General features: G+C 38.6%; 4 protein-coding genes and 8 long non-coding RNA genes across 38 annotated transcripts; 3 read left to right on the forward strand and 9 right to left on the reverse strand.

Annotated features, from left to right (window-relative positions):
• Positions 1-14311: 14311 nt before the first annotated feature.
• LOC145553171 (uncharacterized) lies at positions 14312-16380 on the reverse strand. The gene is made up of 2 exons (XR_014089428.1): positions 15862-16380; positions 14312-14679 (listed from the first exon to the last, which is right to left on the reverse strand). It is a non-coding gene; the product is annotated as an uncharacterized LOC145553171 (long non-coding RNA).
• A 16751-nt stretch (positions 16381-33131) lies between these two features.
• Positions 33132-89550, reverse strand: glra4a (glycine receptor, alpha 4a). Its single transcript, XM_008420580.3, has 9 exons — positions 89153-89550; positions 56313-56443; positions 52529-52596; positions 50531-50754; positions 47260-47342; positions 41349-41486; positions 40875-41089; positions 39470-39619; positions 33132-34070 (listed from the first exon to the last, which is right to left on the reverse strand). The coding sequence occupies exons 1-9, from the start codon at positions 89218-89220 to the stop codon at positions 33777-33779; spliced, it is 1371 nt and encodes a 456-aa protein (XP_008418802.1). The 5' UTR covers positions 89221-89550; the 3' UTR covers positions 33132-33776.
• LOC145553098 (uncharacterized) lies at positions 48940-49531 on the forward strand. The gene is made up of 2 exons (XR_014089298.1): positions 48940-49174; positions 49294-49531. It is a non-coding gene; the product is annotated as an uncharacterized LOC145553098 (long non-coding RNA).
• Positions 89551-101764: 12214 nt separating the features above from the next.
• On the reverse strand, positions 101765-118411 carry LOC145553173 (uncharacterized). 2 transcript variants are annotated; one of them, XM_081611875.1, is made up of 2 exons: positions 114682-118411; positions 101765-105557 (listed from the first exon to the last, which is right to left on the reverse strand). In XM_081611875.1, exon 1 carries the CDS (start codon positions 116537-116539, stop codon positions 115025-115027), a length of 1515 nt encoding a protein of 504 aa, XP_081468001.1. In that variant the 5' UTR covers positions 116540-118411; the 3' UTR covers positions 101765-105557; positions 114682-115024. The 2 variants fall into 2 exon arrangements, with proteins under 2 accessions (XP_081468001.1, XP_081468000.1); XM_081611874.1 differs by having other exon boundaries at positions 114678-118411.
• Positions 118412-128226: 9815 nt separating this feature from the next.
• Positions 128227-171395, forward strand: LOC145553153 (uncharacterized). The gene is made up of 3 exons (XR_014089399.1): positions 128227-128978; positions 130724-130895; positions 170805-171395. It is a non-coding gene; the product is annotated as an uncharacterized LOC145553153 (long non-coding RNA).
• Positions 171396-182999: 11604 nt separating this feature from the next.
• Positions 183000-639528, forward strand: diaph2 (diaphanous-related formin 2). Of its 8 annotated transcripts, none has more exons than XM_081611700.1 (32): positions 183001-183431; positions 183876-184381; positions 201632-201664; positions 203492-203668; positions 215952-216056; positions 222873-222893; positions 299657-299796; positions 311912-311986; positions 312080-312149; positions 313218-313354; positions 319179-319287; positions 323795-323905; positions 325581-325693; positions 329372-329488; positions 335047-335165; positions 338492-338556; positions 340293-340397; positions 345498-345560; positions 348447-348806; positions 356898-357012; positions 430190-430291; positions 433707-433801; positions 456382-456483; positions 459073-459312; positions 465893-466022; positions 500912-501035; positions 544210-544375; positions 552730-552865; positions 574059-574151; positions 575735-575800; positions 630326-630347; positions 634507-639528. In XM_081611700.1, the coding sequence occupies exons 2-32, from the start codon at positions 184298-184300 to the stop codon at positions 634622-634624; spliced, it is 3513 nt and encodes a 1170-aa protein (XP_081467826.1). In that variant the 5' UTR covers positions 183001-183431; positions 183876-184297; the 3' UTR covers positions 634625-639528. The 8 variants fall into 8 exon arrangements, with proteins under 8 accessions (XP_081467828.1, XP_081467826.1, XP_081467827.1 ...); XM_081611701.1 differs by having other exon boundaries at positions 183999-184381; XM_081611702.1 differs by lacking the exon at positions 222873-222893 and having other exon boundaries at positions 183000-183431.
• LOC103471531 (uncharacterized) lies at positions 271518-272850 on the reverse strand. The gene is made up of 3 exons (XR_534661.2): positions 272808-272850; positions 272581-272681; positions 271518-272347 (listed from the first exon to the last, which is right to left on the reverse strand). It is a non-coding gene; the product is annotated as an uncharacterized LOC103471531 (long non-coding RNA).
• Positions 639529-703122: 63594 nt separating the features above from the next.
• Positions 703123-789135, reverse strand: LOC145553170 (uncharacterized). Its single transcript, XR_014089427.1, has 3 exons — positions 787576-789135; positions 758979-759099; positions 703123-704993 (listed from the first exon to the last, which is right to left on the reverse strand). It is a non-coding gene; the product is annotated as an uncharacterized LOC145553170 (long non-coding RNA).
• A 532-nt stretch (positions 789136-789667) lies between these two features.
• On the reverse strand, positions 789668-795093 carry LOC145553172 (uncharacterized). Of its 2 annotated transcripts, none has more exons than XR_014089429.1 (3): positions 793793-795093; positions 793167-793277; positions 789668-789982 (listed from the first exon to the last, which is right to left on the reverse strand). It is a non-coding gene; the product is annotated as an uncharacterized LOC145553172 (long non-coding RNA). The 2 variants fall into 2 exon arrangements; XR_014089430.1 differs by lacking the exon at positions 789668-789982 and adding an exon at positions 792903-792988.
• Positions 795094-819809: 24716 nt separating this feature from the next.
• pcdh19 (protocadherin 19) lies at positions 819810-902727 on the reverse strand. 7 transcript variants are annotated; one of them, XM_081611710.1, is made up of 5 exons: positions 899469-902727; positions 893881-894013; positions 859670-859729; positions 854188-854371; positions 819810-822460 (listed from the first exon to the last, which is right to left on the reverse strand). In XM_081611710.1, exons 1-5 carry the CDS (start codon positions 901598-901600, stop codon positions 821901-821903), a joined length of 3069 nt encoding a protein of 1022 aa, XP_081467836.1. In that variant the 5' UTR covers positions 901601-902727; the 3' UTR covers positions 819810-821900. The 7 variants fall into 7 exon arrangements, with proteins under 7 accessions (XP_081467836.1, XP_008418817.2, XP_008418816.2 ...); XM_008420595.3 differs by having other exon boundaries at positions 854188-854360; positions 859671-859729; positions 893881-893995; positions 899469-902725; XM_008420594.3 differs by having other exon boundaries at positions 854188-854360; positions 859671-859729; positions 899469-902725.
• A 20751-nt stretch (positions 902728-923478) lies between these two features.
• LOC103471534 (uncharacterized) lies at positions 923479-1023123 on the reverse strand. Of its 12 annotated transcripts, XR_014089307.1 has the most exons (8): positions 1022725-1023123; positions 1021601-1021649; positions 1015157-1015257; positions 993534-993596; positions 988007-988167; positions 964809-964919; positions 962819-962881; positions 962483-962714 (listed from the first exon to the last, which is right to left on the reverse strand). It is a non-coding gene; the product is annotated as an uncharacterized LOC103471534 (long non-coding RNA). The 12 variants fall into 12 exon arrangements; XR_014089308.1 differs by lacking the exon at positions 964809-964919 and having other exon boundaries at positions 1022725-1023120; XR_014089306.1 differs by lacking the exon at positions 988007-988167 and having other exon boundaries at positions 1022725-1023118.
• A 53629-nt stretch (positions 1023124-1076752) lies between these two features.
• On the reverse strand, positions 1076753-1083034 carry LOC103471536 (uncharacterized). The gene is made up of 3 exons (XR_534671.3): positions 1082830-1083034; positions 1078030-1078161; positions 1076753-1077587 (listed from the first exon to the last, which is right to left on the reverse strand). It is a non-coding gene; the product is annotated as an uncharacterized LOC103471536 (long non-coding RNA).
• Positions 1083035-1115029: the final 31995 nt, after the last annotated feature.

The raw sequence follows: 1115029 nt of genomic DNA on the forward strand, positions 1-1115029 counted from the left end.
AAGTAAAATAATGGTCTGACTCTGAGTGCTTTATGCTTTATTTTAATTGAAAATTTCTTTGATCTTGCAAAGGTTCTTTACAAATATTTGCAATGTTAAAACCAAAACCCTCCACACTGTTATTTACCTCCAGCTTTGTCCATTTAGAAACTTAGATGTTTACCCAATTTTCTTTGCTAAATAGCTCAAATTCTTTCAGTCTGAATGAAGAGCATCTGTGAATAGAAGTTTTCAACTTTCGCCATTTATTCCCAAACTGAATTCAAATCTGGACCTTCAATAAATTGTTCTGTTGTAGCTCTGGCTTTATGTTTAGTTATTATCTGCCAAACTCTCAAGTCTTTTGTAGATTTTAACATTCACGTTGACAAGCATCCCTATAGCACGATGCTGCCACCAACATGTTTCCATCTGTTGTGTTCAGAATCGAGGTTTTTACTTTTCTACTTTTCCCACTCTTCCTTAAAGGCCAAATTTCATTTAATCTTCAGTGTTTGGGGTCAGTCTGGTGATCCAGTGTTGTTGAAAACTCTATTTTAGTTTGGTTTTTAGTTGGTTTCACAGTGTTTTTCATGTAAGCAGTCAGCCATCACATTGCACCCAGACAAAATGACTTTTTCCTACGATCCACAAGTGTAAAAGAAGAATTTGAGTTGACACCCTGGGGGTTTATTTGTGTTTGTCTTACAGCAGGCAGCAGGACTGACCAATTTATCCCGCTGGTCCCCGAGGAGCCCGGCTAATAAAACTGCCACACACACTGTTTGTAATAACATACTGTACATATTGAAGCTGCTTCGGTCTGTTTAATAGCTGGCAATGCAAGGCAATAATTTTTCCTGCACTGATGTTAAAAGAATTATAGATCTGTTTCTTAATTCAGCAGTAAAATGGACACCCTGCTACTGAATGAAATTAATCCTGGACGTTTCCATTTGTGAAGTTGTCACAGATCTTCTCACGCAGGGAGAGTGATGAGCTTTGTAGTTATTGCTCTACCTTGCTCTATTTACGAGGAAAGCTGCTGACATTTTATTTGCAGATCAACTTTTTGGGGTTTGGCACGTTCACAAACTAGCTGAAGCAAAAACGTAGCAATGTTTTAATCAATCCTCGGATCAGCTTGACAGCGTATCATTGCTAAGAATGACTCACTGGTTGCTAAATGTAAAAATTACAGCAAAACATTTGTTCTAGTTATTCTGTTGTGTTATTAGCAGCACAATATTGGCAGGTATTGTTGTTAGGAATTTACTGTGAAATGTAAGCCATTCAAAATAAAATGGTTTTACTGGTTTTTTAACATAGATTTTAATAAGGTTTGCCATATTTCTGTTGGTTTATAAGTTATACAGGTCCTTCTAAAATAATTAGCATATTGTGATAAAGTTCATTATTTTCCATAATGTAATGATAAAAATTAAACTGTCATATATTTTAGATTAATTGCACAGCTGAAATATTTCAGGTCTTTTATTGTTTTAATACTGGTGATTTTGGCAAACAGCTCATGAAAACCCAAAATCCCTGTCTCAAAAAATTAGCATATCATGAAAAGGTTCTCTGAACGAGCAGTTAACCTCATCATCTGAATCAACAAAGTAACTCTAAACACCTGCAAAAGATTCCTGAGGCTAAAAACTCCCAGCCTGGTTCATTACTCAAAACCGCAATCATGGGTAAGACTGCTGACCTGACTGCTGTCCAGAAGGCCATCATTGACACCCTCAAGCAAGAGGGTGAGACACAGAAAGACATTTCTGAATTAATAGGCTGTTCCCAGAGTGCTGCATCAAGGCACCTCAGTGGGAAGGAAAAAGTGTGGCAGAAAACGCTGCACAACGAGAAGAGGTGACCGGACCCTGAGGAAGATTGTGGAGAAGGACCGATTCCAGACCTTGGGGTACCTGCGAAAGCAGTGGACTGAGTCTGGAGTAGGAACATTCAGAGCCACCGTGCACAGGCGTGTGCAGGAAATGGGCTACAGGTGCTGCATTCCCCAGGTCAAGCCACTTTTGAACCAGAAACAGCAGCAGAAGTGTCTGACCTGGGCTACAGAGAAGCAGCACTGGACTGTTGCTCAGTGGTCCAAAGTACTTTTTTCAAATGAAAGCAAATTTTGCATGTCATTCAGAAATTAAGGTGCCAGAGTCTGGAGGAAGACTGGGGAGAAGGAAATGCCAAAAGGCCAGAAGTCCAGTGTCAAGTACCCACAGTCAGTGATGGTCTGGGAGCCATGTTAGCTGTTGGTGTTGGTACACTGTGTTTTATCAAGGGCAGGATCAATGCAGCAGCTATCAGGAGATTTTGGAGTACTTCATGCTTACATCTGCTGAAAAGCTTTATGGAGATGAAGATTTCATTTTTCAACACAACCTGGCACCTGCTCACAGTGCCAAAACCACTGGTATTACTGACCATGGTATTACTGTGCTCAATTGGCCTGCCAACTCTCCTGACTTGAACCCCATGAGCCTTAAACTCTGGATGAGCTTAAGGCCGCTAGTATCGAAGCATCCTGGGCCTCCATAACACCTCAGCAGAGCCACAGGCTGATGGCCTCCATGCCACACTGAAGGCTGCAAAAGGATTCCTGACCAAGTATTGAGTGCATAACTGAACATAATTATTTGAAGATTGACTTTTTTAGTATTAAAACACTTTTCTTTTATTGGTCAGATGAAATATGCTAATTTTTTGAGACAGGGATTTTGGGTTTTCATGAGCTGTATGTAGAAATCATTAGTAATAAAATAATAAAAGACCTGAAATATTTCAGCTGGTGTGCAATGAATCTAAAATATATGACAGTTTAATTTTTATCATTACATTATGGGAAATAATGAACTTTATCACAATATGCTAATTTTGTGATACCATCAAATTACCATAAAAAGACTATATTATACCTTTTTATTTTACAGCAAAAAACTACAGAAAGTGTTATATTTTACAGGAAGCTACAGTATAAGTAACTTAGTTACCATAAATATTTTTACTAATCTTTATTATTAAAAATTTATTATTTTTAATAAGTTATGAAAAATTATTTAAAAAAATATTATTATTTAATAATAAAGCATTTTGTTTGTACAATAATTTTCAGTGACAAAATATGTTTTCTACAGTACAATTTAAGGCTACCAAACCAATATACTGTTCTGAAATGCATATTTATTTGGTTTTTTATGGTACATTCCTGACAACCTCATCTGCTGATTATTTATCATAGTTTCAACATTTACAGTTCGCCTCTTCCAGTAAAAAAAAAAAAAGCCATTTTATTTAATTTGCTTTGGTAATTTGTCATTTTTCCACACCGAGAATAAATGATGAAACATAAAACAAAACTAACTAAAAACGTGGAAGTTGAAGCAATGCTTTCCCCCTTAATTACTAGAAAAATCAAACAATGAAGTAAACAAGCTGAAAATTTACACCTTGCCTTTTGAATGTTTACAAGGTTTGCATGTTTTTTTGAAAAAAATAAAAATTAAAAAGTAGGTGTTAATTAAACTGATGCAAGATCATGACAGCACTTCTCAATCCCCACAGCTGGATGTATGTAAAAGAGGCCAGTAATGAACACAAAACATGACCTTTCCTCAAAATGTCAAGGGTGCCCATTTCATCTCTAAACACTATCAGAGGCTTCACCTAGGGACAAGCCTGATACAAACAATTTGTCACATGCTGCAGTTCACATCAGAGCCGGTGAGAGAAGCCTTTCAGGCTCTAAATGTCAGATTTCAATTTGACTCTGCCCCCCTTCGCTGATGGATGGGCCAATGCGGCTCATCTAAATACACTGTTTTCTTCGTGTAAAAATAAAATGCTGCCCGCTGTTGAGATAGACACCCTTGTTCTCGTTACATAAAAGAGCCGGGTGCCTGTATCTTTACAGCGGTTAATTGAGATTGTTGACAGATGGGCTGCCCCGGCGCGCCGTCTTGCTTATACGGCTCCCTGGGGATTTGACACCAATCCATCATGCTTCTTTCTTCTCCACTGTCACATAATTGAAGAGATTGTCATGGCTGACTTATGTGGGCATCTCTGTTATGAAGTGTAGTTGGGTGAAGTAAAAGGGAGAGCGTTGTTGTTGTGTGTTTTTCTTGCCAAGAAGTTTCATTATTGTATTGATCAGTAGAGACAGGTAGCAGTGCGAGTAAATGTCATCAAAAAGTTATGCCTCCGTGAATTTAATCCCCACTTCATGGCTCACGTAATCTCAGTGGGAAAATCATTTATTGTCATGCAATTAGCTGCTTAAATTGTTTATTTGAGCATCTCAGGGGAGGGAACCCACATTTACTGACGCTGCCACTTTAATTAGGCCGCTGTTGGCTTGACAAATCTTTAGAGGCAATTTGAGTTGTAGAGTCCTCATTGCTCACAATAGTTTTCTACTCTAATTTTTGGTTGTGTTTTAATATTAAATATAGACATTGTTTTGTCCGTTTTACTTGCAATTGTTTATTTTCAGGCTGGGGCTTACATGGACATCTCCAGACTTGGGAATAGAGCTTCCTAAAGGATGTGACATCTGCTTACCCAGCAGTAACTTCAGAAAAAAAACCCTGACATTTTACTAGGTGGATATGCTATCAAACATATTTTAGCTATAAAACCGTTTAGAAATAAAATAGATTACTTGCTGTTCCTTTTAGAGCAAGTAGCTTTTTTGCTGAAAGAAAACAGTACGTTTTGTAAAGTGTGATTTCTAGTTTTCAGCGTCGGCGTTGTTTATACTGGCAATTTACAACCGCCAAATTAAAAGCTTGTTTGCAAACTCTTACACATCTGGCGTGCATTTTAATGCTTCTCTATTTCTCACTCTGCTTAGTTTTGACAGGTGGCAACCATTTCGGGAAATAATTATTACAGTGTGTATGTTCATTAGATGATGTTGCTGAGGATATTGCTTTCTTGTTGCCAATTATCAGCTACCATAATGAAAGTTTCTCCTGCAGTGAGTCATGCAGGTAAAATTTCCCCTGGTTACTCTACTCTTTCAGCACTGTTTACTTTTCTTCCTAGTTAGGGTATTTTAAAAAAATAGATACATATAAATTAATAAATGTTTAAATCTAACGTAGTTAGAATTTTATTTTATTTTTAATCACACCCTATCTTTTGCCATATAGGCAATTTTACTGCTATGGTATGTAGCAACTTCACCTGCTAGTTATTTCTTTAACTGGGTCTGAATACATACAGCATGCTTATAAATAGATTACAGTAGACACCTTTATAGTATTGTTTGTAAAAATGCATGTACAAAAAGCTGGCCTCCTTTGAAGGTTGCGTGTGATTGAGTATTTAGCACATTGCCAGAGTTCATACTACTTTAAACCAATCATTCAAAACAGCAGCATTTTGTAAAAAGTTTAAACGTATTTATAAGAATTACAAGTCTTTTCATTCTGTTAATGTAGATACTCTGCACAATCTCCACCATGATTTCATTTTCAAATATGTACACTATGATTATATTACACATTTTTGAGACCTTTTTAAAACATTATTTGAAAAGAGTTGAATTCTAAAGTTGGGTAAATATTACCCAAATTTTCATCATATAATATGTAGCTACAATTTTTATTCAAGATTCAGTGGCTTTTTTAATGAAAGAGGTCCCCTAATTATATTGTGATTAGAAGGAAAGACTCAGTGCTTTATATGAGTCTTCAAACTGTGCAGTAGATATTTTAATTAGCTTGGTGGTGCGTTATTCTTCTAGGAGAAAGTGTAATTAAAACTCATACAGTAGATGTAACATCTTAAAAACACATTCACAGTAAAACACAAACACAACCTCCTTTAATTCTCGAGTTTTATTGTTAATAAAAAAGAAATCTATTCATCATTGCAAACCATTAGTAATCTGTCCTTTCACATACCTTTTACTCTTATAGGGTTTTGCAGAAGTTCTTCGCTATGACAGATTGAGCCAAAATGCAATTTTTCTTTTTGTGTTTCAAATATGCATTGTCAAAATATGCAATGTTTATGACTAAGAAACTGTACATTTAAATGCAGGAGAGTTACATAACATATTGCAACTAAAAGTCAGCAAATTTATTCTTCTAGTTTTGAGCTCGGCAAGCATTTGAAATTAACCTATTTTAATGTTCTTAAAAGAATTTGAGGTATTTCTTTTATTGTAGGTGCTTCTTTTATTACATTTTTTTATGTTTCATTGATTGCACTTTGCTAAACACAGCAAGCACTGTCCAATAATTTTGTTGCCCAACGTTATAATAATAATAATAATAATAATAATAATAATAATAATAATAATAATAATAATAATAATAATAAAGGAGGAAAATTAGGTCAGTGCTTTGGAAAAATATTTACCTGTCATTTATTTCAGCAACCGTGCCATATTTGTTTACATTTTTATCAGCAATGATTTAGTCATTTTGTAAAAAAATAAATAAATAAAATATTTTATTACTTTATTATTTTTAAAATATTGCATATTTATTGAAGAGATATAAAACAAATGTTTTAAGAAATACACTTTTCCAGTTTTAATTGAGAAAAAAGATTGTGGCCCTCAAGTGCTCTCAGCTTGACAATTTTGAGACTCCCTCGGCTTAGAGAAATTAAAAATAAAATCTAGAGCTGAGATTCAGACTCTTTTGACCTCAGATAGCAAGTCCACTGTTAAGACAGGAGAAAGCCAAATTATACAGCTGTGTATTGTTTGTAAGAGTTTTAAAGTTGCTTCTGAAGAAACAACAATACCTCTGGAATAATGTGCTGTGACAAAACGAGACAAAAAGTAGAGATGTTTGGCCAAAATGCAAAACGCCAAGTTTTGAGGAGAGATGATTATTTGGGCTTGTTCTGCAGCCACAGGAGCTGGACTCCATGCAGTCAGTGTGTCGACTCTGAGCTCTGCTGTACACCAAACCCTTAAATGTGACGCCATCTGTCCGATTGAAGCTGAGGCCAGACCAAAACTGGGTCATAGGCACAACAATCCAAAGCACAGGAGTAAATCTATAAGAGAAAGGCTGCAAAGCAAAAGGACCAGCAGTGGACCATTCAAAGTCCAAGCATCAACAGAACTGAAATCCTTTGGCAGAGCCTTCACAGGGCCGCACCAGGACAAATGTCAGTAAAGCCCCCCTAAAAACCCCATAAAAATGAAGAAGGGAAAAAACAAAATACAGACAAAAAAATAGTAAATATTCGCCTGAACTGATGCAACAAAAAGCTTCTCATTTATTAAACAACTATGTTGGAGGACAAACCCAGTGCTGGTGAAAATGGAGTTAATTTGTTAAAGAAGAGTGAAATTGCAATGCCGCCTCAAAGTCCAGAGAATCTTTGGCTACATTCTCACAGCAGGTCTTGATCAATTACAATTTTTTGTTGATATTCGATTTTTTTTGTGTGTGTGTGGTCATTTATACTGCTCATTAAATGTGACCCCAGTCAGACTTTTGTGTCAACCGTTAACGAAAGCAAAGTGACCGCCGTGCACAGGAGAACATGTCACACACTGGTTACAGAAGTAACAGTGGATGCAGCCGTCTGTGGATCAATTTTAAAGTTATTCAACAATGGGAGCTGACAGTGTTGTCACAAGATCATAATAAGACAAAACAAATCAAGAAAAAAGAAAGCAAAAACTAATAGATTGGTCTTTTGTGGACCAGCAACTTCAGTAGGAAAGTCCAAACCTGTGATGTGATGCGCTTCAATGACACAGACGTCTTTCATAAGTTTGTAATTTTCATAATTATAATTTTTAGTCATCCTGATTTAGTGCATTTGGTTTCTTTGGTGCAGAATTATGATGCATGTGTCAAGTTAATGACACAAAAATCAGATAAAATGTGACACGACCGTTTACACTGCAAATGTTTTGAAAACTATTAGGTACGTATCCAATTTAGTCCCACATGTAGATGTGGTACAGATCCTATTTTCAGTGGATGAAAAGATTGGAATTGGGTCGTTCAGACCGCCGTGAAAAACTCGGCTGCATTTGCCTGCTGCCTGAACATAATGATTGAGATGAGCTGGAGAAGGATTTGTTCTGACTCTCCCATCCTCTCCACAACTAAGTGGAAACTTTCTTAGCACCACCTCAAAATCCGATATCTACAGTTTTCCTTATCTCCACTCATGAGGGTACAGCCAATTAGTGGAATAGAAAATAAACACCTAGTATTGCGCCTATGTATTTCAGCTTCCCAAGCTGCATTTCCTTTTGAATATTTTAGATATGCTCCATAAAAGAAATCTGCGAGTAGGCAGATTTTCGTCGAGTCGATTGCCGTTGTGGTGCTGCTATAGTCACCTGGCCACTGCGATCTTGTAAGCTGTAAACGTGCAGAAAAAAAGGACAGATGGATGGATTCATGCATGTGAGTAGACTTAATCTTTTGCTTGTTATTTGTTCATTAAAGATCTCTACATGTCTGTGTAAGATTAAAATATGCTTAGTCAATGAATGCAAATGTTTGACTTTTTTCACTTATTGATTGATAACCTGTAGTTGATTATTTAGGTTCTTAGTATTTATACATGCTGTAATAAAATGATAATGTTATTCAGTTATTTTTAAGCATTACAGTGGGAAGCGTGATCATTATTTCTGTATATTTCCTTCAGTTCCCCTGCAGAGATTTAGACACAGTTCTGGGGGCAAGTTTTTCTTATCATTAGACCTTTGTAATAAATTATTTACCAAATACATTATTTACTACCTCATAGCTGAAGGGTTTTATCAGAAGAAGCTCCTTTTTTTGCTGCTCAAATATATTGAGATTTTCTTTCTTTGGGGTTTTTGTTTTTTCAGAAAACCTCAAATATCTCCTGTCAGTGTCAGAACATAACTAACAATTGTCTGATTACTCTTTTGCAAATGAATGCAAAAAGGTGCATAACAATAATCTCGTTGTGATTACATCTTAAATGTTATTTACAATGATGTTAGAGGCAGGCACAGCAGCCGACTCAGCGCAGGCTGCTACAGAACATTTTGAGAAAATCCATTTTAATACCAAAATCAATAACTGATTCAGTCTGAAGTCCTTAAAAACTTCAAGAGTACACAATCACTGACCTTTAAGCTGTCTGGTTTGGCCGGAGCACCGAGGATCTGCCAGGACTAATCCAGGCCTTAAGGAGCCTCAATGATGCTCGTTTTTACAGTAATTAGATGAAGCTGTCTGTTGTGTTATGAAGCTGGCAAACAAAGGGCTCTAAAAAATCCATAACTGGCAAAGAGACTATGTGTGTTTCTATCAAAATCACCGATTTGTTGAGGCTTAACCTGTATAGATCTGTGACATTCATCCTGTTTGTGTATGAAGGACTCTGGCAGAATCAGTAAAAGGTGTCTGAGCTGGACATAGTTCTCCATGTTTGGATTAGGGGATTTAATTTCATTTAATTTAATTTGGTTGATTAATACAAAATAGGTGATTATACATTTTCTCTATCGGCGTAGCTGTTTTTTTTTTACTGTCTCTGAGATCCAACAGATAAATATCTGAGACCATAAAGAAGGTCTCAGATGTTGATCATTTCCAATGATTTAGAGAATATTTCCCTTATCCAGAAGAGGAGAAGTGATGTAAATATTTTAGCCAGTATTGTAAGTAATGCTATTTTTAAGGAGTGCATTAAATTTCGCATGCAAAATATTCTTAAACTGATGCTCTTTATTTAAAGCAACAAAAAACTAATGATGTAAAACAACAACTAACATTTGAACTTAGTCCTTTTATCTTGGACTCGTCTTTATCATAAATCTGGGTGCTTGGCTTTTCAGCCTAAACCCAAAACTAGCCTATCAGCTGAAAGCTCTGCTGTCAGTTTTATATTTGAAAGAACTGTAAACAAAAATAAAACATAAAGTCTCTGGTGAAGCGCTCCTGTTTGACACATTGTTGGGCTTTCTGACTGACTACATGTATCAGGAGCAACTTTAACCACTTACTGTCTGTATTTCTGTGCAATTATTTAAGAAATATAAATTATTTGTACTTTTGCTGTAAATAAGACACTAAGTTCTAAAACCAGAGATTACTTCTGAAAAAATAAAAACTGCCCTATAGAGTCTCATATTTGCTATCAGGCTGCTTTTATATATTTATGTAAATGGATACATGTAAAACAAAGCATCCAGAATGTGACATCAGTAATAGATTAAAGGTCTCAAGGTGCAAACGTTTCCCACTCCGTCTGGATTCGTGCTTCAAGGATGCTTAATGTGAGGTAAAGACGGACTCATTTATGTGAACATGACCCGTTAAGCAAAATCAATTCAGTGAGATCAATAAAAAGCTCTGACAGAAATCATCTAACATCTAATAACCTGAAATAAATGAGCATTTCTTTAGTTCTCATACGTCATTGTTTTGTATTTCATTGTAGGTTTCCTTTGTGTCGATGTCTTCATGTATTTAATTAAAGTAGAACTGGATGGGAGGAGATATGCAGTTATTTCAACTGAGCTGCCAAGAAAAAATGTTTTCATTTTCAGTGAGCTCTACTTGGAGGATAAATCTGACTTGGATGATAAATCTTTTGGTACTCTTATAATGACTCAGTTGTTTTACTTTTGGTGTAATATGTGCAGCGTGTTTTTTTTTTTTAGATTTGATTGAAGACCTCAGAGGGATTTGGTGTAGATCAATCATCTTCCTGCACAGCAACAGCCAAAAGACATTTTTCAGACCTCCATCTGTGCCACTCGTTGTGCTTTTTTTCCAGGCAGAGTGACCTTTTGTTTGAGTGTTTTTTTGTTTATGAAAAAAAAACATCTGCAGGATATTTAAGATTGAAAGGGAGAGCAAAACAACAGTAGTCTGAAAACACAAAAACCTTTTTGTGGATGAAATGTGAATGAAACAACCTTTTTTATCAGTTCAAGCTCATTTTTGGTGCATTACATGTAACATCTTTGCAAGGCAGGAAGTACTGGTATTATCTTATTATTTAATATAAATCAGAGTAGCACCCTCAGCCTGAGAAAAGCCAGTATATAACAGAGTGTATAAAGCAACCATTCATACCTTCACATTCACAGATTCTTAAAATGTGGTTTTACTTTCTTTGAGCTGAAATTTCTCCTAAATTTTTCATTTGTTAAAAAATTTAGCCTGTGTCTTCTTGGTGAGACAGCTTTTGTTTTACCTGAGAAATTATTCTGCAGCTGCTGGAGTTCAAAAAGTCTCAGGTTACCATGAACCTGCAAATTGATTTCTCTGGGTCAGTTTGGAGCCCCAGAGCACATTTTGTATTCTCTTTGCTTCAGAAAGAAAAATAAATATTGTCACGCACATCATTCCGTACCAAAGGAAGAGCTTAACAATTGGGTTTTATTCAACCCTGGTCATCAAGAAAGTAATCAAATTAATGAGAAGGAATTAAAACAGAAACAGCTGATGTCTTCTTGTTATCTCTAAAGCACCACAGGACATTTATAAATACTGTGGAAAAGTAATAAATAGATTCATAAACATAATCGCGACGGATATTACATCAATAATTTCAGTATGTCTTTGCTAGTTTTAGAAAAGTGCAATATAGCTCCAGACAGTTATAGTTCCTCCCCATTAATTAATGTTTTTATTTGTTTCAGTTAATGAAAATGTTTGCTTAATTTCGTGTTTTGTTATTTCGTTAGTATTAGTTAACTGTAACTGGTGACAGATACATCTGAAGTGGTCTGAAGGGAAACAGGCTCCAGCTTCAGTGACCGTTTTCCGTTTGTAGTACTTGACCAGTATCCATGTAATGTTGGGTAATGTTGCGTTTATGGATGATTAAAAACGGCTGTTTGAAAAATTGCTGGGGACGTTTTGATAGGCTTCCTATGTTCCCTCATTACACTTGACTGTAAAACTCTGCAACACTTGAATCAAATGGCAAAGGCATAATTGGGTTTAAATGAATTTTTAACCTGTTGGAATGGATTTCTGTGTATTGAAAGGTGCTAAAATTTTAATAGGCCTGTTAATATACTAAGCGTTAATGAGGAATTAGTGTTTTGCTGCAAAGCCTTTTCACAGCACCTTAATTATCTGACATTGAGATTAAAGGTTGCAGCTTATTTTAGTTGTGTTTGCATTTCTAGGTTTCTGAACCTTCTTTAAAGGTTTTCTGTTAAACATTTGGTTGATTGAAGACTACAATTCATCTGAAGTAATAAAACAAAACAGATATGCTGAGCTGGAATCACTCCAGCAACAAAACTTAGATTTTAATAATACTTCTTTAGACACTCTAATAATTCAGTTTTATTCATTTAGTTAGTCACAAGGTCTTTAAATAAAAAGCTTACAGTTTTCTTTTATTACTTGAATTATTCAAGTTGAGACAAGGTTTTTGGATCAAGACAGAATAAATTATTGTTGGTAAAAAGGAAATGAGAAGAACAATTGTTTTTAATAAGCATGTCACTTCAAATACATATAAATATAATTTATAAATAAGTTCAAGCATAGGCGTGGGAAGCGGGGGGGACGAGAGGGACATGTCCCCCCCGATATTGAAGAGAGTCACATTCGTCCCCCCCAATAATTTCACCTCAGTTGCGAAGAATTTTAAAATCTTCCACTCGCATGCTTTTATTTTGAAGGCCCACAACAGCGCATTAGCAGAGCGCTTCCTCTCCTCTCTGAACGGCTCAGAGTAAAGGCAGCAGCAGACGAGTCAGAGAAACTCCATTTGAATGAGGTAAACGATCTGTCAGGAATGTTGCCATGAATATCGCTCGTTTATAACATCTTGTTGTCAGTTTATTTTCATATATAGAACTAAATCTTTTTGGTTAAGCTGTTTTAATTCTGGAATAGTCACATGTCCAAAATTTTACCAACTTTGTTTAAAAGTTAGCTAGTCTAGTCACAATGATTTAGAATGAGACTGAAAAAGCAGCGAAATTAGCCTTTTTATTATTTAAAGTGAGCAACACCTGATCATACTCGACCGCTTAACGTGTATTTATATATTATATTATATTATATTATATTATATTATATTATATTATATTATATTATATCATATCATATTATATTATATTATATTATATTATATTATATTATATTATATTATATTATATTATATAGATATTTAGGAGAACAGCAGTGCTAAACAGGCCCTAAACACCAGAGCAATAGAGGCTCAGATCTACCACACCAGACAAGACCCAAGGTGTAGGTTGTTCAAGGAGGCCCCTGAGACAGTCCAGCACATAACAGCAGGGTGCAAGATGCTGGCAGGGAAAGCGTACATGGAACGACATATCCAAGGAGCAGGCATAGTGTACAGAAACATCTGCATAATATGGACTGGAAGATCAAAGTGGGGATCACCCCCAAAGGTGGTGGAGAATAACCGAGCTAAGATCCTGTGGGACTTCCAGATCCAGACTGACAAAATGGTAATGACGAACCAACCGGACATTGTGGTGGTGGATAAACAACAGAGGAAAGCCGTTGTGGTGGATGTAGCAATACCAAGTGACTACAACATCAGGATAAAGGAGCACGAGAAACTGGAGGAATACCAGGGCCTCAGAGAGGAACTGGAAAAGGCCTGGAAGGTGAAGACCACAGTACCTACCATCCCTTACCAACTTTATTTATGAAGCACTTTATACACCAATAAATTGATTAAAAACAGAAGAAAACTGACCAGCAGTAGAAGGGTTAAGAACACGATAGAACCGAGCTGCAGCGCATGCTTTAGCTTTAGCACAGGACAGCGTTATCTCAAATAAAACAGGCATATGGTCTGAAAATAACGAGTCACCAATCACTAAATTACAAACTGGTAGACCATAAGATAAAACCAGACAAGACTGTGACTATGCTCATGGGTAGCACCCAGACTGCACAAAATTAAAAGAATCGGTAACATTAAGAAATGACTGAGCCATAGGTGAAGTAGGACGACAGACATGAATATTAAAATCACCAACAATGAGAACTTGGTCATATCTTGGCATAATATCAGCCAGGAAATCAGAAAAGTAATTTATAAAGTTTTTGTTGTACTTTGGTGGCCGATAGACCGCCGCACACAGCACAGTGTGAGAGCTGCCGAGTTCAAATAGGCTGATCTCAAAGCTACTAAACGAGGCCAGAGGCAACTGTTTACAAGTAAAACTGCTTTTAAAAACAGTCACTATACTTCCACCGGACCCCAACATCCTTGGAGCATTAAAATAGCCGCAGTTCCGCAGTACAAGTTCATTAAAAATGCTGAAGTCACCAAACCACTTGTCCATGATTCTGTTAATAAAACATCCAATCAATAAGTGGAAAAGAAATCCCTAATGACGAAAGTTTTATTTGTCAGCGACCTGGCATTTACCAAACTGATCCTGCCAGAAATCGGCGGGTTTACACCATCAGGTGGCGTCCGGTGCTCCCGGCAAAGAGGCCGCAGGTTGCTAGGATTCACCCTGCATCTACAGGGCCGAGGTGCGCAGGGACCTGTGGTACTGCCTTTGGTCATCGGGGCCCTCGGGGCAGTCACCCCCAAACTGGAGCAGTAGCTAAAACAGATCCCAGGAACAGCATCAGACATCTCAGTCCGGAAATGTCAGGTTCTAGGCACAGCCAAGATACTGCGCAGAACCCTCAAGCTCCCAGGCCTCTGGAAGAGGACCCGAGCTCAGAGGATGAAAGAGTCCACCTGCGGAAGGGTGAGAAGGGAATTTATATAAATATGAATAAATAAATATACACATTGTCTGAGTATCTCCAAGTAGGTTTGATTTTAACTAGCGTTTCACCTAGCAGTAAACTACATTATTTTTTTCTTATGTGCACAACTATCAAACGTTTCCCAAATACAATGTGACCCCAACACTGAAACTGTGAGTTTCTGTAACAGTATATGTTGAGCAACTGAGGGAAATAACATAAACATACAATATTTAGGGCTCTCTAACAAGCACCATGATGTGCTCACATCCCATAACTATTTCTAGCATTTGCAATGCTGCAGACACAAATTCCAAGATATTTTACAACAAAGATGATTACTTCAGATCAACACAAAGTGCTGCATAACTGTAAAGTGTAAGGAAAATAATTTGCAAACTTTCTACCTTTCTGATAACATTTTAAAACTTAAAAAATCTGACTCGTTATCAAATTTCTGGGCCTTGTCAGAGAACATGGGAACAGGAAATTTAACAAGGCAAGTGATATCAGATCCGAACCTGTCCGAACAATATCAGATGATACATAGGGTGCTCACAGAAAATAACATTTTAAGTCTGCTTTTAAAGCAGGTGTTTCTGTTTTTTAATAGAATTCCTTTAACTCAAGAATTAAAGCCAGTTCTAGGAGTTTAAGATAAATGGTGGGGTTTTTTTCTCATTTCTGCCTTTGCAATGATTCTGCTTAAACATCTCTTTCTGTAAATATTTCTGTCTTTGTTCTGTAGCCTATACTTGGTATCACAAAACATTAGGCAATATCAATATCGAATAATGGTAATATTAGCCTAAATGCAGCCAGTGGCATGTGGGCTATAACTAGCATGTTGTCTTACATTGACTTCCTCCATTCAGTGTGCTAAACATGATTAATAAATAAATAAAATAGCTAAAAAGCTTATTTTAGGAAAAATCTGAAGTTCACTTCGTGGCACTTGGTAAGAATTGTGCAGTTGGTGAATTTTGCAGAATAGTTTTTTTGTTGTTGTTGTAATTTTTCATAAATGTATTTAACACATTCAACACAAAAGTAAAAATCTCGATTTATACTTCGTGGCAGTTCGTTACCAGAAAAACCCCCGCTTATCTCTTAAAACCAAATTAATAACAAGTAGTTTATAAAACAAAAGCTCTTTCGAAATAATGCTTACCTGATTAGATACAAGACATTTACCGTTGGCACATTTCGCAAAAGTAAGAATCTGAAGTTCACTTCGTGGCACTTGGTTACCAGTAAACACACTCATCTCTTAGCAACAGATAAGCAACAAAAATGGTTATTGTTCAAAAAACATAGGATTTCTTCTGATCTCTCTCAGACGTTTACTTTATGGAACTTTGTGGACCTTGGTTACCAGAAAACGCGATCATCTCTAAGCAACAGATTAAAAGCGTAGCAACAAAAATTCTTATTGATTAAAAAAATATAATGTTTCTCCCGCTCTTTTGAAATACCACTTATTTTACACTAACAAGAATTGTGCAATTGGTGAATTTTGCAGAATAGTTTTTTTTGTGTGTAATTGCTCATAAATGTATTTAACACATTCAACTCAAAAGTAAAAATGTCGATTTATACTTCGTGGCAGTTCGTTACCAGAAAAAACCCCGCTTATCTCTTAAAACCAAATTAATAACAAGTAGTTTATAAAACAAAAGCTCTTTCGAAATAACGCTTACCTGATTAGATTTACCGTTGGCAAATTTCGCAAAAGTAAGAATCTGAAGTTCACTTCGTGGCTCTTGGTTACCAGTAAACACACTCATCTCTTAGCAACAGATTTGCAACAAAAATGGTTATTGTTCAAAAAACATAAAAACTTTGTGGCACTTGGTTACCAGTAAACATACTCATCTCTTAGCAACAAAAATGGTAATTGTTCAAAAAACATAAAATTTGCTCTGCTCTTTTTGAAATGGAGTGGAGCGGCAAAGTGAGAAGGAAGGAATAAAAAGAGCAAGGAAAAACCAAAAACTGGACACATTTTGTTCGTCGTCTTGGAGATGAAGCGGAGTTTTTGTTGTCAGCGATTCAGACCCTCCAAAACTGCCAGCCCAGCCAGGGAGCCAGGATAGTTGCAGGTAGCAACTCTAATGTTAATCACAATGTGAGTTAACTGATTATAAACTGTACCAGCCCAAAGGTTTATAGTTAAGGTTTACATTGGAGCCGCCTGGGAGAGCGGCGCGCGTGATCCGCACTGCGTGTCCGCTTCAACGCGCACAATGAACCGAGCTCCGCGCTCATGATAAATTAAAACAAATTCAATAATTTCCATTGGCATGATTTATCACTTCTCTTTTTATTCATCTTTCTTTCTACAATAAACTGTATGATAAAAGCTTTCAGGTTGGTGCTTTGGTCTCAGCTAAACCTTTTTTTGAAGGACAATTTTATTTACAAAGACTTCAAAATTCATTTTATTTGTCGTTTTTGTTTATTTATCTTGGATATTTGAAATGCCTTCCAGTTGCAGTGTTAAATGTTCATTATAATTTTAAGTTTACTGATCTTTCAGATTGTGTTCTTGCGTTATAATTTTCCCATTAACATTTATTACTTAAAAATGGTCTAAAAACAACAATAATATTGTTGATCAAAAATCAAAATTTGTTATTGTAACAGGTCTACACACATATATAGTGTAGCTAGTTTATTGCCATGGATGGCATAGTTACTTTGAAAGAGTAATTTGATGACTCAATGAAAAATTCATCCATCAGGTATAAAATGTGCATCCCTTTTCCCTCCATCGTTTACGTTTGTGTCGCTGGTGTTACATATGAAACGGATCTCCCCAAGGAAAAAGAAGAAAGCAACAACATGTGTTTTCTAAAAATAATCACAAATACTTAACTTGGGTAATTTTAATCTGATTATTGGATTGTAAATAGTAACACGTTAGATTACTCGTTACAAGGGGTCAGATTTGATGACACCATTGTTTGACATTTTTGCTCAAGCTATTTACGCATCTTTCAAGTTTCCGATATGTGTCCCCCCCAATGATAAACTTGTTCCTACGCCCTTGAGTTCAAGTATTCGTAAACAATTCGCAATTAATTGTGAATAGCAGTCAAAGCACTCTAAAATAGGAGAAAGGACCTGACTGCATGATTACTTTCAGTTTGAAATGGTTTTCAGGAACCAAAGGTGTAATCAGAGTAAGAAATGAGGTAGATTTAATGGTTGGAAGGTTTGCATTCATGTAAGTTCATGTCCTGTTTATTTGTTATATTAATCGGCACAAATAAATTGTCAAAGAAGTTCCACATTATAAAGCACCTTTCTCTCCAAGCCATTCTGCTGCTAATATACAACCCAATATTTGTGATTTTCTGTACAATGAGCTTAAAATGATTACACTGAGTACATTTTCTTTAATTACAGATAAAAATATTGCAATTCCTGAACATAATGGCTTTCAAAAACATATAGTCACTGATTCATGTCCATCAAACAAACCTTGCAAACATCAGTAATAAAAATAGAGCAGTATACAAAAATATCGCAGGTATTTTAAAATTAATTTTATTTTTATTATTAAAACCTCCCAAAATCTCTCTGATGGATGGAGAGCTGAAGTGTAAATGTGTAGTAAATGTGTAACTGTTGGGTTTCAGCAAAGCCTTTTTTCAATAATCCGACTGTGAGATTAAAAGTTGTTACTGCTTTTGCTTTATGAAAAGTATGTTTCCTTTAATAGCGCCTATGTGTGTTTGCATGTGCTTTCTTGCTTGACATTATTAATATATGTACTGTTGTTTTCATGGCCACCTGGTGATCATAACTGTATTACTGTTTTTAGATCTGCTTTAGGTCTTGCTCCTCAAAATAATAAAAAACAGCCTCATTTGCTGCAGCTGAAAGCACTGCAGGTGAACTAAAACAGACAAGTTACTATCCTACATCTGCTCTGTAGTTATTCTCATTTAGTTAAAAATCACAGTTAGTTTTTGTTTGTATTTTTGGAAGTGATTGTGTCTTCCTTCTCCCGTTTAAGCTGACGACTTCCTTCGGTTTTTAAACAGGTCTCAAAATGCTTGAACACCTAAAAAATGTCTTAGAAGAGGATTTTTTTTAATGAGATTTAGCAACTCATTTATTATCTACGACTTCTATCATAGACCATCGCAGTTGCAAAAAAAGTGGAATATACACAGCATTTTTTAAGGTTATCCAGTGATACACTGGATTTAGTGTGTCTGTGTGGGGCTGAAGGTTTCTGGCTGCTGCAGACCATTACTCAACAGAAATAGGACAGTAAATAAAAGGGATGTTGAAGAACCTGCTGAATGTTCTCCCCTGAGTATCACCGAGTTTCATTTTAGAGTAGGATGTGCTGCGATGCAAAGCTTCACACTGGGGTGATACAGAGTGATGGCTGGGTTTATTTTTGACACTCCAACAGTGAGTGCCTGCAGCAGTCATGTTAACAGGAAACAAAACTTTAGGGTTAGAAATACAGACTCAGATCGTAGATCAGGAAATATGCTGCATTTGTCATATTTCAATCTCCAACAGTGTATTTTACTGCGATTTTGTGTGATAGACAAACACAAAGTGACACATAATTGCAAAGAGGAATGGAAATTCACTGCAAATAAAATCTGAAAGTTGTTTCATTAATGATGCACAATAACTTTTAAAAAAACAGATACTGATAGTTTTCTCATTCCGAAAGCCGATAACTGATAATAATCGATAAATGATGACACACCTGTAAATAAGAGAGGTAACAAAGCGGTGTAGATGAACATATTTATTCATAAAAGTGGTCCAGTCAAAGTCCAGATCTAAACTCAGTTAATTAGCCTTGACCAGAGGTGCTCTTCGTCCACTCTGAGTTTGAGCTATTTTGCAAAGACAAATGTATAAAACTTTGATTGTGTATTTGCACAAAGCTGGAAGAGACAGACCCCAAAAGATTACAAAAAAATAAAAAATATCCACATTTTTTTGAGAACCATCATTTTACCATAACTAATTTTTACTCTGGGTTTCTTTGAACATTTATCGACTACTTTGATTTGGGATGTCAAAGACAATTCCTACAGAAAACAAAATGTTGCAAACTTGCCATATAGAACAATTCTTGGCTGCAAAGTGGTGCTTTTCTTTAAGGCAACATGGTGTTTTATTCTTAAGTTGAAAAAAAGTAGCGCTACGCAACACAAATCTTAAAGTTAAAAACCATCTTATGTATCGATACCAAAGTGCTCCAAGTAGAATATCGTCACTGCCTAAGATCCAGCTTTCCGTCTGTTGCGCTTTATTTCTTGAAACAGCCCTGCATCGTTTTGTTTACAGAGGGGCAAACTGTCCTTGATTAATCAAAAATGACAACAAACTAAACTTAAATCACTAAACTTAAATTAAATTAATCTTGGGTCACAGCAGTGATTTCAGATTTCTCATGTGGGAACTGATGAAATACCTGTAAATCATCTCATTATAAAAAAAATTATTAAAAGTTTATTTGTTTTTTGAGGCATTCTTCCTTTGTATTGACTACATTATTAAAGCTTTAAATAAAGTCTAGACTCTTTTGAGTCTTTTGAAGCATTCATTCTCAGTCTGGGGAAAAAAATAACACTGAACTCACTAACCTGTAATTAAACATTGTGGGCAATTTTACGAAAAAGAAATGCTTTAGATTTTAACCTCTTGAGACATTGTAGTTATTTTCTGAGTAGGTGGACAAGAAAAGTGCATTATCTCCCAGTAATAAGGATAAAATCTTCTTTACTGCTTCACGTAGTCAATCCATGTATTGATCATGCTTAACACAGCACTGTTATGGGTAAAAAGCCCTCTCTATGCACATTATTTGCTGCTGTGCACCTTTCAAGCACATGGCAGTAATGAGTACTGGGACCAAAGCAACTCTTCTCCATAAAAAGCCCTGATTAATGTGACTCATCTAAATGAGAAGACAGGGTAGGGAAAAAATGACACATCATTCCTCCATTTTCTGAGAACCTGGCTATTTTATTACTGATAATGGTGGACTCAGCTTGAGTCTTTTCTGCAAAGCATTGCTCACTCTGTCAGGAACTCTGTTACAGACTCAGAATTGTTCCTCGGCTGTCCAGTGTGAGGGGAAACTTCCAGAGCTTTACTTTCCACGACTCTGTCAACTACGATGTCAAATGAGGATGGTTCGCCCCCTGATGCTGTCCTCTGCATCCCTCATGTGGATTTCAGGTGGCACCTTGTTGTAAGTGGCTGACTCCCACCAACACATCCTGTCTGCTTACCCCTGACGTCTGGTGTTACAACACCGGAGACGAGAAGCTGAGGTGTGGATTCAATCCAAGAAAAAAAATAAATCCAATCCAAAAAAAACAAAAAACTTACCAAACATGTCACAGACCTGAAGGTGTTTACTGCCACCTGGAATTGTTTTGTTCATCATTTATGAGCACAACTCAAAACTGAGTTTCACTTGCCGATCTGTTCACTTTTATGTAATACACACATAATAATAGAAGTTTTTCTAACTTGATCATGACTTACTGTGTAAGACCAGTAAAGCCTATTTTGTAGCATAGTTCTAGTAGTGAATTTATTATAAACAGCAAATAATCATATGCAAATACTACTCCACAATGCACAGTATTAAGAGGAAGCTAAAGCACTAACTTTAATTCAAATTTATCTGCCTTTGAAAGACTACAGGGGCAGCAGTTTAATGTTGACATTATAATTTGCATGTTACATAATGCCGTTGAATGCATATATCTTGTTCTCTACTGCTTTATTTTGTTCTTAATTTTGGGGAAAGAAAAGGAGAGAATGTGAGAGGAAACGGAAGTCGTGCATAAACAGTTTTCATCAACTTCAAAATAAAAGCATGAATATAAACGTCTAACTTTTTGTTGAATTCTTGACCTCATCAAACTTTACTCCTCGACTGAAAGTTTATTAAACAGCCAAGTAAGTTAGTGTGTTAGAAATAAATCTAGGAGAAGCTAACTGTTTTAAAAGTTAGCAAAAGCACTAAACAACAACAAAAAAATGCTGTTAGCATACTATTTTATTAGAAAAAAATGTTTTAAAAGTTAGCAAAAGCACTAAACAACAACAAAAAAAATGCTGTTAGCATACTATTTTATTAGAAAAAAATGTTTTAATAGTTAGCAAAAGCACTAACCAACAACAACAACAAAAAATGCTGTTAGTATACTATTTTATTAGAAAATTAAAAACAAATATAAGATTGAAGAGTAACATGAATTCAGCCACATTCCACCCTTTCTCTGAATTTAATATAATTAATTCAAAAAATGTATCATCCTTGTTCTTGTATGCATGAGTCAGCAGAAATGTTTCTCTGATTAGCTTTTTTATGTAATTCGTCTTTTTTTTTAATGCTGTGAACAGATTTCCTGAGCTTGCAGATTCAGGCCTGAAAACATCAGAGGATATGGAGTGTTTTGCTTCAGTGTTATTTTCACATATTTAGTCCTTGAATAACGCACATTATTAAATATATGCAATATTAAGTTATCCAGTTCTCTGTTCTGCTTTTTATAGATATTTTTAGGATGTTGATTAACTCAAAAATAAAACTCACTGTCAGTTTTTTATTTATTTATTTTACAAAAACCCATTCTTTGAAGACAGGGAGAAAAAGAAGTCCACAGTGATCATAAATACCATGACCTTTATGCAGGACAGTGCTTCTCTGCTTTTCCAGCCAAAGGTAAATGAAAACGATCTCCCCTCTTTCTCATCTGGGTTGAATCCCATTGAGAACATGAACTTTTCTCAACAGTACAGACAATGCACTGCCTTGCAAAAAAGGTTTATACTTCACATTGTGTCACATTACAACCACAAACCTTTAATGTGATATGAGTGTAGGTCATACATGGCAGACTAACACAAAATGGTGCAAGAAAAAAAAAAGCATGATTCTCAGTTTTTTGCTATTAAAAATCTGAAAAGTGTGGTGTGCATTTTTATTCAAGCCCTTTCTGAGTAATTTTGATATAGTCTTTAGGACTGATGTTTTGCCCATTTGACTTTGAAAAATAGCTCAAGATCAACCAAATTATATCTATAAACAACAATTTTTGAATTATGCTACATAATATTCACGTCTGAATTTGATCCAAACCATTCTGTTTGCTATTTTGTGTCCCTGTCATGACATACAGAGTTCTGAATGGCTAATAGACATTAGGGAATTTCTGAAGAAAACTGGTTTGATTGGTGCTGCTGGATTTTGCATATTGGTGTGAATGGGGGTTAATACATAAGTATGCCACAGATCATAGACAACAAAATGGTTTCTCTTCTCAGAGGATCCATGTTTAATAATTTGGATTATCTGAGAGTCACATCTTTCCTTTCTTTTATCCCCAAACCTTAGGTTCAAAACAAGTGAGAATTAGAAACAAAATATTGTCTGCTTGGTGAGCATTTCAGTGTCCAGTTTCCTCTGAAGGGTTTGGCTCAGTCTGCAGTCCAGTAAGCCAGCTGTGTGTTTCTAGTACAGTCGGCCAGGCCGTGCCAAACCTGTAATCGCTCTGCTGCGCCCTAAACTGCTTCTGATGTCTGAGTAAATACACCACATGATGAGTTGAATCCAGGTGCACACATCTTAACTTTAGCACATGCTGCTTACGCACTTTTATTTCAAACACACAAAAGATAACTCCCATTACAGTGGAAGGCCTATTTTAACCTGGATGCAGCAGTTTTCATAAACACTGTGTCCAAGTCGAGTTTGAGAAAGTGAGTAGCAGCTGAAGGGCTTTTTTTTTTTTTTTCCTACAAAGAAACCGCAGGGTGCTGTATTTTCAGAGCACATGAATAAAAACTGGGTTGTGTTTTTGTTTTTGCGATTGCATCTATTGCCTGCAACGCTTTTTTTTTCAGGTATTAACTCCCTAGGCATACAAAGCATAAGTCAAGGGTCTATCACTTGGATTCGGCAGACAGAGAAGGATGGTGCTGATCTTGGTTTTTTTCTATCAGCATCTGAATCCCCACCTCAGCACTAAGGAGACATGCTAACAGTGACGAATTAGACATTAGAGCAACAGGCCAACCCTTGAGGGACATTCACTCAATAATCTCATGACTGCAGGGGTTCAGACTTCTAAAATGTTTCAAGTGTTTCTGTCACCTTAGTGCGGATCAGCCACAGATGGAATAAAAGCATTGCCGGAGGGGTTTTTTTCAGCATGGATAGCAGTGTTTAATGTGGTGAGAGAGTTTATTTCTTTGTGCCTTTTAGATTGGGAGGAGTTGGAAAGTTTTTTAGGTCTAGCATAATGGGAAAATGTAGGTCAAAATAATAGAGGCTTAGCTGTGTTGTTGTATTATTCTGAAAGCTCAATCGAACAACAAATGCATCTCCCTTATGATCTGGAGCATTAATGTGTTTCCGTTGTGTATACTTGGACGTGTCTACAGGCCGACAACGTCCTGAAGGCTCAGTACTGGTTGGGCCCGGCTCTGAAAGCGAGTTCGGTTAAAACGGAAAGGGCAACCTGAAGGAACATCACAAACATTCATTATCATTCTCCATAGCATTCCCCGGTGATATTTAACAATGGGACTTTTATTTGCCAGCCTCTAATGAGCCTAGAAAAAAATAACCTTTCTGAATTGTCAGGGCCAATGTCACCTTTCAGAGGAAATGGGAGCAGATTTATTTTTGGATATGCTTTATGCATTTATACCTATAGCTGTTTGATTAGGGCTTTGGATCTTAGAATCAAATCTACTGAAGTACTGACAATACTTTGCTTCATTTTACTGCTTTAAAAAAGACATGTATTCAGTCAAGATTGAAAAATATAACTTTTTGAAGAAAATATCCATACAGCCTTAGCTTGACTTCTTGTTTCCCAGGTATCTTTAGACAGTGATATTATAGCCACAGTTTGAGATTATTTCAAACCACAAAGTGGAAGGGAAGTCAACATTGAAAGGAAGTGTGGCTTACATTATGCTTATTATTTGGGAACCAAAATCATAAACTTATTCTAATGTTACTATGCCTCTAAATGGCTGCTACACACATAAAAAATATTGAGAGTTAATGAAACATTATCTCATTAAAATAGCCACACATACAGTACATATCCATATATTCAGAAACATTGTTTTGTGAAGAAATTGGGTGCATTGTTGTTCCTCGTGTTGCTAGTAGCAATTAGCTGCATTACAATAAACAAATAAGCTAGTTGTTGTCAAACTTGCAGCGTGAACTGCGTGCAAATGTAAACGTACCTTAACTACGATATTAATGTCATGCATGGTATAGTGCAAAACTAAAGCTTTTTCAAGCCTCCTGTGTACCAGGGGTCTGCAATAACACTCAGAATTTACAATATAAAGTATACAAACTCTATCAACATAGCTTTTAACATGTAATTCCTCCATTTTATTTTTGCCAACAACAGAAAATACAGATACACGTTTTAGCGACATTCACGTTACAAAACTAATCTGAGAATCTCTTTCACAGAACAAATAAGGCACCACTTTAAAACCAAAACCAAAGAGATAACCATGAAACCTCTACGCTGGTTATTTTTGCTGTCTGCAACTGTAAGTCACTATACTGCAGTCCAGGGCTAAAAGAACAGCTCAGCAAAATTATGAAATAATCTGGAGCAAAATTGAAAGCCCTGCCAAGAATATAAATTATTGTAACTGGTGTTAAGTGCACTGCAAAAAGATGCAAAAGACATCTGTATTAAAGATATGCAAATTTGCCCTGATGATTTTGCAGAGAAAACAGCTTTTCTCTCCAGTTTATAATGAGCATTTCCAGGCTGGACAATGACATTTAAATCTGATGAGTCTGAATTGTGAGGACAGCAGTACAAGAGACTCAGCTAAAAAGGCAGAGAAGTACTTAAACAGCAACAACAGACAATATCTATTTAAACAATATAGCTGCAACATCCAAGTAGGAGATAATTAAAAGTAACCCCAATCATAAAATCCTGATCTCAGTCCTGCTGGTCTGTAGTTTCTTCATAAAGTCGTCCAATGCAAAAAACATAGTAAGGCTCTGCAATAGAAAATAAGCCAACTACTCTAACATTTTTATATATTCTCTGGTAATGACACATGATCAATATTAAACACCCAGATTGCTTAAACATGAAATGCCTTGGCATTATTATTCTGCATGATCACACGCTGAACAGCCAAAACATTGACATCACAGACAGATTAAGTGGGAAACACAGATCATCTCATTACAATGGCTGTCGGGAGGTTTTGTGAAGGTTAGTGCTGAAACCGGATCAACACAGGAGAAGCTCAGGAGGCTTTAGATGTTTCTCACAACAGCCCCTAATGCTGAAACTTGGCTGAAGAAAACAGAGCAAAAACAGAAAGGATCATCAGGAATGCGAAAGTGGAATGGAAAATTTGTTTTGCTGCAGATCAGTCTCAGTAAGACGTTTATGCGCACATTTCTCCCTCTTTAAAAGCACTAAGTGTCAAATCAAACATAGGTTTTTAAAAATTTCTCTAACTTACAAGATCATGTTGAATAGATTCAGAGAGAACAGAAATCTCCTAAAAAAGAGGAAAGAATGGTGGGTTACTTACTGTAGTCTCCAAGAGGTGAAACAACCCAAAAGCCATTCTGAACTCATTTAAGAGTTATTGCAACACATATTGCTGATTCTGACTCACACCTACTGGCCTAATTTGTATCTCCTTTCCCTTTCAGAAAGTCTTTTATTCTTTGTGGCATACATTTGACAAGTTGTGTCCATACTAAATGGTGCAAATGAGCTGTTTCTAAAACCTCCCAATTTTATGTCACAATCAGCTGGCACTGGGCCGTTACCAAGCAACCCCAGCCGAGCTCAGCCAGTCACCTAGCAACCCAAGCAGAGCGACACATTTAGTCAGTTGGTTTTACTGCTGTATGCGCTGTGAAATGGCTGCAACAGAAGGCAACTGTTTTGTTATTGACTTACCACTGAGAAAAGACATGTTCAGTTTCCAAAATTGGTCGTATAATTGTGCATCTGTTTTTGTAGCCATTTTCACATGCAGTGTAAATGTTGAGTTGGGGGGTGTGATCAGCAGCAGCTTATTTGAAGCCGTTTCATGGACAAGAGACCATGAAACAACTCATTATGAAAGGATATCAAAATAGGCAGAACTGCCCAGACTAAAATCTCATTATCTAAGACTGACGTTGTTAATTTGTTCAAAGAGGCATCATAGGCCACCTATAAGCAATGTCTGGCCATTTTATGGCCAAAAGTGTGGAACAAATATTAGCTTTAATGTCTGTGACAAATCCTGTCCCTCCAATCTCAGCGTAAAATACTCAGAGGGCAAGAACTCATTCTTAAAATCTGATTTGCCAATTTTGATGAATTGTAAGATGTGTTTATTGTTCATAACTAACTAGAGTGGCATCTGGAGTTGTTCTGTGCTCATTTATCCCATCTGCTTCAACGTTGGACTTATTCTGCATTCATACCTTGGTTGTACTAAGTCACTGTAGGAGCTACTGCTACCTTTTTGTAATCTCAGTCTCCTTTTCCTCACTGGAGATTTTCTCTTTTTCAAGCAAGTCTGTGTGAAGCAACGTCAAACCGTTTCTCCCCTTGAAAAGCCATCAGTGAAGACCTGTGTCAGAAGTGGACGACAGAGCAACGGACATAGATGGTGTATTAAACTGATAAAACAAAACAAACAAACAAAAAATGCTTTCTTCTGCATGGCTGTTTGTACTGATACAGAAGAAGGGTTTGTGAAAAACTCTGCCCAGACAACAGATCTTCAGAAAGGATAAAAAGATTTTAAAGCTGCATTCTGAAAGAAAAAGAACAAAGACAGACATATTGGTGGGTGATGTGTGTAGTAGTGCTTCAGACACTTGAAAAGATGTTCTCCAAACATCACATCCTGCTGCACTTCAAATCCAACAACTGTCTCAGACAGAAAAGTTACTCACTCCAAGGATAAAAGACCCAAACATATGTTGAATAAAGTGGCTCATGCAGTTCAGCTCAGTCAGAAGTGCTCAGATCTTTTTATGGGAGAAACTAAACTCCAGACAAAGATCAGCTGTCCACTTAACTTGTGAAATATTAGGGTGTTTTTTTAAAGGACGGGAACACATATCTTGGGTAGAGTAAATATCTAAAAGGCAAAGATAAAAAAAACAACAAAAAAACAGCAATTTGTGTCTGGTTTCATGAATCAAACTCAGTGTTCCTATTTAGTAGTGGAGGCCATTGAAGATGTTTTGTTCAATTCAATTCAGTTGATTTATACAACAGTCACAACCCGTCATTTCTGGGCACTTTCCTAAAGAAAATCAATTCAGTTCAATCACACATACATTCCAACTGATCATAGTTATAAAGACAGTGCATTAAGCTCAGTTTGTGCAAAGTCTTCTATTTAAAAGTAACCTTTAGAATAGTCATCTGACTGCAAAGTTCTCATGCTTTCAGAATTTTGCTTGCGCTGAAAGAATTTCTGACGCGGCATGATCCGAGGGAAGAAGTCCCAGCTGTTTGTCAGAGTTCAGTTGTTTCCTGGAGTTAGTTTAATAAAATGATCTGAGAGACCTCAAGGTTAAATTGTATGCTTGTTTTCCTGGAAAAAAAAAAGTTATTTCAAAGAAATTTCACCAAAACATTTGAAAGGCTAGCAGAAAACTGATCTCAGCAAAGCAGTTCTGCAGGAATATCCTAGACTTCTTCTGCTTCACGCAAAAAGAATGAATTAGAAATGTTACCCAGCAGAATCAAGTATAAAAGAAAACTGAGATGCTGTCAGCAGAGTTTACACACCATGTTTTTTTTTTATCTTCCCCTTGAGCAAAGAAATTTACATGTCTTTGCATAAAAGAGAAAACTCTCTAGCGCTTGGACATGTATGCATTGTCTTCTTGGAAAATATCTCTTCCTGTGGTCAACCTGCAACATTAAAACAGCCAATAAAATAAAGTTACGACTTGTCTACGGGGTAATTGTGATAATGACGTCTGTGTCTGATGGATGGGCCTGAAAAAGGTAGAGAAAATCCTCAGTTTACTGAAACTGCAGAAAGAGAGGGAAAGTGGAGGCAGTGACACTCTGTCTCCTATTTATATGTCAGTGTGCAGGTGGGATGTGACTGACTGAGAGCTTTTAATGCATTTTATCTGAGCCAAAGTGGAAAATGAGATCGAGTGGACAGGATGCTTGAAAAATACTTAAAAAAAAAAAAAATTAAAGACCCGTAGTGAGGCCTGATTTTACAATTAAGCTTAACCAGGAGAGTCAGAAAAAGAAAACGTTTTTGAGTTTCTTAGAAAATACAACTTTCTTTCTACTTCTTGCATAATAATAAATGTTTAAGCATTTAATTTTCATCTCAGCTGGTCAGACCATTTTCTTCCACATATTTGCTGTTTTGTGGCAAACTAGAAAAGGAATCCCTTTAATACTGTTTTTTCTTTTCTTTACATCTTGTCCATAGTAGAAGGATTTGTGTGGTGCACTACTAGCTGCGGACCTGTCAACAAATTGTCCTTCTGTATGCTCGGCTACTGTCAAAGTATAACAAACTTGTAATATTTCACACAACTTTGTCCAAAAAACGGAGATAAAATCATATTTGTGACTCTAATTGAAATGAGTTCTGATTTATTCGTCTTACAGAAACCTTTTACTAAAAACTCAGTGAGAACCGCGCACAGCAGCATGTGTTTTACTCCATTATGGAATCAGATTTAGCTCTGGAAGGACAGGATGTTGAATCAAACCCCTGCACCACCCACACAGATGAACCATCTTTAGAAACCAGCGGGTAAAAGGAGCACATTCTGTATACAGCTATGCTTTTCAGTGTTCTGGGTGACATTCAAAAGGTGCATAAACCACTCGGGGCAAGTAATTTCCTGTGTTTACACTTACATTTAAAGGTGACATGTGCTGCATTGTCCCTCAATAAATCACTGTCAAGAGAAGCCAATATTTTCTTCCAAAGCTTTTTTTTTTTTCACCTCTACTCATAACGTTTGTCTAGCAGCTTGACATTTACAGTAACAGGACAGGTTTTTCCACTCAGGAACTTCTGGTACAATGCTTATATTTCTGTACCTGTCAAATTGAAGTTAAAGTTACTGTAGAGAAGTCCAAATAACAGTCAAAGAAGCATCTCTTGCAAAGCAAACAAAAATGTGGAATCATTGGGATTCAGCAGAAGCTGGAGAAAATGACGGTTATTCCTGAGTCAGACAGGAAGGAAATGTCTTGGGATATAATGGTTAGTTGTTCAATGAAAGCTCCCTATGGCTCATTGAAGGAGGTTTTTTTTTACCCAATTGTTTGTCTTAAAAATACATCTGAGTCATCATCATCGTTGTGCGTTCCTTTGAGGTTCAAACAAGCAGCTACAAACAAAGGAACACTGGCGGCATCTGAGACCGGCTTGAACAATGAATATTTCATGTCTTCATTTTGCCCAGTGCTTCTGCAGGGACCAGTTTATAAATCACTGATAGCTCTGTTTTCATTTTGATGTCCTCCGTTACAAGTCTTAACTCATAATGGTGGTCAATATATGTCTGTTCAACTTACTTCCCTCTTGGGATTTGTGTCAGGTATTTTCATGCATGCATCTGCACGCAAAGATTTGTAGCATGCTTTGTGAGTCCAGTTTTACTGATGTTTACACAGAATCTGCTTATGAATTTGACAACAAGAAGTAAAAACAAAATAAAACCTCAGAGAGATCTTTTTTTTTTTTTTTTACAAATTGATTTGGAGAGGGGCTACACAGTGGCGCAGTTGGTAGAGCTGTTGCCTTGCAGCAAGAATGTTCTGGGTTCGACTCCCGGCCCCGGTCTTTCTGCATGGAGTTTGCATGTTCTCCCTGTGCATGCGTGGGTTTTCTCCGGGTTCTCCGGTTTCCTCCCACAGTCCAAAAACATGACTGTCAGGTTAATTGGTGTGTGTGTGTGTGCATGGCTGTTTGTCCTGTGTGTCTCTGTGTTGCCCTGCGACAGACTGGCGACCTGTCCAGGGTGACCCCGCCTCTCCTCCGGAACGTTAGCTGGAGATAGGCACCAGCAACCCTCCTGACCCCACTAAGGGACAAGGGTGTACAGAAAATGGATGATTTGGAGAGTTTTGTTGGTGCAAAAGGGGAGAAAACATTTCAAGCTGAGCACCAGATGTAATACTGATGTAATTTAAATGTAATGACAATGTACATGTTTGTTAGAAACATTTCATTTAACCATTTAACTAGTTTGCTATTTCTGACACTACAAAATCCAGAGGAAATCTACTTTTGACTTGGCTCCACTTTGACCAAAATTCAGCTCAGCTCCCTGGTAGGAATCAAAGGTTTTTCCAAACAGTTACAGAGTTTTTAGTTATGTATATGTTTCATTGTTGTTTGGCATAAATAAGTTAGATGGAAAGTGTAAATTAATGAGCATCGGAGGTGATAGAAGGCAGTTTTCAAAACAGCCAAGATGATAACACTGCTGTGGCTCTCTGGTACCTAGAAGGTAAGAAATTAAGCCTTTTCTCCTAACTTTGATCTACTGCCTCAAGTTGGGGATTAAAATGTGGGGGAACCAGTGCCAGTGATGTGCTGCAGTCAATATTTTAGGCATTTTCATCCCTTCACACACATTTTGTTTGAGAAATCTACTTAAGCTGTAAAGGATGAATATCAGGGATATTCATAAAGCTACTGTATCATAGGTGATAAGATAGATCCTTCTATCTCGAATGCGACATATTTTACTCTGAGTTTGTGAAAGAAACAAAGTATGATATAATCGTGAAGTGGATGAACAAGGCTCCACAACTTTAAATATTTGTCAACAAACAGAAATCTAAATGACCTTTCAGATATGTCTATACCTTAAAAGGTCTTTGTACATCGATAAAAATATATTCATTTTTGGAAAGTAGCACACACTAAGATAGATTAGATGAAGAGCATCAATTCCTAAGTCTTGTCAGACAGAGTCCATTTTCAGATTGTCGATTGAGCTATTCTCCGTGAATTGTTTGTTATGCTCCTTGTATAGGTTAGGACAGGTTTTCGAGTTAAAACATGTCGATTACATTTTTTCTTTTTTTTACACAAAATTACTCTTCGATAATGAGATTTTAGTTTGTTCATTTCAGTATGAGCTGTTATAGGGCCTCTTGTTACTTTCAATCCAAAATAGCCCCCATACTCAACTGTTGCAGTAGCAATTATACAACTGTACATTTTTGAAAAACAGAGGTAGAGCCTCCTGCACAACCAACAAAAATGCGGCAAGCGGTTTCTGAGTGGTAGCACTTGTCTTTTCCAGTAGCCATTGTAAAGCTGACCAGGTTAACTGGAAATCAGCTGGGCTTGCTAGGTAACCATGCAGTGCCCATTGAATGTGACTCAATAAAATCAAGAGGTTTTTGAAATGGCTCATTTTCCAGACACCAAAAGATAAATAAAAAAAGATGGGTTGTTTTTAGAAGCAGTAGAAACTCAAATGCCCCTTTAAAGCTCATTTCTGACCGGTCTAGTGTATTGCTTAAACTTCATGATCCTTTCTGTACACTAATGATCTCTAAAAGTCCTCTGAGGCCTTCACAGACCTTTTTGTTTATAAAATCCACATGTAGTTTTCATTAAGCTTCCAAATGGTCTGATTTGTTTTGACCCATCACATAAAATCCCAAATTAATTATGAGAGAGAGAGAGAGAGAGTTCACAGTTGCACTAGCAGAATCAGGGATTTTAGTAGAATGTAAAAATAAAGTATGAGCTCGCTCACACACACGTACACACGCACACACACTAAACACACACACACTAAACATATACATGTGGAGTGACAGATTTAAACAGCCTCTCTCTCATTGACAGGGGAACCAAACAATACAGAGGAGTTGATTAGAGCTGCAGAGAAAAGGACAGGCGGCTCCAGCTGCCTCTCTCAATTCATTGTCATTAGCAGTGGAACACCAAGCCCTTTTCAAACTCATTAGTTGATAAAACAACCCTCTGATTTCCCATTAAAAAACCCATTGGTCCTCCCTCCCTGCCCTCCACACCTCACCCTTGCATTCCCACACCTTTAAATCCTTCCCTGACACTGGAAAATAAACGAGCAGCTCCCATCCATCCCATGTAACAAGAAGCTCCGTCGCATATAAACTGTACACACAAATTTCTGAGCTGCAGATTTGAGTGGACTACCTGTTTCTGTAACATTTGCATTTCAGGATTTAGTTTCTACTTTTACTTTAAGCTATGTGCCCTCTTGGGAATTTTGAGCTGATGGGAGCTATTAGTGGGCTGAAATAGGAAAGTAATTGTGCGTCACACAGTCGGGATGTGACTGAGTTTCTAATGCACTCTTCTTTTTTTTAAGTAATCGCCTGAATATTTTGATTAAAGAGAAGCGGAATCTTATCTTGTTTCCTGGCAGAATAACAATTTATTTAAATTTTGACAAAAGGAAATACATATTTGTGCTTTGAGCAATTGAACAGCTTTGTTTATATACATTTTAATACACTGTTTACATACATACATACATAATCTACTGATCACATACTTAAAATCGAATTATCATCACGTACTGAATATTCATAAATATCAAAGTTCCCATCACCCATATACCAATGTGATAATCTAAAGTTGTAAAAAATGTTCCTTTAACTTTTTATTTGTCAAAAACATTCATTTAAAGCTGCGTAGTGTCAAAATTCAAGTCAGCATGTCCATTCAGCCAGGATCAACTTTTCTAAATTCTTGAACCATCATCTGAAATAAAACCCATAGCTGTTAGCGCCATTCTGATTGATCCAAGCGACTCGAGCAAACACACGTACGAGAAGGTGACCAGTAACACCAGCGAGAAGCTACTCCTTCCTTTTCACGTCTGAGATCCTGAAGACGCACCTGAGCACAAAGTTTTTGTCATTTCTAGTTCTGGCTTTGAGAAGCGTGGATGCTTCTTCATACTTCTTTTTTTTTTAACTCACTGTAATGGGTCAAACAGGCAGTTTTGGTTCTGAGAAAAACATTAACATAATGTCAGCAGAAAGCGTTTTACAAGTTTGCATGGATGTCCTCGTGTCGCAGCACTTTGTAGGTGATCCAGTAGAAGATGTTGAATATGAGAAAGCTCAAGGGAAAGACGGCTCTGGATATGGTGTCGATCCGTTTGGCCCGGTCAACGAAACGCTTGTGAAGGACTTCACCGTCGTACATAGTGACCGGGGGCAGAGGGGAGAACACCGTGGTGGGCCCTTCCACGGCGGCCCCGTCTTTGGCTTGCAGGCAGTGACCGAGTCCATAACCACGGAAGTAAAATCCTCGGCTTTCCCGCATGAGTTCCTCCTCCTGTTGGGAGCAAACACAGGAGAAAAAGCATTTTTAGTGGTTTTTCTCTCCATATTTTTAGCTCGGGGGGGATTACCAGATGTATCTGGAGACAAGTTGCTCAAAACTGTAGCAGTAAAAATTGGTGTGAAAGCATTTTATGAAAATAACAATAAAAAACAAAAACAAACTCTGAAAGGTGACAAATGTAAACAGTTTATCAACTCGAATGCGCAAAAGAAAAACGCAGCAATTTTAAAGTTGTTGACGGAGAGTAGACACTATTGTTGCAAAGGAAGCTAAGAAAAAAATAAAATTTGCTTTCTTCAACCACTGTTTACATTTGAACTGACCATGTCTGGCTTCTTCCTGTGCAGAATTATGGTGGGTTCACACCAAACGAGATTTACGTGACGTATATGTGGATGTACGTCACGGTGTATTTCTTGCATCCAGCGAGGTGCGATTTTAAAGTGTTTGGAGTATTTTGACCGTTTGATGCATAAAGGACGTCCGACAAATCGGCAGGCAATAGAAACAGCGGCTGGAGCGATTTTAACGCATCTTAAGTGCCCTCGACGCGCCTCAATATAGACTTTGGATGTAAATCAGGTGCGCGAAACACTAGGTGTCGAGCAAAATCTCAAGCAAACTTGAAGCATTGGACGCATGAAACGCATCTGGTGTGAATGCACCATTACGACGGATGTCTAACATCAATGATGTAAAAGTCAAATAAAATGTGACATGACCGTTCTGACTGCAAATACTTGGAAAGCTATCGAATGCCACTTATGGGAGTGGCACAGGTCGGATATTTCTTGGAGGTGAAAGGATCAGAATTGGGCCGTTGAGATTGCCATAAAAAAGTCGGATATGGATCGCATTTGCCTGCTGTGTGAACAGAGCCTTAGATCAGTCAAAGTTTACTTTAAATGACAGAGTGGTCTTTGCAGTGGTAATCTCCCATTTCTACTACAAAAGGTCACTTGATAAGCCTGGGTCCATTTAGTCAAACTATTTATTTTTTAATTTGAATTCAGTTTGACCAGCTAATCTGTGGCATCTTCTTATTTCAACACATCTATTTTATTGGATTTGTTTGGTTATGTAATTAAGTGTATTAATTGATAGCTTGTTTTTATATATGCCAGAGGAAAAAAACTGACAACAAAAACATTTCCAAATGAGTTTGAGATCTGAAACTTTAATTAGAAATGCAATATTCAAAGCTCATCTTCCTTAATATCCCGTGCAGATGTTTACAAAGTCTTCTAATCACTGATCTTATAAATGTTTTAGAAAGCACAAAGCAATGATTCCACTTTTGTCCTCATGCTTTTTTAAAAATAAAGGCAACTATTTTTACAGTGAATGAGACATTGTTTCTGCCCTTTGAAGTGAATATTTATAGACACGCAGCTTAACTCTGACAGCCTCTCTGAATCTCTGTGGAGATTCAGTTTAACCGGAGGAAGTGAAGATGTGTGATCTAAATTGGATGATTAGCAGTCAGTGTGAAGACCTCTGAAAGCTCTGATCCGACCGTTTCAACTCTTTCTTTCTCTCTCACCAACACTGACAGCTGCCAAATTCTGGACGTACTCGGAACAGGGACACAGAAAGCTCCCGTCAGATATTATGCTACTAATGTGTACAAGAACTGACTCTACTCTACTTAAAGAGATACATTTGTCTTTTAGTCAATTTCCCTATAACTGGACCGCTCCGATCTTTAGAGTTTAGACAAATCTGCTAATTTAGCTTCCTATAAAGTTGATTCTATCGCAGCAGCCTGGTTGTGAATTACTCTATGGTTACTGTATGATGTCCAAAAGACAAATTGCACCACGCAGCCAAGCTATAGGGAGTCATTGCTCCTCTAGCACAGCTTAATTATTCCTCCTACTCTTTCGTAAATGATACAGTATGCCATGTGCTAGGATCTAAGAGTACGGTCCTCCAAAGATAATTATTGCTCGTAATCTGAGCTCCGTTCTCACAGCAGCAACAACACCAAAATATTTTCCTCTCTGGGAACCAGATGCTATTTCTTTCCTTAACATAATATTGCACATAACTATTGGAAAAGTGGAGGTGGCATCTTTAGGCTCCTGAAAATTACACTGAAGGATGAAACAGACTTCTGGAGGTCCACAACTTTCCCCCCAATATCCTGGCTGATTTCTTTTGCAGTTTTTGTTATGTCACACATGAAAGAAGCGTTTTTAGGGCTGACATGGATTAATTGATGATTGAAATAATTTAGTGATCAATTAATCATTACCTGGAGTTTACAGACTTAGCAAATGACCATTTGCTAAAAGAACAACTCAGAGCAGTAATTAAACTTAAACTGTGCACAAATTACATACATTTTGCATTTAAAATGAAAAACCTTTATTTGTAAATATGTTCAACTCAGGACTCTTCAAGTGGCATTTTTAGCTTCACCTGGTTCAGATTCTGTAATAAAATAAAAACAAAAACTCCTCTCTACCATCCATTTATTAATTAAAAAAATAAAATAATCAACCGATTAGTAGACAGTGATGCATCATTGGCAACAAATGATCAAACGCACACAAATCAGTTTAAATCAATCATGTTTAAGGTATTGTCATAAAATGAATCCATGGATTAGCCTCTATTTAAGTCAGATGTTGTGAATTAACCTATTATGAACATCTAAAACCATGACATCATCATCTTGGCTTTCCCAAAATAAAGTATCTTATGCTACTGTAATATATTGTAGTGTTATAATTACTTTCCATAAAGCATATGAAATACAATATTAATTTAATCTTTCTATGTTTTCAGTATAGAGATAAAACAAAAGCAGCAAACAAGCAAGAGAAACAGCCATTTCAATTCTTTGAAAGCTTTAGGAAAAATAGGAAAGAGAGCAAGAAGAAGTCTAACCTATTTAACAAGAAGCAACAGGGACAATAAAGGGCAGAAATTTGAGGTTGGTGAAATACTGGTATGCAGGATCAGAAGGCGAGCAGCAAAGGGTTCACGGAAACGGACGTGGGTTTGGCTGTGAGAAATACGGCAGGATAAATTCACGTTTGAGGTAAAACTTTCACAACACAATCAATTTGGGTGGCTGGAGGCACGGACAGAAATTGGGTTGGAAGGTCAGGGTTGACACGGGCTTCATTCGGTTTTTTTACCCTTGCACAGGCGCTGCAATGCTGACTCAGATTTCTGTAGGCTGAGCTGTTACCAGGAATGTCATTGGGTTTCCGCAAAGACTCAACGCTTGCAGCCCGACTGCCAGTCGCCTCCATCGAAAAGGAAAATAAAAACATAAGAGGGGGGAAACAACGTTACTGCTTTGACTTGAACTTTCATTTAGTTATTCAGTTTAAGTGGCTTCTGATTTAAAAATTTCAAATCAAAACAGCAAATAAAAAAGAGGCAATGATCCAGTCTAATACCTGAGGCCTTGTACACACCTAACCAGGTATTTATAAAAACTAATATTTCCGCCACATTGTTAAAAAATATATTAAATTTTCATCCACATGAACCTGCACAAATTTGGGTTCTGAGTGTTGTTTTAAACATGCCAAACCCATAGGGGGCAGTGTAGCGCAATGCTAAAACCCATGTCAGCCAATCAGATTGCTTAAAAAAAAAAAACTGGATTTCCTGTTAGGAATTAAACATGGCGCCAGGAAGTAAATTTTATGTTGATACACATATGGGTTGACCTACTTTTAAATAGCGTATTAGTATATAGAATTAATAAAACCCAAGCCTATGTTGACTGGGAATGGTGTCAAAGTAACTATGTGGAAATACTGATGCATTATTTGTCGCAAGACCCCAAATAAATTTTTCATAAATCTAAACTTTGGTCGGAGTTTTTATAAATAATTGTTTTTAATAGTATTAAATGCAATTTTGATGTGGATGAAGGGCAAAACCCATGAAAATGTATTTGTTTTCCCAGATATTTGGCTACGTGTGAGCTATGCCTGAGATTAAGAAAAAAGATTCTAAGGAGAAATGAATACTCTTCATGCGGTAAATGCAAACCGTTTTAAGAAAGACTATAAATGGAAGTAATGATTAAATATTTGATTTATTTCTAAAGAACAAGGCAAGACAGAATCTTTAGTTAATGTTTGTCTGGGATTTGTACTCTCCACTTAATTCACAACTTCCCTCCAGTAAAACTAATCGGGTCACGTGTCAATACCTCTCGGATGGATAGTTTGTGACCTCAAACATCCCTGGGGGAGTAATTGTGCTACTGATGTGGACATCAGACATCTTTTTTCCCTGAAAGACCATTACTTTCTCTCCTCTGTATTGATGGTGGATGGCAGACTGCCCGGTAAACTCTTCTACATTTACAGAGAACACGTCTGAGGCTGCCCACTCTCTAAGGCATTTAATGGGATTGTCAAGATGTCGTGTCTATGGAAAAATAAGTGTTTCTTACTTATCTGTCTTTAAGCTGGATCCACTATGGTAGGCGTATTGTTGTGTGAAAAATGAGGCCTTAATCAAAACTAAGCAAACATTTAATGAAAATGCTACAACAAAACACCTAATGTGTTTCACCAACATTTAAAGCATAAACTAAGAGCATGAAGAAACTAATCTAATTAAAAAGCTAAACAAATAAAACGGGACGAAAGCAACACAGCAACAACAATACAAATGTAAGAAACAAAGATGATGAAAACATACTCAAATCTTAAGTTGCACCAAATGTATTAAGTGGCTACAGACGCACCAATTGGAGGTTTATGGCTGAGTTATGCTTTTTTTACATTGAACCACCAATCGATTTAAAACCACTCTAAAAGCTGTTTTTCAATCTTTTGTGGCCATTAAGTTACGAATGTTACAAATAAGTGTAAACCTTTAAAACAGGGTTTTTCTACCCTGTTTTAACGTCATGTTTGTGCTTCTTGATACAAAAAGAGTCACAAAAGTTTGACATTAAATAGGCAAATAAGATATTAACTGCTTATGAACGTTTAACATTTAAATGTATAAAGCTGTGTAGCGGAACCACTGCATCCCAGTTTCTAGAGTCACAGAAAGGTTGTTTCTCTGGATCAAATGGCGTGACAGAAATAAAGATTCTCGAAGCTCCTCACAGGTCAGTGCTCAACATGAAAATGAGCCTCGCTGAGATGAGCAGATCTTCCTCATGTAATACGACAGCCAGCTGTAGCGTGTTGATGTTGTCAGGTCCAGGATACATAGCACGCCACAATAACAAGAGGCATAAGTCAACATTATAGGAGCTGACAAGGTGTTGTGCTGCTGAATGCGTGCGGTTTATCTTGTGCCTACTTTTTAGGAATCAGCTGCATCTTGTGATGGCTTGAATGTTTTATTTCCTGGAGATATCCTTCAGCTGCCTGTGTTTCTGCACAATTTACACTTACTATTCTCTGCTGCCGTTGCTTTTTCCTCAGCCTGATGAACTCCTTGTGTTGCCTCGAGACAAAGTTGACGGCTGCATACTCCAGCAAGGCGGCGAACACAAACAGAAGGCACACTGCCATCCATATGTCAATGGCCTTCACATAGGACACCTGAGAACAGCAAACACCACAGGGTAATCAAGAGCCAATCAATAAGGCTGCAGGAAAATTTGTGGGTGGTTCACAGTCCACCCGTTTTTCAGCTGTGGGTTGCTCCGACCCTCGTGTCTGGGATGACCTAGAATTGAAATGAGTCGGTGAGTTGTGTGCAGCTGAAACGTAGCGATCGGACAGGTCACGGCCAAGACTCGTGGAGTGCCCCAGCTGTGTCATTCATAAAAAACGACGTGCCAAAGCACATCAGCAGTACTGGAGCAATGCATAGAGGCTTCACTTAATTAGGCAGCAATTTACTGGCTGTTAAAGAAGCAAGCACTGGAACAAAGAAGAAGGAAATTCTGCATCCATTATGATTTTCTGTCATCATCTCCTAACAGGATCTAAATCTTGCAAAATTATGTCTAAATCCTTCAAAGTTTGTCATGCCAAAGTAAATCTTTCTCTGAATGATTTAAGAAACAACAAACTTTTGTTCCATAAATCAAAAGTACAGCTACTTTTACATGTATGGAGCTGAGATTAAGTTTTTGCTGCCTTCTTTCTGAGCCATTTCTGGTAAAATCAGAAAATAATAGAACCAAATAAACCAAACGCTACGCAAAATAGATTAACTTGCTTTAAGATATAGTCACAAGCAGTTCATCCACTAATAGTGGAGCTAATTTTTCGTTTAGTGCTTCTGCAAACTTTTTAGCCACCCCTACTTTAATTTTTACAGATAAAATCTGAAGCACAAATTTACTTGCATGTTTTGTAAACATTCAGTTGAAAGAAGATCAACCAAAACTTCAACACAGAGGATTTTATGGAGGATTTTATCAAGTATTCATGCCCTTATTTTGAAGTACTGGCAGAAGTGCTATTTCCTCTCCTCATATTCTCTCTCCTTTTTTTTCTCCCCCCAAAAAACTTTATTTCAAACCAGAAACAAAATAACACATGAATAGTAGCAAAGAAGACAAAGGGCATTATGTAATATGTAAATTTTAGTGTCATAATTACATTGGTGCTCCATGGTTGTTCAAGGCAAGATATAATTTTAATTGAAGTTAGTGCCACCATTTTCCCCTCAGCTCAAAAACATTTCACAGATTTCTGTGGATAGAATTTTAAACTACTGCAACAGAGATGTGCTGCTTTTGTCTGCATTACTGTGATTCCATCCATGTTTGTCTTGATATCTCATGCTACTTTCATGTGTTTTAACCAGAAACCAGTAGAAATATAGCCAGTCTTGCAGGCTTACCTTCGGCAGAGAAGCTCTAGAACCAGAGCTCTGCGTGGTCATCGTCAGCACTGTGGTGATACCCAGACCAACTCTGGCCGGCGCAGCGTCCATGTTTATCCAAAAGGACACCCAGGACAGGATAACGATGAGGAGCGAAGGGATGTACATCTGGATCAAGTAGTAACCCATCTGCCGTTCCAGGTGGAACTTCACCTCAATGCAGGTGAATTTACCTGAGGGAACAGCATGAAATATTAAACTCAGGCTTATGGCTCTTCTTTGTGTTCATTTTTCTTTTATTTTTTTACACAAAATACATTGAAGTTATTGGTTGCAACATCAAAAAAAGCTAAAAATGGTAAGCAAAATTAAATCTCCTTCAGTCAGTGTAACCATATCAGTGCAGAATGTATTAAAGGAGATGCACACTCTGTACCAGCTTTGACTGGGTCGTTGCTTTTTTAAGACTTTAAGTGGAATTCATTCATTCACCTGTGTTGTAGTGCTTAGTGCAGTAACCCAAGTCCTTTTCTTCTTTCAGCACAAACTGTGGGAGCGTGAGATCATCAGCCACTTGAACAGGGTTGTCAGACAGCCACTCAAAGATCAGGTCATTCATGGTGTAACCGACTGTGAAAGAGGAAGATAGGACATAAAGCAGACACAGACGACATTCAGTCAAGAGAGAACTGTTTTTCTCTTTATGAGGAAATAAATATATCCATGTTTTTTAAGTAAGTGCACCTACTAAAATAGCACAGCTCACCATTATCCATCCTTCTTCTGACGGTACTGGTTATCTGACCGGACACAACTCAGCAAACAGAGAATACAGACAAGAGAAGTGATGCTGTCTTGCAGACTGTATTGCCCCATGATTTTTCATTATCACCGGATTTTCCGAGGTCTGGAGTGGCAACAGGAAACCCTCTGACATTGAAAGTTTAAGGTCTCTCACCAGGTTTTACCTTTAAGTCTGATACCATTGCTAAAAGAAGAGATTGCTGCAATAGCTACCTCTTTATCTGCATTTCTGACAGTTTATATCTCTTTTAATTAGCTGCAGAAATCCTCCCCAACCACCGTTAATTACCCTGTTGCTACATGGGTTGCATAGCTGCAGAGGTCCACTAATGAACCGTCATTTGATTCAGGTGTGTTGAGCACCACTGTTCTGACTACAAAATAGATTAAAGTGATCTACAAGAAGAACTGCACTGATTTACAAAGAAATGTACATATAAGAAAACTAGTAGACTTAATATAAAAGTGGTTCCTATGAAATATTATTGAAATTGAGCTGTTAGCATGTCATGACCTTAAGACTGGCACACAGTAACAAACTTCAGCCAGAAGCCTCTTCAGATTTCCTTTAAAACTAAATGCTAAGTAAATTAGTGCTTCAGAATTTATCTGGAAGCATTAATTTAGGAGAGGCTAAATGTGTTAAACATTTTCAAACTTAGCTAAAGTGCTAAATAAAAAATTAGCTAAGCTACCAGCACATTAAAAATCTTAATATTACTTCCAATAACAATAAACTTGTTGATAAAACAAACTACTTCAAACCAAAATTTGCCAGAAGTATGAATACCATAAAAAGATTAATTTTGAGGTTCTTATGCAGAACACTGGCAAAAAATAATATCCTGCATTTTGCTAACAAACCGCAAAACGCAAGGATATACGGTACTTGTTGATATGCATTTATTTAAGGTTTTATGTGTTTTCAGAACCGTGTAGTTTTTGTTGTAGCAAAAATACATGCAGCATGAAACACCGCAGACTTCCTTGAGCATCTGAACAATACTTACATCTACTGGGAACCTTCTGGGTCTGAGCTGCAAAGACATCAATTATTCAAGATGCTACACCCAACGCTATACCTCACGTCTGAGAAACACTTCCACAAAAACACACTTATTTTGTTCTTGAGAAGAACTGTCATTCACACATCCTCCCACAACAACCGAGGAGAATGCCAATGCCTTCCTAAAACAATACAACGGTCAGCTTTGCTTCTGTCAAATATAACCGTAAGGTTTGGCAGACATGACCGACTCACGTAGCAGACTAAAAGAAATTTCTGAGCCAGAATGTCTGGGATAGCGAAGCGAGGTCCATTCGTCGCATGTCATCCACTTTCGTATGTTTAAAAGCCATTCGTCTAGTGAAATGCTTCACAGCCACCGTCTCAGTCTCTCTTCCATCCTTTTCATCGATCGTTGAAGATAGAAAGTAGGTTTAAGGTTACTGAATGCTAACGACTCAAGGCAGGAGAACGTCTTATTAGCTGCGTATTTGGAGCTTTGATGTGTCAGAATAGAAAAAAATCCCATGCTTGGAGCTTTTTATGCATCTCTATAAGCCAGATGCGTCAAAAGGCCAGGCAGAAGATTGGCCTTGGCTTCCTAAAATCTGGACGATTACAACTGTTTTCTCCCCTCTAACAGATGGTGTAGGCACATTTTCAGTAGTGACAGTAAAACCTATAATGTCCTCTCAATGTTATGCTCCAGCCAAGGTGATTACACCCTTGGGTGGTATACTAACACTTGTCAACACAAGGCCAAGTATTCTCACTGGGCCTTTAATCAGAAATGATTACCTCTCCTCTAATGGCAGCAGAAAGTGATACAGTAACTCAAACCAAAACACACTCACACACCTTTAAAGTCCACAATGCTCCCTTTAGTTTATACACTTGGAGGATAAAATATTTCACTTTTTTTGTTTATTTACATTATTAAGCTACATTTTCATCAATCTATTTAAATCTGTTTCAAGCGTAAAAACATTCTCGCTCTAAAACTAAAACAACCACGAGGAGATATTGGTATATTCAACAAAATTCAGATTTTAGTTGAGATCAGCTTTAACTACCATAAAAATCAAGAACTTGGAGTCATTTATATTGGGTCTCAAATACCAGTTAATCAGTATATTTTCACTACTGATTAACTAAAACCAAAGGAACAAAATTACCGTATTTTCCGCACTATAAGGCGCACCTAAAAACCTTAAATTTCCTCAAAAGCCGACAGTGCGCCTTATAACCCGGTGCGCCTTATTTATGGACCAACATTGAGCCACAACAGGTCTAGCAACTACGGTAAGCAGCTGCCGACTTCATTTTCCCCCGTAGAAGAAGAAGTGTGCGGTGCATGCTGGGATAGTTGTCAGAACGCTGGTTTGTTAATAAAGTTTGATAATACATTTAAAGCCAGGGGGGCGGAGGGGCGGGGGAAGAGAGACAGAGACTGCGGCGGCAGCGTGTCGATTGGTGTGTGTTACCCAGAAAGCATTTGGGCACAATATCGCAACACCAACACCGTGAGTGAAACAACGACTGGGGCAGCCTACTATATAAAGTACTGGGGACCATCCATCCATCCATCCATTTTCTTCCGCTTATCCGGGGTCGGGTCGCGGGGGCAGCAGCTTCAGAAGGGAGGCCCAGACTTCCCTCTCCCCAGCCACCTCCTCCAGCTCCTCTGGGGGAACCCCAAGGCGTTCCCAGGCCAGCCGAGAGACGTAATCCCTCCAGCGTGTCCTGGGTCTTCCCCGAGGACTCCTCCCGGTGGGACGTGCCCGGAACACTGGGGACCATTTCTTTACAAATGTGGATGTGTAATAACACAGTACAAACTGAGGAGTCTATTCTATGCGCCTTATAATGCGGTGCACCTTATATATGAAAAGTTTTAAAAGAGGCCGTTCATTGAAGTTGCGCCTTATAGTGCGGAAAATACGGTAAGATAAGCAACTAAAGTAAAACAATAACTGATTATAATTTACAAAGTATTGTTTAAAGACAAACAACTGATCATTAGGAAATCAACACTAAATACTCACACTGTTGTAAATAAATACAAGGGAGTAAAAGTGCAACTATGAGCTTATCTGGATTTTATAGAATTTTAAAATTTTACTTAAATATAAAAAGGCTAAGAAGTGAAACTCTCCTTTAAGATGCTGATCGATCAATTGTTTCCCTCATTATACTCAAATATTACCCTTAAAATAAAATAATGTTGTATAAATAGAGATCCAGCAGAAAAATTATGATTATTAAAGAACAAGAATAAAACGTACTTTAAAAATACAATATTTTTTTTATCATGTCCTGCTAATGCTATATTAATGGAAATATACTTATAAAATAGCAAGCTTCATTAAATTAATACTTTCAAACAAATAATACTGTAGTATACAAATTTTCTATAGTTGGTACATTATTATGGTAAAACACAAGAATACATAAATTAGACATCACAGTTTTTCAAATTTTTCTGAACTGTACATTCAAATGCTAATATTTGTAAAATATTTGAAACGAATAGATTAGGAGCTCTTGATTTTTAATAGAGCCATTAAAACGTCTCCGTTTTCCAGAACTAGAACAACACAACCCTACAAAGTCAAGCTGAGAAATGGATGAAATGGGAGTCAGACCAGAAAATTAGAGGCCTCTTATAAAAGAGTTTAATTTGACCAAGTCATAATGACAGCTATACAGGGTAAAGTTCACATCTGTTGTGCTATTTTTGTTTCAAATTGTTTGTCCTTGTGTTAATTACAGAAATAAATCATGTTGCTTATTGGAGACTGTGGAGGACAATTCCACAAACACCGAAACAAATTGTTATTGGATCAGATAAAGATATAAGAAACACCACCAGCTCTCCTTATTTGTGGAACATCCTTCTGCAGAGATTACTTTATGACACAGGTTCTTTGTCCGTTTCACCCTTTGCTAAGCTTAAATTCCCTGTGATAAAGAACTAAATCACCTCTAGGCATTGCGGTGAGTCACATAATAATAAAAGGGACACTGAAATAAAGTTTTATTATTTATATCCTGGAAATTGGTTTCATAAGGGCAGATCTTATCTCTGCTAAAGGTAAGGAGAGACTGAAAAGAGAGAATATCATTTATTCAATTTTATTCAGTGCAGTAACCTTATAAAATGTTTCAAATGTATAAATTATCCCAGCATTTAAGCATTCGAGTTGTATGTAAAATAGTAAGAAAACATCATTAATCATTCATTTTTCCCTTGTCTAACCATGTTTGTAACAGTTCCAACTGTTTAAAACTTTTAATTAACAAAAACATAAATAACTTTAATATATTAGCTAATTTCCTGCTGCCATTTGCTAAGTTATCAACATGTATCTGTCTTATTTGAATGGTGCATTTTCTGATGTTTTCCATTTTGAAGAATGACTGAAAGAAATGGGTTTGCGTGTCCCGCCATGTTTTTAATCCAGAACTCATCTTCAGTTTCTTTGATTTTATAGGAACTGTAAAGAGTGTCAGATCGAAGTAAGAGACTAATATGTCTTTCTTTTGTAACATCTTTACCAGGCCTGCTAAAAATAATATATATGCTTCTCAATCTCCTTCTTCATCTTATGGGATTTTAAATGTGAAAAACCAGGCCAAATCACAGAGGATTTTAGTAACTACATACACTTAATTGAGTAACTTAAAAAAAAAACTTTTAGTAATTTTTATAGGACCTTACTTTTTACTTCTAATTGAATATAAAACTTAATATAACCTTGAAGTAACTCGACTCTTACATTTATAACAAGTTGACTGGTTCTTCTCACCCGTCATTGCATTGTTGATTTGAGTTAACCTTCATAGTTAACTCAAGTTTATTACATGTTTTTTCCTGTAAAAAACATATTACAAGGAAGGAAGGAAGGCAGGAAAGACAAAAGTAAGAAATTACAGAATAAAAGAAGGAAGGAAAGAAACAAAAAGGGAAGGACATAAGGAATTACAAAAGGAAGGAGGGATGCAAGATGGGAAGAAGAAAGAACAAAAGGTAAACGAAGAAAGTACACAAAGTGAAAAATTACAATGTAGAAAGAAAATGTAACAAAAACGGAAGTACATCAGGACAAAAGAATACAGAGAAGCTATGGAGGAAAGAAGGACACAAGGAAGGAAAAGAAAGGAAGGTGGCAGAGAAAGAAGAAATTGTATAGAGGAAGGAGGGAGGACAAACATTTAGACAATGGGACTAGTATTAAAGTCTGGACACAAATATTTTTCCAGACTGCATGGGACTCATGTAGCTAAACACTCCGCTACTCTCCTTCTTTTGGACAGATTTGTTATGTGTATCATTCTTTAATAAACAGTGAACCCCTTTAGACATTCTTTCCAAGAATATGTGTAAATATTACCATGAGCTTTTATTTTTGTAATCGAATTTATACTATTGTAACTTGTGAAACGATGTATACTGGAATAAACTTAAAAGGTCATACAGAGTTAGTATTCCTTGGATTACAGCCATGTAAAGCAAGGCAAAGGCTGGAACGCCAAAGAGATAAAAAAAAGAGATGTAAGAGAATAAAGGAAGAGGAAGAAATGAAAACTCACAGCTTTCAAGCTGCATGGTGCAGGTCTGAATGTCCATTGGGAAATTCTTCAAGTCCATAGGGCAGGACAGGGTTAGAGTCAACCTGAGACAGAAACAGATTGGAAAAAAGAACAGGAGCCATAGGGAATATCAGAAGGCCTTAAAGAGCTCAGGGAAATGTTTCCAGACATAAGGAGACATAGTAAGATTACAGATTGAAATAACAGTCAATTTTATAAGCACAAATGTACTTTGGTTACCACTTTACGGAATGCAAATATCTATAAAGTCTTAATAAAGAAAGGGGACAAGAGGTAAACATCCCTCAATGACTGAAGATTGGAAAACATCTTGAGTCACCATTTGTTCAGTCATTGCACCACAAGTAAATGAGAAGTAATTGTTGTAGGCATCCTGACTTCATTTGTTGTGCAGTTGAAGCTTTATGGCTTCAAGGATTCTCAGAGAGGAAAGACAGAGAAAGCTATTTAGGAGTCTGACTGAAGGAAAGCTGTGTAATTACCCGCCGTAATGTATTGCCCAGAGGCGAGACAAGAGCCTCCAGCAATAAACACACTCGCATCCATCTGATAATGTGCTATGATGATACAATATCACTTCCTACAGAAGAAGAGCAAACTACAAATGCCCTACTGATTGAATTCTCACACACGGCTTAAATAGTGTCATGTATTTCAGGTTGATTTGATTCATAATTACCAAACGCAGCTAGGAAGCAAATCAGATACGTGACGGCTCAGTCGCTCAGTGGATTGGAGACGTTGATCTGAGTGACGCTGACACAAATATTTCGTCTCTCTTCAGCCTTCGAATCAGTGCATTTGTGAGTGTCATTATTTCTAAACCCTGGATTATGCTTAAACCTGGTATATATAAATTGAGAATGGCTCATTTTGGTGACGTTAAGTGGTCTTTTATCCAGGAATAACCAGCTGCTTTAAACTGAAAGACCTATTTACAGTGGGGAAGATATTTTTTGAGTTTCTTCCTTAAAAAGAGTGGAAACCTCTGTGATTTTTGTCCACAAATGTGAAAGAAAAAAATCTAAATCAAATTGTTTGATTTTTAAATAATTAATAAGCATTTTATTGTACAAGATAAGTCTTTGTTCACCTACCAACCAGCAAAAATCCTGGCTCTCACAGACCTGTTTGTTCATTTTTAAGAAGGTCTTCCATCCTCCACTAAGTACATGTATTAAGTGAAACTGTTAGAATTTGTTACCTGTGTAAAAAAATCACCTGTCCACATACTTAATCAGACTCCAATCTCTCCAATTGTCTAAAGACATCAGGGACAAACTGTAGAGCTGAACAAGACTGGGATAAGCAAACAAGTTGGTGAGAGAGCAACAGCTGTTGGAAGAAACTCAAGATGACTCAATTCCTCTCTGATAATCGTATAGAAATAATAAAATAAAATAATATTCCTAAATATCAGACCAGTAGAAATCAGTTTTCTCTCTGGTAACTTTGGAATTACTTTCTGCACTTGGTAAAAGCAGGTCTAGAGTTTATACATTATTTAAAACTGTACTTAATAAAAAAAAAAACTTTATTGTTACATAACTATTTAAATTACCATTCATACTTTGTAGATGTGTTTTTATTTTTTCTACATGCTGCTCAGCCAATCAAATCTCTTGACAAATCTGGCTGGGACTGACTGTGGAAGAATCTGTTTAAGCCACTCCCATTTAGAAGGGGCTAAAGGTTACCATAGCAACACACTACACTGTCATGGCAACACATGTCCAGGCCCTTCTGAAGTTCCCCAGTGACTACCTGGATGATCCAGGGGAGGCATTAAAGCAGGTCATGTCAGATGAGTCCGGAATTTAACTTTTGGTACAAACTCTCCATGTTTGAAGTGAGGAAGAAGAATGACAACAATCCCAAGCTGTAAAACATTGGGGTAAGCATCATAGTGCTTTTCTCCATATTGAAGAGAGAATAGATGGAGCAATGGTATTGAGAGATTTCTTTCTTCCCCCAGTAAGTGAATTGAATATGGGTCAATGTTGGGTCTTCCAGCAGGACAATGAGGCAAAACAAACACCCCAGGCATCTAAGGAGTATGAGAAGCATTTGAAGGTCCTGATGTAGCCAAGCCAGTTAGGAGGAAGCTGAAACTCTTGTTTCCTAGCAACAGCCCTGAAACCTGAAAAATCTGGAGAGGTCTAAAACGCCTGATGCAGTGTGTGAAAACCTGGTCAAGTACTACAGGAAGTATCTGGTCTCCTTGATTGTGAACAAGTTTCTCTAACAACCATGAAGTTTTATTGTTTTTTGCCTAATGGTAATAGTATTCTCAGCTAACTTCACCTATTTTTCATTTGTAGTACTGCCGCAACGTTAGTAGGTGAAAAATTAGAAGAATAGTGGTAAAATTCGCAATGAATTTACATATTTATTGTACACTTCACATTTCGTCTTGTACTTAAATGTTTGGCTTTGTCCCTTGGAAATTGTCATATTTAGCCAATAATCTTTACCTTTTGAAAACAAGGAAGGCATAATGTTTTAAATCTGAAATGTGATACTGGTGATTTGTCAGGAGTGTGCATTGCTTTTTTGCCCAGTAAGAACCAGAACGATATCCATCTGCCACTCAACATTAAACAGAACAAAATGGTTACGGAAAATAGATAAAAAGATTTAACTGTGACATCCATGTCATGACTAGAAATAAGATCCTCTTCTCTGGTGCTACGCTTAAATCGGTAAGATTTCCTCTCCCCAGTGCAGAGTGTCATTTAAAAACTTCCATCAAAGCCCGTCACACGCTTTCTGTTTGGCATTTTCATTAAATCTTTTTCACCATGCTCCCTCCATCCCTTTTGATGAGTGGACAGATGCAGAGGGTGCTTGTCTTTGGAAATTTGGCAATCCACAGAAGTCGAGATGTTCTGCATGATGGGATTTCTTTGCTGCCTGCCTGCTTTGGACCGCAGTGAGTGGCATTTTTGATGTGAGCTGTTTTTCACGTGACACTGCATATATAAATAAGTAACCAAAATCAACTCAGTTGAGTAACCAAACTCAACCGGTCAACTGACCAGTTGATTTTGGTCAGTTGACCAAAATCAAAAGTTAATTTTCGTGAAGGGAAAGGATACGACTAAGGCAGTCCAACTGGAATGCGAAATCAAAAAAGGACAAATAAAGAACCTACATTAGATTTTTAGACAACTAAAAGTTAATTTGGTCTCCAATTACAAACCCACATCCAGTGGTTTGGTTTTGCTGTCTATGTTTTGACTTCACTTACCTGATGCTGTACAGAACGCTGCCATCTTGGAAAATCCGCAGCAGCTTGTTATCCGTCGTGACCTCGTGGAAATTGGCTCCCTTCTCATTTGCGAAGAACAGATCAGGTTTCCAGATCGAGTCCAGCATGGAAGGATCCAGGTCCAGGGAGTCGTCTGGGTATTCGCTGTACGCCAGCCGAGGGTCGTTCCACTTTTGCCGTAGAAACACATTGAGTCTGTAGTCCTGTGGAAGAACTCGGCGTAGTTTATGGAAAACATGCGACAAGCAGAGATGGATTTTTCTGCTAATTTTAAAGATGTAAGGATGACAAATACTATGTTAATTGTTATAAGCACATTAGACGTAATAACTATTAATTAAAATTATTTAAAAAATGTAAAATATGTCTGGCATTATCAACAAAAACTTGAAATAATTTAAAACACTATTTTACAAATAATACTGTACGAACACTGAACCCAATGAACAAATTGCAGCAGTGGCAAACGTCACTTGTATCAAAGGGTTTCTGACTTTCATGTAATTCTACAATGTAGGAACATTATAAACTGAACTGGTATCATGTGAAAATGTGGTAGAGCTAAATTAAAAATATATAAATTTATAAGTTATTCCCCTTTTTAATCCAAAAAAAATCAGGTCGCTGCACAGTCAAGTCCAAAATTGTTCATACTCTTGGGAGATTTAGAACTGGCAGTAATATCAATAATTTGTACCCTGTAGTATTAGGGAATATTGTTTTGTTTCGTTCATGCGGCTCATCCTGTTTAAACCCCACAGCAAATGGTAATGCTGCAGACGGCCATTGTCTTTGATTCCTCAGGTGGTCAGCCTAATCTCTTTGATGTTAGAAAATCAATAGACTGTGACTCTCCAAGGTGAATTTTCTGACATACAGCTGTTTGCGATTTGCTACTAGATTGTAAACCAATCTTCCATTTGAGAAATGTTTGTGTCATTATTTATATATGCAGTAATTCCTGTAAATGGATGTGAAGTTTTGCATTTTGCAGACACTCTGATGTGTGATTTTCCTCCTCTGCAGATTATCTTTTACAAAATAGTGAAGGACTGTAAAGCACCTAATGTTGGATTAGCAATCTGGATTTGGAACCAGAGGTTATGGGTAATTGGCTTGGATTAGACAGGAAATAACTTATTTATTATTTGACTATTATATGACTTGAATTTGACAGAAAATCTGTGAAAGGAGCTAAAAAAAATGAGGGTGATTGCCAATAGGTCTTCCAACCTCAAAGCATAGGAGCCATTCATCAAACAGAAATGATCAAAACATATGCAAAAGCAGATCATCAATTACAAGAAGGGTTGCAATAGTTATTTTTTCTATTGATAAATGAGGAGGGTATAAATTAATAAAATGGATGGAATATTTTCAACGTATTGTATGTGTTGCAGTACGTAATATTAAGAACACTGCATCCATGGCTCATTAGAATATTAAAATATGAAGAACTGCTCAAAGGTTTTGATAAAACCTCTATTTTATATTTTCAAATATTTCAAACTAGTCTTCATTGTTATTTCTTTAAGCTTTCTGCAGATTTTTACTGACTTTGTTTCAGCGGCACATTGTAATCAGGAGAGCTGTCGTCCTGGTTGTAACCGGGGAGGACTGCTCCTCTGGAGCTCCCTCAGATCCCCTTAAACAGTTCACGACTGTATTGCGCTGACCCAGCAGCAATAACACTATCAATGCAGACCTCTTCACTACCCTCTCTCTTTCGTTTCAGTTTTTCAATTTTTCATTTTAATTGCTGAGTGGACAGTTCATTATCAGCATGTCAGTGACCCGTTGGTCTCTGAAGGTTGCGCTGCTGTGCTCCAGGAAACAGAAATGAGAGGCTTCAGCAGTATGGGGATTAATAACGAAGATGATTGAGCGATGGTTAATACCGATATGTTTTAACAACTAATATATTGGAATGTATTTCAACAAAGTTTTATTCTTAGAAGGTAAAAGTTGTTGACTTACCATGGTAGTTTCTGTAATAGACCCAAAGCTGTTGATGAAAATATTGCAGGTGACATTCACAGGAGGGCCTGGGGGAAGAAACAACAGACTGAATGTACACATCGCTCCCTTAAGTCGGGATTTATGAGATTAAACCGGTGCCCACGTTAAAGCCACCCATTATACTGTACCTCTCCTGAGGCTTCTGAAAAATGTCAGCAGTTTCTTCATTACTTTTCATCTTCGTGCATTGATTGCAGCTGAGAATGTTACAGGAAATTTACCTTTGATTTGGAGGAAACTGGAACTTTAAATCTGACCACCACTATGTCCGAATGCAAAAATAAGCAGAATATTGAATTAGAAATCCACTAATAGAAATGTTGGGACCGTTAGAACAACTGAAGTGCAAATGAATCGGCCGTGACTGAAATTGCTAAACTGGAAATTTATATGTATATATATATATATATATATATATATATATATATATAAAAAAAAAAAATCCCTTCTCACCCTCCGCGGGTGGTCTGTTTCATCCTCTGAGCTCGGGTCCTCTACCAGAGGCCTGGGAGCTTGAGGGTTCTGCGCAGTATCTTGGCTGTGCCTAGAACTGCACATTTCTGGACTGAGATGTCTGATGTTGTTCCTGGGATCTGTTTGAGCCACTGCTCCAGTTTGGGGGTGACTGCCCCGAGGGCCCCGATGACTACAGGCACCACTGTGGTCTTCACCTTCCAGGTCTTTTCCAGTTCCTCCCTGAGGCCCTGGTATTTCTCCAATTTCTCATGCTCCTTTTTCCTGATGTTGTAGTCACTTGGTATTGCTACATCCACCACAACGGCTTTCCTCTGTTCTTTATCCACCACCACAATGTCCGGTTGGTTCGCCATTACCATCTTGTCTGTCTGGATCTGGAAGTCCCACAGGATCTTAGCTCGGTCATTCTCCACCACTTTTGGGGGTGTTCCCCACTTTGATCTTGGGGCTTCCAGTCCATATTCTGCACAGATGTTCCTGTACACTATGCCCGCCACTTGGTTATGTCGTTCCATGTATGCTTTCCCTGCCAGCATCTTGCACCCTGCTATTATGTGCTGGACTGTCTCAGGGGCCTCCTTGCACAACCTACACCTTGGGTCTTGTCTGGTGTGGTAGATCTGAGCCTCTATTGCTCTGGTGTTTAGGGCCTGTTCCTGGGCGGCCAGGATGAGAGCCTCTGTGCTGTCCTTGAGTCCAGCTTTCTCCAGCCATTGGTAGGTTTTCCTGACATCAGCCACTTCAGTTATTTGTCGGTGGTACATCCCATGTAGGGGCTTGTCCTCCCATGATGGTACTTCCAGCACCTTGTCTTCTGTTCCCCATTGCCTGAGACATTCGCTGAGCACATCGTCTGTTGAGGCTTTGTCCTTGATGTATTTATGGATCTTGGATGTTTCATCCTGGACAGTGGCTCTCACACTCACTAGTCCTCTGCCTCCTTCCTTACGGCTCGTGTACAGTCTCAGGGTGCTGGATTTGGGGTGGAACCCTCCATGCATGGTTAGTAGCTTCCTAGTCTTAACATCCGTGGCCTTCATCTCTTCCATTGGCCAGCTAATTATTCCGGCAGGGTATCTGATTACTGGTAAGGCATAGCTGTTTATTGCACGGATCTTGTTCTTGCCATTGAGCTGGCTTCTCAGGACTTGCCTTATTCGTTGGAGGTATTTGGCTGTGGCTCCTTTCCTTGTGACCTCATCGAGGTTGCCATTTGCTTGTGGTATTCCCAGGTACTTGTAGCTGTGCTCTATGTCTGCTATTGTTCCTTCTGGGAGTGAGACCCCTTCTGTGTGGGCGACCTTCCCTCTCTTTGTAACCATCCGACCACACTTCTCTAGTCCGAATGACATCCCAATGTCAGTGCTGTAGATATATATGGATATATATATATATATATATATATATATATATATATATATATATATATATATATATATATATATTTCAGTGACATGCGGTGAGGTTCATAGCTGGTGAGGCACCGATTTAGTTCTAATTGGATTTACAAATCTAGACCCCCTGCATGTTATTGTTTACGTAAGGAAATTTTGCGCATGCGTACAATGCTGGAGGGCAAAACGACTATTCTTTAACATGTGATGCTTAGCCGCGCTGCCTCCGCAGAATAATTCCGTTATCTTAATCAAACTTAGACATGTAGATATTATTAATTTTTTTTGCTGTGCTTAACAACAAAGGGAGAAACCGTTAAAGTACAACTCAAAACCACGTCTTTCTCGCTGTCTGTGTCAGCGCAGCTACTGTATGGCTAGCTCGCTGTTACTGTCTCTTACTCTGCAGTTGTGGGGTCACAATATCTGGGATCATTAGCGCCCCCAACGATGAGGCACGAGAACTGCCTGCCTCACCTCGAAAATGTTCTCTGCCGTTTCTGATCGCTCCTTAACACACGAAACACGTTACACACACAGTTGGTGACAATAAAAACACAGTACATTAAATACATAAGCTAAATTATGGAAAATCAGTTTCCATAATGGTTTTTAACCATTTTATTGGCGACGTACAGACAGAAGGAGCATGTTCTCATAGAACGGCAACCGGTGCAGTTAGCGAGAGGTTGTGAGGCTCAGCTCGCTGCTGCCTCACCTGCTTCGCTTCTAACCATTTGAATGGGAAAATGCGAAAATTCAGCGATTTTGAAGAAAAAAAACATCAGATTTGGTTAAATTAAATGAAAAATAAGTACTTTATAGTACAAACCACAGGGTGAAAATATCTTTATAAATTATTTTATTATTATATATTATTTTTTCATCCGGGGTCGGGTCGCGGGGGCACCCGACCTGAAGCTGCTGCCCCCGCGACCCGACCCCGGATAAGCGGAAGAAAATGGATGGATGGATGGATGGATTATTTTTTCATGATGACAGGTGAGGCTCTGCCTCACCTGCCTCCCCTGACCGCACGTCAGTGATATATATAAGCTGCACCGGGCTATAAACTGCTGGTAACTCCGCCGCTCTCGGTTTTCCACAAGGATGCCCCAACGCCAAACCATAGATTCGTTCACGCCGAGTTGTGCAGCGGCTATCGATCGATCTGTACTGCCAAATTGGTAGCCCTCAACTTAAAAGCGGCATCATATGAACTTCTTTGTGTTGTTTCTATGATGAGGCAGGGGTATGACCACATTTTCTGTGGTAGGAGTTTAGAGACTTTGATGAATGAATAGCAATGCTTTCTGTTGAATTCAAAACTCTTGCCTCTATGAAAAAAAAAACTGTAATACATTTGTTTTATGGTCTACGTTTGTCACCTTTAATTTTTCAATTAAAATAAACTTCACACACTTGAGATGGAGCATCTCAGTGCTTAAAATGAAAATCAGAAACACAAATTATTTTGTCAGATTAGTGCATTTCTACTTAAAACAATGAGCTTGTATGGAGGCAGATGTATAGTTACCACTATTTTTCACCTTTCAAAATAGATATTGGTACATAAAAGTGAGCAAATTAATTTTACTCCATGCCAAACAAAAAAACAGCAAGCCTAAGAGGAGTAGCATAGAGGCAGACTTGATTAAAGCCAAATAGCTTTCAGAACATTGAAAGAAAGTTGCTCCATAACTGCATCATCATGAACCAGATATTTATGATCACTGTTGATGGAAAATATTGTGAAACAAAAGATGTACTTTCACTGCAGAGTGTTTGGAAGTGTTTATCTTGTTTTCATGTGTCTGTTTTTGGATTTTATTGATGGCTGCTGTGATAGTATGCCGGATCATACGCCGCACCTTTGAAGTTGGGTCTGATGCGTGCATCGTATCCTGATGTTCTCCCCATGAGCTTGTCCAGGAAGTCAGAAGGTGAAAGCTGTGGTCCGACCCGGCCGGGGGCCTTTGTCTCCTCCTTACAGGAGCTCAATCTGAAAGACAAAAAGACAAGGAACAAGCAAAGAGTGAGTGATTTAAAATTTGTACAGAGTAAGTGTTTTAAGTGTGTTGTAAAAGTATTTACACTCTTTGAACTTCTGTTTTTATTGTCAGGGTTCTGGCACAAGCTTCTAAACTTTGACTAGGTCACTATGTTGTCACTGTCAGGCAAAAGCCTATTTTTGGTCATTATCTTTTTTTTTGTGATGCGTTTTTACTTTCACATCTGTCTGTGGTTTTACTTTGATTTTGACCAAACGACATGAGTTTACATTAGAAGACACTTTTTTTTTTTTACTGTAAAGTCACTTTTTTTAGGTAAAAAGTTTCTGTTTGACAGCGACAACATTCTTTTATATATTATAACAAATTATTTCAAATGCGTCTCAACTGCTTCAACACACTTGAATCAGATTAAGTCATTCGCAGAAGGGCTCTGAATTTTACTGAATAAGCAGAACCTCAAAAAGTGCTCGTTGCATCCCACACCGGACTCTGCTTAGTTCAAAAATAGCTCCGCCATCTTTGTTTCTGTATCAATGGCTCTGCTTAAGGATGCAGCAGCGCCCTCTTCTGGATGGAAGCCATTCTACAACAATTTATAAGCAGAGGTTATTAGTTAATCGATTGGAACTCATTTTAATGTAATTAACCATTAATCAACAATTAATCAAAGATCAATTACGTTTCCACCCCTAGTTCTGATGTAGCAGTAAGTGGAGGGAAAATATGAGAATCCAAAAAAATTACAATCAGCAAATCTGCTAATAAAATAATCCAGCTGCCGAGAAAGGAGGATGAAAATTAGATCAAATAAGTTGGTAAAGAACAATTTAACTCTGTTGCATGATGTCTTGTGTCTTATTGCACTTGTTAGGCTACAAATACAGAGAAGGAACAGAGAAGCTGAGGTAAATGTGTCCCTTTCCTGTGATTCCCTCTGCTGCTGCCTTAGCAGGGGTAAGTCTGACAGAATGATGGCTCAATTGTAATGCTATGAACGTCACACAGGGGAGAGGAACGAGTTGATTGGAGCTCCAGAGAGGCTTAGACAACCACTGACAGGAATTACCAACAGGCAGGAGTCAAAATGAGAAGAGGAAGGAAGTGGAAGAAAAATGTTTAAAGGTAAAGGTAAAGGTAAAGATAAAGAACGAAACCCTGGATCATAATGGATTAGATTTCAGTTTGGCCCCTGCTATAGCTCAGCATGTTGCACCGCGTGATTTTGATACAACTGTAAATAGTGCACGATCCGTCTTGATCTGAAGCTCCGTAGTGGAGATGGCAGGTTCAATCCCAAGGCAGCTTTGCTGATGTACCGTATTCCTGGGAGTGTGTGTGTGGAGCCAGTTTCTGATCCATCAATCTTAGGACCTCTTAGCTCTATCTACAGTCACATGAACTGCACAGTCAGGGACTACAGGCTGGAGGTCTTCATGGAGAATATTTCAGGTCACAAAGATGCTGGATTGACATCATGATATATTTGTGCCTTGGAGTTTAGGCTGAAAATAGAAATTCAAACTCAGGACGTGTCTCATTACCTCATCATTCCTAACAGGCTTGTTTATATCGCTTCACACATTATTGGTGAGGATTTACTGTCAGTCACTATGCAGGAAACATAAAAAAAATGCCAATTCCACTGCAAGTGAAGCCGTCAGTATTTTAATTTGGAAAAAAAAAAGACAATGCAGATATTTGTGTAAAAATAGCAAACAGTTTTACAACAAAAACACTGCAATTAACAGAGTCAAAGAACACGTCTTAGACGTTGCAGACAGCAAAACAACTCATTATCCCCCCATTTTCTTTAAATTGGGATAATTATACAAGCTCAATTTCAAGAACACTAGAGATGTTTTCAGATATGCTGGAAAAAAAGCAGCATTCAATGTATTTTTAATTACTTTCAGATAGGTTTTTGTTTTTCAACAAACCAACTTTACTGCCTCTTGCAAAAATGTTAATATCCCTGAAACTCTTTCACATTTCCTGACATTACAACCACAAACTTCAGTTAATTTTATTTATATTTTATGCTATACAAGAAAAAGTGCAATAGTTTCTTGCTTTGTCATAATGAAAGTTGCTAAGAATCCAAATACAGCGAAAATGAATGCGGGGTGATGATGACACGGATAATTTATTGACTCAGAACAGAACAAGGAAATTGGCATGGTGTGTTGCCAACTACAATCAAGACATCTTATGATTTCCTGTTTGAGGCTCTTTCATACAGGTTAGATGGGTACAAAACTAAAGGTAGTCCTAGAGATTCTCCCACTTGAGTTGTGGATCTCTGCAGCTCCTCCAGAGTTACCAGAGGCTTCTTGTTTGTTACTTTGATTAATGCTCTTCCTGCCCTTGCTGCCAGTTTAGCTGAAGACTTCAGTCTTGGTAGGTTTGCATTCGCTTTATACTCTTTCAATTTTTATACAAAGTATTGATTGCTTTCTGAGATGAATAAAGCTTGGAAAATTGATCAAACCAGACAAAACTTCTCAGCTTTTAGTGAACATTTTTGAATACTCAGTTTTTCTGATGTTTTATGGTCATATGCTCTCCTTTGTTGTTCTGTTGCATAAAAGGCAATAAAATTCACTGAATTTGTAATCAGTGAAATGTGAAATTGTTTAAAGAGTTTTAAGCTATTTGCAAGGTGCTGTAAATTAATATTACAAACTTCATCACTAGCCCATATTTTGATTCCAATAACCTGCTTATCGATTGTACAGTGGCACGATTTCAGGCATCCAAGCTGCCATCTTCTTCTCCTTTCAAACAGCCTAAAATTTCCAAAAAGGACATATCAGATTTGCACACAGGTCATTCAAGCACACCCTAAGCAAGAGATTCAATTCTGGATACACTTTATCATCTCTGACACGGGACCAGATAGTATTTTACAAGCTGAGACATGGAGAGAACAGATCATTCATTTTTCATTCAGGTTTATTTTATTTCTCTATCTGAAGTAGTACCACGACTGCAGAAATCCATTGAATTTTGATTGTAATTCTTCATCGTTGAATAAAGTTGCAAATGTTGCAGTTGGACAAAGTTCAGTGATATCTGATGTGAATTCATGAAAATTGCAAATTCATGAAAATTGCATCAGTACTGATGATATTTTGTCTCTGGTGTCTTTTTTGTTACACTAATCAGCTCTTTTGTTCTGTTTGTAGACTCATTGTTGTGTTTTGTACCTTTGGGGACCTAATGCTGGTCATGGCTCATTATTTTACCTTCTTCCTGACACGAGGAGGCAATTTATCACATTTGACAGCTAGTTACTACCTTTCGTAAATGAAGTTTTCTATTGACCAGTCATTTTGCATTCTTTATCCAGTCATGTTTTACAAATCCACAGTTGGTTACAAAACACTTTCCAGTCTCTCACACCAGTTTTTATTGTCAGTATTTAGCATGCGTACCAAGTGATTAAAGGAAATTTCTTGATCTTTGAGGAAAAACTGCTTCAGTTTTGTGCATGGAAAACATCTACAAGCAAATTTAAAAAGGCTTATGGTAAAGAAAATTGAATTTTTCAGTTTTAGGGTTTTACTAAACATGATAAAAATGTTCTGTCCCCTTCATTCACTGAAAGCTGAAAACAGCTCCTCTAAAATTGCTGATGTTTTTTAGTCTTTTTGTGTTAACACAGCCGTGTATATATCACAGCAACAAAATGACAAAACTCTGGATTTTATGGAGCTACTCACCTTAATCACTGTCAGTTAATCAATACATTTTATTAACAGGAACTGCCTACTACTTTTTTTATTATCCCCTGATGCAAAATCCCTTTAACTGAAAGGTGTCTTATTGTATGTATACTATTAAGTTATGTTTGTAAATTAAAACACTAAAAGACATTGTAAATATCAGACTATCTGCTACCAACTTTAATCTGCTATGTCTCCAATTTGTAGTTAAACTGATACTGAACGCACAGCCGTTTATTTATGCTTCCATTTCTCACATGCTTTAGTACAAACAATGCTGCACAGGGAAATGGAGTGATATGGAAACGTTCAGTGGCACTATGCCATTTATTAAACTCTTCTGGACTGAAAAATAGTGAATCTTAAAGCATTTTGTTGGCTCTCCACTTCTCCAAAAATACCCTTCTGATCTTTTGTTAATGGAGAGACTGCCAGCCTGTATTAACAAGTTAGAAATGTGTGAGCTGCAGTGTAAAAGCAGACTTCTGTGAACATCAGCTTGAAACGTGACTGTCAAATAGCAGAGAAAATGTGTTGGAAAATGTAACAGAAATCGGTGACCATGGACGTCATAATGGATTTGTAAAAATGCCACTCTAGGCTGCATGGTGGAGGCGTGGGTGGCACAAGAAAGTTTGGCTTGGAAACCTGGCCTGTTTCTTTCTGCATGGAGTTTGCTTGTTGAACGTATGAGTTGTCTCAGGGTTACTCCGGCAGTCCAAAAACACAACCCCACATGCACCTTAAATATCAGTGTGCATGTGCCTGGTTGTTTGTCCTGTGTCTCTTTGTGCTGCTCTGTGATCGACTGTCCAGTTAGTGCAGGAGATAGGCAAGACAGTGAATGATTTCTACCTTTAAGAAGAAATAAAGACTTTTTTTCTCAAAACTATTCAGGGATTAATGATGCCAAACTCTTCCTGTTGAGTTCAACAGCTGAACTTCTCACCCCTCAGCAGGAATAAGATTTCCTTTTTTCTTTGCTTTCTCACTAGGACCGCTTCGACTCTCCAAACAGCATCTTGCATTTCTAATAGAACTGTTTTAATGTTGGTTACATGGTAAGAATTTCTTCTGTCTAGTCTTTCTTCTCTGTAGCAAAACTCCAGTTCATTCCAAGACATGTTATGGTCCCTGGAGTTTCCTCATAGTGGTACATGCCTGGAAAATCTCTGACAAGAAGCGACCCAATCCAACCAACAGTGGCCGTAGCGCAAGTTCCCTCTGAATCAAATCCCTCACTGTCTCTCTACGGCTGAATGTAGCATCTAATATCCAGGATCTCATTCTTTCAGTCAAGATAAATATCTCATGACCACAGAAAAGGGTATAAATGTAGTTGAAGTGGTAAATGGAGAGCGTGGCTTCTTCACCGCAATGTACTGGAGCAGCACAATCTAGAGGCCTATCAACTACGACTGCCTAATAATGTCCTGTCGTCTCTGCTAGTGAGCCTTCAGCAACCTTAGAGACTTACCTTCTGCTGAGTCCTCAGACCCTTAAAGTTCACCTTTTTACCTCTTGATGATATCCTCAGTCTGTGTCAGAAACCATCCTAAGCCCCACAAAAAGTATACACAACCTGAGGTGGTTTCTGCCTTCCCTCTGAGTTGTTGACTATTTTTTTCTAAACTTCCTTGAGCAAACTAGATAGTTTAGGAGAACTTCCTGGAAGGACGTTGCCTTCCTTTTAGTCAAAAGCAGATTTCTCTGCTGCTTAAGGAGTCCTCAAAAACAACCAAGCCTTAAAAACTTCTTTAACCCAATTGCTGCTTCCTTAACAGCTGGAGAGTTTAGGCCTCAGCTCCTTTATAGAAAGCAGCGACTGGATCCAACTCAGTAGCAGATTATATTCAGCGGATAAGGTGACCTGATATAAGGTACACTTATGAAACGCAGTGATTCCAAATGTTTAGCTACAAAGTTATCTGCAATAGGATTTTCAATTCCCTCCATAAGTACGTTTATTGGTCCTTTGTTTGAAGGATTCATTTAGTAAGATGTTCTCTGCTGACATTTAATTAGCCTGACCTTTTGCTTCCCCTGCATTGCTTTTTATTTGAGCGTCGGCACCAGACTGCCGGCTAGAATGTGCAACTAATTTCTTTCCATCCATTTTATGGCAAGTTTAAAACTGTCACAGCCTCGTTAGCGAGCGACTTTACCGGGTTACAAAAGCAAAGCTGGATCAAAGGTGAAATACAACTGCATACGGATGCAAGAAAATTTCTGCTTTCAACACAGCAACACGGTACTATGGTTGACTGTTTCAATATGAGCCTGGAAAAATATCTTGTTCTTTAAAAACACCATGGTTAGAGTGCTCAAACTTTTTTCGTTGTGGGGAAACTTGATTCTTTTCTTCTTGAAGACTTAAAATTACTTTTTGTGACTGATGTGATGCCTACACACACACACGCACACACACACACACCTTCAGAGACCCTCTGCCCCACAATGCCATTAAATTACATTTAAATAATACAGTTTAGAGGTGCTCAAACTTTTATGATTTTCTACAGTTCTAAAGTTGTGAAAGGTTAGTACTTTTAAACAGAATCAGACGCAATACGACATCTGTTTCATGCCATGTTTACCATTTATAGACCCAATCACACACAAACTAAAAGAAAACAAGGCAAAATTATTTTGTAATACTTATAGTGGTAATCAAGCATGAACTGAATAGAGTAAAAAGGATTAGAGAGTTGAAATCAAACACTTGGTTTTATCTGCAAGGTCATGTATGTCTGTTAAGCCATACTTTGAGTGAATAAAGAAAACCAATAATTTACTAGATGAGTAATTTGGGATTTTGTTTAAACTTATTAGCTTTTGATTAAAATGCAATTAATTAATTACAGCCCCTGGAATTAATTGATTAAAACTCCTAATCAAGTCCCACCACTATTATTTGACAGACACAGACCTTTCTTCTAATGTATCTTGCCAAGTTGTGATTCATGGTTTTAAAATGATGTCATTTTTGTCTTTAATGACCTGTGTAACCCTTGTCTTCACACTTCTCTATGCAGTGCCCTACGGCTGCTAATAGCCTCTTTTGATCAATGGGCTGGTAGGTGAATGAGATTCGGAGCACGCTGCAATTTAACATAAGCCTTCACCTTCGATGACATGACCACTGCCACTGTGACACCCTATACTAACTTAATGCAGACAGGCATCTGACTTAATCTGGGTTTACATATGTGAAGCACATGAGGGTAAACGTAGCAAAGAAGATATTATGACAACAGAAACAAATCGGAACAGATTTAGAATCAGCTTAGTGATAAAACAAGAACTAATGTAATCTCTTCATGGCTGCAAAAGCCAAAATTCAATCAAATTAAAGTGAGATGCAAAACTATGATGACAAGCCTTTCATACTCATGCAAGGTGGTTTATATGAAACCAGGTTCAATTCACAATGTCACACATAAATCCCAGGTATGCAGCAGTACAAAAAAATCATTCCGTATAGTATGTGTAAAATCATAATATATTTTTAAGTAAAAGACCATTTTAAATACTTGGCTCAGTAACACTATAACCTATGATAGTGTTTTGGTCTCTGTTTTCTGTGGCCTGTTGAGACACGGACTCAACCTACACATTTAAAGTTTTGCTGCATCTGCCACCAAGATGTCAGCAGTAGATTCTTTAAGACCTGCGAGCTGCTAGGTGGGGATTTCATTCTTCTTATGACTTATTTTTCCAGCACATCCTACAGATGCCTGACTGGACTAAATTTTTTTTAAGATCTGGAGATAATGCCTCAAACTAGGTGTGCACCATTCCTGAACCATTTTTTGCTTCCCTTCACCTCCTTTATTCAACCAAAAGAGGCCACCTGGAGGACATGACCTTAATGTTTCTCAGCAGAAATCATCATTCCTCTTGCAGCCCTCTAAGTGATGTAAAAGAAAAGTGATTCGTAAGACTGTACTACCTTCTTTCATTGCTTTGTAATTAAGTTCTGATGCTCATATTCCCACTGCTGGAGGTGTAGATCAAATTGCTAAAAAATACATCAGAATTGATGCTGGTTCTGACTGAAAGAAGTGGTGGGTCCTGCTTACTAAAGAGTTATTTGTGCTAACCTTTAAAGCGTCCCCCTCCACTCTACGTGGAGGGATCCGTCATTTATTGTGTTTTGTCCCGAGGCGGAGCGGAAAGGGCGGGACCAGGAATTGCCAGGGCCTGCGCGTCCTCGCTATATAAGCAGCCTGCTCCAGTGCGTGACGAGAGGGGAGAGGAGTTGAAGCTGGCTTGGAGCTGAGTCGGCTTCTCCACCCAGCTCTGCTCTACAGAGGTGTCTCTTCCCTGACCTGCCTGCCCACCCCGTCTTTGTTTGGGTTTTGTTTTGTTTGACCTTTTTCTTTTGCAGGACTTCCCCACTCACCACCAGCTTCAGAGATGCCATCGGCCACAGGGGGCCACCCGCTTGTTCCTGTTTGGTTATGTTTGTTGTATGTGTTGCTCAATAAAGAGCGCATTTCTTGTTGAAGGCCGTGTCTCCCTGGTTTTTGTTACGGCTCAACGAGCCGGGTCATAACATAAACATTAGTTTTGCTACCGCTATAGCACTACACCAACGCGTATTTAGCCAAAGCTAATGCTAAAGCGCTGACTTCAGTTCAAATTATATCTCCACTTGAAAGACTACAACCCTCAAGCCCCAATTTAATTTTGACATTACAATTTACATGTTCTATATGCCCCCAGATCAGTGGTTCTTAACCTGGGTTCGATCGAACCCCAGGGGTTTGGTGAGTCGGTCTCAGGGGTTCGGCGGAGCCTCTGCCACGGAGGTAAAGTCACACTTGTGTAAAGTCGTGATGACGCCCCACTTTGCCATCACTTGCTGCAGAGGATCAGTTACATTGCTTAGCCAATCAGTGCTATAGGAGGAGCCCTGATTGAAGGAGCTACACTCTCAGCATGGATTTGAACGTGTGTCTTTAATTCATTCAGCAAAGCTCACAGTTTTTACCAAATTCTGTAGCTTTCGGTGTACTTCTAAATCTGCTCCTTAGTCGCATCTTTTCGGGGTTGCTACTGCCTCTAGTGGTGTGAAGTTGGTAACACAACTAATATAATTACGTTACTAAATCAGAATATCACAAAGTCTTTATTATTTATTATTAATTTTTCATTCTCTTAAGAATGTCATAAAAAATCACATTTTATTCATCACTACAGAAGGGTTCAGTGAATGCGAATATGAAACTGGTGGGTTCGGTACCTCAAAAAAGGTTAAGAACCACTGATCCAGATATTGCATCTATACCTTGTTCTGTACTGTCCATGTATGTTCGAGTTATTTGGTTTTCTTAATGTGTTAACATTAACAACAAATATGGCATCAATATCAGATATCTTTGAACTTTAAGAAAGCCAGCATAAGCTACTTCCAAACATGTACGAGTGAAAAATAATTAAGGACTAATCAAGATTGTACATAGAGAAAAAAGACAAACCCACAACGAAAAGTAAACTAGTAACTAAAATAGTCAAAAAAGAAAAAAAGAAACAAGCAAACAAAAACTAGGGGTTTTTCCAACAGTTTCAGTGAGTTTATCACATCTTGTAGTTTGCCCTTGAATTTCACAGATACAAAAAAGTGGGGAAAGATAGCTTACTTTTCAATTTTAATACTTGTCCTTAGCGATTATGCAATTCAATAGCCTTACAAGTTATTTTTCTTTTTTCAGGGTCAAATTATGTGCAAAGATTGATTTACTTCTAACTTTTATATAAAGGCAGAGCCACAAGGGAGTATTGTGTGGACTGTGGTTGTGCTTGTTGATTAATCTCCATATGAAAGAAGGAAAGTTTTACAGGCAATTTTTCATCACATTTATGAAGGAAGTTGACTTGACCCAAATTTGAAAATATTTTATTTGGAATATTATATTTTTTTTATTAAAATGACCAAAGCAAATAAATTGTATATGGTTCAAGATATTAAATTCAATAGCTTGTAGCAAAAAAAAGCTAGAATCTAAACAGCCACTTCAAAATAAAAGCATATGTATAAACATCCAAGTACTTGATGAAGTCGATAACCAAAACATCAACAGAGATGTTGAATTATATTAAACTGAAAGTTTACAAAACAATCAAGTAAATAAGAATTTATCTGGAAAAATTAATTTAGAGGAAGTTAAGTCCATTAAAAGTAAAAGTTAGCAAAACAAAAAATGAGCTCAGCTCACATTAGTGAGGTGTCATGCTGACCTGCGTCCACTGCTGAAAAAACTAATAATGAACATCAGAACTGGAACATGAAACACAGAGGCTTAACCTCAGCAGCAGAACCATTTTCCCTGTTCCCATTATGTTTAATATTCTTTGCACTAAATAATAATTACTCCACCCATGAACTTTCGCTGACCTCGTAGCACAACTCTTATCAAAACGCTCCATTTTGAACACTCGAGTGTCACGATTTGTATTAATCCAGTGTAAATAACAACTCTATGCCATCGCTCATGTGAACTAATATGCACTGCAATCTTTAATCTTGTGACTGAGCTTTGACATCTGCAGAGAACTTAACAAACGGATGTTTCCAGGCTTGTGCCACGGTGATAACCGGGGCACAGCGCGCTGTGGCTTGATGACAGAATTATGCTCATGTTTCTGTGACTCTGAACTCCAACTATCACCCCAGGCTGTTCCAAGGCAGCCTTAACTAATCTTTAACACTCTCATCAATTCTGGTCTAGTGAGCTAAAATCCATATTTGTGTGAAATATAATATCCTTCTGTTTATGATTTAATTCATTTATCTGTCCGCATCCCGCTGTGTTAATTCTGAAGAAAGTGGATCAGCAGTTTCTCCAACCTTTCGTCGCTGTCACAATGTCACAGCAGAATAAAATCTTCCACCCACACACTTTACAAAGTTTCCTGCGTTGAGTTCATCTCAGAAAAAAAGTTCTTGCTTTTGATTTGAGAAACTGAATCTCCTCTACGGACGAGTATAAATGTCAAGCAGTCTTGATGACACTAAATCATACATTTTCAGATGTACTCTGATCTGGTAAAGCAACAAACTAATAACTCCACTAACTATCTCTTAAAAAGTAAGCAAGGTGATGAAGGTGCACGTCAGGCTAGATGCAGGTTTTTCTCTTTAGTCAATAAAAGTGATCAATAGCTGATATTTTAAGGCAATGTTATCTACCACAATTCTTGTGATGCAACATCTTTTTAATAATTCTCTTTTGTGCAGTAGTTTCTTCTTTCTTGTTGCTCATGGAGACATTTAAAGAGGGCGCCATTCTTGTTTGTTCTTTAACTTTTTCAGTTCCCATTCTCAAAAATATACTGTCAGTCAAAGCAAAGAAGAAATCTTATTCTTCAAAGTACCTTTATAACTAATTTGGTGTTTTTCCAGAATATATATATATATATATATATATATATATATATATATATATATATATATATATATATATATATATATATATAATATATATATATAAATATATATATTTTTTTCTTCATGTACAGTGAATTTCCCATAACGTACCTCTGACAAAGTTTGACAGATATATAATTGGCTTCCCAAGGAATTAACCACTATTTTTAAAATTTAAAGTATTGCATTTTATCTTGTAGTATACATTTTGCCCATTTTTCAGCAACTATATCTTTGAGCAGTGTGAACATCAGCACTACCAGTTCAAATGTTAGGATTCTTTATTTTTCATAGCTAATTGTTTTTATGTAGCTAAACATAAGATACTATTTTGGAGGAACTGAAAATTGCTTAAAACAATTTCTGACTGAGTTTAAGTAAACTTTCATGCTCCAACACAATACATTTTATGCATCATAAGTTGTATTTGCCACCATTACTGATTATGACTTAAATTAAAGGCTTCTTTGTCAATTTGCAAGAGAAAATAACTTGTAAATTTAATTGTGCATGCCTTAAAATATGCTAAAGTGAAATAAATGTTATGAGAAAAAGACCGTAAACACATTAAGTCCTTAACAATCCTTCAATTTGTGTGTGTAAAGTGGAGGGAAATAAGTGCTTTTCATTCATTCTTATAACTTTATTTTGCAGCAGTTTAAGTTTCTAAACCCTGAAAGGTAGATAGATATTTCCTTCCACTGTTACTCAAAGACTGACTAGCATTGAAATTTAACATAATTGTATAGAAAACCTGTTTTCTACTTGCTCTCTGGAAAGCGATGGATCACTAACTGAAGCTTTCCGACAGAGGAAGCTGCAGCGGTAGTCTGTGATCACCCCGAGGGACTGACCTTTACCCCCCCATGGGAGATGAATCTAACAGAGCCTCCTCTGACCTAGCCATCCTCACAGACTTCACTTGAAGCCGCTCTGTATTCAGGCCATCGTTTTCACTTCTAAGATCTGGTATCAGCGCTGACTGCCGCCTGTCAGTCTCTGTGAAACAGAGCCAGCAGGCTTTCTGATAGAGGAGAGAAGATACTGACAGCAAAAGATTGCTTTAATGTGGCTGCTTGAACTGGATTGCAGCTTTATTCTCAAACAAAGGCAACTGAAAACTTTTACAAATATAACAGAAGTACAGTATTTGCTTCACAGCTGTACTTGTAGTTGGTACAAGTATTCATTCAAAAAGCAGCAGCTTTTCAGTGCATTAGGGTTGTTTTGGTGTAGCCCAGAGAAGTGTGTGCACATTTTTTGTGTGACAAGCGTTTCGTCAGCTCGTTGTGGCACCACATGGGTCTCTCAGCATTGCCTCACACCCCACCGATCTTCCTCCAGATACAAAAGGCCACAGGGAAATCTCTGCATCTGGCTTCTTACCGAGTTAGACTACTGTCCAACACTATACTCTGAAAATGTAATTAGAAGGTTAGGGGAGATGATGATTTATGTTTTCAATTTTCTACAAGCACTTAAAGGGAATGTTTGCTCCTTTTACTCACCATATAAATCAAGTAATCCATCTGATGTACAGTGCCGTTAAAAAGCATTTGGCCCCTTACATCAGATAACCTCAATAAATACGAAAAATACTTTTATTCACAAAAAAATAAAATAAAATCTCAGAGGTTGTTTATACACCTGTTGGGTTCAGTCCTTTTAAAGGGGACTTACTGTGCAAAATTTACATTTTGCAAATTTTCATACTTTTTGGGGGTCTTAACTGCTTCTAAAGACAGCCCAAGCACTTAAAAAAACCCATCCAGCTGTTTTTTGGCAGTTTTTTTAGTGTCTGGAAATGAGCCATTTCAAAAATGTTGACTTGGCAAGTCACATTTAATGGGCAAAGCATCGTTGCCCAGCAACCCCAGGTGAGCCCAGCCCGTCACCCAACAACCCATGCAGAGCTCCGACACATTTGGTCAGCTGGTGTTACTGCTGTGTACAATGGCTGCTGGAAAAGACAAGTGTTTTGTTGTGGACTCCCTATCCAGAAACCACTTGCTGCTTTCTTGTTGGTTGTGCAGGAGTCTCTACTAATGCTTTTTAAAGATATGCGGTTGTATAGATGCACATTTGTTTGCATCTTGTGTGAACGTTGAGTTAGGGGGCATTTTTTGCAGCATGATTTTGTGCAAAAGATGTAATAAATATATTTTGTACCTATCCTAACCTGTTCAAGGAAGCATGATAGATCACCTTTAAAGAAAAAAATCCATTTACATGTCTCCCTTAGAGTTGAATAAATGGCTCCAAATGTCTCTAACAAAAACTGACAGAGAATGTCCAAGGTTATAGCACTTAAATGGGAGACACAGCCATTTTGTATAATTTGTAATTGATCATATTTCCTACGACTATGTTTTAAAAAGCTGCAATAGACAACTGTCCCTTTTGCATCCTTTTAAAAAGTAATACTGCTTTGCTATTTTTCATCCTCTGCTTTAAAGAGTGAAGTTTGAAGTACTTGGCCAAGTGCCTCCTCAGCAATGTGGGAAGATCTACTTGAACCTGACTTATGCAAAATGCTTCAAAACGCTCACAGCGTTGGCAGCTTTGCTTGCGTTTCACACAGTTTTTAGTGATGTTTTTATTTTAGAACATTAAAAAAATACTGAGAACTCTAAGTACAATCTAAACCTTCACAGTGAAGAAAAGAAAATAAAAAATGTCCTGGCTCAGAGCTTTTGTAGAAGTTAAAGAGTCAATCTTATTTTGACATCTGCACTATAGTTTTGGGGGAGCTGAAGGATTTTCTTTTTGTAAGGATTAAGTTTGAATTCATAAAGAAAAAACTGTGTTTTAGTTGAAGTGGATTGCGTTCAGTTATATTATTAAAATTATTGAGAAGCTCATTTATTTAAATAACTATTTACTAATTGAAACAATATACAGATGTGTAAAAAACTTGACGACTAATGTTTTCAAGTTTAGTTCTGTTAATTTTGATGATATTCCACTTAGTTAGCCAAAACCTTTAAGATTATAATATATCAGATTAATAAAACATCTTAATACAAAACGATGGCTTAGTGAAAAGTGTGTCTAATTCCTGCTTGTACATTGCAACAAATAAATCAAATTTATTGGATATTACTGTATTTTACCCAATTTGGATAGTTTTGGAAGCCTGTGTTAAGCAGCTGAGATTATACAAATACACAAGGCCATTTAAAGTTAATAAAGCTTTCACATATTCAAGGCTCTTATTGTTCAGGTTTGCCCTATTGACACTAAAAAGCAAAGAAAAACAAACCTTGGATTATTATTCAAGCGGTTTTGATAATGAAGTTAGTCCAATAAGTCTGACAAGCTGTTATTAAGCTAAACAAACAGACCAGACAGTTCTGAAGAGGGCAAACAGTCCAGTTCAATGTTTACTTACTTAGCATTTCCATTCTTCAGCGTGCAGTATTTTTGTTTTTTATTGTGTGTGTACATGTCTGCAGCTCTTACAATAAAATTGAGAGTTTATTGCCATTAAGCCTAAAAAATAATCAGTAAACTGTCATCCTCCATTCGGAGGAGAATGCCACAAGCCATTTCAGCCCTGCAACATCAAAGTTAATTGATGAAGCTGAAGAAAGAGAAAGAAAATGAAGCCGATGTGTCTGAGCGAGGGCGTAGAACTGTAATACATAGACAATGCAGCAATCTCGCTGCTTTGGCAGTTTGTGCATGAATTTTCCCTCCTTTAGCTTAAATTAACTTTAATATAAATTCAATAGTAGTTTCAATTTCTAATAGCCAATTCAACATTTTTTCTAAAAAGAAAGAAAAACATCGATTGACGTAATTTCTGTTATTTTATTTTTCACATAACTTCTCTTGGGCTGGTATAGAGTGCAGTTCGATACAATCTTGGACAGAATGCGAATAATTGATTGTGATAACACAAGTCTTGGTGTATCAAAGCACAGCTCAAACACCCACACCCCTACATGGAGTATCTGCACTCTACATGACCTATATTTTGGACATGGTACAAAGAGGAAGGAGGTTGCAGGCATAACCACTGGCCTGTTTCGCTCAATCAAGCTGCTGGCACCAACCAGCAGCATCATCACAGAGCCACCATGGAGTCGGTTCTTCCAGGGGGTTTCTGAGACCGACCCGTTAAAGAGACACCCTGCCACTGCTTTCACAAAGACTTTCTTTGGCACTTTTTTCTGCTACATTTGCTTTTGAGAAAAGGTGGCTAAAATTGAAATGTTAATTTCTGGGGTTTTTTTTATTTCTTTTCACTTCTGCAAGCATACCTTTGACATTAAATCAGACTAAACTTTGGTCATTTGCAGATGTTTATTTTTTATTTTATATATATATTTGATTAATATTAGAACTGACAAATAGGAAGAGAGAACTTTTTATTTTATTAAAACTGCCTTTTAAACTGTATGACTTGGATAAAATGTCCTCTAGTTTTTAACAACAGTTCCCTTAAATTTCAGCCCATTCCTGCTGATTATATTCGACATTCTCCTCAAGCATCCAGACGTTGTACCTAAAGATTAACCACATTTGTGGAGATCTTCAATTCTCTGCTATAGTCTGGTTTTCTATTACTTTCTTGATCATATTACACAAGAAAGTAATGTGTTTGTGGTGTTGCCATGAAATATACCAATATTTGTGCTTCCATTTAACTCAGATATTGTGAGTTGCCCAATCAGAAGTGGCCAAAGTAATGGCGTCATCCTCTAGGTTCACAAATTGCAGAGTAATTTTAGAGGATGTGAAGAAAGTGAAGGGATGAAAATTGTCAGGAAAGCAGGAAAAAGGAACCAGACTACCAAAATAAAAGATGAACTAATGTCCAAGACTGAAAAACTAAATACTAAACCTCTAAATCAAACCTAAAATACAAAACTTGAAGTAATTGAAAAAGTCTTGCAAAATAAAAACGTTATATAGAAGGACTCGTTTCTCCAGTCTGATTTGACACATTTTCAGTTGTTTTGAGTATTTAATTGCTACTTATTGTGAAGACAAAAAGCAGCTGTATTTACATGCCTTGAACATGCCTTTCAAATAATCTTGAAAGGCATGTTTTTTGTCTCTCATTTTGAAGAGTGACTGGAAATTACCTTCCATGTAAAATTCATAATTATACTTCAGGGAAACAGGAAATGATGGATTGCACATTAAAAGCTTCTAGTTATACTAATCGAATTAAAAGGTAAAATGAAGATTGTACCTTAATTTTATATCATCTGTTAAAAGTGACAGTATTTGTGGCATCTGGATTTGTAAAAAAAATAATAATAATAAATTCATGACTCAATATCTGTATTAAAATTAAAGAGTGGCTGCTCTACTGTGAGATTTTTCCACCTGCAACAAAAGGTTTTTTCACACTTTAATAGGTGTGGAGTTCACTGCCCGTTAGCACCGTTATTCACGAAACATTAAAATGAACAAACATAACCACCTGCAATGAGATCCATATCATTGCCAGAGTCCTATTAGAGAAACCTGTGCAGATTCAATTGAGATTATCCAAAATTATAATCGACTCAATTAGCAATTGAGTTTCATTAAAGGACTGAAAAAGCTTCATATAGGATCATGTCATTCCCTTTTAAAAGCACAAAGAAAACTAAGCCCTTAAAATAATAACCCAATTTAAACTTAATTCAGGGCTTAGAATTTTTTTTTCAATTTATTTAAGATAAGTTTCTTTAAATCGTTATAGCAGCAAACCCCAAAAAGCTGAGAATGAATAATTAAAAAGTTTTGAAAGCGGCAGACTGCAGGGAGATTTAAAGTTTACTATTTATAGTGGAAAAAAACAGGAGTCAAGAAAGTAATCTCAAGGTTCATTACTTTGTGAATCTGAGAATTTCATGTAATATAAACTTTCATTAAGCCTGAAAAGTCTGTGCCACTCACTAGTTAAAAATCAATAAAAACGGCCTGAGATTGTATATATTTTTGAACGTAAAACATTTAATGTGCGTCAGTGAAAAGACTCCAAGTTTGTTTATAGTGAGACTCATGCAGTGCTGACGCCTTTCAGTGCATCCCGAGCTGACAACAGTTTGGATAGCGTCAACCCCCAAATCACAGATTATGTCCCAGTAAACAAGTCTGTGACAGCACAAAGCTGATGGCAGGTAAAAAATGGCCTGATGTTTTCATCCTCGGAGATGTGGGAAACCCGCAGGCGAGACAGACTGGCTGGCTGAGATTTCCTACGAGGCCTGAGCCCAGGAGACAACTCAGGCACTGCTCCATTTGCTTTGTGCACTTTTTTTTTTTCCAGGGTGATGTCTTATTCACAGGAGCCTCTTGGGGTGCTGGACACGCATTGCATGTCTTGCAGTTTTTCCAAAGAACAAAGGCAGACGGCTATGGTAATTCTTTAGCCTGTTAGGGGAAAAAACAAGTGCAGGAGGACTACAAACTAATCCTGTTTGACATACACTCTTGTCCTTTTTTTTCCCATTTTTTCTCAACAACTATGGAGAGAAAAGCAAATCCCCCCACCCAAAAAATTATTTATATTCTGAATCATACACACTCCAATCTTAAAAATATAATAAAAACTGCATTTTTTTTTAAGTGTCACGCTGGTAATGCTTCAACATTGTTCATTTCATTTGTAACATTTTTTGAGTTTACGTCCATTAAAAAAAAAGATATTTCATGAATCAATGCCTGTGCTCACAAATTGACAGCTTAGCACAATAAAAAAGGCTTTTCCAGCCGTCATCCTGATCTTGAGATGAGGCTGTTACCTGGGAGAACATAGCAGAAAGAGATGGTCATGCATCACTAGTAAAGTGTACATGAAGTCATGCTTTCAAAACCAAGCCAACCTTGAAAGTTATGCCCCCTGGAAGAAGCCATATATCACCAAAATATCTTTTCCTCAACTGTGACAAACCCCCACATCTCAATATGCCCTCTCAATGTGACGTCATGAAAGCTTCACATTATTGACTGTCTGACCTTGAAATCACCACTGAGCAAAGCACATAATTAAATTTTACTGCCGTCTCAAGGTGATTCTGTTTGCGACCACTAAGGCTTGTTGTGCTTGTGAAGTTTCCTTTGTTATTTGACATTGTAGATGTCCAAAATTGGTCGTAACATGATGCATCCCAAATGGATTGAGTTAAAGGCTTAATTTCACATTGGATACGTCTTTTAAAATGTACTGTTTTAATACAAAGACCCACATCCTCCTGACAACATAGCATCATCATAAGGAAATAAATCAAATGGATGTGTACAGGCTGACTGGCAATGCAGAAAAAGTCTAATAGCAAGTGCTTTTGCTACAAAGAGAAACAATTTCTATTCCTCACCCACCAGAAACAGTCTCTATTGCCCCAGAATGATGAAACAAAGGAATTTTGATTTAATGGAGGGAATAACACAAAAGTGAAGTGAGAGGACAAATTAAAGGTAGCTTGAGAATGTTGTTTTTTGTTCTATATATTTCCCCAGGTAAGAGAATACTTTTTTCCAATTGTATTTCATTTTTATGAGTCAATGCAAAACATCAATTGATGCCTGTGACTCACCTTATTAAATAAAAGATGACCCATTTTCTGCAAATCTTCCTGCAAAGTTAATTAGCGACACTGATAACCTTTTGCTTTCCAGGTGTTTTAGAGCCAAATTAAGCGGAGAAAACATTACTGGAGCTCCCATCTGAGAATCTTAACTTTCCTTTTATCCACAACATGGGTACAATTAGATTTAAGTGACTACTTGGAGACAAAATTACATTTTGGGGGAAAATGAAGATGAAATTCACAGTTTGAGTAGCGTGACAGTGACTTTGGTGTAACATTTTGAGCAGGTCCTGGTACTCAAATACAATTTTTTGCATCGTTGTTCATATTACTAATAAAGTCCAACTGCAATCAGACATCTGTTTGAATTGTTTACACCCCCTAAAAATAAATAATGGCTATCTATGGACAGATTTTAAAGTTGAGCAATGGAAACAGAGTATTGTCGAAAGATCACAAGACGAAGGAAGCTAATAAAATAAAAAAACACCCACATTTATTTAGTGTATTCAAATAAAAATGAGTAAAACACAGATAATGTTGAAAATAGCAGGAGTTTCACTACCATATTATGAAGCAGATTTTGCTGGGGACGACGCAGTTAGAGAAGTGGAAGTGCTGATATCTATCAACATTAGGTTAACATGTGAAGAAGGGCAGAGAGAGAGGGGAAATGTATGCATTAAATGTCCTGGGGTCGGGAATCGAAGCCTGGATAGCTTCATCGGAGACAATACCCTCCTCTTCATATGGTGCCCCAGAGTTTTATCTATAAACCTCTGGGGTTTATAAATGTATCATTTCTGGTTGCAACACGATCAACTATGAAAAAGTTCAAAGGTTGTAAGAAATAATTTAATAAGACACTGTGTGCATTAAGGGTATGCTGCAATAAGTAATACTCAGCCAACGTTGCGTTCCGATATTCTTTGAGAGCAGATCCCATTTTTCTTGCTCAAATGATGAGCAGTGTGCTGGAAATGAGAGAGAATATCAAATGCCTTAACATTTCACCAAAATTACTCCACAAAACTTCTGCGGGAATTATTTTAAGAAACCACACTCGGTGAAAGCTGGGTTATTTAAGAAAAAAAGAAAAAAAAATCCTTCACTTCAACTTAGAGCATCCTTAGGGATTAGCAACAGCATTTCTCCAAGTTCACACTGATGTGTTCTCCTTCAGCAAACTTTTTTTAAACTTAAGCATATTATAGTTTGATACTGCTTCACCAGTCAAGGACAACAAGTCATCCTGCTAATGTGGGGAGAAAAGAGTGTGCCAGTGATGCAGAGGTCAGAGTGGGGATTTGTGGAAATACATGATCTGCAGTGTTTTACCCTTGAAGCAGCTTGGCACTCTATAGAAAGAGTCACATATCCACCACTTATACAAAAGAGTCTCAGACAACGTCCAACTAGCAATCAGCAGAGCACTCATGAAGCGTCTCAAAGCTTTATGCTTTCTTTCTATGCACTTCTGTGAAGATTTAAGGTGAATGTAAAATGTAATTCTTTATGTAGAGACGACTTACACATTTCGACCGCCCTCCTTTGACGCCACCGAAGGAGGAGAAACCCTCTCGACCAACATGTTATCGGACAAACACAGCTATAATCCCCCTTCAACACCGCTCCCAGCCCCCTTTTACCACCCGATGGATTCTGCTCCGCTGCTCATGCGTGACTTCGGCTGAGGTAAAATACAGGATGTGGAACAATTTGTTGTTTAGGATTTTATTTTCTGACAGGAGCAAGTCCTCTGTTTCCTCTGTGCGAGTGAGCAGAATGCTGAAAAGTGGCATGTTTGAGCGGATCACGGTTTTTACATGAGCCACAGAGGCTTTTTTTTGTTATAGCTCTCACTGGGTTTACTAGACTGCAATTTCTGTCATAATTTAATATCAATAGCACAAGCAGATACAACATAAAACTTTTTTTTTACCAAAGAGCCAAGACGTTTTTACAAATATATAATTTGGATTTATAACAAAACCATAAAAGTAAACTAAACCTAACTTGAGCTCGTCTGATAATATATTTTCCTGACATTCAAAGCTTCTAATGCTGATGTTAATCACCTCTTTCTCTTTAGCTCTTACCGCACAGTATTTGATCCACAAAGAAAAATTGCTAACACTTTATTTACCATGCCAGCATAAGACTGACGTGACACTGTCATAAACATGACATACCATCTGTCATCAACATGAAGGAGTCTTTATAAATGTTTACAACTGTTGTCATGAAGTGTCATTTGGTAAATAATGACACTTTTAGTGCAAATGTTAATAGAACTTTGCATTAAAAGGGTCTTTATCGACCAAATAATGCAAAGTTTACACTAATAATGGACATTTAATGCAAATAAAGTGTTATAGGAAAAAAAAGAGCTTTATATTACGTTATTCCCTCATCAAAAACAAACTTGGAGTGATATTTAAGATGACTATTATGTATTATGTATATATTACATATGTATAAGATTTAGAGGCATCAGATAAAACTATAATCAAAGTCAAATTTATTTTAAGATAGCAGGTACACATTGATTAATATTAGCTTTAATCTTTATCTTTTAGTAAAGTAATAGATTTTACTTGGTGTTTGATAAGCAGCTGGAATAGTTGAGCTTTAAAGTAATTTAAACGTGTTACATAAGTTCAAAATTAAGGAGGAAACCTCTACTTTTCTGTCAGCTCTTGCCTCCAACACTTGGCAAATAAACCACAGAGATAGAAAACTACTTACTGATTATTGAACAGTCATTCATTGGCTCAGTTGATGGTGTTTTTTATCCAGTTAGAGCAGACCTCCTGTTGACTAAATGTCATATTTCTACTCATCCAACTGTGTATTGGCTTTCAGAGAGAACATTTTTTCTGCCTGCTGGAAGTGAAGTTTCATCAACATGGGCCCTTTGGGGAGAAATAATGACATGATGGAGAGTTTCATAATGGTTCCCCACTTCTGCCCTCTAATTGTAGGTTGTGAACCTCAGAGCTAAAGTGCTGCTCTAGTCAATAAGTGGCCATTTTAATCTGCAAACGCCAGAGAACAGGAGTGGAGAGGTCAACTTAATTGCATTACCTTTCCACTGTGTCACATACTGTGTATCCTGGATACCGAGGAGGCTTACCAAGTGATACATTTTTTTTTTTTTACACAAAGTCATACTTCTGCATAATCATCACAAGAACTGCCTACCCCTGGCTTTCTATATATATTTTTTTCCTTTTAATATTTTTTTGGGTTTGCACAACTTGCACAAAAATTAATCATGAGAAATGTAGTCTGCACAGTTTAATTAAAATACTCCACATCACAGCACTGGGATCACAAATAGAATAGAAATATGCTTTATTGTCTCTTAGTGGGAAAATTCAGGTGTGCCAACAGCAAAATGAAAAGCAAATGGAAGAATGCAGATTTACACAAGGTAAAACATTCAAATAGAAAATTAGAAGGAAAGTGTCAGGAGTGGGTTTGAGGTGGTGAGGAGAGACGAAGGTAGACCCAGGATGTAGAAGAAAAATGGTGATGAATTTAATGAAGATGCTCAAAACAGTCCAGATCAGGCGGCACGGCAGAGACAATGGCACACAGCTAAAAACCGGTAGCAACTAACAAAAGACTGTTCACGGAGCAAGGTAGCCTCAGGACTATCCAGGTCAACTGAGAACTAGCGATGACAAATGACACTCAACGTTAGACAAGGACCCGACAAGAGACAAAGACAAGACGTTAGACCCGACAAGAGACAAAGACAACAGGTGGGTTTAAATACACAGGGAGGGTAATCAGCTAACTAGACACACCTGGGAAGCAATCAACAAGGAAGACGCAGAGACAACAGAGACTCACAGGACAGAAACTGAACACAGAAAACCCTTAAAAATAAATACACAAACACAGATCGTGACAGAAAATGTACAAGATAATAAAAAACACTGCACATATTAAAAAATAGCATATTCAGATTCAAAGAAATGTGTTTGAGGAGAATGATTTTTAAAATGTACAAAATGTACTTAGAAACTCTAAGTCAAGTGCTCTGAACATTTAAGCCATGCACACAGCTGTTCCTCCTTCATTCATTGAAACATTCCTACATTCTGAGCAGTAGTAAAAAGTTCAATTACACTCAAAAACAAGCAGAAACAATAAATGGCTTGTACTTCTACGGCGTTTAATCCAGAGGACTCCAAAGTGCTTTACACTACTTTCAATCATTAACCCATTCAAGCACACAGTAACCCGGTGACGGTAGTGAGCTACTATATTGTAGCCACAGCTGCCCTGACCACCATAAATCCAGGTAGCAAAGTTATCTTTTATGCTTTTAATACCTTCTATCAAGAAAGATCAATGGTATTGGCTTCATTTTAAGGTAAATAGATTATTCTCTATAACTTATCACCTACCAGATTGTTATACTATTTGTAAATAATGGTAAGCAATTCTGGCTAATGTTGCTTATGTTGGTACTTGGCCTTTATTTCAACTTTTCCTGACAAAAACTGAATGAGTTGTTGCAAAAAGGTCTGAACACAATGCTACCATCAAAGACGCAGAGGCAGCGCAAAGAGGAAACTATTTTACAACATGTTCTAAAACAACTTTATCCAACATGAAAGACAAATTTCCTTCTTGTAGCTTTATTTACTCTGTGACTGGAAAAAGCTGAGCTTCATGAGAGAAAGAGACCAACATCCATGACCAAAAATAATGCAAAATGGGCCAAATAAAGTGAGATGAGGCCAATTTAAAGTGTTAAGGCAGCTTTTGTCTGCTGGATACATAGAAATTAAATGTATGCAGTTCCTTGTTTCTTTTTATCTCTTTATCTTATCACGAGAGAAGGCATCCTAATCCTTCTTGTCATACTAACCATCTTGGTCTAATTTCCCATTAGCGCTGGGGAGGTAGCAGATCTAATGTGGGTTTTATCAGAGCTCTTTAACTCTAATTGAGATCTGAGATTAAACCAAAACAATGAAGTTTAATCCTCCCAAAGGAGAACTGTAAAATTCAGTGATCTTCTTAAACAGATTCAAGCAACAAGAAATTCTTTTCAACATTAGAGTTTAATATTTTAGTCATTTTAACTTGGGTTTTTGTCAGTATCTTTGCACTAATTTTCCGTTTTGTGTTCATTACTTTGTTTTAATATGCGTCAATGTGATTTCCAAGCAAATGCACGTCATGCACAATGCTGTATGATGAAACTGTTATTCAGCGGGTCAGAGCTTTCAGTTATGATGGCAGCAGCTCGTTTTTATTAAAGTAACACTGTGGAAAGAACAAATATAGACTATAAAATGTATCTTTCAAAACTAAGGATAATAACTAATATTTAGAAAATCAAAGGGTGAGAAACAATTCCCTTCAGTTGACTGAATCAGAAACTATGGACTGACAAACAGTATTAAGGAAACCAGAAAGTATTTCTATAGAAGATAATCACTGATCAGGTGCAGTGATTACAGCAACTTGGGAACAGGTGTGTAGGAGGTTGCAGAGAGCAGAATGAAGAGAAGAAAAAGAAAAAAAATTACATAAAAGCAGAACATGAAATCAAGTTGAAAGATAAGTAAGAAAAAACCCTGAAATTAAAGCACACAGACCATAATGTGAAGGCAGTTATAAAAGACTCGATATCCAGCTTGATGTTTAACACATCCTACAAGATCGCCTCAAGTTGTGATTGTGGTTTCATTTAAACGTGACAATATTGCTCGAATCTGTTTTGCACAGTGTTACCTTTCAGTAGAACTTTCTTTGGCTACATTGAAGAAGTTTAACACATTGTCAGTCATCTGTAGGTACTTGGTAGAAGCAGTAAATGGCAAAAAGCAGGATAAGAATGTTACATATGTACTATGAAGCTGCTGTTACGCTATTTGTTGTTTTCCAGTGAACATAGTGTATAGACAAAAAGGGAATTTTGTGAAACATCTCCTGACATGTCTTGGAAGCAAGTGTGATTGAAGCTTGTCTGATTAGTGTGTGTGTTGTAGGATTAGTGGTGTGAAGTTCACAGTGTTCTGCTGCATCAGGATTGGTAACATCACTTTTGCAAATGTTGCAGGGAGACAATATTGGAGAATCATTTTTCCTATGATGTAAAATTTTTTTGTTCATTGAAGGAAAAAAGAAAGTGTGATAGAAGTACCAGAAAATGTTGCCACACAAAATAGCAGAACTGGGAGACGGATTAGGTGCTCAGTGACTATTTTACCTTTTTCAAGGAATATGGGTCTAAAATACCTGAAAGGAACAACCTGAGCTGGATTATTTTACATTGAATTGAGAGAAATCACAGTTTGAGATGTTCAAATTGCTTTTCGTGGATTTGTTCCACCCTTTAATGGGGCCCAACTTGAAACAGCAATATTTAGAGAAATCAAATCTTTACTAAAATATTGCACACTGCGTACAGCTTATTTAAAATGCAGTTTGTGATTTGTAAAACTGCTCCGTCTATTTGTGAAGAAAAATGGGATTCTTAGTTTTCTGTAAAATATTTGTAATATTTTGTCTTGTCAAATCATGAGCTGGTACATTATTTCACCCTTGGATATGAGTAAATAAAGTCAATTTGCTGGTATTTGACACTTGAGAAGATAATTTATTTCAATGTTCTTTGTGTTTTTGAATACTAACATGATCTAAGTCAGCTGCTGTGTGTTAAGATCAGCTGTAGGTCCACAAAAATGTCTGTTCATGTACGAAAAACAAAGGAAAATCATACTTGGCAGAAAGCAATCACTCACGGTTCTTAGCCATCAGCAACCTGTCATCTTCTCTATAAATCCAGTCACTAATATAATGGGCCGATCTGTGCCAGGCGCTTTGATCATTAAGATTATTCTTAGAATAAATATGTGTGGTTACAGCTTTTAACTAAATCCTATTTGCTACGAAACCAAGAATGGAGGTTAGTTTAAATGAAAGATGCAATGACTTATTTTGAGCACTACAAACTTTTACAATGCAAAATTAAAGGACTTTTGATGAATATAAAAAGACTTTCGTAAAGGAATGAGCAGACGGGAGATAAGGTTAACTGTTTTTTTAAGAAAGTGGAGATAATTAGATCTTGCACGCATCCTCAGTGGATTTTAAAGCTAAGAAGCAGAAACAAACCGAGTTGTTCTTTATCTTTTGATGAATCTTCTTCGTGTCTCTCATCGTCATAGTTCATTGATAAGTACACCAGGGCTGCTCAGAGCTGTGCTGGCTGTGGAGAGCAAACCGTCTGTTCGACTCCCCTCGTCCTACTTGGCTCATTTTTTAGTCATTAACTCACGTAAACATCCCATCTGCTCCTCTTTTGCACTTTTCCTTGTTCACGCAGTCCTTGCTGCGTATCAACAGAGTGTGTTGGGAGTTTCCTGCATTTTAGCAAAAAAATGTCTGAGTGCAACTCAAGGAGAAATCACTGAGTGGTATTCCTGTTTTCTCTGACAAAAACAACAAAATAAGTCATTGTGTTTAAAGCTTTAGTTGTTTTAGATATGCAAAAGTTTGCATGTTGAAATGAAATGCATTTAAAAAAATACAAGCCAGTGGCCATGTTTTTTTTTTGTTTTTTTAGATGAGTAGCTCAAAACGAATATTCTGCAAAGCGGCTCCTTTTCATGTTTATTTGCCTCCAGATATCAAGTTAGAGAGCAGATGCTACTACACCAGCTGGGACAACCATCTAAATTTAATTAAACCCATTCCAAAAAGATTGTGTCTCGTAACTGGATGTTTATACATTGGCTGAATTGTGTTTACTTCCTTCCAGTATGTTTGCTGTGAGAAACTGTTTTTTTCTCTGCGGCTTTACAGGTGTTTCAGAGGCTCTTCACGGGAATGTACAGCTATGGGCTACGCTGTGTATAGATTTAACATTTCAGGCACATACTCCATTTTTAATTTACGAACAGCCTTATTTTGATGTGCCGAGTCCAGAAGGAATTGAAGTTTCAGCAACCAAACAATATTTCGCTCATTAAAACTGGATAAAACAAAAATGTTTTTCTCTCACAACACAAAAGCTTCATTATAGATGGAGGGAGGAAGAAATCTTCTTCAATCTTTAAGTGAAAGCCGCTGGCAAAATGATTTATTTTCTGGTTCTTTCACAAGAAGAGCCACAGATGCACTGATTTCTGATCTCCAGTTTTTGTGAAGCTTTGAGCTGCTCGTATTGTCAATATTGTAGCCGATTCAGATTTTTCTTTGATATCTTTAATGTATGATATGGGATGAAAAAAAAAAGTACTATTATGAGTGAAGTAGGGTTGGAATATATCGCATATCGTCAAAATATGAGCACTACTAAAATCAAGCTTATTTCAGCTGCTTTAAATCAAGACGGTTTAAAAGTTTTTATCTGTAATGTGATATTTTATTATTTTTCTATTGTGGACAAAGCTATTAACAAATTGAATTTCTTTGAATAAATGTTGAAATAGCAGAGGTACCATCTTTCAAACCTGAAGGCTATTATTCTAGCAGGCGAGGAAGCAGCACAGAAAAACGTCTCTGCAGTCCAAAAAATGAGAAACGTTATGTGTCTGAAATTCAGTTAAACTCTAAAAAGAACAAGTCCTTTGCTTGTTTCGCCCATTTGTGTTACTGATTATCTCTAAAGATCTCTGCAATATAACTGAAGCAATTCTGTCCGAGGCCGTATTTCATGAAAATATGATGACGTTGGGTTTATAATCAGTGGAGAAGCATTTAAAACATTTACAGTTAAGAAGAAAAGCCTCCCCCAGGACAAGGTTTCTCTGAAGGAAGCTTCAGGCTCCGGAGTTCCCAGCTCAATGGGATGATAAACCCATTTCAGATGTGAATCGTGATCTCTCTCTGGCTAGAGGCAAGGACAGCCTGCCTGTTGAGATTATCTGTCTCTCGTTCCAAGGCAAACTACTGCTTCACTCTGCAATTCACCAATGAACAGATACATATCTGATAACCGGGAAGCGTGGAAGCATTTCCATAATTTATCCTTCATCTGTTGTGAAGTTCAAATACTTATGAAATGAGTAAAAAAGAAAGTTTTAGACTGGTACTACTTTTTATGAAGCATCCCACACTGCAGCAAGATGTGCATGTGTTTTATGTTAAGGTGCAAAGTTTCAAACAAAACCAAATGTAGCCCATTCAACTGCTGGCAGCCATTTATTAGTGCTGGGCTAAAGTTAGCTGTGCTAACCCTAAAATACTAATCATAAATATTTTAGCTATTGCTAAATCACTAAATTATATCTGCCCTCAAAAGACTAGAAACCTCAAGAACCAGTTTCATTTTGACAATTTACAGGATTTATGACGTCCCTATATTTATGCTTATATCTTCTTTACTGCTGTCCATGTTTTGCTTTCTTCCAGGTTGTTTCTTGTTTGAAATAAAGTAATTGAGGGCAGGAGTAAAAAAAAGAGACATGAGGAAACAGAGCATTAGCATAAACAGTCTTCACCCTCGATAATCAAAAGTTCAACTTTATTTATTTAAACAACCAAGTAAAATCCATCTAAGAAGTCCATCTTTAGCTTCAGCATTCAAACAGAAAACTGAAGGGTTAAGGCCGAAACTGATAGATATTTTTAACCATATTTTTAAAAAAGGGAAAACTAACTCTTAAGAACAATGGGCAACCAGTTTCTGCCACATCTTTTAAATAATTTTGAAGAAACGCCCAAGCTCTGTAATGGTCACATTTTTGTCATTTATTGATAACTGTCACCTTGAGGCATTGTTTTTATACGTCATGTCAAAACACACTATTGGTACAATCATATTTTCGTGGCTGAAAGCCACTTTATTTAATGTTGAGTGAGGAAAAAGTGACTATACCAGGAAATTACAGATAATTTAACATATTAACACTGTTCTGCTCTAAAATAATTCAAAAATATTCTTAAAAGTGCCTTAATTTTTTTTAAATTCAAGCTTAGACTCTCCTCCAGCAAATCAACCGGGTGGCTGAAAAAACTAAGGAAGTCAGACAGATTCAGGTTTTCCCTTTCAGCTGGCACTGAATTTAAACTGACATGAAGTGCAAGGTGCAACACTGTCTCTTTGTACACACACACACACACACACACACACACACACACACACACACACACACACACACACACACACACACACACGCACACACGCACACACCCACACACACCCCCCCCCCCTCCACACACACACACACACAGATTGATGCATGCAGTCTGCATTCGCAACCCTCTCAGACTGCATACTTTAACTTTGATGCAACCTGTAATATTCATTTCATTCTTTGTCCCCGTTTCCTCCTGTTGACAGGCAACCAACACTTCTACGTCCTTCCAGTCTGCGAGCTCTGCTTTGTACATTCAAAAACGGCAGAGAGCTTCTTATTTCGGATCTCTTCTTCCGCCTCCAGTTGCTCACATTGTCTCCGTTTCCCAGCCTGTGCCACATTTCTCCGTCTCCAAACCCCATTCTAGCTGCTGCCTGCAGCTAAACATGCCAAACCCTCAGCTTCGTCTTCGCATACATCTCAGTACGGTTCTTTCTCAACGTTTTCACGTTCCCCACCTCCGTCTGATTCTGCCTGTCTTTTACACCTGCCCTCGTTCCTTAATCTTTCCCCTTTTCCTTCTTGCCTCCCTGTGGCTCCCTCCCCCCATCATGTAGTGAGCAGGAAGGCCAGCAGGAGAGCATATAATTTCTCAGAGGAGGTGCTGTCAGTTGACTGCCTCTCCAGGCTGAGAGTTGCTCTCCTCGCCCCTGGGTTCACAGAGTCACGGCTCTGTTCCGCTCCGGGATTATGCAGATCTTAATTCCCTTCCGTTCACACCTGAGGGTGGCAGGGCATGAAATAAGGAAAGTGTTCAGTGTGAACAAAAAAGTTTTTTGGCACCGAGTGGGGAAAAGAAAGAAGCTAAGGAAGTTTGGAAAGCAGGAAAGGAGAATAGGCTAAGACAAGTGGGAATTAATGATGAACAGAAAAATCAAGATGTGTTTCTGCTTCTGGAACCAGAAATGCTGAACACACCTTGACTGATGCGTTCCCTTATTGCCTCCAGAAGCAAAGCCACAATGACCCCAAGCAGTAAGCAAGGCTGGCAGCTGTGTAACAAAATTAAATTCAAATACAACAGGTTGATAAATGCACCAGTTGCACACTTATAGAGAAAACCTAAATGGCCAAAGTTCAACTCTTATCTGCAGGATTTTCTGACAAAAAGAAGTACTGCTAATCATATTAGTTTGTCCGAAAGAAAGTAAAGCACTTTGCTGCAATGAGACAGTCGCCTGACAAACAAAACCTCTTTGACTAGTTTAGCTAGAAGAAGATATTGATCTTAAGCCATTTTTGAAGCCTGGTCTCTAGCTGTTTCCTTGTAAATCTCTTCACAATCTTCCAATGCCGCAGTCATCACTGTTTGTCCACCTTTTAAACCATACACTTTTTCCTTCCACTAAGCCTTCCATTACTATACTTGGACGCAGCTCTCTTTGACTAGCAGATTTTTGTGCTAAAACCTCCTAGTCCACTGTATTATTACCGATCCGCAATAAACACAGAACCACAAAGGCCCCATCATTGGTCTGTTTGCAAATGTATTTTTACAAATCTATCCACAGATCCTGTGTAGAAGAATGTTTTGCAACATCCTCTCTGTATTATTTGCATAACATTCTGCTGATCAATGTCTTATTTAGTTTATTTAGTGCTTTTCCATCAGATAGTGAAGCTGTGGAAATATCCAAAGATACAGCAAGTTACTGTAAAGCTTTACTCTCAAATCAGACGTGCAGTACCCCCTCAGCTCTCTACAGCTGATCTCAAAGTCCCATTCATCAAAGCTCTAACAATCATCACCAGAATCATTACTGTCAGGCATGCCACTGCCCTCTTCAGAAGCTGTAACTATACAAGCAGCTGTAATTTATTGTATCCATAAAACTATCCCATCTACCACGCTTAAAGCACAATGTACAGAAGTTACTGCAATGCCCACTAAAGAGATTCAAATCTGAGACACGAGAAAATTCTGCTCAGTGATTCAGAAATGTCCTGCCTGAGACACCCCCACGTCTCCCAGTTTGGCAAGCGTAGCTAAATTGTTTTAGCCAATAAGTTTTTGCAAACATTGGTACATCCAACTTCTATGCACCACAGATCTGGAACAAACTTCCAGAAAACTGCAAAACAGCTGAAACACAGAGTTCCTTTAAATCAAGGCTAAAACCCCACTTGTTGCTTTCGAGCCATAATCACTAGAATATCGATTTGATGCGTATTGATGATTTTGATGATGACATCGACAAAATGTAATGTTTGTTTCTTAATTGATTGTAAGATGTTTTTATGACTTATTTTTATGTTTTTGTGATGTAAAGCACTTTTAACTAGCTTGTTGCTGAAATGTGCTGAGAAATTAAACTTGATTGATTGATAAATGGTATGGGCTTCAATTTTAAAATTGAATTCATTAAATAAATTGTCTTTTTTATTTAAATTATTGAGCCGCAATTATCGAGACAAGTTCAATTTAAATTTGGGTTTGAAGTTGATTAATTTTCTGATCTTGTACCCCAGTATGACTGTGTCTTGCAATGCTCTTTATGTATCCTAATATTTTGGGTCTGTGCATGTTTTGGTAATTGGATGTTCTCATGAGAAACAAAAAGAAAGTGGTAATGTGATTTCTGTTTTAAAAAGTGAAAATATTAAATTGAAATACAAGACGTCTTTACTTTTTTTAAAAGCCAAAGGCAGGTAAGAATGAAAGAAACATGAAAAGGCTGAATTTCTTTTCCTGTTTCAAATCGATAAAGTATAAAACAACAGGCATAGAGAAAAAAATATTTTTATATTTCTAAGCAGGCACCTGATTCTGCAACCATTATATATTGAGACTGTAGGAGGCACTGTTTCTTCTGGGCACCCTAAAGGTGTCAGACCACTTTTTTTTAACCACAAAAAAGTGCATATAGGCAAAATTATCCACCCATTGTTTATACCACCTTATTCTCACCCTACGTCCATCATATGGAACATAATCATGCACTCCTAATGGCAATATTGGACAGAGTTACTGCACAGAGTTACTGTGCAAGGAAGCCAGAGTACCCGAAGAGAACCCACGCATGCACAGGGAGAAAATCTATGCAGAAAGACTACATGCAGACTCGGATTCAAACCCAGGACTTTCTTGCTGCAAAGCAGCAGCAGCAGCAGCAGCAGCACAGTGCAGCCCTGAATAAGAGCATAGTGAAAGCTATATAAAACTAAATAAATATTTTTGAAGAGTTGGATAAAAAAAGCCTCTTTTTAATTCAAGGGATGTAAAATACTTACCGCCACTCATAAATGGGCAGTGACATCACCAGTTATTGAAGGATACACTTTTGCTAGTAGACTGATGTTTAATTTCTGTTTATTTTTCTCTCTTTTTTTGATAAAAGAAAATCTAATTATATTTAAGTTTGTATTTATCCGTTTTTTACTGTACACCAAAAAAAAATCATGTTTGCATTTTTAAACAAAAACAGCACTTTTTAATTTTATTTTATTCTAGTTTCTGAAGAGAAAATCCAATTACCAAGACAAGGATTTGCGGCTTAGTAGGGAAGTAATTGTTTTGCCAATGAGCATATTGCTCAACCACAATAAGTAATATATCTAAAGTTTTAAGCGACTACGCTTCCTTAAGTCACTGAAGAGGTGTATTTTCGGAGTTGTGTGATTTCTGTGTGCGTAAAAACCTGGAAGAAAAAAAAAACACGCTCAACATGGTTCCAGGTTATCAAAAATATTAAACATAAGTTCAGTTTTCCCTCTTGGTATCTTATTGAATCCATATATGATTTCTGAGAGAGATTAAATGGACTGTTTATAAGTAATTCAGATTATTACAGCGCACAGTTAATGTCCAATTTCGAAAAAAGTTTGTGCCAATCAAATTCCAAAAACAGGAAGAAAACTCGCATCGCTTAAATTTTTTTTTTTTAAATCTTACCTGATGAAGCCTCCTTGGAAGACGCAAAAAGACAAGACATACAAAATCCGAATGACTTGTGGGAGCATCCTCTGGCTCAGAATCTCTCCCTGTCCCCGCTGAATAACTTGGAAAAATAAAAAATAATAATAATTTTTAAAAAATCAGCAAATCCACAGAGCCACCTGTGAGACCCGTCTAAAGGAAGAAGGCATCGTCTCTCAGCTGGATCCAGACTCGTCTTTGGGGAAACTTCTCCCCCTTCCACCCAGAGCAGGGGGGTCTTCCACGCATCCACGCAGCGGGAGCTGTGCTACTGGCGGCTGGTCAGTCTGCTAGCGTGTTGCTGCTGATGTCGGCTCGCCACTGTCTGTATGAATGTGTTTTAACATTGCTTGGTTTCCCTTGTCTCCGTATTTCCCTCCCTCGCTCCAAAAAAATTAAAAGTGGGGAAGATTTAAAGGAACAGACTCATATTTTTACCCCCCCCCCCTTTTTTTTTGTGAAGCCTGACTCGTTTTTAATAACGGTTAATACTAAGGAATAGTTGGGGTGAGATCATTTGCTGTACTTAATTTGAATCTAAGATAATAATAATTTAAAAAAAGCATAAAAAATATTGTTGGAAGTTGTGAATGGAGATTCTGTTAAATTTTGTGTTTGTGAGTCAAGACTTGCTTGAACTGCTTAAGTAGATAATGACTTTTGAAGATAATGACTTTTCTTGTTAAAAAAAGAATCTACATCCACTGGCCACTTTATTTGATGCCTGACTGTTTCTACTATTCCTGCAGTTTAAGCGTTACTTAAACTGCAGGCCACTGGCCCATCCATTAGTTCTTAGGTGATTCTGCATTAAGTGTATAGACAATGGATGGATGTAATTATTTTGAGAAGATGCTAGCCCACTTTTGTCTTGGCTATAGCCTTTCTGTCTGGCTAATCTGAATTCATGCAAACATACAGATGCAAAGGCAGTTCACTGTTTGTAACCTTTTAAATGAATCTCACTGTAAAAGATTTACTGATTCTTTTTTGTGTCAAATTTTGTTTCAGCATTCAGGTGAAATGAAAAAGTAACCTTAAAATTACGTCCATCTCAACCAAAGCTGCTGCTGAAATCACCTCATTTTTGTCAGGAGCTCTCGTTCTGGTGTGATTAAAATTATACATGGGAAGCATTTTCCAGCCTGACGACCGACCCAGACCGAGGGCATTTGTAACCAACAAATGTCAGGTCTAAAGTGGACAGTTTGTGTTTCTAATATGTACCGGATGTTGCAAACATTTAACGCTTAAACTGCAGGAATAGTAGAAACAGTCAGGCATCAAATTAAAAAAAAATACAATGCACAGTATTATCGAAGTCCAAAGATTCATAAAAATGCTGCAATTTTCAAATCAAGAAAAAGTCACTTATTAAATTAACAAATAGAGTTCTATGTCCTCAGTTAGGTTTTCAAACACCTTTCAGCTATGCTCTGACCTTCCCCAGCTTACAGCTAAGCTTTATAGATTTTTATTTGCAATAAAATATTGAAAAACGACAGATTATAAGGAGGACATCTTAGTAAAAGTTCAGAAGTCGACATTTCTTCAACCAAAGCTATTGCTCCCTCATTCATCGCCATGAATGAGGGAGCTCTTTTAAGAATTTTTAATGTAATTCCTCCTTAGATATAATTTCTTTGACTACTTTGTTTTTTTTTTCTATTTTCAGCTTCTTTTAAGTGATACCAGAAATAGGAAAATGAATTGTGTCAGCAATATGTGACAAGAAGCAAGATTTTAATCTAGAGCACATCAGTCAAACTTAAGGCCCACGGGCCAAATCTGGCCGCCATAAGTTTTCATGTGGCCTTTAGACTAATGGGAGGCTATAGTAACCAGAACCTTCAAGCTAACAGTTGAGTGCTTACATGTGATTTTATCAATCAAATCAAAGGAGATTTTATTTGCATAGGGCCAAATTGCATCAATGTGAAAATATGTTCAATATTATGTAATTTCAAGGAGTACTCATTGAAAGGAGAGAGATATTTATTAACCTTAACAGTTTGTTAATATCAATACGTTCTGCCATAACCAGTTCTTTAAGGACATTCATAATGTTGATGTGAAAGAAAATTAAATGCAAAACAAAAACAAAAAAATGAGAGGTTTATCTACTGTTCTTTTTCTTTTCAACAGAGGGAATTTAGGCTGCATATATGAAATATGGTATATGTGGAGCCAGAAAGTATGTTGCTTACAGCAGGTCACTGTCACCCACAAGGTTTTCTTGAAGGACAGCAGCGCTGACAATGTGGAAATGACTATTAAACCCCATTCAAACTTGTCTTCCTTTTCATTACTCTGAGGGTGCCCAAGCGTTTCTGCTTCATGTCTCCAGTCACCATTTCTGTAAAGTTGCAAGTGCAATCATATTTTTTATCTTGTAATATTTAGGTTTTAGCTTGCACATGTCTGAACTGCATGTACTCACACCAGCTGTTTAAAGAAACTACTTTTAGTGACAACCAGCAAATGGCCTACACTGAGCTATGATTTTATTTTTGTAGCACTTTCCCAGCAATGATTCATTTAAAAATGCTTAACAAGTTAAAGAGAAATAAAATAGTAAAAAAAAATGCCCTCTGATCCCAAGGTTTTAAAATGATGAACACAAACTGAAGCAAGCAGTGTGTGATAAATGACTAAAAGCCACATCAGTGATCTGGTTTGTCTTTTGTCACCACTATGTATGGAGGTTAAGAGAGATGGATGGTCTAGTTCTTGCCTTCAACAAAAAGCAAGACAATTTGTTAATTTATCAGAACCGTACATTGTAGCACATGCTTTCCAGCGTTGATTTTGTGCTGACAAGCTGTAGGTTTACATCTTTCTCACCCCATCACCCACCGCCGCATAACTTTTCCCGTCCTTTTCTCAAGCAAGGAGCACTCAAGTTGCTTCAGGTTTCTGTGATTACAGTGAACGCTCAGATTGTCCCGGAGCTGATCAGCTGAGTCAACCAAGAGCTTTTTCTGCTTCTTCAAACAACAGTTCCTCCTTTTTTTTAGTCTCCGTCTCACACATCTATTGTTCTGGCTATAAAAACCTACTGAAAAAAAATCACTCAGTTGTGCAATTTTTGGTTGATTGTTTATGAGGAGAAGTGTGATTCAGAGCAGCTAAATAGTAAATAGATGTCAGAGAAGCAAATGTGCGCTTCTACGTAACTCCTCCATGGAAATTCTTTCCAGATCTTTCAAACTGGAACTGCTGTCTGCGGCAAGTGGTCTGCTGCCTGTCATCCAGGGAACTGACACTTAGATGGTGAACTAGTATAATATAAATACCTGAGTATCCACCTGAACAACAAACTGGACTGGAGTTACAGCAGTGATGCTATTTACTGCAGGGTTAAGAGGAGACGCTCCCTGCTAAGGCTGAGAGCTTTTGGAGTGCATCTCATGCATTCTTGTTCATTCTATTTACCTCATTTTGAAGTTGCTAATTAAAACTATTTGTGGATTTCATGTAATTACAGTCATTAGAGAAACAAGTTTTGATACAGTTACTGCTTCCATAGGATTTTAGATGGAAATTAGCTGCCAGGCTGAAGTAATCAATTCGGCCTCATTATTTCATCTTTAGCAAGACTCTGCATTCCAAAACAATTTTTTTAATGCATTTCTTAGCATTTTTGTCTATGTTCAAGGGCAAATGTCTTAGTGCACTTGAAATAAGACAAAACAATCTTTTAAGTAAATTTTCAGAAATATATAGTAGCTTGACTTAGGTCAATAATTTCTGAACATTGATCTTTCTTTTTATAAAAACAAAGAACTAGTTCCACTGCCACAGTTTTCTACTTATACAATGGGAAAAAAATTTTTCAAAAGTGAAACATTCTGCCAGTAGAACTAGTAATTCCTTTTAAAATCAATATTAAGGAATTATTGACTTAAAACAAGCTCCTATATATTGCTGAAAAGTTAGTTTCCAGCTAGTTTTGCTTATTTCAAGATACCACAGAAACTAGATGATAAAAATACTTGGTAAGATTTTGTGTTTTTGCAGAGTAAAAGCTGCTCTTCTGGCATTTTGCTTCGCTAAAACATAGAAGAATATGTGCCACAATGACAAAAAGAAAAGACATCAGTAGGTAGAGAAGCAGTTGCCAAAAAAGGCCAAAAATAATTTATTTTAACAGATACTGAGAATGAACAGGTATTGCTAGTTTGGCAGTGCTGCCAGGAAAAAGATAATCCTTCAACCTATATTTAACTAGGATAAAACTATTTGAAATCAAAGATGTCTTTTGCCAGTGTTCTGACACGCTTGTAAAAGCATAACAAAGTTGCATCAAAATGAACCACAATACCTGTGGAACAATATCCATCAGACCGATGAGACCGAAGTGAAGCTTATCAGCACCTTTTACCAACAGTAACACGACTGAGGTAAGTTGTTTTTCAACCACAGCACCAGGACACATTGCAGTAACAGATTCACCCAGAAACTCCTCTGTATACCAAAGTGTGACTCAAACTGAGTCATCCACAGGACAATGGATGCCAAACACAGCAACAGATATGCCACAGGATGGCTGAAAAAGAAAAAAAATCAAGGTTTCAGTGGCAGGTAGGACAATGATGAAACCCTGAGAAAGCTGAGGATAAATGAAGCAGAACTTTGAAAGACCAAGGAGCGAATAAACTATTACAAAATTAATATTCTATGAATCCTTTTTGTATATCAAGCTGCCAATATTTCCAGCCATTGTTTGCGAACAAGCACAACAATGTAGGCTGCACCTCCAAGGGTTTTTACACCCTTAGCCCCTGAAAAATGGCTGCTTAGCCCAGCACAAAATCTCTAATTCTCTCCCTTAGGGACAGACCTGTGGTTAGAGTACACAGTTTCTGGCCCTAACCTCGTCTTTATCCCCAGCTGCTCAGTAAAGACACATCCTGCACAGCTGTTGGTTTAGAGGGAATACAAAAAGCTATGTGCAGTGGTCCATGCTGTTAATAGCCTAAAGAGGTGATTATACTAAAAATGTTCTGAGCAACTTACATTGAGACGAGAGTTAAGGTGCTGCTGTCTGAATTTTAAATCTTTTCCTCTTTTGTTCCCAGCAGTCATGTGTCCTATTTATTTGTGAAATTCAGTTCACAGCAGTGTGTGTAAAGATGAATTATTTTTGTCTTTATATTCACAAGGTCAAGGTTTCTGTCTTCTGGGTAAAGGGGTTCATAAAAAGTAAAGAACGATACTTTGTTTTTACCCAGTAGTTGAACATGTTCAGTTGACACACACACGATGGGCTTGAATGTCATTTTAATTTTGGGCTTTTGATAATGTTGAAAATATATATACATATATATGTATATTTTTAGTAAAAAAAATATGCATTCAAATTATCCATCCATCCCAACTAACATTTAATTAAAGATACTTTACCAAGTTGTTGTGCTACTTAATTTGTGGGAATCAACAAACTTTTGGCATAATGGTGGCCGGTTTTTAACATGTGCTAAAAATCTGTTGCTCTGTTTTCAATACAAATCTATGCAAAGCTTTTTCAATATTCTGCCAGTATCGAAAAAACAAAATTTTGAAGTTGTGTTGTTTTTATTAAATAAGAAATGCAATTAAAATCACATGTTAGAAAGTGTATTCGTGCAATAAGTCATTAAAAATCATAGCAGCTATGGATGTAAACACTTACATGCAAGTGTTTCCATTTTGAAATTTGAAGATGTTTCCGTCATCACTTAACTCTCAAATAAAAAAATGGTTAAAATGCATTTTTACAGGCCCCTGTTTTATACAACATTCATGTGAATGCATTTAAGCATCTTAGGAATTGTAAATAACTTGTGGTATTATTAAGTTGTTTTTATTCACAGGAGTATCATTGTATGAAGGATAAATGAATAAATTGAGGTATTTTTGATTTGGATTTATCAGGTTTCAGAATGAACCTTTTCAAGAACTATCCACCATTAAATGAGGAGCGTGCTTGTTCATATCTTACCCCTTCTCATACATAAATATCTCCCTAAACCCATTTAAACCTAATCCTTTTGGCCTTCACTGTTTACTAAGCAGACTTTTTGCTCTAAAAACTTGATTTAAAACTTTAAGAGCAAAGTGCTATTTGAGTCGTATTTTTTAAATGCAAATGCGGGACAAAAGAAATCATTTTCTCCAAGTATGTAGAGACACACACGATTTAAAAAGTTTAAAAAGTGGAGGAAAAATCCTGACAGACATGACTGTCTGTCTGTACGAGTGAAGCGTTGATTCAGTTCAAACCACCACCAAGAACCAGACAGTCAAACCAGAAGGAAGAGAGCTGATTGACTACGGCAGACAGACACGGCCACCACAGCATAAATGACAAGGCAATACTGAGTCAGTGAGAATCAGTCAGGCAAATTATTGGAAGATTATGATGTCAAACCAAGTTTAACACAATATGGACTCTTCATTTTATTCATAGAAGTTGCAGTCAAAGGTTCTTTTATGAATCACATATTTCTCTTCAGCCGACTGTTTAAACGTAGTCTACCTTAAAAGACAGTTTAAATTTAAATAATATGCCATTTGATGTTTCATATAAGAAGATTATATGTGCTGTGCTTCCCTTAAAAGGTTAGGATAGGCCTATACAAAACATGTTCAGCTCCTTTTTTTGCAGAAAATCATTTTTATATAATGAGATTTTAGTCAGTTCTGCAATTTTGAATAAGCTTTTTTATAGCCTCTTGTCACTTTAAATCCAAATAAGCTCCTCCCTCCCCAACTTAATGTTTACACTCACATGTGAAAAGAGCTGCAAACAAATGATTATACAAACTTACATCTTTGAAAAGCAGAAGTAGAACCTCCTGTACAAATAGCAAGAATGCAGCAAATGGTTTCTCAATGGTAAGTCGACAGCAAAAAACTTTCTGTTCCAGCAGCCATTGTACAGGCATACAGCAGTAAAACCAGCTGAAATGTGCTGGAATTCTGCTTGGGTTGCTAGGCGACGGGATGGACTAAGCTGGGGTTGCTAGGTAACGACACTGTGAGACTCAACAGCTTATTTTCAAGATACCAAAAACATTGTCAAAAAATGGCTGGGTGGTTTTTGGAAGTAGTTGAGATTCAAATGGATGTATAAAGACATGCAAAATGTAAATTTTGCATAATAGGTCCCCTTTAAGATTTACCCTTGGCAAACCGTTTGCTTTCCACTCTCTTATTTGAGCCTGCAATATTATAGGCCAGAAACACTGTCTTAGGGCCACAAAGCCTACAAATCTGAAAAGTTTGAAGCATAAATAAACCATCATCAGCCTTTCCTTTTTGCTGCCATATTTGGATGAGTGTGTGTTTGTTCAGAACCTCGCCATCTGGAAATCTTACAGTAATCACAGGACAGAATGTACTTTTGGATAAAAATAAACAACAACAAAAAACAATGTTTAAGCTACTATCCTAAATTGATGTGTAGTTGATTATCGTCAACCCACAATTTAATACAGAAAATGTATTAATACCAGTAGATTAGACAGACACCAACCAAAATCAGTCTTTTTACTGGGCTGATCATAAAATTTGGGATTTTAGGGAAGAAGCAACCAAAGGTTGAGAGAAGAGAACACAATATAGTTTAAGTAGACAGTCAACAACATAAAGCTTATATATGACAGCTAACAAAGGGCCCAAATGTCCTGATTTTGGTGAGCCAAGGCCCAGAGCTAAACAGAGGCTGGATAAAGCCTGGGTGGCGTCTGGCTTGTGAAGAAAAGGTAAGATTGTGATGTGAATCTGATGGATGTCCTGCCAGCTTGATTGAAAAGATTATACATCACCTATCTGTGCTGTTCGTTTTCCAGGCCATGTAACGCTGCAGCACCTTGATTCAAGCAGACACTGATACTGTAGTTTTACACTCAGTAGTGGAGTAAAGATAAGAGCTTCAGCCCTGAGCAGACGCTCCGCTGTCGACTCAGACACAGCTGTGCTCTTACTTCCACAGTGAAGAGTCTGTCTTAGCCTCAGATAACACAACCAGAGCTGAATTACAATACTGGACACCGTGTACTTTCTTTAAAATGGCAAATTCTGTTAACCTCATCTTGCATCCTTTTTGGAAAGAGTAATGTAACCTGAAAATGGGTCTGGGTTGAGTCTATTCTAAAAAGAATAAATTGTTTCAAAATATCCTTGGTGACATGTTATTCAAAACAATATCATTTTGTAAATGTAATTTTTCTTTATACCAAAATGGACCCTTACTTTTAGTGTTTGATAATTCCACAATATCCAGGTTTGTTTAATTTTTAAAGCAAGAACTGATATAAGATGTCATATTTTGTGAGATTGTATTGAGCATTTAACTGCAAGAACTGGGAAATAAATACAAGACCTGTGTAGATATTTAATTTCTTGTTGATATGAGATATAAAAATCTGTCAGATTTTTCTTTTAAAAGCGAGTGAGCACAGCAACACTGCTTTCCTACGTTTTCCTTTTCAAACATTGCTGTGAATATTGGTAAGTTCAGTGACGGGTGTCAAGCAAATTCTTTTTTGGGGCAGAAAACAGAAACTACCAGCTGCACTCAGTCACGATTATTTACTTTGTCAAGTTCAAAGACATTATTGAATTAATAGAGTTATTAAAAGATTTAGGTGGGTTTTTGTTTCTATGAATCATTGAATTTGTGTGTTGATTGTTCCACCATGGAAAATATTATGAAAATATTTGTAGATGTCTGACCAAAGCTGTAGATTTCCTCCGAATTTGCAAAAACAAACAAAGTACTGAGTCTTTCAGCTGATGCTCACACTTCTGTTTATTGTTGTTACACAAACTCAGAGACTCATCCCGACTCTCCAGAGATCAATTGTACTGATTTGTTTACTGACTAGATTAGAATCGGTACGCTTTGAGTCGTGTCACAGCTACATCGCGCTGGGTTTTAATTGCTGTATCCTCATGATATAAGCCAAAGTATCAAGGAATTGTAATGATGAAATGTAAGTCTGGCTGTGCTGATTTGAATGCGCAGCTGCATGGCGTCTTTATGTCTCAGGAGCGTGCGGCGCCCATAAATAAGGTGCTTCTATGTTGTATTTGCTTCCTATAACTCACGCAGTGGAAAACTGTTTTTAATTGGCCAAGAATTATGCTTGCATCTCATGTTTTTGTTTAATAAAAGAGATGCTTGAGGAGAGCAGCCTTTTCTGTGACTCATTGCAGATTGAGAGAAATTTGAAGGAGCGTTCAACCGCTGTCCTATTTTCCACGTAGCGCCTGGGACATGCAGTGGTGGAAACGGTGAGAGATGCCCCGTGGCCTCTTTTATGTTGCTGTTGTGAGTTTTGTGGTGGGAATGAAAGGAATACTGAGCAATGTGGTAAAGCATAAAATTTTAATTAGCCAACAGAAGCAGCAGGGGATCTTCTGGACTTTAGTACATTCATTTTCTGCAAACATCTCGAAGATTTGTGTTTTTAAAGCTGCTTACTTGATTTGTTTATAATTAATGGTGGATGCACTAAATATATATTTAGTTTCTGAAGTGTAATTATGACCGTGGCCTTACAGAAGCTTTCCCACTAGTTTGTAAAATCTGTCTTCAATAACCAATTTTAGACACAAGAATGTTGAAATTGTAGTGCAAGTTGTTCATGTTTATATATATATATATATATATATATATATATATATATATATATATATATATACCTTTAACAATCCACTTAATATTTGTCATCAAATATTTAGAGGGGATTTTTGTACATTTTTAAGCCTTAATTTTTTTTACAATCAATGAAATAATAGTTTTAATGTAGGTCAAATGTTATTTTATTCTTAATCCAACACAAAACTACAGATAATACACACATTTGAGTCTACAAACAACTACACAAAAAGAAAAGTAGAAAACTGAATGTTAAAATATTGTAATCTAACTAAATATTCAAAATATATCAATTTTTAATTAGTCTCTTAGGAGTCTAAGAAAACAGTCTGTGGTCTGGCTTTGACTAGGAATGTCTACTCTAATTCCAGGAGGGATTAGAAGGACAAATTCAAAGAGTTTCAGTACCAGAACCGCCACTGAAGAAGGAACTGAGTGCTTCAGTCAGAGTTAACTTGGACTTTAGCTGTAAGGTAAGACTGACAGCTGTCAATTCTGACTCAGGCCATTGGAGGCAGTTCTTCAGGCTGGATTAAGAACCATCTTGAATAGGAAGGAAAACACTACTGTACTTAAAAGACGTTATGAGTTGATAACATCCTGCATGCTGAAGAGAAATAAAAAATAACCTCACTGGAACTTTACACTACAAATTAAGTCAGAAGCTTATGGTGCAATAAACATATTTGTTGCAATCAAATCTGGGTAGTGAAAAGTCCAACTGGTTAAATCTTAAAGCCTGTTTCCATTATGGGTTCCTAAACTTTTCCATCCATCCATTTTCTTGACACCCTTGTCCCTCGGTGGGGTCAGGAGGGTTGCCAGTGCCTATCTCCAGCTAATGTTCCAGGCGAGAGGCTGGGTTCACCCTGGACAGGTCGCCAGTCTGTCGCAGGGCAACACAGAGACACACAGGACACACAACCATGCACACACACACACACACACACCTAGGTGCAATTTATACAGACCAATTAACCTGACAGTCATGTTTTTGGACTGTGGAAGGAAACCGGAGTACCTGGAGAAAACCCACGCATGCACAGGGAGAACATGCAAACTCCATGCAGAAAGACTGGGGCCGGGAATTGAACCCAGAACCTTCTTGCTGCAAGGCAACAGCTCTACCAACTGCGCCACTGTGCAGCCCTTCCTAAACTTTTATTTTCCAAAATTTAACTTCCCCATTCCCTTTCAGCTATCTTGGCTGTTTTTGTTTGTTTCCACAGATTACTCTCACTGACCTCCTCTGACTGAGCGCCTCCTCTTTCTGCAGGAGAGCTGCCTCAATCTGGGGACACACATCTCCCCTTAAAGTCTGACTTTAGACCAAAGCCTTAATCTCAGATTGTTTCTTAGCATTCATAGTTTGTAATGGTTTATATAAAATAAAATAAAACACTCCGAACTGTGTGCCACTATAGTAGGATACTATACAATTTTTTAAAATAGTTTTGACTCAGAATAAGTGCAATAATTCACTGCTCTTTAATTATTAAGGCCTGTGAGATGCATGGACAGTAACCACAAACATACAAGAACCTTCTGCTGCTGCAACGTGTCTTCTCTATTCATCCTTCAAATCAGTGAATCATCATCATAAATGCTTGAAAATATCTGACCTTTACCAATCAAACCCTTTTATAAAAGACTTCACATTCAACCCCTCTCATTCTACTAAGGACACAGACTCACATTCAGAGTTTCTGACTTTAAGTAACATTTAAAGTTATGACTAATTATATAATTAACAACAATAAGGTCAGTGATATTTGAAGGACTTTAACATCATGTTGACAAGTTTTCTTTTGAACACAAACTTGTTGAGATCATAAACCTATTTATATTTTGGAGATTCTGGGAGGCCACCTGCAGAACACATGCATTTCACTTGGCTAGGAGGTGCATTATGTGTTTGTGTGTCTGTATTAATAAAGAGAATAATCTGGCACGGTCTGATTGAGAGGCGGCCTCGGATGGGGAGTGGACTGTGTTGTTTGGAGATGAATAATGGTTCTGTTTGGCCATGCAGACCTGCACCGATGCTGCAGTAAGCACCACCAGACCAAATGCACCTGAAATTGGTTTAGCTCTATCCTCTCGCTTCAGACTTGTGAGCAAAATAAATGTATTAAATCTGGCTCATTGCTTCCTTTTCCAGTCACCAGAGCACAATAAAACAACAGGGTTGTTTGAAATTATCATGTCTTATTTATTTGTGAATTATTCATTGTAATTAATTGTGAGTGCACGCTTACTATAAACAATTTCATAACTGATCACTGATTTTTTTTTTTTTGTAATACATATCAGGATGAAACCCGTTCAGGTTGAAAATAGAATAAGTTAGGATGCAGTTGACTGAAGGCTTGCTGGTCAGTAACTGTGAATCAGAAACAGATGATTTGTCTTTCCCTCAGTTCTTACTGGTGCAGCTCCAGCTCTGGAGAGAAAAATAAGAGGTTGCAGCAATTTTCCCAGAAATCAGGTGCCCTACGGGTATGACAGCCATTTTCTGTCAAATTGCAGCACAACTAAGTGATCATCTGAACCAAACCTTATTTACTGAGGAAAAGCACAGGAGGTCCAGCTTGATGCAAATGCAGTGCTAGTATAACCGGGAAAGGAAGAGGAATCAAAATGATTCCTACTCAAGAGTTGAAAACTTTTGCACAAGCATAAGAAGGGTTTAAAAGAGAACTGAAAAGTGCTGTTCAGATGAAAAGAAATCAGAAAATATTGTAAAATTTTAAAAGACAGATTCTTAATTCTGAATGAGGCGACCACAATCAAGACTGTGGCGGCAGATTCTTTTATAATTGCATACTTATTATTTTTACGCATGGCTTACGTGTTTGGCTTCTTCTGGTACAGAATTATTATGCATCTCTCTTGTCAATGACGTAAAAGTCAGATGAAATGTGACATGATCGTTGGAAAAACGAGAAAAAAATCCTGCTTCCTTCATGCTCTGACAATGTTTCTTCGTTCTGGGGATAGTACTTTCCCTGCAGCAGAACGATACCTGATGCCGAACAGCTAGGTCAGTCCAGCTGTCGCTGAAACATCATCAGATCAATACCTCGTCATGGGCAGGCCGATATGAGCCCACTGAAAACATCTGGAGTGTGAGAAGATGGAAGATTGTTGCCATCAAACATAGCAGAAGCTCCAAGTTTCTTTACTGAGGGAGAGCATGCCAAGACGCATAAGCTGTCATTAAAAGTTTAAGTTTACTCCAAAGAAAGAAAAAAAAGTTCCTTCTAGAGCTGCAGGAGGTTTTGCAGATGGTGTAGGACCTTCAGGGTTCAACAAGAGATTTGTCAGACATACATTCTGATGCAATCAGGAGCAAGTGCATCTTATCTTTTTTATTTATTTTCTATGTTTTATGCAGTGGAAAAGTTTGACATTGTTGTCTCACAAGCATACTGTAGAGATTTAGTTTTCTAAAAAAAAAAAAATCCTGTCGTTGTGGTGTCTGCCTACATCTACTTCTTTGCTGCTAAATACTCTCGTAAACGAGGTCACTACTTCCAATTGTGTGCATAGACAGAGAGGAAACGGAGGATAGTGAATCAGAAGAGAGTGATTTGTGATGCAGCACCAAGAATCTGCTTACGCTTGGCGTTACGGGAGCCACCAGACCCTCATTGAAGGTTGCTGAAATACTGAAAGTGTGATTTATATGTATGCGCGCGCTAAGATGATTAATCATGTTTCACTTGGGTGTCCGTGGGGTCAGTCCGGCACGCCGTTGCGTAAACATTGGAAGTTTTAATCATTTCTTTATCCCAAACTTCAGATATCTGCAGATCAAACTGCTCAGTCAACACACCAGATGCACTTTCTTGTTATGGAGTTTACTTTTCTTACTGTGATAAAGTTTGAAGTTAAACAATACACAATCCCAAATTGGATCTTTCTTCAAAGATAAGAAATCTGTGGAGTAAAAAGCGAAAACAAAACCTTAGTTTATTGTCTTGGACTTGTGGACAAGATAAGGTTTTTTTTTTTTTTTTTTTTTACGTGAGCAATACCAAGCACTTCTCAGTGATATATTGCCCCCATGTTTAGCACATAGAGAGGACTAAAGAAGCAAATTCTTTTGTATGATTCATACTTGGATGGTTAAGTTTTGTTGTGTCTATAATTTATTATTCTCCTGAGCAAATTATAGTTTGTCAAGTATGATTCACAGTTTTGTTGAATCATAAATAGAATACTAAAAATCTTTCTAATTTACAGTTTTAAAAAAAGTGATTCTTTGCACTGCATTCTTGACTTGCATTTGTTATTCTCCGTTTTTGCATCTTCTGACATGGAAATGAACAAAACTATGGTGAGTGTGAGGATTTAGTTTTCTGTGTTGTTTTTGGTTAATTTAGGCCCGTGTCTGTGTGTCTTGATTGTTTCCTGCTGTCCCTCATTTGCCCTGATTGCGCTCTGTGTATTTTACCTCACCTGTGTCACCTGTTTGCTGTCTGATCCTAGTCGTTTGTTGTATGTCTGTCTGTGTTTCCTTGCCTCTTCACTCACCTATTCTGCCTGGATTTGTTTAGTCTCCATTAAACCATCATTTTCATTACTACCTGAGTCTGACCGCGTCTAAATCTTCACCAACAATCTACCCACTTTGTGACAGTGAGCTATCAGCCTGAACGCAACAGAAAAAAAAGTTATGTGTTAAAAGTTGTTAAAATTTTAATTTTTGCAAAGTAAATCCTTCCTGTTCACAACACAATGTTTTCTTACAAACCCAAACTCTTAAGATTAATTGAAGATGATCTGGAGAAACTCTACTTTCTTGAGCTAGGAACTCCATTCACTCTTAAATCTGTCATAGATTAAAATGGACTCAATTTTATTCGATATGTCATAAATAAGTACATTTTTCCTGATATCAAAAATTCCAGCATTTATTAAAGATTGGGTTTTTCCATCCAGGTATAGCTGCAACTGATTCTGAAAGATTGAAAGTTTTCTGCAACCAGTTTCAAGGCTGCCAGCAGAAGTTTATTAAAAATCCCTTTCATATCAACAGTTAGGGCATTAATTTCTTCCCTATCGAGAAGCTGAACCCCAGGCTAATTTGGACTAATTTGTCTCTTTTTATTTCTTTTGAGTTGATTAGGTCTAACTGAGAGCCTGTACAAATGCTTTGAGGCCTTACTGCTCAGCCCTAACGACATATTTTATTTAGCAAACAGAGCTATGGTTAATATTTCTGAGTTTTCTGCCCTTGTACTGCACACTTTGTGATTCTGGTTTATTTTTTTAAGAGTGTGTGATTCTTCGCTCTCCTCTTCAATGTTTTTTTTTTTCCCCCTCTGGTTAATATTTAAAACCGGTTCAGATCAGCACCCGGGAGCAAACTGCAAAGCGAAAGAGAGCAAGCGAACGGACGTGAAAACAAAGGTTAGGAGAACCAAGGACGAATTGGATTTAAAGGAAGTGACACATTTGGGTGGTAATATTTGGGTCAATGGCCACATTCTTTTGTTGGCATTGGGCAACAGGAGGCAGATATGACATGTTCTCGAGAGGATGTAAACTAGTTCAATAGGTCACCCAGATGCAGAAACTCGACACACTGCTGACCAGCTGCTCCCAAACATGCTTTTAGAGTCTTTCGCTTCAAACAGCCCTACAATATAATCTAATAGATCTTTTATTTTAATGCAAATGTTCAGGTATTGCTAATGAGTAAATCTGCGCCAGAACAATAAAATACCTTGTTTGTTTTTTTATTGTAAAATTGTTATTGGGAAACAAGTTTATTTGTAGAGACACTCTTCTTTAGAGAGGTTGAAAACGTCCGAATTGTTGCATTTATTTGTTCAACCCCTCGTTGTTTGATCGTGTAAGTGTTGTATTTGTTTGTGCACTTCAATCATTTGTTTGTTCTTGCCATTTATTCAATAATAAAGTTAATAAAGTTTCTTTAAAAAAAAGACACCATGACGAGAGGAGACAAAACTGCTGCATAAACTGTCTTCATTATTTCAAAAATAAGAGTATGGATATAACTATTATTAACAGTTAAGAAACAAAACTTCAACATAGATGTTGAACTTTATTCAGCTTAAAGTTAGAATTTATCCAGGAAGGAATATTTAGGAGAAATTAAGTGCACTAAATGTTTTCAAAGTTAGCAAAAATGCTAAATGAAAAATTAAAGCGCTAAACGTCGGTACATGGTACAGCTCTTCATGGAGACTGTATTCCCTGACTGTGCCACTCTGCTGAACTGCCAAAGATGATGAATAATGCTCTGAGGATAACTGGCCTCTACACTCTCCATGTCTTAACTCAGTCATCAGTAGGCTGGGCTAAAAAGCATTTCATGGACACTCAAATGATATTATGGAAAATTTCAGCTGGAAATGTAATGAATGTTGGAAACTAATTATCCAGCAGGAAAACCACAAAATCCTGGTTCTTAGCTCCAGCCAGTAGACTGTGATTGACCTCGACAGCTGGAACAATGATAACCAGCTATTTGTTACACTGTGAGCTGATAAACCCCCCCATCACCTCCATCTTTGCACTGCAGCAGTTTTGACTACAGCATCTTTGGCATAATGTAGGCAGAAGCTCCTATTTCTTCTCCCACTTGGTGCCGAGGAGCTGCAGGGCTGTGGATGGTAATTGGTTGGATTGGAGGTTCAGTCATCTGGAGGAAGAGGGTTTACCGGTAGTAATAACTCCATCGCTCCCTTGCAACTCAGCCTGCATACATCACAGAGTCAAATTTAAATAATTCATCAGTATGTTGTGGGTTTATTTTGTCAAAGCATCCGAAGACAGGATGAAGGGAAGGGTTTGAGAGTGAAGGGGAAAAAAAAGCAATAAACTCTTGGGGAAAGATCAACTAATAGTAGTTGTCAGAAACTTGTCCAACATCCATCACGGGTAATTAGGTTTATGACACACAGACGGCACAACATGGTGTTGTGGAAATTAATAGGAAGAGAATCTAAATATAGAGCAATGTCTGGAAATGACATGTTTTTTGGGGGGTTTTTTGTGAATCTCCAAATCAACACATTCTTATTTTCATTTCAAACTTCTGTGGCTGCTCTACCCTGTTGTGCAAGATGCATTTCAAACATGAAGGATCTTTTTCTTTTGGTATTTACTTACAAAAGAGATGCTCAGTATGAATCCTTTTAATCACTGACTCTGTACGTGAACATTTAGGTCAGCCCCTCTTTAGTTAGGACGCCTTCAATGCCCTGCAGTCACCATCTCTATTGAAAGACGCACCACCCACTCGAGAGGGACAACAAAAAATGGGAACATTTTTGCTTCACTCTTCTTTTTTTACAGTTTATTTGAATTCAAAAGCATTCTCACTTGTACTTTTGCATTCTAGCATTTTTTTTACATTAATGACAATCAAACCCTCCTAGAAGCTATACTTGTATCTTCTTTACAGTGATCTCTGTCCTACTTTAAGTATCTTATTATAAAGCTTCTCGCATCCAAACCTGCTTTGTGTTTTTTTTTATTTATGACAGCCACCCTCTGGGATTTGTCTCATACTCTTCATCAAATTTGCAAAGACCCAAGAAGTCTTTGTCTCAGCTGGAGACAGAAATTCATTGAGCTTAGAGTGATTTATTAAAAAATAACAACTCTAATTTTAACTTCATACTCACAAAAACCCAACATCATCTTTCTAGGCCGCAAACATGCATGGTGTTCCTATCCAGATATGGTTTTCTGCTGCTTCGTGCTTCAATGTCTTAGAGGCCTTCTTTTAACAGAATCCTGCTGAGACAGCCACTGGATCGTCTTTTTCAGAGAAGCTGACATTCAGTCGTGTCTCTCAGGCTCATGGCTACCTCTCCAGGGAGGCTGAGAGAAACAAAAGCCCAGTGCAGTATGGATCCTGAAAAAACTGCCTCCACGGATTGGTTCTGGCCTCCCTGCTGCGATACGCTGGCATGCCTATGGAGCTGACTGACAGCCTCCTCTTCCTTACCAGTAATATGATGAAAGGATCCTATCCTTATGGAGCAGGTAATATATAATGGATTTACCAATCTATCGTAACATATCTTAAAAACAAATTGTGAAAAACTTTGAAATCCAAAATGGTAAAGATTCGTTATAAATAGAATCATTTAAAGGCTTTCTTTCTTGTAATTTTTATGACAATTGTATCCCTTACATAATAAACTAATACAAACTCGCATCTAAACATTTTTGAGAAAGGCTAGCGGTTCTCAACGTGGGCGGTACCGCCCCCCAGGGGGCGTTCAGAGGACGGCAGGGGGCGCTGGAGGACATTTTTACAAAGGGGGGCGCTGGGATGCCTTTGGGGGGCGTTTGGTCGAAGGTAAACTTTACACCTTAAATGCACAATAATGCCAGGTTATACTTTGAGCAACTTGGTAAAACTGTATTGTGTAACATTAAACCATGCTTGGCTGCAACTGTATCGATGGCAGCTCTTCTTCTATTCAGTGTTTGTTAGCTTCTGTTAGCTTCTTGGCGCAGCTCCGTTCTCCTGCTACTGGTAGCTAAAATCACGATACCCTCACTGTGTATCCCTCTGAAAAATGAACCCATTTAAATAAAGAAATCAAGAAATCCCTCCATGGGTGATACCACGATAGAGAGCGTTCATTGTATAGCGTTAACACCGGTGCTGTAAGTGGTCCGGTATGAAACGGGGGTGATGGAACAACACAGCCCTTTTAAATTTCAATAATCAGAATGCAGAAATTGTTTCCGTTGTTTTAAAAGGTTTATGTCAGTCTGCCTTTTCCCCATCGATACGCTTCCCAACCGCCCGGCACCTTAGGGGCTTAAAAAACAAAAGATGCGCACATTGCGCAAAACTCTGAATGTCGCGGGAGAAGCGGGACATAAAACGGAGCGACGAACTAGATGTGAATTATGGCATAAAAACAGAGAATCCGACGCTGAACATTGAAACAATCAACACATGATGTGAAACACATTGTGACGATTAGGCGGCGCTGCAGGTGATGAGTGAAAATTACTGATGGTGAGCGTCAATAAATGATAACATAAATCTAGAAACAGGAAAGAAACTAAAGTGGACATAGCAATAAACCAAGAGAGGATAATACTAATCAAAGGAAACTAAATGGAAATGAATGAAGAACAAAATGCACGAATAAACTAAGAAACTAAAGTAAATACAGAAGAATAAACTTGTATGGCAAGACCTTTTGAGCAATAATTAATACAGAGACTGTATGGCAAGAATAAACAGACACTATTTCCAGATAAAAGGTAAAATAATATTGTTGAAATGTCATGGGTTTGTTGAAACCACATCTAATACTGAGAATAAATATATCTTGGACCATAACAGTGAAGAACTGATCACTTATTTATATTTTTAATTAGATTTGATATATTTATTTCTTCAATATTATTTTTCATGTCAGTGTTAATGTCATGAGGCTGATGACTCCATGACACTTTCAATTTGACTCATTAGGATTTGATTAAGAACCAGATTTGTTTTTGTAATTTTTGTCCAGTAAAACTAATAATCTATAAATCAATAGACTGGTCTCTATAAAGATATAATCCATGTTTCTGTCTCATATTTCTATGGCATTTAAAGGACCTGGAACTTTAGTTTTTCCACTGAAAGCTCTGGTTTGCACAATAAATGCCATGTGGGTGAAGTTTTATGGATGATACTCTGTTGTCCCATTCTCCTGAAGGCAGCACAGAGCTGCACCACCAGAAACTGACAGAAACACTGAAGAGAAGAAGAGCTATGATTAATGTAGTTACAGTTCTATCCATGTTTTAATGTTGCAGAGCTCAGTCGTTTTGCAAATAGTTCAAAGTTTAAACTGGCATGTTGTTCATCTTTTATCTGGTCATTTTGTGCAAGATTTAACAACTAGAAAATGGCACAAAATAAGAATATTTTTTCCACTCTGATTGGCTGCTGTTAGACCTACCAATTTTAACTTGAATGTTCGTTGCATTTTTCATAGAGGCCTGTGAAAATAATTTCTATTCCCATGACTGTTTTGTTCTCTGGGAAATTATTTTTGATGATAAATACAGAAACAAGCATAAAAATCAAAACATCTACAATAGTGATAGTTATATTAATGATAAAATATTGGTCAGTGCAAAGTAGCCTGCAAATTCTTTGGTGGGGGGCGGTGAGGGACCTGGATAAAGGCTGGGGGGGCGCTGGGCCAAAACAGGTTGAGCAACACTGAGATAGGCAAAGGTTAGCATTAGCATTGACTTCATGCAATACATCGTCATAAATAAGCTGTGAGTTTACCAAAGAATATCTTGACGAAATGACAGCAAAGAATCTCATAAAACAGCCAAACTGCATTTTTTTCTTTTTAGATTATCTTTGTTCATTTAGTTCGTAGTTCTGCAGTAAAGAATGCTTTTCCTACTTTAATTCACATAAACATGTACATGAACATAGAAGTGATTCTTAGGATTCATAACGCTGTCTAAATCTAAAAACATAACTCGTAAGTGACAAATTAAGTTTTCTATTACATGAACAAAAACCCATGTTGCTGTTGGACGTTTTGCAAATGGCGTGTTAGATTTAACCGTATTTTATTTTGCTATGCAAACAGAATTGGCACAAATTTCCAGAATAACCTGCATCATAACGACTAAAAAGCATCCGGCAACCTTCAGACGCAAAGAAATCAATAATCAAGAATAATACAACTGTTTCTGCAAACTGTATGAACAATGTCTTAGTGTCTGAAAGAGGAACAGTCAATATCATTTAGACTGTAATGCGCATAATACATCCGATCAATAGTCCGACTGAGGTACTTGTAGTCTGAATGGGATTGCTTTGCACTGACTCTCTGTTTGACCTGTGATGAATACAAACCCTTAAGTAAAATTAAATAAAACAAACACAAAAGTCAATGAGAGGAAACAAATGAGGCTTTCCTCAACTGTATTAAATTCCTTCCTTAGACCTGCATGTTCAATATGTGTGTAAGAGATTGCTGTTTAGAGAGGTTTTTAATTGACTTTGACAAACGTGTTTGCTGGTTTATTGTTTCTAAATTAAAAAAAAAACTAGCTGGTTATCAAAAGCAGTCAGTTTGTACTTTGTACAGCATGGTCTGTTGCATTTGGATTCTGTTATTTGTGGCCTGTAGGGAAAACATTTGTATTTCTTTTTTTAATTATTACGCTTTATAAGTTTCCCATAAATGCTCTGAAGTTCTGAATCTTTTTACCTAATCACTGCACCCTCCAGACCTTCAAGGTGTTGAGAGGAAAAGTTACATAATGAGTTTCATGTTTGCTTGTTGCAATACAATGAGAGCTTGAGACACTAATGGAATGATGGCAAATGACACCGGGGGATTGCAATACTGCTCCTCCCGTGACACCAGTGAGGAATTGCACCAATAAAATATGGTTAATGGGCGACACAGGCTGGAGCTGTGTGCACACACAACACAGAGCTGTGTGTCCATCCATAAAACAGAGGAATTGGTGAAAGGTGTTGGCTCTCACTAGGACGTGACTCCAAGGATGTTTGAACAAGCAGACAACAACGGAGGGAGCAATAACTGCACAAACACAAGTGATGTTTCCCCCAGCGCTCATTTTTAACTCCTCCTGGTCTCTATGGCAACCACGGGTTTCACAACAAACGTAGCGCAGACAAAAAATACTAAGTGGAAACACAAATGCATCGACTAGAGCTGTTTTGTATATAAGTTTTAGTTTTTCATTTTTTCATGGAGAAAAAAAAAACCCAATACAGCAATGTTTACATCTACAATAGAGTAATTTGCCTTAAAGTTCACACAAAATATCCGGAACAATCCAAGTAATCATGACACCAAACAGATTTGTTTTATAAATAAAACATATTAAAGTAAAATACAGGTATCAAACGAGATTACATAATCTCATTCAATAGTTGGAAGAAAGAGCATAAGAACATTGTTTCCTCTATTTTCATGTATATATGGTGAAAGTAGGCGGGTACGGCAGGGTACTGCGTTCCCCTGAAAGATTAAGCGGGGGTACGCAGTACCTGCAGGAGAGGGGAGCGGCTGTCTGCTGTAAGAAATCAACGGTTCACTAATCAGCCGTGACTGATTAGTTTTTCAAGAACAATCTAAAACACGACTTAATCAGTTAATAAGTAGCTTTTCCCCCTGTGGTGTATTTACCCCCCACGGTTTACCTGAGTTGGTACAGTCCTGTACGGTGAGCCGTGCAAGCTCTCACTCTGTGGTTACTTCGGTTAGCACTACTATAAAGAGATACGGAAAATGGTCCGAACCTCCTCTGTTCTTTAAGACATTACATCCCCATTTCATATCGTTTCTGAACTGTTCGTGCTTTGCTAGAGCAGCGGTGCAACATGTCGATCGCGGGAGGTTTTGAGTCGATCGCGGCATTAAGTGACAAAACTGAACGTCGTCAGGACGCTGAGACCAGCACGTCCTCCTCTGATTGGTTTATCAAAATGTTCGTAACTTTATTAAAGAACAAGAAAAAATAATCCACAAAACGTGTTCAAATTAATGAGCCGACAACAATAATAATCTCAGTAATTATTGTTTCAACAAGGTGTTTCGCAATTCTGTGCATTTCGGTTCCATGACCAAAATAAGGAGCAGAGCAGGAGTTTAAAATGAACTAATCAACCACCGCTCTGTTCAGGGAGCTTATTAATGATCGCAAAATAAATATCAAACCTGAAAGCCTGATATCGTAACAGACCGAATGTTATGTTTTATACGTAACCTGTGCTCACTGGTGGTTGCCATGGCAACGGGTGTGCTTTAAATGACGAAGATTTAGAGTTGATCACCTGTTCGGGTTGTTTTACCTTTGTATACCTTTGCTGTGGCGCATCACAGCCGCTGTAGTTTCTCAACATTCAATAAACGACAAACGTGGACTAATTATCTCGTTTTTTGTGAGTATGCGTCATTTACAACAAACATCAATATTTAACAAACAAATGGCTCCTCCTGCGATAATTATGTGAAATTAAATTAATTGCCTAGTATTTAAAAAAAAATAGTTTGGGCATCTCGCTTTAAGCTCAGTCTGAGAGATTTTTGATCTACCAAACAATTGATTTTCTCCAAAATGGTAACCTTTTTCTATCCTTGTAGCTCCATCCATTCATCCAACCAAGGGCGGATCTAGCGGGGTGGCAGGGGTGGCAGTTGCCACCCCAAAGGAGAGCCTCGCCACCCCAGCTGGCGACGATGAATTCAATAAATAGTTATGGCAAATCGGACATTAAGCGCATGAAACTCTTTTTTCCCCGACAACATTGAATGCAACACAAGTCACCTGACACCCACTGCTAAGTAGCGGGAAGTGCGAGAGAAGGACAGAGCGCGAGGCAGCAGCATTGATAGATGTATACGTTACTGGACTGGACATTGTGTGATTTATCGTAAGTCACACATGCGCCATTGCTGTCCATTGAGTCAGAAATATCGGTGGTCAGGAAACTACTACAATCACGCAAAGAATCAGAACAACGGATGCAATGTTTAGCAGTTAATTCAACCATAGATAATGGTAATAAGGGCTTCAGATTTCACAGGTGAGGAAAACGTTTTAATTTAAAGAAAAGATTGAACAAGTGAGCAGTGGGTCAGTTATACTAGCCTAACTGTTATTAGTCTGCTACTGACTTTGATAACGTTAGCATGTGCTGCGCAGTTCGGTGTGTTTTGGTTCCGTTAGCACTAAAACAGGTCAACCCGCCCACCACGTCATCAGTAGAGCAGCTGTTTATTAAATCATCTGATCAACCGCCGCTGTGCTCAGGCTAAAACTTATTAATAATCACAATATAGACATTAAACCTGACAGCATAATGTAACAGACTGGATGTTCTGTTTTAGTGTTTTTGCTACTTTTTTGTGTGGGGAAATGTTTGTTTTTTGGTGTTGATTCCCCTGATCGGTAATCTCTGCTCCATGTGCTCGTTGAGCTGTTGTCTGTCGGTTGCCATGGCAACGGGTCCGCGTAAAGCGACACACAGTGCGAGGAAAGGCAGAATAAAAGTTGCTGGAGCTATTTTTTTCTTTATTTCTTTATCCATTTGAATTTTGTTACTTTATTCTTAAATTTCTATTTTTTGTATTATTTACAGAGTTTATTTGTAGGTTGATAATTGTTGATTTTATTTTTTTGTTTTATTATTTTCTTATTTATTTTCTAAATTTAGACAGGAAGTAATGTGGGTCAGTCCACATAGATAAGTGCAGGGGCCTGGAGAAGGACCAGCAGGCATTTGGGTTTGGGGCCGATGGTTTTTACCAGAGCAAGAGTGGTAGCATGAGAACAAATGAAAGTTTGATCTCTGTAATTATTTGGTGAAAGAGGAAAATAAATCACCAAGAACAATCAATAAGTTTGGACATTGAACCTTGTTTTGCCTGTGTCGAGAAACCTGACCCCAGTGCCTCAGTAGTGGCTTGGTGGAACTTTTATTGGATGTTTGGCTTTGCGAACAGTCAGAAGTGGTTCTGTTTGGTTCTTCACCTGTTTATCAGCTTTATTCTACCTTTATTGCGGCGCACTGCAGCCGCTGCAATTCCTAAAACAAGAGACAAAAACTGAGCTAATCCCCTGTGTTCTAAAAACATTGTGATATTTATAACAGTTGTCAAACTACGGCTCCCACAGCATATTTAAAATAAAACGATTGACCAATATAAGTAGATATTCGTCCTTTCTTGTATCTTGACAGAACTAACAGAAACTAAACTGTTTATAGATTTGTATCTTGGAGAATTTATCAAACATCAGTTTTCTAATCTTTATTTTAAGTCGTATTTAATAGATATATCGAATAACAAATGATGGCGCTATATTTTTGTGACAGATTTCTCCTTGTCCTGTATTGGGATAACATGCTTTTCTGGACACAATGCATGTCATTTAGCAGGAGTATGAAAGATGTGAAAATAATTAACTATACTACATTAAGAAATTGTATTTAAGCCTCTGTGCTACATGAAGCTCATTTTGAAACAATGCAAGTTAAAAACCAATATTATATATATATAATATATATTTGCTTGCTGTATTTCTGCTTGTTTTTCATTTGCTGTTTTTCTGCTGCATCGTTATGTTAATGAGAAGCTGCCTTTTATGGTTATTATTGTCCAAATCAAAATATCTATTTTTCTTGACAAAAATGCATGTTTAGGTCAAATAATAAAGAAAATATATACATTACTTGACGAAAACTCGTGTTTGGAAAAGGAAAAATTAAATATACAGTATATTTATGCTTTTATTTCTTATCAAGTGTTGCCCTGCGACAGACTGGCGACCTGTCCAGGGTGTACCCCGCCTCTCGCTCGAAACGTTAGCTGGAGATAGGCACCTGCAGCCCTCCTGACCCCACTAAGGGACAAGGGTGCAAGAAAATGAATGGATGGATGGATTTCTTACCAAAATATATATTTATTCCTTTATTTATTTATATATTTATTTTTATTTCTTATATTGAATATATATATATTATTCTATTTATATATTTGTTCTTTTTTATATATGTTGGATATATATTTATTCCTTTGTTTACATATTGATTTTGTATTTCTTATGTCAGTTTTGGTCCTCCACATTGTCTAGTTGTAGACTGACTGACTACCTACCTACCGACCTACCTACCTACCTACCTACCTACCTACCTACCTACACACACACACACACACACACACGCACACGCACACACACACATATATAAACACACACATATATATATATGGGAAAAGGTATTTCTGACACATAAATACCTAGGGGTGCCCTAAATCTTATATATATATATATATATATACACACATACATGCAGAGTCTGCCGCTGCTCCTCCGCCGCCTCCCGCTGCTCCTCCGCCGTCTCCAGTCTGCCGCTGCTCCTCCGCCTCCCTGTGCTCTGTCCGAGGCTCTGCTTCCCTGTGCTAACCCCAGTGCTCCCACCAGTAGGAGACTGGGCACAAAAGGCCCAGTCTCCTACTGGGAGACTTTGCCCCCTGCACCGGCGCTGCCCACCGGACTCTCTTCCATGGGTCCACCTCTGCCTACTGGATCATTTCAGTGGAGATTTCAGACTGTGGCAGGAAGCCGGAGCGCCCCGGAGAGAAACCTGCAAACCTGTCAAATCTTTTTACCTTTTGTCCTCTGGTGTCTGATCATGTCTTCTCGTAAATGTAAATCAAACCGTTGTTGGACATGTCTTCACTGCAGTCGCTGTCTGCAGTGAAGACATGCTCGTTGTCTGCCTTAACGGTTCGTTCTCCATTCATTAAATAACAGTAGAAGTCTCTCAGCTTTGGATCCGCACAGATGATGGAGGACAGGTGGTACGTCTCCATCCCACATTCTGCAGGCACATCGATGGTCTGAGTGGCCTTCGTTTGGTACTTCCTGGTCAACCTATGCAGAAAAAATACCAGGACCTTGTTATCGGTCAGGCAGTGTTTTTTCTGCCAAGGTGACCCGCAGCCTGAACAACGGCGTTTGCACGCCAAATCCAACCAGTATTCAAGCAGTATAGATATACTGGTTGAAAATAATACCGGTGGAAGGGCAATCATGGCGCCGTTGTTCAGGAGCCTGAGGGAAGTGGCTCCACAGTTAGAGCAGGAGTCATTGTCATACAACTCTCTATCTGTGTCGCCGCCAAACGAATCCAGCCAGACCAGCACAGACTCCAGCAAACTTTTGATGTCATAGTCCTTTCCCACGCCTGATGGCAGCTTCTTCTCCCTCAGCTCCATCAGAACTGGGGAAAGGTCTTTCTGACAAAAATGCTTGCCGGGCTGATGGACAGCTGAGAGGATGAGACTCCCACAGCAGGGGATGGACGATGCCTCCAGAAAAACCCTTTCCTTAGCGAGACACCGCTTGGTGACGCTCAGGTTTAGGATGCTCTGGAAGGCAGCGTTCACCCAGCTGTTCTGGAGCTCATCTGAGAACTTGAAGTTCTCCTCCGCTTGTCCTGGTCCTGCAGATGTCTTCCCTACATCTAGCAGATCTGAGCCAACGCTATCTTCTGAGTTAACTCCAGGAGAACAGGAAACCTCGACAGCAACGGAAATCTTGACATTCAGAGATGGTTTTTCAGACAAATGAGCAACACTGTTTTCATCTAAATTACAACGTTCCCCATCCGGGGAACGTTGTAATTCAAAGGACCCTGTGAAAGTCCCCATCAGAGGACTCTCCTGCAAGGATGGGACCAGCGAAACCAAAGCTTTGGCTGTCACTTCAGCCACAGCTTTGGCTGCGAGATCAGCCGCAGACAAATCTTCCCCAGCCGGGTTGGATTTTTCTGCGACTGTATTCTCACCCTCACGGTGTACCGTCGTCTCTGAACAAACCTCCCCAGCCGGGTCGGTTTGTCCAGAAACGGTACTGTCATCCTCTGTACTGTCTCGTACAGAGGACGAGATGGAGTCCGAGGTCCCAACATCCAACGCCTTTTCAGAACAAACCTCCCCAGCCGGGTCGGTTTGTTCTTTGGAAGTGGATGGAAATCCTTTCCAAAACAGATCGTCCTCTTCATCCTGATCGTCTTCTTGATTGCAATCCTTCCCTGGAAAAAAACGATCACATACTTTCTTCATCCCGGTGGTCACGGCATATCCGATGCCCCAACCAACCGGGAATATCAGGGGAACAAGCGCCGTTGCAAAACTAAACATTGTTGCTCTACACAAATCTTAATCTCCAAGAACTTTCTAGATCTTGACTGATGCTTAGAGATTCCAGCATTAAAGCATTAGAACTTCTTTGATCTACTATGATGTACATGATGTCATCTATGACCTCATCAGTGAGCTCACTGGACTTCTGGCCAACGCCTTGCTTCTGATCGTTACTATGGAAATGATCAGCTCAGCTCTGCATGACTCAAGCTGACATAAATACTTAAATAAAACGTTATACTTTTTATTTATTTAACATGAAGAGATTAATAGATTTGTATATGATTTAATTTTTGCTTTTGTGGTTTTCCATACCTGCTGTGGTATCCTTTTATCCACTATTATTTTTAATTACTATTAATTCATTAGGATTAGTCCTGTATTAACCATTGCACAGTGCTAGGAATAGTCTGTGACTTATTATATTTATTTTTATTAGTTTTTGCAGATAATTTAACGCTGTGACTATTTTATCAAACATAAGAAAGCTTTTCTGCAATTAACTTTTTACTCTTCATTAACATAGAAAGTAATCCTACATCAGTTTGTCTATTCCTTTTGTTTTTCCGTGTATCTGCTCTGTCTTCTTAAACACCCAGTCGGTCCTGGCCTGAGCCAGGTTCTGGTTCTGCTGTTAAAAGAAAGTTTTTCCTCTCTACTGTTGCTACATACATATTGGGTATGAGGGGTTGCAGTACAGTCAACAACACAAGTGATTGTCTACTGTTGCTACATGTTTATCCAGGAGGAGCAAATGCTGCAAGTCAATAACTCGATGCAATCTGCTGGTTTTCTTGCAATGTTTGACAACTTGGATCAATTGGATGCATGTATAATTGAATTTAAATAACTTTTTTTGTAAAGTACATTAAGAAGACGATTGCTGTGAATTAGCATTATAAAAATGAACTGCATTGAACTGAAAGAAAACTTGTTTGAAGCTGTCTTACTTTATTTTAGCCTAATACAAAAACACAGATTATACTAAGTTTGAGTTGTAGTTTGTCTTTCTTTTTTAATTCCCATTGAAGAGAATAAAAGGTTGGCAAAGTTTTCAATAACTACATTATCTTTACATGATATCCCTAAACATTTGAGTCACTAGTTTAACAATTTGTCATTTTACTATCAGTACAGTTACTTGCTCAGTACATAAAGGATATAAACACAATATAGTTATGATGCACGTTCTCAAAGGTGCCAGTCATCAACATGACGGGTGTTTCTGTAACGCTCTGTGCCATTTTTCACAGTCGGAGCCCACCACGAAAACTCTGCTGAAGACAAACACAACAGATGGTAATAAAACAGTACCGAAATGACAAATAATTTTATTAGCTTTGCAGGAAGCCTTGAGGCATCAGAGTGATATATATGTGCTGTCATGATTTTTTTTTTTTTATACACTATGAGTTCTGGATTGATTTTTTTTCTCTTTGGCATGGAAACATAACTGTCAGTTGTGTGTTTATCTGCTATGCAAAAGCAAAAACAAGGCATTTGATTTTGCAAGGCTTGTTTTGCTTTTGAGCAAAAGTATGTTTTTTAAAAGTTTAGCATTTGAAAAAACGTAACCACTTTTGGTATTAAACATAGATGGAAAAAAGAGCAAAGTTGTTGTCTTCTCAAGTGGGAAAAATAATCAAGTGAGACGAGAATGTTCATTTATGTGCAGGTTTTGCCAAGCAGCCTTGGAACAAACAACCCATGGCTTCCAGCATCATCAGTATTTGCACTAGAAAACTTTTTTTTTTAATTCACTGTGTCCTTAAGTCTTGTCACGAGTTGGGAGCCAAAACTTCTGAGATTTGGTAACAGCCCCAGGAACATTATCACAACACAAGAATTAATATATTTTTTTAAAAAAAAAATTCTTTCGAACATATATTTGCTCTGAAATGCAAAAGCTTACATTTTTTCTTTGCTTTCAGCTAAAAACTCGGTTTAGTGCAAGTTTGTGTTCTCAGACCACATTAATTATTACACTATAAGCTGCATATTAAGGGGCTGCACAGTGGCGTAGTTGGCAGTTGTTAACCTGCAACGGAGTTCGAACCCTGGCTTGCCATCTTTCTGCATGGAGCCTGCAAGGTTGAGCAAGTTAATAGAATGGATGGATTGATGGTTGGTTGCATGTTAAGTTAGTTTGCCTAAAAAGATTACATTGCCATTACTGATTATTGAATCAGGAACACAGATTGGAGAAAAAAAAGGAATGAAAATGCAGTAATCAGAAAATCACATAAGCTCATTTCTTTTCAATTCAAACAATAACTCCCCCACTTATTTCTTTCAGTGACTGAGCAATTCTCCAATAGACTTCATTCTGCTCTTTCTCAGAAGACAGAGGAACATAAAGGCGTGTGTTTACTGCAGACATGACGCTGTGATTGCAGAACTCATTAAACGTTGCTACGCTGACAGCTGTTCGGGGTCATTCATCAAATGATCGAGTGAGAGCGAAAGTTGGAAAGATGAGGCGAACAGGAGGGGATGTAAATCTGCTGATGAAGGGAGCGAACGACTTGATGAACATTCCTTGGACGATTACCTCCAGGTTCAGACGATCCGTTTATTTTTTTTTTCCAGCAGAACTCAGATGTTTCCCACTTTTTCCTTACTCAGAAATTACAGTAGGTTGTGTTTCGGTTTGGATGAGAACTCCACCATTTGTGACATTTTTTAACATGACACAACTAATGTAACTTTTCCCCTTTATAGAGAACACGTCTACAGTTCAGGAAGCAATGAATGAATTTTTTAAAGTGATGCATCAAAAAGAACAGACCTTTTTATTTTTTTAAATAATCAGTTCTGTAGTTGCTTGGATGTATTTTAGGTACATTTCAAACACACAGTTATTTAATGTGACGTCATAAAAAACAAATCGGGCAAAATGTAAGGAAGGTAATTGCACACCTCCATGAGTCCAGTTTAATTTCAAATACTTTAAGTTGGCATGCTCATCTGTCAAAACAAATGGGAATGCCGTTATGCATGATGACATAATTCATGTACCAACATTTGCTTAAGAACCTTGGGAAGAATCTATTTTTCCAAAAGCAACATAAAAGATTTCCAAGACTCAATCAAAGGGTTCAGTCTCTAATTTTGTGTACAAAAAAAAACACAGAATAAAAGTCAACATTTATACATTTCTTTTGTTTAAAATACAGATGTAGTATTATGACACTGAGTCTTAAAGGGTTAAACACAAAAACATGTAACATTATCAGATGCATTTCAGGTCTGCTGCTGTGAGGATCAGAACTGGTCAACCAGTGGAGATCTGTGCTGCACATCACACTATACAAACACACCCCGACTCCCACTGGCTCACACAACTGCCCCTGTGTCTCCATGACAAAGACTGTGGGGGGGGGGAATCATCTCAAGCTGTTTGCTCTTTATTCCCCACTCAAGGACATGGAGCTTTATCGGGGCTGACCAGTGCCATCTATCCCACCTCCAATAGGCCTTTGAGTTATGGAGCCCCAGCTGATTTCTGTTAAAGGCCAGCCGGATGAAGGCGGTGGGAGAGATGCACCGTATGCTTAACACTAAGCCCACGGCTCCAGACACTCCCCCATCCATCACTGTCAGGCCCTGAACGACCTCTTTTTGCCTGCCAGTCTGCCGCTGAATCGCAGGCCATCCCTGCAGTACTTACATTTAGTTGAATTATGTTGACCAGACGTCAAAAAGTGCAGCCGCTCAGAGGATTTCTGGTTAAAAGCAGGGAAATATTTCAAAGGTGGAAACGGTTTCAGCTACGAACGTAAAAGAGTTATGAGCGAAAGCATCTCTGTTGCTTTAGGCACGAGCATCGAATGCCTGGGAGGGCAGTAAAGACAAAAAAAAAGATGTATCCTTTTTGAATAATATTAAACCCCTTTCATGGTATAAACCCTTTGTTTTCTCATGTGTGGGCCTTCTACAACAAAAAGCCTTTCATCTAAAAATATAAGGAAGCTTTCTTATTGTGTTCTTTTGTTGCTTTTAAGAAACTGGCCCACTGCTCTAGATTTAGCGTGTAATTACATAACCAAGCTAAAAATGCTAGTCCTATTTCGTTTTTCCTTTAAAGACAGCTTTACAATTAAAAAAGCAGCAGACTTTTAGGAGATAGGCACAGAGGCGAAAAATTTTGAGGTCACACTTGGTGATGATGCAAATTTCTATTCACTTAATGGCTGTTAGGGAGAACTGGGTCGTTTCAATCTCAGTGGTTTACGTTTCATGGTGACTGGATACGGGCTAAGAAGATTATGAGCCAGTCTAACGGCAGGCTTGTTGTCAATCTTCCCGTTTTCTGCGACTTTGACTTTTCTGATGTTCCCAGTGAGGCTGCTGAACTTTGTTGGGAGCTCCTTGGAATCACTATGATTCAAAATAAGATGGAATTAGCAAAGTTACTCAATTAGTGGATATTTATTCACAGCTGCACGCTGCCCAGTGAGGCGGTTAAGCCATTTAAAGCCAGAGCATGAGTCACGGAGGCCCAAAAGATCCAACTAATTGCCATTAATGAATGACAAGTCGTGCATGTGTCTTACAAATAGGAGATCTTTTGACTCCCTGCGATGAATAAGTTGTGGCTGGTAATTAAAGTTCAAGGATTTTGTGTTTTTAGCTGTTCATTTTTATTGATTAGTTCATGTGTGAGTCGCATCTCATCAGTGGATCGTCAACATCCTTTTCTCTCTGCTTTTTTTGTTCAATAGCATTTTGTGAGGCTGTATAGCTGCTCCTCATTTTGCAGTCTACAGTATCTATGTGTTTTTTCAGGTGATAATTAAAGTGACATTAAGTGGATCGCTCACTGCTTGCTCGTCCGTGAGAGTAAAGTGCTGAGTTAATGGGCGGCAGGAAATGGGAAACTTTGCTTTGGCAAAGTGATGTTAGCTGTTTGTTTTAGGTTTATGTTAATTGGGATGCAGCACACATGTAACTGCTTTCACGTTTAATCCCTTTTGTCACCAGTGTCGCTTTTAATAGTATTTGGCATAAAAGCCTCGTCTTCCAGAGCAAGGGTCGCCAGCTGCAGTCTTCGATGTCCTGCAGCGTTTATTTGCATTCCTGCTCCAACACACTTGAATCAAATGGTTGAATTAACTGCTCAGCATGGCTTCTAGTTCTACAGAGACCAGGTAATGGACCATTCATTTGATTGGTTAATTTGTGTGCTGGAGCAACGATTTATCAGAAAGTTGCACAGGAGAAGGATCTCTGCAGTCATTCCAGTGTTGGAAGCGAACACCTGTGAGGTGCTTCCTTTCCTTATTTTTTACTCTCCTTTTCCATCCCACATTAGAGTCCATTCATACACAGTCTTGTTTGGTCTGCTTCAATCAAACCCTAGTTTGTTGCGAGGAAAGTACCACTCCAAAAGCAGTAAACGGACTACAGCACAAGGCATTCTTGGTAAATACAACCATGACAAACACACAAGTCTTGCAATAGAAGGAGAATGGGTCAAAGTTTTTTGCCAAAGACAGAAGCAAAATCCTACAACCACTAGAATCTGATGCCACTCCATTCTTGCTTGCATTTTGTGAAGAGGATTTTGTATTGTTTCCTTCAGTGCAGCACCACCACAGGCAAGGAGGTGAACATGTTTTTCAAAGTTTTTTTTTTTTTGTTTGACAGTGTGAAAGTGAACCACATCAGTTGCTAAAGTAACAAATGTTGCTATTTTTGGCCACAATCAAACCGAATCAACTGGACTGTTAGATGTAAAACAACATTCTTAAGGCTCCTTATCCATTTATGGGAATGGTAACCCGTATAGTGCTCTTTGCTAAAATGCAACTTCAAGAGGAAGTTATATTTTTCCTGCCAAATGGTTATTGTCTCATCCTGAAGCTTGGCACACACTGGTTTGATTAAGAAACCACCCTGTGCATTCTCAACATGACAGTAACTCCTGTCACACTGGATTAGGGAGGATACCTAAATGGACAACTTGTTACTGCGAGAGAGTTGTATCAAAAACACAATTTAACATGCTGATCTTTGTTATTTTACAGCTTTTCCATTTTTCTTTAAATAGCAAATGGGAGTAGAAGATTTAGAAGCTAGATGTGCTTAACAGAGTATAAGAAAACTGATAGTAGAAAAATGTGCAACACCATAGCAAGTATTATGAAACATGAAAATACAGGGAAAATTGTTTTCCACATTATCATCTACACTTTTCGATTTATCCCCATACCCCGTCCCTTTAGAGCAGTGTGGTTACTAAACTACACATGCATGCACGTATATCATATTTAGAGCCCAACCAGCCCAGATGAAAGAGATGAAGATGTGGATATTTGCATCCGGAAGCCAGTCTCATCACACATCCTCTCTGAAATGTATTAGTAGCTCATATAGTGACAAACTGCAGGTCTCCGTGGGAGTTCACACATTTTCATTTCCACCAAGGCAGAAGGTTTGGTGAACATCCTTGTAGTTAGTTTTCATTATTCTCGTTTCCCACACACCTCTCTCTCTAATTCTTCAGAATATTTGATGTGGACTTAACATTCTTCTACATTTAAATTCTGAATTGATTTACACAAGATACCCTAGTCTAAAATTTAGTCTTATATTTGCTAATATAATTAAATTTTTTTTTTAAAGTTTAGAATTACTTGAAAGTTATTATTTGGATAAAATATTAGACAAGATACATTTGAGTTTAGTTGAAGATGCTAGTCTGCGTATCAAGAAAGGACAATTACAGTTGTGTAAAAAAAAAACAAACACACGTGTATATGTATAAATATACTCTACTTTGTTGTGAATTTGTTAACAATATTGCAATAAATGCCTTGAAGTCTGTGGTTACCGTGTGAGGTAATATGAAAAGGTTCAAGGGGTATGAATAGCTTGCAATGATAGAGCACAACACAGATCATTTTAGAGGATAAATTGCCCATTCTTTAAACCTTATCTTGGTTTTACAACATGTTTCTTATCTCACCCACTAAATATGTCTTTTATCAAACATGTGCATCCTATACAAGCTCACACAGTGACGAGCACATTGGGATCAGTGTTTACAAAATCACAAAATCATTTCTCCCATCAGCCTCATTGATCATATTTTGTCCTCGGTGCCAAAAGTCTTCTGGGTCCGGGTGTTTTCACGCAGTGCAGTCCAAACCCCACATTAAGAATACATCACCTGAGATCAAGCAGAAAATAGACTGTATGTTGAGCAAGTACTTTCCTCACTTCACTGAGCATCGACAACATCAGGTTAAGCGTATGTGGTCAAGCAATCGTGTGAAATGTCTTCGGTGTGTGATCTCCTGGGGTTTGGGCAGAATACACAGATCCACATACTCTGGTCAGCTGGTCAATGAGCCGCGGGTCAGTCGATGCGATTCCGCACAGTTTGATGAATTGAACAGTGAAATCTGTCTGAGAATGTACTGCCGTCCCGCAGTGAGCGTCTCATTGCTCAGTGGAGGTGGATAGTAGGGGGGTGAGCAGCAGGAACTGCTCCATCTGAGGCTAACAGCGAGGGCACATCTGGGCAGCTGGCTGTCCTCTGTCTGCTGGTACGAGAACCATGGTCAGCTGGAAGTCCAGCTGTCATGATGGCTGCTGTAAAGCCTTGTTGCTCATCATCAATATCAATCTTTTGGATTCTATGTTCCAAATATTCAAATTTGGTCTCTCAGTTCAAGTATTTTGATACGGAGACACACCTGGATAGCTATTTTAATCAAAAGCTTCTCTAAGTTCACTCTGTTTATTTCTGAGATTTCTACAGTTTGAACTTTAAATGCACTGAAAAATATCATTTATTTCAGATTGAAGTGAACTTCTCCATGTAAAGACTGCAAAGTTAAAATAAAACATTTGTTTCTATTTTGTAAGCATTACATGTACTTCAAGAGTTTTGCTGTCATAATAGAAATGTACATGTCAATGAAACAATCAAAATTGTTTAAACTGTGTTGTAGTGGGCCAATCAAGCAAGTCATGAAGATACTTGTACTTTCAAATAAAGACGACTTGATTAGATCCCAAAGTTTCTAAAACCATACAAGAATCAAATGTTACAGAGCCCCAAAACGAGGTCAAATGAGTCAAACAAAGAACCACAAACTAACCGATTAACAGCACAAACTAACTTAAACCACAGTTAGATACTGAGGGGAACAAAATAATCAGAAATTTCAAAATAAAACAAATTAAACTTAAACCTTGCTCACAATCTATTAAAGTTACTCATAAGCAGACATGACTTCACATAAAACAATAAGTTGTACATCTGCGTAAGTGGTCATTCTGTCATTCTGTTGATATTTTCTAACCATAATTCCTACATGTAGGAACACTGAATGCCAAAGAGCAACTATACATTTCACACTAATCACCCTTTAAAGTCCATAGGAACCCCCTCAGCAGCAGCAACATAAGGAAAAGCATTTCACAAAATAGAACAGAAACAAGAGAACTGCAAATACAACTAATGTGTATCAACAGAGTCAAATAAACATTTAACATGCCAGCAAAGCTTGTTATGTTTGGGTATGTGAACAAAAATAACACATCTTTACCTTTTTCCTGCCTCTTTATGGATCTCTCCCCCCTTTGGACTCTCAAATGTATTCTCTTTGAAAATTACTACCAGTCTTTTACTTTCTCTTTAATCTTCTGCACCAATTTTGTGTTCGGATAAAACAGTTTTATCAAAATGTTTTATCCATCTTGATAAAACATTTAATTTCTGCATTGCACATTTGTATCAGATTTCCTGTGCATAACCAGACCAGTGTTGCATCAAGTCTGATATCTCTTTCCGTCCTTTCACTTTATGAAATCCTTCCCTTTCTTCATTTCTTTCTTATTTTTTGTCTTTTCTTGTCTTATATGTTTGACATTCAGACAACTGGGTTTTGACTGTTTGCCCATCATCTGTCTGCTTTCTGTCTCCTTGAATTGAGCTTTCATTTCCTCTGACAGCTTTGTAGCCTGACCTTAAACACAGTATTTAGCTTTTAGGCATTCATAAAATAAACAGTGCAAACTGTTTTTTTAAGAGTCAGACAAGAATAAACAGTCTAGAAAACCACTGCAAAAGTAAGGAGTTTTTAACCAAATGGGAGATGATTGTATCAAGCACCAATCAAAGATATAGATTTAAGACTTTGATCGGCTCAGAAACATGCCTGATCCACTGAGAATGAGCTCCAAATGATCTTGCCCCTAATCCTGGATGTAATAAACTCTCAGCAAGCCTCACATGTCCATGCAGACATCATGGAAAGCCAATAAAAAAATCAAATTTGTCTGTTATTTTTATTGCTCCGTACTTGAACTAATACCCTAAGAAAACTACAACCAAACTGAACTGAAATTGCTCGTATTTAATTACCTGCCAATATTTAAAGTTAATTTGTCTCGTGTGGATGTGGTTTCCTCAGCAACACCTCCCTCTTTTCTCTCTCTGAATGGTTGGAATGAACACACCACAGATAATTAAATGTAATTGTCTCAGAATGTTGTGAAGTGTTTGTATTGCTGCTTACTCTTGAGGGTTGAAAATGAATTGCTCTGCGCGTGAAAAGATATTTCCAAATGCTGTGGCGTTTGGAGAAAATTAATTCTTGGAAAAGCTTCTCCGCATTGAAGTGATGCCTTCATTTTGACCAAAGAAACAAGAGTGTGATTACTCAACCGGGTAAATTTACTATCTCATCAGCTGCCAGTATTCACTCTATTTTTACATATTATCGTTTAATGATGCTCTTAAAGGGTTTTCAATCACGTTCACTTGCTTTATTCCAGGAAAAATTATCTAGGATGAATGGTTTGTCTAGACGTCTAGACAGAATATTGTTTGTAATTACTAGTTTTGATGTAACTTTCTCAAGATGATGATTCACTTTCAATTTTGTTGTTTTAGTATAACATTGCTAGTTTAATCTAAAACATATATATCTTTTGCAGTTTTGTAAAAATGAGGTCATTTTGTTGTTTCTTTTCTTGACTCACTATGAGACGTATTTACTTTTTGTGGTTGTTTATGGATGTGAAATGGAGCCAGAACATGCGGAGAAACATCTAAGTGAAACAAAAAAGAGAAAAAAAACTGAAGAAATGTGTACAAACGCAAAAAGTTTTTTACTTACAGGTTTCTGAAAAGGCATGTGTCACGGTAAAAGAGGCCTGACTCTGTTGTGATGCTATAAAATAATACTACAGTATTAAACTTTATCTGCTGAGTTTGGAATTATTAAATGTGATATTTAATGGTGGGACATTTAAACCGCTCATTATCTTGAGTTCATAATTCATTTATCACTCCCTCCTGTCATTTAACAACTCAAATGTTCACTGTTTAGGGAGCAGTTTCCTCTTTTGCATTAGAGATGAATACTCACACAGTTGTAAGCCTGAACTCGCATACAGCCGTTGCCCCAATGAGTATGTTAATGAGTCGGTTAATTAGCAAGACTGTAGTGAGTTTAGTTTCTCATGGCCACGGGCTAGAAGAGAAGAAGACAGGTGTCGAGCTCAGGGAATGGAGAGAATCAATATCTCGCCGTTTCTGGTCTCTTTGGGCTTTTTTTAGTAACTTGATGCTCAGGTGTTAATCACAGAGTCAAATTGTTTCATTAATCAAGTGAGGAGTCCCAGAACATCAGAGACAGGTATCTCTGCCCTCCCTGCGCTCTCTGCTGTGTCCTCCTCCTGACAAGCAGATAACCATCAGTAAAAAGAGAGAGGAGAAAGAGGTGACCGTGCTGCAGTGGAGCCAAGTCTCACTGGGAGGCTGTCAGACAGCGCTCCAACACCCCAAACGTCTCCTGTCCCCATCATCTTGTTTCCTCAGCTGGCAGTTTGGGGCTGATGAGTCCAGTTATCTTCTGACAGTTTCTGTCAGTCTCGGTCTGCTCAGATCGCAGGAAACAGAGGGAATGAGCAGATAAAATTTGCACGCTACTCTGCAGCTTATCTTTTGTTTATGTCGATTGGACATATTGAGCAGAAATCTAACCAGCATATCTGTCTGCTGCATCTATCAGACCTATTTGATTGCTAATCCCTAACTCTGCACAAGCTGAAAAGCAAAAAGTTAATTCTTTTACAATCCTAAATACAAGGTGATGTTAAAAATGCAAGTGTACTAAGATAGCTTAAAATATAAAGAAGTCTTTATGTTTAACATTTTTTGAAAATATTCATTTATTCACTCTATCAAGCTCCCTACTGAGGAATCAGAAGAAGATGGAGGCCGACATGTTTTTGCATTTTAAACGCCACTTAAAGGCAGCACTACTTCATCATTTTGAGGTTAATATTAGCAATTACTCTTGCATAAGCAAACAAAAATGCATGTCCAAATCCAAGATTGAGAATAACATAATAGAAAAATAAATCCTTGATACAAAACTGTCTAGTACAAATTTTTTTCTTTCGTGTTTCTTTTTTCTTTTTTTTTTTTGCTTTAACGTTTTCATCATAAAAGAGTGATACAATAGCATGTTAGGGCCACTGTAGATTAAAAAATAAAAAATAAGTCTGCCAAAAAACTCAAAGTTTTAGATTAATTTCAGAAATGTACTAGATGAAACAAGGGCATTTCTACGTTTAAAATTTTGACAATTTGCTAGAAAAATTTCTGAGGATAACCTCAGAGATTATCTTGAAAAACTTTTGAATTTCCAAGTTTTTTTTCCCCAGAAAATGTCAGAGTTTTTTTTCAGTCAAATTTGCTTTGGGACAGTGATTTGTGATTAGGGAACTCAATTGGCTAGCACCAGACCTCGCCAATTATTACAATTTTAATAAGGGACAGCAACTTTTCTCAGAGTTGTAATATTAAGTCTGAAAATTTTTTTTATTTGAACTTAATAACTAGATAAGGTGTTGTGTTAACTTACAGTGATTTCCTCCAACATATTTGCTGCTTGGTTTTAAATACGGTTCAACTGCAAATGTTTTTTTTATCCAGGACCACACAGAGACACAGGACAAATAACCTTGTAGATGTTTTTATTTCTCAAATTCTGTTGGTCATGGTGAAGAGGGATGAGGTGTTGAACATGTGAGACACTGAAAGAGTTTTGGTCTTTAAGTATTCCCAACCATCTCTTCTGAAAGAGTAGATTAATATCTGCAAATATATCGTTGTGTTCTTTAATTTCCTCTTTGAGTTGTTTTCACAGAGATTAACTGTTAGTTTTCTACCGTGCTGAAGATTTCTTTTGTTTTTTGGGGGGTTTTTTTCACTTTTTTCCAACTGACTGCAATATAGCATACCTGAACACACCTGAACCAAATGGCTCAATTACTTCCTCAGCTTGTCATGAAGTTCAGCAATGAGCTTTTCATTTAATCCAGATGTGTTCGAGCAAGGATGCACCTAAAAGTCACAGGAGTGGCTCTTAAGAACAGGAGTTGGAAACCCTTGATTTATGTGCAGCAGGTGAGAGAGCGATTACTGAAAACAACCAGAACAGAGAAGAGAGCAGGTGTAACAATCGCTAATCGGGACCAGCTGTGACAGAACAACCAACAGAAATAAACTAAAGAAACGAGAGGTGCTGGAGGTAGTTTTGCACGTTTAAAAACAATGCCTAAGTGGTAACAGAGCCTACTGGAGATAAGCAAAGCTAATTTAAACTAACAAAAAAAAGTGTAATATTAGGGAGTGTTGTTGGATTCACAGAGCTCTGGCTGCTTTCACCCCCATTAAAATAACAAAGCCACAGATGCCAATTATCTTCAGTTCCACAGGTAGTCAGCCTAATCTCTTCTAACGCTGTTAAACATGAGTGTTTGTGATTTGTTTTTTTGGATTGTAAATGGATCCCCCATTTAGGATAGGAAGGAACAAATGTTTGTGCCAATACATATGCTGTAACTCTTCTATTGCATGCTCCCTCTGCAGATATCTTTTATATAACATTCAAATTGGGATTAGAAATCTGGTTTTGAAACTAAAGGTTATTGGTAATCGATGGCTTGGGGCTGATAGTATCTGGTCTAGGACCGGCTTCTTTATTATTTTTTTAATATTGCAAAATCCAAATATACATTATAGACTAATAAAGGACTGGAAAAATGTCAACAGAAAGATATTAAATAAATTGTGAAATGGGACAAAGCACTATAAAACAGATGCTGCCGGGTTATCTACTATCAAGAAGAATGATAGTGTTTTGATAGTACTGTAAAGTTTGCCACAGCAAAGTTAGAGGAGAGTTTTACCAGAGTTTTAGGTGAAGGAGAACTAATATCAACGCTTTAGCTGGTGCGTTGTTCATCATTTCTGACTGTAGATACTAAATAACCCTTCAAATACACGGTTCCAGAGTAGCTGGTGCTGAAGAGGGAAGATGAATCATGGAAGAAGTAAAAAAAAAAATCCCTTTTAAATTAGAAACAAAGACTTAGTGCTCGACTTTCTGGTGAGCTGCACTTCTCAGTCACCTTCGTTCTCAGCGGTCTCGTATCCCGTCTCATGGTGAGCTGAAGCTGATGTGGCAGCACAGCATTAACCGCGATCTGCCATCAGTCTTACATGATTATTCCCATTTGAAACACCATTAAAAATTGAGCTACATCATTCCTCTGTCTGAAATGAGCTCTCCTGTCTAATATGGGCTACTTTTTCATTTGCATGTATGCCTGATAGGAACGTTACATTTGTCAACTTTCAGATCCTACATTTGTGAAGAATATTGGGTATAATGCAGTGAGTATAGGTTGCTTGTGTGGGCTTTGTGGTCATTGTACCAAAACAGGAGTGTTGTCCAGCTGAGTGAAGTTACCCGCCATCCTCCAACAGCCTCGCACTTCTAACAAAGTTGGAGTCAGAAGTGGGTGCTATGTTTGTGCTAGTTTGTGCAGCAACACTTTTTGCTTGTGACTATTATTTTAAAGATACTAATAAATGTTTCCAGAGATCATCAAAAGTAAGTCAGTGCCCTCCCGCCCCCATATTTACAAAGGCAAGTGAAATTTGATGTGTCGCAATTATTTTCGAAATTAAAAAAGAAAACACTTCCAGAGGTCACCGAAGTTCAACCTGCCCTGCCGCCCCCCCACAAGTAATTATTTATGTTTCTTTAACTTAATAACTTCATTGGATTATTTGTGATTAAATAAATAATCCAATGAATTAAATAATCCATTTAATTTGGATAACCTATTCTCGTTTTTTTCCAGTGTCGTTTTACATGCAGAGGGGGCAAAAAGTTTGTGACAAGAAGAGGTGGACAACAAAATGAGGTGATTTTCATCACGCGAGCCGATTTCAACACGGCGGTCCGACCATGCAGGGATCAATCTGCAGCAATTGCATCACGCCACCATGACAATACAAGTCAAGATCCCTGAGGTACGTTTTCCACACCTTGTTGAATCTACACCATAAGGTAGATCTAAAGCAGTCAGGAGTACTTAATAAAGTGGCCAGTAAGTATATGTATATAGTAGGAAGCTTTGCCTGTGCATCATATTCAGTGGATCAGTAAAATCCCCCCCTCAAAATTATTTGTGTCTAAATGTATTTATTTCCAAATGAAATGGGCTTATTGTGTCTTTAGGATACTTGTTTTAGTTTCTGGAACATAATGAATGTGTTTGCAAGAAAAGCAGGTCTTTATGTGAATCTTAACAGCGGCAGCAAGCAGAGTAATCCTTTTTTACACTTCAAAGCTTATTATCTCTCGGAGGCCTTAGAAGAAAGAGGCATGGGTCATGGTTTCAGTGTGAGAACAACAGACTGTAGCTCAGAATAGAGTACACACGCTGCAATGAAAATTAGAAGTGCTAACATCCTAAGTTCTTCCATATTACCAAGATTTTTGTTTTTGTCTCAACAGAATGCGAATGCCACTTTAAGTCCTAAGGTTTGAGGGATAACCATGACCTCTAGAGATCGATCTGCTCATAAATCAAAGTCCTCTTTGACCCGACACTCAATGCAGTTTAAATGCAAAGATAAAAACCATCATGAGAAAGTATGTAAAATGAGCCTGAAAAGCTCATCTCAACATTTCATGTTGAGATGAAAACTGGAGCACTGATACTGTATTTTAAAGTCTCTGGCATATTCTGCCCTTGATGATTTTGATCAACCAAAAGTAGAGTTCAAAAAATCCTCCAGCAAAGGCACGCAGCTATTAACGGCGTCAATTGGACCCCGAGATAAGAGATGAGAAAGCCAGAGTAGGAGTGGGAGACAAATAAAGGTGAGATGCGAGATTTCTCCTCGCTCCGATAATCTGGTGAACAGATGAGCTCGGCTCGGACCCGTCGCCGCAGCTCACCAGCAAAACAAAGCTGACAAATGCAACGAGAGCGAGATGAGTGGGGAGATTATGAGCGTGGCGGAGGGAAAAGGCCTTGGTGTGGCGAAAACTCTTAATGTTCTTGGAGGGAGACGGGAACTCTGTGGATGTGTGTCCGCGCAAAAATAAGAAGCTCAGCTGAGTGTCGCCTCGGCCTGATCGCCCTGCCACTCATCCCTGGAGGCATGCAAACATGTTTAAGTATTTATAAGTATATGCACGTGTTTGCGCATGTTTATTGTTTTTGCCGACACCGTGCGGAACAACCCATTCACCTCTCTATGAAAGATGCTGGGGAGAAATAAAAAAAAACATGAGGTGTGAGTTGCTTTTGAATTAAACAGGGAAGGAGAGCTCTGGTTGTTTGCTTTCCAGTTTAATTTCTGCGAGAAGACGTTGCCCCGTTAAGGCTGCACTACTGTAGTCCTGACAGCTTGAATTCCTCGGAGGGTAATGTTTGGGAAAGCAGGTTGAAGCAAATACGAAAAGACTTTGAAGAGGCTCTCTAGTTTGGAATAGAACAAACATGGGCTGGGTTTCATTTCCCGGTGACTTTGTGCTAAATACGAGTTTTGCTCTAATGACTTCTGAGCCTGCAACGGCGCCAAGATTGTCACATTGAGTTTCTGTGCTTCCTGCATAGAGGTCGACTCTGGGTGAAAATAAGGGGTTAGAACAGGAGCGAGAGGACGAATGAGAGCAGCAGATAAAGGGTGCTTAATGCTGGCAGAATACTTGTCACATGCTGGGTAAAGAAATCCTCCTCCAAGGTTCTCATTCCTAATCCTATTTTTATTCACAGCATACAGTGTTTTTTTAAAGTGTTCCTAACCATTGTGCTTCTCCATACTTTGTCACATTACAGCAGTGGTGGAGAAAGTACTCAAAAAATTTACTTAATAAAAGTACAAATACACAGACAAAAATGAACTCAAGTAAAAGTAAAACTACCACATTAACAGTAAAAAAGTACTGACTTTTAAAAATACTTAAGTATTAAAAGTAAACATACTTGCTGAATAATACCTAATCCCTAATACAATATCATTAAGTGAACCGATCGTATTTAATTTTAATACATTAGAAATGTGCCATTTTAATGAACAATGCCACAGATAAAGCATGTTTTTATTATGTTTACTCTCTGTAACATAGTTTAGACTTGGATATGTGATTCTATGCATCATAATTTCAGGGATGGAAACATCTCATCTCCTGTCCTAACATAGCATGAACTTCACTTTTTTTGCCACTGGTGGCTTTTATTTTGAAAGAAATCCAACAGGAAGGGGATGGAAAGAAGGCGAGTGGGGGAGGACATGCAACCAAGGAGCCACGTAGCAGAGTTGTAGTCAAGACCAAGTCAAGACTAAGACCAGCACCCCGCGCTACGTGACACAAAAAATTTTGATTCACCTATCAAAATTGCTTCTCAAATTGATCTGAAAGATCCACATTCCCATAAAACACCTAGATATTAAATATTTAGAGCTGAAATAAATTTAATCAGTAAAGATCCGTCCAGAAGAATCGGATCGTTCCTGAATGTCATATCAATGCAGACTTTGGTCACAGCGTTGTCCCATATACAGTATAAGACACCTCAGTCAACACCTTCGCACAATAATTCAGCGCATGAGTGACAACTTTTTTTCATCGCAGATGCAACATGTGTCTCTGTACAGCTAGCTTTGCTAGCATCACGTCCACAGATCTTACCTTTCTTTAAGCTTTCCTTCGAAGTGACGCTAAAGGTTGGACAAAGTCCCCACCGTCTGTGAAAGCGAAGCGGAATTGCGCAATAACGGCTGCAAGTGTTTCCCGCTTTGAGGTAAAGTGTTGCTGTTTTTGGTGCAAAATAACTCAGGAGTGGTCAGATTTAACAACGAGCACCACATTCCTCTGTGAATACCTGAATCCACAAATACTTGAGACCTCCTCTAAAAAGGCTACTACTGCGACACTCGTATTTGGCTTATAAATTGACTCCGAAAGGCAGCCAATGTCAGCAAGTTTTATTTGCGGGTACCACAGTAATCGGGGAAACAAATGCAAGTCTTGCTTTTCTTTAAAAAAAATGGCAATCATTTGTCATTTTTCCAACCAATCTAATTTTGTAAACTTTAACCTTACAAATTCAAATCAAAACATATCCAAAAGCGGAAAATCTATAAAGAAGCATTTTTGAGGCCCATTTTGCTATTTACCTTATTTAGTTGAATAAAGAGCTGCTTTTCACACTGACTTTATTTAATTACTGGAATTAAATTTTAAAGTCTTACATTCAAATGTAATGTTAATTTAGGACAAAAAAAATCCAAAATAATCAACCAGGATAAAATCACAGATGGTGCTGTATATCGCCAAAAGCTGTGAGACTGTTTGGTGATTATATCAGTTAGGATGAATTAATCAACTTGTTTGCCTGCAGCTTTTTAGTCATGGTCTCCGTGTCCCTTTTCACTCAGAGATGGATTAATAACAAGAAATGCTCCAATGTCCCTGCACTCTTCTGTCTTTTCTGCAGAACTGGCAGAATGTAAAATCCCTCTTTCATTAGGAGAACAAATGGTACCTTTGACAGCCGGTGTCAAAAACATGCAAAGGGTATATTAATAAGCGATTGGAGAAGCACACTGGAGGGATAACCTCAGCAAGGCCTCAACCTTAATGGTCATCTTTGTCATGAATTTTTCAACTCCTCATTAAGGGTTTTAGCCATTAAATGTGCATTTGTTTGAGCTTTACTTAGTTAAAAGGCTGACAAATATGCAAATGGTAATGAAACTGCTGAACATCCACAGAGCACATTTGCAAAAAGAGCTAGTGGCCAGCAGGCAATTTCATAAATGCAGCCTCTGGCAAAACCGGGAGATATTTGTTGTTGCCTGAAGCCATAGTAAGTAGAAATCAGTAGTGTTGTAAACTCCCTTGAGATGCTGAATGAAATCCTGATTTTTACGTTTTTTTCGCTGTAAAGATAAGGAATAAACAGGTGTAAGCACAGCAAGCAAATTGTGTTTTATGCTCAAGCTTCCTTCCCTTAAGAAACAAGAAAAAAAAAATCTCTCAGGGTTTGAATTAGGTGACCTTATTTTCTCCTCTTCTTTCTCCAGTTTAAGCGTTATCTCCTGAAGTTTTTTATATGTAAATGATGTGCAAATTTGGTTAACGGTGCTTTGCAGTAGAGGAAAGGTAAATATTTGCATTATGCTTTCAGGATGCAGTGCTCGCCACATTACATGACTTTATTAGCTTCCCTCTTCATGCACAACAACATCGTATTAGCGGGGATAGCTTTGTTTGCACTTTGCATTGCAAATTGTTCTGCATTTAGCCTTGTTTGTGCGCTTGTCAAATTACTAGCCGTAATCTAGTCTTTGTGAAAGAATTTTAAAAAGAAAAAACTGATGTTTAGATGCATCAACATGCGATAGCTTGCTTTGTTGTAAACATCAACCAGAATGAATTTCAAAGTTAGTCCTATATTGCTTGTTATCTTGTCGTGTAGCTTGGTGTATAAAAATGTTTGTTTTCCTTTGGTCTGGTGAAATTAAGGAAGTTTTAACTAACATTCTCACTAAAAAGTTAATTACACTAATCCCAAAGCACTAATTATAAACTTTAATTCCACAAAGCTAAAGCACTACATCGACAGGGTAGTTAGCAGATGCTAATGCTAAAGCACTAATTTCAATTCAAATTATAAATGTCATTAAGAGACTACAACCCTCTAGTGCCAATTTAATTTGTACATAATTTACATGATCTGTGATGCCCTTAGATATTGTATTTATATTTTAATTTCATTCTCTACTGATCATGTTTTATTTTGTTCATATGTTGTTTGAAAGAACATGAGAGGAAGCAGAACTGCTGCGTCTTCCTCTTCAAAATAACAGTCAATAATCAGAACTTCAACACAGAAATCAAACTTTATCTGAAGGTTTACAAATCATCAACGTAAATTAGAGCTTGAAAATGTATCTGGAAAACTTTAAATTAGGGGAAACTGTGTACTAATCATTTCCAAAGTTCGCAAAACTGCCAAAATGCTGAATGCAAACTTGGCTCCACTTTTTAGCAGAAGTGTGCCTACCACTTCCTGTCATATATTGTAAATACGCAGATGTATTTTCTTTGAACCCAGAAGGTTGTTTCTGATAGGAAATGTGACAGGCAGTTGGCTTTGTTAATAATTTTAAATCTCTGCCAGGGGTATGAAAAAGCTAATAAAGTATTAATACTTCTTTTTTTAATCGTCTCAATGGATCATTAGAGATTGCACCCAATCATACTTAAATGTATGATTGGTTAACTTTCAACCTAATTACTTATACAGAAACAATTGCTAAAAAGAACTGCTCCAGATCTCATATTTCATTATAAATTCATGGTGTTCTACCATAAATTTGACTTCAATGAATGAATAAATACTTGGATCCATGTGTTGTTGAAACTCCGCATTCTGCAGCAATGTTACCTTTTTTATCTTGAGGTTACATTTCCTGGTCCTGGAAGATTTTATGAGGGTGCTTTTACTCAGCTAACAGAATACAGATCAGCCTGCCAAATTCATATTTTATGCAAGTTTGATTTCCAGTTTCTGTTTTTCTTTTGGCAGGTCAGAAGCATCTAAAGCATCACTTCTTTGGTTCCTGTTTCTGTACTCTAGAGGCTGTGAAAAATAAAATAAATGCTACAGTGTTAGTACAAATACAGTTCCATCGCTAAACTTTTAACCTTTTGGGAATCTCCTCTTTATTTTTCTCACTGAGTTCTTTGCAAACTCCTATCTGGTGGTGTGCCAACATTTGCATGCTAGTGTAACTTAATTTCTCACTCCGCTTCCCAAAAAAAATTCAAAACCCATCTTAGGACGTTAGTGCTGCAAAGAAGGGGGAATTGCTTGTGTAAAGAACATTTTAACAGAACCTGAACCGGAGGCCATCCTATGAAGAGGAGCAGCAGGGAGGGCTGGGTTGTGTTTGGCAAATTCGTGGCAGCTGAAGTGGTAGCTTCGCCTTATCTCACAGTGTGAGTATGAAGCCGTTTTCTGGAACTGCTGTCGTCTGAATTGAAGCCAAAACCTCCCGCCTGCTACCAAGGTGCAACAAGGCTGCAGCTGCACAGCTCTGTGGAGAGAACATTTAAATGCCTGCCGCTAAATTAGGCCCTGTGGTATGATGTCTGTTTGTTTAAATCATGGGTGCTGGTGTCCTTGTCAATAGATCTTACAGTGCATAGAGTCAGCAAGCTTGTTGCATGAAACCCTGCAACTCTCTGATGTGACTTCCCCTTGCCGGTAGCCAAATGTCATTGTGAAAGATATATGACACTAAACTCACTCCCTGTCCTTCTCAAATGGTTTGACTGGAGGCCTCAGTTAACTCAAAAAGACCACAGTAGGTTATCGTAATGTTTAGGAAGTACAGTGCCTTCCAGACATATTAATAATCTTTAAACTTTCAGGTATGGCACAAGGGTAAGTCCACCAAGACTTGATTCTAATAGATGCTGCAATCGACCTTAGAAGCTTTAGGTTGATTGCAGCCAGAATGGAGGAAAAAAGACTTGCAGTTCTAGGAAATCTGCTTATTCGCAGTCATCAGTGGCCATGCTTAACTAGTTTGAGCATTCATAGCATGCTATGTCATGGTGAACCAGGTGTGGCATAGCAGAGAGAAAGTGGGAAGGTGTGAGTAGAGTATACACAAGCATGATCGACAGCACCAAGACCCTCTTCCTGGCTCTATTTGTTTCTGAAAGAGTATTGAATTTCTGAAGGTGAAGGCAGAGGATCTCTGTTTTTTCTCACAGCTTCTGTCTCATATTATACTGTCACCAAAGTTACATACTGCACCTTCAAGGAGTTTTAAGAATCCTCTACCTAAAGATTGCTGTTGTTTGAGAGTCTCATGACTATCATAACACCAGGCAGGAGGAGAGACAATATTTCACAGTAGTTTGTCTGGATAACACCATCAGTTTCTGGCAAGCACTGCTAATCTGCCTCATTTGCTTTTGCCGCTCCTCCCTAAATCTGTGTCTGGAAAATCAACAAACACAACAGAGCTACTGCAATATGCTGCCACCATCAGTGGCACAATTCAAGTAGGAAAAAAACCCACTAAATGTACAACCAGAGTTATAATGGAATGGCCCACATCTAGGAATATTCTTGTGTTAAAATGGTCAAGTCAAAGTCCAGTGCTGTGGCAATACTTGCAGATGCTCTCTGTCCAATCTGATTGAGCCTGAGCTTGTTTGTACAGAACAATTATTCTTCATCACAATTATTCACCACCTTCTTTTGATCTGTCTTATAATATCTGAATAAAATACATTAAGGTTTAAAATGTGTAATGTGACAAAATGTAAAGATTCACAGGTGTGAAACTTTTGCAAGCCCCTGAAGTAGATAACAGGTTGATAGCCTAGACAGAGGGATTATGTTGTTAAAGCTGTTATTTTCCCAAAACAGGAAGTGCTGAAATGACCCAATCTGTAGCAAAACTCTCACTTTGTTAAAGCTCATAAACTCAGCTGGAGTCTCGCTTACAGCAGAATAGGATGCACTGAAAACCCTTTAACTGGAGGATCATTTTCTGTTTAAGAATCTGCACCCACTAAGATTTTTTTCTTTTTTTTTTTACTTTTAGAGATGTCATTTAAATTGGCTGGGAAAAGTACACCCTGTTCTTGCCAGTATTACATGGGATTTTTTCCATGTTATGGCTGAAGTCTGCCAATAATGAGCTGTTCTAACACATATCTTGTTGTCCACTTTAAATATATACCAAAACATTAACAGGGTCCATCATTTAGAGCTCCAGAATGCAACTCACAGCTAGTGGCGACACTGAATAATTAATGACAAACAAATTACTATTGCTGTAGCCTGGCCTTATTACATCGTTGTTAGACTCTCCTCATTAATGCAGTGGGCAAATTTGTAAGAAGGTTGGTTAAGCTTTCCTCAATCCCCTCCAGAGCAACATGCCTCCTTTATTCAAAAGAAAATGTGCAGAATGGGGAAACAAACTTAGAGTTTGGTAATCTTTAACTGCACCTGTTCTAGGTCAAAGTGAGGAAGAACAAGTCCTACTTCTATTTCCTAAATGTACAAGTAGCGTAAGTGAAATATTGAGGAAAATCATGTTCTTATTCTATTTGTAGAGGTCTGAACCTCCACAGGTTTCTTCACCCAAACTGCAAAAAGCAACATTAAAACAGCTGTGAGGTCGGTGCTCTTTCACCAATCTAATCTGGAAATAACAGCGGATCTAAACACACCACCGTTTTCTGAGGTGTTAAGTAAAACGGAGAGTCTCAGAACTGACTCAAACACACAACAAACACACTAAGTCTAAAACCATCTACCATCCAGTGCAGGCAATGTGGAGGACCTGATAAGAATCCCCTATAGGACATGTGTCTGAAACACCTTGGTGTTGTTATCCCTGGGTGTCCAAAGCCGTTGCCCTAAATCCATGACTGTGGAAGCCACATCTGCTAACTCGACCTGCCACCACAGATTTTATGCTTGGCATACACGTACTTTATACACAAGAGAAATATAAAAACAAAGCATCTGTAAACTGGACTGGCCACTGTCCAGTTAAACAAAAGAGGTCTCTGAAAACCTCTACAAGAATGCATAGACTCACGATGCAGATTGCAAAACATAAGGTCCATGCAGTTTAAATCAGAATGCTAAACTTTCAAATAACAATGAAAGTGTACAGTGGAGATATCAAAAATACTTGATTGTATTACTTACCTGACATAAAATGTCAATGCTGGGCACTGATGCATTGAAACAAATAATATTTTTGGTGGAAGAAATCCAAGCAACTGACCTTCTTTAAAAAGATTCAACCAAAAACCCTTAAGACTCTGCAGAAAAACAGTGTTTGATTCCCCCTATCTGTAACCCAGCAACTACATAATTCATAAAATCATGTATTTTCCACAGGAGGAGCTCAGTAGTTGAATCTACCTCGGGGAGTACAAGCTATCGGACATTAAAGACACTTTCTGTTAGGAAGGTCGTGACTCAGAGTCTTGGGCTGGTAAACTACATGTGAACTTTAACATATCTTTGTTTTAAAGGGGGCGTCATATATTTTCTGTAGCCAAAAAGCCTCGAGCTATTTCGCTTTTATCAGTTCAAGATACTTATTCTCTAAACATTTCCTGAGTCGGTTCCTGGTTCTGAAATATTAACCTGGACTCACTTAATGCTGGCTTTTTGAACAGGTTATCGCTGAAAAATTACTCATCATAGCAGATCAATTTTCCAAAAGTGGTTAAAAATTGACACGTGGATCGTGTCGCCTATGAAACGACCAAATCTGACAGTAAGCCTCTCCGATAAACTAATACAAAAGCACACAAAAACATATTCAAAATTACTGTGAAGGATCTCAGGTAAAAATTTCTGAGTGACATTGTATTTTATTCTGCCATACAACATTCCCTGTTGTGTGCTTAAATATATTCTGCCAGAATGAACCAACCCTCCAATGAGGAGCTGAACAATGCAAATCAAGAGGGACAGAAACGTTTTAGCTCCTAAATGCCTCTTTATTTATCAAATTGGCAGGTAAGAAGCTGTAGGTCCATATAGGCTGGAAAGCAGGCCAGTAGTGCTGGGAACATGGATTGTGAGGATTTAATAGTGCTGCTTTCATACATATTCAGAAAATATGAAGAATCATCCTGACAATGAAGAGGTGCAGGCTTCTGAGTCCCTACTATTAATCTAAATGAATTCTGTATGCTTTTTATTTTCACTCTCCATTCTTTACGTCCTCCGACACTGAAAATGTCTCTAAGCTAGAAGAAAATAATAAAATACAGTTGAAAAAGCTTCCTGTTATGTAAATATCTTCAGACTTTTTCCAAAAGGGTTTATGTGGCTGCTTTTTGTGAGCATATAGCAAGGACTGCACTTTCTTTGGAGTGGTATAAAATATAAAATATCGCCCGTCTACCTGAAAGAGGCTGGTTGCTCTGCATGGCTGCACCTTGAATGTCTGTAAGTGAAAGGATGTGTACCATCAGGGGAGGGCAACTTTAACTCTGCTTATCAACACGAAAGGCAAGAAGAGCGGAGGAGGCAGTCGTAATGTTGTTTGAACCTTTAGTACTGTCAAATTAAACTGTAGAGAAGTGGAGATGTAGCCGCTTCAGGGGACTGATGCTGTGCAGTTGTGCCAAATGGTGCCAGACAAAGTCTGTGCATACATTAGCCAACATGCACGAAGACCCAAAGCTTGGCTATGGTACAGTAACTTGTAAAAGCATTAAAAAAAAACTTAAACCATTATTCATATTGTCGTGTCACAACAAACTTAAAAGTATTTTACTGAGATTTTAGGTGACCAACAGAAACTTTGAAGATGATTCATTGTACCTTAGCAAAGTAAAGTTGCCAAAGTCTTTAAATCTAAATTTAAATGTTAAACAACTTCTAATATTTTAATTTGTCTATGCTAAAACTGTTAAATATATTTTAATAGCATTCTGAATAAACAAAAGTTAAAATTCTAGATCTGTGACCTGTGTTAACATACAAAGGGAGCTGAAGGCTTCGGGGCCACAAGCAGCTGCTTAGTTTGCTTATGTCTTTGGCTGGCTCTGCCACCAAATCAGATTTTGATCTATGTGCAAAAGACTAAGCAGTGTTCTGTCAAGTCAAATTTATTTGTATAACATATTTCAACAACAAGGCAGTTCAGAGTGCTTTCCATCATAAAACCTTTGTCATCAAATGATAAACATTACGTTTTGTCAAATTCCAGCATCAAAATCAATAAAATACACAGTAAGCATGATGGTGGCAGCATCATGCTGTGTGCATGTTTTACTTTGTCAGTAACAGGAAAAGAAAGATGGATGAAGGTTAATTAAAGGCAAACCTGTTGTGTGAGGCTTGGATCTGGGGCAGATGTTAAAACCTATTCATGGGTTAAAATGGTCCAATCAAAGTACAGACTTGAATCCAACCTAGAATCCATAGGAAGACTTGAAAATCAATGCCGACCGACATTCTGAGCTTGAGCTAATTTGCAAAGATGTACAATTTTTTTCTTCTCTGAAAGTGCAAAGCTTCCACCCAGAAATAATCCAGCACAGACAAGCCAGACCATTAGATCATTTTACTTATTAACAACCAGTGTGATCCATGCTACTGATTTTTTTTAAAATCCCATTTAAGCCAGAATTTCAAACCTAAAGATCAAAGAAACAAAAAAGTACACTAAAAACATCCTAAAACGATCAAAAAGCTGTTTTTTTTCTGTTTATACGTTAAACAACAGTGCATAAAAATACTGGAGGCAAATACATAAAACCTAAAGCATTGTTACTGTAACTACAAGTGCATTGAAACAGCATCAGGCTGTTGTGTGTAATTACTGAGCGTGATTTCTCCTCCTCCAGCCAAAAGGCTCAGCTGGGTTTTGTGCTGGAAAATGAACGGCTGGACTCTGCCAAAAAGCCCTCAAAGTCATTTCTCCAGACGGCAGTGTTGGGGATTCTTGTTAATCCACCGTACCCATCGTCTTTAAATAAGTGGCACAGTTTGTGGAGAGAGCAGTTTAGAAGAAGCGTTCCGAAGCCCGACACTTACAGGGTCTATCGTTCTTAATTTCCACTCCACTGCACAAAGCAAATTGGACGCCAGCAGGAAAAGGTAAAGCGAGTCGGTGATGTTAGAAGGACTTTTCTTTAGCCGTTTCTTATTTTAAATACAAAGCAAATACACCCTAAAGAAGAGGGTAAGTAAATAAACTGCAATGTGAGCATGCAATTTGAGATAAACCTTTTCTTATTTCTTAAAACTTCCACCATCTGCTCTGCCCGTAGCTTTGAATAATTCTGATTTATTTAGAAACAAAACTTTAAGTGGACCAGTTTTAACTTGGAAGATGCCAGGAGCTGTTTCATTCCCCAGTCGAAGTCTGCACTGAGCAATAATGCAGCAGAGCCACGAGGGCCAATCAGTTGTTTGTTTCACGTCACTGCTTTGCCTGATATTTGTTTTATAAATCGCCAAGGGGTAAGGCGATTATACAACCTAATTCTCCATGTGGCATTAATTGCCAAGCCGTTAATTAAAAGCACTGTGATTGGAGTATACTCCGTCCCCCAGGATGTAATAAAGCCGGTATCCCAAACACTTGATGGCGACACCGATATTATAATAATGAAACCACTCATCTGCTGGGAGTAATCAGGTCTTTAAGTTTTACTTCCTGGCCTCTTTTTGTTGCTCAGAGTTGTTTCTGGAAGCAGCTTCCATTTCCTGTTACTTTCAACACATTAAACTGCTAAACTCTGTAGAGCAGGAGGGATAGACCATGTTAGGCAGTGAAAATCTGGTTATTAGCTTTCTGCTACAGCAGGAAGTGGAGTTAAATATGCGGGATTAGCAGACCGATGTAAAATATTAGTAGACCACATTGAAATAGAAGAGCAAACTTAAACACTGGCTGCAGCCTGTGTGCATGGATTAAGACTGGATTCTAATAAAATCTCATTATCTTACTAAATACCTTTTAGATGCTTTGTTAAATATTTACAAATTAAAATAAGTTTTCATTGAATTTGGTTACCAAAAAATCTTAATCTGATATATTTTTTTTTCTTTTTTGCCCATATGTGAAACAAATCTGACTTTTTCATGGCAGATGACAGTTTGGATCTTGTCATCTCCCTAAAACATCCAATTTGTGCGAATGGTCATGTTGCATTTCAACCAACATGTACGTCATTGACATGAGACATCCATCGTGATTCTGCAGCAGTTGAAGCCAGATTCTGTAAATCTAGAAGTAAATAAAGTATGAAAATCATGGTTATGACATTATGAAAGAAATTTGTGAAACTGAGGCTCGTCACATCATAATCCCACCACTCCTGCTTCTTACTACACATCCAAACAGACTTCTTTAAAGAAGTTGCAGTCAAGGCTCCACAAAACATTTTCAAAGTTAGCATTGATGCACTAAACGAAAAGTTAGCTCCAGCTAGCTTTAAATACTGAAGACCTCCCACTGTATAAAGACATTTGTACAGTAGAGCTCCCCTCTGGTGTCTTTCAGACTCATTGTGCGTTCAGCCTCGTATATCAGCAACGACTTCATGGTCACTCGTGCAAACTGCTTTAATGACCCTCTAACCGCTCATGTGGCTCTCCGTCCTTCTCCGCCTCCTCAGGGGTTTCACACTCTGCTGGGGAGGGATTTTCCCTTCACATATAAATCTGTTGGTCCGTTCTTCCTCTGTTTCACTGTTTTCTGCTTCATCAGCGCATCCACTGCAGACGTTCGCCTGTAAACATCTAAGTATCGCCAAACACATTAGGTGAGGTTTGAAATTGCACTTCTCCATTTAAATGTAGGCTACAGCATCGGCGTAGATGAAGATGTGTATTTGTCTTCTTGCTCATTGTGACAGACGGTGTTTGTTTCTTGGTTTCCATTCCGTTTTCTGACTACAACGTCAATAGTCATGCACTTGGGGTGAAATAGCCCGTGAATGCTGTCGATACACATCCGTGACTTTACATCAGGCCTGGAAATTGATTACATGCATAACTGTTTAAAATATTTATGTAAATAATAAATAATAACAGTTGCAGTCAGCGGCATGCAATGTTCTCTCTATTGCATAACCGAACTCATTCATTGTATTTATGTCTTTCTTATGACCACATCTGCAAATAAGTTTGCACATTACACAGTCCTGAGAGTGAATTACCAGAGATGAGATTGAACAAAATGGATATTTCCTAGCTCATTAATGTTGGACATGCAATTTTTCACACAAACAAAACTCTATGCACTCTTGAAATTAAGCAATTTCTGCTTGTGTTTAAAGATGCCCAGCACAGATAAACATCGATTGTGGGTGATAATCACAGTTCATATGCTGCGTTCTGTTTCCCCCTCCTCCTCTCATCATAAAACTTCCCTCCATTCTGTTGATGACAGTCTAGTTTATTCCAGAGTGTCATGTTTAATGAAGACAGTTTTTCCATTATAGCCAGGGCTCTGCAGAATAGTTGTCACATGAAGACAGACAATAAAAATAAGTAGCTGTTTGTAAAGGACCACAATGGGGTTAAATATGCATAAAGAGAAAAATCACTTGCAGCTGCAGTGGCTGTATTTACTTCCAGATTTTGTCTCCTCTGCAATGTTAAGATGAGTATTTTTAAAAAACGATGGCAATTTGCAAGCTTGTTTCTTCTTTTATGTCCTGTAAAAACCCCTATCCATTATTAGTTTGATTTACTGATTCGTTGCATAATTGTTTTTTTATTTAACACAAATAAGTCAGAAAATCATCAGTCAAAACTAATCTTTTAAAGATTGTGAGTGAAACCTGCACTAGTTTTCTCAGTTGTCCAGCCACCACTGAACGAGAAATAAGACATAGTTTCCTGTTTATGTTGCCTTATGTAATTCAAAAGATAATATATTATAAAAATTAAAAGCTGTAAAATGTTATAAGTTTGGGTGAGACTGACTAGATTAAAAATAGTTTTCAGCAGAATGTTGAAAGGGTCACCCACAGTGTAATCACCTTTCTTTGCTGGAACAGGTGGAGGCTTGTGGCGATTTTATACATTTCCTTTTGAGCCTTTCTCACAAACTGGAGAGGGTTTGTTGTTTTTCATGCCAAAAACAACATGCCAAATCACTTCGTTACCCTGTTTCCTGGAACCACAGCAAATAGTCCTAAAATGTTAAAATCTAAAGTTAATTTAATCCCCACTAGGGGCATCTCTTATCTGGAAGGGATTTGAGGAAAACTATACTATACACTATTTTTTTTTTCTTGTTTCATTTTACTTTTTGAACTTCTGTAAAATCACCAATTTGATTGCAAAAAAGAGTGATATTTTGTTCCTCATTGAACTGAAGTGAGTCAGACAGACTCCTGGTCAAAACTAATTTTGACTCCATTTAGTCAAACTTGTTTTCTCATTGGTCCAAACAAATTTCAGTGTTTGTTTATAATGAAGTCTCCACACTGTGTAAGAAACCGAAAAGGCATAGCTTACTGTTTATCTAAATGTGTTGTTCTACGTTTTTCAGAACAGAAAATATCACTTTTTCTCTTCTACTTTGTGAACTGAAAGTTGAAAACGGCACTCACACATTCCATATATGGACAGTGACGTCAGGAGGGAACGCCCCATTAAAATAGTATCGCAGTTATCCTGTTTTGTGGGCATATTTATTTTCTCAGAGTAGAGCCGCTGCTCCTCCACGTCGAGAGGAGCCAGTTGAGGTGGCTCGGGCACCTGGTCAGGATGCCTCCTGGTCGCCTCCCTGGTGAGGTGTTCCGGGCACGTCCCACCGGGAGGAGGCCTCGGGGAAGACCCAGGACACGCTGGAGGGACTATGTCTCTCGGCTGGCCTGGGAACGCCTTGGGATTCCCCCGGAGGATCTGGAAGAAGTGGCTGGGGAGAGGGAAGTCTGGGCCTCCCTTCTGAAGCTGCTGCCCCCGCGACCCGACCCCGGATAAGCGGAAGAAAATGGATGGATGGATGGATGGATGGATGGATGGATGGATGGATGGATGGATGGATGGATGGATGGATGGATGGATGGATGGATGGATATTTTCTCTTTTTCTTTATAATTCTCTTTGGTCCCTTTAAGACTGAAAATGTATTGAACTAGTATCTAACAGAGAACGTATTGCCTGCTCCATTTAGTGACTGACATGCTACTAATCAACGCGAATTGTTATCTTCTTGTGGATCGCAGTCATTTGTTGTGCTTGCATTTAAATACCACTCCAGGATGCTGGTGAGTAAGTCAAAACAGGGCAATAAAGATAAAAATACATATGCAGTACATGAGATAAGGACTCAACAGGATAGCGAAAAGCTTATATCAGCTTCTTCAAAATGTGACTCTTTAATGATCAAATTTTATTTATTGACCCAGTGGGGATTTGTTGCCCTTTGGTTGTTCTGTACAAGCCATATTTTGTGAGGACAACAGCAATACTTTCAAGGTAAAGGTGTATATCCCTGAGTTCAAAATAAGCCAAGTCAACAATCCCCTTGGAATGCATTAGAAACCCGTCAACGTTACCCCGCCTTAAAAGCATCAGCTCAGCTTTTTTCTCAACCCATCCCTTGTGGCAAACACATACTCATTAAATGCCTCCCAAAACAGGGAGCCAACCACAGAACAGGTCAGGTCGAAATTTTAGAAGCCTCAAGGTATTCACGGAATGCCAGATAGAGGTCCTAAACTCTTAAGCAGCAAGGTTGAAATGCTATTTCGGAGAGTAGGTTTAGTATTTCAGTTCTAAATGTTGAAAAATGCAGAAAATCTTCCAAAAACAGGATTCAAGATCAGCGTAGCTGCTATTCAGTCCAATAAAAATGCTCACACCTGTTAAACCCTGAGACATAAATAAGGAAACTTTTCAAATTACTAAAGGAAGAACCTTCCAATCCACTTTTTATTTTCCATTTTTTATCATTTGCCACTTTTTTCCCCTAATTCTTTTGTGTGTCCACTTCCAGCTGTGTTGACCTCTGAAAGCAGGATGTTTAGTCAGAAAGACTGCATGCATATTTTCATGAAGATACAGGTATACAGTTGGCATCTGTCCTTATTATGCAACAATTCCTTGGAACAGAGGGCATGGAGATGGAGATAAGTCACCTGCACTTCACAAACCCCATTGGAGTGCAGCGCTGAGTGGAAATTTTCCAGCAGCAAGATGTAGAAGTACAGTATGTAGCTACTTTTCAGGATTAAACATTGCGTTCTCAGGGGCTTGTTGACTCTCATGTCTCTGAGCCTCTTTTTTTTTTTTTTTGCCAAAAAGGGATCTCAGACTGTTCTTGGCAAGCGCAGATGCTGACACCTTGTGATATGAGACTGTCTAAATATAACTTTCACCTTGCGGTTCATATTTTGGGGTTGTTTCAGTCAAAGGTACCATGTGGGAATGTAAAGTTTTTCCAACTGATTTTGTTTCATATTTGTTGTTCTAGAAAATCCACCGTAACTCTGCTTGGGTAATCCTGTTTAGGGTGTCCAGTTCCTGTCTTCAGAGGTCAGAAGTTGGAAGCAGGACGGGTCACAAATCCATCACAGGTCAACTCAAAATGACAAATTACAGCCATGTATGGACACTCAGACTTGGATACAATTTAAAATTTCAATTTACTCTAGCAACTACACTTTTGCAATTTGGGAGCAAAAATATTAATAAATGCACAGGGAGGGCATGCAAACTATATACAGAACAGTTGTGGCTATTTGAACCCAGAACCTTCTTTGTGCAGGGAGGGCATAACTAACCCGGTACAAAAAAACCCCACATCTGGTTAATTCAGTTATTCAAGCAACTGAGTGCATGATTTGCACTTTCCTTGAGGGATTTTCCAGATCCCTTCAAGTTAGAAAATAGGTGCAACAAAGTGAAAAGCTTACCTCCCCATAAAGTGTCTTGGTATTAAACTGAAAGGAAACCTCAGTGGTCTCTGTCTCTGGTTTTCTCCCTGTGTGGTGACTAAAGGACAGAACAATGTTTTGAGCAAATGGCAACAAACATCAGATCTGATTTTGAATTTTTTATTTTATTCACAAGGAGACATGACAATATATTTTGGATTTTTTTACTGTTATAAAAAAGAGCAAATGAAAATAGGTATCCACTTGCTGTGGCTAGCAAAAACACTGCTTGTTGAAACAGGACATTAGAAAAGGATCAATTTAACCCTTTTAGACATTGCCTCAAATGTAAAACAATGACTCCCAGGATTGTTTTGCATGTATGTATTACTTAGAGGAAGAAAACAAAAATAGCATCTGAATCCAAATTTTTATTTGTAGACCCTGTACAAATATACATTTACACACCTGGCTGATAAAGGGTTGGGGTTATTCTGATCTGATGCTTCAAAAGTTGTGGGAATTTTGCTTTATGCTCACAGATTTTTAACACATGACAACTATGTGGCCAGATAATTAACACAGCTGTAACATTCTTTAAAAAAACAGGCACAAGGGGAGGAGCACAGCAGAATACATGTGTAGTGCTGTATTGTAAGTTAAGTCAAGTTAGCTCTACTTTCTGCTTCCAAAAATGTGTAACTATCACTACATGTAAAAAGAAAATGCATAAGAAGTGAGTATCCTATTATATATCAAGTCTTCTCAAAGTTTTCCATCATATTACAACACATTTCTTAGCCAGCAAGAAATACATATCGATGGATAGACTAAAACAAATGTGGACCCTGGCACATTAAAAAAGAGTTCATCTAATTAAATAGTCTTCTCAGAGTCACACATGTCTTGTAAATGTAGTTCAAAGAATTTCCAAGACCACTTTATATTTATATCATTTTGCTTTTGAGAATACAAAGCTCCGTCACTTTTTAATGACTGGGGAATGGTCTGTTGTTTGTATTAATTACACCTTAATAAGAGGAGACAAACTGAGTGTGAAAACATGTTTTAACACTTGTACGGATTAAAAACTGAATTTAACACTTTGATGTCAACACTTTTAAGGTCAACATGGATATTAATGGCAAGTTGGGGATTTTTTTTATTTGTTTCTTCACAACACAGCTGCAGCACTGGAGCAGAGTGTAAATGTGCTGCTCATGTCTTATACCTGCAGACAATGATCATCTGCTATAAAAGTCCAATTCCCACTGGGAACACGGAGTACTCCTCCATATCGGTAGGTTTGAAACAGCTTCTATAGGCAGAAGATGTTAAACAAGCATATGACTTTAAAATTACACAAATGTTTTTGCTGGATTGTCTTCTGTTGGTTGCCGATATGAACCAGATAATCGCATGTGGAAATTAATTTGCAACATAATCTGACCACTATTTCATCTGAAGCGCTCTGAGCAGGAATTATGGCTTTATCTTCACCTAATGCAGCATGACTCCCATCTGACTTCCTGTTGTAATAATGTCTACTTTCTTGTTGTTCCAGGACTGAATTTCTAGGTCAGTGATACAATGTTTTTTTATTTTGCTGCTGTTGTTGTTTTACTCTGATGTTCCCTCCCCAAAGCCTCCATTATACAACGGTGAAAATGGGACAATGGTAATTAAAAGTAAAGGCAGCCTTATGAAAATTCCTTCACCTTGTGGAGAAGCACCCATATGGAGCTCTTCGTGTGAGAACTACAGAGAGAAAAAGAGATTTCAGGCAGAAACTGGTCTCAGAACGAGTAAAGAGCTAACTTGTCTTTAGGTTTTAAAACATCCATCCTCCAAATAGGCTCGATTCTACACGTTTAATTCTGACTTACAGGATGTTAACTGATTCTCAAAACCACAACTCCTCCTCTCCTTTTATTTGAAAAAGTGTTTTTTTACATCTTTGTTAAAACTATCATTTTGCCAGGATGGTATAGCATGAGGTAGATAATCTCTGTCTTCTCCCAGTGCTCCCAGTGTTATTTACAGGAACAGAAGCTTGGTCAGAAACAACCAATCACAGCGAGGAGGAGGGTCTTAGTGTCGTCAATCAGGCTCATGTTCACGTTGCTTAAACTCTCCCCCTTGTGCTTTGCTACTCTACATCTTTTTCCTGACAGCAGAACCTGTGTGAATGCTCAGGCTAGTTAGCACTACGACCGTGGATAAACATTTTTCCTGTAATTGTAAGTTGTTTCTCCGCCATAAGTACAGTAACAGCAGTAAGATCTTCCTCCTGGCTCTGACTGGTTGTTGTTGGTGCAATTCAAACAGCAATAGTCACTCAGGGAAGATCTTTTATTTTTTCCACAGATTATCAGTCTTGCATTACGCTGTTACAACATAATGACAGTTGTAACAAACATATAAAAACTGATTTAAAAAAAAAGTTACATGCTGCAGCTTTAAACTTGTTACAAAGGGATTCTTAGGACACTTCTTTTCTTGAAGATCCCCAACTAAGATTTCTTATCAGACCCTTAACAGTTCGGCTCCAATTTCTTTTTATCAGGGTGACCCATGATGAAGATACTGCAGTTCTGCAGAAGCAGATAAATCATGGAGGCATTTCAAAGAGTGTCTCTCTGTCCATATGAAAGACACATGTTCACTTTAAGTAGAGGTGCCCTAAAACACCCTAATAGCCTCCTGTGTTCCAGCTTTGTGTTATCCTTGTGCATAGAAGGTTATATCAGCCATGAGACCTGTCGTTCCGACTGTAATCTTACAGGCTTCCCTTATGTGATCATCTGTATGCCTTTATTTTATTGTTTTTTTATGTGTATCATGAAGGGATTGCTGACACGTCTTTCATCAGAGGTCACCTTTATCACTTTGGTGAATCTACTTTAAAGTGTATCATCGCAGGTGTTTTACAAACCCTGATATATTTATATTTTTACCAGTTAGAAAGGTGCAAGAGAAGCATTTCACATTTAGATAGACCCAGATACAATAGAAGCCCTGCCAGCTAGAATCAACATATAGGAAAGACATTATTTTAGCTCAATTTTTTCTTCCTTTTGAACAAATAACATTCATTACAGGCTCATATTCACTTAGTTGACTGTGGCTTATTCTTTGAAAAGTAAATTTCAGCATTACAAGGCTTACAGTTTAAAGGAAAGCATTGCAACACTGTCAAATGGCAGTAGTATGTATTTCCTACACATATACTTACATTTTTTGGAGTTCTACAGTTTCAATAGAGAAACATAGCATCATTTCTACTGCAGCATTTTAATTTCTGGTTGTAACTGATGTATTCCTCCCTGCAAAACAGTTTTCTTTTGTGGTTTCTTATTATCCAACAAAATCCTGAAATAATTCTGATATATTTGATTTCTAATTGTGCTCATTTGCTTTCATAGAAAGTCCTTAAGTTATCACCGTGTGCTCTGTGAACCCAAATTCAAGTTTTATAGTTTCATCCTTCTTGCAAAGTTGAGGAAAGATATTCGAAGCCTTAGTCTGCCACCTGCTGGTGAGCAAAATTAATGCATTTTCCCCAAAAACTAAAGCAGGCATTTCGCTGTCGTATTTTTCTACAACCACAAGTCCAACATGATTCTGCATCTATTAAAAATTATCAATAAAAATAGCGAGACATTTTTCTGACATAAACATAAACAGAAACTGGAATATATATAATGATGAAAGTTACATTATTTGCCTAACTTTAATCATTAAAAGGTATTTAAGTTGATATTCATTCTTTCAAAAAATGTATGAGTTTAAAGAATAAATTATATTGCATGTGATCATCATTCCGGTTATAATACCTGCGTTTCCATTACAAATATGCGCAAAACTGTCAATATTCCGCTGACGTCGAAAAAAAACGTGAGTAGGTTTGTTCACGCGATAAATCAGTAAAAAAAAAACATGCCGCGCCATGATTCCCCAACTACTTCCTGTCATCTTCTTCGTGGTTTGTGCCAATGGCGACATACTGTTGTGAATCATGTGACTCGTGTGATGCAAAAAAGAAAAAGAAGATAAGTTTCCATGCAGTTTTAGCAATTTTGATACACCAAAAAACGTTAATTTATATATATATATATATATATATATATATATATATATATATATATATATAATTTTTGTTTCTTTTAAATATGCATACCTCCATATCTCTGTTAGGCATCACAGAAACAGCAAAAATGGTCAAACATGAGAGTCTGTTTCTGACAGCAGCCTAATTGTGGAAATCAAACATCAGCTTGATGTTTCATAGGGCTGACAAGCCCAGAATGAATGTCTACCACCTAAAGTTGCAGCAGTGAGCATGTGAAATGGACCCAGGAGCAGCTGAGAAAGGCCTCCGGTCTAATTAGTGGAGATTTCTTTTACATCGTTTAGACAGGCGAGTGCACCTGGGGAGCAGATAACACAGCTTCTTAAAAAGTATTCAGATCACTGGAGGAAGTGATGCTCTTGTCAATGCTCAGCAGGGAAATTATGGCATTTACATGGGAATGAATATGACTTTAAACGGGTCAAATGAAACTGTTTCACGGCAACAAGATTCCCCAATGGCAGTGCCCTATTTCAGATGTGTATCCTGGAATTTCTTAATTTGGAAAATATACGCAAAAAAGAATATTTGTCCTCCCTACATCAGAAGAAGATCACGCCTCTGTGGGATTTGTTGGAAAACAATTCCCATCAGAGGAGGCACCATTTTGACATTGAAATTCCTCTTTTTTAAGCTTTTTATTTCAGGTATTTATTTCAATCATTTTGTAAAGCAACCTATTTATCAAGCATAAGCTCAGAGGAACTGAAAAGGTTAAAATTTAAACAGCACCTGTTTCTTTTCTTGGCTCTCTTAACATGCCATGCATGTTGCTTCTAATATGTTTCAAAGGAAAATAATTGTAGGAGAAGTTCGTGCAAAGATCTACTGCAAGAGGTGACTTCCAGGCTGTGAATATTAATTATCTGAATTTAAAAATAATCTTACAAAACAACCTCCAGCTGTTCTCTTCTTAACATTTTTCCTTGACCCTCTGGGAAAGAGACGTAATGTCAGGGCAAGGGTCGCCAGTCTTTACCCATCATAGAGCCAGCAGTGGGAATAGATAAATTTTTCAAACTTTAGTGACTTCTTTTTCACTAATTATTCATGATGTTTTTTTTTGTGTGGTTCATTTCTGAGATTAGTGTGACTTTACCATGACCTAGCAGGAGGTGGAGAGATTTGCTGTGTTCTTATTGGTGTCCTTCCCTTGGAGCTGTGGAGCTCCAGGGTCATGGGTCAGTTCATTGGGTTAATTAGTCATATTTGTCACTCTGTCAGAGCCCTAAGGACGGTGCACCAACTGCATCTGTTTATGTTCCGATAATTTTCCAGTCCATTAATCACAAGCTCCAATCTCTTTTTTATATTCCATCATTGTTGAAACACATTGTTTCTTGTAAAAGCATTTTCAACCTTCGTCTGATTGTTGCAATAACTGTCTGACTTTGACTAGGACATTCTTACACATGAATATGTTCTGCTGAACCTGAAGTTAGGATATGACCTATAACCTCTGAAAACGCTGTTTAAAGAGCCGCGTCGTAATTTGAAAGCTTTGAATCAGATGCTAACTTCAGTGCCATGTTTTCCCCTGAAATGGTCCTGTGACTTTTCTTTGCTCTAACTTGGTTTCTTTTTGTTGTAGCTGTGATGTTTGAGACATATCATCTTCCTATTTTATTTTGATAACAGTTTTTTATTTGTAGTTTCTGTTCCTGTTTCAGTCCAGCATCTGGTTTCTATTTGTAATCTCCCTGTTGCAGCTGACCTCAATGTGTTTACATACAGCTCATGTTTTTTTTTCTTTCTTTTGTTAAATTCTCCAACAGTTTATTTTCTCTTTTTAATATTCAAAAATAAAAAGAAATATGCTACAGAATAAATTGTTAGACCATGCTTTTTAATATTTCAGTAGTCTATGTATTTTTGTTTATGCTTTTTAGATTAAGTAAATACAACAGGTCAGCTCTATTTGTATGTTTAAAGTTTTGTTTTCTTGCAGTTTGAAATCTACATTGAGGGATAATTATAAGTGTTATTTGCACCCTGCCTGCAACCTATGATTAGGTTGTAGCACAATGCTGTTGCCTATTAAAGTGTTTTAAAACCTGATCAGCAGGATGTTAGAGCACCTTTAAAAATCTGAGCTTTAACAGATATTTGGAGAAAACCTGAGGAAATACATCAGCAGTGATTTTAGGCTGCCAGTCTGTTTAGAGAGGCTGAAAGGCTGTTCTGATTCTACATCGAGCAACAGCACCCCCTGGAGGCCACATGTCCCCAGAGAGTACACTGCAAAGCTCTTCTCATGAACCCACCTATCCTGAGTACAGTCTGTTCACTACGGAAGAGGATTAGGGCCACTGGAAAAAAAAAAATAAAACAGTTCTGACTTTAATCTCAGAATTCTGAGATTAAAGTCAGAACAGTTTTTTTTTTCCAGTGGCCCTAATCCTCTTCCGTAGTTCACACTCATGCCCTCAGCTGAGGATAAAACCCCAAAACTGAGAAAAAGTTTCTTTCCTGATTAAAAAAAATAAGTCTGACTCTTTTATTCAGGAAATATGAACAAAAAAGTTATTTGGAGGAGTAAAAAAGTCTGACTATTTTATTCCTCCAAAGGACCAGTAACAGTCTGCCACTCTGACATCCTTTGTCACAATCTCATAATCTCAGTTGTAAAGAATTGAATATTTGCAGTTGTGCGCATATTTAAATGTATCTGTCTGCAACAGACACAATGGATATTCTTGTAGACTTTTTTTATGCTGCACTGGTATGTCTTGTTCTACTGTTTTTTGTTTTTTTCTACTACAGCTGCAATTTCTTTCTTTTTATTTTGCATCAAATGATGAAAACGGAATGCCATTTTTTTTTTTGGCATATGCTTCTCAGTCCTTTAAGATAATTACATTTTAACTTTAGCAAATAAGTTTCCAATTTTATCGAGGCCAAGAGCTTTTACTGAAAATTACATGAAAGCAACAGAGCAATTTATGTTTTTACTTAAACATTTAACTACACTGGATGTTGCAAGACAAAGAAGGGCAGACAGATAAATTAGGTGTGCTTTGCAGAAAACATTAAATAAGTAGGTATTCATGCATATGTCAAAATCTAGACTTTGAAAGTAAGTAAGCAACAGAAGACAACCAAAGTTGACTGAAAAACTGAACATTAATTCTGGTGGGAGTTTTTTCTTCCAAATTCTAATCACAGTTTTATAAAAATCCACCCAAGATCCTCTGACAATAAACCCAAACATGGATAATTAATGTACTTTTAACTAGAATGCAATTTAGCTATAAATTTCTTTTAAGCTTTTATCTGGCACTATTGAAGTTTATATTCAGTACATCTGACAGAAAATAAATGGGCAGAGAGAGAAGTGGGGAAGACATGTAGAGAGGATCCCAGGATTGGCTGCATCATGCAAGCTGCCACCTTTTAAGCTATTTTTCTTTTTCCTAAGTTTGATGTTCTTGTCTCCGTCTCCAGTGGATTAATATTAAAAGGGCAGTGTCAGAGAAACAGGTCTGTGTGGGAAGAAACATCTTCTTCCTCCACTGTTGAGCGAGGCAACCTTCATAATTGAAGAAATTTATGGTGTCTTTTATGCCACCATGCAGCTTTTCGTCACAGTTTAGTTTGGAGACATTCAGCGTTGATATCAAAAGGAAGTCCTGCTTTTAAATAGAGAAAAAATACCTTGTTAGAGTGAGTGAACCAGGAAGCAGATCTACCACTGGATGGCATTGTGATCCAAGAAATGAGCTCTGCCTCTGTTCCCTCTCTAAAGTGCCAATTCCTTGACCTTCACAGACTGACTCCACAACAGAATATCGCTTTTTCAGACTCCGTTTGTGTCAAATTGGTTAAATGAGGTTATTAAATGGAAAATAAATAAATAAATAAAGATAAATCGTTTAGCAAAAATGTGAGAATGCCAAATATTTGGTGTAGCTTCTTTAATCCTTGCAAAAAAAATTAACAACATTTCTCCTTTTGTAGTTGTGTGTGTCACCCTAACTAATGCAACCTTTTGTAACAATCCTTTCAGAGGATCAAATGTTAACAATGCCACACATAACTCTGGGATTTCAAGGGTAGAAATCATTTAACAGCATAAAGGCTTCAAAGAGAAAACTTATTAAATCTGGTAACAAACCAAATAGTCACATACAGATTGTGAAAAGACCCATTTTTTCTTGGCTGTCAAAAATTAAATCAAGCTAAACTTTTCATGTTTTAGGTCATTTAGGATCAACAACATTATTTCCATTTAATAAATCCCAGAAAACTTATGGACATCCAGTCTGGTTCCTCCTTGGCTACCATTACTAGACTCCTGAAATTATCATGTTCATCTATTCCAACAACTACATATAAGGATAAACAACATGGAATAGTCAATTGACACTGAATGTTCATAGTTCAGTTTTCTAATTGTCATGAATGTGAATCATTCTAGAGGGTTTGTCAGCAACTCACCAATCTGCGGTCGCTATTTATCCTGAAGAACTTAACGTCAAACAACGTTACTGGGGTCCAGTGTTGGTAATGCGCCGCTGCGGTCATAGAGAACTAAAGGAAAATAGGAAATCGATACGTATTACAAATTATTACTTGTTAAATTTTGATCTTTTGTAAATGTTACCAAACTGTAGATAATCATCATGTCTGTGTTTTTTTTTTCAGTTCAGTTTACGATCATCTTAAGGTATTTTATACAACAAACATATCAGACCTGTACATATAAATATATAGTCAAATGATTCCAATAACAACTACATCTTTTCAGATGCTGGGCTTTTGTAGAGCCACTGGAGTAATACCGAGTGATTGATTATTCCAGAAAAGCAGGAAATTAGAAGTCACACTGGTATGATCATTTTTAATTTATATCTCAGGGCTATTTTTCATCACTGTTCCATGTCTTACTGTCATACCTCACGTGAACAATCTTTTTTTTTTCTTAATGACTAGCAAACAGCTCTTTCACTCTTTATTGCAGTCAGTTTAAAACTAATAACAGATTTTTTTTCAATTATAAAATCAGTAAACTAATCCAAGGTTGAAAAGCTGTCTGTGAAAAATTAAGTGCACCCTTGCAGTTTCAGTAGGGATCAAGAGGAAAAGTAGCATTTAGCTACAGATAATCAAATGAATTTTATTGCATGATGCTTATCAGACGTGACCACCTTTATAAAAACAACAGTGCAGGCAGTGTGTTGCTTTATAACCAATAGGTGTGTGTTAACATAATGCCAAAATTACGGAGGCCGACGGGTCCAAACGCCCTCCAAACAGCTAAACTTGCTGTGATACCTGAATGATGCAAACTCCAAAACAAACACAGGCAAAAAAAAAAACAGATTCAACAGAAAAATGTTGCCAACAAAAAATACTGCAACCACAGGACATGGAAGCAAATTGGAAAAATGGCACAAATACAAAAACAGGAGCAAGTATAAAGTACTGAAAGCTTGATCCATGTAAAAGTCAAACTAACTTTCCTTTTGTTATGAGATGCAAAACCTTAAAACTAACAGGGTGCACTTTTTTTTTTTGTTGTTGTTGCAATTGCTGTATTTAGCCGTAGCAATGTTTACTTCAAATATTTAATGGATACTCGCGTAATTCGGAATTCATACCTATAAAATTATTTCAGGGATTTTTCAGAGACAGTTTATTTCCAGGTTATTAGATGTAAGACTTTGATCACCTCTTTTCCACTTGTTTCCAGTCATAAACAATAAAACCAATCAGCTCCCAGATTGAACCCAAATGTAGCAAAGTGATAGATTTCACGACGACATAATTGCTCGGGTTTTTGTCTCACAGAAAATGTAATCTTTTTCGTAAATGGATTAGTGGGTAAAACAATCAAGAGTGAAGTGAAGGGCAGACAGGAGAGTTTAATGGATTCTGTCCCCAAAATGAATGTATTATTCTCCTACAACATATTCACTCACTCCCCCGCTGCACCGAGCGTGTGTACATGTGTGTGTTTCCACCACTTTCCCTCCAGTGTTCTTAAGAGAATTGAATGAGGCAGAATAAATCATAGTGCGATCAAGATGTCATCTTCATGATAATGAAAACATGATGCCTCATAATAAGTTTCCAGATCAAAGGGAGCCGCTGGGGCTTGGTAACTCAGAGCCAAGTGGCCAAAAAGTGCTCAGAGTAGAGATGGATTTAGCAGACAGTGAGGATGATTTAATAATGTTTTCCTTCTGAAGTTTATGTTTCACTTTATGCTTTGTTCTATAGAAACATGATCCGTGTTGTCCAGTCAGATTACTTTGAGTGTGTTTGGAATGTTGCTACCAAAGGAGCGATTAAGTTTTCTGCACCAGGCTGGTCCAAGTGTTTTATCAGGCCCCAAGCAGGATTTACCTCACTTTCAGTTTAGCTCATAAACCAACAAATCCGTGCTTCTCCAAACTGTTTGTAATCAGGACCAAATCAAAGTGCTGAGACGGGGAGTGGCTGATGCGCAGTTCTCAAACCGCATGCGGATTTCTTCCCTCTCCTGTGCAGCTCGCAACAACTTGACTGGTCTGTCAAGATTCTCACTTTAACTGCAGTTTACAGAGTATTTTATTGTGAAAAATATCAGCTTTCACCCCAGATTGACTCTGTTCTGCTGGTCAGTCTATTGCACTTAATTCAACTGACCCACCAGCACTGGTTAACCTGAAAATCACCTCGAGGCAAACTAAACATTGTAAGATGTCAATAGGACTGGTTTCAAGTTTTGTCACTTTCTCCAGTTTTATTTAAAAAATACTAATTTTTACAGATCTACATCGGTAAAAAAAAAAAAGAACCTGCTTGAGATTTGTAACAGTCTTTTAAAAAACTGAGTTTGATTTTGCTTCATTTTCTTCCAGAATGTGCATTACCAACATTTTCTTGAGATTTGTTATATTTTCTCTGGAGTTCAGAAAAACTTACCAAAAGTCAGAAAGTGTGATAACTGTAACAAAATGATATTTTATTACTGGAAATCCAAACTTTTTATTTTTGAAACTGGAACTAATCTTTCTGCTTTGCCCACTCCAGTCACTTTTACCACAAAGTTTCAAGTAACTTTAATTAGCTTTGGAACCATTATCTGTAGAAAATAAATTAGAAAATATCGAACTGATTTTATTACTTGTAATTTTAATTTGCAGATATCTGTCCCCAGATCTACAAGAAGAAATCAAAAGTGAAGTATCCTCACTGCAACTAATGATTATTTTAAGAATTGATCATTCTATTGATTTTTCTGGTAATTATTTGACTAATCGGATAAAAAAAAAAATTCGCATTCTGCAGATTTTTCACTTAACCACTTAAGTCTATTTTTTTTACCCAATATTAGTAATACATTAAAAATGGAAATAAGCAAAAAAAATGTATTCCTTTTTTATAAAAAATAAAAATAAAAATGGCCTAAAATGATCATTTGTAGCAAAAACATCTTTCTACTAATCTATTTTATTTATTTATTTATTTATTTATTTATTTATTTATTTATTTTAATATAGGATTTTTTTTGTGTGTTATAAAGTTTGAACCAGATGACACTAAAAATGCCACTTGAGGAGTTCTGGGTAGAGCATATTTACAGATAAATACGGTTTTATCTTAATTACAAAATGTGTATGTGTTTTTTGTACAGTTTTGACTTAATTGCTGCTCTGACTGCGTTGCTCTTTTAGCAAATGACCCTTTTCACATCTGCATACTACAGTTAATCAACAGACAATTATTTTTAAAAAATCAATTAATCTCAACTAATTTGAATAATCATTCCAGCCCTATTGGAAACCTACACAACTTAGCAGCATGGGGTGAAGTAGAGGCTTGTGAAATACTCCAGGTTGCATACTCCAAACGGCCTTTTCGTTTGCTTATGCCTTGGGAACGCTCCGCTTCCCGTAACAGCCTCAGCCTTGACATTTGTTTGCAACAGTAAAAATCTAACAGCTCAACAAAATGCCAGTAGGGTTGTATAGGTTATTGATGAAAAGTTACCAGAGAAAGCAGCGGTTGCTCTTGAAACTCTACCGCAACAATAGGTCAGCAAAGGGGAAATCAAGGGGAGAAAACCAAGCAGCATTCAGCTTATAGGAAATAATTTTAGACATTCCAAGAGAGTACTAAAACCCAGATTTACAGACGGTTGTGTCTGTAAATCCGTGTTTACAACCTCAGCCCCCTCATCAATTTTTCAACAAAGTTGCTCTCATATTTCAGCTGCAGTCTTTTATTATATTTTACGTTTCTCCAAGTAAAAATGAAAAGTAAGATTCGTTGATGATCTGCAGCTTCTACCCTTCCAGTATGCGTGATGTGTATCCGTCTAGATAGGAGATGAAGTTCATCATTTCAGGATGATCCATTTGTTCACTTTATGTTCATGAGACAGCAAGACCTACTGCAGGAGGGGGGAAAGAATTCAGCAGATCATTTTGTTTTCCTGTAATCTAGACAGACGTTGGAAACTTTGTGTTTTATTTAGATAAAGACAGTGTTTGGCTAATAACAGCTGTGTTCTGCAAAATGTATCTTTAAATGGAGGTCAAGGTTGTTTTTTCTTCTCTAATAGCTGAAAACTAAGAAATCTGAATAAAGCTGGGGAAAGTTGTAAAAGTTGACTTTAGTACAAATGTTTTTTTTATTATTATTATCATTATTATTTGAGTAGATTTGTGTCAAGCAAAGTGGATAATAAGCCAGAATTATCTTGTTTTTTATTTAATTGCTTCCATGGTTGCAGACCGCTGTGAGTTTTGGAAACGTAATGATCGTTCAGTTGGTCCATTTGTCTTCACCATTACTTTACCTGAACTAAAAAGCTCCCCAGATGTGCTGGGCTGTATTGATGCCTCTCAATTGAGGCCTTAATGAAAGCTCTGTCCCACCGCTGTGATGCTGTTCCTTGACAACACTTCACATCCGCCTCTCCAGGAAAAGAACCAAACAAGATGCTCCGGTCTCCTTCGCTCCGAAATGAGCTCCCCTTCTGTGATGAAAAATGCCGCCTGTCTCTTTGCTTATTGCTGTGGCATTTAGTTGGCTCAGTGTGGTGATTTGAAGAGCCTGTGGAGTCAAAGCTATTTCTCCTGCTTGCAGCTTAATGCTCTGACTCAACAAACCTGACCATTGTCATTTTCCTCCATCGGCTTCATGGCGGCCGTGAAGAAAAGCCAAGAAGTGCCGGTAATAACCTTGAAGGAGAAGGGGTGTGATTGCACCTCCATTTCACACCGAGGACCTCTCTCTTGCTTCCCCCAGTGGAGCAGTAAAATGCTATATAGGATGAGGAGTGAGAATGGCAGCGAAGTAGACACAGTGTTTTGTTAGTGGCAGGAGATAAAAGAGGAACTTGTGAGTTGGGGGAGGCATAGATGGGCACGGCAGGACCCAGTGTGCGTCTCAGAAAACAAGGTATCACACTTCAGGGCCTGCTTCTCCACTTTCTTTAGGAATGTATTTTCGTCCACAGTCTAATCCTAATGGGTTGCTGGGGGCAGTGTGTGCTTCTTGAACTGTGCCACTCTGTCTGCTAGAATTACTCTCGACCAGCATAATTTACCAATCTCACTCAGCCTAAATCTCCACAAAAGGGATAACATGTTGAGTACTTGTCCTCTGGGCAAAGAGATTATAGGTCAGGCTTACAGTAGAGAAAACCCACTTCTATACTTTAAGAAGCGGCTGAAGCTATTTAAAGGGTTTCCGTTTTATTTTGCTATGTACAGGGAACTAAATACATTTACAGAATAGAATAGAATATACTTTATTTAAAAAGGACCCAAGGTTGTAAACTGCGTAGAAGCAGCTGCCCAAACAGACAGTAAATACACATGCAGTGCATATAAACATCTAGAAACGTAGACTAATACACAAAAGTAAAAACAAACAAAAAAAGAAAGAAAAAACAGAACAGCAAGGTTGTTGCTCAACTTTCAGGCCTCTATGTATTATCGATTTAAAATCCTGATTCAAAATTTTCATGGAGGTGGGTACAAAAGAGTATTATTTATGAAGGGTAATAGTATTAAATTTTAAGGGTTTGTGTCTATTTTTCTCTTTTAAATGTACCTGCAGGGCTTTGCAGGATTCCTTGAACCACAAATATTCTAAATGTTCTTTCTTGTCATTGTATGATTGAATGACACAAAGTCTTACAAAATTGTAAGTGGAATAAAAATTATAAAATGATTAAATGGTGTAAATTGATCTTTTGGTACTGTTATATATATATTTTTTTTGTCAAAGTAAAGTCACTCATCAAAAAGTAAGTATGTGTAATTATTGTGAGCTGTGAATATGGAGAATTTACTGCAGCTAACTATGTATTATTCAGTGAGATATTATTTGTGACAGCTGCCGAACTCAAAATGACCATGAAGCACAGTTTGTTTATATTTTCATGCCATGTGGCATACGTCTAATTTAGTAATTTCACCCTCATTTTTTCCGCCCGGGGGAATATTTCTTCCTCTATTTAACAATTGACAACAGCAACTGACCATTATGTGGTATAGATAACGATCACTTACCATTATATTAGTGCAATTCACTGCTGCTTTCGTGCAATTACACAATGGCTTTGGCAATTTGCTTTCCCAAAGCTCCCCACAACAGAGCTGTTGACCTTGCAGTGCAAATGTTCCGTGATGGTAAATGGTTGTCATTTGGGCTGCCATGCCTCATGAAGCCATCTACGCTGTTATGTCTTGCCTTCGAGCTCCTGCTGATCACCAAATTACAGTGGTGCATGACTAATTGGGCAGCTATTGCCTGAAGCTGAATAAATTTTGCGGGATTGGTCTATGTTGCAGAGTTTGCAGCTTGGTATACAGGCGAATATATATATATATTTTTTTTAAACAAGCTTTCTGGATTTCTGCTGTGTTGCACTGTTAGTTGAGCTTTTTATTTTATTCCACAATGTATTACTTTGATGAATGAAATGGACTCCGTTCGATTGAACCTCTAGATGTCACTGTTGTTTAACCGCTGCTCTGAAATGATCCACCAGTCAATTTAAACTGATGAGGCAACTTGTATAACATCAGACGGTCCTAATCCTCATCTCTGGTTTTTTTTTCTTTTTTTATTATTTCTCATAAAACATCCCCCTTTAGAAAAATAAGTATCGCGAATGACAGTTCATGCTGGCTCAATGCAATTATTCCTAATTACGGGAAATAAGATGTAAGAACCTGGTTGCCAGTCAGAACCCGCCATTAAGCTAAAACAGTTGGGATGTGTGGTGTTATGTTTCTGCCCTTGAGAGTGACATAACAACAAACAGCCAGAAGTGCCCATTTCCCCTCACCTGTGTTTCTTCCAAAACCTCTTCATGTAGTAACATAGATTATTTTCTCTTCATCTTCTGGCAAGACAATTAGGCTTTAACCGAGGAAAGCACTTCAGCATAATGGCGTATCCCATGTCATCCCATAAACCAGAGAGCTCGGTTTTCAGTTTTTGATCAGAACTTCTTAGAAACAACACACAGCAAGGATCTGTGGGGGTGCATACTGTAACACAACAATGTGCTGTCACAGCTCTGAGATATTGTATCCGTTTTTATCTTACTGAAAAATGCAGACAGGGAATCTAAATTCTGGGCTTTTTCTTTTTTTTTTTTCTTTAGCTTTATAAACTGTGCTGTAAAAAGTATTTTCCTCTTCACTGATTTCTTTTTTGTGTATTTTCTCCTCTGCTAAATGTTATAGATTATAAAACAATTTTAACATCAAACAAAGATAATCTAAGTAAATTTTCAACTCAACATTTCAGTTATTAACAGGACAGAGCTAATCTGGACCTAAATGTTAAAGTAACTGAACTCTAATCCTAATTACTGGATGTGAGCAGATCTGCCATCAAGAGTTTTAGCAAGTCCACTTTTTGATCTGCTTAAGGATATGTCATATAATCTCAATCATATTGAAGTCTAGACTTTGACTAAGCTACCACACAACCTTTTGTTGTATTTTTTTTAATTATTATTTTTAGCTATTTAGAGGTGGGCTTGCTGATTTGCTTTGGATCATTTTCCTGCTGCACTCTTGAGTTTAAGGTTACAATCTGATAGCTAGCTGCAGTTCTTCACAACTTTCTGGTAAAGGACAGAATTCATTGTTCCATCATCAGGTATGACAAGTTGTCCAGGTACTGAATAAGTAAATCCAGACAGTCTAACTATATCATCACCATGTTTGACTGTTTATATGTCCTTTTTATTCAAAATTAGCTTTTTTGTTGTATTGTAAATAGCAATTGTTTTCACTTTTCAAAGACCATTTTTGTAAACATACAACAATATGTTGTGATTTAATCACTATCACCACTACAAAAAAAAAGTTTCATGCTCAGTATTTTCTGTACTTGTGGTCAGTGTAGCTAGAGAAGTATTGGGAATGGACTTACAGGAAGGTTTTAATCTGGAGAGGTTCAGACGTATACCCAAAACATGGAGACGAAAACACAGAAATGCCATGTCTGCCTGGAATGAATAATGATATTTGAGAATCACAAATTACTAACAATAAGGGTGATTTTTTTTTTTTGGGAAAGAATTGCAAAGCATGACCCTTGTAACTGAGAGAAGACTAAATGCACACGTTAATGGAAAACATAGAAAGAGCACTGTAAAGAAAGCATGTTCTTCAGATACCAGCTTAGAGAAACAGAATATCTTCTTTTATTCGTATGGACCCCCTAATAAACCTTTGTCTACACTCTGACCACTTCTAGTATAAAAGTCTTGTTCCGCCATTGATTAACACAGACTGTAACTGAGGTAAATGAAGCGTACTATGTTTTAGATGTTGTCCTGGGTTAGTTTTCTCATTTGGTGGATAATGGCTCTAATTGTGGTTTATTTGAGAGAGAAAACCTTTATAACCCACTCCAGTGTGATAATGTTGTTTTTCATCTGTTTTAGATCAGTTTATGATGTGTTGGTTTATGACCTATTTTAGCCTTGTAAAGATTTTTTTTAACAAGGCATGGGTGTGCCTGTGAAACTGAATGATTGTTTCTAAATACAGTTAATTGTAGTTAATTCAAAATTTAACAAGGGAAGCTTAGATAGATTATTTTCAATTTTTTTTTTTTTTTGGGGGGGGGGGGGGTTCCTTAATAAATAAAATGACAAAAATAAAAACATGCAATGTTTACTTTGTCTGTGATATAATTTTTTTTATTACCAGAAACTCAGAGTTTGGGGTTTGTGTTTGAGTGGCACTGTAGGTTTTCTCTGGAGGTGGGTGGGGTGGGGGGCTCTTCCTGGCATCTGCCAATCATCAAGCTGCTGGATAAGAAGAGCTGAATGTTGGTCCTTCAATGCCTGAGTGTTGTCCTCTGCGATATCTCTGGCACTCTGTTGTTTCTCCTTGTGCCTTCATGTTAAGTGTCTCCTTATGATCTCCTCTCCAGAGGTACCTCTTCATTTGCTCTTAGATTCTTACCTATAAGCGTCTTTCTGTCGTCCACCGTCTACATCTCCAGCTCTGTAAACAGAGCTTATGGATCTCTACTGGCATCATATTAGCACAACCAGCAACCTCAATAATAGTTATAAGAGTTGTACTATTAATTTCGTTGTACTGCTTATTGTACAATGACAATAAATCTAATCTAATCTAATCTAATCTAATTGTCAGGTTAGTACTGGACAACATGGCTGAAAAACCTATCACAGTAAAAGTGTTTCATATCAGTCATTACTGATAATAATAGATTTTTTGTTGTTTGTTTTAAATATCTGAAATGCTGTCAGACTGGTGGCATGATCTTTCTTTTTCTATCCACAATTTTTAGTCCATGTTCTTGTTTTATTATTATTATTATTATTATTATTATTATTATTATTATTATTGGCCAAATCTCAAACTAATGCTGTGTAAGTTACTTAACAGACTGTTGCTAAGTAACCACATGTTACTCAACAGGTTGTTGCTAGGTAACCAAAGACTGAGTGAGTGAGTCGATGTCACCCACCTTGTTTAGCCGACCATAAGAGATTGAGAAGCCAAAGTCTTTCCTCTGCCTACATCCCCGACAATCCTGTGTGCTTCTGAATTGGAGTTCAGTAAAATTACTGAATATTATCTAATGATATGTGTCTATTATTACATATTGTTATTGATTTATTGTCTATACTTCCGGCTTCCCTTACCACAAATCATTCACTTCAACCTGTTTGCCCTCCAACATCTCCACGTTTCCTCAACTCCTCCAAACTGCAACAACTGCAGCTCCAGCTCCAAGACATGATCACCACCCAAACCAACACCCCAAGCTCTGCTCATTCCTCCACATCTCCAACATCAGCAACTGCACTTTCTCCATCGCAAAGCCTTATTCTTCACCTCGCCACCAATAAACCCCTCCCCGAATCAAATTGTGGACTGTTTGCACATTTGGTCGTCGTAATAAACCTTTAAAGCCTTTTCATTGACTCCTGGGAGTATCTTGCATGTGGGTCAGAAGCCTAAAAATAACGACAGAAACATTTATGGCCGACGAAAAAACAGATCCAACCTGAAAGGGATAGAAATATTTTTTCTCACAACACTGCATATGTTGAACGTGTTAGGAAAGTGCTCTTTACTTAATGACATCATATTATGTATGAATGTATATGAGTGAGTCATAGTTTCTTCCTTATGAGGTTCAGCCCATCGAGAGTCACATTCAGAGTCACATACTCTGTAGCCGTGTTTTATTTGCTCATATGGAGCCCCTGGGACCTCAATATGTTAGCAAAGCCAATCAGCACTGTATAATTGAAAAGGAGCACTAAATGACTGCAGACACAAGATTAGATAGTCACGGCAATGATGTGTGTTGAAAATCGAGTCTTGTACTACACACATGCGTCCCACTGGAAGATGCAGATAAGCTTGTATGAAAGTGTGCTGTGTGCACACAGGAAATGTGGTAAAATAGGGTGGAAACGGGCAATGATGATATGATGGAAAATGGCGAGGAGAGCTGGACATTAGGGGGTTTTTCTGGTGCGTTTGCCATTGTTGGTTGTTGACTGGTTTATGACTTTCTTGTTCTTGTACTGGTTAGCAAAAAAAAAGTTTAAAATGTAGAGCATTTTATTATTCAGTCTGTACTTTTTGTGTGCAAAATACAAACACTTTAAATGTATTTTATTAAACTTGTCTGTGCGATAATACTTTAACAATCTCCACTTACTGACCATCTAAAAATTAAGATTATAAGGTTTTCCTTTAAGTTTAATTTCTGTTCATCATCAAAATTTGCCAAGACATTTTGTTTTTATGGGTCTTTGTTCTTATTTTCAGTCATTAGTGTGAGAAGTGGGGAATTCCCAGAGCTTCATTTCCTCTTGATAACTAGAAGGATTGCAATTCATGCAAAAAGAAGCAGCTCCTGGGTGAATAGAAATGAACATGCTTTCCAGAAGCCTGACATTTCTGTTTAATGGATAGATTTTATTGATATCATATAATTTTCTAATTTTGTGATACATTAAATTTGGTGTTTTTTATTATCTGTGAGCCATAATTATCACAATAACAAGAAGTAAGGTTTGAAATATTTCATGTGTAATGGAACATTATGAATTTCACTCAGAAATGAGTGGAAAAAAATATTGAACTTGTTCACAATATTCAAATTATTTGAGAAGTACCTATAAATCGACATTGGCAGTATTTTTTAAGCTGGAATTGTGAATCTGAAATGTGTCCAAAGGGTTTATAATAAGTGAAATTGACTAAATATTTTGGAGAATTATTTTTACAGATAAAATTCTGTTTTTCGTGTCTCTCGTATGATGCAATAAATGGGTTTTTTCGGTCCTCAAATTAAACAATACAAAGCCAGGCATAACCCACGAGAATTCACATTTCAGGTAGTTTGAAGTAAATGCACATGGATGCTGGTTAAAGTAATGAGATTATTACCCGTCAACTGCAGGGAGTTGTGTTGTGTTGTGTTGTGTTGTGTTGTGTTGTGTTGTGTTGTGTTGTGTTGTGTTGTGTTGTGTTGTGTTGTGTTGTGTTGTGTTGTGTTTGCGGACTGCATTCTGTTTTCCACTGTAAATCCATGACAGACTAATAGGGTTTCCCACAAGGGAAATCTGCTTGCATTTCCTGTCCCAGAGCTGCCCTCTTCCTTCCTTGCTGAAAACCCACTGGCTGTGCTTTTTTCCTCTGCACCAGAGGAGCAGAGGTGGAGTCCAGCAGGGCTCTGTTAGAACATCCAAAAATAGGCCACAGTATCCTACCTAATCTGTTGAATTTGACACCGCATGGGTAGAAAGTGGTTTTCCTCGATTCCTTTTTACACAAACAGACAAAAAATATCACCAGAATGTGGGTAAATTTAACAGATATATTGTCAGAAAGGGAAAGTAAAAGTTTGGAAGTAGTTTAAGAGGGCTTAGATAAAGTACTACAAGATAAACTGGGAAATGTTCTTGCTTTTCTTCTTGTCAATCCTAATTGACCTCTGACTTTTCTGACCCTGTGAATTCCAGTTATGACTTGACCAGGGGAAAAAAAATCACATTGTTTGCTGGTAGCCGGGAGTCTTATGACCAAAACCCACAGCTTTGTTCCTCTATCTGAAAGGCCTGGAGTCCCTGGTGAAAGCTACAGCTGTTCTTTGATAACTGAACACAAAACAGAATAATTTTGGACTTAAGCTGGAAAAATTACCTTGTCATAATCTTTGCATTCCTACAGCTGGGTGTAACTTTTAAGGAGCAATGGTTGATTATTGAGACCTTTCTTAAAGCCATCATTGGTCCTTTAAAAAAAAAAAAAAGCTGCAAAACAAATGCAGCACAAAAAAGTGTCATTTCAGTTGTTTTATACTCAGTGATTTCAAGTATGAAGTGGTGCAATGAAATTTTGCTTTGCCATATGGTTTAATGTAATTTTACATTTTCTGCTGAACATGTTTTTCAAGAGTAATATAACTCTTGAAAAACTGTTTGCTTTAGAAATTGTGGATTGATCTGATATCAGGATTTCTTGCTTATCTGCAGACAACAAGACTATATTTGGATCAGAATCAATATTAATGGGAATATAGTTCAATAAGAGAAATTAAAATCAGATTTTTAATTACAATTTATAAAAGATACTCAACCAGTTTCTTGTTTACCCTGTAAAAACATTTTTACAGTGTAAATACTTGTTTTGACACACAATTTATTTTAATGTACAAAATAAAAATGATTGCACGTTATTTAAGGAGTTGTGTTAGTCTGTGTTAAATAGTTCAACGGGTTCAGCTTCTCGCTGTATTTGTTCCAAAATAATCTACTTACCCTGAGATTTTCTACTTTTTAATCCCCTTTTCTCTAATTCATATTTTCTGTAGGACTAAATAATTTAGCATTTTGTGGGTTAAAATGAGCAGTAAATAACATTTCATCCATGCGGTTTTCTTTATACATTTTAGTGTGGAAAATCTATTTTTATATCCACTTTACAAAATAAAAGATCATTTGTGGGATGTATGAACTGTTGCCCACAAACAAACTGAAAACTATGCAAATTATCATCGGGACGTGCAGAACACAAAGTTACTTGGTCCAGACGAATAACTGACAAATGTTATTATTTTTGGCATTTTTTCATTAAGGTGATTAGGCTACTGAAAGGTTGTAGATCGTACAGTTTTGACATAGTTTAACACACTGAAAACAAGATTTAGTCTATGGGAAGAATTCTGTTTTTATTAGCTCATAGATTTTATATTCATGTCTCGCCTCTGAATCCACAACACTGTCTTGCACCTTTGGCCTGTTGAGCATTGCAGGCTAAAGGCCTCAGTCAAGGTCACACAGCCGCTGACTTTCTGTGGGCAGAGTGCCGTCGTGCAACATTATACAGGCCACAGCTAGGAAACAAATTGAGAAGAATCAATATTAATGCTTGCAGTAGGTTACATATGAGTAGGTATCACAAGCTGTTTGACATGTTACGCTACATGCGTGCTTGTTGACTTTCTGGATATTTCTGGATTTCTGCTGTTTCTATACTGTTTTGCAGCTTTATTCACAGTCATTTAAAAATATACAAATATCAAAATATCAATCCTGTGCCAGAATCAAACATATTTTTCAATAAGTCCACATTTCTGTCTGACGTTATATCCTATTTTTAGATCAAATGTTTTCATTAGCTGTCAGAGACTGCCATATGAGCTCATGGCTGATTTCGCCTTTTATGCACAAAGAGTGAGCAGAAGTGATGTACTGTTCACAGAGTCACAGCTGTCAGAAATCTGGGATTGCAGGAAGCTATCAAGATGTTTTCGGGCTCCTCTACTTATAGAGAGAAAAATGAACACATGCCTTTCATCTGGACGGAGAGACACTCTTTGAAATGTGTCTTTCCTTTATGTCTTTCCACAGAGCTGCAGCATCTTCATCATTGGTCACCCTGATAAAAAGAAATAGGAGCTGAACTCTTAAAAGCAACATAAGAAATCTCAGTTGGGCAGCTTGAAGAAAAGAAGTGTCCTATGAATCTTTCAACAACAAGTTCAATGTCTAATTTTAAACCAATGTATGAAAATGTTTAATAATAATTATAATAATAATAATTATCATACAAACTTTTGCTGAAGCACCTCAGTGCAATTTTATTTTACACACTATTGGCTGATGTTTGCAAAGCAGCCAATCAAGGTGCACCATCTATTTTTTATTTTTTTTGGCACTAAGTGGCTGTACCTTCAAGAGCGGAAATAAGAAAGACTGTAGCTTCTGCTGTAGTTCTAAGATGGTTTCCACTGTGTATCTTAACGCATTTAGATGTTTATTTGGTGTTTGAACTATTGAAATAGGTAGCTATTAATATTTTTAGGGGAGGTCTCAAGTATTGATGGATGTTAGCTATTCATTGGCGACTATGGTTCCAAACCCCCGCAAATACCAGAGCTCTACTGTATGTGTAATGATGAAAATCGTGATTTAAAGAACATTTTTGAAAATAACCTTTAAAATAAACCTAAATTCAATTAAAACTTTTTTTATCCTAATGTTTTCTAATCTAAATTCTTATCTTGTGTTTTGATTGTCTGTAAGTGTAATATCATCATAACTAACAGAAATAAAGGCTTGAAAACATGAGTCTGTGTTCTTCATACCATGTTTTACTTAGTGACTTGAATTGTTAACTTCAGTAATATGATAATTTATTTAATATGACTGGATACATTTATTTAGTATTTCACACCTTAATAATTCCAATAAAACTTAGGTTCTCACCATATTTATTTGTCTCATCTTCTTGGTGATTTAAATGTTTAAAAATGTTTAATCCTGATTTAATTGATCCCCTAAATTAATTATCTAAATACTTGACGTAATCAGTATTTATTTTGTGCTTTTACAGCTTTTAAAAGCTGTAAAAATGGAGAAACGTCAACATGAGAAGTAGAAAGCATTTTTTTGGACCCTGATTCATATTTGTCATTGCTCTCTAGCCTATTTACTTGTCCACTTTGAAAACCTTCTTTGAGCCCCTCTTTGTTTTAGAGGTTCTTCCTGTTTTTCTTCCTTGCTGCTGTTTTGGTGGTGGTCAGCTCTGTCGCCTCTGAGCAACAAGACTCCATGCTGGAAGCAGCAGAAGCGCTGAATGTGTGGGGTTTGCATAAACAGTGGGTTAGATCTGTTTGTGATCCTAAATTTACATTGAGCATCTTGTGTCTTGATCCTATGATGTCAATCAATCGACAGGAAGACTTGGGAGGGTATCTTGTGTCATTTGCTGCCAGCCCTGAACAATAGGCCTGTCTGGGGGTGAAACGTGTCCTAGATGAAAAGTCAAGATGTTTACTCATAGTTTGCTCACACTGATTTCCGCCCACTTATGCTTGTGTATTCTGAGAGCAAAAGTGTATAAACAGAAGCATGAAGTTTGGTTTCAGTCTTTCAGAGGTGCAGGCGCATGTTTTGCAAACCACAGCAGCAAATTTGGTATTGCTATCATCGTAGCTACACATATATTTGTGTTTAGCGTGCTTTGCAAAAGTATTCATAGCTCTTGAGCCTTTCCCCATGTTGTCACATAACAAGTACAAAGGTCAGTACACTGGATAATTATGAAGTAGAATGAAAAGATGAATGCATTTTATTTCTTTTACTGATAAAAATTAATAAAATATGGCTAGTTTGCCATACTTTATTCAACAGCTCCCACTCTGTTACCAGTACTATGGTAACAGAGTGGGAGCTACAGAGATCCATAGCTCAGGTGGGAGAATTTGTAGGGGATATAACTATTAATCATGCATCCCGTTTCAATCCCTCCTTAAACAGAGCACAAGATGAAGAAAACTATTGTTGAAAGAAAGTCATAAGAAGTCTCGATAGATGCACTGGTCAGAGGAACAAACTGAACTTTTTGGTTTATATGCAAGATGTGGAGAAAAACTAACACTGCACAATCCCACAGTAATTCAGGTGGGATATTGGTCCAAAATTTGAAAGGGTGTAAATAGGTTGGTTTTCAGGAACTGGTTTTAGAGTGCAGGTCTGGTGCATTTCAAAACTTAATATTAGATGTTTTTATTCATTTGAAAACCAGGTTTAACATGTGATTAAGATGATTTTCAGATAGTTGTTTCAGAATCTTGTTAATAGCTACGAAAAGCATCCTGTTGAGCTAAAAGGGAGCATTTAAACAAATATTAGTACAGGTTTATGTACTTACTTGAGCCTGGCCGTGGAGTTTCCACACTTTACACAAAGGTTTATTGTAAAAAACATAAATAAAATAAAGCAATTCTAATCTGGAAAAATTCAATTCAAATTCATAATTGTTTTGCCCAAACTTGATGCCATATCACTGCCCATTTTGAGGTCTAAACTTCTCACCAAAACTTTATATGTGTGGTTAAATCCAGGATAAAGGCAGAGTTTCGCAATGTCAATGGTGGTTAAAACCGTGGCACCTGTGAAAAGAGCACCACAAGTCAGCCCTGGTGGCCTCACGAGCCTGAGCAACTTTAAACACACACCTCCAAAGCGTTAAAGAATTAGTTTGTCTGTTTAACTGAAGGCAGTATTACTTAAAATTGCTCACAAATTTTTTCTAATTGGTCAAATTTTAAAACAGAACAAAATTTCTAAAGCTAACATTTAAATAAAAATTTACGTTTTCTCAGGTAAGTGTTCAAAAAATTATCCATCCATCCATCCATGCATCCATTTTCTTTACACCCTTGTCCCTTAATGGGGTCGGGAGGGTTGCTGGTGTCCATCTCCAGCTAACGTTTCGGGCGAGAGGCGGGGTCACCCTGGACAGGTCGCCAGTCAGTTGCAGGTTCAAAAAACTATTTAAGGCTTAATGCGTTATGACCGAGGCTTGTGTATTATTTGTCTATTACCTCAGCATTTTATTCTCATCATAATATGATGAATATCAGAGAACTTGGTGTCATTAATAGGTTTAAGTGAATTGAAACACAGCTCAAATAGGGTGCTGCCGTTTCAGCTGCTTTGCCACAAACCACATGAATGATGTGAAAGTACACCCTGTGTTGTTTTAGTGTTTTAGTGCCCCTGCATAGCTGGTGACTGTTCTCCGTTAAATATCTTTGTTCTTGATTCTTAAGTCGTCACCTGAGCTTCTAGGTTCCCTTCAAACAGCTCAGTCATGCATCCTTGAGATCACTTGAGAGATCTTTAAAGCAAACCTCACAGCATAAGCCAAATGCAAAAAAAGTGCAAGGGTTGAAAGCCTGTTTATTTGAAATGTTGTCTGAAAGTCAGTTAGAATGATCTTGCATGGTTTCTTTGCTGTGTTTCGGCCCTGAATGATCTGAAATAAAATTTGTAAGACAACTTTCAGAATCACTCACAACCACGACTGGTTTCTTTCACTTCCTTTCACAAAATTTCTCCCATGTTTTTTTTTTTTACCTTAGAAAGAAGTCACACACGTGGCTTTCGCCTAATGGTTTAAGTCCTTTAGCTTTCATTTGCAAATTTCAATCGGTGTTTTGATCCAGTAGATGGCCAGCCTACTGGACTGGATGAGTGACTCTTGGGATAGCATTGGCCCCAATACAGAGCATCTGATTATAATTAAATACAGAGCTGCAGATGAAAGCCTGTGATGGCCCATAAGAGTTATATTAAATGTAGGAATGATGGCAACAATCTAGAATAAACTTACTTTAGTGAAAAAGCATCTTTTTTTCAAGATTTGGTGGCCCACTTCAGAATCCCGAAACACTCCTTGTTTCACTATTGGAGAAGCAATTTTAAAATTACACCCAACTGAAGAGTTAATACAAAACTTGCATAAAAAAATTGTCTCTTTTTTCTATTTGAATTTGGTAGGCCATTAAAAAATGGCAAAAAGACATGGTTGAACAAGGAAGCTTGTTTGAGTTGGTTAGAAGATAGAAGGACATACATTTAGGGTAATCTTTTTAAAGTAATTTACCAACTATCTTTTTACTGATTTAAGTAAATATGAATGTACAATAGTTAATGCCATGTTAATTAGATAAGAGACTATTGAGAAATCACTCCAGATTTTTTTGTTGTTAAAGGAAAAACAACAGATATAGTGCTTGAAAACAACACAAGGGACTGTTTCTTTACAGGAGTACCAAATAGCTTCTCACAGAACCAGAGTTGTTGCAGAAGGGATTTCTGTTCTCGCTCGCTCTTTAAATGAGTGTCCACTTTCTGTCTTTGGTTACGTAACAGAACCAAGCTAGTTTCACATTGTAATGCTGATTGGTTTGCCAACGACTCTCCCCACCATACAACACATCTGTTTTGTATGGAAATCACACTAGAGACACTGTTTGTCATGTTAAAGAGGAGCCCTGATCTTTGAGGCTCTCTCTCCCACCACATGTTTGGCTCCCGTATCCTTATCCACAATAGGGCAGTGGGCCAAGAAGAGATAAAGTGGCTAATTTAAAGTTGGCTGACTGCACATGGTGTACAAATCCCACAAAATCTCATCTGAACAAGTGTGAGAAGAGTCGTCTATTGACCAAAAATTGCACCACTGATGTCGTGGTCATGTTGGGCTTGGATCAACACTGTGTTTGTTTTAAGTGTAATTTGTTCAGAAGTGGGATAGAAATGTGTGACTGTAACCAGTACTCTTAGTCACTAAGTGTTAGGATACAGTGTTTAACTGATTCAGTGTTCACAAAAACTTTCAGCTGCGTGGACATTTTTGAGACAAATTTGACAATTGCTGGCATGGTACAAACTTGTATTTGTTTAATTACGGAGGATAAAATTGCATGAACATCTTGAAAATGCTTTTCATAATCCTACTCAGTTGTACATTTCTTTTAATCTGAGTATGCCGTTTTCAATAACTGTACAGTATTATTTTTCTGAAGTTGCAAATTTGCCCATACTGTTAAGCAGAGTTCTCATTCTTGCGGATGTCGTGGCCTCCACCGTGATATGAAAGTATCATAGACATCATATACGTATAAGTGTTCATGTCTATGGAAAGTATAATATTAATACGGCCCACATGTTGAGCAGACCTCTGAAGGAAGGCCCGCCCGCCGTTCCTCGTCATGGCTTACATTCGGTTTTAGGCTAAGCTACACTGACTTCATGCACACTACGCTTGTAACAATAGTGTGGCGGATGATGGACTGTCCGGTACCAGTTGCCTTTCCCTGCAGTCGCCATTCTGGTACTTTTTCCCATTAACAATTAACAATTCCCATTAATTTTTCTCCATAAGTTGCTAGATGGCTAAAGACTTCTATAAAACGTAGAACAAGAGTGATGCCAAGTGGAATAAACTTGGAGGCTGTTCATACTGCAGCCTAAAGTGACCCAATTCTGATTTTTTTTTTGACGTAATGCGACCTGTATCTGATCTTTTCATGACAGTCTGAACAGCACAGTTCGGATTCTTTTCGAATGCGACTCATCCGATACGTATCCGATTCAAATGCGACCTAATGTCCAGGCCGCTTTCATCCGAACTGAACGTCACTGATACTCAATAAATTCTGCTTCCTGATACGCGCAAGTGAGAAGAAAACAACCATGACGGATTAAATTGTTAATATGTTGCTCCGGTGGTTGGACAACAACTTCAAATACGTAAGCTAAGCTCCACCGTTAGCCTTCATGTTTACTTCCGCAAACACTGAGCACTACTTCTTCATTTTATGGCGGTTGGCAGAACACTGAGAACGCTGACGCTATTGCGCCCTCTACTGCGCATGCGGGACACTTTCAGGTCGTTTGCCCCATAGACATAATATAAAGTAGACGCCTCATGGACCGCTCTCGCCTATTGTAGCTGACGAGATTTAGGGCGGCCATCTTGGAGCGGTACTCCACTCCACTCAGTGTTATGTGTTTAGCAGGCACAATGACGTATCAGCGCATTTAATCGATCATAACATGCTTTTTTGTTACTGGAAATCATATTCAAACATCTATCAAAGCTACATTTATAAACAATTGTATTTTTAAGTATGTTTTTAATACATAGTTCAGCATATTTAAATATGCTTAGTGGCAATAACAATAGAATAGGAATGGAATATTCTGATATTGATGTATGATGAGCATATTACAAAGCCCACAGCCGTTCATAATTTATTTAATAATTGATTTAGTAAGATCAATACATATTTATATGACTATACAAACACAAATAAATAATGATCAATAATGACAAATAAATAATGATTAATACTGAATAATTTATATTGGATACATGTTTATATGTATGGATGTAAATACATCCATACATATATAGATATATATCTATGTTTTCCAGCCGACGAGTTCTAGCTTCAGAGTGATTTCGCACCTGAGATTGAGTCCAAAATCCGATCCGAGATTCATCCGTGCTGCAGTGAATCCCTCTCTCTTTATAGATATCTCCCTCTACTTCCTCATATCCTGTCTTTATAAAACCTTCAAAACAAAAACGGAAGATTCGGGATGTATCTTACTTTTGACAGAGTGAGATTATTACATATAAATAATAGTCTTTACCACCTGTGTAAACTTTGCTGGTGAACACATAATATAAGTTTTATAATATATGTTACATTGTTTCATTTCTAATATAGGCTCTTGTGACAGATAATCTAAGTCAACGTTAGAGAATAATTAAATTTTTTTAATTTACAGAATCTCAGTTAACCTTCATAGCGGGGCTGAACCCCGTATTACATCAAGCACAGTAGCTAATATTAGCTGGTATCTCGCCGGTGGACATAAATACAGTAAAGTAATATTCTAATCACAAAATATACACAATAATATGTCCATCTTAATTGTGAAATAGTGTCTGTGGAGCCCTCACATCAATAGTCCATCAATCAGAACAACAATATCCCTCAGTGCTGAGGCATCTTCTGCTGTTTGATTGAGCAAAGTAGGAGGGACGACCGCTCCAAGATGGCCGCCGTATTTCCTGCGCCGGAGCAGCCAATGCGGGGTCTACTCTTCTTATTATGTCTATGGGTTGCCCGTTCAGACTGCAGAACGCATACAGGTCGCATATGTGTGGCAGTGTGAACGGCCCGGCAAAAACAAAAAAATCCGATTTGACAAAAAATCGGAATTGGGTCGCTTCAGGTTGCAGTGTGTAAATTTTGTCACACCCTCATCATGTCTTTGTTAAGCCAAAGCCTGCAGTTTATGTATTGAAGAAAAAATTACAAGTTGATGACATTAGAGGATATTTTAAAAATATTTTTTTGTGGAATCCTTTATGTGGCCCAGCAGCACCTAGACTCTGCGTCCAGCGGCCCCATTGAATTTGAGACCCCTGCAGTACAGCTTATTATTATTATTTTTTAAATTTTATTTTATTCCTATTCTCTTAAGCCAGTATTTGAGGAACAACAATAACATTCTGATTAAAGTTTGTAATTTATCTGATTAAATTAAAATTTGGGTTCTTAATAAGCATGAAGACTTTTACATTTTGATTTGCCTTCCCAAAATAGATGATGAGCATGAAGAGGAAAGAAGATTATTTAAAAATTCTAACACAATGTCTCAAGACATCAGCCAGGAACTTGAATCTTAGGCAAAAGTAGGACTTCCAAATTGACACCGTCTGCAAGTAGACAGCCAAATTAGTGACAAAGCAGTTTAAGAATAACAAAGTCAACATTTTGTTGTGGCCATCATAAAAAGTCATTATCTCAGTCCCATAAAAAGTTTCTTGTTCAGAGCTGAAAACGTGTGTCAAAGCCAATAGGCCAAAGAGCCTGACTGTAGCCAAAGCTAATGGAATGATATCCAAAACAATTTAATCAAGTCATGAAGTTTAAAGGGTAATTTTGCTAAATAGCAAAGAAATATATGTAAACTCTTGAAATGAAAGCAATTAAAATTTATCTCATTATTTTGGCAGATAGAACATATTTTTGGCAATCCCAGTGGGCCCAAAAAAGAAAAAGCTTTGTCAAATGTTTTCAGTAGTTTTCTGACCCACATGCACATTTAGTCTATGGGAAAAGAACAAAGAGGTAAGTACGATTTATTTCATACAATATGTGAAATGTGTGACTGAGGAGGTTTCTTCAGGTTCACCAAGAAGTGGCTTCTTGAAGAGAAGAGCATGAGAATCTTACTTGGGAGGAGGCAGAAAGTTGGTAGCTTATGGCTTGGAAAATGGAGTGGGCAGCTGAGAGTAGGCAGGCAGGTGGAAATCAGGAGGACGCTGGAGGTTCAGAGAACAATCGTGGAGAGAGTAGGCCCTGGAAGAGGTCTTGACGCTGGAGGCTTGCAGATGGAAGCTTCGAACAAGAAAGTTGAGTGTAGATGAGTTGACACGAGATAATTTCACTAGAGTCTGTACAGGAGTAACAGAGTGGTTAAATCTACTCAACAAGGTTAATCATCAGGTGAAGAGACATTGTCATGCAGCTTCTTAAATCCTAATGAGGTAAGTGATGCCACTGCTCAGGATGGGGCGCCCACCTCTGGAAAAGGTTGACACAGTCTCACAGAAGAAACACAAACACCCCAGAATCATGCAAAATTTTGTCTGATTCAATGTCAGACAGACAGGAAATAAAAGTCTTTTTATACGATACAAGCAAATATCTGGTTTCCGCTAAGACATTATCATGAATGAGCTTTTGGTTATAGGTAGCGCTGGTTCAGGTGATTGATCAGATATCTTGCACAATTAATACCATATAGCTTTGGAAAGTGTTTAAGTCAAACCGACATTAAATTATCTTGCAGGAGGTGTGGGTCTTTATATGCTCCTTTCAGCATTGATAGCAACACAACACCCAGGTTCACACGATAACTCTCAATGAGGGTATTGTGCTCTGAGCAGAGTGTGGGAAGAAGATTCACTTTCTCCCTAAACAAACAGGTGATTCACTAGGTTTTATTCTCTCTATCTTTTTTGCAAGTTAAGCTGATATGTTTTAGTATTACCACTAAATATTTCTCAGTAGAAATTATGATCTAAATTAGTTTTATATTCTTTTTTGAGTTATATTTGATAAAAACTTTTTTTTTTATTTCATACTTGTTGAACCTTATCACTGTTTTCATATGAGCCAAATTCTTGGTCTTAATTCAATTGAAATAATTAAAAATACAATTATGAATGTAGCCAGTTAGTGATAAAATATTTTTTGCCTCAAATGCTTCTAGGAATGTTGTAATAATCTTACAAGTAATTTTATATTAAAATTCAATTCAAAAATATTTACTGATCCCAAAGTGAATTTTAATGTTGTTGTAACTCATTCGACTAAAGATTTTTATGCATGTTTTTAAACTTTAGTTTTGTTGATTAAAGCTCAATTTGTTTTTATGGAGAGTTTCCTCTTGTTTTTGATTTATGCCATTTCTGTTAATCATGTTACAAAATGATAAAAAAATCTACACTCTGATTTTTTAGTTAGTTAATTTTGTGCCTACTTTTGCTGGTCCGTATTCTCAGAAGAAATGTGGACATCTTTAACTTTGGTGTGAGCAATGTAATGAAAGGTTGCTATGTGGAAGGTAAGATGACCTTTTATAAGCCAGTGCTGGTTAATTTTACAGCATGTTAGAACAGATTCCAAACTTCCGTATTTTCTGAATGTCTGGAAGAACATCAGTGGGAAGGAGAGCCTCTATGTTCAGACAGGCTTCCTGAAAAGATGAAACACAATGAACATGTTAGCCAAAAGTATTTGTGTCATAGAAGAAGAATGTCAAGAAATGTAAATGAAAGACAACAAAAGGCTGCACATTTCTAAACCAGAAATGTTCTATGGACTTTGGGGACACAACCTTTCCTTAACTTGCAGAATAAATCGTGGACTGCTGATTGTAAGATTAGGAACAAATTTGTATTTTCCTCTAGCTGAGTTTGTGGTTTCTTTCTTTGTCAACAGAAACCTCAACAATAGGGTGCAGCAGCGAAGAGAAACTGTGTGTTTTTTTCAGAATTAAGTACAAACAAAATGTTCTAATCAACCATCTTGAGCAAACCACACAAATACCATTAAATACTAGTATGTTCTTAAGTAAAGTCTAGTGCTGTTCATTTCAATATACACCTAAACTTAACTACCAGAGCCAGTGGGAGGGGTTGGCTTAGAGCCAATTAAGGATGCTCAAAAGCAGAATTAGCCACTAACAACTAGCATTGAACATAAAACACAGTTACATAAGGTATGTTTTTTTTTTTTTTTTGTTAGAGTACCCACACATAGGAGCTAGGCACATTGTACTGCAGAGGACTTTAATGAATAACCCGAGAAAAAAACAGATAAACTAACCAGCAAAACATGAGGTGGGTTATAGATTCAGACAAATGAACAAGTCAGATCAGAGTGATTAGTGGAACATTAAATAGGTGAACCTGATTAACTGAAGAGAAAGTGCTGTAAAAGGACATAAACTGAAGAACTGAGCATATTCCTTATAAAATTACCTGGTGGATCACCTTGAAATAAGTGATGGGGGACTTTGTCCCACATTTTCTCTAATTATTGATGACTAACTTCAATGTGCCATGATGTATAAATAATGGTATAGGAACTTTTTATGTCCTTTTCCTTCTTTGCACCTTTATATAATGAGATTGTTCTGATCATGTGGAACCTCTCCGCGGACAACGACTTTAACTAAAGGATGAAAATGTAGAAAAGTTTGGACAATCCAACTAGGACAGAAAGACTTTGTTTTATCTTAAGCTCTATCAATATCATTTATGATGGAATGCTGAAAATGAATTTTAAAAAATTTCTATTTCTTCTCACATTTCAGAAATTTGCCACATCAACAGAATGTTAGAGAGAGATGATTAGAACTGTTGCCAGTCTTATGCAGAATATCAGTTCTTGTAGGCTACAGAGAGGCTCAGTTTACAGTTATTTGCATCAATATGTCTATTTCAGTCATGAAAAGTTTGTGGTATTTCTACTGGATAGTATACAAAGAGGAACATTGGAGCTATATATCATAGATAGTGCCTGTTTGATGACATGAACCAGGTTGAAAAGTCTTGAAAACCAATCATATCATGAAGTTCACGAACAGTCATTGACATTGATCAGTGTTGAAAGGCTTAGCAAGATATTTCTATGGCCTTGGGACTCCTGCACAGTTCACAATGAGAGCTCTTATCACAAATGGATCAAATGTGGAACAAAGGTGAACCTTCTTAGGAGTGCCAAGATTCAAGAGGTCACAAAAGAGCTCTGTACAGGTTATAAAGCACTACAGATCTCACTTAACTTAATTAAGGTCAGCTTTCACAATTTGACAGTAACAAAAAGGCTGGTTAAACTGCTTAAAAAAAAAAAATCAAAAGATCATAAGAGGGCTGCAGTTAACAACTATTTTAGTTGTTGATGTTCTGTTGTTTATTCTGACAATAAAGCAAAAAATAAAAAATAAAAAAATAAAATGCATTCCTGCAGATTTTTCATTTAGCTACTAAAGCTCATTTTATGTTATGTTAGAAATACATCAGAAAATCTACATGGAAAACTATTTCAATTCCTTTTTGAATTGTGAAAATACAGATGTTATTGCCTGTAATGCAGTATTATATGTTTCGCTTAATGTACACTTCATCGCTTGTAAAGGATGCACCTGCAGCTAAAAAATACTCAGCTCTTTCTGCTTGACTTAACATCAATACAGTGTAAGGTTCATCTGCTTATTTGTTATTTTTTTTGAACAAGTGATGAATAATTGAATGGAAAAAGGTGCTTAGCAAATTCTTTTCTACAGAACTTGAACCTGGTGAAGCTAAAACTATGCATCTTAAAGCACCATGTATAGAACATATTTACAGACATGTTTTTAAATCTTAATTGCCAAATGTAAATAGTCTTTGTTCAGTTTTGACTTAATTATTGCACTGCATTACTTTTTTAATGCTTTTTTTCAGTCTGTATAATTCAGTTAATGCTTATTTGACTACTTAATTAGTTGATGATTATTTCAATAGTTGACTAATTAAAAAAAATACAAAAGGGACAAGAACCTTTCAAAAAAAGAAAATCTAAATAAAAAATACATCTAGAAGGGAATAAATTATTATTGCCAAACCTGATTTTAGATAAAATGGTCTCTTTTTTCCAGCTGTATATGTTGAGACATTTCTCAACATATACAACACAGAGGGTGTAATTTGGCACCAGATAATCAAAACTATTATAAATATATTGAAGAGCTAATTTCTTCTGTAAATGATGTGGACCCAGTTTGTAATAGTTCTACTGATGTCGCTTCCACAGAAGCGATTTACATGTGTATTATTATAACACAGGTGAACAGTAAGCCATACAAGCCTTTTCCCTCGTCCCTGATCTATTCTTACAACTGATTCCCATCCTCCTGCTGTGTGAAATCACACACTGACCTCTCTTCCATCACAGTCTCCGCCCATTCGACGCCACGCCGACCTTACAACTGTCAGCACATCTGGCCAATGAGAATTCAGTTTTCCATTTAAGGCATACCTCATTGCCCAATCACGTGTCGTAATAGGCGGGCGCGTTGTGGGCCTGGTTTTCAGGTTTGGTTGCTGAGGTAAGCTCCCGTTTGAAATTTCTGACTTTTCTTTCACAATATTTTTATTCCCCATTGTGTGTTTGTGTAGACTATCGTTATAAGCGGCTGGGTGATGTTGTTTCAGTTAAAATAAAGTGTGTTTGCCGGGTAACAGTCGCTCAGAGCTTGGTCGGTGAAGCGCTTGCAAAGTATCTCAAGCATAGAGAACAACGGTGATTTTTCAACTATGACAACCGTTTATTGATTCTGATCAATGGCTGCATCGCATCTAAAAATGTTGAAACGCATAAAAGCAGCTGTGTCTGGATTATCACCTATATAAACAAGTTCACTCATTCTAAGTTTATATTAGAAATAGACATCTGCTTTGTTGGTCAGTGTATTACAACAAGCCGCTTTTATTTTTCTATTGTTTAGATTGATATAGCTAACTCTGACAGGTTTGTTTACATATGTTTTTAGCCCGTTGTTGGTGGCTCTCTGCATGCTGACAAGGAAGAAAACACGTGTGAGCAGAAACTTAACGTCCAGCACGGTCTGGGAGAGTAATTATCTGTTGTTTGCACAATGTTGTGCTACTTTCAGAGTGCCAATACACCCTGCTGTTTGAGGTGACTTGACTGCCGATCAGAGGAGACCACACACAACCACACCTCTTGTACAAGCAGACTTCTCTACCGGATGGTTTTGGATACTATGTGGAAGCGGAGAACTTTTTACTTTTTTCATTTTTAAACGGGATGGATTTTGAGAACACATAACTTGGATATACGTTTTGTGTTTTTGCTGTTGGGATTTTTTATTTTTATTTTTTTTACCCTTAAGTGGAGTCAATCAAGTTTTGAAGCTTGCTTCTGGAAGGGAACTGACTTACAAGAGCTAAAATGGACCAAGCCAGCGGTGGGGAGGATCCCAACAAGCCCTCTAAAAAGAAGTCCAGTGAGGATGAGGGTAAAAACAAAAAGCTGGTGGGTATTCTAAGCAGATGACATTTGTTGCATGAAATTAAAATTTAAAAGAGCCAGTTGCAGAAAGTTAAAGCATCTGTAGAGGTACAGAACACTCTGTCAACACACAACATTAGGCTAAAGGTATCGATGTGTTATTATTATTATTATTTAATGCAGCCCCTACAGAGTGGCTGTAATAGCAGTCAGAGTTTAGCAAATCAGATACTGTTATGCTGAGTGCTTCAATTTTCAAGGCATTAAGTGGATCATGTGATCATCTTATCAATGCTTTTCCTGAAAGTTTTTTTTTTTTTTTTTTTTTTTTTTTCTGAAGAGTGCTCTTGTTGTGACAGCTGGACCTGTATGCGTCACGTGTTCATACAGACCTTGTTACTGGATTACTTATTGCACAGTGCAACGCACGTGGTTATTGTGGGGCTTTTATTAACCCTGTGAGTGTGTGTGATTGATAAAGGGTGACCTTAGTCAGCTTGAGGGCAGTGTCTGTCAGATAACTGTAAACTTCGGTTGGCAATGGTTCATTTCTGGCTTCCACATCTGCTCGGCCTAGTAAAGTGATCTAGATATAGAGAAAAGTGTGCATATTTGAAAAGGAGTCCAACCTGAGTCTCGCGTTAGTGGTTCACTGGTGTTATCAAGCAGTTCCTTTCTGTCAGTAGATGTGGTTACAGTTGAGGGTTTTGTTATCGGTACTTTGCAAAGTTTGTATTTTCCAATATGATAACTAAGCAGGACATTAACAACGAAAGTAGAAGTGGAATACATTCCACTTACATGTCACTTTACAACCAAAAATGTCAATTGATTTTATTCTTGTACTGGTTAAAAGACTAATGCAAAGTAGTGAATTATTGTGAGGTAGGAAGGCTGGTGTCCAGCAACGATTACAGGTGTCTCTACTTCAACACGGCCAAGTCAAATTGTTAGGTTATTAGTACAAATCTGGAGAACTTGACTGCAAACTGAGGAGATGATTTGGCCATTTCAGCCAGGGACGCATCTAAAAGTTGTATTACACTGGTGGAGAAAAGCAATTCTGAACATAAGATTTGAAAAACTTGCCACATGTTTTTAATTTGTCTGGAGTTTGACTGGGCCATTCTAACCCATAAAATTCCCACACCATAATACTGCCACGTCAAAACGTTTCACTGTGTGGAATGTTATTTTTGGGGTGCTGTGCACCATTAGCTTTCCACCAAACATCCATAGTGGCCAATAGATTTTAATTTTTGTTTTCTCAACTGATTAAATCAACTTCTTCCACATGTTTTCAAACTTCTCCACAGCAAAATCTTTGGGTTGACTTGGTCTTCTTGATGCTGTTAATGTGGAAAAAGTTCAAGGCGTATGGATACTTTTGCAAGGCAATGTAATTGGAGTTAGTTGGTGTCAGGATGATCTTAAACCAACAGTTACCACATTAAAGACGGCGCTAAGCACACTGTTCAGCTGTGCTCTTTGTAGATGTCGAAACTACTGTTGGTGAGTAATTGCACGATTAAAGACAAAAAGCTTCCCATAGTGCTGTGCTTTTCTCACTAGGAGTTGGAGCGTGAAGTTATTGAGGAAAATCTGACTGCAGCTGAGTGACATCGGTTCTTAGCTGCCAATGGCACAGCAGAAGCATGTGCTAAAATAACGTTTTCTGTTTCAGTACATCTTAAAATAGATTTGCTTATGCATGAGTTTTTATTTCCCTGAGTATTTTCCTGTGTTCAGTAACTTTTGTTTTCTAAATAGCGAACAAACTGCATAGCTTTCTGTCAGTTCTGAGAAGCACCACCTCTTGATGTGATCTGCTACAATTTCATCGACAATTTTACATTCAGACCATCGGATAGGAATCCTCTGTCAACGTTGAAGTAATCTGTTTGTTTAGCTAGCAATAATTATTGCTTATGACTGCGTTGAGCCTTTATTTATGTGGGAAAGTTCTTTTGCATCAACTCCACGTCAGACGCTGATCCCAATGCATTTCACTGTCTGCTGAAAGCACACTGTGGACTGGACTGGATTGCAGTGTGTGGACTGATGCTAAAGTCTCCACTGTGGAAGCAGAGCATTGATTCAACTTCTATAGCAAAATTATAATCATCTCAGAAGTCGACTGAAGGAGTCAATTAAGCAAAATCTAATGGCACTTGCTTATGCTGCAGTCTCCTTTGCTCCTTTGATTTATCTGATCATGCACAAACATCCAGTCTGGATCCACGCCTACACTGAGTTCATTTGAGGATGCAGTGGGTCAGCTGAGGTCTTTTTCAGTGTTTTGACATGGATTTCTTTTAAATTTGATAGTTCATAAGTACATCAGAGCATAAAGGCCATTATAGATTCAAGACAAAAATAACGTGGTCTTGGAGGAGTAAATTTCTGTCAAAACAAATCAATTTCTGGATTAATTTCACATATTTGCAAGAAAATGTATATTTTCTAATATTATGTATACAGCTGTGAAATTTATTTTGTAATTATTCAAAGAGGGGCTAGTTTGTTCAAGAGTTTTCTTCTCCTTGTTCCCTTTTTAAGTCAAAAGTATGTGTTTGTGACTCGGTGACACTTGTTAAATCAGGTGAATAAATTTGTGAAATGTTGTAGATATGCAAGAAAAAAATTTGCATTAAGCCAAAGATCTGTGATGGGAAAAAACACTTCAATTTATTAGACAAAAATTCTGAATTTATCAAAAATCTGTGGTAAAAATGTTAAGTCTAAGCATTAAGTAGTAAATCTAGGAGATTTGCTTAATTCCATATATATTTCTGATTTTAATATGTCAGAAAATCTGAGTCCGAAGACTACTCACTTATAACAGCTTGTTTTCATAGGTCAAACACCAAATATACCTTAACATGCAGTAATGTATACACTGTGAAAACCATCTTTGTAGTACCACGGAAGCTAACACCCACAGTCTTCCTTATTTCCTCTCTTAGGACGCAGCCAATCAGCATGAAGGAAAAAGAATGATGCTCCTGGATTGGCTGTGTCAAATAGCAATGCCCCATCTGCAAATAGATGATAATTCCACAGAAATAACCCATGAATACTGAACCACAAATAGGGGGAGTTTTCTGTACCTAGTGTTCCCAAGATGCTCTTTGTTGGAGTTGTCTTAACAGTGAGATTGTCCTGCTGCTATAAAAGTCCTTGTTTGACTCCTTCACAATGAAAAAAAACAAACAAACCAGAAAACAATGTATTTTCCAGGATTATATTAATCTGAGGATTACAGGGCGGTGCTTGTTTTATTCTTGGAGTTGACTGCACCCGATATAGTCACTCTATTGTAATTGTTCCTTGATAATCCTTTACAATCAGTCACAAAATTGTTTTGTTCCTCTTCTTTAAGTGTTGTGGTCTAAGTAACTCCAAAAAGAACAACTACAGTGAATAGATGAATCTCACTCTTAGTGGCTTGCTGTATTTGTGATTTTTAAAGACCTTTCTACATATTTTATTATTGCATATACAATAGCTGGATCTGGTCATTCAGGTCTGACCAGTCGTGCTTAAATCTGTCTACTTGTACTAGAATCAGCCAGGATTCATGTCAATGCAAGGTCTGAACAGGCCTACAGAGCGACTAACTGATTAAAAGTGGCCAGGATTCTTGTGGAGATGCCTTTACGCACCATGTGTGAAAACGCTCAGAGTACCCATTTGTAAACGGACCACCCCATATGTGTGATAAGACCACAGTAAAAAGGACAGCGCTACCACATGACTCAGTCTGGGAATTTATGAACATCTTGACTGTTAACTTCTACTCCTCTAATGTGGTGTTTTCAGCTTGCAGTAAATGGTTTGCAGGCGCAAAGTCGAGACAAAGTTTGGCGATAAGATGTGCCAGACAGGAAATCCCAGACTGGGCTGAAGTTGCATATTCTCCCAGAGCTAGGGTGGTGTTCCAAGAAAGTGTGATGACTTCACCACCTATACCACTTCGGAGGAGCTTGTGTAAGACGAGCAGTTTTGGTTTCTGAAGCCAGTCTCATGGCCAGGCATGTTCCCTGTTGCTCAATCTTCCTCCAGTCTAAAGTATAGCTGTTTGCAGAAACCTCAGCAGAGCTCTGAATTGAAGGAGGAAGTGATCATTCATCCCTGGGAGGAGCCTTGATTTGTTCTCCTCTGTTTACTCCCACTACAAGTCGCCTGTTTTTTGCACCATAGTTTGGTTGTAAACATGTAAAACTCATGAAGCAAAACATTTCAATGTAACAGATTTTGATGATTTCACATGTCGTAACACAGATGAGTAGTTTAGTCTGATAAAATAACTCAAGATGTTACCAAAAGATTTGGGGTTAAATAATTAAAATGCCATGCAGATTCAAGAATAGGCTAATGTCCATCATCACACACTCATTTCTGCCTAAAGCAAAGTTAAAGTCGGGCTTCCAGGGAGCAGCTCTGAGAACTGAGTGTTTATTCAACAGGTTTCTGTGCAGGATTACATCATTTGGATTACGAGGCCCCATGTTTCTGAGACTCAGCCAAGGACGATACCATTACTCTTCAGTGTTTTGAGAGAAACTCGCCTCAAAACCTGCCAGTTTTCTGGAGCCGTTTGTTTCCATACTGTTATTGCAGCGATAACATGGCGCCGTGCCATTCATTGGAGCAGGAAGATGGAATAAGATCTTTAAAAGGAATTTAGTTGTGCTTGTTTGGCAAGAAGGGAGAAATATGTCCTCTGTGCATACCAGAGTAAAAGATGACCTCAGAGTGCAAATTGAGAAAGGGATGCCTCCCACTCTCTTAAAAAAAACAACAAAAAAACAATTGGGCTGTATATTTTTCACTGTGTCGGATCATGCGTACTTTTAACCTACATCAGTGAAGAAAACAGGCATTGGATCCATTCTTATTAGTTTTAGATAAAACAATGATGATGACTTTTTACAGCTTGTCAAATCTGGTCTCAAATCTCACAACTTCTGTCTCTGCTTAGGCATGAACAAATTTTCTGTGTTGTTATAAAGAGTATTAGTATATTCAGAAATGCTCTCTTATAAAAATGCATTTATCTGCAAACAAATTATTTATTAATTAAACTGATAAATATATTTTACGTGAATGCACTTTAAAACGTTTATTAAATCTCAATTTTTACATAAATAAAATTAACCTGTTTTGCATGCGGCTGTGTATTTTGGATTGTACATGGTAAAAGTCCCTTAACCCTTCCCATATTTTGTAACAATAAAACTAACTTCAATTGGAATCTTATGTGATCGATCAACTTTGATGCTCAGTGCAACTAGCTTCAGAAGTCATCTGGATTGTAAAATGGTTCTTTTCAACTCCAGACTTTAAATTTCATATGTAGTTGTTCTCCATCCAATCTTACCAAACTCCAGCTATTTTACATAGAAGACTTGAGGAATTTTCAGTCTGTAGGTGTGTCAGGGATTTGCACAGACCAGGCAGAGGGAAGAAACACTGAAAACTTTCAAAAATAATTCCTAATTTATTTGCAAAAAATGTAAAAAAATAAAATAAATATTAGTTGGGCCCAAAAGGGAGTAACATAACAGACTTAAACTTGTGTTGTAACACAGAAAACTCGAGCATAAACTGAACTGATGAACAAAATATGAGGGAAACTAACAGTGGTGACACACAACGGTTAGTAAACTAACATACAAACTTAACCGATAAACAGATACAATGTGACAAAACATGGAAAAGCTTAGGTTATGACTATTTTTGCAAGCCACTGCAGGTTTCGACATAAGAAATGCAGAATTGCACTTTAAAGCAATGTTTTTGATATGCAAATTGGCCATGTGATCAGTTTGCTCATGATGAATCATGTGGAGCTTTCCATCTGGCAGAGCATGCTGACTAGTGAAAGGTGCAAACACAACTGAGAAATTCCTGACATACTCTATCATGTTACAAACCTTGCGGTAAAACTGGTAGCTGTGTCTGTCTGTGGATAGTTTGTGGCAGCCATCTGTGACAAGTACGTATTTCAACAGTTTGTATCCCATCAACACTGATTAGTCAATCTTTTCTACTGAAGGACTTTTGAATAAAGTTTAAATATGTTGAGAATTAATGGGATAGTTGGCCAGTGGTGCTTTTTGGAGTCATGCTTATGAAAATTGAACAACCTGTTGATGTAAGATCCAAAAACTAAAAGATAAAATTACTTTGCATTGAAAGTTAATGACACGTGCACATTTTCATTCTTTCTTTTTTTTTTCACCATAGGAAAAGGACTATGGGAACTAAAAACTACTTACAAAAATTCTGAGACGAAGCCAGAATTCTGAGGTTTTTTCCCCAGAATTTGGAGAGTTTGAGTTCTAACTCAACTTCAATCTGAGAATTCGGACTTTTTTTCTTCAGAATTTCTTAGAATTTGGAATTTATAATCAGAATTTTCACTTTTTTTGTCAGTTCTGACTTTTTTTCCCTCAGAATTTTCTTTTGACATTCATGCAGATTGGCACGAAGGAGCAGCCAAGTTTTTTTGACAGCGATGCGAGTTGAGCAGGAGGTGAACTAACTTTCTGAGGAACTTGTTGGATTTAAGTGATCTATTTTTGTATGTGGTTTATTTTTGGTTCAGTGGCCATAATCCTCTTCCATAAATTATCTTCTTGTAATATTGAGAGTATTAAAGGAATGTTCAAATGAGAATCCTAAAGTTTTATCCGATTGGTTTAAAAATGTCTGTAGTTCTCTGTTGCTGAACCTACACATATTCCAAACTTTACTTAAAGTCAGGTCATGCTTGTTTCCAACTTTGGACTCAATTTAACATTCTAAATGTGAAAAAGTAAGACAACCTTGCTGCTAGCAAGCAAACTGATGGCTAATCAAGCTACATCTAGAACTCCAGAAAAGCATATTGGTTTCTGCTTGAATGCCTTCAAATGACTGGAAAAACGTGCTGGGCGGAAATTTAACTTTGGAAAATAAGATCCATAAAAGAAGAGCAAAAACACGTCTCACTATTTGAGGGACAAAAAGGCAAATAGATTTGTTACAGAAATGCAAGCTGTATTGACAAAGCTGTGCCATCAGGAGCGGTGATATAACAGTTCTGTGTTTTTATTAGAGATAAGTTGTGAACAAAAGTGCTTCAGTAAACTCGAAGCTTGTGTTTTTTTAACCCCTGTGCCCTGGACCCCTCTGCCCTGCTTGATTCAGATGTGTCTGCTCCAACGCAGCTGACTTCAGTGATTGAATCAGCTCCTCAGCATGTCATCAAGTTCAGCAGTAAGCTGCTAATTAGCCATCAGCTAATATCAGGTGTGATGAAGCAGGTCGGCATTAAAACATGCAGGGCAGTGGGCTCTGAGGAGCAGCTACAGAATGCTGGAACAGAAAGTTTCAGTAGGCGTCTGAGAGAAGAAAGTTACTACACAGAACATGGAAGATTTGTTTTTGGTATTTCAAATCCTTTGAACTCCTGCATTAGTATTATATGTAGAATTATAGTCTAATAGAACATACACGCCAAGGGGCACATTATTAGTCCAATCAAACGTACACCGATTTATAAAAAAAGCTGAATTGTTCCCCTTGTACGAATGCATGTCTTCTTTGAACAGACGTGTAGATTTGATCACATTTACCAAAATGAAATAAAACGGAGAAGTAAAGTTCAGGTTTTATTGAGCAATTAAGTTGATGCATTCTGATTTTCACATAAATTGGGCAAGAAATTCAAGCAGAGTAATAACAAAACGACAAAAAAACTTTGCATCGATCAGATGGGACAGGCGGGAATTGGTACAGCAAATCTTTTCTTTTGTCATGGCAGTGATAAACAATTGGTGTTAAATGATTGATATCCTTAATACTGAGGATTTTCTTTACTTTTTGCTTCTTTACAGTAGTAAAACTATTTTTCAGTCCATATGGATGATAAGCCGTGTAAAGAAATTACCTTGACAATTGCATATTAGGATTTTCTTAATTGAAACTGAATGTATGCTGTAATATAGAAATGCAGGATATGATTATTTCTTGGTTGCAGTTCATAGAAACTATGCTCTTAAGTTATAACTTTCTTTTCTGCAGAAATACTCCCTTCTCTTTGCCTCTCTGAAACAAAGGACAGTCTGATGTTTTAGTCACTTTGTGCTGCTTTAAAGGGCATAAATATTATTTTCCTCCTCAGTTACATTCAGACTTGGAGCTCACCACAGTTATTAGTTTCCATGTCTGAACTTGAGAGAAATATGTAGAAAGAGGAAAAAAATAAGTTTAGTTCTGTTGCTTGGAGACCTAACAAACTGGCACCAGTTATAGGAAGCACATGATTTTGTAATTCTTACTACTTTTTCACCAAGCTTAATGCTGGACGTTATGGTTGGGAGGGAGGTAAAAATACTCAAAACATCTATAGCTAGACATCAAGAGAAAATGCTAAAGCTTTCTGTGTAACAGAAGCGTGATCTGTTATGTTTTCTTTCCTCAGTTTTGGGTTGAATCTTCCCTTAAAAATGAACGTTTATACCATATAATCTGAGTTGAGTAAAGTGTTTCTGATGGAAAGACCAATAAGCAACCACATCAAATAATAATAATAAAAAATATCCCCCTACAGCCACAGAATGATAATCTTCAGGGAGCGCTTTTATGAATTCTCCTTTTTTTTTAATTTTTTTTTATTTTTTAAGTGACCGTGACTCGGTAGTCTTTGTTATGATCTGTTCTTTGTTTGTTTATTTTGTTAAAACCCATTGAAGATGGAAAGATTATTGCATTTCACATTTCATTCTTTCAATGAAAAACCTTTTCTGGTTCAATTGTATAAAAATATACAGTATGCTCTTTAAAAAACACATTTTGTAAAACAAAAGAAATCTCTGTAAACGACACCAAAATAAACATGTCTTGTAGCGCAAAAGCTCAACATAGGTCTTTGTCATTGCTCTACGGGGGAACTGGAAATCCATGTGAGCCACAGAGAACCTTTAAATTCTTAAGCTATTAATGATATGATTGGCACGTTTTGGAATAGTTCAGTTTTGTGCAGCAATTCAAGTTAAACACATTTAACTCTGGGAATATTCTGTTCAGTTCAGCAGCTTTATCTGATTTATCAAATATTTAGAAATCATAGTTCCAGTTTTGAAGAACAGAAAGTTAAATGGATTACTCTTTTAAGACATACCCAAACATGTTTCACCAAGCAAAGATTGCAGTTGAGATCAAAACTATGAAACTGCCATTTTTAAGTTGGAATAAAGTGAACAAGGCAGGGAGTCATCTTAAAGCTTGGGACAGTTTTGACAGTATCACATTGTGAATCATGTTCATGTGGCATTTGAAGATTTTTAGCATTTTGATTTATGACTTTGAGAGAAGCCTATGGGAATTATTTTAAGTTTTGCTAGCATGCGGGTAGCACAAGTTGTCAGCTTGTTGAAGATTTCATGCTGCTCTTTCTTGCCTCTTTTCTGTTTGGTCAATCTTGTGATGCAGTTAAGATGAAGCTTTCCGCGTAGTAGTTTTGTGTTTTATTTTGTGCTGGTCGGTAAACACAAAGTGCTAGACCGACGTGTGAAAACCAGCAGGAAGTTGACCACATTTCAGTGCTGTAATGGCATTCAGGAAGTGGGAGACAGGAAGTGGCTCAGAATGCTTCAGTAGCACAGCGGAGGAAACCCTCAAATTCACTGGTTGGGTGTAACTCTGGAATAAGCCTATAGTTTGTATAGATCACTGGGTGGGACATAAGACAGGTCACTTAATAATCTGTTGAAGATAATGGGTGTACATCAGAACAGAAATGTCTGTTTTTATGTCACAGGAAATGAATCATACTTTCATAGTTCCACTCAGCGGTTTGATGATTAATGACTGAAGGATGTTTTGACTGTGTTGCTGTAGTCAGATGCACACCAGGATGAACGTGTTTTCCCTTCTGTCACTTATATCGAGTGCTGCAGGGGACATTTTTCCACTCCTAAAATAATTGTTTTTTAATAGTCATAAGCTTTACTTAAACATCTATGGTCAAAAACAGCTTTCTTGTGATTCTGTTTTTCCCCCCTGAGTTTTGAAATTGCAGATCTGAGTCACACAGTGTGACATGCTTATAGACTAATACAGCTGCTTCTCAGTAAATTACAACATAATCAAGAAGCAACTTCTTTTCAGTTATTCAATTTGAACACACGGCACAATATATTTAAAGCATTTATTTCCGTTTATCCTAATGATTACGACAGATTATAACGACTCAAATACAGTCTCTCAGAGCAATAAAAATGATTTTTTTATTACAGAGAAATTATGCTATGGGCCTATTAATCAAGGGGAAGACTTCTGGCTTTACAGTTGTGTGCTGGTCAGTCAAGAAGGGTAAACAACAAAATATATAGCCATGAAAGTCTCAGAGAAACTGCAGCTGGAGTCTGTGTCCTCACACAGATGTATCCAGCACAAGGGGTGCAGCTGTCACATTCCTCATGTTAGGCTTCTGCTAAACCAGAGACGGCATCAGAAGTGTCTTAGCTACAAGAAAAAGAAAAAGGAGTGGACTGTTGCTTTGTGGTCCAAAGTCCTCTTTTTAGATTTTAGATGAAAGCAATGTTTGCATTTCATTTGAGTATCAAGATCACAGAGTCTCTAGACTCTTTAGGAAGAGTGAAGTGGCACAGAAGTAAAGCTTTATGAAGCCCGATGTGAGGCTTCCACAACCAGTGATGTTTTGGAGAGCCATGGCATTGCTGACTAAGGGAAGGCAGACACTCAATAGAGTAATGAGGGTTTTGTTATCATTGAATCTGAATCTTTGAATTGAATTCCTGAAATCAACTTTTTGATATTCTTATTTTATTTTTTATTTTTCTTGATATAATGAAAACTATAAAAAAAATTAAACATGATTATTTTATTTATTTACCCAGGAAGAAATACTCATTGAGATTAAAAATCCCCTTTACAAGAGTGCCCTGGGTTATACAGCAACAATACGGGACATTTTCCACCTTTAGACATTTTAAACACGACATTTGATTCTAGTTAAACAAATATCATAAAACCTCTCTGGCTCTTGATCTTCAAGAGCCCTTTAAAACCAACGCCTCAGTCTTTAAAAAGTTGCTGAACTCCATGCCTGATCCATGCCGAAGGAAAACTTGTCACAGGCCTTTTAATAAGTAACCATGTTTTAAAATCTTGTAATGGTGATGAACTTTACTTGAATGTTAACTTTCATTGGTAATGTCACATGTATCTCAAATACCTGGGATTATCTTTAGAACCGCCTTGACTGAAACCGTTGTAATGTAGGTATATCACAGGAACCGCTCAGTCAGTTTGCAGAGTTTTACTTGTCAGTGATTTGTAAAAGTTAATCGGCAATACATTAGTTTCATCAGTCTGTAAAGTGCAAATCACTCTGTGTTTAATGATGACCAGTTTAGAAAGACTTTTAGAAACCTCTGCTGCATTTAACGGCTCCATATCGGTTCTACTGAGAGTAACGCACCATTAGGACGTTTCTTTCATCAGAAACGGAGATGACCCGAAGGCAGTTCTGTGCTTTCTCGTTTCTCATGCAGTCACATGGTTGGGTCATCCAGTGTGAAGTCATTCAGATTTTAGCTGCTCTGGCTTCTATATCCTTCCTCTTTTCAGAAGATGCCATTTTAAGAAGCTGTAAACAATGTCTGTGCCTTTTCTGAACAACAAGACTCAGCGACCCGTAACTTTTTAAAGTATTAGCTAGTAATAAAAACTGTAGGGCATTTTTTGTTGGTAATTGGCTGATGACTACAAAGTTTTAGACGATATTATCTGATTTTGTGATGTTTTGGTTCTAATGGCAAAATCCTTAGGTCTCTGCTTTTTTGAATCTGCTGCTTGTTATTGTGCTCCAGTATATGTATAGCCTTTCTTTACTCTTCATGCTATTCAGATCTATTTCCTGTAGATCGAACTGCTGGCATTTGTGAAGGACGGGGACCAAAGCTGCCCCAGAAGAGCTCAAATCTATGCATATTTTGAAACGCTAATATACAATATCCACTAGACGGTCGCTTTTTTTTTTTGGTTAGATTAATTTTTTCAGAATTGGCTGATCCAAATGAGGATCACATCGAAAGTAAAATGCAGCAAATTGTAATGCACAGCTGTCAGATTAAATGCAATTTCATTAAAAGGGACATTTTGGCATTTTTATAACCATTTACCTCTAATCCATGACAATACAATACAAATTGACAAAGGAGCAAACAAAATCATGCTTTGTGTCCATGAACTTAACCTTTTTCATATTCAATTATTTCTTTAAATCGTTCATTGTTTAGATGAATTAGGAGATAAACACAATCACACAAATGTGAAGATATGATGTTTAATTTAATGTTGTTGTTTTCCAGAGACTTTTGTATACAACGGCAAAAGAAAACAGGTGAAGCTGGTAGATATGTATTGGACTTACTGTATCACATTTCCTGCCTGTAGACTGAGTAAATTCTTTTTCATTAGGTATCGGAGATAAAAAGCTGATCTCCAAGTTAATCTGTCACATCTTTCTTCAGTTCTTTTGAAGACCTAAATACACCAAATGATAAGAAACTGTGTTTGACGTGTTCATTTAGAGTCTCAAGACTAACTCCTTTCTAATTTGCTTTTCCAAGCAGCTAATAAGAGTGAATGTTTAAAGGATGGCTCTAATTCCAATTCAACAGGTTAAATTGGGGTCTGACAGTGTAAAAAGTGCAATTCAAACCAGAAAGACTCTCTTTGGCACTTACAGTTGTCTGTATTCACGCCCAAAATGTCTGATGATGTTTGTTCACATGTGGAGCACATTTGGAGGATGTAACTACATGTTGACAACATTCATTAGACACTTAAATGAGTTTATTCTGATCTGATTTGGTTACACAGGGGGAACTCTGTGCAGCTTGATGCCACTCCCTCAAATTGCTCATATTAGAAGGATTCCTGTTAATTTTATTTGATTACACAAAGATAATTTGGGTAATTGGAAAATGAAGCCCTCTAATTCCTGAACTAGATTGACTTTTGGTGTATTTAGTTAAATGAAAGCTTCATGTTTCCTCTACACTTAATGGAATCAATATGGTAACTTTGCATAAATATAGTAAATAAATTTATGCAAATTAAGCCTGAGACCCCTTAAATAGTAATTTACGAACTTCTCGTTTATGGTTTACAATGTTGAGATGTACTCCATTTGTGTTGCTGAGGTGAAATTAGCAGATTCTCAGGAAATGTGTTGTGAAATTATAATGTTCAGTCTGTGAATAAAGTTGTTTTAACTGTGTAGTGTCTGGCAAAACCTGACAGCTGTGGTTGCATCAGACTCCTCTCTGTCAACACTTGTTACAGTGCTGTGAAATATACCACCCACTGCAGTTTTCTGTAGTTTCTTTTGTCACACTCAAACATTTCAGAACATTAAACAGACTTTAACACTGGACAAGACAACCGGAGTTGGTAGAAAAAAAAAAAGTCTTTCATGTGATGATTTTGCTTTAGTGCCAAAAAGTTAGCTAGACCAACCAGGTCCTATGTGTAAAAGAAATTGTTTCATTACAAAATGACTATGATCGACTGCATTTTTAAAAGTTCTTCTCATTTCCACTGACCACATCCAGACCTGATTTCTGCCAGACCAACAAAGTGAGAGTTGTTATCCACAAGTTGGAATAAAAGAAGAATAAAGAGAAAAGAATGCATGCCTATGAAGTGGCCTAGTCAAAGTCCAGGTTGATATGCTGTGTTATGACTGTTCCTGCTAAAAAAACCACACACTATGTGTGAATCGTGACTATTGAAAGGATTTTCTCCCCTCTGATGTTGGATTTATTGCTGCAAAGGGTGGCTTGGGTAGTGTTTTTTTCTCTTTTAATATGTATATGCATTTTGCATTTACTCTGGCTATCTTCTAATATAAAACTTTGTTTGATCTGGAATATTTAACGGTGACAATAAAAAATAAAAATGTGATAAATCCGTAATGGAGCGAATTCCATTTCCAGACAAACCCTTCATATGGCTGTAGCTAATTAAAGTAAGACCTAATTTCCTTCAAGTTGTTTTACAAAGGCATCGTGGTCTCTGATTTTTATGGTGATAGTTCCAGTGAGTGAGTTAAATACACCATACAGATGCTCAAGTTAAATTAGCTGAGTGCAGGCAGCTCTGCTTTTGAAAATCGGTGGAGTTATAGTCACTCTGAAGCAACATTTATCTTCTCTCCGTCTCAGAAGTCAGATTATTACATTCGCCACCTGGTATGAGTTTCCAATAAAACGGAGCGATTCAACAATATGTTTCGCATTCAACCGCAGTTTGCTATGGCAATATTAGAAGTTGTTTTGTGAAATATGCATACTGGTACAGTTTCGTTTGCCCCAAATTGCCTTTCAAGTTGTGGGATATTGCTTTGTGTTTTCATTTTTGAGGATCTGCACGGACCCATGATCAGATTTGATTAAGGAGGGACCCAGAGCTAATTTGATTAGATTATTTAGTGGAAATATGTGTTTGGTGATAAACATTTATTACGATGAAAAAGTTTACTTTAATAAGCACGCAAAGCCCAGAGGACATGGAAGCTTAATTGTTAGGTGTTTAATTGCAATGTTGCGATGCTGCCAAGATAATGGGCAAGGAAAGGCCCTCAAGTCAAGGCAATTAACCAAACAGTGGTTTGATTGTTGTTAAATTGATTAGAAAATGTTTAAGTACTCTATCTGTAAATTAGCTATTGTTTCACGCAGTTTGCGACTGCCAGAGAATGCTGGGCTTAATGACACATACGCTCTGAGTTGGTAATGGGAAAAGTTGTCGCTCAGGTCAGGTTGCTGTTGTGAGTAGTGATGCAGCTTTATGAAATGCATCTAATTGTGCCTTGGTGGAACTGATGTTTGTCTGGATTAGTGATGCCCAGGTGGTTACCTGGCTCCCACAGGGAAGAAGGAATCATCTGGATATGATGCATGGGGAAGACGACATGTCTGATACCTGGAAGAGGAATAAAACTTCAGGGAACGTCTAAAACCTGCGCAAGATTGACACGTTTTGTTGTGTTTAATAGCTCCATCTTCCAACTGTTGATCAGCTGTTGCAGACGAAGCCGGTGACAGATATGGCACTTTGTGTGTCTGCACGGAGTTGCCCAGAGCGACAGCTGATGGAGACTCGCAGAGGGAGGTGCAGGTTAAAGCCAATTTGTTTCCTCGCCCCAGTATCTGTATTTTCCTGATTAGAATAGTGGAGAAATCCACGGCTGGAGGCAGGCTTTATGACCATCACAGCCCCACATCTCCCGACTCATTAGTACTTTACAGCCCAGCACCACAACATATGGCAGAGTTGTTACCGATTCCCATTTGAGGTGTGTTTCAAACGGCCGTCCCTTGCTGAGCCACAACCCTGTGGCAGCGCGCTTTCTTATTGTGTTTGAGGAGAAAATAAACATCTGTTCCAGCTGAAGTTTTGGTGTAAATCTTTTCTGTCCCTGTCACCACAAAAGATGCTCTTCAGAACCATTGCGAAGAAATTCATCTTTATGCCTCGGCAGTGTGTGCTGCTTTTTTTTTTTTTTTTTTTAAGTATTTGTTTCACACACATCTACGTTTAAGCAAAACTAACTTGCATGTTTCAAGTGGAAAAACCAATGTGGGTGTTGGGTGTCAGGTGGTTTTTCTTTTATTCATTTATATTTGTATGTAGGCATGGGCCATTATGACATTTTGATGATGGAAATACCAGAATTTAACAACATTAAATAAGAATTTATTCAAAACATGATAAAGCTACTTTTCTTTGAATAAGGCTCTGGTCCACGTAGCCAGAAAAAAACCATCATTATCTGGTGCGTCATGTTAAAAGCATTGGTTTGCTTTGATAACTGGCCCATGTCTGCATGTGGGTCTTATGTCTCAATTGTGTATCCCTGGGGGTCATACACATTTCTTTTTAATTCACTTTATTATTTAGGATTATTAAGAATCTGTGAATCATTCATTCTTTTGTTTTTCAATTGACAACCAAACATCAAAAAAAAGTTTTTAAATCGGATGCAAGAATCACCCCAAAAAACAAAAAAGATCTCGTTTTTCATCTTTTAAATGTTAGTTTTGTCTTAAAAAATCTAAAATGAAAAACGGGTTGCAGGAACAAATTTTATTTCAATAAGTCAATGCTTGTTTTCCCAAAACTTGGAAATTGCACTTTGTGAAAAAGTGTGTTATCAACATCAGGTGTTATGTTACATATTTGACATGAAATAGAGCAAATACTAAATATTTAGACTCCCAAAACATTGAAATAGAAGTTAAAGGTATACCATATCCTCCACAAAAATATAGTAAGTCAAAAGTGCTTCGAATGTACAATTTTAAGCATAATGCAGGTGAATAAATAAAAAGCAGCTTAAATTATCTCTAATTGTAGAAATCTGCAACCAAAACATTTGACAAAATTCCACATTTAACAAATGTCTTTTTCAAGATATTTCACCCAGAACTTACAATCTTCTGATGCTAATATCCAAACATGGTAGGATGTTCATCTGCTGTAGTGTTCAGGAAATTTCTGAATTTATTTGATTTTTTTTTTTCTCTCTTTCTCCAAATGACAATATTTGGTAACACTTTATTTGAAGGGGTGTGCATAAGACTGACATGACACTTTCATAAACATGACATAACATCTGTCATGAACATATAGAAGTCTTTATGAATGTTTGACTGTTGTCATGAAGTCTCATTCGGTAAATAATGACACTTTTAATGCAAAGTTGCTCTAAAAGTTGCATTGAAAGTCCATTAAAAATGCCAACTTTGCATTAAATTATCATAATTTACAAAATCTTGCAAAGTTGGCATTCATAAATACTTATGTTCATGACAGATGTCATGTTTATGACAGTTTCATGTCAGTCTTATGCACACCCCTTCAAATAAAGTGTTACCCAATTTTTTTTTATTTTGGTTGTCAGTTAAAAATGGAAAGCAGAAATAATGTACATAGATTAGGTGTCTAATTCACATGTACAGTACTCAGTATTTGGTCACATGTCTAAAACATAAAAGGAGGCACTTCTTCTTGCTGCGAGTCTAAAACATTTAGCATTTGTTCTTCAAGGGACAAATTCTGAAAAAACAAACAAAACAAAAAAAAACACATGTGAAGACACCTAAGGTGGGATACATTCTGTGGGTTTGGCGGTGTTTTTATTTTCTGTTAGATATTGTTTTTCATACTGTGCCCTCCCTCCAACAGAACATACACATAAAAACACTGGCTGATGATATGGTAAGGTGCTTGGTTTCATTTTGCTGTGACCATCTTTGTTTCACACATTTCTCACTTATTTTTCCGTGATTGCATGAAACTTTTAATATACATCTGTGGATGGATCAAATGTGCCCAACTCCAACTAAAATAGTAAAGGCCTTTTACTATTAAACAGCTACTAGTTTATTTCCTTGTAGCTGTATTATTTTCATAGTACATTACCAAGATCATTTTAAGGACTAAGTTAACAAAGCAAACTGCAGTGTTGTTAAAATACTCTTAATTATCGACATCTGTGGAAAAAAAAATGTGTAAAAAGGCTTAAAATTAATTTCAATTGTTGCAGTAGTATAATCTCACACACAAAATAGTAGAAAAATTATAACTTTGATTTGAATACTTTATTCAGTAGGGATCAAATATTAACTTTATAAAGAATAATATCTCTTCCAAGTTTTTGTCAACCTACAGTATAATATTTTTGGGCTATAAATAGGACTTGACTTGAGGGCTGTTTTATTTTCTTCAACATGGAAAAGAAACTGTAAGGAAACATGCCGTTCAAGTGAGTTTAGTTTGCTTAAACTATCGTAAACTATACTGATTAGTCTAATTGTATCCATTATTAGACTGATGAAGGATTTCTTTATATTTCTCAATATCAACAACATTTGTAAATACTATTATTTTGAGAATATTTTGAGTCAAACTAGGATCAGTTTACTAATGATTTGATAAAATAAAAAAGAACCTAAAGAAACAAAAATTAAATTGCTAATTATATCCTGTAAACTACTGCAATGGGAAAAAAATGTTTATGGCTTTAAAACTGAACGTGCAAATCTAACTTCGATCAAGCATTTACCGCTCACTCAGGAGTTTGAAAAAAGGGGGTTGCACACTTGTATTTTGAATTGTCATTACCACAATTAATAAATAAAATATTTAATATAATTGGAGCTTGAAAAATAAAGTTAATCTCCCACCATGCTCCGTGCAGAGGAGGTGAAAATAAAAGCTCACTGGAAAAAACCTGTAGCAACAAGACAAAACTTGGCAGCCTCAATGTGTGACGCACATTGAGGCTCACGTTCAAATGTTTACCAGGGGTGAGGAAACTGACCGTGGTCAAAAACTCCTTGATTTCTTACAGTGATGTCGCTAGAATTTAACTGATTTATTATCCTTCTCTGTTTTTTAACAAATACTATCAACATGCTGTACATTTGATCCATTGAGTCATACTTTATTCTCATCTCATTTGCATGACAGCCCCTTCCCCTACTTACCTGTTACTAAGTAAACCTAACGATCATCCTCCCTGCATGTGTCCCATGTATGTTTTCTATTCGGAGCTAAACTTTCCCAGATTTATTAATTTAATTAACCGATGAATTCAAATAAAGAATGTTTTTAATCGCACACAAATTGTATTTGATATTTTGTCCTTGACTTATTAAAATGGCATCAGTACAAAACAGGTAATTATAACAAATCTGATGGTAAGTAAAGTCCTAAGACATTTAATGGAGTCTTATTACATTTGATGGTATTTGAAACTTGTTTTGCATTTCTTTTCAATGTTGAGAATTACAAATTTAGGTCAGGTTTCAATGTTTTTGATTTTCCCTTCACTTTGCAGCTGCACCTTTTAACTGTCCTGACAATAAGGGTGTTTTATGTTTGCAGTAAATTGTGCACAACCAGGTCCTGCGAGCAGGACATTTTCCAACTTGCTAAAGCACATGAAGTTTTTATTCCAGGTGGCCTCGGCCATTTTTTTTTCTCCTGTTACACAGACTGTTGTTGCAATATTTTCATTTCTCAAATGTGGTTTTCTTTCAGCGTGATCGTATAACAAGTTTCAGGAAAACTGGGACAAAGAAGGAGAAGCCTCTTATTCAGCACCCGACTGATCCCATCTCTATCCAAGCCGAACTCCCTCAGCCGCAGCCTTTCTTTGACGAGAGATCCATGAACCTCTCGGAAAAAGAAATAGTTGACCTCTTTGAGAAGATGATGGTAAGCTTTGTTTTCTTTCTTCTCCTTCATTTCGTCTTGATATTACAGCTCCTAAGTTCACTCAATAATAGAATCCAATTTAGAATGCTTCATACAAACAATATGTAGAAGTTCATTTTGAAAAGATGTATTAATGTCTTGGTATTCATGGTTCCTTGTTTTACTGCAGAGGACATGTGGTGTGTAAAGCAGTTTTAATATGAACATGATTGACCTTTTTGAGTTGGCATAGTTTTTTTCCAACTGGTTAGAGGCAAAAGTGAAAACATGGCCTAGAGGTCTCCCTAATGATCAATCAAGGTCAGATTAAACTGATGCTGAAAAGTATCATTGTGTATTTCTGAAAATAGTAGATTTACATAGTCGACCCTAATCCATTTAATGTAAGATCAATATTACAGAGGATCAGAAAACTTTCAGATCTCGTTTATAATCCATGACCTTAAAGCAGCTGCCCAAACTTGTTGCCACGAAGGCCAAAATTGTCTTGTTAAAAGCTCATGTAAACCACAAAAATATGTATATATTTTTTATTCAAAATAGAAAACATATATATTTTTTATTTTTTTTATTTTTATTTTTTATTTGCTCAATAACAAAATAACTATGCAAGACTTGGGTCAGCATAGCTGCCTAATTTTCGTGATTTCTTATTATGTGTGTGAGTAAAAGTTGTTGATGTTTGTGCTTTCTATTTACTATCAAACTAAGATGAATGCAGTAGCCTGGTTAATAGATGAGTAATAATTTATGTCGTACCTAACCAGCAGATAATACCACTGCAGACCCCAAATATCCAAAAACCAGCTGCCACAGAGACAGTTTCTTCCCTCAGGCTGTTAATCCAATTGACACAATGAACACCATACAGCCAGAGTAGTTAGCTGCTGTGTGTAAAACAAGATATGCATATTTGCGCTATATTTTGGCATAGAAATTAGCAGTGCATATATAATTATATATACATAGTGTTATATTTTATGCTCCTCAGAGTTTGTATATTTATATGAGATGTTTATTTCAAGTCAAATTCCTTATTTATGCACATAAACTTGGCAAAGTAAGCATATTTTGATAACATTTTACATATATTAAGACTTTATTTTTCTGTAAAAATGTTGGCCTTAAAAAAAACAAAACAAAAAATGTCAGACTACTAAATTTGCTTTCAGGTTAAATTTACCATAAAGTTTAAGAGTAGATATATGATCAGATGATTGAAAAGTTCATAAAAAAATCAAAATCAAAGTGTGATGCAAGTTGAGATGAATGTGGTTAAACACGTGAACACAGATTAACTAACTAATTCAATTTTTCATGTGTGGTTTCCAGTTTTGGGGAATTAGTCAGTGTGAGTTTCCAGGCATGCTAGGATGCTATTTAGTGGGCAGGAGACATCGTCAGTGATGGAGAGAGAAGTTTTGAAAATATCCTTCACTGCATACAGATGGTTCGCCTCCACCCAGGTCTGAGCCGGCTTAATCAATTTCTGGAGTCCATTGGTGTTGTACGCCCTCAGGCTGTTTTCCCAGTAGTCCTCGGTGTGGTAAATGGCACAGGCCAAGACAGATTCATGCAATGCCGGCAGTCCGTGTTGTGCTTTTTTCAACCCCTTCACCCAAACATCAAAAGGCAGGAGATTCCTCAGGAGGCAGGACAGAGCAGTAACTCTGTTCTTTTTTTTTTTCAGAAAGCTGTATTGTATTTTCCATTCTTTTTTGCTGTCCAAAACAAAGATTGATGCATGTCATCGAGGAGTTGAATGACTTTTAATTTGTGACTAGAGGAAGTCTGGAGCTGAACCCACAACTTAACCCTGGATTGAGTGGAAGATAGTGGATGGATTGATGTCAAATCAGGCAAGATAGTCACATGGGCTGAAATGATCTTTTTCCCCTGAGAAACTCTTTTAGTGAACATTTTCCCCTAAATAGTGAAATCAAGCCCTTACTTTCCTCTGTTTTTGAGAGCCTCTGACAAGTGTATTTGTATTTTGCACATTCCCTAGAACACTGAAATGACTTTCCCCTTCTCTGCCATCTTATATCATTTTCATTCTTTTAAAGCAAATTGTCCATAGTTGATATTTATTAGAAATTATTGTTGTTATATGTAAGAGATCGACAATTAATCAGTGACTGAACTCTGATCCAGAAATGCACAGTATTGTGGGGGATGTAGGCAGATTTAAGTCTTTAGCCACTCAACCCCTCACAGCCAGCTAAGCAAGGTGGGTGGCATCAACTAACCCACACTTTGGTTACCTAGCAACTCACTCACTCTAAGGTTACCAAGCAACAATCTGCTGAGTAACTTGTTCAGTAGCAGGTTGAGGTTTCGCCAGTGGGTCACATAACGGCTTAAAAATAAACGACGTGGAGTGAACCTTGTGGATAAAACAGGAAAAGTCACGCCTCCAGTTTGGCAATTACTCAGATATTTAAAACAACAACAAAAAAAAAACAAGTCAATTATTGATACTGAGAAATACTAATTTCAAAAGTTCATGTAATATTTGTTTCTCTAAAGTTTTATTTAGCTAGACCGGGGTCAAGAAATGTCTGGTTTAGGCTTTTTATTCTCTCCACAGAAGTAATTTGTTGCTTTAGAGGCAGTATAATACCTTAAAGCTACCACAAAACTCATCAAAACAAACTAAGAAAATATGCTACATTTATCTGAATTGGTTATGTGGAGCCTTTATACTTTTTTACTTCTTGATCTTATCAGTCAGCAATCCTTGCTGGGACCCCTTGACCCGTTTTCTCATTATTCAAAATTACTTTAAAAAATTCCTCAAATAAAACATGTGCACCTAAGCAGTGTCTACATTTACACCAAACCAACCTAATGCTGTTTAACAACACATAACCTCTGAGCACTTCATAAAATAGATATCTTTTCTTTTTTTTTTTTTAGTACAGCTACAAATTGCAGTCATTTTGGTAACTTATTGTCAAAAGGCAAATACTTTCTCTTTCGGCGTCACGTCCTTGGTCCCAAAAAAATGAAATGACACCAATGACTCCTTTTACAGCTCGTACACTTTCTTTAATACAAAGTACAATTGGACTGAGTCATGTTTTAACCTTTGACCATCACATAATCAGTTGCTTCCATTCCCAAAATGTATGGTTGTCCTTCACGGGGTAGACTTTTGCTTTACAGTTTCTGGAAGTAGAGAAAGTCCAATTTCTGTACTTCCACCTTGAATTGTAACCCTTTTATGAACTGTTTATTATACTTTGTTGGGTTGTTTTAAACCCAAACCACGTCAGTGCTTTTAAAGTAGTTTTTTTTTCCTATCATGAACGGAAGCAAGCATGCTTTTCTAACGTCCAGATGTATTTTTAATGCATTAAAGACAATTCTAGGGTTGCTACTGATGCACATTTTAAAATGGTCACACCAGTGTTTTGTTGGGTGTTTAATGATGCATCACTGACATGCTCTTTATCTGATTGTAATACAATCACCTGCTCACTTCTACATTTGATCCTGTTGTTCTGTCTCTCTGTGCCCAGCATAAAAAGAGGATCTTCTGTGCTTTTATGTATCATGAAACTATCCATTCACTTGTCTGCCATTGCGCAGCCCCTACAATGCTGCCTCCAGAGTGTGGCATTCAGGCTGCCATCCACATTCTCTTCTTTCATCATAGCTGTAGAAGCCTGAGTGTTGCTACTGTCAGCTCTTGTCCTCAGGCTTTCACAGTCATCTCTTTTGTGCTTCCCCGTCTCAGTGCTTGAACTCCAACCAGTAATGTCCCCAAAATTGAGTCAGGTTTTATCGTTTGGGTTGTCTGACATGCATTGCCTTGCTAAAGTGTCACAACCCCTTGAACCTTTTCACATTTTGTTGAGTTGCAGAAACAAACTTCAGTGTATTTTATTGGAAGTATTTTTTATGCGATAGGCAAACCAAAAATGGGACCTCAGGACAATGATGCATAGTTTTTCCACATATGTGACAAATGGAAAATACACAAAATGGGTGGCATGCATTAACTTTGATGCCCCTAAATCCGATGCTCTCCTTCCATATTGATTGAGTTTGAGTTACAGTGAACCAGTATATTTATGTTTAACTTGAATCCAAATTATTTGCTAATTTTTTTTTTGTAGAGCATATTTAAGTTATTTGACAGAAAATTAAGCTTAAGATTTCTACATGACACATTATTGGCTGGTGTTTGCAAAGTAGTCGGTCCAGATGTGCCATTTATTTTTCTTGGTGCCGATTTGCTATAATCTTGAGAAAGGAGATGATGATGCTAGCTTAGATGCTAGCTTATGCGGAAGAGCAATAAACAATTTCAACTGTGTACATATTAATTCACATTTAGGTACATTTGATGTTTGAGTTATTAAGATAGGCACTTGTAAGGTGTAAGATTGAGTTTTTGTTTTGTAACCATTTCTCAAGAAACTGAAGTTGGTTTCAATCAGAGAAACAACTGGAACAATTCCACCTCATTTTTCTTACAGTACATAAACTCTTCAAACATGGACTTGATTATTCTACAAGCGGAGTCTTTTAAAGTCAGTTTTGGGATTATCTGAATCAGATTCTACAAATTGAAGTCATCTTCAGCTTCATCTGTTTTTATTCACCTCGTTGCATGTCACCATGTCTGACAAACCATAGAGTCCTCCATCTTGCTACAAGTTTCTCCTACCATGTTGTGTAATGTGCTTGGTTCCTCAATCTGGTCGAAACGGGAGGTCGATTCTCAAACGAACCAGTTCAAGAAGGAGAGTATGAGATACTTTATGTTTTGAATATTGTTTTATAAACGCTGCTTTAAAATTCTCCAAAACTTTCTCCATAACCTGTCTGTTGTGGTCTTATATTTAGGTGTCAGTGTGGAGGAAACACTTTTTCAGATTGATTTATTTTAAAAAATCCTTGAAATGATTGAATGACCAATCATCTTTCTTCCACTTCGCCACTGTGCTCTGCTTTGTGTTGATCTGTCCTGTAAAAGTTCAATAGCCTCCATTGAATTTGTAACTGAACAAAATATAAAAACGGTTAAGAGGTATGAATACTCTTGAAAGGCACTCACCTTCATGTGTGTATATACAGAGGAGCTTTGGAACACAGTCAACAAGTTGTGATATGCAGCCTAAGACAACTGCAGAGCTTCGTGAACTCAGTTGCGTATTTGCATGAGCGCTGCAGTAAAACAACTCTCCAAAGACTGAAAGCGATTGCTAATCTCATTCTGCATTGAGAGTTTCAAATAAACTGTGTGCAGGGCCCATATTTTCTTACAGCAGTAATGACTCACAGTACCAAATGCAATCATTTGACACCGTCATGTTTGTGTAACCATTGTTCTTGGGAACAAAAGGAGCTTTGGCACAAGGATTTGGATTTAACATGATTTTTTTTTTTTAGTTTTTATGCCATTTGTTGACAGATTTAGTACAAGACATTTTAAATCTGGTTTTCATTTGCACAGATTTAAAATGCTAAATATCAGATTTACTTCTCCCTCGTCTCTGGGGTCAGATGTCACTTTTGTGCCTTTCTGGCCTTGTGTGCTGCAGGACTGAAATCTGAAAAGCTTTCACCCCATCTCTTTGAAGTGAGAAGCTGAATTACTCTACCTTTATTTCATAGGTTGTGTGCTCTATTGTCTATAATGCATCTGAGTGACTTGCTGTGTACACGTGTGTGTGTGTGTGTGTGTGGTGCTTACCTTTTCCGTATTTCTCGTACAATGCTCTCCATCGCCAGGGCCAGAGAAATGCGATCAGAGCTCAGAGTTTTCATCAGGTCTGTGTTCACTGTTTTCTTGCCCGGGCGCTCATCCCTGTCACTCACTTCACCTCTCAATTACTATGTTTGTGCTCACAGCAGCGTGACATTACACCCAGGCTTCAATTTGCTCAGTGACAGATGACACAAAAGGCATGTTTGCTGGTCTGACATTTGACAGGTCTTGACACTTGGGGTTGGGAGTTATAATTACAGTAATGAAATCGAAAAGGGGAAAAAAAAGAGGGTTATTTACTTATGTACTGTCAATTCCAATCCTGTTTTCACCTATAAACTGAAAACTCTCCTGCTTTGATGTTGTACTCAGAAAATAGCTGGTGGGTAGGTTTTTCTATATTTTATGCTAATAATCACCAACTTTGGAATGCATTTGTCATTTCAGATATTTTCCCAGTTTTCCTTTTATGTTTTACACACTTTTTTATTAACTTTACCCACATTTCACTATTGATTGTTCTCGCATGTTTTAGCCTTGCTGTCTGCAATTCAAGGGCTGACCCTTGCCATATTAGCGAAACCTCCAACTGTGCATTAATGACCACGATACATTTTTTATTTTTTTCCCCCCTCCTCTGTGGTGTGTATATCTATGCTGGAATAGCCCATAAGCCATTACTGAACAGCCATCAAAGCAAACTGACAAAATATAGGAATAAACTCTCAGTCAGTGGTAAGGAAATGCAAATGAATACTTTATAGAAGTTTTAAAGTTAATCATTGAGAGCAGGACTGCATTCATGAAAGTGCAGAGATTTAAATTGCATCCAAATAACTTTCAATGTGCTGTCTCGGTAATTGTGTAGTGCGTAGTTATGCGATTTGTCACAGGATTTAGCTAGATATGCACAGCTTGAATTCTGAGCCTCTCATCACAATGCACAGCAGTAAATCAGCTGTTAAAAATGTCCAGTATTTCTATCGCACTGAGGAGGAAACTGTGTGGAAGAAGTGGGCTTCAATCAAAGATGTTCATCTTAGGAACGGCGTGGCTCCAATCAGCTCCTAGTGAGGGTAAAGCTTTTCTCTAAACCACGAATGCATGATGTGTGACACTTCTCTATGATTGAAACAATATAATATGTGCAGTCTCATCGTTATATAAAATGTAGTGTTTTGTAGGGGACCTGTAACTACAGCTAATCCAGATTCTATTTTTTTCCTTCAAATTCTTCTTGTGTGTGTTTGTAATTAAATCCTTCATAAAGGGATAAAATGTGCTCTTAATCTTATTTAATTTCAAAATGTTTTGTACCCCTTAAACTTTTTAGCATTTTGTCAGTCAATGAAGGCTGTGTTATTCGGATTTTATGATTTTTAGAGGTACAGAAAGTGTGTGTTCAAATTCAGGAGCTGCGTCCAGTGAAGGCAGCATTTGAAGGCCGATTACGTCACCGCAATGCGACAAAGGCTGTCCGAATTCAAAGGCTGCTGCAAATTGCGTCCTCCTTTTTCCAGGATTTGCAGGACGGGTCTGGTGTATTCATAGAAGTCCATCCTAGCCCCAGACTCAGTGGGCAGGGTGTGCTGCTAAAGGAGATTTTTGTTCTTGAAACAATGGTGAAGTTGTGTTGGTAGACTTTTGTTTGCATTAACATTTTTATATAGTTATGAGAAAATGTATATAATTCATTAAATTATTTAAAATGATTAAATAAATAAAAAAACTCACCAGGTCTTAAAACTCCACTTTTTGCAGTTTATGTTTAGTACAATCATGGTTGCTTGGTGACGGGGCATGTGCTGAGTGAAGGTCATAAATAAATGTAAAGATCAGACCGTCAGATTTCACTTCCAGTCTTCATGGTCAACGAAGAACCGAGTCTATGCTGATTGAGTAGACTCGGTCCTTCGAAAGATGAAGTCTCGGTCTCTTTCCACTTCACAATTATGCTACTTTGATTTGATCGGTCACATAAAACTACATCACAACTCATTTAAGTTTGTTGTTTTGAATGTGAGAACAAATACTTTTCTAATGCAATTCATTTTCAAAAATTTGTGAAAACATGTTGGGGATGGAAGCACAGTGACAATGTAGGACTCCAGTGCCACTGTGGCTTGTTTGAAGATGTGTGTTTTATGGTGTGTCATTGTTAGGATGAACACTCTGGGTAATAAGCTCCTTTGTGATCCCTCAGCACTTCCACTCGGCACCAAGACATTAAAACCAGCCCACAGGAGAATTACGCCATATGCCCTTATGCCTCTCATGGATCAAACTTGAGGGTAGTGGACAGAATAATTGATTTGTCACAGTTGAAGCAAAACATATATATATTTTTTTTACTACTTACTTTTCTCAGATCCACATTTCTCTCTAGGGCAGCCTCTTCATAGATTTTCAAGCCTCGGGTGCATTTGAGGATGTACGTTAATTGTCAAGTCTAATTCAAAACCCCAACAAGTTATAAGCCAAACGATTTTGCCAAACTTAGTTGACTATTTCTTTTAGGGATTTTATTCAGAGATGTTCACACAAGTCCAAGTAAAGTCTTAAGTGCTGAAATATGCTTTTTCACATTGGATGCATGCCATCTATTTTGCTTTAAACACCAAATTGTCGTAGACTATGAATTAAAATCCTTTTCCTGAAGCACAATGTCATATATGGACAGTTGGCACATTTATATTTCTTTTTACTAGTTTGAATTTAACATGCAATAAATCGATATATTTGAAGATCAGTAAGAAATATGATCACATAAAACATATTGGTAGGCATTTGTGTTCAAATAAGACATTTAAAATAGGCTAAACAGGTTAATGTTTCCGAATGAGTCAAACAGGAATTTCTTTTATTTTGAAGGAACCAGAAAGATTGAAGGTCAGACTATAAGATGTTAGTGTATGTTGTTTATAGTGAAATTATACAAATTCATTAAAACAGTTCATTTCTAGAAGACAGAGGTGATGCCATTTATACAACAAACACAGCAAAGATATTGGCAGCCTTTTTTTTTTTTTAAATTGAAATGTATGTGATCGAATCTGTCTATATGATCTGACCGAGTTAACTATACTTCTGTAAAGAATATGGCATTTTGCGAAGTGCTTTGGGAAGGTGTGTTGTGATTCATCTCTATATATAAACGTAACTGAATCCAATAGTCCACTGCATTCCTTTTAGAATAGAATAGAAATTCACTTTATTGTCTCGTATTGGGAAAATTCAAAACTGCAAAAAGTAACTGTGAATCTCCATAGTGTGAATCTACACACCTTACTGTCCTCATGGATAAATGCAAATAACAAAATTAAGAATATTATACTGTACTGTAAGGGACGAATTACATCACAACCTACAGTGCAGTTATTAAACTTGGCGTATTCTGACCCAAAGGAGAGTAGCATAACTATATAAAAAAACTACAAAATGTGCATTTAAAATGGACTATTTGCAATATATGAAAAGAAAACTGTAACCATTGATGTGCAAATACCAACAGAAGTGTTATTTGAAACCAGGAAAACTGCAAATATGAGCAGGGATGTAAACACACTTTGAGTTTGTTGGCAGCACTGATGGTTATAGAGTCCGACAGCTGCTGGGAGGAAGGATCTCTGATAATGCTCCTTTGTTCACTTGGGATGCTATAGAAGACACATCTGTCAGAACTGCAGGCTTTGACTGGTAAGAGAAATTTAGAACCGGTTCTAAGGAGGAAAATTTAAAAACCAAAATTACTGTTGATGGAATTTAGGGGAAGAGAAGAATAGAGGACATTAATAGACACGTCTTTAAATAGTAAATATTGATTTACATGAGAGAGTGAGGCCAATACCTCAAGTCTTTAGAGCACAAGTCTAAGTCAAACTTGAAGCTCTTTGTCTGGTTTGATGCAATATAGTCCAAGATGAAACTCCATCCTAGCAGTTTAACTTCAGGATAAAGTTCTCCAAAAAAAATGTTGTGCAACTTAGAAAAATGGGGGAACAAAGTTGGTTTATAAACTAAAATTTGTTGCAAAGTCTTAATTAATCTGTTAGTTAATGGCTGCCTGAAACCTCTGATCCAAATAATCAGACAGCTGCTAAGCCTCATCCCCAGTGAAGATCTGCCATGCCTAGAGTGCAGCCATTTTAACTTATTGCTTGGTTGGGGAATATGGTTTGGTGAGGGGGAAACACCTGCTTACTTGGGTTGCAGTGATTGAGGACTCAGGAATTTAGTCAAACACATAACAGCTTTGTTTTTCTAAATTAAGCATTTCTTTACTTGGATGGAGAGCGCTGTTGAAACGTTTTGCCCCCTACAAATTTCTTCTTTCTTTTTTTTTGTCAAACTGAAATATTTCATATTACCAAACCCATTGCAATACCAAACAAGGATAACCTGAGTAACCATTCACCAAGAAACACAGAAACATGGGCCTTTGTGTTCTATTGATCTATTTTTCCCCTTTTAAACTCTCCATTTGTGGAGACTTTCTTTCACTGTGGTTAAAATAAGTTTATAAACATTTCCAGACTAATAGATGAGAGTGAATTTCTTTGCCTGGAATTTCTTTAGATTGGGATATGATGCGTTGCTTTACTTGTCGTCAGAAAGGTTCTACTGAAGTGATTTCTGGCAGTTATCTGACCTGGCAAGGGAAGTGTAAAAACAACATTGGCATGCACAGATCATTCATAATTTGAGAAATTACTTAACAGTCATTTAACTTGAGCCATCTTCCTTTTAAAAGATTACATAATTTAAAAGCTGCCTGTTGTATGGTGTGATTAAACAGGTGAAAACTAGAGAAATCTTTAAGGGGGGAAATACTTTGCCACAGCACTGTGGTGAAGGAGGATTTCCTGAATACACCAGTATAATTATGTTTGGTATGAGCACAGCACCCTGATCAGTATTAATAAATTCTTCCCGGAGTTTGTCAGACTGGCGTTAAGATAGCGAGCTGGAGTGCTCGTCTAGTCTACTGGCATCGCTAGAAGCTCAAATCACGGCATTTCAGTTACACCAGCAGAATAGTCCTGATATATCGAGACTCTTTTTATGTTGCCTGTGAGGGTATAATTAATAAAAGAGCATTAATCATTTTGCAGGCTGAACATGGAGGGCTCATTCCTCCAGTTTGCCCCTTGACAAACGTCCCGCAGGCTCACTACTCATGCAACCCGCCGCCCCCCCTCTGTGTGCCTGCAATGTACTCACCCCGCCACATTCTGCCTCCTTTATTGAATGCCAATTAAGCAGATAAATTAGCAGGGTTCAAAGATTAATTAAAAAACCTGCTGGTTTCCCTGGGTGATGAAAAAGTTTCGGCTGCATTTTTTTTTTCCTCTCCCCCTCTTCCAGTTCCACAAGAGATGTTAATGGTTTTCTTTTTAGCTCAGAGGGTATTTACTGGAGGAAATGTAGTTAAAGGAATTTAGGTCACAGTGCCCGTGGTTGGGATTCCTGCCCATGTCTCGCAGACAAATGAGGCTGAACAACTTCAATCTGATTACTTGTGGTAAGATAATACAGCCAATGTATAATACACTGCTCTTATTTGATGATGCACCTAATTTACAAGGTGAATTAGACATTTGATCAGATGTAGAGAAATCAGTGTGAAATCGGAGCTGTGATGGTTAAAGATTTTTTTCCTTTCTGCCCACTAGAGGGCAGCATGCCTCCACATCTTTGTGGAATCCCCACTGGAGGATGTTTTTCTCCTCTCTGTTCATTCTAGCCATCTCTTTGTGAGAGAGTGCTTCTGATAAACATTCTCCTCCATTCTAATCATCATGTCATTCCCTAGCTTTTAGTGCTCTGTCCGGCCTTCACTCTATCCTCTGATGTCTCTCACATGAAAGAACTCTTTGTGATGCCGAATTAAAGTAGCATGAAGATAATACTCCCAATAACACGTAGATACTGCCTATCCAGCCTATCAGCTGTGATTGCATGGCCTCAATAGAAGCCATGTTGTTTGATTTTGTTCTTCTGTTCAGAGTTGGGTTGCAGTGTACGTTTTTTTTTTTTTTTTTTTATATTGCTGCTGCCTTTTTCTACTTTTATTTCAAGGACTAATTATTCCTGCCATTATACTCTGCTGCCGCAGCCTGCGACTTCAACAAAGAAACATGGTTGGGAATTAATTTAAGCATGGGACAAGATCTGATATAAAGGGGTACTAGTGGAAATGGGAAAAATAATTGTTTCTGCGCCTGAAAGGTTTCTACTTTCTGATGGACCTATTATACTGTAAATGATACAGATCAGAGTTTAAGGTTTTCAAATGCAGAAATTTTATTTTCTTCATTTATTTTTGGTTATGTGTTTATTGGGATCAACTACAGCTGCATACAATTTCTTCACGTTTTTTTTCTTTGCCGGGTTAATTAATGTTGTACAATTAAAAAAAATAATTAAAAATTTCTAGCAAATGCTAGAAATTTGACAGAACATGTTTTTTTTTATGTTGGTGTTTGTGCCCTTTAAATACAACCTTGAAAAAGTTTGGAGAGTTCAATCAGCTTCACTTCTCTGTTTCTTTTTTTTTTATAGGAGGACATGAACCTCAATGAGGATCGTAAAGCTCCTCTGCGTGGGAAGGAACTGGCCATCAAACGTGAGATGGTGGTCCAGTACATCTCGGCCACTGCCAAATCTGTAAGTGTCACAATAAATAAGTGTTTCAAAAGTGTGTTACATTTGTGAAAACAAGATCAAATAACCTGATGCTCAGTTTCATGCTCTGCTTTGTCATCCCTTATTGCACACTCACCACTCCATCACCTTTCCTCACTCTTCATGCTTGAGGCCCACCTCTTTGATTGCAGTTTTGATCAACTTATTTGTCTTACTTTTTTTTTTTCTTTTTCTTGTTTGCTCCTCAGATCTACAGGAACATCTCAATAATGTTATTGAAAACTTGATTTAATTTCCATCATGTGATTAAAAAAGTGAAACGCATGGGTTTATTTCACACCAAGTAATTTATTTTAATGGTGTATTTGTTATTTTTGTTGTTTTAGGGTGTAGCTCAAAAAAGCCCAAAAATCTAGTTTGTCACAAATTAATGTAGCTGGGTGCTCACGTGAAAAAAAAAAAAAAAACTACTTGTGATGCTGAATTAAGATGAAAATAATATTCCCAATAACACATAGCTACACCAGATACTGATTTCCAAACAGGCTTGCTACAACTGGAAAATTGAGTGGAAGGAAAAGGTGCAACAAGGTTAACTGCAGCTTATAGCATACTGTTTAGCAAAGCACTATTAAAGCAAACTGGGCTCCTTTTTTTAAACAACTAAGCAAAGCTATACAGTGAGTGACTCTGCATCATGCAGCATATGGAGTAATGCATGCAAAAGAGAACTGATTGCATAAACCATGCAGTACATGAATATACTTTTTAGGCTGACATGTCTGTATTAGACATCCATTCAGTAGGAATCATGTAACCTATTTATCTGAGGTTTATATATATATATTTATTTATTTTTTTCCTGTAATAAACTAAGTTTTGCTGCTATTCATATTAACTGAGATGCACCTGTAACTTGGAGCTGCTTACCTAGTTGGTGCCTTGTGGATGGTTCATGTTTGTCCAGTCTTACTTTCCTTTTGCCCATTGATGGTGGTGGTGGTGGTGTCTAACCTTTAACCAGCTACATTATTGCTTAAAGTAGAAATAAACTCAGAGTTGTAAGATATTGTTCATAATTAATTGTAAAAAGTTCAGATATTAAGTGTTGAACTTGATGAGTGTAATTTTATAAAATAAAAAAAACGCTTGTTTAAAAAAAATGTTTAGTGCATTTCAGAGAGTCTTATTAAATGATTTATTTCTCTTAAAGACTCAAGGGTAACAGTTGAAGAATAATATAAAATTGCAATCTGTCGCCCACTGAAAACATTTGTTGCTTTTGGAGACAACAAGGCAGACCTGATTGGGTACGTAGGATTTCTGCTGCTCAAAACACCACATGGTTGTATCTGGCAAGAGCAGAAAACGGAAGTCTGTGTCCTTTGGATTTCTAAAACACCTAAATGTTGTCTTTAAAATAACGTGACCCAACTCATGTTTGCTGGCACCAAAGCGATAGCATAAACCCCTTTCACGCACACACTGCATTCCAGTAGTCTGACAGGAAATAAACATGTGGGTGTCATGCTTTTCTAAAGTGCTTTGTGACGGAGAGCTTACTGGGGTCAGGTCTTTGTTCAAACACAGACCACTTTGAAGATGCCTTAAGCTTCACGGTCACATTCTTTGACCGTCTTGTTAGCAGTGCAGACAAAATTAACAGATTGCATCACTCTTGATTTTATTTGCTCCCATTCTATTCATTTTACGTAGTGCTTGTTAGAGCAAGAAACGTATGGACTTGAAGTCTGACAAACAGCTTTGACCATAGAATGATGGAGATGAAGTAAACAATCACATTTCTCAAGTTAACACCAACAGATATGGTATAGGAGAGCCATTTACTCACCATTTCTGACACTGCACACATACCATGCTTGGATAAATTGTCTTAAGTATCTGGCTTCAATTGCAGTTTCTTAATATTTTAGATGAGTACTTTTTTGGTTTGACAGTATATTGAAATGACCTCTTTCCTAGAGATTTTGGAGAACCTTACAGAGGTGATATTCATAGCACTTCTGAAGAGGAGAAGTGCTTTCTTTCTTCATTGTTTCCTGAACCTGGTAGCTCTGCCTTGACATCGTCATTTATTACCTTGCTCATTGTTATGGTAATTAACTGGCATTATTGATAATGATGATTATCCAAGATGATTGAATTCCTCACAGGGCCCATTATGCTTTGTGAGCAGAGATATTTTATTCAAATGAATAACATAATCTGTGTAGTGAAAGGACAGAGGACAAAATGTGATGTCTGTCTGCACCCTGCTATCACATTTAATAGAGCTGATGGAGGAGAAGGGGAGGAGGGGACTCTGTGTCAGGGAAGAAATAGCTGTTCATGCAGGCTCATGCAAATGTGCAGTTACAGTACAGGGCTACTGTAGATCCCCAACAATGTGTAATATCTACTAATGCCACCGGAGGTTGCATCAATTTGATTGTTTAGGTGGGCTTTTCAAATAGTTTTTAGGAATATTTTATCATACCATCCAGCAGTAAACTGAGGATTTCTATTGAACAATTTGCAACAGTTGTAACAGTTTGCAGCAATTACAAAAACTTGCAGCAATTACTACAAAAATGTAACAGTTGTAACAGCTTGTGGCATATTGTTAGACTTGTTTGTGAAAAATGTTTAGGCTGTGTTAAATTGTAAGCAAATCTCAATCTTTTATCTAATTCTTAACACATTACGAAACCATAATCACACGGCTTACAGAGTTCTGATCAGCATCGCTTATTACATTGTTGAGTTAATAATCCATTGGAAAGTTTGAAACTTGGAACAGTTGAAAGAAGGAATTGCATTTCAGCAGTTTAGTTATGTGTAGCTGGTAATGGGCTTAATATAAAATGTTGCACAAAGTGTAGATTGGTGGTTTGGCTTTTTAACATTCTGGGCTTTTTTCTATCTTTCTGTGGGGTTTTCAGTTTGGCTGTGGTGTCTCCAGTGTCCATCATTTATGAAAGGCTTACTTTGTTGTTTTTTTTTTTTTACTTCTTTACTGTTTTATTGCATTTATTATAATTTAACACCCTTGCGGGTTTGGTAACATTTTGAAATATTTTCCTCTGTTTCTTTAAGCAGACAACAACATCCTCAGGTCATTGGAAGCACACAATTTAAATGATTAAATACTGGTGGAGCACCACAGATGTTGGTCTCCCCAACATGCTTTCTGACCAAAACCCAACAGCTTTCACATGTACCAATCAGCCAAAACAATATGATCACTCCAAGGTGACATTTCATTGAGGTGTGGTAGTTGGCCTGTATATTATGGAGAAAAAAAGGCTAATGTAATTTAAGCAAATTTTTTGCCAAATTTTAAATTGTGATGGCAGGGTTACAAGAATCTCCAGATAATATGCAGCTTCTGTAGAGTATGGCAGCTTCCTAGTTCTCTGGTCCTTCGAAGAGTGGTCTAACAAAAGGAAACTCGTGAAGGTCCACTGATGATTTAAATAATGGCCAGTCTTAAAACTCGCCCTATAGCAGCTGAAGTGGCTGATATAATTAAAAGTTGTACAGATGAAACGAGCCAAACGTTTTTTTTTTTAAGACCGAAATTAGTTTTTTTGTATCAAGTTTTCATGTTCTTCTTACCTGAGGAACACCAAAACGTACAATGAGCAGAGAGCCATCCAGCAGCAGCAATGAAAGGCTTTGATTGATGCTTTGTTGGAAAACCTTGGTTGTTGCTGTTGATTTAGATGTTTCAATAAACTATTTACCTGATCTGAAACTGTGCTTTGTGAGAACAGGATAATGAGCCCTTCTGCTGCTGGAATTGCTCAGAAACTATTTCAGCAACAAAATAGCAAGGTTGATTTGGTCTCTAAATTATCTGAATCTCAAACTAGTGAAACAAGACGCCAGTTTACAGGATTTGCAAAATCGACACTTGGTTGTCAGTGCCAGATTTATGGTGCTCAACATCTCCTCGGCTTTTTGTTGCCTTTGTGGCAAAAGGAAACTTGATATGTGACAGATTTTCATAATGTCCTAGGTGACTGGTGTATCTCTATCCATCACTGATGCGTACTGACACATCACATTTGCTTTTAAACTTTGCTTGCCTGAAATAATGAGGACAATTCTTACTCTTGCAAAATATGTGTTTTGAAGACAATTTAAAGCTATTCTCTCTCTCAAGCCATGCAACATTAAATACAGACTCATATTCTACAAGGTTTACCCCAGCAGGGGTCTGGCAAATTACTCCAAATACAAATGGAGTATTGCAAAAAAAAAAAAAAAAACTTCTGCAAAGACCTGGCTCATTTAAATATGAACTGATTACCGTGTAATCCAACTCTGCTTCTGCATGAGTCATGTTTAAATGTCTTTAACTATTAGCTTTGCATGAGCTGCTGCCTTTCTTTTTTTGCTGCCTTTTTTTTTTTTACAGCCCTTTTCTTTACATTTGTGCAAATTTAATCAAAAATGCTAATTTCACAAATTTTACTAATGCTGCTAATACATACTTTGAGTCTTGTGTTAAATTATGAACATGCTTTGTTTAATGTTGGAAGGATGTGATGTAAGGCCTTGTAAGGGGGGATTGCTCATTATTGCATTCTTTTCTTACTGCATTTTTTTTCATGTGACCATCAATTTCCAGCCTTCCTCTCTGAGTGGCCCGTACAGTTTTCAAAGAAAGTCCAGACCACTAATGATTATTAATTTGCAGTACTCATACAATTTGTGGTACATAGTGATGTCTTGAGAGGAAAACGTGCAAGTAATTAGGTACAGCATCTATTGTGGATATTAAAAGCCTACATTTCCTTGTTTAAGATGGCAGGTTTTTGTGTTTCAGAACTTTTTCTACCTTGAAAGTGGCCTGTAAAATTGAAAACACTGACATCTTTTTTGGGGGGAAACGACAATAAAAAAAATAATAGTGAAATGCACTGCTTGACCAAACAAAAAAAACACACAAAAAAAACACTTGGATTTAACTAGACCATTCGCTTGTAGTGGCTTCCTATTGGCAGCAAATTATTATCCAAGCTGATTCAAAGGGCAACTTCTGATTTCTTAAACAACCATGTGGAAAGACATATCCTGTGATTGTGGAACATATCTCAGTCTGTTTAAAAAGGATCAAATCATTAGCATCAAGTAGAGAAAACGTCTAAAGAGATGTAGAAACTACTAAAATTAGGTTGAAAACTTTCTACGAAATTGGGGTCAAAACGACAGTTCATGTCGGCACAAATCCTTCAGGCTTGTGCTGGAAATGTAAAGAAATATTCTTCAAAAGAATAACTTCACCAGAAGAAGATTGGTTCTCAGCCCAGACCTGCATCTGTTTTGCGATCTGAAGAGAGATGCACACAGAATATCAGCCAAATTTAGGGCATTGTTGTAAATAAAAAGGAGCAAATATGTGGGCAAAATGTGCCAATAATGATAAAATCATACCTTAAAAGTTAATTTTAAAAATGTGCTTAAATAAAATGTATGTTTGTGTGTATTGAGAATTATGCAACAGTATTGTTAAAATATTTTTCTAACTCCTTTTGAAAGGAGCTGTTCAAGAAGTAGGTCAGACCAAAGGTGGAAAAACTTCATTAATGATTTTGGCGTTCTGTTATTTGTGATATTTCAGAAAACCTGTCACTATAACAAGCTGTGCAGACCTTGTAATACAACTGTACCCAACGACTTGTCCTCCCCCCCCCCCTAAAACACACATTAATTTGAACCGATGCCTCTCACCTTCAAGCTCCTTCCAATGTTGTGTTCTGGCGCACTAAAGATAATGTCTGTTTGGTAGAGCTGCTGTAAATGTGTTTTAAAGTTAAATAGATGTACGTTCTGCAGCAATTGTTGTATTCTGGACCATTTTAAAGACATGCAATAGTTGCTAAAAACATAGAGAAATTGTTGCGTTAAACTGCTTCTATGGCTGTTCTGAACATTTAGTAGGGTGAAGGAAAGGGTAACTGTTGCAATAAATGGATGCAGACCTGGACAGTTTGAGAATGTCTGTAAAAGAAAATAAAAGTTAGATTTTTTTTTCTTTGCCTCGTATAAAAACCGTAGAAAGGAAGGGGGGAAATGGCTCAGTGTGTCCTATAACTTCTTGCAATCAGAATGCAATTCCCTAGAAGCATGTTGTAGAGCGAGAAGAGCTCAGCCTCAGATTAGAATACATTTACTCTGCTAACAGACACCTTCCCACTGTGAAACAAGTCCCACAGTTGCAGTAATGAAAATCGCTTCTGCTACCTGCCACTATTGACAGATAACAAGGTTAAACCCTGGGAATTGTGCTGACTGCATGGGTTCAAGGTAGTTCTGCCACACAAATGTGACATCTGAAGACCACTGTTAATGGCAGAAGATTGATTTTTAGACCAAAGGGACCTTCTTCACATTCTGTACCCGCAGTAGCAAGTGTTCATGTTTAGGTAAGAATCCAAAATCTGCATCGACCAATCAAAGACATTTACCCTCTCACTTCTCTTACTGTCCACATTGTCAAATTATTGCAGAAGCGAAGGAAATTTTGCCTTGATATTTACATCTCATAATTTATATCTCAGTCTGCTCATAATTTAACAATAGATGACCTGCAGCTGCCAACAACAGACATAATCTTCAGTATGCAGTAGTAGCTGTAAGAGTTATTTTGTTTGCTTTTGTACATTTTCAGTGAAACCGAGTGAGCTATAAATGTGTGAAGGATTTTTGTGTTGTCACAACAGATACGCTAATGCCTCAACTTGTAATGGATAATTCTCTGGCCTACTAACGATTGTGCTGTTTGTGTCTTTTTGCACATTAACCTTCTCCGCCGATCGCTGCATGCAGATAACTGGGAGCAAAGTTGCGGTAAGTAGCCTATTATTTATTTGGCTTCCAAATCTTGTTACTTCTTTGTATCTGTCTTCATTCCTATGAACCCATGCATACACACACAGATTTTACACGCGCACACACGCGCACACACACGCACACACACGCACACACACACACACATGCACACAACCACCACAGCATCTTCAGCTGTGAAGCTGGTTGGGAGCATATTCTGAACTGTGCATATAAGGTCATTGCTTAGCTTTGTGTTTAAAGATGCATGTTGATGTGTTGATTGAAAAAAAAAATTTGTACTGTCTTGTCTTGGTTTCTGCAGCGTTTCTTTTCATTGAATGCTGTGAAAAAGCTCTTTACCTGTTAATAATACAACTTCAGTGATTTTTACAAATGCACAATTCTGCTGGATCTTTCACCCACTGCTTAGAGAAATAATTCAGATGGTTCAGGTTAATATAAACCTCAGTGTATACTGCCAATTTATTTTAATGCAGCACAACAGACTTTTTGGAAGTTGAACTAAAATGCACTTGCGGACCAAACCACAGTGAGCGTACTGTTTTTTTTTTTGTTCCACCAAATGTCACTAGATTTATTTATTGGAGACATTTATTTCTGAATTTGTTTTCACTGCAGCTGGTTTGACTGAGATAAGGAGGGAACTCAATAACCAAATCTTGGTTGTGGTGAAATATGTGTATCATCTGAATTAGTATCATTTATGTTTGTCAGCGTACTGGCAAAAATGGAAGCGTAGACCATAATCAATTATTGTCTTTTCATCTGCAAAGAGACTCTGTTGTCCTGCTGGATTCTGTAAGCAAAATGAGCGTCGTCTAAATAAAAACCTGCATCTAGCTCGAAACATTTCACTCGTCTTTCAATGTCAATGTCAAATTTATTTATATAGCACTTTAAAAACGGGGTTAAAAGTGCACCAAAGTGCTGCACAAAAACGATAATAAAATAAGTTGATGAAAAGAAAAAGAGAAATATTTCAAGAAAAAAAAACTAAAAAAAAAAAATCTTTCTGAGGTTCCAAGGTGGGTCTATGTTTATATAAAACCACTTGCCGCTGCAGATAACGTTTGCAAGAGGAAAACAAACCACAACAAATCATGAAGGTTGTGCACTTCATTTCCTTTTATTTGAAATAATCCACAATTACTCATCATGGAGTTTAATGGTAAATGTTTATTACTTGAGAATTCAATACAGCTGATTTTATTGCATAACATGGTTACGCATATTGAAATATGTTTAACTCTCAGCCAACTTATTTACTGATTTGTGCTTCAAACTTGAACTGCAAACTTGTTTGCTGAGTATGATTGCACAACTCCAGTGCTGCTCAAAAAACATGCTTATTGACTAGTAGGTTGTTCCTGACTGATGTAGTCTGGGTCAGGTGTTAGTTACCACTTAAATCGGGTTCACTGATGTGGGAATAGAAGACTTTAACACCCTGACGGACAGTAATTGGCATCATTGGTTAAATTCTTGTGCACCATGCTAAGCTGTTTATTTTTGCACAGGGATTTACAGTGTTCCTTTTAGCATTTTTAAGTCATTTCAGATGTTTAAGCTTTCAGAAACTTTTTTTCTGGCTGTGAACTCTTTGCTTCATCAACCCATTTGTATATCTAAAGCAAAGAACCTTCAAACATCAAAACCAAGAGCAGAGGGCTTCACTGCAACCACAAGCACCGATGTCCACAAGCAGAATTTCTCCCCGTAGGGAACAGTTTTCCATAATTTCTCAACTTCCTAGAAGAGTTACATTTGTTCAGCATTCTAAGCAAAGGTGGAATTTGTTTAAAATAAAATTAATTCAGAAAGTTATTATAACATTTTCATTTAATTTTGTTGACCAGGGAGCTTAATTGAGTTATGGACATTATGTAGCCGTTTAATTGTATGGTTCTAATTGCCTTCAAAAGTCTTTAAAAAAATTATTTCAGTGAAAAATGGAGAATAAAAAAATAAACTTTCTCACACAGTAAATGTCTTTTGAAATGTGAAATTGCGACTTTAAGTAGCGTCGATTAAAGTGCTCTTTCATTGCCTTTTCAAGGACTTTATAAAGATTAAGACTGTAAGACCTAAGAGAAGCAGGGACAAGGTTAAACAGTGCACTGGGATCTGGCCCCTGCTCCCTCCATGCTCTCATATTTTTCAGCCTTTCATAAACTGTCTTTTTTGTGCTTGGTTATTTCTATGGCAGCAATGGATTTATCTGCCTTGACTGTTTGGATGGGCCACATAGTAGGTTTCAATCAGCAGTAATGGCTACGCTGTGTTCGGTAAATAGAAAAGGACAAAATTACCTCATTTTGGATCATGACCACTCATCTAAGATACGAAGACATTCTTTCAGAACGACAAGTCCTGGTTATCAATAACTTTCTTTCATTTCAAAAGCTCCCAAGAAGTGTTTGACCTGGGATTTTTAACCTTTGTGAGAATCCAAATAGACCCTGTGTACTGAAAGCCATGAGCTCTCATTCGTGAAGGCCCCATTGAAAGAGAGGATAGAAGAAACAGTATTTAGCCTGGTTAGCCAATCGTGGTCTAGTCGAGGACCCCTCTCCCCCCATATTCCTGGCAGATTCCCATTTTCACGCTGTCAGCATGCGGCGATGAGGGCTCTCAGATGTGCTAGAAGGAAAGTGTTGGTTCTGATGGTCCATTGGGAAAACACAAGTGTAACTCCTCTGTCTCAGGCATGAAATCTCTCTGGCACTTTCTCCTCCGCTAGTAAGGAATGAGCCAGGAATAGAACGCTGTGAATTGACTTTCATCACTCCGACCATTGTGGAAGTGTGCTCCGCAGCTCCGCAGCACTAGTCTCACATTCTCTTTCAAGTTCCATCCAAAAAGTAGGGAAGATGTAAGCAACACATTCAGGTAATTACAGGCTTCCAGATAGACTGGGATGAATGCATTACACTGGATACCTGCTGCTGTCTGCTGACCTCTACAGCGGTTTCACATTAGTCCGTAACCACTGGCCTGATTTACGTCACAAGTCGAGGTCTATCCATCAGCGTCTGCTGCTGCGTTGCTTTAGAAAGTAGACTTCTATCTTGTCTCATCCAATGACAGACTCTGCAGCTCAGGGGGCTGCTGAGACTTGGCGTGAGAGGGCGTGTGATCCATTTGTTGAAGAAACGGCAGTGGAAAATCTCCAGGCCACAGGAAATGATCAATACCTGTACGACTGGACAGATGACTGCTTGGATGCCGGCCGGCTCTGAAATGTCAGGTTGTGCGATGGTAAATAGGGTTGTGTAAACAACTGCTCTCTGTATGTTGTTGTCAGTGTGCAGATTTGACCAAAGAGTCTAAAAAGCCTTATACCAGAGAGAAAAGGTCAGTACTGGCTGCACTGTAGCGGATCTAATTTACTGACATGTTCTTGTTTTCTGAGTAAAACTGGGTGTGATTTTAGGGCTAAAGGTGTATACTCAAAATCTTTTTGCCAGTTGTAAAGTAGAAGTATGTTTCTCTGACATATCAACAGTTTAAAACCCATTTCTAATAATATCATACATCTTCTTTCCATTCACGTCACAGTTTTAAAATAGAATCACTGTGACCCAGGGTTTCTGTTCTAATCCAATACTAGAAAGTAGCATCTCATGTTGATTCAGAGACAAACTGAAAAACCAACCACGCACATTAAACACCTCAGGGCAATGTAGAGACCAATAGACATGAAATGCATGTTTTCTTGGCTGTTGGAGGAAGATGGAGTACCAGAAAAAAAAAAATTAGTTTTGTTTTGTGAGAAATTTAAAAACTTTGCTTGTTGGTTCTGATTGTGGAGACGCCAGGTGGATGATTCCTTTCCGGGCTTTTATCTTGAAGATCGGATCATGTTCAAACAATGACCAGTTCCAGGCTGGAAAAGGGAAAGTTCTAACACTCAGGTCTTGGTTACATAGCTTAGAATGATGCAATACGTTTAGTGTTATTTCCTGTCCTAACTAGATACACCACTGGTACATAATGACCTAATTGGTGGGTGTTCTAAATATTTACTTCACTGACACACTTCACTATCAATATACCTTGACTGGACACTGATCTGAACAATATCCACTGAGGTAGCCATCTTGTCTCTATGCCTGCTGGTGTATTCAGGGCACTGAAGGGTCACCACAGCTAGCAACAAAACAACACCTTAAAAGATTACAAATGAACAAAACTTTCTGCCATAACCAGTTATTTCTGAGTGATGCCGGCGATGTGTGAGACACATGAATGTTGGAAAGAAGAAGCATAAAACGGCTCAATAACATAAATTCGTTATTTTACACAATGACAGAATGCTGACACATTAAGGTTTCAACTACTTACATTAACATTGAATAATAAAATGCATCTGAACAAGCCGAAACGAGACTGCAGAGTTTTGTTTGTGCCACCATACAGTCATATTTTATAACTGATTCAAAATGGGATCAGAACCACGGCCAATGAAAATAAACATTCATACAGTTAGATTAATTACAGCAGCTGAGCATTTTTATATTTACTGCCATAATTTACTAAGGGAAATAACACTCTATTCATTGATGAAGTACATAGTTTATTTACAGATCAAATCAAATTAGTGTATCAAGCACCCTAAAAATAATGAGCTTGACCAAAGTGCTGCACAGCAAGCAGGGTGTAGAAATGTTTGTCTGCGTGTGTGTGCGTGTGTGTTTTCTAACAAGATTTAAAAACAGTTATTGATGGAGCCTGGCTGATTTGTAGAGGCAAACCGTTCCACAGTGTTGGAGCCGCCACTGCAAAAACCTCTCTCACCTCTTGATCTACAGAAAACCTTAGGTACCGTTAACGGCATCTGATCTGCTGACCTGAGAGTACGAGCTGCAACACACAGTGGTTCAGTGAGATGAGATGTTGCCAAGTTATTAAGAGACTTAAAAACAAATAAATCATGACAAATTACAAGCGTCCTAAAACCTGCTTTTATTAAATGCGTTCTCTGCCATTTTCCACGTGACAATATTTACCTCAACTTTGCATTAAAATAATTTTAAAAAACCCAATCTTTTACTAAAAGCAGAACAAACTCCTGAGACACCAGGAAACTCGGTAAAACTCGGTTTTAGGATCTTTAACCTTGGAATAGTATTTTTATTTTGAGAATGTCAAAGATTAATAACATCCACTTTTTATATCTTTCAAACAAGTTCAGGTATATATTGAATTGCATTTAATTGTACCACAAATGTTATTTTTTGACGGAGTGCAATGTAATAAGAAATCTGGCATTTCTTTGTGATATAAGACACCTAATTTGTAAATTTCTTTTAATTTCAAAATGCTGTTTAACTTTCCTGTTAAGTTCACTGTCTCACTTAAACCAATTCATCTTCATCTTAATTAAGGTAAGTAATTATCAAGTTATTGTCTTTAGAAGTGCTTTTTTCTGTATTTCCCAGATGAACAATTTAGAAAACTGACTTTAATTCAACACACTTTAAAAAAATAAAAATTCCCTAGTTAAATAACCTTTGTGTTTTCATTAGTTTAACTCGTTGGAGAATGGAGGTTTACAAAGCACCCAACTGGAGCAAAAGCTGAAAACTCCAATCACTTTAACGTCACTAAATATTAGATATGAGTAATATTAAGTGAAAATGTTCAGAAATCCAAGCTTCCCTCCAATATTTTATTCTTTCTACAGTGTTTTTGTTTCAAGCGAGCTATTAAACTGGGGGCTTTAGGTTGAGGAGATTTGATGTGGCAAATGTCCTTGATGCTTTAAAAGGACGGCAATGAAAAATTAATAAATAGCGTGTGCCTCTCATGCCCTAAGCCAGTGTTCGCCATTCACCATTCTATTATAAATTAAGATCAAGGAAGCAGGCTCTGCAGAGGACTGTCTGAATTAGATTGTTCTTTGATTGGCTGAAAGCTTATTTTAGAGTTCATCTTTCTGACTTAAAAATTTGTCTTGGAGTTCTCGGATGGATGGAGGATTTATCTGACAATCCTCTGGTAAATGGGGACGCAGGGTCAGGATTTTTCCCGTTTTAATGCGTATGAATATTTACTGCTTCTCTTTAATTCTTTAATAGTTTTAGGATTTTTACTTCCAGTCTGCTTTACTGATAGGTTTTTTCTTTGATGTCTATATTCAAATGCAGAAGGCGATGCGGCAGAAGTCCCCTCTGCCTTAAAAGATGAGTCCAGATCTCTGCAGCACTGCCTCAATTTTTAAAAAATGTTCCAAGACTTGCTTTGCGAATTACCACATATTTCTATAATACAGCAAGCCTGCAGTTGAATTAAACATTTCTGAATTATAAAAGCATATAACTATCAGATGCTACATGCACACTGTTTGCATGTAGCATCAGCTTTAATATGTGTCCCACACTGTTTCTCTAAGGTTGTAAAAATGTTTTGGTGTTTTTTTTTCACGTAGGAGTATATAAGCTTTATTTAAATCAAATCTATTCAATAAAGTTTTTTTTCTTTTTCAGATATTTTTCAGTTTTTAATTACATAGAACTTCTGTATGCTTTTTGTCAAGGTCACAGTGACTTTTTCCTGTGAATTCAGCATCTCCGAAGAGAATCTGCATTGCATCTGAAACGAACGTTGACTCGGAGTTATGGACGCGCCGATCACAATGTGATTTTTTTTTTTAAAGGTCGAGGGTAAAGTTCAGCAGAGCCCTACAAAGACATATATTGACTTTTAATTGAATTGCTGTTTGATAACAAGCAACACATCATAAAACAAAGACAATCAGTCATGACGCTGTTCTCTTCCGGCAAACTAAATGTTAAAAATTCAAGATGGATGTAAGCAGTCGTTTGCTTTTCAAATTGAATACTTTTAAATTACATATTACATTCTTTTAGTAGAGTTGAATTTTTTTATAGTACTTCGACAAATGGATTACAGGTATGGCTCAGGTTACACATTTTTAGTACAAGTAATTACATGAATGTAACATTTTTTTGGATCTGCAAGCAGCTTATAGTCAGTACTCTATAATTTAGGATATTTTCTACGACAAATACTTCGTTTTCATCGTCATCCATGTAGCAAAGTCTAACAAAAAAAAAAGGAGAAATACAGTCATAGTGCCTGGCTGTAGCATAGCAGGCAACTTTTTTTTTTTTTCCTGTGTAATGGAAGGTCAAGACAAATCAAAACAGAACTGTAAAATAGAGCTGTAATTGCAGTGGTTTCCCTCCAACAAAGCAAATAGTTGGCGTGCGAGTAGTAGACTGTATTAGTTTTCATAAAATCAGTTTTTTTCTAAATTTGCAGAAAACTCCTGAAAGTGAATAATTGAAAAGCTCTACTTTCAAAAGCATTTTCAGCAATCTCAAAATGTAATCCAAACTGCATGCTTGTCTTCTTGTATCATCATCTAATTTTTATTTATTTATTTATTTTTGATCTCAGGAGGAAATCTCAGCTGTATGTGCTCCTTTGTAAGAAATAACATTGAAACAAAACAAAAACAAAAAAACACTGTAGGCAACTGTCCAGTTACTATTAACTAGCAGGCTGGCCTGTGTTGTGTGATGTTAAACTCTACGTTTTTCATGATGACTTCTAAATTTATTTTTGCTCGTCATTTTGTGAATGGCTTGACTTCAGGCATTCGTGTTTGGGGTTGACCTTTACATGCTGTGGAAGAGCTGGAGTTCAGCTGTGACGGCGGGTGGGCTGTGTGGGAGGGATTAGGTCAACTTCAGCTCCTGTTGGGGGTCCTGGGAAACAAGGTTACTCTGCCATGAGCAGTTATTCTTTGAGTTTTAGTTCATCGGTATTTTAAGCTGTCTGTATCTACATTTCTAAATCTTTCAGAAAATAGTTGAAAAGTAATATATTTTTTCGCTCATTTGTGGAAGTGAGATGGTTCAAGCTATTTTTTTTTCTTTGAATTTTTGGTTTTCATTATCGTCAAAATTCTGTGTCTCATAAAAGTGGAATATTACAAAGCACAAGGTTAGAATTTAATTTGTTAAATTGTTTATTTCAAACAAATTAATAAACAAAAAAACAAGAATACATGCATGTAAACGCAATAAACAATGTTCTTCAATATGTCCTTATAACAAAATCTAACAGTATATACTATATCAATGTTTTAATGCATAAATAATATATAATTACCACATTATGGTCTAAACAAGCATGGGGAAGATTTGCTGACTTGACAGATGTCCAGAAAAGAGTCATGGACATCTGACACAAAGTGGAAACGCCCCAAAAGAGTCTTTGCTAAACAAACTGGTTGTTCACGCTCACGGTTTCTCTTATCACATGTGCGAATCGGTAAATATGTCTGTAGTAAAAAAAACAAACAAAAACAGTTTTAGTGACCAATATGACTGGAACAAATCTATATAATGGGTTTTAGTTTCTGAAATGACTGACAAAAAAATAAGCTTTTTTTTACTACGTTTACATGTTTATTATATGTACCTTTGTTTCATTTGTAAAAAAAACAAAAACTAAGAACGCTGATCAACAATTGTCATAACATTATCAGACACTTCTTGTATAATTTAAGCAGCAGTTGCAGGTGTAGTTGTTGCTTTTCTGTTTGCAGTAAAACGGAAACATTTTTTGTGTTTCCACAGTGAAAAAGTTACTTTACCTGAGATTATCAGACCCTGTGAATCTCATACTGGCCCATATCTCCTTGTTTCTATATTTCTATTTCCTTTGACACAACTTTTTAAAAAACATCGTCTTTTCAAAGCCAGAAACAATCATTCCTCTTCAATCAGAGGAGCAGAGCTGGATCTCGTTATTTTGAAGGGAACATGAAAGGCTGAAGTGGTCACAGTATGCTGATATTGGATTGAGCAGAGGCTATGGCAGAGCTTTATAGATGCCGTGCTTGTGTTGGTGTGTGCACACACTGCTGTGTGTAGCCGTACATGTGATAAGTACCAACTTTCTCTGTGCTGTTCTGGCAGACTTGGATGTTGCACCACGGGTTTAGTCTCAGCATGGAGAAATACACACCCACTATTTCCAGAGAGGGGCAGGAGGGAGGAAGAAGAAGAAGAAAAAGGATTCCTAGTTCTGTTGATTGCGTATCTTTAAATTTTTCCTCTACTGTACGCACATCCCCACACGACTGATGGACCTTGTGGAAACTGGCTTTGCTCAGTTGTACATCTCTCCCCCACAGCTCTGTCACACACTCAGCAGCTCCGTCGGCGTGCTCGGCTCAGTGGGGGGCTCCTGTGGGGCCGCATTAGGCTCCATAAACTTTATAGCATATTTTTACAACCCTACTCTCAGTATGCATCTACCATCACAAGCCACCGCATCTGCTTTAACTGTTCACACAGCTGTGAAATTCTGTGTATCCCCATGTTTTATGGTTGCTTGCTCCTCTAGTCATTCCCGATTTCTTTATTTGCTTCTTTAGCTTTTAGATATCCTCTACATCTGTGTATATTTAGTAAGCTATTTGCTTTGTTTGATGGTGCGTCTTCTTTTCTTTTTTTTTGAACTAGATGTCATCTTCATCTCAATGCCGGCTCTGTGTACGTTGAGATTTGCTTGGAGGATGTTTTGCAGTTGGGGAGTTGATAAAATGCTTCAGTTCATAAACCTCTTTTTCATGCATGTCTATTTATACCACATGCAAAGTTTGCTCTGACTTCTACCAGGAACTTTCACAGCACCTTGCAGCTCAGGTTAGTAGTCCACTCTCTGCAGCAGTGTGCTAACAAGGTGTACTCTCTGCCCATCAGCTTGAGCTCACTAACAGAGCGGTTGTACTTGGACGCACAAGAATAAAGCCACGTAATCGCCTCATCAGCGGCCAGTTTCCTCCCTTATTCCTCAGACAGATCTCTCCTCTGAAGATCGGTGACATGATCAAGCAACCTTACTAGCTGTGTTTTTGTCTGGCTTGTGGTTTCTTTATCGTCTCCCGCTTAAGAGAATGACCATAGTGTTAAATTGGCAACTTTTAAGCCGTTAACCGGCACCATGTGGTTGGTTGGACGGGCTTCTGTCTCTTGCTAGTAAATGAGCGCAGGGAAAAAAAATAAATAAATAACGAATTAGTCTTCTTGTGTTAGATATAAAGATGGATGATTCTGAGACTTGCTTTGAGGTTTGTTGGTGAAACGGTTCAGCTGTGGCACACGATAAGGGGCGAGTCAGAAATACTCGCTCTTGATCCTTGCTGGATGCTCTCTGCATGCCACACACTGCCGGGGTCCCAAAGTGGCTTTAGCTTTTTTTTTTTTTTTTTTTTTTTTCTTTTCCAAATTGCACATTTTATTCTTTATCTTCAGTTGCTCTCTGCCAAGGTTTAAAAGTGATAAGAGAGACGGCACTTCAAACAGTTTGGGTTAGGTCTTTAAATAAAGGTGATTATCCATAATCATGGTCTGACTCAGGGTGTGGGGCTACTGCAGGTGTCTGACCAGAGCTGTAGTACCAAAGTTAAGCACTTGGTGGCAGTGGATGGCTACTAAATTGTCAGGTTTTCTGGATGCACAGAGCTGTATTATTGGTATGCAGTTGTCTTACTGGGTTCCTTTGAGCCAGCTAGGTGTGCCATTAATACCGTTTCCTAGACATCTGAGGTTTAAAGGGTGGAAGAATTGTAAAATGCTTCAGCTGCAATTAGTCTGCCTTTTTGGATCACTAGTTTGCTACTGTAAACAAGAAGTAATGAGTCTGGATGTTTAGTTTTTCTTTGTTGTTTTTTTTTGTTGTTTTTTTAAAATATATCCTGTATGAACATTGTCTCTAACATGGAAGATATCTTTCCTTTCCTTCATACCACTGTCTGTGCTGTTCAGACTGATGCATATGTTGTTAAATTTAACATATTTGATGCATTTCACTGATTTTCTGTATCCATTTTTGCAAAGCCATGTCATTTCAAACATTTTTTCTTCTCTGTTGTCTTTATACAAAACCTTTAATGCATAACACCCACAGACCGACGCCAGGTTGGCATCTTACTGCGTTCTGTAATATGTTTTCCTTCAGAAAGATGAACTTCAAGCCCCATTGCTCATCTGAGCCCACTTATTTATACACGTGAGTCATATTTGTTTATAGACACCCCAAGCTCTTTACATGATGCCGGTTCGTGGGTTTAACAGCGATGGAGACGCTCTCGGTTATCTACAACTTTCACCGAGACTGGCTGAAGGAGCGGCGATGCTGCGGCTCGCACGTTCTGTGTTTCACCTCTTTCCGCCTCGTCATTTTTGTCTCTGAGGTGCTGAATCAATTTTTAATACAAAGCCATATGGTATTGTTGCTTTTGCAGATGAATATGAGGTAAAATAAAGCATATAATAGCAGAGCAGCAATGTTCACCCCCTGCTGTTATTTCCACATATGTTGTAAAGACGTCTGCCTCCATCGACTGGTGGTCGGAGTAAATCAAGCACTCTGTTTGAATGGGGCCAATTACTTGATATTGGCCCAAGGCTCATTTGATGGCAGATGTATAGTGCTCCAAACGGCGATGTGCTTGATGTTGGCCATGGACACAGCGTGAGGGGCGACATCCAATCACACCGCGATGGCTGACCTGTCTCTTTATGTCCTGAGCGGATGTGAGGAACGGTCTTTTAATGCTGATTTGGGCGGGTACGCCGGCCTTGAGTCGCGCAGCCGGACCGGGATTAAAAACCTTATGAGGCTCCGTCCTGATGTGGTGTAATCACCCAGTCATTTAATAAGACGTGCAGGCAGTTCTGTGTCATGTGTGAGGTGTTTTTCTTCTTCCCTGTCATGATTTCCCATGTTAGCTTTCAGCCGGCTGGCTGTGCCGACGACGGGTGTTTGCCGGGTTGTTTGTGTGTCACCTCGCATGTCTCTGTGTGAGGAGAAGGAGGAGGAACTTGCCACCACAAAAGAATGAAACTGAGAAGGGAAAAACTTCCTTCCAAAGCCATTCAACTAGAACAAAAGAATAGGCAGAAAGACTATCTTGATGTTATTATCTCTGCAACATCTTCAAAGTTTCTGATATAAATGAACTAAAGGTTCTAAAATTGTCATTTAAATTATGCCTTTCATCTCCCCGTGGTTTTTAGTGAAGCAGTTCAGCCCAAGTCTCTAGTGAGTCTTTTTTTTTTTTTCTCCCCCTGTTTGCATTTCTGAACAAGCGGCATAACTGTAATGAATTCTATTATTTTAAAACCAATTACTGTTAGTTGGGAGCTTTTTTACCGCTGCCACCGTTCCCTCTGAGGAGCAGTGCTGCTGTAGTGTCGACTGCTCTCAAACTCTGATACATTTCTTCCCTTTTCCCCAACCACCCATACTAATGTGTTCTTCTAGTATGTACTGTATCTAATCTCTGCACACAGCACATTTGACTGACATTTTTGTACGTAAACTGTAGAAATCAGTGCCATCTTCAAATTTTTTTTTAAAAAATGGCAGTTATAAAGGTTCTGTCATGGCATTTTGTGAAAATGGAGCATGAACAGTTTTTTTTTTTTACTATAGAATGTTATAGTGTAAAACTAAAATCATGAATAGCCCTGACAAATTTAGCTCAGGGAGACACAACTTCAGTCGGTTGAAGAATCTGTAAAGCGAGCAAAAGATTAAGGTGATGGATAGGATGGTTTCCATTGTCAAAGACTTGAAGCTCATCACCACTGACTATTACTTTGGGACAGTTGGTATGAAGAGTAACCATGGCAATAAAGTATTGTTCTTACAACTGGGACCATGTGATTAGCATAGTTAGTTAACATGAACTACCTGAACTATGACCTCAAGTCCCAGGGGATCTGAAAAGCACCAAAGAGCAGAGAGAGAAGGAGGAAGTTCAAACCATTTCTTCACAGCTTTCTGTCCATGTAACCAAACAGATTGTTTCCTTGGTCGCTGCTTTCTGGAAAGTAAATGAGCTAGATTAGCATTGCTTGCCGATAACTGATGGTTTCATCCATCCAGGGCATTTTACTGTACAACATCATATCTGCTGAAGAGGAAATTGAGCTATTAGAATGTCTTGACAGTCATGAGACTCTCATACAGCAAAGGTCTTCAGTCAGAGGCTTCTTCAGACTCATTGCAAGACTGACTGGTACTGGAGGTCCTTCCTGCCCACAGCATCGCCATCCACAATTACTCTTTCTGTAGAGTCTTGGTCGATATGAGTGACATTTATTTTCTCTTTGGGATTAATAGACTTTTTTTTTTCAGTTGAACTAAATTGATACTGAGCATCAAATGGAAAATAAATATAATTGCTGTTTCTTGGTCTTTTAGAGAGATTTCAACTGAGTTGGTTAGAAAACGACAAAACGTCCAGAACCTTGTAAAAGACATGGAAGAATGGAGATAACTGAGAAAATAACAAACAGTTTCATAACCCTCCCACCCCCTAGCACAGTTGATTGTTAAAACAAGGTTGAAAAAGGATGGACAACGAAGAATTTAGTTTCATATCAGACTAATAATTATCTGTGCGTTTATTGAAATTCATATTAGACCATGAATAACATAAAAGCATTTGAACACAATTCAGGGCCAAGGCTGACTGACATTTCTGAAAGGTTTTTCATCCTCTCTTTTTCTTTATTATATATAATTAATGCTTTGGGGTCTAACAGAGGAGTATCCTTTAAACCAATTTTTGAGCATTTATTTGTAAGTAGTAATTATACGTATTCATGATCACTAAAGAGTTTTTTTTTAATGGAGTCTATTAAGAAATGCCTTTTTCGATGTTGCTCTTTTTTCCGTGCATTGGGCTAATTGGATCCAGCTTCTTTGCTCGCTGCTTTCTGGAGTTAGATGTTTTTTTGTTCACATCTTTTCAGATTTTTGTCTTCTACAAAGGTTACTTATGTCCAGCCTCCATGCTCCTTGCTCCTTCAAGTTGCACCCTTAGAAGTTTCTGCAACTTCTCCAGAGTGTGAAATTAACATTTTTGCCTGATCTTGCTGTGTGTAGCTATTTTCCATATTCCCTTACACACAAGCTGGAAGAAAGCAGAGAGAAAAACAGGGATTAGACACGTCTAGTCATTAAAAGCCAGCCACTCATTCTGCTCTAAAGATTGATTTATAGCTTATTTAATAAGCTGAAAGGTTACCTCAAAACAGATTTTCTCCGTAATTGACCAATTTAGTGCCGCTCGATAAGCATTCATGTTAAACTGAGCTTGTTTGAGGTATTTGTTCCTCTCAATTCCTATCCCTTCCTGCGCGTTATCACCGATATTACAGTATCATGATTATTTATGAGATGAGGTGTGAAATATTCAACATGTTTTTTTGGATGTTAACATGATGTGGGTCCAAAATCGGGCCACAATGACTCCAGAATTAGTTGGCATCACTGAATGTTCCCCTAATTGCCTCACTTTGCCCAGCAGCTGTCTGCTATTAGGTTTCTTTGTTCCAGATGTTATCTCATTAGAACGGCATTGATCATCCTAATGACTCTGGGAGAGATTATTGGTCTACATTAGTGTGACCTGCTTGCCTCCCCACTTCCCTGAGGTCAAATGACAATAGCTTCATTTATTCATATGTGGAGCTGACAGTTAAATATGGCACCATCCTTGGCATCCTCCAAGTTATAGTCCAACCTGCTTGTTTTCAAGTGGCCAATGTTTTAACACCGGTATATGTTTTGGTGTTTCAGCTGTGATTGACATCCTTGCGTGGTTTTTTTGAATAATTTTGTGTTTTTTATTAGTCAGTTTACAAAATGGTGACCTTATATGTAAGAGAGGAATGTTTTTGTTTATTTGCATTTAAACTGCAAGATCTACAGACTTTGTTATTCAGGGTTATTGGAAATAAAAGTGCTATTCAAATCCTGCCTCACGAAAGGCTTTTTGCCCGTTGCCATGTGTGAATTGTTTGGTTGGCTGGGTTTTTTTTAAAAATTTTTTATTAGTGACATGATTGAGGTTGTCTTCACAATTTGGCCATGGACCTAACCTGCTGGCAGAAACCTCTTGCAGGTTGCAAGGCTGTTGACATCCAGTGGAAAAGCTTTCATTGTCTCATTATAATCACATTTTATTTCACTGAAATTTTATGTGTTAGACTAACTCAAATTCTAGCTTAGTTGTGAAGTAGAAAGAAAAAGTACACACAGGTTTTTGTAGATGAAAACCTGAAAAACGAGGCTTGCATATATACCCAGAGCTCATATCGCCTAATTAGAATTGCAATCCTCCTGTGTATAATTTCATCTCAGTGTCAGGCCAGCTGTTCTCTGAAGGACTCGGAGATGTTTTAGAGAACATTAGTGAACAAACAGCAGGCAGGTCAGAGAGTAAGTTGTAGAGGACTTTAAAGTAGGGTTATGTTATGAAACAATCACAAAACACTGATCAATCCATCGTTCGGAAATGGTAGGAGGATAGTCCAACTGCAAATTCATCAAGACATTGCTGTCTACCTGAAATGACAGCATAGAAGTGGTCAAGAGGCCATGATTAGTCTAGAGTAGTAGCAGCAATCCACATCTCATACCAAATAATCTATTTGTTGTTACAGCCACAAGTCATAGACTTTCCAAACCTGGCCATGAAGGCTTTTGTGTCCATTTCGCTACAAGACACGTAGGAGACGGAGCAAACATTTCAGAAGCTTCTCTGGTTGGATGAGATTGAAATCAAATGCATCTGAACAGTGAAACATGGTGGTGGCAGTAGGAAGTTGTTGGGATGAAAGCAAGTTGGACGAAGCCAAATTAAGCCAATCCTGGAAGAAAACCTAATATAGGCTGCAAAAGAGTTTGGACTGGGCAGAGGCTCACCTTCCAGTAGGACAATTGTTCTAAACATGCAGCCAGAGCTGCAAAGAAATGGTCCATAATCAGGTCCTGCAACTACAGAGTTCCACTGTTCTGCAATGTTTGGAAGCATTCCTGCTTCAACACACCTGAATTAAATGAGTGGTTAATGATTTGTTTGCAAAACTTACATGCCAAGGAGGTAATTCAACCTTTTGATTCAGAGGTGATTTAGCAGGATGTGTCCAAACGTTGCAGGACAGTAACACTGGAGAACTGCAGTTACAGACCCCTGGTTTGGATTACAACATGTTTTTGTGTTAGAATAAGTCTAGACCTGAAGATATTTTGTAATCTGTAAAAAAAAAAAAAAAAAAAAAAAAAAAAGTTGATAATTGATAAATGTATTTTTAAATTGATTGAGTATAAGCTATTTTACAAAGAATGAAATAAATCTCAGTGGGCAAATCAGTAGTGTAATTACAATTAAAGGAGATACTGAGAAGTTTCTACTTGGGAAGGCTGAATACAAATGTTTTAGATTTTTTTTTTATTGTTAAAAATATATTGCTTATTTATGTATTTGTTTTGTTCTGTCACATCTCATTAAAATACGGTCAAGTTTCTAGTTTCAGCAACACAAAACATGGTAAATGTCAAGGGTTGTGAAGACCTTTTAAGACACTGCAGAATAATTTAAAAATGCGCGTTTTCTTGATAAAATATGCAAATTATCACACAACATTCTTGAGACGGCCTTTCTTAGGGTATTTTAATAATCGGGAACATGAGATAAAATTGAGCTGGCAAGTCAAATGGACAAAAGAATAGGTGGAAAGGTTCAGCACAAAAGGAGGTGGACACCACAGGAGAGGGAAAGTAGCACACGTCACGTAAATGACGGGAATATAGTACGAGACAGGGAGGAGGAAAAAAGCCTAATTACACTGTCCAGCCTGTCCCTTTCTCTCAGTGGTCAGCACCATAACTATTTCTGACTGAACTAGTTTCTGGAGACTAGCGTAAACCTGCCACAGTGCATTTCTCTTGTCAGCTAATTTTCTTATATAACTCGTAGGTCTCGTATTGCCGGAAGGCTGCAGCGAAAAGAGACCTTAGAGTTATATAATTATTGTATTAATCTGTTTCATACTTTAGCATCTAACGAGTAGTAAAACAATAGCGCTCAATTGCATTCATCTCAAAGGTTCAAGTTGCCGGGCTCCACGGCCTAATGAAAACCGTGAGGCATCAGTTTAATTATAATGTACTCGCCCGTTATCGTAGAGAGATTTTTTATTTGGGGGCCTTAATGAATTTCTCATCAGTTTGTTATTAACATTTTGCTATACGAGGCTCAAGTGGGGAAGTAGGCAATTACAGGGCTTTGTACTCCCAAAAGGACAAAAATTTGTGGCTGTGTGGATGAGAAATGACTCGTCCCAAAGAGCTGCTTCTTGGAGACATTCACAGTTTGCTGCTGTTCAGAAACTGGACTCTGCATGCAGACAACCAGACGCCTCATGTGGTTTCGTTTTTACTCATAGCCACATTAGTATATGGAGTTTTTTGGGAGTAACATGATGCAACAAATTTATATAGAGGTTGTGTATTTAAACATGACTGTTGGATACATGAGTGTTTAGTATATTAACCAGGCTGACTTGTTTTAATGGGATATTAAGATTAACATGATTATGTTTGGTGTCTTTGTTCACAAAACACTCCTCCAGTTTATAGCATTTTCTGATTGAAGAACTAGATTGCTACTTTTATGGCTTTGTAAATGGGGAGTTAATAAATTACCCTCTGATTAAAGACAATGCCCTCACATTTGATGGAAAGGCCATTTGCTATTGCTGGCTGATATAAATCATGTATATGTGCTAGTCTTTAGCATAAATTATTATTTTTTATTTAATTTTCTGCCTTCAGCTTCATTCTGATTCGTCCCTGACAGCTGCACACGGCATAAACGTTTCATGATTAGTTCAAAAAGATTTCGCTTTCAGCACGGACAGGGGCCTTTACATGATTTACAGAGTCTGTGTCTCTACACGAGATCTAAAAATACAGACTGTCCCAAGAATGAGCCTTTGGAGTTATGAATGCTGTTTTATCTGATACATTGGACTGGTTTCTGGACTTCTGCTTAGTGCAGTGGTTTAAGCTCTGCTCCTTTAGGGCCAGTCTCCTGCAAGTTTCAGATTTGTCCCTGCTTCAGCACCTCTGATTTAAATTGAGCCACTAACAGGCACCTGGAGGACATGTTGACATGCTGAAGAGGTAATTCAAGCCCTCTTATTAAGTCAGCACACCTGATTTAATAATTGAGTTTGAGGTGCTGAAGCAGGGACGCATCTAAAACTGGCAAGTCAGTGGCCAGGGAGAACTGAAGTTTGATGCCTCTAGTTTAGGCATTTTCAGAGACCTTAATTCAGTTATTAAAATGATTTTATTTATTGATTGTGATGCCATAGAATGACGCTAAGAAAAATGTCAAACTTTATTTTCATCCATCCTTCTTTCCATGATATGTACCTGGTGTAAAGTGGTACCCTTTTTGCGTTGGTGTCCATTATGATATTATTACATATTCTGCACTTGCAGCCTCTCACCTAATCACTCCTCTCATTTCATTTACATGCCTTTTAGTTTGTAGAAATCTCTTGTAGGTCCAAGTCTGGCTGAACAAAACGGGTATTGTAAAATCACAACGTATAAACAAAGAAAGTTTGTGAATACTTTAAGCTACTATTGCATGACAGTTTGGTCAGATGTAGTTTTTAAAATGGTTTCAACAGCCAATAGTCTCGTTTTTAAAGTTGTTTTTCAAAGCGTTAAGAAAAAAATGCAACTTTGCTGGACTAATTAAAGGCTTGGTTTGTAATTCTGTCGTAAGCATGGCAGCGCTTCATGGCAAAACAGCGACATGCGTAGTTTTTCAACACAGATTTCTTTTTTCCAGGTGAAGAAAATATACAGTAGTGTTTGTTCTTTGTATAACACATTATCTTAAAAGATACAGATGAGAACTCTGCAAGACGCTGTGAAAAATATGCATGGCTAAATTGTTGGGAAAAGTTGAGCTTGTTTTTGTTTTGTGATGAATTGCTTTTTTTTTTTTCTTCTTAGTTCTGCAAATTGACACGTCTTCTTTTCAACTTCTTCCCCAGCTAAAGTATTAAAGTAGACTTTATTTATTCAAGCAGAAAAATGCAAATTGGTTTAAGTCCAAAATGCTTCAAAAGCGTTACTTTGCATAGTCATTTAAACTGTGGCTCTTAATTACAGCTGGTGTCTGTATCTTATACATAAATGCAACTCCTGACGGAAAGCACAAATGAAGTTTTGGATTATGGGGGGGAGGAGACCAAAAACAAAAAAACAAGGATGGTGGATAATAAGACAGATGGTCCAGGTCTGTTGACAGAAGCTTCATGCATGGTAACAAGGTAAGAGAATAGTACAGCATTTTTGCTGACCCTACGCCTCATATCTATATATAAAAAAACTGACAGTGCCTTCCAACCATCCTCAACACTCAGCGCAAACATGGCTTTACATGCTGGCAACTGGACACAAACACAAACACTGAGCCGCTCCCCAGCCTATCGGTTTGTTTCATGCATCTTCAGATCTTAGTCACATTGATTGATACACTGAGGAATAGCCTGCAGCTTCATTTTTATTTGAGAGCTATACAAGCTCTATACAAGAGGAGAAGGCTCGCTGGTCATTATGGACCTGAGGAACCGTAGTCTTCCCAGAACAAGTCTGTTCCCAGACCTAATGTTTCATTAATGAGGGGAAAACATCAAATATCAAAGCAAATCAATTTACATTTTTTACAACGGCCATCATTTATTGATTTTTATCTTGGGCTACTAGTTGATAGAACTCAATAATGGCGGCATAAATACTCTACGCTGTTGCATATTGAAAGGCCTGGGAATGCATTATTGAAACGAGAAAGTTGAAGTTAGGACTTTTGTTGAGAACACAATCTGCCTCTCTGCGTTTGATTTCTGGTTAACTGAATCAACGGAAGCTTTCTAAAAGTCACTCGGGTTTCACCTGCTCACGTCTTCAGGGTCGACCGACATTTTCAGTTTTATTTTCTGAGTGATTACAACACCACAGTGTGAGTGCTCAGAAGAGGTTTCTCTCCTTAGTAGAAACTCCTCTGGCAGGTTTACGTCCTATCCCCTCAGGCTGGATTAGCACCAGTGCTGGAGGAGGATGAGTTGAGGGAGTCAGGAGGATAATGAGGGCATGGGGTGGGCCCAGGGGCAGCCGGCAGGGCCCAGTTAGGTGGATCTGTTTGTGGTACTAAGCCTCTTAACTCACTCCATTCTTACTGGTGTTCTCAAACTGGTATTTCATTGGCTGTTCTATTTAAATACGTGTCTAAAACGATGTAAATCCTGTGATTCCAGCTGTTTTGGGATAATGAATAATGGGTCTATTTTTCAGTACTGTGAAGAAAACCTAATGCTCAATCCACATTTCGTGGCCAATTTCAGATCCTCTGGTTCTGTAAAAGTTAGATTTTTATTACAACTGTCAATGTTAACACATGCAATTTATCTAAAAAGTTCAGCTTGTTAATATTAGATAATGCATGACCTACTTTGACCTAAAAGACTGTTTCCAGCGGAGAGAGCGTGTTACACAGTTCAAAGCAGAGCGTTGCACAGTCTTGTACCGTGCTCAACAATGCAAAGTCAGAAACACGAGTGAAAAGATGACAGTTTTAAAAAACATTGCAATGGACATTTGGATAAAAGCAGGATAGTATTTAGCCTATTTTAGCCTACTTAATTATCCTTCCACTGAAGCACAACCAGGCAATGGTTAGTATTTCTAAATTGCGGTTCAAACAAAATTGCCTCTTATACAAATTCCTGAATTTGAAAACTGAGATGTTTGGTTTGATACAAAAACACATTTTAAGCAGTTTTGGAAAACATGCATTTTTGTTTGTGATTACATTTTAAGCTTGCAAGGTTAATTGTGACTAATCACAGCACTAGAGCATGATTAATCTGATTAAAATTTTTAATTGATTGCCAATGCAAATGTTTATCTTTTTTTTTAAACAGAAGATCAACATTAAAAACATTTTTTTGCATTTGTCATGTGACCAGTCATTACTTATTTATAATTGTAGAGGTGACGTTAGTGATTAGCACAACTGTTATGAATGTAACAGCGACTGAAACCTCCATGTGTATGCCTTTGCAAATATAGAGCCATATTTACATACTGATGTATTTGAACAACTGCCAACATTTGCAATAAGTTCTTGTTCAGACGTTGGAAGCTCGGCAGATAAAATGGGAACAGCCGTTCGGTACTCTGTTCAGCCTTCCTGTTATCTGCAGAAAATCATGCTCTCACTTTGAAGCAGGTCTTGACTCTGAAACCATTGAGAAAATTTTGAATTTGAAAAATGTTTAGAATGTTTTTCACAGCATTATTTGTGTCCAGAACATACATGAGCATCTTGTTTTCCTAGAATGATTAGTCTTGCAGAGTTTTTCTACAGCATGTAAATTATTGTCAGTTTTCTTTTGTGGTTTTTACCTATGCTTAAAAAATATCTATCCAATATGGACACTTCAAGGATCCAAACAGTTTAGTTTTTTTCTGCCTTAAATTGACTTCCCTTGTTGTTTGCAGGCTGCACTGATCTTAGTAAAAAGCAGTTCTGGGCTTTTTGGCAGCTTCAGCTGAATGTCATTTCAGTGTGCGACTCTGTTGAAGGCAGACAATGATTTTGACTCAGAATTACAGTAAAAATAACCAAATCTATAAAAACCCAGATATATCCAAGTGCTGCATGAAGTTTCTGCAACTCTTGACTTGACACTTGACAGCTTGACATTCCATATAGTCAGGGGTTGTATACCTGAACAACATGCTACAGATACTGATGTCTAAACAGAACAGACTTTTTCTTATTCAGTTATTCTGTTTTACTTGACATATTTTTTAAAAAATTCTCCAAAGAATAGCTGCTATTTTTAGTCTCCACATGGTCAGAAGGCAATACGTCATTATTATGAAAGCTGAACATATTCCTTGTTCTAAAATAGGTGGAAGATCAAGTCTAAGGAAAGCACATTGATATCTTGAATTAAATGTAGGGTATTTATCTGATACCAACTAAATGAACTTGAATAACATTAGAAGAGCCAGTGCTTTATACTCCTGAATATAATCTAAGCTTAAAGCATTATGTCAATGATGATCCAGTTACACTTCCTATGCAGTGCTATTACACTTATGATTTCAAACTACCTCCAAACTCAGTTCAACTTGGTGCTTCTAAAATTATTTTTGACCTAGTAGCCTTGCCGTAGAGCTTACAAAATAAGAGATGCAATAGTCAAGTTTATTTGTATAGCACATTTCAACAATCAATGTTTTTAAGGCATAATTGTTGTCAATGACTGAGGATTTCATAGATGTTAAGATGTCAGTGGAGCTAAGTTTTTGTAGCACTACTTTAAAACTACAAGCAGTGTTTAGTTATATAACAGTATACTAACGCCAACCTATTGCTGGGTTATACATCCTAAATCTAAAACATGTTTATTTTGCTCTTCTCCTGTGTTACTATGGTTCCAAAGGGCTTTCTAATAGGAACAAGCAAGTGGTTTACTTGCATAGCTATCAGACAAACTGAGCAAAAACTTTTAGAAGGCAGAATAACAATTTATTTTGTGTTTGTGATTATATTTCTGTAGTTTATATTTCTGTAGTTTAAGCAACTTATACTTATATTAGTGGTGACACTAATTAGTGTTCTTTATCCATAATTACTCCTTTACCTCCACTTTCGTATGAGGCGAGAAGCTCTGAGAGGAACTTAAGATCTGCAACACACAGAAACCTTCTGATCATCCTGCAGAGCACTGAACTCAGCTTGAGAAAATCTGAAGACAGAATTGTTGCATATGAAATAAATGAAGATTTATACAGCTAGCCAGACATTGTGAGCACCAACAGGCTGACTTTATTTTCAATGTGGGCAAAACTTGCATCCTGGCATCTAGATAAATGTTACTTACAAACATGTTGTGTAACTTCACATTTTTGCAGAGGAGCAACACAGCTCACATAGCAGCCAACACCTTCCAACAGTCAGCTAAGGGAGAGCTGCGGAATAGTAGATGACTGGTTTTACGGGATAAGTGTGAATGTTTGTAATTTTTCTGAACATGTTTTAGATTTGGAATAGGGCAAAACTTTGTTACCACAACGATGTGCTGCTTTACACTGTTTACACTTTTTTTTCTGCCATTTCCCAAAACAAGATGTTGTCTCTGTACCTACTAAATCTCGTGTTCTTTCTGCATAGTCTAATATTTATTTTTGTACAAAGCGGTAGATTTCCAAAAGGCTGTTATGTTTTCGTATTGGCAAGTTTGCACTGCAAATATGTTATACAGCTCAATATGAAGTTTAAATTTGTGACACTAAATTGGTGTTATTTGTATTCTATTTCTGTTTACTGACATTACTAAATGTCTCAAAAATATGAAGTTTTTATTGGCTTTTACGTCTACGCCTGTAATTAGCGGCAGGCTCAGTGAGTCGACCTCCAGATCTAAATAATGAAATTTGCGGAGCCTGTCTGCCTTCCAAATAATTACCATTAAGTGGGACGTGATAGCAGGAAGCTCCAAGGGCTGATGGGAGCTCATCAGGGAGGCCAACCATTTACTCCAATCGACACTAAGACAGCCTGCGCTCCCTCAGGTCCTCCTTTCCACACCCTGAGATGCTGACTGTGGGGTACTGCTAATTAACTCAATGAAGAGGAGGTTTCTGCCACAGTTGTCTTAAACAATGCTCAGGTGTGCATGCAATACTCCCAGGCTCAAAGCCAGTTTGGCTTTTGTCTTGCCTCCATTTTATAGTTTTTTAGTTCCGATTACGCTATAGAATGCTGTATTCTGCATTCATTTATTTAAATAATGTTGCTGAAATTCAAACGGTAAGTTAGAAATAATTTCTATTCTCCCAAATGTTTGATTGTTTTTTACCACTTTGAGAAATTTCTCTGGCATTTCTGCGATTGCATTGCTGTATATTTTTATTGACTTTACTGGAACTTACCATGGGATTTTTTTTTCATCTGTGCTGATTGTCTTTGTAAAGACCTAAAGCTGATGTTACCTGAGCACAAAGTGAGGAGGCAGAGGATGTAATTACTGAAAAGAGTAATCTGCCCCCCCCCCAAAAAAAAAGACAATAGAGGCACCATCAATATAGACAAACTTTCCTCAACCCTCTCGCCACACTCTAGTAATGAAGACGTTTGCTATTGGCTTAGATGGATGAGGGCAGCTCTCTGAGAGCGAGTGAGCAGGAGGCAGGTAGATGTTTGTTTAGATCTAGATCATGTTGGATATATTGGAATGGGAGTGGGCTCGTTGGATAGAAAGGCGCATTAAGACCGGGGTGATTAAGGACCAGAGTTGATAGAAAACGAAGTACAATCGACGAGGCTTTGTCTTCCCTGCTCTCTCCCGTGCCCCTGTCTAGTCTCCTTGAGGCTAAGCTACCCGACTAGACTCAAAACTCAAGAGGGATTGATTGTTCTGCTGCAATTTTCTATGCAAACCCGAGCCAGGGCATCGATCTTTTAGGTTTCAGGAGGGGTGGTCTTATGCTTATATTATTATGCAGCACCACTTCCCTTTCCTCTTTTCAGAAAGCAATAAAAAATATGTCAACTAAATAACTGTCCAGCTAAATTCTAATTTACTGTTTCGTAAACTTTCAGGTTAATAAAGTTCAATGCCTTTGTTGACATTTTGGTTATTGAGTCAGATGCTCATGCTCTTATTTTGAAGTGGGTGAAGACTATTTAAACAGCAGTTCTGTTTCCTCTGATCTTTTTCCCAAACATGGACAACAGAGAACAAGATATGAACATACATGCAATTAGTGAACATGTAAATTACAAAGTCAAATTTAAATTGGTGTTTGAGGGTTGTCTTTTGAGGGCAGACGTAATTTGAATTGAAGTTGGTGTTTTAGCATTAACTTCCATTAAATACTGTGTTGGTGTAGTGCTTTAGTGGGACTAATATTCATGGTTAGTGCTTTGAACTCAGCAAAAGTAACTTTTTTTTTTGTTAGTGGTGCACACCACTTTTTTTAATGATGTATCATCAGAGTTGTGTGTATAGAATGTTGCACATTATTAGAGCTACACATTATATGGAATTGCAATCATAAAGGACACCAGTGGTATGCTATTTCGTACCATCTAATATTTCAAATTCTTCTTGCCGATAAAACACAAACACATTTGGTCAGCTGGATAGATTTGCACTGGGCTTTTATTTCTCACCCTACTTGACCAAGCAGCTCAAGTTCAAGTAGAGTGGTAGGGACATCACAAATTTGGAAAATAACAATGAAAAAAATGAGGGTTAATTACATTAGGTATCATCATTGCAATTTTCTGCAGTAATATTGCAATTTTGTGTCCTGTTATCATGGAAATATTGATTTTGATTAAAATGGAATAAGGTTTAGGTGATGGAGAGTGAGGAGGAACCTACCTGGGTCTTCATCCCCTCTTGGTCTTTCTTGTTCAGTATGCGCCAGCAAAACCAACTATTACACATTTATGCGTCTTAACATTTTAATCTTTTATTAAACACACATAAACTTGCATGCAGATACAAATGTGCACACACACAAGCCTTGAAATTCAACCAGAGAAGCTCCTGCTTTCTAACTTGAAAGCATCGCCGCCGCCTCAGATGTGACATCAGCTCGTTCTGTCTCTTGCTCTCCCCTCCCTCCTTCCCCCTCTCCCTTCCTCTTTCCTACCCTCTTTCATCAGCTGAGCCCATCTTTTGACACTTCAGAAGGTGTTCCTCACATGCCTGTCACCTCTCCCCTCCTCCACTAACACTTTCTTCCAAGCTCTCTATCGAGAGCATGCGTCTCTGTCGGAAACTTATGTACTTTGTAGAGTTAACGCCTTGGCGTTTGCATCACCTTGAAGTTGGTAAGTGGTACTGAGTGGAGAGACCGATCTTTAGTGTTTAAAAGGAGAAGAGCTCTGAAAAATTCTGTGTTGGTGTAGCTTGGTGAGCAGACAGACGTCACACCAAAGAAGGGTGGAGAGAAGTAACCGTTTCACCTTTGTACTTGAGATTCTTTACAACTTTCAACATCAGACTGTAGGAAGAGGTGGAGGGTTAGGGTCTTAAGTTTCCCCTTTCCCAGTTTTTTACAGTGTGTTGCAGATCTCTGTCTCTTAATATATTAATGTACGAAGCACACATCAAGGGTAGTTCTTCTGATATTGTACGATCACTTGAAATTATTTTCTGAAACATTTACACCAACAATAGAGAGAGAGAGAGAGACAAAGAAAACATCAGGAGAACTGTGCTGAACATGTTAGGTTAACTATACCTAAGTACACTAATTAATAAAATATTTTTCCCTGCCTGAACTGCAGTGAGATTGTGCGTCGCTGTGTAAACACAGCCGTGTGGGCTGAGCTGTGTTGACTCCCGCATGCCTGTTTAGAAGCAACTTGGCTCAGGCTCAGAGGGATTGGTTACCTACCCCAGAATGTCTGGAGGTGGTCTCTGGCTCTGAAAAATTTATTCAGTTGTCGGCATGTTGGTGTTGCGAGGCCTGTGATGTGTTTGCTTGTATGTGGGTTTTCTTTACTTGATAATAACAGCATATCTGTCATAGAGAATCAGAGCTAGAAGGTTATTTTTTTTGTTGCACATATTTTGGTATGCGCGCTAGTGTACATGGTATATTTGGATTTTCTGAGTTTCTGAGAAAAATGTACCAGAGCCAATTTTCCTGGCTCCTCTGGTAAAGATGAATAAGAAGTCTTCAAGTAAATTAATGTTTTATTGCAGTAATACCATTTCTCACTGAAAAATGAACAAAAATTAAATTTTAATTTGAGTACATTTTTCACAATAGTAAGAATTTATTTTAACAATATCACCAGTTTTACAATTATTGGTACCTTCAACAATCTTTAGTTAATATAACCAAAATATTTTTTAGTTTGAATTCTAGCAAGAATATTAAGACTTTGATTCTTGACTCCCAGTGGTGTCATGGACTTCTCTAGCTCATCCAGAATCCAGTTTTTTTTTTTTTTTTTCACATCTCTAATCAGGTTTTCTATTTGAAAACCTGATTTAGATCTGGGCTCTGAGATGATCTGGAAGGAGGGAGGTTAATTTTCTGCCCAGTGAACCATTGCTCTGTTAATTTTGGCCATATGTGTTTCACTGTTACCCTAGTAAGGGACTCAATTATTTCCTATGTTTAGTTTTTTGACAGATGGTGACAAGAGAAGGAACACAGTTCTAGTTGGGGTCTTAGTTGAGTTTAGTAAACACTACACATTTGTTTGTGATGATAACACATAAAAGGGCGGAAGTGGAGGTCTAATAATTTTTATGGACGCCTAGTTACCCCAAGACGCTACCCTATAAACATAATCTAGTTTCCTCGTTCAGTGCAGTGGTCAGTAGCTACAGGAAATTGATCTACGTATGCCATGTTTTTACCCCAGGCAAACAGGAAGTCGGGGCTCACCTTTAGGTGTGAATGTGTGGTTGTGTGTTTGTGTTTTCCTGTGATGAACTGGTGACCTGTCCAGGTTGCACCTGGAGATGGGCACCAGCACTCTTATGACTCTGCAATCATTAGGGGTGAAAGATGGAGCACTTCTTATATGAATTATTTTCCATTAAAGATTAGATAGTTTTTTTGTTTTTGTTTTTTTACATATTTAAGGACACTGCGAGTAGTTGGAGTGTTTTCAAGTTTTCAAAAGTTAAAATTTTCTAGTAAACTTGAAGCCTTTTGACTTTTCAGCAGTCAAGATTTTTCTCTTTTTGTTGTTTTTCTGTACCTTCCTATGCAAAGCTATAAGACCTCTTGAAGGAGATAGCTCAAGTTTAGATTTGCATCCTGCATGTCTTGGCAGATATTTCCTTAGGGATATAAATTGTTTCCACTTGCTTGTGCTCTCCTGTTTAATGGCAGAGTTAGCCAGGGGGGAAATCTCTGCATTATCAGCTCATTGTTATACCAGCTCATGGCAGGAACAGGTTAAGTCACCAAAAGTTCCTCACAACAGTTTTTCTTCCAAGTTTTATTTTCCAGCGCTCACCTAAAGAGACATCATAGGCAACAGTGGTCTTTTGGCAATATTTTCTTTGTAGGCAGTCACAATGTAGCAGAAGCAGGGTTCCATTTCTATGGTATTATCCTCTCCCCATGTAAAACCACAGCTTCTATCGAGGCCTAATCCCCAGCATGGGGAGAGGAGGCATTTTAGATTTATTAGTTTTTTTTTTGCTCAAAGCTAAAGAAAGCCCTAGGAATGCAGTTCGTGCCACGCTGAGATCAGTATGTGCTCAGCGCACACAGACACAAAAGGATTTCGGCTAGTCGTGGAAGTGAAGAAGGATAGAGAGGAAGGGGAAAGTTATGGCATGATACTGCGACATTCAATTCTGGAAAGTTTAGCTTCATTATCATGTGAATTTATTATTCCTTGGAGCAAAACTGACATTAAGTGACACATTTTCCTTTTAATATGCTGGTCAGAAATGCTGCAGCGGCCATTTGAGCTTTGGAGGAAGTAGACACAGAGGAGTAAGCAAAGCAGCTCTGAATTTGGCTGGGGATTTTCTGCCTCTGTGAATCTAGAGATTCCTCAGACGAGAAGGAAGTGCTTGTGTTGTGTTTTTGCGTTTTCTTTTTAGGATTGTTGTGTATTGCTTTTTGTTCTGCAGACAATGGCATAGTGCCATCTTTCTCTGGGTTCAATAAACACTTCCTTTACATTATTCGAGGGCATCAAGCCAGACCAGGCCAGGGGAATCGCTCTGTTATTAGAAAACACGATTCTTGCCACTTGGCTGGCTTAGGAATATTGATGGTAGTTGCAGTTAGAATGGCCTTTGCAGATTAAGCGAAGCTTAATATTTAAAATCATCTTGCTGTTATCTTTGACATTCTTCAAGTAGTGTCTAGTTATTATTGATCTGCTGCTGGTTTCAGAAACCAAAGACATAATTGAAGCCAGAGATTGATTTATAAGAAAACACATTTTTCTGCCTCTTGGTTGCCACGGCGGCTCGATATGATGGATATTGAGAGGATGGTTGAAAGCAGGGGTTAATTTGAGATTTTTCATGTAGGTGGTGGATCAGACTCTGGTGTCAGTGTTGCCATGGATGTGTACATGTGAATATGCAGCAATAATGGACAGACATATTTTTAACAACTCTGACCCATATTTAAAAAAAAATGGCTGATAGATGTAACAGAGCAAGACTAAGTGTTTGATAAGGAATAAGCTCAATTTGACACCATTTGAGTCCGTCTCAATGTAAAAGCAATAGACTTGTATGGTAGAATGGCTTTGTTTGAATGAGATAACATTTTACATGGTTTAGTATTGTTTTCATTATGAATGTAAAAGCAGGTAAATCATAAGGCAGCTAAAAGGCCCGTGATAATTCTAGAGAAGTGGTGCATACACTTATGCTAATTGCTTTAGCTTTGGCTTCAACCAGATACCATGTTGATGTAGCGCTTTGTTGTTAGTGGATCTAACTTTTTAGTTAATGGTTCCCACCACTCCTCATTTTGTGTTGTAGATTTACTATGCAACAAAAGCAGAGCCATTGGTGAAAGAAAGTCAGAGGAATATACTTTTTGTGGCTTGTCAAGTCTTTAGAGCTCTTGTCTATTGAGATAAAAACTTGGCTTTTTGATCTACATGCACAAAATGCAAAAATCATGAAAATTGATGCTGTTTAATGTTCAGTGACCAAGCTCCGTTCCTCCCTTGCTGTTGAATATTGAGGGTGTCATAAAAAGTCATTTAGGGCAGAGATTTTGTCTCTGAAATCTGATGTGAAGTTTTTAGGCAATATAAGTTTCTGAATGGGGTAATCTCTTCTATCCTTGTAATGGATTCACGGAGTCTTCTCACAATTTAGATTCAGAGTACTTTGAATCAAACGGTTCATCCTGAAATGAGGTGATTCGATGTGCCATCACTTTGCACATTAGTGCTTTTGTCACTCATTGTCATTTCCTTGATTCCCACCAGTGCAGTTGAACTCATTTCTAAACTGTGCTCTTCTTGAAACACTTCATTTTCCTTGTTAATCTGTCACTGATAGATTTTGGTTGTCCTTTCATGTGTTGTAATGACAAGCCAAGCTTTGGAACACCCTTAATCTCAGTTTGCCGAGTTTGTCTCTCTCTTTTTGTCATAATTGTCACATCAAGCTCTTGAACAAAAACCGGTTTTCTCTTCTTCAGAAGTGAGTCACTTAAATAAACATCATTTCCATATGACAAGTTATTGCTTTGTTTCTCTGTTTATGGGATGGCATCTGGGCACAGTGAGTAAACTGTTTTCTACTGTCAGATGTATTAAATTTCCACAGATTTTAATAGCATTTGCCTACATTTGCAAATAGCTAGGCATGTCTGTAGGCCCGGAGATCACTTGTTCTTATTTATGACCTTCCGTCCTAATTTCTAAGCAAATGATTCCCATTATTGTATGAACTGGATTCGGGCTTTTTACTTGTCTTTTATCAAATTAAATAACCTTATGGCGTAGACAGGAGAAATTGGATAATAAGAATAACATATCTTCATCTTTTTTTAAGCAAATGATTATGTCCTGATGGTTTCAAGGATGAGACGCCCCTTGGTTCTAACTTCAGATCAGAGTGAGAAAATTTATGAGGCAAGAAAAAGTGTACTAATTATTTACGACGAACCTGAAGAGATTTTTTTTTATTGCATTTGAATTTAATGTGGAATGGGCTTTTGGTTGTATCTCTAAATTAGTTTCTAAAACTGCACTGACTTAAGTGGTTCTGTTTTACTTTAGTTATAAGTTCTTTACACATTTGTTTTTCCTTTTACAAAAATGTTGTAGGTTGTTTATGATCGTCTTAATATGACCTTTAAAAGTGATGTTAAATAACAAATTAAAATCCAAGTGTTAGTGTTATTCAGATATAGGCTGGTTTCATTTAATTCGGTGGCATGACTGTCTTTTTTGATTCAACCTCCTGTAGATAGTGTGCAGACACAATAATGAAGATACATCGCAGAGAGAAAATATGTTTTCATTAACTTTTCTTGTTTTTATGCAAAAAAAAAATCTTTACATGCCTAAAGTTGATTTATGTTAAATTTTGATCAATCAACTCAATGCCATAAAGGCATTGGCAGACGGTCAGACGTCCTGGAAGCCGATACATCTTGTACAAACGTTAAATGTACGTTTGTATGTTTCCGACAACTGGCACTAATAACGTGTCCTTTAGCAAGATGGAAAAGTGTACTACGTCCATTAGAAATGCAACTGGTTAAGAGTCCCTCTTGCAACCTTTCTTTCAGATGCCCCTTTATATCAAGGTACTAATTTAAGCACTTGAAAGTTCATGTTCTTAGGCAGATAGTGTTGATCCAATGCGCAACCAAATGCTAATCCTGTCCTAAAAACATAGCTCTCGGTTTGGTTGAAGTTAACTGGCATGATTCGAATGCATATGTGAATGCTAGACTAGAGTAGAGACCACTTCAAAAGCAGGAAGCAGACTAAATAGCGCAGGGCATTCTGGGTCAGTACAACCAAATCAAATGTGTGACTCCAGTGCTAGAGGGAGAAAAGCCTTGTGGTCTTTTGCTAGAGACAAAAGAGAGATCCTCCAACTGCTAAAATCTGATTTTATTCCCCTTTTCACATTTTGTGAAGAAGTGCTCAGTGTCTTGTTCAGAGGTTTTCTTTTCATTTCCTTCAATGATTCTTGGTGCAGCGCCACCATAGGCGAAGGGTAAACAGCTTTTCCAAAGGATTTTTTTTGTTTCACACTATGCAGTGAAACATACTTTTCAGCTGGTGGGATTCACAAAATGTAACAAATGTTGCAATTTTGATTTCCTATTAAATCGAGGCTGCAGGACAATTAGATATGAAAACACCCTTTATATCTGCTGTTATCCAACTATCCCCTAAGATGACGGGACTCTGAACTGCTGGAGTTACAAATAAGATCTTGCATTGCTAATATCTTCTTTTTTTTGTGATGTAGTATTGGAAATGAGCTGAGACAATCCTCTGATCTGCGTAGTGAAGATGAACACAACTACAACTGTGTTTTCCATCAGTCAGCAAATTGACGTGGGCTAGAAGTTTTTACTGATGGGTCCCTCTTCTGTCAGAGCACGGTTTAATTTAACTATAAATGGTGAATATCTCTATTGGGATGCGTTATATTTGCCAACTGTCTGTTAACGCAAAACACATCTAGAAAAGTAAATGCCGTAATTATGAGGCGCTCGTGTTTTAGTACCTTGTTTGATTGCTTCTTACAGCCCCAACAGTTTGACTCCTCGGGGGAATAGGTCTGACTAACTTTTTTTTTTTTTTTTGAAAAGTACTAGGTTGTCAGTTTATGCGAAAAAGAGCTATAAAGGCATTGGCAGACGGTCAGATGTCCTGGAAGCCGATACATCTTGCTTGTCTCATAAAGCAGGATAATAAAGCTTGATAGAAGCAAGAGTCATAACAGCTCAGCAGTTTCAAATTGGAATAAGGGAAGATTACAGGGTTTGGTTTACTTCCATTAAATTTTTCTTTGTAGCACTTGCATTTGGAGCTTTTCCAGACTTGATGCAATTTCTCTTTTGACTATAATTTGGATATGCGACATAATTTTCACCAAAGCCACATTAATTCCTGCTATTTTTCCCCTCACATATCCATCAATGTTGGTCTCATTAGAAGGCCTGAGTGCTAACTTGAATTTGATTAAACAGTCTACAAGCTTTGACAAACCTTTGGAGTGGAGAGCATGATAAGGAGAGGAATTGAAGTGCCTCATGTATTCTGCAATACAATTAAAGTGGCCAGAGCCAATCCTATTAGACAAGTGTGAGAGAATTAGTGTGGGATATAAAAAGGATGCTTGAGGGTCGAGGTAGCTGATGAAAAACTGCCTTGGCTGTCATTATATTGGTCTAAGCAGCATTGAAGTTAAACATTAACCCAGTATATATCTGTCCAGGCTGTTATCGGATATTATTGTAGTGCGTTTAACTGTAATATCTAAAGATTAGCCATTTGGCATTACCAAGTTCCAATGTGGTGCTATGATAAAATAAATAAAATCAGTCCAGTGTAAGTACTTGAAGGCTACTTAGCTTTAAAATGCATTAAAATAATAGTACATTTCATTAGCTTTTTTGTGCTTCAGTGGTGTGATTGTGGCCCACTTCACTCGCTCTCCAAATATTAAACATTGCAGTGGCTATTTGTTTTTCTTGGCAGGTTAACAATAACAGGTTAACCTGTTGGACAGCAGCTCCAACAGGTTAACTAACGCCTCATTTTCACTGAGTGACATGGCTCGAGTCAGCACACCATTCCTGGCACCGTTCAGTTGTAGCTCCATAGGACAATGCTGCAGTACAGTTTGGGTGGAGCTACTGGCGTCAGAAAAAACATCACTGCTTGCAACAATCACGTAATAAATAACTCTCTCTTCTGATGTGACTTGATGACATATTTTAATGTGATTCCAGTAAATTGTGTGTTGAAAAAACTTCCTCTTAATATGTCAGTGACTCGCACAGGAACATCCTCTAGTTGCAGCTTAGCTGTTTTTAGTTATCAGTAATAGTTTTAGTGTTGCTCCTTTATTGTCCACTTCTAAAACGCTTCTTAAAACACTGTTTTATTTCTTGGCTTTTGACACATTTGAGACATTTGCTCTTACTTCCGTTTTAGTGTTTTGATTTTATTGTTGTATTTTTTCCTTTATTCATTCCATATTTTGAATGTTGAATTGATTCTATCTGTACAACTGCAGCTGTTGTTTTTAAAGTACTTTATAAGTAAAGTAGTAGTTGTAATGTCATATAAAATGGGACTGTCTGTGTAAATACTTTATAGGATCTCAAACAGAGCTCTGATAAAATAACTTGCACAGACAGACCTCATAAAAGCACCGGTTAGTCCTCATACACTTAATTTCAGTCACTTAAATGTCAGACATCTGTTCCTTTGGGTTCGGTAATCTGAACAGTCAGTTCTGAGGCAGATTGTCAACAACAGAACAGTGATGGCAGATTACTACCCCACAATCACTGATTAACTTAGACATCCATAATAAGCGATAAAAACATTCCAAGTGATCAAGCCTTTTAAAATTTTCACCAGTTTTTATCAAAAGTAACTAACAATTTCATGTGACGGTGCTGCGTCCTCTGCATCGAAGCAGGCAAGTACTTCTAAAGACTTTCTTTGATTGGAGGATATTGTACAGGTTAGATTGAGTCGACTTTATTTCTTTTTTATGTGCTTCAATATTCGTCCCGACTACCTAATGGAGTGAAGGCATATCAAAAGGCATATCAAAAGGCTCATCAACGGCGTTGACTGAGTGGAGCATTTATGGGGTGTTAAAGCTCTCCGCTTCAAGAGTTCTGGTTTAGCATGATCTAATGACTGGAGGGATGCTCACTTACAATCATCCCAGCCTCTCAAGTTGGAGAAAACACATCACATTAGTTGTTGGAGCAAAAATAGTTGATTCATGCGGAAGACTGTTCTAAATGAGACAGATAGGGGTGCATATGTAGTGCTTGGTTGTACGTGGAAAGGTAATTAAAGGGCTGAATGTTTAATGCTCGCGCAGAACTTGAGTAAAACTTTGAAGAGCTGCTGTTGCTGCAGATATGCCCATTGGTCAGACTTTAAAAGAACAAAGCCTTGCAGCGGTTTGTAATGACCTCGTCACAGTGAGGGCATGGTAATTAATTATAGCACTGTGAAATTCATACTTTTCAGTTTTCTGTTCTTTAGGTAAAGGAATAGAACGTTATATGTTTTATTAATGGCGCCGACGTACTAAATCCAGTCAGTGGGTGGCTTTCCAGTCAAACTGCAGACTGAGACTGAAATCCCTTCAGGCTGTGAAAATGCATTTGTACCTATTAGCATTTTTCCTGTTATAGAACAGTTGTTTAAAGTTATTAATTTACTCCAAAAGCTATCTGTTTTACATCTAAATATTTCACAGGGGGAAATTAAATTATTACAGACTACAATATTACATGTGTAGCAATCTTCTCAGAGGGACATTAAATGCACAAGGAACTCTTACAAATCGGCACAGCGTGCTGCTATTGATGAGCAAGCTCTGGTGGCGTCAACATGCAGCCCGTATGAGCTTGGAGGTGCGCTCCAGGCAAGAGTTAATTTCTTAAAATTAAACTAAGCATATTGGTACAGAGGTTTATGGTAATCTGACCGATGTGTCTCTGAGGCATTATGAAACATTTTCAGTGCTGTGGAGAATATTAAATAGCTTCTTGTTTGGTTATTACTGGATTACTTTGCTCTGTGATGAAGGAACACAGGGAGGATTTGGAGGAGTTGGGGTTTCACTTTAAGTTTATGCCATCAGCCTCACAGATAGGCTAATGACTGAATCAAAGAGCTCTGAGCTGAGCTTCTCACCAACACGTCACAATCATGACAAATCACCTTGGATACACATGTGCCCTTTTTTCCCCCCAATGTTGTCTACTTTATTAGACACAGGAAAAATTGTGATGAATGTTGGTGGGAAAAATTTTGACATTTGATAAGGTAGAAACTACTCACAACCAAACTGGTGTTTTTTTTTTTTGTTTTGTTTTTTTTACATCCACTCTGCCTTATTTGACTTTATGGATGCAAAACAGTGTGATGTTTCTCCCCCCCCCCTTTTTTTATTGATATATGCATTTCTCCATCCATGTTTCTAAAAAAATGTGTAAAGGGCTTTTCATAATAGCATGATCTGTTAAAAAAAGAGAAGAATGTTCCTTGAAAATAAGCAATTCCTATAAAATAGATGTAACTTAAGCCGTTTTAAAATTTGAACTGGTTCAAAGACGACACATGGAGACTGGTGTCACCCTCGCCTGTGCTTACATTAGGTACACATTTCAGACTAATAGGGAATACATTTAACAAATACTTTAACTCAAAATAGTACTTACTTTTACTCAAGTAAAATGTTAATGTGGTACTTTTACGAGCATGTTGGTCAGTTATACACTTTCACTTATTTTCCTCACCGCTGATGAAAACATCTGAAATAAACCACAAAATTTTGAGTGGTGCTTTTCTACACATTAGAAGTTCAGAATAGGGTTTTTGTCATAATTACGGAAATATTAAATGTTTTTCTTTTCAGAGTCTCCATGCATTTAAATTAAAAGTAATTTAAATCAGTAAAAGTAAGAAACTTGCACTGGATAGCGATGCATGGTCAAAGCCCTTTTTTTGTGACGAAGCTTACTTGATGGTCCTTATTTATTCATATTAGATTTTCTTCAAGGCAGCAGTGACGCATTTGAGGTTCAGGATGAGGTGAGCTACCCTGTAATAAGGGGAGCAAATGCAGACTAAAGTTACATCGATGCTTGTTGATTTTCCCTGTTGTTTTATTTACATCCTCATTTCATTCTTTGAAAAGCAAACTATTTTCTTTCACTGTCCAGCAAAGATTCAGCGCTGGCCTCATAAAGCATGGTTATGGGGATTTTTAATACCCACATTATGCTTGCCCACAGGTTAGCAGAGTGGCTGCTGCGATAAAATTATTACAAAAGTCTCTGCAGAGGTTTTACCTGTAAAATAAAATATTTCTGTGACAATCTGTTTTTCTTTAATGACTTTTTTTCCTTTTTTTTTTTTCAAACCATTGCTTCTTTTTTATGTTAAAAATGAGGAAATGCCTTAGCCTGTTCTCTGTTGCTTTGCAACCTGAAGTGAGCTGGATCAGCAGGAAAAAAAAAAAGTTTAAAATGTAACTATTGTTTGTTTCACAGTAACCTGCATAATGTGGGAAAGGGAAGCAACTCAATTCATCTCATCGGAAAACATTTCTTGTATATATCCTGCCTCACAGTTAATAATGAATAAAGAGACAAAGCTGTTTCCCTCTCCTACCGTTGTATAAAAACTCAGGAGCTGCTCAAATTTATTGCTTTGTCAGCCTTGGATCTAGGGTGAGATTTTCAACTTCTGTTGCAGTGTTTTATCAGCAGGCAGGTGTGCTGTTGCGCCTTATTAGCAAGCTACAGCAGCTTCTGCATGCTGAATATTTTTATCCATATTGCATCTTCCTTCCTCTGGCTACGTAAAAAAATTAAGCCCTTAATTGATGTAATGGCCGTTCACTACAGATGTAATATCTGTGTTAGAAAACGGGGGAGAGGAAGGAAGCCTACAGAGCAAATAAAAAGCAGCCGCAGAAGGGACACCAATTTAAAATGTTTCTGAGTGATGCCTCAGTTATTAAGGGACAGAAACTGTGTGGGTGTGTACGCACGAGTGGGGAGGAGGGGGGACTGTGATTTGATCTTGCATGCTATGAAAGGTTGCTGGAGAGAAGCAGTGCTGGCCATATATATCCAGGTCAGAATTTATTCCCATTCAGAGGACCATTATTGTTGACCTTGCCTTGCCTGGGAAAGCCAAAGTAAACAGAGGCCTAATAAATCAACTTTAACAAGCCCAGTAGTCCGGGCCAGTGGAGCAGCCATGCAGCTCGGACACACAGGGATGGATTAATCCACACCACCGGCTCTCAACAGTGGGTACCTGTGGAGTGAGATTTGGCTGATAGTTTGTATGCAGACGCGCAGGGATGTTTAATTGCTTCGCTGAATGCATCTCCCCAGCCGGCGTGTTTGTATTCACACTCAAGGCTATGTTTGTGCGGGAGATACAGAGCAAGCCAAAAGAGAGGGCGCATAATCACACTCTTGTGCAGAGCTATACCGCACTAGAAATTTCATTACATGCTTACCTGGTGTTCCAGTGCAGGCAATATTTGTAGAGCAGATTTACTCTGCTGCCCGTTGGATTCCTCATCAATTTCATAGCCTCCTCCACATCAAGGGAGATCATCAATGATTCATACTTTAGACTGCAGCCGAGTGCTATAGAAATGCATTAGTGAAACTCCTAATATCCACACGATAGGGCGATGCAATAAAAAAATATTTACCAGCCTCTGTTGTCTTTTTGTTTGGAACCACAGATCATTGTTTCATTGCAGCGTTTTCCAATCGTAGATAAAAAAATAAAAAAATAACTGCAATTAAATCACAATATGGCGCTCCTGCCAAAAACATACACACAGACTACAGTTCTCTGTTGTCCCTGCTCTGCCCCAGGTCTCCTGTTCTTTGCCTCTGGCGGTGTAAATGTCAGTGGGTGCTAAATAGCAGATTATGTGTGTTGTTTATGTAATAAATATGCAGAACTGGCACCAGGTCAGGCGATCAATACATCAGTTCATAAGTCTAATTGACAGGTGTTTAAGGAAGAATCCCTGATTTAACGCATCAAGGCAGTGATGTCGTCAGTTCAGGTGACTGAGAGAAACAAGTCCTTCAAACTGACGTTGAACCGGCTAGTTACAGCTGGTATGTAGCTTGTGCACATCATGCAAGGGTTTTAATTGATGTGCATGCACATCATTGCGCACAGATGTAACAGTATCACTATGAGCACGTGGGTGTGTTTGTAGGCAAGTAAATGCAGGAAAGTTATTCCCTCGGTGTCATATTTTTGGCATGGCTGTGTTGTGTCCCAGGCTGCTGCACAGTTGGCGAATATCAATGCAGTGTGGCGTAGTGACAGGGACTGGAGCTGACACGTTGTCACACTGTGATGAAAAGCACTCTGAAATGATGTGGCGGGAGTGTTCCTCCTGTCCGCAGAGAGATGGTAAGCTGGCTTATGTGTGTTCGTTTCTTCCCGCATGGTTGTGTGAGAACGTGTACGTTCATTTGTTTTTTGTTTTTTTTGTTTCTCAGGGTGTTCTGGTGATTGTCTGTGTCTTTTGTTTTCCTTTCAAGACAGAAGCACTTAACACACCGAAATGGGTGGCTTTGGGTTTTTTATATTTTTGACGGAGCGCTGAAAAACTCAATTTGCTGAGTTTAGGGAGCTTAAAATTACTTTTTGGCGACTAGCAAGCTAAAACACTAGAGTCGTTAATATACATAGTTTGCAAATGTATTTCTTGTTGTACAATGCTACCTAAAATGTGTTTTATACTATTAAGAAGTTTGATTATTTGCCTTTATACTCAAATGAAAATTGAGTTTGCTGAGAACCACTTTTGAAAACAGGAGGGGAGAAAATGCAGAAGACATTGAAAGATAAATCAATGTATAATAAAAAGTGACTAAGTAAAAAAACAAAAACAACGAAATAAATACAGAATATGGAAAGAAATTAAATAAAATGTGACAATACATGTATTAAACAGAATACAAAACATAAGAAAATTAGAAAAAAGAAATAAAATAGAAAAGGAACCAAACAGAAAATTAAGTAATGGTAATGTTTAATGAATACTGTTGAAATTAATAACAAATATTAATTTGAGATGGGAGCGTTTGTATTTTTTATTTGTTGGCTGCAATAAAAAATATAATGGCACATTATTTACTTCATCAAGTCATTTATTTATTGAGATTTTTGGAAGGGTCAGACCTCCATATCAGGGTTTTGGTCCCTTAAAGTGGAGAAATTAGCCACTTGTTGCGTAATCTCATCACAATGCCACTTTGCACTGAGATTTAATGGAGTGATGACGAGCCTTTCATGACCAGTAAGGAACTGCTGCCCCATATCATCACACTTCCTACACCAAAAGTCATTTGGTGCTGATAGATGCTCTGGCAAATTTTTGATGGTTGTAACTACATAATCGTCTGCTTAGCTCAGACACATCACAGTTTAAGAGGTGATGCATTAAATGTTCTGAGAACTGTACCTAATTTTTCTATTCATCTGTTTTGTATGTTCAAAAATAAAATATTGTTTCAGCATCACAAACTGCAATTACCCAATTCAGGTCTTATTAGTTAAAAATCAAATTCCTTAGACTAGATCTTGGCCTAATGCTTGTTGACTGGATATATATAAATATACAATACAAAAATGCACTAATGGGGCAACACTTTTTTTTATTTTAGCTCTTTCGGTGCCCCCTAGTGAAAGTGTGACATAGGCAGAGAGCAACTTCAAATATCACCATTTCTAGCAAAATCCATTATAATACATTTTTATGAAATCATGCTACATTAAGAACAATTTTTATGGATCCCCCCCCAAAGTTTGTTTTAGAACTTATATGAAAGAGTTTTTGATAAAACAAAATAAATTAAATAAATAAAAACAACAAAAAAAACATTATTTTTGGTAAAGCTGTTCTATGGGAGAGTTCCATCTTGTATCAAAATGTGATGTATCCATAAATCACTGAGGTAAGAACCTGGACACCCAGTGTAAGTCCAGACATTTAAGTCCCAAGCGAATACAGTTCCACATTTGAATCTGTGAAGAGGAGCTGGGCAGCTCTTTGACGTACATCCTGCCAATCGATGCACTGGCACACATTTGTGTTGCATGTTCATATACTGAGCATTGCCTTTGTGGATCAGAGGCTTTCGCTCTTTCTCTCTCCCTGTCCCTTGCCGCTGCCCCAGAATTTCATAAGCACTCCATCACATCTCTTTGAACTTGGTGTACAATCCAGCTTCTACACCCCTGGAGAGCTGATATGTGAAGGGGGAACTGTCACATTTCCCTGGCCTGTTGCTGCAGCCTTGCCAGATCTTTGCAGAACAATGAATGGGGAGTATGTTCAGGCCTCTGGTCTCTTGTTTTGGGCAAAGGTTCTGCTCTCACTCTGGCCTTGTCCTGTTAAAAGCTTTTATTAATGCAACTTTGTCTCTGTAGATCTTTGTAGGAATGTGGATAGATGAGAGATGTGCCCCACCTGGACTGAACTCTGTTTAATTATTGAAACTTGGAGCACGAAGAACTCACTTATGGAGGAGCATATGTAGCATACATGCTATATGTGGTTTTATGTTGGGGTTTTTTTAGGATATTTTGTTGCATTCAAAACATATTTGAATTTTATGTGAAACACATAGTTTATGCTAAATGAAATGTGAAAAGTGTGTCCTAGATAAGTAACCTCAGTATAAGACTGTCTTCTCTGTGAAGGCCTCAGAGGTTTCTTAAAGAACATAAGAGAACAAACAGAATCATAAATATGACAGACAGGTCTGGATATCGATCTGAAATGTTTGAAACTGGTTTAGGTTTTGAAATGATAACCTGAGCTAGCCTAAATATATTTCTACAAATGTAGAATTGGTATTTCTTTTCTCTTTTTTGCCTAGTCAGAGTTCAGAAATAAATCTAAAAATTGCTGTGCGGATGTTGTCCTTCCAGTTTGATGGAGCCTGAGTTACTTTGCAAAGAATAGTTGATTCTACAAATAACGACGAGGATACACCACACTTTTCAGATAACTGACTGGACTCTGACCATGACAGGATTGTGTTTTGGCGTGTGACATAACATTTTAACGACATACACCCCGAGGTTTGTGTTTGTAACATTTATTTCCATGTTTAGTTCTTGTGCTTCTGCGTTTGGAAGAAACCTTATTAGAAAGTTGTAGTTGCTAACGCTTAATTTTTGTTGTGCTTAGCCAATGTTCTATGAGACTACATGTCTGAGTATATTTTCCCGTTTTTAAATCTTAATATAAAGGTATGCTATGCTTTCTTTGGCTCTCTGCGCTCATGTGTTGGCAGCTTGTTACTGACTGTGCAACGCAATCAATCAGGGAGTTGTCGGCTGTCTCCTCTGTCCTAATTGCACCCCGAACCTTGCCTCTCTTTTTCCAGGAGTCGTTTCTTGCTGACTTTACTTGTGGTGTAGATTTTCTTTCTCTTTTTTTTTTCTTTTTTTCCTACAGCGGAGTTCCTGTTTTAATACAATAGTCTCATTGAAGTGCTCCTCTCCAGATGTTCTCTCCATAGATAAATCTGCGATTCAGATCTCTATAATTGATTGTAATATGCAGAATTAATGCCTGGGGTTATAAAGAGAAGCCTTGGCCATTTTTTGCTTTCCCTTTGAAATTCAAAACAAGAAAGCACCACAATGCAATATTTTTTTTCCTCCCTCTGCCTAGGCTGTACATACAAGAGCAGTGCGGCAATCCCTATTTGCATATTCTCTTGCTGATTCTTTGCAAAACAACTTGGGTATTGTCATAGACGTAATTTGGAGGATGATCAAACAGACTTTGCCGTGACGTACTCTCCCTTTGCTCTCTATCGCGCTGTTTAGACTCATCATTGATATGATTGCAGAATTTCCAAAGAATAAAATGTGACTTCTAATGATGTTTTTAACGGGTCAGGGTACATTTAACGGAAAATGGACGTAAAAAGGGAATGTTGAATGAATATGTGCTGTTAAGTTCAGAAATGGATGATCACAAAGACAGAACAGACAGACGGAGAGCGAGAGAGTGAAAGAGACAGACTGATAGAGTGACAAAAACTGAGGTTGAGTACTGAGCTCATTTGGCATTCTAGTGTGTTGGTAATAATAAGGGAACCTCAGCAGCCCTTGTTGAATTATAGATCACACCAGTATGATTGGATGAGGTTAGGCCATTGTAACACTAACTTAATAATTCAGAGATTGTATTACTACAGTAATAATTGCATAGGGAAGGTGAGCATTTTTTGTAGCCTCCTTCACATTTGTAAAAGTGCGTGCTGAAAAGTCTTACGCAATGATTTCTGGTTATAAGCTGATGGTCGTAACATCTTAAGGTCGCTCTGCTTCAGCAGGTAGAACTAGACACTGCTGGGAAACACCTTTTCCCACTAAAACCGAAGATACTTGCGACGCAGCAGTTGCAGTTTTCTGACCGATCGCTGTTCTTTAAAAAGCATCTCTTGCTAATTCCGATTTTATCTGAGAAGTCGCTAAATATCCAGACAGTCACTAAGTTGGTAACCATGGTGACCATGTGACATCCAGGACCTTCTTGCTGCAAGTCAACAGTGCTACAAACTGCTCCACTTTAATGATATTTCATGGCCTTCATCACCGACTGCCTCTTGTTTCTCTTAAGTCAAACTTTTTTGCTGCAACCCAACAGTATTCATCTTTTGAAGGACAATTTTCAATGAAATTTTACAAAAAAAAAACAAAAAAAAAAACATGAAAAATGCAGATGGACGTTCTCAACAAAACTCTGATTTTATGCCTCCTGTCATGTCACCAGAGAGCCGTGCTCATGGAGGCATTATGGTAGGGTGGATTTTATCTTGATTAAAAATGTTTTACATTAAATTAGTTTAAAAAAAATATATATAATAAAACTGACCTTGTCATGTTCTGTAACAAACTATATCTAAAGTGAGTTTACATGGAACTCGGCTAATAGCTTGAAGCCCTTGTTGTGGGTTCACTCCATCTCGTGTCCTCAGTGTGACCTTGTTGTGAACATGGGTTTTTAGTCCCTCAGTGTCAGACCCAATGATTCAGCCTAGTTCCTGATTTCTGACAGCTCACATGCTGACTTTGCCTTCCCTTGTTTCTTTTTTTATTATTATTATTGCCAACATTTATGCCCCTATTTCTGATATTCTTGTAATTTAATGTATGAGAAATAGCTTGTTATTGTGTGCTATGTCATTGGGACTTCACGCTGCCTTGCTTCTGTCCATTTGGTTCCTCGATGACTTTGTTTATAAAGAAAGAATGCCCCAGATATTTCCTGTTGACTTTGTAGGAAATAAGAATGTGAATAGAGGTTGGAGGAGACCAGCAACAGAACCATTGAATAACCTCATTAACTTCCCCCTCTATTGTAGATGGTAGGTGAAAATCAAGTCAGGCAGGTACACATCTTTCAGCTGGTAACTCTTTCACTCGACAGACTGCACTTTCTTTTGCACTGATGTAGGTTGACAGATAAGCATGTTCCATGCACATCTGTGTGAACATTCACCCGCATCAGTGTGCTGGTACAGTTTGTCTACTGCTTGAAGGGCAATGCATTAACCGCTAAAGCTAGCTTGTGATTGAGTCGCATCACTTGGCATGTATTCTAAGTTTGTGTTGATAATTAGGAAGGATGACCTCTCGATCCAACGACCTCTGTTGGCAAATAATCTGCCTCCAGTACTGACAACTTTAAAGTTTTATAACCTTTTGTAGGAGCCTGAATACACAACTGACAACTGAAAACAAGGGTTTGTGTTGAAGTTTTATTTATTTTCCTTAAGAAACTGGAGACTTGTGCATCAAATATGTGACTGTGCATTGCAGTGTTAATAAATTAAAACGGCAGAAATGGAACAGTAAGAAGAGCAAATCAAAACAAGCTGACATTTAAGTCTAAGGGGACATTAAACAATTTGTTGAAGATGACACATTTAGTTACATCTAGTCTGCTTTTTATATTATTAATGCATTTGCACCTAATATATAACTTCAGTCGTCTCATCACTATGAAAAATTATGCTCTTTTATGACACTTTGTCCATAAAAAAAATTACATTGTTTCCCTGCAGTTAGAAAAAACATCCCTCTAGGTTGCAGTTGTTTTCCCTGGCTTTGTCTTTTTGTCTTCATTTGTAAAGTTTAAAGATTTTTTTTCTGTATGTTTTAGTGTTTGTTTATTCAACAATCAATTCATCCAGCCATCCATCTATTTATTCATCTATTTATGTTTTTCCATCGTAAATCTTTGTCTGTCCATTATTCAGTCAACGAAATGACTGTCTGGTCGTCTGATTGTCATCCAAACATTTGCCCATTCAAACATCCATTCACTTGTTTTCATCCTTCCCACCGACTTTCCATCTGTCTGAATATTTGTCTGTCAATTGATGTAAAAAAAAAAAACGTACTCAATTATGAATTATATGCAGGAAAACTAATTTGTGCGACTTTTATGTTGAATTTTCTGTAAATTTATTTGAATACAACGTTTTTGCTTCCACAGCAAACAATTTCTAACCAAACAGTATTATATATTAGTCAACCATGTAGCTGCAGCATAATGCATAAAATGTCAATATAAAAGTTAAATCATACATCTGCTTTTTTCTGTTGAAACTATATTTATTCACATCTTTCCGTTTCTATCATGAGGGTTCATCGTTTTATTTTTTTTCCAACCCATATAACCTCCTCTGTCTTGCAGCTTTTAATTGGGATACTGTGGTTGAAACTGGAGTAACTGACAGAAACTCTTTACGTTCTTTGACTGCACACTGTTAGTTTGGAAGTTAATGATCATGACTCAAACACAGTAAATCTTCATCTCTTCTACTTTCTTCAAGCATATTTATCCTGCTGTAAATATGGAGACACTTAAATACTTCATTCAATTTACCACACAAGTCGAAACTCTGAGTTGAGAATGACATCAACCTCAAGTTAATAGCATTCAAGCTAACATAGTCGGAAAAGTTGGGATTCCAATGTGGCAACGCTGTAGTATCCATTATTCACACAATACCACTTATGAACTTCGTTTTAAGCTTTACTTTCCAAAAGCAAACATGAACGGCAGGTTATAAATGAAATGTTAATTTTGGACACATTCTTAAAAGTGTGTCTTGTACAATAAACCGGCTGCTACTACTATGTGAGAAGCAGCCATATTTTCTCTGAAAGCCGGCATTAGAAAACTTTTCAAACTTTCTGAATGGGAAGCCCAAAGTCAGGGGGCGTTCAAGTTGATTTTTCCAACTTACTGCAAATTTACAAGTTCAAGACTTGTAAGAATTATCAAATTTTCGAGTGGAAATAATCCAGATGGTTGGAGAATGGTCTTGTTTAATACCAATTAGAATCGGAAATGTATATATTTTTTGAGTTGTAAAGGTTTTGCAGTCATCTGTTTCATGACGGTTCAGTTATATAACATCTCAATATATTAAAATCGACTGTTTCTATCAACCTGTTTCCTCGACTCATTTTTCCGTTCTGCTCCTAACTTTTCGGTTGTCGCATTGTTCAGGATCCTCAAAGTTAAAAACTTTCTCTTGCTGCAGGACAGAACATTTTTCCATACTTCTTAGCAATATGTGGGGGTGGCGGTTCTGCGCTGCTGGTCTCAAAATCTCCGCAGCATCTCGAAAGCTTTGTCAGCCTTTGAGAATGCTTGGAAAAGGAGACGATGTTGGCGAGCTCAGGCTTCCTGCCAGCTTGTCCATCTCTCTCTACATGGTCTACTGCTGTTTGGGGTCACTGTTCAGGTCAGGTTTAGAGTCTGTCAGTGGGATTAGTTTTTCTTTCACTGTCTGATGCACACACATACCCACTCTAAACTACAGCTGTATGAGAATATGTATAGCTATATCTTCAGAGAAGTTTTTCTTGTAGAGCTTTATTTACTACTTGAGCTGTTTTGTGGACTGAAGTCAAGGCAAACCTATAGTGCAACACTTTGTTTTTAGTAGAAGACAAATTCATCAAATGATCTGCCAAATGCCTTAAGTTTTTTTTTATCATTAAGTGGATTCTATGTTCCTGCCAAACCCTTAACCTTGAACTCCTTTTATGCAAGTTACTTTACATTCAGTTCGCAGCGGAGGATGGCTACAGCTTTGCCAAACAAACCCCTTTCCCTTGAACTGTGGATGTGTAGTTGTGCCCTTCTTGTACTGTTCTGAAAAGAACCTTTGATTGTTGATTCATAAGTTGTTTTCTCCAAATACAAAACTTTACACTAGTAGAAAGCATTAAAAGTTGTATACAGCAATGAAGATGCAGCGATTTGCTTTGTGTTCAGTGTAAATGAGAGCAATTGTGGCCAATTTTCAACCCTGATTTATGTAACGCTTCAACCTGAATTGCATAACGACTCAATGATATTTAAAATAGTTAACTCTGAGACATCTTCTTTGGAGCTGCTCAAAGTTTAGGTTTTTCTTGCAATCGCTCGGTGTTTTCACACCTCATAGTCGGGTAGATTTGGTTTGATTGGCTACCAAAATTACAGCATTGGTTACATTTTTTACTTGTGTGCTTTGTTTCCTCACTGTACTGTCAAACAAACTCTCTGGAAAACTTTTTGCACTAATTGCCACTTAATGAAATGACAAAAAATACCTCTGAAGAAGACAGAACATATCCTTTTTCATGCAATGTAAACGGGAATGGAGCATCGGTAGATTTTAACGGTTATACAGTATCTGTTTTATCATTGGCAAAAGACAACCAGCCATTTCTCTCGCTAGAGCTAAACTCACATTTATTTTGGTTATATTTCCTGGGCATTATACTCAGAAACCCTTTTGGGGCAGTGTCCGTTCTGCTTGGTCTATACATGTGCATTTGAACCACGCCAGAGTTCACTTCAGACCGAGAGCTAGTAGGTTTTTAGGTGGACTAGAGTTAGCAGTTTTTGGTCCACATCAGAGTTCAATAGAGCATTCACACCTCCTCAAACAAACTGGACTTTCTAGGCAAACAAACTAGAGTTTGATTAAAGCCACTAAACAGGGCTGGTGTGAATGCACCCTAAATAACCCATTTCATTATGTCAAAGAATAGTAGTGTTGTAGTTTCTTGTGTCTCTAACTTCATTTTAAATGGATCACTGACAATGAAAACGACTCCCTTTGAGGCTTCTTCAGTCAGTAAACTCACCCAAAACTGCAAATGTTTTTTTTGATGAGCTTCATTCATTTATCAGATGTACATCATATTGATGAGCTTCCAGCTGTCAGAGATGTTAAACTTGGTGCATCTCTAGTTATTCGGCTACAATGTCCAAATGATTCTTTGCATGTAGGAGAACAGGAGGTGAGGGAAGTCATAGAGATGAAGCATTTGCTCACATCAAATGCTCATTTTCAGCCTCCCCTCTCAGGCTAAACTCAGGAAGATGTTGAGTCTTTCCTCCACTCCCTCATCACTGGCTCGTTTCCCCCTTTTCTCTCTGCAGACAGTCTGCGCTCCCTCTCCCACTTTCCTCTCCCTTCGAGGCAAGTTTCAGACATGAGATGGAGCAGCAGTTTTGCTCCGTTCTGCCTTTGATAGAGGTGTGGGGTCTAATGAATGTGAAGTGTGGGGGACTGGGAAGAAGCTAGGGGACTGTGTAAACTGTGGGGGTCTGGGTCTGGAATTGAATAGTTAGGAGGTTGCCACAGCACATTAGAGCGGCGGACTTGGAGTAGGAATGTTGGGAATGACTTTTTTCACCAGTGATTGGGTCCCCTGTCACCAGGCCGGCTGGTTTAAATGATGTCTGATTAATTGGATGAGCCACACACTCCACATGGACTACACTGATAAGGACTGTATGCAACACACAAACTCACATTTTCACCACAGCTGCAGCAGGAATCTAGTCACAGCAGTTTGGATTTTAAAATTAAACGATCGCACCCACTCTGCTGCAGTTTGTCAGCAAATAATGTCTTTGCACGTATTTCAAATTTCTATCACCCCTACATCTGATTATGAAGCAGTCAAGTCTTCCTTCCTTCCATTGTGTGCCTGAAATATCAGCCTGATAAAACAGGATGTCATCACAGCAGGTGAGCTTCCAGCTCTGCAGTAGACCACAGCACATCGGAGAGATTAACTAGGTATTCAGATGTATTAGAAACTATTTCAAAGGATTAAAATGTTTCAGTCTCGCCTAAAGTGTGACAGCAAATACAGTTTCTTCACTTAGGTGAAGGTAAGCGGATTTAGACTCCCTCCTTTCATTATGTCTTAAACGCTGCTGAAACGGCCCAGGACAAACTGGCGTCGAGACGTGCAAAAAGGATTGATTCCTTCCTCTTAGAAGCCAACAAACGCTCAGCCCCAGGTCTTTGTGCAGATGCATTAGAAGATTAAAAGTAATGTCTGTATGTGCCAGCCGCTCCCTAATTGATCGCAAGACTCCTTCTCCTGCACGCATCCCTCCGCCATCAGATGAGGTGCTGCGCCATATCGATCCCTGACGCCAATTTCTTGATTGCAAATTCTGATGTGAAGAATCCGGCCTAATGCCATAATCATACACTTGTGATTACGGCAGTCTCTCTTCCAATCAAAGGTCTAGCCTGCCAAGTCAGACGACAGCGCAGGGTTAGTAATCAGTAAGTTGCATTTTTAAGGAAATGCACCAAAAAATATCCGGTAACCTTTGGAGTCTTTCCCACCCAGTCTTCTTCTTTTTTTTTTTTTTGGATCACAACTTCATGTCTAGCAGAAGCGTCATCCTCGGTTGTGATTACAGAAAACTAGGAGGATGAAAAGCGAGTGCTGTCGAGTGTCAGCAGAAGTGAATCTATAGTAATTGCTATTTGCATGTCAAATGATTGTACTCATCAGCGCTAAGGTGTGATCATAAAATTGGCAAGATGAAAGCCGTCGGAGCGGTGCGTTCCACAGTCGAAAACAAGCGGCTGCAGATGTTGTCACAGGGAGGCTGGAAAACGCCTCACTTTGACACCTTTGGGTGTACGCTTTAATGGAGTATCAAAAGGTCAGCTGAGGCCACTGCTAGAAGCTGACGGGGTGAAATATGTTGTTTCCCCTCATTGACACCGACTTCTGGCCCAAGTTGCTAATTAGTTTAGTGAAATGTTGGTGTGCAGTGGGGGGTGGAGCATGAATGCCTCTTCTTGAGCTCACTTTTTAATAAGCTGATTCTTCTTTTTAACAGAGCAGAGAGACCCACAGCATCCAGCTGACCTCCGTACTTAACATGTGTTCAGATGCAGGGCTGTGGACAAATCAGGCTATGAGAAGGACGAATGTGTGTAGTTTTATCAAGGAGAAGAAAATAAAGTATATTCCATGTTTGGAAGTGTTTCTTAACGCAAACTGAGCTTCTTAAGAAAAATATAGTATATAGTAACACCTCTTTTAGTACGAGGTTGAACCTTCTTCTGCCTTCAGAACTGCCTTAAAATTTTGACATGGATTCAACAGAATGCAAATTTGTCGTCTGCTCACCCATTTTATCAATCTTTGCTCAAAGGTCCTCATGCTTGACATCTGGGAAATCATTGTGTTGACTTCATCCTACTGAAAGCAGCCATCAGAAGATGTGTATGCTGTGGTCACAAATAAGGCAAAATGGTTGGTGCTGATGTTTTATATAAAGGCTGTGGTGTCTAAAATAAAATGCTCAAAGTGTGACAAGAAAACTCCCTACATGCCATCACACTGCCACCACCAACCTGGAGTGTTGTTGTACGGCGGGAGAAATCAATGTTTTTGTTTAAAATTCTGACTGATGAGAGACTCTTTTGTTGTTCAATCACAGATTTTTTCTTCCTCTATTTTTAGTTGCATGTTGTGTTGTCTCCTGCTCCTGTAGCCCATCTTTAGGGTTTCACTTGGTCAGTGTTCAGAGAAGCTTTTGTTGCCTTTGTCATCCCCAACCAGCGTGCCTTGGCTCCCATGACCTCTGACATCAGCAAGGTATCGTTGCTAACATAACTGGATGTTTTCAAACAGCCCTCTATAAATCTGAGTTAGTTGTGTGGGAAAATTCCAGTAGATCTGAAGTTTTTACAAAACAATTATCTGACACCAGCCACTTAAAATCTCGCTGTTCATGGTTGCAGCAGGTTGGTGTAGTTCTGCTGCACTAGTTCTGATTTGTCCTTTTGGTAAACCTTTCTTCATCATTCTTTTGGCTGAGGCGTTACTATGGATAAAGTACTTTTGAATTGAATCAGGCCCACATTCAAAGTCACTTGAATTCCCTTTTTTCTTTATTCTAATATTCAGTCTACACCTCAGCAGGGGATCCTTACAACGCCTGCAGTCGGCACCTGAAGGCATTGAGTTACATCATTGTGATTGGCAAGAAATGGAACAAAAAAAAAAGTCCAGTGAGTGGTGATGCCCCTGCAGGGTTGTAGTGCAGGAAATGTTTTTAACATTAGCTCATTTACCTCAATATGAAACTGTCTGTTGTCTTTCAGCAGCTAATTTATGGTGGATTGCTTTTGATGTGCAGCAATGAAGTACTTCAGTTGTTTCAGTTTAACCTACTGGAAATAGAGCTTGATGTACCTCCGGTCTTCAGAGATGAAAATGCATGTCGTTTCCACACATCTGTAATTGTATTGATATTTTTGCTTTCTGTGTTTGTTGACGGTTTTATTGTGCGGTCTTTCCTTCATTCTGTCAAATGTTTGCTTCTTTAATGATCATATTGAGCAACCTGCAATCACAGCAGTGAACTCTTTAGTGGGTCATGGGAATTTAGAATGTGTGCAAGCACTAAAAGAGGCAATGTTTACTGTACATTAGGATCTACAGTAAGTGGAAAACGGTCTGAATTTACACATGAAAACAATTTTCTGCTTATCAGCATAAACGTGCAGCATTGCCACAATAAAAAAACATATTTCCCCTTTGATAATGTTTTTGCGCCTCATGATGGCTCATTATCAATAATGACTTTTGGTAAGTTGTCAAAAAGCAGCATGGAGCTCATCAGAGGCATCATCATTGGTTCTAAAATGAAATGTGTACCCACTCAGCACCGAAATTTAAAACATTAATAGTCAAAATGAACCGAAAACAATCATGCATAATTTTATTTATTTATGTCTTTATTTGGGATGCAAGTTTTCTGCCGCATATAAACCTCCAGCATCATTTCCTGTTGAAATCTCGACTCATTTCGACTCCACGTTTGCTGCTCTCTCCACTCCATTGTGGCATTCACTCCAACTGCCTGCAGAGGGTAGTCACTGACTGCATTAACAAACACACAGCAGAGTCTTCAATTCCCACAATAGGCACGCATGCAAGCTTCCACACTCGCCATGACACAGAAGCAAATCTGCCTCTGTGATTACACCATATATTGGACACTATTTTACCTGTGCACCTGTATAAGATTAGACTGGAAGCTGCCTTGTGGGAGCAATGGAAACATGAGATTGCCAGATGTGGAGAGTGGGAAAAAAAAGACATTGCAAACCGCAGTCCCTGACAGGTGGAGCTTCTGTAGCCTCTCTTCTAGGTTGCAGCAGACCATACTCTTTAGCTGAGTTGTGTAGATGAAACGAATGGGATTTTAGCTAAACTGCTTGTCAGCACAGATACACACTGATCCCTTTTTCCGTGAAGCTGGGATGGAGGTTGTTACTGCACTGCCTGATGCTTGTCTGCGTTTATGTGAGGACTGTCCCTGTCTGTCTGCTCGTTTTCTGCTTCCAAGCCAAATTAAACGGAAAACAAACATATACATACGTGTCATAAGAGCAGGCGCGCTCAATCAAAAAATCATGTGGAGGCTTTAATAATAAATGTGCACAGCAGTTGGAAAGGTGGGAAGGCATTGATTTATACCCACAGGTTTCCTGGGATTTTATAGGATTGGCTAAATGTCATTACACTGCAGGTGGGGAGGTGATGAACTGTAATAAACTTTGATGTGGATGCGTGTGTGTCTCCTGTCATTGGCTCGTAAACCGGAACAACGTGACAAGTCTCAAAAGATCCAGCGCCCTCCCACCACCTGTCATCTTTTCATCTGCGTTACAGTACACAATGGGCGCCATCATGCACGCTCATTTAAATCTACATCTCTTCAAGTGCAAAACACGTGAAATTAGATGCGCAAATGTACCGACACATTTGCAGTTGTCACATACGGAGACGTGGTGCCGTATAATAAAAGCGGCGGCAGAGCGGCTGCTGCTGCCTGTTTGCAGAACCGGTCCCTTCATGATGCGTTTAGTGGTGTGGGTAGTTTGTGTGTGTTTGTGTGATAAATGGTGATGAGTAAAAGCAGAAAACTACTACATCCTTTTACATGTCTGGAAGTATTGATTTTTGTTCAAACATACATTATAGCTGAGCATGGGCAATGCACCTGATTGATCTCTCTTATTAATGTGCAGGCGTTTTGAGGGTTTCATTATAACTCTATGCTGGCATAAAAATCAATAGCTTACAAAATTAGTTTTTAAGTTCTGTCAGGTTTCATAAAGATGCATGAAAACATTAGTTTGAAATCTGGAAGCCTCCAACCGACATCTCACAATTTAACTGTAAAATCTTTTGTTTCTTTGCTGCTCATAAATGTCAGCAAAGAAGTAATGGTAAGTTGATAGAAGACTTGGGTGATATTCTTTTCAAACTTTTGAATTATCTTCACATAGAAATGGAAATAAGTATGTATGGGTATGCATCATTAACTAATTGATGCATTTATTATTTAATTGATTTCTTTATTTAACTCAAAACCTAGATGATTCAAAGCGCTTGAAGTGGATATGTGAATGAGATTCTTACAAATTATCAATTTTTGTTATTGTGGTAAATCTACCCCAATTTACCACTAAGTGCCCTAAATAAATATGGGACAGGGCGGGGCTAAGTTAAAATGATTGTTCTAAAATAGATGTAAAATGAGCATTTCACGCAGAAAATGAAAACATGAAGTTAATTCTGAAATAATCACGTCATTTACTTAGATTTAACACATTTTTATTAATTAATTTACCCCTTACCTGTCATGAAGGCACCGATGTCCTCATGGACCCATTGACTTACATGCACATGATTTGGGGGTGAAACTTATTAAAGTAAAAGAACTAAAAATGATATGCAGTTTATTTTTAAATGTATTTATTTTTATTATTTTGACTATAAGTATTTTTGGCAGGTTTGGCCTCTGAGTAACAAAATATAAAGTAAACAATGCTACATGCAAAGCCCATACAAAGAAAAAGTGAAGTGTCTAGGCCTTTCTGTTTTTATAAACATATATAAAAATATGCATTATTCATGTTGAAAAGAAAAACAATCTGAGCATCTGTGCAACGATGACAAAATAGCAGCAAGAGATGGAGTGACATCTCTCCTGATAGAAAATGTCAACATCTCTGTTTTTCCCTCTACTGCTACCTTGTTTTGTCACCTTGGTGTCGAGGAAAAGTGCGGAAGCTAATGTTAGCTGCTTCTTTAACTGATTTTAAATCAGGAGAAGAGCCATGACTTGGTTTTTAAATAGACTTAGTTTCACACACAGCATAAGGATTGAGCCTTTTTCTTAGGAGTTATTCGTTGTTTTATTTATTTACTATTCATATAAAATATATTACACACATACTGCAAATTATATCCACAAACAAGCCCACATGCTCTGAGTGACTTGCTTGGTTTACGTTTGTCTGCAGAACGCAAACCAAGCAGTCTGTCATATCAGTCAGTGATACACACTGATGACATTTACAATAGGGATGCATGATAAACAGGCATTGACATTGGTAATGCCTGATAAGTAAAGCTGGGCCAGTATTTATGTCCACCTTGTTGCCTTCTGTCTGTGTGTTTCAGGAGAGGGTTGGTGATTTTTGTTTGGTCATGTTATAGTGATTCACGATTGTGGGGAGTTTAAATGAAGTAGAGAAACAATCTCAACAGTGTGATAATTTTTTTTCATAGTGGTGAATGTGTAGGGAAATGTGTAAAACCAATAATGACATAATGGCCATAATATCGATATCAGCCCAAATTTTTATATTGGTGCACTAGCTGACGAGACGAATTACAACAGCCTCGGTGTGTGAGTGAGTTAAAGGTTCGGTGTTATCTAATTGACTATTTAATCAACTTTTTTGAGTTTTACATAATGTTATGTTATTCCTTCATCCAAAATAGATTAGGAGCTTCTTAAAGTGACATAGGTTCAATTTCAAGGCGTTAAACTGCGACATTAGATTTCTTTCAAGTCATATTTAATATTTACAGTATTTTTATAACTTCTGAAGGTAGCCTAGATACTTGATTGTGCTATAAAGTGGCACTAGATGTCTGGGAAATGCATAAAAGTGCCCCTTAGAGGCCCTAAGGCCTTATTTGTTTTAACAGCTTTCAGATATCTCCTCCACATGTTCCACTTAAAAGTTTTGGTCTACTGCTTTTTGCCACCTTTAGATACTTGTTTTCTGCTGTCATCCATTTTTAAAAAGCCATTAATTCTCACAGTTGTTCTCTTAATCTCACATGAGAGAATCTGTCCTTGTTTCCTTTGAACAAAACTGCAACACATTCACCTTGAAGGTCAAGTCTTGTTCCCTAATTAATTGGCTTGGATCTTTCTGATATTGTTGCCAGGACGTATATCTTTGCAAAGCATCGCATTAATATTCACCCCCCTTTGTGCCTCTGTTTCTGGTTATTATTGTCATTGCAGGCAGAGCTGAAATGCTCCGAAGTATTGTCGTCAATTGGTTGTTTGTGTGTGGGCGTCTTCATTAAGTAGTCCAGGTGCTTTCTCAGGGAGCCGCTTGGGAAGCAGCATTCAACTCGTGTCGGCACTGAGCCCTCACCCTGGGAAATAGAGTAAAGCTCTCTCAGATCCTGGGGATTCACAGAGTCTCCATTAAAAATGCCAAATGTTGTCGAATTACAAAGACCAGGGAAAGGATGACAGGCTACTTGACATTTGGTTAAGGTATGCACTTGATGATAAAATACTTTAGCTTTTAAAATCCTCTCACTTGTTGGATAATGATAGCTTTTTAGCAAAAGCACACATAAACCTCACAATTCTTGGAAATGCTCAAAAAAAGGTTACACCTCAGTGCCTGTCTGCATTTGTTGCATTTTACCAAACGGGGCCAATTGTGTGGACTTTGCAATGTGATAAACCTCATTATTTCAGCCCACTAACCAATAGTGCATTATCTGAAATGGTTTATGGTGCTTATACAGGGCCAATTTACCACAGCACTTGCTTCCATTGTTTGTCCGTGAATGTGATGCTTGTCTTAGCCTGACTGAGCTAATGTTACTCAGAATGAGGATGCTGTCTTCCTTTTAAAGACTATGTGTTTAGGTGATTAAACCCCAGGGATTTAGCATTCGTGGTGTGACTTTTTTGCTGGCAGCGTTGCATATCAAGTTGAAAGCAACTTATTGCATGTTAATCATCAAGTCTTGCATTTTCACTTCTCTGGAAGAAAAACTCAGCTGAAAACCCCGAAAGTCCAACACAAAGTTGAAGACTGTAAGAAAAAAAAAACAGACAAATAAATAAAGTTCTGGTTCAATGTCATTTTTTATGATTTAGTCAGTAAATATTTCAGATTAAATGTTTTGAAAATATGTTGATATTTGGAAGCATTTTTTTTCATTTTCATTTAAGTACTGATATATTTAAATATAATAGTTTAGCTAATGAAAACCAGAACCAATTAACCACAAAATAGATTTTTAGTACGGAAATGTTCTGTCATTGACACCTGTGCTGTATCCCAGCATATTTCAGGAAAGTCTAGTGGAGGGAAAACATTTTATAGAATCACTGAAGCCCTGAGTATTGTGAAACAAAACTCATTCAAGAGTTTTAGGTAGATGCAAAAGGATCTCGACTCAGAGCTACAGGAGCCACCACACACAGACGCATCCAAGTGATGGGGGTTAAAACTTTGGCATTTCTCCTCATCTGAACAAGAAAAAGAAGTATCTTCTCTGGGTAACGGAAGAAATAGAAATGACACTTCTATTCACTGGTTTCATAAAGATCTCAGAGTCTGCAGGAAGTGTGGAAAGGCACAAACCAAAAGATGCCTATGGTCCAGTGTTCAGCATCTGCAGACATTGAAATGCATCTCTGGGCAATTATTTTGTGCAGAAGATGAGTTTTTGAATATGAGTTTAATAACCAGTATAGGGTCAAAAATAGTGTAAAATTTTTTATTTTCAGACTAAACGTGGAGACATGTGAATGCATAAATGTAACAGATTTGTAAAAATAAGTGCTTCGAGCCCTTTTCCTGTGCTTGCAAAAGTTGAATGGTGACAAATTCCTTTTAGCTTCACAGCAGACATATCTGGAGTGAATTTAAAAAGAGACGTGTGAAATGTTAGGTTGTAGCCCAAACACCTTTTAATATTAAGGTAGCATTATAATCTACTGATCACGGTACCCTCCCAAACTGCAGTACTGATGTTTTTCCACTGATGTAGAATTAGATTTGATAATCCGGTGTCCCTGTTCACATCTCCTCCGACAACATAGCCTATATTCTTGTTTATCTTTGTGCTTTGCTTCCACCGTTCCTCAAAACAAAACAAAACAAAACAAAAAAATCCATTATTGTGACAGCTCTCTGAGGTGTTTGTAGATGCAGTGACAGTCAAGCCATACTCACTCACCACATTTCTCTTGAAACCTAATCTCCAGCATGGCCTCGCTCACCCACTGAAAGGCAACCGGTGCTAGGAATGGGTGCTGATACACTTGCTGTCACCAGCTGCACTTGGAATACGTCATGTCTTATTATTATTGATTCCTCGCTTTAGTTTTATAGTGGCTTACCGGTAATCTATACATATTTGAAGTTAAGGGAAAGCTGTTGCTAAGTAGGTCATGATTACATCAGGAACAAGCAGGGAAAGTCGTCTCTAAATGTTCGACATGAAACCGTGTGTCTGGGTAGGAGGACTGCTTGGTATGGGTGATTATTGATCGCAGCCACTGTAATGTAATTTCCCCATCTCTTTTCCTCTCAGCAAATATTGGGGTTAAAAGGAGACCATCACCTATTGTACACCCTTTTTCTTTTCCCATCTGTTTTTCCCGTACCTTTCTTCCTCTCTTCCCCTTGCTGCCCATTGGGCAAGAACCCAGGGCGGTAGAGTTTTATTTTGCTGATCGAATTTTATAGCTGGCATCTTGGCAGACTCCTTCATTTCATCCTTGTCTTGTCGCCAGCAACCAAGAATGCTGTCTAGACAGAAAAAACTGTAAAATCATGTCCTTTTTACCAAGAAAATTTAGATAACTAATTTTCAGATTCAAATTATAAATCTTTAACTTGGCTAGCCTACTGGCTGGCTGGCGGACTCGCTTTCTGGCACAAAGTTGCCAACTGAGCATTTTCAGCAATCTTTTCCTACTCATCATTCCTTGGAGTAGGTGTATCATTCTGCGGTTGCTGGCGGGGCTGCAAGAGCCAGACAGACTTACGGTCAACTAGACCAAATGGGATAAGACGAAATGCTGAGTGATTCTGGGGCAAGAAATATGTTCACGTTTTATTACGAACTGGCATGACTGTGAATCAAATACAAGTAGCCTGTAGTACTATCAAAGCAAACCTCTGTGAAACATTAAAAGCAACAGATACCTTGAAGATGTCCACATGGATAAATCATGCCCAATTTTATAGTTTGTGATTTAATGAACCAGTATTTTGTCATGCTTGCTGCTTGGTTGTAGGCACAGAAACACACATTTTCCCTATTTTATTTCACATTTAAGAAAAAGGAGTGAAACATCTAGGATTTTAGAAGAGATGCACCGATCAGATTTTTCCTGATCAATACCAATTTTCTGTGTTCACTGAGGTCTGTCAGTTATTAATTTTTTTGAACAAATTAAGGGCTGAGAAGAAGCAGTGAGTGGTTTTTGTGATGGAGACTGTTGTATTTAACCAAATAAAAGAGCAGCATAGTACATATTTTTCACAAATAAGTCTATTAATTGGACCCAATCAAACCAAAATTAGCCAATTCTGATTGATTGGTTCTTTTATTAGTTTTGAATCTAACAGAAAACAAAGGAATCATACATTTATGCATCATTTATGCATCTGTCACTGGTCTTTGTTGGATTTTATGAATAATAAAATCAGTCCAGAAAAACAGTAAAACTCCAATACCAGCAGGGATGTAAATATTCATTCATTTTCTTGAGAGCAGTGATTGTTATAGAGTCTATCAGCTGGTGGGATGAAGGATCTCTTATAACGCTGCTTTGTGCACTTAGGATGCAGCGGTCTTTCATTGAAGGAGCTCTCCAGTTCAGCAACAGCTTCATGCCTGTTTATGAGCTAAAATTGGTGGAAGCTATCATTTATTATGTATGCAATGAATTGGACAAAAATTAGATTTTTCAGTTTGGCCAATAAAAACAAAACCAGACTATTGTGTTCTCTAACAAATTGATTGATGCATCTGCTGCTGCACCATATGCTGCATTTGTTTACTATGTAGGAAGTCGTTTCTGAATGCTAGAATTCTTAATTTTTTATGCATTTAAGGAACAACGGGAAAAACAACAAACAAAAAACAATTCCGATCTCTGGATAATTGATGAGTTAATCTCCAGTTTTATGATGGAGAAGCTATGCTGCATCCCCCTCTTTGAGGCATCCCATAATACCTTTCATGTTCATCCCCTTTTCCACTATCTTTGGACACAGTGATGATGTAAGAAATTGTTTAATCATGTTTTTTTTTTCTTCATCCCATGCTTGAGGGCTTTATTATATGAAGCTCCTTCAAATGAATGCCCCTTTAAAAAGACAATTGGTTTATCCCTGACAAAATGTACACCACAGACATGTGCAGATGGTTAAAGAAATATACATGTACAGAAGGGATTTTTTTTTCCTGCCTCTGCTTTGAAGCTGCACTGCCAGGCCTGCCTGTGTGTTACTAAATCCTATTCTTGAGGAGTGTTATACCCCCCACGTCTGAGAGGCCCTTGGCACTGGCAGAAAACACACACCGGCGCACACAATAGGCACATAGACAAACACATTCTGCATGCCTGATGCAATGTTCAGTCAGTTGAGCAAACGAACACATTGGGGTACATGAAACAGCATTTGCTCCTATTTACTGAAACTACACCTGAATACTTTGAAATGAAGAGAAGTATGTTTGAACAAGCTACACTGGGTTAAATCGTGAAATTAAAAGAGAAGCTCTTGTAGCTGAAGACCCATCGAGGCTTAAGATTTTGACTGAAAACAATGAGGGTGAGTTATGTAGAGCTACGGAAGGATAAATGAAAGTATGAAGGAAGGCAGTGACCCCATGAGGAACCTGAAGTTGCGTGCTGCTGTGCGACTGTGCAGCTATGAATCCTGCTGGCAAGCCTTTGGCATGGTCTGCTATGGTTGGTTTGTTACATACGGAGTCTGTGTGGAGGGAAAATCGCATTCACTCATGAAACGAAGGCCGTGTCAACAAATCTTTTTGAACCAAAATAAACAGATAAAATAAAGGTTGTCATAAGAGATTTGAAGGCTATAATGCATGAGCTTAATCTGAACTGTGTACATTCAGGTTTGCATGAATTATTTTTGTCTTAATCCAAAGCAGAGCAATCGCAGCAAAAAAATTTGTAGATTGGCATTGCCAGCAGAACCTCCCATCATTGTGATGCTTGTCTCATAATGCTAAGTGTAACTTAAATGTAAAGGTGCATTTCAATAAATGACGTCATGTAAAAGTATATAATAATTCATTTAAAATGGAAACTTATAATGTTGATAATTATGGCTCATGACAAATCAAAGCCAAATAATTTGTTTCTCAGAAATTTGGAGTATTGTGTAGGACCTATTTTAAAAAAGGTCAATGTTCTATAATGTAAATGCAGTAAATAAATGGTCTGCACAACTATTGTGTGAATTACTATTACTGCAATCCTGCCGTTGTGTCCTGAATTCATCAGTGATCCTTCTGACTCCAGACGGATTCCTGAATTAGCTTGTTTCAGTTTGTCAGTGCTCCTTTCTTTACCACACCTTTTCCATCCACTAAACTTTCCAATAATATGCTTTGATACAGCACTTGGCTTGTTAATTAAGGATATTTTCTGACTTGCCCTCTTTGTTGAGAGCATCAATGGTTGTTTGCTCAACAGCAATTAGGTCAACAAACTTAGTCATGACCTAGTAGAGGATAACAAGCTTGGCATAGTATTTGTGTATTTTAAATACTTCCCTCTCTGATATTTACATTTCTCAGAAACTATCGTAGGAATCCTAAACCTCAATATTCTTCGGTGATGTGCCAGAGGAATGTAGAGACGGAGTGAAGAAGAGATGTCATAACGCAGCTATACCCCAGGGTTTAGTAGTTCACTGCAGAGGTTAACTGCTCGATCTGCTTAGCATTAGTTGGCATGGCTACCATTTCTTGGGTTATTTTTGGTCTCCTCTCGGTATTCTCAGTGGGCTTCCGGCAATTGTCATTCAAAATGCAACCTGCTGTGTTGAATATGCTGAATGGAGTGTTGAAGTAGTTTCATACTTATCCTTGTGCTGATGGCTCATGACACTCTGATATCCTTATCTTGCGCTAAACAAGAAAGATCACTTGAAGCATGTAAATGGTTGCAAAAAAAAAAAAAAAATGTATGAGCGGGAGAGAAAACTGAGGGAAAAGGGGTAGAAATAATAAACATTCACAAAGCAATAATAATAAAACTTCCCATCCCTCTTTTATGACTGAAATAAGTGAGTGGCTTCAGCATCTTGGTGCTGAATAGAGAATAGGGAGGGGAGGCAGCACACAAAGCAGGCAGGCGGGGGCCCTGGTCTTTGATGAATGTCTCTATCTCCAGGCATTAGGTGTTCTATTTTTCATAGCAGGCCCTTCGGCCATGCTGGAGAGAGTTTGGGCCTCACATGCGCATTCATGCAGGGCGCCACAATCCTCTGAGAGAGTGACTAATCCAGGCCTACTGTCTTGGGGCGAGAGTGGCTGCTGCTACCAGCATAGCTGAAAGGTCACACCTGTCAATGATGGTTATGGGTGTGTTTGTGTGTGTATGTGTGTGTGTGTGGAGAAAAAAGGAAACCAACTCTGGTTGCCGCTTCTTAAAAGTAACAGGTTCTTGATGTCTGGAAAGTTTAACTTTTTAGACTGAGTACACTGACAGGCAGAGGGAAGAGGCCCTGCAAACAAATTGAGGCTTAGCATCTGAAAGTATGAGCATTTATAGTGGTCAGAGGTTTAATCTAGATCAAGATTTACTTTTATGCTAATTAGCAATGGGCACCACTAACTAAAAAGTCAACTCTAAAGCACTGATCATAATGATCATAAAAAATTAGTTCTGCTAATGCAAAAGTGCTACACCAATATTCTATTTAGCTAAAGCTAATGCTGAAGTGCAAATTTCAATTCAAGAAATAATATATATATATATATATATATATATATATATATATATATATATATATATATAAATAAGCATCTTTAAAACAACTGATTGTAACATAGTTATTTGATTGTGCTGTAAAATAATGCTATATGCCTGTAACATACATAATATCGACCTTTTGATAAGGTAATTATATTTCTCATTACATCCTTTCGGACCAACATTCCCAGTTCAGAGCTCAAATACACTGGGTGCATTTTAATCTAAATTTTTCCTCACATATGATGGATTTAATTAAGTCACCCAAAGTCACTCATTTTGTTCTTTGTATGCCTGATTTTCATTGTGTTGAACAGTCCTCCTCTGCTATTGTTAATGGTATTATTGATATAGTTCAAAGATATGGTATTCCCAGTATCTCTTTAATTAATCTCTTCCTAATAAATCCACTCACTAATATTATTATTTCATATTTTACAATCTAAATTGCCCCTGTGCATAAAAGCGGAGCAGGACTGTGATTGTCCTTGCTCTTATTAAAGCCAGTTGTTAGTTCGATATCGTCTCCTCGAATGAGTTTAGAGACACAGATGTTATCTTTTTGGCCTGCTATTACACTGACCGGTCATTTTAGTTTTTCATTAATTGTGTCCGACTTGTGGTAGGGGTCTAATATTTTCTCTGCCAGGTAAAGAATTACATGTTCTTCTTACTTAGGCCACTTACATGCAATTCTGCACTTTTGACATTTACCAATGATCCTGGTGGAATGGAGCCACGCTGCACCTTGCCATCAGTTAGGCAGCATGCCATGGCTCGGGCTTCGGCCTCAATTCAGCAGTCAAATTAATCTTGCTTTGTTGAAGTAGTGAAGCCCAACCTAGGAGAGAGTTCGTTTAGCTGTTGCTCTGCTGATGTAAGTGGTTTCTCGAGTTTGCAGCCCTTATTTATGGACTGTTAAAGATCTCCCCATCTGTTATTAGACAGAGCCTGGACACAGAAGTGTTGATGAATAGGTATTCCTACAGACTTTGAATGGGTCTTGGCCCTCAGAGTGGAGACACAGTGATTGTGTTAAAGTGAGAAGAAACTGAGCCTATTTTGTAAAGTAAGTTGAAACATTTGATCTTTAAATTGATGCTAATTTATACTTTGTTTTTTTCTTTATTTTTAAACAGGTTAGGGTTAGGTTCTTGCAGAAGAAACTGTAGTGATGTGAACCAAGGCACTTTTTTTTTGCTTTGTTTAAAAATGTAACCGCATGGCTTACATACATCACAGTATGTCCAATGGAAAACCAACATTGGATTTTACTTTAAACACACTGTTCTTTAGCTGAAACATGGTAGTGGCAGAATAATGCTGTGAGAATGTTGTTCTTTACTAAGTCATTTTTAGACTGTACCACGTTTGTGTGCTAGAGTATGTGCCCAGTCAGAAGTGAAAAATTGCTTTAAGACCATAAAGATGATTTACATATTCTCCATCTAATCTGTATGAACTTGAGAAATTTAAAAAAAAAAAAGTTTCACTCTCTAAATGTGCAAAGCTAGTAGAGACGATATCCCCTAATGATTTAAAGTTGTAAAGGCAGCAAAAGGACTCCAGGCACCTGGACACAAATGCGTGCCACACTTTTCAGATGTTTTTTTTTGTGTTGATTTAAAAATAAACTCCCAATAACATAGACAGAATGTGTCTTTTACAAAATGTGGAAACTTCAAAGTGTTTGCAAGGCGCCACACACACCAATACAAACGGTCTCTAGTTACAAAGCAATTTTTTGCACAATAGTAAAGGTACTTATTGATTCTAGACTATAAATACTGCTGGACCATTTACTCCTTGGCGAATTTAAACTTTTAGCTAACTGTTCAAAAGTTTGTTTCTTGACGTGTCTGGCTTCTTCACGCATACTTGGATTATTTCTCCACCACTCACCTCTCTCACCCGCCTCTGTTAGATCTACTGTGTGTGTGATGAGAGGATAATCTCCAAGCGCCCTTTTTCATGGAAGATATTTTATAGTTCAGGTTTTTTTCCTCCTGATGGGCTAGCACCAGACAATTTGAAATCCTATTTATCTTGCTAACAGGGAAGAGGAACGGAAATGTATCTGTGGTTATTAGAGACGAGACAACCCCAATGCAGACATGAGAAGGAGATCAAAGCCGACTGCTCTGGAAATAATAACTGAATCCTATGTATCCAACTCTTCTGCTTCAAAGTTCAAGAAATATATTTTTTTCTTGCAGTGAGTTGGGATTTCCGTGTAAGTTTTAAAAAAGTGCTTAGCCTATTAGAACTCCATTTATTACCTCATTCTTTGGTGAGTACTGCAGATACCCAGATACAAACAAACATGCACTCATTCTGTTCTTCTTTCTGGCAAGCCCTACCCCTCCCAGGACTGTCATAAATCAAGCTTGTCCCCTCCATCATCCCCTGCCCACAGAACTTGTGTACAGATTGGACATCATCAATGTCTCTGCCAAATCATCTTTACCTGAGCCCAGTTTTTGTCCTCAATCATCCTGCCTCTTATTTATTGCACATTCTCTGCAGCCTGTCCTCAGGATAAAACAGATGATAATAGGAAAGAGAGTTTGTTGGTTTTGTGTATGTCCTTGATAACAGTTGATGATTTCAAATTGAGCCAGCAATTTTTACTTTATTTATAAGGTCAGTTAGTCTAATAACTGACCTTATAAATTAGACAGACTCGATCCTAGTCTGATCAGGGTTCCTACCATTTATAAGAGGCGAACACTCCTTTGTGGATGTGACATGAAGACAACTCAAAGGGAGCTATTTTAAAATCTGGATGATGTTTGAAATGAATTCATAACAAGCAAATAAAATGTTATTTTTTGTTTGGCTTTGTAGGGTTTTGTTAACGTTTGAGAACGTTTAGCACACTTGGCTTCTCCTAAGCTAATTTATCTTATTTTTCCAGGTAAATTCAAAGGTCAATTTACTGTTTTGTAAACTTTAAGTTAAACAAAGTTTGACACGTATGTTGAGGTTTTGGTTAACCCTTTAGTAGTGTCGAAATGCTGTGGCTCATCAAGGCTGTGAAAAGGCGAGAGAGAGCAAGAACATACAGCAGATAATAGGAAGAGTATCTTGGCATACAACAGAAGAGCTTTTTTGTTTATTAGTACAAATATTAATTTTTAATAACATAAATTGAAAAATTGTATACTCTGGTGCCGAGTAGGACAGTAAGTAAATGCATTTATTCTGTTACATTCATTTGAATAGGCTTTCTACCTATTTGAACCCAAAATGCACCGGATGCAGATACATGTGTGTTAAAGTAAGACGATTAGATGTCAAGTGAAGATATAGTAAACACCATCCATTCAATATTTACTTTTCCCGGTTTCTTCTGCATAAAATATTTTGTCATTTTGGTTTTAAAAACCAGAATTTACTTTCTCACTGTATACTTAAAGCCTTTGCAACACAAGGCTTGGGTCAATGCAAAGGTTTGTGCAGGTTTAGATGCCAGAAGCATTGTGGTAAGGCCAAACCGGCTGAGCTTCTTTCACCTCATATGGTGGCACACAGAGTCTAACAAAGGCTAGCAGCAAGCGGCAAAAAAGAGGGCAAACCATAGCTAAAGCTAAAACCTGACTGCAGTATTGCATACTCCCCCATTGCTGTCTAACTCATAGATTTTAGATTTGTCTGTTGCATTATGTGGGTGATATATTGTTCTGACCTTGTGGAGTTGGGCGACAAATAGAGAGAGCTGTCAGTGTCAGAGAATGGAACAGACAGAAGAAGAAATGAGCCTTTTCTTGTTCTTTGAGGGCAAAAAAAGTGACAAGACCCGTGATAAATAATCATGGTGGTGTTGGGTGCTGTTAAAGCAGCTGTATCAAAAAGAGGATGATCAAGCCAGTTGGCTTTTTGTTTGTTTCTAAAATAGAAAGCGGCTGATTTTACAGATGTTTTTTTTTTTTTGTCAAGAATTGATTGTACTAGGAAAAAAAGAGAGAACAGTGAATTTTAGTGAGGTGTTTTTCCTTTGATAAACACAATCCTGAAATGCTGAGGCACTTTGATTTAAGCAATTTGAGTGCTGGGTTAAAATTGTTGCCTTCCTTGGAGCATGGCATTATTGCATCAGGAAGTCTTTGTTGCTTTAGAGCAAAAGCTTGTTTACAATATTGGAACAGTGGGATTATTCTGACCAGACAGACCCAGTTCAGTGTGCTGTTTTAAAACAAACACACACTTTCTTTATGTCTACCTCTTCTAAAGTACAATCAATCAACTATGACATGCATTCTGACTTGATGTATTCTGTGACTTGTGTGATTTCTTTCTTACAGCTAGACATTCTCATGCTTAGACATACAGTGACATATTTTGGTAGAAATGTACAAGCTGGAAACCCTGTAGGGATATTTTAAGTACCTGAATTAAACAGATACGTTGGATAATAAAAATTTTAAATAATACTTACATGTCATATGTGTTTAACCCTAACCCTATCCCTACCCTGCATTTCAAACAATGTAAAAAAACAAAACAAAAAACAATAATTGTACAGAAACATGCTTTTGTGCTTAATGTTGCTAATTCACTTCATACCTAAATTTGCACTAATTATTCAGCATAACACCGAGATTTTATAACACTGGATACAGATTTAGTCATTTATGAGTTAACTACTTGACTTAAATACTGTAATATGTTTATTTTTCATATAGACTTGCTGTTTATCTCAATTAAGTAGCTTTAATAGAAAGTCTGGCTTATCTGACCCTTTAGCTTCAGTAGTGTCTTGTTTTATGTTTGACTTCTTTAGTTTTGTCCCATTTGAAGGACAAGTGAGCTTGCAACATTTGAAATGTTTAAAAATTACAATCAGATGAGCTTTTCTTCTTATTACCTGTCTTCAGTCTTTTTCTTTGTCGTTCCAAAAACTTTTAGTTGGCTGTTGTAGTTTCTGACTTTTCTGCTCAAGCTCCCAGAGGTGGAAACACAAGCAAAGAGAGAACATGGTTCGTTAGGCCTTCACAGCGCAATCATTGCAACACACCTCTGTGAAAACCTAAATTAGATCCTGTGTGACTTTAACTTCCTAAAAGCTAACTTGCTAATCTTTTCTGTCACATCGCGGGGAGTATTTGAAGGAGATGAATGTGCCAAGAAGTCTCATCATAACTTTTTGATTGTAATGTAACCATATTTTATCCTGATATATACACTGAACACTTTCTCTTTGTACCTTGTAAAACCTCATTTAAGTTTTGCGAGCTCTTGATAATTGATCATTAATTTGAGTTTTGTCCAAAATTGGGTTTAATTTCCTAAAATATGTGCAAGTAAGTCACTGCAATGTCTTAATTTTTAGGGTCTTGATTTGAAATCTCACCTTAAATTAATTACTCTGTAAAATTCAGTACACTCTTTTCTGTTGCATTGACACTAGAATTGTAACCGTTTCTCAACCTGCAGTTACTTCTGCAGGTTGTTTGTAGTCAGCTTACCAACTCAACTTTTTTCACTGTGTTCTACCTGCTTTTCTGTAAGCTTGCTGACATCTGCTCCCGTCTTCATAGAAGTGTCATTGAAATTCAGTGCATTCATGAGTCCTGCAAAGCACAGGGAGAGGCGCTTCAGGGAATATTCTACACCACATACAAACAGAACCTGAGAGAAGTGTGTACACACCAACACCGGTGCTCAGAACCGCTCTAATAAGTGTGGGCACATACACACGCACACACACGCCTGCATGCAGACACACAAATTGCAGGAAACTTTTGACTGAATCTTTCACAGTATTCCCACTTGTCGGGCATTAATGAAGCCTGCTGTTAGGGGCTTTAAATTTAAAGCATATTAGAATAATGAACCGTAGTTTCCAGAAAAACAAATGAAGTAAGAACTGGATGCATTTTGAAACCTTGTCTGACACCCACTGTACATATGGCGGTGTTTTTTTTTTGTTTTTGTTTTGTTTGTTTTGTTTTTTTTTACTTTGGGATGCACGTATTGCTACAGTACAGCTTAAGGAAATCAATAAAGCAAGGCCAGAGTTCTGACCCAAGTGGTTTCAGTCATTAGGGTTTAAGAGATCATGTTGAAACACCCAAACCAGATCCATTTCCATGGCCATGAGCTGGTTCCTTGGACTTGGCAAACAGAACAGTAAGGCTGTGTATTCACTGATACATAAACGACAACACTGAAAAATAGTTTTTGGATTTGCAAGGCACATGCAAGTATGAACCAAAAACTCATATTAACATGTGTTACCTGACTGAGAATTATTCAGCAGATGCAGCATTAACAAGTCACAGTGAATTAGAGAGCAGGACATTTAATGGTAAGAGCTAAAAACATCGATCTGGGTTTGAATCCCAGCTTTAAGACTGTCTACATTCAGTTTTCATGTTCTTCCCATGAATTTGTGGATTCTTTCCAGGTACTCTGGCTTCCTCCCACAAAAAACACATAAATACTAGGTCCATTGTTCTCCTGAAAATTGTTTTTAGTTTTGAGTATGTGTCTGTTTGTCCAGTTTGTCTCCATGTTGCCTTGTGATGAACTGCAGACCTGTCCAGGGTCAATTTACGGATGGATGGATGAGTTGTATATATTTTCATTTTCACCTGGAAACATTTATTCCATCCACCACTTTTCCCTTGATTTGAATAATTCATCTTTGATGATGATGTTCTTTAGACTCCTGCAGTCTTGATAACAGGGAGTCGTGACCACTTCTGTAAAAAAAAAAAAAAATATTTCCCTTCTATCCAGTGTAGTGATGATGACACTGGGAGTGAACCCTCATTTGGATTTGAAGTCTCAGGACTTTTTCTTTTGACGGTGTCCGTAGCTTTAATCTCACTATATCCACATTTTTTGGAGGGAATGTCAAAATGTGAACAGATGTTCGCTGTCAACAGTTTGAACTCGGGTCAAGCTAAAAAGTAAAAGCTTGAAAGATAAAAGAATTAAAACAAAATATGTGAATTATAGGTCAAGAACTACTAGCTTTTCCATTGTGGTTACTTAAATAGACTTCCAGCTGATGTGTGTATGTAACCATACACTAACTTATAAATACAAACATGAAACTAAACATACAGTGGATTTCACATTAAAATGTAACGTGTTGTGAATATCTGCTTCGTTTTGCACACCGCTTTTAATCACTTGTGTGATGGAAAACCTGGGAAAAATCATTGACACATCAGTTAATTTAAGTATACATAGGGTTTAACATCGACCCTCATAGACTAAAGTTTTTAAGTGGTCACCCACTTATTCATGGTTCAGTATTTGTGAATTTTTCTGTGGAAAGCAACTGCAAATTATTCACAGGAAATCTGCCTATTTCGGGATTTTTAATAGAGCATATGTGAATTAAAAACATTAAAAACAAAATGCAGCTTTATAACCTTAAATACCTGGGTGCAATGCTACTTAACTTGCTAATGACTGGTGATCACAAAGCAGCCAATCCAGGAACACAGTATGTTTTCTAGCTGTTTCCCCATGAGAGGATGTAAGGAAGACTGTCGATGTTAGCTTCTGTTGGAGTGCAAAGAATGTTTCCAGTGTGTATTACTGCATTTTAGGTTGTATTTGGTGATTAAATAGGCAGTTATAAGCATTTTTAGAACATGCATGATTTTGAGCTATCAAACGGTGGGTGTGGTCGGTGACCCATGTGAGTTAGGGGCCCACTGTACTGCTGTTTCAGACCGGGTTCAGATGGGTTATTGCAAAATTGGCCAAATTGCTACCTTTTAGCACAACTTCTTTGAACCAAAATATATTTTGTACTACAGGTTCAGTCGTCTGATTTGTGAAAGTGATGCTTAGTGGGAAACCTGTAATAAGAAAGTGCCTTTTAAAAGGTGTGATCCAGCCCCGGGCAGTAATTTACCTTTTGCTTTAGATGTCCAGATCTGCTCTCAGCTACTGCAGCTGAAAGAATACAAATGTTTTGTTTCTTGTGATTACTTTGAATGTTTTTATTTTTCTTATTAAATTTTCAGCAACATAATAAGTCATCTCTTTTTGTTATTGTTTAAAGGCTTTAGACTTTGCACATTTCATTCACGGTTATTCAGCCCTTGTTTGAACTGTTTTGAACAAATATCTCTAGTACAGTGTTATTTGTTGAAGCTTTGTATTTAGCCTGACCTTTCACGCATGCACACCCCTACAACATGTAAATAGCAGTGAATAATTGCATTGCCCTTACAAGCTATTGGTAATATGTCCTTAGTAGTTGTCATCGTTACTTTGTGCTCACTCTCAAACAGATACCACAATGCCCTGACTACTCCTGCCTTTTGTTTTCTTTTGCTTGCTTTCTAGTTTGATTGCCATTTTGCAGTGAAGTTGTCAAGACACATGGTTTAATGGTACCGATGTGTTTATTTGGTGCATGTTGGAGGCCTAATTGTCCCTGATGTCTCCAACTACTAGTTTCACAGACGTAGAAGAATGGCTCTAGCTGTTGATTCTGTTTCCTGACCAAAAGAATAAGAAGATGGAAAAAAATAAATAAATGGGAGAAAAGTGGAGGAAAGAAGCCCCTGGTGTGAGCAGATAAACGCGTCTTCCTTTGTAGCTGTCATCCAAGGTTCAAAAACACCACACTATGGATATAGCGAGAGACAGGAAGGGGGAAAAAAAATTAAGAAAGAAGTAAAAGGACTGAATTGTAGATGGATGATGACAGAAAGAGATGAAATGCTTTGCCACATGGTCTGCTGGGAAATCCCCCACTGTGCTGGGAGCCCCACAGCCTGGTGGCGAGATGAAATGTCTTATCTGCCAGCAGCAGAACTCTGTCCTTTAAGGGGGGCTTAGCAAAACTCATTGTCCAGCCAAGCAGCATCTCAACTGATCCGTGTTCCCGTTGACCTTTACCGTCAATGCTGTCACGCTCACACGCCAGACTTTAGATTGTGTTAAACGCAGGAATACTCATTTTTACACCGCAACGCCTCTAACTTTGGTCTCTTGAGTTGTCGTAATGCCTATTTCCTTATTCAATCACTTTGGCTACTTTCCTTATACCTTCCTAAAGGGCGAGTCATGTGACACACCGCGCTACCTGTCTCATGTCTGTTATCCGTTCTTGTGCTATCTTTTCTATCAACTTATCCATCAGTCGCTAATGAACAGGAAATTAAGTTGTAACGTGGCAATCATGCAGCTTGATATCCTCTAATTGCCAAGATTCTATCTGTATTATTTTTACACCGAGCTGTGGGTGCTCTTGTAATTTTCATTAATTACACGCAAAGAGCCGATAATCATCTTTCTCCAGTAATTTAAAACTTTTTCATTTGACTTTCTCGGTCTGGAGGATGGCGAACACGTGTTTTGTGATGCAACAGACTCGATTAGGTCTAGACTCTGTGTTTCACTGCTGCGGTCTGTATTTATCAGGGGAAACATTTCTCTTAATATTTCACTCGCATGCCATGTGGTAAGCTTAACTTCTTAGGTTTTTGTTCAGCGCATGCTTTCTTCTTGCCACACCTCCATAAAAGCCAGATTTGAAGAGAGGAAGACTAAGAGTTGTTGTCGTGTCATCAGATTTTCTCACCCGACTGTAAATCTTTGCAGTCTCTCATGAGGCGCCTTGGGCCTTGTGCTTCTCTGATTGAAGCTCTCCACTTCGAGGTTTTGCGTTTAGATAGACGGCTGTGTATTGGTAGGTTTGCAGTTGTGACATTCTCGTCACATTTTTGGATAATTGATTTAAAAATATATTTTACTTAGGACTTCAAGGCTAAAGGCAGCTGAGCTCTTTCAAAATAAATTTCAAAACCCTGTATTTTCCTTCCACTTTATAATTATGTGCTAATTTGTTATAAAATATCCAAACAAAATATATTGAAATGGTAAATAGAATAATTAAACTATAAATCATAATAAAAAAGAGCTGCAAGAACAATATTTTGACAGTTGTCAGCAGCAGAAAGCGAGCCAACCGCTATGGAAAGGAACATCTGCTGGATCTCTGCATGAGCATTCGGCCCAGACTTGTTACTGTTTATGAGCTTTTCCACTAAGCTGACAAAGAACCTGAATAATGTATCTATCAGTCAGCCTGAGTGGGCCGAGCACTGGGCAGTGAGGAAGCCTGTTACAGGCTCATTACAGGTGAAGATGACATGTTGAAGAGCAGCCGACTTGGCATCGTCTCCCTGCTCCTCCCTCGATAGACGGCGAGACACTCTGTCTCTCCCCACGGCGGACGGAGAACGTGGGGGCGGGGGCACAGAGGTGGGCAAGCGATGGAGGAAAGGGTCCGCGATGCACCTCTAACCCCCCAAAATGAAATTGACAGGCTCACTGAAGTAATTGCTCCCAACACTATTTTCTTTGGCAGGAAATACTGTTATCGACAAACAGGGGATTCAATAAGCTGCAGGAGATGAGGCTCAAGTCGTCCCTCCGCCGTTGAGGTTGCAGAGTCTCCTGATGGTCTTTGCCCTGCCCTTTTATTCCCAAAGTTATCTTTTATTTTTATTTTTTACCTTTTCTATATCTTCTTGCCCTTTATTCTTTGGCTTTTCTTACTCATGCATCAATACCCACTCACACGATTCTCCTCTTGATTTAGTCTTGCACTTTTTCTCCAGGTTGACCATTATTTCAGAACCAGTCAGAGGAAAAACCTTTTATTACTTAGAGGCCAGCCAGCGACTGCTCCACTTCCCCTCCTGCTCCTCAGATAGTTTCTCCGCTGCCAGTATGGTGGTGTAATGTTGATATTACCCCAATGGAGTCCATTGATTTGAGCTCAGAGCATAAAAAAGCAGTTTATGGCCAAAGTCTTCGGTTTCCAGAGGTCAGATCGTGTGCTGAAACCAGATCTCAAGCTTTTCTGGACATCGTGGAACGGTTGCTGGGAACTGTGGAGAAGTAGGAAGATAAATGTATTTGTTTAGAAACGCATTCGCCTTTAACGGCCCATTACTGTGAATGTATGGTTGGAAAAAAACCTTCACATTCAGGAATGAAAAGTTTGAAACTGCTGGCTTTTTTAAATTAATTTGTTCACCTGCCTTTTATACCAACATTTATTTGTTTTCCTTAGTACTGCAAAGTGGAAAGCTTTTATTGTTAGGTTTATGGAATCACGATTTGTCAGGAGCAGGAGTTTCAGAAAAAATAAATTAATTAAAGGAATGGGTTTAATATAATCAGTTAGTCCAGTCACAAAATGAAAACTAATTCTGAAACTCAGCCTCAAATTTAATCAAACATTAAGTCGAACCTTTCTGTTAACTTGAGGTTCTTGTGTTGTGAGTTGGTGAAGCACTCGGATATTTTAGAATAAAAACTTGTGCACACGGAGTCTGCACTACAGAGAAAAATCTTTATGTAAAATAAATTACTGGGCCTTTGGCATCTTGACAAAATGTTTAAATCAATAATGTAGGATTTTAAGAAACTTTCGATTTTGTCTCAAGTTCATCCTGCAAATCAATACCCACAATGACTCTCTATAAAACAGTTTCTACGTTCCCTCCAGACTTATAACTTGTCTGTTTGTAAGACATCAGATAATATTAAGTATGAGGAAAATTACCAAAACAATGTGAAGGGTATTGCTCTTTACACACAAACTTAATACTATGACATCCATATAAAAATAATCTCAAGGGCTGTAAAATTTCTCTTTAGTTCTTTATGTACTTTTGCTCTTTTTTTCTTTAAAAATTAAAGCTCTGGTATGTTCCTCCTCCTCTGTTCTCTGCTTTGGTATTGAGCCTCCTTAAAGTGAAACAAAAACAATGACATTATGATAAAAGAAACTACTTACTATAAAATTGCAGCTCATTTCAGACGTGTTTCACTTTGTTGTTAAGGTTAAATAACTTTTACTTGAGCGCCATTTTTCCCCAGTTTGTGGTATTATTGAATATGACAAGTAATTTCCTGTGTCAATGAACACTTTATATAGCTCTTTGATGAATCTACTCAAACAACACAAGTTATTTTGTTAAAACCTGTTAAAACTATACCCACATCTGCTGTTTCAGGAATGAAACGGCACACTCTCATAGCGACATTGTTTGTCATTTTATCCTTCTCTAAGCAAAATGCGTCACCGAATATGTTATCAGCTTACAAAGCAAGAATACATAGAGCATTCTGAACTGTTATCTGCAGCATTGATACTGCAAACATGGTGCGTTGATGATCGACTCTGCAGCCTCAGTAAATAGCAAAGGGAACTGTCACAGGGTCTGTGTGTGGAAAACCCAAAACAGAAAAAGTTTTCAGATTTGAGTTGCACAATATATCAAATTACTGCAGTCATCATCAGAATAGGTCTGTCCTGCACTGAAATTCTGCATACGGATACTATATTTGACGCTTGATGTCTTTTTTTTTTTTTTTTTTTTAGTAGCTGAGATGTTGAAATTGAAAGTGGGGGGTCATTGGGATGGAGGAAAAGAAAATGTCAGGAAAAATGTGGATTAATTGAAATCAATATCACCATTGCAATATTCAGCAATAGTATCACAATTAAAAGTTTTCTAGAGATAGTGTAGCTTTACCTTTTGCCTACTTTCTTTTGCTCTAATTGACTCTAATTGACTCAGCTATTCTGAGCTGTAAATACTAATCCTAGTTGAATTTTGTATGGCGTAAATATGCAGCAAATGTACTGTTGTTGACAGAAATCTGTTGTGAAATCTGAAATTAGTTTCTTGTTTATTCTTCTGCATAATATTCATCTTAGTACTTGAGAACTAATATAGCCGCAACAATAAGCTGCTAAGCCGCATGCCGCAGAGTGTATGAATCATGCTTTGGTGATCATTTTAAAAATATGATTTTACATTACCATTTTCAAAGAAATATATTTCTTATATCATGGCCAAGCTCAGCTTGCAAGAAAAGAACAAGATTTGTGGCTTGCTGTTCGAATCCCTCCGGTTTTTCATGCACGCACACAAGAAAAAGGACTCATTCATGTTGACTGTGCATTGCAGCCGAACAGCAGGTCTCTCTTTTCTCCAGATAAATGAGCTAGCTTATTACCTCCCAAACTGCCTATTAGCACAGCTCACTTTGTAGGGAACCAGCAATACAAGAATGAATACAGCCGCGTTCCTTATGCCAGGGAGTCTGGTTCAGGATAATGTGATGGAGTCTCAGCAGCGAGTTTCCTCATGTGTTTTGTTTGGTACCGAGACCCAACTTTCTCCTAGATAGGTAATTTTAGCAAAATCATCCAGTAATTATCAAATTTCTTGAGATGTTTGTGGAGGGGCAAAAATGTAAAGCATTTCCATGAAAAGCTTTTTTTTTTTTTTTTTTTTTTCATTTTGAGGCCTGTTTGAGTGCCTGGGCCAACAATCGATTCAATCACTTAGTGACGTTGGAGTCGATCCATTTATCAATGTATAGTCTAAAGTGGGCTTCATTGTGTGCTCGGGGAGGTCGGTGTTTATGTGTTTGAGTTGAATGTGTGTGGTGCCACCACTGGTCTCATTGTGTAAACATCAGTGTAGAAACACGTCCCAGTGGATATTAAACACAAGAATCCATTTACTTGAAGCGGAAGCTGCTGCAGATTGCCCGTGGAGCCTGTCTTTGGCTCTGGTGGTGGAGTCCAGGATTAGTCTTTGCTGATTAACATCAAAAGGAGAAAATAGTCAGCATATTCAGTAATTTGTCTTGTTGTATTTGATTAAATAGAGATTTTAGGTGTGCCCTTTACTCTGACACCTCTGAATAAAATCCAGGACATCAAGTTGCCTTCAGGAGTCCTGTAATTAGAAAATAGTCAACATGTCATTTAATCTAATGCGGTTCTGTAAATGCCTCAGAGGTTTTTGAACTGTTGGGAAAAAATATGAATTTCTCCATGAACGCCAAACCTCACAGTTGACTCTATAGCTGCATTTAGTTTTAACTCTTTAAAAAAAAAAAAAAAAAAAAAACAGTTAAAACTGTCTTTCTTTTTAAAGCAAGTTTTCTGTGTGTTTTATTCTGTGTTCTTTTTTTTATTGGCACTTAATTTTAGTAGTTATTTAATTGGTTTTCAGTCATTTTGTGATAGTTTTGTCTGTGAAATTGCTTAGCAAATAAAGTTTACTTTTTTCAAATGAAAAGCAACAATCATTTTACAGAACCCCTAAGGCGGTAAATAAATAAAAAAGAAAAGTTGATTCCTCCTGCACACAAGATACTCTTGGAAGCCAAACAAAAACTCAGACTACTAAAGGAGTATGGTTGTGGGAGAATTGAAAACACTAAATATATCTGACAATGTCATCCAAAAACTCAAGGAAAACATGGCAAATTATATCGCTTGTCTATTTTTTTAAATTTTCACCTGTGCACACATGCAGCAACTTTTCTTCTTTTCTCTTTACCCGTGTCCCCTTAGGGCACATGTGTCAAACTACAGGCCCGGAGGCCAAATCCGACCAGCCATCACTTTTTATGTTGCCCTTTACAGTCTAGCTGGCCACATAAATTGAACCTTCAAGATAACATTTGTGTGCTTAAATATTATTTTATCAGTCAAATAAAAGCAGTGTTTATCTGTGTACTGCCAAATTACATCAACATGAAAAGATGTTCAATATTTAATTTTTAAAACTACTCATCAAATGCTATTTATTAATATTTTTAACAGCTTGTCAAGAGGTTTTATTGATACATTCTGCCACAATCTGCCCTTTTAGGACATTCATGACCTTAATGTTGCCCAAAATGCCTTACTCCATCCACATGGTGAAAGTTGATGGTGGCAGCATCATACTGTGCATAAGCTATTCTGCAGCACAAACCCTTATTAAAGGTGATGACAGGATAAAGGGACATGGTCACAACTTGAAAAGAAAACCGTGTGTCAGAATTATGCACTACTTTGGTCTGTTGCATAAAAGCATAATACATTCCTATAAAATAGGAAGAAATCACATCGGTTATGAATATTTTTACAAAACATCATGATTGTTGTTTAGGTAGCGATGCTTCAGCCCCTATGTGTAACTGAGACTGTCCTTGATGTTAGATTGTAGCGCCTGACAGCAGATAAGCACAGTTTTTATGAAATATTGATAATGTTCTGGTTGAAGGTTTTAATCTATTCATGCTGTGTGTTTTTCTTTGCAGGGTGGGCTACGTAACAGCAAGCATGAGTGCACCCTTTCGTCCCAGGAATACGTCCATGAGCTGCGATCCGGCATCATGGACGACAAGCTGCTCAACTGCCTGGAGTCCCTCAGAGTGTCTCTCACCAGTAACCCTGTCAGGTTGGTAGCCAGAGGTTTTATCGCCAGAGGATAATTGTTCCTTCCCTCATTGTGATCGCTGGGAAATTTTGATTGGTTTAAATTTATCAGAACACCCAAACTCTGTGAATAAATCACTTTGTTTGGGTTGTTTAACCAGATAAATGAGGGATTTTGCGAGGAGAAACAAAGCTGGAAATAACCTGCACGGCTGAAAAATGCTGCTATCCACCGACTGGGACCAGATTTTCTATTTTGTTCTGCGAGTTGGGGAAAAATATTATGTTATTAGTCTGGTACTGAGCAGTGAAACGACTCCGGTGTAATCCACAAGGCAGTTATCCATGTAAAAGTAAAATTGCTTGTTTTCGCCACCACCGTGTTTTAGTGCGTACCGACGTTTGACCCACAAAATAACTCGACTTAATAAAATTACTCCCACTCTTTGTGCAGCAGGCCTCTCTTTCCCCTCCTGTTTGACTGGCAGCGGTCACCCCAATTAAAATGGTCGTCTCAAAGGAGCATAAATGTGTTTTTTTTTCTTTTTTCTCCCATTTGTTGCTCTAACCACAAATTCAGTCTATCCCAGTCCTTCAAAGGTGTTCAGTGAAAGCCTTGTGAAGTGCTGCGAGGTATTATTTATTTAGCTTAAACACCAGATTTTCTGCAGTCCAGCCATCTAATGTTACACCCACTTCACTGGGTTCCTCTTTCTGCTCTTACTCATGTTCACACCATTTTCTTCTTCCAGCAACTTGTCTCTCATAAGACTTGGGAACAAGAGGTATCCTTAAGCAAGACCGCTGCTGCAAATTAGACATGTCTTATAGCTGTAGATACCCTATCCATTTCTGTGAAACTCATTTAATGATATTCTCTCTCAGGAAGACACTTTCCTATTAAGTATGATTTTTTTTTTTTTTTTTTTTTTCCCCCTTTTCTCTCGGATCAGTTTCAGCTCTTTTGTTTGTCCCAATTTTCTCTTCTTTCATATTGGATTGTTTCAGACCATTCTCCTCCCTGATGGGATACTTCTTTTTATGGAGCATCTGGACATAGTAATCTTCATAAACTCAGAAAAATGTGCACCGGTTTTTGATTGTTTAAAGTAGATTTATTACCAGTTTTCAAAAAGCTGATATCTCTATTTGGTGACTGTACTAACTGAAAGATGATTAAAAAAAAACTGCATAACGAGAAGACAGCTGTTTAATTACTTCTGTACAGAGCTAAAACAACACACTAAACTTTTAAAACTTGAGAGTAATGTTCTTAATTAGCTTTTCTTGGAAATTAGCTCTTTAAATAAAGACCTTGTGTTCATGATACAGCTCTGAGTTACTCTAAGTTACTAAATGTAAATTTGATACTGCAGAATGTCTGATACGATTGGCTCAGCAGCCATAGATTGAGTTTCTGCAGTGGGGTTTACTCACTTTAAATATTTTTGTAATGTTTTGACATTTTGTCACCTGTAACAGACATAGCTTTGATGAAAAAAGTATTAGGTTCAAGGCAGACTATTTCACTTATAACTAATACTTTTTAATTAACGTTAAGGACTTAATGAGTTAAAACAATCTCCAACATCATGTTGATTACTTACTGGTAATTTTGTTTTATTTCATATTTGCTCTATAAACTAAATCAAAAACACTTTGTAAGATTTTGTGTTTTTGCAGTGCGACAGACAGGTGAATAGTGAAAAACACATTTATTTAATATTTTAATCCCGTTTTTTTAAGCGTCCACTCGGAAATATGGTTTTAAAAGTTGGCTGCCCTAAATGCTGCAGTAAAACTCACTGGTTGAAGATGAGCTGAGACAGTATACAAACACCTGGGATTTTTTATCTGGGTTTAGCCAGGGTGTCCGATACTGATCATTTAATAACCCAATACTTGAGATTAAACTGGGACATCCCTACCGGTAAACTTCCTGAAGTGGCTAAACTGACTTCTTCTTTTTAATTGGTGCAGTTTAACCTTCATTAAAATGTGCATAGGAAACAACACTGTTTACATAAGTGTGCATAATATGTAAACAGGTTATTTTCAATCTTTTTGAAGCTGTGTAACTTTAGCATAATATGGAGATTTAGGTGATTTTATTTATTTATTTTCCCCAGTTTATTTATTTTTTGGTTTGTTTCATGTCTAACAAGGGTGTTTCACCGAGGTTGGGGTCGCCCTGCAGATGTGTATAAAAGGCTTTGCCTCTTTAAATATCTGTAGGAAAGAGTTAAATTCAGCAGATGGTGAGGTTCAGCCAGAGATCAACCTTTAGGGGTGTAAGCAGAGGGGGCGACTGTGTGGGTGTTGACTCACTCAGGTCATTTAGTTATCTTTATGCCACTTATTTATCTCTTGGGAAAAGCGACTCACTTCCCAGCAGCATGGAGAAGGTTACCGCTAATTAATGTGAATGCATTTTGTTGTCACGGATCACAACGCACAAAAAGTCTGCATTTGACTGCGCTATGTTAATGTAACCTTTGTGCACTGTCATTTTATACTTACTGGAGCAGCTCATGCTGGATTCCTTCGTGTGAGGCGGTGGTGGTGTTGTGTCAACATTTGGTATTTTATTTTAACTAAACGTGAGGGTAAAATAATTGACAAATCCTTTGCATTTTTTTCCAACTTAGTTCTAACTTAAAATATAATTCTCCTTCAAACATTTTTTTTCAAAGTTCTACTTATTGCTCTAGTATAGTACACTTTCAGCAGTTTATGAAACAAAAGTTAAAACAAGTTTAGTAAAGCTATTCATTAAAAAAAAATGAAGAAAATTACTGGAGAGTAAGGCCTTTTAATTTTATGATTTTTCATATTCGTCTTTATATATTTAAATTATACATATTTTTCCTTAAAGCTGAGCATTTTTCTAGCAGCGCAGCTCAGATTGCCTTTGTGCTCTGCAGGTACATTGTTCTAAGCATCTCCGCTTACATCCTCATTTCTTTCTTGTATTTATGATTGTCTCAGTTGCTTTCAGCCCTTTGTGTAATCCCACACTGACTTAATGACGCTGCCCCGTCGATCCTGAAGTAAAAGCTTTCTTGAATAATGCTCTTGACCTGTTTTGCAGTCGGAAGCTGTGTGTCCTCTTACATGAAGTCCAGCCTCTCTGTCTGCTTACATTAAGTGGATAACTTGATCTCTTTTAGATGCATGGGAGTTAAATCTGTCCTGTGTCACAAAAACACTGAAAAACATTTAAGACTTTAGCTTAAATTGATCTGGTAATTTGTTTTGGTGATGATAGCAGCTAAACCTGTGTGCCGTACCTCAAAGTCTTGCTAGGAAAGTGTTGTTCCTCACTGTGAGTGCTTACCGCTGCTTTTTGTCTTCCCTCAGATGTTTGCACTGCCTGCTAATTTGCTCCCACAGGCCTGTGTTTGTCTAATAGTTTAATTGGCTGGGCTGTGCACCTGTTTGGCAGCACAGGTGGCCGAGTGGCCATTCTGCTGTGGGCCTTATCTCCAGGGCAGTCCCACACAGGTGTGTGGCACGCAGCCTTCAGTGATCCACCCACAGATGGCATCGCCCGGAGCGTCCGCTGCCTTCTCTGTTTCCGCTTTTGGTTTTCCTCGGCTGCCGAGTTTTCCCACTACTTTTTTCCATTCAAATTTCCCCAGCCAATTATTTATCCTCGGCTTCATTTTCCCACTTTTAATTTTGTCATTTGGATACTCGCTGCTTAATTTAGAACTGTCAGATTTACAAGCCTCCTTTTATTAATTTCCTAATCCATTCCAACAAAGTGAGATGTCAAGTTATAGAAAATTGAGTTATCTTAGTTTCTCAGTTAGAAGGAAGAATTTGTCTTGTTTCAGCAAGACCTTCTTATTTTCTTGCATGCTTAATGTTTGCACTCTTTTGAGCTAAAATCAGTTTAAACATTTATAACAGGTTTAAATATATATATATATATAAAATCAGCCTCTTAGTATAGGTCTTGAGGGGCCAGAAGACATTCATGTTTGTTTCATATCGAACAGGCTTTAGGTGTGAGTAAGCCACGCATCACTCTCAAGGTTCAGTGCCCTGCATGTTCTAAATATGTCCCTTCCCCAAAACACCTGCTTCAGATAGTTGAATTATCAGCCTGTCACTTATTTCTGCAGGAGCCTGCTAATGACCTGTTTATTTAAATCAGTTGTATTCAACAGGGAAACATTTGAAAACATGCAAGACACGAGTCTGAGATTTGGAAATGCCCACTCCTGGTGTGCTTGTTGAATAGGTTAGCTTAGTCAATAGCTTAGTGCGGATGGTTTCACTGAACTGTTGTGCGGTTTCTCATGAGTTGCTTTTGCAGCAAACTGTGTAACAAAGGAGCAAAGTTGTGTATCCTGCTGACTTTTAAAATGAGTGTATTACTGTGTTAGTGACATTAAGCAAGTATTGTGAAACTGTTGTTCAAGCTCACAAACCGCAATAAGATGATTGCCACTATTCTTTTATTTTGTTGTTTTTTGCACAATCTCTGTTCAGATATATAACTTCATTTGAACACAGCTACATTTATGCTGGGGGAATTAGTTGTTTTTGTGTAAATCTTAAGTTTCTATATAGTCCATATAGTCATGTTTTGTTTTGTTTTTTTGTAGAGCATACCTAAAATATTGAAAAGACGTTGGCGCTTAAGAAGCTAGAATACCAAGGTACCAGTTGTGGGCCCTGCTAACTAAAACATTTGTTTTGCAGGAACCCTAAAGCAATAATCATAAACATTAGGTTTGCTAACACGAAAGCATACACTATTATGATACTTGGCAGAAGCTAATTCTAACCTCAATTAAAATTATATCTCCACCAATTTAATTTTGAAACCATAATTAACATGTTTTACAATGGCCTCAGATATTGTATTTTTGTTTGTGTCTTATTTTATACTACCTGTACTTTAGTTATACTTAATGAAAATTAAAAGTTGCCATAACTCATATTATACAAGTTTATCTTCAAAAAGTCATGACATCATGCAGCCAATAAGTTACTGTTGGAGTGTAAAGACGGCCAATTATCAAACTCCTCTCTCTGTGACAACAGAGAACTTTCCATTTCATATTGTTCTACCCACAGCTTTCTCTTCAACATTGTCTCTTAAATGTTTTTTTTATATTCAATATGTCTTCAATTAAAAGTGAATGACATGATTCTGTCTCTTGTACGAATCTTAAAAGTGGCGCACAGCTTCATATAAAGTCAACGATTCAATAATAGTTCCAAATATTTTTTAAAATATGCAAATTGTTGTTGTTCTTTTTGTCTAAACTGCAACAAAATATAATTCAGCTGGTTATCTGCACTCTTCAGAAACCTAAATAGCCCTTGTTGAGGAAAGGTTAAAATTAAAGGTTACCTTGGAAACAAAAGCAAACCTAAGTTATATTTCTGTACTTGATTGCAATTAGGTTTTGTACATCTTGCCAAAGGTCATACAATAAAACAAAAGACAATTATAAGATGGAGGAAAAGCTGCTCTCTTGACATCAAATTTTTAAAAGTAGCAGCTCTAACTAGGGCTCTTACGTCTCTCGCTCTTCCTCCTTTGGCCCTTCTCTGTCTGCTGTGAGCACAGCAGGCAATTAACACCAGCACAAAGGCGCATATCCATCTGTCCTTCTGCTGTTGTGAGCGTTGAAACCAGTATGAGCTTCTAAACGTCTCCCGGGTCTGCTCTCTCGACAGCTCAGGCCTGAAATCTTGTCTGGCACAGAAACAAAGCGTGATTAGTGGCTCTCAGTGAATCTACAATGAGTCGTCACTTTATAAATGAATGATACTGTTTCAAATCTGTCATTTTTGATGTTGGTAAATCAAAGCGAATCATCTTGTGTATTCATTTTGAAGCAGAGGAGCTTAATCAGAAGCCATGTCAGATAAATTTATTTAGATGAAGGACTTTAAAATAGATGAAGTTAGTTTTTGTTATACTTAAGTACGGCCTCAGGACGCGTTGGAGAGTAAATAAATAGCTTATATCTTATAAAATTTAAAAAAGAAAGCAGTTTGTGACGATGATCATGTTTTTTTTAATAGACAATCTTGCAGTGACGAATGCATTCAGGTAATCCAACCAAAGCATGTAAGAAACCAGAGAACAGTTTTTTTGTGAGGCGCTCTTCTTACAATTTCTTATTACAAACCCCTCGACGTCAAACCCCCCTCCGGAAAGGTTTTTCCTTTTCCACTTGTCAAGGAGAATTGAACCTGGAAGGATTCCAACATTACAGGACATAATTGTTTCGCAGAGGTTTGTAGGCGAATGTTTCACCGCTATTTGAGGATGGAAAAAATGAAATAAAATCTGTAAATCCATTTCTGTGTTTAACTTTCCAGGCTGCCATCGCAGAGAGTTTGATTTGATGGTTAAATTTGGCATGACTGTTATGTCATGTCTACAATGGACGTGACAAGCAATCAGAAACGAGCAGGTTAACTAGTTTTTCCCCCTCGCGGCTTTCTTCACAGTTGAAGTTTGCCCTTGTTCCTTCGAGCCAGTGGAAGGGATTTTGGAGACATAAACGTCCTCGGCGTCTTGAGCGTATTTTAAGGGGTGCGCTCGTTTCCTTTTTATGACACCATCTGTTAACCTCCAACACAACCTTATCTGTTACACCCGGACTTATGCATAAATAACTGAGAAATAACTTTTTTAAATTTTTTTTATTGGGATTTAAAAAGGAAATATTTCCGGAAATAAAAAGAAATAAATGTCATGTAAATCAGGTTTTTTTGGGGGGGAATCAAAAGATCTGAACTGGGCCGTAAAGACTGCCAGGAAGAAATTGAAGTTAAGTCGATCTCGGTGTCTGATTTTACCCAAGCTTTGTGATTAAACGGATTCCCTTTACCAGGTGATGCTCAAGTAGAACAGCTCAATAATTCTCAATACAATTACCTTCATGTTATGGTGTCATAATATCATAAGAAATAAAATTAAACAAAAATGTAATTTGAAGTGCGTCTTCAAAATCATTTCTGAGTAAATAAGAACTCACTTCAGTCGTTAAAATATGGCCACTTGCAGTTCTGCTGTTATTTCTATGAAGGAAAGCCTCTTCAAAGACAGAGGATAGACGTATTTTGGAGTATTTTGCGAAAATACTAGTTCGCAACTGGTAAAAGACTTCTCAAGTTCACGCAATATAAAATTTGCCTGCAACACAATAGCAACATTGACGTTGAGATATGCTCAGCATTGTGTTTTCCCTCATTGAAACACTTAAGCTCATCTTTGCCAGGCCCTGAAAAATAAGCACGTTCTCCAGTTATAAACAGCTTAAAGTTTTTGATAACTTTGAGCTGTTTTTTTTAAATGTAAAAAAAAAAAAAATGAAAGAAAAGCTCTGGTCATCTAGTTTCATTGGATCCTTTGAAATTCAGCTGGTCGTAAGAAGAGCACATTGTTGTGCAGGACTGAATCCTCGGCGTTCAGTGGAGGAGGAATAAAAATTTCTGGTGTTTTTATGCTCTGTGGGGAGACATTTCAAAGCATCCAGGGATCACGGTGAGCTGTCAGCTGACTGCACACCTAACTTTTGATTCTGCTCTTTCCACTGTCTCACAGTGGCTTCATGCCCAGACGGAAACATACGTGCACACACGTGGATATTCAGCAGCACATTAATTCATGTTGCAGATTCTCACCTGAGAGAGCTCTTTGTGAGTACCGCTGCTGTTCCGCTGCTTGCTTGGCTACATTCGACATCACGATTGTGGAGTGCTGAGACCAGCTATAGAGTCCTGAAGCTGCAATAGGTAGAGGCATCAAACTCGGCGTTTGACTACTTCATGAAGAAAACGTTTCGGAGGATGCGTTGTGTTAAACAAGAGCGCCAGCCAACAGAGGCCGGATATTATTAGAGCCAAGCAATGTGAAGCCATGAGTGGAGAGTTTTTATCCAATAATCACTAATTTATATCCGTTTTAAAATGTTGGATACATAATACGTTTCCTGGGAGTTGATCTCACTTTGTTTGCTTTAATCAACAGTTTTCTAAATATCTCTGTTACATACGTGGTGATTTTATCCAAAATATGCTAAAGAAAATGTACCTTGAGAAGCTGAAATACCTCGGCACAATGGTGCTTCACAATCTATTGTCTGGCGTTTGCAAAGTATCCAATTCCGGAGCTATTTATTATTTATTTACTTTTGTTGGTGGTAATTAGCTGAACCGCCAAGTATGGAAATACGAAAGACAGTAGATCTTGCGGTGCTGCTAGGACTGTTTTTAACGTGTGTATTAATGCATATTAAGGAATATTTAGCGTGTGAACTAACAAAATATGCATTCATGAGTGTTTTTAGAGAGAGTCTAAAGTATTTGCCAATTTAACAGTTCACATGCGGCTGTGGTCCCTAACTTGGGGATACATTGCATTTTTGTGTTTAATCAACAGGAAATGGGGCACTAATACTATATTTAATATTTTGACTTATTAGGGCATCAAATAAGAATTAGCAGTGGTGTGATTATTTCTACGTTTCCCTTTGGGATGTCTTGGGCAAATTGTCATTTATATATCAGTAGCATTTGAGGATGATTTTGTCTAAGTAGAAAGGTCTTCGTTTGATTTTTTATTTTTTTTTTAAGGTATTTCGACTTCCAGCCAAAGTCTTTAACATCATCCTTACGAGTTTTTCATAGCAACTTAAAAAGCTCTTTCGATTCTAACAGTTCATGTTATGTATGTAGATGTTGCATTTATCACGTCTTTTACCGCTTTTTATCCCAACAATCTAATTTCAGACTCTGGATTGTAATACACACCTTTCTGTTTGGAGCTTTTCGACAAGATAACAAGTAGGAGTTGTATTATTAATCAGGGCTGTTTTAAAAAGTCAGTTGTCCAGTGACAATAATCAAGCGCACTAACCATGATTTTGGAGTTATCTTATTTTTTTCTGTGTTGATTTATTTTGGTTTGCTCTTCTCGTCTGTTTGGGCCCAGATTCTGGTTTCTTTGTTCTGGTTCTTTGAGTTTTATTTAGAAAGCCTGTTTTGTTGTAGACTTGCTCTTGTCACACACCTGGCCTTTGCTTATTGCGCCTCACCTGATCTCTGTTATTCATTATCTCTCCCCCTTAGTGATTGTGCTGCCCGAACCCCAATTTGCTTTGCACTCCCACCTTGTCAGTGTGATCCTACATCTGCTCTGCTCGCCCCTTTTTATTTAGGTTTGCAGAGTTGGCTGAATATTTATCGTCCTGCCCTGCAGTGATTTGTTTTTGTTAATAAAAAGAAGTTTACTTTAGTTCTTCACATTCTTGCCTCCTGTCAGAAAGTCCGCACACTGAGGTTTGACAGAATCACTAAGCTAACACCGGTGTAGCTTTGTTTTAAGCTGTTTAGTTGAGATCCATTTGTTGCATAGCACAGAAATTTTGTAGCGCCAAACGGGTCCTGAAACCCACAGAGGGACAGTTATGTAGCCTGCTCTATAATGCAATATTGTGCACATTGTGCTCCGAAGCTTTCAGGAACAAAGCTGCTCGCTGAGCCCTCATAAAATGATAAAAGTGGTTTATATACTGAAATCAATCCTGAGACAAACTTTCTAAACACAACAGAAGTGATCAGTCAAACATGAGGTGGGACAGAGTCTGATTCGGTCCCCGTTGAGCCATGTACTAATATTTTCTTTGCACATTTTTGACTTGTTCTCACTTTGCAGGCCATATCAGTGATGAACTTTGCGATGTCCAGACTGAATAATGGATAGCACTCGAGGCAAACAAATAAGTTCAGATAGAATAGCAGCACATCTCTGCTTCACAGAGATGTGCTGCAGAGAGCATTTTCTGTAAATTAACAGAAAATGCTCTGAGAAATCTGTAATATAATGGATATTTGATGTAAGCATGTCTTGTTTGTGCATATCCCAGTAAGGATAACAATCCAATCAAGTTAAGTGAGCAGAAATGAACAAAAATAAAATTGAAAGAAAATTGCTTCTCTTGAACATATTTTTTTTCATGTTCTCTGGAGATTATACATGATTGAAAGTAATGCATTTCAGTGGTTCTTAACCAGAGGATTACAGCCATAAATATTATATGAATACGTCCTCCTCAAAGTTAATGTAATCATTGAGTACACCGTCACATTACATCTGGGTCTGAAAGGATTTGATCTCTTTCAGTGGTTATGGGTCACGCAGTAATGTTCATTACTTCGATGTTCTAGACAATAAAAAATGATCAAAGGTAATCTGAAGCTTCTAGTGTGACAGTAAACAGGATCTTTTTGTAAATGTAGATTCTAGTTATTGGTGTTTGTAGAGATTTATTGTGGATTTGGCCAGTTTCTTTAATGAGGTATGGTTTTTTTTTCATAGCTTCAGGACAAGCTCTGTATGTGCACCATCTAGTATTTTTATAGCTATTTCTTCTTTGTAAACTTTTGGGGAATGCAGAAGGCAAGCCGCAAATGACCCGAAGTCATGCAGGAGGGGACAGAGAATGATGGGCTGTCTGGGATGGAGAGAGAGCCCAAAACATTTAGTGCATTAAGAACCTTGAGGGGAACTATATTATGTTGCAACTTGTAGTAAGACTTATGGTGGAGGGGAAAAATTGAGTGGACAATCCCTGATCTTTCTGTTTTTCACCCAGAAACACATAGTTACCACCATGCTTTTGCTGCAATGCAGTTGAATTTGTCGTTCAGTCTAAAAGGCTCTCAATATGGTGTCTTACTTTTGTATCCCAAACACATCCGGCTGCTTTACATGTCAGTATTCCTCCTGAAAACTGTTAGATTTTGCACAGCTTGAACGAAACAATCAGATTAGAAAACTCTGGGTCAAATGCTTTTTCTAAGGGAATTTCTGAATGTTGTACTGTTTTTAAGAACGCACATCATAGCTTCGCTCATTACAATTTGATATCAGCAGCTTATAAATTGACTCTACTTGTTTATAAGATAAATATGAGAAATGTGGCACAAGGAGTGTGGTTGGTTCTTATTTAGTCACAGATTAAAGAAATACCTCACCTCGACTTTGTTTGCTTCCTCAGGCAAATGCATCTCATCTCTAATTGAGGGCCTCTTACGACTCACTGAGTCAATACAAACGGCTTTAATACTCAAACCATTATTATTTCAAATCATTGTCAAAAAGGCGGGATAAATCATTGACTTATGCCCCGTTAATGCTGGAAAATTGCTTCATGCATTTTGCGTCACTGACAGTTAAGGGCCCGAAAACAAGTGAAGCTAATGGCGTAATCTGGCTGCGACCACTCGGTTCCTCAACGCCGCCTCTCGACTCTGCTCCCGGCTTAGACAAACAGGCTCATCTGCACTGGATCATTTGCCGTCTCCTGATACGCTGCGGTTCATAGGCAATTATCTCTCTCGATCCATTATCGATTACAGTGTTATCTTACTTGCATTGCTTAATCTTTTGGCACAGTATAATAGTTGCTCACGTCGGGCCTCGGTGCAAACTGCTTAGCGCCGAGAACATTGGTTAGGATGGATGGATGCTCATTTGTGTGTAAATGGTTGCCGTTTAAAGTCAGACTGATGCAGAATATATTCAGTGTCAAGCAGAGGGCATGGTTGACTATACGTGTTATTGTTCCAGGTTAAAGCTGGGAAAAAGCAGAGTGTAGTCCAAGGGTTCTAACTTGATTTTCAAAAGTCTAAATCTGATTTCTTGATGAGATGAAATACCTTGAGAGCAGATATTTTTTATGACGTTTTCTTCCAACATACAACTTACTGCTTTCAGTCAGCTTCTGAGATCTGGGTCTTGATGCACAATGCTTGATTTTTTTTCTTTATTGGTTCCGTCTTTTTTCATAATTCCACGTTTTATTAAGCAGATTATTTTATATAGAAAAAACATTATTGTGTTTTTTGTTGATTACGATTTCAACAATTCAGTGGTATAATAATCCAAAATACATCTTCAAATGTAGACTTGAAACTGATTATTTTGGATTTCCTCTGAAGGTTAAAATGGGTTTTAGAAAATTGCTCTAATGTTCTACCTGCATCTTACCCAAGGAGCCACCTTTATAAAGTGAACTTCAACAGGGAACCTATTAAGTTTGAACGCTGGTTTGGTCTGATGTTTTTCTCTTCTCCCTTTTTTTTTTTTCTTCTAGTTGGGTCAACAACTTTGGCCATGAAGGTCTCGGCCTTCTTCTGGAAAATCTGGAGAAGCTTCTGGACAAGAAGCAGTAAGTTCACATGTCCACTTTTAACCTCTGTGTCATTATCTAAAATCTTACTAAAAAAACTTACTAATCTTTTACTTTTTTTTTTTTTTGAAGGCAAGAGAATATTGATAAACGCATCCAGCATAAGCTAATCCAGTGCTTAAAGGCTTTCATGAACAACAAGGTTTGTATGACTTAATATTAGATATCCTTAACTTATTCTTTAGATTTTAATTATTTCATTACTTGTATTTCCAGACTTTATACCCATTATTAAATTTTGTCCTTCCCTTCCTCCTTCCTTCCTTTTTGTTCTTTCCTTTTTTCTCATCTTCCTTTCTTCTTTTGTGTCCTCTGTTTCCTTTGAATTCCTTCCTTCCTTCCTTCCTTCCTTCCTTCCTTCCTTCCTTCCTTCCTTCCTTCCTTCCTTCCTTCCTTCCTTCCTTCCTTCCTTCCTTCCTTCCTTCCTTCCTTCCTTCCTTCCTTCCTTCCTTCCTTCCTTCCTTCCTTCCTTCCTTCCTTCATTTCTTTACTATATCCTTGCATCCTTCTCTTCCTTTCTGTTTGTCTTTCTGTCTTTCATTCATTTGACTACGTATTTTAAGTCCACCCATTGTAAAAAATATATACCATTAGCTTGCAGTGGACTTTAGCATTTCATATTTTGAGGCGAATGCAACGTACATGGAGCTCTGAAAAGCTGAATCTGGAGAAACGTTTGTGCAACTTCGGTAAATGTGTAAAATTAGCACAGGTGGTAAGGTTTCCAACCTTATTTGCATCTTGTTGTTCACCGGCTGGGGATAATGAAGCAGTAAACTGGAGCTAATTTCACCATTTAAAGTTTCTGAACTTTTAATTATCCCCTTTTTGGGAAAGTCTTCCTCATTTCTTGAAGTGGCCCACATTTCAAGGTTAGATGCACTATTGATATTGCTGCTTGTGGAGCTAATCCCCCACACATGGTCATCGGAACCCAGTCGTCCAATTGTGCTGAGACTAAAAGGTGCAGGAGACTATAAGTATTCGTCCCTGCAGTCCTGTCCTGAATTAAATCAATTTATCATCCTTGCCGTTTTCTCCCACAGCCTTAAAGTGTACCTCTTTAAAAGAAGATTAAGTCTAAGTACAGCTTTTTGTGTAATTTATATTTTACTCAAAGTGAAAGTTCTCCATGAATGTAAATGCTCTCATTAACTTACACCCAATGGATCTGCTCTCTGCCTTGGCTCATCTCTTCTGTGTTTTACAGTATGGACTGCAAAGGATCCTGGGAGACGAGCGGAGCTTGTTGCTGTTGGCAAGAGCAATTGACCCCAAACAGACCAACATGATGACTGAGATTGTCAAAATTCTGTCCGCTATCTGCATTATTGGCGAAGAAAACATGTAAGTTGATTGTGTTGAATCTGATCAGTTCTTTCCGTAATCTGGCAGAAGCCAGCCACTCTTCTCCACAGAGAGTCTTGTCAGATAATGAGATTGTCACAGTTTTAAAGGTCAGAAGCATTGGTTTTATTTGTAGGTCTGCAGAGTTCCATTAATAAAAGGATGTTAATAAAATCTGACTTGTACGATCTACAGTGTAGAGGGGAAAAAAGGCACTAAAAAGTACATTGACACAGGGTCTAATAAGTTTGAATGATCTAGAGAGACTTCGCTAGAAGACGTCCTTACTTCAGGGACGTTCACAGATAGACAGTAGGTGGTGCTTGACCCTTTTTCATCAGCGCAAAAAATGCCCTTCTTATTTTTCATTTCTTTTTTTAATAGTGTATGGTGTGTGGCCCAAGGTAGCAATTCTGAATTTAAAAGCCTATTTAATCAGTTCCTCCACTTTTTTTTTTATTCTGCCTGACAAGACTCCCAACATCCCAAAGGCTTCGCTACTTTATTAGAAAATTGTATTAGTTTATTTAGTAATGAGCACTAGTTACATAAGTTTTTCAAGAATCTTTTTTTCATTTTTGTGAGTGCATATACTTGTGGTTTCATGCTCTGCACATGGTGTCCTTTTTTTTTTCTTTCATTTAAACATCTTTATTCCAAAATGTATGAGAAACTCTATACCAGGGATGATCAGCATTTACGAGCCAGAGCTCGTCTTGCTTTGGTCTCGAGCTGCAAAACCTAGATGATGCATCTGAAACAACTTTTCTAATAAAGTTGAATAATACCTGCTGCATAAAATGGTGAGTTTTATGGTTAGTGAGAGACTGTCATATTTATTTTTAGGTGTGAAAACAAACAAAAACCCCCATCAAACTTTAGAAGGAAATGATAAAAACATGCTTTAAACTATGTGGGTATTGCTCAGAAACTGTAAAGGAGTTGCTAAAATGTGCCTCTTTTAAATTAATATATTACTAATATAAAGTGACTATTTGTATTTTCATGCAGGAGCAAGGATTTGTGCTGTTCAGTTGTGTGCTTTAGGTTATTACGCTCCACATGTGTACCTGCAAAATCATGCGTTTTGAGGCCTCAGTGCACCACTCCACTCCTGATGGGCGTTCTTCAAAGCCTTTTTTTTTCTTTCTTAAAGAACGAATAAGCTTTGAGTATGCATCCTTTTAAAAGTAAATCTATATTAATTGTTAAAGAACTGATTCCAGGCTGGTCAAATCAATACGTGTGTGTGGTTTAGTGCTTTCTGTTGTAGTCTGACAGTAAGGGATGCACTTTGTCTAAACAGCAGGATATATTTTAGTGGTACAGCCCTTTAATTGCTTGTGTTGCCATATCATTTTTCAGTAAATCTTAGCTGGTGTGTAAGCTGAGCCAAACCGTTTGAAATCTGTGCTGAGGACAAAAATAGGAAGTCATGGTGCATCTTTACTCTGCTTACACCTCCAATATTGAACAGAAAGGATAGAAAATACTGCCGTCGCTGTTCTTTTCCTCTAAGTTTATTTTTATATGTTTTAGAGAGATTACACACCACTGTTAATATCCATGCTGTGAATCATCATATATCTACAGATAACCCCAGTGCAAAAACCACACTGTTCGGTGCAGCATTGTCTGTTTACTGTGGACACAACTTGCTTGACAGCCTTTAAATTGGAGTTATGTGAGCGTTTGTTGTTTCCCACTGGGCCGGACTAGAATAACAACAGCTCAAAGTCGAGTCTTTATGTAGTCAAGGAAGTAAACAAACCCACATTTTCCGTTAAGAAAACAGCTGAGTTTAGCAAATGCGTCCTAAATTCCTGACCATTTGAAATGGGGCTCTGAGCTTGTCATTTTCATGCTGACTAAACAATTTCCAAAACAGGTTTCATGTTGCAGAGAATAAATTAGTTTTTTTTTTTTTATTCCAGAGAGTTTAACTTTGTCTTCTCAGTTGGTGGTTTCAAAAATATCAAAAAAGTATCATGAACTTCTCCTATAATATGTAAAGCTTTCAAACTTTGGCTTAGGACAGTGAAGGACATTTTAGTGTTGCATGCAGCAATTATTTTCTGAGTTTGGGATCTAAAATAAAACACAATTTTAGTTAATTGGTCAACTTATTGGCAATTTATTTACAGTTTCCTCAGTCTTAAAATCTACAAATTAAGGTTATTTAGACATAAATCTCAGAATTTAACATCACTAAACATTTTTCTTTTGTTTACATTGTTCAGGGCAAAAATATGGGAGAGAATCTTGCCTGGTTAGATGCATGTCTGATGGTGACAATGAAAGTGACAGAATCTTCATTGCAATGTTGTTGTTCATATAACTGTTTCCTCCCATTACGTCTGAGCCTTTCTGTCCTGTCGCGTCGGAGCTGTACAAGTTCACCCTGAACAAGAACCTAGTTCTAAGTTTGGTTCATGCAACATAAACCTTAACCATAGTTCATCACCTAAACATTGTGGACTAAACTAGCAATCCCCAAAATTATCCAATTCTCCTTTATTCATCATATTTTTATAAAACATACTTTAAGACAAAGTAGATCATGTTGCTGTTCCAACAGGACGTTCAGCATTTTCAGTTTGGCCTTTGCCAACTTATGTGCATCTGTTTAATTCCCAACCTTTCCCTGTGCTCAGCTAAACCGTTTTATTTCTCCAAATTCTTTATTTATTTTTCTGTTTTAATTCTAAAACAAAATGACTGAAAAGTGGCTTAGTGTGCACTTCATCAAAGTTTTTTAGAAAATTCCAGATTCAGTTTAATAACATCAGCTGAAAAAAAATGTCTTTATGGAGTGCGCTTTTATTTCAGCCATAACTTTTATTTCATCCATAACTACGTATCTCTAGTGCATCTTCAGGACTCATCTCTGTGGTGCCTAGTCTCATTCCCTGCCTGGAACATGCTCCAAGGCAGTGACACAGAACTGGACCTGCACATTATCATGATTTGCATAAGTAAACAAACTACTCGACTATTATGTTTATATTTAATTTCAAATGTAATAAAATGGCCTTAATGAAAAAACGTATGTTGTTATTTCAAAGCCAAAACAACATGTGTTTTGGAACAACTTCGCTGCTTGGTAAAGCAGTTAATAACATTTTCTGCAGCTGTAAAAGGCAAGAATCACTATATCTACTATGCGCATAGAAAGCCTGAATGAGGAGTACTTGCATAATTAACTAATATACTTTGCAGTATTGATGTTGTGTACAGTGACATCAATTTACAATCTATCAATTGAGACTGGAGTGTTAACTTAATATTGTTAGGTTTATTAAAGAGGCGGTCTCAAACTTTTGTCTTTTAGATCCAACTTTAGATATTTTAATGTTCCTACAAGCCTGGATAAAAATGGCTAAGATTGCCTAGCTAATTCACTTGAATCATAATTTAATTGTCATCGTATTGGAATTTTTTTTTATTTTATTTTTATTTTTTTAGAAAATGTTATAAAGCTAAGGTGCCAGAGCTTTTTGTCAGTCTCCTCTCCTCACTAGCATCAGGTCATGTTTCAGTGACTTTGCCCCCAAACATTACAGTCGCGCTAAGAATGTCTCTTAACGGAAATAACAATAAAGAATTGTACAAGGATGAAAATGGCTACATAAAGGAAAGTTCCTCTGAATTTCAGTCTGTAGCAGTTTAACAACACACAGTCAGGGTTTCTCAGGCCAACCAAGATAAAGAAGTTATCTGCTGAAGTGAGCAAAATGTTGACATATTACAGATCACAACTCAAGTGAACTTGTGTTCAACTTACAACAACTTTCGCAGGTAGATGCGCTCGAGTCATTAATCAGTGCGCTGATGCGGTTCATGAGTAAATTAGTTGTGTTCAGTTCAGTCACCACATAGGTGTGATATAAACACACACGCATCACTGCTCGTATAATCTTATAGTGGTGGTATACACCTCTCTGTGTCTCATGATACTTTATTCACTCACACCAGTCACTCAGATAATTTAAAAATAGGTTGAACAACAAGATCTTTGCCACGATGATATCCGTGCTATAAAATGTCCGGATCTTGTGGAAGTGACAGCCGAAGGAGCTGAGGTGTCGTCTTCCTTTTTTTTTTTTTCTTCTTCTTCTCCGAAACTTCTCTGCCAACCGGTGCTGAGAATCTGACTCATGTTAGGCACCGTTTTTGGCTGACAGCATCAAAAGAGAACACGACAAGTTAAGCAGATCTATCTCGCCTGTTTTGTAGCTACGTCTGAACTGGCTTTAAAGCTGCTCAGTATGCAGCTCGTCATGTTTTCAGTGACTTTGTAATGTCTATCACAGGGTTCTTCCCTTTATCTCCATGTAAGCCTTACTCTGCACATGCGGTCCTATTGGTCAGACATGATGTCTGCTAATCACAAAGGTAGTGCAGGATGCAACAGCAACTGTGTCTGGTATGTTTGATTAAAGACGTGCATTGCAAAAGTCTTCATACCTTTTGAACTTTGTCACTTTTTAGCATATTACAACCTGGATTTTAAACATATTGTGTTGTACATTTTGGCTGAAAGACAAAATGCTCTTTTCTTTTGAAGAGCAATACAATCACCCTGGGACAAATCTTTGTAGAAACACATTTCTGTAAAATTAATCTTTTGAATTATCGAGGACAAGGAACACAAACTAAGAAATCACTTCAACCCTGTGATTTCTTAGTTTCTTACCCCAAACTGGACCCATGTTGAGGCATCCAGAATTTCAAGAAAACTAAACTCTGTCCACCGAAGGAGGAAAGAAGAAGAACATCGTCATTCCATGTGGGGATTTGGTATCCGAGAAACTAATAATGTTTTTTTCCAAGCATAATATTCTTGTTCATTATGAACCCAACAACACTCATAGACTGATTCATCCCAAGGATAAAACGTCCATACACAGAAAACAGAAGAGTAAAATTATCCTGTCAAGGTCTGTAATGAATTTACATCTCAAGAACAAGGAAAACTTGTTTGAAGACGGACAGAGAATATAGTTAGTCTGACCGTTTGGATCAAAGGCAAAACATCTTCAAGAAATAATATAATTCGATTAGCTAACCCAGTGGTTCTCACTGCCCTGCATGTTTTAGACATGTCTCTATTCCAGCATTCCTGATTCAGATGACTGAATGACCTCCTCTGCATGGCATCAAGTGCTGCAGATTGTCATTTCTCATTGAATCTGCTTCAAATCAGGGACATTTGTAACGGCACAAAATGTGCAAAGTTCAAAGGGTATGAATACTTTTGTAGAAACCTGGTGCGTCACCTCAGTTTTCTTTTCTGGAAAACTGAGGGGAAGATGTTTCTCAAAACCTCCATCTATGCCAATTTCTCTGGCTCATTATTTGCCTAATACGGATGTGATTTTTCTCTGAACATTCAGAGAATTGCTCAAAGGACATTAGTTTACTTCTGGTTTAGTGTGTGCTGGTGACGACAGTTTAGTCTGAAATGATTAAGTAGTCTAAAATGAGCTGCCTTGAGCAGTTTTGAGCACAAATTTACTTGGACCTTTCAATAGCTTTGCTTTCACATTAACAAATACATTTATTACAAACACTTTAATAGACCGCATTTGCAGCAAAAGCCTATCATTTTGTTCAAGCTTCCCTTAACAAAAGTGAGATCGAGTCCAAATGGGCTGCTGGTGCGATAGCAGCAGATTTAACATGAGTGAAAAAAATAAACGATCAGCTGCACTGACCAACACACGAGAAGAAGAGACGGGTTTTTGTTTGAGCTTTAAATTGTGAAGAAATGTCCTGTCGTTAAAGGTTTTAAAAGTGTTTTGTTTGGTTGCTTTTTCCCCAGCCTGGATAAGATTCTGGCTGCCATGACAATTGCTGCAGAGAGGAACAATAAAGAGAGATTTGCTCCAATTGTGGAGGGACTGGAGAACCACGAGGCCCAGCAGCTCCAGGTGAGTAATTAGGCATGCACACAGCACAAACAAAAACAACAAGCAGCGTGATGATCCAAATACCTCAACACTGCTCTGCTGTGATGTGATGCAGTAGAAAATAATTGATTGGAAACCCAAAACTGAGATTAAAAGAAGTATTATAGGAAAACTCCTGCTTTGTTATGCACAGTTGACGCAGAGCGGACCCGGCGTACAGAACGTGTCATATTTCTTCAAGATCCTAATGGGAGCAGACATGACTCAAATTGACAGTTTTGCCACTCTGTGCTGTGTTTGGTCCATTTATACCTCCATCGCGGCTGTATTACCACATCTTTCATTGCTTCTGTCTTCATGTCGACTTGTCCACATCAAGCTCCCCCTAGGACATGACAAGATGTGATCAGGGGGCTATTATAATCAACTCAATGCTCCATTGCCACTTCTTTATTAAAAGAAAACACCTGCCTCATTGAGCACCTCCACTGAATGGCTCCTCTCTTTTAGCAAACCCATAAAAAAGATGAAGTAAAAGAAAGATATTGAGTTTGTCTTTCTTTCTTTGTCATATTTCCCCTTCCTCTCGCTGTTTCTGCTCATCTTTTTTTTTTTCTCACATCCCACAAATACTTCCTCTTGCTTTTTTCTATGTTGCTGTCAAGTTGAATCTCGGAGGACTATGTGAGAGAGGCCAGCAGAGCAGCGTACCTCTCCTCATTTTCACCAGTGTTCTTTAGAAACAGGAAAACAACTATCTAACAGCAACAACAACACCACTCAAAGCTCTCTTTTTTTTTTGTCCTTAAGAGTCCAGAGCAAGGAATTACTTAAGGAATTAGATTAGCTGCAGGGCATGAGAAGTCATGAAAAAAAAGTCATGAAAGAAATTGATGAGGCGGGTGGCGGAGGAGAAACAAGATATTCTTTTATTAGTAGGCTGTTGTTTTTCCTTTAAATTTTGCCATTAATGAAATGAAGCTCTGCTAATTGTGGAGTAAATTAAAATGCTTTGCTGATACAGGGGTTTTGGGGAAATTAATAGACTTTAAATCCAAAGGCCGTGATGTTCTGCACAGCTAGACTTGGCTAATGTGATTAAAATGTGTTTTAGTGTAGTTCAGGCTACAGCTGAACAGGAGGGGAACTCCCCTTTTCAAATTTGTTACATTTTCCAGCTATTAGTAGTTTAACTACAATTACGATTTCTAATCAAAAACTTTACATTTTGTATGTCACTTTTAATGTAACATCATGAACAAATAAACTGAAAATTCCCCAGATTATGTTAAAAATAAACACTAGGTTACGTGAGTGAAAACACCCTTGAACTAAATTTCATGTCCTGTGAATTATTTACGGCATTCAGACTTAAGTTCACACCTGCCATCATTGATCTTGATTCTAATTTACCTGAAAATAAAATTCGGCTTCATAAGAACGGCTAGAAACTAGTGATCCGGGTCGATCCGGCTGATTCTAGTGATGTGATGCACTCAGACCAGAACCTTCAGAGACGCATAAAGAACCAGAACCAAACGTGAAGAAGCAGCATTCAGTTTTCATCTAATCTGGAACAAACATCCAGAAAAAAATTCATTTCAATCAAGACTAAACCTCCATCCCATTGCTTAGAGCTCCCTTTGATTAATAACTGGAAAATAGATTAGTTTTAGTCTGGATTGTAGCTTTCCACTGCTTTTCTTTATCCTGCTACTCTAATGTATTGTTTCTTTTTAGATTTGTTCAGTGTGTTATGTTTTGATCATATAAACCACGTTAAGCTGCCCTGTTGCTGGTGCTATATAAAGAAACCTGATTGGACTGGAACCTTTCTTCAGATTTGCATCCTTTAACTAAACTGTTAAATTACAGAGAGACAACAAAGGACCAAAATGCTTTCCTATATAAATATTTATATATACATATTTATGACAGAGATAATTTCTATAGGGTAGAATAGGCAAATATACCCAGATCCAAATATAGTGATGGATTTAACTCAGCAAAGAGTTTGTTCAAGGGTTACCAATTTATTGCGCCTTTAAGTTTTTATACTGTTGTTTAGCTTTTCAGGTTAAATTATAGAAGGCAAGTGTCACATTAAAGCCGGCAAAAGTTTTAAAATGAGCTGAAACTGTAAGATCATTTTTACCTAACATTTTAACTGATATCTTTTGAGATGTGCTGAAACAGGGAAGTTTTTTGGTGGTGGTTCTAAGTATCATGCAAGCAGAACTAACATGGGGAATTTATGGTGAAATTGTAAAAACAAACTGAGTAGAAAAATATATAAAAATGTGGCAAATTCAATTTAAAGGTTAAAAATCAAAATTTGCATCAAGTAAAAAAAAAAAAAAGCAAAGCAACATATAGACCATCCTAGAGGTTTAGATGTTTAAATAAAAAAGTTTTTCTACTCTATTATTCTATTTCTATGTGGTATGTAAAAGGTATCCAACAGTATTTTTGTACAGAAAAATCAAATAGGAGAGCATTTGTATTTCCAGACTTCTTTATCTTCCCTATTGTTTGGAGATGTTTTGCAACTAGTCATTTTCTTCCTCCCTCCATCCGAGCCTTAACTTTCTTCTTTTTGCAGATTACAAATTTAAACCCTGTCTGCTGTAGAGATGTTTCCCATAAATGTATAATGTGTTATGACATTCGTATTTTAAGTCTAACTAACTCAAAGGGCTGTGAACTTTAGAAAGTTCAGTCTGGAGAAGTCTTACATTTTTCCTTGAAAAGCTTGACCATATATGATTATATTCTTTGTATAGCTTCATCACTTATTCTTGTTTTCCTCATCCAGTTCTTCACTCGTAAGAGATTTTGGCCCAGAGGTCCTCAAACTGACAGTGAGAGGAAGCAGCAACAGAATACAAGGTTTTAAGTCCAACAAAACCGGATATGACAGCCCCAAAGAATCAGCTCAGTCGTGACTCTTATTAATAACACATAACAACATAGAGTGTAGGGTCAAGGTTTAAGAAGACAGCATTTCCGATTTTGTCCATGGGAATCCTTCAGCCTTTTATCGATTGTCTGTCAAAGGAAAAGTGCCTCATCCGTGGCTTGCTCCCTAGAAACACCTTACTTCTCATTATATTTCATCTGCTATTTCCTCCTCCTAACCCACACTCATCCACCCTCCCACCATGCACACAAACTCTGTTTTCACTCTTTCTTCTTCCAATAAATCCATTAATAATGCACGTCTGGTCAATAGCCTCACAGAACTGGACTGTGTTCCTCATTTTACCTGATTCTTTCTTTACTTTTGTCCTCGGTGCTGCAGTCAAGGCTCTGAAGAGCAATAGTGACCAACAAAACACACCATTAAGCAGTATCACCTCCGTAGCTGAAGAATATGAAGATTACAGACGGGAAGCAATTCATGTTTGTGAATTTATGCATGTATTTGTTTAGTTGCCACCCCTTTTTGTCTGTTTATGTGTTGTAATTTTCTGTATAACTCGTTTGTAGAATGTGAGAAGAGGAAACGGACCTGCTGAGTAAAAGTCTTCACCCACTTCAAAATAAGAACATGAATATAAACGGCTAACTACATAAGTTAACCAAAACTTTAACGCAAATTTTGAAGTTTATTCAACTGTTCATAAAACAGTTGAATAAGCTTAAAAAAAAACCAATCAGCTCTTTTGTTAGAACCCTAGCAGATTAGTAGAAGTGGGGCCACTACAGCTGCCTAAATTGTGACAAATGCTGCCTATCACATAGCAGTGTGCAGCCAAGGAGGTCATGCCAGTCTCGCGGCATCATGTTGTTCTACTGAAGCCTGTTTTTTTTTTTTTGTTTGTTTTTTTAATGAAGGAATTAAAGTTAAATAGCCAAATATACATTGTTTCTTCAAACTCCATTAATCCCATATAATAAAGGACACCAAACTGTAGTCAATAGTAGATTAATCCGTTTGGTGTTGGCAGAGAGGATTTAACAAGTCACACGTTTAACTTTGCTGCTCAGCCTGCAAATGCATTATTCTTACAAATAATTACTATTCAAAGAGAAACAAACAGGCTTTCCAACGGTATGGGGATTTGCTGCCAAGTAATAACTGACTAAACACCAAATGTTCTTACTTTTTATGCTTGATATATTTAGAGATGCACCAGTCAATTGGAAAGAGATCTGAAATGGACCGATTCCAATTTTGATCTGGGATCAGATGCTCATAAAATCATTCTTTGCTTCTGTTTCCTGTTTATCAGCACATCTGACAACAGCATTCACTTTCTTAATATTTAATATTTAATATAGATCACATAAAGGTCACAAATGCTGTGATGCACATAGGGATATTCTTGTGATTTGTTTTTTTACAGTTTAATTTAAAACTACTACCTCTGTCAAAGAATATGCAGTGGCTTTTCTTTTCCATGTGGTTTAGTCTCTAAAGAGGGGTGGGGGAACTTAAAAATCTGCAAATCTGCAATTCAGCCTGGAAAGCCAAAATGTTAGGCTCCGTTTTGCTCATATGTTTTATTATTTTTACCATCTCCAGGTCGCCTGTATGCAGCTGATCAACGCCGTGGTCACTTCGCCTGACGACCTGGACTTCCGGATACATCTACGCAACGAGTTCCTCAGATGCGGCTTAAAGAAGATCCTTCCTGTGAGTCGACAGAGAACAACTGGCAGTCAGAGTTGGATCAGTCCTGACTTTATTGAAGAGGAATGAAGTGACCTAAATATTCAACGTATTTTTCATCTGCCAAACGAGATCAATGAAGAAGTTTAAGTCAGTTCGGCTAAACTTTACCTCATCAAACCAATTATTTATTACTTTGCTTCGATGAAGCAAGTCTTTTTCCTACTTTTGCCTTTTGGAGAAATCTACTCACTGATGTGCATTTTGAATGTTAAATGTAATTAAACTAGATTTAATTATTTTTCTTTAATGATTTTTGGAAAGAAAAAATGGGAGTGACTGCACAGGAAAGCTTCAAAACAATTGGTGTGATTAATAGTAGCAAGGGCTTGCGGAGAGCGCGGTGCGGAGCTCGCACCTCTGCACCGCGCCGTCATTATCGGCAACCTCACCGTACACGGCTTCACACGAGCCGAAGGCGAGCGAGCTCCGGCTCATCACTCAAACTCTCATTTGTTGCAAGTGGGGTGAACGTGTCACGGAGCCAGTTGTTAATAAGTCATCCCAGCTGCTCCTGTTGATTTTTACGGTCATTACTTTAATTATCTCCATTTCTGCCCCCTGATATGAAAGAGCCTCTGTGTACAGTCGTTTATGAATCCCACATTTGCCACTTTTATTGCCCACATTCAGCGTGACACTCCTTCATCTAATTATGAGTTATGCTCAGGAAGGTGTGTGTCTGTTGGCCGAGAAACGGTGAAGCCCGCCGAAAAAGAAAGTGCAATTTGTTTTGTTCTGATAGTCCTTGGCCGCCTGCGTTTGCCTCCCTTCTTCTTCTCCCTCCTTTACTTTTGTGTGTCATTGTGCATCTCCCTGCAAACCAGTGTTGGTTGCTGGAGACAGATGGTGCACCCCAACAATGTGCAAGGTGATTGATACCTACAGAAATTGGGTTACATTTGGCTGTGTCTCAGCGCATAAACCCCACTGCTGATGATTCATAGGAAAGTGGTAAAGAGCAACTCTGTGTCCCCTTGTGGCTGGTACAGGTGTGCAGGAATTGGTTCTGTCTGGAGCTGTTGGCGAGAGGGTCGGTGCTATCTTAGTTTTCTTTTTTTTTTATTCCAAGACTGCTATTGCAAAAGTTTTTCACATTTTGTCTCGCTGTATCCACAAACTTCAGCATATTTAACTGGAAGTTTTGTGATAAAACTTGACAAGACTGGATGATTGCAGTATTTGTATTAAGTGATTTGTAGAGCCAGTTTTAAAAGAAAAACAGCTGCAGGTTTGTGCAAATTAGCTCAATTTTGGTCTGATTTGATGAAAAGAATCTAGACATATATTGATTGAATATGATTTAGGTCTGGACTTTGACTGGGCCATTCAAACATTATTATGCTTTCATCTGAACCACTCGGCTACAGTTTTGACTATGTTTAGGATTTCTGTATTTGGCTCCATCAAAAGCTTTCCCACAGCATGATGCTGCCATCACCAACACACAAAATCCCAGTATGCGACTTTGTAGTTTTTAGTTGCAACATGACAGAATGGGAAGACTTTCAGTGAGGTGTAAATACTTTTGCAAGGCATTTTAGTTGGAAGATAATGTAATAGCTACATTAGCTGTGTGTTTTATATTACACTGTATAAAAAAACACTTTTAACTCTTAATACTTCCACTAATTTCCAGGAGATAAAAAAGACAGAGGAGCTGGACATTCAGCTGAAGGTGTTCAACGAGAACAAAGATGAAGACGCCATCGAACTCTCCCATCGCCTGGACGACATCCGTGCTGAGATGGAATATCCTTTGGTCTTTTGTGTTGCCACATGGAGGCGTGATGTATATTCCTGCAGAACTAGCGGTGTGCCGGTGCGTTTTGTCGGTTTTGGTCCAGCTTTGCAGACTAAATCCGCCCCTGTGGCTTTGTTCATTAGAGGAGGATTAGATGAGTCAAAGCACAATATCCTGCTCTATCCCCAGACAGGAATACTTGGTAAATAACCTAGTCATCTTAACCTATGACCTCTTCACTCCTTTATTTGGTCTTCTCCTTCAGTCCTTTCCCTCCTCTCTTTAGTTTGTTTTTTGTCTTTTTTGTTGGCCTTTAATTGTGAAAGACATTAATGAAACACAAGAAAAAAAAGTATGAAATTAATATTTCTAGCATCTTAACAAGGTAATTTATTTCAATGATTCAGTTTAAAGGGAAACTCATACTGTATGATGGATTCATTAGACAACAGTGGTATATGTCAAGCCTCTATTTTAGTTCACTTTGATTACTGGCTTACATTTAGTAAGTTCAGTTTTCAGAGTAATTGAAATAAATTTGTATTAATTAAAGGGTTTTTTAATGCACCGCTCTTATGTTATGGCCATGATTCAGTTCAAAAATAGGAGTGCTGTATTAAAGCATATTAACAGAAAGTTTAGTAGAAGGAAAAAGTGTGCCAGAATGCATTCTAGAAAGACGCTGCACCTTGCCCACAATGCCAACAGTACCAATATCCAGTTTAATGACCATGATATCACTGTGCTGACTCTGACCTTCTTAGTTTTTCTATGCCATATTTTCAAGAGAAATATTAGACACTTAAAGTCGACAAGCTGAATGGCAATATTAACCTGGGCTCCATTGCCACCTCAACAGTCCCTCAGGCTCACAGCTTCAGTAATTCTTGCAAAAGAACCCTAAACCAAGCATTTTCATTATTTTTCGAGAAGCTGACATTTTTATTGCTGCTTTTACCATATTTTCCTTCCACTACACTTTCTATTAGTTTGCTTGGAAAATGGACTCTGGGTATATAGACCAAAACACAATATTTTTCTTGGTCTTTTCTCATTTCTGACAAGCTAAATTTGGGATTTTTCATTAGCTTAAAGTCATAACCATCAAAATGTCTCAAAATGTATGCCTCACGTTTCACTTTTTGAATTAAAATCCTGAAATAATTTTTAAAATCCTGTCAACTATATTCTAATTCTCTGAGATGCACCTGTAGAAGTGCTACTCGTTTCTCCACCGTTTGGCTCTGAAATCCTGGCATGTAAGTAATAAGAGGAGCACAAATTTAGTCCTGAGTGGCAAACTTCTCCTGGCATCCGAGAGAAGAGCTCTTTAATAATTCAGAAATCTTCTCCCAGGCCATGTATGAATAGCTGACATTGTGAGCAGACGAACCAGGCTCTGACATTATGTAGATGTTCGTTCCTGCTACCGTTTTCTTCCACAGCTCTTGTAAGGGCATGAAAGTGCCACGGTGAGTGACAGTTTGGTGTGACACTTGCGAGGGGAGGAGGAGTTGTGAATGTGTGCATGGAGATGGGCGGATGGAGGTGGGGAGGTGCAGCTGGATTAATGATGTGCTTGAGCAGGTTCACAAATGAGAAGGCCTAATGTTTGTTTCCAAGGACAATGTGGTATTGATCTGTGAGGTATGGCCCTGATTGAAAAACCCAGGTTACCCTTTGTCCTTTTGTCTGCATGGTTCACACACACACACACACACACACACGCGCACACACACACACACACACACACACACACACACACACACACACACACACACACACACACACACACACACGCACTCATTTCACACACATACACACGCACACACCCACACGCACACCCCCACACACTCCTTTCACACACACACCAGCAGAACCTCTACCACCTGAGCTCTGCACATGTGTCTTGTTTCTCCCAGCGGTTTCATAAATATTAACCTGAAGAGACTCGTCTCCTCTGTCCAGCTCTGGGTCCAGGTGCTGAGGAGATGACTCCAGGCTCTAATAAATATTAATGAACTGTAGAATGGTGATTGATTGACCCCACCACTGACTGGCCTACATCACACTTGACTGCCACTCATGTTTATTCATTATTTGGAGAGAGAGCGTAAAGAGACGGAGTGAGAAACTGAGAGTGAGGAGAAAGAGCTTCGATTGCGTGGATGAGGGGGGCATGGAGGAGCTCAGCGTTTTACACCAGGGTTACGTCCGAAGGTTAGTGATAGATGAACGAAGCTCGGCTCTCTCCCAGGGTGAGCTCCTTCCCCCTCCGCCCCCCATCTTCTGAAATGCAGCTGTGGTGAGGTTATAATTGAATCTCCCAGGGCTGGTAATTCTCCCAGGTAGTGCAGAGGAGAGAAACGATACTTTAGAAGAGCTTTAATTCCCCCCTCTGTTTCTAAAAGAAGGAAAAATAAATAAATATTTAAAGCATTTTAATTACAGAAACTGTTAACATTGATTTGGAGAGCGGTGAAACAGCATTTAAAAGCATCGATCTTTTCCAAACGCAGTGAGGGATGTGGCAAGCGGAGCAACCCATAGATCACGGACACGTTTCCTCGGCGTCTGTGTTTTCTGTGGCGGTTGATGACACTGTGGGTTTAAATGTTTTAATGCAGATTGTGAAGAGCTACGATGTGCGTTTAGATTTTAATCGTCTTCACTCAGAAGTGTACATCCGCGCATCATGAGCATGAATGTCGCCATTATTTGAGGCTTTGATTCATTTATATGAACGAAACTTGATCATTGATAATAAAACCTGCCCAACCCTAGTATTAGAAAATGTCACTTAGCAAGATGATTGGTTGACATCAGCAAGGACTTGGCATAATTCTGGTTGGATAATTGACCTCTCTTTTTATGAAATAATTGTAAATCAAAATGTGTCTGCTTGCTGACTTGGATCCACCTTTTAGACATAAGTTAAGTAGATTTATTTGTGTTGTTGTTTTTTTTATCATTTGGTTCAACCCTGAACACCTAATTTCCGCTTCTGTCAATTTGTCTTCTTTGAACGGTTGAAAGATCAAAACAAATGCTTTCAATCAGGATGTATTGCTCATTAGGCTTAAACTTAAAGCATTAAAAGGCCCGTTGGATTCACCGGCTGCTTCAGATGTCAAGCAGTCACTGGATTCTCCTTTAAAAGCAAAGCAAAGCTAAGACACACAATCAATAGCTTTTGCAAATTTAATCGCCTAACATTTTTCTTCTGCGTGCGTGTCAGTTTCAATATAAAGGTTTAGCCTCACATATGCTTCTACCCTGCAAGAGATCAGATCCTCCAGATTTAGTTGGTGTAGAAAAGTGAAGCATTGTGCGACTTTTTCATGTAATTAGTTTTGTATGTCTTGAAAGGTCTGGAGTGACAGGTGAACCTGTGGGAGCCTTCTTCAATGCCAGTCCCCCCCTTCTCAACTTAGCAGTTTACTCTGTCACAGCTCCCCTGAGAAACAGCGGAAAAGAGAAATTATATCTCTGTTGACTTTTGTGCGATGATGCCTGTCAGAGAAGCTGTGCTGCAATCTACAGAAAATAAACGCTTCTAATGAAAACAAACTGTAATAACCTTTAAATGTTCACCGGAGTTGAATAAGTTTGTCAGAATGGATGCTTTTATAGCTATCTGATTTAAGAAAAAAAAAGTTGTTTTTCCCTTAACCTTGCTCCCTCACTGATATGAATGAAGTGTACCATCTCCTGTCAAATATGGTGAAAGACACCGCCTCGGAGACCTACTTTCTGTCAATCCTTCAGCACCTATTGCTTATCAGGAATGACTATTACATCAGGTAAGTTCTGTTTGGCTTTTACATACTGCTGGCCTTGTATTGACTGATGACCTGGTGAGGCGAGCTCTCTCTCTGCCTCTATGACTGCAGATACAATACCCACCAACCCATCGTTCTCATTTCACTCTCACGCAGGCGCTTTTCTTTAACGGATGCCCGGACGTCCATAAAATGCCCTCTCTGGACTTACATCTGCCATTTCAAAATGTGAAGGACATTTTGAGCTATTAGCTGCATTGTCAATCACAGCAGGCCCAGACATCGGGCTAATCAGTGGTCTGCAACTTTTTGATGCCTCTCTGCTCCTAAACACCTGAATCAAAAGGCTGAATCGCCTCTTCGGCATGTCAGCAATTTTTGTAAATGCCTTGTCATTAGCCATTGATTAGATTCAGGTGTGCTGGGGCCGAGATGTGTCTCAAGGTTGCAGGACAGCGGCACTGCTGACTATTATTAGCGTGCAGTCTGATAACACTGCCGTTCTCTGTATTTTACGTTTCAGATGCTGCAGCAAAATGTTCACTAAAGGAGGCTGCACTGTGCTGATTTTATAACATCTATAAAAAATCAATCTGTTTTTTTGTTTTGTTTTGTTTAATTGACATTAGAACATGGGAGCTTTGTGGGTGAGAAACCTCCAGTTGAAATCTGAAAACTTTAAAAAGGAACACCTAATTTGTTGTGTTTACACAACTCGACAAACTTAAAAAGCTTGGCCTGGGGAAAAAGTTGATTTTTATCCGTTTCATAATAAAAAGGAAACGCTGAGAATGAAGTACAAGATGATCTCTGTGAGAAAATGCTTATCTGGTAATCCTATGTCTTATAGAAGAAATAGAACTTCTTTAATAATAAATCTTATTCTGAACTATAAAGTTAGTTGCTTATTTACACAAGGCAGCATTATTTCAACCCAATTATTTGTATACTTTTTCACAGCTTTTTCTTTGTTTTTCCAAGTTCAAAATTGCTCTGTTTCTCCCAAAATGAAATTAAATGTTCATACCATCCAAGTTTCTTCAGAGTCGTGACAAAGAGTCTGTGTCGGCCTCTGACTGAAGACTGTCGCCATATGACACGGCTGTCACGATATGCTAACAACTCAATTTCTGGCAGGGTTTTCTGGGTTTTAACTGTAAACCCTCAGATGATGATTTCTCTTCCTCTGTACCGTTTTTCCAGTATCTATACTCAACGGTAGCCTGAAAGTTACGAACCAAAAAATTGTTTGTATTTTGTCCTTTTTTCGGTCACTTCCTCCAGATTTCCATCTGCTGCAGCTTGAATCATTATCTAGGACAGAAGTGCTACATCACTTATATCTGTATGTTAAATCCTGCAAGTTTGAGGAACTCCAGCCAACACCCTTAATTGGATGAGTGTTGGCTGTGTTGCACAGGAGAAAGCAGTCGTTTAACAGTTGGTGGTTCTTATTTGTTTGCACTGTCCGAACGGTCGTTATCAGGGGAGCCGTTTCAGTCAGGACATTGTTTTGTTTTGTCGAAAATTAAGCTACTCTGAAAGCTGCCTAATGTTTGAAAAAGCTGATTAGTCAGTGACAAGAGTGTGACTTATTTTAATAGAGAGGTTCTGATTAATTTTGTGCTGCGTCAGAACTTTTTGCAGAACTGCGGCTTAAAAAAAGCAAGTTGGAAGATAACTTGAGGATGAGAGGAGGTGGAAGAATTTACTAAAGACAAGTTGCTGTCCCCTTGGAGTCATGAATAATGCATTCCTCATCTATTCGGAGGAAGTGAGAAATAGAATTCACATTAACCATCCATGTCTACCTCTGCTTCGATGTCCACGTTCAGCTCCTTCAGGCAGAAGCGAAGGGATCAGTTGAACTGCTCATGAAAAATAATCTAAAGTTCTTTCAAAAGATATGTTATGAGTTTCTTTTCCCTTCAACCATCCAAACTAATGCAAGTATGAGCTCAGAACACAGACATTACAAGTAGAAACGCATCATGAGGGAGACGTTTAATTCCCTGTACATCACAGGTGCAGATTAGGGTAGATGGAGAACTAATGCAGTTCAAGTGGCTTTTTAAATAAATACTGTATTTCCATGTAAGGTTGGATGAGGTGAATGTGAGGGAGAAGAACTCCGAATCCAGACCAATTTACAAAAAACATGAGTTTGTGTATATTGTTTGTGTCCACTATGCTGGGCTTTTTCAAAGTAGTCCCACCCTTCAAACTTATATGTGTTGTCATGTTGCAGCTACAAAATTCAATGGATTTTTGAGATGTTGTATTCTACAACTTAGAGTGGCTTAATTCTCGACAAACGACCTATACAATTACAGCTTTTTGAGTGTGTCTGCCAGCTCTGCATTTATAGAGATTGAAATTTCCAGCCCAGTTGGACTTTGACTGAGCCATTTTTCACGTAAACGTCCTTCGATCTAAACCATCACTTAGCACCCTCTTGTAGTTGTAATGTTAGGTTTTTGTCATTTCCACAAATATGACTTTTAATATAATTTTCCTGATGAGCTCTGTTTTGTAATTTTCGCTAACAAACCTCTTAGGCGTTTGCAGAGCAGCTGCATTTATACTGGGATTAAATTAAACACAGCAGGTGTCTGCTGTGTCTTCTGAAGGCAGTTTGTTGCCTTATATTTTAGTTAGTATTATACTCTTACATTTCTCGGCACGCATCCCGGGGATTTTTATTTTTAACATGTTTTGAAAGCTGTTTATCTTCCCCTCCCCAATTATTCACATATTTGTGTTGATCTGTTGCACAAAATCAAAATAAAATGTACATATGTTTGTGGTTTTGAAGTGACAAAATCCCAAACTTTTACAAGGAAGTGTATTTCCTACTTTCTTTTTAATCTCACTCAATTTTCCATGTGCTACCACTTATTATTTTCAAATATAATATCATGAAGCATTTGTTTTTTAAACATTGCAGTCTTCTAATTATGAGTGAACCTGCTCTGTCTACTATAAAATCTCCAAACAAAACATAAGTTGCATGTTTTTTCCCCCTCCAGGCCTGGGTTTATTTTTGATAATTAATCTTTCCTTGCAAGTGTAATGAGTTGGAACGCATCAAACCCACCCAGCAATAATAGAGCAGATCTGCTCTTTTGGAGCCTGGTGATACGGGGATTACACTGGTTATGTGGAGCAGGGCTGGATCAAGTGGCTGAACCACAAGTTATCACTAGAAGAAATGAAGGTGCCAAAGAAAGAGAAGAAGTTGAGGATGATACCGGGGACGTGTGCTCGCTTCGGGAGCCCAGGCCTGCCCACTGTGGAAGGGCCCTGACAGTTCTGGGTCACTCTCTCCGTCTCTAGTTATCTCCACCCAGTCTCTATCTGCTCGGCGGCGGCGGCGGTGGAGGAGGATGGAGGACGAAGGGGAAAATAGTGTGGCTTATTGAGATAATAATGTGGTGTGCATTCATGACAGTTGTAAGCCGAGTCCCCACGGTGCTTAAGCCATGCGGGGCGACGTGTGAGCTTTCACCAGCTTGTGCCAGTCATGAGTGGGTGAATCCACCAGCTCAAGATTAACGTGTGGCATTTCATGCTTTCAAAACAGCACACCTAAATGCTGGTTTATTCTTATTTACTTTGGCTGAAAATGTCTTTTTTTTTTTTTTTTCTCCTCCTTTCATAAAACAACATTCGTGTGCCCTGTCCACCCACGAGGTATCGCAGTGGAAAAATAGACTTTGAAATTAGCTGTTAAACTTAAAAGGGCAGATATTAACTCTGTTTCATTTAGTGTTTGATGGCAACAAAATGCTCTGATGTTCCTTTTTATTTTCTCGCTGACATATTTTGTTTATGTGCAGCTTTTGGTCTTTTTGGACAAAATTAACCCACCTGGCAGCAGACACTTTGTTCACAGTTCTACCTGCTGTAATCAATTATCGCATTTTAGCAGCAGTAATGCTTCCCCTCCTTCTCGCTCAATGTTTTTTACGCAGAACCAACAGACAGCCGAGCCTTTGATCAGACTGAAGTCCTTATCTAATCTAAGTCGTCTTAAAACCTCAGGCTTTTAGGCGTCTGCGGTTATAAATCAATTGGACAATCTAGAGGAAGCTAAAAATATTAAACTCCAGCATATTTAAGTACTATGGTGGATCTTTTACTGTCATCCACTGGCGTAACATAACAAAACACATTAAAGTGCAGTTGTTTTTTTTAATTAGGAATTTAATGGCGATCAGAGGGACTTAATCGACGACTGTACTTTGAATTTATTTCTGTGCCGTTACCAAAAACAAACTGAATAATTTCCTGTGATTATTTAATCAGGTCACTGTTTTCCAGATGCTAATGGATTTCTCTGTTAGTAATTATTGAAGAATGATTCACTTTAGATCTGTCTGCCCAAACATTCACTCAAATTACTTAAGTAGCTTAGTTTCACTCACCAAATCATTTGTTAGCCTCTGGAAAGATATGAAGCATGGTGAGGATGTGTTGTGTGTTGATTCTGTCAGAAGTTAATGCTCACTCTGATTGTTGAATGCAAGGACAATGTTGTCTTACCGTTTAGGTTAAAGTTAATATTTAATGTCGCCCATGATAAACACGTGTAAAGAAAGGCCCAATTCACTCTTTCACTAATTTTCAGCCAATTTTTTTTTTTTTACCATTTTGTCTTTCTTTTTCCTTTTTCTCCCTGAAGGGAGCTTTCCCCCCCCCCTTTTCTACTTCACTAATACACATGTTTTGAAGAGGCCCAGCAGGAGACATCAGTTTGATGTCTCAGAACCCCTTCATGCACTTGAACAGTGAAGTTTAGTTTTAGTATATTAGGTTGTTGTCAGGGTGCCTTGGCTGACAGTTTTTCAAACATCTGCTACACAAGATGAACATTTAACTTGCAAAGTAGATAATGTTTACCTACTGGAAGAATTAAAAATAATAAAAAAATAAAAAACAAGACTGGTTTTCAGATTTAAACATCAAACGCTGGCCTGTGTCAGGGTTAAAAAATAATTACTTCTCAGTTTGGAGCTCAGCTTAAGATGGCATTGTATTTGCTAAATGTCACTTGCAATTAAAGTTGATAATGTTACACAGAAAAGGTCACATAGCAACCTGCGCGGTGGCGACGGACTTTCAGGCTGATTCACAGTCCGTGTTTGACGACGCCACGCTCCCAGTCACACTCCCAACTGCCTGGCATGTTTTCCTGCCCATTGTGCCTTTAATTACACACATTACACTGATTAGATTTACATTTCAGTTTTTACGGTCGCCCTAATTGCCAAAGAAGATTGCAAATTATGCAAGGGGGCAGGCGTAGCATTGGCGGCCGTCAGTCACCTTGAAATGGACAGACGATCGCGTGGTTGGTTTCTGTGTAGCCATTAATCTGCTAAATTTACGATAAGGGTGAAGCAAGTGATCAAATTTAATGGTGTACCTATTTTCTCCAGCAGCAGCCTTTTCGACATGGCATTTTGTGACCTCTACTTGGATAAGGGAATCATTTGTGGTTAATTAGCCTCGTGGGGTTTGTGTCACTCATATCTTTCATGTCTAATTGTTCTGCTTTGTCTCGTGACCTCTCCAAGACCTCAGTACTACAAGGTGATCGAGGAATGCGTGTCTCAGGTGGTTCTGCATCGCAGTGGGACGGACCCTGACTTTGGCTACAGTAAACGATTGGATGTGGACTTCACTCAGCTTATCGGTAACTTTTCAACTGCTTCATACTGCAAATGTTGTTTATGTGCCACCTGTTGTTGGCAAATGCTAATATTTTTTGGTACTTGTGTTGTATTCTTACATTTTGACAAAGTACTATTATTAAAGTAGTGTTTAACTAAAGTGTTCCTTAAAGTAGTTATTTTTACACATGCAAATACAAGAGGAAGTCTTCATTTTGTACTTTCAATTAAAAAATTAATAAAAGTTTAACTTACTTAAAATAAATCCCAAAAAATGAGGAAAAAAAAGAAAACTAGCCTCTACAACCAATAGCACTTCATGCGTTTTTTTTTCTTCACAAACTCAAACGTCTGCAGTTGAAAATTGTTTGAAGATTCAGCTTTCATGTGACTCACTGAACTAATAATTACCTGTATAAACAGAGAGCTGCTTCACACTATAAATGTGTATTTCAGCCCAGGATGATCTATTCCACAATCTCGCTGCATTCCTCAGTTTTTCCTCAGAAGCAGCACTTTTATGTCCCTTGCCATGTTTTTATTGGACCAAGGTCGGAAAATTATGCTGGGCACTTCATCATGCCCAAACTATTGCTGTTGCTTCTTCCTGGTCGGCCATGTTTGTTTACTATGAACTCATCTCAGTGCTCTTGAGTGAAACCTGTCTGTGTGTGTTGTGTTTTATTTGTCATGTACTTGTTAAATCTATCATTTCTTATTGTCGTGTGGAGTCGCTCAAGTCTTGAAAATCAACAGAGATTAAAAAATCTTGACATGTAAACTATGTCATTTGTGGAGCCTTGCCAATAATGGATTTGTTATTTGATCCATTCCAGGTTTTCTCTTTCTAGGTTTGGTTTCCATTCTAAAGCACCTTTTCAGCCAAGTAGCACTATTTCCTGCACTTCTTTTCATATAACTACCTTATTCCTCCAAACAATGTGTCCATTGACCCATTTTGCTCAGATTCTGCTAGAGAAATGCTCTACAACCAGCATTTGCTGACTCCTTAAATAACATCTGTTCGTTCACAGCAGAATGGCCTTTACAGATTGAACCACACACTTTTGAAGCACTTTCAATTCACAACAACATTCAGTTGATGTTGCAAAAGTTAAACCGAGTCAGAAATTCTGTTGGTTTTTATTACTACACTACATCTAACTGCATGTAAAAACATAATTCAGCCACAAACTGCAATTTATCTGGTTGGTGTTGTTGGACTAGTTATTTTAAACTCACTGGCTGGTGGAAAAAATCCAAGATTTCCAGTCTATCAGCATGCGCAAAATGAGAATAAATTTAACAGTGAAGTGTGTTTGATTTGGCCAAATGAATCATAAAATGGAGAAGCATTTGCTTTAATTCAGTTATTTGTGTTGGTGGAGTCAAGCAGACAATGTTAATTTGAGCTGCATTGCCAAAGGAGATTTTTTTTTCCCGCTGAAAAATAAAAATAAATTGACTTTGTCTCTCACAGTCGTATCGCTAGCTTGTGACTTGCCAACAAAGGGTCATTAAAAGTTTCTAAACTTATCCCTTGAGAACAGATGCTGCATGAAGCTTCCTCTCACTTTGCTGAAGTTTAATAAAAAAGCACATGGAGGGATGAAATGTGTCTTTTCTGCCCTTTTTAGACCTATTTTTAGCATTTGAGTTTCCTCTTTTAAAGCGAGTTGTCATCTTAAGCTGTAGCTGTGTAATGATGGCAGACTACGGACAAAATGCCTTGATCCACTCACATTAAAACTTGAGGCATTTTGTTTAAAATGCATTTTTCCAGAGCCAAACGCTGCTTGTAGGTCATGAATCATGTACACTTCCTCTCATTTCTCCACCAAACAAGCTTCCTCTATCGCTTCAACACAAAAGTATTCAAACCCCTTGGACATTTTTCTCAATTTCCTGCATCATAATACTAAAGTTGTATATTATTGGGATTTTACGAGATATTGTGTATTTTTATTTATTTAAATAGAAATCTGAAAATTGTGACAGTGATTTGTATTCAACCCTCTGCTGGTTGAAGCTTTCTCTCCCACTTCGCTGAAGCTCACAGAAACACACATGGGGGATTTGAAATGTGTTTTTCTCCATTTTTTAAGTCCTTCTTCAACATTCAGACTGAGCCAAATTGTTGTCGAACCCCCTTTTGCTGCAATTACAGCTGCAGGTCTGTTGGGGTACCTATCAGCTTTTGCACATGTAGAGATAGACAGGTTTGTTTATTCTTTGCAAAATTGCTCCAGCTCAGGGTGATTGTATGGATAGCATCTTTGAACATCAGGTTTCATCTCTTACCTCAGATTTGGGCCTGGAGCTTCACTGAGCCATTCTAACACTGATAGACTTTGATCTAAGCATGGTGGTTCTGGCTGCTGCAAGGTGAAAGGTCTTTTCCAGCCTAAATATAGTTTGTTTGTTTTTTTTCTATAGCTTCATCAATGTTCACACCAACTCTGTTGGTTATGGTGCGAGCATGTTCTCCCACTTACACTGTCTGGTGTGTTTCCTGGTCTTCATTCTGTTGGTTTGCTCACCAGCGTTTTCTGACGAGCCTTTAAAACCTTCACAGAAGAGCTGAACTTAGACTTACATTAAATCACTCTGGAAGACTCCACTTGCTGCTTTGTCGGCTTTTCAAAGCAATAGGTTGCCCCGGATTTTATTTATGGGTGTCAGAATACAAGGACTTGAATAAAAAGCATGCCGTATTTTGCAGATATTTTTGAGATGTAAATATAAGAGTCCATACATTTAGATTTATCTTATTTATCTTATATATATATATATATATATATATATATATGTAAAGTCTATAAAAGATAAAATGTCAGTTTACCTCTGCTGTTTCAGACTCTTTTGTAGAGTGAAGCACATAATCTATATTCAAAAAATAAGTGGTTTACAACTCTACTGTACACTTATAGTTCTCATTGATTTTTCGTTTGCTACTTTAAACCTGCCAATGTCCAACAACTTACCTAACCTGCAATTATCATGTTTCTATTCCACGTAAGGTTTTATTATACAGATGATGCTTAATTTTCTTTTTTAGAAATCTGATCAGCAAATTGCCATATCCCATGTATTCTTTTTCAATTGCTGTTTGAAATGATTCCTTTTGGAAATAACGAGGTGCTTGCTAGCTGTCCTAGACTACATTTTGGCACTCTAAATGAAAAAGGTACCTAAGAAACACTCACAACCCAGATGAATGACCCAAATTGGAGTTGGATATACTTTAAAAAGAAGACACCAGTTAACTTTGAAGCCTCACAATGAGTTAAAGATGCATGCTGCACCCTAAGATGCCTTTGAAGTATCTCACGCCCTTCTTGTCTTGCAGATCAGTGTGTGGATAAAGCCAAAGTTGAAGAGAGTGAACAGAAGGCTGTAGAGTACTCCAAAAAGGTGAGACATTAATCACTCAAATAGCCCCCCCACCCTCCCTTTTGGTTGGCCAGCTCCCATCAGCAAAGTTTTTTTCTTCCCCAGAGCTCCCAGACAAGCTATTGATTTAGCATGCCCCAATCAATACCTGGCTGTGACGCTACATGATCCGTATCAGCATTACAAGAATCGATTGTGATGTTCTGATGTATACTTATTTGTGCACAAGGTTGGGGAGAGTTAAGTTATGTGGAAAAGCCTTGATGTAATTCCGTATTTAAGGCCGGGCCTCACTTAAAGGTTTAAACAGATTCAGCTACCGGCAGTTCTGTGAAATAGTGTTTTAAAACATCAGATTTCCTGGTTTTTTGGGTTTTTTTTTCTTTTGTCACACTGTGAATTGTCAGAATATCACTGAAATATCAGGCAAAAATAATTAGCCCCTAAAGATGACTGCATGTCATCTGAACACAAATGGCATTGAATTTTAGTTGTCCTTTGACTAGGCCATTCTGAAACAGTCATTTACTGTTGCTTGTGTAATTATTGCTGCATTTCCTAAGTGGACTTTAGCTTAAGGTCACTAACTAATGGCTGGACATTCTCCCTGATCAGAATGAATGTTTCCATCTACTAAGGCCAGTCCAGAGGTACTCCCTTCCCTGCTTGATAAATGCTGTTAGTCCTGCAGTGCATGTAAGGGTCAAAAGGTTCAACTTTTGTCTCCTCGGTTCACAAAATATTTAGCGGTCCATTGGTAAACATGGGGATCATAAAAAATGTATTTTGGTAAATCATTATTTTAGATCAGAGGTGTTTTTTCTTTTATTTTCTGTGAAACTCTCAAATGGATGCATCGTTTGTCCAGTTTCTTTCTAATTATTGAGATATGAACTCAGTTAGTGAAATGATGCAAGACCTTCTGTGCTTTAGATGCTGGTCTGGGTTTTTCTGTGCCCTCCAGGACAAGTTTTCGTTTTAATCCTGGAGTCGTTTTGGTAGGCGGATCACTACAAAGCCGGTTTACTAGTGTTCAGTAGTTGGTCACTGTGGTTCCCTGGAGGTCCCAAAGCCTAAGAAATGATTTTGTAGCCCAATTTTGACTGATAGATGTCAATGAAATTGAACAAAATTTTCCAAATAATTTTGGTTAATCGGTTACCTCGTAGTTTGTTGAGCTTGCTAATCAACTTGTTACTCAAAGCAAGGTTTTCCCTTCACAAATTAAATAATCACTTGGAAATATGTTTTTTTTTATACTCTCACATTGTTTTTGTTTGATCTTAAAGGTGTTGGTGTGACAGTAAATCAAAAAAAGAAAGAAAGAAATAAATCTGTAATCAAACAAATACATTTTCACTGTGCTGTGGTAAGGCAAGAAACACAGTCTCAACTTCAATCTGACAACAGCAGGGGTCCTGAATGTTTTTTCTTAAGACTCGTGTCGCGGCGGTCCACTCTGCTCCCTGCTGGGCTGGTGAAATCATTGTTGCGACATGCCTTGGTTTCTGCAAAGGTTAGAGCCATCAACATACGTGAAAACCAAGATCCAAACAAGAGACAAAGGGCGACAGGACTCCGGGGCCGTAAGGGTTATGGATAGAAACGGGCCTCAGAGTGTGAAGTGGCGTGCTTTCTGTTCCACTTGAAGCGCCCTCTGGTCGCTCTCCGGAGACTATCCCACGCTTTACCTTTTACCTCCCTCTACACGTGTTTGTTATCTTCACGCAGACATTCTTGTTTCTCTTCTCTTGCAGTTTGATGAGGAGTTCAGCGCACGGCAGGAGGCCCAGGCCGAGTCCCAAAAAAAGGAGGAGAAGATCAAGGAGCTGGAGTCAAAAATCCAAACTCTGGAGACACAGGTAAATCTTACTACTCTAGAAAAACAGCGCCTCCAAAAAGTTATTTTGATCAAGTTGAGATGAAAGATATTAAATACTTTTCAAACATTCACACAAATGAAAATGTGTCTGAAAAATCGTAGCATCAAGGAGTAATGGGGCCTTGAGAAACACTTTGATTGGGTCAGAAGGATACCTTTTCACCCCACTTAAAGATGTGAAGGTGCTGTAAGTGGGAGTTATCATCCATGCAAGACGGCTTGATTTAATAAAGGGTCAATCTTCTTCCTAAGTTGTAGCTCTTTGTAAGCGAGAATTGCTCTATTGAAGCTTTTCCTATGAAATTCTATCATCGCAGAGATGGATTGCGTTTCTTTTCCAAGCTTCCACGCCGTTTCTTCCCAGGCAGAGCCCCCCCGTTCTGAGTACAGAAAATGACTGCTATTTCCCCCTTAACCCAATTTGAAACCCTTTTTAGGACTGCCTTGGGATAAAAGGGCAGTTTGCCTCTCTTCTTTGAGAATTTAATCTCAACTAGCATGGACGGATGGTATTGCTTCATTTGTTTCTTACATTGCTTTTTATCTCAAATTTTCATTTATTGTTACTAGTAACGACTGAACAAGTGAGTCTTAGTTTCTGCTTGAAGCAGTTTCTAAAACATTCATCCCAACTCTTCACAGTTCAGGTTTTGTTTTTTTTTTTGCTGGTCTCTTGACTAGTCATGCAATCAATGTTCTTCCTCAACTTAACCTTTTTCAAAATCTACCTGCCTGCTCCGACTGCAGATGAACGTGTAATGTGAAATCAAACCTGGAAAGTCAAACTTTACTTGGAAAGAATGATTAGTTTTAACAACTCTGACAAACATCTGAGATGCACCAATCACAATTTTGGATTTTGTGAAGTTTTGAGCGTTCAATATGGCTTCTAAATATTTCAGATTTCACTTTGAGAGCTATATTTAAGATGTAAGAGCAGCACAAAATACTTCCTCTCATCTGTTTTTTAGTTGGAGCAGAAGCAGCATCACAATATGCATCTGACGGCACATCAGATGCTGAAAATTGCTAAATTTGGCTCTTGTTCACTACTGGTCACAGTAACCTGAGCACCTCATTTCTATGAAAACATGATTACGGTTGAGTTTTCCTCAGAAGTTTCCAAACATATTCAACTTGGGGGAGATAGTTGGATAAACCCAGAAAATGCTGATGAGATTATATGAACCTCTCAGCTCGGGAACTCTTTAGCTACGTTCACACAGCAGATCTCGATGCTCATATCTGATTGTTTGCTTAAATCCAATATTTTATTTTATTTATTTTTTGGTGTGGTTGTTTATACTACTAATTAAATGCAAACACAATTCATTTTACGTGTGAGCAGTTTACAACCACAAAGTGACCCACATCTGCAGAAGAAAAACGTTGATGCCATACAAAACCTAAAAATTTACAGAATTAAAAAAAGGACAGAGCCATCTATGAATCATTTTTAAAGTTATTCAGCAGTGGAGGATTGTCACAAAATCACCACCACAAAGAAAGCTGTTTAAAACAAAGAACAGCCTAATGTCAGTGGCTTTTTTTTGGAGCATTGAAAGCAAATTCTGTAGAGAAGGCTGTGATCGTGATGTGACGTGCTTCTCTGACAGACGTTTTTCATAACCATAATTTTAAACCATTGTTTACTGCGTCTGGCTTCTGCTGGGGCAGAATTATGAAGCGGTGACTTGGCCATTCTGACTGCACATTCTTTGAGAATTTTTGGATACGTATCCAATTTAGTACCACATATGAAAGTGGCGAAATACACATTTTTTTGGGGGGTTGGGTAGGGCAGGATTGGAGTTGGGCCATTTGGACTGCTGTGAAAACTTTGGACATAACCTGGGTTTGGGAAAAAAAAGAAAAAAATCAGATTTGCCTGCTATGTGAACATAGCCTTAGGGATCCACTGGAATGAGCTTATAAATTTTGCTAGAGGGAGGGATGTCTAGGAGTGATTTGATTTCAGATGAGCAGAAGACCAAGGATAACTAAAACTTTTATTCAACTTCATCTTGACCCTTCACCCGAGGAAGATGCGCGCATGTAAAATTAGAGAGATCTATTGGTGTTTGTTGTGGGCCTGTAATAATCATCCAGCTGATTTTTGGCGCCAGAGACACTTGAGTTGCTACAGAAAGCACTGAACATCAGCCTCTTTCTCATAGACAGACATATTTTTGCTTCAGGGTGTGTTTTGGAACCCACTCCACGTTTGACACGCTGCTTTAGAGAAGTTATTACCCATCAGAGCGCAGAACCTTCAGATCAGCGTGAGGACACGCATTCAGTTTGTCCATCAAAGCCTCTGTGGGATCGCTGGTGTTTTTTCTTTTTTTGCTGAATATGAATGTCGTTCGAGATAACCCCAACCTTTCATCTATCTCCTCGACAGAATTCCTGTCAGACGCTAAAACACTTGCATGTCTGAGTTGCCTCTCTTCACCTTGTTTGTGAACCAACAAGTTTAATGAGAGTCTGTCTCCAGAACTTTGGCATTGTAACAAGCAGCATGTTTCATGTGTCTGTTTGATTATCTCCCAGTTGAGTTGAGTGGAGTAAACATCAACAAAGGACATCGAAATCACAAGAAAATAGAACTCATCCACCACTCCCCGAACCTTTTGCTTGCAACCATTCAAGGCAGGAGGGAAAACCATTCACTGAATCGGCTCTGGAGGTGATGAATAATGCAGCACTGCAGTGGTTCGTTGGAACACACTGCGCCATCCCATTAATAGGTTTTAACAACCTGGCCAGCTTGTAGCTGACCCAGCATGGCCCCCAGAGGAGCTGGAGGTGTAGTAGACCTCTCTCTCTCTGTCTTTTTACGCCAGACTGCCGTCTAACTTGATGCATTACGAAGTTTGACTTAACTGACAAAGGTAGCAGAGCTCACGAGGAAGAGATCGCTCTGTGAGCTTCGTTGTTGTTGTTGTTGGGATGGCTGAAAAGTTAGTTTATGTCAGAAAAGGATATATTCCGTACAGATGTGATGATAAATGTCAAGTGTTTATTTATAATATTTTTTTGACTGATTGCGGCTTACAGCCGATAAAAAGTCCCCAAATTAGTCAGCTCATTTAGGAACATAATTTGTTGTATGTTTAGATGAATCTGCTGACCTACACAACCACAGGGGAAGACTGCTGAGTCAACAGGTACACAGCAGGCAGATTCCACAAAAGCTTCTCGCTGAAAAAGTTTAGTGGAAGGAAAAAGTATAGTTAAAGATGGTGCACAAGCAACAGGGGAAATTACAGCCTTGCGACAAACACCAACAAAGGGGAAGCATTATGAATAATTTACTTTAATTTATCATGTTACAACGTTATCCCCTCATTGAAAATATACCTGGAGTTTTGCTTTGATTCTTCCATGCAAGTTTGAGGAAACCTTGAATCTTCCATGGCAGCCAGGGTGCGTAAAACGCTTGCTTCCACACAGCGTCACTTCTTTTCACACAACCCCTTCTTCAAGCTGCAATCTCCAGCTGTGAACCGTTGCTTCACAGAGCACACCTTCCTCCTAAATCCCCCCAGCCAGCTCCTCCAGACTAGCAGCAGCAGCAATTAGCAAACACCCGATGGATCTGCTGGGTCTAAAATTCTAATTACTTCTCAATCCAACAGTTGTAAATGGCAAAATGAGAAGCATTGTTGTGATGATGAGCTGGAGCTTCTTAAAGAGACAGCGGCCCAATATCAAAGCATCAACTTGTAAAGTTTAATTCTTTTAAGGTATGTTTGATATATACAGAATTTTTATTACTGAAGTTAAGATAGTTACTTGATTCAGATATAAAGTGACTTTATGTGCCATTAAAATAAATTATTCCACCCTTTTAAAGGGTTTTTTGGTCTGCAGCTGTGTCGGTGCTTCCTGAGCCACTGGGCACCGACTTATCCATTAGCTACGTCTTTTCGATTCCTTGTCCTAAGCCAGTCCTGACCCGAAAGTATCAGAAACGTCGTGTCTGGGCTCAGTGATCAGAATCAGAAGATCCAAAGTTTTTCAGACTCAGAACTTAAAGGAAGAACAGAAAGTCACAGAACCTTTCATTTTACTAGTTGTGCAGGATCTTTTTAGTTTTAGGAGAAACAGAAATTTGAGTTTCACTTTTTGAATTAAAACACAGAAGTAAACTTTTCAGGTATATTCAGTTTTACTGATGTTGACTCAACTAAATTTGGTTCAAAAAATCTGGATGTCCTCGCTAAACATCATCTTGTTCTTTTTCTACCTCAGTCTTATTTTATTGAACCTCCTGAATTATAAAATAAACATTTTTAGCTTTCAATATTGCACGTTAATTTTTAAAGATTTTTATAAAATAAAAAGATTCTTTTAAGCCACACAACTGAAAGTTTCCATCTCTTTTTGTTCCAGTGTGCACATCAAATATTTATGCTTCTACAGTCCATAGTGAGAGCTTTTGTAAGATCGGCTGCACGGAAAATATTTTAGTCTCTGCAGAAAATGTTCCCGTTCTCTTACTTTTGGCAAGGTTGCAGAGAGTGAATTATCAAAGCACAATGGGTACATTTCTAAAACAAAGACGGCACAGTGAAATCAATGCCCATCACACATCTGAGGGTGTGGAGTTGAAATGTATTTTCATGATGCCAGGAGCTGGGAAAAAAAATGGAAATGGAAGAAGGTTTTTGAAGGAGCACCAACTGTCAGTGGTGCTGCGCCACGTTCCTTTTGCTCTCCACTGATGTTCCTTTGAAGATGGGTTACATCTTGTTTTAGGTGTAAAAGTACATCACATTCTGCCTTTTGCACAAGAATGCCTCATTCCGATATAATGGGAATAGAGCCTGATACTAACATTGTCATTAACTGTGTAAGCAATTCCCTCCCCCTCCTCTCTCTGTCCTCTAAATTTCTCTCGTCTTTATTGTGTTTGGTGTGAATTTTTTACCTGTTGAAGTTCACTAGTGTTCAGTTCATTCTCTGTCTAACCCACCCTCCATTTGTGCTTTCCTGTTGCCCTGTCTGCCGTGTGCTCTTTCATGTCTGATCTCGTGGTGTGCATCTCTGGTGTGTGTGTGTGTTTTCTGCACAGTTAACTATAGAAAATGACAGGCTCAAAGAGGCTCAGAGACTCATCAGGGAATCTGAAGCCAAGGTGGGTGTCTTTGTTGCATGTTTGGCCCTTGACACATAAATCCTACATTTAATCACCTTCCAATCCAAGTATCCAGTAAAGGAATGAAGGACTGTGGCGCTTTAAATTGTCAAATTGATTATGAGATTGATCTTTAGTCCTTTTTGCATGCTTGCTCTGCGCCCTCAGGCCCCGTTCAGGCCTGGTATTAACATGCATCCTGCCTAATTTGGATAAAAGCAGACCTTGCAAGCCCCGACCATTCACAGCTGGGATCAAAATCTGTGCTGAGCGATAATTCTCAGTAATCCGCTTTACAGGCAAGTCGCGAAAGTCAGTGAACTGTCAGCTAAAGAGAAAAAATCAGATTTTATTCAGACATTAACATTTCTAAGATGTGACACAGTTGCATTTTTGTTTTGTTGTTTTGACTACCAACTCTATTTTTATTAAGTAGATAATGATATGGGTTAAGTAAATGAGAATAAATACAGCAAATTTTGACTTCACATAGCATCAGTTCTGAGACGGTAAAGATTTTAATCCCTAAGGGCTCCACAGCAATGAAACACAATCAGCTTGTATACACACCTTTACTGTGAAGAAAAAAAACTGCGTAAAGGTGAGTCGGCACTGGAAACGTAGCTGTAGATCGGTTATATGATTGCTATGAGTGCAGTTGTAGATCCAGGTCACCAAAAAACATACGGCATATTTGAATCACTTAAGATGCATGTTACTGCCAGATGTCAACAGACCCCACGGTACTTTGTAATAAAACACAATTTTCATTAGAATAATGGTGAAGGTAAGTAAGTGTTTCTTATTGGAATACTACATTTATTTCTTTATTAGTTGCACGTTGACATGACTCCTCTGGAAATCACTAATCTGCAAAATAACGTTTCAGTAAACAAATTAGCACATATTAGATCTCTCTGTATTTTTAAGACATTTGATCAATCTAAAGATAAGTTAAACACTGTTTGCAGTCAGAGTCGACTGTTTGTCCTTAATCTTCATACTTAAACACTTGAGATTGAATGTTTCAGTAAGAGACGAGACTGAGGCGGACATTTAATCGCATGCCGCGTCCACTGAACCTGGAAACAAGCATTTATTTAACATGTTTTTAAGAGTGGGTGTACTGAACAGATATATAAACTGTTGGGAAGGTTAAGAGAGGAAATATTTTAACTTTTTCCCTACAAATTGTCCAATGCAGAATCATTCTATTGAAAATTTAGAAACTAAAGCTGAGGAAAATAGTCAATTATTCAGTAGGTTTTTTTTTTCTTAATCTAGTATTGGAGCTGATGGATCAGAAGAAGATAGAGATAGAGGCCCCTCACTATGAAAACAAATCTGCTCTAATTCAGCAGCTAATTTGAATCCATTCTCTCCTATTAGCCTTAAAAGATTGACAGACGTGTAATCACTGCGTGGGTTTTTTTTTTTTAAGGCGAAGGGCTCTGGGCAATCTGAGCGAGGAGCTCCTTGAAGAACGCCTTTTTTAATTTTTGCCTCTAATAAGAAATCAGTCAGTGCCATTATGTAATGAAACGCCATGTAGCGTCTTTAAATATGAAACCAATTACATTTTTACGCACACAATCAAGTGAGTGGGGGAAATGTACATTGTGGTGGAATTGCTTTTGGAAATGAGAAGTGGAAATGCTTTTCGGTTAGAGGAGACATCTAATCAGCGCCCAACTGGAGCAACAGTGTCTGTAATTTTGGAATTGGCATAAATTTTATTTCTATAAACATTTTTCTTTTGGCCATGCAGTGGACTTTCGCCGGCTTCTTGGTAATTTGAAATGTTTGATAGTCCTGACATGTCTCGCGTTATAATTACATCCCTGTTGACTGTTTAATAGTGCACTATTGTAAGCATTCATAATGAGCTCTTGATGGGAAAGCAACATTCTTATCTATTGTAAATTAAAGTGGTTTACGCTTTTCTGTGTTATTTCACATTTTGCTCAATGTCTAAAGAATTCCAAAGAGAAGTAATGAAATGCTTTAAGGTGACAATTTGCCAGAATATAGCTGAAGTTTAAACCACCAAATAAACTTTTGTAAATGTGTTGGAATAGGGGTCAACATATACTGTAACTTAATGCAGAGTTTTGGTTGGAAATTACATTTTCTAAATACAGTTGAGATCAGAGTTTATTGGCAAGTAAATGTTACAATGCTGAGTAACTGTTTGTTTTTGTAAGTAACGGTAAATGCGATAATTAACAGATATAGAACCAATATTTGAACTGTATGAACTCATGTCAATGTGTTGAAAGTCCAATATGTACAAATACTTACACTTCTGGCTACCAGGAAAAAAATCTTGCTTTATCCCAGTTTTACCTCCAATTTGAGAAAGCATAAATATGACGCTTAAGTCTTTAAGTATATGATTAATTATTCTGTAGAAAGCTCAAATGTTCTCAAATGTTCCTACCTCATAAACCGTATCCCTAGACAAGATCATAACGGATCTTTGTGCTGCATTAAAAAGAGGATTAAAAGAGCTTTCTCTATTTTCATTTTATTGACAATCAACAGAGTTTTTCATCTCGAAAGATGCACAGAAAAGTCACTCGGGGGACAAATTCCTAAACTTATAGATTAAAATGTTTATGTATTGCACAGAGAAAGAGAGGAAAGCTCCTCAGGTGTAATTTACAAGCGTCCAGTGAAAGGCGCTAAAGCCCGATTTTGGCCTGGCTTTTGTGAATTACAGAAATGCAGAGATGAACTGTGAGAAAACCTTTGACCCCATTCAGTTTTCTTCTCCATTTGCTGTTATGACTTTTCCTCATCAAATCAGATTCAGGTTTAAATCAGGCGAAAAGAGCCTCACTCAGGATGGATTCCGCTACAGACTTCTCTGTTTGGTTTTTGCAGGTTGCTGCAGGCCCAGCTGCGCCTGGAGCACCACCTCCTCCACCGCTAGCTGGAGGCACAGCACCTCCACCTCCTCCTCCTCCTCCACCTCCGCCTGGTGGCTGTCCACCCCCACCGCCTCCGCCTCCTCCTCTGCCTGGCCACGCGTCTGTCCCCCCTCCGCCTCCTCCACCCCCAGGGGGAGGACCTCCACCACCCCCACCGCCCCCAGGTTGTGGGGCCCCACCTCCTCCTCCGTTTGGGGGCTTTGGTGGTCCTCCTCCTCCCCCTGGGTTACCTGTTGTCAAGCTGCCTTATGGACTGGAGCCAAAGAATACTTACAAGCCTGAAACTGTGATGAAGAGGGTCAACTGGTCCAAGGTATAGTAATCTGTGCATTGATCTCATGCAGACCTGTGTTCTGATTTAAGGCTGTAATGCAAATGTTACTTCTCCCCTTACAGAGGAAATCTGTGCAATCTGCACACAGACCGTCAATTTGCACTTTTTTTAGTAACTTTTTGATCTTTTAGGCCTCCACAGTATAATGTTAAGTCTAAACCAGCAGGAGATTTACCCAAATGCAGCTTTAATCTTTTCAAACTGCCGTTCCACCACATGCCACACTCTTCCTCTCACAACACCTATTTCAAAGGATTTGATGGTAAACAATTTTTATTGCTCAGATGCCATTGGATTTGCACCATCTTAGCATATTTTGGAGAAAGAATGTGTTGTGTAATGTACCGTCACATTTAAAAACAATTTCAACGATACATTCTCTTCCACCTGGGTTGTATTTTCTGAATGTTTTATCCATCGTCTCAGTAAATTTTAGTCGATTTGATGGTTTTTCACACCACTTGTGCGTCCTGGTGCTTCTGCCTTTAGTTACACACTGCAAACAAAATGCCATGTTTGTTGTTCTGCAGTCATGCTCATAGTGCAAATTATGTTTGGTGGTTTTAGTGGATTCAGGTCGTCTTTTATGTATTTTAATGTAGTTTTGTAGACTCGTTGTGCGTATCTTATGCAGATTTATTCAGAAAATGATCAAGGTTTAGAGTAAAGCCATTTTCATTTGTTTTGTAGTCCTGATGGATAAAACTCTTCTCTGATTTTACATCATATAGCAAACTAATTAAACTTTAAGTGATCTGATGTTCTCGGACAAAAGGTCAGCTTGCAAGCTGACCTGGTGTCGCTTACGAGCAATCGCTGCTCGAAAGCGCTGCTTTTTTCTAAACTTGAAATAAACGAACAGTTTCAAAAAGATGACAGGCGGGAGCGGTTGTGAAGATCTGAATGTTTTCAAACTTCTTCCTTTTCAACACAGAGCCAAATAGATGTCTCTTTTGTGAAATTAAGTCTATAACACTAAAAGAAAGGAAAGTAATATTAATTCTCTTCACCAGATCTGATTTGGTTTGGCAGCAAGAAAAGTAAACTGGCATTCTCTGACTGGAAACATACACACGTTTTTGATTTCCTGACCAGCCACTCATCTTGGTTGAGGTTAACCATTGTTTAAAGTTAGCCAGGAAATATATTGGTTCTTTGAGGATGTCTTGAAACTACACGAGTAGAATCTGTAGTCAGCCAGCTTGAAAAATTCATAACTGAGTTGGCCAGAGTTTGGAGAGTAACGATCAAACCAAAGATGAATCATTTGATGAATCACACATCTAACACCTGTTACATTGACCTTTTATGCCGACGTGTACAGATTCCCACTGAACCGGTGTTCTTATATTTCCTTACCGTTAAGTGTGTGAATAAAATCGATTCCGCCTAAGCAGCGCTGAGAAAACTGGCCAATTTCTGGTGAAATGTTATATCAAAAGGAACCTGGTTCTAAATGACACAAAAGAAGGGAAAATCAGGTCAGTTGTAACTGAATTGAAGTCTTTCTAGCAACTTCTAGATGTGCAGTTTCATAATACTACTTATTTCCCCGAGTTGTACGTTTCCCTGAGCTCATTCTTTCTCTGTTTTACAGAACAGAGGAAGCAACAATGCGATTTCTGATTACCAATTCCCAGGGTGGCTGTGTTTGTTTGCACCTTGATCTGGTATCATCGGTTTCATCGCTCATTTTTATGGGTTGATGTGGTTTTGCATGCATGATTTGTGTGCATGTACAAGAGGACAAATGACCAATGTCTGCAGGAGTGTACGTAAACAGGTTAAAGTGGAAGAGGATTAACCTTGGCTCTGCAGGGAATTTGGTTTCATGATGCAAATTAAATTCATAACCACCTGAAGAAAAACAATCTGCTTCTCTTGTGTCAGTGAAGTGGAACATCAGTCATCTGTCTCCTCTATATGGAGCAGATGGAAGTACACAAGTGCCAGGCTTGACTACTATTCAGTTGCATAAAAGAGAGGAGAATAACAAAACATTTTTATAGATCCACTATGTTTTCCTGCCGTATACGTGTCCAAAATCAGCACGGTTCACATACTCAACAAAAAGAAGTGTGCTAATTCAACTTTACCGTTTCACATTAACATGCTCTTTTTACAGCAGATGATGCACAGCTCTTAGCACTGCTGCAGATGTTGGAAAGATGTTTAAAAGAACAATTAAAATCATACGTGAGCCTGGATGAGGACGTATGTTTATCTTGCTGCCATGTACTGGAGTAACTTGGCATGGGAGGAAAACTTCCAGAAATGATAATGGCAAAGAGCAAAATCTTTCTGGCAACAAAGCATAGCAGCCACGAAATGATACCTATATGCATGTGGGAAGCACTCCTTGAAAAAGTTAGTTCTATCCTACCATCACAAATGTAAACAAATTGAATTTAATGGATGGCACCTTCATGCTTCATTTGTATCGTACAGCTGCTCACTACACTTCAATTTGCTGTAGCCATTTCCTGTTTAGCAGCAGGTTGCGGCGGCTGTGCATTATTAGCCTAAAGCAACGCTACAACACATGCACATGGGACAGGTCTAACACAGGCTTACAAAGGGAAATGTCAGCTTTTAATTGCTAATCACTTTTAAAGAGTTATGTCCTGCATTTACGTTCTTTTTGGTGTATTAGTCCCAGAGAAAATTAAGATTTAGTAGGCCATTGTACAAAAATGAAATTATTCTCTAGCTTCCATTTCAGCTAAATAACTTTAGCCTATTACTATTTACAATATTAGATTTTAGCATAATATAAAGATCTTGATTACAAATATCTATGAGCATATGAAAATGACTTTACAAAGGAAACATGAATACACTGGGAGGAAGAAAATAACCACAGCTGCACAAAGTGCCACGAGACAGGCTCATATTTAAGCTCGACATTGGCTCATTAGCTCAAGTTGTAATAAATGCCTTCCCTTAAACACACAGAGGCTATCTTTATTCTGCTCAGGCTCTGCAGGAAAATCCCACAGCCACTTAGTGGACCAAGAGTTCAACAGCAAAATATTAACAAAATTACTAGACAGAAAAAGACCAATGTCAGATATTAAAGGCCAGAAATAACCAGAAGAATCTGCAAAGCATATTTTTAAATGGCTTGTTTACTTTGTGAATTAAAACCATGTTTGCAGTTAGTTTAAAACTGTAGTGCACATTCAAAAGTATTCATATTACAGTAAATTATTCATATTTTGCCATGCCATTTTATGTGATAGAACAACATAAAACAGCTCGTAATGGAAATGAAGCAGGAGTAAAAACCTTTATTAATAAAAATCTAAAACCTGTCACTATATTTATCTGTCTAGGTATATATCAATAAATATAAATGTTAGTTTTTTGATGAAGATTGAAAAAAACAAAATAATTTTGATGCACATTTTACATTTTGAGAATACAAAATGTAAACACTAAAATCTTTACAAGGTTCCATATGGTCGTTTTTCCAGCTCGCTCTTCTCTTTTGTGTCAGGGTTTTGAAGTTGTCTATTGTTCTGTAAATTTTCCTGCACAACAATAAGAATTGTAGAAAAACACTGAAAACGGAGAACACAAGGCAAACGAGAATGCTGGGAAATTTACTCTTGGTAAATTATGTTTGAAATGAAAATTTGGGTATCGGTACATAACACAATGGTTGACTAAAAGCTACAAAGTAGCTAAAAACTAGCTATCACTATTCAAAGGCATTGTTTTCTTTCCCATCAATAAGATGTCACCGCCCACAAAAAGTCACATTTAACTTCCCAAACGGCAGCTACTGTCTGTTGTTCTCTCCTTCATTTAGCTCAGACACAGAAAAAACATGTCACTACTATTTCTCAAACCAAAGTGGTCTTTAGAGAAAGCAATGGCAGATTAAATGGATATCCACTTTCAATTGTACTGACAGAGGTCAAGTACAGTAAAGAGTACAAATCATTACAAGGAAAGTATTTTCTTACTTTTTTCTGGGTTTTCAATAAGTAGCCACACATCCTGCCAACATGTTGTTGGTAGAAATTTATTTATCCAAAAAAAAGGGTCAGTTTTCTGCCTACAGTCATTGAGAGTGACTAACTTCAAGGTGAAGCCTTACCAGGCACCAGGTCAGCTTTTCTATATAGAAGGGCTCTGTCTTCTAGGAGACATCAGGCTCTTTTGTGTTAGAAAAGTGTTCTTTTTAACTATGCGCTTTGAAAAGCAATTGGTGTCTTGTTGTAATTTATGTTTTACACTTAAAGCATTTTCTTGTATTCTAGCTCTAAAATATGCCTGGATACAATATAGAAATCGTTACCAAAACATGTTGTCGGGTTTTACCGCTTTCTCACATCAACTGAGTTATTTACACTGAGGCCTCTTCAATTACAACTTGAGTACAAAATGTTCTTTCTGCTTTAGTAGAGTCGCATTTTTCTAAATAAGACAGCATTATTGTTAGTGTTATTGGTTGCAGCAGTGGCAGTAAAATCGGCTGTGGGAGCAGCAGCAGTCACAGCAATAATATTCATTTATTTTCCACACCCACTTCATCCCCTTCAGGGCTACAGGGGATTGGAGCCTTTCCTGGTATCATCTGGTGAGAGGCGGAGCACACCCTGGACAGGTTGCAAGTCTATCAAAGGGCCAACTGGGAAGCTCTTAAGAAAAAGAGCCAAACTCTCCCACACACACGCGCACACGCACACACACACACACACACACACGCCCACACACACACACACACGCACGCACACACCCACACACACACACACACACACACACACACACTGACTCTGCGAGTCAGTTTAGATTGAATTACCAATTAACCTAGCATGGACTCTGTGTGGACAGTTGGACTGCCCAAAGAAAAGTCACCGTCATGGAAAATATACAAACTCTACTCTGAAAAGTCCCATCTGAGATCATACAAGGAGCCCTTCATAATGATTTTTGCCTTATGGCGAATATTGATTTACCCTTAAATTTTTCTTAATTAGGCAGCAGTGGTAGTGGGATTGGATGACTACCCCATTTGAGACGAGTCCCTGTTATTTTGTTTCTTCAAGTTTTCAAGTTTTAGTTGAGCAGTGAGTCGGGGGGTTAGGCCTTTTGGGTTTTTATGTTTGCATGTATAGGTGCTCTCTGGGTGCTCCAGCTTCTTAGCACAGTCCATAAGCACGACTGATTTCACACCTGATAGTCCGATGCACTTGGTTCGATTGGAGATTGCAACATTTGTTACATTTTTAGCTACTGCAGTTTGCTTTCACACTGCACTGTCAAACAAACCACTTTGAGCAACCTGTTCCCTTCCTTGTATGATGGCACTGTAACACGAGCCAGAGACACTGCAAAGACTCTGAGTGCAACTTACTTATTCAAGAAATGTAAAAAAAAGAAAAAAAAGTGGACTGGCGCCAGATTTTAGTGGGTATAGGATTATTATTATTATTATTATTATTATTATTATTATTATTATTATTATTATTATTATTATTATTTTTGTCTTTGGTAGATGTTCCAAACAAACAGCGGAAGATAATGCAGTTCAGGGAAAATGTTGTTTTTCATACAAGCGCCCTTTGCTTTAGTTCGCTTTCTGATTTGGGAGGGGACTCTATTCCACCTGGCATTCACATATGCATTCGAACCGCATCAAAGTTCACTTCAACTGAACAGAGACTTGGGTTTTTAGGTGAACTAGAGTTTCAGTCTGCATCAGAGTTTGTGCATTCTAATTAACCGGACTTTCCAACCAAACAAGCAAACTAGAGTTTGGTTAAAGCGGACTAAACAGTGCGTGCATGGTAATTGGTCATGTGACCTGTGGTTACCATGGAGATGGGCACCGGCCCACCTATAACTCTCTGAGGACAATGGATGGAAGGAGGTTTCAGCTGCTCCCTTTGATCATTGTTCCCACACAGCATTCAGTAACAGAGTGCAGTTGTCCTTTATCTGTGCTTCACTGAAACCAAGCCTGTGTTGGAAGTTTCATAAACCTCCATTAACGCAGCCAAAGACTCTCAAACACGTTTGCATTTATCACCATTACTCTGCGGCCTAGAGGACGATTGTTGAGTACCAGCTGCAACTCTGTCTGCGTTGCATAAGTGCTGTTTTTACAACTCTTTCTTTACATAATTACTCTGGTTTGATGATGATGCTGGTGGCAGTGCAATAAGTGAAATGCAAGGCTGGGGCCACAATAAAAAGCTACAAAAGGAAATACTTCTGGATCTCTCTACAGAATGTGTAGTAGAAAAGGAGTAGTGTCACATGTATTATTAGGTTGCAATAACTGTAACTTACTGGGGGTATTTATCTTTTGCCCTTGGAGGTCCCTTTAATAATTTATTCTCAACCTGAGTCACTTGGACACAAAAAAATGCTCTCTTAAAGTTTGCAGTAGGAATAATATGAATAAAAAAGTTCAATTTCTTTTTATGATTCCCAATAATTTTCAGAAAATTTAAACCCCTAAATTTCAGTAATGTTTTTTTAGGAGCATTTAAAAAATTAACGCGAAATTGAATCAGATCAATTAAATTTTTTTCTGGTCATGTATTAATGGACCTTACCACAAGGGCCGTGTTTCATTGGCTGATGCCCATTTCACGACAAAGCGCAGCTACCACCTGCGTGACCGTCTCACAAACATACAGTAGTAAACACATGCTAATGTACATTGTGGACTAGCAGACCGGCAGAAAGTTTTTGCGTCAGGAATCGAAAAAGAATGGTTCTCCACTGTCAGTGGGGTATCTGCACAGGCGATGTCAGGTATCCTTATTGTATTTGTGGAACTAAAATTCACAGATTTCCAAAATCTGTGAATTTTGGAAATTCACAGATTTTGCTTTCCGCAATGCCTAACTAGTTCACAAGTTCTTCGGATGAGGAACTAATGAGCTGCAACATTTCATTTCGTTTTCCATGTTACTGGAAACTGAAAATAAGAGCAGAAGGCATTAGTGAGGTGTTCTTTGGCTGCATCGGACTAGAACCGAGCATGATGAGTTCAGTGTTTTGGTCCAACAGATGCACCAGATGAATGACTAGACGCACTTCATCTACTTTCAGATGACCGCTGCCTGTTTTGATCACCAGTTCACCCAACACACATTCTAGTCTTTGTCTTTTCTGAATTCGTATCACATTAGTTTACTTTTGCATACACAGGGAGGCAAAAGTTCAATAGAGGCGTCAAGAGGCTGAGAACAAAATGACGTGATTTTCGTCACATTCCACAACTTTGACAATGTGAGCACCAATTTGGGCATTTTGGCCTGACCATGCTGTCAAACATAAGCAAAATATAACATTTTGAACTGCATCTAGTTTGTTTGTAATCGTATTAGAAAGTAGAAAAATACAACAACAAAAGAACATAGTTTGCTCTTTGAACATGCTATTGGTTGCTTTTTTCAGAGAATCCAGAAGCACAATTCATTTTCTTTCATAATGATTGGATGTACCCCCAACATCAGAAATAAGAAAGAATGTGGATGCTAGCTTCTGCGATAGTGCGAAAACAGTTTCTGAGGCGAAAAATGTAGCAGATAAAAGTATTTTTGGTGTTTGAAATATTAGAATATGGATTTATAAAACTTTTTAGAGAGGGTCTGAAGTATTTGTGAATTTTAGCTGCTTTCAGGTGGCTGTGGTCCCTAGGCCCCACAAATACCAGGGGACCACTCTGCTGATGAAGTATTGTCTCGGTGTGGTTGGTTACTTTTAGAAATTTTTCTCTCATCCAAGTCTCGGATGAAAAAAATGGAAAAAATGAGAAACTTTCATGTCTGTGCTCACCCCGACAGTGTTGAAAGATCGTTATCTCCACCATAGTCGAATAATTCACAATTTCAAGCCTCACATTTTCATGTTTGCTTTTTTCTTTTGCAAGTCCCGTTTGCCACTCAGGTGCTCAGTATGCCACCCAAGGTCACGCGTGTATCCACACACAGGAAAAGACTCACAAAACCTCTTCTATCTTCCAGCTAGAAGAAGTTTGAGTGGCGGCTTGATGGAATGACGGTTTCTGATTGTGGCGATAATGGAATCCTTGTGTCATTGCAGATAGTGCCTCAGGAAATGGCAGAGAATTGCTTCTGGATCAAAGTCAAAGAAGAGAAGTTTGAAAACCCTGACCTATTTGCTCAGCTCTCCTTGTGCTTCTCCTCACAGAGTAAAGGTAAGAGGTGTCATCTCTCTCCACCGCACCCTTAATTAATCTTCTCACGCATGCTTCATTTGGCCTCTAAGGCGATGGTTGCCAAGGTATACTTTGATCTTGTGGCAACACATTTTTTCCCCACTTAGATGTTAATTATTCTAAATCAAAGCGTTTATTTCTAATATCTTCACTGCATGCTTTGGGTTTAAATGTTTTTGTTTGTGTCAGACATCCCATTTAGCCTGCTTTTCCTTAAAAGAAAGCATAAATCGTCACCGAGCTTCGCGTTGCATTAGATTTTTGTGTCCATTGAGCTGTTGCAGATCTGTTTTTGTTTTTTGTTTTTTTCTTTTTATCATCCTTTTTTTTTTTAGCACAATCTTGAACTTTTGCACGTGGCAGCTATGCTTGGTTTGCTTCTTGCCTTTTCCAGCCCAGTAGGCCAATCTTCTATCAGGGTGGATGTGAGGCTTTGAAGGAAGCTCTGGGAGTTTACTTGTCGCAGCCAGTTTGTTTCTCAGATACACAACGAGGAACCCAACTTGCTTATGGATAAGAGTTGCAATGCAGAGCTTTTCTTTGTTTTTTTTTTATAGTGGAAGAGGGTGTTTGAGAGCGCTTGATGTATCCCCCCATGACAATTTGATTGTTTTCCACTGCTTTGACAGTATGTACACCCCTCTAATTCTAGCAGCAGTGGGAGGGGAAAAGTCAACCCTGTCAAGCGCAGAAGAGTCAAATCTGAGCTCTGTCAGCGTGTGTGGACATAACTATACAGAATCCTGCAAGTTTTTTCTTATGCCCAGCGTTTGTTTGGACACCAGTCAGCCTGCCAGCAGTTTCTTGCTCTGCCTCTTTCACAGCCTCCAGGTCCACAAACTAGACTCATTTCCTTTTTTTGCTACTGTGAAATGAACAGCAATTTTCGCTGGGCTGCCGCAAGGTGATTTTCCAGAGTGATACAGATGGAAAGAGGATGTGGCTTGGAAAGAACAGTTGTTGCAATGCCTAATGAAGTGGGAGCAGGACCAGGGCCTGGCAGTCATACATTTCATAGTCTTCACAGAAACACACCAAAAAGATATCGGTGAGATGTTGATTCGTCTACCGTCTTTCTCTTCGCAGATATGGATATTAGTGGTGGGATTCTATTAAAACTTTTAATCAATTTAATTCCAGAGTTTTAAATAATTACATTGTCATCAAAAGCTATGTATTAAAAAAAATGGCAACATTTTCAGTTCAAAAAACGTTTTTTGCCTCTAAATTATTGAATAAATAGACACATTAACTCAACCCCAATATATTGATAGTTTTAATCTGTTATTTAGGTTATTTTTTTAGCCTATTTCATGTTGTTGTCAGGTTCTGATTGACTTCTGTGAGTCTGGAATGAGATCAGAATCTGCCTGATGAAAAACTCACTGTAATGAATATTATGGTTTGGAGGAAAGTTGGATAGGGCCATGTCGATATGGGCACCTTCCCCCCCTAAATGAACTTATTATTTAAAAACTACATTTTGTATTTACCGAGGTTGTGTTTCAGGTATTTACTTTACATCTGAGATACATTTTTCAGATAGGCTCTGAATCCAAAAGCCAGTTAAATATTTGTAGTTCTGCAACACATGGCTGTACTTCAGCTTCAGATGCCCTTTTATATTCTTTATTAACTTCACTTTCTTGCCCACTGGGGTTTGTGGGAAAAAAAAAAAAAAGAAGCCTCAATAGATCGTCCGTGTTCCCGCTGGCATGGTAGGAATTCATGATCCAGCATTTCCCCTGGGAGTTACCTCCGCTGGATCCCTATCAATTACCCCTGCAGCGACTTGACTGAATCAGCCCTTTTTTCCCTCTATTGTTGAAACAGAACATGATTTTCTCATGAATGAAAAATGCTGTTTAATGTTTGAACACCCCGACACCCTCCCTCCTCATCACCCCGTCAGTGGAGTTGCGGACTTGAAAGTCAGCGAGACGGGCTTTGATGTAGCTGGTGCCGCTCTGAAAGCCTGCTAAGACGGGTTTACCTAAAATGAGGGAGTAGTTCATTTGTTTTCCTCCTGTGCGTTTCATGATTCATGCTGAATAGTCAAATGCATTGAATTTATGGTTGGTTTTGTCAACAAATCTCCTGGGTAGTTATCATAACTGTTTGCATGGAGTCTTTCTTTAACTCTGAGCTGAAGCTGGTGAAGGTAAAAATGTGTTTAGGCTTTTAGCTGGTAAGACCAAACCATTCAGAATTACCTCCTGAGGATTTAGTTTTATAATAATGACACGCCAGGAAGCCTTTCTACTGATTTAACTTGAAATCACAGGTGTAAACTGACTCTATTTGTATGATATATTTGTCCTTTTCCAAAAAAACACACATACACACACCCATACATGACTTGTTAGCTATTCTTTTGCTTTTTATGGTTCCATCTTTGCCACAAGATGTGGATATTTATAAGTAAAGCACACTTTGGGGGCCTAGTGTATTGTGAAAGATGAGGCAAGCAGGTGTAAATGCCTTCCCCACAGAGCTGCCCTCAGAAAATGCAGCAAAAAAGACTTCTGTTATCTCCGCCCTCCTTGGGATTCGTGCTTGTTACTGGCATTGTTGAAAAGCAACACTTTGGCAGTGACAGAAACTAATAAAAAGAAGAAGAAAAAAAAAGAATCACTTTAACAGCCCCCAATTTTCAGACGCTTATTGCGCTCAGAAGCCTCTAAAACAACTGAGAATGCAAGACTGTCATCTCCCCTGCTGCTTTTATAGGTCTTGCTGTTTAATGAGTTTTACCAAGAAAAGAAATGATAATCAAGAGGGATTCCGGGCTTCGCTTCAGTCTTCTAGGAGTGGCGCTCTTATTTATTTCTTTAGCGTGTCCGTCTTTGGGACTCTGACGCTGTGGAAATATGCTGCCAATGCTACTTTAAGATATTCGGGTAGCCGAGTCGAGCGGGCTGACAAACAGAAATCGATGGTTTTAGTGTGATGGATGATGCTCTCTAGCTATCAATAACTTTAACATTTTCTGTTGACACCCATGCTACATGTGCTTGGTATAATCGTGATGGTAATTCTGTGGGAAAATGCTGTAAAAGCTGGCAGAACAGCAGCTTAAAGCAGCGACCGTTATCGGCGCTTACGCTCGTTTGTTGGTTGTTTTCCAAAGTGTTACCTCCAGCGGCTCGTTTGGACCTTTTCTAGACTCATAAGATTCGTGAATAAATGCCAAACAGTCCAGTTTGCTGTTAAGCTTCTTAATATGTGTACATATGCACAAGTACATATGTCCAGGGTACTTGTCTAAAAATATGACAGACATTTTAAGAAATGCACAATTTATACATCCAGCTGTATTCGTTATAATAAATGCTGCACAACTTTACTCTGTTTTCCATCACAGGTCTAAGATTTAGGATCTCGTCTCCCAAAAAATTATTTCAAGACTAGTGCAAGTCCATCTTACACACACTGGTCTTGCAAAAGTATTCACACCCTCTTTTTTTTTCTTACACAAGTTTGCTGGTCTATAACAGAAAATTCCAATAAAAGACGAACTTAGAATTAAAATCGAAATGTCCTGAATCTCCCAAAATGCAGAAGTTCAGTAAGTGGGAGAATTCAGATTCATGCAAAACTAAAAATAATAAAACAATAATAAGATTTTATGCATTAAGGACAAATGGGTTTTTCCTGACATACGAGTAATTATCTGAATATTTATTGGAAGAAAACAAAATCCGAGCTATGAAGAAATTTTATATTTTACTGCAAATCTAAAGTATGTCTATTCTTTTTAACTTTAAACTTATTTTAGCTTTCGTTTGTAGCATCAGCCCTGTTTAAGCACAAAATGCTTCATTTAATTTCTCTATGGTAACTAACAAATAAAGCCCTTTTTCTGTGAGCAAAAACTATTTGCGAAACTTTTAAAATGTGTCGAAAGAACGCCTCAGCGGCTGATGTCAAGGTTAGACGTACCTCCGGTGCGACTCTGTGCTTTGTGATCATAAAATTGTTATCACCCACACACAGAGATAACGAAAAAAAAAAAAATCTGTTATCGTAGACAGACATCTCCATTTTCCCTCTGTCAATGCCACGCTTTCTCACATCTTCACAATTTGTGTGTAAGCCATTAAATGGGCTCTGTAGAACTACCTGGTCTTGCTAAGTGTTATTTTATTCTCCTTTCACAGACTTCTTCTCCCTTTTTTTTTGCTTTCTCATCTGTTTTCCTCCTTTTCTCCGCGCACCATCCTCTCCGTCGCTCGCTCCACCCTCCCACATTGACTTGGGTCTCTTTTTACTCCTTTCACTCATCTCCCCTCACTTCGCTTTATCAATCAGTGGGTTGTGCCTTTGTATGGCTCACGGGATCAAATCAGATTCACTCTGGGATTGAATCCCGTGTAGCCATGGCCTCCTGCATTTGAAAGCCAATCCATTCAGCTGTAACTTTGCGGTTCAATTTGAAACAAGATTGATGTTGGCAAACTTCACACACCCGCTCCTCCAAAATGTTTCCTCCATTGCCCACATCAATTGCTGATGGACAAAGGGCATGTGCCACTTTGTGATGGTGATTTCTGGGCTTCTCAGCACAAATAACAAGGACAGGAGGGAGGAGGACTTAACGGCAAATAAAGCTGCAAACCAAGCTGCATCTCTCGATACACACTCACTCTGGATTTGTGAACAAAAACCTGAAAAATATTAAATTGTTTCAGCAAATATTTTAATTTGTAATATTTCTACTTGTTTTAATAAAAATAATTATCATTTTTTTGTATAACATATTATGATATGTAATAGTTATTTGAAAATAGATGGGAAAAGGTTAATTTGTCCTCGATCAGTTCTAAATGTTTAAAAAATTCTCTATTTCTTTATATTTACTTGGTGCATCAAAACTAAAAAAAAAGATTCCTCTCGTCTGTGAGCCTTGCTCCATGTACCTGATCTTTGGATTGGTTTGTGCGATCACGGTGTGTGCTACTGGAGTTCCCGCGCTCTGTGGCGTCATCACATCAGTTTTTAAGCATATAGTGTTAGCCCCCATACGGTCCAGTGGGTGAAACAGTCCCCGGCAAATGGAAAGAAACCAGTCCTTAACAGTTTAATCTCTCATTAATCAAGTTTGTGGTCCCAGTCTCTTTAGAAGGTTGCCTTGATCATGTCACACATTCTAACATTTACTAATTTGAGTTGTTCAGCCTTTCCCTGGATGTGGTCTTAGTCCTTGTACATAATTCGTTAAAGAACTATAAAATGCTTTTTTGAGTTTAATAAAAATCAGATAAATATCAGTAACAAATGCTGCAAATAAATTTGGAGACTCCTGCAATTCACACTACTTGCCCTACCAATGAATATGTTTTGCTGCTATGTGTTATGATTGTTAGAAAATGAAACAGTAATAGTCTAAATGTGGATCACCAGGTCAGATCACACCAAAAACCGAAAATATGTAGCAAAAAGCCAAAATTTTAATTGCGACAACTCTAAAAATCTTTTCTACTTTGTTCTCGCTTTTTTGTTGTAGATTTTACCTTAACACCATGTTTTCCCTCACCCCACTGTGTTGCTGCTCTAAAGGTCATCTCTGAAAATGTAACTTGGCTAAAGCCTTACTTTAAGTGATGGCTGCACAATCATCCTCCCCTTCACACCAAGGGATATGATCAAATCCTTCAGTAGTTTTGCTCACTTCGACTCCCGTTTTCCTTTATCATTGTTCCCACAACTCAACCCCCACACTCTAACTCTCCCCACTGAGCCGGTGTGGTGAAGACACCAGCAGATTCTCAATCCCTGCTACAAAGCCCCAGCAGCAGGGTGGTAATGACCCTGCAACAACGGCAGTAATGATGGAATCAGTGGGGGGTTTAGCCGCCTCCCTGACTCTCCCTAATAGGTCGCCTAATAACTCTGTTAACATCAGGGCTGACCTGGTCGCTGGATCAAACACACTCTTGCGTGGTCGGCCACCTCACATGACTCCCTGCCACCTCTCAGTCAGGGAAAGCTGATGCTAACCAGCAGAATGTGCGGCTTGGTCCCCGAAGCGCCCGTTCAGTCCACAAAAAACAGTGAGAAACGAAGCAAACTGTTGCACAGATGAATGCTTCTCAGAATATTTTAATCCCATTAAGCTTTATTAATTCATCAACAACATGTCTTGGTGAAAAAATAAAATAAGACATGTTTTGAGTAGCTCGTCGCTCTTGAAAAACTACTTTTATTGAAGCTCTGTCTTTTTAGCTGCAGATTAATAGGGGTCTCAGTTTAATGAGTTTAAGCTTAACTCAAGAGACAGTGCAATCCACTCTGGGATAGTCTGCCTTGTTTTAGCGCTTGTGTATGTTAATGAGCTTTAAGTATTTTATTTTGTCAACATGTTTGGGTGTTAGCCTTGATGGCCTGCCATGTTCTCCCAGAAGAATAAGGCTGTTTATTATTGATTGTGTTAATTGAGAAAGGGCCCCTCTACTTAGTGATGACTTTAGCTTTAATTGTGACCTGGAGGGGACTGCTTACATAAATAAATACATAAATCGCTAAAGTAATACTAATCTGCACTAGCAGCCGGAGAAAAGACACAATGTTAAAAAATATAATATATAATTAAAAACAAATATTTTATGACAAAGTATAAACTAAATAAATCCTGAATTTATATAAAACCAACCAAAAAGTGTTGTTTACAATTTAAAATTATTGTACACATCCATACTTTCAGCAAAGTTGAGACTAAATCTATTTTAAATCTAAATTGTAAATCTATTTTCATATTTACCGCAGTCTAAAAGTAAAGTTTTGGCTATGTGAAAAATATTTCTGACAATCTACAGCATAACTAAAGAAGATATGCAGAAAATTAGAGATGTTATTGACTCAAGCCGGGTTCACAATTGAAGTCTCCCCTTTTCACATGACACCCTGGGTGGGGAGCCATATTGCTTTTAAGAGTTTGGATTAGAGGCCAGCCTCGGGGAAGGACTCCCCCTCTTGTTGTTATTGTTTATCAGTTTTGGTCTCGTCTAAATGCTCATAATTTTACCCTGTAACCTTTTCACAATCTGTCTTCAATGCCTGAAAAAAGAGATGCTACGTTTTACTAAATAAATCCGATAACCTTTCTTCGTCTCTAAAGCAGCGAGTCACACATTCTGCATTTAAAGTCCATTACTGCCTAAAACAAGGCAAAGAGGCTATTATCCCATTTGGGGAAAAAAAGGGAAGGCCTCAAATTGTACCATTTTCCACATTTTAAAAGGGAGGCCATTAATTGCTAGTGCAGGCAGGAGACATTTGTCTCAATAAAACAGAAAACACTCGGATGTTCATTTCTCTCTGTTTGGAGCAGTTAGCTTGCTGTGAATATCTCAGGGTCAGCCCTTTTCTTTGCTTATCCCTGCACGTTTTTAATATATTACATATGAATGGAAATTAGGCTCTTAAATATTAACGACGAGTAATTAGTTTATTGTAGGAGGTTATATTATGTGTGTGTGTGGGCGCCCATCTGTGTGAGAGTGAGGGAGTGTATGTTAGAGAGAAATTTCCTCTCTTTCCCACTTCATATTGCTTCGCTGCGATGTCCCACTGATTTTAATCTTCTCTTCTCAGATGAGAGCCATTCCGGCTATCGCGGTGCACTTTAACTTTAGCCCTCTGAATATTAGCTGTCTTTGATACCTGCCGCTTTCAGCCTCCCAACTCTACACCCTGCTAACTTTTATGTCTCTTCAGGTGTACGGTGTAATATTCATGAAATCTGTCTCTTAAAAAATAAATATTGCCTGTGAAACTAAATATTTTGTTTTGATACTTAACGTCTGCTCCCTTTGGTTTTACAAAGCAGAAAATGGAGACATGCCAGTTTCTCTTTAATATGTTTGTAATTCTTTTAGTCCTCTTATGAGCTAAAGTACTTTTTTCTGCTAAGATTACATTTTGTCTTTACTTTTTACCCATTTACAGTCATTTTTATTAAAAATCAATGTAACCTTCTTATAGCTGTTGGAAGCTATTCTGATTCATGATAAATAAGAATACAGGAACCGCATTGACAATATATATATTACTATATATTATATACTACAATATATTATTATTACACTGTGTGTAAAAAAAAAAGACTGAAAATGATAAGGTAGACATTTTAAATATTCTTCGGTGTTGTATACCGTGATTAGCGGGGTAAGTTTTTCTGTGTGTCTTCTTACAAATATAGATCCCAGTGGTGGCCACATTTCCACTAATCTGCTAATACTCTAATAGCAGAGCACATTTTTCATTTAGCACTTTAGCATTTTGCTAACTTTGAAAAATATAGCACACTTAGCTTTCCTTAAATTAATTACTTGGCTCTTTTGTAATCTTTCATTTGAATAAAGTTTGACTGTTAAGTTGATTAGTTTTGATAAATTTTGATAAATCAACTGTTAAGTATTATTCAAGTAGTTAGATGCTTATATTCATGCTCTTATTTTGAAGTGGGTGAAAACACAGCAGTTCCATTTCCTGTCTTCACGTTCAGTAAACTAGATTCATTCTGTACCTAGGATGTATCGCCAAACAAGAATAGCCTTTAGTTCCAATGATTTCCAGCATGCTTTCTGATCAAAACCCTGACGTGTTCAGGCAAAACTCAACACCTATAAAACTGAAACCATGAGTGAAAGGTCTGTGTCAGAGAATCACTTCCTGAAGAGCACCAATGCAGGTTGATGTGCAACAACAAATTTGATCCTGTGGAGGCTGATACAACACATGTTGTGTCATTGACACATGGTGGGTATCAACATGGTTTAAAAAAAGCACTTTAGCTTCCTCTAAATACCATGTTGTTGTCAGACTTTAGGATTAGTGCTCTAAGGTTACTGAAACTGTTAGTTAGTAGTGCTCATCACTAACTAAGTCCTCACAATCACTCCTAAACATTCAGCATGCTTCATGACAGAGGATGGACCACAAAAGGGAAAACTTAGCATCTGTACTATTCTATCCTTCCTCTGCTGAACTTCTCTCTCTCACACACACACCTTTAATAAACAGTGGAATATTTCTACATATTTTAGAAATTACCTTTTTCTTTCCTGATTGTTTATTTTAACCCCTGACTAATTCTGAAAATTGATAACTTCAGTCAGCAGCAGGATCTGCAGCAGGCATACTGGTTAGAAAATGAATAAACTTTCCTCCTGAAAGGTTGATTTTAAGTATTTTAAATGCTGTGAACTGTGTGGAAGTCTACAAAACTATGACTTCATCATCTTGGCCTTCTCTTACTGTTGAAATGCATTTTATGACACTTATTATTCTGGCACCCAACTTTTAAAAATCCTTTTATGTAATTCTAACTGACCTAAATCATAAAAAGTCTGACCTATTTGTCAGACAGTGAGGTTAAAAAGAGGTTGTGTGTCTTTTTATACAGTGTATATGAATATCTGGTTTGAATTGCAAATGCTAAAGTTCCCCCTTTTTATATATATGCCTAGTTTTCATAATAAGCAATGTTGGCTGTCTTCTACCTCTATTAACATTCCCTGACATTTACTGATGCAACTTTATGTCTCAGATAATATATTTCCATTGCCCTAATAAATAAGAATCTGTATCAGTGTAATACCACCGTAATATATTTAAAAAAAAATATGTTTACCTTCAAGCATTTCTCTTTGCTTGCCCTCGTAGTGCATCATTCTATGTGTCATCTGCACAGACGGTGTATATGAGCCTGCCTAATTGAGTGATGGGATGCTCATTAACAATAGGTCTTGCCTTTAAGACGAGGACAATTTCAACACTGTCACTGGAGCTTTTCGCATGAAAAAGCCCCAATGGAGCTTCATTAAAGAAGCCCCCTGATTCCAGGCAGCAGAATATGGAGTGCATATCTAATCCAAGCTCAGAAATAAGAGTACGAGAGCAGAGAGTTTTATAGGGAATACTTGATGTGTAATGGCTCACTTTTCTCTTCATGGATGGCTTGCTGCGTTTCATTGGACATTTTAAATGCTATAAGGAGGAAATTAAAAAGTTTTGTCACTTTAGAGTGTTGTGGCACTTTTGTTCGTTTATTCATTTCTTAAAAATTTAGTATTGATAAAAATTGCCTAAAATATTAAAATGGTTCTCATAAGAAAATGTATCTTAGAGAAATGAAGGCATTTATGCAGCTTTTACGCCTTTTTTCATACATTCATTCTCAGTAATCCATTGACTCTCAGCAGTGTCTCCTTTTATTTCTATTTATTAATTTCAGGGGTCGATCGCTATTGTTTCACCTAAGCAGTTGGTCTTCTTCTTTCTTTTACAGGAGTGCAGAAGATTTGTTTTTCAAGCCATTACAAATCAACCACATGCTGCATTTTTTATGTCACTTTAAGCAAGATCGAACTGAAACTCTGCTGGTTTCGTCGTCTAGCTCCGATCTCCAGAAGCGCTTCTTATTTGACTCCATGTCGACTCGTGATTTGCACACTGATCAAAAAGGTGCCCACAAGTCCCCATTTCTCTGCTGGCTAGCACTGTGCCTGACAGTGCACAGTTGCAGGCTGAGTTGGTTACATGGCATTAAGTTTAATTTGTCTTTGAGCCTCCGTGGTGGAATTGGTTTGTGGTCTTTAAATAGGCCGGGGGGGTTGACATTCCCACAGCCGGGCAGGAAGAGAGCAGAGAAAAAGAGCAGCACGGAGGGGGAAGAGAGGACATGTGATGGCACTTGGAGGATGGGTAAACAACCTGAATTCTTTGTGTTCAAGATGGTGCCTCCGTGAATATAAATAATCAAGACCTCTCGCACCACTGCGAGGTAAATTACCGCGCAGACGAGAGAGCTTGAGAAGTAAGCTAGACAGAGCTGTCTGATTACAGGTGGAGCTCCACAGTCGCCTTAAACCAAAACAGAAAAAAACAAAATGCAAAAAAATACGACAAAAAAAAAGAAAACACTAAGAAGCAGTGACACTCCAAGGGAATTGTCCAAAGTCAGACTGCTGGAGTTTGGCTCTAGATGAGCTTGGTGACAGCTGGACATTGCTTTCGTCCATATTGAATTTAGCTTACAATGTGTTGCTGTTGCTATAGCGATAATTATTTTTATTTTATGGTAATATGCAATCGTCACCTTGGAATGCGTTGTAAATATTTTAGTATTTTGGCAAGTTCACTCTTGCAAAGGTTAAGAAATAGTATTTTCCATTTGCCCATGTGAAAAACAATAATTTTGTATATATTCTGTCCTGTTTTTTTCATTATGATCAACTACAAGTGATCGAAACATGCCTAATATTCCTTGTTTTACAAGTAAAATAAACAAAAGACAGCTGAAGAATTACAGTAGACTAACTGTAATTAAAGCTTTAAACTTAATTGTCCAGATGTGGTACTTTCTGTACCACATCTTGCTCCTAATAAAAAACACTTTATTAGGATAAAACACTACTGCCTAGGACGTTATACAGTAAATTGAAGAATATAATCAATATAGATACTACGGAAGACGATTAGGGCCACCGAAAAAAAAAAAAAATTCTGACTTTATAGTCAGAATTCTGAGATTAAAGTCAGAATTCTGAGATTTAAAGTCAGATTTCTTTCCTTTTTTTTTTCGGTGGCCCTAATCCTCTTCCGTAAGATACAGTGGATGAACGTATAGAGATTAAACTGTTGATGGGTTGTGAATTTTAGTTGGAGTTGTAGCAGCAGGGGGGAAACTATTCAGAATCTCCCAATTTAAAAATGTTTTTCAAACTTGTTTTTCCCTCGTTATCATGTTTTAGTAAACACATGTACATGGTTGGAACGATGCAGAAACATGAATAAATTCTGCACAGCATGATGCTTCGGTGCTACCACAGTCAGCCATCAGAAATAGTAAAACTGTGTGTACTTGGCTGGTGTTGCACTGCTATTGCACTTTTGCTCCACCTACACACACAAGTGAAAGGCAAGTATATCAGTAACACTTCAGGATGGAAGCGGGGTCATGGGAATTAAGCGTTTGCTTTTACAACGTATACGGGTATATCCCAGCATGTAACATCAAATCAAGTGCATTAAAGTGCAACACCGGCTCAGTTAACATTAAAATCCAGAGTGGGCGTGCAGACAGCTGAACAATGTATTCCAGAAGGTGTTTCATCATCTCCGCATTATACCCAGACCCCTGACCTCTGGTGCTCTCTGCTATAGAAGGGCTGACTGATGTTGAACTTGTGTATAAGTGTTTGGCTCCATAGAGAGTACAGGTCCACACATGCCTGGAAACGGCTTAAATAAGTAACCAGAGGTTTTGAAGACTTGACAAGATTAGTTTGAGTTTGGGGATTTGCATTAAGGTGCTTTTGCTCTCCTGGCCTCTCTTTTTAACTTTTCCACTCTATCCCAATCCAAGCTACGACTGAGGCAAAGCAGCTTATTAACCTTCATGAGGCCACAGGCATCCCCAGGATAGAAACACGCCACAGACTCGCTGTGTAAGATAAATTAACCTTCGAGGATTGATACAGCTTGATTTTAATTTTAATTACACTAAGTGGAGGAAATCATTAAATATTTTATATCTGAAGCAAAGAAAATGTGCCGTTTATATTACAATTTTTTTAATCAAATTGAGCTGTACTGAAATGGAGAGTTAAGCTTGTGAGGAAGTTTCCTACAAGTCAGTTCAGACTTGAGTTTCAAAATATATTTTTCTTTAAATATCCTGCAAATATTTTGCTTGCATTTCATGTGGAGGGGGGCTGATTTGATGGCTACATTATGAAGTGTCACAATCCCCAAGATGTTTCAGCATCTGTATATCTTCTGGTATATCCAGCATTTGCTTAGACACATTTCTCAGCTTTTTCATACAGGCTTGAGATATTATGTCAATGTCAGGGGGGGATAATCTTTTCTCGTTAAATATTTAAGCATCATGGCAATCATTAGTATCTTCACACCACAAACAGCAGCTCAATGACTCACTGAGACACATGACAAATTAGCATGTTGGTAATTAGCATCTCATTCAACATACATTGTTGATGCCTTTTTGGTCCAACATATACGACTAGACATGATGTGAGCATTAAACCAATATGAAGCAAATAGTAAATACATTTCTCAATGGCTGCTAAAATGAATTAGAAAAAGATTGAATGGGGCTATTATGCAAAATTACTTTTTCAGCTGTTTATCATGCTTTAATGTAAATCTCCCATCAAACACACATCCTGAGTGCTGCTTTGATTCATTCATTCATGTTTGAAGAGTCCATGAATCTTCTGTGCCAGGGTGTCTTAATGCTGCTTACTCGTACAAAGTGCCGCCTATTTACCCAAAAAGCGACCTTGGAGTTTCAGGGGAGTGTCAGAAAGAGCAGGACGTTCCTAGGTTTACCATAGACTCCAGTTTAGTGTAACTCACCTGGACAGTCATTCCAGATGAGTGATTAGTTCCTACAATATGGCCAAGGAAATAACCTTAACTTGTAGATTTTCGTCAGCTTATCCATCCTGAGGAAACTGGGACATTTTTTTTGCAAGTAAGCAGCATTTATGTGTTACAAATCTGCTACAACTGTATCTATAATTGAACGTGTGAAAGCCCCTGCAATGTAATTAGATGCCCTGCTGTTTAGTGAAGGCAAAGGAAAGACAGGTGCACATCGGTCACCTTGTAGGCTATTACTCTGCCCCTGACGCTGGTGGTCCACCTTCCAGAAGGGCGAAAAGAAAATTCCTCTTTTTAAACTCCCCGAAGTTAAAACGGAGGAGACAAATACCTGCAGTTGTTGTTAATGATCCTGAGGCCTTTTTCTTTTGTTTCTTTCTTTTGTTGTGTGTTTTAATGACTTACTGAGTAGCGGACCTTAATGAGCACCGATGTCAGGCAGGAACGAGGGCACAGGAAAATTCTCTGAGGTTAATTGTTGTGCGCGTTTGCAGGATTGCAGTTTGCCTCACTCTTCTAATATTCTCCAAAGCATTCACAGCGGTGAAAGGAAAATGCCTGTGCAGGGATGTGATGAGCCGGTGGTGTGTTGGTTGACTGAGCAGGACACGCCGGCCACTCCAGCCCAGGAGTCTCTCCACACATCTGAGTGCGGAGTTTGTTCATTAAACGAGTGGGAGACTGTTTGACCCCAAAGCAAGCCCAGAATGACCTGACTCTCTGTGAATGCTTCATTAGCTTCGCTTCTCCCATATTGGACTGTCTCACTTAATCTGCGCTGCCCATTTTGCACGTGAATTGTGTACGTATTGTGTGTCCTGATGCGTGTACATATTTGTATGCGTGTTAATTAGGGCTCCTGGTGGTGTGTAATTAACACAGTAACAAATGTCCCCAAAGGGTAAGATTAACGTTGAACACATTAGACACAATGGCGCTCGGGAGAGACTTTTTTTTTTTGTTTTGGCAATTAAATGTTTTGTGTGTGTGTCTGTGTAAGTGAGACCATAACTCGTGTTGGCATAACTGTATTGCAGCCATCTCCGTCTCTCAGACAGATACACACATGAACACGCTCGCACACAAAGCCAGCTGTCCCTCTGGATTTGCGGGCTCTTCACTCGCAGGCTGGCAGGATTCTGTCTGCATCCTTTTTCCCCGACTGCCTCCTCCACACAACCTGGTCCAACAAAGATAAACACATGCTGGGTAGATTATTAGAAAAGTAGCAACGGCCCCACAGCGGAGCAGCTAGTGTGCCATTGTTCTACAATCGTGGTGGTATGTTGTAGAATCCAATGCAGTTCCCCTCAGGGTGTTCTTATACATACTTAGACACAGGTGGGTGCTGATACCAGCATGGAAGCTATAACAGACTCCGGTGACATTTCATTGTCAGGAAAAACTCTGAACACACTGTTTTCACTAATGGCACATTACTGGTTGTTTTTGACGCTTTAGTAGCTTAAAAAGCAGGAGTAGGAACCAGAGTTGTTTACAGTTTAATGATTCAGATGTGGAATAAAGAATAAGCACCATTTTCTCAGTCTGATCATTCTGACAGCTCATTCATCACTACCCATGTGCATACTGTAATTATATATGCACTTATAATATTGTAGCTGAAGTCTGTTTTTTGTAAAGCTTTGACCCGTTGGTGCCGGTTTTTCGTTGAATACAATGATGTAGGAAGATAGATGAGAAAGGATTGGTTCTGGCCTTAAGGATTGGTTCTGGCCTTGTAGCTTTGAGTTCACACATATAAGGAAGCAGTCACTGAAAAACAGGGTTTCAGGTTTTTTTAAACTGGAGAGAAAATAAATATGGACTTTTTTAGCATTTTATGCTAGCAGTTAGCCTGGTTAAAACAGCTAACATTGGTAAAAGAGATTTCTAAAAGGCTCCAAACACTAATAAATTATCCGTTTTTATGTCAAAAAGCAGGTAAAATAAAAAAAGGATCCATAGTGTACTCCTTTTAGCCTTCCTGTTATCTGCTGAAAGTCTTGCTCTCACTCTTTTGCAGCATGAAAAATATATTAATATTATAATAGAAAAAGATACTTTCCTTTCTAAATAACTTCTAGCTTTCCTGTTCTTCCTCTGGCTTTATTTTGAAACACTTTACTGACATTAATAACAGGACCTTTTTCATCTAGGTCCAGTATCCAGATCTTTTGAAAGTCTTGCTCTCGCTCACTCTCTCACAACTTGAATGACCTTAAAATGTCTCAAAATATAAAAGAAAATAGATTGCTTTTTCCCTGACTTCATTTCAAACTCCCCACTGATTCTGAAATTGCAAGCTTTGATTCTTCTTCAGTCGGTAACAAGAATCTACACCAAAAAAGGCGCGGTCATCACGGCATGCTAGCACATTCGTATGATGCGTTCACTGATCAGAAAAAGTTCTGATTTCAAACTGCTGCCAATCAGGGCAGATGAAGCTGAAAACCATCCAATTTGGGGTTTTGTCTTTGCATTCTCCAGCTTTATTGCATATATTTGTAAGTCCTTGTTGGCACTGTTGGGTACATGCATTAAAATATTCAACACTCTGTCATAACTGAAGAGTTTTCCCTGCTGTCTGGTGTTTGTATGCATGAGCATACTCGCATGAGCTGTAAGTACAGTTCAGTGTGCAGTGAACAGTAAAAATGCCTTTACATTGCGCTGTGTGACTGAAAGTGTCTGTTATTCACGAGTGACACGAGGGAAAGTGAAGATGAAGGTTACAAGCGTACATACTCAATCACTTGTCATGAGACAACATGGAGCCCTCCTTGTTTACTCTGCTGGCTCAACTTATGGATTTCTTTTTTCCTCACTCTCAATGTCTGCTGACTTTTTAGGTTCATATACGATATACTGGTTTATATTTGAAATGATTCTATATGGTACTGTGTTAGTCATACACATAAGGATGGTTCTGTGCAAACATTTCATGCAATGGTTCAAATATGAATAAATGGACGGTGTACAGCTTTGTCTTTTCTGACATGTTTTGGTGTCTGAAATGCTGACGTGGACACATGCACACTGGCCTTGACAGGCCGTCTATGCTGTATTATTGCTCTGTCGGTTGCAATTAAGAAAAACATGCTGTCAAACCAACAACAGACGTAGCTTTTTTTTGTGCTGAGTTTTTCTGCCTTGAATGTCAGTGTCCTCCAGCACTAAGATAATAAGGCTCCAATTAATGTGACAGATTCCCAGCAGAAAACATGAATAGCTTGTTGCAGCACGACATTTCAAGGTGTCTGGGGCAGTCAGTTGCAGATCAGAGCTGAGGAGTAAAGTTATAAAGCAGTTTCACAGCAGCCGTCGCTAAACAAACACTTCCACTTGCTCGTCTGAGCTAGAAGTTGTTTTCTTTCTTTCTCTTGTAAAAAGACATTATCAAAGAGAAAAATCCTTATTAGTACGATTGACCTTATTAAGTTTTAGGTGTCATTTGCACTTTACAGAAATGGCAAATTCATATCTAGAAATATAGAGTGAGATCAAACTACTGGGATGACATTATAGAAACAGATTCATATTCATACATTCCACTTGTAACTGAATTAAGACATTAGCAATATCCGATAATGGCTAGTACTATTTATTGATGATTGTTTTTTGATTGATTATTGTTTTCCCTTAATATCCACTTTTTCAACTCAAAGTTGATCAAAAAAATGTATAAAATAAAAACTGACTTTGAATTTATGATTGAGAAAACGTACAGGAAGTTACTTTTTAAAATTTGATTTCCTGTTTCATTAGGCAGGTTTCAGCTGTTAATATTTATTTTTGATAGTTCGCCGAGTTTTATTAGCCTAGAAACTTTGTGTTCATTGTATCTATTTATTTCGAACATGATAGAAGCATAAAGTCACACACATGAACAAGGAATGCAAAAGACACATTTTTATTTTGATCTGCTGTAGGTACATTTAAACATTGGCTAAATAGTTATAGTATAATCGTGTATATAGAGTTATATATCTTTTTGTAAGTAGATCTTTTTTTTTTAAATACAGACACAAACATTTTTATTTATTAATTGGTTTCTTTAAAAGCAGTCCAGCCTGATGTGGTGTGATTGTGGACTATTCCCTGTCAGTAGGGGGCACTGTGATACTGGCCATAAAGTGAAGCTACTGAGAGGCATGAATCTGTTGGCAGTTGGAGGGAAATAAATACACTTTCCCTCCCAGTCTCATTGGGATTTTGTAAATCATAGCTTTACCTATAACCAACATAACACATCTACCCTCACAATTTCATCAGATAAAAACGCGATAGCTTCTGCAGATTGTGCACAATTTGACATCGTGCTCCGACTGCGTCTATATGAAGTAATTTTCAAAAATGATGCTCGAGTATTAAGTTCCTCATGTTTCTTTTCTTTTGAGGTGAATGTGTATTTGATACCATACTCAACCTGTGCTGCATTTCTGTTTCTTTCTCCCACCCAGTCAGGTTGCGTAAGGACAAGTTGAATCTTTTCTTCCAGGAGCCTCCGTCTGCATGACCATGAGTTCAGCGCTATGTGTCATTGAGAAGATGAAATGTGTTTGGCAAAGGGATGTTCGCTCCTTTGCTTTATGTGTGGAGACAGCTTAGAAAAACAGTTAGCTGCAGGATAGCCGAACTGTCCCTTAAAATGTAGTGCTTGTGTCTTAAAACAGTGAAGGGTTATGTGATACATGGAGCTAGGTTAAGGAAACTGTGTTTTCAGAAACAGCAACACCCTTTTATGGCTGCACAAGATTTATTATTATTATCTCTCCAGAGAACACTGTATTTCCTCATGCTCCTTACAGTCAGGCAGGCAGGCATGTAATAAGCCAACACACATTTCTCCTCACGCTGTAATTGCCCTAATTTTTTCTTTAAATAATGCAGCGTGCACCGTGCTCTCATGATCATTTTGTAGTGTTGTCATTTTTATTTTTATTTTACTCAGTCAATTTAAATCCATGTTTTTATGGCTATGAGGTAATATTTACTCATGGCAACAGATTAGTCTTTATTCAGCATTGGCATTTTTACTATCAAGAATGGGGATGCTGATATTTATATTGTTGCCAGTGGTAGTGTGTGACGTATTTAGTTCTGCAGAAACAGATTTGGAAACAGCCCAATCCATAAAAGTTGAAGTAACGGAAATCCTTATCAAACTGCCCAGGCGTTTAATTCAGTCGGCCCTGAGCTAAGCAGCTCAAACAGTGGCGTGTTGCTCATCATACATCTTATTTTTTTCCTCTGTAGCTACTGCTGAACCTTAGCAATAGGAGTGCACTGATGGCTGCAGCAAATGAGTCGAGACAATATTTTTAACACAATTTGAAGCTTTGCAAATATTGACTGGCCACAACAAAATCAGGAACAAGTCTTCCTGGGGGCTATTTATCGATTCAGAAAGTGTAGATCGTAAGCTTTGTAATGATGTCAAACACATGGAAACAACAAAAAAAAAAATGAAGCTACATCTATTGGAATTGTAACAATCTGAAAATGAGATCAGAGAAACAACAGCCCTTAAAGTTTTAGAAAAATGTTCCCAAACCTGATCAGCTACCTTTGTGTCTTAGCAGAGTGTATTCAATTACATTAGCTTGAAATAACTCATTTTCCCCAGCATGGACTGTCAACAGGTATGACTGGGAAGGTGTGCAGAAAAAAGCTCACCTTATCTGATTTAATCTCTTTTTTTTATTTTCTAATAGGTCTAATAGCTTTTGTCTTGAGAGCCTTTGTTATGAACCCTAAACTTTACAGCAATTAGTCAATGTATAAATACACTCTGAATGAGCCTTGGGATATATTTTCATTTTGTATTGTATTAACTTTTTATATAAATATCAGCTCAATGGCAGTTAGCGACGCTGTGAGTAAAGATATGACTCTTTACCCAGTCCTATTGTTCTAGGTAAAGAGTAAAGAGTTGTTCACAATCAGATTATTTGTGAATGTCACTTCACTTCCTTGCATTCTGACCCTGGATTGAGATAGTAATAAACACAAAATGTTAGACAATGTTTTCTTTTGTTCTGAAGAAAGCCTGACATAAAATATCTGTATCTTAGGTGTTACAGCTGCAAGATGCAGTTGGTCAGCGTGGCGCGTAGCACTGCTCGCTGCCTCCTCACCGTCTTATTCCACTCAGCACAGCCGCTGCAGTTCAGCTGTTCTTTCTCTCGTTCCGTGTTTAGCCGTGACGTGTCGCAACTTGTTCCTTGTGTAGCCATGACGTGTCGCACAGAGTAAAGGTTTCAAAAATGAGAAAATGTCCTAAATAACTTATTTATGTAGGTTTAGTTCATATGTATAAACTGTTGTGGAGGTGGTCCTAATGCCAAATATGAACCCTAAGGTCAAACAGCCAAAGGTTCTGTGGAGTTTCCAGATAAAAAGCAGAGGGGATCTTTCTTTAACTCACAATTAAATTTACAACCTTATGAGTTCTACATGCTTATTTCATGGAAAAGGTGTGCTCTGACAGTGGACCATGTTCATCAAAGAGTTCTGAAAAGGTAATGTTATTTTCCAGACTTTCCTTTTTCTAAAAAATAAGAAAGCCTCCGTCAAAGAAAGACATGAGATCAGATTTAAAATTACTCTGTCTGCCTTTAAAATAGACAATATTGACAGTTCTTGACATGTTGAAAATGGGATTTCATTGCTTCCTTAATTGGACATTCAATACTGCACACTGCAATACAATTACAATGCAGTGACATGCATCATGTGACCCAATTTACATGGCTGGGAACAATCTTTTATCCACGATCAATATTTTGCCTTTGCTTGTCTGCCCTGCATTTGAGTTATTGTAAATACGCTATGTCAGATCTCCCTTTCAATTGAATATCAGTTCTCGCATGTTCATGAATGGTTGTTACACGTCAGTTTTTAACAACGGCGGTGTTATGAGTTAACTGCACTTTGCTTATGGACTTTTGTAAGATGCACATATTGAAGTTGTTTTAGAAATCCTCTGTTAAATGGTGCAGGTTGCGTTATGGTAACAATTAAAACCAGACCAAATCTGAGTGCCTCCCGCGGCAATGTATTCACAATATGCACAAAAACCTTAAACTGTTTTTATCGCCATGTCATTGTTTTATTTCTCTGTTCAACAATTTGATCAGGATCATTTACCTTTTTTGTAATTTAACCCAAAAAAATGTTGATAAAATTGCTTATTCTAAGTGGTTTGAGGGGTCTGTTTGAACATTTTGCGTTTCACAGTCATAAACTTTTATACAGGTTCAGGATGTGAGAAAAACACTGATGTAGATGGTGGGGGACGACATAAAAGATTTTTTTTTTATCAACAAGACTTCTTAAAAGACAGGGACATGAAACAAACTGAGGGGTTTCATTTATTTATTTATTTATTTTTTTTTATTTGCAGTTTTGAATGCTTTAATTATCTTTGCAAAGTTTTGACAATTTGCAGGTGGTAATTATGACTTATAGCTAATGAAAACCAAAAATTGTTACTTAGAAAATTTGAATAATATCAAAATAGAAAGGAATTTTAGCACAAATGTTAGCCAGAGGTTGCTAAGGGCTTCTTTTGCATGAATTACTACATCAGTGCGGTGTGACTCATCCTGTAAATTTTCTACTTTTATTTGTGCATGGTGCCAATAACTGACAGAGTGTCTTCACTATTATTGTGTAGGCCATAACATAGCTTTCAAGATATAGAATCACAAACAGTTCTTAAAATAATCTTCATTCATTCTTGTAAAAAATGATTTTTTTTTAGCCCAATCATATAGACAAAACCCTGTGCAAAGGGATTAGGACCACTGAAAAAATATATATATTAATCATATTTCAATCTCAAAATTCAGACTGTAACTTCAGACCTTTATTATCTTAAAATTCAGAATTTTTGAATTCTGAAAAACCAGGGAATATTATGTCTTTAATACCTGAATCCAGACTATAATCTCAGAACGCTGACATTTTGAACTGTAAAATTCTTTAATCTTAGGATTCAGATTTTAATCTCAAAATTTTGACTTTTTTTCTTAGAACTTCAGGAATCAAAATTCTGAGATTAAAGTCAGGAACATTATTTTTTTCAGTGACCTTAATCCTCTCTCGTAAAATGTCAATGACAACTAAGAGCTAAGACACTTACAGTCACCGTCCCAGCCCTGTTAACCAGTTGCCATTACCAGGGGTTCCTGAGATGTAAAGTGTGGATCATATTTACTGTATGGTTACCAAGGCTACTGCAGGGATTTCCAATTAAGATGCAATCTGTTATCTGGTTAGAGGACTAATAAGCACAACAAAGCCACATAGGAGACCCCCTGGAATTCATATCAGACCACTCGAAATAACCATCAAGCCCTCCTATCTGATGCACTGCCAATACCTGCTCACTTTCCCAATTAAAACCCCAGGCAGCTTGTTGTGCAGTTAATAAGGAATGTGTGAGGGCTACTGTCATTGTGGCATGTAATGGGTTGATGCCAGCTAAGTGTGTGGCCTTGGAGCATTTCATTTTATCTCTCGCCCTTTTTTCTTAAAAAGAAGGAGAAAAAAAATAGTGTGTGTGTGTGTTCGACTTTACACAAATGTAGCTACATGCGACACTACGAGGTGCCGCTGAGGGTCAAAGCTGATGTGTTCTTCTGTGATAATTAGGGCTGTGCTGTACCCAATCAGGTGCACAAACTACCAGTGAGAGCACAGCATTGATGACCTTCATTACTTGATAGAGCCAATTAGGACATGAAAAAGACGAAAAGAAGAAAACGAAGTGTGAAACAGTTTTGGAACTAAAATGCGAGCTGAAGGAGAAAAGGCCACTTTTTTTCTTTTTTTTTCCCCTCACTCTTTCCTGTAATATTTTCCTTTTAGCCTTTTCAGGCCTTTTGACTGAATGTGGCTAAAGCCTTCAAACACAGTGCTTTGATACGGTGTTTGTGTTGATGTGGGCGGATGGAAGCAGCCCAGTTTTCCTGCAACAAATGAGATCTTTTTAAAACTCTAAATGTTTTTATTATTGGAAGCATGTGAGGAAGACTTTCTCTTTTTTTCTTCCTTTTTTATTTTTGGAACCACTGCAAACATTTTTAGGGAAAAGACGCTTGTGGACATATGAGCAGTGATTTGACTGAAGAAGATTCACCCTATTGTTGCAAGTCTACTCAAGGCCAGTGGGTGAGAGTCACGTCTCATTTTAACAACGTCTTCTGGGTTTGATTCCTTGACAGATTCAACAAACACAGAAACACTGCGACTCCTTGAGGTACCGTGCTTTGAAAAAGTATTTGCCCCCTTACTGATGTATCCTATTTTTGCTTTCCCCCACACTCAGTTCATCAAAAATACACTTAAAATCAAACAAAGATGACCTGAATAAATACCAAATGCAGCTTTCAAAGTTATCCAAACCAACCTGACCTTATGTGAAAATGTAATCGCCCCTTTAACTAAATAATTGTGTGTCCCACTCTTGCTGGCAACAAATGCCTTCAAGAGTTTGTGATAAGTGGTAATGAGTCATTTGCATCACTTTTAATCAGTATTGGTCCCCTTTGCTCTTAGCAAGAATGAGCTGCTTTATATCATCTCAGACTTAAATTTGGGCTTTGACTAGGTCACTCATTGACCTGCTGTACACCATGTGTTCTTCAGTTTCAGATTAAATAAAGATGGTCTGACATTTTCAGTGGAGCCCTAGTCCATCAAAAGAGAACCACCATGTCAGTGTGATGATGTATTTTTCTGAAATATGGATGTAGATTTACACCAGACATAAGTCGATCCATAGTGTTCAAGAAGTTCCTATTTTGTTGCATCAGTGCATAGAATATTTTCCAAAATGTCTTTGAGATCATTGAGATGATTTTTGGCAATTGTCACACAGACCTTCATGTTCTTTATGGTCTGCAGTGATTTTAGCCTTGGATCTTTCCCATGGAGGTCAGTTTCTTTTATATTGTTGAATCATGAATACGGATTTTAACTGTGGAAAGTGAGGTCTGCAGTGGGACCTCCTGGATGAGCCATTGGTGCCCTCCTGGAGTCATTTCGGTAAACCGGCCACTTCTAGAAATGTTCATTGCAGTTTTTTGTTCTCTTCATTTGTGGATTAAGCTCTAATCGTGGCTCTGTGGAATCCTAATGTCTAGAAATGACATTTTAATCATTTCTATAAACCTCTGTAGTTTGGGGCCAGAAGTTATCCTTTAACCTACTTCATGCTGTCAGAACTTCTCCAGCAATAATCAGGGCTTAGTGCAACTTGTGAAGTTACACCAAAATAATATGGTAATAAGGTATAGTAATATGTTATAATTTATTTTACAAGGTAGGCAAATATGTTTTTTTCGTTTAAGTAGCAATTAATAAACACACTTTCTCTTGAAACTCGCTCAAGTTCCCTATTGAAACAACAAAACAAAAACAGAACCAGTGAGATTGCAAAGGGGCAAATACTTTTTCAAAGCTCTATACATGCACTCATTATTGGTTACACACACACACACACACACATGCGCACGCACACACGCACACGCACGCACACACACACACACACACACACAGACTCCATCTTCCAGACAAGAGATGCTGGTCCCAGATAGTTCCAAGGGAGGGTAGTTTAATTAGGCTCCGACAGCACCCGCTGAGAATTGCTCCTGAATCTGACACTGTTTTTCAAATGTCACCGTCAAGTGCTTTTCTCAGAATGAAATGTGAGTCATTATTCAGATTGTGTCACGCTCATCGTGTTTTTTTTTTTTTTCTTTTTAATTTCTAGTCTTTGGTTTCCATGTACTAGGATTGTAATTAACTGATTTATTAACCACGTTCCACATGATGGATGCAATACAATGTTGAATTAAAAAAAAACTCTTGAATTACCTGTCAGCAAGAAACTTGACAGCCAGAGAACAAAAACCCAAAAGCAAACATTTCACAAAGCAACAAAGAGATGAGACCCGAACAATAACCAGGGCAATTTGTTCTTATTTTTGTAAATGTGAATCAGACAACTGTCAACCCAGATGCATTTTGGGTAGTGGCTGTATTCTGTGACAACATAATACCACTGAGCCCTGGAATAAGAGTTGTTTTCAATGATTTGTTCAGGACTGACAAACAAACGGCAAACTATTCTGGTTTTATAAAGAAAAACATGTTTGTTTTTTCAAAATATACTTTTTGACAAAGTCGACTAGACTTCATGACACATGTCCCCCTTTCTTGCAACGAGCTTTACCCTCCATTTTCTTGGTTACCACAGTGACGAGTGTGATGACAGTGACAGAAACAGGCCATCCACTCGAGGCGCATGTTGCTGCTGTTGAGGGAATTTGAGTTTGTAAAGTCTATGCAACTAGTCTGTACTTTGCACAACAATGTTATTACGTGAACTTATGAACATGAAGGGCTCCGCCTAAACATTCAATGTCACAAGCTGCAACTGAGAGCCGGTTGAAGTGCCTATACTTTTAAGAGCCTCTTGACTGTATTCAGCAACAATGACACTTTTCTTTTTTCATTTCTAACCTCCTCTGCAAAGAAGGAGCTGTTGTTGGTTTAGAGTGTGCATTTGTCTGTATTCGTTTACATTATTTGTGAAAATATTAGTGATTTGCAATCAAATTATCTGTTTTTGTCATGTCCTGGCTACTCGTATTCAGGTTTTGTGCAGGTGTGTAACCTCAGATGTGTCGTTTCCTGTTGGAGATTTCCTCACATACACTGGAATCTAAAGTAACTAGTCATATTTATGAAATCCTGGTACGGTGGCAATGTGATTACCTTTAATATACTGTTCAGTCCTTAAGCCATTTTGAACAGTGTTTTTTTTTTTTTGCTAAACCAATTTCTTCAGCAGTTTGTTAAAATAAATTATATTTTTTGAGCTATACATTCTTTTTAGGTCCAATAGTATAGTGTTTTACCTTTGAGTCAACCCAATTACACTGCCTTATTCTACAGTGAAGTAATTAGATTTTCTTTCTGAATCTTGTTAAAAGTTTTTAACTTTTTTGATGTAGATTCGTTATACATCTACCTCGTTTAAAGGAAAATTACTGATTTTATTTGCCAGCTTCAAATTTACCTTTACTTTCTTTGTTTTCCTTATAATAATAATGCATTATCTTTCCAAAGTAAACTGTAGTCTTAATTCCATTTTTGAACATGTGCAATATTGCAGATACAAAGGGCTGTTTGAAGGCAGTTTTATATTTTTCACATTCTGTGCATTCAGACTTTGTTTGCCAATAGTTGGGTGAACTTTCACACATTACAAGGCACTAAAACACTAAAAATCTGAGAATGCTTTGGGAACATGTTGATGATGGAAAAGAAAGCGAAAAGGGAGGCAAATGTTGGAATACTGTCACAGAGAGATATTCAGTAATAATATTCCAATGTCATGTTTTTCTTTTTTAGTGCAGCTACGTTTTAGAACCCCAGGAAGATGTTTTTTTTTAAGATGCACAAATACTGGTGGGAATATAAACAGTTTTACAATTTCTTCAATGTTATTGAAGCTCTGTTTTATGAATGTTTGTGTTTTAAAAACCCATAAGTTTCTGTTAGTGTTGTAGGTATGCCCAAATGTTCTAATTTGACCAAATGTTTGAGTTTCTAGCGAAGCTACGAACACATTCAGACAGAGAAATTGGTGTATCTGTTCTCTTTGGTTGTATTTCAGTAGAAACAAGTTTGTATTTCTAACTGTCTCTCTGAGAGTAGTTCTGGTTCTCTTTAGTGTTTCTGGTGCAGTTTATTGTTGGGATTTCTGGGGATATTGAAGGTATATAAATCTGGTTTAAGAGCAGAGACTGAATTTAATGATGCCAAGAAGTAATGGTAACCAGTGGTGGAGTATGAATGTCTTCTCTGCACTGTCTGCAGGCCAAATTAGACGTTCTTATAGTAGCCATTGTAAATATCTCACAGGAAAAGCACAGTGAGCTTTCCGCATTCATTTGGATTGTTCCCGTTGCACCTCCATGGCAAAGCTGAGGACTTTGTTGAAATTTTAATGTATCTTTGACCCAGATTTGATGTGCGTGCTGGTGTTTCTGATGTGTGTCAGTCTTCCAGTCGAAGAAACGCATTGATGGAGCTTTTGCAGAAATGTAGCGCTGGCAAGAATTCCTCTTATTCCGCCTCGTCTGCATGAGACTGTACTCGCTGCTAAAAGGAGATGATGAACTTGGGGAAGAAAGAGACCCCACTGATTAATGCGTGTGTGTCTGCACCTTCAAAAAAATTCAGTCCTGTGCATAATAATTTGCTCCTCACTTATGCATTTATGAAAAGAATCCCCCACCGTTCCTGCCGACTGCAAAAGCTACTTCAGCTAAAGAAGCAGGAGGCTGAAAAGTCAGAGGAGGGGAAAGAAAAAAACCAAAAAAAAACGAGAGCTCATCACTGACAATCCTGCCATCTCTCGGTGTATGCACTGACACGGTAAGATGTGAATTACAGCTATCTTCGTTTCATTTTGGCAGTTTGGTGTTTTCCCCGAGCCACTTTGTTTTGTTGCCATCTGAGCAAAAAACATCTCTTTAGCAAAGCGACGCCTGTTCTCAGAGCGAAAGAATGAAGAGCCCAATCTAGTGTAATCATCCCTCCTCCACCCCCAAAAGTAGGAAAAAAAAAAATCTATGCCTGCCCACGCTCCTCCCACCAGGATTTAGATAGTTAAAACTGAGGGTGTTTTGAACATCAACAGAGCTCCCTTGATAACACCTTAGCTCTCACCTGAATAAGTCACATTTAGCCGCATCTTCTCCCAGTAATGAATGTTTTCATATTTCATTTCCCCACTTTCAAGTTCAAGTGAAAGCGCCTTCCCTCGATTGTCAGACAACATGTCAAAGGTTAGAATCTTTCTGTAACAATCCAACCCACCAATTAATTAGTGCAGCTCCCTGCCATATACACGGTTGCATGGTGAATGTGGACCCTTGAGTGGAACTTGGAATAGATTTAAATCAGCAATGGAGAGCCAGGGGAGGATTCCTCGTCGGGTGATTAAAAGTAACCTTTAGAACTATGTAGGAGCTGTTTGCTATGCCCTTTCTTTCCCTGCAAATGCCATCTTAGGACTCTGGTCTAATGATGCAAGAATAGTTTCAAGGCAATTACAGTCCCTCCAAATTGATCCCAAAGCATTGAACTTATGAGTAGGAGAAATAATGCAGCAGAGAGGGAGTACAAAAGTAGATTGTGATTTAACTTGCAGGTATGCAGGAAGTTATTAACGGGCCTGAATAATATATAGTTGTGTGATATAAAGATTAATAGCCACGCACTTATTTTGGACAGATTTTGGAGCACCAACTGTGGTGTGCTTTTAAAAATGTGTCTATGGTAGCATTTATTGCATGCCGGCAACAGTAGGGTGCATCGACTGTGCTGGCAGGCATGCAAAAAGCATGTCAGCCCTCCCCTGCCCTCCCTATTAGTGTCGATAGGCTATCTCCTGTGGTTGCCTCCAGGTATGGAAGCAGCAGGGGATGCAGCAGTCAGTGGGAGCCTTGTTTTGCTGCGGCACTTGTCCTTGTAACCGAGGGAATTGTGTGAAGCCCTGCCAATCACTTCATTGCAGTCACAACAGCAGCTGCCCACTTTGTTTTGCTCCAGTGTGAAAACGAACAAAAAGAAACGCACTTTGAGACTTGAACCAAGAGAAATAGCACAGATACATGTATATGTATGCAAATGTGCACAGCAATGAGGAGAAAAGCTTAGAAACTGACAGGTTGCTTGTCTGAAGCTCATGCGTAAATGTTTTTTTTTTTTTCTTGGTTACAAGAAATTGAACAAACTGTCCTCTGCTGAGACGAAACATAAATTCAATTAGTGAGTTTTATTCAGAAAATTGATTACCTGAGACATTAGTTTTTAGTTGTTTTAACTTATAAAAAGACTATCACCCATTTCCCAACAGTGAAAAAGACAAAACTCATTGTTACATATTTCAAAATAGGGAAGTATAATTGTGAATTTGCCAACTATGAAGTCAGTGATGCTTCTTTTCAGTTTTATAAAACAAATGTTCTTGTTGATGTAGATACTTGCCAGAAAAAGAGACCTTGAACCGGAATGTTTTGTATTTATGAAGCGACGGTTGTAGAGGCATCTTGATAGCAATTTTGCTGAATTTTCATCATCTGCCTGTAAAATATAGAGGGGAGTGTAAAGTATAGTAATATTTAATAAATTAGAATATTATTGAGACGTTCATTTATTTCAGTAACTCAGAGATGGATGTTTTCAGCCATTTATTTCTGCTAAATGTGATGATTTTCCTTTCATAGATAAAAACACTTACCATAAAAATATAACAGCACACCACTAAAATGCATTAAAACAACAGAAATGTTGTCTTAATGAAATGTATGTTTAATACCCTCCTCAAGGTTATTTTGAAGAGAAATTTTTATTTTGATAAAGAAATGCATGTCTCAATTTATTAAATATGAGTGTATTGGCTAAAAAATATATAAACACAGAAGTTATTTTTTTCTTTTTATTCCGTTCTGTACATCTCTTATTGTTCTGCCATTTACGTTTTTTATTCATTTGCGGTGAAACAAGTTCCTTCCTAAACATTCTTTGACAAAACAGTCCAAATTCTTAGAGAAAAGTCAGAATACTTTTATTAAAGTCAGTTTTTTGGGGGGTTTTTTAGTTGTTTTTTTTAGGGTGGGCCTAATCTTCTTCCATACATCTGCCATTGTTCATTGTTCTGCCATGTACATATTTTATTCATTTGTGATGAAACAGATTATTTGCCAATTTCCACAGTGAGCATCGGTGAAAACGATGACAGCGCTGACTGAGCGAATAAATTCTTAGATTAAACTCAGAATTCAGAGAAAAAGTCATAATTCTGGTATTAACGTTTGATTTTTTTTTTTTTTATCAGTGGCCCTAATCCTTTTCCGTACATCCCTCATTGTTCTGCCATTCACATATTTTAATCAGTCGTAGTGAAACAGATTCTTTTCTAATCTCCAGCCTGAGCATTGCTGAAAATGATGACAACGCTTTCTCTGTCGAGCGACTAAAGTCGAGCCAAATAGAAAGACTGAATTAAACGGAAAAAAATTACAAGAAGTATCTGCAAAAATGTGAAGTTCTCTCTGGGAAAGAGAGAGGACTGAGTTCATTCCTCCTCCCCCTACCTTAGGGAGTCCTAAGGCTCATAATCACAGTGCAGCATGAGTAGGCAGATGGCCTCTAGTTTTCCTGTGACCTCACCAGATCTTCTGCATCAACTGTCTCTGTATTCAGCGTAAGAGCCAGAAGAAGGTTTTTGACACAGTGCTCTTGGATCAGCTTTTACCGTGAGCTTGAAATTGGGGCTTTGCCGTTAAGGAGAGTAATTTCCAGTCTTCACATCCTACTCAAATCTATCAGGCTGTCCTACAAGTGAAGTTGGAAAGTGGGGGCGATGAAGAGCAGGTGTACGGTGATTGGGATCAGTGTAGCAGAAAGCTGTGGGATTCCAGGGACCGGGCCTGACAGTTTCAGTGCACTCCTCTCTTCTTGACTCCCTTCTAGACCCCAGCTGAGTCCATCTGTCTGGGTGACGCTGCACACACAGACACTGTAAATGCATGTAAAATGCAGAGCTGGGCTGCGAGACTGCAATCAAGGAAGCCACTTTTCTTTAGGAAAGTTAAATATACATATAAAAGTAGAGCAATGACATGTCTGATGCTGATTGAACGTTACTATCTGTGCAGAAAATCATTGAATTGTGAACGGAAAAGAGGCTTTTACTAGTTTCCTCCTTTTACTTGTTGCTTTTTAGTAAAGTAGCTATTTTTCACACCGTTTTGAGAAGTAGGAAAAATTATTGCTGCTCCTATGTTTTTTCCCCTCCTAATTATAAAGAAACTTGTGAAACTACAAGTTATTTGTGAAATATTGGATCCAATTGGTCTTCAATATGTAAACTATTGATCACAAATGACTCAAAGGGTTGCAGTTGTAAACCAAGCTTTGTCATGCTGTAAATAAGTCAAACTGATTAGCAAAAGTATGTGCAAGTTTCTAGAATAATTTAAGGCAGAGAACATTTTAAATAAACTTTTTTTTGGCAGCAGGACGTTTTAGGGGAAAAAAAATGAACAATGTCTCAGATTTCAACTTTTACCATTTTTAACCGATGTTAGATGAACTGATTTGACATCAATGCAATCTGACTTACTAAACATTAGTGATCACCATTAATGTGTCAGAGTAAAGTAACTGAAAGCTTCATACATATAGAAGATTAAATTACCAATTTGTTTCCAGAAATGGATATCATAATCCATTCAAAGCGCAGTAGTACTTGAGCTACTGTAAGTCACGTTCACTGTAAATACTGTAAATTCACGTTAACTTAATCAAGGACAACACAGTTAACAATGTCTGACATGATAAAAATAAAACTGTCGATTTGTACGAAGGTTTTAGGGCAACACTTCTATGAAGAGTTGTAAATGTCATAATGAGGAGCATTGTTGTGACGATGTGCTGCAGGCGGATTGCCAGAAAGAACAGGAGGTTCTTAAAGAGACAGAGACCCAATTTCAAGGCGTCGAGTTTCTTTTAAGTTATATTTGATATATACAGAACAGCCGAATATAACACAGTTACTTTATTGTGTAATAAAATGACTATATGTGTCTGGAAAACACATAATAAACAAACCTTCGTCCTTCTGTGTGCCACTGTGATCTGGTTGTCAAAGTCCAGTCAGCTTAAGGTGTGAAGTTAAAGTAAGAAGAACTTTTTTCACAGTCCAGATTTTGCCACCTTTTCTCTGCAGCTTCTGCATTACTAAAGTTTATTAACTTCCTAGCAGATGAGTAAAGTTGCTTTTACTTTAAGCACAGCTGCACACAAGTATAAGCTGTGTCATGTAATTATTTATAGTGTCTATGTTTTATTTAACTTTTAATGAGGAAATGGGAATCTTAGCGGTTGTCACTTAGAAGCTCCATCTGCTGTGGCTGCAGCAGAATTTAAAGCAGCAACATTTCCAAACTGCTTTCAAGTAAATTCTTCCCTAATTGTCATTTCAGTAAATGTTGAAGGACTGTTGAGTAATTTTGAACTTTCAAAAAAAATCCTCCAGACAACATCACATACTGGAGCAACATGCTCGAAATCCTACAGTACGTGCTAAATCATTTCACAATCCATAAATTGCTGCATATTCGCTCTGCATCCCTCTGCGTTTTAGATGTTAAATTTACGCCAAGCATGTTTTTAACTTGAACCAACTATAAAGTGTTTTCAGTTGTAATCCTTGGTTAAAAGCTGCTGGAAACTCATTTGTTTGCAGTTTATAGATAAAACAAAAAGAAGATGCTCAGTTTGCAAAATTTCAAGAAGTAACGTGAAACTCAATTACTGCAGCCGCTCGTCTGGTTGATCAATCAGATGCAGCTCCTCTGAAGGTATGCGGTTTTGTTTTTATGTGCCTGCCAGGACGTGGGGCTTCATGTACGTGGACCGTTGCACAGAAAAATAAGCAGACCTCCAGAACTTGTACTCGCATCTTTTGCTCAACATCACAAGGAGTTGTTGATTAAACCCACTTTTGAAATTCACATTTTATCTCAGATGAAGCAGCACTCTTTGATTAGAAGCTCCCCTCTGCTACATTTCATGGATATGAGGAACTTTCCCTTCATGAAAAACTTTGCCCCTCCTATTTGGTGTACATTGCTATCTATTTGGCTGGGAATGTTTTCTTGGCTGAACCTTGTGACACTCAGTGAGATTCTGTTTGCCTCTCTGCTCATGGGAAACTTTTATTTTTTATTTTTTTGCCTTCATCTGTTGGTTAAGGGCGGCAGGGTGGAGCTGGGCTGTCTCTGAGCCTCCCAGCTCATCGTATGCCCCAGAAAGTTCTGGTCTTATCTCTATTCCCTATCTAACCTCCTGCATGCAGCTTCACACACACATCCGGTTCTCCCAGGAACCTTCCCCTACCGTTCTACCATCTCCTCCCAGTTTAATCATCTGGGAAAATATTTATTCATGCTCTGTCATTATTACCTCCGTTGGATGTGTTGATGAGGTTGTCTTTTATCTGCACTTTCTCTCCGAGTCGTCTCCCCTCAAGGTGAACTATATGGTTTGAACAAGCAGATTCATGCTAGAGTGGAAGTCTGTGAACCAAATGTGGGGTGCTGCAATGGTGACATGATTTTCATTGTTCAAACTACCAATTCCATTAAAGCCAATGCTGTTTGGTATCAATGCTGACTTTTACTGTGGAAGTGTTTGCACCTATAGGATGGAGAAATGTCTTGGGATAAAAATAACATGATGCTCCATTACTTTTCAGTGACCCTTGTTTGTTATTACTCTGGACCTCTGTCTCTGCGCTTCAGTACTCAGACATTTTTTTCTTTTTGTCTAACCTGACTCAAAATTGTTTGCGGAAAATTTGTCCATTTGCGGATTTTTTTTTTTTTGTAGTGCATATCTAAAATGTTTGAAAGAAAATGCAGCTTGGGAAGCTGAAACACCTCGGCTCAATGCTTCACATGATACTGGCTGGAGTTTGCAAACCAGCCAATCCTATCTTCCTGATATGAGAGCAGCTCAATCGTTTGTTGAAGACCTGACCCTAGTCTGTTGTCAGTAATTTGGCAAAAAGGAGTGTATTTTAACTCTTCACATTATACTGCTTAACAACCGCTTAGAGATTTAAAAATTGACCCCCCAAATGTCACTGAAATCATTTGTTTGACATCAACTAATGGTCGTTCTGGGATTTTAATTTGTTTTCACCTCCGAGTTTTTCCATCTTTCAAAGTGGGGTCAAATTGATGAAAGCTCAGCACATCTCTAACCAATTTAATCCTGCAAGTCAAAAAGCTGCAGACAACCCAATCCATCATGTAGAGCCGCATTTTAAAGAAATTAAAAGAAATGTTTACTTTTGTATATGATGATTCCTCCAATGTAAATAAATCCCAAAGCCTTGAGTGTTATATGCATTTTGTTCTGACTTATTTCCCACAGTTATGTAAATTATGCGAGAATCATTTTACTCCAGTGAAATACTAAGTGTATCTCACTCACATATAAAACATCTGCTGTGCAAATGATGCCAAATGCTTAAAATGAGTCTCTTTTTTTTCAGGGGCTTGACATTTCATTGTGATTTTCACATTCAATTTACTTTCTTTGTGTGTTTATACAAAATGTGCCAGTGCTGCAAATCCAGCTTAAGGAGTTAAAAAAACTTTGTTGAAGCTTTAATGAAAGCATGCAACATACTTAGCAACACCTGGTCTGGTCAGCCATGTTGAGTCTGACAGATGAGTTTGTCTTACAACGTAATACTTATGACGCGTACAAACATGCAGCTGCATGGGCGTCAATGTGTGGCTGCAAGCCTCTTTAATTTTGGAATGCCTGCATTGTTAAGCATGATCAACGAAGCGCTCACTTTCTGCTCTTCAAGTCCCGATAGCCCCAATTTATCAAAACTCATCGGAACGTGTCAGACTTCATTCAGCTTAGCTGCACAATGAAAACTCATCATTTACCAATCAATAAATCTGTACAGCTGAAGTCCGATGTAAGAATGATGAAATATGAAATATGAGTTTGCTGAAGCCTTTTTTTTTTTTTTTTCCCCAACATCCATCATTGTCAACAAAATGAGTCCAGCAAATATTCAATTAAGACCTCGGGGCTCCATTTCTCATTCATTATTCTGGGGTTAATTTGCAACTGTAGATTTGTCTTTTGTCACTTTCAGGCCAAGAAAGGATGGTTGAGTAATTAATTTCACTCCTTATCATGCAGGAAGCAGTGGGGGGTCTTTGTCTGTGTATTCAATGAGATTTTGAAAAAAACTTTTTGGCATAAAATTGCCTTTCAGGTAAACGTATTGATACTGGTCAGTGCTATGTTCTTACCTCAGGGTGACCTTTTACGTAGCACAGCTGTTTTTGAATCATCTTTAAAATTTTCTTCTCAGAAAACAAGTCTAACCAAATAATCTATAATTTCACTCAGAAGCCACTCTTTTAATGCTTTTATGATTTGTTTAGTGTTACACTTTAAATAGTATAATATGCTTGGTCATTTGTGTTTTAAAACTTGAATGGGAAGCTGTCATTTATATTGTGAAAGTGTTTGAATGTGAACACAGCCACATACATGGGGTATTATTATGTCTAAACTGGTAGTTTGATGAAGTTTGTGGTGATTCCCAAAAATACGAACAGGAATAATTTTCTTTGACTGTACGGTGTGACATAGCCTTTATGTTACCCTAAGTGCACTTCTGATTGGCTAATGAGTCCCTCCTGACATCTCCTCCTCTGGAAGTTCAGACTGACTCATCAAGAAGCATTGTCCAACTGGGTCAAAGATGAGCCGAAACACATATTCAGTTCATTTAAATGAAGTTTGCATCGCTACGTTTGTCTATTTTTACTCAAAGTTGTCCGAGATTCCTATTTTTTTTTTTCTTCCAAAGTTCTACGAAAGTGTGTTTAACGCCACTTACTAACTTTCTTAAAGAGTGCCACTCGGTTCCGCAACCAAAGTGGGGAACCTGCAGGGATCCAGAATCCCAGTACCAGAAGAGATCAGTACAGCCTTACAGTTTCAAAGTTACTTGTTGCAACCAGATTCACTGTTGGAGCTTAAAAGCCAACTCTCTCTCCAGGTGAGAAAGTTTGATGTTGGAGAACTGCCTGAACCGAAACCCAAGTGGGTTACGTGACAGTAAACAGCCCGTCTGACATTGTAAGGCGTTCCTTTCAGTTCTATCATGGTGGTTCTGGTGTTTAGACCTGTTGGGTTCAAGTAGTTGGAAAACTTTGCGTTATCTCCCTCCAGATTAACGTAACGGTTAGTCACAGTTAGGTTGTAAACCAGTGCCTCAGAGTGCTGAGATGGATAAACTTATTGACTGACAGATAAACTTCTTTATTTAGTTTTCCCTATTCATAGATAATAGTTAACTTTGTTATTTTGTTTGCTTGGCTTTTACTTTTTATGATCTTACTTGAAGTGTCATTTTCTTTGAATGATGCCAAAGAAACCTTGTTTCTGAGAAATATACAAGTAAATCTTAAGAATATGTTATAAAAATCACTCCGTGGAGAGGTCAACAGTTCGTCCTTTAAATAAATCTTATAAATTGTGTTTCACACCTCGGTACAAAATTCCAGAGATCTTGTCAGCTTACAATTTAAGATTTATTTCTAAGTGATTGTATTAACAGAACAGTGTCTAATATACTATTTTTCCATTGTTGTTGTTTGTCAAACTGCCCTATTTTTCAGCACATTGCTAACAAAAAAGAGTTGCGTGTTTTAAAAGACCAGGAACAAATGGATACGGTGAACATCAAATATCTTAGAGGGTTGTTTATTACTAGTTTGAGGCATTATTCATTCATTTATTCATTTTCTTGCTTCATTCTGATCCAGGTTCCAGCCAGAGCTTCTGCAAGAGAAGTGCTTGTAGGATTTTATAAAAGGTTAATCAAAACTCCTGTTTACCTGAAAAGGACCTTCAGGGAGTTTTTTGTAGACACTAAAGAGTGGGTGTTTTGTTCTGTTGTGCATCTAAGCCTGCTTGAATCTGACCTTCAGCGAAATATGTAGTGAGAAAGAAATTAAAAGTGAAGCAAATTTGTCGTCTTGTTTCTGTTTTAAAGATGTCGGCGTTCACTCTCACTTCCATACATTTTAACCAGACTCATCCAAACTCTGTTCCATGGCCCCGTATTTCAAATAATCATAAACCAAGTCCCACTTTAAAAATAATTTTAATGTTTATTACAGAATCACATTTTTGTCGTTGCCAAGTTTGAACTGTAGATTCAGCGTGCTACTAACAGCTGCATTGCTTCCTTTGTCCAAACTCTGCAGTTTCCACCCATAGTGCCATCTCACACAGAAAACTCATGACTGTAATTTTTTTCTTCTTTTTTTTTTTTTTTTTTTTGCCTGGCCTCAGGCTACCATGCAGACCAGTTCGGCTCACTGATTGCCTTTCCGTTGAGGGGGCGGAGGTGTGCAGTGGAGGTGAATGTCGCGCTGAGTGGCAAATGGTTGGGGAGCAGTGGGAGAGCCATTGGCTGACGGGATGAAAGTTAAACACTAGCCCGTGGTCTTGTCTCACAGCTGGAGTCAGTTTGTTGCCTTGGGGCAGAGGCCCAGTTTATTGACCAACTTGGTACCCTTAACCTTCTCAGTCCCTCCTTCACATGGATTTTTCCTGGACCAGAACCAAGTCTTTAGAGATCCCATGTGTTATTGATTGAAAGGCTCACCTTTTGTAGCCAGCAAGAAGCTGCACTCTTCTTCTCAAGTTTAACACAAAGTGCTCTGCTTTGGATCTAAGTTTTCTCAAGGCTGAATTTCTCTTATCTCCTCTCACATCACAACCAAATTGGGTCTCCGATCACAGTGATCCTCAGTGTGTGATTATTTCTGTTAAGATCCATGTCAATCCTGTAACCACTGAGGTGGAAAGGTCACTTCCAACTGAGCTTTTGACTATAGACATGTCAACATCTGTCAAAAGCAATCTGGAACTTTTTAAAACATACTGTTTGTGTGTCAATCACCCACTGTGAAATCGTTGTCCTGTTTTCTTTTCTCTCAAAGCACACTCACTGCTGGCGTGCTGATATATCTACAGATGGCTGGATTCAAAGAAAGCACCAATAACAGTAGCTGGAGTTTGTGTAACAGAACTACTCCACCAGAACCACAGCAGACACCTTTATTTACGAGAGCTGCATTACCGGCTTTACTCTAATTGGTAAAGTGCAGTCTGTAAAAGATCCCAAGATCTTTAAATCAGGACATTAGTGTTGATAACAAGCAGTCGTTTATTGCAGTTATCTTCCCAGCTTAGTGTATCTAGAGGCTAGTAATCAACGCTTTTCTTAAGGCTGTATATGTCTGTTTAAAAAACAAAACAACACAGTATTAGTTGAGATATCTCTGGCAAGCTCCAAATTATCTGAGTTTTAGTAAAATACTTTATTTATCCCAGAGAAATATGTATATTTTTTTCATTACTCAAATCAAAGTGTCTTAACAGAGTTGTTTTTGATGGTAATGCTGTGAGAAGGAATCTTTTAATGTTTTCTGGTAGCAGTCAGTCCTGCAGTGAAATAATGAGGCCTCTGACTGAAGACACTGCTGCTGTATGACAGTCTCATGACCATCATCACATCCTAACAACTTTGTTTCCAAGCAGCAGAGAAAGTATTCTTCCATAGCACGTCAGTTATTGGCCATCAGTGCTAATCCGCCTCATTTGTTTTTGTCGCTCCTCTTTAAGTCTCTGTCTGGCCGTATGATTAGAAAGCTGCACAGAGACACATTGGATATGATCCTTGGCCATTATGATTGACGGAAGACAAGGTTTGTACTTCCTCCTTCTCACTCTGTTCCTTTGATTCTGCTCTGCATTCATGAAAGTTCCTTTTTACCTTCTCTGAGATTTGGGGTCATAGTTCAGGTAGTATTTGTGCTTTTGAGATGCTAATCAGCTGCTCCCAGTAATAAAATACAATACCTTGTTGTCACGGTTACGCATTATAACTGTATACAAGAAATTAAGAGCAAAAAACTTTTCCATCTGCACAGCAACCAAAACCAGAGGGAAGAAAGGTCCAAACACGCATTGCTTCAACCCAATAATTGATAATCAAAGTCTACAAAATGAACAAATCAGCATGGACATAAAGGAGCTAATTCAACATACTGCCACCATGAGCTGCACCTTCTTCAAACATGATTTTTATTTTTTTTTTTACTTTGTTTCTGATAGGAAATGAGAACAGGCATCATAGAGGACAGCCAAACTAAAATGATATTTATCTTTAAATAGGAAAGCTAGAATTTACAACGCTGCCAATATATATATATATATAAAAAAATAGATTTTTAAACAAGGATGGAACACCAGCTAAATTTGGTTTTAGTTTTTATATTTTGGTTGTTTACTCGGTTTGGGCCTCACTTAACTTACAAGTTGTTTTTTTTTTGTGACAAAAAGTTTGTTTTTTCCAAAAACTAAATGCAGCAGCTTTCTTTCAGCAAGCTGACAGTTAGTGTGCAGCAGCGTGTGGAGGAGGAGCAGCAGTGTGTTACTCTCTGCTCTATAAATCTGGAGAAAATGCCTTCTTTGGAACATTATAACATGATTTTTGAAGCCATTACCTTTTAAAACCGACCCATTCCACTAAGTTGGCTCACAATAAGAATATGAGTCAATACTTTTACTTCTGTGACCTCACTCAAACTAGAATTTGATGACTAAGTACTATATTGAAAGGTCAAGCAGCAAAAATACATTTTTTCATAGCAAGTCTATTATTTTTTGGACTATTGTGCAAGTAGTTCTTGTTAAATAGTTTTGAGAGTTACACAAACTAAAACATTTATCATGTGCAAAAAAATGTGTAAAGTACAGAGTTAATTCAAGTCCCAACTTGAAATTAAAATCTGACAGAGAACAAAAAAGCAATATGACAAAACATTTGTACTTATGGCACACTGATGGAAAACATTTCTTTAACAAGTTTCATCTCTGCTTTTTGAACAATGCAGTCCCATCAATAAGTAGAAGGAAGATGAGTGTTTTCTGTAATAAAAGAAAAAAAAAAGAGCAGCCGCAAATTCTTTGTCTGAGGCATTTTCTTTTATTTCAGTGTAAAAATGTTTGGAAAATTCACCACTCTTGAAACCTTCACTAAAGCGGTCTCAAGTCAATTTTGGAGTGAGCCTCAAAAAGATTTCAAGTGGATGTTTGGCTTTCCGTGAAAATATGCTTCGAGCCTGCTTCACAGAAAGCCAAGATCATACCTCTGCAATGCTGCAACCTGCCGGAACCAAACTTGCCTTTAACTTTTTTATTCTGTCAAAAATAAAATATGAGAAACTTTCAGTTACATCTTGGCTTTCTTCAGAGGGAGTTTTGTGTCTTTTCATATTGTTGATTACTGGCCGATACTGGTTTAACATTCTCAAATCAAGTTGCACTGTCATCCTATTGATTGGAGTCAGTGATGATGTCCACTGTTTTTGCTCTGTAGCGCAACTCACAGTCAACTAAAGTTATTAAATCTGGTAAATTTTAATTCCAAATTTTAGTGATAATCTCTGAAGAATCCAGTATTTCAGCTGGTGTGAGGTCCATTCAGGCACTGATGGAACTAAAGTCTGGTCCCACTGATGAATCGGCATTGTCATCTTATTAATACCCTCACACAGCCAGGGCGGCTGCCATGGATTTTTCCATCTTAATGGATTAAGCCTTCATTTCTTATGCCTAATCACAAAAAAAGAGGTTAGGGATGAAGCAAACTTGAGATAAAGGCCTTTGACTATTCAAATTAGCTCAGACAATTCTCAACCCTCTAAAGCAAGCCGTATCTTTTTCTTCTGCGGGTTTGTAACAGATTAGCTTGTTTTAAACAACAGTTTTGTATTTTTTTTTTCATGATGTGTCTTGTGATATTTTAGTTTGTTTAGACTTAAAATAGTGTTGAGCTAAAAATAAAAAATAGCTGTGATGGTTTTTGATACGGTAAAATGTTATGGTAGCTGCTGACAGGGCTGCACAATGCAGTCAGTATTGCAATTTACCTCTGTGTGATAGTACCACCACAATGTACTGAAAAATTACAGAAATCTAATGCATTTAAACATTGCATGCCAATAATATCTATTTGCCAGCTGCATGAATTTTAATTGTTTTATTTCCTCATATAGATTCGAGTGACAAAGAAGTTACAGCACAGGGGAAGTGGTGGTCATTGTGAAGATCTATTAATTCAGTTTTTATTTACCTTTGATGTATAATTTTTACTTAATATCAATGCAGCTAATGTTACGTGTTGCTTCCTCTGACGTTTGTTCCTCGAACATGCGTGCTAATAACTTGGTCATTCACTGTTTAGATGATAAATTATTAGTTCATGTATTCAAAAGTGTATCTTCCGTCGGCATGTGTGTCACGATTTAAGCGTGGAAAGCTGAAGTGCGACTGGCTTTGTGCCTGCCACTCTGCTGGTGGACGATCACATATGCATGAACTCGCTGCATTCACACTTAAACCTTCGGATCGACCTCTGCAGTGTCACTCGTTACCGAGATCTGGCTTGGCAATTGTCCTGCACTGAAGGGATTTGTGGGCAGAAGAAGAGGAATGGGAAGGTGGCGGAGGCGGGGGCAAGGATATGTTTGTGGAGTCAGCCTTGGATTTATGTGTCTGTAAGAGAGCCATTTATGAGAAGACTGTTGCCCCTGCTCTTTACGGGGGGTGGGGGTGGGGGGTTGCTTGTTTGCTGCTGAAGCTGCTGTGCAAATATTAGTTGTCCTGGTGCACCTGCTGCCATTGTCGCATGCTCTCCCTCCCGCTGCCCCGTATCCGTATACTCTTCATTTGTCAAGCACACAATGGAAGACAGAGACACAATGGAGGGACATTTTTGCTCTTGCTTGGCCCAGGGTTTGTGTCCTGACACTGGATAAACAGTGACAGGACCTCCAGTTCCCCCCTGGGTTGGTGCTGAGCTTCTTTAATCTACAGCAACTGGAGTCCTATTCTATGACTGGTCAGTCACAGGCCACAATGTTCACATGCTGATATTTATTCAGACTTCATGAAAGAGCCTGGGGGCAGGAGATGGTTGTATTTATTAATAAAGAGAGAAGGATTAATCTTATTCTTTCTCTAGCCAAAGAAATTCAAAACGTGTTCTCAATATCTTCTTCTCTTAAGTTTTATCTGTTCCAAGAACTACTACGGGACATTTTTCTCCATATTTTATTCATTTTTTTTCTCCCCTGCAATTTTCAGAATGTTAATTTAAGCAAAATAATATTCAAAAATATTATGTAGATAATCTAATGTTCTGTCTTTAGAAATTCTTCAGATAAGGACATTGGATTAGACAGACTTAAATACACAAATCACAAAACAGTCCAACTAGATATGAACTCATTCATGCAGATTGATTTCACTTTTGGGCCAATTCATTTCCAATAGTTAGCACCACTCTTCAGTGTGGATGCTTTTACCGCACAACAAACATGCAAAGTTAAGCCGCTTTTGCACGGAACGGAACGGTTCCAGCCCTATTGTGTTTGCATTACACTGAGGGCGCCATCGAAGCTGTGCCGGACATCATTATTTTTGAAACTAAGCAATGGTTTCAATGTAGCGGCCGGCTGTACTCGTTCATCAGCGAGTAAGCGGAGGAAAAAAAAGTACCTCATCATAAGACCAGGTGATTCTACTACATTGAGACGAATCCACTGCTAATTAAAACTAATAATAAAAATATTGAAAAGAGCTCTCTTTACAAAATAAAATACAGTTTAGTGAGAGCCAGCTGTCAACGGAAAATCAACATCTGACTCCATAACAACCAGCGGCCAATCAGCTGCTGGTTCTAAGCAGAACCGCTTGGCCAGCAAGATTGGAACCACAGCTCTTGTGGTTCCATGGGGCCGGGTGGAACCGGTCGCAAGTTGTAATGCGAACACGCTCGGAACCGTTCCGTTCCGTGCGAAAGCGGCTTTAGACATCTTCTGCTAGGCAACCATCTTCTTCCTGTGGTGCTCCAGGAACGTCGTTCAAAAAGAAAAGACTTGCACCAGATAACAGGAAGATAGATTCTATTTTTTTTTTTTGTTGGAGGTTTAAATGTATACATTTACTTGAATATACATTGATGATTTTCTTAATGTAGCTGAGCTAGATGTTGATGCAAGATACTAAATCCAGTTAAAAATGTCAAATCTATAATAATTTTGTGGTGTTTTTTTAGATAAAGTTGGCATTACAGCAAGTGCTCTCTCATGCAGCAGCTTGATGCCACCTCTGCTACTAACATTAAAAATAAGTGAGCACTCATGGCAGAAACTTTTGAAAGATGCACCTTTTGCAGCATTGTTTAATTAGGTCAAAATTCAAATATATACAATCGTAGATAAAATGTAAAACCAAACTTCTAAATAAAAATTTCTTTTTTTGGGGATGGAAATAGTTATCTTTGTAGTAAAACTGAAACAGAAAAATCCATTTTGTTTCTGCTAAGCCTTTTTTTGTTGTTGTTGTTGCCATTACTGTACTGTGCAAATAACATTGCAGTCGCACACATGCTGCAAATTGTGCCTTAAAATATTTTCTATAATCAACATGCAACAGAGTGTTTCTAGCTTCCTTTGTTCCCATCGGTTTCACTCTCTGTTTCTGCCCTGAGTGTGCCCTCTCTTTCTTTCAACATATTGCTTTCTGCATGTGTCTGAGCCTGGTGCGTGCAAGCCCACACCAACACACGCACACACACACACGCATTCTTGCAGACATAAACACCAGTGTCCAACACACACAGAGGGGGTCCCTGGAGTTGAGCGCAATTACTGTGTGTATTGTTGCTTACTCATTATGTCTGACAGGCCACACCACTTGTGCTCTCCTCCTGTCTCCTGTGCATTGCCTCCTACATCCTCTGCTTTCTCAGTGCAAACACACACAAAATGTGCATGATGAGTGTGTGGGTAGAAGACTGGGGGATGTGGGCTGGTGTCCATTTATTCAGAGCCTCAAAGTCTCGCAGGGTGTCAGTTTGCTTTTCGCCTCTCATGGCCGCCATGCTAAAGCCTTTTCAGAATCTCATTGTTTTCCTGCAGAAGGAACATCGGCTGTAATAATATATTGCCTTTACTTACTGCAGGCCAGAAAATATATTACCTGTTCTTGGATTGAATTTGATATAAACTGATAGCAGGAATATTGAAAGAGACAAAGTGGAGCACTCTGATCTGTGCTTTCCACTGGCGTTTTCTGTTGGGAAATCCTGGCTGGTGACATTCAGGAAGCTGTGACTTGACACGCAGCTTCCACCTCAACATTGTGTTCTACAAAGCAAACATACAATGACTGAACCATATGCAATAAACTAAATTTATTCAGATTTGCTGACCAAACAACCAAAATGAGTAAGACATAAATATATTCTTTTTATTTCATCGTTTTGAGTTTTTTCTATCTATACTGTTCCTAATAATAGGGACAATATATTACCAAAAAAAAAGCATTGGAATCAATTGGAAATAATTTGGTATATGTTAATAAAAGCCAAATTATTGTCTGGAAACTGGCTGATTTAAATGAAGTCAACCAGTTCTGTAGAGAACTGTGGTCAAATATTCAGTCAGTTTATGGCAGAAGATTGGGATATGGTCTTAGTGTTTTTTATTATGGTTTATGCCTTTACGTGTAATTAGGAGCAGCTGTTTTGGAAATTGATTCAAGTTGTTTGCTGTATGATCATCACATGCTGCTAAAAGAAAAGAAATGCATTTTAACAAACCAAAAATAAATGAAATAATCATGCCCATGGTGGGTTTATATCAATACTTCATTGGCCACGTGACTTACTAGATATGATCTGAAATTGCTGAATTGTTGTTCAATATTGCTTCCTACATCTTACCCGACTGCAAATGTTCAGTTCTTCAAACGAGAGCAAAATGCAAATGCGAGGGCAAGGCTCCAATTAATTGTCTATAGATATGCAGCTACATGAAACCATTATTGAGGAGTAAATGGCTTTAACTTTGTTTCTAATGTAATATAAACTTTAATTAATAAAGTGTGTGATGAAGTGGGGACTTATCAAACAAGCCCTGTGTCCATTAAAGGCCCTAAACCCTCACAAGGCAGCCTTATTAAACCCCATTTCACAATGTGTTTATGAGCCCCATGGTGTGAAAAACAGGGAGAAATGCCGAGACATGAAGAAAAAGAAATGAGTTTGTGTAATTAGTGAAAATTAAGAGCTCTTAATCCAGGAGGAGGGATTGGAGGAAGGGGTGAGGGAAGAAAGACGAGTGAAGCGGGAGGTACTGGCATCATGAGACAGGTGGGAGGGACTCGGGAGCGCATGGCTCGCTTACTTTTGTTTGCCCCTGAAGAAATGAGCGAGGACCCAAAAGCACACACCTAATAAAGATACTCATTATAAAATATGGTTCTGGAGAGAGGCTTTGAAATCACAGCTCTCCTCACCTAGAGGAGCTCTAAGTGAAGAGATGGGCTTGTTGTATTTTCACACCCATTTACTTGAGTGCACGAGGATAGTTGTTTTTTTTTTTAAACTTTTTTAGTCATGTTTAGGAATTTGTTTTCCTAGATTTGAAGGATTTATGTTGTGCTTCCTTCTGTTTCTCCAATAACAAAAAGCAGTGCACAACACAGTCAAAACAATTCACTTCATCAGCATTATTCCTCGTACCCGCTAAGCCTCACAAAAACATTTAGTCATGCAAGAAAAAAAACAAAAAAACAACACTTTTCAGGAGCTTTATCCAATTACAACCACCGTGTTCAGTGGTCATGTTGGTGAAGAATCCACTTGCATGTACTTTAATCTCTGAATAAATCCTACTGTTCTGTGAAGGACTCAACATTGGGGAACAAACATCATGCATCATAAAGACAGAGGAATACAACAAACACATCAGGGAGAAAGTTGTGCAGATGTTCAAAGCAAGATCAAGGTATAAAACAACATCCAAATAGAATGGATTAATTTAAAGCTTATTCATGTGTTAGAATGACTCAATCAAACCTTCAATTATTACACAAAGAAGCGGTAAAAGTCTTTGTCTGTATAACTATAGCCTTCTAGAAGCACATCCCACTATTCACAGCTTTTATTATAGCAAATTTGGGTTCTTAAGCAAATTCAGGCTATAAACTATGTATGCTTCTTTGCTTCACTTCACATATAGGACTCTGGAGAAATGCAGTGATGTTTGTGGTTCTAACCTGAAAAGGTGCTGAAAAGTTTAAGGCATAAAAATACATCCACAAGGAACTTCATCTAATGTGTGTGGGTGCCAGTGAGATTCGCCAGCACCTTTATCTGGTGAGACGGTTCCTCAGACCTTCTAATATCTACAGAAGTGTTATTTTGTGGTCTGGCTCAGGGTGGCATTTCTTTGCTCCATTTCATGACATACATCAAGACAACTTCTACTGACAGTCTCTGCTTCACTAGCACTGACCTTCTAAAATGAATCCAGATGTTTCAAGTGATGGACAGAAGAAGTGAAATCTGTGGGAGCAGACACGTTTCAGGGAGAGGGCGATGGGATTACACTAGCTGGACCAGCGCAATCATTTCTCCTACTGCATTTGTGCCGGAATAGAGCGGCACTGCATCATTTCCGTGTCTGTATATGTATTTATTAAGTAAATGTGCTTATAATGTTTATAGCCTCTCTAGTCAATGAGGCCAATCGATGGTCAGAGGGATAGAGGCCATTTTCGCTTTGTTTGTAGCAAAGCAGTTTTTACACCCAGGTGAAATATCTTCAGTAATATCTGAATGCTGTCTGAAGTAAGGGCGCCCTGTTGTTTAAATGAGAAGCATGAACAATTTTAGCATGCTTTTGTTAGTGCCACGGGGCATGCAAGCAATTGTTTTAATCCTTTGAGCTCACTTACTCTCAACTTCCAGGGGAACTTTCTGGAAATATAAAATAAAAAAAAATAACATGCTTAAAATTTGAAATACATGTTATTTCAGCAGCAACCACAAGGAGAGACTCTTTTTAAATAGTTTGATCAAGTCGTAAATGATATCCTGCTTTTATACTGGAAAATAGTTTTGTTTTAGAAAGCTAATGGAAACCTTCTTTTTTGTCGTTTTAGATTAAGACTTCAAAAACAGTTTTGTTCTGGACTTCTATGTTCTGATAATATTCCATCCAAAAGCACGTCCTTTCTTTTTATCTGAAGACTTTTTATTTGTAATCAGGGAAAATTATTACTGAAATAGTTTTCTTGCAATGGAAAATGTTAGGTACAACACAAACAAGTCATCTTTTAATAATCAAGCTTTTATACCAAGTAGAACCACGTCTGTCCAGAGACTTTTACTGAAAAGGCAGCTTTGCTGCTTCCATATCAGCTCTTATCTAATTTACTAAACTTGGCTAAATATAGCAAGTGTTTTGAAAGAAAGTTATCAAAATTCTGTAAATTTGCTCAACCAAGCCAAGAAAAAAAAATTGCTCAAAAAGGATTACTTTATTTGCTTGATTTATTTATTTATTTTTCTTGGCCTCCAAATACTTTTGACTTGACGATTTTGGCTCACGGGACCAAAAGTTTGGACACCCCTGCTTTATGAAAACCGGAATGGTAAAAAAAGGATAATTTTAGCATGCTTTCCTGTGACATCTTTTTGCTAGTACTAGAGGTTATCTCACTATCAGTATTTCATGCAGGCGCATGCCTTTTCTCCTGTGCACATCTCCGAAAACAACAGCGATAAACTGTCCATTAAGTCAGACACGGTGCGTCTTCCGGCTGACATTGTTGCTGGAACACAGGTACATCGATCTACTACTTTAAACTTTGTTCTCCCGGGAAATTAAGTTGGTTTGGGTTTTTCTGTGCTGCTTTTGAATCTGTGCCGTCCCATAAGGCAGACAGCCACGAGTGGCCGTTGGGAATACTCTGTGAGCCTGCAGCTACTATAAGTAATCTCCAACAGATGTAGAGGATGGGCAAAGGATGAGTTTGAAAGTGAGTGAGAGACAGTTTGTCGGAATAATTAAGGCTGACCAATTGACACTGCATGGTTAATCATTTTGAATAAAATAGTGGTAGTACTACCCTAATCATAAACATGCACTTAAATATTTAAAACACCAAAACTCAAACAAACCCCACAAATTCTTAGTATCTCTGAAGACTGCTTGGTCTGAATTTTATAACATTCTTAAGTTAAAAAGAGTGTTCAGTCCTTCAGTGGTGGCCTACTTTGAAAGTAAAATAGCTATTTGAAAAATAGAATGCCAATACAGCGCTTAATATGCGTGCATATCAGGCTGGTGCAGTGCTGTGGAGGTACACCTGAATGAAATCTGAAACTGCTGGGCCAGGTGCTTGCTTTCCCCCCCTGGGAGCGCCAGGACCGGAGGGTTCGGGAGCGGATTGGGGATTGAAGTTCTAGAGGATGGTGTTGATTGTGGGAGGTGTGAGAACTCGTGTGCAAACACCTGGTTATCTAAAAAAGACTGCTATGCAATTATCTGCATCCTATAATTTATGTGCAGCTTGGATGTGTGTTGCACGTTTATTTTCTGTCGAGGAGCTTATATTTTTGGAGAAATCCGGCAAGGATTGAAATTATTTATTTCGAGTCTGCCTATAGTGGACTACACAATTTTCCAATCAATTTCTTATTTTACTTATTTCTGCATTTGTATAAAATTGATTTTCCATTTAGATTTGGAATATGAAAATACACTGAGCTGAAAGAATTTCACCCTGCCTCTGAACAAAGTTAACGCTGAACTTCTTTTCTACCACAGAACGAAATTAAATATTCTTTACATGCACTTCTATGTTGTATTCTGCACATGAAGTTTTAGTCTAACTCTGCTCAAGTTTCCTCAGTTGCTTAACACAAGCTTTAGATTTCCATCATAGTTGATGCTGCTCTTTAACATTTCCATTAAAGAGGGAAACGTGAAGTAACCCATTTGTCAGCTGACTCACTGGCACTAGACAGTAACAGGTTGGTTACCATGCTCTATGCAGAAAATGTTGGATAATTTCAGCATTTTCTCAGGCATTGTTGAAAGAACAACAAGATTTGTGTTTTCATTTTGTGCCCTTATACCGAACCGAGTCAGTAAGACGCGATTGATTCCCTGGTCCAGCATATGGTATTGAATCAAGATAATTCTGGTTCTAATTTCTCAAAATAAAATAAAAAGTTGTGTAAATGTTGTAATCAAACCGTAATTTAAATGTTCAGTTTTTTTCAACTTGTTTTTATTCAGGCATGCAGTGTTAATGTGTTGAAATCACTTATTCTTTGATCCTGAGCATGTGACCGAATATTGGTATTGTCCATTCATTCTTTCAAATGGAGTCACTTAGAAACTTTTATAAAGTTTTTTGAAGTCAGAATTCCTCCACTTTCTTCCCTCTTCTGGCTCATTTTGTGCTGTAGATTGTGCGCTCCTCTCCTCTCTTACTGCCCCAGCATTACTGCAAAAATCTGTCCGAACAAAGCAAATGTTGACCACACTGAAAAAAATAATAGTAGATGTTATTTTTTTTCTGCAAGATTGTAGAATCCTCTCAAGATGTAAACATGTTTTTTTTTTTTCTTTTGTTTGTTCAGCTGCAGAAATCACAGTTTCCCTCCTCAAGGTTTTCAAATGGGCGTCTTATGGCAAAGTGTGCACCTTAATGTAAACCAGACACTGTGAAATAGTTGCAAGCACGCATTTTGCTGCAGAACGTGTTGATGCACATGGACAGATTTCTTCAGTGGAGCCCATCAGTTCAGAGGCCGACGCTTAAGAGGATGAACCATTCAGAGCACCAAATTGCTTAAGTGATGTACTTACATGTCAGAGCACCACAAACCCTGCCTTTTAGCCATAATGACAGTATTTTAGCTGCTGTGGTTTCAAAATAGTGCTATCTTAAAAGCATGACTGCTGTAAGAATGTGACTTATTTAGAAGTAGCAGAAGACGGCAAACTGTTAAACAGTGTGCTACGTGAATTGCTTGGCAGGTTGTCGGTGAGAGTGGACATTTTCCCTCTCAAATGGCATCACCGTGTCTTTATTGTTCTCCAAGCTTTATTAGACATTTAAAGAGAGGTCCATGAAACAGATTGTTGCTATTGCCGTTTATTGTCCACATTTATCTGTTTCCCCTTTTTCTTACATTTTTTCCTACGTATGTTGTCTTTGCAGCTGGAGAAATGTCATTATGGTTTTTTTTACCCCCACCTATCTTGTACAATATGTCTTGGTAAGATTCTAGTTTTTAGTCAGCATGTGAGCACTTACACTTGAACGTGTCAGAAGGAAATTGGAACATCTATAAAATCCGACAACTAAAAAGCTTTGCCAAAGGTAAACATCTGCTGCTACAGGTATCTGTATTTATCTGCTGTTTATGGCAATTAGGGATGGAACTGTGGAACATTCCAAGAAGTCACATTGATTCTTTTTATTGTTGGTTGAAGCCTTTTTGTTCGATTTCATAATTGGTTGTATGCGGACAGCTTCCGTCCTCCCGTTCTGTCTGTTGGTCTATGACAGAAAGAAAGAGTTGTAGCGTTGAAGACAGACAGGCTAAGATCAAGATTAATGCATGTTTCAGGGAGGGTTACAGATTGTGGTAAGGAGGGCTCACTTCCGAGTAAATGAAAGAACAGAAGTCCCTGGGATCATCTGATGCTGTCGAACAGGTATTTACTTTTCATGAATTCGTTCCTTTCATCTTTAGAAGATACTGAGCTGCTTAAAGCACCATAAATGTGAGGGCTTGGTTTTGATCAGTGCACCGTTTTATTTAAAAAGGTATGTTCTTTCAAAGTGACAATTATTATAGAATCCAACGTGCAAAAATATTGATCTGTCTCGGAGTCATCCCATTTTGCCATGCTGTAAGCCTTAATGTTTATTTAGATTTTTTAAAAAGACCAACACAAAGTAGTACATGTTTGTGAAGAGAGAGAAAAGATATAGAAATGTTTACTTTTTTTCTTACAAAGGATAATCTAACAAGAGAGCTGTAATTGTACTGAAATAAAGTCTTATCCTTAGTAGAATCCTTACCAATTTAAAAGCTGTCAGTTACTTTATATCTTATTTTTGGGTTATCACAGTAAAGGGGACTGTGCAGACTACTGAAAATGGACACTTTTCAGTAGAGATGTACAAAAAATTGTGATTAACTACAAACTTCAATGTATTTTACTGGAACTCTTTGCGACAGACTGACGCAGAGGGGTCCATAATTGTGAGGCACAACGAAAAGGATGCAAACATGAAAGTTTGCATGGACATAAAAGTCCAAACATAAAAGTAGACGGGTGTTACGACTGGCTCAGGGTCGTAACAAAAACATGAAACCATACCATGGTTAAAGTGAAATAAAGTAAATGTTTATTAACAAAAAACAACTATCAAAACAAAAGAAACTCAAAAGTGCAAAAGACGGGGAGCTGGGGCCTGGCAACTACCATTGCCTCTGCAGAATGGACGCTGAGGGCCACAGGCGACAAACCACCAACGACCAGTGACCAACGACCAGCTACGAGCCACCCAGCGCCGCTGAAAGACGGAGACAGCCAGCTTTAAGTATCCTGCACTCCAATCACCCGATCAGGCACACCTGCAAATGGGAGGAGCACAAAGAGGGACAACAAGACCAGCCTACAAGGCCCAGGGCCGTCACACCCCCACCCATAAAAAGCAGGTTCCTATAAGGAACCCTGCTCCTGCCTAACTCACCGTGCGTAAACAAACACAGCCGCCATTTTCACCAGTCGTACTTAGCAAAGTAGATATGTAATGCCCAGGTTTTCTTCTCCCTACTCCACTTTCCAAACCAGCAACTGGTGCACTCAGAAGCTCTTTTAAGGACAAGAAAAGGAAACAAAGAAAAAAAGAGCACAAAACAAACTACTAAACTGGAGCGCGAGATAACGCATCGGCTACTACATTGTTTTTCCCTTTAATGTATTGAATATCCATGTTGTAGGACTGCAGGAACAATGACCAGCGAATCAATCGCTGATTAGGACATTTCAGGGAAGACAAGAATGTCAGTGGGTTATGATCTGTAAACACCACAACACTAATGCCACCACTCAAATAAACATCAAAATGTTTCAGTGCCAAGATCAAAGCAAACGTCTCTTTCTCAATTACAGAGTAGTTCAATTGGTGCTTATTGAACTTCTTTGAAAAATAACTCACCGGTCTGCCAATACCCAGATCATCAGTCTGTGTAAGGACAGCTCCGGCTCCCACGTGACTGGCATCCACGTAAAGCTGGAACGGACGGTTAAGACGTGGTGCAGCTAATACGGGAGCAGCACAAAGGAGTCTTTTCACCTGCACAAAAGCCTGTTGACAAAGGGAAGACCATTCAAACTTTACATCTTTACGCAGCAAATTTGTTAGCGGCGCCACCACAGATGAAAAGTTTTGACAAAAACATCTGTAGTATCCTACCAGCCCAAGAAAACGCATCAGTTCCTTTTTTGTAGCTGGAACAGGAAACTGCCCTACTGCCTGAACCTTCGCTGCAACAGGGCGGACCTCACCTTGGCCAACCACACGGCCTAAATAGGTAACAGTTGCCCTTCCAAATTCACATTTGGCCAGGTTAACCGTTAACCTCGCTCCCGCCAAACGAGTGAAAAGCTCCCTGATGCGCTCCACGTGCTCTTCCCACGTATCAGAATACACCACCACGTCGTCCAAGTAGACTGCACACCCAGTCATATCACCAACCACTCTGTTCATTAATCTTTGAAATGTCGCTGGTGCATTTCTCAGGCCAAACGGCATCACCGTGTAAGAAAACAAGCCTGTTGGAGTAATAAATGCAGATACTTCACGTGCGCGTTGTGTCAAAGGCACCTGCCAATAACCCTTCAGGAGGTCAAACTTACTAACAAAGTTAGCAGAACCCACCTGGTCAACACAATCATCCATTCTCGGTAACGGGAAACAATCTGGTTTTGTCACAGCGTTAAGTTTGCGAAAATCCGAGCAGAACCGTAGGGTGTTATCAGGCTTTGGGACCAGAATACATGGAGATGCCCAACTGGACATACTCTGTTCTGCGATCCCATTTCGAAGCATGTAATCTACTTCTGCATCCAAATGCTTACGCTTCTCCAGATTCACTCTGTAAAACCGTTGTTTTATCGGCCTAGCGTCTCCCACCTCCACATCATGTTCGATGAGATGAGTGCGACCTGGCGTGTCTGAAAACAAACAAGGAAATTCACCTATTAAGTCTGCTAACTGTTTAGCATGACCTATAGGTAGGTGAGCCAACAACGTGTCCAATTTAGCCAACGCTTCTGAGTTTTTAAGACGCCCATGAATCAGAGCGCTGTCCAACTCATCTGTACCGCCGTCATTCCTCACAGGTGATACTGCGCTATCCGTGGTGCTGAAAGTCTCGCTGCCCCCATCAAGGCTGTTTACGGCACACACCGGGGTAACGCCATGAGGCTGAAATAAAACGTCATGAGCATAATATGCTTTTAACGTGTTAACATGACACAACTGGCTTTTCTTTCTCCGCTCTGGCATTGATATTAAATAGTTCTGGTCGGAAACCTTCTCCAGGACCGTATATGGACCAGAAAATTTAGCCTGAAAAGGAGAAGTCATGACTGGACACAAAGCTAACACTTGATCACCAGGCAGAAATGAGCGAACCTCAGCACGGCGATCAAACAGACTTTTCATTTTCCTCTGCGCTTCAGTCAGCCTCTCTTTAGCAAGATCCCGCGCCAGATACAAGCGTCTTCTGAAACCATTTACATAATCCAACAAGTTTGTCGGTGGAACGGATTCTTTAAGCCCGTGCGCTACCACAGCCAACGGACCCTTAACGTTGTGCGCAAAAACCAGTTCGTTTGGGCTAAACCCGGTGCTTTCCTGGGTTACCTCCCTGGCGGCCAGCATCAGCCACGGCAAACCTTCCTCCCAGTCGCCCGCCAGTTCTGTACAGTAAGCTCGCAGGAGAGACTTCAGAGACTGGTGGAAGCGCTCTAACGCCCCCTGACTCTCTGGATGATACGCTGTTGCTTTACTGTGTCGGATCCGTAACTGCTTCAAAACCTGACTGAACAAATGTGATGAAAAATTCGTTCCTTGGTCAGATTGTATGACTTTAGGGATGCCAAACACCGAAAAAAACTGAGTGAGCGCACGTACAACTGACCTAGCAGTTATTGACCGTAATGGATAGGCTGCTGGATAACGTGTAGTTTGACATATGACAGTGAGCAGATATAATGACCCAGCCTTTGAGCGAGGTAACGGGCCAACGCAATCAATTATTAAGTGCTCAAACGGCTCAGATGCGGCAACAATTGGGCGTAATGGGAACGGTTTCAAAGTCTGATTGGGTTTAGCAATGAGCTGACAGACATGACACATCTTAATGTAAGACGATACGTCCTTTTTAATACGCGGCCAGAAAAAATGTCTGAGCACCCGGTCATACGTTTTACGTACACCAGAATGGCCAGACTCGTCATGAGCAACTTTGCACACTGCGGAGCGGAGTTTAGTGGGAACCACTATTTGAAATACTGGCTCACCCACAATGTCAGCATGGGGTAACCATTTCCTCACCAACAACGAGTCCTGCAGAAAGTAGCCACATGCACAATCCGTGATTTCACTCAGCGGGCGCACCTGATCGAAGAGATTCTTGAGAGAAGCATCAGCTTGCTGCTCCGCCACGAACTCGCTGCGAGACAGAGACATGGGAAAACTGGACAATGGAAGAGTCATTTTTTTCACACATTTTTCCTCTTTCCCACTCTGAGCACGCGTCATGGCTCGAGTAACTGCGCATGCGGTAAAAACATCCGGGAATTCCCTGTTATTCTCGTCAGTCTGAGAAATGACTCGTTTAATCGGCTCCGACTTAACAAGTCCATCCAACTGCACAGTCTCCGCCCACAAATGTGTCCCAGCTAAACCGTTACCTAAAATCACAGAGACTCCGTCAATCGGCAAAGCAGGGCGCACAGCCAACTGTGCGTCACCCGTAAATAGTTCACAGTCAAGATATACTTTATGTAGTGGAACAAACAAGACGTTTAATCCCATTCCTCGCATCGGAACACAGGCACCTGTCTCAGATTCAACCGAGAACGGCAAAACATCAGCTCTAATGAAAGAGTCAAACGCGCCAGTATCCCTAAGGATCTTAACTGGAACCTTCTCCGTGCTGTTTGGCAGTGACACATACCCATCACGAATAAACGGCAGATAGGAGACGCCTACCTCAGAACGCTGAATGTTCTTCGCGTCCTTTAGATGATTCTGCACCGGTGCAGCCAAACCAACACCTTTAGGAGCAGTCTCAAACCTTTGCATTTCAGCTTTAAGCTGATAACAATCCGCCTTAATGTGTCCGCGTTTGTAACAATAATGACAAACCCGATCATCCCGAACAACCGGACTTTTAAATCGTCTGGCCTCATTTAGCTCAGCGACATCAACCCGATCAATGCGGTACTTGCTTCGCCCAAAAGATTGTCTGAAACCAACCTGATCTGAAAAATCCTTATGCGTCAGAACGTATTCGTCTGCCAACACTGCAGCTTCAGACACGGTCTTAGCTTTCTGCTCATTGATGTAAGTTGCTATGTTTTCCGGCAACCCGTTTTTAAACTCCTCCAGCAAAAGTAGATCGCGGAGCTGATCAAAGTTTTTTACCTCCTGTGCAGCGCACCACCGATCAAACAAAGCGGTTTTTACACGCCCAAATTCCGTGTAACTCTGATTGTCGGATTTTTTAAAGCGGCGAAATTTTTGTCTATATGCCTCGGGTACAAGTTCGTAAGCCTTTTCCACTGCACTCTTCACTTTATCATAATTTAAACTGTCACCAGGTGACATCGAGGCATAGGCTTCCTGTGCTTTACCCGTAAATACGCACTGCAAAAGCAACGGCCAAACATCCTTAGGCCACTTGAGTGTCTTAGCCACACGCTCAAACAAGACAAAATACTTGTCCACATCCGACTCTGAAAACGGTGGAATCAAACGAATGCATTTATTAATGTCAAACTGGGCCCCTGCAAGACCACTGTCCTGATCAGCAGAACCGCGCGCTGAGTCGCGTTTCGCAACTGCCTCCAATTCCAGTTTGCGCATTTCAACTTGATGTTGCAGCTCCAAACGACGCATCTCCAATTCCAATTCCATTTTACGCACTTCAGGGTAAAACGGCCCAACTTCACCCTGTGTGTTTGGTGCGGGAGGTGGCAAAACCTCTTGCTCAACCAATGCGGCGTATAAACGTCCTTTAATAACCCCCTTTTTCTCTTGTTTAACCACAGGCATGTTAAAATGAGCAGCAATGGCTATGAGATCGTTTTTAGTAGTACTATTAAACTTCTCCAAAGAGGGATCAGCTACAAAACTTTCCAGGTCAAACTCCATTTTCAGGACGAAAATTAATCACGTCACAGAAAGAAAAAACGCCAGCTAAGCGCCAACTACAGCGTGAAGTGAAAACAAATTGAAACAAGTGCACAATGGGTCCAAAGTAACCATGTCCCCACTATACTTTACCTGCCTGCCACGACTCACCTGATAAACTGATTCCTGGCTCTTCACGTGGATCGGCGGCGGGTTTATTAAGCACCAAACCAGTAAGAAATTAATCTTACGGACTGCCCCCGAGATCACTGCTCGCACAGTGAACGCTAACCGCAAACCCCCACGACACTATCAAAATAAACAGGTGAAGTCTAAAGCGACAGCACCTCTTAGCCTAGCAGGAGACACAGTCACTAAAATAGAACCAACACTGATGCACAAGCTCAAGAAACATTTCACTCACCTGCATATTGAACCAACCTACCAAATACGCCACAGCTGCCCAAAACAAGCCGGCCAAAAAAAAAACGTGTCACACCCAAATGGTGACGTCAGTGCTCACTCCTACAAACACGAAAAAAGATGAATGACAAAACATCACGCATTCAAACCATCAAGTTTACAAACTGTAGGAATTCTTGCTTTGGACGAGCCCCCATTTGTTACGACTGGCTCAGGGTCGTAACAAAAACATGAAACCATACCATGGTTAAAGTGAAATAAAGTAAATGTTTATTAACAAAAAACAACTATCAAAACAAAAGAAACTCAAAAGTGCAAAAGACGGGGAGCTGGGGCCTGGCAACTACCATTGCCTCTGCAGAATGGACGCTGAGGGCCACAGGCGACAAACCACCAACGACCAGTGACCAACGACCAGCTACGAGCCACCCAGCGCCGCTGAAAGACGGAGACAGCCAGCTTTAAGTATCCTGCACTCCAATCACCCGATCAGGCACACCTGCAAATGGGAGGAGCACAAAGAGGGACAACAAGACCAGCCTACAAGGCCCAGGGCCGTCACAACGGGTAACAATCGTGGGTAGTTTTTGTAAAGTTTTGACATGCAGATACAACATATAACCGATGCCAGTTTCAATTCATAAGTTTATTTAGGAAACTTTAACAGCAGCCTCCAAAAATATATATTTTTTTGGCCTTTCTGCTATTCATATTAGAAGCACTGATCAAATGATTAAGAGGCTGACATTTTTTTTTTTTTACTGTCTTTAGTATTTTATACAAGTGGTTAGTGTTGCCTAAATAGGAGCTTTCACCTTTTTCTTCACGTGTAATCCTTATACACTCAAGGTCCTGATCAAATCCAGCATCCATGACCAGCAAATGGAAGTTGAAAGAAACAAATGTTGCTGTAACTTTTCCAATCTTCCTGCTATCCAATAAACGGTTTGCTCTCTCTCGCTTTCTGAAAGCCTGAATGAACTTCAGACGTATCTCAACATAGAAAAAGCCGTTTCCTTCTCCCTTGTCTTCAACTTGAACACCTCACTGTTACTGAATTTAGCTCATACTGAATTTTCTTCCTGCATTGAAAACTTCCACACAGATGAGTGGCACCATCTGTTTACTTAGTGTGGTGGTTCACTGAACAAAACAGTACTTTTGTTGCATTTCTCCTGTCAACTGTTGCATCGTATTGTATTTTCTCTTTTGCTCCTATATAAATTCGCATGAACCCAGTTGCTATTAGCTAATATTCGTAGCAAAAACCTGTGTGTAATCTCATCTCTACGAAAATATAGTAAATCCTTTGAAAGCCTCAGAGGTTTGAGAACATCACTATGTATTCCCTGCAACATATTATGTGACTGTTACAGAAGGTAACTTGCACATTATTTATGCATTCTCCATGCCCTTACTAGTAAAGTGTGTTTTTATTAGCTTTTCTGGTTCCATTGCGGTAAAACCAGGTGTTGGTGTTTCAGCATCTATTTTTTTTTCCCCTATGGCACCCATACTAGACCCAGAGTTAGAAATACAGGAGAAAATAAAAAAAAAATATTTAAGTGACAAAAAAGAAAACACACCTCCAGGCAATTCTCAACAGCTTTTTGTACAGTTAAAATGGCCTGCTGTAGTACCAGTATCCCAGTTGATGGTGTAATTTGAGGGTAATTACCAAAATTCGAGGTCAGCAGTATGGTGTAGACTTCACATCACAGGGGACATTACAGAGAAAATCGCTCTGTGCCCCGACACCAACCCCCCCACACACACACCCCCCTCCACCCCTGTGAGTCTCGTAGTACTCATCCAGACAGCGAGGGAACAGCAAGACTTAAACACATCATAGGCAGCCTGCTAGGAGGTGGGCTGTACTTTAATGGTTTATGCCCGAAACTCCATAGGTAGCCCAGAATTTTTCAGCAGCATAAATGGGGGGGGGGGGGGAACAGATGCAGTTTCTGTGTTTCTGCTGAAGTCTTCAGGTCTGCAGCGTCACCAACTAATCCTTTCTTTTACGCTCCCAGTTTTTTACTCATGACGGCAAAACCTGCAGTTATATGTCATCAAGCTTAACTTCCTTTTCTTATTGAATACACAGTTATCTAATTGCAGTTGTCATCACATTATCAGTATGTGCAATATCACAATACCAAATTACTGCTTGAATGCAAGACATGGTAGATAATTACATAGCAAAGGACATGAATTCATGCTCTGCATGCAATAATACATGTTGTCAGATGAAGTTTTAACTGCACTTGATCCACAGAAGCTGTAACTATATAACAATTATCCTGGTAAATAATCCTAATATTATATATCCCTAATACAAAAAACATTTACTGGAGAGTAGCTTGTCTTTTAGTACATCACTGCAAACACCAGCCTAAGTGTATGTTTTTCTTGTCCTCATGTTTCAATGTTTCACACTTGAAGGGTCTTGTAAAAGCATTCCTACCTTTTTGCCTTTTTCTTTTCTCTTTGTTTTTTATTTTTTTGGTTTATTGGCCCCTTACTGTGAAGTGGAACAAAGATTGCACATACTTTTCTAAATGTTTAAACAAATAAAAATGTGGAAACTGTGGCGCACATTCGTTTCAGCCACCTTTACTACGATTTAGATGTCAGCTAAATTGTAAACAGAGTTCAGCTGTGTGTAGTTTAATCTCTGTATAAATCCAGATATTCTGTTAAGGCATCCAAGGTTTGTTGGAGAACATTAGTGAGACCTAAATCTAGTAGAAAATTTGTGGAAAGACATAAAAATCAATTTTCAGGCACTCTGGCCTGACTGAGATTGAGCTATTTTGCAAAGAATGAGCAATATTTATTTTCTATTAAAAATATTCAAAACCATTCATAATTTTTTCTTCAATTTCACAATTATGCATCATTCTGTGTTGGTCTAGTGTATAAAATCAACTTGAATTTTTAGGTTGTAATGGAAAAAAAGCCTAAGAAATATGGATTCTTTTGCAAGGCACTGTAAGTCTTAGAACAATCTGTTGCAACTCTATTACTGAACTCTTTGATTAAAATTGAGCAAATGCTATTATTTTCTGAAACATTGTTGTTACATATCCACATTACCACTAAATGAACATAGGTTAATATGCTCTTCTGTCATATAATATGTCAGCGCCAAAGTCACAGTTGTCAGTAGCTCGAGGATTTGGACACATCGCCTTTACAGCAGAGAGCCCACTTGGTTTTGTCAAAGTGAAAAACAGCTACTTCAAACATATGGAGTGCTGTAGCTACAAAAAAAACATGCATGAAGGGAGAAATGGCCACTCCAACTTTCAAGCAGGTGAGCAGCTCATCGTCTGTGGTTTTCAGAATTAAATGCAGTTCACGACAGAGTGCCTCTTCTTGCGCTAGTCTCCTTTCGGTGCTCTAACTCCATCCGCAGATGCTGCATGGTGCATCTTTAATCAGGTCATGTCTGCTTTGACACCCTCGTGTCACCAGAACATGCTTCTGTGCATCTGTGTAAAGAATAGTCGTCTGGAGGTGACACAATGAAAGCTTTTACTGGCTCAGCCACCGAGGAATCAATCCCATCTCTTTAAACGAGGTGCATGTTTGTATTTGCACATATATGGAAGGGACACTGCATGTATTTTAGTGGCAGATGTACTACCAGCTGTCTGTAATGCAATTCAGGACTTGGAATTATACTGTACATATCCGTCCCGGTGTTGATTGCCAAGGATAAGCCTATTGGTGCTAATAAGCATGAAGTCGAGCTGCCAGCAAGAGAAAAAGTCATTTCCCCCTCCTCTTGTCCTCATCTCTCAGGAAACCTTGACATTTTCCAGCACAGAAATGTGAAGTATTTCTTAAGTCCTTTCACGCCTCAGTAGACAAATTGGATCAACCTATCGGTTAACCTTCACGAGAAGAAGAGATAATACTTGAGAGCACATTTCTTAAAAAATATAAGCATGGATGTCTTTTCCTTGTTTGACAACCTTTCAGGCACCACTTTACTTAGACACACCTGCTTGTTTGATTTGTTAAAATATAAATTAATAAATTTTTCAGGATTCCTTACATAGTCAAAAGCCAATCAACAGTTTCCATTTCAGTGACTCTCTTCATACTGAGCATCTCCTGAAGTGTCAATGAATGGACTCCAGTGGAGCTCTTATGGTCTGCTGTGATTTCAATTAAGTCTCGTCAGTAAAAACCGTGTAACCTGTTTAGGTCCCAGTTCCATATATCTGAGCTGCTGATTTGGCAGAACTTAATTTGTTGAATTAGGAGAATATTGGCTAAGTAAACATCTGACTTGGTTGTTATGTTTAAGCCCTGGTTGGTAACATTACGGAGGCACACCAAAAACCAAAGAAGCACCAGCCATTACTCTTTTTAGGGTGTAAGTGACAATTTTGTAGCTGGCAAGCTAGAATTACCATTCTAATTCAACATTTCTGCATTAGGTAAGGTAAGGTAATTTTATTTATATAGCACATTTTCAGCAACAAGGCAGTAAAATTATCAGGGAATACGCTTTGCTAGCTTTTCCATTAAACTAAACGTTTCTTATTCTTGGTTCACATGGCAACATTTAAAAATTATTGGATGATTTTCAAAACCACACACATGACAATAAAAATTCAAATATAATAACAGGTGTGGTCCAACAGTGTGTGGTGTACAGCCAATTGGCCAAAACAATGCAACTCACTGGGATGGATTTTACTCACAAACATTCAAATGGCAGAGGGGAAATCTCACAAACCTCTCAAGATCCAACGTGAGTTCAGAGCCGATCAGGAAGAAGAAATACAAGTAGTTTGTGGCCTATTTTTATCAGAGAAATCAAAAAGACGACAGTGTTGTGGTCAAGACCACCTAACCCGAGACCAAGACAAGACCAAGACTTTTAGGGTACGAGACCAAGTCAAGACCAAGACCAAGGGAAGTCGAGACCGAGTCAAGACCAAGACCAGCAGCCCGCGCTAACTGACGCAACGAAATGAGAAATATGATCAAAATTGCTTCTCAAATTGATCTTAAAGATCCATATTCCCATAAAAACACCTAGATATTAAATACTTAATAAATCTAACCAATATTAAAAGCAGAACAAACTTTGTTCAGAACAAAGCAGAACAAACTTTGTTCTGCTTTGCTTCTATCTCTGTGCTACAATCCGCGGCGGTCTCGTGCTATCCCTAAAAACATAATGCCCTGGGCACCCATATTGCTCATGTCAGAAGCCACCACCAGACATTACAGCTGCCACTTTGAACAAAAACAATCAAAGAGCAATCTGCATGCTCTTTTGTTCTTGTGTTTTATTTATTTGTTAATTAAAAACATATCAATGTACATAATTAAATAAAATAATGATGGCTATTGCAGTGTACACAGAGCATTACAAGAACAAAGAATGGTATTCTGTCAGATCAGCATACGTTGTCAGATCGTCATACGCTTAGCACAAACTCACGGCTATATCTGTCAGACATGTCATTACCATATGATTTTATTTAATCAGCAACATAGAATCATGATGTAGATATCATGCACTTTGTTATTAACAGTTGTATGGCATCCTGACTTAGCGGTTAAGTAGGTTAATGAGTTTTACACGGTGTGTGTTGTAGTTGACTGCAGCTGCAGCCAGACCTTGCTTTAAATCAACGGTTCCCAAACTGTGCCGTGCCATTGCAGGGGGGGCGAGGGAAGCCGTCTGGATAAAAAAAAAAAAAAGACAGGAACGCTGTATGCGCTGGGTTTTTACCTTAGAATGGCCAACTCTCTGTTATTCCTCTGTCAGTTTGATACATTAGGGGCTTCCGCACTTCCCATATCTGTGTCCTCTGTGCAGTTCAAACAGCAGTTCAAACTGTTTAATCCGTTGTTAACATGTCGTAACCTTTTTCCCGAGCCGCCTTTAAACACAACATGAGCGCTACGACGCTCGCGCTGGGTTTAGACCTGTGCGGTAGTGATGGAGACCTGCTGCTGCTGTGCAGAGCTACGCAGGTGTGTTAGAATCATGGCAGCAAACCAGCAAAACGCAAATAACCACCTCTTTAAATACACTTTGAAACCACGACAACATATATCTATATAGTTATCATTGAAAACAATTTAATGACTTATTTTTGTCATAACTTGTTGCGTATGGTGAACTGACAACTCCTCTGACTGTCGGACTTTGGTACTCACTGCATGTATGCTATTCTGACAGCGTATGGTAATCTGATAGAATGGCTCTCAGTGACACTCAAGTCTTATCTTCCAAGTAAAGAGCTGTTCACAAAAATCGGGCTGTTCCTGAATGTCACGTCACTATATTGCAGACTTTTGGTCACAGCGTTGTCCCATATATGCGACAAGTCAATCAACACCTCTGCACAATAATTCAGTGCAGTGAGTGACTTTTTTTCATCACAAATGCTTAGGTGTCTCTGTACAGCTAGCTTTGCTAACATCACGTCAACGGAGCTTACCTTTCTTTGAGCTTTTTTTCTAAGTGACGAAAAAAGTTAGACGTACTGTAGTCCCCACCGTCTGTGAAAGCGAAGCGCTGCTGAGTTAGCTGTGGCCATCGGATTTCTTATGATTTATGCAGCGCTATTCTATTACTGACGATTAGACAGACACGTTCTGCTGCTGAGAGGAAACCACTGCGCATGTCTTGGAGTGCCGCGTGCGAGTGAAAGGTGGGGAGGGGAGTGGGGCGTAACAGAAACACGTAATTGCTTGGATTTTAATCGTGCGTTTTGCATCCACTGAAAACAAAGATATTAACAAATAAACTGGAAAGTATGCTGTACTTTTAGTGATATTTTCACAGTTGCGGTCTTGACTGGTCTTGAAATAAAATGCAGAGTCCTCAGCGCCCAAGACCGAGACAAGACCGAGACCAAATGTGGTCGAGTCCGAGACGAGACCGAGACCATCAAAAAATGGTCTCGAGACCAAGACCGATTTCGAGTACTACAACACTGAAAGACGAGCATCCACCAGACTTCCTGGCGCACCACAGCAGTTGTTTTGTCTTATGTCTTATTTATAATTTCCCTTTGTGTTTATTTTCCACCTTATTTTCTGATTGGCTACACTTCATATGCAGCGGATTGTGGCCTTGTTCATCATCAGGGAACATCCGACACACTGGAATATTGGATGACAACAATCAATATGACGAACATCCCACAATTTGATAAAAAGTGGTCCTGACGTCCTTCCAATGAGTCTAGATCACTGTAAACAAACAAGAATGTCTTAAGAAGAAATTTATAGCCATCATGATAATCAGAGTGTCCTTAAAATAGTCAGAAAGGGAAGAACAGGTCAAAAATCAACGCGATGAATTAGCAGAACTTTCCAACAGCATTAATTTGCCTCCAGCAGTTTCATTTGTTAAAGAATCACTTTATGGTTCCAGTTCTCTTCCAAGCTACTTCCACCGACCCAACCATTAAGATCCTGGAAAATTACTCTTGTGTGTTACTTCATGTTTGTGTTTGAATGCCTAAAATCCTATTTTATGGACTTGCGACAATAGAATTGGCTCTGACTGGGCAATAAATCAATCTGTTTGTGTGCAACTTTTCACCATTGCATGTTTTTTTGTTTTTTAAAATACCTTGGTTAAAACCCTCCTGGTGTCCTCATTTTCAGTATATAGGGAAAACACATACAAATCTCAGTCATTTTGACCCGAGGACAACAGGAGGGTTAAAGTGGCTCTTCAAATCATGTCAAAAAACGCAGGCTAGTCTTTTCTTTTTATGCAAATAAATATACCCTTCTGCAGTTTTACTTGTATCTTTTGGAGGTTCTGAGCACAAGTTCTGCCATTGTGAAGATACAACCATAATTTGGTCCAAGTTGCTCAAATCCTTGCTCACTTGCACAATTATTCTGTTTCAATGCGTCAACTTCAAGGACAAAATGTTCTCCTGCTGCCCTTTCTTTCCCATCCTCTGTCAGGTGTCATTGTAATGGGAAAATCTGTATTTTTTTCACATCACCTGTCTGTGGCCATCATGTTACGGCTCGTCGACTTGCTGCATACCAATTTGTCTGTCAAACAGAAATATAGCCAAACAAACAATGATGCAAAATGACAAAAATGCAAATAGAAATATGTTGTGTTTTTTTTTTCTTTCTTTCTAGTTGAGCTATTTTTATACTAACATAATAAATAAGCTATACAGGGACAAGAGCTTAATTTCAAATGAAAGGCAGGGGGTAAAGAATAACAGTCTTCAATAAAAGAAAAGCAGGCCATAATATGTTCTGCCAGCTGACAATTGTAAAAAAAATGCAGCCCTGTCAGATGAATCCAAAAGTAGGACAAGCACTGAACACACAAAAACCCATGCTGCTTTTTGCTCCTGTAACAGATGGTATAAATGACAAGACTTTTATTTAATCATTTGCAAATAATTTAAAGGACGTATTTTTAGAACATTTTCTATTAGGCTTTCAAAGAGTCATGGAAGTTTGCTTTGCATATTTAAACATGTAGTGTAACTTGCATATTAATTATTAATTATTACATTTTATACTGCTATACCACACACACATATATTAGCTACAAGCATACCTAATCAAAGGGTAAAATACAATGAGAACCGTTTTTGGTCATAGCTGCAATATCTCATTTGCTGCATCTGATACTGTGACACAAATGTAGTGTACAAGGCATATACAACCTTTGGCACTCATGAAAAATACGTCTTGCTTATACAGTGATCAAATTGTGTATGCTGCAGCATTGACTGATGCCAGAGCATTACTTTTCCAAACTAATATGTTTTCCTACAACACTAGTGACTGTTGTATATGCGTCACCTTAAACCAATTAAACTGGTTTAATGTACTTCTCCAAGAATTGGAGAAGTACATGAAAAGGCATCTTGTCCAACTAATGTAAAAAGTAATTTCTGTAAACTCCTTTTTGTTTCCTTATACAATGATAAAGTTTTTGTTTCCATTATTGAAGGAGCAGACATTGCACTCTGCTGGTACTCTGTCCTAATGTATTAAAGCCCCTTTCAAAATACTAACATAGCTTCTGGACATGTCTTGACCCGGACATGTCCCTTGATTGAAGTAGGGAATGTGTTTTGTGTATACCTGTGTCCCAAATGGACCTTGAATGATGGCAGACCTTTTCAGTTAGACCACTGTGGCACATAAAAGATGCTGTTGATGTCGTTTTGTCTTCGGAGTTTTAGAGGTGTCTGGGAAAAAGAGTGAAAGACGAGTGACACCAACCAGAGAGAAGTGTAGCAGGAAGATGTTTGCACTTTGGGTCACGTATTTGTTACGGCATCATTGCGTCATTATTGTGAAAGGAAAATTTGACATTAAATTTACGCGGCTGTTATGTAGGAGGTAGTATGGTATGTCACAGTTCTATCTCTTTCTTTAAAATTCTTTGAGTGTTGAACTCAGCTGGGTAAGTCTCCGTAAAAGATCGCTTACAGATATTTTTTTGCTGCATCTTGTGTAAAGTCTACTGCCAGATCACATGCACATTTTAAAATATCTTCAGCCTCACCAAGTATACTCTGAACCCTCTCCTTGGGCTTGAACTTGCGTATCATTGGCTTGGGAGAGGTAATAAAGACCGGAGGGACCTCAGTAATTTCGACAGTTATCTAGGGAGCAACCTTACCCTGAAATCTCTCCTGAAATTCTCATCATATTGACACGGCCCCACCTTTACCGCTGCCTCCGGAATGCTCAACGCTGGGCTGCATAGCGGGGGTCTTAACGGACACCAGGTGCAGCCGATCGGACCGACAACTAGCGCCTTCCCACCAGCGCTCCAGCACAATGGGTCACAATGAGCTGCTTTGGTACAACCAGAGAACAGTTTCCTAGAACTGATTGGCTGTCAGGCTCAATCCATTCGCTGCCCCCAGGAGCATGTCTCCATGACCAATTTAGGAGGCAGAGGCAGAGTCAGAGTCTTCCCACACTCTCTTTGCCTTTGAGAGAGAGAACAACAGCCGTATGTCGATGTGAGCTGATTAAACATAGTTGTTGAAAGGGTGTGCCAAGCTTCAGGTCATTGGTAGTCCTCAGAGTTATTGATTTAGATCTTTTTTTTTTCCTCAAATATTTGTTTATTGTTGACATTCTTTAAGTTTCTTTGCTGTTTTTTTATTTTTATTTTGAGCTAAATTTCTTGGAGCAAAAGATACCAAAAGAGTCAAGAACTCCTAAAAAAAAATCTATCATACAATACAAACTAAATCTATTAACTTTGGTGAAGTTTGTAATCAATTTGTTACATCATGTCCAAAAAAATGACTTGAAATATATATAAGCACATTGGGTCATAACCCTCATATTTCTGCTCACATTCCTCCATTTTTTACCTAAGAAATGTATCATTTTTACAGGAAACTCACTGTGTTCTGGAATCCTTCTCCCTTCACTCTTGGAATAGAAATGGGAGGGTCACTAAGGGAGATCTGTGCTGTCTCAATTAGAAGAGGAGGCGTTTTTCTCACTGGGCTCTGCTCCAAGCCCAGCTGTGCACCTTCCACCGTGGGCTGAGCCGCTCCCTGCATACTGAAGACATTACTGGCCACAGGTCAAAGTGTCACTCAGTGGGACTCATCCTGCTTCCTGTATACGCACCTTGTATTCATAGATGAACAGAACCAGATGCTTTTACAGAGGGATCTGATTACAGATACATGTGACTGAAGCTTACTGGAGACTTTTTTTTTTGTAACAATTTGAGTCATGATTATAGTTATTATTATCACTAGGCCCTACTTCACTGTTTTATCTTTAGGCGAGATAATTATTTCATAGTTGGCAACATCCACTTTTTTATGGTTCACCTTGACATGGGGGGAGTATGATTAAAATTTTAGCGGGAAGGAACAGCTTGTATACTTCACGTATCACTTTTACAACTTTTCTCCATGAACAAAGTCAGGAAATGTGTGGAGGGAAAAACACACACGAGGCAACTAAAAGTTAGCCAAAAAGTTAATTTTACATCTTGAATGTCAAACTTGGTCAACCACTGCATATCACTCTTGACAAAAGTAATAATAGACTTTAAGTTTGATTATTTAATTAGTGAGGAGATCTGTTTACCTCAATTGGAGACCCAACAACTGGCACCCTACAGAACAATGTAAAAGCCCTGTTTGTCACAAGGCCTTCTTGTTTGTATTTCATCACACTGACGTATAACCACAAGAAAATTGTTAGTGGAAACCCTCAAATTTTGACTTTAAAATCTCACTCAAGCTGATAGTAGAAACTTGGAGAAAGAAAATCCGTCACAGCTGAAACAAAGCAGTTCAGCTAAATGAGAAGGGTTATCTGTTTAGCGTGATCTATGCACAGCTGCAGAAGATTTTACTGATATACTATATACAAAAATTAAAAATTGCTGTAAATTAGCGTTTCTTTGTTAAAATTTGTGCTCTTAAAAAACAGCTGTAACCCTCTTTGGTCCAACTTTTACGTAACTCCCTCTTTAAGTTATCGCTAATCCTTTCTCTTTTCCTGAACATATGATTGTAGTAGTAAAAGTAGTTGCTTCATCTGTTTTCTGCGTAGCCAGTAAGCGGTCACAGTCATGCACAACAATATTCGACCTGCACATCTATCTCATGTGTCAGCATCTCCATAAGCCACTCCTTGTTTTTAAGGAAGGTGCATCTAAAAATTGCTTTGAATTTACTGATCTGCTTTCCATGAAAAGGCCAATTTATTTTTTATTCAATGTTGTTTATAGCTCTAATATTTATTTGGCCTTTTACTTTAATATGAACTATGTGGGGGTGGGGTTTATTGTGAAAATTTGTATTCAGCAAGTGGTGATACAGAAAGTCATATGCTTCTCCATGTTTGATATTCCCTTTCAGGGTTCCTGGTTTGCCAAGATGACAGGAAAATAATTAATTTCCAGTCTGAATCAGTAGGGGAAGGGTTGCCCTTTTTCCGAGTGGAGTGGGTGTGTTCTTTTAGCAACCAAGACAGTGGGAGGAGTGGAACAGCTATATATCCACTAATCAGATTGACTTCAAGGTTAAGAGCAAAACCTCCCTTTAAAGAAACTCAAAATAAAAAATTACCAACCAGATTCTCGTTCAAAGTGCTTTCATGCTTTTACATATTTATTTTTATTCTGCATTTAGTCGGCATTGTCTTTTTAGCTGTTCGTGTTTTAGCATATACATGCATAAAAACATGTATATTAATGAAGTCAAGCTCTGTGGAACTGGTATTTTCTTGGCAGAGGGCAGTGACTTTCCTTCAGCATCCATCTCCTTTAGACAGCCTGGCAGATTTCCAGTGGCTAAATCCTCAGCATGAGTCCCTGACATGGAGGACGGGGCCCATGTTTGCAGGCAGATTGCACATTTGAAGGAATAAATTGCTTCGAAGAAGACCAGACTCCACATTGTCTGTTCCACTCTGTGTTCCTTTGCCTTTAAATATGTTAGTTGAAGACCTGTCATCTGCAGTTTTCTGTTATTTCTTTTCAAGGCCTGTTCATTTTCTGGTGCCTGGTGGCGGGGCTCAGCCGAGGAGTCTGTGTCCGGAAGTGAACATGTGGTAGTGTTTAGCTTCCTAATGCCCTGGGTTTTATGGACGTCTTGAGGGAGATATCTCATGGAAGGCGACCAGGATAAGGAATCTGGGCCAGCAAACAGACTGGATGTCCAAGTGTTGGAGAACTCTTGTTATCATAGAGTTTCCCATGGGTGTACCTCAATCCAAGGCCCACAGAGATGAATACCAAATCCTTCTTAATAAGCCAAAATTGTTTTTTTTCCCTGTCAAGCATTCATCTGTGTTTTCATTACAATTTAACAATTTGGTGACTCCCCTTGGCACAGACCAATCTTTAACCGCCCCCCAAGATAGTAAAATGTGTAACATTTATGCTCACCAGAAGCTTTTCTTCATGTATTTTTAAGTTGTTTTTTTTTCTATAGAGAACTTTTTTTGTTCTGTTTCTTAAAACGCATCACCCTGACGCTAAAACTACAACTTGCTGTTTTATTATTGCATTTCTCTTTCCAAAAATATTTTTAACTTTGTCTTTAGTGCAAGACAAAATAAAGTTCCAGAAATGAGCAATACGACAAATACCCATGCCAATAGAAAAACTTGTATCCATTTGTGAAAACAAAAAATGTGTGTTCGCTTTTCAAATATTGCTCCAGTCTTTTATGTAAGCCCAGTGTTGTTTGCGTTGTGAACTGGATGCATCAGCTTTCCTTTTCTTTTCAATCGGCATTTCTAATCATTTTGTTTGTGTCTGATAAATAATAAATCCATACTAAAAGGCTTTGTTGGACACAAGGTTCCCAGATTTTTCCAGACTCAAGTGTGTCTCCATTGTGTGACTGCTGGAGAGATTCTGCTGACAAATATGAGGGACAGCATTGTTTTCACAGTATTACATTTCAGCCTTTGGACGACTAGAAGAACACGTCTTAATATTGGCAAGGACTTCAATCAGCTGTTGCGGACCTACAATGTCATTTGGGTTAAGCCTTTTAGGACTGAAGAAGCCTTAAAGAAAGCATGTCCAAAGTTCTATTTCTAGTAAAAGGAAAAACTTTCTCCTGAGCAGAGGATTTGCAGGAACTGCCTGCAAACTTCTGTGTTTTGTTTTCATTTCTAAAACTTTAAAAGCTTTTTTGTTGTGGCCAGCCATCTGGGTATATGCCACCTATATTCATCCTCTCCACACACCTGGGACTCTGACTAGTGTGGCAGCTTGAAATGTGTGCAAGCCCTCCAGGGCCCATCAGTCCACATGCAGCACTCAGAGGAAACACATGTGACTCGTGGCATAATTGAGTCAACCGGCAGAAAACTTTCGCCGCGGCCAGCCTTCTGATGCCAATTGTTCAACTCCCAGCAGGAGAGCTCTGAGATGTGTAGGTTAGCATCATAAATAATGGTTCATTATGGGTTTTAAAGGCACTCTCCTTAACTATGTACAGCATGGGGGCCTTCAGGCAAGGGCGAACACCAGAATACTGAGAGCACCCTGGTGAGAATGTAAAGTATCATGATGAGAGATCAAAGTTGCTGTACAGTAAATGGATAATAGAGAATGTAGATAATAATTTATTAAAAGGAGCTGAATTTCCCCCTTTTAGCTCGAGTTTAGATTTTGTAGGGTTATCACCAAAGAAGTTTAATTTTTATTCCAAATCAAGGGGGTTATTAGTGCATAGTCTTTTAGTAAATTTGAGAAATTTAAAGTTCTTGTAATATTTTGCTTGTTTCTGAGGGAAGTGCACCAATTGCAGTTTTCATGCCGATCTTTAAAAAGCCTAACCTGCTGATATTTTCTTTAAGTACCTAACACTGTCAGGTATTATAAAGTCATAATACACCTTCAGTGTCACAATCTAATTTGATTGAACAATACACATGAAACAGTACAAACTTGTTTCACCGCACATGGGTGCTGCCAAACATAAATGAAAAGCTTAGGGCATTGGTGTCCAAACCAGAAACATCTGTTCCTTTAGTGTTTCATTTTTCACACTGTAAAAACAAAGAACTTGCACAACTGGTTAGACTGCAGACCTGCTTTGACCCTCTGCACAGAAATGAAGTGCGCATTAGCATTTACCTTGGTCAGCTGAACAAAAACTAACAAAAACTAACTAAGCAACTATAAACTGTCCTCAGTTTTGGTTTCCACTTGGTGCAACACACAAAAATAATAATCCAAATGTAGCAGCTGGATATTAATTGTCTGTTTAAAAGTAAATGAGAACGCTGGCACTTTCACATGTATGCATCTACTGATCCTCTAATACAAATCCTGTTTCTCTTTTTCCTTCCACTCAGTTTCTATGAGTCGGCTTGAATACAACATTCTGTAAATGGACGACTAATTTCATCTATTATATTTTGTGACTTTCCCTTCTGGTTGGTGGAAATCATCTGTTAAGACAACTGTGAAGTCAGTAGTCTTCCTATGATTGTGTAAACCATAAAAAGCCTTTTTTGATTTAAAATGGTCTTAAATGCTTATAAATGTAATATGTATAATATATAAATAATTGTCATTATGTTACAAGAACATAGCTTTTCTAGGAATCTTTGTTTTTTTTTTTGTTATCCTTTGGTTTAAGGAGTTGAAATAGTGAAATAACTGACTTTTTCAATGATCTCCTGTTATTCTGAGCTGCCTTTGTGCAAGCAGATTGTTTTCTGCGTTGAAACGCGCCGTCAAAATGACATAACAGGAAAGGGGAACCCCGTTGATTTAGTGGACCTCTGTTGGTATCTGGCAGCAGGCCTGGGCAGCAGCTCCTTTGGGTCCTGCAGGTCGCAGAATGCAGCTTCCGTTGGTAGAACTTGTTTTGACGCAGTCTGTGGGTGTTGATTTGGATTGAAATCTGATATGTTTAGAGGCCAGATAATCACTTGGCCCTTTGCCTTTCCCTTAAGCTGTTCCTGAGCAGTTTGGCTGTGTAGGAGGGAATGCTGAGGCCACTGGCAGGGAGTGTCTCCACAATGAATTAATGTGCTTGCTCAGTCACAGTGGTGTTGTTTCAATCTACCTAAATCAGAATGTTTTACTACCTAACTTTTGTTCAACTTTAACTTCACTTTTTTTACGTTTAAATTTCATACTTTGCATTCATTTTGGTCGAAGGATAGATCCTTTGATAAACTTTGACAACAACAGCAGAAACGGTTTGACACGCATCTCTCACGATGAATCATGCAATACGTGGGTTGCATTGTTCCTACATTTAATAATTAACCTGGATTTCCACATCTACTTGAAACACATTTCGATTCTCGTGTCCCTCCTCTCCCCGTGTAGCTTTTGTCAGAAAGGGAAAGCATGCAGCTCGCATTACAGTCGGATCTGGATTAAAGTCGGGGTCCTGACGTTTTGAGGTCTCCTGAAGGAGCATCTTAGCATTCTGACAAAAAAAAAAAAAAAAATCATCTGCGAATCTATCTGTTTCATCATTTTAAACCTACTTGCAATTTAGCATTGCTTAACACTGTAAATAACTACATCCCTGATGTGATATGTTGACAGTGCTCAGCAGAGTTAGGTAGCTGCCTTAAGCGTTCCTTCTTCTAGGTGCCCAGGAGATGTTGCCTCTTTGATTCTTTCTTCAAATATGCAAGCCAGCACTGAGGGAGCAGATTGTTTGTTCTAGATTTCCTCTGAGACTCCCACCTTGGGCTTAAACAGAGCAGTTGTGATGATTAGCAACAAAGTGTGCTTCCTCACAGAAACCGTCAGGGGAGAACGAAGGATCTAAGGAGGCTTCTTTCTCATATCGCTCCTTCTTTATTGTGGGAAATTAAACTTTCCTCAGTTCTGTAATTCTGCTTTAAAACGTTGTCCTGCCGCTGTCTACATCCTACATGGACAAGAGGGCTTTTACATAAACTTGATGTTATTTCAGGGTAAATACAGAAGAGTTTGTGCTGACGGGCTGTGCGGCAAGTCGGTTTATTTATTTTTGAAGCAGTTTTGTGAACTTTGACATTTTTCTTGGATTTGAAGGGGGTAAACGGTTATTTTCATCAAACTTTGGAAGTGAATGTAATTCTTAAAAACAGACTCCACACTCCGGCAGGGATCCCGTTGTGATGATGAGGAGAACTTATTTTACAAAATATTTGTACCTCATCTCCCAAATACATCTGACTGTAACCTCATTCCACATTTTGAGAATCTCCTCCAATCCTTTGAGTGAACTTTTCTTTACATTCCTCTCAGGGCGCATCTTGTCCCAGTTCCCTGTGCACTTCTTAACTATCACACTTTTTCTGTCGACCAAGCGTTCAGTCCGTACCCTGTGAAAAGCATCTTCAGCTGCGTCTGTTTGCTGAACACCTGTCAATTCAAAAACATGTCTGTAATCAAAAAGTTTTTGTTTTAATTGGTCTTGCATGTAAATCACTTTCTGAGAAAGTGCACCTTTTGTTTTCATTAATCCTACAGGATAATTATCAAAACTAACAGATAATTGAAGTACTTTGTGGCAAAATCTATCTCGTCTTGTCTGTCTGATCTTAAAGGCAGCATCTTTATTTTTATTCTATTCAGACATGTAGATGGATGAATTACATACAGTTCAATTCGACCATAATTATTAAACTATTCAGTCCAATTCAACTGATAATATGTCAATTAGTATAAAAGTGACCTATTAGTAGACTTCATCAAGACATTACCTTTGCTGCAATCCACTGCATATCATGTAGCTGGCCAGTTGTTTAAAACTTTTTTTTTTTTTTTTTTTTTGTACTGCAGTGAAAAAAGAAGTGAGTGATGAGACAGATGACCGAGTACCACAGTTCAAGAAGAAGGCAAAGGAACTTCGTATCCTGGATCCCAAAACAGCACAGAACCTCTGTAAGTATCCTTAGATTTCTGTTTGGTTCATGCATCGTTCTTTACAATCATCTTTCATCTCAGAAAGTTCAGTGCTTCTTTTTTTTTCCACAATGCAGCTGTTTATATTCCCACGAGCAGGAAAACGCAGCTGCTGGTGGGATAATAATAATAATAATAATATTTTTTAAAAAACTATTATAATAACGCCCTCTATGTTAGGATAGTGAATTATTGAGCCCTTTGTGGGAACCTGAAGATGTTTTTGGCAATAATATAGCAGTCAAACTAAGTGCATATAGCTTTTTTCCAAGCCTTGTGTGTCAGATTATGCAAAGCAATTCTTAACAGATTTGACTGCTTGAGCTCCATGTGGGTGTTTAAAGCCCAAGCAGACTTCTGCAAGCTTTCAGTTAATGCTGGATGCTAATATAAAGTTATATATATATAAAAAAGATGATTAAAAAAATTCCCCATTCTGCTTTTGAAGTGTAAAAGATCTGGTCTTTACCGTGTTATAAAACAATTTTAATCTAACCACACAGCCCACCGTGTAATTTATTAAGCAGGTTTGAAAAATATATTTAAAAAAAAATGAAGTAGGCACAAAAACTCCATGTGTCAAATCTTGCAATGTAAAATGGTGTACTTGTTTACGTACAATTTTTTAATGAGCCTCATATGCCAAACTTCACTTTGCATGTCATTATTTTTTTCTGAAGAATAGCCAAAATCTGTAAATTCTTCAAACCCTCTTTTAAAATGCTTATAACTGCTAAGAGTTTAAACACCAAATACCCCTAATATTCATTAATACACAGTTGAATTTGCCTTAGGACTACATCAGAAGCTAACGTTCAAAGTTTCCCTTATTTCAACTAATAAGGGAACAGCCAATCAGTGCCAAGGAAAGAAATGGTGCTCATGGATTGGCTGATTTGCAGATGCCAGCCAATAGCGTGTAAAGTAGCATAGTGCCTTGGTCTTTCAGCTTTCCAAGCAGTATTGTCTTTTGACTATTAGATAAGCCCTACAAAAACCATCTACAAATGGGGAGGAGTCCAACATAAATAAATTAATTCCCTTTCCTCTCATGAAAACTATAACCACATTTATGCTCATTTGAGTTATGTAGAAGATGAGTAATTCAAACAAAAAAGCAAAATGTAAGTGTTGATGCGGCCCATTTAAAGTTTGGGATTAAATCCGATTCTTAAAAATGCTTGAAAAAAATAGGTTGTAGGTAGAAACATTAGTGTTGCATTCCTGTAAATTATAAGTTAAGTCAATTTAGTTTTTTTTCTTTGAGCAGTAAGAATATACCAGAATGAAAATATGCAGTTATTACATTTTGAAAAGCTTGGTGATTTTTAGAATTGTTGATTATTTTGTCTACATTTTTGCAAGAAATAAATGACATATCTTTCAAGGAGTCATGTTGGATGTGGGGACTGTAACAAACGATCCGTCCACACTACCGATTAAAGCCTTAAACTAAACGTAATTAAAAATGTTTTCTAAATTTAAAAAATGATCCGGAAGGAGAGTCGGATGCACAAGATTACCTGTCAGTTATAGCAAATACTATATGAAAATCAGTTTGTTTTATATTAGTGGATATTAAAATGTGTTTTCTGACCTGAAATTTTTAAACTTGAGCAAACAATGAAGCAAAAACTGAACAGATCTATAAGATGACAGAAACATTACCATGTGGGGATGATCTGTATTTCAGCATTTAAAAAACGATTTTTGATTACAGTAAACTACTCCATGTTTAACAGTGTGTATTTTGTCCTATTTGGGGCCTTGTCACCAGTCAGCCACATACTGCAGCTTGCTGACAGCGCTGAGGGAAGGTTTTTGGAGACAGATGGACACAATTTACCCGATAGCAGTTTGCATAATCATTTTACCATGATACATAAAGTGGCACTGACATGACAATCACTCACGTTATCCCACCACCCATCCCAGTCACTGAACCTTCACATCAGAATTGAGAAGAGAGCTTGCCAGGTTCAGCGGTAGGCAATGAAAATGATTTATGTTGCGGTAGTGTTTGTCAAGGCGACTCGGGAGAGCTGTGTGGTTTGTGTACGACAACAAGATTCCCGCCCATTTCCTTTGTGAAGGTGGGAACTTTAACGCTTATTTTTTCCTTCCTGCCAAAACTCGAAACCCCTCTGTCGGATTGGTTTTCAGACTTGGCACTGACACCTATCAGCCCTGTCAAAAACATACACAAGTGCAATGACAAAATTTGCAAATGCTCACATTTGCAAATGCTCAAATTTGCAAATTTGATATGAACGTGCTATCTTTTGTAGCGCATCATCTCAGAATCAGGGTTTTCTTCACATTTTTCATATCTCATACTTTCAAGGTTAAGCGTTTACACACGAAACCTGCAACAAGAAGACCAGAAAAGATGGTCAGACGGATGAATACACTGTTCGGTTGAGTTGCCATTCATCCATCCTGTCTGGTTTTTCCAATTTGCAATTTCCATGTTTAAAGTCTAACCCTTGTTGCAATTTCTGCCATAAATTCATAGTGATCCTCTATCTTTTATGCTTTTAAAAAATGGCTAAAAAGGATTAAAAATACTGTAAGCTTTTCTTGGCATCAAAAATGTGTTGGAAACATGATTGCAACACAAACTTTTCCCATTCTGGCAACAATTGGTGTAGAATCCAGGAAATAGTCCAACAAGTGCAACGTGACAGCCCACAAACACGGTCATGGCATCTAACCAGCCAGAACATGGCATCATGGAGTCACAGTGTTAACATCGTGCACGTTTTTTGTTCTAATAAAAGCTCATAAATACAGCAAGTAGTAGGTTTAAAAAAATGACTATGAGGGATAAAACAGAAAGGGGAAAACAAGCTTCTTTTCTAGTTTCTTGTGAGATACAGACATCAGGTCCCACTGCTACAGTTGTATGGCAGCTGTTGAGTGACTCTCTTCCAACTCATTACGAAAGCTCCACCTGTGACTTCCACCTGGATATGCCATCAGCTCCAATTTCCAGTGTACCCTCCCCACCTGGAGTGTGAAACACCCACCAGGCTTCCCCTTGAGGCAAATACATCGCGCCCCTTTCGCATCCACCCAAACAAAAACATGTTGCTTTCAGGAGCGGCCAGCTCAGCTGCAACTGTCGCTCTTATTTTTTATTGGGTTTCTGTTTTAGATTGCCCTTGTAAAAAAAAAAAAAAAAAAAAAGAATAAACAAAAATTGACTCCTCACAGGTGAATATTGATGTTTTCCTTTGCGGTTCTTGTCAGGTAGCACAGCTTTTCCAAATGGGAAGGATGGTCTGTGATCGTTTTGTCTGAGGAGTGATGAGTGCCAAAATGTCAGTGTGAACTCTGCAGTCTAATAAAAAAAAAGTGAGGAAATGACTCTCTTCTCTCTACATCAAAACAGCCATTTTCTTGGGCTCGTTCCGCCTGCCTTATGAAGAGATCCGGGACATTGTGCTGGAGGTAGACGAGGAAAGACTGAGTGAATCACTCATCCAGGTAAGACGGATGCTCACTGTGGTGTGTTAGCTTTTTTTTCACACAATCTCTTACTCTCTGTCTCTCACAGACATATTCTTTTTTTTTTTTTTGTAAACGTCTGTGTGCATGTGCGCAAATGAAAAATGTGCTCATATGAGAAGATAATTTTTGAATTTCAGTGTCTGGTGAGCTGCTTTGCGACCCTATTTTTAACCTGCTTCGGGTTGTTTTTCTGGCTTCAGTCAGCCTTTTCATTCTCTGGTGGACTGCAGAGACCCCCTCCCTCCTCCATTCATCCTCTCATAATGGATGATGAAGGACGAGACTTGGCAAAGTCTCCTCAGCTCCACCCTCCTCTTTTGCTTTTGTCTTTAAACTGTGATTGATGAGCTTCCTAAAGGCTACTTGTTTTTGTTCTCATTTTATATGAGAATATTTTCCAGCCTCAGAGGGCCTTAATTGAAAATGGGGCGGGGTCATCTGAGGTGAAGATGCATCACTGGGTAGCACAAAACCTCAGTGTTTCTTCCACTGTCCTTGTGACTGAAACAGCCATGCTGTATTTGTTTGTGTTTTATTTCATCAGTTGGGGGTGTGTACTTCAGGGCCGAGTTGCAAATAGGAGATTTGATTTTATTAAAATCCTGGCAGTGATGTATTGTGTTTTGTGTGTTACAGTTTTATTATTATGTTTTTTTTACAAATAGGAGTTCAGATCAAGTTTCAGATTTTAAGTTGGTGAAAATCATTTAAATAGTAAATGTTTCCTATGTCTGTTCCCACATATACCTTTACAACTCCTCATTTATTTTTTTCCCACACCGATTTACTTCCAGCCGTTTGTTAACTAATGTTCTCTAACAAAAGTTCTGAGGTCAAAAGTTCTGAGAGTGCAGTAAAGAAAGTAGACTATGGGAAGATACTTGTATTTTCAAACTACTTCATTCACCCACCAACCAGCTCATTTATCTCTCCATGCATAGTCAATGGTAAATGGCCCATATTTATGTTGTGCTTTATCTAGTCCAGAGGACCCCAAAGTGTCATAACTATTAAATACATTTTAACCATGTCATTTCAACCACAACAATGACCAATTATTTAGTAAACTCTACGCAGTGCTGATAAGGTTCCATCTGCACATTTTACGTTATATTTCTCTGTAACTTTGCCAACCCACCAAAAAGTGTCACTTATTTAATGTCTCCTATGATGATGAAATGGAATTTCCTCCCTTGTTCTTACTTCGTTCCTTTCTGTGTTTTTTTACTTTATTGCTTTTTTCCTTCCTTTCTTTGCTTCATTCCTTATTTTGATCTTTTCTTCATTGCTAACTTCGTTCCTTATGCCATTCTTCCTTTATCCAGTACTTCCTTACTTTTCCTTTCTTTGTTCCTTTCTTCATTCCTGTTTTTGTTCTTAGTTGCTTCCTTCCTCTTCCTTATTTCATTCATTTATTTCTTCATTCTGTTATTTTCTTTGTTCTTTTCTTTGCTACCTTGTTAGTTCCTTACTACATTCCTTTCATCCATCATAAACCTTTGTATTTATTATCTAAAATGGATCAGAAAAGCTCTAAAACCCTTTTTTTAGGAAAGAAAAAGTATTTTTTTGGCATGTGGTCAAATGTGCACCAATCTTGCACACACCATTATAAGTTGAAGAAACAAAATGTTTCGTCGGGGATCTAAAAAGGTGAATTTCAGGATATAGGTAATCAGCATAAAAGCACAGAGTGGTCCCATCCTCTCTTTGTGAAAGAGAAAGGAAGTTAAGGTGTTGAACTTTTTCCATCTTTAACTTTTTTTCCTGTGGTCTATATGTCCTAGCAGAAGAGCTGTGTCACCAGTCAATCCCCACCTGGCCTCTTGTTGGACATAGCACCAGATAAATAGCCCCTCCATCACTTTCACACCATCAAACAGCTGCCATTACACCAACCTGATCAGACTACTGATAGCATTCAACACCACTCACTCTGGAGTCTTTCTATTATAAATGCTAACCTGTTATGTTTCCAAATTATATAATAATGAGAAAAATATTAACACCTTGCAGTGTTATTTTTTTAAATTTTAAGTAAAAAAATGTCTAATTCAGCAAAAGTCATTGTTTACACGTAAAACATTATTGGCAAACCTTCATGTGCAGCTGAAATTATAATTTAAAGAAACACAGTTGAGAAAAATAAAATATTTAATGTTTTAAGATAAAAAAATTATATGTTATTTAAATTTACAAAGAAACACACAAGATAAGATACAGATTGAAGTAGGAGAATAGCATGTAATCAGCCATTAATAAAGATTTGTTTGAATTATTCTACCAGCTGAATGTATAAAGATTAACCTTCCCAGAACACAACCTAATGAGTCCCTGAACTTTATCTTTACCAGCATGTTCGACATTAAAGAGAAGCTGCAATGGCAGATCTTAAGTCACTGTAAAATAGTAATTTAACCTAAATCCTATGTCTAGAAACAAGTAAACAGCCCTGGTTTTGCTGGTTTCTAACTATTGTCACACAAAAACACTGTTTCCATATTCAAACCACTAGTCATGCACTTTGGGAGGCTTTCCATTGTTGCCTTCACATCCCCCATTTCCCTCTTTAATAAATGTGAATCAGGGCAGCGAAGCCTCTAACAAAGCGGAAGGCTCGATGGGACTTATGAGAGCAAGTGATTGAGTCAGCAAAAGAATGTGGAAAAAACCTAATGTCACAAAGTCCAGAGGGACGTGGGAGGCCCACACGAGTTCGCTAATCAGTGCAGAAGGACCAGGCATGAGGAAAATATCTGCCTTTTTGTATGTATGACAACTATACCATCTGAAGAATTTTTTTTTTTTTTTTTTTCTAATCCATAGCCATATGTGCTCTGTTAGCTCCTAAAAGGCCTTCATTGTTCTCTCATAGTGGTTAGTATTGTAATTAGACTATGATGCTGTATTATTTAAGACATGTATTTTCAAACATCAGTGTCAGCCTCCATTATCTTTGTTATTCAGCTGCATTAGTGTCAAATTTTATGTTGAATAGTTTGTATTTTTCATAAAATACATTCTAAATACATTTTTGTCAACATGTTTCATTAGATGCAAACCTGAATTTTTTTCCATTGTCAAATTTGCAATATCCATACAAATTATGGACTTGTTTTAATTGAACCTAACTCCTTCAGTTTATGTCTTTTAAAACCAAACGTAGGAATAGATGGACCTGATTTCCTTACTGATGATCTTTGTCCAGTGATACCCTAATTTGGAGTAATCGGTTCTTCCGCATCAAGAGACATTTTAGGGCTTGCATCAGTGTGGATAACGACATGTTTTAATCAAGCTCATGCGTTTTTTTTCAAAAGGTATTTTGTCTTTATTCTGGGGTTGATGTACAAATCTGATACCGACTCTGAGACACAGAACCTTTCTAAACGGTGTGATGGCTGGACGATACCATCCGGTTATGTGTTTGAGTCTGTAGGAACCCTGTAAACTGCTTTAAGTCGAGTCAAAAATATATTGCATCCATAACTTTCAAAGTGAAATTTAAAGGCACAGCATGATTTATGTGATATTTTTGAATGCATCCATGTGCTTTACCTGAAGGTTGAAATCTGTGGCAACACACAGCATTGTAATATAATTTTTGGCAGGAGAAAGCAGCCAAGCTAACAAGAGTAATTTATATTTACATAGAAATACCACTAATTGTATACATAGGTTTTCAGAGAAGAATTAGCTGATTATAAATGTGAATCACGCTGAAATGAGCTCGCGAATTAGGCAGGGGAAAGAAGCAGCACATGCCAATGAAATGCAGCTACAGCCATAGTTAAAACTATAGAGAGGCTCAGAAGGGGAGCAAAGAGACCCCCTGCTGGGTGACACAGTCCTGAGTGTGGGTTCCATCTGCACAGTGCTCATCTACACTCATTACGCTGATTAATCACTCCACACCACCCACTTTCAGCCGCACGCCAATCACCATTTATCCACATAGACAGATGCACACGCACACACACAGGAGTGTGAATGCTTGTCTTGGCAAATATTTAAAGGAACTAAATTTACAGTCTTGCTAATATTAGAGGGAGTGGGTGATTGTGTATACTTAAAATTACAAGCAAGAATCCAGTTTGAAAAACGTATAACGTGCAATAAAGTAAGCTTCTGATGGTAAAGCACTGATTGTTTATTAGTTTGCATCATATTAAGTGATTTACAAAAGAAGCCTAAATTAAACTGACACTAGGTCCCCTAAAGGTCAAATCTACACTTTCTTCTGTTTTTTCCCCCTCCATAATTTGTTTCACACCAAGTGGTCTACAACGAAAAAACCTTCAACAGACAAGGCGCTGGGATGACATATTGTCACGGTTGGCTTGGTCAGATGGCGCAGCGGGCACTTTGGAATTTATTTTTGCATATATTTTTTTTAATTCTTGCTATTTAGGTACTCCCTTGCGAAAGTGTGCTACCCTTTAGTTTGATCATATTTTGTTGTATTGCAATAACTCACGTTGATATGTTTCTTTTGGATTATATGTAATAAACTAAACAGTGCCTACAATGAACAGTGCAGTGATTCATGCAATGATTCATGACTTTTAACTGTTTTTCGCAAATAAAAATCTAAAAACTCTGCACATACTAGGTCCAAGTACTTTAATACCCCTAAATAAAATCCCAGGCACACCAAGCCATATACTCCTACATGGACTCCAGCTATTCTGTGAAGATCTCAGAACTTTTGTTAGAGAACATTAGTTAACAAACAGCTTCACAGAGGTCAAGAAACACAGAAGACTGTTGTTTTTTAATCAGAGAATCAGCCAAGAGGTCCGTTGTAACTCTGCAGGAGCTGCAGAGACATTCACAGCACGACTGGGAGAATCTGCTGACAAGACAACTATCAGTTCTGGCCTATTTGGTAAAGTGGCAAAACGAGGCATTCTTGAGAGCCAGGAAAATGTGGTTTACTTCAAGCCATAAAAGAGAAATGGCAAAGATGTAAAAAAATAAAAATAAAAAGCTGTTCTTACCAAATTCAAACTTTTATGGCCTACATCCAAAAGGCTGTGTATGGGGGGGAACTAACACTTTGCATTACTCTGAATGCACAATCTCCACCCCAGAATCCACCATCCTTCAGTAGCAACAGAGATGACGGTCAGATTTCATGGTAAGAAAGACTGAGACAAACCTGGTTCTACAAAATCATTTGCATGCTGCAATTTCCACATTTATATTTGTAAGTACATTTTAGAAAGCCATATATAATGTTCCTTTAACTTCACAGTTATGTGCAGCTTAGTGTTGGATTCTCAAATCAAGTGGAGTACATAGAGTTTGTATTTGAAATGTAACACCATGTGAAAACATTTATGGGGCATGAATGCTTTTGTTGGTTTTTTATATGGCTTGTATTTGTTATCAGGTGAACATTTGCATTCACTGTGTTAGTTTGAACGACTGGGTAATTTTTTACTTTATTATGTTAGAAAATATCATTCTAGATGTTGTTTTCTCACTGTTCATTTTGGTAGTACAAATGCAAATTAATGACTAACAGACACATTAATAAAACTGACCCCCAGTTAGTCCGCTGCTTCAACCCAAATACCCCTCAGGGGTTCAGAACGCTGCCAAGACAACTTTGAAAACATTAGCGAAAATGTGCACTAAGACGTCAAAGATCAGAGTGGTAGGAAGGCTAAAGCGGAGCCTGGTCTTTGGTGTCGGGGTTGAGCTACTTTAGAAGAGCACGGTTTGATGTTTTCCACTTTCTTTCACCGGCTCTTTAATGCAGACATATTTCCGGCCAATGGTGAGCCTTTGATGGTCGATTCAAGATGATTAGAGCAAAGATCAGTTCTGGTTCAAACTGTTCATCCGTGATTAATATTTTGCTCAGTAGTGTAAAATTTTGTTTTAAAAATTTTGACTGGGTATGTTGAACAAATAATATATCAGTCAAACTTTGGTTTGAAAGCTCAGCTTTTTTTCCCCCTGCATATGATCCAGAGCTGGATTGTATATTGGATATTTTACATTCCACAAAGCTCAATCAGAATCAGAAGGATTTTTGATTTATTGTTGTCTCAATAGATTCCAATGAAAGATGTTTAAAGAAAAAAGCTGACAGTATTATCATTATTTTTTTTATTTTATTTTCTCCACAGCATCTATAAATGTCAGTAAGTTCATAAATATGCTTAAATCCGGTTACTGTGAGCAGCTCAGTGATATAAATCAAACTTCTGGCATGGTGAAGAAGCCCATTTCAAAAGGGAAGGTTTTTCAAAAGCAGTATTTGTGTTTGTGGTGCTATGAATGCTGCATTTGCATTTACCACCCCAGAGTTACCTAAAAAAGAAATGATGAATGGCTTATCATTTTTATCGTTATCACAGAAGTACCATGAAATGTTGTGATAAAAGTCCATATCGCCCACCTCGACTTGGATTCATGGGCAGTCCTCTAGTATCAGTACGTCAGTCTTAACTGTTCCTCCAGCACTTGAGCAAAATAAGCCACTAAAATTCACAACAGTTTAAATTTTGACATACCAGCAGGGATTTGATGAATGGAAAGCATGGATAGAAAGGAAAGATGGAGGACCCAGGAGGTGTTCATGATGCGTCTGAAACTCTGTAACTCAATCTTATCATGTTCCTTCTTCATGGCATGTCTAATGTAATGATTTGTCAGCAGAACGTGGCAGAGTGTTGGCCTTGAAGTACCTCTACGATGCTTCACCCTGGCAGAGTGGATAGATAGAAGTTGATTGGCTCTCCTTATTCTGCATTAGGGCCCATCAACACCTCGGATGATGTACACATCCCTGAATGCTTGCAGGCAGTCTTGGCTCTCACCATTCATCCATGCTCCATGTATTCCTTGCAGTTCCACGTTGTTGTTTTTTTGTTTTTGTTTTTTCATCACGCATACAGGCAGTGATACGCTACATGCAAATGCTTTCAGGAATCAGTTACCACTTTTTCTCTCAGTCCCTGTAGTCATTTGTCATGCAAACAATCAATATGCGTTTGTTCCTTGAACATGTGAGCAACACATTTGCATCTAATCTACCCCTCTCCTTCACATTCTTTGTCTCTGTTTCTCATTTGCCTGCAGTATTTATTCATGGTGCTGATGGACAGAGGTCCCTTGCATATGCCAGGTCAGCTTCATCAAATTCTCACTGTATAACAATGAGATGAAGAAGACAATGGAAGACAACAGCATGCATTGCCTCTGTGAAAGCACTTAGATCCTCAGAAAAGTCAGAAGTCCTTTTTTAAATAGCTGACAGTTTCACAAAGCTGCTTTTTTTTTTTTTGGTATGCTACAGAACAACCGAGGGAAATGCCCTGTGGTCCTTGTTCATGTGAGAAAAAGAGTCAAGCTTGTTTGCTCTGGGCTTCAGGACCTTGGTAGCATTGTGTAGTTTTGCATTACAAGACAGCTTGCCCCCAAGTATTTTTTTTTTTGTGGCATCCTGACTGTGTGGATCACCCTCCCTCTTGTACTGTTTAAATCACAACAGTTATACGCAGATGACCTTGCTGTTATCGATTTAAACTGGCTCCCCCTTTGTTGTTTGAATTTCTCCAGGAGTCCCTCACAGCCTGTTTGCCCCAGGGTGACGCCTCTACTGGCATGATGATGGTAGTTGGTCCCCATGTTCTTGCAGTCCTTGCCAGTTAAACACTCTGAGGCCAAACAGTGCCTAGATTAATAAGAAGCACTTGTAAATATGTTCTGTTTTTCCTGTTATCAGTTTATACAAATGCACTGAGTTGCCTGTGTTAGCTCACTCTTAGGACTACGGAAATTGGCAACAGTAAGATGACGGTAAAAGATTTGTTCGTTATTTACAAGATTATCAGCTTTGGGCTGGCATATCCTTTGAGATCCTAGAGTTGGCCCTCTGAATTTTGTCTAACTAGTAATCTCAATAACTATCTCCTGCATTGATATGCACTCACTGGCTTTGTTAAATCTTCATAGTATAACAATGTGGTTGAAACTAACCAACATCTTATGAAATGTCGACTGAAATTGTGCAAACGTCCAGTCAAAAATCTGTGTTAATTGGTCAAGTTTTTAAATGATAAATATGACATATTCAGTTGACTTTATTCAACAAAGAATCCACATTACGCCATCACACATCAAGCAGATGAATATCTGTGCTTTTTTCTCCTCAGTGAAACCACTAACCTTTTTCTGCATATAAACAACTAAATGAAACCATTTAACTTAAATTATGAAAGATGCTCCTGCTATGGCCTGAATATGCAGTCTCAAACCTTCTTCCTGGTTTGTTTTGATCTAATTTGCTCACTCACTTCAGTGCAATCAAATGTCTCCAGAAATGTCTGTTTTCTGGAGGCTGAATCCAGGCTCTGCTGCTACACTGGGATTCCAAGCGCCACTTCAGCCAAAGTTTTGAAATCAGGGAAAATTTGTCCAATTGAAGTGATCAGAAGTCGGCAAGAGTCTCTGAACAAGGAGTTTTTTGGTCCCTCCATTACTTACATCTGCAGGAAGAAATATTGCAGCAGTGGTTCAGCTGAACCAGACACGGTCCAAAACCTCCTGTTCATCACTCTTCAATGTGCTGACTGCTCTCATACAGTGAGATGCAGCCATTCAAGGTCAGAGATGATGGGATGAAGGATTTTTTTAAAGTATATATTTTGTGTTATTTAGTTACCCCAGCGAAATACTCTATCTGTAAAGTTGTAAATGTGTGCACCAGTTGATCAAGTGTGTGAATTTGACATGTCCTTCATATTTATCCATCACCATTTAAAAAACTGGTCAAACATGAAAAATAATCAGTTAATGTGGCCATTGATATGAACTTGGCAGCAACAAGGAGATGCACATTTTTGTGCTTTCTTGCTGTTTTATCCAGAACAGAACCTCCGAGTTGATCATTATTTCAGACTTTAAAAATTCTTAGATGTTCAGATCTTCTCTACTGGATATTAATTTATTATATACTAGTTCTTAAATTTGTGCACTGGTTTATTCACTCCTTTCAAACAAAAATCAAATTTTTTTAAGCTAAATATGTCATATTAAGTTATTTGTTTACCATAAATATCTTTTAAACTTGAGTCTTCAGAGTACAACAAAAGTTGGCGTCCCAGTCTGAATCATAAAACACGGTCGGTTATCTGTGACAATCGTTGAAGGAGACTTTTTAAAAAGAAGTTCAGAATTATGTTTGCATCACTCATAATGTTACTGTGTCTGAAGGCATTCTTCGAGAGATTTTTTTACGTACAGCAGAACGGATTAAGTGGTATTGGGTTTTAGGCGTCCAGATTAATGGTTTGCAAATATACTCCCAAAGCTCTCAGAGCTTCTTCTTTCTCCTGCAGCATTTTCCCTATTTTCCTTGTGCAGTAGTTCTGCTGGACTGCTCCGCATTCCCTTGTTGCTTAATTGGCACGTCTAAAAAAACTGTTCTTTGTGATTAGTATAGAAATTGTTAAGTTGTCTGCAGTACATGTTGTACTGTCTTCTAATGCTCCCTCAGGCAAATAAGCTATTTTAGGTCTAATAAGCTTTTCTAGTTTCATTAAGCAAACAAAGTCCTCGTGTCCTCATGCGTTATACATAGTTTAGTATTCACAGGGTCTCTGTGATGTCCAGTTAGATTTCATTTCTAATTTAACAATGTCACAATAAAGCTCATCACACCGTTAACCTCAGTACGCTGAAGTTAATACATATTTATAAATGGTTGCATTTAGTCTTGACAACTTGGGTTCTCCCCTGAAATTAAATATACTCACAGTGAAGGTAGTCATGTCCATATCCACATCACTTCTTGGTGCCTATCTTTTCTCTGGGAGGACAGTACATTACAAGACACAAGAAAATTAATAATACAATTTAATGTAAGTAATATATGGCGGCCAAGTGGATGCCTGGCTATTGTTTAACTGATTACCTTCACATAGTTACAATATTCTTGGTGTAAATATGTTAATACAAAGCATTCTAAGATTGTATAATAATACTATGGCACATAAATGTTGCTGATCATTTCATGTAGAAATAGTTTGATAAATCTTAGGTTTTTTGAACAACAAATAATGTGTGCAAATGAGGGCAAGGTGGAAAGGATGAGTTCAAGTATTATGAGGTCAACCATTCACAATATTGGACGATAGAAACTGGAGGTGAGGAAGAGGATGGGGACGAGATTGGAGGTGGTGAGGGGGAGTGACTTGAGTATATAAGATGGGAAATAAGCAAGAAAAATGCACTTTTAGTGTTTGAACTATGACAATAGGTAGTTATGGTTGTTTTTAGAGGGATTGTCAAATATGTGTAAGCTGTTTGTGGTCCCCAGGCAAATATTGGTGTTTCATTATGTTGTCACTTGCTATCCATTTAAATTTAGCCTACTGAAATTTTCATGCAACTATGCTTCCAGTTATCTTTAAGGGGTGCATATTATGTCAATTCAAACTTTTTTTTTACCCTTTCATGCATGTTTGAATTGGTGTAAAATACCAGTTTAATCACGCACATCAACAGTCAGTCATTTTTTTTTTGCAGTGTTATAAAACAAGCACATCTTTAACTTAAAGGCCAATGGAAGATTCACCTTTTTTTTTACTGCCACATGATTTGACTGCCCAAAATGAAAGAGTCATCACTAAATGTTTCAGCACACCCAGTTTTTGGCGTGTGTGGTAAGCTAAATCTCGTCGGTGGATGATATGCCCCTTGGGGCTTGTTTTGCAGAATATCAGAGTGACTTCTTAATCTTTAATGTGTGCCAGTGTATTTTATATTACCCCATCTTCTTTTCAAAAGGAAAGGCTAATGAGTAACACTGCACCACTGTTATTCATTTGTAATTAGTATTGCCCTATGCTGTGTGCAAATACATATATTACAGAAATGCAAAGTAAAAAGTGTCAAGTCTCCCTTTTTATTAAATTGCATATTTCCTCTTGCGTTGTTATACAATGTTGGGGTTATTGAGATGATTTCTGGGGTTGGAGGCTGGGATTTGTAATGATTGTAACTGATTTAGGGCGACTGATGAAATTATGCACATTTTAGAGACACATCCTGATTTACTTTTCTCTTCATAGGTCACAAAATTCAAAACCCACACTGGTTTCAACATGTCATCAAACTTAATCTTAAGTTTTTTAATGGAGTAGTAAAAAAAAATAACTTCCCTCTTTTTGTTTTTTTCACACCTCTGTTGCACAGAGGTTAAAAAAATGCATTTTTATTTTGGAATAAGAGAAAAATGGTAGTGTTTTCTTTTGGTTGCATGTATTTATACTTTTTTTTCCAGGAATCACAATTAATTCCCCACCTAACCCCTCAAAATCAGGATATATCTGATTATGTTTTCAGTGTGTGTTGAAATAAGTAAAATATACATATTTCCTTTCATATTCCATCATTTACTTGAAATTCTTAGAAATTCAGATCCATTTTAAATTAGAATATCATCAAATATTTACTTTAGTTTAAAAGGGAAACTCGTATATTAATTCTTCAGATATATTCAAAGTGTTTATTGCTGTTATTCTGAAGATCCTTAGAATTATAAAACATTCTGAATGTTTTATAATTTTATAAAGACATTTTATAAAGAATTATTTTCAGAATTCTTTCAGATGAGCTTAAATGTGCATAAAGACCAATGAAAAGGTCTTTTATACAGCATGTTTTCTATGGCCATTTTATGACCTGCAGGTAGATAATGCGTGGCATTGACATGCTCCTCCATTAAGGCTTGGCCACAAAATAGACGTTTCCGAAGAAGCTAGATTTCAACAGGGTAATATTAATGGAAATTTTAGTGGAAGGAAAAGATGTGCTAGAAAAAGTTGTACAATCACCAGAGATAACTGTAACCTCGAGGAGCTTGTGAAGTGGCTTCGACAGCCTCCATACTCAGCTGTCTGTCCTAAAGTCCTCAGATTAACGTTGTCTGGTTGTGTTGGGCCACTGGGTTTAATCAAGCCAAAGGCTCAGCATGTCTGCCTTCCAGGAAACTTTAGAGCACTTGTTGCTTCCTGCTGCTCCTGCCGACACGCTTTATGCTTAATAGTAATATTTGGGGATGAAATTTCAATTGTCCCCACTGCCGAAAGTACCAATAATTGCCATTATAAACTTGATATCACCCAGATTGTTGAGCATACTGGTCTGATCCAAAAAGGGACCCAACAAAATCATGTAGTTATAGTTTTTAGACTTACTTTTCAGTAGGGTGACATTTCAGTATCTGTTTTTTATTGGCGACATGTGAACTTTGAAATCTCTAAGAAACTGGTTTCACTAATACTCAAACCTGAAATGTATACATCTAACATGCTTAAAATGCCTTGCAAACCTTCTCAAAGCAGTCATGTGAGATGTTATCACTTAAGACAATGTTTGAATCAGGTTTCATGTATTTTAAATTGGACCAAACCTGCTAAATAATGAAACGTAAGTTTTTGCATGAAAGGTTGAAGCAGATTCAAGTCTTTGTAATCTCAAATGCTTATAAAAGATGGAAATTGGACTTTGTTTCATCATTTATGAGAAAAAAGCGAAACAAAGTCTAGGTGTCTAATTGTTGTTTTATAACACCTGATAAAAAGCCAAGCATTTACTCAGTATTTTGTCTAGCTGAGTGCAAGTGTTGTAAACTTTTGACTTTGCAATCTTCTGCCTTCGGCCTGCCATGGCAACAACCTTTCCACCAGGTCTCACAGGAGTCTTCTTAGCTGGCCTTGCCTTGTTATTATTGTTTATCTCTCTTGTCAATCACCCACATCAGCGCCGCGCTCATCCATATGCATGGCCGCCGTCATTACACGTGGCCTGCTCGCTGGCTGCAGGGGCCTTGGTACTCATGCCAGCCTTTGTTCACATCTGTAACAGGTGATTGTGGCCGACTGGCACATTGTTGGGCATCGTTTTCACAGTGCAAAAGTGCACATGTGGGACATGGCGATAAGTGTGGGCATGTTGGATTAGAGCTTAAGCAGGAAAAACACAAGTCCCCCATGGGCTTAATTGTGGTTTGTTTTGGCACACACTACACAGCACTTCTGCATCAAATGCAAATTTTACAGTGAAATGTGAAATGCATTATGCGGATTTGGTAGGGCTGGAAATATAAAGGGAAAGCAGAGGGGGTGGAGGCGTTGAATAAACAGAGTGAGGGCAAAAGTAGATGCAGGTTAACGAAAGACGAGGCTTAGTCTGGTGTAATATGAAATACGCTTCAGATATTGATGGCAAGAATCAAAGGTGTGTTACACGTACCTCATCACCACCTAGCTGTTCATCTCTAGCCAGAGGGTTGAGGCTGGTTGCACCCTCCGCAGGTTAAGTATTGATTAAAAACACACAACACACAGTCTCGTACTCATAGGAATGCACACAAGCAGGTTAATGCACAATACAGCTCAGTAGTTAAATTTTTATTCTGTGGAGTCCACTCTGCTCCTCCTCCGGCATGAATTGGTGCTGTATTTTCATAAGTGCTTTATGGAGAAAAAAAGATAGAGAAATATTTTCTGTTTTCATTTTTCCCGTGTCTTTGTTTCTGTGGCAGATGGCACATCAATCAAAGAGACACTCTCATACAGCAAGACTCCACAAACAAATTAATTTCTATTACTGTTTTGCATGCTTGCTCTCTTCTTATTTGATTGACAGTCTCATATTCAGGCTTTGTGTTTGGATGACTGTATTGCATAGAAGGAATATGCACAAATGAGGGACAATTACGCAGACTAATGCCGCCACCTTTCTCCAACTTGAAAAGTTTATTTCCAAATTAGTTTTGGCCATATAGCGGGATTTTATCCTAAATTAATATAGAATGGTAAAAAAGAAAAATACAAAAAAAAACAGCTCAACATAATACAGAATTGATTCCTAAAGATAAAAAGTTGAGTTTCATGTTCAATTAATATATAAAGCTTGTATCTAGTATCCTTCAAGTGACTCATTTACTCTTTCAGAGTACTTTTGTTTGTTTTTTTCTATTTTTTACTCATCTGCCTCCAACTGTTTCATCTGTTTTCATGTTTAAACCACATATTTTTATTTTTAGCCTCATTCTTAATCCTACTTCACACTTTCCATTTTATATGCAATAGTTCAGGTGCACACATGGAAAAAAAAAAACCTTCTCTTTTTTTACATATATCCTAAAGACAAATTTAATGTCACACTAAGTATGTCAGTTTTTCCTGCCCAAACACTCAAATTAATCCCTCCCCCATCCTTCTCTCAACCATGTTTTTCCCCTTGCTCAGTTCTTGCGTCTTTCTCTTACTCTGAAATTCTCCTTTAGTTTAATACGATTTTAAAATCTGTCACACTCAGTTTGTTGCTTGTCAGTCTGTCACTGCAGCTTTGCTCACAGTGACATGGTGCTTTGCTGGGGTGTAATTTCTGTAGACTTTGCAACATGTATGACTGATGTTCATTGTTTACCGTACTTACCTCTGAGACAAGATTTGCCTTTTTTGTTGTTGTTGTTTTTCAAGACTTCAGTGTTTTAGCTCAGTGGCAGTAAACATCAGCTTGTGTGCATGTTGTACTTAAAATGGTGGATACAGTTGTTGCAGACTTTGTATTTTAACTGCAATAGCTACTGTTGGATTAGTTAGCCTTTTTCTGCCTTTTAAGTAGAGGATAGTCACTTGTCTTAGCATTTTGAACGCTGCAGCATTTCATAATGATGCTTCGATTGTTCCCAGTTACTTGTCACGTAATAAACATTTGCCGGATACACTGGCATGCATGGCTAAATCAATGGTGACAGCGTTTTTGCTCCTTTTGTTTGGAAGCATGTTGCAGTTAACAACATCTGTCTTCATGACACTGATAGTTTATGATATGGGATTCATCACACAAATCCAATTGTACTCGTCCCATTTTTTTGTAAAATACAGTTGAAACTATGGCACATTGTTCATAGTATGAATATTATAAATATCTCCCTTCAAAATCTAGTAAATATCGTACACTACACCAGGGCACTTTTAGCTGTAGCTTTTAAATGAATAAATGCAGAATAAATTGTTGTGATCATCTTCTTAAAATGTCATTATTCAGTCTGAATTTTGACTTCATTACAAAACTCTTTACACCATAATTTGTCACATTTATCCTGATCAGTTAAAGAGGAAAACAAATTTATTACAGCGAAACGAATGATGGCTAGATTTTTTTTCTCTCCCAGATTCATACTTTATTAAAGCACCTTTATATTCAGTGTCATTGTTCAATATGTGTGAGATTACATCTGCCACAGATTATAAAGAATCTGATTAACCTGAAATTTAATTCTGTAAGATATTACTGACGTGCTACTAATTTTCATCCGTAAAACAAAAAACATGGTTTACAAATGCAAAGTGCACTTCCTGTAAACCGCTAACAGCGAAGCTAATTTTTTGTCATTGACACATAGTGGATATCGACATGATTGAACGTAGTGCTCTAGCTCTACATTCAGCTTCTGCAAAATACAGTGCTGGCATAGCGTTAGTGGGACTAATGTTTTGGATCCGTGCTTTAGGGTTAGAGAAACTCACTTCTTAGTTAGATGGTGGAAGAATCAAAGGAATTTTTTGTCAAACGTGTAAATTACAATGAGGGATTTGAAAGTTTTCATTTTATATGTTGTATGAACCATGAGACTGTAAAAGCCGTTACCAATGATTTAGTATAACGTAGATTAAGAGGGATGTAATAAAAATGTTTTTGGAAATTTATGAAAAGAAAAAAAATAAAACTGCCAAAGACACTGATAGCAAAACAAAAGGAACTGCAGGTATTTCCACGACTTTTGCTGCATGTGACATCAGTATTCTCTAGTATCTTTATGTCTGGGTTAGGGTTTCCAATGCAGAAATAACAATGCATGTCACCAAAGCAATGTGATAGCCACAGTGTTGTTGTTTTTTTTAAAAATAGGTGTGAGGTTTTTATAAAATAAACAGGGTTTTAGGTGGTGGTCTTTTGTTTGAGACGAATGTTGTTTGTCTACAAGGCCAAACTTTGTAACTTTCAGTAACTTCTTTTAGTTACCGAAAAGAAGTCGAAATCTCATTAAAAATGTTTTTGTTTTTTTAGGGTTCTAGTTGTCAATGTGTGGTTTAAAAAGTTCGGGTTAGACAGTGTTCACAACTCTTGTCAGCTGCTCATTATTTTGTCATTTATTCTAACCGAATCGTTCACTCATTTTGCCCATGAGCCACATGGGAATCCCGCTGTGGTGTCACGGCAGGGAGATGGCAGTCGCTGGTTGTTCTCCGCCACAAAGCACGGGCAGAATACCACATGTTTATCTGTCTCCTGAAACGAAGTAGAAAATCAATTAAAAGTGGAAAAACGCATCTGTCAAGCATGTGGCAGATGTGGCTCTTCGTCTGTCTTTGTTGCAGATCTCTAATAAGCCTTTCAAATGAACACAATTTATTTAGACCATCTATTAGACATTAACTGGGAAAAAAAAAAGAAGCTCTTGCAGTTAATATTGAAAATTCAAAATCTGGTACACATTTTTGCATTTCAAAATGTCTTAAGTTTCTTCCAAATTTTTTTATGTTGATATTGAAAATGCAGCAGGGAATTTCAGTCTGTGTTGCAGCTCAGTAGTAATACGTGTTTTGCTATTTTCACATTATTCAGTCCTGTAAACAGTTTTCTGAAGTGTTGGGCTTATGCGTGCCCAGCTCCATCCTGCATTAACTTGGCATGGCTCTGCAGATGCTTTGAAACTGAACTCGATTCACAGGAAGCTGGTTGACAGCAGCAGAGATCAAAGTATGAAAGTAAAAGCCCTACAGATACTGTCATCCTCGACAAATGTTTACTCAACCATATCCTGTTTCTCATTACTTTTATACTCTTTTTTTCCCTCTCAGCTACATCCCTTCCACAAGTAAAGGACTTTCACAGTTTTGGCTCCGACAGTGCCTCAGCTAACATTCACCATATTTTAAATATGGAGTGATAGCTGCAGCTAACTGGGGGGGGGGGCGGGGGGGATGGTGCTTAACACCATCGATGTTAAGCACCATCTGAGTCCTTGAAATGACCCGTTGTGTTTAAATCAATGGGAATTGACTGAGCATTTTTGCAAAATGATGTTTAAATCTTTTTTTCGGAATTGGAATAACGATCACAAACAATCTAACTTGTGTTTGTGATGGGGTTATTCTGCAAATTAAAAAATTGACAGACAGGCAAGTATTGTACTTTCTCTGACATCAATGCGAATGAGTCTTGCATGTAGGACTGGTATTTTCTAAGGTAAAGATGAACTGATTCTGGTGTTCACAGAAATTGCTGTTTTAGATGTTTATATCTAAAACATCTAAAACACAATGTATAATTAATTATTATACATTTATATAATGTATAAAACGGATTTAAACAGGAGTTTTGTAGGTGAAAAGGTTGATGTAAAAATCTTTTGAGTCTCAATGTGGGTAGAGGGAGGTTTTAAGATGGATTTCCACTGAAGAATGACGTTCACTTATTTTTCATCATAGCTTTCTGCTTTTTACAAAAATAGGAGTAACTTTTTAAAGTTAAAATTGTATTTTAGGGTTTGAAACTATATTTTGAGTCATAAAACCAACCGCACACCCTTGAATTTTTGAGACATTTTAAGTTAAACGAGGAAGCTCCTGCTTGTATGTGTTTGAGTTGCTCAGGCTTTAGTTAGTGAATATTTGTCATATTTGTAAGTTTTCCCTAACCTGAAAGTAATTTTAGTTCAGTTTCAGAGTATAAGTCCTGCTATCCGACTAGAAGTAATGGCTGAACAACACCAGGTTTCTCTGTCTCCTGTCCTTCATTCTTGTTTTAAAAGCCAGAAAAAAGAACACGTTCATCATTGAAATCTCGTAAAAGTTTTATTTTTACTGCTCTGTGGAATGTCTTTAGTGGTTATAAAGTATAATCGCTGTGACAGAAGCCAGTTATAAATATTATTTTATATTTAATGCTGAAAATCGTGGATTTTTATCAGGAGGAATTAGCTGCCCTGCCTGGCCGCAGTGTTTATAGCCAAGATGAAATAAAGGTTTGAAGGGAAAGTGCTTTGGTTTTGTAATCATTACTTTAGTAAAGTAGTATGAATATTTATATTGTATCCAAGGCATCTTTTACTTGTATCAATAATATTTTAATTTATTTCAGTCTCACATACTCTTTTGTTTACCTCTGCTTGCTCCTGTTCAGGCTTGTTGGATGGGGCAGCCGCCTCTTTCCAACAGTCAGCGTGTTAAAACCTGAGTTGTCAGTCTGTCACGGAGCCCACACAAACAAAACACGATCACTCACCCGCACCCTCACACCTACGGGTAATTTTGAGTCACCAATTAACCTAACATGCGTTACTTTGTGCTGCGTGGGCACACCGGAGTACCCAGGGGAATCCTGCGCACAAAGAGGAGTAACATCCAAACCCTGAACAGGGAGGCCCTGGGTGGGATTTGAACCCAGAACCTCGTTGCCTCCAGGCAGACAAGCTAACATCTGCGTCATCATGCAGGCGCATTTTCTGTTTACAAAAGGAAGTGGTTGAATTTGGGTTTTCTTTGCTGCCACTTATCTTGGATTCATTTGAGATGGTAATTAAACATGTGTTGTTGTTGTCATACCTTCAGTGCTCTTTGTTAAGCGCCTGTATGTGTCTAGTATCCTGTCGGGAGGAGTCTGGACCAGAATCATCACCCCGTCTTCTAAATCGCTAGACATATGGCGCAGCCTTTGTGTCAATTGCACTCGGTGGGGTTTCGATGAACACAAGGTAGATTTGATTTTCCACTACTGTGTCTCTCAGCTGCAGTAAGCTGCAGCATTTCTTTAGTGAGATGCAATAAAAATGCAGAAAATATGACTGAATATCATATTTCTCCTCCTTCTTCTATGCATTTTTTTTCTACTCAAAGTAAATGGCAAAGCTTTCATTCTCTTTTTAATGTGACAAATCATGCTTAAGTGATTGGAAAAGACTTAGACTGAAGACGTATCCCTTGTTGTTTGCCAAAGACGAACAGTCGGAATAATCGGATTTGCCTTAGTATTAGCAAGTATTCCAAACGGATGAACGATTTGCCTCTCAGTTGATGCTGTTTTATTCAAAGCCAATGATATATTGTCTGGGAACTTTGTTACTAATCCAGATGTTAATTTTCCTCCTTTTCTCTTCCAGTAGATTGTTTTACCCTTGGGATTTTACTTTTTACACGTTCATTTACATCTTAAACGGATCAGACTGTGTAGAGTGAAATCTAATTCCTAAAGCCTGTTATAAATGCAGTCTAGCTCATTTAGTTCCTAACTGCACATTATTCCTGCATTTATTGACAACATAAAAAAAGATTTTTATTTTTTTTCCCCCTCTGATTTGATGATTTACTGTCAAGTCTGAAACATTATTACAAAACTATCAAACTTTGTTTTGTGACTTTAAAATCAAAAACATCAGTGTATTTTGGTTTGTTATTTGATTGATAAGTACAAATTATTGCATGACTTAGAAGTAGATCCAGAATGACGCATAGTTTATCTGTTGTGTGAAGGCCTTAGTGGTTTTGTAGGAGATCATTGGAGAGCAAACAGCATCATGAAGAACAACAAACACAACAAAAACTTCATTGTTGGAGATACAGAGAGGTTCAAAGCAGATTTGAGTTATAAAACTGTATCCTAAGCTTCGGACATTTCACAGAGAGCCGTTCAATAAAGTTCCACAGCTCAAGTGGGAGAATCTGTGAAAAGTACAACTTCTTAGTATTACTTGTGGACTCTGCAAATCTGCCCATTTAGAGCACAATACAACCACCTGGAAGGTCCAGTGGAGCAAAATGAAACTTTTCGGCTTGCGTATCAGTGCTGCTTTGGAGAACTTACACCCTGAACATTTTGGTGAAATATTGATGATGGCAGCTTTCCTGTTCTCTGGCTGCAACGAGGAAGCTGATAACTGTAGATACTTTGTAAGTAGTTCTGTCTTCCAGGGCAAATTTCCGTCATCAGGGCAGAACTTCTTTCTTTTGTGATGTCCGACTGCTACTGCTTAATTTTTCAGAAGTTAAAAGTGCGACTTCTCTTGAGTTCTGAGGTTGAGTTTCTTTTGTAGTAGAAAATAATATGGACAGAAATACCATTGTTTCTTTGTTCTTTCCAGCTTGCCTAAAACAATATATTTTTCTGCCCTGGTAGGTTTTATGTGCAGGACTACAGAGCTACAGTGAAATTGTTTCTATCAAAGAAAATTCATCTTTTAGAATGACCCAGACCCAAGTTCAGTTGAGCAGAAGTGGTAGTACCTGAAAATTGATGTACAGACACTCGCCATTCAATCTGACTGAGCTCGCGTTGTCTTGCAAAAAGAGAAAGGCAAAAACTTCAGTTTCTGTATGCAAAGCTTGTGGACACAAACCTCCAAATATTTGTGGTTTCACTTGCAGTGAAAGGGTTTCCAAAGAGTCCTGATGCAGACTGCCTGAAGATGCACTTAAAATTTTATATGTAAAAAATAAAAATAAATAAAAAATGGAAATCATGTATGATTTCTTTCTGCTTCGCAATCTTGAACTACTTGGTGTTTGTGTATCAAGTAAAATCCCAATAAAATATGGTGAAGCTTGTGATTATGTGGTAAATATGGGAAGAGCTCAGAGGATATGAATACTTTTGCAGAGCATCAGAGCAATTTTGACTGAACCAGGAGAATACATAAAACTTGAAATGGATTATCGCTTTAGTGTTAATTTTTTTAGATTTCCAGCCTTTTTTTTTTTTTTACTTAAATTTGTTTTATCTGTGTCTCCTGATGCAATCAACAATATTTATTATTAAGGCAGCAGTAGGCACTGCAGACTCTAATTGGGGCTTTGGATAAAAAGCAAGCAACATTTGATTTAATGGCTCCATCCCAAACAAGGTTTCATGGCTTGCAGTATGGCTCACTTTTTTTATATCATCGAATCCCCCGAGGGAAAGACAGAGATGTCATCATTAGTGGGCAGTAGACTATGGTTGTGTTGACTGTGATGGCTGCAGAGGTCCATAACTTGGTCAGCCAAGTCTGTGGCCCAGCAACAGCTTTTACTGTCCATTTTCCCTGTCTGTCTGTCTGGGTTCCCATCTGGACACGTGATCCAGTGCCAGTCTGCTCCCGCTGAATAAATTTGAGGAGCTAATGAGCAAGGAAGCTCTGCAAAGACCTGGAAAAGGGCAGCTCTTTCTCTTCTCCACCTCCGAGGAAAAGGGAGGGAAAAGTCGCTGTGGTCAATTTTATTAACTTGGCTGACCTTCACACAAACAATTAACATTTACTGAAAACGCATCCCCTCCCATTATCTTCCTCATCTCCATCTTAATCTTCAACCTCGCCACCACCACCTGCATGTTGTTTTTATTCCGCTTGTACAAAAGAAATTTATCAGGCGGCAGCAAATTAATGGCAAAGCCTTTGCTTGCTTTTCATAGACAATCGCAAGGTGATGTGCATTATGCAGCAGAAGGTCGGCTCTCTGAAGGTCGCTGACATGTTTGGTAATTGGCTCTAGGCCACATCTCGGAGTCAAAAAGCAACAATTACCAGCAGTGATTTTGTGACCTAATCTGACTTTTCAGATAACCAGACAGCTTCAAAATATTCTCTTTGACCACTGCTCCAACAGAAATAAATATATGTGATGATTCGTAGAAATAAAATATGCTGTTGGTTATTTCTGAGCTGTAAAAAAAAATAAAACCCAGACTTTTGTACTAATTAATCATTTGACATTACTGGATGAACTAGACTGGTAGATGAGGTGAAAAGTTAACTGAGCAACATGTGAAAATATTTGTAGAGAATTTTGGATTAACCTTAACCCTTCAAATTCAGAAGTTTGCATATAATAAAATTGCAGCTCTTGCTGTATCAGAGGTTGTCAGCCTAATATTAGTAAATTAACTATTTAAATCGAAGCCCAATAGATTATTTAAGATACAACTCAAACAGTCCAAGAGACTAAAACGTCTGAAAAAATTATTTACTTTCCCATTGAACATGTTTCATCTCACATTCAGTGTCGCAGGGAGATTGTGAATTTATTTAGTAGAAAACAAAAAAATATTTTACTTCCTTTAAGGATTATCAGGAAAAACGCTGACAACTCTTTTCAGGACTCGGTACATTTGTGTGGGATAAAAGGTACAACAAGGACATTTTGAAACACAAAAAAGCAGATTTTGTTTGAGAAAGTTTCCTCGGAAGTTTTTGGGTTCTGCATCGATGCTATTTTTTTTCTTCCCAACATATGACAAGCAGAGCAAAATATATTCCTACAACACATACTGTCTGAAAAGAATATAAACATTCCACAAAAGGCTCAATTGAAATGCTGTTTAATTAGGTAACACACGAAACGCACACTCGCTCTTTGGATTTGTTTCCTCTTTGTTTTCAGCTAAGCTGTCAGGCATTTTGTTCCTATCCTGACGAAAGCAGAAAATGAGAACTGCATTAACACTTATTTTCTTGTGTTTTTGTGTATGTGCCCTTTCATTTCCAGAACCTAATAAAGAACTTGCCTGAGCAGAAAGAACTGAGTGCTCTAGCGGAACTAAAAGGTGAATACGAGGAGCTTGTGGAGTCAGAGCAGTTCGGCATTGTGGTAAGTATAATTAGCTCTTGCCGAGTGGAGTTTTGCACAGTGTATCCAGTCATACTCGTACTTTATCTTCAAACACTTTCCGACATGCACAGTTAAGCATTGTATTATTATTTTTTTCCCCAAAGTTCTGTTTGGTCAGTGAGCCAGAATCAGGATTTTTTTTTTTTTTTTCTGCAGAGCAGTAATTTTTAATCAAACATAAAAACCTTCAACAGCTCTCAAATGGTGTCAAAACTGATAGCTCCGTCTCCAAATGACAGCGGCTTTTGTTAAAAGTCTTTTTGACTTGAGCAAAGAACAGTTCAATCAGTTCTGATGAGCGTTCAGCATTAAGAACTTTGTGGATGCGGCTCTTTGACATCAGCTGTCAATGTTATCTCGTGATAAAATCACCCCCTCAGGCTGTGTATGAATCCTGCCTGTTTAAAGGCCTTTGAAAAGCGCACAGCTGTAGGCAACCGGCCTGGTGATGTATCCCAAAACTCCTATCAATTTACAATGAACATCCAGAAGTTCGATCTTCTCCACTCACATATTAAATAACGCTGCTGTTGTTATATTCTCTTCTTGACACATGGTCTCCAGAAAGTAACCTGTTTCTTTTTTTTTTTTTTTTTTTTCAACTCAAAGTAGTTTTCAAACAAAGAAAGATTTATGTGTTGGGATACAGTCTGCAGTATTTTAACTATATATCTCATGTTAATTGACATTTTTCATAATTTTTGCATAGTAATGATAAAAGACGACATTTTTAAAAAGTAATTTGTATTTATCAATGAATCATATCCTTGCGAGGTCAATGGAGTGGTGAATGTCGCTGGTCAATGAATGGTTCTGAGGTTCAACATGCAACAAATAGACATCTTATCTTTAACCATTTTTATTAGCTAGAATTTAGATGCACATTTTACATTTAATTTAACTAAATAATATCAACATTTCATATTGCTCTAGTGCAGTCTGATAATAATGTATTTTCCAGTATATAAAGTTTCTTTTGCTCTTTCACTGTTTTTCTGCTCTTTCATTCTTTCTTTTGCTCATTTGTGACTCATCAGGTAAAAGTTATATAGAGTTCTCATGTAGTCTGGAAGGATGAATTTCTTCTTTTTCTTTTCTTCCTCTTACTTCTTTTGCTTTTTCTTTCACTCTCACTCATTCACTCTATTCGGGTCAAATGGTGGAATTGGGTTTTCCGAAAGGACGCTGGTTCTAGGCAGACATCAAAACTAGTTTTGGAGATGATGAAAAAGAACGAGACAACGATTGATTTCTAAATTTTTAGCCAAGATGTCTGGAGAAATATCTTGTCAAAATTACCCTTCAAACTAACAAAGTGTGTTGTAAAGTTGCAAAGGACGTTTTGATATAGTGTGGTTGCATGTAGTTTGAACCGGTTTGATTCAGAAAGAAATCCACATTAGTTTTCAATGCCACAAAGAGAACAATTGAAAAAAAAAACAACAAAAAAAAAACAATTAAAACCCTCAAATGAGCAGCATTCATACCCAGGTAAGTGCTATATTCTTGTACTGGTTTTACTGGGCTTCACACTCATGTGATTGACTGGAATCTGTGAAGGGAAGTGAATCTTCCAGCTGATCTGACCTTTCCACTTAACTACAACTCTAATTACTTTTTAATTAACAGCTCTTGTCATCCATTTACTGAATGACTACCCTGCAGTGAAAAACAGAGACGTTACATTTAAAGCACTTTCCTCAATAAGATCATAGAAGTACACTGTATACTTTAACAAAACATATGTTCAGCCAGACCTGAAGAGTGCAGACGCGTTTCATCCAGATATAGTGCTTCTTTTCACTCATCAAAAGCTTTCTTCTCGTGTTTTTAGAAGATGGAACGAAGCAAGAGGTTGCACTTTACCTCTTGATCTCACCTATGTTGTGATCACAAACCCCCCGTACTGATCAAGTCGCTCCTCACTGCAGAGATTTGTAGTTCCCCTGGGAAATAAGAGATGTTCCAGCTTTCCTCTTCCTCAGCTGTCGCCAACACGCCGGCTTTCAGCGTGATTCCTGCTCATTCTTTACAAATCAGTTCTTGTGAGGTGGGACTCCGAGTGCTGATCTGTTTGAGTGTGCACTCCTAACATTTGTGCAGGGAGATCATAAGTATCTGTATTGATGCACTTAAATTCTCTAATTATCAGCAAAACATTAGTAAAATATTGGAAGGGAAGGTGTTCTGCAAATGAGATATATATAGCTGCAGCTATTCATTCATACTCTTGATATTGTGAATGACATGAATTAATCCACATCTACATTAATAAAAAAAGTGAACATCAATTTGCAATTTTCAAGTGGAGATTTAAGACGGAAACTATTTAAATTTATCATTACACACCCACCCAACACAAATGACAAACTTTATTCAACTGAATCTTTACAAAACAAGTAAATTAGCAACTTGGAGATCATCTGGAAATTTATTTTTGCTAACGTTTTGCTTCAAAGTTAGGAAAAATACTAAACTGCAAAACAGAAACGTTGCAATTGGCGAACTAAGTGGCGATAAACCCACCGCTGGAAATGACTCACTACCTATTTTCCTCTACCTTTGCAGATGAGTTCAGTAAAGCTGCTGCGGCCACGTCTCAGTGGCATTTTGTTCAAGCTGACGTTCGAGGAGCAGGTGAACAACATCCGGCCAGACATCATGAATGTGACGTTCGCCTGCGAGGAGGTGAAGAAGAGCGAAGGCTTCCGCAGACTCCTGGAGTTTGTGTTGCTGGTCGGCAATTACATGAATGCTGGCTCAAGGAACGCACAGACGTTTGGCTTCAACATCAGCTTCCTGTGCAAGGTAAGGCTCTGGCAAAACAGAAGAAAGTACTTTGTAGAAAAGTCATCTGAGAATTGACTTTAGATTGTTTCAAATGTTGCATCTGTGACACAGCTAATTAATATACAAAGTTATTATGATGTAAAAGAGCAAACAGTTTGGTGTACGTACAAACACACCTAGACACACTGTACAACTACAGTGCATCAGACAAAATCTGTGTCACACAGCAATGTTTTAAGTTTTCAATATACAGATCACAAGAAGCAATCTCCAATCACCTAATAGGAAAAATTGTAGTTGTCCTGAATTTGGCAGACACACTCAGTCTCTCAGTGAGTGGGCAAAGCCAAATGCATAGAAGAAAATATTAAAATAAACAAAACATACTCCCCACCGGCACTTGTTGTAAAAGCATGTCATTACCTTCAATACCCAGAGACTCCAAATGATTTCTAATACCTTTCAAACTCAGTTCACCGAACGAGTTAGCTTGCAGCTTGGCGTACAGTTTCTGACGACTCAATTTTTACGACTCACAACACAGTTTAAATATTGTGTTGAGGGAGAAAGTAAAATAAACTACACATCCCTGCTCTCTCTGCTTCAAAACATAAACTTGTTAAATAATTACTTTTGAAGTCATCAGAGAAATCCAGTGAATTTTGAGCTGACTTGTGGTGTAAGACAGTTAATTCGCTACACATTTGTGTGCTGAAGAGTTTTTGACTTTTATTGATGATATTCTTCTACAAATAGAAAAACATTTAAACATTATTTAACTCCATCATCTAGATATTCATCTAAGACGAGAGACGTTACTGTTTTACTCTAAAAGCATTCCTAATATAAACCAGAATTTGCACAAATGTACACTTATTTGTACAGCATCTAATTAGTAGTTGCAGAAGCAGGAGATTTGCACTTTGTGACATAAAGCCAATTTGAGCACACTGTGCTGGAATGCAGAAAGTCATTACAAGTCCTAAAAATTGGATTTTATGTGATTAAAGGTAGAGTATGTAGTCAGGCGGAAGGGAAAATGAAACAAAACGTATGTGTGTGTATTTATTCAGCCCCATTTCTGCTCACACTACCCTGTTGCGTAGAAGTTTAAAGTCTACCAACCTAAAACATAACATAAATGAACTTCAGCATGTCTTGCACATGCTTTTACTTTAAAATTAAACTAGTTTCTGTCTGCAGCATGCATTTGTGTTTTCTCAGAAGTAACTCTGTTCTCTTTGCTCTCCTGGTGTGGTTCATTTCCCCCAAGCATCTCAGTTCAGATTGAAGTTTGGTTTTCAAGGTTTGAGAAGCCACGGTTGTCTTTTGCACTGCACGATTTTTAACCAAACGACTGAACAGAAATAAACAGTTCTCTTCGCAGCCTTTACTTGGACTTATGGGTGGAAAACACAGATAAGAAAGCAATAAATGCATTGTGAAGACTCCCTCAATTCAATGCAGACTTAAAGCCTGTTTGGATGATGGTAGAAAAAGCTCTCCTGTGATGAAGGCACCGTAGTATTCATGCAAGCCGAGTGAATCAGCGTGGAGTGTTGGTGTAGAGCCGGTAAACGCCTCGGGGGGCTGATTGGGCCATTATTGATGGACAAGAAAGAAAAAGTATGCTTTCTCACTTTAGTCAATCAAGTAAATGGCCCCCCGGGTGTCAGGTCTAGGGTACCTAATGCGCTCATCAGCGAGGAGGTTGATGATGGGAATGTGCAGGGGGGAAAGGGCCCCTTCTGACCCACCTTCGCCTTCGATGTTTAGCTCCTCTGCTTTAATTCTGGTTTTGTGAGGAATGGAAAGTTTCCTGAAAGCGAGCCTGTTCTCATAAGCCCTCTCCGCTCATGGCCACGGAAGACTGCCCACAGAATCATGTCTGGAATGAAGCTCTTCCAGTCGCTAAAAAACACTTGCACTAAACCGAAAATCCTTTATGCGAGACATTCTCACTATTGAAAATGCCTCAGTGGTGCTTGGATAGGGGAAACACATAGCAGAGCCTAATGCAAAGAAAAGGAGCTGTAAAGAAATTAAACTGAGATTGGGCCGAAGGGATTTTTATTTATTAAAAACTGACCATGTGTGCACAGGTGTGTTTCCATAAATATGTATTTTACAAGGGAAAAAAAATAACAACACCAACTTGAGGTTGGAGGATGAGGGGAAACGATATCATATTTTGATATTCACATTAATGTAGTAGTTTAAAAAAAATGTCAGTGCAATTTTTCAAAGGTATCAAAGATATGAAGAAGTAATTGTCTTCTTCCATTTTATTTCTTCTTTAGTTGGAAGGTGGAGAATGTTTATCAGCTCCTTTCAATAAGTGGCAATGATTCATGCTCCGCTTAAGTTCAGCAAAACAGGCGGCCTATTTAATTTAGTTGTTGAGTGTGTGACAGGGAGCCATACACCCAGAATTAGTGCATCAGTGCGTTTAAATAACTGCAACAATTACCAGTCTCATTATACACTTCCTAATGAAAGCAAATCCGTCTGTACTGGGCTTTGGCTGATGCCACATCTGTCTCTCTCGAATAGACGGAACCGATGTGGCAATATTTGTAAATTTATGCAAACACAACGCTTATATTACTTTTACTTATTCACTCTAGTGTACAGCTTCATAAACAGCAATAAAACATATTTGTTATCTGCTGCTGCCTTGGTATTAGGAATTAAGTTGACAAATCAACAATGATGCTAATATGAGAATTTTCCTTTCCTACCACATCTTCCTTTGCCATTAATTGCTGCTTTATTTTTCTTTATTTTTTAGTGATAAATATGCTAATAGGGAGACTTGTTTTCTTGTAATATAGCTTAACTTTCTAAATGATCTTCTAAATGAATGTGTTGCACTCACTAGTGAAGGATTTGGAATAATTTTACCTCGGGGCTGTTTATGCTGTGAATTGAATCATATCCCTGGTGTGATTTGCTGCCAAAAAACAAAACAATGGGGTATTGTTTTTGAGTCAACATCCAATGAAACTCTTTATTTGAAATTGAAATTTCAAATAAATTGTCCTTCTAGTTGTTCCATTAAAAAAGGGTGAGATGTGACATATTGTGACTATAGCCTTTGTTTTCTGTTATTATGTCGTATACAAATGAAAAAAGTTGATAAAGGTGCAGAGAAAGTCGCTCGGGATGAAGTTGGTGGCTGCTGCTTGCTGCTGCTCGGAACATGTGACATAAATAATGACCTCCATAAAGAAAAGCACAAAATTAAAAAGGATCCATTGTTGCTGTGCAACATGCACATATATATCTAGAAGCTGGAAGAGACCTGTAAAATCAATGGCATATAAAAACATTTAATAAAACTCATAATTATTATTATTTTTTTTTATTTCAATGTGTGAACTCAAGTTTATAAACAAAACAAGAAGTCAAGCTCACGTGCTGTTAAACATGAGGTATTTGGTGAAACCAGAAATTGTGATTGGCTTGTCATCTACTCTTTACTGTGTTAGCTACAGCTAACACAGTTAGCGCTAACTTGAAATCAAAACAAATTGGAAGATGATGGGTGGATGTTTGAAATGACGATGAAGTGTCTTTAATGTTCACTAATTAAACTGGTGTGGTATGCATTCATACTTCTACCACTTTACTCTGACACCCCTAATTAAAATCCAGTGTGCCAGTTTGAAGAAGCCGTGGTCGTTAGGCTGGCCTGCATGCGGTGCTTTTCCAAAGCATTCAGCAATAATGCTGATGAATGTCAGGGTAACGATTTCCGATTAATAAACAGTTAAAAAGTTTCTAAGTGTTTCTGCCACAGATAATGAGTCTTTCCAGCTTCTGTGGAAAAAAAATAGAAAATCATTATTTCCATCTCGACAAGAAAGTTTTACTGAAAGAGTTGCTTCTGGTCTGATGTTTTGGCATTCAAACAACTTAGTTGTAGTTTCTTAACGACTTCAACACTTTATTGTCTCTTTACCTTCTAAAACTTTTTATGGTGCATTAAACAACACGTGTCACCGAATATATTACCAAGATACAGAGCCTGAAGGTGTGGTACTTAAATAACTTTATCTAACTTTAATTGAGTTGTTGGAAGATCTCAGCGATACGCATTTTGTTTGCAGAGATCTTCTGACATTATTTGCAATATATTGTGCAGCTCTAACTACAGACATATACTTCAGTGTACTTTATTGAGGCGTTTAAGTGATTGACAAAAACAAAGTAGTACATACTTATAAAGTTGAAGGGACACATGGGCAGAACACAACAGGCAGACAGATGACAACACAATGAACACTTTGTGTAATGGAGACGGGAGCACTGACCATTCCCCTCAACACATGTAATCCACCATGAAGCACGGTAATGGCAGAATCATGCTGCTGAGAGTTATTGGGAACATCAGCAGAGTTAACAGTGGGAATAGTTTAAAAGAAAACTTGTTACAGCAGAACAAAAACCCTAAACATTCAGCCAGACCTGCACTAGATTGATTTATATTTAATCAAATTGCGTCGTACTCCTGTTGGAAGGTGTTGGAATGGCCTATTCAAAGACCAGACCTGCATGAATATTTTTAGATGTGAACTTAGCAGAAGAAATTGACCCAAATCTAATTTTCTTTTTGCTCATAGTCGACCCATACCTGACTTTTTCATGACAGTCTGAACAACCCAAATCCGATTTTTTTGATTTATGCCACTTTCATATGTGGAACTAAATCAGATACAAATCCAAGAGTTTTCAAAGTGTCTGCAGTCAGAACGGTCATGTCGCATTTTGTCTGACTTTCTAGTCATTGATGTGAGACATGCGTCATAATTCTGCACCAGAAGAAGAAGCCAGGCGGTGTAAATCTGGAGATAAACAATGGCTGCAACAAGCAGTGCCGACGTTTAACTTTCTTTTCTCTTCTTAACTTTCTTCGTATAGTTATGATCTTATGACATCACCGTCGTCTCCCATTGCTCAACAACTTTAAAATCGAGCTACAGATGGCGGCATCCGTCATTACCTGAACAGCGCTCTGCTGTGTGACTTCAGCGTTCCTCTTCTGTGCATGCAAGTCGCTTTGGGGTCTTAAACTGTTCACACAGAAGTCTGATTGTGGTCACATTTAATTAGTAGTATGAATGTCTACGCAAAAAAAAAAAAAAAAAACACACATTGGATTTTTACAACTTGCTCTGTGAACATCCCGTAGCATCAGCCTCTCTGGCTTTATCTTAATTTGCTACTCTTTTTATAGGCCGTGTGTAGGTTGTATAGTGAAAGTGATGTAAATTCTAAAACAAATAATCAAACTATCGAATGTATTTTTATTTAAAGTGTTCTGACTATCAGCTGGCTTAGTCATCATGCAAATCATGTGAACCATAAAGCATTTATCAGCACAGATCATAATATTTCTCTTTCGAAATGAGAGCGATTTCATTGACGTTACAACATCAAACCTTTTTTTTTGTTTGTTTGTTTTAGGGAAGTTGCTAAATACCATGAAAACAAAAAAAAACAATATTTTTCCAATTGTTTTATTTGATTTTTTGAGTTTTTTGCTAGGAACCAACTCACCTCACATTAACCATATTTTTAAATTTCACTGACTAATTTGAATTCTCCCATATTACCTAAAACACCAGGATAAGGACGCCCACTGCTCTTAATGAAACCGCAGTATGGTATGAGCACCAGCTGAGCTCACACGCATTCACATTTTGTCAGTGAAGCTTGGGGCAATAAAACCTGTTTACACACTCCATCCTTCGCTACCGTTTCAGTAAGCGCTCTGTTTGTGAATGTTTATAAATCAAATGGCTTCTGATAGTAACGAGACGTGCGAGAGGAGCAATGTTTCTGTCGGAGGATGAACAAACCCAAAATTCATCATCATGAAAGTAACTCGTAGCTCTCTCAATAACTGCTATCAGACAGGACAAATTGTCAGATCCTCTCACTGTTACAGTATGTGTATCCTGTAATTGTTTCGGTATTACCGAAATGTGTGTTAATTAGCACATCTATTGTGTGCACATGCGTGGGCATCTCCAACTGCACCTTGTTTACCGCACAGATATCATCAGTGCAGGAACGCCGAGGTGTGTTGTGCTAATTAGCTTTCCCAGCATGCCATTCGAACTGCATTGCAGCCACAGTGGGGAATGAATATGGAACAAGTTTTCTACGTGCTGATGTGAAGAATCACGCTAACAGGTGCTCTGCTGATACGGTGGTGTACTTTTCACTTTCTCACAGGTTTGAGATGTTATATAGAACTAAATTACATCTAAATTAAATCATTACTACTGACCACTGCATCACCCCACTCATCTTGCGCCAGGATGATTTTTTTTTTTCTTTTTGTAAAAGCAGACTCCAAGTGCATTATTGGTCGCTTGGAACCTAAAACATGCCCCACCTGCCGCATGAATCAGTATTTGTACAGTAGAAGTTAAATGTGTCAGACTGTAAAGTGGGGGTAATTTTACTGAAATAGATTTCCCTCCTTTTATTCATCAATGGAATGTTTTTAAGGGTTTTTTTTTTACCTGCAAAAACTGCAATTGAATGTATATTCTTTGTTTGTTTTTTTGTTTTTTTTTCCTCCCAGCTACGAGACACTAAATCCATCAGTCACAACACAACACTTCTCCATTTCCTGGCTGAGAAGTGCGAAGAGAATCACCCAGAGATTTTGAAGTTTCCAGATGAACTGGAGCATGTGGAGAGTGCCAGCAAAGGTAGGCTTCTCTGTTTATATGAGCTAAGTTGTGTTCCACAGGGTACTACATGTCTGTCTGGGATAGGAAAACGTCTTCACTGTGCAGAAACTGAACAAAATACAAATACGAGTTCACTTTTTCCATTATTTTCTTCTTGCACTATATTTTTAGCACATTAAGGCCTTCCACGTGCACATTTCCCTCGACGACAGCTAGCCGTCTCTGTTTGTGACAGAAATAGAGCTGTTTAGTTGGACCGTGCTGTCATTCTCCCCGTCAATAATCTAATTCCACTTTAATTCCTTTCTCCGGCGTTCGGAGGAATCCCCTCAGGCTTATTTACTTTGTTAGTCTCTTAATTGGTCATTTAATCTAATTCAACTAATTATGCACTTGACTGAGGCTGCCAGCCATTGTGCTAGTCAAATGAAATGGTCTTCAAGCATTTTGGGCAGAGGGATGTCTGTATGATCACATTTGGAATCGTATAGGCGTCCGATAAGAAACCTGTTAATCGACTGAGCCCAGAAAATAAATACCTCAACTCGGCAGCTATTTAAAGAGGAGGGAAGTATCTTGCACACACAACACATGCAGTAGCATTCAAAAATATCCACATTTTTTTGCCTTTGTACTTTTTGTCATGTTACATCCACATTACTTTGAATTATCTAATCATGTCTTGGTCTAGTTAAAGTCCAAACTTAGATCTAGTGGAGAATTGGTGGAAAGGTTCAAAACCAAAGCTATTTCTTGCGACCTGACTGAACTGGAGCTGTTTTACAATGAAGAATCAACCTGAATTCAAGTTGTTTTCTTTCCTCTTCACAATTATGTACCACTTTGTGTTGATCCGTCACATAAAATCCAAATAAAATAAGTTTCAGTAAGTGTTTGCAATGTGACAAAATGTGAAGAAGTTCTGTCTCGATGACAACATATAGCTTTTCAGTGAGACGCCTTCACCAGCTTTACATGACCTTGACTGGACCAATAGTATTCAGTCTAATTAGGTGTTATGCACAAGTCCCGTTTAATCTTTTTTTCTGTGTCAGCAGCTTAGATAAATGTCGGAGCTTAATGATTTAACAATCTATTTTCCTGGATTTACTTTAGAGCAGATGACAGCAGTGATCAGAAGACACGTCATGTCTGAATATTGCTATTGATAGATTTTAATGTTGCTATAGATTGCTTGTGTATCTTTTACTTATTTATCCAAACCTCTAAATCGCCTGAGGTTTGGATAAATCTCAGGAGTCCCCAATACAAAATGTATTTTCACCCCCAATACATTCACTACTCTGTGCTCTCTCAATTTCAGGTAAATTGGTATTTTCAGTGACTTTTCTGAACTACATATTTCCTGTGAGTTGCATCCAACTTTGTCACACAATTTTTATTTAGAACTGACAAAAAAACTTCACATTTATTCATTAATATATCCATCTATTCTGTGAAACACAGCTGCTGTTTATTTGGACAACTGGTGGCTGATAAAATAGTCTGATTAGAAGAAAATAGCATTGTAATTATAATTGTTCTTTTCGCCATTTAGCAACATGAATATTATAAAACAATAAAGCATCCACTTTGCACATGTAATATGGGGCAAGCAGACAAGCAGAGGATGATTAAACAATAAAAAGGAAATTGTTGTACCTTGAATAAACCTTTGTCGAGCCTGTCACCCACTCGTGTGATTCATTTTTTGTTTTGTTTTTGTGATTGTTGATTCTGAAAGGCTGGTGTGGGAGAACTGCATCTAAAGGGCAATTTCTATGAAGGGCGCGGTCAGATTTAATCAAAACGTCATCTACCCTTGCAAATATTAAACAATTAGTGCATGTGATTTAAATGTGCAATCAGCCTGGGATAATTTAGAAAATTGTACTTCGTCCAACTTGATTGATTGCTCCAGACGGCTCCCTCACTTTTTAGTTTTTCTAAAGAAATAGCTTTGGATGTCAGCTTTTTGTTTAGTTATTCCATCAAACATCAGCATTCTCCAAGAGTTGTCTGCACTGAGGAACATACTTGTCCGATTGCAAGTTGGAGGCTAACAAGGAAGCAAGTCCTGCATTTCTAGATGTTCCCTTTGGCAACTCTTTTCCTCTTTGGATTCTGCTCCTCTCAGATCTGCCTGTATGAAGGGCAGTTTTGATAAAATAATCACATCGTCATGACAGGATTTAAGGTGTGTAGAGTTCTGACTGAGACAAGAATAATTAGTTCAGTTGTTTTAAGTAATTATGTGATTTGTTAAGTTGGACAAATTCCTTTAAAAAGGTTAGCAGAACTAATGTGTTTCTAATTTATAAATATTTTTATGTGTGCCTCAGTAAATTACTATATTATTGAAAAGTTAATTTCAGTAAGTCAGTTAAAAACAGAATATACATATATTTCAATTGTTTATTTTTGTTCATGTTGATGGTTTGCAGCTGATAAAATCCACCCTGGTGAACCAATATCACAAGAAATTGCTTTGCAATTTTCTCAAGGTTGGAGGTTTTAATTTTCATTGACCATCTCTGTGTCCTTCCACTGAACTTTCCCTCAATGTGCTTAACTTCACCCAGATTCTTCGGCAATGACATTTTGTTGTCATTGTCGATGAATGACAACATATAGTGAGGGTTTAGCTCACTATATGCTGGTCAGCTGTCGAGTTAGCTGTGGTTATCATCATGCTTGTACTTTAAAAACTCTTTATTTATAGAACTCGGATGATATAACTTTCTCTTGAGGTTTCATTAGCTGTAATCAACAAATTGAACAGACATAAAATTCTTGAAACATGTAGCTCTGTGCAATGAATCTGAGAGCTTCAGTTTTTAATTTTTTATTTCATGAAATAACATTTGATGACATTCTCAATTGCTGTGATGCACCTGCAGAATTAGGGACTTCACAGCATATGCAGGCTTGATTCCCCACATTTGAAACACTTATTTTCTTCCCTTTCATTCCCAAAATGATGTATTCCATTCATGCTCAGACGCCACTGCGCTTGCCGGTTTTAAACATATACTGTAGAGCCCTTTGCAAAAGGTTTTAGGTGCTTTGGATGTCTGTGATGTTTACTTTCCATCTCCATCTGTGTGTAAATAGGAAGATGAGTTTCCAGTCTAGTTTTGCTGTTGCTTCCTGTGATTAAACTCTCAGGGCAGACGCGCTTTTAGTGTATGTACAGTTCATCTGCAGCAGGAACTCGTGATATAAAGTAAAAGAGCAGTTTAAAAAAAAAAAAAGAATTAGGAAAATGAGGTTGCTGAAAGAAGCGACGGCTTCCTCTGAAAACCCAACACTGTGACCAGATTTTTGCATAACAAGTCACAAGGCAGTCATCCCGCATTAGCAAGGTCTCTCTCTCTCTCTCTCTCTCTCTCTCTCTCTCTCTCTCTCTCTCTGGCAGAAATCGTGCTGCAGACAAGTATTTCCAGATGGGCTGTCCAAGCTCCTCAGCACAGGCATAAAGAAACAGACTAAAAAACACTGCTAGTCAGCCATGAAAAGTGAGTGCAGCAGACTAAAGAGACAGGGGGCTGCCGTTTTTTTTTTTCTTGGATTTTGAAGATTTCTTGTTGATTTATCAGTGCTAGAAAGCAGGCTGACCTTGGGACACCCACCTACTGCCCAGCGAAGTGGTGCTGATTAAAGATTGGCAGTCAGAAATGCAGCTTCTTTGATATCCTTCCATCCATGTATGAAAGCTGCTTGTATTGATGAAAGTACAAGTTGTGGTTGTCAACACTTATTTGGGAATTTTTTATTTTTTATTTTTTTTTCCGATTGGCTCATAAATAAAGAGGAACATTCTGTTCTTGTTTTTGCGGTACTGTGTCTGTAAATGCTGTTCACAGCTCTTACTAATTTTGTGTATGATGCATTCAATTTGCATATACAGTAACTGTGTGGCTTCATACCAACACAGGATCTACTGTACTCTTTCCATACCCCTGACCTCATCTTCATAGTACCCCCTAAGCCTTCAGAGAGGTGTCGTCGGCCAATTTGCCTTGTTAAATTTCCCCCAGAGATGAGCATGTGGGGACTGACAATGGGTACTAAGTCTGTGTGGTGATTCCACTCAATCAGTGGCTCAGTGACGATCTGTCTTGACAATCCGGGAAAAAAGGAAATATGACACGAATGTTCTCATAAATCCATTTAGTATAAGGCATAGCCAAGGGCAAAGTACTTTGGAGCTTGTGAGAGAGAAAATGGAGAATGAGCAAAGAGGAGGAAAAAAAAAAAGATGAACTCTGAGGATATTAATACCACTGTGAATATATCTATTATCCACATTCATTTCAAGGCACTGCAGCATAATAAAGCAGTACCCATTTCCCATTTAAACTCTGAAGCAGTACTTGGCTCTGCATTACGTAGACAAAATGGCTTTCTGGATGGGGTGGGACATGGAAAGGATCATTTGTCTTTTGGTCTCCGTGGAATTGCACGGAGCTGTGGGGTTCAGAAGATATTCCCTCATGCAGGCAGAGGGTAGCGAGTATTTCACTGAAATCAGGAGCAGCCGCTTGAGAATCCCTCTGAATTATTAAAACTAAACACATAAATATCACGGTGGTTAAGAAGCACCGTTTTATTTTGTGATGATGAAGTTAATTATTTAAGAATAAATGTTCTAAAATTAGATTTATTTTATCTATAAAACTATTTCTTCAGTTACTTTATTACATTTTTAACTAAACCACTAACTTTGTCGCTTGATTTATAAATATTAAATGAAATATAGAGGAAATTTACTCAGTGTGCCCTTTCCTTTAAGTCTGTCTTTTATGTAACAGTGATGAAATGCAATCTTTAACATTATTTTCCATGTTCTTGTTTTCACATTCAAGCTGAATAAAATCTAAGTTGTCCATTGATATTAGACCAAATAGCAGTGCATATCTTCATGGTGTTGGAGAGTTTTCTGTTAACATAATAGCATGTGACTCCAAATCTTCAGTTTATTAGTGCTAGCTTGTGTTTTTACATTTTGTACATCTCATTTCAAAATGACTCTGACTTTTCTTCCTCTTTTTTGTTTTTTTTGTTTTCAGCAAGTGTAAGCATCCTTTTTTTCTTAACAGTCAAAACATGTTCACTTCAGTGTAGGATTGGGTTGCATCTGTTTTTTAAACCTTCTTGAAAAAAATTATACAGTGGGATGAATATTGTCTGCCTGGACAGCGTTGTGATATTGTTGCATGTACCACTGGGCATTTTGTTTATTTTAACCTTGCTGTCTTAGACGAAAGATGCAAGGAAAGTACTTGCCTCTTGTATGAATGTAGATATTTAATAAAAAGTCACTTTATTTTTATTTAAAAATCGGTCGAGCTGTTCTATTGCTTTTGTTAGAAACAGTCCTCCGCAAGCTGCTTATGACTGAAACTGAAACATGTTTTTTTTTTTTTTTTACAGAAAATGTGCTCAAAACCATCATAGCAATCAGTTTTGTTTTTGCAGGTGCTGCTGAGGTGTATTTTTTGTTTTTGAACATTTCAAATTCTTAAAAAAAAACATTAAAAGGTGGATACACAAGGTGAGACATAGGTTTAAGAAGAGAGATTAACTTTTTTATACGATTTGAGCAAATGTACTGCATCACAAAGTCATTTAAAGCAAAATTACTTCAAAATAATCAAAATCATCCATCCATCCATCCATTTTCTTTCACCCTTGTCCCTCAGTGGGGTCGGGAGGGTTGCTGGTGCCCATCTCCAGCTAACGTTCCGGGCGAGAGGCGGGGTCACCCTGGACAGGTCGCCAGTCTGTCGCAGGGCAACACAGAGACACACAGGACACACAACCATGCACACACACACTCACACCTAGGGGCAATTTGGAGAGGCCAATTAACCTGACAGTCATGTTTTTGGACTGTGGGAGGAAACCGGAGTACCCGGAGAAAACCCACGCATGCACAGGGAGAACATGCAAACTCCATGCAGAAAGACCCGGGCCGGGAATCGAACCCAGAACCTTCTTGCTGCAAGGCAACAGCTCTACCAACTGCGCCACTGTGCAGCCCTAATCAAAATCATAATATTAATAAAAGAAACGCATCTTGTGGATTAATCATGTTTTATCCAGGATTATAACCGCCTTGCTTAATGTTTTATTTGCATAGTCTTTTATTTTTCTTTTATGCGGACAGGTCACACTCATAAGTTTACTTTATTGTAAAATCCCCAACCCTGGGAAATGTATTTGTCTCTCTTTACCTTTTTTTCTGTTGCTAGTGCCATAAAATCTTCAAAAAAAAAAAGTTCATATTTGATGATCGTGTGCAAAGTATTAACTTACTGCTACAGAACAACCCGGCCTCCCTGTATCTCATCATTTTGAAAAACAAACATTTTTGCTGTGGAATAGCCAAGAATTTCTTAGCCAGTAATTCCAACACGCTTCTCTTTTTACACACAGGACAGAAATATGATGAATGCTACACTTAGCATTCACTTAGATTTGTCATACTAAAGGTATTTTTTCTTTTGAAGTATTTGAATGACAGTCTGACTCAGGTGGTTATTATTAATCTCAGTGGGAGTGATCCATTTGCTTTTTATTCGTGTGAAGCCTGAGGAAGTGTTTCGTTTCAGCTTAATGGCAATTTATTAGAGGAGAAATGGCAAGCAGATGAAAGTAAGGAAGTTTTCTTTTTCTTACCCACATAATCTGTGATGACATTTTAATAAGACAGAATGCACCTCAAACAACAGAAAACTGTACGGTTATGGGAAATGATCAGTGAAATTTTATTTTTGACTATAACGTGACTGATCCACTCACAGTTGGTAAAATTTTTGATTCAAATCTTAGGAGAAACTAAAGTGAAAGTCACTAACTTCAGCTGGGACTAAAAGCTGGATTGGTACCTAATTAACACTTGGTGTGTATTACAAATGCCATGTCGCAATCTAAAGACAAAACTTTTATTAGTTTTGACAGAATTACAAAAATATAATCTATGGAGAATTGATTCTTATACTATTTATCAAGTGCCACATTAATAGATAATTTATTAATTTGCAATGACACAAAGGCAGCTTAAATGATCACAAAGAATCTAATGTTTCCTGTTTAAACAACCTCTTAACTCCAGTGAATAACAATATTTTATTTAGGAGCATCAGCAGTTTGCGCTCCTAAATAAGCGGCTTGTTCCTACATGAGCAGGAACAAGTCACAGTTAGCTTAGCTGCCGTTAGCTTTAAGAAAACGGGCTATTTGATTTAGCTTAGTGGCCAAAACAGGGATAAGTCAAAAATTGCAGAAACAAGATAAATATACACAATATAAACACTCAAACTGATCACCTTAAACTATTGTTTCTACCCAAATACAACCTACTCTGAACCGAGTTCTGATGGATGAGGTGAGCTTAGCCATTCTACGTCTGTGTCGGGGACCAGAGGAGAGCTAGGAATTATGTATGAAGTAATTTCCTCTCTGCATTAATCAAATATTGTTTAGTTCCAGTCAATAAAAAACTATTTATTTATACAGCGGTGTAATAGGGTGCGGTAGTAGTACAGGATCGGCAGGACCAGCAGTGTAAATGGACAGTGTGACATGAAGGATATTAGAAACAGGAAACAGACCTGTCCAGCTCCACCAGCGCTCAGTGAGTGATGAGCTCTGGAGAGGTTTTTCTTTCTATTTCACTTTTTTCCCCTCCGCTTGCTTCACGGTGGATGAGTAGTTCATTGTGAGAGCATAACAACTACTCTCTTCCTTTTTTCCACCTTTTTCTCCCGCTTTTTGTTCTTTCTGTCCATCTCACTTTCCCTCCCCCTCTCATTTCCTACACCACCGCTTTAGCGGGCCTATATAAATGTAGACAGAGATAGACACATGCAGGGAGGCCAGCAGCGCTGCTTAGCATCAGGCTCCGGTCGGTGACAGCGGATTTCAATGAGGGTTGACAATGGGACCAGGAGTGAGAATAATGCTTTTTGCCAGCCTAGAAATTCAGCCTGTCACAGAAGACCATTTTCCATGCTGAGAGAGTTCCATGAACCGAGGTGTTGAAGGAAGTGCCATTTTAAATGCAGCTCTTTTTTTCTACAGTAAACTTCTAAGAATGACTTTTTTTGCCCTTGAAGGGGGTGGGGGGAAAGTATTTTCATCGGATCAAAAAACGTTTTTTTTTTTTTTGCTGAAAACTTTTTCTTGGAAATATCATTCATTCATTTACACATTCATCATGGACGGATGTTTGTGTGATTTCTGAATGGTTTTCACTCGTAGCTCTTTTGAACCTTATCAGGATTCAATAAAAGTACTTTAGAATCTATTTATTTTATTCACAACAGCACTCGCAGCATCACTTCACACACAAAGAAGTGCTTTACAGTGGCTGTTGCCCAGCTCTGCCTTCCCAGTTTTAGCAGCACTCTCACTTTATTCATATTTTTTTCACACTTTTTTTAAGGAAGCCATGTTGTTGCACAGCCTGGATAAAATGACAATCATTGAGAGGTCAAGACCACAATACTGATCAATCTGGTACTCACAATATTACATTTTGGAGGACAATTATTTTCCATCAAGCCCCAATGAAAATATTAATATTTTAAACATCATTATAATAATGAGACGCCCTTTTTGAGAAAGAGTCTCACTTTCAAAAGGCGCGTCTTTAAACAACCACAATAAGAAACAATGCACACAATAAATTAAGTGGAAAAGTTCAAAGAAAAGTAAGACATTGTAGTTTTAAAACATTAAATTAAAACGTGCTTCAACTTGTTCAAGTGAAAAAAGCTTCACAGCTTCTTGTTTATCGGAAAAAGGGAGCATTGTAGGAAATAGCTGTTTTCCCAAGTTCTGTATGTACTGATGGAACAACCAAATTCAGTGCAAGTCTGAGTGGAGGCTGCAGTTGTTCTTTTCAAAAAGGCTTTACAGAGACGGGTAACCAAATGTTGATTTACAAATGGAGCCCCTAGCCTTTATCCAGGTCCCCCACCAAAAAATTTGTAGGCTACTTTGCACCGACAATTATTTTATTATTAATGTTACTATCATTATTGTAGATGTTTTGAATCGGCGCACCGATTATGTTTTCCTGTACACTTCAGCGCGCCTTACGCTCCTTCACCTCTCGCACATAACGGGGTAAATGTAGCGAGTTTTACCCTAAACGTATCGGCGTCGGGAGGAGAGGGGTGGGGTGGGGGGGGGGGGCTAGCGTATGTTCCTATGCTCCTTCTTGGGGGGGGCGCCGATTTATGTTTTCGCATCCACCTGAATAATGTGTAGTTGCGGCCTTGCCCATGGCACTTCAACAATATTATTTTACCTTTTATCTGAAATAGTGTCTGTTTAGTCTTGCCATACAGTCCTCTGTATTAATTATTGCTCGAAAGGTCTTGCCATACCAGTTTATTCCTCCGTATTTAGCCTACTTTAGTTTCTTAGTTTATTCGTGCATTTTGTTCTTCATTCATTTCCATTTAGTTTCCTTTGATTAGTATTATCCTCTCTTGGTTTATTGCTATGTCCACTTTAGTTTCTTGTTGTTAGATTTATTTTATCGTTTATTGACAACCAGTAATATTCATTCATCACCTGCTGCGCCTCCTAATCGTCATGTGTTTCACATCACGTGTTGATTTTTCACTGTTCAGCGTCGGATTCTCTGTTTTTATGCCATAATTCACATCTAGTTCGTCGCTCCGTTTTGCCCGCTTCTCATGTTTCAGAATTTTGCGCAATTGTGCGCGGCGTTTTTTTTTTTTTTTACTCCCTAAGGTGCAGGGCGGTTGGGAAGCGTATCGATGGGGAAAAGGCAGACTGACATAAAACAACGGAAACAATTTCGGTATTCTGATTATTGAAATCTAAATGTGCTGTGGTACCGTTGTTCCATCAAACCCGTTTCATACCGGACCACTTACAGCACCGTGTTAACGCTATAAAATGAACGCTCTCTATCGTGGTATCACCCATGGAGGGATTTCTTGATTTAAATAGGTTCATTTTTCAGAGGGATACAATGTGAGGGCATCGTGATTTTAGTAATTATATGTTTATAAGAGCGATTTTCTGTTGTCCTTCCATGGTAGCAGGCAGCTTTCAAACGGAAATAAAACATTTTTTAATATAAATTGCTGCTTTGACATGGTCACAGAACTGCAAAAATATATGTAGCCTACATAAATACCAGACAAAGTGAATCACAGCAGCGTCACCAGCCGGTGTAACGCTGAACTGATGCGGAGCGGAGCTGCGCCATGACGCTACAAACACTGAATAGAAGAAGAGCTGCCATCGATACAGTTGCAGCCAAGCATGATTTAATGTTACACAATACAGTTTTACCAAGTTGCTCAAAGTCTAAACTGGTATTGTTGTGCATTTAAGGTGTAAAGTTTACCTTCGACCAAACGCCCCCCAAAGGCATCCCAGCGCCCCCCTTTGTAAAAGTGTCCGCCAGCGCCCCCTGCCGTCCTCTGAACGCCCCCTGGGGGGCGGTACCGCCCACGTTGAGAACCGCTATTCTAGAACATCCACAACATGAATGCAAATAAAAAGTACTGGTACAAATATAGAGCCTTATGGAACACCTTCTTCCAATATTTAGAATGAAGGAAAGATGGCTGAGATAAACACTGATTATGACCAGAAATTTTACTTAAAAACCAACTTTGCCTTGGTATGAATATTTACATCTGAAAGTCTTTGACAGCAAATTACTTGAAACCTTTCAGGTACAAAAATCCATGTTTATGTTGGCATAAACAGGATAATTGATCATTTTAAAACCCCTCCAGAGCTGATTTTCACATTTTCCCTCTCAAAACGTTATCAAACATTCTGATTCATGTTATGCACAGATAAAATCGTTTAACATCGGATGAGCCAAATAAAACTTGTCACAACGATGGCTGAAGAGCAGAACTTAGAAATCAGTAAGAGGACGACTCACCCAATACCGAGGAACCTTGAAGTTGTTGTCACAGGGGAGACCTGATATATTCGTATCTGTCCAGCTCTTCTGATCCGTATGATAATGGCTAAGATCGCTGCTGAGCAAATGAGCAGGAAATTGAGGTTTCTCTGAAGTGATTCCTGCACCCTCCAGATAAGGCACCGTTGAGACCTCACAAGGCTCCGGTGCCTCCCTGACATGAACATCAGAATACAGCCGACCTCTTCACAGTTAATAATCGACAAGAATGCATATTCAAAAGGACATGTTGGTTGAAAGATATGGTACTGTTAAAGACACTTTTGCATCAACTCAACCAATTATTTAAAAACCCTATAGTAATTTAATTACTGTAATTTGCTGTCAAAATTTCGCTTATTATTCATTTTCTTAAAACTTCCGATTGAACTAGATTTGAAAATAGTCACTATTAAACAAAAGTTAAAGTATGTTTTTAAATTTCACTTCATTTTATATTCAAAGATTTCTGTTGAGACTTTTAATGAAATGATTGGCAACAGTTCAACATAAAAGTTAACATAACACAATATATGAAAATTGAAAAGTAATAAAATAAGGCAAAATCATAGAACGTCTCAGATATATCTAATTATTATTTATTTTTTAATTATACTATTTGTTGTATTAAATTATTTCAGTATTCTTAAACCAATTAGTCTTACTGTTAAAATACATCTGATAGATATTTTTAAATGAAGCACAATATGTCGACATCAACATTGGTTTCAACCAGTGATAGTCATTTTCTAATAATATTGTAAATATTGGTATTGAAATCTCCAGTACTAAATAACAGCTGTCAGCCATAACATCAATATAAAAATTTTAATTATCACATCAGTGCATCTCTAGTTATCAACTTCAGTAGCAGACTTACATTTGACAAAACTCTTCTTGGTTTGTTTCATAAACATGATCAGATCACAAACAACTAACAATTCTCACTCCTAGAAATTTTGATTAATAATGTTGAAAAAAGTTCAGTCTACAGAATGGAGTGAGTGAAAAGTGAAATGGTTAAATCACTTCTGTGTCTCTATAAATCCTCGCAGACTTCATGCTCTTGTATCACCATTACTTGGGCAGACCAAGTAATAGGCCTATTTTATGTCTGTTGCACAGATATGATAGGCATATTCACATTAAGCAAAAGAAATCAATACACTTTTTTGTTTCCACTTTTAACATATTCAGTCCTAAGCCAACCTGCATAAACATAGGCGCAACAAAAAAGATGTTCATAGCTTCAGCTATAGACTGATCTGCAAGGAAAACCATTGAATTCTTTAAAAAGTTAAATATTTAAATTACATATATTGAGATAAGCCCCAAACCTCCATGTATTTTCTCCATGGCTGCCAAAACAGAAGTTAATATTCGGCCTGTGGCATTTTTGAAATCGACTGTAAAGACTTGAAGTCTTTAGTTCCAAGTTCTGTTAATCTTTACCGCTCAATACACACAAATGCCACGACTTGAAAAAATACCCATCACAACAGGCTTGCTATTTACCCAGAAAAGCAACAGATCATTTTCTGACTAGGTGGTCATTGCGGTTAAGTGCCTGTGTTTTTCTCTTATTCCTTCCCACACTCTCTGCCTCTATTGACCACGGCTTGAGAAAACGTGTCTGTGGATGAAATGCTGTCATAAGAATCGGACTGACTCCCTGTGTGTCTGCGGGGGTGGGAATTGATTTTGGATACTATATTGAGTAATTTTTATCATGGGCTGTCATCAATACCTGATTTAAAAGCATGGCCTGCAGCACACATGGCAGAGCTGCTCATCGGGAGTTTTAGCCGGCCTGGGGAAATTGGTTCCCCTGGGCCTGTTTCAGTTAATGCATGCCACTAAGTGTGAAGACTCAAGCATCACTCATGATTTATATCCCAGATAGGAGCAAAGATATAGCAGTACATAGGCTTTCAGTGACTGCATTGCAACATTTATTTGTCGCTCTAAGGCTTTTTGCAGGATCTGCCAAGACCACGCTCATCTGTGTCTGTCATTATCCGGTTGTTGTTTTTTTGTTTGTTTTTTTTGTAAGCCTGCTAAAATGCTCCACTCTTTTTCTTGCCATTTTATTTCAGACATATTGTTGTAAACTAGCACAAATGATTTCACCTGCATACTGCAGTGTCAAGTATTTACCGTGGCAGAAGAGGAAGGGGAGTTGGTGAGACTGAAACAGAAGCGTCTCTGTTGCCAGCTCCATGCATCTTGAAATGTAGGAGGAAAACGGGTCTCTTTGATTACGCACCTTCATACCTGAATGTGTCTCTCCTGTGTTGTACACGCCATATTGTGGTTGTTTGCCTTTATGATGTAAATTTGCTTGGTCTCCTTTAATTCTGTCCCCAGGCTTCGTGGAACGAGTTTAATTTAGCAGCCAGCCCTCTATTTCCAAAACAAATCTAACAGGTCCTGACTATGACCTTTCTCTTACATGTTGATGATTTGCATTTTCCACCCTCTTTGTTTTTTATAGCTCTGATATGGAGTCACACTGTGTGATCCATATTCAAATGATATTTAAATCAGCGCCACATTTGCATGAAAAATTGAGGATTTGAAGCCGGGTCGCCTGCATACTGATCAGAGGGACAACCTTCATTGGAAGGAGGCTTGATATAGCAAATAAATGGGACAGGGTATTAATAATCTTCATGGAAGGAGTGTTCTATATTGCGCGCCACCATGACAGAGTGTTTTCCTCCCATGTAATGAAGCCCATATATTTCTCAAGCTCTTTGCTTTCAACTCAAGAAATGATTACGCTCTTCAAACAGAAGGATTCAGCCACGGTGTTGCATTTTAAGGAGTAAATTACCCGAAGAAGGACAAACTCCAACAGAGTTTCAAGCAAACCTTTTTTCACCTAAACATCGCATTGAGTCAATATGATGCTTGTACATATTAGCGCGGCGTTCGAAAAATAAAAATAAAGTTCAAACTCTTTGAGAGCAGCTCCTTGAATAGCACTTAAAAGCTTATTTGTGTCGTATTCAAGCTGTCGAATTATTTCAAAACGTATGTTTTTAAAAGTAAGATGGAAAAACTTCATGAATTGCATTGCTCGCAAAAATAATTTGTGGTTTAATATTTGAAAAAAATCTTTCCAACTCCTCATGCTTCCCTCCGTGTGTCGAAGCCGTCAGTTATCCTGTCGCTTCGCGTAATCCCAGCTTCTCTCCATGACCTTGAGGCTGAAACTCTGCGGGGTTCGCGCCATCTGTTGCACGACCTCATGTCACCAAAGAAATTTCTCTGACTGTATGTTGTTGGTGTCATGCTGCAAAATGAATTAGGGAACAGTCACATTCTCTGCTGGTGGTTTTTATGATGGTGGATTTAAAAAAAAAAGATCTGCAGACCACTTTTGAATCGCCAGGTAAGAAAGTGAAACTAAGATGAATGTTTTTTTTTATAACTTTAACCTCTTCTCATCAATTGAAAGATTAACTGACAGGATTTTTTTTGTTTGTTTTTAAAAAAACACAACTAAAATAATATGGTTGCATGAGCACTTCTTTTCAGGCATGCGTTTTGGAGGCTATCTGGGTAGGACTCTGTAAATATGGCACATCTTTGCAAGTTTTTTTCTTAAAAAATCCTCAAAACCTGGAAAATAGAATCATATAAAAGTAGTACCTGCTGTGAGAAGTCATGCTTAACATGACATTTTCTTTATCGTCCAGTTTTCTAGCGGAAAACCTAAAGGTTTTGTGGAAACATTGACTCGGGAATAATTTTCTCCACCTTGCACAAGGTGCAAGTTTCTGCCCAGAAGCATGATGCTGCCAACACCGTGCTTCACTGTTGCTTATCTTCCATATTTTTATTTAAGGCATAGGTCTGAAAAGTCCAACCTTGGTTTCATTAAAACATTTTACCAAATTCTTGGGACCAAGACGCTGTGTCTATTTTGAATACCTGCTTACAGATCCACTGGGTATTGAATTAAAGGCTGTAGATTACCTCTCTGAAGCTGCCTTTTAATGAATTTTTCAGTGTACTTTGTCTCTTTGTTTATTGAAAAGACCAATTTGTGTTGAAGCTATAACTCTGGTAATCTTGAGCTTTTTCCTGAATATTTTAAAAGAACTTTTTTGCTCATATTTTGCAAACTGCACCATTCATTTCCACAGAGAACAGAAAAACCATACCATAATGCTGCCAAGTCCATATTTCACATTTGGGAGTATTTTCTCAAACTTAGAAACTTTCCCTCCACATGTATAGCTGCTCTTTGAATCTGAGTGCATTTGCAAGCTGTAATTTGGCTTTTTATGGTGCTTTTTAAGATGTGGCTTCTTCCTGGTAAAATGTTGTATACTTTCCTAAATTGTTCAGTCAAAACGACCCCCCTCTTTCATTGATATGGCATTTAGCAAAAATAAATAATTGACCTATAGAATTAAAAGATCAGTGTAATTTTATGCTAGTGAGGAAAAAATGGTTTTATAGCTTGACTATGTAAAGGTAATGAAATATCTTATATTTTTTGATAATATTCATACTGCTGTCAGAAAATGCAAGGGGATTTGATAGTCAAAGACAAGCTAAGTGTCTTGCTATCGCTGGTTTTCCTCGCCTCTGCCTTGACATGGCATACCAGCTGAGACCTGCTCTTTACCGAAAGGTCTGTTTTTATTCCACCAGCTGAAGCAGCGGTAAGGAGGGACAGAATCGATTGTTGCAGGCCAAATTGAACGTGTGTCGAGCTGCAGGCTGCCACAAGATAAAGCCTCTGACGCTGTCTGCTGTGTTTATCATCAGGTGGCCTTTTCTGTGTGTGCTATGCTGGGATTTTGATGTGTTAAGTCATAATAGGGAAGCCACCATTCTTTGGAGGGGCTGCCAATAAAATAGCAGACAGAGGGGATTATGTTTCATGTCAGCCCATTATTGTTTCCAGCTTCCCCCATATACCTTTTTTCAACCTGGAGAGTCTTCTGCCTCTTGTTTTTTTTTCTTTTGATGCATTTTATTCTTTTTTTTTTTGTCTTGATTCATTTTCTTTGTATGCTCCTCAACATTCAGATGTTGTCAATCTGTTTTGCTTGTCTCCTCCAATGGAAAGGTTTCTTCTCTCAAATACGCTTATGTGTCCTTTATGTTCTTTATCTAGTTATTTAATCTGAAAACAGCTCTGGATTATTTGACCCCTCTACCATTTCTTACATCATTTTCTACCTACTCTTCACTAACTTTCCCCTGTAGTTAACACTCTATAGTTAACGTAGTAGTTTTAACTATAGAACTCTTCATATACACTCAAGTCGTATAAGTGCTCTATAAGACAAAAAGTACTGGACAGTCCTTGAGTGCCACTGTCCTGTAACCTTTGGATGCATCCCTGCATCACCTGAATCAAATGAATGTGTAATGACATTAACTTTGTATAACCTACTGCCATCCCAAAGAGCTAATTTAACCTTTGACTTTAGATTTTTGGGAGCAGGGATGCATCCAAAAGTTGCAGGTCAGTGTCACTGGCGGACTGGAGTTGCAGACCCCTTGGCTACTGGTTAACTTTCATGTTTTACGATTTCCTCTACTTTTCCTTGAGGACTGGAGTACCTGCGGTCAACAGTAAATGGCACATATGTGACTGCAACTAAAAGAACCCCATAAACGGTTACACAAGACTTATGTTCCCTTCCATCCATGTTCCCTCATGAAAAGCCTGGAGCCTCTAATAATGTTATGCTGCAGCCAGAGTAGGAATCCTCTGTTCTCTCTGTTCATCATCCTTCTTATATACTTTTAGAACAGAGCCATTTTAGTTAATCATGAAAAGCACCATTTCCTTATGATGTCGGTAAAATTGTCCTTGCATTAGTGGAGTCTCTGTAGATGAAAAATGCAGACAGACACAGTCTTTTTAGGTCATTTGCTCTTCACAGTGGATTCGAAAAGGTGTACTGGTCGCACCTCATTCCATCCTCTGTAAAGGTAATGATATCCTCCTTTTGTTCACACTGAAATTCTTTTAAAGCTCACTATACAGTGGCACCTACAACTCCATTTATCTACCTTTATCATAGCTTACCATTTTATGTGCATGAAGGGAGGAGAAGTAGTCGGATACCAGCCTCACTTGAATGTCCTGTGGCTGCTAGAATAGGATGAAAGACGAGGATTTCTACATATACATTAGCACTTATAGTCTCATTTCAACTTTGATCTGCTCTTTAAATCAAAGCAGGTCATTTAGAAACATGCTAAATGAAGCACAAAGAAGTTACAGCCATCATCTTAGAATGTGCTTGAAAGAACATTCAAATTCTTTGAATGTTAGAATTTCATTTTTTATAAGCAGCTCATAGTCATGGACAAGAACTGTACACCGAGCGCAGATTGTAGCAAAGCCTGAAGCAGGTTGTTATTGCAGTACATCAGCTAGCTGGGAGCTAAACCCCCACAAGTAATAGGGAAAATGGGAGTGCACAATGCAGCTGCCTGAGGCTACGTAGTAATAGCCCAAAAATCCTTTGTACTGTGTGTTTTCATGCTGCTTTTGGAAGTTTGTCTTAATACTACTTTTTTATTATTATTTTTTCTGAGATAGTCATAAACAACTAATTTAAAAGAAAGTACCAGGTGATATTGTTGCTATTGTCATGAAAGGTGTGAAAGCACAGGGGCACGGTTCAGTGCTGGCGTTGTGTCGCGTTTGATAAAACTTTTTGTGTGTTTTGTGTATGTAACCTCAGGCATGTACTATGAAACAATATTAACTTTGTGCTTATTTGAAGTTTATCATGCACTTGTTTCAGTTTGAAGAAGCATAGATCTGTTCTATTCAACACAATAAAAATACTTTCTGCAGGACAGAAATTGATATCAAATGCTTTAAATCTGTTTTTGTTTTTTGGTTTTGTTTTTGTTTGTCTCACATTGCAAGCTTTTTTCAAGTTCATCACTCAAAAACCTCAATATTTGAAATCTTCCAGGTCACTTATTAGAGTTTTTTTTTGTTTTTGTTTTGTCTTTTTTCAAGGAAAACAATCTTTCTAACTTCCCACCCACAGCACAACACGGGGCAGTTTGAGATGTCATAGATCGGTAATTTTGCCAGTTGTTTACATTTTAATTTGATCAGTGCTCAGCAAACATCCACTTATCTGTTAATATGCACATTTTCCAAATAGTGCAAGTCTTTAGCACTTTTGCTGAATTTGAAAACATTTAGCATCCCCTAATTTTTTTTTCTAGATAAATTATAAAGTGTTAATATACTTGGCTCTATCGATAAACTTTCATTTGGATAAAGTTCAACATCTGTGTTCAAAGCTTTTCTTGTCAACTGTTACAAATTCTTCAAGTAGTTAGATGTTTATATCCATGATTTTATTTTGAAGGGGGTCATGACTGTGCTGTAGTTTTATTTCCTCTCATCTCTTTTTCCCAAATAACTTTATTTCAAACCAGAAACAAAATAAAACATGGGCTTTAGAGTACAGAATATAAACAAAATACAGTATCTAAGGGAATTACCGTAATATCAAATCAGTGCCAATAATGTCACCAATTTGACATTATTGGGAAATTGGTGGAAGATATAAATTCAATTAAAGTTGGCATTTTAGCATTAGTGTCTGCTAAATACTTTAGCTTTTGCTGAACTAATGTTTATAATTATTGCTTTTGAGTTAACGTAACTCACTTTTTAGTTAGCGATGCCCACCAGTTATTAATTTATATATACAATTTCAGACTTTAAATTAAAATGTTCGATGCTGCGGTGACTTCATGTGACTGTTTGTCCCTAACATAAGAGTCTGATTATTTCATCAGACTTCATCTAATGCCAGTCAGTTTTTTTTTTTCTAAATGTGTCTCAGTCTGTCCGCATATACATCACAGTCCTGGATTGCTTTCAGTGTTGTATTCAGATGCTCTGTTAGGGGAGGGATATCAAAACAAGAAAATCAGCCAGCTAATTCATCTCCGAGCTCAAAAGTCTCATTACGCCTCTGATGAGTTTAAGGGATGCTTGGAGTGGAAGGGGGCTGTGTTTATGGCTTGGCAATCATGCGTACCACGTCTCATCTTATGTGGAAAACAAAAGATATGTCAGTGCTCCAGCCAAATGAATACTGAGCACATCCCTGCTTACTTCATGATCGTTCACTTATTTAAGCTTAATCTGCTAAACGGATGGGATGTCCTCTTTGTGTGCTGGCAGCTAAATGAAGACATATGTGGCTGGTGGAGGAATTGATCTGACCTTTCCCATCACACGAGGGATATGAATCTTTTCATATCTACTATATTAGTGTGATATAGGGCCACGTGATTTTTTTAATTTGGGCGGTTGCATGTAGGTCAATGCATGGCAGCTTGCAGCAATAGAACAAGTGTGACAATAGTAAAGAGTGGAGAACAGCACTGCAAAGAAGTAACTATGTTTTATGTGTGAAATATCATTTTATGTTTTATGAATTGTCTTCTTAGTGGACTACCTGTGTGACTAAATATGAAAATAAGGTATCTAGTTAAAGAAAGCTGACAACATTTTTGGCAAAACTAAAAACAGACCTCAACTGTGGGATACTAACTTACAATTAAGTACCTGCTGATAATTATTCCTTGTAAATTTAGTGATGAACTGCAGTTTGCTGGATGTTGTCGACTGATTGAAGCAATTTGGTAGTTTTTTTGTTGTTGTATAAAATCACTTTAGATGTAGTTAATAACAACATGTCATAATCATGTCATTGACTCAAATACCTACAAAGCTGAGTTGGAATGTTTATTTTACCATACTTTTTCAAACCGTGTCATGTGTAATCCTGCAGAGGAAATCTATGCTTCATATCTGCTTTTATCATCTGTGTCAATAATAGCTACAATTATTTGCCCTTGTATTGTATCTCTAAGAGATACAATGCGGTTACTTTGCTTTAACAATTTACATTACAGAGATTGATCCAGTTCATATACATAAATATAAAATCAAATTAATCTGATAATATGGACAGATTGACATAAAACTACATACATACAACTTTATCCTAATTGCATTGCAATGACATCAAACTTAGTTTGATTAGTAGAAAATGTTTTCTACTTAATTAACCCCAGCCTTCTGCATCAAGTCACTGAGTTTACTACAGTCTCTTGTACTGAGCAAGCATTTTGCAACAGTGGGAAGAAATGACTCTCTTCTACCAGGAGGAAACCAGGCTTTGTCTGAACATGATGGATTGGATGACAGAGCAAACCCACAAATGCACAGAAAGACTAGTCAAGAAGGAGAGAATTAGGAGCAGTAGTAGCTGTTTTAGTGACTTCATCTAGGAGAGAAACAAAACTATAGAAATCACCTCTGAAACGGCAGCAAAAAAATATACATTATGAACAAGGTACAGCAATATTACCTCATTAATGCACCAACATGTCCGACCCAAAAGTTTAGTGACTCTGTCCTCATGAATGCTTTCTAAGTTCAAGTGAAAATCCGTCCTTCAGACATCTTTGAATTTTGATTAAGGACTGTACTCTTAACTGAATAATTCAAAATGTATTCTTGTTGCCAAATACGTTGTTCCCACCTTCTCCTCCTTCAGCCAGTTACTGTATTTTTCACCTCAGCTGTCCTCTTGTCTGCCTCCGTTGTTGGGTAACAACGCTCATCAACACTAAAAGATAAAACCAGAATGCCAAATGGATGTGACCTACTGTTTGACAGATGCCACTTCAGTATGAATGTTCATCTTGAAACCAATCAAAAAGAGCCTGGCTGTCTTTCCTCCACCAGGGACTGTGTGATTTCCATTAAAAAGTCATCAATAATCAGAGACGGTGGTGGCAGCAAATGGGCTGAGCAACAGTTTGAGAATTTAAAACGTTGCCGCCTCGTACTGGTCGAAACTATTGGTATGGTAGCTCAGTCCTCACTGCTGAAGCCCTCAACGCGATTTCTGAGCACAAGTGCTTTCATTTCATTCTTGTGTATTTAATTAGTTCGTACATAATTTACATATTTTAACATATAACCTTTCTTAGACATTTGTAGCAAGACATAATAAATTGAATGAGTGAAATGCAGCAGTTTTATTAATGCCCAAACTATACAAGAACATTTTGTTTGTTTAAAGGAAAAATTGTATTCACCTTATTATCTGCTTGGTATGTTTTTATGAGGGACAGTGCAAAAACCATGTATTTATATAATAAATAAAGTATATCAAATTTGGTCATAAATAAAACAAATTTGGTCTTTTAGTTCATGTAGAACAATTAGCATGTTTGTTTTATCAGTGTCTGAGCTAAATAATCAACCAATAATTGGTTATATATAACTAGAATTACTCCTTTCCACATGGCAACATTTGATTCAGGTAAAAACTTATCTTTCTAGCCAAATGGCAAACACGTTGTGCCCATGTAAGTACGAAAATAATAGTTAAAAATGTTATGCAGTTCCTCTTGTGGAAAACACACGGTGACAATGTGTCAAAGGTTTCCTCAGGTGAGGAAACTATTACATTTTCCTCAAAGAAACAGCCGTGTTCCAGAAGTGCAATTAAATTCTCAAGAGTATAACACTGACTGCTCAATAAGCTTAAACTTGCAGAAAATTGATATCTTCAGCTGCATTCATCTACTCCCTCTGCACAACCTCTGCACGCTTGGTGCACTTATAAGAACTGCTATGGTGATATGAGATGCTGCTGTGAGAACACTTTGACTGCATAAGGACTTTTTTTTTTTATTATAAGCCACCTTGCTCTACAAATGTGCGTGGATGGCAAACATGAAATGTGCACAGAGTATTTTCTGCACTTGCACAGGCATCTAAAAACAGGTAATCCTTAGATATACTAAAGTTTTACTGTAAGAAACTGATGAAGATACTTCTGTTACATTGGCTCTAAGTAAACAGAATTGAATTTAGTACATGTCTGAAAATGATTTTTGTTTTGACACACTTTCTGTGTTGAACTTAGCTTGATCTCTAGAAGCAATATTACAGAAAATATTCATAAAAATATTTTTTATGAAGGATTTTTTTTTCTTTGGTTTAATATCTGATCATAATTTTTATCTCAGTACTTCATCTGGCTTGTGGAATTGCCACATTTCTTTCAGACCATTGAATGTTGTCCGATTTTAGTCTCTTCTTCCTTTTAAAGTGATATTTTTCGCTTCAAACTTGGCTCCTCATTTTCAGGCGGCAAGCTTGACAAAACCTCTGTTTGTCTTGACGGCAATAAACATCTTTAAGCAGTTTGTTCTCTCTCTTTTGCACTGGAAAAGCAGCACTTTCACCCAGATGCCTCCATTACAAATGCTGAATAAAACCCACAAACTGCTTCTTAGCACAGAAGCGTGTTGTATTAGGTAGTGTTGATTTTAATTGAACCTCATGTGGTCATTCATGGAAGAAAAATCCCCCACACGCTGCTTCATCTGGAAAAGGAAAAGAGGGAGACAAACAGTCTGTGAGTCATCAGCCACCCTCTCACTCTCCTTGTGAATCATACAGCACCACATGTGCAGACGGTGAGCATCAGAGCCCCGTTTCTGAAGGTATGCTACGTGAGAATTTCAACAGGGATATTTGTAAGTCTTTAGTCAGCAGATATATCAGCCGCAGAATATCCTGCACTGATATTTGACTGTGAATCATGAATGACATGCAAGCTTTTAATTAAAGTTGACCTGATACATGAGCAATGATGCGTTACTCCATAGCATTTTTTATTTTTATTTTTTCGTTCAGAAAGATCTCAGACCAGGATTTTTTTGTTTTTTTTGGTTTTGTATTAACAGCTGGATACATTTCAATATGATTCCCTTAAATATAGATATGTAGAATCACTTACAGAGGGAGCTCTTGCGCTGCAAATGGGAACAGAGAGAGCCAGATGACAGAAAGAGGAGGAAGAATGTTGAGTGAAAAGGACCTGAAAGCCAAAAGATGAAGGACCAGGAAAGAAATCTAAAGCAGTCGCTTTGTTTAAAAAAAACTAATTTCAAAAGTAAAGAGACTTTTGGAGACGTTTAAGGACTCACTTTTCTTCTCCTGCTCTGAATCAGGTGGCCTTGATTTTGTTGTTGATTGAAGATTAGACTTTTATCTTTTCAGATTAAAAATATACCAAAAAAATCTAAGTCACGTATTCAAAGAAAAGCTTTTAAAGTTTTATGTAATGGCTTTTAATTGCATTACATACAACTGTATACACCATTATGTATGTTTCTATATCAGTGACTGCATTTGGCTTTATTTACAATTGTCTCACGATTCTTACAGTCTATTAATTCATGTTGTTAATCATAAAGGAGACTTCAGAGATATTTTTTCCAGCTATGTGCCAAATTTAGTAAATAATACAATCATAATAATCTTGTGAGTACAATAACTTATTTACACATTTATTTTGAAATCTTGCAAATAGGTGCATCAGATGTTTAGCATCAGGGGATTTTACTTGATAGAAGGTGTCTGTTGTAGTTAGCTAACGCTATGCTATCGTAAGACTCTGCAACAAACAATGCTGCTCTCATTTTATTGTCCTCATAATTACATACATAGCATGTAATTAAATCTACAGGTCGCTCCACACCTATTGGAACTTCTTGTAAATATTTACAAAATGCCTTGGTATTGGTATTGTAGTACCATACTTCCTCACTCTGAAATTGATACACAGAATATGAGTAATATATAAGTTGTATTTATATTTTATATAAATTAAAGTGACAGACTCTCAGCATTTTCTTTGAGACAGTTATATAACGACAACATGTCTCAGAGGCTTAATCAGAACTGCCGCAGTACAGACTGCTACAGGATATCCTTTTTACTCAGTGATTTTCACCCACAACAGCTCTGTAAGGGAAATTATTTGAGTTTCAAAGCGTTTAATTTCTTTTATTTTTTTATGGAATGCAGTAAGTTAAATTGACCTTGAGATATGTATTTTCTCAAATTAAAAGTTGGATTTTTCTACAACTTTCAGTGTGAAATTATACTTCATTACTGGATACATTTATTTTATTGCCAATATGTGGAAAGCACTGTATAAAAGTGCATTATGTTTTTCCCTAAATCATACTTTTATCAAGTAAATATCAGAAATTGAAGAGCTTCTCTTTTTCCCTTCAATCAGACTCAATTTTATCATCTTGTCATTTGTATTGCATATTCCATAATTACAAAAATTCTGCAGATTTTTTCTTATCTTTTTATGCAAAAAATAGTATTTTCCCTTTATGTAAAAGCTGTTCCTCCCTCTTCATTTTCTCATGTGGTTTTTACTCATACTAACCATTTTTTTGTGTTTCTATATATCATCACGTTAATGATAAGGAAGACATTAAGGTAGAAACCTTCGGGATCAATAAAAATCATGCATACCCAACATGGAAATCTCATGTGTGTCAGATTAAATTGAGCATGTCCTACAATGAGAAAAAAACTCTTTGTGTGATACTTTGGATATCTCATTGTGGGCGTTCATCTTTGTGTGAGCACCCATGGGCTTACACCCGGGTAATTGCTGCCGCGTGCTTGTACCGCATATTAATTGAAGTTCTGTCATACTTAAAATGTTAAATGTGTTAGATCCGAGCTGGATTTGTATAATGGTAAATCATAAGGCAATTTTCAGAGACGCCTTCAGCTCAAGCACACTGAGACCTAATCAAAGAATGTAGCTGTGTAAAAGCGCTTCTGTTAGGCTTTTTTTTTTTTTTTTCTTACCAGGTACTTTGCAGATGTCAGACCAGTCGATAAGCCAAGTGAGGTTTTGGACTTGTTGGATATAGAAATGTCAAGTGAAACATAAAAGCGTGAGGTGAAATTGTCTCAAACGTATGCGATAAGGAATGACTTTGAAGTTGCGAATGAAGTAAGTGGCTGGAGTTAACCGCTGAAGTCTATTATGACTGCCACACCCCTCAAACAAGTTTTAATCTGCTGCTGTGATCTCCTGAGTGGAGAAATCTTTGAAGGATTTTATGTTATTGTCCAGTTAACATCGTCTTTTATTTTAATCTGTAAAATGTTCATTCACTTTTATTGACAAAGGAGTGTGGTTTCAACAATAAGATGGGCCAGAGTTATTATTTAGAATATATTTAACTTAGGTTTGTCCAACGTATTAGGAAGTTTCCTTTTAGAAGAACTAAGCTACGGTTAATGTACCTTGAAATTAATCATTCAGAGTCGATATGTTCATCACCAAAAATATTGAGTGGTTTCAACATGAATGAAGATGGAAGATGACTGACTCCTCAGACAGGGTTAACCCGAAAGGACTCTGTCATATTTACCATTTTTTAAATATTTCAACCACAAGATTCGGTGTATTTTATTGAGATTTTATTATCCAGATTAAGCACGGTCTTAGTCTGGAATCAATGTGCTGCCCAGAAATTGAGATTTTAGCATGTCATGACAGTCATGAGATCATATGGCAACAGTCTTCAGTCAGAGGCCTCTTCAGATTCATTGCGAGACTGACTGTTACCAGAGTCCACCATCCACGAAGACCCCATAGTATCTTCTCGGAAGATACTATGATTACATGAGTTACAGACGCATGCATTTCCCTTTGTGATCATTTATTTTTTAATTTAATTAGAAATCCTTATAAAATACTCTGATGATTATGTTTATAACATGACAAAATGTGGGAAAAAAATCCAAAGGGGTGTGAGTGTCACTGCAAAAATGTCTATATCACGCCTGATATTTTAGGAGTCCGCACTCCAAACTCGAGCTGCATTTTGTTTCTCACGTGACGCTTCATGTAAACATATCACAGCAACACCAGCTGTCATTTCTCTTAACAAAGAGAAATGACGATGCCCAGGAGTACAACAGGTTTTTGGATGGATGGCTGTCAGTAGAGAGGAAGTAAACCATCGCACCTCTGTGGGTCCCTCGCTCCCTTTTTTTATTGCAGAGGGCAGAGACTCGCATTGGGCACCAGCACATCATCCTGACTGATTTCCTCAGCACTTTCTGGGGAATTGTCATCACCCCAGGTCAATGTCTAAACTTTCCCATGCATCAAAATATATTGTAATTGACTCCATTTGTAATTCCTCCAGAGATCTGGCACTGGGCTGTAGCTTTGATGGCTGCCAAAAGCAATAAAGTCTCACAGACATGACCCCCATTGTAAACAAGTCCTCCCTCCAGAGGGTGAGGTACAGGAACCTTTTTCTTTTCCTCCTTTCTTGCTTGTTCTTTTGGTCTTCCCCATACATCCATTCACATGATATAATTTCAAAATGATGTCGTGTTTTATTCTCATCAAGTCGGTACTGAAGTAATTTGTTTAGTTTTACAGGGTTCGAATCGAGTCCCTTGCAAAAATATTAATATTTTTCCACATTGAGTCAGGATGTACTGACAAAGTTTGATTTATTTGGATTTTATTGGGTAGACCAACACAAAGTAGTTGGAAATTACGGTACTGCGCCACCATGCACCGCCTCATTTACATATATCTTAATAAGTACCGTATTTTCCGCACTATAAGGCGCACCTAAAAACCTTCAATTTCCTCAAAAGCCGACAGTGCGCCTTATATATGGACCAATATTGAGCCACAACAGGTTTAGCAACTACGGTAAGCAGCAGCCGATTTCATTTTGCCCGTAGAAGAAGAAGCGCGTGGTGCATCCTGGGATAGTTGTCAGAATGCTGGTTTGTTAATAAAGTTTGACTGACCTATCTACCTATGGACCTGATAATCAGGTCGTCTGCAGGTCATTTAGCACCACATTCTCCACGAACATGCTGTGCACGAACTGGAAAGGGTGACCATCGTCCGGCCACACCCTGGCCCAGTCGCGGAAGGCTCTCCTCGCCGACCGAGGAGGGGGGTGGGGGGGGGGTTGCGGGGGAGACGGAGACTGCGGCGGCAGCGTGTCTGTTGGTCTGTGTTACCCAGAAAGCAGTTGGGCACAATATCACAACACCAACACCGTGAGTGAAACAATGACTGGGGCAGTCTACTGTATAAAGTACTCGGGACCACTTCTTTATTATTATACATCCACATTTGTACGGGACGGGTGGCAACCCGAACTGTAGCATCTATTCTATGCGCCTTATAATTGCGGTGCGCCTTATAGTGCGGAAAATACGGTATGTTGTACACAATCATGAAAAATACTTAATAGTAAGAGATATCATTTTAAATTTGTTTTATTATTTATGTCCTGACATTAGATCATAAGAGTTACATGAAACGCTACTTTACTTTAGGGCCGCTGTTGGATGGATGGGGAGTTATCACCAGTTTAATCAGACTCACAAAACTGTCTTAATGTTCATATCTGTGGTACATTAAAATTCCAGCTTGATGATAAGTGAAAGAAGAAAATAGAGCAAAATAATAAAAGATTTACTGTTACTTTCACGCAACTATCAAAACATTCACAGTGATTGCAGCTGTGCTTATGCAAATTGTTTATTTTCTATCATGATGCAATCGCTATCTCTTAAATATCTGTGTAATAATAAATAATTCAACGTAACATAAATATTTAGAATTTGATGAATAACTGAAACTATTTACTTATTTATAACGGAGCAAGAAGACGCCAGTCGTCTGATATCTGAACACTGAACCGTAATGTTTATAGATTACACTGGCACTCCCCCCATCTCTTTGTTTATGCTGTCCATTACATTTTCTAATTTGCCACTTTCTCCTGCCTGCTGTTTGTAACGTCACATGATCCGAGATAATCAGAAAGAACAATGTGACTGCTGTGCCACAGCAACAGTATCACTCTGGCTGCTGCAACTTGAGAGGCTTAGGGGGATGAGGAGCACAGATTTTTGTTTTTCTTCACGTTTTCCACCTCTCCTGCGAAGTAATCCGCTTTCCACTTCATCTCCAATTCATTTTTAGATACCACCAAGAAAAAAACCCCCCCCCAAAAAAACAGAACTAAAACTGGTATTCCTGTGAGATAAAATTTGTCTTCCAATTTTACGTCATTTGATGCACAGACCCTAAAAAGTCTCCCAGGTTTGCTCCCTCGCTTACTGTGTTGCATATGCGAAAAGGGCCGTGAGAGGAGAGGCTTAAGGAGGGAGGCGTCACGCTGGGCCGAGATTGCTTCTAACCCCAGGGTTTCCGCCGGGCCACAGATCTGTAGCATTTCATCTGCGACAAAGTTTTCTTACAACCCCTGCACCGTTTCTTCCTCCGCCATGAGGTTGACATCGCTTTCAGAAAATAAATAAATAAATACACATATACCAGTCTATTTTTTTTTTTTCCGGGACATCTCTGAAACCTGCTGTTGTACATCTGGTGGAATCACAAACACTGTCTTGAGTGGGTGCTATCACCTCCGGTGCCCACTGTGTAGTTAGAGCGCAACACAGCTGTCCTTAATAGAGTTCATGTGCAACAACTCCACCAAGACCCACCATGTTGTCAAAGTGCTGAAGTGAATTGCTTGTGCAGATTTTTACCCACAAATCAAGCGAGTTAGAAGATTACTCAATAGAAGTGCATTCACTTATTCACTTTAGGTATAGCTAGTGGCAGATTGTTTCAGTGAGATAACTTTAATGCTGCCCTTATGATGAACATGTAAATCTAAAAGGCAGTGGTGTCAACAAATTTTGTGTACTGGGAACAATTTAGTTGAAATGAAATAGATTTGTGAAATTCAGATTTTTTTTTTTTACTACTTGCAAATTGACAAATTGTGCCATATCTATTTCAAATAAATGCAAAATGCAAAAAAAAAAAATTTTTCTGTAAATCATTGTGAAGGTCAAAGGTCAAAAATTTTTCTGTAAATCATTGTGAAGGTCAAACATAAATGGGATTGAACATGTTTCCAATATTAAAATAAAGGTGTACAATTTTTAACCTTTCTTGAGTGAACCGCCTTCTGTTTTGCAAGTAAAGACACTTTCTTTAGTAAACTCTGAGCATTAAGATCATGATACGCATTATTCTTTTGTTGAAAATGCTTGTAAAGGAGAAAGATAATGGTTAGTCGATCTGAGTGTATTTTGGAGTAAAGGTCTGCTGTAAAAGCCATGGTGTGTTCCTGTATAAATAAAATAAAAGCACAAGTTGCATCCATGGCCCAACTTGAATTGTTACCAGGACCACACAAAATCATTCTGAGGGCCACAAATAGCCCCCGGACCGCACTTTGGATACCCCAACCCTGCACCCTTCTCCGTTCGAGCACAGCATGTTCGTGGAGAATGTGGTGCTAAAGGACCTGCAGACCATTTATGTCTATGGGTCTAGCAACTACGGTAAGCAGCCGCCGACTTCATTTTCACCCGTAGAAGAAGAAGCGTGCGGTGCATGCTGGGATAGTTGTCAGAACGCTGGTTTGTTAATAAAGTTTGACTGACCTATCTACCCAAAGACATAATATAAGAATAGACCCCTCATGGACCGCTTTCGCCTATTGTCGCTGACGAGATTTAGGGCGGCCAACTTGGAGCGGTACACCGCTCCATCAATCAATCAATCAAATTTTATTTGTATAACACATTTCAGCAGCAAGGCATTTCAAAGTGCTGTACATAATTAAAATAAAAACAGCATGTGACATTAAATAAACGTTGAGAAAGAGAGAGATTAAAAAAAAAAAACATTAAAACCCGCCCCCCTTCAGGACTTCAGTTAAACGCCGTTTAACTGGGATTCTAAACCTCAGGGACTTTAGTCAAAAACACCATTTGACAAGGACTCCAACCTCTAGGTTTTTAGTTGAAACTCCGTCAACTGGGACTCTAAACCCCGTAGAACTTTAGTTAAACGTCGTTTAACTGGGACGTTTTCCGGGGGGCTTTACATCATTAAAACGTAGAAAAGAAATAAAAAATTAAAAACATTAAACACATAAAAACATGGAAGACATCAAAACCCGCAGTCTAACCCTAATTTAGCCATAAGCAACTCTAAACAGATTTAAAGCACCCAGTGTTTCAGCTGTTTTACAGTTTTCTGGAAGTTTGTTCCAAATCTGTGGTGCGTAGAAACTGAATGCTGCTTCTCCTCGTCTGGTTCTGGGTCTGGGGATGCAGAGCAGACCAGAACCAGAAGATCTGAGGGGTCTAGACGGTTGGTACAACAATAACAGATCTTTAAGTTATTGTGGTGCTAAACCGTTCAGTGATTTATAAACTAACAGCAGTATTTTAAAGTCTATTCTCTGAGCTACAGGGAGCCAGTGTAGGGACTTTAAAACTGGTGTTATGTGCTCTATCTTCCTGGTTTTAGTGAGAACCCGAGCAGCAGCATTCTGCATCAGCTGCAGCTGTTTGATTGATTTATTATTCAGACCTGTGAAGACGCTGTTGCAGTAATCAATGCGGCTAAAAATAAACGCATGGATGAGTTTCTCTAGATCGCGCTGAGACATAAGTCCTCTAATCCTAGAGATGTTCTTCAGGTGATAGAAGGCCGACTTTGTGACTGTCTTAATGTGGCTCTGAAGGTTCAGGTCAGAGTCCATCACTACTCCCAGCCGAGTGGGACTTCACTCAGCGTTATGTGAGTGGAGTCATTGTTACGCTGATACGTAACAATGACGTATCAGCGCATTTAATCGATCATAACACGCTTTTTTGTTACTGGAAACCATATTCAAACATCTATCAAAGCTACATTTATAAACAATTGTATTATTTAAGTTTGTTTTTAATACATAGTTTAGCATATTTAAATATGCTTAGTGGCTATAACAATAGAATAGGAATGACATATTCTGATATTGATGTATGATGAGCATATTAAAAAGCCCACAGCCATTCATAATTTATTTAATAAATTATTTAGTAATATCAACACATATTTATATAACTATACAAACACAAATAAATAATGATTAATAATGACACAAATAATGATTAATACTGAATAATATATTTTGGATACAGGTAGGTAGGTAGGTAGGTAGGTAGGTAGGTAGGTAGGTAGGTAGGTAGGTATTAATCATTATTTATTTGTGTAGATATAAGTGTAGACATATGTATATGTTTTTCAGCCGATGAGTTCTAGCTTCAGAGAGATTCAGCAGCTGAGATTGAGTCCAAAATCCGATGTGAGATTCATCCGTGCTGCAGTGAATCCATCTCTCTTTATAGATATCTCCCTCTTCTTCCTCACATCATGTCTTTATGAAACCTTCAAAACAAAAACGGAAGATTTGGGATGTATCTTACTTTTGACAGAGTGAAATAATTACATATAAATAATAGTCTTTACCACCTGTGTAAACTTTGCTGGTGAATGTTATAACACATAATATAAGTTTTATAATATGTGTTACATTGTTTCATGTCTAATATAGGCTCTTGTGGCAGATAATCTAAGTCAACGTTAGAGAATAATTCATGTTTTTAGATTTACAGAATCTCAGTTAGCCTTCATAGCGGGGCTGAACCCCGTATTACACCAAGCACTGTAGCTAATATTAGCTGGTATCTCGCCGGTGGACATAAATACAGTAAAGTAATATTCTAATCACAAAATATACACAATAATATGTCCATCTTACTTGTGAAATGTTGTCTGTCGAGCCCTCACGTCAATAGTCCATCGATCCGAACAACAACATCCCTCAGTGCTGAGGCATCTTCTGCTGTTTTGATTGAGCAAAGTAGGAGGGACGACCGCTCCAAGATGGCCGCCGTATTTCCTGCGCCGGAGCAGCCAATGCGGGGTCTACTCTTATTATTATGTCTATGGCTAGACATGTTGTGGCTCAATATTGGTCCATATGTAAGGCGCACCTGATTATAAGGCGCACTGTCGGCTTTTGAGGAAATTGAAGGTTTTTAGGTGCGCCTTATAGTGCGGAAAATACGGTACTGGTCTTGAAGTAGTGGCTTAGCTTTTTATGCAAATAACGACTCAAACTTACCTCATGTGTTCACTTCTCCAAGGTCCTGGATGCACTTATGAAAGACATTCAGTTTTGTAGCATTTGACTTTCTCTACATGTGTACAAAAGAAAAAAAGTCTTAATTTTTTTTTTGTAACCTAAAGCAGCACTGAAAGAGAACTTTGCTTGGCAAACTTGGATTATTTGTCTATAAATAACAAGAAAATTGCCCCTTTCACAAATTACCGAACCGAAAGTTGACATGTTCACATTATTGTGGTTGATTTGGTATTGTGAGCTGCGCAGTGTGTTTCTCTGACACTTTATTTGAGCGGTACACTGCAAACATAATGTGCTCTGTCTTTATCTCGTTTTTCCCTTTTTCCCTCCCCCCTGTAGGAAGGAGGAATGTGCCAACAGCTAGTGTTACAGACCTCATATCAATAAATATGTTAAGTTAGAATCTTGTCTTTCAAATTGCCTTTTGTCTTCCCTGCTCTCCTTCTTGTCCCCCATACATCATGCAGCCTCGCGGTTATTTCCGTAAAGTGTGCCTGTTAAAAAGAGCCGTGCTGCTCTTCCTCACAGCCATTACCAGAATGTCCAACCCCTCCCGTCCTCCGTTTCTCCTCTGATCCACCTCATATGCATTCACGGGACTCTTGCTATATTTTTTTTCTCCTTGGATATTGAAGTAGGATTTTTTTTTGTAGATTTACTAATTATATCCTAAAGGAATTGGTGGTAGATTTTGTAAACAAGTGATTATCTCAACAATGAACCGATACTACGTGCTGCTTGTAGTTCTAAAAAAAACATTAACTAGCCTATGAGCATATACATTGTGGTGTATAAGAAACAGATTTGTTCAGGGTAAGCAGTTCATGTTCTATATTTGTGTCAGTGTGTCTCAGCAGTGGGCAGCTCCCATGTAAACAATAGTCTGTGCAGAAGTCCCATGGCTGTGCTCTGATCCTGTTAACAGCTCCCCTGAAACCCCGGCGTACTTTGCTTCAGCCACTATTTCTTGGCTACAGTAGTTACTATAATCAGTATTTCAGCCAAACCATTACTCAGTACTATCAATCAGGCCTCAAGCTACTATAATACTACTATCAGAAGGCACAGTGCCTGACAAAGACCTCCCAGCTGCTCAGTGTGAATGTAATTGTCTCTTTTCTTGCATCATCAGCCCGCCTCTCTTGCTCGTTCACTTCCCCCTTTTCACCATTAGTGAAGCTAAGATCACATTGGCAAAGCATAGGGATCTCAGAGGCCCCATCAGTGGAGAAACGGGCGATGTGATACTGTGTTTTGCTCAGTGTCGTTCCCAGGAGGTGCGTCTACGGGAATTGGGGAGGAGGAGCTGGGGATCTCCCAGTCTGTCGATCCAGGCAGCTCGCTGTAAGGTCCAATAATGACAGAGAGCTCAGGCTTCACTCACGCTAAATTACAGCTGAACTGTATGTGGATCTGGTAGAAATGTGTGTGTGGATGAAGTTTAGTTGACTGGTCGGAGGTGGTTTGAGATCCAATTGTCAGCTAACTGTCTGAAAACAAACTGAGACCAAATAAAGGAATGGTCTGATGGGCTCTTTACTCTTATCTCAATACCACTGCATTTACATCCAAGTGTATTTGGTCATTTTACATCCAGTTCATCTCAAAATTATTCACTCCCCTGTGGGATTTGCATGTACAATTATATTCATATGAACCAGAAGTTATTTTTGTGTATGTGTGTGTGAGTAAGTCATTTGTCAAAAGATGATGAAACAAAGAACAGTATTAAAATGGAACAATCTTATTTGGCGTAAAAAAAGTCCTTTATAAAGGCTGACAAGCTTTTTTCATATCAACTGGTATTTGATTTATCTTTGGTGATGAGCTCCGAGTCTTTAGCTTTAAAAAAAATGCAAAATTCTTATTTTTTCTCACTAATTTATAATAAACAAAAGAATCCCCATATGTCTAAACCATGTGCTATTTTTGTTCTTTATAAATTACTGTGTTAATCTAACACAAACAATGCATTGGGGGTTATATCTTGATAAAGTGTAAAGAAGGTCAAGTGGACTAGCACAGCATTTTTGAAATTTAGTCACATTTTCTAATATCCTTTGACACAATCAGGCACATTTGTTGGTTTTAGGCTTATCCGAATTATATTCCTGGAATGAGGCTTTCAATTTTTTTCTGAAATACAAACGAAAAAACAGCATTTTGCATTTCATGTGAACCATTTTGTAAAACTTCTGAACTCTTGCCCTTTATTAGGTCCAGACCCTGAGCTTCAGAAAAATGTTGGTCGTGTTTTAAGAAAAAACACAAACCCGTGTATTCTGGGAAACCCTAACCATTCTCTTCAACCAGTTTTGTTTGATTGAAGACTGAGTTTTATCAGTGTTTTCATCGTTCACGTACACTCTCATCATCAGCCCAAGCTTCTTGTTAACTACTCATCCTAACATATGAATCCACTTAGGAGTTTATTTTCCTTTCAAGGCTATAAAGAATCAACCAAAAGGTTTTCGATCCACTGCTCTGTGAGCCAAATTTAGCCGGAATCGCAATTCATTGACAAAGCCTCTAAAGTTATTTATATTGCATCTGCGTGCATCAATAAAACTAAAAGTGCAACCTAAACTTGGGACTGCATCCATGCTCCTGTCCCGTCTGATCCCATTAGACACTGCTTGCTGTTTGAAGTTTCTACTTGAAAGGCCTAATCTGAATACTGTGGATTTCACAGCTACTCTGCAAACAGTGATTACAGACTGATTAATGAGCCACAGCAGACACAACTACACACTGTACACAGGCACGCACGCACACACACACATGCATGCACGCATGCAGGCTTTCTAGGCCACACACAAATTGAGTTTACTGTAGTCAGTTTGTCGCAACACACAGTCTGCCTCGGTCGCAGCTGGTTTTTCTTTGAATGCGACGTTTGTGTTGATTTTGTTAGGGGGAGGAAGGACTTTTTTTTATTATTATTATTATTTCCAGTAAATCCAAATGTTGATAATGATCTATTGTTATTTTTCTGTTTGTTTGTTTTTTACAGTGTCTGCTGAAATCCTAAAGGGCAGTCTGACCACAATGGAGAAGCAGATTGAGCGACTGGAGAACGATATCGAGAACTTCCCCAAAACCAACGACCCCCAAGATAAGTTTGTGGAAAAGATGTCCATATCCTTTTTAATCTGGTGATTCTCACACCTCTGCATGCTTGTTTTCCTCCACACTGAATAACGTCGCATGCCACGTTGCTCGTAAACGTGCGTGTTTGTGTTCTGCCCGGCAGCGGCGAGCACTTTAAGTCACTTGGTTTGATGGGTGACACCCAGGGGAGCGTGGTGGGAATGGATCCGACTGCCTTGCTCCGAAATGTTGATCAGATCTCCCTCTTCATTCTTTCCTGTGTCCCAAGAGTGAAGTCGTGCCCATGGCTATTTTTGCTGCACTCTGCCACTGCTGCCTGTCCCCTGAGGGCCTCTAATAGGGGCTTCTAGCCCCCTCACACCCTCTTATCGCCTATCCCTGATTTCATCTCTTGACCGGCCACACAAGCCTCTCCACAGAACCATCTTTCCTCGTGGCACCGCTCCCGTTTCGATAACAGAGTGCTTCACTCTAACCTGAGCATCTCTGCTCCCCCCCAAAATTAAATTAGCCTTGTCCCTGGCTTTTTTTTTTTTTCTTCAGCAACCTCTCTGAGAAAAAAGGTCCTCAAACCTGCAAGTTTGATCAATGGTGAAAATCAAATCTCATGTCAACACCCCGAGGTTAGATTCCCTTACATTAGAAAGAGTAAAAACATTAAAAGACTCTCCAGGATCCTTTTTGTGGCTTCTAACGTAATAAAAAATGATAAAAAAAAAAAACTACTCTTGAGTAGTTGAAAAAGTGTATGGGTGTGGTAACACATAACCCGATACTTTCTGCCTTTAATCTGGCATTTATTTAGATACTAAGTGCTATAAGAGTGATAGTCTAAGATCACAAATAACCTGCTTTAAATCCCCCAAAAAGCGTTTAATGTGGTGAAATTAAAATGAATGAGCAAACCCGAGGCTTTCACGTGGCTTCAGGAGTTAGCAGGCAGGAAAGCTGCTCTGCCCCCTGATGCCAGTATTGATTCCCTGAATCCTTGGAGAACTGGAGGGCTAGAGCGAGAGGAAATGGGGAAGTGTAGATTTACTGCAGTATGGCTCTCTTTCACTGTCTGGAGCTCCTCCCTGGAGGTTAGCAGTGAGAAGCCGACTGGCCATGACCTGAGAAAACCTCGCTCACCTTCTTCTCCCAATCTCACCTGAATGTTTCGGTTTTAAAAGCTAAGAAAACTTTAAAAGTCTCTGATATTTTTGGTTCTTGTCTTTTGCTTACTCTTTCTTTTCTTACGCAAATACTACCACAGATTCTAGTTTCATAATTATGGGTCAAGAAAAGCCCTTAATTATTATTACTTGGACACAATGCAGCCGCAAACTTAAATCTGCTTAATTTTGGCCATTCTTCTTTGGAAAAGGCACTGATTGAACTGTCAGATATGATGGAGAGCTTTTGTAAATAGGAGTCTAATTTGGATTTCAGTCCCTACTTTGACTAGGCCACGGTAACGCATAAATATGCGGTGATCTAAACCACTCAAGTGCAGTTCTGACCCAGTCTCAAGACTTTTGAAACCTGTTTTTTCAGAATTATCTTCAATTTAGCTCAATTCCCTCAAATGTCTGCAGAAGATAAAGACGTCCACAGCATGATACTGCCGTTACTCTACTCAAAATGTGTTGGCCAAATGTTTAATGTTGTTTTGCTTTAATCTGAGCACTTTTTTCCACATTTACTGTGACTCTTTAAAGCTTGAGGAAAGCTTTGAGCGGGATGTTTTGCAGCGCATTTTTAACATTTACTTAATTTTTTTCCCTTTCTTTTAATTGCTGTAAATATGCTGAATGAAAAAGCTGAGGGGAGTGTAAATACTTTTTAAAGAATGAGTATGAGGAAGCAACAAAACACTTTTTTCAGAACTACTTAATTTTGTTTTTTCATATCAGTTAATATCTGAATAAGCAAAAGAAACATGATTTTCATGACGTATTCAGACCCATTCAATAATTTAGAATATTATTGAAAAACCCATTTATTTTTGGAACGTTATCACCAAGTGAAACACATTATATAGATTAATTGCACACAGATGGATGTTTGAAAGCCATTTTGCTGTTAATTATGATGATTTTTCACTTACACCTCATGAAAACATGACATTGGAAATTAGAATATTGCTTCAGACCAAAAAAGCTTTTACAAACAGAAATGGGGGCTTAATAAAAAAAAAAAAATTAAAAAGTTAAGTTATTTTCAAAAGGTGCTTTTATTCTTACAGACGAGACTCATTGGGACGTTTATTCTAATTGAAAATGAAGGTGGATACTGTATCATAAATGATATTTATTTTTTTAATCACTAACAATGGATAGAAATACCTAGTTTTATAAGTTGATGAGATGTAACCATGCTCCTCTACATGAAACATAGCTTAATATGTAGCTTTTGTAGATGCTACTTCTGCTGTGGAAAAGTAAAATGTTTCATTTTTGCCTCTGCGACTGTTGGCACGATTCCAAAACTCATTACGCTCCAGTGTCTCTCAGACATAATTTCAGCTAATTAAAGTGGGCTACATCTGCCATCTTTAGCAGTTTTGTGTCCATTTCAGTGGAGAAAAAAACATGATTGCAGGTTAATTTCAAAACAAGTTTAACTGACAGAAATACCTCTCATCATTTCCTCTCCGCTTGGTGATAACTCTCTGAAGCCAGACAGGTACTTCTATCAAGCACTGGCTTTATATATCTTTATTGGTGGTTCAGCCTACTGAGAATTTAGCTGAACAGAGATGAAACGGATTGAAATCGTCATCTCCAGAATGTTAACCTATGAATATTTCTCTGCTTTAACATTACCATGTAACTTCTCTCGTGATATTTCACATAGATAACGTAATTTCCTGTTTTTACTGCCTTTACTATTGGAAGAAATACAACAAAATTATTATGTTCTAGATTCAGTTGATTTTTTTTTTTTTTTTTTTTGCCAGTTATAATGTATTTTAATGAATGCATTTAAGAGAAAAGCACAGACACAATGTTGATTGGGGAGTTTTTACATTTACCGGTGATAGTGATCTCTATTTGGTCCTTTTTCTTCCCTTAGAAAAACACAAGCAGTAAGTATATTTGCAGTAAGTCTGGAAAGGATAACAGCTGTAGTTCTTTAAAAGTTTTAACCTACCTGCTTTAGCTGAGTCCAGTTTTTCTTTTATAACTGTAACATAAGGACGTAAAATAACACCACTGAGTTGTGTGTTGCTGCAGGAGCTGTAAAATAATTTTACTGTTTCTAAGCAAAGACATAATAATTGCTAAGTTTATATTTTTGTGAGTATTTATGAGAGAACGCAGAGCCTTAGAATCTCCAGCAGGTTTGGTTGTTTTTTTATAATTTCAAACAAATCAGTGGATCGAAACTAAAATACATAAACCAGAACGAAAAACCTGCTTATTTGTAGAAAGTTTTAATGATGCACTGTTGGAACAATGACTCTCGGAACAGGACTTCTGTTTATTTAAGATTTATTTTATTTTTTTCCCAGTTTCATCGATACACATGAAGTAGAATAATTAAAGTAAAGATGCTTTCTTTAACTTTATCCGGGGATGGGAAAAAAGGGATGTTGGCTCCCTGAAGCATGACAGATGGAGGAACAACACCAGCTAAAAGTCATGCATTTGATGCTTGAGTAGCCCTGAAAAAGTTCAGTGAGGCTCTGTTGTCTTGCCTGATGTGGGCTGTGATGAATGAGGCAGTCAGTGTTTGTGTTCATTAGAAGTAGAGGAGCCACTTTTTAGTACAAATGATCATTTTCTAGAGATAAACCATATTTTAAAAGCCAATGTACCTACTTTTTGTTTGCTTACTCTCCTTTCTTCTGATTTCAATCTGTGTAAGCCTAAGAAATTAGATCATTGTCGAGCAAAAAGCCAATCAGGAAGTTGTCGAATCACTTGCTTACCTTTTAGTTAAAAGTTGTTGCCTGAAATGATAGCAAAGGAAAATAATGAAAGAAAGAAACAGAGAAAGACTTACCAGAAGCACTCCATTTGGCTTTATTGATACATTTTTCTCTTTTCATTACTGTAATGTATGCAAATTACTGAATGGGGTGTTTGTTCAGCAGTTTAGTGATCTCTATCTGTCAGAAGTAATGGGGGCCCAGAAAGACTCTACAGTTGAGGCACAAGACCCCAGAGAGCCTTATTTCACTGCAGAGGCTATTGCTTTCACATGCACCATCACACACACAAACACACACACATATAGATGTAGAAATGTGTGTTTGCTGCTGGTTGATACAGAGCAGAGTGGAGTGGGACTCTGCATACTAGAATATTGATGTAGTGAGGTGGCTCGATGGGGCGCTATGAGAAACCTAGCAGAAGCCTGATGAATGCTTGGACATGTCTAATACATCTCACTGTGTCGCGCTTAATGACTTAACCCAATGTATTGATATTCAGCTTAACCTTTCATTTCCCTGAATACCACACTCAGAGTATTTCCTTGTCTCCACACTGAGTGACAAGGAGGAAGGTGTCATTAAGCTGCATTACTTTGGTTAGACTTTGTGTTTGTGGAAATGAGCAATGCTGCAGTTGGGTTTCTCTAAGGGCTATGTTGAGCAGTTTGTTGTATTTATGCATGTTGAGCCCTTGTTTCTCTGTCCAATCATTTATCAATTTGTCCTCCGATTAGTCGTTATCAGATCAGAGCGGTAACCTGTTGTTCATGCTCAGGTTTTTCTTTAGTAAAGAACCGTTCTTTATCCAAGAGTTTACACAGTGAGTTTGGATTTCTAGACTCGTGTTTACTTACCCTGAAGCTCTAATACTGAATGTAAGGAAAATAGTTTAGAGAATCCAGCTTATTGCTTTACTTACCTTCTTTGCATACCAGGACGGGGCTCTTTGAGCAACAATACAAATCTTCATTTGTAACTGATACCTACTGGTCGAACTGAAGCCTGTAGTCCTTGGATTTGGGCCCGCCATCCTCAAAGAGTCCTTTCCTGAAACCAGCTTAGTCCACCCACACGGGGTCAGAGCAGATGCACTTTTTAGCAGCCCTGAGGCAAGCCTGTAATACTTTCTCTATGGTTTAAAAATTGACAGAGAAATTTACACAGGTTCCATGTTTCTCTTGCAGTCTTCACCCTGATTTAGCTCAGTCTTCAAAGTGAGAGCTTCACTAAAATATGTTTACTGATGGCTCTTGTCTAAGACATGCTGTTGGCTTCGAGGTTGGTTTGTGTAGAAGTGCTGCAAGAGACACTTATTGTCAAATAAAAGGCTGACAGTTCTATTTAGCAGCTGACTGATTGTAAGTAGAAAAACACCTACATTTGTTTTGCAGGTAAACACGACCGTTAAGTTACATTTTTGCGAAAACCACTTTCACTAGTATAAATTTTTTTCTTCTTTCTTCTTGTGTCAGACTTGTTTGTTTTATATTATATAAGGATTTAATTTCCACCCTTACTAGATCACGATTGTACTGTGATCAACAACATCTTAAGATTTGAATTCACAGAAGTGACTTTTTTCATTTCATTTCGTACGTTTGAACAAGCACTATTGTTCCCAATTTATTTGGTTTATTTTGTCTGTTTAGTATCTGAAAAAGTGGGTCAACTAATGCTAGAGGGACTTTTGGTAAGGCCTAATAATTAATATAATTAAATAAAAAAAATGCTCAGCCTTCCTTCCTAAATCCTTTGCAGTGTGTTAGCACTCCCTCCTAATCACCACCTTCTTTTAACCTCCCTTTATTCACCCTGTGTGTTTTCCGCCGCTAATGAAATGCACTGTAAACTGCTTGGCCAATTAAGCAGAGCACAGCCGAACCACGTCGGCTTTTAATTACAACGAGAAAAAATCTGTGGAAATGACTTTAAATAAATAAAGGTGCCTGGTAACAGTCCTGTCTCATTCCTGAGTTCTGCGAATACGTCTGCCACCTCAACGATTCAAATCAAGCAAAGACAAAGGATGAAGCCACAGAATATTGCACTCTTTGAAATAATTAGTGATGCTTCATAATGAATAATACAATGTTGAAACAAAGAAACAAAGAAAATTAACACTTCTTAATATGTGTTGTCTGGAGAAACACTTTTAAAATCAAGTTTGGGATCTGATGACACTTTCGCGCTTCTCTCACAAACAGAACTATTTTATAACATGTACTTTCGTAAATGTGTCATCTTATGTGATCAAACTGATTTCCATTACTGTAATAGCAGAAGCATTCATGTGTGACAGAACAGTTTTCAGAAAAGAAACACTGACGCTGTGTTTTTAGGTGTGCTTGGCAGCACTAGCTCTTATATATTCTGCACCGAGAATACGTTGGTTATTACATTAACTGAGTCGCGGCTGCCACAGAGAAATTATCTAATCAGCAACATGGCGCTTTACAAGCTTAGCATGGCTTAAGGGCCTAATGTAACAAACTTCAAGATGCCAACACAGGCTATAATTTCATCACTTTGCAGCTACGTGCATTTTTAAAAAGTAAATTCAATAAAACTCCAATAAGGACGTTGTTATTCATTATTTACTTGATGTTGTTTTATTACAAATGGGGAATTCCAAAGGGAAAATTAAATCCAACATACAAAGCAATATTACAAAAATGCAGGTATTGTTCCTTCGGGAAACTAATAATGCGTAAAGTTATAAATAAACAAATAATGTTATTAATATACAACGCAGATAGGTGGCACAGTTTAGTGTGTGTTTTCTGCAGTTTCACAGTCTGCAGAAGAAGAGTGCAGCTCGGTTTGAAAGTCACATGAAACCTTTGATGTTTGGATCTTTTTTTTGTTGTTGTCATAATTAGGGAAAAAGCTGACAGAAAAGTGAAAAATGTAGTCCTATGGAATAGAACTAACATTAAAAAAAATTCCAGACAGGTGACATGTTGGTATAATTAAAAGGTTTATTAAAATCTCTCAGGGATATGAATATTTTTGAATTTACCTCTGTCTTGCCTTTTCCTGTAAAACTGTGAACCCTCCAAGTTGCCCTCAGGTCCTCAGGGAGTCTGTTCTACAGTCAAGAGCCATAATAAGTAAAAGATGCTTCCCTGTAGGGCTTTTTCTCCCCCAACTCGGGATTAATTAAAGACCTGCCTTTAGATCACGAACATTTAAAGCTTTAAAAGCCAGTAAAAGAATGTTTAACGTATAAAAATGTTCAATTGTAGCTCACAAATCATTGAAAGCTATAATTCATGTCAGATGCAGGAACATTAATAGAAATCCAGGAAACATACGTTTCAGGAAAAATACGCATTTAAATGTACAACTGTTCAGTTTTATTTCATCACCTCATTAAAAATGCTTTACTGCATCATAAAGTATCAGGGTGGTAATCTCTACAAAACAATGCAACTTTTTTTGGAGCAAAATGTGTCCAGAATATTTTGCTTCTACTCACTTTTGTCACTTCCAGACAGTGGCCTTCTTAGCCCTCATGCCATGAGAGAGAATTTCCTTACCGTTTGCCAATCAGTGTCTTGTTAGACTGTGACACTTGGCCCCATGAGGCAGCTCTGTTTACCAGTAGAGTAAGATTGCTGCTCTCTGGAGCTGAGAGGGGGTGTGGCCTGGAGCATAGACGATGCTCCCTTGATGTACTCTGAACCTTTGGCTCCAGACAGAACAAGTGTCACATTCCTCTGATAAAGCCTCCATGCCCTGCCAGTCCTGGAGGGAGTCCTCTGGGACGTGTCATGTCCTGTAGGTGTTCAGGCCAGCTAACCTGCTGTATAAAACACAGTCTGACACACTTTCAGTGTCATGGCTTCTTTGGTGTGAGGTCAAAACATAGGATGGGAGGTTAAGTGGCAAGCAGGCAACATGTGATAAGTCATGGGAATGATTTGCTTAGTTGATTTACTTTATTTTAGTCTTTTTGTGTGTTGCTCAGCAGTTGTGTAGCTTTCCTACTTTTGACACGGGTCTCTGCTGATTATTTCTGCTCTACTGAAACTCAGGCTAAGAACCCAGCGGCAGAGGCTCCAATCTGCACCTCATTACTTCCCCAAAAGGCCCGGGCTTAGTGCAGGGTAATAGACAGAGGCCCAACCACCCTCATTTGTCATGGGCTCCTGGGTTTGATGCAAAGCCCCCCATGAGCACTTGTTGCCGAGCTCTAATCCTGCAGTAGACACCGGCCATGCTTCTTTGCTTAGCCATACTGGCTCTCCTCCGTCATGGCTCATGATTTCACTTTCATTTGATGTTTTAATGAAATCCCTGAGACTCAGGTGAATGGTGTGCCCCATTGATGGCAAATTATTCTATCAAATGGAAGTGGAGGAGGAACGTGACCAGAGTTATTTGTCAAGTAAATAAGACCTTGAAAGGCTTTACAGCGTTTTGTGTGTGAATCCACAATAGAAGACAGTCAGAGTGAAATTTCACTGAAGATGGAAACGTCATGCTCCCGATAGTCAGAAATAATACATCATTTTATTCAGCTTCTCTTGTAAACCACAGAAGCTGGAAATATTAGTAATAACCATCAATGTAGTAAGAGGTCATACTGTGAAATTGTGTACTTGTATTTCTAGTTTTAGACCAGTAGGATTTTCTGCAGAAATTGTTGGATCTTTTCCTACAAAGAAAGGTCATCATCATCAGCTGACGTGGTGGTTAAAAGCTCTTCTTGCTTCTGTCATTGAATTTTAGTTCATATTTTTATTGTTTGTTTTAACCTTCCAAAATATTCTTTAAACTCCTTAGATTACATGTCTGTTTTGTTGTGTTTTTTAACTCTGATTATCCATGTTTTATATCTTTTAAAATATTCGGTTACATAGTGATTTATTATTCAAACTGTTTGATTTTTAAAAAAAAACTGATTGCAAGATCCATTTGGCAAACTGTTGCTATCTATGGGTTTATGATGTACTTTTTAAAAAATAATATCCCACTCTAACCTTTTTACATATCTCCGTCATGATACTGGAGATTGTTGTCATTTTCCCTTTTTGTTTGCAAGCCATTCACAATAGTTTGTCTCTTATTTCCCCACAGATACAGGCTGGTATTAATGAGACTCACCTGTTTAACGGCCAGTAATCACCACCTCAGCATTTGGGGAACCGGCATTCATTTGCTCGTAATTGTCGGTACCCTTCCTTTTGTATTTTAATTGTGGTTGTTCTCCCCGGTTCTTTATTGATTTGGGAAGTTTTCTTTCCCTTTGAACTTCTTAACTTTGACGTTTCTGTAAGCTACTGTATTATTTCACAAACAGACAACTGAGCCGTGATCATGCCTGCCGCCGGGTTGAACTTGAGTCCTGACAAATGTCCAGGCAATCAATTAATTTAATGCTACCCTATGTAGACTGTTTTTCTGCAATGTTGACCTCACCTCAGCATGCTGAAGGCTTAAGTAGCTAACACACTTAGTGAGAAAATTAATAAATATGGTTACTCGGTAGCAGAAAACTTTACTCTCTATATATCTAGTAGTAAACTTTTAACCTGGTTGACAGGAGTTGATGTTTCACAAAATTTTCATTTCTTTTTCTTAGTGCTTGTATAAAAAGCTTTTTTGGACATATTCCAACATGCATGGCAGGATAAATAGAGTAACTTTTAAGTTACCACTGTTTCTTCAAAGAAAATGTCCACTGTTGTTTGGGCTGTGCAAAGGTTCCTGTCCATTCATGAGGACGATGGCTGCAGAACCACAGCCCCTGCATTTCACTGTGCACTTTGCTTTGAAAGTCCTAGAAACTATAGAAAAGTCAGAAGAGTAAGAGATCACTAATTAAAAGGAATCAGTGACAGTCAGAAACACTAACAGTTACAAACGACAATCTGATGGTAGTCAACAGGGGATTCTCCATTAATTGGCAAAATGAGACTCATCAATCACACAGGGAGGGGGGAGTGCTGCACAGACAGTATCCTGTCAGAGTCCCCCACTGAGGGGGGAGCAGCATGACGTGTTTCTCAGGGACAGAGTCGTGCGGAGGAGTAACGGTTTCTCCTCCAAACCGCCTCCTCTCCCTCCGCCACGTTCCCCCCCTCTGACTCTGTTTCTCTCCACATGTGGCTCTCAGTAGACATCTCTCCAACTCATTCTGACAGGCTTTGTTTTTGCTTGTCACATTTGAAATGGGGATTGGCTGCCATTCTCTGCCAGTCAAGGCTGAGACAGAATTGTCAAAACACAATGTTGAATTCCAGCTTTTAGAGGATATTCTCCGCTGATGACATGTGCTGAGTGGCTTGTAACTCCATACTGCTTCTTGGCATCGAAGCACTGGTGGTGTTTGTTTTCTCTACAGGAAACGTCAATAATTTAATTTATAAATATCTTTCTTTTTTTTTGGCATTTTGAAATGTTAAAACTCAATTAGTTTAGATATTTGATTGTTTTACTCACCATTAAGCATCCACATTATTACTTGCAGTATGAACTAACAAAGACAGATAAAATCCTCGTCTTCTGTTGTGAGTAGTGGGTGATGTTTGAGCTGGCCAAACACATGTCAGGAAGCACTGCCTCCTTCTTTGCGGACAGGTCAATGAACGATTGACTGTTTCATCAATTGAACCAATCAATGAGCTGTTCTCTGTCTTCATTCCACTTGTGTGGTCTAGTGTGGTTACATGCAAGCTGAGATTTTCAGTCGCCATTACTTTGTGCTGCATCTCTGCTTCATCTTTACATCTTGCTTCGTCTCTTTTTTTCTTTTTCTTTTCTTTTTTTTGGGAAGGCGCAGGCTGCCATTACCGACTTGCCACCGAGGCTATTCTCTTATCTAATGTGTGCTGGAATTGCATGTTGATTTCCTCATTACCTCTCTCCACCGCATTAAATCAGTAATATGTCAGGCACGTCACAGAAAATGGAGTATTCACAACTGTCTTTATGGCTCTTATCAGCGGAGCTAATGTACTGCAAGTCAAAACAAAAGACAGGGTTTTGTGAGTTTATATTAACCTCCAATTAGCGGCATGGATAGACAGGGTGACCTCAAGATATGAAGCTGGTTGCATTGATGACGCCTTTTTTGTAGGACGCAGGCAGGCATCACATGGCTGATGAAAGCTTTTAAGATTCTTGCAGTGAGTACAACGTTCAGCAGCATTGGAACAAATTAAAATAAAATCGTAGGTCATATATTTTCTTAATTTCAGCTCAAAAAATGTAACTCAAATTCCATCCATCCATCCATCCATCCATCCATCCATTTTCTTCCGCTTATCCGGGGTCGGGTCGCGGGGGCAGCAGCTTCAGAAGGGAGGCCCAGACTTCCCTCTCCCCAGCCACTTCTTCCAGCTCCTCCGGGGGAATCCCAAGGCATTCCCAGGCCAGCCGAGAGACGTAATCCCTCCAGCGTGTCCTGGGTCTGTAACTCAAATTGTATACATTTATTATGCACATGGTATTTGAAGTATTTGGTCAATTTTCTCTAAATATTAGACTAAAGAAAAAAAGAATTGAAACATGAATTGCTCTACAGTGTCCTGGTAGACTCCCAGTATGACTTTTATTTTCAATAAATTCAGTGGGCCAGCACCAGCAGGTAACATGGCTCCCCAAATCACTCTGGAAACTTCCCACCGGACTTCAAGCAACATGGATTCTGTTCCTCTGCTCTCCTCCTCCTGACTGTTGCACTTTCATTTCCAAATTCCAAATTTATTTCATCTAATGACTCTGGACAATTGGAAAAAAAAACAGAGTCCTTTTTTACAGTTCAGATAAGGACAGTTCTAATGGTTTAACACAATAGTTGTTACTCCAGGATTGGATAAAACTTTCACTGGTTACTTTTAAAACACTAACTTTCTCCTTCTGAACCTGCAGTTCTTGAATGATCAATGCTTCACAACTTTCTTAAGGATGCAGTTATCCACATTCTTGTGCACTTCTTCCTTCTGCTTAATGTTCATAGCGACATGCTATAACAGCCATAGTTCAGTTTATGAGTAAAGAATGCAGCTTACTCTATCTGTGTTGAATAACAGAAATCCAACCAGGAAGTATCTGCTTTGATCGCCATGTCTTATTGGCTGAAACCAACAGCAGCAGCAGTGAGGGTGTTCCCCACCTTAACACTTAAATGCACTGCCGGATCAAATTAGTCAGTCAGAAAGCTAATTTCAAACAGAACGTTTACTATTTTAAAACTACTAAAACAAAAATCTGAATTTTCTCAGAAATTGATATTTTCAGGTGGTTTTTTCTTTCCTCTGTGCTGTGGTGACTTGTTCTACTTTTGCCGTGGTGTGTCACATTTGCTACCTGAACCAGCAACCGACCTTGAATTCATTTTCTCTGATAGAGACTTATGGTTGATCTGTGGGCTTTTTACTTTGATATCTAGTAGCTTTCCCTTCTAACTAAAGTGCATGAAAAAGAAACTGACTGCATGCGTCTCCCTTTTTTTTCTTTTTGATGTGAGAATATTTTTTTTCAACCTTATTCTTTTATGGAGTTCAAGGTTATTCACAGAGGTTTAAAAATGCTTGATCCATACTTTTGTCCGAACATTTTGTTTTACAAAGATACTTTCAACACAGGGAGATTTTATTTTTATACCTTGGCATGTCACTCGGGCCAAGTACAAACTTAAGTATGTGTAATCTAATTAAACCAAATGCAAGAACTGCCTCATTCCCTCTACTTGGTACAGTTATCTTTGTTTTGTTAAGTGATTTAATTTGACAGAAAGTACTGCTCGTTTTTCTCATTAAAGTTTCTTTTTTTGCTTTTTATGATGTGTCTTGTTTTTTAACCTTTGCCCAACATAAAGATGCTGAACATTTGTCAGTGTTTACCTATATTTTTAATTGAATACAGAGCCAAATTGGTTGTTTTTTTTTTTTTTACTGAACTGTTTCTATATTTTCAAAAATTATAATTCATACCTGTTGCTTTAACTCTTGCTGAGATGGTAAATACCTGCCATCAACCACAATACTGAAAACAGTAATGGGAATATTGCATTGCATTTTAGTGATGTTCAATTTGGAATCACGTGCAGGAAGACTACCCGATGATATAAAGATCCTAATCTGTAGAAAAATCTGATAGGGCTTAAAGATAATCTACATCTGATCTGCTTGAGCATGGAGTACATTGCAAAGAACATGTACAAAATGATTCCTCTATGTGTAAAACATGTTGGGGATATACCCACAAAACATTTGTAGCTGTAATTCAGTAAAAGGTGGTTCTACAAAGTATCGACTAAGGAGAGCTGAAAAAACAAATTCATGTCCCACTTTCAGATTTTTCTTTGTGAAAAGTCTTAAAAAATAATGTCCCACTCAAATAGAAACAGCTTTATTTTTGTAAATGGTCAAAATATGAAAAATGTTAATAATTTAAGAATGAGTACTTTTGCAAGGCACTTGACATGTGGAAAGAGCAATGGTTGAAGCTATGGGGGTGCAGGTACAAATAGGCGTTAACTAGTAGGATGTGTTGGTTCATGTCTGCAGAGTTTAATAGTGACAGGGTGTTTTTTTGCGCTGCACTTTAGTGCATTGTACATTTGCCATTATCAAACCATCAGCCCCCTGGATATGTACCTTTTTTGTGTTGGAAACATGGTGAGAGAAACTCTCCAGTTCAGTGGAGCAAATCATGGCACCCATAATTGTGACTGAACGCTGGTTGGGAAGGTTTTCATATTGTTTCTTGGGGCAAGTTGTAACACAGTGTCAAAAAATGGAGAATAATGGGGAAATTTGAATGACTGACTGCAGTTCTCACGCACTTTGTGGACTGAATGTGGTCTTGAGGCTCATTTTTAGTGGATCATACATCAAGGGTAAGATGCATGAGGCTTCTGTCGTGACTGTATTCCTAAACCTCAGTGAGCAAGGTCGCCTTAGACACCTTTGTTCCTGTGCGCTCCATTTCTTCACAAGGGAAACTCTTGTCAATTTGTTAATCATTAAATGTCATTTATTTCAGTAAATCAGGTCAACTCTGTTGATTTATTAGATGCAGTGACACATTTCAGTTATTTTAGTTCATGGTTTAAAGCTAATTAAATTTATTAGAAAGAGTTATGCCACTTGCTGGCATAACTCCCCAAATCATCACCGACTTTAAAAACTTGACACAAGACCTCAAACCACTTGGATTACTGTTGTCCTCTCTTCCTTTAGACTCTGGGACCTTGATTTCCAAATGAAATATAAAATTTGCTTTCCTAAAACATGACTTTGGACAACTAGGCAACTGATGTTGTCACTGGGTCAACTCAAGGAATATGTCAATCTGCGTGTGGCACTGATTGAAGAGTTTAGGGAATGTGGATTGTGGCTGGAATCATCTTTTTTGTATATTTTTTTTAATCACACTTTTTATCTTTCACTAACTTTCCAGTAATATGCTTGCAAACAGCAATCTGAGCGGCCAGTTTTTTCCTAGCAACGGACATTTATGGCTCACCCTCCTAGTGGATGGTTTCATTGACCATCTGATGCTGACACTTGTGCAACATCTGCTGCTGCACAACTGTCAAGTCAGCAGTCTTCTCTGTTTGTTTAGGTCATGAAATGAAACAAAATCCTTTTTTTTTTTTATTACCTAAATTCCATTAGCTAAAATCTAAAATCAAACATAAAGATTTTTTTTATTTTATGTATAATTTTGAGCTTAATTCCTGAAATAACTTTTAAGAGGGTATTCAGTATTAGTTAGGTCCAACTATATTCATGCAATTATCTATAAACCCAGAATATACCTGTAGAATTGCATCAAGTGGCCTTTTATAGTAAGTGCATGAGTACTTTGTAAATTTTGGCATTTGAGTTTATTTAATTCCCAGGCTAAGGGTCCAGAAACAGTGTAGCAACACTTAGCGAGCACTACGATAGAAACCTTCCAACAGAGAGGGAAAAAAAAGTTAAACTTGTCATCAAAAACAAGTGTTTAAACAGAAGATGTAAACACTACATTTCACTGAAAAGAACATGTCGTATTTGTTCAAGTAGAGCAAACTTTCATATTGAAAAGAAGAAATTCTTGCAAACAAAGAAATGCAATTTGAGCAGAGATTACTTGTCTGTTGATTTGTTCCCTTCTGATATAGCAGAGATGAGTTATAGAGCCTTATGACCACAGTGAGAAAAGTTTCTTAGTCTCTTTGTGTTGCAAGATTGGTAAAAAAAAAAAACACAACAAAAAAATAAAACAAAAACACTTCTTTGCCTGGTGGCCGTGTTGTGCAGTTGATTTTTGAGTATTGTTCAGAATACCCGACAGTCTATTCAGGGCCTTCCTCTGTGCCACAGCTTTGTATGTGCTTCTTTTACTTCCCCATCTAGCAGGGCTCTAGTATCCTTGGACAAACCCTGACCAGGCTGCCTGCATCTCTTTGTCAAAGCCTCTTTAGGCATTCAGCTCACCTGGGTCTTCGGCTATGGTGTGTGCTCCTCGGGAGGGGGTGTTGAGTAGTCCTCGAATGTGGTGCTGGTTTGGCAATCACGAACTGATATAGCTCACCTGTCAAACCTGCTAATCAAAAGGGTTGAGCTGTTGTGCTTTCACAGGCTCCCTCTCCTTTGTGTGGTTGTCTTATATCACCCTGAGATAGTTTTCATATCAGCCCAGACCTCCCTTATCTTGTTGTTCTGCAGCTTATGTTTCCTTTCCCTCTTGTGCTCATACCTGGCCTCTCTAAGACAGACATCGAATTTCCTCATGCATGCACTTCATACCTTCACAGTCACCTTTCTTGAAGCAGTTTCTCTGCCATTATTATGTCCCCATGCATTACTGGGAATCCGGACTTGTTTTGGAGAAAACGGAACAGATTTTAAATGTGAGCAGAGCACTAAAGCAGTTTTAAGGTAGTTAGAAGTTAGTCTTTTTTTTTTTCTTTTTGAGGGAAAACAGACATCCTCTATAGCTCATCATTCCCTATCTGAGATTAACACATCATGCCTACCTAAGCTGACAAAAGGGGCAATAAGAGCGTTAATTAGAGAAACGGTCAAATGGCACTCAATTAAAGCTACTCCCAAAAGTGTATTTTTTACTCAGCTTTAAAAAGTAAGAAGTACTTCGTATAATTTTTCTTCCATTTCCCAATTTTTAATTGTTTTGTGTTGTTCACATGAAGTCCTGATTTATCATCATAAAACATTTAGTTGTAATTAACACATGAAATAGTTGCTGGTTCTAAGGTTTATCAGTGTCAGTGTGCAAAACATTACAAACAGAACAAGCTTCCGTGCTTATAGTACGGCTGATTTTCAAACCCGTAGAAGTACAATCGTTCCCCTAAGATGCTGGCTGACCTCTTATTTGGAGAAGTTACAAACTTTTGACAGCGTGGTTCCGTGCAGACGGATGTTACCTGTTCAAAATCCTCTTCTCCCGGGTGTTGTTTTTGAAGCCTCAGTTTTTGAAGATTTCAACATGGCCACAGCTTGCACTCTCGAAAGGACATAAACACAAACAACACAGGCGTGGGAAAACTCCTCAGGCTTGTAATGTGATCAGAGACCAACCACCAGCAGGTCGATGTTCCAGCTACACACAATCCCCTTTACCCTGATTGTACCATCTGGTGTTGATAATCAGAGCAAACCTTTCTCCTTTACATTGGTCAAAGCATCCAGTCTCTTCCTGCTATCATCACAGGGAATCCCGGTAGATTCTTTATAGCATTCACTTCACTTACTGGAAAACAAAGGCTGTAAATCTCCTTTTAAAACACAGTGTCTCCAAACAACAATCGATTGAACTTCCTTCTGCTTTGAGGATGGGAATTAGATTGAAAAGTATAAGTCTCATGACATTTGAAATGGTCAAGTCAAAATTCAGTACAATTAAGAGTACTACCAGCGCATGACTTCTTCTATTTTAAAAATCTAATTTTAAATGCACTCTCTAAAAATCAAATGTGGAGCACTGACCTTTTGCTACTCAGGTTTTTGGTTCAGATAAATGCCGCAATTTGTGAAACAAAGACATTTAATTGTACTCTGCTCCAAGGTTTGATAAGTACAAAAAGAGAAAAAAAAAGAGGAAAATGTTTGAGTTTGAATCCTCCGTTAACGTATTCAAACATAATCAGAAAAAAACAGCAATTTTATTACCTTTTTTGACCAGAAAACTTTATCCGCTTTGCCAAATTGAAACTTTTTTTTTACCTTGAACTTGAATGGGCCATTTTGACATCTACAGTGGTCAGGGTTATATATTTAGGGTCTATCATAATTTCTTCCTTGATTACCTTGTATTTAGCTATTATATGGGTCAATGTTAATTTTCAGTATATAGGTAAGCGTAAGCAAAACTAGGCCAATAATAAAAAAACAATGTTTATTTCCATATTGTTGCTGTTGATGTATGCAATTTGGTACTTTTTAAAGTTTTGTAGACCAAATAGAGGTTTCACATGACTTTGTTTTGCTGTTTAAAGTTTGATTCTGATGGGGGAGAAAAATCACACAATAGATACTTTTGCAAGGCACAGTATAGTTTGCCTTTATTGAGTATTAGGGTTGAATTAAAATGTATGTAGTATCATTCAATAGGATAAATAAAACAGATTTTTAAGGTTTTGATTCTTCTCTGAGTGGTATAAAGACAAAACAGTAAATAAATTGATAAAAACTCACCTTAACAGGTGCTTTGTTTGATTCGGATAGATGAACCTGCCAGCTGAATATTGGAGCAAATCCTGTAGAAGATTTGGAGGATTTAATTTGGCCGTCTAAAACCTTCGCAGTACAGTATGTTTTAGTATTTATGTGCGTGATTACACAAAAGGTCGATGGGTAAATATTTTTAGAGCGCCAGTGGCAATTATCTAGAGGCATCTTGTTATTGCTGATAAACAAGAATCTCTAGTATCATAGCGGCCTGTGCTATCGGGGAGTGAAGCTCGTGGTGTTCCTGTGTGCACGTTGGGAGGAAGTTCAGGGCAGAGCAGGAATGTGTACTCATGAGATAGCTGCCAGGCTATGCAGGATGATCGCTGGGAATGAGGCATTTTCCACTGAAGTGATTAAAATGATTGAGGACAGCGGCAAACTCATTCATCTTTGAGCAAGGTGATGAGGGACACTGGGTGTGTGTGTGTGTGTGCGTGCGCGTGTGTGTGTGTGTGTGTGAGAGAGAGAGTGCGTGCGTGCGTGTATCTGAGGGGAAAGTGCCGCCATGAATTCATGTATATGTAGCAGAGAGTGTGAGTGTTGTCACATATATAGAGCAAACTGTGAACTGGGCCTGGCATGAATGCGGCCAGAGAGATGTGGAGCGATGCCCACAGGAGGACGGCGTCTTTCTGCCGCCCCGCCCCCGCCTACGTCCTGTCTTTTAATTTAACCTTCATCAGAGGAAAATAAATGGTCCCCTGAGTGTCTGTTTTGCTTTATTTTCTGTTTTGTAATGGAAAAAAAAGGACATTAGTTGAGTTGAAGTTCTTCACCTTTCTGTGGATGTGATTAAGCTGGACTTTAATCACTGTGTCTCCTGTGTTCAGCAGATTCTCTTTAATTACTTCAGCGAGGGGAGAGGGTGGCTGATGGTGATTGTCCTGTGTGTGTTTTAGTAATTTCACCTTGTGCTATCAAATGGGCGGGCAGGGGAGGTATTTTTATACTAACATTTTTGTTCTTTCTTCTCCGTGCAAAGGTTAAACCACACTGTGTACTTTAAATCCAAGCAGACTCAGTCACAGTGGGCTTGTTGGCTAAACACAACCACTCTTAAGCACATTTTGTGTATTCCTAAATCCACTTAACATCGGCAGCTTTGTGAAAGTGTTGATTTGAGGTCTGTGGGCTCTAGTATCCCCGCTCTGCTCTCCGCTTTGATTCTCCTTGCCCTTTCCATCAGCTGTTGTAATCTTGTGAATGCCATCCACACTCACTGTCCATCCCCTGCCTTTAGGATTGGTTTCGCACAGTGATCCCCTCACTGACCAGGCAGACGACGCCACAATTAACCTCAAAGGCTGACCCGAAATGTCTTGAAACTCCTTCGCTCAAAATCCTTATTGGCCTCTAATAGATTTCTAACAGTTGGCAAAAAAGAGGAGGATTGAATTTCACCCATTTCTCTGTGTCGGCTCTGAGCAGGAACACTGTTCACTTTGTCAGCGGATTTTTTTTAACTCCTTGGGAGAAACCATTGTCATTTCTGTGGCACATTGTGTATATATATATATATATATATATATATATATATATATATATATATATATATATATATATATATATATATAAAGCCAGGTGTTGCCTTGTATTTGCCCCTTGAAGATTGTTCTTGGTTTTTGCAAACATTTCAGATCATTAAACCAGTTTTAAACCACTCGTAAAGATTTGATTGATTTCTGCAGCAACATCCAGGCTTGATTGATGCCAAATTGATCAAATTAAGAAAGCACTTACATTGAAACTAAAAGCTAAGATCAGAAAAATACAGAAAGAAAACATGAAAACATCAAACACGGTGGTGAAAGTGTGCTAATTTGAAGCTTCAGGTTCAGATGCTGTGGTGTGACTTTAAGCAGGTTATTTATGATAGAAAGCCATGCAGTGTGGCTTAATTAAAACAACTCTTCAAAAATAATGGAATGAAAATTCCTTCATGCAGGTGTAAAAGTCTCCTTTACTGTTAAAACTCCTTAAGATGCAGCAGAATGGCCGTGTGCCATTTTTCCATTGTATTTTCTGTGGGAGGGGTTAAGGGGTTTAATGTAATGTAAACAAAAAGGTATTAGATTTTGGCCTTTTACCTTTTCACAAAGCTGGTTGCTTGATTTTTGATAAAATAGTTTGCCTTAATAATTGGTCATTATTTAAAGAAAGCATTTTCATTTACAACATTTCTGATTGATAAATTCAAGCTACTTTTCAGGCAAACCTGTTCAGCTGTGTGTTGTGTGTCTGGTCCTCTGAGTCTCGAGTTCAGCTTTGCCCTTCAGGTCATAGGGTCAAAACCTGACAGGAAGAACATAAAAGCAAAGATCCTTCCTACCTTTTACCAATGGTGAACTGGCTATGGTAGTATAATGATGGGGGAATATTATCTTGTTACACTTTTGGCCCTGTAGTCTCACCTGAGCTCCATTTGAACTCCACGGTCCACCTAAGAGTTGCTGCTTACCGCAGCCATTTTTTTTATGACCAAAGTATCCATCTTTTCATGAAGACCTTAAACAGGAGCTCAAATCATCTCAAAGTGATTTATTAAATGTGAAACTGAGTTGACTGTACCTGTCACTAAGCATCTTTGGGATGTGGTGGAACTGGATATTTACTTTATTGACCTGTTGCCAATATATCTATGTGTTGCTAACATGTTGAAAAGGACAAAAATCTCTGTTAAAGCTACGTATACTGAGTCCAACACAATGCTATTGAGTTCTCCGTGATAACGATTTTCTCCTGTTGTGCTCAGTGACTTTTTAGCCTTTAGTGAATCTCATGCAGCCGATGCAGCATCTGTTTTGCATCCAGGCTGCATATCCATGGACATCGTTAGAGAACGTGCTGATAAGACTGTAACTAGTAAGGTAATGGTTCATGAGAAAGTCAGTAGGACTTATCCACTAATAGATCTCTGGAGAGAAATCCTAATCCGCTAACAATATCTTCTTATCATATTACAAGTGAACTATGTTCAGAATGGGCTTTTCTATCCACAAATGAATACTAAGCCTTATGCTTACCTTTAAGCTTATTAGATTTGATCTGAAACAGTGCAGTATCAAGTATTTGCCCCGATGCAAGACTGATCAGAGATAATAATCCTTTCTGAGATTAGTTTTAATTTAACGGTCTACTGATTGCCACGACTTAATGTAAGAAATTTCATTATTTCTTTTTTTTAAGATGGATAATTACATATCTGGAATTAAGTTAATTTCAATCAGGCTAGTAGATTTCTTACAATACGGCAAGACAGTAAATACACTGTAATCTGTTCACTGAATGGCGCTTTTGTCATTCAGAATGATCACAAGTGAGCTTGTAAGTAGCGAATGAAAGTCTGACATCTTTTCAAGGTGCAGATCAGAGATTAGTACTAATGCTCATCTCTATCGTTGTCTGCTTTCACAGAGATTAGATGATTTGCAAAAGATGAGTCCTCTCCACTAGCTCCCCCCACCCTCCTCATCAGTTAGTCGCCCTCACTCATCCATCACTTTCTTGTGCTCACTCCTTCATGTTATCCATCTCTTTTCTTCTCTTTATCCCCTCCACTAGGGATGAGTAAGCTCTAAAAAGGGTTCCTAAACTCTTCCAGGATTCCAAGGGATAGGAATGAATAGATATTTTGGAAAAATCCCCCTGCGGGTTTTTGTTGCCCCCACACACATGGTTTTGGGAGCCTATTATTTTCCGTAACATTAGTCAAAGTGAAATTCCTCCAATGAGTTTTAACCGAGTTTTAATGCTATTATTCGTCATACTTATTGACAGTGAAGGAAATAAATGGCGGCCATTTATTTAAAGTTTTCCACCCCTAACCCTAAAGAATTAAATGAATAACTTTAATCTTTTGAGAGATGTGGATTATTGACCAGAGCCTTGCCTTCCTTTATAAAACTTTACATTATGCAATATAAAATGTCCCTGTAGTATCAATCAATTTTACATCCTCTCCTGAAATTATTATATATCCAGACAAAGATTAAGAAATGAGAAACTCTTCCTCTATTGCTTGAATGTTTCTCAGGACTTCTTCTTTTGTTTTTATGATGTCTGCTTTTTAATCAAAACTCCTGTTTATCTAATTGGTGTGCAAGAATGACGCACTGTGTGTTCTTTTGTTGCACTCATCATTCTTTCGGGTTCATTTAATTTAGAGTGGATGTGCTTCTCAACAGCCATACCCTTCCATAAAGTCACTATGAGAGATGTGATGTCATGGTCAATTAGTTGCTTAATGGGGTACTTCTCAGGAATTGAAGTATTTTTTTTTTTTTGAAGAATCTTCCCTTGAAGCTTTTTACGAGATGTTACTTGGTGTTACAGTTGAACAGTGGTAAAAACACAATTAAAATGTTCTGACCTTTTAGCTTCTAGATTTGATCAGTGTTTTATCAGAGAGTTTTCAAGTTATTTTACTTTACAAGAAAAACAAGTGATTCAAATCAGCCTTGTCCATTGTGAAACAGCAATTGCTCCCAAACCAGCCCCGTTCGATACTTTTAATTCTGCCTTTTTTTTCTTTCTTTTGAGTAATTCAGGGCTGGATTTGCTGGACTATTCAATTACAGCAAGTTGTCCATGTCCCAAAGTAGCAAAGCATGAAATTTGTTTGTCTCATGAGTCCAAAGACTTTTTCCTCAAAGATCTTATGAATCATCAAAATGTTTTTTGGGGGGTTTTTTATTATTATTTTATTTTGGCGAACATGAAACAGACCTTGGTGCTCTTTTTGTGAAACAGTGGTTTTCATTTTGGAAGTTTTTCTTGGGGGCCGTTTTTTGCCAACTCTCCGTCTCATTGTTGAATCATGAACACTGACCTGTTGTGAGGCCTGCAGCACTGCAGATGTTCTGGGTTGTTTTGTGACTTCCTGGATGAGTTGTGGATTCAATCCTGCAGTGATTTTAGAGGGTCAACCAGTTTTCTGGAGGTTCAACATTGTTCTTTGTGTCCATGTGGTCATAACTGCTCTCACTGTTGTTTGTTGGAGTCTTTGTACCCTTTTCCAGTATGATAGATGTACGATAGACTTTGTTTCTGGTCTGCCATGATGTGATGCATTTTGGGATATTGTAGCCTACTCTGTGTTGTCAGACAGATTCTGTTTCAAGGATGTCTTGTTTCTGCATGTCGGGTTCTGGGTCAAGGAAATTAACTTAGCACTCAGTAATTGTGTTTCCCTTAAATTAAATTATTCAATCAAATGGTGATTTTTTATTTTTTTTCCAGAAATTTTTAAATTAATTAGTTGGTTATTATAGTCAGACATAAATCAGAACTTGTATTCTGGTTTATGTTTGAAGTCAAGAGTTTACTCCATCTTTATCTTTAGTAATTATAATATAGTACCACATAAAACTTATTTTCTGACTTTCAGAGGTTAATGTTTCTCTGTCCTTTTTATGTGAAAAAACATAACGTTTTATTTTTATTAATTCATCATGATTAACACAAGTATTCACACTAAACAGTGTCAAGGTGATCTAGTTGCTGCATTTTCTGTCTGCGCTTTAAAACATGAAGATGTCAAATGGAGACGTCCGTAGCAGAAAATACTTAATCTAAAATGACTCTAATTGATATTGGTTGACAAAAATATCTTGATCCTTTCTTTCAAATCAAATTATTGTGAAAAAATATTGACGTGATGTTCCTGTGAGTTTTCCCAGCTGCACTGGATTGCAGTTTCTAAACAGGTGCACTTCTCCTACCCCCGTCTTTTTATGAAGCACTGAAGCCTCGCCGATCCCTCTCACTTGCAGCAGTCTCTAATTTCGGGCACAGAATCCGACTCTGCTTTGAAATGCAGCTTTTGGAGTTTTGCCAGCTTCATCTTGCGCTGCTTAATTCTCTGTTTCACCTTCTCAGATAATGACAGGATTTCGTATTGACTGCCGAAACTGCTCTTACCTCAGCTCTTGTTTCATTACATGGCGTCGGCGTGTGTTCAATAGGGCGCTACACAAGTTTGATTCACGATTGTTCCACACTGCTTGTTATTATTGCAGCATCAAAGCCAGACTTGGTAAACACATTTGCATTTTAATGACTGATATAGATTGTTCTCCAGCTCAATACCGCCAGCTACCCGCAGCCCGCCCCGAGCCACTTTGATTAGAGGTGGGCTGCTTCCAGTCTAGTTTAAACCTCCTACAACGTGACACAACCTCATAGAAACTACAGTAGGTGACAATTAGAATGCAGATGTGGTACCCAGAATCATAGAGGGCTGATTTATTTTGAAGTGCCAGTATCATGGCCTATCAGCTCTGCTGACAGTCCTAATACCCTAATTAGCTTAATAACTGGGTTAATTTATTCGCATTTTGCAACGGTGGGGTAATGTTAATGCAGAGACACCGAGCAGTTGAAAATATCTCAGAACCCAAATGGATGTCATCAGAACAGCAGTCTGCCGATGACAAGTGATAGTTTGAGGAGGCAGATCATTTCAGTGTCCCCAACTCATGTTTTCTTCCCTGCCACCTGCAGAGGATGATGCTTCTCATTAAGGAGAGTTTGCCTCTGTGGGCATGTAATCTGATGCAAATTAGAGCAACAGACTGCCAAATGACTGCAGTGGCTCTGCCATGGAGCTGCTGAAGCAGGTAACTCGGCCAACCTACTGTACCTACTGTAGAGCACCACTGTTTGTGGGGTTTTATTTTTTCTCCAGAACGTATGTTTCTTTTGTTTGTTTGTTTTGAGGAAGCACTGATCACATGGATCTTAAATGAGGAAAAGAAACGCATAAAGCACCAACCAATACTTGTTGGGTTTTTTAGCAAGAATTTGGAGTTTCAGAGATGAAAACATGCATAAAAGCACCATGGCTGGAAAGTGTGTGTTGATTTTTGCGTAGAACTGCTGTACTGTTACCATTTAACTTTAGATGCCATCCTTTTTTAACTAAACAAAAAAGCTAGATTTGTTGTTTTATCACATAGGAATCAGTGTTTAATATAATCATTTTAATGTGTTTTCTAACCAACTATATACATACTTTTTGCACATTTGAACCAAAGGATATTACCAATTTAAAAAGGCTTTCCATTTTTTTTTATCACTTGTTCCTTCTATGTTTATTTCCAATTTACACAAATTGTGTGTATTATCAACAGGTTTACTTTAGAACACAGGTTGAAACAAATGAGGGCTGTAATTTCTTTCGTCAACTGGCAAGATAATAAGTTGTCTTTTCTGTGAGGATCCTTAACGTTTTTGTCTTTCCTGCAGAGTAAAGCAACAGCAAAAATGTTTACCTTTAAAGCTGCGAATTGGAAGCATATAGCTATCGGCTCTGGAGTGGTAACGCTGTATTTGTTCGCTACGGCACTTTTTCTGATTTAAAATATTAGTTTAGTAGTTTAGAAAACCATTAAAACTTTGTGTACCTTGTAATTGGGGCATTGACTAGATATTTATTAATTTATCTGCTAGTTGAAAGATGTTTGCAGTTGTTTTAGTTCAATCAGGCTTCAAAATCTGAAGATTTTTGAAGTTGCCTAGCGCAAATTGGGGGAAAAAAAAACAAAATAAATGTAAAATGGTTTGTCTTATGAAGTTTCTAGCAAAAAATATGTATGACATACTCATGACTGTCAACATGTTAACAGCTCAATTTGTTTTTTTAAAAAAATTGGTTCATTAGTGGTTTGACCAGTCAGTTTTTTTTTAGATTTTCACATAAAATGATCACATATAGTCCAAAATCCTAAAGACAGCAAAACATCTGACACTGTGAGTCAGCTCTCCAAAGTCTTTGTTGATGAAAAAAAAGCAACATAAAATCTCTCTAATGTCACACTTCTAGTTCAGTCACCCTGCGCATTAAGCCATATTGAAATCGAGATATGAATTTGCCCTCTTATCTTTCAAAGTGTTGAAGTTATTCAGCAGCAGGGATTCACCTGTCAAAATGTTGCCACGGACAAGAGATTGTCAAGGCTCCTTCCAAGAGATGCGGGGCAAAAAAACACCGTCTTTGTTTATATTTTCTTGCTTTTTCTCACCTTGTAGCGTTTCTTCAAGGTCGGTAATTTCTGTATCTTGGAAGAAATGATGTGAGCAAATATCTCCTTTAACCATCCATTCACCTCTGAGATCCCGCTGAACGCGCGCCGAAACACGAAAACCGTTTTCCGACAGCAAATTATGTCGGTACCGATGAGTTCTCACAAACACAGCCGTGTTTCTGTACGGTTAAAATAAAATGGATTTTGTCTGAAGATGGGGAAGTTTAAAATGCAGGTGTTCCCGTTTCAAATGCAGAATTTTTTTTTCCATTGCTTTTTCTTTGTGAATAATATTGGCGGAGTTGTTGTCACTTCACAATAGTTGACAGACTAGAGGATGAGAGAAGGGCAGCAGGGGAGTCGCTAATTTATCTGTTTGTCTGTGTTTTCCTCCCCGACACAAGAAGGGGAAGGAGGCTGTAACAGGGACCAGCTCCACAGGGGAGAGTTGTGTTTAGTGGTGGCATTGATTTTATAAAAGGTTGCACAGTGGGGGGGCTTGGTAGCCCTGTCAGATTTAAGTTTCACCAAAGCGCATCACACCGTCAAACTAATTGCACCTTTTTGTAATCCCAAATCCCTGGGGGAAAAAAAAGACAATATGCAGGGATATGCTGTTGCATCTTCACTTTTAACTGCATCTCTTTTTTTTTTTTTTTTCCTCACAAGAAAATGAGATTTCACTGGGAAAAACTGTTTTTCCTTGTTCATTAAATATTTTCCTGATCACGTTTTAACTTTTCAAGACTTGAATGGCAGGAGGGCAGCAATCGTGTTTCGCTCAGATATGCGTCTCTTTCTAACATCCTTGAGAACATTTGGATAAATTAAAGCACGCCGCAAAGGTTCAAGTGAAGAAAGCGGCATGCTAAATTTATGTACCTTGGAGGAAGATCTCTGTGCTGTGACAGTTTTTACAAATGGAACCCATATGTAATTTTTTTTTTTTTTTTTTTTTTTGTAAAACTGGAAGACTGAAGAAGTGAAATGTTCTGCTTTGAGGGATTACGGAAGGAAAGAAGAAGAAAGACGTAGCAGGGAGATGAACTGGTGATGGAGTTAATTTAATTCTCACATCGCAGGAAAAAGTGTGTCACCAGCAGTCTGCTTTCTGAATCCATCTTCTCCGTGGTTCAGGTGTGAATGTCTATGCATCCTTAACCACAGTTGCCAAGATTTACAGTCTCGATCTTTGTGGTGTTAATTCCAGGCAACGTCTGAATTTTACCATCATTTGTTCAAGGGACATATTCATATTAATGAATGTTTGTTTGTAAAAACATGTGTGAGAAACACATGGAAGACAGCTGGTGCAAGCATCCATTATTCCCGACAGAAATGCATTTTCGGTGTCTGTGTTCTGTCACTCATTAGGCACTAATCATTGGCAAATCCACTTGCCTTCTAGCGAGCACGTCGCACTGTATTCCCTGTCAATTATATTTCTCTCTTTCTGCATTATGTTCCGGTTTCTCTTTCTCTCCCTCTTTTCTTTTTTTGAATGGCGACTTCCTCAAAGCTCCTCTGTCCACCCGCTGAGCCACATGACACACAAAAAAAAAACCTCTCGGGAAGATCATTTTATCTTACTCTTGATTGCCAGATAATTATCAGTTAATTATTTAGAGCCTTAAATTAATTTGCTAAAAATAGTCTCTGTGCCTCTGTGCTGCCAGTGGAGACGGCTCCATTATTCCTTTCTCCCCCAGTCTGCATCTCTCCCTTCTTCACTCCGAGACTTTGACAGCTACTCATGCAACTCGTGTCAGACTGTAATCTAATAAAGAACAGGGTTGTTCAATTGTATTTAAATGGGAAGCGGTTTTTTGAGAGGCCATGCTCAGATTGTGTGACATTGTCATTGTTATCTCCACCATGGCTTCACCTGGGAATTGGATGCAGTTGCACCCCGTCAGTGAGGGACAGCGATGATGTACTGAATTGCATTTTAGCTTCCAACAACAACCTCAGGTTCTCCATCCACAGATTTTTCAGTGGACGATTTGTGGCTCACTATTCATGGATTTTTCTGTGACTCCAAATTATTCGCAGAAAATTTGCAAATTCACTTTTTTTTTTCCTTAGAGCATATCGAAAATATTCTAATAAAAATGCAGCTTGGGAAGCTGAGAGCAGTCTCTAGACCGTTTCCACAGTGCTGCATATTAAAGCACATTAAGGTATATTAAAATAGGCATTTATGAGCGTTTTTAGAGGGGGTCTCATGTACCTGCTGATTTCAGCTATTCGCAGGTGGTTGTGGTCCCTAACCCCCACAAATACCAAGGGTCCACTCTTCTTTTTATTACTTATATTCATTGGTTTTGGTTCTGATCCATTTTTAGGCCCGTTGGCGCTTATTAAATAGTGGATTCTGACCCTCTCAGCAACTTCCTGCTGGGTTCTATTAAAGCAGCTTCTTGATTGTACAGGTCTGGCAGTAATCAGCCTGGGTCTGACTACAGAAACTTAACTCATTTGTTCCAAAAAGGTTGTAAATGTCAGTTAGTTCATAATTCAGCAAGAGGGCAATTATACCTTTCACACGAAGCTGCGTTGTAAACTTTTCCCTCCTTAATATATGAAATCATATATTAAAAACCTTTATTTATTTGCATATTTGTCTGGTATTGAGAAACGTGGCACAAAGATTCCTGGTCAACCCTGCTAGGCCACTACTGTTTATAACACACCAAATTTAACATCCTAATACGTTGTCAGTAGACGTATAATGATGCGTCATTGTCATGAGAATAGGTTTCATAAAACAGGAGGTAAGTGATGTTTTTGAAAAAAAAAAAAAAAAAAAAAACACCTTTACATGACAGTTATCAGTATAAATATTTCATTGTTAAACAGTTTTTAATTTAGCCTACTGTAGTATAGAATTACCAGTTTCAGGTTTTATCATTATGTGTTTCTGAACTAGAAATGATCAAATTCAGCCTAGTCCTTAAAAAAAACAAAGAGGACACTCCAAATCAAATCCCATTTTTAGTGTTTAGTTCACTCTGTTAATGCAAGATGGCTGTCCAAACTCTACTTCCTTTTGTACTTCAAAATAAGAGTCCTGAACATTCAGGGTGTAAAGCCTAGATCTCTCAGAGCTCATAACACTAATAATACGTATACTGACCCCATTAAATTCTGATAGAGGGCATATTAAAATATCAAAAGAAATTAATGGTCAATTTGTGTTAATATCTTGGTGTCAGTAATGGAAATAAATTTTCCAGACATTTTTGTAGCCCAGAATCTAACTGCTTAATAACAGTCATTGTCGCTTGTCGATCCTCCTTTTAGCCACACTTGTTTCCATATTTCAGTTAGAGCACATTACTGACTCGGCACGTTTGTTGTGATATTCTGGAGTGAAAGAAATCTTCTTTTTACCTCCCCCTCCTTTACTCTCAGGACACTTCATTAGGCTGACAGTGTTGTGAACAAAGAAATGTGCTGTAAGTGGTCTTATAATGGGATTCATTGGCTTAAAGAATCGAAATTTACCCCCTCCCCCCCTCTGCAGAGGCACACAAACACACACACACGCACACCCACACACACCCACACACGCACACACACGCGCACACACACACACACACACACACACAGACACAGGGAACTGGGGGCCAAACAGGCTGACCTGCTGAATGGGTTTGTGCTGTGGTAATGATAAGGCTATTGAATGGAGCTGTACTCTGTCACGGTAGCTGCTGGGGCAGTGGTCTGACTGAAGGAATCTGATCAATATTGCCTCTCTCCCTCTTTCTTTCTCCTTTGTTTCTTTTGCAGGCCGTCTTTTATCACTCCTGGTGCAATCTTTTCTCTATTCACAAGCTCGGGGGTGGGGGAACGTTCTTATCCTATAATTAACTAGTTGTACTTGGAGATAAAGTTTAGGTCATTATTATCAGTCGGTGAGAACAAACTGATTCATTTTGCCTTGGTTATAATAAGAGATGTTATGGAACAAATAAATAAATAATTCAATATGGAATTGTATTTTATCTTACCAATTTATGCACAAAGTACTGACACAGGCCTTGGTAGATGCCAAATGCCTCCTCTTTTCACCAACAAGTGACTTGGATTCATCAGTCTTTGTTATGTTTTGTAAATTAATTTTATGCATCTGTAGCATCTGGCCTTTGCTCTCATTCCCACATACAAGCGCTTCATTTTATTGCTGGGTCACAGTATTTAAAATCTAAAAATATAATTTACATTAAATGAAGATATTCAACAATGGTTTGTGTTTTGATCAAAAGGTTGAATCAGACGAGCGAGAAGGCTAGAGTTTTATGTTCTTATCAAAGGCGGCTTTATGTCCAATCCACTTGACTTCATTTTAATGTTGGATACACTGCAATACATTAATTTAAATGTGTTATTTTGTTGCAAACCTTTACTAATGTGATTTGAAAAGCTTATTTATAGGCTTTTGTAGTTTAACCTTTGCTCATGTGCTTTTATAAACGTATAACTTGGTGAAAAGCTTGTCAATACTCAGAATGGCAATTGATGTCAAAGTCTTTTAATGTTGCATTTGAACTATTAATGTTCAGAGTAAAATAATTGAATATGTTAGCTGCGTTTGGCTAAATATTAATGGAGCATTTGTATATGTTTGAGCCTCTAATTATAATGTTTACCATGTATGTAGAAAACAATCCAAAATAAGATCAAAACGTGAAAGCCGCTTTATTTTTAAAACATTCTGAGATTATTTGTTGTTCCTCTTTCCAAACTGTAATTACAGCCATCCAAATGGTAAATAATGAGAGTAAACCTTTAAATAGTGACTAATCCATAGATCATCATGGTTGTGAGATATCCGATTTAGCTGCAGTCAGCTGCTTGCAAAGGTTTGATGAAGGCTTGTTAAACTTAAATTCAGACAGTTTGAACAATGAAGCACAAATATTCCGAAACAAAGCAGAAAAGACAAAAAAACAACAAAGAATGCCGGCCAGTCATTGTGATTCATCTCTGTCACTGCTGCATCCAGCTACACAGGCGCTGGATGTGCCAGAAAAGAAGTAAATACCATATGCAATACTCAAAGAAATATCTATATAATCCCTGAGCAACATGACAGAACAAGTATTTTAAATTGATGGGGCTGCAAAGAACAACCTGGCTTGCCTCCCGACTAGAAACTCTGTTGCTCAATGATATTATGACTTACTGTGAACCATGAGAAGAGGAAGACCCAGGTCAAATTAAATATAACAAGATATGATTTAAAGCCATATTTTAAATGGCTTTAAAATATGGCCATTTTAAAGCCATTTTTTCATAAAAGGAAAGGAAATAAATTCCTTCCCTTTTTTTTCTTTAAAAGGAAAAAAAAATCCTTTTATGTTTTCTTTATTATAGGATTCCACTCATTCTCCCACCGTATTTAACAAGGCAGATAGAGGTATTTATTGGAAAACATAAAAACTACTTATGGATGTTTTTTATACACATTAAAACTGACATATGTGCATGCTGCTTCAAACAAGCATTTTGAAAATCTGTAAAAAAAAAAAAAAAACTGTCTACAAGCTGTCCATAAAACACCATCTCTCTGAAGTCATTGTAATGTTAGGTAGGAATTGATGTTTACCGATCACATCAAGGGGAACAAGAGACTTGACCTTTTAAAATTTGACAAGTGTGAATGTTGTAAACACAGAGGATTTGCCCCGTCCTGAAGCTGCTGTGCGGAAATTATAAAACAGGCACATGCTTATTGTTGTGGCATTAGATCACTTTGTTCCAAGCTCAAGAAAAGGAGGTAATCATAAATGGTTATCAAGGAAAACGTGTGTGCGTGTGTGTGTGTGTGTGCGCGCTTGCTTCACAATATCATTTCAGAACTGACAGAAAATAATTTTCCTGACTGCCTATTTTAAACAGCCTATCCATGATTCAACAGGTCATCCCCGCGGTCCTAATCCTCTCATTCCTAATTTATATACTGTCTTTTCCTTTATGAGATGTAGTCATTACATCCACCAGTTTCCCCCTCACTGAGTTGTTAAAACACCAGCTGGGTGCTTTAGTGAAGAGCTTTGAATGCCTAAGCAGAAGCAACCTTCCTCTCTGCACGTATAAATATTTCAGGGACAGATGGGCAGAATAAATTGACAGTAAAATTGACATTAAATCTCCCTTCTAATTTCCAGAGAAAGAAGAGGTAGAGGCTGTAGGTGAGAAGATGATGAGGACTTACGAGGGGATAAAAATCTAAGCTCCTCTGTCAAAGCAGGAAATATAACTTGCTGAGCCTGTCAGGTGTGGAAAATATGTTCTTAATTTTATTTGCACACAGCTCTGCAGGTTCTTCTGCTGTGTTTTCTAAAGTTTAGACTCCCAAACAACATTGAACAACATCAGTAAGGCGTACTGTCACCACGACTGTAACACTGTGCATATAGCTAACCTGAAGTGCCATATGGTTTGTTGCGCAGAGCCATCTGGGAAGTCGTTTGAGGAAAGCGGTAAAGGACAGGTACTTTCAAAGAGTGCTTGGCAGGTTATCGGATAAACCACCTGTCTATAACTTTCTCCCATGACTGAATTTTAACAATGAGCCACACATCAACGGAGGATGACAACTTGATCCAGATTGGATGCATTTTGGCTTCAAAGTTTTTTTTAACCTGAGGATATTTTCAAAATTATGAAGGTTAACTGTTAGAACCAAATTGTTTTTACAGTGGGGAAAAAATTGTTTTTTTGTAAGTCCAGGTTTTGCGACTTACAAAAATTGGGGAGTTCTGTAATTTTCACCATATGTACACCTCAAATGGGAAATAACATTGCGTTATTTTAAATAGTTAATTAGAAAGAAATAAGTATTTGATGCAACAGAAAAATAGAACTTCATATTTGGTACATAAATCTTTGTTTTCATTTCCAGAGGCCAGATGTTTCCTGCAGTCGTTGATCAGGTTTTCACATGATGCAGCAGTGGACGTGAACATCTATTGGATCACTATTTATTGTGATAAAATCTAAATTATTTATCATGTCAAAAGCATAAAATATGATTTTCTGGATTTTTCTTAGTTTCTGTCTATCATTGTATTGTTGTGACCGGAATGATATTTTCATACGTCTCAATTCAGCTTAATCTGGGTAAAACTCAACAAATTGGCAGTTTATCAAATACTTATTTCCCCCAATGTATATATTATAAATAATTATTTATATACAGCCTCTCTAATGCTAATTTACATTGACATTGCATTGAAGCAATGGCCAGCGGTGTATTTCCTTCACTAAACTGCACTTCAATATCGAAAGTAGTTGTCTAATGAAGTTCTCATTCCTACTGCAGGATTATACAAGAATACTAAGCATTTGAAATGCTTAAATTATGATTTAAAAAAAATCCTTCTGATCTGTTTTTTCTGTGACACCAGGCAACATGAATATCTTGCAACGATCCGCAGAAACATTCTGCATTAGGAAATTAATGAGTAAAACTGTTTGATTTAGATTCTACATGAAATTGCGGGCATAGCTTGCATTATGTAAAAAAAAAAAAAAAAAAAAAAAGGACTTCTGAAGTTTTTGTTAAATTTCTGCCTAAATCATTGTTACTCCAAGGCTGCAGAGTTTTCTATTGTAATGTCCACTATCGTTTCTGCCTTAAGGGACAATCTTCCTCGGTTTTTCAGTGCATCAAGCTCTGGCTCAAAGTGCAATACTTTGTAAAATATTGGATGCATTGTAGTGGTATTGAGTTCATACGCCGAGTTTTCCCACGGATTGAATTGTTGTGATTGTTCTGCTCCTGTGACATTATACCGACTACCAACAGCAGGTGAGAAAGGGGAAAATTTTCAGTTGTAGGAGAAAATGTCTTCCATTTCCTTGCCAGAAATTTAGCCTCAGGCTAGTTCTCTAATTTTCTGTGTAAATGTTGGTTTAGCACATATTAAATTGCAGGATGATTGCTTTGTTTTTTATGACTCTTGAATTAATTTAAAGCTGAAGTTATTTGTTTTCTTACAAAACAAGCTTAGAAACATTGACAGTATTGTTTACCATGATTCAGATCAATGAATTTATATTAATAATTTCCGTCACTTTAATCCATTATGTGTGGTCATTTCTCAGTATGTTCGCTTTCCTACGCTCACTTTTAACTTTCCTTCGCTAGAACACCGAAAACACCAGAAAAACACCAAAACAAGAGTTTGGTATCTATTTCAAGCTCCCTTGTGTTTATTTTCAGAAGACAAGTAATGAACTTCAGTAAAATGATGTGTTCCATCAGACATACAGTACTAAGTCTCTGTCATGACTCTGTACTCCATTCCTTCATCCTCTTCTCAGTCAACATGATGGCTTGTGTCCAGTCAGTGGGCAGTCTTGGTGTAATTTGGCCCAGAGGGGCTGCTGGCAGTAGGTGGGGGGATAAAGGGAGCAGGGATAGTGGGGTTTGGAGAAAAGCAGGCTTAGTGTGGGGCCTCGGATGGAGTGGCCAATGAGCACATAGGAAAAGCATTAAATAAACATTAATGGAACTAGGTTACAGGAGACTTATTAGCAAGGCTTTTTGGGCCCCCACTGTAGGGTTTTATGTCGCACTTTAATAACTCTCTCATGCACACAGGTAAACAAACCAGGTAATTTATTGCCATCCTCATAGGTGGCCAATGTGAACACAGTTTTTACTTTGCTGTGGTCCATAAATTGATTCTTCTCTGTGTTTTATCATGTGAATGAATAGCGCGTGGCTCCAAAAAGGAGACTACAAATCTGATTTGGATCCAGTTTTGATGTCAGTTTGTGATGTTAAAAATGAGTGTGCCTAATCGCAGCTTAGTAATTTCAACATACCCTTTTCTGGCATGTCAAAAAGATAAATAGTGACTGATTAAAATGCAGTAATGAGGACTCTGGGGGAGGACAAAAACCTAAATCTGGATTTTACAAGGACAGAAAGTAACTGCAGTAGAAAGAAAGGCAGAGCCGAGCCCTGAATCTGAAAAAAGATTTTATCATCTGACTATTTCTAATTCAGATTGCTGAACGCTCTTATTAATGCATTTCTTTGGAATTTAATCAGACAGATCAACATAAAGTAGAACATAAATGTGAAGTGAAATTTTTTTTCAAGGATTTTAAAATTTTTAAAATAATAATAAAAATAACTTTTCATAATTGTTTTTGTTTAATTTCTGAAGAGGATCTTATGACCCCAACCTTGTTGACTTATTGCAACAATTGGGGTCACATCCCTCTTTGAGAACTGCTGCCTTCCTTCAAACTATAATTCTTGCCACTTCTCTTTTGGCAATGGTTTTATTTTGTCACTCTTTGTAAAGATCAAATTTGTGGTTGGCAAAAACTATAACAAAGTCACTTGAGCTGTGGATCTCTGCAGCTCCTCCAGAGTCACCTCCTCTTTGACTTCTATAGGTAATTTGATTGAGCTAGATTTTAATTAGCAATCAGAGTAAAGAGGATTTGAATGCAAAATGCATGTCACACTTTATATCATTTTAATTTTTGAACCATCCATCATTTTCCGCTTCACAGCTAAGCGCTACTTTCCGTGTGTTACATACAATAGAAAATGTAAATGTTTTTAAAGCAAAGTCACAGCTTTAAATCTTCGTCAGTGTTTACTACGTGGAGCCCCTTCCGCCTCAGGGCTGTTGTCCTTATCTGCCTTGGTAGGGTTTAATGCAGGGCAAGCTGTCCTCCTGTGAGGACAGCCTGAAGAGAAGAGCGAAGACTGACAAACAGAGATGGGGGGGCAACCAAAGACTGCCTGATGCCTTACCTCGTGACCCGGCGTAGCCCACTCCAAGCCCAAATGGTGTGAATGCGAGACCTGGTTCAGACAGAATACTTGTGAAAGTCCACTCTGAGCAGGAAAGAGGGGATTTGTTGTCTGAGAGCGAGAATTGAATGGAGAGAATATCAAGTAAGGGGTGTAGAAATAGAATTATAATGAGTTTTTTTTTTCCTTTGACAGAGACAGGGTGTAAAAACAGGCAAGTAAAAGAAACAGAAATAAAACAAAAGATCCTATAGCGAAAATAAAGAAAAGTGTAATTGACAACCGGAGAGTTAAAGAATGGTAGCATGACAGTAAGACCGTACATTTTCAGTATATATATATATAAAAAATGTGTGTGAGTATGTTTGCCTTCTCATTCTGTTTTTGTATGCATGCTGGATGATGGCTCCAGCGTGCAGGTTGTGTTGCTGCAGGATAGTGTGCGTCAGGCTCCATCAATATGACATGTCTTTGATGTGGAAATATGAAGAGCAAAAGCCCAGCCAGCTTCAGTCCAGTCCCCAGCGGGACACATCTACTACACTGCATACGTGGACATTTCAGGGAGTGAGAAGGGAAGGGGAGTAAATCGGGGAAAATAATACATTCAGAGAGCAACAAGCCACGTCAGGCACCGCAAGTAATTAAGTAAAATTTAAGTTTGATAGCACCTTCCCTGAAAAAAAAACAAAAAAAAAACACACAATACAAGATTGCAATCATAAAATCCTGAAGCCTTGTATGTGGCAATGCTAAAGGCTATTGATCACAGGACCTTCGTGACGATGCAGAGCCCTGTGACTTAGAACCAGGATGTAGGTTTTATGTTCAAGGAGCACGGAAATGTGACTCAGATCATTTTTTTCTTCTTCTCCTTTTTTTTTTTTTTTTGCTGATGTGGATATCTGACTTTTTCATGACAGTCAGACTGACCCATTTCCAATATTTTCACCAAAAAATTTAAAAACAAAAAAATCTGATTTGTGCCACGATCACATGTGGTACTAAATCAGAAATGATTATGATAGTCTTGAATTGTTATTTCAATTCACAGATGGCTGCGTCTATTATTACTACCATAAACAGTGTGGGGTTGTACACCGTTCACAGAAACAACAGGGGCCCTTATGCAGAACCTTGAGGTTCACCGTAGTGGAGTGGAGTATTACTTGTAATTTGAAACAACTACAGAAAAGCGTCCGTTTGATCATTTGTAAGTTCTTGAAGTGATTTTTTTTTACATTTACTTTCCCCCTCCAGAACTAAAGGAGTGATAAACATATTGTAAACATGTAATGGAAACATTATAGTGGTGTGCATATTTTTCCCTTTGATTTCTTGACATGATTATGATGATCATTTTCTGCACCCCCTTTTTCATATGATTTTAAACAATTCTTATGTATTTTTTTCATTCTAACCTAATTTAGCAAAGTTTTTTAAAAAAGGCCGTATATTTCTATGATGTGCTAGCTGCGTTTTAGATTCTAAAAAGTTATTTTTCCACTTACCCATAAAAAAATCACAACTCCAGTACTGCAAAACTCAAGAGTCCTTTTGATGTTGAAAAGATATGTTACTTTGGCAAAGTTTTACTTTCACATCCATCCGCTGGGGCTCTCTAGAAAAGAAGAGGAGATTGAGGGAGGTGTACAAAGGAAGAGATAACAAAGGTCTGACAGGAGCAATGGGGGTAAATCGCGTCCAGGCAGACATGGATACAGAGAGACGGAAGAATAAGTCCATTCGCTGCCCAATGTTCTGACTGTCCCAGTGTGACCTTACAAAAAAAATGCAACAAATCTACACCTCTTCCTCCTCCTCCACATTCACAAAACTCCAAAAAACACTTCTGCAATTATGTGTTTTTGGATCAATGTAATATGTTTTGCTCATGACCTCATTGGTGAGTTTTTAGCTGGGGAAACAGAAAAATCCCAAATACAGCATTGATCATAAACTAGCAAAGCAGGACACGTTGGAAAGCTGCGTGGCCTCCACGCAATAATAGCAGACTGTTCAAAAAGAACAATGTCTTGATAACTGTTTGGCCCTGGTAATCGCAGGCCACATGCTGTCCCACCTGACCATGGATGTTGCCAAGGCGACTGTAAAAGAACACTAATTGCCTATAACTGCACCCAGACTCAGAAGCTGGGACCTTCGTAGGAGTAACACAAGCAAGCAGCGAAGTGTTGTCAAATGATGGCCTTTAATAATCGGTTGACAGCAACAGCATCAATTTAGAATGGATTGCAGTGGGAAACACATAAGAAAGACAAACACACTTAATTAGATGGATTTTGTATTATTAATTTTCATTGTTGCCAGTGATTCCTGAGAATAGGGACAAAATGTGTTTTAATTTTCCCATATTTTTTTTATTATTTCTCAATCTTATGTATGCAAATATGACAAATAATGTTTTGGAAATTTAAAGATGCTAAGGTGCAGGCTCCCAGTTGCAACATTTTTTTTAAAATTACATTTTTAATCGACCTGACCCAGAACTTTGTCATCAACATCTGACAAAAATAAATCTAAAATTATTTTTAAAATACCCTATTAGTGATGTTTTTACTCATTTTACAAGAAACAAAAATAAATATTATTTAAAACAAAAAACAACAAAAAGTCCATCTGACAGTTGACAGTGCATGACGGAGTTGACACAGAACTGAAGGTGATGACAAACTAGTGAGTAAAATGAAAAACTTGATACATGTGAAGTAATGCAATTTATGTAAAATACATTAACATTAATTAATTGCACATTTAAGTGAGATTTGACAACAATTTCACTGAAATAGTCACAAAAACTGATGGAGTTGACATCTGACGGAGTTGACGAAATGCCAAACTACCTCAATTTATAGGATGTTATTCTGAAGGAGGCCATATTGTAGCTCATCAGTTCCATGAAATATTTACAGTAAACTAAAATTAAGCTTTTATTTCACAAAATTAAATCAAAGTTTTGTCAGTTATGGTGTTGACACATCATGGTTGTGACAAGCAACTTAAAAATAAAAAGAAGGGAAAAAAACTAAAGAATAACATAAGCTAACCAGAGCTAACTAGTCCTCTTAGCAAAGGAAGAGGTGATGGGGTCCTCAGAAGTTCTGGTGCCCCCCAATAATGCCTGATTTTTTTTTACATTCTTTTCATTTATGACGATGTTGACAAAAACTAGGGACAAATTTCAATGGAGTTGGAAAATATATAAAAATGATTTTTTATTCAATTTATTGGTACTTTTATAATTATTTATATGACTACTTATACTTCATTGTCATAATATATAATTTTAGCATTTCTTTAATTGTTTTAAACTATTATAATGTATTGAGTTCTGCTCCAGCCACCTACTACAATGTTTAAAATAAAAAAATATTCAGCAAACACCTGGAAAATATACATTGTTATGCTCACATGACCCAGGTTAGTTTTGTCAGATATTTGAAAAAATTATATTTTATATATATTTTATTCACATTTTGTGCTTTATCCATAGGACCTGTTTTGTCCCTATTCTCAAGAATCAGTGTTTGCTCTTTATTTTGCAGTCTTTTATTTTGCATGTGCATCCAGCAATTCTTCTGGCATGAACACTAACACTCCAAATAGACAATTACAGAGACTGATTTTGTACTTCCTGTCATCAGGTGGCGCTGCAGGTATTGCACTTTACCTGCCCCAATTGAAACCTTGTTTTGCCTTATAGATATTTTCCATCTGTATTCCAATTTGTTGGACAATTTAAATGAATATAAATTAAACTCAGTAGTTACACACATAATAGATTGAAATTGTAAGCAGAATCAAAAGCTTCTTATAGCTTTGATATAAATTACATGTTTTTTTTTTCTGTTTTAAGGAAAAACGAGACAAGTGAGAGGAAAAATACTCCACCAGAAAGTAATACTAAAAATACACTTTAAAATCGTATGGATTACATCTCATTCATAAACTTCACTTTTCTCACATTCTCATCTGATATTGAACAGTTGGAGTAATTTTGGTTGATTGGTTAATCCTGTTGGTCCGCCACTCTAATATTGTCTTCTTATTCTGTGGATAACAACTTTCACAGCTAAATCGTTTCCCAGAAGCCTTAGAAATAGCCTGTAACTAGGGTTTCCACCCGACCCGTAAAATACGGAACCGTCCTGTAATTGGCTGTTAAATGTAGCGTCCCATATTGGGACGCGATTTGTTCAGTATTCTACAAATGTGTATATGTAATAATAAAGAAGTGGTCCCCGAGTACATATCATAGACATAATAAGAAGAGTAGACCCCGCACTGCCTGCTCCGGCGCAGGAAATACGGCGGCCATCTTGGAGCGGTCGTCCCTCCTACTTTGCTCAATCAAAACAGCAGAAGATGCCTCAGCACTGAGGGATATTGTTGTTCTGATCGATGGACTATTGATGTGAGGGCTCCACAAACAACATTTCATAAGTAAGATGGACATATTATTGTGTATATTGTGATTAGAATATTACTTTACTGTATTTATGTCCACCGGCGAGATAACAGCTAATATTAGCTATAGTGCTTAGTGTAATACGTGGTTCATCCCGCTATGAAGTTGTTCGAAAAAAAAAAAAAAAGAAGGCTATATATTATGTCTATGGCTGCCCCAGTCACACTTCCGGCCGGAACACTATTTGCGTTGCATGGAGCTCTGACTTCCGCCTATGAGTTGCTGATGAAAGCTAAGTGTTAGCGGCATAACGTCCAATTTTCCAGTTCGCCCGTGTGGATTTTATTGATTGATGATAATTCCCGGGTTTTCATCGTTTTGGGGGGACCAATAAGCTTCCTTAAAATGACTGGCGCGAAGCCTGGAGTATGGCTGCCTTTCACCTCCCAGAGCTGCTGGTTCAGAGCGAACGGCAGGTAGGTCGCTGCAGGAGTATTTATACAGGTGAGCAGATAGACTGAACATGGCGGGCGGCTGAGTAGTTGATGGTTACAGTATAAGTGTAGCTTTACAGATGAGGCGCACAATAAATTTAATATTATCCCGGTCTGAACAAACGGGAGACGGAGCGCATCGTTGCGATACATGGCTGGTAAATAAGTTTCTGAGTGACGAGAAGGTGTTGTAAATATCATAGACATAATAATAAGAGTAGACCCCGCACTGCCTGCTCCGGCGCAGGAAATACGGCGGCCATCTTGGAGCGGTATATCCTCCTACTTTGCTCAATCAAAACGGCAAAAGATGCCTCAGCACTGAGGGATATTGTTCTGATCGATGGACTATTGACGTGAGTTCTCCACAGACAACGTTTCACAAGTAAGATGGACATATTATTGTGTATAGTTTGTGATTAAAATAGTACTTTACTGTATTTATGTCCACCGGCGAGATACCAGCTAATATTAGCTAAAGTGCTTGGTGTAATATGGGGTTTAGCCCCGCTATGAAGGCTAACTGAGATTCCGTAAATCTAAAAAAAATTATTATTCTCTAACATTGACTTAGATTATCTGACACAAGAGCCTACATTAGAAATGAAACACTATAACACATATTATAAAACTTATATTGTGTTATAACATTCACCAGCAAAGTTTACACAGGTGGTAAAGATTATTATATGTAATTCTTTCACTAGTAAGATACATCCCAAATCTTCCGTTTTTGTTTTGAAAGTTTCCTATTGACAAGATGTGAGGAAGAAGAGGGAGATATCTAAAAAGAGAAACAGATTCACTGCAGCACTGATGAATCTCACATCGGATTTTGGACTCAATCTCAGCTGCTGAATCTCTGAAGCTAGAACTCGTCGGCAGAAAAACATATGAAAAACGTATGCATACATACATGCATATAAACATGTATCCAATATATATTATTCAGTATTAATCATTTATTTGTGCCATTATTAATCATTATTTGTGTTTATATAGTTATATAAATATGCATTTGTATTACTAAATAATGTATTAAATAAATTATGAACTGCTGTATGCTTTGTAATATGCTCATCATACACCAATATCAGAATATTCCATTCCTATTCTATTGTTATAGCCACTAAGCATATTTAAATATGCTGAACTATGTATTAAAAACATACTTAAAAAATACAATTGTTTATAAATGTAGCTTTGATAGATGTTTGAATATGGTTTCCAGTAACAAAAAAGCGTGTTATGATCGATTTAATGCGCTGATACGTCATTGTGCCTGCTAAACACATAACGCTGAGTGGAGTGGAGTACCGCTCCAAGATGGCCGCCCTAAATCTCGTCAGCGACAATAGGCGAGAGCGGTCCATGAGGCGTCCATCCTTATATTATGTCTATGGTAAATATCCCGTATTGCTCCCCCGTTCTTACTTTCGTCCCCTAATCTATTTCCTCCCCTCCACCCGCCATCTTACGTTGTTTCGCTCGTATTTGTGAGCCTACCTCTTTATTACAAAATTTAATATAATTTCAGATTTTTGTACAACTTTTCTTCAGTTTAACTTAGAAAGTGAGCCATTATTGTTACAGGTTAACTTTCTAAACTACAAAAAAGTAATTGTTAGGGATGCTCAAATATGAAAAATTGGACTGATGTTGTTATCTGATAGTAACACTGGTGTTATGCCAGGTTTACCAATATTTTATTTTATCTTTTTTTTTATACTATTACTCGATTAATCGTAAGAATAATCGATAGATTACTCGATCACTAAAATATTCGTTTACAGCAGCCCTACTTGTCACTTCTCTTACAGATTAGTTGTAGCTAACTAATTTTTATAAAACACCTGAATAGTGTATTGATCTATGAGTCAACAAAAAAAGAAATAAAAAACATTTCATCATCACACTTTGTTGCCTTTAGCATCGTGTGCCTGCAGACTGTCCACCAGCTGAGCTGCACTGTACCCACACATGAGCCGTGTGCTACTGTACGTGTGCACTCTATGGTTATAAGTGCTCTTAGCTGTTCACCTCACTTAGGTTTGATGATTGTGGAGGCAGGATGAGTTTTGCTCTTGATGCAAGTGGTTGTTTATGAAGTTATGCTGTCTTTTTTTCACGTCCTTGCGTGTGCGTGAGTTTCATATTCATCCTTCACGACAAGTATAGGCAGCACCAATAACAACTATCGGGATAAAATGCGTAAAAAGCTGTAATTTCAAGATGACCACGGTGTGTTAATGAAATTCCTGCTCAAGGTCTCCTTTTTTCCACCTTTGTTGTCCTCTACGTGTGTGTTCACGTAAATCTGCGCCGCATCGCTCTCATCCCGCTCAGGGTGGGAGTCTTGTAGTGCCCCAGTGCAGTCTCCATGAGGTCAATGGCTGCTGTGATAATGCTTAACTGATGCCGGCTGTCAATACTCATTCACCGGGAGAAAAGTCCTCCGCCTGTTCAGTAAATTACACAGTGCGACGTGAGCTGTGAGGTTCAAAACAACCTGACCCCACTGTTGTTGTGCGAAACAATAGAACAATGACTGCAATCAGCTTTTCCGGCAACCATCTGTGTCATGCTGCTGCCTACAAAACACCTTTCCATTACTTCAGGGCTGCCGCTATTAGCTCTCCTTGTCATTGACTCCAAAGTGAGATGAAGACCCTCCTTTATCCATTTTTTTTTCTTTCTCCTGCTGACCTTGACATAGGTGTGTCTTAAAAATACTGTACGGCAACATATGTGTGACATTTCCCTGCTATTGCTGGTTACTGTAGCGTTTTAATGTCTGTGTCTGAGACGTCGCATTTTCCGTTTTCCTTGACTCCCTTTTTTTCACGGCTTCTCCAAACATTCTCGGGAGCAGTACGAGAAGCTGTCCACCATGCACAAGAACATGCAGAAGCTGTACGAGAGCATCGGCAGCTACTTCGCATTCGACCCCCACTCGGTCAGCGTGGAGGATTTCTTCGGAGAGCTGGCCAACTTCCGCTTCCTCTTCATGGTGAGTTTAAAACGAAGGCACATGTACTCCGTTCCTATAAAGCAGACACACGGCGCCTAACAGCGGCCACCACCCACACATGCCCATGCCTTTGCACTCGCTTGCTTGCACACATTGGGTGTTAGTGAAATGAGAGCCGGTTGCACATGCTCACATTTTCATCAAACTTTGCAGCAGGACCCCACAGATGGTGAAGAATTACAATGTTCTCATTGAAACTGAATGTTAAATTGGGATTACAATTAGAGGAGCATCCCAGTAAATTAGAATAGGATGGAGAACTTAATTTTTTTCTCATTCATTTCAGGATGTGACTCTCATAAACACACTCTGATATATAAATCCCAGACTGAAGGGTGTGAACTGCAGAAATAAAAACTTGAAGTGTCACTGCATGTGTAGAGAATCTTCTTCTGAACTAAACTACTGAAACAAATTAGCATTCATTCTAATGTTAAGGCCTCTTTTTATGGTTTTTATAAAGGAAATGCTGAAAACAAATGACATAGCTAAGACAGATTGAAGATTTCTATTTTTTTTATCAGTAGTGTTCACCTCTCATGTGTAGTAAAGCCTCCCATCTCAAAATCTTCTGACCTGGTGTAATAACAAAGACATTTTCTTACAAATTAAGATCACTTTAAGGCATCGACATTTCATCTTCTTTGTTATTTTTGTCATACTTGACAGACCATAACTTAAGTCTGAAATAGAGCATTGAAGATGATTTTGTTCCACTGCAATTCCAGAAGTCATCAATATTTTTTTTCTTTCACTTGAGAAACAATCATTTCAGCTTGCCAACTTCAAAATACAAGAAGGTTTTCAGTCCAAAACCGTGCCACACTTTGTATTCAGTCTTTATATTTCTAATATGGTTCTTGTAAGTTCTCTGAATGTACTCAGGAAGAATGTAACAAGGCCCACCTGCTGTCATTTCCTTCCATATGCCAGTTTTCCTGTATCAAATACCTTTTTGTTTGCAGATAGTTTTCCAGTGCTATAACAGACTGTGAGGTTTTGAATAGTGTCGCTTTTCTGTTTCTTGTAAAAGCCGACTAACGTTCAGGTGCCGGTGGAAACAAAAGCAACTTCAGTCTTTTGTGTTTTTTTTTTTCTTTTGCATTTTATATACTTTTGAGTCAGTCAAATTGGGTCATTTTTCATTCATCTATTCTTCTGTCTTCTTTCACAGAAGTATTGTAATGTCCCCAACATTTAAAAGATTATTTTATGTGCTGATCTTTTATGTGCTGATCTTTTAAATAGCAAAAAAGTCTTGGACAAATAGCAAGACTTTGAATTTGTTTAAGATTTTATTAATGTTCACAATGGATTCAGAGATGTACCAAAGCTAACCCATTTGATAAGTGTTTGCTGTTGTTGACTCTAGCACTGATTTGTTATATTAAAACCTTTAAGCTAAGGTTAAGTTTAATGATTTTCCTGATATCGGGGGGAAAAAAACCTGCTTTTATGGCTGGGAAAAAGCTTTGTAATTGTTTCAAATTCGCTTAAAATTTGAATAAAAAACACATTTACTCTAGAAGTGAAGCATTCCAGACAGACTCTGATGCTGACCAGAGTGGGATCTCGGGGCCACTTGCGGCCCTATGACTGATTTTCTGCTGCCCTCGACAGTTCTGCAATAAAACAAATCTGGCCTTTCTCTAGCTGATGCAGGTAGATACTTTTTAAAAAATCTTTTACGGCAAGATTTTCGACAGAGTTAAAATAACAAAACGTTAGGTGCACCAGAAAATATTCCTCATTTATTAAACTGCTTTCTGTGTTAATCTCAATTTAAATTGAACCACAAACATCAAACAACTCTGCTGCCCCCATTGAGTCATCCAGCAAGTACTTCAGAAGACAGAATGACCCACATCCCATTGTTGCTCCTGAACTTAGACTAAAAACGATTAAAAACTATCCCACAATAACCCCCCCAAAAATAGAAAATGCTTTGCCTGTTTTAATAACACACTCATAAAAGACCCTTTACATGCTTTTGATCTACAATCTCCTTCTAAAAACATCTGTTTCATTCATCTGAATAAAATCTTACACATTTAGTTTATTTTTGAGCTGATAATAAATAAAAAAACAGACACACGAATATTTATTTAACTCCTTTCAGCACTTTCTCAGTTCAAGTTGATGTTGAAGTTTCTTCGCTGTGGACCGTGATATTTGTGTTCAATCAGCTATGGTGATTCTTGGGTTGTTCCTGAAATGAAACTTGGACAAAACCAGCCGTTTAAACTGGATAATTATCCCAAAGTCGCATGAAAGTTAAGTGTTTATTTGTTCATTTGCTTAAAAGTTAAAACTGGAGGTGTTTTCAGTCAGAATGCAGTCAGTGGTGCATTATTACATTTTATATGTTCCTTTGCTCAAAATTAGACATTTTGTCAAAATTGGCTTTAAACAAGTTCATTCAGATGAATTCATTTGAACATGGAGAAAAATTAATAGTTCGTTGACGTATCAACCAGGTGCAAATTGAATTGGTAATGATAGAAGCCATGTGAAAAGTAAAGTAAAAATCCCCTGTTTTTCTCAGCAGTCTTCTAAACATGTATTTACCTGTCTTCGCCTCTCTGCCATCTCTCTTTCCCACCTGGCACCTCCCCTAAAGCTCCAGGTGACAGGATGATGACATCCTGTCCAGACGGCGTTCTCTTTTTCTCTTCGCAGCCCGTTAATGTAAATGGAAAGGTCCCCTTGTCTGAATCCCTCTCGTTTTCTGACTCTGATCCTCGTGTGAAACCCGCTTCCCATTCTCTCTGATCAAAGTGCACGAGCGCGCAGCACAGCGCAGCGCAGCACAGCACAGCACAGCACAGCACAGCACAGCTCTCCCTGAAGGATTCCAGAGTTGCATATCTGTAAAAGAGGCATCCACCCAAGAAAATAAATTATTCTCTCAAGCAAATAGCTGGATATGAATATTTTATTACCGATTTCCTGCTATGGTTAAGGGGATAGAAGTAAGTGGGATATAGTGTAGTTAATATATTCATACAAAAACAATCCTTTAATCACCACATTCCTCAGATATTATTTATAGTTTTTGGCGCTTCAGCTTTACTGACAGAAAGGCTAATCCCATCTGCTTCCAGAGCACAAGGAATCAATGGTTGTTCCTATTTGAATGTTGTTTTTATTTTTCTTACCCCGTGAAACAACTAGGCTAACTCATTTCTTCCTCCAAAAAAAAGGTCTTATGCTTTATTCATCTTTGACTTGCATCGACTCCTTCTTGATTGTGACAAATGGCAAATCAAATAAACGTGATGACTTGTTGTCAGTGAACATGCTAGCTGGATTTAGCCTCTTGGAACGCCTGGTGCGCCGCTGACATTTGTTTATTATTCTTTTAAAATACGGAGATATGAAGTTGTTTGACTCGGACAAAACATCCTCGCTAAGTTCCTTCTCCGTCGCGCCGCCCTTTGTAACGCATTCACAGCACAAAGCATCTGCTGTATTAAAGAATTCCCTTGCAGTACAGTCACCCTAAATTGCTTTTACTAAAAAGCGGAAGCTTAATGCACCCGACCGACATAAGGCATTTGAGCAAACGCATTGACAGACAGTTCTCACAGAACTGAATGTAACTGATAAGAGAATCCATTAACTCTATTTTCCTTCTGTTTCATTCTCCGTCTCTCCCTTACCCCCACCTCGTTTTTTCTTTTTTCTTTTTTTTTTTTTTTGAGCCCAATAAAATATCATTTGAGCCAGTATTTGAGGAGTTCAACAATTTGTTAATTTAATGCTACTGCCATACTTTGAAATAGAGTATGGGTGAAATGCAATAGCAGGGAGTGTTATATGTAATCCTGACCAGGAGCATGAGGATGGGGAGTTTTTCTTTTTCATTAATGAGTTATCAAAGCACAGCAGATGGGCTGGGATGAGCCAACAGTTTTCCTTGTTAATGGAGTGACTTTCTAATATGACCAAATCACTCAGAGTGGGTCCATAGAGTAACAGGATAGGACGTTTCTGAGAAGGTTTTTAATATTTGTAGGTGCCATTTTTCACCTTATTTGATATAATCCTCATTTATTCCTTCAAAATATAAAAAGTGATCGCCGCTTTTAGACTCGGCTGAGTCATCATCATGTTTATGCGATATATTTACTCACTGTACAGCGACTTTGAAGGTCACCCATCAATATGTGAGTACATGTATACAGCAGCAGAAGCCTCCCAGTCTGTAACCTATAACTTCTTGAAGCCATTTCACCCCACATCCTGGCACACGGTGCAGCAGATGGCTAATAAACACATTTGCTACTTAAAGCCCAGGCGTTGTAGTGTTTGTAAAATTCAAATGAGATATAGCGATGGCACCCTCTCTGTGTGAGATCATTGGTGCAACCGAGCAGTTGGAAATACTTATTACGCCCTCACTGGACCGGCAAACTCATTTGCATGGGAAGGGAACCATGCTGCGGGAGATGTGTTGTGTTGCACAGGTCAAGGAGGAACAATACACACATTTTAGAAATTATAAAGACAACAGAGCCAGACTGGGTATCATGGCCTTAAAAAAGAACTGCCATGTTAGTACTTGGACAGCATTACCGACAGCTGAATGCCAAATGGGACACATTTTGTTTTTACAAAATTTTAAATTTCTTATTTTTAAAAAATTTGCATAGCCAATATTTGATAGTGATGCATGCATGAACAAATTTTTCTAAAAACCAGAAGGACTTGGAGATTTTTTGTAGCGTTCACTCATTCAAATCCAGGTTTCCAGGTCACAAGGTGTGTATAGTAAGTTCTGCATGTGAACTGTGAATGAACTGCGGCTGGAAAAAAGGGAGGCAACAAAGAGACATCCAGACCCAAAGCCCAAACTCTAAATGGACTTCCTGAACTTCCTGACTGCCTGAAAATATCTGTTTCTATGTACTCCAAAAAGATACATCTATAGAAAGATATTTGCCTAATTTTCTTTGCAAAATAGTTGAAAAATGATTGGATGGAAAGAGTTTGGGAACATAAGTTGTCAAGTACTACCACAGATTCTCAATTGAATTTCAATGTGGACTTTGACTGAGCCATTCTAACATGCTTATATTCCATTGTAGCTCTTGATTCTAACTTTTTTATGTACGCTATTATAAGTTTTCCCCAGGATTTAGCTCTATCCATGTCTCACCTATGCTGCACCTTCGAAGGAAAATAATGCCAGGAGTATCAAACTCCATTCCTCAAGCTCAGAAGTCCCACAACTTTTAGATGAGGCTTTGCTTCAACACATCTAAGTCAAATGATTAGGTCAATAAATGGTAATGACAAATGGACAAGTGCTTTTCAAGTCATTTACATTGGAGCCACATTCACCTATTCACACTCACTAACATGCACACATTTATACACCAAGTAGTCAACTTGGGGTCAAGTGCCTTGCCCTGGGACACACCAACATGTGACAGCTGAAGTCAAACCTAAAACCTTACAATTGTAAGACGACTACTCTATCCACACAGCCACAGTTGCCCCTATATTAAAATCAAGAGCACAATTTAGTCACACTTGACTGTTGATATATTTTTCTCCATTTGAATCAAGTTTGTTGAACTAAGGACACAACTATGAGTTTGTGGACTGGAGTTTGACGCCCTCGATGTCATACTGTTAGTTTCATTTGCATCTCAACCAGAGTTCAATATTTTTTCTCATCTCACCAGAGGAACCATTTTCTGCATGCATGCTGTGTTTTCTTTGGCACAACAGATTCTCAGAGGGACAAACAACAAAATACAAATACCAAAGAGAAAAATCTTTCACGTTTTCTCTTAAAATCGCATCATATGGTTTGGTTTAGTCCAGAATGCATTAGAGAACTAACTGGACATCAATATCTGAGCAAGATGTCAAATCAACCAGTTTATTTATCAAGTCACATTTCATTAGAATATTTTAATCTTGGACGTCCTCCCACAATAAACGGAGCTGTCAGGAAAATTGAGCGTGATACAATCGATGTTCGCCCGAAGGAAATTTCAGCCTGTCGCAGAGAACTGGAAAAGGGACACAAAATAAACCACAGATGCAGGGCTTTGATAATTAGAGGTGTTGTTTGATTAGAGACGCTAAATTATGTATCGTAATCATGTTTACAGTCAGAATTAATTGTTTGTTTAGAGTAAGTTTCGCCGACAGGACTTATGTACGTAATCTACATAATTTCTACTCCGATTTTATCCTGAAGCACTTCAGCAACGTTCATTTGGAAATGAGCTGAACCCTGCTGGCGGTTGGCTGTCAGAGCTGCTCATCATTTGGAGAAAATATGGGAGCTAAACGTTTTGTTGCTAATACAAGGCACAGCTCTCATCCTGTTGAAAGCAGTGGTAGAGTGGATGCAATCAATATCCTGTGCAGGGGGCAGTGGTCTAATTTACACAGCCTTGATGTGGTGATTAAATACAGGTTGGTATGAGAGACGTCGCTGACTTGCAGTGGTTTGAGACAAGTAATCACAGTTTCACAACACACACAATATTAGTACCATACTTGCCCTTTCTTCACTATCATTTTGTTTATTTCCAGGATTTAAACTTGATATTTTTTTTATCACAATTACTCCACCTCGCTCTTCTCTCTCTGTCTCTGCTGCCATCGCTGCCCTTGTCATCCATCAAGGAGGCGGTGACAACGAGGGCCCGTGTCCTTGGACATGTAGAAAAGCCCTGCTATTGACTGGCATGATGAGCTGCTCTTTCCTTGTTCCTTTCCCGCAATCCCCATAATCCCTCTGTCTTAGCTGCCAACACGGCGCACTCATCAGGACCACAGGGGCAGTGGATGGGGGGCCTGCTGTCGCCACATATTATATCACCGCTCAGAGAGGGTTATGCCTTCGCTTAAAGCTGCCCACATGGATGCATACGGGAGAAGGAACACCACAGATGAGCTGAAGCATAAAGATGTAAATGGACTCCAACCTTAGCGCACATAATCGTATGGATTTACTAACATGAAGTATGACCTCCCACACGTGGAACCTCTGCTGCGCCACAGGCGTAGCATGCAACAGCATTTTGTTGTCTCCAAAGGTCACACAGTTGCATCTTATTCTCTCCTTGCAGCAGAACAAACTGACAGATTTGTACAGTGCTGAAGACATACGGTTTATTATCTCTCCATCCCGGATTCCTTTCTGGCATTTCAGCTGGTGACCGCGGAGGAGACGGATGCTTTCTGAATGCTGGGCTCGCTACACGGCTGCCACATGTTGCTTTCTCAATTAAATGTCTTTCCAGTGTTGTCTGAAGAATTATGCCTGCGTTATGTCGTGCAGACATTTGCAAAAGCGTTCAGTTTGAACCTTTTCACGTTTTGTCTCATTAGAGCCACAAAATTCAATGCATTTTAATTGGGTTTTATGTTATTGACCAACTGAATGAGCATAATTATCAAGTTGATACCTGATTTTTGTTTTTATCTCTGGTCTTGGAGTGCAGCCTATTGGCGTCGAGAAAAATGAGAATGTTGCCCTTGGACATGCCAATAGCATGTCGAGTAGCATGGCGCCTGGTGTTTTAGCTTCCAAAACTGCATTTTCTTTAAAACATGTTAGATATTCTTTACAAAAAAATCCATGAATAGGTGAATTTTCCACATTCAGCAGAATAATCTACTGTGAACAGGCGGGGCTCTTCTGGGCCACTTCATGCACTATGCCTAAATGTTAGCTAATTGAGAGTGCCCCGGTTTTTGATGCCCTGTGTCTGTATAGTGACACTTTTTACAATTCTTACAAGAAAAGCTGTAGAACTTTTGCTGGTAAATTTATTAGATAACCAAGCAATTCTGCTAAAATAGCAGACAAGACGAGCAACATTCTTTCATGAAAATTTGACATGAAAATATTGATTTTTTTTTTTTTGTATTATTATTTTTTCTGTAAAATACTTTGAAGTTTGTGTTATGTGATAAAATGTGTAAAAGCCAAAGGCTATGAATACTTTTTGAAAGCACTGGTTATGTGTGAATGTCCTCATTCATGTAGGTTTGGCATTAAATCAGCTGTGGGACTGAAATCATGTACAGAAACCTCACTGATAGATAGGCTTATAATAAAAAAAGGCCTATACACGGCAACAGATACATTGTTTATTCCAGACGCTTATCTCTATCAAGCCAGTTGCTGAATAAGAATTTGCTGATGGTATTCTGCTGCTCCTGTACACTATACAGTGTAGAAGATGATAAAAGAGTGAAGGTGGCAGAGCAACATTCTGATTTTATCTGTTTGTGTGTGTCTGCGTGCGTGTGTGTGCGTGTGTGTGTGTGTGTGTGTGTGTGTGCGCGCGCCTCATCAGGAAGCCGTGAAGGAGAACCACAAGAAGAGGGAGATGGAGGAGAAGATCAAGAGAGCCAAGCTGGCGAAGGAGAAAGCTGAGCGAGAGAAGCAGGAGCGTCAGCAGAAGAAGAAGCAGCTGATTGACATGAACAAAGGTACGCTGCTTCTCCCCATGCTGCTGCCGAGACGGAGACGGGGAGTTCAGGGGACAAGAAGCACAAGGGTGGAGAGAGGGTTTCATGGAAATTTGCTGCACACGGATTTGAACTCAGCTGCTGATACTAATGTAGAGAAGCAGGGGGAGGGAGTCCTTTATTTTAGTTTATTTTCAACTCTCATGTTTACAGTGCTTCCATAGCTCAGTCAGTGCTTCCAGACAAAAGAGAGGTTATGCTAGAGTTGGTATTTTCTACTTATCCACATTCTGTAGACAAAAAACATTCTCCCCCTGCTGCATCTAAAAATTGAACACATTTTATTCAGTCATGCTTCCAGTTATTGGAAAGTAGTCACAAATAAACTCAAATATTTTGTTTGCTTACAGAGACGCATACTGGAAAATGCGGGCTGCATGTAAAGATAGGAAATTAAGGCCCGCTTTATCGACTAAACCGGAGATTGCTGTGTGGATGGCAATCTCAACATGATCATTATGGCTCTGGTAGTTTACCATTCATTACATGGAAGCAATGTAAGGAAAAATAATAGTATAACAGTTTCCAGAAACGCTGTAATGACTCCTCTGTCCTGCAGCAACGGCAGCCAGTCGTGTATTGATCAGTGTGAGCTGCCATTGTTTCGCACGTGGAGGAAAAAACACAGTGACAGAGGCTGATGCGTGTGTCTAGTTACGACAATGACACTGAAGGAATTTCAAGCCTGGGAGGCCTTACAGGCAGTCAGTGCACTCTTTTGTCCATTATTTATTCATATTTTTTGACTAACAGACTGGGATTTCCACACCACTTTCTAAATGTCAGTGCTAGCCAAGGACCTCTCCATCGCCCAGCCTCATTGGGAAATATGACAAGACAGTCTCCAGCACGCCACAGACTCTCCAAGATAATTGATGCATGCTACAGTTCTTCTCTCGCTCTTTTTCTTTTTTTTTTTTTGTTCCTTGAGCAGAGACCTCTCTGAAAGCTCTACTTTCAATAATCCAACATGGCTGAGCTGAAGGAGGCTGTCTACCCCCTCTCCCTCTGTGTCTGGCAAACCAGATGGAGAAGGATGGAGAAGTGGTGTGATATTAAATATTTCTGCCAGAGCAGATTTTGATCTTGGTTTCTGAATGCCATAATATGACATTCAGAATGAATAAAACATGAGGATGACATGGGCAGCGTTGCCTGCAGCCTCCGAGATAGTGGGGGATTGTGCTGCGCACCGACACCTAGATTACTGGACTGTCTCGATGACGGTGACCTTGGAAAATTATGGAAAACTCGCTTTCTTAATCCAAGATGCACTTGGCATGACCAGCTTGTCTGCTGTCAAGGTTCTTACCTGCATGTTTTTTTCATTAAACCTAGAATCATTTCATGTATTTTTACTTGTTTCTATGCGGAAAGCAACCTAACAAAAGCCGCGCTCTGTTAATGTGTCTGAGGACTAGGAATTTAAGCTCCAACCAGAAACAGGTGGAAGTGTGTTCAACTTATGTGTTTGTCCTCCCGCCCTCGGTTTCCTTTTTGTTTGGAAGATGTAAACAGTTTCTCTCCTAGGTGTACACACCCCTGTTGAAAGACCAGATTTATGAGCCCAGGTTTATGAGATGCAATAACAACGCAACATGGAGGAAAAATGAGCTTTTTCCAGTGTTAATTTATCACATATCCTTTGCCTTGAAACTGAAATACCAAAATATCTGTGAGGGGGGGAAGATATAAAAAAATTAAATGAGGTGTAGCGACCTGGTTGTGAAGGGAGTGTATCTTTGGACTAATTCTGGGTTGAGGTACACGATGAATTATTATCAGCATAAGTTTTTGGATGCATTCACCCTGCGTCTTGTTGTTACCACAGGCTGAGTAAAGTGCAAATCATCTGGGACGTGTGATTGATAGGAGTGCATCAGGCCGGGGCCGTGTACACATTTAGTTGTGCGTTGCGCTTGTGGCAGTTTAATTAACTTTTTCTATTTTACTAAACAAGCTAAGCTATTTATGACTTGATGTAGATATATCTTTATATTGTGGAGTCTTGTTTGGCCTTTTCTACGCTTAGTGTATTGTAGGCTCACTAAATGAGCCACAGAAGTCCAAACAGACCCCATCATCAAGCAAATAATTTCAGCCCGACACTGCATGGGCCAAAAATCTAAACTCTGCCTTGCCTGCAGCCTCAGACATTTCAGGGATTGCGTTGTGCACCGACACAGAGTACTGGCCAATCTTAATAATGGCGAACTTGAAAATATGGAATATCCACTTTCCTAATGCAGGAGGTGCTCAGCGCTGCCAGCTTTTCCTCTGTCAAGGTCGTTACCGGCATTATTATTATTTTTTTTAACCTTGACATTTTTTTTCCTGTTCCTTCAGTTGTTTTTCTTTGTGGAAAGCAATCTAAGGAAGGACAAACGCATGCAGGGCTCCGTTAATGCGTCTGATGAATGGGAATGTAAGCTCCAGCCAGAAGAAGGGTTGAGGTTAAAGCAGCTCGGTGGTTTGCGCTCGCGCCCCACGTCTCGGTTTCCTTTTAAGCTGTTTGGTTGGAAAATATATAGCAGGAAATTCAATGTTTTCTTGTTGCGCATCTTTCTTCTCTGCGCCTCCTCTCCTCCCTGTTTGACAGCCTTGGCTTGAGACTCTCGGCTCTTGTCTCCCTGCCTGCTCTAAAATTCTACATGTGCTTCACATATTCGAAGAGTTGGTTATTTGAGGTGATTTTCCTATCAATATTTCATGCGGAGCCTCACTCTTGTTTTCCGCGATGGTTTGGGAAAACAGAGAAGTGAGCAACACAAAGAGACTCGTGTAATTCCTCTCACCATTAATTAATGATGGCTGAGCATTTTTGACATTAATTTTAAATTCTGGGGGTTAAAAGGCTAAATGAAATCCTGAAATAGATAGTTTAGACACCTGCTCTTAGAGATCAGACTGATGGAAATTGAGTAGAACCAGCTATGTTTTCTGTGTTTTTGGATGCATAAGCTGAGCAGATGGGGTAAACATATGCCTATTGTGTTATGAGAATTAAGCACAGGTCAGTGTCTTATCTATTTTAGGGATTTACTGGTTTGCTCATTTTGTGGCTTAAAGGACTGCTTGATGGATAATAGTATTTTGTTTAACGCAATTTCAAGAGTCTATTTTTGAGAAGGGATAGATTTTATGTCATTTCACAAATTGCAACCTAATCCTCTTTGCTCGCAAATGATTAACAATGAAATGCATTTTTAATGAGAGTTTAATTCATTTAGCTTTTTGCCATGATGGCACCAGGATGGAGGAAAGAGGAGAGGGAGAGCAGATAAACGCTTTTAGGAAAGTGGTAATATAAAAAAAATAATAATAACCCCTTGAAATGATGTCCTCTCTTTGTATCACTTTTCCAACAAAGTGACAGATAGATAAGAGAAGTGTATCACTAAACACTCCTCTTAGTTAAGTATTTGAAATCTTAATGTATGAAATATCTTATAAAATCATTACCCAGTCACTCAATTTGTTTTAATTTGCTCTAAGTGGATTCTCTTGAACTGACCAGCTGTTCAACATTTACAGAACCACTTTAGATCAGTGGAAGTGACTGTTGAGCTCTGCAGAATATAAACTCAAGCTAATGCCTGTGTCTATTACAGGCTAAGAGCAGGATATTTTTACTGCAAGGATATGAAATGAAACAATGTCAGCAGCAGAAAGCCGGGCTCTGCACAGAGCTGCAGCGTGGTGGAGGACTTGAACTTTCCTTCTCTAAAGGCATCAGAGTGAGGAGAAGCAGGGCCCCTCTGGTCGCCGGCATGGCTGGCTTCACCGGGGTCAGCCTCCCCGTCTGGGGCGAGTGTCTGAACCCGCATGTCATCTGCATATTCCCAGTCAAATTCACTAAGCTCTCAAAAGACCCGGAAAGCCTGTTTGCTTTTTGAGCACAATGTGGTCTGGCATGAAGCACATATGAACAAAAAAAACAAAAAAAAAACACAGCAAATAAGTAGATGCCAGTAGACCGTTATGTTTCAGCCAGGTACCGGGGAGACCTTCTTCTGAGCAACGTAAGCAAAAAAAAATGCTGATTTTATTGGTATTTTGTGTATTAAACAAATGAAAAACTGAAAAAAATGGTACATAGTTTATTATTAGAGATATAAATTTAAGCTTTGCTTTGCATTTCTTTTCAAATTATATTCTGTAAATTAATGTTTTGCTGCTTCTAACAGTTTTGAACAGCTAGTCAGTTTGTAGCTCAGTGGTGAAATAGCTAATGCTGAGCCATGGAGAGTGTCTGTAAGCACCAGTTTCTAAGTCTTGTTTCCAGTTTCCAATTACAAACGGACCTGAACTTTGATTGGGCCTTTCTTATTCATAAATATACTTTGATCTAAACCAGAGGTCTGTAACCTTAACAGAGCCACACATGTCAGATGATGTACTGAAAAGACAACTTTAATTTTTGATAAATATTTACTATGATTCATTTATTGTTATGTTCCTATAAAATACATGGATTTTTGTGGTGGTCATGTGACAAAGTGTAAAAAAAGACTTCAGAAGGAAGACATTACACAGCTGACTTTTTTTAACCCCTTGAATATAGTCAGCTGTTTCACTAAAACCTTAAAAATACAAAAGCTCTAAACATGCACTTATCTTTTTTATTCTGTCTTCATTGCATCATTTTTTTTTGCTGAATGGATGGAAGACCACCCAGCTGCCTCAATCCACTGCAACAGCTTGCAGACACCAGAAAAATGCAAATCCATACATTGCTTTGCTTTAACAGAATACAGTTTATGATAAATGTGTTTTGGCAGGAGACATATGTTCCAACATTGCCACTGAACGCACAATATAATCATCTTTTATGCTGTTATCTTTGTTCATTCAGCATCTGGAAGCTGGATAAAAACAACTTAAAATCTATATTTGCACTTACAAATCATAAAGCCTAAAGGTGAGTGAATTAATGTGGTGGTAATAATGGACATGGAGTTCAGCTCAAGATGGTGTCGCCACAGTTGATTTTTATCGCAGAAATGTGTGTGTTTCTTTCCTCTTCCAAAGCTCAGTTTGTGTGTGTCTTGTTTTTTTTTTGGTTTTTTTTGAGCTGCTAAGTTTTTTAGGCATTCTTCCCTCTCAGCAAGGCCTGCTAAAATGAGGTCTCCGTGTCTGTATGATTCTCTGCAGAGAGCAGTTGGCATGTTGACAATGATGGGCCTGCAGCTTCTATTTATGCATCCTTCTTGTCAAACTTTCACTCGCTGTGGATCAAATGGTGTATGTTTACACAAATAAAAAAAAGTGGGCTTCTCTGGGAGAGGCGTATATTTTATAAATATGAGGGAAAAATAAGTCTGTGAGGTTAGTTAGGTTAGGCCTTGACAGCAGACTGCAAGGTTTGCATTCCCTATGTTTTTTTATTTCCGTAGAAGTTTACATCCAACTACACAAGCCGGGTGTCAAAGAGGGAAGAGTTGAATTTGTGACTCTTTAATGTCAGTCATGTTGGAAAACACTCTTACTTCAAAAGTTAATACTTTTAATTAGCTTTGGATTACTTTTTGGTGGATGGATGGATGGATGGATGGATGGATGGATGGATGGATGGATGGATGGATGGATGGATGGATGGATGGATGGATGGATGGATGGATGGATGGATGGATGGTAAGTTGGATAAACAGATGGATGGAATGATAGAGTTGAAAATAAATTGAAAAATGCATATAAAATGTTCTCAAAGGTCCTGAGGATGAATATTTTCCATATTCTGTTTTTTTTCCCCACACGCATCCAAACCTGAATAAATTAAAACATTGTATAATTTTTCAGACCTCATAGAAAAAAAAGCCTTTCAGATGTTCAGAAACCGCTACATGTTGAAGTTCAGTTCACGTTTTGACTCCGTACCTGATAGCCCATCCACATCTCTAAGATTTCTCTCAAATTTGGCTGCAGCTTCTTTTTCTTCCCCTTCTTGTGTATTTTTAAACACGGAAAACATTTTTTTAATTTATGTTTCCATTATTGTGGCCTGCTAAACTAAAGTGACATATTTCTGTGCAGCCGGCTGACTGCTTGTGGCTGGCAGAGCCCTGTCAGGACTGACAGTGCTGGAGCTGCAAATTGATGGCTCTGTGTGACACTGACAGCTGCCAGTAGGCCAGCACATACCTGCGTAGCAGCCATGCCAGCCAGGTGATCATAGACAAGAGCTGACATGCCACGGCGGGGTGGACAGGTTGCCTCTCCAAGTTTGCATAGTGTCCCCACAGCTCGGCAGACGTTGCAAATAATATTACCGGGGAAGATAGCTTTAGAGACGTGAAGGTCAGAGACACAAGCAGATAAAAAAAATGTTGAGCTTCTCGCTTTACCTCAGCTTAGCTTGAAAAAAATGAAGCGGATATTATAGCTGAAGCCGACCTTCGTGTTTGATATAGAACGTAAAAAACAAGGGCAGACCTTTCAACAATGTAACGGTGATATATGTTTCAGTGCTCCTCTGTTTGCTGCATGTTTATTCCCCCATGTGTAATTTCTGCTTCCAGGAATTGCGGTCTTCCATGCATTCATTATATGCACTGTCTTTGAAAAGTAAACAAACCTCTTGATTTATTTATTTTTTTTTAATATTTTTATTCTGCAATCCTTCTTTACTCATGTCTATGTGGTTAAAAGTCCATCTGGGAAATATGTATTGCAAAGTATTAGTTTAGTATTGTGTATACTAAAATGTAGTCCCCATTCAAATAAGCAATAAACAAACAAAAAAAATCCATTGCAACAGTTGCCTCCTAAAATCACCTAAATTCAGAATAGGCTCTATTCTGAATTTTTTGCTGAAATTTTATTTATTTATTTATGTTTTTGCTAATTAAATGCAACCTCAATCAGATTTCTGATTTACATCTAGGCTTACTGTTTGGCTTATTCTCAAGCAGGATTATGATACATGTCTCAGATCAATGATGCAAAATTTGGATAAAATTCAAAACGACTGCTCAGACTGCAGTAACTCTGAAAAGTATTAAGTACAAGTCAAGTCTGCATCCGGTGAAACGTGAAAATGTTTCACCAGATGACATCAAAATTTAACTTTTTGGCCTAAATGGCCAAAAACTAGAGGTGTGCCGATCGATCGGTCATCGATCATAATCGGGCCAATTTTCGTGAAAAAGTGCATTGATCGGTGATCGGCGATCATTGGCTCTTGTTGCCGATACCGATCACCTGCATCTCATTTCGCAGCCTGCCTGTGTAGCTGGTCTCCTCTTTCCTTCACACTGCGCAAACGCGCAGCAACAAATCCTAAGCGATGTGTAACTATAACGCACTGAGTGAATGGGGACGTTTGCGTGTTGCGGAGGAAAATTGAAGCACGTCCAAATGCATCAACACAACGAAGCTAATACGACATAAAAACAATGCCATACTTGACGGAGTTTGGCTGCATCGAGGCTCACTGCAGTAACAAAGACATATGGAGGATCAGATAGCAGGTAAAGCAGCGCACAGCTACAAACACTCACCCGGATTAGCATGACGGTCAGAAAGCTAAACAAATAACCCGCAAAATTATTTAAGTCTTCGAGCTGCGATGTAAGACGCTGGTTCTGCTCTCGCTGTTGAACCGCTGCTATGCGCTACAGGTAGTAATATTTCACAGACGGAGCGCCGCTTCTGCTCCACCTGGTAGTGACTCTCACACCAAACCTCTGCTTAAAGCTGCAGCATCTAACCTAAAAAATACATTTTACATACATATTAAAACTTTCGCTGTCCTAACATGACAGATAATCTCTAAAAAAATAATCGATCTCCTCCCTGCTCTGCATAATTACTCCGTTCAGTCAGAAACAGCCACTCAGAACTAGCAGTAATCAGCTAGCCGCCATGCTAACAGGAAGTTTTCATTCAGTAACTCTGAATTGTTTATTGTAATGGAACCTGTATTTGCCTTTGAATGCTAAGTTTTATACTTGAATTTTTTTGGCAATGTTGAGAGGTTTTTATTTTGGCTCTTTGTATTATTTAGCCTCTTCAGAGCCTTCATATGTTATCAGTCTGTTAAAGATAGTATTACTGACAGCAGTACAATTTGCAGAATGCCTGTTTTGTTTAGTTTTCTTCTTGGAAAAAGTTATTAAAAACAAGTTTTTGTCTAAATTAATGTGAATTCATGGTTCCTTTTTCCACATAATGTAACCGGTAGTGTTTATGATAAAAAAAAAAATAATAATAATAATAATTATGTGATCGGTATCGGTGATCGGCCCTCATGGGTGATCGGTATCGGCAGGAAAAAATCTGATCGGCACATCTCTATCAAAAACTAAATAAAGTGATTTTTAAGGCAGTTGGTTGTATTGTTTTGTTTAGAGGTGAAGTAGTAAAAGGGGCATTAATAATTTTTTATCAAATGATTTGCGCATAATCATTTCAATTATGCTAAACTTTGTGTCGGCCTGTTTCATTAAAGCTCAAAGTTCAATGTGTATGAATAATTTTACAAGGTGCAGTAGTTTATTACACACGTTACACAGAAGAACAAGCATATTTTACTTCATGTGCATATTGATGTCACTTCAGTGTGGCACCAAACTTTTAGCAAGCCACTTTTTCTTTGCCCTCAATTTGGAGTGCAAGTAGTACAAGCTATTCTTTGCAACTGCTTCGTATGGATTGTTGAACTCCATAATTACCTTAAAAGACGGGAACAAGGGCGCCAGGATTATCTGCCGTCATGCACTCGTCGTAATAAATAACAGCATATTAGATTGTGCTCTATCTCCAGAAAGAATCGGTATCTGCCCGAAGGCAATGACGGCACAGAGCTTCTAGGCGGCTGCATCTCAGCTTAGTCCCACAAGACCAGGCAGCGTGAACTGAGACATGTAGAAAATTAGATTTATTCAAAAACAAGTTCCACAAACGGAGTAAATATACTGTGTGCTCTCTAAAACAAAAATTGGCAGAGTAAAAAAGAAAAGAAAAAAAAAAGTCATCCACTGCTGTCCAGACATGCATTATTCTCAGCAAACTACTGTCGACGTGTGAAGCAACCTTTTCTTCGAGAATGTCTTGCATTAAAAACATAATACTTAGCATCTTAAAGTTGCACCCTTCCAAGTTCAGGTAGTGAGACAGGTTTCAGATGTCTGTTCCCTTTATTTTGTCTCTTCCTCCATAGATCTCTTTATTTCACACCACTCTCATGCTTCCTCATTCCTTCCTCTCTCTCATCACTCTGTCGACTGTTCTTTTCTTCCTCAGTGCAATAAGCGCAGGCACAGTTGAATCTCATTAATTTGTGGGTGGTTCAAGTGTCTGATCATTTCCCCTCCCAGATCTGGACCCCACCAGTCACTTTACAGTCAATCAAACCTAATTACCCTCACTACAAAGACCATCAAATCCCATTGTCAAATCCATTTAGCTTCCCCAGACAGGGCCGCCTTACGCTGAGGCAAACAGCCCATGTGGGGTTTGGTTCAGATGCGATCTTGATCTGCATTACAAAACTATGTATCCGCTACGTGTCACTGTTTAAAAACGGAGCTCTATGAGAGCCAGGATAGATTGTTTGGGATTTTTTTTTTTTTTTTTAATTCACTGAAATTTTTGTTAGCCATCCTAGATTACAATGTGAACTTCACTATTAAGTCCTCTGATACAGATCAAATGGACAAAGACAGTTATTTGTCAACGGTAATAAAACAAATTTCTGAAAGAGGCTCAGATCTAAATGTGCTAACTTTCAAGTATGGTGGCAGTAGCATCATGATGTGGGTTGTTTTGCTGCCAGTGGTGAGGATGCATTAGAAGGTAAACCTTCAAATTCTTCAGTTTCATCATATCAGCTGGATTGAAACCTGATGACAAAAAAAACGGCTAATTAGCATCAACATGGAAAGCAGCACAGAAGCATTGCCTGAAAACCAAACAAATACCAATACTGCCAAGCAGAGAAGCAAATATCTCACAACAAATAGGAGCTCAGTGAAGATGATCAAAGGCTTGCAGTCAAGATGCAACTTCCAAATGGACATTTAACCAGGTCTTACTGGGGATATATGCATATACAGTATTTAAGCAACTATTTATCATTTTGACCATGAATGGACAAGTACTTGTTTGTAAAAATAATTTTAAAAAAAGATTAGCTCAAATAAAACTCAATTAAACCTTCATGACAGTGAGGACTTCATGTAATCTACATCTGTATACAGATCCTACCCTACCTGTAACTAAAGTATGAAAAATGTGTGGCTCAACCACAAACCTTGGCTGCCTTTGCTGTAGTTTTTTGCTGCCAAAAAAATCATTTAGTAGTTTGCATTTATTAGCATTTAATGCAAAGCAGCAGGAGGAAGGATGAGGATTACATTAGAGCAATTAAAGGTGTGGGATTAAGGAGCTCCCTGCGGTTGCATTAGGGAGAGACGCTGCAGCAGATATCAGTGTTAGGGTAAAACATAAACCCCTCTGATGGCTCCAAATGTACAGTACATTATTTCAATGTGAATTAAAGTAGATGCATTTAGTCAGTATCTCATGGCATAATAAAGACAAAGTCAAAAACGAGCACCTCTAGAAGTTATTGAAGTTAATAAAAAACAAAACTGTATCTGAAACGCACATATTTGAGTGCTGCTAAAAGCTGCACACAAAGAGTCTTTTTAAAAACGCGGCTTTCTGCTTCGACCCTGACGAGAATGTAAGAGCTCAATCACTTTGCAAAAGCTTGGATAAAAAGAGACACCATTAAAGCGAAGGTCCTGCTGGGTCAGGGAAAATGAATATAGGTCAGGGCCCTCCATATTGGAGCTAAATTTAGCTGTACTTTGCCTATAGAAAAGAGGTACTAGTGGCCCTCTCTGCTGCGATGACAGCTTCCTGTGACCCTCCTGGCACCCCGGCATTGTGACCCCATGTGGCGTTGGGAAAGTGTGTCAACTTAACATCTGTCAGTGCTGGGTTGGAGCTCTCCCTTGTGTGCCGGTACTGTTACTGGGCAAACTAGCCCAGAGCTGGATGGATGGTGATCGCAGTATGGTAGCTGCACAGACCTTAAGGCAGGAGCTGTAAATGATAGCGGAGGGAAGAGCGTGACGACGACTGTGTTGCAAGTATCTTTCTTTCCCCTCCTCTTCCCGTCTCCCACCCTTCCCTCCCTACTGTTTCACACTTGGGGCCTGGCAGCATCCATCCAGATGGAGGGTTTATTTTTGTTTTTGTTTGTTTACTTATTCATGCATCCAGCTATTCGGGGCATCGCTGGGGCTTTTGCTCCACCACAGAATGCAAATCGCCACCGCGGCTAATCCACTTTCATCTCTCCCTCTCCCTCCAACTTGGCTGCACGTTTTTTTTCCCTCCAGTCTCTCCAAAGTCAGGACATTTCGCCTTTCTTCTGAGAGATGACCGGACCCACCCAGTTTCAGCCCTCCCCTTTATTTCAGGAGGTAAAATGTCCTGAAATTGCACACTTTTTACCTACAAGCAGTGGCAGTTCTAGAAACTTTTACATCACGGGAGGAGCAAGGGAGTGGTAAGAGCTCTAAGCAGGGTTGCAATGCCGGATCTCCTCGGGGAAGTGTGTGAAAATCCCCCCACATATGTCACTAAAACAAACATAACACCCACAAAAAAAGAACAAATTATTGAACCTCTGTCTCTTGGAAGTCTTAGATATACAAATCTTTTATCACTTATTTTGTAATGATATTTATTTATATGATTTTTCCAAATTTTAATTATACTAAAAGTTGCATGTAAATTTCTACTTTTATCAGTCTGACATCATTTCTAAATATTGAGTCAGGTGTTATGATTGAACAATTACTCATTACTTCAGGAATTTCTTTTTAACATTTAATTTTTTTTCCCTAACATTTAACTTCTTGGACGGCAAATTTTTACTCGAGTAAAAAGTGTTGCTACTTTTACTCAAGTTCATTTTTTGGGCTATCTTCCCACCTCTGTCAGTTTGACCCTGGAGGTTCATTGCACCCACTGTTTTTGAAATTCTAATTATAACAATAATTATGTATCTTTTTCTGAGTTAATATTTAATTTGAAGGCTATAAGAGGCGTCTGGACAAACAAAATTTAGTTTTTTATAAGTGATTATAATGTAACGTTTGTGAGAGGGGAGAGGTGTGGCAGGGGGGGCAATTGCCCCCCTTGCCCTCCTGTAGATCCCTTCCTGCCTCCCAGGCACCTTTGGCAATTTCATGACATTCTTTCCACTCACCACATCTCCCTTATCTTTTTTCTCCCCCTGACCCTGTCGCCAAACAGGGAATAAAGTAGTAACCGCGCTGCCATTCCTCCCAGGATGGAGTGCAGCGCGAGCATTCATAATCGAGTTAGGGAGGACATGAGTGGGTTTGCTCATCAAGTTCGCCATTTTTATTTGCCATCCTACCCTTCCCCTGCTGCTTTATTTGACACGAGCCGCTGTGCGCTCCCATACACACAAACTCCTTCAAATTACTGCCTGAAGCCTCGCCGAAGTTTCTCAGGTCATCATGTCAAAGCTTTTGCCGAGATCGGTTGGTTGGACAGCGGGGAGATTGTGAAAGAAGATGGAAAGGGAAAAACAAGGGAAGGATATCTAACAGGTGCATGACTGCTGTTCTTGGGGAGCTTGTGTTGTCTGTGCTCTCTGTGGCAGTAATGGTGTCTTTTTGCCCTGGTCTTTGGAGCTGCTGGGACAGCACGGGAGGAGGGTGAGTGGAGGATGTCGGCGCTCAAAGCTCGACAGTTAGAGAACAGGAAGCAGAGCGGAGGCTGTAAAGTAATGCAGGTGGCTGTGTGCACATCTAGGTGGCTGAATTCAGGTGTGGAAATAACACAGAGCCAGGTGCATGGGAGCGAGAGTGGGGAAAGGGGCTGAGATTAAAAGAAAGTGTAGATGCCTGCCTCTCCACCTGGCCATAAAGCAACTACCCCCTCCTTCCGCTGAGGCCTTTGTTTCACGGCTAATGGTCCAGGTTAATTGCACAGGTGACTGTCTGTGGGGGAACAGATGGGCTCAAATGTGTTCAAAAACAATCTGCAGCAAGAAGACGAAAAAAAACTCTTCTCTCTGTCACTCCCTTTCTTCCTCATCCTCTCCACTGGAGTCGTAAAGCTGGAGTGGGGTGAGGTTAAGATCTCACTGTGTTGCTCTCTCACACTGTCTTTAATTTATCAAGCACAAGGCCAGTAAGCTTTCATTAGATCTCATTACAGAGCAAATTAGACTCCAGAATTTGCTTGTGGAAAGTCGTGTGTAATCTGCTCATATGTTGGGTTTTGATTTGGATTAGGAGGAAAACGCAACGACTTCATTCGCTAGGAGGAAACTGCAGCTGTCTCAAAAAGCTTTTTTACCATTACCGTTTATAGCCTGTAAATGTCTTTTTGCATTCTTCACTTTACAACCATCAACTTCACTGTACTTTATTTGGATTTTAATGCATCAATATACTTTGACCTAAACCAGAGGTCTGCAACCTGTGGCTCTATAGAGCTTCCACAATGGCACTTTATAACATGGGTAAAAATAATAAACATATATATTTGTACATATAAATATCATAGCAAACATAGGTTTTAGCTGTATTGCTCATGGAATAATTGCATTAAATTTCCACAACAGAATGTCGCTAAAAGTACCAGCAACATGATTGTAATTTATTTTCTTTATCTTTAATATATTTTCTTCCACTTAAAAAAGTTATTCATCCTCTTTTCATGAAAGTTTTATGCTTTTCTGTATCTTAAACCCCCCAAAATTTAAATAAAATAGTGGGTTTTTTTTTTTAAGAATAACAGTACATGTCTTGCAGTAGATGTTCATCAAATTTATTATTCCAAGTTATTTTTGCTCTCTGGATTGTAAAGGTTGCAGATTCCTGACTTAAACTGTTTTATCTGATGCTTTATGTTTCGGGAAGATGAGCCCCAACCTTGTTATTCTTGCTCCCTCCAGCTTCCTGTCAACTCCCCATTCTTGCTGTAGAAAGGCATTCCCACAGCATGATGCTGCCACCTCCATGTTGCATTGGTTTTCTTCATTTTGCATGGTGGCCTAAAATAAAATCTTAAATCTCATATGACCCTTGCATCTTCACTTGCATGGCTTGTGGAAAACTGCAGAGAATGTGTTTTATTTATCTTTATTTTAAAAATGTAACAATCTTGTGACTAAATGTGCTAAATTAGAGGAATAAATGCCCTCTTCCTTGGTCATGATGATCCTTTTTATGCACTAAACTCCTAGATCTTGAAAGAATAGCTGGTAAATTAGTCAAAGGTTTTCTGTACACAGCATTTGTTGTATGATTTTTACTGGTAAAACAAATTGCAGGAGCACCATTTGTCTTGATCTTGACTTATGCACTGCTTTGTGTTCCAGCACAAAAGGTTTGTTGTAACGCAACAAAATTCAAGTGGTTTTAATGCTTTTGGACTAAATCCTTGAAAGTTTTCACCAATGTAATTGGCCTAAGCTGCAGGATGAGAGTTTGCTGTTGTTTTTAGAAAGCTGCGGCTTTTTTAGGAGAGTTTGTCTTTTTTTCCTTTGTGAACCACGACGGCTGAATGTGAACCATCAGAAATTGAGCTCTCATTTATCGATCAAATGTTTTTCCACAGCAAAACAAAGCAGGATGTGCCAGGCAGTAAATTGAAGTTATGAACAGGCTTTGTTGACACTTAATCAAAGGAACGGTTTCTGGTGTTTCAGACTGGCCAGCATTCCCAGAGTTTATTTATGTATTTAAGTATTTTTAGAGCTGCAGTTTTTGCATTTCATTTTCTAACATGGACGTTTTGTAGAGAGGATTTTTTTAATGACAATTTTGAATGATTGGCTATTTTTTAAATTGACAATCTGTCATGGTAAAATAAACAAGCTTGAATTGTGCTTTGTATTTTATCAGTATTTTATGTAAAAAAAAAATAAATAAATAAAAAAAAAAGATTAAGTTCAAACCTACCAAAACACTGCCGTTCACCTGACCTAACAGGACAGGCTTGGACAGTAATAAGGAGATAAGTAACCAAGGAGGAGCTGCAGAGATCCACAGCTCAGGTGGGAGAATCTATTGAAATGGCAACTATTAGTTTTGGACTCAACAAATGTGGCCTTCACGAGGAAGCCTTTGGTGAAAGAAGGCTATAAAAGTGCTTTTTCTTTTTCATAAAACATGTAGGGGATCTCTGCAAACATGGGGAAAAAAAGCCACTCTGATCAGATGAGTTCAAAATCATTATCACTCCCAGTCACCCCAAACAAACAGTCTCCACTCTGAAACATGGTGATTGCAACCAAAGTCCCAACCTGAATTGTTGTTTGTTGGCAAGATTAGGAAAAATTGTTGTGCACAGATGCTCTCCATTCAGTTTGAGCTATTTTGCCAAGAAAAACAGGCAACATTTCAGTGTCTAGATCTGCAAAGGGTGGCAGAGACGTTCCCCAAAAGACTGGCAGCTCTAATTGTAGCACAGCGTGGTTCTACCAAGTATTGACTCAGAATATATATACACATATCGCATAGATCCCAGTGATTGTGTCGTGACAAAAAGTGTAAAAGGTTCAAATACTGCGAGGTGTTATACGCTCTCATCTCCCCCTCCGTTAGGTATCTATCTACTCAGTGTGAAAATGTCAGCCGAGAAATCCGCTCTGTAACATTTAGTTTATAAAGTGGATCCAGCACTCTTTCAATATATAACATGGGCTGGTATTACTTTTAATACATGGCAGGTCTAACTCCAGCTCTAGGTATGTGTGTCTGTGGATCGCACGCTGCAGAGTATGTTTTAGAAATAATTAAATGTCACGGAGCTGGGGCCTTCAAGTATGCAGGAAGATGTTTTACGACCTTGTGCCTTGTCTTGCCTCGCTATTCCCTCCCAATAACCCATTCCAGCAAACGCTCTTTCCTCCCTGTTCTGCCCTGCGTGTGCCAACCTCCCCCTGCATTCTTCCTCCTGCCTCATTTTCTTCTTTACAGTTTTCCTCCCTGATGGTGACACTTAAAGCGCCTGTGCTTATTCTTTTCATATCCCTTCCTTTCCCCTCCTTTGCTGCTGTCGAGGTTTGACTTAGTGCTCCGCTCCTGGGAATGGTGGTACATCACAGTTGCTTTCTTTTTTTTCTGTTTTAGTTTACAGCTAGCTTCTTTTTTTTTTTTCTCAGAAAAAACTAATCTGATGTGTGAAGTTTTTATGGCAATCCAGCTGAGAGCACATTGCTCTTGTTACAGCTCCTAATTAGAAAATGTGATGGTACTGCTTGTAAATATGCTGCGGTGAGCCAATCTCTCGGGCTCACAGTTGCTTTTGACGCAGGTTTTTGGTCAAGGTACCAGACATCCAGGTACGGGTTGGGAAGGAAGTGAAAGGATCATCGGGGAAAGATACGGAACCGTTGAGGGCAGTAAAGCTTCCCAGAGTTTTATTTTTCCTATTGAAGGTTTAAGTGTTTAAGAAATTAACTATCTTCCACATTTCCACAAGCTTTATTAAGATCATTAAAGGACCTCGGGCCTGCTGGCGTCGGGTCCCCGCCGAGGTGTTTCATCACCGGAAGGGTTTGTCAATGTCCTGGGTCTTAGCCCATCTTAACCCATTTAGAAAGCAATTTCCTGTGAGCAGAGAGGGATCTCTCCTCTTGAGAAAGATCTCTAGGTATAAAAGGTTAGCTTTTCTGTAATTCCTCATCTTGCAATGTAGCACAGCCGATAATAAGAGGGAGACGACTGTTTGCCTTAGGTTTACCAGCTCAAAATAAGACGAGCAAATTGCTTGAACAAAGCAGAAATGTCAGCTGAAGTGGGCATGGTACAATAAGCAATTAGGAAAGCTTGAGTTGAGGATTACCACAATAAGTGTACTCAAATAATACTGAGTTTTATTTCCATAAACACTGAGTAAATTCTGTCTTTATAGATTTCACAAATAATCTGTAAAGACACTACTGTGTCAGAGTGTGCTCTTACCTTCTGGAAGCTCGTTTGTGAGAGTTTCTTGAGTTTAAGCTTTGGACAACTTGGGGGAATAGTTAATTGAGATCAGACATGTAACCAGGGAGTGAGCTTCCAATTTTAGTCATTTTGGCTCTTCTTGTCTGCAGACTTTCTCCCCCCTGAACCTCAGTCTAGCAGGGCTCCAAAGTCCCGGCCATTACGAATGATGAATTGTGCTGAAGTTAAGCTGGAAGTAGGACAAATTGATCAAAGTGTCAGGCGCCCCCTGTGATGTTCGGGTCTACGTGAAGAAGGAGCTGTCAAGAAGTTTCTTGTAGCACAGTTGTTGCAGATGAATGTTTACCTGGCTTTAACAGGTTCCGCCTTCTGTCAAACATGCAATCTGTCGTTGCTAGCCTACATACGGATGAGCTGCTGAAGATCTTGGGAGCTGATATAGTTCTAGAAGTGCAAAGCGTTCGCCATATTGTTCCTCAAGTCCACAGGAGACGAACCCCGTGCTCTCCTGTATTTTTTTTTTTTAAGCCAACGAGCTCACTATCTGAGGTGTAGTGCTGCAATTTGAGATAAGCACTACTTTACTCGGCTCTGGTTTTGTTCAGATAAAGCTGGTCTAATTAAGCTTGATTTAATCGGGATTGCTTTTAAGCACAGCACACAGCTTCTTTGATTTCAAAGTAGCCCTTGGGAAGGACTTGAGGAAGAAAGGGAGGAAATGAGATAGAGAGTAAAATTAGTGAGGGCGTCTTAAGAGTTGCTTTTTTAAAATTTGCATAAGACATGTTTCTATTCTTAGTTGTACTGTCTTTTCTTACTTGTGTGAGTGATTGCAGGTTGGGTGGTTTGTAGCTGGAGAAAGAAGCAACATCTGCAGACGCTACTTTCAACAGTAATAGAAAAATGTGTCATTTCATTAAAGCGACCAGCTACCATTTATAAAATCATATTAGATACAGTTTGTCGCCTTTAGATCAAGTCATTCTATTTGTTTTGCTATTTTGTTGGAAATTTGCATTTATTTAAGATGAAATCAAGTCCTTCTGAACTTCCACATACATGCACATCTATGATGACATCACAAAATGTGCGCATATTTTTAATTAAATTCCTCTTCTAAGGAGCTGTAGAGCTGCTGCAAAACAATTTACCCATTTGTGAGTCTAAGGATAATTTGTAAATAAACATGCAATTGGTTTCTGAAGAGGTTCGACTGAAATACTCTGCAAAAACACAAAATCTTACCAAGTACTACTTCGACTGGCATATTGTTTAAATAAAAAAAAATTATAGTTAAAATAGAAATTATCTGCTAGTGGAACTAGTACTTTTTCAAAAAAATCAGTATTAAGGAATTATTCACTTACAACAAGCTCCTGTAACTTGCTGCAAAGTTACTTGTAAGTTTTGTCTTATTTCAGATGTACAAAGATATATGCACTAAAAACTAGACAAAAATACTTGGAAAGATTTGGGAATTTTGTAATGTAGCCACATCTCTTTATATAACAAAACTTCATGAAAAAGCCAAGTTGTTTGGAAAACCATCCAGTCTGATGGATACAGTAGTTGTACTGCTTCTCCTAAATAAAAATACAAAATAATAAGATAATTATCACAAATTTAAATAAAAAAAATTAAATGATGCATATTAAAAACAGAGCAATATATTTTATGCCCATATTTTTGTTAATTCTGATGATTTGGAGTTGCACCTTCTGACTGAAAACCTAATGAAAACCCACATTTTGGATTGTTCCTTTAGTAAGGAGACAGAGGACTGACCTGTTGCTCAGTTGTCCACAGTCTTTATTTGGGATGAAAGTTTTGGTTTTTATTTGGAAATCAGTGTCCCAATCAATGCTTATTTCACTTTCCTGCAGGGCTGTGGAAATAAATGCCCAGAGTGTCAAAAGTATCAATACCTGCTTTTACGATCAAAGTGCTTGATTGGCCAACAAACAAAACTGTTCTCCTATTTTTAAAAGAAATCCTTTTTTGGTGTTATGTAATCGGCTCATTTTCTGACTAATTGAATGTGTGTTTTCATTGCTGTGTCCTGCAATGGAATTGCATACTTTACCTAGTTGTGTTTTTATTGCCAATATGCATTTGCTAGTGTAAAAAAAACAAACAAAAGATGCACCACTGGGAAATACCTATATTTTAATTGACTACTATTGGCTGACTCTTGTATCACTGAGCGCACACACAAATGAAAAAGGTTGATTACTCCTGTAAAAGTGCTGAGTATGAATGAAGAATTTTTCTCCACGAAATTTTCCCTCCAGCAATAAACACGTTGCAAGAAACGACGGTAAAACCCTGCAGGAAGAGCCAGTTTACTCATACATGCAAAAGAATTGATTGCTAAGTCTCCAGGTCCACAATAACTCACCCTAATGATCCTAGTTTTAAAATAATGTCTATTCTAGACCAGAATGATGAAAAGGTTGCCCCTCTAACTCATTAATATGTGGGCACAAAGATAGATGACCCAGATATGAAGCCTAAGCTTATTTTTGAACTGCTGAGCGGCGCTTCATGCACGCAGTATGGCCACATCTCGTCCTGCCGTTGGCCTTGCAGCTCTTTAAATGCTCCAATGCTGACTGCCTTCACTTCTCTGGTTGCATAGATCCACAGGACAGATGAAATGGTGGACAGGGGGAGTGTTTTTCGGAGCCCAGTCCCACTGTCATTGACTGAACAATGATAGAAAGCCTTGGTATTGAGCGGCTCCACACTAAATCTTTGTAAAGAGCACTTAGCTCCCCCTGCGTTAGCCACAGACAGAATATCTGTCAATGACCATCACTGGATGCTTTCATCCTGAGGCTCCTCTCTGCTAAACTCTAACCTAAGCTAAGTGTGTTTTACTCCACCACAACTGTTTACTAAAAAAGAAAGAAAAAAACGACAAACCGAACTGAGTGACGGGCCTGTCCATCAAGACTCAAGAGTAGCTGCTCTGAAAATAGTTGCTGTGTCTTGCAAAATTATTTACAGTCCTTGAACGTTTCACATTCTGTCTAGGTTAAGACTTTAATTACACATTATAATATTGCAGAAGAAAAATGATACGTGGTTTAAAGATAAAAATGCTGCAGCTGTAGCTCCAGCTGCTTCTCCACCCAAACTCGGTCAGATTAGATGAGGGAATCTGTGAACATCAGTTTGTAAATTTTAGAAAAACAGAGTAAAGTCTAAACTATTCTAACACATTAATATGCTTTGATTTAAAACGTTTACCGCTCCCACCGCTCAAAAATAAAATAAATGCAAAGTGTTTTAATGAGACAATAAAAGTTGTTGATTTTTGTTTAAAAATATATATTTTAAAAGAAAGGCAAACGATTTTACTGTTTGGTTGATTGTTTTCAATTGTGTTGGTCTAGAAACTGTTATTCCATTCTCAACGACATTATTGCTATATGGGTCATTCTTGCTCTATATAAACTAGCTTAATGAATCAGTGGGTCAAATTCTGCTTTTCCATATGTCATTGAATGTGTGTGGTCCTATTTACTATGGAATTGAAATTAGAGCAAAATCATGGTTTGTAAAGTCAGTTGTTCTTTTCATTTTCACTGCTCATCTGCTAACTACCCTGACCTGCATCATACGTATAGGAACAGCTGCCTTTCATGATCTCTGATTGGTTTAGACCTCAATAATGCTTCTGTTGTTGAACTATAAGGAGGTTTTCAGTGTCTGAGACTTTTTTTCCTCTAATGTTTGGTTGCACAGATGTCTGTTTTTTATAGTGTAACTATTAGGTCAAAATTAGGTCACATTTTACCACCAAGTTGGTCGACCACTAGAGGTCTGAGTCATCTGCATCTTTTTTGAAAGATGGACATTTTTGCCAAGCTGCACTTTTGGGTTTGTAACAAGTATTCCTCCAGAATTTGCCCTGTAATTGGCTCCATCCATATTTGAACAGCTCTCCTGCTAAGGATCCCCGCAGAATGATGCTGCCACCACCATGTTTTTACAATGATCTATAATGTATTCAGGCTGTTACTTCAGGCTGTTACTTCTCTGAGATAAATAGTTTGTTACTTTTAGGCTAAAAAGTTAAATCTGAGTCATATAAAAAAGTCATACAAGTGTGTTTGTGATTATCTGCATGTGTAAAGACTACATTATGTTTTTCACTCTAAACATGTTTTTTTTTCTCTTGTTCTGTTCTCTTGCAGAAGGGGATGAAACTGGCGTGATGGACAGTCTGATGGAAGCCCTGCAGTCTGGAGCAGCTTTCCGTGATCGGCGAAAACGAACACCACGGAATGGTAGGAAAGCAGATCCTCCGTGGGATCTTCTCTTGTCTGTCAGCCTCAATTTCCTGTCCAGCTCAACGTTATACTTGCAAAGTGATTTTCTTTTGACTTTACGCATCTATGCAAATATTGGACCATCTCAAATTCTTCGCCTGCTTCAAGGATGTTTTTAACCACATGAGTACAAAGTCCATAAACAATGCTTCATAAACAATCAGTGTCCCAGGGAAGGACAGAAGAAACGTATGATCCTCTTCGTATTATAAATCTCCCAGAAACACGACCAAAGCCAGTTTGGTTTAATCCAGTGTTATTCCTCTCTGCCTTGACGAATGGGCCATGCTCAGGGGAGTCCTACCTTTCAGCAGCATGAGGGTCAAATGAAATACAAGTCGAGATTTCTGCAGCTGAGCCACAGGTGCTGCAATCTCCATACCGCCAATAATGACAGAAGACTTTGGGAGGGAATATAAACACCAATGGGGTGCGATGAGATGGAGAGGAGGATTTGGGTTTTAAATTTGGAGGTTGAGCCTCAGATGGTAAATATCTCATTTAAAAACACTGTAATATTAAACTACTGTTTTAGTTATTTCATAGAGCAGTTTATAAAATGTATATGTGGGCATGTAGCTTGCTCTCTCCAAAGAGAAGAGATTGACACATTTTTCAAATATCATCAGTCAAAATATTAGTACCTAGAGACATTTTGAACCTAAATATTATTACTTGACTTTTCTAGGCAGGTTGACTTATTGTAATTCAGTACTTTAACCATATAGCTTATAAAGAACAGACCCAAATATGTTGGCCTGTAAGATTATCCTTGCTTTTGGAGGGGGACAAAACATTCTGATTGATGTTTTTTCTATTATTTTTAGTCCTGTCCTGTCAACATTTACATTTAAAAATTGCAAAGCATAAAAAAAACAAAAGTAATGCAGTTCAAACTATGACACAGAGATGCTGTCTGGATGTTAAATTAATTTCCTTGATGGAGGAGAAACTGCCTAAGATGTAATTATTATACAAGATAAGACTGGGATAAAGCGAGAATAGAGAGTAAATAACTGTTTTTATAGAAGTGGATATTGTTCCTGATTACTGTTCATCACACTATTAAATGAGCTACAAAAACTCAATTTTTGTCTAAAATAATATTAACGCCTCTCCTTGTACAAATCAGATATATCAGAACAGAAACCAATACTTTTACATCTAAAGTTACTTTTAATGTATGTTGGGGTAAATAGCATCAGTTTTCTTTTTCATAATAATAATTTTAAAAAATTGTGGTGCTGGTGAGTATCAAATGTTTTACTTTTTATTGAGGCCAAAACCTGATACTTGAAATTAAACCAAAGACTAGTATTTACTCTGATTTTTAATGTTATCTTAAAAAATTGTCCTCTTATTGTTTGGTCTTATTCGTCTCTTTCTGTCAGACATTTATGTGGAGGTTTTTTTTCTTCTCTTTTCTCTTTCTTTGGGACTTGTTCTACCTCAAATGTGTCACCTCTGATGGATTTTTCTCTCTTCCTTTTTCACCTTTCTTTTTCCTTTCCTTTTTTCTGTGACTGCCCACGTTGTTACAGGTGATCAAAGCCCTTCCAGTCCAGCCTCTCGGTGGCCGGGTGCTAACTATGGTAACAGAACTCTAGGTGTGTCTTTATTTCACTGCCTTTCTTAACCCAGACCCAGCACGATTGTTGGTCCTACTCTGCACTGCTCCTGGCTGCGTAACTCACACGTCCTTCCTGTCAGAACACGTAATTTCAGCTGGTCTATGAAAAAGCAGAGTCCTGTGCTGAGTTGCTAACTTAGTTTTTTTTTTTTTACTCGGAAATAACATTTTGGGGAGTTCAAGATGTGTTTTGCTTTATTAAAGTTCAATTTATCAAAATGCAACATGGATAACACAAATTAACATATGAAATTAGACTCACTTATGATAACTATCCTCTTTTATCATTAAAAAGGCCCTGAATTTATAGATGTTAAACATCCATCTACACAAAGGGGACAACTTTGTGAAACTTGATGTTTCGCCACCATTACCTCAGCCTGGAAGCTCTTTTGCTTAATAGATTAAAAAACAGAGAATCGCATTCAAACTGGTGTCATGTGTATATTAGGTGAAGAGATGAGATCAAATATCAAGCCCAATACATTTTTATAATGCATAAATGGCATTATGGCAGTCAGTTGACGCAAACACTTTGATATCACTCTGATAAAATTAGCCAGTTGAAAGATTTGCAAACATTTTATTTTGAATGTGTTTTAAGAAAAATCTTAAAAGTAATTCTAATAGTTTTATAACTACAGAAATTAGATCAATTTAGCTCTTCATTCTCTAGTAAGATGGTTAATTCTAGCTAACCAGTTTTAAAAACCTTGAACACAATATTTACATAAATTTTCTTGTTCAAAATCCAAAATTCCTAAAAACTATGAGAGAAAAAAAGCAGCTGCAGTAAAACTCTGCTTTATACGGTTCAGATGTAGCTACAGCTGAAGCTAATTATATTGGTAAACATGTAGAAAAATTGTCTGGAGAGCCTGATTATTGATTTAACCCAATCTAGAGGCAAACATTTTCTTCTGTCAGAAAATGGGAAAATGGGAAAAAAATAAAAAATCTTAAGAGAAAACATCTTATGGTCATAAACAAAAGCTGCAGTCACATCTGAGGTCTGGCTGTTGACTCCCTCTTTGACCTCTCTCAAGGTTTTCCCCAACAATCACAGATAATGAGTCTTTCATTGGGTGCGACTCATTCATGGCCAACAGGTTTAGCTTGCTAGCATGGTTCAGCCTAGCATTAGCTCAGTCGCTAACCTCTCTAAAGCTGGAAACAAACCTAAATCCTTGATCCAGCATTCAATGTTTTATAAACCAAGTTTATATATTCATTAAAAATGAAGCCCAAACAACATGAAACGCCAGCTGTTCTCTGACAAACACTACCCACAACTGAGAATAAAGGCTGAATTAATCAATATCTTCAGTTGAAGTAATGTATATTTTGAGATTTTATTTTATTTTCCTAGTTAAAAGTGAATCACCAAAATTACCATGAGCCTTAAAGCAGTCAAAGCACTCAGCACATTTTTCTGCACTGTGGATCAGCTCCAGTAGTCAGATGGTTTTATTGTCTGTCCTGTTGGGCTGCATGGTTACTGAATGATATCACTTCCTGTCTGGTAGCAGTTTTAGGACATTTTCTGTTCTTCTGTAGTGTTTAGATCACTTGAAATGTTTTTTTTTTTATGTGTATGAGTAGATTTGCCATGTATTTTTGTTGTAGATGTTATGCACCAGCCCACTAGATAGTTTGCTTTCTGAAGACTTGCAAACTTTTTTGCTTTACTGGCTGTTCGGTTGTCATATGTATGTTTTTACTGTTATAACAACTCTGCATGACAAGATGTGTGTGGTAGGAGTGTGATGTTGAAGAAACTGAAAAAATGAGACTCTGATAAGTTTATGGCAACTTTTAAATGATGTTAATCAGATTAAGAGATTATGTTAACTGGAAACCTTTTACAGATGCATTTAATGAGCAACAAGTGGACTTTGATAAGACGACGCCTTGTGCTGTAAAACACCTTTAAAACGTGAAGTATTAGCACTCTGGTGGGGCGGCGGGATTCTTTCTTCAAGAAATAACAACTCTAAGAGGTAGACTGGAGTCAGAAAACTTATTCCTCAGCTGTCTACATTGGAAATACTGAGTGAAAAGTGTTGTGGTTGCTCATAAATCCCCAGACAAAAGCTGTTACATCCTGTGTTCCACAACCAATGCAGGCTGTCGGAGGCTATGGCTGTTGTATGAGGCATGCCCTGGCTTTACATGACGACATCTTTGGCAGATTAAATGGCTCCTACAGAGGGAACATCCTCAAACTCAAGAGTTTCACCGTGAGAAAGAGTCAGAAAACTGACGGAAAGGGAAAGTTGGGCTTGGTTCATTATTTTTTAGTTGGCTTGGACATTTCCACAAAATTAAATAGAAAATTTGGTGCCATTTTCATTTTTGTGCTTCCTGAGAAAAGATGGCATCCAGAGTTAAAGTTATGTGTAAGATATATTGTATATGAAAAAGGAGCAGACATGTTCCTTTCTATGTACAACTTTATTTAAAAGTTTTTTGCAGGTTCTGTGGAAAGGCTTAATGTCTGAATCATGACACTCAGAACAAGTGTTTCTTAATATCCTATATTAAAAAAATCCAAAGTAAAGACAGTCACATGTCCAGGATGACCACTTTAGTTGATGGCAAAAAAACTCTGCTAATCCACCTCTTTTGGTTTTGCTGCTCCTCTTTAAATCCTTGTCTGTTCTTATGGTTATAAAACCGGGCAGAGAGATCGCAGAGTTACGAATTTGACCTTTCTTTGCCAATGACGATTGACAGAACAGATGGTTTTAACTTCCCTCTTTCTCTGCTCTTTGGTACTCTGCATTCATCTTCCCAGTTTTCCGATCTAAATACCAGAAAAGTAACTACTGTATTTGTCCAAGAGATACGTTTTCATGGAGTTTAAACATGTATCAATAACTACAGCCATCTTTATTGCTCTAATTTTAAGCTTATTTAAACATTGAACTTTTTTTTTTTTCACACAATTTGCCCTTCCCTTTTGAAATCGGGGTTTCTTTAAAAATGTTTAATGATTTGAAGCTGAACCTTCTGATTTATAGGACTCAAAAGGTCCAGGTTTTATTTATGCTCTCCAAAATGAAAACATTTTTCCTAAAATTATTCCGCATTTGTTCATTCATTGTGTGTGTTGTAACTCTGCCTTAGAAATTTGAGTGTTGCTAATTTGTGATAAAGCTGCACGATGCAGCAAACGGAACTATTGGAAGAAACCTATTCCCAGATAATTAGTTTCTCAAATGAGCTTTGCAAAAGAATCTGGCTTGTAAATATGCCTCATTATACTTTGTTCAGATGTTTAAATTAAACCTGTTCTTCTAACCTTATCAACCGGAACCTGTTTCCTCATGGGAAACTGTATAATCAGCATAGTTTGTGTTAAGGAGTTTTTTCATATATATATATATATATATATATATATATATATATATATATATATATATATATATATATATATTTCAGGATTGATGTTTAAGTTAGGTAACTTTGATTTAAAAGTACTATAGTTAGGTTAGTTCATAGCTATTTTTTTATTTAAATCATAAGTCCTTAATGTAATTTACTGTGCTTTGCAGAAACCTGGGAAATGTTTGACAGCTGAATTAGTGACTACTGTGCCCTGAAAATCTTTAAATGTGACTAATATATCTATAAATATGACAGATGTGTAGCACCTCTGCTCTGGCTATATGAGCTATACAGGAAGGGAAACCTACCCTGTCTTTGTTTCAGAGTCGAAGCAGATATTTTATCTAAACCTCTGTATTCCTTTGACCCATTTTTCAGTTTTTTTCCTTGAGACAACAAACACGATTTGGTGGTTTTATTTCCTGTTGGGGACTGCATCAGATTCTTCCCAGGAAACTTTGTTTCCTCCTAGTGAACAACAATTTTAAAGCCACCCGCCTGTACTAAGCATCTGAAGATCACCGTTTACTGATATCGGGCTGCGTGGACGCTCTAGAGTGACGAGAGGAGAAAATCCTTCTGGCATCTGCCTTTTTTTAAAGGTACAATAAGTAAATAAATTTTCATTTGTGTTACGAGAAGGGGTGCAGATATATTTCCACATATTTTAAACTTTAGAGGGCAGATTTTTAAGTTTGGTGACACTTATTCATGATTGATGGTTACATGACTAAACATGTCACTTGAAGTTTCTTTTGATGGGTTGGTCTTGACTGAAATCTAAGGAAAAATGCTCCAGCTTTTGTGTTGGTTACCATTTATACACGTTCATTTAGCATTTTTGTGTTTCCTCCCTGATCTGCTGGGATTGACAGCATTTTTATGTCATGTTTTCTACTAGTAAAAAGAAGACTCTCGTAGCAGTTTTAACAGTCAGTGTGCCAAATCTATTCAATCCCGCCTGTCATGTCGGTTGTAATCTCATTCTTTAAAGCTTGATTAACCTCCTGTCATCTTTAAACGAGCAGCGTGTACCAGAGAGAGACTGTCAGAAACGCAACAAGAGTCTTCGCTAACGTCAAAAAAGGAGCTAATTTAAAGCCAGCATGCCATTCCCCTTCATCCTTTAGGCCATACTGCACTTCACCAGTCTACCTCGAGTGTCAGGCTGAGCACAATCCCAGGCCCCGCCAGTCACAATTACACCCAATTCCAAAAGCATTTCCCATTTCCTTGTCTCCACTTTGTGTAAGATGGAAAATCTAACCCCAAGGGCCCCAGTCATGTGTTATGCAATTACACCAGCCATTCCTAATTCAACACACAGAACTTGGGTAGATTGATGGAAACCAGCCAAGCTGTATTTCTGCAGTGGGTTCATTCTCATTCCAACGTGATTATTTGTAGATTATCTCTTTGTTTTTGTAACAATTTGACATTTAAATACTCATTTATTTATGTGCAGACTCGTGAAATGAGATTTTTTTTTTATGTGTAGAAGAAAAAGTTCCATATTTTGGCAGCATGAATTTCAGTGAAGTCCACAAACTTTGCTTCTCACCTGGGTTTTAGTTTGGCTGTGGACTCCAGGTGTAGGCATTTCTCTAAATTAAACTTTCTGATGGAAGCTTATAATATGGCTCTAAGGCATAATCTGGGTTTTCTACAACCCTGATCCCTGGCTGAGAAAGTCTCATCAGATATTTGCTTTGCTCTCCTCCATCTTAGTAGACTTTGGGGTGAGGAGGATGAAGGTGACAGCGTCTCCTCAACTCTTCAGACCATGGGCTGCAGTGAAACCGCTACACAGTTCACTTAAATTAGTTGGGAAATGGGTACATAGTATTATGACAGTGAGCTTTGAGGGACATCTACAAATCTGAACCACATACCTATTTGGTCTTTTGTTAATACTTTCTAATGATTTCATCTTGAATACTGGAGAGCTGCAGTGCCCTCAAAAAGTATTCATACTTCTTGAACTTTGTCATGATACAACCACAAACCTCAATATATTTTATTTTGATTTAATGTGATAAACTAAGTCAAAGTGTTGCTTTGTTATGAAAGAGGGAGACAAGAATGTGTAGTTTATAAATCTGAAATTCATATTCCCTCATAATTTTTCCCCATTCTTTGCCAAATACCTCAAGCTCTTTCAAGTTGCCTTCCACCAATTCATAATTGGATTTATACCTGGATTTTGACTAGGCCATTATAATAGATGAATATGCTTAGATCTACATGGCTAAAGTCATAGTCTGACCATGTCTGTTCTAGTTTCAGATCTTTTGGAGCCTCTACTAGGTTCTTTCACATGTAATTTAGATGTGTTTCTTGCTCTTCGTGAATCTGCCTATTCACTAACAACTAACTGAGGATGTTGAATTTATACTCTGATTAAATTACACAGTGGTGGACTGTACTGATTTGTTCACTTCCAACAGCAATTGGGTGTTCTAAATTTTATTTAGGGGTATTAGAATCCAACGGGCTAAAACAGGGGCTGTTTTTATTTTTATCTGTAAATAATAAACCGCATAAACAGGATTTCGTTTTTATTTTTAAAGTGAGTGAGATACCTCAATATTTTATCTCCTATTCCCTTTCTTGTGAGACAGTTACCTGGGAATCTGGCAGGAGATTGGTGGGTAGAGAGCAGGCGCCTCTCATACATCCTGGCTCATTGATTTTCGGTCAGGGATGAAAGCCACAGACTCACTAGGTCTTTCATACTGGGGTGGGGGGCATCCCAAAAGACACATCAATCAGATTTCAAAGAGAGCCAAGCCAATCTTATTTATTTACTGTCTTTTCATTGTCATTACAATCCCAAAGCAGGGTCCCACTTCCCTTCCCTTTCTGCACCAGTTACCAGTGTTATCCTGCTTCACCTTCACAAGCCAGTCCATCAAAAGTTCCCCAAGCCGAAGAGAGCCCATTAGGGGACCTCCGAACTTTATGCATGTTTTTTTTTTTTTGGTATACTACATTTTACCTGATCTCTATGGTAATTGTGGAAACATTTGCAAATACTGGGACAAATGTATTTAAATGTATCCCCTAATATAATAAAAACTCATGTTATGCGTATTAACAATCTGGCATCAAATTTCCTAATATAGTCATCGCTCCAGGCACAACACACTGAAACAGCTCGTGTTTTCTTGACAGAGATGCTCTTCACTTCTCCTTGCATTAGATTAAACTAACACAATGCCATAAAATAAGAGGATACCACATTGAATCAACAGTGAAAAATCCTGTTGGCCTACAGCCTTTCTTCGCTCTTCTGGAAAAGATAACAACCCAGCAGGACGTTGACTTTTGCAAGAGGAAGATCTTAAAGAGTGAGCGCTGCCTTGTCAGTTTCAGGGAGAAGTTCACCATAAAGGGCTAATAAACAGTCATGATGTTAATGACTATAGCAGGCTGCTTTAGGACATATCTGACATTACACAAATGATGATGCTCGTCAAGTTCAAGTCTTTTTCTTGCCTAATTGCTTGAAAACCAACAGTTAATTCAAGACAAATGCCTCAAGTTTATTGTTGAGAATTTTGTCTTTTAAGATATGCTTCTCGAGATAAGGAATATGCCATTGTTTTCCCCATGCCAGCTGAATTGTGATGTCTTTAACACCTATTCTCATTATGTCTCTCTGCTATCAGCATCACCTTGATCTGATGAACCACGCTTCGTTCGGCTTGGCAGCTATTTAGTCATCTTCCTCTTGATCACAAGAAAAATCAGGCATTTTGTCTCTTAAATTAAATACCAGGAAGCGATAGTGATCGTAATTCCCTCAGCAATTAATTTGCTCACACATATGTTGTACCTATCGTTTTATCTTACCGTGTTGTCTGTCAGCCTCCCTGGCAGTTATTCTCATACACACACTCCAGCTGATGTCACCTATCAGATATACTGCTGCTGCAGGGTGTCTCCGAGTCGAAGGCTTTGCCTCCTCAACTTTTGGCCTCTGTTGCTGGGTGTTGATAGATGTTATTCATTGGGGCTGCCCTCGCGGCGCTCCTACAGGAAGAGGAGCTAACGTGATTTGGGGCAAAGAGACCCGTAGGGTTTCATGCTACAGCTCAGATGGCTTAGCAGATGTGAGATATCAATAAGGTAGATGAGAAAACCGTTCTGTAGAGACGTGCTGCGGGAAATCTATCACCTGTTTCTTACAGATAAGGATATTTATCAACAACCAAAGAGAGAGGCAGATGAGAAAGAGTTTGAATACAGTCCAGTTTATTCATATGGTGCAAATATGTAATAAATGTCATGTCTTGCCAAAGACACTTTAGCTCTGATTACAAATATACAGAAATCACATTTATTCTATGATGTCACATTGATTTCAAAAACCCTAATTACTTAAGTAATCACAATGGCGTATTTATTAGTTGATAGAGCACATAGCACCATGTAAGGTCCATGAAAGCATCACAGTGAGCAGTAAAACCCGCCTCCTTCACTCATCTGTACGCTCTTACAGGAAAACTGCGCTTGCTTTCTGCATTTGGTTGGTGTAGTTTTTAGCTGGGGCGATAACTTATTCCAGTCACCAGATTTTCAACTAAAATCAAGTGACAATCAGCTTGGGACTTTGCCTAATAGCAGAAGAAGAATGCGAGGTGGAAGAGGACGAAGAAGAATAAGAAGGCAATAAAAAGGAGAGTTTGTTGATTTTTTTTCTAAATCCTATTTTATTTTTGCCTTTCCCTTTCCTTACCTTCTTATTCTTCTTTGTTCTCCTCTACATCTTCTTCTTCTATTAGGCCAAGTCCTGTACAGGCTGTCACCAGATCCCAGCAAAAAAACAATCATCAGAAAAGTTAGCACCACCATTGACAAATACGCCCACTAAATGCAGGGAGGGAGAACCGTCACTGTGCTGCATTCATGAACCCTCTTATGAACACACAATCTGAGCTATGCATTCACTCAGTTAACAAAAGCACTGTTGTGATTGTTTAATAAACTCCTATGGATTGTTGGCAGGAATGTGACTCCATACTGGCCATTAAAATGTAACCATAAAGACTGATTACATTCAATGACGCAAAGCCCAACATACATACAGTTAATTACATTTAATTCACATTATTGTACCAATTGATCAGAAGTTATCAATTGACGTTGCAGCAATCCCTCCACCTGAGCAAGCCTGATGGGAGAGAGGAGATGAACAATTAGCTTCGTAAAATATTCAGCTCAAGGTTCCTTACATATATTTGAGCAATATTTTCTCACTGTTTGTGCAGAGCTGCACTGGTGTAAAAAGTGGTTAGCGCCCGCCTGGCGGACCAATACTGAACATCCCACCTCCAAGCAAATCTGTTTACTACCTCATCCTATTCACTAACTTCACCGCATTAGCACTGAGTTGTGAGTTTGTATTACTCGCTCTCCAAACAATATTGGCTTTCAAGTATGTGGGCAGTTAAGAGAGGTCACCCCAAGTGTAAATTGTCAATACTAGATCCATTTTAGAGGGCAAATGCGCTTTGGAGGGACCCATAATGGAGGGTTTTATCTTATTTTTACCCAGGGCACATTCCCAAAATAAGATTGATGCCACTCATCGTTTGATGAATCCCTAATAGACCTATAAACTTGCAGAGCTTAAAGACAAAGGAATGCCTGCGAAAGCCAAATATAGGCGAGGCGATAGGACCATCCCACCGGCTGAAAAATTACCCTCATATAATTTCAATGGAATCTCGCCCGAACTATCATGCTTAGTGCTGAAGGATGGGCAACTTGTGTCGGTTGAATTAAACCTTATTTATCGCTCATTAGGCATAGAGCGGAGCCAACTGATGATCAGAGGGAAAATAATGTGCAGTGGAATAGGATGCCACCCTGCATGGTTATGCATTCCTCCAACAATAAGACACGGTGCCAGAATCAAATCCCTTTTTCTCTTCTGTCACATTTCTCCCCTCCCTTAGCATGATGTGACTATTATTAAAATATAAGTTATAATGTCCGGGCTGATGTTTGCATTTGAAGTGCCAGCTATAATCTTACAATCTGTCAGATGGAAAGTAACAGAATTAATTTTTTCGCTTCTTTTCTTGGCAGCCTTGATGTGATGATTTGTAATATTGAGGCATAAAAGGACTACGTACCTGGCAGTGACTGATAAAGGTAATTCCCTTAAATACAAAGACAAGATATGCAGAAACATTATTTAATGTTCTATTCAGCTGGTAGTATTAGTCAAACAGATATTGGAGCAGAAGGAATCTCAGTAAATGTGACTCACTCGCTTTTAAATAGCTGGATACTGACACACAGCCTCCTTTTTTAAAGCAGTCACAATAAATTAAACATATTTAACTGCAGGTTTATTAAATCCCTTGTACTTTCCAGAGTGCATGAAAGTTAAGATTGCAAAGTTGAAGTGATTTTATGGTTTTACTGAGGCTTTCTGAACCTTAACCATTACAATAATGTTCGACCAAAGTAAGAAATTAATAATTACTATTGATAAAATGATCACTTTGTTTTCAGCTTTTAGCAGAATTAGGATAAGAGGTTTTCCAATCTTAAAATTGTTCATTGTAACAATATTTACAGTGTTGGCTATTGGCCCTTTTAGTTAATATGTGTAAAACACTTTTAAAATAAATTGCATAATAAAAGTAGCAGACCTCTCAATGGAAAAAAATTCAGTTTTTTTTGCCCATTTATACAACAGGAAAAAGACTTTTTGCAACACTCCTGGTAGCAGAGTTGATGGTGCCCCATCTGTCGACACTTTTACCCCTTACTAACAGGACAGCACTTTCATAAAGTTGGAACTTACAGAGAAAGAGAAATTTAACTATTCTTCTTTCTCTTTAGATGATCCTGGATCATTTATGCTCTTATAAGCTCACCGCTGAGTTGTTTCTGCCTGATTTAGGCCCTGTCCACATGGGATAGTTTTTTTCTAAAACTAGTCATTAGTTTCAAAAACATCTGGTCGACACAGGATTGTTTCCAGAAATGTTTTCATCCACATGGAAACAACCCAAAAACACAATTTTTACTGCTCCACACCTGTAAGTGGTGCTAAACATGGAGCGTGGAACATGCGTGTAATGCTTCCGCACCAGGTTAGCGATAAACACAACAAGAAAACAAGATTGATGAACAACAAAGCGTGAGTGGAGTCTTTCGCAGAACTATTTGCATCAGCTTCAATATGAACAAACGTGTAATCTGACATTGTTAATATCTATGACACATTTGGGGTTAGAGGTCAGGTTAGAGGTTAAGCATGTATGTCAAACGTTGTTGATGTCCACATGAATACACAAGGACAACATTTTCAGTCTGGAACCAATTATTTATTTATTTATTAATGAAGTCTAGCAACCCAATTTCACTCAATATGTCAATTTTAAATGTAAAGTTGAATAAGTCTGTCTGTCTGTGTTTCCAAAAAAAACAATAAAAAAAACATTTAGGTTCCCCAAAGTATTTCATTTCCATGAGCCGAGGTAGAAAAATGTAGGTATGAGTCCGAAACGCCATTGATGGATGTTGGTTCCATCAGTATAACTGATGGGTCAATCAGTTATACTGATTTGACCCATTATAAGTTATTTTAAAATGCATGTCAAATTCCACCAACTTTTATAATTTAAATATTAATAGTTAAAAGATGCTAGAAACTGTCCAACTTGAAAAAAAGTGAGGCACGAATTAGAAATTACTTTATATATATTTATTTGAAAGGAAGAGTAAGCGGCTGCCATAAAAGATGAAGCAATTTTACAAGTGGCAGGAAAGACATCTCAATCTCTATGCTCATGTATGAAATATTTAAAACATTTTGTGTATTTAAAAAATCAGCCCAGAATCTTAGCATTATGTGCACATTTTCACTTTCACTTCACTAACATTTCAATGGGTGTGTGAGTATTGCTGTTATCAATTTGCTTTATCGGCGAACAAAAAAAAAAGAAAAAGAAAAGAAATATGTTTGAAGCAGGGTAGTACTTGAAACTGTGACTTTAAGTGAATCTGCTCTCCTCGTATGTGGAAAATATAGACATGAGAGCGAGAGTGGAAAATAGAAAGACATGAGTAAAATGGAGTGTGTATATAGTGTTCTCATTGAGAGATGTATACGTAGTGATACCAGTAAAGAAAGCAAAAGAGAACATCAGGGTTAAATAAAGTACAAAGTTCTAAAAAAAAACTAAAAAAAAGCACTGATGTACCTTTATTGTTACACAAAAACACAAAAACAAATACGTTCCCATACCGAGTGTGCAATCAGCAAGAATGCTGCCTGCACTCAGGCCTCCAGTCAAGCATGATTTCGCTTGACATGCTTCCATCACTAATGCTGACTGATGCCCATTTGCTAGGCTCCTCATATTTATTTATTTATCTGTTTATTTGTGTCAACTTTATTTATTGATGTGCCTCAAGGATGCTGTGAGATGGCAAATATCCATTTGTCCATGTAGGGCAGTTAGGGAAGAGAAAGGCTGCACACGTGAGTGAGCAAAAGACAGAGGAAGGACGGAGTTCGGCTTTTTATTTAGATCCTAGCAGCTGAAATCGCTATTGCTGTTCAAGTAATGGAAAATTTGCCGTGCCTATTTAGTTACTTTGTGCTAATCTCAGCGGTTTAGCTCCTTCTCTCTATTTTTCACTCTTTAGGCTTCTATTTGGTTAGTGTTTGATGGAGGAATTTGAGTTGGTTCAAATTACCTTTCTCTAAGCTTTAGCAGCGCTCCCAGCACTATTAGGTCCATGCAGCACATTGCCTTTGTCCTTGTCCTGCAGTTCAGTTGGACATCACATGGTCTTCTCTTTCAAAGCGCTGTTCACAGTGCCTGCTATTTTCTGTTTAAATCAATCATTAGATTTTTTGCATCGTGGCCTTATGTTTTGTCATAGCTGCATGCTGGTAGAAAATGCCCTCTCAGTTGTGATTCTGATGATGCAATTATAGCGCAATGAGTGCATAATGACTATAATTGTTTATTTACATAGTGACATATTTGTTGTTGTTATCTGTAGAGTGAATAGCAGTAATAATTACCAACTCATGAGCTGTTTGAGATCATCACTGTCGCAAGGTGTCGTCTCTGCACAGAGGTGCTTCTGAAATACAAAGATGGTCAGGATTAAATATATTTAGTAAAATCATTCTTATATAAAATCTCAAAGATTTGTTACATAATCAAACAGATTTACTTAAAAATCATTCTTATCATCCAGGAAAAAATATTTGGCATTATTCTTTTGAGGCTCAAGCAGAGTTTTGAACCCCAGTCACCAGTCACAGTCTAGGCCTACATTTAACATTGGAGAACTTTTAAAAACTGTTCTCCATCTACTGCTTGAACATAGCTGAATCAACTTATGGTTCATTACCAGGCTTCTGCAGAACTTTGACGTGTAGGGAAGTGTTTGACCATTTCAATCAGTTGTTTCGGAAGGGAGACAAATTTGAGGCCTTGAGAACTAGAGCTGAAAACCTGCGTCAATTATTCAGCAAAAAATTAAAAAAAATGGGCAAAACTTTTTATTTCTAGATCTGCAAAGCTGGTTAAAGTTTATCCCAAAAGACTTGGAGCTGTAACTGGTTCTATAATGTGTTGACTGAAGGGATATAAATAAAAAAACTTCACTTTTTTTTTTATTTTTTTTGGAAAAAAGCTCAAAAACTTGTGTGTATGCTACTTTGTGTTATTCTCATACAATCCCATCAAAATACAAAAGTTTTTGTAGTTTTGGATTGCAAATGTTCCTGGAAGGCACTGTTGGGGAAAAAAAACAGATAAAAATCCAGTTGTTTTTGGTCTCTGCACCAACAGTACCAAAACACGTCTCCTTCTACTGTGCGCTTCAAAACTGAGTCTTAAAAATCCTAAAATATTTTACCACACACCTCAAGTGGCACAAGAAGGAATGCGTAACCACGCAGCACCTCCACAACACTCAGCTGGAGTGGATTGACATCAGCCACTTTGAGTTTATCTGGATTCATACAAAACAGTTATTGTTGTGCTCAGAAGCACCAGGGGAGGCGCAGAGAGGGTAGAGGGGGGGGTTAACAAGAAGGGAACACAACACAGTATTTAGTATTCATGAATTCCATAAATTACAATGTTAGGCCCCCCAAAGAGATGACTAATATGTGAACCTTAAAAATAGACAGTTTGCCACAGTATGGGCTCCCCACCTCCAGTGGATTAGGACTGAGTAAACATTTACAGAAATAGTATGATTTATTATTTGGATTTTAAGAATGCGGTTTGGATAAAGTAAGTACACCTCCTTAGAGTAAGATTTCTCTGGGTCTTGATGCGAACAAAATAACCCAATAAAGATTAAAAGTAAACATTACATGAGCAAACTGTTTATTTTTTTTTGTGTCTTTTTCAGATAAGTCTGAATATTGCGTCTCATATTCCATGGTGAACTTGTGAATATTTTTCTCTGTCAGATGGACTGAAATGATTGGAAACAGCATTTCTGAATGGATGAACAACAGAAAAAGCTTCACACCAACAGCCTTTCTAGTTAGTGACCATTTTAACAGTTACATACATTAGAACAAATGATTAAAGCGAACATTGTATTCAACCTTTCTTATTCTATCGCACTGTTTCTGTAGCTTGGCTTGCCTTTGGTTAAGTAACCTTATTTGTAATTTCTCAAGAACCGTTTGTTGTTCACCTGAGCTCGTTTTTATCATATTTAGGTATTCCTGCATGAAACTGTTCCTTTAAATCAGGGTGTAAAAACAGAGAAATTAGTTAGCACCCTTATTAAAGAGGTGTAGACAGTCATTTTCCTTGCTGCACCATAATTCCACATTGGAAATGTAAAGAAATCCAGCCTCTCATTTGTCTACATTCAGTCAGGTGGGGGGAGACATAATTGTTCCCAGCAGCAGCATTACTGGATGATAAGGGGCTTGAAGAGGAGCCTATATTTAGAAGGACAGTAAAGGAGATGCATACAAAAAACCTCTCAGATCTCTGACCCTTAGATGTGGAGCAAAATGTAGATTTTTATGGATTTTAAAGTAAATCACCATTGATTTACTTTCCAGTTTTCTTTTACTCCTAATAACCCTTTTGAAATAAATGTAACTGTAGTGCAGCCACACCACTCATAGATACAATGGAGGATGCATGATGCTATTGGACTGTTTCTCCTTTAAAGGTTTTGGAATCCTTCTAAGAGTGCAGACCTGTAATAAATGCAGTTTGAATAAAAAGCTCAGTATTGTGCTACTCAGCATAAAGAGCAAAGGAGGCAGCATACGTAGGTGGCATCCTGTGGGCAAAAGTTGTTCCAACAAAGTATTAACAGCAAGGGCACCTATTTGCGCCACAGGTGATTTTATTATTTGATGACAGCATGTGCATGGAAAGTTTTACCTATGGAAATGTGATTTCTCTGTGTCTAAACTGGTCTGATTTGTATCATCGGCCTCTAACATAGAAATGTGCAAGTGACTGAAGAGTACGAGAGCCATACTTTCGGTTTGAAGCCGGATGAGGTTTCTGAGTTTGTAACATCTCCAGCCCTGAGGGCATCGCCAGCTAAGTAAAGGATGAAGCTGCACACTGCATTACCTCTGCTATTATTATTTTTCTTTCTACTCTAGACGAGTTTCTGTCTCTGGCTCAGGTCACTGTTGCCCCAGGGCAGATTACAGCAGATGGGAGCTGGGATGCTACTTGAGATTTCCAACAAGTAGGCAGAGTGTGTTCCTGTATGTGTTCATATACGTTTGTTCGTTGCGTGTTCAGGAAGGCTGTGCTTTTCTAGCTCGTTCCTGTTTGATTGCATGCGTGTGGTTACGTGTAGTTAGGCCTGGCATTCGCTTGCAGGGCTGCAGTTGACCTGATTTTCAGTTTCGCAGTGTGACTCACACAGGTTGGGCTTTTTAAGAACAAGCAGACCAAAAACCGCAAAAGTGACACTTAACACACTCACGCACACACACACACACCACAGATGTTCTAGCAGTAGTGCAGCACAGCCTACATGCAAATCCACGTTTACAGCCACCACGTGCATAAATGTTTTGTGATAGCTAAAAATAGCATTTCATCATTTTAAATATTCAACTGCCATGTATAATAATTAATAGCAAAGTGCACAAATCTTAGCTACAAGCTACAATATTAAAGATAGGGGCTTTGTCTTCACTCATAATTCCGTCATTAATATGTTTATGGCAGTGCAAGAAGTCTAAGAAATCGATTTTTCCTTTTTCCAACTGTAAAACGTTTATGGCAGTCAGTATGGCTGAAGAAGCAACCCTGTCATTATTTTACTGGCTGCTGGTTGCTGAATTGATGGCCTGTGCTTATAAACCTTGAATAATTGAACAGGAGAATCAGTCAATGAGAGACTGAGAAGAACAAGGTCTTGATGCTTTGATGGCCAAGATGACAGCTTTAAAAAGAGAATGACAGCAGACTGATTAGCCAATGTGTCACTTCGCCGCTTTGTACGCTTTGCTCTCTCGTCTGTTTCTCGCCCTCTCCCTTATTCCTCTTCTCTCATGATTTATTTTTGTTTGTTTTTCCCTACTCCTTCACTTCAGGCCAATCTCTGCTATCCCACTCTTAGACATAACTGTCCTGTTTTCTTAAAATACCTAATTTCCCATTGCATCCTGTCCCAATTCATCCCAATGACTCCATGTAACTCCAGGCATAATTATTACTGTTGGATGGACGATCGGCTCAGTGGCGCCGTACCCGGCTCTCTCCGCCCGCATTATCCATTTATGGAGTATCCCTTTTTGTAGCGAGCCATAGTAATGATAGGAGTCTTGGCGACCCCGTGCATTTGTGCTGTAATATAAGACATTCTCATTAGTCAGAAGATTGTGCTTTCTCATGTCCATTACATTAATTGCTACACATCAGGCCCTGCCGTTCCTCCTGGTATTTTGTTACATTGCGCGCATCCTCTGCTGCCTCACCTAACTTACAACCAAATAGTCTCTTTGCTCCCAAAAGGTGAGTGAGGTAATTGAAAAATGTTGCACAGAAAACAGGATAAAATGTTTTTGGTCAAAAATTTCAAAGAGGTAATCTGAGGAGTTTGCCTGTGTTTTGTTAGTCAAGTGGGTTTAAAAAAAATGTTTTCAGATCAAATAAATTGAAGCAAAGTGCCCTACACCCCCGCGCAGTCTCCCTGTTGTCAGTCATCTCTCTTCATAATAGGGAAGCAGGCCGCTGCCATAATTGCTTTGATGGTCCAGCCTGAGCAAATCACTTCTGGGCATAAAGAGAGGCCTTGGAGATGGCAGCCAGAGAGAAAAGGTGCGAATGAATTAAAGCACTTTGCGTTCCTCTGGGCATGTGGCCCAGATTTCTCCTAAAAGAAAAAAAATAAAAAAATACAAGGCGAAAAGGAAGGAGCGAGTGGGGAGGGTTGTGCCACTCTCCTCGTTGAATAAATGGCAGTAAAAGCAATAATGCACATCCAGCCTCCATTATGCCACTCCGGAGAGCTTTATCATGGAGGACACAATGGCAGTGACATAGTTAACTGGCAGGTGGAGAAAGGGGGATTTCAGTGGAAATAATCAGATTTTATACGGGGCTCCCTTCTATGGGAGAACCTCTGGTCAGACCTTTTGTGAAAGAACAAAAGTTTTGCTCTTTGGAGGCAAAGCTTTGAATGTTTTAGTAGGGCCGGGTGGATGTCCCAAGGCCCTTAGTCCTCAGGATTTCAACAAGGAGACATCATACAGGGCCTTTGCCTCACCGCTTTGCGTCTTCTGACCCTCACGATGCTCGAGCAAAGTCATTTTTTTCTGTCTCTTCCCATTTCATGTTCCTAAACCTTGAACTGAACAGAAATATTAGCCTTTGTTCCCTCTTGTTAGTCACTTTTTACTGCTGAAGCTGTTCCCATGCTCCTGCTGCCATTCTGAGGAAAGTGCAGACACCCGATGGAAGAGCCTTTTTTGTTCTTCAATTATCTCACAACTAGAAATATCCACACTCTTAGTTTGATCTGTAAAACAACAGAGGTGATGGTTACAAAATTCCTTGGAACCAGCAAAGAAATACACTTTTGAATATTAAAGACATTCTGAATTACGACTAACATAACATTTTTTGGAGCCTGACATTCACCTTCATTCTTTTAGCTACCCATCGATGCCCCAACATATTTAAAGAAGCAAGGAGATTTTGTATTTCTTCAGAAAAATTACACATAAATGAATGACTGTATTAATAAATAATTAAGGAAAAACAAATTAAAATGTTAGCACTGAATATCCAGACTACTACAACAGCTAAAAAGGGGTGGGTGGTGATTGATGGGTGAATAATTAACATTTGGGACATTATCCAAAATCAGAGTTTAAAGAAACTGTTTCATAAATTTTCATAGATGATGTTGTTATGAAGAGGACAAAACCAGAGAAGATGCAGAATTCCTTGCCGTGGCCCAGAGTTTGATTTGTCACCTCTCAGTGATCCGGCCTGGATCTCCGATTCCTGGATTTTTACTCCCAGTTTGACTGACGAGTAAAAATCCCACAATAGATGCAGTTTAAACCAGTTTGAAAATCACTATGTCACACACTTGTCTGGCCCCGGCAACTATACTGTGTACCTGGATGGTTTCTCACCTTAGATCACTGAAAACCCAAATTAAGACGGAATAAAAAAGGTTCTTGAAGAAAGCCACTGTGTCTTGATGAGCTTTTCTGTATTTTGGAACACAAACGAGCACACTGTAAACAAAACTTTTATCACAAATGAATTTATTCAGTTTATCAGGCTTGGTTCAGACTTAGTTTGATAAAACTTCTCACTGGTTTTGTGGCACCTTGGTTTTCTCAGGAACTGACATATAATTAGCCAATCAGAAGCAGACTTGTGAAAACGTGAGGCAACATCATATTAGCCCTAAAATAATTTCTCCGTGGGCCAATTAATCTGGAGATGGAGAATACACAGTTTAACCTCTAATTAAAGTAGTGAAGTTTTATTTTATTCATTTAGAAAGTACTTTGACTCACTGATTGAAATTCAGACAGCACTTCTTATCAGCTTGTAACTCGTAATATTGATATTTTCAAGAATGAGGAAGCCGTCAGCATCGGATAAGAGACTGTTGAATATAAATCTGAGACCAGAAAGTGACATTTTAAAGCGTCTTTGTAAGAGCAGTTAAATGTGTGTGAAAGGTCAGATCCAGTGTGTTCCGTTCACTGCATGTTGTTACTGATTAGTTTTGTAAAGAATACGTAAATGTATATTGATCTTGAACTCTTAAGGGAAAATCTGCTAGTCTTTTTTAGTAACAATCCAATCATGACCACACATTACAAAGGGCAACGATGCAAAATTGAAAAAGTAAAGCAGAGAAGCCATTTTACTAATCCCACAATACCATTACAAAAACTTTAGAGGTCACAAGCTCCTAAACCAGGGCTCCACTTGCGTCAGGAACATCATTCTTCCTCAATAGTATTGTCTTTTTTCTCATCCAGCCATTTGCACGCTCCGTATTAGTTCCACTCTGATCCTTTTGCATCTCTTTAAGCCGTGCCACCAACCCAGTCTGCGTACCGTGGTTTCATGCTATCGCAACAAATCTCTGACCTTCTTTGTAAAAGGCCACTGCTTTTGTTCATGGATGACAGCCTGCTGCAATCTTTCAGAGCTGCAGGTGCAACTCTCTCTCAAGGAATCATTAGCAGGGAAAATAGCAGCTGATTAATGTTTTTTTTTCTTCTCATCTCTAAATTTAATTTATAAAAAGAAATTTGCTTGTCAATACATTTAAAGACAAATACATGCATTTTAATGGATTAAAGTAATATTTTGACAAAAGTTGGCATCAAAATTCCTTTCAGTTTACTTTCATCTCCTTCAGACTCTTCCTACTTTATTTGATAAGGATGAATACTAAGCATAATTGCTTTTCATATAATAATTATAGTTTTATTGTCAATAATGGAACACTTTCGCCTGTCAACTTGAGTTAGCATAGGCATCCAATGTGCTAATTAAAAGCAACTACTTGAAGATGAAAATGCTGAATGGATCACGCCAACAAGGACCAACATATATCAGCACCAACTAGCCAAATAAAGAGTCTCTTCCTGACTTAATGCTTGCCAACAAATGCACACTGGGTCTATAGCCATTTATCCAGCCATGTGTTTCAGAGAAATGTCTATGGCATTATTGCTGCCCTCCTTTCATCCGTAATTAACCTCTCCCCATTCATAATTCAGATGTGTTATTCACACATCTTCTGATGGTATGACATTACTGCAGTGGCTAAACAGACAGTGTTGAGGCCCTATGCAAGGAAGGAAGAAAGCGTGTGTCTGTGCGTGTGCGCGTGCAGGCGTATGTGTGTGTTCTTCTGTGACACACATTTGATTGGCAATGTTCCACCAAAGCCACAAGTGCAAAGTGGGAAACAGCTGCTGTCTCACTTCTTTGTTTTGCAAAACTTGAATGTGTCTTAGTCAAGCGTATTTTAAGTAGTCAGGCACGAGCTTAGGACAGCTTGTCTTAAGTCACTTACTATTGAAAGTGCCATGATAATCTGGCTCAATGTTCAGTCGCTGAAGCTTTATATTCCACTAATACTAAAATATCTGGCAATTATTCTTTGTTTCTTTTTTTAATTTTAATTAAATACAAATATGGATAATCTTGCAAATTAAATGCAAATTTTCCTTTGCCCCCCAACAGCTATATACCTACCTGTTTGACAAAGACGAGTAAAAATAAGAAGCTTCTCAGTATGAGCAGCATGTAAGGTGACATGGTACAATGTACATTATAAAGTTTACACCTTTCATCCCAATATATCTACACTATGCAAATAACATTTTACACCTTCAGACTCGCATAAAAAAAAAAACATTCACCTTAGATGCACCAACATATGTGCTGAAAATGGTGTGTGCAACCACTTCATATGTATATATAGAAACTCAGCTCATGATAAAGATTTGAGAAACTCAACAGGGTGAGGGCAGAAAGCGCTCTGCCAGCTTTTCATCATGGAGACATTACTAATGCACAGTTTCAATCAGTAAGTCTGGATAGTAAAGGGAAAACATGAATGAAGTCATAAAAGGCTTTTCATAGCCCATCATGAATAATGTGTTTGCCTTTCCAAGGACACATGGAAGGAAAGTCACATAGTAAAGAAAGGAAAAGATAAAGAGAAGGCTGAAATGGATGTGTGATGCCATCAGGTGATGCAGGGAGGTCAGAAGAGAGGAAGGACAGAGAACGAAAGGCAAGGCATCGGCAAAGCAGCACTCAATATTGTGTCCAGCCCTGAAGGATGTGACATATTTCTCCAGTCTTTGTTGGCTCTTTTGATCATCTTACATATGTCTTGGATAAAAATTGAATTTGTCTGGAAAAAGAGGAGGATATTATTGGCTGTAGCCCTGCGTCATGATTGTGAGAGTGTGTGTCTGAGGACGACTTGTCTTTTTGTGTGCATCTGTGTGTTTTAGCGAGCATTGTCCACACCGGAGCCAACCAATTCATAACGCTGCTGAATTGTGTTTCTCCCATACATCATTGTCAATGCAGCTCACATCTGCAGTGCCAGCTTATTTAATGGCCAAGACCTGAACTCAGGGTGCACACCAGACCCCGGCACCCTCTTTTTTTTATCCATTTGCCCTCTGGCTTTTAGAGGTGTTTGGTTGTTTACATGTGTGAAACAGTTTTTTTTTTCCCTATAGTGTGTGTAAAAGTTTATTTTTAAATCTGTATATGTAGGAACAATTATTTTATGCAGTCAGGTTTACATTGCTTTGCATAAATATGCACACCTCTTGAACTTTTTCAAATTCTGTCACATTACGCACACTAACTTCAATGTATTATATTAGGATTTTAGTCTTCTCTTTTGGTCACTTTTAATCTTTCCATTCACAAATCAAAAACACGCACAATTTAGTCAGAAATAGATCATCAGCAGTATTTTAATTCCTGTCAGTAACAGGGCCACAAAGTATAATGCGAACAAGTTTATGCAATCACTACAGCTTTCTCAAAATCGGAACAGCAGGATCTTTATACCAGTTGGAAAGGACATGTTACAGATATATGTCAAACATTTCTTACAAGCCACATATCAACTTCAACTTAATAGGTAGACTGTGGCGGTGGTGTGTTAGGGAAAATGTAACGGTTTTCCATTTTGCCTCCTGTCAGATGAGACTGGTCAAACTGCAAACAGGTTTCTCTCTATAATGGCGTTCTACTTTCTGCTCTTCCGATAAGGTCCAGATTTGTGGAGTGCACAATTAGTAGTTGTGTTGTCAAATTTTCCAACCTGAAACATCTTCAGGTCCTTCAGAGTTGCAATGTTTTTTTGTTCTCTCCCAGTCCTGTCAGATGGAGGGTTTTTATTTTTGGTATCACAGTGAATGTGTCTTGATACAAATGTATAAAACTATGCGTCCTAATATGTGTTTATCTATCACATAAAACCCAAATAAAAAAGTATAAAAGCTTAAGTGTTCTAAAAAAAATTTTAAGGCACTACATAGCAACACGGCACACAACATGTGTTTCAGTATGTGCTGTTATAGAGCAGCAGAAACAGCCGAGGACTCCACCCAGATCTATCTTGGGTTTGCTGTACTGTATGTGAAGGCACAGCTCATTAATCTGTCCGTCGACTGAGATTTTGAACAGTCTGTCTGGCGCGGCCAGACTTTCCTCTGAGGAGTTCATCCCTCAAAAGATCGCCACTTTATGGATAGCATCTTTTTTATTATTTTCAGCCAGGGCAATCTTTTTCTGCAGCCATGATTGATCACAAATATCACACAGTATGCTCCTGACTCTCAGCAGAGATTTTAAAATAGGAAGTGTTTTACCTTTGAACTGCAGAGCTCCTTGCTGGAGTAAATCAGCCGTTCTCTGGAAGACGACACTACGCCTTTTCTACAGCATACGCTTGTCCTGTCTTTTGTTAATCAAAGTAGGTCATGCCAAGAGGAAAAGGGCATCATAAGATGCTGAATAAACATCATGTGAAAGAATCATCCAAGCTCAGCAGTAAAACAATAAATAAATAAATTAAACCTTCTTCGAAGTGACTACTCCACATCTAGTTGTCAGATACGTTCCTCTGTTTTTTAAGGTGATAGAACGCAATAGTTGCTTACAAATAACTAAAGTGCCTACTTTTTTTAGGTCGCTTAATTTGCATAAGGCTGGAGGTTTTTCAGAGAGGTTGTAAGGCATTCTTTATTCAGATGCAAATAGAAAAGTTATCAGCAGCCAGGACCTGATGAATAATGGGGTGTACCAAACACATGGCCCCACATAAGGAAATGAAAGAGTGGCTCTTTTCTGCTCCACTGATTTTATTATAGACACTATTATTGGCTTTGAATGGCAACGTCTATTATCTAGAGTCAGAATGTGAGCATTTTCTTTTTTTGCAGACAGTCTTTTACTACTGTCATCTCTCATCAAATATAACTGCCCCAGATAGGGCAACAGTCAGAATGTGTAGAGTGAAAGCCTTCAGGCAGAGGTCAGATACAACCGTAAGCCTTCAGTTTGCCTTCAGATGCAGATCGTCGCATGATGACGATGACTCCAGTTTTCATTCTATAAGCTGCTCTATAATTATCTTAAGAGCAGAAAAATATGACTTGATTAAATCAGCAAGTCAACACAAATCGGAAAGCAATTAGGATATAAATAATGCCTTTATTTAAAAGGTGACTGACATTCTAGTTCTTTGACTTTTAGTTCCTTCATTTTAATTTTTCTTTTTTTTTTTTTTGCAAAATGCTGGTGTAGATTGTTAACAATCTACACCAGCGTACATGAGGAAAAAGAATTTGCATATACAGTCTATTATTTACAAATTAATTAGTAAAATCAGGAAAATGCACACAACACATTGGATGAGGAAAAATATTAACTATTTAGATTTGATTGCAACTAGAAACGTGGAATCTATGAACATCCAAACAGTTATAATATATTAGCAGATTTTTTTTGATTGAGTATTTTAATATAGTTGGCCTCAGTCAGCATTGGGGAACTTTTGTAATCTTAGTTTTGACTAAAAATAGAGAAGCGGAAGAAGAGACGAGAGGCAGGAAAAATGTTCGCTGAGAAATGAGGATGTGGTCTGATCAGCAGACTGATCTTAAATGGATATACTTTAAATTACATATTAAAGTAATTTAATATGTAATTACTTATCTATTCTAAAAATGTCTCAACAAATCTTTCGAACCTCGCCTTATTATTACACCATGACATTAAGAAATTCACGTGGACCAAAGTTGCGTTTTGTTTTTGTTTTTTTGTTTTTAAGAACTGACACATGACAGAAAAAAATTGTGCCCTAACTTTTAAGATACATATTGTGAATCCAAAACAACTTTGAGAATTATGAATGTATTAAAGTTTCTCCCCTTTATCTGATGTTTATTAAACTCAAAAACAGCATCAACACAAAGTTTGTTGATAGACTGAAAATGTAGGGATTTCTTAGTTTTGATGCATTCAATGAACACAAGAAAAAAAAATTTTTTTTGGTGTCCTGGTGATACTTTGTGCAAAATGCAAAAGCATCTACCTGACACCAACAATTTAGCTCCCATATATAGTGACTATAATACGGTGAGAGTGAACATTTTAGACGTTTTAGGATTAAGGTTGTTGATTTCTACATGAACTTGATGTTTTTGGAGCAGCTTCAATCGTGTGTCGAGGAGTCGAGGGTCGCAGCTTCAGAAGCTCTGAGGGCTCAAACAGAAATTAAACGCAGTGTGTCACTCAGCAACATATGCTATGAAATATGCCATCTTGAAAGCTACACCATGTCCCCCTTCTCTCTCTGTAGAGTTTAAGTGCCACACATGCAGAGCAATTTGAAAGCTCCCCAAGCTGACTGAACTGGTCATTGCAAAATGAGTTTCTTTTGTATGTTTGAGGAGTTTGTCCATCTGTGCTGCGAAACACCACTGATCAGCTCTGATACATTTGGCAGAATTTGACCAGATGGATCTGAATTTGTGTCTGTGTCTGTTTTCTGTCACATCAATGAACACCAGTAGCCTAAAGCCACTGGATCCATGCATGGCCATGCCATCACGCTGGCTCCTTGTCGTCCAGATGACGCTGGCTGTGCTTCGGACCGTGAGCAATTCTAAGTCCTCTCTGTATTTATTTTTCTTCCTGACACTGCGCTACAGGTTGAACTTGGTTTATGCAGATTTAAAGAGTGCTGCTCCATCCTTGGCCCCCTAAATCTCAACCTTCTCATTTTTGATACTGTTAAGTAATTAATTGCTGAGCTGTATTGCTGTGCACCATAGCTTTGTGGTGAACTCAATGTTTGCTCTCTGATGAATTTGTAATATTTTTCTCATCCTAAGACCTGTCTCACAGGCATTAAAGGTGACCAATTTTACTTTCTTGAACTGGTTAGGACAAATCTATGGGCTATACAAAACATGTTCCTTACATTTACTGCAAAAAATATATTCTTCTGTTCTGTTGATTTTATTTCAGAATGAGATATTGTATGGCCTCTTGTCACTTTAAATCATAAGTTGCTGCTGGCCACGCCCCCCCACTCGGCGTTTAAACTCATATCTGAAAATATCTGCAAACAGATGAGCAGTTTTACAAACATGCATCTTTGAAAAGCAGAAGTAGATCCTCCTGCGCAACAAGAATGCAGCTGAATGTTAAGTCAACAACAAAACACTTGTCTTTTCCATCAGCCACTGTATATACAACGTAAAACCAGCTAACCAAATGTGCTGGAGCTCAGCTTGGGTTGCTAGGTAACGGGCTGAGCTTTGCTGGGGTTGCTTCGTGAGAGAGCTGTGCCTGCTGATTTGTGACATTACACTCTGAAGGGTTTTGAAATGGCTCATTTTCCAGACACCAAAAAACATGAACTTATTGCCAAAAAATTAAATTAAATAAAACAAATTGCTGGAGGTTCTTTTTTAAACACTTGGAATGTTTTTAGAAGCAGTATAGACCCAAATGGAAGAACGAAAACATGCAAAATACATCCCTTTTAAGAGCTTTCAGGACAAGCTGTGGCTTCATGAGATCTTAGTCTATGCAGAACACAGAAATCAACTCTAGAGATTCTTGTTTGATGAAGAAGGAATAAAAAATATCCAACATGTTTTAATAAATCAGCTTTAAACCAAGTGCCCAATTACTTACGAGTTCCAGGCAAAAGAGGCTTCAAAGATATTTAAGAGCTGCAAATCCTGAGCACTTTCATCCAGTTTAGATGAAAACCCATAAATTAAAGATGACACTGTACGCTTTAAGCCCATATTCATCTTATTATTGGAAACTGAATATATTTTAGTGAAGATCTAAAATTAAAATTAAGCATCAAAATGCTGTATTCCTGGACCTAATTTCATATAAAGACATACAAAGCCTCTTTAGTAGATAGTTTAAAGGGTACCTTGATGTATTTCACTCAGCTCTGACAGCAGAGAATAATGACAAGATACAACATGTCATTGTATTCAGACATCCAGACAGCACACTTTTTGATGTGCAGTGTTGTACCTGCCAAGCTGAATTACCCTTAAACTGTCTGTAATGTGGGCACAAAAAGGTAAAAGTAGATCATTTGAAGAGTGGGATCTGAGAACAGAAAGAGAGCTTGTGGCAGAGGGCAAAAGGAACAAAAAGCCAGGAGGATTGTCTGTGAATAAGACTGATTGTCAGTGATAATACTGCGACTAACCTCTGGGGATGTGTAATGTGTTCCTTTACCTTAGCTGCTGCTTTTTGTGAGCCTCGTCTGCAGACTTCAGATCTGAGTGTTATACAAGAAAAACCATGTTTCATTGTAAAACCAGGTTACAGATTTGTGTCGCATTACAAAGGCTAACAATTGAGAGTGAAATAGTTAGTTTTAGTTTATTCAACAGGGAAAATGTACAACAACAAAAATGCATTAATAATGGATGCCTTACATCAGATTCAGCTTAAGGTAGTTTCTGTGAGTCAATAATAAAGTCGAAATTCATACAACAAATAGAGATATATTTCAATATATCAGAAATAGGAAATAAAAAGTTAGTTTATATTAATATTTTAATTCAAAGAAGTGAAGCTTAATTACACTGTTATATTAAAAGTATTTTTTTTGTGTGTGCTAATCATGGACTGTTATGACCGACATGACCACAGTCCAGAGTGTCACTGACTATCTCCACAAAGAAGATAGACCACTATAAGTGTTACATCTAGGCATGTTAACTGAAGGTTTAGTGGAAGGAAAAAGTGTGACAAGGAAAAAAGGTCCAAGAATGGGAAAGTGGTGTACAATTATTGTATTATTTGTGTTAAACCTCTCCCCAAGCAAGCACACCATCATAATCATCTTACCTGGTGTGAAGAGAAAAAGGACCGAGCGGTTGATCAGTGGCACACTTTTCAGATAAAGTTATATTTCTTTTTATTCAAAGGCCCAATTAAAGTCTGAAGAAGAAGCTCACGTTTTTTTGTAGTCTAATGTAAACCTACTGCAGTCAGTAACAAACTTCAGCAAAACTAATAAACATACCTCACCTAGACACTATGGAGACACTATTAAAAGAGACTAGTAATTATCATGAAGAAGCCCAAATTAAAAATTTGATAGATTATACCAGACAGTATATGGATAAACTTCTTTCTGATGCTAGCTGTTTCCTCCTCCCCGCAGCATGATGCTACCACTACCGTGTAGGGTGACATTTCTGTAATGTTAAAAGTTATCTTTCCATTTGTCCTAAATTATTTCTTCTTTTCATTATTTGTAAGCCATGATCATAACCGTGAACAGTCTTTATGAATTACATGACCCTGTGATGACTCCAAGTGTACATTTTGTCTGGAGTCATCATCTAAATGTAAAGAAAGTTCAAACTGATGCAGAAAATAAAAACACAGCCACATAAATTCAAGTAATGCTGCACCTATCTCAGGAAGAAGAAAAAAACCTTCATTTCATGCTGCTACTATAAAAAACAAATTCTTAATCTGGCTGCTGGCTGGAAGATTTCTTAGAAGTCTTTTTTTGGACGAGAAACAAGAGAGACAACTTGGCTGCTTATGCTATGCTATAGACTAAAATATTGTCTAGCTTCCAACAAAAGGTTGTGATTACAGCACACCTCCAGTCTAATCCCTAAATTACCCCCAAAACGATTGCTATCTGTCTTGTGTAAGCTGGCAAGGTGGCACAGGAATAAAGTGGATAACAATATGTTTGCCAGCCTCAGCATAGGCCAGACGCTTTTATCGCCGGGCTCCTGCATGTTGCGAAGTTAAGCAAATTGGTTCTGCTTTCTCTGAAGCGCAGTCTAGTTTAGATACCTTATAAAAGGGTTTATGATGCTTCTTGCCAGCCGGGTAGAAACATTCTTTTCTTCTCAAAAATATCTGGCTCTGGTTAGATTATGTCTGTTTCTATTCCTGCGTTTGGTGTGCTGGGGGCTCAATTTGCCAGGCCCCTCACCTCTCAGAGCTTAGCTTTAATCTGCTTTTAACAGAGGCCTAGAAAAGACAGGAGTTATTGTCACAATGTCATATGCTTGGAGTAATTCATTAATACATTTTTTAATTGTACTTGATTTCTACACCGTGCCATCTGGATGATAGGTGGAGGGTCCCCCCCCCCAAAGGAATACCAAAATAAATCAGAGTATAAACAAACAAGAGCTACCAGAAATCCCCCATTTAATAGTAGAAAATCAGCAGAAAAAAGTTGTTTGGTTTGATTGTAACGAAACCTGTATATAATGGAAAAGAAAAATCTTATTTTTCTTTGGAATATGCTCAATGCTAGTCAAACTGATTGTCAAAGATGCTTTCCATCCAGTATGGAATATATAAAAAAAATGTCTTTACCCAGAGCATCGAGGCATTTAATTACACCCTTTGTTCTTGCATTTACTGTCATATTCGGAGAACCTGTCCTCCACGTGCACACACACGTTGACGCGCACCATTCCTTCCCTCTTCTGTTGCTGTGTGTAGTCCAAGTGATTGGATGAATAAGTTGTGCCATCCCATATGGTGGGCTGTCCTCCTGGATCTGATCACAGCGGTGAATGAAGGAGCCCATGAGTCACCACCGGTTTGTTCTGCCGTACTTGCTGCGCTCTGCTGTCGCATGCCTCCCTCGCTCCCTCCGTCCATCCTGCCAAGCAGCAGACATCATGCCTTTTAAACTCTCTCGCCCTGTCGCTCACCGTCTCTCTTTCTCCAACGCACCGCCGCAGTCTCTCGTCCTCCCCTCTTTCCTTTTCTCGCTCTCTACCTTCCCAAATGACGTGAAGTGAGTGTCTGAGCGTCGCAACGTTCCCCAAGCTCCGAACTTTGAAAACAGTCGGTGCCAACATCTTTGTCATTTATGAACATTTAATGCCTGCTCTGTAGGGTAATGGCTAATTTCTCCCACCTCGCTTCTCCTCATTAAATGTTGATTTTCTGTCAAAATGTATCCCAATCAAATTAGGAGAAGCTGCTCGAACAACTTTGGTTTTACTTCAGCGTGAACACTGGAGGCAGCCATATTTACACCTTCAATCAGTGAAGATTGTTAGAATTTGTCAGGGATCTTCTGCATTAATAAGACAAGAAAAGACTTGAATTTGCTTCAAGTATTTTCCAGCTTAAGACAAGCATGGAAAATATGCCTTATTTCTATTCTGTCATTTTTCTTTGTTAGCAAATTGGTCTTCCATCTTTCCTCTCATCTTTCTGGAAAAGTGAGAGATTTTGTCATATAAATGTGTAGGGTCCCTGTGTGTTTGAATGTAAAGACCCAATCTGTTCTAAGTAAATATGATTTGATTAAAAAGAGATAAGAAAGAAAGAGATTTCTTCCTATAGAGTGAAACGTCTGATTGGGGTCATGATTTTCAAACTGTGTAATTAAATTTTCTCCACCAACTTCATTATTACTATTATTATTTATTTTTTTTTTTTTGGATCAGGACATCTCTGAGGTCATGATTGGGACTAATGTTATATAACGGCCACTTATTACAGACATAATACAGCTTGATGGCTGCATCAGCCTCAGTGCTGCTGACAAAGACTTTACTGAATAGGTTGTTGATGAGGGCAACACGAAACGGCCGAATTTTCAGGCAAGTTTAACAAACTGCAAAGCAATTTATAGACTGGAATGTGACTTTTATTTTAAACCATTTTACCTCAAGGCTCTTCTGCACTCACCTCTGTTTGCTTTTCGTGTTTATTCTGTACAAATGGACCTCAGAGAGCAGCAATAACAAAAATTTGGTAGAAAAAAAAACTAATTCAACACTGAATGCCAGCAGTTGTAATTAAAACTAATGTTTAATAATCAAAATAATGTGTTGGTCCAGATTGTAAAACAACAACTATTACATAGTTTGTGAAGAACAGGGTTTGTTTATTAATGAACAGACAGATTAAAGCTGCCATAGGAAACTTTTTAAAAATATGCTTATTTTTTACATACTTGTTAAAACTGTCACTATGACCTAACAGTATAATATGAGACAGATAATCTGCTGGGAAAAAAATAAACTCCTCAGCATTGTCCTTGTGGTCCTACTGCCATCTGCAGAAATACACCGGTCCCGGTCAGAAACAACCAATCAAAGCCAAAAGGAAGGTCTTAGCGCTGTCAATCACTTTATGTGCACACTGCTCACACCCAGCCCTGGATAGTGCTTTCAAGCTCAAGATTGAACAGAGTCATAAATGTGTCGCCTTAGTCTTAAATATTAGCGGTGTTATGAGATCCCGGGATAAGATGTTGCCTGCGGGATCGTATTGCAGGCGCAAGATCCTGCAAGAATAAATCATCAATATTTCTTGTCTGTTGTTCAAAATGTAAAAAATGTATAGGAGTCAAACCTGAACCTGCTGATTCTGCACTGACCAGAAACACACAAAAAGTGAACTTTTACCTATAAAGCCATTTTATGTTTAGACAGACTGGAGAATAAAACTGTATGTTGTTCCTGTTTGACAAACACAATGACAGACACACAAACACACAAACAGAAATAAACAGAAATAAATGATATATTTGCTCTATAAATCCCTGATTGGAGAGCTGTACATGTAAAACTGTGTTCATACCCAAACCCAACCATTAGCAGACGGAAATGAATGATGGCAGGCGGATAAACACACCTGACACCTGGTGCGATTCATCAATTTGGAAATTGGGTGTTTGTGATGTCATCAGCAGGAGGCCGCTGCTCATGATACTTAGATGGTAGGTGTGTTGGTCAATATTTGCCAAATCAATGCATACCCAACAGGTTCATCACTCCACACATTTGGTAGGGGTGTAAAAAATAACTCCTTGTTCAGTTTTAACTCTGTACTCTATACCGACACCTGAAACAGCCTTTTCATGTTTTGCAGCATCTTCCTCTGCAACTTCAACTCATCATCTTCTTCTTCTTCTCCATGACATTGTTTTGTTTTCTTGCTTTTGTTTATGTTGGTTTCTTCAGCCTTATTTTTCTGAAAAGGAAAATCAATAACCCCCTTTTCGGCAGCGAGGAGCATGTGAGAAAGCAAACATTTACAACCAGGCGAGAGACGAACTTGCCGTACAGATCCAGTAGAAGTTAGTGGATGTGTTCCCATATGATGTTTGTTTAATTATCCACTCACGGATCTGCAGAGACTGATATCAGGAGCCTATAGCAGCGCAATGGAGTAACTGCAGTGGCAACAGCGTTAGTTAGTGTTTAAATTACTGTTCTCTGAGGTACAGGCTGCTTTACCATCATTAGCACGTCCATTACATAGATTGGTGAAGGAGGGATGCTGAGACGCTGGCAGGAGACCAGCTCAGTGTTGCTCAGGTTTGGCAGCGAGGTTCAGAAAGTGCATTTCTGCAGAACGACCTGGCTGAAGCCTAAAGAAAAACCTGAAGATTGGAGACTTGAATGTGTGAGCTCATGTTCTCTCACTATTACTGGGAGGGCAGAAAACCCTCATGATGACAGTAGAGGCCAGAAAATAAAATACAAACCACTCGCCAATCAGTGGACTTAGGGCAAGGTGTCAAGACACCCCTGAAACCCTCAAATGAAGCAAATTTTAGGGTGTGTATTTATGGGCACCGACTCCACAGTGTGCGGAAGAGGGAGGGAGGGAGGGAGTGAGGAGTTATTAGTCCAATATCTTGCCTAGGGCGCCAAATGCCAGCCCCGGGGGCAGTGAGCAATCATTCTAGTCAGACTGCTGCCACTTCTATCAAGTGACTGAGCCTTTCATGGGGGACTAGTAACCCATTCTTCCCGTTGCCATTTGTTACAGAACCATACACCAGATGGAAAAACCACCTCTGCATTTAAAGTTACAAACTTAACAAATGTAGGGAAACTCAGCTGGCATGTGTGAGATCAGAGGTGTGCGCACAGACCTGAAAACAACACATATATCTATAAACGATGGTCTGAGGAAGATTTTTTTTTTTAAATTTTTTAAAAAGGCATGGCTCTGCATTTAGTCGATTACGGGGTGAACATGGGAGGCGAGCCAGCGCATATCCAGGCATAGCAACAAGAAGAGCAAGGGCTGGAGCAGAGAGGCTTCACCTTGCCAATAACATGACATTTTCCACAAGCGATAATGCAGGCTTAATTCGGCTCTGAGGAGCATCTGGTGCAAATTGGACATAGTTGCTCTTCAGTATCACTGCGTGAACGACAAGCTTTCTATTTATACTGCTATTATTTATACTGCTGGCTTTAAATCTGTTACAGTAAAGAACCATTATTTAAATGTGAATTTGCTGTGATAAGTATGTAGCAGTGAAATCTAATAAAGGAAGCTGTTTACAGATATTAGCTCATTTTATTATAAAAACGGGACATATTTTTTAAGTATTTATGTTAATTTGATTATTAGATTCAGTAGCTACAAAACATATGTTCTGTATTCAAGAATGTGAGTGGAAAGTTGAGTGGAAGGAAAAAGTATGGTAGTTAATGCTGAAATATTGGCTAAATTAAAACTCCATGAGCTGTTATTCCTTTTCCTTTAATAATTCCATCAATGTGTCTTTGCATTGAAGCTGTAGTTGTTTAGGAAGCCCATGTTAATTTAATCTTTATCTTACGGTACAGCACAGATTCCCTGTGGACTTTAGTTCAGGTGAGATTGCTGGTTAACAAAATAAGTCATTTAGCCAGACATTGGTACTTGCTGAACTTTGTCAAGATTTACTAAAAATGAAATCAGCATCACCATAAAGCTTGTCAGGAGAAAAAAGTGAACCGCTTTAAAATATCCTTGCAGATGCCATCTGCCAGGATATTGAAATTAATGACACACAGTGACACAGCAGCAGATGACAAAACTCCACAAATTGTCACTGAATTTCAAATCGTTTTCTACCACACTTTTCCTTCCTCTTACCTTTCCAGTATTTGCATACAGCACTCTCTAAACATGCAGCATCTTTAGCAATTACCTTTTTGGTCTCAATGCAATCTGCTGGACTGTCAATTATCAAGTCATGATTGTCGACCATTTAATTTAAATTGATCTCAGGTGATGCTTAAAAACCATCAGCTGTGAGACAAAATGAACAGAAATAAACATTTTAAACACTTCTCATGGTTTGAATTTATAGGTTCAGATTTTGAGTTGAATTTACTGATGCAAATTCATTTTAAATGATTTTGGAATGCACTTATCCATATGCCTGGGCATAGACTTCATTTTATATTTCCATGAGGTTGTATATAAAATTGCATGCTTTTGCGCACACATGGTTACCTGTGTGTGTGCGTGTGTGTGTGGTGTGTCGATGGGGGCCACTGAGGAGGAGCATGTTAACCGGAGGACCAGCCGGTCCACCAGATGTTCCTATTCCCTCTAGGCTTGTCACAAGTGGACCTTTAGTTCTCTCCCTGCAGAACACACAAAAAAATACACACCACTTCCTCAATAGACTATTCATAATACAGTCCAGTTTCCGCTGGAAAAAAAAAAAATCAAACCTGCATGCTGGTGCCGCTGAAGAGTTGAATAGACAGATTACATGGAAGACCTTCATCAGACACGGCTCGGGTAAAGAACATAAAACAACCTGGCTTGAATGACGAGGCCTTCTTTTCTTCAAAAATTTGAGTATCTATCAACAATTCATCCGTCTATTGTAAGCATCAAAAGCTTTCCCCAGACACTCAAAATATCTGAGACATGTCAATGACGAACGTTTTCAGTGAAACTGTGCACACAGAACACCACTTGTGGCAATCAATGCCATATTCCAATGGCTTTGCTATTTTTTATTTTTCTGGCGCTCTCATTGCAGTGGACTCATTCTCATCTTCATATATTATGGTTGGATGGCTTTCATGGTGCTATGATCCTAGGTAGAGGATGTGGCCATTTGGAAATGTCATAAGAAAGGTCGAGAACATCATCCCGGTCAAGTTCAGCAGGCTGATTTATGAGGTTTGAGCAAATGAAATATAGAAGGGGCCTGGTGGAACAATCTGGTCCCTATAGACACCCCAAAGGTCACCTAACTTAATTTCAATTAGGCCTTGGGGAGACTTGTAACATATGTCACTGCAGAAAGCGGATGGTGAAGGAAGGGCTTTACTTGCAATGATGGCATGTTTATAGGGATTGAGATGAGACTATTCTGTAAACAAGGTGGCAGTGGATGTAACTTTTGCTCGAAAAAACAGAAACACATCTGTGGATGTACAGTGGCCGGCCTCTTTATTAGGTACCCAGTTGGAAATCCTTGAGAACTACCTGAAAGCTCTGTGCCATACATTCAGGAAGGGGTCAGGGAGGATCCTCAGAGCTTATGGCTTTAAATAGACACAACACATCAAACTTGTGACATATTTGTTGAGTATATACCCGTGAAGAGGATCTGTCATACTGATTCATCCCCAAAGTGTACATTTGGTGTTTGACGTATTAAGACAGGCATTTAGAGGCATTTTAGAGGGAATATCAAGTATTTGTGGATTTCAGCTATTTGTGAGTGATTGTGGTTTCTAACCCCCATGAATACCAGTGGTTCACTGTACAGTTTGAGAAGATCTGATCTTTGTGACATGGTGCATTATCCATAAATGAATTAACAGGGTCCCAAAGTGTCAAGGAGATATCCTTCACACCATTACAGCACAACTAGCAGTCTGAAATTATTGATCTAAGGTTGGATTGATTATAGTGATTATAGTTATACTTTTGTGTTATTGACATCAAATCTGACCCTACCATCTTAATGTTGCAGCTGAAAATCAAGACTCATTAGGCTAGGCATTGTTTTTCCATCCTGAAACTGTCCAAATTTGTGAGCTTATACAAACTGTGTTCTTGGTTTCCGGTTCTTTGGTGGCACGAGTTGCATCTGGCGTGGCGTTCTGCTGCTGTAGTCCACCTGCTTCAGGATTTGACATGTTGTATATTCATATTTGGTATTCTGCACACTTTGGTGGTAGAGGATGCCTATTAAAGCACCTTTCTATCAATTTGAGCCATTATAGACCATTCAAGCTCTTCACATGTAATGAAGAGTTTGAACTTTAGCAAGTAATCTTTACCACATCTGGATACATAAATGCCTTTCCAATACGTGATTGGCTGATTTATTATTTGTGTTAAGAAATCAAACTGGTGTACCTAATAAAGTGGTCTGTAAGTGGAAATTGTTTATAACTTGAAGTGGAGAGAGAAAAAGAAGTCGACACTTCCTCACCTCTCTATCAATCACACTGAATTGTGCTGCCACCGACTCGGATCAATTAGAGCCTCGTGACTAACACGTGCTCTAAATTATGATCAGGTCACAATGTTCACAAAGAAGAAGGAACACAATGAAGGAACACACTTATTGACAGATTGCATTCATAAAAGTAATAGTTTTAACACAATTCAGGTCTTGAGCAACTCATCTCTGCATACATGACACACGCACACACACACACACAAAATGCTTTGAAATGAGTCACAATTTGCCAGCAAATGATTTCCTGTTCACGGAGAATAACAGGGTCTCCACTTTCCCTTTGATTCAGGCTTTTTTTCCCATCCCTTCTTTGTTTACCCGTGCTGTCTAGCAGACGCTCTGCTGGAATCCCTATTGATAGCTGTCTGACAGGGGGGCTGGGTGGCTAACTAGCCCAGGGGGGGTAGCATAGTGTGCAGTTTGTGGCTGCAGAGATCTGGAGTGGAGGAAGAAGCAACCTTTATTTTTCATCTTCAGACATATTTTCTGTCATGCGTGTCAAAATGCTTTTTGATTTAGAATTTATGGCCCTAAATCTCCATACATGCCAGCTTGTTATGAGGCGCGTGTGTGTGTGTGTGTGCTGATCCGTCTGTGCTGCATACTGCTCTAGTTGTGTGTCTTGTAAGGTTGATGTGGCACGGAGGTCACTTCTGTCAGATCCCATATCCAGGCCCATGCTGTGATGTGAAGGGCACTGTCAAGAGACAACCACGAGGCAGCGCAGGTACAGCTGCCCTCAGTGCTCCCTTTCCTCTGTGGCAACCACACACACACACACACACACACACACGCGCAGATGAGAATACAGGCAAACACATCCATGTTCTCTGTAAAATGACGCACGTCGGTGGGAAAACCCCCTGAGGTGAGCGCTCCAGGATTGTGGAGTCTCTTCAAAACAAACACCAACACCTACTTGTTGACTGACTGTTTGCTTAGGATGAGCTCCGTGACGCTTCGCCTAGGTGGAAGGATGGGCGGCGATGGCAGAGTGTGGCTTAGAGGAGCTCGTTCAGAACATGTGCATCGCCACATGCTGATCTTGGAAGTAGTGGGTGGAAAACTCTTGAATGTAGATGGCCTAATTGGAGAGCAGTGGTGGAAATCCAGTTAATTATGTGGCTTAGTTTTACAGGAGGTCTGAACAAAAACAACAAAATGGATCAAAGATGGGCATAAGAAAACAGAGATGAGTTATAAAGTGACAACCACTCACAAGCTTTTTTAAAAATAACACTGTACTCCGAATCATCCCCCTCTTGCGTATATTTCAAGTACACAGAGTTTATTGTATTTTTTAGACCTTTTTTTCATGTCAAAATCTAATTTCTAAAGTGATCAATTAATACTAACTGGGAAAAGCCTGTGGTTATGTTGGTTGGTGTAAATGGAGCCTGGCACAAAACTCGGGTCCATTAGGGGTGTAACAGTCTCATAATATTACATACTATGTCATTTCTCATCAAAGTGAAGTCTGTCCTGCTGTTCAGCTGTTGGATCAATTTAACTCCTTTTAGGCTGTTGTTGAAGCTGCTTCCACTCTTAATGCAGCCAAGATGCCTGTTGATGTGTGTTCAACACATACTGAGAATCTGTTTGTAAGCTCTGTTACACCATACAGTGGTCAGCATGTAAAACATCAGGGCATATGGGGATGTGTGCAGGAATGAACCAACTAGGAATATATGAAAATTATATATCTAATAAGTTTTAAAAATACTTTTGTTTTCTTAAAAGCCATAATTACCATCACTATAATTGCGCTCACAGCTCTAAAAGGGTATATCGCAGCTATTAAATTGAGTCCTGTTGACACACACTACACATAATGGCCACATGAACCTATCTCTGTTCTAAGTTACTCAAACCTTACAAATTCGAATGATAAAAGTTCAGACATAGCTGCACTACAACAGCAAGAAAGTAAAGTTCCTGACTATAATTTATTGCTGCAATCTAGCAAGTGTGTGACCTTAACACTTTGTGCTTGTGACTCATTTTAATGGCACACTGACATTCATTATGCACATTCTAAGGCCGAGACTGCCCAGAAGCCCCAAGGGACTGAGAAACTGCACTTCATAACTTTCTTTCTCGGCTCTATAACATCTCACCAATACCCTGTTTTGTTTTACAGTACCTTGGAAACAGCAAGATTTAGAAAAAAAAAAGAAAAAAAAAACTTTCATGCTTTATTGTTTGCTTTTAAAGTTGTTTAGATGAAGTTGAAAGGAAAAAGGCACTTTCAGCATAATGGACACATAACAATTAGATGTAGAGATCTCCCTGTGGAGGGTGAAAATAGTCAAACTCTTTAGTGTTGCTTTAACAGTCACCTGCGTCTCTGCACTAACCAGGGTGAAACTGTCTTCAGTCAAAGCAACAGAAACCCTGCAGCTTGCTTCAGTACGTTTACTTTGAACAGCGTGTGACAGAAAGCGGATCAAATACGGTCCTCTGTTAGAACTGAAATGCAGCTGCAGCAACACTCTTTGTGCCTCTCTCGCCTTCCCATCTTTCTGATCTGGCACGTCTTGGTGTCCATGTCAAGTAACGTCCCTAGCGCTGATCACTTGTGCTCCTTTCAGGTTCAATTTCAGGCCAAATAAAAGTTAGATTTATATCACTACGGAGTCCAGAGATCAGAACCCCTTCTACTATTTGACATGTTTTTTTTCTAAGCCAAAAAACCTACCTGTTGATATCAGCATAACAGGTCATAGAAGTGATGAAGTTTTTTCTATAAAACTAGTGACTAGATGGTGAAAAATCTGATGTTTTTTTTTTTTCCAATCGGTGAATACAAGTTACCAGGTTGCACTGATGCAGCTAATATCTCTTTTTAAAGTGCTTTATAAATAAAAAGTAAAAAGTACAATCAAAAATTTACACAGATCAGAAATTGGTTACAAATCTGTAATTGGTGCATCTTGGTTGATGATGTATTTGTGGGAGAGCAGTGTCTGGTTTTTGTGCTTCTTCTAATTTTCTGATCTCAAGTTTGCGTGTTAGTTCAACAGGAGGGCAAAGACTGCCCAGATTGTCACATTAAGACCTGACCCAACTTGCATATTTAATCATTTTTTGTGTGTGGGGAAAGCAGAAATCGAAAAGAAAATATCTGTATTATGTTTAATTTCTGCAAACCATATAGTTGTTTTCTTTCTGCTAAGTCAGTTGTCTTGACCTAATTTAACTGGTGATCAGTTGATGATGGCCAGCGAACTGCTGTCAAAGGCTTCGTTGCCAGGTTTGTGCTGGTCAAGCTGGTGAACAAATTACACTTCCAGTTGGATTCATCTTCTATCGACAGATGCTGGTTGTTTCCCCATCAGTTTGCTAAAACTTGATTAAAATTGGATGGCAAAATGATACAAGAACAGACAGTTTTCAGTCAGATTGGATAAGTTACTGTGAATCACAAATTAGTTTGGGTTTCTGCAGAAATACTAAGCCTGAATTAGTATTTATACACTAATCTAGGTAGTTGCTGATATATTAAAGCAATGATGACCTGGTCAAACATAGTCAACATATGTGAAACCCATTTTTGCCGCTGAGTTGGAATGAGTTGTACTCAGAGAAGTATAGCAGAGTTAACAAACTGTAGTTTTGGGGGGGGGTTCTGTCAGTTTTTCTATTGTGTCTACAAATCTATTTCTTACTCCGCAGCTCGGTCTGTTTCTGCGGCTGCTCTCAGGCTGTACCCCTCCAGTGTACACTATGTCCACACTGCGGGAGAACAGCTCTGAAACTTTAATGCTAATTGATCCCAGAGAAGAAGTGTGGACACAGGTGTGTTGCCTCAGGGCCTGGCTCTGACACGGATGCCAAGGGATTGTGGGTAACTGTGGGGCTTATTGAGCCAGAGCAGACAGTGCCACCAGCCAGGACACTCGTGACCCAGTTCTTTTTTAATCAGCGCAGGTTTGATGTGCTCAGTTTGTGTTTGTGTGTCCGCGCACACATCACTGTGTTAGAGGAGAAAATGTGTAATAGACCACATAATCCCAGAAAGTTCAAGCTCCGGAAACAAAACCTTGTAAAGTTAATTCAGTACACACATGGCCAGAGTGAAACTTTTAAAAACTACTAATACTCCTCTGCTTTTTCACATTACAACCACAAGCACCAGTGTTGTTAAGGGATTTTATGTGGAAGACCAACACAATGTAAAGTTACTGCAAAGCTGAAGGAAAATAATTCACTGGTTTAAACTTTTATTTATGCGTGGATACGAAAAGTGTGGCATGCATATTTTTAGCAACTCTTTGCCAATAATGTACAGGCTGCATGTTTAGTCTCAACTTTTTTACAGAATTATCCTGCACTGCAATTTTCTAATCAACTCTGACCAGCTTCCCCGCTGAAGAAAAACATCCCCACAGCATAATGCTGCCACTCTTCTAGCCTGAACTGTTCAGTTTATGTTGATTGTCTTGTCTGGATTTCATGTTTCAATGGAATAAAATAGAATATTAATAGCCTTTATTGTCCCACAGATGGGGAATTCAGGTGCAACAGCAGCATACAGGTTCACACAAAACAGTTCCAAAAGTGTTAAAAAAGCATATTAAAAAGAACATAGCTACAATATTAGTTACCATAATATACTGTACAAGGTTGCAACACAAAGACACTGGCTAGTTATTAGAATATAAATAATGAACTCAATATCCAAGGGATGTGTAACTGAGTGGATGACTTTAAATAGACTTAATGTGCAGGAGTATTGAACCTAAAAAAAATCACAGTAGACTATTTACAATACAGTATTTATGTGCATAAAATAGATGTGCAATAACAGCAGAAATGTTAATAAAAATGAGTAAAAACAGGGCTCTATGAGGCATTCAAGCAGCTCAAAAACCTCATGTCTGACCTGTCTGCTGTGATCCTTTATGGGTTGTTACTGATAGCAATGTTCCCCAACAAACCTTGGTGTTTTTCACAGGAGATCTGTATCTACAAAAAGATTAAATTACCCAAAGGTCGACTCATTTTACTAAGTAGGTAATTTTTCAAGTCAATGTTTGCAGTGGATTTTGTTAGGGTCTTTCTGATTTTTATTTGTAATATTCTGTTAGTTTTGCACTACATTGAGCTCGTCTGTCCCATAAAACCCAAGTAAAATGCAATAAAGTTAAAAAGCAAATACTTCTACAAAACTTAAAATACAGAAAACTGTCTGTTCACAAGATGAAAATAAACAGCATGAATTCCTGAAAGTATTTAGTCATGTTTTTGAAATGCTTGTCTGAGGAAAAACGTACTTAAATCCTCCCATCTCTTTCCAAATCCTTATTTAGGATGTGTGTGTTGAGTTTTTTGAACAAGTGTGGTAATTATGATCCTTTGAGCCCCAGGAAAACCTGCACCTAAATCAGAGTCGAGCCGCTGCGCAAGTTTACAGTCCTGATTGTTGTGTGGGAGGTTCCATGTATCTGCTTGTGTTTTCTGTGCATACGTTGGTCTGGCTGGAACAGGGGCTTTGCGCTGCCAGCATCCAGGTGCACGGATTAGACATGATCCCCCCCTCGTATTCTCAGTGGTACGTCTTATTTGATGGCTTTCCTGCCATGTAAATCTCATCAAAAACTAACTAACAATAGCAGCGTGTAGACAGACGCCCAAGCATCTGGCGAACCAGCGCTGAACTTTCAAACTGCTGTGAACAACCTGCCTTCAGAAAGAGAGATAACTAGGTAAGTAACCTAGAGTTTGTGTGTGGAAGAAATGATAGAGTAGGAGAAGAAGGGGCAACACCTTTTGATAGCTTAATCAATCATAAAACAGAGATGGCGCTGCACCTTAACCAGCAGGTGATGGTACAGAGATGACGTGAATGCATCGCTGCCTCTGCTTTGCCTCCACAGATTTTCAGTCTCTCACTTTGCTCAAAGGTAAAAACTAAAAGAAGGGGAGAGGCATAACTTTGACCGGCGCTGGGTTCCCCATTAAAGTGTGATGAGTGGCCTCAGCAAGGGGGTTTGTGTACAGCACTTTATTCAGGAACGATCACTTATTTATAGGCGTTGGAATTGTGTTGTTTGCTTGTTTTATTGAAAACCTTGTGGGTAAAGTGGCGGCAGGCCGCCTGGCATGTGAGCATTGCATCTCTGGAGGGCATCCCTGCAGAAATATCTTCCTTCTTGATAAATAAGTGAAGGAACGGATGAATTTTTCATCCACACTGAATCCCTTGTTGGAGAGATGTCTGGCGTTAGAGTATGTGTTCTGGACCTGCAGCTGCACACATGGATGAGTGAAGTGTGCATCCAAGGCAGTGACTTGCAAAAGTATTCATACCTCTTAAATTTTTTCACATTTGTTTTAGGTGAGGAAATGTTGTAATTGGATGGAGAAAGGTGTTCCGGTCAAAAGAGATCAAATTTGACTTAATGGCCAATTTGCAAAATGTTGTATAGTAGTGGCAGTGTCATGCTGTGGAGATGCTTTTCTTCAGCAGGGACTGGGAAAGTTATTGGAGTTAATTGGAAGATGAATGCAACAGGAAGGAAAATCTGTTAGGAGCTGCAAAATTCTTCAGGAGAGTTTTACATTCATGAACGACAAACATAGATGCAGTGGAAAGTTGGACTAGTCAAAGTCCAATTGAGAATTTATAGCAAAACCTAAAATTGTATATTCACAGATGCGCTCCATTCCTTTTTTTGCATAAGGAAATGGGGAAAAAAAAGGGAAAAATGGGTAAAAAAAAAAAAATTAAAAATCTGTTTTTAGATGTTCAAAGCTGATAGAGACAATCCTGAAAATATCCGCAGGCATCATTTCACCCAAAGATGGTTCTAAATCTTTTACGTTATTTGCTATTTTGTGACAATCAGTTTTGTTTTGTTTTTTTTAATCCATGGAAGTGTGTAGATTTAAAGTTACACAATGTGAAGTTTTTATAGTGTGTGTACATCTATTCAAGTTATATAGAATATTTATCTGATGCAGGTAGATTTAAATTCCAACTTTGCATAACAGTTCCTAGAAAGATCAAGACAAGGAAAAGTAATCTAAAATAATTAGTTTGATGGCTGTGAAGACGTTGCATCAATTGTAAACCAGTTTATATGTTTTTCATCTGCCACCTCTACTTTGGAGGTTTTTTTATACAAAAACTTGAACTGACATCGACGCAGGCGATGCACGAGCAAGAACATGAAGGTAGCAAAGTGCACCCCGTCGCAGGAGGGGTTGTGGTGTTTTGTGTACATGAGGGACCATCTCTCACCATGAATCATTTATATTGAAAGAGGAAGTGAAAAGTGTTTCTGGAAGTACACCAACCTGCATCCCCCATGTGAACAGAGGGGAGCATCTTCACATGGCCAAATGGGTCCGACGGTGATCGTGGGGAGGAAAGAGCACGGCGAAGCCTTCTGTGATCTCCATCACTCACTCTGACTGTGTGTGCTGGGACACATCAAAAGGAGGAATAATAAATAAATAACACCCAACACCATGTTTTATTAAGCTCGGTTAGACAACAGTGGTGGGAGTGCTGAGGAATCCTAAGATTCGATAGAAGTTTAAGTTGTTGGGAAACCTCAGCAGCTGTCAGACCAGTTGCTTTCTCCATGTTTGTGTGTAAAACAATCAAGGACTGAAATGTAGGTTTGTGCTAATCTGCCTGAGCTGTTGAAGCAAACGTAGAGAAAACCCAAGCCAAGCAGGTTATGTAACGTGTGTCACTGCATTCATCAGGGAAATCCGTGAGGTAATAACATTACATTATTCAGTTGCTCCTCTTCTGTGAAAAGGTTTGAGCGTCTGAAACGCAAAGAGTGAGGGAGGGATTGCTGCTTTGTTGTGAATAGGAATGAAGAGGGCTAATTGCTTCCAGGTTGTTCTATTTTACAAAATTAAATTAAAAAAAATGTGGCCGGGCATATTCAGCTGCCTTTAATTAATACTTTATAGTCACCTTTTGCTACAAATCCGTTGCTGTTTGCGTTTTCCAGCTTTTCACATCTATGTATATTTTTGTTCTGTCGTTGCAAAATATTTAATTCTCAGTCAGATTGGATGGAGAATGACTGAGTCTGAACTTTGACTGTACCATTCTAACACTTCAGTATGTTATGATGGTTGCCCTGCATGTTGTAGATGACGTCATGTCCTCTGCATGTCATCATGTTCTACACAGGCAAAGTCATGAACCACTCATTTAATTCAGATCAGTTGAATAAGAAAAGATAAGGTTCATGAATACTTTTGTCATGCCTTGTGTGCTTTTGGATTTGAATTGTATTAATTTGAATTACATTTGGACAAACAGATTTTTTATAATTGGGCATAAAATGAAAAAGTGCCCTGAGATGACAGCGGCTTGTAGGGAATTGGTGCTGTACAAATAAACGTGAACAAAAAAATGTTAAAAATACATATTTTAATGCCAAAATCCTCGTCGTTGTTTTACAAATCAATTTAGCCCCTTAACTAAAATTATTAATTTAGTGAAAACAGATATTTAAAACAGTCAGTTTAACCAAACTGCTTGGAATATTCAGCTGGCAAAATTAATCAGTAGATTTCCGGTCTCTAGTAAAAAGAGAGCACATCTGGTTACATACCTGCTTCACCTTCTGCTCGGTTCTGTTAGAATCGGCACCGAACCCACAGTACCTCACCTCGGAGGCTTTAGCCCTGTGATTATTCACAGAGAGTTGCACTCCTTCCATAACATGGCACAAACAGATGTTTGTTTCCAGAGGCCCATTCTTGGCTGCTCTTTTCCTAGCCTGGTTTTGTTTTATACGTTTTAATACTGTCACCATGATGCTGAGATGCCACTTGTCACCTAATATCCCAGCGTCACAGGTGCGTTGGTGTGTGCGCATGTGCACGCCTGTGTAATTGTGTGTCCGTGCTGCCAAACTTGTTTGTGTTGCCGAGACTTTTCTGCACCTGTGAGCATGTGTTTTTGTGTGTCATCTTGAGCGTGCCGTGAAGGTGTCATTGTGAAGCCTAGACCCTGTAAGCTGTCAGACAGTGAGAGATGCTGCACCTCTAAAGGGCATGCTTTCTAGGCCTTTCCTGTCTATTATAAGCCCTGGAATCACTCATCAACGCTGTTGCAGTGCACCCCCATGTCCCTCAAACAGCCGCACACAGAAGCCACCTTTCTAACTAGGAGAACCCTTGCCTGTAAACTTTGGACACCCTTGTCTTCTATTTTGACATGATAAACGTAAGCAACAGTAATGAGGCATCGGGGTAACCAGGGCGTCCATTTTGTTTTGCTCGAAACCAAGCAGAGGAATCCTTTTCTTTATTCTCATCTGCAATTTTGTAATCCACTCACCGACTCGAACGTAATCCTTTGGAGACCCTGATATTTTTTTTTAATAACACAGAAGTGATGACATTCCTGAAACTGATGCTGCCAGGACAGCCAAGATAGACGTCAGTGAGGCTAGCCAAAGATTGAGATGTGTCGCTATCTCACCATCTGTAACAGTCACGGCTGGCGTCGCCGGAAACAGATCGGCTTGATAGCAGCCACATCAAATCTCCAGTTTGCCAAGCAAATAGAATAAAACAATCTATCGATCTTGCCCCACCTCCCTGTGTATCAACACAATCCATCTGTGTTTATCAGGCTATCTGCCTTCCTATCTTTTGTTGTCTGCAGGCATTCTTTTCTCTTCTCTCTTTTTATTTTCTTTCTTCCTCCTCCTGCATTTGTTTGGTGATCCATCAGCCTATTTACCTTATCATGCTGCCAAACCATCCATTTACGCTCCCATCTGTCTGTCAAACTATATCTTAGCTTCCATTTGTCTAACTATCTCTCTCCGTTTGCTCGTTCACCTGTCAATCACGCAGCTTGCCTTGGTTGCTGCTGGTTCCAGCTGCTTGTTTGACTGATGCCATCTCTGACCTCAGCTGCTCATCAGGCAGCTGGATAATGTAATTAACTTCTTATCACTTCATCTTGGGTTTTATGCTGCACCTCGTGATACAAGCCACAGATTTATGCCGTAGTCAATGAACAGGTTATACGGACATTCATCGTTTATATCTAAAACGCTTTTTTCCTCATTTTGCTGCAAAAGATCAAAGTTTGAAAAGTATTTTCCCCACATCACTTTAGCTCTACATAGACATCTTTGATCTACATAGCTGCCTCTGCTCAATCCAAATGGAAGCAGGTCACTGCCTTGGCTCCGACGGTTCAGATCAAGCCTCAGTGGAGCAAGCCGGGCACTGATGTCCATGCTGTCGGGGGGCCTGGCCTCCCGCAGAGGCCTAATCAGTCTTACAGGATCAGTGACTGATGCCCCTAGGCACCAGAATGCCTTGGACTGATGGATTACTTCTCTCTCTCCTGGCGTAGGCCTGTGAAACTCAGGGCTGAGCCACAGGCCCCATCTGTGCTCTCCATGGCTCCTGCACACCCTGTGGTCATGGTCTCAGGCTGCTGGTCAAGGCCAAAATCAAGATCTTTAATCCAAAGTGTATATTTGACAACACTGATCGCCTCTATAGAGAAATCGGTAAATTATGGGACTGGCCACTAAATAATTGTTTAATAGTTTATTTGAAAGTATTGAGTAATTGTTGATTAATTTGAAATCCTGGGATGTCAGGTTTCACTCAGACCATCTCTAATGAGTAACATGTTCTTATTGAGAAAACAAAGGCAGAACTTCAGCACAGACACATCTGTGAAAAGGCCTCAAGTTTGTTAGAGAATATTAGTGAACAAACAAGCCATCATCCAAAAACATCATAACTCTCCACCTAAACTTAATGAGGAAAGAGCTGCAGAAATCCACAGCTCAGATGGAAGAGTTTGTTGGCAGGACAACTGTTAGTTGAAGGGATTCAGAAAAACTGACCTTTATTGGAGGGGAGCAAAAAGAAAGCCATCTTTAAAGGGAGGTTATGTATTTTCCAGGCACATACTGTAATTACTTGATTGTGCTATGAAATGGCACTATGTTAGCATCAGTTGTTATAAAAATAGTTGTTTACATCAAAAACAATTTAAAGGAAATGTGACCTCATCGTAGCCATATATGACACTGTGAAATTGGTCTCTGTCTCTTTAAAAACCTTCTATCATGCTCCTTCTAGCAGCATGTCCTCACAAGTTGATATGAGCAGGTGTCAGTATGGTTGACACCTGGACAAGCTTAATGCTCCGGTTTAAGGACAACCAAGAATCTTTGGCACTAATCAAGTAAAGACCCAGTGAGTTCAAAGGTTTAGCAACACAATTCTTAAATATTGTACTAATTGTTGGTCTGTAATATAAAATCCCTTGGGAACATATTGAGGTTTATTGTTATATGTACAGGGCCTGTATTAGCTATTGCAAGATTGATGTTTCCCTGCAGCAGCACTCGGCTCTTGCATAACGCTCTGCATTTCCTACTATCACTAGAATTGCAAAGTGTATGATCCAGTGTTTGAGCCCAAGCAGAGAGATAATGTCAAAGTGTTAACCAAATTCAAGCAGTTGGGAAACAGGTGGGCAATGCTTAGTAGTTCAAAGAATTTACTCCTGAGGATATTGGTTGTCTTTCATGGTTATTCCTGGGTTGAAGCCTGCCTCCTGAAACTCGACTGCTGAGAGGACAATCATGAATGAGAGTTTTGCCTCAGGCACTGATCGATTGCAAAAGCGTTTTCATATAACTGTTCATTTGGGCTGTGTGTGCCTCTGCTGCATCCCTGAATGCCAAAAGGCATTGTTCCGTGACTGAGGAATCAAGTCTAGCAGCAATATTTTAAGGCGATTTTTGAACCAGGGACGCCAAAAAAGAAGCCTCCTGTACCCATAGACTGCCAGGCTCATTGTTTTCCATCAAAACTCTAACAAAAGTTAGCTAAGCTTCAAGAGAACTGATTTTTTTTATTTTCTTTTTTTCCTGCAACTGTCACACAGTGGATAAGTGCATGCGGTGCAGACACTTTTCGGGTCTTGCTGTTTTGTCCCCAGTGAGACCTGTCAAAGAGTAGGCAAAGTAGTACTTTTCATCCTGCTGGAAAAAAAAAAAGCATTTGTGTAGGAACATGTGCAGCGATTTTGCCCTCTGCCGAAACACATTTAGTGTCGAGCAGTCAGGAAGCATTACTCTCAGACCGAGCTCGTTCCACTAGGTGTGAAAGGAACAGTGTGGGGTATTGTAAGCCACGGAGTGTGCATTAAATGCTGTGTGTGTGTGCATATGAAAGCGTGTCAGTGAAAGGACTGCATTAATGCACAGTATGTCTGACAATAGGAGCACTCCATGCAGGGTTGAGGTAATAAAAAGGTAAGAGAAGCTAAGCGTTGCTGGTGGAATGGAAAAGAAAAAATCTGAGGCCCGCAACTTTTTTTTAATCGGTGAAAGTGGGTCATATTTCGTACATGGGTTGCCTGGAACTTTGATGATAAAAAATACCAACATTCTTTTTCAGTTTTCACATGTTTCATGTTGTTACCTTCAGATGTAGCTATCCAAAATGTAATATCCTACTCTTTACCCATCATAACTGGGTAAATCCAAAGCCAGCTTTTCTTTGCTTCTCATTGGATTAAATGTGGTTTTTTGCTATCTTTGTTTAATTTTATACAATTCTGAAAGCTCTGGATAAAAAAGCTGCTAAAACCAAGTGCTTTTTATTAGCAGTGCATGATTACTACTTATTCCTGTGGAAGGCAAAATTATCAATATCCTCTTTTTCTCTCAAGTACAAAGCAGTCCTTCATGGAGACGTGCCAAGACATTGACTGGTGACCAATAAATGGGTTTCTATAGCCACAAGCCACACTGACCATTCAGAGCTTTTACACTAGACTGTCATTCACAGATCAGTGACACAGATAACCATGCAGCAAGTCGGGCTCATCATTAACTGTGAAATTCAAGCTTTTTCAGTGAACACACTCTAAAACTGATAACTCTTTTCAGTGTGGATGCTTTAACCAAGTGAAAAGAAGTATATTTGCAATAACGGAGTTGCTTAAAATAGCCTGTGAAACAAATTCCTTGAAAGAAAATTATTTTCTGTGACATGTGGAGGCATGGTTGTAGTTTATATAAACTGCTGTAGAAACCAAGAGTCTAAGCAAAAAACAAAGTACAGCAAGGGTGCTCTTTTTTATTCTCTTGAGCTTTCAATTTGCTTGTTATCTTACATTTGGACTAATAAAAGTTGGAAACCTTCAGGAAATACACTCAAGGACTTAGATTAAAGCTTTACAGAAATATGAAAATAGGCCACAAAATTCTCATTAGATGTTGTTTTGTTCAGTTTGATGGTATTTTGTAGTATTAACACAGTGGTGAATGCTAGTTGACGCGACATTGGCTGGCAACCAATCCAGGCACTCCGTTTATTTTCCTTGGCGCTCATTGGCTGGATCCCGAAGAGCAAAGGCAGCTTTTGCTGTGTATATTAATGCATATTAAGGTATATGTGGTGTTTGAACTACAAAAATGGGCAGCTATAAGCATTTTACAGGGAATCCCAAGTATTTGTAGGTTTTATCTTTTGCAGGCAGCTGTGGTCCCTGACCTTCATAAATACCAGAGGCCCACTGTAATGAAACAGTTTGGCATCTCATCCTTTTGTTTATCTTAGGCTCAAATAAACATTTTGACTGTGATGCACAAGAGTAAACCTCACCTGAATACCTCCATTTATAATGAGTGGTTCAGCGCTATAGCCAAGTATGCACCATCCCAGAACTCAAGCAGATAGAGTGTGGTGATGGAGGCAAATCCTTTGAGCTGTCAAAGCCAATCCCATGTGTTATGACCACCCTGCTCTCTGCTAAACTCTCCTTGTTACCATTTATCTCAAAATGCTGCCACTTAAACATATTTTTTTCCAAATTCTGTATACAGACTGTCAAACATGAATGTGAGCTCGTAAACACAACCGCTGAATGGCATAATACTGCAGGATGTAGTGTCCGTTTTCAGCTGAAATTCTGCATGGTTCCTGTGCTTCATGAGCGTTGAAATCACAAGCGGACAGCTTTTTTTTTTTGCTGTAAACACTGGAGGAAATGTCAGTAATAAGAGGGATTAAAAAAGAGAAGAAGGGGAGAGAAACATGGCAAGTGGGAGAATTTCTGCATCTTGCCTAAGCATGTTTATCCAGACCTGTCTTAAACATTTTCCTCTTTCAGCCTGATCACCCCTGCCTGCTATGACATTCTGCATAGAGAAACACAGATTGCAGCCTCCTCACTTTCAGATCCCATGACATTCGGCAGCCCACTCATGTAAATTACACAGCTTTAAAAATATCACTGGCTACAGGTATATCGCACATTTAACCGAAAAGGACTCAAAGAGAAACTAAGACAGGGAGTTTTACAAAGAAGACGAAATTTGTGTGGAGAGAAGGCTAATGTTTTCCACCATCTATGACTGGTTGGAGTTTGTCTGCAGTGGCACCACGCCCCACTATCCTCTCAATTTAACCCTTTATGTGTCACGGCCCAGAATCACAGCCTGGTGTTGTTTCCGTGCCGGCAGCTCATAAAACGGATAATGTGGACATCCAGACGAGTCTGAAGAGAACTCTTCAACTATAATGCAACAAGTGTATGTGTGTATGGGAACAGAGTGGGAAGAACCCGCTTGTAAAACCACTGCAGCCAGAATATAAACTGTTTTACTCATCACAGATGGCACTTGAAAACAAAATCCATCCGTCTGTCCGTTTGGACGAATTTGTCAATAATTGGTACTTATATAAACTCCTGTGTTTTAGTGTTTTCATGCATTTTTAGATAAACAGCTAAGAGTGTCAAAGTCTGTCCAATTCCTGCAGCCTTCTCGGTCCAAACTGTTATTTCTCCAATTCGAGCAGCCCCTCTCTTTAGCCAAAGTCAGTTTTTGCACAAGTCCAACTTGAAAAGAGCTCTATATATTGGAGGGGTTTTTTTTTGTTTGTTTGTTTTGTTTACAATGGCTGCCTTGTTCTTGTCCCAATTTCCTAAACTGGATAAAAATCTGCTGCCATTTTCAGAATCATTGAAGGTCTCAGTCTGTGAAAACATGGAGAGATGTCCAGGTACTAAAAAAACTACATATGATTGGGAGATCAGATTTATCTGTCTGAAGTTGCACCATCATTAATTTCAGCTGGCCAAGGTTGGACACAAGGGTGTAGAATACGCCAAAATTGTAGCAGAAACAAAATTTGTACACAAGAGTAGGCCTGTCACAATAACAAATTCTGCTGAACAATACATTTTCCCAGAAGTTATATTGTTGCTTCGAGACCATTTTCAAATATGTCATAAAAATGCAAGTTCATTTTCTCAAAGATCAATAAACTTACATTTCTAACGAACATGTGCATTGGAACTGGAAGACATTTTAAATACCCCAAATAGATAAGCAAAACAACAAATATAACGAGTTGCTTATTGGCTAATTTTACTCCTAGCTTAAAAACTACTTTTATTGACAGTGAATAGACAAGAAGGCTAGAACGATTTGGTGTCTCACTTGGGAGAAGGATGTCAGGGTTTCTGTTTTGGACCTTGACCCACCGAGGGTTTCCTCTGAGTGCCTTCACAACCTTGATGGTTTGCCACTACAACAAAGAAAGTTAGCTCCAAAAGGCAAAGCAAATGTTGTCACTATTTAAAGCAAGATTGCCATTTTATTTCTTTTGTTACAGTCTGAAACTGACAGGAAGAAAAATACCACTGTAGAGTACAGCTTCTAAAAGCCGAGAATAAGAGTTCAAGCTCTATTGAAATGTTGGATTGTGCTCCAGTCCCTAAACTGTACGGGCAGATTTTCTGTGATGTTGAAAGCATGCTCGAGTGAAGGCAAAATGAATTTCTTAAGATGTTGGCGGTGTGTGTTTTGAGATCATAATGGTGTTGTAGGAGCCACTGTTGTTTTGTCAGCTATTAACAGATTTTGCTCTGTGTGCTGGCGTTTATTGGATGTATTATGTTCCCTAACAGGGAAACTCTCCTCATTTCACTGACTACAATATAAGGCAGCTTGATCAATCTGCCCCTGTGGACGCAGGGAAACATTTACTAATGATAATCCCTCCATCATAGCAATATCTGTGCAGGTTTGGTTGCACGGCAGCTGCAGGCACCGCCGCTCTAGAGTCGAATATAAGGATGCTTATGTTGCCTTCTAATTCTATGATTTTTCTTCTCCGTCTGAACTTCATCTTCATATGAACAGAAAGAACTTGTTTACATGAGAAAGTGAGGAAACAGCTGCCGAAAATAAACTTTGCAGTCATCTTGCTGCTTTTCCTGCTCTGTATCTATCAATTATTTCAATTTCCAGAGTGCTGGATGGCTGGAGAGAGGAGCTTATGGATTTGTTGAAACAAGATCACAAGTGTTTTTATAAAGCTTTTAGATTTTCACCACCCAGTGTTTCAGTGAATGTTATAGGCATATGGTAGCTAATTATTAGGAGAGCTTGGTCTCTGCCAACATGACTGTCAAATTATTCTTTTTTCCCCACTCTGTTTTACCAAACTGAATTAATGCTCTACTGATAAATTCAGTAAATTTTGAATTAAAGTGTGGTATCCATTCTAATGACAGAGGATTGGCCTTTTTGCGTACTATCACATTTATTGAACGCCAACACTTCAGTTGTGACTCCATCTTTTTTTTTGCGCCTGTGTGTGTGTGTGTGGGGGGACTGCTGCGGCTGGATGAGAGAATGCTTCTTTCTGAAAGCAGCACTGATGTGCTGATAAGTGATGCAATTTGGTGCCTGGTAACACAGAAAAGGATTTGACACGAGTTTTTCAAGTATTTATGAGAAAAATCAGATTTGTAAAATTGGTTTTTGTAATGCAGCTGCTACAAAGGTTGACTGTTTGTTTGTTCACTTTGTTTTATGTTGGACAAACAGCAAAAAAGCCGAATTCACTTTTCACTTTACAAAAACATGACAGCCTTTGCTTGCAGCAAACTATGGAAGACCATCTCTCTTCGTAGACGTCGGGAAGCAACTTTGAGGTGCAGAAAATCAGACTGAACACGTCTCCAGAAATGATTTGATTGGGCTGTGGAAACACCATCCTGGACAGTATTTTTAGGAGCTGTTATAACTTGAATACTAATATTCTGGTACTGAAAAAAAAACACATTTTCATGACACTTCACAATCAGAGTAACGCAGCACAATAAGATCATTTAGTCAGATTTTCAAATTGATTTATATTTATTGAATCTCTCATAACACAGACAGTAAAAAACAATTGAAACAGTGATATTTACACCTCCCATTGTTCTGCTTTTGGGATTTACAAACATCAAATACTACAGCAAAACATAAATAGCTTATCTGTACAAGAGACTACCTCATGTGGCAACAAATGGCCTAAGTTGGTGTGACAAATGGAAGAAAAACCACTGAAGATGACTTTGTGTACTACTTAGAAATTTTAGGACAAATGCAACCTATAACCTGTCTTAAAGTTGGTAGTTCAACCGAGGAGTTGCATATCCAATTTAGAAATGTTTCTGTGAATTAGTATATTTTTTTAAATAACTTTGGTTCATTCACCAAACTGAGGCCTACGTTTTCAGGCGGGCCAGAGTTCACTTTTTTGACACGTGTCGGAGTTTGAGTCTGCATTCACACAGTTTCCTGAAACAAACTGGATTTTTTTTTAGGATTTTTACTTTTAACAAAGTAAAGTTTGAATAAAACAGACTAAACAGGGCTGCTGTGAATGCTCCCTTAGACTCCCCTCTGTGTTTCCATCACCCAGCCTCTGATTGGCTAACTTCACATTCACACACCTCGCTCAAGCCAAGACAATCCAACGTGTTTAATGTTCCTGATTTTAGATCCGAGCATTCCCAACATCTTTCCAGATCACAATTATCACATAAAACATGAACATCTCATGAGATTATCTTAAGACCCATCCTGATAATTGGGGCGTCCTTAAGATTGTTGGAAAAGACATAAAAATCGCCATAGAATCTTGCCATGGACACAGCCTTAATCCCACTGCATAGCTGGTCTGTGTGCTGTGTGATAAATCTACGGCTGGCCTGTACCATAAAATAGAAAAGCCTCACTGACACCTCTCACCACTCAACAGGCTGTGTTTGCCAAGATAAAGTTTTAAAACACCGTGTCTATATGTTTTAGAAGGAAGAAGTAGCAGCGCTCCATGTGCATCCCATTTATCCAACATATCTTGTTCCAGCGAGGGGCACTGCATTACTCTGTAGCTCAGAGGCTGCTTGTCAGGAGGGGAGGGGCGGGGGAGATAAAAAAGGGGACGACAGAAGGTTGTGACTGTTCCTGTTGCTTTTGCTACAGATGCTTTTCTTCTTAGCCAGGGAGCAAACACTACATGCTGAGATTTAATCACCTTTATTATGTTTCAACTTGTCACAAAGTGAGGCGTGAAGCGACTCTGAGAAATCACACAAAGACAGCGATGCTGTCAGAGAAGTCACTGTTCACTTGTTTAACACAAAAGACGGCGGAGTGCTCGGAAACTGTGCGGCAGCTGCAGCGCGCGGCTCAGCCTCTCCCGTCTGAAGCTGCTTCAGCCTTTTGATTATTTGACCTTGATCAATAAGTGAGCCGTATTTAGATGTTTGCCCAGAGCCTGCTGTATTTAACCACCCCGGCGTAATCCCTCTGAAGTCTTCCTGTTTGCTCTGACCAAGGAGAGGTAATTCCTTCCAGCACCTCAAGCTGAACGCGTCTGATAGACGAGTGGCTGGATTTCCTCCTTTTGCACACCGCTGAACACCGTCATGATGTAATTCAGTGCAATTAGCAAAAGATGGCAGGAACACAAAGGACATAAAGACACATAATCTGTTACGGAATCTCATAACATCTATCATAGCACAAGACAGAGACTTACTGGAGGCAATTGTGAGGAAAAGGTTGACTTCAAGGTCTTTTATTTTTCTCCCGTGTGGTCTGGGTCGTCATGATGTACATGCAGAGATTCTCCTCTTTTAGAAGCAGAGGCGTGCGTGTGTGAATTCCTCAAAGCAACGCACAGAGAGAGATTTCACACTGAAGTTAATTTAAGGAACAATTCATTTTCTCAAGTGTGTGACAGCGAAAGAGATGGTATGCATTTGTGCATGTCTGCGTGTCAGTGACTCTGCCCTCCTTCCACCCACCACTGCTGATTTCCATGGTGCGTTTAGCTACATTTTGTGAAACGGTGCCAAGCCAGCACTTAATTAAGTGCTGGGATGCCAACATCCCCCTGCTGTAACACGGAATACCTGATCCTCTTTTGTCAATTTCTTCTCCTGTTCTCGTGCTCCTCTGTGTCGCTTCTGCTGTAACTCGAAAAGATGTCGCCTCTGGGAGATGCAGGTAAAGAAGCCATCAAAACCAACGCGAGTAGAGAGTTGCAATCAGTGCACAAAAAAATTTTTTATTTTTTTTTCTTTTGTGTGGATCTGTCCTCCTTTTCCCCTGCCTCACTTTGTTTCCCTCTGCACCAGTTCGTGTGTATTTATATGTGTGTCTGTGCTTGAAGCTTTCAATTCAGTAGAGGCTAGCAGTAATGTTTCGCTCCCAGTAGAAATGGTTGCTGTTTGTTCAGTTGTTGTGATAGATTGATGTGGGGTGAGAAAAGATGGGCTTGTATGCACCTGGAGATAGGAACAGAAAAGTCTTTATGAGAAGCTAAAAGCTCGCTATTCAAGAATCCTCTGATGGAGATGCATTTTGCTGAAGGTTTTTCTCCCTTTTAGCAAAGTCTTTGACAAAAGCTTCCCAGTATATTTAGGCAGTTAGGCAAGAGACTTCAAAACCCCAAAAGGGCACTTGTCAACCACTGCTTACGGTAAGGGAGTGCTGCTGAAGGGTTTCAGCAAGTGGTCACTCTAATGGTCAATGGTTTTCAGCTTTCACAGCATGCAAAATGGCCGCCTTCTAAAATAACCAAGCCCAGACACAAATTATTCGTTACGTGGAAAGTTGTGGGTCAGTTTGTTGCCACACCCAGATGTTTTGCCTCCTTTTTGTAGATAATTGTGGAAATAAACGGTGACAAAAAACTATCTGAAATCACGTTTAACTTGATGTCATTTTTTAAAGACTTTGTTTTACATTAGCAGTGGCCAAATCTACCACAGCAAGGTGAAGTCTTAAGTGAAATAAACATTTATTTAAAAAGAGTCAACCCTTAATAATGACTGTTAACAGTTGAGTTAGAAACACTGGAGGAAAAAGACAAATACCAATTTGTGTGACTTTATCTGACATTCAATTACTTTTTCTGCTAAATGTCAAATGTATTTTTATCAGGGCAAAAAAAAATTGAAATTATTTTTAAACCGTCAAGCGTTTTGGGTTGCCTGCCCAAAACCTTTTATAATAGTTTGCTGGAATTTTGGCCCATTCCTCCCAGCATAATTCATTTAAAGGTCTCTTAAAATCCCCTGTTTTATACTCCTATCTAACATTCTTTACAAAAATGATGCCATCTATTTTTGTAAAGTCCAGAACGTTGGCCATCGTCTCAGTTTGTGGGACAAGGAAAAACAAAACAAAAAGTCTAAAATGCCAAGATGCTGGAGTTCTTTGTCACCCTATTTCCATGAATTATGGTTCTTATCCCCATTGAGGCCAACTCTATTTAAGACATGGCACATTATTGACCCAGATAAAACCCAGAATATGCAACATCTTGTTTGAGTAATTCATAAACCTTCCAAAAAAAAAACATCCAAGGTATAAAATGAAGGGGAAAATAATCGAAATCCCACTTTAGTATTTTTAATTCCAGATTGATCCAGTTTGTCTTTATTTACTTGTCCTGCTCTGTAAAGTCCCAGTTGGTCTTTCTACCCTCCCATCATCCTGTTTACTGGATTAAATGTAGTTCAAGATGAACGCCTCCAAAGACCCAGGCTCTGTTTTCCGAGCTCCTCTGAGAGGTTAAAGGCGACTGCTCTCCCAGAAATGAGGCTACAGCAGCTGGACTCGTAAATGATTGGCAGAAATAAATTGTGGATGATCTACTTTTATTCATTTTTCTTTAAAACTGTCCCAATTTTTTTTTCCCTCAATTCTCCTTTTTTGTGTGCTGTGAAAGCTTGTTGTGAATGGAGGAAGGTTTCATAAGTCGTGCTCACAGAGTGAAGCGTAACCTGTGGACAGAACGAAATGAGTGCATGGATAAGTAGTTGTGATGTGTTTGGACACACTGCCAGAACACGTTAGCTCTCACGCTAGCATACATCGGCGTAAACGTGCGTTTGGCTGGAAGAAGCAGAGAGACAACAGAACCTCGATTAATTTTCTTACATCTTGAAATGTCTTCCTGTTCCTCCTTCTGTTCCCTCCCTCCTCCTCTCTCCTCCTGTGCACCATCTGCATGATGCTTTGTATCCAACCCTGAAGAAGGGACTGCTTTCTGTTCGCCGCTGTGAATGCGGGGTCTTGTTTGTGTACGTCTCCCAGCCATCGCTTTCGCTCTCAGCTCATTACCTGACATGATGGATGGAACGAGCGCCATTAACCAACGCCCAGCCTCGGACGCCTGGCACCTCACAGCAGAGCACTGAGTAATGGGCGCGTTGGCAGCGGCACGCTTGGAAATACCAGGAGTCCTGCGTGGGTGTGCCTGCGGTCGTCTTTGTGGCTCGGCTTCTTGGTTCCGTCCAGCCCCACCTGCCACCTGGCTGCCCGAAGGATGTCCTGGGCATTTCTGGGCAGCCGCGGTTGGATGGCAGAGGAGGAAATATTTGTATGACTTTGTCATGAACCTGGCAACACAAAATCCCCAGAGTTCAACTGTCGCTTATTTCTCACCTCAAGGAAAATGTTTGTCGCTGCTTATAGTGCCTGCGAAACTATTACGCTTGAACTTTTAAACATTTTCCGCACAACCACAAATTGCAATGATTTATTTATTTTTAATCAGGATTTTGTGTTTTAGATCAACACGAAGGCTTTAATGTTTAGAAATCTTGAATCTGTTCTCCTCTCAAATGAGACAGATTGATGGTATTTTTTGACCATCAATCTGTCTCATACCATCAAACCCTTTTAGAAAACCTGTTTGATGTTCATGGTTGGAAAAGGTTTAGATCAGGGTCTGCAACTCCGGTCCTCTAGTGCCGTTGCCCTGCAACCTTTGAAGGTCTCCCTGCTCCAACACACTGGAATTACTTTCCAAAAGTTGCTAAGACGATAAGGAGAAAATTCAGCCTTTTGATTTAAGTGTGTGGGAGCAGGGATGTATCCGGAAGAAAATGGATGTGTTTCCATTATGTGAATTTTAAGCAAACATTTTAAATGTTGCAAAAAAAGAAAGAAAATACAAATTTGGTGTGTTTCCATCTACTAGCTTTGGAGCAAATCAAACGGGCTCCACAGAGAGTGGGTGTAATTAACAAGACGTAGAGGTTGCAAACTAACATGGACCACACATCGCAAAAATACTTACCTCTGAGCTGGAGGTTTGGATTTAGACATTTCTCAGAGTTTCCTGCCTCCAGTGAGGCAGAACCACCAGTGGCTGGGAAAGTTTGCAGCATCAGAACTTGGTTGGCAAATATGTTTCCATCTCTCCTTTTTTTTTTTTTTTTTTTTTTTTGCAAAAGCCTAAAACCACCACAAGTGAGCATAAAAACGTTTTTTGGAAAATTGAGGAAGTTGTTTTGAATTTCCGTCATAGTTTTCTTATGTGATACTTTAAAATGTGCATATAAGAAAAAAAAATTGGAAACACGGCTACCGGCAATGGACAACTGGAGTTGCAGACCCTTTGATTAGATAGAAGCATCTCCATTTTCTCTCCTATCTTCATAGAAGAAAGGGCAGAAACTTTAGTCTCTAGATGTGAAAAGCAGGCAGATATTTACTCCAAAAGACTTGCAACAACTTTGTTTCCGATCCACTGTAGTTGAACACAGCCTTGTTTTGATCTTTCATATAAAAGACTCAATGATGTCAGTGGTTTTAATGTGACAAAATGTGAAGTTCAATTGTAAAGCAATTGTTAAAGTGCTCACAGTTGGAGAGAAATTTGCTTCGAAAGTGAGCTGAGGTGCTGAAGTTTTTCTAACGCCCCATACAGCATCGTCTTAGGTCAGATAAGAGGATCCACACTGGCAGTAACAAGCTGATGCTAACAGAAAAACACCCTTCGTGTGTCATCCTCTTTGTCCCTGCTCTTTTGTTTGTATGTTTCCCTACATTTCCTTGATTTGCTGTGCATATGTCACATCTGATGCGAGGACAGCTGAGGGTCTCTTATGAAGAAGCCAGAATCAGGAGATGAAGGGAGTTACTACGGTACCAGACACAAGCACCCTCCGCTCCTGCAGCTCCTCGCTTCTCCGTCCTCCCCTGCTGCTTTGCTCTAAATCAGCCTCGTTTCTCCGCTCCCCTCTTTTAGTTTCTCTGTACAGTTTTTTATGTAGTTCAGCTCCTCTGCCAATCATGAATCAGTGTAGCCCTTTCTCCTTCTTTTCCAGTCTCACTTGTTTGTTTTTCCCTCCCATCTCTTCTTGAACAGACAACCGCCGTGCAGCCCTCGAAAGGTCTCGCTCACGCCACAACCCAAATCACCAAGCTCGATGATTACCCGCGTCTACTACAAGACCCTAGATAAGTGCCAAAGAGGCCTGCGATGATGAGGAGGAGGAGAAGATGAGGAAGACATCAGGAGGGATAGACCACCTCCCTCACTGTGGCTTACCCAGCACCAAGTATGGAAAACTGCCTACAGAACGGAATAACCGGACATTTATAGTCTTTATTGGACACGCTACATATTTATTGTATGCTTTTTTTTTTTTTTTTATTGCTTAAAGATTTATTTTGCTTTTTGGAACTGAAAACATGTTAAAAAAGCTGTTAATTTCCAGGTTTAAACCTACATTTTAATCCAAACGCTTCAATTAACTCACAGCTTTGACAGGAGAAACATAACAGTATGCTGCAGAGAGACATTCAGCCAAGATGGACTTCTGAAAACTGCATGCTTGTGTGGAGGAACACGGACAGCTGTCCTTTAAATGGAAACTGCAAGTCTTAAAGGAAGAGAGAACAGTGTAATATTATCACATTTAAGGTCCTTTGTTCAGAAATAACTGCGTCTTCGCACTCCGACAAAGCCACAGGATCTGGCGGCTGTCTGCACCAACACAGAGCACGTGACTCACTGACATTCAAACTGCAAGACATTTTAGTTGATTTAATGTTGTGTAATCTCACTTTTACCCTGCAGGTGCCGATTTGTGTCCTGAGGTTAGTTTTGCTGTTACCATTAGAGGCTGACATTTTTAAATGCAGCCAGGTCTCTGTCGGGGACAAAACATGAACACTCAGACCTCTCTTTAGGTCACACAGGGTTTCAACAAGGCACACCTCAATGTTCAAAAGGTATTACGTGTTTATGGCACTTTTTCAACAACAAGGCTGGGGGGGGAGTTTAGAAAATTGAGCTGTGCGAAAACTATGACTGCTCCCTTAGATACTAAATTATAATCCTGCAGAATCCATTTCTATCTTATGAGTGCACTAGAACAACACTCCTCACACTGGAAGTTGTTAATAAAATCAGCCAGTTTCACTAACTCAGAGGTATTTTAAAATGAACATGGAATAAACTTAAAATAAAAAAAAACAAACTACATTTTATTTTTTATTGTTTTGTGTTACATTTCAAATGATAAATGGCTTGTACTTGTATCGAGTCTAGAGACCCAAATCCCTTCACACTACAGTCATTCACACACATACTGATGGCAGCAAGCTACTGGAGAGTAGCCACATCTGCCCACAAGCTGAGGGTTGCCGGGGATCGAACGCAGATTGTGGGGCGAACTCCTGCCACCATCGTCCACGCTGAGTGATCACGACAGAACGGCCCTCTAGAGTTGAGGCTCCCACATACTCGTACTGTCGACAAACATCAGGTGTAACGTTTTCCTTCATATTCCCTCATTAATGCAACATACTATATTTCTCATTTCTTATGTCAGACACTCTTCAAATTCTGACTCCATTTTGTCCCCAAGTTGGCACCGGCTTTCAACCTCATCGGCTCACCGTCACATTTAAAACAGTTCCATGTGAACTCTGTGCGACAGGAAGTACACACAAGTATGTGGGAGCCTTTGTTAATCTACAATCATATCATTTTACATTTGACTTTAAGCATTTATTTTCTAATTTTGTATGGTGTAAAAACAACGATGTCATGACCAAACTCAACCCTGAGTTCACACCACCGCCTTTTATTTTCACCAAATACGTCACAGGCCTGTTATAATTACAGTAATATCCTGGGTAATTTGTCTTTTCAAAACACATAATATAATCTAACTATAAATTTTTTTTTTTTATAATTCTTAAGTATAGAAAACATTTCTATGTGTAGGGCATCAAATTGTGCTCCAACACAGGGACCAACGTCTTCCATAATTATTTATTGCAGCTATTTAACTCTCTAACAGCAGATTTATTTCTTATAAAATAATGGCCACACTGGAGAATTTCCCTTTTTTTGTGTTTTTTAACACTAGGGATGTTTCTAAGAAATAGTTTAATGTTAAGACAGTTTCATTTCTGTCTCTTAGACAGAAACGAGAATCGGCAGGTTTCCAGCAATCGCGGATACTTCTGCTGGATCTCCAACACCGTTTGAGCTCTCCTCTTGCAGAAAGACCATGGGTTCATTTCTTTGCAAGGACCCACTTTCACATTTCAATGTAAACTATTTATTCATATATTCACGCTAAGGGCGGCTCTGTCCCCCTCACTTCACTAGACTGTAAGCAGATGCTACTAAAAACAACCATTAAATCCACATGGAGACGGGGCATGACCAGAATTACAGACGGAGGGCCACAGCAGGCCGGATGATGCTTGTCTTAGCGAGCGAGTCTCCAAATGCCTTCCGGTTCCTGAGCACTAATGACATAAGTGACCCTTTTACCATGACACAAGTTACTTTAGCATAACTTTGCTTTGGGCTTCGTGTGCCTGCGCGCCTCATGCCGCCCCAGTAATCCGAACAGGAACCAAATGGGATGCAGTGGTCTCGACTCCTGGGCTGGATAGATGGAGGTTTTTCATTTAAACAATCTGCCAGCGCCGCTTGTGATGCGTCTGTTTCACGGAGCCTCCCCTCCCTCTGCCCGCGCGCATCTAAAAAAATGCAATTTTACACATCATCTCGGCTCGAGGTGCGCCCACAACGCTCCGCGCAGTCTGCATATTTAAGAAGACAATAACTCTGAGCTGAATATCAGGTCGGAGCCGTCACAGAGCGAAAGCGTCGAGAATGAGTTTTCTGGATAAGGGACTCTGCGGTGGCGGCAGTTTTGAGGACGTGTTGTACACAGCAGTGATAGAGATGCGCTGTCAAAAGAAGTGATTTCCTCTCTGTAATCGCTTCTCACCCTTTGTTCCTCGCAACACCACACCTGGGCAATTTTAAGCTTCGAATAAGACCTGTTTTTTTTTTTTTTTTAGATCAGTCCTCCAGCAACACAGAGCTGCCATGATATTGGATGTTTATCTGCAAAAACACGCAGGTTTTTTGCATTTTAATTATTCAGTTTGGCTCAAAAACTCCTTTAACCCTGAAAGTTCTTTTCAATTAGCCTTTAAGCTGTACAGACACCATAAAAAGTCATTTTGGTCAATATTGATGACCAGTTTTTAAAGTAGATTTGTTGTGATTTTAAGTTATGTATTTATCATCTAAAAAAAAAACATTTTTAAACAAGTAGAGTAATTAATAGTTATTGTAATAGTTTCCTGCAACCAAAAGCAGCTTCACAAACCGAAAGCTGGGGAAATTCGACATCATGCAGGACAGAAAAACTTTGCTAAACGTCAAATTAAGACATTCCTAGGAGAAAACATCCCTCATCGTAGCTGTGATTGTCGTCTCCTCATCCCATCGTGTTTTAATAGAAAGTAATAGCTGGAGCCTTTCAGGTTGACGAACCTGAACTGATCCATTATAGTCGTGTGAAAAACAGCCAATCAGACCTTCATCTTTGTGCTCGTCACTAACAAACCTCAGCTGATGATGATAACCTTTGGGTATTTATGACACCAGACATGTTTCACATTTAAAACCACAAACTTCAGAGCATTTCATTGGAATGGTTACTTTAAACAAAACAAAAAACTGATACAGTAAGGACAGAATTTAAAAATAAAATACTATATTACCAAAAATAATCCGATTCTAAGAAAAGGAATTTTTACAATTGGCTATATGAAGATAGAACTGTATAAATACCAGAAGGTATGTTTCTTCAGGTTACACCATCTCAACTTCAGAACTTTTTAAAGACCATCACGAATTAAATCACGACAGAAATGTTCAAAAAGATGATAAATTCATAAATAACCTTGATAGCCAGTTAGCTATCTAGCAGAGCTAGTTAGCGTTAGCTTCAACTACCTCGAGTCACAAAGCGCAATGAAGATGTTCATGACTCAAACTTTAGCCTGACAGAAAAAAGTACCGCTTGGAAAAAATATACAATTAAATAGTCCTGTCATAATATGGACCTATAATTAATATAAAGTAAACTTGCCTTTTTAAAATATATATTTACAACATTTTATTTAAAACTTTTTAAGGATGCCCTGTGACCAGTGTAGAAGGAAGGATCTGTAACAACGCTAATTGGTGTTGTATTTAGAGAAACACTCTTAAATACAATTCATTGCAAAAAATTGCCTTCAGAAGTCACCCAATTAATGTATAACGCACCAAACATATGGCAGCATCATGCTGTGGGGATGCTTTTCTTCTAAGGAAAATACATGAGAAGCTACAAAAGAGTTGAAGCTGCAGTTTAAATCCATATATCCGCTTTCATAAATACGAACTAGCATGTTATGTTGGCCTGTCGCATAAAATCCAAATTAAATGCAGGAAAGTTTGTGGTTTTAAAGTGATGAATTGTGAATAAATTCAAGGGGAATTAACAGTTTTACACGCCACTGAATGCTGATGGTTCTCATACAAGTGAGGAGGCAGGGGTATGAAGTGCAAAGGTCAACTCTGAGGCTCCTAGTCACTCACTGACCGAGCACTTTACAAGATACTCTGCGCAGACAAAGGAAAGATTTGTTCCAAGATTTGTAAAGGCAACATTGCCGCTAACAGAGTGAACTATTTGCTAAGCATGTCTTCTGGTAAACAGTTACCAGCTGCCACATATCCACTTCTATCCACTTCTTCCCACTTTGATAGACTTTGCTGGTGATTTGATGAAGTTCGGCTGCGGCTGAATCAACAAGCAAAGCTTATTTTTGTTGACTAACCCTGTCTGACCGCGATGCGTAAGCTGCCGTATCCCTGCCTACCTTCCTTTTGTCACCGAGTATGTTTTATTGTCTTAAGAAACATTTATATTTTTAACATTTTGAGGTTATTTGTATGCTTAGAACTTGGGGGGAAAACAAAATGGTTATGAAGACTGTCCTTCCATGGAATATGTAATGGAGAATGGTACAAATTAATAACCACTTTGTTATTAAAGCTGATTTCTGAAAACTAAAATTGTGTCTCTGTCTTTTTTTTTTTCCATCCAGATTATAAACAGAATTTTTTTTGTGGTTACATGAAAAATATGTAACCACAATTCTTCCTTAATAAAGAAAAATGAAATGTAATAATTATTAAAAGATCCTGAGAAAAATCTAAGATTAAAGGAAAAGTCAGAATTGTGGTTTTCTAGAGTTGCTTCTAATAGTCAATATTTTGTTTGTGTCATCTAAGTGACAGGAAACTGTTTATAGAAGTCGTCTGATCTAGTGGATCCAATTTCAGCTGGTTGAACAATCTCGACACTAAATTAGTAATTAACATCAACTAATGAGCACTAATTCAAATAAAAGATCTGAACCTTTTAAATTATTCTTGTTTTTGTATTTTGCTTCTTAGCAGTGGTAGTTAAATAATTGTAGGTGAATAAATTGACTGAATTTATATTCCCGTTGTGGAAATGCAGGGTTTGTGTTCCATGCTACAGGTTTGTTGGTTATTTCTACAGCTGAACATTTACTTGTGTGTTTAAACATTATTTGGATGATGTTCATTTTTGTTATATTTTGTGTAAAAAAACACTTGCCATTTAAAACCAACACAATAGCAGCCAAGAGCCCGGTTACAAATGCTAAGGAAAACGAAAACAATGAAAACAATCTGCAGTTTTCTCTGGACTGGAGAGAAAAATGATGCTCAAATCTGACCTCTGGTTTGATCAATAAAAATCAAGCTGTATCCTCTAATTGTCAAAACTCACACAGTCATAATGTGTTCCTCATTCTTCCACATTTAAAAAGCTGCATGGCTTCTGCAGCAAACGCACCACATCATTTAGATGTCTTCATCTGAGAATGAATGCCTTGCTTGTTTGTAAGACTATTTAAACCAAAGTGTCCATCTATTACCACAACACAGCTGTGGAGTAAAAAAAAAGCCCAGGTGTGAAACTGACCAGCTTGACCTCCAGAAGGGAACAAGGAAAACCAATTATGGAAACAATTTCAAATACAAAACTACAGTCAGAGTTAACAAATAGTGGGAAATACCAACATTTTCCCATTTCGACTGATTATTTTTACCTGTTTTTCAATTTGTTTCAGTCAAAGGTTCCATCTTCACTTTATTATCTGGCAGAGCAGACACTACCTGCCCTGTGCTGACTTATGGACAGGGCTTCCCTAGAGCTCTGGGTGTTACAGCACATGATGAATGGGACAGCTCCTCCCTATAAAAGCAACATATTTGGACCTCTGTGTTCCCACTGCTTTATCTTACCCAGTGTCAAAGGCAAAGTGGAAACGCTGTCACGGCTCTAGTGGCATCTCAGGAAAATAATCAGGGGCTTAAAGAATAAAATACACCTCCAGAAAAAAAAGGCGGCTTTTTTAAAATCATTCAACATTTATGACTCAAATTTCTCTTCCTTTACTAAAGAGCAGCAAGAAGCAGAGAGGAGAAATCGATAACTTGTTTAATATTTTATACCGGATGAATTAATGAAATGGATCCAAGTGCTGTGTGTCTTTGGTGGGGGAAAAAAATGACCAATCTGCTGGATTTGGAGAAAAATGAAGTAAGTAAACACATTGCTCAGAAAAAGCATCATATAACTGCTTTCATGTTTCGTCATTTTTAATAAAATGCAGTGCAACCAACTGCCTGCAGAAATGGCTCACTCAATAGATGAAATGCAGCTGTTCTGTGAAACCCGCAGAGGTTTGTTGGAGAACATTAGTGAACAAACGGCATCACCAGCATGAAGGAGCACAGCAGACAGGTGAGAGAAACTTTTGGAAAGATTTGAAGAAGAGTTGGGCTTGAAAACAAGTTCCCAGCCTTTTTTATTTTATCTTTTGAACTGCAAACTTACCAAGACCTGCAGCGATCCAGAGCTCAAGTCAGAGAATATATGTTTACCCACCAACAACGATTAGTCCACAAAGTGGCAAGAAGAAAAACCTGGTGGTGGCAGATTGATCCTGGGAAAACAAAGAAAAAAACACTTGAGACGAGGATGGAGGCTCACCTTCTATCAGGACGACAGCAGACTGGTTTGGGTCAAAGCACTTTTAAGTATTAAAATGGCCTAGTCAAAGTCTAGGAGACTAAAGGAGAAGTATTATGTATTTTCCATGCACATTGTGCCATTTCATAGCACAATATACTTTCAGTTGTTATAAAAATACTGTATGTCTCAAGCATGAATTAGATTTTAAAAAAATTTACTTTGCAACTTAACTGCTTCAAATTGGGCTTCCGTCTCTTTAAGAAGCTCCTACTCTTTCCAACACTCCACCTTCAGAAAGTCATCACAACACCACCTCTCTGTAAAGACGTTTATAATAGTTTTTGCAAATGTTGGACTGAGAAGTAGCTCATATGACGAGCTCAGCAGGTGTTTGCTAATAGCTGCTGCTGCTAGTCTGGAGGAGCGGAGTGGGGAACGTGTGGGGGGGAGGGGGGCTCTGTGAAGTAGAAACCCGGCTGGAGACTGCAGCTCCAAGGAGGAGCTTCGTCGAAAAGGCAGCGATCGGAGAGAGCAAATGTTTAGTCATGTTTAGTCACATTTGCTCCCCTACTGATAATGTAGGGTAAATGAACTTTCATTTCATAAAGCCAACTTCTCCTCTTAGCTGCTTTAGACTAGCCAGCAGCAATTAAAAATAAAAGCGTTTTTAAAGGGTTATTAGAGGAGCCATGTTGTGATGACTTCCTGCTGGAGGGGTTTCAGAAAGAGCAGGAGTTTTTAACAAGACAGAGGACCAACTCCAAGCCTTAAATTAAAAAAATCTAATGTCTTTAGTTACATGGCCTTTTTAAAACAACTACAGGTAGTTTAGTTCTTTGTGTGATAAAATGGCGCCATGTGCTTGGAAAATACATAATACTGCCCCTTTAACTGGAGGAAAAAGTTGACTGAAGACAACCATCATAAACAGATTTGATCTACTATCAACAATCATGTACAACAAAGTTTTTTGAACATCACATAAAATTCAATCAGGTTTGTGTTCGTAACATAAAAAAATCAATCCCACACTTGTGTTCCTCCAGCGTCCGGCAGCCTGAGCTACAGTGGTGAGTGTCGGATAGCAGGCAGAGCTGTTCCTGTCTGAGCCCCTTAGCGTGACAGGACTCCCCCTCCCCCCAACTTCACCTAACATCCTCAAATCCAGCGGCGTGTTCTCCCTGTATGTGCCATGTCCCACTTCCCCTCTGCAGTGTGACATCATAAAACACGAGCTGACATGGGGGAAGCAACCCCCTGGCCCCTCACACACACACGGCGCGCACTCCACTAGAGGAATCCTGGGACGGATCTTCTCAGACTCTCCTCCTCCCACTGTTCAGCCAGACAGATGGAGATTCATCTCCCAACAAGCTGTGATCTGTGTTTAGAGATGTGTGCAGCCGAACACAACTCTAATTAGGTTTATTGTTGATCTTGGGAGGTTAATTTGTACTTGGCTGCAAGTAAACATGCAGAAATAGGCCAACCTAGTTTCTTACAAGACTTTCTGACTGCACCTTATAGAGAAACCCTGTTTTTTTCTTATCTACTTGACTTTCCAGGTGATTCAGAAAGATTATTCCCCCTCAGTTTATTTGTCTGCTCTGGTTTAATTGCTCTTCGGTCTTTGCTGGGACGGAGGAGCTCGAAATGAGAAAGTTTGTTCCTCTAATGAGCTTAAGGTTACAGTTTTGTGCGCGAGGCAAGCATTAGCTTCTTGTTTTTCTTTCACGAACTCAGAGTAAGTAGCCTTGTCAAACTGTGAGAGATGAACCGGCGCCGCATGGTCTTTCTTCACGGCCGTGTGTTTAATGCGCCCGGTGACAGAGCAGTTGTCAGCTGGGGTGCAACATAATTATGTTTCATTCTGCATCCCCCCCTAATGAAATACGCAAACATTATGGAGATGAGACGAAGAAGATAATAACGATTCCCTCCCCACCTGAGCTAATTCAGTCGGAGGAGAAATCGCATTCGGTCGGCCCTTTGCTCTTAAGCACAACAGTTTGATGAATGTGGTGAATTTGTATCTTAGCCAGTTCATTTGGGTCTAATGTTTATGTGCAAAAGTTACATGTCAGCACACAACCGGGTCAAACTGTGCAGTCTCTGTTTTATAAGATTACAGTTCTCCCCTCGTAATTACCTGTAGGATAAGAGGCTGTTAAGACTACAACGGTTTTACTACCATAAAAACTCTATGCAGATAAGAGCAAATTTAATATAGCAATAAACTATAACATGAAGCAAAGCTACTCCAGCAAGCATTCTGGCTCTCTAAACAATGGATTTATCCAAACTGTGAAGAACGGCTGGGGTGCAGCATCATGTTATGTTGGTGTTTTGCTGCAGGAGGGACTGGTGCACTTCCCAAAATATTTGGCATCAGGAGGAAATTTCAAAACATCACCAAAGAAGTTAAACAAGATACTTTGGACCATAAAAATAAAGCTAAAAGTAAAACAAAATGCACCATTGTGAGTAGTTTAAGGAAGGAAAACCAAGAAAGAAATCAATTCTTCTGGCTTTTATCAAACCAAAGCCACTGGTAACCCTGACAGGGTTAAAACAGGAAGTTTCCTCTGATTTGATGTCAAACAGTGAGGAAAAAAATATATATTTTTAACAAGATAGAGCTTTTTTTTTAAATGACACTTATAGGAGAGCTTCAATAGGAGATCAGTGCAATGCGAACATTTCAGTCTGCAACAAAAACAAAGAAAATCTTTTCTAAATCAAAAACTTTGAGGCCAGCACAGACTCCTGGGATGAGGCAGCAGAAAAACTTCTTACTGTAGCTAATCTAAAGGCTAAATATACGACCTAAATATAACCTAGATACATGTCGACTCTGTTACTTATTCATTACCCTACTTATCTCTAGTGGTGCTATCATCCAGCACTCATTGAAATTTAATTTTGACCATCAAGACGGCGTTTACATCCCATCACCCAACGTCCATGATGCACTCAGACTTTATCTGCATCATTTCATGGAATCAGAAGCACTTTTCTGTTATCTTCCTGCTTGAAATCATATTTCTGTCTTGGTTCTGAAGATCTGAGGGAGAAATAAAACACAGAGGCGATTTATTTATTTTTTATTATGGTCAAACTTTTGACTGCTTCTGCGTGATGCACACCAAAACAACATTCTTCACAAAAAGATTTCCCGTCACACAACCTCATTAAAACGTGGTAACGGCTACGTAAAGATTAGTTTTGTTGATTACGAAGAACACAAAATGAGCATCACAATTGATCCACTTGATCAATAAACATTTTATCTCCAAGAAGACCCACCAACAGGAAGTCATCCATCTCTCACTGCGCTCAGGCTAACATTATTCACAAGTGAGCCACACATCTGTGTACTTAAAGTTTGCTAAGCTTCCCTCTTAAAGGAAGCTAATCCCAGATTGTTTCCCTTGAACACGTTCGCAAAACGCAGACATGCCCCCAAACACCAAACTACATGAATCTAAACACTGTCAGGCAACAAGAGGAACATCTAAAAAACATTTTAAAACGCGTGTCAATAAAAATGACTTCAACTTAATTAAAAGGTGCTACAAAGAGGATCTGAGCTGCCAATACCAATCAATAGATCAGATTTCTTAAATAATTTAAAATAGATACATTTTCCACTGTCCGGCTGAGTAAAAAATTTTATCATCCATCCATTTTCTTACACCTTTGTCCCTCAGTGAGGTCAGGAGGTGCTGGTGCCCATCTCCAGCCAACGTTTCGGGTGAGAGGCGGGGTCACCCTGGACAGGTCGCCAGTCTGTCGCAGGGCAACACAGAGACACACAGGACACACAACCATGCACACACACACTCACACCTAGGGGCAATTTGGAGAGGCCAATTAACCTGACAGTCATGTTTTTGGACTGTGGGAGGAAACCAGAGTACCTGGAGAAAACCCACCATGCACAGGGAGAACATGCAAACTCCATGCAGAAAGACCGGGGCCGGGAATCGAACCTAGAACCTTCTTGCTGCAAGGCAACAGCTCTACCAACTGCGCCACTGTGCAGCCTCAAAATTTTATCATGTCAACAATAATTAAAAGTAACAGAACAGGACCAGTTTATAGAGCTGCATCTCTCCGCCTTGCTGAAAATACAGTAATGCTGCACAAATAAAACCCAACAAAAAAAAATTGCGATGCATCTCCAGTATTGATTATTGAGCACCGATTGAACTTTTCACAAAACGCATTAAACAAACAGCCTTTTCATGTCAGATGCAAATGATCAGATCATCAGTTAATGTTTACGGTAAGAGGCTGTAAGCATGAATTGATATAAGAACCAGAGGCGACGTCACACCGTGTGAGAGAACATTCTACTACTCAGTTTAACATAATTATTTTAGCATCAATTACATTTTAGCACATATATTAAATACAGAAAGAGGATTTTAAAACCACATTAGCATGTGAGATGCTGAACTCAATCTGCCCCAACCCTAAAGCAACAAATCTAGTAACCTTTCCTGTATTGGACAGTGTCAGTCATAAAAAATTAAAATCTGAAGATGACCCATCATCTGATGCATCATTTCACAACAATCTCCAACTGGTTTTGTGATCATGACTTCGCTGTACTTAAATGAAGCTTCTCTGAGGAACGTTTCAGACATCTTGTTCAATCAATGCCTTGAAGAGAACAAGGTGTGCCTAATAAAGTGGCCTATGAGTTTAGTTAGTTTCTGGTTATAATTGGGAGGGTGGGAAGAGGAAAATGTGTCTTTTTAAAACCAGATATATTTTGCAAAGAAAGATGAGATAATTAACTCTCTGTACTCTAGAGTCCACTGATCTTCTCTCCGGCATGAATAACGAATCGGTTCTGAACTCCTCCAAGAACCTTTTGAGGATCTACCATTTTTTATACTTCTCTGTTGCACATTTAAAGACTCCCATGGCGCCTCAAAGCAGTGATCTAGCTTCTTTTTTCTTTTTTTTTTTTTTACCATGTTTGTTCTTCTCATCCAAGCGGTCGCTGGAAGTCACTCGACACCATATTTGTCCAGTCTGCCTGACTGGAGTGTTTCTGCTAACAAATCAATACTTTCTTTTCCAGAACATGAAGTTTTAAAATGATCCAGACAGCAGTCGAGTCTTCTGTGTCACTTCACCTCAACATTTGTGCACTAACTACTTGGTTTTAATCCAACCTGAGACGTTTAATAAAAAGGAAAAAAAAAAAAAAAAAGATAAGCAGGAAGAAGAGTTTGCGTGTCTGCATGATGAATACACGCGCCGGCTCGCCGATTATTACTGCCGCGTTCAGCCAGGCTTACCCCCCCCCCATCATAACAGTTCATTGCTCCTTTTCATATTTTCTTCCTATTCTCCATTCTGCTTCACCCCACCCACATCCAGGAGACATGTCTCCCAGCAGGGAGAGGGTCAGCTCAGAGGAGGCTTCAACCTGTCAGAAAAAATACACATCTAGCCCCTCATGCCTCCCCCGTGCTCCCTCCTTGGCACCCATCACTCCTCTCTTCCTCCGCTACCCTCCTCTTCTTGCCATTTGATTCAGATCACTGAGTTAGCCTCCGTCTCCTTTGTCTGAGGCCCCATTTTGCCTGGCAGATGGACAGGAGGAGAGAAGATGGACCCGCATCAACAGGAGCGCCGAATGTGTGTGTTTATGAGATCGAAGGAGGGAAAGAAAGGGAGGAAACTTTTTTTTTTTTTTTTTTCTCTGGGAGCTAAAATGTCAAACAGAAATGAAGCGCAGAGACTTTTATCTGTCAAACCTCTGGGAGCCTTTCGCTTCCTGGGCTACTGAGTGACGAGGCAGCAGTTAAAAGCGAGTCGAGAAGCCAAGGTGAGGGCGACAGAACGAGTTTGTTTCTTACTTTGCTGCAGTCTCATGCAGGGCATTCATACCAAGTGGCTCTCACATTTTGACGACTCAATCAAAAAACCTCAATGGGACTGTTGAGGGTTTTATCCAAGCGCGTTCTTACAAGTAAAAATCTAAAAAGTGCGGCATGAATCTGTATTCAGGTCTCTTTCACTCTGACACCTGGAAATGAAAAATCATGTGCAACCACCTGCATTTTTAATAAGAATCCATCTGTGTGCGATATCTCGGCATAAATCCAGCTGTTCACAGGAGAGAGAGAACAAACAGCAGACGGGTCAGGGGAAATTTAAAGCTGGTTAGGGTGTAAAATATCCCTGGCATCTCATATTTATTGTATTGTTTACTATTTATTGTGATAATTCCTTAATTCTGATTTATCATTGTTGATACATTCCAATTAATGATGTTTAAAACAGTGTTGTGAGAATGTTTGCTTTACTGTCTTCTCTGTTTGTTCAATGAAAGCATCAATAAATATGAAAATATGACTGAAGCTAGTATGTCCAGTTTAAATGTTACTAAATAGAACATTTTTAATATTATATTTATGCCTCAAAAAGGTCCTTTTGCTGATTTTTTTTACTAATTTTACAACAAACTTTTGTCTTTTAAAATTTCTTCACGCCTCTTCAGTAACGAGCTTCATCTTTACAGCATCTTCAGAAAAAGATTTCCCAGTTGCTCTCGACAGGGAGCGCTGTGATTGTGATGTAGCTTAACGTATTCCTAGACGTGCGCTCATCGATTGCGACTCTTTCCGCTTCCTTTAGCGTCTGAACAACGTGCAGTGCGCACTTGTTGTGCCTGTCACGCTGTTGCCATTCATCAATCCTATTGGAAACTCACAATGCTGTCAAACTAATTGTTTAAGAATAGATGGAGCATCTTCTATTACAAAAGAAAAAATTAACTGAATAATCTTGAAAAATTTTTGTTTGAAGATCCCAGTAGAACGACGAACCTAAACAGCCAAGCAGAGACGTAGAACGGCCCAGTCCAAGTCAAGACTTCCATCCAAATTGAGAATCTGTGGCAAGAGTTGAAAACTGCTATTCAAAGACACTCTTGAGCTATTCTGCAAAGAAGATTGGGCAGTAATGCAAGTCTGTGGCTGCATAAAACTGGCAGAGACAAAACCCAGAAGATCTGCAGAGGAAGGCGATTTGACTCTGGAGAGTCGATAATGTATCACTTTCCTTCCACTTCACAGCGATGCACTAGATTCTGTGAAAATCTCCTAAAACTACATCAAGATCTGTGGTTGTAACGTGACAAAATGAGACAAAAGGGTTTAAAAAGCAAGAAAAAAAGAAGGAAAAAGTACAAGGTGGAAAACTTTGTTTTTTTTTAAAAAGAAACTTTCAACATGAGTAAGATTAGTAAGACTGCATGTTTTCTTTTATTCTGGCTGGGCGATCATTTGAAGCTACAATATGGCCAAAAAGTGGTTACAAATCACTGACTCACTGCATACTCACTGACATGCCCTACATTGCTTACAACTAAGCTCATGCTCTTTGCCCACAGCATTTCCTACACACACACACACACACACACACACACACACACACACACACACACACACACACACACACACACACACACACACACTACAGAAGCCGGCCTAAGAATAGAGGCCGGATTGATGGATGTAAAAAGGGAGGAAGGGAGCTTGGTAATTGAGTAAGTGCCCTTCTGGATGTGGAAGCTTGAATAAAAAGTATTTCTTTTTTTTATATATATAAAAAGCCTTTCTTAGGATCATTTCACTCAAAAGTACATAAAAGCTCTTTCAAAGTTTCTCTGTGTTCTTTGCCCTCAGCTGAAATAGTCCCTGCGGAGAACGCGGAAAAACAAACAAACACTCTCACTCTCCATCCTGAAAGACGACGAGGATAAAAGGGGCGACCTCACAAACACAAGGCGCGCGCACCAACACACACACACACGACACCGCAACAACACAAAAAAACACTCATAAAAAATGGAGGGTGCTCCATGCAGGCCTCGGACTTCCCGTTTCCAGCTCTCCGTCTTAACCCGAGATCGTTATTAATGCCCCGGTTGAAACGCAACTGCTTTTTTATACCGAGAGGTTCAGAACGTGCAAGTTAGCAGAAATAGGACTTTTTCCATCTGTGTTGGACGCAGCAGCAAATAACGAGACGCATGCGGGAGGACTGGCGGCCGGAGATAAAGACGCCAGGGGAACACATGACTTTGCTCAGCGGAGGCTTTTGTCACTCAGCTGTTCAGGAGTGTGAGAGGGAACAGGATGAACACGAGGTTCTGTAACCCACAGAGAGAAACCTGCTCAGCTACACAAACAGCCCCAGAAGGAAAAACTCACTATTGTATAACACAGAAAACTACGGCCAATCTGATGCTCTCACTGCATGACGACCACGAGGAAAATAAAAGCAGTTTCATGGTTTTCAATGTGCAAAAGTTGGATTCATAAAATGTCTGGCTGCTCTTGTTTAAAAACAGAAACGATGCTTTTCTAGACATATTCATATGTGTAAAAAATAATACAGGATTGATTTTATCGCAACCGGAAATAGTTTAAAAAAAAAAACCCAGATTTTTCTTTCTTGTAAAATTGCTGCGTCGTTCTTTTGGTCAAGTAACCGACAGTTTGTAGCAACAGGTGGAGGAGGGGCTTACATGGGCTATGCTGTCTTAGTTAAAAGGCTTTAAACCACAAAAATGTAATAATTTTTGCATTAATGAAAGTAATTTTTTGGAAAATTGGTGTTAGTGACACTGGTGCCCAGTCCATCCATATTTGGCAAATAAGCTCATTTATTTGTGAAATAAAACCTATTTATATTGTCCTTTTTAAAAATGCTGATTTAGGACTTCAAATAAATATAAATACAACATTATACAGGTCATTCTCAAAAAATTAGCATATTGTGATAAAGTTCATTATTTTCCATAATGTAATGATAAAAATTAAACTGTCATATATTTTAGATTCATTGCACACCAGCTGAAATATTTCAGGTCTTTTATTGTTTTAATACTGATGATTTCTACATACAGCTCATGAAAACCCAAATCCCTGTCTCAAAAAATTTGCATATTTCATCCGACCAATAAAAGAAAAGTGTTTTAATACCAAAAAAGTCAACCTTCAGATAATTATGTTCAGTTATGCACTCAATACTTGGTCAGGAATCCTTTTGCAGCCTTCAGTGTGGCATGGAGGCAATCAGCCTGTGGCTCTGCTGAGGTGTTATGGAGGCCAGGATGCTTCGACAGCCTTAAGCTCATCCAGAGTTTTGGGTCTTGGTCTCTCAACTTTCTCTTCACAATATCCCACAGATTCTCTATGGGGTTCAGGTCAGGAGAGTTGGCAGGCCAATTGAGCAAAGTAATACCATGGTCAGTAATACCAGTGGTTTTGGCACTGTGAGCAGGTGCCAGGTTGTGCTGAAAAATTAAATCTTAATCTCCATAAAGCTTTTCAGCAGATGTAAGCATGAAGTACTCCAAAATCTCCTGATAGCTGCTGCATTGATCCTGCCCTTGATAAAACACAGTGGACCAACACCAGCAGCTAACATGGCTCCCAGACCATCACTGACTGTGGGTACTTGACACTGGACTTCTGGCCTTTTGGCATTTCCTTCTCCCCAGTCTTCCTCCAGACTCTGGCACCTTGATTTCTGAATGACATGCAAAATTTGCTTTCATTTGAAAAAAGTACTTTGGACCACTGAGCAACAGTCCAGTGCTGCTTCTCTGTAGCCCAGGTCAGACACTTCTGCTGCTGTTTCTGGTTCAAAAGTGGCTTGACCTGGGGAATGCAGCACCTGTAGCCCATTTCCTGCACACGCCTGTGCACGGTGTCTTTCTGTGTCTCACCCTCTTGCTTGAGGGTGTCAATGATGGCCTTCTGGACAGCAGTCAGGTCAGCAGTCTGAACCATGATTGCGGTTTTGAGTAATGAACCAGGCTGGGAGTTTTTAGCCTCAGGAATCTTTTGCAGGTGTTTAGAGTTACTTTGTTGATTCAGATGATGAGGTTAACTGCTCGTTCAGAGAACCTTATCACGATATGCTAATTTTTTGAGACAGGGATTTTTGGGTTTTCATGAGCTGTTTGCCAAAATCACCAGTATTAAAACAATAAAAGACCTGAAATATTTCAGCTGGTGTGCAATGAATCTAAAATATATGACAGTTTAATTTTTATCATTACATTATGGAAAATAATTAACTTTATCACAATATGCTAATTTTTTGAGAAGGAACTGTAGATGACTGCGTTAGAAACTACTTTCACTTTCCATCAATGTAGATGAAAACTTTGCCTAATAAGAAATATCCCCAACATTATGTGCTTTTTTAAAATTTTAAAATTTCTAGACTTCAGGGAAGAAAAAAAATCTACATCTACTGGTTTACAAATAGAGCTAAAGCAATGCAATATTTGGACTAATTACTTTTTATTTTATTTCTCTTTATCAGATTTTAAAACCGTTTTGAAGGACTCTAGAACAAGGAGGCGGCGACGTCTGGTTGTAGAAGTTTCATATGATTTAAAACGCCTCAATGTTTAAATTGTTTTGTTTTTCCATCTTGTTCTGCCGAAGAAACTCTTGTGACATTTTTAACCTCAATGAGGTTTTTATTCAGGTTTAAAAAGAAAAACAACTGTATTATATATATAAAGACATTAAGTTGAATTTAAAATTTTATTTCAAAGTCAACCAAGTCAATTGAATAATATTAATGTGTGCAGTTTGTTACTCTACCAGTTAAAAAGTGTTTTGTTTTTTTTTACTGAATGTTTCATTTGAAGCTAAGCTTTTGAAGATTAACATTTTGGAGAAATTCGCTAAACATACAAACAAGAAAAACAGTTTTATGAATTGTTCATTTCTAACCATTAAAAATAATTCATGCTCATACCTGCTTGTTTAGTTAAAGAGAAAAAAACAGCAGATGTTTTAGCAATGCACTGTGGCTGGTTAGGAAATGATAAAAAGTTTCATCAGCTGCTCTGATATTTTACTCAAACCAGATTGACGGTTCAAATTAAGACGGTCAGCTGCCTTATGAAACACATTTTCCTCTAAAAATCTTCCATCTTAAATTTTAGCGTTTTACCGACAAACTGCTTACAGGGTTGGGTTTTTCAGCTCTTCAATGAACCAAAGCCGCCCTGACTGCAGCTACACTGCAACAACGTAGGGACAGCCCAGAAGATTTCCCAATAAATGTAACGTATTAAATGCTTTGAAAAAAATCCCCACCCATTAAATTTTCCCATCCATTATTTTATCAAGACTATGTTCCAGTTGTCTTCTAAAACCAACAGATAATTGAAGATTAAGGCATTTGTGCCCAATGTCATTTGCTGCAGAAATCTAACATTGCACCATCCATACACTAAACACGGAGGTGGCAGCATCATACTGTGGACACATGAAAGCTGGTCAGGCAAACTGTGAAGATGGATTAGATAAACGCAGAGAAATCCTGAAAGAAAACTAATTTACCTCCAACCATAGAGGAGGAGCTAAAACACTAAAGGGTTTAGATCATTTTCATGTTTTAACAACATGACAGAGTCTTGCAGCAGTAATTGGCAGCAAAAGGTGGTTCTACAAAACAATGCAGCTTACTACAAAGGCACACCACACCATTAAGATTTTTATTTTTATGAAAAAGAAAACCCTACATTACCGTCTTTCCTCCTCACTATTACGCACAACTTTCTGTTTATCATTTTGAAACTCAAAACAGGTTGAAGTTTGTGGTTGCAGGGCGTGTATAGCTTAGTCTGAGGAGCAGTTAAGTCATAAATCACTGAGGGATATTCTTGGCTTTTGATCAGGAATCACATCGGGACAAGTTGGCTAAATTATTAAAAATATGGCAATCGTTCCAAGCCAAGCAGTTATGTTCACCATCAAATGCAATTAATTTGAAGTTACAGAGGGAGTCTCTTTTCTGCCTGTTAATGTATCGATGATATCAACTGCCCCTGACGAACTGAGTCCAGGAAGCCTGTTAGCTTTATGTGACCGCTTCGTGATGAGAAGACTACTCTAAATATTCCCATATGTCCTGCATGACGGAGCCTGCTGGCTTCTCAGAGTCAAACAGCTCGGCAGCTCCCTACCACGACTGAGTCACAGATTGTCGCAATATCTTTAGATCCAGAGATACGTCTTCTGATGATGGCTGAATCCCAACTACACTGGACAGTGGGCTGAGCCCCAGACAGCTCTGTCCCAGTTTAAACCCTGGTTACACAATGATTGCAGCAGAAGAATGTAATTAATGCTGAGCACCACTCAGAGGAATTCAGTTTTCACTGCTATTACGCTGCTGAGGTAACGAAAAAAAGAAAATGTGGGCTTCTTTATACTTCATAACCATCTTGAATCAGCCATAAGAAGTTTCTATACTAAATATACTTCACAGTGAATCTCGCATTAAGTGAGAAATGGTCTAAAAGGTTCTGAACTCTTGGTGTCTTTATTTCCTGACTAATTGAACCCAGAGTCTAAAGCTAATGGCTAATCCAGGTCGTACCAGAGCAGACTTGTTTCTTCCTAAACGGGGAGTATTATGTACTATAAAAGGCACATAGTAAAATTTAATGGCACAATTAACTAGCTATGTCAACTTTAGTTGTACTAAAACTTTAGTTTGATGTCGCATCATCATTTGACACCTTGAAATTGTCCTCCGTCTCTTTAAGATCCTCCTACTGCAATGAAAACACTTTCTTCACATCACGTCATGTGATCAACAACCAGATGTTACTACTGGTGGAATCAACAAAGACGATGACAGGAAGAGATGGGAGGATGACGGCACAACACGTTTTTAATGACTTAGTGTGAACAAACGTATCTGTGTGTCATTTTAATGGAAGTTTTATTTTCTCGACAGTAACGGACTATTGACAAAGTTTTGCACACATTTGTAATGGTAACAGTTATTGTGTGCACAAACAAAGAATTTGGCAGCAGTTTATTGTGTTTAGTGTGCAGAGCCGTAATCCGTAACTGAGAGACGGACAGAAAAGCTCATAATAATTAAATTTAGCAGAGATAAACACTCTGTGTAGTGAATATTATTCATAAAACTGAAATGGTATAATAAGCTTTTTTTCTTTTTTTTTTTACAGTTATGTTTATAGAGATGCTAGATAAAGAGGCCATTATCTACTGCAAGTGAGACAAACTTCTCATATACTACAAAAATACAAAATATTATCAAGTATTTGTGGTTTAGTTTCTAGTGTGAATACCTCAGTCCACTTGAAATAAGACAAAACTAACTTAACTGTAACTTTTCAGAAAGATATAGGAGCCTGTTTTGAGTCAGGTTCTTATATCTGAATATTGATGAAAAAGCAGTAGATTATTTCACTTATAACAAGACATTTTTCCCACATTGCAATTAAAATAATCTGCCAATAGAACAAGTACTTTTTCATCAATATTAGGGAATTACTTACTTAAACTAAGATGCTATGTCTTGCTGAAAAGTTACACCCAAGTCATTTTAGTCTCATTTCAAACACACAAAGAAACTGGACCAAAAACACCTGCTAAGATTTTGTGTTTTCTGCAGTAACTAATCAGCAGAATCTTGCTGATGATTCTGAATTATCCACAGCAACTGTAACAGGCATCAGCCTGCTGGTGTCAAAGTTGACACACAATCACAAACTGTGTCTGAGTAGTTTGCACACGTCCTCTGCCCCCCTTCTGTGACTAAATATGCACACAGCGTGTCGGCCCTCAGGTGACACTGACACCAGCCCCCCAGCCCGCCGCCGCCGCGTACCGCCCGCCCACCGCCATCCTGTGCATGTTGGCTGCATGTGCCTGCTCACCTGCCTACGCCTGCATGCCAACACTGCGATCGTCAGTGTCACCACATCACGCTGTGTGTTCATCCCCCGTCCGTGATGTGTCCTTCCGAGGAGCAGAGGGAGTAACACAAGGTGACTGTTGATATTAGGATGTAGCATTTGTTACGCTGTGGCGCCTCCCTCATTGGTATTTCGTGTAAAGCCCCGTCGCATTCGTCACGTTTCATAAACTTCCTTATTATTCACTGGCGGGGAGTAATTTTGTTCGGCTGCTCGCAGCGAGAGCGAGATAGTGGGAGAGAGGGACAGAGAGCTCTCAGAAATACCTGTAATAATCAGTTTTGCTCTTCCTCATACATGAACTTGTTTATCAGAGGGCCAGGTGGTTGAGTGCTACTTACCCTCCCCTCCACAGCCCCAAAAACACATTCACTTCTGCGAATCCTGGAGGTGATCATCTGTGAATCCCCAGCAGGTCGCACTGCTTCCATCCAGTGTCTCGGGATAATCAGCGGGCTTTCTCGAGCTTAGGCAAACAGAGTTGTCAGAGGAGTGACACATACAGCCATGCCTCAGGGAAACACGGACTTGAGGAGGAAAATAATTCATCAGTGGGTTCACGGACCAAACAGCATCCTCCAGTTCCCATGGAGCTCTGGAGGATGCCGAGGATTTGCTCCCAACGATACTTGTGGCGTCAGTGAATGGCTTAAGTGCACACCATATGCAGCAGGCAGCCCCGCTCGCACACGTCCTTGTATATCTTTGTCTGAATGGAGCGAGCGCCCATAAAGCCCAGCATAGCATTGAGGGTTTTTAACGCCAAGCAGGTGGCCGTGTTCTACTTTGCCAGAAAGGATAAAAACAGCCTGCCCCCGGCAGCTGCCTGGCCATAAAACGCATTTACACCATGATGCCCCTGCCAGTCCCTAAAGCCTGCTTCAGGACACGGGCCCAAAATGAGGGAGCATCCTGATGCATCAGGAGCACGAGTCAGAAAATACTACAAACTTCACAAACAAACTAAAACTCAAAGCACTTGAACTACATTAAGGGATGCAGAAGCAAAGTGGAAATAACACCTCGTATATTAAAGGAGATGCAAGATGTATGTTATGTTTTGTACTTTATGCTGCTTCTAAAAACACAAAGCCAGGTTTTGGCAACAAGTTCATGTTTTTTGAACATGAACTTATTCAAAAAGCAGGAATAAGTTGTTTTTTTTTATGTCTGGAAAAGGAGCCGTTTGAAAACACCTTCAGAATGTAACGTCACTAATCAGAAGCTCAGCTTGTTACCTGGCAACCGAGGGAAAGCCCAGCCTATCACCTAGCAACCCAAATTCCAGGGCATTTGGTCAGCTGGTTGTACTGCTGTATGTATGACATAATTATATCTTACACTTTGTAATACTGTTTTTTTTCACTAAACTTCAAAATAGTGCTCCGACTTCTATGTATTTATTTTTTTTTTGTTCAATATTAAAAATATATATATATAATTAAACACGGAGCACCAAAAGAGATTTAAACAAAAGTACGAAAAGCCTGAAACTTTGTGACTTTTATGTTACCTCTCTTCTATTTTAAGAACACATCTCCTTCTTGGGCCCTAGGCTTGCTGCCCTTCCTACTCTTTTCCAGACTTAAGTGGCAGTGAAGTTGTCCCCAAAGCGGTCGAAGCACTGAAGCGTAAAGTGTGCCACAAGGTGGACTGGCGTATTAATGGAGTCCAGTTAGAACGGCTGACCTGTGGAAGTGTAACTCAACCGGCTCCCCTTGTCCCCCCCTCTCTCTCACTCCCTCTCTCATCGCCGTCACGCTTATCAGCCGCTGCTTCCCGTCTATTCAGAAACCCCAACGCAGCTGCTACCGGAATGCCAAGCCAAGACTTCCCTCCAGAAGTCAACAGTCGGGTCAACAAGGTTTTGATGCTTCGGGTTTGCCTTTTATTCTCCAGTGTTTACACCCGCTTTTCACAGGAGAGATGACAAATAACGAATAATTTCAGTTTTGTGGAATACATTTGTGGTACGAGGCCAAGAAAAGATTCAGCCACGTTAGATTTATGACCAACATGAAGCTGGTGACTAATGTTCCAGCCCGCTGGGATGTCATGATCTCTCTGTAGCCTGGATTTGTGGCCCTGTGGGTTTTAACCTTTAAACAGCCAGTATTCATGCTGAATTCATTTGGGATCTATAAGTTTAAGCCTTAAAAAGAAGCAAAATGCATCTAGAAAACCGTTTTCCCCCCCACATACATTAAATAGCTCAGGGTTACAAAGGACAGCACTTTGCAGAAAAGGCCAAAGCACGCACTGGCCGCTTTATTAGGTACCCCTCTTCAATTGTATAAACATGCGTTGTCTGGGAAAAATGAGCTGAGCTTCAACAGTGAGACCCTCATTATGATGTATAATGTCATGAACACACATCAGACACTGAATCAGAGATGGCACAGCATCTAAGAACAGGAAGCCAAGGCTTGAATTTTCACATGCAAACAAAGCAGGAAAAGTTAAAGCACTGCAAAAAGAACAACAAAAAAAAAATGAGAAGGCCAAAATTTGATCAAGTAGCTGCCCAAAGTGGCTGGCCAAGACCATGACGGAAATACTAATGTCATTCTCACAAACACTCTTTAAAAGACAAACATCTCCAACTCTGTGTTTTAGTAAACACTTTCTCACATTTACTACTAAAACTTCTCAGCCAGTAGTTTCCTGTGTTCCTGTTCATGTTTTAGCGATGAGATAAGTAGAGCCCGTCGCATCACATGCATGTTAAATGTGCACGTTTTGGAGTAATGCAGTGATGCTTTCCACTTCAGACTGCGGGGTTCACATAGTGCTTAAACTCTGCTCATCCCCCCCCCATGTTACACCGATTGTATGATTTAGCGATTGGGCTGCACAGAAAGTTGGTAGCACTGTTGCCTTACAAAAGGTTCCTGGTTTCAAACAATGGCTGTCCTGGTGGAGACACAGCGAGGCTAGTGGTGCAACTAGTTCGTCAAATACAGGAAAATAAAGGAATTTGTCAAGTGAAATGTAGGGAATCGGTATGCCGCTATGAAATCTCAAACTGTCCGCAGACTGCCGAAGTATGTGGAAGCTTTTAGTTGGTATGAGTAAGTTGCTGCATCGTTGTTGACTCTGTGTCGACATGCCGACCTACCCAGGAAGAACTCCGCCTCTCAACCAATCACTGCTGGAGAAGGGAGCCAGTCCCCATGTGGTCCAGCAAGGATAAGCAGGTACAGACAACACATGGATACAAGGATTTAGGGATTTTTGTATCATTAAATCATACAGCTATGTGCTAGTAGTGACAGTAATTTGCATTTTTAATCATTAATTTTTCCCCACAAACTGCATCTGATGTCAGCTGTGCCATTCAGATGATAGAGTCAGACATTGGTTTAAAATACATCAAAGTCTGCTGCACTCCCATAGATCTCCATCCACCTTTGGGATGTGGTGGGATGACAAGCTTGCGTCATGCATGTCCGTCTACCATATCTGAAGTCATTGCGTCACAATGTTATGTCAAAATGGACCAGAATTTCAATTCATCTCATTGATTCTGTGCCATGAACAATTAGGGCAGTTCTGAATCAACCACTAATGGCTTGGTGTACCTATTAAAGTGGCCGATGAGTGCATGGACCAGCACTGAGTACAACAATCAGACATAACTTGGGTCTAAATACCTCTTTGTATTTCCGTCACGGTGGGTTTTCTTGACAGCCCGCCTCAGGTCACCTCTGTACATGTTGGGTATCAGTCCCCCTGCCCGTGCCACCCCCCCTGCCCACAACCACCTCCAGAACCGCTTTAAATAATGTATAAAAGAGGGCGCCAGCTTTCCATGTATTGTCAGTGCGAAGACATGATCCCTGACATCTGGAGCCCGCGCGGCGCTCACGCTGAATGATAATGGCCTCCACCAAATTTTTTTTTTTGATAAATTATTAAATTTTAATTGTTTCGCAAACAAAACATATTTGTTAACACAATGAAATCTGGGGTGAAAGCTGGAGCTTTATCAATATTTAATTTTCACTGTAGACAGCAATATAGCCTGTGGCCAGTTTGTAGTGCATAATTAACGTTGGCCCGAAAGAACCAGCAATACATATAAAACAACCGCTGCTGAAACCATACATCCAGTAATCTCTTAACGAAGGGCTCAGTAATGTGCTCCTTTAGACAAGATTCATGCAGAAGTTATTAGCTCTGCTATGAGGCTTCAGTATTTACGACCCTGTTGTCATCCTTCACTCCAAACTTTCTATTCTTCTGTTGTCCTCATTGTGATCTCCATAATTAGACCCTGTGATTGATTGAACATCAATGTCAGACTGCAGTTGTGGTGATGTGCCTGTGATTGAGCTGATTAATATTTGATTTCCTCTTTAAAAACCTCACACACCCCCAGCTTCTCGCTCTCCTCCTCTCCAGCTCCGGTGTCAGAGCCAGAGAATAGGGGAAGACAGCACGGTGAATACCAAGTGGCTGATTGGGGCTGTCAATGTGGACCTCGGTGCACCTTAGTTGCCAGATGTGCTTGTCCATAGGTGTCAGCGGGAGGATTTGTCTCCCGGGTTAGAAAGGGTTTGTCGGGGTGGACAGACGGAGGAGATTGCGCGGCGAAGTGTTGTCCTTCACCGAGTCCTGCCAGTCATTCTGTCTTTTTCTCTATTCATCACCGCCAGGAGGGCCGCTGATGACTATACCTGTCCCAGTGGTAACATCTCACCGGCTACAAGCCCCACCTGAAATGAATAGCCCTCAATCTTCCACGGCTTTGACTGACATGATTCGATGAGGTATTTTGTAATGATACCGCAGGCACTGGATATGTTTTCCACCAACTGCATTGTTCATCCCTTGCGGATTTATCCCTGAGGAGCGCTCAGGTCGATAAAAGCAAACAGCTTAGGAATTAAAGACTTTCTTTTTTCCCCTCTATTGATTGTGTTTGTGCTATTCAAATGTGGCACAGTGTGAGAGACATGCATAACAAGGTATAATACTGAGGGATGTGAAGGTTGAAGCCTTGAGTTTTTTTTCCTCCTCTCTGTTTTTTATCTTTACTTTGTCCTGTAACGCTTCTTTTCCTCTGGGTAATGAATAGAGGCTTCTCTGTTATGAAGCACTTGAGGGGCACCTTCCTATTTGGTTGCATGTTTTAGACCTTGGAGAGCTCATTTAGTCCCTTTTTACTGTTCCTCAGCAATAGCACTCACAAGTAGAGAGGTGGTGGTTGTTGCTATGGAGGGCTTAAGAAAGTGACGTGGTGGTGCAGACAGTGCGCACATGTCTGAATGTGTCTTGGTGCTGTTGTATAGCGTCGGCTCTATGTGTTAAATCATCCTCGCACCAAGGGTTGTGCATTGTGTGCAGTGTGTGTATGCGCGCACGCATGTGTGTGTTTTGAGGCAGCCAGCAGAGCGGGAGGAACATCTGCACGCAGTGGCACAGGCCTTCTGCCTTTACACACGGCTCCTGCCGAGCAGCGCTTCACGGCCTAGCAGGCTGTGACCTCCCAGAGGCTCCAGGGGAGCTCTTCCTCTTAAAAGCCAGCTGTGCCTCATACTTTCTGCCCGCCAAATATTCCACAGTCCAGCTGTTCACCTGAGCAGCATGGTGCACAGCCCTCTCACTTCCTTTCTTTCATATTTTGTTGGAGAGCCATAGTGGAGGGTTTAAGAGAGCATGCAGTACGACACCTGTAACCGCTTTGTTGTTCCTGCCAGAGCCACAAAGTTGGCTTCCTACTTTCTTACATTGAGTCTTTTGTTATTTATACTTCTTGAAACAACAAAAAAGATCTAAATTTACTAGTATAGTATATTTTTTGTTTGTTTGTTTTTTTATGTGATTGCTGTGCATGGCTTCAGATGCCGGTGTAAATGATTAAAAATACCTTTTAACATATTTGTCTGATTTTCTCTCAAATGTCATTCAGGAATATTGCTTACAATACAATAAGCGTGTCTTTAACTTGTAGCCAAAAACTAACTGGGTGGTTTTTAAGCACTGAATACTCAACTGGAAGCACAAAAAGTAGAAAAATATTTTTGCAAAATATATTCCCTTTAATATTTACCACATCGCCCCTGTGCATTCTAGCCCTTCTTTGGAGAAGGTTGCGGCATATGGCTCTGATGTATGCCTCTCTCTGTTAATAGTCTTTACAAACAATACAAGCTATTCTGTAATTTCTGGAATTACAACATTTTCATATTTAAACTGAAAAAAATACACCTTGCAGGAACATCTGAAAAGCCTGACGTTTTCCAAAAGCCTCATCATGAAGTGTTGTAGCAGAGATTCATCTAAAAATTTCTGGACACCATCCCTGGAGGAGTGGAGTTGCAGTCTGCTTCTTGAAAACCGAATCCTTGCTATACCTCAGACACAAGTTGACACCCATGAATGAGAATATTAGTTTATAGAGACACAAAGAAATGATACATGTTGAAAAATCCACCAAAGAGATACAAGAGGTTTTTTTTTCTTCCTCTGCAGAAGCTCTCAAGGTCATTGTGGTTCATGCTTTGCTCTTTAAAATATTTTATTACTCCCTCTACCAACAGGCTTATTGGAACCAAACACTTAGTTCAAACGCATTACCATAAATTAGGTGGATAATGAAGCAAGTCTGAGGATGTTAAGGCAGAGGTAAGTAGTCAAATCAACTGTGATGTCTCACTTTCATCACACGATGAAGGGACAATGGAAGAGCGGCTGAGAGAATAAGCCTCACGTTTAACCAGAAGAGCTGAAGTGAAGGAGTTCCAGCCTCGCAATGATAGATGATTATTATGGCTGTGATATATGGAGCGCCCCAGTCCCCGTCTCATAATTTATGAGCAGGCTTGTTTAATTTGTCTGTGGCTTAATGTGGCCCATATATGTGGCACATTCAACAATTAATGACCTATACTCTGCAGCAGCAGTGGCTGAATGAAACTAGCATGTCCTTTGGCACAGACACCTTCACTGTCATCCTTCCAATCTACATGACCTGACAATTAAGCTAATAAGTGAAAATGGCACCTTCCCAATGCAATTTTAATGAGCTCCATGTTGAGAACAGGACCCTGTTCATGAAGAATTGTTAATGGGCTGCTTCAGATTCCCAGTACTGAGGAAGGAAATTGGTAAACGCACTTGAACTAAAGGCTCACCATAATTGGGTTCAGAGTTGAACCAGGATTAATTATCATCTTTCCATGTCAGTCAAACTTTTTGGCAGCGGCGTGTCCAACTTCTGCACTTTCATCAGGAGAATTTCCTTCAGCAATTCATCAATAAATGAAACGGACAAAAATAATATTTTCAGTATAATGGGAGACGGTCTGCAGAGGCCTGTAAACTTATGATTGATACTTGCTTGGTTGACCAATACTAGCGGAAACTCTGCTGACTTCAATGAAGAAGTAAGGAGAATTACAGAGCTACACAACTTGATGTGGCTCTGTACACCAAGAGCTACAAGATCATGAAACATAAAAGTTTTAAAATCAGCATCCAAGTTGTTTGTGTTGCCCACCTTACTCCTTTCCAAGAATAGCAAGTAATGTCCTTCATCATCGGTGACTTGTTCCTGTACGACATCACCGTTTTTCCCTCACTGATCACATTGTTAGCCCTACAACAAAAAATTACCACTTAAAAATACCAAAATAATGAATTATTTTTTATTTAAAAACACAGAAACCTGAATCTGTCTTAAAAAACCAGGTGAGAATGTTCAATCCAATTGGACGGATGTGTCCAGGGCAGGAGAACCAAATGTAAATACACAAAGTAGAAAACAGATTATAATGTATATCGAATGGTTCTGAGTCGTCATCAACGTTGCATGAACCAGAGTTAGCATTAAGTGGACTAAACACCTCAGGTGTGAAAACAACCTTAGAGACCTAAAAATTTGCTAAACCACTCTATTTCATTTTTTCAATGAGTTTGTACTTGTCTGGATTTTCAGTGAATCAAAATATTGGGTGATAAAAACTCAAGTAGTGATGCAGCAAAACAAAAGAAGAAAAGGCTTCAGATCGCAACAGAAATCTTTCAATGTTATCTTTTCTACATAAAACTGTCCTTTCACTAAACTAACCAGCTTCTGCTATATTACACATCTTGTTTACACAATAACATCTAATTTCTGAGTCCTTGTTGCACGTTTCCAATTTTTGTGTACACACTAGAATGTACTTGCGTGGGTTGTTACGCTATGACTTTAAAAGTTTATTTTTTAAAACCACTAAGATGTTCTGTCATAAAATCCCTGTGGGTTAAAAAGTTTAATAAGAGAACGTGAAGCTTCGTCTTACTGCTGCTCCTCTTGTGTTTCAGCACAATGCTAGTTCTCTGCGGGTTTGCGGGCTCATTTGTAAGTCAGTAGTTTCAAAAGTCATGGTGTGAAAACTAAAGGAGCTTCGTCAGTCACTGTTATGAAGGCGATGCTTTTTAAGAAATGCACTCGGCATGTGAAGAGGCTGGAGCAGCAGATGTGTTAAGCAGCAGTGTATGGGCTAGCTAGCTGAGCCAATTGTCTGGGTAATTAACCAGCTAATGTGAACTTGTTTGGATCAGTTTTGTCTCAAAGAGCAGGACAGAACTAAAAGCCCTACAACCCTCCTCCTAAAACTGTATGGGAAACACATCTTTGGTTGTTAACCACTCAATTTATAACAAGTCTTCCAAGTCTTTAAATACTCAGTAATCTTACTGAGGAGTAATCTCATTTTAAATGTTATTGCTTCAAAATGTCTTGCATGACTATACTATCTGATAGAGATGTGCCGATCAGGTTGTTTCCTGCCGATACCGATACCGATCACCCATGAGGGCCGATCACCGATAACGATCCCGATCACATAATTATTATTACTTCTTTTTTTTAATCATAAACACTACCGGTTACATTATGTGGAAAAAGGAACCATGAATTCACCTTAATTTAGACAAAAACTTGTTTTTAATAACTTTTTCCAAGAACTAAACAAAACAGGCATTGTGCAAATTGTACTGCTATCAGTAATACTATCTTTAACAGACTGATAACACATGAAGGCACTGAAGAGGCTAAATAATTCAAAGAGCCAAAATAAAACCTCTCAACATTGCCAAAAAAATTCAAGTATAAAACTTAACATTCAAAGGCAAATACAGGATCCATTACAATAAACAATCCAGAGTTACTGAATGAAAACTTCCTGTTAGCATGGCAGCTAGCTGATTACGGCTAGTTCTGAGTGGCTGTTTCTGACTGAGCGGAGTAATTATGCAGAGCAGGGAGGAGATCGATAATTTTTTTTAGAGATTATCTGTCATGTTAGGACAGCGAAAGTTTTAATATGTATGTAAAATGTATTTTTTTAGGTTAGATGCTGCAGATTTAAGCAGAGGTTCAGTGTGAGAGTCACTACCAGGTGGAGCAGAAGCGGCGCTCCGTCTGTGAAATATTACTACCTGTAGCGCATAGCAGCGGTTCAACAGCGAGAGCAGAACCAGCGTCTTACATCGCAGCTCGAAGACTTAAATAATTTTGCGGGTTATTTGTTTAGCTTTCTGACCGTCATGCTAATCCGGGTGAGTGTTTGTAGCTGTGCGCTGCTTTACCTGCTGTCTGATCCTCCATATGTCTTTGTTACTGCAGTGAGCCTCGATGTAGCCAAACTCCGTCAAGTATGCCATTGTTTTTGTATTAGCTTCGTTGTGTTGATGCATTTTGATGTGCTTCAATTTTCCGCCGCAACACGCAAACGTCCCCATTCACTCAGTGCGTTATATTTCCACATTGCTTAGGATGTGTTGCTGCGCGTTTGCGCAGTGTGAAGGAAAGAGGAGACCAGCTGCACAGGCAGGCTGCGAAATGAGATGCAGGTGATCGGTGTCGGCAACAAGAGCCAATGATCGCCGATCATGCACTTTTTCACGAAAATCGGCCCGATTATGATCGGTGACCAGATCGATCGGCACACCTCTACTATCTGAAACCAAAAGGTGCAGCGCTCATGTTAAAGTGGACATATCATGCAAAATCCACTTGTCCACCTCTTTAATACATTGTATTGTGTACTTTGACCCTGTAAAAGTGCAGACATGTCTAATTTAATCTCTCCCCGTCTTTTTGTGTTTTGTTTGGGCCATATTTTTCAATCCGTTCAGTTTTCTCTTTTACTTTTAAAGTTTTTTTGAACAATATCACCACAGTATTTGCAGCAGAACTGCTAAACGATGTCACGGACGTCTGGCTAACCAATTGTGTAAATCTACCATTTTTCAAGTTCAAGGAAGATGAAGCTACAAGCGGATAAGTCAAAATGTTTGGCTGTTGGGTGAATTAACCCTTACAGTTAATTATTCCGTCCCTCAGGATCAGAATCTTTTCGAAGTGCCTGGTTAATTTTGATTTTTCATGGAAATGTTTCCACATCTGAAGGGAAAGTTCCTCTGCTTCAGCAACCAGTGCAGTTTCTACAAAGATTTGCAGAAAGGTTTCATCTGATTGATCCATCAGTTTCTTCTGTCAATTGATACGATGGACACAGAAAAATGGAAAGCTGCAAATAACGTTAAAATGGCTAACTTCTTTTTTTTAAACATCAATTCTTTGTGTGCTGACATGACGTCCTGACCATGGTTTTGGTAGCAGTAGCATGATGCCTTCTGCTTATGTTCACTGTGTGCTAGCTTTTAGCTTCCCGAAGAAATAACCTTACTGAAAGTATAAACAGCTTAGCATCATCTATGTTGGGGAACAGATGACAGCAGAGCAGGGTGGAGTAGAATGGTCTGTACCTGGAGGCGGCCTTGGTTTAAAGATTGATTTAAATTTGAAAAGGAAGGATTTGTCCACCTTAAGGTGAGAACATTTTGACTGGTTTTGGCTCATTTTTGTGTATTTACCTCGGTTAACTGGTGGCTTTGCATTGTTGCCTCACTTGTAAATTGGTGAGGCTGCCATTGTATGCAAAGACTCACTAATAGACCCCAGTGGGGCATCATTCCTATTCCACTCATGATGAAGACATCCCCTCCCTTGCTCTTGCTTTGACTCCCCCCCACCTTCCCCTCTCTCACCGTGTTTCTCTCTCTCTCTCTCTCCCTCAGACTTGATATTTTTCTCTAGGCTCTTCTCGACTCTGCCTGTGGGCCTGTGAAATGTCTCCGTCTGAGGAGAAGGCCCCCACGTCCCTCTGGAAGCCATTAAAGAACCTTTATGAATATGTGCTGAAAGGACGTTTTTTTGTTTTTCACCCCCTTTTCATGGGTGGGGACTGAGTGGGTGGGTACTTCAGGGGGATTTATGTGGAATGCTATCATTTGCCTTGGATGCTCTTGCAAGCCACCCATGAATGTTAGATTTCTGTGCACCACTTTCGAGCACTGTTTTATTTATTCTTTGCCCTTCCTTTTTAGAGATGCTGGTTGTAATGGCTGCATTTTAGAGAAGTGCTTGAACAGATTTCTTTCCCTCCTTTTCTGCGCATGTAAACCTGTATTTGAAAAATAAAGAAAACTTTTGTCGAATTGACGGCCTTCGTCGACAATCTGCTGTCCCCACCTCCCTCCATTTACCAATACGTTCCTGTTTTTTTGGAGCGAGCGCCTAACCCCTGCTCGATAAAAGTGGATTTCTGAAAGGATGGGGAAGAAGTAACAGGTTGCAAATTTTTTTGCCGCTTTTATGCATTCTGTCCCCATGAAATAAATATCACATCTTTTAAAAGCTTGTATGTAAAATCGAGTCGTCGTTAAATATTCAGGATGTTCTTGAAGAGATAGTGGCCAGGGTGTACTAAGTGCAGCACTTTACTTGTGGCGTCTAGCCTTAAATCAGGCTGGTTCGTCAATGCACTTGTCCTGTTAAGCCTGTGGCGGATTGTGTTTGTGTACATGTAGATATATATATATATATATATATACACACCACAGCTTTTAGTTGGATCAACCTACAGAGTGTGCCCCTCCTTCTTGCTGAACTTCTTCTGAGCTGTGAATGTATGCTTTAAAATTGGAGAGTGAAAGAGCACAGGTTGTGCCAGTGATGATTGACCTCTGGCTTTACAGGCTAATTAATTGTGCAGAGGGCAACTGTTTTGTGTGCTACCTGATGGTTTGGACTGCAAGCAGGCCTGGGTCAGACAAGAGCTCAAGTGCTCATGAATCATGCTGCTGGGAATCGGAGCCCAGCGAAGTTCCACAGGAGGGGGGCGGCTGAGCGTTGCTACAAAGGCCTCATACAGGGACCAGAGGTGCATTAAAGGTCCTGCCGGCTCAAACAATCAATCAGAGAACATTCTACTGTAATTACACCCATGGAGTTGTAGCACTGAGCTGTCCACACCTTGCAGCAGATGGCACTTCTTTCCATTGCTCAATTTTTTCCCTCCATCTGACGCCATTTCTGACCGTGTGATTTCTGACCTTCTAAATCTAAAACCATTTTGCCGTTCTTCCACTTCTGCCTGGCCACACTTTTCCAAAAGCGTCCGTGCTCTCCGTGAAACTTTTCCACATTTTGCCCCCATTAGAGCAGGTTTGTTAAACTCATTCCCATTCTGGGCTATATCAAGATTATGAATGTTCTCGAAGAGCCAGTCGTGCCAGAATATATTGATAAAACCCAATAAACTGTTAAAAATTAATAACTATCTGCATTCAATAAGTACTTCTTGAAATGAAATATTGAACATCTCTGATAAAAAAACAGTTATGTGGAAGTAATTTAGAAATATTTGTACTCTACATACTAATTTAGTCACTTGAAAGTGATTCTTTACTCAAAATTATATATAGGGGTGTCAGAGTAAAGGAGGCTGACGACAAATGCACAAACTACTTTTCAGATTTTTATTTGTTAACCAAATGTAATTTTTTTTGCATATGTCCATGACGTCAAACTTTGCCCTTCATTTCGAAGTCACATCATGCGATCACTGTTGCCGGGTGCAAACTTTTTCCTCCTGAATCCATGTGAGCACTTGAACAAGCACATGCATTACACCTTGCTGCAGATGGTGGAGAGAGGATGGATGGGAGGTGGCCAGAACAGTGTCTGTGGGGGAAGAGAGAGTATGTAGGGCACAGTGTGTAGATAAAGTAATGATTTCTCCTTCACACCTCCCTTGCTAATTAGTGCAGGCTGCCTGCTGCCTTGAAGGGGGCGGCGTCTGGGGAGCCCTGCTATTTGTCTTGAAGAATTACCGACAGAGATTCCGCGTCGCACCTTAATCCCACAGACACTGGACAGAATTCAGCACCTACCTGACTGCTGTCACCTGTCAGAATGATTTAACGATTGTAATGATCATTTTTTAGCCTCCACACCTACTTGCAACCACGCTACTGGGATGTAGATTAAGCTGCGCCTCCCCTAGGAGCCTATCACAGCAGACTATTTGTGTGTCCCCATGTTGAAGCATCCTACAACACAGATGTGCCCACCGTATCCCCTCCCCCCCCCATCATCTTTTATCTGTCCTCACAGTGTCTCCCTTCACTTCCTTACAACTGTTTCTCCACCCCCATATATTTGGGGCGTTGTCAGAACAGTGGTGACAACGCTCAATTTTATGTCAGGCCGAAGGACTTAAAATGACAAAGAGTAAGTATAAAATGCACTTTCAAGGTTAAAAAAAAAAAATTACGTATGTATTAACCACAGCCATATTTTAAACCTGCAGGTCAAACACAGCATAAGCACATTTCTTTATGCCAAAATTTTATCTAATTTGTATTCCACTGATCTGTCAAAAATAATATAAAATTTTTCAGACAATCTTTTTTTTTAATACCCAAACGTTTACATTGAAAAAAAAATAAAATAAATATATATATATATATATATATATATATATTATATATATTTTTTTGTGCATGGCTAAAGCTGTGCTAGACAAAACATCCACCCAAAAACATAACTGAAACCCTTGAAAGTGCAAAGTAAATACCATTCAGGATTTGTTTTTTCCCCCTAAAATAGATAATTTTATTACAAGAAAGTGGTGTGTTTAAGCCAACCCTCTAAAACAGGAAAGCACAATTATAGTTAATGGATGATGATGATTCTGTTGCTTCAAATCTGGTTGTTTAGCAGGACGGTGAGTAATTAGCTTTACTGGAATTTTAAATTTAGATAGAGAAACAACACGATTCATGCCACGACTCCCCGAAAAGAGTGAACAACCAGGCCACAGATTTAACTGTTGGTGTTGTTTGTGAGCATAATGTTTCCAGAAAAAGAAAAATTATTTCATTTATTATCTAAAGTTCTTTTTGTGTTTTCTGTCAGACATCAGAGTGACGAGACTAGTTGTAGCCACACTGGAAGTTGCATTGCTTACTTGTACGCTACCAAAAATGTGGTATTTATAATAAATGTTTCTTGTCACTGTGATGAATCAGGTCTCCCAACTGAGGCCTTTTAAACAGTTTGAACTCACATTTGAGCTGTAGATTTTCCTATTGCTGCTTTCCTCTCGGATGTGCATCGTCTTATCCAACGTCAAACCTTTTGGCAACTTTCATTTCACTGCGCTCTCTCTCTCTCTCTCTATCTCTCTCTCTCTCTCACATTTTTCTGTATTGTTTTGTTAACAAGCTAAACATAATTGGTGATATTTGCCTAGAGTCCCCTTAGGTTTGTAGAAAAAAATCCCTAAAAACAAAACGAGTGGGCTTGTGCAGAATGAACCTCTGTCTTATTGTTTTAATAAAATGCTGCTGGTGGAGCAGGAAAGAAAAAGATGGGAATGTAACAGCTTAAAGACATTTGTTATTGATGTTTACTTGAGAACCCCATTAAAATTAATGCACCATTACATGCATGTTTGACATGCTTGCCACAGCACAGCAAAGAAGCCAGTGATTAATGTCAACCAAAAGATAAAGGAAAAATACAATATTAATGTAATTCACATTAATGCTCCCCAGGAAACGTTTCCTACTTCATGTATTCTGTACCCTACTGGGCAAATTTGAAAAAGAAATTAAAATTTAATCACATCAATATATTGTTCAGACACCAGTTGGATAAAAGTCATCCAGGAAAGTTCCAAAGTTTGACAAATATAAAAGTTTCACTTTCTGCATGTTCCCATATTTTGTGCCACATCAGTACATGTGTCCAGAGGAGAAAGTTTTCCATATTAACATGACAGTCAGTCAATGAAGTAGTGAAGAGCTGCCATGCTAAGCCTCAGGGGTTTGGGAGGCAGATTGGATTTGCCAGTAGCTGAAGGATCTTCCAGGATATATTGGTTGATGTTGCAGCAAAACACTGAGCAGAAAATTAAGATGATTTTTTTTTCTGATCTCTTTATCTCAAGATGAGTAGGAATAATTACAACCTTTACTCCTTTATACACCAGTGTAATATAAAGGGGAGGGATCTCAGGGTCTTTCAAGCTTTGACCCGATCCAAAGACTACATGAAGTTGTAGCTGGTGATAGTCGCTCCGATCCATTCTCCTCTGCCGACACAATCGCCTCAAAATATTTCAAACCGTCTCTGCCAGTTGCTTACTCGTCTTCTCTTTCATCCAATATTCACCTCTGTCCTCTGGCTGTGGACCTTTTCAAAAATGCCAGTCCTCAGTGGACCAGGATGAGTGAGGCAGGGTGGAGTGGATGGAGACAAGAGTCAGGAGTGATGTGTGACAGAAGGCAGCTCCAAGATTCAAACAGGAAGTTTATAAAAACAGCAACGAGCCGCGCGATGACATATGGTGTGAAGACAACGCCACTGTCCAAAAGACAGCAGTGCCCAGAATAGACAGCATTAAACTGTGAAGATAAATTCAGAGAGGCAAAGTTGAGATGGTTTGGGCATGTTCTGTTCTGAGAGAAAATGTTAGATATATTGGAAAGAAGATGCTGGGATATTGAGGAGGAAAAGAGGAAGATCCCAGAGAAGTTGTTAAGCTACGGCTGAAGAGCTCCTTCCGATTTTCCAGCTATCTATTAGTTGAGAAAAAAAAAATGAATTGGAGCGATAGATTGTGTCTAGATCAGAACAACCTTACCAGAACAATCACAATTTGCTTTGAGGAAGCTTTGGGTAAACCAAAATTTATTCTCAGGCGAAAAAAGATGAATCGTAATTCAGTAGAAAGGAAAGTTGGAAAGAGACCAAGGTTATAACCTTGACTCCTCAAGTCTTTAGTGACATGAAATTATTACTTTTTAAAGGTTTTGATTTTAATGTGCGGAGTGGGGCCGGAGAGATCTTTATTGCATTGATTACTGCATCAGTGTCTTCACAGGTCTGAATAAGAGGTCAATCAAACAACTACAGTTGATCCAAAACGCTGCTGTTCACGTTAAACCTAAAACTAGGAAAATACATCAGCCCAGTTCTAAAGTCCTTCCACCTGCAGAGAAAAGACTTTAAAATACTGTTGCTAGTCTATAAATTACTGAATGACTCAGCACCAAAACATAATAAAGAGATGTTGTTTTAGCTTCCTGACTCCTCCAGTTTTCTGGTTCTGCTCTTATATATCTCGTTAGTGAAATGTGCTACATAAATAAACTTGACTCGAGTTAGCTTTAGCTGCTAGGCAGCCAGTGATGGCTGAAAAAGTTGAGTCATTTTCTTTTGCACCCTGTGAGGGCAAAAACGTCCACAGAATCCTCTGTTGCACAGTTACACATTTGTTGCTCTTTGGTGGTAAAACTTCTAATTAACTTGCAGTGCAATCTGCTCAGCGCTGTGTCGAGATTATAAATTTGGAAAAAAAGATAAACTTGCAGTTTTTAAAAACACTCATGAGATTTTACCAGGGCACTCAATAGAAGCAGGGACAGTTTCATATGTATTTGTCAAGCTGAAGGAAAAAAACGAGAAAATTAAACCGATGAACCCGAGGAAGATCACAGAACTGCTGTGCATAGAAGAAACCCGAAAAACAAAACGACAATCTCATCACTTTGACAGTCAAAACATTCAAATTCTTCACGATTCAACACCGTTATACCACCCAATCCTGAAATGGGGCTAACATTAAGACCAACCAGGGATAAGACATTAACAGAATTTTATCACGAAGGGTCTACAGAGTGAAACTGCCGCTCTGCCAGAGCAATATAAAATGGATGAAACAGCCCATGTGCAAAGAAGCTTTGCCAAAGCTGTGGCTTACCAGTGTCGCAGGTGTTAATGTGCACTCTGTCTGCCACCCTCACCGAGAAACCTGAACACCTCAATCACTTTTAAAAACCCAGCAGCTGGCACAAAAGTTCCCACCTCCAAGCACGCCAAACCACTTTTCAGGTGATGTGAGAGCAATATCCTCATAGCAGTGACAGGCGCGGCAGAGGAAGCGAGTGAAAATCATTCCTTTGTCATGTCGAGTGAGTGTGGTGGTATGCAATTTGTTTTTTTTTTGTTTTTTTGTTTCTTTTGTTTTGTTGTTTTTAATAATAGTAGTTTGGCAAGTAAAAAAGAGAAGAGGCAAGAGCAAAACATGCAACAGAAAGGGAGGGAAGAGATTTGTTCTTGTGCCCATAGTAACAGTGAAATGCATGATTCCTGGGAGATCATCCTTAACAAAGCAGCGCTGGGCGGATTTATGGTCACTGGTGGCGCAGGTGAGGTTTTGATTAGGGGCTTTAAAATAAGACAAACATATAATCTTCATTTTCATCTGAAGCTTTAACACATTCTTTCCACTAAAAAAAAAAGAAGCACAGAGCATCTTGCGATAATTGCAAATTGTCTTTTATTAGCCTCTTAATCGAAATACTGCAGATCTTTTATCGTGTCGTTTTCAACTAAAACCCGTCATCTCAACCTGTTTTTATCTCTCCAAGTGTTTATTGCTTCTGGGCTTTTTTTTTACTACTAGAAGATCCTTGTAAACACAACACACAATGCTAACACCCTGTGGGTCACAGCTTGCGTCGTGTTTATCATGCATCGTTTTCTTGCAAAGTAAAATAACTTAATAAATTGGAAAAACTGCACGATATAAGAAGTCACTTTTGAAACGCTGGAAACAACAGTTGCCAAAGGAAAGCTGACATTTATTAAATGTATGTTTTTCAAACATGAAATTGTCAAAGTTTAATGCAGTACACTTAAATGATAATAGCACTTATACGTTTTTAATGATCGTCTTTTAACCGTTAATTCACGCTGCTTGGGTGCGAGTTCTGTGTTTAACGTAGTTGATCGTAAAATTCTTTTGTCAAGACTTGAACATGTTGTAGTTTTATTATGGTTTAAATCACTTTCACTCTGAGGTCATATTCTGGATCCATGGAGGAACGGTCTTTATCACCCTCTATTTCTTGGCTCCATTTCAGTTCCTCCTCCGTTATTAATGACTTAGGGTCCAATATTAAAGAAATATCTAATGTCCTTTCATTGTTACGTTGACGTCTAAATTTATTTTCTTTTTAAACTTAATGTTCCCTTCTGTACTGTAGCATTTGCTTTACTGTCTACACAATGTTAAGGAGGGCTCAGTTAATGCAGAACGTTCTAACAATGAATGAAAATTAGACAGAAATGACTGTAGAAACTCTCTAGATTTTACAGATTTGCTGTTTTTGTACCAAGTCTAAGGTTATTTTGCACACATTTAAAGTTTTTAATTAATTGGCCCTCAGTTTTGTAACCCGATTGTTCCACCTGTGTAATCCCAACAGAGTACTGAAGCCAGATGCTCTAAATGCAGCCAGAACTGAAGCACAGAGGAGATCAGGTTTTTGCACTGGTAAACCCTGGAGCAGAGTTTACTGTACGGGGTGTGTCCTGCACTTTTAGATCCATTTCTGCTTCCAATAAGTCAAGTAATCAGGCCATCAGCAGGAAACTCTGACTGCATGCTGAGGCAGTAATTCAGTCATGTGACTCAGGTGCGCTGGACCAGGGACACATCAAAAGTTTGCAGGACAGCGGCCGTCAAAGCCTGGATTTGAAAGTTGCTATGCCAAAGCATGGAAATCTTTAAGTGTTTTTGTTCGTGTTTAAAACTCAGTTTTTTATTTGACTTAATTCAAGTTCAGTCTGAATCCCAGTAAGTCATTTATGTTGTGCCTTCTTACTGTCAACTGTTATTAGTGAGTTTTACCAGATTTTTTAAGTTTCATTTGATTGATTATTGGTTTTATTTTGATGTTTATGGCTCTAGCAGCCTGTATTTAACAGTAAAAGTACATGACAAAGGGCGGAGAGAAGGGGAAGACAACGCCTCGAGGCTGGATATCGAACCCAGGACAAGCGTGTCGACGACTGCAGCACATGGTGAGTCCTACCATCTGAGCCACTCAGCGCACCTTCGATGTTTTTATTCACTTTGGTGGTTCTTGTTTTCAAATGTGTCCATAATAAGACATAAAACTGACAAACTGTGCAAGTATCTTTTAATTGAGATGGTAAAATACGAAGCGCAAAACAGCTTGGTCGGGGCCCGTTCAACACCAACTTATATGATTTCCATCAGTGAAAACCTAAGGCTGAAGTTCATATAAAAAGAAATAGGACATTGAGATGAATAGTAATAGTCCAACTGTAATTTCATGGAGTATATTTTAACATCTTTTTCTGCAAATAAGCCCCCTCATGTGCAGCACAGCACATTTAAAAGCATGTTGGAAGGCTCATTTGAATGCTGCAGAGTGTCTCGCTGCTGCCCATGGAAACTGAGTTTTAAGTGGAAAAGCATGAAATCGCTCCTGTGTCTTGGTGGAAATGTGGGCATGAGCAGGCTGGATTTCAGCTCAATCGAAGCTGTAATTAGTTGTAATTTACGGGGCAACTCCTCCCCAGCGACCCTGCTGTGCAGAATCCCCTGGCCATTTTGAAAGATCATGTTTTCTTGCACAGTGCATGGCACTCAAATGAACCACAACATTGCCATAATGGCTTGCTCCCCACTGATTTGCCCACCTTGTGTAAGGTAGCTGAAAGTCACTTCCTGTAATGCTCAGTGGAGCGTACACGCTGCTATTTCCATCTATTAAGATGTGAAGGAGCAAAGGGGGCTCAAACCCGGCATAAACACATCAATAAAGGAAGCAATTGGAACGACGAGCAAACTTGGTGCTAATGTGAAGATGTTTGCTTGATGTGTCTTCGTCACTCGTGGCTGCGACTGGCAATGTGTTTTTAGATCTAATGATGCATTTGCATGCAATTCTGCGTGCCTGTTATTGTTCAGAAATCAGTGCAGATGCATTCTGAGTGCACCAATTTAGAGTCCAATGTTACTCGAGCAACTAATGGAGTCTCGGGCAAAATGAAAATTGCTTCCTAATGATCTGACTGAGCTTGATGGGTGAATCTAAATTGATTAGTGTGGTAACATGAATGTAATATGGAATTAGCCTTTGAGAAGTGTGATCACATTTTTTCCCCTAGTACTTGGCTGCCCTTATTGCATTCCAGTTTATTGATTTTTACTGTATGCATACTCCACGCCTATTTCATCTTCCCCTTCGCTGCGATGATTAAAAAAAACACATTGATGTTCTTACAGGCGCTTAAACCTCAAATCTAACATAATCTGAAAGTGGTGCAAACAAAACATTAGAAGGTGTAAAGTGCCTCTGTGGCTGGTGTAAACGAGAAGGTTTTTTTCTTAAAGAACTCAGTCAAAGAAACGCAAAACTGACATTGGAATTCATTCAAGATGTGTGTGAAGTTTTAAAAATATTGTTGTACACACATGTAGGTGATGTTTATAACCACGCAGTGATTAATTTTACACATTAATTAACCAACATAAGTAGTTTCAAATCAACGTAATTAAATCAGTGCATTACATTAAATATGGTAATATGCTTAATGTTCTAGAGTTGGCATAACTTGTTTAAATCCAAATATAGAGCCGAATAAAACAGACTTAATCAGTGCGCAGCTTCTGTGATGCTAATGGTGAAATTGAATCAAAATAAGCGAATCAAATATGTAATCCTGCTAACGTTACTGTGAAATAAAAATTTAGAGGAAACTATAGAATAAAAACTCAGAAATGATCTTGTATTATTATTGCTTAGGTTATGGTTGTTCCTTAAAGTACAAGGTACTTTTATGTAAAATGTTTTACTTTATAATGTCGTTTTAAAAGAGTTTGAGTTAAACCAGTGACTTTAATTTCATTAAACATTAATAGTGGGAGTAAGGATTACAGCATCGTTTTATTTGGGATTAATTGTGTCGACTCGATTAAAATGCCTCGACCTGTAGCTTCTGCATGTTTTTATTACTGCCACGGTTATTTCCTGTCTTATAATGAAAGAATTTTATTATAATTACTGTATTTTTGTTTTCCTGTCTGCTTTTGAGATCCCATTGCCCCACTATCTAAACACAGCCATCTATTTCTTTTTTTAATTATTTAAATACCAATTACTTCCTTTACTCATTCATCCCGTTTGGCTTTAGCAGCCATCCATCAGTGAGAATTACTCTGTTTACTGCAGGTCACACTATCGTCTCATACATTTCCTGCTTTTTCTATTAAAACACGTATTTCCACTGTGGGGGAACAATAGCAAAAATCCTCTGGTGGTGAATGGTGGCGTTTAATTAAAATTATTACAATTTCCTGCTCATGAACTATATGCGCACAATTAGACGGTTATATTGCCTCGTAAATGTGTTCATACCCCATGTAAATTTTTTACATTTTAGCAGGATACAACCTCAAACTTCAAAGTATTTTGTGAGGACTTCAATGTTGTAGACCAGCACAAAGTAGAGCAACAATAGCAGGTCAACGCTTCATTCAAAACATCAAGCAATATAATATAAAGGCTTTAAGTAATAAAACCTCAACACTAAGTTAACAGATTTAAAGAGTTTACACCAACTAAAATCAAAGAAAAAACTCAGTTGACCCCAGTTAGGGCTGGAAATAAAACCCCTGCGAACTGAACAGGGGACCAAGAAGATTTAAAGTAAGAAAAAAAGCAATGAAAGTATTCTTTGTTTTCAAAATAAATCTTCCTAATCCTTCTGATCTTTCCCAGGTTAGTCCCTTGCTGCAACCCAAGAAAACAGGACATGAGGAAGGTGTCGAGCGTCTGAGTACAAACAGGAAAGGCACAAAAATAACTCGGATGTTTTGATTGAAATGTCCCACGAGGTCCTCCGTCTGGTATGAAGGACTAAGGGACACTTGAATATGGGGATAAGGTGGCGGCGGGGGCAGAGCACAACAAGCTCTCCTCACCCCACCCTGCATCCACTTTAACTCAGCCTGCACATCCTCCACTCTGCACTCCACCCTGCGCATAAGCTCACCTCAGCGAGAATGAATAATGAATGTGACGAGACACACGGGTCAGAGGTGACGTGTCTGCGAGGGAGCAAATTCCTCCTTGATTAGTACATAGAAAAAACAGGCCCATCTGCCTCTTCTCAGGGATTTGACAGGGGTCTGGGATGGAATGCCAGGAGCCGAGGGAGAGCCGGGCAAAGATGAGGCAAGGGTGTCAGGAGGGGGGAGGCAGTCCTCTGCAACAAGCAAGGAGAGACCCACAGTGAGGGGACTTACTTTATCATCTCCTCTCATCATGCAGACTCTGCAGCATCACAATGTGGATGGTGTCGGCTCGCCTTTAGGCATGTTCGTCTTGCTGCTGTGTATACAAATCAGGCTATCAACTACTAACGGAGAACAGCTTTAACTGTGTCTTCTTAACTCATTAGCTTAAGGCTAATGGAATTAGTTTAGGCTCTGAATTTGCAGGGATATACATTTTACAGTACCTCATAATAGACGAGATTTTCATATTTCATCTACAGATTATTCAAAGATCAGAGAGCAGTAGCGTCGCTGCCCTGATTGGTGCATGCTGGTCGGAGCCGCAAATGTTTAACCTTTTGTGAAAACAACTTAATTTTTAATTTTTTTTTATTATTAATGTCTTCTATAGGAAATTTGCCATCATTTAAAAGAACCACCATTTTATTTCTGTTTTTAGAAAAACAAAACATTTAGAAAACGGGAGTTGATCAATTTTCTTATATGGGTTGTTGATGTTTCTGAAAAATCATTTAAACAAAAGTTTGCAACGTTGAGAAAAAAGTACTGCTGATACCCGTCTCATTCTGTTGTGGAAATCTAATGCAGGATTTATTCTGTACAAAAACATAGCTAGATTCTGATTTTCTGTTTTTGTATTTATGTCTGATGAAATCGTTACATTCTCTTCACCAAATTAAGAGCCACTTGTTGCAGTTCTCTGGTCTATTGTATTGCATTTGCTAATGACCCTGAATTTGGCATCTGATTCGTAGCTTTCTGGTAAATTCAAAACACTTTTTACTTGTTGGACCTAAACTAGATCAGCCTAAACTAGAGGAAGATGCTGTACTATTAAATAAACATGAAACCTTTTTCTGAAATGGTGGAAACGCATAAAAATGTCAATGTTGTTCTGACATTAGGACAAACAACAATCTATATTTGGTCATTTGAAAGGTAACGATTTTCTATGACATGTGCAGGGTCCATTCAGACTGTGAGAGAGCGAGAGAGAGCATTACTCAACAGCAGGAAAGCTAAATGGAGTACAGTAGCTCTTTTTCATCCTTTTGAGCTTTCAAAATAAGAAAATGTTAACATTTTGGAAATAAGAGCTATGTATAAGTGTCATCATATTCCAGGATAAACTAAAATGTCTTATTTTGTAATTCAAGTTGCACTGAAAGTGCCAATTGCTAATAGATGCTAAAATCAGTATATTAAAAATTATATTTTTTTCTATAATTTCCATCTGTCCCACAGCGTCTGATACTTGCTTCCATTCAATTAGTATAAATAAAAGAAGGCTAGACGAATACCAATTGAACATTTAATTATATTTTTTAAAGAAAAATCAAAAATGTTTGAAAATCTACCAGTGGGCCAAAGCTTTACAAAAACAAGACAAATGAAATTGGTCACAAAATCAGTCCATCTTTATTCTGGAACATCCTCTCGTTCAATCACAGCCTCTCCACTTGAGGCTCTCGGCCTGCGTAGGACAAAACGACTGACCTCAGATTGCCACCAGCGCACTTCTTCTCTCCAACCCATACAATGGACTTTTTTCAGAAAGTTCAAGGCCATCTGCAGCACCATCAAGTACACTCTGAACTCAATAACCTCCCATGGGTGGCGTTATTGATTTTATTATCCTTTACTGAAGGATTAACAATGGGAGTCCCACCAAAGAGTTGCTCGCTCACACCGATAGGTGAAGGTGCATGGGAGGAAATTACCATACTATACTCCAGAAGTGATATATACACACCCTCAACAAGGCCAGAGATAAGCAAACTCGTTTAAAGTGGGAAAACATGAGCCAGGTTCACCTCCAGATGGGAGAAAGTACATATCCTGTGGCAGTGGCTATAATTAATATGCTAAATTGAATTGCAATAATCGACTAGGGGACTGGCCTTGTGCTCTAGAGGTAGGATGATTAAAATGTTAGGCTCCAGTGAAGAGGTGATTGGGACTCTGGTGAATTAAGGATTGGATTTGATGGGAGACAATGCGGCCTCTATTTTTCATTAATTAGCCCCAGATCCATAAAACCCGTGAAAGACTTCAATTGTGTAATACTCTGGCCTCTCAATTATGTTCATTCATTAACTCTGAATAGCCTTCACCAAAGCATTATGGCGCATACATATGAGAACAAAGGAGTGAATGAAAGACTGTACAGACTGCCCTAATGCAACTAGCATCTTTTATGATTTATGAAGGAGGTTGTAAAAACGCTGAGGTCTTATCAAAAGATGACCATTTGTGTGATTTCAGATCATTATAGCATTTTGATTAAAACCTCCACAATCACCTCCGTTGCACATCCACCTGGCCTCACTGACACTTTTAAATCTGCAACACCAAACAAGGGCTTTTCACAGTATTGCACAATTTCCATTAGGCATTTGATTGACAAATTTTTCCGCCTTAGTAAAATACCATGTTAGCATGCATGGTTTACCAAAAAATCTGTTTTTATTACTGTGAGGTTTTAGCAGCAAAACACTTTATCCCCCTTTCATCACAACACGACGTCAGTCAGTTCTCATCAAATGTGGGAAAACACTTTATTCAGAATTATCTTATTGGTCTAATAGTAAAATAAAACTAGTGAAAGCTTTATACTTTAACAGGTAACCCTCCTCATTATTGATTTACTGCTTTATTTAAAATAGGGTTCACCATCTGGTGAGGGTACAGTTGTCGACGAAGCTTTTTCTGGGTTCGATTCCTGGGGAATTTACTGCGTCTTTCCCTTCTTTCTCCACCATACATCCTGTCGAGCTGCTGATGAATAGAGGCCACCAATGTCAAAAACAACCTTTAAAAAATAACAGGGTTAGACCACTGTACTGCAAAACTCTGAAACCTTTATCATCATGATGTCAGAATTTCCCAGTTCCATTCTTTAACCTATACTTACAGCAATCAGGTTTCAAGCATTAATGGCCTCTTTGATTAATCCTTGTTTCTTAGCGTTGCTCTAGCCTGAAATGTTGATTTTTCTTCTACAGCTAAAAAGACAAGTGAGGGTATTCTACATGTTGTTTAAATCTGTGCATTTCTCTAAGAGGATTACCGAAAGGAAGGGGGAAAAAAAGCTAAATGTTGCCATATATTGTGTTTGCAGCCCGTCTCTGTGCGGCAGACTGCGGCGGTGTGAGCATACGTACACAAAGATACAGAGGTGTAGTGACAGCATGAGAGAGGTGCATGGCTGTGTAATGAAACCCATAATTACAGGGTGAGAGACGGGTATTGTTTGCGCGATTGACAAGTCCCTTTCAGTCATGAGTGCAGTTTTCTGTCAAAGGCCTGTTTTTCTTCTGTCTTTTTTTTCCCCTAGAAAGCAGAGCACCTTCTGCTTCTGCACAAAAGGCGTCACTCTCCTGGATAGGGAGTGTGTTTGGCGATAATGCATGATTTGCATTTAATTCTTGGATATGACAGGCCCTGTTATGGTGCTGTGCAGCACCAGGTTTAATTTACATTGCGTCCTTATCTGGAAGTACAATTCTCTGTTAAGGGACACGTTTGGTCCGCGTGACATTTATCTGCAAGAAATGGTTTGGATACGGTCGGGCAATGTTACATGTGTTTTACGACAATAAAAACAGGCTACTGATTTGTTGGGGTTATTGTACTAAAAGTGCACCTGTGGGTGTTTTTCTTTTATGTACATTTCCAAACATCTAAGCAGCTAGGGCTATAAAATTACAGCCATACCTCCTCAGCCACTCAAAGATACGGCTGAAACGTTTCCTCAATCATTTTTTCCCTAAGAGCACTCATGTTGGGTGTCTTCCTTCAAAATGACTGTAAACACAATCCTGAGGATAGTTTCCTGTCCTCAAAGCTCAGTGGCTTAACCCCAAGCTACCCATGTAGTCTTCCAGCTCTGCAGATTGTTGCATGTCACCCAGAGCTCAGATACGACATATATTTTTTTATTCCTCTTTACATTTTACTGTAGAATAATGGGAGCATTGGTTCCCTATAACTAAGCCATATTATTAGTACTAATAAATCTCAGTGTTATACAGAAGAAAGTCTCAAATGTGGGGTTCAGGAGTTATGTTAAATATTAGCACACCCTTAAAACAATTTGTTAAGAGCCACATGTAGCCACATGACCAACACTTGTAGCATGATAGGAGGTGCATAGGGGCACAATTAAGAGTATTTTTAGAAGGTGAAGAAGGGATTGAAAACTATTGTGTTAATTAGATTTTTCCAACTTATACACTTATACACATGTTGACTCAAAGATGAATTTGTACTTATATATATATATATATATATACATATATATATATTCCAAGTTGAGAATCCTGCATTTTTAGCCAATCAAGCATAGTGATATTATGGTAAATGCATCCATTGGTTCTTACAGCAGTGAAGGCAGGAGCCAAAAATCAGCATCTCCACAAAGCCTCTTATAAGAAAGGAAATGTAAAGTCATCTAAAATATCACGTTTGATCACAGTAATACTTTTGCACTTGAGGGTTGAACAGCAGCACATATCACTCCCCAAATCCTCAAATAAAAAATAAAAAACTTTACACAGGACTTTCACCAAGCTGGATCCAGTTCCTCTCCACATTTTCTCCAATTCACCAATAAAATCCAATATGTTTGTTTATTTGACAATACGACTTGATTTAACAAAAATAAAGTGAAGACCATTTAAGTCTACGCTTATGGGTGCTTATGTTGTTTTTCCTTTTATTTAATTTTCTATTGAAATGCTTGGACACAGCAAAGCAGACAACCAGATTTTCTAGCAATGACATTTCAGTGACTATGAAGTCAAAAGTTTGTCCTATAATTGTGAAGGCCATAACATGACCACATACTTTTGTGTTAAATTATTTTGTCTTGCTTGATATTATACCTTTCAGACAAAGGAGATGTAGTATTTTTAGTAGCTATATGCTATATTAATCAAAACTTGCCTGAAGTACATGCTGGGTGTGACGAATGAGTTGTTAAATTCAATTGCTGAAATAATTTGATTTCATATTTGATTTTCTGAGCTATCAATTTCTTCTTTTCTTTGTTCAATAATAATAAACTTCACATTCTTCTGAGTGGCACAGAGAGAGACAGTCTCAGCCAACTAAAACGTGTCAGATCTGGCTTACTGTCCTCTGTGCTCCTTGATCAGTGATTAAAACATTCTGGGGCATATTGGCATTCCCACTGAGACCCTGTCAGCTAGTCTGAGGATGTCTGCTCAGTCCACCTGAATCGCTCATAAAAATGAATTTGTCACATACTTCAGGCTCCAAAGCTGCCCAGCCGAGTGCTACCTCCACTCAAGTTCACTGATCCCAACTTTATCGGAGAGGATGTGTCAAATGTAGTCCAATTTGAATTCTGTGTGAGCTGCATGAGCTGTTGCTTGTTTTTGTGACAAGAAGATAAGCCCTCAAGCAAAGATATATATTATGTTTCTCCTCAAGTGTTACCCTGGTGACTTCCTTTTCCCACCGTAGACGACTGGATGTGTTAGCCATGTTTTTGCTGTGTGGTTTGTCCCTCTGCCATGTGCTGCTGTCAATGGAGAGCTGCAGCAAATTAAGTCCCTCAGGATGCTAAGGCTAACATTTAAATATTTGAATGCAGGAGGGAAATGGCTTAATAATCTAGCAACCCAAAATAAAAAAAAATAGATTGAGAGGAGTTTGGTTGTGTCAAACGCTTTGTGCAAAATAACTCCCAAAGGAATCACAATTTCTCTCAGCTCTCTCCGGTCCTTCACACTTTAATAACTCAATAGATTACCTGCCGCACTTTCCAAGGACATTAAACTAAGTTCTCCTCAGAATCGATGGGAAAGGGCTTTTTGGATATCAACGTTGCTCAATACCGCACACTTAATTTCCCACACCAAACCGGCTCCTACATTTAATTACACCTCGTGGAACAGGTTTAATTGCAACACTGTAGAGGAACGAAAAGTATCTGTCGATAGAAAGAAGACAAGACATCACCAGGAAAGTGGATGTGTCGATTTCCTGAGATGAAAGAAAGCAATGACAGAGAGGGTCTTAAAAAGCTTTAAGTCAAAGTTTAAACATGAAGCGTTGCCAACTCAAACATTTCTAAAATACATTTTGAAGTAGCTTAAAAAGCTATAAAAGTCTTATGTTTCATAATCTCCATTTTAGGTCCTAAAATTCTCTTAATTATGTAGATATTTTTAACAGTTGATCTTATATTACATGTAGTTTCACGGTTGTCAAAATAATCAGTCCTTCAATATAATGAATACAAAAAAATTAAAATTTTTATTACATTTCACTGCATTTCTTTCGGCAGCAGCGCTGCAGTAGCAGACATTTAGCCCCTCCCCTCAGCCTCACCTGACCAAAACAATCAGCAGCTGGAAGTTTCAAACGCCAACATGGCGAGTACATCCAGAAATAAAACAATCTTTAGTCGCCAAGGGCAACAACAGTGATGTTCAGCAATATTTTCCATGTCAGGTAACCAGACAGGAAATAAGGGAATGCCAAAAGATGTCACATGCTAGCGCTATGACCCTGACGTTTGAGAGGATGCCAGACTAAATTGGTCCACAAAGGTCACCTCGAGATAAAAAAAAAAAAAAAAAAAATGCAGCAATTTACTGCGTGGAATTTTTTTTATACCTTCAGCTGAAAGTAAATGTTAAAAGAAATATAAAGAGACAACATTTACCCTCCTGAAACTTTGAAAAACCCTGTTAAAAAAATCTCTGTTTTAAATGAGGAATGAGGAAAGTGTTTGTGGTTTATTTCTGTGTTTCTGCCAAGAAGCAGTCAGGAGGGCTTATTGGCGTTCACTTCCTCAGTCAAAGGCAAGAAGGTCTTTGGAAGGTCTTTTCCAAGTATGACGCTCATTGCTGCAGACTATTTACCCTCGCTTGTGCTTTTATTTATTGCATGGTTTCACACCATAAATTACCTAATGTCTTATGGGCTATAAATTTCTCTAATGCACTTCTGCGCCCTTTCTTCACACTCACCCAACAAACATATGCATTTGCACATGCAACAGTAAAAAAAAAAAAAAAAAAAAGAATCAAACTTGTTCACCCTATGTAGAGAGTCAGAACATGACAGAGATTGCCCTTTGACGGAATACTTCATAGATTTCATTGGGAGCTGGGCAAAAACGACGCCAGCATGCATTTGCAAGACAGACGTGATAAAAGCGTCAGCCACAAGAACCCCTCGTGTCCTTTCGTAGGCCTTTGTGAAAGCAGTAAAGCTGTTGTCGCCAATCAATCAGGGAGAGCAGCACAATATTGTTTACTAGAGCGGCTCATTACGCAATGTAGCAGAACATGCTAACTTAATTTGAAGTGAGGTTTATTGAGGCCTGGGCAACGGAGAGCCATTGTCCCGCAGCTCAACTCTGTGCCACGGTGGATCTGGGTTGCTAAATTACAACTAAAGTCGCTGATAAATTGCCCTGTGCTCATCTAACCTACTTACTGCTTTCCAGATAGACAATAATGAAGAATCATTTGATGCTGAAGTGGAGCACACTGAAGTCATTTGCTATCACGCCATCAAGCCCAACTTGTATGCAAAACACACCACAGGCTCACAGTGGTTCTGTTAAAATGGATATGAATATGGAACATGTTGAAACACTTGGAAACAGAGGTGGGAAGCCGCAGTTGAACCCTCAATTCGCTATAAAACAAAGGAGGCAAAAGCAATCAAGGTCAAAATTAATTGCCTTTTGCTCAGACCACTTCTGAAATATTTGTATTTGTAAATGGGTTTCTGCCAAATAATAAAACTGACAATAAAAATAAGATTTGTGCTCAACAATGTAAAAGGCTTTGTAGTTCATAATTAGCTCAAGCATTTTGAAGCTATTTATAAATGACAAAAGACATGCAATAGGCTGACGATTTAACTCATCTCACACACACACACACACACGCACACACGCAAACACACACACTTCAACACATCTGTGGAACGTGGCACAGACACTGACAGGCTTCCCACTGAGGACGAGGGTCACACCGAGGCTCAGCGATCAGACCTCTCAGTGGGGCGCTTCAGGCTTCTTCCCAGCTACCCGACCAGAGGCAGCTCTCTATAGCGAGTCCCACTCTGGGGAGTAGTCACACTTCTAAAAGACGGAAATTAAGTGGAAAAATGTCTGCTCGCTCACTGATGTAATCATCTGTCCTGGATTAACATCTGTTCGCAAACCTGAGTGCCAAGTCCACTTCAACATGTGCCAGTGCCTGGATGCAGCGCCGGGTATGCGTACCTGTGTCTATTTCCAAACACTGTGTACCTTGGCACCAGCTGCAGCAACTTTTCACTCTGACATCCCCCACCCATTCAACATCTGTGTATTTATGGGAACATCTTGGCGGCAGTCACTGAGAGTACCAATGTTGTGACACCATCTAATTCCGTCTTTCCACTTCAACCGCACAGACCTACTTCTGTTTGACTAACTCCACCCGCAAAAAAAAAAAAAAAAAAAAAAAAAAAAAAAGATCCAACAATATTAAATTTTCATATCCCTCAACACCAAATTACTATTTTATTGGAATTTTATATGATTAACATTCACAAACTTGAGCGCAATTGTGAAGTGGAAGTAAAATCTGAAAATGTGGAGTGCATTAGTAATAAGCCTCTGAGATTTAATACTTAGCAGAACCATGTTTTTTCCGCTGTGACACCGGGGAAGGCTGATACGGTACATCTCCTCCAGCTTTGCACTTTTTCTCTCCTCAGTCTTCTTTGAAAAAAGCTTAAACGCCATCAGATTGGCTGGAGAGCCTTAAAACATCAACCTTTGGTTCTTTTTACCTATTTTAATTTCAATTAATGACTTCGACTTGGACCTTTTTTTTTTTGGATTAAAAAAAAGTGTAATTTGGGATAAAACAGGAAAATGTCAGATGTTTAAAACAAAAAAGCTAATCAATAACTAGCAATACTGACTAATGTGAAATGCTGATATGTTTTTCATATTGAAGTGCAAACTGCCATTTGTTCGTTAAATACTTAAAACCATATAGGGCTGGACGATAAAAGCATTTCATATCAGTCAATTTGAATAACATTCGTTTTGTTTTTTATTGTTTTCTTTGTTGTTTTAAATATTTGAAATTCTGCCAACCAAGTGACAACCTTTCCCGTTGTATCCACAGTTTTTACTCCATGCTGTCGTTTATTTTTAAGCAGTTATGAGGCATAACGCTGTAACATTAAAACTGCTGCTGTGCAAGCTACTCAACAGGTTGTTGCTAGGTAACCAAAGAGTGAGCGAGTTGCTAGGTTACCAAAGAGAGTGAGTGAGTTAGCTGATGTTACCAAACGTACTCAGCTGGCCGTGAAAGGTTAAGCGGCTGAAGCTTTTTCTTCTGGCTACATCCCCCAGAATGCTGTTCTGAATCGTATCATCTATTCATATTGATCACACTTCTATCTCAATATTGGTTATCGATTTATTGTCCAGCACTAAAACCAACTATCCTTTCTCACCCGTTTCACATTTATGCTGTACTTTGTGTTACCGTCTCATATAAAACCTAACAAAATTAATGATCGTGGCTATAATGTGGCAAAACATTTTTTTAAAAAGTTGAAAGGTTACGAGTAGATTTGCAAGGCAGCGCACACGGCCATGACCCCATTTCTCAAGGAAACATTGAGGCTTGTTTATTGTCGAGGCATTTTCTGCCCACTCTGCTTTCAGACAAAAATTAATTCGAGACCCAGCAGATTATTCCTTCTCATTCCTGGAAAGCCCCTGGAAAGCTCATAAGCATGCTTCATTTATCTAAATCGTGTGTCAGAGTGAGTGTCATGGTGGGCGTTCACCCACTGGCTCATTCACACCTTAACAGCTCTGTTGTAGCATAGCTCAGGTGGCCTGTGTTGTACTGGAGGAGCTGCTTGGTATTCATCTTGCAAGTCTGGGCTAATCCATTATGCATTGGCATTGTTATACTCCTTTTTATTCCCTCCACCCTCTTATTAGAAGGGCCAACTTTCCCTGCTGCTGCTCTAGGTGTGAGTTAAATGAAGGAGTTGTGGTTATTGACGTGAAATAACCAAAGGATTACGCCTCACCTCTGTGTCGCCGTGGAAATGCAGTGCAATAAAAGCTCACAGAAATGTATTTGGATGACCCTTGGGTGTACATGCTGGCGATTCCCAGGAACATTAAGTCCGCAGGGAGAAAATTATAATTGAACTATATCATGGAAAGGAGAATCTGCTTCTCCTCTTGTTAACTGGGCCCTAATTATCTTTACTCTTTAGTTATTGGAGCGGAGGGGATAGAGCACTGTCCTCTCTATTAGATCAACTGTCTGGGGACTTTTTTAGCTATAGGTTAATGAACTGCAGAATACCAGGCGGGATGCAATCACAGCTCAGTATTACCAAGGAATTTGGCGTTTCCGAGTGTGTGCGGGTCAGACCTGGAGAAAGTCGGCCCACTGGGGAGCAGAACCGAACCGCGTGCTTTTACACACGTACAATTAGCGACAATGCCTTTGTGGTTCTCAGTATTTGAAGTAATCTAGTCAGGCTGTCACACGAGCGGCTGCAGCTGAAGGATATTTTCAAGAACTCTCATTGCTATGCAAGACGCGTCATAAAGAGCTCAGTTAGTCTCAGATTTGTGTAGCCTTTGGCTTGTCAAATGATTGTATAATTGATTAGATTAATACTGATCAGTGCTAATACCGAGCACAGGGCAGACTGGAGTCGCTGTATATCAGATAATTGAATATGGTGACTTAATGTGAATCCACCATCTGAGATGAAATCATTTGTAGAATATTATTAAAGAGACAAAACATCTACACATGTTCCGACTTAATTTTACATTGAGCATCTCAGCGGATTTAGATGATTTATCATTTCATAAAGAAATAAATACAACTAAACCATTCAATATCTCTACCAACCCTGAATTATTAACTGCAACCTCTGGTGTTTTACCACGTTGCCGTTCTGCAGCACGTTCCCAGAACGTTCATAGCCTCACACCAGCAATCAGAAAAATTGAACAGTGTGGATACTGGTTAATTTTATGCCCCTTCGTCTCAGATTTAGGAGCATTATGGAGTGGCTGATTATCACCTATGCCATAAGGAGCTCAGCCCACTGAAAAGAAAGAATTGTCCATCCTTAGCTAATGATCACAGAACAAGCACTTAATCTCTGAAACCACTACACTCCACACTCTGCTTCATGGAGCTGAAAAAGGACCAGAAAGCCTTTCAGAAAGACCCGTCTTGTTCTATGATCCTTCTCTGCACTTGCAAAATAATGTGATGAGAGTGGGAGGTTTTCATAAATGGTCCTATTCTTCAAATCGTAATATTCCCAGTAATTTTTCTTCAAATGTGTCTGCTGTGTTTCACCCAGCGCAGGCGAGTGTGATGTACTGGTTACTGTATTTTTCTGTGCTGCTTTTTTTATACCTCAGTTTTTTCATGTCAAAGTGTACAAATGTACTTGTGTTTCAAATGACATGAGTGTCCAAATCACTGCAATAAAAAGACCAAATATTCTTGTGGCATTTTTGCTGTGATACAAAAACAGTAATTTTGGAAAAAGTGTATCATTAATTAACGATTATTTAATAATCTTTAGAGCAGAGGTGGAAAACGCCATTTAAAAATGATACTAATGACATTTGTGCTATTGATAGCATTCCATTTGTATGCATAGCAGAACTGGGTTGAGGTTTATTGTTTTATCTTCCCATTTGTTCTCTCCTTCATGTGGGTGTCTTTGCACTTCACCACTATTTAACCCAGCAAATCCCTCTAATTGTCCTTTGTGTACAATTATTTTTCTTTTATTCAAACTACGCCCGAGGGCTGAAATTTAAAATGTAAGGCAGGTTGTTTCTCCCCAAGAACCGTTCTCTAATCCATCACTCCTCGGTTATTGATACTGATTTCTTTATCAATAATTTGCCAGCACATGAGCTTAAAAAATGGAGCAATAAAATTAGCTTGAATAAGAACGCTGGCTGATATAGAAGCTGCCCTGCTGCCCCGCCTTAGCGAATTATGAAGAAACAGTCACTATTTGGGCTGCATGTGGTGATCAGGTTTATTTTGACCAATAGATCCTCATCAGCATCTCATCAGGCCACAGATGCCTGGCCGCTCCGTGGCAGCCATTTGTAATTCTGATAAAGGCTCTGTATAATTTTCTGTGTGGCAGCAGGTTGAGCACTTCTGTTGTTTTCATTCATTTTGCTCATCAGACTGAATCTCTCAGGAACCAAAGCCATCTTCTGGCCATCTCCTTTCCAGCTGGTTCACAGGTGGCTATGTACACACTGCTCTTATTTGTCTGGCCTCCCTGTTCAATATTAGTCTTCACTCTGCCCACCGAAAGGCCCCTGATATTGTTATGAGACAAGAGTATGGAAGTGAGAGGTGCAAAAAGGCATTTGGCCGGCATTTCCCGCCGTGCCTAAATCCAGCTCTCGCTGCCTGGGCCAAGCGGCTTCGTTTCTGAGCGAGCGCTCGTGAGGACACTGTTCCAGGTCCCCACCTGCGTCCTCCTCCACGGACGAGCGCGGCAGCCAGGCGGGGAAGGGATAAGCAGCAGCAGGACGCTCACGTTTCTTCACACCCAAAGAGCAAAGACAGATTTATAGGACTGCAAGGTGTGTGAATGCTAATCTTTCACACTTGACCTAACATTGATCAACATATGTCCGTCTGACTGCTGCACTTCAACACCGAGGACCCAAATTTAAGCCTGTTTTGATTTTTACCAATGTTTATTTACTCTTATTCTCACCCGTCTGGCTAATATTGGACATGATTCTGAGATTTTACATTTTAAATGTCATTAAGTGATTACAGAAGCCCAGCGATACATTCTGCACAATGTATTGAAGTCGAAATATGCAGCCAATGCTCGCTTTTATTACAGGGGTCCTACTGGTAGGTGTATCAAAGGAAGCTCACTAAGAACAAGTTGACGATCTACCAAACCCACTCTGACATATTTTTAACCAGGTTTTGTGCAACAAGAGGCTCTTTGTTAGTGACATTTTTAAAATGATTGTTTTTCTGTTCCCTAAACATTCACAGGTTGAACATAATTTTACTCCACTTATTAAAGGTCAACAAGTAAAACTGAAAACTAATTAAAGTCTGTCAAAAAAAACTCAAGTTATGTTTTCTTTGATGGACAGGCAGTTTTAATTATTTTCCATAATCATATAAAGTTTAGTCGAACCCCCTCTGTTAAGCCAGCTTCTCTTTAAACGGAGGCCAGTTAGACGTGTTTGTTCAAACGCTGCGTCCACACGCGCATGCAGGCAGTCTGGAAGAGGAGAGCAGGGGGATGTACTCCTCTGCCTATTTCTGAAATTCGCTCCACATAATCACCTGCAACAGGATTAGCTCGGGGGCTTGGGGTCTGCCACTTGGTGCTAAATATGTTTGCCAAAAGCCCCAGCTGGCCTTCCCTGGTATTTGGACCAGGTACGCCAAGTCTCCAACCAAAAGACCATGCCATGCCTTAATCTTTTGTTGCAGCATTTTTCCCCCCTTACTACCCATTTAGAACTAATTTCCCTCTTTCCTTCTTAATCTTGGCCAAACTACAAGCGTTCAGTTAGAATTTATTAATTCTTAGTAAAAATCGGTCTGCATTTATGCAAATAAAACAAACGGAGCCAGATTAATGGCCAATGCAGCTACACACACCGTCTCCACATGACAGAAGTTGTTCGTCATGCCTTTTGGTTCGTGCTCCGTCATCATTTGCTGATTGTGGGCTTCAAAAATGCATTTCTGTGGTTTGTAAATGACTGAGCTTAGCTAGCATGTAGTAAGCAGGCTAGCTAAGAGTTGCAAGCACAGCAAGCAGAGGGTCCCTGTAAGTTGCAAATGCTGCAGATTTGGGCAAAAAAAAAAAGTATCTCAGAGGATCATGTCTTTAGATTAATTATGATTGAAACAGATTTACATTTTAAATGAAAATACAATCATGTTTTTTTTTTGGCTGTAAAGAATTATTTTTTATCAATATGCGAAACAGCCACTCAAAATGCAACATACTTGTGTCAGGAAAAGAGCATTATTTTAAAATAAATATAAAATATGTGGATCATGTCAAATAAAAATCTATCAAATGTGTTTGAATTTCATATTTCAGATCAAATTAGTTTAATGTCAGAAAGCAATAAACTGTGTTAATATAAGGCACCAAAACTACTTGATCTTACCCAACATCCCTCCTTGATTAACAACAATATTTGGTTAATCTTCCCTTTTTACAGCCAGGAGTGATTTTTAGTACAAAAAAGATTAAAAAACTTCTTTTTCTTTGCATGGTCATTCATATTACTAATTAAATGCAACCTCATCTAGACTTCTGCGTGAATGAATGAGAAGTTCATGGCTTATGGAAGCAAAAATTTATCCCGTCGTCAAAGGTTCAATTTTAAAGTTATTCAGCAATGGCAGCCGACATTATCGCCACAAGATCGGAAGTGGCGAATAGTTGGACAATGTTGGAAAAAGTTAGATAAAATGAAACATGACCGTTAAGAAACTGGATACGTTAGTACTTTTTATGGAAGTGACAGAAATCAGGGGGGCTGGCGGTTAAGTGTGAAAAGATCAGAATTGCCATGAAAGAGTCAAATATTGGTCGCATATTGGCAAAAATAAATAAATAAAATTAAATCGGAGAGACCTAAAGTTCAATGTGAATTAGCCAAAGACTTAAATCTTTTTAAAATGCATTAGCAAGACCTTATACAAACCAACTGTAGTAGACCTGAAACGATTTTGCTAAAATTTCTGTGATGCAAAAGACGTATCCTCAGGTACAGGCCAGAGAGCCAGAATTGTTTCTGGCAAGGCTGACACAAGTTGGAATAAAGTTTAGAGGACAATTACTTTTTCACACAGGGACAAGTTGCTTAAGAAAGCCTGAATCACTTTGTGTTAAAATAGCTGAAAACTAAATGTGAATACAGTTTCTAAAGTACAGAAAAAAAACCCTTTAAATTTAGATAGATTCCCAGCGTTTATCTTGGAAAAACGAGCATCTCATTGACCAAACTGACTGTCGTTTTATTCAGCCGTTTCAAGGACATTTTCCCCCTGAAGATACAACTACTGTACTCACAGAGAACAGAAAAATCTTACAATAATCAGACACTGACTGTACCTGCTGCACTCAGTCAGCACCAGCGCCATTGAGATTTCAGTCACGAATTGCTGTTGGTGAAGTTTCAACTACGAGCAGCAATTAGTGGAACGTATAGAATTAGTGCCGTGTTTTTGGGTTGAAGCTCTTTTCAGCAAAATCAAGGCATGCTGCTGAGCCCCAGAGGGGGGGCTAAAAATTACCTCTTTTCAGGTTACCTAAGGATATCAAAAAGGTAAATGACAACGCTTTCTGTTTTTTTTTTTTACTTTGTCTGTTCTCTCTTCTCTTTCTCTCTGTTGCTATTTGAGTGGCAGGTACAGCCTGTGACAAACAGGGCTTGTAACATGCTCCAAATCTGTCAGGGCTGATTGCAGTGGCCTCATTTGACTAACAGCTACGACGGGGAACAGAAAAATATATAAATATAAAAAGAGGAGAAAGGATTCAGACGCCACACCCAGCTGATGGTGAGATTATGAGCCAAAATGTGAGATTAAAGATGCAATCTTTTTGGCCTTTTAGGGCCACATGGGCTTTCCCTGGATTGGACTCCAACTTTCCAAAAGCTTCTCAAGATTATAAAGATCCCATCTCACTGCAAACTATGGTACTGATTATGCGTAAAATTGACAATATTACTGGATTTGTCAAAAGGTTTCAGGTATTTTAAAAGGCGGAGAAACCGGCTGTTTAAATTGAATTTAAATAAACATTTTCCAGATTTACCTGGTGTTGACTTTGCAATGTCTGAAATATACAGCAGCTATCTTCTTGCAAAAAGACATCTTCAGCAATGAAAACTGGCAACAGTAGTCAACATAACCTAATTAATATTAAAAATGTAGTGTAAACTTGCCAGTGCATGTTGCATATAATCAATTATTTATATTACACATCCAGAAGTAATTATATTATATTTCAATGTGAAACTGATTATGAAAGCTACTTATTAAACATGGCTGCTTGATCGCAGACTAATAGAAAACTAAGTAGTAAAAGCTCAACATTACTACGCATCTACACAGCTTGATATGAATCAATTGTGTGATTCACTATTGTTTTGTAAGGCCTCATATGAACAATTCACTTTGTTCTTCTGTGGTTCAGTCAACAGTTTTGGTGTGGCACCAATTCCCTCTTTTTGAAATCATAGCAAAAACATCTTTCATAATTTTAGTATTTATCCGCTCCTTAAACTAGTATTTGCTTTTTCTATGCTCCAATAATGGACATTTATTGTAATATTTAACTAAGAACGGTAAGATTTGGTGTGTCTGGTAGATGTTGCACATAAAAGAATAAGTAGCATAAAAGCAGAACAAAGTATTATAAATATGTTTTTGTATAATTTAAGGCAGATTTGAGCCTGTTACTGTCACATACAGTAAAAACAGGTGTATCTCAAATTAAAACTAATAAAAATTATCTGTGTGTAAATAATGCATGTACATTATTTACACACAGATCAAACTGATGTCTTTAAACCTTTATTATTCATCTGTTTACAGTTAATAAAAAAATTTAATGTTTATATGAGGTCTCAGAAAAAAATTACAAAAATATAGGCTTTATGATAAACTTATATGCAACTACTTAATTGTATTTAAGTGAAATATTGATTTGTTTTTAATTGTGTTTAATTATTCATTTTGTTCCATGTTTTTATATAGATGTCATTTTTGAAGAAATCGGCTCATACTTTGATATTAAAAGTCTACATTTGTAACTTTTGTCAAAAAAAGACAACAGTTTTTGGTCATAATTGATTTGTAGAAGCAACAAAAGAGTAAAATATCCAAAGGGCTGAAAAGTTTTTTATATGCCCTTTCTACCGTCTAGCATTAATCTTAATGATTAACCTGGGCTGATTGTATTGAAGCCATTATTGGATTTGACTGGATGCAGCTGAACTCTTTGCATGACTTTTATATGATTCTACCTGAACTGAAATGGATTGAACTGGGAACGAACTGGGCCAGTTTCTCTTCTGAACAGAAATCAGATGATTTGTTGTAAATTTGTGCTCCATAATCGACTTACTGAAAATGTTCACTTATTTCAAGGAGTCAAGCTTTCTACTAAATTAACACATTAAAAGAAACCAAGTTCCCTCTATGCAGTCATGAATGTTCATGACAGCCACATACAGAGCCATGTATTATTCTTCCTAGAAGTAGCTTAACCAGCTAAGTATTCTCACAAGCCAGCTGTCAGCTAAAGTAATCCTCTTCAGACTCCAGAGAACTTCCTGCCAGAGAATTTCACTCTGAATTCAACATTTTATAATAAAGGATTGGAGTTTTGAGCCGCCATTCCTTATTATTTTTTATTTTATTTTGGGTAATCTTAGTTTTGTCTTCCTCGCCAGTTCCTCCCATAAGGCACGTCTTACTCAATCGTGATCAACCTTTGGTAGTTTGAGGAGGCATAATGGGATTATAGATACATATGCAATAAGATTTGACCAGAAATTCACTTCAGCCAGTAAGCTGTCTGTCTGAAGGAGTGAATGACATTATCCGAAGGGATGTAGTGCACAGTCCATTACATGCACTGTCTATTTACTTGATGTTTATTGTTTTACTTGGCTTTCCAATGCAGTTTTATATTCAGTAATGTTCAGACTCAGTTTTGCCCTTATTTTCTGCTTCACTGGGAGGCACAGATAAGGTGAATAGGGTTCTGCTTTCAAATGATATGATAGTCACAGGGAGACATAGATCATGATGGATGAGATTGTGTCTCTCTCCCGGCATAGCACTTGATGTTTTTTAGGAAACAATAAAGAGAGTAAGGATCCAGCAGTGACACACGGCCTCTCTCAGCAAGACTAAGTAGAAAATGTAGGGATTTATTTAAAAAGGATTAGCCCGGGCTCAAAATGCATTTGGTCATTTTGCTTCATGAGGATTCTAAAATTAAAGCTTCACATGACATCTTATAGATTCATTCTGAGACATTCATTTCTGTCTCGGCCTCTCTCCCCGTCCCGCTCTCTCGCTCCCTCTTAAAGCCAAAAGGGTCAGTGATTAAATGTTGTATTCAGTGAAATGCATCAACCAGGTGCTGTACAATTTCCTTTTTTTCGTAGTTGGTTTGCCACCCAGTGCAAGCCTCCGATGCAGAAACGGTCTCAGCTGCTGTGTTCCCATTTATTTATTGTCATCTATTGGACACTCATTTGTAGTTTCCCCACAAAACACAAACCCGTTTAATTGATACAACCACCAGCAGCTTTCCAGGCGCCGCTTTTTTTTGTCATCAGTCCATGATTATATCCTATCCTGTGCTGAAGTCCTGCGTCGATTCAAAGCCATTTAGGAACAAAAGGTTAAATGTGATGAATTAAATTCCAGCCTTAAAACGATCAGAACGCAGCACAGCCTCTGATAGCTGATGCCACCAAAAATATTTGAACAGATTGCTGTGTTCAAAGAAAAAATATATATAATTTAGTGGAAAACTTTCAACACAAGAACCAAAGAAAAGCTTTCCAAGTACATTATGAAAATATAAAAACTACCTGCTAGCCACTAATGGTGCTAAAGTTAGCATTGGTTCACAAATTTGCAGGGACTCTGGATAGAGCAGAAATTTATCAGATAGAATGGCTGTCAGATAAATGCAGGATGGAAGCACAGGAGAAACTAATCTTTACATAATAGCTAAAACGTAATGTAATAATTTCACAGATTTATTTAATAAGAATTACCAGAAGATACCGTTTTACAGCGTAAAAACATTGCTTTTCTAAACACCACCTATAGGTGGCAAAGAGCCATTTTTGTTTGGTCAAAGGTATAACCTACAGTTACCCCCCCTTGTCACCATAACTGGAAGCATAATGGTGGAGATGCTCTCCGTTCCTTGTTCTGTGTATCTGAGTGTGCAGCTGCCGCCGCCCTGCAAGCAACAAATAATCCTGCATTCTGGCAGAGCACTACAGCCTAAAATAATGGGCACCACATTATCTTAGCTAACAACATATTTCTGTGTCAAGGGCAATTTGGCAATAGGCTTGATGTTTAAGGACTCATAATCATTTGAATAGCATTAGCTAAACACCCCTTTAAGAATGTGCATGGATGCATGCACACACACGCTCGGTGCCGCACGCAGCGTGGCCTGTGATTGATTAGCGCAGTGGCACTGGTACAATAGCTCGGAGGGGGTGCAATCCTTAAATAGAAGATTTGAAGGAAGAGAAAGTCGAGCCAAGAATTCTGATCAGCTGCAAGAAAACGGCTCTGGATGGTTGTCAAGCACTAATACACAATCCTAGCAAGTACAACCCCCCCCCAAAAAAAAAAAACCAGGAAGAACTTTCCTCCTCGCTACAAATGTGCAAGTATCTCATCTACTACTAGACTGTATCTAGATCTGCAGGTGCGCAGTAACAAAGATTTACACATTAATACTTATGCAAAATCATGCATTGCATCTAAATGTTGCATCGCATTATCTATGTGTACAATACTATGATCGCAAATATTGTTTGGATGCAATATTTGGTCGACCATAATACTGCATGTGCCATGTATTAAAGTTTGGCATGCCGATAATATATTTGGTGAGCTGGCCAGCATATTTCATGGTGATGGTACTCATCAACTGACTGTATGGTGTCTTTTATGACCTTGTATTTTTGTGTTGTAAAGCTCTTTGAACTGCCTTTGTTGTTGAAATGTGCTACACAAATAAACCTGATCGAGTCGGATGGATTTCCACTTCACGTCCACACCTGTACATCGCAGAAGCCGGGATCATGAAGCTGCAAGGCGAGTTGTGAGCATGTTCATATGAGAAAAATAAGGAATAATCACAATGTTCATTAAAAATATCACAATGTCGTGTTTTCCTAAAGTCCGTCAGCAATACAGCTAATGAAATGAAAATTAAATACTCTGAACTTAGTCACAGATATTTCCTTCATTTCCTAGTAAATTGGTAAGGTTTTAAAAGGTTGAATGTGGCGATTCAAACTATTATTAAATCCTAATCTTAAAAAAAAGAAATGGAGTAAAAACTGAGGTAAATAGTTCAAATTTTAAAGAAATATGTATTTTAGAATCAAAATCAGCCTCAAGTTTGTGGATAAAAACAATGAATTTGACAAAGACGTTTAAAAAAAGCAAAAAAACATGTTTTCCCCCCTCTTTAAATATGAAGATATATACTTAAAAGAGGACCCTTGAATTTGTGCAAATATGTATCAGATCTGGGCTGTCTGACGGTTAAGAGTGCATCAGATTAACAGTTTGGAGAAAGAAATTCCTTCTGTGGCGGCTAGCTGTAGCAGGACGCTCTCTTTAGCGCCGACCTGCAGGTAAAAAGCCAAAACAGTTTGTGTCCAGGATGTGTGGGGTCTGCAGAGATGTTAGCTGCACTTTTCCTTGCCCAAACCTTGCACCAGTCCTGGATGGAGGGCAGAACAGCCCCGATACTTACCGTTTAATAAATCTACCTTCACATCTGGCATGTTTGCACTTCCTCCAGGTACTTTTGAAAACCGTTTCTTTCCCCAACTGCAGAAGGAATTTTCAAACATTTAACCCATGTTCTGTTTAGAGCTTTCTATAAAGTCAACAAACCCATCCATTCCAGTCCATGTCAGCTGATAATTAAATAAAAATTTAAATTCAGGATAATCAGATAAACAGTGCTTGACTGTATCCTTTACTGTCAACAACATGCAATTCCTCTCATCTGATTATTTTCTGGCATTCGACAGATGACGCTAATTTCAGACTGGAGGCACCACACTTCCTGAAAAAATAAATAAATAAATAAATAAAAGGAAAAAAGTGGGAGGCAACTCATGTGATTTCACAGAAAACTGCTTGGACAAGTGGAAAATCGCATCTCCTCTCCCAGCGACTCCCTCTCCTCCCCTCAGTCATCCACCATTAGGCCTGCACAGTAGCAAAACCTGTTGGCAGTCTAAGCCACGCTGCTACCTGCTGAAATGTAACTAAGACAAAGCTCCTTTATCTGCCCTGCTTCTCCGCTGTCCTCAGCACACAATTTACTATTCAGTCATTTAACAGATGCTCTTATCCAGACAGAGACATAATAAGTGCATTCAAATATGGGAGACGCCGAGGCAGCCTCATATTTCCAGCTTGTCCTCCCGACTATGTCAGATGTGAAGGGCAGTGGTGCTGGAGGTCATGGGAGACCTGTCTGGGTGGCAGGCTGCAGAAATGACTTACTTTATGACTCCCACTTCCTCCTTTCTCTCTCTCTCTCTCGCTCTCCCGTTCCCTTGCTGTCATCCTCAGCGGGTTTCTCATTTCCTATGTTTTTTCTACCTGCATGCCACATTACATTTTGAAGGTGAATCCCATAAATACTGAAATTACTTGGGAGGATAAATTACTCGGAGGGCTTTTTTGGGGGGCCTGATTACCACTGCATAAAGTCCCCAGCTTCATTTTCCATCAGAAGTGTTCACTGGATAATCTTGCGAACGACTTCATACATTCTAACAAGGCGGACAGTCCATTTTCCTTAAAAAGATATCAGCTTGAAACAAAGGGCATATAAAGGAAGTGAGAAATGTGCTGATTTATTTAATCCCTTTGGATTGTATATCATTTTAAGATTCGCTCCCGGTGTCTTCCGTTTCTAATTCTGTCGAACATTTTATCTAAGAAAACAGGCGGAGAAAATTAATCTCCTCAGACTCTTGACGGGGGTCACATCCAGACCCAGAGACAGGCCCAGCAGGTGCTCACTCCAAGCCTGCACGCGACTCTGCATGGACTAAATTCCTCAGGGAGAAGGAGTCAGAGTCTTTTTAAAGTATGCATCGATTTATCAGCCAGAACTAGATGTCAGTAATATGGATTTTTGTTCACGTTGGTTTTATCCAATAGAAACTTATTTAGGGATTTATGTGCATGAACACCAGAAAGTAACATATTGTAAAAATGCAACAAATGTTGCAACTTTGGTCCCCAATCAAACTGAGTCTACTGAACTATCAGGTGTGACAGCGTCTCTGGTCCAACAGAACTGAAACAGGGGCTGAACTGCTATTTTAGTTTTAGCACATGGTTTCATAGTGATGGAGAGAGTTAATGGATTTTTCCTATTCCCATAAGAACCCGTGCGGCATTTGATTCAGGTGTGTCTGCAGGACACGGACCCTCAAGGAAAGTAGTTTGAGGAAATGCAAAATACTGGAGACAACGCAACAACCAAACCAAAACACACAACCTGAGCTTTGACTTGGCCCAGTCAAAGTCCAGCCAACTGAGAACATGTGGCGAGTTTAGAAAGCAGATATTCACAGATATTCTCCATCCAGTCTGACTGAGCTTGAGCCATTTTTAAAAACAGACTTTTTTTTTTTTTTACAAAAACAAAGCACTCACTCAGGTCGGCTAAATAAAAACAAATGGCATATTTTCCACCCATCCATATTTTTTACATGTTTATTTGTGGGAACTTTACATAGTTTTCTGTTTCACAATTGTGTGCCACTTTGTGTCGGTTTACCACACAAAACCCCAATAAAAAAATCACATCAGGTTGTGAATATGGAAACATTCAGGGGGTGTGAATACTAAATCAACCTAGTGTGATATGTACATAAATGTTGAAAAGTGAACTTTGAGTCTTTCTAGTCTTAAGTCAACATTCTCACTACATAAAGCTGAGACTTAATCTTCAATACTCCGACTCTATAGGTATATCTCCTGCTCTTTACTCCAGAGACTCGCTGTTTAAACAATAAGTACAGTGCAATGTTCCAAAGTTATATGCAGCCTATTGAAAACAAATACAAAAGTTTTTTTCTTTAAATATATCTCGGCTGCAGAGCAAATGTAAGGATAAGAAAAAACATGCGTCATCGTCTCCCGCTGCCTTCCATGCTCACCTGTCAACAAGCGCCCACACATGACAAACACATAGGTGGGAATTTTATGTGTCAGAAGAGGACTATAAAGCTGCACCCCCCACCCGTCGCCCTCCCCCTGAAATGACAGCTCTTTAATTCAAGCAAACAACAAACTTCCTGGCTTATACTTGTAGCTCAGTTGGCTAGAAAGCTGCAGAATGGAATCAAACGGAACAGGAAATGATGTATGATGATATAAAGGTGTTTATGTCTTAGGACCTGGTTTTATCCTGCCAAACCCAAACACAGAACAACATGAAACATGGTTTTGTAAGAGTAATTTGTTTATTTTTTTAAGGTTTATGACATTTTTATATTATGTAAAACATTTTGCTCACAAACTACACACTGTTAATGATCAACTTATGTGCACATTTTCTATCCAATAGTATAAGAGTGAAAAATAGGGTTCAGTATCCAAGTCTGGTTTAAAAAAAAAAAAAAATAGAAGAGTCAACATTTGTACTTGTCCTTAACCAGGACTGTTATATTACAACACTATGTCCTTCAAGGTTAAAAGGCTTGAATGGTAACAAATGTCCATCAAGGGTTGAAAATCTATGTAACAACTCAATCAGAAAAAAAAAAAAAAAAGTTGCATCCTTTCTCTCCGAATGAATTTCTGACATCAAGGATGAAGGAAACTGTCTTAGTAAACCCTCAGTGTCGTCCACTGGGTTGTTTGCCAAGTCGGCCCAACCTGCAACACGTAGAACCACAAACACCATCCGATACCCCTCACACCGCCTCTCTGCAGGCATGCCAGTACCGAGCGCCGCTTTCCACATACAGAGCAAAGAGGGCCAAGCAGCAACTAGGGCAGCGGGGGCACAACCTGTCAGGGAACTCTGCTGCCAAGCCTCAAATAACATTTGGAGGTAGCCTTCGCTCAAAGTGACTTTCAAAGTTTACCTCAGACCCAAATCCTGATGTACACAGTAACTGAGGCTGTTATTTTGCTGTTCATGTTTGTCGGTGCACCTTGTAAAAAAATAAAATAAAATAAATAAAAAAATCACACCAGGTAAATAACCGTTGATGTAAAAAAAAAAAGAAATGCATAGCCAGACCATTGTTTGAAGGAAACATGGGGAGTCTGGCTGGTTGTGTTTGTTCTCCACATCTGAGTTTACGACTATGAGAGAGTTTAACATGTGGAAGAGAGAGAAGTCGGAACTGGACCAAACAAAGGACACAAAAACTAAAGTCATAGAGCACCTTTCAGAAGTATTCATGCTCTAACGTAACTGTTTAATTAGGAATTTATTTATATGGCAAACCAACTAAAAGACATTCATAATTATGAAGTTAAAGGAAAAATCTCCTTTTCTTTTCATAATGCACAAACTCTGCTAGACTGGATAGGGAGCATCAGTGATCAACTTCTTAGCTCTGGACTTTGACTAGACCATTGTAATGCATAAGTATGTCTTTTGAGGCAGCTGGCTTCCTTGAATTTCATTGGGGATATTCAACTAAGAGCTCTGAATACAAACGGATGCCACAGATTTCAGATTTGTAATGGCAAAAAAATTGAAAATGATATGAAAGCATGTGCTAAATGACTTCCTTAAAGTGTGAAACAACTTTAAGGAAGCGAACAGGTCTGAGACAGCGACTGTTTTACTGTTTTTATTAAATGTAACAAATCTCTCTTAAAAATTAGATGGAGTCTCAAGAGATTTTTTTTCTGCATAAATGGAGGATTATGTAGCTACAGACTACACTATTCATAGTGAGCAATAAAATAAACATCTACACTATTATATATATAAGCATCTTGCAAAGCATCATGTGCAGAGTAAATATTGTCTCGTATCAGCAGCAGCACAGGAAAGTTTGACTTCACAATTCCTGAGTAACGTACATCGTATGAATCACAGCTTTATAAAACATCTCAAATGTTCAACTTATGGCCTTGTTGTTAAACTAAAATGACAATAGTCATCTTAGTTTTTGAACTTTAAAGTCAGAATTTCATTGTAAGAAAATCTGCCTCAATATTCGGAACAATGCAGCACATTTTCAGTTAATCCATCAATCCTGCAACATGGCAGCAAATAATACTCTAATATTTAATCTAAAACTATTAAATGTTATTTTGACACTAACAGAAAAGATAGCAGAAGCGAAACTGAAAACACATGCATTTATTATTAGAGTAATTAATTACCAGCAGGTATATAATTAGTTACTTCAAATATAAATACATTTTCCATTATTCTGACAGGATATTTATGGAGTTTATTTTTAAACAAAAAGTTGGAGAACAGAAGCTCCTGAGGGTTTAACATGTTTCCACAGTAGTTGAGGTAAAAATGGTAAATATCTTTTATATTAAGCCTTAAATTAGAAATACAATATGAAGGCAAACGTGAATAGAAATCTATCTTGCTGCACCAACTGCTTCAAAAAAAGAACTTTATATACCTGTATAAACTTCTTTTTTTATTTGAGTTATGGAGTAAAAACTCATTGAAAAAGAAAAATAATAAAAGTATACAAGATTTAAAACAACGCTCCAGGTGCTACATAATTATGAAAGAAAATTTCTCACAATTACAAAGTGTTTCATATACAAGCTTTGACTTCCCACACATCAATACGCCGTGTAGAAACAAATAATGCTCATATAAACTCATACAAGAACATATTTCCACCTCATCACAGAGCTAAACAGAGGCTGTGTTTCATGTTAACTTGATTTGTTTTTCATATGATTCTTCTTAAACACTAATGTTCTTTCTTCCATGGAGATGTGTGCCAATATAATCTGAATATTTCAAGGTTTAGCTCATATTTATGCTGCCACAGATCTGTGAAGACCAGAAGTAGGAGAGCTTTTTAAAAACACAGAGGAACCAATCAGTGCTTCATGGAAACAAGCAAAAATAAGCTACATGGAATGCTATACAAATCTGTTATTAATACATCTTAAATCAAGTTTAATTTCTAAACCTAGATTACACCGCTTCTTAATGATAAACATTTTTCAATTTGTCAACATTCACTACTTTACCCTGCAGTCAATTTATTGTTTTTTTTTCTCAATAACCTTTAAAACACAATTTTCTAAATTTACACTCAACTGCAAATCTTTCATCACCTATTGCTTTGTGTGTCAAACAATTTTATTTTATTTTAAGCCATCTCTACTAATAATCTACTGTTAAAATGTACAGACATTTAATGTAGAAGGACTGAATTAAACTGATCCCTTATTAGTTTAATGTCACATTTCTGAACCAAAACATCCCAATGAGTTTAATTTTTCTATTGTCAGAAATAAATAAAACACTTCAAATATACCAAGTACATATACATGTTTCAGTTTTGGAATTTAATTACTGAAATAACGTTAAAACCTACATGTTACATACTTAAACATCACAGTTAAATTTGGACTCTTTAGCTGCGCAAAATGAAGGACTTTCTCAGATTATAGCTTTTGAGATTTGTGACTATTTTATTTCTAACCTTCACGTTGCTTATTTCCCACACCTCCTCTACACTATAATTGATTTTATACATCCTCTATAAATGAGCTAAATCCATTTAATTTTGTTTAATAGCCCATGAGTGCAAAACTGTGCCATATTAAGTTATTACAGATCAATTAATCAGGAAAAAATGCACCTAGTAAAAAATTATATGCTAATCATTTGTAAGTCATGTTTTTTGACGTAAAGTCATCTTATATGGGGAGGAAAAAATATATTGTAATTTGATTTCTTTGCATGTAAAGATGAAATAATAATCCTAGGTTATTCAGTTCTTTCTGAAGGAGAACCAGCTACCCCTTAGCCCAGATTCGTGGCTGGCCTCCTTCTTTCAGAAAGTCTCAGGCATGAAACGAGTGAGGTGTGGAACATGTGCAAATAAAATTATATTAATAGAAACGTAATCTCATCTCTCATCTTTAATCTTTTAAAAATCACATCAGAGCAAAGTAGCACTCGTCATTCTCTTAATTAGCTGTCATAATATGGCCGAGAGGAGTTCCAGAAAAGCTGCTTCCCTTGACGCAGGACAATAAAGAAAATGGGTGAGGCTGGTTTCTAGGATATTTCAGCCATGTTTTCTTTATGGACTCCTGTGCAACTGGTGCTGACTGTATCCTTCCTAAGTGGAGAAGGAGAGGGCAAAAAGGTGAGAGTTCGATGGACACACAATCTATCATACATGTCATGTCTCAGTGCCAGTAGCACCTTCTGCAGCTGCAGCCCATGCTAAGCATAGCAGCAGCAGGAATTACAATTTTCAGTCGAACTCTGCAGTTCAGTCCTGGTTAAAAAACTGTACACCCTCCAAGTTGAGGTTTGTGGGCAACTCGAGTGAAATCTCAAAACGTTAGTTAAAATTTGCACTGAAAACAGGCATTTCTTGCACCAAATAGATGAATAGATGGAGATTTTCCTTTGCTTCGCTCTGCGTCAACCAAAAATATTGGAGAGTTTCATATTTGACACAAAGATACTTTGGCAAACAGAGAAGTTCAAGGCGAGACTCAGCAACTGCAAGGAGCACAAGGTCTTATGAACCTGTTCTGCACCTGCAGGACCTGGGCACTTTGAACTTTTTGAGCCAGTCCTGATGTCAGAACCACATGAAGGGACATCAGTGAAACAGCATTGACCCAAACTGGGTACTGCAAAAATGAAATGAGAGTCCAGGTGCTTCGATGACCTTCAGTCAGAGTGTTGAGACAAAACTGTTGGACAAAACTGAACCTGACGGCCCGTTTTCCCTCAACTTCGTCACAAGATTCAAACATATTTTAGAAGAAAATGACTAATATTTTTGGCAGCTTAATCGGCTTTTATTTACAATGCTAATTCCTTTGGGTAATTGTTTACCCAAAGCTTTATAAAACACTTCATCTCAAGTAACCTTACCTCCCCTCCCAGCATTTATGCTTGCCAGATTTCCAGTTGGCAAAAGGACAGAAGCGGAGGAGGCGGAGGGGGCTTGAGCACCAGTCCCCTTCATCCTCGATGCCCCAGTGCTCTTATTCTGAAGATGCCCGTCTTTACCGCTCAACAACAACATTTAACTATTAATAACTATTTAGCTAAATAAATTGATCTGACGTCACTCACACAATGACCATTAATCAGTGGTGGGAAGTAACGAAGTACAAGTACTTTGTTACTGTACTTAAGTACAATTTTCGTGTATCTGTACTTTACTTATGTACATTTAATAATGGGTACTTTCTAATTTTACTCTACATTTTACAGTAAGTATCTGTACTTTCTACTTCACTACATTTCTAGAAAATTGTCGCGTTACTCGTTACATCCAAGTCGCATTGAGCTTTTTTTTCCGTTAAAATGTGAAGTTGAGGGACTTTAAGGTGGCGCCGTAAAATCCAAGCAATAACGTGACTTAGTGTCTGTTGTCACCCATCGCCTCCACCTTTACTCGCACGCAAAGCTCCAAGACATGCGCAGTGGTTTCCTCTGAGCGGGAGAAGATGTCTGTCTAATCGTCAGTAATATAATAGCGCTGCATAAATCATAAGATATGGTGACATGCAAAATCAGAAGCGCTTCGCTTTCACAGACGGTGGGACTTCCTCCAACTTTTAGCGTCACTTCGAAGGAAAGCTTAAAGAAAGGTAAGCTCTGTGGACGTGATGCTAGCAAAGCTAGCTGTACAGAGAGACATATGTGGCATTTGCGATGAAAAAAGCTGTCTCTCATGCGCTGAATTATTGTGCGGAGGTGTTGACTGAGGTGTCTTATATATGGGACAACGCTGTGACCAAAGTCTGCATTGATATGACATTCAGGAACGATCCGATTCTTCTGGATGAATCTTTACTGATTAAATTTATTTCAGCTCCAAGTATTTAATATCTAGGTGTTTTATGGGAAAATGGATCTTTCAGATCAATTTGAGAAGCAATTTTATAGGTAAACTTAATTTTTTTGCGGCACATAGCGTGGGGTGCTGGTCTTGGTCTTGGGTAGGTGGTCTTGACAACAACTCTGCTACGTGGCTCCTTGGTTGCATGTCCTCCCCCACCCGCCTTCTTTCCATCCCCTTTCTGTTGGATTTCTTTCAAAATAAAAGGATGCGCGATGCAGCCCCTGAATTCGGACACATCCTAAAACTGTACGAGCGCCGCAACAAGAATGAAACCGAAATATCAATTAGGAATGATTTTTAGCACAGATGAGATCTCAACTGGAAAAGTGACGGCCGCTACGATGCTAAAGTTAGTTTACAAATTGATTGTTTTGACTATATTACACTGATCTGCTCTGAAATACAGTTTGACAATCATGAAATTATATTCTTAAAACAAAAAATGGTGAATTTAAATGCTAAAATAAGCACATTAAAATTAAACCAGCATAAAAAGTGCAATGTATGAACTTAGATGCATCTGTAGTAAATAATTATACTCTTAGCAGATTGTTTAATACTTTTTTCTGAGAGAACTGAAAGAATAATCTCATCCTATTCTTGTAAACTCTGTGCCGTTTGTCATGTCTTGCATTGTTTTGTACATATAAAAAACAATAGGTAATTATTTCTTATATGTACAAAAACATAGAAAATAATGTGTTTTGTATGCGTTTTATTAAAAAAAGAAAAAAACTTGAGCACTGATATGATGGTTTAAGCCTGTTGTTCAGAAATAATATGGTTCATCACCCAGTCCTATATGGCAGGGAAAGAAAAAAAAAGTAAATAAAATGTACCTTACATTATACACAGTGTATACCTTACATTATACACTGTCCATAAGCAATAAGCTGGTTTAGCTTCATTACACTCTTAATGAACACACACTGAACTGTGATTTCCTCCCCTGGTGGAAAATGAGAGGTAATGTTTCATCTTTGTGAAAGTCTCTGAAATGTGTGCACTCATCAAGGGTGGAAAATATTTTTGCTGTTGCCATCTAAAAGATATTTTTATAAATTAATCCTCTGGGCTATGTTCTCTTTACTAGTAATTTTAAATTACTTTCATGTCTTATTGTCAATTTTACTGAAAACACTAAATATTTTACACACAAACTTACAGCATTAAAATGAATATGTGGGACTGTAGGTATAAATAGGTACATATTAGACTAATAACACTAGGATTAATTTCTCATGACATAAAATGCAGTACAGACGCCTAATGAGAGGGTAACGCTTTACTGCGACAATAACCTACATAATGATGTCAGAGGGCTCAGACAAATCGTCTCCTTCGCTGCTTGATTGTCTTCGTCTTTAATTGTCTTATTCCCATTTATATTGTAATAGTTGTAATTAGCATAATGGCATCACCTTGAAAGACTTGCAGAGGAAGGAAAAGAAAAATTTAAATTTAGGGAAATTGCAGTACTATGTAAAAATAGTAATCAATGAAAAATATCCCATAATTAAATTTTTACATGCCATCTGACTCGCACGCCGACGTCCAATGTTTTTAATTGCACTCGTTTTATTTTCCCAAATTTCATTAAGTCAGTCGCAAACCTGGAACTCGTCATTCCCCTGTGATGGCGCAGTGCGTCATATGTTTGGTTTTAATTAATTTGTTGTTCTCCGTTTTCTCTCAGAATCAACATACTCATCTGGTCGGCTCATGTCTGCGAGGAATGGAGCAACATTTTTATGTGACAGGACAGCCTCTGACCTGAACCTCCACTGAAGTCAGGAGTTTTTGACCCAAATGTACATTTCAAGGATAAAAAAAAATGAAGAATTTGGCGGTCATCTGCAGGAGCTTTTGGCTGAACTTAGAAAATAGACATCTCTAACCAGTCAGAATGCCCCTTGATTCAAATCGAAGTGAGCTTTTCCCTCACGTCAATAAAAGCCTAAATGAGAAGTGACTCCAGCACCTGGTGCAGTTTTTCCCTGGATGCCTCCCCTTGGAGCAGCTCCAGCCACAGACACACTGATTTTTCCCAAAAATAAGAGATGGAGGAATTTGTGGTCAGTGAGGACATGAAGTGGACAAGAATGTGTGCAACAAAGAGGGGCTGCAACCAAACATTATTTTAGTAACAGATTATTCTATTGATTATTCCAACAATTAATCAGAAAAACTGGCACATTTTGGAGATTTTTTATTCAATCATTTAAGCCTTTTTTTTTTTTTACATGATATTAGAAATACTTTAAAATATGCAAATAAGCAAATAAATGAATGACTTTTTTGAATAAGAAAATAAAAATGTTATTGTGTGAAATTCAATAACATTCAGTAACATTGGTTGCTTGAAATGTGAATTTCCCTCTGGGATTAATAAAGTGTATTCATTCATTCATTCATTCATTTAGTGTCTGATAATTTATACCAAAGGATAAATCTCTGGATTAAAACAAAAAAACAAAAAAACACACACAATAAAAACCACACACAATGTACAAATTTGTTGATTATTTTTTGTATTAATAAATGGGTGCTTAACAAAAGATTTATTTTATTTTATTTTTTTGTTTAATTTTTTGTTTTGTTTTTTGAGAATTTGAGGAATTTGAGTTCTGGGTAGAACACATTTACAGACAAAGACTTCGTTTTTTTGTCTTCAAAGCAAAATATATATTTTGTACAGTGTTGTTCTTCCAGCAAATGGCCATTTGGAGTTTGTATGTTCCAGGTACCAGTTAATGGATTAATAAAATAGTTTATTATTTGTATAACCGATTAATCCTGATTAATTCAATTCATTGTTTTAGCGCTACAACAAAGAAAAGCATTTCGAGGTCGATACATTAAAAACGAGTCTTCATAAAAAGTTAATTTTACACCATTAGTGGCAATTCTGTTAAGCATTGCAAATTTAGGTTCTTAGCAAAAACTTCCAAGATCAGACCAAACAAATTTAACCCAAACTGCAGCCAAACATTATAACACCCAACGCAGTCAGACCCAACAAACAGACCAGAATCCAGACCGGCCTGATAAACTGAGACCAAATCCCATTCTGCCTGACCAAACAGGATGAAACCAAACATTATGGCATCCAACCAAACAAAATCATACTAAAAAGAGTTTAGGGCCACATATCTTATATCCTCCTGACTACCAGGAAAAAAATATTGTCCAATCACCTTTTTTAATCCCACAGTCTTTGTAAGGTAATAAAAGGTTTTATGCACTTCCTTTGTCTCTTCCCAGAAAATGTGTTATTACTGATGAACGCCATTTTTATGAATTAGAAAAAGGTACGTACAAACGTCCCACCCCTCCATATGTGGTATCATTGATAAGCCCTAAATGTCCTCTCCAGATACCAAAAGGAATTAATTCAGTAGAATGCAGGGGGTGGCAGCAGATATTCAAGTTTAGAAATGTCTTCTACAGAGGACAAAAATGAGCTACTGGTAGTCAGGAGGATAGAGATGGACTGAAAACAGTTTGAAATTGTACGGCTCAGGTACAGCGAGACTTGGAGCAGCAGTTCAACACAGAAAAAATGTCAGAATTTGGTCGTTGGTTTCTATGAGTAAGATGTGAAATGTCCGTTGGAGATGGTGCAAGTGTTCACAAAGAGTCAAATTGTGTATAGATTTCTTTCAAATGCCTGTCATTCAGTTTTACTTTGGGAAACATTTCTGAAAGGTAAAACAGCAATGTCTGGTTTGACCTGGTAGCATTCTCTGACACAGTTTGGTTCAAACTCATATGGCCTTATGAAGCTCACTTTGTTGTCCATGTTCTGGTGTCGTAGGTCAGGTCCAAGGTAAATATCATCCAACTTAATTGTCCACCATATTTTTTCGTGTAGCTTTTAACCATCTAATTTATCCTCACAAGAGCAGAAGTACTATGTCAAGGTTTTTTTAAATCCTAAGGAAGAATTATAGAAATAAATCATTTATAATGTCCCTACATGTGTTGTTAGGAATAAGCTGCTTAAAAAGAAGATTAATCTCCTGATTTTGGAAATAACATATGCCTCATGTCAAAATGATACCAATTATAAAGCTTAGTAAGCTGGTGGTTGTGAATAAAACTCAAACCCAGCAGATGTCTAAATTAAATGTCAGTTTGCTCTAGTAATGTTCTGTTAGTCAAAGTACTCAAAAAGAGAAGAGAAAGTATTAAAGGATCTAAATGTCCAAAATGAAACGCAAAGATTGGGACGAACCCACACAGACGCAAAAAAATCTCATTAAACCAGAGCAAACCAACTGTTTCTTATGTCTAAGAGAGTGCCTTTTGATGGCTCTGCTGTTTTATCATTACTTGATTTACATATTTGCCACTTCCCACAGTTTCACAAAATAACAAAGAGATCATTGTTAGGACTACAATCGTGGCTGTCATTGCTGGAGATAATGGTTTCACAGGAAGGAAACTTTGGAAAGGCGAGATCAGAGAACAGGGCAACCCTTTAGACCCCGATCCTGTGTGGATCACATCATACAAAGATCTCGATGATTAAAGCAGCTGTGATAACAGATGTTCATGTGGTTTCTGTTTCGCATGCAGGGCTGTTGCAGAACAAGAACACCGAGGGGAATCTGCTCGTATGTGAGGATAATTACTCCATCATCGTGGCCTGTTCTTCAAAATCAGTGTTGTCTCTTGCACTTTCATCAATTCAATCAGCTTAATTATTCATTAATTACTCATTGAAATAATAATTAGCTTATGTAACAATCACAAAGGCCTCGTCCATCAACTGTAATGACTGTGTGCTGCATTTTGCACTTTACTTTCCAAGGCTCAAAGAGACGAGAAAAATACTTTTTTGAATGGTCAGGAGAAAATCATGACATAAATGGAAGGACTTTAGGACCATCTTATATTCCTTTCATTGTTTAACTTCACAAATGAAACCAATTTAAACATTACCTCTTCAGTGTTAGCTACAATTAAAATTATATGCATTTCTTAAATGCTAGAATAACTGAATATTTTTCATTGTATTGTTAATTACTTTCAAATTCAGAGGTGAACATATATTAAAAGAGGGAAGGAACAAAAAGCTGCAAGCCAGAGTGAGCCATTGAGGGTGCTCTGCTGCAGGAGGGACTGGTGCACTTCACAAAAAAGAAGAAAAATGACACCAGAAACATTAAGACATTCAGCATTAAGTTAAAGCTTAGGTCTCCCAAACTGGCCATGACACCGAGCATATCGTCAAACATTTAAACTTTCGACCCAAGACACAATTTTTAAGGGTAAACCTACTTTTGAGGAAAACAGCTACACATTCTCTGGGTTACCAACAGAAATCATTTGGAAAATCTATTGAAAATATGATTCCTGGCAGACTGGTTTCATCTGATTAGAACCACATGTGGATATTATTCAACTTCTAGAGATTTGGTTTTCTTATTTTCTGTCACACATACAACGTTACAATCCTTGAAAGAAATGGATACTGGTTAGACACTTAAATCACAAACATTGTGATTTAAGTGTTTAACAGCAGCTTTTAAAAATATTATAAGATCTATGCAATCAAAGAAATTCTTGTAATCATACCTACAGAGAAATCTAAGGATCTGACGGTGCTTTAAAAAATTATGAATACTTATCTCCTAAAATGCATGTCATTGTTGTACCACTAATCTGCATTTTTATGTTGCTCAGATCAGATGAAATCAAAATAGCTCCATCTGAACTAACAGGGTTAGGCCTACTCCTTACATCTGGCAGACGACAACATGCATCCAGACAGAAACGTACAAACGCAAGCTGCCTGAGCAGAGGCTATTCCCAAGGTATGTTGTTTACTTGAGGTTGAGCTGCAGCAGCTGAGCTTTGTTCATAAAAATTACTCAAAATAGCCAATTATCCATCTTTGGCAGCATATAGAACCATCCTCAAACCCCAGAGGATGCCTGATGTCTTGACACTGATGGAAACAACTCATGTCACACCATCTAAATATAGTATTTATTTTCACTCCTTTTTGTGTTTTTAAATCATTTCTGTTTTTTCCTCTTAACAGCCCTGTTCTGATTAAATCTGCATGCTGAAGACTATCGGCTTAAACATCCATCAGTCAGTTCTGTCCATGAAAGCAACAGGACAAAAAGTGACGTTTAGGCAAAACATTCAAGTTTCCATTTTTTGCCGTCTACTGCAGCTATAGCTAGGCAGTATTTATGTTGAAAATGTACCCTTACTGTACAGCATTTTCATGCTTTAACCTGCTTTTGTATATATTTAATAGTTTTTCCTTATGCGAGTCATTTTGCTGCTGTTGCACAGAAATTTTCCTCCTTTTTGTAGAACAATAAAGATATTTAATTTATTCTAATATAATGTGATACAGAATACCAACTAGTTTTGCTAAAAAAATCTGCAGTATCAAACTTCACACATAATTTCAGTTATTTTTAACAGAAGCGAGGAACAAGGAATCCTTAGTGGTTTTAAAATGTGCCCCAACTTGATTCCAGTTAATTTATAGGCAAGTGTGTTTTCCTTTTTTAAGCGTATGCATCAGTTAAACGTGATTGATGGCCCTGGAGAGGCAGGCAGGGGAATTAAGAGAAACAGAGACATACAGCACGTTGAAATTAAGTTGAATGTTGGGATGAAAAGCGGAAACCTGCTGGACGGATTGGACATGGTGGTGAAGGAATTCCACTGGGCAACTTTCTAATTAGTTCTGCTGGCCTGAGGCGCTCTACTGCCACCGGCTCCGTAGCATGCAGAGTTCCTGCAAGGCTTTTAATAGAATGATTGACCGTTGTGGCAAAGAAACTGATAATGGCTATCATAAGCATGGCAATTTCATTTAATTACCCAGGGGGATTTGCAAGTCTAATAAACATCCACATTCAGAAGGATCAATAATTGGTAGTTTGGTGCATCAGCTCCAAGACCACCAGGACACCTTCCTTTGCATATGTAATCCACCCCACCCCAAAAAAAAAAATGGACTCAATTATGAATCTGCCGTTTTCATCATTGTATATAAAAGCCTGGTGCTCCACACTTTATGCTGGTTAAGCAGTGGAAAGCATTTTTTTATTGGGATGCTGGTGGCTTCGTAACGTCCCAGACATGCACTGCTTTTAAAAATGCGGTCATTTTGTGTCATAACTTCAGCAGTGTTCGTTTCACTCTGCTGTGGGAAAGAAAACAGGGGGATGACAACAACTAACTTACTTTGTTCAGCTCCTTAATTGGCCAGCAAGGGAAATCAAGGAAAATGGTGTCACGGTGAAAGTGTGCTATCGCAATGAGCGAATGGTTAGGGGAACTTGTCAGGGGCCAACATTGGCAAAGCAACTATTTTTTTAACTTGAGTGTTGTTAAATGAATGGTAGTTTGAGAGAAGGTGAAATAATAGCTCACATCACTATGCCTAATGTCTAATTAATACATCCTAAGCTACGAGGATATAATGAAACAAGCAGCCGAGTATAATGGGTGGTTTAAATGCTCCTTATGACACTAGTGCCTCTCTCTTCTAGTCAATAACAGTATCAGAGCAGATGCAAACGAGGACAATCATTTGATCCCAACCATAATTAGAGAGGCCATCGTCGGTGTCACTTATCGTTCGGCGTGAATCTCACAAACGTGTGGTAAATGTCAAAGTAAGTTGCTTTAATTATCCAAATTATACGAGTTCACCCACAGTCACTGCAGACTGTTCCCCTCGCAAGATGTGCCCTCATTAATTCAGATTATATTCACACCTCTCTGAGATGTTTTCACGCCTTCCATTTTCTTCTCATAGGTCAAGGGAACGGACAAAGAAGCTCTCTCCAGGAGAGCATGTCAAATTGTGCAGGAGTTAAACATAGTTCTGGGAAAAAGACTTTAGTTATTTCTCTTACACAATCATTACTGATTAAAAAAAAACTGCAGCCCTGTTCAGGCTAAAAAAAAAAATGGATACACAAGATTTGTTACATTTCCCTGGTACCATTTGTAACGGATCATCTGCATCAAATTAAAAATATTTCCAGACAATGTTGGTTCTCCATTTCCAGTTTCTCAACAATTCATAATTCTGACATCTTCAGCAGGAAAACAAATGCAGCAGCCATATGGCGAACGAATTAAAATGAAATGATGCTCGATAACAAATGGTAGGTCATTAAACAAAATCCTAGAATAATTGATGTACCAGTGGAAACGGATATAGTCTTAAACACAACCATCGTTTGGTTCACCGACAATCAAACATCCTTCCCTTTGCATAATAAGAAACAGACTCGGAGCGCGGCGTATCCGCGGAGCACTGCTGTGTTTTGTGTGTTTGTTCTAAGTATGCATCCATTGGGATTTACTGGGGGAATAAACATGTTGACACATAGAGCTGTGACATGTTGAAATAAAACTAGGCCTGATGCAATTACACCGGGTTCAGGACGAGTTCTAGCCCCCGTGGATCCAAATGGGTCAAACCTCAACTGCACATAACCAGCTGGACCAAAGACGTCCTGCAACACACGGCTCACCAGCAAACACAAGTCACCCACATGTGCAACATCTTGTAAAAGGCTTTGTTTCTTTATTGCTTTTTTTATAACTTTTTCCATGCTACAAGCATAAACTAACATATTTATGTATATATAAGCATTATATAAAAATGTGGTGTACATTTTTCAAACCACCTTCTTTGTCACATATCTCTACCAGCCTATTTTCCTTTTTGCAAAAAAACTCAATCACAGCCAGATTTTATTACATCAGCAACAGAACTTTTAAAACCTTGCTATGAATTCCCAGTGGGATCTGGACTTTAACTGGGCCGTTCTACCCACTTAATCTAACCATTGTAATTTAGCTCCGACTGCATGTCTTGAGTGTTTTGCATCCTCAAGTTTCCCCCCCATAATTTACTCTGTATTTAACCAACATCGCCTTCAACAGCATCACATTTTCACCACTATGCTTTAATATAATGAAACAATGCCAGAACACCCTCTCAAAGATCAATAAACTTTAATTTCTAACAAACATCCAGCAATGGAACGGGATGACATTTTAAATATCCAAATTAAATAAACAACCGAAATAACAAATAAAATGGATACTGAAGAAAACAAAACTGCCCTCTAAAAAAAGGGCCAGTTGAGACTGAAGAGTTTTGTCATTCAGTCTTTGACAAAAAAGAGAAAAAGACGAGACAAACAATCATGCAAATGGATATTAGAGCTCGTTTTAAATTATCATGCAATCAATTGATTTATTGCTTATTGTGACAGACTTAGTTTTTTAGCCCCTTATCAGGGAGACGGTGAGCTGTACTTGTGATGATCATTGGCAGTGTGGCATAGTGCAGTATTAGTGAAAGGAGTGAAAACCATGATAGAAATTGTGGAACATTATCATCATCATCACCACACACCATCTCTCTCTACTACGCTTATACTGAGAATGTAAAATGATCAGGACTTCCTCCATTGTCACCATGTTTTCTATTGAATCTTGTTTCTGAGTTTGGAAGCGAACTCAGAATTAAGATTCTTTACTTTAACCTAAACCTATAAACAACTAGACCGGTTTACATGCCTAAAGGGCGGCATTAATAGCCCTTTAGCTTCACCACACAGAATTTCTGATTTGGATTAAATAGTTGAGCTTTGGTCTCATGTCATCAGGCCAGCTTCTTTCCATCAGTGGTTATTGTGACTCTTTAGGGGATTTCAGAGACTCAGGGATATCAGTTGAATATCAACACATATCACTTTTTTTATTTGCTCCAAAAATATTTAAAATCATCATTTTCCTTTCAGCTATGCACTACTTTTTGCTGGTCTGTTACATGTCCTAAAAGCACACAAAAGGTGATGCATACAATGTGAAAAAAAGGGAAAAAGTTCAAAAGGGTATTTTAATTTAAAGAAATCATGTTGGTGATTTTAAACTGTTTCATCAGAATGAGCTTTAGAAAACAAAGCAAAACCTTTATTAGCAGAACCAGCATTTTAAAGCCACTATTGTAATATTTCTTTAACTTTTGATCTGCATTCGCTCAGTAAGTCCTGTAATCCTCAAATTTAGTGAAAGGTAAAAGACTTGCTGAGTATTTTCCTGTCCGACCATTTGACTGATACATACATGGCGGATGGTAAAGGGCGTCCAGGCTGACTTTCTCCTCCACATCCTTTTTAATTGCATCTTTAGCTTCCAGGATGCGATGCAGATCACTCAGAGTAAATTTAAATACCTTAACATAATGGTGTACCTTTGTTTTAGCATTCAAAAGAGATAAAAGTTGGAGGTACAGCTCAGGGCTTGACCCCAGGGGGTCGAGGCTGGACACTTTTACCATCCACTGGTCGATCAATGTGTGGAGCTGATTCCTTTGGTTAAACCACTGAGTGGAACTGCTGCAAAAAACACTAATCAGCTCTGGGCTTACTCCCACAACTTAACTCTCATTAAAGTTGGCAAGTGACATTTAACTACTACACCAGGGACTTCGTAATGCAAATAAATGGCAACTTCAGTGTTAGAATTATAATGGCCTTCCTACTCTACTTTTAATGACCTATTTTAGTTTTCAAAGTCATCTCCTCAGGAATCGGTAGCCTCCCTGCTCCTGCAAGTCTTCTTATTGGCTAATAGGGAGCAAATGATGTCAGCTAAACTGCGGAGGGATCCTCAGCGATGAGAACGAGAGGCTAAAAGCTCAATCACTTACTTTGCTCATCTGCAAACTGGCTTTATGCAGACCCATTTGGATATTTTCATGCTACATTTCATACAGAGGTCTCTCTAATCCCCAGGTTCACCTAATGAGGAGGTAATGAAAAGTTAATCCACATAGCTGGAGTCCACCTAGAGTTTAGCTAATGCTGCTTTTAACTCCAGCTCTCATTAACGTTTAAAACATGAGCCATTAACAACAGGTTGGTAGATTACCCATCGGCTGGCCTCCCAAGCACTCTGCTATTCAACCGCTCACCGTCCCTGAACTTTAAAGCACAATTAGGTGAGAGAGAGAAAGTCCTGGTGCACACTGACCCGGTAATTAGGGTACAGTCTGGAATTTCTGGAGCTCAGCTGTCATTGTATTGATTTCTCCTCAGGATTCTTGTGTTTCACACAGTGGTCAACTTGGGCATTGAAGCAACAACAAAAAAAAAGCTGCTACTTTATTTGTTTATGTTGAAGTTGCACATTTCAGTTCAACTGTAACGGAAATCCTACAAAAAAAAAGGGGGGAAACTTTACAACATTTTTCCACATCTTGCAGTTTTTTAAAAAATGTGCACAGTAGCTACACATATTGATTAGCTGTATGCACTCCATTATCAATAAGGAAAGCATGAATTATTGAAAGGGATGATTAAAAATTAATCACAACCAACACACATCATAAGCTTTGGGGGTAGATGGGTTTAGAGTCGTCTCTAATAAGGACCGTCACTGAAGTCTCCGTGCTTATATATGTGACAACACCGGATCATAAAACACGCCTAACTGAACCAACAATAAATGCTGATCTGATTACTAACGGTTAATTCAAGGGCATCAAGTTTGCATTCCTGAGGCTTTCCTGACAGCTTTTCAACTGATTACCAATTCATCATTTTGTGCTGTGGTGACAGATAGTTCTACAGCGTTGTAGCTCCGGAGAATAAAAATGAGGTTAATGAATGTGGATAAGGCTAATTCCTCTGTCCTTGCCAGACCGCAAGCCTATAAAATACCCATATATACATACCTGCATGGATGAGAGACGGTCTGTGGCAAATTAGAAAAAGCTCAGTCTTCTGGGAACGTCGTTGAAGCTCAGAATCAACTTTTAACTAACAAAGTGGCTTGTAAAAATAAACTTTAAAGTTAGTTGAGCTTTAATAATACAGCCAATTATTAAGGTCAAACAAAAACATAACTACCACTCCCCATTATACATCCGAGCCAAATTATGAGGAAGATGATAAATAAACAGTGTTCACAAGATGGCCTCAAGAAAGGACAAAAAAAAAAAAAAAAGCAAGGACTTTATAGGCTTTTTTCACCCTGAAGCAAATCCTCCATTATATCACTGAAAAGGTGGCGGAAACCACGTCACAAAGCAGGCAGCTATTTATCGAACCGATAGACGAGTCCTTATTAGACTTGTTTTAGGAGAAAAAGTTGCTCAAGAGCAACTATCCTTATTACCAATTATCAGGAGGTGTGGGAGAAAATATGTTTTACATGCCAAAACAAAACATGACCTGCATCACGGCAAACGTCACTTGGACCAGAGCAACACGAAGTGTAATCTTGAGCTTAATGTCGTATTTAAGAGCTAGTGGTACTGTTCTTATTACTTTTAAGTATTCTGTAGTTTATAAAACTTTGTCTAAGGCACTTGTTTTTTTGAAGAAAAATGTCTTGCCGGAGGATATGACTGCATCGTAGCCCTCCGCATCGTAATCCAATCGAATCGTTATCCGACTACGGATTCCCATCCCCAGTTATAGGAATCCAACCAGCCAGCAGCGCGGTGACCAAGTGCTGCGGAGGAAAACCAGCCTTATTAGAGAGGCATGCTCTCTTTGGCTAGAGTGGAGGCCGAGGGGAAGGAATAACTAATGGTCTAATTGAACTGAGTTTGCCTCACACTCCATGATTAATTAATTATCATTTTCTGCTTGATGGCTCTCTGAGGGGCCAGGTTGCTCCGCTGCTGATGCACTGTCAGCATCTGAAGCTTATTACTCCACCAAACCATGTACAGAACACCAAGTTACTTCAAATTACAGAAACATAATTTCACAGCGGACATGACTGACAAGCATTTCAGTCTGAATAAAACAATTCTTACAACACATGCAATTACAGCAGCTGTAAACAATTCATGCGCCGTCAGTTTTGTTGCTAAAGAAAGAGTTTCCTGCTCCTGTTGGATTTTATGGCGTCTTAATCCAAATTAAAGGTAATATATTTTGAAAGCTCTACATAAAATTTAAGGCTCTCATCCAGACATGCAGGGTTTGAGTAAATGAGCTAATTTTGTAAGAGTTACTGCTAACAAAGGGTAGCATGGTAAGCTTTTAAAATCTGCAGTTTCTACAAAGTGAAGTAAATTTTTTAATGAAATTTTCCAAAGTATTAACATAACCAGGGTTATCAGAGATTTCTCTGGTCTTTAAGAGCATGATATGCCGCAGCACTGTCCCTCTCCCACCTGTTAAGTGCCAAGACACACCACCTGCATCCAGCTCTTCATTCTCCAATCTGAAGTTTTTCCTGACATAAAGGCTCTGACTCATGTGTCCCTCTACAGACCATTGGACTCGCAAGATCAAGTATTAACATGAAATCCTGCCGGAAATCCTGCTAACAAGTCGGTCCAGCAGTAAACTCAAAGTTGCAATTGCTGCCATTTGCTTTGTTTGCAAGTAAAATATTTCAGGTTTTATTTTCCCTGATAACAAATGTGTTTTACTCTCTCACTTAAGGCATTCTCGTCTGAACTGCTAGCAGTCTGCGAGGTCGCATTACCTTTTAACTTGTTCTGATTGCTGCATACATAATCTGACTCGGTTTTCTGTTGGATCGATTGTCAAATCAGATTGAGTTTTTCCATTAATGCACAACATTAATTGTGCATTGTTGGTGAGCTAACTGAAACACGGCATCTCGGACAGGGGGCTGCAACTCAAGTCCTTCAACCTTTAGATGCATCTCTGCTTTTACACACCCGAGTTAAATGATGAGGTTATTAGCAAGACTCTGGAGGACTTGACTGCATACAGAGGAGGCAATTCAACCATTTGGTTCAGGTATGTTGGACTAGCAATGCATCTAAAAGTTGCAGGACACTGACCCTCAAGGATTAGCGTCGGAGGCTGAAGGACATGGATGTCCAGCTCCTGTCCTCAAGGGTCCTGCCAGGTTTAGATGTTTCTCTGCTCAAAACGGCCAATTCAAATGGTCCGACTACCTTCTCAGCATACCAATGCGCTGCAGAGGTCTGCTAATGAACCATCATTTGATTCAGGCGTGTCGAACCAAGTAAAGAACTTAAACCCTTAAGGACCGACTTGCAGAATTTCAGGATTTAAAAGTTATGCTGTCAGTGCAGCATGACAGTAACTGCTGGTATGCTGCACAAAGATCCTTGACAGTTGCTGCAGCACAATCGGTTCAATTCATCAGACGTCAGCTGCAGCAGCAATCACACTGCACAAAAATGTTAGCAAGTGCTTGATATTTGCTAATATTAGTTGTGGGATCTTTAAATCTGCATTCTGACTAATCACAGACCAGCAATTCAAAATAACGACCAGACAACATCAGATTTTAGCTCAAATAGATGATAATCACAGTACAAACCTTCAATCTTCTACTAAACCTTAAACAATGATGATGATTTTTTAAAATCACAATTAACTTCATCCACAGGTCACCAAAGGAGAACCAGGACATTTGTCCAAAATACACTCATGTGTTGTTTCTGACGATATCAACACCACATCTCTGCATGGAATCCAGAAGCTATTTTACTTTATTTTCCTCTCATACTTTTATGGATATGCAGATATAGCACATATAGTTGAAAAATATTTGAATTTTGCTTAGATTTTTATTGAACAGATGTGGAACTGTTGACAGTTTTGCTTTATTATCGCCATCGGTGATTGGAGGTTTCCTAAACAAATAGTCTACACTGTAAACAGCCTGCTTAAATATTCTCGTTTCACAGTATATGCCAGCACACACTTCATTGCAACACAACAATGAAATGAAGGCCTTTCTGAGCCTCTAGCATGCCTATCAGACCAGATGAATTATTGGAAAACTTTCCTGTGCCCAGATTGAAAGCAGTGCACGCACATTGTTCATGCATACCCACTGGGGGCACTTTGGCACATGAAAGCTATTCTTCTAACAGCTTAATTTGGGTCATTTCACTGGACCAGTCTTCTAAACAAGCAAACAGCCTTACTGAGCTCTGCACTGCTGCAGCATGAAATGTCAACCTGACTCAAGCTGAAGATTGCACTCTTTTTTTTAATCCACTTTTAAGAGCATGTTTCTATCTCTTGTTGTTGACCAAGGACTCTTCTGACATTCAGAGTGAAAACAGAGAATACACAGCGTTGTGATGAGAACTGGACAGTTTTCATAACATTTCAACACAACATTTTAAATATTTTATCACCAAAGACAGGCAGTTCTGAACATTCAGGACATTGCGGTGAACAAATGATGATTGGCTGAACTCCCAAAAAGCAGAAGATGTTAGCATCTGTGGTAATGCTACGATGGTTTCCACATAGTTGGACAATAGCTTCCACTAATTATGCTACATTAAAAGAATGGTGGGTCCATCCATGCCTTCAGAGCCATTAGTCATTCCTCAACTTTTACAGGAAAAAGTATTGATTGGGCTGCAACATCAGGATAAAAGTAAAACACTGATTAAACCCATAAGAACACCAGAAAAAACTTTTTAAAAGAAGTTAATACTACAGAGATAATTTTATTGGGTGAAGGTTGGCTTGAAAATTTCTCTTTGGAAAGATCAAGACAGGAAGTAACATGTTTCCAATCAGCTGCTAACTGAGGTTCAAGCAAGCAACAAAACCACTGAATCCAATATAATGGTCTGTTGACAGCAACAACATAGAGTGTGAAAAAGCAATTGGTTTGTATTAAACCCAGTATGATGGCATCAGAATCATTCAGGGAGTCACTACAAGCCTCTCGTCACTGCAGCTGGATGACTGAAGCCATGGGACGATACTACAGGGTGTTGGAATGGGGTTCGGAATAGACTGTCGAACCTCAGATTTAGGAGAAACCGCATGGATTCTGTCCGTGCCTTGGAATAAAGGAGTAGAGCTTTATCTTCAAGAAATTGTAGAATGGGGTCATGGGAGATCGTTTGTCCAGAAGAGACTTTATGACTTGTGTAGCGAGAAGAGAATTGTGGAGGATACTGTAAGAGTAGGGGAGGCTAGGGACACCGTTGGGCCCTTGTACAACCACAGTTCAATCCCATAGTCACTAATCCCGTTTGTCAGAATCTGAAAATGTAAGAGTGAAGAAAAAGATGTCTGTGTTTGAAAACAAAGGACCAGCATGGGTTTTTCAGGAGGCTTTGGCTGACCTCCAGTTTGAAGAGACAAGAACGGCTTATTTAGATCTGAAAAAATGGTTCTCAAAAGGAAAAGGTGGATTATTTCCTCTGGGCAGAGGTCAGTCTACTACTCATAAAAAAGGAGTTCAGGCATCATGGTGTCTTGTTTATGAGTGATGGAGTAGGAGATAGATTGACTATGGCCTTGTCTGCCTAAATGCAAGAAGTTCTCCAGCTAATCATGATGATTAAAGAACAGAGCCAAAAAGCCAAGCTCTAAGCTAACTGGCCTAATGGTCCTGACTAAGGTCATGAGACATTGATAATGACCTCAAGAACAAGACCCTGGATAAAAGTGGCTGAAATTAGCTTCCTTTGTAGGGTGGCCACTGGGCAGACTCTGTCCTAGAGACAATGTAAGACCTCAGTTATGTGGACGGTAGACCTGTCACAACAAATTTTGCTGGACGATTAATTGTCTAAAAAATTATTGCGATAAACGATAACATTGTTTCAAGACCTTTTGGCACTGATGTAATGGAAATGACTAATAATGAATGCGATTTCCTGCCATGGATAGATACACTTTATTTTCAAAAGAACACAACACTGGAACTGATAAACTAAATCAGTTCCAGTGTTAATGGATTCTCGGTCTCCATTAACAAAAAACGTACTTGAATAAAAACTAAACAACATAAAGCCAAAGTGGAAATAAATATTGCATTCAACCAAAAGAGTGCAGATTATGAAGTCTGTATACTATATTGCCCTTCAGTAATCACTAGATTTTTTCGGTGTGCTGTGGTGGCGCAAGGGTTAAGCACAACCCACATTTGGAGGCCTTAGTCCTCAACGTGGCCGTCGCAGGTTCGATTCCCGACCTGGCGACCTTTGCCGCATGTCTTCCCCTTCTCTCATTTCCCACTTCAATTAACTATCAAATAAAGGCCACTAGAGCCAATAAAACCTTTAAAAAAAAACCATCCGACTATCTAAGGCAGTAGTTCATACTACACGATTTTTTGCCCCTATTTTCCTCTTATGACAATCTTAGAACATTGACGATCTAAGATTGTCGCTGGTGATTTCGTAACCGATCATCCTGTAGTGTTACAGTAGATCGTCGTGGCCGCTCGGATCTAAATCAGGGGTTTTCCCCACTGGGAGCTTAACGCTGAATGTGGCATTTAGCCAATCAGAAAGCGTGGATTCTCCTCCGCGCTTTCTGAGGGGAAATTACGGAGGGGAATCCCAAATAGCTGACACGGCGCAACCCGAAGTCCAGCGGACATTGGAGATGATATGTGGAAACAACATTAATGTTTATTCAACATTTTGTGCAAAGAATATAGAAATGACAAGGAGAGGAGTTGGAGCCAAATTGCTACCGCAGTTGATGAACCCAGCAAGTTTTCAGCTGCTCTTCGTTAACGTGACATAAATAGGTTATAATCATTTTCATTCAGTCAGGACTTTACGCTGACTCTATAGCCACATGTGTCACAGGTAGATTCTAGTAAAGCATTGATATCTGCCTGGTTTTAAAATTAGTTAACTGGACTTGTAGCCATGATTTTGTGCCCATGTGGCTGGACACCACACGGCACGACGAACCCGATCGAACCCTTATACCTAGGATTTCTGTCGGCTAATTTGTGGTCTGGTTTTGAAAATAGGCCGACAACTCCTGTAGTGTGCCCTGGACATTAGACAAAGGAAATGAGGAAGGGAAGGTCAGTGGAGAGCACCGGAATTGAGCCTTTTTTCATTCAGTGTCCTCAACAGAAAGAGGAAAAAAAAGGAGGAAGAGACAATAAAGCCGATAATTAAAATGAGGTCGATAGGTTTAATTTATCATGCGATTAATTGATTTATTGTTTATCGTGACAGACCTAGTGGACGGATTTAAGAGTAGAGCCACTGCTCTTCAGATTTGAGTGGATTCATCTGCAGTGGTTTGAACATTTGATCAGGATGCCTCAAGTTCTTCAGTTACATCACTAGAAGAACATCCTAGAATGGGCATTGAAGCTGCTGCAGGGACTGCATACTGTAATTCATCTTTGGGATGGGAATGCCTTTGGATCTGACAGATCTGGGTTTTCTTCCCTGTACCTGGTATCCCACAGACCAGTTGATGAATAGATCAATTTCAATATTTTTTAAAAACAACAACTAGTCAAGAATTGTATTTGAAACAAACAACATTCAGTTCTGATCCTATTGGCAGGGATGTGATTGACAGTCTGGATGCTATATTCTGCACAAAGCTAATGTGATGTCAATTAGTGATCAACACAAATGTCTTGCCCTTTTCTGTAAATGTCTGCTTTGATTAAGCATTTAATATGCATGAACAATCTGCCTGTACAGAGACATTCATGAGGACTCCAGCTTGTCCGGCAAGAAATTAAAAGCCAGCCATCACCAATAACGGGGATTAACACTAAGAAATCTGAAATCTCTTATCATCATACTTCTTTAAGACATGCCCCTAATGTGACGCATCAAAACTGCTACCACCACACAGAGTCCAACTCAAGTCCATCTGCTCTGGGGTGAGTCTGGGGTTTCAAACAGCTTGTCAAATGCTTGTCACTTCCCTTTCTTGTGGTATAAATATGCCATTCCCATGCAGGATAACACTGCTTGGAGGACAGGTGGCAGCTGCACTCATAAAAAGCTGCACAATGGTGCGGAACAATGATGAAGCAGAGTCATTGACCATTGGGGAGTGCCATGAAATAACCACCATGTCATTGCACAAAGCCACCGGTCCATTCAGCCTTTATGGCACCTGGAAGGGCAATCAGCCTTGGCTTTCAAAAAGAAGCTGAATTCAAGAAACTAGACCTCATTGTCAAGTCTTCTGGTCTGCCCAAGCCTCCACAGCTTCTGCCCAAACTTGAAAAGGCTTGCTCCCATCAAAGAGACGCCGGAACAACTCATCTCAGTGACATGTTTTTTATTTCCCTTCCCTTTTGTCTTTAGATCACATACAGGACCACCATGATTTTATATTAAGTGGTCACAGTAGACAGAGTCACCAAGCAGGTTGAAAACCTACAAACAAATGACAAAATTAATTACAAATTCCAATCTACTTTTTTAAGTTGATGAACAAACAAACTTTCCTCAACACGTTCGATTAATTCTTCTGAAAGCAAGTTCAATGATTTAATATACAACTCATACCAGTGGTGTCTCTGCAGGAGCTTGAAGCTGAGTTCTTTGTTTGAAGGGTACATACTGAACACAGGTGTGCCCGGTTACTTTATAAGCTCCTGAAGGCCTGAATGAGAGAGATGGGTGCGCTTGATTTTCTGTGAGGCGTGTGCCAGTTGGGTGGAGATGGTAATGCACTCAAATACATCAATCGCTGTTTTAACTTAACACTCATAAAACTACTAATCATTTCTTGCTGTGATTAGATTTCTAATAACTGTTCTATCTATCCCCATAAGGTAAACGTGTGACTTTCAAAACAACCTGCGCTTTCAAGGCAAAAATGTACTAAAACAAAGTCACATTTGGAATGGTTGCCATCAGCACATCACAATATTCTCAATTACAGTCAAGATTTTGAGTGAAAGATTAAACACATACTTCTGGCATCTCCTGCTCACAAGCTCCGTGAAAGTCTGAAGGTTTTAAAATAAATTTTTACTAACATCCATTTTAGAGTTTACTCATTTATGCAGCATCAATTACTGATAGATTAGCACTCAATTAGCTCAATTAACCTTCACTGTTCATGCAGTTAACTTCAAACATTTATCTCAAACAACGAGCTGTCAAGATGTGCGCTGATTACAATCATGACAGCAATTAAAGAGCAACCTTGTTTTCTTGAGAATACAGTACAAGTTGGGAAACTCTGGAGCCAACTCAAGGATCAGAGAGCTTGTCCAGCTGAAAGACTATAAAGTGGTGCAGCTTGGCAGAAAGGCTGCCTCTGTAAGCTGAACTTTGATCCCACAGGACTCGGCTCATGTCAACCGGTGAAGTGTTTACATCCACAGAACTTGAGAAGCTTGTATCATCTTCTTAGCGCTATCAGGAGCCAAGCACAACAAACCACAATCTGACAATAATCAAAGGTATGAGCTGTCTAGGCAACTACTGAAAACTGTGTTCTCATATATATGGATTGCTTAGATGGATGCGTTCTGTTGGGTCACCAATTATACATATATAATGCAATCTACAATCTAGCGTGATGCTGAGTGACAGCTGGAGTCAAAACATGGTGCAGCAACAGAAGAATGGTCATAATTCAATTCAGTTGATTTATATACAAAAAAAAAAACATAATTCAATCAGTGCATCAGGTTCAGTTTATTGTTCAAATTGTTTAAATTTTCTGTCTAAGGAAATCCAACAGATTGCATCAAGTCCTCATTCTGAAGCGACAGTGGAGAGGAAAAACTCCCTTTTAACAGGAAGAAACCTCCAGCAGAACCGAGTGACTTTACCATGACTGACTGGGGAGTTCGAGAAGACCGAGCACACAAAAAAAGGAAACAAAATGATTGATCCTGGAGTACTTTCTATGTTTGAGAGAACTACGGATTTAATGGCAGGCGTAGCTCCTGTAGTGGCTTTATCTGGGAAAGAAACAGCTAAACAGAGAAGCTCTGAGTCGATTTTAAAGGCTACAAAAATGTAGAGAAGCAAAGAATGGACCAGAGAAAGAAGTGGTCAGTTTGTCCTCCAGCAGCCTAAGCCTATAGCTACAGCAGCATCACTGCAGAGATAATAGGAAAACAAGCAAGTGCAAAGGTCTTCTTTATGTATTAATAAACTAACTCTGCTCAGACAGAGGGATGATAAAAGCCTCATCATGAAAAAATGATGAGATGATTAAGAAAATGCATCAGTAACTGCACAATGCCTGTGAACTGGGCTTATACTTTTTATTGATTTATTCAATTAAAGTTTACTTTGCCACTGTATAAAATAATAAAAAAATGGGTCTTAAATCATTTTATATCAACCCAACTCAATCCAATACTATTCAAATAGTCCAATTTAATGTTAATTCTGAATTTCCCAATTGAATTTTTACCATACCTCACCCTGAGCAAGCATGCAGTGACAGCAGGAACAAACAACTGCTACACAACAGAGCAGCTGCTCACCCAGAGAAACAAATTTGTTTTTGATGTTCCACATTTTGACCCAGAGAATATGTGCCTTTTGCTCGGATTTGATTTAAAAACATAAAATTTTTAAAAACTATTAAGATTTATAAAAATTAAAAAAAATATCACAAGTATGGGATAGTGTGACTTACAAAGTAAAGTTTTCTCAATTAGAAATATACAAATGTACAAAACCAATTTATCACTTCAGAGAGTAAATGTGTTTCAGTACAAGCAAAAAAAAAAAAAAAAAAAAAAAACAACTAAAAATCCAGTTTTCACTTCAGCTTGCAACCTCTTCTGTTACCAAAATAATGGCAACCTCTAAAGCGGCTGATAGGCCACATGTGCTGTATTTATTGTTGTTACTGACATTTTCCTTTCCCCTTATACAATATTGTAATTGCATTACTGCCTGGGTTAAAGCTGCAACAGTTTTGGATTCAAGGGAAACATTGAGCTAACGTGCTTTAAATTAGGAGCCATCAGTAAATAGCAAAGCACAGTGTGGCAGAGGACATACTGTATTCTGTGATAAGCATGTTGGACTAATTAGGAGGCAGTGCAGCTCGTTGGTGTGTAACTTTTGACCAGAGTAAAGCACACTTAGCTGCACGTCATGCGTTTTGAAATATGGATTTCCACTAGAGAAGTTTGTAAAGAGCATCCAGAGAAAATCCTGTTGGTTTTTAATGAGTATCGTCAAACTAAGCCAAACAATGAAGGAGGCTTGATAGCAGGCAGAAAGGTTTGAAGTGATCAGCTGGTATTAGTGAAGGCTGTGTAGGCCAGAAATCATCTGACAGATTTCTGCATTAATTCAAAATCTGCTTCTCCGTTATTGGACAGCAGAAAGATCCAAGTTATGTGTGCTAAAAAGAAATTGCATGCTAAAACAAATTTTTAAATAAGGAAAAAAATATGAAAACTTGGGGGGGGGGAATACAATGAGACAGTAAAAACTATTAAATAAATAAAAAAAATTAAAGTGTGAAAAGTAATGAAAACCAAAAACAATAAGATTGGAAATAAAATGGAAAGTTAAATAATTGTGACAATGGGAAATTAATGAAGTTAATTTCCCAATAATACATTTAACTTATTTAATGTTAAATGTATTATTAAATATTTGGCACTATATCAAGCTGTGTATTTAATCCTATAAATACATACATATATTGTAAAGCACTTTGAATTTTCTTTTTGCTGAAAATGTGCTATATAAATAAAATCACCTTACCTATATTTATTACCAGTTCTGGCAGGAGCTGAACTCCATACCGACGTTAATATATGTCCCCATGCAATCTAACTCAACTCAAGCCATTATTAAGAAAAATAAGCAAACATTTCAGCTGCTGGGTGTGCAAATCTTTGGAAACATCCCCAAAAAGGGCATCTGTGATTCAAATGAATAAAGACTCCACAAAGTACAGAACTAATAAAGACACTTTTCAGAGCTTTTAACAATACATTGTGTAATTTCCGCTTCAAAATTAGACATAAAAGCCCAATGAAATTCAGTGAAAACAGTGCTTGTAACATGAAAACCACATAACACAGTTGATTAATGGGAGGGTTATTTCATTGGGAAGATCCAATATTTTGCATTTATGTTAAATTTTTGCTGTGTGCCCATGAATTTTTAACAGCTCATAATGCAGCATCTCTATCCACAGAGTTTCTGCTTCAGCTAAAAACAAGCAACCCAAGTACAACTCCAGTTCAACGAGTTGGACTTTGGATCTGTGGTGCACCTCTTTGTGAAATTAACCAACTTTATTTTGGTTTCAAAAGCCCTAAATTTGCACAAAGAAGGTGAAATGTTCTGCAAATTCCGTCTTCTAAGAAAGAGCTGTCAGCACAACTTTAACCCTGAAAGGTTTGTTGAGCATTTAGGGAAACAGGATGCAAGATTCTATCAGGCAGAGGTCAAAATTTACATTACCAACAAGAAGTGTTTGCATTCCCATCAGGCTAGGAGTAATTGCTTTCTTTTTGCCGATCTCAATATAACAAAAAAAATGACAGTACAGTAATTGCTTTGAGAAATCATGGCTGAGCTTTTGAAGGATCTCAAACTGCAACCCGATCATTCCACTCAGCATCTTGTCTATCTGCAATGAAGGGCCATTACCAACGCCTTTTGCTCACTCAACCATGAGGCCTATTTGGAATTGTTCCACCACTGTCAGACCTACCGCAGATCTTTTCAGCGTGGTTCCACATGAACAAAGTCCTCTTTTTTTAGGTGTGTAATCAAAGAGACACATATTGAGTGTGGCTAGATGAGCATCAATTTTCAAAACAGCATCACGTTTGATTTGGTTCGTATAAATAACTTGCCTCATCTGTAAAAGCAGGGAGGATTTTTTATTTTTTGTACAGCTAGGTTTAGCTCATGGTGAGCCTCCAGCTTTTTATAGTCTCAAATCCAGTATTAAATCAAATGTTGAAAGTTAAACATAAAATCTAAATATGCATTGTTCTCATTTATTAGAAACAGTAGCTTTAGGGAAAAATTTATAAAGTCCCCAATAATTATGATGGAATTTACAGATTCATAGATCTGAACATTTGAGTCGATGCCGATATTTATATTGCTGTTTTGACCGATAACCAATATTTACAGATAAAACTGATGTTATTGCTGATATATTATACATCTATAAGAGTAAGTATTCTTTAGTTGTAACCAGACTATATCTAAATTACTACATACAAAGCTAGTTAATTTGACCTCAGTGACATTTAGCTTTGCATGTTGGCTTCATTCAGGTCAGAGTTTCCATCTGTTTTACAGATATTTTTCAGGCTTCGATCAAAATGGAAAAAGGTAAAGCTGTAGAAAATGTTTGAATTTTCAGACTATTCTCAATCAACATCCGTCTTGTCCATTTCTCTGTTCATCTGTCCATCCATCTGTCCATTGTTTGTTCATTGGCATCTCCATCCGCCTCACTGTTTTTTCGGTTTGTCCATCCATATACACTTGCGCATCGTTTGTCTACCCATCCATTCATTTGTTCGTCTGGCCACTCAATCAGTTTAACCGTCAAGTCACTCTTATTTCTCTATTTATCCAGTTGTTTTTGCATCGTACGTCTGTCCCTCTGTCATTTTTCTGTCCGTCTGTTCATTAGGCCGACTGTGTTCATCTGTCAATATGTCAGTGTATAATTTCCACATCTCTCTGCTTAAGCAGCCGCTTAAAAGTAATTGTCCTTTCATCTATATGTCCGTTCATTGAGTTACTGTTTGCCCATCCATCATTTGTCAACCAGCTTGTTTTTCTGTCCATTTGTTGGCCTATTCATCGAATTGTTAATGGATTCATCCGTTTTTCTGTCCGTGGATTAGCCGATCAATTTTGTCCATTTGTGTGTTGACTTGTCCATCCATCCATTTTAGTCTTCCATTTAAAAGAGTTTCAGTTTGTCGTTTCTTTGTATGTCCATCGTTTGTTCATCCTCCACTCCTCTTCTGTTCAACTTGTTGACAAGTCAATCAGTCTGTAAGCCATCCTCCCATCCACATATTTAAAAATATGAAACAAAAAAAAATCAAAGTTAAATAAATTTGAATTTTAGTAAATTAAAAGTGGAACGTATTGAATTTTGACAAGAAAATGACCAAATATACTGTGCACAAGATGTTTGATAATTGAGTTCTTAAAATATGTCTCAATAAAATCCATGTAGGCATAAATAGAAGGGGCAGTATTATGTATATTTCAGGCACAGTGTCTTTCTATAGCACAATCAAGGAGCCATATTAATGTCAATTGTATATATATATATATATATATATATATATATATATATATATATATATATATATATATATATATATATATATAAATAACTTAAAGAAGTTTGACTTGGCAAATTAATGCCTTGAAATTAAGCCTCTCTCTTTAAGATGCTCCTGCTCTTTCCCGTGTTGTGGTCCACCATCAACACGGCATCATAGCAGTTCCTCCTTCTAGCCTTGTCTTAGAAGCATTGCTTTAAAAACCAGATTGTAAGATACGCTCAGCAGATTCGCAGCTCCACCAGGTGTTTGCCATCTGCTGCTGCTAGTCTGGAGGAACTGAGTCATGGGGGTGGGAGGCAGAGGCTCAGCTGGACACGGATCTCCGAGGAAGATCCGCGTCGTGAGAGCAAGTGCCTCGGCACCCTGAATGGTTGCCACGGGAGATGAAAGGATTCCTCAAAATGCATGAAAGTTTGAAAGCACACTCCAGGTACGTTTTTGATGAAGGAAGGAGCATTACAACATGATGCAAAGCTCAAAAAAGTACAATTTACATAATAGCCCATTATTTAAAATGAATGCCCATCAATATTAGGAACGTTTTGGACATCTGAAAACAGCAGAAACCCTGCAAGATTCAAATCTAAAACATCAGCCTGATGGAAAACAAGTTTTCTAGCAGAAACTATTCTTCAGGCTGAAAATATGACACCGGTCTCTATTTGCAGCCAGATGAAAGATGAGTGCAAAGAACGTGTCAACAAAGGACGACACTGAAAAGGTACACTCCTGCTATCTTTCTTGTTTGATGAAGTGTGATATACTGCATCTCAAGATTGTACTGTAGGACAAAAAGCTTTGTCCTGTGCTGCTGAGATTTGTTGCCATTAGAACGGGCAATATTCTGGTACCTCAACAACAAAGTCAATCTAATTATAGGTGGAAAATAAAGTACCAGGACCAGTTGGCCAATCTCTGGCTTCATATCAATTTTATAAATAAAATTTCTTATCTAACTGGCCAGAAAAATAAATTATTCAATGCTTTCTCTTCTCTGCCTTAAACATTAAAATCTAACATTTTTCTTTCACCTTGTGAAACTTTTATACCTTTATTGGTATAAAAGTTTCACAAGGTTGAAATGAGATTTAACCACGTCATCAAAACTATTTTGAGATCATTTCTGTACAGATTTCCATTCCTAGTATCTAATTATAAAGGTTTGCTAACATACCTGCTAAACTGTCAATCTTAGTTTCTTAAATGTGCCTAAAACTGCCATTAATATCAGCTTAATACACATTTTTCTGGAACATTTAAACAACATTAAATTTCATGGGGTTTTTCACTTTTGGAGAGTTACGACTCACAACTGTGGCAACAAGGTATCATTTTACAACTGGGAGCAGCTGATTAACATTTCTAAACCTCAAATCATATCTGAACTACGACCTCAAACCCCAGAGGAGTTGAAATAAAGCTTCATGGATGCAGAGCAGCACCAAACAGCAGACAGAGGAGGAGGAGGAAGTTCAAACCACCTGCATCGATCATGATGGGAAAGGATCATAACCTCGACTCCAACATCGCTCTGCCCGGCTTTCTAAACATGCAACCAAACACAGATTTTTTTTTTTTTTTTTTAAAGAGCGACTAAAAGCAAAGGAGATGGATTAGTCAAACTGATGGTGTCATTATTGACATGATAGGGTGGAATATCATCTCTGCTGGTCAGAAATGGAGCTGTTAGCATGTCATGACCGTAACAACACTAATGCAGCAACAGCCTTCAGTCAGAGGCCTCTATACATTTGTTGCAACACTGACTGCTACCAGAAATCTTTTCACCCAACAGCATCACATCCACGACGACACTTTGAAGGTACTTGGACGACATGAGTTGCAACAACATTTAATTTTCCGTCAGGATAAACAACTCGATCTCAAATTTAACTGAGTTTAATGTGGTATGGATTCATTTAAATGTGTTATCTTATAGATACTTCAACAACACCAATTTGTTGACGTTTGATAACAATAAAAAGCAGCTCTAGCAGCTCTCACGAGGCGCTGATTTCACCGCAGCATGGACTGGAGTCGCTTTCAAACAGAACTTAAATGTAGGTTAAGCTGAGCAAAGAAAATAATTCAGCAACAATCAGCCAGAGAGAGACTGATTTGCACTCCACGCAAATTAAAAAGCCCTACTTGGAGAGAAGAAAACAAAATTTAATCAGCAGATGGCAAAATTGTGAAAACTTGAGATGAAGCTGTTTGGAAGCTTTGTAATCAACAGCAAACCTGGCATCCCAGCAACCTGAGGGCACATCTCAACAAGATGCACACAGATGAAGCCGGTGAGCAGAGCTTTGGTTTCAATCTTTATTTTGATAGATAAACCAATGTTACCTGCTATGACAGCCATTTTATTTGCATGTTGTTCTGCAGACACATTGCTGAGAACACAATCAGGAGGGTTTCACAGACTGTCTAATGTGTGACCCGTTTTTTTGTTGTTGTTTGTTTTGCAAAGGAAGCCACGAAAAGAACCAAAAAAGAGAGACGTCGTCTTTTAGGAAAAGATTAGTACATTCTTGTAAAACAGTCAGCAAAAATTACTTTAATTTTCTGAAACAGATTGTGCCCATCAGTACATATACAGAGCTTTTTCTGCACCTACATCATAACTGTCCATGATAGTGGTTGTCAGATATTTTTGATTTACTCACAAACATGAATGTCACAATCATTTTATTCATCCATGGTTGCATTTAAACCGTCTTTTCTGTAGCTGGACGAATGACGCAACTTGGATTAGAAAAGAGGAAAAACTGCAAGCCCAAAGTTTAATTTGCTGATTTCCAAATGACACCTACGACAGAGACAAAAATATCCATACACCTCCACTAACATTTGCATGAATTTCCCTTAGAGAGTTGCACTTCAATCATACATTTATTTCAAGCAATCAACAAGATCCCAGCACAATTCTGGTTCTTTGAGGTGCATTTAGGATTGTCTGTTGATTCGCAGCATCCAATTGTGTCCAAAATGAAAAGTCAATCACCTGATCCATCACTCTCTGACAAAAGTCGATCAGGTTGTACAGCAGAAACCCTGGAACCACCGAAACTCAAGCCATCAAACAGATGATGCAACACCAGTGCCAGCATCCATAATGGAGCCAGTTTAGCATAAACATGGACTGAGAAGCTGCCAAGCAAGAACAAAATGCACTGAAAAGTCATTTAGTCAGAGGAAACTGTGACAAGGCTGTTTGGCCACAATTACAACAAGAATGTGAGAAATTTGGAGGATTTTACAGAGAGGCAAAATATTCATCCAGGATTATAACAGAAGCTGGTTGATGACTACAAAATACACATTTGAGGTACAATTAACTGAAGAGATGTATAAATTTAAGTCAGTATATCAAATATTGAACCTTTGTGTATTTGAGAAGACCTACAGTGCAGTCTGTGTTCGTCTGTGAAGCAATACATGCATTCCTGTAGGCCTCAGACCTACTTTTCCCAGTCTGATCTACACTGACCTGAAAACTGGAAAAAATCTAGCTGGAGAAACAATTTTAACCCTGAAATTATTCAAATTCAGAAATAATTTATTAATCCCAAAGGGAAGTTAAATGCTGTTGCAGCTCATTAATTCAGATTCTTTGAAGAGTTACTGAAGACAGAGATGACTGTTGGCAGGAAAAACCTCCTGTAGCAGTCTGTATCAGTGAATCTGAAGATGCCTCTGACTGAAGAGACTGTTTTTTCAAGACAGACTCAAAGAGGATGCTCAGGGTTGTCCATAAAATATGATTTATATATGCATAAACATATGTATTTGGGAAAAAATACATTACTTTAAAACTCAGACTGCATAACTGCATGATTAATAAAAACACAAACAAAGCTGAAAAAGCACTGATTACATCAGAAGTTATTTTTATTTTATCTCCATGTATCAATAAGATTAAAATATTAATCATCGCATTAGTAATTTGACCATTTTGTTTACCAAGGTTTTTCTTATTAAACTTGGATTAGATGAAAAACTGAATTAAACTTTACAGTCCATTTTATAAATGTTGGAACAAAATGTGCATTGAAGGACAAGTGTTATTAAAATAATTGCAAAAAAGTTGAAATTTCAACAATTTATCACAGCCAATAAGTCGGAATTGCAAATACCACTTAATTAGTCAGATTTTTTTTTTTTTTCATTCTGCCTCAGGAAAGCGGCCCCTGTTTTTGCTGAAGGGCTATCAATGGCAAAAGCAATTAAATCGAGCAAATTCCTCCAGGTGTTTAATGGCTGCTCGCAAGGTCAGCGCAGCCATGTTTAGGATGCCGTTCAGGCGTGAAGAGGAGGAGCGGGGCCTGTTTTTCTGGAGGTGTGAACACTGCTGTCCCCCTCAGGTGACTCACATGACTTCTACTCGCTCCCCGCTACGTTTTCGGAAAGTTTGACAGCAAATCACAGGAGAGCCTCGTCTGCTCAAAGCCATTACAGGTTAACAGAGTTTATTATTAAGCAAGGCTGTGTACCTGGTCCCCCCTTCAACATTCTCCATGTTATATGGCCAATTCCATAAGATTACAGATGCACCCTGGCATAAACAAGCACCAAACTGATTACCCTTGAAGGCCTGGAGCTCAATGCAGCAAGTGAGCGTGAAGAACACCTGTGTCAAAAAAGTAATAATAAAAAAGCCTGTTGGACGAGCCAGAAGAAGCCCAAGTCTGCAGGATGGAAATGGAGGCAATCTAAAGTGAATCTCAAAGCCGTTTGTTTGGTTCTGCTTTGTGGAAGATACTCTGGAGGGAGGTTTCCCCATCTGTCCTCCTCTCACCTTGGCCACTGTCTGCCAACTTGTCACATTTGAGTAGTTGCTATTGGACTAGTCCACTGAGGCCCTGTCAGAGACCACAGAGAGCAAGGCCCGATCATCAATCACAGAGAAGAGGAGCAACACCCGTTACAGAAAGCTCCCACCAATGGTGCCCAAAGATCCAAGCTCCTCTGACACAGATTTCAGCAAATAAATAAAGATGCATCTCAAGGAGTTAAAATTTGATTAAATAAAAGACAATTTTAGAGATTTAACTCAAAAAGACTACACAATAGTAAGTACACAACACGGACTTCTGATATTAAAATGTTATATATACAGACTTAAGCTATTGACACTGTCTACAAGTAAAGTTAGTGATGAAGTAGGGGCTGTAGAATTCTAAGAGGAATGTTGAGTGGAAGGAAGAAGTTTGGTTAGGAAAAAAAATTGCACAAACAACAGAGAATACCTGTTGCTTTTAAGAAGAATGCAGCAAAAACTATTCAACAGTTTGGCTCTAGCTGGAGTTGATGTTTCAACAACCATCACAAAGACATTTTCAGGACTTGGGCTGCAATTATTGTATTATTTTTGTCAAGCAAAGGGGGGGAAAAAACGTTAAAGTGTCAGAGTCTGGAGGAAGAGTGGAGAGGCCCGGTTGCGTGAGCATCCAGTGTGAAGTTTCCACAGTCAGTGATGATTTGGGTTGACATGTAATCTGATGCTCATAATTAATATCCTAATTTTTTGAGAAACTGGATTTGGGGTTTTAATTAGCTGTCAGCCATAATCGTCAAAATGGACAAAAAAATAAACTGATTTACTGAACTAATTATATTTGTGATGATGGTTCTAGTTTTAGCGTTTCCAGTAAATGTCTCTAAAATACAAAGGGAGGACATGTTTACCATTATGTAAAGTGTTTAAAGTTATAGTAAATGACAAAGCGTGTCTAATCTCCCAATTCAATCAAACATATAAATTACACAGAGATCCATATGGATAAAAGTGTTGAAATCATTTTTACAGAGAAAATTAAGGTTCTATTTGATCTTTTTTCAACCCATTTTCAAAATCAGTCAATATCTCCCAAAGCTGTGACACTTTGCATTCTGTTTTAACGCGATAAAATTCACAATGTTTCTTCTTTTATGCAACTGTAATTGCGCTCCAATTTGTCATCACTGTGCCTCGGAAACTAACAAGAGACAAGAAGCCGTGAACTAATGTAGCAGCATTTCACCACGAGACTAATGGAAGTCATGCTGAATCACCTGTGAGCATGGTGAGGTAATTGCCATTTGGGAGACCCAAAGTGCATGTAGTGATAATAAAGTCTGGAGAGCAGGAGGTCTGCCTCTGTCAGGTAATTGCGAAACGAAATGCCATGCGACTTGGCCATGCATCGGGTACAGAACCTAAAGATTTATTCACCAGCAAAGTTATGAGAAAAAGCTTGAGCTTGCTTGGTTTAACATGGGGGTCAATTATAACGGAGCCTTGCTCAAGTTGTCACCATAAAGCGCATAATCAAGGTGTGCTGCTGGGCTAACCGCTAATCCATTGCTGAGCAAATAAGTGTGGTAAGCTGGCAGAGTTATTCCCAATGTCCAACACTCAGTACGAATGCATACTGTATCTCTGTGTTTTTGTCCAGGTTTTTAAACTCCGTTCCTCTGTAGGAAGACCAGCTGTCAAGTGAAGCAGCTTATAAACAGGATTAGCCCTCAGCAAAAGGTGAATGTCAGCATAGGATTGCCTTAAAAGCCACCTTTAATCAGCAATTCATCCTTGTGGAGATAAGTCGGCTTTGATAACATTAACATCCCTCAGAACCACACAAACAGGTTAAGCCTCCTGCATGATGACTTGGATGATGTCATTAAAAAGGTAAATCTGTGTCTTTAAGTTTACAAACTAAGACAAGTTTGGTTAATCCAATTGTAAAAGAATCAAAAATTACTGTTTCAAGAGAAGAAACCTGGCCTTAAATGATTTAGAGCTACGTTTTCCCTGCATCCTCTCTGCCACTGTGTGCTTTTATCATCCTGAACGAAAGCAAGTCAATGAAATAAAGAGAACAATGGCTTCCCAAACCTAAGCTTCCTTACTCACCATTTATGACGTTCACTCTGCAGGAATACAGGAAGAGAAAAGGGCCTAGTCAGCTTTGACATCAGCTGCTCGACATTAAAGGAAAAATACCCTGCATGACATTACAAACTATTTAGAGAAACCCTGTTAGCTGCTAATACACTTCACTGGGATGTCATACAAATGTTGTGCAAATCTTTAAAGTGCAACCAGCCCCCCTTTTGAAGGCATAGCCCCACACCCTGAAGATTTAGAAAAATTTCAAAGTGAAACTGAAGGGCCTCTGAACACATGCGAGATCAAATAAAACTCATCAAAAGAACAAAATTAATGTTCAGTCAGTTACTTTGCTTGTAAAACATCTTGTTGGCAAAAGGTTTAATACCATTAAAAATCTTGTTGGTTTCCCTTTAACTGGTGATACATTTGTGAGGAAAATGCTTTTAAGGATGTGATTAAGTTAGTCGAGACCAAGAAAAAGGTGAAAAATTCAAAACAGCTGTTGGTGGCATAAACGGGTAATAGGGTGGCATTTCCGTAGAATCTCCTGTGGAGATTGACAGCCATCTCAAGTTCCTTACATGTTCTAATAATTACATGAACCATTGTTGCCTTCTCACCAAACTATTTGCTTTTTGTCCTGCAGCCCATCCCAGCTTTATACTGATCTACAATTACATCCCTGATGTCCTTAGATCTTTGGTGGAGAAGTTAAGAGTTTGATCAAGTGTGAGAACAGGTGCGTTTCATACAGGTAATGAGTTCAAACTGGTGCAATTAATACAGGAGGGCTTCTAAAGGCAAGCAAACGGCTCCGTAAGAGGGAGAATCCATGCTGGTTTTGTAGGTGATCAAATACTTAATTATTTCAAAATGTGATTTTCTGGATTTCTTTTTCAGATTCGGTCTCACAGTTGAGATGAGTCGATACCTACAGAACTCTCCATTCTTTGTAAACCTGAAAAATTCAGCAGTGTATGAAACATTTATTTACCCCGCTGTCTGTTAACCTATGTTTCAAGTTTTAGAGATCACATTTAGGGAGATAAACTCGGTGTAAAGCATGCAGTTAAATCAAATCCACAGGGTGACTCTGCTTATAAATAATTACATGTCGTGGCACTTCGCATTGGACAGCTGATCTGACATCTGTTTGGTTGGGTAATTATATTACATATAGGCTTGGCACATTTCTTCTTTGCCATTTGCCAGTAAATGTGTCATCAATTAAAACAGGACGTTTCCTTTTTTGTTGCCTGTCATAATTTCTAGCCGGCCGATGAACGTATCTTTTTTAGATGTATAGCATCAACAAACAGGCAATATGTTGTGCTTTCATACTTCTTACTAAATGATCTAAAAATGGCAGAAAGAATTACATTTTTAGACAACTTAGTAGTTCCTTAAAATTAAAGTTAATATAAAAATACTGAAACATTTAATGGTCAGTCTGTCAGCGGCTGTATCAAATGGTTCTTAAACATCCATCCCTGCAAAAATCTATGACTAAAATAGGAACGGTATTCTCCAACTCAATTTTCATTTTCAGTATCTGATCACTTCACTGTGCCATCACATGGCATCTAGGGCTCCGATATCTCCATAATCTACTCAGAGGGAGATCTGTGATCTGCTTCCATTTTCAATCTCCACCCTGCAGGCTGGATTACCAATATGAGCCCTCAGCCAAATCGAAGCAGCACATCTCCCCACACAGGTCCTCGGGTCTAGTGCAGCACCACACTGCCAGCTGTGCTGCCCAAGTCTCTACTTACAGTTTGGGAGATAAGTTGAGCTTTAAAAAAAAAAAAAAAAACCTACATTTCATCTGTATCATTCAGTTTTGGGTGGAATACAACCTGTCATCCTTTGCTTGGCATCCTGCTGATGCACACCATGTCTACCCTCAAATTTGACTTACGTAAACACTACAAAATGGGTCACAACCCTTGAGATGAAGTTGATAGCTTGAAGACTGAGAAGAAGAGCTTCATTTATTCTGGCAAGAATCTAATAGTCTCGTGGAATATTAAAAACATATGCTATTCCAACCAAAGCAAATCTTCTCCAAGTCCAGAAACAAGTGAGTTCGAGCGATTGCGACATGATATACGACTGCAACGCTGTTGTGCAACAAAAACTACCAAACACTTCTCCAAGATTACTTTCCCACCACTCTGTTTGCATTCAACTACTCCCACATGTGCACACACGTCACAGATGAGGAAAGGCTCATCTAGGAACATAATGTTAGCAGAAAAACCTCAAGCACTGCCTGAAAAATACTCTTAAAAATACTGCAAACGAACCGGGCATTTAGCATATTCCCAGGTTTTGCAAGTAGATATTTGTGCTCTACCTTATACTCTGTTTTTTGTTGTTGTTGTTCTTTTACACTGGAGTTTTGTCCAAACACCATTACTGGCCCATTTTCCTGCCACAGCTGTATTTTCCCAGAAGACAGCGGTATGAACTGGATGTGTTGCTGCTTTGGCTCAGAGACATCGTGGCCCATTTCCTACCATGTCAACAGTATTGATCTTTCTGCTCACCCCAATGAGGGGGATTTTAGTTTATTATGAGATGGAATCAGAGTCTTGTCACACAGACACACAATTACTGCAACTTTTGCCTTAACCTTTAAGAGGAGAAAAAAACGTGACACTTGTATCATCCAAGAGGAAACAGGATTTAAAATAAATAAATAAAAAGAACAGGACATAATCAGATTGACAAAGAGCTGACAACAGCAGAAAGGTTATGAATAGGATGTAACATGTGCATTTATTATTTTTAACCACTAAAGAAAATAAGTCTATTCAAAAAACAATCTGAAAGTAGGTCAGTTATAGTTACCGTCCTCGACTCATGATTTAATAACCTTGAGGGGAAATACTTAAAATATTGACAAGCATTTGCAACAAAAATGTATAACATGCTCTAACTATTAAAAACGGATGCAATAATTAACCTGCACAGAGAGACTGGTGACTGGTGTGTGCATTAGGGGTGTAACAGTACACAAAAATCTAACTCTTATATTTAAAGGACATTTCAATGAAGACATAAAGATGCAGAAATATTTTTCACAATGTTTCGTCATGAAACAAAAAGTTTAAATTTTCTGAGAATAATTTGATTTTGATAGATGGATTTTACAACAATAAAACCACTTGGAACTGTAAAAATACATAGAGACCAATTGCGGATAAATTGTTCTTGAATGTTGGCTGAGGAAACCCCTCATAACGGACAGACAGGTGGTTCCATCTGCTGCTGTGAAGACTCACATGTAATCTGGGGCAGACTGAGAGCTACAAGCAGCTGGATTTGGACTTTAGCCAGTTTTCTCTTTACCAGTGATGCATAATTTGGACTTAAAGTCAGTTCAGCACTTACTTGTTATTAAGTGCTGAACTGACTTTCTTTCTCCATCATCATTAAGCAGCTAAGGGAGAAAAGGTAATCTTTTAAAGAAATGTAGTTTGGTTTGGCATCACTTTTCGACTTTCATGGTAAAATACTTTTGTACTTTAGCTCAGGCACATGTGGGACCTGTACGGAAAGGTTTCGTATGAATACTTGTACTTTTGCAAGTGTACTGTGTGTGCACACACCCCACCTGCATGGTTCAGGTGTTGCACACACAGGAAGTCTTGTGGTGACCCCATACCGATGATTTATGGCTCTCTCCCGGCTTAAAACTTGACTCCAATGTCTTCATCTGATATCTGAATATTAACTGAAGGTTCACCCGCTAACCTTTAAAATTAATGGATTAAACCTTTTTTTTTTTGTCGTTTTCACTTATTGGGAATCTCTACATGAGTTTGCAGCTGGATCAGAGATGAGCAGGAGAATAAAAGAATAAATTAGTGGCAGTAGTGGCCTTTGTTGACACTGGGAATCAAACCCAGGATAACCATTATAAAGACCACAGCCTCTGCACTTCTACCATCTGTAGTTTTAAAACCATTACTTTCCATACAACTCTGCAAATACTTCGCTTGCTGAAAGACAAAAAGCTGAATTCCCTCATTTATGCAAATGAGGGAAATGTGCAAACCGTTTTTAAGCCAGTTGAATGGGCGTTTGTAGCAACAGCTAGATGACTAGATGAAGGGTAGCGTTGTTCAGCTACATACCAGCACTTTCTTGGTTGTATGTTTATAAAGTTGGCGACTATGACCCTCAGTTTTCAGCCTCCAAGCTTGGTGTCAGCCGCCCGTCTTTTCTCTCCTCACCGCCTCCCGTGTGCCGTTAAAAATATCTAACCTACAGATCCAGAAATCATTAGTTTCTACTGGCCTCACTACAGTATCTTATCAGATTAGCTGAACTACCTATTGGCCGATATGAGGTCTCAGCATCTGCGAAACCAATAATGAGAAAACCCCAAGATTGAATTTGAAACTCGGTGTGACCGGAAGGATTAGTGTGCAGCCCGAGACTTCGTCTGCCTCAAAGATGTCAGTTGAATTTGAGCTGTAGGGGGTTGGAGGTGGGTTTTTATATCATGACCTACATTTCTCCGGAGGTGGATGCAACGCGGCGGACTCAGAACATGGGCGATGCTGCCGCTCCGAAACGAAAGCAGCAGGATTCAGTCAGCACTAATTTACCGCAGCTATGGGAGAGAAAAACAATTAAAAGCCTCTTATCAGTTTGCTCGGGTCAACTGCAACAACATTAATGCCACTTTGAAAGATTTCGCTACCCTTTAAGAGGGGCTTATCAGAAATAAGATTGTTTTACCTAATTATATACATTATTTGCAAAGAGGAGAAACTAAATCGTACAGACACCCACCCACACAGCGAATGGGACTGACTAACAGCTATACAGATAAATACATGAGCTTAGTCACAACTTTCCTTTGGCCTTGAGCTCTATCTTGTGCTTTATGTTGGAGGAAGACTGCTATCGCATGGCCTTCCTCCTCCTGAGAAAGAATATGAAAAAAATCTATCATATTTATTCATAATTGACTCCCTACTATATACACAAACAAGCTTATTTTTACAGTAAATAAAGTAGTTAGTGTTGCCTAGCGACCGAATCATCAGTACCTGCATTGTTTTTACATGGTGAATGACAGACTTCTTGGCTCGAGTCCCACAGCACCTCTAGAATGTGAAAGTTTTTTTTTTTTTTTTCTTGTGCAACAACCTTCAAAGCTGTAAATAGGAAACAAAATGCAGCTAAAGAATTTTTTTTTCTCATGTCATTAAGCTAAACGAATGCATGTATACATCTTTAAAAAAGTAATCAGCCCCCTCATGTGCGAGCCTCAAACTGGTTTCATCTGGAATTTATGTGAAAGTTAGTGGAGTTAAAATGATAAAAAAAAATTTTATCTGAAAAATGTCACATTTGTTTCTATTCCGTCTGAGGCAACACTTTGTAGAAACCCTTTGAGTCTTTGTACGTTTTTCTTCTTTAAAAAAAAAAAAAAAAACAGTTCAAGCTCAAATTGGATGAAGGACATTTATTTAACACTGTTCTTAGACTGATTTAAACCAGTCAATTCAAGCTCTGGCAGTGAGTTTCAGATCGTTTTCTGGTTTTGAGGACACCCTCCACCCGAGTATAAAAGTCTCCTGCAGGTTACAATCTTGCTTGAAGGCCACGAAATTCAACTTTTCTTGAGGATTTCTACACCTAATTTTTAAAGTTTTTTTTTTATTTGTCAAATAAGAAATATGGTTTCCTTGGCTGGAAGGGAGTTCATTTAATCAGTGTGGGAACTTTAATACCTTAGTTTTAACATTTTGGACCAACTAAAAAACTGTTGGTCCAGTTCAAACGGTTCTCTTACAAAATGGCCTACTTTTGATTTCTCAGTTATTGTCAACTTGAAAAAGAAAAGAAATCCATACAGTTTTATTTTCTCCTCAATAAGAGTCAAGACTTCTTAGAAACTTTGCTCACTTAGAGAACTTGAAGAAAACTGGAAATGGGACTTGTGGTTTTATTTCAACTACATTCTTTTCACTCATATTTGTGGAAAGTTTCACAAATACAGTAATAGTTTGAACTTTGGGTCTCCTTGCGTTTGTTCTTCAGCAGCTCCTCCAGAGTCACATTGGGCCTGGTTTGTTAGTTTAGGAGGAGGGCGGCCATGTTTTGGTAGCTTTGATTTGTCACACACAAATTGTTTTATTAGTGGCTCCTGTGGGGAGACGGTGCTTTGTGAGATATCTGTAAGCAAGAATATCTCCTGACTTTACCCTTTCACTGTGGTTATTTTCCTTCCACTTCACAATTATCCAATACTTTGTGTTGGTCAGTACACAAAATTTAATATTATAGATTTGTAAAAAAGTTAAATGGGTCCAGAGGTACACATACTTTTGCAAGGCTTTAAATTCATTCCAGTTTCCTGTTGTTTTTTTTAACCAATGCTTACATTTTTGCTCTGCTTATACACCCATTTGTCATCCTGCTCTTAAGCGCTATTGATTAATATGAGCTAAAAGATTAAGATGGATTAGTCTGATGATAAGCATTTAATTTGATGAGCACATCTAATTTAATGCTTGATTTTCACTTCATTTACGGAGACTGTGTACATTAGTAGAAAAAAAAACAATCAACGATGAAAGGAAGAGTAATGTCGCTTTATAAATCTCTACTTGTTTTCACAGCCAACAATGGCGTGAATACAAACCTTTGGAAGTCTCTCAAACGCATTTCGTGTCCTTGAAAAAAAATCAAGAATAGCCTATCCACGGAGCAACTTATCTCCTAAAGTGAAGCCGACGTCTAATCAACACCTGCAACCCTTTTTTCTTTGCTGCGTCCAAGTGAGACTTCAAAAGTTGTGCCAAGCCACACGCTTCCCCCGCTGTGTGTGAGGCAGCAGTGGCAAAGAGGAGAAAGAAGAGGGAGATATCTTATCAAAGCCCCCCAGAAGCTGATGCCATTTTGCACCACATGCATTGAATAGTACCTGTGATGTGTTGCTGAGGCCTCATGTCCTTTTGAATTGGAAGGTGGATCGTCTCGCACCTATTCTCCTCCAGAGATTGAGTCCTACACTGTTAGATTACACAGATTAACAGCTAAGAAAATAGAACCTTTTTCTTCCTCCTGGTTTTTATACAATTGCAGAAGAGCTTCTGATCTGGCATGTCCTTTTATTCAGTTTTTCTCTGGCATAACAATCACTCCTATTCCGTGATATACAATTCTGTATTTAAACATACTGAGTTCAAGTATGCCTGCACAATCACTGAGCGTTTTTATATCCAACTTAAGCCTGCTGGCAACGATTCTTTGGTCTCGGCTATTAATAAACTACACCTGCTTTGTCTGCAACCAACAGTGGTAATGAATACAGTCTTTGTCAAAAAGGCTCGGCGTTAAGATTGCGAAATGAGCTTATCAGTCTGGTGCTGCAGGCTTGTAATAATCAATTACAGGTGACTACAAGTGACCTTGAAACATACTGAATCTGCAGAAATACAATGATAGGATTTGAATTGCATAGACTTGTGAAGTGCTGCCAAGGATTCTTGTCACAGTGAGCTGGAAGCCGACTGAATGAGGCTGTGCGGATACATTTTTTCTTCCTTCCCCAAACCTAATATCTTCCAGAAATTCATGGCCTCCCCTGGCTGTATCTCACCCTCTCTCTCGCTTTCTCGCCGCTCCCTCTGCTGTAATTGTCGATGAGATGCTTTTGGTGTTGCTGTTCCACCGGCAATAGCATGCAGAACGTGTATCCATCAATCTGTTCTGTTCTCCCTGAGCAATTCCCTCACTGAAATCCGTTTAGGGCTTTTCTTATTGAGTGGAGTGTAGTGGAGTCCATCTGGGGTTTCTGCTCACTAACATCACTCTGTCCTGTCTTTTCAATGAACCGACTCCCTCTTGAAGTACATGTGCTCCCGACGCAGGAGCAGAAGAAATGCCAATGATGGAAGATATTAATTAAGTCTGATATTCAGTCCCTCAGACAATAATATGAATAAACCCAATTTCTCCAAATGTGAGATATTTTACAAACTAAAACAAAAGGATTGGTGAATCTAAATATTCACACAAATTAACTACTAATTAAACTTTTTTCAGGCATCCAGTTTCTTCAACTAACTTTGCTGTGTTTATAATAAAACAAAAAATAAATGTATTTTGACTGAAAAAAACAAAGCGTCACTTTTTGATATGCGTGATTTGGGCGGTTGCCCAGGGTGGAATTAGGGAGAGAAGTCCACAAGCACCAGATAAAAAGAAATAAATACATCCAACTTTTATCACTTGCTCCTTAAACAAGTTTTCTATTGCTTTTAAGCATGTGCAGCCAATGGAGAGCTGGCACACTCTGCTTGTGGATGAAAACAGGGAGACTATTTTAAGTACCAGAAGAAGAGGCTCGGTATGAGCACCGTTTAGGAATCACCACTGCTCAAAAACAATAAATGAAAGACAAAGGAAAGCAAAGGAAATTAGGATGCACATTTTAAAGCTGAGGGTGTCACAACCGTCTTTCAGCAGGACAGCAGGGAAAGCGGCACTGCAGCTGTGATTTCAACAGCAGCTGTATGTCACCCCATCCCGAAAGTCAAATGTGCCGTCGGCTCAAACGACTCTGTAAACAAGCTGAACTCAAACACAAAGTTTACCATTTTAAAACCTCTGAAACTGATAACTAGTATGTTTTCCAAGAAAAATAAATAAATTTAGAAATGTATGGGTTTTTTTTCCTGTTAGTGCTCTGGTGACTTGTTCCTACTTTTCCCATCACAAATGAATATAAATGCTATATGGCCATCGTTTTACGAGATCAAAACTGTCTGCTGCTGAGACTGGTTGGTTTCTTTGTTTTGTTTGCAAGGTTTGAACAGCTAACCAGAAATATGTTTAGACTGCAATTCAATTGAGTCTGCTGAGTTTATTCAGAGACTCAGAGTACACAAACAAGACAAATAACACAATGACGTATAATGAGACGGTAAGAAATGGAAAAGCATAATTAAACATACATGAAGAAAAAAAAGCCGGATGAGTAGCGGGAAGGAAAAAAATTAACAGCAGGATCTGTGAGCGAAGTAATATTACAGTTTAAAGCTGCAGGATCTTTAGCAGATGTATTGAAAGTGATTTCCTACACCGATAAACATCTGGCTTCACTGTGGGGATCATGTTCTTTGATTTCTCCAGTGCATTTAACACAATTCAACCTGATTTGCTTTGTCAGAAACTCCAGAAGACACAATTGGAGGCCGAAACAACCGCCTGGATCAATGACTACCTGACGGACGAGAGTTTGTGCAGGTGGTCAGCAAAACAGGAGCACCACAGGGGACAGTACTCTCACTATTCCTTTTCGTTCTGTACACCTCTGATTAGGGAACGATTCTTCATAAAACCAAGATATTACAGACAAACCTGATCCTCCGCTTTACAGCACTGCTATACAGCAGAATGTCTTCAGTCAGAAGCTTCTCTAGAGTAGGTGAAAAAAAGACAGCTACTGCAGGTCCTTTTCTGCCTTTCACAGTCCAAAAATAAATCCTTAAAGATTAAATGATGTAATTCATACAGAATTACATCATTTAATTTCCTTTTCGGACTAATGAAAAGTAAAGTGGTAAAACCAACTAACTAAACGTCCTGGAACTCCACTTCAGCCCTCTGATTGTAAATCAGTAAAAAATATATACAGTATTTTCCGCACTATAAGGCGCACCTTCAATGAATGGCCTATTTTAAAACTGTCTTAATATATAAGGCGCACAGCATTATAAGGCGCATAGGCTGCCCCAGTCATTGTTTCACTCACGGTTTTGGTGTTGAAAAATTGTGCCCAACTGCTTTCTGGGTAACAGACCAACCGACACGCTGCAGCCGCAGTCTCTGTCTTTCGTCCCCCGCCCCCCGGCTTTAAATGTATAGGGGCTGGTCCCTTGGCAACCCTAGTCGAAGCACCCCAAATGAATATCTAAAGCCACTTTGTTGACATAAAGAATGACTCCGGTCGGCGAGGAGAGGCTAGCGCGTCTGGGCCGGGGCGTGGCCGGACGATGGTGACCCGTCTCCGTTAGCACACAGCATGTTGGTGGAGAACATGGTGCTAAATGAGCTACGGTCGGTATTCATGTCTATGGATAGGTGAGTCAAATTTATTAACAAACCAGCGTTCTGACAACTATCGCAGCATGCATCGCACGCTTCTTCTTATAAGGGGGAAAATGAAGTCGGCGGCTGCTTACCATGGTTGCTAGACCTGTTGAGGCTCAATATTGGTCCATATATAAGGCGCACCGTCGGCTTTTGAGAAAATTGAAGGTTTTTAGGTGCGCCTTCTAATGCGGAAAATACGGTATACATCAGGAGGTTTTTCAAACTGCTAGTTTTCCAGGCACCAAAATACATAAACTTACTAACAGAAAACGGCTGGAAGTTTGTTTTTTTTAATGCTTGGACTGTTTCTAGACACAACAGAGACTGTATGGAAGTCCAAAAATGTCCAAAAAGGGAATTTTGCACTATGGGTTTGCCTTCTCTCGTCACTGGACCTCTGATCAATGACAGCAGCCCCATCTGGGAAACAATGAGTGTTAATATGATTGTAGTTTCACAATTTGCATAACTACCAAATTGTAAAACAAAGACAGCTGTTCTGTCTTGCTTTGATTCTGTTGCTTTGATGAGCTTTTCAGTTTTCAACAACCATCAGGTAGAGTTATGCTAAATATGCAGCTCAAAGGGCGTTAAGTGTGCGGCTATCAATGATGTGAAGCTACGGTGTCCAATCTGTGCACATTTTATAGCTATATAGTGAAAAAGGTACTTTTCTGTGTTTCTCGCTCTTTAACAACCTACTCACCGACCTTTACATAACTGGTAGGCTATATTCCACTCGTTTGAGTGCAGTACTTCCATTTTCATAATTCATGTCAATTGTTCCCCTGTAACTTGTTCAGCACAGCGAAGGTCTTAAAAAATGAATGCTCGTGACTCTGGCACAGATTTTAAATGTTTGCTAAGGTGTATAGGTCCTCATGAGAGTTTAGTTGAATGGTGATCTTAAATAATAAAAAGCTTGCAGATAAACACATGCTTGTGTGTCATCACTACACCCTGTGCATGTTTATATTTCACAGATAAACAAATTTGGCTTTTCCAGTAAAGAGTAAACAGCAAAGATGTAGATAAGGTGGGAAAGACTTAAGAAGGATTATTACAATGGTCTCACTGCTGGCAGAGCGATTGCAAGTCTTGTTGCAATAAAAGGCTGATCAAATTTAGCATAGGGGTAAAACTAAATATTTTATTTGTCCTCATTCGAGAAAATTAAAAATAAGTCCCACCATCTGAATATTTCCCAGAGTACAAAATAAAAGCAAATTTGCATATGCAGCGACAATGGCTGAATACAGCCCAGCCCATGCTCCATGTTATAAATATAAATACTGTGATAAGGGAACCACTTGCTTTGCACATTAAAGTAAAAAGCTGTCACACGAATACAAATAAACCCAACATTTCTTGCCCAAATATTGTTCCCTCTCTCAAAAACAGCTAAATGGTAGATTTGGATCTTTATCACTTTGGTTCAGATTAGATTCATCTCTTGCTACTAATGAACCGTCTTCTCAAACAGTCCTGCATCACACCACTAACTGGTTGAAATCCATCCGTCTACTGGTTCAGACTCCACAGTCCTGAGTTGCTGCATGCTGTATTTTAACTTATTTTACTCTACAAATTTAGGCTAAAACAAAAGCTAAACTGCATATACATAGCAGTGCCACAAAAATTACAAGAGACATTTCAAATTTGTGAGAATTCAACACCAACATGAACAGTGACTGACATGCCTATGTTCGTGAAGTCTAAATTTCACCAGTCGCTTGGCTGGAGGTGGGCGAGTGATTGTCGTTTAGGAAGTGAACGGACGTCGCCTCCCGTGTGTGAAGCCATCAACACTAAATGCTTAAATCAAAGGTTTCTGGGTCAGAGAAGATCTGCAGATATTTAAATGTTGCTAGGTTAAGTGGCCTAACGACATGGTGCAAAGACCTAAAATCCACAAATACTTGAGACCCCAACTAAAAATCTAATTACTACCCATTTCATTAGTTTATGTCAAATATATAATAGCTTTACCATTTCTGAAACAGTTTTTTGTGCTGTAGCCGAGAAGCTCATTTCAGCAAGGGGTAGGAATGTATTGTATTCATTGTATTCAATTTCTTATAAGAGTTTTGATTTATTGTCATAATAAATTCCAATTCATGATGATATATATATATAAATAATCCAGAACTGTCCTTATTGTATTTTCTCTGCTGGTTGTTCAATGTATCAATAAATATTGATACATTTCAGAATGTGTGTGCAGTTTAGTGATAAAAAGCATGCTTTTGTAAGTGACTTGTGTCACAAATGGCTCTTATTGTCACTTTTATCATCATTATAGTACCACAAATTACTATTTATAATAGTAATTAAAACTAGAAAACTTTCAGTCCACCCCTAAATTCCAGGCTGCTGGACTGAAATGCTTGTCCAGCAGCCTGGACAAGCATTTCCAGGCTTGTCCAGGAAATGCTGGACAATGCTGGTCCAGCAGCCTAAATTTAGGCTGCTGGACTTCAGTAGAAAGTCATGGAGGGCTCCAGCCTTGCACCAGTTTTGCACCAGCCTCCACTGCCTGACTTTTCTCTCCTCCCAGTGAGTTTGCGTTCCAGGGCTCCTTGTGAGCAGCGGGCCCTGTAGAGCTCGCTGCTTTTCTGCTGTCTCTCCATTAGGCGCCTAACAGAGCGTTGGGCAACGGCATCTCTCCCCCTCAATGCCTCCATCTCCCTGTCGCCCTTCAGGTCTCATCGCCCTCGCAATGGAGGATCCATACGCGTGATCCCAGGACACATACTGTCCTCCATTACCCGTCCTCACAGCCCGCTGCATTCAGATCCAATTCCTTGGGCCCATATATGAACAGGAGCACGTTTTTGCATCGCTGTTTGTGTGTACAAGCAGAAGCGACTCTCCCCTGCCCAAAAGAAAGTGAGTACTATCTGGTTACACCACATCAACAGTAAGAGAGGGGGAGTAAAAGATCAATAAGCCATTTCAAAGGGTTTTGTTTTTAGCTCAGATGAAGTCTATCTGTAGATTTCTTACACATTAACTAAGAGAAAGACCTTCAGCAGTGACAACTCATACCCCTGAGCTATCCCATAAACATTGAACATCTGCCATAAGGACTCCCAAGTCAACGATTAACGTTGGTGAACAGTTTGTAATGAGCTTGTTGTGAGGGTGGCGAGAGGACGACGGCTGAAAGACAAAAACAGAAATTTAGCTCCATGAGAAGCTTTAAAAACACTTAACTTTATATACAATAAGAACTTTTAAAGCTTTTTCAATAAGAATCATTTTAAATTGCGTAAGTGATACTAGTTGAACCTTGTCACATATGTGACCGTAAACCTTAAAAGGACCAAAACAAAGAGCTGTATATAATTGGGAAGTGAGGAAGTAAGTCATTTTTTTTATGTTTTACTGATACAAATGTGAAAAAAGGGGGACTGGTATTCAATCCTCTGTAGAACAGCCTTTAAACGCAAAACGTTTGTGGTGAAACAGAAAAAGTTTCACCATTCTCAAAATAGGTGAGCTGCATGGATGCTCTCCATCCAGTCTCCCCATCAGTATTGATTTCTAAATGTTAAAAATGTAAGACTGAACTTTAACCGGGTCATTTGAACCCAGTTAAAGCTCTACTTTTTAGCGCTTTGATGTAAACCCTCCTGCAGCAGCTGTGGCTCTATGTTTGGAGTTTGTTGTCATTTGTCAGAGTCTTTACAGCCTCTAATAGGCCTTCTTAGAAGATTGCCCTGTACTTAGCTCCATCCATTTATGGTGTTGATGTTTGCTTTCCACCAAAAAACTATTTCAAAGACATCTAATCAAATTTAATTTTGGTATCAAATTGCCCTTTTTCGCATGTTTAATGCATCCCTGACATGACAGAAGCTTTTTCTTTTTGTGGCGAGTAAGGCGACGTTCACACAGCAGGTCTTGATGCTTGATTTTTTTTTTTTTTTTTTTTTTTGCTGAAATCCAATTATTTTTGCATTGTCATTCAAACTACAAGTTAAATTTGACCAGAATCAAACTGTTCTAAGTGAACAGTTTGCAATCCCACAGAGACCTAAATGCACACATTAAAATATCCAAATAAAGTCCATGGAAAGTTTAGATCATTAGAGAAACAATGTGAAACAATCCAATGGGCACTTCAGGCAGAAATCAAGATGTTTTCTTCAATACTGAAAATATATTTTTCTCCCCATTTTCCACTCGCATGCTTTACAGACCAAGTCTTCTTGGTCTACAAATTAGTTTTAGCGCCAGTTATTATCCTCATTCCCATTGAGAATGGAGGAAGTGTGTATTGAAACATCAATCTTTTGCAATCCACTGGTAAATGTGTCAACTCACTGCTCCCGTTATTCAAATCAGATCTCACAGTTTTTGCCTAGAGTCACAAACACCTCCGAAACTAAGATAACAAATTGTTTTATCCATAGGACCCAATTAAAAACTGTGAAATCACAGAAAGTCATTTGGTGTCTTGGATACTTATCTCCACTGAGTGCACAAGTGATTACACTCGCCAGCGAACTCCAGGAAATCATAGCAAAGAGAGGAATGAGAAACGTAGTTCCAGCTGAAAAGCATACTGGGGAAAGGCATATTCTGATCAAATCAAAAGTGGGAGTAGTAACTCAATGTTCGGTTGGTCTCATTCATCCTGAATTAATTTTACTGCAGTCATGCAGAGAAACCCTGTTCCACGAGCTCTGGGAAAACGGATAAAGGAACTTTGAGAGAAATTAGCTTGGTTTTATTTCGAACTGCGACTCCAGGAAAGGCATGGAGGCCTTTCAGTTGGCTGGTCAGCCGAATCGCTCTCAATAACAGAACCGAGCTACACACACTAACCTATTAGTGTTAAGCATTTTCTGTATGAGCAGGAAGTGTTTTGTTTTGAAGCACACAGCAGGTTATCAGAAACAACATTCGACTGCGCGGCTTGTACTAAATCGATTTGATTCTGGAATTCATGCGCCGCTGCAATACGCCGACATCTCAGGCCCAACAACAAATATGTATCCCTCTTGGATAATAAACCACTCAAAGTGTTGAGGAAATTCATTAAGATGGAGAAAGTCATGACATTAAAGCACGTTGGCAGGAGTGAAAGGTAATGTTTTAGAGATGTAGCTCCTTGAATTACCAATAAATGTTGCATCTGCTCAGATTAAATTTTTTAATAACGGTTGAAAATTAAAATCAGCAGAGTTAATGACAGCCTGAAGAGCAGTAATGAGAAAGAAGATAAACAAATTAAACCTGCGATAGACACCGAATCCTAACCTCACAGAATTTGTCATCATCTGTAAGGTCTTCTCAGTCGTTCATTTTCTTGAATCTCCAGCAGCATTTATGTATGACAAATGTTTTTAAAACGCGTTTTCCACAGATACAACTCAGGAAAAAGTGAAGAGCCCACTGCACTGAACCCCATTGAAAACCTCATGGTTACTCCACCAACTACTGATCTCTGAACTCAGAGTTAAATTAGTGTCGTTTCTAAATCAATATGAACTTGTTTTCTTTGCATCATTTCAGGTCTGAAACCACTGCATCTTTTTCATTTCATTTTCTGCAATTAAATACTAAAGTTTTGCTTGGAATTTTACAAGAAATGTCAATAGTTCATAGAATAAAAGAACGATGTTCATTTAACTCAAATATACCTATAAAAAGTAAAATCTGATCATTTTAAGTGGTTTCTTAATTTTTTTCCAGTGCCGAGTATGGACCCCATTTTGATTTTCAGGTGGTTAAATAACCAAGTGAAGTATTCATATCCCCTTTAATTTAATATTGCCATATTGAAATAAACCAACTGAAATGCAATTTTGCTTCATAAAAACCAAAAATGCGTACATGATATTAAGGGGAATGAGAAAGGATGTATGTTTTTTCAAAATGTCAATCTGTTTGGGCACCTGAAGAAGGCCACAAGCCGAAACACTTTGGTCGACAAAAGATCAAATTTCTAATCCTTGTAAGCAAGCTCAAAATACTAAATGAACTCATAACGGAGGAGTCGTTAGGTAGGCAGACAAATTAGAAGTTGAAGGAACATGCTCAGCCAGAAATAAACGACCAAATGTCGAATTGAACTTAGCAGAACCACTGTTTGTGTATTTCATGAGTTATTTTGGAACTCAATCAGATTATTGTAAGACGTAAATGTTTGTTTCCTTTTAGACTCTGATCAACTCAAGTCTGGATATTTGGTGCTCCTCCTTTTAACACTCCATGAGAGCAGTGAGGAAAAACTGCAGTTGGAAACTTGCTAACTTTCTTTAATTTGCACATCTGCCATCTCTCTCAGAACATCTTTCATGCAGATGACTCAACATGTCGAAACTAACTTCTAAATTTTCAATAAAATGTATGCATTTGGGAGATGATGTCATTCTGATACCAGCACTCAAGGAAATACAATTAACAGAACACAGAAAGCGTACATTTGTCAGTTCCATTTGATATCCATCCTTGTGCTTGGAGCCAGCAACAAATGGAGACATGAAACCAAAAAAACAAAAACTGTGTGGCAGCGGGGTGAGGGGGTGGTTGGAGATAAAAATGTGAGTGGCAGAAAGGAAAGGAAGCAGACCAGCAAGCAGGTGGGTGTGGAGAAGAGTCAGACAACCATGAGGAATTGCATAATGGCTGCAGACTAGGCAGAGAAGGCCTCCTGCGAATTACCAGCTACATTTATGAGGCACTTCAGCACCAGCATGCTAATGAAAGACTTGATAAGACAACAGAGCAGAAGTCAAGTGCAACCCCTCCGCTAGGGCATAATTTCTGTGAACCTATCCTTTCCTCTCTGTTCAAAAGTGATGACAGAGGACCTCTATCAGGACTTTGTAAGCCTTAGACGGGGCGAGACATAAAATAACCATAATTTAATAAAGTCTGTTAAACCTAATATGAAATATGCGCTAAAAGGGTCCATCAGAGAAGAATAGATCACCATCTGAGTGTGCTGCTCCGTTCCTGTGACATAGGCAGTGGCTTTGAGTGCTTTCTTTGTGTGCGAGCGGTTAAGATGTGGGTAGACCGTCCTGGACATAAAACATAGACTACAGCTAAGAAAAATCAATATGGCTGATCGAGGCCGTTTACCGTTTCATTATTCCAGATTCATGACCTAGCACAGCTCCATGCTGTTGTCGCCCCTCGGCTAAAGCTCAACGTCACTCACATTTGCTCATTAAGTGCCAATCACACACTACTGCAGGCTATAACTTTGCCAGAACTCGGGTGGCACTGCAGATGTCGAATAACGATCCCCGGGCATCTTCCTGTAAAATACATGTAGGTGCAGTGGTCAGAAGTTAACCTTAATGATTAACTTTGCCACAGTGTTAACTGGGTGGGTCAACTGGGACAGTAGCAGTTTTTACTGGTTTGTAGAGACAGTTGGACAGCTTTAACCGACTAAATGAATTGATAAATAATTTAATCTATTAATTCCACTTCTCTTCTCACTGCATCTAATAGCATTTAAGGATAAGCAGGAGTATAAAAAGGCCACACTATTTCATCAAAATCAAGAATCTAACTCTCTACGAGAGCATGACTGGCTAAATATGCCTGTTATGAAACACAGATAAAGACGATTGCTTTAAGGTTGTAATTCTTTAGGCTCTTATTTTGAAGTATAAAGGTAAGTAGTTTGAGAACTTTCTCTGCTGTGTTGAGTGAGTTGGGTTATTAAACTGCTGCCAAAGCACTGAAGAAGTCTACCATTTAAAATCAGTGTAAATATCGGATAGGTGGTAGAAAACAGTGACGAACGAACAGAGAACATGATGCTACCGTTAACGTTTGCTTCACAGCTTCTTAGTTTGCTAAAGTGTAATTTAGGTTTTTAATCAGTCTATAAAACCGTTATTCTATTTGTGCAAACTAGGGCTGCACAACTATTGCTGAAAATTTTAAATGGTTTAATGTTTAGTAGATATTTATATGGGATCGGTGCATCTCTCGTTTACATCTCAGACCAGCTTTGATATTGTGCAGAGTCATCTCAGAAACTAGATGCAACATCATTCCCTCAACTACACATCGACGCTCAAAATGAGCCAGGAAGATTCGGTTACAATCCAATTCAGATAAAGTTTAATGTGAAGGACACACCACTAGTCAATCTGGGGATATACAAAACAGCCCTATATAGCAGCACAGCACTAGAAATAAAAAAAAAACTCAAGGTTCTTATAGCACAGTGTGATTAAATAAAGAAGAGGGGAAGCATGGCAGTGAACGAAATGAAAAGTGTCATGTGTCACTAGCCATGATCCTGACTTTAATTGACAAGTTGTCATGGTGCAGGCATTTGGGAGTCAAATAAATCATTCGCAGCCCAGAGAGACAGAGACCTGAGACAATTCATGCATCTGTTCCACAGAGCTAAAAACACAAATTTCACAGCGAAGGCCAAGCAAAACTGTGGGCAGCGCCATGTAAACTGAAGGACACCGCATTCATTTAATCAAGACTAAAGATGCAACATACAAGTGTCCGCTGAAGGTCGCACCATCTGCTACACGTTAAACTGTATGAGAGAAACGGAAACAAAAACTATGTTTAGGATTAAATTGAACCTAAATTACCTCAAATACCAGACATTTGCAAAGGTTTGGTGCATTACAGCGTCTTTGGGTAAAACGTCGTGAAAATTTAGCAATCAACTGATGACGCTTTTGAAACTGTATTGTGTTACCAACACAGTTTGCTGGACCATTTGGGTGGTTAGAATGTAACATGATATTAAATTAAATGCTGAAATTTTGTTACCAGCAATTTTAAATGTTGACACAACTATCTTTTCATATAGAGGACGATGTAATACATGGATGCAAAAGACCATTCCATCATCTGAAGGACTGTCAGGGTTTTTACACCAAATATCCAGTTGTTGTCAGTGTCGCCTAATTTGGCTAAAAAAAAGGGCATTAGAGAAGTCTGCATCATTTTTAAGTTACGTTGTGACATTTTCTCCCCAGAACAGATACTCCTGTACATCGTTGTGTACTCTTATTTCAGAAAATGCATCCTGCTTAAATAAAAATAGTTTTAATTAAATCTGCCAGGAGGATAAATTTTATGCTCAACTGTATTTTCTTAAAAATATCGTCTTATTAACCTGACATCAACACAATGACTCATGATTCCCTGTCATTTTGCTAGCCTTCTGCCTTTACCAACACCTAACAAGGTGTCTCAAGTAAATCTTATTAACTACATATTTTTTTCAGTTACTAAAAAAAACCTCAGAGTAAATCAATAATAAAACTAATCAGCAATGCTCTGGTAAACTCATCCAGACAAATCCCTCATATTGTTTAACTGCATCTTATTATTTTCTTTGTAAAGGCTAAAAAGGACAGTAGGAAGAAAAGAAAAAAAAAATCAATATGAAACGAAGAGAATAGTTTAATTTTTATCTCTGACCTGAGAGGAGAAAAATCCATAAAATTCGACTTGATGAAGAGTCTGATGATGTTAGCGGCCGACAGTAAAGACGCTAACAGGATTCCCTCACTCCCAGCACTGCTAAAGAGCAAACTAAAGCAAAAACATTACCAATTCCCAATAAACTTAGCACAAAAACCTGAGAACACGATTTAACTAGTTCACATGTCCTGTTACTTGAACTCTGACAAACAGAATGATTAGAGATTAAATCCAGTTCTACAGTTTGAAGACATGAGCTTTAAATGTCAAATTCAACAATAATTAAAAGATTTACACAAGACATTAAACTAATGAACTAAAAGTAATTTATTTTGTATGGCTGAGGTTTTGGTGATAATTTTCTAAGACACCAACATAAAACAAAGAAGCCAGGTTGCTTGCTTTGACGAGTCCTGATTGGTTACTCTCAAAAACATCTCTCTCTCTCATACACACACACGCACACACACACACACACACACACACACACACTCCTTTCACAACTTTACTAATGCAAGAGAAAAATAGCCAAGGGTGGACTCCACCTCACCCAATCATGGGCCTTCAAAAACAAAACAAAAAAATCCCAGCAGCATCAAATCTGAATTAATGAATAATAATCAGTTGTTCTGCTGGTTCACTGGATTATGAAACGCATTTAGTATGTGTGCCTGGTTTTCTTTACAACTTAATTCTGGCAGCAGAAGTTACCAAATCTGTCAGCATTGTACCTGGTCCCTCATCTTCCTCCGTCCCTCACGGCATCGCAGCGCTCAGAGGAGAGGAACCGAGCCAGAGCTGCACGTCGCCATCCGCACCTCAACTAAGAGAAACGGCACACACTGCTTCAAACTGTCAAAGGAGAAAATGTTGATCAGAAGTTTTGCCCAGAGATCGACTGACGGTTGTTATTTTCACAGTTTGATGTTGCAGCTTGGAAAATCATTCACACTTCTTAAACCGTCCCGTTTCCCCTCAGAGAATTGGGGAGGGAGGCCTTTGCATGCTCAGAACAATTTGCAAAAGGACTACAAATTAACTGAACTTATTTCATTTTAATTGAAATAGTTTTATAACCTTTGCTGCCTCTTGGCCAAGACTTCCTTGAAAAAGAGCTTTCATCTTTATCCTGATAAAGATCAAATTAAACATTTTTCCATTTCTAGTCATATTGCAATCAATCTTCCACACATTTTACTGGAGTTTTGTAAAATTCAAACTTAACTTTAGTCCTGGAGTTACCCAACTCTAGAAGAATGCCTGTTGAAATCTTTTTTTTTTTTTTAAATACCGTAAAAATCCAATCAGTGCTACAATTAAAGGAGTCAGATGACGGCATAGTCATGTGTTGGAATCACCCAATCAGAATATATGCAACATAATGTCAGGAAGTCACAATCAGCAGAGACTGGATTTTTTTTTATAAACGCTACATCATAAAAGTAACTCATGTAGCATATGCAAGATAAAATATGTTAAGTCAGTATATTAAAGCCAGCTCTTATCCGTTTCAGGTAAAACGTCAGAAAATTGGTCAAAGTTCTCCTTGTGCCTTCACTGACAACTAAAGCTGTCCGTGGGAGCAGGAAGTTTAAAAGTATAGTCAGACATTTGCATCCTCTGCTGGTCCATTTGTTTATGTGCAGCACTAGGTGCGAATTTTATGCTGCCCCCTGCAAAGGAGCGCAGTGGTGGATGTGATTCTGCAGGTGTGTTACTGTATGTGGCTATTTGCCCTCCGCACCAAGTTGCTCATGCCGTCTGCAGCAAGACGCTGATTTGTATTAGTGCATGGTTCATGTTGGTGCATCTGCGTGCGTGGTTTGATTTTAATGCTGCTGCAGATGTTGGCTCCAGCTCCATGTGGCAGAACAGGTGTTGATGTTATTGGGGAGTGTCAGCATGTTTCCACGCCCTCCACCAGTCATTATATCCTCCACTGTATTTTGTGAGCTTCATTTATTGGATTTTAAGCCCATAATATGCATGCCCTCTACTCATCATGTGTGTTCATCGTTGTGGTAAATTACTGTAGTTATAGACAGAATGGTAAATAAACCACTTGCTCTATAAATTTCAAGATTTTAACAGCAGTGTTTTACGACAGAAGTATTAAGGCCATTGCTGATAAATATATTTAAAAAATTGATCTGCAGGAGTAAACATCCATCCAGCCGTAATTTAAACATGCTTATCCCTACAGGGTTACGAGGGGGGATTGACGCTCCTCTTCAGGGGCCATCAGGCAAGAGGCGGGGTACGAACCGGACAGGCAGAATCTTCCCTTGCCCCAAAAAACTCATTTTGAGACCAATTCAACATATTTACATGTAAAAAAAAAAAAATTTCTGATGTTGGAATGTCCAAGTTGGAAGAAAAAGAATTTTTTTTTTCCATGATTAAAGACCTACATTCACATTATTAAAACCAGCATAATATGTGACAATATCAAGTCCAACGTTTGCAACAAAAAAAAAAATTCCAGAAGATCCGACTCTCATACTTTGGTAAATGTAGGTGATGCTCATCTGGACATTTTGCAAAAAGTGTTGAATGTAAACCCTTTTTCTTACTCAGAACATCTCTAAGGTCCAGACTCAAAGCAGCCCTGCTGCAGTTTTTTCCTCACCGTCTCGGCATGTTCTCTGGACCCGTTCAAAGTGGGTCTGTACAAAGGACATGTCATTCTGATACATGAAAAAGAAAAAAACACATCCAACTCTCACACTTTGAAAAATATCCAAGTGTCCATTTCATAAATTTATCTCTTACACCTTAGATTTCTTTTGCTTTTTGTCAAATAAGTCTGACTTTACGATCTCCATTTTTTACAAAAAAGGCTGTCAAAAAATGTGTTAATATATTAGATTTATGCCTTTATGAAAAATGGACCATTTTTACTTTATTTGCAACTTTACAACCAAGAGAATATGCAAGTTCTTTCTTAGACATTCAGTATTTTGGTATAAATTGACTGTGGTCAATTTTCTTTTGGTCCCAATACTTCACTCTACAACTAGTAAACATTATTTTCTTCAAGTGATGTCAATGTTATGGGTAGTAAGCTTATATTTTAAAGCAGTGTCAAATGACAACATAGGCACGTCCATTTGTTCCTGTTACTTTAATTTATATTGCCGAAATTAATTGGCAATATAATAATTTTGCTGTTTTTTTTTTATTTATACGTCTGATAACGTGCAAATACAACTGTTTGATATACAGTTGTTGTATGTTCCTTCTTCACAGGAGGCCACCAAAATATATAAGGAGTCGACATAATAACAGGAGTCTAACTTTTAATCATTTTCAGGGGTCTTTTTTTTTTTTTTTTTTGGGGAAATTGGTAATTAAAAAATACCTCACCCAAAAACGACTATGTGTATAAATTAGGTATTTCCTGATCCTGTACCACATCCCAATCAAGGCGTTTTAAGTCATTACTATCAAAGCCCCTGACTAAATTAGTATTGATACTTCTGATTTCGTCAGCCACAGCTGTGAAACATGCAGGAAGTTTTAAGATTTTTGTTCTCTGCGCACAGCTGGCTAAAAAGCATTAAAAAGCATTAAGGAGGATAAAAAGTAATGCATTTAAAGTTATCTGACAAGCTATAACAGATAATCATTTCCAAAGCTTACAGAGTTCTAAACAAGCAGAAAAAGATGATTCACTTCAAGCACTACGGCATGTTTTCCTTTAGCCATTTCTCGATCATATTTGTTCATAAAAACCACATTTTGACATCGTTCATCTGTGGCATGACATGTGATAAATATTTTAGATTAATTCAATGTCATGATGTAGACTTCCTGCAAAAGTCAGATTTTAGGCTCCATTTTATTGCACATAAAAACATCCAGAAACAATATTTAAAGTTATTAGATATTACTTGTTTGCTTTTTGTCATTAAGGTGCTGGTTTTAGTAACCATGATGCTCCTATTGCTGAATTTATTTGGATACGTAACATGTATCCAGCCGTTAAGGCTAGAACCAGAACTGTGTTGTCCAGCCGGGTCTGTGCCGTCTTCGAGAAAACTCCTACTTCCATCATTAAATCAAAGACTTATGAGAGACTGAGGCAATGTAGTAAGACACAATCGAAACTGTAAGGTAAGATGCAGCTTTGCCATCTTATAAAAGACCAAAAATACAGTAAAAATAAAGTATCAATAACCAGTAAAAATACCTCTAGTCAGTCCCTTATTGGCTTTTTTGAGCCAAAAACGGTTTGTGTGTGTCGATGTCAAGCAGGTAGGATCCAACAAAATAAATGTGCACAGAGATGGAAACGAGAGAATGATATACGACAACTACAACAACACAATGGCAATTTCCTGCTAGGTGTAAAAGACATGTAAAAGGCTTTTTCTATATTGCTGCCCAGGAGGCAGTCAAATGTGAAGAGTAAAAGCCGCTCAAAGTGGCTAAAAGCACCAAGGGCTAAAACTTCCATTTCCATCTGGATTTGATTTAAAATGTAAACACACTTTGTTGCACCAGAGAAATTGCAGGAATTGTGCAACTCATGACATGTCTCGGGGCATTTTGTAATCCCGAATATATTCAACTCAAGTGGTTTTTCCTTCTCCCTCCGTCGTCCTTTGACTTTCCATTTTCCTCGCCTTTCACACAAACTCATATTTAGTCCCCCCCCCCCTTTTTTTTTTTTTTAGATACAACCAACTTGAATCTAAAAAATCTATTGGTATACCTCATGCAGGGTGTAAATAGACATTATTAATGAGGGGGCTGCAGAAACCCCATCTCTCCATTCTGCACTCCTGTGGGGTTTGGCTCTATATCAAGGCTGTTTTTGGTGATTAGGTCCTTGATGTTGTCAGCTGAATGGCTCTTTTATCAGCAACTGTGTCCTTTTTCTTTTTGGCTCACATCTAAGTAAGAAGGTTTGCTGTATTCCTACTCTCCCCATATTTCACTCTTTGCTCTCCTGGAGGCAGCCGGTCCTGACTGCGTATACAAATGACCGGCCTTATCTGCACCCCAGCAAATGAATTTAAACACTCAGACTCTCCTGAGATGCACACACCCATCTTGTTGTCTGTGTAGGGACACGTTGCTATTTTGGTCCTTCTCACTTGCACTAATACATGCCGTGGGGGCCCAATGACAAATCCTGAAACGTGACTGAATTACAGCATGTGCTAGAGATATGAGGGAATACTAATTAGCAGTAAATGTCATGTATTTGCCATAGGACAAACATGTTGTTAAATCACGGCAAAGTCTACAGTCGGGTCATTTTGCTGGATTATACATCTAGAATACCAAAGCAAGAAATATTACACCTCTGCATATATGTTTACACATCTATAAAAAAACTGAAAGATAAACATTAAAATGCTGAAGCCATCTGCACATTAATATACAATCCTGATAGAAGTTTATGAGGGGAATGTGCTCATTAGATTCCAATTATAAATGCAGTCTCATCTATATGCATTTTGGCAAAACCTGTAAACTTTTCGAATGATAATTTTAACCAATAAGTAACTTAACATCTCAGCGTGGGACTCGTGCTCTCCTCCGTGAATCCTTTAAATCATTAATAAGTTGTAGTGGAGGTTCCATCTGAAGGTGGAACACGGCCTCAGACTACACAGACGGTAAATGGTGAAACTAAACCTCACACTCTGAAAACAAGTCCTGGGTTGGACGATGGAAGCGCAGCGTCTCATTCTGGTGCCAGGTATTTCAAAATGCAGGCCGTTTCAGGGAGCAGCTAATTAGCATTTTCCTTACAGGGCTGAAAACAGCTTGAAGATAATTAAGTGTTCTATTTTGACCCTCCTGTTTGTATCTCGGTCCAAACTTAATCGAGGCTAATTAGGCACTGATGTGAGTATTGATAAGCAGGAAAGATGACGCACCTTTTCAAGCCAGCAGCTGGAAACATCAAAAGAGCATCTCAACGTGGGTCCGACCTCGTCATTTCTGCAGAAAAATCATTGTCCCGATTCCAGCTTGTTACATATATCTCATGTCATTTCAGTTTTATGTTCCAGCTATGAATTTATTTAAGAGGAGATTAATGCCAAAAGATCCGGCTGTCCAGGAAGCATTGCAAAGCAGGACATTAATCAATATTGTAGTAATACAAAGTGCTAGTGCTGGGGAATAGCATAAAAGTATAATGTAGACAAAAATAATTTAAATGTGTCATAAATCCAACTTAAGAAAAAAGACCAAGTAGCTCAACTCAATCCAAGTCTACAACAGATCTTTTTTTTTTTACTCTTTTTGCATCGTCATCCATGATAATTACATGTATTACAATCAGCCTTCTGAGAATAGTTGACGACCCCAAACCGAGCCGCATGCGCAGAAGAAGAATGTAGATATCACAGCAAAGCACTGTTTACTGACGTAATAATGGACGCTGCCATTTACAGATCGATTTTAAAAAGTTCTAGAGTAACGAGGACAGACGATATTACCACAAGATCATAACATGAAAAAAGGCTGAAATATGAAAGCACAACTAACAACTGTATTTTGTGGAGAATTGACTGCAATTTCTGTAGAGAAGTCAGTTTGGATGCATAATCGGATTGGATGACATAATAGTTGGATAAAATGCAATATACAGTAGACACTTTGAAAGCAATCCAATACATGTCCCATGTAGCAACACATATGGAAGTTGCACAAATCAGATTTTCTTTAGGGTGAAAAGATCGTGATGGGCCGTTAAGACTGCCATGAAGAAGTTGGACATGATCACATGTGAGGAAAACGATCCGATTTGGGTCGCATTTGCCTGCAGTAACCTAAAGAAAAGAACAATATGTACCGATATGAATCTGAGGCAGATGTCTACTTCAGCTCAGGAAGACTTGACAATAAACTCCATATTTTCTGTGCTCAGTCTAAAGGACAGTTATTGGCTCTCCTTAACCTTGCAAGAGAATACGTATATGTGAATTGGCAAAAGTGTCCATGTGCATCTAATCTCAATGGAGGTTGTAGAAAACAGCAAAAACATGGTTGAGACAAAAGTGTAAAAATAATTTAGAAAACTTGTTTAATTTTACTAATGAACTTTTTAAGTCAAGTTTTTTGGGGGGGTTTAATGTAATGACTGCAATCCTGTTCATTCATATGGTCTTGGGGGAAAAATAAGTTTGACAAATGAGATGGAAAAGGGAATCTAAAAGAGTTGCATAAGGTATTTTTTGATTTTTGGTAAAGTGGAGGATCTGCTGCTAAGAACTGGGGAAACTGCTTTAAGAGCAGAAGCGCTTGCTGCTTGGTAAGTGTGATGAATATAAAAGTTTTCACATCAGTCTCCAAATGTCCAACACCACAAGAGAAAGTGATGCATTTATCAATTGATTTTTTTAAATAGTCACAAGACAAGTCTCATTAATTAGTGCCCAAATTACCTTCACTGAGACTACCAATATTAGTCAAGTCTATTTCTTTCCTTTCTTCAAAATAAGAGTTCAAAACATTGACGGCAACTGGAGAGCGACTTTCATTTGAGGCCTTCCTTTGGAAAGTCTTGTGCCAGAACTTTCCGCTACCTGGTCACTAGAGCTGCACTACGACTGAAAAATATATTTACCAAACTATTGCTCGTTATCAACTATAATTGACCCACATCCGCCCAGCTTCATTTATTTATCAGAACGTCCAGGCCACTGTGAGAATGTCCACAAATAATTTACGTCACGTCACGTATGGGTATCGGGTGAGGAGAAAGTGTCGGACAAGTGAAAAATATGACGCAATATCTTAGCAAATATTGGGAAAGTGCATCCAAGTGGGAAAATGCGATTAGAATATTCCACATATTGGTATCTCGATGACAACTGTGATTTAATATATTGTGCAGCTCTTATGCTGTAGTACTTTTTTTTTGCTTTGATGCAGTTATATAAAAGTATTCGCAGTAAATTAGATGAATGCATAACCTGTGAGAATAAATGGTGTCCATCTTTGAAAACAACAACCTGCATAACCCACAATACGGCACTCATCAATAAAATCTGTTTTCTTTGTCTATAATTAGCAACCCATTCCTCCAACCTGTTGTCTCATTGGCAGTTAAAGTGCCACTGACTGATTCCTTGCAATTTAGCTCCTGGATGATTTCTAATTGTCTGGAAGTGAGAGATATCACACAGTGAAGCATCGCTGAAATATTACATACCGTTAGGCATTAAATTTACAAGCTTTTCAGCTGGCAAGTAAACACCTTGCATTTTTCACTTCAACTCAACCGATGCCAGTGGCAGTGCATTTGTGCTGCGACTGCTCGCAGTTCGAGGGGCTAGCATGAAGCTGCTGCTATCTGTCACTTAAGACCATGGATGAAAATTGGAGGATGGAGGAGTGAGGTATCCGTGTTTACCCAAATGACCAATTAGAAGACAGAGAAACCTACAAGATGGAGTCTGCCTCCAGGAGCAGGTACAAGTCACTTGTGGGACTCAGCAGTTGCTAGGCAACACCATCTATCTGTTGTTGAGCAAGTCTTGCTGGTATGGCCATTAGCCTATATGTATAAATCACTGGTAATCTGTGCACTTCAGATAAGGTGAAACAGTTGTGTGAGGAAAAAGAACTGAGTTTTAATCTGTACTTGAAGAAATGCACAATTTTTTTTAAAGAGGCCTAACAAAATAAAACTATTAAAAAAAAACAGCAGATTTTAGGAGAACACACATTTATCAGCACTTTCTAAGTTATCTGACAGTCCTGAGTTAGGATATTAATCTTATATGAAACACCAGGTAAGAATGTGTAGTGTGTTGTAGTTTGCTCAAGGAAAGATGAGCTATGGGCTTCTGTTAGGATTTGATGTATGCACCACTTGGCAGGGGATGCGGCGTAAGCAGAAATGATGAGAGCATTGACAGGTTATAGATCACACAGAAAGTTGTAACAGCCCAGAGGATCTATTCCAAATTAAATAGCTGCCTTATCTCCATTATTTCAAAAAAATCCAACTCAATGGATAGAAGGCTATTGAATACATTTTAGAAATGCATTTTATGCATTTTTCGGTACATCTCCTTTAGAAGCAAACTCTCTGGTGTGATCATCATTATTATATTCCTATTAAACATTTTAATGATAAAAAAAACTGTCAATTTTAACCCTCTTTGGTCTAGGTTATACACGGTCATTCTAGGCTATTTTTTTAATTTACCCTTTATATGTAATAATAAACATCAATATTGCCTTATGTGATTTTATTCAGCACAATCCCAACTGTGTACATTTACCATTATTGTTTTCATCTGGACATCTTGCATTTACCTTTTGGACCATAAGCCACACAAAACATCAAATCAGTATTGGAAAAAGCTTGGGGCTGCAAAATTAAGAAAAACAACATGAACTTGTTATATTGTTAAATATTGCCATGATTATATCGCCATTTAATATTTTGTTTTTCTCACTTTTTGTTTTTAAGGCCTCACCACTTGCCTTGAGATTCAGTATCTGAGCTATAACATCTGGATCAACTGTAAAGGCCTGTGACCTCCTTAACTGACCAAGGATAATAACAGGAAGCAGTTTGCAAGGACAGCACCTGAAATACTGTACCCAACCAAATGCACCCAGGCAGTTCTATGAGATCCAAGTGTTTGCGTTGGAGAGAAAACAAACATACCTTAAGACATAAGTACACATCAGAAGGAAACTCTCTGTATAATAAATAATTATCTCAGCCGAAGTCCATCAGGGTGTCAGAACCTGGTTGACTCAGTCAGGAACGGGTTGGTTGACAAAAGATTTCTGTACTGAAAACAACTTTAGCAGCAGGATTTTCCCTTCTGCCTGGACCACGTCAGCTGGACTGGTCAACAAACCAGAGCAAACATCCAGGCGACGTGAGAGCTGCATCGCCTTATCCAACCAGAAAGAAAAAGAAATGTTAGAGAAATGTTTCAGAATGCAACTCAAACACCATCTGCACATGAAGGGTATCTTATGTAAAATTCAGTAAAAAGGCAATTATGTACTCCAGATTCTGACTAATGTTCATTACAGACCCTTACAATGTTTATTAATGCATTACTACAATTAATAGGGCTCAACCTTCATGAGTTGTGTCATCTCTTATAAGAGTTCAACGTATCTGCAGGTTCAACAGTTTGAAGGAAAGTAATATTTGGCTGAGCCATGTTCATTTCACCTAAAAAAAATAATGAAATGTAGCTAGTTATGCGAAAAAAAAGCATGAGAAGTGAGATTAGAGTTCAAAGGTCGTTCCACCTTGAAAACAAAGTGCATTGCTCTCAGCACCGTCTTTTAAAGCTTATCTTGTTGCATCTCCCACTGAGCAGATGGGAGACGCAAACAGAATTTAATGATGTTGCTGTAGGACTGCTGACAACGAAACTTCTCTGCAGAAACAAATAAAATTAATGCAGTCTTACATTATCAACCTTTAAAATTCTAACATTATGCAGAAATTTTAATATCAGAGTCGAGCTGCGTGACGCATTATACGGGGAGAGAGGGGGCAACAAGCCAAATCCAGCACATCGCTGCTGCATTTTTCCAGATCCCCAGCATAAAAAGTTACACCGTCTAACCGGTGCAGTTTTTCCCTGCTGTATATGTAATTATTTCATTAAATATTATATCAGTGTTGCAGCCCACAGCTGCTCGCTTCAAAGGAAGTTTGGTATCATAGCCTGGAGCCCAACACACACACACACACACACCGGCATCTCTCCCTCTCTCCTCTACGCCTTCTTCTCTTCCTCCCTCTCTCTCTCTCTCTCTCTCTCCCCCTCTCTCTCTGTCGTTTCTCCCTCGCTCAGGCACAGTCCAGCGGTGCCAGCTTTGCCCCAGGCTGACTGATCACAGGAAAGAGCAACATTTTTGAATTCCAGGGAGGATTGAGTCACATAGTCCCAGCATCAGGCTCCGTGTGTTACTCTGCTTTGCTCTCTTTTTTTTCCCCCACAACTGCAGACTGCCATGACTCAAACTGAATCATAAGTCTATTCTGCTAAATTTTTAACATCGTCTTTTTCCACCTTTTTGTTTGCCGCTTGATATTGCACTTTGTATTTAGTCATTAGCTTATTCCTTTTATGCTTTCTAAACACTTTTCAGATGTTAAAATAAGAATAATTTCTTATGCCGTTTCCACAATCTTGAAAAACAAAAAAAAACTAGACATTAAGACTAAAATAGATTTGTGGTTTACTTGGGGGCAAAAGCACATTGTGTTTTAATTTATTGCAATTTCTGCTTATGATGAAACTAATGCAATGAATACAGATGAACAGAATATTTTTCAAAATCTGATAAATACCTAATAATATGGATGTTACTAAACATCTTAACATGATTTGCAAGTAGCATTACCGAATATATTAGACCGCTGGTTAACCATGTCCCATCCCGTTGTTAGGGCAGGTAACCGTGGGATCGTATTTCAAACCAAACCTGAAAATTTCAGCTGTTACGACCTTTACAAATTGAATGAAATTACACTTCCTGTATAATGCAGGTATTGACATTCTCACCCAGCGGCGAAGCGTGGATGAGTTGTAATACCTTGAGGAACTCGCCCATTTATATTCATAGTTGCTTCCCTGTAAGAGGGGGCAGTGCTGCAAACCTCTCAGACTTCAGCCAGCTGAGGAATTCATTTGGAGAATAGATGGATAAAGCAAAAGTTTAAACCCAGAGCTTAAGCAGACAGAGTCAGTAATCCTAATAAAACTCCATTCCACCAACTTTCACAGACTATTTATGGAGGTGACCTTTGGTTAGAGTTTTGGACACCCATACTATTGTAAGATGTGTGTGAAACAAGCAAGGTAACCAACAGATCAAAAGGTTTAACAGAAAGTCGTCTAGTGGAGTCATAGATCTTTACAAAAGCATCCAGATGCCTTTGACCTTCTCACATCTCATCATACAAGCACAAATTTTATGCATTTTGTTTTGGTTTTAGTGATACACAAACACAAAGTTGCAAAATGTAGATTTTTTGCAAAATGAATTTGTTTTCATCCCGTTTTTGCTCTAATAACTTGAAAATATTATATGCAACAAGTCGCATTCAGAAGTCACTAAACATGACAGAACATATTGTTCTGTCATGGAAACAGAAAACCAATTTGAATGACAACCTTCACAGCATTGTTTAAATCATACTAGGATCAAATTTGAATGCATGAACTTTGAACCTATCTTATTGGACTGACTGTATAAGGGTCTTTTGTAAAGACAGCGTTTGCAGTCTTTACAAAAGTCTTTTGTCTTTACAAAAGACTGCAGACGCTGTCTTTTATTCAGTCGTTTACAAAAGACTGAATAAAATCTGGTGGCACTAGATTTTATTCAAGGGGCGTCAGTGTAAATGGGGCCCAAATACAAATGTCATCTTTTGTTGAAAAACATCCTCAAAACCAAAAAACATTTTCATTTCACTACATCATGTGCAAATTTATTCTCAGCCATCACATAAATTTAAATGGAATACATTGAAATGTGCCGTACTGTGACAAAACGGGGAAGAACCGAAGAGGAAGGAATACTTTTGCAATGCGCTGTATAACGTTCAAAATTCCAATGTTTCACATATTCAGTTTGAGATTCATTCCAATATTTTTGTGCGCTTGTTTTCTATGTTTCAATGCAAAGTTTGGGGGGAGTCTTGCAAATGAATTCTACGCATGTTATGCAAATTATTTCATTTAGCATGAAACTAAATTCTCCCTTTCCTCCCTCCCAACCCACAAGCACAGACACATGACACCCAGGGACTGAAAATGGGCTTTGATCCCACAGAACAATCCTGCTGTGAGCCATCAGAGGAGCTTGTTTTTTTCCAGGAGATTCCCAGATTCTGTTTTTCCTCCTTCTTACCGTTTAATGCCACAAGGCACCATGCAGGTTAACACTCGTGCATTCTTGACAGGATTCAACATTAGCTGGCTTATCAAACATTCTCTAAACGCCGACACACAACGTAATTGGAGAAGCATTTAATCACAGAAACAAACAAATTAACCTTTGAATACCAGTAGGGGCATTCAAGTGCTTGATGCACTTTTTTCTAGGAGTGCAAAGGAGATCTATGGCTTTTGTTCCCCTCTCACACACAATCAAACCCCACCCCAAACACCCGTTTTCTGTTGGCATCAGCTGGGAAGCAAGGTGTGAGACGGGATGTGGGACATCATGGAGCTCATTAATGTAACTGTGCAATCAAATCAGGTCAGATGGATACATTGGTGCCTCGAGGAAGGATTTGATAGCCAGTACAAAAATGCTTTATAATAAGTTAATTAGACATTCACTTAATGATCCTCCAGTCATCATATAACTTAATGGTTCCTTGATGGGATTTGGGTCTTGAAAACTGACTGGTACTATCTGTCTAGTGAACTCATAGCAGTATAATCATTAAGGTTATAAACTCTCAATTCCACAATTTGCTGCATAAAAACCAATAATCAATAAGTATGTAATACTTTCAGCTTAGTTTGTGGCTGTGTCGTAATTTTGTAAAATCACTAAATGTGGCTTTAATATGCAACTAATTAATCGTGAAATACAATTTTCCCAGTTTCCAGAGTTTGAACAGCAGACTGTAGAGCTCTCATCAAATTACCACAAGAGTAGCAAAAACAGAAAATGAAAAGGGAATGTCATATTGTTTTAAACTGTTACTTAAAACATTTTGCAATAGGAAGGAGCAGGAGGAACTAAATATAATGAGGCAGAGTGCAAAAACATAACTGTTGCTACTTCCTTCAATGGCTAGAAATAATATTTAACCCTAATATCGTATAAATACTACAAAACATTCAGTAGACATCCTGTATTCAAAGTCAAACTTGACTCTTTTTCACAACGTACATCAGTACGTCTCAGTTTGATATTTTTGCATTTAAAATCAAACTCAAAAACTAGTCACCACCCCCCGGCAAATCTAGATTCAAATCATTTTAACTCGGAAGTTTGTTTTCCAAACAATGAAACCGGTATCTTTGATGAGACAAAATAATGGAAAAGGAGTGTGTGTGTTTTACAAAAAAAAAATCCATCTCTTAGTGTTTATATGTGCATAAATATCAAGTGGAAATCTTCAACCATTTTCAATTGGAGAAATCTTTATTGGCTTTACAGCTTTCATACTCTTCCTGTGATTCCTGACCAGATTTTGCCATATTTCTGCTGGTATTTCTGAAAAAATATCGATGGTGAGCGATAAGATTTGTAAGATTTTCTGGTTAGAAGGCCTCTTTGCCATCAAAATTAAAGTCAGGCATCTGTTTGCAACACTCCAAAACATTAATGTCCTTCAATTCAGACACTAATGACGGTGAAAAAGTTGAACTGAAGTTTTAAATTCAACTAATATTATCTTAATAAAAAGTGTAGTTAAAAGTGTAGTTAATGCCAACTTAAATAATTCCAAAAGATGTACTTTTAATATGACAAATGGGTCTCATTACGCTACCTAATGTATCTACAGGTTTGGCCAGTATTGTAAAAACAAAAAATAAACATGAATTTACTGGATTGATGTGAAGCATCGTTTGAGCTGCCAGTGGGATGAACCCAGAAAATGTGGAAAAGAACCAAGTAAACCAGACGGGAGGCCTGATGGGGGGGGGGATCAAACTGAGAGCAAACCAATGTTATCTTTTCAAACTACGACTGAAAAATATTTATAACATCAGTGATAAAGGAAGAGATGTGAACTCAGAAAACTGAAAACAATGTTAATATTTGGCAGACAGCCAATAAATATGTGACAGCACTTCAAATACTTCAGAACATTTTATAGGCGATATAAAATTGTAACGTCTTCTCCCAAACTGTCAAACTTTGAGCGGTACAGCAGATATACTCGTCTTTTACTCGGCCTTTGGTCAATGGCGCACACACATGTTGCATCAGAATGGAAGAGAGCTGTGTGGTCCTGCAGGTACCCCGCCTCCCTGCCGCAGTCCAAAAACATGCATGTTGGATTAACGGCCCACTCTAAATCATTGTAACGCACGACTATATCCATGAAATATTTTCATGTTGGTGCTCTTTACTGACAACTTAGAAGCTGCAGATAATTTGTCTCCATTTCAAACAGTGCATTTGATGAGCTGTGGATATTTTTAGTATCCATCATTAAACATCTACCAGAAGCACAGAGCCATGTCCTAAATGTAGATTTTATTTCTCAAAGTACAACTCAGCAACTGGAAATGGAATAAAACTCATCCACATTTTTCTAAATTACACTAAAAACATGACTTATTTCTGAGTTTACCATAGTTGTGTTACTGGTAAGTTTAAAAGCTTTAGATCAAGAGCCAGGTTGGTTTTTAATGGCTATATAGGAGACACGTTTTTGGCAGGCAACTGGCTGAGAACCGCTTTAAGAGGCTCTTCAAGAAGGCAGAAACCAAAATTTTTTTTAAGCAGATACCCTTAAAAATATGTCACTGTCAGCTTTCAAGAGATACAGTCACTAACAATGTCTAAGAAGTTATTCAATCTAGTGTTGCAGTTCTCAATTTAAGAACACCGCTGCAGGCAGCCAGGATTTCAGCTTTGCACCATTTTTTGTTCAGACTCCAAGCAATCACTTTGTGGTGCCGCAGTAAATGGGCGAGTTCACAGATTTGCTGAAAGCACAGCAGTTTGTGGGACACACTGTACAAAAAGCATATGTTCAAGTACAGCTGATCATTACCTGGTAGAGGGAAGCTTGTATTCCACAAATCTAATTGCCATGTCAACCAAACCAAGTGGTTCTTGATAGTGGATCAATAGACGTCACTACCTAATCGTCATACAGTCGGTATCTTTTTGTAACAATAAACTGAAAATAATTCCTAAACTTTCTCCAACTCCTATGTAGCATATCATATAAATGTGCTAGTTGGGAAAATATGCAATAACTACATAGCCAATGTGGCATATGTATACCACCAATACCTGGTGAAGCATATTCAATACATACCAAGGACTACATTGGAAGCATTTTTATGCCATCTAGTGGTTGTACTTATTTCAAATTATGTTTAATTTTGCAAAGCTATATCTTGGGTCATAAATCTTGTGATTGTACTGTTGTGTTATTTATTTACATATAATAAATTTAATGCACTTGGATTATAAATAGGGTCAAGATGTTATAAATGTGTCATAATTAGCTTAAACCATTCAAGTACGTCACTCTTCATCAAAACCGACCTCCACATATGACCCCTGCATGCCGTAAGGTGTGGCCGCCGGCAGAAATCAGCCATGTCTGACAGATTTGCTGGCTCCAACAGCAAAGAGGTAAAATAATTCTGGAAGCGTTTTGCCCAGTGGTGTTTTGAAAAGAGCCATTTCCTCAACATAAAGAGCCAGAGGGAACATTTCTTGGAGGCAGTTTCTTTTGTGTTGTATCAATTTCTTATGGCATGCTGTTGTTACCCTCTCTAGTGGTGCATAACACCCCTCCCTTACCAAAAAAAAAAAAAAAGAAGAGAGAAACATTTAAGCATAAGCCTCTCAGGTTTTTGACATTGTGTTGCAAAGTCAGCTGCAGAGGGATTGTGCACTCCATGCTTGCTCCCTAATGCTTGGATTTTTGTTTTTGGCATCTGTTTGGCTAATTAAGGTAGCTTTGTTTCATTACTATCATTTCTCACACCATTACAGATAGAAAAAAAAACAAATGATCTCATTGCTTTAAAGCATACAACTAATAGTAGTCCACTTAAGGCAAAGACAGCTACACAACTGGAAATACATGTGGTACAAATTAATTATCTTTCCCAGAAGAAAACAATGGCTGTAGATTCACATTTTAAGAACCTTACAGAGTCAACTCTCTTAAGTGGATGTTATCTTAGTAACCAAGAATATAATTGTATATTGCATATATTTTGTTGTCCATACCCACATTTTGTATCATTACCTTCCTAAATAACAGCCTAAATCGTTGCAGGAAGGCGATGATATGCTGGTAGGAGTTTAGCAATGCGTTTTAGATAACATCATCACCGCTTCTGTTTCCAAGTGCCAGTTTTAGAACAGGTAAAGCAATTCAAGAAGTGTCAAACTCTAACCTACTGAAACATTTGAAAGTACAAAAATCTAAATCTTTGCCCAGAAACCAAACACTAAATGAATTTTGAGAAATATATGTGTTCAAACAATTATTAACTTTTCAATGGCTGCAAAATCTGATCGAGATGCACCTTGCTAAGGCATATGTAGCCAAACATTAATAGGTATTCTATGTATGCAATGGATTCTGTGTATTTCTGTTTAATTCAAACCCTCTTGAAGCCCCAAATATTACATCTTAAATAGCCTTTGCAGTTGATCTGCATCATCTGAAAAATTGGAGCATTTTTAGATTTGTATGGCCACGGCACCAGAGCAGCCCTACTTTTTTCGGCTTCGTCACCTAAAGGGTCAAAGAAATCTTTGCACGTTAAGTTTTTCAATAAAACGACCTAAATAATTATACTAGTCTAAGAAGCATTCATGTTCATGAAAGCCAAGAGAAGGGCTTAAAAAGTGAATAGCAGAGAAACGTTGGAAGAGCTGCCCGAGTCAGCTTTAGGCTCTTATGTAATTTAAAAAAAAACACTTTTATGGAAGCACTGTAGCAAGCAGAAATGTTGTCAATAAAAAGGTACACTGCACACTCAGACTGTCAAACACACCAACAGCACCAGTGTCAGCAGTTAAAGGGCAATATAAGCATATTCATTTACTTTTAAGATGCACACAGTAAAATGTTTATTTGCTGGGTAAGGATCGAGACAGGCCAAGCAACATCCCCAAAATCCAGAAGTGGACATACTGTCCAGAGTTATTCTGTAAAAAAAAAAAAAAAAAAATGTAGACTTGGCAATTTAAATGGCTGAAATCTTCTCATAAATATAAATGCAATCCATCTCTGTGGATTAATGCAACATAAACAGAATGGAATAACCAGCCAACAGTGTGACTTTAGGTCCGTTTCAACGGCAGTAAACTTTTTCAAGAACAAGTAGTTTTCTGGGATTATTCTTTTAAAACCTTCCATCATTTGCATTTTATGAACCAAGACCAAATCACACTAGTTGGATAAAAATTCAACTTGGAAAATGGACCCGGGAAGGAGTAAGTACTTTCTGGATGGAGCCTACGTTATGACTTAATGGGGATTAATATTTCCAACTGGTTGAATTTATTTGTAACATTATGTTATAGTAATATCCCAGTCTTAAACTTTCCAGTAGGTTAGGATAAGTCAGGAGACAGGAGTAATTTTTCTTCAGCATTGAAACTCAGCCATTTATTGCTGATGATCAATGTTTTACAGAGTTTACATTCAAATCCACCGATAGAAATCCCCTAACCCTATTGAATCTAATTGATTTTAATAAACAAAGTTATATAATGTTATTTTGTTTTACACAGAAACTAAAGTCATTTTTAGTGACATTGAATCAGTCATTAAATGTAGCTGGTTAGACAGAAGGGAATAAAAAGGAAGTGGGGTGAAAATTGCAGCTTTTATTTTTTGACACTAGTTTCTCTCCGACACCCGTGATTGAACACGACATTTTCATCATTTAATGGCTTTTTGTTTCATACTTTTGCTAAATTTGATTTATAATTACTAAAATAACATTAGATTATTATTACTACAATATGGCCATTTATTCTGAGAGAATAATTCTTGATCTGGTTAATTACATCATAATCTAAAAGGTCCTGTGAATATCTAGGTCCATCCCAACACTAACAAAGTAAAGGAGTCTTTAAACAGAACCTAGAACAGCTAGCTGAAGGAACCGCAGCTAACCGTTCCTTCAAATTCATTAAAATCTCACAAAAATATTAGTTATTCACTCCATGTGTTGGAAAACATTTCAGGTAGCCAAGATATTGACCAAAAACTGAAGCACCGCTTTGCATGCATGACCAAACCACCAGAAGCAGTACTTTGAAAATGATTCACCTGTAGAAGAGAATGATTTTATACATGACTAAAAAAAAAAATTAAGTATAATAAATTACAGAGAAAGAAGGATGGAAACCCATGTGAGACGTGAAGTACTTTAGAGGCCTCCAAAAAGTACCAATGTTAACCGTTCTTACTGTATATTGTCAGTGTAGTCATTCATAATTAGTCTCGTAATTTAGAGCCTGTCTTTCTACATTTTACTGAGGAAAAACTAAGGCAGGAGAAAATTCATAAAAACTGAAGCTCGAGGTATGAAAGTGGCAAAATACGGGAAGCTTCCATTTAAAAATGGAGGCAAAAATCCATAACTGCTTTTTGAAGAGATCAGAACTGCGTGTTTACCTTCTAGCTTCATGTGGTTGCAAATTTAAAGTGTATTAAGCAATAGTTCAAAAACAGCTTTCATAGAAAGAAAAAAAAACTCTGAATCACTTTTTTCCTTGTAAGAAAAACAAAACCAACCCTAACTACAGAAAATGCAGATAGCTCCTCCCCTAACAAGACTTCAGCTGTTAAAAGTTATCGATATGTAATCTCTGCTTTGAACAGCTTTAAATGAAAGCCATCACAGGAATTGATCCATCAACATGTCATTTGCTACATCAGTACAATCCAGTTCAATCAAGAGATGATTAAAGGTATTGATTTTTACAGTGGATCCTGACATGCCATTACTATCACTCAACTGTGTTTTTTTGTGTCAACATGCATTCAAGCAGCTCTTCTGGTTAAAACTGGGATTTTACCCAATAGAAATGGCTCCAACAATTACAAACATGGGACAAGCTATGATCTCGCATGGCTTTTTTGACTTGACTAAAAAAAAAAAAAAAAAAGGTTAATTACTATGATTTAAAATAAACCTTCACATATCTCATGTTACAAATAGGACTGAAAGAGTTAAAACTAAAGAGTACTGTTAAGGCATCAGTGGAGTTGTTCCAGGGCAGCCTCGTCCCACCAGGGTTTCTAAGCAGCTTCATTTATGCTTTACTGCAGCTGCAAAATGGTGGCATGAAAGGACAAAACGGCAAAACGTGGACACAAAATAGGGTGGCCAATTTTCAAAGCTGGATACGACTGCTTTTAAACATTAGGCGGGAATTTAAAGGTTAGAATTTAAAAATAAAATGCTACGCTTGGTTTCAGTTTTGTCTAGTTTGTTTAAAAGTAACTGCTCTTTTACTTGGTAAAACAGGGGAAATTGAATGTTAAAATAGTAATCACTAATGAAACACTAGCTCATTAAGACTTTATTTACAATTATAGTAATTATAGTAGTAATTTGTTAAATTTTTTTTTTTTTTTTCCCCAAACATCTAGTATTGTCTCGCTGCTCTCAGGTTTGGCGTTCAACTAAAATGTCTAATTTCCCACAGGGCTTCAGAAAGCACTAATGGAGGAAGTCTTTATTGAGTAAACAAATAGTTATTCAAGAGAAGAGTAAAAAATAAATTGAGCAGATTTGTCAATAATGAGAATAATTGTTGTTTGAGCCCCATCGATATCAAGCTTTAGTGAAAACAGCCTGAATATATCCAGGCCTACGTTGTAGCATTATGCTCATTACACCAGCAGCCGTTGTACCGCATGCACACACTTGGCTATGATTTGATATGTGAGCCACAGAAGGATGTGTTGGAAAAAGTGTGCAAAGATGAGACCATGACCAAAATAGGAAGCTGTCTGCATCTCAGAAAAACAAGTCCCCTCAGGGCACACCACTGTCAGCTTCATCTAAGTGTGTTATTGTTTAAAAGACAGTAGAAGACTACACACACACACACGCGCACACACACACTGCTGCATTCGTGTTCCAGATGTCAGTGGCTTTCTGAGTGGGCTACTTGTCAATTAGTGTTTGCATGGAATGGGTTATCGGAGTTATGAGGAAAGGGAGAGAAACGGTGAAGGAAAGCGATTAGTGCAGCCAATAGGGGTCCAACAGAGAATGTGTGATTAGTGTATTAAACATGCATCAGAGCTCCTCCGAGCTGTCTCGGCAGAGGAAGGGCGGTTAGACAAATAGCTTTAATATCCCTGTATTGCGATAGAGAAGCAACAGTTGTTTGCCATTGATAGCTTAGGGGTATGGCAGACGAAGACACCAACCTTTGGAAAACATCCCCCACCCTTAGAAGGCCTGTGACCATTGAGGCTTTGGAAACAATATAGCAGCAGAGGGAGAAGTCCATGTATGCTAAAGGAACAATGGCAGCTAATGCTCCGTTTCTCTCTCTTTATACCCAGCTGGGGATAACCTGACCTTCTGCCCCTTGTTTCAACATGGTGAACGCATCACTAGTAAGACACTGACCTCTGGACCTTTGTCCTCCATGTTCATGCCCCCCACTCAATGAATACGTGGACTTAAGCAGATGCACACAAAACTTTGGCTTCCTGAAAATCTAGCAACATATTCAGAGAGAATGCAGTCTAGATATGCAACTCAAATACGGGAAGTAGATACCCAAGGTTTTAAAACGGCAATTTTCCATCTTGTGTTTTGAAGTGCATTTAGAAAGTGCCAGACTACTTCTGGTGTTTAGAGGTTAAATAAGCAGCTTCACTACTCCCCCTGTGGCTGCGCACTGCTGATTAGCATGGCTCCTAATAGGATTTTAAAAAATTTTATTTAAAAAAAAAACTCAAAAAAACAAAAAGCTTACAGATATTTCTAGTCATAAAATTTATATTTAATACTTTTAATTTTAATATTTCTTAATCAGTTTATTTTTGAACGTGTGTGTAAATAACACAGTAGTCACTAATATGACTGTTCTATTATTATTTAGGAAACATGATAAAAGTATTAAATTATTCCACATTTACATTTATATATATGTATATTAAAAATGAGACATTCACCTTACTCAAAAAAAATAATTTTAATGTACCATTAACATTTTTAACTGATAATACATCTTCTGAACGAGACAAGATCTTTGCAAAACAACCTGGATAAGTAAAAAATATACAGCTCTGGAAAATATTAAGAGCTCACTGCACTGAACCCCAAAGAAAACCTCATGGTTGTGCCACCAAATATTGATTTCTGAACTCTTCCCGAGTTAAAACATTAGTATTGTTGTTTCTAAATGAATACGAACTTGTTTTATTTGCATTACTTGGGATCTGAAAGATGTGCATCTTTGTGGTTATTTTGACTGTTTCTTATTTTCTGCAAATATGAGATTTTTAGCTTTGAATTTCAGAGACATGTCAGTAGCTCATAGAATAAAAGAAATATGTTCACTTTACTCAAACATATACCTATAAAAAGTTAAATCAGAGAAACTGATTATTTTAAGTGGGCTTTTATTTTTTTACAGAGTTGCATATGGTAAATGTTGCTTAAGAAGTTTGAGATTTTGTAAGTGTTCATGTAAGCTTTTCACATGATGTTACAGTTTGAAGAACTTTACAGGAAGTTAAACACTAATAAGAATGTAAGCCTCATTTCTATCTGCAGAGAATTAGTCACAATGCACCTAGCATTAAGATTTATTACAGTTATTTAAAAAATAATGACTGCCATCTAAAATTACAACCGAATGCACCGAGTTTTCAGACATATTGTCTCAAAGACTGAATATCTTTTCCACAAGGATATGGAAAGGATTCTCCGAGCTGCTTTCATGTGTGTAGTTTGTAGTTGAGAGCTCTGCATTTATGCTTAAGGCTGTAGCTTTTATGCTTAAGGTCACGTCTCAGTTTATCTGCTTGCCCCTTTGAAAATGTAGAAACTCAAACTCCCTAAAGTCTAGTACTATTACTCAGTCTCCTTACTTTAACAACAAATCAAGAGCATCCACAGATGGCTGGTGAGGGAAAGAAAAAGGTTTTGAAATATCTTTCCATAGGTAAAAAGTTCAAAATGCATATGCATTTCTCTACTGCTGGTCAGTGATGGTTGAAATGATCCTTATTTTCCTTCTCTTCCTTCTTCTGTCATGGAAAGGCAGTGAGAAGCAGAGGTGAGCGATATGTACAAAAAAAACTGAATATAATAGCGCAATAATCAAACAGTTTTCAAGGCAATTTCATTGTAAAACGATAACACTAACCGCTGGAAATTATATCATGGCATCCATTAAAACTAGCTTGCAATTCATCCCGACTGCTTTCAAAGCATTGTTTTAAATCCGTCTGGCCGTCATCTCATTCAGCCAAAAAGATAGACCCTTATTAGTCCTATGATACCCATTATGGAAGTACCTTTTCTCTTCAAAGCTTCAGGATGAAAGCCCATCATGATGTTACATTTGAGCACTAAGAATCCAGCATGTGCAGAGGAAATGGAGTCCATTGATTTTATGTGCTGCTGTTTGTTCTTTAATATTTCTGATCGAGCCCGGTGTATGTAGACATAAATCAAGCTGAACAACAGCTGGCTCTCTGATTTTAAAAATAAATCTCTCTGAAGGCCCCTGGCACGGCAGAATATCTGCCATGTAGCACCATCAAATCATTCACGGACGAAATAATCAAGACTTCAATTAAAACATGGATATATTTATAGTATTTGTAAAACACATTTTTACACTAATCATACGGCATAAATATAATTAGAAATTAAACAAGCATGCATTTTAAACAATTTGATTTTTGCATCATAAAAGTACATCCATCGACATCTCAGAAATCTCAGAAGGGACCCGTCTCCACTTCCCCAACTTCTTTCTCCAGATATTGACACTTAAAAATAGCACAAAGTAATCTCAGTCATCTTCCACTTTCTATATACCCTCCATCTTTCCCCTTCTTTCACAAAAGACGGATTTGAGTTGTTCAAGTGATAGCCTGAGTGATGGCCATCTTGGGAAATGAAATATTTGCTGAAACTCTGTGCCCTTGAAAGTTAATTCAAAAGAACATAGGGGGTACGGTGGAATCGGCCAAGAGAAGCAGTAATGAGTTTTCTTGCTTTGGCTACTTCTTGTTTCTGCAGTCTACTTTGCCATTCACTTGAAGTTTCAAATATATATATAAGGATTTATAGAGGTAGCACAAAAATAAAAGAAAAGGCCATCAATACAAATATTTTTGATAACTTTAAGCTTCTCTTATTTTAGATAAATTTTCATCTAAACTGAGGGAGACAAAAAGTGCAATAAGGGCAAGTCTGCTCTTCCATTCAGACAGTTTAGTGCACAGGTGTCAAACTCGAGGCCCGGGGGCCAAATCTGGCCCACCGTAACTTTGTATCTGGCCGTCTAGACTCCAAATTACATCAGTAAGTCCTTCCAGTTTTTCACAAATGTGCAAAATTCACACAAAATCAAGAAACTATTTTCTGGTTTTACTGCACAGATTTCTCAAAATTAGTCAAGAACATAGAGTTTAAGTGACTGCTGCCTTAGTCTTACTTGATTATATAGTATATAACTGATAAAATGAGCAATAAAAAGTCACATTTATCATACATTAGGGCAAATATCGAAAAAAATTCCTTACAAACATTTCTAGATTGGCGCCACAAAATCTGTTATTTTCATGGCAAAAAACCACTAAAACAATCATAAAATCCTGGATATTCATATTTATATTTTAACAGCTTAATTAGTTTTCTCAATATATTCCGGCACAACCGGCCCTTTAAGTACATTCAGATTTTTGATATGGCCCAAAATGAAAATGGGTTTGACACCCCCGGTTTGGTGTATTCATGAACAGGTCAAATGAGGAAACTTTGCTCATTTTGATACGAAGCAAGTGGAACTACTCAAATATAATGTCTGCTGACAGACATGACAAACAATTTCAGGTGCTTCACTTTGCCGCCCGTCGGCCCAAACACCAGGCTCAGCAAGTTCTCTGGGGAAAACACCCATTTTAGACTGTTCTTTATGTTTTTCTTCACTTTTTAGCTTTTCTTGCAAACGTCTTATAGTCTTTCCAACAGTCTGCTCTCAGTATGGACTTGGTTATAAACATATAAATTGAACGCAATTACTTCAGTTAGAAATGTCACTTTTACATATAGGTCCTAAACATGCAACAATGCTGTAATAACCTGATGTGATACAACTGACTTTTGCAGTGTTAAACAGGAATAGCTTGTGTTTTTTATATTAAGTTTTACAAAGCTTTTTTATTTTAATACTCGATTTTTAAAAAAATTGTCTGTCCAAATATGTCAGAAAAAGGACAGGGTCTTGTATGGCGTCTCAATTTATGTCAGAAGATGATACAATCTGAATTATGGGTTAATATTTTTGAGCCATAATCATCAAATTAAGACCAAAGTGGACCATTTTTACTTTTTGTAATTAATCTACACAGACTTGGTTTCCATTTACAGAAACAACATTTTGCATAAGATTATCCAAAAGACTATAATACTGCATCTAAATCTTTAGGAAAAGTGCCTTCTATTAGTTTCTAATAACATAACTTACATGCTTCAACGGATACAAGCATACCGCTTAATTTAAAATGGTAAATGGACTGAACTTATATAGCGCTTTTATAATCATTTTGACTGGAAAAGCATTTTACACTGGAGTCACAGTCACCCTCAAACTTACATTTAATCACAGGTACTTGGGGTTAAGCGCCCAGGGGCACATTGAACCTACGACCTTCCGGTCACAAGACGACTCCTCTACCCACAGTACAATGTTTGACAATATCACATTTATGAATATATTAATTCTCAATCCCAAGCCATTTCAAACAAATTTCTAAATATTTCTCCTGGTATTGAACGTATGGAGCGGAAAGTGAAACAAAATTATACCGACACCCAGTGATGTTTCACTTCACGCCGATTTTCCCCACTTCTAGTCGGCCAATTGCAGACCACAGACATGAGTAATTGGCTAAAAGTGTCAATGGCACATCTACACCACCTCTTTGTTTTCACTTTTCTGCTCTCCTCTCTGCTCCTGCAGTTGAATCAGCAGTGTTGTGTTCCAGGCAGTAATTGCAAGAAGTAAAAGGGCTGAGCCTCTCTCCGCAGCACCTTGATGGTTCAGAGGTTACCGAAGTCCCTGCAGTTTGAAGAGCTGTCTGCTTGAAAGGGAAGTTGACCTAGACAAGACAGGAGCCTCTCTTTGCCTTGTGGGAAGCACTAAAGGAGGGGCAAAGGTCACCCCTGTCTGCCCGCATTGCATTACTGAGACCTAACAGCAAATTGTCACAATGGAACACACCTCGGCGGCAAAGAGATGTTTCAGGGACTGAGGCGAAAGTGACCACTTCAAGGTTGGACAGTCATTGCCAATAGGGAGTTTTGAGTTGATTCCAGTAGTACTGCTCTTTATGGTCTGTAGGCAGAAAACATGTCAGCTGTTTTTTAGCCTTCAGTGAATAAAAAGTGTGAAAATAGCCAACAGGAGGGTCCTGGCTTTACTGTATGTTATTTTGGGACACATCATGAACAACGTCTCTGAATATATTAGGACAGTTTCTGTTAGCTTGTATGTATTCTCCTATGAATTATTCTGTTTTCTGCTGGAACAAAAGTAGTCACAAAAAAATCTAAATTATTAAATTTCATCAATGCGACTCAGGAGCCAAAAGGGTTACAATACAAATCTGTCATAGATCTTTTAAATAGCTTGTTTGTGACCGCCATTACTTTGATTCCAGTAATATTAAACACAAATACTGTCTTTTTGCCAGCAGTTTTAAGTTACCATCTGTACACTTTAAATATTACTGTTAAATTGTTGCGCAGCTAAAATGCATTAATGCGTGCCAGGTTGAAAATAGCAAATAAGAACACATTTCTCATACAAAAGGAGCTCTACAGTGGAGGCTGGTGTCCAGAAAATTAATCACAAACCTCATCTGAAATCCTGCTGCACAGTATACATTAAAACACAATGGCTACGCATGGTGTGTGTTGCTGTTTGCAGAGTGTGCTCTATTACAGCAGCTATGTGACACAATAAGAAAAATATGCAGATCCGAGACCTCCTGGGGTTGCCTTGATCACTCGGTGCCAGATTTCTAATCTCTCCTCTGTACGTTTTGCTTAAACAAATTAATTTCTTAGGGAGGGCAATGTTCCACTACTCTCCTATGACAAAATGCACTGTAAGCATATTCTCAGCACCACTAAATCCCAGTTCTACTACTGTAATTGTATCCAAGTAAAGCAAGTGCAAATTTAGAGGCTGGACGTAAAAACTAATTTAAGACCAAATGATCTTAATAAAGCCCATCAAACACTTTAGCTTGCAACTAAGTGTTCCGAAATATACTCCTTCCACCCTATGAAAGTCCTAAACTGTGTTTCAGGTACATCTGAAGCACAAGCAACAGTGATGGACGACAAATCCGCTTCTCTTGGTCCACTGTTCATTTTTGCTTAAAAAAAAAAAAAAACAATCTGATGAGACGCTTCTGATCCAATGAGACAGTCCTCTCTTGAAGTCTGAATGACCTGAATACAAGTCTTAGCAAGCTGTAGAAGAAAAAATAACATTTCATGTTAAGTAGCTTGGATCTCTGTGCTTCCTCTGACTGTATTGTGAAACACCTCAGCTTAAAATGGCTAACCAGTCAGTAACAGCATCCACATTGAAGACTGTTGCATTTAATGACCCAAAAATAAACAAATCATTTTAGTTCCAAAGCCAAAAAATGAGTTTACTCTCATCAGTTGCAAATTTCTTATCTGGAGTCTAGAGTACTCTGTAGAGAACAACTTACAGGCTCGAAATAAATTAAAAATAAAGTACATTATGCAGGTTTTAAATTATGACTGGAGGAAATTAGGTTCACAGCTAATTTTCTGTAACTGTGAGGAACAAATAAAACATGAACTACAGTTGGAGAGAGTCAGTTGGAAGCAACTTGTTCTGTTAGGCTTTTATTTTGAAGATGGCAGAGCCAACAGGATATTTTATAGCAGTGATGGCACAAAATGAAATGTACTCGCTTGCCACTAACATAAAACGCAATAATCAATTCAAACTAATATTTTTTTTATATCATCTTTTAAAAAGAGCCTCTGTGTCTCACTGCTTTAGTGGGAGGAGGGTTAACACTCAAAAGAACCACGGTGACTTTCTTATCATGTGCGGCTTAGTAGGAGTGTGCAATCGATCAAACTTGTATTTAGATTTTTGGCAGCTAACAAACAACAATGAAAAGAAAAAAGGGTTAATATTTTTAGCCACATTACACCGTTAAAATTACACACAAACGTCAAACAAATGGCCTGGCTTGCCAAACTCGATGAGTAATATTTTCAAATTTCACCAAAATAGTTTTACTCATTTCTCAGCCAGTTAATCAAGCAGCTTTACAGCTCAGTAAGACCAGGGCAGCTCTGCAGGCATCTCAGTGAAAGTGAAGTCAGTTCTAGCAGATGGTGTTTTTCCTGTGAGTAGGAAGCCATGATCTACAGTTTATTGCTATTTGATCTTCGCAGTATGAGTATAGCAGGAAAGTGTGAGAGAAGCTTATACAGGTAGACATGCAAGCAGGGGAGGAAGCTTATTGACAGGGCCCTCATTGACTGAATAGTATGTTTTCCGTCCTATACAACTCTAGTGAAAAGACTTTTAAAAACAATGAGCTTCAACTGTTCCAGGGAAGAACATCTTCAAATTAAAAATTCAGATTCAATTTCTTTTTGTCTGAAACATTGCTAAATATAGCAAGAAACTGCTGATTTGGCAATAGTGGGATTAACTGCAAACGTGACCTGGTGGGCCAGCAAAACAGTCAAACCTCTAACACGACAGAGCAAAAGAGCACTGATTGTTTTTTAGATCGGCTTCATATGCAAGTATCAGCCGATCACTGATCTCCCAAAATTAGGAAAATCGGGCTGATTTAGTGATGCACCCAAAGTAAAGCAGCGCTAAGCATTAATGATATTTCAGAATGCAGATCAAATCCACAGTGAGAAACTATTCTTGAGATATTTTGTCAAAGTAGACAGCCTCGGTCTAATCTTGAACATTTAAATTATATCATAGTCGAAGCTCAGGGCACAATGTCAACAGACCAGTGAATGTCAAAAAGAGGAAGAGCATGCGTTAAGTACAGTAATTGCTGCTAGATTTAAACGTCTGAGTGACTGCTGCAGTCCACCATCACTTCAGAGGCAAGTAGTGCTGCTCCACTCACTCCAACAAAGGTAACAGAGTGTCAAAGAGCAATCACACAAGCCACTGAGCACAACAACGCGCTAATGTGACAGCCTTGTGAGAATAATGTCAAATGGAGATGAACTGATGTTCAGTCACAAGCAACTCAAGCAAACCAGAAAAAAAAGCCAGTCATGACAGACAGCGCAATCATAAAAAAGGCCCAAGCTCTTAGCACTGCGCAGACAACATAAGCAAGACGCTGCGTCACGAAGCAGAGTAATGGAGTAAAGCTCTTACCTTAAGAAAACGTTTCTCCACGGGTTTAGTTTTCAAAGTATCCGCTTCATGTTGAACTCCTCCGCGACGATTAAAGCCACTTCTGAACTCATGAGAGTTGAAGAGGTTTGAATTACAAAGTAGAAGACAATTCCTCAAATTGTTGTTCAGTTTCCTCTCAGATGCTAACGAACAGAGCCACCTTCACCGTCTTTGCACAATAGCCGTGACTCTCTAGCTATTGTTTAGCAATAGCTAAACAAAAGCTATCATTTAGCAATCATTGCTAAATGATTGAAAACACCTGCGGCAATTTCACAGGTCGCTTGTACGTGCGCTTTCTGTGTTTCCGCTACAAAAAGCTCAGGTTTCGTCGTCATTCAACCGCAGCAGTGTAAAAAAAACAAGACGAAAAAATAATAAATTAACATAAATGTTTCCGTGTAACGATCAAGCTTTCAACGTAAAGACAAACCATCTATTTATGCAGCTATTAACTAGCCTGTCCGAAAATAGGGGGATTCAGAATATTTCGGAATAATACACAGTTTAAGACAGATTTATTAAATGTAAACATAAATAATAACGGGGTTCACAAAAATGCTAGCGCATTAAAGAAAATAAGTCATTTTCTTCTTCTTTAATGTTTATTGGTAGTTGGCAAACAACGAACTCGGTGTATTACCGCCACCGAGTGGTATGGAGTGTGAAGTACACACGCCTACACACAAACAAAGAGGCACCTAAATTAGATTTTATGCTGAGTGATTAAATGTATATTTTCATGCTAGGTGAAAAAACTCATTTCAACCCAGCGGCTCAGCTTGAAAGTATATGAAGCCAAATTTGACGCATGTATAAAAGAATGTTGTTTAAATGGATACCAATGGGGACCAATTTGGACCGAGGTTGCTATGTGTGCAGTGTAATTTTTACACTGTTGAGGGGAAATGAGAAAAATTTAAAAGTGACTAAAATAACCTAATTGGATCCCAGGGACCCCACAGGGATAAAGTCGCAAAAACAATTAAGAACAGATTCTATATCACATGATTGTATTTTAAACTCATGCTACTACTGTGTGAACATAAAAAGCTGCAAAAAAAAAAGGAAAGTTGCCGTGTTTCTTGAAAACAACCAAATACCGACTCAGTCAAGGTTTTATGTGTTTTTCATAGAATGACCACAGCAAAATTGACAGATGTTCAGGTTGAATGTGTGATATAAACTGAATGTCACATTGTTCTATAGGGTGGCATAACAATGTGACAAGCAACTCCAGTTCTTTACAGCTGAGCCACTTCCAGTATGCAGTGGTATAAACACTCGACACTATGTCCTACTTTTAAACTGCATGTAGTTGAATCTTGATGTGCTCATGTGTGCGTGTCAAAAAATCATTTTGAGAACAACAAGCACCATTTCTGTTTAACAGAGATTATCCAGCATCCAGGTAAAATTCACTTTTACTAGGCTACACATTTTACACATTATTCCCAACTTTTGGGCTTACTTGTCTTTTCAAATGATGTTACGATCCATAGCATCAGCTGATTCAGTTCTCTGGTGGTGGAGCTGATATTGTTCACAATCACTTCCAAATTGTTAAAATATCACCAACAGTTGAATATTGAAGAAACGTCATAACTGCAACTTTTGCTCCGGTGGCGTCCTATCATGGTTTCATGCTGGAATCCGTGGAGCTCCTGAGAGCAACCTATTGTTTCACAAATGTTTGTTGAGTTCTGGATTTTATGTAGCATGAAAATAATTAGAAGACCTGAATTCAATGATCTGGAGAAGTAAACAAATACTTTTGGAAATATAATGTTCAAAATAGAAAAGCAAACCTTTAATCCAGCGCAAACAGCAGTTTAGTTGGACAAGTACAGGTAAGAACAAAGTTATTCACACCCGTGGAGATAAAGATTTAAAATTATGTATTCAACCCACGATGTGTTTCTAATAAGAAACAAGACAGGCATTTTATAATACATAATGAAGCCCAGTTTCATTTAAACAATTTATTAAGACTACATCTGGCAGCAATGTGAAAAATGTGTAACGAGTATGCAAAATCAGCCAGAACCCAAAACGCAGCCAAGACCAGAGATCAGATCAAAAAAGTTTATTACTAAATAAAGGGAAGGGGGTGGGTTCCACAGGGAGTGGTCACACTGGTGAGTGAGGAAGTGGGGGACCAGGGGGGTCGGGGAGCCAGCTTGGAGAGGGTAGGGTGAAAGGGCAGAGGGGGCCACAGGGACTCAGGGAGGAACTAGATGACAGGGACAAAATCCACAAACCAGAGGCTAGTCGTTAACACAGTCCAGGGTCATGCACGGGGGTTTCTCAGGCAAGGTAATCCAATAGACGGCAACCAGGAGGCAGGGTCAGGACCAGGCAGGGTTCAGCAACAGGAGGGCACAATCTTCAGAGCAGAGGGAAAAGGCAAAATCAGTGGTCAAAAAACAGGCAGGATCAGAAAACCAGTAGACTACTTGGAACATGGACAAGGCTTGAAAGCTGTGACAGTGGCAACAGACGATCTCGCACTGAGCTGGTGACGAGCAGCTGTTTAAATAGGGAGCAGCACAGAGCAGGTGAGGGTAATGAGTAATCAGCCCACCGAAGGTGGAGCTGAAGGGCTGAAATCATGACATCACCTCCCCCTCAAGGGGCGGCTCTTGACGCCCCTCTGGGCTGGTCCGGATGCTGGCGGTGGAATTTGCGGACAAGGTCCTTGTCCAGGACCAGGCGAGACGGAACCCAGGACCTCTCCTCAGGGCCATAACCTTTCCAGTCCACAAGATATTGGATGCCACGGCCCCGACGTCGGGAACGCAGTAACCGCCTCACAGTAAAGGCAGGGGCCCCATCAATGAGTCGGGGGGGTGGAGGGGGTCTGGCTGGAGGGCACAACCTGGATGACATCAGTGGTTTGATCTTGGAGACATGGAAGGTGGGGTGTACCCGTAATGAAGGCGGTAGTTTGAGACGTACCGCTACTGGGTTAACAATCTTAGTAACAGGAAATGGGCCCACAAAACGGGGTGCCAACTTGCGGTTCTCTACCTTGATGGGCAGATCCTTTGTTGATAACCACACCCTCTGACCGACCAGGTATCTCGGGGCTTGGGATCTGTGGCGATTGGCATTCCTGGCATAAACCGCAGAAGTCTTGCAGAGAGTAGCTCTGGCCCTTCTCCAAACTCTGAGACAGCGACGTGCTGATAAATGGGCAGCAGGGACCTGGGTGGCTCCCTCCTGAACAGAGAGAATGGGCGGCTGATAGCCATAAACAACATGAAATGGTGACAGACCTGTGGAGCTTGATGGTAATCCATTAATGGCATATTCAACCCAAGGTAAGTTCTGGGACCAGCTACTAGGAGCGTCCATGCAAAGGATGCGCAACTTGGACTCTACTTCCTGATTTATCCTCTCTGTCTGGCCATCCGTCTGAGGGTGAAAACCTGAAGAAAGACTGACCTCAATGCCGAGAAGGGTGCAAAACTCACTCCAAAAACGGGAAATGAATTGTGGTCCTCTGTCAGATACAATGTTGCGGGGAATGCCATGAAGTCTGAACACCTCTCGAGCCATCACACTAGCAAGATCAGGCGCTGAAGGTAACTTGTGTAAAGGAATGAGGTGGGTCATCTTAGAGAACCTGTCAACCACAGTGAGGAGTACCGTGTTACCTTGAGAGGGAGGCAGGCCGGTGACAAAATCCATAGAGATGTGGGACCATGGTCGATGAGGAATCGGCAGAGGCCTCAGAAGACCAGCTGGGGGGCGTCTGGAGGGCTTAACTCTGGAACAGGTGACACATGCCAAAACAAACTCTCGTGTGTCCTTTCTCAGAGTGGGCCACCAGAATCCTGACTGGACCACAGCCAGAGTCTTTGTAATACCTGGATGACAGAAAAGTTTAGAGCCATGACAGAATTGAAGGACTTTAGGTACCATCTCTTCAGGAACAAACAGAAGACCCTCAGGACATTGAGCTGGAGGTGGTTGTTTCCGATGACTCCTCCTGAGCAAGGTCTCTATTCTGGTTAGAGCTAACCTGGTCTTGGAGGGAAGGATGTAGTCATGGTCAACAGAATCAGAAGAGCAGACAGAGGACAGATGAAGTCTTGAAAGGGCATCTGGTTTGACGTTCTTGCTGCCAGGTCTGTAGGCCAGAGTGAAGTCAAATCTGCTAAAAAACAGTGCCCATCTAGCTTGTCGTGGGTTCAGTCTCCTGGCTGACTTGAGGTATTCCAAGTTCTTATGGTCTGTCCACACAGTAAAAGGAAGTGCCGACCCCTCCAGCCAGTGCCTCCATTCTTCCAATGCTAGTTTAATAGCTAACAACTCTCTGTCTCCTACGTCGTAGTTTCTCTCGGAGGCAGAGAGCCGGCGAGAAAAAAAGGCACAAGGATGTAGCCTGGCATCATCTGCAAACCGTTGCGACAGGACGGCTCCAACCCCAGTATCTGAGGCATCAACCTCCACAACAAAAGGGTTAGACGGATCAGGAAAACGCAGAATGGGAGCTGAAGTGAAAAGACGTTTCAGCTTACCAAAAACATGTTCTGCCTCTGAAGACCACTGGAACTGAGTCTTGGTGGAAGTGAGTTGATGAAGAGGGGCAGCCACAGAACTATAACCCTTGATAAAACGGCGATAAAAATTGGCAAATCCAAGAAACCGTTGAAGTTCCTTCCGACTGGATGGTTTGGGCCACTCCAAGACGGCTGCAACCTTTGATGGATCCATGGTAATCCTGCCAGGAGCAATGATAAAACCCAAGAAGGATACAGATGGCTGATGAAAAGCACATTTCTCCGCCTTCACGAATAGATTATTCTGGAGGAGCCTAAGAAGAACGTCACGAACATGCTTGATGTGGGTGGGGAGATCCTTGGAAAAAATCAAAATGTCATCGAGGTATACAAAAACAAATCTGTTTAACATATCCCTTAAGACATCGTTAACCAATGCCTGGAAAACGGCTGGGGCATTGGTGAGCCCGAAGGGCATGACCAGATATTCATAGTGCCCTGAAGGGGTGTTAAAAGCCGTCTTCCACTCATCTCCCTCCCTTATACGGACCAGATGGTAGGCATTGCGCAGATCCAGCTTAGTAAACACAGTACTTCCTTGAAGGAGCTCAAAGGCAGAAGTCATGAGAGGTAGAGGGTACCTGTTCTTGACAGTAATTTCGTTAAGACCTCGATAATCGATGCAGGGCCTAAGAGATCCATCCTTCTTGCCCACAAAAAAGAATCCTGCACCTGCTGGAGAGGAAGACTTTCTTATAAGACCTGCTTTGAGGGCATCGGAAAGGTATTTCTCCATTGCCTCTCTTTCAGGACCAGAAATGGAATACAATCTGCCCCTGGGTGGGGTGGTTCCAGGGCGGAGGTCAATGGCACAGTCGTACTCTCTATGGGGAGGCAGAGAAGTGGCCTTTGATTTGTTAAACACCTCACACAGATCATGGTAAACCTTAGGGACTTTAGACAAATCTGGAAAGTCATGGTTGACCTCACAGGGGGAAGCCATGATGGGGGCTTCCTTTAAACAAGAAGTGGAGCAAGATGAACCCCAAGACTGAACCTCACCCGTGAGCCAATTGATGACTGGACTGTGCTTGATTAGCCATGGGCGTCCCAGAATCACGGGGATCTCAGGAGACCTGGTCAGCAGAAACGTGATCCTGTCGTGGTGATTTCCTGAAATCAGTACAGACACAGGCTTAGTGCAGTGGGTTATTTGATCAATCAGATGCCCATCAATAGCAAAAATCTCACGTGGTTTATCTAGAAGTTCCAACTCCAAGGCGAGCGCATGTGCTAGGCTAACATCAATAAAGTCAGCATCAGCCCCAGAATCGATGAAAACAGGAACCTCCCTGCCTTCAGGAGAGTCAGAAAATCTGATGGTGCACTGGTTGTGTGGAGGGTTCTGAGATCTGAGGATAGGGCTCAGCAAAGACCCCCCGGGCTTTACTGAGCCTGTCCTTTTGACGGACAGCTAAGAGCGCGATGGTTTCTCTCTCCACAGTAGAAACACAGGTGATTTCTGAACCTCCTCTCCCTCTCTTCAGCAGAGAGCCTGGTCCTACCCAACTGCATGGGCTCCTCAGTGCCAGCAGGGGGAGTTGTGGAGACCTGTGGCATGCTGCAGGGACTGACCTGGACAGTTGAAACCCTTCCTTGATAATTAGCTGAAGACCTCTCCCTCTTACGTTCACGAAGACGTTGATCAATCCGTGTGGCAAGCCTTTCTAAGGCCTCAAGGGTCCTCGGAGGGTCACGGGCAGCAATCTCATCCTTAATCTCATCTGACAGGCCCTGGTAAAAAACGTCAAACAGGGCTTCATTATTCCAAAGGCAACTGGACTTCAAGGCATGGAAATTGATTATGTAGTCAGTGACAGGTCGAGAGCCCTGTTTGAGAGAAAACAGTCTCCTGGCAGCCTCCCTCTCAGGACGGACTGGATCAAAAACCCTCTTCATTTCTTCAGAAAAATCAAAAAATGAGTCACAGCTGTCGGCATCATTCTCCCATTCAGAAGTTCCCCACTGTTTTGCCTTACCAGATAGTAGAGAGATGGTGTAGGCCACCTTGGCCCGCTCAGAAGGGAAGGCAGAGGGCTGGAGTTCAAAAAGCAGAGAACACTGAGTTAAAAAAGGTCGGCACTGTTCGGGATCCCCATCAAAACGCTCTGGGGGGGGGATCTTAGGTTCATTGTTAGCGTTAGCTGAGGGAGTGACAGCTAGAGGACGTGGCGGTGTAATGGAGGGCCTAGCTTGAGTTTGGGAATCTTTTAGAGAAGAAAGTCCCTGTAAAAGCTCCTGGACATTTCTTTCTAGGCCAGTAATGGCATTCTCCACCCTAGAACACCAAACCGGATTAGGCTGTGGGTTCATTCTGGCGAGATCGTACTGTAACAAGTATGCAAAATCAGCCAGAACCCAAAACGCAGCCAAGACCAGAGATCAGATCAAAAAAGTTTATTACTAAATAAAGGGAAGGGGGTGGGTTCCACAGGGAGTGGTCACACTGGTGAGTGAGGAAGTGGGGGACCAGGAGGGTCGGGGAGCCAGCTTGGAGAGGGTAGGGTGAAAGGGCAGAGGGGGCCACAGGGACTCAGGGAGGAACTAGATGACAGGGACAAAATCCACAAACCAGAGGCTAGTCGTTAACACAGTCCAGGGTCATGCACGGGGGTTTCTCAGGCAAGGTAATCCAATAGACGGCAACCAGGAGGCAGGGTCAGGACCAGGCAGGGTTCAGCAACAGGAGGGCACAATCTTCAGAGCAGAGGGAAAAGGCAAAATCAGTGGTCAAAAAACAGGCAGGATCAGAAAACCAGTAGACTACTTGGAACATGGACAAGGCTTGAAAGCTGTGACAGTGGCAACAGACGATCTCGCACTGAGCTGGTGACGAGCAGCTGTTTAAATAGGGAGCAGCACAGAGCAGGTGAGGGTAATGAGTAATCAGCCCACTGAAGGTGGAGCTGAAGGGCTGAAATCATGACAAAATGTTGCCCATAACTGTAAATTTTTACAAATAAGCAATTAAAATATCCCAAAAGTTTGGCTTCCGAGCTAGTTTCAAACTAGTGTGACTTGCCTTTGATATTTCTCACCATGGCAAGAAATGCTATGTAAAATATGTGAGACTGCTCATTAGAATAAATCTGTTTTGAATGCAAGAGTCTGATCGTCCTTACCTCAGGAAGAATTTTGCCTCGGGGGACAAGCTTTATGTATGTTTTTCAAAGAGATACAAGATAAAGCAATCATTAGCATCTTCTTGGTATGAGCTGTGACCAGTACCTCTGAAAACAATACTTCCAATGACATTCCACTGTTTGATTCGCTGCAGTAACCTTGGCAATTGCCTCAATCACAGCAAATTTATTCCAGTCACACCACCACCACAACCTCCCCTCCTCCCCTGAGTTGTATCGGGTCTAAGCATTGTACCGCTGGCCTTGATTTACCCTGACTATCAGCCAAGCCCAAAGATTTTCCGGTCCCCAGACAGGTATCTGTCTGCTCCTGCTCCCAAAATGGTCAAAGTTGTGGCAGATTCGGTCCTCCTGTATTACCATATTCAGACATGATGTCATAGCAAAGAGGCTGTCTTTGCTTATGTAACAGCTTCACATCGTCTTGGACAAGTTTGGAAATGTTTGCCTTGTTGACAGTATTGTGTACAGTGCAGTAGAAAAGTGTGGTTTTTCACATTTTATCACATTACAACCACAAACTTCAATGTGGTTTTGGGGATTTCATGTGACAAGTAGATATTTGGGAAGTGAGCAAGTGAAAGTCAATTACTGCTTTTTGTTTTAAACCAAAAAGCAGTCCCTTAGCATTATGTTGCCACCACCATGTTTGACTGTGTACATAGTACAGTTTTAGTTTTCCAGCACATACACTGTAAAAACTGACAGCGCTATTAAGTTAAATGCACTTATTTTTTTCTAAATGCTAGTTGAGTGAGTTTTTCATACCGAATGTAAGTTAAATAGTTTTAGAGTCTCTATATCACAGCCACTTAATTTTGTCCTGTTTTTTTTAAGATCGTCAACATTCTTTTACCTCACATTTAAAAACTGACTTTACTCACCGCTTTAATTCAGCTTTTCAACTTTAACTTTGAAGTTAAATGATTTATTAGTGTACAAATCCTGTGTACCTACTCTATTGAGTGCATGCTTATATTAAAATCCAGATCAAGTACATGGATCTATGGGGTTTTCATGTGACAAAATGTGAAAAAGGTCACTGCTATGCACTGTAAATAATAAAATATTCCACAAAGATTTCAGCTTTCCATTTGAGCACAAATGTGTTGCCACCAGGATATCAGGTCGAATTCTGAAAGTACTTGGCCAATATGGGCTGCTCTCAGTTTCAGCTCATAGTTGAATAAGGAAACAGCATCTGCTCCTCGCTGCCGTTGTGCTGCAGATTGCTGTTACCACTGACTCTCCCTATTCAAAGGGCCGTGTAAGTAGCTCCATCAACAATAACGGATGCTGTGATGCCAGGCAGGTAGTCTAATTTCCACCACCTCACTTTTTGTAATGCACAATTAATGAGCCGTCTCACACAGGTTAGACGAGGTCTTTTAAACTCTGAGACATTTTCAAGAGCATTATTTAGAGTCTTATTTGTTCTGGCAGACTGGCCTCCTGCAGGATGAAATGTTATACTTTTTAGTTTGAAGCCGTTTCTTTGTCAGTTTTATACAAAGTCATAATCCAAATTTCATAGGGCGCTCTGTTGGGAAGGTTTTGATGAATATATAATTGACAACTGATTGCCGTCATCTCACAGCATGCAGGTCATGGTTTAAAACCCAGAGCTGTCAGGAAGGTTTTTATTCGTCTGCGTTTCAAACTCGTACGTTCTCTCCTTGTTTGTCTGAGCTTCGCAGTAATTCTCAAAGACTCCAGATGGTGGGTGAGAATATACTGAAACTGTAACAAATGTCTGTAGGTGCAACTGTGAGTGGTTATCCATCTTCATATCGGAAATGGGTGACCCACATATGCCATGCAAAACCTTTTGTCGTAGTTTGAACACCCCGTCTTCAACAACCCTGAACACTATAACAGGCAGGCGGATGAATAATTAGCTTTTGTACAAGACAGAATCTGATTTTAGCAAAACATTTTAAATGTTTATTCAAATACTAACAGCTTTTCCTTTGTCGTCATTGACAAATTCATCTGCAAAACATTCATAATCTAAGTTCTGAATGGATTTTTAATCAGGGGGAATGATGTATGGCTCATGTAAAGTAATGGTGACTTTGGGGGAGGTAAGTTGAATCTACAGTGGGAGGTTGTCTTATACCAAAGGCATCTGTGTGGGAGTGGCTGTAATTGGCTGCAGTGTGGAATTGTCTCATTAATATGTGGCCCTGGGGAAGGAGACGACCAACTTCTTCCCTCTGTGTTTGGGTGTTTGACTGGATCATCATTGATGCTAAATGCAGAGCTCACGGGAAACCCCATGCGTTTTTGCCCGCTTCCGTTAAAACCAAGAATATGAATATTAATGTAACAGTCTCTGAGTCGCACTAATAGACTGGCGTCAGAAGTCTGAAAGGCCTTTAACCCTGATGTCTGGATGGCTCTAATGGAGCCTTTGTGATGTGGGCTAAATTTGCAGGATGGAATGGTTCATTGGTGTATGGCTTATATTTTATATACCTGTTTGCAGAGTCAACAAACACCTTGAAAATGTACAGGGTGCATTAAACGTGACATTTAAATGTTTCAGTCTATCAAACATGTTCCTGGTCCTATGTGAAAATATTAATATCCAATTGTTGAGTAAACACATTTTTTGGAAACTTTAATTTCACTTGCTAAATCCACCACACCACAGACCTGCAGGATCAAAAATCACTTCAACAGAGACTGTTTGGCAGCATTAGTAGGCCAAAAGATCTAATAAAGTAACATAGCATGCCTCAATCTACAGAAATTCAAGATCAAATGACAAAAAATGCATTGACATCTTCTCAATGCATTTGAGAAGATGTCAAAATTACTTTTAATCCTTTAAAGTAATTTTAAAGGATTTGTGACTACAGAGAACCGTGTTAAGGGGTAAGAGAGGTGTAAAGAAATTAAGAAAATCTGGGAGAGTGGCAAAACAGTCCCTGACAAAGTGCATCAACGACTCATCCAGGAGGTCACTAAGGTCACTAAAATAACTCAGGTCAATATTTAAACTCCTCCAGGCCTCATATGCCTCAGTTAAGGTCCATGATTCAGCAAAGAGACAGATACCTGACAACAACATCCACTTTCAGTTTTTAACTTTAAAATTGATTTCTCATTTCACTGTGCATTATACATCTAAAAAGAGTGTAGAGGGTTTAAACATCATCTTGTTTGTTCAGTAGTTTCCACTCTCAACAAAGCACCAGAGCTCAAAGACACCCAGATAAGCTTTAAACATCTGATGGAGTTGAGGGATGAGTTTGTTTATGTTCATATCCCTCCACCAGACCATGCAGCCCTGGGCAGTCAGCCATATCACCCACATCAAAATCTGTCATCGGTTACATAATCAACTAGAAACACTTCATTTAGGGTGAGTGAATAGACTGGAGCAAACTACTAATATGTCAGTCTCTCCACTGGACTGCTATCTGTCTGTGATGAGCGGATGAATAATTAATCACAGAATACATAGAAGCCTCACTGGGGAGCTGCTCTGTATCCTCCGAACAGAAAACCACACAGGGACAGTCAAGGTCAGGTAAAATAGGTTTCTTTGCCGACTATGTAAGAATAAAGACACTGAAAAATACTTATAATTGGTTTAAACAGTGGCTCCACACTAGCCCTGCGGTCATATTGGCTTCTTTTCCAGCTGAATTTCGGCAGAATTAATGAAACTTCAATTAACCATCAGGGGTCCATCATCTGCCTAACCTTCCTAATCTACTGTGATGGAAGCAGTTAAAGAATCAGCAGAGCCAATTTATACTATCCCTCCAAGTAGTCAGAGTGAGAGTTTTGGGTACTGGTAGTTATAACAGTGACATGCTTCCCCTGTCAGAGTCTGCAATGTTGCATCATGCAGTGTCACACTGTTTCTGTTTAGCCTCCCCGATAATTTGTAGCTCTATAAACACTGCCACATTATAGAGCCGATGTCACACTGTTTAATAGAATCTGACCCCTGATGGTTAAATTATTTAGGTGCTTTGAAGAGAGGAACCCAGCGAGCCTCCTTAATTGATACGCCCTCACACAAACGCTCCCGCTGCTGTGAAAGGGTGCGCTGATCAGCAGCGCCGCGGAGGCCTTTTGGGCGCATTGTCATCCTCCCCTCAGCAAACTGGAGGCTTTATAACGAGCGACCACCCTGTTTTCCGCAGCATTGTTTGCAGCTCAGCTATCCACAGCTGGATTTCAGGACCAGGTGGAGTATTCATTATGCTGCCTCAGTGAATAGGATGAATCACTGTAAAAGATTTTCTTTGTGTCCGACATCATTTCCCAATTACCATTTTGCTGATGCTTCTTGTCACACATCATTTGCGTGGTTAGTCTCCAGCACAGTTTTACCAAATGATCTTAATTCAGGTTAATTGTGAAGAGAAAAAGAGTTGGTTATTGATTGCACTGTCTGCGCGGCGGATTTAAACGGATTAATCAAAACGGGTTTCGAATTTGTGAATTCTAGCACATCTGCGTTGACGTAAACATGCAACAAAATGGCACCAGTGTAAAGCCGCTAATCAAAACACGCAGCATTCTGTTAAGTTAAATATTCATTAACCCAAGCACTTTTTGAATACATTTTATTTCTAATTTTTGCATCAAGAATCACATGCAATTCTGAAAAAGCTGTCCCCCGCGTGCAAGTGGGTTCTTGTGCAGAAGCCAAAATGTGCCGAGTGAAATATTTATCTTACCATTAACATATGAGTGACTTATGCTTGCCTAAGAAATCGCTCTGTAATCCTACTCCCTGTCTCCCTTCCAAGGCTAACCACAAAACATTGGAAGGACTTAAGGCAGCTCTGGCCAGGGAACAACAATGAGCCAATTGCCATTTGTTAGCTCCATGGTGTGCAGGTAATAACATAACAACATAATTGGCACCCTTTCTTTTAAAGAGACAATCGCTCAGAAATATTACATCCAAGCCAAGCTGCAGGCTGCATGTTGCGCTGAGAGTTTCGACCGCGGTTATGAGTCGGACATTTCCTACAAAAATGAAAGCATTTTTATATTGGACATTTTAATGGATCTGAGATTTGATGTTTGCTTCAGGTCAAAGGTTTCTGATTAAACTGACAATGGACAGTCCCAGGGACATAAACAAATAAATAAATAAACATCAAGAGGATTTCTGTTGTGCTGCTCAGTTCAGAGAAGAAAGTATTCATTTCTCCCCCTATTCACATGCTGCACCTGTAGACAATAATCAGCTTATCCATATATTTATTAGAAATCAAAGCACATCTTCACAACTGGCTTACTTGAATGTTCTTGTCTTTTTCATTACAAAGACTTCCTGAGGGAAAATGGCTTCTATATAACAATATACAGTAGCTTGCTAAACTCTTCAGACCCCTGGACGTTTTCAACATGAGGTCATGTCAAAACCACAAACTTTAAAGTATTATAATGGATCATGTTAAAGTGAAACTATTTGTTGTGGATTCGTATTTCGCCCACTTTTATTCTGATAGCACTAAAATAAAATAAAGCTGTCAAAACATTAATTGTAACTATGGAGGAGCTGCAGAGATCCACAGCTTAGGTTGGAAACTAATTAAAATTAACAGAAAAATTTGGACAACATTGGAGAAGATGTCTATTGTCAAAAAAAAGCTGACAGACGTCACATTTGTAATGTGTCAAAAGCCAAGTTTGGCACTGAAAACGTGGAAACATGCTCTGGTCAGGTGAGCTAAACATAAAACTGAATATCACCCTGAACAAACATTCCCTAGAAGGGAATACATTTCATAAACTTTCTAGAAATTGCTAAGGGAGGCTGCACTGCGATGCATTTGGTATCACTGCTGCCTTGTAACAAGAAGGTCTGAGGTTCGACGCCCCCAATGAGCCTCCAAGGAGACGGGGATAAAGATACGGGTGACGATAAACCAGGGACTCTGTTAAAAATATTCATATTTTATTCCCTGGTTAATAAATGTTCTCAAAATAAAGGTTTGCTGCTATAATGAATATAATAATTGATTTTAAAGCTTTTTACTCATCTTCACCAGGAGTGGCAGTAATTGTGGAGGCACTGAATAAATTCTCCCAAAACAAAATTAGTTGAATATATTCTTCTCTACTTCAGTGCAGAGCAGCTTGTGAGCTCCTCATATTAACCCGCATTAAAATGCCAGATTCTTTTTTAATTTCCATGCTCAGAATAGAGCATCTATTTGTCTATTTACATGTGTCTCTGTGTAAATTTGCACAAAATAAATATCAACTTCACCTCACGGATGAAGTGAAAATGTCTCATTTGAATAAGGAATGTCGGCAGCGCCAGGAAAGTCGGCCTGCTGAAAGATCCAAACCTTCACCTGGAATATTGTCACGTAAAATATGGCACTTAAAAATTGACCCGAAAAGACAAAAATTAGCTAACAGCATGATTTCAAATTACTTTCCACCGCTGAAAGCAAACAGCTAAGTGTGTTTGGTATTATTTAGAAATCAACAGGGGACTACACTAAAAGTAGATGCCAATTCATTATCATCATTGCAGATTGTCATTTTTTACGTTTAGGACGATTAATCTCGTTTCCAAACTGAAGCCTTCTCTTTGCGGCGAGCGTACGGACAGGTGTGGTGAAACTCGTAGGTGTCAGTAGGGAAACGGTGATTTAATGCTCGCTCCATATGCTTAATCATGTAAAACACACAAACATGGCGGTGATTTGTTGGCTGCCAGTCTCACCCGCATTCAGAGCGAGCCATTTGATAGATCAAGCCAGCTGGATTTTCACGCCTCCATTTTAACTTGAAAGTCATTAATCCATGCCTGTCTCTGCGCTTTTGTTTTGTAGTTAGTTTGACAGAAAACAATAATGGTGATAGGAAAAAAAAAAAATCCCCAATCGCTTTCATTCTCTAGCAGTGATTTTGCCTTTCAGACAAAATCAAATGGAACCCACACAGGGTTGTTCTATTCCTGTAAACATTTTAATGAGGTGTATTGTGTAATATTATTGTGAATCAGCTGTTCATTGTACATGATTCTTCTCACACGAAACAAGAGCAATATAAGAAATAACAAAAGAAACCAAATGCAAATCTCTTGAGTACATTAATTTAACACCTCAGCTATCCAAGACAAAAAGCGCACAGAGAAACTGGCTGGTGAGAGCTGCTTGATAACTCGATATTTTTCCTAGAAGATAACACACCATACATAATTATTACCACGTCAACTCTCAACAAAACTCTTTGGTGTTTAAGCTCTTTCTGATTTAAGACTCGCCTAGTTCCTGTGCCACTGAGTCCCAGAAGCATCAACAAAATGCAAAAGCCCCAATGGAGCAAAAGTCATGCTAACAGCTAAAAATAAAGCTAAACTAAAACAGATATTCTACGCACTGAAATGCGCAGCTAAAAGCTAAAAGGTAAGTTTTGAAAGTTACATTAAAAATGAGTTTTCAGTAAAACAATATTTATGCTGACACGTTAGTTATGATGAACTGGATTTATTGATGATCTTGGTAGCATCGCTTCCATTTCAGCAACATCTTTGTTGAGGCTTTTATTACTTTAAAATCTTCAGTCCATGTGCTTCATATTTCTGGAGCCACATTTGCAAGTCCGTTTTGAAACGTATTTGCCAAATATTTTGCAGCCTTCATGTTGATCTAATAATAATAATTTGCAATTCGTCTGAGATATTTCTAGCTATTTAATTCAGGATTTGTAAAGGTTAAACTTTTCTGGAGTCTGAGTCGGACAAATATCAAACAAACGAAATGTCAGAGTTGGTACCCCTGCTCAAATGAAATCTCAGGGACAAAACCTTCGCCCAAAGCCCTCCCTCACCTGGCTCATCACCTCCACAGAGCCATATTTGTAGTTGAACATAATCTGACAGACCAAATAGGCTTTCTTTCATTGTGCTGACCCATTAGCACCTTGTTATTTGAACTGCTGAATGAAAAGTGCAAGGATCTTTTGCACCCATTGCAGAGAATTAAGGTCACAAAGTTAAATTTTCAGGTGTTTTTTTTCCTCCATCTTTGGGCTCCTGGTTGTGCTGTCTCTTGTTGTGCTGCCTGGCACAGAGCCCCAATTCCTCCCAGTGTGGACATTTTCCCGTGCACCAACTCTCGACTATCAAAACAACAGTCATTAGGCAAATTTGCTTTGGTGCAGGATTACGTTAATTATCATGGAATTATCACTTCATTAAAGCAGGCAGAGATAAATTAACTCTGATGAAACGAATGCAAAATGAGGAAATAATGATCATGCCAGAAAAAAAAATAAATAAATAAATAAATAAACAAAGAGACTACTCGTTGAAGGAAATCAAGTCATTGTGTTCCAGAGAGTTGATCCCTCTGAGGCGATGCAGCACAGCACAACATGACGGAGCAAGTGGGACTCCACAGAGAGAGGAGTTAGGACCACCCACCCATTTACCCAGTGCGATCCAATTTTCCTGCCTGAGCCTCGACAGAGCCCGTAGACTCGGCTGCAAATTGGGAGTGTCATTAATCATGCCAAATCCCACTTTTAATGAATGCCCGCATACACCCAGCAGCACTCTTTGTTTCCGGGCACAAAAAAAAGCCTTTGTTGCTACAGCAAAACTGGAGAGGGAGATTCTTTTACTACTGTAAAGATGTAGAAGTACTTCATGGTCATAAGCAAGCTTTCACTGAGCAAACTGCAGTCATGGTGAAATGATAGTGTGGAGCTGACACAGCCCACTCTGCTTTATTATGGGCGTAGTGGCTTGCCAAAGAATTAATACCGCTGTTTATTTAATTTATTTCATTTTTTTGTCACATTATAATAACAAATGAACAACAAACAAAATAACGCTTAGTTGTAAAGCAAAAAGAAAATGAAAAAACAAAGAAAAAAGAATGAAACACTTTTTGCACTAAGCTCCCTTTACCCCCATGCACCTAAATAAAACCATGTGCTACCACTTACCAGTTAGAGTCCAGTTGTATGTAATTTGACAAGGAAGCCATTAAGTTTTACTTTACTCACAAATCTGCTTTTTATGTAGGAGAGGCAAGATAAAAAAAAGTAATTGCTGAAAGAAAAATCTTAATAGATTTCTTTGCATCTGGAAACATCTATGAAGAAAATTCAACATGCAAAAAGATAAAGTAAAACATTTTTTAAAAAATTGTTTGTTTTTTTTATGTGGCAGCTGCACATCAATCCTAAACCACAATCAGCATTGTGAAACATAGTGGTGGCAGCATCCTGCTGTAGGAGCATTTTCTTAAGCAGAGGCAGGGAAGCTGTTCATTTGACAGGAAGATGCTAACTACAGGAAAATCCTGAAGGCTTCGGAAGTGACAAGACCTATGACATGTTCTCTGACTGAGGTTGAGGAATTTTCCAGAAGATTTGACAAATGTTTCAGTCTCGATGTGAGCTAGCACAAAATACTAACAGCTGAAAGTGTAGCAAAAAAGTAGTGCTGCAAAGTGTTAAGTCAGACAGGATAAAAAAAAATAAAAAATCCATGGCAAACTTTCCAAACTCTTGTTTTGTGAAATCAATTTGTTCTTTCAATCCCGCTTTACAGATTGGCACCACTTTCTGTCTATCACAGAAAATCCAGATAAAATGCAACGATTTTTGTGATTATTACATGGCAAAATGTGAAAAAGCTCAACGATTCAGGATACATTTGCAAGCCCTTATGTATGCTTACAAAAGCAGGAATTACATGTGCAAAAGCGCAGCTGTCATTTCTGCTCCGTCTTGAGGCTGTAAAGAGAAATTTAGCACATTTATTCTCAGACTTGTCTATAAACCAGTGTGTGACATCTTGATAAATTAATCATTCTGCATCCATAGTTTCCTCTGTGGAAGCTAGGAGTGGCTGTGATGAATTTGAAGCATTGTTACAGCAGCGTTTTTTGTTTTAATGAAACTATCTGGATCACACAAATCGCTTTGTCACACCACCAGCTCCCAGAAAAACGGGAACAGAAAAATAACATCCTCAGAGTGACATGTTATTCTTTTCTTGTGTGTTTTTTTTCCCCCCATCCAGACAATCATTTAAATGATTGCAGCACAAAGACAGTGGTCTCTGTTTGATTTACTATCATGAGAATAATCATATTTCTATGGTGACATTATGCAGTAACAGGGGTCTTGGCAACATTCACTGATTCGCAATGTCTAAGGAACAAAGTGGTCCTGCTAAGGTCCATCGTCTGTTTGTGAGAAATATATTGTGGAAGTGTGATAAAGGAAAAATATTGCCTCAAATTATGCTTGACCTTTTATCTCCCGTGTAATTTATTTGTGCACTCAATCTTCTGGGTAAAACCGCATTGTTCTGTTGCTTGTTATGCAGCAGGTGTGATGATCGGTTTGTTGCTTATTCTCGAGGCTTCCAGCTCTAACCGCCTATTTCAGAAACACTGACAAATTGTTGCCCTACAAACCAGAAAAGGCTTTTATCCTGCTCAAGTGTTGAATTTTGTTGATGTTGGGTACAGCCTTAGAAATAGTTCCTATAAATGTGACCATGTGATGTTTGAAAGAATGGCTCAGATGCCTCACCAAAAGTCCAAATTCCAAGGTCTTGTTTATGCAGATGGTGACCGTTTTAAAGTTCTTAACTTTTGTTTTCACTTGCACGTGAAAATGGCTGCAAACAGTAATTCTACAACCGTACATCTTTGAAAAGCAGAAGTGGAGCCTCCTGCATAACTAACAAGAATATAGCAAGTGGTTTCTGGATGGCAAGTCAATGACAAAACACTTCTCTTTTCCAGCAGCCATTGCACAGCGGAAAACCAGCTGACCACATGTACTGGAGCTCCGCTTGGGTTGCTAGGTGAGGGGCAGTGCTGGCTAATTTGTGACGTTACATTCTGAAGGATTTTTAAATGATTAATTTTCCAGACAATGAAAACTTTTACTTGCTGCCAAAAAAACAGCTGGATGTTTTTTTTCCAAGTGCTTAGGTTTTTTTTGGAAGTAGTACAAACCCAAATGGAAGCACAAAAGTTTGCAAAACGTGATTTTTTTGCATCATAGATCCCCTTTAATGACTCCTGGTCCTGTTGGGACACCTCAATATGTCCCATAAGGGGGGGCAGATTTTAGTTCTGAGACGTTTATATATGCTTGTGTTTATTCAGGCGTAGTTTAGGGATTATTTCTCTCCTCCCTGTGTTCTTCCTGTGATACTCAAGTTGTTCTGTCATCTTCTCCAGTATTTCTTTGTAGTTGTTATATATTCCCTTCGTCTGTTATATATTCCCTTTGTCATTTCTAGTCATTTTCTCTCATATCCACAGTTCATGCTCTCCCGGAACTACTCTTTATTCAGTTATGTAGACTCACCTGCTCTTTGATTCACTTATCACTGCTCAGAGTATATACGTTTCTTCTCTTCCTTTTCCTAATATTCGCACCTCAAGTTATTCTGCTGTTTGTTCTCATCATGTTCTCGTGTTCATCTCTTTAATGATCCATGTTTTGCTTCAGACCCCTGGCCTGCTCTTGGACAAAACAGTTTCATTTCAATGGCATGCTACACATTGCGACATATACAATTAGATCACCGTATAATCAGGACTGCCACTGAATTTTTTAGACTTGTTGAAAGAAATTCCACCATGAGTGCCACAGCACCGTAAACAGTTCAACTGTGATTCAGAGATTGTAGCAATGACCCAATAATAAGGTTACTTAACCTCACCTTGATGCTATGCAGACACTTCACTCCCCTCAGGATGCTTGATGCCTGAAACTGAAGGTGAAACTGTGGGAGTCACTTTCTTTCTGATTAGTTATGAATATGCACATATATTAGAAAGTGAATATGCACATATAAATATACATATTTACAAGAAACTTTTTTTTAACTTTCTTTTTATATATTTATATTATGCTGCAGTCTGGATCCAGAACTGTGATTTCCACGGACTTATTTCCAAGGCTCACTTACTATTCAAGGCACCTTTTAAAAGTGCATACTTATAAAGCACAAACACACATACTTAAAAAATGTGGCAGGACTTTGAGTTGCAAAAAATTCTATTAATTACATTGCATTCACACTCAAGTAAAGAATATTTTTCCAAAATAGTGTGTGGATGGAAAGATAGGAAACAGTATAACAGCAACTTTGTGAATTGGATTCCTTTACTTTCTTTAATCCATTTATGTGTTGGTTTGGACTCTTTATCATAGGTGTTTATATGTATTCAAACTAGTATAGATTAGAGAAACGTAACAGGAAATCTGTACTAGTGCACCCAATTTTTGTTTCAAAAAATGCACAGCATGTTTTATCATTATCAAGTAAACCTTTCACAAGGGCTGTAAGTCTAATTTAATTGTCAAGAACAGTTTCTGCTCTGCAGAAATGTATATATTCAGCAGGTCCAGGGATTGGATTAATAGCAACACTAAAGCTTTAATGTAGCATTCTCTGAATCCCTCATAATAGTTGTGCATTTAAAAAATGTAGGTTTATTTCAGAAACATAGAAGCATTGTGGTTAGAAAGCAGTCTGTTGAATTTGAGATTAGGTTCCCATGTGAGTTGCTGAAGAACGACATAAGAAACACCAGAGATAGGGGATTCAAACATCCAAAACTGACAACTTTCTTTAGTGAATCCCTTGCAGATTTTCCCCCTCTCTCCCTCCCGAGCCGTAATGGTGGTATAACCCAGGCCTTCCATTGTTTGAGTGTTTTTGGGGGAGAAAACCTCACACCAGGCAACTTATTCTTCATGAGGTCACATTATACAAAGACACTTACTCCCCATGGGGGACCAACTCTGCAGGTTTTTCTCTGCCTCCTAAAAGCCTTGCATTGTTAGACCAAAGTTGCTTTGGCTACAGGAGGCAGAATACAGCTTTCTAAGGAGAAAAAAGGGGCCATAATCAATTTTAACAAGGAACACTAAAGCTTGGAAATTTAAATAAGGCTTTGAGGAGCAGCAAGCTCAGTGTTTGACAACAAAAGTATGTCCAGTAGAATATTGCGGATAAGGATGTTATCCAGGAATAGTAAGTCAGTGGCAAGGCCACAAGTGTTGGTAAATCTTCAGCTTTTGTATGCAGTACTGGCGAATACAATACCACAGCATGGAGACTTATACACTAGGCTGATTATCCTGGTGTCGAGTAACAAATTACATAAACCACCCACAAGAAATCTGTGAAGATGCATTGTAATGATGCAGCTACTTGAGTACTCTTTCTCCTCGCACCCTTTTTTTTTTGAGCCAGTATTTAATGTTGTCCCTTTGTACTGAGGAGAAAATTGTTTTGAACGATTTATACAAGTTTGGCCCAACATAAAAACGTGTTCAATTTCCTCTGCCTGTACCACTTTAAGCTACACGCACCTGTAGACAAAAGCTCCAGGCTCTCCGTTAGCTTTTGTTCGGAGATTTAAATAACGCAGGGAACAGTAAGCAGCGTGCTCTCTGCAAACTGTTCCAATTTCAGCTCCGAGTAATCTCTCATTCTTCTCTGCGGAGAGCTGAAATCCATTCAACCTTTTCTTGTCATTGACTCGCCAAATATCCCCGATGGTATTTATTCAGAACTCCAATGTAAACAGAAGGACTACGTACCACCTAATCATCTTAGACTCAGCTTAAGTTCCTTATGATTTGCTTTATATAAGTAGAAGATGTTCTGTATGAATTATAAATTGAACCATACACGATAGTTCTAACAAGCGGTGAAAAAAGCCTAATTGACGCCTGGTCACATTCAGGTGATCAGACAGTAGAACAATTTTTAGAATGGAGGCAACTTGTTTTGAGCGCAGAGAAAAAAATCCTTCACACACAGAGGAAAATTCATTAGTAGACACGCAGAACAAAACAGGTAAATATATTATATTAATCTTTTCTCACTAATATGTTCATCACACTCTGATTGCCCTGCCAGTACGAGCATACAGCATATATTTTTCATTAAGAAAGATTTCCAAGTCACACTTTTGTTCGCATTTGAAGAATGTGAAAGTGGTTTGTATGATTTAACTAGCATTTGCAGCACTTTATTCTCTGTGCTCTATTATATTGTTTCAATACATCCAATGATTTTAATCAATCCAGTTTGATCATGTATATCCTCAAAGGGGCCAATTGTCTCAGAATGTATAGATAAAACTACAAACAGTTAAAATATTACAGCTTTCTCTACATTTGACTTGTACTTCTTAATATTAAATAATATGTAATATTCATATATTTTGTCCATATACAAATAAAAGCTCTTTTGATTGGTAAAATTATATATAAGCACAGTATTACCGTCTTGAAATTAAATTTCTGTGGCCTTTCATACCTCAGATTGCCAGACGTTTCTCTAACCGGGTGGGATTTGGCCCGTGGGCCTTCAGTTTGACACGTTATTTATGTGTAGAAAGTACCCTCATTTAGCTGTTTTAGTAATGCTAGCCATGCTAATTGCTACAATAAGACGCTAAGGAAAGTCTGGCCTCATTTTACATCGACTACTCACACACACAAAAGAAGTGTGACATTGCATCTGCTCCTAATTAAGATTATTGCTCGCTGTTCATAGCAGGAAGGCTGGAAAATACTTTACTGATGACATTAGCAATACTTTAAAATAAGAGTTCATGTCCAAGCTACAAAAGACTCAACAACTGGATCTTATGATTTTGGTTGCAGTAGCCACCAAATTAAAGCATCTGTAATTCTTTTAAAAAATTTTGACACTTTCATCTAAGCTGATTACAGCATTTGAAACAAATACAGTTGTGTATGTTCACTGGCTATAAAGTTATTCATAGAAAACGTGTTAACTGTTTTGCTCGTGGAAAAAAAGGATTTGACTCAGTAAGAAGAAAACAACTTGAACCATAATAAACGGATGCAAATCAAATGGTACGAAGCTTGAAAACACACTGGCACTGATTATATTTTGTGTAAGAGAAACTTAATTGTCAAATTATCTCAAGAAGCAGAACGTCTAGTAACACTTGAGAAAACAAAGAGCTTGAACTGTTTTAAATGTTTTTTCAATATGCGCCACATTCGAGGAAACGTCTCGTCTTCTAGAAGCAAGACGAGATAGCAGTTTCAGTCATGTGCGGTGACATCTAAAGTAGTACTTTTTTTGTTTTGTATTGATCTCACCAACACTAGAAGCCAGTTTTCAGGCATCTAAAAGAATTTGTAAAATATTTATATCACTTATGAGCTAAAATTCAACAAAACTTTGTTGTTTTTCTCCTCCTGGAGGTCGGCGAGGTCAGAAAATGTCCCTGTGCCAAGGGTAATATAAATCGTTGACAAGCAGAGACTTTGGGTCAAATAATCACCCCTTTGATAATCCATGTCCATGGATTGGGCTGGTGAGATTCATTGCAGCACTCCTTCTGACAATAATGGAGGCTTTCAAAGGCCACAGTCTTTAATTTCTAGTCCCTGCCATCAGCGTTTTTATCCTCTGGAGAAGGGGGAGGGTCAACTACCCCTGTTCCACAGCCCTAGAGCAGGCATTCTGGGCATTAAGGGCTGGGAGAGGTGACAGAGGTCAGGCTGTGATTGCTGCTGGAGATGGCTGACTGACGAGTCCCAAGGCTCATCGGACCCTTCCCAGACAAAGAGGCTTCACAGAGCAGCTCCCAGGTCAGTCTTTATCGGGGCATCACTAATGGTTATGATATGATCTGTCTAGCATCACTTCCAATTAAAGCTTGTTGGGGAATGTGGCAGACACTGCTGCTCGTCTCACTGTGAGGACTATTGTTTGAGCCACTCATTTCAATGACGATCAAAGTTCTATTGTGGCTCCCACAAAGGGAAGTGGATACTGGCCGGGCCTATTAGATATGTAGCCATGGAGGGGAGATAGAGAGGGTAATCAGTCTTCTTACCGATAGCAATGGCCACTGTGACAAAGACTAACCTCTGCAATACAATATCAAGCTATAACAAAAGACTTATTCTTGTTCAGATTGCCGAGCATTTCAGCAAGGAGAAATACATTCTTTTAACTTTCAATATTCTCTGAAAAACTTTTTTTCAGACCTCACACCAGTCTCCAAGCTAATATCCTATTCTTGGAACTCGCAACTTTCAAATGACTGTGACTGCAGCAAAAGCTTGAAGGTGGCAAAGTCTGAACATGTCATCCCAAGCAGAGTGAAACCCCTGAATCCACCAAGGACTCAAATCTCCTTCCAGGTCCAGACTGACAGCTCTGCAGGTGTTTCTTAGGGATACACACTCTGGCCCGATTCAATTTCCAGCCAATAAAAGATGTAAAAATACATGATAAAGGAAATTGCCCAAAGACTGATGAAATGATAGCACATCTCTTGAGAAAATAATTTATAGTTTGAAAATGTCTATTATGAGTGTGAGTGATAAAGATTAGATGTCAAAGTATATAATATATTTTTGTACCATACCCAACTTCTCGGCTCCGATTCTGGTTTCCTGACCGCCCCACCTGCTTTTCAGTGATGGGAATGAGAGAAGAAATGTCAGCTTGAACTTTTTAAAGTTAGAGGATGTGTTGGAAAGTGTCTTTTTTCCAAAAGGCATAGTGTGCCCCACAGTGTGAAAGCATTGGCACAGAAGAACCAAACTGGAAATCCACAGTGTTCGATTCCATTCACCTGATTTACATGAAACTAGTTAAAGACAAATGTCATCTTAAGGCATTTATTAATTTCTTATCCTCCACCACGCCAATCCTCTAGTGATATTGTAGTAATTAGATGATACACCATGTCACAAAATTCACATAATCTCAACTTATTCTTGTTGCCATTGTTTATCTATTGCAGAAGCGACAATGGGCATCGCAAAACATGCAAGGCTAATTTTTGGAGCATGACACTGAGCTTACTGTACGGAAATGACCTCAATAGCCCCCAATCTCAGTCCAACCGAACACCTTTGGGATTTAGTGGAAAAGGATTTAGTTATATTACAATACAGTCAAATTCACAATATGATGCAACGCCAACTGGTTAAATATTATCTATGTAAAGAAGCCAATCTAATTGCACAGAGTCACTAACTTAAGAGAAATCAGTCTTCCTAAACATGCATGTGGCGACTGTAGGAGGTAAAAACTCCACTTTAACGGGACGGATATGACAGAAAAACAGAGAAGCACATCAGTAATATGACGGGAAATTTACACTCTGGGAATTCCCCAGGCTTGGAGTCAAGCCCAGTTCTTCCAAGACCAAGACTAAATGTTGACAATTTGAGTAATATTATGATTTTTTTTTATTGTATGCCACAAAATTTTAAAATCCATTTTAAAAAATGACTCAATTATAACCACTTTTTTGTATTAAACTAATAACTGTCAGAATAAGCCAATACTTAAATTATGAACTGCAGCCGCACAATCTCTAAACCTAATTAATCAGCATGAACTGCACATTAGTTATCTGAGAAATTTTAACAAATAGTTAAGAGAGGAATAAATGCTGGTTTATCAGAGATCTAGACCAGGAAAAAAATCACAAACATACTGCATCACAGTTTCTTCGTCTTGAAGGTTTTTGTCATTGAATGAATTCCTTCTTCTAAGTATTAAATTAAAACGTTTATCTTTCAAAATGCTCATGAATGTTACCATTTAAGATGAAACCAGCATAATTTTATGGTCTTGAGTCTGAGTTGCTTCAGAGCGACAGACACATTGGCCGTCAACCTAATCCAATCCTGAACTTCCACCAGAGGTTAGTGAATGGAGTTGTTGGTCATAATGAGGCGGCAGCAGCTGCAAGCCCTTTTGATAGAATGAGGTCACTGGAGCAAGAGCTATCAGTGTGTCTGATTGGGGGGTTGGCTGAGCGCGGCTCCCACTCAAAAGAACAGACGACAAACTATTTCGTATTGAAGGAATGTCAAGCTGCAAGCCCTCCTTCTGCTCTTTGTCAATGCACAAATACACTGAAATGAATCACTGTAATTGTTCCATGTTTACCCCGGTCACCATTTTACAACGTGATAATTAAAACATTAATAGGATCTTAATGGGCTGTATGTCCCAGTAACCTTTGCTATAAACCTCAGCATGATGTCGAAGACTCTCTGTGACCACTAAGAATAAAGGGTAATTAAATATGTGTGCACTAGAAGCAGTTTGGGAATTTCCTGCATTAAAAACGAGGTCTAGAGGTTGCACATGTATGTATAATGAACAGCACCTGCAACGCTGCGTTGAGGTTAATGACAATCAAACTAGGTTTTCTATCCGAAGTTTAAACTGCCTACTTTGCCCTTCAGATGGAGGCAGGACTGTACCTTTGGTGTAGTTTGTTATGGAAACCCAAGGGTCTAAACAGTGCTGAAAGGGCATGAGTAATTCATATGAGTGGGGCAGGGCTAGAACAGTGGTATTGCCCATGAGAAGAAAACATAGCTGGAGGAAACAAGATCTTCCTTATAGACTAATGGATGTGTTAGCAAGTAAGCTTTCAGACCAGCTTTCATGTTGGCTCCACCAGGGGGTATAGAGGGAATGGCAAATTAATTATAGAAATGAAGCCAGCCTGTTTTTTTCTTATCATAGAGGGCAGCTGTGTGTTTTCTTCCACTTGTATACTCCCTTCTCTTTCCAGCGCCAGAACGCGTCCCGTTCTGTGTCGTTTCTCTGCTGCTCTTTATCAATCCATACTAACTTACTTAAGAGAGATACCTGCTGGCTGTGGGGGAGGTGAAAAGTGGAGCTTTTATCAAATGAAAGTATCGCTGAAAGTGTCGTAGGCTCGCCAAGAAAACAAAATCTTGCTTTTCCACTTGTCTCATGGCTGTAGGACCTTTCCATGAAAAAACAGTTCACTGATTAATCAATACTTCAAGTACAATCTGGTGTTTTAATGGCATCATACTGGTAACTGTGAAAGCAAATCACTGCTAGTGCATGAAGAGCCTCAGTGACAGGCTACATGGCTCCGATCAGCAGCAGCATTATGGCGCTTTGAGAGACGTCTCAAATATGGCAGGTCTAACATGCTGCAGCAAATAAAAGAAGTATTATATCAGAAAACAACTCTAGTGCACAGTCGGCTCACTTGTAGGAACATTCACACGTTTCTCCTGTGGCACTGTAATGAAAACTAAGTTTGGATATTAGAGGCTGACTTTCACAATATACAAGATTATGCCATCTTAAAATAGATGTTTGGGTTGGCTTCTTTACATTTAACCAGTTGGCATTACATCATATTGTGAATTTGACTTCCATCCTTCAGGGTAATCCTTTGGATTTCCCTCTTAATTTTTTCACATATTGAAATCAGAACTTCATGGCATAGATTCAAAAAGTTATTCCAAACTTTCTTCAGAGAATTTCGCCCACATTGCCATTAAAGCGTCATAACGTTGATGCAGATTTGTCAGCAGGACATCCAGGATGATGTTCCAGCACATCCCAGAGTAAGATGAGCTTCATGTGCTGGAAGTAGGCCTCATTAGACAGAGGGCTACTATAGGCATTTACGTACATGGTATGGACCCATATTTAAATGATATTCATTAGACATTGAGGACCCTAATGCCAAAGTTGTTTTTGCCAGTTTATTCATGGCTTCTACTTGTTCAAGTCAAGCTAATTTGTCTGTGAACGTAACACCTGGTTGGGGCTCATGGACGGCGGTAGCTAGCTTAGAAACCGACATAAACCTCCTCTCTCCGGACATGTTGGTCAACTTACCGTCTCTGCCTGAATTCAAACCACATGATTTATATCACTATGTCAAAAATGGCATTTCCCCTTACACCAGAGCAGCATTAAAAACGTACAAAAAAACCCGAGTCTTTTTGCATACATGCTAGGCTATATGACGGCGGCATTCCCATGGTTACCAATTGATAGAAGCAAACATTCTCTATAATGGGATATTTTATATATTTCTAATAATACTTAGTTATAAAGTATATAAATGTTAGTCTTCTTACCTTGTAAAAAAAAAAGAGTTTGCTGCAAACACGCGATTACACCGTATACTGACATTATTGACGGCTGCTATCCATCGCGCTGCATCTTTCCTCATTAAAAGTTATAAAATTAAATGACAGGTCTGGTTTGCATCCCTCCCTGTTTGTGCAACCGACCTCGCAGCAACCTATGACCATTTATAAAGTGAAATAAACTAAATAGAAGCGACATTAGGCTACAGATGTTAGTTTTTAGGCTAGCTTTGAGTCGTCCGTCGCGGTGGAGAGGGAGGAGTTCTGGAGAGGGTGACGTCACGTGAAAAAGGTCACGACCCCATGCCATCACACCACCTCCACATCCTGCAGCTCACACTAATGCTAAACATGATGATGGTAGCATAGACTTTTCTTCAGTGGGACAGGAAGTCTCCAGACCAATCCTAGACATAAAAGATTTTCAATTGTCATTATGTTGCTGGAACATAATGAAATTTTAGTGGTGTCCTTGATGATAAGAAAAATTAAAAAACTGAAAGTAAAAAGGATGGATGAGAGAAAACATATTAACGTCTGCAAATGACCTGAGAATGGGGTGGAGATTCACCTTCCCACAGGACAAAAACCTTGAACATAAAGCCAGAGCTACAATGATTATGTCAAGGCATGTGTGTTTGGATGGTCAATGCTAAAATTTAATTGAGAATTTTCTTATCAGCTTAATTGTGGATGTGCAAGTACCCTCTTTGTCCAATTTAAGTGAGTCCCAAAGAAGAAGGATAAAAAAATAATAATTCTTTCTAGATGTGTAAAGCAGAGAAATTTTGTTTTAGGATGGACCCATGTCATGCATGTGACACTTCTTGCCTTTATGGTTCATTTTAATAAGGCATTACTTTGCATTGGCCACATACAATCCAATTAAGAGTTTTTGACTTGGATTGCAGAAACTTAAGAGGCTCAATAAGACTCAGAATGCAGAAATCATAAATCAGTTTCCAAATCATCTGAACACATTACAAATCAATCCATAATTATTAAAAAAAGAAAAGCTTAAAAAGCCAGATTCTTGTTTGAAGCCTTGCAGGAAGAAGCATCTTCCTGTGAGTGTTTGACAGTTCATCCTCACACTCGGTAGGTTTTACTGCCAGGAACCCAAGGTGCAGAAGAAGGTGTGAAGTCATTCATATTGTCCTGAGAACTGCCTCTGCCTTGGCGCTTTCTGCTCATCCACCCTCTCTGTCTCTTTTCTTTCCCTTATGGTGCTTGATTAGAGAAACAGTGGACGGTCTGTAGGTTTAGGCCAACAGCAGCTGCCCAAATTTTGACTCCAGGCTCAAAACAATGTTTTATTTTTTGAATACATCTTAATGATGATCAGGGAACTCTAACAGGATGCTATTGTTTTGGAAAATGCAAATTTAAAAGTGGAGAAATGATGTGAAATGTCCAACAAGTCTTTATAATAAATATTTTATAATAAGTCAATTAATTCATTAGTGCAGGTTTTAGCTCTAAAACTGTCATGTTGATGTGTTTGTATTAAATTTTAGCATTGTGGCAAAATGTTTTGGCCCAAGTGTGACATTTTCTTAGTGGAAAACTTGTTGTTCATCATTACATTAAATTTGTATTTTTGAAAGAATTTCTTCAATTAGCAGAAATGCTTCAAAAGTTATGTCATGCGAGTTGGTGGCCATAACATAAGCATGGCGTCTTTTTAATTACCATTATTTTTTACCATACAATCAAAGTTTAATAATGGAAAGACCAAGTCGAATCTGCCACATGTGAACAAATTAACTTAGAAAAATAGCCTAATTATGAATTTGGAGCATATAGAATCGGCTAGCATGTGAAAAACAACTGCAATGTTTTGGTTTGTTTTTTCTCAAAATCTCAGTTTTGTGGTTTTAAACTTCATCTTTTAAATAACATTTTCTGCATCAGAGTAAAAGAGGCATTATATGAACATCAAATGTTTAGTTGAATACATAAAATTTAAATAAAGCACATTGAATTTTTAGCATTGTGTCATATTACAACCACAAAGAGCATCAAATTGATCAAACATATTTTTCTTTCCTAATCATTTATCCTCAAGATTATGTGATATCACATTTTAAACAATTATGTCAGAGATAAAAACAAAAGGCTTGACATGTTTATTAGCAGTTTTGTTTTACAGGGTGAGTAAGCTTTTAAGACGAGCATTATGTTGAAGCTGTAGTTTTTCTCTTTGTTCGCCTCAGATATTAATCATTCCTCTTCCTCAGTGGAAATACCACAACCAGCCCACTCCAAGCAAACAGTGAGAGAAAACTGTCTCCAAGGGAAAAATTCATGGCCGGCTTGAAGCAGCTTCAGCAGAACCTTTTTATTTTATTTTTCTTTATGACAGCAATAAATAAGCTACCATCCTGTGTGTTTTTTGTTTTTTGTTTTGTTTCTTGAAACATTAATTCTCACCTCATATTTTAGACTGTATACAATATTGCTTCAAGTCTATAAATAATCTGGACACACTCATACTCGCATCCCACATTTATTTTATTGATTTTTCAAGATTAATATCTTCAGTTTCAGTGAACAATACACATAAATGTTGATCCTGTTAGGTCCTTGTATGGTTTGATTTTCCTTGTTTGTTTAAATGTATAAAGATCAAGCTGAACATGTAATTTTGTGTATTCTCTGTTTTGACTGTGTTCTCTCATTTGTTGTTTGTGAAGCAGTAACCTGTTCTAAAAATGAACTTTTTTCAGATGAATAATCTTTCAGTGTAGGTAGACCATAATAAACTAGGCTGCAGTGAAACCTAAAGAGTGAACATGCTTTTTTTGATTCATTATGCAGATGGATGTGTTTTAAACACTGCCTTTTTTTAGTTTAAATGAATGTGGCTTTCAGTTTTTGAAAACCTAAAGTTCTAAAAAATATATTTTCTTAGGAAATTCAAAAATGTTACATAAGAGCAATGAAAAATATATGTTTAATACAGAAATGTAATGCTATGACATATACACGTAATGGGAAGATTGCTAAGTTAACAGTCCACCCTCCTAAAATGGGATTTTGGTAATAAAAACCCTTTTCTAAAAATCGATCTGATCCCGTATTGTGTGTTTCCTTTTCTTTGTTTCCTGTGTTTCAAATTCACTATTGTTCAAAGATTTTAGAACCTCCCAGATTTTCCATTTTTATTCCATTAATGTAAATATTGAACTAGTGGTTAGCAAATAATGCACATTTCAGAATAATAAAAATGTTCTTTTTCAAGGAACTAGAAATGAACAACTAAAAGTTTCTACAACAACTTAGGTTGATCCAAATTTGAAAAGCTGTTCCTACAGGTTCCCATGTCATCTTGATTATCGACAGCTTCCTCTTGTTCATAGGAAACACCTGCTGAAAGAATGGAAAAACACCATTGTAGTATACCCTCTAAAAGCATTATTTTAACAGTATTGCACTGCAAAAGGCATAGTGCTGCAATAAACTGTGATGAAAAAGATAATTAAAAAACAAAGAGTGATAATAAATAAAAATAGGCTTTTCTGACAGAAATTGTGAAGAAAGTCAGAGTGTCAGTGAGAACAGCTCTCCCTTCCTTAACAACTGGGACTCAGAAACTCGAAGAATCTGACAGGAAGATGCTTGAAGAGCCAAGAACTTATGAAAAAGGCGTCTCATGGGACAAAAGCTTCAAGCACAACTTAATACTGGCTGTAGTAAGCAAGTCTTAATCTTAACTGCAGAGAGAAGACTTTAAAGTGCAGCAAGAAAGATACTGCTAAGATATCAGAAGAAGAGAAAAAGGATTTCCTGGACCCTGAAACATGACCCAAGGGGTTACTGATGATGAAAAGAAGGTGTTATGGATCTTAGAATCAATTATTTCAATCTTTAGTTTGTCAAAAATTATTTTTGTAGAGTCCAGCAGGGCTTTTTAAAAACCTAGTCCTCAAGGCACACTGCCTCGCATGTTTTAGGTGTTTTCCTGCTTCAACACACCTGATTTCATTTGATGGATAATTAACAAGCTTTTTGCTGAGCTGCATTCATTTGAATCAGGTGTGTTAATCCCTGGCATGCAACTAGTTAGTCAGTAGATTAATTTTACGTTGAGATCATTACCAGTGGCTTACGTTTGTGCTTCCTGAAGAAAAAGCTTGACACCGTGACCAGCAACGTCTCTTAATATTACCTTCACTGAGCTGACTGGGATGAACTGACAAGACAAGTGAAAGCAAAGCACCGATCAAGTGGGAAAACATATGGAAACTTTTGCAAACACCAATGAGTGCATTCAGCTTCTAATTTGAATTTATTGTGTGTCACTTGTACATTTGTGCAATGAGATTAAAATCAGCTCCAAACCAGTGCAAACAATGTAGGACATGTTGAGCTGCTTGAATTTAAATAAAAAAACTGGACGACCAGATGTACTGCTGTGTTTCAAATGAATCTCATATACAAGTTGAACTAAACTACAATTTTTCTGAGGTTCGAATTTTATTGGCATGTACCTCGATGCATGATTTTAGTTTAACTAGCATCATTTCATCAGGTCAAGTAAAGACAAGAAAACAATGCAGAGCACATTTAATAGTTTAATTATAAGCTGCTGTATACATTCAGTGATTATTCCGATTTTTATGTTGCCAGAAGCATGGGTGAGACCAGCAAAACATTCAGCCACAGGATCTAGTGTGTTGTATGCATTCTGTCCATTTCCATTCATCGACTTCCACATTGTACAAACTACTGTGCACTGCAAAGAAACATTAAAGCCACACTGCTGGCGTGCAGCGTGGGTCTTCCAGGACCTTTGCTGGTTCAGACATGATTCCACCCAGTCTGTTGTGTGGTGCTCATAGGAGGGGAGAGCCCTGTGTCTACCACTCGCTGCCGTCTCTACCTCATCTTGGAGATCAGCTGAACACAGATGGCACATGGTGACAGCAGTGCTGAGTAAAGCAAGTCTGCATGTCAGGAGCTCATTTGAACTCAAGTCCAGCCTTACAAGCTGGAGCTAAAGGTGTGAAACTGCAACAGCTTTCTCCTCCTGAGATGCTAAGGATAAGCAACATCCTGCAGTCAGCACAGTTGGGTTTACATCTTTTTTTTTTTTTTTTGGTTTCTTTTGCTATCTCACTCTAAGCTCGTCGAACGGACACACTAATGTTGGTGCTGAGATTGCTTTTTTTCTTCTTTTTTTTTGTCTTTTTTTCCACATTTTCTAGTAGCCCACACAGAAACTGGATGGCACAAGAACTGACCAATAAGAAACTCTTTACAACAAGGTAGACTGCAAGTCAACGGTTGCCAGGGATCACACATTAAGCAAAACAAAACCAAAAAAATCCAATTTCATAAAAAAGAAAAAAAGAAAAATCAAGATCCATATAAAAGCAAAAGACAAATGAACAAAAAGCAAGTTAATTTCAAGTATAACTTACTCATAAAATAACTACACAGCATTAAATATTCTCATTATACATTTTAAATTATTTATAAAATATATTTTGGCATATATGTTTTTTTATGTTATTTTCGTGTTTGTGTAACAAACGCTACCGTAGCTTCAGTTGAACACCAATGTTTATTCGATTTTTTTTTCCTTTTGAAACAAAACATTAAAGGGATTGTCACATAACAACAGGTTATTAAAAATGATAATAGTAAACCCTATACAGAGTTCCACATAGCAAGACATGAGTGACGATCCCTTCTATCCTAGCCCCATAGTCAAAAGTCAAAAAAAGTACAAGACCAAAAGCACAAAGCTCTAATTTGTGCTCCACTGGCTACAATCAAGGTTGGGCACAGGAGATTTCAAAAGCATTAAAGTCTTTAATTTGTTCATACAACTTGTTCTGAACACAAAGATCGGTCTGTCCCACTTCCAGCGTTCAGAGAGGCTTGGCAGATAGCAGGAGTTCATTTTGCTCCTTCCGTGATAAAATATAAATACTTTAAAGACCTCACAGTCTGATGATACCAGGTTGTCCTCAGGGGGAAAAGCAGAAGTTTTCTCCTATCAGCCAGGCAGAAGACAAACGAGACCGAGAGGACTCTTGATCCTGCTCCTGAACGCACCACGAAGGAGCCAATGAGCAACGTGTGTTTGGGTGAATCCTGCGCGTGTGTCTGTGGTTGTTTATTACAGTGTCAGAGCTCACTATACAAAGGAACAAGGAGCGATTTTAGCAGCTAAAACACACTGCAAAACCAAAGAAGGCAAATGTCATTTTAGTCATACAAAAGTAGTTCAAAAGGCATAACTGTACGTAGGAATTGGCACCTCATGCGTCTGAACATGTAGTGTCCTGCTTTGGCTCGAGGGCTGGAGGAGCTCCACTGGCCGCGTCCATGCAGTCAACAGTAACCTGCCTGTTTACTTAATGCAGACTGAAAGAAAAACCGAACAAAAGCAAACGAGGAAAAAGTACTGCGACTACGACAAAGCCACATCCACTACCTGGGCTTGAGCACACAACTAGCTGCAGCAGACTACAGTTCATCATCAGCAGCCCAAGCTGGTTCTGGAGTTTTGGATTCTGCAAATGGGTGTGTCTCTACACTTCCACAGCCTGGCTGTGTACACACAGCTACCGTGGGGTAAATATATATATGTGAGTTTACACTGTATATGTGTGTGCGTGTTGGAGTGTCGCCAAGAAGCTTGCTAAAGCACAATGTCCTTGAGGCGCTTGCTGCTGGGGGACTCCTTGTCTCGGCCGTCGTGCAGGAGCGTGTTGATCTCCCTGACGGCCGGCTCGCTGTCCTTCCCCTCAGGCTGCCGCAGCAGGCTGTGGTTTGCGATCCGCTCTGCGTCACGACATTTCAGTGTATTGTAGGAAGATGACGCCTTGGACATCGGGCTCTTCAGGTGCACGGGGGAGGTGATGGGGCTGGCGGCCTCACGCCCGTTGCCGGCTTCGCGAACTGCCCCTCCGTTGGCCTTGGGGCTGCACACCTGAGACTCCTGAGTCCGCTTTCCCTTCAACTCTCCCCGTTCAACATCCTCTGGCCCATCCTTGCCAAAGGTGGCAAAAGTCCTCTTGATAGTGCCGTCCTCGTAGTGCGGCACGTCCACCGTGGTGGCCTCGATGGACAAAGCGATGACGTTGCGAGCGTGCTCGGGTGACTTGGCGCGTGCTGGGACCGAAACCCGAGGCATCCAGCAGCGGTCAGAGTGGCCCAGTATGCGGCACTCGTCCTGGCAGTGGAAGCCCTCTCCGGGATCTGCAGACAAAGAAAAAAAGTTTGCTAGATTAGTTTAAATTTAAACCACAAATTTTATTTGTGACCATTTGGGCTGGGAAATAAATCAGTAACATGCATCGCAATAAACACTTGATCAATGTCAGTAGATAATACAACCATATTCAATAATTTCACTGAACTCCGATCAATAACCAAACAGCATTCTGGGAAATGTAGGCTGATGAAAAGCTTTAGCCGCTCAATCTCTCACTGCCAGCTAAGCAAGGTTGGTGGCATCAACTCACTCACTCACTCTTCAGTTACCTAGCAACTGACTCTGGTTACCTAGCAACAACCTGTTGAGTGACTTGCACAGCAGCAGTTTCATATTTCATAATTGCTCAAAAATAAAAACACGAGTGAAATGAAAGGAGAAAATGAGTACAACAGCTTGAGAGGAAATTGTGGATGAAACAGAAAAGGTCACATCACCAGTTTGGCTGTACTTCAGATATTTGAAACAAAAAAATAGTCAATGATTATCAATATTGACAGATATGAAACCCTTGTATTGTGATATGTTTGTCAGACATATCATCCAGCCGTAGGGATTAATGACAGAAATCATTTGTTCGTGTCAAATCAGCCATTAAACAACTTAAAGAAAAAGCGATGAACAAGATAGGAAGAGTTTTTGAAGATGATTTGGCTTCATTCAGCAGGAAACAACATTAGACCCCCATCTCTCCCAACAACCACTGGCTAATCTAAGGCAAGTTAACTTTTAACTGGATATGTACTGTCTCCAGAATGGTCTGTGTAACTGCACTGTTTGTGTTCAACTTTAGCTTGGAACATGCTTTTTTTTTTTTAAAACATATTTTAATAGAAGAAGAATAAGATTGATACCCAAAGTGATTTTAGGCTATTAAATTTCTACCATGTACATCAACTTCAAGATGCAGTCTCTCTCACACTCCTCCCAATCATAAACTAGATGTTTGAGGCACATCTAATGTACCAATTAAACCATGTATTGATAAATCAAAAGTCCATTTGGAGCTGTTGCGTAATTGGGTTTTCACTACCAAACGACAGATAAAAGGCAGGTTTAAACAGTGCAATCAGATATCCCAGAGAAAGACACCAGACGAGTTGCGGCGTTGCTGCCTGGTTCATATCTCTTCCTCCCTCTCCGTCTCTGTCATCTGGCGCCGAGTTATAAATATGTAATGATGTTTAACGCTGGAGCAGGGGGATAAAAAGCAGATTAGTCTGACTCTGTAAGGCTGTGCTGCACTTTGTTGTTGGTGGGAGAACTTTCAAGAACATTTTGGCATCATTGGTGATGACAAAAAGATGCTATGATCACTCATTTAAATTTAAATGCTGTTTTTCCTCAAAACCAGTGAAAAATTTGTTTGATACATAAAATAAAAACATATTTGATGTGAGGTAAAAAGAGCATCAAAAAGCGCTTAAAAAATGTTTGACTTAAAGTATTAAAGTTCATTTTTAAAATCTCTCGTTGCAGCTGTAGCATGTTTCTCCTCCAGCTCAAGGTCTAAAAATGAACCTGCTGCACGAGCACACGTGAGATATTTCTGTGCTCCCTACTGCTTGTTTCACTCCAAGCAGCAGCCATCCACCGTTCCAGAAGCACGAAATGACAAAAAAAGAAAAAAAAAGGAATTGTGAGAGAGGGATTGAGATCGACCCAAATGCATATGCTTACATCTGGCAATCCCAGCTTGAAAGATCACCTAATTAAAATCACTAATGATCTGTTTTATTTTTTCCCCCCCTTCTTTTTCACACTCGCGAGAGGCACCTCTGCTAAGGCCCTGGGGATCGATATTTAAAGATCGGAGACAGGCTTTTCAGGGGCAGATGTGTCAGCGCTGTCTCTCATAAAGTATAATCTGATGGCGCTGACAGATAACACGGAAACTAAATGCCTGAATGAAGTGAGTAAAAGGGATCAAAGGCTATCTGAGCCCAAATATGTGGGAGTTGAATTATGGGCAGAAAATATGAGCACAGGCACCAAGAATGCAGGCCACGAGTGACTGATACAACGGCACGACATTTCTTTGATGATTTCAGCCTAAATTTGGACACTGGGAAGCATTTATGAACATTTAATGGCTTTGAAAAAACCTCAGGTGAACATGTAATCCACTGACTGGTTTCAACGTGTCTCAAAATTACAAAATGTACCAAGAAACTGCCAGAATGACCAGAGTTTTTCTCATTTTTACGGCTCATGCAGTCATGCATTGTTGCTGCTCCCAACTTGCTGCTGTGCATTCCCAGAATCAAAAATGTCTTTTTTTTTTTCTGTCACGCCATTTCCTACGATCTCTCGGACGTTCAATGAGGTTCCAGATGAAGTGCAGAAGTGACTCGAGTTTCCTCCATCATTCCGTAGCATTTGATAATGCAGCGTTGCCCCTCCCCAACCTGTTGCTTTGTGGAGCCGTGTAACTGTATGATGTTTTTTCCCCCCGTTGACCATTCCTAATATTAAAAAGTAGCTTTTAATGACACACCAGAGAATATTCTGGGGTGACGGGAACATTTTACAGCTTTATGGAGCACAGTCTAGAGTTGCCCCTCCCCTACCTGTTTCTGTGCACCACCAACTAGCTTGCTGAAAGAAGGCTCCTTTAACTTCCTGTTGCTTACATGTTAGCATAGGAAAAGAATCCTATAGCAAAAACATTGTGATGTTGACTGAAATTGTCATATTTGATAAAATATGAGCTGTCATATGCATTATTACAGCATATAATCTGCAGTAATAATGTTGAAATAACATTATTACAGCATAAATAATAAGTCTGTTTAAGTACTGTGTCAAGAGAAATGAATAATTGTTGCTCTCCTTTTGCTTTTTAAAAAAATAAAAACAGATCATCCTCATTATACCATAAACCTATGCTGATTTTCCTAACGTCGTCATCTACTGATAACTTTAAAATGTTTGAAGAAAATATTAACTTTAGTTAATATACTGCCATAAGGACCTGTGGAAAGCATATGAAATAATTTTATGCGGCAAAACATAGCAAAAGAGGAAAGAGTATTTTTCTCTTCCTGGTATTATAGCTGGTGTATAAGTTCCTATAAATCCACACTGATTGAACTGACAAACTGCAAAGGCAGCAATCAAGCAGACAAAAGCTATTAAGCCGGGGATTTCTTTTTTTTTTCTTTCTTTTATAAGATATGCAATCAGTATGTAACAATGCAATCACAGGAAAAAGTCTTTACAAGGTACCACAAACATAATGAATGGTGATGACTGAAAAATAAACACATCGCTTAAGGCTATATGGTACAGAAAAACAGCCCCTTTTTAAGCAATTTTCATCTCCCTCTGCTTCCTGCAGGTCTTTTGTTACGGCTTTCTGAGCGACAGGTTTTTGAATGCATCCACAGACAATAGAGGAACAATAAGAAGTCACATTTTTGATCATTACACTAACATATAGTTACCATTTCTGTGCTCACTCCTGTACGTAATTTGATTTTACACATGTAGGAATGTGAAAATTCCTGTAAAATCTTGTTTGACGTGTTTGATAAAGCAGATCTTTTTCTCCACTGATTAAAAATTTACAAGCATCCTGGTAATGAATGCAATTTCCTCTAAACACTTTGGCTTATTTCTATAGCCCAAAGCATCCTCTGGGGCATGAAAAGCCTTAAGGCACAAAGAAATATACACAAGTTGCATGGTTGCTACTTAGCCGCGCTTGCATATGCAGTGAAAGCCATTTTCTCTCTTTCCTTTAGGGGTCTATCAGAGAGCAACTGGGTTGTAAATGACATTGTTATGGAAGCCAAGTGCTATTAACACTCACACATCCTGCCTGTGCTCGGAGCTTCATAAAACGCAGATGTTGCTCTGAAAGATCCACAAAACACTGAGAGAAAATTTAAATAAAAAAAAGTGACAGGCCATCGACCTCTGACAAAGCATAATCTCTTCCTATTTGAAATAAAACGAGGCGACTGTAATGGAAAGAGATGAATTAGGGGCTCTTACAGCAGCGCGAGTACAGAATAGGAGGCTGTGAAGGCACCTCCTGCTGAGAATGTGTATTCAAAGTCATCAGGAAAAGTCAGGAAATAGGGTTGCCAATCAGTGCAAGGAGCAGATTTAAAGCAGACGCACAAAGCAGGATGTTGTTGGGAACATTTCCGTTTGCAGATTTAATACCTATTAATTACTAAGTGACTTTCACTGAAGGGCGGAGGTTGCTTGTCTTTTGTTTTACATGATTGAAGCACTTAAACTACAATGCATTCTACTGGAAATGCAGCCTAAAAAGATCCTTGTCTGCCCACCGCTGCCTTTGGCTCAGGCATACTGTGCTTTAATACAGATTTCAGGTCAAAGGGCCGCTACGCTCTTGGGAGAACTTCCACAGCATGGGAATCTAATAAATAATGCCACTTCAAATGCCCAATACAAATCCCCCGGCAGCGCTGCTGTCCTTGTTTTTCTGTTTGCAGTTACCTGGAAAAACATCCCTTTGCGTCACCACGGGGAGAAAATCTACACATTCTGAGTCATTTTATCTTAAATGTGCAGCCTGCGACGGCAGATTCAGCCCTGACTCATTCTCTTGATCAGTTAAAGGCATCTGAACTTCAAGTTACAGATCTTTAGCTTCACTGTGGGAATCCCACAACCTGACTAGCTCATTGCTCACTTTACTCTGGTGTACTAGATATAATGATCCCTTCATATTATATGCCTACAGGCACTATTTTTTGTTGCTAATGTAGCAAAAAACGAGGAATCAGCAAAAGACTTAAACCCTCTGACACAAAAGCAAAGAGATGTGCTCCGTGTAAAACTCCTCCAGCTTTCGCCAGCTATTTTTCGTCCTTTTTGGCTCACACATGGAGCCTCTCTTGGAAAACACAGGCGCTTATCGCTCCAAAAGTAAGTGTTGCAGCTTCCACCTGTATGTAGCACCTCGTAATATTAAAACATCACAATGTGCCTTGTGAAGCACTGTGTAGTTGCTATTTTAGTCCAGGCAGTTATTACAAGCCCCAGATTTAAAGGAATGTGCTCTAGATGATTTTGTCCTTTTTTTATCCAATTGATGTCATTTCTTACCTTCCTTGTTTTCATTTTACATTAAAAGATAACTTGCACATTGTGCAGTGTATTTTTCTTCGAAGTTAAGTATTTTTATATATTACACAAATAATTTTTAACATGTTTAAAAATGCTTCATTTATTCACGTGTATAATTTAGAATAATTTAATGTGCACCAAGGTCCATTGACTGTAGTTTTGAAGCCTAATTATGGTTAGCTACTTTATACTGTTAAATTCTATTCATTGGAGTCATAATGCCTCATTTCACTTTACTACTCAAAGTGAGTATGAAACCTGGTCAGTATGAATTACAAAATGTTTGATACCAATCGTTTTACAATAGCTTTGTAAAAAATTCTATAGATATAAAGCTTCAAAGTGTTGAAATGACTCGTTTTAAGCTGGATTCCCTGTTTAATATTATTTTAAAGGAAGGCAGAATGTACTCTTGTCTGATGAAGAGTACACATTTACCTAGACACTGAAGGCAAAAGTGGAAAATAAATGGTACCACGTTGACAGACAAAATAAACAACTTGTAAAAAATACAAATGGCTAACCATTAGCCAGCTAGCACTAGCTTAGCTTGTAATTTAGTCCAGATAGATATTTTTAAACTGGAATTCATAAAAACATTATTCTAGCAGTCAAAACAAAAAAGGAAAAATTTTAGAAACTTTAGGAAACTTTTCAGACCCAGCATAAAACCCACAAAAAGCAGATTAATGAAAACCTGACTGGAATCTACATGAGTAACAGATTCTTTAAAATTAAGTTTGTTATTCTGGGTCCTCTAGCGTAAAAAAAGAAAAACAAACATACAAGACAGTGTGAAATAGATTACAAATGATTTTAAAGCATTTCAAGAACACTGCAGCTGGCTAACTCTTAGCCAGTAACAACTGGCAGCAAAGGCACCTGAACTGTAGCTGTAGCGCTCTACTTCAACGTCTAAAATATTTATAGAGGTAAACCTAAACCTGATTGCTTAACGCCGAGCAGCGGTTCTTCAAAGCCCAGTTTGAGATTTATGAAATATTTACAATTCCTTGCAGTAACACACAATAAATGGTTTATTTTTTGTGCTTTTTTGGTATTAGGATCTAGATAAGATAAAAATCGTAGCAGACTGACTCGTCAAACTTGGACTGAATTAATCTACATTTATTATAGACTCTAAAAATTCACTTATAAAAACAAAAAAAGTGGTTTATAAACAAGAAAGTGGTTTTGGGAGCTCGATCTCATGTATCATATCAGCAGCTGGATGCTTTGTTACACCTCAGTATGTAGCCGTGAAAATTAAGAGTAATGGAGGACGGGAGGCAGGACTGAATTCTCCTGGAGTCAGATTCGAGTGGCAAAATCTTAATTTTAGATGAACCACAAGCCCACAAGTATGTGCAGCGTGACACAATTCAGTCAGTTCGGCTTTAAAGCCAATGAACTCCAAAAAGAATGTGGAGCAGCTATCTGGTATGATAAATTATTTGACAAAGAATATCAGCAACTTTTGTCCTTCGCTACTTTTCTCTTTATGCTGACATTTATGCTGAAGCAACAAATGTCCCAATTCTGTTAGTCATGAAAACAGATATCCGTGCACAGACAGCCAGACATTTTAGTGATGCAGATGTTACAAAAGGAAATAATTTGGAGCACTTTAAAGCAGATACACGATTCCTGTGGCCTACACCGACTTTACACATTCTCTTTGATTTCCTGTTGTTTGCACATTGTCTTTGATAGTGAACCCCATTAAAATGCTGTGACAAAGCCATCACACAGAGCCTGTATAGTCAAGGAAGACAGTTATTAAGCTCTGCTGACTAAAAGAGCAAACAGCGACTCTGTCATTGCTCTCTGGCCTTTTTTTTTCTTTTTTCATCATAGTAGCATGTGGCATATTTTAAATGCAAAAGAGCTGCACCTTAGGAAAAGCAAAGTAGAACCTCTGACGATGCTGTTTATAAGTTTCTATTTCCCACAGAGACTTTCCCTGCTTTTCTGCTCTCATCACCGTATTCGTGAGCGTCTCTGACACCGAGATGACTGTTTTCTAATTGCTCTCCATATTAATTTTCCATCCTAGCAGTCACATGGCAAAGATTGATTAAATCTAAATTGTTGCTACAGTGTCTTGATGGAGCCTGTGATGCAGATGCTGATGAAAGTCTCAGAGTGGAGGAGAAAAATCTGATAATATAGCGGCAGCGGCTGCTCAGAGGGCGACTCTCTCTGTGGCCGGTTTGCGCTCGAGACGTAACAGGCTGGGTCCCGTCTGATCTTTACACCGCGAACGGAGCTCAACATCCAGCGTGTCCTGTCTGAGGACAGTTCTACGGCCAGCTGAGGCTGAAGCTCGGCCAAGCAGCCTCCTACACTACTCACGAGGGAGAGTCCAAGCTCTGCTGTCATCCCAGCCAGCCAATTCAGTCTGCAGGCCATAAATCAGCCTGGAGGCTTGGCTCCTTCGGGAGCAGCAAGATGGAGTGTGATGGTCTTGTTTTTACAAACAGTAGAGGGGCACCCTTACTGCGCCACGTAAGCCATCATTCTCTGCACAGCGTCGAGTCCTTTCCTTCTCCCTACAGCATCTGGCTCAGCCACATCAAGCTCGCCCCCCTAAAAAAAACCCCAGATTCATCCCTCACCGCTCCCTGCACAAGGCCATCTTTTATGCCTCTCCTCCTTCTGTCCTCCTCTCCCATCTAACCAGTACTGCCAGATCACGTATACTGAGGTAATTAAATGAACCCCTCACATAAAAAGAAAATCACTCTCTCTGCTTTTTTTCCTACCTGACCAGAATTCCTTACGTTTTTTTTTTTTTAAAGTCAAACAGTAAGTGCTGAGAATATCAGACACAGGAAGCGATCGAGAGAGTCACCGATGTATCAGCTGATCTGGTTCACACCCTGAACCAGATCAACCAAAATTAGATTGGTAAATATGGGATCAACAACGCCTAACAGCCAACAAGTCGTGCTGATGAGACTCTTTGATGTGGAAGTTGATGCTGAGAGAAGACTCAGATATTTTCAATGTCAGTAATAGAATCATGTCAGGTCCAGACATGCAGATAAATCACACAGTGATCAGCTAATCGTATGCTTGATGACAGCGATCAGCTGTCAAAATCTGAGTTTTTTCCCATAAGTGAATGTATCATCACTAAGCACAAAAACTAGAAGGGAAGTTGCATTTCTGTGAAGACGTCTGTTGTAAACCAAGATCCTTTACATTTTTTAACAGTTTTTTTTATGTACTAGTAGCTTTAAATGTAGGTTTTAGCTAACTGAATAAATATGTTGAAGTACACGCTATGGTATATTGTTTTGTTGGCAAGAAATGCTGGAAGCTATTTTGATGATTAGGGGAATTTATGAGTACATTTTTTATAACCTGTTGATTTTGATTAGAGCTGATCACAGGGATCACAGGGATCAGTTCCAATCCCTGTGACTGGAGCTGCATCTCTATCAGTGAAATCCTGTTTGACTGCAGTACTGCCCTCTAACACACAGGGTTTGACATCCCCCGTGTTCTATAGATTATTATAAATAAAACGCTGCTTCACACTCCTTTATAGTTGGAATAAATAAAAAATAAAAAATCTGGAGACATCTGACAGTAAATTACTGGCCAACACGAGTATTGATTTTTAATCGATTGTGCAGAAAAACATATTTTTGACGTGCAAAACACGTTTGTGAGTTGTCATCAGTATGATTTGAGTTGTATCCGTACAAATGCGTCCCATAACCTTTATTCTGTAGAGCATTATAACATTTCCTGTGGTTTACAGAGAGGTATCGTTCTGTCACTTGATCCTGTTTTGTTGTTTTATTTTATATTAAACATTTTATGAAAACAGTTACATTTTCAATTTCTCCAGAAAGTAAAAAAATTATAATTCGGCCACAAAATCTCTAATCGGTGAATCTCCAGGTATGCGTGCTTTGCAAGGTAAGGTCAGTCTCTTATTTCTATTCCTGGACCTCAGCAACAGTCAGAGAGTCAAGAACAAATTCACAGAATATCCAGGATCTTGGGGAAAAAAAAAAAAAAAAAAAATATCTTCGTCTTCTAGTACATCAATAAGAATTACAGGCCAGGAACAGTTCAAGCCAAATTATGAAAATATTTTCTTCCAATGCACGCTCCTCCCTCCTCCTGCTGCTCATCCATACAGCAGAGCCAGGGCATTGTGTAACAGCCTCCTGGTGTAAAGAATGAATTTCCAAACTGGTGTTGACAAACAATGCACTAGCTTCTAAATTGGTACAAACAGCATCTGCTTAACAGCTGTGTAACAGCAGCGGGGAAAAAAAAAAAAAAAAAAAAAGCAATCGCTCCGCTGTTTATAAATCACTATGTCATCGTAGAGCACTGCTCTGTTCAGGAGCAGGACCACTGGCCAATGGACTGCTTGATGTAGTGGAAACAATGCGAGCGGGTTGTCATGATGACATACGTGGGTGGGCTGGTTTCGGTGGCCTGGCAACAAATAGTCTTTTGCTGAGAGGATTCTCTCACCCTATTATGCCCTTCTGCAATGATTACTGGCTCCTAAGGGGTCACAGTGCCCCAGTCATACTTTCTAAGCCTGAAAAAGAGTCACCCTTGACTCATATCCTGGCTTACAAAACTCTTGGAGGAGAAAGGTTTGCCTTGATGTGATCCGTTGTTGTGCAGACCAGCCAATATTATAATTCATGCCCTTTTTCCCTACATTACATGAGCCAGTGGCCGTTTAACTCTCTCAACGGGCACTCTGAACTGGATTTAACCCAGGCAGGAAGGCGTAAACAGATAAGCCTGGATGCACAAGGCTAAACTGTGTTAAAGAGGAAGCAGAGAGGTTTTCTCAACACAGGCTTCGGCAGCGACACAATGCCCGTATGTGGCCGCCGAACACCAGAAAGCCTGTGGGGATGGCTGGTTTCATCTCAACCTGAAAAGAGCCCAACTGTTCGACCGTGCTGCCAATTCAACAACATGCAGAGATTTCGTAGAGAAAGTGACACACTTCCAGCAAGAATCCATTACTGGGCACAGAAATACTGGATCACGGCGGTCCAACAGCAGCACTGGGCCGTCCAGGTATCGAGATGTTGGTGTTTGTTTCTCTAGTTGTGAATATCAACACGACGCTTCCCTGATGTCTTCTTATTTCAGGAAGCTTTAGGACATTATTATATGTTTAAATGATCTAAATAGACTACCAGAACAAAATTTCTGGTTATTTATTTATTTTTTTTTACAAAACAACAATAAGTAGATGAATAAGTCTTTCAAGTGTCTTTGTGGAAAATCTGTAATTGCCACTCAATGCCCTTGCTGGTTCAGGACTTTATTTAGGACATCAGAGTGAAAGGGGAATGAAAACAAATGCAAACCACACTTTTTTTTTTTTTTTAGCAAAGTGGAAAACCATATGCTAGGCAAAGTACGAGATTCTCATGGCTTAATAGCCTTGAACTCAGAAAACCGAAAAGGAGCAATTATTCCTACTGCTACAATAATATAAAATTGCTAAACATTAGGAAAAGCATAGAATAAACACCCACTAATCTTCTTAATAGTTTTAAAAGTGCCTATGGCTCAGAGTATTTAACCTATGTGCTATTTTGACAAGTTGATATTAGCTGGTTGCTCTGGGAACCAGCCTGCAGTCTTCGTCATACATTTGTGCTCATTTCAGCTGAATTAGTTTTTCTTGTAACCAACAGAAAACTCTTTTTTTAGGAAGCTTTCTGTGTCCATACAGTTTGAAAAAACGTTTCATGCGTCCCAATAAAAGTCTTCAAACTGTAGCAAACGTAAATATGTAATGATAATGAGAGAAAAGGTAATTAACTGCAAATTGTTGGAATTGCTTTGATCTCCTTTTCCTTTTATACAGGTGATTTTACTGAAACAAGAAATCAGCTCAGCAGGTTTATGCTTGTAAACCGAATTATAGTGTTAGTCTATATAAGTACTGCGGGAAAAAAAAAAAAAACTATTCACCGGTGTAATTCAGTGATGAATTTTATTGGATAAAATTCATCTTTTCGGCGGGAGTGTTTTAAAGAGACAATTATTTTAACTTGTGAAAGATGGAGGGAGAGGAAGAATGCAATTATAGTTCAAATTAAACCGAAACTCCAGCTCACCTTGTTCGCATAATTTGATCTGTTTCCAGTTAAAATAGGATTTTGTGGAGAGATATCTTGCAGGGTGGAATCTATTAAAAATATCCGAGGAAACATTAGATCATGCTACAGATTTGTTTGATAGGAGGTGTTTGCTCTAGCGTGGCATAATTGGTTGTGGCAAATTTCCAGACAAATTGCCTTTAAAACGAAATGCCCAACATATGGTTCTGGAAAATATATTTTCTGTGAAAATTAGAGATAACTTTTGGAAACATGTTGACCTTCATCTTGACCTTCACAACATTCAGTTTTGAAAGAACAATTATGCAAAGCAGAGTGTTTACAGTCTGCTCCTAAAATGCAGGCCTGCGTCCTGCTAGCATCTCTATGGTAGACCTGCCCACTCCGCTAAGCAAGCCAGCCAGACCGCCTGCTTCTGTCTGCCTGGCTTTCATTCATTCTGCAAAGCATCGACAGAGGACAACTTTAAATACACTGGAACAAATGCAGTATTTCTGTGTTTAAGCTTGACCGAGCTGGCGAGCTAATTTGCTCCTAAACCCTTGAGTCTGGGAGAAGCGAGGGGGCAGAAACAGACATTTAAATTACATCCATGAATGGGGCTGAGGGGGGAAGACGAAAGATATACGAGCGGCGATGGAAAAAAAAGAATAGACGAGATGGGTCGAAGATGGAAAAAAATGGATGGAAGGAAGGAAGGAAGGAACTTCTTCTTCTTGTGTTGTCAAAGCCTACAAAGAGACAATTGATCACAAAAACACTAAATAAACTACAACCAATTCTCAGCTCTTAACCTGAAAGCATCTCAGGTCAGTGATGGGGAAAAATGAAACAGACAATATTTGAACATCATTCGCACTGCGAGAATACCGTGCCTGGCTAACCATTAGCCGCTTACGCCACTGAAGTTTCCTTAATTCTCAGAGAAACCTATGTGGACAAAACTCAGATCACTTTTCTTGCTTCTAGGCACTTAGATATCCTTAAGCAACAGCTAGAGATGTAGTAAGACAGTGTTTTTCAACCACTGTTCCGCGGCACACTAGTGTGCCGTGAGTGATCGTCAGGTGTGCCGTGGAAATTATTCAATTTCACTACGGTACCGTATTTTCCGGACTAAAAGCTGCTACTTTTTTCCTTAACTTTGAACCATGCGGATTGTAGCCCGCTGTGGCTTTTCTGTGGATTTTTCTTCAACCACCAGGGGGCTCTCTAGCAGGAAGTGAATCATTAGAAGTCAAAATAGTAAATCAAAGAAGAACGGCTAATTTTCATTTAGAACAAGCACATGCTAGCAGCAGGCACGATGGAGAAATGTTTTCAAACTCATATCATGCAGCTTTTAAGTTGAGGGCTGTCGATCTGGCTCTACAGGAGGGACATAGAGCCGCTGCAATTAAGCTCGGTGTGAACGAAACCATGGTTTGACTTTGGAGACGGAGTGCTGCGTCCGGCAGATTTATTAGAACGCCGCCCTCTGCGGGGTCCTAATGGAAAACCGAGAGCAGCTTCCAGTTTTTATTTTATTTTATTTTATTGATGGTGCTAGTATGGTGCGCTCTATAGCCCGAAAAATACGGTAATTGGTTTTAAAAGATTTTTTGAAAATGAATTGTCTGCAAATAATGCCATCTTCGAGTGTCTGCTGTAGCAGTGACTAGCGGCGTAATCATGTAATGTTCTTACCACTAGATGGCAGTAGGTACAGAGCATTTTACATTAAAACGAGAATTAGTGATGCACGAATGTTAGATAGCGGTGAGAGCACTGAATCTAGAAAGACTGTGACGACAGTGATGGAAAAGACAGTGAAGCTCAGCAGTAGTTGGAAAGAGCATGAGTCCATTTCCCACAACATATCTATGTGAAATTGAGCTTCTCTAGTCTGGTTACTATAAAAACTAAAACCAGAGAGACAGAGATGTTGAGGAAGAGCTTTGTCTTTCTTCAATTTCTGCCAGAAAATCAGCTGTTTTCATCCAAACATGCACAGGTTTCATACTAGGTGGGTAAAATATACAGATATTGACATTTTGTACATGCAACTCTTCATATTGTAACAGTGAATATGAAGTGAAATGTTTCCCAAATATTATTGCTTCTTTCAGAATAATAATTATTTTCTGTATTCTGGCTATAAGATGCTTGTGGATTAGTTTGTAAAACACTTTGAAGTTTTCTACAACTTCTTTAAATTTAACACCACAGTGTTGTGGCTGTTCAGGTGTATTTTTGAAGTGGATGTGTTAAGTGCAATTTGAAATAAGAAATGTAAAATGTGATAAAAATGCATTTTTGTGTTTGATTCCTATTCAAGAGACTTTGATAAGAATGACTATATATAGGCAGCTACAGAGTATCTTTATTTCCATTTTTAGTTGGTGGTGTGCCTTGGGATTTTTTCAATTAAAACAGTGTACCTTGACTCAAAAATGGTTGAAAAACACTGTAGTAAGAGATGAGTAACAAAACCAGAAGCAGGCAAATATAACACAACTGGCTACACCTGGCTTAGCCGATAATGCCGCTAGTTTAAGCATCTGCTTTGAAACTTCCCATCAGTGCTAAACTATTGGGCTACTTTAGAGACTTTAGGGAGCTCTGATGGCATATGATCAACTGCAGTTCAAAATATAAAAGTTTCCATTCTTGTAACACACTCATTCTGTGAGTTTTGAACTATTATAACACAAGAAATTATTGCATTAATATCAATTTATGCATCCGCCCATTTTGTATCCAGGCCTTGCCAAAGTCAACTATTACATACCCTTTGTGGTTATTCTTTAATTATGAAAAAAAATTATTCCCACAGATGATTTCCACTGATTTAGGTACAAACTTCTCAACATTTGTTTGGTCCAGTTCTTGGGAAATAGGACATCCTGATCAAACTCTACACCATCTAGAGCTGGTGGATAACATTCACTGGAGTCAGATAAAAATAATTATTAAATCGTCAATTGTTAATGCAAGACAAAGACGCCCCAAAGTGGCTATAAATTGTTGAATGTAGCATCCTGTAGCAATCAGGATCTTTCTGTTCCTCAAAAACTGGGCTACAAAGAAACTAAAACTAATACTGTCCGAAACGGTGAAAAGGCAAAGTGACCAACATCAGTTTTTTTTTTCTACTTTAAACGTTCATGTAGCTTTCTAAAATAACTTCATTTCTTCAGAACTTGTCACTGTGTCCGACTAGGCATGACAGCACTGATAAGCTAGTATCTAAGGATTTCCTCCCCTGCTGTGAGCCAATGTTTTGCTTCAAAAAAGGGACCTTACATAAGTAATATAATGTGGCTTCTCATTGAGTCGCATTCACTTTGCGTTCGCCAGGACTGTGTGTTTTATATTCCTTTTTATCTCATCAAAGCAGCAAAAGCATGGTGTCTACTTTCTCTCATGTTCTCTTTTCCCTCTTCTTTCCATTTTCAAAAAATTGCACTTGTCTCGTTATAAAGCGATCTTTGGAAGTAGGACACTGTAACACGGCGGCGTTGAGGGTACGGAGTGGGACAGGCAGGTAAAAGTTCTGCACAGAGGAAGTGGGCCACCTTGGGAAACGATCATGGCTTGAACAAACAGCCCCATTGTTTCCCACTGAACAACACAGACGGCGTCACTTAGGGATAAGAGGCAGATAAAAGAAATAAAGAGCCACAGCGAGACACCCCCATTGCGTCTAGATACATTAGATTTACACCTACTGGGTCTAACTCTTTCTCCAGCACACATCCTGCTTCCCTGTCACGAAGGATGATCTGTTTGGCATCTTTGGAGGCTTGCTGATTCTCTCCCAGGTTTCTCCATTATCCACCACAGCAAAGTCGGCACCATGATGCCACATAATATAACGCAGTCAGAACCTATGTCCGCAGCATTAGCCACCCACCGGCCGCCACCACAATATATAGACGCTTGTCAGGAGAAAACGCTGCAGCCGGTTCGGTAAGACACTCAGATTAAAACGCAGGTGGGAGAGTGGTCTGAAGAAAAGAAGAAGGAACTAATAGGCACATCTTTTCTGATTTGAGGAACATGACTACAGCATACATAAGGATGGTGGCTGGGGTCTGACACAGAGGTAGTAATTGGATTTCTCAGGCCCTGTGCCCACTCATGATAACATGCTGAGCTGTGACATGAAAAGTCCTTATGTGTGGCGAGGGAGCAAGGTGCAGCAGAGTGGAAGTGACAGGTGTCAAAGATCCAATTCCCTTGCTCTTCTCGATCCTCCAGTTCCTTTTCTCGGGAGACAGCCGCGGAACAACCTGCCCCACACTAAAGCCAAACACCACGTTTGACATTCAGTTGCAAATCCCGGCAAGTTAAAGTTATGTAGAGTGCAGCAGGGGAGGCAGAGGAAGGGGAGTCTGCACGTGCCGTGGATATAAGGGGTCACGGCCCTGATTGCCTGGTTTATTTACAGTATATTCTGATGCTAATGGAAGCTGAACACAGAGGGAACTCAGGAGAGGATTGCGAGAGTCGTGCTGCAGATCTTGGAGATGATGGGGGGGATGTGCGGAGTCTGCACGGACACAGTCCCCTCCCTGTCCTCTCCGAGCGTTCTGGCCTCGTCTTTTAACGAGAGCTGCATGAGAAGAGGCACATCATTAAAAAGAGCCATTCTGAGGTTTTCCTGTCTGCCATTAAACTTAACAACCTGCCTCTCTCATTACCTTTCATCCTCCCTATAAAAAAAGAGGGGGGGACTCCGATTTTGAAAGTTGCATCAGCCTCGCAATGATGGATTCTGTCGCTCATTCAATCAAACCTGAAGGCATTTCTAAATATAGAAATTGCTGCTGCAGCTAGTGCTGTATTTACATGTTTAACGCTAAACTGTTTTTACATATTACACTAATTTGATATAATAATTGGGTTAATGCCCAGACAGATATGTGGTAGCCTAAAGGAAACATCATATTAGCAGCACCACAGAAAAACAGAAGCCTTTGAGGACGTCTCTATTTAACGGCAATGAATTTTCTCTAATTTGATTATCAACCACCGGCAGCTATGCAACAACGTAGAGAAACACCCCTCCAGATCCTGTTCTGCTCTTGACCTTTCTCTGAAATGAACCGAGTCAAAGCAGGCAGATTACAGCGTGTCCGCCGCACGGTAATTCAGGCCGACTTGTGGCGTTCAGGCTGTGCACATTACAGTCCTGATCTTTATTCACCAAGAAGACACAACTGAGCTCAGCAGCAATTAGTGTTTGTTTAATCTGCATTAGACGTGGGCCAGTGTGAGATTCCCATGGTATGATAATGTTGAGTAAAACTACCAGGGTACTTAAAGGTGTTGGTGCTTATGGGAAAATTTAAAACAAAAACGTGTAACCTGATCTAATTGCTATTCCTTCTTCTCTAACATTTCTACTTACACTGATTATTACACTTCTCTCGGACTAACAAATCTAACACCATGTTAGCTGATTATTAGTCAGGCCATTTCCTCAAATAGCCACTCTGCATTTGGCTGCCTAATGAACCTGCTGCTTGTAGTTTGTCAAATGTAAAACATTATTTTAATAGAGTTGGTTTCCACGACACAATTGTCTTTTTTTTTTTTTTTATAGCCAGTCATATTTATAAGCAACTGAAGGGAAAGTGTGGCTGCTTTCTTTCTTCCAGTGTGCAGCAACAGGAGGGGGAGGGGCAGTACTGAATTAAACGAAATACAGGCACAACTTCAGTTTTTCAGAGTCTTTTCTCTGTAATTACAGATTGTTGTAGCACTGGAAGGCTACCACTAGATAGTTATTTATTATCTATCTACTCAGGTACAAAAAGAAAACAGGTGATCCCACTTTAAAAAAAAAAAAGTAATCAAATTAAGTTTATCCAAGTAAATATATTAAGTTGTCATATTAACACAAATGTAAATGAAGTAAATTTGACTAATTTAATTGAATGGCATGTAATAAATTAGCTATTTTTTGCTTTTTATGTTGGTGCTCCATTTTCTTCTCTCAATGTAGCCAATTGCATAAACAGGAATTTTGATTTATCCAAAGGAACCAGGCCTTATCCATTATTAAATTATTATTTTAAGATGTTTTGCTAGAAAATCAGGATTTTAATAGTTGAAGAAAAGTGAACAACTGCAGTGAGGGTTACTCTAACTACAGTCTTTAAGAGCTACTCTCCTGCAACTTTTAGATGCATCCCTGCTCCAACAAACCTGGATCAAATGGTTGAATTACTTCTTCTAGATGCCATGGAGTTTGGTCATGAGTTATTCATTTGATTCAGCTATGTTGGAGAAAAGTTGTGCCTAAAAACTGAAATCCTGGAGATTCCTGCTCTACACTGAACGAAGTCAACAAAGTTGGGAAACCGATTTGTCCTCATGAACCAAAATGATGCATCAGAGCTAAAAACACTCTTGTAAGTTCAGAAAGTTGCATTTACAGAAAGTTACAACATGCCAGAAAACATTTGTGGTTTTAACACTGAAACCTTTTTGAACCTCCGTATATCTTGATAAGAGCGACTGGTCCACATTTAGTCTGCATTAGTGAGCTACTTTAAGAGGTGAGTGACGACAGAAAACGATCCAGAAGGTCTTCACAGTGAAGGTCTGCTGAGAGACGAAATGCAGACGAGGTTTTAGGGTAAACTGCTGAGGAGGGAGATGGAAAAGGGCACAGGGGGGCGGGGAGGATCTGGATCCTGACATACCCCAGAAGGTCTTTTCTCTCTGTTACTGCACCCTCCGTCGCTCATCAATAGTTTATAATGTGGGTCACTGGCAGCCATAAGGTGCCTCCCACTCCTGAGGCCGACTCAAAATGCAGAATTACGGCACACTGAGCTCATCTCTGCAAGGTCATGTGGGGGACAGAGCGGGGAACACTGACACTAATTGGTGAATGAAAGATAGTAATGATAGAGGTGGTTTGGATGACTTCTCTTTAACCTCTGTTTAACTTCTGCAGACTACAAATCCAACAAGCACATTCTGCCATGCTTTAGATTTACAGTATGTCTAAGGAAGAGACGCCGGATTTAAACGGCCGTAAAACGTGGTGGGATAAATCACTCCCTCTGAATATACATGAGGAGAGGAAAATATGGAAATATTACATCTCTATGCCTGAGGTAGTAACCTTTTGTTGCCACAACTGAGGAGGACGACATAACTTTACATATTTCTGCTTCATAATCCATTTGAGTAATAATGTTGTCAGCAGATGCAAGGTGATGAGAGCTGCGATAGAAAAAAGGAAAACGGAGAAGACAAAGGAATTAGGGTAGACGGTGGAAATGAAAGAAGAAAAAAACAAGCAAAAGGAAATCCCAAATGGATATAAGACGAGGGAGTTAAAATATTTTTTCCCAGAGAAAGGAAGTAATAAGGGTTAAAAAAAAAAAAGACAGATACACTACATGCCGCAGCACTGGAGGCCCCCCTCCCCTCTTTCTTCCTTCCTTACCACAGCTGCAGTGATAAATGTCTCTTTGTATTCTGGACAGAGAACTGCAGGCTACAATGTACTTGTCAAAAGACAGCTGATTCCCCCCCCACCCCATTTAAACAGAGTATTTTTAATCTTTCCTTTCATAGGAATAGAGCAGGAGACGATAAAACAAATGCCCTGTGCCAAGACGCATAACGCCCAGAAAATCTCCCCCCATTCACTGCCTGTTTGTGTGCAGCTATGAATGCGCTCCCGCAGGTGTAGCATTGACTGGTGTAACTGCATACTATTTGTACTTTTCCCCCAAATTTTGCCGCGTCCTTAATCCCCGCTGTGCAGCCATAGTTCCACTATGACGGCCCCTAAACAGGCGTCAGTGCTACAGGTAATGGAGCTGATTATAGCTATCTGGGCTGTGGGCCAGCTGCCAGACTCTGTCCTGCCTGGAGGGAGCTCAGGCCGCCTGGTGTCTGATATCCTGGGATCCCTGTAATACAAGCCTTGCCTTGGCAGTCACTCTGCAACTATCTTGCCCACTTCAAGCTGCACACAGAGGTTCCTTGGAGGAAGTCTATGGGTATAGGATGTCCTCATCAAGTTGTTTACTCCACATTGTAGTAGTCTACAGTCCTACCATTTCATCAACAAGGCTGGAGAAGGGGATTCTTTGGTAAGGGAATGTTATTGGCTCAGAGTGATAATAGAGGACTGGGACCTGGAAGTGGTTTTAATAGGTCAATAAAAAATTATGTACACAGATTGCATTGCTGACATAAAAAAAACAATAGTTTTCTTTTTTTAGGTTATCAGGCGGTGATGCATTCTCCCCTGTTGTGCAGTAATTTTTCCAGTCAGCTCAATGGCAGCTCAACCAATAACACCTGAGGCTCATCGAGCCAAGTGGGACAGATCCGAACGCCGCGCAGCATGCTGCTTTAAACAGCAGCGCTTCATTTATGATCAGAACATCTTCATCAATCATCCTGGAACCGCAAAGAAAAAGACGTTACGATCCAAATGATCAACGAGTCACATCGAAACAGAGAGGAAGCAAACTGAAATCACCACGATCCAAATACCAGCATATGCAAGACCTAACCGTTTTGTAATTGTGTTATGAATAAATGATAAATGATGGCTCTATGTGTGTTTTAAATAAAGTGTTGTCCGAACATTTTAGCTGGGCAGAAAATATCAGATCTTACAAACAAGACAACAGAAAAACATGTGAAAATAGATTATTTCTTTACTTTCTTTCTGTATCAAAGATCTGCGCTGCTGTCTTTATTAATATCTTTACAAAAATATTAGACTCCATATAAATAGATACATTTTTGGTGAAAGAATCTTATGTTTTTAAAATATGTAACTCTGAAAACAAACAGAAATTTGAAAAAAACAAAAAAATTAACCATGTATCTCATGGCCTTAGTCCTGGGCAGCTTATTGAACATAGACAATTAAAAATATTATACTAAATACCTCTGTGTCTGGGGGTACGTGTGACATTTACTCTAGTTGTTACAATGTAATTTTACTTTAAATACTTTAAGAAAGTTTTAACCTAAAGAATTTGCTCATTGATTTACTGGTCTGTCCAGATAAGCATCAACCTCCCACATGGAGAGCGAATGAACAGATGGATAGTATTTGATTTTAAACTGAAGTCAAATTATGATCTTTGAACCTGATGTTCCAAAGCAAGACGTCATGTTTGGGTCATAAAATAGTCACTGCCATTTATATACAGAGCTGCTTTGGGGGATATAAAATTAAGCATGTTTTTAACCTGTATGTGTCTAAACTAATTGCCTTTTTCCCTGTTTTTCCCCAGTACATCACTTTTCTTGCTTCTTTGTCAATGCTAAATTACCATGGAGACAGGAGGGCTCATTCACCTAAATGTAAGTGGCATTTGCTGAAACAACATCCACTTGGTGCGACTGATGTTATCATTGTCCTTGGGAGAGCGTCTCTATAGATGCCTCGAGAAATGTGAAATTTCAACACACAGGAAAAAAACCACAGTGAATAACAACTTACAGCAGTTCCTTTGAAGAAACTTGTATTTTTTGCTGTTATGACAGGCATTTGTACAGCAGCCTACATGAACCTGTGGTGTGTTTGTAAATGAAGAATGGCAGTTCTGAGAGGATCCTTTGTTAACGCACGGTTGTATTAAATTTACAGCACATGATGATAAGATAGCCGCTCTGGGGGGTAAATTGGGTTCAGATTACGATCGCCTGTCAATGGCAGAATGCCCATTTTAGTCTGGTGGCAAAGATGCAACAGCATGGAAGCAGTAATTGAAAGAACCTTCAAGTAAATTAAATTTACCTTAAGGTAGATATATGATTATAGATTAGGAATATATTTGATTGTTTTATACATGTATATTATTTTCTGAAGAATTTACAATTTTCTGCATGCTTGCAAATATTGTTTGATATTTTTATAGTAGCAACACATCCCATTTCTGAGATACGCAACACTGTCCTTCCACAAGAAAAAGGACAGATGTGAAAAATGAAACGATTCCTGCTAATCTGGTTTCATGTACTAAATATTTGAAACTGTTTAAAAAATGTTGTTAGATATTCCAGTTCATGTTTCAATTGTCTATGCACTGTGGTTTTAATTGCTGTGTTATTCCAAAATAAGAAATGCTCCCTTTTTGTTTAATCACAAATCCAGATAAAAGATTCTTCATCTCAAACTGTGTTTTAAAAAAAATCTCTTAGGATAAAATCATCCAGTCTTCTTGGTTCTGAAGTATTTCAGATTTTAACTCGAGATGATTGTAGTTGAAACTAAAAAAAAAAACTAAGATATTTTGTTCTGAATCAAATTATTCTAGAAAAGGTTGATTCAGTTTGTATGCATTTCAAATTTTGAGCAAGTTTTGACAAAAGCCAGTCTGTTAAATAAATCCTTATTAGTTCAGCTTGAGAAGCTCTGACGTGTCGCTAACAGTTAGCCACTATTATTGTTTCAGCAACTTAAAAGATTTTTTTAGGACTTGCTCTACAGTACGTTATTTCAGATTTTATCACAGATAATTAAATGCAGTCTGGACCCAAGAAAAAAAACGATGAAATAGCTGTTTGCTAACATTAGCATTGCTGGCAGCTCATCTTTCTGACAGTTTGTTGAGAAATAACCTGAAACAGAGTTTTTTTATATATATATATATATATGAAATGAATATTTATAAAATAAAGTAGGGATGGATTTCTGACATGTTACAAAATGTGTGTTTTAAATCCCTGCTGGCTGGAAGCTTTGAAAGGGAGACCTTTATTGCTTCAGCTTGTGCAGAAGGATACGCTGCATTCAATAGTAAATACACAAAAGGTTGCATGGCCTCTGGACGATATAAATAATGTGTGCTAGAATTGCGCAGGGCAGGTTCCCTGTTTGGAAAATGCAAATGCGCACCAACAGGTGTCTTTCTCTGTAGGCATTGCTTTAATGTAACAAGGTACATTTGAAAGTGACACAACCCAAACCCACGAGGCGTTTGTGATTTCAGTACTAATGTTACTGCAGTCCTCGCTGCTTTGTTTTACCCCACAGTCATGGTTGCTCCTTGCTTTGAATTACAGTGGGAAGCGGCTTGTGTCCACGCTGCGACCTCAAAGAATTAAACACACAATGCAGTGCGGTTAGAAAAATGGCTGCTGCCTTAGTTCCTCAGACGAGAACAGAATCAATCAGGGCCACAAAAGGCAAGCAAACTGGAGACAACGCCGTAGCGCCGCTTCTTGAATTTCACTCTTCTCCTCCCTTCCTACCCGCAGCATTTCTTTATTCATCTTTCTCCCTGTGCCTCTCTCTTTTCCACTCCATTTCTGATTAACCTTTATAGACGCACACCTGCATGCACACAGAGGCTCCTCAGTGTGTTGTGTACGCACACTCTCAGATGGATTTAAAATGCAGGTACTCTCCCCTTCTCTCTTTAATACACACTCGGCCCCCATCAACTTCTGCGCATTACCTGCTCTTAATCTCCTTCCCTCTGTCTGGGATCACCCTGATCCCCCTGTTTTCCCATCTGCTGCTGATTGGGACCCAGCTTGGCAAGGTGTTCAACAAACAACCGCGATTCTCTTGGTTTCTGCGGAGATTATTAACACACCTAGCATGCCACAGCGTCATGAATAAGCAATGGAGATCCGGAGACCTATTTTCTGTCTGCCTCTGTGTTTCCTCCCTCTCTCCAAGTCTCTGTCTCTCACTCTCCCTCTCTCTCCCTCTCTCTCTCTTTTTTTTTTGCCCCGTCTCGTTGTGAACTGAATGCCAGGATTGTCTAAAAAATGAGCTGTCAGTGGAGGGCCTGCAACGAGATACATCAGGATCATTGTGAGCTCTAGAAAATAATGAACTATTCCCATTTCTCTCTCTGATATGTTCAATACGCTATCCATGACAAGTGCAAAGAGATAAGCAGTCCCCTCTTGAGCTGATTAAATACACTGAGTACATTCAGAAGAGCTTTGACAGCACGAGGGTTCAGCCGAAGTCATTATGGTATTATAACGTTACTATATGTTTTCCGTCTCGACTGGAAATGAAGACCTTTTGTGTGCGGCTTGCGTCTGTGCTCAGTTACAGACGCTATCCGGTGGTAGCAAATGTGTACAGACAATAAAAACAGAGCTGGTTAATAATGTCTGGTTTTCCAAAGAGATAAAAAAAAAACTGATCATTTCTGTATGCATTTAGGTTGTTGACACCATAAAAGGCCCCAGAATGACGGTGATCAACTTGCATTAGCTGGTAAACACCAAAGCGGCGACTTTACACTGATTTCAACATACATGGATTAGTATTTTCACCATTTTTAACCAGCTCATAAAATGACTGAAATGAAAATAACTTCAACCCCTTTTTAAATTAAAGAATTTTAAAAATATGTTGATATTGTTGCAGATTACCGTATTTTCCAGACTACAGAACGAACCTTACTATAAGCCGCATCTACAATGTTTTTTTTTTAACTGGAAACTTACATATATACGCCGCTGGTATCTCCGCCGCTCTTGGTTTTTCAGCAGCCCTGCGTCTCCAACGCCGAACCATGGATTCGTTCCCGCAGCGGCTCTAGTTCCTTCCTGTACCACCACATCGAAAGCCTTCAACTTAAAAGCTGCAGCATATGAACTTCTTCGTGTGGTTTCCATGATGAGAGGGTTTGAGTTTGAAAACATTTCTCCGTCGTGCCTGCTACTAGCATGTGCTTGTTCTAAATGAAAATTAGCTTTGGCTTCCAATGATTTACTTCCTGCTACAGAGCCCCCTGGTGGTTGAAGAAAAATCCACAGAAAAGCGCACCGGTTCAAAAGTATGGGAAAAGAGAAGAGGCTTATAGTCCGAAATATACAGTGTGTATATATATATATATGAGCATGTTTTCTGAGTGTGTCGTTGGTTTTTACTGTAATTATGCTGCTGCTGTCTTTGCCAGGTCTCCCTTGTAAAATAGATCTCTGATCTCAGTGGGACTAAACTGGTAACATAAAAGTTAAATAAAATAAAGACAGGCTTATGAAATGTTGCTTTCTTCTGTAAGATGAGGCGTTTAATGCCCAACATGTCTCAACTCATACCTACTAGAGAATGTTTTTAACTGTTTTGACAACCAAGGACTTAGAAGTACTTTCTTTTAATCTTTTAATCTAATTATAGTCTACTGCAGGAAAATGTTGCAATGGGACTCCAGTAAACTGAATTAGAGTTCTTTTAGTATGATCAGGGCACATACTCTCTCCCAATTCATAAAATTCAGCTGTCTTAATTCATAAAAGTTTGCTCCAAAATACAATAATATTTAACTGAATTAAATTACATGTGAGATTTGAACATTTAATGGGAATTTATCTCTAATTAATGGAAAAACTTGATTACAAAACCAACAAGCACACACTCTATAGTTTAATTTTCTAAATGTCCCCTCTTTGGGAAAATAAAGAATATTTCTATTAAATCCAGAGGTACAAAATTGTTTCTTTATGAAACAGAAATGGCAATATTAAGAAAGAACAATTGGACTGGCGAAGTTGTGAATTAACCTGCAGTTGCAAACATCTTCTTGCAAATTGCTCCATGTCTGATTATCCTAAAACTCATGCAGGGCTCATAAAACACAACTCAAAACTTTTTTGCTGGAGTCAAGCAGAAAACAAATAAACACCTTTGAATGAGTAATTTGATTTAAAATATGTAAAAATGAGGAGAAATCAATTGCAGTGGCCTCAAAATAACTCAGCTTATGCCTCAGGTGACGTCACCACATCCATGTGAGGGTGGAAATTAGTTTCTGAGGTATATGGATATTTAAACAAGTAACAGCAAACAAGGAAGATGAATAGAAAAACTGATCATGGCATATTGTTTTATAGTTGATGAACTGCATGTGAAGTGAGTTACAGAAAAGTCCAGGATGTATCTTTAAAGAAGAGCTGCTACAGGCGATGTTTGCAAAAAGACGTCAGGCAGCCAAAATATGCCACATTTGTTTTCACTTGTCTCCAATAACGTCATGAAAAAAGGAGAGTACTTTTTCAAACGATTCTTGGAAAAAATTGTCAGTATGCTTTTGAAAATATGGCAAAAACTAACCTGGAGGTTGTGAGCAATTTAGAAAGAAAAAAAAAAAACTTAAAGGAGAAATGAAAGCTGCGTTTGAACAGAAACATTTTTTTCTTTTCCAAATCGCTCAGTGGGAAGGAAAAAGAGCAGAAAAATCACATCTTTCCCTCTAGTCACATGATTCGTTTTTTACAAGGTGCAAAATCAATATCAGTCTGCTCTGTTTTATTATATTAGGTGTAATTTCAATATGACACAGCCAGGCACCTCACGGTGTAACAGAATTTCATTCACTGATAAGCACAATAAAAAAGATAAGCCCAGATGGACACGGCTTGAAATGACATTTTATTTCCTTCTCTTTTTTATCCTCACGTCTCCACAACTCGGAGGCAAAAATCTGCATGTCGGCTTGTTCATTACAGACTCCACTACACCTGCTAGCAAGCATGGAGTGTGTTTGCACTCTATCTACTTTAATGTTGCACCCAGCTCTTTGTCACTGTCAGCCATTTTACCTCCACCGGTTCCCACATTAAATTAGGCAAATCCAAATCAAAATGGATGGTCTCAGAGTGGAGTTCACTTGTTAATCTAATCATAAAGTATCACAATGCAACATGTGTCTTGTACAGCAGTTTTGATGCCTAATTCAATCAGATGTTGTTTGGGAATCAGTCACATCCTCTGGCAAATTCCCATTTACCTCATAGCAAGAGGAATGGAGAAAACAAAATCCCTCCTGCCTGTCAGGGATTTTGTTTCTTCTTCCCTTTTTATTTTCCCTCACTAAGTCTGCTTAGTAGACTCTCAGCTCATCTCTCAATCTCCGTCTCCCTCGCACACAGACTCTCTCCGCCTCCTGTAGTGTTGTCAGCACAGCCCCGTTCCTGTTGCCTTCCTGATTCTGACACCTGTCAGCATTTTTCGTTAGTAGATCAGAGAACTGCAAACTAGAAATGTTCCCGTGCCGAATTTAGGGCAAGTTCGTGGCAGAAACATGTGAGGTGCCTTTACTCTTCCTCTAATTCAACAGGGGGAAAGGGAAGTGCTTGACTGGCACAAAGTTTGGGAGATGTGGGTTGGAGGTGTTTGCAGTCTGAAGAAAGGAGAGAGAGAGAGAGAGAGAGAGAGAGAGAGAGAGAGAGAGAGAGAGAGAGAGAGAGAGAAGGTGGAAGGAGGGGGAGGAGGGGCTTAAATCAATTAGGAACAGTGAAACCCTGTGGATCTACTGATGGAAAAAGGGAATATGAGGAAATGTGCAGCCCACAAAGGGGGCTTCCATTCCTGGGCTTCAGCTTCAGGCACACACCCACAGGGAGCTAACAGATAGATGAGAGATATTCTCCAGAGGTGGAGGCCGAGGAATATGTCAGAAATAAAGGCGCCCGGTTCCCTGCTCTGGCTAATTGAGCAGTCCTGCATCCCCTTTGAGTGTAGCAGCCCAGGCAGGACTGAATCTACTTGATGAGCACTTATACAGTGACCTGGAAACAATACCAAAACCCAGGCTGCAAACGCTCTAAAACCAGAAAATGGCAACGCTGCAAACGGCGCGGCGCCCCCGCCTTTTCCACGCCTGCTGAGGTAAGTTGAGCGATTTAACAATACATGAATCTTAATCCTTGAAAACCATAGCTCATCCACATCCAAGAGGAATTACAATGTGAGCTACAACAATCAAAGAAAGTCGGAAAAAATAGATTAAGCTCCCTTTGTCAGCAGCCTCCTCAGAGCCGGCTCCCCTGACACTAATGGTTCCACAGAGCCGAAGCTAGCAGGTCCCCTATTTCAACAAAATCCCCCCTAACTTCACAGACATCCCTGTAAAGATAAAGAGGAATTCATTATATGTAGTTCTTCTCCTCAGTTTACAGCTACAGCGACTTCGTCCTTTTATTCAACTGGCAGATTTCATGCTAAAGATACCCTTCCGTTTATAGATTTTAAGAGATTTAAAATAATTTGGTCCTCAGATGCTTTCCAAATCTGATCCACAGGGTTGAGGGATGTTTAAGGTCAGTTCGCTGAAAGGAGCACACACTCCTCTTTAGGCAGGGATTCAACAAGGAGTTATTCACTCAGATATAAGTCGAAAATCTCTTCACAGGCACTTCACTGAACGTCACCTCGGTAAGCCGGGGGAGAAATAATGGACAGAGGACAGTCCAACCCACCAGGGACGCAACACCTTTATTGGACTGTCCCCCAGTGGGGTCACCCAGTGGGGTTGATGGACACCCTTAAAAATTTGCAGGTGCCTCTGTCTTTTCTAACACAGCATGTCTTCTAGGCAGACAATGCTTCCAGGGGAGGACCTGTCATGAGGAACAATTAGGCCAATCAGAAGTGATGATTTTTGATTTTAGAAATCTTATACCTAGTAGCTTAGACTTCCTCTTCAGCATCTGAGACACAAAATTATGGGTGCACCGATTCCAGTTTTGGCTGATACCAAAGCTTTTTGTCTGAAATATTGCTCAATATACCAAGAAAGTTGCTGGTGGTCATGTCTGGTGGGCCAGACCATGTAAAAATCGGCCGATCACCGATCTCCCAAAATTAAGGAAGTAGCTGTGCATGAAAAGCATAAAAAGTATTTGTTTTTCATTACTATTTTGAGACACTAATGCCCAAAGTTGCTCTTTTTTCTGAATCACAAAATTCAACCAGTGGCACAAAAGAGCAAAATTCAGCAATTTAGTTCACTCTACTTTATCTATTTATTTACATTAACCAGATTTCTATTTTCCTTCATGATGCAAGTGTCTGAATGTTTGTCAAATAGTAGCAAGATCACAAATAGGTCAAAGTTTAGGAGAGATACAGCAATGTAAAATCATGGACACCAAATTTTAAGGTGGAGTATGTATAGTAAATGCTAACTGGCTAATTCCTGGTTTATAGCTACTGTTTTTAAGTTCGCGCTTTAGCTATTAAAATCCCCGAACTCCACTAGGCTTCTGATTTTGTTGTGCTCACCCCAATATTATTAGTGGCCCTCATCTGGACACCCCTTAAAACATTTCCTGGAGACGCCCTTAATTCTTGATCAGAGAGGAGGGAAAAATGCATTGTGTTGTGGCTAGTTAGCGCTCAATGCTGTCACACAATCAGATTCCCACATGAAGGTCAGCAGAATGAAGGGAAGGCCGGGTCTTTGTCTAAAGGTAGCGGCTTGTCTCCTGGGCAAACAAAGCCTTTGCATGGCACTGGGAATGGTAAACATTTGCATGGTGAAAAGCCCCAGAGTTTAACCCTTCCTCCCTTTCCTCTTACAACTTCCTTTTATCAACACAAGAGAAAAGAACAATAAAAATCAAATACAGACACACAAAAAGTAGGTGCTGCTATCCTTAGCTAGCGTGCTGCTGTAGTCCTTTGGCAATCGCAGTCTCTCAACTTGTTTTCTGCTTTAGCTGGCAGGAGACGCACAGCACACTACACAGCAGATTTACTCCCAGAAGACACCTAAACAGCGGGGCGTTTAGCTGAGATGCCGCTTTGTTTTCTAAAATCTCCCCCTATTCACACAACAAGAAAAGTGTCCGTTTTTTTTTTTTTTTTGGTCAATTAAAACAGACAATCTCAAAGTAAAACGCGCATCAGCACATAATGTGTAGCCACTGTACCTCTCGTCTTCCATAAACCTCAAAGGTTGTTTTTCCGCCTTCATGCTCGAGTCGGTTCGTATGGAGGGGTAAAACAAGCAGCAGGGAAACGACAGAGCTGCGGCGTTCTCCCGAGGAGCTCCGGAGATATTCTGATCATGTGAAACTCGCATAAACCGGGAGAGACGGATTCAACTGTGCATCATGTGCCCATCACTGTCAGCCTTCTCTGCCCTTTAACTGTGTAATTAGACCATTGAGATGGAAACAGGGGACAATTTCATCCACCATGTCATTACATTTCTGCATGTCATCTTTGGGCAAATCATTTAACAACTATGAACAGCCCCACTGGTGTGACCACTGTAGCAGACTGACATCCAAAACAATGGGGAAAAGAAAGATCCGAGTCAGTCATTAGCTTCCTGACAGTCTTTACAGAGCTCCTCTGTATCTCTGGTATCGCAGTTTTAGACATTTCTTGGCTTAAATTTCCATAATTCCCAGTCAATCCATTAAGATCCAGCAAAAACAAGAGAATGAAGGAATGGACAGAGAGAAAGGTGGATTCATCAGTGGGCGAATACTGGATAATGGATGGACAGACTGACAGACAGGTAGATGGTGAGAAGATTGATATGGACAGATGGTGGGGTGTGGAGGATGGACAGATAGTATGAGTATGTTTTTCTTTTGTAAAGTTTGATGTGTCACCAAAAAAAATCTCCCTAACCAGCTTTGAATTGTATAGAAAGACAAACAGGCGGATAGATGGATGAATGGATGGACAGACAGTTGAAAGGACGACTGGACGGATGAAATAATTGTTAAACTGATTAAAAGAGATGCTCTAGGATGGACGGATAGATGGATGCAACTTTTGAACAATGGGTCCAGGAATTAAAGAATCAATTTCTCCAGCCTTATCTATGCCAGAAAAAATAAATCTAATTCCACATTTTTCCATAATTTTCCGCAGCGTGGAGGAACCTCGCCTTTACCAAACAGAAACGCTGGGGGAAAAGTGACTCTGCGGCGAGTGGAGATGAAAGAGGAAGAAAAGAAAAAGCCAATAAGAAGCAAACACATTGTAATTCCACACAGATACTCTGTTATCATCTATTTTACTCTGGTCAAAAGAATGGACAGCACTGTGAAATAGCCTCTTGTTCTGTTTACCGGCAGTGTTGTGCTGCATTAGACATTCAGGAGACACGCTTCCATTTTGCTGAAACAGATACAATCATCGGTGGTGTTAATGAAAAACGCACCGCCTCAGAGAGCTCTCCCCCTTGTAATATTCTTCATGTACATCATTTCTAATTGTCTCCAATAATGAGATCCCACTACCAGAAGACCTGTCAGTGTGCATTCTTTGGAGGCATGAGGAGTTTTATTTTTTTATTTTTCGCAGGTTGTGAAGTAATTACAGCTGGCAACCACTAGACAGTCAATTCACTTTTCTGCGCCTATTAAAGGCCGACGCTGCCGGGCGAACACCCGGGACAATTCGGTTCTAATGGTCACCATTCGCTCTGACCCCGCACACCTGCATCTGCATTTCTCAGCCAAAAAACAAAAGCATCAACAGTAAAAAACCGAGAGCTGCCGGCCAGAAAGACAGATGCATTTGTATCGCTCAATTCTCGATGAACATAAAATGAAGGTTGCATGATGTTATTGTTCCCCCGTCAAACGACATAAACAGAAAAACTGCTCCAAGTGAAGCATCTGGTTGGGTAAATACGCCAAGATGAGCCTGCAGACATCTTTTACTGCATTTCAAGCCACACCCACAAACTTAACACTGGTAAAAATAGATGGCTAAATAATTCAGATAAATCACGTCGTGTTCATTCTTGAACATGATGCATATTTTTAAGGCAGGATTCCTTCCCGCCTGTCTTTGGCTCGTAAAAACCTCCTGCCTTACGTGAACTAAAGAAGCAAGAGAATGAATTAGTGAGTGACTAGACAGTGTTTTCTAGGGCATTGTTGGTGTGAAATGAGTCAAAATTATTTTGATGTCAAACAGGAAGAGAAACCTTGCACACGCTGAAGGAACCGGAGCAAATGTGACATGCGGGAATTCCTCCACAAACGCTTTTCATTCAAACTCTAATTACGAGCTAAACTGCTAATTTTCAGATCATCTCCAATTGTTGGACCATTTTCACACGTGTTGGCGAGCCGCAGCACCTGTGTGTGCAGTTTCCTTTGAGCTCATAAAAACCCCCGGCAGCATCCTGAAGCAGCTTCATCCTGCTATTCTCCTCTCGCTGACCCCCGCTCTCTTCCTCGGTCTGAACCAACACGACCTTGTCACCTGACCCCTGCCGGCGGAGTAAATGTTTCTTTTCTAAAACAGCCGATCAGAAATGAAACATCAACATTAATTCCCTGCTAAACGCTCACACTGAATAATGGATGTGGACACAAGCGAAGATATGTAGATTTCCACCTTCTGCTCTAATTGCTGCCATTCAAACACATCTGAAGTCGCCCTCGCTTTGAGAGCCGGCTTGGCTGCTATCGGTCAATGAAGTTGCCTAAGCTGAAATCAAAGGGTGGCCTTATCTGTCAGAGATCCCTCACATTAGCTGAGAGCAGGACATCAAAGACAAAAAAAGGGGGGGGATGTTATTTATGCACATCTGATACCTGCGGTGGACATAATGGATCTTTAAAGATGTCCTGGTTGAGTAAAAACGGACTCAAGCACACACAAACACACAAATCCATTTTGGGCCCCATCTTGAAAGTGGAAACAGCGTCCTCCAAACCTCTTAACGCGCTCAGCCTGCACACATAACAACAGGCGAGTACTTCCTTACCTTGGTCTGGCAGCTGGCAAACATTGGGGGGGACGGTCATGTTCAGCATGTCATTGACAGCAGTGTCAACATAGTGTCCTCTCTGGACGTCATGTTCGCTGTCGGTCTGGTCGCTCTCCTCGTGGCCGCTGTCCTTCAGGCTGTTGCCCTCCAGGTCCTTGAACGTTGATGTGCTACATGGGGGCCAGGAGGGAGAAAAGGGAAATGTTGATTAACTGTCACATCACCTTTTCTAACACGGTGTTCATTGTCACTTGGTCCCTGATGGATTTTGACTAGCTGCCTGTCTTTTAATCTTCTTTCCCCCCCCACAAACAGAACATAGAGAAACTGGCTGGCCTGTTTTTGGAAACTCCACTCTCCAATCTTTTTGTAACCAGTGAACACACCATATTTAAACTCTCTTTGGTATGGAAGTTGTTACTGCAGGAAGACGACTCAATGTTTTTGAGTTTTGGCTTTTTTTTTTTTTCTTTAGTTTTTCAGGTTCTTAAGATGTTTTGAGCAATTAACAGCAAATTAAATGGACCCGGAGCTGATTTTAGCAGAAAACAGAAGGTTTTAACATGTTCTGGGCTGGAAACACTCTTGGATTTTGAGGCTGTTGTTGAGTGAAAACTCATGAAAAAGGTTTCGTACTTTCAGTATTAGTGAGGCGTTTAAGAAAGAAGTCAGAGGAGGAACAGAGAAGGAAGAAGCCTTTTAAAAGGAAATTGTATTTTGTACCTGTTGAAACTTGTTTACAGGTTATTCAGGTGTTGAAAAAGCAAGAAAGAATACAACTTTAAACAGATACCAGGAAGATTTTCTTTGAGCTTTCAACCTATTTCTATTTTATAACATATGGGATTTAAAATTGTGGAAATTTCTAGCTAAAGGTAATTGATTCTATTCATTAGGAAACGCAGAGAAAATACTGAGAATATTGGACTAATCGGTAATGAGTTGATAGTTATTTTGATACATCATTTTGTGTTTTTGTAGTTTTTTATTCATCTGCTGCAGGATATTTTGTGTCAACCAGTTTGAGACCTCAAAGAGAAGATTTCATTTAAGTATTTTTTTTTATAATTGACTCAAACCTACTGTCATTTTAATATGATAAAGAATTAAGTTATTTGTAAGATTTGGATAGTTTATTGCTATTTATCTCTAAAATATGTTACCACAAAGAGGATGAAGCTAATATCTAGGTGCATGGAAGCAGGAAAGAAAGAAATATTAAGGCACAGATATGAAATGGAGTCAAAGTGACAAAGGGAAAATCTGAGCTGGAGTAATCACTAACATCGAACACTAAAGACAATTTAAAATGTATTTATCTTTTCTAAAAAAAATTTAGACTGTAAAACCTTGTTTTACAATAAATTACCAATTCCTCCCCTGATAAAAAATACTAGTGATTTCTTTCCTGAAAGCTAGAAATAAGTATTTTGAGCCTTTTAAAGAGAAATATTAATCTGTTCAAATCTATCATCAGTTCAAAGTATCATAGTTACTGGAGGGAAGCATTCGCCTACAAATCTCTGATTGCTGTGTCCATAAACACACAACATTTCCAGGGATTCAAACCTAAATAATAGTAATTTATTTTAGAATAAGTGGCCGTTAAGCACTACTCCTTTGAAAAGAAAAAAAGTCTATGTCTGGCTTCTGTTTGCAGTTTCCACAAGATAAGAAGGAGGTGCAAATCTTTTGAGAGCTTTTATGGATTAAGCACATATTTCTGAACATCACAAAGCAAGTATGCGGTGATTCAGACGGGGACATTGTGGATGGATGCGCCGCCTTCAAGGACATTTCAACGAACAAACAGGAGGCACTCGCTCACTACAATCAAACAAATACTGCAGTAATCAGGAATTCCTGGAAGGGAGACGGATGAAGAAAGGCGCTGGAAGCATACAAACGGAGCATCTGTCTTGTTTGGGGCTCACAGTCAATAAAGATGGTGGGGTGTGGGGGCCACAATCAACAGCTGCACAGTAACAGCGTGATTTCCCCTCGTTTGATTCCCTTCCCACTGGAACAAATCCTACTTTACAAACAACACTAAACTGGAATGAACACGTTTCTTGCACGGGAGAGAAAATAAGACGCCTTGGTTTGTGAGGAGGGGGGGAAAAAGAAATCGGCGTAAACAAAAAGGAACGGTAAAGTAAAAGGTGGAACAGGAGGAAGTGAAGGACAGTACAAGGTAGAGCTGCATTCCTCGGCCCAAGCTGGGAGAGAGGACCGCAGCGGAGGTAATGCCGGCTCTGATGTTATCACTGTAATTGCACCTGTCCCAGACCATAGGCTCCCCGGCTCCTGAGGGGATTTCTTTGTAGTATCCTGCAGAGGCCCACACTTGAATGCTCTTTGTTTATATTAATGCAAGGAATCTTTTTTTTTTTTTTTGAAAGCGGGAGGGAGGAAGTATGGAGGGGGAATTACCTTAATGGGTTTTCCAAAGGACGGCACGGCCTCAAACAAAAGAAAGGCTTGATTGTTTTACCGCAGGTAAAAAACCAAGAGCTGCAGCAGGAACAGTTAGAAACCCTCCGGAGGCTGCGAGGAATTTCACTTTGACCCCCTTCAAAACCGTGACGCTGAATTCCTGCAGCCCTATCAAGTGTCCCGCATCAAGTGGGCTGAGCAACAATGCACAAAGAAAACATTTATTCTTTGATTCTTCACGCAAGGAGACCTGAAGTGTGTATTATTCATAAAAGTGTTGCCTTGAACACCTCCAGAGAAAACCTTTAAATAGTGTTGAGATGCTGCTTTAGTCTTTGTGAGAGTCTGGACTCTGAAAAAGTTAGAATGTGGAAGAATTTGGTACTTTGTGGATTTAATCTAATAAATCTTAGATTTGTTTTTAACAAAGTGTCTCATAAACAGGTTTCCTACACAATACACAACACATAAGGCTTTGTTTCCTGTGCATTGTTTCCTTCTTTGTTATCCTCTCTTCTCTCCTTCCTTCATTCCTTTTATAATTTTTTCCTTCTGTCCTTCCTTTCCTTGCTCCCATCCCCTTTGTTTCCTTCCTTCCCTTCTTTCCTTACATGTATCCTCTTCTTTCCATTTCTTCTTTTTTACACCTATCCCATTTTTTCCTTCCTTCTTTCTTTCCTTTCTTCCCTTACTTGTATCCTCTTTGTTTCCTTCCTTGTACCCTTATTTCCTTCATTTCTGTCTTCCTAAAATCCTTATTTCTTTGTATCCTATATTTTCTCTTTCCGTCTGATTTTCTGAATACTTACAGTCTGCTCACTGTGGAAATATCTATCAAATATTCATGGTGGATTTACCATTACTATTTTACATTTTAAAAATCAATGTTAAGGACTGAGATCCTCTGGAAAGTTGAGTCTGGAAAAGTCTGCAATCTGAACATGAAGGAGAAAAGCAGGAACTACAATCGGGTCGGTGCCTCTGCCTGTCTCCCTCAGTGCGATGCGGCCCGCTCGGTCGAGACCCAGCTCTCCCTCCATCTGGGAGAGACCTGAGGGCAGCACTAATCATTAATAATTACGACGCTCAAAGTACTTAAATTATCAAACAGCAGAACAAGCCTTACTTTGATTTTTTTTTTTTTTTTTTTTTTGTCCACGTAATTAGTGGAAGCTGCAAAGAGAACATGTTCAGAGCCGAATTATCTCCAAGGCGTAGAGAGGGCGAACGCTGGTCTGTATCTCCCAGTCAAGATCCTCGGCAGAGCAAGATGTGAATTTATAAGAGATTTTTGGAAACGATATGTGCCAAATCTGACATGCTTTGAGAAATAAATCTAAAGCTGTGTGTGTTTGAGGTCAAACACTTTACAGTAGATTTCTAAAACACAGGGAGACTGGCCAGAAACGCCATGAAATATCGAGTTAGAGCAAAAACAACAACATTGTTAGTCATATAATAATGATGAAATGTAGTGTGAAATATCACTTTAGTTCACATAGCATAAAAAACCTAATTAATCTCATTAAATGTACGTTATTTCTCATTTGAACTGTTGAAATTGTACACGTTAATACCATAAATAGATGATTTTTCTAAGCTTATATAATAACGTGTTAACTAAGCTGAATTTTGGGGAGGAAATTTTCATTTTAATTACTTGGAAATAAATAAAATGGGTTTCCTATGCCTCTGGGATTAGGCAGCTTATTGAAGGCAGACTCTGCAGGGTTCCTACAAATTTTTCATGCTAAATTTAAACATTACTCCAGACTCAACTTTCCAGTCCTTTGTAGTCATTTTACATAATAAATAAAACTAAAACCTTCGCGATGAATTCATAGCAGATGTGTGTACAGTGGGCAGGGCTTGCATATGGGCAAAAAAAAGGAAGAAAAACTGTAAGACAGAATGTAAAAAAACTGGAGAATAAAAAAATATAAGAAAGAAAAATGGAGGCTGGTCACAAGAAACGGTGCAAGAGAAGAAGGGACCAAAAGAAGGGCAGAAACCAGGAAAGGAGAAAGGACACAATGTAGGAACGACAGACAAAATCAAGGTGGAACAAAATAAAGTAAAAAATAGAAAGAGGAACACAAGTAAGAAATGGAGAAAGAACATAAACGAGGGACAAAAAGAAAGAAAGAGTTGAAATAAAAAACAGAAGGAAGATTCAGAAACAAGAAATAAGAAAGAACACAGCATGTTTATGTTTCTGCTTTTATCCAAACAAACCTGCTACTGAATATGTAACAATGCAGTTAAAGTCAGAGCTAATAATGAGCAATTTACAAGGAATCCTCTAATTTAACAATGTAGAAAAACAGTGTACGCTCAAAGCGAAATGCAGAAATGTTGTAATTTTTAACCAGTTTTTTTACTTGTTCATACTTATCCAGTCCTGGAAAACATTGAAATCAAGTACCCTGGTTTTCCAGGCTGCATAGGAACCCTGACAGTTCAGGTTTTACCTAAAATGTTTTCATTTTACAGTTTCCTGTTGCAGTGTTTGTATTTCTGTAACATTGCGTTCAAACGCTTTTTATCTATTGAGGAATAAGAAGTAATTAAGGTGATCAACTTCATCTTAAATGTTAAAGGTTAAGTTTAGGAATAAAGTGCTGTTTCTTGTGCTTGTAAGCTGGAAACAAATGTAGTAAAATGAGTTAATTCCTCACATCTTGTTGTGGGTTTTTTGATTATAAGAGCAGATTTGGACTTTCCTGCAGTAAACCATGAGCGGATGTAAAATTACCCACATGTCCTGTTGATAAGTAAAATCAGAGAGGTGGAATAAGCTTATTCTAAAACATGAAACTATCTTTCTTTTTTAAACATTTGTTTCCACTAAATGCTTCACAGAGTAACATTATTTATCCCAAAATCTCATCCTCCCCTTTTCAATTACACCGAGTAAAAAACCAAAATAAAAAAGCATGCAGGTACACATGCAAGCTGCACCAAGTGGTGCTCTCATTAAGATAAAACAATTACAGATAACAATGGTAATGAGGCGCTGGTAACAATTCCTAATCAAGACATACCTTTTAATGAGGTGGGCTCTGCTGTTCACATAACTGGAATCAATGGAATAATTCTCCGTCTGCAAGAGAGTGATGAAGAGGGAGGGACGGAGGGAAGGAGGGAGGGATGATGGGGGCAACAGAGAGAGGTACTTTTAATAATGGAAGCAACCAAAATAATGTTAGCAGTAATTGGCTTTCAGTAGAAATGTTATTTTACACAAAGGCCCTGGTGAGCAGCCTCGGCTTTCAAAGGGCTGATTCCTATTCTCTTTCAAAGCACACACGTAGAGAGGCTGACTGAGAGCTGAGAGCAGCAGAGGAGAGTGCTGCAGCGAGCGCAGCCGCTCTTCTCCTCTTTGCCCTCCCCGCTCTCGATCCCATGCTCCCTCCCCACCCTGCCGGTCAGCCCACTGTCTTTAAAATGGAGTCATTAGGGAGGACAGACTATCATGCAGATTGGAGAAGAAACAGAAAGGTTCTCCTTTTCTTCCTCCCTCTCTCTCTCTGAACTCCCTGCTTTTCCCATGTTGGAGAAGACATTAATGTTGAAATATTAAATAAATAAATAACTGTAAGAGCAGTAGATGAAATTAAGAGAGTACCGGGGGAATCTTAACTCCGCGATTGCACGATGAAAAGGCTTTCAGAATATGCATTCAATAGATCTCTGACCCATATTAAAAAACACAGTTAAAATGGATCCTTTGGTCAATTTTTCCCACATTTATTCAGTTAGTAGAATCTATGACAAAAGGAATGAGAGTACTTTTGTGCAGGTAGCCCCTCCACATCTGCCAAACATCTACTGACTCTAGGTGAGACGTCAGAGAGCAGTGGCAAATCAAAGACCTCTCCGAGGAATTTCCCCGTTCTGCACCAGGCCAAGATATGACTCCTCAGACAAAGTCGGACACGAAGCAGGAGTTTCTGCAGAAAGAAAACAGTCTTCACTTAAAATTCCACAGAGGAGACACTGTATCCTGATAAAGCCCGAGTCAACGGCTGATTTCCGAGGAAAGTGTAGCGTACCGGCATCAAAGCCTTGCTGAAAGAAGAAAACACTCCTTCCTAATCTTAAGAGAGGTTAATGCGGCCGCTGGAGCACAGTTGCTGATCATCAAGTGGACCAACTATTTGATGCAGGCCTGCTGTTGAGGCAGCAGTGGGCCTGTGCAGCTGTCATATGCATTGACAAAACACATTTGGACTGAAATGGAGTATGACTGTGCAAACGCTGACCTTGTTAGAAGGTGACTGGCTTCAACACTTTGACTATTTGGATTGCTACTAGGTTCCAGCCAAGATAAATGTCATTTAAGGAAAAAATAAAAGCACAAGCAGAAAGCTTAACATTAACAGGTGAGGTCAGATTTTGACCAATTCATGCCAAATCTAGTCATTTGTTACCTTTTCGACAATAAGAACGCAGATTCTGCTTGGCTATTAGCATTAGCCCTGATATGTGGTGGCTAGCTAAACTTAACCAATCAGCACTCCAAAGCCATATTGTTTCTTTAGTACATTTACTACCAAAACTGTTGGTAGAAGTAGCACAACTGTGCACAAAGATCTCACTTTTTATTTGTTTAGGTGAAAGCTAGGATTAGCACTGAAGCTAGCTGTTCCCGAAAGTTAGAAACGAATCATTTTAAAACATCCCAATGCTTAAAAAATAAGACAAAGCTCTTATTTTTTTTACAATCTTTTATTTTTACCCTGTGACAACCATCAGACAGATAATGACTATAAACTGTGGTATTTGGTGTCACCATCAGCCACCATTGCTTGGAAGTGCGTCATAAATTGCTAGTGCTTCACATATTTTGTAAGCCAGTCACTTCGGAGTCAGCCACTATGATGTCTAAACTCATCTTGGCACAAACTAATTGAGGAAGTTGGAAGAACCGTTCAGCCTTGAGAACTGCCTAGATGGCTTAAATTCAACAAGGTCAACAAGAGATTTTGGTCTACGTCAACAAGACAGCATCACAGAGTTTCCGCAAATTTGTCAAGGAGTCAAAAGTCCTGATCCAGTTCATCCCAGAGGTAATTTAATGGCTTGAGATCTGGTGACATCTGAGCTACTGGAGAACTGAAAAACCATGCCCATGTTCAAGAAATTAGTTTGAGATGATTTGAACTTTGTGGCATGATGCATTTCCCTGCAGGAAGTATCCATCAGAGAATATTTAACTGGTCATAACGAGACGAAGATGTCAGTAACAACACTGATATTTAAGCAATGCTAAGTTGCTGCTAGCGGGGAGAAAGTAAGCCAGGAAACTACGCCAACACTTATTACAGCACGACATAAGTCAGGACGGATCCATGCTTTCATGTTGTTTACAGCAGATTCTGACCCTAACAGCTAAAGAGACTAATTGGACCAGAAAAAGTTTTTTTGATCTAAAATCATCCAATTTTGATGACGTAAAATCAACTGTAGCTTCAGTTTCCTGATCTTAACAGACCTGGTGAGACTTCAACCCTTCATATCATTCAGTCTTTCCATTCTCCTCTAACAAAGCATTTTGTCCACACACTTGCTGCTTTGTGGATCTTTTCTCTTTTTCAAACATTTCTCTGCAAACCCAAGAGACGGTTTTGTGTGGAAAATCCCTTTAGATCAGCGGTTTCCGAAATTCTCAGACCAGTCCGTATGGCATCAACATCCATGCCATATTTAAAGCCCCCTAAATCTCCTTTATTTCCCGTTCTGATGCTTGTTTGGAACATCAGCAAGCCGCCTTCACCACATCTAAGCCTAAATGTGAGTTGCTGCCATGCGATTGGCTGATTTGGATTGGGGCCTTTTTGGAAAACTTGAGCTTCTGAGGTGTGTCCATCTTTCAAAGTCCACCAAACTTTGATAAATCACGAGACGAGCTAACACGGGCGCAGGATGTTTACTTAATAATAATAATGCATCATATTGAAATTCCTTCTCCTTTTACCATTTACCCCTAATTAAACTTTAAGTCATTACTGTAGAGGATAAATCATGAGAAGGAATGTAATTAACATTTTAGTAGTATCAAATAATCTAGGGCACGCAGTGTTTGTTCATTTCTATTACCCCTGACTCCTCCTGCTCCCATTCGGCTTGACTCCATTAAATATCAAAGTTAACAGTAGTGGCAGAATAATGCAAGTCAAATTCTTTAATTAATTCATAAACAGGGATACATTTTTCAAATGCACCTGTATGGGTAGGTTTATTAGACATGTGTCCCATGGCAGAGCCATGAATGGGTATCACAGTATACGAGGACTAAAGTTTGTATAATGCAGAAATTATGCACTGTGTAGTTTATGCATAATGTTTTGTGTTGCACTTGCGCGGCGCTTTGATCCCAGCACACAAAAATTAAACTGCCTCATCTGCCACAGTGGCTGCACATCCACTGAGAGACTAATGAAAATGCAAGGCATGAGTAACAAGAGGAAAACTTCATTTAAAAGACCAGATAGAAAATATCTTGTGAATGTCACTCAGGCGGCAGCCTGTAATTGGTTTGGTTGGCATGTTTTGGGTGAGAACGGCCCGCAGAGGACGGCGGCAACCCCCCACTCAACACCCACCCAACACCCCACTCTCACAACCTGTCCTGAAATGGGACTCTGCTTTTTTATAACACGACTGAAGGGTTCCAGCAGGTTCCTCACCGGTTCAAGTCCTGAACCGTTCCTGACTCAAATCAACAGAGTTCTCAGGGAACGAAGGAAAAAAGAGAGAAAGGAAACAGAGAAAGACTGAAGCAAGGGAGTGAAGAAAGTATAAAGTGAAAGGCTAAAAAAAACTGGAACAAAAGAAAGAAAAGAAGAAATAACAACAAAGAAGAAAGGAAAGAAGGGAAGGAGAAAGAAAGGGAAGTAGAAAAATGAAAAAAAAACAGGAAACAAAGAACAAAAAGAAATAAAGGGAAACAAAACAGCCATGAGAGAAAAGAGAGTAAGAACAAAGAAAGAGAGGAAGAAAGGAAGGATAGAATGAAACACCAAAAAGAAAATAGTATGGAAAGACGAAAGGAACAGCAAGAATGAAAGAATAGCAAAAAGGATAGAAATAAGAAAAGGAATAACAGCAAGAAAAAAGGAAGGAAAAAGACATGAAAGTTGCAAAATAGAAAAACAGGAACTAAATAAAGAACAAAAAGAAAAGAAGAAGGAAACAAGACAGCCAGGATGGAAGAATATGAACAAAAATGAGCAAATAGAAAGACAATAAGGACGGATGGGTGAAGGACAGGAAAGGGAAACTGCAGAAGAAAGGATGTAATGAAACAAAGGACAGATAGAGAAATAAAAAGGACTAAAAAAGAAGGATAGAAAGAAAGTAGGTAGCAAAGAAATAAAGGAAAGAGGAAAGATGAAGGACCAAATGATGAAGTTATAAAACAAAGTAGAAATACAGAAAGAGACGAAGGAAAGAGGGCACAACAAAAACGAAAAACAAATTAAAAATAAGAGGGAAAGAAAAAGGCATAGAAAGACAGATGTATGTAATAGATTAGATAATGAAGAGTGGAAAAATATTTTTCTATTTTCTTTGTCATACTTATCCAGACCTGAAAAACGCATAAAGTCAATACTAATCCCGCCTGGCGTCTGAACCCTGACAATCGGTGCATTGAGGAAGCTCCATTACTTCCACTTCAGCTATTCCTCCAAACTGCAGTTCCCCATTAATCAAGGAATGTGGCCTATTTTCCTCTGTTTATTAAATTGTCAAAGGGAAATAAACAATAAATCATCATGGGGGCATAACCTTGGGCACCGATGAGTCAGTCAAGAGGGCCTATTCTGAGGAGGAATCAGATGCTTCAGTCAGGGCTTCCTGTAAAGAAATGCAACGTCCTCCCCCACGTTTCAGACCGACCTCACTCTGGAGGACACGTCAATACGTCTTGCAGGGAGGTCAAGTTTCACGCAAGCCGATCGCGGACTGCTTAACTACAGCGTGGAGGCCACAAATGGCCGCCTAATCAGGTTGGACAATGTGTTGTTGTGATCTGAGCGGCCCCAGTTCAGCGGCCAGAGTCACTCTATCCCTCTAATTATTGTTCCGTTTCATCCAAACAACTGGAGGCAGGGATGTAGTCCCCGGTGTCACCCAGTGACTGATGGGTAGTGTCAGGACGAGCGGAAGAAAGAAGTGGAAAGAGATTGGAGGGGAGGAGGGTGAATGGGTGCAACCTGCCCAACAGGAGCGTTGGCGCAACCCAGCAGCTCTCCACTTTTCAGCCGTCTCTTCTTTCCCTCCATCAAAACCAGAGGGAGCGCTGGACTCGCTTCCCTGCGACTGAGAGGAAAAGCAATCTCCTCGCCTAGTTGCTGCCATAAGATTTGATTTGCCTTCCTCTCAGCGTGACAATTGCTTCGGCAGTCTGGATGCAAGTGTATTCATTGTATGGGGGCTCGGGCGGGAGCATCAGTGTGAAGAGGGAGGGTGGCAGGAGGGGTGAAGACACCAGTTGTTACACCAGTAAACACCCGACAAGTTCAGCAGATGTCACACCGATAGGAGAGGAAAGGGAGGGGAAAAAATGTGACACAGCTGGTTGACTCTCTGCACCATCAAAGCTGATTGAAAGCCAGATTTAAACCGGAAAGCAAGCTATCAAACACTTTTTCTTCTCCATTTTAAAAATGGAAACAAAACACCAAACGGATTGACATTTATCTATTTACAGAGTTCTGACCCCGCCACAACCGCAAGGCGAACAATAAATCCTTTAAAGTTAACATTTGAGACAAATTGCATTTAATAGATCAAGGGCGGCGGGAATAGAGGGGCAGCAACACTGAGCACATATGGAAGAAAAACTGATTCCCTCATGTCTGTCTGCCATGGAGGCAACTCTTTAATGTCATCCATTTAGCTGACAGAGAACATGCAGCCATGCTGTTTGTGGAAAAACTCATGTTCTCGCTGAAACGCAGGCTTTAAACATACAGAACAAGAGACGAGACTGAATCTATTAAGACTGTCGGATGAAATTTGTCTGCTATGGTTTGTATTGAAGCAGCACTAAGTTGTGTCTCAGCCTCCTCTCTGCCCAGGAAGGAAATATTACATGTGTTGCCCTTTGTTGTGGATATCCAAGTGCAAAATAAAAAAAGAATAAAAAGAAGTCGGCGCATGGGAAAACAGTCACAATAGCCAGTTAAAGATAAACATTCATAAAAACTGACTTTTTGCTTAACTCTATGTACTGAAATAGGAAGAAAAGTAGACAGCTCTAATCAGTGAAGTTTTTGGTTTTATTTTCTTTAATCAAAACCAAAATTTGCATTTTACTTGTGATATCTGGAATATAATATTCAACAATCACTGCTTCAGTCCTTCAGCACACATTGCTGCAATTAGGATTATTTGTGATATTTTCTGCTTTGCTAAAGCTGCTTTAACTCAAGGTTATGAAGCTGTGAGAACCTCCCAGCAGCTCACGCCGAGTGCAAGAAGGGAATATTTCATACGAGCATTTGTTCTTTTCATGTAGTTCTGCAGCGCAGATCGAGGATGCATTGTGAGCGCTTGGACTTGCAGGTAACTTTTTGATTCCCTACACAGTGTCTGTGAAAAGAAATGTTTCACTTTGAGCCTCCTGCCCGTCAGCGTTCCTGCACACACACACACACACACACACACACATGCACACACGCTCTCCGTTTCCTATTTGGAACAAAAGCACCACTCCAACAATCCCTGACTCACAAGTCTGTGCTGGCGCCTGACGTCCCCGCCTCTGGGTCTGCATCCAGCCGTGCCTCTAAGCGGCTCCAATTCAGGCGGCGTGACACCCACGGACAAGATGCAGATGATGAATGCACCTGTTAGCGGCGGAACCGCGCTTTGCTCACCTTCCGAGAGAGGAGGAATGCTCCTCGGTTATCGCAGACCTTTTGCTCCCTCCCCCTCAGTGACCAACATCAACACCTTCAACTTGATTATAAGATTTCTCATAGACCTCTGCCATCTGCTAGATTATAGATTTCCCTCTTCCTTTAGAGAGGGCAGAGCCCCAGAGGGAGGATCAGTGGTAAAAAGGGTGAAAGAGTGCCTGAGGCGCAGCTATGGCTGTGGATGGGATTACATTTTCTATTTCTGCCTCCTCAAAGAGGCCCAGCATGATGAATACAGAGAGTTGTTACCATTTAATATCAACTGCCTTCCCTGCAAACTCAAATTATACACAATCAATTGTGACAGAAGGGTACACGTGTGACAAATAACCTGCCACATTCTCTGCATCATTTCACTTCATCACACATAAGTTCACCCCAAACCCCGTTGCTCATTGGGAAATCAATCACGCCACGGAAGTGAGTGATTCTGTGGAGGGGTTTTAAAAACATTTCGCCGCTCCGCCTTCGCTTGTGCCGCACTCTTTACGAGTTGATGACAAAAAAACGGCCGAGAGGTCACCCACGGCCCTGACCACCGGTGTTCGGCATTGTGTGGGTCACGCTAAATAACAGGCTTTCAGCAAAACAATGAGGCTTGAAACACAACGGCACTTCCTGCTTGCGTTTCCTCCTCGCTTTTCACGCCTTCGCCCGTGAAAACGGGAGGAAATATTTTCCCATTCAGACCAAAAACAATCAGCCGCTGTTCCACGATGCCGTTGTTCTTGCACCACCTGTGCATCAACCACCCACATTCAAATCTGCATATCACTCGGCTGCCTTTCAACCGTGGCGCACAGACAAAAAGTGCAGACCAGTCTCCACGTCTCTCAGGACCACAGGCTCCACAGAAGTCCAGTTAGTAGGAGATGTGATTAATTATACATACATTGATAGAAACAGCATTCATTATTCATGAGCTTCTCAACGTCAAAGCTATTTCCCTCCCTCTCAGAATGATGAAAAGATTTTAAATAATAGCACCCGTTTGCAGACGTCTGCATTCCAGCGGAGACGACTGACGCTGAAAAGGCTTAAAGTTGGAGCTGCTGTCTTAGCAGGGAATCACCGCTTGGGCCCCGACGTGTTTCAAACTGTTGGTGGCGTTCAGGGTGCGAATTACACATTCCCAGGCAGGGTGGGTCGATTTTGAGTTGGCAAACCTTGAAACCAATTGTGTCTCAGTAAACTTTTTTTTTTTTTAAGATTTCAAGAAATCAAATCCAAAGGTTTTCGAGTCATAAATCACTTAAAAACTAAATGCCAGAAATTTAGACCATGAACAAACAAGTCAGACTTGCACAACAACACATCAGCTGATGTTTCTACCTAATGTTTACTGCAGCTCTGTTGTTTTCCTAGAAATAAAGAAATGATCCAATTAGTTAATCGATCTACTGTGTTTATGGGAATACATAAATGAGCAGAAAAATGTTTTTGCTCAATTAGTAACACCTAAAAATAACTGTCTTTTGTTTGGAAGGTGCAATGCCTTATTGCACGTCTTTTGTAATGCAGCACACAATGTGATCACCAGAGAAGTCAGGCAGTTACAGGTTATTTTGAGTTTTTCTCACATGCAATAAAAACCACACACCAACTGAAACCAAAAGATGTCACTTAATAATTATCTGACTACTTAGAGTAATTCATAGAGAACTTAAATTTAAAGGTGGTCAGTTTATCCTTGATTTATTAAAGTAATGCAAGCTGTTCTGATGCAGCAGAACGCTGTGAATGTCACATACTTGCAAAGTCTTCATTTCCTCAGAACGTGGTTTTCAACATGCCACAGTGCATGGCAAAATGCATGAATGTAAGAAAATATATTTAAAAATGAATACAATGAAGAAGCTCAGAGTGATTAAATCCTAAAATGTTCTTCAGTGACTTACAGCGGACTGTGGTATATCGGTTGAGACGTTTGTTTGGAAGAGGTGGAAATTTAAGAAAGATCAGGTTCAGAGATAATTTAAGGCGTCTGAAATCGTACTATTAGATTCTTCTAAGTTATTTATGCAGCCAAACAGGATATGAATGTTTTACACCCAAATCTGGTATTTTTACCTTCGTTGTTGGGTTCCAAGATTTCATTTGACGGATAAAGCTCCACTTCCCCCTTGCAATTCACATAATACGGGTGTTTTGTTTTGCCTTTTTGTGTCGACACAAGGCTGGTGCTTTTAAGCCGTTTAGATGGAGTTACAGTGTCCATTAGAGTGAATAGGGGTGTACCGCTTCAATCTGGGAGGATAGAGTTTCACTTAACACCTGTTCAGTGGTCAGGGCTGCATTCGCTCTCAGACCCAGAAAACTTCTGCTCCGCCGCGTCATTATAATTCACGGTTCAACAGGGAGAAAAGCAGGGAGGGAGGAAAGCGACTATCTGCTCTGGTTCCTAAAAGAAATCGGCTTACTTTTCTAAAAGCCTGGGGAGCCCAATCAAATTCAATAGCAGGGAACTTCCCCTCCAGGCAAGTCTTGAGGGATTTTCTTTAATTTGGATGTCAGACTCAAAAGTTTGCACACTCCTCTCATCCTAAAATCCGTTAATGTGCATATATGGCGCCACAAGAGAGCTAGGTGGTAATTTTTTTGAACAGACTTCAGAAACACTAAGGAGCCAGTCTAATCCAGGTAGATTTTGTGGTTTCCGTTCCCCCCCAGGAATAGGCATTACAAACATATTCTTTTCTTAGCAGTCATTTAATTTCTTTCTTTCTTTCCTCAAAGAATCACTAGCGATTCCTGCTTTGCGTTGTGGCCTACATCAGCCACAGTGTTGAAGGGGGTGTTAAATTAGAGCAGGAAATATTCCCAAAGGTTCCTCCCGCCTCCCCTGGGCCGGGCCTTAAAAATAAACACTCAGAAACACTGCAGATTATGTAAACACATTTCTCTTAAACGCTTATGCGAGAGCAGCGGCTGAATAAACACCACTTCTTTCACTCACTTTGGAAATCAGTAAGCAAAAGAGCACATTTTTAATAAACCCGGCGAGGACGACAGAAACTAGAAACCCGAATCGACTCGTCTTCTGCAGCGCGGAGAAAGGAGTGCAGGAATTTCTCTCGGCAGCTTAAAGGTGGCTGCCACTCACGTCGGCGCAGCTGTAGTCTCCCTGTCTCCCCTGCCCTCCCTCCCTGTCTTTTCTTTCTCTTGCTCTCTGTGACAAGGCATCTTTCCAGACATTTTAGTTTGATGGAGATTTGCAGCAGCTCATTACAGACTGGGAGGCTCTGTGAGCGGATGCAGTCACTCGGAGATGGATTGAGTGGGTCTGTTTATTGACATGCCTTAATCTGACACTGGGTAAAGGGAATGAGTCACCGCCTCCAGACACACTACCACATCACAGCCACTCCGGCAAACAGGGAGGCAGCACCTAGGATACGAGTGGAACTTCATCAGCGCTCATTAATCTAGCAACCCCAGGCCACTCGCTCAAACAAACCGTGTTTACACTGCATGTTGGCTGGATGGGGGGGTGATGGAGCTTTTCAAAGGGCATGTGTGCAGGTGCTCGGATCTCTCACACACACAAACTGTGACCACACTAACATACAAACTTCGACTCGGGCTCATAGCGAGGGATTCCTTCGATGCTTGCCCCTAAGCACAACGCATGTGGAAACAGCTGCTATCAATTCAAAGTTTTGTCACGTTGCGACAACAAGCTGCAATGTATTTTACTGGGATTTATGTGATAAGCCAACACAGAGTAGCATATATTATAAATGTAAAACATGGTTTAAACATTTGCTTATGCATTCACTAAACAGAATTCAAACCCAGTGGAAACAATTGGTTAATTACAAAACAGATGTATGTGATGTAGTCTCAATATACAACATGGAAGAACATTTAACATCTGAGCCTACATGCACACAAAAAAAACGGAGTAGAAGATTACTATCATTGAACCCTATCACCCTGAAAATCTCTGTTGAAACATGGCGGTGGAAGCATGGTGCTATGGTGATGCTTTTCTCCAGCTGGGAAAGTTAAGCTGGTGAGAGTTGATGGGACGATTGATGGAGCTAAATAAAGGACAACCATGAAAGAAATCCTGTCAAAAACTGCATCAGACTTTCATCAAAACAACCCAAAACTTACAGCCAGAGCTACAATAAAACGCAGGTCCTCTGGGGTCAAATCTGGCATGTTTTCCATCCATCCATCCATCCATCCATCCATCCATCCATCCATCCATCCATCCATCCATCCATCCATCCATCCATCCATCCATCCATCCATCCATCCATCCATCCATCCATCCATCCATCCATCCATCCATCCATCCATCCATCCATCCATCCATCCACCCACCCATTTTCTTTACACCCTTGTCCCTCAGTGGGGTTTGGAGCGTTGCTGGTGCTTATCTCCAGCTAACGTTCCGGGCGAGAGGCGGGGTCACCCTGGACAGGTCGCATGTTTTACATGTTTTTCTGAATAAAATGAAGGAGGCAATTCCACTGTTTGAATTAACTAAAGCATGTATATGCGTTAGAATGGCCCAGTCAAAGTTCAGATCCCTAAATCCAACTGAGAATCTGTCAGAACTGGAAAACCAAATGACCAAGCCTGAGCTATTTTGCAACCAATGTAAAGCTCCTAGAAAAGCCCCATGTTAGTCACTCAAATTAAAAAACCATGTCAGCACCGAAGGTGTCTGAATACTTTCACAAGGCGTTTTTTTCCTCCACCCATTCTCCTTCTGCCTCCTCTATCCTTTCTATCCTGTTTGTTGGTGCTTCATGTTTGAGCACATCTGGTTGTGATATTTAGGATGGTCCTTTTAGGCTGCTGTCAGCGTGGGGATTGACAGCGGAGCATTAGCTGCGTGCAGATCTCTGCCGCATCTGTAAATCCGGCTTATTAGCAGGACCGCGACAGACTGCATTAAGGCCACAGTTAGAGCAAAACGACAGCAGACGCTTTTTGATTCAGCAGTGTCTTGTTTCTGGTGAGAGATCGAAACGTATAGTATACTGCAAAAAAAAAAAAAAGTAGAAGAAAAACATTAAAACAAATACTCTGACATCATAGCCTCACATAGACAACAATAAAACTATTTTGGAAGAAATGCATTTGCGCGCAGCCGGAGAAAATGAAAGGGAAGAAGTTCTGTGAGTCGAATTTACAGTGAAACACTCATTCATATTCACAAACACGCATAAAGTCGCAGCGGGGCCATGAGTATGAGGGGCAGCCGGCTGCTGCCTCCATCAGGGACTGGGAGTCTGGCAGCTTGAGAGCTCGGCCAGCGGATAGGGGTCCAGATGCACGCGTTCGTGAGAGAGGGTGGGGGGTATTCAGCAGCTGAAACACACAGGGATTATGCACAGACTTCATTTAATTTAATTTGTATCAGGGTTGTCTTTGGGGGCAAACACCGTTTTTCACTGCGGGGGGAAATGCACGGGGTCACGGAAAACAGCAACAGACGGCGGATCTCTAACTCGCACCCCTGCAGTGGATCCACGGGGGAAAGCGACGCACGGCGCGCTCAAATCCTGGCCACGTTGCTTCTCACTTACACACAAACAAACAGGCGAGCCGATATCCTGCTTCTGCCTAATTACGACTATATTATAGAGTCAGATCCATCCAATTGACATGCATTTTAGATCCGGCATCCACCTATCCGTGGCTTGATTTCTTGAAATGAAAACCCGGAATCCTTTTGTTCTGCCTCCGTAAACAACATGTAGTAATTTCTGGTGCTTATCAAAGCCTTTGTGTACTAGTCTGCTGCAAACACTCAGACTAAGCTGTTATCTACCAAGAACATATCTTAGGGGTGGATGTTTATCTGCGCAGATGCAGATTGCTGGTGTTCTCTTTGTCTCAGAGCTGTGCTACATATTATTTGTCTTCTGCTTTTTCATCATTTAAGTCTGATACAGTTTGATGTCTTACAATGGAAAAACCCTTTTAGTTACCCCAAGGCATCAAATGTGCTGCTGCTACTTGTAATCTGGTAAAGGCGCAGGAAAAAAAGGAGAAGAAAGAAATACTAACAATTGATTATTTAACCTTCCTTTTGTTGCTTCAAAGAACATAATTTAATCTGTTAGTGAGTAAGAAACCAACACATCCTCTATGTTTCTCTGCTTTCTTCAAGTTCCAGTTGGTAAAATTTAAGACTTTTAAAACTATTTCAGAGTCTTTGTTGCATATGTTGAGTAACTTATATTTTAATTAGTAACTTTAACAAACTAGATGTAACTTTGGCAACATGCACAGTGTCCAAAATCTTTGAGCTTTTCCATATTTTGTCAAGTTTCAGCCCCACATTTGAATGTAATTTATGGGGATTTCATGTGAAAACTGACACAAATATTGAATAATTGTAAAGTGGAAGGAAAAATATAAATTTGTTGCCTTTCAGTTGAGACTATGACAATAGCTGGAGGTATTTTATTGACATCCCCCCTTTCCTCTGCAAAACAGTTCAGATTGTAAGCATCGATTCTACTTTGGTGTGGCTTTGACTAGGCCATTCTAACACATGAATATGCATTGATCACAACCATTTTTTTTGCAGCTCTGTGCCTCTGCTCCAGTCTTTTGCAGCCTGAAAAACATTTTTTTTCAGTATTGTTCTGCATTTATCTCCATCTGTCTCATTTAATCAGAGCACCTGTCAGATGTTTTTTCTAACCTCAACAACTCTTGTGACAAACTTTAAATGAGAGATTTCTTTCTCATTATTTCTAAAAAAAAAACCATCAGATTTGTGGCGCACAGCAATAATAACTGTCCTATTAACTCTCACTTACACACATAGGTGTGTAAGTGAGACATAGATGAAACAACTTCTTTAAGCCATTGTATGTTTGTTTTTGGTTTTTTAATCTGGAAGGTAAACCACTTGCTTTTACATATCAGTTATCTAACTTTAACATCCTTTACCTCCTAAGTGGGCTTTGCGATGGTTATTGACAACAGGTGGCAACCTGCTAACATAATGTAAGCGTTTAAAGCCAGACCTCATTAAAAATACCCTCTCCCACAAGGAGGTGGAGGACAATGAGGTTGTAAGAACATTTTAATTATCCAAACAAACAAGGAAAATCCAGTTTCACGAGCAGATTTCTTTACCAGGTTTGGGAGAAACGGCTCTGAGTGATAAAATCCTCCTGATGTTTGCTGCTGCAAAGTGGCAGCATATGATTTACCTAGGCTCTGCTTCAACACAATGCCAGTGATGTATTCCAAAAAACATGTAAAAGCAGAAAAAAGTCAGTGGATGAACAGAGTTAAGTCGTAACAAAATGAAAGTTAAGACCCTTTATAGAAAACTTGGACATTGTCAAGACCTTTTCAGACTTAAAACTAAGAGGATTACTTTTAAGACTTTTTAAAGCCTTGAGTAAACCCTGTATGGACTGGAAAAAGTAGTTTGATTAGAAAAAAAATTAAGACAAAATGTGAGCAAAAGCATCGCCTTGTCACTTCCAGAAAGGTCTGCGCTGCTGGAGCCTGTTGAAGACAATCAGGCTCTCACTGGCAGTCGCTCCCTCTCCTCTTCCTCCCCCCAGCCTCTATCAAAAGATGTTAGTGTGTAAAATGTCAAAGACAGAAGAAGAAAAGAGGCAAGAGAAGTAATCTCTGTTTCCGTTTTGATCGCAAGTGGAATAATTGGAACCCTCTTAGGCTCATTACACGAGTTGCCCGCCAGCCAAAAGACGGCTCCAACTGCCCCTCTCCATTCATGTGGCAGCTTTGAAAAAAATATCGCTTCCTCTAGTTGCAACTTTTTAGGAGACGTGGCGGCGAAAGGTCCTGTTACCTACATTAACGATAATCCCTCGGTGCCTTTGAACATCTTGCAGTTGCTGATGTCAAGCACCCACTGTGAGGAAACAGAAACAACCTGGCTCCGTAACAAGGCCATCAAGAGCGTTGCGCAGCGTTATTCCTCAACCTCGCTGCTTTTTGGCAATACCATTCTTCTCCATTACATAAGGTATCGCATACGTGCAACAAGTCCATTAGGATCCCTGTTACTAGTGGACTTGTCTTCGCTGCTATTAACGTACGCTTGTAATTATTGTGACTCTAATTACAATTACTGTATTATCCAAATTAACCTTATTCCTGGTTTAGATCACCCGGAATGACGGTAGCCAAGACATGCCTATGAAGAATGGCAGCGACGTCCCTTCAGATAAATCCGGTATAATTAGCTGTGTGCCTTACAGGGCCTGTGTGATGGTAATAATTAGAGCTACTGTGGCAAAGGTCATGCAAAACAATTTAGCGAGGATGCGGGCTGCATGGGTAATGGGAGGCGGCCCCTTCCTGTTCAGAGCCGCCGCCGCTTTACCTCTGCTGCTCTGGCCTCGTGTTTTTAACCAATGCTCTCAAAAATATTAGAAAGTGAGAACCCATCTGAGCGGCAAGCAGACTCCCAGCTAACACAGTTTAAATGGATCCGTGATTAGATTTGAGGAAAGTGCTACAGGGTTTATGTGTTAACTGGTATCAGCTAAAATCGATTCGCCGCTTTTGAGGTGCGATAGCGCCCTCCCCACCACCCCTCCTCACTTTCCCTCCTCAACTCCTACCACTTCCCCGGATGTTGCATCTGTTAGCCTGATGTAAAAGCGTTCATGGCTACCTTTCGTCATTGCAATTAATTTTGAAAGACGGGGAGAAAAGGGGGGAGGAGAAGAGAGAGGGGGGGGGCAGAAAGAGGTAGATGCTCTGATCCACCCAGGTGCATGGGTTAATGAGCTGAGTCAAAAACGTTGACATGAAGGTAAACAAGCGCGCACGTCGAGGTGCTTCTATTTCTATCCGTCTCCCATGTGGCTTCGCGCGCTCTCCTCCTCTCTTTGCAACTCCCAGATAGCTGGAGCGCAGGGAGCGCAGGGAGCTCCGGGTTCGCAGCCCGGAGTCCACCAGGAGCTCGCTCTGCTCCCTCGTCTCTCCACCATCACGCCCCGATGAGATAAGCAACAACCTCACACTTAAATATAGCATCTCAAACAACACATATGTGAGCTCGATCGGTCTCCGCGCTGCAACACAACAGCCCTGCCCAAACTCCCAGCACTCCCAACAACACTTCTTTAGCGCCGAATGATATAAACTGATCTGTCTGCCACATAAGCAGCTTGACAGCTCAAAGCCTGCCAGCTGATTTCACTCTACCTCGACAAAATGATGGTGCTTTTGGATTTTTTAACATATTTCTGCCTGCTACAAAGGCCATCTCTTGCTATCAGCTGCTGAGAGGGACACCAGAGAGTAAAAGATCAGCCGTCTGGAATATAAGAGACTTTTAAAGTAGCTAATTATCATTATATTTCTTTTCTGTTTGGCACAAACAAACGTGTAAAATGAGCAAGTTTTCAGGAGAAGCATGTGCCAGATTTTTTCTTGGACCAAGATCTGGCCGTAAGAGCTAAAACGTCCCTACATATATCTGGGTTGCATGGAAAGCCAATAAATATGCCAACATTTCTAAAACTATTAATGTGTGGGAAATAAATTCAGAAATAAATCATTCAAAACCATCAGCCATGGTCTAGTTCAGTGGTTCTTAACCTTTTTTGAGGTACCGAACCCCCCAGTTGCATATGCGCATTCACCGAACCCTTCTTATTCCAACCCCCCCTCGCCCCCGGCACACAAAATACTTTGTGGTATTCTGATTTAGTAATGTACTTATATTAGCTGTGTTACCACCCCCACGCCACTAGAGGCAGTAGCAACCCCGAAAATATGCGACTAAGGAGCAGATTTAGACTATAGAATTTGGTAAAAACTGAGCTTTGCTGGAGTAATTAAAGACAAAAGTTCAAATCCATGCTGAGAGTGGAACTCCTTCAATCAGTGCTCCTCCGCAGCTCTGATTGGCTAAGCAATATAACGCGATCCTCTGATTGGCTAAGCAATATAACGCGATCCTCTGATTGGCTAAGCAATATAACGTGATCCTCTGATTGGCTAAGCAATGTAACGTGATCCTCTGATTGGCTAAGCAATGTAACGTGATCCTCTGCAGCAAGTGATGGCAAAGCGGGACGTCATCACGACTTTACACAAGTGTGTCTTTACCTCCGCGGCAGAGGCTCCGCCGAACCCCTGAGACCGACTCACCGAACCCCTGGGGTTCGATCGAACCCAGGTTAAGAACCACTGCTCTAGTAGATATAATACTTTCACTATTTTATTGGTTCTGTCCAATTACCACAACTCATTGCAGCTCAAATAATATCTAAAATAATGTTAAAAAGAAAATTATTAAACAAGCAAATTAATGTAAAGTTCAGTGAATGGAAAAACTGCACAAACAACAGCATGAGAGTTTTAAAATGAAATACTGAAATAAATTAAACTTTTCTATGATATTCTACTTTACTGAGATGCAGCTGATTATCATCCATGTTTTGATGTTTATACTTTACAGTTCTGACATAATATAGTTTAAATCAGGAAGAAAAATAATACATTTAAAAAAAAAAAATCCATTACATCAATTCACCAAAAAAAACAATGTTTTATACCAAAATAGAAAAAGAAATCTGGACACTCTTAAACCTAATTTCTGTAGCAAGTCCAGCACTCATGTGGTCCCCTGCTGGTGTGGAGGCCTTAGACAAGCAGCTGTGTTTGTTTATGCCTTGGGCCGGCTCTAAAACTCATGAACATACATCTGCACCACTTGTAGAAAAACCAGAAATTTCCTTTAGAGGAGGAGCATCTGTTTTGTACGACAACAATAAAGCCATCGTTTTATGAGAATAAAGTAATATTATAGTTAAGTAGTTTTAGAGGCTGTTTCGTCTGTTTGCCTACAACTTTAAGAGGCTTGCTTATATGAGAGCAGCATCAAATTCACTTTTTTTTTTATCAAACAATAAGAAAAAAGCAGAAAAGCATTAAACCTTACACAAACCAAACTCAGTGAGAGCCGTCTAACATAAGTGTTTGCTCAAAGTGCTCTGTCTGTGAGAGGATCTGCAGTTTGGAACTCACTTCCTGTTCATTTAAAGTCTTTAACCAGTTTTAGTATGTTCAAAAATCAAACACAGCTCTGGTTATGTCAAAAACAGAACAGTACCCATTTTTGATGTTTTCCATTTTTCTGTTTGTATATATTATGTTGTGCTATTTTAATGTTTATCACTTCAATTTTCAGAGTTATTTTTTAAAAGCCCATCTAGGGACAAGTGCTGCCAATTAGCTGTTGCTATTGCACCATGATGCAAACATGGGACTGCTGTTTTATTCAGTTTGTCTATGTCGATGTGTGTCTGTCCCTATCAAATAAACTTTATAATAATAACATCTAATTTATGCGTTTTTGTTCACTGAGATGAAGCCTGCTGATAAAATTTACTGGATGGGAGCTGAGGCATATGCTACCATCCGTATGTTTTTGCGACTGTTCGGATTTAAAGAACCATAAACTGTGATTATCATTGATCTGCAGTTGTCAGACGCCTAATCTCTCTGACTCATAACCACCCTGGTCAGACAGGGCGATGATGGCCCGTCCGCCCCCACATCTGAGGACCCGGACAAGTGTTGAGGGAAGCAGCGATAAGCATGTCCTTATCCTTTTAAAGACACTCCCATAATCCAACCGCGGTGGGAGGAGGGGCAGGCAGAGGGACGGGAGGGGAGGGGGGGCCTTCATCTTTAGGGGATTTAGTCTGGATTATAGCTAGTCCTCCAAATTAAACCAAAAGTCAGCTTTCTGCAGTTGCTCATGCAAGCTGGCAACTGGCTTGTTACCAGCCCTACATACGAGGCGAGCGATGAAGCTCTATAATTAGAACGTCTTCAAACTCAGCCGCCACATGATTTCACAAAGGAACTGTAGCTAAACCCGGATCCATCCTCTCCCTCACACACGCATACCGTCGCTGTCTAACCCCGCCAGTCTCCTGCTGACCTCCTGCGACTGCTGTCCTCCATGTTGTGTACCTGACTCCCGTTGCCAACCGGCTTAGCCGCAGACAAGCTTCTCAGCGAGAGCAAGGCTGCTCTGTCCCTGCTGATGCTGCTTCCCACAGCAAAACAAGGCCAAATCTGGGACTTAGAGGCTAAAATAATCATTACTGGGTAGTGAACAAATGAAAAGTCAGAACACTACTCCCATGCCCCCCCTCCAAACCCCTCAGCACCACTGGTATTTTGCCTGCTGTCCTATCTCAGACAAACAAAAAGAGGGAAGCCATATATTAACATTTAAACAGAATTAACAGAGTTTTGGCTCGAGACGGATAGAAAATAAAGCTAGAAAAGGATTATCTCCGTCTGGAATAAATACATAAAGAGGAAAATATGTACTTAGAATATAAAGAAACCGTTTGACATTTTGGAAAAATAAGAAGATTGATCCCACTTTCATATTAAGTGTTTTCAATTTAAAGCTGCTAGTACAGGGATAAGGAAAACTAAATAAAGAATAAATCCCATCTTTGCAGAGACAAAGTGACAGGAATGTTATTGGTGAGACTTTAATTGTTTAAATAAAAAAAACAGTGTTGGTAAAACTTTAGAACCTCATTTCTCAAGGAAATGCTCACATGAAGAGAAAATATTCAATTTTGTAGTTCTTTTATTTAAATAATTTTAGATTTTATGAAGTTAAATGCTGACCTCTGTACACAGAAGATTGTTTATGTCTCTTTAGCTGTGTTATGTGCAAAACTTTGTGTTTTTTCAACATTAGTGGAATATCGACTATTTTGCAATTGCTGTGTTTCCATTAAAATAGAAACTAAATTAAAATAAAACGCAACAAGTCATTTAAAAACATGAGGGTTTCTTTTTTTATTGAGGTGTTTCCATTAAATTAATTTTCGTGATTCCAATTTTGTGGCAAGGAAAACAAAGTCTTTGTCTGTGGAGGCTTTTCGTGGCTCTACGCCCAGGGCAATAAAGTTTGGAGGGCGACATGAGAACTAAAAATGAAATAACATTATTCCACACAATATGTGAAGCAATAGGATAATCTGTTAACAGGATTACTATTAATACGTTTTGGTCTAGTTTCTAGTGCAAATATCTTATTACACTTAAACTAATGCTAACTGACTAAAAAGTTACTTTTTAGTAAAATATAGAGGCTTGTTTAAAGTCAATAACTTCTTAACATTGATGAAAAAGTACTTGTCTTGATATAAGTTAAATGATCTGTCAGTGGAACTAGAACTTTTTCATCAATGTTAAGTAATAATTTACTTTAAACAAGCCTCTACATCTTACTAAAAAGTTACTTTTAAGTTATTTCAAGTGTGCTAAGATATTTGCACTAGAAGACCAACAATATTTGGTAAGATTTTGTATTTTTACGGTGACCAAGTATTTCACAACTCTGGCATTAGTGAAACTGTGGGAAGATGAGAGAATTAGTTTATATAATCAAAGGGAAGGCGGTTAAAGATGATGGCAGCGTCATGGTGTGGGGAGGCTTTCTTAGCGTTGACGGGGAAAGTGGCCAGAGTTACAGCAGCGGACTGATGATGATCTGATCAGTTCTGAAACGATAAGTGTGTTTTTTGCAGCATGAGGCTCATAGAGTGAGTGCTGTTGTGTTGAGGGTTCATGTATGCATCAAACATGTCGGAGCATCCCAGCCTCCTCTGATGCCCCCGATGGAGATGAAAGGACTTTGCTCGTTAGAGACCTTTCTGCAAAGGAGGAGTCAGCCTACGTTACTAAAGCAGACATTTTGAGCAATCTTCTCTGAAACACGTGCAGACATGCTGTTACCAACCAGTCTGAACTGGGTTCAGCTAATCTGGGGGTTTCTGGGGAATGCCATGCCCTTTGTACACATTAAACACGCTCAAAGGCCAAGTTCACTGGTTTTCTTGGCTGTGTTTGTATGTCAAAACATGGACGAAAGAGGAAAGTAAGGAAGTGGTGTCCCTTGGACAACTAAAGACTCCAAATTGTTTTGTGATTACAAAGAAGACAAAGACGTTGGTAAGGCTGTTATCAATCCCTCCGCAGGGCAATCATCACTAATATCATTTGTAGTGTTTTCTACTTCTTCACCCACTCTGGAGTATATGCAATCTATTGCCTAGCCCACATTCTTGTCTTTGCAACTCGACCCGGTATTACTTAAGCAAAGAATTGGTTCCCCGCCTCTGTGGAAACTAGATATGGGTGTAAATAATACGCCTCGGCACTTTGTAAAAGCCCTAATCCCAAGAAAACAAACCTGAGTGAATCAGGCCCACCTGAATTGCTTTCAGGAAAACTAGATAATCAAAATGCAAAGCAGCCTTTGATGGAAAAATGAGCCGAGTTCCAGCAACAAATCCCCTACAACTAACATCAGCAAATTCTCCCCTGAACTTTTATTTGTATTCAGTGTTTGGGTTTTTAATGTAATCACGCCGCATTCGGGGCTCCATCAATGAGCTATTCTGATTTATGTCAGGCTGAATCAGACTTAGTGCTGAGAGGTTTGCAGACATCATGAATGAGAAAAGGAGCCACACACTGAACACATTAGGGGTCCCACCATCTCCCGAGACAGGGGAGACAATGGAGACGGAGCAGAGATAAAGGAGCAGGATAACAGGGGTGAAGGAATGGCTCACGCTGATCGGGCAGGAGAAGAATGGGAGAATGGGCGAAAAGAAAGGCGGAGGCCCCGACACACTGGCCACACAGGGCAGAGGGAGCGAGGGGGCTCTGAGAGGCCTACACTCGGTCATAGCCCATTAGGCAGCCTGGGTGAAAATGCTACAGCTCATTACATGCTCTGCCTCAGTTCTGTGGATGAACAATGCACAATTACGCCACCCTGCTGCTCCTCGAGCCATACTGCTGCATGCCTCTGAGGCGCCTGACGCTGCAGCTACAGCGGCCGGCCGGCCGGCCTGCCAAGAGCCTCCGCCGGTCTTCAAACAGCCCATACATGCACTCCCTAATGCAAATCCAGGTTTGTGTCAAGAAACAAAGGAACTGTATGAATTTGCTCCAGTGAAAGGAGAGGAGAAACAGGAGAGACGGCCGTGCCGCTGGAGAGAACACAACAAAGGTATAATGCAGCATTTGTGAGAGCAACACAATGATGTTTGCTCCTTTTGTCTGCTTTGTTCTCCTTAAGTTCCTCAAAAAGGTAGACATGTGACAAAGAGACAATTCCTTTGTTTTCCCCGGTGGATTTACTTCCCCCGGTGTTATAATTACTGCAAGCGGAGGAGCAACCCAAACATACAAAGCGTGTACATTTACGCTCGGTAAATGTACACGCTCGGTGGAGCCTCCGAGGTTCGTTAATGTCAGATGTACCAGTTTTTAGATGTTTCTCTAAAATCTGATCCCTTCTAATGAAAGATGAAGCTTTTATTTGCGTGTGAACCGCTGCAGTATTCCAACTCCGGAGCTAGAAGTTACTAGATGATGTCATCACCAGATTTGCATATTTGGTCATGTGATCCAGACTATAGTAGGAGAGAGAAATATCAACTTGGTGAGACAAAAAATGAGTATAATGCGTTTAGAACTGCAAATGAAAGTTATAAAGTAATTTAGTAATCTATGACAGAAATAGCTAACTGAAATACTCCATCCATCCATCCATCCATCCATCCACCCGTCCATCCATCCATTTTCTTACACCCTTGTCCCTTAGTGGGGCCAGGAGGGTTGCTGGTGCCCATCTCCAGCTCACGTTCTGGGCGAGAGGCGGGGTACTGAAATACTCAAATATAGAAAAAACAAAAAGTCACTTGAGGGGCCTGAAAAGTGGCTAAATATTGTGACAAAGTCTCGATGTCGGCAGCGGTGAACTTCTGTAAGACTCTTCTTCTGTTGTCATTCTGTGTTTGAGCTCCATTAGTTTCTCAGTGGTGACCGCTACTGGTTAGGAGGAGAACTGCAGCAAGTAAGCAACATGAAGAGTTCGTAGGATTTCATCAGTCCTGATCTTTGTTTCTAAGGACTATCACGCATAAATTTAAAGAAAATATGCAGAACTATAGAAGATGCAACAATCAGTGCTGACCAGAACTGACTTTCGGTTTTCTTTGAGATTTGACCAGCTAACTGTTTTTGTTTGTTTGTTTGTTTGTTTTCCTGAAATGCCTAGATTGTCACAAAGTGAGAAACAAAAATTCTTCTTGGAAACACAATTATTGTGGGTTTTTTATTTTTTTTATTTTTACTGTTTCTGTTTTTCTTTGAAGTGTAAAAGTAGACTGTGTTTTCTTAACAACTATAGGGAAATCACTTGTGTAGGTTTGAATCAAACAGAAATAAATGAATTATTATTATCCTCTTTAAGCATCAAGTTATAATTTTTCTGACTTTTGCTTATAAATTTTTTACTGTGATCAAAATAGTCTGAAGTTTGTTAATGTGTCTACACACACAAAAATGGAGGGATTTTTTTTGTTTTAATGCAATAAATAAATTGGGATTTCACATTCAGGTTGTATAAAACTCCACTTGCTGATCACAGATTAAGATTCCTACATTTTTCTAGTCACTATTCAGATTCTGAGCGACAGATGGAAAAAAAAAATCAGTTGCACAGGCCTGTTGTGTTTTGATTGTAATATAAAAGAAATGTTTTTAAAATTATATTTATTCTAAATCAGTTCCTTCATGTGGCTCATTTAAATTCATTGAATTACATCCCATTAAATCAAATTGCATTGTATTAAGTTGAACCAAAACATACAGAGGCTGCATGTGGTTGAGTGGTGAAGCATTTCATCAAATTTGTCTTCATGTTAATGTTTCTGTCTGATATGATACGTGTGGCACAGAAACCCAAAGCAAAAACACACAGTTCCTAATGCAAAAGCTAAAAATGCCTGAGACGTGGAGTCATCTATCCACCAGCAGCATCAGCTCCCTTTAAATCTACCATCCTGCTTTTCTGCAATTATGCATGCGGAAGTTGACATTTAATCTGATGGTAGAAATGCTAACGAACATGCTCCTGCTTCTGCTTTGTTTTAAGCAAAGCAAGCACCAACAACAACAAAAAAACAGGACACTTGGAAAGGTCACTCTTCCCTGGTGTCGGAGCAAAGGAAAAAGTTTCTGTTCACAGCGAGTATTGGGGTATTGTTAAGCTAAACTGCCTCCCTCCCCCGTTTTCCCCTGCCATTCAAACAGCCAGAGCAGCGGCCCTCGGGACAAAGCCCTGGGAAATCTCCCAACAATAATGTGGCTGCAAGACAGGACACAGAAACACAATTATAATTCTGATATCCATGGATTCTAATTAATACCTTTTCTCCCTGCACATTTGGAGAAAATTAGTTTTGGGCGAACGTAATTGTCATTACAAGTGAACTGTAATTACTTTCCACTGACTTTGTTTACTTTCTTTTTCAAGTTTGGTTGTTTTGTTTCAGCCAAAGGATGAAATGTAAGGAATTAAAAAAAAAAAAAATACTTTTATGCACATTCAGGATAAAATATATGAAGGAGTCTGAGTTTTGTATCGTTTCATGTAAAAAGGTAAAAAGAAAAAAAACACTGCAGCTAGTGCGCCGAGCTCAAGCTGAAATGAGATTCTCCTCCAGGTTATGACTTGAAGTTTGTGTTTCTGTATGTATAAGCTGACCTTTTCTATGCTCCAATAATGTAAATACAGGCATTTAAACCACAGCCAGCCACATTTGCATGGGTGAAAGATGGGGGTATGTTGTTTTTTACTCTCCTGAAGTCCTCCACTGTCAAAGGTTTTCCTCAGAATCCCAACAGAAACAGGTTCTAACCCCCACCTTAGCTCTGTGGCTCGCCGCTGACAAATTTCGCCGCTAAATGTGTGAGAGGCTGCTTTTATGAGCACTTCAGCACACCTCAATAAATCTGTGTTGATGATGCATTTCCCCTCCTCTGCGTTGGGACTTGAACACCGAGGGATCTCCATTAAAGAGGAGCAAATGCGGTGTGTTTGTGTTGGAGAGTTTAATTTGAGAAATAAAAAATAAAACAACAACAACATCAAAAAAAAAAAACAACGCTGCGAGAAACTAATTTAAATGGGTAATTACATCCACGCAGCATTGCTTGCAGGGCTTAACAAGGTACGTAATGATGTCCCCCTTCCCCAGCGATAAACATCATCACTTCGTCCATTTCCTTCACTCCATTTAGCCTTTTCTCATTTGCGGGTGGACCCATCAACCTATAAGCCCAATGCCATTACACCCCTTCTTGCATTTAGATTCGCGTCCAATAAAGACCCTGCAAACATAAATTGCTCGATGGCTGCAGCCATTATGCTGCTATTTTTAGCTGCGCAAAAATCCCCCTTCATTTGACGTTTAATGGGTTTACAAGAAAGCTAATTCTGCCTTTCTGATAGAGCTTTTAAAAGTAATTTAAAGTGTGTTTCCCCTCATTTTGTTGGAAAGTTGTTTCTTAAATCAAGTAAAATGATCTCAAGAGGAAGGAGGACGTTTAAAGCTGATCGGATTTAACCTTTCTGAAAACATGCCTCCTGATGATTCTGTTGCAGGAATTTTAGACAGTTGATGTTTTTTTGTCCCCGACTTCAAATTCCTTAAGGAAGAACAGTCAAGGTGTAGACGTGCATTTAGTGTTTATCACGCTACAAAATCAAACCTCTTTCCATTTATTATGGAGGGAAGGAGCGTAAAAGACAGAGGAACACAACATTATTCTGAAACAGAAGAAATTACATATATGGAATTCAAAATGAATACCAATATGAAACATGTGGCATACATATGCTTTTAGACCCTAAATTAAATTCTGAACAAAAAATTAATTTCTGTTGCTTTGCAGCAAGAAAGTCCTGGGTTGAAATCCCAGTCTGAAGTTTTTCCTCATTGCTGCAAAAACACAAAATCTTATGAGATATTTTTGGTCGTTTCTAGTGCAGATATCTTATTACACTTATAAAAAGACAAAACTGACTTAGAAATAACCTTTCAGCAAGATATAGGAGTTTGTTTTTAGCACACATATCCTCATTTTGAGTTTTTTAAAAGTACTAGCTCCACTTGCAAATTATTTCCATTATTTCACTTATAACAAGACATTTTTCTCATGTTATAAGTGAAATAGTCTCCCAGTTGAACAAATACTTTTAAAAAATCAATATTAAGGAATTATTGACTTAAAACAATCTCCTTTCTTGCTGAAAAGTTACTTGTAGGTTAGTTTTGTTTTATTTCAAGTCTACTAAGATATTTGCTCTAGAAACTAGACTAAAATATTTGGTATGATTATGTGTTTTTGCGGCGATAGAGTCTGCATGTTCTCCTGGTGCATACATGTTTTCTCTCTGGGTGCTCTGGTTTCCTCTCACACTGCAAAAATACGACCGTTAGGTTAGCTGGTTTCTCTAAAGTGTTGCTAAATGTGAGTGTATGCATGATTTTGTGTCTATATGTTGTGCTAATAGTTGCCAACCAGCTTGCTGTATGTTTCTGCTGCACTTGTGATTAATTATTAGGGTCTCCGAGCCATCGCCCTAATCTTAAAGCCCCTCTGCAGGTTTTCAATTAGATTCAGTGGCCACTCCAAAACCTTAATATTATTTTCAGTCATAAGAAAAAAAACATATAGGTATATTTAATATTACTTTTAACCTAATTCTCCCAGATGTATGAATAATTTTGGCCACTACAAATGAACACCCAACAGAAAAGAAAAGACATGATTGCTTTCCGTAAAGGTCACCATGATTTGTGGAAAATAATCTGGCCCTCATCCGAACACTGCATTTTGCAGGGAGAAATAACACGTTTCAGGCAGCAGGAACACAGGTTGAGAAAAATCATTGCCGTTCTATAAATAGATCTCGCTCCCCACTCCTCGTCTTCCACGTTTCTCTCCCTGCAATTTGCCAGGACTTGGCGTTTTCCTCCCGCCGTACAATCTGTACGAGTCGAATGCAGTTAAGGACACTCGCGGTGACATGCGTACGTCAGGCGCTGTCACTCATGTGTTTTGACTGTTAAGCTCTTCTGGCTGGATGCTCTGATCCTAACAAGAGGGTGGCAACCCAGCGGGCCCGGCTGCTCCTGACTGGCTGCCTGCGGATGTTATGTCAGCTTGTTGTACCTCCGCGACATCGGGGGTGACATGCAGCGTTGGGGGGCTGTTGGCGGGTTGGGGTCAGGGCTACAAAAACCTAACCAAGTGTTAAACCGTCACTGCTTGCCAGGGAGCTGAAAACCATCTCGTTGAGTAATGTCACTCAGTCACCCTCGGCCACACCCTCGCTTTGCCTTAAACGTGAAAGGAGGAGCCAGCGGTGGATGATGCCGAGTCCATCACTGTCACGCTGCTAATTTGCTGGTGGCAGACAGCTTTATTTCACCTTATAAACAGTGACACTTAAAAAGCGGAGCGTTTTTTCCCCCCTAAATCGTTGCCTTACAAATGACCTCCCTAAATAATTAACAAGTTCGTCTGCTGCTAAATCGGCGCTCATCTGAAACTAAAGGTGATGAAAGATTATTTGCCAACTGCTTCGAGAAGGAGGAGACTTTAAAGACTGCGATATACACCTCCCGAGGTTTCAAAATGCTAAAATATATATTAAAAACACGCCGAAGAAGATCAAAGACTTCTATAGCTCTTCCTTTATTGCAGAATATCTGTCATGATTAGTCTCTGACAAACTGTTGAGCGATAAGAGGCTTATACGGACTTGCGTATTTTTATATATAAAGCTGATAAACTTATACATTTTTAAAGGATGTCTGTGCAAGCATTCACCCACAGCAAGACAGACGAGACACGATGAGAGAAAGAGGAGGCTCTGCTTTCAATTTCTGCTCCTCTGCTATCTGTGTTGTTTTTCTCCCAGTTACACTTTCAGCCAGCAGTGATGTCCTCCACTTTATGTCAATCACAGCTTGCTGAAGACAACAAACAAACAAACAAAGCTAAGGCATTTTGCAAGAATCAATCTGCAAAGATGAAATGAAAGAGAATAACTTATCCCGACTACTCAGAAGATTCACAATGCTAATATGATTTTTTGTTGTTGTTGTTTTAAAATCGAACATCTGCTGAGATAAGAATATAAAATATTCGTTCCTCTTCAGTGTTTTTACACTGTCGAGTCACAATTACAAACTTGACTGTTTTATTGGGGTTTTATGTGACATACCAACACGAAGCAGTGCGTAACAATAAGTGGTAGGATGAAATGACGCTTTTTCTACAAAATGCAAATTGATCAGAACTTTGACTAGGCCATTCGAAATAATAAATATCAACGTTCATTCTGGCTGTATGTTTTTTCAGTCTATAAATGTTTTTTTTTTCACTGTTGCCTTCTGCTTAGCTCTCACCCTTTTCCCCTCAGCATGATGCTGCCACCACCTTGTGATAGACAGCATTGATTTTTCTGCAGAAAAGCTACATTTTTGACTTTCTTCTGTCAGAAAAAGTGTGGAAAAAGTTCAAAGTCTCTGAATACTTATGCAACAGCTGTGCACATGTCACATTAAAAACAAAAGAAAGAAAGTTAGCGCTAAAGTTTGATTAATATTGAAACCTTTTCTCTTGCTTTCGCTCATGTTTATTAATCCGAAACACTGACGTCCTTTTTTCATATAAATATCTGCGTACAAAAGCAATATGATGCCTGGAAGTGAATTCATGAGTGAGTGAGTAGGGGGAGATTGGCACTTTAACAGATGTGTAGCATGCACTGACAGCATGACATCTATTTTGCATGCTCAATATGACACGTTTGAATGCCCGCGTGCATATTGTCCCAATGTGAAGGAACAGCCTCGGCGGAACCACTCCCTGTTGTTCCTCCCACATAAACACCAAAAACATCCTTATACTCACACGGACAAAAAACCCCAAAACAAAACACGATGAGCGCCGCCATGTTGACGGATTTGTTTAACTTTTTTTTTTCTATTCCAGTTGGTTTTGACTGGTTTTAGTAGTATATGTTACTGATTTCTGTGTGACGTTAAAATTACGATTGAAAACCGGTAAAACTCATGAAATGGTCCCAAAGTGAGCAGCACAGTGAGCATCTGGAGGAAGAACGCTCCAGTTGTCAGATAACTTTTACTCGTGGGACTCGGTCTCAGATGAATACTGAACATCCTGCACGATGCAGGGCGATCTCCAGCCAACGCTTTCATAAATTCACCTGACATCTTTTTCAGATTGATTTATCATCCTTCTAAAGGAAAAATCATGACTCTCTTACCTGAATTATGTTAATTGATATAGTAAAATCGCTCATTTTCCTGCTCTGCTCATTATCAGGATTCACAGGTGTGAGAAGCCTTACTGCGAATTACAAATTCAAAAACAGATTCTAGCCAAAGGCCATTCCTTTACTGTATAATTGTCTTCCCCCCCCAACAAGTGATTCACTATAATTAAGCCATGGAAGACAGCTTTATTCTCCTGTGAGCTTTCATATTAGTGCTACCACAGGCGGGTCTCACAAACATCTCACAGCTGACGCTTTAAAAGACAATGGATAGTCATGTTCAAGGAGGTATCTACAGGCTTACATTGTCACAAGGGACAATGCAATACACACAATGTAGCTGCAGGTAGGAAGCCTTCAGGGAGACCTGTCACTGTTATCTTGGCCGACTCTGCCGCGTCTGCGTGTCTTAAAGAGGAAAAGCCAGACTCCAGCTGCTCGGAAATAAGCAGGATGCTCGCTGGCCCACATAAGCTAACAACAGAGCACAACTCTGAATTAATCACACACATAAATTAAAAATAAACAAAAAGCTGTATCCTTATTTACATGAGAATAATCACAACCGTCCCTGCAAACCAGGAAATCTGGTTGGTGACCAGAAACGGTTGATTTTCAGTTTTATAAACACTGATTGGCCAAAGGGAAGCTCTCATTTAAAAAAAAAAGAGAAATAGAGAAGAAAGGAACAATAATCAAAGTGAAATCAAATACTAAAGAAATAAGGCCAGTTAATGCAGTTAAAGGCATTCGCTGTGGATGCTCTCACTGAGAACCGGATCAGAGATGCCATGAAGAAGCATTGCTCCAAAACCTGAATATTAGAAGCAATTTAAAAGGAAACTGCACCTTTTTTTTTACATGTCAAGACATGCATATGTACATGTACATGTATACAGGCACGTGTACATGTATACATGTACATGTACATGTATACATGCACATGTATACATGTTATTAATCCGAAACACTGACATCCTGATGTACATGTATACATGTACATATGTATACATATAACATATAACCATTTCATGCATGGCGGTCACTGCAGGGGACAGACATCTAACAGCCACTTTCTTGTGTTTCTTGTGGATTTTTATGTTATAAATGCACACAGACCACCGATGTGGACATTAGTACATCACACTCCAAACTACTGGCCATCCACTGCAAGTACAAGAACATTTGTTTGTTAAATCCAATATGGCAAACAGACGAAAAAGCAACTCAGGAATATCCAGTCCCTCCTTGTACCGTAGAAAACTCTTGCAGGTAAAAATAATATCAAGTAACCCAGATTAATACTGCTGATGTATTTTACAAATAACAACTTTGTGTTTGGAGAAAATTACAATTGATCAGCTAGGGGGAAAAAATCCTAGAATTTTTTAAACAAATGTTTTTCTTTCGCTTTTTTATGCCTTAAAAATTAAAAAAACATTTGAAAAAAAAAAACCCTGACATAAAGGATCATAACTCATGCCTAAAAGGGTTAATATTAATAGCATAAATATAGTTTATTATGGTTATGTTTTCATCAGCTTGATGTCTGAAGTGGATCTCTAGTATTTGCACTTGTTGTATTTGCACTGCAAATCACAAGACTATAATAAAAAATGAGTTAAAAGTAGTAAAAAAAATGAGTCATGTGTATTTTTAAGGTTGCCCTCCGGTTGAATTTATATTTGTAGAGGTACAGAGGATGCAGTCTAATCACAACCAGATAGTCACTTGTGCCCTAACCAGTCAGAGGGATTTGGGTCGAGAACCTGTGAGGTCAAGTGGTTTCAAACCCAAACAACAAAACCATTATCAGCCTTTCCACCGCTGCTGCTGCTGTTGTTTGTTTGCTCTACAAATGGTATTGTAATTAAACTAAGCACATTTTTTATTCAAGAGCCACATCTGTACATACCGGATGCTTCTGTCTCTTGCAAATGTCACAGTGGGGAGGAGGGGAAACAGTGACAACTGGTGTGGAGCGGGGCGGCTCTGCTGGAGGCTGAGGCGTGCTCCTGCTGCCACTCTGCACATCTCCCACACACATAGCTGCTTTTCTCAGGCCAGATAAAATGTGCACAGACTGGGTCAAAGAGATGTTTGTCAACATCAAGTGTAAGAAGGAGCGAGGTGGCGGCTGCATGCTAAGCAGCTCCCGCCTCTATCAAGCCAATCAACTGGCTCTTAGAAAATGTGAAAACGTGGACACCTGGCACTAAGAGTCCAGCTTCACCCTCCTTATCTGTCTATCTGCCCTCACGCCGCTCCATCAAGACAACTCCGAGCTTTGCATAATGAATCATCAAAATCAATCTCCTCTCCTATTTGTCTTCCTCTTCTCTTTTTCATTAGCCGGCACAAATAACGGGAGGAGTCCTAATCCTGAGTCTAACGCAGTTTTATTGGATGCTTCAGCTGCAAGACGTGCAACATTGCAAGCAGTTCTTTCTATCTCTGAGCACTGGTATCAAATATTTAGTTAGTTGGCTGTGAAATGGTGGAAATGATCCGCAAAAAGTACACAGCATGTAATACTTTAGGATTTGTTTGTTGTTTACTTCAGTGCTGGTCATTACATCCCCTCACTTTCTCCTCCTTTGTTGTTTTGTACGTCTCAGACACAACTTTTTGAAGGAAAAGGGAAGCATTTTGTTCCTGCTTTGATAGTTTACTGTGAGGAAATGTGTTATTTTTGCCCCCACATAAAAGCAGCAGGAGCTAATAAGGTTTGACCAGGAGATCCCAGTATGTCTTATTTTATGCAAGTCAGCTGACCCAAATAGGAACTGGAACCAAAATGAGTGGATATATGGTGAAATTACGGCTGGACAATAAATCAATAATATATATCAGGACAGACGTGTGATCAATATCAACAGATAATTCATCTGATAGAATATTCCATATTTAATGAGAGATATAGGCAGAGAAACATCTTAACATCTCAACAGGAGCTAAATTAGGTTAGTGGAATCAACTAACTCACTCTCTCTTTGGTTACCTAGCAACTCACTCTTTGGTTACCTAGCAACAACCTGTTGAGTGACTTGCAGAGCAGCAGTTTAAGGTTTTGCCTCTGTGCCTCATGTCTGTTTAAAACTAAAAAACAACTTAATAGAGTGAAAACTGTGGAAGGTTAAAACAAAAAAAAACCCCAATAATTATCAATATTGACAATTAGACTGAAACGCTTTTATCGTGATAGGTTTTTCAGCCATATTATTCAGCCCTGGGTTAAATAGACATTTTCTGAAAGTAGCACACAATTGAATAAAGTTATATGAGGGATTTTACCGCTTTATGACAAGAGAAAATACTCATTTAAGAAGAAAAACTAATTGATATACAATTGTCTGAACACCTAAGTAGGATGAACAAAACCTATTCCCCTCTACTTCTTTTATTTTTCTACACTGTTTGCCTCTTAATAATTGACCAATTTGCTTCCTGGGGCAGATACGTTCTCCATTATTCAATACAGCCAACTGGACAACAGGTGGGAATTTCCCTCCTTTTGTAAAGCAATTCTGACACTGACACTGTGGGATACCCTGACCCACCATATATATAAAACATCCACTGACCACCACAAAGTAACACCCCAAAAACAGCATCTTATCCCTTCCACCTGTGTTATTCCAGCCCACTCGCTCACCCAGAGTGGCTCCGACAGGCCCAGTAAATCAGCATGCCTGTAAGTAGGTCTCATTGACCCCTCAGTGTCCAATAGCGCCTGGATCTCTCTGGATCATCCGCTCAATATATCAATATCCATCCTGTTTCTTGTTTTAAGACCCCCACTCCCAAGCCAACACGCCCCACTCTCCCCACACTGAATGTCAAGCGGAGATTGGACTCATCAATTTCAGGAAGATGTGTACATGTGTGCGTGCGTGTGTGTATGTGTGTGCGTGTGTGTGCGTGTGTGTGCAAGCGGTGGAGCTTTTTCTATGAGCAAGCATAGTACAAAAACTCATAAAAACACATGGCCTAATGCACTTTCCCTCTCTCTCAGACACACATAAATGTCCCTATTCCCTATGAGAGAAGTGGGTCAAGAACAGAAAGGGGGAGATTGCCAAAAGGATCCAGTATACGAGTTCATACATGCAGAAATCCATAAACTAAAGATCAGCGGCTCGGCATACACCTGTCAGCTTGAATAGCCAGACTTTCACTGCTCTGCCGGAGCAGCTTGTGGTACGTCAGGGCAATTCGAGCAGCCATGCGGCAAACGCTGCAGCCAATCGGACAACATACAGTTTCAAGCAATGATTACTCTTTCTGTTAGCCCCTGAAATGATGTGTGGAGGAGCTGATTAGCCGAGTCAATACATCTGGCAGGTGCACAAACTCTTGTTCGTTTTGCAGAGGCTCAGCACACAGCCGAACATGGAGAGCGAAAGAAAGGGAGAAAGGAAGAGAGAAAGAAAGAAGGGACAAACAAAGGAACAAAGACAGGAAAAGAAGAAAGAAAAGGTAAACAAGTGCAGTTAGAGAGGCCAAATATTCCACTTTGTCAGGCCTCCAGATTGTGCTTAGCAAAGCGTTCTGATCGCAGGTCAGCTCCAGCCTTTAGGCACCTTGAAATGCCTTGAAGGATTCCACTCCACTGACACATCGCCATTTTGAATAGCTCAGCTTTTCCATCAGCAACAAATATTTCCCTGACACAATGTGCTTTGATGCAACTGAACTCCAAATACGTCTAGACAATAGGCTGAGTTGAGAGAGAGGTTTGCTTTCTTAGAGTCTAGTTTGACCTAGGAGACCTTCTAATTACACTTGATAAAAAACTAAACGTTCAAAGATATTTCCTTGCCGCTACATTGCGTTAAATCAATTTTCTCCTTCTTTTACCCCCGACAGGCAAAGGCAGTCCAGCCAAAGATCAAGGACATAGCACATTGGATTGTATCTCACCTCTGGCAGTGGCATGCCGTTGATGATGAGGTCTGGCTGCTGGTGACCCTGCCCTGTGAACGAGTGCTGATAGCCGTGGTTGGGGGCCGCATTGCGTGAGTTCTGGTTCTCCACGTTGAGGAAGGTGCTCTCGGAGCGCCTGCAGCCCAGTGGCAGGCTCTGCTGGTGGTAGTCGAAGTAGTTGAGCGAGGAGGTGAGAGATGAGCAACTCACCACATTCATCTTGTCTGTCTCCTCGACGTCTCGCGGCACCAGGCGGATGTCGTTCTTGCTCAGCTTCTTCTTCTTGCTGGATTTTTTCTGGTTGCCGTAGGAGTACTCCGCCACCCTGCGCAAGTAGAAGAAACTGAACAGACTCAATAAAGCAGTGCTCTGTCTTCCCCAACCAAGCCCACACAGTCAAAGAGCCTCGGCCCGGTCATGCTGGGTGGGGTGCCAGACGAAAGCTCGTAGCCAGGGCCGGACTTAAAGCTGCTGCCGCTTTCTACCGTGACTTGTTGTTGGTGTCATGAGGAAATGAAGCAGATTCTGTGTAGCATAAAGTCATTTAGGAAATCTGAGTGTTGCTTTTTGTGCTTCCCTTCTTAATGGTGTACATGTATTGGGATCAAGGGTGAGTAACTCACTGTGGCGCTGCATCAGGACAAGGTGTGTTACTTTAGCTGTAGCGTTACACACTCGTCTTTTTCTTGCAAAACTAGTAGTAGGAACTCGTATTTTTTCATCAATATAGAAAAAGTACAGCTTAATAAGTAGGAGCTTATTTTATTGAGTTCAAATAAGCTCCTACATCTTGCAGAAAACTTACTTGTAAGTTAGTTTTGTCTTTAGATATTTAACTTAGAAGCTGGATTGAAAATATTTCATAAGATTTTGTGTTTTTGCAGTGCAGTGAATTGACTGTTTTGGAATATAAAATCAATGCTCTTTGAGTATCCCTAGACAATCAGGTAATTTATTTGCCAAACTAATCAGAAAACATACATAGCAAAGCATCAGATTCAGTTTAACTTTCAAGCTTCCCATGCTGGTATATTTTCATCAGCACAGACAGAGCGTTTGCATAGCTTTACATGAGATTAAAAATGTTTATTTTTTTGATGCTCCAATCTTTGAGGAGTGGTTGTGGCATACTGTGTAATGGTAGCTTGTTTTATCCAATAAATTATGTACACTACAGTGTTAAATACCTTGTAAGTTGATGCTGAAGCATTGTTTACCGAAGGCATTGTTTTTTCCTTGCTCTTGAATTGCAAAAGCATGATAGGGGTACTTGAGATGGTACAAGTAAACTGAGGCAAAAGTCCAAAACCACACAGCCACAGAAATATATACATACTCCAGGGCTGCATAATATTAGAACTGCGACAATGTTTCAATTTTGTTGGATTTCATTTTCATTGCACGCCTTCTTTTGTTTTGGTGTATTTAAGGACCGAGTTACTGATAAGCGCTTCGATACTGTACCAGTTTGGGTTCATTTTTGTATGGAAGAAAACATTCCTACAAAATGTGCCATCTTTTTAAGAAACCTTTTAGAAGAGACAACTACAAAGATTGTTTCAGAAACACTATTTTAATGTGGACAAGGCCTAGAAACACTCAGTCAAAATGCACCTTTGTAACGCTGTATCTTTGCTTCATAAATATGCATGAAGACTTTTGTTTTTCTCCAACTTCTATACAGTTAAATATTTATAAACTATGGTCTGTAAAGCTTTTTGTTTTGTTTTAGAACCTTTATATATTTTGGAGATAAATGGTCATAAAACACTCAGATATCTCACATAATTGAATATGATGTTCTGAATGTCTACTGTATTTCTACTTATTTTGGTTCCGATCTTCTTTTTGAGTTACAAAATATGACACATTTTGAGCCCTGGTCAGACTCCAGTTACTGAGTGACCTCCTGCTGACATGTATAATTTATTGCAGTCATATAACCTCATTTCCTTACTCTAGAGCACAAGTATTACTTTAAATTGTTGGTTGTCAAAATAGGCCAGAAATGTCATTCTGGAAGGCACACATTTATACACGGTTGTCAGATGGCTCCATTTCTTTCCCGAAGTAGTCGGGTACGAAATGAGCAAAGCTGCTAAGGCACAAAATGGCAATGCAAAAAAATTACTAGTACTCCCTAAACACCTCCAAAACGATGTGTACCTATTACTCTGTTGCAACAATCATGAAGTGAAAGCAACCTGTGTGGACGGGACACCAAGGCTGGCTCTGGCCCTCTTCCTCCTGACATCCGGCCCTGTTCAAAGCCCCTGTACGAGTGTGGAACGGCACACAGAGGTGACCCACCACACCCGGCCTGCAGTGGAGCCGTCATAAATGTTTGTTTGCATTTGCATGCTCAACAATCAACATGTCACAAACAGGCTGAAAATGCAAACATGCCAAAACCACAGAAGCAAAACAAAAAGGAACACAGTGAACCTGAGAAGCACCACCGGTATATGCAATCATATTCAAAGCACAGAACACTCACTGATTCCAGTTTTTTCTTTCATTAGCAAGCAGGCCCACAAGCAATATAGAACTGCAGATTCAAATTTGTTCGACGGCTCTCTGTGACTTCTGCAAACTGAAGCTGAGCATTTTGACTTTAATAAGAGCAAATGAGCAGCAGAGCTAGCTTTATCAAAGGATGCTCACATTGGGGGAAATGTCTACTCTTTGCAGAGCCTTGCAGTTTTTTCCACAGAATAACAGATGTTAAGTAGTCCAGTGATGACTACAGCCCTCACAGGACATATTTACCATCATGTCTGGTGTTTTTTTTTTCTGCTGCAAATTTTACTTTGCAATCTCTACAGAGTCAAACTCTGAAAGCTAGAATCTAACTCGATAAGATAATCCCTGTGGCTTATGTCCTTTATTAGCTCCATAACAAGGATAGAGATATCTGTGAAATTGCAATCTCTGTTCCTGTCACTTTCTTAAATTTCCCTGCTCTACTCAGCCACACTGGTCTTTGGTATTCACCCCAGTGCAGCACCAGGGCTATCCCTTTTTTTTGTTTGTCTTTTCATTTGCGTCTTGTTGCAAGCACGTAACCTCAATCAGCTCCTTCTTGATGCAGAAGGAAGAACTTGGTAGAAAATACAACATCTCTCCTCTGTTTTTCCCCATCCTTTGTTTTCACATGTTCTCTCCGCCTTATGCCCAAATCGAAATCTTGGAAGAGAGAACTTCAGAGCGAGACAGACTGACAGAGGACAAGCAATAAATTGGAGATAACTGCTCCTCATATTCGAGGTGGTGACTGAGAAGCAGAGCACATCAGCGCTGATTAAAGCTCCCAGCGGGGAGACGGGCTCACAATGGGAGAGAGGAAAGTACTGGGAGCAGTTTTGAATTTCGAATTTGTTGTTTGTCTGTCACCGTGTCTTCGCTGCGCAAAATGTATGAGTGACATTTAAATAAGAGCAAATGTTTTTAATCAAGCTGTAACTTCACAGATTTTTTTTCCCCTCTATTTTCAATCAAAGCTAATTCAAAATTACATCTGGAAAAGTATTTTTAGTCAGACAGGAAAGATGACTTCTCCGGGTCAACTCTCAAATGTGGAGCAGCAATCATTTCTGATGCTTTCCGTCAAGAAGCACTTAATTTCCATATCTAATCTTGTCAGCTGAAAACATTTGGGAAAAGGAAAACTTTAAATCAGTACAGTAGAAATAAAAATCTGATCACTATTATGCTCATTTTTCTGCATTTCTTCTCTTTTTAAAAATAATGAGGTGAACCTCAAATCAACAAAATTATGTCAGGAACAAAATACGACTATAGCTTCAGGTTAAATTCTCAAATCCAATCTATATGTAAATTTTACAGTGGTAATGTGGCACATGCAGGGAAATCAAAGCCAGAGCTGATGCTCAGATTGATGAAGAAAACAGAGTTCGCAGAAATGCATCAAAAGAGGGGGGAATAATCAACTGCTTTTACCCATAAACCTGCCTCCTAACAGTTCATGACACTGATGTAACTGATAATATCTTCTAAAGCACAAGCCTAATCTCCTACATTTATTTTAGAGTAGCTCCTTCTGATGTGCCTTGATGAAAACAGAGGGGAATCGGAGTGATCCTGGAGGACCGTCCATAATCACAGCAGATTAAAGCTGATAACAGCCAATCAGCCACGGTGGACGTTAAATAATAAATGTCCCGTATTGCCATTGAGGCAGCAGGACGTTAATTGTCCGGCAACACATCCGCAAATTGAACATGACAGTCGAACCGTCGTATTTATGAGTCAATTGGTTACAATGGAAGGATTAAATCCATCAATCACCGTTTGCCTTAATGCAGAACAGTGGGCCTCAGCAGAATGTGTCTGATTTAAAGCAGTCGGGTTCATTTAGGTCTACTTCAGCTGTGGAGCCGAGAAGGGAGAGAGAGAAAAGGGAGAGGAGGGGGGGAGAAACGATCTGCAGTCCTCACATACAGGGCCTCTACATGCTGCATGATAAAAAAGCAATGCACTGTCAACTGGCACAATCACATTCACACACATTCCAGGGTTCCTACGCAGTCTGGAAAAAGTCAGGATTTTTGATTTATCTAAATATTTTAAAAATGCAATTTCTGAAAAAAAAAAAGAGAGTTTTTTTCATTGATTCATTCGTAGAGGGCAAAAAATTTTAAATTAAGATAAATTGTTACATTTCGCCTTTCTTTCTTTTTTTTTTTTGTACTACAGCCTCTTTGATAAGGGTTTGATACTGAATGGGTGTGGAAACCTTTTCTTAACAAAAAGATAGCCCACATCACCAGCTGTGATTTAAAGTGTCTGTATTTAATGTAGGACAACATATTGAGTCTTATTTGACAAGTTGTACTGGCATTTTGAAGTGTCTATATGCCAAAAATAAAAATAAAACAGCCCTCAGAAGCATTATTTTACAGAAAATAAAAGCCAATTAGGCTCAAAAATACAAAATGTTGTGATAAACTCCCAGACTCTGTAAAAATCTGGAATCTGATTTTAAATTGACAAAGTTTGGAGAAAAACAGATTCCTGGCTTCATTATCTAAAATATTCTTAATTTCTGAAAAATAAAGGGCTTTTTACGTTCACAGCAACCATTTGACCAGATTTCTTTTTCCTCAGTTTTACCTGGATCTTCTGTTTGTGAATTGGGTTGTTATTCTGGAATGTGGAGGAACATTTTGTACTCAAACTATCCACATTTTTATGTTACAAGAATTATCGAAACCAGTTGTAGTTTCTTTTATATATATGGCTCACCACCCAGGGTGTTCTTCTGTCAGGGGCGGCACGAGTGATTCATCAAAATTATATTTATATATTTCTGCCACTTGTACCCTGAACATATTTTTAATTGCTATTTCCATTTTCCTTCACCTGTTTTTGAATGAATACATATTAACCAGAATCAGAGTCAATTTGACTCTAAAGTTTATATCTGACCACAGGTTCTGTGCTTAACTAAAGTTTTTACAGTAAATTTATTTTATTTTCTATATCAAGCTGAAAATATAAAATAGATCAATCAAATCTGAAACTGATTACTTTACATGAAATACTATAAAAATACAGTAATAAAAAAACTGTCGTATTTGTGAAAACACACACAAAAAGTGCTTTTAAAATGCTGATGTAGTTTGAGAGGAACATAAATATCAGGCCCGAGGGACCCGGTTGCCCAGGGCCCCTTTCATATCAGAGCCTGGTTGAACTATTTATAAATTTGAGTCTAGAAAAAAATATGAACATTTGTAGGAACCCTGACATTCACATTTCCTGTGTTCATTCAGTACCTGCAGTTGTATGTCCGGATCTCCTTGTTGTCCCTCTTGCATTTGACCGCCACAAAGATCATGGTGATGAAGAGGATGGCCGCAATGGAGCCCAGGGCGATGATGAATATGAGAGACAGGTTGACGGGTCCGATGGTCTCTTGGGCGTTCAGATCCGGAGAGAGGTACACAACGATGTAGGCCGAGGCAGAGAGGGAGGGTTTGCCATGGTCCCTGGCCACCACTGTGATCTCATAGGTGGACTTGGCGTTCTCCCCAAACATCCTGGTGGAGCGAACCTCTCCATTCACCTGGTCGATCTCAAAGAAGGCCCTATCGCCCTCTGAGATGGTGTAGGTCAGCCGCCCGTTCTCCCCTTCATCATAGTCATCAGCTTTCACCTGGGTCACCCTGTACCCCACCACGGCGTTCCTCGGGATGGAGACCTCCGCTGTGCCGTTGACCAGCGGAGGGTTTGTCATCACAGGCGTGTTGTCGTTGACATCCAGCACCACGATGCGAACTGTGGCGTTGCTGGACAAGGACGGGTTGCCGTTGTCTCTTGCCAGAACTTTGAAGTCAAAAGTCCTGGTGTATTCATGATCGAATGACCTCATGGAGTAAATGCGGCCTGATGGGTTTATGCTCACGTATGTGTTTACATCCATGTGCTTAATCTCACCAGGGACTATGGAGTAGGAGACTGTGCCGTTCATGCCCAGGTCTGGATCCTCTGCTGACACAGCCAGCAGACAGGAACCTGGGAGGTTGTTCTCCATCACCATCTCTTGATAGTGTGGCTTCAGGAAGTGTGGCGGATTGTCATTCTCATCTGTGACTTTGACCACCAGAGATTTGGTGGCGCATAGCTGAGGGATGCCGCTGTCCTCTGCCTGGATGGTCAGGTTGAAGGTGTCCTTCTGCTCCCTGTCCAGCTTCCCGTCGACCAGAATGGTGGAGAAGCTCTCATACTCTTGCAGCCTGAAGGGAACATTGCCCTGCAGGGTGCACTTCACTTTCCCGTTGGCCCCCGAGTCCTTATCTGACACCCTCACCAGCGCAATCACATACCCACGCTGCGCGTTCTCACTCACTTCCACCATCTCCGTGTTCAGCGAGAGCAGGCTGATCACAGGTGGGTTGTCGTTCGTGTCCATCACGTTCACTGTGACTTTGCAGTGAGCCGGGATGGAGTTGGGACCCAGATCTTTGGCCTGGACGTCGATCTCGTAGATCTTCGTGGTCTCGTAATCCAACACGCTGTTGACGGTGATGATCCCCGTCCTGGGGTCAATTTTGAAAGCCTCCCTCGTTTTCTCGGTGACGTAACTGTTGAACGAGTACACAACCTCTCCATTAGTGCCCTCGTCAGGATCCGTGGCGTTCAGGTCTATGACTAATGTGTTGACGGGGGAGTTCTCCATCACATTCACCGTGTAAACCGGCTCGTCAAAAACGGGGTTGTTGTCATTAGAATCTATCACTTTAATGTTTAACTGGACCGCGCCTATCTTCGGAGGGTCTCCTCCGTCCTCTGCGCTGATTTCATACGTATAGTGGGACTGGGTCTCTCTGTCTAAAGATTTCTGCACGACAAGCTCTGCGATCTTGGATCCGTCCCCTCTAGTTTTTATTTCTAGTCCGAAAAGCTCGTTTGGGGTGATGGAATAGGACTGCACTCCAAAGATCCCCGAGTCCGGATCGCTCGCACCCTCTAGGGGAAACCTGGTACCAGGGGATGCGTTCTCGGAAATTTCTATGTCAATGTGGCTCGTCGGGAACCGGGGCGCGTTGTCGTTCAAATCCTCGATTTCAACTTTGATTACGCAGATCTCCATGGAGTTTGACATCACTTCTAGGGAAATAATGCACTTCGGGTTCTGTCTGCAAACTACATCCCGATCTATCTTCATCTGGGTTGTAAGAATCCCGGCCGGGCTGAGTTCCACCCATCGCGGTTCTGAATTGGAAATAACCCTCAAGTAAGGAGGCTGCGGCGCAATCTGAAATCCCTGCTTGAGCGCGTCCCTCGTAACGTTCCCAATCACCGACCCGGGCTTCATCTCCTCGTTTATTCCATATTTCAGGTTGATAACAGCCTCAGTTCCGACCCAGAATAAAAGGAAAACGGAGGCTAGTTGTATTAATTCCATCTCCAGGGCTTGCTGTTGAACCTGTTGAGTTTTTCTGAAGAATTACGCACAAGGATGCGCGTCAAAAATAGGAGAAAAAAACGCGCAGATAAATCATCTCTTTTAACAAAACAAACTAAGTTTGATTGAAAGTCTCTTCTATATGCAGTCAGTGAGCTCTAATTCTAACAAGTGCCTATTTGATTCTTCTCAGGCAGAGCACATCCTCCGGTCTGCTGCAGCGGGAGAAACACTGAGCGCGACAGAATAGTAAAAACATGCTGAATCTTCTTACAGTTGGGATTTAGCCGTGGAAATCCGCGCAGCTCCCATAGAGCAGAAAACTGATCTTACGCACGATTCATATGTTAAAGTGTCCATTTTTTTAGGAGAGCAAAAGGGAGGAGAAAAAAAATGCTGCAGAGACTCAAGTCCGCAGAAATCTTTATCTTTCGCGCAGATGGAGTGATGTGGCTGAAAAGTCTGTGTGAATTTCACCGCCCCGACCTGACAGGGGGTCGATATTCAGGTCGTCCTTTTTTTTTGTGGATAAAATAATTACTCTTTTTAATTAGAAGCAGCAATTTTTTAAAAAAATCCTCTTGAAAATCGCATCTCATGAAAGATAAAAAAAGAGAAGATCTTCAAGCAGTGAAATGTTCAACAGTCCGGATATCTTTTTTTGCGTAAAAGGGGTGCAGTTGAAGGAATGTCTCATCACATCACTCAAACTCCCGATTACCTTTTCATTTCCAGCAGATTTAGTCCTTCTTCCAACCCCCTCCTCAAGTCTTCAAGCTTTCACTTCCAAATTAATTCCCTGGCATATCGCTTGGAAAGGCTAAAACAGATCCCAGTCAATAGTCCAGGCGCACAAAAAGAAAAAAAGAATCCGCTGAAAATGCAGCCAGTTGGGATGAGGCGATGCCAGAGCTTACTGTACGTTCAAAACGCATCTTATGTGTGGCTGCAGAGAAACTGAAGCACAGTAGCCTATATCCAGCCTGACTGAGGCAGAGAGGGATGAAAAAAAAAAAATCTCCACTCGTTGCCAGTAGGCTGTCTAGTTGACTCCAACAAGCGCTCCTCTCGCTTCGCTGGTGCACACTGGCAGACGCGCAGCTCCGAGCTGAGCGCTCAGTCTCAGGACCCGCAATCCCCTCAGCCAATCAGGGGTTACTCAGGAGGGCCGGAGCTGCTGGTGGGTGGGGCGAAGTAGAGCAATGAAACGCGGCCAACTACCTGTTCTCCTGCAGATGGAAGACTCTACAGGCAATTATGGTGTACACGTTAAACACGAAATTAGATGGTCGTTAGGGCTGCTTCCAGAAGTATGGTTCTGTGGGGACGTGGGGGCGGGGGGGTCACCATGGGAGTGGATCTCTGAGAGGGATTTCACGGGGGCCCACAGTACAGAGAAAAAAAAAAAGAAGAATCGTGTTTTTAATGCAGCAGAGGCGCAGAGGAGAGGTTACCAGGGGTAACTTTACAGAATTTTGCTCGTTTCCTCTTCTGCAACAAGCGCCATGAATCTACTTCTAGCCACATTTTTCACCGTAAAGCTTCGTTTGCCCACTGCTTTGGTCATTAAAAAAAAAAAAAAAGTTTGTGGACCTCTGAGTAGAGCTGGTGGCATTTTCCGAACCAGAGATCAGACCTGGAGGTGGAAACCCTGACAGAAACACAGGACCAAACTATTCTTCTAACTATGGAGCTCCAACAAAATACTGAAGCTTTACACCACTGTCATGTTTGCATCACATGGATATTTACCAAGAAACTCATGATTATTAACACTGGAAATAAACACTGGAGGCAGTGCAGCACCATTGACCTTCCTGAGGGAAGCAAGCGGTAAACGTAAAATATTTCTGGTAAGAGTAAATGTCTGACAGACAAAGTACGCTGTTAAAAAGCAATATTTTAACTGGAGCTAGAGGGAGCACTATTTTACTGATTTTTATGTAGTATTACATTTCTATCAAATGTTTTAAATGCTGAAATTTTAGTAAATAGAAAAAGATTTCTAGTGACACTTCTAGTAAATCCCTATCCAACTAACTATTTCTTCACTGATAAAAGTTAAGGTGTGCAAGATGAATATTTTGTGGCCTCTCATCTGGCTTCCTGAGCAGCAGCTTAGTTTGCTTATGCTTTGGGCCGGATCTGAAGGGATATTAAATGCACCAGAACTTTTTTTTAGGTTCTCAAAGACTTTTCACAGCAGACAATTATGGTTTGTGACATCACATGGTAATAAAAAAAAGGAAACATTTTTCTCTGTGATTTTACAGCTACTACACCTCTCAGTTTTTACATTTTATGATAAAATATATTTTTTAAGTACTGTATATAATAAAATGTTGCTTTTCAAAAGCAGGTTCATTAAATACAATTATGAATTTCTGAAATCTATATCCTGTGAGAATTCATGTGTTTGGTATCGCCCCCTGCCGGCAGGGAGTCCGTGAAGGTCGACTTATTTTCCATATTTCTGGCTTGGATTTCTTTTTATCCAAATATTTATTTATTTTTATTCGTTTAAGTTGTACAAATTCATTCTTTTTAATTTGACTATTTACAAACTTTAGCTGATTATCCTTTAGAAGGAGGCTCTTCCTTAAACATAACTACACATTTGAAAGTGTAAACGTGTATATTCTGGATAAAGCAGACTTGAGTGACCCCTGCTGGTCTGGAGGACTAAAGCAGCTGCATAGTTTGCCATGCTGGCTTTGACGGGAAAGACTTGTCACCTCTCATCAAATGTTTTTCATTACATGTTTGATTGAGGATGCCTGAGGCCTCGGGGTGTTTGACGTCGGCTTTTCCAATTAAACACGATTGAAAAAGACAGTACAGAATGACCTTGACTTTGACCTTCCGAATGTCAAAGTCAAGCATGAGCCTGTTGATTGCAACTGCATCTGTATCATTTTACACCATTTATAAGCTGACATGGTTACTTGTTGTTTAATGTACAACCCAACTTAGGCTGCAATAATGAGACAACTACCAATATAATGACTGAATAATAGATATGGCTTAAGTTTCCATGTTGGAAAGAAATATTGACAAATCAATAAAGCAGGTTTTAAAATTACATTTTGAAAGATTTTCCAATCAATAAGGCATTTGAGCTCCACTCCAAATAGTTTTGCAGCTTTAGGATAATATACAGTCAACCTACAACCTGCTTCATTAAAGCTATAATTAGCTTCTCTCACATAAAAATAAATATGCTTCAGTCAGTGTATGAAAACGCTTGTTATTAAGTTAATAAAGAGGAGAGCGCTGACCTACAGTCTGCAGCTCATCGTCATAATAAAAGGAACAACACATCAATTAGGCCATTATTCAAAGCGACCCTTCTCTCTTATCTCCGTGTAATTCAGGAAGACGTTATAGCTGCGGCTCCTTGTGATGTGAACAACCACCAAACGCTCCACACGCCAGACCATTCAGGAAAAACAACCAATGAGAGGGGAGAAAAAAAGAAACTGGAAATGAAGTTCTGCACATACTGCGTCCTCTTTCCTTGAAATCTCACTTCTCCTCTTTAGATACACTCGCTAACAGCTGGCTTCTTTCTCTCTGTCGCGCGCGCACACACACACACACACACACACACACACGCACACACGCACACGCACACACACACACACACACTTTCTCTCCCTCTTCCCCTGCACCCACCCGGCTCCATCCTGTTCGGATGCAGGCCGATTTCAAAGTCACAAGGGTGACACCTAGCGTCCGCCGCCGCCGCTCGGTTCTGTTAGTCCATTTTGCCCCCCAGACTCCTTCACCCCGAAGAAAAACAAAAGCGCTCCCCGAGAATAATAATGAAGCACATCAGCCTCCTTTCTCTATTGAAGCAGAAGTCTTCATTTAGACCCCAATTAATATTCCGTCCATGACGACAATTTAGGCTCTGAGCCACATCCAATCATCGCTAATCAATCGTGATTGGGCTCTAAATGAAGATTATATCATTTTTGGGAAAAATGGCGATGTTTGTTTTTAACTTTTTTTATTTTTAGAAGCTTAAATTGAGTCAGTGCATTAAAAATGTGAGAGTATTTATCACTACTAAAAAAATATATGGATCTTCATTTAAAACTATATCTGCACCACAGTTTATTTTATTTATTTTATTGTAGATAACTGAAGTGACAGCAGAAGCAATATCTGTGTATAAATCTGAAATGTGTGGCATGCATTTGTGGAATCACCTTTTGCTGCAATTGCAACTGCAAAAATGGGGATTTCCTTCTACCACCTTTGCATATCTACTCAGACTGGACTGTGAACATCAGGTATTCTCCATAAATCCGTAGTTTTGTGGCGGGAGCACACAGCAGCTCTGGGTGTTGCTCTGGGAGGTAAATCTCTGCTCCGATCTAAAAGTCGAGTGCAACCTCGCACAGCTTTAATGTATTTAACTCCACATATTTTCCCATCCACTTTGACCAGATTTCTTGACATTGGAAAGTCGTCTCTTCAGAGTGGAGGTGTTTTTTTCATGGCTAGATTTCCTGCACACATAACCAACAGGTCAGTTTTAGTCGAATCTGATCAGAGCAGTTAGCTTACACATTTTCTGTGTCTTTTTATCTCTTTCAACAGAAGCTTTCTTTTACTCTTCCTTTTCAGAAACACTTGTACTAGTTTCCTGTCAACAGATTATCCCACCTCAGCTGTGGATCTGTGCAGCTCCAAAACCTAAACCTGCTTTATTCCTGACCTGTCTGCTGCGTTCCTTCATCATCATCATCATCATCATCATCATCATCATCATCATCATCATCAACATGGTGAGGGTGAGCGATATGGACTTAAAGTTTTACTGTGATACCAATAAAAGTATGACTAAGAAGCCAAGCCAAGTTCATTTGTATGGCACATTTCAGCAATAAGGCAGTTCACATCTTAAAAACAAGAGCCATCAAGAGCCATTAACTACTTATTTAATGGGTAGCTGTTTGGCCGTGACTGCATGACACAGCAACACAAATACCGCTCTTGAAAAACATTTGAAATATGCCAACAGTTCAAACCACATACAGAACTGTGATTTCTATCACTGAACGGCACACAGTAAATGGATTTAGTCATATTTTGGAATATATTGGTATTTAAAGAAAGTGGAGAAAATAGTAAAACTAACAATATGGACAGATTTAAACATCATTCGTAGGAGTTTATCGACAACACGATAAATCAGAATACTTATCATAACAAGGAATTTATCACGATAAATGATAAACAATACGATAAATGCCCTTCCTACATCAGGATGTTTGTTTACAAATGTTTATAAACTTGGGGCTTTCACAAAACATCTGGATTTACTAAATCACACACAGTTCAGCTCTCCTTACTAGAGACTTCTGATGGAAACTGGCTGCATATGGGTTTGTTTGGGGAGATCAGAGTAAATAGTTTGAATACAAACGGAGAACCGTGTATCACAAAATAAATACTTTTCTGTCAAACACATAACATCCCAGTAAAATTAATTGAAAGTTTTAGTTGCAATGAATCAGAATGAGGAAAAAGTACAATGGATAGTTTTTCAAAACTCATCAAAACCCGTCAAACATTACTCACAAAGATACTGAAATATGAAGACAGTAAACCAGCAAAGTTTCCTTAAGGAAGCGTGTCTATTCTCCCGCCGCATTACGCAGCCATATCTGGACAAACCTGCATCAACAAAGCAACTTGTTTGCTCTGCTGAAACACTTTCCAAGATATGTAGCAAGTCGCACATGGAGAGCGCCGGTTGAATCTTGAAGCTCATAAATTCTTAATGTCGGTGAGTTAAACAACCGTAGGCAGTGGCGGGGGACGTTTCCCATCCTCGGGGCTTTCTGGTGGCCATGTATACCAGAGCGCACTTTGCGTTTCCCTCAGCTTGAAATTATGCTGCAGAGGCTTACTATTGGGAAGGGAAAAGATGCACTCGAGTGCAACTGTTCACTAGAAATGCATATATAGGGTTGGGTTAGTGTATTTTTTTAATATATATTTGTGAAATTAACCGTTAAGTCTCTAAATTGGAGAGCCAGAGTGCATGAGGAGGACCAGGAGGGTTAGAAAATGTGTCAGGTTTTCTTTACCCCCTCCAGTCGAGTGTGGATGCGGAGGGCAGCTCTGCCCCGGGCAGCAGGGTCGATCATAAACTACAGCAGTAATTTAGCCTCAATGTTTTCACTTTTTTTTTCCCCTTCAGCTGTATTTCTTTTAAGCTACAACCCACCTCATATATTTACTGGTGCTGGCATTCCTTTGTGTCCTTTATTGATTTTTGCATCTATGTTAAAATCTTTAAACTTTACCCAGTGAGTGATGGGTCATTGACAACTCAGCGGCGCCGTTTGGATATTTCATTAAACTGTCAGTACACAGAGCTCTGAAGCTTTTTACCGGACATAATATGTACGTGTCTCGTTTTCTGTTTTTCAAAAACAGAGCGTTCTCCTTCACTGAAAACGTATTTCAGTGACAAATGTGAGAAACGCAAATCTATAAACATGACTGTGTGCTGATGGAGGCTTCAAAGTGATAATTAATGCAAATTACACACTTGTCATTAATGTGCATCAAACATACAAAACTATCCTGTCAAATTAATGGAAAAAGAAAAAAAAACTGCAATCTCAGTTAAGCTTTGTTTTTATTAATACACACATCGTTTATGTGTTGTGTAGTAAATTAAAAACAGAGAAAATACCCAATCGTTTTCATCGCATGTCACTATCTATTCCTCATCAGTGTGTTTGGGTTTAAATTAAAAGCTATCAAGTGCTGTGGGGTATTTTTTAAAATTGAAAATGAAAGATATCCCCCATATGTTTTTCCTCGCACACCCAGAACTGCAGCGAGAGTGATTTGGAGCTTTGCAGAGGTTTTATTGTAAAACCTGAAGACAGAAGGCAGAGTTGCGTTATTGAAGTCCATGGGAATTTCAAAACCTTCACATCAGTTTTGAGCATATTTGAAGCGTTTGTGGTGGGAAGCTTGAACCAGTGCTGCTGAAAGTACACAGAGAATGACTGATTCTGTTTCATATCAGTCCTTTTTTTTTCTCTCCTCTCGCTCTTTCTCTCTTCTGCCAAGGAATGGCACACGTCTGTAGTCTGTCCCTGCTGCTCACTTGGAAAGGAATATCCAAGCTCCTCCGACGGATGCTGGCGTTATCACCTCTGACTACTGCGCTGCTCTGGATCTCGGCCCGTGCAAACGACACAGACTTAGAGGAGCTGGTGTAAAACAGCAGAGACGGAGGCGCATTGATTCTAAATGGGCAAGATGGTCATGGTTATTTTGGCTGCAGCTGAAGATGATGTCATTATTATGGTCCTAGCGCGCACAGCTCTACTTAAAAAATTGATTCCTCTTGAGCCTCCCTTGCCAGAGGCACAGGAAAAGAAACTGACAGGCTTAATCTATGGGGCGCTAGTCAATGACGATACGTCCTCCACTCTTTTCTACATGTTGCTATTTCATAAGACATCAATTAGCATCAGCTCCTAATGTCCATGCAAGGATCCAGAGTCTGTTGGGATCACCAAAATGGCGAAAGGAGCAATTTAGACGCAAAACAGTTTCTTTTTGTGATTTTCAACAATTGTTTTCTTGGGTTCCGGTGACTTTTAATTTAATCCTGTTTTTATTCCTAATTTCCCCAAGCGGTTGCCCAGGACCCAGGGGTGAGCTGAGGAAGGAAGAGAGTACGGCTCGGCTTTCTTTTGTTACGAGTCGGTACCGTTCCTGCTGCTCACCGTCGCTAAACGAATGGAAATAATACCAGAGGAAAGTGTTTTCCTCTCTTCTACTTGAAATAGCTACAAAACTGAGCCATCCTATTGTTGCAGACTCTGTTTTGTTTTGGTGACACCCGGCTCAGCTTCCAAAAAAAAAATGTTTTTAAGAGGAAGCTTGCACAACATATCCTGCAAAACTGTTTCCTAAAATTCAGTTCCTCTGGTGTTTTAGAGCCACAAGTCTGGCTTTTCTGTAAATCCAGTAAAATTCACTAAAGATATAATTTACCAGCGATTGGAGATCCATCCATTATCGTTACCTTGTAGAGCTGGAGCGTCAAAAAAAAATCTAAATGTTCTGAAAGGGCCGGTTGCGCCAGAATGTATTGATAAAGCCCATTAAATTGCTAAAATATCAATAAATATCTGTTTGTTTCATCATTCAATGTGTTTTTCTAAATCATATTTATCTTCTTTTCACTCTGATCAGTCCATCCAGGATTTTGTGATTGTTCTTGTGTTTTTTTTTATCAAAACTCACAGATTTTGTCATGCTGATTTAGAAACATTTGTAAGGACTTCTTAAGATATTTGTGCTAATCTGTAATGTTTTATGTGACTTTTTATTAATTGCTGTGTTGGACTATAACAGACTATAACTTGACCTTAAGTAAGGCTGAGGCAGCAGTCACTTGAGCTGAATGTTTTTGGACAATTTTGAGAAAAAATGTGAGTAAAATCAGAAAAAATGTGGGGATCTGCTGATTTTGTGTGAATTTAGCAGATTTGTGAAAAAGACAGTGACATTGATGTAATCTGGAGTCTAGAGGGCCACATTAAAAGCTACGGCGGGCCAAATTTGGCCCCCAGACCTCGAGTTTGGCACATGTTGTAGAGGAGACTCATTTGCTTGTATATTTTTGATACTTTGGTCAGAACCCATGACCACAGATGAGATACGAACTTCGACCCAGAGGTAGACTGGAAGCTTTGAGTCTCTTCACCACAACAGACCGGATCAACATAATGAGGCTGTTTTAATAGGATATGGGATTGAATTGTGTAAAAAGCATTTTTTATTTTATTTTTTATTTTTTTATTTTATTTTTAGGGTTAGGGTAAGCATTTTTTCTGCTCAGGTACAAAAAGAAAACAGGTGATCCCACTTTAAAAAAAAAAAAAAAAAAAATATATATATATATATATATATATATATATATATATATATATATATATATATATATACACACACAAACATGGTGACATCAGGTGAATAAATACATAATTTGTATTTTTATTCTTGTTTTTTCCTCATATTTTCTTCTAATTTTCTCAAATTTGACTTGACAGAAGTTTACTCGTACTCTGTGTAGCTGCAACAAAATGACTGAGGTCCATTAAACGTAACCAAACAAAGACGAACATAAGACTAATGCGCAAATGAAGGAGTCCAGTCTTTTTTAAATTAAAACACAGTCATTTCAATCAGAGATCACAAAATAAACACATCCAGGCAGCTTCAAGTCTCAGCGTGGAACAAAACGTCTCTGATAACTCCTGATCACACATGCGTGGGTTTCCGCAGTCCTCAAGAGCTGCTGTTCATTTTCTCATATCGGATCTGATGTTTTCTAGTGAAATGTTAACCGTTTTCTCCATTCGCCTCGCTCAGGTTTAGGAAAACGATGCGCCTGGCCGTTTATTTCTACCCGGACCGTCTCCGGCAGAAAGTGGCTGGAGACGGTCGTGTTTTTACAGTGGCCGTGGTCGTTGTGGCTTACAGATGCAAATGAAGGAACTGTTGAATGTGGCTGTTTGATGTTGCCTGGGTGGTGAGGATGCTGATCATCAAAAGCAGAACTAATTTATTATGCAGTTTGTTGATTTTTAAACAATTAATAATTTGTAACCCAATGACCCATTTGCTTCTGAAATGAAATATATTTAAGAGAAGCTTGTTCTACTCATGCATAATTGCTTTAGCAATTTATGTTGTTAGGTGGCAATTAGCAGACTTTGTGTACAGTCCTTTCATATTTACAGCCAAAAAAGCCAAGAGTTTCACGTCAAATTCACATAAATTGGCTAAAAAATGCCTATTAGACTGAGTTTCTTTCTTTTACGCTGTATTGTTTTTTTAATTATTGGTTAAAAAGAGCAGCAATTGTTGAATAATTGCTTATCATTTGTAAAATACAAACCTAACTTCAGCAAAATGTCACAGGAAATTAACAATGTCTGGAAGACATTTTATAAAGATGGCATTTTATTTCTTTAACGTTTTCCAAAATGTGTTGTATTTCCCTGCTGGACATTTGTAAACAAGTATTCAAACCTTTTGAGCTTTTCTACATTTTGTCTCTGAATTTCTGCAAAGATTAATGTGTGTTGATAGGATGTTACAGGATAGACCAACACAAAGTAAATAATTCCTTAAGTTCAGTCAGACTGGATGAAGAACGTACAAGTTTTGCTTCAGATTCTTAACTGGATTCAGCTCTAATACTTTGACTAGACCATTCTAACACAGTAGTATTGTTTGTGTCCAAGTTCAGCAAATCTTAGATGCATGTCTCTGCCAACACACCTGAATTTACTCACAAACATTCAGTCCTGCAGTTCTGCAGAGGTCTGGTAACGAATCATTCATTTGACTCAGGTGTGTTGGCTCAACACACCTGAGTCAACCTGAAGGTTGCAGGATACTAGTTCTGCAGTGCATAGGTCTAATATTATGTTTAGATTATAAGCTGTCCTTGCATTGATAGTAAATGTTAGTGGATGGTTATATTTTGGTTGGTTTACTTCTTAAAGCTTGTTTTACAACCTAAAACCAATTTTAATGTCTCCAGAGCTTTATCCCTGACCCGCCTGCTGTGTTCATGTCTCATATATTACCTGGTCTTCATGATACTGTTTATTCCCTAATGTTCTCTAAAAACAAACATTGAGGCATTCACAGAACAGCTGGATCAGTGGTTCTTAACCTGGGTTCAATCGAACCCCAGGGGTTTGGTGAGTCGGTCTCAGGAGTTCGGCGGAGCCTCTGCCGCGGAGGTAAAGACACACTTGTGTAAAGTCGTGACGACGCCCCGCTTTGCCATCACTTAATGCAGAGGATCACGTTACATTGCTTAGCCAATCAGTGCTGCGGTTGGAATAAGAAGGGTTTGGTGAATGCACATATGCAACTGGGGGGTTTGGTACCTCAAAAATGGTTAAAAACCACTGAGCTGGATTTATAGTCAGTTTTAATCAGTCACAGCTCACTGTCTTCTGAAGCCTGTTGAATTTCATTTAAAGGCGTCAGAGTAGAGGGGATGAACACAAATGCAAACCCAGCTTTTTAAATTTTAATTAAATTTTGAAAGCCACTTCCACTTAGCCGCTATGTGCTGCTTTGTGTTCGTCTACCAGATAAAATCCCAATAAAATACAGTTATATTTGTTCCTGAAAGAGTTCAAATACTTCTGCAATATTTCTTCTTCTGGCCTGCTGAAGATTATTGAATTAAAAACAAATTACTTCTTAAGACTTTCTGACCATCAAACTGGAAATTAAACTTGTTACAGTGGTAACATAAAAACAAAATAAAACCAGCCCAATTTAGAAAAAGTTTGACTGCAAATGTTTTAGCTGCATGCTTTTGAATGCTTGACTGCCAAATTGATGATATTTAACATCATTTGCACATTTCTATAGCATGCAGCACAATGCATGTAATCAAAGGCACAAAGCTGTGCTCACAATTTCATTTTGATCTGATTACACTAGTGTGCAAAATCAGGTGTCTTTGTTAGGCGCCTTGCGCCTGCTCCAAAGAGAGAAAGAAGCGGAAGACAGACAGAAAAGCCCAAAAATGCAAAGAATGAAAGAGAAAAAAAAACAAACTCAAGACTGAACAGACAATACAATGGATCTATAAACACACATTTCTGTTTTCCTGGAGTCTGGTCAATTAGCTTTGTGCAGTTGTGTTTATTCAGTGTCAGCTCTGATTTATAGGTACATGGTGAATGGGACACCTGAAAACGCAGTTTGGTGTCTGGGTGGGACATTGTTGCCAACTGATACCATCTGAACAACATGGCACTTATCTCGTCGGCCCCCATGGGGGTGTTTACAGCTGTTTTCTCGTCAAGACAAATTAGCGTGTCGGCGTACCTTCTTCACCCTCCCGCAGCAGAACTGCGAAGGTAGACGTCACCTCCCCTCGCTTTGCCTTTGAATTGGTGCGCGTTTACCTCATGCTGTAAAGTTTGTGACACGTTATATAAACACCCTATAATCTATTTATTTTTAAAATTTCTCAACCACAAATTTCCAGGTATTTTATTTGGATTTAATCTGATAGTTTTATCCATTGTTCTCAGACTGGATACAGAGATTTGAACAACAGCCAAGCCTCCGACAGCCTGCTAATGAGCAAATACCTAAGCTAATCTCTCGCTTAGTGCTTTTGCTAACTTTGAAAACATCTAATGCACCTAATTTATATTTTAGAGATAAATTCTGGAGAATGAACTGAAGCCCTACTGTGGGCAATTAGACAAAATCAGCAACTGAGTTTGCAATTAATCAACAATTATAAAACTGAAACCCTGAGTGAAAGATTTGCTCCAAAGAAAGATTTGCTCCTGAATCACAGCTGTGCAGGTAGCAATAACAAGTATGACCCGGAAAAAGAGGATTTACTATGTTATAGGACATGATGTGTCATTAACACGTAGTGGGTGTCAATATGGTTGAATTTAGTGCTTTAGCTGCATAGCATTAGCTTCTGCTCAATACCATGTTAGCGTAACGCCTTAGCACAAGCAGAACTAATGTTTAAAATTTGTAATTAAGGGTTAACACAACCACCTTTTTAATTAGGATTCATACTGAGTTTTATCATTAAAGTGACTTTTAAAGGAAAATTAATTGGATTTTATTTAGGGGTATTTGCAGGGGTGAAAGTAAGGGGGTACGGTAGGGTACTGCGTACCCCTAAGAGATTTAGCGGGGGTACACAGTACCTGCAAGAGAAGGGAGCGGCTGTCTGCTGTAAAGAATCAATGGGTTCACTGTGCAGCCGTGAGTTCACCCACTAATCAGCCGTGACTGATTAGTTTTTCAAGAACAATCTAAAACACGACTTAATCAGTTAATAAATACCTTTTTTCCCATTTCATATAGTTTCTGAACTGTTCGTGTTTTGCTAGAGCAGCGGTCCGATATGTTGATCGCGGAAGGTTTTGAGTCGATTGCGGCATCAGGTGACAAACTGAACGCCGCGACGCTGAGAGCAGCACGTCCTCCTCTGACTGGCTTAAAACGTTCGTAACTTTATTAAAGAACAACAAAAAAAATCAACAAAACATGTTCAAATTAATGACCCAACAACAATAATAATCTCAGTAATTATTGTTTCTACAAGGTGTTGCGCAATTCTGTGCATAACTGAATGTTATGTTTTTAACGTAATCTCTGGTCGGCTTTTGGAGCGCAGGCGGTTGGCACGGCAACGGGTGTGCTTAAACGACAGAGAGACGGAAAGTAAAAGGTGCGAGTGGTTTAGAGTTGATCACCTGTTCAAGTTGTTTTACCTTTTTTTACTTTTGCATTGGCTCATCACAGCCGCTGTGATTTCTGAACGTTCAATAAACGACAAACTTGGACTAATTACCTCGTTCTTTGTGAGTATAGGTCATTTACAACGAACATCAAACACGGTAAATATGTTTCATTAAGTATTTAACAAACAAATGGCTTCTACCACGATAATTATGTGAAATTAAATTAATTGTCTAATATAAAAAATAGTTTGGTGTTGTCGGGCTCAGAGTCTGGGAGGCTTTTCTTTTATCAAACAATTTTGTTTTTTGCTTCTTATTTAGTGGAAATGTTGATGTTGATGAGATTGATGAGTCATAGTACCACCAAGAATTTAAAACTACTTTCACCCCTGGGTATTTGAGTCAAAAAGTTTGATGGACATTTTAAGCTTTTCCTTCCACTATATTTTCCCATAAAACAAGGTGGGATTGTTTATCCCACTTCTCTTTTATGTTTGCATATTTGTCACCTAAAATCCAATAAAAATGTACTAGAGTTTATTAAGGTTGAAATGCCAATAGCTGTGCATATTTTTACCAGCCCCTGTAGGTCGTGATAGTTTTAAGTAAATTATTTCAGTAAATCTTTGCATTTTTGACTTGGGGAGCCACAAAGATGAAAACATATTGTTGGGATTTTTCCTCCTCTAATCTGTCTATCTAATCTAATATCCAAAATGTTTTAAGCGGCTGTGTCTGGTTTAGCCGTGGTAATACTCTAAATCCTGACTAGCCTGAATGTGTTGCACACAGCATAAAAAAAGAGAGACAACGAGGTTAGGTGCACTGATGACAACAACTCTCTACATAAACACACACACACACACACTCTCCCATCCCCTCCACTTGCCAGTGCTTTCCTCTTGTTTTCCAACACACCTACAACAACAGATGCACATATTTTACTTACAGTAAGGCCTAAGCGAGAACATTGTAACCTCACTCTAACAAAAGTTGACTTCATGCTGGTGAAAAAGCAGGTTTCTACACGAGCTGTGACAGCGTTGTTAGCAAACCCGGGGCGGGTAAGCGCAGCCACCCCTGCGGGAACCCATATGTCGCCTGTGTGATAGATGCGGGAGCCTGAGGGAGGGTCATGTTTATTGCTTTTCATAATGTGCCACTGGTGCATTGGTGGTAATGAGGACTTTGCCCTATGATTGTGCCAGTTTAAAATGCTACACTTCATCACCTTAATACCGGGCCTCAGGAACATTTGATGACACAGGCTCCATAAGGCTGGCTGCAAATTAGTGGCTCTAGTTATTTCGACATTAGCTTGTCAACACCTCATCTTAATTTCACAGCTGAACCGCATAAATGGAGACCTTGAATGCTTTGGCTGCTTGTGTTGCGGGTAGATAGGACGTGTGTGAGTGGGTGTAAGCACACGTTCGTGTCTATGTCGCTGCATATGTATGTGAGTGGTGTGTGTGTGTGTGTGTGCGTGTGCGTGTGTGTGTTTGTGTCAGCATGTGTCAAAAGAGGCATTCTTCTCCTCAGAGAGATATAAATTCAAAATAACAGACACAGAGATAGAAATAGAGGGAGAGAGTCAACGAGCATGAGCGGTGGAGAGAGAAAATAATCTCATGCTATGTTATCCCTGCAAAACCTGACAAACCACCACCGAGACTGATCTGGCTTAGCATGCAGGGTAGTTAGGGGCTTGTTTGTGCTCTTATGATTGGAGCAGGCCAGGCTAAGTTGGCCTCATAACAGTCCAGTCACAGTGGAGCCCCAGTGGGGTCAAGCTGCCTAGAGAGGCAGGCCCGTCTCTATCTGGCTGCGGACATCAATGAAAGCAGCCGTGCAGTCTACTGGGAAGCTTGGACAGCCCACATTTCCCCCCCTGAAGGACGGTTATTAATTGTCTCCATGTTGCATGTGGTTCGCTTGCACACCATGCTTCTTTTTTATTTTTTTATTTTGGGTTGAACATTTCAAATTCCAGGCATGTGTCCCAGAATGCAATTAGCCCTCCGCCATTAGATCAAGCGACACATGTCTTCTCGCCTCGTTCCTGGTCTGGAATTACAGTGAGGGGCGGGAGAGAAGAAAGACATTAGTATGGAAATTAGCTGCCTTCAAAGCCTTTGGCGTTAAAGGTGGAGTGAGGTGCTACAGGAGGTTGGCGGCTCCTTTTACAGATATCTTAGCAGCAGAAAACCAGGGGATACGGGGGGATTGACTTCCTTGGGAGACTCAAATCCTCCTGTGCAATGAACGATTAAGGCGATGGGACTTGAAAGGCACATCACGCTGTTTAGTAAACTCTAATTGTGCATTTGGTACAGAGTGGTCTGGCGTAAGCAGATTGTATTCTAGCACCACACACACTGACTTTTTGATCCTGGGAAGGCCCTTTATATTTCAAAATAAACATATTAGCATTTGTAATCTTTTCCAAATAGAACTCAGCCTCAGTCGGCTTTGCATCCTTTCCTCACTCTAGGGTTCGGAGATCCCTTCCTGTTAAGTTAAAACCATTTAACTGATCCAACTCATCAGAAAATATGCTTCTGTTTTTTTAAAACGTCGGCAGCATATTTATAAATTCTCCTTGGCATGACAACTGAGTCATGAATTTAGTCTCAGTCACAGTATTTGTGGTAGACGGTGACAGTTCAAGTACACACAGGAACAACCGGCATCCAGCTGACTTTTGCTGAAATTACCTTAACAACACTGACATTTAGAAATGTAAAACATTCAAAAACACGAGACAAAAACAAGAAACTGAAAGGTTATATCTACAGCATTTAGACTGCAAACTCAAACCTCTTCAATTTTTCTCACAATTTGTCCTTTGACAACCCGACGCTTTATTGAAATGTCAAAAATGTGCTTTGTATGACAAAAAAACAAAGAATGCTTTAGGCTAAAGAGACCACAGCATGGTAGTGGCAGCATCATGCTGTTGGGGAGCTTTTCTTCAGCAAGGAGGAAGAGTTGGTAGGAAGATCAGATCAGTGAAGCTGCATAAATGTCAACTGAAGAAAAACAGAAAAGCTGCTAAAGGACAGGATATGCTGGTTTGAATCCATGTGTAAGACTGGCCTAGTCAAAGTCCAAAACTAAGTTCAACTTGTTTCAAAACTCGATTTTGACTGAACTTCAAAGATTTTGCTATGTAGAAGTTTTTAAATGCATAAAGCTGGTGGAAGCACACAATTCAATTCAGTTCATTTAAAAACTGCCTTATTGATCCCAAAGGGGAATTAAACGTTGCTGTAACTCATTTAATTAAAGTTACTGTACATGGTGATGGATGTGTAAAAGGAAAACCTTGCAGATGAAACTGCAGTGAAGGATGGTTCTAATAAAAAGTCTGAATGGAGTTTAGTTTCTCTGAAATTTTCTGATTTTTATTTGTACAAAAAAAGTATTGTTTTTCTCCCACTTCACATAATATCCAAATAAAATAGATTGAGGTATAAACATTTTGGAGAGAAACTGTATTTACTGCAGGTTGAGCTGGGGCAGACCTTTTTGTCAATCGCTGGTTCGGATCTGTTCAAATCCGTGTAACATTTTAAAACTTCACAGGTAAATGGCAGCTTGTTTACTTGCTTTCAAATCCTCTTTAATGGAGATAATGCTCTTGCTTCATTATTTGAACAGATTTGTGCATTAATTTAAAGTAAACTTTCCTATTTTCGCCAATATTGTTTATTTTAACCCTGATTAAAACTCAGGAGGGGTCTTTTTCTTTGCTGTTGTTTTTTTGTTTAAGTCTTTTGATGTCTGGGCGATGTGGAGCTGTTGAGGGAACGCATCGACTGGGAAACAAAGACTGACGTAACGCCGGACACAGCCCTGAAACCAGGGGTGAAAGTAGTTTTAAATTCTTGGGGGTACTAAAACAAAAAAATAAAATAAAATAAATAACATATATATATATATATATATATATATATATATATATATATATATATATATATATATATATATATGTATAAATAAAATATTGCTTGACCTGTTTGTTTCTGTGATGATTAATTTTTTTTAATTAGCTCTTGAATTGCAACAAAATAAAGCTATATTTCCCTCAGCCCACTGGCTGCAATGTTGACACCTTGAGATGCCATGAGACCTAAACTCTGAACATCATGGCATGGAGTGCATCCCAGTTTTCCATGTCTGGCATATAACCATTAATTTTAGCTTTTAAACTGGTTCTATTGATCCTGTGTCCAGACAGAGGGATAATCAGTAGCCTAGCATCATGACCTGTTTGTTCTGAAGATCCTGCAGCTTCCACTTCTCTTCCTAACATGGCGCCTCCTCACCCTGACTCTCATACTGATAGGAGGAACCACAGAGCTCTGTTAAGCTAAAGCTCATCTTCTGAAGTTGGGATGTTTTTCCTCCAACAGGTTCCAGAGGAATCACCTCAAACCAGATGTTGGACTGGATTTTATTTCACTGTCATTTGAGTGGAGTGGAGCAATAAAGGTTGAAAAAGGTTATCATTTTGGAGAAAGTCTCATCAACATCAATATTTCTACTAAATAAGAGGCAAAAAAATTGTTTGATAAAAGAAAACCTTCTCAGACTCTGAGCCCGACAACACCAAACTATTATTTTATATTAGACAATTTAATTTCACATAATTATCGCGGTAGAAGCCATTTGTTTGTTAAATAGTTAATGAAACATATTTACCGTGTTTGATGTTTGTTGTCAATGACGTATAGTCACGGACAAACGAGGTAATTAGTCCAAGTTTGTTGTGTATTGAACATTCAGAAACTACAGCGGCTGTGATGAGCCACAGCAAAGGTAAACAAAAGTAAAACAACCCGAACAGGTGATCAAATCTAAACCACTCGCACATTTTTACTTTCCGTCTCTCTGTCATTTAAGCACACCCGTTGCCATGACAACCTCCTGCGCTCCACAAGCCGACCAGAGATTATGTTAAAAACATATCATTTCAGTCCGTTACAATATCAGATTTGCAGGTTTGATATTTATTTTACGATCATTAATAAGCTCCCTGAACAGAGCGGTGGCTGATTAGTTCATTTTAAACTCCTGCTCTGCTCGTTATTTTGGTCATGGAACCGAAATGCACAGAATTGCGAAACACCTTGTTGAAACAATAATTACTGAGATTATTATTGTTGTCGGCTCATTAATTTGAACACGTTTTGTTGATTTTTTTTGTTGTTGTTCTTAAATAAAGTTATGAACGTTTTGATAAGGAGTCAGAGGAGGACGTGCTGGTCTCAGCCTCCTGGCGGCGTTCAGTTTGTCACCTACGGCCGAGATCGACTCAAAACCTTCCACGATTGACATATCGCACCGCTGCTCTAGCAAAACACAAACAGTTCAGAAATGATATGAAATGGGAAAAAAGTTATTTAACTGATTAAGTTGTGTTTTAGATTGTTCTTGAAAAACTAATCAGTCACGGCTGATTAGTGGGTGAACTCACGGCTGCACAGTGAATCCACTGATTTTTTTACAGCCGACATCCGCTCCCCTCTCTTGCAGGTACTGCGTACAGCCGCTAAATCTGTACGTACCCCCTTACTTTCACCCCTGCCTGAAATGTACCAGTAAGATGATGGGTGATGTTTAAAAGTAAAACCGGCCCACTTAAAGCTCGGCCCACTTTTCATAACTAATCTACCAGAACTTTTTTTACTATTGTTCAAGTCAAAGGATGGCGCAAACATTTAATCTAAGAAGCTTTTTCCCTCTCTATCATTTACTCTGCTGATGTCTCAGAGGTGTACTGACTGAAAGGACGACTTTATTAGGCGCACCTGTTCGAACCAAGCTGCAGCTGTGTGGGCGACGGCGCCCTGTTAGCGTTAGATGTCTGAGGACAACGGGCAGACAGGTTCTAGATCAGTGTTTCTCAACACCGGTTGGGGCCACTGTTAGTTTTAGATGCGTCTCCGCTCCACTTCACCTGATTAAAATGATTGAATTACCTCCTCGGCGAAACATCAAGTGCTGGTAAACACCCATTCATTTAGGTCAAGTCTGTGGCAAGAAGGAAACACCTAAAACAAGCAGGACGGAGGACTTGAGGGCGGGGGTGGGCATTTATCGTATCGTTTATCATGATAAATTTCTTGTCATAAGTTTTCTGATTTATTGTTTTCTTGATAAATTCCGATTGATGATGTTTAAACCCTCTAAGACCGTCCATTTTGTTAGTTTTCTATTCAAAAACACGATTAGATGCAGTAACTGTGTGCAGTTCAGTGATATAAGTCACACTTCTTTGGGTGAGATGAATCTTTCAAACACCTCTCTGAACCTGTAATGAAGAAATCCAACCCTATTACTTGCAAGGTGTACCTAATAAAATGACCAATGTACGAAGATATTCAAGTGTGTTTTTGACTCTTTGTTCACTGATCAGGAGCTGAATTTTCATTACAAATGTGTACAAAGCTTTGTTAATACTCTGCAAATGTCAAAAAAAAAACACAATTTCGGCAATTGACAAACTTATTGACAATAAGTTTGTCAGAGCGAAAAGTAATTAAAAAAACATACCGATCCTCCAACTGCTTCCTGTCGTCTTCTTGTTCGAAGTTTTCTCCAGTGGAAACAGCCAGTTGTTGATCATGTGACCTGTGTGATATTACCCATAAATCCTGGCTCCAAAACGTTATCAGAAAACACGAGTTCTTTTAGAAACCGGTGCGTCTCCATTAAGCGAATGGTCAATGGAAACGCAGCTGCTGATCAATGGTTGGATAATCACAAAGAAAGCCGTTCAGAAAAAGACTCAAGGTTATATTCATAAATGCTAATGCTATGCTTGACATCTTCTGTTCGCTCTTTCAGGTCCAGTTTCAATCAATACCACCTGCAGGTAAGCTAAGACGGTTATTACCTGAATAATTAAGGTAAACGCTGCTTCCAGAACCTCCAGCCTTCATTATCCATTTCACCGTGAGGTGCTTTCGGTGCGGCTTATTTTGGCAAGAGGCAATCTGGCCCTCCGGCTGTGGGGAATCCTTCCTCCCCATGTGTCAGCTAATGTTTACTGTGGCCTGAGGACTCAGGATGGATCACAGCGTTTCATAATCCACTGCCTGTACAGTGGACCAAGGGCAAAAAAATAATAATTCTCTTTGTGTCAACAGTCGTTTCATTCATGGGCAATTTTCACATGGCCTCTTGCAGCAGGATGAGGAGATAGCAGGAGGAGATGTGCTCCCAGCCCACATGCTCTGCTTCCTTCAAAACTCCTTCACGATTTGGGTTTATTTTTAAGCCGAGACATTTGTATTCCACCTGGCCGTTCGTCCTTCTTTTTCTCGTATCTTAACCGTCCGCGTATTTGAATTTGTGAGCGCTCTGCAAGTCAAGAGATGCAGATGGAGTCAGCAGTTCTCTTCTGAGAGGGAGACATCGCTGGATTCGCCGCTCAACAGTTTTCCTCCAGCTCCCTGAGCGCTGGCTGTTTTCCAAGAAAGAGTTCAGGATCAATGCGCGGTGGAAGTGAACTCTGAATGGCAGCACTGGAGGTAAAACTCACTCAGACCTGACCATTGACTGTGTAACTCTGAAACGTTAGGAATAAGGTATTTCAATTTTTCTGTCTCTCTCTGCCTCTGTTGTGGAAAGACCTTTAGAAGTGCTTTTTATCACATAGCATGGATGTATTTTCTGAAACTAAAAAGCTTTTGATTCTCCGTAAATTAGAGACTAACAGCAAATATTCATGTTTGTCCTTGACACGTGACAAACAGGATGAATGCGCTCCTTACTTCGCAAACTATTTGAAATTATTTTTACCCTTGTTTATTAGATTACACCTTTTTCTTTTTTCCTTTTTGCCTTTTAATTTATTGCCTTTTGAGCAAAAAAACTTTCAGAAATAATGCAGCTGCAGCTCATGGACCTTGTTTTCTAACATCGACCAGCTTATTAAGTCAACACAAACACAGGGGCTGCAAACAGCTTCCTCCAGCTTGTCCTGCAGCCACACTCTTAACCTTCCCCATCAATACGTGTTTATACTGCTGTCAGTACCGCAGCCCGATAATCACAACGGTGGAACAACCCTTCCACAGTTTCTGCGGGAGCCTGCACAGCCCTTTACAGACCTTAGGATGTGCATTCAGTGCATATCTGTGTACTTTTCCTCCCTTCGCTCTTGACTGATATCTGGGCTGCACAGGACTGGAAAAGGAGGATCTTCTTAAGGTGGATAGAGAAAAACTTTCCCTATCATAAACCTGTGGATTAACTGCCTCCCTCTCTGTGCCCATGTGAAAGTGCATTGCTTCACAGACACAAGCACAGCAGGCCGACTAAATGCTGCAAGTTAAAGGTGAATGGATTATTCTATTGCATTGTATCACAGTGTTTGGAGACTGGGGTGGGGGGGGAGGAGCAGCGGCTGATGGTGGCTAATTAAAAATGCATACGCTGCTGGATGCATTTCTTGGTAAAGAGGTGTAAAATCCCTTCAAATAAATCCATATTTTATTGCAGTAGCAAAACTTCACACAGGAAATTTGAGAAAAAATCCAACATTTATTTGTGAGAAATGTGGTGGAAAATACTTCTTCTGCAGCAGTGTCGGATCCATTGGACATTCATGACTCTCAGGTTGGTTTTGTGTACAAGCATAACAGAGGCGACTGGTGATCTGTAGGTAGAGATGTTCACAGTTGCATGGTATTTCAAAACATGCGGGCAAAGTGTTACATACATTATTTGTTCTTAAACATCAATCTTGTTGCTGGAAATGGACAACAAGCTTGAGTAAAATAGAAATCAATGGACCCAAGAGTAATTTTAGTCTCAGATCTACAATTTACAAATCACTTTTCTACAAAAATCTGACTAATTTGTTATTCTATTAATATATTACATGTTTAGTTTATTGTTGAGCATCCGTCTGCCCATCCTTCCAAACACTATATGACATCATGCTCTCCATCTATGCCTTTTGAAGAAGCCCACAGCATCACAGATCCTCCATCTTACCCAAAAGTTGAGGTTTTTTTCCTCATGTTCATCCTTTCCTTCAGTGCCTGTGAGGCAACAGCTTTGTGCAGAATACTGCATTTCCACAATAATAATTGAGTTATGTAATTTAAATGCACATTCTGACGTCTAGTTTGCCCTGTCAATGAACAACTTCATGATATATTTTCACCCGTTGATTTAAGCTTCTCCGCAGCACATTGGCGCAAGCACTACATTTTTTTTCCACTGTCGGAACGCTAGAAGAGCAATACTGTTTTGTTTTCTTTGACTTTGCTTCATTTTTATGGCTCCAATGCAACCAAAAAAAACCAACAATATCTTTAAATGTGCGACTGGACGATAGGTTACGGGTCCCTTAAGAAAGTCCCGATAAAGTTGGCGGTCGCTGTGAGGCAGAAGGTCATGTTTGCTTTTGGACAACAGAGAAATGCAGGAAAGTGACTCAGCATGGTGTTACTTTCTGAGCTTGAATTAAGTTTCCTGTAAAGGTGACCTGATTAGGCATTGGTCCAGCTGCACCAAGTTGGAGGAGCACTTCATAACCCTTAGTGAGACTGATAAGTTGAACTACTTCATTGCACCTACTTGCTTCTGTGTCCAAGAGTGATTTATAACTACAACTTTGCACAAGTTAGTCATTAGTTTATCATGCCAGGCTGCTTTGTAGCAGCACTGTGCCCCTTCCTGCTCACACCAGTTACTTGTGAGGTATAGATCTTTGTTAAATAGCATCACAGACCCTTTGATGAAAGCACTTTCATTGATTTAACTCCTGTGTTCTCATATGTTTCATTAACTTCTGCAGCAGAATGATTGATTTTAACAGTATGAGATCTAGTTCAGCTGGGGGCGGCGCTGAAATTGAGTTTAGGTCTTAGGTTGATAGACTATTTGTTTATAGCATTTACACTAGGCGTGGTTTATTACATGGGTGCATGCACACATGCGTGCATACGGGTGTGCATGAGCTTAAGCCTGCCACAGTCAATAAGCACAAGGGCTTCAGAGTAATTTTTCTGACAGTGATCACCAGATGGGAAAAAGAAAAGAGGGATTTGTTTCACGTTGACATGCCTCAGCTGCATCTCTGCTGTTTCCTGCTGTACTTGAACACAACAGGCCGCAAATAAACAAGATGGCGGAAAGATCCAGCATATAAAAGTCCATAGTAACATCTTTTTTTTTTTTTAAATGAGTCTTCATTTATCATATTGCCAGGAAACAGTGAAGAGGCCAGTAGCCAGCATGGTGCTGACCCGTCTGGAAGCTCACAACCTCTTTGTGTTAGATAAGGTTGTAATAAGATATAGTCAAAGCCTGGCAACTAATCTGATATTTCACCTCTATGAGAGATAGGAAAGACATAAAAACGTATTAGGAGTGGGCACTAAGAGGATTAGAGTATGGAAACGGATGTGTGCCGGCGTTTTAATCCACTCATGCTTAACCCTTTCAAGCTGCCCAATCTGCCGCACACAAACAATAATTATGTAGCTTCGCTTCTGATGGGAGCTACTGCTCCTGTTTCAGGCAGGTGACTCCCTCCACACGCTTCGTTTACACTTCATCCTCGGCTCGTTTTTTTTTTGTGTGTGAAGGAAATGTGAAGAGTGATGTGACAGAGCTCAGGTTTGATTAAGAGTCTCTGTCCTGTGACAGCGCTGCCAACAACGTGGCTCTGTTTCACGTGAATTACTCTGAAATGATGATTAGTTTAGCAGCTGCTTGCGTGCCGGATTTGTTTAGACTGCACTTGTTTGTGTTTGGTCACACGCACATAAACATGTATTTTAGTTTGAACAAATTGATTTATAATGCTGTCGTCGCAAAATTAATTTCTTCACATGTCTTTATCAACAGGAAAATAAACAACATGGGACTCTGGCTGGGTGTTCTCTCTTTTTGGGCAAACCATTCATCACCTCTCAGGTAAAAGAGCAGGAGTTGAAAAAGGTTCCCTGCATATTTTGATCCTTAATTTAGTATATATTTAGATCTTGATCATGATTTTTAATTCTCTTCCAACTGTTACTGAATATATGATCACTTTATTAGGTTTTGGATTATTTTCTGTTTTCAAACCACTATCTAAAAATTAGAGTCTTTTTCACCACATAGACACCAAGATAGCTTGAGTTGCAACCCAATTAACAAACTGTGTTCAATTTGATAAAGTGTTTAGTGAATATGCATTAAAGTTCAATTTGATGCACTAAAGAACACTGCTATTGTTTTTTTTTCCCAACTTTGTTTTTTGCACCTTGTTTCCCTAAAGAAATGCATTTAATTGCATCCTGTCGAGGTGGAAAGACTTCTGCCCTTAGACTGCCATAAACTAACTGGTTACTAATTAGTTAACCTAATGCTTTAATGCAGACAGGAGAAAGTCTGTAACTTATTTTGGCAAAAGACAAAGCAGATCATATGTAACAGGGTTTTATTTTAACAATATTATAAATGTGAAGTTTGTCAAAATTAGGTTATTCTTTGAATTTATTTAGTGAAGAAGTTGTTTCTTCAGACATTCATTGGTGTTTGACGCTGCTACTGGCAGTTGGTGGTTACCATAGTAACCGGCTCCTCCCCCTTTTTCTGTTGCCGTTGGTAACTGTACTGTGGTTTGTGTTTTCTTTGCAAGTATTATATTTTAAAATGTTTTTTTAAAACAAATTTGACAGTTCAGTGTTTCATGAGTAAATGTTCTATGTTTTGTGTATGTTTTTAAATATTATCATTTTTAATGTTGCCCATTTTAGCAGTGTTTAATTGTACAAATGTTAACTGCTGCCAACTGCTCATTGGGAGCTATTGTTTTGTAGTTTGTTTAGGGCTATTTTATTATATTATTTAATGTATAGGGGCAGAAGCTGCTGGCCCGATGTTAACCGCCATCTTGATTTTCTCTTTTCTTAGAAGTACAATGAACCTGAGACGAACATAGAAGCACGTGTGAAACCTGACTGAAACACAATCAAAAACTAAAAAAAGGATCTGAACATAAAGTGTAAAGGAAGACAGTATTGACAAATGAGAGAGTGACGCTGCAGGTGGAGGAATTAGCAAACTGGGAGCAAGTTGTCTTTAAACTGTTGCTTCAGTGAGTCAGCAGTTTTGTGGCGGCGTTCAACTCTGTAGAGCTTCTTCTCCTGTATGCTGCACTAGAAATTCATCATGTGATTCAGTAAAAGTAGCAAACAACATTTATTCATTACAGTAGAGCATTGCAGCATTCAGTTTGTTTTGGAAAACGGAGCACAGAGCTGAAAAAGAGGCCAAACTCAAGTTTAAAAAGCACAAAAGCAAAAAAAAAAAAAAATTATGTTCTTGACCTTCTGCTCTCTCTTGACTGCACATCTCCCTAGACTTGTCTTGGGCATTGATGCAACCATACAGGTAATTCAGTCTTTTTAAAAATTAAACTGCTCTCACCTCTCTGATTGCCAATACACAGAGATTACAAAACATGTTTTTATTCTGCAGCTTGGTGGTGCTGACCCCTGATCACTCCTTTACTGGCCTGTCCATTTAGGTGGACCGCCATGTTTTTATAGATTTGTATCTGTGCTTTATGCTTCTTCACATCTTTATCTCTGACCTGACCACTGTGCTCCTCGCTCTTCACCGTCCTTTTCGTTCCCTAAGAAACCTGTGATGCTTTTCGAAACAGCCGTATTTATAGTGAGATTAAAATACACACAGAATCCAGAATCCTTTATTAAACAAACACACCAAATTAAAAACAGCCGAGTTTTAGCAGCTGTGATGTGAAACTTGAGGTCAGATGTGTGTAAAGTAGACTAACTAGTGACTAGGCAACTAGTTTCATTAAAAGTAGAGGGATATGTGCACAACAAACTATTTATACTAAATATTGTCCTCCCTCTTCACATATTCTCTACTTTATTACATAAATTCACAACAATATAAACTTTCGATGTTTTTTGAAAGATTAAAAAATTGAGAAGATTTGGCAGCATTGATATTTGCATGTGAAAAACTTTTTGCTAAATGTAAAAATCATATTTTAAGGCCTAATATTTTAAACCAGGGGTGTCAAACTCATTTTCATTTTGGACAATATAAAAATTATGAGTGTTCTCAAAGGCCGGTTGTGCCAAAATGTAGCGATAAAACCTCTTAAAACTGTTGTGAAATTTACAAATAGCTGCCTCTGCAATTCGATGAGTCGCTCTTAAACTTAAATAATATTCATCCTCTTTTCACTTCTTTGCCTCTTTTAATGTAGTTTGGCAGAATACACATGCAAATTACTTTGATTGACAAAATAATAATTAAGCACACAACAGTTTTTAAGGTTCTTGTTACGTGTCCCTCCAGAGTCTAGAGGGCCACATGAAAAGCTGCGGCGGACCAGATTTGGCACCCGGGCCTCGAGTTTGACAATCCTGAATGCAGATAAAACCCTTACAAGTTCAAGTAAAATTGTACGTTTTCACTTATTTTTGCACTGGCACACATTCAGGACACAAGACTAAGCTCAGCTAGAGAGCAGACAGCAATTAATCTTCCCTCAATAACCAGCCTGCAGCTCACATCTTTTTGTGCGAGCTGATCCCTCCCAGCGTGTTCAGTGTGAAAGGTGAAAACACCCGTTTTTGACCTTCTAACATATGTTAAAGCCTTTATTGGTTTCATGGGGCAATAACATGGCGGAGACTTTCAGGAGGCGTTGGGAGCGGTCAAAATGAAGTCATCACTCTGGGAGAGACAGCTGGATGTGAGCAGTCCAGATCAAGAGCAGGCCCGTTCTGTCATAAAGCTCTGCCCTTAAGGGCGGCACCCAGCAGCCCACCAATCGCTGCTGCGTATCGGGACATGACCCTTTTGACAGCGCGCTCTGAGAAAGCGGCTGTGCCTTACAGGAGGACATGACCATTAATAAACCGGAGTCAGCGGTTGGGTGGCGAAGGCAGGAAAAAAATAACAGGTGTCAATCTTTATTAAATGCGATCTGCCACCTTTCAAATTTCTAAATTACTCCCCAATTAAGAAGAAAAATGAAGGCGAGGATGCTCCCTGAATTTGACATCCTAATTAATTACTTCCTTTGTGTGAAGAATTGACTTATACTCCATGTCACCTTGGAGTCCTGAAGCCCATTCTGGGATGAAAATTCACGCTCAGAGCTAAAAGAAAAGTTTCCAACGAGACAGAACTACTGACAACTTCTAATTTGGTGAGGTAAGGATGCCATTAGCATTCGCTCTCTTATTCGGTATAATATCCCAATAGCTAGATGGGGAAAACTATTCCTAAATTACATAGTTAAATAACAGACAACACGCTGGTTCTGAATCCAACTTCAACATCCACGATGGCAGAACTCGCCAAGGACTTAATTGGCTTCACTGTGAGTTTTATTATCAAATCAGTTGTGGTGAATTAAAGCAGCGTCTTTCATCCTGTCCTCTCATTTGTTATTTAGTTCCCTCTGGCCATCCCTCCGGCAATCCCAGCCCAAATAGTAAGAGGCAATTTTGCTCGTACAGTCACTAGTTGGCTGTGAATTGTTTGCAATAAGAGGAAGAATGTGGAGGAAATTGTGAGAAATAAAAAAAGACTTTCTGTGACTGCCTTGCTTTTCCAAAATAAACTCACAAAGGCACAATTATGACATTCTTTACAGACAACACAACAGATTTTTGCATAAATTTGGCTTTTCTGAGCAACTTTTGTCCTTGTGAGTGGCATGGTGATAGCTTGCAGCACTGCAGATGGCTTGATGTGAGAGCGCGCTCGCGCTCACGTCTGCAACGCGACAAGTGTGGGGCGATGCTGAGCGTCATTAGAGGGCTTGTTTTTCTACATGTTTGTTTTTCCGAGCATCTCATGCTCGCTGGAATTACATCATTCATAGTTTGTAGTCAGTTTGCAATGTGATGAACCTGTGAAGGACTGAAAATTATTCCAGAAAGTCAGAATGAAAATTTAACCTTTTTTTTAGCCTCTTGAAATCTTGCTGCACATTTTTTTTTTTTTGCATTTTCTCTCACTTTAACAGCCACTTAAAAGAAATGTTTTCACATTTTGACATGTTGCAGTAACACATTTTCATATAGGACTTTATGTGAGAGAACAACAAAGGACAGTATATCATTGACATGCAGTCAGAGGAGGCAGGCGAGACGGCAATAATGATATTAGAAAATCAATTTGTCCCTTTGACTGTTGTGTAAATTAGTTTTCTATATGATTTCAACAGTTTTATGGCTAAAATGAAAATAAGTAGTGCAGAGCAGGCAGCAAATGTTCCAGGATGATTCTCCTCCTTGGTGATCAGCTGCCAGAAACTCAAAATGAAGGCAAACAAGAATGATTTTTACTATAGTGACAGATGTTTGTGGATGGAGTTCATGTAAAATTAACAAAAAGATCACACACAAACTTAATTGTAAAAAAAAAAAAAGAAATGAAGAAACTGGCTAAAATGCAAAAGAAATCTGAAATAGTGATTTATTTTTCTAGCTTTTTGGACAACAACTGAAAGAAGCAGATTGTGCTATAAAATGTCCCAATGTGTCAGGACAATACATGATACCTTAAAATGAAAATAAGGAAAATGTGTTACAGTCTCACTGCTGTGTTCGTTTCCCGACCCGATCTCATCTGATCCCACGCCTAAATGGCTTGTGGAAAACTGCAAACTGGACTTTTTTCGGTCTTTAGTTCAACAATCCGTACCCTTTTCCTACAAAGGCCAGATTTGAGTAAGCTAAAAAAATAAATAAAAGAAAAACTTGTGTCAGCAAATTCTCCACCAAGGCTCAGTATCTTCCCAGCTCTTCCACAGAAATGATGGACATCTTGACTGCTTCTCTGATTAATACTCTTCTTACCACGCCTTCCAGGTTTGGGAGTCGGCCATGTTTTTGTTTTGTGAAGCTTCTTGCACATTGTCTGCTGCGTTCCTTTGTCTTTGTGGTTCTCTCTATTTAGTGGTTCTTCACAAAAGCCACACGCAGGTGGACTGTTTAATAATTAGGTGTCTTCTAGAGTCAGCTGGTTGCTGAAAAGAGACAGAATGTGAAAGCATGTGAGGCAAAGCTCTGCGCACAGAAGATCCGAAGGGTTCACAAAGCAGAACATCTGCAGTGAAGATTCTGCAAGCTGCAGCTCTTCTCAGTCTTCCCATGTCCCCGTTTCCACTGTTTAGCAAATTGTCAGACAACCTACAAAGAGAATTATGGGCCCTGAGGGGTCTTGGGGAAATTGCACCACAGGCAGTTTTATCTGAGGGAGCTGCAGGGCCTAGACAATGCTCCATTTAAGTATGATGACAGACTGGAGGGGATGTACCCAGCCCCTTTCTATAAACTTGACAAAACCGTTACAGCTGAAAACTTAACATTTCTGACATCCCTCGCTGAAGCTGTCGCCACGGGGCAAAAGTCATCTGCCATAAATTCGGCTCATCAGACAAGTTGATGACAGTTGCCATATATTATTTTTGGATTTGTTTCATTAGCAGTGTAAAGTTTGGAGGCTTTAAACAAACAGTTTACCCTTCCAACTGCTTTGATTAACCTTTTGCAGGAAAATCTTCCATCAAAAGGATTTTTTTTTTCTCACTATAAAACTCTGAATTGTTAACTTCGATGATGATGGCGGATATAGCCAGCAGGTTTGGCTCGTATGCTGCTTTGATAAGTTCACATGAAGCCTGCTTTGGGGGTGTGTGGGGGCTCATAACAGAGAAAGATAGCCTCTTAAATGGATGCACAACACATTCAGGGGAGTGTGTTCACTTTGAAGTGGTTATTAATACACAGACGGGGAATTCCTGCGGGGATGGAGGCGAGACAGTAGCACTGCGCTGCTGTGTTCAAGGAAGCTCATTTTTTCTTCCTCCGCCAGGTTAACATGTTGGGTCGTTGCTTTTGCCTCTTCAGTGTAATTTGAATTAAACGCCACACGTGATGGCAGCAGAGAGAGACGAGCGACGTGAATGAACTTCCTCTCAGCTGTTTGTGCGCCGGCCCGTTTATGACCGCCGCTCTTTGTGAGTCACATCACCCGTCACATTTGTGATGAAACTCTGCCTGCAGCTGCTTCTAAATGCATCCCTCTCTCTTTCTTTATTTGTGAAATGGGCGCTCGCCTTGTGTTCTGTGCCGTGTATGCAGGAGTTTCTCATTAAACGCATAATGAAGAGGGGTATCAGGGACAGGCAAGGTGTTTTATAAAAAAGGAAACCAAGGGAGGAGAAGCGAGCCAAGTTACACCGCCTCACCCTGGGCTCAAAGGCGACAGCTTCTCAAGTGAGCATTGGACTTTTTCCTTATTCCAATGCTCAGAGTGAGGCAGACAAACAGAAGAATGAGTATGAGGAGGCTGCCTGACCCGTCCATGGTGATGAATAATGAATGAGCAGGACAGAAGCGGTTACCATTTGGAGACAGTTTCCTGATGAATGATTACTGGCTCCATTGGGTCTGTATTTGCATAGGAGATGAAACTGTCGAAGGGAAGACACATGGGTGTTACAGTAAGACGAGGCGGTTATACTTTTGACTGCTGAGCACGCATCTCTTGTAATGTCTTCTAATCAAGCAGCACGGCTGGTCGAAAGAGACCTCATGTAAAACTGAATTCATTAAGATTTGGAGGGAGACGTTCACTTCTAGTGCTTTTATCTGTTGTGTTTCAGGGATGTAGAAGCTCAAATGTATGTGTGTGTTGTTCTTAACAGCTTTTCTGAATCTTTGGAAGGAGCTAAAGATCAGGGTGATGGCAAAGAGGCTTTCCAACCTTACAGGAGAACTGAAATAAAACCTCAAAATATCAATAATGCATAAATATCATTCAGTAAAACACTTCCGCAACAGGAACCCTTTTATCTGATCTAGAACATTTTTGTCAATAATTGATGTGTTACAGAAAATCCAGTGTTACTTTTTCAATATTCAGTGTTAAATTTTTTTTTTAATAAGTTATCTTTTTTTATCATATAAGCATATTTTATGATTTATTTAAAAAAAACAATTTTGAGTTCTCCTGAAAAGACCTGGAGCTTCTCATCCAAGATAAATCAAAATAAAATGCAAGTGGAAAAATTCATTCTGCTACTGTTGCCTCAGTTATGTGATGCACTGCAATCATACAACAAAGAACACCCACGCTAGCTAGCTAACTAGCTAGCTAACTAGCTAGCTAGCTAGCTAGCTTAATCTTCCACCTCCTCCATGGAGGACACCTAGAGAAACATTCTAGGTGTTTCTTTGTCATGTCCAGCCATGTTTTGCTGAGTTTGTTATGATTTTCCAGCCACATTTATTAGATTGAATGTCGTCTCTGACCCAAACATTTTGGTTTTTGGCATTTTGGGATCCATTTCTTTGTTAATCATTCTGGTTTTTCCCTTTTGGTGAAGCAAGGATATGAGATTCTCTGAAACAAGTTATCGACTCTCTGTGTGATGCGGATGATGGAGCTTCCATCTTGGCAGCGCTGGATCCTGGAAATACGACCTAGAGTCCAGTGGGACTTTTTCCTCCTCATGACCCATTCTTCACTGTTGATGCTTATATTTAAAAGAAAAAAGCTTATTTATTTTATTAGTCATTAGGGAATTGTTGATGATGCTGATAGCACAGCAACAAGAAGTAGTATTTATGTCTTTTCTCTGCAAAAACACAAAATCTTACCAATAAGACAAAACTAACTTCAAAGCAACTTTTTAGAAAGATATAGAGACTTATTGACTTATTTTAAGTCAATATTTCCTTAATATTGATGAAAATGTTCTAGTTCCAATGGCAGATTGTTTAACTGATAAGAAATTTGTTCCCATGTTATAAGTTAATTTATCTGCCAATAAAACTGGTTCTTTTTCATCAAAATTAAGGAATTATTTACTTAAAACATCCTGCTGAAAAGTCGCTTTGTTATGTCTTATTTCAAGTTTACCAAGATATTTTCACTAGAAATGATAAAAATTACTTGGTGAGATTTTGTGTTTTTGCTGTATGAGAGGCTCTTTTCCAAACAAATGAATAAAATACTAGCTGAATTCATTCAATATATTCTTACACATTTTCATGTGTAAAAATGTGTAAGAATATATTTTTTCCACCGAATTTATCAGTGGAAAAAAAAAAAAAATGAGCGAACTGTTAGAAAATCTGTGCATATGGTTTACTGAAATAAGGATTGCAAACTGGTTCTCATGCTTTCCAAAGTTGAGGGAACAGATTTTCATCACCTCAGTTTTTTTTTTTTCTTTTTGCCTCCTGGCACTCAGTGGGCTCCGTGCATTTGTTACCAGGCGGCGTGTTGTACCAGCGCAGGAAGAAATGTTGTGCAACTGAGGTGAGAGAAATACCTCAGGAGGCTGAAAAAGATTAATGAGGTGAGCCATAATGATGATTTTAGCAGAAAATTAAACAAAACCAGTTGATTCATCCTTTTGCAGACAGATGAGGGCTGAGCGCCGTTCATTTCGCAGCAGCAGCTGCGACGCCGCGCAGCAGCATCAGCTCCCGGTGAAGCGAGGGGAGATGAGGATTTCACGGTCATCGCGTCACCTCACAAGGTGGACGCGCCGCTGGGAGGACGCCGTCTGACACTCGGCGGGGTGACAAGCGTCCTCGTCAATGTCAGATGTCTGTTTACGGCCCGCGCCGCCGCTTCTTGCCTCGCCACGTAGGGTCGTGCTCGGTTTGATCAGCTTTTTGAGTCGGCTTAATCTTGTCAGGCTTGACAATGAAGGCTGAGCTCCTCTGTTCTTCTTAGCGGAGAAATCGGCCTACAGCTTGCCCTATTCAAATCGGCCCAGAGATCCCCGCAGAATCCATAATCATTTCTACGAGGGATTTATGGATGTATCAAACATCCTGAAGTTAAAGCACTGATCTGCATTCTTTCCCGACGTAAGTCTCACTGAATACTTAATGGCCTTGCTAAATTCTGAAGCCCCCCACCCCCTTCCCGCTGCACTTCAACCACGCTTAAGATATGCAAAAGGCGGGTGGAAAAGAGAGAGAAGTCATCTTTTCTGCCTGGATGAAAAGAGATGAAGAGACAAGTGTCTTTTAGTGCTCTCAGGGTCGGCTGGAGCAAAGAAAAGGAGACGAGAGGTGCGGCGGTGAAGGAGAAAGCAGAGAGGAAGAAGGTGTGAGCCGTCATTACCACAAGGCTACTTTAAAATCCTCCACGATAGCACTTAGTTCAACCATTTGTAATAGAGGCCTTCTTTCACCGCACAGCACGTCTGAAAAGGAAGGAGATGCTGCACATGTGGGAGGATGAGTGAGCAGAGAAGAGAGTGGATACTCTGCCTCCCAGATGTTTGGCCTCTTTGATGGAGAAGAAATCAAATGCATTCTTTTCGTCTCTTAGAAATGCGAAGAGCATTGCTCTTCAGGGCCACAATCTGGAGCCTCCGACGCTTCTGCATGTTTAGCTGCTTTTGTGATTTACAAGGATTAGTTGTTCTCAATATGTGCGAGCACAAATGGTAACTCGCGCCAATCGTTACAGGTGATGTCAGCTTTGCAATTGAGTTGTGGTTTGTCATCGAATTACAACTAATCTCCATGTAATTTACAAGGCAGAGAGGTCCAGTTTATTCCCAGTTATGTTGGTCCAAATGATCTAAAATCAGTAAAATGTATTCTCAGCCAATCACTCTAAATTCAGGTCTAATTTGATGGCTTTTGTTGTTCTGTGATTGTGTCATTTATGCAGGGATTTGACTACCAGTAATCCTAACTGTATCAGTTAGTAATATTTACTATTTTGTTTTTCAAAACCACTTAAAAGTAAATATTTCTGGGATTTCTTGGTTTCTTTTTTAACCGTAGTGGAGAACAATTGCTAGTAAAAGAAAATACATTACAGCACATAAATACATTTCTTCATGTTTTTGATTCACATCTTTAAAACGTTTAAATTGGGAAACTTGCAGTGAAATAAGCAGCAGGATAATCATGTCCAGTTGTACGACATGCTAAAACTTTATCAACCAAATCACGTAAGTCACTGCAGAAAAGACCTTTTCATTTTTGCACATTTGTGACACTGATTCAAACTGAAACATCATCGAAGCAAGAGCCTCTGAAATGCACCATCTCACGCTTATACCCACCTTCATGTGTGGGCATGTGCTGATTGCATCGGTGCCAGACAAACAAAAACCTTTGGCAAGCTGGCCTATTAACGAGCACATCAGGCGATACCTGCACAAACAAAGCTCGAGCTGAAAACAATCTCCAGAACCGTCTTTAGTTTACACGGTCGCTGGAAGCCTCTTTGTTTAAACATGTGGCACATTTGGTGAGTCTTTTTGTATTTAACTGACCTATCGCCAGCATTAAATCTTCTCTCTCACAGATATCGCTCCTTCATACAGCATCCTCATCATTTTGCACAGAACAGTTATCAGAGCAGAGGAGGAAAACAAGAAAAGACGAAACGTGAAACCTCTCGTCGGATTGGTTTCCTGCAAGTTATTACTGATCTGTTGTTTTTTTCTCCCCCATTACTCACATTTAAAATAACAGCTTGATCACACCGTGTCTTTTTTGCTTTACATATGTCAATATTGTCAGTTCACTGTAAATGGTGAGACTCGGCACATTCAAGGGAAAGTTGCATATTTACTTAAACTATAGCTGCTGAAACATGAAGCTGTTAAACATCGAATCTGATGTTTCCGTGAAACGTGTGCATATACTGCAGCTCCATTTTGTATAATGTATATTTTTCTACTTTCTTCATATTAGAACCAACTGACAACCTGAGGATAAACACTTGATTCTGTATTTCCAGGAAATGAGCACCTGCAAGTAGTCAGTTAATTATCAGCTGGTTAAATCAGAAAGTAGGTCATGTAACTCTCCGTTGGAGCCGCTCCATGCATTCCGGAGGTAAGTGATTCCTCATCAGTGCAGACTGAGAGTCTGCATAAAGTAAAATATGATTGATTTATGCTATTACTGGGTTGTAGCTGCAGAATTTTCTAAAACATTTTCTTGTCCAACAAAAAAAGAAGTTAGGAAAACGTACAGCTCTATTATATTAAGGCAAAAATCTAAAATCCTTTTTTGGATATGTTTCATTAAAATATTACATATTTAATTTATTGCTGAAAAGGTAAAAACTAAAATTATTTAGCATTTTTAAATGTGAAAAAAAAAAGAAAAAGACCTCTGATTTTGGCCCACTGTGCAAAACGTTTGGGCACCACTGAAGTAAAGAAATTAATTCCAAAGAGAAATTTAGATCTTGTTCACGAATGAGGGAAGAAGGGAGCGGGAGATCGATAGGCGGATTGGGGCAGCGTCTGCCGTGAAGCGGGCGCTGTACCGGTCCGTCGTGGTGAAGAGAGAGCTGAGTCAAAAAGCAAAGCTCTCAATTTACCGGTCGATCTACGTTCCCACCCTCATCTATGGTCATGAGCTTTGGGTCATGACCGAAAGAACGAGATCACGGGTACAAGCGGCCGAAATGAGTTTCCTCCGCAGGGTGGCTGGGCTCTCCCTTAGAGATAGGGTGAGAAGCTCGGTCATCCGGGAGGGACTCAGAGTAGAGCCGCTGCTCCTCCACGTCGAGAGGAGCCAGTTGAGGTGGCTCGGGCATCCGGTCAGGATGCCTCCTGGACGCCTCGCTGGTGAGGTGTTCCGGGCACGTCCCACCGGGAGGAGGCCTCGGGAAAGACCCAGGACACGCTGGAGGGACTATGTCTCTCGGCTGGCCTGGGAACGCCTTGGGATTTCCCCGGAGGAGCTGGAAGAAGTGGCTGTGGATGGATGGATGGATGGATGGATGTTCCATATTAAATGGCTTCAAGGTGAATGCAGCCTGAGAATCGGAGAGAAGAGATACTTCTGTTGGGTAAATTACTTCGTAGTTGCAGGTGGCATTTTGTCCTGCTTTAGATCGGTTCTCAAGCTGCCATGGGACAAACGGGTGACACGCGCTGCCACCCTGCCGGTTCACTGTCGGCTCCTTAATATAGGATGTAGCTCAGGGCTACATCATGTCAAGGACTGTGTCTGCATTCCTGGTACTGGTGGAGGAGTTGTGGAGCAGAGCTGTGGCGGCTGCTGCAGGAAACAAACTGTCTGTCTCCGCGTGTGAAGCCGGAGTTAACACAATTTATTTTCTTGTAATGAAGCTCTTAAGGTTCTCTTAAGATTCTCTGACTATTTGTCAGGTGCAGAGTCTGTTTTTACCTTTTTGGTCAGCACTGACTTGCCAGCTCTCAAAATAAATTGCAGTGGAAATAAAATTCGATGTTTACCATGAAGCCGACAATAAAAACAAGAGGAATACAGACGTCATAACCTTTCACAATGACGCAGAAACACGTATAACTCTTGTGTCCCAAACTAAGACGGAATGAGGAACATTTGCATTGCAACTTACAGCATTATAAATATTTATTTTGGTTTTATAATGTTCATGTAAAATGAAAACAGACCTATGACATAAATTCACCTGGTCTGGTCTTTAAGTTTTTCACTATCCTGCATGTTTCATGCATTTCTCTGCCTTCACACATCCAACTTAAAGAAACAGGTGACTGAAAGGCTTCGTACCTGCATGCAGAAGAAGCACTGCAGGTGTGCAGGAAAACATTCAACACATGAAGTGCAGATGAGGGGCAGGATTGAGCATCTCATCCAAACGTAGATGAGATTAGCCGTAGGTTTTTTGTCGTTTATGTGGCGTTCACACGCATCCGGAGTTCTGGGAGACCAGAAATGATCATTTTGAAAACGTGTCCCAGAAGAATAACTTGCATTGTTGAAATTCCATCCATCCATTTTCTTACACCTTTGTCCCTCAGTGGGGTCAGGAGGGTTGCTGGTGCCCATCTCCGGCTAACGTTCCAGGCGAGAAGCGGGGTCACCCTGGACAGGTCGCCAGTCTGTCGCAGGGCAACACAGAGACACACAGGATAAACAACCATGCACACACACACTCACCCCTAGGGACAATTTGAAGAGGCCAATTAACCTGACAGTCATGTTTTCTGTGCATGTGGAGAAAACTCACACATGCACAGGGAGAACATGCAAACTCCATGCAGAAAGACCGAGGCCGGGAATTGAACCCAGAACCTTCTTGCTGCAAGGCAACAGCTCTACCCACTGCGCCACTGTGCAGCCCCTTGTTGAAATTTTATTATTAAATAAAGAACTACATTACAGAGACTGTCAGCTCAGCCATGCTAACTCTGTTGATGTTGGTTTGAAATGATATGCCTCAACATTTCATTGTCATAGTTAAGAGGGCAGAAAATATCTTCAATGTTTTTCTTCCTACATTGAAGCTATTTTTAAAAATTGGTATCGGCTAACATCGTCTGAGGTTTTACAAAACAGCCAACAGATTCTGATGGATGAATCTCTCACCAAAATACAAACTTATTTGAGCATTCTGGTCTCAGTTTGTGTTTGTTGATCAGGAAATGCCTGAAGCAGTTAATATTATCTGATTGATTAACCTGCAGCTACAGACCAACCTTATCTACAACCGCATTGTAACAGCTGTAATAGCCACGATACGCTGAACGTTATTAAAAAGAAACCTTGAAAACACGTCCCTAAAGACTTATTGATGCATTTCTTTGTGGAACAATTGGCCTCTTAATACAACAGAAACACGGAACCGCTCTCATCTTTCTTTTGTATTTATTTTAAATCAAGTACTTCACTAGAGCAGCGTTGTTGTGAGGGGAAGAAATAACACCCCTGTTGCTCTGTATCAGAACAGGTAATAAATGTGTCATGATAATTATGTGCAGGTTGGACTGTGAACAATTAACATTATGTTCAATGCCAACACTCTAATTGCAAGTAGGTTTCCAATGGTGAAGCTAAATGGAGCGTAGGAGGATGGAGGTCAGGGCCGTGACTTTCATTCAGAGAAAGCAGAGAGTGTTTCCAAACCAGACCTTCAATAAATGGGATTTCTTTTTATTTTAGACGTTGCAATCATGTCCTAACCTCAATCAAGAATTTTACAATCCTACCCTTACAGGCAAACTAATTGCTTTGGATAAATATTTTTAAAAGCTCTCTCTTTTCTCTTCTATCTTAATACCGACATTAAAAACAAAAATGTCTCAATTATGAAAATGCGAGAGATTTTTCATCTTTTCTGTGCGACAAAGGGTAAAAAAAAAAAAAAACGAAAACAAATTAACAAAAGGTCCATAAGTCTAACACATGGAGTATTCAAATTAAAACGCATTAATGTCTGAAAGAACAGGACATTTTATAGAGCCTAATTTCAACTTTTTCAAAGCACATTGGGGAAAATCATAGATCAGTAGAGGAAAAATATCATGTGCTCGTAACATTTATGTGTGAAATTAAACATGAAATAGTAGCTGTCTTAGCTGACACAATAAAACCGAGCGTCCTCTTATTTGCTCTTCAGCACATTTTGTAACTTTAATGCAAACCTGTTTTAAAGCAGCTCTATTATTACAGCGAAGATGCAAAGACATGCTGCAGGAGCCGAGGAGTGCCTCAGCGTCGCTCCATCACCTTCAGCCCAGGTTCTGTTGTAGTCAGATGAGGAACCCGATGACAGTCAGCTCCGCAGGTTAAGAATAAGGGTTAGATTTCCGAAACGTTGGGCTCTTTAAAGCTTAGAGGTGTATGTCTGCCCAAGCATGCCAAATTGGCTGTGAGTTCAAAGAGAATCGGTAAGAGCAGAGAGTTGAGGTGAGACCCGGTTATCTCTCTGCAGCTCTAAAGCCTCTGTAATGACGGCTCCATCAGCCTCCCTTTGGAGAGCGGCGGACCACAGCCCTCAGGATCTGCACGACTCATTTTCAGCACCACAACTCGTGCTTTCCTCAAGACATCACATCATCGGCTCTTCAGCCTTGGACACGCAAAGTGGAAAAATGTAAGAAACTGAAGAAAAAATATTAATTCTCATCTTTTCGATAAAATTAAATCAAATTTTATTTGTGTAGCACATTTCAGCAGCAAGGCATTTCAAAGTGCTTTACATCATTAGACACAAAAACACAGAGTCATACAACGTTGAATCATCAAAAACATAAAATTTCCGGCCGAGTCGAAGTTCTGCCCTTATGGGTAAAAAATAAATAAAACTCCAACCCGCACCACTTTTCAACAACGGGGGCTCCAAAGAGTTAGAAAACCTCTTTGCAGCTTTTAAATTACTGTCAGAAACTTTGACCATCCCTGAAGGACAAAAACAGGAGTCTGAGTTGATCTTTTATCCGTTTCATATTTTGCCACTTCATAACCAAAGTCTCGTCTATTTCATCCGAATGATATGACACACCAGCACCGTCTGAAAACTGGACCATTCTGTGTGATTAACTTTCATCCAACCCTCTCCATTGTTCCTCCAGTTGTGTCATTTTAAGTCTTTTTAGCCTTTTACAGTTTTTCTTCAAACAGTGTTTGTGTTTAATTCCCTCCATCATACCTTAAGATCCGACTAGCTTCCTGGTTAACACCTGAAGCAAAGCTTCCCTAAGCATAATACTACCGCCACCATGTTTTACTTCGGGAATGGTCTCTACACAGTCATATGCGGCGAACATAATGGGTGACGTTGGATGACTTTGACAAACTTTAGATGGGATTCTTATGAAATTCTTGTCTCTAATGGTTAAATCCACAAAATGCAACAGTTGTTGCATCAACAGATCCTGATATCATCCAGAGCTGCCATGACCTCTTGGCTGCTTTATCCCTGACCTCTCTGCTCTGTTTGTTGGTGATCATGATACTTTTTGTTCATTAGTAAACCTCTGAGGTCTTCTCCACTCAGCTGGACTTATACTGAGACAAGCAGCTATAGCATCTTTTACAGTTCGGCTGCACTTGGCTTTGAAAGACAGTACAATATAAAGAAACACATGTTAATAAATGTTAGCATTTATTTGTGTAGGTTTTTTATTTTTATATGTTGGTCTGGCATGTAAAGAACCTAAAACACATTAAAAATATGAGGTTTTCCATGAATAAAAGTTCAAGGATTACAGTCAATACTTTTACAAGGCATTGAGTTTGAAATAAATAAGAGAAAATTGACAAAACTTCTGGTGTGGTGTATCTTCTTGCACGTTAGAAAACGTGGTATTTGCTGTAGGTCACAATTCAGGATCCAAAATTCTCTGAAAAACATAAATGATGTTTGTTTTTTTTCATCTTCCTGCCAGCTATTTGCTTCATCAAAGCGTTGCAGCATGCAGGCTCCATCTTGATGCTGCAGGTGCCCCAATCAGCCAACACAAGGCACTGTGGTGAAAACAGGGCTGAGAGCCCTTGTTGGCTTTCCACCTCGAGTGCTTGTTTGAACACATGAGTAGGTCACAGTCTCCACCTGCAGTCAGCCTCAACCTTAATGACAGCAAAGCAAAACGGGCAACCCGGCTGTCAAATAAGAATTAGAGTGTTTTAGTTACATTGTGTGAATTTTTCTTTTTCTTTTTTTTAAAGTCAAAAAAAGGTCAAAAGATCCAGATCCTGTTCATTTAACATAGTAATAATAATAACATATTGAATTGCATTTAATCTTCTTTCAGTTTAATTTATATTCAGTCTGTACAAGCTGAGCAAGACATCCACATTGTACCATCACACATCAAGCAGATTAATACATGTAACTTTGTCTCTGCAGTGACAGAAAACACTGACTGTGAACCCAGTAACTACATGTAACTACATGTAATTACATGTAACTACATGTAATTACATGTTTAGTTCAAGCTCATTTATCTGTGGAAGTAGTGCAGCTAGTTGGGTTCACAGACAGCAGGAGTTACAAAGTTAAAAACACTTTGCTTATAAATCGACCCAAACCTTCTCCCTCCTGATGTTTGTTGATTTGATGAAGCTGCAGCCTTTGTCTGAATTTACATCAGATTATTTATACCACTGACACCAGAGTAGATTTACAAGTGAACCAACTGTAGATGTTTGCCTCGTTTTTTGTACCTCATGCTGGGCTACATGACGGTGGAGCATTTTCTCCTTGGTTACCAATGGTTAGACGCATACATTCTCCATAATGTAATATTTAATTGCATTTTACTAATCTTACTTATGAAGTATATGAACATGAATGGCCTGACCTTATAGAAACTGCCAGTCCGTTTGATTGACGTCGCTGTCGCCTTTCTTCATTTAAAGATTCACAATAAAATGCATCCTTTCTGTTTGAGCAGAAATACTGACAAATAATCTGAACCTCACTTGTGTCAAAAACAACTGAAGAGACTTTTAAGTTGCCAACACTTTTTCTTAATAGTGTGGATAGCCTTAAGGTGGACCGGACAACAAAACTCCCACAATCACCTTAGAAACCCTGCCAGAGTCATGTCAGGGCAGGCGCGGAGCTATCGGGGGGGCTGGGGCCAACCCGGGCCCGGATGGGTGCCCGGGTCTGGAGGTGCCAGGGAGGAATGGTTTCAAGTTGCTTTAATGTCAGATTATAGACGGAGAAAGTGCGCCCTCGCCTGTTCAAAAAGGCGTATGTAATGTTAAAGTCACTGTCCCTCAATGGAATATATAGTAGTCAGTCCCAGTGACTGTTTGACTCACGGCTTAGCCAATGTTCTTCCTGGGTAAAAATGAAACGAGAAACACGGCCCAAACCGCAGGTGATACACGTGAGGGCCAGTCATTGGCCCCGCCCCCTGGCCCGACGCTGACTTGTTCCGCTAGTGTGTCGGGGCCAACATTTTACTGAAAACTCTCGCTGTTCCTCCTGAATCCCAGGTTTGATAATAACCCAGAAACTCCTTTCCAATACCCTGAAGAAAACTACAAGACTGACAAGTGTGATCCATTAATTGTTAAGACATTTTACTTTTGGACAAATCTCAAGTACATCTTGTACATCTTGATTCAGACTCAACCGATGAGTTGGTGACCTCCACTCAGGTCAGTGGTTTGTCTTCTGAAAAGTTGCAGACATTCTGATTTCAGACTTTACTTGACTTGGACCAGTAATTAAAACTAAATTCAGATATCATTTCATTTATTTTAATTGGAGGGGACAAGGCTGTAGACTGCAGAGGCACCATGCCTGCAGCCACTGTAATAAGCTGCGTCTTCATCCAAAGCCAACTGCTAAAAGTTACTTGCAACAAATTAAAACCGAGCCTAATTGAAACAGTTTCTGGCTATTGTTAGCCGTGTCCTTTTATACCACCACTTCCAAACTCATCAAAACAAAAACTGTAATTTGTGGACCTGCTTTTAGGGAAAACTGTTTCAGTTCAGGTTACAAATGTGATTTGATTCTGTCTGACAGTCAAACAAATGTCACAGGAAAGCTCTTTAATGGGTACTAACCACAATTAATTGGATGTTTGTGTTAAAGAGTGGAAAAAAGACCTTTTGGTGACACAGGAGGATGTGTGTTTTCGTGTCCATGTGCCATTTTTAGCGAAGGAATGCTGGAAACCATTACTAACTTTATTTGCAAAATGCTTGTGGGTCTGAGTTTAATTGGAAACCAATTAAAATCACAGCATGAAAACTCTTATAATAGTCAAGAGCTTGTCTACAAGAATTCAAGTTTATAGAAAATGCCTCATTTCACTAACACTTCCCATTTAGTCTACACTGAGGTTTTAATAGAGGCCGTGTGACATGAAAGGCGGCAGAGGACACAGCAACTTGGTAATGTGCAGCTCAGAACATCGCAAACTGCAAAACCAAGGATGCCCCGATTCAGCCGATGACCTTGCCAGGCGGCCAGGCATTTACGAGTAGCAGGATCCTAGCTGTGATATGTCAGCCCTACAAGAAAAAGTACTTGTGTGCTCACTTCCACCGTGACCGCGGCTTTTTTGGTTCAGCAAACAACAGCTCTTTCAAAGGTTGCACTCATTTAAGGGCTCCCAATTGGGCACTGACCTGCCAGCCTGGCAAAGTGTGCGCTCGTTTCATTCGAAGCTCTTGACTTGACTTTTTTTCTATTACAGGGAAAATGGCCAACAACAAAAACTGGAACGCTACGTGGTAGGAAGGAAATTTAAAAAGCAAACTGATTCAATTGCCACAGCGCAAAGATTTTAATTCACTTGGGCTGATCTGAGTGAATAAATATTTTAATCACTTTTTCATGTAGTGGAGCCAACATGGATGGGCTGATATTTTCAATGTTAATCATAGAATATGACTCAAATGTCAATATTTTTGGTTGTAACTATTGAACAGATTGGAAAGGATGGTTTATGGATAAAAATTGACTAATGTAATCCTATCCAAATTTGGAGATTACAAGAAAACAAATTTACATCTGACAGATAAAGACATTTTAGCTGTTAAAAAAAAGAAAAAAGCATTTTGAACTTCAGCTGAAGTAAACTTTCTGGTTGCTGAATGGACTGGAATCAAGCATTAGGGTCTTTTAAGGTTTGTTTTGTCTCCTGAATAAAAAGCTCTTAATTTTTTAAGTTCTTTTGACAGCATCATGTCCTTATCGTGTCCTAAACTGCCGTCACACTGCTGCTCCCTGTTCTGCTGTGTTTGCTGGGAAACTAATGTGTTAAAAAAATCTAAACATGACCAGGATGCTGCAGAACTTCATGTTTTCACTTCCATTTTTAAATTAAGTTTGTGTATTGGGATTAAGGGTGTGGAAGTGATTTTTTAGCTATATTTAGATGTGAATGTCACCTTATGTAAAGAAACGTGACTGCAGTGACTGGAGGATCTGCAATCAGTCCAGCATGATGGTACAAGAACTTTCTCCTACGCCATGTTTAGCAATAATCTACTCATTTTTTATTTAGCACACTCCTTAAGATGCTATAACTTACAAATACTACGGAAACAAAATTATGTTGCCATGCAGTCAGAGAATAGCTCAGCAGAGCGAGTTAAACCCTGATGCAGCAGAGGCAGGACAAACAGAAACAGGATTCTAGTCCTCAGGAGTTTCTATCCTGTGATTTATAGATGTATTCGTTCCCACAAATAATTACTGGCTTGACAGCAGAACTACAGTGATGAGGGAAATCAGCCACTTGATTCAGGTTTGTGGGAGACGGGATGTCGCCCATTTGCAGTAGTATTCCAAGGACTGAAGCTCTAAGGTGCTGAACCTGGCAACTTCAAGTGGTGGACACACATCCGCTAAGCACTTACTGCCCAGCTAATGTTTCTGCTTTGTGGTTTAACGCTTGGCTTAATGTTTTACACACTTTGCTTCTCATGAATTAATTTTTTCCAGATAAATTTTAAAGCACTTTAAATTGGCCTAGATTTCACTTTGTTTCAGTTCTGGTTCTGGAACGAATCTGTGGACCAGCAGCTTAATTAAAACTCTGTCATGCATAACGGTCACTGCAGTGGACAGCTATCTAAAAGCCATTTTCTTGTGTTTCTTGTGGATTTTTACTGGTGCATCATGCAATACACTGCCAACTACTGGCCATCCACTGCAAGTGCAAGACAAATTTTGCTAAATCCAATATGGCCGACAGACGAAGAAGCATGCCAACCAACCCAGTGCCTCCTTCCACCTTACAGGATTCTTGAAAAAAATATTATGAAATCAGGTAACCCCTAAAAACCAATAAAACTGATGCATTTTCAAAAAATTAATGATCACCTAGAAAAATTCCTAGAACATTTTCTTTTCCTTTTTACAATTTTTTCCCCACCTTGTTTATGCCTTAAGAAAATCAAAAACACTTTGGGGGAAAAAATATCCTGATGTAAAAGATCATAATTCATGATAAAGCAGTAAAAAAAAAACACCTGTAACACTTTATTTGAAGGGGTGTAAGGCATAAGACGGACATGACACTGTCATAAACATGACATAACACCTTTTATGAACATACAGAAGTCTTTATGAATGTTTATGACAGCTGTCATGAAGTGTCATTCGGTAAATAATGACACTTTTAATGCAAAGTTGCTCTAAAAGTTGCATTGAAAGTCCATTAAAAATGCCAACTTTGCATGATTTTGTAAATTATGATAATTTAATGCAAAGTTGGCATTTTTAATGAACTTTCAATGCAACTTTTAGAGCAACTTTGCATTAAAAGTGTCATTATTTGCCCAATGACACTTCATGACAACTGTCATAAACATTCATAAAGACTTCTTCATGTTTATGACAGTGTCATGTCATGTTTATGACAGAGTCATGTCATGTTTATGACAGTGTCATGTCATGTTTATGACAGTGTCATGTCATGTTTATGACAGTGTCATGTCAGTCTTTTGCCTTACACTTCTTCAAATAAAGTGTTACCTTTTGGTTTTACTGTCGTCTTTATACTTTGCAGGTTTACTCTGTCCTGTTGTTTCCATCTGTTCCCATCCGCTTGGCTTTTCTTTAGTTGGTTTTGTGTAAACTCTACAATACGTGGCGGCAGCAATAATTAGATTTTAGTTATTAGGTTTTGGTGTTAGTAGGGAAGTCGGAATGGCTTTCCACTGGCTTAACATACCAAAGTGAAACTCTACTTTATGAAAAAATTAGACGATTGTTAATACAGAAAACTAGACCTGTTTGCGTAGCTACAATCATGTTTATCTTTCTTTGATTATTTCTCTTCACATCAGCGGTCCTCATGACAAAGCAACGACTTTACCATCCGTTTTAAAAATGTACTCGATTACAGCGCCCAATAATCGAGTCATCTCTCCATCCTGCTGCTTTGATAAAACTCAATTCTCACATCCTAAATGTGAAGATAATACAACAGTTCTCTTTATGATGCATGTAGTGTTTAATTTATTAAAATGAATATTTAAAAATATTACACCTCCAGGCAGCATGAAGCATTGTAAAGGATTGAATGTGTTGGTGTTTGATGGCGAAGGCCAGAAAATTACATTTCTATAAATTGTAAAACGGCCTGAGGATGATGTTTTTCAGGCTACCCTGTAGTTCGCTTCCAGCCTGGCACTAAACAACATTTTCTGGGTTAATGTAAAACATGTATGTGTTCTTTGCTTCAAGCATTGGCTCCAATCACCTCACGTCTCTCTCCCACGTCTCCAGAAGTGGCCACCCTTTGCTAAACTTTCAACTTATGAAGGTTATATGTGGCACACAATTACAACGAGACAGCAGGAAACGGCTTTACTACTGCATATACAAAAGCCTGGGTGGGGTGAATCCAGGGTGTTGCAGTTAGTTTGTAGGTTGAGACGGCTGCCATCCGCGTTTCTGAGGCAACATGTGAAAATGAGGTCTGGTGCCAGATTGTGGAGAGCGGATGTTTGGCTTTGAAGCGGAGCAGCATAGCTGTCAGAATCAGTCATGGATGGGATGTTCCTATCCACAGCCTATTAGAGAGCTGTTTATCAATGCAGCTGCCAATCAGAGCAGCTCTTGCTTTGCCTGTTCTTATCTGGACTCTATAACTCCTACATATAGTGCAAGTCCTGTTCATTATGTGTGGCTTGTACTGCCAGATCCCGCTTCTAATGCAATGCTGGAGAAGCAGTGGGGAAGCTGTGAATGCTGTACAACTGCAATGCTCTTGTCTGAGCAGATGGCTGCAAGTGTAAGTGTTAGGAGGAGAAGAGAGTCTGACAAAACATTAAGATCCAGCCCAGAAATACCAGAAATGTTCGTGTTGCTGAAAGTGTACTACCTTGTATTTTTTATTTCCCATTTGGTTTGCAGACTGGCTCAGCCGCTCCCTAAAAGACAATCCAATCATATTTTTTACCCCTAAAGGAAGTAAGATTCTTAAAAAGTGTGGGAGCAATTTTTTTTCATAAAGGTTTCATAGCTCTAATGTCGACATCAGAAGAATAAATGCAATAATGCAGCTTTTCTCCTGAAAATGACGCTATTTTGATGGACTTTACAGCATAATAAGCTGCCCTGAAGTTATGCTTGTTAAATATGTCACCATTTATTCAGAATTACATGAAACGACTACTGTCAAACAAACAGGCCACAGATTAAACCTAAAATATATTCTATAATGTGCATTACATGCATCACATCTAAGAGATCTAATTTTCATTTCCCGTTTACTTTGGCTCATAAAAAACCTGCATACAAGAGGATCTTTATTTTAAGCATAAAGTCTATCAGATTTATAGATTTCACATTGAAATTAGGCTTTTGATTTATTTTTCCACGGGGGAATTACATTACAACATCAGCTTTGATGACCATTAAAGAAAACAAAACAATTATTGTGATATTTCTTAGGTCAAAAGTCAAACATAAAGGCTCAAATATTTGCATATATCACTTTGTGAAGCAGTCAACAAAATCCAATTCTGAGTTGGTTTTGTCAGCTTTTCCTGATACAAAATTGATACATTTTAACAGTTTGGCTGGTTTTCTAGCTTTTAAACCAAAATAGTTTGTCTAAAATTCAAAGCTGAGCTGCTCAAATGATTCTGGAGAAATATTTTATGGTCAGACAAGACAAGACAAGTAGTTTGTCTGAGAAACTCGAGGTAAAATTTTGCAGGTGTGCAAACAGAGTAAACCTAAATATTGACTTTTTTCCAAAATAAAAAGGCATAAAAAATATTTAACATGAAAAAGAGATTTAAAGGGAGACAAAACACAACAAAACCCATACAACATAATCAAACCAAAAGTCAAACATATAAACAACATGGTGCAGATAAAAAACATAAGCTCATCCTCATTCAGTATAGTTGAATATGAAATATATTGAAAATCCATTTGTATCATATTTTGTGACATTTTTAGTGATAGTGTTTGCCATCTTGATAAATAAACTCGTATGCCTGAGGGAAACAATAATGTTTTCTAATATTTTAAAATGTATCCAATAGTGCTACTGACACTAAAGTAAAACAGACGAGCCACTGCCTTTCTCACAGCTATCGCCCAATATTGCTGTGGTCTTTACAAAGTTAAACTCAGATTAATTTTGGCTATTCAACAAGTGACTGAGGTGTCATTTTACATTACCTGACTCTTGAGCCGAGCGCCTGTCAGTTTTTATTTAAATTGAAAAATCTGTCTACCTCTCCTTGTTGCACCCGGTGTAAACACTTCAAGTGCAGATATATTATTTTTATTGGCTGATTCTATTTTGCCTGGCATTATTTATCGCTTTAATCAACCCAAATAAATTATGTATATCAAATAGAGAGCTAGACCCTTTCAATCTTGTGCCGTTCAGTTTTGTGTTCCCTGGAAATCTGCAGCTCAGGTCTGATGGTTAAGCGTGTCAGTGTGCATTTCTTTATTTTAAATGTTCCCGTTTCCCAACACTTTGCTAAGAGAAGGCCTATACATGTCATTTCAGCAGGACTTTGGAGGGGCTCGCAGTGGTTAATAATTCAGGCCATGAGCTTGAGGCTTGCATCGAGGTGAACGATGCAGCGGTCTTGTTAAACATTCATGTTTCAGCTTGCCCGACTCCTGGAAGGCATTTGACCGCTACAGCGATAATTCAAAAGGTAAAGGCGTCTCATAGATATTAATATCAATTTGATGTCTGTGGTGTCAAATCAGCCCCTGCTCAACAACAGCACTGAGCTACTAATCTTGTTTTTTTCTCTCCGACTTGCTGGTGTGTGGTTGCTGCATCCAGAACATTAAAATTCACATGTTTATGTGCTGTGTTGCCAGGACAGCACAGAGTTCGTGTTCGCCGTCTGTTCAGCTCAATGAAAAAATGTCCTTCACATGAACATATCATGTAATGATTCCTCGATTATTAAAATTCCTCGAGGAAAATTATCTGCCTCGAAGCTTTGTTAAATTATGTTTTATTATTTAGCGGGTTAGTATTTATGCTGCGCAACGCTCTCACTTCCGTCTATGAGTTGTTGCTAAGTGCTAGCAGCATCATTTCCTATTTTCCAGTTCGGTCTGGGAGGATTTTATTGATTAGTAAAAATGTCTGGGTTTTTATTGTTTTTGGGGGACCGGTAAGCATCTTTAAATTGACTGGCGTGATGCCTGGAGCACCGTAGCCTTTCTCCTCCTGAAGCTGCTGCCTGGTGGCGGTGAAGAGCGCGGCAGGTGCATTTATACAGGTGAGCGATTAGACTGAACCTGTAGTTGATGCTTAACATAAGTGTAGTTTTACAGATGAACCAGAAAATAAATATCATATCATCCCGGTCTCAACCAGTGGGTGGCGCAGCGCATCGTGGAGTTGATGTTTGTGTGTGATGAACGAAGGTGTCAAAACCCGTTACTAACGCGAACACAAAAGCTATAAATATCTGAGCAAGGTTAGAGCTCATTTATTAAATTGACTTAAAATGAATACAAACTAAAAACTGGATATTTTTTATAAGCGTATTTGTATTATTAAATTTAATTTCAAATTTTTGTATACATTTTCTTCAGGTTAGCTTATAAACTGAGCTATTAGTGTTACAGGTTAACTTTCTAAGTAAGAAAAGTAACTGTTAGGGATGCTCAAATATAAAAAACTGGACTGATATTGATATCTGATAGTAACACTGCAGTTGTGTTAGATTTACCAATATTTTAGCGATTTGTTTACCCGATTAATTGTAAGAATAATTCATAGAAAACTCGATTACTAAAATATTCGTTTACAACAGCCCTGATATAACAGAATGTGATGTACTGAGAATTAGCTGGAGTCCCAGACCTTTATCCGTCTTGTGGTTTTGTTTTGTTTTTTGCACATTTCAGAGTGAATACTAAACCTGGTCTTATAGTTGATTGAAACATTTGGAAATGTAAGTGTTTTAAGTGTAGCATTTTGAATATTAAAGGTATGTAAAAACTCTCTAGCTCATTTGTTTTAGAACTAAAAACATCTTGTTTTGTTTTCATTGACCACAGTTGAGTTTACAAGTTAAGATTCATAATAACAAAATGCAGCTACTGTACCCAATTTTAACTTGAAGTTTTTGTTTTAAATGTTTACTTTTGTGACACCAAACCCACAACAAACCTCGCAATAGTAAGAAAAAAAATAATATTTTGACTGTTTCTTCTGAAAAATTATCATTATCAATACCTATAATGGATACGACTGGAGGGGATTAAAGATTTTTTTCTCTCTCTGAGACTTTTAAAGATATTGTGGAGCATTGTTGAACTGTGTCTCCTTTACTGCAGCCCAGAGCGAGCTCATCAATCATGCTCACAACACAACAACACAAATTAGTTCTTTTTGGGTGGCAGTGATTTATTAGGAAGGCAGCTGGATATGTAAGACTAAATTGTTTTTCTTCTCTTTCATAATTCATTTGATTCTCCAAACAACAATTTTTCTGGCAGGTCTTTGTTGTTCTCAGAGTTTGAATCTTTTCAAAGCTGTAGCTGGTGAAATTGTTTCTTTTTCTGTTTTTATTTTTTTTTCTTTCTTAAAACTAAAGCCTGAGTTATTAGTAACTGGAAGAAGCTGAAGGAAAGCTGAGACAGAAACAAATTAATTTTTGGTTGCCATCTTGGAATATGTCCATTTCTGAACTACTGTAACGTAACATAAATATAATCCCTGATAACGAGACAAGGAAAATGTGTCTTTCCTTCCTGTGTGTTACAATTTATAAAGGAGCAGGACTTGGCAAGTAAATTAGATTATTATAATCAACTGATACATACTCCCTCAAGACATTTTTTTAAATGAATTACAAGAAAACACGGCTCTGTTTGATAAAACTACAAACCTATTTCTTCACAAGTGAATCAGGCAGATGCTTTGACGCTGTGCGAATATCCAAACACACCCAGAGTCCCAGTTTCTGGGTTTTATTTAATTATGACCTTCCAGAAACTAGGCTGACCATATGAATACATAACTTCCAACATATTCAGACTTCATTCCCAAGCCAACTCCTACTGACCTTACAGCTTGAAGTCCATCTTGTTCGCAGCTCCCACAGATGGCAATTTGGCCACGATCACATGGTAAGGTTACATCTGAAATGTGATTATATGCAGATTGTTTAGGGTGGAAAAACAAAATGAAGGAACACATTTTAGATATTAGGAAAAGTAACCAGAAATAATGTGTATTTCAGTTAAAACCTTCGAAAATGACAAAACCGAGGAAATCAAACACCAACAAACAAAGCTGCATTTCTGCAGATGCATATTCAGTCAGTGGACTGGATCATTGCAAATAATTTTCAGATAAGAAATTAAGTGACACAAAAGGTTGAGGGAACGGTAATAAATTCCTGTGACTGCAGGAATTGCTGAGCTCCTTTGACTGTAAGCACATTTTATTGCATCTTAAATAAGCTTTTCTGTTTTTTCCTATAGCTTCAAATACTTCAATTTCATGCTTGGAAACAGCCCTGTATGCTACAGTTTGAGTATTGTTTAAAAAAAAAAGAGGCCACGGTGTATAGGTCTACCTGCTTTAATGAATTACTGAGTTGTTTTTATTTTTAAATAAATAAAAAAGGATAAAAGCCTTGGTGCTGCGACAAGTTGAGGCAGCCAGAAAGCATTAACAGATGGGCCAGCGCTGTGGCTTTTTATCAAATATGCTGACAATAGAAAATAATATAGAATATTCCAGCCTAATTCATCTAATGCAGTTGTGAGCTGGAGTCCAGAAGAAAAAAAAATAGTTCAGACTCTTTTCTTTTTATAGCTTCTTGTCTGTTACCTTTAGCCATTCCAGATTCAGCATGAATTGCTTTGAATGGATCTTAATCTATTGTAATAATCACTGTTCTATACAATAGCCCATAGTTGGACATTTACTGAATTAATTTCTGTCTAAAAGGGGCAGTAGAGGTGGTGGACTAATACCACTAATACCACTGGAAAATGAAAAGTCGAAGCAGGTCCGATATGCAGTAAGTGCCTCACATCTGCAGGGATTTGATACAACAACAATCATAGCTGCTTATTTTATAGTTTTAATAGTTATCTCTGCTCTCAGGGGTTCAACCAATCAGCACCATGTAAACATGAATGGCACTCCTGGATTGCCTGCTTTGCAAAACCAGTCAGGTAGCATTGCGTCTCGGTGCTTCAGCTTCTCAAGCCGCATTTTGTTTCAAATACGTCGGATATGAAAAAATCTCAGAACAATGAACAGGCAGGGGGCCACTGTACAGTGATTCATATCCAAATGCCAAAAGGCATAACTTCCGAGCAGCAATCAATAAAAGTATTAAATTTATCTCCATCTAGCTAAAGAGAGAACGACAATGAGTGAGAGCCCAAACGCCAAAACAGAAAGTCAAATGAACTGCGTACGTTTAAATTTTGTGTTTTTAAGTTGCAGCTTTATGTCTCAAAGATTGAGATTTATTTAATCATAAAAACATCTAAAAATTAAACTAGTTGTATAGCACATTTCAGCAACAAGATAGTTCAAAGGGCTTGATATTACATGACAATAAACATTAGATTTTGTCAAATGTCCTCATCAAAACCATCAAGAATAATCATAATTAAACACATTAAGTACGTCAATCGATGTTCCAGCTGTTTTTCCATCAGGCAATTCAAAGTAAGCTTTTGTTTTAGCCTCGATTTAAAGGAGCTCAGTGTTTTGGCTGTTTTGCAGTTTTCTGGAAGTTTGTTCCAGATTAGAGGTTTATAAAATCTCAGTGTTGCTTCTTCATGGAAGACCTGGGAGGTCGTTGATGTATTTTGGTATTCAGGTGATAGAAGGCCGACTTTGTTATTGTCTTTCTGTGTCTTTGAATGTTCAGGTCTGGGATGATCATTAGTTTCTGGCTGCAGTATCTGAGGTGAATGTGGCGACTCAAAGTAAGTTCATTTCAGTTCAACTTTACGGATACTGGAATCAGAGTGTATTTTTGATTCATAAACGGCCATCGCTGCTGGTCGACTGAATTCCCCTTTTGGTTTCTGACTGACAACAAGCTTCTTTTTTTTAATACTGTGTTTTGTTTTACAATTTTATAAAAATATTTTGCACAAAGCAAATACCCCCATGCAAACTTCTAGCTAATACTTTTGAAAATGAAGTTTGACGTTTGGTTGAGTTGGTTCTTTGCACATCTGCCAAATAAAACAAGGCAGGAATTAACTGAAATTTTCTTATGGATCAAGGTAATTTTAGAAAAGAAAAAATGCAGCAGAGGTAGCAAATCAAACACATAATGGTTATAAATAATTCTTATCTGTTAGAACATCATTAAAGATGTCTTTTTTTCCTCACACATTCAATAATAATTACATATTTGTCCTGTAAAAGACAGAACCGTACGTATCTGAAGATGCAGACTCAAACTGCAGAAGCCTAAAGCTGAATTTTACCCACAACCAAACCAAAACCACTTGTTTGACCCTGTGATCTGAAGTGCAGATAAAGCAGCTTTATGAAAAAAGGAGCTTCAATTTAAAGAAAAAGCCGTCAAACTTGGAAATGCAGACGTAGGAGGCTTCACGCAGAGGCCGGGAGGAACAAGGGCATTAGAGGAGATATCCATCACGAAGATGACGCCTCAGGATTGTCTTTAAGCTTTCTTGGGGTTGCACACATAAATTAGCCTGAGCCCAACTCGAATCAGTCAATTATAGTTGCTGCTGTGATTAGTGTGTGGACACAACCATTTTGTAGGAGTGGGATTATACCTGTCAGCTGAAAGAGGACCCCAACCTTCACCTTTACAAGGTGAAAATCTTCCCTTTAGCGCAACGTGGAAATGAAACACTGAGCCTCCCTTAAGGGCAAAGCATTAAAACAGCTTTCAGTGGCTTCTAATATTTTCCTAGCTTGAATAAAAAATATCCAGCTTTCAAGAGAGATTACTTCATTTTCTCCAGTTATCACAGTCATGTTTATAGAGTGCAGCTCAATAAATTTAAATATCATCAAAAGTTTATTTAGTTCAATAGGCAACTTGTGGTTTAGTGCCTTGCCTAATGAACACAGCTGAATTCAAACTAATAAATGTCTTCCTGCAGTTCATAGGGTCTTCACAGAGTGATATTATGACAATTTATTTTGTTAATTTTGATGATCAGCTAATGAATTGGTTTCCTTCATAACTAGAGTATCATTAAACATTAATAAAAAAATATTTTAACACAGAAATGTTAGCTTCCTGAAAAACATGTACAGTATTAAGCAGTTAATCCATGGTTGAGCCTCCTTTTGGGGCTGGACAATAAATCAATTATATTTATTGTGACAAACGTGATCAATATCTGGTAGAATATTCAATATGTGGGATATTCACTGAACTGATCCAGAACCGCACAGCATTCTGGGAGATGTAGGCAGAACAGAAGCTGTAGCTACTCAACCTAGCTGAGCAAGGTTGGTGGAACCAACTCACTCACTCTTTGGTTACCTAGCAACCCACTCACTCTTTGGTTACCTAGCAACAACCTTTTGAGTAACTGCCACAGCAGCAGTTTATGGTTCCGTCACTTTGCCTCATAGGTGCTTAAAAATAAAAACAATGACGTTGAGTGAAAACTGTGGATAAAACAGGAAAGGTCACAACACCAGTTTGTTGTCTAAAGCATTTCTGTTTTAAAAGAAAACTACTTTTTTATTTGCCTCATGTGATATTCTGACTTTGTTTCCGAGAAACAACTAAGTCGCCTTAATTATTGCTTGAGGCAATAATTATAGACACACAGAAATAAAGTCTTAAATTATATTACTGTAGGTGTAATGAATCTATATAACATAATGGGTTTCACTTTCCAAACTAAATTACTGGACATAATGAAGAGGTGAACTAATGTATCTGCGCACAGTTGTGTTAAAGCTGCTCACAGGGAACTGAAACCGGGCCTGGGCCATCAACCATGAATGTATGTTTCACTGTAGAACATGGCAGGTTTTCACAGGACTTGGGAAACTCAGAGTGTACACCATGCACACTCTGTTCATGGTGTAATTTCTGCCATTTGGTGAATGTGGGCAGTGTAACTTTCACGCCCTCCTTCATTTTGTGCTCTGTTTTTGGAGAGATATCCAGTGGAGGTTACTCGCATGCTTTAGAATAATGATTTTTGATTTAAAATATAAAAATGTGTAAAGGTTCTCTGTGTTTTCTCAGCTTAGTCTGATCTCTCTTCTTCTTCCTTCCTCTTCTAGAGTCATCTAAGGCTGCTCATGTCTCTAAATCCATTGTTTTTGTTCTTTGACCACCTTCGACAACCACCTTCACCCTCAAACTGATGCAAGCTAACGTAACTCCTGAGGGAATTACCATGTGGGACCTAAGCTCTTTACCTTACGAATTGCATTGTCTGCCCAAACGTGGATGCTGTGTTTCTCACACACAAGCAAGAAGTTTATATAATTAACTTTCAAAGACTTTGTTGAGCAAACTACCCATTATAGAGGAAAAGGGGAGCTAAGTTGTAACTGCAGGGAATTAATGTAATGACACAAAAATACCGGAGCTGAGAGGTGGCCCCGGAAAAGCCGCTTCTTATTTCAAACAGTAATGAAACTGAATTATAAAGCTCTGCTAATCTCTTCCACAAAAGACTGGAAGCCAAAGCTACAGGTGTGTCTGAGCCCTCTAACCACCATGCAAGTTCTACACTGATTTATTTTTCCAGTCATGTACTCGCACAAAGAATCCTACCTATTTGCTGCAAATACAGGCTTCCATCGAAGCGTCTTAATGCGTGGCCGCTGTAAAAATAGCAAAGAATGAAGAGCAACTTTCCTCAGATGTGATACTTTTACTTTTCTCCAGCTCACCTACAACTATAGGTTGAGTTAAAACCACTTGTTGTTCCCCCAGGGGTTGGTACAAGTTGTTTATCTGAGTGCCAGGCAACACCTGTTAAGATTCCCATAAGTGGAAATGAAAAGTAGTTTCATTTAAGCTAACAATCTCATTTTGACGATGTAGACCTCCAGAAGTTTTCAAATAATCCTTAATTACTTGTAATGTTACTATTGATTTCTAACGTGTCAAACCTTGAATGTTAACTTGTATTTTTGTTCCCCTCCTCTGTGACTCCCCCACTCAGCTCCTTTAGACTAGCCAACAGCAATTAGCAAACGTCAGGTGGAACTGAGAATCTGCTGAGATCATCAGTGAAAATCTGGTGAAAAATAAAAATAAAATGTTAAATACTTGACAGAGGATGGATGTAGTGATGATGTCCTTGACTTTCTTAAAGAGACAGAGAACCAATTTCAAGGTGTTAAATTAAAAAGTTAAGTCATGTTTGATACATACAGTATTTTTATAACAACTGATTGTATTATAAATGGCAATATGTGCCTGGAATATCCATAACACTGCCCCTTTAGTATGTGACAATAACATTACATAGCTTCCCTTGTATCTGAAGTCTGATTCTGATTGGTTAATTAGTCCCTCATGATTACTCCTCCCCAGAGGCACCGCTTTGCAGCTGGAGCCGCAGACCGAACCGAAGCTGCTGTCACACTGCTTTGTATCCTGGTGTGCATGTTGGCGCTTTGAAGAAAGATGCATTATACCGGCCTAAACCTGAGGAAATTAAATACATTTTGTGGAGTAGCAAGTCCTGCCACAACTTTTAATTGTACTTATGGATCTATTATAACTGGTATTTTCATTTTCCCCTGATGCTACTGTCCCTGCTGCTTTTCTTTCTATATTTCAGGATCAACAGACTTCTTGAAAATTACGTTTAGGGACGTTTAGCAAGAAGAAGTAATCTGAAATGTGCCATACATAATTAAATTTTAATGAATGTTTTTGAAAATTTTGTTTCCAACATCAGAACAGGCAGAAATGTTCCACAGTCCTGCATAAGATTAAGTACCTAATGTTTACTCTGAATCACTGCAGCAGTATCTGAATGCTACACAATTAGTATAAATGCTCTGACTTGTTAAGTGATTTAACATCCAAAGGCCCAGCGCCTGTAGAGACCAGCACTTCCTAACTGGAAACATACTGGTTCCATGAAAGGCTCCCGTTCTGTTCTGGAAACTCTCCTACCCAAAGCAGGCGGATCAAAGCTCGTTTCATCCCACCTTTTACTTCCTAATCTTACATGAAGGTAGGCTTCAGAAGTCTGAATGAGACTGCTAAATCTCTTTCTTTACGAGTCTGAAATATTGCAAAAACCTTGTTAAGTTTTTGCGTTTGATCAAATAATATTTTGAGCTTTTAATTCCGAGTCAAAGAAAATTCCCGTTTTCCCTGTCAGTAGTAGTTTGTAGGTTAACTGGCGTTTGGCTTTGCGATGCATTATTCTTATTTGTACGTCAGTCATTGGGGAATAGATATGTGTGTGTTCATTATTAAACATAATTCATGATTCTTTTTATTAGTTCTTAATAATTCTGATTGTAAGTTGATTCTGAAACTGCACCAATCAAAAGAAATATTTATTTTTCCAACATGTTTATGGAACATAAACATGTTGAAGAGGCTGCAGCTCAGCAAGTGAAGCAGAGATTTTGATTTAGAAAATTGATTTTATATTGCCTTGTTTATTTTTGTAAAGTGCCTGGTGACAGTACGTTTCATAAATTACTGCAAAAGAAACTGAACTGAAAATGAATTATTTAGTTAAATGGAAATAGAAATAATGTCAATTGAGTCTTTATGACAGCGTGTTAGTCGCAGTATATTTTATTTTCTTAAGTTTTCTACAACACCGTTTTACAGCTCAAAACTTTTTTCATCCCAGAAATATTTATATACCAGTTAAGTTTAGGAGACAATTTCCACAAAGGAGCAAGTTGATCTGGTAAATTTTCATTTGATTAATTTAGCATTTAATCTGGTTGTCTTTGATGTTACACTTTTAAAGATGTAAAATATTTAAGTGGGAGAAAAAAATTAAAACCAGCAGGATCTTTAACACTGTACATACAAATATGTAATATTCCAGTTAATTAAATATATCAGCTCTTATAAAGACATTTAATATCTGAATCAATGTGTGTGTTCATTTTAGTGTGCACACTTTAAAAGGGAAATATGCCGGTCATGAGTAAAATCTTTTCTGCTGATTATTTCGCCTAGCAACAAGTGATTGAACTGTTCACTCAAACTGCTTCTCTCCACACAGCGATGAACCGTGACATTTGAAAAGCAGCCTTTTGTACGCAACATATATTTGAACCCGTATATGAATCTACGTGGGGAGTGAGCCGCACACTGCGTGATTCTCTAAATTTGGTTCACGGCAACAGCCGTCAAGGGGGAAAGATCACAACTGTCAGAGGCTGTGAGGAAGAAGTGGAAAGGGGGGAGAGGAGCGCACACCATCCTGCAGATGCTGCTCACATTATTCAGTATGGAGGAGCCCCTCAGCATGTTTATACTCATTCAGTGAGACAGCTGTGGGCATCTCCAGCCTGCCTATGCATGTGTTTCTCCGAGGCTCTCGGAGTCAGCCCCATTCATCATCCTCCAACAGCCCTGCTCTAATTGGGCCGCATCCCCACCTGCTGTCACTCACCGCCTCCTCCACATTGCGCCGGAAGAGATACAGATGTACCTGGTCCGACACAGCCCTGTCGCAGCACACCTGTCCCTGCATTTGAATCTCATATGTGGGCAGCTGAACCCGGCAGCTTCGCCGCGCACACTCGAGGTGCGGCTCTTTGCTTCTCGCCCGCTACACACCTGCCTTTGCCTTTCTCCCTCAGCGGTGCGGGAGCCCGGTAATGATGTGGCCCATCATTTAAAGCGGAGACAGGGTAACAACCCTTCAGGGCTGGAGCTAACATCAGGGGTAACTCTGACCTACAGTTTGGCAAGGACATTAAATATTTCTCCTTCATTGGGTGGAATGTATTTTAAAGTTTGGCAAGAACAAGTTTCATAATAGCTCCTGTCTTGTTTGAGTGGAGCCTGCCTTTTCAGATAAAAAATGCAGATACCCTCTTGCTACCAAGAACAGCCAGAGGACATCTAATGAGCCTTTGAGATTTCCTTGCTAAACCTGCCATAAAATGTCCCACTGCATGGAGACCTAGCTTCAATTTGTTTAAAAAGAAATTCCCCAGTTTCAGATTCAGCCATAATAGACAAGACGGCGACGAAAAGTCTCGTTTGCTCAATTTGACTTTATTAATAAATAAATAAAGGATTACCACTTGTTTGCAACGGTAGATTGGTCTGAGATTTGAAACGGCTTGAATTTGTCTACTTGGGCTAACCAAGAGAGAGATTTGCATTTGTTCAGGGTGTTTCTTTCTTTATTCTGCGTTCTTTGCACTTAAACCCCCTGTCAAACATTTCAGACTACTTTGTCCTTCCCCATTAGTTGCTGACAGAAGCAAAGAGGTTTAGTTTTATGTAAGAGCAACACAGATTGTCAGCGACGCTGGCGACACCAACTGCTTGGCCATCCTCATGCATCATTTAAAGATATATGTCCCATGCCACGTCTATCCATGTGTCCTTTGGTTTTCATGGCCCAGTCGCTGGTGTCCAATTGTTCTGAAAAATACCAAACGCGGGCGTTACAAAGAATGTTAAAGCTGCACATTCAAAGAGCAGTATTAGAGCAAATAAATGGAAAAGAGAAAAAAGTGATGAGTCTTAACATCCTAATTATGGATGCCATAAATCTTCAGAGTATCAAGCTTCACACAGTTTAGTTTTCTGCTCTTATTTTCAGTGTTTGACCAAACTTTTTTATTTTCGTCTCTTTATAATTCAACAGGTTATTTGAATTAATCTGTTAGATATACTTTACATTCATTTATAAATCAAATCATTAGTTTACTCCAGTGCAAAAGAAACCATACGTTTAGAAAGATTTTTTAAAAAGTAATTAACTGTAAATGCCGAAGTTAAAGTAGCTTTTTGTCTTTGATCAACCTCAGATGCTCGTCTTGGACCAGTTCAGTTCAAGGTTCTCCATTACATCACAGTAGAGCCAGCTGAGGTCAACCTAACTCACCTGGTCCTGTAATAAACAGTACAACCTTTGGATTAAAACATTCCAGACCCTATTAAGACAACAACCCGCTTTTGAAACGGCTGCACTTAAAGTCCCAGGGAAGAGAAAATCAGTAAAAAAAGATCTTTCCTTATCAACTCTCCTTGACTGGAGAATAATTTTGTTTATGTGGAAATCAGCACTTTCACCCAAAGCTGGCTAAAGACCTGACCCTTAAAACTGACCCAATATGCAAAATCCACATTTTGCGCCTTTTTTTTTTTTACTTCCATTTGGGTTTCCACTGCTTCTAAAAACAGGACAAGTGATAAAAAAACAAACAAAAAAAACACCCAGTCGTTTTATGGCAACCTCTCGATTATTAAGTCACAATTAACGGGCACTGCGTCGTTACCTAGCAACCCAAACCGAGTCCAGAACGTTTGATCAGCAAGTTTTACGAAGAACTGAAAAATCTGAAATATTAATCCTGATGTGTTTTAACCTATCACTACATAGTAAATCCTTGGAGCTGTAACTTCTGACTGTGAAAGTATGTTTTAAAAAAAATACATATTCCATTTTAATATTTTTACATATGCACTTTTGTGTGCTTAATTGTTTGTTATCCACTTATTTTCTTTACAGCGGTCTTGAGCTGGCAGGTTAGATGGGAAGAAAACAAGAAAAGTTATGTTTTCTGGGTTTTTTTTCTGTAATCAGTGTTCTGTTCTTGGTGGATGAAGAAAAGCATAAAAAAAATAGCTGGTGTAGCAGCAAAACAGCAAATGAGACAGGAACAAACTGCTTCATGGATTTTTGAGTCTTTAATATCAAAGTGGAAAAACTAACGAGGTACAACAGGGATTTGACAGTCGTACCCCGACAGCTGAATGTGCACAAAGAAAGAATGTTTTAGAGTCACCATCAATTATCAACCTTCTCCAAATAAAAAGTCCCTCCCAGCCGCACACCGTCTGTCTCTCTGCAGCAGTCGGTATGCGAGAGGACTAGTTCACCACGGATGGGTTGCCGATCCACTGCAAAGTTAAAAAAACAGACATAAATTTAATTTAAAATCTACCCGAGAATTAATTACTCTGGCATTAAAGCTAAAATTAGGAGCCATGTTAGCTGGTCTCACTCAGGCCTAATGAGGTCTCTTCCAGCTACTCACTGATGAGGCAATGTCAACTGGGCTCTGCAGCTACAAGGAAAAGACGGAATGAAAATAATAATGGATAAAAATCAGATTTTGGAAACATCAGGTCCTTGAGGCCCCCCTTTAAAAACTTCAGGATGAATAAATGACTATCAGCTCTGCAGCAACTAAAGCAAAGCTAAAGGTTCCAGCGATTGAAGTACTCAAGAGTATTGCACGGACAGCAGATTATAACCATCCCATGAAAGGGCATCGCTTGCTAAAGAACTACTCTGACCAGAGGAATCTCAGGAAAAGACTGAACCAAAGGGGAGGAGGTTGAAAGAATGAAATTATCTTGAAAAGAGTCATAGGGGACAAATTAACCTTCTGTTGAGAGCCACATGGAAACTTCTCCCCACTTCTAAAATTTAATTAAATGTTTTAAAAAAGTGCCCACTCTCTTCAACTTCATAATTTCTACAATATTGGGGACTAATTCAGGTTTTATTGGTGCCCTACCTCATAAACCACCCAGTTCTTTTATCTGCCATAGGATACCTTTATGAAGGTCATGGAGCAAATGCCCAGCCGCCATTAATCAGTCCTTCGCAAGCTGTCAGCGGCGCATGGTTTGAAGCTAATAGACATCAATCAGACACTCAAGCTTTCCAGCTAAGATTGCTGTGACTTATTCCAGACTAGAAATGTTTCTCTGGTCCTCCTATCTTGATGCAGCTTACATCATAAAGCTTACTTTGCCCGGGGAGGATTCAGCAGAGGAGACGAGTCAATGTAAAAGCCTGGTGCAGACAGGAACACCAAGGTCTGCTTTCTATTTTTAGTTGCAGAAGTTTTGCAGGTTAAGCACCAACTAAACTGCTTGAGGACATGGGGACAGAGTCTGAGACCTTACGGTTTTATCCGGCAGTTAAGATGGTTGCTATGGTTTGAGAACAGAGACAACAGGATATATGACATGATAGACTTAGGAGAGTCAAATGCAGAGAGTGGTTCATGTGACGCCAGGAGACCCTGATGAGGTACGGGGAGAAAATGGTGACAAAACCTTAAGACACCATGACATCTTCAATCACATTTCGTGAACAAAATTTTGTACCTTGCATCTTGAGTTCCTGATTTTACTCGTAAGAAAACCAAAATAGCTTTTGTACAATGTCACCGTCCCATAACAATCCAAACACTGATCATTTGTGTGACTGCCTTCACTCTTCGATTACGTCGTGAATTTGCCACGTCATCATTCCAATAAGCTCCTACAGTCACATTTATTACTTTTCTCCAAGATCTTGTAGAGATGATGGATAAGAAAGCAGCTGCCCAACGTCTTCTCAATTTAATCCACATGAATCCTGACATCGTCATCTTCGACTGTACCCGTGTCATGAGGGAAGAAGAAATTCAGCGATGGAATAACCTGATCATTTAGGACATTCAGGTAGTCAGCTGACCTCATTCTTTGGGCTCATATGTTTTAAATAAAGACTTCACCATCTAGGACAGAGGGTGTAATGAGTGCATCACTTCATTGCCTTCCTATTCATCCTGATCAATCTGGAAAAGCGTAAATCTGGACTCATGACTTTCTGCCATTGCTCTAAAGTCCTGTCTTTACGCTTCTTTGCAAACTAAAGTCTTTTTCACATTGTATGTGTGGAAATGCCCTCATTCTTAAACATGGCAATGTATTCTGCCGTTTTATTTCACAAAACCAAAAGCTCATCTAAAGTGAGTCAAGATTTTATCAGACTACATTTCTGTTCCAAACTTTTCTTCCAGTTTTTACTAATGCAATGGACGCGTCCTTTGCATGCATCATGCAGCTTGACCCTTCTGAAAAACATTTACATTTTCAAATAACCATTTGCTGTGTCTTTAAGAAGTTATAGCCTACTTACTGCAGCAGATAAAGAATCCTGTTGCCAGGTGAAACAATTATTCATGCAGTAATTATCCACTGGAAGACTCTTACCTGTCTGTTTTGGTAAATCCAGGTGGTGACTCTTTTATTTATTTTTTTGCTTGGTGAAAATACCACCACCCACAGAGACACAGAGGGAAGCAGGTCAGGTGCAAGACAAACCTTAATTTGAGGGAGAATTGTTGTTAAATCTGCTCTGTAATTAAGAAATATAGTTACTGTTTGCAGTACTAACGCAATTTAACTAGATTTGATTCATTACAAATATATTTCCATCTGTTACATATTAATATACATAAAAAGAGAACCAAATGATGCGACGCATTGAAGGCAATTTAAAAGCGATCATTAGACTTTAAACGAACTGCAGTGGTACAAGGCCCAAATACCTTTCAAGCATTTAATTACACAAAGACTTTTAATGCGACCATATGGTTCTGCCACACCCTGTCTTCTAACTTTCCAGACAGTGAAGTTTGAAATGTCAATTTTTATGTTTTAGGCTACATAAACATAAAAACTCGGCTGCTTCCTGGAGACAACATTACAGATTAAGTGATCTAACCATAATGAGGCGTCAGCTGCACAGACAAAACACAGGATGTTGACTTTGATGTTAAAAACACAGTGCAGTCGTTTCAAGTTGCTTTGATGCAGAGTGCTCTGTCGGTACTGAGTGTTTGCTGAGTCATGTAGTAAACTGAGAGTCTCCGCATCTGTGAGATGCACCACATTTGTTATCCTCGCTTTCCCCGTGTGTAAACTGTCAGCTAGTGTGGCATATGTTAACTGAGCGTAAATGTCAGTAAAGACTGCAAGGATTCTTAACAGATTAATGAGGTCACCGTAGAAACACATTGTTAAAGAAGCAAAGTTTTCTGATTTTAGCAATCGCATAAATCAGCCAGTGATGAAGGAGCAGCAGCAGGTATGACTGGAAGACAGGAAATGCACACAAAAAATCATCATGTTTGTGTTTTCATGTCTCGCGTCAAAAATTGTCCATACACCTCTTAATATTTCATATCATGTCTTGTTCCAAGCATAAACTTCAACATATTTTGGTGGCGAGTTTATGTAATCAATAAATAGTATTGTAGACAAATGAAAAAAAATAGTTTTCCTCCAATTCAGGTGAATAAGATTCTCTTATAAATTCAGGTAAAAAAAAATATCCAGAGATGAGGCCTAGAGTCACTTTGACAGCAAAAACAAAGATTTTAAGGGGTGGAATCATATTTTACAGGCTCATAGTGTCAATTAGCACAATTGTTACTGGCAAAGAATGGTACAGCAGCTGAAGCAGGACATGTTCTTACTGCTTCAACACCCTCAAGGCACCTTAAGAGGAGAAAACCACTTACGAACACAGACTTGACACACAAGTGACCTATCACAGGTTCACGGCCAAATCAAAATGGAGTCACCCTGTTACTACTAGCAAAAGAAATAACCAGTAACCCAACCAGATTTTAACTGGTGTTATCCAACACAAAAGGTCACAGCAACAAGTGGTCCACTACCACAAAGCGTTGCTCCACAAGTCAGGTAACCAAGCAAGTGACCAACTCAATATGGAGAGCGACACCCACAACACCATCACCCTTTCCATAATCCAGCACCATACTCAAAGTTACTGCCGTCTCTCAGCCAGCAACACCAAAAGGGGGTCAACCAACAGTGAGCCATGTCTCCACAACACCAAAAGGTCACGTCACTGCTTTACAACGTTTCTCTGGGATTCACCTCATCACATAATGACCAACAAAACATGGAGTCACACCCAAAACAACCCCAGCATGGTCCATACTCTTAAGGGATTCAAACAAAACGTGGGCCATTTCACAACCAGGTTCAAAGCACACTTTTTCCTTCCACTGAACTTAAAGCTGGAACAAGACCGCTCACTGCCCACCGGACAAACCAGAAACACTCGCCATTAAAGAGGGAGACGAGTTTAGACGAAGCTTAAACACACCTGTTATGTTTGGAGGCCAGGACGAGGTAAAAGCAGAAGTAGGCAAAGAACTCTTAACAGCGTTTATTCGGAACTTGCTCAGCAGTCCAGTCACATCGGGTATTTTCCTCCATCTTATCTCTGCTCTTCTTCTTCTCTTCCCCCGTCTCTGCTATTCTCGTACACCACCTAGTGGTAGACACAACATTCCCCTCTTACTTGAAAACATTGCATGTACCCATTTAACATATGATTGAACATCTACCTCATTTAACGGTTTATATGTCACAAGTGTAACCTTAGCTGTAATGAAAGCAGGGTAATTACTTAAGTACACAAAACCAAACAAATATATTCAGCATCCTTGTACTTTATAACTAAAACTCCAAGTTACTATGGACCAGAATTACCAAATGTAAAATAAAATCCAGGTATTTGAACCCAGTTTGAAACATGAGAATTAGTTCACCTGAACCCTAAACATGCAACACAATCATTTATGTATTCATTTATTCTTTTTCCTTAACCTGGCTGAAAGTCCTTGAACCATGCAGGTCTAGCAACAGTTCTAGCACTTTTCCTTTGCACCACAGGGTCATGCTTTTCTGGTTTTGTTATTTTACATGAGATACCTGCAGAATAGCGTGAAAGTCTGGCAGCATTCCATCTTTTTTTGTCACTGAGTACATAAGTACTTCCTCCAATCTGCTTTTCAACAGACAGCGGTGGAGTGAATCTTGATGAGCCTTTGCGAACATGATCAGGTCTTCTTACCCTCACCATTTCTCCCGGTTTGAATGTTGGTGTCTTTGCTCCGCGGCGTTTGTCAGTGTACTGTTTATATTTCTCTTGTTTCTGTTTCACTGTTTCTTGGACTATAGTGCATTTTCTGCTTTTTTCTGGAGTTGGGAAAATGTCCACTTTTGTTTTCATCCTCCTGTTGTGTAGTAGTTCTGATGGAGATACTCCAGTTGTGTTATGTGGCGTTGCTCTGTAGTTTTGTAGGAAATCAGTTATTGTAGTTTTCCAGTCTTTCCGCATATGTTCAGCAGTTAGGATTGTCTCCTTAAGAACTCTATTCCACCTTTCAACAGCACCATTGCACTGTGGATGGTACACGCTTGTACGCAGATGAGCTATTCCCCTTTCTCTGAGAAACTCTGCAAAAGAGCTGGAAAGAAACTGCGGCCCATTATCGGTGACTATGTAATCAGGGTTCCCCTCTCTGCTGAAAATAGAGCGCAGAAATGTAATAACAACATCAGTAGTTACAGTGTGAGAAAACGCCACCTCTGGCCATTTACTGTAATAGTCCACCAATGTCATAGCAAATCTACATGAAGAAACAGCAGTTTCAAAAGGACCCACAATATCCAGGGCCACTTTCTCCCATGGTCTGTTAGGCAGTTCAATGGGTTGGAGAGGAGCAGGAGCAGTTTGAGCAGATTTGTCGTTCATTTGGCAGGTCGTACATGAAGAAATAACAGACTGAACCATTTTGTCCATCTGAGGCCACCAGTACAGGTCGCGAAGTCTCTGTTTTGTGCGAACAACACCTTGATGTGTTTCATGTGCCAGATGAATGACAGTAGCACGTAAAGTAACAGGAACAATGTATCGGTGTTCACCTCTCATGACCAGATCCTGAGATGCAGAAAGTTCATTCCTGATGTGGAAGTATGGTATTAAGACGGGGTCCACATCCTTCTTGCACTTTGGCCAGCCCCTCTCTATCTGTCCACGAAGAAGTACGAGTTCATGACATTGAGAGGAAGCAGAAGTGAACTCAGCTACAGACAGAGCTGACACAATGGACGCAACCATGTCAGGTTCATCTACAGGAGTTGAGTCCATAGGGAGTGGCAACCGTGACAAACAGTCTGCAGCCTGGTTTTGTGATCCAGGCCTGTATTCCAAATCATAGGTGAAGCAGAGTAAACGTGCAGACCAGCGTGCGACTCTCATTCCAGCACGCCCTATGCCTTTGGTAGCGAGTAGTGTTGTCAGTGCCTGATGATCAGTTCGTAGTGTGAATCGTCGGCCCCAGACATAAGATCTCCATTTTTCAACAGCCCACACACAAGCAAGGGCCTCCTTTTCCACTGTAGAGTATTTTCGTTCTGTAGGGGTCAGAGTTCGTGATGCAAATGCAACTGTTCGTTCAGTATCATCTGGGTGTATTTGGGTCAACACACCACCTAGTCCATAGTCTGAAGCATCTGTGGTGACAATGGTTGGGAGAGACGGGTCAAAAAGAGCCAGAACAGGACTGTTCAGTAAAAGCCCTTTCAGTTCCTTAAAGCTTTGATCAGCCTCTCGAGTCCATATGAAACCAGAGTCAGCAGTTTCTCTTAGTACAGCCCGCATTGGTTCCACTACCGTTGCAAAATTGGGAAGGAACTTACTGTACCAGGAGATTAAACCCAGGAAGGAGCGCAGAGATGGTAGATCATGTGGTGGTGGGGCATCACGGACAGCTGAACTGTGGTCTGGATCAGGAAGAATGCCATCTTTGGAAATGATGTGTCCAAGAAATCTGAGGCTGGACTCTCTAAATGTACATTTTTGCATGTTCAGTGTCAGACCTGCATCTGTAAGACGGTGGAGCACAGCACGCAGGCGTCCGTCATGTTCCTGTAGAGAAGATCCTGCAACAATTACATCATCCAAGTAATTGTGCACACCAGGTAGACCTTTAAGCACAGTTTCCATCATTTTTTGGAATGCAGATGGAGCAGAAACCAACCCGTAGGGGACTCGGCAGTAGCGGAAAAGTCCTTTGTGTGTAATAAAAGCCGTAAGGTCCCTACTGTTCTCATGTAGTAGAAGCTGGTGGTAAGCAGATGCCAGATCTATGGTGGAGAAAACAGAGGCACCCCTGAGCTCACTTAAAAGCTCATCCATGTGGGGCAAAGGGTGACTGTCAGCAATAATAGCTTTATTAGGTTCTCTTAAGTCCACACATAGTCTTAGTCTTCCTTCTTTTCTTGTTGTGACCACAATAGGCGAAATCCAGGGAGAAGCATCGATGTGTTCGATAATTCCCTCCTTTAGGAGCAGATCTAGTTCCTCTGACACAGCTTCTCGTACTGCAAATGGAAGACGTCGTAGTTTTTGCTGAACTGGGACTGCATCCTCACGTACTTTAACTTTGTGCACAAACCCAGCAACACAACCAATAGAAGAAGAGTCTGTTTTTGTTAGCAACATAAGTGCAGCAGAAGAGGCATGTTCAGGAGGTGGAACATGGATTGAATCATGGCTCAATGTCCACTTCAGTGCTTTTATTAGGTCCATTCCGAGTAATGCAGATCCTCCTTGAACCACATACAAAGAAGCAGGAGCAGTATTGTTGTCAAGGGTAACTGTAGCTTCCAAACATCCTATTACAGGAATGTCCTCTTTCAAGTAAGTGACCAGTTTCACACGTGGTGCAGTTAAATGACTCTCAGGAAAATGTCTGTTGTACAGAGTCTCTGGTATGATAGAAACTGATGATCCTGTATCAATCAGTAATTCACAGTCAGTCACCTCCCCTGACGCAGCTTTAATGTTCACTTTGCAAAACAGTCTATCAGTAGCGTTAACGTCCTTTGCGGTCATCATGAGCACAACCACTTCAGGCATTACTTCTCCAACTTGTTTAGCTGAGCGACAAACTTTAGAAAAATGTCCAGTCTTACCACAGCTGTTGCATTTTGCTGCGGCTGCAGGGCAATCTCGTGCATTTGCCAGGTGATTTGTCGATCCACAACGGTAACAGGCTCGCGCTCTCTGCTGCGCGGGGCGCATGTGGCTATTTTTAGAAACAGTTTGTCGGTTTGTATTCTTATGTTGAGTAAGTCTGCGCTGAACAACCGTGTGAACCGCAGTGGCTCCATTGAGGAGTTTGGACGACTGAAGAGCACGTTCCACTTGACACGCCAGCGTAATAGCGATGTCCAACGTTAGTGAAAATTCCAATAAAAGTCTGTTTCTCACCTCCGGGGCATAAGCCTTCTCAATAAGCTGATCCCGTAGCATCTCATCTTCCATGGTTCCATAATCACATGTTATAGCCAACTCACGTAAAGCAGCCATGTATTGAGGCACAGTCTCATCCGCCATTTGCATTCTCTGTCGGAATTGATGTCTTGCCACAACAACGTTCACCTTCGGTGCAAACTGTAGTTCCAACGCCGTCATTGCCTCATTATATGAAGTACCGACGTTAGGCAATGTGTAAAATAAACGTTGTCCCTCGAAGCCAAGTGCATGAATTAGTAGAGCACGGCGTCTAGCATCAGACCAGGAATTTCCAGTAGCATGAATAGCCGTTAAGTAGTTCTCGAACATCTTCCGCCACGTGGAAAACGGAATCGTAGGTTCTCCATTGCAGGGAAGGAACGGTGCAGGCATGGGTACAGACGTCATCGTCGCCAATTGTTATGTTTGGAGGCCAGGACGAGGTAAAAGCAGAAGTAGGCAAAGAACTCTTAACAGCGTTTATTCGGAACTTGCTCAGCAGTCCAGTCACATCGGGTATTTTCCTCCATCTTATCTCTGCTCTTCTTCTTCTCTTCCCCCGTCTCTGCTATTCTCGTACACCACCTAGTGGTAGACACAACAACACCAACCTCAAAAAAATTTAAAATGTCTAAAAGTGCCGATCACATTTCCACGTGACACTCAAGGCAAGATCATAACTGCTCCTAGCACAGATCTCCAAGATGGTTTAAACCATTAGAAACCTCAACCTGATCCATGGTTTATAACGACAGACGAGAGACAATTTAATGCACAACAAAAGCGAGTGTGTCCCCGCTAACTGCCTAGCGAAGAAGCTTACAAACTCAACCCTAGTCTTCTGGAGGCGTGTCGATGGATTTTTATGCATTTAGAAACCAGTGGCACGATAAAGGCGACCAGCAGCCCGTCACCCCCTGGAATCCACCCGACCCGATGAAGGTAGAGGGGAAGAGGGAAGCTCCGCCCGCCGGACTAGTAAACAACGCGGTGAAACCCCTGTTGGGAAGCGCCGCTAAAGCCTGCAAGGGGACACCTACCCAAAAACGTTTTATTACAGCACATTAAAAACTTGACACTTACCTATATCGCTAAGCTGAAAGCCATGGAAAAGCATCCCGCTCCAATGAGAAAAGCGCATCGCACATAATCCAAACCACCTGCATATCCCTCAAGACAGCACCAGTCCAAATAAGGACAATTACGTCACGGGCTCCCCCCCCTCACCAATTAAACGCATGGAAAATGGCATCCCAGAGCCGAATGCTAACAAGCTAGAAATCCAATGCGATGTGTTGTAGGAGTGCATATGGAAGTGTTGAAGTGCAAAAACAAAGACAAATGTGCAAAAGGAGGGGAGCTGAGGGCCTCGCAACAAAACACCACAAGCGGCAGAGTGGACGCTGAAGGCGACCCAGAAGGTGGAGACGGCTCCTAATCAACCGGACCAGCGACACCTGCACAGTGGAGGAGTACAGAGGAGGAGCACAAGGGCAAACAACACCTGCAACCCAGCCTTCAAACAGCTCCGTGTATAGCTATGGAGGAGACCAAGCAGGAGCAGCAAGCCTGCTGCACCTGGTTGGCAAGAAGAAGAAACAGCACAAAGACAAATATCAGGCCAAGCACAATGCAATGTTTGATCAACTAGACATGGTGACATACAAGGAGGTCGTCAAGCTGCCGTCATTCAAGAGGAAAACGTTTGTCTTGCTTGGTGCTCATGGAGTCTGATGGCGGCACATCAAGAACACACTCAATGCCAAACACCCAGACCGCTTTGCCTATCCAGTTTCTCCATTTGTTACGACTCTGCTCACTGAGCCGTAGCAAAAACCAGGGAGACACGGATTTTAACAGTGATTATGCTCTTTATTGAGCATAAAACATAAAAGAAAACTAAGACGCATAAGTAGGCAGCCCTTGTGGCCAACATCGTCAGCCAACAGCAGACGGTCCAAACAGGGGAATCCTGTAAAATAAAGATGAGGCAAAGCAAAGGTCAAACAAGGTCGAGGTGGGGAAACAAGACAGACAAGAGTCAGTCTGAAAAGTGGAGCCAGGTGGAGAAGTCATCTCACCGCTTCGCCAAACCCAACTGACAAATAGGAACACGGCTCTTATAGCCAGGAAGCCCAAGCGGACCCTAAATGATGCTACTTCCAGCATGCCTTGAAAAATAAAGAACGTAAAGTGACGAATCCCTCCATGCAAAGTGGAGGGGGCGTCACACCCATACTCACAAAACATGGGTTCTCCCATGGGAATCCCGAGCCAAACAAAACACAGTTCCACACATCACTTATTGAAAACATGTGCAATACTGACCAGAAAACATGCTTGAAAGAATTAAAGCAACACTCCAGAAATGCTTCTGATGAAGGAATTACATGTAAAGGAAAAAAAAAAAAGGAAAAAAAGTGGATTTTGTGTAACACCCTTATTTGGTTTAGACTCTCTAAAGACTTGCCTCAAACTCGACTCTCATTAAAAGTCTTTAACTCAAGCAATTTGAGTAAATGATTAGTGTTTCTGTAGTCTTTGGGAAACAACCTGTTGCCACGGTAACGTTGCGCACAATATATGAACTCCTTGTAATGTTTCTCCACAGAATCAGCATCAAAAGAAGTGAAGGTTCACTTGTTTTTAATGCGACAGTCAGGCAGGCATTTACAGTGAGTGAGACCACTGCGCCCGTTAAAACAGAGCATTTTATTTATTAGTTTTGGATGCTTTTGCAGACTTTGACTGATTAATGGTTCAAAACAACCTGCTTATGGTGGCTGGAGCATCGTGGTGGTCACCTGATGGATGGTTTTCAATCTGAGCTTCTTTAAGGCTTTCAAACAAAATAAAAATCTTACCTCCAACCTCTTAATCCCAAGCTGTTAAACTAGAACCACTGCAAAGACGCATTTGGTTTTTCAAAGTAAAAGCACTTCCTATTTGATTCATTAAGAATGTGAACTTTTATCCTATTTCTACTGGTGTTTTAAAAGCATAAATACATTTTTACATTTCTTGCTGAGCAAAGATTATACCTCATGTTTTATTTTTTAGGGTCTCAACTGATGATACGTAATAAACGGTTGGTGTTTTAAATAGACTTAGAGATAATGATTTTAGATCAATATGTGGCTGTAGACGTTCACAAGCTGGTTTTCTAAATTAAGAGTCGAGTTTCAAGCCTTCCACCACAAAAATAAACATTTTCTCATTAAATCTCCAACACCTGTACACAGTTTGTCCTGAGGCAAAATTCACTCATGAACATTTGATGGTTATCTGTCAATCTTAATATTTACTAATAGTTATCTTTTAATCATTTAGCACCCAATTCATGAGCCAAAAATCTGCCAAAGGATGTTTCATGTTGTCACAATTGTTCAGGCATATTTTCCACGTCAGGAATAAAAAGGCATAAAAGTTCAGGTCAAAGTTTTTCACATTTGTGCAATAAGAGCAACTTTATAGTGACTTAGATGAGAAATAAAGACTTGAAATGTTTCACTAGGGATATCAATCAATATGCTGTATGGGCTTTACTTTCTAAAATGATGAAAAAAGTGAAGCTTTTCCTCTTTTTGTGTTTTAGGTCAAGCTGTTCAAGGTTTCACCCAGAAAACCTGCTAAGCCCGGTGGTTGGGTGCCAGGGCAGTCGTTCATCCAGCGGCCCGTCGTGTTTTTGAGTTAAAAAATGTTTCAAACTGACAGGACATTGAAAATATTACTTGATAATTATCTGTTATTGAAAGATTGGAAGCTTAACACCTGAACACCAACTATAAAGTCTTAAAGAAATAAACAATGCTAAGCCTAGTGGGGGCACAAGTAAAGCCTGGTGGCCCGCCAGGCTTATAATGCACTGGGAGAAATCTTGCTGTATGTCAGTTTCTTGGAGGGACTTATTTTATCTCATAGACGTGACTTGATATTTGAAAAACTTTGATATAAACACAGATTGAAAATTCTCTATGGTAGCTGCAGGAACGAAGTCTGAAAGCACAACATTTACCCATTTTAACTATTTCTCTTTTTCGAATGCGTTTCCTCCAACGTTCAGTTTTGCTTTTTCAAACTCCACAACCGGGCAGTGTCATTTTAAACCAAGCCGGTCCCATTATAGCAGTTTTCATCACTTGGAAATCTGTAATCCAATAATAACAGGTTTGGCTCTTTGATTTTTTTTGCATCTTTGACTTTTTGTCTGAACCCCAAAGCGCTCCTAATTATACGGTGCCACACACATGCTTGCTGTGTGCACTGGGAGAAAAAATTACAGTGAATCTAACACATCATGAAACTAATTCATGTTTTTATCTCCCAAGTTGGTTTATTATTATTGCTGGTTGCTGCATCCATATTGGAAAAATATTACAAGAAACAGTAGCAGCACCTCAAGTAGGCTTTGCATTAATTGCGACGTACTTTGCTATTATTCGGCTTTGCAGAAGGTGGCATTTAATTACGTATATAAATATCGAGGCATAAAGTGAGCAGACTGCACGTTTAGCTCCTTAGATGCCACAGCGAACCAAGTATTCATGTTTTTAGATGGATCAAATGCTGCAAGGGTATTTTCTTTGGCTCATTTACATTAATTAGCATTTAATTAAAGCTTTCAGTCAATCTGCTGGTAAGTGTCAAAAAGAAGCAGAAGAAACACATTTTTAACTGCAGATGCAGTTTATATATCTCCAGTTTCAACACAGAATACCAACATATTAGCCTGGCGTATGAATTTACATCCAGAAAAGAGAAAGTCCAAAAACTACAAGCGAGACGGCGTGGAGATAATCCCAAGATGATGCATTCCCATCATCTGCTTGCTCCGCACACAAACAGAAGCGAACAGGAAAGAAAAACAGCTGTGCCGGTCCACCCCCTGCCTACATCACATGCAGAAAGATAGAGCAATATCGCACATTTAAATAATCAAAACGGAAACTCCACTACATGACAACAAACATATGAGAAAGTAATCCAAAATACCAACACCGCACATGGTGCAGATTTATTGGCAGCTGTTTGATATCATGGAGGAATAAAGAGTGTAAACATTACTGTGGGCAACTGACTCGGGTCTGATCAAACCACATGCTGCTACCTTCAAGCTTCCTGCTAATTTCTTCCAAATGAAATCCTTTTCCAGGTTTCTCTTGTTGAGGTATTTCTTATTATTCTCTAATTTATTCATGAGTGATCTTTACAATGAGCTTATCTAATCAATTCCCCTCTCCTTTCAGATCTCTTAGCTTTAGAAATACATATTTCCCCATGTCAGTGGAGACTTATTATTCCATGCAGAAGTGAACAGAGGTCACTCGTCACTGGAAATTGGACCCTAGAAGAAACTCTTGTGTTTTAAGAGCGGCTCACTCTGGAGGCCAGTGTTGCATGTGCGAAGATATGCTAATGAGGACATGCTTTGATTGGGCCACCCACGTCAGTGACTCCGGCTGACAAAGGTGCACAAGACTGCATCCGCCAGCCTCATTAAAGCCCTGTCCAATTATAGAATAGTAATTGATTGTCTGCTTTGTGTGTTTCTGCCCTCTCGCCTCGTCTCCAAAGTATGCTTGAGGTCAATTTAAAATGCATCAAAGCTATAACATGGTTAAATCCCCTTAGACAGTTGTTGGCCTTCCTTGGCTTTTTGGTAAGCTCGTGCAACCACCTGCGTGCAAAGTGTTGTCCCCTTTTTCCTGCTTTATCCGTCCCCTCCCTCGCATCATCAGCTTGAATCGTGACTCAATGCAGTTGGTGAGGGGAAAACTTTTAGGCTGCACCTAAAATTCCCTTAACTCTATAAATACGCACCAAAAGTTCACTGTCTACTTAGAAATGATCTCTTGTTACGACTGGCTCAAGGTCATAACAAAACGGGAGACCATGCAGGGGTTAAAGTGTAGAAAAATGAATATTTATTAACAAAAACAACAATGGATTGTGGATATCAGTATAAGTGGTGTGATGCAAATGCTTGGATGTGTTGTATGAGTGCATATGGAAGTGTTGAAGTGCCAAAACAAAGACAAACGCAAATGTGCAAAAAGGAGGGGGAGCTGAGTCCTGGCAACAAAACACCATAAGCGGCAGAGTGGACGCTGAAGGCGACCCAGAAGATGGAGACAGCCAGGTTTAAGTACTTTGCATTCCCAATCAACCTGATCAGCAGCACCTGTAAAGGGGAGGAGCACAAGGACAGACAAAAGCAACACCTGCAGCCCAGCCCTTAAGGCCCAGGGCCGTAACACCCCCACCCTTAAGAAAAGGGCCCCAAAGGGGAACCTTTAAAAATTCAAAACAAAAATGAATTTAAAAATGTTTGAGCTGGTAGTACATTACCCAAGAGGTGTTCATGATGACCACCGTCACATCAGCCTTCATGTCTCACTGGTTAGGAAGAGAACACAAACCTGACACACAAGTGACCTACCACAGGTTCACAGCCAAATCAAAATGGATTCACCCAGTTACCACTCGCAAAAGCAATAACCAGTAATCCAACCAGATCTGAACTGGTGTTACCCAACACAGAAGGTCACAGCAACAAGTGGTCCACTACCACAAAACGTTGCTCCACAAGTCAGGTAACAAAGCAAGTGACAAATTATGGAGAGCGACACCCACAACACGATGACCCTTAGCATGGTCCAGCACCATACTCAAAGTTACTGCCGTCTCACAGCCAGCAACACCAAAAGGGCATCAACCAAAAGGGAGCCGACATCTCCACAAAACCAAACGGTCACATCATTGCTTCACAAATTTTTCCCTGGATTCTCATCACATGACCAACAAAACACAGAGAGCCACACGCATAACAAACCCAGCATGGTCCAGCACCATACTCTCATGGGATTCAAACAAAACGTGGGCCAACTCCTCCACCAGAACGGTCATTTCACAGGCACAACCAGGCTCAAAGCACACTTTCCTTCCACTGAACTTGAAACGCAAGTCTGTTTGCTGCCCACCGGACAAACCAGTAACGCTCGCCATTAAGGACGGAGACGAGTTTAGACAAGGCTTAAGCACACACCAATCTCAAATTTAAAATTTCTAGACGTGCCGATCACATTTCTACGTGACACTCCAGTGATCATCATAATGCTCTGCCATCATTATAACTGCTCTTCGCACTCATTTCCAAGAAAGTTTCAACCATAAAAAGCCCCAACTTGATCCATGGTTATAAAAATAGACAAGCGACAACATGCACAATAAAAACTCCAACAATGACCACCCGCAGCGTGTCCCCGCTAACTGCCTAGCGAAGAAGCTTACAAACTCAACCCTAGTCTTCGTGAGGCGTGGCGATGGGTTTTTATGCATTTAGAAACCAGTGGTACAAGAAAGGCGACCAGCAGGCCGTCACCCCCTCGAAACCACGGAATGCACCCGAGCCGATGAAGGGAAAGGGGAAGAGGGAAGCTCTACCCGCCGTACCTCCACACTAATAGAGAACGCGGTGAAACCCCTGTTGGGAAACGCCGCTAAAGCCTACAAGGGGACACCTGCTCAAAACGTTTTATTAGCGCACATTTAAAAACTTGCCACTTACCTATCGCTAAACTCAAATCCATGGAACAAACATCCTGCTCCAACAAAAATGCACCGCACTTCATAAACCACCTGCATATCCCCCAAGAGCGCACAAGTCCAAATAAGGACACTTGCGTCACGGGATTCCCCCGTCACCAATTAAACGCATTGAAATTAGCGTCCCAGAGCCGAACGCTAACAAACACTTGACCAATGCGACACAAGCGCTCACAAACAAGAACGTAATTCACTTAACATGGTAAGAACAAAAGCCAAACTTACCGAACCGAACAGAACCGTTTGACGAGCCCCCAATTGTTACGACTGGCTCAAGGTCATAACAAAACGGGAGACCATGCAGGGGTTAAAGTGTAGAAAAATGAATATTTATTAACAAAAACAACAATGGATTGTGGATATCAGTATAAGTGGTGTGATGCAAATGCTTGGATGTGTTGTATGAGTGCATATGGAAGTGTTGAAGTGCCAAAACAAAGACAAACGCAAATGTGCAAAAAGGAGGGGGAGCCGAGTCCTGGCAACAAAACACCATAAGCGGCAGAGTGGACGCTGAAGGCGACCCAGAAGATGGAGACAGCCAGGTTTAAGTACTTTGCATTCCCAATCAACCTGATCAGCAGCACCTGTAAAGGGGAGGAGCACAAGGACAGACAAAAGCAACACCTGCAGCCCAGCCCTTAAGGCCCAGGGCCGTAACATCTCTAAACATGATTTCTAACCTTTGAACTGCCGTTCAGCTTGTCAGCATTAGCCAAAGTTAACTCTTTAAGATCCAAGTTTCAAATGTCCACCTGGTTATTTTTGATTATTTTAATTGTAAGCAGTTCCTTAAATGTCCTGTGAGTAAATATATACTGCTCAAAAAAATAAAGGGAACACTCAAATAACACATCCTAGATCTGAATGAATGAAATATAATTGCCAATAATTTCCATCTGTTGTCTATTCCATTTGCACAACAGCAGGTGAAATTGATTGTCAATCAGTGTTGCTTCCTAAGTGGACAGTTTGATTTCACAGAAGTTTGATTTACTTGGAGTCGTATTGTGTTGTTTAAGTGTTCCCTTTATTTTTTGAGCAGTGTATATTTGCCCATTTATCCATAACAACTGGAACTTTCAATAAATAGCAAGTTATCGTCACAATTTACCGTCTATTGAAAGAGTTCCCCTTCGATTAATTTCACTCCCTGCTACTTCATGACAAGCATTTTGCAGGCCTGCTTAGTAGGGAAACCTGATTCATAAGCAAACAGCTTCTGCAGTCCTGAGGAGTCTGATAATAGGCAAAGGTTTCCAGTTTGATGACATTGCTGGGCTTTAGTGCCACAAACCTTCACTGTTGGGTTTCCATTTTCAATTCATTCTTTGTGCTCTTGGTTCTGTAGTATTTTGCATGTTTTTACATTCTTTGTTTCACTATTGTTGCATTCTAGTAACTTTCACAAGTTTTATGTATTATTTGGTTTGCATTCTGCTTCTGATATGGTTGGTTTGTGATAGTTTTGTGGATTTCCTGATCTACTCAGTACCTTCCCTCATTGTCTCAGCTATCTAAGATATTGCTAAAAATGTCTTGGTCATTGGCTTCCAATACCTTTTAAAAAATCTAGTGATTAAAGGAGCAGAAAGTACTGACAGTTTTGTTGAAGTGGTAACCAAATCCAGTCCTCCAGAGCTACCGTCCTGCAACATTTGGACGCCTCCAGCGGCGTTTCAGCTCTGCAGAGACGTTCATTTGATTCAGCTGTGTTAGAGAAGGGATGCATCTAAAAGTTGCATCCAGCGGTTTGAACATTTCTGTGTTACAGCTTCAGTAGACAGAGATGGACCTGTGCTGTGCAGAGCTGCCTTCACATCTGCAAACAGAAACTCAGTTATTACAGATTATCTCTGTATAGTTTGCATACTGCATTCCGGAAGTAAATGTGAATAAATCCGAGATCTGTAGTAAAAAAAAAAAGAAAAACTAAAGAGTGAATTGATGTGACGTAGTGGTTCTCTGATTGTGTATTTGTGAAAGAGTTTGCGAAAGTGACTTGAAGTCGGTCAAACATGCTGAAATCATGCTTTGAACAAATATTTCCCACCTCCACCACTCTGCCATTTCAAACTGGGAGAAATGATTTGTTGTTTTCTCTTAGATGAGATGAGACAAGGTGGCATGGGATCCTGAACTCTCCAGCACAAACAGACAGGAATAAACAACGAAGCGGGCTTGTCATAGCCCCAGACAACCATCAGGATGTCGAAGCAGTGCTGGCACAAACACAGCAGCACCTTCAGATCTCCATATTTAGCTACGTGTGGCGTGTGACGGCACGGGAGGCAGCAGCCTTAGCAGAGCCTCGGCTCTCACACTGACAGGGGGACTTAAGTTCACCTGATTCTTGAGTCAATCAGCAGCAGAAGTCTAATTTACCACTCAATTAGATTTCTCCTGCTGTATTTTCTCAGTCCTTCAAGATCCGTTATGCCAACCAAGATGGCTCTGCTGCCGTCCCATTATGAATAGAGACATTGCCTTGTGTGGTCTCATTATTAAATAAGTAAGAGGATGGAGGAGGCAGACGGGTGTTTTTAAGCCCTGGTGGAGCAGACGCCATGGCCATTAGAGCCAGAGCATTAACAAAGGCAAGAAACAACACAGACCAGGCAGAAGGGGGGTTGACTGGCAGAGGAGGAGAGGAAATCAGCTGCATGGACCAAAGAGAAGGCAGAGTCATTATTGAAATATCGTCGCCTTGTTATTACAGCCATTTCATGTGAAAATAGCTCAAAGACACGAGGATGACTCATGAAGTCACTTTATCCTGTTTGTTGCTTACCTGGCTTTTTATTGTGTTTGAGATTGTTATTGTGCTGAACAAGAGAGAGGGGAGCAGGTTCTGAAAGCGTCTTGGTAAATACATTTCAAACGCTGCTACTGAAATTAAATTAAGCCCAGATATTGGTAACAACTCAAATAATCCGCAGCTCAAAATAAATTGGTCCATAAATAACACAGGGAAAAAATATTATCCAAACATACAGGAATTTAATAAAACCTGAGCTAAGAAGAGATCTAGTGGCATTCACAACTCAGAGGTGATTTTAACTAACCTCTGAGTTAGGTTCCAAAACCTACGTTCAAATCTTCTCTTCTGTGATCATCAGTTCTTCTACATTTTCAATCGGACTGGAACATTGAAAATGAAGACATGTTTAGATGCATGTATCATTCTAGTGGTGTCACTTCTTTCTGTAAAACTATTTGAAGTCATTCTTGGCTGTGGAATTGGAATCATTGTCATTATTTGTGTGTGTGAAGTTGGACCAAAATGCAACCCAGAATACAGAGGAAAATGATGAAAAGCTGCGTTCGCACCGAAGTGACCCAATTCAGATTTTTGTCGATTATTTGCCGAGACCGTTCACTTCCAAATATATGTCCTGCATGCGCAGTAGAGGGCGCAATAACGTCACACATAGAGAGCGTTCTCAGTGTTTGCAGAAGTAAACATGGATGCTACCGGTGGAGCATAGCTTACGATTTTAAAGTTGTTGTCCGACCAGATCCAGCACATTAACAACTTCATCCTCATTATAATTGTTTTTCTTCCCACTTGCGAGTATCAGGGTGCAGATTAGTGACGTTTGTCGAGTATCAGTGACGTTCAGGTCGGATGAATTCAACTTGGCCGTTAGGTCACATTTGAATCGGATACATTTCGGATACCCAAGTGGCCTGGGTCGCATTCGAAAACAATCCGACCCGCGTTGTTCAGACTGTGATGAAAAGATAAGATACAGGCCACAATACGTCAAAAAAAATATCAGAATTGGTTCACTTCAGGCTGCAATGTGAACACAGTCCAAGTTTCAATAAAGAATACAAAACAATGACCAGAAACGGGGAAGAACACACAAAGAGTAGACAAAGTCCATTGAAGTTGGAAACGCGAGGAAAACGGAGGGAACCAACGAGAAGAGAGTGAAGGAGAGGTGGGTAAATACTGGGACCAGGACTGATTACTAACAGGGTGCAGGTGTGAAGGTAGAGGAGCAGGCAGAGAGAGAGAGACAGTGGAGCTGAAGTCGTCATAAAACTAACCGTAACAAAGAATAATTAAACATAACAGCAGATCTGACCTAGATAAATAAACTATGAAAGACTAATCAAAAGTAAAGCTGGAAACTAAGGCTAATTATGAATAAACAAAAAATCAGGAAGGCAAATACAAAAAAAAGAAAAACACCCTGAGATCCTGACACGTTGTCTCGCTGTCAAAAATCCACCTTATTCTTCAGATTCCTCTGAAAAATGTCCCAGTGCATTTCTTTATCCTCACATATGAAGTCTGCCAGTTCCAGTTGCAGAAAGGCAGCCCCAGTAGGATTTCCCACCTACTAACTTTACTGGTGGAGGATTGTTTTTGGAGTGATTTGAAACAACACAGTGTTTGCAATGATACCCACAGAGTTCAGTTTTGAACCTGTCACACAAGTATTCAGTATCTTACTGACTTATTTTACAGGAACGTTGTACTTTTTCCTTCACCAGTGGAGTCTTGTGCAGTGAGTGTTCATTGTAATTGCATCCATTTCTTATTTTAATAGAAAAACTGCACCTGCTAATAAGCTAGCTTAACCTCCATGCGATCGGATGTGGATGTTTTACAGGTGAAATTAAGTTCCCAGATGGATCATCAGTTACATTTATAAGCTTAGCTGAACATCTGGAGCCATTTTCATGAGTATGTTTTACCGAGTTAAGGTTTTACAGATTTTTAGAGATCTCTTTGCACCTTTATTGTGTGGGATACCCTTCTGAAAGGACACGTTTAATAGACTGACAGAATTTAAACTGTTGGTATTAATTTGCGATGCAAAGCGCTTTGAATTGCCATGTTGCTGAAATATGCTATACAAAAAAAACTTCAAATTTCAAGTTTATGTCTGTAACATAAATTTGAAATTTGAAGTTTTTCTGTAAAAACGGAAAACAAAAACATCGTATGGTCGTGAAAACGAATAAGACATTAAATTGTGTCAAGTGACATTAAAATCATCAAAACATTTAATATGTTGGTGAATGTTACATTAATTGTGGTTCGACATCTTTACGTGTTCACCGTCTGTCCTTTGTGTCATTGCTCTTTGCTACAATGTACCGACTATGTTTTGATTTTTTTTCTTCTCTTTTGCATATGTGGTTGCTTGGATCGCTGCCACCATAATGCACTTTATGTCAAAAGCCTCATTAGAAATATTTATAGTGAGAAAAATGGTAATGTGTTTGGTACTTACTCCCTTCATTGTATCTGCTGAATCTGCTGCGGTGAAACAAAAGGAGTGATATACGGGAGATGGAGAGGATCTCTGAGCTTGATAGCAGCCCAGGCGGTCCTCGGTGGCGGGCCCCAATGCATTGAATGCTACACGAGTTGTCCCTTTATTGTACTCATTCATTACAGTGATGAAAGCTCTTTGTAATTATCAGTTCTGTTTAAGCACATCTCAGAGCTTTGTGTGGCACACTAATGGATGCCACCGGTGAAGCCAGTCATTCAGATTTGTGTCAACGAGTCATTAAGCCGCCTTTGAGGGAAGTCAGCAATCTGATCCATCATGACAATAATGAGATGAAGATGAACTCATCAATTTCAGTCTCCTAAGCTCTGTGCATCGGGCATGGGCGGCAGCCACGGCCTATTCTTCTGTCACTCTCTACTTACCACCTTCTTTTTACCCTCTTTTCAACTTATTCACCTCCTCCCTGTCTTTTGTGCCACCTTTCTTAAACTCCGATTTTATCATCTGAGCCGGTTCGTGACTCCGGTCCTCTTTACTCTTGGATCTTTTCGGCCCTCTCATTAGCAGAGACAGGCTTGTGAGTCACAGTGGAAAGGAAGGGGCGTTGGGTAAGGAAGAAAATAAATGTGCACATAACTCAGAAATATTATCTGTCATGTTGTCTTGAGGCAATTTTTGATTTTTATTGAACAAATATGCAACTTGTAGCTGCTCTGTGTTTGCTCTGCATGAATGCAGGAACACTGCGAAGGCATGACGCTAAAGTAAATAGAGAGGTATGACAAACTTAATTTGTTTTTCCGTGTTCATCTTCGTCCTGGGAGACCTTCTTCATTTAAAATGCAATAAACTGACTTAAATTGCTTTGTTTTGATATGAATTTTCTGTACGGTTAAATAGTTCCTTATTCTTCATTTTAAAGACTACCTTAATATGCAATTGTTCATTTAGCCTTTGAGAATATTATATCTACCTATGACCTCAAGCAGCTGCAGCAGTTTCCATTTCCTCATTCTGCAGTTCATCATGAAGCCGGCTGATCATAGCCGGCACTTAATGATTCATGAACAGAGAGACTAATGGAGTACTTTACACATTGTAATCGAATAAGGCCATTATGGGGAAACTAGCTGCTTACTGGGGACTTTGATCAACGAGAGACTCGCTACATGATCATGAGACGCATCAGATGAACTGACATCCGTCTCAAGGTTTCACATTTGCATCACTTTAATAAGCAGAGGAGCGTGCTCCTCTATGCGCCATGCTAGCAGGGAACGGCGGCGGTGAGGACGCATCGGATGAGGCTTTCAGCTCAGAAACCGCCAACTTTGATTCTCTAGAATAAATCTTAGGAAACCATAACTATTGCAGCTGTTTGTTCTCGCTCATATTATGGAGTACAGCAACATTTCTTAACCTGCACAAGCTGATGACACACAACTTTATATTTCTTACAATTTCAAACATGTTGTAGACGTCCACAGTCTGGAGTATTTTATAAAGTTGCATAAATGGTCAAGAGTCGAATAACCTAATGGATTAAAAACAATCTTTGCTGTTGAGTTCAATAATTCAGCAGCATAAAATGATTTTGAACTGGAAATCTTGCTTATTTTCTTTTCAATTCAAATGCAATTAATTAATTACATATCCTGCAGTTGACTCAATGAGATTTTTTTAAATTCAATTCCCACCACTACCGTATTTTCCGCACTACAAGGCGCACCTAAAAACCTTCAATTTCCTCAAAAGCCGACAGTGCGCCTTATAATCCGGTGCGCCTTATATATGGACCAATATTGAGCCACAACAGGCTAGCAACTACGGTTAGCAGTTGCTGACTTCATTTTCGCCCGTAGAAGAAGAAGCGCGCGGTGCATGCTGGGATAGTTGTCAGAACTCTGGTTTGTAATCTATTAATAAAGTTTGACTGACCTATCTACCTACCGACCGTCTAGAATCAGGTCGTCTGCAGGTCATTTAGCACCACATTCTCCACTAACATGCTGTGCGCGAACAGAGAAGGGTGACCATCTTCCGGCCACGTCCCGGCCCAGTCGCGGAAGGCTCTCCTTGCCGACCCGAGTCGGACTGTTTTGTTGACATTCCGTTTAGTCCATCTAGTGGATGCATAACGTAACTCCAGCCTCTACTGTAGCATCTATTCTATGCGCCTTATAGTGCGGAAAATACAGTACTTTAATTCTTTGCTTTCCTATAAAGCACTTTAACTTGCCCAGTGAATGAATGGAGCTGGATCCATAAACCTGCCTTGCCTTATTTGGTGACTCTAAATTCTACCTGGGTGTAAATGTGTGTGTGTGTGTCGCCATATGATAAATCGGCTTTCTAACCAAGGTGTTCCCTGCCTCTCAAGCTCTGACAGGTTTCCAGGCCCCACAACTCAGAACAAGGGGAAAAAGCAGAAATGGAAAATAGATGTGTGAATAAATAAAAAAAAACTAGAAGAAATTAAAGTGCTTTGAACTGAAATGATGGGAAATAATCCTATACATTTCTTGTCAAAGATAAGATCACAACAACTGTTGTTTTGTCACTTTGTCTGTATGCAAATATTTTGCTACGACCAGCAAGTAAAAGCATCGCAAGAACACTTGAAACAGGCACAGAAATATCAAGCGAGTCTCCGACTCCAAGGAGAGTTTAATGCAAAATGTAATTTAAATGCTGGAATTTTCTTGTTTCTTATTTCCATTTTAATGCACTATATTATTTTATGGCATATTTTATCATTTATCCATGCGATAACTAAAAATAGTCATTAGCATTCATAAATCTGTATGAAGAGTTTAAGGAAAAACTAAACTGTGGCCAGAGCGTGATAACATGCTTTCTTCATTTTTTGACTCATTTGCTACAATAATTGTAGTCACCATTCAAAACTTGGATTGAAAATAATTTTTCATGTTGTTAATGATGCATTAGTCTGTTTCACATATGATCTTTGTATTGAAGAAAACGACAATTTTTACCCCCCCCCCCCAATATGTGAAGAGTGAGTGAAAAGCTAACATATGGAGCTACCGTGGTGTCATTGTTATAATTTTAGTTTTTTTATGAAGTATGGAATGGTCACAAACAACAAACTGAACAGAAAATGTTCAGTAAAGACAGCTGAGCCTCCGTTGTGATTGCAGAAGCTTTCACCAAGTCATATTTTGGTGCCACTCTTTCAACGTCCTCCACCGTTGTACAAAGAAACCGGCAACGGATAACAGCAGCTCGTCCCAATGCGCGTCTACGGCAAAGGCATTTGACTTCAAAGTTCACATATGTTCAACTTGAAGCGTCAGACACGCTTTAGACCCGCGAAACGCGTTCAGTGTGAATGAAATACAAGTAGTGTGGACCAAATAACAGCAAAAGAACAAAAACTACATCCTCAGTGGTCAGTTGATAGGAATTTACCGATTACAAAAATGTGTGTTGAAGAAAAGAGTCATGATGAAGAAAATATGCCAATTTAAATTAATTGAAACAGGACAATTAATGGCAACTTCTTTACATCCTTGTGATTATTTTTGATTTTGTCATTTTACTACATCATCTATCTGGCATTAATGTTCCTGTTAAATTATCAGCAGTTCACGGTGGCTTCTTAAACTTGTTTGGTTTGGTGAAATAACCAACATAAAACAGGGAACTAGATTTAATTTTCTTAAAAATGGCATCATTATGTGTGAATTTCAGTGTCGGGATTCTTTAAGGAAGCAGGTTCTGGATTAGTGCTCTGATTCTTTGTCCAGAAAAGAACGAGTGTCTGTCCAGGTAATTTAAGCAGGTGAGCTGATGAGGTAACGACTCTCAGGTGTGAGGCAGCAAACGACAGCTGTTACAGGCTGATGGTTTGGAAAGACAATAGAAGAACATGCACACTGCAAAAACACAAAAACTTTACAGATATCTTAGCAAACATAACTTCGACAGGATAAAGCAGCTTGTTTTAGGTCAATAATTCCTTAATATTGATTAAAAGAAGAGTATAGCTCCACTGGCAGATTATTTCACTTGTAATATACCTGTGAAACTAGTTAAGTTAGTTTTGTGTTATTTCAAGCATAAAACCTTACCAAAACCTTGGAAAGGTTTTATGTTCTTACAGTGCAATTATTTTACTTTGTGCTGATTCCTCATTCCAAACTCATCCAGAGTGTTTATAATCAAACTCATTACTTTTCCAGGCTGCATGGGAATCCTGTGTCTCGCTGTTGAAAGCCCCAAAAATTTATTCAAGAATGTTCTATTAAAGATTTTGTATTCTTGATGCCACCAGACAGGCATGTTTTTAAACTGAGAGAGGAAATGCCTGTAAACACAGCAAGCTTCACACACAATCCACAGCAAATATTATCATACCAGCCTCTTATATTTATCTTTCAAAGACACTCACCGGCTCTTACCTTAATATTCACGTCTACACACACTCAGTTCTTCACACACTCAGCCCTCTCCCCCTCTCTCCTCTGTCTCCTGCTCTGCCACATCTCTTAGCTTTGCGCCCACTTCTTGGGTGCCAGCAGTCGTTGGGAGGGAAGAAGTGTTGACAATTGTCTTCTCCTGCCTTGTCACCAAACAACATTGTCACACTTCACTGCCAGATTAATTCTCAGACTTTCCTGTCAAGAAATGACATTTAATTTTCACACCTCTTCTCTCTGCTATTCTCCTTTTCATGAATTTTATTTTCAAGCGCACCCCTGGTGCATTGCCGTCTGGCAGTATCGATATCCGTGACAGTATGAAAGTCTTTAATTCAACTCCGGCACTCACACTATCTTTGTCTTTCTTCCAGTAACAATGTATTATGACAAAGGGACGTTAAAATATGATGTCACTTCAACATTTGATTTACTGCAGCACATCCTGCAAACTGTAAACATGTACACACGTGTATTGTTTGCTTCCGGTGCTATACTCAGAGAGCTAGCTACACAGAAATCCATTAGTTTAATTATGTAACTTTGGAGCAAAATGAGCAAAATGAGCAAAATGAGCAATGTCACATGGAAATATTTTGTTTACCATTGACACTTTTCTCATTTTATCACATTGCATAAACAAACGTCATTGTATTTTGTTTGGATTTGATGCGACAGACCAACACAAAGTACAGCAGAAATGTAAAGAGGAAGGAAAATCAAATATGGCTTCTATATGTCTTAGAAATAAATATCTGAAAAGTGTGGTGGGAATTTGTGGCTGCTATGCTACAACTACGGTTCACCACACAGGAGTTTGTTGAGAACATTCAGGCTACTTAGCATGGCCACCAATGGCCTGTAACAGAAAGCTGTTATCACATTGAGCAGCGTGTACACGAGGATGACTGACAGCGTTAAGAATCTCCTCCTGGCTCTGATTGGTTGATTGGGAGAAGACGGAGGAGATTGATTTTTTCACATTTTATTTGTCTGATGTTATACTATGATGACGTTGTGACAGTTTTAACAAATAAGTAAAAAAAATAGCATATTTTTAATAAAAATTACACACTGCAGCTTTAATGGAGGACATTGTAACTGAAGTTGGTATTGGTGCTCATGCGAACCCCTTAAATCTACTTATTCAAGGCCTTTCTTTTAAATCTTGGTTTACTTTATTTAATATTCAATTATTTCCCAGTAAGATTAATTTACAGTTTGTGTATCTCTCTTCAGTTTTAGAGGTGCCTGTGAAGGATCAAACACTTTTATCTCAGCTTTCCAAATCAAAACGTTGCTCCACTTCTTAGTTTTCATAAGATTAGAGAGCATGTCCCAGTCTGCTAGTTTATCCTCCACATTACAAGAAGAGCTTAACTTCCTCAGAGTTTCTCTTTCAGCTGGAAGTGAAAGTCTCGCAGGTCAGAGTGACTTCGGTTTGTGTCCACGTCAACAGAGACATCCAGCTAAGAAGAAGCGTTCGCGTCCCCCTCCACTCCATTTCCCCTGCAGGAGGTCCGTTCTGCTACGACAGCCCGTTTTTATGCTTTTAAGTAGGTGGCTGGAGGAAGGCGAGCCAAATGGCCAAAACAGCCACTGGTTCATTATCAAGAGGCCTAGAATTTGAGATTATAGGTGATTACACTCATCCATCCCCTTTTCTGAAAAAAAGGAGAAATCTGTTTAATCCCCCTCTCTGGTGCAGCTCCGCAGGGCGCCCAGGGACGGCTGGCATCCACCACAGGCCTACAAAAACCCACATAACATACGGAACCAGGAGGAGCGCTGGCCCCGGCTCGCAGGGATGAAGGCCAGTTGGCCGGTGAACAAGAAGTGCAGGGTCTGATCGGGCAGAGGGAAACGCTACTTGGCCACAGATCACAGCGGTCAGTGGGGACGCGGTTGGCCTGCCGGCTTGCATGGGGAGCTCTCATGGAAAACGGGAGGCGGGGGCATGGAGTTGAGTGTTGACCTTAGACTCTGAGCTGCAGACATCGCTCAGCGACCTTCTCCTTCCAACTACATCCCTGCTGTCACGCTCGGCTCTGACTGACAGCTCTCATGGCTCGCATTTCCCAGCAACTTCTGCCACATTCACTCTGCTGACTCGTTTAGAATGAGACTCTCTCAAAAAATAATATCCGGTGTTTTTAAGCAAACATTGTTTCCCACTGATTTTATTTTAGCAAGGCTTATTAACAGTAGAAATAAACTCATACTGCAGGTTTATGATCACACTGCATCTTGTTTGAAAGCCCTGCATGTGTGGATTTATGGAGCGGGAGCCTGGTGAGCGCCCTCCATTTAAAGTTTGAATTGATATACCGTATTGATCACCTACAGAGTTTTGTTCTCATTAAATGCTGCTTCTTTGGACAACTTCACATGGAGGCTCCCTCTTCAGTGGCTGCATTTCAACAGGATATTGAGCCATTCACAAGTCATTTTGTGAGCTGTGAAACACGCATAACAAGGTTTTGCTTCATCCCCTTTCTCCTGTTTGCCATTCGTTTCTTTTGCCTGAATTTATGGAGGTTTTTGGGGAGTGGAAATAGGGAGCAGGCTCAGTTTTTATTTGTTTGGCTGTAAAAGAAAACAAAGGAACAAATATGGATGAAGACACTGAGGATTCTTTAGGTTCTGTCCCTGTTTAATCAGTTGGTGTTCATGGACGCTCCCAATGTAATCTGACTGAGTTGGAGTTATTTTGCAAACCGGACTGAGCAAAATCCGGTTTGCAAAATATTTGTGGCTGTTAAGGTCCACAAATACTTGAGACACCCCCTTTAAATACACCTGTACCTGTCCAAATATACCTTAATACACACTAATATGCACATGATAACTTTCTTGGCACCACCACAGAAGCTGATATCTTCAGGTTTCCTCATGTCTGCTCTTGAGGGTGCAGCCAATCGGTACCAAGGAAAAATAATTGCTCTCCTGAATTGGCTGCTTTGCTAATACAAGCTAACGTTTTAAGTAGCATTGTGCCTAGATATTTTAGCTTTCCAAGCTGCATTTTCTTTTAAATATTTTAGCTGCTCTAAGAAAAAGTCTGTGACTAGAAAATTATGAATACTGAGCTGAAAATAGGCTGGAAGCCATAATTACAGCAAAATGTGGTTCTACAAAAAGTTTAGCCTGCATAATGCACACCTCTTGTTTAACATTTTTTATTTGTACAAAATAAAATTATAAATTATCTTGATACTGGATAAACTACTTTGTGTTGCTCTTTTTCAGACAGTTGCAATAAAACATGCTAAATTGTTTTATATGTGAAAATTCAAGGGATATGAAAAATGATTCAGATTTTTCTGACATCTTGAAACCATTAAAAGTTATTTAAAATAAAGTCCATGCCAAACAAAACACTTCAAATCCGGGTTAGAGAACGCAAAAGCACTCATTCTCGAGTCAAATGATGTGATAAAAAACATTTTAAAGTCCTGAAAAAAAAGGCCTGGAGTTCTTTTTTGTAAATAAAATGGGAAACATGGACATCTTGTGTTAGCATGTGGTAAACAGAAAACCTGAAACTCATTGTTTTCAATGTCTGTAAATCCATAAAGCACCACCTACTGCTCTTCAGACAGAACCTGACAATAGTTTCTGCTCTCCCCCTCCATGGATGGGAGGAGAAACATGTCAGGAGAGATCAAATGAATGCAACCAGAGAGATTTCTGCAGCAGCTTTCTTTGCTCTATCTCTGAGTAGATATAAAACGGTAAACAGACGGCAGTTTTCTTTGTTGAGTTTCAGAGCTTTAAGCTACAAAGGTGTTATTTCTGGTATGCACACAGTAACCAATGTCTTCACGTGACATAAATGAGCATGTCGACTTCTTAAACTTGCATCTCTACAGGAATCAGAGTGGAGATCCTTTCTGTTGCGTTCTGTCATGTCCTGACGTTAATAATTTAAACCCGGTCTCGGTATGAAAGGAGAAATAAGATTGATGATCGTGTTTTCATGCTTTGCAGTGGGTGGTCAGCTATCTGTGTCATGCTTATGTCTCACATACTGAGATACATTTAATATCCCGACCAAGACATGTCCTGCAGTCTGGGGAGCTTAATGAAGACAAAGATTAATACGCCATTTGTCTCTGATTAATTGACTTGTTATTCTGACATGACAGCAAATGATCAAGAAACAGAGGTGACCGACAAAAGTTTCTTTCTGAGCTACCAACTCAACTTTTCAGTGACAATTACTGTTTAAACTTTACCTTTAATAAGATAAAGATACCTAATTTTTAAAGTGCAATCAGTAATACTTTTATAACAAATTTATATCTGTAATGATTTCTTGGTTAATGTCAAGTTGTCATAACAACGACATTTTGAATAATGTCAACTTTTTATTAAAAGTGTCATTATTTACCGAATGACGCTTTATGACAACAGTCATAAATATTCATGAAGGCTAATTCATGTTCATGACATGTTATGTCATGTTTATGACAGTGTCATGTCAGTGTTATTCACCCCCCTTCAAATAAAGTATTACCAAGATATTTAATTCAAACTTAAGCTTGGTTTAAATGTTGTGTTTGCAAACAAACACGCAGAACTCCTGCCATGTGAGTTGAAATAAACAGAAAATATGAAATGCAGAAGAATATGAACTGGAAGATGAGTGAAACAATATGTTGGGTAAATATTTAGCATCCTCCCTCCGTAAAACTTCACCTCCACCTCAGGGTGAGTCCAAGATGTCTGACCTACAAAGTAGGAGTGTTTCAGGATGCATTTCTACCTGTTTTAAACAGTACGTACCTCTTACCTAAATGTCCTGCTGTGCAAATGGAGGAATCAGAAAACCTCTCTGGTTCCTGAACAGGTTGCTGCAGTAAAAACAGCATTCTTTGTGAAAAAGGAACTCAGGTGTCAGACGTTTAGGGGTGGAGTCCTGCAATGGAGGACTGACTACAGGTGGAGTTCTCTCATTAGTCCATGGTTTCTTTATTAAAAGTCTCATGCAAGCAATCAGAAGCATTTCCGTATATTTTAAACAGAAAGTGCCTTCTTAGAGTAACACTGAAATCCAAGAAGAACTTCTTCATAAATTTTACTCTGACATAAAAGATGCTACACCACAGAATATGTAAAAAAGTGACAGACAGACGTGCAACAGTGGAGCATGGGTGCAACACATAAGTGGTTTTTTATTTTTCCCTCTTTTTAAAATGGTTAACATGAGCCATTCTTGTAATTCAGGGGTTCAAATGTTGGTTAAAATGGATTATAAATGAAAGCGAAAGGAGATGGGGAGCACCCAGAGAGCTGTGGGCATTTCTGCCTCAGTCAGTATTCAACAGTAGTTTGTCTCCCATTGTGTCAGATTGCTGTTGTAGAATGCCAATTATGGTGGCGTATTTTAGAGGTAATATCATGCCAAACTTTAGATTTTAGCTTTCCTACTGCATTGTGAAGTTAACTCATACATAAAAAAAATATTTACACAATTATTTCTAAAAGCCTTTGATCAGTGCCTTACCTTTGATGCATTCTGTTGTCTTCATCCAATTTTGACTTTGCTCTGATCCCGCGCAGCAGAAAGCTGTGGAGCAGAACAAAGAGAACTGATGTTTTGCTACCAAACTATAAAGGACAATTAGGCTTTGTCCGCCCACAAAATACAAGACAGCATCTGCCATTTCCCTAAATGCTGAAAATTGAGGCATATTTACACAACCGACAGCGCAAAACATCTGTAAGAAATATTATCTATGGGGATCTGTAGAATAAATTTAAAACCAACATCCTCAGATAGACGAACCTATCTGAGAATGGATGCACCTACCCACCTTTAGCATAGCTGTCTGCAGATAATGAACACCCTTGTTAATATTTCATATATTGTTTTATAATTTCTATATCTACAAACATGTAGAACATATATTTAAACGTAGATGTGTTTCTGTTTCTAGAACTTTGCAATGGCACAATAGGAGGATGTTTCATTTGTCAAAATGCAAAAGCGATGTGTTCAGTTCAAAAATATTATAACTACTTTGATTTTCTCTCTACGTCTGGCTGCAGAAAGTCGGCGCTTAGCAGCAGCACCATTTAGTGCTCCTCTGCTGTCCTCTTGTGACACAAGCAACGTTGCCAACTCCTCCACCGGGAAGGTGAGGGTGAGTTAGATCAGCAGTGCTTGTCGACAACTGTTGGTGTTATTTGGGATGTTGCTTTAAAATATTGTCTCTGCTAGAAACTGAGCTGTTATGGTGCGTTCACACCAAACGGGTTGCACGCGTCAAAAATGCGTCTGACGCGTGTGTGCACTTTGCAGACGCTTGACCTTTTGCTCTACACTCTTGACGCATCAAACGCTCAAAACGATTCAAATCACGGTGTGCTAGACGCTCGAAACTCACCACGACGGCCCTCTATGCGCCTCCACAAAGATTTTGAATGCAAATCAGACGCGCCTGATGCTCAAAACGCGTTTGGTGTGGACGCACCATTAGCGTTCACACCAAACACGCTGCTGCTGCACCATACAGCAGCAATTTTCAGTCAGAGGTCTCTTCAGATTTGTTGGGAGACTGACAGCTACTGGAGCTGCCCTCTGCTCACAGCATCTCCATTAATAATGACTTTTTGAAGATACTTGGTGATTTTCCTTTGGGATTAATAAGGTATATTGACTTTGAATTAAATAATATCATCAGTAGAGGCTTCAGCCTGCGCAAAACCACCACAAACACCAAAACAACATTAATCAACATTTAACTTACAACTCAATGTTTCTGCATATCAAGACAGACTTGCATTCAGAAGTCTTAACGTTTGCCGATATAAATTAGGCAGACAGAGTTACAGAATCAAGAAAAAGCCTTTATATGTGATAATCATCCTATATGTACATGTGACAAATATCTTGTTTTCAACAAAAACATGAACTGACTCATGTTCCCTAATGTTGTTGTTCATTGAGGGAATAGAAGATAGTCGTTCAGTCAAAGCCCACCCTGATTAAAATCCGTCACATCAAGGAAATCTGTTAAAACAGTGCAATTCATTTTAACTCTTCCCTGGATAACAGTGATATAATCCACAGCCCTATTCACTGGATGATTAAAAGCATCCAAAAGCAGTGGTAACAATTCCCCACAGTAAGGATAATCCCTTGCTCATTTCAAGCTTATGTGCTCAGACGGGGACTTTAAACACAGGCATATGGTGACGGCTTTATATTACACTCAGTGTTTCCAGCAGCGGAGGCTCTGATCAATAATACTCTTTAAGATGTACATTTTGTATACATTTACAAACGAAGCCAGTATAGAGTGCATTAAATCCAGCATTTCAGGCTAAAGAAAGAAGCATCCCTTGCAAATATTCTCCACTTTGTGTAGTTGAGTCCAGCTGAAGGTAGGGCCTGATTCAGAGCGGGAAATAAGCTCTGCTCTTCATAACTGGGCCATTTAGTCCCTGGTGACCCAGCCTCTCTGCCTTTGGCAAACACATCCTTTTATTGTGACCCCAGACGGCAGCCAAACAGCCCGCCTATAAGCCACTGGTAATGAAAAGCAGTAATTCCAGCCTAGTGAACACAAACGGAAAATGCCAATTCATATTCATTTGCTGACCCTCTTCCTTGAACTTTGTGTCAACCCTTTCATCCATTCATTGCAGTCGGATCACCCCGGGTATATAGCATCCTCGTTTTCCGCGACCGGCTCATGAGCCTCTCGAGGTTTGAGATGAGTCACAATAAACAGGTTTGATATCCACGGCAGATTTAATTGCTGCTTTAAATGATTTAAGTCACATAAATATAATCAACACTCAAATCTGTTAGAAATCTACACAAATCCTTGGAGAACCATATATCTTTTACCCAACCCTGGAGATTATTCATGCGTTTAACGAAGCGGGATATACTCAAAGAATTAGAAAGTAAAATATATTTCTCTAGCATAAAGCATTTTAATAAATACGAGTTCATCTCAGTAAATTGGAATATAGATTCTCATGAGGTTTGTTTTTCAGATTCAAAGTACCTTTCAAAAGTAACCTTTAGGCTGAAATTCATCTTTTCATTAAGCACACATTAAAATGTATTAAAATGTTTTTTATTAATAAGATGTAATATTGAAATCTTAAACGTTTCTGTTTTTCTAATAAATGAAATCATAATTAGCACAATCAAAGGCCTGGAAATACACATTATTTGTAAATAACCTATATGTTTTTCACTTAGTAAACTGACTTACTGAAGTAAAACTTTCAATAATCTTATTTATTGAGCTCCACCTTTATTAATCGCTCAAATGACAAAATAAAATTACAACCACTAATTCTACAATCTATTACAAAACGATGAACTTTATAAATAAGAAATTAAAAATATGCAAACTGATTGAAAGTTTTACTTTAAAGTCTCTCTCTCCAGACTTTAAAGAAACGGCTTGAGGTCTAATTTTGATATATAATATTTAACAAAGATTCATGGGGAAAACTTTAAACAAAAATAAAATAAACAGATAAATAATTAAATAGATCAAAAATGTGAAAAACATAAGTTCTAAGCTGAGGTCCAGATCTCATCCTGTTGACTTTCAGTGACCCGGACTTGCTCTCTTGATCTGCGGCTGTTAGCTTAGCTGACATGAGACTCTCAGCACAACAGCTGAGTGAAGGGCCTGAGGGCAGCCCTGTGGCACGGGGCTGTTGATCTGCCCGGCCGTTGGATGTTCAGGTGTTTAGGTGGTTGCACAATGTGTCAAATCGAAATCACCGTCAGAAGGTTCAGATCTGGTACAGATCTTAGCGACTGAGCTGCTGAAGCTCGGCAAGACTTTTGGGCATAAAACAATGGAGAAGAGAGAGTAAATAGTAAACGCAATGTTTACCAAATGTTGGGGAAGCAAAACTTTTAAAAGTTACACAAAAATTAGACGAAACTCCTGCAAAATATTTATCACAATTGATATAAACGGATGAGGCTATTTTTCATTTCGATTAAACTTCCTTCTTCCTGGTTCTGTGTTTTGCTTGGATTCTCTGAGTGAAGGTATCCCTGGGTCACCTAAATTAAATGATGCTTAGCATCCCTCTGCAGATCTCTGACATGCTTATGAGGCGGTTGGACCATTTGAATCAGCCATGTTGGAGAAGAGACAATGGACGCACATTGATAGAAAGATGCTCGGTTAAGTAGCATCTTTCTTCTCCTGAGCTCCAGTTGGTCAACTTTCAAGGTTTTTGAAATGGCTCATTTTCCAGACACCAAAAAATATTACCTTATTGCCAAAAAATGCCTGGGTGTATTTATTTAAGCGCTTGGGCTCTTTTTATAAGTAGCTGAGACCCAAATGAAGTATAAAAACCATGCAAAATGTGAAGTTTGCATGAAACATCCCCCCTTAAAGTGAAAGAGTTGAATGCTAATCAACAGGTGTTTCATTAGAAACAAGGTGAGAAGGTAAATAATTGAAATTCAACAGAGGAAGATGAGATAAGATAAAAACTTTAAATTGAAAATGTTCCTTAGGAGAAACAGGAGAAATGGCTAGTAGAATATACTGAGAACGTGGAAAACAAGGAAGAAGAAATAAGGAATTTGCACAAATCAGAGACACAACACAATATAAGAAAGGATCAATATTCAATCCAAAAAGCTGACAAGACAACACAGAAGCAGCAGGAAACAAGTAGATAGAAAAAACAATTTTCAGGAACTAAGTTATACACAGAGCCATAACTAAAGCCAAGCCACTAAGAGCTAAAAATTAATTTATGCAAAAAAAAAACAAAAGTTAAGAACAAGGAATCTTCAAACTAAGAAACAGAAATAATTCACTTTTTTGAGCTGCACATGTTTAAAAGCACTAATTAATTAGCTTATTGTGGATTGCTTGAAAGTGTCATCAATTTCCTAAACCGTAAAGTGAAATCACTTATATAAGGTATATTCTGAAACGTCTAGTAGCATGCTGAATGACTGAAGGCAGGAATTAAATTTTTTTTTAAATTTTCTGTTTGATTCAGACACCTATTTAGAGCACTAACCTCAACCCTATATGATCAATCGCAGCAACTATGGAAAAAATAACATTAATTAAACAGTGACGTCATGGCACAAAGTAGGAGGCTCTGTGTTTATGTATAACAGGGTTTTATTTTAACAATATTATAGATGTGAAGTTTACCAAAATGTATAAATTCTTTGAATTTATTTAGTTTAGTGAAGCAGTTGTTTCTTCAGACATTTATTGGTGTTTTACGTTCTGTTATGCTGCTCCTGGCAGTTGGTGGTTACCATAGCAACCGGTAACTGACAGCTCCTCCCCTTTTTCTGTTGCCGTCGGTAACTGTGGTTTTTGTACTAGAATCAGCTCTGCGTTTTCTTTACAAGTATTTTAACATATATTTTAGACACATATACAGTGTTTCATGAGTAAATTTTCTATGTTTTGTGTATGTTTTTTAACTGTTATTATTAATGTTGTCCATTTTAGCTACGTTTAATTTCCCAAATATTAACCACTAACTGCTGCTAACTGCTATTAACTGCTCATTGGGAGCTAGTTCTTTGTCATTTGCTTAGCATTATTTATTATATTTTATTTAACGTGCAGGGGGAAAAGCAGCTGGACTGAAGTTTTTATTCACTCTTTTGTTAGAATAAGCACAGTGAATCTGAATGTGTCTGTCATGAAGTCAACCAAATGGACCTGAAACGAACATAGAAGGGTTACATAATATGTAGAAATCAAAGCAACAAAAACCACAGATCCACATAAAGACATTGATCATTTAAATATCTGTGGATGCCATCAGAGATTGTTTGGCTAAAATAAATGGCCCAGGAAAGATGCTGTGACGGTAAGTAATTAAAACTTATTTGTGTTTAAAAGTCAGAATTAAGGTGTTTAATTTGCTTTTCTTTGACAGCAAAGCATAATCGTGCACGGCTGCATTTTTTAATTTCTTATGATGCCTCAGCCATTCTTAAACAAAAAAAAAAGAAATCACTCACACACTGCATGTGATAATTTGCAGCAGTTTGATTAATTGCTCTGCTTCTCAAACAACCAATACCATGTTATAGCCCAAAGGTGGAGACTCAGGGATCATGCATTTAAAGGTTTCATGCATCGACTGGAGATCTTGCATGTAATGAAGTGTGTGTTCCCAGCCGGGTGCGTTTGAGCAGGCGACATGCCAGCAGGGTTTTACTGCTCACGTCTGGGTGATTCCAGCAGCTGTTTCCACGAGCCCGGGGACAGAGTGTGTCAAGTAGGATGCCTTCTGCTGTCACAAGCTCCTCAAGGTGTTTATTAAAAAATGTTAATGCCCTCACCATAACACACACATCAAGACTTGGCCCTTGTGACAAGGATCTGGCAGTGCCCAACTGTTTCCACTCGTGCGATGGTCTGGAAGTGCGCGCCAGTTTATCACACCCACGCTGCAGGAGGTGTTAGCGGGCAACACACTTCAGTCAAGTCCCCAAGGCCGCAGGGATTCACTTTAGACGCCTCGGTCTCTCAAGTGTTGGAGGATATTGATTTGGCATCCTAAATTAAAGCAAGGACAAATCAAATATTCACTTTGCAAAGAGTGGACGCAAACATGCTGACCACAAATATGAAGTCTCTCTTTTCACTGTCCCAGATTTTTGTTTTTTCCCCTTGATTCAATCATGTAATGTTTTAGTTATTTCAAGTTCTTCTGCTTTAATTCATGCTGACTGAGGGGGGAAAATAAAGAATCAGTTAATGATATTTTAGCCGGCTGAACCCACAGACCTACACCTATTCAGCCGTGTCTCCTGGACGGCTGACTTAAAGGGGATTTAAGTAATTTATGACTTTTATTGATCTCGATCAGCGGCTCAGGAGTTGCATCAGTAGTGCACGTCTTTCTTCCAGAGCACAACGTTAGCTGGATGGGGGTGAAAAAAAATGAAGCTCACATTTTCATTATAGAAAGATAGCTCACCTGGAGAAATGTCAAGCAGGAGGTAATGCATCACATACAGTAATAATCAATAATTTTTAGCATAGGAAATTTGTCAAAGAGGACAGGGGGATGCCTTGTTGCTCCGATAAGATTCTTTTTTCTTTTTTTTTTTTTTTTTATAAATGCTTGTTCACGAAATCAAATCAAAGGAAGTCACTGAAAGTAATGTGTTTCACAACACAAAGTCACCTCTGCGTTTTGTCTGGAAAGGTCACAAAATCCTTGCACTTACTATTTTTGTCTAAATCAGTCAGAGGAGACAGAGGACTGCTTAGGAAAAGGTTTTAAAAAAGTCTGAAGGCAGATAATGCATAAAAACGCACAATTTCAATAAAGAAAAGACCTTTTCAGATAATCCTAACCCCAAACCCGATAATTTTGGACATTGTCGTACTTCTCTCTGCAGATCAAAAGCAATGTTATTTTTTCCTCTTCTGTGTTTTGACTCTTTGTCTGATGTCTTGGTACGGAAAGCTTGCATCGGCCTCATAGTAACGTTGTTTAATCTCATGCTACTCCATGCAGACGCTCTGTCTGCAGTGATTCTAATCCCCCTGATGTGCTCATTATTTCAAGTCTGACCCTAGATTCTGATAAATACAGCTAATAATTACGTCACTAAAGTGTAGAACATTGAACATTCAGCAGTTAATTAAATACTGTTCATCCCAATATTTACAGAGTATACAAATGGAGGCACACACCTGCTTCACAGATGTGACACAACTTGACGTTTTGCACATTGTGCTTCATTTCCCAACTATGTACAATATCTCTTGTGGGTTTTTTTACAAAAATAAAAACAATGTGACATCAGTTTCATAGCAACCAATATCATCTCCAAAGACCTCCGTTGAAGATTTACTGAATCCCATTACTTTAAAGCACACAAGTATCTGGAATCATCCTGTTTTTGGCATTTTGTTTACTAGCAGTTTGAAGAAAAGTGATGAATTTTGAGCTCCTGCCAGCAGCTCCTGGGGGCTACGCACATGGGAAAGCTACGTTTAATTGTTTCCTGGCTTAAAATGCTGCTTTGTGTTTTTACTTGTGAAACTTATTTTACCTCAATTAGAGAATGAAATTGGAATGTATTAATGTTCCAACATGAAACAAAAACCAGCAAAGATTCATTAAGCTATATGAAGCATCCAATACAACATTTTTACGCATTGATACATAAAACGATAAATGTACAAAAGTCAGAAGTGCGGCAACCCAACGAAACAAATGTTTTTATCTGATTATTTGTATAAAGTTTTACATAAATAGATTTGTTATTTATTTTAATAAATTCCCATTATGATGAGTCAAATAAACCTAAACATCTGATTGCTTGACTTTTATAAAACTTAAAATCATCTTAAATACAGCAGTGTCTGGGATTGGTAATCATCCACGTCAAATAAATGCAAAATGTGTTTTGTTACACATATAATTTATGTATAACAAAGATTCAGTGTGTGAAGCAAACGCTGCTTTTGTTAAAGATGATTGATTTAAAGTTGGCTTTCTGTACAGGGTAACCAATCAGATGCTGGAATCAATTTGAGAAGCAACACAGACACTTTATATTATTTAATAAAAAACATTATAAAAAGAAAACATGGAATATTGAAATATTTAAATTCTGAAATATTGAATAATTTATTTACACTTATTATGTGTGTGTTAATAATTAAAACACTAAATAAAGTAACAGGTCATTTACCTATTTATTTAACAGATACATTCTAATCTTACAAAATGAACACATTTACATTTTTATTTGTATTTTGTGGGTTTTGGCTTAGTCTACCTTTCATGAAACAGGTAATATACACAAATAACACTTGAAATATTTTAAGTCTCCTTTAATTCCTCTATTTTTATTTACATCTCTGCATATAAATTCAGGCTTAGCCAAGAGCAAAGTCGCATCCTCTAAATTTAAGGTCTGGTATACAGGGATCCTGTCCCTAAGGGATCCAAATCGGCTCACTTTAGGGCAAAAAGTCTGGTTAAATCTATTACAGGCATATTAAATTAAAATGAGTACTGCTGCTGGTATGATTTCATTTTGAAAGTTCTACAAAGCCCCATGGTGACAATACGTCAGGCGTATAATTTTCTTACATTTCATCACTAAGGAAAATCTTTGCTTTTAATGAATATAAATTGGTGTTACAAATGTGACATTTCCCCACAGTCCATATGTTTATTGTGATAGACTGAACAAAAAAAAGACAGAGAGATGTAGCTGCTTTTCAACTCCCAATGAAAGGAGCGTATCATGCACCCTAATGACAAGGTGCTTTCTGAGTTAATACAACTCTATTGAGGGAAAGAACAAAAGAGCAACACCCACACAAAACATCGGCAGCAGACAAAACTCTGCGCCGCTCGCCACAAACTCAAAGCCATTACCTGCTTTAAAAGTATAATTGCTGCCACATGTGTACATAGAAAGTACTACTGCTGATGAGGAGAGCACAGGTTTCAGCGTAGTCATTCTCATTACGAGTGGCTGATGAGCTTGATACTGTGCGACACGCTCACAAAGGAGCAGACGCTAAGCCACAGGTAACATGGGCAGTTCATTCAGCGCCGCCCGAGTACCAGCGCTCAGCCGAGAGCTACATTCATCAGGCTGGCGTTAATTAATGCCAACGTGATTGAATGCAAAAGGGACTCATGGGAGAGATAATGCACACCTACAGGTAGCGCAAAGACTCACTCAGAGATATAATGATTAATTCCTTCTCGTCTTTCTCTGAAAATTAAAATCTGATGCTCCGCGCGTTTAATGCGAGGTTCTCGAACACAAAACGACGTTCATTTGATCGCGTGAAATTATGGAACAGGTTCGAATTCAAAGCGATTCAAAAGGAAATATGAGGAGGCCATTTTCACCAGATACTGAAATATGGGTGAGAGAAAGCACAAATATGTAAACTCAAGTAAATGCATATGAGCATGTGTGGTAAAGTAAGAGACCACTGATCAGTTTCTTTCATTTTACTTTGCATAGGTACAGTTTTTGTCTGAGTAAAATTAACTTTGTTATTTTATTCTATGTACTACTGACAACACGTCTCTAAAATCCCAAGCAAAAATTTTGTATTTATTTGCAGAAAATAAGAAATGGTCAACGAAAAAGAGCTTTCAGAGCCCAAATAATGCAAAGAAAACAAGTTGAACTTCATTTAAAAACAACAATACTAATGTTTTAATGTTTAAAGGGTTCTGGTGGAATAACCAGGAGGTTTTCAGTGGTTCTTACGTTTTTCCAGAGCTGTATTTAGAAATATGTGTGTTTGAAAAAAAAAAAAAAAAAGATAAAATGGGAAATTAATTAAGCTATGTCAAGATTTACCTATTGGGTTTAATAACGAAGGTTCGTCTGAAAACAGAATATGGGTTCATAGGTTTTTTTACTTATTCCAACTCCTTTTCAAACATGTTAAAATTACTGTGGTACAAAAATATGGACCTCTTGCTTTCCTTGTTTATACTTTAATTTCATACTGTTCTTATTTTGACAGTCAATCTGCGTTACAGGTGAACTTGAGAAACACAGATATGCATGTTCCTTTGGGTTCTTTGATTGGAACAGATTGGCGACGAAGGGGGCTGTTTGAAAGTGGGTCTCAGAAACACCTGCTTTGAGTTTAGGGCTAAATGGGATTGCTCCCTTTGAATCATTTTGATGACCCACCACAGCTGAGTCTGCAGGTTGTCCTGCTTGCTTTAAAGAGTATTATGTGCCCGAGATTGAGCAGGACTGGGGGGCTTAGGAGGCACGCACACACACTGAAGCCTTGAAACGAGCTGCATGGAGGGCAGGCGGCTCACAGGGGAAAAATAACCGCTTTGGCCAAATTAAGTTCTTGAAGGGTGGATGTTAGTGGGAAACAACCGTGACGTTGTTATTTACAGGATAAAAACAGATGGAAGCCAGTAAGTATGATTACTTTCGTTTGAAATAATAAAACCTCATTGGTTGTCTGACTTTTGAAAGAACTAAGCTAGCAGTTTAACTCTTTACCAGATTGCAGACCGCCATCTTTGTTCATGATTTGCAGCTGCAAATGAAGCTGTAAGCTTCCTTAAAACCATCATTAGCTGCCTTTCATTATAAATGTGCGCTAAACTTTGTCAATATCCCACTGTTGGAAAAAAAAACAATCTTGCAACTGTGATGTTTCCATTATTTAAGGAAACTTTGGATTCCTTTTTGCTAACTGTATTTAAAACTTAAGAGTCGGCTGGTGCTCCTTTAGTTTCTCTGTCAAGTGTTCAATGCAATAAACTCGACTCCCACACCTGTTGCTGTGGGTAAATAGTAACTCTGTTACTATTCACTCAGTCTAAGCAAACTGATCACGCTGGACTTTAACCTGTAAGAACAATATGATGGAAATTTCACAGCTTTTCGAGTGTAATTTTCTAAAACATGTTTATAACTGAGCCATTCCTAGGTCCAGCAAATTATGATACAAGCGAAACTGGATTGATGTTGATGGCCAGACTATTTGGTCAATTACCAAACCAAAGATTAATTTGCTCTTTGCATTGTTGCTCAGCTAAGATTAACAAATTTGGTTTAGGAGAAATCTGATCAGGAACCTTAAAATTATGGTTTCAGGAAAAAAACCATGTCAGTGTAAACAGAGTGGACAGATGGATGGAGAGTCCGTCCACGGTTTATAATCTTACAGGACAAATCCCAAGCACAAGTGTGTTTACTCAGCGCGCCCCCACAGTCAGCAGGGGATATTTTGCATGTCAGACTTAAACAGCCACATCATGAGTGTGTGGTCTGTTGCCTGAATGTAAATTAGATCAATGTTTCCAGTTCACTACAAGATGGTGACCATAAACATGTAAAAGCATCAACATGGAGTGTTAAAAAAGGATAAATGTATTTTCAGCAGCCTTGATAGGATGGAATGAAGATGGTAAGACACTCAAATGTCCAGAATATTATGAAAATACAGAAAAAGAAAACTACATTTTGAGTCTACAAAAGTGAATTTCATAATGAACATTTAATTTTATGAATCCTAATAAGTTAATTCTTGATGCTCTAAAGTTCAGTTTCAATTAAAATGAATATATCTTATAATTACGCACGTTTGTAATATATTGAAAATGACATTTTTCAGGTACATTTTTCTAAGAGTTTTTTGATAAATTTGGGCTGCACTGATATTTAATTACATGTTAGTGCTACTCTTTTGTTTATGTTCACCTTTTTTGTTTACTCATTCGATATATTTAGCCATCAATCAGCGACTAGATACTAACGAAACTTTGCAAGATTGATAAAGGCAGGAATGATTTATAAAACACAGTTTGGATTTAGACTGTGCATCACATCAAATTGGAGTTTGTTGTGCCAAAACTTTAACAGTAGGCATTTTCACGTAGAAGATTCAGTTTATTTTTCCTTAGATACATCCTTGGGGATAATGCTGCAGGCATCAGAATCAATCATGCAGTCCATGAACACCACATGCCATCCATCAAGGTATTTTTTTTTAAGAACCGAGTCTACTGCTGACAAATCCCCGCCACTTTTTATTGATATACTCTTTTAAACCTTTAAATTCTTCAGTCTTGTCAACCACTTTGTATCCTCCACAAGCCAAAAAGTTTAGACGTGAGCAGCCCTCAGAAATGCAGATGCAGGTCCCATCGCCTCCTCCAGATTTAGATGTTTAGCACCACATGAGCTCCAGCTGTCGTCAAAGCCTTCAGTGGCGACTTGTGGCCTGTCCATTATTGCTCTATTAAAAGCAGTGTGTGCGTGTCAATGGGGCTCATGCTGCTCTGTAGCAAATGGGCTTTATGTATTCTGGCAGAGAGATTAACCGCATCAAATACAGAGTTTTTCTAATTTCCTCCACCTTTTGATACCAAGACTTCAGCGTGTGTCAGAAGTGATCCTATTTAGAATCAGTGTAAGATTGGTTTGTATGTAAATGAGTGTGAAGTAACGATACAGTCAGAATGTAAAACAACACAGTGGACAATTCAGGGTTGTGTTATGTGCAGCTTTTTTCATGGAGCAAATCTAAAATATTCAAAATAAGAAAATGCACCTTGGCTGGACATTCCCATTGTGTTTATACCTAAATTAATGTCTCACCTTCAGACATCTAAACATTGCTCCCAAAAGTGAACCAGACTTGTTGAGGTCTACATTTTCTTGAGAACTCTGTGCTGTTTTTGTGCACATCTCATCCTGACATTACTTGGCGGCGCTCTATCCGGGAGAGAAAACGAGATGTGGCATCTGTTCTTCAGGGACAAACCTTGATACTTCATGTGGAAAACAGCCAATAACAACATGGGCAACACCGGCACAGTTCGAATGTTTAAGTCTTTGCAGTTTTTTAGAAGTGTCTAAAATGGCGAACCCAACATTGGCTCTTCATAGCTGACTCCATTAACAGAGGACAAATCAATATCCACTTCCTGTTTTACTTCAAAATAAAGGTCTTGCATGTTTAGACCGAGAGCCAAGCTAATCATAATAATAGCTTCACTGTTCAAGGTCACCGAATGATGCGTTGACGATTAACAATGCAAAATCTTGAGTTTATTACGTAAGTTTTCTAAATGTGCCACATATTTGCTTTAAAATCTTTTTCCTTTTCTTTTGTCTTTAACTTTCCCCAAAGCCTCCATCCATTTGTCTTTTCCTCCTCATTTTCAGATGTGACCTACATGTTGCACTGCATAATAAATTCGCCTACTATCTTTCACGTGAGGATTCAAAACCCAGAGACTGACAAATCTCTCGTCACAAAGGCAAACAGACATGCAGAACATTTTCTCTCCTGTCTCATGTCCCCCTGGTGTGGCCGTCAGCCTATTTCTGCTTTAGCCTGCTGCTACCTGAGGAGCAACAGAAAGGTGGTAATGGAGGGCTGACTGAGGCCTGTCACTTCATGCTCTTTCACCCCCAGGGACTCTGAGTGGGAAAGTAATGGCTGGGCCTGCCAGATGTAGCAGTCACTTTTAATCAAGTGCATCGCTGTCACTCCGCCTGTATTGATCCCTGCAAAGTCCCCAGGTGGCTGGCAATTGGGCTGGTTTCTACACCACAACAACCTCCCTCTCGCCTTTCAAACAACTCCCCATGTGGCGGCATCTTGGCCAAGTTAATCATAATCCAGCTTTTCCGTGGAAAAAACCCACTAACCACTGCAAACAAGCTCGGACAGGGCCACTGCCCCTGCCACTTACTGCGGGAGTCGCACACACGCTGCCTCTCATAAGCTGCTGTGATTTAACCTGGGATAAATGTAAAAATCTGTCTTTGGGTCACTGTTTAGATAACACACCCAGGTCGTGTTTTTGTATTGATTGTATCCCCCCTCTTATTTAATATCTATATGCTCCCACTGGCTCAGGTTATAACAGGAAATAAGCTGCCATAACAATGCAGATGATATTCAGCTCTACATTACAATATCCAAAGGTTCAGATCAGATCTGAACCTTCAGAGCCACATAAAGACAGTTACAAAGTCGGCCTTTTTCCACCTGAAGAACATTTCCGGGATTAGAGGACTAATGTCTCAGCAAGATCTAGAGAAACTCATCCATGCGTTTATCTTTAGCCGCTTTGATTACTGCAACAGTGACTTAACAGGTCTGCCTAAAAAACAAAATCTATCCTCCAGAAGCAGCTGATCCTGAACGCTGCTGCTGGCGTTCTGACTAAAAACAGGAAGATGGAGCACATCAGCCTAGTTATGTCCCTACACTGGCTCCCTGTAGATCAAAGAAATAATGACTCAATAATGCAAAAACAGTGGAGCTAAAGCCCAGATAGCTGTGCCACATCATACGTTTTAAAGGGGCAGCGATATGTAAAGTCGACTTTTTTGAGCTGTACTTCCAAGTTATTCCCTCATCAAAAAAAAAACTGGAGTATTGCCTTGATTCTTTCATATTTAAGAAATCCTTTAGTCTCTATGGCAAAACTCCTGGGTGAACCTAGCCCCGTCTTCGAGACGCAGCTCCTCCCCTGTGAACTCCCCACTCAGCTCCTTCAGACTAGCCAGCAGCAATTAGCAGACATTTCATGGAAATACTCAGTGCAACACTGGTAAAAACCTTGTTAAAAGATTAACAGAGGTTTAGATAACTTCCTGAAGGCAGAGATTAAGAAAGAGCGGGAGTTTTTAAGGAGACGGAGGTGTTAAATCAGGAAGTAACATTTCTTTTAAGCGACATTTGATATTTACAACCTTTTGTACAACAACTGAAGTTAACACTGTTACTTGATTATGCTATAAAATAGCACTGTGTGGCTAGAAAACACATAATAGTGCTCCTTTAAAATAAACGTTGTGCACCAACAGTGTAGAAAATGTACTGAATTAGACTCAAAACTAAATGTTATTTAGATGTGATATTTTCTCTGAAAGCCACAGAGGTTAAGAAGCCGCTGCATGGCCATATCTGCCATGTATTTACTGCACTTGACAGGAATTTGTGGCATTACGAGTGGATAGCAGTCAGGATTTGGCACCTGGCTCCCTCTTTTATTTTTTATTTTTTTGCTCAGGTCTGTTGCAAGGCTGTGGTTTTATTGTTCATTTGCAGAGGCCACAGGGGCTGACTATTACTGGGTCATAACTCGACAGGATGATGAGGGATGAATTCTAATGTGGATCCGTCACCAATAGGGACAGGAGCTGGGTGGCAGCAATGAGAGATGGAGGATTCATAGGGGAGATGGGAATAAAGTGTGTCAGGAACAGGCGCAGACAGATCTCAAATGTACACAAACACATATGCATGCTGCTGCATATTCTCTTGCTTTTACCAGCAATGTTGGAAGTATACAGCCAAAGTGTTTTTTTTTTGTTTATTTAGTTTATGTGCAGCTTTATTGTATATTTGTAGTTATATTGCTGAAGTCATTTCTTTCCAGGTCATTCGAAGTGTAACAAAAGCAAACCGGGTCTCACAGGCTGTAAAATGAGAGTCAGTATACTTCGATGAGCAACACTTTGTTGTTTTTCACTTGTCAGGAAAAAAAAAAAAAGGCTGCAGTTTGTAAGAAAAGGAACAAAGCTGGCTGGAAAAAGAGAAATGGCAGAAGAGGCTCGGAATAATCAGTTCCACCATTCGGACACATGGCTGCCTCCATGTGGTAAACCTCGCTGACAGATGCTTAGAGTAAGAGTAAAAGGAAAGGTATTAGGCAATGACATGTGAAATAGAGGGCAGACTGTCGAGCCCCCCTGCATTGCAGATGTACTCCACTGCGCCATAGTGGACAGACAACACTGAGCAAAGCAGTGTGAGGACACACTGTTTCAGAGTATTTGGCAAAGCAGCATTTCGCCCAGACCTTCTACACTTTGAGGGATTGCGTCTTAAAAGGTAGAAAAAGTCTAGAAATTGAAGCTGAAAAGCAAACAAATCACACTTTGCCTTTTAATTTTGTTTTCCAAGCACCTAAATAAGATTGATATTATGAGTCACACTCTGAAGACAAGATGTGAACATGCAAATATGGATGATGACATAATGTAACAGCGCATGCCTGGAGTCCTACCACCGTAAACGGAGAACAGATTGTTTTCTTGCATAAAAAAAAGCTGCTTTATTAAGGGAAATATGTCAAACGGTCATGTGGCCACTTATTAGTGATGTAAAAACTTATGTAGAGCCTTTTTACTGCAAATCCTCTCTGCAGTAAACAACAGTGTGTTTGCTGTTTCAGCCACAAAAACAGTTTCTCACTTTAGGCTCATGATTATAAAGCTATTTGTCATGATTCCGCGTTGTTTGGGTTTCTCTGTGTTTGCTTTTTTGATTATTCTCCTGCTTACTCGTGCTCGACGTAGATCTCGCTTATTAGTTCATTCTGTTGTTTTCAGCTTAGTTTATCTTTGCTTTTCCTTAGATTAGTGTTTCACCTTGGTTAATTGTTTATGTTCTCCTCAGTTTCCCCTCAAGTTCACAAGTTTCCTTCACTTTGCACCTTGTTCCCAATCAACCGCCTGTTACCCGTCTAGTAATCAAGCTCCTCCGTATTTAAGCTTCTCACTTTCTGTAACTCTGAGCTGGATGTTCCCGTCTCTCTGCCATCGCCTCCTTCTTAACCGCCTGCAAGTTTTTGAATTTATTTTCATTAAAGTCTGTTATTCATATCTCTGCCTCCAGCTTGGGTTTCACTGCAGAGCAGCATTATGTCTGTTGGGATTTTAGATTTAAAGAAAAGAGAAATCTAAAGCTGAGAAATAAGCAGGGAGTCAGCAGTCAGACCACTGACTTTGTGGCCTCTTGCTGCAACAAATCCACTTTCCTCTTGGAGTCTGTGAAATAATTGACCGTTTCTGAAATGTGCCGTATAAACTGACTTGACTTTTTCCTGTATGTTTATCTGTAGCTCCGTTTCCATTGACAATATAACTACCCAAATTGGAATTACGAAAATAAATGTGCTTAATGGAAATGCAGCAATTTCGAAAAAGCTAAAAAAATTTTATACAATTTTGATACAATTTTTTTATATATTTTTTTGAAGTGGTTTTTCAGCTTTATCAAAATTAATATATTTCTCAAAACTGCAGTGGAAACAGTTTCTTTGTGTCACACGAGTCTAAAGTGCTATATAAATAAATTTGACATTGACATGTGATCAACAACAGGATGTTACTACTGCTAGAAAAGACAAAGAAGACGACAGGAAGTAGTAAGAGGATGATGTTTTTTAAAGACATATCGCGTGAACAAACTTATCTTCGTTCATATTTTAATTGCTTTTCTAATACAATTGCAATATTTCAGTTTTTAGACATTAAGAAAATGGCTACAAAGTTTTGCACCCATTTGTAATGGAAATATAGATTATTATTGATAGGTAAGTCTATGACCAGAGTCTGCATATGAGATCTTAACTTCTCTTCTTAAACTGTATGTAGCATTAGCTTATACCTTTAAGCAACAAACATATTAGAAAAATCTCCATCAGCCTTAAAACAGTTTGAGTGGCACAACAGGCAGAAACATTTTTTACAGATTCATTTTTGATAAAACATGGAGGGATTAACATGCAGAACTTTGAGTTTTAGACAATTTAACATCAATTTGCACCAAAATAACAAAGTTGGTCAGATCCGAATCAAAACCAAAGATTGCTTTAAGTCTGAGTTCACCTTTTTTAGGTTTCCACGCTACTGCTTTCAAACTGCATTTCTCCTCCTGTCTAAAAGCCATATAAAGTCTTTATTACCTCTTGATGGAGTAGGAGACTGTCTTTACTGCTATCCTCCCGGTCATTGTAGTATACATAAATGTCCAGTTTGGATGTTCCAAACTTCACTTTTTAGTAACTTTTGGCAGCGTTATCAACTGGCTTGTTGTCTTTTTTTCTTCTTCCTTTTTTACGTTTGTACATACTTCTTGTTTTCAGACATGAAAATGAATCTAGCTCTTGTGAGTTACAGGCTTGAACACAGCTAAAAAAGGAAAAGTTGTAAAAGATTATGAGATACACCCCTTAAAGTTTGCAACGCTAACATGAATTTCAGAAGCGAAAACGCGGTGGAATATACTGAAGTTTATAAATCTGACAATTAGTGAGTGTAAGAAATACCTCATGCAGAATATATTTATATTTTATGTGGTAAAGGGGCTCTGGTTATTTTATTTCTGTAGAAATATAGGTTGGTCCAACAGAGAGTTATAACTACTAGGGCAGAATAATTTCAAGTTGTAGATTTTTTTTTTTATTCAGTGTAGATTAAACTTTAATGGTCCCCGAGGGGAAAATGCATTGTTTCAGTTTTCAGCTGAGGAGAATAAGATATAGCTAATAATAATAATGCAACAAAGAGAACTGGGAATAATTCAACAAGTCGCCACCAGCTGAATGTGCAGAATGTAATTGTGGGAATGAATAAAAATCATAGATGTTCTGCGGTGACAGATTTAGGCTTGCAGTAGATTTTCAGCTCACATCACTATTTATTCCCATTGCAGGAGAACTCCAGACACAAGCTCTCCAAGAAAAAGGAGAAGAAAAGGGAAGCAATGCATGCATATGCAAATACAGGTCGCCATCATCACAATGAGAGATGGAGATGCAAAGAAACTTCATCATTCAAGTCTGTACCATAGGCCCCTATATAGAGAGAGATTTTTTTTTCTGCCTTTATCAGATCATCTCGTTCTCTAAAGCACATCACCAGAAACTTGCATATTCTGTTCAGCTCTGTCATATTGCCAGCAGGCAGAACACAGTAGAAGGAGGGAGGGAGGGGGACCCGGTTCTGTTTTTGGGATTTGCAACTAAAGCATCAACCCCTTGCCTTCTCACAGCACAGTGTTCAGAACGCCTTGCAATCCCCCACATGGTGGGACAAAGGCTTTGTGCTGCAGCGCACATTGAGTCAGCAGGAAAAAACAACAAAAAGACAAGGCTCCTCCAGCGCCTTCTGTCTTTTCTGCGGGAAACAGACCAATGGCTCTATTAAAGCAGCAGCAGGAGCGGCACCGTACACCCTGGGTAAAATGGCTGTCAGATTTGTCACTTTCAAATGACATACCTATTAGAAGCTAATAAAGCCCCTGAGCTAAGTTGAGCCAGCCGGCACAAATCAAGGGTACAATTCAGCAGAAGGATGGGATGTTGAGGAGAAGCAGATATATTTCTTTGCTTTTGTATAAGCTTTTGTTTGCTTGTTCGGCTCCTGTCAACTTAGACAATGCAGTTCCCCCCTCAGAGCCTAATCGATGCTGCAAATGTCAAAGACTGGCCATGGCTGCATAAGGCGAAAACATGACTCTCAGCATGATTTTGTCATCTGCTGGACAAAGTCTTTGACAGCTGATTCCCGAAGCTCACAGCTTTGTCTTATACAGTAAATTCTTCTTATCCACTCAATGCCAATGATCCAGCCTAATCTCAAAGCTGTTGATTATCAGCTAAATCTCCTCCTCCTCCCAGCAGCGACTCTGTGTGAGGCATACAGTAAGACCTACATGTTTGTCAACAAGTGGCAGGTACGGCATGTCCGCGCGTCTTGGATTTAAAGTTTTAGGCTGCTGCAATTACTCTTCAAAGACAACTGCTTTTAATTCGGAGGTTATTTATGTTTGCTTTTTAGATTTTCACTCCCGACGGTTTGTTTGAAAGTTGAAATGAATGCACACACAAGCAGACACGAAGCTATTGTAATTCAGGGAGCATCTACTGGAGATTACATCGTCGTGTTATTAAGACAGCCCCCCTCAAGGGTACTATTATTGTACAGATGCACAGTAAAATACTCATCCTCCCACCCACCCCCACACACACGCACGCACACGCACACCCCCACACACACGCACGCACACGCACGCACACACACAGTCGGGATATCTTAATTGGCTTTGCACTCACAACAGAGTTGTATTTTTACAGCACACTCTATTGAAGACCCAAACTGAACTCCTAAACCTTCTCTGTTGTGACGTGGCTTTCAATATATAATGGCACATTTTATTGCCGCAATAAAAGTAGATTGGTCACACTACGGTGTCTTTCTAAAAGCAAATAAAATTTCTGTAGTGTTGAAATTGTAATGGGACTATATAAATTTTATCAATCAATACATTGATTAGCAATTATACGGTGGCGACAGACCCGAGCATAAAACCTGCTAAAGAATGAGGACATGGCTAAACTGACCATGACTACGGCGGACATCTGAAGCTTTCACACACGATTACTTTCTTGTTTCGTGCGTCATTTCGGTTGTCTCCACGCATCTTTTGTAGAGCAAATTTCAAGTGAACTTTTGAAATGCAGCTTCATGAAATGTTTGCAGAGGGCACTTTTCAGCCAGATGGTTTTAATGTGAATAAACCACAGGAGGATTTATGGCTTCATCAGCAGCTTGTGACGGGCCGATTTCTGCATTTCTGGAAGAAAGCAGAAATTTTCTCTACACGCAAGGAGGAAGAGACACAGAAAAGTTGTTTGAAATCCATTCATCCATTTTCTATGCAGGGTTGTGAAATCTTAGTGGGACTATGTCCAGTGGTCAGCAGGCAAGAGAAAGGCCAGCCTGGAAAGTTTGGCCGTCCAAAATTAAAACTTTATCAAACGAATCTACATTGGTTTTGGTTGATTGTAGATGTAGTACTTGAGGGAAAAACATGAATGTACGGGCGAAATCCACAAAGACAGGAATTTAAACCAAAGGCTGTCTTGCTGCAAGGCTATCCTGCTAATATCAACGCCATCATGCATCCTGATAAGTAATGTACAACTGCAGCCTAAAGTTTTGACACCAAATGTTTTAGTTGGTGTTAAATATTTATTTAAGTAAAAGAAATTAATTGATAAACATTTAATAAGTTTCATATATTTTCGTCTAACTTCCTGGTCTTCCTTCCTTGGCCACATTGATGCTTCCGTTCCAAAAACTGAACATTTTTCCTCAGAGCTCTTCATAATCTAACAGCTGATAGGGACGCAAACTTGGCAACAACAATATCTTTTACTGGGAAGCCATTATCCTGCATGTCAATAACAATTTCTTTCTGGTTTAGTCTTTTCAGTGAGGTACAGAGGTGGAAGTGTGATGACGTTGGGCAAAATAAACACCTCTAATTTCCACTGGCACTGTCCCCTGATCAAATTACTGAATGGAGTCTAACTGATGATCTTGAGGCAGAGATAAAACACTGCAAACAAGTTTTTTTATTAGGTTAATTTTGATCTACTTTGACTTCACAAATATCTGCTCACTCTTAATTGCTGTGTAGCCTCAAAGCAAATTTCCACCGTAAAAACTGAAGGAATAAGTAAGTTTGCAAAAAAAGTAAGTTTTCTGAAAATCTGTGGCCATAACTTTTACAACATTAAAACAAAAAAAAAGCGCCAGATAAATGTAAGCATTTTAACAGTACAGCTAGAAAGCGCATACGGCTTCCTTTCACGTCTTAAAGCAGTTGTTTCTGCGTGCACCCATAAACACCAAACATTTTTAACTTTCCCAGAGTCTGGTGTCGGCTTCATGTTGCTGTTTGTATCTCTGCAGTTGTTCTGGGAGGAGATTCTTCCCGTTTCATTTGAAACTAGGTTGCTAGTCTTCAGCGCTGGCCCCTCGGTAAAGCTGTGGAGACTGCAGACACGAACCTGCTGTGTTGTTTTAACCTGCCTGCAGAGTTTCTCTGTGAGCCTGTAGCATCAGGTCAGGACTGTAGACGTGTGCTGACCGACTCTTCATCAGAAGTTACCTGCAGAGTTGCAGAAATCCACGTGAATTTCATCCACAAATACATAAAAAGGTTTCCTAAAAACACTATCAATCCTCTGCTTTATGCATTGATTCGCAGCTGGCCTGTTGTTGTTTTTCTACTAGAGTGGACTTCTTTACTATTGCACCGTTATTCATAAAAACATATTTTATATCACATTTATCATGCCTTTGAAGCCACATATTTTGCATCATAGAATCAAATGGTAGTAAATATTTGCAAAATGGGAGGAAACATATGTATGGTTTTCAGAAATGTTGTGCAAATGTATATCCATCCCACTGATTTAACACAGAACCACCTTTTGAGGAATAACAACTGTGATTTTTTTTCCAGTTCTGCTCCACCAGCTTTGCACACCAAGAGACTGAAAGCTGTGCTCATTAGTGCTGAGGTCATTCTCAGTAGATTTAGGGTTGGGTGATGTTCGCTTTATGGTGCTTTGACCTGATTATTGTGGCTCTGTTTGTATGCGGCTGAATCCAGAAGTAAATTATATCTATCAGGCACCTGTCCTCCCTGGGCCACTGGTTTTAACCCCATAAGGATAAAACAAGATCCATAGAAAATAGATAATGAATCCCAAGTTAATACAGCTTCAATTATACATTAATGCAATTTACTTTGACATTTCGGTATGGTTTAAATGCAGACTTGGGTAGTAACTTCTTACATTTACGTAGGTAACATTTTTGAAAATAATGTACATTTAGGAGTATTTTTGACAGGCTTTGAGTACAGCAGGGTTAAAAAATCTTTTGGGAATGATTAAAATGACTGAGCTACCAAGCTCAACTCTGGCCAGCGGAGGAGAACAGACGGCTTTGTGGAGCCACACTTGAGTTTTAATGTACCTCTGTTGATTGTTGTCATGCACACAAGTGAGATTTTCACCATTAAAGTTGTAAATATTGTGCTCAGTTTTCAAGTGGGTTTTACAAAAAAAACAAGGAAACATGTTGGTAAATCCATGTTGTTTATGCTCATAACTGATAATTCAAGCCAATAAAAAGTCTGCAGTGGTGAGATGATCTCAGACCGAAAAACAAAAACATTTACCAACAAAAACATTATCCATTTAGAGCCACATGCAGTGGAAAAATAAACCGAACAGAGCTGGTTGATCTGTGCTGAACATGTTGAACAACTTGGACAAGAATGACCAGTCAAGCAGTAAGACCCAACCTCAACTTTACTTGGTTGCTATTTTAAACCTGTTGGTACATGAAAGTAAAAATATACAATTTTGTACTTTAATATCTCTTAATTAAGTATATTGCAACACACACCAATGTTTCAAGAAATTAAAAGCTAAACCTTTTAGCTTTTAAAAGCTAAACCTTTTAAAAGTTATATTTCAAGTAATATAACTGGCAGAATAATGCAAGAACACATTCTGGAGGCTCAATAAACTTTAAATTCTAATGAACATTTAAACACTGGAGCTGGAAGACATTTGAAATATCCCGAATAAATGAAGAAAACAACAGAAACAACAACAAATAAAATGAATTATGAAGTCTGTGTTAATTATCTTTCCAAAAACAGGATAACAAAATACCAGACTGGAGACTTTTATCATCCAGTTTTCGGTAAAATGAGAAAACGATAAATCAAGCAAATGAAAATTATTGAGTTTCTTTTAATTTATCATGTGATTAATTGACTTATTGCTTACTTGACAGACCTATGGTCACCCAGTGGATGGAAAAGGCGGGACCCAAATCATCCCTATATGTGTTGATTTTCCTAATACACATTTGAGACCCAGCTAAAAGCTACACCAACTGGTTTTGCTAAAATGAGTTGTATTCAGTCAGTCTTAAGAGTCGACCTAACGTCGACACTTAAGAGCCGACCTAACGTCCAGGTCGCATTCATCCGAACTGAACATCACTGATTCTCAACAAATCTCTCTATTCTGTATCCTGATACGCGCAAGCGGGAAGAAAAACAACAACCATGAAAACACTGAGCACTTCTTCTTTTTATGGCGGTTGGCAGAACGCTGACGCTATTGCGCCCTCTGCTGTGCATGCGGGACACTTTCAGGTCGTTTGCCCGTTTACACTGCAGAACGCATACAGGTCGCATTCACTGGCAGTGTGAACGACCCCGGCAAAAAAATCGGAATTGCCAAAAAATTGGAATTGGGTCACTTCAGGCTGCAGTGTGAAAAGGCCAAAGAAATGTGGCAGTCCAGTTGAGCTGGATGTAAAACTGCTCATGCTCCAGAATCAGACAGATATGTAGAAAAGTGATGCAGAGATTATAGTCGTTAACTTGGTTTAATCTCTGGCCACTTGCTGCAGCATCATGTCTTCCCCTGTTTTCTCCATACTCACTGTTTAACAAAGGCCATCAGTTTAAAATATATCTTAAAACAAACAAAACAGGAATGATGGAATATTTTCTCTGAAAGACCCCATTGCGATAAAGCATTGAAAAATAAGGCAAATAAAAAATGCCTTTATTGTTTGCTATTTCTGTTCTCTGCTACGTTTCTGTATGACAAACAGAAATGTTGCTGTTATTTATGCCGACCTTTACTAGAGGGGCTATATTTGATACGTTCAACCATTTCCAAAGCCCACTGGCAAAACACCAAACACATAATGTTTGTGAATTGTTGCTTTAAAAGTGTATATTGTTCAGATCATGACGCTGTGTTCAGTTTTTGATGCCAGATTCAATCACTAGAGTGCCCCATTATCATCCGTCACTGCTTCCACCAGACTTCAGGCACAACCCATCATCCTGCGACTCCTTGCCAAAAACAATGAAATTTATCCAGATTTCTGCCTGGTCCAAGACCACACGGATAACAATGACCCTACTTACTGATTTAACAAATGTTTGCCTCTGCTGGCCAACAAATGGTCTGACACATAACCCCATTTAGCAAAGTGCATCATCTTTCTTATGCTCCCCTCTTATAGATTAGGCTAACAGGACAACAAATTAACATGTAAGATTTTGAGGTTGTAGTACAGAAATGTTATTATATTTGGATGGACCAAAGCTTGTGGTTTTAAATTCACATCAGGCTGGAGCAATGAATATGAGAGTGGTATTGATTTTATAATCTGACCCTTGGAAAGAGATCAAAACAATTCCTCAAACTATGGAAATATTTGTTTAAACGAGGAGGAATAAAGATGAGGAGAGAAAGGCTTTAAAGGAAAAAGAGTCTCTCTAGGGCTTGATAACTTTGACTTTGTATGGGTTACATTTCTAAAAGCTTTTCCTCCATATTACTTCCTTTCTTATCTATCCAGTGCACCTGTAACTGAGACTTTAAGCAGCAGCTGAAGTTTTTGCATGCTCAGCCACCCACAACTTTTCACACAAGTGTGTCTGGATGTACTAAATCGACCCAACATCTGTCTGATGTCTTAGTGAAGAGGCCGTCTTCTCCCTTGTCCATCACGCATCAACCTCTCCAGAGGACCTCCAGCCACCTGCGACATCTCCTCTCAACCACACAAGCAGACAGACTCAGCCCCGCCCTTCCCACCACATGAATAATGCATCCTCAGCCAGTCAGCACTGAGCTAATGAGTCAATTTCCTAGAGAGCCAGAAGAGACTGATACCCATGTGCTGTGATGGTTATAACAAACCGTCACTTCGCTCAGGTCGTACTCGGCACCAGATGGCCAAAGGCAGGAGGTGATGCATTATGGGTCATACTTCTCAACCCTCCAGAGCCGTCTCAGGGTGATAGGAGGAGGGCAGAGCCCGCAGTTTGGCACGTTTGGTCAGATGAAGGTGTGTACATCACAGTTCAAGGATGAGCAACACTTTAAATGATGCTATGGTCCGACAACAGGCATGTTAGTTTCATTCCACTGGTGAGAGGTGTCCAAACGTTTTGCACCAAGGTCCAAATTAGTCAATGTTGGGGGTCAAAATAAGCAGTTTCTCTCTAATCAAAAATGCAAAACTAATGTTATTGTGAATTATTTGTCCACAACAATAAATTTAACAAACAATATTGTTGATGAAACCAACATTAGTATAGCATTTGTCTTCATGTTTAGGGTTATTGACCTTTTTAGGACAATTAATTTAGATTTTGTTGGTCTATAAAATATTTTAGTTCATTTCCAGCAACAAAAATGAAAATTTTCTTTTGAGAACTTTGCTGCGTTCAGTTGAATGGGTGTGCCCACGTGTGTTTCTGAGTAAGAAGTCGCTGGATGTTTGTGGCATAACTGTGTATATATTTATGGGTGCACCGATTGCAGTTTTTAGGCCGATCGCAGATTACCGATGTTTAAAAAACGTGATCTGTCGATTCTGATTTTGGCCAATGCCAATTTTTTTTTGCCTGAAATGTTGCTAAATACAGCAAGAAAGTTGCTGAGTTGGCAGCAAATTTGGCACGCAGGCCATGAGTTTGGCTCGGCTGGATTATTGAAATACTATTTTCACTTGTTTAACTAAGATCTGCCACAAAAAACAGAAGACACATTGGGATCCAACCTCATACTGACAAAGATATACCTAACAAACTGACATGTGTATGTAATATGGCAATAAATTACTTGCTAGTTAGCAAAGACACTTTACTAATCAGATTTAAATGATTAGTTACGCATGGCGGAGTTTATAATCACTTCAGTGCCCTGTTTTAGTGAAACACAGCTTTTGTTTGATTAGTCCTTGTTTTCCGAGTTGTTCAAATCATGACCATGCCTGAAGCACATTTCTTGACCTTTTTAATTTCTTAGTGGTTATATAACACTTGGTCTCCACAGCCAGGATTTGAAGAGCAACGGAGTTCAGCTTTGATTTCATGTGATATGCTTGCCAAAAAATCCAAGTGCATGTCTCAACCAAACACACAATAATCCCAGAGGATTTAAAGTGTGACCGCGGCAGTTTAAGATGACTCCTAAAGCTGGAAAGCTCTTGTGACAATTATTCTCTCTCCCAGTCCACTCAGCTGCTCTAACAGTCACTTGGAGGGAGAGAGAACTTCTTCCAGTGTAAGAGTGAAACACTGTGTAAAGACCAAGATTTCATTAATAATCCTTTCAAAGTGAAATGTCTGCCGCTGCAGTTTCGGTGTGATCGCACTGACAGCCAGGCTAAAACAGGGAGCTTGAGGCAGCGTACATGATGCAAAAAACCATAAAACAGACAATTACGATCTTCATTTCATAGAACATTCTTAGCGCAGTACTTTCCCTTTGGTTCCTGCCTGCGTTTCAACAGAAGGTTGCGCTTTTTGGAAGTGAATCGGATGCTTTATAACTCGGATGACATCTTGATGATGTACGATAGCTGCATCCGCATTACAGTCTGAAAAATCACTCGCGGGTAGCACCAATATGGCTTTAACACAAACCGCACGCGCAATAAGTCTAATTGCAAAACCACATCAACAATTAGTGGAGAATCCCCCCCCTAAACACAGGCTCTGCGCCACACTGTCTGGCTCCTGCTGACAGATCTTTATTAGCTTTAGGTGCCAGGAAGATGTGCATATTGATTACCACCTGCTTCATCTATCTCCCTCCAAACATTCATGAACTGCTAATTCATATTTCAAAAGCATCCATTTAGATGCTTGCAAACTGTTAATAATTAATGATATTTTTTAATCGCATATTGTATGATATTGCTACCAAAATATCATCCGCTGTCTGGCACTTCATCAACATTGAATAAAAAAAAAAACAAACAAACAGAAAAGCAGTTGGTGTTCACCACGCTTTTCAGCTATAATGTGAAAAATGTGGCACAAATATTTAAATACGCCCAGGGTTGTTTTATTATGCTCACATAATGCAGAAAGTAAATAGGCACAAGGATAAACAGCCACTGAAAACAAGTGGATTGATGGATGATTATGTGAATACATGGAAAGATTTACATTTGCTCAGGATTTCATTATGCATGCATCAGTCATTCAAAACTCACACAATCAACCTGGCCTTTATGTGCCCATTTACTTTCATTTTTATAAACGAGCGTTTGATGCTTCACCATGCTTCACCCTGAGCCTCATCAATGGCAGCTAACATGATGTGATTCATAGCTCCTCTGCACATCTTCATCACAGAGATACTTAATTACGTACAAGTTCCCACTCAAAGGACAAGTCAGCACAGGAGATTTGTCAATTGTCTCACAAACAGACAGTATCACTAATTAAGTTTAATTTAATTACTCGGCTGCCTGTAATAAAAATAATCTACAAGTAGACGGTCTTTAGGTGGCACTGACAAGCATGTAGTGCGTTTGATGTCATACTGTATGTTCATTTTAGGCTTACTGAGACAAAAAAAAAACTACATTTAGATAATACGTACCCCATTCACCACATTTCCAGTCAAAATTTGCACGCATGGCCCCAATGGACTGAAAAGAAGAGCAGAGGATTGGACGGTCAGGCAGGGCTGTCACGATTACAGATTTAGCTGGACCATAAATTGTTCCAGAACTTTTTGCGATAAATGATAATGTTGTTGCTTTGAGGCCATTTTCAAGTAATATAACTGGCAGAATAATGCAAGAACACATTCTGGAGGCTCAATAAGCTTTAAATTCTAATAAACATTTAAACACTGGAGCTGGAAGACATTTGAAATATCCAGAATAAATGAAGAAAACAACAGAAACAACAACAAATAAAATGAATTATGAAGTCTGTGTTAATTATCTTTCCAAAAACAGGACAACAAAATACCAGGCTGGAGACTTTTATCATCCAGTTTTCGGTAAAATGAGAAAACGATAAATCAAGCAAATGAAAATTATTGAGTTTCTTTTAATTGATCATGTGATTAATTGACTTATTGCTTACTTGACAGACCCATGGTCACCCAGTGGATGGAAAAGGCGGGACCCAAATCATCCCTATATGTGTTGATTTTCCTAATACACATTTGAGACCCAGCTAAAAGCTACACCAACTGGTTTTGCTAAAATGAGTTGTATTCAGTCAGTCTTAAGTGTGGCCCATTGTAAGCCTTGACCCACTTCCTATCCATCCACCCTGAGGAAAGTGCATGGAGGAGCCGTCACCATCTGGGACGTAATCCTACAGTAAAGTACCTTACTTTGTAGCATTCAGTCAACTCTGAGAAGGCCGCAGCTGATGGTAAAATGATTTGTTAAAGTCATCCTTGTGCTTCATCGACTACCGTAAGAGCTAAACAAGAAAAATAAAAATTACACTCGTTTTCACCGTTCGTGAAGCATAGCTCCTTACATTTATACAGTTCCTTTTATTAATCATTAATTAAACAATCACAGAATTAAAATATTTAAACTTCAATCGCCATTACCTTGTTTTCTTACTGACTAAAGCTAAATTTAAGTTGCGCTTTTTCTGCATTGCGGTTAAGCTGTTGTTCTGTTACCATGGATACCTTGTATGGAACGTTGCCAAAATAAAAGTACAGAACTTTAACGGCTGTTAGGCTTTACGTACTTTTTGATTTCAGCACAAACTGGCTCGGTTCGTCGTGGGTCCACACGCGGTGTTTCTGCCTCTGCTGTCACATCCATCCTGGGGTTTTGATATTCACACAAAAGCTATTTCTGGATTAAAGCGCACCGGGAGGGAGTGACGTGATGACGTCACCAGGACGTTGTATTCTTTTTTTAAAAGTTAAACTGGAGAAACAGCTATTGGAAATGTGATCATTTTGAATTATTTTCTGTTTAGATGTTTATCAAATACATGTATCTTTAAAACAAATCCTGAATGTGTAGACTCTCTGACCTTTGAACTTGTTATGTCTGTTTATCCCTCTCCAAAAAAAATAAAAATTCTTTATCAAATACAAAATTCAAACACTTTAGAAACTCAAATTAATTCTTCCCTATGGAGCCTCGTAAGGGTCAAAATATGTGTGTATTTAAGAAACAAAATTCAAACTGAATGTCAAATTTAGATCTCAAATTCCAAAAAAATATCAATGTGAATTTTTAACTTGAAGTGAAAATAAATGAATAAACCAGGTAGAAATAATGACAATGACATTTTTTAGGTTAAAAAATATTTTGACTATATTTTAGAACTGAAAAAGTAAGCACAAAAATGCAACGTTAAAATTTCCGGGACATTTTTAATTCAAATCCTGGTGATTTGAATTAAATCACCAGGATTTAATTCATTTAATTTATATTTCTAGGTGTAGTCTGGTTTCAGAATGACGTGACATTTTGATGATTTATCTAAAACATACCCTTTGCAGCATAATCGTATGTCGAAACCAAGTTCATAGTCTGTAAATTGTTAATCAATTCACATTTGCAAAGCCTTTAATTGTGCCTAATCTTTTCTGTGAGCTACAGAAAGCAGCTACTGCATTATGCTTCAGACCACTCTGCTGCATTAAAGAGTTCATTTATTTTTAGCCTTTTTTCACATCTTCACCAGTGGTGCCAATAAGTGTGTGGAGGTGTCTGTACAGTATTTGATGTCTGGGTCTCTCTAAACTACAGCAATCTGCGTCAAACTGTCATAATATTTTGACTTTTTACTTTTATTCAGATTTTGATCAGGCTTAGGCAACAAGAATGCAATATTTGAGAAATAGTAACATCCAAGAGACTGGCTGTTATTTGTGTAACTTAGATGTGGGGTTTTTTTTTATTCATTTTTGAGTTACAAATGCTGCTACGTATTAGTTAGGTTTGGCCAGTAAAAGTCATCCGAACTTCTGGTTTCCTTTGTTCCTCCTGATTGTTTTTGTATCAGTGCAAAATCACGAGGAGCAAGTTATTCAAATCATTTAAATGTTCTGTTCTCACATAAAATATTTCAAAACGATACAAACTGCTAAAGAAAAATGTATTTAAGTGACACATACTAATTGTCCAACAAATCACCTTTTTCTATTTGAGTTTTTCCAAATGATTCTCTGTCAGCGTTTGCAACAAGCAACAGATTTCTATCTTTTTTTTTTTCCAGATTTAATGACTTTTGGAAACTTTTTATTTTTTAACTAAATTTTAGCTCAGACTCCCAAAATCCCTGCGAATGTTTCTTTGATTCGACCACATGCTGTGGGAACAGGCTGAATTATTCATAGGCACATATACTGGGGAAAAAAAAAACAACTACTGGAGTTATTTTTATCAGTTCATCAGTCTCCATCGATACTTTCAGACCTTAACGGAAAACCATTAGTGCTGAAAATGTTTCTTACATTTGAAGAAGATTTAATCTGAAGTGTCCTCCCTCATTTGCCAACAAAGAAGCAAGATCTGATTTTTTGTTTCAGACTAGAAGAGGGCAAAATGATAAATGATGACAGTATAAAATTTGCAGGGGGAGGGATGCAACATGTCTGAAAATATGATGCGATCAACACCATGGATGCACATCAAATGTTTTTTCTTTTAATGATGTACTAACCGTTTGGTATCATTATCCATTTCTGGCCACAGACACAAACAGAGACAAACAACAATAAAACTGGAGCTGAGCAACAAATTCAGCTTAACTGGCGCAAAACAAAGCTACTGTAATATCAAAGGGTTCTTGTTGTTTTTGGATGTAAGACAGATGGTTGTTGCTGCTGATGTTGTTACTTTTGTTTGAAAAATGTAAAACTATTAAACTGATGTGATTTCCTTCTTTTGTTCCAAATCAATAGGCTGTGCTAAAGCAATGTAAGTATATCATTTTACCTCCAAACTGCAGCTTAAACTCATGCCCACAACAATTTAATAAACTCTTTATTTTGGGAAAAGAGGTCAACCTTATTTTCAACCATCAAAAGAATTAGCTTTCACCTTTTTAGTCTGTGTCCTTTTGATCGGGTTGTCAGCTGCCACAGCCGTCACGCTAAGACTTAAAGGTTGATGATGAAGATCAGTGCAAAATAAGGAAATGGAGAGAGTCAAGTACTTCAAAGCTGCCTTTCTCACTTACTTTATTTACTCTATTGTCAGAAAAAATGTTATTTAAAAAATCACACTCCTCGTTGCATTTCAGTTTATGCAGTTTGACACTGCAAGAGTAAAATCCAGGTAATTATTACATTTCCCCGTCACATTTCTGTGTTATTTTACTTTAATATTTAAGAGGATTCCGTGTTCAAAGTTAATCAGGATTTTCTGGCTGGTGGAATGAATAAAAAATATTTTTCAATTTAGGAAAACAGAAGGAAAAACTAGAATAAGCTAAATAAACGTCCTTGTAGAAGTGGAAAATTTGTAAACTGCTGCCACCATGCAGAACACTCTTTAACTATTTAATTAGAAATTGCAGTCTGAAAACTAAAAATGTCACAAAAAAGAATAGAAAAAAACTCAGTTTGTCTGACTGGTAATGTGGTTTGAGGATGTTTGAATACAATGAGTGCACACAGACAGACGGCATGCTGGGAATAAAACCAAACTGCACTGGTTGAAAGATCACACTGATTACAAAAGTGGTTCTCAAAACTTGTACAATAAATATCCCCTCAACAGAAGTTTAACTTTTTCAGTTTGTTGTGTTGCCTCTATGAAAAAAAGAAAAGAAAAAAGAAAACTCTCTTACCCACTGTATGATTGCGTAAAGGGCTGAAAGTATGCATTTTGGAAAAAGGTCTCACCTTCTCTTTCCTCAACATCCAATCTGGTTATTGTGCAAATAAAACCTGTCAGTAGGTGCAAAAATTTAATATCTCATTAAATATATTAAAACACTTTCTTTTTAACAGGTAGCTGCAGGATTTTAAAGTGGAAACCAAAGAGAAATCTGTAGATGTTAGCTTGTATTGCTAATAGCAGTTAGCCTGGTTAGCTTGCATTAAGCTAACAAGGCAGACTGGTTTTTAGATTTAAATAGTATTTCATGTAAACCTGTAGTATATAGGAAAACATACAACTGAGATACCATTGTTGGTTATTGTGATAAACTGTGATAAACCAACATTTCCCAGAATCCTCTCCTGCTTTTTCTCACTCACCATACCTGAACTCTGTGCTTTGCTCTCTCGGTCACTTTGATTTATATCAGTTTACGGTGAAAGTTGGTGCACATGTGTTTTTGTTAAACCAGATTTAGTTTTGATTTTTTTTACCTAAAAGTTGCAGGATGGTAGATGTCCAGGACTGGACCCGGTAAGGGCAGACGGAGCAGTAAGTGTTTGGTTCAGCTCTTTCTTCACCAGACTGGAGCAGCTCCCTCTTTCTCTCAGTTCGTCAGTCTTTTCACTCCATCCTGTCATCTCTCACAAACAAGACATACAGATACTTGAACATCTCCACAGAAAGCAGGTCTTAAACTCCAATCTGGAGGCAACAATTCACCTTTTCCCGTTAGAGAGCAGCTTCCTCAAACATCCCAGGAGTTTATGAAGCCTTTGCTTTACTTCCAGAATTATAGATCCTTTCCATTTTCATACTAATTACTGAACATTTTTTCAGCTCTTCTTTTTAGGTGTAAAACTTCTTTTGGCCTTGTTTCTTTTTTTTCCCAAATTCAGTATTTTATAAAACCTCTCTCACCTTTTTAAGTTTTACAACCTTTTATTCAGTAGCTGGTCTGGCTTCGGTCCAAGGCTGTTAATGAAAAGATGCAGACTTCACACATTTCACTTTGCTTATATTTTATTAATCCCTGAAAATAATCAAAAGTGACACAGGCTAGTTTTCAAACTCTCATCCACACCTGTGGATCAAATCTGCTTCATACTTCCTGACACCTGCAGCAGTGACTGTTAACAAGCTCAGGAGAAAAGAGGCTAACAAAAAGTGAAGTTGGTGACAGTAATACATATATATATATATATATATATATATATATATATATATATATATATATATATATATATATATATATTCATGTCGACGCGTCAAAATTTCCAAATGCCTCTGTCATATCTAGCCATCATTTGGAAGAGTAAGCCCAGGTAAGCAGTACTTTATTTCTTAAACCATCAAGCTTTCACACCACCAGTGCAAACATGCAACACAGAGGATCCAACGACAAACCAGAGACACAGCTGAGTTTAAATATGCACAGGGAAAACCACCAAGAAAGCAAAAACCACTGCATTAATTAACGCCCAGGTGGAGGTTAAACCGGATCATGCCAGCCTGATTTAACGCTTCACACTCCTTCGTATTCCTGGGTCAGTCACAGTGGAGGAAGCAGAAATGCCCTCAGCCCTTCCTGGCCTCGCGCTGCACCTTTTCTCTGTCTCGTTATTGTGAAGAACCTCGATCTGAACAGGGCATGATCCATGATGCAAACAGACACAGCTTCAAACTGACAACTATTTGTGGAGCCAGGTCACAGTGGGTGAAGCTTTTTGTGTCTCATTCTCCTTACATTGTTGGCGAGCGAGGTCACTCGCTGCCAACTCACTGGCCTGATTGGCATGGAAGGCAGACGGTCTGCTGGGGGGAGAACGAGGACTTCCTGCACATGCACTCTTGGCACAGAAACAAGGTGCGGAGCTTACCCGCTTTCTTTTCTGAGGTTTTAGCGAGAAGAAAGACCGTTTTGGCAGACGACCCCTTTGACTCAGGCTTTCCCTCGGGTTCAGAAGGGAGCAGACAAAGGGCTCCTTGCATTCAAAACTTGGCTTCAGCACAAATCCTTCTGAGAAACTCATGAGGCTCCTACTCTGAGTCTCCTCCAGAAAACTGAAAAGAAGCCGGCGAGACCCTTCAGTTTGGTTTCACTCTCTGAAATATGGGCACTGATGGTGACCACGTGCACCTTGGAGGTGGGGGGCGAGTCGCCTGGGATCCCAGAGAAACTGCAGCGTGAAGCACCGAGGAGCAGGTCCAGCTACTGAGAGGGCAAATGGGAGACGCACAGAAGGTCGACTAATTTGTTTCCAAGCGTTTCTTCTTCAAGAGGCAACAACCACATCTGGCTGGCAGATAAATGTCATTTCGTGTAAATGTCTGAAAGCGCTGTGAACTCTGACCTTCTACTCCTTAGACAGCCAGAAACTAGAAATAAACTATTTTAAAATATATATTCAGCTGAGAAACTGCTCAGTTTATATTTGAAAACAGATTCAAACTAATTTGGAAAATTTAAATAGTGAGTATTTGGTGGAGATGAGTTGTATAAAGAGCCAAATGTGCTTTTAAACAAAAAATAATAATTTAATTGTCAAATAAACATTATTATTGGTACAAAATAAAAAGCTTGATTATTTAAATAAAACTAGAAGTAATTATTTTGAAAATAAATGCATCTTTTTTCCTTTAAATGTAAATAATTTTGTAAATTATTTAATAATAACAGCAGATGAAATTATGAAACAATTTAATTTGAATAAAAAAGATCTCAGTTTTTGATAAATTATCTTTCTTCAGTCCTTCATGAAATAATTTATATAAACAGTGTAAATGTCAGCATCTCCATCTGATGTTCGCTGGTAAGGCTACCATGAAATTAACCCAATTAATAAATTGGCACAGATATAAATGATTTTAACATAATGTATAATAACTACTGGTTTCATTAAATATTGACTTCACCGGGCAAAATGTTAACAACAATATCTTACTTTTTACTAAAACACTTAAAGGGGAGGGTTTGTCTAAAATTGATTATCTGGAGCTTATATCATTTATTTATTTATTTATTTATTTATTTATTTATTTATTTATTTATTTATTTATTTAACACAAACACATTTTAAAAACAAGAGAACAAGCAGTCAGAGAAAAACATGTGAACACTTAGTCAAGAACAAAATCCTTTGTTTTCCACTTTTCTGTTTAAAAACTTGTAGGAATTTAATGAAATATCTTACCTACCGACTTAATAATAAAAAAAGAAAATGGTTATAACATCCTGTTATAATGTTATACCTTCCCCTGAACCTTTGCCACTTCGCTCCTCCAGACTAGCGGCAGCAGCAACACCTGGTGGAGCTACGGGTTCGCTGACATCATCATTCAAACTGCTTCTCAGTTCAGTGTATCTAAAATAATGGTTGTAAACGGCATAATGGAGAAGCAACATTGTGATGAAGGCGGCGTTTCAGAGTACGAGCTTCTTAAAGAGACAGAGGCCAATTTTAAGGCAAAAAGCTTCTATTGGGCTATGCTCGATATTTACAACTGAAGGTAACTTAATAGTGTTATAAAATGTCAGTATGTGCCTGGAATATCCATAATGCTGCCACTTTAACAGAAGAAACATTTATATACATAAAATGAGCAAACTGTTCATACAAAAACAACTACATGACCTCTAAAACACTCTTTAATCTGTGTGTAAAAGCAGGAAATGAAATCAGTGTCAAGACGTATTTTGCTAAAAGTTTGAATCCTTTGCAGCAGAGAAACATAAAGACGCAAGGCCAGAACATTTTTTATGGAGACTTTTAAAGCATTAACATGGGAGGATCAAATATTGTGTCCTGAGGGGGATTCTTGCTGTTGACCTGTTAGTGATTTATAAAAACGAACAAGGGGCAGCGGATGTCACAACGAGACGGCAGCAAAGCCCAGTTAACCTGAATCAGACCAAAGGGCAGAGTAATTCTCTTAGTATTTATGTACTTTTATTTAAATAACTACTCAGTAACTGTTCCCAGATAAATGGTCTGTATTTGTGTGAAGGAAGCATCATCTCCACTGCCTGGTTTTCTGTTTTCAGAGGAAAATAAAGATTTGCTGCGATAGGCTGCTGCCGGACGGCCATCAGATAATTCAAAGTAAAGTCTAATCATCTTCTCATCATTTATGTAATAAGACAGAAAATGGACAAATTAAGAGTTTATGTCTGCGTTCTCAACAGTCGCAATGCTGTGAAGTGTAAATTTTCTACCAACAGAAAAGGGAATCAGCAAATATTTTGTGGTTCTCAGGCGACGGCCATTACAGGACGGAAGTGAAAAGCAATTACAAGTTTGGAAATTGGCTCTGATGATGCTTCAGTCTGAGCCTGCAATCATTTTCTGGATGCTCTGAGGAATATTTCAAGATAAAGTAACATAAATTAACCTTTGAAATTTAGGCTGTTGTAATAAGACGTAATAAACTGACAGGTTTACGTTGTCCTACAGACCATGAATGCAGCTGCAGCTTCTGTTTAAAAACATGTTCATGGTGTGTTTACACAGGAACAAACTGATTTAATCACCTGCCGGGGATGTTGGTTTCATTTCCATATTATTTGAGTCATCTGTTTTTGGAAAGGGCTTTCTGTTTTTTTCTTATGTGCTATTAAATAATCAATTTTAACCAAATTATTGTGTGTGCAGCCACTCATAGGCTAATAATTACTTGCATAAATAGCGACACCACAGCTTGAAGTCAGTAGTCGTAGCTCATTAGTTTTATTTCAGCTCGTCATGCAGGAAAATCTGAATTATTTACTGTAGAGGGATACAAATCACCACAAAACTGGTGTAATTTTAACACATATGGAAAATGCAGATAACTCATTTATAAATGATTGTTGCTTGTAAAGGTAAAAACAAAAACAGCTATATATTGAGGTATTTGATGAGCCCAATCTGTCTTTAATCCACCACAGAGAAAAAATGACTATTGTCATTTGTAATTTGAAAAAATGTTTATAACATCCAGATAAACTATTGCTGCTCCAGTTCTGACCAGCATTTTCCTCTGATGCCCACAGCGATGAACGCTAATATAGAATAGAGTCGATTTCAACTTTATTGCCAAGTCACAAGTGCAAAGCAACAAAATGCAGTTTGCATCCATCCAGAGAATAAAAATATATATTTGAGTTTTCAAATATGCTAAAACTGTAAGTATATAAGTTATGAGTGTAAAGACTATAAACAGGAGTAGATTATTTATACAGTACAGTACTGACTAACAGCTAAAAGTGTAAGTAAATAAATGGAATATCAGGCAATGTCACCACAATATTTCATATTAGAAAGACAAGTCTCGGTTTTTACTTTTGAGTGTTTAACGAAGCTCAAAGTCTTCACCTGTTGAATCATCAAAGTTCACCTGCTGCATCAAAGATTCACTTAAAACTATTTACTGGTTTTAACGCACTTTCCTCATTTAGCTCAGACACTGAGAAAAAAAACAGCAAAGTTGGAGCTAATTATCTGTGAAATAATAATAATAGTTTGTTTTACCTGATGAACTTTATGACCTGTAGTTTCCTTGGTTCTCAAGCTAATCATCTAAGTGGTTTAATAAATTATCTTCTTCTCGTCTCCATCATTAGTTGGTTCATTCTCTTAAATCTGAGGCTTTATTTTGGAAAAGTTTTACAATCAACAGGTTGTTTTCTAGCAAAGTCCTGTTAAATTAATATTCTGTGATCACTGTAGCGTTGGAAATATGTCATGGTTCTTATGGCAGTGGCTTCTTGTTTTCTGACTCTAAATGATCTTTTATTCAGAAAAATGCTTTTCAAAACTACTAATCCACTTTTAAAACCAAAGTTGAACACTTTCATTTAAAAACTGCATTTTGTGTTTATTTCTGTTGCCTTCGATTTATATTTAAATTTATTTGATGTTCTGACAAACATGCAAGAAGAAAAAAGGAAATTATGAAATCTCAGTATTTCATACATTTATTTCCCTAGTAAAGAAGTTCACTGAAATTAAAGGCAGGATTTTTCTAAATTTTCAAAGTGTGGCGCTGCAATAACATTGATTTAACATTTTTACCAGGAAAGCCAATTAGATTTTAGACAAGGAGGAAAGTTATGAAAACTACGTGCCTTTGTTGCATCTATTGGTTTAGTTTTGCATTTAGCTGATATTTAAAGTGTTTCAACAAAAGTATTCTCACTTTTTGCGCCCAAATTATTCTTTTTTATGATGTTTCACCCCCAGTACTAAAACCTTTTGACTTGGTTTTATTTTTCACTCCCCTAACTTCATCTTAACACATCACTATGTTAAGAGTTTAAAGTTTTTTTTATTTATTTCTCATGCATGTGAAAGCTGTGTGACGTGTTGAGGCAAAACCCTTTATAAAAACCAGCGGAGGTGACATGTTCTCGGAGCAGAGAGAAAGATTTCTCGACTCGGCTGTAAGCGTTCGCCACATTATAGCTCCATAATATATGTAAAGCCGTGTCTTTATGAGGGCAGTATTAATGGGTGGGGTCGGTGTTACTGCCTTAAACAAGGGATTAGTCTGTCGCTGATGAGTGGGGACTCTGTGATGGGATTATTTACGTTGCTCTGGTAGCAGGGTGCAGGTGTCATTAGAAATACAAATCCCTTAATAAATTTCTGAAATGGGGGCAGTTTTTGAAGTCGGGGTGGATTGCAGAGAGCACAGCCTGGAACAATGTTCGTGTCATCTGGCGTCCCGCTAAATATGCATCACTAATCTGGCCGTGTTATTAAGTTGAGGAGGAAAAAGTTTTGCTTCTCTTTGTCACCAGAATGTCTCACCATCAGCTGAAAGAGTGAGTTAACAATGCAGTAATCAGAGGAAATAATAGCTTAGACTTCAGACGGTGGGGCACCTGAGTCATAAACACTTAGATACAGTAATCCGATCAAAGGACCTTCAGTTCTTTCTCTAATTCCCCGCGTTCAGCCAGGCGGTGGCTTAGCATCAACTTCCCTTGCAGATGCATGCATTAAACTTCCTTTAATCTCACGCAGACTGTTGATGACGGACACATTACTGAGAGCACTCGATTTACCCAAGATTAAGCCTCATGGCCCTGACTAATTATATGTTGTGTACCCAGTAATAAAATATAATTAGGCAACTTTTGATGAGAGAAGATATTAATTGGTTACATCATCAGCCCAACAATTCATCTGCTGTTGTAGCTTCAAGCAAAAGGCAGCTCTTGTTTCATTACTGTGATGAATGGACCTTCAGATTCCCTCAAGTCAAACGTGCTGCTATAAATATTCAAATAAACATTGCAAACACACTGACCCAAAAGGACTTTTTGTGTTTTTTTACATCCAACACTGAACATTTTAGAGAACGTGATTTTTATCTGATCCAACTGAAGAAAATATGAGCATCTAAAAAACTGCAAAAGGTTAATTTGTTTCAATAATTTCATTTAAAAAAGCTATATTTTTTATTATTATTATGGTTTGTAGCCTTTGAAAATGTTATACTTACATGTTCTGATACGCTTTAAAAAAATTCTGCAACTAGACGAATATTTTGCAAATAATTTGGAGTTACGTTTTACAGAAAAGTCTCTGTATTCTGCACTGCAAATAGACAAGAGTCCATTGTTAATAGACAAGAGTCCATTGTTAATAGACAAGAGTCCATTGTTAATAGACAAGGGTCCATTGTTCAATAAAAACAGTGACACCACATCACATAATTTTTTATTATTAAATACGTATTTTCTTGCAACAGAGTTTCTTGAATTATTGCAGAGTTTCCTAATTAACATATCTCAGGACTTTTTCTTGCACATGTTCAATAAAGAATAACTTCTTCATTTTTCACTTTGCAGAAATATTTTTGCTACTCCAGGACAAAGGCACGCTACAGAAATAATATCCTGACTAGCTTTTCATTTCTTACACAACAATCTTTCTGGATTACGTTAAGAAAACCCTCTAGATACAATTTGAAGAACCTGAAGTTTTCACACAAGAACAGGTCATAATTTAGTCCACCAGACACTTTATCTCTCCCATCACTAGGAAGTTAAAACTAGATTGGTTCTCCAGTGGTTTAAAAATCCCTAAATTAGCAGCGCCACAGACCACCGCTGCTCGAAGGGAACAGATGTTGCTACGATGCCAATTAAACCAGCAAATTGACAAAACCAAACTGCCTCATCAGCCACGATGCCATTTCTCTTTATCAATTTGTGAACACGAGGAAGTCACTCTTGTTGCAGTTTTCTTCCACAGCAGTCTCTGAAAAACCACAAATGTAACTTTCATTTCAGCTTAATGTATTGAAAAGTTGAAAATGTTCACATTTTTGCCAAGTTGCAACCTCAAACTTTAATGTTATTGATCATTTATGTGACAGACAAACACAAAGTATTGTGTAGTTCTGAGCTTATTTCACTCTACAGAAAATAGTGACATTAATTTTCATAGTTTCTCAGACTTTTTCAGAAAGTTTAGGAACTCCAGAGCAAAGTTTGTTTGTTATAGAAATAAGTTTTCAAGGTGTAAATACAGTCTCTAGCTCTCCAAATAGTTCCCATATTTTCACTCGTTTAGTCTGAAAGTTATTAAATGAAAAATTATAATATCCTGTAATGTAGAAAGTTTGTATTTTAAGCTGCTAAAATGTAGCTTTGTGTATTTATAATTAAGACATCAGCTAATCAGCTTGTCAAAAAAAAAAGATTGTAATCTATCTTTTTGTCAGATTGCATGAGGAAATCTTCTTCCTCATGGAGTCCAAACTGGTAAATTCGCCTCTTGGATAAAAAAACTTTTTTGTTTTGTGTTGACATTAAATGCTTTAGAAAATATCACCTTGTTGAACTTTACAAAAATAAATAGCTGTGGCATACAGGAAGTAAAGGAAAACAAAGAGTATCCTTTAAAACAAGCCAGAGTGCAGCTCGGCGCTCGCTCTGTTCGAGGTTTTGCTGAAATTCTTCGCCGCTCTCTGCACACCGGGGTTCATAGCACAGACAGACACTGAGTGGGAAAATAAACCCACTTCACAGGTGTGAATTGTACCCCATGCATTGCAGAAAATAGGAGGTGGGATATCTGGGTGTTTGGCAGGTAATTTAGCACTTTGTACACAGTGTCAAACTTGACTGTGAGAGAGCTGAGATGTCAGAGTTGAGCGTGTGCTTTTCCTCCCCTGCAGTTTGTGTTTTAACTTCGGTTCTGGGACAAACCCGGTTGATTTAGACGACGCTCTCACTGATCAGAGCAACTAAAATGACTGATTGAAGCCTAAATGAACAGACTGTGCTGATTCAACCTAATGATCATTCAGAAACTCAGATTTATGATTCAGAGAACAAATGTATTTTCTGCTTCTGCTGGTACATATTATCCAAATTATCCACAAAAGGCCTGTATTAATCAAACGTCCATTGAGCACAAATGCAAATGGGGAGTTTAATTAGGCTCTACTGTGATAAGTGGGACAACCTGATAATTAATTAAAAAGCGACAGAAGCTCTTTTATGACCAAGAAAAAAAAAAAGGGTGGTACAAGTTAACATGAATTTTTGGGTTCTTGATTGGTGCATCTTGTCTCCTGGTTCGGCACGATTAGTTTTACCTGGCTCACATTTTACAAATCATTCGCTACAGAGAAAAGAAATCATTGAAAAGTCAAGAGAAAGATGTTTCCTGGATTGTGTGGGTGCAAAAGTAAAGTCATTTAAAAGACTGTAGCTAAAAATTAGCTTCAGATCAATCACCGCATGATCTTTTTTTTTTCTAAATGAGCTCAGAGATCAATTCTGACAGAACTTTCCATGCAGTTACACATATTTACATCATCTGAAACCAACAAGTCACATTTCTCCCTAATGGATTTTTGATAAGATTTAAATCACCGCTTTCAGACACAGACAGAATCATTTTCACATTTCTGTAGTCATTCAAGCAGAAGAATATAAAGTAGTTTTATATTCAAACTTTCATCGGGATCGGTTGGTATTTATGTGAATACGCTCAGACATGAAAAATAGAAATGTACAGAAATGAGAAATGTGTTGTTCTTTTGTCAAATGCTCCGTATGAACATTAAGCAGCAGCGACAAACAAGCTGTAAGATTACAACTTTTTAAGTAGAAATCCTGTAGAGTTTCACTGATCAGGTGCTGATCTACCGGCGTCTGCAGGAACTGAACACATAAACCAATTAAAGTTATTCTATAATAACATTTTCTTTTAATAAGACGCAGCTGACAGCAGCTTCTTCTGGTTCTGTTTTTTTTTTTTGCAGCTGCATGCTGGACTGATCAGCGACTGAAACAAAGAGAAGTGCTGAAAACAATAAACATATTCATTAAATAAATAAATAAATAAATAAATAAATAAATAAATAAATAAATAAATAAATAAATAAGGAATGTTAATTCAAAGTAGGCATTACCAAAAGATTAAATCCTGATGACCAGAAATGCTGCAAGTGGACAAATTTATTGGCACAGCTGGTAAAGATGTGCAAAAAATCTGAATTTTGTTTTATAACAAGTCCAGTCAGAAAGGCAAATACCATACAAATTAAACTTTAATATAAATATAACAATTCCTGCGACCTTTTTAATGAAATAAATACAACTGAAGCTTTTTTATTATTTTAATTTTTACTTCACATTTTGTAAATTGTTCAGATTTTGTTAAGACTTTTAGATTTTCTGAGTTTGAACTGTGTTTTTTTTTAAACAAAATGTTGTTCAATAGGCACAAACATCCTCTGTGACCAACAATAACGCACACATTAATGCACACTAATCTGAGTCACATTTGCCTGCTGCGTAAATGTAGCCAATAAGAACTTCAAGCATTCAGCATCATGATGTGAGCAAATCTGCATCACTGCAGACAGAGTGTCAGCATTGAATGAAGTAACATTTTAATTGGGTTATTGCTGCTGCTGCCTTGTATAAGGCGCTTGTATAAATTATGTAACAACAATGTTTATGCTAACTTTGAGGTGCAAAAACACTTTCATATATCAGACGTTTGTTGACTTCTGTGTAATTCTTAAGTTTGTATTATAATGTACCAATAGGGCAAATGGTTCATTTGTGTTGAAGATATTTGATGCATGCATCTTAAATAATTAGAAAAAACTCAACAGTCAAAAGTTTTTGATCAGTTCTATGAAGAACATTCCTTTTAAAATCACAGATGAAAGAAAACCGGTTGGCTTGTTAACCTGTGAACGACGTAGCAGAAGGAGAAACTCACTGCTGTTGTCTCAATGAAGATATTTGTTAAATACATGCCTCCGTCTCTGGAAATCCTTGATTCCTAAGATCTCTTCTGATGTCTCAGGCAGTGAATAAAAGCAGACAAGATGAACTAAGCAAACAGAATAAGAAGTTCTGCTGGCTGCAACAATAAACACATAAAAACTCAAGTAATGCTCAAGTATTAGGAGTTCAAAAGTTCGACAAACACTTTGGAAGACATCTTTTTCAATACCAAAATCTCGCCACCTGTCAGCTTGAAAGATGTTTATAAAAAAAAAATATTTTTCATTTCTGAAGGCTGCACACTGCTTATGTTCACGACAGAAACAGTTGATTCTGACAGCAGACCAGAGTCAAGGTGAAAAACTGCTTATAAATACATACCCCTAAAATCCTGCAGTTTTCTTCTCTTCTTTATTTATTCTAAGATAAAAAATCAAAAGCAAACAAAAGCCAAATTATGGAGAAGCACAAGAGCAGTTTGCAATAAAAACTAAGTTTTTAAGATTTTTAGGCATATTAACAGAAATGTTTTGCACTACCATGTGAACTACAAAGATTTAAAAGTCTGTTTCACACATTTTTATGATGAAACCAGAAGTTAAATGTATCAGATATGCCATCACTGAAATCATGGCACAAATCTAATCTTTTTATAAACATACACTGCCTTTCGCTTTGTGGTTCAATAATTGAAAAACTATCAGTTTATTATACGAATTGTCTTCTGTTTGCAGAAAGTTTGACTCAACTATTCTATTTTTAAATTAATGCATAGTCCTTAGACCTTTCTGATCTTCTAAGTATTTACTTTTCCCATCATTCTGCTGTAAATGTGAAACTGATGTTCAGCTTCCTGTTGCGTCAACCAAATGAAATGGATGGTAGTTGGTTTGTTTAATCAGCTGTTTAATTTTTATTTTAAACCCACTACGCTTAGCTTAGCTTACCTTAGCTTAGCTAAATGAATATTTACTGTGGGATTTGCTAAGCACAGGTTGTATTTTGCATTAGCCTTGCCTTTTGTCTCTACTGGTACGTCTCACTTTTGTCGTGCCTGTAAGTCATAAATGGCTTTAGCGTTCAGCAGAATTTAAATTTGCGATTACTCAGCATGTGGTAGTAAAAAGAAAACACCAGAAGGAAGGCAGGTAGAGTCATTTTCATAAATTTGTCTTTTTCCTCTTTTGCTTCTCACCCTGGATATTGTGTCTGTGCAGGCTTGTTGCCATGGAAACCCAAAGTTTTACTCCAACCTTTCAACACCTTGTGAGAAATATAAACGTCTGTTTGCTGTCTAAGAACAAAGATGTTCAGGGTAACTGTAAGATTTGACACTGAAGTAGTCCCTGGTTGGTTTAGAAAAAAAAAAAGGTAACAACTAATAAAAATATTGTTTTGCATCATTTAATTAGAACGTGGAAATAAAGAGTTTTACTCTTTGATCCACTTCCTTTTGTTGTACTGCTTCTGGTTTGACTTGGCATTCAATAGCAGTAGCAACAAATACATAAATGTGAGTAAAAAGCATAAAAATTACAACTGGAAAATTACAAGATTACTCATGAGGTTAGTTTGTCTTCACTATATGTCCAAAACAGCCAGAAGGAAAGAAACTGCAGCACAAATTGGGTTTTAACACTGATTGTCTCTGCTTTATTTAGTACTGAAGACAAGATCTACTCATTTCTAATGGATTTTTTTTTTCACCGCATTACATAAGAAAGCCTGAAGACACAAAAACATCTGATGTACAGAACAGAGTAGAGCTGTAATTGCACTGAAGGAGTTTTATATGCACTGTAAGTACAGACAAGTTGGGTTAAAATGCATATGAGTGCGAAAAAATTCACTTCAAATTTATAAGAAAAATATGCTCTCTTCAATAGACAAGCTTTAACATTCTTTCTTTTTAATCTCCGTAAGAGAGGGTTTTATTCACCAATCAGATGTATGCAGTGTTTTTCATATCGTTATATATGTATCAGGGTTTTATTTTAACAATATTACAAATGTGAAGCTTGTCAAAATTGGTTTATTTATTCTTTGAATTAACTTTGTTTAGTGAAGAAGTTGTTTCTCCAGACATTTATTGGTGTTTCTGTTACACTGCTCCTGGCAGTTGGTGGTTACCGTAGCAACCGGTAACTGACGGCTCCTCCCTCTTTTTCTGTTGCCGTCGGTAACTGTGGTTTGTGTTAGAATCACCTGTGTTTTCTTTACAAATATTATATTTTAACATACATTTTAGACAACTCTAATAATACAGTGTTTCATGAGTAAATTTGCTGCTTTGTGTATGTTCTTAACTGTAGTTATTAATGTTGTCCATTTTAGCAATTAATTTTACAAACGCTAACAGTTACTAACTGCTATTAAGTGTTGCTAACTTCTTCTGCTTTGTAGTTTGTTTAAGGTTATTTATTGTATTTTATTTAATGTACAGGGGCAGAAGCTGCTGGTTTGATGTTAACCACCATCTTGATTTCCTCTTTTGTTAGAATAAGATGAACCTGAATATGTCTGTCCTGAAGTCAACCTAATGGACCCGAGACAAACATAGAAGGGTTACTCATCTATGCTTAAAACTATCTGTTAAAGAAACTGCTTATACTTTTAGGGTAAAAATGTATATAAAAAAATAATAGATGCCAAAATACAGCAAATATTTTCATTAAATTTTTTTCTAATTTTATCACATTTCTCTCCAAACTTCAGGTTATTCCACATGGTTGTCATTTGATGAAACATGGCACAACAACAGCTGGGTTTTCACAATCTAACAAATAAAATGGAGCATTGCAAAACAATAAAGAAGAACTCAGATCAGCTCTAGTTTTTTCAACGTAAAGCTGCAGCAACTTTTATTAAAGTGTCATGTCGTTGAGAGTCTGGGTTCACCTAAATGTTTAGTGGAACCATTTACCTGCCCTGTTAAATGTTAGCTAGTGAGCCACCATTGGCAGAGTTTGCTTAGAGGTTTGCATCATGTTGGTATAAATACAGCTCATCAGTTTGGTGCTGGACTTGGTTTTATCTCCTCTCTCAAACTCTGGTTTCGCTTAGACATAATCTTACAGAGTCTTGCACATTTTTAACTATTTCGATAGTGTCACCACCTCATTACAATGCTGGTTGCGCTACATTTTATCTGTTACATCTACTAAATATTTATCAAATTTAAATGGACATACAAGAAGAAGCATACATAGTGTAATGAAAATACACCCCCTCTTAGGATTATAGCACAAAACCAAAACAAGGAACTGCTCAATCTGGAACTGTGGGGGAGGAAGGAGTGACCCTAATTTGACATTTAGCTGCAAAGAAAATTTGTTCCAGTCCTTTATGGGCACCACGAAGAAACTAAGCCCAAGGCAGAATAGTTATATCCAAAGAAGTTGTGAAAATACTGCAGCTCCTACTACTTACTTTATGAAAATCGCAGGAAATCTATGTGTTGCGGATGTGAACACGATAACAAGCAGAAATTTAAGGCAGCTTCACCTCTGAGTGTTGTGAAAGGGAAGCTTTGTAACACATGCATGGCAGGTGTGTGCCGAAGTCCAAATACTTTCACTGGAAACTGATGGCTCAGCGTGTGACAGCCAAGTTTTTGATCAAAGCGCAGTAGCTGACATCTCAACATATGCTGGATGAATTATTAAAAATACAAGTGACCCCTTGTGAAGAAATAAATTGCTGCTCCTCCTGCATCCGCATATGCAATATGTCAGTTCTGCAGGCGAAGTGGAGGTTGTTTTTTATTGGGTTAATTCAGAATGGCAACCTGTCACTCCAAACGGATGTGCCAGGGAAGACTCTACATCTGCAGACACGCTCGCCTTAAGTTCACAGCCGTTTCTGCAGCGTAGAAGAACGTCAACATCTGGGTGAAATCTACTCAGCTGATTCATTTCATGTTGTAAACTTTATACCAACTGACCAAAACACAGGGATTATATGCGAATTGGTAAAATTCATCTCCTGTGTGACAAAAAGCTGTAAGTTTGACATCTAAGACATTTGGAGAACAGGCACTTTCTAAACATGGTAGAACCAGAGTTTGGTAGAAAATAGTTATATTTACTCAATTATGTTCACTTCAGTAACTTTTTTACTGAGAAAAACTTTTAGTTTTTAAAAAAGTAAAGTACTGGAGACTTCTTACTTTTACTGGAGTAATTCTATTATGACTAACTGTTAATTTATAATAATAATGATAATAATTAATATTAGTATATAATAATAAAATACATAATAATGTATTATTATTGTTCTAGAATTATTACTATATGACTAACTGTTAATTTATAATAATAATGATAATAATTAATATTAGTATACAATAATAAAAATACATAATAATGTATTATTATTGTTATAGCACTATTACTATATACTATAATACTATTTTTTCTTATATTACCATTATTATTATTATTATTATTATTATTATTATTATTATTACTAATGTTATTATTACTAATAATAAAATAAAATTCTAATATACATTTTATTATTTACTCTTTTTTTTAGAAATATTTCTGAATTTTCTTCCCACTGAATGAAAACAAGTTTTTTGTTGAAAGAAACTGATTTGGAAAAACTTTTTTTTTTTGCCTGATTTTGTTACCTATATGAATTACTGTCATTTTAGTCAGAACGAACATTTTGGTCCATCTGATGATGTAATTTTTAAATATTAAATGATTGATAATTCAGACTTTTTACCAAATACTTTTTTATTCTTACTTGAATAATGTTGAAGTAGTGCTGCTCTTACTTGAGTAAAGTTTTTGGGTGTTTTACCCACTTCTAACGAACAGGATCTAGATCTGTTCTTCTAAGTGTAGTAACATTTCTCTGACTTACTGTAAAACAGGTAAAATACAGCAGAAATGTTCTTGCACCATTCGGGTAGCGCATGCCTGAGCCGCCTGCAGCTGCAGCGAGCCCTCAGCTGTCTGTTTTACAAACCAGATGTGAAAAAGTATCCCAACTATTTTCAAACCAAATCTGGCCATAAAATCTTCAAACAGACTTATAAATTCAGCACCTTGGCAAAACATGAAAAGAAAAGTTTTTACTGCGATTTGAAGTGGGAATTTGCTCCCCAAATTTACAACAATCTGATGCAAAAGTGAACAAAAAATGATTTCACAGGGATTTCTCTTCAAAAGATCAAACGTACCCAGGATTTATTTTTTCCCAGATTTTTACTTGTGAACAAACATCAGGAATTCATATTGGAGCAAAACCAGATTCCTGCATGTGTGTGTGAGATGGAGAGCAAACGCTGTCAAACTATTCCTCCTTTTGTAGCAACTTCCACACTGAAGAGTGTTATTCTTCACCTGTTATTGAATACTTCTAGAAAAAGCCTCTATTTTCAGACTGAATTGTCATGTTTTAGTCATATAAGCTGACGACTGATTGATTGATACAATCACCAGATAACACAACAAATAAACTCTGTTCAGAGACTTTGTGACATTTGAGAAGAGTCTCTTTTGTCGTTATTTAATTTATAGTTTTACCAATTAGGGTTTGGAAAAAAGATTGAGCTTTGGTTTGAAATATGAGCTTCACACACTGAGTAACGCATAATTTGCACGTTGTTTTTGTGCTAAAGTTAAAAACCGCCACCACAACCCCTCTCTTATCAATGTGTAACACTGAGGGCTTCAGAAAAAAGAAACAGCCGTGTGAGTGAGTGAGAGCTCCATATGGCAAAGAGAGAGCAATTCGACTGTGAAAGGAGTTGGTTGCAGATGTAAAAACACAAAACTATCATCAAAATCTGCTTTGCACTCAACGTTTAAACCGTCCAAAGCAGCGATTTTTGTGTCTTAAATGTTGGTCACAGTGTTTCATCTTTTTAAGTGAGATAGCGACTCTTTTTAGTGAAAAGGTTCTGGAAGCCAGAACCGGCACGGAGTCAAACAGGAAGCAAACACACAGAGTTTGGCTGGTGATAATGAAGAGTTGATTATTCTTCAGGAACATTTCCTCCGTTAAAACAAACCGTCTCAGCAGTCCGCCAAAGACTTCAGCTGAAATGTTCAAAGGAAATAATTGCCCTCCGATATCAACAATCATATTGTGTCACTTTTAAAGAACTACACAAGTAAAACAAAGACTAATGGAACTGTAAGTCAGGCGCTGACTTTACAGACAAGTACTGAAAAGAGGCTCATAATTGGACCCACACAGACTTTTCTTCTGCTGACTGTAGAGACAAAGGCAGGATTACATTTGGTATTATCAACCTCCAGAAAAGATTTAATCACTGGTTGACAGTTATGCAGGTAAATTGATCTGTGGATGGGCAGCAGGTGTAGCAGACCCCCCAAATGAGTTTCATCCCAGAGTTTCATCTTAAGAGCTGTTTGTACAAACACAAAAGAGTCGGTGTAAGCTACAAACACGCTCTTATAATGGTAACGTGTGAACCAAAAAATGACATTCTTATTCAGAAACTATACTTTAGTATTAAATTCACAATTTCATTCGATCAACATTAGAAATATCCTTATCTACAAAACAAACGAACCTTGTGCCCAAGGGAGCCACTAATAACAAGATACATTTTAACACTTTGTTACAATGTCCTTTCTGTCGTTGAGCTGCTGATCTATAACATATATACAGAGGAAGTTGTCTTATCAAAATAAAAGCATCAACCATAAATATACAAATGAAGTAAAGGCAATAAGTGCTAGAGAGGTGATACAACAAGAAAGGAGCCTGATTTGGGGTTATTTACAGCAGGTCTGCCACGATAACAAATTTTGCTGGACGATAAATTATTATTGCAATAAACGATAATATTATTGCTTTGAGACCATTTTCGAGAAATATCATGGAAATGGCATAAAAATGCAAGAACACATTCTCAAAGATCAAGAAACTTTCAAATTTAACACTGCAAGACATTTTAAAAATGTGAACATGAGCATGATTTACAGCACTAAGACCCTCCTCCTGGCTCTGATTGGTTGTTTTTGACCAAGAGGGTGTATTTTTCTCAACGGCACTGGAAGGAGCTTGATTTTATATTTTTTTATTTCTTTCACACGACATGGTGACAATTTTAATAAATATGTAAAAAAACATGTTTTTCATAAAAGTTACATACACCTCCCTTTTACGGCCACAAATTGTTGTGTTTTATTCTTAACTCCTCCGTAAATCATCATCATTTTGGTCAAAATGGTATTCAGGTAAGATACTAACTTTGTATACGGATCCCACATAACCCCATCAGTAAAGTGTTGATTGTCCCCTTTGAAAAATATCAAATTTTGTACTCTAATACATTATTATGACACAACAACTAAGCAATCCTAAAAATAGACCCACAGATTTGGTTTCTTATTAAAACCTAAAAATTAAGACCCTAACCTTGATCTCGTCTCCTCCTGGCCATCTGTTGTAAAGCTGCTTCAGAGTTCGTGTCAAAAAGCTCAGGTTCCAGTTTCATTGTAAAAATGACAACTCCGTCCCAGAGAATCTTACAAGCGAATCAAAGCGAGCAGCGAGTTCGGGAGTCGCAGGCCCACCTACCTGCTGTCACTGAGGTGAAACTGCTAAAAGACGCCTGACAATACCTCAGAGGGAGCTGCCAGGAGCTCCCCTGTCTCAGCGGAGTCAGACAGAGCGCTCTCAGACAGCCTCAGACTCTGGCTTTGCCACGAAATGGGTGTAAGTGGGTGCAATTTGTAGCCTTGACTGCCATTAGTGTGGAATGCATCTGAAGCCTCCATCACAAACGTTCCAGCTCAACTCACCAAATCAGTCTCGCAGGTTGTGAAACCGGTGTGAGAATCGTTCACCTCTGCAGCTTCTCTCGCGCGTCTCTGTGGGAGGGAAGGCACTTCAACAAATAGACGAGCTATAAATTGTGAGGAGAAAAGGCCTGACAGATGAACAGATGGGTTCAGTATATTACTCTTTCTGCCCGTCCACCCTCTGCTGACGAAGAAAGAAGAGGAGCAAGAGGACAAGGAGTTAGAGGAAATTATCTGTGTCAATGCACCGGACCGAACCGCTCCTTCACCTGAACGTACAAATGAGAGTCAGCGGCGTGAGCGTCGTCGCAGCAATTAAAAAGCTTTGAGGAAGGATCTCCGTTTGCCTCTGATCCACTCTGAGCGCTCACAAGGCTGACCTCAGCATCATTTACATCACAAGCCCTGATAAACCAAGAGGCTGAAAACAAACATTTATCTTCTTTTCCGTGGCACAAAATGCAAATATTGTTTGTGATTAAATGCTTTTCAACACTGTTTCTTGCAGCACATTTTAGCAGATGTTGGGAAACTATTAAAAAAACTGAAGCGAATACAGAGAAGAAAAGTTTTGTTTATGTTTATAAAGTTTATGTTTTATTGTGCTCTACCTCACTGGGTGCAGCAAGATGGCACGGCACACATTTACGTAATTTCTAAAGTGGTTCTATTTCTCCTTTAAAGGTGACCAATTAAATAGGTCATGTTTGTTAATTTTTTTTTTTAAATCATTCCCAAATATTGAGGTTCTGATTAGTTCTACCTATTCTGAGCTCCTTTCAGACTGAGCTCTTTTAGGGTCTCTGTCACTTTAAATCCAAATAAGCTTCGGCCACGCCCCCGAAACTCAACGTCTACACTCCCACGTGAAAATGAAATTATATTCAAACAGATTTTCATGGAATATCTGTTTGAATATTCAAAGGAGAGCTTTTCAAGCTTTACTTTAGCTTTGAAAAGCAGAAGTGAAGCCTCCAGCACAACCAAGAAGAAAGCAGCAAGTGGTTTCTGGATGGTAAAGTCTTTTCCAGCAGCCATTGTACAGCGCATACCCTGCAGCTTTTACTTTTACTTGAGTAAATTTATTGCGAAGTTTTGAGTAAAAATTCTGGATTTTCTCCCCACTGAATGAAAAACAAACCAAAAATTCACCAGACACACACACACACGCCTGCAGTTTTTGTTAAAGTTTTATCAGTTGTTTATTGAAATAAACTGATTTGGAAAAATTTTCTTTTGCCTGGTTTTGTTATTTTTTGCTTCGTACATGAATTATTGTCATTTTTAAGTCCTTAAAATACCAACATTTCCACTTAAAGTTATATTTTGCTCCACCTTATGATGTAATTTTTAAGTGTTAAATTGATCATTTGATCAGTTACCTAGTATTTTTTACCAAACATTTTTTTACTTTTACTTGAGTAACTTCTTGGCTGACTGCTGGGGTAAAACTGTGCTAAAGTAGTTCTATTCTTAGTTTAAGTTTTTTGATGCTTTTCCCACCTAAGGAAGGGAAAATCTGAAAGTTATAAATCTATATTTGATTGGTTTTAAGTTAAAAATCCGTCACATTCTCCTGCATCTGACCAATATTTAGGAATATCTTGCATCATCTTCAAAACATTTGATAATCTGAGTAAATCCACATGGTGCAGCTTGTGTGAATCGCCTACTGAGTCTGGAGCTCATACAGTAGTTAATTGCTTTGCTGAAGGGCACCTCAGCATTAACCACTTGGTCATGCTCCCCTTTAAGATGCTGTTGTGCTCATGGAGCATTTTCTTCCTGCTAGAGGCTACAACAGAAATCTCTCTGCAATTATTGGGTCATGAAGATGTGTCTGACTGAATTTTAAAAATATGTTTCATTTCTTTATTTTGTCAGATAATTCAAGGAGGGAATCAGGCAGTAAATGCGATCAGCTCGTCCAGGAGACGAGCTGATAGCTTTAGATGGTGGGAATGTTTTAAAGGTGTTTTGTTTTTATGGTTCTAACAAAGAATGGATTCGCTTCCCAGCAGGTGAAACATATTTACTTGTTTTTGAGTGTTATTGGTCATATTTTTAAACACAGATAAATAAAATTGAGAAACCAGAAATGTATATACGTTTCGTTATGTCCTTAAACTTTTTACATGCATTTTGTTGGCATAGGATCGCATTTTAAACTCTTTAAGATTTCCACATAATCTTTTTTTTATGATGTTATCTCTTCCTCCTTTAGCCAAACTTTATTTCTGAAACTCAAATCCAAGGTGCTAAAGTTGCTTTTAATTTTGAACTTTGAACAAATGACCAGATTTAAGAGCTGCAAGTTTAATCTTCCTGATTTCCTATCTGATTTATTTTGATTTTTCTTTTATATCACACAAGGATTTGGGTTTGAGGTAAAATGTTTCAGTAGATGTGCCTCCATTTTACTTAAATCTCTTTCCCAGATTCTAATAAATGCTTAATGATCTTAGAGAAAGATACGCCTTTCATGCAGGATCCTTTAACATACAAGGTGTTTTTGATTTTCTTAAGCTGTAAAAATGAACATCCATCCATCCATCCATCCATCCATCCATCCATCCATCCATCCATCCATCCATCCATCCATCCATCCATCCATCCATCCATCCATCCATCCATCCATCCATCCATCCATCCATCCATCCATCCATCCATCCATCCATCCATTTTCTTCCGCTTATTCGGGGTCGGGTCGCGGGGGCAGCAGCTTCAGAAGGGAGGCCCAGACTTCCCTCTCCCCAGCCACTTCTTCCAGCTTCTCCAGGAATCCCAAGGCGTTCCCAGGCCAGCCGAGAGACATAGTCCCTCCAGCGTGACCTGGGTCTTCCGCGAGGCCTCCTCCCGGTGGGACGTGCCCGGAACACCTCACCAGGGAGGGTTAGGGTTAGGAGGCATCCTGACCAGATGCCCGAGCCACCTCAACTGGCTCCTCTCGACGTGGAGGAGCAGCGGCTCTACTCTGAGTCCCTCCCGGATGACTGAGCTTCTCACCCTATCTCTAAGGGAGAGCGCAGCCAGCCTGCGGAGGAAACCCATTTCAGCCGCTTGTATCCGTGATCTCGTTCTTTCGGTCATGACCCAAAGCTCATGACCATAGATGAGGGTGGGAACGTAGATCGACCGGTAAATCGAGAGCTTCGCTTTTTGGCTCAGCTCTCTCTTCACCACGACGGACCGGTACAGCGCCCGCTTCACGGCAGACGCTGCCCCAATCCGCCTGTCAATCTCCCGCTCCCTTCTTCCCTCATTCGTGAACAAGATCCCCAGATACTTAAACTCCTCCACTTGAGGCAGGACGACCCCCCTGACCCGGAGAAGGCACTCTACCCTTTTCCGGCTCAAGACCATGGCCTCGGATTTGGAGGCACTGAGCCTCATCCCGGCCGCTTCACTCTCGGCCGCAAACCGCTCCAGTGAGAGCTGCAGATCACGATCCGATGAAGCCAACAGGACCACATCATCTGCAAAAAGCAGAGATGCGATCCTAAGGCCACCAAAACGGATCCCCTCAACTGCGCCTAGAAATTCTGTCCATAAAAGTAATGAACAGAATCGGTGACAAAGGGTAGCCTTGGTGGAGTCCCACTCTCACCGGAAACGAACCCGACTTACTGCTGGGAATGCGGACCAGACTCTGACACCGGTCATACAGGGACCTGACAGGCTGTATCAAAGTGCCCGGTACCCCATACTCCCGGAGTACCCCCCACAGGGCCCCCCGAGGGACACGGTCGTCTGAGGCGCGTTTTCTCTTTTAAATTTGAAGTGTAGTGCACTCCACAACAGGGAGCGAAAGATTCGGCGGCAGAAAAAACACCGGGGCATAAAACAGAAAACGGAAGAGGGGAAGAATAAAGATGTTGGAGAGACGAAGAAAAGCTTTTCAAAGTGGTTGAAAGGTATATTCGGCACTATTACAAGTTTTATAACAGTTTAGCTCGTTAGCTCACCAGAGCCACCTGCTTTCCTCCCGCTGCAAGGTGGAGATCAGCTCCTCCTCACCACAATCGCAGCTTTCCTCCCATTTTCTTGAAGTCTCAGAAAAATCACAATCAGGCCATTAAAAAAAGCTCAAAAGAAGCTTGAATTTCTTCTTCTTTTGTATCAGAAAAACAACTAGAGTTGGGTCGTGTAGTAACGACGTCAGCTGCCTTGGGCCTACGTGACGTGGCTAGATAAGTAAATTGTCATATGACGTCACAGAGGGGTATATAAGATCTGTTATTTCTATTCAGCTTCCTTCACCAAGTGACATTTTTTGAGGACAAATTAACAGAATGAGTTTCTTACAAAGAGTTAGTAGCTGGATCGGAGCTGGATTGGGACTTCATGATCTTGATCGACAAAGCTTGAAACAAAGCTATAAGGTAGAGACCTTCACAGACAACAGAGCTCTCCAAAAAACCGGAATACTGTCCTCCTTCTGCCCCAAACTGGATCTGGTGAAGAAAACCAGCAGATTCTGCACAGGAGTCCCATTGTCTGCCGCAGAACCTGTGAAATCATTACACCTCCCAACTGAAGTTAAGTCATCTGCAACACAAACACCCCGTAATGAATTCAGAAATGGCAACATGCCTTTGCTGCCACTGCCAGACTTTGGGGCAGGGAGGCCCAGAAGTCCTTTTTAATGACCTGGAAAGGATCCATTTATCCTGTTGAACTTTGTGAGGCTTTCTCTAAGGTTTTCACAGAAAAAAATTGTAGCTTTTAAACCGTTTTCGCACTGCAAGGAACGAAACGGAACGGCACGGCAGGGGTTCAAAGTAGGGCCGACCGTGTTTGCTTTAGACCTTCCGACCCGGTTCCTTGGAACCACAAGAGCTGTGTTTCCAATCGGGTCGGCCAAGCGGGGCTGCTTAGAACCAGCAGCTGATTGGTTTAGAGTCAGCCGTTGGTTGTTTTGCAGTCAGCCGTTGATCGGATCTAGCTGGCTCTCACTAAACTGTTCATACTGTATTTTGTAAAGAGTGCTCTTTTTAATATTTTTATTATTATTTTTAATTTGCTATGAATTCCCCTCAATATTCTGCTGTTTCCTGGTCCCATGATGAGGTAATTTTTTTCCTCCTCTTACTCGCTGATGAACGAGTACAAAATGAACTAGATCGGTCAACGAGGAACGAGAAAGTTTTCCGCCGCATCTCTGAGGAAAAGGTTTCGGCCACCGCATCGAAACCATTGTTTAGTTTAAAAATAATGATGTCAGGTTCAGCTTCAGTTATATGCAAACACAACAGGGTTGCAGTACGGGTGGAACCGGACCGAAGCGTGCCGTCCTTGCAGTGTGAAAACAGCTTTAGAGGCTTGAATAGATTCACATTCCCATGAAATGCCACAATGCATAGCTATTCTGGAGCATTTTCAGCCAGTTTCTTTAGATGAACTGACCTCAGTTATTAAGCATCTGCGGCCTTCAAATTATCCTTTGGATTGTCTTCCTACTAATTTGGTAAAAGAGTAGGAAGACACACACACATACATATACATAAACAGGTTGCTTGGGCACGCGGGAAGTTTTTTTTTTCTTTTAACTTTGAATGGCAGTAGTGCAGTATCCAGTTTGGATAACCTGAATTCGTATGAAGATATAAGAATGAAGGAAAACATGCTAACAACATTCCTCAGACCTGCAGCCCATAGGTGGTTCTAGAGCAGTGGTCCCCAAACTACGGCCCGCGGGCCGGATCCGGCCTGCCTCCACACTTAGTCCGGCCCCCTGAACAATACTAGAGAGCATTTAATTTTTTTTCATATACCATATTTTCCAGACTATAAGCCGCTACTTTTTTCCTAAGCTTTGAACCATGTGGCTTATATGTGGATTTATCTTCAACCACCAGGGGGCTCTTTAGCAGGAAGTGAATCATTCAAAGTCAAAATTGGAAATAAAAGAAGAAATTGCCCATTAAAATGGAATGAGGTTTTAATAGGGAATTGAAATTTGAGAATGTTGTTGATCAGTTAAATAGCATTGAGGGGAAAAAGAAGATTTTTTGTTTTTTAAATAATACTGGGATCATTATGAGAATTTCAGGTATATATATTAGGATCCAGTAGTGCAACAATAATGGATGCAAGCTGCTGTTGAAATCTAAAGAAGAAGAAGAAGGCGCCCATTTTCATTTAGCACATGCTAGTAACAGACACGAAGGATCAGCACTTTTACTGTTAGTTACCGTTCGGAAATAATCAGTTCAGTTAAATCTAAACTTGGCAACTTTTTCTTTTTCAACCATAATAAATGTGATTTTCAATCTGTTATGACTCAGATTTTGGGTGCTTCCCTCCCCTCTGCTGCTGTTGCATTGCTGTGGAAAACCTGGAGCGGCAGAGATATCTGCGGCTTATATGTGTATGCTTACTGGTTTTTTTAAAAAACTTTGGCGGTGCGGCTTATATTCCAGAAAATACGGTATTTATTTCATAAATAGTGTTATTTCCTGGGTTTATTCTGTGAAGAACCCAGAGAGGGTTATTTGATTGTGCTTTCTGGAAAACACAATCAACATTTAGGCACTCCTGCAATCTTTTACATTTTTTAAGTGTTAAAATGACTTAATTTCTTGTTGAAATAACTCTGAAAAGAGTTAAATTAACACCAATTCTGATAAGGACCATATAGACTCGGCATAGTGTTGATTTAACTCTGCAGAATTTGCTGCGATGGCTGTCGTAGCTCCGCAGCCGGTCCGGACTGATTTACGGCAGACTGATAAGACGAATCAGGAGTGGCAGAGCAAGATTCCTCTCAGAGCATGCTGGGCTTTTTCCACTCCATCAGCAAACATGTCATCTCTGCCCTGCACTTATCAGAGCATCTCAGCGCTGAATTAGAAGCTTGTTTGTAGAATTTAGCTTTCAATAGAGAGACGGAGGAGAAAACCTATAATTTATACACCGAGCTGTCACTCCCACTAAGAAAGGTGGACAGCGATAATAACGTCCGGTATTTGAAAGCCAGACAAAGACGATTCTGTGGGCTGGTGTAACAACTACATTTCATGCAGTCAGCAGAGAATATTTAATTTGATTAATCTGTGCCATGAGTGTGATTATACCATAAGAATTTGTCGAGCATCGGGTATAGGCTGGATGTTCAACACAAGCTTGGAATCACTTTTCCCTTATTACCATTGCAGATTGATATAATCACATCAGCTTCTTAATATTCAGTTTACTGCTGCATATAAACCCACGTCATGGGGTAATGTAATAAGACTCCTTGGGATTCACTTAGCCGAGACAATAACTCAATTTTGAAACTTAATATTGTCATGCACAACAGGGTCTCATAACAATCCCTTTTCTTTTTCGACATTAAAAGCGCACAGTTTCCAAAAGCATAATGAAGGCGTTATTAAATTTGTTGCTTTAATGGCTCAAATAAGCAGTGACTTGGATGATTTTCAGATTCAGACGTGGTAAATGTAATAGGTATTATTAAATCACATACTGTATTGCCATCATTTAATACAAAAATCATTTTGCCAAAGATCATTTATTGACATTTATTTCTGTCTTTATTAAGTTAAAATATATTAATTGTTCTAACTGCAGTGTATGTCAGTCAGCACTAATGGGTAATGGCCTCATGGGAGACAAAACTATGACTGTTTACTCTTTAGGGTGACATTTAACAAATGCCACGTCTCCAGTCTGCCTCGCCTCTACACAGTATGAAAATTTAATTTCTGTATCCATGTACACTTTCTCATTTATTTCTGCTGCCATCTTGAAATTTACCATACACTCAAACTGTAACAGCACTATTCTATAATCTGTTTAAATTGATTTATTTATTTATTAATTGAAATATTTCTCTGATTCACAGTTGTAGAGATTTGTTTAGAGGGGAGCTCTAACTTAAATTTTAGATCTTAAAATTTAGATATAATTAGAAAACAAATGCATTTCCTGCAAAAATGCGATGTAAGCCGAATATTTTTAGTGAAACTTGCAGAATAATTTGAGGTCAACTGCAGAAGACTTGCAGAAATGCAAGAAATAGCCAGAAGCATTACAGTAAAGAAAAAGGTTGGAAAATGCAAATAGAAAAACTGTTGAAGAGGAGTGAAAATGTTCAGTCAATTCAACAATCCCACACAGTGTTAGAAATTCATGTAAGGTAAATTGTAAGGTCACAACAGTCTGCAAGCTAATAAGAGCTAAAAAGATAAAGCTAGCTGAAATACTGGCTTCAGTATTTCAGCTAAAGCTAGCAAAATACTAGCTTTGGCTGAAATACTAATTTCAGTATTTCAGCCAAAGCTTTGCTTAGCTTTAAATAGCCTCTAGCTTAGTGCATGTTTACATACAGTAACATACGTCATGCAGTGTGAAAAAAAACATAAAAGCTAAAATTAGCTAAAAAGCTGAAACAAGCTAATAAAAATGATTGCATGTAGGCTAGTACTATCAATCAATCAATCAATCAAATTTTATTTGTATAGCACATTTCAGCAGCAAGGCATTTCAAAGTGCTTTACATAATTAAAATAAAAACAGAAATAATCAGTGAGAAAGAGAGAGATTAAAAAAATAAAAAAACAAAATAAAAATAAAAATAAAAACAAAAAAACAAAAAACATTACATCATTAAAACGTCGAAAAGAAAGAAGAAGAAATTAAAAACATTAAAGACATAAAAACATGGAAGACATCAAAACCCGCACTCTAACCCTAATTTAGCCATAAGCAACTCTAAACAGGTGAGTTTTAAGTTGAGATTTAAAAGCACCCAGTGTTTCAGCTATTTTACAGTTTTCTGGAAGTTTGTTCCAAATCTGTGGTGCATAGAAACTGAATGCTGCTTCTCCTCGTCTGGTTCTGGTCCTGGGGATGCAGAGCAGACCAGAACCAGAAGATCTGAGGGGTCTAGACGGTTGGTACAGGAATAACAGATCTTTAAGGTATTGTGGTGCTAAACCGTTCAGAGATTTATAAACTAACATCAGTATTTTAAAGTCTATTCTCTGAGCTACAGGGAGCCAGTGTAGGGACTTTTAAACTGGTGTTATGTGCTCTGTCTAGCATGTTTACATACAGTAACATACTCCATGCAGTGTGAAAAAACCTAGAAATGTAACAATCAGAAACATTAAAAAAGTAACTGTCTGCAATCTTCTTTCAAAGCAAAACTTTCTGCTTATGTTAAAGAATACCAACAGTAAGAACATGTGCATCTATTGCAGAGCAATGTAAGCTGAAATTAGCTAAAGCATATTACAGATAACGCTAATGGTTGAGTGTCACTACCATGTTTCATAACATTAAGTCGTTCCATCTAGTGCAGTCTTTCTCAAACTGTGGTCCTGCTGATGGGCCTGCATGTAAACGACTGTCTATTTGCTGTGACTTCGGCTCAAAGTGTGACACACGCAGTTAGCTTACCAAACTACTATATTCTAAAATGGTTTTATAAGTGGCTTAAAACCAGGTCATTCAATAGAAAATCCAAGAGGGTTGAGAATTATGTTTGTGTGGAAGGTTTGAATTACGATTGGCATTAGGGTTCATGGTTCTGATTCCTTTGTTACCCTTTTTAAAACACAGTTTTTCATTATTGAAGATCTACTCAAATAGTGTTATGGGTTTTCACAAACTTGATTTTACAACATTCTAGCGCATGAATGCAAGAATCAGTGTTGGCATATAATAAATGGCACCTGGACAAGCGGAGCAGCAGGGGGTATGTTGCTACTCCAAACTTTGCTCCCCCATTTTAAAACATAATCAGGGAGAATTGGATGCATAATACAAAAACATTAAAATGTGTTGTAAACCATTCATGTTAATATAATGGTTTTATATTTCATTTTATACCTGTTTTGTTTCTACAGTATAGTAAAATTTAAAAAATTATCTATGTTTGTTAATTTGTCTTTATTGTTTGGAGACAACAATCTAATGGGGACATTTGTCTAATGCCCCCATTAGACAAAACAAAAATCAACAATAAATGTTGAGATTATCTTGTTCACTTTAAATCTTTTTTAAGACGCTTTCATACATTCTTACTTGCTTTGTTTTAGCAGAACAGAGCCCGTTTTTGCCACATAAACATCCCAAAGACCCAGCTGATGTGCTGCACTTTACTGCCCAAAAGTCTAATTTTTTTTTTTTTCCTCCAACCCCCATCCAGCCGAATAATGCGTGGTTAAATGAAGTAATCATTTTTACTCGAGACATCACTCATGGGAAGATAGCAGGTGGGTATATCATTTCCCACCATATGGTCATGGCTGTCAAGAGCTGTCCAATCAGAAGGCAACAATTTGCTCCAGTGTTCAATGTTGTGATTAAATAGTTCCAAGGACGGCTCCGGCACACAGGAAGGCTTTCTGACCAGACTGATACTCATCTCCGGCAACAGATTGAAAGTGGCGCTGGCACATCTATGTGGCTCTGTCTTCTTTCCCATTTCCCCGCACAGGCTCAATGCGACACATACTGAATATACCGTTTTATATATATATATATATATATATATATATATATATATATATATATATATATATATATATATATATATTTTTTTTTTTTTCTTTTTGTTTTTTTTCCGTATTATGAATATAGAAAATTTCAACTCGTCTCTCAACTCTGTTCAAAAACCGAACAAAAAAAAGACAATCACAAACATAAATCCAAGATGATGCATCGCAGAAAGTTGGATGTGGCAGGTGATTTTAGAGGGAAGAAATGGACGTCTTTATTTTATTAAAAATGCTGTTTGATTTCCTCCTCTTGAATTTAGAAATCATTTTATCGGTAATGCATATGTAACAGGGTTTTATTTGAACAATATTATAGATGTGAAGCTTGTCAAAATTAGTTTATTAATTCTTTGAATTTACTTTGTTTAGAGAAGCAGTTGTTTCTTCAGTCATTTATTGGTGTTTTACGTTCAGGTGGCAGTTGGCGGTTACCGTAGCAACCGGTAACTGACAGCTCCTCCCCCTTTTATTATTGCTATTGGTAACTGGGTTGTACTAGAATCAGCTCTGCGTTTTCTTTACAAATATTATATTTTAACATACATTTTAGACAAACTTAATAATATAAGGTGTTTCATGAGTAAACATGCTATGTTTTGTGTATGTTTTTTAATTTTTATCATGTCCATTTTAGCTATGTTTAAATTTACAAATGCTAACTGCTCATTGGGAGCTATTTCTTTGTTTTTTTTTTGTTTAGGTTTATTTATTGTATTTTATTTAATGTATAGGGGCAGAAGCTGCTTGACTGATGTTAACCACCAACTGTATTTACTTTTTTGTTAAAATAAATACAGTGAACCTGAATGTGGATGTCCTGAATCAACCTATTGGACGAACAAACAAGAGTTACACATATACAGCTTTGTTTTTAATAACGTTACTACATTTGGAAGCTTTATATTTTATGTTTTCAGTAAGCTGACACAGCTTCATCAGTGGAAACACGAGACCTTTGAATGTTTAGGCATAAAAAAGTCATTATTTTTTAAATGACAGATAAAAATCTTTTTTGACAACACTTTTTGATCCTTAAAACCTTCTCCCAATTTGAAAACTGAACTTCTGTAATTCCTACGTTTTCAGCTTATTGTTTCACTAATATTTTGGTTGTATGTTGTTAATGAAAATAGACTTGCTAAGGACATATTTCTAAATATTTTTTACAGTGTTACTTTTACCTACCAACTATTTATATGTAGTTTTAAAAGACGAGTGACGTGTGCTTAAAACGCCACATAAAAGGCCTTGAGATGATCATGTAAGCTAACTGGTGTCTTCAATATGTTTGACACAGTAATAAACCTTGTTCTTGATCTATGAACTTTCACTGTTTTTCTTCAGGTAAGATGTTTTTGATATTATTTTTCAACTTTAAAAATATTTTTCAAAAATGCAGAATTGCTATTTTTCCTCATAAAAATTATATATTTATTACATTACTCCAACCCTACGTCTGATTGGTTAATCAATCAGAAATGGAGTAGTTACTCCTCTTCCAGACAGGAAGAGAGCAGAATTTAGGAATATAGTGAGATTATTTTCTGACAGTATAATATGAGACGGATTTGTGAAAGAATTGAGTTCCTTCACCTCCTCTTCAGGATTTTTCCAGGAGTGGGTTTGGGCCCCCTGCCCACCATTTGGGGACGCCACTGGCAACAGAAAATAGCAAGTAACTGAAGAAGAGGGGAAAAAATCAATCACTGTTGTCTTTTCTTAGACACAGGGTGGATATGGATCAATTTTCTCTGAAAGAAATTTTATTCAGATATTCACTCATATTTTCTTCTCGTGTACACAAAAAAATACCCTGTCTTCTTGAAAAATAACTCAAACTCAATGAGACTGGATGATGAGTGTCTTGCAACAGATTTTGGGTTTATACTACCTCTCAAAAGTTTTGGGTCACTTTGAAATATCCACATTTTTTGATGAAAATTTCCATTTTCTTTAATTAAAACAAGATAAAATTGTTTAAAATAAAGTTTAGGTATTGTTAATGTGATAAATGACGGTTAACATTGGAGTTTTTGGAAAAAAGTACTCTTTAAATGACTTTATATATTCTTTTCTTCAAAGAAGACGGTTAATAAACTAGTTCATTTTCATCCGTGAACCCAAAGGGACAATGGGCTTTTTTTCCTGCAGGTGGTTAAAAGCAATGATTCAGTGAATCTGAGTCGCTCTAGTGACTGAAATTAAAGAGAATCATTTTCCTCCTCTAACTTACATGCCTTGTCACATTTCCAATTTCCGTTTGACTGACCGTGTCCCTAATCTAGATATAAAGATAAACGACTGAGGCTTGCTGCTTCACTTACTAATTTCCTATTTCACACGTTTATTTTCAATGTACACAACATTAAGACATTCATGTGTAACAATGCAGGTCTTCAGACATGTTTCTGTAACCAGTATAAATATGTCTGAACCCACATATCTGCCTAGGGGCTTGCATCAGGGTCGTGCTAATGCTGTTTTCATGTTTACCGAGGTGCTAGGCTAACGGCTAGCAGGCAAAACATTTTACCCAAGTCATTCAGTTTAAAAGGCAATGCTGCCAAATACTGACGAAATTAATCTGAGTCAAAATCTGGCATTTAATAAAGGAAAATATTGTTCCTCTTGTAAAAAACCAAATTATAGAATGATTTAATGTGAGACAGTCAGAAAAAAAGATTAATTTAATTTTGTAGTGTATAAAAATATCTGCTTTCATTTGGTTAAATTCAGCAAAGCTTGTAAAAGAAAATTCTTACTTTCGTCTCCGGGAATAAACTAAAAACATTGCATAGAGTTAAAAATGGAAAATAACAAGTCAAAAGGCTAAATATTAAGGCAGACTTAACGTACTACATGTTTTATTTATTGTTGTGCAGGCAAAAGAGAAAGAATTCACAATAATATTCTATAATATTTTGTGTTTAATTGGGAAGGGAAAAAAACTTTAATTTTGGCCCCTGAATACTTTCAGCTTGGGGATTTTGGCCCTCAGTGCAAAAGGTTTGGACACCACAGAACTGAACTAAATGATTAAAACGATCACTAAAAAGCCATTCGGAACACCAGCAATATTTCTCTCTATCGTTTTTAGCTGTGATAGTGATTTACAGCAAATAAAAACCAGCATAACTTCAGAACTCTATCCGACCCTAAAATTAAGCAGATTTTCGGAACGACGTAAACATGTACCAGTTCTCAGCTCCCAGCTTTGATAGTGAGGCAGTTCATTGTTGAACTACGTGGGTTGTTTCTTTCTCCACCACTAATTTTAGCTCCCAGAGCTCAAACACAGAGCAGGAGCAGCGAACAGCGCAGAGACAAACTCTGCAGCTAGTTGGTGAGCACAGCGAGGCGGCGCTCAGCGTATAAAGTGCCACGTATTTCCCAGGGGGGTTAGTAGAGACCGAAACGCAGATTTAAAAGAGAGAATATCGGCCTCACATATGCCTGGCAGCTTGAAACATAAACTGTTTTCCTCACAAGTTCACTATGTCAAATTAAGTGGCAATTATACAGCATTTCTAACTTGGGCCTGCTGGGAAGAAGAGTTGTTGAGACAAACCACATTTTGTTGGTTTCATTTTATTTTAGGCCAATTTTAGCCAAAACATTAAAGAAATTAAATGACTTTTTAGTAATGGGCAGAAAGGGGAGAAAAATATTTGCTTTACATTAAAGATTATGCTAAATCCCCTTAGTTACAGAAAAATAAATATTTGATATTAATGCGTGTTGAGTTGGGATGTAACTTTGCATGCGAACTACACAGAAAACAATATCTATGAACCATTAATACATTAAATGATGCAACATTGTTGGGCTGCTCAATCATAAAAACATTATCACCACAGTTACTTTGGTTAACACTAAAATCACGATTATTTATAGCAGCTACACTTCAGGAAAATTAGTGCATCTACTGCATTTAAAGAGCAACGGATCTCATCTAACATGAAAATCCTGTGGAACATTCTGGTAAAATAACAAATCATCTATAAAAAATTGCACAGAATATTACATAACATAATCTTAAACTATTTAAAATATCAAAATACATTTAAAATTCACACAATTATGAATTGTAAATAAAAATGAATTTACTGATTATTATGACTGATAAGAAATAAAAAAATAAAATATATTTTAACCAGATTTTTTCACATTTTGGCATTTGTTTCAATTTTGGCAAACATAATTAATTCCGGGGGGAAAATTACTTTTTGGAGTAGTTTTCCTACAACCTACTTTCACTTTTACTTGTCAATAAACACATGATGTATCAACATTACTTCAGTAAAATTTCTGGATACTCTACTTACTTCATCTACTTTCACTAAATGAAAAACAAGCTTGTTTTAGACAAAAATGCATTAGACTCAGAAACATCCCCTGTAATTTATGTCGAAGTGAGAACTCTTGTTCGTACACAAGGTTTGTTGAACACATTTGGAGCTCAAAATGACAGAAAAACACAATTTTCTCACATATTAGCAACAGTAAGTATTAGCTTTATTTAAAAACAAGACTTTTGAAAAGAATTTCAAGATATCACGTACTTTGATTTAATATTTTCCACTAACTGGAGACAACACTTCAGTTTGTACCAGTAAAATAATGTAAAATGTGGTGTACTTAAAATGAATGGTACTTTTCCAAAGCAACCACAGCTCCTTATTATTTTATATAATGAGATTTATTTAAAGCCATTCACATCTTTTCTCGATACGTGCTAATAAATTCTGACTATAATTGCTTGTTGTGTGCAAATATTTCCCTGTCTGTGCTGAAATGCACGTCATGATAAATTGATATGTCTTGTTGAAGTGGCGTGAACGCAGCATTGTTGTGACTGTCAGGCATCACGTCATGGACACAGCCGGACAGCCAACATCGCTCCATCGTAAAGCAGCTTTTGTTGTCACCTTCTCCTCCGTCAGCTCGCTCCTTCTCCGCCCACGGATAATAATCCTGCTCATGTATGCTTTCATGTCTTAACGTTTCTCCAGGTCCACACAGAAATGTCAGAATCGTGAAGCACACCTACAATGCTCTTGTCACTGGAGGAGGAGGCTGCGTTCACATTATTACTACTTAAAATATCTCTCTGACTGAATGCGGAGCCGTCATTAACGCTTCTGAGCAAAGGATGTTTCATTAAAGTGAAATAAAATAAAGATATGTGCTTTAGACACAGCCTCAGAGTGAGAAATATATACAGGTGCAAATCAATAAATTAGAATAATATTAAAAAGTTTAAAAACTGAAACTCATATTTTATGTTAACTCATTACACACGCTGATTATTTTGAGGATTATGACTTACTTTATTAGAAATTTAAATTACAAGATTAAAAATACATATATATGTCTCAAATATTTTATTATAGATTTTTATGAGTTACACAATCAAAATAATATTGATATCTGATAAGCTGACCATCGTTCACAACCTCAAGAAGCAGAGTAAGAAGCTTTATGTTGGTATAAACCTGATAATGGAAAGTGTAGTGGAAGGAAAAAGTCTGGTTAAAAAAAGCTGCACAAGCCTCAGGAAGACTGTGAAGAAAAAAATTCATTCAAGATTTTTAGTGATAATTAAAAGATGATTGAGGACAAAACGAGCATAGATTATAAATATTAGTTTCCCTTTGAGAGAGAAGAGTATTTACAGCGTTTCATTTGGAAATCAGTTTCCAAATGTTTTACCAAGTTCAGAGTCAGTGCATTATCAATACCTGCTGTAAAGAATATGTTTTGACTGTTCGATTCGCCGATTGGGCCTCAAACTAAACCCACAAGGAACCGAGGAGGAAAAGTCAAAAACAAACGGAAACAAAACCGTTCAACAGATCCGCATTTATCCAGGATTATAAAAAGAAAAAGGCATCAGAGGCAGAAATACAGAGAATATATTGATAAAACCAACTCAACTGGTATGTGCTAATAAATTCTGACTATAATTGCTTGTTATGTGCAAATATTTTTCTGTCTGTGCTGAAATGCACGTCATGATAAATTGATATGTCTTGTTGAAGTGGCGTGAACGCAGCATTGTTGTGACTGTCAGGCATCACGTCATGGACACAGCCGGACAGCCAACATCGCTCCATCGTAAAGCAGCTTTTGTTGTCACCTTCTCCTCCGTCAGCTCGCTCCTTCTCCACCCATTGATATTATTAAGTATCAATAATTAGCTGTTCCTCCAGGATTTTATGATTGTTTTAGGGTTGTTTTGCAATCAAAATTGCAGATTTTGTGGTGCCAATCTAGAAATGTTTGTAAGGATTTTTTTCGATATTCGCGATAATGTTAAATATAAATTCTTATTACTCGTATCAATTACGGAAAACCAAGTACGGCTGAGGCAGCAGTCACTTAAACTCAAAGGTTTTGACTAATTTTGAGAAAGTTTGCAGCAAAATCTGAAAAAATGTGGAGGTTTGTTGGTTTTGTGTGAATTTTGCAGGTTTGTGAAAAACTGGAAGGACTTATTGATATAATCTGGAGTCTAGAGGACCACATAAAAAGCTACAGCGGGGCCAGATTTGGGCCCCGGGCCTTGAGTTTGACACCAGAATGACTACAAATACCATAAAGCACATAATCTCTCTTGCTGGTGATTCTATTACACATCTCTTTTTCCATCCATCCATCCATTTTCTTTCACCCTTGTCCCTCAGTGGGGTCGGGAGTGGTGTTGGTGCCCATCTCCAGCTAACGTTCCGGGCGAGAGGCGGGGTCACCCTGGACAGGTCGCCAGTCTGTCGCAGGGCAACACAGAGACACACACAGGACACACAACCATGCACACACACACTCACACCTAGGGGCAATTTGGAGAGACCAATTAACCTGACAGTCATGTTTTTGGACTGTGGGAGGAAACCGGAGTACCCGGAGAAAACCCACGCATGCACAGGGAGAACATGCAAACTCCATGCAGAAAGACCGGGGCCGGGAATCGAACCCAGAACCTTCTTGCTGCAAGGCAACAGCTCTACCAACTGTGCAGCCCCACCTCTTTTTCCTTCCACTAAATTTTCTAATATTACATTTGGATACAGGTAAAAGGTTCACTTATGATAGTGAACCTTTTCCATCCCACTTTTTCCTTCCACTAAACCTTCCGTCAATACATTTGGATACAGCAGTTTCTGAAAAGTCAACGGCTGCTTAGCTGAACAATTATCAAGTCAGCAGCCTTCCCTATGATTGTTATTGATTGTTGATTCAATATTTATTATTAGCTACAGTCATCAAAATATTACCCAAGTGTAATGAATGTGTGTAATACACAAGCTCCACTCTTTAAATTGAATTACTCCAATAAACGACTTTTTTGATTAAATTAAAATTCATTGAGACTCACTCATAAATTGTAGTTTTATCCTCAAACTTTAAAAACAAACTCTGAATACGCTGTTTATTTGCTTCGTGAGAAATTGTCCTTGTAATTAAAGAAAAATATTAAACCAGACCAACTTTATGCCTTCTCCTCCCAGCAGCTGCTGCCTTTATGTCGACGTATAAAAGTTGTAAGGTCAGTGCAATGAGATGCGCAGTCATTATCACATAGTTAGCGGCGGCTTTAGGAGCGCATAAAACACTGCAAAATAAAATAAAAACACGGGTCGCATTATCAATCTCTGAAATCCAGAGATGGGCTCAACGATTAGAGGAAACTGAACCCAGGATATCTGCTTTTGTCTCCCCAAAAATCCATCTGCCGGATTTCTAAATGAGAGAAACATTTAGAAGATTAAGTGAAATGATTAAAGCTGTCATCAGTGTGAATTTAACCTCGGAAAAGATCTTGCTTAATGTTTCAGACCAGATAAGTAGCATTAGCCACAGACAGCTTAAGAGTTCAGCCTCATGCATGTAATGGGAATTCAGTGTCAAGATGATAGCAGCAGAGTGGGGATGCGGGGATACTGTATATCTTATCTGGGAACCTCTGGTGTTTAATGGGCTGCCTATAGGATTATCGCCAGCCTCAGCAGATGTTCATTTCCAAAACATATGTCAAGGCTTAAACCTTGTGTAAACACTAGCAGTGGACAGAGTTTATCAGTTTTGGAGCAGGCTTCATATTTACAGCCGCGAACCAGTAAAGCTGAATGTGTCAGCCACACAGACTGGATCACGCTGATGTGGCCTCAAACTCTTATTTTAATATTTTAAACCCGCCTGGCTGAAAATGAGGATTTCTCTAATTTAGAGCAAATCAGGAAAACATTTTTTTTTCAGGGGGTGACATACATTTTCGAAGGCAATTTTAAACTCAGAGGTTTTTTTGTATTATTTGGGTGCCTGTGTGAGAACAGTGCATTCCTGCTGGGGGAGAGCGACGACCATCTGGATGCACTTCAGTGAAAGGCTCAAACTTCCTCACAGAGCTGCCTGCTGGATTTCAGAGATTGCCACCATGCTTCCCATTTTTCACCGGAAGATTCACCTCAGAAGCGTTAAAAGCGCCATTGTGTTTTTTCTTCTCCGTCTTGGAAGCCTGTTTACGATTCCAGAAATACCCCCTCCTTTTAAAAGCACCGCCTGCTGCCCCGGAGCGGAGCAGTTAAAGTTCAGCCAACTTTTCCTGACTCATCAGAAGAATCAGAAAGCTGTTTAAAGGGGCAGTATCATTTAAAACCAACTTTCTTTTAGATTTACATCATGTTGTTTCCTCATCAAAAACACCTGGAGTGTTGCCTCCATTCTTTCATGCATATTTGAGAAAACATTTTATCTCCATGGCAACCATTCAGCTGTAAAAAATGGCTGGATGGACCTAGCCCCGCCTTCAAGACAAAACTCCTCCTCAGTCGTTACAAGTTTCTGCCTCCCCTATTCGGCTCCTTCAGACTATCCAGCAGCAATTAGCAAACAGCTGGTGGGACTTTGCATCTGCTGAGCTCGTTATACGAGACACGCTGGTAAAAACTTTGTTAGTGTTAATAGAGGAGCCATGTTGTGATGACTTCCTGAAGCTGGAGTTTTTACCATTCCAGACGAAACGTAGCGGCAACGATCCAGGAAAAATCTGCAGTACCGTAATTCCACCACACGTTGCGCTGTCTGAAAAATTCCAGCTGCTTCTGAAAGGGGAGATGTTGCGCTTTCCAGCCGATATCGGGTTTCTACTGTAAATTCACCCAGAAGTAGCAGGGAGTGAAATTAGTCTGCGGGGTGTTCTTGCAAAAATATCTTGCTAGATATTGAAAGTCCCAGTTGTTATGGATAAATGGACAAATATATATTTACTCACAGAACATTGAAAGAACTACAAACAATTAAAATAAGCAAAAATATCCAGGCGTAGATTTGAAAATTAGGCCAAACAGAGGCCCAAAATTAAAGGCGTTAAATTACAAAGTCAAATCTCTTTTAAGTCATATTTAATCTATATAGCATTTTTATAACAACTGGAGGTAAAAGTTACTTGATTAAGCTGTAAAACATTAATATGTGCCTGGAAAACACATGACACCCCTTAAAAAAACTAAATAACAAAAACTCCCAGAATGTGTTAAATGTCAAACAACATAAATGGACACATAAACTATAATTTTTACTGACAGAGGAAACTCTTGTCCCAAAAAAGTTTTTATAAAAAAAACTGATTGTAATGCATGAAGGCAGGATTGAACAGTTTATACAATGTTTCTCAGTCTTTTACTGCCTTCTGCAAGTCGTTTCTCTGAACTCGGACAGTTTCTCAAACACCAGTCTCTTGAAACCTTTAGAATAATTAAATAGTTATGTTTTTATTTCATTCTGAGGAAGTAATAAAGTTTTAGAGCCTCACGTGCTTCAGATTGAGAACCACTCATCCAGATTATCCTGGGTCCGCTCTCGTTCTCGCTCTTTTTCTCAGCTTACCTCACAGGTTTTCCAAAGGGTTTAGATCAATGATGGCCCTGAAAATTTCATTTTGTGTCTGGGGAAACAGTTCACCGAATATACAGAATAAATCTGATGGCAAAGACCTTCAGATCTATATTTAAAAACCCCTGGTGTCACAATGCCAAGTGCTGTAGCAGGTGAATATTGGAGGGTAATAACATTCCACTGCATCACCATGAGACAGAAACTGAGAATCTCCAAAAAATGAAATAAAATACTTCTTAGGAAATGAAAATAATTCTCAGTCTTAAATGTAAATTTTAAACTGGATGAATGTCAGGGAAACCACAGACAGACAGACAGAGGCGTGAAGAGTAAGAACCAGAGTTGATTAAAGTTTGACCCACATGAACCATTTATCACTAAAATGCAAGATTTTAGTCTCATCTGACCCAATAACAAGGTTTCCTTTTGGATCTCAGTAAACCTTATTACACTTAACATGTTTGTAGAAGGTTAGTTATTTTCTCATAGCAACATTTAGAACACATTTCTTTATCACTTGAATGCCATGTTCGCTTGTATTTGCCATTTTGAAGAGTGGCTAAGAGAAAATGACGACTTTTTCATTTTAAAACGTATTTTTTCCAAATAAACCGTAAAACGTAGGGCTACTAATTAATTAATTACTGATCAAGTTCAAGCAATGCCAATTACCAAAATGTTTTAATTGGATAACTTAATCTTTTTTTAATTAAATAAATGTGTCAGTAAATGTGCTCAAAGTAGAGGTTTGGTTTTTGTCAAGTTTTCCATGTCAGATTATGCCGCTGTTTGTTTTATACATTTTTTCCAGTAGGACCAATAAAACAAAGTGAGAATTAATATGAACAAATAACACTGGAATGGTAAACAAAACCAGTCCAGTTTTATTTACTCGCAACACTGGACTCGTTTTGGCGTTAAAACTTCTTTAAAATTGAGCTTTGGTATCATTCACTTTAATGTTTGACAACATGGACATGACTGAAAGGTAAGGTGGATAATTAATTACCTAATTACAGCACCCATCCCTCAAAAGATGCCAAAGGTCACAAACGGGTCGGTTGGGGTCTCAAAATCCGATTAGCACATGGACAAAACTTTATCAGATTTACTGGATCATCACTCGCTTGAGGCAAGAGAGATTTAATGTAGGACACAGAGGTTTGATAAATTGATAAGTGTCTGGGTCTTTCATAGAGCAAACAAAACGAAACCCTCACACAGTCTGCCTCCGAGTGTGTACAAGCAGCTGACTAATGCATTTTCAATCAGTCTCTACAATGGGACTAATGAGCAGATGCAGAATCCCGAAGCAACTAATTCCAAGGCAAAGATGCTCTTTAGACTCAAACTGCAAAAACATTTCAATCTTAGAGCCGCATTGTTCCTGACTTAACTGTCAGGTGGCATTGAAGTCATGTCTGGACACTTTTATTAGAAAACCATTCACTCAGAACATGTGAGTAGCTTTAACTTGTTTTTACTGTTAACAAGCATCAAGAATCGTCTGAGTGAAAAAGAGTCTGGTTTTCACCAGAGGTAAATTCACATGAAGGCATTTTAAATGTTCTATACATTTAACGCCTGAAGCACAAGTACAGTTTTTAAAGCAATAAGGAGAGCCTAACAACGTTTATTCTGATGAGGAACCCAAACACCAAGAGCCCTAAATAATGTGGGTCAGAATGATAATTATTTTTTCTTCTCCTAAAAACTAATGTTTGCAGCAGCTGATCAATGCTGATCAATTAACTGAAGGTGACCTATTATGATTCCTTGAACAGGTTAGGAAACCCTAACTCACTGCAGTCTGGTGATAATGTTGTGAACATCTGCAGGGATTATGTACTGTGCCACTCTTTGAGAAAATCTATTCACTTGATTTTAAGTAAATAGATTTCCCAACAAAAACATTGTTCCAGCCTAAAAGATGCCGGCCTTGTTTAGATTGTTAGTACGCTTGAATAAACTTGCAGCATGTTCAGGGTAAAATAACAATGATGTTAATACAGTTCACACAAAAGATTTTCTGAGATCAAGTGAGCTTCATACATGAGCAGTGTTTCCTTGACAGCCTGACAAGGACCTATAAATTGTAGGCTGACGGTTTTAATGTCACAAATTGGTGGAAACGCTGCACATTTTATCATTAAAAGGGGCATCGCTTGTTCAGTTTTGAAGTCACAAACGCATCCATTAGCCTTTGCAGCCATAAACCACTCCATTATTGAATATGTTCTCTTTTTTTGCAAGGTCAGAGCATGTTTGGCAGACAAACCGAGATGAAATTACCTTCTGATGAGCACACACTGTGTAGTTTATTTTTTAACGTGCTCGCTCAACCAAGACTTTTTTTTTTATTTTTGTACTCATATTTTGAATCATGTTTGCAGAAGCATTACAGATTTGAAACATTCAAATGTTTGAAGGATTATAGTCTATCTCACTTTCACCTATTACCTAAAGCAATTTGTGATCAAGCTTTATTATTGCACTAGCACGTTAACGAAGATGACCTTCTGGCTCAGGACTGCATACATCAGCAGCTTCCTGCTGCAGCACCGGTGGAATCACTTCCTAAAATCAAACTTACCATTACACTTTATTATGAAGATCAACATGGTTTTCCTTCAGCAGTGGAGTCTTTCGCGGTTAATACGGTTGGAAGTAATGATGCTGGATGCGTTATGAGTCCTGTTCCAACCACTGAACATCAGTCAGACTGCAACATTCCTTTAGAGATTTATGGAAATTTACTTTAAACCAGGGACGTCCAAATTTTTTGTCAAAATCATGCAGTCAAAAGTACTTATGGTCCAAGAAAATAAAAAACAATGGATGTTATTCATTGTGGATCCAAACTTTAAAGGATTTTCCTCATTTGGTGTATTCAGCAAAATGAATTTAGTTTTCGATTTCATTTGGGCTCAATTAAACAAAACTTGGTTCTGATTATTATAAAAGCTTGGTTATAAAAGGAGCAATACTTTGTGCTTTTCATATTCCATTGTAAGAAAATTATGTCAGTAACAATGTTACCTTGATTACAAAAAAAGTCTGTCCATCTGCACCAACCACCAAATTTGGATATTTCTTGAACTGCATTAGGAGACCGCACAAAATCAGTCCAAGGGTCACAAATGGCCCTCGCACCGCAGTTTGGACACTGCTGCTTCAAACCATTAGTTGTCAAAGTGACGGTCAGTATTGCCTGCCCTGTTGCAGATGGTTCATTTTTGTAACTGAACAACACAAAAATAATAAAATTATGAATTTTTTTAATTATTTTTCAGAATATAATAAAATTATATTATGAAATATAATTTCATAATCATATTATGAAATTATAATATATATATATAGTCGAGAAAAGTCGAGCTCATCCCACTTCCCCATGCTGGAGATTTTAGTTTAATAGTAATAATAAATAAAATTACCTTAAAATTAATTACACAGGTGACATCAAGACCCAACAGTAGAGTCAGACGGTAATAAAATGAATCTGGTTGTGTGTGTTGTTATTGTGTCCTGCAAACTTTGCTTTAATTCTACTTTTTTCTATTTAATCATAAAAAATCAAAGTCAGGCAGAAAGAGAGTCATGAAACAGGAAAAGCTGGTTTCCTGAAGAAAAGGGGAAGTTTCTATCTTGCATCAGGCTAAAAATAGTTCAGACCATTCCTTATTTTAAAGCATTAAAGGTTTTTAAAGAATAAAATCTAAACATTTTGAGAGATTGGATAAAACCCAGAGTAAAATACTTAAAATAATGACTTATAATTATGCCAATAATTAATATTGGTTTAACCAGTGGTTGATGTTGGTTTGATTATAAGAATATTTACACTTACTCTTACACTTGTGGAAGTACTTAAAGGTGAAACAAGAAACTGTAACATGGTATCGGATAATTAGAATAATGGATTATTCTTGGTTTCCTGTCAGAAATGTCTGTAAGAACTCACATTATGATTATAATAAGAGTAACTAATAAGTTATGGTTATTATAACATTATAAATGAATGTTAAATCAAAAAGGTTATAAATGTGATTTTGACATTGAACTTGAAAAGGTGTAAAATGTTGTAACTGTAATTAAAGGTCACTGATGTTGTGTTGAAGGTAGATGGTAGGTGAAAGGTCAGGGGGAAAGAGGAACTGATAGGAGAACGGAGGTGACTAAGGCCTTATTGCTAAACTTCAACTTGCCTAAGAAAAGGTTGGGCAGGAAACAGAGGTAGGAGGAACTGTTGAGCAACTTGGGGACATTAGAACAGAGATCCGGTCATAAGGTCTCCAGGGTGATGGAGATGAGATCATCTGTCCAAGCAGTCAGCCAATGAGACAGGCACAGCAACAAAGCTAGCCAATGTAAACGCACCAAAAGGTGGATAAACCCTTTATAAGGTGGGTGCAAAAGAGGAATCTTTGGTTGGATCCTTCAGGCAGCTTCGAGCCAAGACGGAGATGGACAAAGAACTCTGCAGCTGAAGAAGAGCCGGGGCCACAGAACCGAAGACTGTTCTGCACATGGGGACCAACCCGTTAGCCCCGCAACATGTGGCTTCAAATCGCACTTCTCTCAACAGCTGGGTTTAGACCCCCAAAGACAAAGAACAAGGCAAAGATGAAGATAAAGACAAAGGCAAAGAACAAAGGCAAAGAGGAAGAACTGGTGTGTTCCTTCCGTGGGACCAGGAAGATCGTGAGACGAGGAGAAGGGAGCTACAGAGCTGCAAGACAAGAAGCTGAGGACCGCTACGCGCATGAGGAAGTCACCCTGAGGCCCGAGACCTGCCGCTCTAAGTCAGTACTCTTCCTGTACTGGGAACCTCCTGCTGCTGCAACACCTTCTTCATCATCAGGCCAGTTCTGGGGTTCAAAATGCCAGACTCTGTCCGTCTCTCTCAAAGTTTCCCTTTTTTAGTTCTCAGTGTCAGCATTAGGGAAAGATAGGCTAGATTATTGATTTTACTTATTTGATTATTTCTGCTACTGAATTAAGCTGTACTGACCCTTGCAAAATTGCCTTACTAATAAAATAATTAGCATTTAAGAAAATCTAAAAGATGTTGTGGACATTCAATTAATGAGTCACCTTAAAGTTCTTTGATGGTTGTGAAATAGCTATGAAGTTTGATTCTGGGAGGAAAAAGTAGAAATGTTTTATAGGTTGCTTTTAGCCAAAACTAAAACAACACCCTTGGGACTCGCCCGAGTCACTAAAACCAACCTGGTTCAGTAACAAGTGCACGTTGTAAAAAAGAGAAAGAGCGACCGTTAACAGGTGTGCTCTGTGAAGCTAGCTGGTTGCTGGCTGCTCAATCTGGCTAATTCACAGGGTGAAAAAGGGTGGGACATCTGGATGGAGGTCGTTAGAAACCAGGCTAGTCTTTCTCGACGCCAGCTTAAACAGAGTTTACTCAGTTCTGAACAGGGTAAAATCCCATCAGATTTAGAAAACTCAAATTACCCGTTAGATGGAGAGCTGGCTGCACATCTCCCTCCTCTGAGAAGAGGAAGTAGAGAGAGGGAGAAGGGGGGGGAGGTGTTGCGCAACAACAAGATATATATATATATATATATATATATATATATATATATATATATATATATATACATATATATATATATATATATATATATATATATATATATATATATATATATATATATATATATATATATATATATATATATATATATATATATTATTCCAAATAGTGAAAAGGACAAAATGACCAGCAATCACATTTGAAACTTAAAGTGAGTCTATAAATATCTAAAATCTCTTAAAGCAATACAACAAAACGACAATAATTTTAGAAAATAAAGTCAAAATACATATGGCCAAATAATAAACAAATAATAACTCTAAGGTTATGTAATGTTTGGCAGGGTAAGTATTAAGTAAGTATTAAGTTTTAAGTATTTGGCTTTATATGTACAGGATGAAAACAACATTCAGGATTAGTTGCCCCAATAGATCCTACCACAAAATTTTAAATAAAAAACTCTTTGTTGAGGTCACCATGAGGAGACGCAGACATTAATCAATTCCCTAAGGATTATAGCACATGGAGGCATTGGTGAGATACAGAAATATTAACATTATATAAACTTTCCTATCTGAAATCTGAATCTTAATAGCTACCCCTACAGTTTACACTAATGTATGAAGATGACTCACTTTTTCCTTTGGCACTTCTTGACAGTCACAGCAGTAGAAACGCAGCTTTCAGCAGGTACACTTTTACTCAGTGGTGAAAGTAGTTTTAAATTCTTGGGGGTACTATGACAAAAAAGAAAAAATAAATAAATAAATAAAATTATTATCACAAATGATAATGCACATTGTGCACAGAAAGGTAGCAAGCATTTTACTTTTTATTTTTGATTTGCACACACACACATGCACACGCACGCACACGCCTACTAAGGCATGCTACTCTGTGTTACTGACATCGTGGAGATTCCTGCACACGTCTACATCCGGAATAGCACAGTCTGACCCAAACTCTTGCCTGAGTTGTTCTTGAAATCTTTCTTTGAAATACAACTATGAAGCCATTTTATCCCCAAAGCTCCTGAGTGACGCAAGCCAAGAACTTCTGGGTTCTGGACCTCAATAAAATTATAAGTGCAGGTCTGGATCGCTCTTCTGCTTTTGTTTCTTATGTTTGGTAAAATAGTCACAGCATTAAATTGTCTGCAAAAATTTATAAAAATAAATATAATAAGTCACAGACTGTTCCTAGCACTGTACTATTATTAATACATTAATAATCCTAATAAATTAATTGTAATTAAAAATAATAGTGGAGAAAAGGCTTCAGAACATTTATACCACAGCAGGTATGGAAAACCACAAAAGCAAAAATTAAATTATATACAAATCTATTATTCTCTTCATGTTAAATAAATAAAAAGTATAACGTTTTATTTAAATATTTATGTCAGCTTGAGTCATCCAGAGCTGAGCTGATCATTTCCATAGCAACAATCAGAAGCAAGACTTGTGCCAGAAGTCCAGTGAGTTCACTGATGAGGTCATAGATGACATTATAGGCGTTTTCGCACTGCAGGGAACGGTACGGAACGGAACGGTTTGCTTTACAACTTGCGACCGGTTCCACCCGGCCCCTTGGAACCACAAGAGCTGTGGTTCCAATCGGGCCAGCCAAGCGGTTCTGCTTAGAACCAGTAACTGTTTGGCCGCTGGTTGTTAAGGAGTCAGACGTTGATTTTCCGTTGACAGCTGGCTCTCACTAAACTGTATTTTATTTTGTAAAGAGTGCTCTTTTCAATATTTTTATTATTAGTTTTAATTAGCAGTGGATTCGTCTCAATGTAGTAGAATCACCTGGTCTAATGATGAGGTTTTTTTTCCTCCGCTTACTCGCTGATGAACGAGTACAGTCGGCCGCTATATCGAAACCATTGTTTAGTTTCAAAAATAATGATGTCAGGTACCGCTTCAATGGCGCCCTCAGTGTATATGCAAACACAACAGGGCTGGAACCGTTCCGTTCTGTTCCTTGCAGTGCGAAAACGCCTTATGTATCACAGTAGATCAAAGAAGTTTTAATGCTTGAATGCTGGAATCTCTAAGCATCAGTCAGGATCCAGACATTTCTTGGAGCTTCAGATTTGTGTAGAGCAACAATGTTTAGTTTTGCGACGGCGCTTGTTCCCCTGATATTCCCGGTTGGTTGGGGCATTGGATATGCCGTGACCACCGGGATGAAGAAAGTGTGTGATCGTTTTTTTCCAGGGAAGGATTCCAATCAAGAAAACGATCAGGATGAAGAGGACGATCTGTTTTGGAAAGGATTTCCATCCAGTTCCAAAGAACAAACCAACCCGGCTGGGGAGGTTTGTTCTGGAAAGGCGTTGGATGTTGGGACCTCGGACTCCATCTCGTCCTCTGTACGAGACAGTACAGAGGATGATGATACTGTCTCTGGACAAACTGACCCGGCTGGGGAGGTTTGTTCGGAGATGATGGTACAGCGTGAGCGTGAGGGTGAGACTGCAGTCGCAGAAAAATCTAACCCGGCTGGGGAAGATTTGTGGCTGAAGTGACAGCCAAAGCTTTGGTTTCGCTGGTCCCATCCTTGCAGGAGAGTCCTCTGAAGGCCACTTTCTCAGGGTCCTTTGAAACATAAAGTTCCCCAGACGGGGAACTTTGTATTTCAGATGAAAACAGAGTTGCTCATTTATCCAGAAAACCACCTCTAAATGTAAAGATTTCCGTTGCTGTTGAGGTTTCCTGTTCTCCTGAAGTTAACTCAGAAGATAGCGTTGGCTCAGATCTGCTAGATGTAGGGAAGACATCTGCAGGACCAGGACAAGCGGAGGAGAACTTCAAGTTCTCAGATGAGCTCCAGAACAGCTGGGTGAACGCTGCCTTCCAGAGCATCCTAAACCTGAGCGTCACCAAGCGGTGTCTCGCTAAGGAAAGGGTTTTTCTGGAGGCATCGTCCATCCCCTGCTGTGGGAGTCTCATCCTCTCAGCTGTCCGTCAGCCCGGCAAGCATTTTTGTCAGAAAGACCTTTCCCCAGTTCTGATGGAGCTGAGGGAGAAGAAGCTGCTATCGGGCGTGGGAAAGGACTATGACATCAAAAGTTTGCTGGAGTCTGTGCTGGTCTGGCTGGATTCGTTTGGCGGTGACACAGATAGAGAGTTGTATGACAACGACTCCTGCTCTAACTGTGGAGCCACTTCCCTCAGGCTCCTGAACAACGGCGCCATGATTGCCCTTCCACCGGTATTATTTTCAACCAGTATATCTATACTGCTTGAATACTGGTTGGATTTGGCGTGCAAACGCCGTTGTTCAGGCTGCGGGTCACCTTGGCAGAAAAAACACTGCCTGACCGATAACAAGGTCCTGGTATTTTTTCTGCATAGGTTGACCAGGAAGTACCAAACAAAAGCCACTCAGACCATAGATGTGCCTGCAGAATGTGGGATGGAGACGTACCACCTGTCCTCCATCATCTGTGCGGATCCAAAGCTGACAGACTTCTACTGTTATGTAATGAAAGGAGAACGAACCGTGAAGGCAGACAACGAGCATGTCTTCACTGCAGACAGCGACTGCAGTGAAGACATGTCCAACAACAGTTTGATTTACATTTATGAGAAGACATGATCAGACACCAGAGGACAAAAGGTAAAAAGATTTGACAGGTTTCCTGTTTGCAGGTTTCTCTCCGGGGCGCTCCGGCTTCCTGCCACAGTCTGAAATCACCACTGAAATGATCCAGTAGGCAGAGGTGGACCCATGGAGGAGGGTCCGGTGGGCAGTACCGGTGCAGGGGGCAAAGTCCCCCAGTAGGAGCACTGGGGTTAGCACAGGGAAGCAGAGCCTCGGACAGAGCACAGGGAGGCGGAGGAGCAGCGGGAGACGATGTCTCTCTCTCTCTCTCTCTCTGTGTATATATATATATATATATATATATATATATATATACACACATGTGTGTGTGCGTGTGTATATGTGTGTATATATGTGTGTGTGTCAGATAGATAGATAGATAGATAGATAGATAGATAGATAGATAGATAGATAGATAGATAGATAGATAGATAGATAGATAGATAGATAGATAGATAGATAGATAGATAGATAGATAGATAGATAGATAGATAGATAGATAGATAGATAGATAGATAGATAGATAGATAGATAGATAGATAGATAGATAGATAGATAGATAGATAGATAGATAGATAGATAGATAATATCTACAACTAGACACATATGGAGGACCAAAACTGACATAAGAAATAAAAAATAAATATGTAAACAAAAGAATATATATCCGACATATATAAGAAAAGAACAAATATATAAATATAATAAATATATATATTCAATATAAGAAATAAAAGAATAAATATATAAATAAAAGAATAAATATTTTTTTAATAAGAAATAAAAGCATAAATATACATTTTGATAAGAGATTAAAGCATAAATATATATTTTGATCAAAAATAAAAGCATCACTTTTGGCAAAAATGGACGTATGACTTTATTTTGGGCTTACGTCCTTATTCAACATCAAAATTGTTTGCAGATCATGTTGGAAAGTTAAGTTAGGAAAACATGGTGGTAAGAGAAAAAACATTTAATTGTGCTAAAAACATCAGAAAAAAGAAGCCAGAAAAATCATCTCATCTTTTGTTTATATATATATATATATATATATATATATATATATATATATATATATATATATATATATATATATATATATATATATATATATATATATATATATATAGCTTTATAATAATGAAAAAAGGTTGTGGAGTGTTACAATGAGCAGAATACACATTAATAAACTCCTATAAAAAATCCATCTGTATTGGGTGAGGTTCAATAAATAAGTAAAATACATTAACTGTTGCGGTTGTAATGTAAGAGAAATCTGAAAAATCTCAACATGTATGAAAAATGTGGCAGAGACAGAGGTCAGGGGTCGCGATTAAACAGCATCATCGCTGCGATAGAGAATAAGGAAACACAACAAAATGTGTAGCGGCCACATCAACTCTGTCGTTGTCAGTAAATTGGATGACAATCACTTTGACCTCTGTGATGACGACTGGGGCAGCATTGACACAATAAAAAATGAAACGCATTGTATCAATTTCCCGTTTCTCCCTCCTTGTGTTGGTGTGTCAAGAACCCTGAACAAAGTGTTTTTGGTTGGAGGAATCCTTCATCTTAAATGTTTTACAGCCGAGCTGGAACGCAGGAAGGAGACTTAGTAGATGTTGTTTAATATGTTCTTCTCAGTTTGTTGGAAAATCTATTTTAGGTGTTAAATTTTATGGGAACATGCAGCTTGTACAAACTCATGTTTCGGATCTTGAACAAGTTTGCTGTGAAACAGATTGATGCCTCACAAATGGTCATTATGTTCTTAATATCACAATTAGTCTAATTAGAGAAAAGAGAAAAATAGAAAATCTCATCCAATTTACTTGTAAAGTGCGGAGCCCCCGTGGGAACATGGGAAAATAGCTTTTCTTTTGCATTCCCTGGGAAAACGTTTGAGTTCCCTCGCAGTAATGTACTGATCAGTTCATGTGACATAATTGATTCCTGAAAGGTTTTCTTACGGTGGCCATCGTACTTTATGCTTTTATATAAGGTTTAAAGTTTTTTTTTCCATGTATGTTAATATCATGGGGTAATAAGTTTTGATTGTGTTTTTTTCATGTTGGTAGTCTGAATGTTTAATAAGGAGTCATTTTCATGTGCATCTCCATCTCAACCTGACAAAGTCATAAACATGCAGTGAATAAATCGATTTTCAATCAGTTTTTGCAGCAAAGAGTTAAGAATATGTAAACATGTTTTCACTGAGGCCCTTTAAATGTGTATTTGAAATTGACATTTGTAATTGTAAACCATTCTTTGTTCATATTCTATGAACATAGAAGGGTCTAATAGGTTGACTTCACGACAGACACATTCAGGTTCAATTTATTCTAAGAAAAGAGAAAATCAAGTTGGTGGTTAACGCCAGCCCAGCAGCTTCTGCCCTGGTACATTAAATAAAATACAATAAATGACCCTAAACAAACTGCAAAGCAATAACTCCCAATGTTAGCAGCAGCTAATATTTGCACAATTAAACATAGCTTAAAATGGGCAACATTAATAATGATAACATTCAAAAACATAGCAAATTTACTCATGAAACACAGTAGATTCTTAAATGTGTCTAAAATATGTGTTAAAATATAGTACTTGTACAGAAAGCACAGAGCTGATCCTAATACATATCAGCTACGGACGGCAACAAAAAATGGGGGAGGAGCCGTCAGTTACCGGTTGCTATGGTAACCACCAACTGCCAAGAGCAGCGCACCGGAACGTAAAACACCAATAAATGTCTGGAGAAACAACTTCTTCACTAAATTAAATAAATTCAATTCAAAGAATGAATAAACAAATTTTGACAAACTTCATATTTATAATATTGTTAAAATAAAATCCTGTTACATGTATACAAAATAGACCAGCAAATATTGCCGTGCTTCCTGCGAGGGAACGGAAAAAAAAGAAACATTTTCCTCATGCCCCTAGGGGGCTCCATAGTAAAGCAAATTTAAACACATACAGTTGACTAAACAGCAATTCACACAAAACAACAAACAACTCTCTCTTGAATGCCAGGGAAAAGTTAGGAGTCTTTAAAAGGTTTTAAGGGAGACAGGAATGAACCTTCATAACATGTGGATGCAACTAAAAGTCTAATCGCCTCTGAGCTTCATCTTCTGGAGCAGCTGGTCAGCTGACCTTAGAGAGACGAAGGAGACGACAGGTGAAGTTAGAGAAACATGGTGAAGCCATGAAGACATTTAAGATCAAGTCAATGTTTTATAAATCAATTCTGTAGCTCGACGAAATGTGATCCGAAGTTACAACCTTGAACACTAGTAGCTTTTTATGTAAACATTCACTGCAAATAACTTAAAACGACATATATTTAGACATCAAAATGAGAAATGTAGCTTTTTACTTTTTTTTTTATATCTAAATGTTTCATTCCTTGTTTTAAAAAGCCTTGTAGCTGCAAATGATGAATGCATGCAGAGCTCAGGTGTGACAAAAAGAAAAGCTCTTAAAACTTCACATGGATTAAATGTTTCAGGGTTAATTTGTTTTTAAAACTCAAATAAATGTTTTACAGGAAGAAAAAACAAAAAATTACAAATCCTCAAGGTAAATGTTAGTTTACCTGCAGCAGTGATGTGAGAAAGCCTCTCAGTTCGGGGAAGCAGTTGTTGATGCTCTGCTTTAGTATTAGCTTTTCCTGTTCTTGGCGTTCTTGTGCGTCTTCGTATGATTTCACTGCAATTTCTTTTTCTTCCTTGAGCAGGAATAAAAAAAAAAAACACATATGAAGTATATCTTCTGCAGGCTGCTGCTGTTCGGTACCAGCTTTTCTGCTCAGAGCCAATCAGCAAGTATAGCTGGATGATTACTCATATCCACAGAAGTGTGGAATTGGACAAATTGGAGTGTCTTTTCACCCGGCTCAGAGCTTCTTAAAGTGTCAGGCTAAAATTGAACTACTTCAAGGCTAATTGTGTAACAACTCTGAGTGCCTGCACCCAAGAGTTATGCAGAAGATTGAATGTTACTATGGACAAAGATGTATAATGACAATCAGTTCTTGAGCCTTGAAAAAGTGACATAGAGCTGCTTTCGAATTTAAATCAAAGTGAGCTCTGTTAAAAAGGCAGCGGATGGGTCGTTTTCATAATGCCGGCAGAAAATTGCATCTGCAAAAATGTGTCTTAATCAATATGTGTTGATTATGAAACCAGAACTTTATTTTTCCAAATAACTGCTTCCTTTCGCATGAAAACAAATGCACAGAAGGATTTAAGATTTTAGCCTTGTTTAAGTTTCTGCCAGCTTTCCACATCAATAAAAACAACTGAGGACATGAAATATGAATTCCTGTCACAAAAAGTCAATTAGATGCAGATCTGGACTTTGACTGGGCCATTCTTACACATTCTTGGTGATGCATTATCTCTCCAGGCACTCTTAAAGGGCTGATATTATGTACTTTCTAGTACATAATGCTTTTGTTCGTTTAAGAAACAAGAAGCTACTCATCATCACATCAGTTGGGAATAAACAACTTGCTGTCAGCTGAAAGATAATCTGCCTTTTACTATCCTTTATTTAGCAGTTTAATAAATTAAATTCAGGTGCCAACTTATTTATTTATTTTGCCATGCATTGTATGAACACTTTGAATGTTATTGTTTTGCAGATGGTGGGTAAAAACACGATTCTTTTACTTGCAATCCATAGCCGCTGTGGTAAATCAATCCCATTAAACATATCAGGGGTGTCCAAAGTGTCCAAACTAATTGGATTAATTTTGTGTGGCATCCATTACAATAGGCTAAATACAGCAGAGGTTGTAAAAGAAAATTATTACGAAAAGCATTTTATAGACTTGAAAAATAGAAAATAATAAAATAAGTCCAAAAAGTTAAATAACTGTAAACATTAAAGAAAACTGTAAAATATTAAATGTTTTATTTAATTCTTGTGCAGGTAAAAGACAAAGAGCTCGTACTAGCTCCACTAGCTAGCAGAGCAGAGATTATGTTCAAGTCTATCAAGATTCAACACACAAGAAAAAAAGACAGACAAAAATTTCCCAGTCGGGAAATTCAGTCGGTTACAGTTTTATGTTTTCAGGCTTGATGTTTATTTTATGATTATTAATAAATGGCTGTTTGAACACAGCCGTGGTTAATCAGATAATTTAAGCGATTACTACTACTGATCTGTTGGAGTTAGTGTGTGGGTCAACTTATTTTTTTTACTGAACCGAAACACACCGAATTCTGCAACACATCTACATGTTAAGATTGCCAAAGTCAAGCTAGCATAACTGACCTTCTTTGCTATTCTTTTTAAATAAAACCTTTTACTGACCTATGAAATGTAATGTCCTCGAGACTCATTTTATAGCCGTTGTAGTTTTGTAAATTAATTGAAAACACTTTTTCTTTTATATGTCACGCCTAAATTTAAGATTTAGTGTGTTTTGTTGACAACTTGACAGTAAAACCAATGGTAGTCATCGCCTGAAAGGATTTTTTTTTTTTTTGCCCTCCAGCTGGAGGTCACGTTTCAACATGTTTATAAAACAATATATGCAGATTTTCTAAATTGATTCGCTACACCTGTATGATTCAGTTAATGTTTTAGTTTTCAACTATATATTAAATCATCATCTAAAAAAAATTACATTGTAGTTAATATGTTTTGCCTGAGTCATTTTTTTTTATCAGCATGTATGCCTTTATGAATCCAGCTCCTTAAAAAGGAGTCATATTCATTGACTGTCATTTCTATAGAGAGATATTATATTTGCCCTCTTTTCTTGGCCAATATATTATTAAAGCACGTCTCCCAGACGACTACTCCAGCCACATGGTTTCTATGGTTACCACCATTATACCGATGCCTTTTATGAGTTTCGTGGACATCACCTTCTAATTACTTCCAGAGAACAAATCCTCATTTCAAATAAATCCAGCTTTATTTTTTATCATTTTTGTCAGGAATTAAAAAGGTGAAAACTGTCCAACATGGGCAGCAGGTGTGTCAAAACCGCGTCGCTCCAGACACAAATCAGGAGTGACGCAGCTGGAAATAAACTTCACTGGATAATAAGTGCTGAGGTTTTAGTGAAGGGAGAAAAAAACAAAAAACAAAAAAACGGCCTTAGGCGTTAAATAAAGACTGGTAGGAATGATGCAGCGGACATGGTGTATGTGCTGTGGGGAAACCTTTTGAATGAAGGGCACGGTCTGCTCCACTTCAATTTATAGAGCTTCCTTTTTCCTATAAAACTAAGCTGCACTTTGGGGAAAATATTTCCTTATCCCCGTCACAGCCAGCACGACCCCCAAAACCCGAGAGGTGGTTGTGATTAATGTTACCTGCCCCTGCTCAATATTCAAGCTGCTTTTTTGCTTCTGGACATAATTGCTTTTACACAAAACATCATTCTTACAACACCTGAACAGATAATTGGGGTCCTGTATCTTTGGGTTACATTTGTTGTACCACCAATAATACCTATATTTCTGTTCTAAAAGATTTCCTCAATAGGTTTGGTGGTTTTGCAGGGTGGTTGTTGACAGTGCAGTGCAGACAAACACTTCACATTTGAACCGTCACCTACAAAAATCTCTTTTCTCCAAATGCTTTCAAACACTTCCCACTTTACTATAAAGAAATGTGAAAAAATCTGAACAACTATGTTAAAAAATCCAGGGATCTGTGAAGGAAAAATAATTTGGCTACGATAAAAAACAACCTCGCTTCAGCTAAATGTAAAAGCTGCAGAAACCTTGGCTATATAATTATGCAAACCTTGAAACAAATACTTTATTGAAGCAACTTTTGATTCAGTTCCAGCATTTAGTCTCTTAATATAAACACCTGAAATCAGCTATAGTTAATGTAATTAACCTAAAATACAGTTCAGCTGTTGGATTTCTTTTCACTGCAAAAACACAAAATCTAAGTATTTTTAGTTCCGTTTTTAGTGCAAATATCTGATTACACTCGGAATAAGTCAAAACTAACTTCTCTTCAGCAAGATATGGAAGCTTGTTTTAAGTAAATAATTCCTTAATATTGGTGAAAAAGTGCCTGTTCCTAGGCAGATAAATTACAAAACAGTTTCCCCATATTATAATTATTTACTTAAAACAAGCTTCTTTATCTTGCTGATAAGTTACTTTTAAATTACCGGTAGTTTTGTCTTAATTCAAGTTTACTAAGATATTTGAACTAGAAACCAGACAAACATATTCTAAGATTGTGGGTTTTGCAGTGTTGCATTTGTTAGTTAAAATCATATTTTGCGGAGGCGCCAACTCAAAAATCGTTTCTGAATCAAATCGAGACTAAAAAAAAATCAAGATTAGCATCTCTAGTTTTCACTAGCTATTGTTGAATTTAATTACCTTTAAATTAAGTACTGATTAATATTACTCTTAATGCTAAAAAAAATCAACAGAAATCGGACTTTGAGTCCTTAGTGGAAAGGTCCAGGATTTAATGGAAAGCGACAAGTTCATAACTTTAAAAAACATTATAGGAACTTAATCATTCTGAAACAATAAGCAGAACATTCAAAATGGGATTCTTTTTATCCTAAACACAGGATTTATTCACCATAACTCAAAAGTGTTGAGCTAACATCTAGACGTCTATCAGACATAAAACATGTAACACAAAACTACAGCCTGCCTAAGAAAATGTACATATGCACTTAGATTTTCTTGCATTTGCTGACAACAGACATTTCCGACACCGCCTGTGTAATTGCAGATGTATGGCATTTTCCTATCATGTGAAATTCCTTCACATGAAAAAAGAAAATGAAATGTCTCCAATCTCAGATGAGCCAGCTGTGTTGCTAACAATTTCCCTTATGAGTTGTGGTGCTCCACGCTCCTCTATTTAAATAACAGCAGAGGTCACAACTCTCTGTATTTTTATAGCGAGCAAAGACAGCCAATGTAATGGTTCACCTCCTCTGAGTATCAACCTGGCTGCCAACACCGAACTCCAAAGTTCCCCAGGAATCTGCTGACTCTGGTGAACTTTATAATAACTATTCTGTCTGACTTCTGAGAGAGCTGGACGGTCCCACTGGAAGAAGTTTGACTGGATCTTGACGGTGCCTAGAAATTGCCTCATGCACCCAAGGTCCGATCTGCTGTAATAACTCGTGTCATGACACTTGCACTTGGCTGCCAGTCTCTACATCAGAGCATATTTTCAGTTATAATTAATGTAGCAGCAATTTATCATATTGTTACACCCTGTGTTAGCTATGAAGTCACCTAGGATGCCAGATATAGATAGATATGTTTATGTTACATTTACTGAGATTCCCATTAACATCTGCAGCAGCTATTCTTCTTCCTTACTTAAAAAAAGACATTACATTTACAAAAAATCATATTACAGATAAAGTACTTACATGTTTTTGTACTACCGTTTGGGTTTCTACTGCTTCTAAAAACAGGACAAGCACTTACAAAATCCACCCAGAAGGTCTTTTGGTAATAAGTTAAGTTAAAATGTCCTGTATCAGAAACCTCCGAAATGTAACGCCACAAATCAGGAGACGCTGTCCCTCACCTAGCAACCTCTACGAAGCCCAGCCGTTACCTAGCAACCCCAGCACCTAGCAACCCAGAGGGACCTCTAGCATGTTTTATCGCTGCATGCGCTGGAAAAGACGAGCGTTTTGTTGTTGACTTCTCTTACAGAAACCATTTGCTGCTTTCTTGTTGGTTGTGCAGGAAACTCTACACATGATTTTCAAAGTTGTATGGTTTCATAATTGCTCATCTGTTTTTACGTGCCAGTATAACGTTGACTTGGGGGCGTGGCCAGCCAGCAACAGCTTATTTGGATTTAAAGTGACAGAGACCCCAAAACGACTCATTCTGAACAGACCAGACTAATTATCTAAGAATGAGTTTGTGACAGAAATGTAATAAACATGTTTACATGTATCCTAGCCTGTCCAAGGAAGCATAATGTGCCACCTTTAAAATAACACATTCAATTTTGAATCACTTTCAAAGAAAGTCTTATTCCCCATTCAACATAAAAAGCATATTTATTTAAAGTGTTCTCTACTTTGTCTTATATACAATTCTCTCAGATAGATGGATAGATGAAGTGAGAGCTAACTCCTCAGTGGACAATAAATAATATGTGCTGATAGGTTCAACCTGCTACCTGGATGTTTAAGGAGCCCGGCCCATCTGCATGCACAAGTGGACACTTATAACTGGCATATAATTATGGACCAAGGATATGGCAACCTTGCTTGGGAGTGAGCACGCTGAAATGATGCGAGACTTGTGAAAGTCAAACAGCTACTTACGAGCTTGAAGATGCATGCCAGCTGACATGAAAAATCTGGCTTGTTGGCCTGAGGGCAGCGGAGAATGTTGATATGGAAAGCTGGAGGCCGGTGATTGCTCCCCGAAGCACACGGCGCTCCGCATGACGAGCTCCCCCTGCATGACTCGGACATCAACAGTGACCTCTACACAATGGTCATACATTAGGACAGCCTCCCTGAGAACGAGAGGCAGGAGTGTGCGGGGAAAACGTGGGCGGAGGAAGAAGGAAGCTTAATGAGATCAGTCAGGAAAGTGGACATCTCTATGCCACATCCACCTCTGTACATCCAATAAATTTTCTGTAATTTGTTGGAGGTGTACCCACGAGAGGAAAAACTGAGCAAAGCGTAAAGGAGCTAATGATAGCACTTGTATGAATATATTTTTCCCCTCTCTGCTCAATACTTGCTAAAATTTTCATCATTATTTTGTTGGCCTGGGCATTAACATTTTTGCCTTGGAGAAAAACATGCAGGCTCGTGTTAAAGTTATCAGCAGGGCCGTGAATTCAATTTCAAACCTCCAGCCTGTTGAAATGTCAAATGCTTAATGAAACTTATCTGTATTCACTTCACGGCACTTTTTTTATGCTGGCTTGCTTCTATTTGCTTAATTTTCTGCAAAGCCTCGCCCAAATAACATATCATGTAACGATAATTTAGTTTATGTCTGTTGCATCACAGATAATGTCTGTTAATTTAAAAAGAAATGGGAACTGAAAGCCCTCACAGCCACTTGATCTCTGTTTGTGTGGTCGTTTCAACAGTTTCAAAAACTTCTGCCTCCCATGTTGGCCTCTATGAGGCAAACAGGAGAAGAGGTGAAACTAAGAGTCCAGAAAGTTCTCTGGATGAAAGAAACTGAACTTGTATTTTTATTTATTTGTGCATGTGTGATTGTTGTCATCTTTATCTAGTTTAAATAAGAAACGTTCTTAAAAAAAGGATGAAGTTTTAACTAGCTTCAGATGTATAGAGAGATACGTTTAAATCACAAAAACAAATATTTGACATTTGTTATTTAAAGAGGCATTATTATGTATTTTCCAGGCACAGATCACCATTTTATAGCACAATCAAATGACTATGTTATCCACAGAAATTTGATACGTTGGCTTTGGCATCCGTCTCTTTATAAGCAACACTTCAGGTATGGTTTTAAAAAGGAAGTTAAATATTATGCCTCAATTGTTGACTGTTTTATGGTTTTATATTTTAGTTTTTATGATGTAAAACACTTTGAACTGCATTCTTGCTGAAATGAGCTATACCAAAAAAATGATTGATTTTATAGTGCAATCAAGTGACAACTTAAGTTGCTATGAAAATGTTTTCTATCAAACGTGACTGAAAAGAAATTAAACTTTACAATTTGACACCTTGAAATTAGCCTCTGTCTCTTTAAGAAGGAACACGGGAGTGACATTATAACACGATATAAAGCTCAAAAAAGTTGATTTTGCGTAACAGCCTTTCTTTTTATAAAATATAGTTTAAATTTCCCCAACATTGAGGTAGTTGTGATCAAAGCGGGAAACTTCAAGTTTCTGTAATATTTTAAATTGGAAAATAATCGACCTCAGGAAATGAGGTAACCATCAGGGAAGTTACTATTTTCATTTGCTTTTTTGGATTTAATTGCTGAATTGGAACAAAGTTTGCACAAATCAGGTTATATGTGTTGAGTTCTTTGGGCTGTAAAACTATGATCTGCACCAAAACCAAATGCCAGAAAATGTATTTGGAGCAAGAAACGGCAACCAGTCTGTAAACAAAATTTCACTTCACATGTTATTTGTCAATTCTCTATTTATCTGATTCAAGGTTAGATTAAAATTGGGTGAGATTTCCAGCTTCCAGAGATTTACATGGCCCAATAAATTAAATCAGCTTATTTTTTGTCTTACATTCAAATTTCTCAAACTTTAAACATGATTTTAAAAAAAGCAAAAACAAACAAAATACGTAAGGCGACAGTTATTCCTTTTACAGCGCTGCAGACAAGCACACAATAAATGTGTTCTTAGTGCTCTGTTAAGTTCCTCTTGTTCATCGAGTCAAAGTTCGTTTTAGTTTGGCCTCATGGTTGTGAAGCGGCTCCTGACCGATTCTGAGGATGTTTTTCAGGTAGAAGTTTCAAAACATTGCCTGGGGCTTCCGCAGTTAAAGTTTGCCCTTTATTTCATCACTGCAGTGTGGTGTTACTGCACTGTCTGCCACTATCGAGAGCAAATCTAAACACAGGAGTAAGGCCATTTTGATGAAATAGTAATAAAAAACAGTGCATAAAAGGCTCAGGTAGCAAGAGTAATATGACTAAATCAACTCACAAATTCATCGTTCTCTGATCTGCTGATCGCTTCTGATCAGACTTCCGATCGCAGACTTTTTGGCACACAGAGCAGCAGGTATTGCAGTAAAATCTTAATTTATTAGATGAAGTTTCTCCTCCTTTTATGCTACTTCCAGCGTCTTCAGCCTCCCAAAAACATTATAACGGTAGTCACAATTTTCAGCTACAGTCTATGAACATAAATATGCGAAGAGCCGTTGTTCAATATAAAATGGATTTCAAAATATGTGTGATTTGAATCAATGAGGTGAATTATCCCTCTCTGGCAAATTAAAATGTAGTTGTGTCCTGTGAATGGCCTCATTTGATGAAAGGAAGAGAAAATTACTGCATTAAAATAATTTAAAGTCCTCCTTTGAATTAAGACTCTCAGAAAGTAGAAGTCCATTTGATTATACTGCGGCCTCAAAAACACTTTTCTGCAGAGGCAGTGTCATGATAATTAATCAGGACTGAATGGGTCTGTTTTGAAGCTTATGAGTGCTAATATGATGAGAGATCTTATATCTGTCTTCATGTAGCTTCAATTTATTGTACGAATAATGACGCAGAGATTGATCTGTAAGGGTTTTGTTTTTCTCACAAAGTATTTTTGCAAATTCAATGCCGTTTTCACGTTTTGTCACATTACTATCTCAACATTTTGCTTATTCTTCAGGGATTTTGTGCAGAACAACATATACTAACGTGCAATTGTGAAGCAATAAGAAAATGGCACGTCTTTTTTTTTTTTTTCATAAATAAAAATGTGAAAAATATTGTCAACCCCTCTCGGAGAAACAGCTATTTTCAAGACTTTCCACAGATTTTCTACTGGCTGTCGAGCTGGACTCAGATCTGTAGCAGCCTTACTTTTTCATCTCCTTACTGACTCTCAGTTCCTAGTAAAGCAAGGATACCCACAGCATGATGCTGACACCGCCATGTTTCACTGTGGGGATGGTGTGTTCATGGTCAGTGTTTGTTTTCTGCCACAGAAAATCAATTTGCTTTGGTCTCATTTGATCAAAGCATGTTTGTGATGCATTTCATTGTTTTTGAAGTTGTTTTCTGCACCATCTTGCACATATTTTGTTATCCAGTCATGTAACTGAAATTTTAAAGATGTTCATCAATAGTAATGTTCAAAGTTTAAAACGGACTGAGCAACAAAAACTTGATTTTTGAATTAAAACTGACTTTATGATGTTTTTTTTATTATTATTTTGATCCTCAACGATTAACTAATCATATAATCATACAATATTTTAATAGTAGAAGCAAATTTGTCTCATTGTTTGAAGAAAATTGATTAAAAAGAGCTTATACTCACTTTTGGTTTATTGAACGGAAAGCAAGTTGTGAATTTTTGGGATTCATTTTTATTAGGAAACAAGGAAAGAATGTGGGTCAGTTTTCTTTCCAAAATGTTTGCAACAACTTGTCAATTGCCTGTGATGGCTGGTAAAATGAGTACCTCACTGAAGTGCTGTCAGGGACCACACAGAATCATTCTGAGGGGCACAAATGGCCCCCGAGCCGCAGTTTGGATTCCCCTTCTTCAGATACTGTCAATATTGACTGTAGAAGCACATCAGCAATAAAGTTGCCATGGGAATGTGCATATTTCCACTGGTAGCTCATTATTGACAAATCTGGGCCTGGATTTTGTGCACTCTTTGTACATAGGTCCCAGATCACTATATAAAAAACCCTATCATTGAAATAGTGTGGGGGCTTTCGGTCCGGACAGTAAAATATCAAATATTTTCACTGGCATTGCCTGATGTTTAAAAGTAGCACAAAGTCTAAAACCACAAAAAGTTAAATATGCTATTAAAATGAGTCAGCAATGAAATGACACCTGGGGTTATGGTTTCAGTTATGTTTAAAAATTCATATCAATGAAGCTTTTTAAAAGTCAATTCTACGAAAATCTGTCTTTATCAACTCATTCAGTTAAGGGTAGAGGAACCGTTTCAGCAGAAGTCCTTATAAATTACAAGATAGCCCAGCGAGCTTTCCATTAAAATCAGTGTTCTGCTTTTAAAATGAAGCCATGTTTTGAGATAAAAACTAATAATTACAGAGCCTGATGGATAAAATAAAGATTTTAAAACCAACTTTAGAGTTTTTACCCATATCTCCAGGGTGACACTTAATGGAAACAAACCTTTAGTTTCTCCGTAACAAGTACACACACAAAAAACACATAGGTTAGGGTAAAAGAACACGCTCTTACAACGTCTTGCATACTTCTGCCTGGAAACTGTCAGTATTTTTCCCGTCTTGATTGGTGGAAAGATCAACGTTTACTCTGCCGAGACACTTCGAGTCAGCAGTAGTTGTCATGCCAGGCCACTAGATGGCGCTGCGATTTTAGCATACAGTCGAACACTCGTGCGCTTCTGACGATTAGCTTCCAACGCTCTAGCTTCCTAGCTTCCACCTTCTTGTAACAGTAACCCGTCTCTGCCTCACATGAACGAAGTGCTCATGTAACTAGAGTTGCCAGTTCTAATCTTTCAGACTCTATATTTAAATAGACAGACATCTATAGGTATATATAAATCTATAGTTATAGATACAGACAGACTCAAAACAAAAGAATTGTTGGATACTCACTCTTTGGAGGAGTGGTCTCCTCCTCTTCCTCAAAGAGGTCTTGGATTATGTCTTCGTCTCTGGTGAAGGCATCTATAATGTGTGAACAGAATTCACGGGAAGCAATGAAAGCTTTGCGGAGAGCATCACATGCCTGTGCTTGACATACAACGACCTGGTTTGAAAGGTTTGAAATATAGTTTTATATTTGCTGACCCCGTCCAACGTTGTAACTCTCAGCTGTAGCTTGATGGTCCTTGTGGTCTCCAACTTTTACATTTCCTTCACCGGAGGGTGGAATTATCTCCACAGCATCATTTGTTGGCACACCGCGATTTGGTCCGTCACTGTACTTTACTATACTTTTGTGAACCCAGACAGTGTGGCTGTGAGCTTCTGGGCCTCACTGTCCCGAAGTCTGGCAGTGGGAGTAAAGGCATACTGCCATACCGGAATTCGTTATATTACGTTTGTGTGGAAGATGACTTCACTGCATTTGGTAAATTTCGTGATCCTAAAAGGTCTACGCCAGACAACGGCACTCCTGTGTAAAATCTTCTGGTTTAGTGCACCAGCCCCATTGTGGAGCTGTTACGGTGGGAGGTAAGTAATCCAGATTTCTCCAGATCCCCATTATCCCTGAAGGTCTCTACCTCATAGCTGAGATTCAGTTTGGGTTGATTGCGATTATGGACTCCCAGTCCAGCTCCAATCCAGTTCGTAGCTCCGAATAACAAACTCATTCTGTGAGACGTTTACTGGCTTAACTTCTCCTAAGAAATATTTTTAAATATCCAATGATGTACCAGCAGCTCTCACTTGGAGAAGGAAGTTGAATAAAAATAACAGATCTTCGGTATACAACTGCCTCTGCGCCATAGGACGGTTTACTTCTCTGGCCACGTTACTGCGTATGCTGCGTAGCCCCAAGGCAGCTGATGTCAACAAGGTGAATCCCAGAGCGTATCGCGTGACAGGCTGAAGCTCGAACGCCATGTCACGTGAGTTTTATCTGCAGATATGGGCCCTCCAACTACAGACGTATTTACGTTTTTTTCATGTCCCAACACATATATTTCTTATCATAAATTGTGTTAAGTTGAACAGGCACAACGCAGCACAATGTTATCCGCCATTGAATACCTGTCAGGACGTGGATTTGTGAATACGGGGAACGTCGCCGTCCGCTGCAACTGTCAGAGCGAAGGAAGGGGTTGGCGGGAAGGGTAAAACTCCCGCCAGAGTGGGGGATATTTAAGGGAATATAATAATATGAGAGCACGGTGAGACAGAGGGGCAAAAATTGGTAGTTTCCCAGCCAAAGCGAGAAACTTGACAGGTATGAATCATTGGTATTTTTTTTCATCTGCCCACAGATGCATAGAATAAACCCTGTTAGACCTGCGTCCTGCGCATGTGCGTTACAGAAAAGTTTTACTCTCTGATTTCAAGATGTGCCTGAGACTCTGATCACTCGTGTAAACAAGCAACAGAAACCTTATGGTTCAACTGAAAAGCGGCTAAGAAAGCTTTATAGCAACATAAGTTAAAAAATTTTAATCCCGACATTTTTATCTGCTACAATTTTTTAGGCACAAATTTACTTTGCAATACTATTAATGCTCAGCGTTTGGGAAGACATGGTGCCGTGTTTATCCCAGTGGCTATGTGGGGGCTGAAAAAGCATGACAACAGCAAGTCTCTAAATCCGCTTTTCATTTAATGGCCACTCCAGCAGTAATACAACCCCTCACAGACCCCATTGTTAAAATTTCTCAGAAATAAATGTGTAAGGAGAAATAAACAAGTATGTCATAGGGGAAAACACAGAGAGAGGGTGAATATCTCAACTGATTTCCATTTCCATGGGTTCAAATATTGTTTTCATGTCATATTCTGAGTCTCTAAAAGTAAGCGGAAATTATAAATTCATCAGCAAATGACAGTAAGCAGAAAATGTAGGTGAGAGCAGGGTCAAAACACGGTCTTACACAAGATTATTCCACATTATTCCTTCTCTGGGGCAAGCATCTCTTGTTTGCTTTTTCTACTCACTAAAATGTGAATTTGTTTAAGCAAAATTATTTACCATAATTAGAATAACAGATCCACATTACCAAAAAAAAATCCTGCATTTTACTTATAACGCTGCAATAAAAGATATAAACCTCCATAAAGCATGACCTTCCATGAGGTGATGTTTTCCCATCTTGAACATGTATGGGTGAAAGAGTCAAAGTGAGTTGCTCCTGAGAAAAGAGCAGGCTGTTATTTAAAATGCTACAGGAAGTAGTTTTACTGTTTCCTTTGCCATTTGCTCAAAGATAGGAAACATGGCTTCAACCATTATGAAAGGAATAGCCATTGTTTTGTCCCTTAATGAATTCCATCACACATTACTGAAATTATCTACTGAAGTTTCTTCAAATCACTGTGATTGCACATTTTAGATTAACAAGTCATTGTGTTCCCCTCCTTCCACCCATACCCCCAAACCGCTTCCATGACCCCACAAGGATAAATGGGTTATTGATAATGAGCGTAAAGCTGAAGGTCATTGTATTTTTGTTGTTGTTGTTCCTGTGCAGCAAGTGCAACAGAATGAGTGGTCATATATTTGTGGCAGGATTCAAATGTCCCTAGATACGATTAAAGTGATCTATTATGCAAAATGGACATTTTACACTCCCAGTTGGGTCTCAACTGCTTCCATGTGCTAAAGAGTGGCAAAAAGTTCATGTTTTGTGGTGTCTGGAAAATGAGAAGTTTCCAAATTCTCCACATTCCAAAGATACAATGCACCAGGGCTGGGCTCGGCTAGAAACATCAGCCGAGCTCAGCACTGTTACCCAAGTGGAGCTCCTCCTGCAGCTGCATAATGGCTGCTGGAAACATCAAGTGTTTCGCTGCATTACTGTTGGTTGTGCAGGAGGGTCTACTAATGGTTTTCAAAGATTGCGATTGTAAAGTTGCACATCTGTTTGCAGCCATTTTCACGTTTTGAGTTGGCGGGCATGGCTAGCAGCAGCTTATTTTAATTTAAAGAGACAAGGCGCTCTAAAACAGCTCATTCTGAAATGACTTCAGCGTAGGCAGAACCGAGCAGACTGAAATCTCATTATCTAAGAATGACTCTGCAAAAATGTTTTGTATAGCGTATATATAGGCCCAACCTGTTCAAGGAAGCATAATGGGTCACCTTTAAAATGTGACATTTACTGTACATACACAGCATAAACAGATAGTTATCCTTTTATCTACTGGTGTAACTGAGGCAGGATTTTCAGATCTGAATGCAAATTCAGGGCTTTGCGGTGCCCAATCCACAACATTGACTTTGTTGACCTTTGGCCACTTTGCAACTATTTTAGTGTTGTGCTTGGGGTCATTGTCCCTTTGGAAGATCCATTTGTGCCCTGGGTCTTATGAGCTGGACTGAGTGTGTCTGTCCTTGTGCTCCTCCTCTGTGCTGATGTGAACCCAGAGCGCCGAGTACTTAAGGCTGGCTCTTTCCTCCTTCCAGGTCGCTCTGTTTATCTTTATTTTCGAATCCCAACACTCACAAATGCATACCTATATCACATCCAAGCATTTGCATTACGCCACTGATTCCAACACTTAAGATTCCATTGTAGGTTTTTTTCTTACTTATATACTTTATCTTTCATAAATGTGCCTTTTGTGCACCTTTACCCGTCCTGTTTTTGCTTTGGCACTGAGCCAGTCATAATAGACAAAATGTCCTTACCTTGTGACTCCATCCGTTTTGTGAAGTGCACCAGTCCCCTTCTGCAGCAAAACTCCCACGCAGGAGCAACATGTGTGGGTGTTTTCACAGTTGGGATGGTTTTCTCAGGGTTGTAAGCTTCTTCTTTATTCATTCAAATGATCATCATGGCCAGATATTTCTTTTTTAGTTTTATCAAACAACAGGACATGCCTCCAAAAATGTAGCTTTTTATCCTTGAGTGAATTTGCAAACTTTGACCTGTCTTTAATTTTATTTTTGGAGTAATGGGTTCATCACGTAGAGACCTTTCAGCCAGGACTCATTTTAGTGTTGAATTTTTTGTTGTCTGTCATTTTGACTGTCTGGCCAGTCAGTCAAAATGACTGACTGTTTCAGATCCTAGCTAATCTAAAACAGTAAATGTTTAGTCTGAATATAATGTGGGACTATGTAAAAAAAGGTTTTATTTTTTACAGAGATCTTCAACTCCAGTCCTTAAGGGCTGGTGTCCTGCTACTTTTGGATGTTTCCTCGGTCCGACACACCTGGATCAATCAAGCTCTCCAGAGTCCTGCTAATGACCTCATTATTTAACTCAGGTATGTTGAAGCAGAGCCACAAATAAAAGTTGTAAGAGTCATTTCTGCCTGGACTTGAACTGGACTTGGGTGACCTATAGTGTCCATTTTTCCTGACCCCACTTGGGACAAGGGTGTACAGAAAATGGATGAATGGATAGTGCCCATTTTCCCCATTTATCCATAAAGATGTCTTCTTTTAGTCTAAGAATGAAGGTAACTTTTTTCCCTTAACAATATTCAACTACTGTTGTATCGATGGAGCAGATCTCAGACACCAGTTCCTTGTTATGGCTTTTTTGCAAGCAGTTAAGAGAATCTCAATCAAATACACATCTTCTTCCTGTAGGTATTTTTCATATTTACAAGATACATTGTCTTACAATCTTTTGGTATTGGTTACCCACACATTCTGTCATTCCTCCAAAAATAAAAAACGTCTAATTTTTGACACTCCCAGGATGTAATCCTTCTATGTTTGTCTCAAGTCCATTAGGTTGACTTCAGGACAGACACATTCAGGTTCACTGTATTTATTCTTACAAAAGAGAAAATCAAGTTGGTGATTAACTTCACCAACTTGAAGCCCAGCAGCTTGTGCCCCTATACATTAAATAAAATACAATAAATGACCCTAAACAAACTACTAAGCAATATCTCCCAATGAGCAGTTGACAGCAGTTAATAGTAGTTAGCGGTTAGCAGCAGGTAACATTTGTGAAATTATGTAAAATGGGCAACATTAATAATAATTAAATAACGCATACAAAACATAGCAAAGTTACTCATGAAACACTGTATATTATTAAATTTGACTAAAATGTATGTTAAAATATAGTACTTGTAAAGAAAACACAGAGCTGACTAATACAAACCACAATTACTGACGGCATCAGAAAAAGGCGGAGGAGATGTCAGTTACCGGTTGCTACGGTAACCACCAACTGCCAAGAGCAGCGTAACGGACAGTAAAACACCAATAAATGTCCAAAGAAACAACTTCCTCACCAAACAAAGTAAATTCAAAGCATTAATAAACAAATTTGGCCAAACTTCACATCTATAATATTGTTAAAATAAAGCCCTGCTGCATAATGTGTATGATTTGCTTCTATATTTCCACACGTTCTCCAGCATGGGAGGTGATTCCCAGTTTGCCTTCTCTTTATTTTTGGTGCAATGAAAAAAATCTAGACTTTTTCACCCAAACTCTCTTTCTTTCCTTTCTCTAGTTTAGAGAAAAAAAGGAAGTACAATTTTTGACCCCTACCTGCGGCAGGTCGTTGGCTAAAACTCTCCGCGCTGTGTGCTAGGAAGGATCGGAGCACGAACGCCCAGAGAAGCCCTGCAGGTCATTTGGCTCTCATCAGGCTGCTTGTATGCTTTTTGCTTTCTCTTAAGTGAGTTATATTTTCTCTCTTTTCTCCCTTCTACTTTTTAGAAGTGTCTTTTTACAGCTCCTTTCAGCTAACTGGAGCATTCTTCAAAGTGTTGCGATGGTGGTGATTTTGGTCATTTTCTTGTTTTTTATGAGTACCCATTTCATTTTGTGGCTTGCGACAATCTGAGTGGGATCCGGCTCGAACATTTAGTGTATTCAGAAGCTTGAATTGTCAAATTTATCTGGGAGGAAACGTACATCCAGTTCTTCTATTTTCCATCCATTGAAGTGCAGAACAGCAACTCCTAAATACGGTAACTCTGTTTCAGAATGGTAGATATTACAGTTTTTAAATCTACCATCTACCTAAACACGCTTTCACACAAACAGCAGTATGCTGGAAGCTTTTGTAGGAGCTGTTGTTGAGAATGCAAATAGATACAAATTTGCTTGAAATTTTATGTAGAGATTATAGTGGGAAGCTTTTTACAGAGACCCACAGAAATCAGTACATAAATATGAAGTGAAAGGGTTTTGCAGAGATGCAGAAACTTTAAATGTGAAGCATTTTCACTGATTCTCAGTTGGACTTACGCCTCGAATTCAACTGCATCTTTCAAACATTTTCTTTTCGCTATATAAGTTCAGTCCGTTTATCATTTTCCATCTCTGCTTTCCCTCAGCATTATGCTGCCCTCACCATGCTTCACACTGCAGCGATGAGTGTGAAGCACTCATCGATGCACTGGTTCTGAACTGGTGAGGCACTGGTTTTTCTGGAGTTTTATTTGCTAACCCAGAATCCAAAATAGAAGCTTACATTTCAATTTAGACCTTAATTGAAACAACTGAAAACAGAAACATGAAATCCTGAAGTAACTGAGAAGATGCTTAGTAATATTATTTAATTTTAAGAATTCATTGGTATTTTATCAGTTTGTGATCAGGTTTTATCAACACATTCTGAGCATCCGTGATCTTGATTTGGCCCAAAGCAAAAGTGAGTTTAACTCCCCTGCTGTAGATTTTAATTAGTGGTATAGAGATTGAAAATAAATGTTTTCAAAATGTTTATTTGTGAAGAATTTTTAAATCCCTGTTTTTTTCTTCTTCTTCTTCTTCTTCCACTTAAAATTATGCTTCACTTACTGCTCTTTGAAAAGTTCAAGGGACATCAATACATTAGTAAGACGCTGTAGCTACAGATCTTTTCTTCTCCTTTCTTTCCATCTCAGTTGTATAATATTCTCCATTTGCTTGTTGCTGTCGATCCCACAAGGTAATTTACATAGTTATATGACGTGATGTTTTGCATCCTTGGCGCTTTGCAGAGGCCACTCTATTATTTCTCGTTGAAAAAGCGCATTACCTTTGAAGCAAATGATTCTGAAAACGAAAACAGAGCAAAGCCTCAGAGTTGTACTGTTTTTTTTATATGAGGCGTCACAGATCAGGGTCGAATTGAACAAACACAACTAATAAAACGAAAGAAATGCAATAAAGTAGGCATTTAATTTATTACACGAGCTCTTTGTGTCGCTGCAGGTCATCTCAATAATTTCTTCTGCACTGCCAAGCTGACATCCATCGCTAACTCCCGACTCCCGGTGTGTCTGCTTTGTGCCGTTTCTTCCGACGCGGAGGATGGATAAGACGACGTTTAAGTTAAGTTATGCTCAACGTGTAGCTGTTTGTTCCTGTCATGTGTTTACCCTTGAATCCTGCAGAATCAAAAGACACATCTTCATTACACAGCCAACACTGTTAATCCGTCGCCGCCGCTGTTTACCGTTCTGCCTTGTCGCTGCTTGCATCACTCCACCTCAAGAGACGCCTTTCAACATTCAACTTTGACTTCACTCGTTAAAGGCAGGCCGAGTTGAAGGGCTTGTCACTTTAGGATTTCACTTTGTTCTTCTGATCCTGTGTTTTTCTTATTTATTTATTTCTTAAGCTGTCATTTACCGTCTGCTTTGTTTTGAAGGCACACCAAAGACAGAGCGTTTAAAAGTATACCATGCGGTCTCTACTTCTTCTTCTGCAGAGTTTTGACGTACATTAAAGAATCAAACGGATAATTACCTGCAGCTGGTTGCCTGTTTTATTTTAATATGCAGTCATTTTCCCTGGGTGCCTGGTAATGTGTGCTTAACTGCACAAAACAGAGAACCTTTTGGAGATTCTGGAGGTTAATTCTCATAATAGTCCGGTTTTCAATAGGACCTCTGCAGTTCCCCACAGCGAACGGTTGCTTAGGAACCACTTCGGTCTTTCCATGGAGCCGCTTTTCGCAAACGCTGCAGGGTTTAATGTTCGGCTCACCTTTTCCAGCTGTAATGTTGGTTTTCAGAGGATTATTTGCATCTTTTAGTTAAAACTTGTTTACTTGAATGGGTCCTCTGACAGGAATTACACTTTTATTCATCGAAAGCTTTGTTATAATCTGATTAAATTCCTTTTGCATTCACTCTGTGTTTGTTAGAGACAAGTGGCAGCACCCCTGCCTTCGTTCCACTGAATCGCTGCGTTAGATGCAGGATAAATCACATGATTACAGCTATTACTGCTCTGCACTGCAGAGGATAACGGTCTGATAAACGATGTGCATGTCTGCTGTCAAAGCCCAACAGGTGTGAAGGAGAAACCAGAGCAAACGACCATCATTTAATCCTCAGAGCCCGAGAACTCACTTTCACACCTTGTACCAGCTGCGTCGCTTCAGTTAATGCTTCTCACATTATTTCAATCAATAAACTGTGTGAGAAATTTCTTTAAAAGATAGTTGCATTTTCATCCAGGCCGACAAGCATCGAACTATTTCACATATCTCTAAATCAGGAGTTTTAAGTAAGAAAGGTTGTAACAGTAAAATACCAACACATTTAGGGATTTTAGACAAAACAGGGTGAGACGGAAAGTCGGCAAGAAATCTGAACATAATGAGATATAAAACTTGTTTCGTTATAACGAGAAAGTTTTTCCTTTTAAAAAGATGATGCAACTCAATATATATCCAAACTCTGGCAGATAAACGTTTGCATAAATGTACATTTATAAAATTCACAGAATCAAAAACAAAAAAAAGTTAAAACACCAAATAAAAATTTGCCGTGAATCAACATTTCAGACACGGCGTCTAATCCACCCTATAAAGCCGTTAAGAAACACACACTGCTTGTCAAACTAACAGTAATTAAAAGTTGAAAGAACGGAGACACTGAACGTCCACAGGTTGGAAACTTTGATAAAGTAGCTTTCAAAGTCTCGTCCATTCAGGCTACACAATGCCTCAAGGTAGGACAGATTGATGGGTAGCGTATTTCAATAAACACCTGCTCTTTGGAAAGTTATGGTCTGGAAACTAAAGGCAGTCCTTCATTACTGTTGATAAAGTACCACTCTTCTGACAGTAAATAGGTCATATAAATCATATTATTAAAGTCAGCAAGGTTTATTCCTTACATTGCTTTAGTTTTCCATCACCCTAAGCATCTGTTAACATATTCCTTATGAAATTATCTTTTTTTTAGCTGACATCGGTTTGTCAGCTAAGAAAAACGAGTTATTAACCTTTTACATTGACTTATATTTCATAACTTTAGTTTTTGTAATTGTTTTTAGTTTAAAATGTTGCATTATATCTGTAATAACATTTTGTTAGCACCAGAAACCTATTAACTACTGTTATAAATATCTGGGCAATAAAAATGTTTATAGCTACATAATTTATTACTTCAAACACACCTACATGCACATTAATGTGCCCAGCGGAAGCTGACATGATGCATTTTTTCATATTTCCATTTTTGGTGGTTCAGCCAATCAGCAGTGGGGAAAATGAGTGGCGCTCCTTGATTGGCTGCTTTGAACATGCCAGCCAATAGCATGTTAAGTAGCATTGGCCCAGGGTATTTTAGCCTCCTAAGGTTAATTTTCTTTTGAATATTTTTCCACAAAAGAAATCCATTAAAAAGGAAGCTTACTGTGACTAATAAAGAGTTGCATTTGTCTGAAAAACAACTGATAATAGTTCCACTGTATTCATACACTGTCTCATATAAACAGTAGAGGTTAACCTCACCAGATAGCTTCATAATATATAAGCTTGTCTTTCACAAAAAAATGTTGTACAGTCTTATTATCTCAAGCTCTCGTGCCTTAAGTGGCGTTTAAAGTGGATAACTTGGATACTGTTTACTTCTCTGTCCCCACTGAATGCTCTATAATGAAGCAAACTTTTCTCCAGGATTTATTTGAACTGTTGAACAATTAGTGCCCTCAGTAAATTCATTCCATTAATGAATTTCAGCTCTTATTTGTTTAAAAGGGGAAATGACTTTTGGATTTCTCAGAGGAAATTATTGTGTGCAGCCATTAAGCTAAATTACAAAAAGAAATCTCTTATCATAAGAGGAACACTTTAGGACAACAAATTGACATTTAAATGATTGCTGGCTGTTCCAGAGAATCAAATATTGACTCTCCTCTTTGATAACTATCATGTTGCTTGAACGCTTTGCATATGTCAGGCGTTTTAATCTGTTTATGAACAACTTTCCTCCCACCTACTGTTCAAAGTGGAGTATCGTCTCATGTCACTATGACTTAAGGAACAAACACGGATTTAAAAGGGGTCCAAATCATTACCTAATATTCTTTATTAGACAGTAAATCACCACAGATGTAATCCCAGACAAACATTGCATTGCAAAAGTATTCACATCCCTTGAACTTTTTCAAATGTTTTTAAATCGCAGCTGTAAACTTTGGGAAATTAGGAGTTTAAACGCCAAAGCAAAGTAGAACATAACGTTGAAGCAGGATGAAAATCATGGAAGTTATTAAAATGTTTTTTATTAATAAACATCTGAAAAGTGTGGCACATGTATGTATTTAATACTACCAAATTAAATGTACAAAAATGCCTTCAGAAATCATCTATTTAGTGCGATACACCAGTGTGACCTAATCTCAGTATAAACACTGCTGGCCCTTTAAGAGCTCTCAGGAGTTTAAGAACATTCATGAACAAATAGCATCAAAAAGGTGAAAGGTTGCATCTCATGTAACATTGCCAGCTATCATTTTCCTCCCATGTCACATGAGATACATTAAATTATATTAATACAACCCAACAGAATAAAAGAAAAGCTTCAAGAGGTGTCAATACTTTTGCAAAGTGCTATAACTTTAAATATATATATATATATCAATGAATGCAATCCAAATGATCTCCAAACACTTTTTGGAGTTTATTTTAGTCTCAAAAGGTCCGTGGAGCTCAACCGTAAAAACTGCCGCCCATATCAGTGCCTGTGCCTCGCCACCGCCGCGGCGCAGCGCCGAGTGCTGCCCTGTTTCCATTAGTGATCCAGGTCAGCCTATCTGCCCCACCAAGTGTCACGCTGCTTTTATCTATCCATAAAACCTCTGAAAAACTCTGTCTTCAGGTATTTCACGGCTCACGCAGTGGTGAGTGGGTTTCGTCTTTTTTCACCCCGGCCGTGTTTCTGAGCACTTGACACCTTGCTCTTCCACACACCCTGAGGTAGTTTGCAGCTCTGAAATCCAGGGCCACTGGAGGATAATTGGTTCATTGTAGCTTCATGTTTTTGCAGTTTATTTGCACTTTCTTGCTGCTCAGTGGGTGTTTTTGGCAACCTTTGTGACCATGTTTAATTGTCTGGTATTCTCAGATAAATTAGTTGTAAATTATTCAGAATTTGTACCTTTGTTAAGCTACACTTTGCTGTCTTTTTAAATTTTTAGCTGCACACTTATCAGTCATTAACCTTATAACGTTTGCTTGGTTTCATCTCTTGTCCATTTATTGTAGCCACAGTCTTTTTTGAACAATATGTTCCTCTTCATGTTTTCACTCATTTTTCTTTGCGGAAAATTATGTTGATACAGATCAGGATAAATGAACCTTGTTTTGTAAAATCCTTTGTCAATAAATGTCACAAAGCTCTGCCTTTACCAGCGACAGTTTCAACAAATACACTATATTGTCAAATGTATTTTCTGACCCATCCAGATTATCGGTTTTCCAATCACCTCCATGGCCACAGGTGTATAACATCAGGCACTCAGGCATGCAGAGTGTTTTTACAAACATTTGTGAAAGAATGGCTCGCTCTCAGGAGCTCAGTGAACTCCAGTCATGAAGTTTTGTAGCTCCTAAATATTCCACAGTCAGCTGCCAGCTGTACGATAAAAAACTGGAAGTGTTTGGGAACAACAGCAACGCTGCTACCAAGTGGTCGGCCACGTTAACTGACGGAGTGGGGTCAGCTGATGCTGAAGCACACAGTCCGAAGAGGTCGATAACTTTCTGCACAGTCGATCACTGCAGGCCTCCAAACTTCATGTGGCCTTCAGATTAGCTCAAGGCCAGTGGGCAGAGAGCTTCATGGAATGGGTTTCCATGGTGACCAGCTGCATCCAAGCCAAACATCACCGAGTGCAAGGCGTTAGATTAGCGGTTCTCAACGTGGGCGGTACCGCCCCCCAGAGGGCGTTCAGAGGACGGCAGGGGGCGCTGGCGGACATTTTTACAAAAGGGGGGCGCTGGGATGCCTTTGGGGGGCGTTTGGTCGAAGGTAAACTTTACACCTTAAATGCACAACAATGCCAGTTTAGACTTTGAGCAACTTGGTAAAACTGTATTGTGTAACATTAAACCATGCTTGGCTGCAACTGTATCGATGGCAGCTCTTCTTCTATTCAGTGTTTGTTAGCTTCTGTTAGCTTCTTGGCGCAGCTCCGTTCTCCTGCTACTGGTAGCTAAAATCACGATACCCTCACTGTGTATCCCTCTGAAAAATGAACCAATTTAAATAAAGAAATCCCTCCAATTTTATAGCGTTAACACGGTACTGTAAGTGGTCCGGTATGAAACGGGGGTGATAGAACAACACAGCACTTTTAAATTTTAATAATCAGAATGCAGAAATTGTTTCCGTTGTTTTAAAATGTTTATGTCAGTCTGCCTTTTCCCCATCGATACGCTTCCCAACCGCCCGGCACCTTAGGGGCTTAAAAAAAAAAGATGCGCACATTGCGCTAAACTCTGAAACAGGAGAAGCGGGACATAAAACGGAGCGACGAACTAGATGTGAATTATGGCATAAAAACAGAGAATCCGACGCTGAACAGTAAAAAAATCAACACATGATGTGAAACACATGACGATTTGGCGGCGCAGCAGGTGATGAGATTACTGATGGTCAATAAATGATAAAATAATTCTAGCAACAGGACAGAAACTAAAGTGGACATAGCAATAAACCAAGAGAGGATAATACTAATCAAATGAAACTAAATGGAAATGAATGAAGAACAAAATACAAGAATAAACTAAGAAACTAAAGTAAATACAGAGGTATAAACTGGTATGGCAAGACCTTTAGAGCAATAATTAATACAGAGACTGTATGGCAAGAATAAACAGACTCTATTTCCAGATAAAAGGTAAAATAATATTGTTGAAATGTCATGGGTTTGTTGAGACCATATCTAGTAATGAGAATAAATATATCTTATAGACCATAACAGTTAAGAACTGATCACTTATTTATGTTTTTAATTAGATTTGATATATTTATTTATTCAATATTATTTTTCATGTCAGTGTTAATGTCATGAGGCTGATGACTCCATGACGCTTTCAATTTGACTCATTAGGATTTGATTAAGAACCAGATTTGTTCTTTGTAATTTCTGTCCAGTAAAACTATTAATCTATAAATCAACAGACAGATCTATATAAAGATATAATCCATGTTTCTGTCTCATATTTCTATGGCATTAAAAGGACCTGGAACTTTTGTTTTTCCACTGAAAGCTCTGGTTTGCACAATAAATGCCATGTGGGTGAAGTTTTATGGATGATACTCTGATGTCCCATTCTCCTGAAGGCAGCACAGAGCTGCACCACCAGAAACTGATAAACACTGAAGAGAAGAAGAAGAGCTATGATTAATGTAGTTACAGTTCTATCCATGTTTTAATGTTGCAGAGCTCAGTCATTTGGCAAATAGATCAAAGTTTAAACTGGCATGTTGAACATCTTTTATCTGGTCATTTTGTTTAATATTTAACAACTAGAAAATGGCGCAAAATAATAATATTTTTTCCACTCTGATTGGCTGCTGTTAGACCTACCAATTTTAACTTGAATGTTCGTTGCATTTTTCTTATTTTCTGTGAAAATAATTTCTATTCCCATGACTTTTTTGTTCTCTGGGAAATTATTTTTGATGATAAATACAGAAACACGCATAAAAATCAAAACAGCTACAATAGTGATAGTAATATTAATGATAAAATATTGGTCAGTGCAAAGTAGCCTGCAAATTCTTTGGTGGGGGGCGGTGAGGGACCTGGATAAAGGCTGGGGGGGCGCTGGGCCAAAACAGGTTGAGAAACATTGGTTTAGATTAAATATGCATTGATCTGTGGGTTGTGTCAGTAAAAATCAAAACTTTACATTTTGATGTGACAAATTACTGATAAGAGAGCAATTATAAATTTGTTCACAACACATTTATTTGTTGTTGTTTTCTGCTGTCGGAAAATCTGCTCGACCAACACAGATTTACACAAAAATGTGTAAATCTGTGTTCTATAACACACATACAGTGTGTTATAATGTTATGGACATTTTAACACAGTATGTGTTAAAATTAACACAAAATGTGCATTAAAGGTCATACATTTTTGTGTTCATTTTTAACATATCTTTTTCAAGAGAGTTGGTCCTCGCACTGTGCCAGTCCAATATCCTCAAGAGCCGCTGACTCCCAAGTGCGGATTTCAGCCTTGGTAATATATTACCAGCTGAACTGCCTCCAATGGCCGTCAGCTAAGCCGAGCTGCATTCAGCCGTAAAGTTTGTTTTTATTCAAACTTCAGGAGTTTTCTAGTTGTTCTGTTGAGGTAGTGACATCACGCAAATTCTACGGTCATTGCCATTGCAGAAGTCGCAGAGCAAGCTTCTAACAAGTGATTGTGTGGAAAAAGTCTTCAAGATTAAAAGGAAAATCCTTGCAAACAAATTAAGGAAAACATTCAAGTTTTTTTTATTTCTCCAAGGAAAAAGGATTAAAAATGAGTCATCATTCAGAAAATGTTAAAATGAGCTCAGCTGAAGCCTTAAGTACAAAGGCAGAGAAGCTTTTTGGCTTCTTAAAAAAAAGTAAGCATGTTCTCTATTAACAGACAGACTCCAGATAAAGGAGATGACTAAAATTAGGAATACAGAGCTGCCTGAACATGAGAAAGAAAAGCTGCTTCTGGAGAAAGATCAGGAATTAAAAAATTTGACAAAATCAGAAATTTAATGGAGGCTAATGCCGAACTGGAGAAGGAGAAGACGGCTCTGGAGCAGAAAAGCACCTTCTTGGAGAAGAAAAGCGACATCTTTGAGCAGATAAACAATGCCCTGGAGCTGAAAAACACTGCCCTGAAGGAAAGAAGCATCACTTTGGAGCAGGAACCGATAACCTTGGAGAAGAAAGGCACTATCTTTCAGCGTATATATACAAAAACCTGCAGCTTTAAGTGGAACAGTTGAAGAAAAGGCTGAGGGACACAGAGAAGCAGCAGAAATAGCAACCAGTAGTAGTGCATGTGTGGGTTCTCTCCGGGTACTCCAGCTTCCTCCCAAATTCCAAAAGCATGACTGTTAGGCATCTGACTATCCTAATCACATGTTTTGCTGCTGTTTCAGACCAGACGAAAAAGGTTGAGGAACTCTGCGTTAGATGCAGAGGTGTAAAGCACGCCACCACTGAGTTTGGCAGTTGCCAGGACAACGGTACTTGTCTGACTGCATTGTGCCAAGAGTAAAGTTTGGTGAAGGGGCCATTATGATGTGGGCTTGTTTTTCAGGAGCTGGACTTGGCTCCTTAGTTCTCTGAATGGTTCAGCATACCACGACGTTTTGGACAACTCCATGCTCCCAACTGTGTGGGAACAGTTTGGATTTGGCTCCTTCCTCTTCCACCATGACTGAGCACCAGAGCACAAAGCAAGGCCCATAAAGACATGGATGGCAGAGTCTGGTGTGGTTGAACTGGACTGGCCTGCACTGAGTCCTGACCTCAACCCCATAGAACATCTTTGGGATGAATTAGAGCGGAGACTGAGAGCCAGGCCTTCTCGTCCAACATCAGTGTGTGACCTCACTAATGTGTTTCTGGAAGAATGGTCAGAAATCCCCATAAACTCTCCTAAACCTGGAACGGCCTTCCCAGAGGAGCTGAAGCTGCTCTAGCTGTAAACTGTGGACCATCGTCATGTTGAACCCTGTGGATTAGGAATGTTACTTAAACTCGTATGTGAGTCAAAGCAGCTGAGCGAATACCTTTGGCAATGTAGTGTATATTTTTATAATAATTATGTACTGCAAAGATAACTTGAAAACAGACATTCATAAGTTTAGGCACCTTCAAATAGTTGCTATGGGAGGTTCAAGGATTTCTCAAACACGCATTAAAGCATCAAAGCAACACTCCAGGTGTGTTTTTGATGAGGGAATAACATTACGACATGATATAAACCTCAATATTTTCATTTCATATAACACCACGACCCCTCCTTTAAGGTTCGCCTCGACTCTCTGCGTATCAGTGCTCCACAAAAATACCGTCTATGTTGCAGAGGAGTGTCCAGTAGTGGGATCTGGGTCTGCAGCATGCACTGGAGCATGCACTCTGCAAATCAAGACGGAAAAGGTTATGTGCTGCTGCTGCTTCACTCTGTCAGGCTTTGCTTTCATAACATCCACGCTGGCGAGAGGAGGAGCTGGAGTTCACGGTCTTTACAGAGAGGCCTGGTACAGGAGATGAACTTAAAAACATCAGTTTGTTTCAGAAAAGGCTGAACAGTTAAATAAAGATTTAATAAATGATAAATCTTATAAGTGCAGCCAAGCACTACAGAGCTAAACACAATGGCTCCTTGTTGAGTGCTTGAAGTTCCTTAAATAGGTTTGTTATTGCTTCTGAATTTCCAAAAGAAGAGGCAAACTAACGCCGTCCAACGCATTACCGGATCGTTAAATGTTAACCAGATTGCCCACTTGGCGCTCCGCATTTCATAAACACAGTAATATGCAACAACTTCTTAAGAGAGCCATGAAAGTTTAAATTTGATTGAGTCTGAAGGGAGTCATTCTGTTTTTTCCCTCCTTCATGCAACCAGATGCTGCTGAAACAGAATAATTTATAAGAAATCAGGGTTTGGGCTGGATAAATCATAATTTTATTCTACTTTGATTATGGATGACACACCTGTCCTGCTGTGAAAAAGACTTTTAAATCTTTACCAAGAGTAAAAGAAAATTTAAAGTAGCCACAAACTTCTTAGAAAATCTATTTAACAAACTTAATAATAATAATAATAATGATAGTAGTAGTAGTAATAATAATAATGCTTTCATTCATGTTCTTGCACTGCGTCCCGGTCCCATTAATCAAAATTAGTTGGTTTATTTCCAGACAAATTAGCTGTTTGTTGAGCTAAATGAAGATTGTAGATTAATGTGACTCTGCACCTGTTTCTCCTCGTAGAATAACCAAATCAGTGTAGCTGTTGTTATAAATCATGCATATTCATCTTTTTCATATTTTAAATTGCACAAAACATTTAATCAACATAATTATTGCTGTTTACCTGCCACCAGTGTGACTCAGTAAATTATCTGAAGATAAATTTTGAAGTCAAAAATCTAAATACGTCAAACTCCTGGAAACTTTTCATGTTCTGTCACATCATGACAGCAACAGTCAGTGATTTTTATTTTTATGTGATAGAAAAACACACAGCAGTGTGTAATTACGGATCGGCTCTTCTTTTACCCAGTTAAAAAAATAACGTCCTAAATAATGTTTCCAAGCTGCTCCGAAAGACACATAAGTGACAGTTTTTAAAACTTTCACCTCAGTATGTCCTCAGTATTGGATTCAGGATCAAAAACTGTGGGACTATGTGAGCAGAAAACAAGTTTTAATAGAAATAATTAGACTAAAACAACCATTAGAGAACATTTTGCTCTCACTAAAAGCTTCCCCACGGCATTATTCTGCTTGTTAACTGTGTTGATTTTCACAGCATTTTGTATGTAGCCTGAAAGGTTTGTTTGGTTTCATCTCAGCAGAGCGTCGGCTTCTGATTCCCTTACATCAGTGATACCTGCTGGACCGGGTTTGGACGGGTCGGTGTGGGAATCTTAAGAAAATAGAAATTAGTTTTTAAAAAGTATCCACTCTCTGTGCAACGGGTAAACATCTGGGACCTTTAAAAAAATCATTATAGAACTATTTTGTAGATTAATTTGGAATAAATCAATATAATATTTTCAATTTGAGTCAACATTTGGACACTAATTTTGGGTTTCAATGTAAATGAAAAAGTTTTACCAAACATTTTTGAACGTGTCTAATTTGCATCAGTTTGTCACATAAAATCTAGTTAAAACAATTGCAAGTAACAAATGGTTTGTAAGAATAGTTTTTTATTTTTTTTAGATTTTTACACTGCAAAAACACAATTTCTCACCAAGTATTTTTGGCAAAGTTTCTAGTGCAGTTATCTTAGTACTATTGAAATGAGACAAAACGGTAACACTTTATTTGAAGGTGTGTGCAAAAGGCTGACATAAAACTGTCATAAACATGACATAACACCAGTTATAAACATGAAGGAGTCTTTATGAATAGTTATGACTGTCATGAAGAGTCATCTGGTAAATAATGACAGTTTTAATGACACTTTTGACTTTTAATGAAACGTTGAGTAAAACTTTGCATCAGCAGTGTCATTATTTACAGAATGACTCTTCATCACAACAATCAGAACCACTCATGAAGTTACACGTAACTTTTCAGCAGGAAATAGGAGCTTGTTTTAAGTCAATAGTTCCTTAAAATTGATTTTAAAAAGTTCCAGTTCCACTGGCAGAAAAATGTCTCATTTCTGATGTGAACCAAAAATCATAAACATATTTGATTTATATGATTGTGGTAGTACCACAATCATTACCTTACATTCAAAATGTAATGTTTTATTAATTGTTGACTGCATGGTGTTTTTACTATGTGAAGCACTTACTGCTGAGATGTGCTGTACAAATTAACTTGATTGATTATTACAGGTGATTTTACAACAATATATACTAAAGAATATTTGACCTAAAACAAGCTCTTATATCTTGTTGAAAAGTTACTTGTAAGTTAGTTTCATCGTATTTTAAGTGTACTAAGATATTTGCTCTGGAAGCAGAAATCCTTGGTTTTTGTTTTGTCGTCTCTCTTGTGCCGCTCTGGAGTGAGAAACCGAACTGTGTCTGTAATAAGTCCATGAAATCAGAGCATAATAAGTGAAGCACATCTTCTGGCCTATATAGAGGATTTTTCTCTCTCTCTGCACAAAACAAAGCTTCTGAGCCCTGCAGCTAATCACTGCCCTTTACCTGTTGTCATTCATCTGGAGGAGTCAATTGGTCTGCTCCTGCAGGGTGCAGAGGTAATTACAATTTGGCTACGACTTGTGTTTGGCTCCATTGTCTGACTCTGCAGCGAGCATGCTGGGATATTGGGGACTTGATGCTCAAAGCTCATTCAGGAGAGTTCTACTTTGACTACACCACTCAATGTTCCCCCGGAGAGCTCTGCTACTCACTAAACAAAGCTCAGCCAAGATGAGTCAAGATCACCGCAGTGAAAAATACCTGCGCCTATTTTTATCTCTCACTCTCCGGGTTTTATTTGCTGAAATACCATTTTCAATGCATTCTAATACGGTGAATATTTTTTCTCTTTCGCTGCCTCTGCTCCGTTTGTGGGTGATTGACAAAGTTGCAAAGCAGGAAGAACAATTTCACAATAATGCCGTCTAGATCATTTTCCCAGATCTGCCTCTCACCAAACTCAAGATATGTATTAATATTTAATCACATTATGAATTGCATGAGGAATACAATTATGTAGGTAAATACACCTGTCTCATCAAGCAAGAAATTGAGAAAATCCCCCAGCAAGTGGGTTTCATCTCAAAGTGAGATTTGGGAATTGAATAAATCAACCTGGAGAAGATTTTCAGCCTGGTAATCTCCGTTATTTTTCATCCACTTCCTTCAATATGTCAAATAAACTCCTTACAGGTTAGTATATGGCGATCCATTAAGCTTCTGTTTTATAGTCCTCTTCTAGGAATCATTTAGGCACCAACATGAAATGAAATGTCACATTTTCTAGGAACAAATAAAAGGTCCACGGTACTGCGCAGTGTTTAAATATGAGCCGCACCTCGCAGAAATATTCATATTGCTTTAGCAGAAGGTTGTTAGTTTTGTAGTGGTTTTATTTTGCTCTTATTTTACTGAAAGCTGTATTTTTTGAAAAATTGTGTTGACCATAAAGCACCTGTTTGTCGTAAAGTGCTTCATGCCATACCACTTTATTTCTAAAGCACATAAAATACAACATAGCAGCTACCAAAGTGCTGTAGAAAAATAAGAAACAAAGAACAATAAAACAATAAGACAACAGTAGAAAAAACAGAACTCAAAACTATCACAGATAGAAAGAAAGAGTACGAAAATAACACAGAGATGCTAATTCCCTCTGGGTTAAAAACCAAAGAGAAAAAACATGTTTTTAAACCAGTTTTAGAAATAAATGGGACCTTCCTGACCGTCGTAAAGGCTCCTTCTCTGGATTTATACAAGGGATTCAGGACTGCTAATAACATCTGGTCAGGCGACATAAGAGTGGCTAAAACTGCTTAAAAACAAACAAAATAATTTTAAAATGGATCAAAAACTGGACAGGAAGCCAATAATGGGACACCCAAAGTAGATTTATGTGCTTTCGTTTAGCTGCATAATTTAAAAATCGATCAGCAGCATTTCATACCAGCTATAGACGACTTAATGTGGACGTATTTTGCACATTTCTACACTCCCATTTGGGTTTCTACTGCTTCTAAAGCATCCCAAAAAAAGAAATAAGTATGTTTTTTTGTGTCTGGAAAAAGATACTTTTCAAAAATATCCGAATTGTAACGTCACAAATAAGCAGGCACTGCCCCTCACCTAGCAACCCCAGTCTGTTACCTAGCAACCCAAGCAGAGCTCCAGCACATTTGATTAGCTGGTTTTACTGTTGTATGCGCAGTACAATGGCTGCTGGAAGAGACAAGTGTTTTGTTGTTGAGTTACTGTCCATGTCCACTGTGAGGCTCAGACGGTGTGGATCCATGTCCACTGTGAGGCTCAGACGGTGTGGATCCATGTCCACTCTGAGGCTCAGACGGTGTGGATCCATGTCCACTGTGAGGCTCAGACGGTGTGGATCCATGTCCACTGTGAGGCTCAGACGCTGTGGATCCATGTCCACTGTGAGGCTCAGACAGTGTGGATCCATGTCCACTGTGAGGCTCAGACAGTGTGGATCCATGTCCACTGTGAGGCTCTGACCCTGTGGATCCATGTCCACTGTGAGGCTCAGGCAGTGTGAATCCATGTCCACTGTGAGGCTCAGACAGTGTGGATCCATGTCCACTGTGAGGCTCTGACCCTGTGGATCCATGTCCACTGTGAGGCTCAGACAGTGTGGATCCATGTCCACTGTGAGGCTCTGACCCTGTGGATCCATGTCCACTGTGAGGCTCTGACCCTGTGGATCCATGTCCACTCTGAGGCTCAGACGGTGTGGATCCATGTCCACTCTGAGGCTCAGACGGTGTGGATCCATGTCCACTCTGAGGCTCAGACGGTGTGGATCCATGTCCACTGTGAGGCTCAGGCGGTGTGGATCCATGTCCACTGTGAGGCTCAGACGGTGTGGATCCATGTCCACTCTGAGGCTCAGACGGTGTGGATCCATGTCCACTGTGAGGCTCAGACGGTGTGGATCCATGTCCACTGTGAGGCTCAGACGCTGTGGATCCATGTCCACTGTGAGGCTCAGACGGTGTGGATCCATGTCCACTGTGAGGCTCAGACGCTGTGGATCCATGTCCACTGTGAGGCTCAGACGGTGTGGATCCATGTCCACTGTGAGGCTCAGACGGTGTGGATCCATGTCCACTGTGAGGCTCAGACGCTGTGGATCCATGTCCACTGTGAGGCTCAGACAGTGTGGATCCATGTCCACTGTGAGGCTCAGACAGTGTGGATCCATGTCCACTGTGAGGCTCTGACCCTGTGGATCCATGTCCACTGTGAGGCTCAGGCAGTGTGAATCCATGTCCACTGTGAGGCTCAGACAGTGTGGATCCATGTCCACTGTGAGGCTCTGACCCTCTGGATCCATGTCCACTGTGAGGCTCTGACCCTGTGGATCCATGTCCACTGTGAGGCTCAGACGGTGTGGATCCATGTCCACTCTGAGGCTCAGTCGGGCTCATCTCCACTTCAGGCCCACCCAAGTCATTAGCAACTACGACTGCCGACTTTATGAGTTGGGAGAAAATATTTAGCGCTGAGTTTTGTCCACAGACTAATTGGATCTGCAAAGCAAACATGTCATGAGCTAAATTACCAACAAATCATATTAAGACAGAGAAGAAGCAAGTTAACCTCTGCAAACGTCTCCCTGCGCAAAGATCCTCAGCAGAGCAACATGCATGTTGACTTTTGTGTCCAAATGTACTGAGCCGTTGCCAATTAGGTTTTTATGCACAAAGATGAGGCATAAAAACAAAATATGATTTAGTGTTTCAAACTCAATTTGGAACAAAAAGCTGCCCCAAAACTCTGGCAAAACATTTTAAACTAAATATATTTTCCTTTGAATAGAACTCAGATGTGAACTTCTTTCTGAATAACAAGATATTAGATTTTTAAGAGCTTATCAATAATCACTATTGTTACTTCTTTAAGTGTGAAATGTCTTTATTGAAAGATTAAACTTTTATTATTATTATTAAATTTCACTTATAGAAATTGTAAAAACAAAAATTTAGGACAAAATAAAACAGTTCCAGGGCAAATATTCAATGAATTTGAAACCTGTCACAATAACAAATGTTTCTGGGAGGATAAATTCTCCCAGAAGTTTTTGCGATAAACAATAATATTGTTGTTTTTGAGACCATTTTCAAGTAATATAACAGCAATGATGGCACAATAATGCATGAAAATATTCTCAACGATCAACAAACTTAATTCTAATAAACATTTCAACACTGGAACTGGGAGACATTTGAAATATCCAAAATAAATAAAGAAAACAACCAAAAACAACAAATAAAATGAATTATGAAGTCTCTGTAAACCAAATTATCTTTCAAAAAAGGGATAGTTGAGACCAAAACACCAGACTGAAGACTTTTATCATCCTGTTTTTGGTAAAAGGAGAAAGAAAAGCAAAAAAAAATCAAACAAATGAAAATGATTGAGTTTCTTTTAATTTATCATGTGATTAATTGATTTATTGTTTATTATGACAGGTCTACCTGAGATATGAGTTACTGGGTAATTTATGCAGTTGCAGTAAATACAGCTTCAGCATAAACATGATGTAAAACGTTATACATCGTTGTAGCATCAGTAGATTATACAAATAAGCAAAAATAAAGAAGATTTTCTCCCTCTTGGGATCTAAATGTAATTATCCAACAAAATGCACTTTCCACTGTATTGATTCACCACTGGCAGCTCTTCACTGGTTTCATTTTGATTAACTCGGCGAATGCCACACTGGAGGGTTGAAAAATGCATTTGGAAAAGAACATAATCTGAGTGTCGGTGAAATTTTATTGCTCCTGCTTTGCTGCGCCTTACTGAGAGTTTTGCACTCAGGAATCTGCAGCAGTATATCAGCACAATGTGTCAGACCTTTGCTACAGTCTGCTGAAGATCCAAGCCACTCCTGGGAAACACCAGCTTCCTGTGCAGAGGTACACTTTCTTCCCACGGCCGCTGAAGCATGAGGAGAACGCTGAAAGATGATGGATAGAGGTGCTAGGATTTCTTTTTCTTCTTTCCTCCGCGCTCCAGACCCAGTCAGGATCCTGTCCTGGCTTTTCGTCAGGAGCCCAGTGCGACCCGGCTCTCCTTTTCCATGAAACACAATCTAAAAAGCTGCAGAGAAGATGGAGGCTGACAATCAGATAAAATCAGGATTAAATGTCACGTTTGACCTGCATGAATTCAGCTTGGAAAAGTGGGACTGAATCCACAGAAATGTTTTTTAGTTGACAGACAAACAAGAACGAAGCACTTCTTTTATGGAGATTTTTTTTGCACATTTTTGCCAGTGATGGCCTCCCTTCGCATGAAAAGATGCTGTTAATGAATGTCATTGTGGATGTGGGAAATGTGTGGCTTATTCTCTCCCTCTCTGAGTGACAGAAGCTCAACAAGGTTTTAGAAGCTGGCTGGGGAATGTCTTAAAAAAAAAAAAAAAAAAGAAGCAAACAAGGATCATCTTTTTTACAGCTGGCCATGGAAAAACAGAGCGAAATATACCAGAGGCTGCGTCTGCCTGAAGTACCACAAGTCATTTCGAGCAGAATTACTGTTATCTGCCGGAAAACAGTCTATTTATTTAAAAAAAAAAAAAAGGAAAAACAAACCCCAGATTCCAGCTTGGTCTGTTGGATTTGTAATGGGCCTCGCCGCTGTTGGTCACAGCGCTCTGTGTTTGCAAAAGTGACAAATACAAAAGAGAAAAATTCCTTTCGAAGCTATCGGGACCGAGGCATGACAAGGAGAGAGTAAATATTTTGTGATTCTTTCTGCTTTGCTAAGGCGGCTTCTATCAAGCCCTGCTCTAATCTGCGAGTATCTGCTATACACTCCAGACTAAATTGCTGTTTATTCTATTCTGTGGATGTGAAAGCCGCCGGCTGCCGCTGAATGCTATCGGGGGAACGAGGGTCCCAGGATGCTTTCCACGCTGCCTGCTGACACAACAACTATTCCTGAAAAGACCCACCACTTGATTTGCCCAAGCAAAATGTCACAGTAATTGTGAAGATTTATATCAATGGGAAAGAGCTGACGAGGACCCGCGGCTATCAGATCTGACAGACCTAATATGTGCTCAAATGTTGCCTGCCACACTAAAGGCTTGCAGGTTGACCAATTTTACCTGGAATGCTCCACCTCAGCTGATATTGACCGAGCCGCCGGTTTTCACTCGGGCAAATCAAGTGTGAAGTGGAACCTTTAGGTTGTGAAATTGTGTTTTTAATAAGCTGGAATTACTTCACAGAGCTTTCATCAAACAGTTGAGCTTTTGCTTTGTGTGCCGTTTCAGATAACATTTACGTCAGCTGGCAGGTGGTTGGTACAAACAGGCAACCCTTACACAAGCTATTCTTTGATTCAGATCTTTCCTTCCCTCAGGATAAGCGCAGATAAAATTAATTGTTCATTGTGTGCGTTTTAGCAGAGGAACAGGTGGAGCGCTGACATGCGGTGAGAAAACGTTGATGCTGATGTGCCGATCAGCTGTCAAATGGAAAATCCGAATGCAAGATTTAGCAGGTAGTTTTTTTTATATTTGTTTTGTTTTCTCGTCTTTTGTGCACTTTCAGCACATTTAAAATGGAGATGTTTAAAAAACTGTCATATATATATATGACAGCATGTAAGGGCTACTGTAGGCAGAAAGAAGAAAAAATTAAAATTTTTGAGGAAAAAAGTTAGAAATCTACTTTTGAAACTCAGAAATTTCCATCCATGTTTTTTCTATAAAAATTTTTAGATTAATTTGAGGTTTGTTTTTTTGCAGCTTTTTTACTTTTGAAACTCAGAACTTTTCTTGTTTTTATGTGAGTTTTAAATTTTATTGTTTTTTCAAGAAAATTTCTGGGTTTTCTTAGAAGAAAAACTGAGTGAATTTCCTATCTACAATGGACCTAATACGCCATCCTACATATACATCACCATGTTTACATTTCCCCAAATTTCAGTAAATCTAAATATTACATCTAAATGTCAAATCTAAATGTTAAATCTATATCTAAATGCTAAACTTAAATGTTAAAATTTGACACTTGGTGCCCTATAGAAATTGAGGACAAATGGACAGAAACACAAGTCAATTTAGCCTAATTTCATAATTCAATGGGAGAAAATCCAATTTCTGCATAGAAAAGTCAACTATAAACCATCATTGAACACTAAACACCTAATCGTGGTTTTCAAATTGTGCCGCAAGTACCACTGGTGAATGTAGAGTTGTCTTTTATGGTATCTGTAAAAAAATCTCACCTAATAACAGCTAAAAGCAAAGCTAATTAAGAGAAATTAACAGAAACTATGACCCTAAATTAATGAGGTCCTTAAACCAAATATTCTGCATTAACTGTTATCCAGAATCCAGAAAACAGAATCCAATATAGATTCAACCAAATACTAAAAGGTACATTTTCTTTTGTTGTTGTTCATTACTTAAATTATTTCCAAATTACATACAGTTTTAAGGAATTTCTAGGTATGTATTAGGTTTATCTGTAAAATAATTTTTGTCAAATACGCATCCTAGAAGAGTACCAACTCAGCATTTTTCCATTGGCATTGTAGTTCATCCACTCTAAATATTCTAATTCTGAACAACAATAAATGATAACGTGACAAAGTCTCATATTTCCACTTGCAGCTTGAGAGAAAATAA

The sequence above is a fragment of the Poecilia reticulata genome, chromosome 10 (genome assembly GCF_904066995.2).
Source record: "Poecilia reticulata chromosome 10, P_reticulata-male-v2, whole genome shotgun sequence".
Lineage (NCBI taxonomy): Eukaryota > Metazoa > Chordata > Actinopteri > Cyprinodontiformes > Poeciliidae > Poecilia > Poecilia reticulata.

What these genes read in the sequence shown, in the direction of transcription:
- pcdh19 (XM_081611708.1), bottom strand. Translation starts at nt 901,600, where the DNA reads ATGGAATTAATACAACTAGCCTCCGTTTTCCTTTTATTCTGGGTCGGA. An exon ending in ACGGCATGCCACTGCCAGAG is followed by an intron (nt 859,730 to 893,667) that starts GTGAGATACAAT and finishes ACTCTCTTGCAG; the next exon opens with ACGGAGAATTATTCCATTGA. An exon ending in GAGCCCACCTCATTAAAAGG is followed by an intron (nt 854,372 to 859,669) that starts TATGTCTTGATT and finishes TCTCCCTCCTGG; the next exon opens with CCCCCATGTAGCACATCAAC.
- diaph2 (XM_081611700.1), top strand. Translation starts at nt 184,298, where the DNA reads ATGGACCAAGCCAGCGGTGGGGAGGATCCCAACAAGCCCTCTAAAAAG. An exon ending in CTTCTCCTCACAGAGTAAAG is followed by an intron (nt 357,013 to 430,189) that starts GTAAGAGGTGTC and finishes TTTGTACTGCAG; the next exon opens with TGAAAAAAGAAGTGAGTGAT. An exon ending in ACATCAGCTTCCTGTGCAAG is followed by an intron (nt 459,313 to 465,892) that starts GTAAGGCTCTGG and finishes TTTTCCTCCCAG; the next exon opens with CTACGAGACACTAAATCCAT.
- LOC145553173 (XM_081611875.1), bottom strand. Translation starts at nt 116,539, where the DNA reads ATGTTTAGTTTTGCAACGGCGCTTGTTCCCCTGATATTCCCGGTTGGT.
- glra4a (XM_008420580.3), bottom strand. Translation starts at nt 89,220, where the DNA reads ATGCTCCCACAAGTCATTCGGATTTTGTATGTCTTGTCTTTTTGCGTC. An exon ending in TTCCAAGGAGGCTTCATCAG is followed by an intron (nt 56,444 to 89,152) that starts GTAAGATTTAAA and finishes TTTGTCTTTCAG; the next exon opens with ATTGAGCTCCTGTAAGGAGG. An exon ending in CACTAAGCACTACAACACAG is followed by an intron (nt 41,090 to 41,348) that starts GTGAATGAATGA and finishes CTGTTCCCTCAG; the next exon opens with GTAAATTCACCTGCATTGAG.